This window comes from Mus caroli, unplaced genomic scaffold, assembly GCF_978045245.1.
Source record: "Mus caroli unplaced genomic scaffold, Mus_caroli_1 scaffold_11, whole genome shotgun sequence".
Taxonomy (NCBI): Eukaryota; Metazoa; Chordata; class Mammalia; order Rodentia; family Muridae; genus Mus; species Mus caroli.
Genome location: NW_028227266.1, coordinates 58,219,044 through 59,366,718, shown reverse-complemented (window position 1 = coordinate 59,366,718; position 1,147,675 = coordinate 58,219,044). Strand labels below are relative to the sequence as shown.

The following is a 1,147,675-nucleotide window of genomic DNA, read 5'->3' as shown; positions in this document are numbered from 1 at the left end:
GTCTCCTGGAGCATCAGAGTTATTGTAGCCTGGGTGACTGGTTTCTTTTGTTTGTTCTTGGATAAAGCGAAGGAAACAGTCACAGCCACAAGTATAGTTTGCATCAGGTTCCAAAAATGTTGGGCAAGTTATTTTTATGAACTGTCTGCATGATGTCCCCATGGTGTCTATGTCCAGTGGCCTTTTGGGATTTTTCCAGTCTAGAAACTTGATAGCTGATGTCTGCTCGTTCCCATTTGTGAACAACCAAGTAAAGAGCACAACTTTGAATATGAAGCACAGTTTCCTGGGTTGGTCTAGAATCATCCTGTGTGAAGTTGAGCCACTATTATCAGCATTTAACCAGACAGGCTTGGTATGGTTTGATTCATTACTCTGGCTTTTAAAAAATTTATTTTAGCCAGGCAATGGTGGAACACACCTTTAATCCCAGCACTCAGAGGCAGAGGCAGGAGGATCTCTGTGAGTTCAAGGCCAACCTGGTCTACAGAGTTTGTTTCAGGACAGCCAGAACTAAAATAGAGAAACCCTGTCTTGAAACACACAGACACACACACACACACATCTTCGAAGAGAACTTTTAAAAATTATTTATTATACTAAATCTGCAGAAGCCAGTTTTAATTAAGGTTTGCCTTTTAGCAATATATGTAAATAGAAAGGACAATGCACTTAAAAATATTTTTTTTTTTTTAGTTCTGCGTAGGTGAATATGCCTGTGTGCACAGATGCCCAAAGAGGCCAGAAGAAGGCATCATCAGATCTCCTGGAGGTGCAGGTATAGGCCATTGTGAACTGCTCAACGTGGATGCTGGGAACTGAACTTGAAGAGCAACAAGTCCTCTTAACCACAAAGCTATCTCTCTAGCCCCCTAGTGATGCACTGTGAAAAGTGTTTTAGTAGCCAAGTGATGGTGGCTCGTGCCTTTAATCCCAGTACTCAGGAGGTAGAGGCAAGCAGATCTCTGAGCCCAAAGCCAGCCTGGTCTACAGAGTGAATTCTAGGAATTCTAGCTACACATAAAAAGTGTGTCTTGAAAAGCAACAAAGGTGTTTTACTATGCTACAATACTCACACAGGTGGATGGTGAGAGAGTGTGTAGGGGTGTGTGGGTGTGTGTGTGTACACATAAACAACAAGCTAACAAAGATGTCTCTGCACTACAATGGGCTCACACTGCCTTAGTGTCCTGTTTCTTTGACCTCCTATCAAGAAATGTGTGAATGAGACAAGGGCACAGAGCCATGCTACATAGCTCCATTGGGTGTCTACTTCTTAAACAGGATAGCAGGGTTGTAGATGTGACCCACGGTCAGAGAGGGAAACAATTAGAAGATAAACCTACAGAAATAGAAGAGCCCAAGGTTGGTTACCCATCTTTTGAATGGGCAAGAGTGAGAAACAGAATCAAGTAGGCCAGGATACACAGGGGACCTACTGAAGCAGGGAAGAGACCGTAGATGAAAGAGACCATGATGACAAAGATGGCTTTTCAGGAGGAGGAGCCTAAACAATAAACATAGTGACACTATCCATCAAACCCCAAATGATCCCTCTCCAAACAGGACCATTGCCTCCCAAGCAAGCCTCAAGGCTAACACGCCTGGTGGCTTTTCAGTGATCCTGTGTAATGGAGGCAGTCAGTCAACAGTCCCTTGGAGAGGCCGGGACATCAACCTTCCTCTCCTAGTTCTGATGCCAAGTTAGAGTTGGCAAACCCTCCAGCCACCCGGTCATGAAGAAGGAAATCTCAATCAGGAACTCAGCCCCAGAATGAGAGCCCCAAGGCAGTTCTCACACCCTCCTCCCTTGCCACGCTAAAAACTAAAATGCATTGCATAAGCGAGCTTTAAAAAATAAACAGCTCATCTTTGGTCCTAATTGTAAAACCATCCGAGTCCGGTGACTCCGTCCTGCAAAACTGGAATGGGTGATGAGGAGCTGGCATCTGCTCCATATATCTAACCTTCCACCCTTGAGTGAGTTTGCACTAAAACTTCTAGGCCTATCAATTCTCTCAATTTCTTACAGAAACAACTTTTTAAAAAATATCCACACATGAACAAGTTCATGAGTGAGCAGGTGTAATATACATAGGCATGTGTACACATGGAGGCCAGATGGCAACAGTCAGCCCCTGTCTTCAGACAGCCTGTGAGCAGCCTAAAGCTCACCAAGTAGGCTGACCAGCAAGTCCCAGAGATCCACCTGTCTCAGCCTCCGGAATGCTGGGATTAGAGAAGTGTACAGCCTGCCTGGCTTTTTTTTTTTTTTTTTAATTAAACATAGTTTCTAGGAATTGTACTCAGGTCCTTGTGACTATAAGGCAAATACTTAACCCACTGAGCCATCTCTCTAGCCACAGAGACAGAGAGACAGCTTCTCCCCTCTGCCCTGTAGAGGTTCCTTCCTGTTTAGCTTAACAATGGCTCCTGCTTACCAGTTATCTCTCAGAAAGGGCTGCTTTCTGTCTGTCTTCCTTGATGTTTACAGGCTGCTGTTGATCTGTGTGTGACACACAGCATGCCATTAGTTTCATTATGGAAAGACTGAGCTAAGAAGCAGGAGGGGTGGGGTGGGGTGTCACAGTCTAGATGGAAGCCAGATCCTTCCCACCCCTAGTGCTGTCCTTCTACCTGAAAGCAGCAGGACACTGAAGGTTGTCGGCTCCTTGGATTCAGTAAGAAAATCCAACTGATTGGTTCCCCTTGTGAAAGCTAACCTTTGTTGTGGATCTTGTGTATACAGAGCTCCAGGAATCTGGTGGCCTTCCCTTTAATGAGATGATTGATGGGCCCCTGAGGCCAGGCTCAAAGCTGAAGCTCCCAATCACCCTCAAAGCAAGCTGATCTAGCCCAGAGTAAAGATAACTGCCAGGAATTCAGCGCAGGGATCAGAACTCAGCTGAATCTAAGGGAAGATTTCTGGACCTTGGAGTTTTCTTATCTTAGCTGGGATTCCAGGATAAGCCCAGTGGGGTGCTCTGTGAGATAATAGGAAAGGTTTTGGAATTTAAGTTGAAAAGATAGCAAAGTCTACCTCTAAAGATCTTAAGCAGTAAATTTACTCAGTCTGATATCTATCTATCTATCTATCTATCTATCTATCTATCTATCTATCTTTCTTTCCTCTTTCAGATCTCCAAGGGATCTCTCAAAGTTCTGGTAGATAGTCTTGATTGGATGATGAAACTACCAGTGTATAATGTAGCCAATTCCATACCACATCATTGTCCCAATGAAGAACACTCTAGGAAGTGCTCTGTGTCCCAACAAAGAACACTCTAGGAGGAATCAGTCAAGCTATGATTGGCGGATGACTCAGTCAGTGAAAAGGCTACAGACAACCCTGGCAGCCTGTGCCTGATCCCTATAGGTGTGGAAGGAGAGAGTACATTATTTATTGCAAGTTGTCCCCTGACCTCCACAAGAATACTGTGGGAGAAACATACCCATACACATGCATATACATGCACGACACACACACACAAATAAATAGATAGATAGATAGATAGATAGATAGATAGATAGATAGATAGATAGATGTAAAGACAAGGAATATACCAAACTAAAGATGGGTGTAGTGGTCTACGTCTGCAACCACGGCACACGGGAGGGTGAGGCAAGAGTATCACAAGTTCAAGGCTAGCCTGGGCTACGTAGCAAAGGTATGATTAAAAACAACAACAAGCCAGGCATGGTGGCACACCTCTTTAATCCTAGAACTTGGGAGGCAGAGGCAAGCAGATTTCTGAGTTCGAGGCCAGCCTGGTCTACAAAGTGAGTTCCAGGACAGCCAGGGCTATACAGAGAAACCCTGTCTTGAAAAAAACAAAAAACAAAAACAAAAACACAAAAATTAAGCTCCATCTCATTTTCTAATGCACTTAAAAGCAACCAATTAAGCTTCCGGGTGGTCAACAGTGACCTTACCATTTTCTAGTCACTTAGATTGGAAAATACTATTGAAAGGAACTGCATAAATAAAGTCAGATGTTAACATTTGTCATAGATTGTATTGTTTTTTATTCATGAAAGAATACTTTAGATGAGATGGTAGGAAACACTTCAAACATTTTAATGGGCTACTTTGAATTCTTTCATCAAATATGCTAACAAATGAATACAATTTTATGTAAATCTCCACTTTAAGTCTAGATAAAGTATATCTGTTATAAGATTAATGTTGGGGGTGGGAAGCTGGTGGAGTTGCTAACAGGCTTACTGGGCGAGCATGGGGATGTAAGATCCACCCCAGGGTGTGAAAAGCTGACACAGTGGATCACCCTTGGAATCCCAGCACTGGGGATGCAGGGACAGGGGGATCACTGAGTCTGGCTGGCCAGCCAGTGTGGCTGAGTTCTAGGTCCAAGAAATAAGATGAGAGTGATTGGAGAAAACACCAGCCCACACAGAGATTAAGCTTAAAAATTATTTTTTTGCATGATGCATAATTCACCAGGGAATTTATTTTTTAGTTTGATTATGAAGACTAAGACTTTTATCCCCTGGAAGAGAACAGTTAGTATATTTCTTTTCCTGTGTACCTCTTTCTAGAAAACTGTCTACAGTAATACATAATATTTCATTGAAAATTTTATATCCAGTTGCTAAGTAATATTTGATTGCCATGTCTCAGAGGGAAGTAATTTTAAATCAAGGTACAAGTCTTGCATCTAGGACACCAGAACTGCATTTTCAAGTACTCTTAATTCTGAGAGGTTTGTCTGCTGGAGTGCTTTCATGGCTTCATGAAGATAAATTCTTTTCATCACCTTTGTTTATGTAGTATAAATATCAACAAATAGTCAAACATAATGAACTTGTTTACCCTTTTTCCTATTGCTGCTTTTAATAAATGTTGTTGCCACAAGTGAATATATACAATAATAACCAATAAACTGAACACCAACACACTCTGGACTTCAAACAAGTTATATTTTAATTTCATCACTCTGGGAAGAAGTATGTATCTATTACGCTCCATAAACTTCAAAACCACCCTAGGACTAAACAGCAATTAAGAATCGTCCCTTTGAACTTCAGAAGGGTGGAGCCATGCATTTACCCAAGATCAAGGCATAGCCTTCTAAAGCTAACTAAAAGCTGTATGTTCTCCCACTTCTGAGACAGAGTACTCAGCAATCAAGAGATGCCTGGAACCTGTCAGCTCTTTGGCTCATGATTCTTCAGTGACATGTGTCAAGTCAAAAATGCAAATGAATCTAAGCCACTCATACTCGGGTGGCCGGGCTCTTCTTAGTAGCAAATCAAACCCTAACTAGTGTCATCTTGGGAAATTCCCAAATATGGACTTCACCTGGCAACAGTGACAGCTGCTCACACTGCCACATAACCCTTCCAACCAGAGAGCTCCCATCCAGCTCCATGCTGGTGCAAGTCAGCATCTCCACCAAGCAGCTGACTACTACCTATTTTCAATGGTTTTATTTAAATCCCATTTGGGTTTTACCATTGTTGACTAATATATGAATACAGCATGTACTCAAGGGAGCTGTGGTATGTTTCTATCTACTGGTGCAGTGTTCGTCTCTCTCCTCAAACACCTACCACTGATTTATGTAAAATTTTTAAATTATGTCTTCTGTTCCCCTCCAAAACAAAGAAACAAACAAACAAAAAAACCCAAACCAAATGCAAATCAAAACAACCCTGAGATTTCACCTCACACCAGTCAGAATGGCTAAGATCAAAAATTCAGGTGACAGCAGATGCTGGCGGGGATGTGGAGAAAGAGGAACACTCCTCCATTGTTGGTGGGATTGCAAGCTTGTACAACCACTCTGGAAATCAGTCTGGCGGTTCCTCAGAAAATTGGACATAGTACTACCGGAGGATCCAGCAATACCTCTTCTGGGCATATATCCAGAAGATGTCCCAACCGGTAAGAAGGACACATGCTCCACTATGTTCATAGCAGCCCTATTTATAATAGCCAGAAGCTGGAAAGAACCCAGATGTCCCTCAACAGAGGAATGGATACAGAAATTATGGTACATTTACACAATGGAGTACTACTCAGCTATTAAAAAGAATGAATTTATGAAATTCCTAGCCAAATGGATGGACCTGGAGGGCATCATCTTGAGTGAGATAACACAATCACAAAGGAACTCACACAATATGTATTCACTGATAAGTGGATATTAGCCCAAAACTTAGGATACCCAAGATATAAGATACAATTTGCTAAAAGCATGAAACTCAAGAAGAATGAAGACCAAAATGTGGACACTGTGCCCCTTCTTAGAGTTGGGAACAAAACACCCAGGGAAGGAGTTACAGAGACAAAGTTCGTAACTGTGATGAAAGGATGGACCATCTAGAGACTGCCGTATCCAGGGATCCATCCCATAATCAGCTTCTAAACGCTGACACCATTGCATACACTAGCAAGATTTTGCTGAAAGGACCCAAAGATAGCTGTCTCTTGTGAGACTATGCAGGGGCCTAGCAAACACAGGAGTGGATGCTCACAGTCAGCTATTGGATGTATCACAGGGCTCCCAATGGAGAAGCTAGAGAAAGTACCCAAGGAGCTAAAGGGATCTGCAACCCTATAGTCGGAACAACATGATGAACTAACCAGTACCCCGGAGCTCTTGTCTCTAGCTGCATATGTATCGAAAGATGGCCTAGTCGGCCATCACTGGAAAGAGAGGCCCATTGGACTTGCAAACTTTATATGCCCCAATATAGGGGAATGCCAGGGCCAAAAGAATGGGAATGGGAGGGTAGGGAAGTGGGGGGCGGTATGGGGGACTTTTGGGATAGCATTGGAAATGTAATTGAGGAAAATATGTAATAAAAAAAAAAACAGAAAAAAAAAAACCCAAACCAAAACAACAACAACAACAACAAAAAACAAGAACAAAAAATAAACAAAAACCCACCACATGGCACATCATTATCTACAATCAGCCTAATAAGCAACAGAATACCAGAAGTTATTTCTTCTATGTACTTATAACTTAGGAACACCAGTCTACCCTTCTGCCTCCCCTTCTCCCCTAAATCAGGTAAGACTGGCAACACATTTCATTTCCATAGTGCTGATATTTTTTTTAAAAAAGGAGAAAATGAAGCATGGGAAGAGAGAGCACATTCCACGTTAGACAGCCCGGGATTGTGGCTCTTGAGTTTGAAAGGTGATTTCAGATTCCTAATGAACAAAACCGTGTGGGGCAGCTGTTGCATCACAACTAAAAGACAGCAGGTCCTCAGCAATTGTCCGTGTAGCATTCTGAAATAAATGCCACGCAGAAATGGCTCTTCACACAGGGCAGGGAGCACCATAAGAGGCAATCTCAGCCATAAGAAATGTCTGTGTCGGGCATCCATCCTTTCCTACAGCAATGACAGGTTGGTCGCAGCTGATAGAGACTCAACAGGTAGAGTTAAGCAAATAGGTAGATAGTGACCCTGAGCGGGTGGGAACGATGATGGTTTGAAGGGAAGCTTGAACAGTCTCTTCAGCCATGTTAGTCTGGGCTGACCACTGAGCAGCAGAGGGAGGCTATAAAAAGGGAGTTCAAGTATAAGTCTGAAACTCATTGGTAAGGTGGTGTCGGAGACACAGATTTAGGATTCACAGACAGAACAGATGCGTGGACCTTAAAAGCATGGAAGCAGGAGACGTATTTTACAAAAGAAGAGGGCCTAGGACTATGATGCAGATACTCAATGTCCAGAAATCAAGAAGAGACAGGTAGCAGAAGAGCCTGGCAGGGAATGGCAGCAGACCAGTAAGGAGACAGCAGCCAAGAGGGGGTGGGCTTTCAAAGACCAAAGCTGCCAGATGTCTCTGAAAGGTCGGGAGTACAGGAAAGACTAGTAGCCAACAGGTTTCATACTGCAGGTGCTACCAATGGCCTTGGTAAAACAGTTCCCAAGAGTTGAGGGGAGGGAAGGCTAGTTAGAGTAGGTTTTAGGGAGAATGGAAGATGGTAGGGTAGAGACTGTGGTATGGAGGGAGCAGGGAAATGTGAGACTGTCTAGAGAGTGGTGACCCATCTGTGAGAAGCCCTCCCTTTGGAGGTAGGAGCTATTACTTTTATGCAGCTGGGAGAATGGGCCCGCAGGGGGCCCAACTGGTAAAACATCAGCTCTCATATATGAGTCAAGTCCTTAAGAAGGCAAGGAGGGATGTGAGCCGGTGGATAGAAGCTTGGGCATGGAATAGAGACATTCAGGGGAAATCTACAGGTACCAATGTGAGTGGGCTGGCACACAGAAGGAAGATGAGCCACTCTCATCATTGGGAACAGTGCTTAGGGAAGTTTGAAAAGAAATGGCTAGGTCTGATGTAGAGGCTAGGACATTTCAGACTTACAACCCCTGAATATCAGCAAGGTATGCATGGTCTCAGAAATAGCTTCTATTCTCCCTAAAGTGGAGATAATTCCCCGGCTGGTGTATTTCCAAGGGCAGTATATACCTGGCTCCCAACAGTTGAGCCACCAGGAGCACAGGTTATTTATGTTCAAAAGCTAGATGGAGACTGACCGAAACACTTGTGGACAACACAGTATGTTCCACCCTTCTGTGCCCCTTCACTACAAGCACTATAAGTAGCATTTATTAACATAACACTGTCAAGCACTGGGCTCAATTCTTTACAAGCATCACTTGAATACTCCCAGCAACTAACTAAGTGGGTAATGTATTCTATAATAATATCCCAGTTTTATTAAATGATGGACCTGAAGCTTACACTGCTAAATTATATCAACATTAGAGTTGTCCAGGAGAAGGATGGAGAGTTAGTAATTAAGAATCAAGCCATGCTCTTATGCACCAAGAGTGTAAATGGACATCAAGCCTCAACTGGACACTGTATTCGTGTCTGTAAATACTTTGTACATATATAAAACTGGAAAAACCAAGGTGTAAATGAAACAATTTATACATATGCATGATATGCCATAGAAAGCTATATCCAAACAGAAAGCCTGTGTTGAGAAAAAAAAAAAAAAAAGGAGACGCTGATGTCATCAGTCCTGTTGAAAGAAAGACTCAATGAGGAGGTGTACTTGTGAGTTGTTTAACAACAGGCTTTTTGTAACTGGGTGGGAAGGGACCTGACTCAGCTCAGCAGCTGCCAATTTCCAGGGTGTAAATACTTCCACCCTGGAGTTCAAACTATCACGTGACCTCAACCATTTCCCCCAACTTCTTGGAAACTTCTCTGTGAGGTAGCTCCAGCTCAGCACTAAAAGAGCCTGGGATGAGACCTGAGACCACAGGGATGTTTTCTGGGGTATCTAGTGAGAAGATGATGTGTTTGGGATTATAGAACCACTTTCCCCCATCACACACCATGAACCAAGTTAATGAAACAGAAAAGGGGACCCCAAGTATACATTATAGAGATTTGAATGTATCGCTGAGAAAAGGATTAGGCTTGATATGAAGTAGTATTCCAGTCCTGGTCTTTACTTTGCACAAAGCACTGAAAGGACTCAGTGAGTGAGACAACCGAGCAAGGTTCAGCATAGAGATTTTCAGAACAATTGCTTCCTGTGTGGAACATGTGTATGAAAAACATACGTGCATGCATGTGTGCGTTCGCATGTAAAGGTTTGGTATAGAGATTTTCAGAGTGATTGCTCCCTGTGTGAAACATGTATGTGCATGCATGTGTGTGTGCATGCACATGAATGTGCAAAGGTTCAGTATAGAGATTTTCAGGGTAATTGTCTTTTGTGTGAAACATGTCTGTGTGCATGTGTGTGAGTGCATGTGGTGTGTGTGTGTGTGTGTGTGTGTGTGTGAGACTTCAGGCCCATGTTCTTGAACAATAGCTGACACAGTTTCCCAGAGTAGGAGCCTGTCAATTTATCCAACCATGTAAGCCACTGAGGTTTCTGTATAAAAACAATTCACTCAAAGAGACTTAGCTTAATTCCATTTAAACAAAGGATTCATTGACCTTCTAGCTCCCGGTTTAGGAGCAGTAATGCTTACCAGAGAGGAGCACTCACAGAGGCACGGGTGACTGGGAGGTGAACCTTCAGAATGTGTCCTCCCTGTTTCCTTCATGATCATGTCGGAACAGGTAAGACTTAGATTCCGGGCTTAAGACAAGCCTTTTAGGTAGAGCTGGGTTTCCTTTTTAGATCTGTCCTCTAGAACTACTTCTTAATGTCAGCGACCCAGGCGTCACATGGATATTACAACTTGTTTGTTTGTTTGTTTATTTAGTGGGGGAGGGGTGGAGGGAGGGCTGTACCACGCTACAGTATACATGTAGAGGTCAGAGTACAGCCAAAGAGGTGCTGGCTCTTTCCTTCCGCCGTGTAGACCTCAGGGATTGAATGTGGGTCTCCAGGCTTTCAGCATGCTCCCTTACCCGATGAACTCTCTCATCAACCAAACCTACAATCCTTTGTCACTCAAACTAAAAACCTAGTCAATGGCGCCTCCAAATCAAGATTCTGGGTAAATATAAAAATTTTAAAAAGTGACATTACAAATAACATTCTTCAAAATAGAGAGAATTAGGCCATGTGAGAATTTATGACCAACAAAAAATGTATTCATGAGCTCATTAACTATTCACTGAATGCTTACACTGAGCCAAACGCTGTTTGGAATACTTGAAATCCGCCACTGTGTCCAAAGGAAAAGAGACTTTCCCAGGACCTTCTCATGCTCTTCACAATATCCCCCTCTTTATTGAGTCCCACCCTGGCCTGTTCTGTGTTCCCCATCCGGGCCACATCAGAGGCACCAAAGTAACATCTGTAGTACTGACATGCCTTCTTCCGACATGACACCTAAACACAATCAGTAGAACATAAACAATAGGCCATGCTAGTGCAACTGGGGCAGAATGAGCACTGAGGAGGCAGCCTGAGAGGTGCCAGGTGGGCAAGTGTGCAAAGCGGGCAGAGCCTGCCTGATAGGATACAGTATGGGCTTGGGACTTAACTTGGCAGGAGTCAGGGCTTTGTAAGGGGCCATGGTGACTAGATTAATGTGCTGGATAGTTTTCTGTCAACTTGACACAAGCTATAATCATTGTGGAAGAGGAAACCTCAATTGAGAAAATTCTCTCCCAGACTGACTTGGGGGCATTTTCTTGATTAACGATTGATGAGAGAGGGCCCAGCCTACTTAGCACAGTGACATCTCTAGATATATGGTCCTGAGTTGGATTAAGGGGCAGGGGGAGGGGGGAAGTAGTGGGCTGAGGGCTGGAGAGATATGACTCAGACGTTAAGAGCACCGACTGTTCTTCCAGAGGACCTGAGTTCAATTCCCGGCACCCACATGGTGGCTCACAACTGTCTGTAACTCCAGTTCCAAAGGATTCTGGATACACAAACCAGTCAAAGTTCCTACTGGCTGATGGGATACACAAGAGGCAATTATAAATCTAATAAAATTAATTATAAATCTTATGAGCCTAAGTGGATGGGGAAGATTCTGGGTGGAGCAGGTGGTAGAGAGGACCCGGGATGACTGGACATTCACATTTCCCATGTTTAGCAGCAGCCTGTTTAGCAGCAGGTTGGTGGCATGTCCATGTGACAGGCTAGATTTACTCATCCAGAGGCCAGATGAGGTCTGAGATGGAGTGGCACATTTGGACGCCATCAGCTTGTGGTTGATGCAAGACGTCATGATGTTACCAATAAAAACAATGTAAATCACCAAGGAAAAGACAAGAAACCTACAAAGGAGATAGAGAAATGAAAGGGGAGCACCAAGAGGGTGGGGTCCTGGAAACCAGGAGGAGCTGGACTCCTCCAACCTGGAAAGAGCTGTGGTCCATGTGGCTATCTGTGTGCTGGTTGAAGACTGACAACCAGGATAGCTTTGAGTGGATGGAGGTCATTGTCCACCTGGACCTCAAGCATGGTGGATACAAAAGGCCAGCTACACTTAACTTTCAGAGGAAATTCTGTAAGGATGGGAACTATATCAATAGGTGAGTTCTTTAAGAGATTCTACAGGAAAGGGGGCTGCAGAAGTGTGAGCAACGTTGCCGGTGAAGTTTTTCCAAGACAGAAGGTATTAGCAGAATGCCCGCAAGAGGATATTGTGTACATAGCTCTTTGTAAACACCCCCTTCGCAACTCTAGTATATTCTTTACATATCTCTACCTAGGAGGAGGCTCAGAGGTTTAGAGCACTTACAGGGAGTTCAGACTTGGTTCCCAGGGCTCATACCTGACAACTCACAACTGCTGCTGCATATTCCAGCAAGATTTTGCTGAAAGGACCCTGATATAGCTGTCTCTTGTGAGGCTATGCCAGGACCTGGCAAACACAGAAGTGGATGCTCACAGTCAGCTATTGGATGGAACACAGGGCCCCCAATGGAGGAGCTAGAGAAAGTATCCAAGGAGCTAAAGGGGTCTGCAACCCTATAGGTGGAACAACAATATGAACTAACCAGTACCCCAGGAGCTCGTGTCTCTAGCTGCATATGTATCAGAAGATGACCTAGTCGGCCATCATTGGAAAGAGAGGCCCCTTGGTCTTGAAAACTTTATATGCCTCAGTACAGGGGAATGCCAGGGCCAAGAAGTGGGAGTGGGTGGGTAGGGGGTCGGGGGAGAGGGTCTGGGAGACTTTTGGGGTAGCATTTGAAATGTAAATGAAGAAAATACCTAATTTTTAAAAAAATTAAAAAAAAAAACAAATCAAAAAAAATTTTAGCTCTAGGGCATCTGACGTGCTCTTCTGGCCTCAGACACCTGTATGTGGTACACAGATGTAAACTCAGGCTCACAGCATGCACAAACACACACACACACTGAATAAACAAACATCTCCACCTGAATAAGCCCTGATAATATATAAATTCTTCAAGACAGAGATTTGGTTTTATTGAGTGTGATAGGCCAATCCGAAGCCTAATTCATTTTCTACCACAGAAAAATTCATTTTTCTACCACAGCTGAATAAATTACCAAAAATGTAATGATCCCAAATAACTCAACTCTATAAATCAGAAGTCTCACATAGGTTCACCCAGCCGAATTCAAGGCGTGACAAAGTGTTCAGCTTTCCCCAGTGTCTGAGAGTAGGCTCACATTCCTTAGCTTATGGTCCCTCCATCCTTGAAAACCAGCTCACGTCATGTCCCCCTCTGGTTCTGAACTCAATCATAAAGGTTCTTTGTTTCAAGGAAATATGATCAGATCCGGCCCACCTGGATTCTCTCTCCACATCCAACTCTTAAATTTAGTCACATTTTAAAAGGCTTTTTTTGTCACGCTCGGTCACTTCTTTCTAGGTGGGTCACCAATCTGCCTATCACATGCAATGACTGATACATAAATATGTTTGAAACACCAACCCTATATGGTTTTCATTATGACATTGACAAGTGTTTCCCTTTCTTTTATGGTTTTCACAGGAGGGAAGGGCATAAAGGCAGCACGCAGTAAACATCAGCTGAGCAGCTGAAGGCAAGCCTAGTCTTCCATGTGAGCTGCTGTAGCAGAAATCTCTGTCAGCTCAGCAGACAACGCCTGAACCAAATGGGGCTCCGTCTCCAGGAACACAGTCTATCTTCCATGTCTCTATCTTTAACATGTCTCCTCCCTCCAGCACCGTGAGTTCACACCATAAGCTATATGAAACTGTCTGTGACATCCCCAACAGAACAATGAATGTTTAATTTTTTAAATAATTTGAGGGTCAATGATTTGTCTCCAGGGGCAAAGGCGCTTGCCACTAATCTTGACTACCTGAGTTCAATCCCCAAGGCCTACACGATGGAAGAATAAAACTGGTGATCACAAGTTCTCCTCCTTCCCACACAAGCCTTGCACCAATCAGTAAATAAATGTAAAGACTTTAAAGATAACATAATCCAATAGGCCATACATGTATTTAATTTGGATATACAATTCATACATTGAAAAGCAAGTTGGCCTTTCTTTGGCTTTTGTATTGGGTGAGAAGGAACCATAATCTAACAGGGATGCTGTGTGTGCATTTTTATTTTTTTATTTAAATTAAAACAATGGAATTGTTCTTCTAAAAGCTTTTCTGTGCCTTTCTTTCTACTTAGAAATATCAGCATTTCAGTAGCTGCTTGGTGTGCCATTAATGGAGCCGCAGCAATGAACCAAACCTTCATTAAAAGGGCCTTGGATGGAGACGTTAGTGAGGTAGAGTTTTAAGCAGAGCGCACAGGGCTGGGCCTGGGTGTGGGCAAACAAATGGAGATGGCGGCCCAGAAATGTGTCACCAAAATGACTACTGGGAATCACCTGGGAGGAATTGGGGAAAAGCTCAGGTGCCAAAAGAGGGAATCCAAGCCCAGGAGAGCAGAAGGAACGGGCACCTGGAGAGCTGCCCCACCGCCTGTCCTACCCGGAGGCATTTGGCTCTCCTCGGATCACCTCCACTGGGGCAGGTGCTTCCTCTGTGGGCTCCGAGCCTCTGCAGCACATTCCAAGGCCTTTGCTCACATCCTCCAGCTCCCTCCCTTGTGTCTGAGCCTTTGCCTTTCTGAACTCTCTCTCCTCCCCACGCTCATGGGTCGCCTTGACTCTTGGGTGATCCTGACGCCCCCCCTCAACTTTCTTCACTCATTTTCTAGATCTCTCCTACAATGGCTAGCTACAGCTACCATAATGATAGTCTACAATTATGATGCTTAAGCAATAACTGTCTCCCAGACCAAAGGTCTGAACTTCAAGAGGTAACAAAACTGTGCTCCCTCTGCAAGTTTCAGAAGAGACTCCTCCAAGGTCTCTCGGAGCCAGTGCTGTTCCTCCGCCATTGTGTGCAGACACAGGCATCACTTGTCTCCAGCCTCTGCCAGGTCCCTCCTTGCCTGTCTTCTTCGGGAGGTTTCCAGTCTCTTTTCTAAACACACCCGCATGTCTCCTCACTAAGACACCAGTCAGAGTGAGCTGTGAACTCGCCATACACAAGTATGACCTCGCCCTAATTAGTTACATCCACAATGACCCTGTTTCCACACAAGGGCACATTCACAGGTTCCAAGGCTTAGATTCAAACATATTTCTCTTTGTGTGTTCGCGGGTGCATGGTGTGTGTGTGTGTGTGTGTGTGTGTGTGTGTGTGTGTGTGTGTTCATGTCTATGTATGTGTGTATGAGTGGGTGTATGAGCCTGGTTGTGAAGGCCAGATGACAACCTGTGTGTGGTTCCTGCAAAGCCTTCCTCTTTGTTTCTTGAGAGCTAAGATGGCCGATAAAGAACCCTAAGAATTATTCCACTCTGCCTCCCCTGTTCTGGGATTACAAGCACACCACTAATGATACCTGGCTCTTGTTTTTAAAACATGGGCTCTGGGGAACAAACTCTGTTCCTCGTGCTTGCAATGGAAGTACTTTATCAACTGAGCATCTTTTCAGGGGGCAGTTTATAGAAGGGACTAGTGGTTTACAAAGTAAAACAAGGCTCCCCTCAGAGTCTCCAAGACAATTCTTTGTGACAAGGGAAGAAAATATGGAATTGTCTGTTTCTACTTAATTAAATAATTAAGACGAGAAATGAATTCAGTTTTATTACTGTTTAGTGTGTGGATTGATACTGATGACCACCTCAATGTAGGCTGTTTGTTAGAGCCCTAGGGCACAAACCATGAAAAAAATGAGGTCTGGGAAGACACCAGGCTCTTCTACAAACACCAGAACTAGAATGTGAGTTTGCACTTTGTACTACAAAAAAATGTTAGTTTTTTTTTTTTTTTTTTTATGTTGACAAACAGCAAGTCCTTGACCAAACCAATTAAAAGGCTGTAATCATGTTGGTTAAAAGTTATCTCACAGGATCTCAAGTGGAGGTGGGCTTCAAAGACTCTGAGGTATAAATATCAGCAGCAGAGGGGATGGCAAACCATAGGAGTGTGCACAGGCAGGCCCAGGAAGTGTGCAGAGGCACAGGAGCCTAGGACAGAGGCTTGAGAACAGCAGCGAGAGGAAGAGGGAAAAGCAACAACTCCGAGGTCAGGGAGGCCAAACAGCACTTAGTACTAAGCACAAGTGATCTGAACAGACGTCAACAGCAACATTCCACCTGTTAGACCTAGCTCTGTTCCTCCACATGGATGACAGCATGTCCCAGCCCATCCTCTGCTCGCTCTTCTTCTGTGAGAGAGCAAAGAAGCCCGAGGCACTTTTCACGGTATGGTTGCCGGTTTGCAGATTTGATTACAATTATTTGGGATATTTATTTATCCTATACCACTTTATTTGTTTGTTTATTTATTATTTATTTATTTATTGTATATGTACACTTGAAAGACACATACACACATGAGGAAGAGAGAGAGAGAGATTTGTGTGGAAGAGCACCCACACTCCTATAGGTAACCCCCCACCTATGCTCTGTAAGGAAGCCTGCTAAACTCATGAAGAAGTTAGAAGACAGCTACAGGACTCAGTTTTCTCTTTCTTCTACTAGGTGGGTTCCCAGGGATTGAACTCAGATCATGAGACTTGGCTGTGAGCTCCTTTTAACCTTGGAGCCATCTCACCAGTTCCTTTGCCTCTCTTACCTTGGTACTTAGATGTTTGAACTAGACAACAGACAGAGAAGAAATTGAATGTTATAACAACAAATTCTCTATCTGTCAAGTATTCAACTCACTGATGGGAGAGCCCAAGGATTAGCAAAAGGATATAGGTGTGCATAATGATGTTCAACAGAGAAGCCTAGAAGGACCCTGTGACCCTTAAAGGTTTTGCACACTGATTTACCTGACAGATGTTCTTCCTGCCCATCTGGGGCCAAGGGACCAGGACCAGTTCACCTGTCTCCCATGCTGCATGTTATCAGTTCCCTGCCCACTCCTGTGACTCAGGCCACAACCACTCCTCAATGGCATCATGGAGCTTTCCTTGGTCATTTTGACTTGTAGTGCTCTTTCTTCCCAGAAGTTTTTGTCACATGGAGTCTGCCACTTTCCTGACTCTTGGTACAGGATGGTGAGAACGGACCCCACAGTGGAACTGCTTGGGGAAGAACAGTCTCTCTCTCTCTCTCTCTCTCTCTCTCTCTCTCTCTCTCTCTCTCTCTCTCTCTCTCTCTCCCTCCCTCCCTCTCTCCCTCCCTCCCTCCCTCCCTCCCTCTCTGCCTGTTGCCTTCAGATTGGGATGAAAAGCTCTCAGCTATTGCCCTAGCACTACGTTTGACTGCTTCCCACCATAACTATGGACTAACCAAAAACTGAAAAGCAAGCTCCAAATTAGATTTTCTTTATGAGTTGCCTTGGTCATGGTGTCTCATCATAGCCATAGAATAATAAATAAGATGTGGTAATATACACACTGATAATTAATCACTTTATCTCATTTCTCAACTTCTATGGTTTGTCTCACCAAAGCTGTAGGTGCTGGAAGCTTGGTCCCCATTGTGGTGATACCAAGGGAAGCTTAGTCCCTAGTGTGGTACTGGGGTGAAAGAACCTTTGAAAGGTTAGGACTTGTCTGTGACTGAGTCTTTAAGGCTAATCCTGGCTTTCTTCCTGGATCTTGAGTGTGGGTTGTAATAAGAGAACCAACACCTCCCCCAGCATCTCTCTTGCTTCCTTCTTTGTATACTTGCCCTTTCTGTGAATAGTCATTTTCTTTTCTGTTTCTTTACCATGTTGTGACAACCAAGAAGGCCCTCACCATGCTGGTGCCATGCTGCTGAGACCCTGTGGTTACAAGGACTTTGCTCATTGCCCAGTATCAGATGTTCTGTTGTAACAACACACAGCAGAAAGAGAAGGTGTTCTTAAGAGAGCTGCTGTTGTGGGAAGTGTGTTGAAATCCTTGACATCTTTGGTTCATACCTTTGGAAACAATAATTTCCGGCTTTGACATAGATTTTCTTATGTAACAAATTTTTACTCATATAATAAGATATAAGACATTGGCATGTAAAGATGGTTAAGGCATGTTTAAAGTGTCCTAATGAATTTAATTCTGAGGTAATTTTTAAAAAGATCTTTTTTATTTTATATTATGTGTATATGAATCTTTTGCCTACATATAAATATGTGCCACATGCGTGCAGGGTCCTCAGAAACCAGAGGGGACTGGAGGACTAGAGGCCAGAAGACGACTCCCCTGGATCTGGAGTTCCAGATGTTTGGGAGCCATCATGTGGGTGCTTGGAACTGAATCTGGGTTCTCTGCAAGAGCAGTAGATAAATTCAATTAAAAATTTTAATAAGAGGATTTCATTGTATATATGTCTCCCTTCCTCTATCCAGTGATTTTCAGAGCACCTTCCAGGGTCTGGAAAGAGTGGTCAAGTCTTAGTGATATTTCAGGCTCACGATCTGGAAATCACAACCTTTCCTCTGGAAGCTTTCCAGTTCATCAAGTGGTGTTTAATTAGGGGTTCATTGCTGTGAAGAGACACCGTGACCAAAGCAACTCTTAGAAAGTATACCATTTGATTGGGACTGGCTTACAGTTTTAGAGATTCAGTCTATTATCATCATGGCAGGCAGCATGGCAGTGTACAGGCAAACATGGTGCTGGAGAAGGAGTGGAGAGTTTTGCATCTTGACCTGAAGGCAGCCAGAAAGAGACTCTCTTCCCTCAGGCAGCCAGGAGGGTGGATGCTCTCTTCTCCAATGGGAGGAGCTTGAGCATAAGACTTCAAAGCCCACCCTAACAGTGACACACTTCCTCCAACAAGGCCACACCTCCTAATAGTGTTACTTTACATGGGCCAAGAGTATTCAAACCACCACAGGTGGCATGGTTAAAGTTCTTTTCACTACCTGTTGTGAGAGACTATTCTTCAAGCCAAGCAAAGAATTGAGGAGTTCATCTTATCTTGGGGAGTTCAACTATATCCCTTCCAAAAGGATCATCCCAACCGGCCTTGATGATTCTTTATATCTCCTCACAGAGGGTGAGATGATCAGGAGACCCTCACCTGAGTGTACAGACACCCTACCACTCGGCACAGGTAATTCTGTCTTAATAGCTTGTAGCCTCAAGGAGGAAGAGTCTGGAGTATGTGGGCTGGAAAGACTCGGGACTTGTAGGGCTTCATTTATGCAGCTACAGGGAAACCTTCATCCCTACTGGGTAAAGGCTTTCCAGGTGTGGACAGCTGGGAAGAAGAGTACCCAACTCCTGTAAATACCCCTCACCTGTGCTTCATAACAAAGCCTAATATACTAATAGGTTCTCCAGAGTCAACCTGGAAAAATAGTGTTTTGATTTGCTGTTGAGATCTTAAAGAGAAGGGATAGATGTCACTTATGTATCCCCTACTAGGAAGGAATTTTAGTGACACTGCCCATAGCAGTTAGTGCCCATTTAACTCATTTGAAATTAATCTCATTTTCTCTCTTCCACTATACAGGTTATCCATTAGATTTGTTAAACCCTATAAATGTGCTTTGTGGTTTTGTTTGTTTATTTAGACACAGCCAGGTATCTATAACTAGACCATAAGATGTGGAGGGTAGTCATTCCACTAGCTCTTATCTCCCTGGGATCTAGTGCTGCATACTGCTCCTAGCTAGCGCTTGCTGCCCAGGCATGGTCCTTAATTGATCAGTCCACTGGCACAGAAGCAGGTTGGAAGTGGTGACTCATGCATACCATCCCAGTACTCAGGAGGCCAAGGCTTGGCTATACTATAAAACGTGTATCAAAAATACTCCCCCCAAAATAGAAACGTGTGTCAGTGTATATCCTTGTTCTCAGGAAAGGTTCAGTGCGACTGAATGAAAAGGTCTCACTTGAAGCCCTAAGTTTCAACTCAAGCAACATCATGGAACCTGTGCTTCATTGTAAATAAATGTCCAAGGCCTCTGGCTCCTAATCTTTGGACCCTGGGTGTCTTGTAACCTATGTCAGGTGTCATTTTACACACACACACACACACACACACACACACACACACACACGCATGCATGCACACAGACAAATTGGAGCCCAGGTAGGTGAAGACTTTGGTTGATTGACTTCTTTTGAGAGCATCCAGAAAATTAGTAAAGACAAGAGCGGCAGTTCACCCTGGTAACGCATACCTGAGAGGCAGGAACTGAAGCCTTCCATACCAGATGATTACAGTTGCCTAAGCACTGTAGGCAGCCATGTGACAGCCGCACCCTTGACACTTTGCAAGGGTATGGTCACCCGGCACATGCACACAAAGACTCCTGTCTGAAGGGATTGAACCTTCCATTTAAATTCAGCCCTTTTTATTTATCACCACACAAGAATGGAGAAGCGGAGACAAACTCCCTATGAGTCACTTCTTAGACAAGTTGCTTCATCTCTGGAGGCTTTGCTGTGAACTTAGGTCCAGGATCCTGAAGGTTCTCTGCTCCTACAGGGTTTTGCTCTGCTCACATATCTCAGATGGTGACATGGTTAAGGAGACCCATGCCATCTCAAGGGCTTGCTGGTACAACTGCCACAGACCTGCATCCTCAGAGAAGTGGACAGAAGTCAGCTGCTCAGGAAAAGGAGCAGAGGAAGGAATGACTTCCCCACTAAATCTGGGGGAAAGCCCCAACGGGCTGTCATTCCCATAACCCATCCAAGAGGCTCTGCCTCATACCCCACCCCCTCCTCCTTTCTGACTTTTCCCTTTAGACCACAATTCTCCAGTCAACCCAATTTATTTTCTATCTTTGAACTTGGGTTCACTCACATCAAGAATGCTGCCTGCCCACTCCTTAAACCCCCAGGAGGAGGGCAAGTAAAATGTCTCAAGCTTTTTTGGGAAAATATTCTTATATAAAAGGTCATAGTGATTAAAAATATCCATTGCTTTTTACAAGATAATCAGTCCTATATCTAGTCATCAATCCCCAGCCTCAGACATCAATCTTAAGTAAATCTAAAAGCTGTCTAAAAGGATAAGAATGAACACCACCAAGTTACATAATTTGGGGGTGGGGAATGCAGGCATTCTAATCTAACTGTCCACGACCAAGGAATGATCAAGTTACAGTACATTGGAATGATGGAATATTGTGTTGAGAAATGGAAGAAATGGTTTGGAAATAAAATGTGGTGACTGATTTAGTCCCAAAAATAAGTGAGGAGAGACGGGGGAGAAAGAATTAATTGTCATGATGTCAACCAACTAGACATGAAATAAATAGAAAAAAAAACTGAAAAGAAACCTAGCAAAATGCTCACTGTTACTTCTGAGTTTTAAGATACCTCTTGTTCATTTTCATCTAATATTTTTTGGGGGGTAAAAACCGATAAAGTTTTTATTTGTAAGCTTTTATTGCTGTCAAAATTAAAAAGAGTATTCAAATACAAATATACAAAGGCCTGGATAAAAACATTGGTAGTGAAGCCTTCTAGTAAGGGGGGTAAGGATGTTATTGATTGTCATATAGATATAGACAGACATGTACAGTTTCCCAATTGTGTATTATTTATAGAATCAATCAAAATAAAAAAAAAAAAACACAGGAAGATCATTGTCACTGACTCCCACTCAAGCTTCCTCTCTCAAGGTGGCCCTGATGAGGGTGCACATGCTTGCTCATAAGCAGCAGGATGGTCTGCCAAAGTGGTTGGGGAAGGCGTGCTTGTCACTAAGTTTAGACTACAGGTGGCAGGAAGGACACTGGGGGGAAGGATTAAAGCTCCAAGAGGGTGGCCTCTCAGGAAGTCTCAAGAACCTAAATCCGGGCTGTGCCGTTGAGGGGAAACGTCACTTCCAAACACCTCGGCCAGCTGTGGCTTTGCTGTTGGTCTTGGGCCTGGAAGGCGAGGCTTCTCATCTCCATGACTGCTCTGCCTGTGAAGCCTCCACAGGACTCAGCTGAGAGTAGGAGCCAAGTATGCAAGTGACTCCACTCAAGACACTGGGGCGTCCTCTGTTTGCTCCCAAGGCTGGAAGACCCCAGCTGCTGGAAAGTCAGAGCCTAGACAACATTTGCAGGCAACAGGAACAAAACCCAGGAAACACCTGGGTAATCGTTGATCTTCTCAAACATCTGGCATCCAGTTGAAGAGCAAAAGCCCCGAAGCATGGGTCACATGGGCTGTGCAGTCTTCTACTTCCTAGTAGGAGATGCTGGACAAACTACTTGGTCTGTGCCTCTGTTTCTCCACTTATCACATTGAACTCAGCACCTGACTGATGTATGATAAATAAGGTTGTATGATTGACAGGGCCTGAGGGAAGGCTCACAGGAGCACCTCCTAGGAAGAGACAGGGTGGCATTCCCTGCCCCACACCATATCCCTCTCATGTTAAAGGAAACCCAATCTTGCCCTTATAGACACTTTTCTGACTTTCTTCTGGTAGGCAGGTTCCAGTCCTTGATCCAGTCCGCGGCTTAGCCTTACTCAGTCTGGAAGGGTGTCTGGTGTTCGGGCTAGGGTGAGCAGTTCGGGGGTGGGAGCAGAGTCCCCACCAGCCATCAGTTGGTGGGATGGTGGGATCTGTCTTCTTCCCTCTGTCTCATAGTCACGCTTCCTCTGAAGTATTTCTATCTCAACCTCAACCATGTTATTATATTATCTTTTAAAATGTGGAAAAGGCCCCTCTCCCTGATTCCCACCAGCCTTACCCGACTGCCCTGCCTCTGGTCACAAGCAGAGGAGACTATACTTGGACTCTAACCAACTACAAGAGTCAAGGGGACCCCAGGAGACTTCAACATAAAAGAAAAAATAACAGCACAAGCGAGGCATTTTCCAGGGGGCGGCCAACAGAACGTGGAAGCCCACACAAACGGCTGAGGATGGAAGAGTAGGAGGGTTTCCTGCTCCGGGGTGTCCTGAGAGGAAAGATAAACAGAAGAGAAACCCAACTTTCAAACAGAGGGGGCACGTGAGTGGAATCTACCTCCCACTGCCCAGGAGAGGTAGTTACCAACATACAGTGTTAATCCACCGCCGTGGGTCACACTGCATCTCTGCGGCCTCCAAGTACACACGAATATTTGGTGCTTTTACCTAGTAGAGACAAAGCACACTGGGAACCGAGCCCAGAGATCTGTCCACAGTGGGAATTCAAGAAAGGGACAGAGGATGTAATCAGCTGCTGCCCAGCTCCCCAGGGTAGGTGATGGGGCAGAGTTCACCTCCCAGCTGGTCAAGCTCATCAGCAGCCACCGCTCCATTTGCTGGGCGCCCAGCGAGTTTCTTCCCAGGCTGGTCTCAGTCATCTGTCTGCCGAAACTAAGTGAAAATGGAGTTTTTGTAGGATTCTTCTGTGGGTGCTGTGCTTAAAGAATTCCTTTGAAATGATGTCCGAGATGAAGCTTCCTTCTCCGGCTGTGCCCACAGGGCTGCTTTCTCCTCCAGACCACTGGTGCCCTGCAGAGGACTGTCATTGCAGAGTTCTTCAGCTTGGCTGAGTTCTAATGGGCACAGCCAGTCCCCTTCTTTTTCAAAGTATGTGTTTTGTAAAATTGCTTCTTTTCAGTGACAGTATGGATTGACCATTTAGAATGAAGATGATTAAAAAGTTAGACATAAAAAGTTGCTTTTTATTTTAAAAAGTGCTATTACTCATGCAAGAAAATATATATAAGTAAAAGGAGAAATGTTCAAATACCCACAACCTCACTTACTTTAAACAGTCATGACCAATACCATGTTAGATTATCAGAATACTCTATCATCTATCTATCTATCTATCTATCTATCTATCTATCTATCTATCTATCTATCTAACAAAATACACACAAATGTACCTTTTCCAAGCAAAACCAGGCCAACTTTCCAGTTACCAATCACTTGAAATACTATATATTGGTATAACAAGTCCCATCTTCGGTAGGCAGGGTGTGGCAATTTTTTCTCTGAATGTTCTATTGGTAGCCGGGGAGATGACTCAGTCAGCAGAGTACCTCGCAAGCATGAGGACCTGAGTTCCATCCCCAGAAGCACACACAAAGTAAGACATGGTTGTGTGTGTTTGTAATCCCATCATTGTCGAAGTGGAGACAGACAGACACAGTGCCTGGTGTCCACTGGCCAGCTAGCCTCAACTGATCAATCCAGGCTCAGAACGGCTGAAGCTCTTTCATCTCCTTTTAGGAAATCTCAATCCAAAGACCAGCTTAAGGAAGGACAGAAGCATTGAAAGGTGGAGGCCGAGGAGGTGAGAGATGACCCGGAGAGTGGACTCCACACAAGTACAGTGGTGTCTGCACCATCCATGGTAAGAAAGGAGCCTCTGGACCTCCCGGTGACAGCCAGAAACACCACCAAGGAGGGAGGTGGGGCAGGGAGCCAAGGTGATGACTCAGCTTTTTGGAAGTGTGGAGCTTCCGATTGAAAGCTCTTGAAGGGAATCACTCATCTGCTGGATGAGACACTCTTGGATCTGAGACACTCTCGGAATGTGTGCTGAACCTTCCGCTGGCCAGTGCTCACTTTACATGCATCCAGACCTTCTTGTACCTCCTGGCTTCAGGTGCACTGGGGTCTAAACGGTCCTAAGTTCATGGGACTTTCCAGATCCACTGTTTCACAGGATCACCTTTCTCCTAACGTCCCTGTTTTCAGGGTATTTGGGTGGAGAGTCGGGGTTTCCAACACAGCCTTAGAAGGAAGCACAAGTTATCATACTTATTAGAAAGCAATTGGGCATTCCTCTAACACCACCTTAGTAGCTCAATTTAAGTTGAGACATCTGGGGTGTGGAGAGGTGGCCCAGCAGTTAAGAGCACCCACTGCTCTTGCAGAGGACCAGAGTTTAATTGCCTGTTTTATGGATCATGAAAGCTTATAACATCTGCCCCAGGGGATCTGACACCATCTTCTGGCCTTGTGGGCCCTTGTACACACATGTGCACACACAGAGACATATATAATACATGTAATTAAAAATAAAATTAATCTGTAAAAAAAATCAAATTGAGACACCTAGTCTCTAAATCTACAAGCTAATAACCTTTCTCAAGAAGAGAGTTCCCAGATTGGCCAAAGAGTTGCTGGCGCAGGAAGCAGGTTGGTGGGGAAATGCGTTGTCGTATAAAAGAAACAAGAAGGAATATAATGTAACTGAAAAACGCTGGCCTCGGTGTGAGGACACAGGCTTGCAGTTCTTCCAGCATAAGCTGTGAGGTTTTGAGAAAGTAGCTTTCCCTCTCTGGTCCTAGCTTTTAAATCTTAAAGAAGAGCCACCATCATCTTTCTCTGGCTTCTCTGTTGCTCCCTCTCTCATTCTATATGATTCTCCTGGTGTGGTTCTGAGAAGTTGTTTGTGATTTGTCACAGTGTTTAGCATTGCAGAATCTTATAAGCAGATTCCCAGCAACTGACCCGATGTTATTTCTCTAAAGAGACGTCCAGTCAAGCTTTGTCTTCACCGCTGTTAAAATGGGAAACATAAAGACACACACTAACGTACTGTGGGGCGGAGACCGAAGGGTCACTGGGACAATGGGACACTGGGACGTGACAGGATACCATTTTTAAAAGTAATGGAGAAAGAGACTGAGGAAGATACTTGGTGCTGACCTCTGCCCTTTGCACGTTTGCTGGCACACGCATGCACACATGCACACATACATGCACACACACAAATATATATACTCACACAAATAAATACTCATATAAAATAAACAAACAAGCTAACAGACCTGTTGCCTCCCACTACCAGCACAAAGGCAAGATGGCCTGGACTTCCACAGACAGCAGTCTTTCCTGGTTTAATGGCTCACTCCATCCAAACCGACCCTTGATGGTGCTTTGGACTTCTCTGCTATATCACATTTTCTCTGAGTGATACTGACCCTCTCTCTTCCAGCTCAGAGAACCTGGCTGGATCATGCACAGGATAGAAGCTGACCCTGCAAAGAGCCTGTGGAGAATGGGCTGAGAATCTTCTCCTTGAGGTGTTTGGTGTCTCCTCATGCATGTGGATACTCAGGAAAGCAAGGTTAAAGGTGGCTGTCAGTGGAACTACAAGGTGGGAAGAAGAAAACTCAGGGAGAGCTTGGAGGCAGCCCTTCTAGCCCTGGGTAGCATGCATTCCTCCTATTCGTGGTGAGCCACGCCCTGGAATCAGAAAGCCAGAGCTCTACTTCCAACCTTGTCACTCACTGAGGAAGTAAGTCCCCACTCCGAGCCTCAGCTTCCTTGTCTGTTGCATCCTGTCCAGCTACAAAAGGCTAGCAGGGTGATCTGATAAGGACATGAGTAGACTTCACAAGAAGGCCCAAGAGCAGCATTAGCAGGGGTCGTCAGCATTAGTAGGAGTCATGGCTGTGCATCTCTGTCATCACTCTAGAGAGGCTTTGGGTGGTAAGTATTTGACCTCTGAACTTTCACTCCGGATTGAAGCAGCTGTGGGTGGCAGGAATGTGGGGAGGGAGGAAATATCAGAGTCAGCAGGCATGGGCCTCCATTTCAGGCTTGGCCAGGCTTCCAGAAGAAGGGAAAAAAACTCAAGTAGCTCTTTGTGGAGCCTACACTTCTCTGATTGTTTTGAGTGTCTTAGAGTCTGAGGAAAAACCTGGAAGGACTTAACACCATGAAGCAACCTGAGTGAGGGCCAGGATAAACGATCTAACTCCATAGCCTTTGTCTAGCAAACACATAGACAAGGACACAGACACACTAGGATCATTTTACAGGGTTTCTATGTGTTTGGGGAGTCTTTCTCCTGCCTTCCCAGCACATCAGAGCCTTTTCAGTCTCCAGAGGTCTTCCCAATGAATTGGTTTTCTTGTGCTCACCACCAAGCTGATCCTGGCTCATACTAAATACTCAGGGAGTTTCTGATATGATAAATAACATCCTGAGTGGGATATACTGTTACACCATGGCTTCCAATGAGCCATGCCTTCCTCAGTGCCTGTTCTTGTGCTATCCTTTATATATAAATGCTGGACTTTGCCACATGATTTGCTTTGGCCAATGAGACCTTTGTAAACATGGGGAGGGTGAGCAGGAGATAGAAAAATATTTATCCACTGGGATATTCCATGTGACAAAGTCTAAGGAACTTATAGACACCAGATAGTCAACAGACAGCTCTAAAGACCAGTCATGTGAGAGACCATTTGACATCCTCTAGTCGCCATAAAGATGTCTGATGCTTGAGGCCAGGTAACATCTGCAAAAGAATCTCCTAGCCCAGCAATAGGCTGCCCTTAGAATTACAAACAAACTAGCAGGCCTGGAACACTTAGTGGTGGCAAAGGTGGGAAGACTGAGTTGAAGGCTAGCCTGGACTACTGTCTTAGTTAGGGTTTTACTGCTGTGAACAGATACCATGACCAAGGCAAGTCTTACAAAGGACAACATTTAATTGGGGCTGGCTTACAGGTTCAGAGGTTCAGTCTCTCATTATCATAGTGGGAGCATGGCAGTATCTAGACAGACATGGTGCAGGAGGAGCTGAGAATTCTACATCTTCAACTGAAGGCTGCTAGCAGAATACTGGCTTCCAGGCAGCTAGGATAAGGGTTGGAAAGCCGATGCCCACAGTGACACACCTACTCCAACAAGGCCACTCCTTCTAATAGAGCCACTCCCTCGTCCAAGCATATACAAACCATTACTGCTACGGAAATAAATTTTGACCGAAAAGCAAACAAACAAACATGAACAACCCCAATTATAGTTTTAAGCCACAGACACTTGGTATGTTATATAATAATAGATCATTGAGACACCACTCCTGTAAAAAACATGAGATCATATGTATGTGCGTGTGTGCTTGCATGTGTGCATGCGTGCATGTGTACACATACTCAGTACTTATAGAAACCAGAAGATGTCATTGGATCTCCAGGAGCTGGAGTTACAGGTGGTTGTGAGCATGGGAGCCGGTATCTAAACTTGGGTTTTCTGGTAAAAGCAGTAAATGTTATTAACCACTGAGCAACCTCTCCAGCCCCTTGGAGGGCTTTCTTGAGAAGAGCTAATAGGCCAAGTAATGGAAAAGAAAGCTATGATTCATTAAAGGATGACCTGAAGTAGTGGCAGTGTGCATGCCAAATCTTTCTCATCTTTGTTCCATGTTATCAACTAGACAGAAGCCAATTAATAAGGAAAGCAAAATTGTTAAATGGAAGAGGACTAGTTGGTAATTAGCGTTCCCAGTGAGTGAGGCCACACTTCCTAGGAGCAATGAAGGTGAAGGCAGATCTCTATGAGAAGATTCAACCAGACATTGTTTATGTCACTGGGGAACACAGCTATGTATTGAAGAGACTCCTCCCCCAATTTATTATTCTGCTTAGTTCTTCAGGATGCCTAAAGACTACATGAGTTGTTATCTATGGTGAAAGATCTGGTCCTCAACCTTCTAGATCAGGAGAATCATCATGTTTGTATACCTTGAACTATTAGGAGCAAACTCCCAGGAAGCACACTTCTCAAAACAAACAAACAAACAAAAAACTAACGGCAAAATCAAAGAGAGGGCTATCCTGAAGCAGTTCTTATCTGTTCCTCAGAGTAAATGACTCATCAAAAATGGCAGATCTCTCAAAGAGAGTGGAATGAGAAGGAAACAGAGTTCAAGGGAATGTTCCATCTGCTCAGAAAATCCACGTGGAACATCTCTGTTCCTCTGCAGTGTCCTTTTCAGCAGTTGGGAGTCTCTGGCTACATTGTGGAACTTCTCTCCTCTGAGCATAACTCAGCCATTCTGACCATATGAGGACCTTGTCTCTTCTGCTGTCTCTGTAGCCTCCACACCTTCTGGGAGACAGGCTGTCTTAGTTGGGGTTACTGCTGCTGTGATGGAACATCATGACCCATGAAAGTTGGGGAGTGCAGTGGTTTGAATATACTTGGCCCAGGGAGTGGCACTATTAAGAGGTGTGGCCTTCTTGGAGTAGGTGTGGCATTGCTGGAGGAAGTGTCATTGTGTCATTGTGGGAGTGGGCAATCAGACCCTCCTCCTAACCACATGAGTAACTTTTGGACAAACTTTTGGGAGATAGTCTTCTAGCTTTTTTGGATGAAGACTTAGAACTCTCAGCAACTCCTGCACCATGTCTACCTGGATGCTGCCATGCTCCTGCCTTGATGACAATGGACTGAACCTCTGAGCCTATAAGCCTACCCTAATTAAATGTTCTCCTTCTAAGAGTTGCCTCAGTCATGGTGTCTGTTCACAGCAGTAAAACCCTAACTAAGATAGGGAGGAAAGGATTTATTTGGCTTGCTATTCCACATCACACAGTTTATCATCAAAGGAAGCCAGGACAGGAACTCAAGCATGGCAGTAACCTGGAGGCAGGAGCTGATGCAGAGGCCATGAAGGAATGCTGCTTACTGGCTTGCTCAGCTTGACCACCGGTCCAAGGATGACACATCCATAATGGTTTGAGCTCTCCCATATCACCCAGTAATTAAGAAATGCCCGAGAGCTGAACCTTATAGAGGAATTCTCTCAATTGGGGTTCCTTCCTTTCAGATAACTCTAACTTCTGTCAAGTTGACCTAAAACTAGCCACACAGGTGCTTTGCCAGACATGTGGCCATTTTTCTGTTCAGAAACACTGTGGGGATCCCCCATAATCAGAGTTTCATTATCCCAAGTCCCTGATTACCCATCCATCTCCTTCCTGATTCCTAAGGTGTTCTACCCTTTGGGGATTGATACAATGTGTTTGATTTGAATCACCAGATGCAGGTCATTTGCAAGATTAATTTACAAAAGCATGGGCTCTCACCTGCTTTGGGCTACGGACAAACGTTCCTTGATAAATGAAGCAACAGCTCACCTCACCCTAGCAACCCTTAGTAACTTTCTAGCACCCCCTTTCTGTAATCAGACACATCCTGAAACTAGGGAAGTGCACCTATCCAAACTTGGGCTGGTTTGGGGCACATGTACAGTAAAGTAACCTGTGTCCTTTCTTTGTTAAAAATTAAAGGAAAACCCCTACAAACCACCTTATACCTTATACCTACAAATGAGTAAAATAAGACACATTATGGGAAATGACATGCACAATGAGCAAAGACTTACATAACTCAATTGTATCAATCAAAACAGAAAACCAACCATATCTTATCCCTAGGAACCAACTCTTTATCCTCCTGGATCCATAAAATGGAGCCAGAGATGTAAATAGAGGCTCTTGAACACCCTTGCTGGAAGCACTCTGCCTCCTTGGGTTGTATATAGTACATGCTTTCACCTTGCCCTTGAACAAAACCCCTTGCTTCTATGCTATTTGTGTGAACCTTAGTCATCTCATGTTTCTGTAATAAAATTCCCTGACAAAAGCAAGTAAAGGGGGAAAAAGGGGATTATTTGGCTCATAATTCTAGGTTGCAGTTCATCATTGGTGGAGAAGCAGGGTGACAGAAACTTAAAACAGCTAGTCATATTTGCTCCTCAGTCAAGAGCAGAGAGAAAGGAATTAATGCATGGATACTAGTGCTCAGCTAAATGCCACTCTCACACAGTTCAGAATCCTCTGCCTAGGGAATGCTGCCACCCACAGTGGGCAGATCTTTTTACCTCAATTAACATAATCAACATAACACCCCCCAGAGATGTGCCCTCAAGCTAAGTGGGTTCTCAACCTCTAGGGTGGTGACCCCTTTGGAGGTCAAACAACCCTGTCACAGGGGTCAGATATCAGATATCCTGTATGTCAGATATTTACCTTGCAATTCGTAACAGTAGCAAAATTAAATTATGATCATGAAGTATCAGTTAAAGTAAGTATGGTTGGGGGTCACCACACTGTGATGTTGCAGTGTTAGGAAGGTTGAGAACAACTGGCCTAGACAATCCTTCATTGAGATTCTTTTCCAGGATAATTCTAGATTCTGTTAAGCTGACAATGAACAGTGACCATCCCAGAGATTTTCTTCAGTTCTCAGAATAAGATGCTAAGAACCTGGAAACACCCTGTTCAGTGACCACTGGTAATACATCCATCCATCCATCCATCCATCCATCCATCCATCCATCCATCCAAAAGTTACTCATCCTGTGTCATGTACTTAGTCAGTCAGTCTGATTTGCACTCAGTCGATGCTTTCAGAGAGTCTCAGAGGTGATAAAGGATTCAGGAATCCAGGTGAGAGATCAAGCTGGACGAGTTGAGGGCAGATATATGGATTGGCAGAGCAGAGGAGAGAGGGGAGGAGAGATAGTTTGGTGCATTCAGAGATTCTCAGAGATGATAATGGATTCAGGAATTCAGGTGAGAGAGCAGAACCTGGACTCTTTGAGGGAAGAAATGAGGACCGGTGGGACAGAGGTGAGAGGGAAGGAGAGGCTGGTTACAGAGAAGAAGGAATGTTGAAGATAGAAAATAGATTTGGTGGCTACCTTGTCGGTGGACAATAGAGGAGGAAGAGAGCACAATAGTGTTCACAATTATTAGCAACTGAGTATTTATTAGTGTTGGAGTCGTGACTATCAAAACCCCGCATTTATCATCCACTTTCAGAATGCCAGGCATCATTCTAGGTACCTTATGGACAGAACCTCATTATTCCTCACAACCTAGTGAGGTGGATGCCACTGTGACTGCATTTCAGATGAAGAAATGGAGTCAAAGAGAGTTAAGTAGGTTGTTCTAGGTGAGGCAGCTAGTAAGGGGCAAGCGTGGGGTGACTCTTGGGTGTCCAGTTCAGTGCCAAGTGGGTGCCTCCTTTTTCAGACACAGGAAGTGAAGGGAGAAGATACACAAAACAGATGTGCAACACGAGACGCCTGGCCTCATGCTGGGGAGAGCTCGGGAAGGCAGTGTGTGCCTAGGCAGGAGGCCAAGGAGAGCAACTGCACTGGAAATATCGGTTTGGACACCAGCAGCTTGGCTATGTAGGGGGCAGAAAACATGGGCTGGGGACAGAATGTCAAGGACAGAGTCAAGGACAGGATCTGGGAAAAATCCCAAGAGCAAAAGGGCTGTGGATGAAATAGAGCCAGATACAGCTCGTGGGAAGGAGGAGCGGCTGCAAGACTAAGACAGGTACCAGGGAGCAAGCACGTGAAAGCACAGTCTGGGAGAAGGGAAAGGCTCTCTACAAGGGAACGATGCTGCCTGTGTCAGAAACACGCCAAGGGATGGATACACTGGCAAGAGCTGCACAGCAGCCGCTGAAAGTGTACACTTGGGGCCTGGAGGCCTCCTGCTCCTGGAGCCCCTGGGTCAGGGACCACACTGGGGCAATCGAAGCTCAGTGCTTCATGAACATGCAGATTCCTGGAGCCTATTCCTGAGACTTGAATTTATAAGGAGTGGAGCTCCGGCCCAGGAATCTGAATCTTTAACAAGGTAAGGCCCCGAAGATGGTATTTCTTTCCCCCCACCTGCTCCAGATTCTGGCTTCTTGTTAAATGATCCGTGCTCTCTGCTTTGGGAGATCAGCATGTGAGCAGCCAACCTTTTCAGTTCATGCCTTCCCCCAGGGCCTTGGACAACCATATCCAAAGACAACAATGAGCAAAATCTCTGTCTCTGTCTGTCTGTCTCTTTCTTACAGATACACACACACACACACACACACAGAGAGAGAGAGAGAGAGAGAGAGAGAGAGAGAGAGAGAGAGAATCAAAGAGAAAGCCACTTGCTTCCAAAATAAGCACACATCTACATAGCACCCTAAATGTACCCATTCTCTTCTGATCCCTGAAGCAAAGCCAAACTGGTCCTGGTTAGGTCTGGGATGGGAGAAATGGACCCAAGTAAGTGCCTATAAACACAGCCAACCCAACCAAAGAGTAGGAAAACAGAACAGTAAGATGGCTCTAAGCCACTAGAGTCAATATAAATATATTTATTCTTAGTGTGTAGGGGACACAGAGGTGACGGCTGAGAACCATATGGAAAGAACAAGAGCTGGAGACGTGGGCAGAAGCTGATGGACCATCCTAGACCAGTGGTGGTGTTACACTGGGCCAGCCATGGAACATCTTCCACATACACTAAGGAATTTGGACTCAGTCTTGAAGAAATGGAGAGCCCCTGTGGCTTTGAAGTAGGAACTCTGTATTGTATTTTAGCTCAGGAGATCAGCTGTGGGAAGCTGGAGACCTCTCTGTCTCCTGTGGCGTCCAGCAGAGGGACCTCCATCAGAGAGAGCACCCTGGCGTGTACCTGGCACTGGCAGACGCAGGTCTTGGAGTTTGTCTCTTCTAAGCTGTGGAAGCTGAAGACTGTAGTGTGGGAATAAACCATGGGGAATGAGGAGGGGCAGGGGAGGAGGGGAAGACACACTCAATGCAATTCCTCAAATGGGGGGAGGAAGTGGGGAGCATTCCTTTCCTTATCTAAATATGTATTTAAAATAATCACAGAAAATAAAGTTGAGCTTTTGCAAGCTGGGTTAAGGGAGGCGAGCTAGAAATGCACAAAACCCAGCAAAGTAGGAAAAATAAGCAGAGGAGAAAAGAATATAAAAACAGGAAGTCTGCAGGCAGCAATTCCCCATGAGGTCATCGGCAAAGGCCCCAGAGGTTGATTCTCTGCAGGCCACAGAATGTGGAAAGAAAAGCAGGAGCAGGAGCCGTCTCTCAGAGCCCTGGGCACTAGGACAGGGCAGAACACGGTCATCGCTGGAGGCAGCTGGAAAATGTGAAAGCCATTTGTCCATGGGATGGGTGTGGGGTAGTCTCCAGGCTGCCCATCCCGAGTGGGAGGAGTGGAGTGGGAAACAGGGAACTGATAGCTAAAGCTGTGACCCGGGTCTGGGTCTAACTGAGGCGACTGAGTATGGCTAGGGAGGCCTCAAAGAAAGTGTGGTCTGGGGACATATTAATGACACCCAGCTATGATGTCAGTAGGACCTGAGACCAGGTAAAAAGTGGGTTTTATTTGCTTGTTGTTTTGTTGTTGTTTCTAATTTATAGCAAACTGTTGTCCTGAGAGCCAAGATCAGAGCCTGCGGGACTGTGACCACTGGGAGAGGTTCTTTTGCCCCCTCATATGTGGGGCATCAGTGGTGGCTCTGAAGTGAAGGGTCACAGAGGCACAGGGGACTAAAAGTGAGGGGAAAAGCTGGGGGTTCTGGCGAAGATAAGGAGCTAGGATTTCCTGTGTGAGAGTGTGCCAAAGGACGAGCTTGGTGAAGTTCCCATGTGCCACTCACCACTTTCTTTGGAGATAGGGTCTCTCATTGGCCCAAAGCTCAAAGCTCAGCGAGTATGATAGCTGGTGAGCTCCACCCCCGCCCCACTCCTAACCCATCTGTTTATCCATCCCCAGTGATGAGATTATAAGGCCTGGCTTTTCCCATTCTTTGTATCATTCCTCTCTCTCTCTCTCTCTCTCTCTCTCTCTCTGTGTGTGTATGGTATATGCATAAGTGTAAGTGCAGGCATGTGCTCTTGTGCAGATCTTAAAGGAAGGCACTAGGTGTCTTATCTCCCACTTTCTGCATCACTGCTCCAAAGAGTCTGTCACTGAGCCAGAGGCTCACGATTTCATTACACTCCATCCATCTCCCACAGTGGCGGGGCTACAGTTCCGTGCAGCACGCCCAGCTGTCTCCTGAGTGCGCTGATTCAAACTCAGGACCTCGTGCTCACTTGGCTCTCTCTGTCTCTTATCTCCTGTGAGGCAGAGAGCCTCCTTCACACACCCATGCTGCCATGAGGTTCTGCCCAGGGTCATGAAGCCAAGATTAATCGACAAACCCCCCCAACCCTGACATCTATGTCTCCTCCAAGTCTGTTTCCCTGTCATCCACTTGGTGGGAAGGTATGGAGAACTATATGGAAATGTAAATATTCTTGGCAGGGACTTGTTTGCATAGCAACCAAGTAAGTAAGAGAGCAAGATAGTAACCACCTACTATCTTTACAGACAAAATATTTTAGTCCTCAGGCCAAGTCTAACTTCCCAGGAGTCAGTGAGCACACAGAGGTCAAGCAAGAGGCTTTGCTGCTCTCAAGTTTTCCCAATTACTTTGAATGTTTATGATCCATCTACCTTATAAAATAAAGGGCCAAAATGAAACCAAGAAAAAAAAATGACACCTTTGCTCCCTCTTCCATCTCCAGGTTCAAGTACTCTTTCACCTTCCCTTTTGAAAAGTCCAGGCCTGAGCAGTGCTCTAGAGTGACCTTCGATGTGTCGCCACCTGGTGGTCTCAGTGGTAACTGCACGTTCGTGCCTCAGCATCCCGTGTTTGTGGAGTGTCCACTGTGTATCAGGCACTACACGGTGGTAACTGTACTTACTCACTTCGTATTAAATATAAGGCTCTGCCTGTGTGGTTAGACGCTCGCCATGGATTAGTATCAAATGCACTACAGATATCCTGTAGCTGCTGTTATAGGAACCCATAAGCATCGTGACCAAACGTTACTTGAGGAGGACAGGGTTTATTTGACTTAGACTTTCACATCACAGTCCATCGCTGAGGAGAGTCAGGGAAGCAGAAACATGGAGTGAACAGAAACCATGGTGGAATGCTGCTTACTTACTGACTTGCTCCCTCTGGCTTGTGCTCAGCTTGTTTTCTTATACAACCCAAGACCAGCTACCTAGGGAATGGTACCACCCAGAGTGGGCTGGGTGTTCGCAAACAAATATCAACCAACAGTTCCCACAGGCCAATCTGATGGAGGTAATGTCTCAATTGAGACACCCCTCTTCCCAGGTGTGTCAACGTGACAAGCAAGATGAGCTGTCACCACAGCCTGAGTCAGACACCATCCTGTTTGCTGCCACTATAACTGGACAAATTTCCCTGCACACAGGCAAACAAAACCAGATATCTGCACCTTCACCACATGGAGACAGAAACTTAGAAATAGCAGGCCCCATCTTCTGAGAACTTCAATAGTTTTCATGTTTCCAGAGAGTTTCTGAGCAGTGCTATTATTAAGGAAGACAGGGCTGGGGAAATAGCTCAATGGGTGAGGACCCACATTCAAGCCCCAACACCCACATACAAAGCCAGGCATGGTGGTGCATGCCTGTAACCCCATTGCTAGGAGGCAAGAGTTAGTGGCAGCAGACTCTAGGTGCTTGCTGGTCAGCCAGTTTAGCTGAACCAGGGAGCTTCAATTTCTCTGAGACACCCTGTCTCAGAAAATAAAGTGGAGAAGCAGTTGAGGGAAACACCTGAAACTGACCATTGACCTTTTGCTGTGTGTGTGTGTGTTCACATATGCAGATAACTGTTCACATTTAGCATGTATATGTATGCATATAGAAGTCTGGGGACAACCTCAGCTATCATTTCTCAGTAGTCATATATGGTATGTATGTATGTATGTATGTATGTATGTATGTATGTATAGGATCTCTATTTTTTAATTAGGCTAGACTATCTGGCCAGCAAGCCCAAAGGTTTTGTCTGTTTCTACTTCCCCAGTAACACCACACCATGCCTGTGAGGGGAAGGGGGATGGATGGGTGGATGGATGGATGGATGGAGGGATGGAGGGGTGGATGGATGGATGGATGGATGGAGGGATGGAGCGATGGAGGGGTGGAGGAAGGGAGGGGGAGGGGAGGGATGTACCCATGGAGGCCAGCAGAGGATGTCAGATGCCCTGCTTTATTACTCTTCACCTTACCCCCTTAAAACAGGGCGCTCACTATTTTGGGCTAGGCTGGTTGGCCAGCAAGCTCCTGGTTTAGACCTGTCTCGGCCTCATAGCACCAGAGTGACATGTACATGTGGCCACACCCAGGTCTTTTACATGGCTACTGGGAATTTGAACTCAGGTCTAGCAAATGATCTCAGCCACTGAACCAGCCCCTCAGCCCCCACCCTGGACATGGTTTCTGAGGATCCAGCCCAGGGAAACACCTTAAGGACAGACACACGGTTAGTGGGTGACACGGTCCAATCATAGCGTTCTAAAGAGAATGTGTATTAAGGAGACTGTCCTTTTGTGATTGGGTTACCTCACTCAGAATGATATTTTCTAGTTCCATCCATTTGCCTAAGAATTTCATAAATTCATTGTTTGCAATCGCTGAGAAGTACTCCATTGTGTAAATGTACCACATTTTCTGTATCCATTCCTCTGTTGAGAGACACCTGGGTTCTTTCCAGCTCCTGGCTACTATAAATAAGGCTGTGATGAGTATAGTGTAGCATGTGTCCTTATTACATGTTGAAACATCTTCTGGGTATATGCCCAGGAGTGGTATTGCTGGATCTTCCGGTAGTAAATATGTCCAGTTTTCGGAGGAACCACTGAACTGATTTCCAGAGTGGTTGTACCAGCTTGCAATCCCACCAGCAATGGAGGAGTGTTCCTCTTTCTCCACAACCTCGCCAGCATCTGCTGTCACAAAAGAACACACATGGTATGCACTCACTGATAAGTAGATATTAGCCCAGAAGCTTGGAATACCCAAGATACAATTCACAAACCACATGAAATGCAAGAAGGAAGATCAAAGTGTGGATACTTCAATCATACTTAGAAGGGGGAACAAAACACCCATGCTTCCATGACTTACAGAGACAAAGTGTGGAACAGAGATGGACAGAATGACCATCCAGACACTGCCCCACCTGGGGATCCATCCCATATACAATCACCAAATCCAGACACTTTGTGGATGCCAACAAGTGCTTGCTGACAGGAGCCTGATATAGCTGTCTCCGGGGAGGCTCCACCATTGCCTGACAAATACAGAGGTGGATGGTCACAGCCTACCATTGGACTGAGCGCAGGGTCCCCAATGAAGGACCTAGAGAAAGGACCCAAGGAGCTGAAGGGGTTAGCAGCCCCATAGGAGGAACAATAATATGAACTAACTAGACCCCTCAGAGCTCCCAGGGACTAAATCACCAACCAAAGAGTACACATGGTGGGACTCATGACTCCAGCTGGATATGTAGCAAAGGATGGCCTAGTCGGTCATCAATGGGAGGAGAGGCCCTTGGTCCTGTGAAGACTCAATGCCCCAGTGTAGGGGAATGCCAGAGCCAGGAAATGGGAGTGGGTGGGTAGGTGAGCAGGGGGAGTGGGGAGAGGATAGGGCGTTTTAGGAGGGGAAATCAGGAATGGGGACAACATTTGAATGTAAATAAAGTAAATATCTATTTTTTTTTAAAAGGAGACTGTCTAAGTGGAAAACAGGCAGAAGGTCAAGGGCACATCGTGTGTGCCCTGTCACTCACACCACTGCCTGCAGTTTTTTTTTGTGAGCACCAGAAGCTTGGCCTCAGCTGCTCAGGCAAACCCTCTCCATGTGCACTGGAGCATCCTTTAGCAGCTCGTGAAGTTAAACACTCTCTCTTGAGCAAGCATGTGAAGAGAACGGCCCCATGGCTGCCTTCCCTGCACATACACAGGAAAGGCATGGACTGCTGGGGGTGACTCACTTAGTTGTGGTCCACACAGAACCCAAAGCTTCTGGAAGAAAACAGAACATAGAGGAAGACAAGCCCGGGAAACCAGGAAGGGGTGGGATGGGGTGGGAGACAACCCTCCCTCCAAATGCAGAGGGACATGGCCCCTTAAAAGAAAGGAAAAGCTGGCATTTAAGCGTCACAATAAACTGCCCTACCACTGTAAGAGAGAAGGCCAGTCTGGGGCATGGCTTCTGCTTGGTTGAGTTTGGGTAGCAGTGCCACATTCAAACAGAGACATGAGGTCCTATTTATAAAACCTCTTATAACCAAGGGATAATATTTAATACAGATGGGAAGCCTGTGGTGATGGCTTAGCAGTTAAGAGTACTTGCTGCTTGCTCTCCTGGAGGGCTCAAATTCAGTTCCCAGCACTCACATTGGCAGCTCACAACCACCTGTCACTCCAACTCCAAAAGATCTGATGCCCTCTTCTAGCCTCTGAAGGCACTACACTCATGTGCACACATCCACACATCCACATAGTTAAAAGTGAAATCTTAATGAATGGTCCCCAAGGCCTGTGCAGGCAGGCAAGAGTTCTACCACTGATCTACACCCCAGCCCAGAAGGCAGACAGCTAAGAACAAGGTTCCAACACACAGAAGAGTAAGTCAGTATGACATAATATCCTGGTTTTTCACTTACACCTGAGGAAACTAAGACCCAGAGACTGGGGATGATCACCGATGGGACCGCTGAGGTCACCGTGGCTGGAACCTGCTTCTCTTGACCCCCGACTCAGAGCCTATTTGTATTTTCAGTTTTCCCAGGTGTCTCCCTGACCCTGGGAACGTGAACATTGGCTCTAGTGAACACATGGAAGACAACTCGTGGGAAACTCGGAGGAACGCACCAGCCTTTTATGGGGTTTTCTCGAGCCAGTCAAAGATAAGTTTTATTATCTCCCTGTCTCTCTCTCTCTCCCTCTCTTTTTGTAGAAGAGCAATTACCAGTGTCAGTGCAAACAGGGGGTTGGGTCTCTGAGTTAGAATTCCCTGCTTTGTTTGTGCCTATCCTGACTACAGGACTGTGTGGGCTGGGTGTATCGAATGATTTCCCTTGAAAGAAGACCTTGAAACGGAGTGCCTGCCTTGGCTCTGGGCCTCAGGCTGATGACTCCAGGGGGTCAAGCCCTAGACCCTTCACTGACAAGACGTTGGTTGTCCATAGTCCAGGTGACCAGGGCACCTCTGAAGAGGAGAAACAGAGCAGGAAAGAGGTGTGGAATTTTCCCAGAAATCTGACTCAAGAAAGGGGCAGTGCAGATATCTGTGCTCTCGAGCTGGAAGATCTTTTACCAGCAAGAAGGATGTCTGTGTGGCCATTTATTCACCTCCCCCTGGCGATTTTGTGTGGCTGTGATTATGTGAACGCATGTATACATGTATGTGTTCCTATGTGCAGCACACATGTATTTGTGAGAAGGCCATAGGTCAACCTCTAGTGTCCTTCCTCAGGTGACATCCATATATTTTGAGACTGTCTCTCAGTAGCTTGAAGATCTCCAAGTATGGTGAGAAGGCTGGCCAGGAGTCCCAGGCTCAGCTGTTTTGTTTTGTTTTGTTTTGTTTTATTTTGTTTTGTTTTGTTTTGTTTTGTTTTGTTTTTGAGACAGGGTTTCTCTGTATAGCCCTGGCTGTCCTGGAACTCACTCTGTAGACCAGGCTGGCCTTGAACTCAGAAATCCGCCTGCCTCTGCCTCCCAAGCGCTGAGATTAAAGGCGTGAGCCACCACTGCCCGGCTTCAGGCTCAGCTTTTAAAAAGGTTTTCTTTCTTTTTTAAAATTTTCTATTTATGTGTATGAGTGTTTTGCACGTCTGTGCACCATGTGTGTGCCATACAGTGGCTGGAAGAGCAAGTTGGATTCCCTGGAACTGGAGCTACAAATGGCTGTGAGCCTCTATATGGGTGCTGGGAATCCAACCCAGGTCCTGTGCCATGTTGTCTGGTACTCTTAACCACAGAGCCATCTTTCCAGTCACTTGGCTTTTTTCTTTTCTGTTCCCCTGCTAACCTGTAGGCCCAGCAAAATACCTCATTGACTGTCCAGTCTTCCCCACTGTAGCAGCCACCGCCCAGCCACCACCCAGCCACCGCCCAGCCACCTGCTCAAAGCCACAAGGCATCCAACAGTCTGACCACGCTCACTCTGCAGTGTTTTCTGAGGTACTGCCCTGTCAGGAAGGCTCCATGCCTCCCTTTAAGCCTCATTTGTTCCCCGGCTATGGGAAGGCATAGGGACTGGCCCCGGAGAAGTGTTCAAACTTGCCCTGTGCCTGTGTTTATAGCAACAGGGGCCCGCTGGGAACTGGCAGCAGGCTGGCACTGGAGTTCCTGTGGTCTGGATCACCTCACCCTGTACCCAAGACCCTCTGAAAAGCCTGGAGACACCACGTTTGTTTATCCCAAGACAGAAGGTCAAGTACACGCATTTCTGAGAACTTCTGTCTATGCGACTCTGAAATTAGCCAAACAAGGAAATTCTAACCACTAGGCAAAACCATCCTGGCAAAGCAAGGCAGTTTCCCTCCGTCCCTCCCAGGCCTCTATCCAGCCTCAATTTTCCTATTAACTGGACTTCTTTTTGGAGCACAATTGTGGTGTTTTTCTGCTTAACCATATTTTTTTTAAATGAAGAAATATTTCTCTCTTCTTCACATGGTAGCCAGAAAGTTCTTTGGGGACCAGGTTCTTTGTCCAGTGTTTGCAGGATCCCCCATGGGCTGGATCTGTGCACCTCTCAACTCTTACTGGGTGACCTCTCTTCCCCAAGCTCTTCAAACTCTATTCAGACCGGTATTTGACTTATTCACCAGGTTCTTTCGGGACATGTAGAGATGGGTAAGATTGCACACACACCCAGAATCTTGCACATTCACCACCATCACCACCACCACCACCACCACCACCACCATCAACATCAGCTTTGATGCTCCGCTGCTGTAGCATCCCTCCACTCCCAGGTACTTGACACCACCAGCCCACAAAACTATTCTACTGCCCTCAGCTCCTGTTATGACCCGTTCTTGTTCTTCCTCTGGCATCAGATCTATTCTCTGCTTCTATAACTTTGCTCTTTCCAGAGAGCTGTATAAGGGCAATCATGCAACTGATGAAAATATCTATGTGTGTGATATGTATACATGAGAAAGTGGGGGAGGGTCACACCTAGAGCAGCACGTGTGGAGGTCAGAGGAGAATCTTGGGTGTTGGGCTTGACAGCGTACCACCTATTTTAAGGGTTATTTTTCTAGACACACAGCTTCCTGATCCTCTAGCTTCAGGGGAGTCTCCTGTCTCTAGCCCCAATTTTCCTTTGGTGACATTGAGGTTATAGACATGATTCTGTATCTAGCATTTGTAGCTCCAGGGACTCAAAATTAGGTCCTTGTGCGTTTACAGGAAGGGGTTTGCCTACTAGGCCACTTCTGCAGGCCCAGGCGCCCTTTCATTAACCATGAGGTAACAGAGATGCCACTACATTAGCATGTCTAGCAGCAGTGCATTTCTTTCTTCAGCCAAGTGTCAGTCCACTGTACCGATGTTCCACAGCACATTAACCCTTTACTAGTTATAGAATGTTTGAAGGACTTTCAATTTGGGTTGGCCATGATTGATGCTTCAATGAACATGTGGGCTCGGGCATTCGTGTGACTGTGAACTGTTGCTCTCTAACAGACACACATTTTACATATGGGTCAGATGATAAGAATGTATTTAACTTTATAAACAAAACAAAGAAGTTACACAGTTAGGAGCTGCTGCCTTGTACCTAGTGCTCTTATGGGCCATGCATAATGGCTAGTCCATCTTAACAAAAGGCAAGAGAAATCCAGACAGCTATGGAGTATTCTTAAGAAAAATCAGACCTGAGAACGAGCAAACTTCTAGCCAAGGCCAAGACATGGTGATGAAAAAAACAAAACAAACAAGCAAACAAAACCCCCCAAAACAAAAACCCAACCCAAAACAAAACAAAACAAAAGCCCCCAAAAAACCTACCACCGTAGATAACATTTATCTTAACAGGTACTGTTCTTATATTAAATTATGTGCATGTGTATGTCTCTGTGTATGTACATATGAGTGCAGTGCCTGCAGAGGCCAGAAGAGGGCACTGACTCCCTGGGAGCTGGAGAACACAGACAGCTCTTCTCACGATTCACCTGCCCTATGGTGGTGTCTTCCTCCTTTCTTCTTCCTGCTCTCCTTCTGCTGTCTGCCTCAGACCCCCAGCTCAGGAACCAAAGCCCCACCTACCTGTCTTCTGCCCAGCTACAGGTTGTAGACATCTTTATTCAACCAACAGTTTTAAATTAAGGAGCAAGGTTTGTACAACAAAAGCTGGTGTAAGTGTGAATTCACTCATCTTAAGACCTTGGCATACAGAATTTAGCACTACAATACATAACAAGGACCAGAAGTCAGCACCACCTGTGATGGTTTGAATAGGAATGGCTCCCATAGGCTCTCTCTCTTTTTTTTTTTTTTTTAATGCTTTTCCCACAGGGAGTGTGGCCTTGTTGGAGTAGGTATGGCCTTATAGTCACTATGGGGGCAGACCTTTGAGGTCTCCTATGCTCAAACTATACCCAGTGTAACACACAGATTCCATCTGCTGCCTGTAGATCAAAATGCAGAACTCTCAGCTTCTTCTCCAGCACCATGCCTGCCTGCATGCCACCATGTTTCCCACCATGACAGTAACAGACCAGACCTCTGAAACTGTAATCCAGTCCCAATTAAATGCTTTCCTTTATAGAAGTTGTGATGGTGGTCATGGTGTCTCTTCACAGCAATGAAACCCTAACTAAGATGCCACCTTATAGAAAACTGAGGGACAGAAGAATGAGTTCCGTGTGAGAGGAACTAAGGGACCCCAGCTTCCTCAATAAGGAAATCACAAGGTAAGAAACCAGAGCCAACACACCTGGGACACTGGGCCGATAGTCATACAGCTGTGCCCCTTTTACGATGCTTTTCAACAGTGAAATAAAATCATAAAAGTTCCAGCAAAGATAAAAGCAAACACACTTATAATCAGCTACTTAGACCAGGTGATGATTAAGCAAGAAGCTATTGGAAATTCTACTTTCAATGTCACTTTACAATGCTCAGCAACTGTTTTATGATATATATTACTATAATTATGTTATGTAGCTATAAATATAGTCACTGTTGGGTTCTAAGACATGGCCAACATAATTGTAAGTAGAGATATAAGAAATTCACCTAAACAAAATTTCAAAATTTTCTCTATTCTCACTATTAGTGATAAACACTGAGGTATGTAGGGGTGAAAAGTGTTCAATTGTTGAGTCTGTTTTAAAGCATTTTTAACAAAGACTGAAGAAGGGCCCGAGAGATGGCTCAGCAGGTAAAGGCACTTGTCACCACACTTGACAACCTGAGTTCAACTGTTCTGTATGCCTCACATATACACACTTATACACACACGAAATGAAGAAATGTTCTTAAAGTGAAGAAGAAGGAAAGAGAAGTGGAGAAAGGGGACGAAGAGGAGGGAAAAAAGAGAAGGACAGTGTGCCACATAACTATGGGGGAAAGTGGTCATTGTCCGTCTGGGGACAGTATTAGAGTTCATTCTATTCTTTCCTATGAGCTTAAAATGTTTTCATAAGGATTTTAATAACTCTCTGCCCTACCTACTGTGGTCCTCTGTACCATGACCCGGTGAGGTTTATCTATTCCTCTGAATGCAAGCACAGTCAAAATCGGATGTGTCCAGTCTTGTCTGCTTCCCTCTCCCAGGCTTTGAATCTACTCCAGTGTGGCTCAAGCATTCAATGAGAGGTCCACGCCTTGCATGTAGCCTGACCTCGCAGACAGGGCATATTAAAGTTGACAGATACTTTATTTCTGACATTATTCTTAAAATAAGATTTCAGGGAAGTCCCCTTTTTGTCTCAGAGGAATCCCAGCTTTTTCCTTGGTGACCCGGCTCCCCCTACCCTGTGCCTGCATGGATGCATGCAGAAACCAAACCCAGCATGGGTTCCCTTCAATCTGTTGTGACCCCAGTCTGGGGACTTGTCCATCTGCAATGGTGGTAAAGCCCAGCACTTCAGCTTCACCTGCTGTTAGGCTGAGCACGAAGCTCTTAACTTTGAAGAGCTTTGTGGTTTCATAGACTTTGCGATCTTAATTGTTTCACTGCACCCCAAACAAAGGACAGATTGTGCCATCCACCAGCCTAGAGCTACAAGCCGCTGCTCTTCAGTTGTCAAAGTTGGCTTCCCCGTTTTATGACACAGAATAAAATAAGTTCCTGTCCTAGTGCTTAGCTCCTCCTAAGTCCTAAAAGATAGTTTTGTGTGTGTGCACTAAAAAGTGAAACTTTACTTCTCTGTCCATTTATATTCTTTTCATGATTGTGAATTTATGGCTAAGTGATATTAGAAGAATCATTTAGGTAGACCAGCAAAATGCCTCTGTGGATAAAGGCACCTGCTGCCATGTCTAAAAACCTGAGTTAGCCCCAAGACCAAAACAGTGGAAAGACAGAACCAGCTTTCACAAGTTAGCCTTTAACCCCCACATCTATTCTCATGCATGCATACACACACACACACACACACACACACACACACTACAAAAATAAATAAATCTAATAAAAACTTTAGAAAAGAGAATAATCATTTTTGGATGAAGAAACTATTGATATTTACAACAGTCTCTACCTGTCCTTTTCTCCAGCTGACCCCATGACAGTCTTGGGATGGCATGTTAGGGATGTAAGAACATGGAGTTCATATGTGCTTTTGTTAGCTGAGTCATTCATGCACTGTATATTCCAGGTTCTTCATGCTGGGAGCACCACCCTGTTTCATTCAGAAGAGAGAAGGGGTAAGGAGGCGTGGGGTCCTGACCTTGAAGAACATGCTTGGTCTAGGGTTTCTACCACTACTAACCAAGCTCCTCACCCATCTATTCCAGGGCTCCCTCTCCTTTTCAAATTGCTGAGGGACCTAGAACTCAAGAGTCCCCCTCCCAGGCTTTGCTGTGAGATCCATAGACCTTTAAAGGTGTATTTGAGAGCCAGAGCAAATCAGGGCAGGGGCAAGGAGCTAAGTATGCTAAATTATAGACCCTCACAGCAAGAAAGTCGACTTGTACATTTGGAAACATAAAGTTTATATGGTATTGTGAGCTGTGTGTGTGTGTGTGTGTGTGTGTATGTGTAGCGGTGGGAGAAGTGTGTGCATATATGCATGCTCAGGAAGGCCAGAGGTTGAGACCAGTGTTTTCTGCAGTGGGCTTCCACCTTACATATGGATGCACCATTTCGTTCTTAAACTCAGAGCATCCCAGTTTGGCTAGCCAGCTAACCAACTTGCTCCTGGGGTCACCTGCCTCTCTCGGACTCCCACACTGGATTAGACATAGGCTGCTCTATCTGCCCATTTTATACAGGGGTCTGGGATTCTAAACTTAGTTCTCATGTTTGTAGAGCAAACATTTTTCCTATTCTTCCCAACCCACAAGGTATTGTTAATGTTAGGGAAAATGGGTTTTTATTCAATGTCTTCTCAACAAATATTTCCTGAGCTCCCGTCACAGGCCAGATCGCATGTGATGGGACCCGGCATCCTTTCCTTGTGTCTCACATTCCAGCAAGGAAGTGGAGCATAAACAGTTGACATTTGTACGAGGTGACAGGTGCTCTAGATAAAGTCTCCCCATCCTGATAGCTTATGGCTGAGAGTCTTCCTTGTGGTCTATTTTGGGAGAGCAGGTTGTTGTTGTTTTAATGTTAGTAAAACGTAGTAATTGCCAAGTTAACTCCTTTAATCCTTACAAGAACATAGATGGTGTGGGATGCCACTTCACAGCCGAGGGCACCAAGGTTTAAAAATAAGAAGCCGGGCTCACAGTTTGGCAAGAAGTATGGATGGAATTTAAAGAAGGATCTTTAAAAATTCCCCAGCAAAGGGCACACAAGCTTGGTACTCAGTGCGGGGCTGAAATCCATTTAGCACGGCTATACTCCAGTGTGGGCACTAGAGGGCGATGAGAGCAAACCAACGGGGTTTTCCCTCTGCCAGCTACAATCTCCCTGCTTTGAAGGTGGGTTGATAATGACTGTAGTGTCTACTATATTTCGCAGTGACAGATGAGGACAAGGGTCACAGGATTCATCTTCCACCAAAACACCTAACACACTGTATTGCAATATTATGCTCTATGTTAAACCCTCCTGCTTAAGAAGCCCTGGTCTAGAACTCTTGCTTCCTCCCAGTCTAATTCAATATCTGCACACAGCTGAGTGCGCAGGGTTGCACAACAGGATGCAGTTCTCAACAATTAGTCAGGGGCAAAGGATTTCTGAATGTGCAACAACCAAAAATTAGTTCCAAATGAAATGTGTCATAAATCAGAAGTGTTTCTGGCAGTGCGCAACGGCCTGGCATTTCTTAACCTCAGTGCAGCCGCTGTTCAAAACACGCATGCGCACTCTGCCAGCTTCTACCACTAACCCCCCTCCCCCGCAGCCCCCGGCCTCCCCAAATCTAACCGGAGACTGCCGTGTGCTGTGGGTTGCAATACTTTCCAGTACACCGAGATTTCTGCTCTCATGGGAACAGATTGGGCTAATTGTCAAACACAAAGACTTCAAGTATGGTTTCTTCATCATCCTTCATTACCTACCGGCGCTTGTGTCTTTGGATCATGTGGCATTTGAATACTTAATTTAAAAAAAAATATTGTCTTGATTTGATTTTCACCTAGAAATCATGAACCGTATTGGCTTGGGATTAGGGCAGGGTTCCAACATTTGCGGAAACAGCCCTAAACTTAGTTCTGGTATTTTGAACTATGCTTTCAGAGTAAGAAGTGTTCTTGGCACTGACAATAATAAAACCAAGCTGCAATATAAATGGTAATTTGTATGTACACCAAACATTTGTTTTAAAATACAGTTGTTTGTGATTTATTATCAGCAAGTATCTGGCTGTAAATCTATTTTAGAGATCTATATAAAATTATAATATGAATTTCCTAGGTGACAGGGGACCACGAGAGGAAAGGTGTAGGAAGCCCTGACCAAGAACTCTTGCCACCTCATGGTGTATGTGCTGGCACCCCTCCCGCCACTGCATGCTTCATAGTATTCGTGAAAGTCGCGTCTTTGGGAAGAGGAACCTCAACGGAGAAAATGGCTCCAATCCGCTGTCCTGTACCCGGCATTTTCCTGATTAGTGATTGATGTGGGAGGGCCCAGCCCACTGAGCTGGCTGTCCTGCTCATGTAAGAAAGCAGGCTGAAGAAGCCATGAGAAGCGAGCCAGGAAACGGCACTCCTTCGTGCTTCTGCTCCAGCTCCTGCCCCCAGGTTCCCTTCCTGATGACCTATAATTGGGACACCGCCAAGAAAACCCAAACAAACACTTCCCTCCTCCAGCTGCTCTTGGTTGTGGTGATTCATGACAGCAACAGAGAGTAAACAGAGTAAGCTACAAGGAGACACGTGATACGTATCCTGCTTCTCCTTGTCTTCGAGCTGGCTCCAGCTCAGGGGTGGTGTGCAAACAGCTAATTAATGGAAGAGTGGTCTAAGAGATGGTAGCTAGCTCCCACGGGGCTTTTGCATACACACTCTGGATGCCCCGACCATAACATTCATTCCGGGTCTAAGAGCACTGAGTGTCTGTCATAACTGCCACTGACTCCTGCCTCGCCGGGTCACATAGGGCTGTTGGGGGTGCACAGCATGAGGACGAATGAGGAAGGCTGAAGTCTTCAGGTTATTTTACCTGAGAGGAGCATGCAGGATTGATGTCTTTGTTGAGAATAAGCCAACCTTTCCCGAGGCCCCCATACTTCCTGCCCCAGAGGTTTGCTGTTCATTTTTGGTAGTGGTTTTACAAGGAATGGGGCTCAAAATTGCCGGGAAAATCTACTTTATGATTTATGGGAAAGAGATAAAAATAATGGATGAGCAATTCATCGCCTAAGAGGACTTGCTGGCACAGTTTAGCCCCTTGCGGCAGAAGGCAAGCAGAGCTGTTTTGGAGACAGCCACACCCTGGGGTGCTGCCACAGCAAATGAGAGACAGACAGGGGCAGGATTTGGAATCCGAAGGCTGTGCGCCAGCTCAGGACGTCACCCTGGGGTGACAGAATGTGTATCCACCAAGTAATGCTCAGAGTCTTCTCCACAAGACAGCAGCATGGTGGGGCGTTGGTGGTGGTGGTGGCTAGGCAGTTTGGCCTTTTAAAAATGTACAGAAAAATACAGGCAGCATTTCAGCTTTGTGTGTGTGTGTGTGTGTGTGTGTGTGTGTCTGTGTGTGTGTGTGTGAAAAACAGAGAAATAACAGATTTGTAGTTTTGTAAGGCAAAGTTGGTGATAGGATGGAAGAGAGGCAAAGAGTCCTGGAGGCACAGAGCTGGGAAGATGGCCTAGTCAGCCAAGTGCTTACCTGGCCGTCATGAGGACTCAAGCTCAAGCTCCAGAAGTAATATAAAAATAAAATAAAATAAAATAAAATAAAAATTCAGGCATTGTGGGACATGCTTATGATAACCACACTGGGGATGGAGAGGCAGGTGGATCCCTGGGATTCATTGTCCAGCCAGCCTCACCTACTTAGTAAGTGCCAGGCTATAAAACAAGGTTCTTGGTCCCAGAGAAGCAACACGTGAAGTAGCCTCTAGACCACACACACACACACACACACACACACACACACACAGACGTGTACACATATACATAAATATAAAATAAAATAAAAAGAGATCTGGGGATATGCAGACCTTAGAAATCTGCAAAGAGAGAATACGCACAAAGCGGGGGGGGGGGGGGGGGGGAGGGGGGATGAGGAAGCGCCCGTGGAGCTCTGCGCATGCGCACGACAGAGAGGGCCGCCACACTGAGGGAAGCCTCCATACTTTTAGTGCTGACCCTGATGTGTTGTGACTCGATTCAAACACATCACCGGAGGCGGTCACCACTGTTCTCTGCTGGAGAGAACTGGGGTACAAGAAAGCAAACTTGTTTGGATTCTTACCCAGAAGTAACTTTCTGCGCCTTGACTGCATGGCCTCATTTCCATCTCAGTGACTGGAAAAAGGATGACGTCACTTGCTGGAGTAGGTGGTCAGGAGCAGGTAGGCATGTGAAGGTAGGATGGCAGATCAAGCGATTCTTTGGACACGTGTGGAGTGTTGATGTTCTGCCAGCACCTTAAGGAGACATATCCAACGGACTTGGCGTTCCAGCATGGAGAGGGGGCTGGTTTTCATTAAAAAGAGTGAAACATCTGTAAAAATATGATTGGCTGAGTTTCCTGGTCAAGCTGTTCAAGAAACGCCAGCTGTGGTAACAAACAGGAAGGCCATGACCCAGCTGTAGTGCTGGCCGCAGAGAAAGACAAAGTAGGTCCGTCCAAGTGCCCAGGCGTCTGGTACACTGAGACAGCGGAGGCATCTGCAGATGAGACTGGGACTAGGTCCTGAAGGAGGGGAAGAAATGCATGTCCCTAAAGCCCCCTGTCTCAGCATGATGGGAAAGCATCTCAATGCTGCGCGCCCACTACAAGGCTCTGCAAGTGGTGTCAACCACGAAGCAAGATCCAAACAAACCCTTGGGGGAATGGGTAGGCTGTGTTTAGAGATGATGGGAAGGCGAGACATGTAATAATGCCTACAAAGCACTTGCAGGGACTTAGGTCATCTCAGGAACACCTATCTGATTGTTCTCCACCGACTGCATGGGGAAACATGAACTGAATACAGAAATCACTTCTTTTTTTTTTTTTTTTTTTTTTGGTTTTTCGAGACAGGGTTTCTCTGTGTAGCCCTGGCTGTCCTGGAACTCACTTTGTAGACCAGGCTGGCCTCGAACTCAGAAATCCACCTGCCTCTGCCTCCCGAGTGCTGGGATTAAAGGCGTGCGCCACCATGCCCGGCCAGAAATCACTTCTTCAAGGTTCTTTCCTGGAAGAGTCCAAGACTAGAACTCAGAGCTACTGAGCTCACCTTCAGGACCCCAGCATAGCACCCCACAGGGCGGTTCTGTAGAGGGCTGGTCCAGTCTGCCTGGATTTATGTATAAAGGTGAAGGTCTTTAAAGTAGCTGGGGTACACTGGAATTCATCTACAAATACAGCCCAGTGTCTGTGTGGGAACAGAAGAGAGTGGAACAACATGTGAGAGATCCTGAAGGGAAGAGCTGGAGATGGCCGGACAGTCTGACGGCCAGACAGCCTGACAGCCTGGAAGCTGTGACCACGGGAAAGGATCAGGCAGCAATGACAGGAGTTGTGTTGGGGAAGGGGACACAGGGAGTGGCTGGAAGGGAGCTGTGGATGCACAGGGTCAGAAGGTCTCACAGTCTGCTGTCTAGACATGCTCCTGCATCAGGTAGCTGGGAAAGTGGAGAGCCTACTTCCTGCCGGTATTGTCTGTACTAATTCTAGGCCTTAAAGGGAATAAATACCACCTTCCTGACCAGATAATCATCTGCTAATTTGGATATACCTGTATAATTTAAAAGATACACTTGAGGTTGGTAGAGGGCTTGCCTAGAATACACAAAGGTCAGGGTTTGATTCCTAGGCATTGCGTAAGACTACATATGGTAGTGGTGTGTGCCTGTCATCCCAGCACATTGGAGATGAGGGTAAAACAATCAGAAGTTCAAGGTCATACATCCCCAGCTACATCGAGATTTTGAGGCCAGCCTATTTCAAAACGAAAACACTCCAGACTTGTTCTTTTCCACTTCCAAAATTTTTCTAGGTGAGCATTATTCTCTTGACTCTGCAGCTTCCAGTGTAAATTAACCAGTGTGACAGTGGAGATGCTGAGGACAAGGGAAATAATTCGTCTAATCGAAAAGCCCAGCATGTTGGGAGCTGCTGAATCCACAGTAACACGTGTGCCTGCGTCTCATGGATATGAATGGCAGGCAAAGCCATGTAGTGGGGCCAGTAAGATGCCTCCAAGAGTCAGGTGCTTGCTGTGCAAGCCTTGATGAGCTGGGTTTGATCCCTGGAACTCACCAGTGGGAGAGACAGCTAACTGACTCCTGTAGCTCACAGCTATAACTCTTCTCCGTAAATATGCTCTATGGCTTGACTTGACTATACAAACATATCTCTCTCTCTCTCTCTCACACACACACACATGCAAAATAATAATAATAAATAATAATAATAAACATTTCATGCTAGCTTGGAGTAATAGTGCATATGAGACCTCCATAGACTAAGGTTTGAATATTGGGAGTTTGAGGTCAGCCAATGCTATAGGGCAAGGCTGTCTCAGAAAATAGTACCACCACCATCACCACCACCACCACCACCATCATCACCACTGCCACCATCATCACCATCACCACCACCACCACCACCATCATCACCACCACCACCATCATCACCACCACCACCATCACCACCAGCAGCAGCAATCACAACACAAACCCCAGAACCATCAACCTAGTTATTAAACCCTGGATAGATTAGTAATCTGCATGGGGCCTTTTTAAAAATCTGGTATAAAGTAACTCTAATACCTGAATCTTTTTTTTTTCACACGGTGATGGGATGATTTGAATGAGAAAGCATGGAAAGTTTTTTTTTTTTTTTTTTGAGACAGGGTTTCTCTGTATAGCCCTGGCTGTCCTGGAGCTCACTTTGTAGACCAGGCTGGCCTCGAACTCAGAAATCCACCTGCCTCCGCCTCCCGAGTGCTGGGATTAAAGGCGTGCGCCACCACGCCCGGCACATGGAAAGTTTTAATCAGCATTCCTGGCAAACAATCACCATTCAATTCTTCACGAGCTCTAAATCCCCCAAATGGCCCATGGGTAAGCCAACACTGGGATGTAGGCCAGGGATCTTTGATGTTACACCAACATGGCTTTTGTTGGTGACAGAAATTGAGCCCAGTGAGAAGGAAATGGAGCCCACTTTGAGGGAGGGCTGACTACAACCCACACACTAGCATGCAGCAAAGCATGCTCCAAGGGTACCAGAAGGCTTTGGAAGCTTGTTACCCACCCCCGAGAATCAGAATGAGGAGTGTGGGGTCAGACTGACTGACACGGGGTCCTGCAGCCTTGGCCGCCTCAGGGGTTCTCACACTAACACGGATCATCTGCAGGGCTTTTCAAACTCTAGATATTGGAGTTGGGAAGATGACTCAGGAGTTCAGAGCACTTGTTGCTCTTCTAGAGGACCCGAGTTCGGTTCCCAGCATCCATGCTGAGAAGCTCACACAGCTGTAACTCTAACTTCATTTGGATCTGATGCCCATTCGGGCTTCCCCAGGCACACGCGTGGCACACACTCACACAAGCACATACATGTAAATAAGAAGAAGAATAAATCTTTAGAAACACACCTAGAATCCCTTCCCTGGGGCCTAGAAGCTTTTATTCCTTGCAAGTTCTCAGGTGATGTCAAACACTGTTAGTCTGGAACACTGTGGAGACAGCAGGAACTGTCTAAGCTGCCGGTTCAGTGAGCCTCCTAGAGATGACAGACCTCCCAGGCTGCCAGAAGCCTCCAGGAGAGTCTGGGACTGCCTTGCAGGGACACCGTGAGCTAGAGAGAGGGAACATGTCCCCGTTGGGTTCCGTCTTGAAAAGGCATCTCTGTGACCTCAGATAAAGAAAATCCAGTAGGTGTTTTATTATTTATTCACTTGACAGGAAACAGACACACTCAGTCCTATGAGACACCATGCTATTGACTGTAGGGTTTACCATAAAGCACATCTCCTTTGAGGTCTTAAGAGGAGCCCTTGCACTGCCTGCCAAAGACAGCTCAGTCACTGTAAGAAAAAACCGATCCGACACTACTAGATCTTTCCAGAGAGCCTCTGTCCCACAGCCCTTCAGAGCCACCACACTAACACATGCCAAGCATTGACAGAACAGTGGCCATGCTGAGAGCAACAGCCCCCAGCCAGAAGACGATCCTAAACCCATGGCCCACCAGACAGTTTGTATACCTTACAAATATATAAATTAAGAGGTCTACATGGATACAAAAGCTTTCTAAGGGGACCGAACTCCATTCTCTGTCATGCTAGCTATTAGTGAGGATCTCGAAAACAAAGATGGTTTCCGATGGAGCTGGTATTAAAAAATAGAAGGCATTATACACAGGCTCTGCCTCTCTCATGTCCACCGTGGAAGCCCCTGGTGTTGTCGGGGCCTCTGGGCAGCCTCAGCACCCCCACAGGTAACCCATCTGCGGTCTGCATCCTCCGAGACAGCAGGGGACTCGCCCCTGGACTTTTCTCCTGAGTCCCCATCTCAGCTTGGCGTCGTCTGCGAACCCAGGGGCTGCCCGAGGGAGTGATGCTGCTGTCGGAAGAATAATCCATGCACTTTCGGAAGATCTCCGGGCTGGTGCTGAAGTTCAGTCTACCTTCTTCAGCCAGAGGGGATTTTCTGGAGACACCCTTGCGCTGCGCCAAGGGGCTGCTCCATGGGCTTGAGCACGGGGAGGCATTGGGGCTCAGGAAAATATTCTGGTGGCCCGAAGGGCTGAGCTTGTTGCTGGCCGCGTGCCGCCGGCCGGCCATGGGAGAGGTGGGATTGCTCTCAGGGTCAGAGGAGCTGTTGGCGGAAGACTCATCCCCCATGTACTGAAGCTCCTCCACTCTCTTGTTCAGGGATCTGCTTAGGTGGGTACCTGCTGTGGCCTCATCGTCATGGTTCTTATCTTTGAGGGGTTTCTTTTTGGGCGGCTTCATCCCAATCAGAACAGCCTTCATGTTCTCTTTGCCCTGAGATTCAGTGACCATGAATTCATGGGCTTTAATGGCCGCGTCCACCTCCTCGAACTCCACAATGGCGCACTCTTGGGTCCCCACCTGGCTGTAGCGGCTGCTGATCCTCCGGATGTCAGGGGGCAGCTCTCTCCCAGGTTTTAGGATCCGCACCGATGAGATGACGCCAAAAGTCCCAAAGAGCTTGAGCAGATGCTCCATCACCTTCTCCTGAACCCTTCCGTTCTTCTGGGGTGTGGCCAGGGCCCAGAGCTTAGGGGACAGGTGTAGGTCATAGACCAACAGCATCTTGCTGGGGAGGTTCTCATTGGGGAACAGTGGCACAGGGGTGGTTCTCCTGACCTTCCGGTGGTCCTCGTTCAACTCCAGGGTGACTGAATACTTCAAGGCATGTGCTGTGGTCCTCCAGTCCCGGGTGAGGTGTTTCACCTGAGGAACACAAAGCAGGTCTGAACGGTACCTCCTCTCCTTGTCCACACTTGAGCATGCAGTATCCTCCCTCCCTCCCTCCCTTCCTCACCTCTTCAGCACTGATGACTAAGCTCACCCCTGATGTGGAAGACACTCAAATACCAGACAGAGAATGAAATGAAAACATTTTCCAGCCGCGTCTTCAATGCTTTCTTTCCTTAAAGTTCTTTAACATAAACTTTATTATGAAGATTGCAAGAAGAATTACAAACTGAAACTAGTCAGACCCCAAGTCTATGTATCTCAGTGAAGAGCTAGAATAGACATTCTGAAGCTGTGGCGTTTCACACTGAATCTTCCAGCTTCAATATCAATGGTATTTTATGCAGTTACCCATCACCCAAAACGAAAACAATCCACAACAGAGTTAGTACTGGGAAGATTTTAGATTCTCTCTCTAATGCATGCCCGCCACCTGCACCCCAGTCTCTCCTCCTCCTAACATTCAGTTCTTCTTGCTCTGTTTTCTACACACTATCCTGCACTCACACGTGCGTTTGTTTACATATATGCATATGCTATTGGCTAGGTTCTGCAAATGAGAGAGAAAGTGTTTTGCTTTCTGAGATCGTGTGACTTCACTGAACATTATGCATTCTGAGTCCATCCATTTTCCTGCAGATTTTGTGATTACATTTCTCTGTAGAGCTGAGTAGTAGTCATATACACATATGGTATATATAGGATATATTATATATTTCATAAATTTCATGCATATATGATCTTTCATTATCCATTCATCTGTTGATGGACAACCTGGGTTGACTCCAAGTCTTTGTTAGAGAGACTAAGACAATAGGAACAATAGCTCTGGTTTCTCTTCAGATGGTAAACATCTTTTGCCTCTTTTTTTGTTTTGTTTTGTTTGTACATTTTGACAGCACTGGAGATTAACCTAGGGCATTGTGCACAGAAGGTAAGCACTCTACCAATGAGCTATAGCCTCAAACTCTGCCCAAGTTCAGGGGTCAGATTCTGTAGTCCTAAAACAGCGGTTCTCAGCCTTCCTAATGTGAGACCCTAAGTACATACAGTTCCTCGTGTTGTGGTAAGTCCCCAGCTATAAAATTATTTCATGGCTACTTCATAACTGTAATTTTGCTACTGCTGTGACTCATAATGTAAGTATCTGATATGTAGGATATCTGATATGTGATCCCCAAAGGGGCCATGACCCAGAGGTTGAGAACTTCTGCTCTAAAAGTAGGCTGTTAAGTACATAGACCCAAGTGTCACCTCCATCCCCCAGGAAGACTTGGATAATTATTTAGTCTCTCAGTACCCAGCCTTGTCTGGGTGCTAGAACTATTAAACATGTCTACTTCATAGCACTGCAACAAGATGTAGCGAGGGGTTGGGGAGGTGGCTCAGTCAGAAAAGTGCTTGTCACATGCACGAGGACCCCCATTCAACCCCCAGAACCCATGTGAAAAAGCCAGGCAGGATAGCTTGCACCTGTAATCACAGCAATGGGGAAGCAGAGACAGGCATTCTGGCCAGCCAGCCTTGCCTACTTGGCTAGTTCTAGGCTAGGGAGGGACTCTGTCTCAAAAAAACCAAGATGGTGGGCTTCTGAGAAATGCTTAAGCTTGATCTCTAGCTACTACATAAGTGCAGTGTGTGTGTGTGTGTGTGTGTGTGTGTGTGTGCGTGTGGTGTATGTGCAAAAAAATATAGAATACTCAATAACATTGTGCTATCACTGTTGCAAATGTATATGTCACAGTGAGTTTGGGGCAGTCCCGAGGACAGAATGTAGAATACCAGGCAAGCAGTCTTCCATGAGCTACAACCCCAGTCCAGATGTTTGTTTGTTTGTTTGTTGTTTTTGGTTTTGTTCATTTTGTTTTGAGATAGGCTTTTGCTCTATATTCCAGGCTGGACTCAAACTCATGATCTCTTCAGTCTAGGCCTCCAAATGCAGAGACTGTAGAATGTCACCACTGAATGTGCTACTACTAAGGAAGGAGTTAGAGGATCTCACATTCTCCACTGCTGTGATTCACAGCAAAGAGGAGCCTTCCAAAGACCCTCCGTTTCTCTGTAATCTCTCCCAAGAGTAACTGGCACAGACACTACATGAAGGGGGGTTGGAGAGATGGCTCAGCTGTTAAGAGCACTGGCTGCTTTTCCAGAGATCCCGAGTTCAACTCCCAGCAACCACATGGTGGCTCACAACCATCTGTAATGGGATCTGATGCCCTCTTCTGGTGTGTCTGAAGACAGCAACAGTGTACACATATACATTAAATAAATAAATAATTAAAAACTCCTCCCATGATGGAAACTGCAAACCGACACTGCAGTATATGAAAAGCTATATTTATTTTATAAAACGGCAATTTTGCGGAGGCCCACTTCCAGTGAAGGATGTGCCAGGGACATGAGTCATCTCAAGAACTACTAGATGTGGGTGGGGTGGGTAACCTGAGCCTGCAAGGGAAAATCACCCAGAGTCCTCTGAGGCTGGGCCCATGAGACTGATCTGCAGAGGAGCCAGGAACCCCCAGTGTGCCCAGGCCTCAAATAGAAAAGGCACAGAAAGCAAGATGGGAAAGCCTGCTACCCAGGCAGGTCAGGGAAACATTCAAAGAACCCAGAGTCCTGACACACTGCTGGGAGTGTGTGCTCTGTCCATTCTAGTCTTGGCCTCTCATTCTTAGCATGAAGAAGCCCCAGGGCACCTACCCAGAGTGATAAGACTAATCACTATGATACAGAGAAGCAGGCCTGGGTAGATGGTTGGATTTCTAGTGAACAGTCAGCTAGCCAGGAATACAGAAGGGGTTGAGATGAATTTTGGTCACTGTAAACCACACGGTTTGTTGGAAAACCATGGCCTGGTATGACAGAGCCACACCTTTCCTGCACGGCTCAGAAAGGAGCATGCAGGAGGTGGCTGGAGTCGGAGCAGGAAGCCTCTGGTGCCTTACTGGGAAGGGTAAGGACCAGGGGAGGGCTATAGAGGACTGGAGAACACACAAAGGTAAGAGCCAGATCCCCTAAGAACCACTGGTCACTCCCTGGGCACCCCAGGTCTGTGTTTGCGATCTTTATGATGGTTTTCAGGTATCAGCCCAGAAAAGGAACCAGGGGACTAGAGAGATGGCTCAGTGGTTACTAGCACTAGCTGCTCTTGTAGGGGACTTGAATTTAATTCCCAGCACCCACATGATGGCTCCCAATAGTCTATAACTCCAGTTGCCGGGGATCTGACGCCCTCTTCTGGACTTTGAGGGAACTGCATGCCCATGGTACATATACATACACTAACACACACATAAACTAAAATACATTTTAAAAAATATACAAGGGGGTTTGGCTTTGTGCAACCTCCAGAACTTTATAAGGTCGTCAGGAACTCTATGGGGTGACTAACCATAATTGTCAACCTGAATGGATTGAGACTCTCTACAGAAACACATATTTGGATGTGTTTGCAAGGATGTTCCTGTGAAAGTTTAACTGTCAAGGGAAGAAAATCTCTAACTGTAAGCAGTGTCATCTCATGGCTGGGGTCCCTGACAGGACAGAAAAGGGAAAGCAAGGCATGCCACAGCACACATCCTTCTCTGTGTCCTGACTGTGGGCACCATGTGACCAGCTGCTTCGCGCTCCTGCTGCCCTGCTTTCCTCGCTGTGATGGGGTGCACCCCCAACTGTGACCCAAGAATTTGTCACACTGATGAGAAAAGGAACTACAGCTTTGTAATCTCCCTGTGTTGGCTCCTTCTGCTTATAGGCTCTCCTTGTGATGGTCAGGAAACCTTCAGGAAGGAAAGGAGTCTCTGCTCTGAATTTGTGGGTGTGGACTTGGGCTTGCAGCTGGTTTTGAAGAGAACGCTCCCGCATGTATCTGTGAGATACACCCAGCTAAGAAAGAGAAAACCAGAGTGTCCCTTGAAGCCCTTGGGGAGCACAGGAGGGGGGCTGTGCAGAGGATCCCACTGGCTTTTTATTTAAGGATTCCCCAACCCTGGAAATACTTTTCATATTAGAGCTTGTTCTTTGGACATGAAATATTCCTTCCCTTTTATACCTTGTAGACTCCTATTCATCTTCTAAGACCATATCCCAATGCTACCACTCCAAGAAGGCATCTCAGTTCTCTAGAAAGATCCATTGCTCTGATCAGCTCATCCCCAGATATCTTTATGTCTCCATCAATTCATTTGTGGTAATCCTGGAACATTTCGAGGCTCTCTTATCTTTCACTGGGATGCAAATGTTTCAAGGAAAGATAGAAAGCCATATTCCTTTTGTGTCTCATGTATGTAACACAACACTTGTCAAATACAAAGAATAATATGTCTGGCAAATGAATAAATGAAAAAGAGTCCAAGATGATGGCAGAGTATACCAAGGAGCCAGGCAGAGCTCCAAGGTGCAGAACTTTTCTCCAATGCTTTCTGATAAAGTGCACAGACATCCTGGCCAGGACCCACTCCCTGCAGGGGCCCGCACCTTACATAAGCTGTTATACAACAAGCTGTGTGGCGGTTTTCCATTTTAGTAACCGCGCCTTGCCCAGGAGATAGGGTTATTATTCCAAGTGGTTAGTCAGTCCTTTGAGGGCACGGAGTTTAGGGTCCAAGTTCTACATCTGTCTACAGCAGGGACAGGCAGTCTCCTGCTTGGCTGCCATGACCCCTTAGCATCTATCACTCTGGTACACAGAGTTCTCCTTGGTATTACCCAGAGCAGAGCTTGCTGGAGTCGAAGAGAAAGCTCCCCTCACAGGGTTCTGTGTGTTCTCCCCCATCCCATACTGACTCGGCTTGGCAAGTGGAAATCTTGAGTGAGTGTCATAGGATTCTAGACCAACAGGCATCTCTCGAGGCCTCCAGGACTCCCCCTGTCTTGGTGTAGCACGCTCGGGGCACCCACGTGCCTGGCAAGAGGACCCAAACTTTACTGAGAACAAGTCATAGCAGTTCTTAATAGCCACCAGCTGATATTGGTCCTAGCACTCACAACCCTTTACAGAGCAAACTAGTATATTCTCAAGAATGCTTTCATATCCTGCCCACATATGTGTGCATACACGATTGTGTGTGTGTGTGTGTTATAATATGCATGCATATATGAGGACCAGATGTTAACCTTGGGTGCCATTCCTCACAGGATCCATCTACCTTGCTATTAATTTGTCTATATTTAAGACAGGGCTTCTCACTGGCATAGAGCTCACTCAGTAGACTAATCTGGAATGACACACATGGGACAAAGCTTGCTTTTTCTTGTGAGTTCTGGAGATCAAATGTTGGTCCTCATGTTTCCATGGTAACACTTCAGTGACTGAGCTAGCTCTCTAGCTCCACTAAACCCCCAGTCTTGATACTTTCTCTCTTTCTCTCTCTCTCTCTCTCTCTCTCTCTCTCTCTCTCTCTCTCTCTCTCTCTCTCTCTCTCTCTTTCTCTGTGTGTGTTTCAGACCTCATATTTAATTGAAAATTTGCTAGGCAGGCAGCCTATGGTAGTGGGTGGGGGTACAAATCAAAAGGCCACACCCCCGAGATGCCCCCCCCCCGGCGGCCTCTGAGAAGCCAGCCTCACCTTCTTGAAGGAGGTAAGCAGCTTGACGCTCACGTAGCCCAGCTTGTTCCTCCGCACGTGCTTCAGCAGGAAGGCATCCTTCTCCAGGTTCTCGTCCGAAAAGTAGAACTCAATCTGATCCACCAGCTTCCTGATGAGCTCCTCATCCGGGGGCCTCCACTCAGGCTCCAGGTCCTCGCGATCGTTCTCGCCCCCACTTGTCGTGGCACTACTGCGGCCAGAGGGGGACAGCGAGTTAGCTGTGGGCTGAACTGTCACCCTGCAAATCCATCTAGTGAAGCCTTGGGCCCTCAGAGCCCAGAACACGGCCTTATCTGGAGTCACTCATGATGGATGTCAATGTAAAGATGTCAATGTAAGGACCGTAGGGTAGGATGACCCCACCCCACCCCACCCCTGATCCCATGCAGATGAGGTCCTCACAAAAGCAAGAACTTGGACACACAGAGACACACACAGGGAAATGGCTACTCAGGGTGTAGGTACAGAAACCAAGGGGACAGGCCTGGCAGATCCTTCCCCAGGGACATGCTAGGAAGCAGGCCCCTGCCCTATCTCTTCTTTTTTCCCCATTTCTGAATGTATATATTCTCCAAGCATCTATCTTTGAATGTACACGGGATCTTATCCAGACTGAACCCCTCATTTCAGACTTAACAAGACAATGCATCTCTGTTGTTATACACCATCTACTGGGCACTTGGTTGCCATAGCAACCCTTGGAAACTAAACTGGTCGTTTCTGAATTGGATTTCTCAAAGGTGGTTGGCCATATGACCAATGGCTCAATTGGTAGAGTGTCTGCCACACAAATATGGGAACCTGAGTTCAGATCCTTAGCACGTGGGTAAAAAGCCAACAGATGGCAGTGCCCGTCTCTAATCCTAACGTTGGGGAAGCAGAGACAGAAAGATGCCTGGGGTTGTTGGCCAGCAAGGCTTGCCAAATTGGTGAGCCTCGGGTTCAAAGAGAAGCTCTACCTCAAGAAATAAGGTGGAGAACAACTGAGGAGGATGCCAGTGTTGACCGCTGGCCTCCACATACATGAACCTGCATATGTGTACATACAAACATGCCTGCACAAAAATGACTTTACAAAAAAGGAGTTGGAAAAATAGTTACACTATCTGCTGAGATTCTGTGTCACTCAGATGCTAGCAAGACACACTAACTCCGAAATGACATACGCAGTTCCCATCTTCCCACCCCATCTTCCCATCTCCAGATGTGATTTTTTAGAAGACAGTGAAGCAGAGTGTCTGACTCTCAGGGCCTGTTCTGGCACCCTGATCTTTCCAAGGCCAGCTGTGCCAGAGATACTCCACACTTGTTCAAAAGAAAAAATTGATCTGTTATCTGATTGGGGAAAAGTCTCTCCCTTCATGATCATGTAGTCACAGACACTGAGGGTCCCAGTTGAAATGAGACCCAACGTACTCAAGGATAGATGCTTGAAGGATGTGAACATTTAGAAATAGGAGGGGAAAGAAGAGACAGAACCAGCAGATAGGTGGGGATGAATCCAGAGACAGAAAGTCACCTGTGCACACGGGGCAGAGGCTATGGAGAAGGTGGGTGATGCTGTTCAATTTTGTAGTGAGGTACAAGAGCACTAAATGGAACACAGGAACCCAGGTAAACACGCTCTGGCTGGGTGTCCCATCCCTGGAGGGGCATTGCACAGGGAACCTTGATGGACCCCATCTTCTGAGGCCCACGGGAAGTGGGAGATGGGAGATGTAGTGAGATGCAGAGAAGCAGCAGACACAGCTGGCCTTGGGAAAGCCCAGGGCTTCAGGCTAGGTCCTGTGAAACAGAGGCTCGCTCACTGCCTTCTTTCCACTTCACTTTGTTTAAATGAGTTTATCTTCGACTGGGAATCAGCCACTCCAGTGTGGGAGAACTTCCTGGTCTGCCCTGTCTCTGTGTGAGCCATTTGTAGTAAGTTCTATCATTTGCCAATGTACTAGAGTCCATCTAAAACTCTCCACTGGCCCCATCACACACGGCATCCTAGCCCCTGCTAACTGGCATCAGACTCCTTGGGTGTTTGTCATCATCTTCTGGTGTAGTGTCTGGGCATCCCATTATAAAATGAGGACTTCGGGTCACTTACATCCCATGGCCTCTCCTTCCAATGTTAACACTCTTATTTTACTGTTGGTCTCTACTAGCCCTCGGTCTGTCTGTTGGGCCATTTGCAGACAGAGTCTCATGCAGTTCAGGCTAGCCTTGAGCTCACTATGTAGCCGAGGCTTACCTGGAGCTCCTGAGCCTCTTGCTTCCACCTCCCCTGGAATGGGAGTACAGATGTGCACCACCACGCCCAGTTTACACCTTGCTGAGGACCAAGCCCAGGGCTTCACGTGTGCTAGGTAAGTACTCCAGGAGGAGAGCCACATCCTGCATCTGCTTGCTTTTGAGAGTATATTTAAGATGCCTCTTTCTTTTGTTGGAATCATTTCCATCACTGCTCATTATATAGACATGTGCTGTATCACCCCATCATGCTGTCTCTCTTCTGATGCCCAATCCTCCATCTATGATTGGAAGAACTTCCACTCCATTTTGCCAAAGTTCATCACCACACTCTATGCTGGGAAATATCCCAAGTACTGTCTAGAGATAGATATGAACTTTGAAAGTCAACCTGTTTTATTAGTGTGGCTATGTAGACACATTCCATGCAGGTCAACGTTATTTGCTAAGATAGTATTTGTTTAAGTACTGGATAGGTGTCAAAGCTAGGGTCTTGGGCATACTAGACAAGCACTCTGCCACAGGGCTACACACCCATCCCTTTTGAGACAGTTTTGTTTGTTTGTTTGTTTGTTTGTTTTTAAGCAAGTCATACAGTAGAGCAGAGACTAGCCTTGATATCACGGTGTAGTTCAGGCTGGCCTTAGACTCTCCAGAGCTTAGTGTACCCACCTTACATGTGGTGGGATTACAGATATGCTTGCACCACCATGTTCGGCTAAGACTACTTATTTTATGAATGTGTTCTGATAGTTAAGTGACCATTGAAACTGATCTTCTGTGTGTATTCTTTCTTGTATGCCCTCTGTCTTTGTCTTTTATTTCCATGCTAGAGGGTGTCACTAAGACCATTAAACAGTTACTGGCTATTCACTTAGTACCTAAAGAAAAAAAAAATCAGTTTTGATCCTCCAAGCTGTATAGAGCTTTCTTTGCATGTGACTGTGCATGCGGTGTATGTTCATATGCATATGGGTACACATGTATGTGCTGGGTTCATAGATGGGCCGCCATGACTATGGGTGTTGGGGGGATCTTTATGCTTGTACAGCAAATGCATTACCCACTGAGCTATCTCCCCAGCCCCAAGATGTTCCCTTTTGAGAGCACCCTGTTTTCATTTGGTGGATGTAGTAGTGCTCAGTGTACCGACTGGAGCTCTGACTTTTAAGACACCACCACCACCACCACCTCTGTGCTCTATGTTGCCTGTTTCCTGCTATTGCTTTGCTTCAAGTGACCAATAAATGGTTTTCCTTTTTTTTCTTTTTTGTTTAAAATTTCAATAAGCTTATTTTAGAATCACTTTAGAGTTATGGAAAAGTTATTGAAATAGCACAGTGAGTTCCATATGCCTCAGTCCAAGCTTATTCATTATTAATGTCTCCCATTATTACAGTACACTTCTTAAGGAGATGACAATTATGCAGCACCATTAGCTGAAGTACATAGCTTGTTTAGACTCCTTTGATTTCCCCCTAAAGGATCTCACCCAGGATTCCACACTACCTGCACTATATCTCCCAAGGCTCCTCTTGGTGGTGACTTTCTCCAGGTGTCCTTATCTTTGATGACCTTGACAGTGTTGAAATGTATGCTGTGGAATGTCTTGCCTTTGAGGTTTCTCTGATTGCCTCCACCATGGTTATTCTAAGGCATGGGATCTGGGGAGGAGGACCCCAGAGGTAAACTTCCATCCTCCCTACATCATACCAGGATACAGTTAGCAACTGTTGCTGTGTGCCCATCAGGTCTCTCCACTGTGAAATCACTCCTTCCCCTCGGAAGACTGCAGAATCCCTCGCCCACTCTTCAGGAGGGAGTTTAAGCTCCATACTATTCATCTGGGAGCGGGGGGAGCGGGGGGGGAGCTGATCATTGGCTTAGTGGGCTACATGGACTCCCCTGCAGCTCTCTACCCATATTGGTTTTCTTCCTAGTTGGCTCTGGACACTTAATGGGGGCCAGGTTTCAACTCAGGGCAAACAGAGACCCATCTGGCTGAGCCTTCCACCCAAAGTAGAGAGGCTTTCCCCTGAAGCTCCCAGTTCCCCCTTAGCCTCCCCAGAATCCTGTGGTACATTCAACTCCTTCAGAAGACACTCGCTTCTTTGCTCCTGCTTGGCAGTGCCTGTCGTGTTGCCAGAGTCTCTTTGCTGGTAGGCAGAGGCTGGAAAATAGGTCTAAAGGGAAAATGTAAATTCAATTACCTTTCGGATATCACATCTCTTTTTTATTCCTGTATTTTCATGTCTTTCCCACCCAGAGCCTTGCTATGGTTGTATCTTCTCACCTCCTACCTCCTCCTGTACTGTATTTCGGGCTCCAGCCTCCTCCACACAATTGCCACATTGCATATTGTGAAAAAGGCATTGTAATATGCAGCTGTTGTACTTTAACATTATTACTACTAATTGCAGCAGGGTTTCCACTGCAAGCCTACAGTGCTTAGCTCCGTATTCGGATGCACTTAGAACCTGGCTGTCTCCATCTTGCAAACTGGTTTCTGGTGACTTCCCTTGCTCCAAGCGAATAGAAAGACCCCCATGGCGCAAACTTTCTTACCTCAAACCTTTGCTCCTGCTATTCCTGATTCCTTGAACAGTGTGTCCCGCTCTTGGCCATGTATCTCAAAAGCAACTCTCCAGGAAGGAGCTCGCCCCTCCTCACTAAGGCTTGTCTATACTGTATCATAGCTCCTCATGTACGCATCTCGCTAGCACCCTGAATCCTAAGTCAAAGGTAGGATTCATACTGATTTCTCGTATTCTGGTACCATTTAAAAGGTTTGCACATAGTAGAGTTTTTACACATTGTGTATAATGTAAATAAAATAGGTGTTGTGATGGTATTTTTTAAAAAAAGATTTATTTATTATTATATCTAAGTACACTGTAGCTGTCTTCAGATGCACCAGAAGGCGTCAGAGGGCGTCAGATCTCATAACAGATGGTTGTGAGCCACCATGTGGTTGCTGGGATTTGAACTCAGGAGTCAAGATTCTCAGTGTAAAAAAAATAAAGGGAGTAAATACCAAAAATCTGCAATGTTCAAACTGAATGCTTATACAGATTTATCTTAAAAAGCAGACCTGTGCCTGGATAGGCCTGGGAAGTGATGGTGCCCGGGAAGAAACAAGCACTTTTTATTTTCAGCCTTGGTTTCTAAATGCTTTCTTACTAGTGTTTCAAAAAACCATGGATTCCTGTGGAAATGGCTAAATTCCATGACTGGAGTAGGAAAAGTACAAATTATGAAGTTTCCAAAAGTGAGGTTGTGCTCAAAACCAAGTAGACATGTTCCCAGAGGGTGTGCTGACGGCAGCATGGAGGGGCGTTCCCAGCTACATGACAGACTCTCAAGCATCCACAATAACTATAACTAATTATAACAAAATTAGGTAAAAATCCACAAGGAAAAGTTCACGTTTGAGGAAAGGCCCACATTTCAAAGGTGAGATAATTAAATATTTCTTCTTTCCTCACTGGGAGGAACATTTGGTCAATCCAGATGAGAAGGCAAAGCTCTTTTCCAAAGGAGAGCGGTTAGAGAGGTGGCTCAGTGGTTAGAATCAACAAGCTCATACCTTTTAACTCCAGGTCTGTGTATCTGGTGCCCTCTTCTGGCCCTAATAGGTACTGTCTGTACGTGGGGCACAGGCAAGCAAAACATGTACGATGTGAAACAAAATTTCAAATTAAACACAAATATCTCCCATTAAAAGAAAAAAAGCCTGTGATTTGATGTCCCTGGTGCTGAAGTTCACCCATGTTTAGGGAAGACTGAGAACCAATGCTTCTTAAACTCACCCCAGAAAGTTGGATAGAATGAAATATTTGCAATTCATTTCACAAGTGTTACTCTGTTATTAAAGCCAGACAGGGGCATTACAGAGAAGGAAGTTACAGTTCAATACCCCTGAGGAGCACAGATGCAAACAGATTTCAACAATACACTAAACGGATGATTATCCAGCCAGCCATCCGAGAGTCGACCTGCAGTCCCAGCTACTTGGGAGGCTCAGGTGAGGAAACAGAACACACACACACCTAAGAGTTCATTAGCCCGAGTGACATGCTGAGACTCTGTCCCCTACAACTACAGCAATAAACAAAAACAAAGGGACTGGGCCTGGAGAGACAGCCCAGCGGTCCTCAGCACGAACTTCTCTCGCACCAGACCAGCGTTCAGTTCCCAGCACCCACATCAGGCAGCTCACAGCCACATGTAACTCCAGCTCCAGGGGCATCCGATGCCTTCCGCTGGCATCCAAGGAAACGTGCGTGCCCAGAGGTACATAATTAATATACATTTAAAATTTTTATTTAGAGCAAACAAAAGTTCATCTACCACAATCAAACAGGATTTATCCCTGGAGGGCAAGGCTGGCACAACATATGCAAATCAAACAAACTGTGATATATCACATTGATAAATGAGGGACAGGAAGACCACAAAGACAGATCTGTATGATGGAGAAACACCTTTAACCAATTATGTCACTTGAGGTGAGGTAATGGAGTGTCACGGAACAGCCTATGGAATACTCTTGCCAAAATGTTTAGTCCAAATTCAATTAACCCCTTAACCTCTAACTGCGGCATCAACAGGAAGTCTACGGCACACAGGGATAAGTTAATGGAACTATGGAAACTGATCTAAACATGAAACATCTGAAAAATGTCTCGCCTTACATTCTTAAAATATTAAAAACATTAGAAAGGAAGATGTTAAGAATGCTCCAGATCAGGGCTTTTTAAACTTTCCCCCTAGCGACACCTTTTGATATGAATTTTTATATGGCCTCAGAGAGAGAGGCATATAAACTAAATATTTATTGATGACAAATAATAAATTTTACTTTAAAATAGCTCCTTGGTAATACTTTTTAAATTTTATTTTATGCCCATGGGTCTTTTGCTTGGGTGTATGTACGCTGTGCACCATCTGCATGCAGAACCAGAGGCTGCCCTGGAACTGGAGTGACAGACAGTTGTGAGCTCTATGTGGGTGCTGGGAATCAAATCCAAGTCCTCTGGAAAAGCGGCAGCTGCTGCTCTTAACCACTGAGCCATTTCTCCAACCCCCTAACTCTATCATTTATTAAAGACAAAACAAATTGGCCCAGCACTAGATGCCACAATTGCTGTGATGTAAGGAGCGAAGCCTAGGCTGGTATTTGGTACTGCAGCATGGAGGACATCTCCCACATTTTCCAAGGGTGACTAATATTTAGATGAATAGTTTTTCATTGCCATTGCTAGCAATAGGGCCTTGCCATGAATATATAATGCAAAGTGTCAGGAAAATGTCTAGAGCCAACTGGAAGTTCTGTGTCAATGCCAAGCCAAACTCATTTAACAATATTTTTGTGAAGCTAAAGTCAGGAACCAAGTGAGTGATTTTTAAAATCAATCAATCAATCAATCAATCAATCGAGTCTTTGCTGCTCTTCTAGAGGACCTGAGCTACATTCTCAGCACCCATTTTGGGCCGCTTACAACCACTGGCAAGCCCAGTACCAGGGGACTGGACACCCATCTCTGGTCTCAGAGGGCACTGGTACTCATCTACAATTCGCATACATAAATAAAAATAAAATGTTAAAATTAAACAATTAAAAAAATAAATTAATTTTATATACACCAAGGAATAGCTAACTAGGAAAATGTAGAGAGTCCATGTTTTCCATAATTAAACCATTATGCTTCTATGAGTGCAGAAAACTTTGCACACAGCAGAAACACAGCGATCTGCATCATTGTAACTCAAATCTGAGGTGAAGGGTTTGAGGCAGCATTTGCTGGCACTGGGTGGGGTGGCAGTATGCGCCTGGCAAAATGTGCACACTATGCTCAGACCCAAGGCTGCCGAGCAGTCACGGCCTGGGTGAGCATTGCCAGAAACACCTCACGTTCTCTGGACACTTAACTTAAGTTCTGCTCATTGTTTGTTCAGAAGCCTTTTATTGTTGTTAAAGTGTTCAGCACACTGCTGCATCTGGGGAGTGATGCCCTCTTCTGGTCTCCATGGGCACCTGCATGTTCACCCTGCCCCCACGAGGGTCTGGCTCAGCTGCTGACTTTACAAGGTCATCATTTTTAAGATGCTGAACTCTCTATTAAACTCTCTGAAACAGCACAATAGGCAAACTCTGCCTGACCCGACTGCCTGCTGGTCTGAGGATAAGAAACAGCTGTAGAAGATGACTGTGGGGTTTTTGAACATGGAACCTGACTGTTGAGGCAATCTGGGACGTTCTATTAGGGAATCAGTGCTCATCTTCTGGGTTGGCAAAGGTAGTGTTAACAGCTTCCCAGGGAACATCCTTTTTAAGAGTTACAAGATGAAGCACTTCAGGCGTGACTCTGGGTACAACATACCTTCACATGGTTTGGGCAAAACCGTACACATCATATCCATCTAATAAATACAACAGAACAACAACAGTAACTGTTCATTTATTTCTTGTTCCCAGGGTATAAGCCAGGTATTGGACTGGGTACTATGGGTGTGAAATGGGCTAAGACAAAGCTCCTGCCTTCCAGAGTCTCACTGTCTCACAGGTGGGGGCGGGGCACACCGCTTTTCACACTACAAAGTGAGCGTACTCATCCCACACACATCTACAAGATGCCCATCCATTCTGGTGCTGCCCAGGAGCTGCAGACACAGGGACCTCGGAGGGAGGTGTGACTGCAGACTTAGGACTGTGAAAGTGCTAGCCCTAAGATGCAGAGTACCAAAACAACACAGAGGTGGGGACCAACCTAGTTCATTCAGGGAGGGGCATAGGCAATGTGGGGAAGATGAAGTTTGCAAGGCTGACTGGAAACCCAATAGAGAATGGAAACGGGGGGGGGGGTGCAGAAGGACGAAGACACACACCCCTCCCCCGCTGCCGTGCTCCGCAGGACAGTGCCCCGGGAGCATGAAATGAAACAGAAGGCAGCCATGGGCTGAGGGCATGAGGTAGGTGGGTGTTACATCTTAGACAGATTTAGGAACTGGAGCTCCTTCTTCAGGCACTGGGAGCTGAGAACACGCAGACAGGGTAGCTGCTGCCTCACCAGGCTGGGCCCAAAGAGGGGGCAGCATTATCCAGTCCGCGGTTGGATCCCTTAGGCCCTAGGGGTCTGCCCACAAGGCTCTGGCAGCACCTCTAATCTGCAGCATCACTGGGATTTCCAGCAGCCCACTCTGTGCTCGACGGTAACCCAAACTGTCTCATGATCCTTGAGTTGCTGGAGCTGAGAGTGACAAAGGGTGGCCCTGGAGTGACCTGTGGGGGATGAGGCAGAAGGCTCTGAGGATCAGCGTCTCATAGGACTCCGTAGAGAATCTTTCTTGGACCAAGAAATAAGTGGGGCCTTCACCTTGGCTATTTAGGAGGCAGCAGCTTCTGGCTGTTGTCTCACAGGTAAACGAAGCCATAAGGCAAGCAACCCGCAGGTATTTTGCGTGACCTCTGGAGTTAATCTGGCTCTGCAGCTGTCTTTATCTGCTCATCATTTTTGTGCTTGGCATAGAGAGAGCTTTTCGTGCATAGGGTGCCAGGACGTTGGCTGTGTCACCATGCCTGTCCTGAACTCTGAGACTGGCCTTTTGTCCTACAACAGCTGCCTCTGCTGATCTGGCCTGAAATGGCGGGTTCCAGACCCTTTTAACCAAGGTCCGGTCTCCTTTAACTAGGGATGGGGCAGCCCCTTGGCTGTGGCCCAGTATGCTCACTTCCAGCAATAGAGAGGCACTTCTATCATTCCTGTTCACAGCCTCTCAGAGAAGCACTCTTACCAAAGGACTCTTAGCAGCCCCTAGAATCTGTTAGTGCCATTGCTGTGTCTCTTTTTTCTCATCAGTTCCATATGGGATTGCTTTTTAACAGCAATAAGAAATCCGTGGTTGTGAAGGGCCTAGACGTTAGTGATGCGTGTCTGGCTGAGAAGAAAGCTCATTGCCCAGGGGCAAGGTCAGACTGGTGCTATACCCACTATAAGTCACTCATCAGCGAGCAGTGAAGGAGCCAGCCCCAGGTACAGAAGGCAGGCAAGCAGGAAGGCAGAAACAGGAACCCCCAGGCAGAGGGAGGGGAAAGCAGCAAGGCCCTAGGCCATCTCAACTGAGGACAGGAGAGCTCTCTCCACTAGGAAAGGATCCTTTCCTGGATGCCCCCATCTGCATGTGTTAACTGTGCCTGGCCTGTGACACCTAGAAGACAAGTGAAGCCACTGGAATGATGAGCAGAGCAGGTGATGATGGTGATGAAGGCTCCTTAGGATCCCTGGCATCTGGAGCAGGAGGCCCAGCCTCATGGGGGAACTCCAGGCTAGGTCAAGTGTCTGGTGGGGTGCATCCACCGAGGGGGGCGTCTCCTTCAGAAGTAGGGATGGCATGGAGGCTCATGCTAATCTTCCTTTTTGGATCCCAGAGCAACCCTCTGCCCCAAATCCAGGTCCCTCAGATCCCCGCCCCCATCCTTGGAAGCCTTGTCAATCAAGAATCAAAACCTGCTGAGGGCTGGGGCACACAGATTGTTCCCCAAAGCGGGTTCTGACTCAGTCTGCAGCTTCGGTGGCGGGGTTGAGTCAAACCCTGTGCCCTGGTGAGTTGTCGCGCACAGGAGCCCCCGGTACCCCTCGCCAGGCCCGAGCCACCGAGCCTACCTGTGCCCGCGGCTCGGCTCCTCCTCGCTGGCGCTGCCCCAGCCGGGACTGAGGTACCGGGCTGGGTCCCCCGCGGCCCGCGCCGTTGTTCCCTCGTCGTCCTCCTCCAGATCCTCCAGATCCTCAGCCTCCTGGATGGCTACACGGATCTGCACCGTGGTCTCGGGCCCAGGCAGAGTCTGTTCGAGCTGGGCCATGGTTGGCGGGGTCTCCGTGTCGCGAGGCCAGGCCAGCCGGCAGCCCTCGATAGCGACGATCGCGCGTGGGCGGCGCGCGCGCGGCAGAGACTCGGCCCCGGGGAGGGACGGGGGTCGCGATCCGCCCCACGCCGCACGGCGGGCACCGCCCTGAGCACTCGCTCAGGGACTACTCCCCCGCGCTCCACAGGCCTGTCCCGGGGTAAAACCCAGACCAGGTCCCTCCCTGCGTCCCTGTCTGGTGGCGCCCCAGCCCCACAGCTCCCTCCTCCCCACCCCGCGCAGAGACGCAGCTAGGCTGGCTTCTGGCTTTGGGCTGGACTAGCGGAGACAGGCACAAGTCAACAGCTCCCAGGCTTGTCTCCCTGACAAACCCGCCAAGGTGAGAGAAAACACAAGCTCTACCGTTAGCTCCTCTGGCATAGAAGCTTATGGTTAGGGTGAGTCTTAGCAGATCAAGAGCTTGGCTCCTCCGTGTCCTGTCTCCTAAACAACACCAAATATACCTGGCACCTGTTCTAACAGCAAATTGTCAGGCCCTGCACAAACCGCCTGAATCAGGAGCTGCATCTTAAAGGAGCCCTCAATGATGTTAGAGCATTCTAAGTTTCAAACTGAATTGAGGTAGTGTTGAGACAGCACTTAAGTATTTATTGGGTGAATGAAGTGACTATTTAAATGCCAGGATGCTCTAAAGCCCAGCTACACTTCCACACTTAGCTTTAAGATGAGTTCCAGCTCTGCTGCCTTAATGTCCAGAAACAGGGACATGATAAGACTTGAATTTGCATCCACAAAGCTCTTCATCGAAGGTCTTCGACGTAATATTTCACATTAGCCACATCAGAGGACCAAAGAACAGATCACCTGTGTTTGCTTTGCTGTAGGTAGGAGACACTCAGGAAACCTGGTCTTTGGGGAAATAGCGTCTGGGTAAAAGGACACCACTCACAGTGTCCCAGTATCTGGGCTGGGGCAGGAGAGACTCAATAACCCAGAAAGGAAGCCCCTCCCCCTTCAAGACCAGTAAAGGAGCCCAGAGTCTCAGGCACACTCAGCAATTGCTTTATCTTTTTGGGCTATGTCCTCAATCCCTTGGCCCCTCTTTTGCAGGTTTGAGTAGATTTTATCTATTTTTATCATTTTGTATTATATTATATTATATTAGACATAATAAATTAATATGTCTAATAATTAGACATAATGTGTGTGTGTGTGTGTAATTTATTTATTAAGATAGAGTTTCACTGTAGCCGGGCATGGTGGCGCATGCCTTTAATCCCAGCACTCGGGAGGCAGAGGCAGGCAGATTTCTGAGTTCGAGGTCAGCGTGGTCTACAAAGTGAGTTCCAGGACAGCAAGGGCTATACAGAGAAACCCTGTCTTGACCCCCTCCCCCCCCCAAAAAAAAAGAGAGTCTCACTGTGTAGACCTGGTTGGCCTGGAACTTGCTATGTAATCCAGACCAAATTCACAGAGATCTGCCTGACTCATCTATCAGGAGCAGAGATTAAAGATCTGTGCCCCTCCCCCCACTTCTACTCCCTCCCCAAGATTACCCTCATTTTAGATTTCTTTGGATAGAAGCACTGCCTGCTTTTCCAGAGGACCTGGGTTCACTTCCCAGCACCCACATGGTGGCTCACAACCATCTATAACTACAGTTCCAGGGGATCTAGCACTCTCTCCTGGCCCCTATGGGCACCAGACACATTTACAGTGTACAGACATACACACAGACAAAACACCGTACACATAAAACAACACTTAGAAGTATTTTTCCAAAGCCAGTTGTACCTTCTTCCAGAACAGCAGAGACTGGAGAACCCACACACATCTGGAGTGAAGTCAGGAGGAAGAGCCCTTTGCACCCCCCCCCCACACACACACACAGAACTGCCTTTCCTGAGTGTCACAAGGCAAGACCCATGATCCCCAAGACATCCTGTGTGGCAAGACATGAGGGCTGGTCATCTGTACACACATCAATGGTGCACATTCCTACCAGGTCCTACATTCATGAGAAATGTATAATTATTTTATGTGCAGGTTTGCAAATGCTGTAAGTATGCCCCGGAGCTAAGGATGACCCCAGAGGAAGAGGGTGCTAGGTTCAGTTCCTGGTTCCTGAAGGAGAACTAAAACCAAACACCTCTGGAGACTTTAATAAAAGTATGGCTACCTTACATAGAGTAGGCATCCTAGGTAGCAGGTGAATATGGTCCACAAAACTATTTATTTAGTTAAAATTTTTTAGGTGAAATCGAATTTAGGGGCTGGGAAGATGGCTCAGGGGTTAAGGGCTCTTGCTGCTCTTGTAAAGGGTCTGAATTCAGTTACTAGCGCCCACTTCTGGTGCCTCACAACTATCTGTAAGTCCAACTCCAGGGCATCTGACCTCCTCTTCTGGTCCCCATAGCACTCCATTCACATGCATATACCCACAAGTAGATACACACACGTGCACACAAATCAAAATAAAAGCATAATTTAAATGTCCTGCAAATAGGTCTTCCTATGTTCTTCCTGGTATTATTTATTTATAACTCTCCATAAAGAGTGTTGGATCTGGAAATCTTATCAGACATCATTCCACCCTGAGCTCCTGTATTAGTTCCTTTTCTTGTTGCTATGACAATATACAAATGCAACCCAAGACAGAAAAGGTTTATTTTGGCCCTCAGTTTCAGGGTGCAGTAGGGCCATCATGGTGGAGAAGACATGGCAACAGGAGGTTGGAGAAGCTAGTCACATGGCACCCACAGCCAGGAAGCAGAGAGAGGTGAATGCTTCTTGCTTTTTGTTCAGTCAGGCACCTTAGTAGATGAGATGGTGCTGTTCGTGTTTGGGGAGGGTCCTCCATCCTCAGTGCACTCTCTGGAAATGCTCCTGTGGACAGACAAAGAGGGGCTCTCAATCCTATCACATTGCTAACGATTATTCACACTACAGCTCCTCTCGGCAGGGAGCAGGTGTGCTACTGAGAATAAACCTCTGTGACCGAGGACATAACCAGGAGAGCTTGATCTGCAAGCGTGATGATTTGAGCTTGACTTCCATTACCTAAGTAAAGGAAGTTTGCTTGTTTTTGTTTTTGTTTTTGTTTACACAGAAATAGTATGGGAAAATGTTTTCATCTTGATCCCAGGCGTGGGATATGGGGCTGCTTCAGATTGTCCACAGCAGCTATGATTTGCCTCGTGCTCTAGCCGGGTGCTATGGTTTTGTGAGCTGTAGATAGTTTCTGCAATTGTGAGACATTTGGAATTCTGGGGACTTTTCAGAGGTTATATAAACGCTAAAGCCCCAAGAGGCAGGGTGGGTTGTTGGTTGGTATGTTGGTTTTGGTTGTTGTTGGTCATGGTTTGTTAAGTAGTTGTGCTCAAAATAGAAACAAGAAGAAATTATATATCGTGATGGCAAAGACCAAACTTGCCCCAAGGAACTCAATGCCCCTAATCAGCAGGAAGTCCTCTCTTTCCAAACCCTGTCTTTATTAGGGGTCTTTTACCTTTCCCCTCTATCTGTTTTCTCTCTTATCAAAAGTTAGGTGGTTGAAAGGGTGGAAGAAAGAACCCACAAAGTAGCAAAGACTAGATACAGCCCACCTGTAACCTTAGAGCAGAGGTTCTCAACCTGTGGGTCATGACCCCGTTGAGAGGGTCAAATTACATTTTAACAATGCTCAAATATCAGATATCCTTCATATCAGATATTTATGATTCACAACTGTAGCAAAGTTACAGTTATAAAGTAGCAACAAAACACTTTTATGGTTGGGGGTCAGCACAACATAAGGAACTGTATTAAAGGGTGACAGCATTAGAAAGGCTGAGAACCTCTGACTTAGAGTAGAGTGGAAAGAGAAGGGAGAGTTGGAGCTTGCTGACTGCCACCATAGCTCCAGGTTAGTGAGAGACTCTGCCCCAAGGGACTAAGGCAGAAAGTTCTACAGCAGGACACCCATGCTCACATTAGTGGATACACACACACACACACACACACACACACATGATAACCTTTCAAGGTATGTTAACTATAGGGCATCTTCCTGAGTTATCAACTTTGCTTGACTATTTGTAAGAAGAGTCAGACAGGAACACGAAAACACCCTGAAATGTCTTTGGAATTTTACCCAAACCTTGAGGCAACTTCACACAATGTTCTCATATTTAGTATCTGGCTCGTCATGACGTCTGAGGATGGGGAGACAAGAACCCTCACCTTCATGAGAGAAGTCAGCTCAGTCACTTGCCAAATGAGAAAAAGTGAGCCCCAGTGAGACTTTCAGAGAACACCCTCGGCATCCGGTGTGTGCTCCAGGGAAGCCTTGCTTCTGGAACACTGAGGCTTCAATTTAGTTGTTCAGGGCCAAACAGCCCCACCAGTGGTAAATGAGCCAGGAGCTCCAAACCTCTTCGTGTTTCCAGCTCCTTCCTCCCCAGAATGGGGGAAGTGGTCAGTCACCACTCCCAAGCTTGTCTTCAGCACCTCTGCCAATTTGGCACACCATTGAGATATGAGCAAAGTCTCTTAAAACAAAGCCAGGACTTCAACCTGCAACTGCTATCTTTCCCTTTCCTGGAATCTTAGGCACTTGGGTTTAAGTCTTGTTTTGTTTTTACTTTTTTATGTTCGTATTCTTCTCTCATACACCTCATGCTTTGCTCATACACCCTGACTGCAGTTCTCCCTCCCTCCACTCTTCCCACTCCTTCTCCCACCTCCCTTCTCCCCCAGTTCCACTCCTCCTCCATTTCCCTTCCAGAGAGAGAGAGAGAGAGAGAGAGAGAGAGAGAGAGAGAGAGAGAGAGAGAGCAGGTCTTCCAAAAATATCAACCAAACTTGGTATAAAAAGTTACATTAAGATTAGGCACAAGCCCTCATACCAAGGCTGGATGAGGCAACCCAGTAGGAGGGAAAGGGTCCCAAGTGCAGGCAAAAGAGTCAGAGACAGCTCCTGCCCCCACTGTTAGGAGTTCCACAAGAGGCTGGGCGGTAGTGGCACACACCTTTAATCCCAGCACTTGGGAGGCAGAGGCAGGTGGATTTCTGAGTTCGAGGCCAGCCTGGTCTACAGAGTGAGTTCCAGGACAGCCAGGGCTATACAGAGAAACCCTGTTTCGAAAAACAAAACAAAACAAAACAAAACAGAAGTTCCACAAGAACACCAAGCTACACGACTATAACATATATGCAAAGGATCTAGCTCAGACCCATACAGGGTCTGAGTTTGTCACTCCAGTCTCAGTGAGCCCCTATGATTCCTGCTTAGTTGATTCTGTGGGCTGTGTTCTTGTGGTAGCCTTGATCCTTTTGTGTCCTACTATCCTCCCTTCCCCTCTTCTTCAGGGTTCCCCTGGCTCCACCTAGTGTTTGCATCTGCTCCCATCAGTTGCTGGATGACAGTTCTCTACTGATAACTGGGCTAGGCACTAATCTGTGAGTACAGCAGGATATTATTAGGAATAATTTTATTGACTTTTCCTCATTGTGTTTGGTTTTATCCTGGGTCTCCGGGCTGCCCTGACTCTGGTTCCTGGACAACCAGGTCGTGTCAGGCATGAGCATCCTCTTGTGGTGTGGGCCTCAAGTTGGACCAGATATTGGATGGCCACTCTCCCAGGTTCCAAGCCATCATCATCCCAGCACATCTTGCAGGCAGGACAGGTTGTAGATGGAAGGTTTTGTGGTGGAGTTAATGCTCCAGTCTCACTGCTGGAGCTTTACCTGAGTATAGAAGATGGCCAGTTCAGGCTCCAGATCCCGTATTACTGGGAGACCTCACTAGGGTCACACTCTAAGATTCCAGGGAGTTTCCACTGTACTAGGTTTCTATATTAACCCCCCTCCCCCACAATTCCTCCAAGTACTCTCTCCCTTCATCCCTCCCAACCCCCATGCCAGATCCTGGCTCTTCCCATTCCCACAGCCTCCAGTCCACCTGCAAAGTCTGTTCTATATCCTCTTCCCAGGGAGGTTCACGTGTTTCCCCTTGAGCCCTCTTTGTTACTTAGCCTCTCTGGGTCTGTGGGCAGTAGCACGATTGTCCTTGACAACTAATGCCCATGTACAAGTGAGTACATGCCATGTTTGTCTTTCTGGGTCTCGGTCACTTCACTCAGGATGATCCTTCACTGATCAGGATGATCAGTTCCATCCATTTGCCTGCAAATTTCATGATGTCATTGTTACAGCCGAGTAATACTTTATTGTATAGATGTACCACATTTTCTTTACCCATTCTTTGGTTGAGGGTCATCTAGGTTATTTCCAGTTTCTGGCTATTATGACTAAAACTGCTATGGACATAGTGCAGCAAGTGTCTATGGTAGGTTGGAGTGGCCTTTGGGTATATGCCCAAGAGTAGTATAGCTAGCTGGGTCTGCAAAGACCTTCCCTGTACACAAAAACCCATTGTTTTTAGAAGTATTTTAATGGTACTTGACAAGAGGAACAAGATGCAAATGCAGCAAGATTAGCACGGCTAGGTATTAAAGAGAACTCACCCAGAGGTCTGAGGGTGTTCTTATGAGTTGATTTATCATTTGCTTAGGCGCGTGTCAGATATAAGAGCCTGGACCAACTCAATTTTACAAAATGACCTAGGCATAATGAATGAGTGCCAGGTGACAGAGATGGCCTGGAAAGGCAGACTGTAGTAATAAGAATGCGTGGACTACAGTACAGGGTTTATTGTTATTTGTGTACAAATGTCCCTGTTCACATGGACACCGGTGCGTGTGTGTGTGTGTGTGTGTGTGTGTGTGTGTGTGCGCGTGCGCGTGTGTGCGTGCGCGTGTGTGCGTGTGTGTGTGTGTGTGTGTGTGTGTGCGTGTGTGTAGTCTTTAGATTACTTTGGGTGTTGTTCCCCAGGAGCTGCCCATCTTGGTTTATGTTTGTTTGCTATTGGTTCGTTTGTTCTGAGGCAGGATCTCTCATTGGCCTAGGGCTTACCCATAGAACTAGGCTGGCTGGCTAGGAGCTAGGATTACAAGCATGGACACAGAAGCTGAGCTTTATCACAGGCACATGGGCGAGTTGAACAAAGGGTCTCAGGCCTGGGCAGCAGGCACTGGATCAGCCGAGCTACTTGTCAGTCCCCGAAGCTTACTTTGAGAGCTCACTCACGAGCAGCAGTGTATTAAGACACGGTATCAAACAGGCCTGGACACAGGATTCTTAACTTCATCACCTCTCTGACAAACAGTTTTCTTGCCTATAAAGTGGCCTGCATGATCCTTATCGAATGGAGTTGACCACACAGATTAAAATGAGATCATTTGTGGAAGATGTCTAGCCTACAGCCCAACCCAGGTGGATGCTTAGTATGCGGTAGTAGGTGTGGCTTTCTAAAGATAGCTGGATCAAGAAGATCTCTGGAATGGGGGGGCACACACATTCCCATTGCTACATCTGTGTCTCCCTCCTCGGTAAATTAAGCCATTACCTCTCTGCTTTGTTCTGTTTTGGGTTAAACCTCAAACTCTTATAAGCTGAGTCAACCTTTCAGAGCCAACCAAATCCCAAATTACTGGCAAAGTGAAGGATTTCTCTGGGCCACCACCCAGCATCTTCCTGTAGTTTACTCCCAGCTCCAATAAGAACTAAGATACTTATAAATAGGTGTGGGGTTCCTTTTACTTGCATTAGAATATATTTCATTTATTCAATTTCATATACATATACAATCTATCTTGATCATACCCGAATCTCCTGTCCTACTCCTCCCAGACACCTCCAACATGCACCCTCCCCTCCTTTGTGTTCTCCCTTCCTCCCTCTCCTTCCCTCCCTCTCTTCCTCCCTCTCCCTCCTTCTGCCCCCGCCCCCATCTCTCTCTCTCTCTCTCTCTCTCACACACACACTAGCTCTCTCTGTCTCTGTCTGTCTCTCTCTTGTCTCTGTCTCTCCCTGTCTCTCTGTCCTCTCTCTCTCTCTCTCTCTCTCTCTCTCACACACACACACACACACACACACACACACACACACACACAGTGAGTCCAGTTAGTGCTATGCTGCCTGCTGGAATGTTGACTGACTCTATTGGCTTGACCTTTGTGTGGGTGTTGTGAAGGTAGCCATAGCTGCCAGGGGTTCATGACTGTATAGCATGCCCAAAAGATCCTCTTCCCCAGCAATCCATAGTCCTCTTCCCCAGTCTCTGGCTTTTGTATCTTTTTCACTGTCTCCTCCAAGATGTTCCCTGAGCCCTGAGGGGGTTGGTGTAGATATCCATTAGGGCTGGGCCCTCAAAGCCATTAGTCTCGGCAGTTCTAATGCAAACTGTCAATCACTATCCAGTCTCCTTTATTTGATTATACCTGATCCAGTTTTAGATGGCTACATGACCAACTAATTAACAATTATATTCCTTCGACTGCTTTGTATCTTGGCATAACTACCTGACTAAGTTCTGGTCAATAAAATGTATTGTTTGCCACCCCTCCCTAGCAATGTGGATGTGTTTCCCAAAACATTTCCCCTGACCTATTGGCTAGAGTAGCCATGTCAGGCCCAGAGATGGAAGCCCCTGGAATTAAAGGGAAGCTCTGGACATGTTCATGTGTTATAATCAGGACAATGGTGGAATTCATACCCTACTTAATCTGCTGTATTTTGGTATATCTTTCTTACAATAGCTTAAATTATATCTTAACCAACACCTAGTATTAATTCTAATACTAAGATATTCTATTATTACAGAAGTTGAGTGAGATAGCAGGGGAGTGCCTCACTAGGGCCCCAGGATATAATAGCTGCTCAACCAATTAGATATTGGCTTTCTAATCTCTAGAATCAGAATTTAAGAAATTCAACAATATAACTACTTATCATATATCCAAAGTATGAAAAGTATGTGATAAGAATAATGTAGGATTCCAAAAGGTATAATTTGGTTCTTCTGCTAGGACAGGCAATTGTGTGCTCATGGGGGAGTTTTTTTTTTTAATTTCCCCATCTAACTCCTTTATAATAATTGCATTATCAATGTAATCAATAGACATCCAGTCCCTGTCGCAAATGGCAGAGATGGCTAAGGCTTCTGGAAGGCATTTGATCACTGTCACCCATTCTCTTAAGTCTAAGGAATTCTCCCAAGAAAGTAACATTGTCCCAATTGGAAAGGAAGAAGTCAAAATATCACTATTTGCAGATGATATGATAGTATATATAAGTGACCCTAAAAATTCCACCAGAGAACTCCCAAACCTGATAAACAGCTTCAGTGCAGTAGCTGGATATAAAATTAACTCAAACAAATCAATGACCTTTCTCTACACAAAGGATAAACAGGATGAGAAAGAAATTAGGGAAACAACACCCTTCACAATAGTCACAAATAATATAAAATACCTTGATGTGACTCTAACTAAGGAAGTGAAAGATCTGTATGACAAGAACTTCAAGTCTCTGAAGAAAGAAATTGAAGAAGATCTCAGAAGATGGAAAGATCTCCCATACTCATGGATTGGCAGAATTAACATAGTAAAAATGGCTATCCTGCCAAAAGAAATCTACAGATTCAATGCATTCCCCATCAAAATTCCAACTCAATTCTTCACTGAGTTAGAAAGGGCAATTTGCAAATTCATCTGGAATAACAAAAAACCTAGGATAGCAGAAACTATTCTCAACAATAAAAGAACCTCTGGGGGAATCACCATGCCTGACCTCAAGCTGTACTACAGAGCAATTGTGATAAAAACTGGATGGTACTGGTACAACAACAGACAGGTAGATCAATGGAATAGAATTGAAGACCCAGAAATAAAGGTGACCCTATGGTCACCTGATCTTTGACAAGGGAGCTAAAACCATACAGTGGAAAAAAGACAGTATTTTCAACAAATGGTGCTGGCACAACTGGCGGTTATCATGTAGAAGAATGTGAATTGATCCATTCTTATCTCCTTGTACAAAGCTCAAGTCTAAGTGGATCAAAGACCTCCACATAAAACCAGAGACACTGAAATTTATAGAGGAAAAAGTGGGGAAAACCCTCGAAGATATGGGCACAGGGGAAAAAATTCCTAAACAGAACAGCAATGGCCTGTGTTGTAAGATCAAGAATTGACAAACGGGACCTCATAAAATTGCAAAGCTTCTGTAGGGCAAAGGATACTGTCAATAAGACAAAAAGGCCACCAACAGATTGGGAAAGGATCCTTACCAATCCTAAATCTGATAGGGGACTAATATCCAATATATACAAAGAGCTCAAGAAGCTGAACTCCAAAAATTCAAATAACCCCATCAAAAATGGGGTACAGAGCTAAACAAAGAATTCTCAACTGAGGAATACCGAAGGGCTGAGAAGCACTTGAAAAAATGTTCAACATCCTTAATCATCAGGGAAATGCAAATCAAAACAACCCTGAGATTCCACCTCACACCAGTCAGACTGGCTAGGATAAAAAATTCAGGTGACAGCAGATGCTGGCGAGAATGTGGAGAAAGAGGAATACTCCTCCATTGCTGGTGGGATTGCAAGCTTGTACAACCACTCTGGAAATCAGTCTGGCGGTTCCTCAGAAAACTGGACATAGTACTACTGGTAGATCCAGCAATACCTCTCCTGGGCATATACCCAGAAGATGTTCCAACTGGTAATAAGGACACATGCTCCACTATGTTCATAGCAGCCCTATTGATAACAGCCAGAAGCTGGAAAGAACCCAGATGTCCCTCAACAGAGGAATGGATACAGAAAATGTGGTACATTTACACAATGGAGTACTACTCAGCTATTAAAAACAATGAAATTCTTGGGCAAATGGATATATCTGGAGGATATTATCCTGAGTGAGGTAACCCAATCACAAAAGAAGTCACTTGATATGCACTCACTGTAAGTGGATATTAGCCCAGAAACCTAGAATATCCAAGATACAACTTCCAAAACACAAGAAAATCAAGAAGGAAGACCAACTCGTGGATACTTGATTCCTCCTTAGAATAGGGAATAAAATATCCATGGTAGGAGTTGCAGAGACAAAGTTTAGAGCTAAGACGAAAGGATGGACCATCCAGAGACTGCCCCACCCAGGGGTCCATCCCATAATCAGCCACCAAACTCAGACACTATTGCATAAGCCAGCAAGATTTTGCTGAAAGGACCCTGATATAGCTGTCTCCTGTGAGGCTTTGCCAGTGCCTGGCAAATACAGAAGTGAATGTTCACAGTCATATATAGGGTGGAACACAGGGCCCCCAATGTAAGAGCTAGAGAAAGTACCCAAGAGCTGAAGGGGTCTGCAACCCTATACTAATCAGTACCCCCAGAACTCGTGTTTCTAGCTACATATGTAGCAGAAGATGGCCTAATTGGCCATCATTGGGAAGAGAGGACACTTGATCTAGCAAACTTTATATGTCCCAGTACAGGGAAAAGCCAGGGCCAAGAAGTGGGAGTGAGTAGGTAGGGGAGCAGGGTGGGGGGGAGGGTATAGGGGACTTTTGGGATAGCATTTGAAATGTAAATGAAGAAAATATTCAATAAAAAAAGAAAAATAAAAGAAAAAAAAAAAAGAAAGTAACATTATCCCAAGTTTGGGTCCTATCATTTTAAAAAATAACACAATAGGTCCAGTGAAATGGCTTGGTGGGTAAAGGTGTTTGCTGCCAAACCTGATGACAACCTGGGTTGGATTCCCCAGAACCAACAAGTTGGAAGGAGAGAACTGACCCTGCAAATTGACCTCTGACCTGCATATGTGCAATGTCACAAGTATAACCTCAGCTGAATGTACTAATAATAATATCATAGTGCTACTAGAGCATGAGTTTTCTTTGTGTATGTGTTATATTTTGCACATAAAATGTTCAAACACTTTATTCCTGGCTGTTTGCACTGTTTGGGGGAGGTTGTGGATATTTTTGAGGTGGAGCCTAACTTGAGGGAGTGGGTTTCTGGAAGTGAGGGGCATCAAGGGTCATAGAAAGCCCCAGTGTCTCTTGACTACGTTGTCGGTGGCTGTCCTGGCATTGACTCATGCATGCCACCTTGCCTTGTCAGCAAGATAGACTATATCCCTTCCAACCATGAACCAAAATAAGTTCTTTCTCATTGAGTGATGTTGCTGGGTATTTTGTCTAAGCACCTAGAAAAGCAACATGTGCCTCGTATAGCCACTCTGTTTCAGTACACACGTCAGAGCACATATTAAAACTTTGCCTGCGGTTTTTGCTTTACCAAGGACTGGCTGATCAAGCCAATGGGGAGTGTGACGTATTAGAAGTAAATTGATTCTGTAGGGTGTGGTATGAACACCGAGGCAAAGGCATTCACTTTTTCACCAAGGAAAGCCTGAAGAGGGTGTGTAAACCTGGACCACAGACATCAAGAGGAACACCTGCCTATTGCAGTCAGAAAGGAGATCCCGACAATAGCCAATGTGCTGCCTTGGTCAGGATGGGCGTGGTTAGGTCAAGGATCTTGGCTTTGACTGGACGTTAGACTCACCTGGGAGGTTAAAATACTTTGCATACTCTCAGTTAAACTCTTGTGATGAGCTGCAGATATCAAGCCTCTGGCTGATTCTACAGGAAAGTAGGATTGTCTATGCCAGGGTTTTTCTGCTCAATTTTTCTCCACACCAGGGTTTAGGTATTGGTCCTCCAGACTTCAAGATGCAACTAAGCAGAATTAAGTCAAGCCCAGGGTCTTCTTAGCGTTTACTGAGACCCTGGGAAATTCCAAGCCCTGGGATCCCTGTGGTAGATAAAGAGGACAGACTCCATGAGTTATCCTCTGACTTCTACAGACCTGTGGCATGGCTGTACACACACACAAATACATAGAGAGAATCTTTAAAATGTCATTAAATAAATAAACAAATAAAAACTTCTTCAAGTATTCTGGTGCAGTAGAAATAACCCCAAATTGTAAGTCCCAGGAGGAGTCCAAACTGTGACCTCACTAAGGTCTACGTGAATCTGGCATCTCCAGGAACTGGTAAGCAGATTCTGCAAACCTCACCGGAGACACTGACTATTCATCCACGCGCTGTGGGAGCCAGGCACCACAAGCCTGAGCCACTAACAAAGGCTCCACTGTCAGAAAGGATGAATGATTGGGGCTCGCTCAGATCAGTGTCTGACACGTGCTTATTTGCCTGAGGGCGCAGACCTAGCCCTTGTTGTTTACAGCCAGCGGTTATAGATCTGCATCCCACTGCAATCTGAGGAGACAACATCAAAATGGAGAGTGTTGTTTCTCTGTAACCTTTACAGACTTACTCAACAGAAAGCGTATGACTTTGGAACTCCAGTGATTGAGCTTCTACACAGAGGAGCACGCTCAGCGCATGCGCAGCACAATCTCTCTCTCTCTCTCTCTCTCTCTCTCTCTCTCTCTCTCTCTCTCTCTCTCTCTCTCTCACACACACACACACACACACACACACACACACACACACACACACACACACAGCGTTGGCATCTCCTGGGCTCCTCCTTAGCTGTGGTACCCGTGGACACAATTGTGCCCAATGCAGTATCAGAGATGCTCAGCGGACAGGCTGTTGTCCAGCGGAGAGGGAGGGCCCAGTAGAGGAAGCAACCAAGAGGTGATAAGTTAAAAGCTCTTGGAAATGGGAGGATGGCCGCAGATCCCTGGGCAGTGCTTAGGAGCTTGGATGGTTTTCTAGTTTCATTCCTGATGCTGTGACAAATACCCTGACCAAAAGCAATCCAGGAGATGAAAGGGTTTATCTCAGTTAACAATTCCAGGTTGCAGCCTATCACTGAGGACAGTCAAGGCAGGAACTCAAGGCAAAAAATTGAAAGAAAGCATGCTTGTTATTCCACAGAGCATTGCCTCTGACTAAGGAACTCACTTCACAGCCAAAGAAGTTCATCAGGACTGATGGAGGATATTGCTGGCTGGCTGGCAGGCAGGCTCCTATTCAAGTAGCTTTCATATACATCCCAGGACTTAGGGAATGGTGCTTCTCACAATGGGCATAAGGAATGGTGCTTCCCACACTGGCCTGGAATGTTCCTATAGTAAGTTAATGAACAAGAACCCCACCCCTGACCCCCTGCGCGCGCGCGCGCGCGCGCGCGCGCGCGCGCACACACACACACACACACACACACACAGAGAGAGAGAGAGAGAGAGAGAGAGGTCTACAAGCCAATCTGACCTAGGCAATTCTCCAATGGAAATTCTCTTTGCAGCTATTTCTAGGTAAGTTGATAGTCAAAGAACAGATTATGATATTACCAAGTGAGAAAGGTCTGTGGAAAGGCCAGAAAATCTGAGAATGAATGTCAGACTCAAAGAGTAACTACCTCCTCACTTCCTCAGACTCAAAGAGTAACTACCTCCTCACTTCCTCAGGCTCATTCAATGGCTGGTCTCTGAGAGAATGAGAAGTTTGGGTTGAGAAGGAGAGGGGAGTAGGTCTGAGCAGGTCAACTCAAGGTCAAGTTGTACCTGCAGAAAACCTGGGCTGCCCGATTTGGCCACAGACTTAAGGAAGTGTTAGTTACTTTGTTGTAAAGAAGTCAGCTGGTGAGGATCTAGGCTGGCATTTTGAAGAACCAAGAGCCCGGCTACTCTACCTCAGAGTCTGCTCTCTGCTTTCTTTCTCCTGTCTCCAGGGAAGAGCTGGCTGGGATATGGACCCAGTCACATAGGTCTGACTTTGTGAAGGGAATCCTTATTTCTACTCTTTATGAGCAAGTCTGTGAGGAACATCAGCACGCCCTCACTTTGGAGGAATGTTCCAAAGCATGCTGGGATTTATTTGATCTTTCTGCATATCAGTGCAATGGTTTTGTGCCCCACCCCCACCAGTAGGAGACTGAGATACTGAAAGGACGCTGAAGCATTGCAAGGGAGAAGACCGGAATGACCATTAAAGGTGGCCTCCTTAGTCCCTGCAGCTGTTCCAGTGAGATCCTGTCAGGAAATGGAAGCTCAGGGAATCAGAATGCCACCTGGTGTTAGTTTTTGTCTGTGACAAAGCATTTAAACAACACAACAGTAAGAGAGGAAACATTTATTTGGGTTGTGGTTTTTAAGGATCCAGTCTATCTTGGCAGGAGGGTGAGGCAGAGCTAGGCAGCCTGCCTCAGCAGCCAGGGATCCGAGTAGGAATGAGCACTCAAGACAATGAAAGAATGAGAATGTTTACACTATTGGGTTTCCTCCTCCCTCCTCCTCCCCCTCCCCCTCCTCCTTCACCCTCCCCCTTCTCCTTTTTCCCTCTCCCTCCTCCCCTTCCTCCTCCTCTTTCCCCTTTCCTTTCTCTCCCCTTCCTCCTCCTTCTCCCCTCTTCCTCCTCCCCTTTCCCTCCCTCCCTCCCCTCCTTCTTCTTCTCCTCCTCTCCCTCCTCCCCCTCTCTCCCCCTCCTCCTCCTTCTCCCTTTCTCCCTTCTCCCCTTCCACCTCCCTCCTCCTCTTCTTCCTCCTCCTCTCCTTCCTTCCCCCTCCTCCCCCTTCCCCTCTCCCCTCCTCCATTGTATTTGGCCACCCTCTTTCAGTCATTCAGGACACATCTTCCCTGTTTTAATTCTCCCTGGAAATGTCCTCACAGACACACCTTGATGTGTGCTTTATTAACCTAGGCCAGTGGTTCTTAACCTTCCTAACACTATGACCCTTTAATACATTTCCTCATGCTGTAGTGACCCCCCACCATAAAGTTATTTCCGTTGCTACTCCATAACTGTAATGCTGCTACTGTTACAAATTGTAATGTAAATAACTGATATGCAGGATACCTGGTGTGCATTTGATCCCTGTGAATGGTTCATTCAACCCCAGAGGGGTCAGGCCCCACGGGTTGAGAACCACTGATATAGGCTCTTCTTAATCCAATCAGCATGATCCACCCCTCTTGCAAAGCTTATGTGGCTGGAATTGGCACAGCATAGATTTATAATCGTGTTAGTCAGCATTCAGCCATCACCTGTCCAATGACACTGTGGGCCATTCTTCTGAAGAAGCCATGACACAAAGGTGTGTGAGATCTCTGAAGTGGGGACATTATTAAGCCAGGCGTGGTGGTGTACGCCTTTAATCCCAGCACTCGGGAGGCAGAGGCAGGTGGATTTCTGAGTTTGAGGCCAGCCTGGTTTACAGAGCGAGTTCCAGGACAGCCAGGGTTATACAGAGAAGCCCTGTCTCAAAAAACCAAAAATAACAAAACAAAACAAAACAAACAAACAAACAAACAAAAAACATGTGAAAGAGACAGTCAAGTCTGCTATGCTCTTTGAAAAGAGCTGGAAATAATTTTCCTCCCTGACTTCCTTCACTGCTGCTACCATCTGCATTATTTTGAGACCAGCAGTGGGCATGCCTGCCTTCTGGAGTCATTCTGAATGCAGTGGTCTGAAGTAGAAGAGGCAGCAAGTGCTCTCGTGCTTCACACTGTCATCTCTGTTTTACACAGCCCAGATGTTGCAGCCGAAGGTCTCAGCTGTGGACCGAGAGCACTGTGTTCTTCCTTGTCTTTGGCTTGATTGTCCTTTGCCCTCGGCGGGAAGGAGGGGTGGAAGCAGCCTGAAGAGTGGTCAGACGACTCCATTTTGTAAGCCTTAGCCACACTGCTAAAGAAAACTTACCGTGTGTTTTTATCCAGTAAGGAAAACATGCTGTGTTCTGCGTTCTTGCATAACCATGAAACATCTGGTCTAACTTAGCTTAAAATTCCCTTCCAGTGTCACATTTGGGCTAAATGATGCAGAGACATTTTCACCCTGACCTTAAGAGGCAACAGTGTCACGAGTCATTATCACATGGGTTTGGTCACATACTGGCTAGGGACTCACCCAGGGCAGCAAGCTGTCCCCCTCTATGTCACAACACCTCACCCCTTATAAACGGTCAGGGGCCATGAAACAGAATTTAGGTATTTTAAGGCATGTGGCTAACACTTCTGAGGGCTTGACAAGGTTCATCTCTAACTTGAACACGATCCAGGAGGCTTCTTAAAACTGAAATCCTGTCCTTGGAAAGATGACTCAGTCAGCAAAGTGCTTGTCCTGCAAGTATAAGGACCTGAGTTTGATCCCCAGCACTGAAATTAAGTCTAGCAAATGCCTATAATAGCAGTACTGGGGGAGACCACGCCAAGGCAAGGTCCCTGCTCAGTCAGCCTAACTGAATTTGCAGGCTCCAGGCAAAACTGAGAAGCTGTCTCACAAAACAGAAAAGATACCTGAGGTTAACTTCCGCGCGCGCGCACACACACACACACCACACACCACAAACCAGACACTCACATTCAGACCATAGCTCTCATCCTTTCTGTTTCTGTTTCAGGTGGCCGGAGAACAGCGTGATGAACCTGCTTTTCTAACAAGAGCCAAGGTGATGCTGATGTTACTGGTCTAGGGACCATGCTTGCGGAATCACTTTAAACCTTGTTCAATTAAATTGAAGAATCAGACTGGTAAAACTTTCCCTCTTCATAATATGTGGTCTATGCTTTGCTTTGTTAAGTGGGTATTCCCTTTGGAAATTTGTAATTCCAAATGGGAATTACAGTGTCTCCACTTAATCATTACAGATGGACGTGCATTGGCACCAACTTTGTAGGAAAAAGAAGTCAGTCAGTAAGTATCGGCACCATCTAATAAATTTCACGTTTAGATCTCTCCAAGGAAATAATCAGAAAGGAAAGATACAGCAGGGTCATAAGTCATGATGATATGTCAATTTGTAAATCTAGAAGGGAGTCATCTAGGCTAAAAACTCAGACCTGCTAAAGCAGTAGCTCTCAACCTACGGGTTGTGACCCCTTTGGGGATGGAATGACAGGGTTGCCTAAGACTGTTGAAACACATGGATATTTGCATTATGAGTTATACCAGTAGCAACATTACAGTTGTGAAGTAGCAACAAAAATAATTTTATGGTTGGGGGTCACCACATGAGGAACTGTATTAGAGGGTCACAGCAGGTTGAGACCCAGTATTCTAAAGGAAAGTCCATTGCCTTTATATTGCTGTAGTGAGAATTTTGGTTTCTTTAAAATACCCAGTTGTGTGATATGAACATGTTTCTGTTTTAATACCAGGTGTGGGATATGGGGCTACTTCAGATTGTTCATAGGCCATAAATATGATTGTCTCATGCTCTAGAGGGGCATGATTTTTGCCAGCTGCAGATATTTTAATTCTGGGGATTTTGGAAAGAGTATAAATGCCATAGCTTCAAGAGAGAAGAGAAGAAGAAGAAGAAGAAGAAGAAGAAGAAGAAGAAGAAGAAGAAGAAGAAGAAGAAGAAGGAGGAGGAGGAGGAGGAGGAGGAGGAGGAGGAGGAAGAGGATGAGGACGAGGAGGGAAGAAGAAGAAGAAGAAGGAGAAGGAGAAGGAGAAGGAGAAGGAGAAGGAGAAGGAGAAGGAGAAGAAGAAGAAGAAGAAGAAGAAGAAGAAGAAGAAGAAGAAGAAGAAGAAGAAGAAGAAGAAGAAGAAAAGGAAGAGGAAAAGGGAAGAAGAAGAGGAGGAGGAAGAGGAAGCAGCTACTGTTCTTGGTTGTTGTTGTCGTTGTTGTGGTTTGACAAGAAGTTGAAGACTGGACTGACCCCCAAGGAACTCTATGCCCCTTATCATCAGGAAGTAGCCTGAAGAGGTCTAAGTCCCCTTTCCCCTCTTTGTCTCCTACCTAGTCCTGTGGGTGGTTGGAAGGGATTAGGATGGAGTAAAGATTGGAAAGGTGAGAGGTATAAGAACCCCCAAAACTAGGTCAAAAGATACGCCAACACATTGCATCACACTATCCCTTAAAGCACGAAGGTGGCTATGTATAAAATGCTAGACATATGGAAATTGTGTGCACACACAACAGTTCATTAATTACAATAATCCCCTATAGTGGAATATTATGTCACTGTCAAAGTACCTAGGAAGAGATTTTAATGACAAGATAAAAAAGCCTGTGGTGTTTTACTCAGTGAAGAGCCCAGGTCAGGCTGGGGAGATGGCAGGGACACACTTGCCTTTCAAACTGAAGGATTTGAGGCCAATCCCCAGAACCCGTGAAAACAAGCCAGGTATGGGAGTGGAGAGATGACTCTGCTGTTAATGGCTCCAATTGCTGTCCCAGGGCTCTGTGTATGTTTCCCAGCAGGGAAATGGATGTGGTCCTGTAACTCCAACCCTCAAGGGTCTGGCACCCTCTTCTGGTCTCTCTAGGCACTGCAGGCATGTGCACAACTCACTCCCAGCACACATGTACATAATTAGAAACAAAAGCAAGTCTTAAAATACAAGGTATGATGATGTGTGCTTGTAATGCCAGTGCTGTAGAGGCAGGGACACGTGGGCCCACAGGTCTCACCTCCTGCCAGTCTAGTCTGCTTGGCAAGTTCCATGCCAATGAAAGACCGACCTCAAACAGAAGAAGGTGGATGGCGCCGGAGAAACACCGGGAGGTTATTTTCTAGCCTTTATAGGCATGTGCACCTGTGCACAGCCATGCACACGCGTGCACACGCAGAGTTACCTGTATAGCATGTCAACTATACCATTATGGCCCTTGCCATTGCTACCATACAACATATCAGCTGAAGAACAGCCTGAGATGAGCTTGATCGTTTCTGGATGGAGGCATATTTGTACTCTAAATGGTAACCATCTCTTTCACACCTCATCTCCTGAAATACTGTCTTCCACCCATGAGGCCCATCCTTCCATATTGTCCTCCCCAAAGAGGCTGCATCTCAAGGGATCTCATCCTTCTAGTGGGTAGGTGATTGTATAGACACCTGACCCAAGTTGAACCCATCTGTGGGCTCTTGTCAATTTGGAGTGATAAACCCACAACTTTAATTAGGCAGCTACTGGGAATGTATACATGTAGCTCTAGGGCTGTGAACATCTAAGGGCAGCACCAGTAGAGGAGGCTACTGCAGACTGCAGCTTTACCCATGACTATAATCAGTACAATACAGGCTTGGTAACAATGTAGCAAACACATGGCTTGCCGCACCCCAAAGGCGCTCTCAAATCTTTCCTACAAAGCAAGACAGGGGAGAGCCACAGGTATGAATCACTGTAGCTCTGCTTCGGTTATGCTTCTGGTCTTGAGCTAATTAGAGTGGGTTTCTTTTCCTTGTAATTGTGTCCCAGAGTACCAGGTGACTATTTATATAACTTTGGTCTTATTTCCCTATGTGTTTTACTTCTGCTGTTAACAAGAACGTATGACTAAAATTGCAGAAATGATCTGTAGCAAATAAATAAATAAATAAATAAATAAAAATTAAAAAATCGAAATAAACATATTGACCGGAGAATCTCCCTCTGGATTCCCTGCCCCTCCTCAGTCTTTTCTATTTCTCACACCCAGCTTCAGAAACCAGGAGGTTTGGTTTGGTTACCTCTTTCAGTTGGGTACAAAATCTAGGAGACAGATTCTTTCAAATTTGGAAAATGTCAAAGTAAAGTTCTTTTCCCGTGCCAGGCTAGGATGATCCCGAAGCAGAATGAAAGACACGGAGCATGGCTCTGCCTGTTGATTTCTGGACCTGGAGTCTGGAATGGATGAGTCATGGGCAAATGGGATTGGGAGGGGCTGCAGAGCTGCCCACACTGTCATCAGAGCTTGACTGCAAGTCCACACAGTCCAACTGAAGTTCATCATTTGCAGAAATCCACACGATGCTGTACAGCTACTTACCAGTTCTTTGTGACCCTCTTGGGTCACATGAAGCTTTGTTGGTCCCAGGCTGTGTTGTGGCTCATGACAGGACTGCTAGGAATAAACCCGACGGGTCCCGTTTAACCTTCTCAGGGTCACCATGCCGGGATTGCAATATTTTTCTTTTCTACTCGCAACCAAATTTTAATTAGAAAACGGTGGAAATTCATTTTTATACTTTCAGTATGCTGGAAGATCTTTGAGGGTAAGGAGTGATTTTTTTTAACCAGGTTTCTGTTTTATTCTCAGTTTACTGAATGAATGAAAGAAAGGTGTTCGTGATGGGTTCGAGGTCATGGGGCTAAGAGATGAATATTTGGAAATAACTTCCTAAGACATCTGTTTGGGGACTCTGAAATCATGATCTGAAAGCCTGGAATGGTGTTGGAGATAAAGTAGTGATGTAATTTAGGGTTTCTGAAAGTTTACATGTCCTAAAAGGAAGTTTGTCAAGAAGGAGAAAATTACTGGCATTTTTTAATAAAAGAGGAAATTTAAAGCAGAGAGGCTAATCAAGCAGATCTAAGACAGCTGCTGCCCACCAGGGACAGTGACTAAAATTGTAGAACAAGAAGAGGATTTGGGACATTTTTTTTTTCTTGAAGAGATTCCAAAACTCATGAGAGAAAACATTCAAGCTAAAAAATTCTTATCAAGTTGGATTTAAATTAGCATCTGCAATCAACTTAATTAAAATATTCTTATTTATTTTATTTGGGTGTATGGAAATATGCCTGCTTTCTGTATGTACAAGATGCTGGTAGGGGGCCAGAAGTGAGAGTTTCAGGCATTTGTTAGCTGTTAGACTTTTGTCCAAGGAACTGAACCTGAGGACTCTGCAAGAGCAGTAAGAGCTTTCACCTGCTGAGTCATCTCTCCAGGCTCCTGCTTAATTTTATTCCACAATTATAGTCTACTGTCGCATCATTGAAGTAAAACTCCATATACACTCAAAATTATTAACCAAACGTTTCATGGTAGAAGAGTAGGAAGATGAGGGGAGAAGAAAATAGTAATTGAATATGCTTAATCTAGGAAGTAGCACTGTTAGGAGGTGTGGCCTTGTTGGAGTATGTGTGGCCTTGTTAGAGGAAGTGTGTCATTGTGGGGGTGGGCTTGGAGACTATCTTAGTTAGGGTTTCCATTGCTGTGCAGAGACACCACGACCAAAAGCAACTCTTAAAAAGGACAACATTTAATCGGGGCTGGCTAGCAGGTTCAGAGGTTCAGTTCATTATCATCAAGGTGGGAGCATGGCAGCATCCAGGCAGACATGGGGCTGGAGGAGCTGAAAGTTCTACATCTTGATCCAAGGTAGACAGAAGACTCTCTTCCAGAGGGCTGGCAGGAAGGTCTCCAAGCCCACCCCTACAGTGACACACTTTTTCCAACAAGGCCACACCTACTCCAACAAGGCAACACCTCCTAATAGTGCCACTTCCTGGGCCAAGTGTATTCAAATCACTACATTAAGCTTGAGAACATAATCTGGAGGAAACAAAGGGCAGGTAGAAGATACCTGATAGTCACCTGAAATAGTTAAACATTTTTTTTTTTTTTTTTGGTTTTTCGAGACAGGGTTTCTTTGTGTAGCCCTGGCTGTCCTGGCACTCACTTAAACATTTTTTTTTTAAAATTAAGTTATTACTTTTTTGTATGTACACACACACACATGCCATAGTGTGAATGTGGAGGTCAGAGGACAACTTGAGGGAGTTGGTTCTCTCCATCTTCCTTGTGGGTCCTGGAGAGTGAACTCAGGTCACCAGACTTGGTGGCAAGTGCCTTTAATGGCTGAGCCATCTAACTGTACATAAATATTTTTTAAATTGGTGAGCTAGGGGAGATTCTTGTGTTGTCTGTCACTAAGTAGCTGTGTAAGTGTCAGAAACCACTTTACTGCATTTTCTCATTGACAGAATGAAGCATTCAGACGGGGTGGTTTCCCAAGTACCTTCCAGCTCTAACCCTTCCAGGGGAGCTGGAAAATGAAAAGAATGCACATATACACAAAAGAAATGAGTCTGTGACTGACAAGATTTCCTTCAGAAAGCATCAGGAAGACCCAAAATGTCTAGAGCTGACACCGAACACCCTCTCATTATCAGGTATTGGCTGAGCATCTGCTAAAATCCATCAAGGAGACACAGTAGTCAGTGACTAGTTGCTTCTTCCCATAGGGAGCAGACAGGGTCATTAGGGTTTGATTCAATTACTCCAGAGAAACTCACTAAGCAGGACTTAGGAGTTTTACCTTCATTACTGAGCTGTTTATGAAGAAGAGTGGCTTTGGGTTTGCCAGCAACAGGAAGGCCAGTGTATCAGTCAGAGTTCTATATGGAACAGACTGATACTCAATATGTACTAAAAGGTGATTTATTAGATCGGCTTATAGGATGTGGTCTGGGTAATTCAACAGTGATCATCTCACACCAGAGAGGCTGAGAATCTGCTAGTGGCTCAGTCTGGATGTCTCTGTAGTTCCAATCTGGCACTTAAGATCAAGAGTATTTTTGGATAGCTGCTGGTCTTCAGAACATGTAGGAAGCCCCAAAGAAACTTACTCTGTTGTTGGATAAGAAATGCAGTAAGACAGATGCACTCGCCGGGAAAAAAAAAAAAAAAAGGCAAGCAGGCAGAAAGCAATGTTTCCACTTTCAATCTCCGTTCACCTGGGCTGCCATCAGAAGGTGCCACTCACATTGAGGGTGGGCTCTTACTGCTTCAAATGATCTGATGGAGGACATTTCTCAAAGGAGTTCCTGATGGCGACCATTTAAGTTGATTATAGATCTAGTCAAACGGACAGACAGATCAGCTGTCACAGCTGGCCTGCTGAGAGCACTGTATCAAAGATTGTATCAGATAGATAATTGCCCCGAGCTTCAGCTGCAACAAGCATGAACTAACGCCCACATTCTCATGCAGCTCTACACTGCTGACTTGGCTGCCCAGTTCTTCCCCCAAGCTTCAGCTCAGCACGTCTGTGTCCCTGCAAGCTTCCCAGTTTTTAGCATTCAAGACATTGCCTGAAAATGAGTTAGTGAAGAGAGGGCAGGCTGAACACAGGCTTCAGAAGCAAAATACATGGGCCAAGGGTTGACTGTGATGACAACCAATGCTTAATTAACATGGTAAGTATTGTGCCTCAGACATTACTCCAGTAACTAACACTCCACAGCTCTGGAAAGGCTTTGGCAGAGATGCGATAACATCTTTCTATTACAGATGAGGAACCTGGGCATAGGAAGCATGCTTAATTATTGGCAGAACCATAACTGAAACCCAGGAGTTGGCCACCAAGTCCATTCTTGTAGCCACGATGATTTCATACCTTAGCTAACACCCCCCCACACACAAACATAAAGATAAATATTTTTAAAAACATAATGTGTAAGTCAGGGATCAGGAGAAACTATATTTGAGTTTATTGCTTTAAAAAAGGGACAGGACTTTATTGATGGTGTCAGAAAATGGGAAAAGGAATAACTCTGGTTACTGCCGGGAACAGGTGAGCAGTCTCAAAAGAGAGGAATACTGAGGAACCAAAAGGTCAGCATTATGTGTATGAACTCTTCAGGACAGTGGTATTAATAGGATGGTAGGGAAAGGAGAAAAATCATGCAAGGATGTGTAAGTTGTGTTCATGATTTTGATCCAAAAATTATATGTTTGCATTCCAAACGATGAAAGAATATGACTAAAGGAAGGGTCTTAGGCATCCACCCAGATGTGGGAAGCAGCTCAGTATTACAGAAAGAATATTGTTCTGGTAACTGGAGGTGTAATAAGAATTCCAGGCCCTTGAAGAAGTTAATTTTTGGATGTGTCTCCTCACATAAAATGGATAGGTTTGGACTAGTTGAGAAATAAGGTTGCCTTCAGCCCTGTCATTCTATACAAGTCTCACAATTCAAAGCCAAAATATCAGTCACAGACCACTTGACTTCTTGGCAACCTTTTCTCAGATTTAGAACTAAACATTCCTTTTGCACTGTCATGGAGCCACTATTTAATCCACATAATGGTCATAGGGCGGAAGCTGGGTTGTCCCAAAGAGGGCTTGGAAGTTTTTAAGAGAGCAAGTAGTGATAATTCGATGCAAGGTAAATGTAATCAGTATTTGGGGGTGGGGTGGGGCAGAAAGGTATGCAGTGAGATGACGGATGACGGGAAGTTTAGCTCACCAGGAACATGAACTTGAAGGCAGCCAGTATCAGTCAAAAGAAGCTTAGGGAAGGGAAGGGGTTATTAGCAAGACTTGTCTTCAGTAGTAGCTTCACAGCTTTAGTCATTTTTTTTTTTTTTTTTTTTTTTGGACAGGTCGATTGTCAGGCGCACTCGATTCCTCTGCCGGCAGGGGCCTCAGGAAAGCTGGCTTCCCTTCACTATCTCCAGGTCGGGCTGTATCCTTCTTTGCCTCGGCTTAGTGGAAGGGCCAAATTAAATGGGAAGGTTATGAGCATCTTCCTCCAGCTCTTCCCTGCGATCTTGCCAGGAAAACAGGCAGCAGCAGGCAGAAGGAATCAAACTTCCCGCGGGCAGTGTTGAGGCGGGTCCTAAAGAGGAAAGGACCGGAAGTCATGGTTGCCATAGCCACCGATGTGTCCTCCCTCTTCCTCGTCTTATCCTCCTCCTGATCCTCCCGCTGTTTTCAAGCGGCCTGGAAAAAAAATCCAGAACGAGGAAGTGCTGACGCACCGGGCCCCACAGATACTCCCCGAGGCTAGCCGCCCGGACGGCCCACAGATCTAGGGCGAGGACCAGACCGGAAATGGTGGTTTCTATGGTAACCCCTGAGCGGGTTGCCTGGGAGATGACCCCTTTTGGTCTCTTTGAATCTTAGCTGTAGGATTACCTCGAAGGAGGATTGAACATCCTGGACTGTCTCCTGCCATGATTCCCGGAAAATATCGCTCCGTTTCTGGCCGAGCTGCAAATAACGTGAGTAGGGCCTTCCTGATTTTTCTTCCTTTCCAGTAGTAATCTTGTCCTCTCTGACTGACGTCTTTGTCCTAGGTGATGGGCTGCATTACTGGGAACGGGGCGACTCAAGCTATTGTCTCATTGAGGCTAGGGTTTCCTCGGCTAGTCCAAAGCACTCTGAGAGTTTTTGAATATTGTATGATGGGTGTTTAAAATCTTGCCCAGGGCCCGAGCTCCCCAGAAGGTGGAGCTGGTTTGCTAGGCAAACACTGGGATTCCTTTAGTTATCCCCCACCCACTTCTTTCTTTTTTTCTATTGAGAAAGGAACCTGTTCTTAGACACTCCCACCTCCTTTATTCAAGCACTGACATCCTGACTGGCAACAGAAATGTCGGGGCTCCAAAGCCTGAGGTACAAGGTGGGTGAAATCCGTGCCTCCGACATTTTGAAAAATAAATCAATGAAAGCATTTGACTTGATTTGACTTGATTCCTAGACTTCAGAAAATGCTCATTTACCAGAAAAAGCAAAGAAAGATGGAATATTTGACTGTGTTCCATTTCTTATAATGTCTTTATACTATGGTGTGTGTGCATTAAGAATACATTTTATAATTTAACTTTTACATTTCAGGTGAACTGTGGACTTCATCTGGTTATTCAAACGTCGTCACTTTCTGACAAAAACAAAGTAAGATTTAAACAGATTTGTATTTAAGTTGAAAAATAAATGGTCAGAAAGTGTACACAAATAGTTGCATGTTTTATATATAGATTCTGACCTGGGGGCTGAGGGTCTCTATTTTGGTCTTCAATGTAAAGCTGACTTTATTTTCTGTCTACTTTCATAAAGCCAAATCATCCCTCTTGTATCAATTTAGGTCATTCCATTGCAAGAGCCCCTCCCCTTACATTTAAACATTTCTGGTGAAGGTATTTCTTAAAGTGGTTGTATGGCATAATTTAATTGAGAAATGCTTTTCTTCCTTAGACATAGGTAAAATGATGGTATCATTCTAATGGTGGCATCTCTGGAAGGATAAAATGGGACATTTTAGGAGGATTTCACTTTGTGATTCATTTTAAATCAGAAGAAAAACTAGCTTAGCAGAGGAAATGTTACAGTGTTTTAATAACGTATTGAGTGTTAGATTCTTATTTTGTGTGTGTCTGTGTGTCTGTGCATCCATCTCTGTGTCTCTATGGAGGCCAGAGGAAGGTGTCAGATGCCCTGGAGGTGGTGTTATAGGCAGTTGTGACACCTGTCATGGGTACTAGGAACCCAACTCAGGTCCCACGGAAGAGCAGCAGTGGTCCTAACCACTGAACCCTCTTTCTACACCCAGACCATTTACTTGTAATATCTTGGTAATTTCCAAAGTCTCTGGCTTTTCATTTGGTTTTTGAGATACATTTTTTTTTCTTTCTTTCCTGCCTCACTCACCTCAGCACTCACGCATGCCCACTCCCCTGTGCTATCCGTACACAATACACTTCACCCTTTAAATAATGTGTATGTTCTCAACCATCACAGTTCAGTTGTTCCCTAAAACACTGTGAAGTGGACATCACTGGAAGGTCTCTGTAGTATAAAGGCCAGAGTTTACAGATAGCAGCAGGAAGAGACTAAACGGAGGCCATAGGAGATTTGAATGGGAGGGGCCACTGATTAATAGACTGCAGCTGACTAGTTACATTTGAATGTGAAAATAGCCAACACTTCCTTGTGTGACTCCCCTGACCTCATCGTTTGATCATCTCTAATAACAGCTGAATTAATGAAAAAATGTATTTATTAGAATCAGGCATAATGGACTGTATGTAAAACTTTCCTACCGGCCTTGGCCAGGTGGGTCTTTTTCTACTGTTATGTGCTTGTAGGAGTGCTGTGTTTTCAACATCCTTTTTATACCATCCTCTCTTGTAAAGAGTTAAAATTCTTAAATATGCAATTTTATTGCGTTACAATTTGACATGTGAAGGATTTTTAAAAAGTCAAGAGCTCCCTTAGCTTTTATTGTTTGCATTTCTTTTTTTATTGAGCAAATAATTCTTTCAGTCATTGCATCTGTGGCAATTATATTTGTGGAAAGTTTGGAAGTATTTTAATCTGATCTTGTGTAACTGCCTTTAATTGTAAGTTTGGAAAAATTATACCTCCCATGCAAATTTCAATATAACCCGTTTTAAAGTTTACACCTCAGGGGCATTAAGTCCATTCACAGTGTTGCGAGAGCATCTCCTCTGTTTAGATGTAGGACATTTCATCAGTCCACGTACACTCTCATCTTCATTAAGCAGTTGCTCCCAGTTCCTCACTTATCTTAAACCCTTGGAAACTGCAAATATGCTTTCTGTCTATGCATTTTTCAACCATGGGTAGTTCATATGAATGGAATCATATAATGTGTGGCCCTTCTAGGGCCATCCTCTTTTAAAAAGCACATTTTATCTGTTATTTTATAATAAACTTTATCTCTGACTGTCAATTTCTTCCTATCAATATATATTCTTAAATACTGTTTTTCAGGTTGAATTCAGGCTTAACAGAGAAACACCACCATTTCCTGGTAGACTGTTACAGCATGACCTGGAGAGGAACTACTCAAGCAGGCAAGGTACTGTCACTAACAGAGAGCGGAGTCATGCCCTTTGAACAGTATCATTTAATATTGTTGAATGACTAGAATCCAGGAAACCTGAATTACAAAATGAAATAGTTCAATTGGTTACAAACTTGGTTTGATATTGTTTAAATCGGAATTGGCAATATAGATCTATGCACATAGACAGACCGACAGATAGACAGACAGACAGACAGACACACCATAGTGGATTGCTTCCAATGCATAAACAAACAAAACAACTCCCCCTATTTTAGTTTGAAAGTAGGTGGAGAGGAATGTTCTGATCATATATTAGAGATAAAAACAATGGCTAATTAGTAAGCTAGAGGCTATAGGAAGACACATATTTTGAAAATAAGAAATCAGTGGAAAGTTGGGAGTAGAAAGAAACTGTCATCTTCCCACACTGTGCCATGGTCACAGAGACACAGGCATTGCATCATCAGAAGCCTTAATCTTGATGCGACTCACCTGGGAGTTTGTTTAAAGCTCCAGTTCTTAGTGCGTCGTCCTTCTCTTCCCCATTGTGATTTTGTAGACTTGGATGGTACTTGTGGCTGTGCGCTCACAGTGCCACAGTTGATTCCGACAGGTGCGGTGGGGATGTAGAGTGTGGACTGCCCTTGGGCAGATGCTAGGTAATATGATTTGGTTGTACTTCTGAAAGATGTTTTTAAAATCAGAGTGAAGCCTCCTTCAGAACATTTGACTCCTATTGAACTCATTACTTGTGTATGCCAGCGCAGATGAGTTCCAGGTCCTTGGCTATAACATCGCCTCCTCCTCCTCCTCCTCCTCCTGGGAGCACCTGCTTCCCTCCTCCCCCACCCCCCATGTGCTTTCTGGCCCTCTAGATTTGCTTGCTGTGTCTAGATGTCTCTACAAGAAGACTGGTCAACAGAGGCCCTTCAATTGTCCATTTCACTACTGTTTGAGCCAAGGCAGTATTGAATAGTCTGACTATTGATTAGTATGTAGGTTTGGTTTGGTTTGGTTTGGTTTTGGAGTTTCTGGGCCTTCCTCTTGGACCCATATAATCGTCCCCGTCTTTTCTCTTCTCTACATCCTCCACCCAAGACTGTCAATTCCTGGAATGACATCTGCATAATTCTAGTTCTGTGGTGCAGGAAATATCTGTCTCCCTCGTTCTTTTGGTTCTGAGTGCATTTCTAGAGTGTGCGCTGCGCCGTCCCCATTGTTCTCATCAGGGAGCTGGGACTCCAGCTTTAAGCTTCCCAGCTAGAGGTTAGTCTGTCTGCATTGTGAATTACGTTTACACTTCTACATAACAGAATCTTAATTTTCCCCTCAGCTATGAAGGAAACTTACTTTCTCACAGTGTTTCTAGGGTTAGAGTAAGGGATTGGTGTTAATTTATATTTGTATGATAAGCTAAACAGCATTAGTAGATATTTGCTGATAAGGAAAAGTGTGGATGTATTGATTTAGTGAACCCTCAATGCCGAGTTTTATATATAAAAGCCATGTATATATAAAATACAACATACAAAATAAATTTCAGCAGAAAAAAATTGAATTGGCTTTTATTTAAAAGATTCCATTCAAATTTACTCTGTGTGACAAGACACTCCTTTGATACGTCTCAAATGTGGCTTTGATCATCCCCAACACTCCCATGTTCTAGGCAGTTTATGCAAAGAAATCCAGACACATTGAAGCTATTATCTTGACTTCTGTACTCAATTTTCTACAACCCAGAGCATGCACACTCAGGAAAAATTTTAGGTCTACAAAGTTTTAAAAATTTTAAATCTTGTCAGGCAAAGTTTGGCCTCTGTGTGATCAACTATGCCCGCATAACTAGTCCTCCTGAGCCCATTTCAGACCACACATGCAATCTACCAACACAACATGACCAGTGGCACTCTCGGTCAAAATAAAGGAACTTGATGTTTCAAAACTTGTTGGTCTAAGCCCCGATGGGTGTGCTTCCCTTCAGGCCTGCTGGGGTCTCCGAGCATCAGTGTGTCCACAGGCTACTCCAGGGATGCTCCCGAAGTCTCAGCAAGTCCTTTACATAATCTTGTAAAATCTGTGCATGGTGGGAGGAGCCACAGTGTGCTGTGCTATCTCTGCAGCCACCGGTCTGTCTACCACCCTCTCACACAACCATCCACAGTCTCTCTAGTCTACAACACACTGAGTGCTTACTGGCTGTAGAGCATTTTGCCGCTGGGCACTTTGAGGCACTACTTATACTAAAATGCAGGAATTTCTGATTTTCTTTTCTTACTAGAAATAAAACACAAAATAGATTTTGAATTAAGCTCCCACAAACTGGAAAAGCAGTTCATCTACTGGTTGCCTCCTGCATCTAAATTCTGCTGGGATATAAAATAAGACCTAGCTCTCAGAAGCTTACAGTCTGAGGATGTTAGGGAAGACTGGCACCAACACTTCTGTGACAGTCCCGCCCTCCGGGCAGCCTCCTTGTGAGTGCCCACACTCGCATAGACACATGGCCATGGCTATTCAAAGATTCCCATGTCCCCACCACACGTTTTTATGGGTAGATTTTAAGGTCTTTTTTACCTAATCATTTTTGTCCTTTGCTATTTATGGTCTAATGTATATTGTATCAATGGTAAACTTATCAGCTGAAAATAATAAATTTGTATGTCTGAGAAACTGAAGCGTGTAAGGTAGAATTCTTTTATTCACAAAGTGCAAATGAATCTATTTGCTGTCTGCCTCTGCGTTCCACGTCATGGACGGTGTTGATCTGCTGGGAAACCTTCGTGAAGTTTTAATCGTAATTCAGAGAACCTAATGAAATGTTCATCAGACAGAACGAGAGTCTTTATCCCCCTGAGTTTTGTTTCGTCATCTTCCACTGACCTTGGCAGCTAATCTTTATGCTGGAGCTAATCTGTGGGCTGTTTTCGGCTTTGGACTCCAAATCGTTGTGCTGGTTCCTGTGGCTTGGGGATGGACCCTGCCTGCAAGCGTTCCTATCTGTTGATGTTCATTGGTGAACACAGTGTTGGTTCTAGAAGCTTACCTCTTGGGACAGCTTGAGTAGCTGTTGGCTGTTTCACATTACCTCGGAAAGTGAGATGTGAGCACTGATTGTTTTCTGGACAGAACGGGATACCCTGTCCCTGTGAACCTGAAAAGGCCAGCGGTACTGACACCACTGCTTTACAGTTACGAGCTGTGTGTGACTTGATTTTAGGCTATTACCATTCTCTAGCGACCTCCTGAAGGTGGGTCAGCTTCTAGGCTTGTTTTTCCTCTTGTTGGGCAGTTGAAGCAGCAGAATGCTATGGCCTCCTCAGGTTCTAGCATCTCACCTTTCGCTCCCATCACGGACTTCTTTCTCACTTGCTACTTTCAGTGGACTTGTGGGTGTTCACATTTTTGGAACTTTTCATCATTGCTTTCAGACCATTGTGTACTCTTGTAGTTCTTTAGAATGTGTTTTAGTATCTACCTTTTCTTAAACTCATCTGTGCTGTTCTTTATTAGCCAGTAACTAGACACACTGAAGCACGAGTGTGCTGTTCTTTATTAGCCAGTAACTAGACACAATGAAGCACGAGTGTGCTGTTCTTTATTAGCCAGTAACTAGACACACTGAAGCACGAGTGTGCTGTTCTTTTTAAAAGAGTAGTTATAAGTATTTTTAAAATGTGTGTGTGAATGTTTGCCTGTGTGTGTGTCTGTACCACAATCGTGCAGTGCCTGTAGAGGCCAGAAGAGGGTGTAGGATCCTCCAGAGCTGGAGTTACATGGGCGTAAGCTGCCGTATGTGATTAAACCTGGGTCCTCTGTTAGGAGCAGCCAGTGCTCTTAACCCCTGAGCTGTCCCTGCAGCACTGACTGTCCCTTTACATTCTGTGTTTTGCACATTGTTCCAGCCTGCTCATTTCATAGGAGTTTTTTTTTTTTTTTTTTTTTTTTTGAGATGAAAAACTTCTTACTATCAGAAGCCAACAACAGCCCATAGACTTCATGGGGCATCAACATTCTCTCTGGATCCAAACTACAGTGTCCTAGATTTATTGACACCCACTTTGGAGTCTTTGCAGCATCCTCTAGTAATGGTAGCTGCCTCCATAGAAGGAAGAAAACAATGATGTGAGGTTTACATCTGCTATCCCAAACTGCTTTCTGTGTATATCCCATAGCAAAGTCATGTATTATGTAGCTTTGTGATAAACTCTTTGATATTTTGAAGGAGATGGAAGAGTAATAAGTCCTTCGCCTCGTAATAAGACATCATGCATCTCATCCACAAGTAACGTGACAGACCTCTGTGGGCTGGACATGAGAGCTGCCACAACCTCCTTGTCAGCATTTGGAGACTCTTCCATTCAGACACCTTCAAAGCCCAGAATCCGGCAGGGCTGTCATAGTGCTGGCCCCAATGTATCTGGTAATGAGGGGCTATCATAGAGTGTACCATGTAGTTGGCATGTAGTGTCAGGAGTCAGAATTGTAAAGGGATAAGGACGGCGCTAGAGCACATCTGGATCTTCCTGCTGACCTGTAAGGCAAGGGAAAGTGATTTGGCACCCACAGAGCACAGAACTTAGTGTTGAGAAGACAACAACCCCACAGTAGTGATCAGCTTCCAGTACAGAGGCTGTGGAAATATCTAGAAAAGATATCTGTAGGCTCCAAAGAGCTCTAAATCACAGTGGCTCTAGTTTGACTGCTGCTAAGGTTTACCTTAATCAAGTCATCTGTGTATCCTTCTCACTAGGCGATCACATTAGTCTGGTGAGCTCATCCATGCCGGCGTTTCCTATTCTCCAGCGCTCTTCTGAAGAGAAAACTCTTTACTCAGACAGGCTGACCCTAGAAAGGTGAGGACCGTTTCTTTTCTCCTTTTCACAATGTCCGCCTCTCCTGTGTGCTTCCCTCAGGTGGCATCGCCCCAAGGGTGACTCTCCCCAGACACAGTTCCTGTCACCCTCACACGCCCCTCTCTCCCCAGACACAGTTCCTGTCACCCTCCCACGCCCCTCTCTCCCCAGACACAGTTCCTGTCACCCTCACACGCCCCTCTCTCCCCAGACACAGTTCCTGTCACCCTCCCATGCTCCCTTCTCTGCTTTATTTCCCACCTTAACATCCTTTAACATGTTAAATATTGGCTTATGTTTATTGTCTGTGACTTCCTAGAATATGTCTCATAAAGGATAATTTTTGTTCAAATATGTGTCTCAGGCACCTAGAACAGAGCCTAGAATAAAGTGGGCTCTTGATAAAATGACATATAAAGGGGTGAATATCTAAGGTTTGGTGACCTTCCTTCTAACCAGGAAGAGATCTATAATGGTTCACGGGGTAGAGGATCAGACAGAACATCTCTGCTGTGCACAGCTGACCCCTGACATGTGGGATTGACCCTCCTGCATGTATCAGGGAAAGGCTCTGTTCTGCAGGCGGAGCTCTAGTTGAGAACAGTGTCTCTCACGACAGCTTCAGAAAGTAGGTGCGTTTCCAGATCCCCATTATGTTTTAGTGTTTGAAGGATTATGTAGGGACTTCCCCTTCAGTCTTTAAAAACACAGGCAAGAAGAGTAACCCAGTCTCGTGTTGTTTGACATTAGAAACCATAAGCTGTCACCTGTATAGTCTAGAAAGGTGGGCGAGCAACGAAGAACCACCATGGGAAACCTTGCTTGACAGCCAGGAGGTAACAGTAGTGATTTCTGCATTAGTGAATGGATTTCTGGTCAGGGACTGAGTGTTCAAAAGAAGATTTTAGCCCTAAGAATAAATACTTGGCCCTTACTGATATGAAAGTAGACCTGGAATACAGAAAGGAAGCAGAAGTCAATAAATCATGGTCCTGTACAGGTACCAGTAACGGGCAGGCTCATAACCCAAGGCACTCATAGGTGTGGGAGGGCCATCTTGGAGGCCATTATGCCATTGCTTACTTTATTTCAAGGCATAGCAGTTTGTGAAAGGAGGACAGGAAGTGCTTTTCCAGTGTGTGTGACAACTGACTCCAAGGTTGAGTTTCAACTTTCACTGCAAGAGACAGAAGGCCTAGCAGGGAAGGCACGATTCAAGCTTTGTTAAGAGCAAAGATACACATTTCCACTAGCATGTTTGTAACCGTTTAAGTTACAGTTTACACAACAAATGTTCTCTGTGAGAGGATAAAGCATGAGATGATTTCTGAATATGAGCCACACAAAACTGCTATTATTGCACAATGGTTTTTACTTTTCTCTTAACCAATTTCTCCAAGGCCTTTCTCTCTGCCTACCCCATCTCTCTTTGCAATAGGAGTTCATTCTGTGTCTATTGTTGGCTTAGAACTCAGTATGTAGATTACAGTTGCCTCAAACTCAGATATGCACCTGCCTCTGCTGGGATTAAAAGTATGCACTGCTATACACAGCTTTAAGGGTCTGTTTATAAAACATCATATCCATATGCCCATTAATATTCCCTTATCTGTTCCTGCTAACCATTTTTTTTATTGCAAAAAGAATTCTGATCACTTCCAAATTCTGCCTATGTTCATAACATTCTGATTTATTTACTTCAAAACTCCCACCCATGAGATTTTCAGTGAAGTGATGTTTGATGAGTCATGCTAATATTGTTGATGCATAGACTGAGCTATATTTTTCTTGAGGAGCCTTTGGATCTCTATGCAGAATCCTGTGGGACCATCTTATGGTCTGGATAGAGCCTCCTTGGCCACGTTATAATGGGTAGAGTTCTCCATGGGCCGTGTACTTGTTTGCTTCACAGCAGAAGCAGGCCAGCTGTCTACATAGAAGAGGCTTGCTGTTAAATGCAGTCAGACACAGGCAGAATTATGTCTCCATCCCATGCGTAGAAGAATGACTCTGCAGAGTTAAAGCTAGTGTTGGACAGTCCAACCCAGCATCTAGCTTTCTGCAGAGAGGGTTAATAGGGTTGCCTTGCAATGAAGGTGCTTCATGTGGAATACTCCATGAGTGTCCCCCATTGTACGTGACAGGATCTCTGTTTGCTCGCACAAACGTTCTGTGAGTCAGTGATTCTAAAAGAAACCCATCTGTATGGGTCTTGCTCCCATGACATCAGTGACTGAAAACAAGGCTTTTATTTATTTATTTATTTTTTGGACAGGTTTGACCACCTAACACTTTCCCATAGGAGACAATTACATTAGAAACCTGTTGATGGTAATGCCATGTGAACTCATTAGCACTGGAGACTTGTTTTAAAGTGCTCTGAGAGTTTAGAGTGAACATTAGTAATCTACCTTGTTAGTGCCTGTTGGCCTTTTTTTGTGTACGCAATTCACCATTAAATTTAGGTCCCATCCCTGGGGGGGGGGGCAGGAAGTGGTCCAGATTACCTTTTTATTCTTAATTTATTGATTTTATGTGTACGCATGTGTGCCTAAGTGTACGTCTGTACCACAGTGCGGTCCTGAGCCTGTGAAGGCCAGCAAAGGATGCTGAGATGCCCTGAGTTGCAGTCACAGGCAGCTGCGAGCTGAGTTGTGAGGTATAGGGAACTGAACCTGGGTCCTCTGTAAGAGCAGTAAGTGCTCTTAACTCCTGAGCCATCTCTGCACCCCAGCTCCCTTTCCCTTCTCCAAGCCTGGATGCACTTACTACAGTAGCTGATGGGGGAAGCAGGATGCGGACTCACAATCTTACCCACCTTGCGTTTTTTCCAGACAAAAGTTGACTGTGTGCCCTATCATCGACGGGGAAGAGCACCTTCGTTTGTTGAACTTTCAGCACAATTTTATAACTCGGATCCAAAATATTTCTAATCTACAGAGGCTAATATTCTTGGACTTATATGATAACCAGATTGAAGAAATTAGTGGACTTTCTACTCTGAAATCCCTTCGTGTCCTCCTGTTAGGGAAAAACAGGTATTTGTAAAACAGTTTCTCTGCATATGTGGGTATATACCTGTGTTGTGTGTGTTGGGGGTTATGTGTATGTAGGGTGTGTGTATATGTGCACTGTACATGTATATGCATGTGTTCATGTATATGTGCTTGTGTGTGTGTGAATATATGCATATATGTGCACACGTCTATGCTGGTGTTAACAGTGCATATAGAGGCTGGAGGAACCTTTGGTGTCTTGCTCTGTCACTCTGCAATTTTCTCTTGAAGCAAGTCTCTCACTGATTTATAGCTTGCATTTTGGGTATGGGGGGGGGGCACTAGACTGGCCAGCGTGTGAGCGCCCAGGACATTCCCTTTTCTACTTCTGCTGTGCTGGGATTTTGGTGGACACTGTTTCACCCTGCTTTTGATGTGGGTGTTGGTGATGGAGATCCAGTTCCCTGTGCCTGTGTAGGCAGCACTGCTAGCTGCTAAGCTATGGAGCAGTTCTTGCCTGTAGCCTAATAGAATCCATCTAGTGTTCAGATGGTAAGGCACAGCACAGTGACACCGTAGGCATTAGTAGAGGAAAGCTTGGTGGAAGTCAGTGGTAGCACTGGCCTAGCATGCATGAGAGCCTGGGTTTGAGTTCTAGCACTGACATCTCTTCATGATCTGTTCTGTGGGGCTCAGTCTGGCAGGTCTGCTGGCACTGCTCTAGTGCCATGTCTTAACTAAAAGGGAGTAGGGGTTGCCAGCTTTCACTGATGACTTCCACATATTTTAAGCATGTGTGCTCACTTGAGGCTTGTATGATTCCCTGCCTGAGGGAGGCGGTCATTCCTTTGTGGTTGTCAGATCAACCCTTGACTCTTTGTCAGAGTCTGTCACTCTCTGTGACACTGTATGCTTTTATTTAATGACTTGTTTATGTTTCTGATTATATGGGCATGTGTGTATGTTTTCTTAAGTGTATGTCTCTGTATGCCCTGGTGCCTGGTGCCTGTGGAGGCCAGAAGAAGGCATTAGACCCCCCGGAGCTGGAATCGCAGGCCGTTGAGAGTTGCCTGATGTGGTATTGGGAACCAAACTCAGGTCCCCTGCAAAAGCAGCAAGCGCTCTTAGAGTGGAGCCACCCTTCCAACACTCAGAGCGTTTTAGTGTCCCATCTTGTCTGTGCACTGCCCTGGATCCTCGTCTAGAGCTTTACCAGACAGGAGCTATGCAAGTCCTGACTCATGGCCTTAAGAGTACTCAAGACTTTCCATTCCCTTTTTCCAAATAGCTTTTCAGTACCTCAGAAGAAGGATCAGCAGAGGCTAATAGTTAGTGAGAGCCTTGTCTTTTGCCCTTTGCAAGGTTTGTGACTGACACCCCGATGAGCAGAGCAGTTCATAAGAGAAGATCCTAACACATTTGTTTAAGTTTATGTGACTTGGTGCTCTTCAGATAAGAGGGCCCAAAGAAGCAGGTTAAAGTTCATTGGTTGTCTTAGGTTTGATGGGTAGCAGGCAACTGTCGAAGGATGTGATTGGACAGAGGACTTCGGTCCATGTGGGGACCTGGACAACTCCGCAAGGCTCGTTTGTACATGCTCATCCTGTATCTGTTTGTTCCTGGTGTTCTCTGTTTATAGGCAGGACTCATCTGAACGGAGGGTCACTTCCAGAGGACTTAGTCAGAGAGTCTCTTTATCTATCACCTTAGGGTAAAATAGTAGGAAGAGGTCAGTGTGACCTTCCTGCCCCTACAGTTTGCTGACTTTACTTTAATTTTTAGTCCAAATTATAGAATATTTGAAGTGCTGTGTTCGGAGATGTTGTGTTCTTAGCTCTGTATCCCCAAGGTCATGTCCCAGAATTTTAGGACTGCATTTTTCCTGAAGTTTCTACCAGTGTAGTTTATTAGTTCAAATGTTGTGTTAATAATTCCACTAAAAAAATAACTTACAGAGTTTGAGGGGCTGGAGAACAGCTCAGAGATTAAGAGCTTAAACTGTCCTGGCAGAAGAGCCAAGTTCATGTCCCAGTGTCCACATCAGGCCTGCTCTCAACCAGCTCCAGCCCTAAGGGATCTGATGCCCTCTTCTGGCCTCTGTGAGCACTGTACACACTTGCCCTTCACACACATAATTAAACATACAGAGAAAAGAAGTCACAAAGTTGGAGAGAATTTGGGAAATTAATAAACCATGGACTATCAACATTTGAAGTGACATTAGAAATAAGTCCCTTCATTTTAGAGATGTGGAAATAGAACAGACAAATGGCTCTGCCATGGTCAGCTGTGTGTAAATGCAGTCACACAGCAGGAGTTTGTTTCCAGGCGCTCCATGCTGGCTCTCTCAAACAGGACTCCTTTCTGGTTCTGAGTTATTAGTGTCCAGCTCATACTTATTCTTCAGTATCACTGCCTGAAGGTCTCCCTTTTCATCCTTAGACCAAGAAATTTTCTAGAGACATCTGTGATCCCACCTCTTATTTTAAACACTATCTGGGTGCTGGGTCTGGTCACACTCAGTGAGAATCCTCTCACTATTCTTTCCACCCGTTGCCGCTTCTCAGTTTCTCAGAAACAATTTGTTCATCTTGACCCAGAAGACAGCATTGTTTTGGCCTTATTGAAGTTCTTGGGGTTCCCTAGGCTGAGAAACCTAGTGCCCTCTGCCGTATTCTTACTTTGCTGCAATAGGAACAATCTACTAGAGACTCCTCTTTCTTCTTTTCCTCCTCCTCGGTCTTTTTGCTTGCTTGATCTGGAAAGCTATACTTTGATTTTCACAGAAGGAGGCACTGTTAAACAGTTGTTGAACTGCTAGGACATGGGATTTAAAGCGAAATGTTGTCACAAGAAAACTAGCTACACTGTCCAAGATCAGGTGTTCCTCAAGTATCCACAGTAGATACCTCTGATTCCAAAAACAGCTGCCAGTGCTTCTGGCTGGAACATCTGACAGCAGTCCTAAGGAGTGCTCTGGTGCGCTCTGGTGAGCTCTGGAGAGCAGAAGGGACCTGACTGAGCATCTCCAGCTGTGTGTTGTGGATGGCTTTCTGTCCCTCGTTAGTCAGAACAGATTTCTCCAGATTCTTTTGAAAATCCCCCATGTAGTGGAACCAGCGCTGATAAGCTTCTAGGTTCAGATGGCCAGGGGAGCTTCTTCAGTGCTGCTGCCTTTGTGTCCTTTCGCCCTCAGTCTCAGGTTTGATGTCATTTACATGATTTCCCAAGAACACAGCCCCACTTTGCTCTGTTTAAGAGCACATGGGTCCCATTGAGACCCTAGATCAGAGAGCTCTGATAACTGGGCATCTATATCAGAGTGTTCTGGGTGAAGACAAATTTTCTTATCCCTGGAGATAAGTTTCAAAATGTTAAATGCATAATACTGGGGTTGGAGAGATGCCTCAGATGCTCGCCAACAAGCACGAGGACATGAGGTCTCCACTTAAAAATGCCCGGCATGGTTATATACGCTTGTAACCCCAGTGATAGGGAGTGGAGACGGGCAGATTATTGAGGCTTGCTGGCCAGGTGGTAGACTCAAAATGGTGACCTTCAGGTTTGGAGAAACATCCTGTCTCAAAAAGAAAAACAAAACCAAACAACAACAACAACAACCAAGAGAGAAGTGAATAGAGCCAGATATCCTCACATCAACTTCAGACACAATACATACCTCCATACACACACACCACATACACATACATATGCACATACATATATGCACACACATACATCACAATGCTCACACATATGCACATACATATGCCCCCTCAACAACAACACCCCCCCCCAGTGCACGCACCCCCCCCCCATTTCTGGATAGGTAGCTTAACCAGTGTTTGCATAACTCAGTATGAGAACCAGCTGGAGGACAAAACTAGTTCAAAGGAGCGGAGGAGGAGCTGATCACTGATGTTTTAGCAAGCTCTCCAGCTAAGTCTGATTCACATAGGAGTTTGACCCACTGTTTTAGGGCAGATGACAGAATGGGATCAGTGAATTCTATAGCAACCATGAGGTCAGATTGCTGTTGGAAAGCAAGACTCTGCCTAAGCCATATGGCTGGGCTCCTGTAACTTCCTCCAAGTGGTCTAGGTATATCTGGAGCAAAACAAACAAACAAACAAACAAACAAACAAACCCCAAATCAAAATAAAGTGAAAAGAGAAATCATCTATTAATCAGACATTTAGATGTTAGCTAGGATGGTTTGAAGTACCTGGCCTTAGGAAAAGGCTTTTGAGTTCACAAGGACACACATGGTTTGATGAATAGTATGGCATACCCTGCTCTCAGTGAAGCTCAAGAGTCCACAAGGATGCACATGGTTTGAGTGAAGTGAACGAGGAGTACTGGTAGATTAAATTGATTTCCAGGAAAAGAATAGGCTCTGAGGTTTTAGGAGAGACAAATAAGGGAGTTGTGGGGAGTGTGTTATGTCTGAGGGGGAAAAGAGCCGTGCTGCAGGGGTGCTGGGTGGGAGAGAGAGACTATTCTTATCAGTAAGGTAGATTGAGTTGGGTGGCGATGGAGTTCTTGTTCTGGCAATGATGTCAGCTGAGGTCTGAAAGTGTTAGACATTCATGAGGTTTAAGTGTGCACTGTGGCTTGCCTTCTGGAAGCACTGCGAAGGTAGACATTGTTCTTTGAGACAATAAATAATGACAAGAGGAATAGGTAATGATAGACAGACACTTGGTGGTAAAGGTGAGGTTTTATGTCATTCCTCTCTCCCTACTGAGTAGTTATGGTGTGAATCTGTAGCATCCATAGGAACCATGAAAATAAGAAGTACTTTTCATGCTAAGAGTGTGCTTGTGGGCAGCAAGGCAGGCAGAGTAGCCGTAGAAGGCAGCAATGAGAAGAGCATGGGTAGACCTAACCACTAGGGCAGTTTCAATTTTAGCAATGAAGTTTAAATTCTTTTATTTTTTATTTTAAAGCATCATCTTGCTCTGTTGCCTCAAGCTCTCTCTGAATTCCCAAACGTCTGGACACAAGTGATCAATCATCTCGCTTTAGCCTTTCAAGTAGTTGGGACTATAGTCATGTGCCACTGTGCCTGGCACTGCCCCCTACTCCCCAACACACACTTTGACCTAAGGTTGGAAGTAGAACTGCTTTTCTCTAAAGTAAGACATTTATGCGCCTGTCACTACTCTGTGTGTGCAGTGGGAGAGCAAGGATTTAAATATTAAGATGAGTATACCTTGCTGCCTCAGCCCGCTTTGACTTACTCATAGATGTGAAGTGTCTGCATTTCTTTTCAGTTCTTCTTATTCTGATTTTCAGAATCAAGAAAATCTCAAATCTGGAGAATCTAAAAAATTTAGATGTCTTGGACCTTCATGGAAATCAGGTACTGTACAGCTCCTTTTCCTCCCTCCCTTTTCCTTTCCTCCCTCTTTCTACCCTCCTCCATCCCTCCATCCTTCTCTCCCTCCCTTCTCCTTTGAAAGTCTCCACCACATTCAGTGTTATAAATATTTTGAGAATCATGCTAACATTGAATTGTAAGAGTTACTTTACAGATTCATTGACTGTCTAAGGTCTTTAACCTTTTGGTACAGGAGTTCCTAGTGTTTTAGAAGTAAATCACAGATGAGACCTTGGGATCTGTCTAGTTGTGACAATTTGTACTTAGGCAAAACTCAAGAGCCATTCTAATCTTATTGACCCCTTTCTGCTTCACAGTTTCTCCTTCTTCCTGCCCTTGATTCTTCATCAGGGGTCACCTGTATCCTAGACTTCATGACCATCATGCCCTTGTTGGTTTTTAAAGTAGGTGTCTTAGTTAGGGTTTTACTGCTGTGAACAGACACCATGACCAAGGCAAGTCTTATAAAAAAAAACCCAACATTTAATTGGGGCTAGCTTGCAGGTTCAGAGGTTCAGTCCATCAAGGTGGGAGCATGGCAGTATCCAGGCAGGCATGGTGCAGGAGTTGCTGAGAGTTCTATGTCTTTAAGCAAAACACTAAATAAGTCAATGTCTAATCTTGGTCTCTTCTAGCTTATTCTACTTCATTAGAACTTAGAGTTAGTGAACATAATGTTAAGCATAGTTTCCCTATGGACATGAAAGTGTCTGGAGGAGTGATGGCTCTGGTCAGGAAACGGATTGGAGAGTGGAAAGAGAAGAGGAGGTGATGTCTTAGTGTGCTTTCTATGGCTGTGGTAAATACCATGACCAAAATCATCTTTGGGAGGGAAGGGCTTATTTCAGCTTAAAGTCTGTAGCCCATCGTCAATGGAAGTCAGACCAGAGCTTGGAGGCAGAAACTGAAGCAGAGGCTATGGAGGAGTGCTGCTTACTGGCTTGCTCTCCAGTACATGGCCAGCCTGCTTTCCTGTAGCAATCAGGACTGACTGCCCAGGGGTGGCACCACACACAGTGGGCTGGGTGTTCCCACATAAGTCAATCAAGAAAATGTCCCACAGACTTACTTACAGGCTGACATGATGGAGACATTGCCTCAGTTGATATTTCCTTCTTCTGAATAACTCTGGTTTGTATCAGGGTAATAGACGAGGAGACTGTTCTCTGGAGACCTTACAGTTGACACACTAGTTTGAATAATCTCATGATGGGAACATGTTAGTGCTAGGTGTGTTAGCTGACAGACTGAATAAATATTTCAGAAGTGGAAACACCAGGGCCTAGCCTCCTGTATGAGAGGAGTGGCGACCACGCAGGAATCTGGCAGATTGGCTTTAGCTTCTAGTCCAGATTTTGAGCTGGCTTACCAGATTTTGTTTTTCTAGAGATGCTTCAAAAAGATACAAATGTGCTTCTAGAAGATTCTGCTCTTTCAGTAATAGCTCTCTCAGGGGGACACACCATCCCTGTGGCTGACAGACACTGCCCTGTCCTTATCCATGGGTGGGAAGTTGTCTTTATCCAGACACCAGAGCCTATAGCTCTCCTGTGTTCAGAAGCCTGGGCTCTAGTCAGCGTGGCTCACAGTTAGGCTTTTGTTCTCAACATGCCCACCATCATTGTCTGTCTGTGGAGTAGATAGTTCTATTTCTGCCTATTCTCTGTATTTTGATTTTTTCAAGCTTGTGTTTTCATTACTGATTTCCCTTTATATAGTCTCTATGTTGCAATTTTATTGTCTATGTATTGAAATTATATCATATATTTAGTGTCAAACTACTTGTTTATACATGTCTACTTGTACAGTTCTGTCATTTACAAGTCTTTGTAACCTTGTTATTTCTTTTTAAAATTTTATATAACTATATTTCACTTTAAATCAATTAGATGAATAATTTTAGAACAAATTTTAAACATGACCAAAGGTTACCTTCATGTATTATCCATTTATAATACACCCATACATATGTCTCTCCTTGAGTCTAGAAAGATTCTAAATGAGATTGCAGAGCCTAGATTACAGCATGTAAACTATATTATGAATCTAAAAGGAGGTTCTTTCAGCAAACATGCTTTAAAGTATTAGATTAAAAAAAAGCAAATTGTTAGAGCAATATAAAGGAGCAGATTAATATCCACTGATGGTGGATTCTACTCTTTTAAGAAAAGATGTGTGTGCCTATGTGCATGCGTGTTTGTATGTGTATGTGCGCATGCATGTGTACATGCATCAGAAGAGAGTATTGGATCCCTTGGAGCTGGAGTTACGGGCAGTTACAAGCCTTCATGTAGGTGCTGGGAACTGAATTCTGGTCCTATGCAGCATCAGCAAACTCTCACCCCTTAGGGTCTCTCTAGTCCCTGAAATATGTCCCCTTAATGAAGAGTGCTGCACGAGTGCTTCACTGTTTATGGGTGGCCTATGAAGGTTGATGAGTTCCCTCCCCACCCTATGTTGGAGACATCCATCCTGCTGTGCTGTGTTGGCTGAGAAATAACTTTTGTGCTTGTGTGGCTTCCACAAGCTAAGTTCTTTTGTCCTACAGGCCAGTGCCCACCATTGCACCCTGACTGAGCGCCGTCTCCTGTCCTAAGTACTCCCGTTACAGAGTCCGTCTTTCCTCCCACAGGGCCCCAGTTCCTTTGATTTTTCCCATTCAGACTCTTCCCTGCTCTCAAGTCCTGGCAATCCACGTCAGTCCTGTTCTTTGCTTGTGCTCAGAGAAGCTTGATTTGCCTTGGCAAAGCATTGTGAGCCTGTGGCTTGGGGTGAGAGTTGTTTCTAGGACAGGTAGTGTGTAGGCCTGGGACCCTACAGCCTTAGAGCAGCTCCAAAGGGAAATTTACTTGATATGTTTCTCATAATTAAATTATCAGCTAGGAGCCTTAGCTAATGTTAACAAGTTAAATGACTTCATAAGACTTGCAGCATAAGACACTTAAATGGACTTTTAAGTATCTCCATATAAATTTGCTCTAAATCTGGTGACTTGAATATTTTACTTTTGGAGTTTTGTAACATGTATATGCTAACCATGTTCCCCTTTTTTTTTTAACAGATTACCAAAATTGAAAATGTTAATCATTTGTGTGATTTGAGAGTTTTAAACCTTGCCAGGAACCTCTTGAGTCATGTTGACAATCTCAACGGTCTGGATTCACTAACGGAACTTAACCTTCGGCACAACCAGATCACCTTTGTGGTGAGTACACAGTGGGCTCCAGATGAGCTCTGCTTCTCTGCAGAGGAAGTGATGTAGATGTGCAGTGTCTTATGTGGTGCGAGTGTTACCCCTCAGTGAAGCAGCTGGAGCACACAGTCACTGAGTCCTCAAATGCTATGTGTCTTATGTGGTGTGAGTGTTACCCCTCAGTAAAGCAGCTGCTGCACGCAGTCACTGAGTTCTCATCCCTTTGTCCTGGGTACTGAATTAGAAAGGATGACAAAGGCTGTTGGTGAGTGACAGCTGAGGGATTGTTGTTCCCATGAGAGAGTGCAGATGGAGAGGTCCACATGAGCATCTTTTGGCAGTTCTAAGGATGCCTCTTGATATAAACAGAAGAGTGCCCAAGCCTGCAGAGGCCGGTTCTGGTCTCGGCTGCTTCACCTTTAATCAGTTGGGTGAAACACTGGCACTCTCTGGATCTCAGTTCAGATTTGTCTAGAATGAAGTACCTGGGCTTGTCATTTGTGTCTTTTTGTGCTTGCTGACTTTAAAGAAGTATGTAGCAACACCTTAGTGTGTGAACAGAGTGAGAAAAGATATATTGCCATGACTTAAGCAGTATGGTTCTCAACCTGTGGGTCTTGACCCCTTTGAAGGGCAAATGACCCTTCCCCAGGGGTCACCTATGACATCAGGAATTGCAAATATTTGCATTACCATTCATAATAGTAGTAAAATTGTTCTTATGAAGTAACAACATAATTTTATGGTTGGGGATTACTACAACATGAGGAACTGTACTGAAGGATCTCAGCATTAGGAAGGCTGAGAACCACTGGACTTGTTTGACTGTTGTGCTGTGTTATAACAGTGAGTTATAACTGTTATAACTGTGTTATAACTGAGTTATAACAGTGAGGCTTAAATCATGTGATGCTTTCCTCCTTATTCCATGATGGGAGCGTAGGCTCCTCTGCTGTGGCAGCAGGAACTGGGTTCAGTTCCCAGCATTCACCTCTTCCTTCCCCTTCTTGTACCCTGTAGAAGGACTTGATGCTTTTGCTGGAAACCGGCAACGAAATAGTATTCTAATACAGAGGCCTTAATATATGGATACATAGGTGGCAGGTACTAAAACCACATCTCCAGCTTTAGGCTATGATCCAGCTAAGTGCGCTTGGCTTCATCATCTTTGAAAAGTTTCCTTTGTTTCAACACTGCGGAACACTGATGTCATTCACGCACTTCTAAAGGCAATCCTAACAGAAGCCCTTCATGAGTATGCGTTGAGTGTGCTCTCTGGAATGCAGATGTGAGGAACAGATGAAGTCTTGTTCCCAGGCTCTCTCAGACAGGTCGGTCTCACTCTCTCTTTCCCCAGAAGGTCTGAGGCAGATAGCACCTTTGTCTTCTGGGAGGGAAGAAAGAGACTTTCAGAACCTTTCCCAAGACACGGATGCATCACACAGTTTTTGAGTTATACAAGGTCCTCTCCATATTGGATGAAATATTGAAGTTGTCAAGTCCTCCCCATGTTGGAGAGAGTGGTATCATGGGGCTATTGGTTTTCAAAGCTTTCAGACTGGATTACGTTGTTGTGTTGCTGAGTCTTTGCAAGCTGCTCAGTCAGGACTTAGTGTGTCCTCAGGATCCTGGCGCTGGGAAGTGTCCAAAGAGCTTGCTCGGTTGGGGGCAGAAATCTGCTGACCTGACATGCTCCTCTTGGATTTTGGCTTCCCTTTGAAAGCACATGCTGCTCATGCCGGGAGTCACCAAACTGCCGGGTGAATGTCATTTCTGCTTGTCACTGTAGAGCTGAGGCAGCAGCAGTGTCTTCTAGAAGGGAAATTGTATCCATTTATGAAACCTAAAAAGACAACAGTAGCATACATATACCCTCCATAGTGATAAATGCAGTGCATGTAACACAGGAAGTTGAATATACATTTAGGAGTGAGTAAGGGTGTAGTTCAGCTCCAAGTTTAAGTCAATTCTAAAGGATCCTCTACCGTTTCAGGTAGGTAACAGGGTTCTTTAACCTTATTTGTTTATTGCCAGCTGGTCTTCCTGTATGGCTCAGGCTGGCCTGGGGATCACATGGCTCTACCTGCCTGTGCCTGCTGAGTGCTAGGATCCCAGGGGTGAGCTTCCATGTCCTGGCATGCAACCTTTGCTTTAAAAATCCAAAAGACTTTAAAAACTGAGGATACATATTTTTTCTTCATCTTTTCTTTTCCTTAGGGTCACACTTCTTTCTTTGGGAGGGTGGGAGGTTTGGGATAAGTCAGGGTCTCATGGAGCCCATGATGGCCTTAAATTCTCTCTGTAGCCAAGGACTGACCCCCTAGTGCTCCAGCTTCCACATCCCAAGGACTGAGGTTACAGCTGTGCACCACCACACCTTTATTTTAACTCTTTATTGGCTAGTGAGCTTAAGGACTTTTTAAAAATTAATTTTAAGTGTGGGTACACATGCCTAAGGAGGCCAGAGGCATCGCATCTCTGGAGTAGGACTCAAGGTGGTTGTGAGCTGTCTGATACGGGTGTTTAGAACTGAACCATGTCCTCTGAAAGTACAGTACATGTTGTTAGCCACTCGACCACCTCTCCAGCCCTGTCTGGTAACCTTTAGGCAAATACTCTGCCTCTGATCAACCCGAGCCCTTCAGCTGCTGACTTTCTGAGAATTTACTCACATTGAAACAGTATTTTTATTCAGCTCTGGGAAGGAAATACTTTACCTATGAACAGGGACCTCTCATGCGCTCAGTGTCAGGACTCATGTTCGTTTGCCAGTCTTTTCTTGGAAACTGGGTCAGTGTCAAGCTAAATATCTTTATTGTTTCCATGATGCTGTTCCTTTTGAAAGCTTGGGTGTGATGCTCAGGCCTGTACTCCCAACTGTCAGGAGGCTGAAGAAGCAGGCGGTCTACCATGAGTTTAAGTCCAGCCTAGGCTACATGGGTTCCAGCTCAGCATGAGCTAGAGTGAGGCTCTGCTTCAAGGAAAACAATCAAAACCACCCCTCATAACTGGAAATACCATCAGCGTTGGGAGCTCTCAGACAGCTTAATAAAGGAAACCCTTTGGAGCACAGCCCAGACCTTAGGTTCCCTTCTGTGCCTCTGCCTTCACAGAAGTAGCCTTGGTTCTGAGTCGGGTGTTGCCTACTCTCCACACTTCTCTTTCTGACTCCCTTTCTCTTCAGTGCTAGGGATCAGCCCCAGGGCTTTACACACCCTAGTCACAGCTGCACCACCAAGCCCCCTCCTGGCTCCGCTTAGGACATTTTTTTAAAATTCTAAAGAACACATAGGAATAGGTTTTTATGCTTTTGAGTGCTTTGTGCATGGCACTGACTCAGGGTGTGTGTCTTCTGAAGTCTGCTTTTATTGACACCATGCCTTGAAAGTCATCCACTTTAATACCTCTAACTCTAGTTTGCTAATTTTAGCAGCTATATAGTATTCCATCTTATGGTTATGATTCCATCCTGGACAATCATATTATTTATAATTTTTCATTATTTCACATGGCACAAATAGTCCATACCGTGCATGTGTGTAGAGGCTTCTCTTAAGACAGCCCTTTAAAGGCTTTGTGACTTTCTATAATAATAAATCCCCACTGAAGTGGGCTGTTCCACGCATGTCCACGTGGTCCCGTTACAGAGAATGAAACCACTTCAAGAAAGCACGCCTGCCTCTTCCAAGAATACCACATTCTCTCCTCATCTGCTCTTTTCTATCTCATTAAAAACATTGCTCTGAATTTATTCTGGTATCCTCCACCATTAAACTTGTTTCTTGACCAATGAGAAATTGGTTCTTTGCTTCCTGCTGCCTTCTTTAAAAAATATATAATTAGATTATTTTCCGTGGAAGAGGAGCAGGAAGATTATATGAAACAGGATCAGAGAGTTTGCTGTGAGACTGTGTCTTCTAGTAATATCAGAAGTTACACCCATAAAGTCTCGCCAATACGACTGCTCAAACATGAGCTGAACAATAGGCATAACAGAGTAGACATGGAAAACTCTGAGTCCTCAACCCTAGCCAAAGAACTAGAGGCAACCAGGGAATGCTGGACTAGACTGAGAATTAGTCTCCTCCAGAGATGTGCACACCAGGTAGCTATCTGTGGAAGGCAGCACAGAAACCATTAGATGTAAAACTACTATGTCAGCTGTCTTGAAACTCCACAGATAGCTAACATGCTTTTTGTTTGGAAATTTTATTAAGAAATTGATTTGATACTGTTGGTAACATGTGGAATCATCTTTGATGTTGGTTCATTGATGTTATCTATAATAATCTTGCTCTGATCACTTATTCTATTAGTATGTCTGTAAATTATCTAAATGGGCGTTCTATTTAAATGGGTTTTTTTGGTGGTTATAGTAAAAAAATATTAATAAATCCGAGCACAGGGTTTCTGTCCACTTTTGACCATTTATGTTCCCGGATGAAACACACACACAGTCTTTATATTTTAATATGCCTTAAGCAGCATTTTAGCTGGGCCACTGCCTAACCTCCATGCTGTTAGAATCCACTTTCCTACCAATAACTCCAAGTGACTACTTACTAATTTCTGTGTTCCATCTTGCCTGCTCTTCACCCCATCGGGCAGCCCTCTTGGCCATGTTCTCTTGACTCAGCGGCCATGGCAGCTCTCCTTCTCCCTCCTACGTGTTGTTCTTCTTCCATGATGGTCTCTTCTCTTCTCTCTCCCCCTCTCTCCTGCACCTCTTCTCTATCCCATGGCTGCTTCTCCTCTTCCTTCCTCATAGTCTCTAGCCCAGGAAACCTAAACCCCTCCTATATCTCTTCTCCCCAACTATTGGCTTCTGGCATCTTTATTCACCAATCAGAATTAACTGGGTTAATTAACTGAGGATCCCTCAGGCTTTGTGCAGACTCCAGATCTTGGAGGCCAGCACTTTGCATTACAATATACAGTAAAAGACAAAACTTCAACTGGTGGTTGTTGTTTTTTTCCTAAACAAATAATAGCAGTTTCCTACTAAACATTATATATTTACTGTATGTTGGCATGCTTGTCTCCCACCAAAATTTATATTGAGACCTTGTTACCAGTGTGAAAGGTTTGAGAGGCAGGGAAGGAAAGCCTGCTGCCCCTCTGTCACGTGAAGATATGTAGAAGGAGCCATCAAGTGAAGGCCCCTCACTAGACTTTGAGTTTGATGGCTCTGTTTTCCACTGGGCTAGAAAAACCTTTAGAAGGAAGAGGCTGAAGCAAAAGAGCAGGTGGATTCTTGGATTATTCTCTATTTTAAAGAAAATGTATTGCATCTAGCTATTGTTATTGGAGGCTGGCCTTGTATGGAGCTCTGTGCAGGAAGAATTCCGCATCAAACGTAGGGTTGTTTTGAAGTGTGTATTGATCTTCATGTTTGTTGGAAAAACTAATTCCAAGGATGCACACATTCAGGCTACATTCATTAGCTGGCTTTGTGCACAGTCCTGAAGACTTTTGCTGAGGTTGTTGGTAATAGCTATGTCTACACTATATGACATGACCCATAAGTCCTTTTCCTCTTACATTTCTGGTGTTGATGTTGTGATGCTCTGCCCACTGCAGACAGATTGCAGAGGGCCCACACTCATATCCTTTGATTTCCCAGTGTGCTTCTATACTTAGAAATCTCCAGATGGGAGGTAAAGATAATGTCTTCCTCAGCCATTTAGTGGAAGTTAATTGGAAAATTGGCTGGGTGCGTTTGACTTTGACTGGGTGGAGTCTTGGCTGTTTTGATAATTTTCTTATACTATGAGGAGGACACGTGTCTTAGTTGTTTTCATTTTGATCACTCTATCTGTATTTCTGCCCCCATTGCCACTACTTATAATCTTTCCTTAGGATTTTTTTCTTAATGAATATTGTTTATTTTAATAATACTTTCAAATAATCTGCTTTTGGGTTTTACAGAACCTCTGTGTAGCCTTTAAAAACATAATTTTGTTGATTTTTCCATCACCTCTCTTGTTCTTTGTTATTTTCTTGTTCTAGACACTTGATATTTTAGTTTTTAGTATTTATTTTTATAATTTTAGCATTTATAGATATAGCTTCTTTCCAAAAGTCGCCTTTGTTTTCTGACTACCGATCTTGAATTTTGTAGTCTTGGTCACCATCATTGCTAGCAGGAGGAGCAGGGTTCTCAGACAGGGTTTTCCTGTCTTGCCCAGATAGGCCTAAAACCTGCAGTCCTCATGTCTGTAGGCCAGAGCCAAGGCCTTCATATCTGTTGTTGGAGGCTGACCTTGTATGGAGCGCCATGCAGGAAGAATCCTACATCAAGCAATATGATTGTTTTGAAGTGATAATTTTCATGTTTTCTGGAGTAAAACTAAATTCCAAAGATGCTTGCACGCATGCATACACAGGTACACATGCATGCATGAACATACATGTTTACACTATAAATATTTTTTAATTAAAAAATGAAATAGATGAAATCATCTTTCCCCCCAGTGCTGGGGATGAACCCATGAAGCTCAACACGCTAGGCAAGCACTCTACCTCCAGCCCCGGGGCTCTTTCTTAGCATTGTCATTTAAATCAAAGGATTTTCTAAGCTCTAGGTTTTGAACTGCATGTGGTTTGAGGGAAACACACACACACACACACACACATATTGGAGGAGTATGGAGATGGGGTGAGCATGCAAAGGCCAGGGGAGGATATTGTGTGTCTTTCCCTGTCACTTTCCATCCTGGGTTTTGAGATAGGATCTCTCACTGAACTTGAAGCTCACTGCTTCAGCTAGATAGACTTGACAGAGAACTTCCAGGATCTTCCTGTTTCTACCCCGCAGTGCTGGGTTACAGGTGTGCATAGAATATCTGATTCCTACATGGATGCTAGAGATTGCTTTTATAGCAAGTGATTACCACTAGACCTCTTCCTAAGCCTCTGGAGTGTATTTTTAGTTTTTGAAACATGTGATTTCATTATTCATTTTATCATAGCTGTCTTTTCTAATTTAAGTTCTTTATGTTTAATGACTATGGATCAGTTTTATGAAGTTTGTTATATTGTTATATTGCCTAGCATGTCAGCATACATGTCTAACACATGGTCAATATTTTGAAGTTATGTTCTAGACATTATAAAGTTGCAATTGATATTTCTTCCTGACAGATTGTCCCTTTCATTATTATGTGTCAGTGCTCTTGATGACTTCCAACTTTATTAGGCAATATTGTAGGAGCATGTGCTATTCATGGGTCTAGACCCAAATATACACAGTAAGCAGGAGCAGCATCATGACCTACATTCTCCAACTTAATACAAAGTCTCAGTCTGTATTTGGTTTTAAGGAGCTGTGCATTCTTCATGACTCCTTCCTTCAGTGCTGAGAGCTCAGCTTTCCTTCTGTGACGGCCCTCCCGAGAGCACATGAGCTTACTCTAATGACCAGGACACGTTAGGCAAGCCCACACTGAGCAACAGTATCCAAAGTAACAGGCTAGTGGTCTGCATAAATGGAACACTACCCTGTCTTCAGAAGGGACAGGACTAGATCAGTGAGAACCTAAGCGAGTGGGATTGATGGGTTCCCAGGAGATGATTGCACTTCCATCTACTCTAATAGTTAAGCAATGACTGTAGCAGAAGGAGCACAGCTATGTATTCATGGCGCTGTGTGCTATGCTACCACTGAGCTAGGCTCAGAGAGGCTGCCTGGGCCCTGCCAAACAGTGCAGAGGGAAGGAGGAGACACTGAGCAACCCCTGAATGGATAAAAGAAGTTTCAAAGTAAGAAGCCGTGTCAATAGTTCATATTTTGCTTTATTTACTTATTCATTTATTTATTGATTGATTCTTATTTTGTGAGGCCAGGAGGGGGAAGTCATGTCTCCGCATGGCTGTGGAGGTCAGAGAATAATTTGGCAAGAGTCAGATCTCTTCTGACATCACACTGTAATCCAGCATTGTGGGAAAGAGACAAGCAGATTTTGGAAGTTCTCTGTCAAGTCTGTCCAGCCCCAGCAGTGAGCTTTAAGTTCAGTGAGACCAACTCAGGTCATCAGGCTTGGTGGAGCATCCCATGAACTCAGGTCATCAGGCTTGGTGGAGCACCCCTACCCAGCTCTGCTTCATTTGCTGCATAGTATAGAGACACAGAATGAGTGGTCACTGCTTGGGGAATGTTGCTGTAGACAGGAAGGAACTTCTACAGCATACTGTATCTTCCATGTTCCCACATTGCTGAGGACTTTCCTCTAGACTTGGTTGAGTTATAATCTAAGTGCAATAAAAATATATCATCTTAGCTGTACAATTCAATGTGTTTTATTTTGTTGTTAATTACCAGCCAGATCAAGATGTCTGAAATGTTCCTATTATTCCAGAAACTTCTCCTGTACCTCTTTTTCTAGTCAGTCCTGCCTGTACCCCAGGGGTATTCTGATATCTGTCTCTAGATAATTTTGTCTACATTGATACTTTATATAAAGTGTGTACAACCACATACCATGTCATAGCAGGTCATGCATGTCATGCCTGCTTAGAAATATAGTTTTAGGTGGTTTTGTCATGGGATTGACATCATTACCTGCATGTAAGCCTGGGTGGTGTGGCCTGCACACACTGAGATCATACTCTGTGTAGTCATTTGCCGTGAGCCGTTGTATAGCACATGAATAGATGAGCAGATTCTTCCTCGAACTTTTTGACAGTCATCAATGTGTGTTATTATAGGTTTTTTAAATTTCTGGGTTGGATTCCACTGGAAAAGCCATCGTAGCATTTGCTTGCTTGTTTTCCAATCTTCTTTCTGGTTTGTTTTTGTTTTTGTTTCTTTGTTTTGGCTTATACAAAGTTGCTATGGATAGTGTTCATATTTTTATTTATCTATTTATTTTAGTAGACCTAAAGCTCTATTTCTCTTAGGTAGAAACAAAGGAATGTGAATGTCTGAATTTATCAGAAACTGTTGAATTTATTGGAAATGCTAAATTTATCAGAAACAATTGGCACTGAGCGTCTGTGTAATTTATTTCTGTAATTCTTATTGTTTTAGATTTGCATTTATTTGATGAGTTAAAGGCATCGAGTGTCTGTCAAGCATCTTGTCCATTGTCTAGAATATTGATGTTATAAGTTATCTGACAGTCTAGATTCCTCTCTCTCTTTCTCTCTCTCTCTCTCTCTCTCTCTCCTGCTGTTTCTCCTCTTTCTCCTCTCCTCTCTTTTCTCTCCCCTCCCTCTGTGTCTGTGTCTTCTATGGCTATGTCTGTCATCTCTCTGTCTCTGTCTCACTCTACTTGTCTATTTGTCTCTTGCTCTATCTCAGTGTCTGTCTGGATGTCTGCAGAGAGTGCATTTTTCATGGCTTGTTCTTTTCACTATTTAGAAACAGCTTTCAGTGTGTGGACGCTTTCAGGTTTGATGGCATCATCTGTAACTTGCCCCTCTGTCTTCTGTGTCCTGTCTGAGGACTCTTCCCATTGCAGAGCATGACTGTATTATCCAGTGTTCCTCCTAGAAGGTTTACAGCTTTATTGCTCCTTTCAGGACTCTGAGCTATCTTTGACTTTTGTGTGCTATAAGATAATAGGTGATCAAAAAAAAAAAAAGGAAAAGAAAGAAAAATAAATAAATAAATAAATAAAAGAGCCGGGCGTGGTGGTGCATGCCTTTAATCCCAGCACTTGGGAGAAGCAGAGGCAGGTGGATTTCTGAGTTCGAGGCTGGTCTACAAAGTGAGTTCCAGGACAGCCAGGGCTATACAGAGAAACCCTGTCTCGAAAAACAAAAAAACAAAACAAACAAACAAAAAAAAATAGGTGAGAGTTCATTTTATCCACATATGGCTGTCTGTTTTCTTGGCTATATTTTATTGAAAAGACCTATTTCCCTATGAAAATGAACTGTCATGTTTATAAAAATAAGTGCTAATTAAAATGAGCTTCTCTGGAATTGCTCTCTCTTCCACTTGCTGGTCTACCCCTGCACTCAAAGCATTTCCCCATAGACTCATCATGCTTTATGATATTGTGACATTTGCAGCATATTTTCTTTGAATAACTTTCCTTTTTTTTTCTGAATTTTTTATTAGATATTTTCTTCATTTACATTTCAAATGCTATCCAGGAAGTTCCCTATACCTTCCCCACAACTTGCTCCCCTACCCACCTACTCCCACTTCTTGGCCCTGCTGTTCCCCAGTACTGGGACATATAAATTTTGCAAGACCAATGATGGCCGCCTAGGCCATCTTCTATAACTTTCCTTTTAGGCCATAAGAATGTTGTGTAAAGAAGATGGTAACTAATCCACAAGTCCTCCTTCAGTCGCCACTCAAACTTCTCTGTGGTCAGCCACCCCATCACAGGTCCACCATCTTTCTTTTTTCCAGGTGCTATGCAGATTTGAAGGTAATCGTAATTTTTATTAACACACCTATGAGAACATTTTGCATCTGCATTTTCATAAAGAAATTTTCTTTTACTAAAGCCTTCAGAATATAGTGCAGCCCATCTCATCACATTGCTTACATCTTAATCTTTCTTTATAACTTCTGTCATTGTAGTTCTCCCAGGTGCATCTCTGCACTCTTATTGCTTCTCTGGTTATACCTTGAAATTAACTCTTTAAAACGCAAACTTGTATTTAATTTGATTTTCAGTCTTAGCTATCGAGTTCTCAGTAATTGCCTTTTACTTTCCACAAACTTCCCAGCTCCTTCACTCCTGGTGCCATGTTTTCCTCATGTCTCCTGTAAGCTCTAAGTGTAGACGTCTGTCCGCAGCCGGAATTGAGTTAATTCTCTCTGCCCCGCCTTAGCACCTTGGTGTTTCTGCCCTGTCTTCCTATGGTAATTGTTTTCTGTAGGAGTTGGTGGTTTGCGATAATCAGACACAGGGAAACTTGAGTGACTCTGGGTCTTTCTGACAGCTTAGCTAGGAGGCTTAGAGGTCTGCACATCAGGCAACACTTCTGCCAGTTTTTGTTTGTTTGTTTGTTTGTTTGTTTTTTAGACCTGTCTTGTGATGTAAGTTTCAGGTACACATTCAAATACAGGAAGGCCATTGATTGTGAGATGGAGGTACTGAGTCGTTTTCCTCATAGCAGTTAAAGCAGGGCTTCTAGAGGGTTAAGGGGGAGCTCCCTAGTTGGCATCAGCACCCACTTTCTAGTCCTCCTTCCTGGGTGAGATTACAGAAAAGCAGGGTACAGCTAGATTGATTGATGTCAATTGCCATAGAAAGGGTAGGGGACAGGAAATGCAGCTAAGACTATTAATGCCTTTGAGAAGCATGAGCTGATGCTGCCTGGGCTTTCTGGCATTTTGATAAATGTATGGTTAAAATGGTGTAGGATGGCTTAGGAGTCACAGCCCTTGGGTAACACATGTGTGTCTGTTGAAAACTGAAGGCTATAGCAGGTAACTTGGAATTAATTTAGTCTTTTAATGAAAAGGAATACTGTTTTCTTTTCTCTTTTTTCTGTTCTCAAACATGCTCAATACATCCATTTATAACTTTTCAAACTGAAATAATTTCTGCTAAGTATATTGTATCCTGACTTTTAAAAAAATAATAGAAACAAGAATAAAGATGGTTTTCTTTCAGTCTTCTTGGTCCTGTTTGCTGCATTGCCACACCCTGTGTCTTCACCTTGCTTCCTCCTTATTTCTCTGTAAGAAGAGTCACTAAGAATAGCCTGAGTAATAGACATTCCATTCAGGCAGATTGATGAGTCATGAGTAATAGATGCTCTATACAGGAAGATTGCTGAGTCATGAGTAATAGACATTCCATACAGGCAGATTGCTGAGTCATGAGTAATGGACGTTCTATACAGGCAGATTGCTGAGTCATGAGTAATAGACATTCCATACAGGAAGATTGCTAAGTCATTCAATTCACTTACAAAGTTAGGGAATATGGAGAACACTGTTGAGCAGATGAGATGAGTTCTTCATCTGCAAAGTCATTATTTTTTAGAAAAATAAGGATTTCTAATCCTTTCATCAGTCTCAAAGTTCATAATTTCATTCAGCTCTATTTTTGATACATATTCTTATTTTTTATTAGATACTTTCTTTTTTTCTTTTTCTTTCTTTCTTTCCTTCTTTCTTTCTTTCTTTTTTTTTCTTTTCTTTTCTTTTTTTTTTTTTTTTTTTTTGGTTATTTTAGAGACAGGGTTTCCCTGGATAGCCCTGGCTGTCCTGGAACTCACTTTGTAGACCAGGCTGGCCTCAAACTCAGAAATCTGCCTGTCTCTGCCTCCCAAGTGCTGGGATTAAAGGCGTGTGCCACCACTGCCTGGCTAGATATTTTCTTTATTTACATTTTAAATGTTATCCTCTTTCCTAGTTTCCCCTCTGAAAATTCCCTATCCCCTCCTCCCTCCCCCTGCACCCCAACCTACCCACTCCCATTCCTGGCCCTGGTATTCCCCTATACTGGGGCATAGAATCTTCACAGGACCTAGGGCCACTCCTCCTATTGATGACCAACTAGGCCATCCTCTGCTACATATGCAACTAGAGCCTCAAGTCCCACCAAGTGTTTTCTTTGATTGGTGGTTTAGTCCCAAGGAGCTCTGGGGGTACTGGTTAGTCCATCTTGTTGTTCTTCCTATGGGGCTGCAAACCCCTTCAGCTTCTTGGGTCCTTTCTCTCACTCCTTCATTGTGGACTTTGTGCTCAGTCCAATGGATGGCTGTGAGCATCCACTTCTGTATTTGTCAGGCACTGGCAGAGCCTCTCAGGAGACAGCTATTTCAGGCTCCTGTCAGCAAGCTCTTGTTGGCATCTGCCATAGTATCTGGGTTTGGTGAAAACTATATTGAATGCCTTAAATCATACTTCAGAAGTCTGTTGAATATGATTTCCAGCATGTTTTAAGTACAATAAATATAAGGTGGTGAGCAGATTAATAATATGACCTGTAAATATTTCTGTAGGTATCAATATTTTCTTTTCATGCTTATGTATATTAATATTCTAGCTGTGATATAATAGTGCTCTGCCTGTGAAATAGTTACATCCAGAAAAGATGTGCTACGACTGTTGAGTCCTTGACAATACAATTAACATGTTGTCTTTTCCTTAAAGGGAAAAGGCTTGAGCATCCTTATAGAATTTCAACCCCTATTTCTCCTTCCTCTTTCATTCTAAAATGCTTAAATCATAGCTTGGTTCCAAGCAGTTGGATGGATGGGTCCTACCACCAGAAGAACTTATTGATAAAACACAGCTTAAAGCCTCAGCGTAGTCTTGGTCTGGGTTCCGAAGGTGAAGGCAGGATATTTACTGACAGCCACCCGAGGGAATCCAATACCGAATGTCAGCCCTGAAATCATAGACATACAAGTAACGTTATAGCAGCTGAACCAGTTGTATTTATATATTTAAGAATATATGTATGTAACAGTAGTTAAAGAAAAAGAAGCTATGAATTTGAGAAGGATCCATGATAATGCTTGGGGTGAGGAAAAGGAAGGGGGAAATGATGCAGTGACATTTAAGTTTCAATACTTAACAACTTACAAGATCTGAAAAAGAAGATTAAAATGTTTTTAAAAAGATTTATTTTAAAAAAGAGGGGCTGGCGAGATGGCTCAGCAGTTAAGAGCACTGATTATTCTTCTGAAGGTCCTGAGTTCAAATTCCAGCAAGCACATGGTGGCTCACAACAGTCGGTAATGAGATCCAACACCCTCTTCTGGTGTGTCTGAAGACAGCTACAGTGTACTTATATGTAATAATAATAAAAAAAGAGAAACACAGGTTTTAAGAGGCTGGAGAGAGTGCTTTGGTTAGGAGCACTGGCTGCTTTGCTAGAGGACTCAGTTTTCAGCACCCAGCTGGATACTCATTACTGGCTGTAACTCTAGTTCTGGGGATGCATTGCTTTTTTTCTGGCCTTCAGAGGCAAGAGGCATGCCCCTGCTCTGTGGACGTACAGGAAGGCAAAACACTCAAACACAAGAGTGAGACTGCAGTAACTCTCAGGAGCTGCATGGCGCCTCCAGCCCCAGTGGGTACCAGAGTGCTTGTGCCCAGGTAGATCCAGGAAGAGTCTGGGCTCAGAGAGTGGAGAGAGGGCGTTCAGGTCAGCTCTGACTTTTGTTTCTGGAGAGGTAAGAAAGCAGCAGCCATTTCCGGTGGGAAAGAAGATCCTATGAAGCCTGCACTCCTCCTTAATTGTGGGAAAGTCAGAGAGAGGTGGCGGAAGAGATAATGGTAGAAGTTTGCCAACTTACACAGCCCGTTACTCATGGCGGTGGGGGAGAGATTGGTCTGCTGTCCTGTTTTCTACACTTTTACTTCTACCATGGAAAGATGTAGAAACTACTGCTTCACCTTTATGGATCAGTGTTTCCAGAGAGGCCTGGGGAATGACAGTTACTACAGAAGGAAGACACTGTACTGGAAATGAAATGGTTTTATATGGGAAGTGGCAGAGTGCTTGAAGTCTGGCATGTCCTGTCCCAGCCTCTGGGGCTATATAGCCATCCTGCCAGCCCACCCTCCACCCTGACGGCCCACCCTCTACCCTGATGGTCCACCCTTCACCCTGACAGCCCACCCTTCTTCTGACAGCCCACCATCTGCCCTGTTAACCCATCCTCCACCTGACAGCTCACCCTCCACCCTGACAGCCCACCCTCCACCCAGACAGCCCACCCTCTACCCTGTTAACCCACCCTCCACCTTGACAGCCCACCCTCTATCTGATAGCCCCCTCCACTTGATAGTCCACCCTCCACCTGACAGCCTACCCTCTACTCTGTTAACCCACCCTCCACCTGACAGCCCACCCTCCAATATGCCAGCCCACCCTTGTGCTGCACCTGCGGCAGCCTCAAGTGCTGTCTTTTCTACATTAAGTCAGATTACTCTACTTCCTTAGCAGAGGCTAGTCCTCTACTATGTCAGTTCTTTTGGAAGGCTTTTTTATTGTTTTTGTTTTGGGGGTTTGTTGTTGTTGTTATGCCTAATGAAATTGAGTGTGTTTATTATGTTTTTTTCCCCAGTCATCCGAGCCTAAATCTTTCAGTATTGGCTAAGAGCAACATTTAAAAATACTGCAGGAACATTTTTTAGCATATGTTAAAGTATACAGTGTAAACTTTTAGTCCGTGCCTAGATTAGTAGCTGACCTTATAGTGCTTTTAGTTTGGCAGTGGTTGTCCCTGTATTGTGTCCTTGTAACTGAGTGATCTATTTCCAACAGTTTGAGAATAATGAGGTAAATGGCCTTGAAATTTGCCCCATTGTTTGAAAAGCTTTTGAGTGTGTCCTTTTGAAAAGTGACTTTGAGCAAGCCTGGATCACACTGCCTGTGCTGTGTAAATGCTGAAGTAGCATCCTGGCATCCTTCCCGAGAGAGAGCACGAAGGAAGCTAGCCGCAGTGATCCCTGCTTCCTCCACCGCTTTGTACCTTGCTAGTGCTGGTGCAGCTTGCTCTGCGGATGTGCTGACACCCTCCCACTCGCCTGCTCTGCAGCAGCAAAGAATGGCTCTCCGAGTCCAGAGGAGATGAAGGGTGTAGCGGGAGGGGGAGAGACATGAATATCTTCCAGCAGCTGAACAAGAAGGCATTTTAATACAATATTTTTTTCTTTCAACTGATAAATTTTTGCTTTCTGTTATTTTCTAGAGAGATGTGGATAATTTGCCCTGCCTCCAACGCCTCTTCCTCAGCTTCAACAATATAACTAGGTAGGTGGCAACTCCCAGCTCATTAATAGATAACTTGTCTGTGTGGGCTCTAATGCTCTGAGATTGTCAATGCAGGGGAGAGGTTTACTGTCCTGAAAGATTTTACATTTGAAAATGGGGGACCGCCCATGACAAAGTTCTTTGTTGGGAAAAGGAAGCTCTTGTGTTTTCTGCCTCTGTTGCTAAAGATGATGCAGTTAGCAGAGTAGGCCTTTCTTTAGTTCTGCTGGTGGGCTGCATGGAGCTGTCAGTGTGGATTTGCTGTCCTTTGTTTGACAGCCACTGCCTTAGTTAGTTGAATTAGTTTCTTTCATAAATTATCGTCTGCGATTTGTACCGCCACTGAGCAGTTTTGATAAAGCAGGCTATATTTGTCACTGAGCTGCATGGGAATTAGGCCGTGCCTGCCTTCTAAGTGAGTTTCTGCTTAGAACGCGTGCTGCTGAGAAGGTCATGAGAATACACAAATGCACACATTTAGCTTGCCGTCCTTATAGCATGATGTGTTGCCCAGTGTTAGTGTGGGAGGCTAGCGAATGAAGTGGAGGCAGAGGCCAGCCCTCAGTGCCAGTAGTCCTTCCCTACTGGCTTTCTATCTCCTTCCCTCTGCCTCTGTCTGAACTTGGCTTCCCCTCTGTTCTTTGGTTTCTCTTCAAGGCTGATCTCTGGACTTGCATGTGTGTAGGATACCTATTAAGTTTAAAAGCACATCTCTTCCTGGACCTGGTCCTGAGGACCAGAAACTATGGGGTTCTGTGCATCTTTCTGGTCACATCCTTTCTCTTCCTGGCTCATACCTAAGTTTAACCCCACTTTCCTATCCTCTATCTCTAAAAGAAAACAGTTACCTCAATGGTGAACATTTTAGAGAGACTGGATTTCAGAGGAAATGCCCTTCAATCCTCCCTTTTCTCCTCCATAGAGAGGCATGGAAGTTTTCTGTAGGACTTTCGGTGTTCTCCCAGCCTGCACCATGCTTCTCTAACTGCCCTGCTGTCACGTGTGTGCTTGTATGTGTGTACGGGTGCGTGTGCCTGTGCATGTGTGTGCGTGTGTGTGTGTGTGTGTGTGTGTGTAAGGGGGATGTGGCCCTTTTTGTTAACATTGGTTTTCTTTAGGAGATTTCTACCTAATGACTGACAAAGCTCTAGAGAGAATACTCACTGTTTAAGCTGCTGCAAACCCTTTGATTTCCCTAGTCCAAGGTGAACTTGTTCATGTGAGCAATTGAAGAGACATATATTTGCTTATATATAGATTATGTTGCTCCCTGGCCCCAGGACACAAGCTCTCTGAACTCCTAAACTTTGAGCTTATAAGGAGTTTGGTTTGGTTGCTTATATACTAGAGAGCTTTCTTTCAAAGTCTGGAAGGGAGGGTCACCCAGCCTGCAAAATATGATTGGTGGGATTTCTTTTCCTTGAAAACAAACAAACAAACAAACAAACAAACAAACAAAGGAAGCATGATTTCCTAAGAAACTGAGGAATAAGTGAGACAACACTTCAAGGTCTATCTATCCACTCCCCACCCCCACCCTTAACTGCTTTCCATCTGTGTATTTCTCCACAGGCTGCTGAGCTTTAGAGTTTCTTTAGTGTTTCCACCTGATATGTGACCCAGAGGTTTTGTATCATGAACGCATTAGGTTTGGGGAAGGAAAAAATAGCCTTAAAACATTTGTGTGAACTTTACTTAAGACAGGAGTATGTCCGTTAGCTGTGCTGCTGGCCACTAGACACTACTTCAGTGACAACTCTGCATCTTCTAGACTCATGTTCTGGTTAATAGAGCTGCCAGGTTTTCCAGTCCTGTGTTCCTGGATAGCTGAGGTCACAGAGAGAAACAACAAAGGGAAGGCCATTTTATAGGAGCTTCTGGTCCTCTCTGTGGAGATGTAAACTGCATCTGGCAAATGAAGAGAGCCAGTCTATGGCCATTTAGAGGGGAAAACCTATTGACCCTTTCTCTCTCTTGTAAGACCTTTTAGGTTTTCGCCAAGTTGTTGGAATATTTTTTAAAAAAATTTCAATTTATCTGTATTTGAAAACATATTTTGAGTAAATAGACTTACATCAAATTCTTCTTTCCCTTTTGTACCCTAACTCCTCTTGGAGAGCCCCCCTTTCAAAACCTGTATGTAATACCTTTTTTAAAATCATATTCTTAAAATGTATAAAATACTGTAACAATGAAAACGAGTATTATAAAAGTTGTTTGATATAAAACAACAATCAACTGAACAGTCTTATGTAGACGTTTGTCTACAGCAATGCAGAAAATACATGTTTTTCTCAATATAAATTTTAAATAACTCCAAATATATTAACTGTATGATATTTTAAAATAATATATCACTATTAGGTTTTTTAATGAACAAAAATAGATAAAGTCTTTTTGTTTGTTTGTTTTGTTTTTAGTAGAGCTTAAACTCTTGGCTTACTGTGGTACAAACACAAAATAAGAACAGTTTTTGGACGTTGGAGTTCATTGTAATAAGGCTGTACTTGAATGTCCCTCACATCACCAAAGGATTTTAACTCTATAGTAGCTAAGTTAAGAGTTGACAGTTCTGCTGCACCAAAGAATGAATTGTAGGCAGGATTTTTGGATACAGATTTCCTGCTATGGTCAAAGCTATTTGACTTGAGTGATTATTGTCATTTCCAGCCCGCAGGGAACAGGTTACATTCATTTAAGAAATGGTGTGTGTATTATCCATGAAGTCATTCATCAACTGTTTCAATGAAGAATGGTTTTGCTTGGAGGGTGGCACAGACATTAGGTAAGGGTAAGATTCTAGTTCATTGACTATGATGATTTTGAAAAGCATTCATCTCAAAATAAGAGTAACTTTAAAAAAAAGAATAGGGGTAAGTTATAAAGTCCTCTTCTTCAAAAATGATACAATAATTACAAATATCAAGCAAAACCTTCAGTCTTACTCTTTGCTGTTCTCTTACAAGCCACCTCCCAAATTAATTGTCTACATTTCTTTTGGCTGTATAAATAATTTTGAACTATGTAAGCTGTTCTGAAAACCATACATAGTATAGTGTAAAAACATCAAATCAACAATCCTACTAATAGAGAGGCTGAGATAGGAGAAGCACAATTCCAAGGCCATTATGTGGCACACAGCAAGACCCTGTCATGTAAAAACAAGCAGAAAGTATAAATGGATTGTACAATATTGGACCTATTTCTCCCATTACCAGATTAGAGAGACCACGGAATGACAGCCGACAAATTTCTAATTCCTCATATTTTTGAATTTCAATCGATTAGGATATGATGGTAGTATTAATTTTCATATTAAGAGATATTAAGGAAAATGATTGTTACTTCCTGTTAATTTTCTTGTTAGAGGTGGAATTATGTTTGTGTGGGTTTGTTGAAAGATTACTTTCTTGCTTCTTCTAGGGTGTAGTTTCACTCCTTGTGTTGGTGTTTTCCATCTATTATCCTTTGTAAGGCTGGATTTGTGGAAAGATATTGTATAGTTTGGTTTTGTCATGGAATATCTTTTTTTCTCTGTCTATGGTGATTGAGAGTTTTGCTGGGTATAGTAGCCTGGGCTGGCATTTGTGTTCTCTTAGGGTCTGTATGACATCTGCCCAGGATCTTCTAGCTCTCATAGTCTCTGGTGAGAAGTCTGGTATAATTCTGATAGGTCTGCCTTTATATGTTACTTGACCTTTTTCCCTTACTGCTTTTAAAATTCTTTGTTTAGTGCATTAGGTGTTTTGATTATTATATAACAGGATGAATTTCTTTTCTTGTCCAGTCTATTTGGAGCTCTGTAGGCTTCTTGTATATTCATGGGCATCTCACTCTTTAGGTTAGGGAAGTTTTCTTCTATAATTTTGTTGAAGATATTTACTGACACAACCAGGGAATCCTTTAAGTTGGGAGTCTTCACTCTCTTCTATATCTATTATCCTTAGGTTTGGTTTTCTCATTGTGTCCTGGATTTCCTGGATGTTTTGGGCTAGGAGCTTCTTGCTTTTTCTTTTTGTTGTTGTTGTTTTCTTTGACTCTTGTGTCAGTGTTTTCTATGGTATCTTCTGCACCTGAGATTCTCTCTTCTATCTCTTGTATTCTGTTGGTGATCCTTGCATCTATGACTCCTGATCTCTTTCCTAGGTTTTCTAACTCTAGGGCTATCTCCCTTTGTGATTTCATTATTGTGTCTAGTTCCATTATTAGATCCTGGATGGTTTTGTTCCTTTCCTTCGCCTGTTTGATTGTGTTTGCCTGTAACTCTTTAAGGGGATTTTTGTGTTTCCTCTATAAGGGCTTCTAGCTGTTTACCTGTGTTCTCCTGTATTTCTTTAAGGGAGTTATTTATGTCCTTCTTAATGTCCTCTATCATTATCATGAGAAGTGATTTTAGATCTTAATCTTGCTTTTCCGGTGTGTTGGGGTATACAGGACTAGCTATGATGGGAGAACTGGGTTCTCATGATGCCAAATAAACTTGGTTTCTCTGTTGCTTATGTTCTTTTTTTTTTTTTTTTTTTAAAGATTTATTTATTTATTATATGTAAGTACACTGTAGCTGTCTTCAGACACTCCAGAAGAGGGCGCCAGATCTTGTTACAGATGGTTGTGAGCCACCATGTGGTTGCTGGGATTTGAACTCTGGACCTTTGGAAGAGCAGTTGGGTGCTCTTACACACTGAGCCATCTCACCAGCCCGCTTATGTTCTTACGCTTGCCTCTCGACAACTGGTTATCTCTAGTGCTACCTGCCCTGGCTATGTCCGACTGGAGCTTACATTTCCTGTGATCCTGGTTGTGTCAGAACTCCTCCAAGTCAAGCTGTCTCTGTGATCCTGTGATTCTGGGACCCTTCCATCCTGAGATCCTGGGTGTGTCCGAGCTCATGGGAGTCAAGCTGCCTTTGGGACCTTGAGATCTGGTGTGACCAAGCTCCTGGGATCCTCTGATCCTGGGTATGTTAGAGCACCTGGGAGTGGAGCTGCCTCTGGGTGTTGTGGGGCTGGCCAGTTGTTGGAATCTTAATGGTCCATCAGCATCAACTCTTATATGCCCTGTGGAAATGCAGAAACTTCCAAAATGAGATTTCATTATGGAATTCAAAGAGCTCCAACATGGGAGAAGTAGTTCCTTATGTTTAATGGTGGGTTCCTTGTGAGCATCGAATAGACCTGTATTGTGTGCTTGCCTGAAGATAGCAGAACAGCCCTGATTTCTGTCAGTAAGCATTAAAGTTACTGTTAGAGAGTGACCCACATATCCCATGTCACTTCTGTCAGTAGACTGTATCCCTCAGAGCATCCATGGCTTCATATGGGAAGGCACAGGTGAAGTTAGTACATTTCAGTGCAGTGTTAGGCTTAGTTATGTGGGACAACAACAGGGGAGCACAGAGGTAAATGCATACCCGCTGCTGAGCAGGAAGAGCCACTTGGCTGAGCTGTTGGTGATGGATAGGCCTTAGGAAAGAGAAGGGCATACTTGACTCAGAGGGCTCAAGCTTCCGGGTCCACACTGTAGGAACCCCTCCCTTTCTCATCTTGCACTAACTCTATGCCCTCACCTAGCCCATAAAGTGTTAGGGGCATCTGCCAAAGTTCATTGCTCATGATCATCCTGAGAGAAACAGCCTGTGATAAATCAGGAGGATTGCTGTATGTATGTACTCTCTAGCTGGGGTCATTCAGTCTTCCAGCCCTTCTAAGCTGCTGTTGCTTTTCAGTGTTGTTCTCTGAGCCTCGTTTTCTTTGTTACTTGTCTAGGGCTGTGACACAATGCCATGACCAATTGTATTGGCTAGTTTTGTGTCAGCTTGACACAGCTGGAGTTATCACAGAGAAAGGAAATGCCTCCATGAGATCCAACTGTAAGGCATTTTCTCAATTAGTGATCAAGGGGGAAAGGCCCCTTGTGGGTGGGACCATATCTGGGCTGGTAGTCTCAGTTCTATAAGAGAGTAGGCTGAGCAGGCCAGGGGAAGCAAGCCAGTAAAGAACATCCCTCCATGGCCTCTGCATCAGCTCCTGCTTCCTGACCTGCTTGAGTTCCAGTCCTGACTTCCTTTGGTGATGAACAGCAGTATGGAAGTGTAAGCTGAATAAACCCTTTCCTCCCCAACTTGCTTCTTGGTCATGATGTTTGTGCAGGAATCGAAACCCTGACTAAGACACCAATGTCACTTAAAAAGAAAATGTTTAAATGGCTTTACAGTGTCAGAACGCTGGAGTCCATGGCAGAGGGAAGAAACAGCTAAGAGCTCACATCTTGGTCCATGACAAACTAGACAGAGTGTGAGCACTACTTTGAATCACGTGAATCTTATGAAACCTCACTGCCTGCTCCCAGTGCCATACCTTCTCAGAAATACAGTACCTCCTGATCCTTCTCAAATAGTTCTGCCTACTGGGGACCACGTATTCAAACATACTAGCCTTGGGGCTAGAGAGATGGCTTAGTAGTTAAGAGCTGGTTGCTCTTTCAGAGGTCCTGAGTTCAATTCCCAGCAACCACGTGGTGGATCACAACCATCTGTAATGGGATCCGAAGTTCTCTTCTGTCATTCAGGCACACATGCAAATTGATCACTCATACGCATACACATAAATAAATTAAAATATCTTTTAAAATTATAAATTAAACATAATTCACCAACTATACAAGCCTCTGGAGGCCTTCTTCATTCAAACCACCAAATGCAATGTGTGTGTCTTTACTAGTAAGCTTTCCTTCTCTTTGGTTTCTTTCCTTTCAAGACACAGTCTGTAGCCCAGGCTAGGAAATGAAGGGCTCTAAGATAGACTTATGTGGTGATTTGAATGAGAATGGCTCCTATAGGCCCATGTATTTGAATACTTAGGGAGTGCCATTAGGAGGTATGGCTTTGTTGGGGTGTATGTGGCCTTGTTGGAGGAAGTGTGTTATTTGGGGTGGGCCTTGGGATTTCAGAAGCTCAAGCCAGGCCCAGTGCCTCTCTCGCTCTTCCTCCTGCCTACCAATCTGCCATTGTAGAAGTCTCAGCTACTACTCCAGCACTATCTCTGTCTGCTTGGTGCCATGCTTCCTGCCATGATGATAATGAACTAAACCTCTGAGTGTAAGCAACCTATGTTAAATTAAATTAAATGCTTCCTTTTATTTATAAAAGTTGCCTTGGTCATGGTGTCTCTTCACAGCAAGAGAAAAATGACTAAGACAACTTATTTGCTCAACACGGGCTTATTTAGAAATTTCTGTGGGTGCAGATGGTAAGTTCAGGAGGGAGGGAGCATATCTATAGTTGGTCTTCGTTTAGGATATACACATACAGTAATGAAACTTGCCTCCTGGGAGTGGAGGAGCCCTGTTGACTTTGGCCATCAGAGCATACCTGAAACCCTGTTCTTCTCTCTTTCCATGTTCAGCTTGAGCTCAGTTCCCAACACTTGCTGTCACTGTTCTCAGCAATCTTCCATGGCTAAGATGATGACTCCTGCAATGGAATGCTGTTTTAATATCAGTAGTGTGAGTGTAGTGGTTTGAAAAGGTACTGACCCCATAGCCTCTTGTGAATGCTCGACCCATAAGTATGACACTACTAGGAGGCATGGCCTTGTTGGAGTAGGTGTGAACTTGTTGGAGGAAGTGTGTCACTGTAGGGGGAGGCTTTGAAATTTCTATGCTCAAGCTATGCCTAGTGTACACATTCTAGAACATTCACTTCTGCTGCCTGCTGATCTGGATGTAGAACTCTCAGTTCCTGCTCTAGCACCATGTCTGTCTGCATGCTGCCATGTTTCCTGCCATGACAATAATAGGCTAATCTTCTGAACTGTATGCCAGCTCCAATTAAATATTTTCCATTATAAGAGGTGCTGTCTGTGGTCATAGTGTTTCCTCACAGGAAAAAATCAAAAAACAAAAAAAACAAAAACCCTAAGGCAGAAGTTGGTATGAAGAGTCAGGTATTGCTGTGATAGGCTTGACCAAGTTTTTTTGTTTTGTTTTGTTTTGTTTTTTTGTTTTTTGTTTTAAATTGGAGGAATGTAGACTTTGGGACTTTGTATTAGGAAAGTAGTTGTACACTTTAAGTGGGGCTTAATGGGCCATCCTAGTAGGATAGAAAGTGGTCCTGAGGGTGATTAGGACTGTGGGAGCTAAACTCTAAAACCGGCACGAGAGGCTTCAGAGGAGAGGAATATTAATATGTAACCTAGAGATCATTCTTGTGATATTTTGGTGAAGAATGTGGTTGCTTTCTTCCCTTATTGGAAGAAAATTCTGCCTGAGGTTCAAGTAATGAGTAAATCTCAAAACAGCCTAGTATTGACTCTGCTGTGTGGTTATTAGTGGTCACTCTTATGCAGATCTCCCATGAAAAGGGGTGAACTGAGCGAGGAAAAATACAAAATGCACAGCTGGAGGAGAAAAGGAGTACCCGGAAGTGGAATGGAGCTGAGTCCTTTGTTCATGGAGATAAATAGATAAAAGAAAATCCTGATGCTATGTAATAAATGCAGCGTTGATCTCAGGGCAAGGTCCTGCCCAGCCAAGATTCCAATTTGTGAAAAGGAATTAAAGAAAAGCTTAGTGGTGGCACATGCCTTAAAACCCAGAATTTGGTAGGCAGAGGCAGCCGATCTCTAAGTTCTAGGCCAGCCTGGTCTACAGAGCAAGCTCCAGGACAACCAAGCTTAGATAATGAAGGAAACCAAAGAGCTGGTGAAGAAGTAATTGAACAAGGCAGGCATGTTCCAGCCCCAGCAAGAAGTAGAACTTGGCAGGTCCAGCCCCATGATTCTGGCTTTAAAGTCAAGGATAGAAGAAAGCAGTTATGGAACTCCCCTCCACAACTAAGGAAAGCCATTGAGGCCAGACACATGGCAAGGGTGTCCCTAAATGGAGGCTTAGAGCAGCCATTGAGTGAAGCTGTAAAGGTGAAGCCTGGATTGCCTTAGAAACCCCAAGATGTTGGAGATGCCAGAGCTGTGGAATACCTGCCAAGAAAAGAAGCTCACGGGAAGTGGAACCAGCCTAAGAGATAGAAGTGTGTTGCTGTCAACAAAGATGACAGGAGTTGAGAGATCTGCTCAACAAAGATGATAAGGAGTTGGAGATCTGCTGAATGTTTTGACATCAGACATAGAGATGCAGAGTTTGGAGTTTGTGCAACTCGATTTCAGTCTTGCTTTGGTCCAGTATTGCCTTATTGTGCTCCTTTCCTACCTTTTGGAACTGTAGTGTATGTCCTATACCGTCATATGTTGGAAGTATGTGATCTGCTTTTTCATTTAGATTTTACAGGGGATTACAGTTAAGAAATTGCATGAATCTCACAGGGGACTTTGAATTTTGAACTTTTAAACACTGTTGAGACCATTACAGCCTATGGGGACTTTTGAAGTTAGACTAAATATATTTTACATTATGTTATGGCTACAAGCTTATGTGGACCAGAGAGTGGAATGTGGTTGTTTAAGAGGAATGGTCCCCATAGACTCTTGTGTTTGAATGCATGGCCCACAGGGAGTGACATTGTTAGGAGGTGTAGCATTGCTGGAGTAGATGTGTCCTTGTTGGAGGAACTGTGTCACCATAAGGCTGGGCTTTGAGGTCTCATGCCAAGCTTGGCCTAGTGTGGCATTCCCATTTGCTGCCTGATGATCTGGATGCAGAGCTCTCAGCTCCTTCTCCAGCACCATGTCTGCTTGTACACTGTCATGTTTCCTGCCATGACAATAATGGATTAAACCTCCAAACTGTAAGCCAGCTCCAATTAAATGTTTTCCTTTATAAGAGTTGCTGTGGCTATGGTCTCTCCTCACAGCAATGGATACCCTAAGCCAGCGAGGTATATTCATGGTGCTTTGTAGCCAGTCTCAAGGGCTCTTTTATCTTGCAGATCTGGAGTGCAATACTCACTAAACAGTCTCCACAGGCCCATCCTCTGACACTAGCAACCTCTGTTCTATTCTGTCTCTGAAGTTGATTGCTGAGGGAGGTTCCTCACATGAATGAAATCCTACACTGTTTGTACTTTTATGTGTAGCCTGTATGATCTACTCAGGGTCATTCATGTTGCTACATGTCAGAATTTCCTTTCTACATTGAATACTTATGTTCTCTTGGCATAGTGTAGAATACGCCAGAAGAGGTAGCTTTCAGAACAGGCCAGGCCTACCTTCCCATTCTAGTTTTTTTCCCACAGCACCCAACATCCTGGCCTACCTAGCCTCCTTAAAGACACCCTATACCTCTGCTTGGTCTTTTTGTCTACCTTTACCTTGGCAATCAACTTTGCATTTCCTATTGCTGTTAGGATAACTCAAGATCAACTTGTACCTCTCAGATTAAATGACACTAAGAATTCACATGCTAAATGCAGCATTTGAAGTTACTTTTTGTGGATTCCAATTTCACAGCTCCCACAGCCCCAGTTCTGTAGTTTTAAATTCAGTTCAAGAATTCATAGGTAAAGCTGGAATTATACCTGACTTGAAAATATCACTGATCTGTGTTTTGTAACCTCAGTCCAGAACATAACCAGGGATGCTACAACCAGCTTGGTTCTTCAGGACTAGGAAAAGAAGACAAAAGAGAAAAATACCAGATTCTACCTTATACTGTAAGGGAAATGCTGTTTCAGACAACTTTCTGCTTTTTTACCCTTGGGACTAGAAGAGGGTATTAGATCCCTCTGGAAGTAAAGTTACAAGGAGTTGTGAGCCACCTAATATGGGTACTGGGAACTAATCTTGAATTTTTTTCCAAGAACATTTAGAGCTCTTATCCACTGAGCTGTCTCTTTAGCCCCACTTTAAAAACAATCCTGCTATTCTCAACACTGTCTTTTTTTTAATCATTTATTTATTTATTATCTATCTATTTACTTATTATTGGTCAGGGACAAGTGCTATAGCAGCCGTGTAGAAGTCAGAGGACAACTTGCTGGGTTGGTTTCCTCCTCCCCCCATGTTGTCTTGGGTATTGAATTTAGGTTATCAGGCTTGGTGGCAGGTGCCTGCTGAGCCATCTCCCAGACTCTGACATTGAAATTTTTTTAATTATATATTTTCTTTATTTACATTCCAAATGTTATCCCCTTTCCTGGTTTCCCTTCTGAAAACCCCCTGTCCCCTCCACCTCCCCCCCCCCACTCAACAACCCACCCACTCCTGCTTCCTGGCCCTGGGATTCTCCTACACTGAGGCATAGAGCCTTTACAGGAACAAGGGCCTCTCCTCCCATTGATGATCGACAAGGCCATCCTCTGCTACAAATGCAGCTGGAGCCATGAGTTTCTCCATGTGTACTCTTTGGCTGGTGAAATTTTAAATCTAGGCTTCTATTTTGTTTTTGTAGGAAGTAGAGCTGTTAGAAAGAGTCTAATGTGGCAGGGGAGACAGCTAAGTGGTGAAGAACACTAGCTGCTTTTTCAGAAGACTCTAGTTTGACTCCCAGAACCCACATGACAGTTCACAACCATCTGTAATTTTAATTCCAGGGGATCCAACACCCTTTTCTAATGTCTGTAGGCCAGGCATACGTGTAGTGTACACACATGTGCAGACAAAGTACCCATAAACACAAAATAAAAATACATTTTTAAAAGGAAATATTCTAATGGTGTCTGCTAGAAATTATAACCACTAATGATTTCTCTTGTTTCCCTATTTCTCCTTATGGTGTGTGTGTGTGTGTGTGTGTGTGTTGCTGGAGATGAATGAAGCTCAGGAACTGTACATGCCAGGCAAGTACAAGATTTCCCTCTGTTATGGAAACATCACTGTCATTCCTCTAGAACAGAATGATGTAACATTATCTGGAAAAGTTTCTGTAGATAAATAGGCACTAGAAGTCAACTTCTTTGTGCGTCTTCTGCATCTTTTTGTATATTGTACAGTAATAACTTGGGTGAGGTTCTCTTTGAACTCTTGACAGAATGTACTCACATCGTGTCTTCTAATTTACTAAGTTGGGTATGGAGTTGACTGCCAGTGAAAGCATCTACACGATGTAAGTAGAAAATAGAGGTTCAATCTGCGAGTTATCAGGGCGCCCTGAACACCAGCTGGTCCCAGCAGTAGCAGTGTTGTTTGCATAGGCTGTTGAGATGCTGACAGTGTGGTTTTCCTTACAGCAGCTTCCTCCTGCACTGGGAGTCTCCTCTTTATAGTCTCAGACATGGTTTTTTCTGAGGACAGTGTTTATAAGCCTTGCAGTTTATTGAAGGGTCAGAGTTCACAAAGCAGTTGTAGAAAAAAAAAAGAAAGAAAAAGCAAGGAAGGAAGGAAGAAATGAAAAGGACAGGTGAATGGGTAAGTCAGTGGAGAGTCTGGGGATCTCTCTCAGGCTTATTTATTCCCTTGCATGGATGCTAAAGGAACAAGGCACCGCTAATGGACAGCATTGCTTTGTTTGTTTGTTTGTTTCAGTTATTATATGCCTTATTTTATTACCCGCTACTTCTGTCCTGTCTTATCTATAGTTATTTAAAATGTTAATTCTGCTAGTACAAAAGTACATAAAAATGCTGCCCTGGCTGTAGTAAGGCATTCTGAAGCAGGGTGTGGCACAGAGCGTACTGTCCAGCTCCTCAGAGAAAACTGTTGAGGTTAGTCTTTGCACAGCTGTGGTCTCTGCAGCCATCACCTCATTTCAGCAGGTATCATTAGTAATTGGAGATTTTCTGGGAATTCTCAGCCAGCTTATAAATAAGCACAGATGATTTTGAAGTCACAGTGAATTTTCTAACTCATTTTATTGTTGTTATAAAGGTTCATTTTCACAAGTTCAAATAAATTGAGGTGTTTTACCCCGAAGAAGTCTTCTTAAACTAAAATTAAATGAAGGTCCTGATTGCTGGCTGTTTCCACACCTTGCATCAGGCTGAATTCACACTTGACCCGAGAGACTGATAGCTATTTATGGCAATGAATTAGCATAAATGTATGTATATTGTTTATTTAGAAAGAAAGTCTTACTGTGTAGCATAGGATAATCTTTAACTTGCTGTATAACTGAACTGTTAAAGTTTGGAATTACAGGTGTGTACTATTATGCTGGTGTGCATTAACAATTTTAGTATAATATTTTATTAATTATTTGAGAATTTTATTGATGCAAATAAAGCATTATCACAATTACCACTAACTTCTCCCAGACCTACTCCCAAACCCATACCAACTTTCTAACCCCGTCACAATTTCCTGTCTTTTTTTTTTTTTAATAGCCCACTGAGCCTAGTCTGTGCTGCCCATGTACTGATAGATTTGGGGCCATGCACTGGAGCAGGTCAACAGGACAGGGTTCTAGATACCAACCATTGGCCAATTCTTAAAGAAAACTGACTCTCCCTCTCTTTGGAAGCCATCATCTATCCATAGTTTCTTAGTAAGGGAAAGGTTAGTGGTTCTCAACCTCCCTGATGCTGCAACCCTTAAATTCAGTTCCTCATGTTGTGGTGACCCCTCCAACCACAGAATTATTTTTGTTGCCATTTCATAACTATAATTTTCCTACTGTAATATAAACGTCTGTTTTCTGATGCTCTTCAGTGACCCCCACCATGAATGGGTTGTTAAACCCCCAACGGGGTGCTGTCCACAGGTTGAGAAATGTTGGGATAAGGGATTATAAGCCCAGTCCCTCCAACGTAGAATACTGACTAGCTTGATTCTGTGCAGGCAGCCATAACTGCCGTGATGATGAAGTAGACATTGTTTGCTTCCAGTCTTCCCTGACCTCTGGTTCTGACAGTCTTTCTACCTCTCCTTCCATGATGATCCTAGAGCTTGTGTGTGTGTGTGTGTGTGTGTGTGTGTGTGTGTGTGTGTCTGTCTGTCTGTCTGTCTGTCACAGACACTCATTCTCTGCACTTTGGCCAATTATGAGTTTGGTGTTAACCTCTTTCTGCTGAACAAAGAGTTTCTCTGCTGAGGTCTGGGAGCTGCACTGTCTCTGGGTAGAGATCTGAATTTAGAGGACACATTTAACAACATTATCAGTAGTGGGTTCACCCTTAAGGCCCATGAGCTTTCCAACCATCAGTTCTTGCCAGAGTTAGAGTACCATAGGCATACTCTCCCCACCCCGTAGAATGGACCTTAAATCCAACAGGAATGTGGTTGGTTACCCTCATAACCCTGGGCCACTTGCAGCCATAGGCATGTCTTGCCACCGTTGTCATTGTAGTGCACAGGGCTCACATCTAGGTAAGACTGTAGATGACTTTGTCCCCCACAGCCTACACAGCACATTCCCACTGTGAAAGCCAGCCATTAGGGAGGAAGCTTCTTGGCCAATTTAATTTTTTTTTTTGATGTCCTGTGATCAAAGTGTGTGATGTGATCAGCTGCTAGGTCTTATCTAGTTCTGGTGGCAACCAAGAGAAGTTGCAATAGCATGTATTGTTTTGTGGGGGTCTCAGGCACCCTTGACCAATAGCTTGAAGGAAGGTATCTCATACCTGGCACTGTATTCTTTTTTTCTACTGCCAATGCATGTTCATCCATGTTCATAGCTGCCCTGTTCACAGTAGCTAGGGCATGGAAATAACCTAGGTGTCTATCAGCGGATGAGTGCCTAATAAAAATGTGGTACCTATATACAATCCAGTTCTACTCAGCTATAAAGAAACATGAAATCATAAAATTGGCAGGTAAATGGATGGAACTGGAGAGAATTATACTGAGTGAGGTAACTCAGACCTAGAAGACAAATGCTGCATGCGTGGGTCCCCAGCACTGAGTCTTTAGATTTGCTTGTTTAACTTGGAGGACTCGGAGAATCTGATAAACTACAGAGAGACCATTGATGGGCGTGGGAGGAGAAAAATGATGAGGGAAGGCATTAGTAGAACACAGTTGATGTGAAGGTGAGGAGGAATGGAGGGGAAGAATAGCTAACACCAAGACATTTGAAAAAGGTGCATGGAAACTCTGTGTGTGTGTGTGTGTGTGTGTGTGTGTGAGAGAGAGAGAGAGAGAGAGAGAGAGAGAGAGAGAGAGAGAGAGAGAGAGCGCTTAATTGTCATACCCTGCCCAGGGGATAGTGTTCTTCCCAGAAGCTGTGGGTTGAATTGACATTTAAAAAGCAATTATGAATCAAAGACCCTCTGAGGTTTCTTTAATGCAAGGGTTCTTGAATTTGCATAAAGGTTTTGGTTGAGTATTCTTAAAAGGAAGGCCCTTAAACTTTAAAATTATTTGTGATTAAGTATTGGGTAGTTTTTTTCATGGTTCAGAAACAAACAGGTATGACTAATTGAGACCAATATATACTTATGATTTCCTTTTAAAGTTTTCTAACTACAGCAATAAATTAAGAGTATATTCAGAAACAAATTTAAGGTGTAAACTGATTAAATTCAGTTTATAACACAAACATTCCAAGTGGCTCACCTTCTCTAATGGTGTTTGTGTAGATGCCTTGTAGAAACACTGCCAAAGGCAAGATGAAGTCCTCAGTGTTCAAATGAAACCCTAAGTGTAGAGAGGTGGCTACTTGATACAAAGGCGAACAGACAAGGGCAAAGCATTGAAGAGACTGGACATGTTCGTCAGCTAATTTGAGCAGACACTCCTGTCTACAATCAATTATGCCCAAACCAAATGTGTCCTTCCAATTACAGAACTTTTATGTTTGATCTACTTGAGGGAATGTGGGCTTTTTGTTTTGTTTTGTTTTGTTTTGGGTTTTTTTGCAATTAAAACTCAAACCTAAATGGAAAGAATTATTTTCATTCTTTAGGGATACAACTCCAAATGAAGAAATGGTTTCCTCTCTTCCTTCCTCTACATCCAGTTTCATAGTGTACAGGGCCCCCAGTCAGTTCATGATACTCTGGTGTGTCATGCCTGGCACCAAATGGCCATAGTTATTACTCACTTTAATGACTGAATAAATAAAGCCAAGTTTAATCTGATGTTTCTCAATATTCATAAATAACTTTTTAAAAACTGTGTTTTGCCTACATTTGCTAAGTGTTTTACATGTGTTTCTGGTGCCCACAGAGGCCAGAAGAGGCTATTGGGTCTGCTGGATCTCTCCTGCTTCTTTCTCATAGATCTTTTAAAGGCCTCATTGAGCAAGTTCTGCCATGTAGCAGTCTCAGAAGTCAGTCCTTCAATGCTTTTTGTGGCCACAGCCCAGGATGTAAATCTGTTCAGAAGGAAATAGGACGGAGAAGCTAGGCTAGGGTTGTGTTAGAGTCAGCTTACTTTGTTGTTCACAGCTGTCTCAAGATCGTCCAGTCCAAGAATCTCCTCAGTGGGCTAAACCATCAAATGCATAATTTCGAACATTTGAAAAGATTTAAATTTCTTTCTTGGAGAAAACAGACCCCTTCCTTGTGATAGCTCCTAAGTCGTCTGTTGCAAAGTAAAGCGAACACCTGTTAGTGTGAAGATCTGACCTGATCTGACCGGACAGAGGTCAAAGTGAAGCGAACACCTGTTAGTGTGAAGATCTGACCTGATCTGACGGGACAGAGGTCACTGTGAAGCGAACACCTGTTAGTGTGAAGATCTGACCTGATCTGACGGGACAGAGGTCACTGTGAAGCGAACACCTGTTAGTGTGAAGATCTGACCTGATCTGACGGGACAGAGGTCAAAGTGAAGCGAACACCTGTTAGTGTGAAGATCTGACCTGATCTGACCGGACAGAGGTCACTGTGAAGCGAACACCTGTTAGTGTGAAGATCTGACCTGATCTGACGGGACAGAGGTCAAAGTGAAGCGAACACCTGTTAGTGTGAAGATCTGACCTGATCTGACCGGACAGAGGTCACTGTGAAGCGAACACCTGTTAGTGTGAAGATCTGACCTGATCTGACGGGACAGAGGTCACTGTGCACAATGTGATGAGACCTAGTCCACTGCCACCAGCATCCGGGTTCTCCTTGGGACTGTTTTGTCCTTCTCAATATGTGCTTCTTTTTATATCTTTTATTGCTGATTTTTTGGTCTGGCAATTCTTAAGAACTATTTTTTGGGCATCCCACAGTGCATACATTGGTGAGCGTGTGGCTTATGCTGCCTGACTTGGAAGCCTGGAGCTCCTGTTTGATAACCTTCTGGAGAGTCAGCTTTGATTTAGCCGAGACTAAAATTCTGAATGTTTAGGGTTGTTTTTTAATTGAAGAGGGCAGATCTAGAGTAATACTTATTCTAGAACTAGACGATGCATTTTAAAATATCTATTTATGCTATTTTTATATTAAACATAGGTTTTTTTGGACTTATGGGAGAAGCAATCATTTACCTGCAGTGTTTCCCATGTTCTGTTTTGCCCCAGGAGGCCATTATGACTAAGGCATACACCACCTATATGTATGGGGAGGGATTTCAATACAGAGCAGGACCCCAAATTATTAGCCCTAGAATTTATATAGGAGCTGTTCATATATCTGTACCTTATCTACAGAGAAGAAAAAGAAACAGTGGAGAGGGTAGACGAGAGAAGGGAGAGAGACCAACCAGCTTCATCTTCCTAATATAAACACATCCTGAGATGAACAGGCAATCGTCTCCTAGCCTGTTAGTCTTTGGAATGTAAGCGAATGACTCCAGATTTTATTTCTGTTTGGAATGTAAACACATAGCTCTGGGAAATAAATTTCTAGATTATTCTCAAGGTCTCTGTTTAATCGCCCTTTAAAGCCTCCATCCTAGAGAAACATGAAATGGTCACCATCTCTGATCACCTTGTACTTGAGGCCTGGCTTTGAGGACTGGAGTGCTCTAGTGCACAATCTGGTTGTTCAGTGAACTGTCTTCACTCTGTCTAGAGTGCTACTATCTCCCAGTTCCCGGTGGCCTGGAGATGCTCTTGATCCCACGGCCCCTCAACAGTCACATTCTGCTAGGGCTCATGGCACCAGCTCTGCGTGTATGTCCTGGTGCTCAGGCAGATACTCAGAGACCCTCTACAGGCTTCTGGGTCTCCTCGGTATGCCGACCCATCTTCACTACCCACCACCCACATCCTGGGACTCACAGCAGACCCAGAATATGCTGTGTTTCATCCCGCTAGTGAGACCTCTGTTGTCTCTTTGGATCCTCTGCCAAGGGCATCCTGTCGTCTGGAAAGTGTCTCCAGGCAGAAGCCAAGGTGACTGTGACTTTCCTGTGATTTCTCTCTCTCAAAGGGGCACAGCCTCTATACCATGCCTTATTTAACACTTGGATTCTATATTTTCTCTCGATTTACAGCAGATTTTATTGTAATAAAAAGTCTGATATCATTGTGGCTAAAACTGCAATTCTGTCTCTCAGGTTTTCAGACTTCTGATTGGAATCATCTTTCCCATTTGCTTGTCTGTCCCCTCAGGCCAACTGAAAGGCTGGCCTTCTGTCTAAGCCTTTCCTAATAATTGAGATGTGCAATTTAGAAAAGGACTAAAACTACATATACTCTTTAGATTTTTAAACTCTCCCAAGTGTCATATAGCATTCAGAAGGCCCCATACATGTGTCTTCATTACTTTATCTCCCTGTAGAAACGACATCCTACACTGTAGTTAGCTTATCCCACTCTATGTAGAGATCAGCAGGGCTGAGTGAGCTGTCTCTGACAATGCAGGATGGTGCTGTTTGGAAAGAGCGTGTGTTTGTTTATATTGTTCGTGATGGAAACACAAATACTGTGCTGTGTCAATTATGCAGGAACAAACTTCCTGAGAGTCTTTATAGAAGCTGCTAACTTGGGGTTTGATAATCTTAGCCTTTAACTTCTGCTGTAAGTTCTGGATCAATTGAAGAGATACAGGAGTCAGACAAGTGGAGTTCAAACTAGCAGAATGTAATTTTGATATGCATAATCAGGACCCATTTATCTAATTAGTTGGTTAGTTAGTTAGTTGGGTTTTGTTTTGTTTTGTTTTGTTTTGAGATAGAGTCTCTCTACTGAGCCCTGACATATCTTGGCTATGTTGATCAGGCTGGCCTCGAACTCATAGAGGTCTGTCTGCCTCTGCCCCATCCTCAGGAGTGCTGGAATTTAAAGTATGCACCTCTACACCTGGCTTTAAAATCTTTATTTAATGTATTTATGTGTGTGTATGTTTGTGTGTTTGTCTCTGTGTGATCTATGTGAATGCATGTATGTGTGTGTGTGTGTGATCTATTCGAGTGCATGTACATGTGTGTATGTGGAGAGGGTGCACACAAAGGCCATATCAGGGTATCAGATCCTTAAGGGCGAGAGTTACAGGCATTTGTGGGAAATCTGGCTTCTTTGCTGGATGCTGGGATCAGACTTCAGTCCCCATAATTATACAGCAAACACTCCAACCTATCATAGCATCTCTCCAATTCCCCAGCCTCAGGCAATATATCTTCTCAAATGTTTACACCATTGCTGGCAGAGGAGTTGAAAGGTGAGAGCCATTTTTCTGGGGGGAGGGGGGGGCAGAGCTAGAGCTCTGGTACCAGTGGTTCAGAAAAGCAAAGAGAGGAGGGTTTGTGTGCAGTGAGCCCTCCTGTCCCCCAGTCTGCCTCTTTGGGGAGGTCTTCTTGAAAGAACGTGTGCTGGTCATCTTCCCATTGCTGTGATAGAACAGTGGAGACATCTAAGGAGGGCAGGTTTGGTTGACTCATGAGCTCTGGAGTTCCAGAGTCTTTTGCCCAGTTGCTGTTAGGTTGCAATAGCTCAGTTTATCATGCCAGAAGTGCCTTGTGGAAGGAGTCTCACAAGTTCCTGGCAGCTTGGAAGGAGAGGGGAAGGTAGAGATTTGAGCTGGGCACAAAATATACCCTTGGAGGGCACATTCCCAAGGACTGCTTCCTCCAAGTAGACCCTTCCTTCTAAGCACTCCTCCAGTGCCCAATTGAGCTGTGAATTCAGGCCTGAGATCAGAACCCTTGTGACCCAGTCACCTCCCAAAGGCCTCTGAATACCATTGCCTCAGGGACCAGATCTTAACATACCAGCTTCTTCCATAGCATCAAAGAGTCAAACTAAAAAAAAAAAGGCTGTGCATGCAGGGAAGGGATTGTTAGACAGGCTGGTTCTTCACCCTTTTAAAGTGTTTGATTTAGTATTAAGGCTCTACTGTGGTGCTGAAACCTGACCAGTCCAGGAAGGAAAATACTTACCCAGTCTTGCAGAGCACTTGATGTGGTTAAAGAGGGAGGAGCACCATTTTCTTCTTTAAAGACCCTTCCATGCTGGTCTGTCGTAGAGGCACTCGCCTTTAATCCCAGCATTGGAGAAGCAGAGGAAGGCAGATCTCTATGAGTTTAGGCTAGCTTGGTCTACATAGTGAATTCCAGGCTAGTAAAGGCTGTATAGAGAGACTGTCTCAAAACACAAAACAAACAAACACACACACACACACACACACACACACACACACACACATACAAATAAAAGGATCCTTTGCGTGCAAATAAAGAAGGTGAGGGAACTTCTGGATTCTTGCACTGAAGAGAAATCTTAACAGCTTTGTTTATCCTGAGTATGCGATAAGCTATCCCAGTGACCTAATTATAAACTCCAAATATCTGAAAGGATAGTTCAAAGCTTTCAGCTAGTCTCTGGGCACACTGTTTTGGTGTTTAAAAGATATTTTTTATTTTATAAAATTATGTGTATTAGTGGTGTTCAGCTTGAAATTTACATATATGCTGTCATAATTAGCTTCAGTTGTCAGTCACACACACCTGGGAAAAGGGACTCTACACTGAGGCATTACCTCCGTTGGGTTGGCCTGTGTGCTTGTCTATGGGGCATTTTCTTAATTCCTAATTGATGTAAGAAGGGTGAACCCACTGTGCACTGTGCAACCCCTGACCAGGTGGTCCTGAGCTGTATAAGAAAGCAAGCTGAGTAAGCCACTCGGGCTGTGTGCCTCTGCTTCAGCTCCTTCCTTCAGGTTCCCGCCTTGAGTCCTGCTCTGACTTCCCTGGAGTGTGAGCCAAACAAACCCTTTCCTCCACGCATTGCTTTTGGTGGTGACGTTTATCTTAGCAATGGGAAGCAAAGTGGGACATTTGTATATCTTGTGGGAGACCAGACCAATTTACACTTTTCAAGCATATGATGCATTGTTATTAAACATAATCTCCTAAACTCATTCCTTCTAATAGAACTGTAGCATCTGTTGGACCAGAGCTCTGCACTCAGCATTATTCCACTGGCTGATCCTGCTCTAACGTTAGCCTTGTAACCCCTGTTCTGTTCAGTGCTTCTGTAAGGTCAGCTATGTTAGAGTCCACATGTAAGTGAGATCAAATAGATTTATCCCTCTGTCTCTGACGTGTTTTTCTCAGTTCAGTGTCATCTGTTTTATCCCTGTTACAAAGGACAAGATTTCCTTCTGAGGTGGACTGCAATTGTGCTGTGTATTCATACCTCACATCTTCTTTCCTGTGCACGTGCGTGCACGTGCTTATGCACAGTCATGTAAAAATGCACATGTGTACATATGCATGTGTACAGCACAGAGCACCCTCAGATGTTGCTCTTCAGACAGTGTCAACTATACCATATCTCTTTATTCATTCAACTGTCAATGGATGCTAAAGTTGGCCCCATATTGAAACTGTTGTGAATAGTGTACCCATGAGTGTAAGACACAGCATGTCTCTTCATATGTCACTTCATTTCCTTTGGATAGAGAATGGGGTTTCTGGGTCATATCGTAGCTCTGTTAATTTTTTAAGGTGCTCCATACTGTTTTCCATATTGGCCACCCTGACTTACGGTAGCCAAAGGTCCCCTTCCTCCACGTACTCCTTTTCACCATGGTGACCACAATACCTGACAAGAACGGGCCTTCTGAGGGTTTGGGGCCCTGTGGTGAAGAAGGCATGCTCTGAGGTGCTGGTGTGTGTGTGGAGTTGGGTTTGGGGGTGGTGGCCTCTTCACATCTTAGTAGGACCAGGAAGCAAAGAGGAAGGCAAGGACCAGGGGCAGTGTCACCTTGGAAAATATGCCCTAGTGACCTCTGTGTCAGCTGGGCCTAGCCTTCAGAAGCCTCCTAAAATAGCAGCACTGGGTGGGGAACAGGTATTCAGAACACTGGGCACACTTGGGATCAAATCATGACTCCAGTGTCCTCGCCAGCACCTACCGCTAGTGTTTTGAAAGTAGCCATTCCCCAGCCCCACCCCAACCTGTTCTTTCCACGGTGCAGGGCTGGACTGGCCTCCGCACCACCACAGGTCTGCGGTTAGAACAGAGCTAGGGTGGAGAATGAAGTCTGAACAATCCAGTTGACCTGTTTGTTCTTTGTCCATAAAGTCAGTGTTAAAATTAAAAAAAAAAAATTAAGAAGAGAAATGAGTGTCTCCCTATGGATTTATGTCTGGGTTAAGGGAAATGTATGTGACAATAGATAGGGTATTTGTAGAAATGAATAATAAGTATTGTGAAGTTATAGTTAGTATTATTTTTGTATCCTTTGTAAATATAAAGTTGACGGTAATCACAAAATCAGGAAAAAAAAGAAAAAAAAAAAAAAGAAAGTAGCCATTCTAACAAACACGATGAGGTCGTGTTTCTGGCTTCAGTTGGAATTTCTTTGTCTTTTTTTTTTTTCTTTTATGTGCCTGTTGACTGGTTGCATACATGCTTTTGAGACATGTCTATTCAGGTCCTTTTTTTTTTTCATAAAACTTCTCATGTAACGGCTTAAAAATAAATTGGCAGTGTTTGTTGTAGACCTCCAAATCAGAGGCTCATTTTTAACTTTGAGTAACATCTCGTGGGAAGTGCTGGATGAATGTGTTAGCAGGGCAGGGTTTCTGTGCTGTGACCTGGAGCTTACTGGGCAGCTTGCTGTTTTACACATTAGGGGGTTGGCTTCTTTCTCCTAAGTGAGCTCAGGGGGCTTGAGTGTGCTCCCAGTTTTTCATAGAGGGCGAGTCAGGTAAATCTTAAGGATACAGAGGGACGTTCAACTGTGCCCAGTGCTGTGGCCGGGTGTGTCCTCTGCTGAGTCCTTTCCCAGCTCAGTACAATCTCTTCCTTGCCTCTTTTGTTAAAGAACCCATTTTTATCCCAGCCAGTTGATAAGACATTCTTCCTGTAAAACACCAAAGATGGCATTATTGAGCGTGGCAGAGGCTGAATGTATGGCTTTGTTTCCAAACCACAAGTGACAGGCAGGGTGAAGGAAAGCCAGCACCGTGGTGTGTACCAATAGGCCCCTTCACAGCCCTGTCGGGGAGTTTCTGAGGAGTGGAATGTTGGAAGTCTCTGAACCATCAGCAGTCCCCTGACTGGGAAGCTTGTTAGAAGTTCAGGTTGCCAAGCCACATAATAGACCTCCTGGATCACAGTTGCTGTTTCCAGAGATGTGGTGACTCCAGTGCGCAGTTGAGAGGTGCTCTGCAGAGGGTTTCCAGTAAGGGTGTCCTTAATTAGGTTAGGTACCAGTTGGAAGTAATCACCCTGGCCAAGGGCACAGCACACTCAGTCCTGGAACTGAGCGGGTGGTATCAGTTTGTGGAAGGGTTTACTGCAGGGAAGAAGTCTGTTAACAGGGAAAGGGAGCTGGGTGGAAAAGTAACAGTAGCTACACGTGTGAGTGCATAGCTTCATTTTGTGTTCACATTAATGACAGATGGCAGAACCTTCTATTCTCTAGTACTCTGAACTCAACTCCAGCTCCCTCCCTCCCTTCCTCCTTCCGTGGTGTGTGTGTCTGTGTGTGTGTGTGTGTGTGTGATGAGACCCACATCTCCTCCTGTGCTCTACTTCCACCCTCTTTCACCTCCCCAAGCCATCTGTCTGCCTGACCTAAATAGGAAAGGCTCCTGCTTCCTCCTCAGGGCAGAGACTCCTATTCTCCAGTGATGATTAGCATGCTAAGAATGGACACCCATATGTCCCTGCTCAGGTATCACTTCCATTCACTGTGTTCTTGGGAGAGTTGGAGGAGCCTGCTTGCCTCACCCACTGCATTCCATCCTGTTGCTAAGGCACTAATGTGAATTTCTCCCTTTTACAGCTCTGAACTAGCTGTTCAAATACATGTATGTTGGCTCAAGTGAGCCAGACTTTTAACCCTCAGGAGTTAGAGCTCTCTTTACAGATATATATTTGCAGATACAGATTATATAATGCATATATATCAAAGGTTGTAATTCTTTAATAATAATTGTTATAGATTGATAGCCAAGTAACAATTCTCTCCTCCCTCCCCTCCCTTCCCTTTCTATATCTCCCTCCCATTCTTCCCCTCCTTTTCCTCCCCTCCATCCTCTCCCCTCCCTTCCCTCTACCTTCCCTCCCCTCCTCTTCCTTTCCTTCTCCTACTCTCCTCTTCCTTTCTTCTTTCCTGATTTTTTTTTGAGCAGTTGAGATTTTTCAAATACATTTTATTCACCTCTTAAGTTCGTCAATACAAATTCCTGTAATGCTTTTTCCTTTATGTTTTTCATCCTACCAGTTTTACATATTTTGTGGAACTTTCTAGTGATTTCATGTTTGTTGTATGAATGACTGTGTGCCTCTGAGTGTGAGTATGTGTGAGAATATGTGTGTGAGTGTGAATGTGTGAGAGAGGGTGTATGTGAGTATGTGAGTGTGAATGTGTGAGAGAGGGTGTGTGTGAGTGTGTGAGTGTGAATGTGTGAGAGAGGGAGTGTGTGAGTGTGTATGTGAGTGTTGAGGGTATGGAGCTGCTGGAGCTGGCACTGAGGGACAGTATCTGGCTCTCCCCCTCCTAGAGTCTCTGATGTTTGAGTTGCAGATGTAGATCAGCCAGCTCCCCAGGTCTACTTATACTTCAAGCCATCATTAGATTTAAATTTGTCAACCTCCATTTTCTCCTATTTTAATGCCTTCCTGTAATTATCCTGACATGTCGCAAATGTTTTGGCATACACTCAGATCCTGAAATCATCTTACAGGTCACTAAAGATCGACCCTGAGGTGAACTAACATCAGGATGATTTGATTTGAACCGTTTGACTATGGCAATAAGGAGGAGGGAAGCTTACCGTCCCTGTCACGTGGTGGTTTTCCATAGCACACTTTTCTGTGTCCTGTCGTCATAGAGCTGTGGTTTGAACATAAATCCTGAACAAGCAGTCTTCAGCATGAGGGTCTGCAGTGGTTGAGTCTTGCTGACCTCTGGTGTAAATGAATTCCTCAGAGTTTTTTTTAGGAGTTGTATTATGATTATTCCCATCTTCAAAAAAATAAATCAAAATACCAGTGTGTAGTTTTCTAGATATCAAAAGATGATTTCTACCTCCCCTATATAAGGGCCAGTACCTAGAGTCTAGCATAATACTGAGGGCAGGGCTTGAGGATCCACACCAGCCTGTTAAGGACTGCTTTGTACAGTTGAGCAGGGGTGACTGGGAACCTGTGGTTCCATTAACCACACAGTTTATGTGGGGAGGGAGTCCTGTGCCCTCATTCACAGTGTTTGATGCGGGAGAAAGGGATGGATGCTCCTGGCAGATGGGGCACAGTGACCACACAGGGGGTTTCCATGTCACTTAGAACCTAATAACTATAATCTAGGTGCTGGTGACAGCATTAGGAAGCCTTTGTAGATAGAAAGTCCAATTAAGCCGAGGCATATTTTTCCATGACATGTTCTTGTGAAGGGAGATTTGACCAGGACAGGCAAGATCCATGATGGTCCACAGGGTCCCTGCACACTCACAAGTGGAATTGATGCTGGGAGTGAGACATGGGAGAATAGCTTACAGGCGACAGAGGCAGCCCTACTATAGGCTGGGTCTTCAGTGTCTGTGGGAGTGTGGACTCACACATATTTGGAGTCTAGTAGTTGAAGACAGTTACTTATGTATGACCTAATTAGGTACATTAGTGTCACATTTCCATGGAAAGAAAGACTACATATTCCTGTCAGGGACACATGTCATTCACAGAGTGAACTATGATGTGTTTAAAATCACTACAAAGCTGCATTACAGAGACTTACCCTGAAGTCACAGTATTTGAGGCAGTGGGGCAGTGGTAAAAGTGTACACACATTTATCAGTGGAACCAAGAACATGTCAGAATACACACACAGATACAATCAGATGGACTTCAACCAAGAAAGCAGGCAGGTCATCAGTGTGCGGAGATGTGAATTTGGACCTTCCATTAAATTAACTCAAAATGCGTTGCGAGCCTAAATGTAAAATTCTCAAAACTGTAAATTGTAGAAGAAAACCCAGACAGCCTTCACAGGTGTATTTAACTAACTGTAGAGAGACATTGGAAAGAAGGGAGTACATGGGGACTCTGTATAGCTTCTCAATTTTTCTGTAGGTCTAAATTATTCCTTAAAGGGTCTGTTGAACATGTTATATGTAGTGGCACATGCCTGTAGTCCTAGCATGAGTGGCTGAGGATCACTGTCTACCTAGTAAGTAAGTTCCATGACAATTAGGGTTACATAGGGTTACACTGTCTCAAAACACCAAACCAAAATCTTATTTTAAAAACCGGAAATATTACTTGAAAGGTCTCAGAATAATGTGGTGGCATCTTTTCTGCAGCTTTGAAAGTGTTTCCTGCCTTGCCGAGTCAACTTCCCTCTCGGACATCACCTTTGATGGCAACCCAATAGCTCAAGAGTCATGGTACAAACACACAGTCCTTCAGAATATGATGCAGCTGCGCCAGCTAGACATGAAGAGAATCACGGTGAGTGCTCTTCTGTGCATCTGCCTGCTCCCCTAAGTGAGTGTGCCTCCCAAGGACCCTCCCTGCTCCCCTGGCCTTCTGTGTACCTTGCTGCTTCCTTGCATGTGGCTTAGGAAATTGGGGTTCCAGTTGCATGAGTGCTTGTTCATTTTAACTAATTAGGAAACTATGGGTTATTGTGATTATAAACTTCATAATTTTAAGTGCAGGATTGTTTTTTAATCTATTACCCACATCCAGTTTCATCAAATAAAGCTTTAAAATTTTTAGGCTTATATTTAAGTCAAACTCCATATTTTTAAAATTCTTGTTCAATATTTAGCTAGTAATTTATTTTGAAAGGAGAAAACAGAGCTTCCAAGTGAGAGCTTTGTTTAGTGTTGTGGTTGCTGTCATTGCTGCTTATGAAGATATTGTGATCTCCTAATGCAGCCTTTTCTATTCATTCTGTCTCTGGTTGTATCTTCTATAGTGAGACATTTTGATGTGGCCACTGCTGTAAGAAAACCTGCATATGATTCTCCAGTGTTCAGGGTGTATCAACATGGCACTGGCTCTAAGAAATTCTGTAGTAATGAGACCTGCTGCCTCTCTTTCATGACATTTCACATTTATTGGAGTATTTGCTTTCTCAGGAAATATGCAGGGGATAATCTCAGTGTGGTCATCTCTGTCCTTAAAAATACTATTAAACCTCTACTTGCGTCCCCTCTCATAAACCATGATTTAGTGTGGGTTCTCCAAGCAGGTTTACTCGATTGCCCCATGAATGACTCTTTGGATGTCAGCTTCCCAAAAAATGGAAGTGTGTGTCATTTCCATTGATATGTAGTGACACTGTGGGCATCCCGAGTAGTAGCTAACAGCTAAACATGTAGATGACTTCATGAGTACCATGGGTCCTGGTTTCCTCATGCTCTGCTCACAGGATGGGACAGTGCTTTGTCCTCTCTGCTTGCTCAGACATTTGCGTTAGCAGTGATTTGTATTTTAGGGATGTCTCTTTCCCTTATCTCCATGTCTTTTAAAATTGAGCATCCTTGATAGTTCTGATTACCCTTCTTGCTGAAAATGATGCAGAAAAGATGTACGGCTCGTCCACTAAGTAGTTGAGTGTGTGCTAGCACTGTTGGACACCAGACCTCTGTCTTAGCAATATACAGTGGCTAGAGAAAGCAGTCACCCCTTCCCTTTCTGATGCAAACAGGCACTCTACAGATGCCCCTCCCCCCTCCTGTGCAGCAGGGTGGAGTTGGATTTACTAAGCTCCAGTAACGACTTTTATTAATTCTGGGAATTTTTTCTAAATTTCATATGTAATAAAGGACAATGCATGCCTTGTCACAAAAGGGAAGAATATAAAATCCTCAGCTGTGGCAGCTTGAGGTTTACTGAGGAACTAGAGCCTGGGTTTTCAGGCTCACTGGGAGGCAGCATCAATTCACCGAGCATCATTCCTTTCAGGCAAAATGAATTCTCTGAACCATTTCCTGTTGACATGATACCTGTCCATGTTTGTGGGACGTAGTTCCAGTGTGTGCATATAACACAGCAGTCAAAGCAGGCTGGTTGTTAGCATTATTAGATTATTATAAAGTAGTAGACACTAATAGTATTATTAATATCTATCCCTCTCGGAGATAGGTATTGACCATAACTTTGTATTTGAGCAAAGCATTTGGATAGGTTTGTTGCTGTCATTTTGAGCTAAGCTGGGTGCCTGGGTGCTCGATTCACATCCACCACAGGACACAGAGGAGCTGATTGATGTCAGCCTCGAGAAGTCTCCACTGATAAAGCACGGGACTTCCCCACACCCCGTTGGATTGACCATTAATGTCTAGATAAGAGAATATTGATTTTACCCTGATGAAGGTTATAGGGATAGCAACTGGAGAGGTTAGAGTGGTGATCTGTAGGGTGATTAGTCAGGATCCAGAAGCTCAACAGCATAAGACAGGGTTTGGAAACAGCGCCCGGAGCAAATCCACCCCAGGCCGTGCTCATTGGCTGCCAAGCAAAGCAGAGTGTTTAACAGTTTTAAAGTGTTACTTAGAATAAAAGAAAGCGAAGAAAGATTTGAGAACAAAATCATATGTGGCTCACAAAGCCTAAATATGGAATGTGTGTGTGCGTGTGTATGTGTGCCTTCCCTGTTTGATCCATATGTGGGGTGTTAGGGAAATCTAATACAGTAGAGGCTTTTTTAAAAAAAAAATAATTATTTTATTTATTTACATTTCAAATGTCCCCCTTCCTGGTCTCCCCTTCATGAACCCCCAACCTCCTCCCCTCTCCCCTTTGCCTTCACTCACCCACTCCAGCCTCACCCCTCTAGCATCCCCCTTCTCTGGGGCATCAAGCCTCCATAGGACCAAGTGTATCCCCTCCCACTGATGCCAGATAAGGCAGTCCTCTACTACATATGTTTCAGGAGCCACAAACCGGTGCTGATCTAACTGGTGGTCTGCATGTAGAAGAATGCAAATTATCCATTTTTATCTCCTTTTTATATTTTTATTTTTAACGTTTTGTGTGTTTAGAGATGTATTATGTGGATTGCACAATGCATGCATGTGTTGTTTTATTTTACATTTATTTGTTTGTGTGTACAAGTGTTTTGCCTGTATGTATCTATTTGCACCACATGCGTGCTTAGTCTTCACAGAGCCCAGAAGAAAGGGTTGGATCCCCTGGGAATTACAGACAGTTATGTGGATGCTGGAGTTAAACCCAGGACCCCTGGAAGACTAGCTTATACTCTTAATCACCAGACTGTCTCTCTAGTCCCTGTAGTTTTATTTATTTTATTTGTCATTGTTGTTTTGAGACAGGGTCTTTCTATGTATCCCTGGATAGCCTAGAAATCTCTATGAAGACCAGGCTGGCCTCCAATTCACAAAGATCTGCCTGCCGTGTGCTGGGTGAGATGTGCACGCCAATGTTGGCCCAGTTCTGTGTCTTTTACAGAAAAGTTTTGATGACCTTTTTTTCTAGCAAAATGAGAAGAATCTAAGAAGGTAAAACAGTAGATCATTTGAAAAAATATTTGACTTTCCAGCAGCAGCAGCAGCTGCAGCAGACCGAAGAATCCCTATACACATTAACAATGTCTCCTCATGGGCTGGAGAGCTGACTCAGCGGCTGAGAGCACTGACTGCTCTTCCAGAAGTCCTGAGTTCAATTCCCAGCAACCACATGGTAGCTCACAACCATCTGTAATGGGATCCAATGCCCTCTTCTGGTGTGTCTGAAGACAGCTACAGTGTAGTCACATATAATACAATAAATAAATCTTTTTTAAAAATATATATGCTTAAAAAAAAAGAATATAACAGCAAGCAGACTGAAAGATCCCTGGGAGTGGGGAATGGAGATGAGTATGAGCCATGTGTGTGGAAAACATTGCACAAAATTGAGTGAGTTATGAAATGATAGCCAATATGGCTTCAAACTATAGTCATTTGTAGAAACAAAGAATCAGGAAATAGAAATAATCTCCCAATTTTTTTCTTCAATGGTCTGATTACTCAACTGTTGTTTTTAGGGTATTGATATATGTGATTTGTGTGTGTGTGTGTGTGTGTGTGTGTGTGCATGCATGCATGTGCAGGCACACTAACTAAAGTCAGAAAAAATGTCTAAATCTCTTAGTTCAGATTAGTCCCTTCTTTGCTACATAAAGGATGGATGTGGCTTTCATCCAGATCTGAGCTGGGCTCTTGGAGACGCCAGAAGTAGTCCTGGCTTTCCCTTTCCTTCTTGCCAACCGATTCACGGCCCATCTTCACAATTAGAGATTGGGGGGGGGGTTATTTGTAAAGTTAGCTGTTTAGTAATTGTATGTGCTAAAATATAATCACAAAATGCAAATATATATACATACATACGTACAGTACATACATACATATCCTTAAAACCTTCAATGCTTAAATGGATTTGGTATAAATCCAGTTTTCCAGGGTTTAGAATTCCTTTTAAAGTCCCACTGCCTTTAGTAGACGCCCATTCTCTCTGACAGTCAGATGAGGTCATCTCTGAGGCATGTGCCCTACGTGATCCACGCACGTCCGTAGCCCTTGCAGTAACTGATGTTTCTAGTTTGTGTCTTCTAGATGAGGCCACTGGGGTGTCGTGTCTTTCTGCTGCCTCAGAATCTGCCCAGAAGAGTTCGTTCATGGCCATGATCTCAGCAGTGGCCCCAGTGCAGGCTGGGTGGGTTTTAAGGTTAACTGGAAAGGCAGGTGGGTGAACAGCCACCTCAGCAGAGAGGTGTAAACATCCATTGTGTTCCATGGCTCTAAAATGCACACAATCCGTGAAATCACAGGCATAATATTGTTTTCCTTTTCTAGAAAGATAGGGAATATTTTTCATTTAGATGACCTCTAACAGTGAATAGTGGTCAGCACTCAGCAGTGTTAGTAAATGAACTAAAATGGCTAATATCTGGCCTAGTTACTAAACCAGCTATTTTGTGAGGCTAGGAAGCAAAGCTCTGAAATTTTAATTTCTCCTTTTTTACTTATACTGTAAAAAAAAATTACTTTAAAATTACCAAAAATCACATTGAATTTCCACTCCCTTTAAAACAACTTGGTCGTATGACAAAAACTGCTAGGTTCTGAGCTTTTTTTTTTTTTTGTCTCTCTAAAATTAGAAAAGCAAACTAAAATAAGCCTCTATTTAAACAGCAGCAACATTACAGGGTACCCTTCCAGCGAGCCTGTCTCTGGCCGGCTTTTGTCACTGATTGTGTGCTTCACTGTGAGCCAGTGCCGTTCAGAGCTTTCCTTCTTTATTTCTTCAGATTTCTTTTTTCTCTCCCTTCCCTCCCTCTCTTCCTTTCATCCTCTTCTTCCTTTTTCCACGGGAAGTTCATTTGTGTCATTACTATGCTGTGTTTATTCTCTGGCTCTGTACTATGACTTAAAGTTAGGTGTGGCAATGCCTCCTGCACTGTTGCTTTTGGGTTTTGTTTTGTGTTTGTTGTTGTTGTTGTTGTTTGTTTTTGTACATACTGAACTTTAAGATTATTGTTTTTTTATTTCTGTGAATAATGTCCCTAGAATTTTGGCTGGGATTGCATTAAGTCTGTAGATTACGTTTGGTAGGGTGGCCATTCTGAGGATATTCTTTCTGATCCATGAGCATGGGCGTGGGGAGGTTGCCCCACCTCCCAGTCCTTTCCCCTGTTTCTTTTGAGGGTAGTATAAATGGGATTGTTTCCCTGGGGTTTTTTTTTTCATTATTTTTGGCAATGGCATATAGACAGGCCACTCACTTTGTATATTAATTTTTTTATCCGGCACTTTGGTAAAGGTATTTATTAGTTCCCCTCTGGAGTCTTTACAATCTTGGAAGTATAGGACCATACTAGAGATGCTCTGACTTCTCCCTTTCCTGTCTGTATCTGTATGATTTGCCTCTTGTCTAACTGCTCTAGCTTAGACTTCTAGCACTCTAGAGTAAGACTAGTGGACACCCACTTCCTGTTCCTGATTTCAGTGGGAAAGCTTGTAGGCAGTTCTCTACATATTATAGTATTGTCTGCAGGCTAGTTGTGTATAGTCTTTATCTTGTTGAGATGTGGTCTTTCTATTCTAACTTTCTTTACCTATCAAATTGAATGGTCCATCTTTCTGTCTTTCAGTTCATTTTTGTAATATGTAGTATTTATTGATTTTTATGTATTGAGCCATCTCTGCATCTCTGAAATAAAGCTATCTTGACTGTGGTGAAAAATCTTTCTGATATGTCCTGGATTCTTTCCACAAGCCCTCCCCCCCCATCTTTATTGAGGTATAATTGACAAATATCTGGATCCCCCTTTCTTTTTCTTATTGTTTTCTTTCTTGTATTAATTAGCTGATTTAGTTCATCTACAGAATAGGTGTGGACTTAGAAATACACAATTCTTTTTAGAATTAAGAATTGAGAAGAAAGTATAAAGAAAATACCAACCTTCCTTCCAGGGCCTCTTTTCTGTTAATACAACACCTCATTGCAACATGGCTAACTCCTCAGGATAATTTCTCTAAAAAACTTTTGTTTCTAGGAAGAAGAAAGACGTGTGGCATCTGTTGTGGCCAAAAAAGAGGAGGAGAAGAAGAGGGAGAGTCACAAGCAGTCCTTGCTGAAGGTACATCCTTCAGTGAGGCCTCCACTTGCTCAGGAGGACACCTCGACGCTGGCCAGCACACAGAAACATGGCTTTCAAAACTAAGTCTGTGTTTTGTAAGCAAGCACTCCTGGAAACTCTCATGGGTTACTACGGTGACTAGACCTACACAGAGGTGCTCTGAAATACAAGATGTGCAAGATGGGCATTGTAGAAGAAAGGGTTTGGCAGCAATAGAAAGGGAAGTAGAGCGTTTTCCACGCCAGCATGGCTTTTCGTGATTGCCTGGCATTAGCATACCACTTTGGATAGCTTTTGACAGCCATCTTTACTGATATGCTTTTATGAGCATTGCTGTGAGGTTTTAATGACAACTATTAAAACCTAAAGTGTTTCTTAATTAGCTCCTTTGATACAGAAATGGGGAGAATCTTGAAGAATTCAGAAATGAAAATTTATTTATTTTAAAGTATTTCTAGATGATCAAGCATACCTGATATCAACTTCCATGAGTAGTGATTTCTCTTAAAATACTTGATGTTACCACCACAGAGTTTGATAAAGCCAGGTTAGAATGGTTAGCTTTAGCAGTGTCACACAGGGTAGTGGGACTGTTGTCCTGATCAGTACTCCTTGTCTTATGTAGCTGCTTTTCTCTTTAAAGTGACATGAAAAACTCAGTGGCCAGGAAGGGCACAGTTATGTGTATGGACTTTACTTAGTTCCCCACGGTGGCTGTGTTCTGTGGGAGGGATCCAGGCTCCACAAGGACATGCTGTAGACTGTTCTAGGCTATGGAAATGATTCCTAAATTAACATCAAAACCTGTCCCCACCACCTTGCATTTCAAGACAACAGATTTGAAAGTAAAAAATAACTTGAGTTAATGCCAACTGCACATGATTCTCTTCCTTTCTGTTCCCGCTGACCCCAAATACTCCCTAGCTCTTTGTGGTTCTCCCTGATTCCATTGTCCATGTGCCTAAACCCTCTCTTGACACAGATGCCTCTTCACTCATTGCCTAAGAGGATTTTAATTTTCTTATGTTGGACTACTCCTAAGAGTTTATCAAAAGTACATTTTTAATACTTTGCTTATAAAAATATAGCTGTAGTAGTAGTTTTGAACATTTATAAGAGTAGGATTTGCCCTTGCCAGGCCACACTGTGGGCAAGCCTTCCCAAATTGCTCATGGCGGGGACACGGCCTTCTGCGTCACACTGTTGCTGCTGTCCAGCTCCTGTGTGAGTGACTTAGTGATGATCTGAGACACGTGTGTACATTCATAGAGTAAAGATGAGGCCTGCTGAACCCTCCTGTGCGATTGACCCAGAGCATGGCAAGGAAGAATGAGCGCCGTAGTCTTGTTGATGATTTAGCTAGGCATCTGCCAACCTGCCCATGTGAACAGAACATACATGGGGGCCAGGCACAGGGTCAACTTGACTTTCTGTGCAACTGAAACTTTATCTCAGTATTACCACCCCCATCCTCTAATTCAGCTGCTTCTTACCATTATATACGCCATGGGTTTTAGTGAACATTTAAAGGAGTGTTTGGAAAGTTCAGTGACAACTTTAGAGAATAGCAGTTTGTTTGAAGTCTTGGAGCTCCAATTGATTATGAACTTTAGGTTTTTGTTTTGATAAGAGAAGTGTTGGCATCAGCAGGCCCAGATTTAGCCATTGCTGAGAGCTGAAGCCACATCAGAACAGAGCTTCAGCATGTCTCAGGCTGCATCCCTGCAGACGCAATTACTGATCCTGGAGATGCTGGAAGCTGCGTGGGAGGGAGCCATGACACACAAAGCCTGTGTCTGCAGCCGCATCCTCATGTCTTCCCGGCTCACCTGCCACCTTTGAGATGATCACTGTGACATAGACGGATGAGGTCCTGCCTGGACAGTGACGAGTAGACTCAACTGGAAGAACATGAACTTCACCCCCAGATAGTTTCCACTTCTACATACACTTGGCAATTGGCAGCCACCTAAGCAATGATAGGCATGAATACAGCTGACCTGTCAAAGCATCCATGATCTCCGAGAACAGAGCACACTTGGGTACCCTTTAGTCTTGCAGAGACATAATCCAGATCCTTTCTTCTTGCTCCACAGGCATCTTGAGCCCCCAGATGGCTCTGCCCAACCAGGGATGCCCACCTGACTGCAGGATAGACTCCTGACTTTCTGTACCCTTTTCCTTCTCCAGACCCCAACAAAATTACCTGCTCACTTAGTCAGCCTAGTGCCAGACTGCTTTCAATAACCTATGGAAAGGAAGCCCCGCTTGGTGTGGGCATGAGAACGTGTTTTTATGTTCAGAGACCACCTTGTTATACATTTGTAAACATATGCAATGGTGGAAACATGTTCTATGACTTTTTCTAAACACTGCTATCTCTCTCATTGTGATCTTTTTCCTGCCAGCTAGGAAGCCAAATATGTGCAGCCTGTGGTCTTACCACTAGGTAGAAATAACTGCATTGTTTAGATTGGGAGTTGGGTTGGCATAGCCATCAGCAAATAACTGAAATAGAATTTCATATGGTAAGGTTTTTTTTTTTTAATTCTAGATTTTGGTAATAGTGTTGTATTGTAGTATAGCAGGATTTCAATTGCTCTGTGCAAGAACATTATGTACAAAATGCCAGTCATTTCAGAAACACATGCACAGTATTTACAGTGCTCTTAAATGCATAGACACTTGAAATAACAAACTGCAGAACAAAGAACTCAGGCCCCAAACATTTCTAAACTTAGAAATTGAATTTCGAAAAGGTTAGTTCCATTAAACAAGCCATCACTTGTGGTTTCCATCCAGTGTCACACACATTTGCCAAACTCTTCGGTAAACAAATGTAGAAGTACAGTGGGAAACACTTGCTTTCCTTTATACAGGTGCAGAAGGATGGGAGGAAAGTCCCCTATCCCCTTCCCCTTTCCTTTTCCAGAGCAGACTCCTGGAGAGCTGTTAGTGGCTCACTTTGTAGATGTCTTTTAAGGGCAGATTTTGAATGAAAGAGAAAAAAGGATCTATTTTCAGCATTCTGATCTAACTAAGATGACATTTTTAAATATTAGCTTTTGAGACCAGTAAGACTGCTAAGTAAATTCAGGCTTTTGCTACCAATCCTGACAACCTGAGTTCAGGCCCAAGAACTCACATGCTAGAAAGTAAGAACTGGCCTTGTGCAAGTTGTTCTCTGACCTCCACACATGTGACTTATGATTCACCGCATATACACACATACACACGTACATGCACACGTACACACACTCATATATATATATATATATATATATATATATATATACACACACACACACACACACACACACACACACACACACCACATACGCACACGCACACACATATGCACACACACCACATATATACACACTACAAAAATGTAAGGAAAATAAGGGCTTCAGAGATGGCTCATCAGTTAATACTAGCTACTCCTACAAAGGACACTGGTTCAGTTCCCAGCATCCACATGGCAGTTCACAACTGCCTGTAACACTACTTCCTGGGGATCTGACATCCTCTTCTGGACTCCATGGACACTGCATCCATGCAGTGCAGACATACATGCAGGCAAGACATTCATACACATAAAATAGATAAATCTTTTAAAAATAAAATAAAACTAAAGTATTACCCTTTACTAATGGTGATAGTACAGAATAGGCCTCCTTCACCCTGTCACTATAGCTGATGGATATAGACTAGAGACATGTTAACGGAGCATAGCTTCTTCTGCTTCAGTCTCCTTTTCTCAGCAGGGTTTCTATGAAACAGTTGAGTTTCAAGACCACAGGTCAGTGGGTCTCAGTGTATGAGCCATGCTGGAGCCCGTTAGAGGGGCAGACTCCCGAGCCCTCCAAGTACTGGCTCCAAGTACCGGGTTCAGCGTCTGTAAAACCCTCCAGGCTAGCTGAGGCACCCTAGCTTGTGAACCACCACCTAAAACATCCATTGCTTTAATTAACTCTTCCTTCTTGTTCTTCTAGAATGATAATAGTTGCCAAGAAAATTATTTTACTCCACAACTTCTTCTAGTAGCCTAGATAATATTGTTTGCACCTGAAATGTCATGATTTATACCATGAGGGCTGGAGAGATGGCTCAGCAGCTAGAGGCACTTGCTGCTCCTACAGGGGACCTGAGTGTAGTCCCTAGCAACCAAGTTTCATGGTTCAGTCACTTGTAACTCCAGTCCTGGAATCTGATGCTCTCTTCTGGCCTCCCTGGGCACCTACACACATACATTCATGTAAATAGAAATACTTTTAAATTTTTCAAGTATTTCAAATATTTGTATAAATATTTTCAAAACCTAGTTATACCATGAACTATGAAACACTGCTCAGTCCCTACCCTTTCTCCCCCAGTTATTGAGTAAAAAAATGAAAGTATTTTCTTCTTGCTTTGTTTAAAGGCATATGACTCTGCCAAGTCAGAGTTTCAGTTAGTGAAATAAATATATAGCTCACTGTTGAGAACAAGAAGTGTTCGTCGTGTAGATAACTTTTCATCAGGCTGGCATTGTTGTTAGGAAATGTGATCACGAGGTGAGCACAGGCTCGTGGGTTTGCTTCAGAAGCTGTGTTGGTTGTTTGCCTGACAGGAATTCCCTCTCAGAAAGTAAGAGAAGCTTTTCTCTGCTAAGTATGCACCATATAACCATCGTTCATTAACTTCCCGTAGGAGAAGAAAAGGTTAACCATTAACAATGTCGCTCGAAAGTGGGACTTGCAGCAGCGAGTAGCCAACATTGCCAGCACTCAGGACAGAAAGGACTCGGACTCGCCCGCTCAGGAATCCTGTCAGCTCGACGGAGGCAACACCTCTGCGTTTCCAGAGGAAGCAGGGTACGAGACGGTACACTCTCACCACTAGCATTTCCAGAATTGAATTTAACATGGAGATGGGAGACCGTTTCACACATAATTGATTTTGAGGAATAATTTTTTTAAAGAAAGTCAAAGTTGAAATTAAGAAGAGAAAATTTGAAAATATCTCTCTGGCTGTAACATTTCCCTAATGAAAAAGCCCTCCCGTGGTTTGTTATTGTTTTGTAAGGGGGAAGTTTAGATGTCTAAATGCAGCCTGTGAGCCTCTGTTGACACACATGGGTTCTAGATGTCCTGGCCCAAGTGAGAGTCCCCATCCTTCGTGCACCTCCCTCCTCAGCCTTTTCCATCTTAGGCTTTTGGGTGAGCTTGTTGCTTGATGCATCTGCTATCCTGTGCCCTGAGTAGCAGCTTCTACATGCACCTGACAGCCAGACCTGGTGCCAAAGTCCCAACTGTTTGGGAAGCTGGTGCCAGAGGATGGCAAGTTCAAGACCATCCTGAGCTACAGAGTAATGTCATGGCTATTCCCACAACTTAATGAGTCTTCATCTCAGAATTAAAGACAAAGAAAGTGACAAGAGGCTGGGGTGCAGGTCTCTGGGAAAGTACCTACCTGGCATATACAAGGCAGCTACAGTAGAGTACTGAAAATGCTTTGAAAATGCTAGCTAATAGCTGCCTTAGCCCCAAGGATGCTTCAAGGCAAGCTTAACAAGGGCAGGCCTTGGAAGGGTCAGATTCAGACACGGGAACACACTGCCACAGTGTTGGGGACTGTGTCCCTGTGTGCCAGCTTTAGGAGCAGCAGCAAGCCAGGGCTGGCAGAATATGAACAGGGGAGTGAGGATGCCAGCCCGTCCCACTGAAGTTCAGCAGACCATCCGTTGTTCTCCATGGTTACGGTCCTCTTTAGACGTCACACTTGGAGAATAAGGATATGACTGATCTTCCCAGGGTGCACGTTGAGAAGACTGGAGTCCACAGTCCAGCTCCGCTTCCCCCTCTTCCTCCCTCTGCAGGGCTCTAGTTAGAGTCTGGGACCTATGCTGCTGCACTGAAAGATCAGTGACGTTTACGTCTGTCCTGTAGGCATAAAGCTTGACAGCAGATAGCATCTAAACCTTGAAAACTGTTCAGTGAAGCTCACGTGTCTGGGGGACATAGGTCTTTTGACTTCAGTGTTAAGCTATGTACTGTGACAGCCTTCTGCTCTCCGTGCCACTCAGGTGTTTTTCCACTTCCTGAAGTCTGCTGTCTCCGTGACTAATCCAGCCATGCCATGTCATTGGCACTTTACTGTCCCATCGAGTCCTTAGTAGACTGACCTTTCCCTGGTACTTTGTTCTGTACTTGGATCTCTTCTTTCCTCACACTTCCTTTCTGTCCCTGCAGCCTCTCAGGTGGAAGGATGCCCTCAGCTCTAGCACTGGGGTTTTCTCCTTCTCCTTCTCTTCCACCGTCCAACCCAGGAAACTTGTGGAAGTTGGTGACTTTAAATGCCATTTATAGACAAGGTCACCAAAATGTATATCTTTTCCTTTATGGCTTGCCCATTTAGATGTTGCATAAGAAAGATATTATAAAAAATTAACTCTCACTATAAAGGTTTAAAGTTTGGCCTTCATCAGTGTTTGTTACATCAGTTTGTTACAAACATGGTTTGTATGTTTGGGATAAGGGCTAGTGTTTTTATTCCCTTCTATGGGACCAACCACTTACTCTATCGTTAAATTTAAAATACTCTTTCCTTTTCCCATTGGGATCTATCTGGATGTTTTGTTTGCTTTTTAACCATGGGAGGAGGTGAGAATTTCTTTCTTCCAAACTCAGTACTGTGGATTGGCCCAAGGCATCACTACTCTCACTGAGAGCTCTTCCACAGAGCTCAGTCCCAAGTCTGGTCCTTAGCACTTGAGTCACTCTCCTGCATCATCTCACTTCTGTCTCCATCCTGTTCATCCCTCGGAGGGCTCTCTCAGCAGGGGGGTTGCCATCTTTACCTTATTCCCACTGTAGTCAAGGCTGCCATCTGCTCCTCCTTCAGCACTGGACAGTCTTCACTTTCCAGCTTCCTAAAGCTGCTGGGCTCCCTGCTGCCAACCATCCTTCCATCTTGAGCTTGTGTGGTGTTATACCCTTTCAGTCACTTTATGTTCCCGAATGGCACCTTGGAGGGAAGAGATTTGAACACGTGTGCTCATTCCAATTTGGTATTTTGCCTGAGAATACAGGGTAAATCATTTAAATGTTAGAGGTTGTATCCCTACATTCTTTATAAATCTTTAAAATAAACTAACACTTGCCTATGGCGAGTGATGTAAGCCATTTTTCCTAAAGGTGGAAAGCTAATATAGAGAGCCACGGTCTTTTCTTCAGTGTTTCAATGTGTGTTTAAATATTACAAGTGGTTTCCCACTTAAACCGTCATTGAGAGTCCTTAGGATTTCATAGTGCTAAAAGGAAGGAAGGTCATTCTTGTGTTCCAGTGTCTATGACCTTTGACCTGTGGGCATATAACTAAATGCCTAGGAACAAGTGCGCATGAAAACATTATGGGTATATAAAGGAAAGAATTTCTTTAGCAATTTGCTATGTCCCATTAATAATTTTACCACTCTCTGAACTTGTGACAGCTCAATAGTAAACAACACACTGCACAGGTCTTTTGCCGAGCAGAAATGGCAAAATACTAGGTGTAATGTTTCCTCTGCTTACATTGGATGCATGTGGGAAGCTGGTTTACTTTTGGTCATTTCCTGTCTATGAACACTAGCATTTTAGCCAATGCTACTATAATAAAATCTAAGGCATAAAGCGAATTTCCACATTCATGAATGTTGTCATAGAAAATTCATAAACTGAATTATTATAGGGATCAGCACCACTTACTCTGTGGGAGAAGAATCTTCGGAGAAACTTGAAGTGTTCCTGTTCTTGCCTGATATAAGAAGGCTAGAGACAAAAAAAATGAATGCAGGCCTCTGGAATAGCGCCTTTCTGGTCATGGTGTTCACTGGGGTGTGGTCTGCAGATGCCTGGCTCTTAAGAATTTGAAACTTTACTGCATCAAGTTAACTCTCCATCTTTTCGTAGGTTCCTCCAGTAATTGGAGAGACACAGGAGGTTTCCTGGTTGTCATCAAGCGAGCTGTTTGAGGATAGTTGGACTTGGAGTTAACCACCAATGAGCCTGAGGATAATCTCCACTGGCTGTCTATTGCCTGCCATCCCTGACCTTTGAGTTGGAAACATAGTAGTGAGGTGCTTGGCTTGATGCAGAATCAAGTTTGATTCCACAGAAGCAGCCCTGCCTTTCTCAGGGCGTAGCTCAGGCTGAGTGGGGATAGGAGTCTGGCTGGGCCCAGTACCCAGTCACCTACTAGAAGCTGAACTCATACGTAATTCTTCCTTCCCTGACATTTTATGGTCAATTAACCAATAAGTCTTCCTTTTACCATCTCTTAAATACCTGGTAATATGTTGTCATTCATTGATAATGATCTCTAAATGCACTGAGATAAACACAGGCACAGTTTTATGCCTTTGTTATTTCTAATCTTCACAAACCTCTGAAAACAGTTTAATGGGATCACCATTTATAGACAAGGAAATTCAAACTCAGAAATCCTGAAGCTTCTTGGGAGAGTGGCAGGTCTGGAGGCTTAGTCAAGGGTTATTTTTTAATGATGCTACCTCTACTGTATGTTATCATGTCTGTCTTTCATGGCCTCCTGGGAGCTGCTTGATATTGCACTGGTCTTCTTATTAATATCCCCACATCCAGCCTCTTTCTCCCAAATTCTTCACAAAGTACATGTGCTAGTAGTTCTCATTCCGGTCCTTGAAGACAGAGGGTGCATGCGCGCTCTCTCCCCCTCCCCCTCCCCCTCCTGTCTCTCTCTCTCTCTTTTTTCCTGGGGGTTGAACCCAGGGCCACAGACATGACAATATGACAGTGTTCTACTTCTGAGCTAAATCCCAAGTTTACAACTGATTCTGTTCATCATCCCTATGGGATGACACCGGACTTTTCAGCTTTGCCCCCACATGGCTATTATGTCTGTCTGTGTTACTGTGTCTCACAGTCTGGACATACTGAAATGAACTTTCCCCACAGTGACACATGCTCAGGCTTCTGTCCTTCCCTTCTTCCTCTTGTCCCTTGTCTGCTCCTGGTAAAAAAACAAAACAAACAAACAAACAAAAAAACAAACAAAAAACTGGGCCTGCTACTCAAGGGTCAGTTCAAAGGCTGCTGTTTTCTGAGGCCCAGCTTCTGCCTCTAAAGGAATTTGCCATTCTTCTGTTTCCATGGCGTAAGCTTGGAATACTCATTCTGTGACAACAAGCACATTATACTTAATGTATATGTTTATCTTCCTTTCTTTCCTCTATCCAGATTGCAAAATCTTTGAGAGCAGGTGTATTTTTAAATTTACTATCTCCAATGTCTAGTATAAGACCTCTGACATAATGCACTCTGTGCAAAATCCTACTGACTACTTCCGTGCCATAGTGAGGTCGTTTGTGTTTGGAAATTACATCCCTGCACTTCTCAGGTTGCCTGCCCAATGGGATTACTGCAGCTATATTTGGAGGACGATAGCTCTACAATTTGGCTTTACAAGCAATAGTCTTGTTATATCATATATATAAATGTCTTGATATACATATATATGTATATATTATACATATGTCTTGATATACATATGTATATCAACTATGTGTATGTGCATGCACATGGGCAAGCTCTTCTGTCTGTCTTTATCGATACAAATGATTTAGTCACCTGTGCCAGAAGACTTAGCACAGACCTTTGTACATAACAGCTTTCAGGCATGGGTCTTTAAAAACCAGAAGCCTTTGAATTGTAAATAAAATAAATTAATATGTGTATACCTATAACTAAAAAAACATGAACCTATTAATAATTCATGTAAGGAAAAGTGGAATGATACTCTCCAACATAAACGTTGTTTGACAAGCTTGTCATTTTTGTGGAAATCAAGCATGCTTTGTTAGAGAAGCAAATTAGTAGGCAGTGGCCTGAATTTGAGGCTAACCTCAGCAGCCTTATCCTGAGCTGGCTTGGCCTTGTGTGACCTGGGTAACAGCTGTTCTGTTTCTTCTTGGCAAGAGTAAGCTGTCTGCAGCCTAGCACCCATGTGTCTCATCTCTGTGAGGTCTAGGGCCGTGGAGGCTCCCTTTGGCCCTGCTTCCCAATGGTGTCTCAGCATCTGCCTGTAGGCTCACTTACATTTTCACTCCTACCCAATGGTGTGCTTTCCAAAAGTGTGCACAAAATAATCACCTTGTAATACCCGACTTTTTTCTATTGAGTTTATGTTTCTAGTCTGTTAATCACATAGGTGAAGAAAACAAACCTCTCTTAGATATGTGATGTGGGGCAAGACCCCTTCCCAGTGGGCTTGCTTAGCCGGCTAATTCTCCACTCTAATGACATTAAAATTAACCTTTGTCTGGTGCTGTGGCCATGAATCTCACCCATAGTAAATGCCACTTTTCCCTTCACCTTCCTTCACCACCTGCTTCTGTCACCTGGCCAGCCTTGTTGGCTCTTATTGTGTGTCCACATCACTCTGTTTGTCCTGTGGCCTGTTTGCCCATATTATACCTATGGTTGGAGCATCCTTTAAGGACTTAATAGATACCCTTGAAAGTTTTCTCAGTTTATTAGTTCAAGATATATGTGTTGAGTTGAGCATTGCTAGATGTTGACTCTGCCGTGGTACAGGCAGCAGGATTGACACTCGAAAAGACCCGTGTTCAGTGAGTACTGTTGCAGTGTGCCGCTGTCAGTGCTGTTACTGTGAGTGTGTACCAACACTTTCCCTCCTTCCTGTACAGCAAATGCTGATGCAGGCTGTCCAGCACAGCAGGAACCATGCTGCCCGCTCCCCCACTTCACTGTCTTGTTCAAAGCACAGTAGATGGAGCTAGTTCTTTTCTTAGTCTATGCTGTTATGAGCTTTTACCTTTTAAGCCTAAGGCTGGTCCACACCTCTACTCATGGGCGTTTTGATTATTACCCATCTTAATCCTTTGATACTGATTATAAGGATGACATATAAAATAATTGTGTGTATTTTCTTAACTGCACATTCACTTTGAATACACAAATGCCATTAGCTAACTTGTTAATGGATAGCCAGATGTGTCACAATTCACTGATACCTATGAAATAAATCTAATAAACCAGTGGGATAATAGTTTGTCAGACTTACTGTCCAACATCATCATTTAAAACTGTTGAGGACGCTTGTAATCAATTAATAGGTTGTGAAAAGCCCATTAGTGAACCCAAGGGTCTTCAGATGTAAAGACATTTGGCCATTAACTTCATGAACTCACTATGTAGAGGATGAAACAAAATTGCCAGCATATAATTGTAATTAGTCTGAGACGGGAAGCACTGGACAGGTGTACCAGTCCCAGCTAACTGTACACAGAGCAGTCAAGGGCAGAGAACAACCCCCCAGTGGCGACACACAGGGCAAGTTGAGCGTGGGCCAGGTTTTGAGCTCTGTGTTTACTTCTATTTGTAGAGCAGAGGTTTTGAGTTGGATCAAGGAGCTTTACTAATTCTCGGCCGTTCAGGTTGGCTCTTACAGGCAGCATGGCCTGCTTCGGAAAGAACAGAAGTGGCCTATCAGTAGAGTATCCAGTCTGGTACTGTGTGTAGCATAATTAGTTTTTATCACTTCTTGTTTCAATTTAGGGGGAAGACATGCTTGATTCTTATTGATTACAACTGAACAATATGCTTAGAGTTTTTGAGGCATCAGACTATTCAGAAAGAGAGTCAGCATTTCTCACTTAACTCTGTAACCAAGAGAGAAACTAGGTTAAAGTTACCTATTTTATAAACATTCTATATTGTATTTTATAAATAATATTTCATCATTCTTATGGAAACATATTAAAATGTATTTTTTTAGCTATATAGCTTTATAAATCAGGAAACTATGTTGTTATAAAAATATCTTAATAGCATATTTAAGATATATAAAATTATTATCTTATTAATATGATGACTAATTTGGACTTGGAGATAAGTTTCTATGAATAGTTTTTTCTATTTCAGCTGTAACCATGATTGGATGTTAATGTTAATCTTTCAGATAATCCAGTAAATTAGTGTAAGGATACATGTGACATGAAGGCAGCAGGGAGTCTGTGAGGAGGAGGGGGAGCAGCAAGCAGCAGGGAGGGATGAGGGGAGGAGAGCAGGAAGAGGCTCAACATCAGGGAAGAGGAACACACCACAACAAGCCTGTTACTTTGAAATTTGATTTTTTTTTAAAGTGTAATTAATGTAGGATGCTCTGGGTTTAACTGGAAACAGAGGGTAATGAGTATAAACTGTAAAGCACTTTCCAAAATGCTGTTCTAGCCTGTTACTTCCTTTGTGTGCCTGAGACGTTACTTAAAAAAAGACTTTTGCAGGTCTCTAGATGCAGGGCTCAGCAGTGCGTTACAAGGCTTGTCTGTCACAGAAACACACTTGGTGGAGATAGACGGAGAAACCCTCTCACTGTACGGCTCAGGGGCGCTGGAATGCCTGGATCGTAACTGGAGTGTTCAAACAGCCGGCATGGTCACCACGGTCTCATTCACATTCATCGAGTTTGATGAAATTGTCCAAGTACTTCCCAAACTGAAGATGAAATTTCCAAATTCTCTGGTAAACACTTTCCTTTGGAAGCATATTTGAATTGTTCTTCATTACAACTTATGTGTTCAGGCCAAAGCCTGCTTCAACTTCATTTTCTGTAGTTTCTTTTGTGTTGATTTTCTGGCACTGGAATTTAAATTAGTTCCATAAATGGCCTTGTGGGTATGTATGAATATTAGAAATTATATCTCTAAAGACAGTCCTTCTTTCAGTAGAAAAGACCAATGGAATTTTATGCATATTATCTACCTCAATTTTATAAAGAAAGCCACACACAGCCCTCGAGCATGTTTTTGGGCATTGAAACCGGTGTGGATGGCATGTGTATATTCATTGTGTGATCTGACGCAGTCCTCTGACAGCACTGACTGTTTACTTCAGTCTGCTGACTCGCCGGCATCCTCCCTGACTGTGGGTATTGCACTAGTTAGTGATAGACATTGGGAAACAGTGCTTTTACAGCAAGTTTCCTCTTGAGCTTTCCCTACAGTGTGTTTCTTTACTTCCCCTTTTAGAGTAGATGATGTTTCTTCTTTGTCATCCTAAAGAAGATAAGTTGTAGTAGAGGCAGGTGTTTAGAAAGAATATTCAAATTTGCGAGTAGACGGCTTGCTTTAGGAGTTCTGTTTTAGTGTTTTGATTCTCTTTGGCCAACTTAAGTAACCAGCACGGTTTTCAGAAGGATGCGGTGTTGACAATACTGGTTCTCAGCATCAGGGTGAGTCCTGTGCTTAGAAGTTTCTGGAATCTTCCTTTATACATTAATGCTAATGTAAAATGTGTAGAATCTGTGATGCTTGAAGGAGTCTGAATTATTAGGTAACATTAAAGAATCCCAGTTGCTGATAGATGAGGATGTCCTTCTCAGAAGGAATCACCTAAGACTTGAGTCTTGGGTAGATGCTGTCAGTGACTGATGGATTGGGTACATTGAAGTTCAATGAGCCTAGAGCAGTCCATTGATTTAATGTGACTGAAGACATATTTCCTAAGCCTAAGGCTTCCAGGGTTCCACAGGAAATGGTCTGTGATGTGTTAAGGTTAGTATTGAAGGTGGTTCAACTTAGAACAAGACCTTGTATGTGGTTTACTATTGCAGCACCTTAAATTCAAGGAGACCAACCTTGTGATGCTGCAGCAGTTCAATGCCCTGGCACAGCTGCGTCGGGTTGACCAGTTGACAATCGATCCTCAGGGAAACCCAGTGGTCAACTTTACACTCTGGAAATACTATGTGCTGTTCAGGCTCAGCCACTTCAGCATGCAGAAAATAAATGGAACAGAGGTAAGAAAAAGCAAAGCGGACTGCAGACTGAGCTCCCACCTGACGGAGCCTCTGACAGCGCCTCTGACAGCACACTTGGTGGGAATACAGATGTGATAGAACTGTTCAGAAACACCATTTCTTACAAAATAAAATCCCAGCATTCACAATATTAAAAAGGAAGAACACACATGGGCAACACATGTGCACTCCCACACATGCTCATACCCCCCAACATGAACATGAACACACACCCATCCTCCTCCAAACACACACGCACACACACACACTTGCACACACATGTCCACATGTATACGATCTGAAGCAGTGAACAGTTCTTTTCCTGGTGAATTGTAGCTACTTTTCCTGCTGTTTGTAAGCATCCAGAGAAGAGAACCCTTGAAAGAAAAATGACACTGTAAAGAGAAAAAAGAAAAATCTCCAACTTCTGCAGGCGAGGCAGCCTTTCATGTTTCACAGAGCTCTTGGGACTGTGGCACAAAAGAGAGGATGGGGAAGCTAAACTAAGTGTCCACTCATAAAGATGGGGTGATAGAAAGTGGAGAGAGAAAGTCCGAGAACACATCTGGACCACTCCACTAACTGTTGACCATGGTGCAGTGGCATGACGTAGAATCACTCAGGACCCGCTGAATAACTGGAAAATTATTTATGGAAAGCGAGTTTTAGATGTTTTTTTTTTTTTCTGAGTTTGTCACAAGCCTAATCCTCCAGCTACTCAAAGACTGTGTTCTCTTTAAATAATGACTTAGGGAAAAAGGGAAACTGTGCTTCTATCACTGTTGAAGCTAAATAATCTTTCAACGGTTGTTACTCTCACTATGGCGCCTCTTGAGGGTCAGAAGACTTCCCTATGATAAGATGGCTGGTAGTCAGCTTTGCTGGTGTAGTATTGTTCACAACTAGGACACCACAGCCATCTCCAGCCTCGACCTACAAAAATCCAGCATGTTCTTGGTAGCACGGAGATCTGTGGGTCCGTGTCAAAAGCAACCATGCTATGCCTCAACCAAAGTAGGCCCAGAACCATAGTATCAGCCTTCTATCAAATTGCCAGGAAAGTCTGGAACCTTGAGATGACCAAAAGTTGCCTCCACAGCTCCCCAGCTAGTTCCCAGGAGTCTGCATTCAGTCTCGTGTGCCCCTCAGTTCTATATCAGACAGAGCTGGTAGCTCCGGTAGGGCCTGGTAATTAGTGGGAGGGTTTTCACACTTGATCTGGACTGGAAAAAAAAAGGTTTGGGGGCTGCAAGTGAAGGAGTCTTCCTCATTAATGGCTTGACTGGTTGTGCTGGTTGGCTATAAATAGTAGATTGCCCAGATGTGGGATTGCATTACTGCATTACAGAACTGCTGCAAAAGACAGAGTATTGTAATTGTACAGGGAATTAATCAGAAGCAATGCAACATTCTAGTTTAACTTTTAGAAAATGTCAGCACCAGGGATATTTGAAATTTTATTAAAATACCTGAAAGATATGCCTTCTCACATAGTCTTGTCATTTTATACCATATATACTACAGTTATATTGCTCTTTCTGTAGTAGAGCAGTATTGCTAGAGGGAGAATTGAATGATGAGCATCAAGAAGATGGAGCAGTGGCCTGCATTGGCCACTAGGTGACTGTGTTGGACCAGACAACTTAGCACTCAGCTAAAGGAAGGCTTGGAGGAGCAGCAGCCTTCACCACGAAGGTCCAAGATAAGGAAGTGGTCTACACTGATGGATGTATACACTTGATGTGACTGAATGATATGTGAACTATGGGTTTTTCCCCTCAGAAACTGCTTCTGTAATGTGTTAGCACAAATACACACACTTGCTTTTTCAACACTGGTGAGGCTGAGACAGGAAGTTGGCTATGAGACCCTGTCTCTTGGTGACAAGAGCAATGGGGCAGTGCAGAGAGGGCTCAGTCTGAAACGTGCCTACTGTGCAAGTATGAGAACCTAGGTAGATCCCCCAAAGCCAGGTAAAAGCTAGGCCAGCAGCACACATCTGGAGCCCTACAGTTGGGTGGGTCAGTGAAAGGTAGGTCCCAGGGGCTCACTGGCCAGCCTGTCTTCCTGCACCTATAAGATCCAGGCTGAATGAGAACCTGCTCCATAGCCAACAGAGGAGATACTCTCGTATTTCTTTTTAAAAATAACCTTTAAAGGACTGGGAAGATGGCTCAGCTGTTTAAATGCTGGCTATGTAAGAAAGAAGATTGGAGTTTGGCTTCCCAGAATGCACATAAATATCCACCTGTGATCTCTTAGAAGGAAGAGATGGGCTCCCTGGAATAAGATGGCCAGTGAGAATGTATGTACTGGTGAACTCTGGGTTTGACCCAGACCCTGCTTCAGAATGTAATGTGGAAGGATTATTGATGAAGTATACAGACATCAGCCTTGGGCCTCCACAGACGTGCACACACACAAACACACACACACACCCATACACAACCATACCACCACACATACCTGTAAACCACTTACACACATGCATGTATACTATACACATACACACATACACATTCATGCATGCTCACACACACACTTGTACCTGCAACACACTTATGCACATGCACAGATACCATACACATACAATACACACACACTTGCCAACATAAATACATGCATGCAGGCAGGCATGTACCGCACACACATATACATATAACCACATACAAACACACACCTACAAGCACACATGCATGCACGTATACCATAACACACACACACACACGAAACCATATGCACACGCACACACACCTGTAAACACTCTTACACACATGCTTGCATATCACAGACATACACACCTGCAAACACACATGTGCATGTACACGTGCACACAAATACAAACACAAAGAAAAACCATCCTTTAAGAACTTAAGGTGCCTCAAGTACAGTCCTCAGGACACCTGAATTCCCAATCAAAGCTATCTCATCGGCCCTAGTCAGCTTCCAGGAGTCACATTTGAGCATCTCCTCTGTAATTAGACTCAAAGGAAAATGAAGTTGCTGTGGAGACTTCCACAGCCTACAGAAATGTACTTTTTTGCACTAAAAGAAAATGCCTAATTGAGACATTTCTTTGAAATTGTATTTGCTATATCTAGCTTAGAAGCAATGCCATCTTGATCCTTCTCTGCTCTTTCTTCTCAGGTGACTCAAAATGACATGATAATGGCTGAAAGGCTCTTTGGAATCTTAGCACATGTAGCATCCTCCGAGCTGCCTCAGTACCGCATGATTTCAATTCTGGGTGATGCCAGGTAACTCTGAATTTTTTATAGATTACCTTCGCACTAGAATTAGCTCTTAACTGTGCCACTTCTGTAACCAGCAGAAAACGTACCCCAGGCTAATCTTGTGGCTGGCCCTGTTCAGACTTAGAAGGAATAAGTGTGACTAAGACAAAGTCAGTGTTCTCCTGTGGTTGTAGTCTAACAGCTAGAGATGCGCATAAACCACTAAATCCAGCCTGTCAGGGGCAGCAGGAAGGGTAGAGGGAGACACTAGTTGCATTTGAGAACACTGGAAAAGGCTTTCTGTTTATTTATTTGGGAATGAGTAGAGGGTTTTTAGGTTTAGAATATGAGAAAAGAGCCATCTTGCCAGCCCTAGCCATGCCTTTTGACTTAGCTGTTTCACTGAGCAGAATTTCTTCCTAGAAATGATTTCACATGAACATAAATATGTGTTGAGGATTTCTCTCACGGCCTGGATTTATAACAAGTAGTGAGACTAGTGGAACAAGACCAGCTACTTGTAGCTGTAAAATTGAATAGCAGTTCCTATGTGAAACAGTGGGTCTGTCCTTTTGTTTATTGTTGATTTGATTCAACAGAGTCACTTAGGAAGATCAACCCTCAGTTGAAGAGTGGCCTGTATCAGATGAGCCTGTGGCCATGTCTGTGAGAGATTATCTTGATTGATGGTTGATGTGGGAGGGCCCCACCCACTCGTAAGTGGCGCCATGTTTAGGTCGGTGGGCCTGGGCTATGTAAGAAAGCTAGCTGAGCTAGAGAATAAGCCAGCTAGCAGTGTTCTTCCATGTTCCTGGTTCTAGGTTCCTATCTTGAATTTGTAAGCAAATTTCCACAGCTTGTGACCTAAATGGGTAAGCCAGTTAAACCCTTTCCTCCCTGAAGTGGCTTCCAGCCAGTTTCTGTCACAGCAAAGAAATGTCACTAGGGCATGTTATGATGTTCCAGAGAGAAAGTACCAGAACAGTTGTGTGGCAGGCCCCAGTTTGTGAGGGTAGGGTATACAGTTCAAAAATATCCTGGAGTTTTAAATATTTGTTTTGGGTTTTGGTTTGTTTTGGGGGTGGTTACCTAAAAATGTCAAATAAGAAAAAGGGCCAATACTGGGCGGAAGTATACAGATCTTTTAAATTGCATATGTGTGTGCTGCCTGGTTTCTCTTCAGTTCTTGTCCTGTGAGTATTGTTCTTTTTTTTTTTTAATTTTTCTCAGTTTTGAGAAGTACATTGAAAGTACTTTCTTCCTGAGTTCTAGGTTAGAAGCACTGCAGGCTGCAGCATCTTCATGCTGCGTGTTCTGCTTTAAACGTGTTTCAGCACTGTTGAACTGAGGAAGGAACTCAAGCCGAGATACAGTGGGAGTGCACTTCACAGCAAGAGCTCTGTATGCCAGACCCACTGGGGTCTGACCAAAAGCACTGAGTGGAAACACCGTGTGTGTCTTTTCTGTATCTAATAAAAGATGAGGAAGAAAGTCATGAAAGAGGTGTCCCCGAGAGAACCTAGAAAAATCCCCGAGTTAAAGCAAAAGCAAGTGGAAGGACTCAGAAAAGCAGCTGAAAATTAAAAAACAAAGAAACAAATAAAACCAGGAAGAGGTTGATGAGAAAGCCATACTGACTCCCCAGGGCAGGCCTGCTCAACTTCAGCATGCTGGAAGTAGTCAGAGTGTACCAATACGAACGGAGGTACTGCATCAGGCCAACTAGGTCAGTATTAGAGGCTAGACCAGAGTGCCCGTCTTCATGGTGTCCAGCCCCTCCTAAAAAAAGGTATTATTGTCTCTGGCGCCTGGCCATCTCATAAGTATTAGAAGACTCTTCATACCTGGAGTTCCAAAGGGGTGTGCGTGTGTGTGTGTGTGTGTGTGTGTGTGTGTGTGTGTCTGTGTCTGTGTCTGTGTCTGTGTCTGCGAGTATGTGTTTTCTTCAATATTATTATTGTTTTTTAAAAGGTATGTTTTTATTATATGTGTATGACTGTTTCTGCCTGCATGTATGTCTGTGCACCACAGTGCTAGGCAATGGGATTCTAAGCAGGCAGCTCTGTTATACTCCAGGACCCCCTGGTGTTGCCCTTTGGATTGCAAGATGCCTGTAGCCTCCTCTTAGCCCTGCCAGCACCCATGGGAACTCTCACTGCTCTCAGTTCGCTCTTACTAAAGTTAACTCCACACTTGATTTGATGTTCTAGCTAGGAACATAACACAGGGAAATAAAAGAACTAAGAGAGATCTGTGTATATGGTTACTCCAGCAAACTAACGCGCTTTATATAAAGCTATACAGACTGTGTAGAGGTGGCCAACACCTCTTTGATTGCTTACGCTTTGATTCAGTTTTTGAATTAATTCACATTAAGGTAGAGTTCGTTTAGCTTTGTTAGAAATGTTTGAGATGTGTTAGTGTTGATGATTGACAGTCACACATCAAGAGAATGTAGGCGGGGCTAACACTGTCACAAGCCTTCAGTTCTAGTTGCCAGGAGGCAGAGACCAGAGGATTGAGAGTTTGAGGCCAGCCTGGGCTACAGTAGTGAGACTGTGCATCAGACACCTTAAGTAGTGGAAACACTGGGGCACTAAGCTGAGCTCAAACAGCGACTATTCAAACTCAGAAACCTGGACTTCAACAAAGGCTTCACTGCCTCTGAAGTCAGCAAAAGTTGCACGTGACCTTTATATTCTGATAAATAACTCTGAGTCCCTTTACTATATTCTGCAGGAAAAAGCAATTCCGATATCTACTGGAAAGCAAAGGTAAAAAGCCTGGCATCATCTGTGAGGAGACCAGTGACAGCAAGAGGTTCTTGGGGGAAAACACGAACCGCGCTACCCTGAATTACACCACCCGAGAATTCTACCACGAGAAGCTGGAAGTACGTGAATCTGTGGGTCTGTTGCTTCCTGTAGTACACACACACACACACATACACACACACACACACACACACACACACACACACACACACACACACACGGGTCTGGAGGTCTTGTATTTCGTCCTCCTTACACACAACCCCGAGAACACCAGCAGGGAACAGGAGGCCATCAAGCTTAAGAGGAAGGCTCTGGATTCAGTGTTTCCATCTCAGCACAAAAGCATCTTCAAAGGAAAGCTGTGCCAAAAATCTGGCCCAAAATAGGCCGCACAGGCCTGATCTGTCTAAATTAAGAAAAAGGGAGAGATGCGTCCATGGGTGTTTGTGCAGCTGGTCCCCGAGCAGCAGAGAGCTCAGCAGAGTCTCCACTCCAGAGCTCTTGGCTCGGCCTGTGGTGTGCTAGCCTATGCATTTCATTCTTCACCATGAACTTCCTAATGTCACTGTATGGCTGCTTCGATCCCAGCAGAGCTTCATAGGCAGGGGACCAAGCGTGGGCTTCTTCTGTGAGGTTCACTGAGGGGATACAGCATTGCTGTGCCCAGAGCCACAGGGCAGAAAGTGCGCAGTGCCTGCCCTTCTGGCACTCACCAGATAGCTGAAGAAGTGCTGTGCACCAGAAGAGCAAGAGAGTGCCGCGCTGCAGCAGATCCGTGCAGTGACAGAAGACAAAAGGGCAAGAAAGAGCAGGGACAGTTATTGTGGCATCTGACAACATGTCCAGTGCCTGTATATGAGAGCTACGTAAATCACTGTAGCTCTTCAGACAAGTTAGATATAATTGTAAACAGAGGGAGGGAAGAAGGGAGGGAGAGAGAGAGGGGCGGAAGGACTGAAGAGGAGAGAGATGGAGATAGAGATTGTTTCACAGATGTATATATATATAAATTAGAAGTAAAACCACAGGCAGGTGGCATTCATGTGTTTTATCTGGCAGCTCCAAGCTCTGTATTGAGAAGTGGCTGTAAGGCTGTTGTGCCTAATAGCAGCTGTGGTGGTGCCCTAGGAAATGCAGTGGGGAGTGCTCTGCACTTCCTCTAATCAGAACGTAGTTGGATTTTCTGGGTTTTCCCTTCCCCTTCACCCTGCTCTCAATCTGAAGCATCTTTGGAGGCCATAGAAGCCTGTGGGTTACAGCTTGAAAACTGTTTACGACCCATCTCTCAACGTTTCTGCAGCATCCTAAAGGGTGCTTAGCTTCTGCTTTATGTTAGTGTGGGAGGTCTGGGGTGCTCAGTGGAGCACTTGACGAGTGCACAGGGCTGAGGGTTCATTCCAGGCATCACTCAGGCACATGTGCAGTCAGTGTTTCTATAGTTGAACAGAGTCAAATGTAAAACCATTCAGAGCTTAGAGGAAGCTGTCAGATAAGATGAGGAGACCAAGCCACCTGTGAGGCCAAGAGTGCAGTGCCACTAATAAGGGATTCCCAGTTGTGCCAGAAGAGGAAAGTGAGAGCTGAAAGGATTATGGGCCCTTGTCCTGAGGAGAGTTGGTCCTGTGAGTCAAATAATAATAATAATAATAATATATGTAATATATGTGTGTATATGTGCATGTGTGTATGTATGTATATGTTTATATGTGTATATATGTATATATATATGTACACACATACATACACATACTTAAGAAGTCTAATATAGAAATTCTCATGGAAGAATTTTAGAAAATATAAAATTGCTGCATTCAAACAGGGACAATTTCATGGGGGAAGATACCAAGTCAGTGTCCTCGAGAACTAGGTCCTTATGAGTGTTAACTTCGATTTTGTAAGGAATGTTTAAAAAGTAAACTCTTGTTTTAAGGTAGACAACACAGCATTGACTCTAAAATCTACCAAATTGCTAGAAAAAGAAGAAGCAGACCAGATACTTAGACATAGTGACACCAAAGTCCTTTAAAACACCAGGCTGGAGCCAGAGAGGCCGCTCAGGAGTGAAGAGCACGTGCTGCCCTTGCAGGGGACTGGAGTTCATTCCGAGCTACACACTTTTAGGTCCAGCTTCATAAGATCTGGTGCCCTCCTCTGGTGTCTGTGGGCAATGCATTCACATACACACACACACACACACACACACACACACTTAAAAATAAAAGTGAAATAAAATATCAGGCAGAATACAGAAGAACATTAAATGAGTTACACTCCTTACAGCCAGTGTAAAAATAAATTTAAAATAGGATATCATTTACTGTAATGATAAAAAAATAAACTGATAAATGTGAGAACAGATAAGAAAATATTTCTAGGCTGGAACTGGGAGACACCTCAGGCAGCAAAGTGCTCACCTCACAAGCAGGAGGCTTGAGCTTGGATTCCCAAACCAATGTGCAAAGCCTGGTGTGGCGGTGTGTGGCGGCGATGTGCACTGTGATCCCAGCACCGAGGAGACAGGAACAGGGAGTTTCCCGGAGCTTATTGGCCAGCTAGTCTCACTGAATCAGTGAGCTCCAAATTCAGTAAGAGACCTTGCCTCACACAATAAGGTGGAGCACTTTCCACAGAGGAAACCACGTGGCACTGACCTTTTGGTTCAACATGCATGCAAACACTCAAATGAGTGCCCTTAAACGGGAAACTGAATGTTTGTTGCAGGTCACTGAAGAAGAACTGGAAAAAAGTTTATATTCATAGCAAAAGCATTCTCTGCTATTTTTTAAAGCTTTATTTATTTAATGTATATCTGCATGTACATCCGCATACCAGAAGGAGTCATCAGATTTCATTATGTGATGGTTCTGAGCCATCATGTGCTTGCTGGGAATTGAACTCAGGATCTCTAGAAGGGCAGCCAGTGCTCTTAACCTCTGAGCCATCTCTCCAGCCCACATTCTCTGCTATTAAATGTTAAATCTTCATAAGGCAGTTCTAGTTGAAGTTTGTGCTGTTATTTAATCCTAAGCGTTATTGGATAGCACTAGAACCGTAAGTACACAAGAGTAAAAGGTGCTTTGCCAGATACCAAGTAACTGTGATAAGGGCATGTGTGCTCCCTCCTTAGGTGTCTGTTGCTGTGCTAAAACACTGGGCCAAAAGCAACATGGAGAGGAGGGGGTTTATGTCATCTTACAGATGTAGTTCCTCATCCAGGGACATTAGGGCAGGAACTCAAGGGAGGAAACTGGAGTCAGGAAATGAACAGAAGCCATGGAGGTGTGCTCCCTATTGGCTTGCTCCCAATGGCTTGCTCAGCCTACTTTCTTATGCCACTCAGGACACCCAGCCCAGGGGTGGCACAGCCCACAATGAACTGGGCCCTCCCACTGCAACCATTAGTCAGGAAAATGACCTACAGACTTGCCTCCAGACCAGGCTAATGGACCCGTCTTCTCAGTTGAGTTTCTTATTCCCAGATATCTCTGGCTGTGTTAGGTTGACAAGAACCTCTTAAGCAGAGTAATATTGCAGGTAAAGCAAGGCAGGAATAGACAGACTCCGGACAACAGAACCAGAGCCACACTGTGCATGCTTGGGAGACTTAGGCAGACAGCAGCCGTTACCAACTGGTGGGGGCAGTCTATCTCATAGATACTGTGGAGAGAAACATACTAAACCCACCCCCATGGTACAACAAAAATTAACTCCAGATCAAGCATAAAGTTAAAACTCTGAAGTTCTTTTGTTGCTGTTGTTTTGAAGGAGACCTCACTGCCTTGGTAAGGTAGAGGTAACTTCTGAACTTCTAAGTGCCCAGCTATACAGGAAGATTGCTTTATAAGTTTGACAGTCAAGGTAATTTGTAATAAAAATAGCCTCAGCGAAATCAAACAAACAGTCTGGATTAAAGTGGCTTAATCGATAAAAACACAATGAAGAAGTAACTTGAGGAGATGTGGGCTTCTATTCTGAGACAGCTCAAAGGCAAAGGAAGAAATCTGAAGCCACATGACGCTTTGGGACAAGCACCAAGCTAGTTGTCAGGAGACTTGGCCCTGAGCCCTGATCACCACTTATTACCTGGGAGACCTTGCCCAAGTCCCTTAATCACTGTCTCCTGACTCACAGCCCAGCATTCCTGCTCCTACACCCAGCGCCCACATCTTGAAAATCACTTAGAGCAGTGCAGCCAGAGGACTCAGCCTCTCTCCTGTGCACGAGAGGCTGGGGAAAGTAATGGAGGTGAGCTGCTCACAAATCTGGCTAAACAGTCCCTTTCATTACATGTCGTGTTGTTCGAGGCTCTCCCATCCATCCATTCTCGTGCCTCATCTAAAAGAGATTCAAGGCACTTTAAATAATCCAGAAGAAAACTGGAAGCTCGGGAATTGTCCAGGGCCATAGAGTGAGTTTCTGACAGCCCCCCGGAGCACTGCAACCTCCTGGGTGCCCTGCCCAGCTTCTCCCGCTGTTTCTTGTGCTTCCTGAAGATTACCATCTTCAGGCCTACAACAGGGACTGTCCTCTCTAGACATTGGTTGATTACTGACTAACCATGTCATTCAACAATGATATCAGTGCCATTAATTAGATTCATCATAGAAATGTGTTTTGACTTTGAGGGTTTGGTTTTTTATGGTTTTTTGTTTGTTTGTTTTTTGTTTGTTTGTTTGTTTGTTTGTTTGTTTTTGGTTTTTCAAGACAGGGTTTCTCTGTGTAGCCCTGGCTGTCCTAGAACTCACGCTGTAGACTAGGCTGGCCTCGAACTCAGAAATCCACCTGCCTCTGCCTCCTGAGTGCTGGGATTAAAGGCATGTGTCACCACTGCCCGGCTGAGTTTGAGGTTTAAATAGATCTTTTTCTCAAGTTTCTTATCAGTACCTAGCCTTCCTACCCTGATCAACACAAGTTACCTAGGATATGGCTCTCATTATCACATGTATTGCACCAAAGTTTCCCTCTAATAACATGAGTAGACAAGAGAGAGAGAGAGAGAGTATTGAGAGAGTTGGGAATCAGACCCAGGGTCTTAAAGCATACTAAACTAAAAACCTCTACCACTGAGCTAAACCCCCAACCCCAAAAGAATAGCTTTATTAGAACCCTTGATGAAACTGGAGCTGAATACCCAAATGTCTTCTGGCTCTGAACTCGCCATGCTGTGTTTAGAAAACAAACAGCTTTCCCACCTTCAGACTGCCCGATCCAGAAGCTAAGTAAGAACGCTGTTCTTTCTGTCGCGACGGCCTGCTGTGGGTCCAAGGCTTGCGACATTTCTTCTTCCTCTTTGCCACTTTTCTCAAACTTTGCCCAAATAGTCTCCACTATAGTGTGATGTTTTGTAGTTCTCTCTACAAGGAGTAAACTCGAGGTATGAGTGAGTATAAAGGATTGTGCAGATGGTAGCTAACCCCAGACTAATTAGAATGTTCATCATCAACAAACACCCCAACATGTTCACCTCTGCAAAGCCCTGGGCTCAGTGGAAGCAGAAGGCTGGAAAGCAGTGAGGCCGTACTTGCTGCCCGCTGAGGCAGAGCCCTCTCTCAAGAGATTCTGGGAAAGAATTCCCACCCTGAAGGACCGGGACCAGGATCTGCAGAATGAATCTTTTAAGCCCCTCCAGTTCTGTTAATTGTTGTTTTGGCTGTTGAATTAGTTTTGGTTTAATGTAAATATTTCTTTTCTTGATAGGAAATAAAGGACAAGAAGAAGTTCTGCAGGTTGTATGTAGAAGACCTGGTGAAGGAAGCCACAGCCATCAACATGAAAAACGAGGCTCTGCAGAAGCTGTGGCCACAGATGTTCATCGAGCTTGTGAGAGACGCTGTCATAGAGATCCGCAGCAAGGATTCCTACATGAAACTCTGCCTGCAGCAGATCACTGACCAGAAATAGGGATGGCTCCTACTTCAGACTTGGGCAATTGGAGCTTTTTCGAAGTTTGGTAAGATGCAGGTTAGACATGATGAGACACCACCACTACCGCACAGTCTAGAAAGAGTGGCATCAAAGCCTCGCCCCCCTACACTGTGGAGAAAGGAGGGAGGCAGGAGAGAGGGGGACTCTTTCCTGTGCATGCTGACCACACAACCTTGGGAAACCAAGCAGCGATTAGAGGAGGCCTGGCTGCTAGGTCAGAAGTGCTTCTTCGGCTCCCGCTCTGACTGGTGCGCCTGCCCCAGTCCCAAGCTCGCTGTGTGCTGATGGGCTAGCATGAGATGCCTCCACCAACCTCCAGCTGAGACTTTCCTCTTTTTTTGCCTTTTTATTTTATGTCATGATTTTAAAGCCAAGCATACGTCTTTTTTTATGAGTGAAGAATAAATACATTAGTTAAAAAACAGTCCAGTTTGTTGTAGGGTTGTGTTCTTTTCCTGTTGGTGCGGTTCCTGTTGTTCTCCTATGTCCCTGTTGGTGCGATCCCTGTTGTCCTCCTATGTCCCTGATAGAGGCTTTGCAGGTACCTCAGTGCACCACAGGGAGTCAGTGCGGGCTGAAACTGTGAAGGCAGTGAGCACAGGAAGGAGTGCTTGGTCTTAAGGACTCTGGAGAGAATGTCAGATGCAGGCATGTATATAATGTGCGTCTTTGAAAGGTGTTTCCCCCTGTCATTGACTATTGTGGGTCTTCATTAATAGGCACACATGTGCACTCATCCTTCAGAAATATTAAGGATAGAAAACTCTAGTTTTTTTAAGTTCAATTTGAAAATCAAACAGGGAAATAAGACAATGAGAGGTTTTGGCTGATCCATTCAGATCAGAGTGGATGATACAACCTCGGGAAGCCAATCTTACAGGTAAATCAGTGAACTCTGTCTAATGTGCTCAGACTCTGCCTACAAGCTACTGTTGTCAGTAAGAACACCGGATGTGGGCGAACAAGAAGAGGAGATGTAAGACCATAAAGCCAGGCAGAGAGGCCCAGGAGGAAGCTGAGCGCTGCTATGGCATTACTAAGAAAGATCCACCTCCCTGTCAGCCTCTCAGACCCAGGTTCCAGCTTCATAGGTTACTATGGTGTTTCTGAACATAGAGGTTTACATCTCGATGCTGGGTTAGCGTTTCAGCACCTGGGTTTCTGCCTGGCTCTCTTGGGACCCACCTGAACCTTATTTTCTTCATTGTGTTACAGACCCATTAAGGGAAAGTCATTTCCCTCTGGTCAGGAGAATGGGATCTACTCCTGACCCGGATGGAGACGTGAGACTCCAGCCGAGCTGGTCAGTAACCTAGCTAAGTGACCACCAGACAGGAAGATGGAGTCACCTTAAGACATGCTAAACAGATAGGAGGAATAATTATTCCTTTGATGAGAATTCCTCAAAAAGGTGATACATTCCCTCGTCTTCCATCTCTTCTAAACATAGTCTCTTAGACCTCGGGCTTTCTCTCTCATATCCTTCGGACTCTACCCTCCAAGCTCATCTTGATTACTGGAGTTCTGAGGTGAGAAGAATTACCTCAGGATGAAAAGACCTCCAAGTGACTAGAGCACTCTGTCAGGAGTGAGTGGAGATCCAGGGAACAAACTTCTCTTTCTACTTGGAATTTCCCAGGACCATCAGGCGAGGAGAATAAATGCCAACACTCCCAACCCCCACCCCAGCCCCAGTATAGGTTCCTGTGTGCCAAAGGATCACTTCTTTCATTGTGCAATCTCAAGCAGAAGTTGAGCCCATGGTCGCCCCAAAGTAAGAACACCCAGTGTCCACTCAGTAGGGAGATACTGCATTGTTTTAGCTAGGGTTTCATTGCTGTGTAGAGACACTGTGACCATGGCAACTCTTATAAAGAAAAACATTTAATCGGGTCTGGCTTACAGTTTCAGAAGTTTCGTCCATTATTGTCATGGTGGGAAACATGGCATGCAGGCAGATATGGTGCTGGAGAAGGAGCTGAGAGTTCTACATCTTGATCTGAAGGTAGCAGGAGACTATGTGCCACACTGGGTGAAGCTTGAACATAGGAGATCTCAAAGCCCACCCCTGGAGTGTCACTTCCTCTAACAAGGCCATACCTCCTAGCAGTGCCCTTCCCTTTGGGCCAAGCATTCACACACAGGAGTCTGTGGAGATCATTCCTATTCAGACCACCACATGCGCCCATCCGTGTTCAGCTCCAGCAGTCAGACCCACACACTTGGAGTGTGATCTAAAGTTACTCAACTACCACTGAGCCAAGGATAGAGCTGCTATCAGCTCTGCACTCATGGCACTTCACTCCACTGAATGCCTGGTATGTGGACCAACACAAGCCTGCCAAGTTTTTGATCAAGCCAGCCACTACTCTGAGATGCATATTCTCCTTGGTGAATGATAATGACCATGACAACCAAGATTCTTTGAGCAGTGTCTTAGATTGCTCAGGGCTCATTACAGGTGCCCTCGTATTTAAACTAACAATCTAATATATGTATTCTAGTCACACCTATCTGAGTATTGAACAACTGGGCAGAAAAGATCAGCTAATCACATTTCAACCAAAAACTAGAAGGCAGGTCCTCTGTTCACTGTCAAGAAAATGTGCATATGTGTGTGTGTGTGTGTGTGTGTGTGTGTGTGTGTGTGTGTGTGTATGTGTGTGTGTGCACTAAAGTGTGCGTTTGGATGTCAGATGACAACTGGTGTTAGTCTGTTATCTCCTTCTGTCATTTAGGACCCAGGAGTTGAACTCAGGTCATCAGGGTTGGTGGTCAAGCTATCTCACCAACCTCAAAAATAATTGTTTCCAGCAGCCTTTTTATCTGCTTTTGTGTTTTGTTATTATGTTGAGAACTTAAAACAGCATTTCTCCAATATGTTTAAGACACTCCCCAGCACTTGGGAGGCAGAGGCAGGCAGATTTCTGAGTTTGAGGCCAGCCTGGTCTACAGAGTGAGTTCCAGGACAGCCAGGGCTACACAGAGAAACCCTGTCTCAAAAAAAAAAAAAAAAAAAAAAAAGACACTGGAGGACACAAAGTATAAAGTCTAACATGAAATACATATGAGCTCATGCACACTGTTACACAGTGAGGATGTATGAAAAGTGTAAGAATACCAGCCGTGTTGTTACCAAAAATGTGTGGATAGTCAACATGACGTGTCAAGTACAAGAAAGAAACTAAGCAGGTCATGTTGAGTGGGTACTCTACCCATCTAGGCAGAGATCGTGGTGGGATCCAGATGGCAGGGGGGGCAGTTATCAGGAGTGGTTGCACTCTGGTTTTATTTTATTGGCAGAGGTACTAAGTGTACTGACTGGTGGGGTGTGGGGTAGGGAATACAGGGGTGAGTGGCAATATTGGGGGATTGGCTTAGGCGAATGGGAATACTTGCTAGCCAACCACAGAGGCCAGTGGCACATGGGGAGGAGCAGATAATGGCTAGACAGTCAAGCACAGACCCTTAGTGGGTGTGGTTATAGGCGGTGAGAGGTGAAGGAGAAGCTTGGATTGAACTAAATTATAAAATTTTGAGCCAATAGAATTTAGCAGCAGGTGTCATACTACTTTATATTTCAGAAAATTAGTTTACCGTTTCTTCTTCTTATTATTATTTTTTTTATTTTTTGAGACAGGGTTTCTCTGTGTTCCCCTGGCTACCCTGGAACTCACTCTGTAGACCAGGCTGGCCTCAAACTCAGAAGTCCACCTGCCCCTGCCTCCCAAGTGCTGGGATTAAAGGCGTGCACCACCACTGCCTGGCTTCTTATATTTTTTTTAATGTAGTCACATCTTATTAGTGTTTTATGATTTCTTTGATTATAATTAAGCTGATTTAGAGTTGATAATAATTCATATCCTCTTATATTTTATGTGAAGGGGATTGTGTCCATGTGTATCCGTGTGTCCGTGTGTGTGTGTGTGTGTGTGTGTGTGTGTGTGTGTGTGTGTGTTAGTGCACATGAGTGTGGAGGTCAGAGGTTGACATCACTCCCTCCCTTATCTTTTGAGACTTGGTCTCTCACTGGATTTGGTTGGTCTGGCTGGCCAGTGAGCCTCAGGGGTCCTCCCATCTCCACCTCCCCAGTGATGGCATTACAGATGCAATTACAGATTTCAGGCACAGTTCCTTCACCCCTGGCTGCTTCACCTGGATGCTAAAGATGGAGTTCAGGCCCTCATGCTCACATGGGAAGCACGTCAGACTAAGCCATCTTCCCATGCCTCCCCTTTCCTTACTGTTACCCCACACTTACCTGTCAGCTCTTCTGTGAGTAAACTCCGGCTTTAATTCTCCCATCTCTCAGACTGTTAAGTAAGATACTCTGGGGTTGGAGTCCGGGAAGAAGAGGAAACATCAGGATGAAAAGGAGGAGAGAGAGGCGCCTGGCTAGTCAGCAAAACAAATATAAGATGAAGCAGAGGGAAGGCTGCTCAGGAAAATATTAATTTTAAACCTTAAAGAACAAAGGTTAGTTTTCCTAGCCTGCTTTTCTGGGTCAGCTCGAGATGGAGGGGTGGGTACTGTTGCCAAGAAATTCTGAGCCAAGTTGGAAACTTGATCACAACCACTGTGGTCAAGCGTATTGATGGAATATTTGTTATCTTTGATCCTGACCTTCTGCTTATATTTATGTCTTCCTGGTTCTTGGTATGTGCCCTTTCTTGCAAACTACCTCGAATCCTTTCCAAAGTGCATTGAAAGCTCTAGAGAGTAAATGAGTCCCGGAGAGTAAGTCCACTCCTTAGGGAGCAGATTCGTTTCTTTACGAGACAATGAAACGGAATTCCTTATTAGGGTTCCTCTAAACTTCAGCAATAAGAGAACTGACTCCTTCTTGGTGTTTATCTTGAAATATTTCACCATGCAGAAATGCGTACTGAATAGTATCTCAAATAAATACCCGGCTCACCACCAAGCATAACAGATCTTAATATTTTCCACATTTGCTTCAGGTTCTTAAAATAACACATTACAAATAGAGAAGGAGCCCCCAGCCCCTCCTTCCGTCCCTAAAGGTAACCACTATATTGGATTTCATGCTGATTATCCATTCCTGTTTCCCTACTATTCCTGTTATGCATAAATGCATAGGGAGTTTATTTAATTGGATTTCATATTTTCCAAATTTGTATAAATCACATGCAGTTTTCTCCCTGTATTTTCTTTTCAATTTTTCTGAGGATCATCCTTGTTTTTTGATGATAGTAGTTGTTTCCTGTTTGATATTGTTTGTGACTCCTCTATAGGCTGGGTACTGTGAGTGGACATTAAGAGTTTCCTGTCGCTGGGCAGTGGTGGCACACACCTTTAATCCCAGCACTTGGGAGACAGAAGCAGGCGGATTTCTGAGTTCGAGGCCAGCCTGGTCTACAGAGTGAGTTCCAGGATAGCCAAGGTTACACAGAGAAACCCTGTCTCGAGAAAAAAAAAAAAAAGAGTTTCCTGTCAAACATACCTGACATCTACACATGAACATACATACACACAATCAGACATCCACACATGAGCACACATATATACAACCTGGCATACACAAACAAACACACAAACACCCTGGCATACACACATAAACATATATACACACAACTTGGCATACACACGTGAACACACATAATATATTGTATTTTAAGAATATGTTTAAGAACATGCTACACAGCATGCACAGGACCTGCTGGCCTGCAGCACATGCAGCCGTATTCACTATTGTCACATTGCTTTAGAAAGAGATGTCTACTGGAGCTTTCCACAAGCAGACAATCTCTAGTTGTCCCACACCATCACTAACAAGCATGTTGTGTGTTCGGATGTGTATGCCATGTTGTGTGCATGATGTGTTCATGTGTGTGTGCCAGATTGTTTGTTTGTGTGTGTATGTGCCAGGTTGTGTGTGTGCCAGGTTGTGTGTGTGTATGTGTATGTATGCCAGGTTTTGTGTATGTGTTTGTGTGTGTATACCAGGTTAGGTGTGTGTACTCGTGTGTGTGTCAGGTTATGTGTGTTCATGTATGTATGCCAGAGTGTGTGTTGGTTTGTGTATTCCAGGTTGTATGTATGTATGTATGTATGTTCATGTGTGTGTGCCAGGTTGTGTGTCAGTTTTGTGTGTGGCAGTTGTCTGTGTATATTGTATACTCAGTTGGTATCTTCCGTACAGAGGAAAGATTACTCAAGGAACTTGTATTAAGATGATGTTTACATACAAGTGGGCTGGTTAGATTTTTGTTAATGTGAAGTGAGCTCGAGTCTCCTGGGCAAGAGGGAATGTCAGTTGAGAAATTGATTCCTTGAGTTAGCCTGTGGGCATGTCTGTAAAGCATTTTCTTGATTGATGATTGATGTGTGAGGGCCTGGCCCCCTGTAGTTGTTGCCACCCTGGCCAGGTAGTCCTGGGTGATACAAAAAGGCTGGCTGAGCAAGCCATGAGAAGCAAGCCAGTACACAACGTTCTGCAATGGCTCTTGCTTGAGTTTACTCCTGCCCCAACTTTTCTTAGTGATTGGCTGATCAGAATGTGTAAGCCAAACCCCACCACACACACACACACACCCCAAGTTACCTTTGGTCATAGTGTTTTATCACAGTGTTAGAAAGCCAACTAATGCACAGCAGAGTGTAACAAGTACACAACCTGATGCAGTTTGGAAACATAGTTAACATCCTGCGCTCCTGTGTAAGCCCCTACAACTGTAAAACCATGAGAGCAGAACCACACAGGAATACAGGTTTCTCCCCCAACACAGTGCTTTGAGAGCCAACTGGATTGTGCTGTGTATTACTAGCCCTTTGATTTGTTTTACTGCAAACATATCACACTTTGATTATCCGTTCTACTGGGCTGTTTCCAGACTGGTTCCGGGCAGGTAGACATTTTTGCAGGGATCCTTTTCTGCAGCGCAACCTCTCCTCACAAAATAGTTGCAAGTTTAACTTTAGTAGGAATGGCTGTGCATTTTTTCATTGTGGACAGACAATTCTACCCAGCCTCTAGCAAAAGCAATGGGTAAGGGCTCCAAGAGCTATCTGCTTTTGCCCTCATTTGCTGTGAGCTTTAAACGATGTGGGCTGTGCTTGTGTGACTGTTCCAAGCAGTTCATTGCTGCTTTAACTATATTTTTGCTGTGTGTGGATGTGATGTGGAGTTCTGTTGGACACATTTTTGTGTGCTTCGTGATCATCTTTAAATCTTTTGTAAAATGTTCAGGACTGTGACCCTCTTTTTTCTATAAATCCTTGAACGGTCTTTGGTATTGATTTACGTGAGTCCTCTGTGGATTCTAGGTAGATCAAGAGTGTATGCATTTCTATGCTGTGTGATTTTTATGATCTCTCTGAAAATGCTCTTCCCACCCCACATTTGCAGAGCGTGTCGCTCTTTCAGTGGTTCTCAACCTGTGGGTCACAACCCCCTTGGCAGCCCTCCATTTCCAAATATGCATTTCGATTCATAACAGTAGCAAAAGTACAGTTGTGAAGTAGCAATGAAATAGTCTTATGGTTGAGGGTCACCACAACATAAGGAACTGTATTAAGGGTCACAGAGTTAGGAAGGTTGGCTCTCCTTCCTGTACATTTGTGCTGGATAGTTGTGCTGGTTACTCTTGGGACGATGGCCCTTCTTGCATTGATTCATTGATTGGATTTTTTGTTGTTTTGAGATAAAGTAATCCAGGCTGAATTCAAAACTCAAAGCTGTTGTTCAAGCTGGCCTCAAACTGCCTCAGCCTCCCAAGTGCTGGGGTTACAAGTATGCACCTACCATGCTCATCTTGTCAGTGGTGTGAGGCCCATGTCAAGTTTTATTTTGCCTCCCATGTGGAAGCCCACTCGTTCCAAAACAGACTGTTCCAAAGGGTTTCCTTCCCCACATTCAACTGTCTTACCTTTTGAAAAGAAAAGGCAAAGCAAGCCACTTACCTAGATATGCTCATATAGATTTCTTTTTCATTACTAGTGTGTCCTTGTTTCACTTTTTACACAAATCCTACATTATTTTGATTACTGCATCTCTAAATAAGTCTTGAAAACAAGTATCATAATACTTTGAACTTCATTTTTAATCTTTAAAAAGTTGCTTTAGCTAATCTGTCTCTTGTATTTTAATATAATTTTAGAAATGTCTTGCCAATAATTTTTTTTAAAGACTTGGGACTCTATCCAGTCTACAGTGAACTGGAGAGGCTCTCAAACCATGACTATTATCTTGCTATGTGATATATTTTTTCTGCATTTAAAAACTTTCCAGCCCTAAGTTTTAAGACGGCTTTTTATTCTGAGGCAAATTTATTTCTTAGCATTGCTGTGGTTAGAATCTTTCATTGGCTCCCAACGGCCTCTGTGCTAAAGGCTTGGTTGATCTGTTTATGATTGTGTAGGGGTGGATCATTTAACAGATGGGGAAATTGAAATTAAGTGTAGGAGTGAAACTGAAGGTGTTGGAGTGTTTGTCCTGGAAGGAGTCGGTGGGACCTAATCTTCCTTCTTTGTTTGCTTCATGGATACCACGATGTAAGAAACTTACATGAAGTATCATAGCTTCAAAAGCCACCTTCAGAAGCAAAGCAACAAAACCAACAGACCATGGGCAAATGTGTCTAAAAGCATGAGCTACAGAAACTCTCTCTAAGAGTTAACTATCTATGCTGGTGAGATGGCTCAACTGGTAAAGTGTTTGCTATGCAAGCACAAAGATCCCAGTTTGACCCTCAGCACACATGTAAAAAAAAAACCAGGCATGGCTCCAGGTGCCATGGTCCCAAGCCTGGGGGGAAGCAGAAACAGGAAGGTCCCTGAGACTTGCTGGCTGCACAGTCTAGAAGAATTGATTATTTCTAGGTTCAATGAGAAATTCTATCTAAAACATATTATGTGGAGAGCAATTGAGATTCCTTACATTGACCTTTGGCCCCTACACAAATATATACACCAATACATGCACATCCACATGTATTTGCACATGAACTACACACAGACACACACACACATACACAAGTTGATTAACTTAACTGAATAACAGTATTTTTATTTATTAAAGTTTTATTATATTCTCATAGCCAAAGACATGGTTGTTTTATATATAGTTGATTCTTAGAATTCTCAACGTCTATATTTGGAAGTTTGTCTCCTAGATAAAATTTATTCATAATCTTCAAGTCAATACTCACAGTTTTCCCAAATATTAGTGGAAATGCACAAAGTGGTTTAAGAGCAAGAGCAACCCGATATCCATGCTCCCAGAAGAAGTCTACATGGCAAACTGCCTTCTTGTTTGAGTTTTCAAGATATAACAAGTGCATTTTCATTTGTTATTTGGTGCTATAGTTACTGCATTTTATGCATTTTTTAAAATGATTCTGCTATTTAAAATGCCCCCACAGGGCTGGAGAGATGGCTTAGTGGTTAAGAGCACTGACTGCTCTTCCAGAGTTCCTGACTTCAATTCCCAGCAACCACAACCATCTGTAATGGTATCTGATGCCCTCTTCTGGTGTGTCTGAAGACAGCAATGCTGTACTCACAAACATTAAATAAATAAATACCCCTTCAGAGTTACCATTCCTAAATCTCCAGTGTCCCTAAATTCAAAAAAGTTATGTTGTGCATCTTAGAAAAGATGCATTTATTAGATAAACTTTGCTTGGGTCTGAAATCACTGTGCTATTTGCATGAGCTCAGTGTTAATGAATTAGCAGCATCCACTTGAAAAGATGTCTTTAAGCAGAAACGCACTTTAAAACAAAGGAATGCTTTGCTTGATTGACAAAAAACCAACAAACAAAAAAACAAAACAAAAAATACACAAGACTCTAACTTTATTTTTCCTATAGGGACAAATACTTGGTATTGACTAGTTTCATGTTTCATGTTCACAACAACTTTATAGAAAACAACTATCTTAAAATCTTAAATGATATAAGTTTGCTTTTTTGAATTTGTATCCCAGAGCCATCCCATATTATTTCTTAGGACTTTTCAAACCCCAAAAAATTTATTTTTGTACAAATAGTGACATTGTTACATATATCTTCCTTTTCTATATAATTCTCATTATTTTTCCTTCTTGTCTTATTGCATAGGCTAGAATTGCCAACTCAATGTCTAAGGAAGCTATTGATTAATGTCAGTTGTAGGTGCTGCAGTAGACAGAGAAGCTCATCAAGATGCTAAGCCTTCATTTTGCAAAGGAGCAGAGGGGTGCAGCCTTCTTGGAAAAGACTAACACCCAGCTAGCTCACTCTAGTTTCTTTATTCAAGCATCAAGCAAGGTTCATTGGAGCTGGGAAAGTTCCAGCTACCAAAGTTATCTTGCCCTTTCTGCCTGTAAGAGCAGATCACCCACACAAATCTCAGTCTCCTTTGGCCATGTCTAGCCATAATCAAACATGAGAACTCCAGGTTTGCCAGGAGTGTCTTAGGACCAAGGTTGGTACAGCTACAAGTTCTCATGCAGGTAGCTTCTGGGAAGCTGCCCCCAGTTAACTCTGATTGGTACATAAAGACGCCAGCAGCTAATAGCTGGGGAGTAGAGACAGGCGGGGGTTAGGATTTCTGGGCTTGGGGCCTGGAGGAAGGAGGAAGGAATAGAGACGCCAGAGCTGCCATGTAAAGAGGCTGAGAGAACAGAGCCCAGAGGGCTGCTCAATTGGAAGCAGCCAAGATGGAATATAGGTATTAGTAAGTAGTAACTTGAATTATCGGTGGGAGGTAGATTCTAGCAACATGGAGGCTAGACAGTTGCCCAGCTATTATGCTGTATAAGACATAATAAATATAAAGGCTATGTGTGTGCCTTTCATTCGGGAACATAAACCATTTGGGCAGGAAGCAACCCCACAGTGGAATTTATTAAATATTAATACTACATACTTCTACTGAAATGATTGCACAGTTCCTCTTTAGTTCTCTGGTGAGGATTGCACTCACTGACTTTTCAAATTTCAAACCAACATTGCCTTCCTAGAATATTTATATGTTATTCTTTCAAACATATCTTGATTTTACTGGCTGATACTTATTTGTGTCTGTCTCTCTGTGTATTAAAAGTATTGGTCTATAAAACTTTTTTTTGTCTCCATATTCCATCCTATTCCAATTTTTAAGGAAACTTGGCAGAGCCACATGCTTTAAAATATGTCCTTCACTTTCTAGTGATTTCTTCTTTGACCCAGAGGCTATTTAGGCATTCTGTTCAATTTCCAAGGTTTTGATCCCACTAGGTGGATCCTACACCTTCTGTTCTCTTGATACGTGTATGTGGTGTCATTGACACCTAACCTGAAATTTGGCCGGGGAGATCCATCCATTTCTGAAGGAGGACCATAACATCTGTCACTGTCAACTAGGCCAAAATTCTTAAACACCTGTTCCAATCATCTCAATCCTTTCACTTGTCTACATGGCCGATCAATTATTTAATACCTTGAAGCTAGAGTTGTGTTTCCACTAGAGTTGTGCAGTTATGTTTTCTTTGAGACGAGGCCTCACTCTGTAGTCTGGCTTCCCCAAAGCTTATGTTGCTCCTCCTGCCTCTGCCCCCTGACTGATGGAATTACAGACATATATTGCCACAACCAGCCTCCATGTTTCCTTTTTTTTGTTTTGTTTTGTTTTGATATTGGGTTTTTTTGAGGTGGGGGGAGTTGAGTGGATAGGGAGGTAAGGAGGATATAGGATAAAAAGGAGGGGAAAACTTAGCTAATCTGTTCTTTGTGGACCTGGAGGAAGCACAGTCCTAAGTGATCCTAACACAATTAATCTGGAAGAATGAGACTTTATGTCAGAGTGCCTCCGGTATGAAAAATAGATCACCTGGGCTCCAGACACTGAAATTCAGAGGCTGCAATGGCAGATCAGTTAGAGCCAGTTGTGGCTCAGGCAACTGGGGGAGGCTGTCTGTCCTGTCAGGATGAAGGAGACATGGTATTGAGGATGCTCCTCTCTAGATCCTTTGTTTGGCACCAATACCCCCAGGTAGCCAACACTGAATAATGCAAGGACAGGAAATGAGGACTCTTATCACAGATGGGAAGGAGTTCCCCCATGTCCACCCTTACTCAATAATCTAGCTTGACAAGGAAGGAAGTGAACACTGTGGCTTCCTATACAGTGGATGGACTCCAGGACTCCAACTTGTCTTGAGTTCAAAATACGTAGAATAAAACTTGGTCACTAGAATTGGTAAATACAAAGGGGGTCTGAAAGTTTCCAGGGTGACATGCCAAACCTTCGACACATGAATGGTTGTGGGGACATGCTGAGCCCAAAGCAATGCTCCATACCCAAAGGAGATGAGGTGGATGGAGAGATACTGTCCCAAGGTTTTTAAAGGGCATGTTTATTCCAGGGGAATAAATGGTGTCCAGCTACTGACAGTGAACTGTGTAGCTAAAGAATATTCTCAGGGCCGGAGGTAGATCACCTGCTAGTCTGTGTGAGATCTTGTGTTTGACTGGCAACATCACAACAAACAAACAAAAACAATTTGGTCATCATAAACTAAGCAGTTGAAAGAGGAACATACAACATGCAATAGGTAGAACAAGTAAAAGCATCCATTAGGTGCTAATTTAACCTAAGTGAACTTTGCAATTAGTAGATCTAGGTGAACTAAATTCACCTTTTTAAAAGGTTAGTTATTAAATTTGATATACACATATGTATAAATGATAAACCTTAAAAAAACAATCAAAATTAAAACAAACAAAACAACAGTAAGACAAAAGTCCCCAAACAAAAAACAGCAACTCCCTCAACCCTCACTGCCCACCAAAAACAACATGGAGTTTGTTTTGTGTTCCCCAACTACTCCTGGGCATGGGCCTGCCTTGGAGTGGGCTGATAAACCTAGTGACACTCCACTGGAGAAACTGAACTGCAAATAGCCTGGAGTCATTCACCACCTCTGGCTCTTACAATCTATCTGCTGACTTTACCACATAGAACCCAGAGCCTTGGTGTGTGTGTGTGTGTGTGTGTGTGTGTGTGTGTGTGTGTGTGAGTATGTCTGTGTTTGTGTGCATCTGTGTGTGGTGTTGGTGGGTGACGAGATAAAGGCATCCCACTTAGGACATTTTTTATGATCAGTCAAAGCCATAGAAAATCTCCTGTCTCCAGATAAAACAAACCTTACCATCCCCACATCTCCCAAAGTGTGGTTCATTTCTTCACCTAGCGTGGTAAAAAGTCAGACACGTAGTAACTCCCTTTTGGTCAATTGTTTTATCATATGATCAACACAGAGAAAATAGAAGCCAGGGAGCTAGGTAGATGGCTCATCTGATAAAGTGCTTGCTGCACAAGCTTGAAGACCTGAGTTCAAATCCCTAGCCCAGCACCTATGGAAAGGTTGGAGGTGGTAGTGACAGATGCCTGTAATCCCAGTTCTGGGAAGGACACGGGAGGCTTCCTAGGACTTCCATCCAATCTATTCTAATCAGTGAGTTACAGGCTCAGTGAGAGACTGTGTCTCAGAAAGTAGGATGGGGAGCAATTGAGGAAGACACTGCTGACCTCTGGTTTCACTATGCACATGCATTTGTACACACACACACACACACACAAAACCAAAGAAAATACAAACCAGAGGGGGTTTTTCTGTAAAATAGAGTGGGAATAGAACCCATTACACACACACACACACACACACACACACATAAACACACACCTAAACAAACAAACAAAAAGTACAAAGCAGTGGCATTTCCCCCACCCCCCTGTAAAATAGAGTGGGAATAGAACCCATTTATTAACATCAGCTTGCTTGCTTGGAAATATAGCTGACATTCCGCCAATCACAAGGACCTAAACGACCTCATTTTCAGTTTACGTCACAAACTTGGCATCAACTAGAGAAACAGAGAATGTTCTTCAGCCCAAAGTTTCTCTGGCGAAGATGGTCACTGAATCTGTTCCCCTCCTACATGCCACACCGATTGCCAAGTTCTGATCTGAACTCCACATAGCCTGTCCTCCATACAACTACAAACATCTGCCCATAGGTACACGTGAGAGTATCTGGGCTCCACTTCAAGTGCCAGGGATGTTTTGCAACCCCGAATGACAACGACTGATAGAGAAATTCCAACTTTCCATCCAGCAAAACATTCATCATCCTGTTTATGGCTAGCTTATACCTTGTAGATAGTGATATGGCTTGGACTTGATATGGCTATTTTCTTCTGTGGAATGAAATATCAGCCACTCCAGTCTCTGCCTTGAGAAGTAGAGTTTCATATGGTAGAGTGGTGTGATTTGTTTGTTCTGGAAAAAGTAAACTTATTTACCAAAGTTAGCCTTTGTCTAAAAATAATGTAGTATTTAGGGTAGTTCCATAGTACATAAGTGAAGAGCTAGAGGTGAAAAAGCCACCAATTAAATAAAAATCAATTTAAAAAGATTTATCTTTTAACATGCGCGGGAATTTTGCCTGCACGTTTGTCTGTGCATCATCTGCATGCCTGGAGCCTGTGGAGGTCGGAGGATGACAACAGATCCCCTGGAACTGGAGTTGTGGATGGTCATGAGCTGCCGTGTGGGTGCTGAGAACCAATGCTGGGTCCTCTGGAAGGGCAGCTCCTATGCGTAACTGCTGAGCCCTTGCTCCTGCCCCTCCCTGAAGCCCAACCTTTACCTAGAATTGCTAACCTACAATTGTGCTTTCCGGTCACACGATGGTCCTTGTGCATGGGTAAAACCATTGGTTCACAGACTCTCCCTGGAGTGTTCTCTCCATCCCGTGTGTGCACTGGACTCAGCTCACTATTTCAGTTCATTTGCCTTGTAATGTTGATTCAGTCATCATTACTCCTCCAACAAGCTCCCTTTTACAGGTATATATTTTATTTGTATTTATGAGTGTCTGCATGTGTGTATACAACCTGAATGCAGTGTCCACAGAGGCCAGAAGAGGTCTCCTAGAGCTGGAGACATGGCTTCTGGGAACCACTCTTGGGTCCTCCGCAAGAGCAGCAAGCACTCTTCACCGCTGAGCCATCCTCTAGCCAGTTCTGTGAGATAGGGATAATCACAACAGAGATAAAGGCTTTGAAAAAAGTCTACTCAGCAGAAATCTACTGAGCCTTTAACACATGGCAGACATGACGCTGTGGCTGTGTGATTCCCATGAGCAGTGACCACTGCCAACGTAGAATACACATGGTCAAGTGGGAAGTTCTACTTTCTTTGGAGACTCAATTGTGTCATGTGATGTTTTTCTAGGTACCTGTTCTTGTGGCCCAAGTTTCCTTGGGAGTGTCTCTCTCCTTTGTTGTTCTGTCTCTGGCAGTTAGTAAAATATCAGTTGACTGCTAAAGATTTCCCACGGTCTTTGTAGATAAACCCGTTTCACAGACAGTCCCCATTCTTAGCATCTGTCGTATTTGGTTTCTGTTGCTGTAGTAAAACATCATGACAACTTGGGGAGGAAAAGGCTTGTTTCCCTTTACAGTTTTAGCACAGCCCTTCATCTGAGGAAGTCAGGACAGGACCCTGAAGCAGAGGCATGGACAAACACTGCTAACTGGCTTACTCCTCATAGCTTGATCAGGCTGCTTTCTTATACACCCGAGGACTCCTTGCCCAGGGATACCACCACCCACAGTGAGCTGCTCCCCCACCCAACACACATACAGTGGGATGTCTCTACTACATTGATCATTAACCAGGAAATGCACTCATAGACTTGCACTTGGGCCAATCCGATGGGAACATCTTTCTTAACGAGATTCCCCCTTCTCAGATGAATCTAGCTTGTATCAAGTTGACAAAACCAGGGCAGCAGCTCTGCATCCTGCTCTTCCAATCTCTCTGTGCTGCCGGCCTGTGCAACTCCCAGATGCCACATTCAGACCTTTAGAAGCAAGCATCAAAGAGCATTCGGAGCAATCCCATGGTGGCTCTTCCTAACAGACAACCGTTACATCTTATCAAAGTCACCATGTGTGCACAACAAAGAGAGTAGAAGAGGAAAATATGTACTCTTGATACTAGATAAGAAGACCTCACGGGTATTGCAGTGGCCAAAGATGGAAATCATTAGGCATGATGAAAGTGCTGTAAGGCAGAAGAGAATAAAAATGCAAAGCATGTGTACCAAATGCTGGAAATGCCTCTCCAAAGGCAGACTCTCTCTCTCTCTCTCTCTCTCTCTCTCTCTCTCTCTCTCTCTCTCTCTCTCTCTCTCTGTGTGTGTGTGTGTGTGTGTGTGGAAACGTGTCCCTCATCATGCATAAAATCTCCTTGTCATTGTTGTTGGGTGTTGTGTGAGGCGGTGCATATGTGTGGTGTATGAGTGTACATGTATGTGCAAATGCATGTGTCTGTGTGTGTTTATACCGGTGTGTGTGTGACCACAGGATTACACTGGTAGTCTTTCTCTATAACTCTCTGCCTTTATTCCATGAGTTTACCATTTCAGCTAGGATGGTTAGCTAGCAAGCACCTTGAGTCTGCCTGTGTCTGCTCCCCAGTGATGTGGTTATAGTCATACATGAATGGTCCTGACTTTTATGTAAGTACTGGGGATTTGAACTCAGTTCCTTATCTATGCATAGACAGTGCTTTTACCCATATCTCCATATGAGCCACGTCTCCAGCCTGAACTTTTGATTTCTTAACAGGCTTACAAGGACACCTTGGCAGCTCATCGCGAGACTCCATCAGCTCTGCCCATCTCATTCAACAGTGGCTGGGTACCTGAGAACTTACGTTGGTGATGGTGACCGTTTCAAGGGAGCTATGCAAGACACAAGCAGCACTTGGTTCAGAATTGGCAAGACGCTTTCCTAAAGGCTGGCCAAGATTGATTTGTTATCCTGGGAAACATTTCTTGAAGACTGGCCTGGGAATGCCTTCCTCAGAGCATTGCTCTTAGATGAGCTATTCGAAGTCTTTAATTTGAGCTGTCTGTCTCCATACCAACCTATGAACAGGCTCCTGGAGGAGTCTTCTGCCTAGCATATTTTGAGACCATTGTTTTGACCAATGGTGTCATTTGAGTCAAGTGCCTCCGAGCCAGTCCCTGAAGTCAGGCAACATGACCCACCTACACAACCGATGTTACTTGATCAGATGCCAAATGATATAGGCCTGTATTAATATGAGGAAATGGTTTTGCTACAAGAAGAAACATTCAAAGAAAGCTTGTCTAAAAAGCTTTAAAGTAGTCACTTCACCCATCTTCAGATGTCAAGGGTTTATACCTGTCTTCCCACACTAATATGAGGCAGCAGACTTGGGCAGCCACTATTCTAATGGACTTCTTCACCTGTTTGTTGACCTGGCTGTTGATGTATGGTACAAAATGTTTGTGCCAGGAGACATCACCCACTGTATGAAAAGTGGGGTTTTGTGGTCTTTCAGCATCTTTCTGATTTTATTTGGATACAGCCTGGTGTGAGGCTCAAACTCACTATGTAGCTAGCATTGAACTTCCACTCTTCCTGCCGCCACATCTTAAGTGCTGGGATTACAGATGCTCACTGTCATACCTGTCTTTGTGCAGTGCTGGGGACCCAGGGCTTCCTGCATGCTAGGCAAGCACTCTGCCAACTCAGCCACATCCTCAGCCCCATATAGCATCAAACACAGTGGAAACCATGATTTATCTGAGAAGTCATTTTCCAAAGCAGATGGCTCTGCAGCCTTGGCAGGATTCCCCTGGGTCTCCTTTCATCTACGTCCTCCCAGGCCCACTGTTTGAAGTAAAAGAAACCAGGACCCCTCAGAGACAGATGGGCCTGTGTTCAGAGAGTCAGAATGAATCTGGAATAGCCTCTTGTTACCAGAAAGTCAGGATTTTATTTAAAAACTTGTTAGAGGCAGTAGCTGAGGACCAAAGGACCTGACTTAAGGGTCTTTGTGGGTGATGTTTCAACTGTTCAAGCACACAGTATTCATGTTTTTTGAGGGAAGTTGAAATAAGATAGGGCTTTGAAGGATCAATGGTTTCATAATTATATGCCAAAAGAAAAATTAAAGTTAGTATAAAATATATTTTATATTTAAAATATATTTTATATTTATATAAAATTAAAACTTAGTAGTAATTGTTTTAAGATTTACTTTTGTTTTCGTTTCTGTGGTATGTGTATGTGGTATGTGTGAGTGTGTGCACATGCGTGCATTTGTGTGTGAGAGATACACACACACAAGTGTGCTTGTGCTAATAGGAACTGTCTTTGAAAAGCAGTGAATGCTCTTAACTGCTGAGACATCTCTACAGCCCTGGTGGTAATTTTTTTTACAAAGGTATTCAGTTCTGGATATATTTCTTGATATTAATTTTTAAATTGCCATCAAATTTTATACATTTTTATACAGGCATTTTGTTACTCCCACTAAATTACTATTCATAAAAACATAAATATGTGTACACATTTGTTTCTGAGGGGAAAGTAGAATGAAGGAACAAACAAGTCAATAGTCCTGGAGAGTAATGAGCTTTATCAGAGGAAGAGAGGAATGCTTTGCCTAGGCCTGGGATTAATGTATAATAAGTCAGGCAAGCAAACATTCCAATATTTAATCCAGATCCATGATTGCACAAAATCATTGAGCAGAAGACTCAGTAGACTGAAATACCAAAGTGCCATAAAGCAGGTGGCTTAGAAACAACCCCTTATCTCTCATGTTCTGAGGTCTGGAAGGCCAAGATCAAGACACCAACAGACTGGCTGTCAGGTGAGGGCTTGTTATTCATAGAAGGCAACTTCTTGCTATGCCTTCATGGGTGGAAGAGACAGACACACTCCTAGAGGTCTCTTCTACTCAAGCATTGACACCACTCTTGGGGTAGTCATGGCCAATCTCCCCACCTTCTGACGCTCTGGCTTTGGAGATTAGAATTTTAACATGTGGCTCAGGGGACACACAGTTAGCTCATAGTGAAGGTCTCTAAAGGAGATGAGCTGGCTAATACACAGAGAGGAAGAATGCAGGACCCTTTCCCAGTGCTTCATCTCACAGGAAATGAAAGCACCAATCAATCCTATTCATTTCAATAATAAACTACCAATGCAGAATGCACAATTCTTTAGAAAGGTAGCAGACCCAGTCAGTATAGCATGCTGATAAGACAGCAGGTTTTGTAACTTTGGCAAAGTAAGATTTTAAAGGCTCATCATTTCTTAAAAAGACCTCAGGTTGGAAAGAACAGCAACAACAGTAATAATGTTGGCAAAGCCAGGGTGAAGGTGTCAACTTAAAAGTGGTGCTATGGTCATTCCTAGTGTTGGAAACTGCACCCCCACCCTGATGCTGCCCTCGCCCTGATGCTAAGTCCTGGGTCCAGACTGAAAGTGGACCAGCACAGCTGGTGGAACCGAGCTCAGTACTTGTTCTTTAGGGTCTGGTAACATGACTCCACCCCTGGGAAGATATACAAATATGCCACTGAAACCTTAGGAAGATTAAAATACAGACACCAGTATCCCCTAGGAAGGTGTGAAACGAGCAGATGAATTGTCAAAGAAATGAATAAGCCTATTATTGTTTGTGGCTTAGGTTGGGCTTGCAGTAAGAGTAATGAGAGTTGTGCATTTGTGCAGGTTTGAAGAAAGAAAAAAAAGGAAGCCATAGTGAATTTATAATTGTATTTTTAATGATTCAAGAGACTTTAATCAAATCAACATCATCTTAAACTATCAAGAGAACTTGTTCAAAGTTTTTGTTGCCTATTACATATTTACAAAATATAATTTGTTGGGGGGGAATTCAGAGAAAATCTCAGATACCATAGGTTCCAAGATTAATAAATATCTGAATGATAATGATTTTAAAAGCATATAATAACTACCATGCAGTGTATCATAGCATAACATGAAAATGCCATTTGATGTCATTACATACTCATATTTTCCTGAGTCTTAAAAAACAAAAGCAAGCCAGGAGTGGTGGCACATGCCTTTAATCCCAACACTCAGGAAGCAGGAGATGACAGATCTCTGAGTTCAAGGCCAGCTTAGTCTACAGTTCAAGTTCCAGGATAGACAAGGCTACACGAGAAACCCAGTCTTGGAAAGACACACACATACATACACACATACACACACATACACACACACACGCACGAGAAAAAAATAAATCTTAAAAAAATAAGCTTCCAGGACAGTCAGGACTATACAGAGAAACCCTGTCTCGAAAAACCAAAAAAACAAAACAAAAACAAAAACAAAAACAAAAAACAAAAACAAAAAACCAAAACAAAACAACAACAACAAAAAAAGCAAAAACAAAAGAAAAAACCATGTTCTTTGACAACATTTCAGAAATGAATTCCCAAAACATAACCACTAGCGACAGCTGTGCAGGAGTTTCAGCATCTCCCAGACTCTTCAGAGCAGATGAACGTGTTGGCTTTTGCTCTGCGCTATCTTTGCAAGGATTCTATAGAAATAGCCTAGGAAAAGAAGCTCCTCATCCTTCAACTGTGACACAAAGCCACCTGCAGACTCCTCTAGCGCCACACATCCATTACTGCCATGGGGCTTAGGGAGGAACCAGAACAACCCATGAGAAACCTAGGTGATGAGGTCCTTTGCCTTTGAGCCAGAGGCAGAAGCTATCTGAACCTATGGCGAGTCCACTGCTCTCCACGGTTCTTATTTCTTTTTTTATCACATGTATTGATTTGGGGGAGGTACATGCTTGCCATGGCATGCATGTGGAGGTCGGAGGACAACCTGTGTAGTGGGCTTTCTCCACCGATCATGCAGATGCAAGTGGATTGTACTTGTGTCATCAGGCTTGCCAGCAAACGCCTTTCCCCCACTGAGCCATCTCACCAGCCCTCTTTACAGTTCTTGAAAATACACCCCACGGGTCTGAGTGCCATAGTACACAACTAGATGGGTTTTAAGTTGAAAAGGGTCTCATGAAACTTATTAAAATGAATAAGCCAGAAGCACCTTAAGCCCAACTTAACGGGTGCAGATAAACCTGTCCTTAGAGGGGAAAATTCAGACACCTTTACCAGGAATTGAGGAATTTTGAAATATATCAAGACAAATGTTTAACTCAAAATGAAGAGAAATAATTTAAGAGGAAATAGTAGCAAGCAAAGAAATGGTAATGTAGCTTTGGGATAATAACAAAAATCAATATTGAAAATAGTCAAACCTAAAAAGTGTTTATTACTTTGCATGTATGTATGTTTACACATATGTACATGTTCATGTGTGTGCAGGTCAAAGTTCGACCTTGGATATAGTTCCTGAGGTGCAAACCACCTTGATATTTGTGTTTGGTGTTTGTGTGTGCAGGACCCTGCCCCCACGTGCCTGTGTTCACATGGGGAGGTCAGAGGTAAGTGTTTTCTTCTATCACTCTGTATCTTATTTTGAGGGGACAGGGTCTTCCTGAACCTGGGGCTTGCTCTTTTAGCCAGGCCAGCTGGCCAGTCATCCCCAGGGATTGTCCTGCCTCTCTCTGCCCAGCCAATGCTGCAATTACAGGCATGTGCTGTCTTGCCCAGCTTTTACGCCAGTTTGGGGGATTGAACTCAGGCCCTCAGACTTGCACAGCAAACATTCTCCTTACTGAGCCATCTCCCGAGGCTGCAGTCTCATAATTTGCATGGTTGATTCTCAGCTGATATCACCACATTGAAGAATTCTGAAAACTTTGCGGAGTGGTCCCCGACAGGGGGCATGTCCAGGGTGGGTTATCTCTGCATACTTCCTGCCTTGTTCTCAGCTTCCTAGCTTGCCATGGTGTGTAGGAAGGCTCCAGCACACCCTCTGGCCCCTAGGAACCGAGCTGGTCTGTCAGCTCTTCTCATTGTGACGGACTGAAACTGGGAGCCAAGATCAGTCTATCTTTAAGTTGTCTCTGTCGGGGATCTGGGCCTCAGAGACACAGAAGTACTGAATACAGACATCTTAAGTCTCAATGCTTCTGCACCAAGTTACAGCAGCTCAAACTCTACAGAGTCAAAGCTGATAGACCTGAAAAGACAAATAAACACATGTTAGCATCTCTCTGTAATTGTGAACACATGTAGAAAACCAGTAAAAGCATAGACGCTTGACCAAAACAATAAACACTATACATCAAGACATTTATAGATCTGTACTTGTAGATTCCACCCAATACATGACACACATTCTCTTCAAGTGAATGTGGATGTCACAGACATAGCTCTAGGGTAGGAAATGAGTCACTAGGAATTAGAAATAAGTCAGTTCTTTCAAAGGACATTCTCTAACTACAATGGAATTAAGTTTTGGGGTTTGTTTTGTTTTGTTTTTTGTTTTTTTAAGATTAAGATACTTGGAAAACAACCAAGTATTTGGAAACTAACACACAAGAAAGCAAAAGAGTATTTGAACCACATGAGTATAAAAACATACCATTTCAAATATAAAAATATGATGATAAGATAATATTTGGGCCATGGAGATGACTGAACAAGTAAGAGCCCTCGCCATCACACTTGATGCCTTTGCTCACATCCTGGAATCCACATGTGAGAGGAGAAACACAGGTTATCCTCTGACCCCCACAGGTACACAGACACCTTCTCCACACACAGATTTACAAACTAAAGTACATATAAAAATTTAATATTTGAAGGAAATATGCAGAAAGGTCTCAACTCAGTATTATTGGTCTCCCCCTTCAGAAAGGAATAGCTGGAGTATGCATAGCCTTCTAATCCCAGCACTAGGGAGACACAGCAGGAGGATCCTGGGTTGGGTTCACCCTGGGCTCCAGAGTGAGAGTGAGCCCTGTCTCAAAGCAACAATAGCCACACCCAAGGAAGGAAAGCAGAGACGGAGGGAAGAAGGAAGGGGTGCAAAATAAACTTCAAATGTAATGAAAAGCCATGGCTGGAGAGATGGCGCAGTGGTTAAGGGCACTTGCTGCTCTTCCAGAGGACCCGGGTTCAGTACACAGCACCTACATGGTGGCTCACAACCATCCTTTGTGTCACTTCCAAGGGATCTGAGACCCTCTTCTGATTTCCTCAGGTACATATGCGCTGCACACACACACACACACACACACACACACACACACACACATAAACAAAACATACACAATTTTTTAATTAATGAAAATTATAATACTTACTTTTAAAGAAATCAACAAGCTTCATAATCCCCAGTCTTATGGAAATGAACTAATTAAGAATTTTTTTAAAAATCTGAATTAAGATTTTTAAAAAGAAGAAGGGAGCTGCCTCACTGGTTAAAGTGCTTACCAGAGAGTTTGGATCCCTAGCACCCGCAGAAATGCCTCATGGGTGTGGCGGTCCATCTCTAACTCCAGCCTGGGGAAGGCAGATACAGGGAATCCCCAGAGTAAGTGGCTAGTGAGACCCACCATGTCAGCCAGCTCTGGGTTAACTGAGGGATCCTGGCTCAGTGAAGAAGGTAAAAAGCCATGGGTGGTGATTGCCAGTGTCAACCTCCAGCTCTGAACTTCACATACATGTGCATGCTGCCCACCTACCCACACATGTGCCCACACACATGCAAACATACACATACACACATACACTTAAACTACACGCACACACATGAAAATGGAAAAATAAGAAATCAGAAAGTACAACAATGTCAAGAAATAGGAACAGACACAGATAGCAGTTTCTACAGACATAGGCAGGATCCAAAAGGAATGAGTGAGCAAGTCTACACACATAGACCTAAGAGCTTAGATGAAACGAGCTAATTAGTTGAAACACACAGTCAAAGTTCAAGATGCAGAATGACGTAACAATCTGTTTAGTAAAAGAAGCAACCTTTTACTTAAAACCCTCCCCACCAAGAAAACCTCCAGGTTCAGTTGGTGTCCCTAGTAAGTTGTATCAAACACTTAAGGAATAAAGAATACTAACTCCATACATATTTTTCCAGAAAATTTAAGCAGACTGACAAACTTCCCAACTCTCTTTTTTTTTAACATGACCCTGATATAAAACTTAAGGCCATTGTGAAAAAGAAAGTTCTGTAGGGCTAGAGAGACAGCTTGGTGGTTCAGACCACGTGCTGCTCTTGAAGACGATCTGAGTTCGAATCCCAGCACCCACATGGCAGCTCACAAATGCTTGTAATCCCATCTCTAGAGAATGTGACACCCTTTTCTGGCTTCTGTGGCCACCCTACACACATGTCGCACACACATACACAAAAATAAAACCTTTTTTAAAGAAGAAGATTCCATTTCCAGCCCCTCATGAACACAGACACAAAAATTCTTAATAGTATTTTAGTGAATGGAACCTGATAACACAAAAAAGATAAGGCAGCATGGCTTTCACATATGTAACGTTAACATAACATTAAAAAACTCAAACTAGTGCCATTCACCGTATTATGGACAAATGAAGAAGCCAGACTATCCTCTGGTTAGACACAGCGACATATTCTCTGCTCCCACACAAAACATCGGCAAGTCTGGAAGAGCCGATTCGTACAGTCTCGGGAGGAACAGTGAGCAAGAATCTTCCCCTCACTGATACTTCACTGCTTCCGGACTTGTACATCCAGGCTGGCTCCTGTGGGTGGGTATAGGGAGTAGGTATCTTACCTACTAGGTATGATAGCGCCATCTGCCACCAGTTTCCCACCCTAGGAGATTGGTTTCACTAGAGCCAAGATAGTGGGATATCTGATGTCACATGGACACCTACATTATCAAGCCCTTCATCCCTCATTGCCCCTACTACCTGCTCCTCACCTCCACATCCCTCAGTGATGGCTGAAAGCCTTTTTATGTAGAGCTATCCTCTGCCAGGTAAATTGTTACTACCTCAAGGCAACCCTCACTGTCTGTACCTGGCCTCCTGAGTAGATTACAACAGCAAGTCTTGGGTTTGTTTGCTAGCCAGTCTGTCTGACTTGTGCCAACAGCTCCCGCTCTTACTATCAGATCGCCCATCTATTTTCACAGAATAATCTCCGTACTTTGGTATCCCTCCAGGCTTCCCTACCGAAAGCTCATTGTTAACATGGTTTCGTCACCATGGAGAGGGAGCCTACTGGCAAGATGTGGAAGCGATATTACAAACTTTGGAAACAGGGCTGGCGAGAACAGGGAAGAGCGGATTCCCACAGGTTGTCCTCTGAACCACACATCCATGCCACACACATACACACAGGGCACGCAGGCACACACAAATTTTACAGATCACAACCTTAGAAACGCTGAGTTTTTACATTGTTGCTGTTAAGATTTTCAAAGAGGAGTGTGTACAGGTGCATCTGTGTGTGGGTTTGTGCACATGGGCAGTTTCTGCAGAGGCCAGAGGGAGTAGCAGACCTCTTGAAGCGGGAGCAGCTCTGAGCTTCCAGCGTGGATGCAGAGATGCAAATTCCGGTCCGATGCAAAAGAAGTCTGACCTCTTAACTGTCAGTCATTACTGCAGTCATCTCTCCAACCCCTGACGTTTTAAACAGTGTGCATGTTGTTTGGGGGATAACATAAATTTTAAATCAAAAAAGGAAACAAAAGGCACGGCTCACTCACTACTTCCACAATCTCAGGCCCAAGCCGCCCTCCTGACCCTTCCTAACATTCGTTCTGGTCTCTCAGCCCCTCAGGACTGCCAACCTCAGCTATCATGTGGAACCGGTTTTCCATACCAGATCTTATCCATGGGCTCTGAAAACGGGTTTTGATTTTTGTTTTTCTAGTCTTTCCCAGATTCCAACCAGCAATGCACCAATTCAGAGCACCTTGCCTGCGCTACACAACTCTGGCCACCAGGGCCCACTGTCAAGGCTCCGCCTCCAGCCTTCTAGCCCCGCCCCCATGAAGGGAGACTGCAGACCATCCTGCAGGAGTTGAGGTATTTAAAGAGAAGCCCACAGACTCGAGGAACCGTGGATGCCTACTGGAGCGGTCAATGGGCAGTGGCTCAGATCAGTCCGCACTTTTCTTCCTTTGAGGAAAGGCTATGAGTAGAAGTCTCCAATTACATCCCAAATCCGGGGAAGGATATGAGGCCGGAAGTTAAGATGGTAGCACTGTAACGTCCTCGCCTGCCCATCAGGAAGTAAGCTGCCGCTTTTTATGAGGCTGTCTGGGAAGCAGAGCCATCAGTCATGTCAACACAAATAGAACCCATAAAATCCAAAATGAAAGTCACTCTGACAGTTTCCATTAAAAAAAAAAAAAAAGGAGGTAAAATCTCCCAGGGCTTGTCGCTCTCTCATGTCTTGTGACTTTATGACTTCAGCCAACAATGTAAAACAAGAGCAGCGCACAGAGCACTTCCTCTGAAATCTAGCACAGGGTGCTGGAGCAGGGGCAGGCGCCTGCAAAGGAGTAGATTTGAAAGGTAAGACGCCCAGGTGCATTCCGACGCACAGAGCAGCGCATGCTTGTAAAACGCCTCAGTGCCTGTGTGCTTTCCAGCTGGCTGCGGGTGTATCCAGACAGGAGGGTAGCTGACTGATAAGAATCTCTCTCATTAACTTAACCACAGTTTGTCATGTTTGCAGAAGGCTTCGAGAAAAGGGAGCCAGGAGCCCGGAGAAGTTTCCCACACCTGCTCTCCACAGCTAGGCTCTGTGAGTTTACATGAGCTGCTGTACTGTACTGCGAGGCAAGTAATTTTAACTTTATATGTGTGTCAGAGGGTCTATCATCTATGTAGATGTGTGTGTGTGTGTGTGTGTACACGCGCGCACACACACACACACACACACGTGCTGGGGGGTGGGGGTGGGGGCTCAAGTAAGCCAGAGATCCATCACAGAATTCACTACACATGGTTTTTTGAGACAGTCTCTCACTTGCCAAGAGCTCACCAAGTAGGTAGACTGGCTGGCTAGCAATTCCCCGAGGCCAACCTCTCCACCTCTCTGCACTGGGATTATAACACAGGCCACACCCAACTGTTTACAAGTGTTCTGGGGGTCTAACTCAGATCCCCATGCATGCACAGCAAACACTTTTTGGACTGAACTATCACTACAACCTCAACTAATTTTAACTTTGCTTCTCTGTTTTCTGTTGCTGTGAAATACCATGTTTCCATGGCAACAGGGGATGCATTTTCCTCTTGCTACCAGAGAAGGAGGCTCTAAGAGTAGCCCTGCAGATCCTCTAGCCACACAGAAAAGCTGCTTGTTCCTGGGAGGCAAGCATACCCAAGTCCAGATAGACAAGCTACATCATGGAGAAACAACAGCTGTAGAAAAATCGGCTGGAAAAGCCACAGGCAAGAAATGTGGTTTTGGAAAAGCTTGTCTTAAGTTTGGCACACAATTTGGAACCGTTGCTCTGGGAATCAGAAAAACTGGGACAGGAAGAGCCAAGAAGACAGCTCTGAGAAAAAGAGCACAAGGCGGGTTACAGGAGAGGACCAAGAGCCAGGAGGTGGCCCATTCCCCAAGGCACACTTCTTCTGGCTTGTCTTCTTCTCTACATGAAGTTTCCCCTGGGCTGACAGAGGTGACATTTGCTGTTTGCTACTGAGCCATCCACGTTTTACCTACTTAGCTGCCCATTCATTCAGAGAATATTATTTCGTGTCACCTTGGCACTCGGCTCACCCAGATGACTCCTCATTACAGGGTCCACAGTCAAGACTGGAGATCAGGCTGATGACTAAATAGGCAGATTCTGTACTGTGGGAGAGGGGCATTGAGAATCTTTTTGAGATTTGACAGGGCTATTTGACAGTGAAGAGGGTATGGGGAGAGAGGCAAGGGACCCTCTATGTTTAGAGGCAGCTAATGTAATGACCCAGAGACCCAGACGAAGCCTGTGGTGCTTGCAGGTCTCCAATGGGTTTGGTAGCTCAGCTGGTGACTTGCTTCACGGCCAGCCTTACTCCAGTGTTTACTGAGCAGTCCCTGTGACAGCATCACTTGCACAGGTGACCACTTGAGATGTTTGTTTGTTTGTTTGGAGTGACTATCTCTGACTCATCTAGTTTCACCGAGATGGTTGCATCAGGGGGTTGAAGCACTTGCTATCAAGTCTAATGACCTGAGTTTGGTCCCAAAGACCCACATAGCAGAAGTAGAGGAACAGCTTTTTAGCTTGTCATCATACCTCTACTCTTTTGCTGTGGAATGCACATGTTCTGCTTCCCAGCTAAATACATGTAATACATTTTAAAAAGAACATATTCTGTAGCAATAAAATTGCAGGCAAGAGACAAGAAGCCACGACTTTATAAGACTTGCATTCTCGTGGGAGGTGTGTGATGAAGGAGTAAGTAAGCGCTCTCTGTAGTCAGCAGGATGGTGCTAAGAGCTGGGAGAGACACAGAGGACCTCAGGGCAGAAGGCATGTCCAGGCCATCGGTTTTGGGCGGTGTGAACAGGAACGGGGCACCTGTGTAAAGGCGTGAAGGAAGTGGAAGAGTCCTGGGGGCATCTGAGGGACAAGTGTTTCTGGCAGAGGGAAAAGTAGGGCAAGGGGTAGGTGACACAGAGTAGGTCTGGAGAGGGTGAGACCTGGCATAGAGTATGTGGGATTTCAGTGCAGTGACACAGTGGCTTTCTAGAAAGACAGAAGTGTCAACAAAGGACCAGAACACAAGGAGCCTTGAAGGCCATCACAAGGAGTTTGGCTTCCTGCTCTGTTCTACCTTTATCTCTATTGATGAGGTCAAACACTCTGACCAAAGCAACATAGAGAAGACTGGCTTTATTTAGCTTACAAGTCCAGGTCACAGTCTGCCAATGAGGAAAGTCAGGGTAGGAACTCAAGCAGAAACTGAAATGGAAAGAGAGTGGTGGCGGTAAGGGTGGGGAGGAGCTCTGCTTGCCGACTGGCACAGGCTCTTGCTCAGCTAGCTTCTTTATACAGCCCATGATCACCTGCCCCCGAAATGGCCAGTCACAGTAGACTGGGCCCTCCCACATCAAGTAACAGCAAGACCATCAGCCCTTAGATTTGCCTACCAGGCCCTGCTGACACCTTCTCAGGTGTCTTTAGGCTGTGCCAAATTGATGACCACTAACCAAGGTACCATGCAGAACACGAAGTCTGAGCAGAGAATGACATCATCCTGCCTTCATCTTAACACCGTCAAAAGTACCGTACTCTCGTCCATAGGGACAAGGCAAAACAAGTAGGAGCATCGGGAACAGATTCAGTGACCCAGGTGACAGATCCTGGGAAACAGGGCATGGGAGCAAGAGAGGCACGGAGTATAGAGAATTAGCCCGATGTCAGCATAATCAGAAAGTTCAGCCAGCAGGACTCACCATAAAGTAAATGTGGGGTGTTGGAAGAGTCATTCAGGGAAACTGGGTTGGAGCCTAGGGTCTTGGAGAGGAGATGAGTAGGTTGGAGAGGAGAACCAAGCTGATTTATTAGCTTGAGGTCGGGATAGAGGAGTGAGGGAAGACAGGGACATTCCACAGAGGCCAGAGATGGTTCCACAAGGTTAGGGGAGATGTGCATACCAAGGGTCTAGGAATTCAAGATGGTCAGGAGCTCATAGACATAGTCACACAATGTGCCAACCACACTTAGTGACCTGTGATATCTCTCTCTCTCTCTCTCTCTCTCTCTTTCTGTCTCTGTGTCTGTTTGTCTGTGTCTGTGTGTGTGTGTGTGTGTGTGTGTGTGTCTGTGTCTGTGTGTTTGAGAAGGGCTTCACCATGTAGCCCAAACTAGCCTTGAAATCACAACCATTCTATTTCAAACTCTCAATTTCTGGGATCACAGATGTGTGTCATCCTTCTCACTATGTAAAGCTTTCTTCTGACCAGTTTCTTCATTGTGTTCCCTTTTTCAACTCTTTACAGACCCATGATGACCTGTGTCCATCTCCTGTACTGGGCTTCATAGCCTGTTATGAATGTAACCGTTACTCCATGAGTCTCTTGGCAACTGGTGGAAGGTACCTTGTCTTCTGTATGGGATGTATGTGTTCATTTTTATAGGACTTTTTTTTCCCCTCTTGCTAAAAGTATCCCATTATCTCATGCCTTTCTGCAGGGTGGGGTGGAATGGAAAATTATTTCAACATCTAGCTTAAAAATCCACTCAGTGAAGCCAGAGCACTTACCTACTGTAGGTTTGATCACCAGCTCCATGTGCCCACTGCTGGATGCCCTTGCCAGAGTGGTCAACCCAGACACTTCCTGTTTAATAAAGCAAAGCCAGAAAGAGGGCCCTTCCACCCACTCTTCTTAGAAGTTCCCTCTGTACGGCCCAGCCACTCTCAACCCCAGTAGATGGCACGAGATTGAGTTCACAGGCACAGAGAGTCTGAACATCTGTTTCTGTGGGTCTTCATGATGTCATCTGTTCTGAAACACCCTGGTCCCACACAGAGACAGATTCTAAATTGGGAGAGAGAGAAAAAGATCCCAGAAGGGGAATTCCCACCAGGATGGTGTTCTGGATTTAAAAGGAACACCCAAATATGACTTTTATGAATGGACCAATTGATTAAAGGAGACACAATCTCCCCTCACTGGTTCCCTGAGCTCTGTCCTTTGAAGAGAATGGGGGGTGGGGAGAAAGGATGAAAGTCAAGTAAAACCAGACAAAGTCATTATCAGATGAAACAATGCTGTGAATTAGAACTTCCATAGAGCCAATATGTATGAATCACACACACACACACACACACACACACATTCAAGGTTGACTTTAAGGTATTTCCATTCATACATCTGTATAATCAAACAACTGTTCAAAGAAAAATTGACTTGGATCCAGGAACTTGGACCCCTGCCTCTTCTACCGCTGTGCACCATATGGGCTCTAATGTCACTCTCCTGTCACACTGCTGTGACAGAATAGCTATCAGAAGCCTCTTAAGGGAGGAAGGATTTACTTAGGGCCGCAGGTTGAGGGTCCGGTGCATCGCAGAGGAGAAGCTATGATGGAGGTTATGGTGCGTAGGTCATGTAGCAGCGTCTCCTCTGACAGAGCAGGAAGCACAGAAAGGACCAAAAGCAGGGTCGAGCTATAACCACACTCAAGGCTCAACCGCAGGAGTCAAACCTTCCATAAGCTTCCAGAACAGCAGCATGAGTATTCAAACTGCCCACGGCGAGCATATCCAACTCTATCACAATTCAATTTGAATTTCCAAACCTCACTCACACGACACCCCTTTCTCACCTGTGCTCAGACCAGAACTGACCAGAACACCCTGGAAAGGACCTCACCCCTTCCCCTGGAGGACCATGTAGGTGACTCTCCTTGAAGTAGCACTCAGTGTAGAAAGACAGCCCCTCCCTCTCTGAGTCACTGAAGGGCACACTCCACTGATTCTTCTGTCCCCTTATTTCAGTGTCCAACTTGGTCCACACTGGCGTGACTGGATGTGACTGACTGGCTTTGATCTTTTAGAAGCAAACCAAACCCTAGATCAGGCTGGATCCAAGTCAATTTTTCTTCAAATATCCAGTGATATATGGGTGGAACCAAAGCTCTAACTTAGAGCTGTAGCATCTATTTTTTTTTTTTCGAGACAGGGTTTCTCTGTGTAGCCCTGGCTGTCCTGGCACTCACTTTGTAGACCACGCTGGCCTCGAACTCAGAAATCCGCCTGCCTCTGCCTCCTGAGTGCTGAGATTAAAGGCGTGCGCCACCACGCCCGGCTGCATCTATTTTTTAAAGTAATATTTTGTTAATCCTTTGAGAATTTCATATATGCATACAATGTGTTTTTTCCCATTTTTTTAATTTATTCACTTTATATCTCTGCTGCAGCCTCTCCTCCCTTTTCTCCACCCAGTTCCATCCTCACAAATCTTTCACCCCATTACTCCTCCTTCTCCTCAGAGAAGAGGGAGCCCCCTTTGAGTAACAACCCACTCTGGGATATCAAGTTGCAGCAGGAATGAGGACATCCTCTCCTACCGAGTCCAGAACAGACAGTCCAGTTAGGGGAAGGGGATCCAATGGCAGGCAACAGAGTCAGAGACAGCCCCCTGCTCCAATTGTTAGGAGACCCACATGAAGACCAAGCTGTACATCTGCTACAAATGTGTCGGGGTTCTAGGTCCAGCCCCTGGATGCTCTTTGGTTGGTGGTTCAGTCTCTGTGAGCCCCCATGGGCTAAGTTAGTTGACTCTGTAGGTCTTCTTGTGGTGTCCTTGACCCCTCTGGCTGGCTCAATTCTATTCCCCTACTCTTCCACAAGACTCCCCAGGCTCCACCCGATGTTTGGCTGTGGATCTCTGCATCTGCCTACATCCACTGCTGGATGAAGCCTCTCAGGAGATAGTTATGTTGGGCTCCTGTCTGCAAGCAGAGCAGACATCACTATCATCATGAATGACGCTATCAATAATGTCACAAGTTAACTCTCTCCCACGGGTCTCAGGTTGAGCCAGTTAGTGATCTACTGTTCCCTTAAACTTTGTTCCATCTCCCCCCCACACACACACACATCTTGTAGACAGGACAAACTAGGTTGCAGATTTTGTGGGTGGGTTGATGTACCCCTCCCACCACTGGAAGTTCCATTGGGCTACAGGAGGTGTCCATTTCAGTCTCCATAGCCCCAGCTTCTAGAAATCTCAGCTAGGGTCACCCCCATAGACTCCCTCCCAGGAGTCTCCACCATCCCAGGTCTCAGGTCTCAGAAATGCCCCCTCCCACACACACCAACTTTTGTTCTCTCTCCCTGCCCTCTACTGCCCCTCATCCCCATTCCCTTCCTCACTAGTTCTACCCCCAATTCTCTCCCTCCACCCACATCTGATGTCTATTTTATTTCCCCTTCTGAGTGAGATTCAAGCGTTCTCCCTTGAGCCCTCCTTGTCACTTAGCTTTTTTGGGTCTGGATTGTAGCATGGTTATCCTGTGCTTTATGGCTGTGTCCAACTATAAGTGAGTACATGCCATGCATGTCCTTCCGGGTCTGGGTCACCTCACTCGGGATAACTATTTTCTAGTTCCATGCATCTGCTTGCAAATTTCATGATGTCTTTGGTTTTAATACCTGAGTAGTATTCCACTGTGTAGATGTACTACATTTTCTTTATCTTTGCTTGAGAGAATCTAGGTTATTTCCAGTTTCTGACTCTTATGAATAAAGCTTCTATGTACATAGTTGAGCAAATGCCCTTGTGGTATGGAGGAACATCTATGCCCAGAAGGAGGATAAGTTGGGTTTTGAGGGAGACTAGTCCGAATTTTCCGAGAAACTGCCAAATTAATTTCCAGAGTGTTGTATAAGTTTGCACTCTCACCAGCAATAGAAGAGTGTTTCCCTTGCTCCATGTTCCCACCAACATGTGAAGTCACTTGTCACTTTAGTTTTGATCATAGCCATTCTGGCAGGTGTAAGGGGGAATCTTAGAGTCGTTTTAATTTGCATTGCCCTGAGGACGTTAACATTTCTTTTGTGCCATTAGAGATTCCTCTGTTGAGAATTCTCAGTACACACAGTGTGCTTTGATTATATTCACCCCCCTCTCATAACTTTAATGTTTTCAAAGCCTATTTTTAATGATGATTCTTAAATGCTTTAACTTCCCTGTAGCCCACCAACCACCAGAGGTAGTGGGAAAGAAAGCATATGGGGGAAGTGGACACATCCCTCTGCCAATCAACCTGAGTCCCCCCCTAGAAGTGGCAGGAAGGCGAAGCACGCCACCAGAAGTTTTTTTTGGTTCATTGATCTCGATGGAGTCATAATAAATGGAGCTCAACTACGCAATGTAAGGCAGACCAATACATGCACACCTTTAGCGTAGAAGAATCCTTCACCTCACGTTTATTTTTTTCACCTGCTTGCTTTAGCAAAACATCCTTTCACTTGTGTCTGCTTCAGGAAAAACACTCACTCCTTCAACATGTTTGCCCCAGCAAAGAACCCTTAAGTTTCCCCTTCACACTTCTCTCCATAACTCCTCCCAGATCCACCTCATGATCATGGCTCCCTTGGAAATTCATGGTTTTTTCTTTCTTAAAAGATAACTCACAGAGTCTAATTTGTGCTGCCCATATACTCCTGGCTGTGGGGTCATCCACTGGAGCAGGGTCAGCCTACCAGGGGGTACACCCTTAAAGAAAACTGACTCTCCTCTCCCAGAAGCCATCAACTCCCCGTAGTCCCTCATCTGGGTCCGGGTGGAGGTTCATGAGCCCCTCCCCCTCCAAAGCCCTACTGTCTCAATGGGATCTTCTTTGTGAAAAAAATCTACATCTGTATCAATATTTGGGGGTAGTATTTTATCTTAAAACTTCAGAAAGATAGAGAAGGGTTTGTTCATATTTGCACTGTGGCTTGTGAATGAGAACGGTCTAGTGTCATTATACTCCTTGTGTCCTTTTAATTATATACATCTGAGGAGAAGGAGTTCCCATACTGCCTGAGGCTACTGTTCTTAGGAGGGTTCCTTGCCCGGCATGTGGGAACTTGACCCTTAAACTAGATATAAACCTTTCCTTCAATAATAAAGACTTCTTCCAGCACCTACAGGGTTTTGATGTACCCAGTGGTTCATTCTGAACCCCTCCTTTCCTTCTGAGAGTCTATGATCAGTGTCTGCTAGGCAGAACATGCCTATGTGAGCAGCCCCTAGTTGAAAGCTGGCACTAAATCTTCACTGAACTTCCAATAGACACTATTGCACATTTGTAGGTGGGTCTTGCAGAGGTACTCTGGATGTCCATCCTGATTCCAAAGGACTTTTAGGAGCTTGCCTATAGCTGACACTGGCTTCTCTGTGTGTACCCTTGCCTTTTGATGAGTTTGCGCTCCATCTTTTGACTGTTCGTGTGTGTGTGTGTGTGTGTGTGTGTGTTCATGTTTGTTTGGATACATACGTATTTAGGTACTAATACACATGAGTTCATTTTCATGTAGTAGTCAGAAGTAAAATCTTGAATTTTGTTCCTCAGGAACTGTTCACCTTGGGGCACACATACACACACATGCCCACACACATACATACACACACAACATGAGCACGCGTGCGCGCACACACATGCACACACACTATGGAAAGGTTTATTACTGGACTGAAGCTTGCCAATTACCTAAACTATCTGGCTAGTGAGCCCCAGGATCTGCCTGTCTCACATAATTTTTAAATGCAAAACAAATCACGTCAATCCTGCTCAAAACTTAGAGAGGAACCCTAATGTCTAAGGTGAGCTTACTTTTTCTCCCCCTCATTGACACCTTCCCGGTCCTTCATTCTCTTACTCTACTGACCCCCTACTGTTTTTCAGCCTGCTAACTTTCTCTCACTTCATGGCTTTTCATGTTTCCTGGATCTGCTGTCTACAGAGCTAAGACCGTCTCCACGAGATACAGATCTCTGCTCTCACACTTGCTACCCCCAAGTATAATGGCAGTTACTGCATTTAGGCTTTCACTATCTCTAAAGTAATTGAATCAAAATGTTCCATCAAGGATGGAGTCTAGGAAGCCAGCAGATAAAGGCACTTGTTACCAAGCCTGATGTCCCGAGTCCAATCCCCGGGACTCACACAGGAGAAAGAGAGAATCAACTCCTATCCATTTTCTCCTGACTTTCACACGTGTGATGCTGTGGCAGGTTCATGCCACACACTTGCAGACATGGTAAGCAAATACATGTAATAAAAATTTCTAAAAGTCGAGTCTATCTTTGAATTGGTTACTACTTGTCTTGCTGCTGAGACAGAATAGCTGACTGAAGGAAGGGTTGACATTGATTCACAGTTCCTCCCTGGTGGGGAAGACGTGGAGGCAGGGGCATGAAGAGGCTGGATGCATGGCATGCTCAACCCAGAAGCAGATGGCCATGCATGCATGTGCTCAGTTCCCTCTTTCCTTCTCATTCAGCCCAGGACCCCAGGCCATGCAATGGTGCCTCTGACAGCTGAAGCATCCCTTACAGACATGCCCAGGGATGTGTTTCCATGGTGACTCTAAATGCCATCAAGTTGACTATCATAATCTTGTTCATCAAATGCATCTCTGGCCCCTGAAGTAGGGTTCAACATGTAGAGACTTACTAGTTGCTTGTTAACTAAGAAACAAAGACCCACTGGGTATTTATTACCTACCAGATACTGGAGAACGAGCGCTGTCTTTCTGAATTCCCACTGAATGTTGTAGTGTTTGGCTGCTGCTTAATCTCATTTTATGGACGAGGAAACTTCAACATAAGCAAATGAAGACACTTTCACCATGTGTCAAAGTATATATACAGCCACCAAGAGACTGAATTGGACCTTGATTCCAGATTGGTCTCACTCCCAAACTCCTTTCCTGGTCACTGAATTATTTGACCCCAGTAGCATCAGCCTGCCAGGTGGGGTCTACCAGACTAAGTTTATGATACCTTGTTTAGGAATTTCTCCTGTGAGGGACCTGGAGAGAGCTCAGTGGTTAAGAATACTTACTGCTGGTTGGGCAGTGATGGCACACACCTTTAATCCCAGCATTCAGGAGGCAGAGGCAGACAGATTTCTGAGTTCGAAGCCAGCCTGGTCTACAGAATGAGTTCCAGGACAGCCAGGGCTATACAGAGAAACCCTGTCTCGAAAAAACCAAGATAAATAAATAAATAAAATAAAAATAAACTTTTTATTTTAAAAAATTGCATATAACTGCAATAAAAGCTGCTTACACTGTCCCTAAGTGTCGAGAAGGCCATGGCTGCCCCGAGAGGAGCTGTGAGCACTCTCTCTTCTCCCATGTTCCTGGATGCACCTGGGATGCTTAGACTGAAGGAGGAGGCAGGAGAAAGCAGGCCTGAGATGGAAAAGGGGATGACATGCTCACCTCTGGAAGTCTAGGTGTGTATGTGTGTGTGTGTGTGCCTGTGTGGGTGTTTGTGCATGTCTGTATGTGTGTGCCTGTGTTTGTGTGTGTGCATGTGTGTATGTGTGCATGACTCTGTGTATATGTATGTGTGTGTGTGTGTGCGCGCGCGCACGCACGTGCAACTATTGAGGCCAATGACACGTGTTTTCCACAACGTATCTCCACTTTTCCTCATTATTTTATGTATAAGACTGTTTTGCCTGCAGGTATGTCTGCATACTGTGTGCATGCAGTGCCCAAGAAGACCAGATGAGGGCATGACACCCCATGGAATTGCAGATGGTTGTGAGCTGAATCATATGGGTACTGGGAATTGAACCCATGTCTTCTGGAAGAACAGCTTAAGCACAGAGCCATCTCTACACACACACACACACACACACACGGGGGGGGGGGGAGGCTTTCTTATTTGTTTATTTATTGGAGATTACTGATTTGAAATCCTGATTAAAATAAAAATAGTGAAAAACAAAGCTTTACAAACATTGTAAGATTACTATGTTATTGATAAACGTCTATACTGATTGGATATAGAAATAAAACATAACATTAGATTGAAGGCAGTAACAGCGTGTGCAAAACAAGCATAGCCCTGCACACAGTCCTTAGTAAGAAGCTGCTCTGGCGAGGTGATGCTTGCCCGTACCGCACACGGGTGCCATTGCTGGGAAGGATGCACTCAATTAAAAAAAAAAGAAAAGAAAAGAATGTTTCTCGGAATACCGAATGGCAGAGAAGCACCGGAATACCGAATGGCAGAGAAGCACCTGAAAAAATGTTCAACATCCTTAATCATCAGGGAAATGCAAATCAAAACAACCCTGAGATTCCACCTCACACCAGTCAGAATGGCTAAGATCAAAAATTCAGGTGACAGCAGATGCTGGCGAGGATGTGGAGAAAGAGGAACACTCCTCCATTGTTGGTGGGATTGCAAGCTTGTACAACCACTCTGGAAATCAGTCTGGCGGTTCCTCAGAAAATTGGACATAGTACTACCGGAGGATCCAGCAATACCTCTCCTGGGCATATATCCAGAAGATGTCCCAACCGGTAAAAAGGACACATGCTCCACTATGTTCATAGCAGCCCTATTTATAATAGCCAGAAGCTGGAAAGAACCCAGATGTCCCTCAACAGAGGAATGGATACAGAAATTATGGTACATTTACACAATGGAGTACTACTCAGCTATTAAAAAGAATGAATTTATGAAATTCATAGCCAAATGGATGGACCTGGAGGGCATCATCTTGAGTGAAGTAACACAATCACAAAAGAACTCACACAATATGTATTCACTGATAAGTGGATATTAGCCCAAAACTTAGGATACCCAAGATATAAGATACAATTTACTAAACGCATGAAACTCAAGAAGAATGAAGACCAAAGTGTGGACACTGTGCCCCTTCTTAGAATTGGGAACAAAACACCCAGGGAAGGAGTTACAGAGACAAAGTTCGTAGCTGTGATGAAAGGATGGACCATTTAGAGACTGCCGTATCCAGGGATCCTTCCCATAAGCAGCTTCTAAACGCTGACACCATTGCATACACTAGCAAGATTTTGCTGAAAGGACCCAAATATAGCTGTCTCTTGTGAGACGATGCCGGGGCCTAGCAAACACAGGAGTGGATGTTCACAGTCAGCTATTGGATGTATCACAGGGCTCCCTATGCAGAAGCTAGAGAAAGTACCCAAGGAGCTAAAGGGATCTGCAACCCTATTGTCGGAACAACATGATGTACTAACCAGAACCCTGGAGCTCTTGTCTCTAGCTGCATATGTATCGAAAGATGGCCTAGTCGGCCATCATTGGAAAGAGAGGCCCATTGGACTTGCAAACTTTATATGCCCCAATATAGGGGAATGCCAGGGCCAAAAGAATGGGAATGGGTGGGTAGGGAAGTGGGGGGCGCTATGGGGGACTTTTGGGATAGCATTGGAAATGTAACTAAGGAAAATATGTAATAAAAATATTAAAAATTAAAAAAAAAAGAATGTTTCTCACTGGCTAACAATGGCCAGAAGGAGCTTTCTGTCATCTTCAGTTGTCACTTGCACCCATCATGCTTGGGGCTTCTGATGAATCTGATGACCACCGGGTTTTATCTGAACAAGGCAATGAAGGGGTTTGGGACAGACAAGCAGGCTATTGTGGGTGTTGTTGTGTCCAGTTGTTTTGATGATCAGAGGCAGCAGTTTTTATGACCATGTATGGCAAGGTCTCTGTGTGACCGCAGTTCTGGCCAGGGTGGAGTTGTCTGTGCTGGCACCTTCTGTGGAATAGAAGAATCACTCAGCAGAGAAGGTAGGGCAGCTGAGAGCGCACTGCATGCATGCATGCATACATACATACATACATACATACATACATACATACTACACACATAGTGGTCTTTAAATCACTTCCAACAAATCCAGAAAACTCACGGCTCACACTGCTTAATATCTCTCAATTGGCTGCTGTGCACTAAGCCTCCACAGTAGCTTTTAGCTGAGTGCTGGGTATCCCTGAGCCATTGGTAGTATCCACTCAGGTTCTCACCATGGTTTACCAGGTACACGGGTGTGGACAGACACTCAAAATGCACTAAGGTATCTGACCTGCTGTCCCTCTTAAAGTCTCATCTGAATTCTGATGGATAACATCTGACAGATTCTCAACTTTCCTGATTTGTTCCTATGCACACACTCCCTATTATTCCAGGTCCCCAAGTTTCTGCTCTCTGCATCGCTGCCCATAAACTCCAAGCATGGGCAGGGTGAGGGCTACTCCTTCCATATTTCCACTTGATTGACTCTGGATCTTTCATGAAATCCTTGCCAAACATGGTCATAAAAACTGCTGCCTCTGACCATTGAAACAATTGGACACACCATCCATAATTGCCTGCTTGTCTGTCCCAACCTGCTCTGCTGCTTTGTGGAGAATTTCTGCATCTTTCACAGAATTGGAGTTGGTGGCCTGCCACATTGTCCCCTGGGTGACCTGGGTCATCACAGTGAACTGCTGAGGGTAAGTAGGATAAGTAGTCCCCCAGGATTACTGAGAAGGTATCTGTCCTTCAGGAAAGCCACCTGTCCTGGGGCCTGGCCTGCTCCATCACCATAAGACATAGGCATAAAAGCCTGCTCCACCACCAGATGGGGCACCAAATCCTTGTGCTGCAGGATAGGCGGCAGCTCCCCCTGGCTGCATGGTTAGCCTGGAGCTGGATAACCTCCAAGTGCAGCCCAGTTTCTAGCTCCTGGGTAATTGCCACTGAGATTGCTGGTGGGATATGGCTACTGACTGGGATGGAAAAAATGACTTCTTACCTGTAGGGGGCTATCCTGGGAAAGGTGAGCAGCCTGCTGGGGAGATCATCGCCTGGGCATGGCATTCCGAACCTGAAAGGAGCATCATCTCTACCTTAATTTTCGACACAGGGTCTTTCCCTGGACCTGGACCTTGCCTGGCTTATTTTTTACATGGGTGCTGAGGATAAACTCAGGGTTTCAAGCCCAGCAAGCACTTTATCTACCTACGGATAAAGTAGATAAAACCGTGCTCCAGCCCGGAAGCTGGTTCATCTAATGGTTCCCATCTAGGCTGTGATGTTGGGCCAACTCCACATGCTTTTCCTACTGTCTTTATTCCTAAGCTTTACTTTTCTCTTGCGGCCTGGAAGGGAGAGCATCCCTTAGTCTGCTCCAGAAGTCACCTGAAGACACTTCCACAAGCTAAAGCACCAGCGAGTGAACGCTCTAAGAAGGCTTTCTCCTGGTGAGAGGCTGGAGGTAGTGGATAGCCCCTCCCTCAACAGCCAAAGCTGAGGTACGTCTCACAGCGTGCTAGAGGGTCCTCAGGTGCCCACCACACTAACTACCCCTCAACATACCCTTTGTCAACCGTCCTTCTACAGATCAGCACTCTCCCCCAGAGTCAAACTGCTACCCTCTTCAAGAGTTCTGCTGTGCCCGCTGGCGAAAGGTCACAGCGGACACAGCTGGACCTGTTGTCTGTTCACCTTCCCGTGGGAAGGCAGGCAGGGGATCATGGAGCCCTTACCTGAGTATTCAGCCACCCTCAGCAACCAGGTACCCGAAAATCTGCCCTATTGCTTATGGCTTCACGGTAGAAGTGGGAGGGGCTAGATCAGTGGTCCTCAACCTTTCTTATGTTGCATCTCCTCGTGTTGTGGTGACACCGCCCCCCCCCCCCGCCATAAAGTTATTTTTATTGCTACTTCATAACTGTGATTTTACTGTTGTGAATCATAATGTAAATATCTGATATGCAGGATTGACCCCTGTGAAAGAGCCATTTGGCCTTCAAAGGGATCAAGACCCACAAATTGAGAACTACTGGACTAGAGAATACAGGTGGGGAAGGACAAGGGGACAGGGCTCCATCTATGTAGTCACGGGGAACCTGTCATCACAGCTGGGTGCCACAGACCTTCCAGTGCAGACCTGCCCATAACCCTCTCTTGGGTTAATACTCTTGGGTTTCCCTGGGGAACTTTGGTGAGCTGTATCTTGGTTTGTTGTCAGGACCTCAGGAGGAGGGGCAGATGTTGTTTATGTCTCTCCCAGGGAAGGAATTTTACTAATTATTTCACCTCCTCAGTCTCTCAGGCTCTCATGAACTGAGTTCTCCAAGGTTGATTGGTGAGAATTCCCGACTGAGGAGAGCCCGCACATAGTAGATCTATATCCAAAGGATCTTAGCTATTGTTAGACTCCTTAAATCCACGTGTGACCCACCTCTGTGTTTTCCTAACACCCTTTTGCCTTAGGTAAATCTTTTTCTGGGGCTCTAGGAGGAGATGTACAAGCAGACCTCTATCTCCCACCAACCCAAAGGCTAGGATTCATCCAAGAGCATCCGAGACCCATTACAGACACTCCCCTGCTTTTCTGTAACCCATCTACTAGATGTTCCCACAAATGTAGTTTTCCATGACATTTTTCATGACTTTTTTTTCATGACATTCTTTGTCCTGTTCCTGTAAATACTTAATTATTTTGTCACCACATCGGACCATGGCACTGGAATAATCTGATTTAGTTTCTCAGTCACTATCACTCACATTTGGCTTCAGAATTTACCCCACCTTGTTTCCTTTGAGGTGAGAGCTGTGTTCTATACAGACACCCATGTAAACTTTATCTACTCAAGGTCTTATCTCAGGATTTGACCCAGACAGACACCCTCCTTATCTGCCCTACCAGCTGACCTGGATATACCCAGTAGTCATAAGGGAAGAGGAAGCCAGCTTCCCTCTAGACATAGGCTAGATTATATCTCAGAATACTACAAGGTACAGCCTTTCCAGCGCCTTATCGAGTGCCCCTAGTCTCTCTGCTGTCAATGTGTGCAGTGTGTGTGTGGGGGGGGGAGAGGGGTGGATGTGAAAATGAGGCTCATCTGAGCATGAGAAGCACCTGGCCACCTGACCATAAGGATTCCATGGGAGTCTCTGTTAGCCAGGAAGGTCTATGTAAGGACTAGGTCAGTTCTTCGTCATCAAACACCTGGCAGAGCCTCCCTCTGAATGGAAGTTCAACCAGAATTAAGACTCTTTTGCCACTGTTAACATCTATCAAATTTTAAATGATCTAAGATAATTTTTAAGCTCATATTTCATACTCAGATAGATGCAGTTTGAACAGTGCTAGGCACATGATTCAGCAGTTTCCCAGGGATCTTTGCTTCTCTTCTCGCAGGGATGGATTAGAAATAACCACCAGTAGTGACTCCAGTACTGCAGTAGCTGTCTGCAGAGGCTGGAATATCTTGACTACAGCTGCTGACCTGTTGCTGTACACTGCAGGTCCCCCGTGATGTCAGCCCCAGGTGGTCTTGCTTCTTCTCCAGCTCCTGAGGAAGGTAAGAACCCTCTGAACTCCCAGGCAAGTTCCTAGGGGCAAAATAGCCTCAGACAGGAGCTCCAGAGTCACCAGAAATACAGGTTTACTCCCCAATCCCAGAACACACCCCTTTACCCTTGCAGAACACTGTTTACCCACATCCCGGAAGCAGGGAATCATGTGAGTTACCTGATAAGGCTTCTGAGGGCAGAGGAGCACGCGGTCGTCCCTCCATGCCCTCTTTCCTCTCAACTCCTTCCTTTGCAATCCTTTAATGGTTGATCCACATAGCAAGACCCATGGCAAATGGTGGTGCCTATGTGCCCCTTCTGAACCCCACTGTGTTGCCTTAAAGAAACACATGCCTGCCTGGAAATGGAGTTTCTTGGACAGTTCCTGGATGCTTTCCAGAGGAACCCTGGCAACGTGTACAAATGCCTTTTTATTTTCCAACACAGTAACAAATATTTTCTGCCTTTCTTTAGCACCGGGACCAGGTTTGATGAGCATTCAGGTGACAGTTTTCTGGGTTTGGGAGTGGGTAAACAGAAACGATCGTCACATGTCATTTCTGTGGGTACTATGAATGTAGGGAAGAGATCCTAGCATTTTCTTCCAAATGAAGGAGTTTTAAGCTGGGGTGGGGGGTGGGGGGTGGGGGGTGGGGGGTGATGGTGGTGGGGACTCTCCATGGAAGAGAACAAAGGAAGAAAGAGATAGATGAAGGCATTGGGGCCTTAAAAGTGAAGATCATTTAATTTGTTCCCAAACTGCAGCACATTCAAGTGTGACAGGGAGTCATAGTTGGTAAGGAGCCTGGGAGATCATCTGAAGAGCATGATTGCATTGAACAAACAGGGCATGTGGTTATGCTAACATCAGAATTAGTCTACTGAGCAGGCTGCTGGTCGTTTCTGCTATTTGTGAAGCCCTGACACAAAATTTATGACAGAAGGAGCTAGGGGTCAGGCAGTCACCTGGACACAGCCCAGGGTGTGAAGCCCTGCACTGGGAGCCCATTGTGAATGGAACTTTCTGAAACTTGTCTTTTGTGACTAGCCATGGTCCACCTCATTCTGTTCGCCTTCATCCTTCCATGGGGTTGAGGGAGGGATGAAGACGGCAAAACAGAGATGTGCACATGCTAACCAAGTGTCCACGAAGACTTGAACATTTAATACAGTCATCAAAATAATCATTGTTTCAGTTGTTGAACTAGAGTTAGAGTTCTGTGGTAAACATGCTGTCTTCTTCTTCATGTGATATTAAACTAACCAGGAGCCATATAATCTCCCCTTGTAATTTTACTTAAAAACTAAAACAAATGGGGATCCATATAGCTCGAGCTAGCCTCAGACTCTCTATATAACCAAGGGTGACCTCAAACTTCTGATCCTCTGGCCTCTGTGCTAGGATCCCAGGTGTGCACCACTATGGCCCATTTATGTGGTGCTAGCCACAGAACCCAAGGCTTTGCACGTGGTAAGCAAGCACTCTGCCAACTGAGCTACATGCCTAGCTCCTTAGCTTCCTACCCAGGCCCTTTATTCTATGTCTTTCTATGTCTTCTGGGATCTTCATCCATATGTACAATAAAACACATAAAAATGTTATCTTAGTCCCAAATGGCCATTTCAACAGGTAACCAGAAGAATGAACCTAAATGGAGTGCCTTCGAGGTCACCCTCCCTTTTGACTCTCTAACCCTGTGTAACCTGGGCTTCTCCCAACCCCACCCCTTCCTGGTTTAAACCAAACTGATTTAATCTGAGTCAGGGAGGTTTATTCAGGTTCAGATGAACAAGGCCCTGCTGCTTGCCAGAGATCTCTAAGAACCAAGTGGAAGTTGGTTTAAAACCAGTTTAAATTGATTCCAAGCAAGTCAAACCCAACCTCCCAAGATCCAGTTTGAGAAAGCTAGCCTAAACAGAAAAAATGGTTCCAGAAGGAGACAGATCTGATTCAGTTTAGACTGACTGATTGAGACCAGATAAATCTGCATCCGTCCTACTCAGTGGATTAAACCCGGAGAGGGCAGCCGGCAATTCTGAAAGGAAGTTGGGCGTGGCTCCCATGGCCGCCTAACTTGAGGTAAAGGGTGTGAAGTGACTCTCAACAGAGCAAACAGACTCTAAATGAAACTAGTTTAAGATCACATATATCATAGCAGATGGCTTTAAACTGCCTCAGATCGGCTCTGATTTCAAAAGCTCTACCTCAGCTGATTAGAACCAGCTTTGACCAGTTGAAACCAGCTTGATCTAGCAGCATTGCCAGATGGCTTCACAAATACTACAATTATATATTTACTATGGAGGAAAGATATGACTATAGTGCTATTGTTATTCTGTGTTATACCTTTTCTGGCACTAAGGACAGAACTTGGAACTTCAAAAAATGTTAACCACACACTCTGAGGCTTCCCTGCAACTTATCATCTATATTTTCCTCTCATTGATTATTGAAATACAAAGTTACCTGTAGAGTTGTATTTACAGGTGTCCATCTCTGAGCAGCCTAAGGAGACCAAACCCCAGGGATGTTAACTTCCTTGTATAAAACGGTATGATATTTGCACATTTGCATGTACTTCCTTATGTAACCTCTAAGTTAGCACTAGATTCTTAATGATACCTAATTAATATCAATTATGCAGAGAGCTGTTGTGACCTGTTGCTTAGGAAGGGCAGACATCCTGTACATTATCAACATAGATACAATGTTTAAGGGAAGATGTGACTTATTTTTAATTGTGCGTGTTTGTGTGGGATTTGTGGGAATCTGTGTGTGTGTGTGTGTGTGTGTGTGTGTGTATGCAGGTGCCCTCAGAGGCCAGGATGAGCATCAGGGGATCCCTTAGGGTTAGTGTTGCAGGTCGTTGTGAGCCCTGATGTGGGTGCTGGGAGCTGAACAACGGTCCTCAGGAGCACTATGGGCTTGTAAGGCTTGGACCATTTTCCAGCCCAGATACAACTTTCACCCTGTTGTTGATTAAATCCATAGAGTGGAAGTTGTGGCTATAGAATTGTTTCTCACTGTTCCTCTCTCTGACTGCCCTCGCTATATTTAATCCAAAGAAGAATGTTAGGGCTGAGGCTGATGAGATGATTCAGCAGGTAGAATCACTTGCTGCCAAGTTGGACACCTGAGTTCAATACTTGAGAAACACATGAGGAAAGATGAGAAGTGACTCTTGAAATTGTCCTCTCTCTGACTTCCACAAGTGCTCTATGACAGCCCCTCCAACAATCAATCATCAATCAATGAATGTAACTGATTTTTTCCCCACAAGTAGGTGTGGTGAAACATATCAATAATTTCAGCATCAAGAAGTTGAGGGAGGAGGCGCGCACATAAAGGTCAGTGTGGGCTACATACTGACACCCTGTTTGTTTCTTACTTAAAGACTCCTTAGTGATTTACACATAAGTTGTTTTGTCCATGGACTTAGACGTTCCTTTTGACGTTAAAGCACTTATCCCTTAAATTATTTCTTATACTTTTTACTACCCCAAGTTTTAATCACATTGGGAGTGGTCTGTTTGCCTAAAACTACTTTCCCCCCTTAATTATCTAGAGACGAACTTCCTCCAAGTGGAAGGAAACTCTGTGTCCATGGGCCGGCTTTTGCATGGAGATATTTTTGGGAAAGGTTTTCTTTTCATGGGAACACAGTTGAGTGACTTCATCCAAAGTAATTCATGAGATGCCAAACCCTCAGGAGGGTACATTTTCAGAGAAGAAATCCCTGAGGACCCAAGAGGACACTGTGTCCCTGGGCAGAGTCACTCTGTAAATAAATTGGCCACTGCTCAGCAACCCTTCTGTAATCTCAAGGGGAATGAAGCTCTGACAAAACCCTTTCACGTTTCTTTATTAGAAGAGTTTCTCATCTAAATCACCCATTGCAGGGACCACCGTTGTTTATACGGAGTCACAGACTCGTTGGCTGATGGATAAGGGTCAAAATGAATTCAGAGTCATGCTGACCACCTAGGAGCCACAATTAGTAATGATACTTATATATCCAAGACACTAGAGACTGGTCAGGTTAAAGTATAACCCAATTCAGATTAACAACTAAAATGGAAAGATAATTCATATGAACCACATTTTGAACATATATCTTTCCCAGACAGAAAGAAAATATTGGACTTGGTGTTTCAGAACCTGATACCCACTAGCCCTCATACCAGGTCTAATCTGATCAAACTTGTTTAAACAATTCTCTGCAAATACAATTTTTCCTTAGTTGTTTTAACTGGTTGCAATTGAGTTAAAATGAAAACTGACCTTTAATGGTCCCACAGTGACCTTCAGGGAGGTCAGGTCTTGGCCAGACTGAATAAGATGTCTGCCTCCTACTGAGTCCCCACTACCCACAGGGGCCCATTTCTCTGGGGGCAGAGTTGCTTCTGACCTAGCTGGGAAAGAATCCATTTGTACATATGAAGATGTGCCACATCCCCTTGGAAGGAATGTGTATTCTGCTCTTAGACAGGGAGGGCAATAAATGTTAGGTAAGATGTCAGGTATTCTGTATTTTTTTTCTGATTTCCTGTCTATTTTCGCTGTTGTTGAAAATCCATACCACTTGTTATGGATTTGTTATTTATTCATTCAGTTCTATTGATTGCTATGACAGTTTTTATTGTCAACTTAATTCCATCTAGAGTCACTTGGGAAGAGGGAACCTTCAGATGAGAGTGACCTGTGGCCATATCTATGAGAGATTGCCTTGATGATTGTTATGGGAAGGCCAGTCCACTGTGGGAGGCACCATCCCTAGGTCATGTCTGTGAGAGGTCGTCTTGATAAATGATTGTTATGGGAAGGCCAGTCCACTGTGGGAGGCACCATCCCTAGGTCATGTCTGTGAGAGGTCGTCTTGATAAATGATTGTTATGGGGAGGCCAGTCCACTGTGGGAGGCACCATCCCTAGGTCATGTCTGTGAGAGGTCGTCTTGATAAATGATTGTTATGGGAAGGCCAGCCCACTGTGGGAGGCACTATTCCTAGGAAACATCCCTAGCAATGAAGACAGAAGAGTTTTCTAGGTGGAGGGAACCTTCAGGTCACCACATCTTGCCTAAAAGAAATGCTAAAAGAACATTTTCATTGTAAAGGGAAATGTGATATCAACATGTAACAATAATAATAAGGAAGGAGGAGGAACAGTTGATGTGGTAAACATTTAGGAAAATGCAAGTCCTTTAAAATGTAGGTGACAGGGGAAAGGAAGATGGAAGTTATGTCTTAGGCCATGTGATCAAGGAAGTGGTGTCCAGCGTTGGCCATTTTGTACTGGTTAGAAGCAATTAATAGCGACTACCTGTGTTTAAGAAGGATTATGCAGGGGCATGCATTCACTATGGGTGGGGGCTGTTTTAGGATCTGACCATCAGATCTGATAGTCAGAAGACAGATGTTTAAAAGTAAGATGCAACTGCCTATAAAGCTCATCTTACTTAAACCTCGACGAGAGAATGATGTAGCCCAAGGTGGTTCATGATTATCCTGCCTTTGCACAGTGCTAGGATTATAAGCATACTCTACCCTGGCTAAGAGATTTACTTTAAATACCATTGTGCCTGTGCCTGTGCCTGTGCCTGTGCGTGCGTGCGTGTGTGTATGAGTATGTATGTGTGCATGTGCGTGTGTACGTGTGCACATGCATGCCATGGTGGTTTGTGTATGTGTGGGTTAGAGGACATTTTCAGAGAGAGTTCTCATCTTCCACAGTGTTGAGGCAGGGATTTTCTGCCCTGCGTGCTCCTGGCCTGGGAGCTCCTGACAGATTTTTCTACGTCTGCCTTCCCTTTCACTTCGTGCTGGAGTTACAGATGCTTGCCTCAACGTCCACCTTTTTACAGGGCTCCAGGGCTCTGACTCATCTTCAGGCTTGTGTGGACGTGCTTTGACCAGCTCCAGCAACCTCCCCGGGCTTGGATATGTAATTGTTGATGGATAATAGTTTTCTTCCAGCACTGGACACAGAATTCTGAATTGACAGATCTTTCTTTCAACACGGTAAAAGTGTTATTCTAGTTCCTTTCTGCGCCCATGCTTTGCTGGAAAAAAAAAAAAGTACTTCAGTTTGAGACCTGATGTGTGGATTCTTCTGACTATGTTCAGTTTTGGATAAGCTGGGCATCTTCAACTGTTTTTTGTTTGTTTTTTTCTTTTTAAAATGAACTGTGGGAAGTTGCTCTACCATGGTGGCTTATATTGTTTTCCATATTCAACACAGCTCCTCCCTCTTTGTCTCCAGCAGTATAATAACATAAATATTAGATCCCTTGGTTTTTCCCACAGGTATCCCAGGCTCTTTTATTATTTTCCTCTAATTGTTCAGATTAGGTTAGTTTTATATTTTCTATTGCTATAGCTTTAATTGATATAACTTTGACTTCATTTCTACTCAATGAATTGTGTATGTTTGTGTGTGTGTTCATGTGTGTGTGTGTATTCATGTGGGTGTGTTTGTGTGTTCATATGTGTGTTTATGTGTATGTTTGTGTGTGTTCATATGTGTATCAGTGTGTGAGTACATGTATGTGTTGTGTTCATGTGTGTATGTTTGTGTGTTCATGTGTGTGTTTGTGCATTCATGTGTGTTCATGTGTTTGTGCATTCATATGTGTTCATGTGTTTGTGTGTCAATGTGTGTGTGCATGTATATGTTGTGTTCATGTGTTGGTGTGTATATGTTCATGTGTGTGTGTCCATGTGGCGGCCAGAGGTCAATGTCAGGCATCTTTCTCCATCACTTCTCACTTTGTTATTTGAGACTGGGTCTCTTACTAAACCTTGAGTTCACCAATTCTGCTACACTGGCTGGACCTTAAGCCCAAGGACTTGGTGCTGGGATTATAGGCTGCACGCAGCTGTTTGTTTACTTATCATTTAAAATGTTTTTCATTCAATATATTTTGACCATATTTTTTTCCTGTCCCCCAACCCCTCTCAGAGCCTCCACCCTCCCTCCCTAGCCATGCTTTCTCTCTCTCTTTCTCTCTCTCCTGTTCTGAAATAAAACAACCCCCTAAAGTAAAAACTCAAAACAACAACAACAAAAAACCCCAATAAGGCCCAAAATACCAAAACAAAGCAAAACAACACAAAACTCACACAGAAACCACGGAGTCCATTTTGTGTTAACCAAGACCCCTGAGCTTGCGCCTGCCCCGGAGTGTGCTTGATTGACTCAAGGACTCGACATCTGTCATTTCATTGGAAGAAGCTGATTGCCCTCTCCCAGCAGGTGTCAATTGCAAATGGCTTCTTGGTTAGGAGTGGGACTTTATGCTACTGTTTTTCCGTGCTGGGACATTGTCCAGTTTGACCCTAAGCAGGTCTTGTGCTGACCCAGCCTCTTCTGATGAGCTGGGATCACGGTTGAGTCCTCAGGCCTGAAGAGTAAGGGTTTCAGTAACTGAAGTGCCTTCACCCCCTCAGGGAATTAGTATGACTTTTTAATTATAAATTTTCCATTTGGTTTGTCGTTGAATCTTCCATTCTGTTGTTGCCTTTTATTAAAATGTTGTTTCTCGAATATTCCACTTTACTTCATGCAACATGGCTCTTCTCACTACTTTCAAAGGTTTTGACTGATAATTCTAACGTCTATATGTGGTGTTAGGGGGTCCAGGACTTTAATGGTTCTTTAAATGTTGAATAACTTTGGATTATAGTGTGACAGTTTATTTAACTGTCACAAATGTTTTTTTTCATTTCTCCCTTGGTATGTAATGTATGTGTGTGTGTTTCTGTGGGCGTGGGTGTGTACATGTGTGTTGATCTTCACTTATGGCAAACAAGAAGAAGTGAGAGGCAGACAGGAAGGGGCTGGGATGAGATGTCCCAGGCACAGACATGCTTTCAGGGACTTATTTCCTCTAACAAAGTCCTATCTCCTAATACCCCATTCAGTATGAACTCATCAATGGATTAACCTGTCAGGGACGTTAGAACCCTCATGATCTAGTTACTGCTCAATAATTAGGTAAACTGGTTGTGGGCTAAGCCTTTGAGAATGCTTCACACACAAGCAAAAGTGCTGGAGGGGAAGACCAGTACTGGTCCAGTGGAACTTTGAGTTCTTGTCCAGTCAACCTGCCCAATCTGTTTTGTTATCATGAAGGGCCACTCTATTCATTCTTTCAGATTTTCTAATTGCATTGATTATCCTTCCTTACTCCATCTTTTCTGGATTGGAATCCCCTTTTGCTCTTGCTTTCTGTTTTGTCTTTCAGCCAGTGTTTCACTGTGTTGCCCAGGCTGATCTCCAAGTCCTAGACTTGCCTCGGCTTCCTAAGTAGGCAGGACCACAGGCAAATACTACTGCACCTGTCTTCTGTATGCTATTTATTTGTTTACTTATTTATTTAATAGATTTAATTCACTTTATTTTCTTCTATAAAATCCCTTATGTGGTGGTCACAGCTGGAACCAGGGTCCTCTGAACAGAGACTCTGGTGTGGGTTTTACAGACGATGTCAATGAATTCCTGATAAGGAGACTTGGTGAACACAGTCTCTTTCCAGGGGTTGGAGGTCAGGTAGCTGTAGGTATTGGAGATGGCATCAAAAGTGGGCTTGGTAAAGTTGCCCAGAGTGGCAGTGCAGCCCCTGGCTGATGTGTAGCTGTCACCCACACCAGCCATCATCTGTAGCTTCTTGGCTACAGGAGCAGAGTCAGTGTCTTCAAAACAGAGCCATAGTAGCCTGTCATCTTGCACAGACTTATGGGGCTTGCCAGTCTTGTCCCCCCAATAGCCTCTCTGCACAAGGACAATGGAGAGCTTGGCCAAGATGCTGGCCACTGGAATGGCAGTGCCTACCTCCTGCAGCACTTACCACCAACACCAATGTGAGCAGTATTGATGAAGCCTTAAACCTGGACTTCTGGCTAGCCAGAGCTATTTCTACTCTGGCAGGATCTTGAGAACCTCATCCTTTAGGGATTTGCCCAGGAAAAAGCCAATAATCTCAGATTCCTTAGTGGGCAGGGAGAACAGGAACATCTCCAGGGACTTGATCTTCATGACAAGGCCATCTTTTGCTACATATGTAGCTGGAGCCATGGGTGCCTCCATATGTACTCCTCGGTTGGTAGTTTGGTCCTTGGGAGCTCTGGGGGGAGGGGGGGTCTGGTTGGTTGATATTATTGTTCTTCCTATGAGGTTGCAATCCCCTTCAGCTCCTTCAGTCCTTTCTCTAACTCCTCCATTGGGGACCAGGTGCTCAGTCCCGTGGTTGGCTGCAAGCATCTGCCTCTGTATTTGTTAGGCTCTGGCAGAGTCTCTCAGGAGACAGCTATATCAGGGTTCTGTCAGCATGCACTTCTTGGCATCCACAATAGGGTCTGGGTTTGGTGACTGTGTATGAAATGGACCCCCAGGTGGGGCAGTCTCTGGATGGCCTCTCCTTCAGTTTCTGCTCCACACTTTGTCCCCATATTTGCTCCCATGAGTATTTTGTTCCCCTTTCTAAGAAGGACCAAAACACCCACAGTTTGGTCTTACTTATCTCCTTGTACAAAGCTCAAGTCCAAGTGGATCAAGGACCTCCACATAAAACCAGATACACTGAAACTAATAGAGGAGAAAGTGGGGAAGAGCCTCAAACACATGGCACAGGGGAAATTTTCCTGAACATAGCACCAATGGTTAGCTCTAAGATCAAGAATCAACAAATGGGACCTCATAAAATTGCAAAGCTTCTGTAAGGCAAAGGACACTGTCAATAGGACAAAAGGGCAACCCACAAATTGGGAAAAGACCTTTACCAATCCTACATCCAATAGAGGGCTAATATCCAATATATACAAAGAACTCAAGAAGTTAGACTCCAGAGAATCAAATAACCCTATTAAAAATGGGGCACAGGGGCTGGAGAGATGGCTCAGTGGTTAAGAGCACCGACTACTCTTCCAGAGGTCCTGAGTTCAAATTCCAGCAACCACATGATGGCTCACAACCATCTGTAATGAGATCTGATGCCCACTTCTGGTGTGTCTGGAGACAGCTACAGTGTACTCATATATATAAAATAAATTAATATTTTAAAAATTGGGGGGGGGGCTGGCGAGATGGCTCAGTGGGTAAGAGCACCCGACTGCTCTTCCGAAGGTCCAGAGTTCAAATCCCAGCAACCACATGGTGGCTCACAACCATCCGTAACGAGATCTGGCGCCCTCTTCTGGAGTGTCTGAAGACAGCTACAGTGTACTTACATATAATAAAATAAATCTTTAAAAAAAAAAAATTGGGGTACAGAGCTAAACAAAGAATTTTCAACTGAGGAATATTGAATGGCTGAGAAGCACCTAAAGAAATGTTCAACATCCTTAGACATCAGGGAGATGCCAATCAAAACAACCATGAGATTCCTCCTCACACCAGTCAGAATGGCTAAGGTCAAAAACTCAGGTGACAGCTGATGCTGTTGAGGATGTGGAGGAAGAGAAACACTCATCCATTGTTGATGGGATTGCAAGTTGGTACAACCACTCTGGAAGTCAGTCTGTCGGTTCCTCAGAAAATTGAACATAGTATTACCTGGGGATCCATCTATACCACTCCTGGGCATATACCCAGTTCCAACCTATAACAAGGACACATGCTCCACTATGTTCCTAGCAGCCTTATTTATAATAGCCAGAAGCTAGAAAGAACCCAGATATCCTTCAACAGAGAAATGAATACAGAAAATGTGGTATATTTACACAGTGGAGTACTACTCAGCTATTAAAAACAATGAATTCGTGAAATTCTTAGGCAAATGGATGGAACTGAAAAATATCATCCTGAGTGAGGTAACCCAATCATGAAAGAACACACACAGTATGCACTCACTGATGAGTTGATATTAGCCCAAAGGCTCGGAATGCCCAAGATACAATTCACAGACCACATGAAGCTCCTATGGGTTTAAGTCCTGATGAATCAGCTCACAGCTCAGTGAGTGCAGGTATTTGTTGCCAAGCCTGATGACCTGAGTTCTAGCCCCAAGACCCACATGATAGAAGGAGTGAATTGACTCTGGAAAATTGTTCTCTGTCCACATCAGACATATCTATGCACATTCTTGCAAATATGAAACAAATACTAAAGTAAATAAATATGATATATACATTAAAGAAATAATCAGTATGTGGAAAATGATCTTAGTTTATCTAAAAGATATTTATTATCCTCTAGAGTTTCACTTAAAAATTTTTTAGTGACACCAATAAATAGCTCTTTCTCATAGGCCGAAATGATCGGGCATTCCGTTTGGAACAGAAAAAAAATATCACAGACTGATTTTCCATTCACAATGTTACTAGATTTAGGTCCTGGCTGTTCATCACTCAAAAGGCAACAGCTGGAAGCAGAGAACCAGTGAGAAGATCAGCCTCTCTGACAGCCAGCATCCTGAGATGGCGAAGTCCATCTCTCAGAACTTAGTTACGTAATTGTATGTGCTCATGTATGTGCATGGGAGGTATATGTGGGCATATGTGTGCAGGTGTGCATGCCCATGTGTGTATCCAGAGGCCAAGCATCAGCCTACCACCCTCTGCCTTGTCTCTTTTATGCATGGTTTCTAACTGAACCTGGATGGAGCCTGGGAAGCTGCAGTGGTCCTCCTGTCTGTCTTTACAGTGCTGGTATTAGAGCTGTACACATGGCCACATATAGTTTAGTACATGGATGCTGGGGCTTTGAACTCAGGTCCTCTTACAGGCATGGCTCTTACCCACTAAGCCACCTCCCCAACTCCTAACAGGGCTTCTATAATGAGGGAAACAAGATGAGGTAAGACTTCCTGTTGAATATTCATTTTTATTGCCCAGGGCATGCGTCTCCTTTTCATTCCTCTTGTGGAAACATCGTAAGCCAGCATCTTCTTGGGGCTAGTTCCTGTATCTTTAGCAGCCATGGTCCTTTCCTTCAAGTTAAACCCCACAGCAGTGTATATGCTTTGTGTTAGTTAATTCGCGGGATTAACAAATAGGGAAGAGAATTACCCGTGCTGATAGTACAAGGACACCAGGTGTTCTGGAGCCTGGGAATTAAAAGAGCAATTACTCAGCAGCTTGGCTCTTCACGATGCCATTACAGCTGCTCTTCAGCACTGAGAACGCTGAGCAAGGGGGAAAGGAACAGACCTTGCAGGAGTGACTCTCACAAAGGAGCTGACACCGTCACAAGGATGCTTCTACCAGAAAATATGTGGGCTCTGGGGATAAGCAGCTCTCCAGCTCTGCCTACAGCAGCCCAGCATGCTACAGCATATTCAGTTTTGGTACTACCTGGAGTCAGCATCAGACCCCAACGATAGGGCTTGATTTCACAAGACCGTCTCCAGTTCAGATGCCAATCACAAGTCTGAGTAGCTGTAGACCAGGCTTTCCATAAATGTCCTCCTCCAGTTCAGCAGTTTTCAAGGGTGGCTTACAGAACCCAGGGAAAGACTGTGTTTAAGCTTCCCCTCTCATTGGACAGGGTATATATAAGAGCCAGAGAGGGTCCAACGAGAAACAGAGGCTTCTGTCCCATGCAAAAGGGATGTGCTAATCTTCCTGGTGTGTGGATTCATTTACCACACTCAAGCTCATCAAATCTCATTGTTCAATGTCCTTTCTGCCCTTACTCTCTCCCCGCATCTTTCCACCCATTCCTGGAAGTTTGCAGGAAGGCTAAAAGTTCCAGCCTTCAGACCACTTGGCTTTGTTAGTAATCAGTCCCAGCCCTAGGCTATCTAGGGCCCCTCTCTGAAATTCTGTTAGTCTAAACCATAGCTACTAACAAATAGAAACCATCCCACCAGAATGACCAACAACTACCCACCGTGCTGCCTAGGGCCCTAGCATTTATGAACCCTCTCTAAAGTTCCCAGAATTCTGAACACCACACAATCACAGAAACAAATCGCAGCTGGCAAAACCATGCATTTGTATGAGGCAAATCATAGCCAGCTGCTGTGGACAGTCCGAAGCCGCCCTTCATCCCTGCACCTGGGGTTAAAATGAAAGCACATTCTTATAACATTTCTGCATAATTCTCAAAATGTCACGACAGAGAGCGTTTGGAGAAGTCAACCAACATCAACCTCTAGGGCACACACATGAACACACATACACAAATCAAAGTGGAGTTGTCTATCTACTGATATTCCATACAGGCAAGGTGAAACCAAACTGTTCACCTGCTTTCTCAGGAACTTGGTTTCCCAAATTGACTGGCTTTGTATCTTAAGATGGCAGGAAGAAAGAGTAGCATGCAGTAACCTTATGTTCGACAGTGAGCTATGTGTGCTGTTTATTGTTCTATGCCCCTGATGCCATGATCTGAGGATGGTGACTTTGAAACGAGCAAGTTGTTGCTCTCCTCCTGCCCTTGTCTGGCTGTAGCCAGCTGAGCTGTTCCACTCACTAGAACATGCATCTAGTTGGTGGAATAGAGTGTGCCCTGATCTTAGTGCTGAAGAAAACCAACAAATAAAGACTCAACTGCGATTCACCAAGTTACAGTTTTGTATTCTGACTTTGATCTAGGCCCTGAAACTATGAACTTGTGATGAGTGGCTTCAGACTCCAATGGAGAACATGGGGACAGGACAGTGGCATAGCAGATATGGATGTGGTCACGTGCAGAGCATGGCTCCCCTGCAAGTCAGTGGAGGCCCTAGGTCTGTGTTTAGTACTGATTCCTCCTATGTATTCCTGTGTTGTTTCCCAGAAGCCTCCTCAGAGTCGGGTGGTTCCCTAAGCTCCCTCCTTGGGTCACAGTCTGTGGTGCATTCAAAGGCAGCAGTGGTATTTAGGAATCAGCGGAGGTTGCTTTTGGAGCAATCAGGTTGCCAGGTTTGATTTACAAAGACTACCGTATTTTACTGTAGCAACTGTGTTAACAGTCATAGCGTTCAGCAATAAATTCCAATTTCCGTGGCTTAATACAATAAAAGATCCAGTAAGGACTTAGGGTTCTGGGCTAGTCCCAGGCCTCTGAGACTCAGGCTAGACAAGGCACCCACCATCCTGACCCCTTTGTGAATGAAGACTGTGTTCTATATGTTTATCTCACTGAATGTTGATCAATGTTCTTTTATTTAAAACAAACCAAAGAATGTGGTTACATTTCCTTTTTCAAAGCACATCACATGACCACCGATAAGTTCAAGGGGACAGGGAGGTGGAATCATCCCATGTCACCAAGAGGGAGTGGGACCCGCCCCCCGAGTCAGGTGACCTTACCCAAACTGCAAGAGTGAGTTGAGTGTGGGGAAAACCAAAACCAAATAAGAACAACAGCAAAAAATCCTCAGACTCTATAAAGTCACTTTTCCAAAAGGCGACAAAGCGAGGAGAGCAGGGATCACAGGCACGTGCACGTTCTCTTAGCGCGTGCACATGCATGCGTCTTCCAAGACTTGGGGACCCCTTCGTCATAAGCCCTCCTGCAGAGAATAGTTTTTATTAGCTTCAAGGGAACTTCAGATGCTGACAAGGAAAAAGTTTGAGCTCCCAGTTAAAGTTTATCTTGTGAGAATGGGTTTCTCTCCTCCTCTCGCAACAACCTGCAGGAAGGAAGGAAGACCGGAGGGAGGCAGGGAGGGAAACGGGCCGGGTCAGCACCCTTTGACCCACTCACAATATCAGATTACAGACTATTGGGTGATGTGGTTTTCCCTCCACTCTGTGGTATTTTCCATCCACAAGGCAAGGTCAGAAAACATTTGTATCTTAATCCCCATACTTAATTCTTGCTCGCTCCGAGTTTGTTCCCTGCTTGGTTTCATACCCTTTCTTCACCCTTAAGAGACATCTTGTGTCAACCCATGAATGGCAGCCTAGCTAAACACACCAAGGATGATGCCTCAAACCTCCTCAGCAGGAAGGTCGAAAGCATGAGAGTCTGTTCCCACATCACCGCTGGAGTCAAGTTAGCAGTGAGTTGGACTTAAGCCTCTCTTCAGAAGAGAGTTCTGGGACTCAGCGAGGTTAAGTGTCTGCTCAACATCACATGGCTAGAGCCCAGAATAACCCCAGCTAGTATTACTCTCCCCACCCCCAATAGCTATATTTTTTTTTTTATCTTCTCCACTTGGCAGCCTTGCATCTATCCTTCCACCCCTAGAACTGCCTTGATACCTGCCAGACAACGCAGGGTTCTCCACCTTGTCTAATGGCATCCACAATCCAGGAAATGTTTTCTTACTTGCGGCGAGTAAGAGCAGTGAGGTTATTTGCTCTTAACGTGGGAATTTGTTGGCGAGCTTGTGCATACAGAAGGGTACTTGTCGGGGCAAGTGATTTCCTGAGCATGCTCAGTGTGAGGATGGATGTATAAATATGCTCACCACTGTTCAAAGAGGGAGGCTGTTGGATATATCCTTCAGGTTGTAAGAGCATGCGTCCAGAAAGAAGAGGTGGTACACATGCATGCTCCTGGGCGGAGAATGTAGTGTAAGAAGCAACATTGACACTAGGTAGCCTGAAGGAATGAGCCACAGTGGTCTGGTGATCTTGGCTGGTTCCCATGCAGGTGTGTTGACAGTCTCTTAAAGGGAAAGCAGCTTTCTCCCATGGAAGTCTGACAGTTTGCCAGGAAAGAAGGCCATGCTGCTTGGTAGCTAGCAGCTTGCTGACCAACACAGATGGGACAGGTCTCACTCATTGTGTAGGAGACACAGGGTGAGGTGGTAGCCATGTAGCTCAGCTGCTGGGCTTCAGGTTTAAGGGATATTGTTTCTTGGACCTCAGAACTTGTCATGAACACCTAGAGGCCTGGGAAACAAAGCTAAGTTCTGGAAAGACACGTAAGGAGGGGCAGAAACTGCAGGTGCAAACTACCCAGCTGGGTCTCAGGACAAACCTGTGTGTGTGTGTGTGTGTGTGTGTGTGTGTGTGTGTAGTCTAGTGGTGCTTTTATTTTACTCTCAAAGAAGAAAAGCAAATTGATTAGGTGAAGTACCCGCTTTACATGGGCCCTGAAAATACCCAGGTTTAGCTGGGCAGTGGTACACTCTTAATTCCAGTACTCCGTGGCAGAGGTGGGCAGATCTCTGAGTTTGAGTCCAACTTGATCTACAGAAAGATTTCCAGGAGAGCTAGGGCTGCACAGAGTAAACCTGTCTGGTAAACACACACACACACACACACACACACACACACACAAAGAAAGAAAGAAAGAAAGGGAGGTTTAATGTGTATGGTATTTGAAATGTGAGAATTAGAAAGCTACATAGGAAACCATGAATTTGAGGCTAGCCTGGACTACATGCAGAATAAGAGGGAAAAAAAAATCCTCTCTTAACACTAGGATTCCATGAGTTTAAATAGGAAAAGATGGGCATAGCAGGAAGCTGGCTCTGGACACAATCCTGTGGCTTTGGACGGGCACCTAATTCAGGGGGAGCTGTTCAGGATCAGTCTCCAACAGGAGCCCTGTGACTCTCCCCAAATCAGTAGGCATGGGAGCTTGGTTCACGACCAAGACATAAGCTGTGGAGGCTTTGTCCTGTGGCCCTGATGTGCCATTGTGGCTATATGGCAGTCATCCACGTTGTGGTGAATGAAAGAAGTGATTTCAAATGCAGCTTGAAATGTTTTTTTTTTAATTTTTTGAAAAAAAAAAAAGCCACATGCTTCTCTGTGTATGTCATGTTTCCCCAGATGGATCCACAATGAGCCATGTAATTTCCCTTGTGTATTTTCTGAGCCAGTGGTAGATCCAAGAGCTAGAAGAGGCTTCAGAAGATGCCTCAGAAGATGCGTGAGTGGCGTCTCTTTCTTCCAACAGGGGTAGTTCTGCTTCCCCCATTGGACAACCGCAGATGTAGAGTGCGTTTTTTTCAATAATGGATGGCCAAGACTAATTCTGACATAGGTTTTGAGACTCGGCTGTCTAATAACACACTGCTCCTTATAAACAATGTCTTCCCTATATCATGGTCAGAACCATAGGCTGGAAATATTAAAGGGTAAAAAGGAGCAGAGGAGCCCCAGGGAAATATTTTGTCAATGGCCTGCATGAAGACCATTGCAACACCCATGCAAAAAGCCAGTTGTGGTGACCCATGCTTCAAACCTCAGTGCTGGGGAGGCAGAGACAGGTAGGTCCCCGGAGGCTGCTGGCCAGCCATTCTAGCCTGATTGGTGAACCCCAAGTCTCAGTGAAACACTCTGTCTCAAAAACCAAGATGAAGCGATGGCTCAGCAGTTAAGAGCCCTGGTTGCCCTTCTAGAGGACTTGAGTTTGATCCCCGGCATTTACAAAGTGCCTCGCATCTGTGTAAAACTCCAACCAGAGGACCTAACACTCTCTTCTAGCCTCTGAGGGTGCCGGGCACACATGTGGCACACAGACATGTGCAGGCAAAAGACACATAAACAAAATAAAAATTTCAAAACCAAGGTGGATAGCGTCTGAGGACTAGCCTCAAGATTAACTGCAGGCTCTGCATGTATGAACACACATGCAAATACATGTATGTAAACATAAACATAAACATACCTGCACACACAAAATTTATACTGAGGCAGTCAAGTCTGGTGAGGAGTCACCACTGGCCCCCAGTAGGCAGGCAGGCAGGCTTTGGCACAGTGGCGGGATGAAGGTGTGTGTGTGAGGCAGGTGAAGCCATCAGCGCTGGCTCCACTGGCTTTCCTGGGCTGTGGTGCCTTGGTTTTCTACATAGGCTCTGTAGGAAACTCCTGCACGCTGGCTTTGCTCTGTCACACAGGCTTTACTCAATGTCACCTTCAACCAGAGAGCTAGTTTGCTAAGAGGGAAACTTGCCCAGGATGCCAAAGCGATAGTTATTTCCAGCGATCTAAGTTGATTCGCAACTGCTTCCTGGAGGAGCTGTCAGCCACTGACTGTCTCTGGGGTTTGCAGTACTGACCACAGCAGGTACAAGAGGCATTGTGTGCAATGTGTGAAGGACAAGCCCTTATTAGGAGAGTCTCCCAGGAAGCGGGGAGGGCAAACAACATTCCTTTAGAGTGATGGATTTCTTTTATTTTTCTTTGAATATTTTCATTAAAAGAGAATTGTGGGATCGCTTTTTGCATTACTTTGAATATATATTTTGTAAAAAAAAAAAAAAAATTAACAAAGGGGCCACCCCCACTGGGATTCCTTTTATTTGTGAGGAAAGGATACAACTCCCAGAAGTGCTCATGAACATCCCTGACACGGAATGGGCTAGCACAGAACAACTTTCTCCATCATTTAAAACCATATACATTTCTATCTGCTGACTGACAACTACCACTTCAAGCTGTTCCCACTTCTTCCCTGGGCCTCTCCCTAATTCATCATCCAGGACAGCAAGGTCTCCCCTGCCCTAGACTTTAGCTTCTATTGCTTTTGCTACAACAAGGCCTTTGTGGTTATCTAGTGTTTATCCACCTGGCAAGTGCTTCTCGGTCATCCCAGCTAATCCCCTGCCTCACATCACTCATTTTTTCTCTCTTGGCACTCTGAGCCCTGGACACACCAAGCTGCCTCTGACTCCCTCTGGCCCTTCACAGGTGGCTTCCTTTCTAGAATAGACCTTTCCCTTCTCTCCTCTCTTGCTTGGGTCACTTTGCTCACCCCGTTCCATCCTGATTCCTTTCAGGGTTGCCTCTCTTAGTGAGGGGCAACTTCAGATGGAAGGCTGCCTCCTGGCTGAAAGGGGGAAAAAGAGAAATAATCCGAATACTTGGAATTCCAAAAGTTGTGCTGTGCCAGGTAAGGCCACTTCGCTATCTCTGCTGACAGGATGTGAGCAGGAGAGAGGAAGAGAGAGAGAGAGAGATGGAAATAGAACGGGCAGAGCAAGATAACTTGAGGTGTGTCTGAAGCCTCTGGGACACTTCATGGGAATCTTCAACAGTCCCTGGACAGTCCATCTAAATACGTTGACCCTGTGATCTCAGAGACTGTGGCTGCAGACAAATTAGTCTCTGGACTGTCGTGTAGTCTTGTTACAGGTCAAGTTGCAGCCAGCCATAGGAAAGGACACAGGCTCAGTGTGCAGGTTACGAGTCCAGACCCCTGGAAGAGGAAGGAGAAGAAGCGAGTTAAGGAGACAAGCGGGAATGTTCACCCTGAAATACTTAGGTCCACTTTACAGATGGCTTATTTTTAATCGCACCTTTTTATTTATAATAGGGGAACACATATGATGGAGTGTGCTGAAGTCAGTTCTCACCTTCCACCATGTGGGTCCTGGGGATCAAACTCAGGTCATCAGGCTTGGTGGCAAGCATCTTCACCTGATGACCCATCTTGCTGGCCCCCAAGAAACGGTTTAAAACAATACTGTTTCCTAGCACTCGAAGGGACTTTATTGTTGATTTTATGGTTCTTGGCAGTCATCCAGGTTGGGTTTCCCTCCCTTAATTAAACCCCTCTCTCACACACAATGGTGTGTCTCCTAGGTGATTCTAAATTCTGTCAAGTTGGCAGGATCGACCTTTGCGCCATCTCTCCATCTCACTCATTTGCTGAGCACAAGCCTGCTTTGACTTTACAGTGTATCCAAATTTCCAAGCAAGAAGAGGAAGAGAACTTTATAAGAATGGTGATGGATTCTCATGACTCAACAGGAGGCTGAAATGAGGGGTTTGGATCCATGTCTGTTTTCTTTCCGCCTTCAAATGCTAGCAGCTAACCTACTGGCTTTCCTCCCTGCTGGGACACAGCCCCTGAAGTACCATCCTGTGTTCAGAGCTTGGGCATCTGGCTTCAAGAAACTGTCTCCTGGTTAAAGGACCTATAGCCAAATGACTCTGGGCTATGCTGTCACTGTCTCCCCTTTGGCAGTCTCAGGGCTCCTTGATGAGGGGAGGAACCAGAACCCCATGCTGTTTTCCTTCGGGGACACACTGAACTCTGCCTCCTGCTCCATCCAGGAATTCTGAGATCCCAGCACAGCACTCTTGACCTTTTCAGAAGCCCTCCCTCAGCCCTTGTGATCACTGTCCTGTGAGCCTGGGGGTGCATGAGCAAGCACAGTGCTGTGTAGCTCTCTGAAGAGGGCAGGTTCAGGAGATGGCAACCCCCACAGGGTGACTACATTGTTTCCATTGCATCCTGAGCAACATGGTTGCATAATTATTTTGGCAAATTATTTTGGGAAAACAGGTATATCCAGAGGCTCTCCTCCACGTACAGAGCTGACACACTACAGATGGATTATGGTTGGTTTTTGTTTGTTTGTTTTTGCTATTTACTATTTTAGGGGCCACCTCTAGGGCCAACGGGCCAATTGGTTGTAGCCACATAGTAGAGGCTTTAATGGAACATGGAAAGGGGCCTTCAATCAGAGAGTTTCAACCAAGAGCATGGGCTGTTTTCAGAAGTAGTAAGAATCCTACGTCCTAGGCGCTGGAGAGATGGCTCAGCCGTTAAGAGCACTGACTGCTCTTCCAGAGGCCCTCAGTTCAATTCCTAGCAACCACATGACAGTTCACAGCCATCTGTAACAGGATCTGATATCCCCTTCTGGTACCTCTGAATGCAGGGACAGTGTACATAGATACATAGATACAGAATATATATATATATATATATATATATATATACCCTATGTCCTTAGCTATGTGAAAGTGGTATATTATATATAGATACATAGATACAGAATATATATATATATATATATACACCCTATGTCCTTAGCTATGTGAAAGTGGTATATTATATATAGATACATAGATACAGAATATATATATACATATATATATATACCCTATGTCCTTAGCTATGTGAAAGTGGTATATTATATATAGATACATAGATACAGAATATATATATATATATATACATATATATACACCCTATGTCCTTAGCTATGTGAAAGTGGTATATTATATATAGATACATAGATACAGAATATATATATATATATATATACATATATATACACCCTATGTCCTTAGCTATGTGAAAGTGGTATATTATATATAGATACATAGATACAGAATATATATATATATATATACCCTATGTCCTTAGCTATGTGAAAGTGGTATATTATATATAGATACATAGATACAGAATATATATATATATATATACCCTATGTCCTTAGCTATGTGAAAGTGGTATATTATATATAGATGACACTGGCACTTCAGGCAGACACTAGCATTAAGTGACTGCAGCTGGCCTGTGACTGTCATCAGAAACACCTGCCCTCTTTACCCAGTTGTTGGGTTAGAGTTAGTAGCTTATTTCATACATGGGACAAAATCCTCCCCATCTGACTCATATGTACATAAACATATACACAAACATACATATATAAACATATATATATATACACAAACATATATACATACATATATAGACACACAAACATTCATACATATATAAACATACACACAAAATGCATATAAACATAGGTACATATATAAACAAACATATAAACACACATATGTGCATACAGCCATGAGTTAATAACAAGATGTGTAACAGGACTGCCAGTAAATAGTGGGAAATGGGAAACCTCCCCTTCTAGCATAAAAAAGTGCTCTTATATAAACAATTTGTCTTATAATGACTGGAGTTTGTTTTAAAGATTTATTTTTATTTGTATTTTTTATGTATGCCTGTGTGAGTGACTGCTGTGTGTGTGTGTGTGCACACACGCATGCATGTGTGCAGAGCTCACAGAGGCCAGAAGAGGGTGTCAAGTACCCTGGAGCTGGAGTTCCAGGTAACATGGGTGCTGGAAAATGAGCTCTGGCCTCTGGAAGAGCAGCAAGGGCTTGTAACTGCTGCGCCATCTCCCCAACATTAGCTTTAAGTCCAGCATCTTCAAAAGTAAAACAATAAAGAAAACCATGCCCTGTCCCTGCCTCATTCTGTTACTAAGTACACTTTGTCCTTTAAGAATTCTTGATTTCTGGTGGTGCTAGGGATAGAGCCAGGACCTCATTCATGCCAGGCAGGCACTCTGCCCTACACTACACCCCAAGCCCTGTTTATGCTCTTTGTTTGGAGATAGGATCTCCCTAAATTACCCACATTGGATTTGAACTTTCAATGCCCCTTCCTTAGCCTCCTAGTACCTGGGATTATAGGCCTGTACTCCCAGGCTCAACTATGTTGTCTGAAACAGTTTCCTGTAGCTCAGGCCAGCTGCAAACTGGATATGAAGCTAAGGATGACCTAGACCCCTGATCCTCCTGCCTCCTCTAAGGAAGTGTTGGGATTACAGGTGTGAAGCCATCTCCTGGCTATTGGTTTCAAATGGATGAAATGAGTTAGTGTGCAAGATCTCTTTGATTCACTGGATATGGATGCGAGACACCCAGGAGTTGTCTAACCACACACGCCCAGGTGCCTCTCATCAAAAGTTGTTTGTTTGAACCAGATGGACTCAGTCAGCCCCAGCTGGATCCAGGTGCCAGGCTCTCAAAATCCGCTCTCCCTCCTTGGCCTCATCCCTGTGTTTCCCAGCTCCCTTTGTTATTGTGTTAATGGTGGGGTATCTTTCCTGTCTCTCTTTTTTTTCTGCTCCCACAAAGCACACCACACCCACCCCTGAAGTGGCCTGGCCCTGAAGTCGGACTGCGTTCTGCCACCACCCACATTAGCACAAGGGTACACCTGCCCTTTCCCAACAGCCCCTACAGGCAGGCTTTTGAGGCAGCCATAAACAAACAGGCTCATTCACTTCAAGGGAGAGAGACTCCTGTCTGTGCCTAGAGGCCTCTTCAATTGTTTAAGGTCAACCTGCCCTCCCTTGAGAAAAGGGGGAGGGGGAGATGTTCCTTCTCTTGCTTGCTTCTCTCAGCTCTAGTACACATGGGCTGAATTGAAACATTTTAGCATCCTTTGGACTCAAGAACCTGGGAGTGCGACCAGCTCTATGGCTTGATGGCTCTGCAGGCAAATGCACTTGCTTGCAGCCAAGCCCGAGAACCTTAGATCAGGCAGGTGTGCTAAGTTGTCCTCGTTCTTAGGGAGTTTTTGTCTTAGGGATGCCCAGGAAGCTAGAAAGGAAAGCTTCACTGTAAACTAGCCTCAACCCTGTGGTTGCAACCGGAATGGCTGTTTCTCAATACTCAAGGATGTCCTTGTCTCTCTGGGGCAGCAGTCCTCCAAAGGCTCCCACCAACTGCTGGCTAAGATGAAGGCAGCCTCTGACCTTCAGACTCTGGTCTCCACTGCCTTCTTCTTTGACCTCCTGTTGACGGCCGTGGGCAGCCCGGGCCCCCTCTAAGTTCTATGATCACCACTCTCCTGCCCTCTAGCCTCTGTCGGGACAGTCTTTCCTTCTGCTGCCTCTCCTGGTGGATGTCTCTTCACCAGGTTCCCAGGGGTCCCTCTTCCCCTGGGGTGGTTGGGTGGGCCGGGGCCGGCTCTCCCCTAGGCGGCCGCCAGGGGGCGGCAGGGGCGGCTGGAGGTGACAGCGGGAGGCCGCGCGGGAGGGCAGGGCGCGCGGACCGCGCTCTCGGCCCGCAGACACCGCGCCTGAGTCGTGCGCTGGGGACTCGCTGGCCGCCCGCGCACCGGACACACCGGGGCGCAGCGGGAGCCCGGCGGCCGGCCGTCCATGCGGCGGCGCTCGGGAAGCACGCGGGGCTGAGGAGTCGGCCGCTCAGGACTAGCCCAGGTGAGCAGATCGCGCAGTCCGGCCGGCCGCAGTCCAGAGCCCGGGGCAGCCCCGCAGACTGGCGCGCGTGGGTACGTCGGGGCCGGCGGCAGCTCGGGACGTCGTACCTGCTTCTTTCTTCCTTTTCTCTTCTGCTTCCTCTTTCTTTCACACTTCCCCTTCCTTTTCTCTTTCCCATCCTCTTCTATTTTCCCTTTCCTTTCTCTTCCTTTCTTTTTCCCCTTTCCTCTTCCTCTTCTTTTTCCTTTCCCCTACCTTTCTCTTTCTTTTCTCTTTCCTGGAGGCCTGCTCTGCCTTTATTCTCCATCCTTGACCCTCAACTCTAGGGCCTGGCCCCCTGGGCTTGGGGGAAGCAGCCACTGGCCCTCCTGAGGTATGCGCAGCAGCTCAGAGCTGAACTGGTGAGTTGCACCTATAGCACTCGTAGTCCCCACCCCAGCCTTGCTCCCTTTCTTAGCCTGGGATTGCTGATGGAGTGTCAGCACCTCTGGAGCCCCAGCCCCTGGCCTCCATCATTCTGGCTTCTTGGAAAGCCTCTGATCCCCAGGTCAGGTTAATCATTGCAATCCAGTGTCAGTGCTCCCCTAACTGGACCTGTTGCTGCTTCTGTACTCATATACCCGTGTAGCTCATATACTCGTGGCCCTGAATGCGACTGAACAGTTAGCGTTTGATCACTTTGCTCACCTTGAAGTGGGAGAGATCTGGAAGTGAAGTTTCAGTTTTCTTAGAAATAGCTTTAGCTGTGTCTTGGGAAGAGGATTTCGAGGTACCCACTTAGCTCGTGGAATTATGGGTCTAGTGAGATCTTAAGCAGTCCCGAAGCTTTCTGTGCTGTTAAAAGCGTGCATCCCTTGCCAGATAGTGGCTCACCCTTTGCAGGCAGTAGGTGAATTAAATAAAGCCTTGGATCTGTGGCGCTGAAGCCCGTTAGACTTTGGAGTAAGTAAAATAGCCAGAACTCAAGGAATTTTCACGGCCAACTTTCTTTGCATCTGAGACATCTGGGTATCAGCTAAGATCTCCCACCTTTTAGAGCCACTGTGTTATCTTGGACATCACTGATGTCTCTGACCTGGTAGAGACTGAAGGGATGCAGTTGCTGGCCCGGAGAGAATCTTGCTTGGGTCTCTGTGTACAAAGGTGCAAACAGTTTGCAAATGTGATTTAGATGTAGCCCTACTCAATGCCTATAGATTTTTGTTGGCACCATAGCTGAATTCCTTTGAAAAGCACAGTTCTGCCCTGGATATTAATGTGAGGAAGCAGATGAGAGTCCCGGGACTTTCCTATAAACCTCCGCAGGGCCGAACAGGGAATCCCCAAAGGTCCAGCCTGCAAAATGATTTTGGGTGGTGAGAATGCGTGGAGCCCCTACTGACACACGTGAGTGAGTGCATTGGCCTCAGGGAGGGGGAAGATGCGCTCACACGATCTCCATGCCTAGCTCAGGGCGGGGTACCAGACTGTCTTACCCTCACTCTTCGGAGCTAGGAAGTCTCTCTAGCCAGGTGTGAAGTAAGGAAAACCAGAGAGTTTTGGAGAAGATCAGGGCTTGAAGTTTCTGTTTTGCCTAGTGATCTTGTCTGTTGAGTACGGGTTTTTTTTTCCTCTCCCCAGGACTTCACTTTTATCCCCATTGGCTGTTGGTGTCCATGTTCAAGCCCCTCACCCCCAGCACCCGTATCCCATTCCCCACACGCAGAGCTCATTTATCACAATGCCCCTTCCGCATTCTTTCATGATATCTCCAATTATTTTCCTGCCCCTACCTTAAACCATGTCCAATTTACAGTAACAATCTCCCTCCTGACTCGCAGCCATGGGTGGCTCTCTTCATTTTAAATCCATCTTCTTTCATGCTGACAGATTAATATTCCTGAAATCCTGACTTCACCACATCATTCCCTGCAAGGAATCACAATGGCTCTCCAGTATTCACTTCCATTTAATTTGTCTTCAGCAAATATTTCTGAGCATCTGTTGTGTGCCAGCGACTATTACTGCGTGCTGGGGGCTTATATGGAGCAAGACTGGCTGGATCACTGGCCTCCAGGGGCTGCGAGGAGAGTAGCTAACAAATGACCACCCAGGGAGAAAGAAGGGAAGTAAAGGAGACAAACAATGAGGGGGGATGGGGGGGGAGAGAGAGAGAGAGAGAGGGAGAGAGAGAGAGAGAAAGAATATCCATGTGCAGACACAGATGAGGGAGAAATTGATTTGTGTGCACATAATAGCTTTGAAGACCTCAGCTACAGGCTGCCTTTTGAACTAGGAATGATACTTTTATGACAGATGCAGGGTCTACTGCAAATACCACATCCTCCCTCCTCCCCCTCAGTTTCTGTACACAAGTGTGCATGTGCCACATGGGTACAGAGGCCATAGGATGCCTATCTGAGTCTCAGGGGTATGCCTGTGTTTGCCTGCCCAAGCACATGACTGGCTTTGTTTGTTTGTTTGTTTGTTTTAGCAGAGGCCTTCATTTGGACCTTAGGGAGCAAGTAGTGGGGAATTGGAATTGTGATCTTAGAAGAGCCTCCCCTTTTTTTTTCTTAAAGGGGCCTTTGAACGAAGTTTTTGAAAGCAAAATACTTCCTTCTCGCCCTACCTGAAAGCCTCTGAGCCCAGCCTTCTGCCCATGCTCTCAACAAGTATTAAGAAGATCGGAATACCGGGGTTTGAAAATTCCTAAGCTGCTGGGGGTGTGACAGGAGCTGGAAGATTATGAGTAGGCTTGGCCAGGCTAGTCACAGCTACTCTCCTTCCCTAGACTGGTGGCTGACAGCTTCTCATTTAATAGCTGTCATATTTGCCCATCTTTACAAGTAACGATGGCTGAAGGCTGGTGGGAGGTTGAGGCCCCATAGGCAAAGCCTTGGCACATAGTAGGTGCTCAATATCACTTCCTATCTCTCCCGTCTACCCTGACTGATCAGTGTTTGCCAGAAGTGGGTACTCACTAAACACTCCAGAAGAAACCTGCATATAATCTCAGCCCTGTCAGGTGCAGGGTTTTGTCTGAAGGACTCAGCCCTCCACTCTAGCCCAGCCCCTAAACACACAGCTGTCCTATGTAACCATCCAGCCAGCATCCCCTGTTCTTTCGGTTCCTGTCCAGTGTCCCCAGGTCCTCTAAAGTGCACAAGCACTGGCTAGGCAGTGAGTTTGCCCCCCCCCCCCCCGTGTTTAGTCGTCTTGGGAGAGTAGCTACTTTTAATCTATTTCTCTCTTTCCCTAATCTTTCAGAGATGGGAAGCTTTAAGGATACCTTAGGTGGAAGCCAGGCAGTTGGGTGTGGTCCATGGAGTCCCTAGCCAGGCTTGAGCCTCTGTGTCTTGTCCCCGGAAGGGTGGCACTGGACAGCTCACAAGCACCCTCCCAGGACCCTTGGCAGGCTGCCCGAGGCCTGGCCAGCAGGGAAGACAGAGGTAATGAGTGATTAATGGGCCCCTCATCTAATCTCCTGCCAGGGGAAATGAAGGACCAGTCATGGGCTGGGAGCTGGTCTTGACCTGCTCCAGGTGGGCTTGGAATGTGCCCAGCTCAGGATGGGGATTAAGGCTTGAAAGACAAGAGGAAATGAGATGTTAACCCTTTAGGCCAAGGCTCTCTGAGTCCCAGCAGGGAAATGGCAGGGGAATTATCTGCAGGCATCTGACGAAAGCTGGGCATCGCTTTTGATTTATCACAGGGATGCAGCCACGTGTCTGACTACTGTAGGAATGGTCGCGGGCCTGGGCTTTGTGATCATTTTCTTTGAGGTGAAATCATGAGAGAGATGATTAATTTCTGCTGCTCGGGGCCGCATGGGTTGCTGGGAAGCTACCTGCTAGCTGATGGTATCCGCAAGTGGCAAATTTACAGTTATTGGACAAGCTTCTCCTGAAACAGTTCTGCCAACAGCCTGTCCTTTCCAGGAAGATAAACAAAGAAGGCATTTGCCCCTGGGCTACAGACCGGCTCTCCACAACAGAGTCCTGTCCACTCCTACACCAGCAGCCTGTATATGGAGAACAGAAGGTGACAGCTCTCCAGAGGCAGCTGCCTGAGTCCCAGCCTACGACCCAGCATGCTATAGGCTTCAAACAAGGTGCTATAATTTTCCTACCTGTAAAATGATGCCTTAATAGCACGGCATACCCCCACAGGGGAGATCCACAACTTTGTAAAATGTTTCACGCAGCTCCAAGCATACACCAGGGCTGCTTCAACCATAGCTATCTTTTTATCCTCTCCTATCCCTGTGAATCTCAGCCCATCCGGACAGAAGCCTCCCCTCCTCCGGGGCTCCGAGGCTCACTTCTGTGAAGTGACTTAACTCTATGATTGATATGGCTTGTTTGACCCCTGACCCTGCATGCTTTAAATTCTGGTTCCACCCTCTGCTGCTGGCCCCATGGCCCCCTGCTGCCCTTTTGATTAGACCTCCAGCCCCTTGCCCCCTGACTCTGTGCTAGCTGGACAGAATGCTGGTGGGCCGGGCGGTGATGTCAGCCGGAATCTCTGGTGGCATAGGTCAGTTCTGCTCCTCCCTGCTCACTGTTAGATTTGCTGTGACACAGCATCCCCAGGCCAAGTGACTGAGAGTAGGAAAGACTGTAAAATCAGGAGTTGTGGAGACCATCTGGCCAGGATGCAAACCCAAGCTCCTCCCCTATCCTGGCTTCCCTGAACTCCTGTCACCTCATGCTGGATGTGGGCTGATAAGTTGCAGTTACCTAATGTTTGATACGAGGATCAATCCCCCCAGTGGATGGGAGGACCCCTGGGAGCTACGAAGAGCTTGTTGCTAGTTATCGGCTGAGTGCCAGGTAGCTCCATGATGCACATATTTTGTTCTTACTCTTTTGCTTCCTTCTTTTTTGGTGGTACTAGGGATTGAACCTAGGGCCTGACCAGGCATGCCAGGCAAGTATTCTATTACTGAGCTACCTCCCCAGCCCTGTAGGGCAAGGTCTGAAGTCTCATCTCTGGTGTGTACCAACAATGCAGCCTTCGCTGCCATGGAAAGTCTGGAATAGACTCCTATCTACCCCTGCTTCACTTACAATGTTTTAGTCAGGGCCAGGCCCTTTCTCCTGCTTCAAGTGCAGAGGCTTTCTAGCTACCTGAGGGAGAGGGCCCTACTGTGCATGGAGCTCCACATCAGGTGCTGGCTTTACCTGTGTGAATTCAGGTCTTCTACGGTCAGCCAGACATTACCCTGTTCCATAGCTTAGACAGCAGAGGCTCACATAGCAAGTGTACAGCAGGGTGACCTTTGGGCTCTACCTGGCTCTAAAACAGATACTCTGGGACCAGACAGACCAGTTAGTGAATAATAGGCAACCAGAGAGTAAAACTCCATCCCTCATCTACACACAGTATGCCAGCTGTGCCTCATCTGCACATAGTATGCCAGCTGCATCTAGTGGTCTGTTTGCTCCTTCCTATATGCTTATATATATTTTTTGTTTGTTTGTATGTATGTATGTATGTATATATGGTATATGTGTGTGTATGTGTTCATGTATGTGCATGTATGTGTATGTGTGTGTAGGCCAGAGTATCATGGTAGATGTCTTCTCCAAGTAGCCTTCTACTTTATTTTTTGAGGCACAGTACCCTTACTTGTTTCCTGTTGCTTTGTTAAACACCATGACCCAGAGCACCTTGAGGAGGGAAGGTTTGATTTGGCTCCAAAAAAAAAAAAAAAAAAAAAAGACAAATGTGCATCAGCTCGGTTATCAGATGAGCTGATGCTCAGTTATCAGATGAGCTGATGCTCAGTTATCAGATGAGCTGATGCTCGGTTATCAGATGAGCTGATGCTCGGTTATCAGATGAGCTGATGCACATTTGTCTTTTTTTTTTTTTTTTTGCTAACATGGGTGTGTGCAAATATTTCTCATTTTAAACAATTATAATGAAGAGTTACTTCATTTTTATTTCTGCATGTGCTTGTGTGTGAGAGTGTGCATGTGTGTGTATGGGTGCCAATAGAGGCCAGAGACAGCATCAGATCCCCTGGAGCTGGAGTGCTACCTGATGTGGGTATTGGGAACTGAACTCAGGTCCTCTGGAAGAGCAGCCAGTGCTTTTTGATGCTTAGCCACCTCTCCAGGCTCATTTTTTCCCCTTTTCTTTTCTTTCTTTTCTTTTCTTTTCTTTTTTTTTTGTTTTTTGTTTTTTTTTTTTGTTGTTGTTGTTTTTTTGAGACAGGGTTTCTCTGTGTAGCCCTGGCTGTCCTGGAACTCACTTTGTAGACCAGTCTGACCTTGAACTCAGAAATCCGCCTGCCTCCGCCTCCCAAGTGCTGGGATTAAAGGCGTGCGCCATTGTGATGATATCCATAGCTCTTCCATATACTGTGTTAGGTAGGAGCTGGAATGTTTTTGTTTCTTCCCCAATCTCAAAAAGTCAGCACAATAGTAAAGGCATCCAATTTGCTGCTGCTCTTTATCTATTTCTGACCTCATATTCTGCTCTGGAGTCAGATCCAGGCCACATGGTCACCCGGTCATACTGACCCGTGGTATTCAAGAACCCACAGAGAGCAAACTGGAGACCCACGTGAGTACCAGAAGCAGAGGAGGACTCAGCGGTGACCCACTCCTCTCTTTCTTATTTATTCTGTTCCTGCCTCAGGCCCAGATCAGGGGAACTCAACACTCTTTGCTTCTCGGGCCAGGAAGACCCATGGTAGGGTGGGGACTTTCTGAATTCCACAGAAGGAAATTATGTCAGTGTTCACAGAGGCTCCTTAAAGGAAGATGTTGGCAACTTCTTAGATTGTGCTCACACATGTTACTGATTCCATATGGGCCTTGCTGTGTAACCATTCATTCATGCTTCTAACCCTCTCCCAGTCCCTACTATGCACCAGGGACCAACACCATGCATTGTAAAAACATGTGGATCTAGATCCAGCTGCTGCTTGTGTGGCTTTGGACAGCATCAGTTGAGCATCAGTTTCCTCTCCTGTACAGTGGGCCGGTAATCTTTATACATAAGAAAACGTAGTAGAGTTAGCCTAGTGTGTGCTCAGACACTGCATTTGTTAGCTTCCTGTTACTGTAACAAAACACCTGAGGCAATCAACATAAGGAGTAAGGGCTTGTTTGGGCATATGGCTCCAGAGGTCTTATGGTTTTATTTGTGGCACCAAAGTACATCATGGCAGGAACATACAGTAGAGGAAGATGTCTACCTTGTGCCCAAAATGCAAAGAGAGAGATGAGAGAGCTGGATGTCAGTATGCTTCGAAGTTTACGCCCCCATATGACCTCTCTTCTTCCATTAGGCCCTACCTCCTAAATGGGCTGCTACCCTCTAATAGCGTTACCAACTGGGGACTAAGACTTTTTTTTTTTGGTTTTTCGAGACAGGGTTTCTCTGTTTAGCCCTGGCTGTCCTAGAACTCACTTTGTAGACCAGGCTGGCTTCGAACTCAGAAATCCTCCTGCCTCTGCCTCCCGAGTGCTGGGATTAAAGGCGTGTGCCACCACGCCCGGCTGGGACTAAGACTTTTACCATGCAGGCTGGAGAAGCGCCGCCTCAGTGGTTAAGAACGTGCTATTTCTTCAGTGGATCCAAGTTTGTTCTCAGCACCCACATGGTGACTCCCAACTGCCTGTAAACTCCAGGTCTTCTTGGGGAATCCTATAACTTTGGCATCCTTAGGCACCGGTGTTCATGTACATGTATGCCACACATACATAAAAATGATAAAAACAAATATTTTAAAAGAAAAAAATTTATGTGCCCCTTTGAGGGGCACATTCAAATTAAAGTAGACATGAAGGGGCTACTATGTTCCTTAATAAGCATGAAAATGAAAACTCTGATCTATACACACACACACACACACACACACACACGTATGTGTGTGTGTCTTATAGTCTTATAGGAAGATGTTATTTCTGCCTAAAAGCATGGTGGTTCTTACAGCTATAGGCAGAGGCAGGTAATAGGAAAATCATTATAACTGTAGTGGACAGCCCATCAGACCCAGATAAAAGGCACTGGACTCAGTGGTGGGACTTTAGAAAGACATGGGGTGGGAGGCAAGACCCAGTAGGAAACAGTGGGGGTAGAGGGAAGAGAGAGGGTTAAAGGAAGCTGAAGCCATTTGTCCTTTATGAGAATGCTATATCCTTGGTTAGCTTGCAGGATCCAGCTACTTCCCATGCCTCAGATGAATGCAGTGTACGCCTGTGCCTGGCACAGCCTCCACACACCGTGCAGTTGCTTCTATGTACACAACACAGCCTCCACACACCGTGCAGTTGCTTCTAGCCCACAGTATCTCTTAGCATCCCCTCCTCTCAGCGTGCCACGATGGTTCCTTTGCTCTGTCAGAAGCCGTGAGGTTCTGTCGTCCTCCTTATCTTGCTGTGTTCTCAGCCTGGTGCGTATGAATGACAGCCTGACAGATGGTGTCAGGCGGGGTTCAGCAGCCTGTTCCTTACAAGGGGTCAGAGGGTTGATATCCGAGTTTTGCAGGACATGGTTTTCCGGTGCACCTAATTAGTGCTGCCTTCTGAGCATGAGAGAAGCCACGGGCAGTCCATAAAGGCAAGGTCATAGGTGCAATCCAATAAAACTTTATTTAGGAGCTGGAGAGGTGGTTCAGTGCTGTGAGCCCTTGCGGCTCTTGTGGCGGATTGGTGTTTGGTTCCCAGCATCTGCATTGGGTGGTTCACAACTGCCTGGGACTACACTTGCAGGGGATCTGGCATCATCTTCTGACCTCTTTCGGGGTCCTGTGTGCATAAACATGCACATATTCTTAAAGAAAAATAAAATCTCACTAAAATCCTGTATGGATACTCTGATGATCCCGGCATCCATTTCACATCATAGCACATTCTCTGTCTGTCTGTCTGTCTGTCTTATTCTGTCTCTGTCTGTCTTTCTCTTATCCTGTCTCTGTCTTTGTCTGTCTTTCTGTCTCTCACTGTCTCTCTCTGTCTCTGTCTCTCTGTCTCTGTCTCTCTTTGTTGTTCAACCATTTGAAAATGTGACCCTCTCTTCCCCCTAAATGGCAGTCAGTCAGTCAGGCTTGACCCATGCCTTCCAGTCTAGTTCCACACACTATTGAAAGCCTTTTCAGTGCCAGGAAGAGTGACTGTGAACATCGGGTGAGGAATTTGTATTGCTGTTGTGACAAAATCCTTGATAAGCAGTTTCAGAGAAGAATGGGTTACCCAGCTTAGAGTTCAAGAGGGTGATTCCAGGGTGACCAGGAAGACACTGCAGTAACGAAGGAGTGACAGCAGGGGAAGGAAGCTGGATGGTCTTTTTGCACCCACAGCTAGGAAGCAGAGCCACCCTGTAAGACCCCAGGGCCCACCCACAGTAGCCTCTGCTTCCTCTTAAAGTTTCCACCACATCCTCAAACAGCACTACCAACTGGGAACCAAGCTCAGACACACAACTGTATAGATGTATTACAATTAAAATACAGCAGTGCCCCAGGTAGTCTACAAAAATCATAGGTGTTCCAGTGTCCCTGAGAATCTAGTTCAAGTCATAAGTTTTAGAAAAAAAAAGTTATTTGTGAGCTTGGGTTATACCAACTTAATGCAATCGCCATAATACAACTTGCTATACTTTGAGTAGTCATTGTAGTGAATTTTATATATATATATATATATATATATATATATATATATATATATACTTTCAAAATTCTTAGCATCAATGACTGTAGTGATATACCTTTCCAAGATTCTGCCAACTGCAGATTGAGTGTGTGTGTGTGTGTGTGTGTGTGTGTGTGTGTATTGAAAAAGATATATGTTTGCTTGTTCTTCAGGATGGTTTCTTTGTGTAGTTCTAGCTGTTCTGGAAGTCACTCTATAGTTCAGGCTGGCTTCACACTCAGACATCATCCTGCTTCTGCCTCCCATGTGCTGGGATTGAAGGCGCGTGCCACCACTGCCTGGCTCAGATTGAAAATAGTTTTAAAACTTTATATCAGTATTGAGTATGGTCAGACCTTGATTTTTGTCTTTATCTACTAGAGATAGATGGTACACTATCCATTTACCTAACATGTACAGTACATGAGGCAGTATAAGTAATCCAGGGATGGTTTAAAATGCCCAGGCAAGAGGATGAGTATAGCTCATGCCATACCATGCCATTTATATAAGGTAGTCTCTTGCATAGCATCTGCAGTGTGTGAGATAGTATCAGTGCCCCCAGGAGTAATTTAAGGCATATGGGAGGATACATACACACACACACACACACACATACACATATATATACACACACACATATATATGTTATATACAAATACCATGACATTTTATATGAGGGACTTGAGCATTCATGAATACTGTTGTTGTTGGGGATGCTGACGAGGCTAAGAATATTGATGGGTAAATACATTGTATCCTGTTCTAGTTCCCGATTAAAAGGGTGTTTTTCACATTGCTCTCTTTGATCCTGGGAGTCCAGTAGTTCTGAATCCTCCCCATCCTGATGGTCTGTGGTATGGAATTAGACTCGATTCTGCCTGAATCCACCAGGGAAGGGCACAGAAGGCACTCCCAGGCTTGCATTTGGCACATGGTGAATGCAGGATAAACTTGTTCCCTCTTCTCCCAACTCGACTCAAAAGTCCTGTGTTTTTTGGTCAGCTCCAAAACCACGCTGAGCCTCTTTGAGCTTGCTTCCCTGGTTCTTTCCACATGCAGTAAAGTCACTAACCTTTTTAAATGGAAACAAAAACAGAGGCTGTTGGAAAGCTGAGTTCCCCGCCTGGGTCACCAGCTCTCCCTCATTGGACAAAACACAGCTCTGTGCAGACTGCTGGTTGGGGCCAGAGGAGAGGCCCCAGCTCCAGGGACCAAGGCTCCAGCTGGGTGCAGACCCGGCTCTCCAGACAGGAGGGGCTGCCTGGCCTGCTGACTGCTTCCATCTCCACAGCTCCTGGGTGGATCTTGGTTTCAGAGATTCCTATGGGCAGAAAAGTGGGATTCTCTCCAGATGGGAGACCACCAGCCCTGAAGGTGACTGCGAGGCTGTGGTTCTTGGCTCCCAAACCTGCTTTCACTGTATGTGTTGGATAGGACCCCGACTTGAGCAAGCGTGCGTTTGTGTTGTTTAGGGGGCGATGGCGCATGGCCATGTGTGCTTTCTGACCTGGGGGTGGGGGGACCTGGTAGGATGGGAAGGGAGGCAGCTGTTGTCCTTTGGCCAGGGAGGGTTTTTCTCATTGTTTTGTTGGGCAGGGGGCTGGTGTCCTTGGGCAGAGAGCTCTTTGGTGTATAGACAAGTGGTCTTGGCGTTGTGGGCCTGAATTTTGAGTTTTCCTTTGGCATTGGCTTGCCGTTTGATTGCCAGAGTCATTGCCCATTGTTGTATCACTAATTCTTCACTCCCGAATGAACAGGTGGATATTTGACCTTCACCCTTACCCAGCAGTGATACGATGTTTCTTCTCTTCCTGGAGAGTGGTTGGTCATAAGGACCCAAGGGACCACCACTCACAGAAGCAAAGTCACGCATCCCCTCTTTTCTGCTCCTGCTTGTGGCCTCGATGGGGACCACATGAGGACCTGTGCACCTGCTTTATTTCATCCTTCCCCTCCCAGCAGAGAAACGCTCCTGGGGATCTGATGGAGATGGGGAACTACCACATCCTGGCCAGAAGTACTGGTGACTTCCCCCTTCCTCAGCAGAGACCAAATGGGGACTTAGGGTTTTGTCTCTCGCTGAGCGTGCTGTGGGAAAAGCCCCTCCAGGACTTTAGCATGTCAAAAGAAGACAGTTAAATGGAGGCTTTAAATAAGAGCTTTGTTCATAGCACAATGCCTATGATGTGCAGGGTTAGCACAGAATCAGTCACGAGAACCAAGCAGGTCTTCTGCTGAATTTGAAAAAGGACAATAGGTGGAGGCCAACACTAAGCTGACAGAGATGTTAGAGATACCCAGTGAAGGTTCCATCATGAAAGTGCCTCAATAAATAATTATCTATATGCTTGAAATAAATAAAAAACATATTAGTAAAGAAAAAGAAGAAAGACTATTATCCATCAATTATCTGTCAATCTATCTGCCTATCAAACATCGGTCTACCATCTATTATCTATCTATCTATCTATCTATCTTATTCATTCACACATAAATCAATCAATCATCTATGTGTCCACCAATCATTTTCTTTCTATCTATCATATGCTATGTACCTTTCTAGTTGTCAATTATGTATATCTCGGACTTCTCTCTATCTGTGTAATGCTGGGATTGAATCTAGGGTCTTACACATGATAACTAATGTTCTGCCACTAAGCCCTGGAAATTCTATTTCTAAATATTAAGCTTATTACAAGTTAACAAGCTGTAATAATGCCTGATTCTTGGGTACCAAGGGGAGTGTTTAAATCGAGCTAATTCTTCTTCATCTCGGATGCTTGTCGTTTTCCGCAGAGGGGACATCTGAGATGGCCTCAGTGAGTGTGAACTGTCTACTCTGCTGCCGTTAACTGCTCACTAAACTATGCCATAGATTAAACAGGGACACTCTGTGTACCCTTCCATCTTCTCTCCCTTTTGTCTCCACTCTGCTACCTTTAACCACCATCTGCACTCTCCTTCCATGAGTTGAATGGCTTTAGAATCCACATGTAAGTGAGAACATGGGTGTGCCTTCTTGTGTCTGACTTATTTTACTCAGCATAATATTCTCAAGTTCTATCCACATTGTCGCAAATGACAAGGTTCCCTTCCTTTTTAAAGGCTGAGTAGTGTTCCACTTAGCATTTCCTTATCCATCCATTGGTTGAGGGCATTTGCATTCATTTCTACATCATGGTTATTGGGGAGAAGTCAGCAAAGAGCCTGAGAGCTCATACGTCATACATCACTAGACAGATTAAGTACTTAAGAATAAATACAAAAAGAGGAATTGCTGTACCAAACTTTCTTTGCAGCTTTTTGGGAAACTTCCATACAGCAGCATTTGATGCTTGTTGCTCTAAATCCCGCTCTAATTGGTATCATTTGAAAGTTCCACCCCTGTGACTCTCAGCCACAACTGCCATCTTGAGTCTGTTTGATAGTCGCTATCCTGACATGGGTAAGATGGAAACTCATCCCTGCTTTAAAGTTCTGTTTCCCAGTCATTATAGTTGTTCAGCGTCTCTTCGTGTTCTCTTGAGTGCCGCCTGTCAAGGCCCTTCGCCTGCTTCTCACCCTTTGTTGTTGTTGCTATTGGGTCGAGTCCTGTTCGTATTTTGGATATAATCCCATCCGAGATTCACGGTTTGTAAACATCTTCTCTTAGTTCACAGGCTATCTTTTCACACCGCTCCTTTTCCCTTTGCTTGCAAATACTTTTGTGTTTGCTGTAATCTTATTCATGTTTTTGTTTTGTTGCCTGTGCTTTGGGGATCGGATTTTAAAGAGTCATTACTCATAGCAATGCTATGCAGTATCTCTGAGATTTATAAAAATAGTTTCTAGTCTCATGTTTAAGTTTTTCATTCTGCGTGGAATTTTTAGAAGGGGAACACATAATAACTGAAGTCAAGTCTCACCGGATGCACTGCCTAGGAGAGTAGAGGCAGGAGGATTGAAGATGTAACAAGTTATCCAACTTGAACCACAGAGAGAAGCAGACCTGGGCTAAAAGTCAGGTGTCTGCAGGACTATAACAAAAGATCCGAAGTCTGTGCTTGTGCGGTCCCAGGAGAGAAGAGAGTAGACAGGGCCAGAGGCTTCCGGGATGCAACCATTCCCAAAAAAGTTTTCAGTTGTAGCATAAGACACAACCTCAACTCATAGAAGTCTAGCACCAAGACCCATAACAGTCAACTTTCGATTTTGGGGACAGTCTCTTGCTGGGTAGCCCAGGCTAGCCTCCGGCTTGCTGTTGTCTTACTGCAGCTTCCTAAGTGCTGAGATTACAAGGTCACGGTCAAACTTCTGAAAACTGATTTTGAAGAGGAATAAAGGAGGAGGAGCTGGAGGGGTAGGGAGGAAGTGTTGTGATTGAGAGAGATACTTCGATCACAGCGACGCGTATCCCTGTTCATCTGTGATTGCACGCGCGCCTGTGTGAGTGTGAGTGTGTGTGTGTGTGTGTATGTGTGTGTGTGTAGGTCAGTGGTTAGTGCTAAATGCTTTCCTCTCTTGTTCCACTTTCCTTGCTCAGCCGGGTTTCTTGGTGTACCTGGGACACACAGATTCTGCTAGTCTAGATAGTCAGCTTTCTCGGGGGATTGACTCCCTGTCTCCACCTCCCAAATGCTGGGATTACAGGTGTGTGCCTGGTCTCTGTTTATGGGGGCTCCTAGGGGTCATATTTTCATCTGCATACTTGTGTAGCAACCGTTTTACCCATGAGTCGTCACTTGAGCTCCCCACTTGGTCTCTGAGAAAGGTGTGTGGGGGAAGTTGGAGAAACGCGGACTGCAGTTGAATGACTGGCAGGTTGGATGAGGCCAGGTGGAAACTGCACAGGAGAGGTTATGGGAGAAAGAATGCAGAGGAAAAGAGTTGGCAAAAGATTGAGCCCAACACACAGGGTGTGAGGTTCACGGAAGGCTGGGTGAACACTGAGCTCCAGTCTCTGGAGACACGGTGACGCCCCTCCTAGCATCCAGGGCTGAATGTACAGCTGGTGCACATTGCACGGAAATAGCCATCGACAGGAGGAAACTAGAAGCTGATGGGTGGATAGGTTGTGAGATGTGGGGCTCCTGGGAGCTTAATGTGACCCCCAGTCGCAGAGGTCAGGATGAGAGAACACCAGTCAGAATTTGTGGTGCTTGTGCTATTGCTAGCAATTTTTCCAGTGTCTGCTAGAGTGAGCCAGTAAAGGGAGACAGATGTGAATGGAGCCACCGCAGTGCTGATGGGGTTCAAGTGACAGATCTGTTAACAGCTTTCTTCTTCTGAAGCTCAATTTCCCTTCATAGTTTTGCTTGAGCTCACTTTCCTTAGAAGCCGCCTTAGTTTATGTGCTGGGCATCTCTTTGGTATTGACTTAATCTCTTAATCACCACACCTGATGCCAGCTTGACCTAATGCTGGCCTGTCATGGATCCTGTCAGGAACATAAGTCTAAGGTGCTCGATTTCTGCTTCTCTCTGAAGGGCCAGTCAGAGCTTCCAGCACACAGGCTGCAGCTGTGGTTGCTACAAATCATTGACCAGATTTCTGTTGCTTTAAGAAAGAAAGAAAGAAAGAAAGAAAGAAAGAAAGAAAGAAAGAAAGAAAGAAAGAAAGAAAAAAGAAAGAAAGAAAAGAAAGAACGATGTAACACAAACCTGGCGGTGTAGGCCTCAGGGCAGAGCAGGAAAAGGCAAATTCGTCCCCCTGACACTCGGAAGTACCAAGGGCAGAAAGTGGACCCAGCTAATTTATGGCTCATGCTCACGAGCAGGCGTGCAGGGAACTGGGGAAAGATCCTAGACTCAGGACCAGAGCTGGCAGGCAGTGAGCTGGGCAGAGCACAGCTTACACCTCCCCTGACTGGAGCCCAACTGCAGCCTGGGTGCTGTGCAGTGGAGAATATTGGCCATCAGGCCTTTGGGGAATGTACAGTTGATGCTGTGTGCCGGAGCCCAGCTGCAGCCTGGGTGCTGTGCAGTGGAGAAAGTTGGCCATCAGGCCTTTGGGGAATGTACAGTTGATGCTGCGTGCCAGGGGGAGGCTTCAGAGCCGTTTGACATTAGATTATGAGGCAGTAAATAATTAGCACTCTTCTATTTACGTTTTTTCTATAGGTTTTTGGCTTTTCTTAATGTGCATTTTTTAAAATGGGGGGTAGGGATTGGTATCCAGGAACATGTGTAATTTTGTATACATAGGGTTTTTTTTTTCCTAATAGAAAAACCATGTTATCCATAACTCAGCTCTGAAGTTTCACCAGGTCCACTTGTGAGTGAGCATGTCATGTCACTTGCTCTCTAGGAATTTGTTCTTGTATTGTTAACACATACATGAACCCTCCTTCCCTGGTGTGTGTGTGTCATTCTGCAGACGCTCTGCAGAATGACAAAGGCATTATAGGTGATGGGACATAGATTCTAATGAAGAAAAGGCAGGCTAAGACCCTAAGTCAGAAGAAGGGAAAGATGGTCTGAGCTGACACTCTCCTTGTCCCAGGGTTACCTTGCTTTTGGCCAGATTGTCCTAACGTAGGTGTTAGGAATGGTATAGCTCACTGTTGAAGCTCAGGACAGCCCATTGGAAAAGTCGCAGGTCCCACGCAGAACTGGGCAGAAGTAGTGTGCTCTTTTTTCTTTGATAGCCCCAAGCCAGGCTGTATAGTCTGTTCATGGAAGAGGATTCTTGGAGAAGTTGTGACTGGGGGAACAGCTGGATTCGTCGGCCTCTAGGTGTCTGAATCCTAGGGAGGGTTACCTGTGACCCAACTATTTCCTGGGTGTTCAGGGCTTTAGAAGTACTCATCTCCGAAGCACTTAGAAACATGTAGTGTTTGCTACTATAGACCACCACTGCTGTTCAGATCCCTCGCTGAGCAGCCTACCTTGAAGAGAAGACCCTCCTGGTGAGGTAGAGTGCTAGCCTTGGATGTCACCCAAATGGGTACCTGCTGTGCATGAGCGCTGTGCCAAGCACCAACTCAGAAAAGAGGAGGAAGTCTTAATGGTAATGATACACTGTGACAGCAACTGAACTGGAGTTCCTTTTATGAGATTTAGACTGAAACAATGTCACAAAGCTGATGGACTTCTGTGGTCAGGCAGATGCTGAAGCCAGAGGAGAAAGTCCCTCGCCTTTGATCTGATACGTCTTCTGACGCTGAACAAGGCAATGCTCCAGAGGCCAGCACACGTGGCTCATGCATTTGAAACATCCTGCCTGCCTGCCTGCCTGATTATTTCGACACTTGAATATTTTCCCTAGTTACCTGAACAAACATAAATCCACAGCAGTGTTAATGACCGTGAAGATGATGCTGTCTATGCGGTCACCGACTTTCTCCAGGTGAGGAAGGAGCTGCCAGGGTGCTCTCCCTTGATGGAGAACAAAGCCGGTGGCGAGGTTTGCTTGCTAGGAGCCAGGATGTTTGAATGGATTGCCACATTTTTTTCCTGACTCACATTCTGTGTGTTTCCTCGTTGCTCAGGGTGAGCTAGTCGTTCTGCAGTATGGGGGTTCCATGGGAAGAAATGAGTTTTGTGGCTGAGTGACAAGAGGAAAAAAAGGGCTGGGCCCTATGACGTGACACGGTGGGAGGAAAGACCATCAGCCAAGGACAAATTGGTCGGGGAACATTCCTCTGGCTGTCCTCCATCCAGGGGAGAAGAAGCTGGGGATGTGACAAGGTTGGGGGAGGCCCCAAGGTCAGTTTCAGTGGACACCCCTCGGCCTGGGGCTGGATTCCCTGAAAGGGCTGTGTGGGTTCCTGACTGCCTGGAGATTTGAGAGGTCAGAGCCTCCACAGAGGCAGCAGCATATGTCTGTATCTGCAGTGGTTAGTCTGTCTGCCTATTCCCAGGCCTCTCTGTGAACATCTGCTGAACATGCGTGGCAGCATCTCCAGAAAAAGGAGAGAGTCCTGCCCTCTGCTGTGTAAAGCTCTGGCTGGGGAGCTGGCAAGAAAGAAGATGCGAGTTCAGTTCCCCGGCACTCACAGAAAAAGACAGATGAGGGATCTGTAATCCCAGCACTGCAGAGGTGGAGACAGGTGGATTCCCAGAGCTTGCTGGCCAGCCAATGTCGCCAAATAGGTCAGCTGCAAAGCTCAGTGGCAGGTCTTATCTCAAAAAATGAGGTGAAGGACTGGACAGATAGATGGCTTGCTTGGCTGTTAAATACTAGACATACAGGCCAGAAGATGGGAACTTGGGTCCATAGAAACCCATGTGAAACGACAAGGGGGTGTGGTATCTGCTTGTAATTCCAGCCTTTGGAGGCAGAGCTGGGTTCTCCAGAGCAAGCTGGCTAGCAAGACTAGTCATATTGGAAAGCGCTGCGTTTGATAGAGAGTTCCTGCCCCAGTGAAAAAGGAAACTGATCAAACATGATTCCACTTATTAACCTTTGGCCATCAATGCCTGTGCATAGAGATGTGATGAAGGAGGAGGAGGAGGAAGAGGAACAGGAAGAGAAGGAGGAGGAGGAGGAGGAGGAGGAGGAGGAGGAAGAAGAACAACAATAATAACAACAACACACACGAAACATGAAAAAGGATAAAAATAAGATGGCTAGCAATTAAGGAAGACATTTGACACATACCTCTGGTTTCTACATGTGTGCAAATCCCAGTAAGAGAAGAACATCATGTTTATCATTCAGCCACTCATCCATTCATCCAGCCAGCCAGCCAGCTTTTTCTTGCCCCCTGCCATCTCCCAGGCAGTGTGTCTGGATGCTGGTGTTTATAATGGTAATTACAGTCTCTTGCCTTTAGAGACCTTCCTAACTATCAAGGAGCAAGTGTAGGCAGATGGTGTCTGATACCTGTTCAAAAACAAGAGTTCCTTCTCTTAAGGTTCGAGGCTGTGCCCCTCCCTCTCAGCTGGCATGTTTGCACATTATCTTATTAGTTAACAGTTAATGCTAACTGTTGCTGGCCTGCCCAGCCTTTTGACATTGCAGTAGGACATTGTTGTCTACAAAGTTCACTGTTGAGAACGATGCAGTTCTAGTTCCAATCAATCAATCAATCAATCAATCAATAAAAGAATCCTTATAATGTTTTAAAGAAATGTATAGTTGAGTGTTAGGCTGCATTTGTAACTGTGCTTGGCTGCATGTAGCCGGCAGGCTGCCGGTTGGACAGCCTAGAATGCTATGCCTTCCTCTGCCTGTGCAGGGTAGCCTGTTCTGTTTAAGCAGGGCTCCCTTGAAGAAACAAAGCCTCGTTTTCTGCCTCTTGCTTTTGGGCATTATTTCTAGCAGCTTTTCCTCTTCTCCGGCCAAAGCTTCCTCCTACCCATAGTGGTTTCTCTGTTAGGGTATGGGGACACCCATGTCTCCTCAAGGGACATTATCATCTCTTCCCAGTAGACCTTGGTCTTTACTCTGTGGCTTGCCACAGGCGCAGCCGGACCCTCAGTCCTCAGCTCTCTGCCATTCTCCCATCCTCTCTACAGGGCAAGGTTCATCCATTCCAAACATATTAAGCTCCGTGACAACTCTGGAAGCCTTCATCATTTTCAGCCCTTTCCCCCAGGCCTCGTCCCTTATCCAGATGTTGCTTTCCCAGTTTGTTTGTGGGTTGGGTAGCACACTGCACCCCAGATCAGGTGCTTAGTGAGAGATGGTTTTCAGTCTTCGTCAGCTACCCTAGATTTGGAGACACGGGTTGCTGGGACATGGCCAGGCTCCTTCAAAAATCCTTGACCCTGGTTCTTTGCTTATGAGTCACTTCCTGTCCCAGGGGACTAGTGCCCTTTGTTTGCTTGGGTGTTTGCCTTACGTTGTGTGTGTTCCAGGCATTTGTGTGGGAGGAGGGCCGAGAGGTGGAGAACAGGGACCTGGAGTTGGGCCCTTCTGGTGTTGACTTGAGGGGCTGAGCGGACCCCCTTTCAGAACCAGATGAGTCGAGTAGGAGCTTTGTTCATAGCATGAGGAAAAAGGGCAGGAAAAATACTCAGAGGAAGGGGCCATGTGGGTATATCATAGCTCGGGGCACATTGGCATCTTCAGGGGTCAAAGGAACTATAGTCTGGATCTTCCAACATGCCCTTGTCCTCTCCGACTCAAGCCCTGTGGCCTCCCAGGGTGTGGGGGCTGTGACTGAACCACATCAGGTGACTTGCTCCGCCTTCCTGGCATCTTACTGGATCTGAGAGAAGGTGAGCTCTCCAATCTCTCGGGAACATCCACTCTGACAGAAACTGCATTGTTAGACCTTATGTTCAATGTCAAAGCTATAAATCATGAGCAAACCCCAGAAGGAGCCTCAGCCCCAAGGAGCCCTTGTTTACTCAGTGGCTCACACACTGTTGCCAGAAGTATCTTCGGGGAACCTCCTTTTACCAGGCTCCCCTCCTCCAGAGCTCACAATAGCTCTTTCTTGTCCAACTCCTCAGAATCAGCCCCACGCTGCCTTACAGGGTCTTAGATAACAGGCTTAACTGGGCTCCTCATGTTTTATTCCACTCAGCCACAGTTCTAACCCTTTATTGTATCTGCCCTTTCCAAGAAGGAACTTTGAACTTACACGTCTGTAAGCCACAGTGAGGCATACCCTCCCTATATGTGATAGATGCTGGCATTTCTCCTCTAATTAACTTATTTTCCTGTTAATAAATGCTGGTCATGACTCAAAAAATTAATCTCATGATGTAAATGGGAGGTGGGGACACACAGTTAGATAAACAGAGTTGGTTGAGTAGAAGATACCTCATGGAAGCCAAGGAAGTGACAGAGCTTGCAATTCTCCCACAGGAAGCTCCCAAACTGGAGGTAGGGACGACTAATGAAATCTGATGAGGAGCTGGGTGTAGCAGATTCCAGAACTTTGAAGTCTGAGGCAGGAGGACCAGAAGTTCAAGGTCAACCTGCATCATCACTTAGTAAGACTGTCTCAAAAATCCAAATCCAAACCCAAAACTAAGAAATTAATCAGAAGAAGTAGTGTCTTTTTTTTTTTTTTAAGTTTGAAGTTAATTTGTTTTTTTTAAACATTAGTCAAAATGTAATTGAGCATCCAGCTCCAGTATGTTTGGCTACTTATTTATTTTTACCTATCAATGTGTTATGCAGCCACATAAAAATATACTCCAAATATAAGTTTTAAAGGGGTGAAGCAAAGATGAAAGAAGCTATGTTTTAAATGGCATGCAAATGGATACCTTCCTTCTGATGGGTTAAAGCACAGTACTCATGGAGGGAGATTGGAATGGCGCCATCAACAGTGACTGGTCATGGAGCTGTTTCAGCCTGTGCAGAGTGTTTGCCTTGCATGCTTGGGACTCTATGTTCAATCCCAGCACTGTGCAAACTGGGCATGGTGTGGAAGATGATAAGTTCACGGCCCTAGGCCACTAGAGTCCTCATTCTGGGTCCTTTACATAGCACCTGGCCCTCTCTTTCATGCTCTGTCCCTTATATTTGTCACATATTATAGATTGATGGAAGGTTTCCAGTGCTTGTCCTTGGGAGTTAATCTTGATACCTCCCCATCTCTTGCACTGTGGAGGGGACCCAAACACATCTCTTCGTGAGTAAATATTTATTAGCCAGTAGTTTTTAGGAGCTTGGCAAAGCTTGCTCTGCCTACCAAGTTCAGTGCCTTGTCTTGGTGCGTACCTGTCCTGTACCCACCCGCAGAGGCCGTGCTGGGATTTGGAGAGGTTTTTAACTGATCTGGTTTGCTGACGTCTTCCTGGTAGATCATGGTGGAACTTCTGGCTGACGGTCAAGACTGAAAGGGCCTTCAATACCTTGAGTAATTGCACGAGCTGCTGATGGGTAATTAGGAGTGATTACAGTCAAGAGGCTTTCTTTCCTGAACCTCAGGAAGGATGGGTGCTAACTTAAAATCTGGGTTCTTTCTCCCTGTACATAGGCATGTTCAATTCTCATGACTGTCTGGGAAGAATGTGGAGAGCAAGTCTTTGAAAACTCCGCCATCTTTCTAAGAAATCTCCAGTACTCATGGCTCCCAGGACTGTGTGATTCTGGCTCCTCTTCCTCACCTATAGGTTCCATCTTGACTCCTCCTCTCCATCCCCCTCCTCTGTCTCTCTGTCTCTCTGTCTCTCTGTCTCTCTGTCTCTCTGTACTTGTCTCTAAAACTCTCAGCCCACCTTCCTTTTCCACTGCTCAATCACAGGCTCTAGCCTTATCTTGTGCCTGCCCTCACCTGCCTGTAGACAGCAATCCACACTCACCTAAGCTGCTCTAGGCAGTTTTTGTTTGTTCATTTCTGTGCTGGGAGTTGAACACTAGCTCTGGGCTATAGCCTCAGCCCTAGGCGGTATTTTTAAGCAGTTTTATTGACATATAATGTATTTCATCAGCAATTTAATGGTTTTTAGTCTTCTCACAGAGTTGGGTAATTACTATATTACTTTTAGTAGACCCCAGGAGCGAATGATGTACTTTCCTACAAGCTCTTCCCTCCTGTCCTCCCCCAGCTCCTGGCAGCTCCTCATCTACTCTCTGTCTCCATGTGGTTTTCTCTTCTGAATACAACTTATAAATGGAGTCATGTAATTTGTGTTCTTAGCCAGGCGTGGTGGCACACACCTTTAATCCCAGCACTCGGGAGGCAGAGGCAGGCGGATTTCTGAGTTCGAGGCCAGCCTGGTCTACAGAGTGAGTTCCAGGACAGCCAGGGCTACACAGAGAAACCCCGTCTCGAAAAACCAAAGTAAATAAATAAATAAATAAATAAATAAATAAATAAATTGTGTTCTTTTGTGTCGGGGTTCTCTCGTTTAGAGTGCTCTTCTCCAGGCTCATCTGTACCATAGCCCACGTGAGTAACTCCATGCTTTGAACTGTTAGGCGGTACTTTTACCATGCTATAAGGGTGGGAAGCCGACATTCAGACAGGCCAGATGACTTTGTCTCGTCAGGTAGCCAGACAGGAGCCACTGGATTTCCAGTGCAGTTGTGACCATGTCTAGAAGCAACTAAGGGAAGAGAGGTCTATTGTCATGGTTTGAAAGGATGAGGTTTATTGTGATAGGGAGGGCATGATCGTGAGAGCAAGGTGGTCTTGGTCACAGGGTGTCTTAGCTGGGGTTTCTGTTGCTGTAAAGAGACACCATGATCACACCAACTCTTATAAAGGATAACCTTTCACTGGGACTCGTTAACAGTTTCTGAGGTTTAGTCCATTATCATCGTAGGGAGAATGGCAGCATCCAGGCGGACATGGTGCTGGAGAAGGAGCTGAGAGTTTTGTATCTTGATCTGTGGGCAGCAGAAGCGAAAAAGATGCTAGGTCTAGGTTGAGCATATGAGACCTCAAAGCTCACCCCCAGAGTGACACACTTCCTCCAACAAGGCCCCACCTCCTCAATAGCACTACTCCCTATGGGCCAAGCATCCAAACACATAAGTCTCTGCGGCCATTCCTATTCACACCACCACACATGGTGCTCACAACCAGGACCCAGATAAAGATGAGTGCTGATGGCCATCTGGCTCTCTCTGTCTCCTTTTGCCCTCAGTCTGGGATCCTAGTTCCTGCGTGGTGCCTCCCACTTTCCGGACGGCTCTTCCTTCCTCAGTTAAACCTCTCTGGAAATGACTCCACAGACACAGTCAGAGGAGTGTATTCAAGGAGATTCTAAATATACTCAACTTGCCAATGAAGATTAGCTGTCATAGTCACACATTGTACTGAGAGTCCCAGAAGGCTGTCCCCTCCTGTTTATTCAGTGTCATCTTCAGCTGAGAAATCCTGGTCACCATAACTGGAAAGTGGCTTTTTTTTTTCCTTTTAATAGCTTGTGTGTGTGTGTGTGTGTGTGTGTATGTGTGTGGAGCATGTGTGTATGTGTTTGCCAAGGTGACATCAGAAGACAACTTGTGGGAGTTAGTTATCTCATCCCACCATGAGGGACCTGGGGATCAAAGTTAGCCTGTCATGTTTGGTGGCCCGTGTCTTTACCTGCTGAACCGTGCTTCGACCCTCTCTTATTTAATTCCAGATCTTTCATCTGATTGGGCTCTAGAATTTTTCTAAGCCAGTGATACTAAAATTTAACTTCATTCATTTCTATAGAGTTGAGCACAACTTGAGCCTGTAGAAAACTGGGGACACCTCTGAGGAACCCGTGCCTTACTCTGGACCTGCAGCATCATGGTTTCCTATCTCACAAGCTGTCTCAGGTGAGCAGAAAACCCCTTAAAAACAAACAGTCGTCGGGTGCAGCTCTGTGGTGTGCACTTGCCTAGCATGGTCAGACTCTGGGTTCAGTCTATACCGTAGCAAACAAGCATGTCCCCTTGGCTCAACATGGTGTTTGATATTTGTGTTTTACTATATGGTTCCTTGAAGTAATTGGCCTCTTGGCTGTGTGTATCATTAGTATTCGTTACAGTAGACCAGGTGTGCAGTTGTCTGCAGTTCAGAATGTCCTTCCTATTTATATATTGTATGTATATGACATGTCTTATGTAATAGAATTACCTAAGGAACTTGAGAGTTTCAAGGTTCTCTATGACCACAGGTAGCCTTGGCTATGACCCCATAGAGTTTGACGTAACTTATCTGGTATCATTAATATCCTGGTTTCTTCTGCTCAAAACTTCCATGGCCTTCTACTTTAATTTAAAAACCTGATTCTTATGTTAAGTGCGTACAGATGGAGAGCAGGGTAAGTATTGCATTTTCACTTTGTACTTGAGAGAATCAGCTCTCAGAGATAATAAACTATGGACATGGTCTTGCAGTCTCTGTGGACTCGGAAAAAGGGCTGCTCCAGCCATTGGAAACGTACTGCATGTCATTTTCAAACTTAAGATAAGAAGATGGTAGGGACCTGGGGCTGTAGGTTACCTGTTCAGTTAGTAGTGTGCTGGACTCAGCACCGAATCATCTGGGCTGTACTGTACGTACGTGGTGATAATCTCAGCACACAGGAAATAGTGGCATGAGAGTCAGAAACCGACTGTATGACTAATTCAGGGCCAGCCTGGTCTAGTCAACTAATGGTATTTTAAAAATTATTTAATCAGGGTCAGTGAGATGGCTCAGTAGGTAAAAGCATTTGCCTTGTAAACCTGATATAAGATTGGTCAGAGAACTGACACCTGAAAGTTGTGCTCCGAACTTTACATCACACACACACACACACACACCACCCCCACACAAATAATAATTTAAAATTTATTTCATCAAAATCCTAGTGAGGTCTCAATATATAAAATAGACAACAGGATTTTATTGATAAAAATGAACTCTCTAGGAACAGATTTGTAACATTTACACGTTGTCAGATCAATGAATCTGTTGTTTAAAATACCAACGTTTGAAGTCAGGATTTCTAGGTGATTCTCACACATCTTCCTCACAGTGAGTTTATTCAATGTTTGTGTAGCTGCATTGCCTTTTGGGCTTCCTGAACATCCCAAGTAAGTTGATAGTTGATAGTTCTGTGTCGAGGTCACTCTGAGGTCTTGGGATGCTCTTTACATTTAATTGATTGCCAGTCTGGATAGAGGGGAGGAAGGAAGAGCGTGCTGTCTGAAGAGCCGCCACACCCTCAGGGTGTCTTAGCCTTGTTTCCTCTCTAACCATGCATTAGCTTCAGATTCAGATTCCGGTGACTCGTGCTGCACATGCAAGCGGTCTGTAATGTGTTATGATGTCAGCACATGCGATCGCCCATCGAGGCTGCAGCATTTGCCAGGCAGATGCTTCAGGGCCCGTGCCCAGTATATAATGGAGTGCAGTGTATGTGTGTGCTTTACTATGTTGTTGCTTGTAAAATTTTACACGAGCAAGTCATGTGTGGGCTAGAATTCCAAAATCCCACAGGAACTACAAAACTTATCATTGATGACAGGGTCACAGGTTTGTCACATGCCAGCAAGAGAGGGCAGGAAAGTTTCAGTCTCAACTTACGGAATATCCAGATATCAACAGAGCAGCCTAAATTAACACTTGGTGGCCTTAAAGCTTACCACTTAAACATGAAATTTGTCTTGAAACAGGATCTTGTATATCCTAGGTTGGCCTTAAACTCTTTGTGAAACCAAGGGTGGCCTTTAAACTCCTGGTTTTCCTAACTCCACCCCTCCCCCCAAAGCTGGAATTGTATGTGTGTACCACCATGAAGGTCGGGTGCTGGGGGTTGAACCCATGACTTGATGTATACTAGACAAACATTCTATCAGCTGAGCTGTCACCCCCAAATCATATGCTATCTCTGCCAGACTATTGGGAGGTCCCAAAGTACTGCTGCAGAACTGCACATAAGTGAGAAATGAAGGCAAGTTAGTGGGGTCATGAGGCATCTTCTGCAGCTCGTCACGTGGCACTAGGGTAGAAAGAAGTTATGTCCAGACCTTGAAAGGATGGAGAAAGCCAGTGGAGGATTAGAGGGGGAGTCCCTACCCAGCTAATAGCTGTAAGTGTACTGTCATCAAAAAGGCTCCCTCAAGCACATGACCACCCAGGCCACACAGACAGAGCATTTCAAGGGGAAAGTCCTGTTTGCTATGTTTTCCTTCATGTCCTGGAATCTGAATGGATGTCCCTTCTATTTGATGGGCTAGGGTGGTAGTTGGCCCCATGTGAGGGAGGCCTCACAGCAGGCTTGCCTCCTACCTCTGCACTGGGCATGGATTCTAAGAAATTGCATACACCTCTAAACTTAGCCTGGTGGAGCAACTGGAAACTGCATGTGGTCTTGCTACGTGGCTGGTGGGGCTGTGGAATCTTGGCAGGCCCTGTGTTGGGTCCTGTGGCAAAGATTACCTTGACAGGTCTTCTTGGTAGGCACTCTATCAAGGGCTCTGCTGCCAGGATGGCAGAAAGAAAATGTCAGTTATGTGGGTGGGCAGGCAATTCTGCAGGAGTTTAAAACTGGAGGTTTCCATCAAACCCCTGTATCATAAGTCAGACATGAACTACCCGCTGAATATCTTTAAAAGTGTGTGTGTGTATGTGTGTGTGTGTGAGAGAGAGAGAGAGAGAGAGACAGAGACAGAGACAGAGACAGAGAGACAGAGGATAGAGGGAGGGAGATGTGGAGGTCAGAGGATAACGTCTGAACATCAGCTCTTTGCTTCCACCGTGTGACCTTGGATGCCACCCTGCTGGACATTACATATCTACCCACCAAGCCATCTCATTGGCCCAACCATTATGTGCATGCTTTTCTCCAGGACCATGTAAATGCATTTTTTAATTTTTCAGATGAAGCAAATAACACCAATGCTACCATGCTTTTTGTTGCAATGCTCTTCCAAATGTTGGGGTTGGGGTTGGGGGTTGGGTTCCGATGAAGAGTGAGGTGCCTCTGACAGAGCTGGTAGGAGAGGAACAGGTACGTTTCCATATTTATCAAAGTGACCTAATGCATGAAGACGGCTGGGAAGAGTCGGAGGATTTTTCTACCTAGAGAGAAAGCACAGAAAGTCAACTTCATCCACATTGAAAGAGACAGTGAAGCCCCGGAGTTAACATAGACCCCTGCTCTGCTCAGAGCCTATAGTGATGTAGAGAACCATAGGCAAAGCCAGCACTGGGAGATATGTGAAGATTTTAACCCTGGATGAGCTGGTTAGCTGGTCAGATGCACATGGAAGTTTCAGGATGAGTAAAATTCCTCAGATCAAAGGACTGGAGGAAACCAGCTTACGTGAAATTTGTCTACATCCATTTCAAGACAGAAAGTGTGCTATATGACATAGAAGTGTCTGCATTTCTAAAGGCTTCAAGTCACACACCCTGTGTGTATATATGCATTTGAGTGTGCTGTGTGGTATATGTGAGCATGCTTGTATGCACCTATGCATTCAAGTGTGCATGTGTGTGTGGTGAATGCAAACAAGAACCAGAGGTCCAAGCCAGGCCTCTTCTAGTCTCCTGGTCCTCCATGTGAGACATAGTATCTCTCTGAACCTGGACTAATTCCCTAGACTGACTGACTAGGCAAGCCTGAGAGATCCTCCCATCTCCACCTCCCCAGTCCTAGGATTACAGCTGTCAGCCGCCATGTCCCCAACCCTCAGGATCTGAACTCAGGCCCTCATGTTTGCCTGGCAGGTGCTTTACCCACCGAGCCATCTTGCTAGCCCTACCTTTCTTGTAGGCACCGCCATACCGGAGCGGCAGGTGCTCTTTGCCCACTTCTCAGAGTGCCTTAGCAGAGCTGACAAACTTCACATTTCCAATAAAAACAAAGGAGGAAACAAAAGTACAGAATGCCAAGGAGGTGGTTACGTTGGCAGGAAATAGAACTGATTTGGCCGTTTTTATTTTGAACGGTAGTTTTTGAAGAAATGCAGATGTAATTAGGGCCATTACGGCTAGATGGTGGATTTTATAGGTCTTGTGGAGGAGAGGTCTGGATCATTTTAAGGATTTTACAGTCCATGGCCTTAGGTCAAGTGTCTGGTTTTAGTCTTTGAAAACATTAGTTTCTCTTTTCCTTGATATACACTCCAGTAAAGTATTATTACTTTAATGCCTGTCAGCCATTCCACTTAGAAATACGACCGAACGGGATTGAGGAAACGAGAGCGGGAAGAGTGGCTGCTCTCAGGACTGCGGGAAAGGACCCCGGGGACGGATGTGAGGGGAGGTGGGCTCAGAGAACTGTTTGCCTGTGTGTGAGAGTGTCCAAGATAGGGCTGGCGATCTGGGGTGCAGTCAGTCAGGGAGTGCTGCGGTCTCCCCCAGGATGAAGAACTATGTGGCAATTGGAAGGGGCAGAGGTCAATCAGTGTTCCTTTTGCTATAGATCAGGAAGTGAGAAGGAAGAGGAGGGAAGTGTAGAACGAAGGAGAAAGAGGAAGTGGAGGAAAAGGAAGAGCAGGCACTGAGTCAAGTATTTAAACTTCCTAGTGTTCCTAAGGCAGGCCAGACAGGCACAGAAGCCCCGGCCTATGGTTCTAGCCCTTGGGGGCTGAACAGTTGAAGGAGGGTGGACAGTTGAAGCTATGTAATAAGACCCTGTCTTAAGACAACCTCAAACAAGCAAGACAAACCGCGAGTCAGACCAGGATTTGCATTAGCTGCCCCCCATACCACTACTCAGGGGACAGTCCATACAATGGCCGGCCCGCAGTGCGAAGGATAACCCACTGCAAGTGACCCGTCGAGCTCGGGAAGTACCGATTACCTTTTATATGAAAGAAATTAGGCCAGAGTTTTATATTCCTGACCAGGATGGTCAGTGACTTAATTAGGTTACAGCAGGGAAACCGTAGGAACGAGCACACCTTCAACAGTTTACTTTAAACTTAAAACACATGCTTATCCGAGCACAGCGCACAGACCGTTTTGATGTGGGGCCAAGAGCATTTCTTTGCACATGAGGCCCTGGTCGTCTTTCTTGCACAAACCACACCCGTAAACATCATCTGAGGTTCCCACTTTAAAGCGGTGCGCGAGTTTAAAGACATCGCAAATCGCTCTGAGGACAGAGTTAGTCTAGGTTTTACAGGTTTTCTTTTCTGCCCCTAGTCATCCACGGTTGTCCCATCCACACCTAATTTGCCAGCCGCTCCCTCCCCCTTGGCTGCTTGCCTTTAGTGAGTCTTTCCACAGCATTGAGCTCACTCTTGTAGAGACAACCATCAAATACTCCTGCTGCCGCTCTGATCCGTGGCTCCACAAGCCGTTTGGGTATTCTGTGCATTCGCCGAGCTGTGCTACCCATGTAAACAGGCTTGGGAACACAGGGCATGCGAGTGCTCCTACCCTGATAGGGAGAGTGTGGAGGTCTGTCCAGGAAGAACCTACTGGAATCTCATCTGTGGGTTTCTGGTGGGAGCCATCTGAACAGCAGACATCGAGGCCAGAGGAAATAAAATGAATTTCTGGAAGAGAGCCCTGGCAAGGCCTACCTATAAAATGACGGCAAGCGTCCAGACAGGGTTGCTTTTGCCTTATGCCTGGCACAGCCCCGTACCTGGACCCCGTCCTCATCACTCAGTGCTTGATTGTAGGATTTGCTAGAACATTCTGTACTGAGATGGAGTTGAATGGTGTCAAGGTGCATTTGCTGGGCTGCCAGCTAGCCTTTCCTTGCCTCCCCAGGTAAAGGCTTGACCTCCCTCCTCAAGACTTCGAGCCAGTTGCCCTAATTTGTAGGGCCCGTCTTTTCCCTTGCCTTCCTTTTACCAGCTTTGCTGTTTCTCCCACAGCGAATCCTGGGATGCCTTAAAAAAGAGCTGATGAGGAATGTTGCATCTCACAGCCTTACTTTGATTTGTTGCTTCTTCTTCTTTCTTTCCTCCTCCTCCTCCTCTTCTTCATCTTCCCCCCTTTCCTCTTCCTTCTGTTCCTCCCCTCCATCTCCCTGCTCTTCCTCCTCTTGATTTCTTCTTTGAACACGGTGTCACGTCACGTAGCGCAGGCTGACCTCACGTGTGCTGTGCAGCGGCGGAGGACCCTGTGCTTTTGATCCTCCTGCCTACACCATCTGTGTGCAGGTAACACAGAACCAAACCACTGGGCTGTACCTGTGGTGCTGGGGATGGACCCAGGGCTTCAAGCATGATGGTCCATATGCTACCACTGAGCCACACCCCAGCCCCTCGTTTAGCATTTCACTATTATTTCCTCCTTCCCTGTTTTTTTTCCCCTCTGCCTCTTCATTCTGCCCCCTGTTTTTGTCTTCCCTCAATTGCTTTGAACTGATCTTTCTGCTGGCTTCAGGGAGACACCATAAGTTGGAGAGACAGAGAAGAACTCACCCAAGGGTTCTGAGTCTCCAAAAGCTGTGGCGTGATAGAGCACCTTGCATTTCCAGAGAACTTGAATGGCTGCAAGCCCTGGAAACCTGTAAATACTCAATAAAACCCACATGCAGTTAGAGAGGTGTCTAAGTCCATGCCATAAAATGTGCTTCTCACAGACCACGCTGGCCTTTCCCCACAGTCTGTTGGATTTGGTCTGGCTTGATTGCATTTCCCTGTTCTTCTCTCCCCTCAATTGTTTGGAACTGAGTTTCCCAGTTTGCCCTGCACTCAGATGGTGGAGGCAGGAGAATCATAAATACAGGGTCATCCTCAGATTTCTCAGGCAGGGGCACCTGACGGGAGACAAATTAAGAGGACGCAATTGTACAGTGAATGTCTCAACTGAGAGAAGGAAGGAGGCAGTGACAAGTCTGAGCCTCTGTCTCTCACCAGAAGCCTGGAGACTTTGTGTGTATGAATGGCACTCACATGATGATGTTGGATAATGAAGATAAGTCCCTTAAGGGCAGATCACTCTGCATAAGAGAATAGGAAAAATACATAGATTAGTTTAAAACACTGGAATTCACATGATTGCCTACCACCGCTGCCATCATTTCCTCTTCTTCCTCCTCTTCTTCCCCCTCCTCCTTATCTTCTTCCTCTTCCTCTTCCTCTTCTCCATCTTCTTGTCTTTTTCCTGAAAGGGTCTCATGTAGCCCAAGATGGCCTAGAACTTTTTATGTAGGTAAGGATAGCCTTGGCAAGGAAAATGGATGTATTAAAATAGCACATGGTTAGTTTATAGAGATAAAACTGTTGTTCCTAGGCAGATCCAGTGTCTGACAGTGTTGGGGCCAAGGGTGTGGCCACCCTAGGTGGGGATTGCATGTCATTGCTGAGATTTTTGGCACAGGTTGATTCAATTCTAGGTCATTCCCAATGCATCTCTTGGTTTGGATTAACAGAAGGAGAAAAGAAATGAAGGGGTATTTCCCACCTGTTTCCCTGGTTTGGGTATTTGAGATGCTCAAATGGTGTTGAGCCCATTGAGGGGATGCAGCCTAGGCAGTGTGGAGACACAGCCCATGCTGTAGTTGGATGGTTGGGTGTGGGGTGAGGGCATCAGAGTTGGCCAAGGCAAATACAGAAGCCTAGAGCCCTGGTTCCGAGATGTAAATCATGTGCCATTTCACTGAGCATTACTTTTTCAGAGTGTTTGAAACCTATGCCAGCAGTGGACAGATGGCCTCCCCTCCTTCTCTGTCTGTCTGTCTGTCTGTCTGTCTCTCTGAAATGCTGGGTAGTTTTGACTGCAAGGTGCATCAGAAAGTCTTAGGAAGTATGTGGCTCCTCACTTTCATATTGAGGGGAGCTCCTGACTTATTTGCCAAAGGTCCTGGTAGCTTTCAATTTGTCAGAACGTTGCAAGCAGAAAGCCCTTTGCCAAAGCAAACTATCCAAGTGAAATAACCCAGGAGCCTCACGCAGACACATACACGATCCCCCATTCCCCAGCAGTCATCTGGAACGGGGTCAGGAGGAGCAGGGGCTTGTGCTGGGTTGTCCTGTGTTTGGAAGAAGTGTGGGCACAGAGACAGACTATCAATTAGTGAGGTATGTGTGAGCAGGGTTGGGTAGCCCAAGACAGCCTCTGCTGAGCAGGGGTGGGAGCCTTCAGCCTTTGGCAGAGCTTCCTCTGGCCCCTAGGGTTATATATTGCTCCGACTGCTGTTATTGCAGCCCAAAGAATAATTTCCCCTCTGGGGGAATTTATTTTATTCCATTCAGAGCAGAGCCCATTTAATAGCTAAGATTTTTATCCCACAATGATTTTGTTGGGGATTCCTATGTGTTTGGGCTTCACCAGGGCTCAGCTAGTGAAGGGAAGAGACAGTGGAGCATCTAAGTATAGTTCATGTTGTGTCTTTGAAATGTGACACATCAGCAGACATGTCTCTTGGAAATCTGGTGAGAATTTGGGTGGGTTTCGTATAGAAAAAAGTTTTAAAGCCCTTCTTTTAAAAAAAGAACTTTTATAAAAGGACATTTAGACATTATTTTGGATATTATAAAATCTGTTCATTCCCATGAGTTTCATCTGTCTAAAAGTTCAGGGGTATTCTGGATGGGAGGCACCATTCATTAATTCAAGGCACCATTCATTAATTCAATGCACCATTCATTAATTCAGCACGTTATTCATTGATTCAATGTATCAAGCACTTCCTGTATCATCACCCTGCTAGATACTGGGGATAAGACAGAGACAAAATCAATGTCCCCCTCCAATTTCATGCTACAATCTGTGCATGTGTTTGTGTGTGTTTGTGTGCATGGTGTATGCATGTGTGTAGAGGTATATGCATGTGTGTCAATGTGTATTATGTGTGTGTATGTGAGTAGAGGTGCATGTCTGTGTATGTGGTGCGTGTGCGTGTGTGTGTGTGTGTGTGTGTGTGTGTGTTTCTCACTGGCTTGGAGCTCTTCCCCAGCACTGTGTCATTCCAAGGGAGAGCGAGCTTACCCAGCCGGTTCACTCAGGCTGTAGGGCCTGAACTCAGGTCCTGTGCTTGAGTGATAAGCACTCTGTTCTCCGTGATATTTCCCCAGCCCTGTGAGACTTTCTAATGTGAAGAGAGTGATGGGGAAATGTTAACAAGAGTCATTTAGGGAAAAAGTGCTAGTCTTGGCTGGAAGATGGAGTGGTTCTGTGCAGTAACCACAAAGACTCACAGGAGGCAAAAACAAACAAACAAACAAACAAACAAACAAACAAACAAACAAACAAACAACTCTAAGCAGAGCCCCGAGCAGCTGACGGGGAGAGGTGGAATGGACAGGCAACTTCGAGTAAGTTCTGAGACAGGAAGACACACTCTCCGGCTTGTGTTTGTCCTCGTGAATGCTCCAGTGTAGTCTGGAATCAGTGGTCACATAGAGCTGCTCCTGTTGGCACTACACATACATGGCTACTGTGTGAGGCAAGGGCTCCGGGGACTGAGGTATGGCCACATTTATGGAACTGATGCTTGCTTAGTAATGAAGCCACCCCAATCTGGTTTTCTTTGAAAAGAGTAAACAGTGCCTGGCTGGGTTAGAAATTATGCTGATTTGCAGGCACAGGTTCAAAGTGTATGTTCCTAAACATTAGCTCCCTTGAGGTGCCCTGGGCAGGCTTCATGATTCCCATTTTACAGACTTGGGCAACTGAGGCGTGGGAAAGAATGTGATTAACCAAGGTCATGCAACCTGGGGGCCTATGTTCTCAAGCTGAGGTGTGTGTGTGTGTGTGTGTGTGTGTGTGTGTGTGTGTTTAGTTCTTAGATAAACAAAATCTAGTGGGGATACAAGTAGACAGTACCACCTTCTCCCAACTGTCTGGGGAGCCAATCTCCAGATGTTTCTCTGTGCACTGGAGCACATGTTGGGTGGCTTTTCTGGTCCATTGCTCTGTGTGTGTGTGTGTATGTGTGTGTGTGTGTGTGTATGTGTGTGTGTGTGTGTATGTGTATACATACATACATACGTGTATATAAGTGTGTTTATATAAATGTGTGTGCATATAAGGATGTCATTGCTTAGGAACTGTTTGAGATAGGGATTTGCACTGAGCTGAAGATGGACGTTTTGGCTAGGTTGGCTGCCTAGAAAGTCCTCGGGCCCTCCCTCCTCTCCCTTCCTAGTGCTGGAATTCAAATCCATCCCATTCAGACTACAGAATGGAAACATTCGTTCGTTTGTATTCGTTCTCTCTCTCTCTCTCCCTCTCTCCCTCTCTCCCTCCCTCCCTCTCCCTCTCTCCCTCTCTCCCTCTCTCCCTCTCTCTCTCTCTCTTCCTTATTTATTTTACCATTTGTACATCCAATAGAGGGCTAATATCTAAAACTATATAAAGAACTCAAGAAACTAGATATCAAGAAAACAAATAACTCAATTAAAAATAGGGTATAAATCTAAACAGAGAATTCTCACAAGAAGTAATACAAATGGCTGAGAAACACTTAAAGACATTTTAGACATCCTTAGCCATCAGGGAAATGCAAATAAAAACTACTTTGAGATTCCATCTTACACCTGTCAGAATGGATAAGTTCAACAAGAAAAGAAAAGAAAAGAAAAGAAAAGAAACGAGAAGAAAAGAGAAGAAAAGAAAAGACCAAAAACCAAACAAAACCAAGCCCCTGACAGCTCATGCTGGCAAGGATGTGTGCAGTAAGAGGAACACTTAGATATTGCTGGTGGACGTGTAAACTAGTATAGCTACCTTGGAAATAAGTATGGCAGTTCCTTTGGAAGCTGGGAATCAATCTACTTCAAGATACAGCTACATAACTCTTGGGCATATACCCAAAGGACACTTCATCTACCACAGAGACACCTGCTCAACCATGTCCATTGTTCCTCTATTCATACTAGCAAGAAACAGGAAAAAACTTAAATGGCCCTCAATAGGAGATTGGATAAAGAAAATGTGGTACATTTACACAATGGAGCACTACTCAGCCATTAAAAAAAAAAATGACATCATGAAATTTGTAGACAAATGTATAGAACTAGAAAAACGCCACCCTGAGTGAGATGTCCCAGACCAGAAAGACAAATTTCATATGTATTCACTCACTTGTAGAAATTAGCTGTTTAGTTAATGATAACCAAGCTGCAATTCATAGAAGCATAGAGAGTAGGTATAGTGTAAGGGACTAGAGGGAACACGTAGATCTTCTTAGGAAAGAGAGATAGAATAGGTAATTATGGATGGATGGGGAGGCTGGGATGAAAGATTAGGTACAGCGTGGGAAGAGGGGGTTGAGGGAGAAACAGTTAAAATTAAGGGACATTTGAAAGGTAGCATGGAAACCTAATATAGTAGAAACTTCACACACACACACACACGTGCATATACATACATATGCACATGCATACATATGAGGGTGATCTAAATGAAATCACTGAATAATGGGGACAACTAAGTCCCAACTGGCTATCTTTTCTCACAAATAAAGTTTCCAGTGCTGGAATTGGGTTAAATCTAATTGAACTATTGGTGAAAAGGGATTGTCTCTTGAGAACCCCCAAACAACCCAGGCTGTGGCCAAGACTACAGGTTGCTCTCTACAAACTGACAGCAGGGCCCTATTGCTGTAGACAAGGCCTAACAACTCACTGGACTGGGGAAGTCAAGTCGGTCCCTACACAGAGCCTTCATCCCTACACTCTAGCATCTTTGCTACAGGAAGGTACTCATCACGTTTTGGCACATGATAAGGGGAATGTAAACACCAACCTACCCGGAAACCTCTGATCTACAACAGTGTCATGCCAGCCAAGTGTGCTAGGGCAATGGTGGTTCAAAGCTTATGAGAGTAACCAACCCATATCTGATTTAACCAAAGGCCCATTTCACAAGATGGAACCCATATCTGGCACTGCTTGGGTGACCAAGAACCTAAGACTAGGTAGTTCAAGGACCTAGGGTAAAACCAAATGCTACTAGTTTTAAAAAGAAAAGGCCCCATAGTAATGAAATGATTCCCAGTGACATCTGCTATAGTCACAAACCAGTGTCTTGTTCAGCATCATCAGAGAGGCTTCCTCCTGATGCAGAGGGGGAACAAATCTAGATATAGATACCCTCAGCCAGACATTATGCAGAGAAACACACAGAGACACATGGGAGGGGAGGTGGGGAGGACCTGGGAAGAGTAGAGGGAGGGGAAGCTACAGTCAGGTGATCAGGATATATTCTGTGAGAAAGGATAGTTTAAACACAAGGACAAAAACAGAAGACAAACCCAAGCCTGTGCCACCATGCCTCTTTTTCACTGAGGTTTTGGAGACCCAAGTGCTGTCTTCCCACTTATACCTCAAGTGCTTTCCCAGCCGGGCTGTCTCCCAACACCAGGTGCTGAAATCATCTCTTCTCTGACTTTACTGCCTGTATTGGATGTTTTTGCATCTGCTTCATGCTTCATGTTCCTCACAGAAGATGAGAATATTTGTGGCTTAGAAGATTTGAGCATGCCCAGTATCACCCAGATGGGACTAAGCTAAGGTAGAAGGATTTCTGAGAGTTCAAAGCTAACCTGGACTACACAGCGAGTGCCTGCCCAGCCTGGGGTATCTAGAATAAGGCACTGTCCTAAAAGACATTTCTTAAAAACTGAAACAAATGAAACTAAACGTTGCAATGAAGGTGTGTTTGGGGTGTTTTCGATAGATGAATTTTTGTTTGTTTGTTTTAGTAAATAATTCTTAGAGTAAATTGAAGACTCTGTGACATCACCATCTATTATTTATTCTAAGCCATGTGGCCGCCAAACAGTGTAGATCACTGGCTCTCAACCTTCCTAATGCTGTGACCTTTTAATACAGTTCCTCGTGTTGTGCTGACCCCCAACCAAAAAAAAATTATTTTTGTTGCTACTTCATAACTGTAATTTTGCTACAGTTATGAATTGTAATGTAAATACTAGGGTTTTCTGATCATCTTAGTTGAGCTCTGAGTCAAAGGTTGCGGCCCACAGGTTGAGAACCACTGATGTAACTGTTCATCTGAGAGCGCAGATAGAGCATGTGGCCACAAGGGGGAATCCTACTGGGTTGCAGTGGTCTAGCTAGAGGCTCAGCTCTTTCATACCTGTGCCCTGAACTTAATATTACATGCTCATACAATACAGTTGGCCTGGTGGCACACCGGCTGCTTGAAGGAAGAGTGGAACCTGCCTCTAACTTGGTAGCCTTGGCTGCCACTCTCTGTTCTCCTCATTCCTAGTCCCACACAGTGGCTTTTTTGGATGGGGCAGTGTTTTGCACCCCTCAGTGGTGGAGGGCTCAAAATGGTTGGGAATTGCTGTAAACTTAGTTTAAATGCCTTTAGGGTTAAGCACTAAAAATATTCAAAAGATGCAGTGATCCAAGAGTGCTTAAAATAATGGCATTGTTGATTAGAAGCCCAGACTCTGTGTGTATATGTGTGTGTGTATGTGTTTGTGTATGTGTGTGTATGTGTTTGTGTATGTATGTGTATGTATATGTGTGTGTATGTGTGTGTATGTATGTGTGTATATGTGTGTATATATGTGTGTGTATGTGTTTGTGTATGTGTGTGTGTATGTGTGTGTGTATGTGTGTGTATGTGTTTGTGTATGTGTGTATGTTTGTGGCTGGTGTGTGTGTGTATGTACATTTATGCACAGGTGAAGGCCAGGGTACAATTTTAAATGCTATTTCTCAGGCACTGTACCCCCTGTGTTTCAGACTAGGTTGCTTACTGACTGTGAGACTCACTGAGTAGCCACATTAGGTTGGCTGGCCAGAGAGCCCCAGGATGGCTCCTGTGTCTGCCTCTCCAACATTGGGATTACAAATTCTCACCACCACACCTGACTTTTGATATGTGGGTTCTGGGGTGATTATCTTTAGCTCCTTGTGCTTGGTGCTAAGCACCGTAAAGCCATCTGACTGAGCCATCTCTCCAGCTCAGGCCCCACCCATATCTCCTTTAGCTTCCTCCCCGCGCATTCTCACTTTCCAGGATCTTCCCAGAAGATGAGAAGATTTAATGTTTAGAGATGCTAGCTTGCCCAGGATCACCCAGGTGGGAGGGGCTGGCAGCATCAGGATCCATGCCTAGATATATCATACTGTTTTTTATTATCTCTGGGCCAGACTCTTTTTTAAAAAGGGTATTTTTCCTTTGCTTGATGACAAGTTCTAATCAGGGGCAGCGACAGTAATCCCACTTAAGCTTGTCAATCCCACCACGAAGAGCATGTTGCGATATCAAAGGGCGCTACAGATGCTGGAGCAGGCCTGGGCCAGCACTAGAGACCCTTTCTTCATGCTGACCTCATTGCCCTGCTAACCTACACACACTGGTTGTTCTATGGTCTGTGTGAGGGATGGTGACCATCTTTTTCAGCCCTCTTCATACCCCTGAGCCAACTTCTGTTGCTATTCCCATCTCTCAAAGCGGGGTGACCAAGGCTGCTAGAACTTATCTCAGACCTACAGCACTGTTGGGAGGTATAGGTCAGGGACTTGACCCCCACACCTGCCCCCATGCCATGGCCTTCCTTGGGGTGGGGCTATTTCCTTTTCTCCGAGTTTATCTCAGGACTCAGGGTGGACTGACCTCTCCCTTCCAGCAATGAGCTGGTGATGCCAGCTTCCTCCAGGTACTGCCAGGACCATGCTCACCTCTCTGTCTGTTGCTCTTTTTCTTCCATAGTGCCCTGGGCACCCTCCTGCTGCTTGGTTCTCAGCTTGTCTGCCCGCAGCCCTCCACTGAACACAGAAAGGTAAGTAAGTCCTGCCCACTCAGAGCCATTGTGCTTCTCTGCCAGAGGGGGCAGGGTCACTGTGGCCACTTCCCTTATCTTCCTTCTGCCTGGAGGTGAGGCCCAGCTGATTCTGAGTAGAAGCACTGTTTCTAGAATGTTCTGCCATCTTTGCATCTTTTCCAGGTTTCTGGATAGGAAGTCAGTGCTCTGATCTGAGAGCAGAGCTGACTTTACAGTCTGTGTCCCTAGAGTTGAGTGGGAAGGCATTGCAAAAGCTTGCAAGCTGGGGCCCCGCTCAGGAGTGGAGAACGCTTGCCAGAGTTTGTGCCTGTGCGAACACACCTTCAAGGTCACAGGCAGGGGAAGATTGGAGAAGCTGAAGTGGCTTGAGAGAAACCTCCCTTTCCATATGGAGCTGTGATCTCTGATGGGAGTCTCTATCTCCAGGAGGATTCTAGGAAAGAAGGGAAGGAAGGACCTGGCCTTTTGTTATTCCCACCCCATCTTCTGTGGATGCTTCCCCATGGATTAGTCTAGACCAGTGGTTCTCAACCCATGGGTTCACAAAGCAGATATCTTACATATAAGATACCTTACATATCAGATATTTACAATTCATAAAAGTAGCAAAATTATAGTCATGAAGTAGCAATGGGAATAATTTTATGTTTGGAGCGTGCCACACATTAGCTTTATTAAAGGGTCACAGCGTTAGGAAGGTTTCGAATCACTGCAGTAGGCAGTTGACCACAGTCCTTGAATCTAGTCCCCAGAGACCGGCTTTCTGGGCCCATAGGACATGAAGAACTCACTTCTCCCCAAGCTCCGTCTGCCTCATGTACATGTTCCAGCTGGGTGCTGCCTGGCCATGGAGCAGGGAGCTCTGTCAGTGCTTCTGAGAAGCAGGACACATGACATGCGAACAAAATACCTCAGGGCTCCGTCAGCTCCCTGGGTCCTGGGAGGAGAAAAGCTGTTCATGTTGAAGTGGCTTTGAGCTGGTAGGACCCTTTCCTAGGATAGGGCTTTCCCAGGGGAAGTTCAGAATCAAAAACGAACTGAGAAGGAAGGCATGCTGAAGCTCGAACCTCACCTCAGCAGCTGGTGGTGATCGCATCTGAGTTATCTAATTTCTTTTAGATCTGGGAGCTTGCATTCTGCTTTTCTGGACCAGGTAGAAGCCTCTGTGGTACCTTGTTCCCCACTGGCAAGTCAGAGCCATGCAAGCGCTTCTCACACACTACTTTGACTCTAGAGTAATGCCTGGCACAGTTAGGTGCTCAGCCCAGTACTTGTTGAATGACTAATTAATGGAGCGATTAGGACCTGGCCAAGGTCCAAACAGCATTTTGTGAGATTGATTTGGGAATTTGCAGCCTCTTATTATCATCTCACCCCCAGCCATAGTTTCAATAGGTAGAAGGTTTTTAAAAGTTATTATTGTGTTTTCAATCATTAATGCTTAGTATTAATAACTGACTTGCCCTAACAGCGTTCTTTTTTGTTGTTTTTCAATCCTCAGATATGTAATCATAGCTACAAATAGTTTATAAATAATTCAATTATTTTGTCATCTCTTTTTGGTTTTTAAGATACCTAAATGATAGATATATCAAATCTCTGGGTTCCCAAATAAGTGTTACTGTATGTGTGTGTGTGTGTATGTGTGTGTGTGTGTGTGTGTGTGTGTGTGTGCATATGTGTATGTATGTGTCATACATGCCAAGGCACACTATGGAGATCAGAGGACAACATAAGTCCGTTCATCCACTGTGCTGGTCCTGGAGATTGAACTCAGATCATCAGCCTTGGCAGAAAGCATCATGATCTGCTGAGCCATCTTGCCCCACCCCCCTCGTCTTTCTCCTGTCTTTTCTTCTTCATGATAACAGAAAAAGAAAGGATTATTAGTTGCGTTAGAACATTGAATTTAAAACACTAAGCAAAACCGTATCGTAACTTGGTACATAGTACCTCCTCGTCAAAGTATTATTAAGAACTTTGCAATTGAAGGCTAGTTCCCTCCACCCCTTGACATTTATAGATTTCTTCACTCAGGGGAAAGACATTTCAGAGCAGTTGCTGCACATAATAAACACATGTGTCTTGGCTGCCAGGGTTCTTGCTGTTCGTCCAAGAAAAGAAGGCCACGTGGGTTTCCTTGGGTGCTAGGTTGCTTTTCAGTGTTTTCTTAGAGCTTTTTGTGACTGTGGCTGTCATCCTGGGGATCCCCCAAAACCTGGCAGTGAAAGCAGGGCTGGCAGTAGCAGCATCCACTTAGGCAGGCAAGGAGATGACTAAGGAAATGCTCATTAACTGGCCTTGCAACAGTGTGTCCACGGAGAGACCAGAATGAGGAAACGCTTATTAATCAGGCTGCAACACTGTTATAAAGAGCTGCCCAGAATACTTTAAGTCTTTCTGGGCCATACTTTCTGTCACATTCATTTAACTCCGCCTGACGAGGGGGAGGCAGCCAGAGGTACCCTGTAAATGAATAGTCATGGCTTCGGTCCAGTAAAGCTTTGTTTACAAAAATAGGTGGTGAGCTGGATTTGGCTGGTGGGCCCAAGTTTGCTAACCTCTGCTCTAAAGTCAGGATGGAAAGGAATTAACTGTGGGCGCAGGGTATGGTTTATCCAGTGGGATGCCTGAGTTGGATACCAATACTTAAAACTTTGAACCCATACTTAAAAATCCAGGAGTGTAGGCATGCCCTTGTAATCCCACCATGGGCAGACAAGGATGGGGGGTGGCTGGGGCTCCTGACCAGCTATCATAGCCCACTTGGTGAACTTCAGATTAGTGAGAGACTGTGTCTCAAAAAAATGGTGGATGGCGACTGAGGGTTTTCCCTTACCTGCACATACCACACACAGGGCACCCATGTCTACACAGGAGCACACACACACACATGCATGTGCATATATGTATATGTGTATATGTACACTGTACACACACACACACATACACATGTATTTTGGAATTTGAAGGTAGATTTCCTTTTGAGACGTGAAGAGCACCAGGGAATTGGAAGAAAAAAATCATAGAGTTTCACATTAAAATGAAATTTACAATTGCTATTTTGTTGTTTTCATTACATAGATACATTCATAATTCTCCCTGACCTATTATGTGGGGTAAAATTTGCTACTCTTGATTGTTAGCAGAGAAGAGCAGAAAGAATTATAAGCCCATCAAAGGTCAATTCTTTAGAGACAGAGTTATTAATTTGCACGTATTATAGTCAATTGTATATATGAAAGCCAGCTCCTCAAAGGCTCTCCTTTCTTCCTCGTTACTGTGGTGTGTTCAGCTTTAGCATATGGAAGCATTTCCACAGCGTAAGTTATTCCGACCAAGAGACATAATTTGTAAATGCTGTCAAGTAAACTATGCCGTCTCAGTGCTGTCCGGGTGACTGGCTGCATCTCCTTAGGAACTGTCCTATGTAATAATGCAGGGGGAGGGGACCTGGTGCCGAGTGTAAGTAGCTCTTTCCAGATGTTTCTATGCAGAAGGCCTCCTCTTCTGGCAGAATTAACAACCCCACAAAAGACTGCTCACCCATTAATTGCTAATACTTGGCAGATGACTGTAGTTTTAGAGGGTGTGTGTGTGTGTGTGTGTGTCTTTATTTGTGAAAAAAGAGGAGACCAGGAACAGGAGAAAAAAAAGGAAGTATGGCCAAGACAAACTCTACACAGAAAAAAATTATGGAATAGTGTCATTTTACTTTAAATTTATGTATTTTGTGTATGTATGGAGGGCAAGTGTATGTCTGTATGAATTGTGTTTGGAGGGCAGAAGTTAATCTTGTATGTTATTCTTTACTTTTTTTTTTTTTTTTTTTTTGAGATAGAGGCTCTCACTGTCTGTTGTTGATTGGGCTAAGCTGTCTGGCCAATGAGGCCCCAGGATCCTCCTGTCTCTAACTCCCCCGCAGCAGGTTTACAGACATGTGCCACCGTGTCCAGCTTTACTCGGGTGCTGGCTGCATCCTCACGCGGTACGGCAGGCACTTCGTCAGCTGAGCCGTCTTCTCAGCCCCAGTACAGTGTCTTTCAGCTTCTAGATGTGGAAAAGTAATTCATTTTAATTGCTCAGTGATTAAGTTCACGTTTTAATTGAAATCTCTCAGTTACTGTAGAACACGGAGAAAGTGAAGAAAGCTACAGGAAGGAAATACAACCTCCCCACCGGGGCTGCTGGCCAAAGGGAGCTGCTCTGCAGCCCGGTGTTTATAGAAACTTTCAAACAAACAGAGCAGGGACACTACAGAGCGGAGTGAGGGAAGTAAAATATTTGCTTTGCTAACTGATAAGCAGGTCATGATGCAAGTAGGGGACCTCAGGATAGGTCCTAGGCAGCGCGGAATCCAGGGGAAGTGCAGCCAAGAACACTGAATACCCTCTCAACCCTGTCCCCGGGTGGGATGCTGAGAAAGCTTATGGAAGAACAGAAAGCTTTCCGTTACAGAAGCCTTCTCATACTATTGGTGCTTTAGAAAACGGGCGTTTCATGTGAGTTCTTTTGTGATTGGGTTACCTCACTCAGGATGATACCCTCCAGATCCATCCATTTGCCTAGGAATTTCATAAATTCGTTGTTTTTAATAGTTGAGTAGTAATCCATTGTGTAAATGTACCACATTTTCTGTATCCATTCCTCTGTTGAGGGACACCTGGGTTCTTTCCAGTTCCTGGCTATTATAAATAAGGCTGCTATGAACATAGTGGAGCATGTGTTCTTATTACCAGTTGGAACTTCTTCTGGGTATATATATGCCCAGGAGAGGTATTGCAGGATCTTCTGGTAGTACTATGTACAATTTTCTGAGGAACCGCCAGACTGATTTCCAGAGTGGTTGTACAAGCTTGCAATCCCACCAGCAATGGAGGAGTGTTCCTCTTTCTCCACATCCTCCCAGCATCTGCTGTCACCTGAATTTTTGATCTTAGCCATTCTGACTGGTGTGAGGTGGAATCTCAGGGTTGTTTTGATTTGCATTTCCCTGATGATTAAGGATGTTGAACATTTTTTCAGGTGCTTCTCAGCCCTTCGGTATTCCTCAGGTGAGAATTCTTTGTTTAGTTCTGAGCCCCATTTTTTAATGAGGTTATTTGTTTTCTGGAGTCCACCTTCTTGAGCTCTTTATATATATTGGATATTAGTCCCCTATCTGATTTAGGATTGATAAAGATCCTTTCCCAATCTGTTGGTGGCCTTTTCGTCTTATTGACAGTGTCTTTTGCCTTACAGAAGCTTTGCAATTTTATGAGGTCCCATTTGTCAATTTGCAATCTTTACAGCACAAGCCATTGCTGTCCTATTCAGGAATTTTTCCCCTCACTGATAAGTGGATTTTAGCCCAGAAACTTAGAATACCCAAGATACAACTTGTAAAACACATGAAACTCAAGAAGAAGGAGGAGCAAAGTGTGGACAATTCACCTCTTCTTAGAATTGGGAACAAAACACCCATGGAAGAAGTTACAGAGACAAAGTTTGGAGCTGAGATGAAAGGATGGACCATCCAGACACTTCCCCACCCAGGGGTCCATCCCATAATCAGCCACCAAATGCAGACACTATTGCATATGCCAGCAAGATTTTGCTGAAGGGACCCTGATATAGCTGTCTCTTGTGAGGCTATGCCAGTGCCTGGCAAACACAGAAGTGGATGCCCACAGTCAGCTATTGGATGAAACCCGGGGACCCCAATGGAGGAGCTAGAGAAAGTACCCAAGGAGCTGAAGGGATCTGCAACCCTATAGGTGGAACAACAATATGAACTAATCAGTACCCCCAGAGCTCGTGTCTCTAGCTGCATTTTTAGCAGAAGATGGCCTAATTGGCCATCATTGGGAAGAGAGGCCCCTTGGTCTTGCAAACTTATTTGCCCCAGTACAGGGGAAACACCAGGGCCAAGAAGTGGGAGTGGGTGGGTAGTGGAGTGGGGGACCAGCAAAAGGATGGTCAGGAGATCGCAGTGGGGATCTCACAGTGGGGAGGGGAATAAATGTCTGGATCTTCCAGTTGGGGTGGGGGTGGGGAAGCTCTGACTCTGACTCCCAAGGGGGTATCCTCTGACCTCCACTTGTGTGTTATTGTTGTTGTGTATATATGCATACACACTAAAATAGTTTTTTAAAATGAGTAATGTATTGAACAGACAGCCCATATGAGAGAACACCCAAATGGTCCCTAAGCGTGTGCAAAAGCCTTTTTGGTGAGAATCATTTGTCCCTGGGTGAATATGTATTAAGATACTGAGATGCCACTGCCACGGCTGCTACAGTGAACACGCTGACAGGACAAGGGTTCTGAGGACAGGGGCTGTCAGAACTGCAGAACCTGGAAATGGGAGCCACTTTGAAACCCTCACCATGTTTTTCCTTCTGTGACCTGCCCATTCTCTTCTAGGTCCTTACCCTGGAGAAGCAAAGACATGTGGACTAAAACACACAAGTAACAGTGATCATAGCCATTTGGTTTATGATAACTGCAGGCTGGCCACACTCTAAAAGCCTACCAGCAAAAGGATGGTCAGGAGATCGCAGTACATTAGTGTAGAAGACAAACAACCATGACAAGAGAAGTGAGCTTGTTTCCTATCAAGGAGAGCAGCTGGGAGTAGATTTACCCTCAGCAGACACAACCCTAAATACCTAAAAACATGACCAGTGTTGGTGGAGTTCTTGGATTTTAGGCAATGAAAGACAGGGATCCCTAAGAGATTGGAAATTGACTAATTTGCCCCCAAGTTCCTAAGACTTCCCAGCTTACTGCCTTGGGAGAGTTTCCTGCCCTGGGTGGACTCTAGGCAGAAGCTGTTAGACTGCTTGAGTAGAGAAGATCAGAATGGTGTGAGTCTGAGATGGATGGTCAGAGAGGATGGGGTTTCTCAGAAGGAGGGAGGGCCTTAGAGCTCGTGGGCAGGGCGCTGGTCAGCACATGCCTGTGAGGAAAACTTCTGAGGCTGAGGAAACAACGGCTGGGAATCATGAAAGAAAAGAATGCTTAGTGTTCACGTAGAAATAGGGATGTGGTCCGCTCTGGTGGCTAGACTTTGAAAACTCAATCTAAAACGTACTATAGAAGACTGAGACAAGTCTTGCTTCAGTGTTGAGTCATCCCAAACAGTGCCCCCAAAGGATCCAATTGCTTCTTAAAACTCAACCATATCCTAGAGTAAAGCTCAAAAGTAGAAGACTCTGTTGAGCCACAGGCTAGCCCATTGGCAGGTGGCTGGCCTGGTGTGTCTACAGCACTGGTTTACTCCTAGGAACTGAAATAAAAGAGTTTAGGACTCTAAGGATGCCCAACACTAATTGTGGCCAAGCCCGGGCTGGCCAGCAGTGAGTTGAGCCACTACCGGGCATATACAGAAGCAGAAATTATGTCATCCTCCATATGAGGAGTATAATCAATCATCTTTATCTAACTTGGGGAGATGGGCATGTGCTTTAGAGTTTGACAGTAAGCCCACCAAAGTGGCTTTCCATATGCTCAGAACGCTCACAGAGGCCCGGGAGACACGTAATAGAATATTCCTAAGTCAAACATTTTGACATGAAAACAACAATCAGAAAAATACAGTGGGCAGGGTTACTCACAGGCTCAACATTTACAGAAGGAAAGTCAAGTGGATTTGAATATATGATGACAAATTTCTAAAAGATGAAATATGGTAAAAAGAGTTTCTGACAGATGGACAGAGCATCAGTAATTTCAGACAGGACCAATGTGCAATCAGGGTACAGAAAGGAGAGAAGGTATGGGAGACAGAAAAAGTGCTTGAATGAAATAGGAAATTTTCCAAATGTATAACAAAAAATGATGGACCAACAATAGCATTGAATTTCAAGCACTGGAAATATGAGAAAATGGTAGCAATTGTAATTAATGTGCCTAAGGAGAGTGGCAAAGAGTACAATTCGAAGTCTCTAGAAAAGTAGGAAGGCCATGTTATATACACAGGAGCAGCATTGAGAATCGGTTCCTGTGTCTTCTCATTACACCAGCGCAGTAACATCTCTAAAGTATTGGAAGAATAAAGCTGTCAATCTAGGATTGCATACTGAGCAAAATGAAGAGAAAACAAATACATTTTAAAACATACACATGGCGTGTGGTGATCCCCTGTCAGAATTATTGGAGGAGGTTGGATATGGTGTACAGGTCTGTAACTCCAGCACTTGGGAGCCTGAGTGGGAGGATCCAAGTTCAGCTTGGGTTATGTAGTAAGACTCTGTCTCAACAATAATGTTAGTAAGGAAATCCTTTTAAAACTCTTTGGGGTGTGTGTGTGTGTGTGTGTGTGTGTGTGTCTATGGATACACTTGGCACAGTGTACATGTGGGAGTCAGAGAACAACTTTGTAATTTCCTCTTTTACCTTTACATGGTTTGGACTCAGATCACCAAGTTTGCATGGCAAACTTTACCCTGAGCCATCTTGCCATCCCTAAAGGAAGTTCTGTAGAGAGAATGAAGATATAAGATAAAAACATGGGTCCACATAGAGGAATGAGTACTGTTGTGCCCCATGTGTGAAGGAGAATGTGTTCTGAGGAATGTGTTAGGTTATTACACCATTATGCTAACACCATAGATTGTACTTACAAAAGCTGAGTTGGCTAAGATATCACTGGGCAAGAGGGTCTCATGGGATCACTATCATATATGTCTGTCTTTGACTAAAATACCACTAAGTATACTAGATTATGTGTGAGGAGTTTTAAAAGTGTCTTTCAAAGATTGAGTCTAAATAAGAACAATCCTTTGTTATAGTGTTTCTAACATATGCATAAATAAAATATAAGGCAACAGAATAAATCCCAGGAAAGGATACATTTAATACCATGAGGTCCTTTCTGTTCTGTGTGCCAAATGGTATCATATTCCTTGAATGTTAAATTGGGTAAGTTAAATTTGACAAATTAGTCATAGTATTAGTACAATACAGAACAGCTTATAACCCAAAAGGAAATAAAACAGAACCCTAAAAATACTTAAATCAACAGAGAAGTATGCAATGCTCATGGCTGGAGAAACTTCATATTGAGATAGGCATTCTTCCCAGGTCGATCTGTAGCTTTGACATCATCCTAATGCAATTTTCAGCAGATGTTTTTTGCTGCAGTTGACAAAATGATTTCAAAATCCCCATGGAAATACACAGGACTTCAGATAAGCAAAACTAGTGGTGTTTTTTTAGTTGTAAGATTTATACCATGTAATATTTATCTTATCAGGTAGGGTGATCATTATAAAGATAGGATGTTATTGTCATAGAGAGAGGCAAACAGATAATGGGACAGAATGGAATATAAAAATCCATTCACATATATATGAAAAACTGAGTTTTGATCTATAGCTTTATATAGCCAATTTAATATGATGTTGGAATCATTGGATATCAGCATGCCAAAATGTGGACTTTAATCTGTTTTTTTGTATAATGGTATATGAATTAACTCAAGCGGAACAAATGGGGAGTCGAAGGAATTTCCTTTACAATAATAAAGGCCATATATTAAAAAGATGACACCGCTCAATGGAGAAAGAGAGAATGGTTCTCATCTAAGAGCTAGAACAAGCAGAGTCCCCCGTATTTTGCCACTTCTGTTCAACACAGAACTGGGAGCGCTAAGAAGAAACCTCAGGCAAGGAAAAGAAAGAGGAGGCACTCAAGTTGGGGGAGAGAGGGAAAGTAATTTCTGAATTCACAAGTATGCCCAGCAAAATAACAAGATACCAAGTCAACAACACGAAGATAAGCTGGGCATCTGCACAGTAAAAACAACCAGTCAAAACAGGACATTGAGCAAGGAGGTGAAGCCTTGAGCTGAGTGATGCTGCAGAGTGACTGGAACTGAAGTGGACGTAGATAACGGAAAGACTCACTATGTTCATGGGCTGGAAGGCTGACTGTGCCCATGATGTCAGGACTACCCAAGCCATCTATGAATCTACTATGAATAGTGTAGCTATAAAAAATGTAATGTTTTTATAGAAATAAAGATGTCACCCTAAAATTTATATGGCATTTCAAGACAATAAACATAACCAAAGCAATCTTGAAAAAGGAACAAAGCAAGTGGTCATGCTCTTTTTCATTTTAGACTTATTATGAAGCTACATTGATCAACCAGGACAGTACTAGCATGAGCACAGACACAGCAATGGTGGGACAGAACAGAAAGTCCAGAAACAAAGCTTGAGTCTCTTGACCCATGTGACTTTCCCAGGGGTGCCAAGATCACTCAATGGGAAATGGACCATCTGTTTAGCCAGTGATTCTGGGAACACTGGATATCCACTTATAGAAGAGTGGAGTTGAGGCCACATTCATACCGCATACAGCAACAACTCAACACGGAACAAGCACCCAAGTTTAAGGCTTGAAGTTACAAAAGTCTTAGAGTGACAGTTCTCAACCTGTGGGTCACGACCCTTTGGGGGTCAAAGAACCCTTTCATAGGGGTTGCATATCAGATATTTGCATAATTATTCATAACAGTGTCAAAAGGACAGTTATGAAGTAGCAACAAAATAATTTTATGGTAGGGGTCACCACAACATGAGGAACTGTGTTAAAGGGTCTTAGCATTAGGAAGGCTGAGAGCCGCTGTCTTAGAAGAAAGCATAGGAGAAACTCTTCAAATCTCAAGACAGTGGATTTGGAGTGATTTCCTAGGTGTAGTCTCACAGGTACAATGACAAAATTTACATTTAGACAAATTGGTTGTAATGAAATTAGCGAATGTTGCGACTGTGGGGATGGTTCTGCTGTTGAAAGTGCTGGCTGCTTCTGTAGAGCACCCAGGCTCATCAGCACAGCCACTGGCTCACAACTTTCTATAACTTCAGTTCCAGGTATCTGATGCCCTCCTCTGGCCTCCTTGGGCAGAGTACACATGTGAATCCACTTGCATGTAGGCAAAATCAATACTTTTAAAAAGATAAAATATTATGCATCAAAGCCAGCAGAACCTAAAAACAATCATAGATTGGGAAAAATATTTGCAAGCCATGTTTTTCTGGTAAAAGATCGATATTAAGAAGACATAGAGAACTCTTACAGCCTAACAACTAGGCAACCAAATTCATAAATGGACCAATGACTTGAGTAGTTGCCTTTTAGAAAATAATATAAAAATGGGCACTATCCTAAGGAAAGGATAGTTCATGTTTGTGAGGGTTAGATTTAAGGGAGGGAGAGAGAATTTTTAGAATGATAGATACTTGCATTTCGTGATTGTAATGGGGGTATCATGAACAAATATGACTGAAACAACATCAAATTGTACATTTTATGGACAGTTTATTATAGGTCAATTATACCTCAGTGGAACTCTTAATAAACTACTTACAACACAAGTGGCAAATGAAAGAAATTATTTTAAAGGACTTTTAAAGGGTTCTCTGTGTGTGTGTATGTGTGTATGTGTATGTGTGTAGGAGGTAGTTATGTGCATATATGTGCAGGCATCCAAAGAGGCCAAAAGAAGTCATGAGATGCCCTGAAACTGGACTTAGAGCTTGTGAACCACCTGATGTGAGTGCTAGGAAGTGAACTCCAGTGTGCTCTTAACCACTGAGCTATCTCTCCAGTTTTAACAAGTAAAAGAATTTTCTAGTCTTTATATTGACTATAAGAACCTACATCCAAAGGGTCCTGCAGTGTGATTCCATTTATATTTAGTTTAAAAATAAAAAGGTAACCGTAAATGATCATGTGGTAATATAACATGAGCCTTTAACATGAGAACCTTAGGTATCAGTGGGGTGTGGGAGTGGCTAGTGACTGGTAAGGGCATAAGGGAACATTCTAGGGTATTAGAAACATTCTAACCCTTTGACACAGCTAGAGGCTATATGGGTTTTGGAAGGCTAAAGCTCTGTATATTTACAATGAACAGACCTTATAGCTTTATGCATATTAACCCTCAATTAAAAAGGTCAGTGAAGGGGCCAGGGACATGTCAGTGCCAGTAAAACCTTTGTCTTGCAAGCATGAGAACTTGAGTTTGGCTCCTCAGAATTCATTAAGAAGCTGGACACCTGTGGCATGAGCCTGTAATTCTATCAATGATGGGATGGATGGGCAGAGCCCTAGAAGTTTGGCGGTCCATTAGGCTAACCTAGCTGATGAGAGACTGTGGTGGTTAGCCTAATAATCAACGTGATATAACTAGAATCACATAGGGAGAGCCCTTTCAGGGACTGTCTTCATCAGGTGAGCTTGTGGGCATATCTGGATGGGACTGTCCTGATTGCCTTAATAGATGTGGGGCACCAGCTGAACAGTTAACAGATTCTGGGCCTCCCCGTTGTGAGCCAGCGCTGTTGGGCTACCCCAAGAATCCTATAAGCCAATCTAACAAATTCTCTTTCAGCGGGGACTCCTCTTATTGACTGCGTTCCTTTAGAGACCTGATTAATATAGACCTGGTCTTAAAATTAGATGGAGCCTCAGGACTAGAACTTAAGGTTGTCCTTTGCCTTCTGTGCACACACATACATGTGCATGCCACACAGTCACACCCCCACACATACACACACACACTCTCTACTCAGTAGAGAAAAAGCAGAAAGCCTGTGTGTCGAATCGAATGCCAGTGCAGATATGACGAAGTCCCTGGAGAGGTGTTGGATTGTCCTTTGGGAGTGACCAAGAGACAGATACTCTTCAAAGCACGAGGTGTGCTCTTAACAGGCAAGTAAGTATCCAGCTGCAGGGCCATGCAGAGTTAGAAGTGGATTCTGAAGCAGCCACTAGGTCCTCTCCAGCTGTTCTTTGTCAAGCATTCTGTGTCTAATGTGAAAATGGCCAGCCACTTCGGAAAAGTTAAGGGAAGTCATAGTCTCCAAGGCCTTATTAAGAGAGGGGTCCAGGACTCACTAATTTTTGCTATGCTGAACTCTTGGGTTCAAATCCAGTTGCAGGAAAAACAAATCACTTTTGCCTCTACTAAGAGAACAGCACCGAGTGTAGGACTTGGTGTGGTGATGCTTTGTGGCGGGCAAAGGAGGCCATCTTCAGGCCTTTAGTTGGGGAATCACAGGGCAGGCCTGGCACTGAGTTGCTTCCTCACTGGAAGCCAATGGGCCCCTCGGATCTCTGTGATTATTATCTGGGAGCTTGCTCATTATTCATAGGGAGGCTGTAGAAGGTGGAGCAGAGTGGACCCAGCATCGCCAGTGTTTCTTGACTTCATGACTACAACAGGGTCAATAATTAGACACTTCTCTCATTACCCTAAGGACAGAAGTCACTAACAGACAGTGACTTCAGCCCATCATGGCAAGGGAGGCATGGCAGGGTGGATGACACCAGACAGGAACCAAGAGCTGATGTCTTTAAAGACTCACCCCTGGTGACCTATACCCACCACTCTGGCCAGCTCCTAAAGAGTCCACAGCCTTCACAATAATGCCCCACGCTAGAGATTCAATTAAGAACTGGGCCTGTTAGGGGACATATATACTGAAATCCTACCAGCCTACCTGTCCTACCATTGAGCCCTGTGCACTTTTCAGGTTTATCCAAATTCATGTGAGTTAGTTTTCTATCCCTCCAGTCTGTGTACTCCACCAGGGTCTGCCTGTGTTCCGGGTGTTTGTCCTGGCCATGCTAGTGTTACCTGAGAAGATTGGAGGGGAGTCAAGCTTGCCCTGAGACTCACGATGACAAGATTTGCCCCTATCTCTGCACCATACAGGAGTTGTCCTTTATGGGAAAGTTCCAGTTCAGGAGAGCAGACATAGTGGTGCCTACTTGGTAAACTGAGGCATGAGGACTGTTTGAGTTCAGGAGTTGGAAGCCAGCTCCAGCAATATAGCTAGATCCTGTTTTGAACCAAACCTCCAAAGGATGTGGGGGTTGCTTTAGTCATTTTACCATTTGACCTTGTAAGCACGTGTTGGACTATCAGGAACCAAGTTAAAATGCAGAGTGTGTTAGTGTGTGCTTGTAGTTCTAGATGTGGGGAGGCAGCGAGGGGAGGGCCTTGCTGGTCAGCTGGTCTAACCTAATCAGTAAACTCCGGGCCAGTAAGGGATGCTGTCTCTAAGGAGATGAATGGTCCTGTTGAGGTCACCTGAGGCTGCCCACTGGCCTCACAGACACACAGACACGCATGCAGTCATGCCTCCGTGCACACAGATGTGCGCATGCAGAGAAAAAAAAACCCATATGCATCATGAGAAAGCTGGAGTGGCTGTAATAATGTTAAACAAAAGTGAACTCCAAGTCAAACTGTAGGAACAGAAATAAAGAAATGGAAGGACATTTATTTATTTATTTATTTGCTGGAAAAATGTGTGACCCCTGCCTGCCCCCAAAAGCTCAGGTCACTGATTCTGTTTGTAGAAGTGCTAAAGGCCACCAGGAAGGGGCATCAAAAAGTAAGCTATGGCTATCAGGAGCCTCCCTCTGTATATGGTAAAAGTGGTGTTCATTCCCGTAACACTCTCTGTTGGTGGTTTGTTGTGACTAAGTTCAAAGGCAAACACAAAACTAAACAAAGCAATGCTGGTTTGTTCTATTAGTAGTACACATTTTGCCTGTTTCACAAAAACACAATCCAAGAGTATAAATTCCTTCCTTTGGAAGTCTGTGGTTCCATTTCTAACAGTATTTAAAAATAAACACAGTATAGATGTGTTATTATTGTCTCAACAATCTCTAATGCCCGTATCACAAACGTGATCTTGCCACAAGCAAGCCAAACAAATGTCTTACAGAGGAGATATTTTTGTGTGTTTTGATACTAACAAAGTGGTTTGGGGACCATAAATGGTTCTAAGAAAATGAGCATTTTATGGGCTTTAATTTTTTTCCTCAAAATTTCCATTCCCTCCCACACTTATGCACACAAAACCCAAACCATAAAAAGGTGTTTTTTAAATAGCTTCTTAGTGCTCCTCTATGTTATATTTCCAGGCCGGATTACAGTAAAAACAAAGTTTTGACTGACAGAATAACTTCTAACCTGGGTCACAAATCTTAGTCTTTAGACAAAAAAAAAAAAAGTCAGTAGAGGCTGGGGAGCACCGTCCCGAATGGTGTCAGTAGAGGCTGGGGAGCACCGTCCCGAATGGTGTCAGTAGAGGCTGGGGAGCACCGTCCCGAATGGTTTTGGTGCTCTGTCTTTTCTGAGTGCTGACGTTGGATCTTGGCGAAGGTGTACTTTGGCTAGTGGAATCTCCACATGCCAGCTATCGTCCTTGTCTACCAAGGCTGCTGCTTCCCTCATCTGAAGACATAGTGAAGAGAAGCCCTGCATTGTGCCTGATTTTACCCTCTTTTGTCTTTATCTTTATACTATATTTAACCTCTACTTGTGTCTACCCCTCCCATTAATTCTTTATTTGTATCAAGTTGTTCTGAGAACTTGGACTTCAGCACATTGCTTGGTTGGTATTCCAATTGTGCTTAGTAATTGTGGACCTTGAGCAAGGTGCTGTGCCTCAGTTTCTTCATCTGTATAATGGGGATGGGAAGAGCATCTCTCAGGTCTTTTTGAGAATTATGTGAGTCACACGAAAGGAGGGCTTTAGAATACCATTAGGCTTATAGTAAATACTGTTTACATGTTAGTATCGGTTGCTCTTTTGACAAGGGCCAGCTTGATTTAGAAGCTGGATGCCGAATGTTTTAGTTACATTTACTCATTGTGATCACATGCGCACACGTGTGCAGGTACCAGGCCATCTAGAGTGCTTTGCCTAGGTTGAGACGTGGTCTTTTGTTCACTGCTGCATCCACCAGGCTAGCTGGCCTGAAAGCCACCAGGGATTCTGCTGTCTCTGCCTCCCATCTGGCCACAGGAGTGCTGTGATCACACGTGTGCTATAGCACCTGGCTTTATGCAGGTCCCAGGACCCAAACTGAATCTACGAACTAGCCCAGCAGGTGCTTTGGCCCCTGGACCCTCTGTCTCCCCAGCAAGGCACTTCCCTTCTAATGTCAGCATGGCTCCATCTGCGCATGCCTCCCAGACCTGCACTAGAGCACCTCAGCTTTGGATTGTCAGGATCTCATGCCAGACACTTGTCATACTCTGTACTGGTAGTGACCTCCCTGTTCTCTGCTTGCTAGATGCTGGTAAGATGCTCCTCCATTTGTGACAAGTGTCTATAAGCATCTTCAGATGTCCCCTTCAGGGAGGGATACATGCATATATAAATTAGAATCACCAGTTTGAAGCATGGTCAATTCTGTAGACACAGTGTTAGGGACCCTGCCTCCTGGGGAGGCTGCCTATGGCACGTTGTCATCTCCCTGGGTATGCATGGGCTTGAAGAATCATGTCACATGTGCCTTTTAAAGCACATGTTTGGAAAAATGGTAATTTATGGTATTGTGGTGAGGTCTCCTTCATAGAAAGGTGTCTTTCAAGTGTCCTCTCAGAGCCAAAAAGATGGCTCAGGTGTGCTTGTCACTAAACCTGGTAACTTGAATTCTATTCCTGTGACCTCCATGGTGGAAGGACAGAGATGACGCCCAGCAGTTTGACTTCCATATACCCATGTTGGATAACATTTACATACACATACATACACATACACACACATGTAGACACACATGCACATACATTTACATACACACATGCACATACACATATGCATACATGCACACACACATGCACACACATCCACACTCAAAGACACAGCAGAGTTGGTGGGGGGGTAAATAATTAATTAAATTAAAAGGGGTATCCTCCTTCTTGTAAAGTTTTCAGCTTCTCTGGAAAAAAAAGAGAGAAAAAGAGGTCTTCCTAAGACATCGATCAGAGCTACTCTTGAAAACAGACCCCAGCATGTACACCTTGAAGAATTTACTGCTGATCTTCACTGGGGAAAGAAGCTGGGATCCAGGGCCATGTATGTGGGGATGTGCGCTGTGTGAGATGAGATAACCATGAACCTTTTCCAGCCCTCTGCCCTTTGCTGAGAGTGGGACCATCAGGCCCAGACTGGGAGTGTGGTGGCTGTTGGATGTTGGTGTCTTTTCTTCACTTTCTAAGACAGATGTTTTTCTTTGTTATTGTCAAAGAAACCTCAGCCTGAAGACACGAAGTCTCCTGCTATCAGGCAGCAGGAACCTGGAGTCGAAACTCTTTGCTGTTGTAGCTGGTGTGGAATTGCATAAGGCCATTTTCACGCAGTGGGCAGGGTACTTTGGGCATACCTTTCCAGACCTCAGCACACTCCCCTGAGTGTGCTTCTTCTCTTGGTCCCCTTTGACCTGCAGACAGTTTGGCTTCTGTTTTCACATCATCAGTACAAATACACTTTTGTATATCAATAAGGTCTAAGGCCTACAAATTAGAGGAAACATGTATATTTGTCTTTCTTGAACTCAGTTCATCTAATGTTGTATGCATGTTCCTGCAAATGACATTACTTTGTTCTTCTTTATGGCTGAAAAAAATCCCATTGCATGTGTGTGTGTGAATGTGTGTGCATGTGTGTGCACACATGCCACAGTTTCCTCATCCTGATGGACACATAGGTTGGTTTCTTTCCTTTGTTGCTATGCAGTGTGTAGTCAACATGGATGAGTAATGTCTCTGTGATATGCAGACTTTGGGGGAACACTGGGAAGTGGAGTAGGTGGGTCATATGTAGGTAGGACATTCTTACCTTTGGAATCAAACTTCTTCACCTAGAGATGAGTGTCCTCCTGTCAGCTCACCTATCGCCCATCCCTCTGTTGCTGGAAAATGACGGTTCCCCTATGGGATGTCCCACTGGTACTCTAGTTGGATTTAGGTGCCACACTCCACCGTAGCCATACACTACTGTCAGTCTTTAGCCTTACACTGACCTGCAATGTGATGAGGAGGGTCTTCTCTTACCTTGTTTTCATGACAGCAATGTCTCAGCTAAGACCTACCTGTGTTCACGCCTATTTCTGCCCCCATCCCCAACCAGTAACTACCAACTCCTCCTTTCCCTGGTTGGGCTGACTTTGAACTTCTGCTGGCTGACCAAGTTCTGTGAATTTTAAAGTAGGGTTGCACTAAGCCTATGGACCACAACCAGGATTTCCTTGTTAAGTTACTTAAAATCCAAATTTGCCAAAGACTGATTCCTTTTAATCTAGTACATTTCTGGGGTAATGGCACATGTCTATAATCCCAGCACTCAGGAGGCTGGAGATAGAAGGCGGGAGGCAATAGCATATCTAATATGAAGCCAGCTTGGACTGCAAAGTTTTACACACACACACACACACACACACACACACACACACACACACACAAGAGAGAGAGAGAGAGAGAGAGAGAGAGAGAGAGAGAGAGATGGTTAGGAGGAGAGATGGGTATGGTTTCCTGATTGAAAAAACAAACAAACAAAAAAACCCGAAAATAGCAACAACCACCAAAAAAAAAAAAAAATCCTCAAACTAAAACCTATTAATTCTATAAATAATAATATACCTTCAGTTCTATCCTAGACCACCACACAAAGCTTAAGGCAGGGCTGGAGAGATGGCTCAGTTGAAGATGCTGGCAGCTGTAGGGACCTGAGTTCAGCCATGTAAACATCAGCAGTAAGATGCAAGGCTGAGCAGGTGGCTCCTGGAGCTTGCTGGCCAGCCCCGGGAGGGAGCATACTTAGTGAAGTTAGTATAATGAGGGACTGTTTCCAAGGAAAAGAAGAAAGGGTCTGAGGGACACCACCAGAGGTGCTCTCTAACGTCTCCATGCACAGCTGCATACACACACACACACACACACACACACACACACACACATACACTAGCCCACCGCTATGCAAAGGTTTACACACATATTAATAACTTAGGGCAGAAAAGGGGTAGCATCTAATTTAAAGTCCTTTATTGGAATTGATTGTACTGACTGTTTTTCAGCATGCACCAGCTTTTGGGGGGTCTTGTGTCTTTTTCTCCTTGACATATCGTAGTTTATGTTACAAGGTTATGTTTGAACCATAATCTCATGGATCACATGATTCTTCCTTGACCTATCCTCCTTTTTTTTAAATGAACCTTCATGGGTCCACTTTAATTTTCTACTCTATATTGTAACCATTAGCTTTGGTAACATTTGATAGCATGTAGTATATGTTTTTTTTTAATATTTACATTGTTTTATTTATATGTTTAGGTTGTGTAAGTGTCTATTATGCATGAATAGGTGCCCTTTGGAAGTCGGCTGAAGTTTCAGGAAGTGGTAAGCTGCCTAGCGTGAGTGTTGAGACCCAAACTCCAGTCCTCTGGAAGAGCAGCAAGTGCTGTGAACCACTGAGCCATCTCAGCCAGCTCTGTATTGTCATTATGGTTTAAAAAACCAAAACCATCAGCAACACGACTAAAACCCAGCATCTGTGGAAAGCACTCAGAAAGAATGGACATCATAAAACATCAGAGGACAAATGAGTTGCACAGTCTCTGAGCCTACTTCTGAGTAGTGTGGAGAACACCCTGCCCTTCCTTCCATGTGCCTCCTGTGCTGCTCACATGGAAGACACATCACATAGACACAGGGGCCCTCCTCTGGAGCAGGGCTGAGAACCCCTGCTGGATGTGTCGATCACTGTGAACAATGCAAGAGGCTTAGTGAACATGCTCCGAGTGCAAGGCCTAGTGAGGGCGGCAGAAACAAGGCCTGGCAGCCAATGGTGGCCCTCTGGCCAGAGACTGGGATCACAACAGAGCGTGCTCATGGGCATGGGTCTGGGATCATAGCAAAGGGTGCTTGTGGGCATGGCTCTCCCTGCCCACCACCTAAGCTTTTGTCCTCAGGGGCTGCTGCTATTCTCTGTACCAGGGGAGGAGGTCCAGGCTCAAAGAAGCTTTGAAGAAGAATCTGAAAAGTCAGATAGGAATGATTCAAGGGGACAGGTCTGAAAAATACAAGGTCCAATGAAAGGGAGCTGGCAAGATGGCTCTGACAGTCTGGGTTCTGTCCTCCTGGACCCACAGAATCAGCTCCTGAAAATTGTTCCCTCGCCCTTTGAGTATGTGCTGTGGCACCCCTGTAAATGAATAAAATAATGAATGAGTGGGTAAATGAATGAATGAATGCAATAAAGGATTATCTAGAGGAAGAAAGAAATGATTCAGGCATGAGGGACCAGCAAGCACAAAGACTTGAAACCAGTAGATGGGCTTTGTGTGCCCAGGGGACAGCAGGAGCCAAGACCCTTGAGCCTCCTTTGCAGGATCTGGAAATTATGTGACCTATTCTTTTGGAAAAGTCACTTTGGCTGCCCACCTCTCCTTTGTCCTCAGGTGGTGGGGCCACTTGATAATGGGGTGCTGTCCATGACTAGGGGTGGGGATCACTCTGTGGGTGTGATTCTTAGCTTAGGGGAAATGAGAGCTGGGCTTCTCTGGGGAAGCTGGGGCTGTCAGGGCTGCTGATCTTCCCCGTGTCCAGAGCTGCATCTCACATGATGCTGGGCAAGTCACTTTTGCTCCATGCTGTCTGCTCTGTATCTTGTTCACCCTAGAAGCAAGAATGTAGCTGTCCTCAGAAGCAGAGTCTACCAGAGAACCCCCTGAAGTGGGGCACCGCTGACTGCAAGGCATTGAAGGTGGTACATTGAATTTCAAGGGGAAAGCAGAGGCAGGTCCAACCCATGGCCCACAGATAATTTAGGTTGTAACCCAAAGTACAAATCCTAAGCCAACTTAAAACATGTTGTAGTTTCTAGGTAATTTCTGTGATTTATTTCTGTAACTCTGTTGCACAGTTGACAACATCTTAAAGTTAGATACACTTGCATAGTCAAGATCCCGAAGCTGTTACCATTGACCTCTGCCTTTGCCTTCCACGTCATTGGGTGGTGATGGTACCGGGAATTTCATCTTGGCCTCCGTGTAACATCTTGGCCTTCGCAGCACATGGTACAGACAAGACCAAACCAGGGGTGGGATGCTTTTTTACAAGTGGGGCAGAGCTGCTTCTCTGCAAGAAAAGCAAGTAGAATGAGAACAAGCATCCAAGCCTGGATCCCTGATTGAGCCCCGTGTCCCATGCAAGGGATCTTTGCAAAGGTTCATCCCACGCATCAAACAGGGAAGGTCGAGGGCTGTATTGAAATATTTGCTAATAGGCAAGGCACTCCTTTCTTCCACTGAAGCCTTTCCAGAGAAGAGGGCAAAAGCTGAGAGAATTAAGTGGCCTTCCCTGTGCAGCCCCAATTACCCCTTGTGTCTCTGTACACTGTGGACCTGCCTGTTAGATGCCCCCTACCAGGGTGATCAGACCTGATTGACCTGCCCTTTGTCCTTCCCCTGGAGCTAAAGACAGTGCTGGCAAAGCAGCATGTTGGGATGGAAGGGGCCCTGGCGATCAGATGCTATAGCTTGCCAAGCGCTGGACCAGTTTAGTCTCTCCCAGATGTGTACGTCCAACGACAGTGACTGTGGCCGTGGAATTAGAGACAGATGCTTAGCTGGCCATGGGTAGATACTAAATTGTTTTAAGCTATGCAAACTGGGTTTCTCATGCAAGGCTTGCTTCAACCTTACATCAGCCTTCACATTTGCATCTCTATAGAGAATGAAATAAAAGCAGCCTGTAGCTTGCTCATTTCTATTCGTAACCGCGAGCCATGAGCTGTGGTTATTCTGGCCGTCCTTTACCCTGCACACTGCAGGCCAGATGATCCTTCCTAAACTTTCGAGGGGTTTTAGAAGCTTTTTTTTTTTTTTTTGCCTGCTCCTTTGTCAACTCATGTTTATAAGGTCCAAGGGCTAAAAGGGTTCGATATCATTAGAGAGTTAGGCTCATTGGAATGCATCTAGACATTTGGGGCAGTTGTAGTTTATGCCTGTGGGCCTGATGTGATCATTAATAACACCCCTGTTCCTCTTAAAAGGGTCCTAGTTTAATGGTGAATTACAGTTACCCTGTTTATGCATGTCAAGTGCTTCTGTGTTAGAAGGGGTGGGCAGACAGTTTGTCATGGGTAATTTAAAGTGAGTTAAGACCCGAGGCTGAGAGTATAGGTGTTTAGACAGAGAAGGACCTTTTCGGGCCTGGGATAGACTGGGGAAGGCCAGGCAGACCTAGGGTGATTCAGAAGCTGGAGATGGCTCAAACTGAAGGGTGAGGGTGGGAGCTTGGGGGAAGGGTGGGAGCAGAGGGAGAGTCTTGAGCACCTCAGAAAGTTCCTTCAGGGAGCCGAGAGTCTGCTGGAGAGGTGGGAAAGGCAGACCTGGGGGATGGGAGGGCACTGGGGGACACATCCTTGACTTAAAGGCCAAAAAGACCAGTAGGGCTCCTGGCCTGGAAAAGCAAAGGTTGAAAGGAAGATTGTGGGAGTGTGGAGATGACTCAGGGGTTGAAAGGCCTCCTCGTGAAGACTGGAGTGCAGATCTTTGAGCCCAAGTGAAATCCAGGTAGGGCAGTGCTCACCCCCAGTCTCAGCTCTCTGGAGGCAATGGAGGCTGGCTAGCTAGAACAAGTAGAATCAGTGAGCTTCAGGGTCAGTGAGATACTGTGCCTAAGTATATACGGTGGGAAGACATTCATGAAGGCAGCCTCTGCCTTCTTCAGGCATACATGAGCATGTAAACCCCTCTCCTGATCACACACACACACACACACCCCACAGCAAAGAAAAGAATAAAGAAAAGGAAGATCACTATCCTTGCCTTGATGGTCACTCAGCCATCTGCCGATGGCAGGCAGATTTTAGCGCATGGAGACTGCCTCTGCCTATTCTCCACTATGTACCCACTGCCTGCCCCTCTCCCATGTCCCATGCCATTAAGCAGGGCAATTAAAGATTTTTACACACGGCTGCACGTGACAAATGGATGTTCCGGCCTCTTGATTTCTGCCGAGCAGAAGCTTCCAGCCAAGAGTCGACACGAGCCTGCTGCTTCAGCGTGGGTCGGGACGATTATTTCAACAAGATTTTTGACAAGGAAATAAAACTCAAAAGTCATTTCCAGGAGCCTGTGGTGAAGTCGGAACATGTGCAGTTCTCCGGGGGCTGTCAGGGAAAGACTCTGCGGGGTGTTTATCTGTGCTCTGGGCGGGTGACCATCTTATATTTGGGTGGGCGATATCTGCTGAGCTGTCTGGGTCAGAGCAAGAGCTCCATGTCCCTGCTTCCTGTCTCCTCCCTCCTTGCTTCCTCCCTTCCCTTTCCCTCTCTATTCTCTCTCTTCCTGTCCATCCTCTCTCTTCCTCCTCCTTCCTTCTATCTCTTTCCTGTTCTCCTCTCCTCCCCTTCCCTTTCTTTCAGTTCTTTCCTCCTCCTCTCTTCTCCTCCCTCCCTCCTTTCTCTCTTTCTGTAGCTCTCTCTCTCTCTCTCTCTCTCTCTCTCTCCTCTGTTTCCCTTATCTCTCCCTCTCCTTCTTTTCCTATGATCTTTCTCCTTTCCCTTTTTGCATTGAATTTAGCTTCTGAGACAGGGTCCCACGATGCGTTCCAAGCCAGCCTGGAACTCACTGTGCTGTTGCTTCTGACTGCTCAGTGCTTAGGTTACAAGTGTGCACCAACCTGCCCAGTGCTTTATTGCTTTCTAGTAAGGTCTGTCCATGCCAACTCTAGGGTCCCACTGTAAGCAGGATGATGTCATTTTCTGCCTTCACAGCAGTACAGTCCTTAGGGTCAGAGCTCCCTTCTTTTACAGCGGAAGAACTAAGCTTCAGAGCGAGCGGTTAGGAACTAGTTGTATGTTTTGTTGAGCCCATTTCTGAGGTGGTTGTCATCAAGCAGAGGTCCCTAGGGATGCTGCTGGCAGAGCAATGTGAGCTCCTTGCTCCCCAGCCTGCTGGGTGGATCCCATCTATCAGCTGGGTGATCGCTGCTAAGCAGTGCAGGCGCTTGGACTCTGTGCTCAAAGTTCCTGTTTGGGTGAGCTCTGGTGGAGCCTGGCATCTCCAAGATTCTTGATTTTTGTCTTAAGGCTCCGAGAGTAATCATTCTTAAAAGCATCACGGGTTGAAGCTCTCCCTGGAGACGAGAGCTCCCGGAACCCCCAAAATGGATCTGAAAGTCTCATTTCGTGGAGTGTGGTGCTGATGGCTGCTGTGACTATTCCAAGCTGCTTCCCTGGGGGATGCTGGAGCTTATCCAAGCCAGCAGCTGCTGGACGGTGGGCTCCTGGGCTTCCAGTGCTCAGCAGGCTTCAGGCTGCTTAGTGGAGGCTATGATAGGATTAGAGATGCTAGCTGGAGTAGCATAATCAGACCCCAGCCATCCCTCCCTCCCTCTCTCCCTCCCTCCCAATGCGGGGTAGATATGGCTCATCAGTTGATCCTGGTACTTATTTAGCTGTGCCCTGGCTCGGGGGCCCTTCCCTTTCCCTGTAACACAGCCCTCATCAATACCACCCACTAGTGTTTGGGTTTTGTGTTTGCCAAATTTAGACAGACTAGGATCCTATCTCAAACCAAAGCTCTGAAATATCTGTGAAACTCATACTACAACCTCACTGGGAAGTTCTTGGTCTTGGTTGTGGGTTAGAATCATTTAGGGGGATAAAGCAACAACAACAACAACAATGACAACTTACCTACCTGTGGGGTCATTTGTAGGTACATTGGATGCCAGTGTCTGGAAGTAGAGTTGTGGCTAGGCAGCCTGAAGTATATCGTGCATGATTCTAAGGTACAAACAGGACTGGGAACATGGGTCAGAGGCATCTACCTAGGGCACGTGCTGCTCAACTGCCAGCTCCTTATACTCCCCGCTGAAGATCCTGTTGCTCAGCAACCTCTCCCTGCATCTTTTCCAATCAGGCAGGGCAGAAGGGAACCCAAAAGCCATGTGCTTACCTACTTTTGCCTCAAAGGCCTCCGAGAGGAGGAGGCCGGAATAGGTGGCAGCCGCCAGTTTCAGAACTGTCAGAAGGAAGCCACCAGCTTGGAGCAGAGCCTAAAGCACTGAATGCTAGCAATAGCAGCTGCCATTTATCTACAGCTAACCTCCTGCAGTTTCCCAAGTCTGGGAGATGAGCCTGCATCCCACCCTGCTGATTTGCAGATCCACTCTCTTTCAGGGCTACTTCTCATGCTTCATGAGAACGATCCTTTTTGGAAATCACTGGTTCCCTCTTCAGCAGCACTTAGCTTTGGACATCGAGCTCAGTTCTGCATCTCTGAAATGACCTGCTCTCTTTATATTTCTTCTGTTTCCCTTCCTTATGTTGTTGTTGCCTCCTGCCTGAGCATGCATGCTCTCCTCAGTATCCTCAGCACGCCATCTTCCTCAGGATGGCTCCCTTCCCCGGATCTGTGGTGCTGGCCTGATTTGCTTCGTGAGTTTCAATCCCTTAATAGCAGCTAAGGACAGAACTTTGTTTTGTGTTTACCAAATTGACCCTATCTCTTTACTATTGTGTTAGTGTGTGTGAGGATGTGTATAGAATGTATGTGTGTGAGTGTGTGTGTGAGTATGTGAGTGTGTGTGAGTGTATGTGAGTGTATGTGTATGTGAGTGTGTGAGTGCATGTTTATGAATGTCTGTTTGAGTGTGTGTGTCACTGGGGATTGGACTCTAGGGCCTCACACATGCTAGGCGAGGGTTCTGTCACTGAGTTACAGTCCCGGCCCACCTTCCTTATTTTTATTTCAGCATGAATCTCTCTTTTAATCTCCCAGGTATGGGATCCCAGCTGTGTTGAGCCCCGTTTTCTTGCCAATGGAAATGTCTGCTCCATGTCTCCTCCCACTTTCCTCTTACTCCTGACATCTTTGTTGCCTTCTTGTTGGGTCACCGTGACAACCTTCTAGCAGCCCGTAACTCCCAGACTCATATCCCTTGTCTATATTTCTTTCAAGAATCCTGCTTATAGTATGGGTTTCCTCTCCCTGGCTACAGATGTCTATTGAGCACCTCTTATGTTCCAGGTACAATGCTAAGTACTGTATGTTTATGAAGGTATCCTCACACCATCCTTATGTATGAATCAATAGAACTCTTTATCCTCTTCCTCTTCTTCCTCCTCCTCATCTCTATTTTGCCTCTGAGGAGACACATTGGAGGTACATTATAAATGGTGGTACAGTCATTCCAGTTGACTCTGAGTTCCAAGTCCTTAATTATATGCACTGTCCTCAACTGCTTGTCCAAGCCCCGTGGCTCTAGTATACATGAAGACCAAGGGCATGGACTCTTCCAGGCCTGCCCTTGCCCAGCTATACAATCTCATTTCCTTACATCCCCCTATGGAGGAGTCAATGTATAGGCTCATTTTGTTGTTGGTTTTTTGTGTGTTTTGTTTTTTTGGTTTTTTGGAGACAGAGTTTCTCTGTGTAGCTCTGGCTATCCTGGAACTCACTCTGTAGACCAGGCTGGCCTCGAACTCAGAAATCCACCTGCCTCTGCCTCCCAAGTGCTGGGATTAAAGGCATGCGCCACCACTGCCTGGCTAGGCTCATTCTTTATCTCCTCTAACTTTTGTCTAAATCCTTGGTGACATTCAGCACCTAGGGGCAACACAGCTCCCCACACTTAGCCTTCTTGACCCTTATATGTGCTCTGAATTTCATAAGTCCTTGAAGCACAATGGCATGTGTTCTGATTCCCTTTGGTGCACTTTAATATGAATCCATTGTCCCTTTCCTTTTTCAAGTATTTCAGTGTTTGTCCCTAGCTGGGCCATAAACCCTCCAGGACAGCAAGTGTGTCACCGACTTAGTTGTGTCCCACCGCTCCTAGTGTACTTCAGGTCAGAGTCAAGCATTTTGATTTCATCTCCTCAGTGGCGGCTGTCTGTATGCAGGATGACGTATGTGGGGATGTGAGACCCCGCCCCATCCCCTGGGGGCTGTTCTGCTAAGGTGCCCAATCCCCCAGCAGCTCTCGCACAGCTGTAATCGCTTGCTAGATTAGTTTTCCATCCTTCCTGGGAATCGTTTGTTTCTTCATCCATTTCTGGTTTTAAAGTTTGAGGAAAAAAATGGAGACTTGGCGGTACACCAGGGAGGTTTAGGAGAGAAATGAGCAGTGAGACCTCCGCAGCCAAACCTGGCTGCAAACCTAGCACTGACTGCACAGGAATATAAATGACTTTCCAGTGGGATGGGTGGGACCCTGGGGATGCTCAGCAGTTGCCACATTCGCTCAGAAGCCTGGGCCAGCCCTAGGAGTCTGAGTCTAGTGCAGCCAGCCCTCAAATGGTCCCCTGGCCTGGGCCTCAGTCAAGCTGCTTGCTGTGCTTGATAATAAGAGTAGAAGTGAGCAATAAGCCTTACACTGAACTCTGCGCATGGTAACAGACACTCACTGAATTAAGATGACACTTAGGATGTCTACATGCCTCCACTGCTTGATCCTGGCCTCTAGGTCAATGCTATAGAATCTTGTTACTTGAGAGAAGAGTGAGTTGCTGGGCTTACTGAAGCGTAGTCTGTGTGGGTTCTGGTTGTTTGTTTGCCTCTCTTCAGTAGACAATTAAAAAATATCTTGCTCCCATCTCTAGTCTGCAAACCCTAGACAGCGTATCTCGCCACATTTGGCATAGTCTAGTGGGCTACCAGAATTAATAACTATCTGGCTACCCAAGTCATCAGTGCTAAGGTCACTGCAGAGAGCTCTAGAAAGAGCCAGTTACCTGCACATTTTGGCTCAGGGTGAATCCTTCCATCAGGAGAACCTAAACCTAAGGAAGTATGAGGCTCCCATATCTCTAGTCTCCTATTCTGTGCTGTGTTGGCTTGCTGGATCTGATTCCTCTTTGTCTCTCCTTCTCATGGAATCTAAGATGTGGCCCAGCATGTGGCCATGCCTGGAGAGACCCTCAGAAACCCCCTAGTCCTCTTCATGGGCCTGGCTTATGGTACTGATTAAGTACCTCACCCAGGCCAGGGGACTATTTGAGGGCTGGCTGCACTGAGACTCAGACTCCTGGTGCTGTCCCAGGCTCCCGAGAAAATGCATATACTTAAAGCAAGAACCGTATACCTCTCTGGCTTCCAGACCATTTTTGCAGTGTCTCTCAGGGGCTTCTGCATACAATGTTCGATTTTCAGGATCCAATCCAGTGGCTTCTCTGGAAGCTGTGGGTGATTATCATCCCGTGGAATGCTCTACTCAGAGTCGGAGCTGAAAGAACTGCCTAAGAATCAGGAGCAAAGACTGAGGGAATAGCCAGCCTATAACTGGCTCAACTTGAGACCCATCCCATGGGCAAGCATCAAGCCCTGAAACTATTAATGATACTCTGTTATGCTTGCAGACAGGAGTCTAGCCATGCTGGCTCCTCTGAAAGGACCCATCCAGCAGCTGACTCAGACAGATGCAGACACCCACAGCCAACAATGAATGGAGCTTGGGTACTTTTATGGAAGAGTAGGGGAAAGGATTGTGGCCCCTGAAGTTGATAGGAACTCCACAAGAAGACCAATAGAGTCAACTAACCTGGACCCTTGGGGCTCTCAGAGGCTGAACCACCAACAAAAGAGCAGTCACAGGCTGGACCTAGGCCTCCCCATACATATGTATCAGATGTGCAACTCAGTCTTCATGTGGGTCCCGAACAACTGAACAGGGGCTATTCCAAAAGCTGTTGCCTATCCATGGAATATGTTCTTCTAGCTGGGCTGTCTTGTCTGGCCTCAGTGGAAGAAGATGCACCTAGCCTCACAGAGATTTGATATTTCAGGGTGAGGTGATATCCAGGAGGGGCCCCACCATCTCAGAGGAGAAGGGAAAGGGGTAGGGTTGTGGGAGGGGGTGACAGGGAGTAGGGGCAGTGAGGAATGTAAAATAGATAGATAGATAGATAGATAGATAGATAGATAGATAGATGGACAGACAGACAGGCAGGCAGACAGACAGATAGAATGACATGGCCTGGAGATGAGATCCCAGGGTGGACATTTCTGTCATGTTCTATAATATAAGCTGAGCCTTCCACACATTCCCTAGGAGTTCTCCCTTTAAGTATATTTTTGTAGAGGGTAGAAGGGTAACGCTGCTTGTGGATGGACCTAACAGTATTTCAGTCTAGGGAAGTGCTAAGAAACAGTGGTATCTATAGGGTGCCCATGTAGATACAGCTTTCTTTCACCACAGGTAAGAAGACAACAAAGCAAGCAGTACTGAATTTACTCCGGAGCAGCCTTAGGGGTGTGAAAGTGTCCAATAGGGGGAGGCAGGCAGGAAGGACGTTTGTCTTGTTGATTGATTAAACCAGTGCTGTGGTTTGGACAGGTGTTCTTCAGAGGTTCGTGTGTTAGGTCTGGGAAAATGTCTCAGTCAGTAAAAGGGCTTGCTGTGTCAGCATGAGAGTCTGAAGTCAATCTCCCAGCACCACATTGAAGGTGGGGGGAGCTGTGTAAGGATCCCGGGGCCTTGCTGGTCAGCCAGTCTACCCAAATCTGAGTCAGAGAGTCTGTCTCAAGAAATAAGGTGGAAAGTGACTGAGGGACATATTCAACACAGTCTTTGGTACAAAAGGTCTACACTTTAAAGACTTGGTTCTGAGAGTGACTCAGCATTTTGGAAAGTGAAGGAACCCTTAGGAGCTGTGAACCCTGCAGCCCAAAGTGCTAGGCCTACCAGATCTCACACAGACACTTCTAGAACTCTGAGATGAATTGAACATTTCATATCATAGTCAGTTACCTTGGCCATTTCATTACAGTGATGGAGATCTGAATTACCCCAGGGAACCACTGGGATGATGGGAGTAAATGAGGCTTTCTAACACTGCTACTTGGACCCATCCATGTAGGATATACAGAAGGAATTTGTGCTTGTGGGTTGTAGGTAGTCGGTGGCAAGGAGGTGGGGTTAGGCTCTAGCCAATCCTTTAAAAAGTCCTAAAAAGAAAACCCCCAAAGCTTGCTTATTGTTCTTTGTTTGCTTGTTTGGTTTGGTTTGGTTTGGTTAAGATCAAGTGTAAAAAGGCAGGTTAGGTCTGGACTGGGGAGACCATAGATAGCAGGCTAGGCACGCCAGACTCTTACCTGTCTGGGTATAGAATAGCACTGGAACTCTGTGTGTTGAGGTGAAGGCGCTAAGGGTGGAGTGTGGGGGCTTGCAGAGGGTGACTGGGTGGAGACTGTGAGGGGTGGAAGGAGTACTTCTGATGACAGTAACAACACTGCTTTCGTCTGGATGGGAAATCACCCTGACAGTCTTGAGTGGAGGCCCAGCAGCCAATGCAGGTCAGAAGCAGAGCTTCTGGGAGGAATCATATTGCAAAAGCTCTGTCTTGATCCATTGATAGAATCGTACTCGAATGACATTATTTAGAGGTAGTGGACACTGGGAAGTAGGGCTCAGCAGGGGGGTGGAGGCCACTGGAGGCATGTCCTTCAAGGGTGAACCTTGTTGGTGACTCCTTGCCTTCACTTCACATTCTGGCTACCTTGCCTTTACAGCCTTAGTCCACCATTCACTTCCGCTCAGGCCTCTCATGGCAGAGACATGGCGTCAAGTGGCCATTCCTGGAGTCTCTGAAGCTATGGACCTGAAGTTGTCTTCCTTTCAGTTAATTTTCTACACATTTTGTCCCAGCAATGAAAAATGGGTGAATACAAATACTAATAATAGTCATCAATTATTGAGTACTGTGAGCTGAATGTTATGCATGTGTGGTATCTTTCATATTTAATAACTTCACAAGATAAGCATGCATAACCAGTAACACAAGCAAGGCTTATTCTGCCAAACAGCCTTCATGGAGTCAGAGTCATAAGAGGCAGGAGCAGTGTTTGGTCCCAGGCTGCAGTAGGAGGGACTTTTCGCTATGAATTCTGAGACCCAAGCTAAGAGAGTTATAATCAAACTGAAGCCAAGAAGACTTGATGAGCAGGTTGTCTGGTTTAAAGGGGAAGGAAGCCGGCAGGGATAAGCCAAGCCTCTGTGTGAGCTCTGGGTATCAGGAGAGCCACGGTGCTACCACTGGATACCAGCATTCACAAGGAGGGGCTCCTGGGGGGTCAGGAGTGAAGACATGGAGATGAGTCTCAGAAGTGAGACAAGAAGGTGTCAAAAATGCTAAGTAGTTGATACCTGCCAGCCTCTTGTTTATATTCTGAACAAGCTGTGGGCATGCGGCAGCAGGACTATGGGAAACAGAAAGCAGAAAGCATGTTAAAGCAGGGATGTCTGAAGGAAGTCATGAGAGGGATGGAGGAGCAACAAGAGGAGCAGTAAGGTGGCAGACAAGAAGAGCTGCTTTGTTAGGTGATCAGAGTCGAGCTTAGTGTCCTGTATGAACTTGGGTGGGTTCATTCACTCACCATGCAGCTGTGCATGAAGGTGCTCCCAGGTGTTCTGCTCTGGAAAGCCTCAGAAAGACATATTAAAACATGCCAAGGCTGGTGTGTGTGTGCGAGAGAGAGAGAGAGAGAGAGAGAGAGAGAGAGAGAGAGAGAGAGAGAGAGAGAGAGAGAGAGAGAGATCAACCCACCTGCCTTGTATTTCATTTTAGAGGCAGGGACTCTCCTTGGCCTGGGACTTGCCAATTAGGCAAAACTGGATGGCAAGTGAGCCCCAGAGATCTGCCTGGCGCCAACTCCCCAGTGCTAGGATGAGAAATGTGGGCTCCTTTTTATACCCTGCTGTTTACGTGAGGGCTGAGAACTGAACTGTGCTTGTGGGGCAAGTGGATGACTGGCCCTGGGATATGTTTTGCTGCTGATGGCCAGAAGATTCTCCTCTGAGCCTGCTTCCTCCTCGGCAGAATGAATATGGTAACAACTCTATGCTGGGCCATTCTGGAATCAGAGCTAAAGCGTGTACAATATGCCCAGATGTTCTAGAAGAGTTCCCTTTATCTTCATTCCCCAGATTTAGAAACTAGACTATGCTACTACTGTCAGGGCTGTGCACTCTTTCTCCATACCATGGGAAAGCACACAGGTGACACACAGGTGACAGATGAAAGGGTCCTTAGCCTGCTCTGAAGGTTAGAGGAGAGTGGCACTGCCAGCTGAGCTCCATATCAGTGGTCTCTGTGCCCTGGGCCTCGTGATGGAGGCCCACAGGGAGAAGGCTGCTTGCTGCCTTTGTGGGCTGCAGGGTTCTATGCATCTGGAGAGTCTTAATAAGAACCTATCACTTGCCTGCTCACTGCCTGGGCTCCCTGGTGCTTTGGAGGTAGGACTATGCTTATGGGGTTTGTTGACCCTATATGTTCTTGGCACCCTTGAGAGACCAGGATAAGAGCTGGAGCTGGTGTCACAAGATGAGCACCTGGAGAAATACATGTGACAATAGAGGTTGGAAACCAGTGGGTCTCATAGTGAGGCCATGCCAGGAAGGCCATCTTTATAAAATGCCATCTTCTTCGCATGGTTCTTCCCTGCTGGCCGTTCTGTTCCTTCCTTTGGGATCAATTCATGATTAGCCTCTACAGAGGAGACATTGGAAATTGTGTCATGTCAGCTGGGGGAGCCTCAGCAATCACCCACATGGCTTCCTTTCCCCTCCAGTTTGCACAGATGTTTGGGGACTATAAATAATAGTTCTCTCAGTGTCATTTCTGATGTGGCTTTGGATGAAGAAAATAGGATGGCTCAGAAGGTTATCCTGACCGTGTGTATGTGTGTGTGTGTGTGTGTGTGTGTGTGTGTGTGTAAGAGGAGCTTGCTAGTCTGGTACATTCCACATTACACCTCTTTCTAGCTGTCCAGGTAGCCCTGGCACCCAAAGCCCAGATGAGGTTTGTTGGTTCTAGGTATAGTTCACTGAGCTTGCATCTAGTGATCCACTGCCACTTCTTGGTAAGATGACTTGTCCCTTTAGGCTCAGACATTACAGGACTCTGTTCAATATTTCATAAATCAGAGCAAAGCTCTTTTGTTAAAACTTCATTTGAGTATCCTTACAATGCAACTTACATAGTATCAAGTTTGATCACCTATATAAAGATTCCCTTTATAGAGTCACTGGGAAACCTTGTCATATGATTGTATTAGTCACTTTGTTAAAAAAAAAAAAAACCACTCACAGCAACCAGCATTTACCAGTGATGGATCAAGAAGCAAGTGGTCTACCCCAGTCCTATGTGCTGGTGCCAAGATACATTAGTGGCAGATCCAGGATGTAAGCAGGCCTCCTTACATGTGAACTCCCACACAGCCATGCTCTTACAGCCTTTTCTCTTTGGATCTTTACTGCCTGGTCTTTTATGGTTTACCCTTTCCTCCTCAAGATGGTGTATTCAGTAGAGGGAGCTGCACCCGTGGAATCTCAACAATGTCTGAGCAACCAGTTGACATGCCAATATGGAGAGGGGAGAGGGGAGTTTAGTGACTGCTGAGAGAGAGAACTGGTCTTCTCCAGGGATGAGCCCACCTCCCAATGAGCTGAAAACATACATATAATAAATAAACATTCCAAGTTGTACTTATATATTTATTCACATATATACAGGTATAAAACAATAAAAATATATAGCAATAATAATTAAGGGAAAAGAAGTCATGAGTCTGAGAGGGAGCTGGAGGTTGGAAGGGGTTGGAGGGAGAAGGGTGGGAATGTTATAAACATAGTACACATATATGATATCTTATAAATATTTTTTAAAAGGAAAAGAATTTACACTTGTATTACAGTTTTTTTTTCTCTAAGAATTTTAGTCAAATATTTCTAATAGACACAAAGTAGATTTTGGTAAAACATATTGGCATTGTTATAAAAATCCATCGTTTTATTTAAAAGTACAAAGTTGGAGCCACTGGGGGTGGGAGAAGGAAACGGAAACATTGCTACTTTGCCCACCAGGACCACCACCAAAGGCCACTGTAGCTGCGATGCCCTGTGGGTGGCGAGCTCCAGTGTAGCTGTGTGCAGCCCTGGAAGCAGCTGCTGCATCCGGGCCCCACAGTGGCTTCCCACTGGAATCTCTTTATGACCAGAACCATGTGATGGTGGCTGCTTGTTTTTAATCATCCTTATTATATCCAAGTTACAGTAGAAAGGAAGTCTCATCTGGGGAATCAAATTTCAGCAAATACTTTATGTGATATCCTGTTAAAGTTCAAGAGTGCCATATAGCTTGGACTTCAGGCCTCAACAGGGCCTTCTTTAAGCTCAAAGTTGTGACCAACATGGGGCTGGAGAGAAAGAAGAGAAAAGAAGAAGAGGGGGGTAAGAATGGGAGGAGGAACTAGAGAATGCGTTCTGTGAGGTAGAAGGCAGCCACAGTGAGTAGAGACTTACATGATGCTTACAACCTCTACTCAGTTGGTCCTCTCAGCATCTGTGACTCCAGCTAGCCAGTGCAGCAGCTTCTAAACAAGGGTGCTGTTGAATTTGCAGGCTCAGGGTGGGAAGAATACTTGCTGCTGCTGCTGCTGCTGCTGCTTCTGTTGCTTCTGTTGCTTCTGTTGCTGCTTCTTCTTCTTCTTCTTCTTCTTCTTCTTCTTCTTCTTCTTCTTCTTCTTCTTCTTCTTCTTCTTCTTCTATTACTTAAACTGTTTGAGAATTCCTTCCAAGAGTACTGAATTTTTACACACACACACACACACACACACACACACACACACACACACACACACACATCTACCGAGTCTATCTAGTGTGGTTCAGAAGCACACATGTTTAGAGCTAACCATTTGGGATTGGATAACCCATCAGGGAGCCCACCCCTTAGAGAAAACTGATTCTCCCCACCTCAGTAGCCATTCATTGTCTACAGTTTTCCATCTTGGGATGGGGCCTTTTCCACTATCCATGTTGGCATGTCAACTGGTATTATCATCATGTAGATATTGCTTAGGCAACTATATTGTAGAGATTTCATGGGCCCATCTTCCCATCATGTTTAGAAGATACCACCTACCAGCAGGTATCCTAGTCCTATGGATCTTACATTCTCTATGACTTCTCTTCTGTGACTTTCCATGAGCCCTCGGTGGAAGGTGCCATTGTAGATGTGTCAATTGAGGTCTAGGCTCCTCATAGTCAATTTTCTCTGCATTTTACCAGTTGTAGATCTCTGTGATCATCTCCATATGGTTTTTTTTTTAAAGCTTCTTTGATAAAAAGTGAGAGCTACATTTATCTGTGGGTATACAGATACTATATATAGAATAAGGTTAGAAATTATATTGCCTTAGGAAAATAGCAGTAGTAGAGTCTCCTTTAGGGTCTTTGGCTTCTATAGCAGTGTAGGAGACATTTTGTTAAACACACTGAACCTCAAACTCCAAGCAGCTAGAAATCCCAAGCTGCCTCCTGTTTCCCCAGACTGGAGGTATGTGGCACACAACAGAATCAGTTTCCCTGCTTACTGCCTCCCAGGGCACCTTTGGTCTCCCACGTCCTTGACTATGTACTTTGGAAATAGCTGTGGTTTCTAACACAGTGATGTTTCCTCCTCGGGGACCCCAGCCCCTAGTCTTGTTTCAACAATGCCTAGCTCCATCCCAAGATGTGGTTCTTGTTTCTCCCTGTCTAATGGATGGAGTGTTTGCATTTGTACAGGGTTTTTTAATGGGCTGTAAGAGGTTGGCTCCGAGCAAGATTCTTGGTTCATAGCCAGGGCAACTTGAAATGTTTGGGGAAGCCTGTGTGTTCTGTGAAGAGTCCAGGGCTCGTTTCTGCTACACACATGACTCATGCCAACCAGGCAGATAGGAAAGAGGTGCTGTCAGCCTGGCTAGAGGGTGGGTTGTGCTTCAAAAAGTAATAGGGCAGGGCTCCCTTTCCCATAGATATCTGGACCCAGTAGTCTCCAATCAGTCAGAGACTGTTAAAGCACTCCCTTTGCTCATTCCAGAAGCAATGACGGGAACTCCTAATTTGCCTGCACAGAATGTTTGAGGTGGAAATAATTTCCAGAGATTTTCTTTTAGGCAAGACCATACCTAAGCTGTCCCAGAAAGACAACTCTGCCCTGCGTTGCACTACTCTGAGGAGATGCTAGCCTTCCAGCCAATCCTTTATTTTCTTTGTGTGTGTGGTATTGGAGATCAAACTGAGGGGCACTTGTATGCTAGGCAGGCAAACTACCACTGAGTTAAATACTCCCAAAATGTGTTACCCTTACAAAAAGGCTCTTCCCTTTCTGCCTGCAGTGCCCCCTATATGACCTTGAGAGCCTGTCTAGGGAGGTCATCTGTTTGGCTACATCTCTGTTTGCTTACGCATTTCAATATTAGCACTTTGGGGTCCTGCCCAGGACTTTGAAGGGCTTTTCAAATGCTTCCATCTGAATGCCCACAGCATGGGCACATGTTTGCAAATGTGCACACACATGGCCTGTGTGTTCTATTTAGACAGTCATCAGAAATGTGACATTCAATATATAACATTTAAATTATCAAAAAAAATCATTACTTAGATTAACATAAAAAGTAATTAACTGGGGGAATGTCAGCCCTTTTGTAAATGTTTAGGGGAAAAAAATGAGAGTTTAGGAAGGGACATCTAGGCCCTTTGGCTCACCGATAGCACCTGAGATTGAGCATTCCAGGCCAAGGGCAGCTCTTGGCTGCTGGAGCTGGTAAATTGGAGTCTGAAGTCTACCTGTGCTGTTTCTAGCAGCCTGACTTTGGAGGTTTTCAGCAGCTTCTCCTCTGTAACAAAGGAACATCTTACCTGACAGGGTACAGTCATTGCACAACAACCAACTTTGTGCCAAGCTTTGATATATAGGAGCTGGGGCCATGGTATAAAAAGTTCCTATGTATAATAGGTAGGTGGATCAGATAATAAACAGGCAAGCAAATAATAACATTTCAGGCTCTGAAACACCAAGAGAAGAAAGTAACATGGTAGTGTGATTGTGTGTTTGTGTCTGTGTGTCTGTGTGTGTGAAGTGGGGGGGCTGTGTGTAGGACTCTATAGTGTGATTCTGTATGTGTGACTCTGTGGTTATACAAGTGTGATTATGTGTTTCCCCTTATGTATGTATGTATGACTCATGTATGTGTGTGATTTTCTCTGATTGGGTATTTGTGATTCTATATAATTGTGTGTTTGTGACTCTTGTCTGTGTATCTGTATGTGTGTGAGGGCATTATAGTAATGTGTGTATATGAGTGCATGTGTATATGAGCATGTGTTTGTGACAATGTGAGACTGTTTTACACGTGTGACTGTATGTGTATGAGTTCATGTGCAGTGTGTATGTTAGTATGTGTGTGTGGTGGGCATGTGCATGTGATTCTGTGAATGTGTATGGTCCCTCACATGTACTCACACTATTTTGGCTAGTTTGGCCCTCACTACTCCAGAGCCCCCTATGAGGGATGATAGATTAATATCCCAGTGATAGGAAGGGCAGCGCTGAGGTTAGTATTACTGAAGTTAAGTATTGGGCACATTGTCAACACTTTCTTCAAGAATCAATGAGTGTGGTCAGCTAGATGGCTCTGTGGGTAACAAACCTCGCCAACAAACCTCACCTAAGTTTGAGCCCCCAGACCTGTGTGGCAGGAGAACAAGCGTCCACAGGTTGTCTTCTGATTTCCACACACACACAAACACACACACACCCTGGGATGTGTGCTCATACCTCCCTACACAAAATGAATAAATAAATATAATAAAAATGTAAAAAAAAGGTAAAAGAATCACAGAAGTGTTATTTGAGCACTTGAAAGGAGACGTTTATGGTTTGCCTGATGTGATCAGAGTGGTCTCACAGCAACTCAACTGAATTTTGCAAATAATACAATCAGAAAAGTCTTTGACACCCCAAATTATCATATTTCTTTTGGGAATGACTGCTGGATGGTTCTATTTAATCAGCCGGGGCTTTTGCTAAATTCCTTTTTTTTTTTTTTAAGTGTATGGTTTTTAGTTCAGTGATAACTTGAAGATGCAATCCTTTGAGTAACCTGAGTGAGGATTTGGTATATCCTGAATATCTCGCTGTGTGTGAGAAAGCATTGAAGGCGTGTTGATCCTCACAGCTGGGTACCAGGCCCTGAAGACCTTGCCCTTAGAGGTCATGGCCGTTCCCTTGCAGCTGTTGTGCTCAGGTCACATCTTCTGCTGGCTCACAATCACCCACTAGCAATGTGGGGGGAGTGGTATTGATAGTCCTCCACTGAGCAGCGTGTAGTCATTGATTACCTTGTAGATTTGTCCTCTACAGTAATGGGCCAGGGCTTCAAAATGTGTTCATTTTCTAAAATAATAATAATAACAATAATAATAATAATAACAATTAAATGCTGGTCCATCATGCTTAAACTCAGAATAATCTAAGAGCACCTGTGGTCGTATCCAATTGTATCTTTGTAGTTCTATTATCCATCTGCTGCCTTAATAGACTGGAGCTGGGGAGATGGCTTAGTTGGTAAATACCTTCATAGCTTGCAAGCATAAAGGCCTGAGTTTGGATCCTCAGAACCTATGTAAAAAGGCAAGTGTGATGGTCCAAACCTGTGATTCCACGGATGAAAAGATAAGAGGAAGAGAGAGGTGGACCTCAAGAATCTTGTGGGCCCCCTACCTAGCCTGTGTGTCAAAGTTCTAGGCCAATGAGACTCTGTCTCACAGAAGATCGAAGGTACAGAACTGACAACCAAAGTTAACCTCTGACCTCTACAAGCATATCATGACTTTGCATCCCACATACCAATTATTATTCAGTTGAATTTTTATTTGTTTTAAGATCCGTATTTATTCCATCTGAAACTTGTTTACAGTTGAGTCAGAGTAATAAGCCTAAGAAGTTGACAGCTGTTTTTGGCTAACAACCTGTGGTGTGATACATAAAAATGGAAATTATATTAGAATACAGTGATATATGTTCAAAATACTGTAGGCGCCTAAAGGAGAGAGCCACTGTCCTCACATGGGGAGCTAGGGTGTTCTGTAAGGGGTGTATGAAACTCCAAATTTGGCAGATCTTGAAGATGAGCAGACATTTGTCAGGTGAGGTAAGATTTGGGGAGGAAAGGCTTTTAAGGCAGGAGACATGGTTGTTTAAAGCTTGGTGTGGTTGAGTGACATATTAGGAATAGGATGTACTGGTGGGAAAGGCTGCAAGGCTAACTGGAGGTCCAGGAGTGAGGACTTTGGTTAATTGGATTCAGTTCCAGATGCCAGGAGTGCTCAGAGAGGCCAGTCCACATGGTGTTTGGATGCTGGGATTTGCAGAAGTAATTCTTAAAGTCGAGACAGAGTTCAGGATAGCTGGGGGCAAGTCCAAGCAAATGGAAGTAGAACCTGACTAAGCTGTAGGCTAAGAGGATGAGGAGATGCAGCATCTAGCAATATTTCTGAATAGAACTGGCCGGGGTTTGTGTCCAAGTGGAGGAAGAGGGGAGTTTGAGACCACTCATTTACCTGCAAGACATCACCACAAAGTCTATTGCTAATACCCCAGCTTTTCTCCTGCTTTGGACAAGGTGAGTAGATTACCAAGAATGTCTCCCCAATTCTTGACATGGGAGAGAATGGAGAGACACCAGAAAAAGGGTGACCAGAAGTTTAGGAGAAGAACCAGGACAGTGTGGTTTCCCAATGTCAAGAGGAGAGAAAGTTTCACGCAGAGAGCATAGCTAAGGGTCAGATTCTGAGTGACTTGCTTTGGAGAACAGAACTATCATTTGGATAGCCAGTTTCCACTCTTCAGGCAAATGGAACAAGGGGAGTCGTAGAGGCATCATGGATTCCCAGCCAAGTGACTGAGCAGAGAGAGGAGGTATTTGACATTTCACAGATAGGCACACTTGGTAAAGTTGTCAACCATCCATCCATCCTTCTATATACCCATCCACTTGTCCATTTATCCTAACCGTCCATCTGTACACACACACTTATCTGTCTACTCACCCAGATATCCTCTCATCCCTCTGGCCCATCCGCCTGCCCATCCATTCACTCACTCAGTATTTCCTTAGGGCCCACCAGATGACAGATTGTGGCTGAGATGAGAATGTGTGGAATACAAAGATAAAATAAATCATGATTTGCCCCGAGGAGCTTGTGGTGTTGCTGAGAAGATAATTGCACCAAAGATAATTAGTGCCAGGCGTTAAGCGCTTTGGAAAAGGATGTGCATAACAGCTCTGGAAAATGGGAAAGGACCATTTGGCATGGATGGAAAACGTCTGTTCACAGACAGAGGGGAGGAGAGAATGCCTTTGAGCTGAGAGGACAGTAAAGGCCAGAGAAAGAAGGAGTGTGTCCTCCTGCCTGCCTGTTGGTTGGAGGGAGTGATAAGGGTTGAGCTGGAAAGGAAGGCTGAGGCCAGATGGTTGTTGTTTGAGACAGTTCTCGGTATAGCCCTGGCTGTCCTGGAACCCACTCTGTCAACCAGGCTGGCCTTGAACTCAGAGATCCATTTGCCTCTGCTTCCCGAGTGCTGAGATTAAAGGTGTGCACCACAACCACCTGACAAGGCAAGACTTTAAAAGAACTAGACTAGGAGTTAATTTGGCTTTCATCCTTTAGAACATGGGAACCCAGGGTTCACTGCTAAGCAAAAGAGCAACACAATTGGGCTGCATTTCAAGAGTAAACTTTGGTGGCATGGCAGTTCTGAGTGTGCTGTGGGATGGTCTGAGGCAAGGAACCCAATTATGGTCCCATTTCAGTCCACTTGCCTGTCTCACTGAGCAAGCACTCACCGAACGTTTACTGTGTGCACAGCTCTAAATTAGATGTTGACAAAGTCCAGGGAAATGCTTTCAATGACTCTGTGTGTGTGTGTGTGTGTGTGTATGTGTGTGTGTGTGAGTGTGTGTGTGTGTGTGTGTGTGTGTGTGTGTGTGTGTGCGCACGCGCGCGCGCCCACATCTGTGTGCATGTGCATAGGGGTAGGGGTGGTCAGAGGTCAACACGGAGTCTTTCAGTGCGCAGGAGCCAACTGATACAGCTAGGTAGCTTCTCCACCTTTCTGGTGCTAGGATTTAGGCACTCACTCCTGCACCTGGTGCGCTCTGGGATTCTGAACACTGATCCTCATGCTTGCCTGGGAAGCACTTTACTGCAGCTGTCTACCCAGCTGCATAACGTGCCTTTCTTAGGAGGATCTTTCTGATCCTCAGAGCCTTGTAATGCTGAGTATCAACCCAGCTGTGGGTAACTGAATCACCCAACAGACTCTCCAGCTGAAGGTTGCCACTCCCAAACTGGCCTCTCGCCACCCTTTATTCTGTGTGTTACTCGTTATTTTCACCGTCTTGGTTGGCTTAAGTTGCAAATAGGAAACTGCCATTGAGAGTATCAGGCCAAATAGGCTAACCACAGCACCAAAGAATACCTCCAGGCCCTTTGCAGTAACATCTGCTTCTGTTTCCCAGTAAGTGCTCGGCAACATAGGGCGGACTCGGTACCCAGGCACATGCTCTGAGTTATGATTTAGTTATAAGGGAGGACAATTTCCATGTGACTGGTGATGAAAGAGACAGGTCAATTTCAGAAGCGGAGAGTGTTTCCTGTTACAGAGATCACATCCAAATATTTACCTCATTGCATCGTTTGGATGGGCCCTGCCTTTGAATTCAGCACAAATACATTCAGGCTTCCCTTGCATTTTGAAATGAAAGATATCTTCTTTACTGGCAGGGGAGCCCTAGGCATATGCTGAGATCACCTCTCTTGCTCTCATGATACTTGAGGCAGATTAATAAATCCAAAGCCTGGTGGTGGCAGAAGGCATGTCTGTCCCAGTCAAATCCAGTCAGGTCATTTGCTCTACAGGGCTGTCAGAGCCACAGACATGTGGCTAGTCGCATGTCACAAAGTGAACCGAACAGCCTTGGGTCTACACAATGGTATCTCTACCCATAGTTCCCTCTCTCTGTCTCTCCATCTTTCACTTTTCTATGGTACATTGGCTGCTCAACTTCCTTACCAAGAGTATATTTTCTAAAATATCCTCCCGGTTTATGTTCCATGTTAGGTAGGTACGGTCACACAAATGTGTTCCTGTCCTATGTCATAGACTTGGAACTGGCTTCATGTAGAGTGGCAGAAGCAGGGGTAGGAGGCTTGGAGGTGATATTGTGATGTGGAGGGAATATTTGAAGCTGAAGGAAGGAGCCACAAAGGATAGAGATTCAAAGCCTAGAAGGTGAGATCTGTTTAAAAAATGTCCCCTTTTGAGTCTCATCTGAGTGTATCATAGCCAGTGACCTGTGATTCCTTCAAACCAGGAGAGCTTGTTGAAGAAGCCTATCACTGGGTTCCTCCCCTAGGGGATCCCATTTGATAAATTTGGTGTGAGAGCCAGGCACCTGCATTTCTCAGTGCTTTGTGAGGTGGGCTGTACTGTAAGTCATTCTGAGGACTCACCCTTGAGAGACACAGCACAGGACTAGAAGTCAAAGAACAGGGTGCGTCTGTATTACCCTTCAGTACTTGGTTCAGACGGTTATGCTCAATAGCATGGATGTGGACGAGTGTGGTGGAGCCGAAGTCCCTGAGGTTTTGACTGTAATGATTCTCCACTGGAGGCCTCAGGGCTTCAGAGAGGACCAAGAGCAGAGCAGACTGAGCAGCAGTCTGCAGCACACCTAAGCTGACACCTATTGGATGGCTTATGGCTGATTGCATGTGGTTGGAGTTCTCTTCTGTAAGGCTCATACTGTAGCTAGAGCTACCTCTTTGTGCCTTCCTGTTCTTTCTCCTCATTTGCTTGGGTTTTATGTAAATGCATTGTTTCACCTGCTCTTGAAATGCCTTTGTAGTGGGCATTCACTTTGAGTAGTTAGCCACTGGAGAGGTTTTTACCCCATCAAAGCTAAGGGGTTTTACTGTATTCTTCCATCTTTCAATTGTTCTTCCTCCCCTCCCCTCCTCCTGTCTCCCCCACTTCTTCCTCTCCCTCTTCCTCAATCTTTCCCTCTCCTTTCCTCTCCCCCGCCTCTCCCCCTCTTCTTCTCCCTCTCTCTCCCCCTCCCCTCTCCCTTTCCTTCCCCTTTCCCCCTTTTCCCCCATCCCCCTCTCTCCCTCCCCCTGCCTCTGTCTTTATGCATATGTGTATATGTGTTGAAAATGCATGCAGAAACGGAAGTTGATGTTGGACGCCTTCCTTAATCGTTTGCCACCCTATGTTTTGAGACAAGGCTCTTAATGAACTTGATGTTCAGGAATGTAGTTAGGCTGCCTGACCAGCAAACTCCAGAGATCCTCCTGTCTCTGCCTTCCCAGCACTGAGATTACAGATGTGACATGTAGTATCATGCCTGGCTTTTATGTGGGTTCTGGGGATCAAACTCAGGTCCCCATGCTTGTGTGACAAGGGACTGACCTAGCTTCCCAACCGTCCTTTTAACTTTTATATTCATTTTGTATTAATATTAATTGCATCAATATTAATGCTGACAAATATGATTTGTATCCTTTTGTGTCAGCATAGGCAATTATGATTTGAGATCAAATCATTTACTTAAAAACAGATACCAGACAGACAGACACACACACACACACACACACACACACAAACTATAAGTGATGTCCTTGGGTGAAGTGATCTGTCTGGAGATTCTCTACTCTCTGAGCTGCCTGTCCAGCCAGGGTCCCTGGTAAAATGGCTTTGGTGAGCTGCTCGCTGGTAGGCCTTCAGTCTTCTGCTCTCAGCTTTCTGAAAAACTTGCCTCTGCTTTTCAACTCCAAGGTGTCTTTTTCTAGTGTTTTCTTTAGGGCATTGGCTTGGTTATGTGGCTAAAACCAAACCTACTCTTTCTTGTCTCTTCTGGAACAAGACTTTAGAATATAAAAGACTTTTCCCCCTATGACTCCTTTTCCATGAAAAACAGATGGCAGGCTTAATTTTTAGCAAGAGAATTAGAAGCCAGCGAGATGGGACATGATTTCAAATCAGTGTCAAACTCAAATACATTGACGACATTTAGTGGTGCTGAGTTAGGGGCTTCCTGGTGGCGAGGGGAAATTTCCGGGCTCTTCCGTGAAACAGGATGACCATCTATCTTGGTTTAGTCTGTGCCTCTTACTTCCCACCCCACAATGTGCTCTGAATCGTTCCCCCTTTAATCTATTTATTTTTATTTATTGAGCAAGCAATATTGTAACCATGGCTGAAAATTTTGAAATTACAAGGAAACTCCCAGACTCAGCTTTGGTGACAGGTCAGATGTTTTCATTTTTCCACGTCCCCCTCCAGACTTTGCTTGTAGGCAAACAGAACATTTACATTAGCATAATCATGGTATAATTTCAAGTTTGTATTTGGCATTTTAAACTTTATATTATATTACATGTCTGCTTATTGCATTGTATTGTTCATGATTATGGTGTTTTTGTTGAATCATGAAGCCCTAATTCTATTTGACCATCTTTCTATTTGGCTTTATGAATTCATGCCTTATACAATGTGGGTGTGGTAGTGTATGGTTATAATCCCAGTACCCAGTGCTCTGGAGGATCATGAGTTCATGCCCAGATGTGTAGTGTTTATATAGTTTAAGGCTATATAGTGGGATTGCCTCAAAAAAGAAAAAAACAAAAAAAATTGGGAGGAGGTGGTTAAGGTGCAGTAAAGCCTGGCTGTGATGGGGCTGGTATGTGCTGTCTCCTGTTCCAGAGCTGACCTAGCATCTGTTCCTGCAGTCTCTGATCCATGCAGCCTCAGTGCATCTCATGTCTTGGTCCTCCGATTACTCTGGTTTAACTATTGTCTGTACCTGGGCTTCTTCCATGCTTATGCTTCTGACAAATAAAGACCAACCACTCTTCTAAAATTTATTTATTTATTTATTTATTTAATCTGTATATGTAATCTTTGTAAGTATGCATATATGTATGTATATATGTGTGTGTGTGCATATATGTGTGTACATATATGTGTATGTGCATGTATATGTGTGTATGTGTCTATGTTTGTATATGTATGTGTGTATATGTATGTCTGTGTGTGTGTGTGTGTAGAGGACATCAGGAATTGCTTATCTGCTTCCATTATATGGGTTCTAAGGACTAACCTTGGGTTGTTAGGCTTGGTGGCAAGCACCTTTACCTGAGCCTTCTTTCTGGCTGTCCCAGTTTACTTCTCTGATGCTGTGTTAGAATGCTAATGACTTGGGGAGAAAAGTATTTATTTTATCATGCTTCCAGATTATAGTTCATCTCTGAGGGAAGACAAGGTAACAGCTCAAGGCATGGACCAAGAAGCAGGAGCTGAGTGCAGCAGATCAGAGAGAAAGGCTGTTTATTGGATTGCTAGCCCATGGCTTGCTCAGCCTGCTTTGTTGTTGTTAATATATATACCAGCCAGGATTACTTGACCAGGTGTGGCGGCATCCATAGCAGGCTAGGCTCTCTGACATCAATCATCAACCAAGAGAATACCCCAAGTCATGCCCACAGGGCCATCTGATGGAGGCAGTTCCTCATTTGAGAGTCCTTCTTCCCAGATATGTCCAGGTTTGTGTCAAGTTCACAGAGACAACCCAGCACAGTGGCCCAGATCAGTCACATCTCTCTTGGCAATCCTCCAGAGCTGCTTTCTCTCCTTCATGTCCTGTGCCAAAGGCAGACCTGGTTCATTTCCTATCACTTTGGTTGCCACATTTTATGTGTATAAATCTGCCATCATTTAGATATCATCTAGAGTTCTTTACTGCAAGCCACAGAAAGAGCAAATGCAGGGGACACCAGGCTGGGATGGGTCCGGTATAGGTAGGGTGTGGGTATCAGCTAGAACAGCACCAGCACCAGATGGTCTCAGAGCACAGACAGATCAAGAGAGCTAATACTAGAGTAGAGGACCCAAACCCACTCTGTCGTAGATAGCAAATCCAGTTGATCTACCTTCAGCTAGCTGTCTCCTGAGTGCATTCCCAGGGCCTTTTATGCAGCATGGAGACAGATTTCCTAAAGGGCCAGAAGGAAAGGGCTGTCAGGTTACACTGTGCACACATCTTCCCAAGTGTATAGATTTATACTCATCTCTGACTGGCATTAAGCAGCCTTCTAGATGTCTGAGCCCAAGCGATGTTAGTCACATCATCCAGAATGGATGAGGAACTTCAGTCTCCCTTGGCATTATCACAACTCCACTGTTGTACATCCCAAGTCCTGTTAAACTGGGATGTGACTACCTGCTTTTCTCATGTCTCTGAGTGCTGTCCCTTCCTTCCATCCCTTGGCTCTTGTTCCTTAGTGACTGTTCACTAAGTCAGAGGTCCCAGAGTGCAGGGGAGATGGCTCAGTCACTGAAGTGTTTGCCTTGTACATACAGGGACCTGAGTTCTGGCCCCGGAATGTACAGACAAAAGCCAGGCATGATGGAGTGCATTTGGAGTTCCAGTGCTGGTGTGGCAGAAATGGATTGATCCCTCGACTTGCTAGCTAGCCATCCTAGCCAAATTATGGGATTCTAGGCCAGTGAGAGATCCTGTCTCAAAAACCATGGAAATAAGGTGGATGGTGTCTGAGGAACAACACTGAGGTTGACCTCTGTCTGACCTTTACATGGGCATGCACACACATGCATATACACACACATACACACTCAGACAGACAGACAGAGACAGAGGCAGACAGAGACAGGAGACACCTCCTATAATATGACCTCATTTTTTTTTAAAAGAAGAGGACCTCTGAGGGCTTGTAGGATTTTATTTAATAGATCTCTCCCTAGACTCTAGCCCTCACCCCTCAAGAGACTCATCATATTCTCCAGAGAAGGGTCTCAATGTGGTATGTGCACTTTCAAGATGTCCATTCTTTAACTCTGTTATCCTACCCATAAACCTCCCTGTTCACACCCTTGAAAACTCCCAATGGAGTGGAGAGAGTGCCCGTTGATTCTATGGTGGGATCTGCTGCTTAAGCATTGTAAGACTTTGGACTTGTGCCATCCATCCTCCCAAGAAAGGGACACTGAAGCATGCCCCCTGCCCCAGCTAGGTGGCATTGTTAGATGTCCTACTTAGTCACCCAACAACCCTGATGGAGTGGCATTAAGTCTCCACATTTTTAAAGCTTCACGTGCTAGACTATGGGACTGATCTGTGAAGTGGGGATGGGAGCCAGGGAATGCTCCTGTGAGAATCAGGCTCTGGTCCGTGCTGAGTGGTTTCAGCACATGAGGATGTTTGCCCCTCTGCTTTGTTCTTCCTGTTGTGACCCTCTGGCTCTCCCCTGTCCTTCCAGAGGAGTCTTATACCTTTTCCAGAGATGCTGACACCATTTCTGTGGGTGTCAATACCCACTCCTGCCTTTGTCCCCCGTATGCTGCTGTTTTCTACGATGGGAGATGGCGTCTGCTGTTTGTGTATTCCTGTTTCCTTTTCTGATCATTTATGTAATTGATTATGGAAAGTTTCCATAGGAGACACCAGTCTCTGAGGATGGAGTCATTTAAGTCATCACTCCAGTTTTAGTGAGCTTCTGTTCAAATGTGCGCTCCATCCCTCACATGACTCCAGACTTGGCTGGGGATTGCCACAAAAGCATCCTGACTATCTGTGAGCTGATAGCAATCTTGCAAACACTCTAACTTGTTTGATTTCTCCAGGGTGCTCAATTAGATAATACAACTAAAGCAATTAGCTCTTTGGTTGGCCCAGGTTCCACACTGAATAACTGGCAGTTGTCATTCCCATTGTTAAGCATATTCTCATAGGTCTGGCTTTCCAGCTGCTTGTGATGTTGATGATCCCCTGGGGCAGCCAGCTGGTGACACAAAGCTGGTAGAGGTGAGCAGGTGGGTGATGGAGCCACAGTGGCTTCTGCTCTTTTCATTCCCGCCACTCTGCTTGGCACAGAAAGATTTTCCAGTTGGGCCCTTCTGGTTGGCAGATTCAGAGAACACTTAACCCATGTTAAGTCAAAAAGCTGATATGAAATTACAGCATTGTAGGGCTGATCTGGTCAAAGAACAACTTTATATGCTTGAAGAGATATAGCTGGAAACAGATGTCTTATCCCTCTTTTCGTTTTGTTTTTCAACAATTAACACGTTATAGAAACTATTTTAATGAATGTAGATTGACTTCATTCTAAAAGGATGATTATATTCCATTATATAGAGAAGGTAACTTTCATTAACCCAGGCTCTTATTTAGGATGTGTCTAGACTTGCCATAGTTAGTTCGTTTGTTCTTTTCATATAATGATTTGATATCAACGTTTGTATATGTGTATGTATAATCTGTATGTAATATTATTTGATAGTTTGAGTATAGCTAGCATAAACTATGGAAGGTAGACTATACTATTAAAACCCAGTTCAGGAGTGTGTGTCTGGACTTTCATTGTGGAAACTCATGGAATTTCAGGTCACTCCCTGTAGTAATCACACTATAAATTTGAGAATTCGTGTCTGCAGAATAGGATGGAATGTGGTTTTATGTTCCCTCCCCACCAGGATCGTGCCCAATTTGGCAACCGGATGCTAAATTAGGGTGGGATTAGTTGAGGGAAGTGGTCCCCTGTGTGGCTGCAAGTCTAGTGGAATGTTACAGAAAGCATATTGGTTATCTATTACTTAGAGACTGGGAAGGGGCAGATAGCGTATATCCCCAAAGATACCAGAAACATCTTCCTGTCTTTCTGTGTTCCTTCATCCCTAACCATACTTACACTAGAGGAACCATATACATGAAATTACCCCACCTATTACTCTTGTTTCCCACCAATAGTACCGGCAGGGTGGCAGTGGCATGCAGGAGGAAAGTCCCCACAAGATTAGGGGAACAGAGAACTGGATTTTAGATTGATATATGCCTCTCACTAGCCTGAGACCACAGCACAGTTTCCTGGAACCTTCGTTTCTTCCCTCTGCACTAAACAGAGTAACACCAACCCAGGAGATTGGTGGGGAACCGGGGGAGGGGTTGTTCTGAAACTACGACCTGGGTGGTGAGTGGCTGTCTCTGTCCTGCCGTGGATCTGACTAATAGGCACGTCTGTCCAGCAGGGAGAACTCATGATCAGGGCCACTGGCATCCTCCTCTTCCTTGTCTCGGAAGTCCAGTGTTCTCTCACTACAGACTCGATGGCATCAAACCAGAGAGATGAAGTCCCTCACAGTTCTGCAGACCAGATGTCACCAGATATGTGTGCTTTCCCGAGGTTCTGGGTGGAGCATCCTCAGCATCTGGTGGCTCCGGGCCCCCTGTGGCTTTGACTCTATCCGGGTACTCTTTGCTTAGGTGGTACGGTGCCCTCTGTGCCATGACTTCCCTGCTTCTCAGACCCCTGTCCTTGTTTCTTTGCCTTGGTCTGTTCATAAACAGGAGCAAAGCTGCTCTCTGTGTGCCCAGTGCAGTGGGCTGAGGGTGCTCATGTACTCTGGCTGAGGTTGGAACCTGGGTCCTCTCCTCAGCTGCTGTCAGTCATCACCCAGACCTGCCTCCTCTCCTGTCTGTCTTATTCTTGCTTTGACCCTGTCTGCTCACCCTACATCACTGGAATGCTTGGTTTGGCTCTCTCAGTGTCACTTCCCTAAGTCGTTTGGTTGGTACCAGCTGAGCTCTGCTAGTGAGTTTAGTGTGGCAAACCCCTTACCCATTTCTTGGCTGCTTCCCTTATCCTATCCTACCCTGGTTACTTCCAGAACCTTCAGGAGCCAACTTGAGCCATAGAGATCATCTCAGGCCACTCCACACTGTACGTTTGTTAAAGGAACCTCAATTATACAAGTCAGTAGGTTCATGGTGACTGATGGCCTGAGGCAAGAACTTTGCTTAAGAGCTAAGCCCTGACTTTTGGTGACCAGGAGACAGCTGGAGTGCTTGCTCATGCTTATTAGGCAGGACCCTGGTCAGTTCTCACAGCCGCCTCCTGAGGCAGGCTTAGTGCCATCACTCATGGGTGACTTCATGCGTGACACCAGAGTCAGCTCTGTCAGGTCTGTTCCAGATTATTCTTGGACTGCCTCACTACTCAGGCTCTGAGGAAGCAGAAGAAGAGCACAACCCAGTGAGAACTTGGAGCTGCCAAAGCCAAGGTCAGTAGGAACACAAATGGGCCAAGAGCCAGGATAATCTGTAGGCATCTTGGCATTGCATAGATAAACCCTTAACTTATTGAAACCAGTAGATTGCCTACAGAAAGCCATAGGTTTGTTCAGTCCTTGAAAGACAGGAAGGATGTGCTAGGATGGTAGTTCTCACCTGGTGGGCCCCAACTCCTTTGGGGATCACAGGGGTCATCCAAGGCCATCAGAAAACATAGGCATTTACAGTACGATTCATGATAGTAGCAAAATTACAGTTATGAAGTAACAACAAAAATAATTTTATGCTTGGGGCTCACTACTATATAAGGAACTGTTTTAAAGGGGTCCAGTATTAGGAAGGTTGAGAACCTTCTAGGAAGATGTACTAGGAAGATGCTTTGGAAAGGCAAAAACATCTGTCTGACTGCTGGGAAGAGAGCATCAAGTACCAGAACAGGTAAATTTTGAGAAACTGGTTATTTCTGAATCCATACAGTGACAGGGGACTAGCCATATAATGTCTCTGAGCCTCAATTTCCCTTTCATAATGTGAGTGAGATTGGTAGGCAGGCATAAGACTCAGACTGCGTATGTAGTTATGTACTCAGTAGGTGCTTAGCAGTCACAGAACCAACTGGAACTCCCTGATTTCCTCTGGAGGCCTCTTCAAGCTTCCCGCCTCAGCCAGCCAGCCAGCCAGCCAATGCAGCCAATCCCTAAGATCCTCATCATCATCACTGACCTGCTGCTGATGGGCTTAGGCTAATTTGTGTGTCCTCAGTGCCTGGTATGGTTAGCTCGCTAGAGTGTCACAGTTTAGAATCATCTGAGAAGAAAGTCTCAGTGAGACATTGTCAGGATCAAGTTGGCCTGTGGGCGTGCATGTCCAAGGATGGTTTTCTTGGTTACATTCACTGATATGGGATGAGCCAGCTCACTGCCGATGACACCATTGCAAAGTTTGGGCCCCAGTCTGTATAAGATTGGGAAAAGTGAGCTCACTGGCAGATGTGTGAATTCATTCATTTTCCTCCACTCTGGGGCATGGCTGTCATGCTATTGGGGCTTCACCGTCCTGCTGTTTTGACTGCCTTGTAATAACGGGCCTGGAATTTTATCTAAAACAAACCTTTCCTCCCCTAAGTTGCTTCTCGTCAGGGTATTTTATCACAGAAACGGAAGTGAAGTTGGAGGCTGCCTGACTCTGAGCCAGGTATACAGCTGGTGCTCAGATCGTGTCTGTGGCGGCAAAAACATAGCTGTCTCCTCAATGGGAAGGAGAGAGAGTTCATTCTGAAGCAAATGTAAGTGATCATGGTCCAGGAAAACAGATTCAGGTTATCCCATGTTCAAACACTCGTGGTGCTTTTATAGTAACTGAGAAAGACATTGGTGGGAACATCAGTAGACGGGTCACAATCAAGACTCTGCTATAAGCCTAAGATGTTATCTAACGACATTCTTAGCCTTCAGGTTAGTAGAAGCTAGGAGGTCTATAGCCTCAAGGATGTTAGGTCAAATCCAGAGGTGAGCAAGGAATGGCTACTAAGGGGACTAAAGAGAACCCGGGGTAATTTGGAGTCTGGCACTGTAATATTCTGACTCTCCAAAACCATAGAAGGTCTGCTTGGTCACTCAGCCTTGCGGAATCTTTAACATGTGTGCAATCTTTTTTTCTTGGAACTTCAGTTCCACATCTGCATAACAAAGGACTCACTGGAGCTGCTTTTAGCATAGCACCTAGCATGGCAAGGTCTCTGAAAGGCCCAGCTCCACAAAGTGGAGTCACCTTCTGCCTAGAGCTTGCATGCTGTGGTGCTTCCCACTCCTTCTGGTGTGTGTGGAAGCAGGAAAATGATCATGATTGTCTTCTAACAAGTTCCTAATGCCAAACTTCGCTGTGCACAGACAAGCTCACTTATTTCCCTATGACCTAGAAGGCACCTGGACTGTTCCCTTGTTAAATGGACTAGCTTTGGAGGCTTAGAAGCTTCTTAGTCACTGGTAGGGATGCAGACACCTACTCCCCCCCACCCCCCACCCCACCCCCACACACAGTGTGTTTCCCAGGCACAGCCTACAAACTGTTCCAGCCATTGCTGGTACTACAGGGAGACACACAGTGCCAATTTCTGGGCAGCTAAAGGGAATCCAGGCCTTCTGGCCTAGGGGTGGGCATCAAGCTGGAAGCTGAAGGACTCTTGAGGACACCATGCCTCTGAGATTGCAACTGCTTCCCTCCTTGCTGGGACAAATATCTGACAAAAGCAACTTAGTATAGGTTTCTTTGACTCTTGGTTTTGAAAATGCAATCTATCATAATGGAAAGGGTGTGGAACTGGCTACATCATATATATGTGTGTGTGTGTGTGTGTGTGTGTGTGCGTGCGCGCGCGCACGCTCTCGAGAAAGAGACAGAGACAGAGAGACACTCAGAAAACAGAGAGGGATCAATGCTTCTACTTAGCTGGCTTTCTGTGGTTTTGTCTGTGACCCAAGGCTATGGCATAGTCTTGCCCTCACTTAGAGTGGCTCTTTCTATTTTATCTTAATCTAGAAAAACTCTCACAGTTAAGCTGAGAGTTATTAGTTAGGGTTCTCTAGTGTCACAGAATTTACTGTATGAATCCATCTGTCTATCTGTCTGTCTGTCTGTCTATCTTCCTATCTTCCTATCTTCCTATCTATCTATCTATCTATCTATCTATCTATCTATCTATGACTTACGGCCTGCAGTTCAGCTAATCCAAGAATGGCTAGCTATGAACAGAAAGTCTAAGAATCTAGTAGTTGCTCAGTCCCACAAGGCTGGATGTCTCGGCTGGTCTTCTGCACAAGCTGGAATCCTGAAGAAGTAGTCTCTGATGCCAGGAAAGGAGTGGATGTACTAGCAAGGAGAGGGCAAGCAGGCAAGGAGCCAAAGCTTCCTTCTTCTATGTCCTTATATAGACTTCCAGCAGAAGGTACAGCCCATAAGGCACAGCTCATATTAGAGGTATGTCTTCTTGCCTCAAGATCAAGGCTGTATCTTCCAGCCTTATGTTCTGGATCAAAGGCTTAGTATGTCTTCCTGCCTCAGGATTCAGATCAAAGGTGTGAGTCTTCCACCTCCAAGGTCCGGACTAGAAGTAGATCCACCCACTTCAAACCAAGCAGAAAATCTCTCACAGGTGTGCCCTCCATTTCTGGATTGTAGTTCATTCCAGATATAGTCAAGTTGACAACCCAGAATAGCCATCACGGTGCTCAAAGCCAGGGCTGTACTGTGACTCTCCTGGTCACTTAAATTTGTCTCTCATGACTGAGTCCATATAGACTGAGACCCAGGCTAAATTCTATGCATTCTGTTTTGCTTCTTAATTGTACCCTGTGCCCACATGGTACAGTAGAGAAATGAGTTCTTTCCTAAGCCTCTAAGGTTCAGGACTCTAACCAGCCTTTGTTTCTATAGGTCCCACAACGGATGGCAGTGACCGAGGGAACCCCAGAGGACAGTGGCGGTGGCGCCCCAGGTGTGTGGGGCTCCTGGGGCCCCTGGTCTGCCTGTTCGCGCAGCTGCAGTGGTGGTGTGATGGAACAAACACGGCCCTGCTTGCCCAGCTCCTACCGCGCTCGAGGAGGCTCCCGGCCCAATGGTCCTGCACTGTCCATCACTGGCCACGTTGTGTCAGCCGTACGGACCTCAGTACCGCTGCATCGAAGCCAGGAGGACCAAAGAGCCCTGGCTGGCTCCAATGTTAGCCGCCAAGGCCCCGCAGTGGTGCGAGGCAGCCGACACCCACAGGCCCGGGGCCGTGAACCCTCAGAGAGAAGGTATGTGCACATCTTGGTCCCTGTGTCTGTCCCTGCCTGGACAACAGCAGAGCCACTGCCTTGATTCTGCAGAATGGGAGGAATTCTTGCCACCACCCCCTCTGTGCTTGTGTGCATATTCATATGTGCCTGTGGAGGCCAATGGAGACCATAGGACAGCATCTGGGTCTATTCTTCAAGCCAAAACCTACTCTTGTTTTATTAAAAAAAAAAAAAAAAAAAAAAAAAAAAAAAAAAAAAAAAAAAACAACAACAACAACAACAAAAAAAAACCTAGTCCCTTACTGATTGATTTGGCTAGGCTGACCAAGCAGTACTCTCCAGGATTCTGCTCATCTCCTCCTTCCTAACCACGCCTGGCTTTGCTGCCCCATCCCTTACATGTGTTCTTAGAGATGGAGCTCAGGGCTGCCTGCTTGCCCACAATTACTTTACTGACGAAGCCACTTTCCCAGCCTCACATGGCCTTTCAGTCACTTTGTAGCCTTTACAGAACCAAGGCTACTCCTGCCCTGCTTTTTGATTATAAAATGATTTTCAAAGTGAAGAGAAGTCTGAGATGCCATTATACCTCACACTTTAGGGAGCCCCTCAAAGGAGTGGAAGGAGGGAAGAGCTGGGCTAGGAAAACCAGTGTGTTGGCTAGAGACAAGCTAAGTTAGCTGAAGGGAGGGAACCTCAATTGAGAAAATGTTGCCTTACAATCTGGCTGTAGGGCATTTCTTAATGACTGATTAATTGGGAAAGGCCCAGCCCATTGTAGGTGGCGCCATCCCTGCACTGATGGTCTTTGCTTCTGTAAGAAAGCAGGCTGAGCAAGCCATGAGGAGCAAGCCAGTCAGCAGCACTCTTCCATGGCTTCTGCATCAGCTCCTGCCTCCAGGTTTCTGCCCTGCATGAGTTCCTGCCCTCACTGCTTTTGATGATGAACTGTTATATGAAGTAAAATATATGGAGTTAAACTGTGAGTGAAATAAGCCCTCTCCTTCCCAAGGTGCTTCTAATCACAGTAGTTTTGTTTTTTGTTTTGTTTTGTTTTGTTTTGTTTTTTTCGAGACAGGGTTTCTCTGTGTAGCCCTGGCTGTCCTGGAACTCACTCTGTAGACCAGGCTGGCCTCGAACTCAGAAATCTGCCTGCCTCTGCCTCCCAAGTGCTGGGATTAAAGGCGTGCGCCACCACGCCCAGCTTAATTACAGTGTTTTAACACATCAATAGCAACTCTAATTAAGACATCTGGGTTCCAAGATGCCACCATTAGGCTGGGGGAGGGGGGGACTAATGTGGTCTCCTAAACAGACCTGGATAATCACAATAGCAAGTGGCATACCAATAAGGAGGGGAAATGAGGGGCTACTGGCAATTAATGGCTGCTGAGAGGGGGAGAGTCTTTTCCAGGAGTGAGCCCCTGAGAGATTGTCCAATCCCTGGAGCTCAGCCCCAAATACATATGAACTATACTAAATGGACATAACAGAACACGTAGTCACATACATACATATACACACACATACATACAAATATATAAAGAATTGTACGACAAATGTCACATAGAGTAAGTGGACACGGGACACAGGAGGAATTAAAATGGAGATAGGAATAGATATGATGAAAATACAGTTCTCATGTATGAAATTCTCAGTAAAAAGGGCAGGGAGGGATATAAAGAGCTGATCTATGTTGCGAGTCTTTGGGCAGTTTTTATGCTTAGAGTCTTAGGTGCACCCCCAGCTGTGGTTGTATGGACCTTCAATAGCAAATTCTTTTCTAGAGAGTTTCTAGGATGTATTTTCAATAGACCCTGAGACTGGATGCCAGTTTTCTGAAGCTCATCTCATCTCCCCATCCTACAGTGTGTTCTAGAACACAGAACAAACTGTCCATGTTTTAGAGAGATCATTCAGGATGTATTTCATATATGGTTAGTGTTCCCTGCATGGTGTGGTATAGCCTCCATGGCTAAACATGGGATTTCTTATGGCTAAACATGGGATTACTTATGCAATAAACAGTGAATCCTTCTACCAAATAGGATAATAATAAAACTATAAATAGCCCAGACTAGTGAAGATCAGGTTTCCCGCCTAGTGAGCATCGTCACTAAAACATAAAAAGACAAAAACTTATTTTTCAAAACTCTTGATTTCAAAACCACAGCGAGGTCGTCCCGAGGGTGTCTTGCATGCTCACTGCGTACCAGGTGCCGTTCTTGCTGCTTTCCGCTGACAGCAGCGAGTCAGGTGCTGATTCCACCCTCCTCTCAGAGGCTCGAGACATGCAGTGCTTTTCCCAAGGCTACAGAAGCAATGGGCAGAGTCAGGATTCACATGAAGGCAGTGGTGGTTCTAAGGAATTTATGTAGCAGATACAGGCAGTGTCTGGGGACTGAGGAGTTCGAGTGATAACCCGGAGTTGTAGAACTTGGCCTGTAAGGCGACATCTGAAGGCGTGTGTCAGACTTCCAGTACAGCACTCAGGTCTCTGTGGGGCTAGAAAACTGGGGCTGATGATGACTCTGACGAAAGGACTCTCTGTGGTTGAGCTTCTAGGACATCTGTGTGGGGGTGCAGGCTCTTGTGAGCCCCAAGCCTACACTGTAGGCCCTCGGTTGAGCATTTTGATAGCAGGATACCTTTTCCCTCCTAACTTATTGACGGAGGGCCAGTAACTGCTTACTGTAAGGTTCCTCCATGTTTTTATCATGCTCTTGTAATTTGGCATTTTCAGAAGAAACAATCCAGATATAAGCTGGGGGGCTGTGCTGCTGATGGATGCTGAGCTGTTCCTGGTGGATGCAAACCGAATTTGCTTATATTTATCAGTCACTAGGCGCTTGCATAGTCTATCTAACCCCAAGGAAAAATGTCAGCATGTTCCACGGAGAGCTGGCTCCCCTGTTCTCTATTGTGGGTTTGAGATTTGAGGCAGAGGCTGGTGCTATTTAGCGGCTTATAAAAACCGTTAGGTTGCTGTGCCAAGCAGCTGAGGACTTAATTGGAGCCATATAATAAATAGGACTATTCAACCAAATATTTATGGAGTATCCAGTGGATCCGAAGGCCCTGGGACAGACACGAACGTGAGTACAGTCTGCTCTATGGGACGGTAAGGCTGTTATTAGCAGGCTGCAGCCGTTTTTTACAAAAACCTACTGGGGTATGCGTGTGTGTGTGTGTGTGTGTGTGTGTGTGTGTGTGTGTGTGTGGTGCCCACATTCATGCACATGTGTAGAGGCTAGAAGGTCAATGTCAGATGTTCTTCCTCAGTTGCTTTCTACCCTGCTTTACTGAGAAAGTTTCTCTCACTGCCCTTAGGACTTACTGGTTTGGCAAGACACTGGCTACCGAGCCCCAGAGATCTCTTGTCTCTGTCCATCTCCCCAACCCCCAGCACTGGAGTTACAGGTGCATGCTGCCTGTCAGGCTCTTTTAAATCTGGGGTTTTCTTGAGGGGGAGGGGGGTCAAATGCAGGTCCCTGGGCTTGTGCAGCATCCACTTTACTCCCTGAGCCATCTCCCCAGCCCAAGTGACTGATTTTTAAACATGAGAACCCTTTCTGCAAAATCACTGTGAAATTCATCTCAGTTTGTAACCTGGATAGAAGCTCAACAGCTCTGGAGGGAGCCCCGAGGCCAGTGCTGTAGAAAACTGCATTCTAGACCCAAGCAGTACAGTGATGTTCACCTCTGCCTGGAGACGAGAGCCCCTTCTCTCCCCAACCCTCTGCAAATCCTGACATCAACACCATATTTCAAACCTACCTCAGAATCTCTGGGGCTTATCCTTAGACAGAGAGCATTCCAGTCCAGACCGGTTTGTGAACTACTGGTCTTTGAAGCATTGTATTTGTTTGGAAAGGAATCTGGAAATTAAACTCATCTTGTAGAACTTTCTAGGTTTGGTGAGGACATATCACAATCTCAAGCAGTATGTATATGTATGTATGTATGATCTATCTATATCTATATATAGAGGGGGATAGCTTGTTTAAAAAGAGCTACAAGTCCTCACCCCCTCCTTATCTACTGGAGATGCTGGTTTGCAGGTCAGTGGTATATGGATAGAGCCCAGAAATTGAAAGCCACTGCTCTCAAGGGCTAGAGAGGATCATGCATGCAAATGTCATTTAGCGTAGGGCACTGTGATGATACAGTGTCGGTCACAGCACTGGGTACTATGTCAACTCTGGCTCATGTACAGTGCATGTTACACACCTACAGGACTCTACAAGGCACGAGCTGTTCCTCACATTTTACACTCAGGCACATAGACGCTCTGAAGGGGAGCCTACTCAAAAGTACTCGCATCAGAAGCAGCAGCTGGGTCTGGCACACACACGTCTGACAGAGTCTGGTGTGTGACTGATTTTCACTGCTGGGTATTTTTAAAGGGAGGCTGCTGGTACCTAGCAGGTGTGGTCAGGACAGCTGCTTAGAGTGCAGGCAGTCTGCACCACGATTTGAAAAGTGGATGGACTCAGCAATACCACTCATGGGCATATACCCAGAAGATGCTCCAGAATGTAATAAGCACACATGTCCCACTATGTTTATATATTTATAATTTTACTATATTTATAATAGCCAGATGTCCCTCAATAGAGGGATGAATACAGAAAATGTGATACATTTACACAATGGAGTACTATTTGGCTATTAAAAACAATAAATTTATGAAATTCTTAGGCAAATGGATGGAACTAGAAAGGTGGTGAGGTAACCCAATCACAAAAGAACACACATGTTATGCACTCACTGATAAGTGAATATTAGCCCAGAAGCTCGGACAGAATACCTAAGATATAATTCACAGACTACATGAAGCTCAAGAAGAAGGAAGACCAAAGTATGGATACCTTGGTCCTTCTTAGAAAGGGGAACAAAATACCCATGGGAGGAAATAAAGAGACAAAGTGTAGAGCAGAAACTAAAGGAAAGGCCATCCAGAGACTGCCCCACCTGGGGATCCATTCCATATACAGTCACCAAACCCAAACACTATTATGGATGCCAACAAGTGCTTGCTGTCTCCTGAGAGGCTCTGCCAGTCCTGATAAATACAGAGGTGGATGCTTACAGCCATCCATTGGACTGAGCACAGGGTCCCCAATGAAGGAGCTAGAGAAAGAACTGAAAAAGCTGAAGGGTTTTGCAGCCCCATAGGAGGAACAACAATATGAACCAGCCAGTACTCCCAGAGCTCCCAGGGATTAAACCACCAACCAAAGAGTACACATGGAAGGACCCATGGCTTCAGCCACATATATAGCAGAGAATGGCCTTGTCAGTCATCAGTGGAAGGAGAGGCCCTTGGTCCTGTGAAGGCTCGATGCCCCAGTGTAGGGGAATACCAGGACCAGGAAATGGCAGTGGGTATGTTGGTAAGCAGGGGGAGAGGATGGGGGTTTTCAGAGGGGAAACTAGGAAAGGAGATAACATTTGAAATATAAATAAAGCCGGGCGTGGTGGCGCACACCTTTAATCCCAGCACTTGGGAGGTAGAGGCAGGCAGATTTCTATGTTCGAGGCCAGTCTGGTCTACAGAGTGAGTTCCAAGACAGCCAGGGCTACACAGAGAAACCCTATCTCAAAAGAAAAAAGAAAGAAAGAAATATAAATAAAGAAAATATATAATAATAATAATTTTTTTTAAAGGGGGAATGGAATTCCACAGTCAAGACTTCCTCTAAGTCTCTCCCCTGGAGTGTTCAACTCCTTTCTTCAGAAAATCCCTTTGGGCCTCTAGTCCGAGGTACTAAAAGGCATGGTCCATTTTCTGAGGGTTCTTACACTGTGGTGTGGGAGATGGGAAAGCCCTCTAGACCTGGCTGTGCTGGATGACTGTAGAGGCTGGGGCTGAGGGCAGGAGCAGTCAGGAAGACTGCCCTCAGCAGCTAGGATTTGGACCTACTCCTACAATAGAAGACATTTAATAGACCTCTCTGGTCACTTCTTTGCTCTTCTTGCTTCCATAGCAGGCCTTTTCAAACAATGTCATTCAAACACACGTGTACATTAGATGTTCCACTCTGAAGCCTCAAAGTGGCTCTTCTACAGACCTCGGAGTTTGAAAAGTTTAAAGTCTCTGACCTTCAGTTGTCTCAACATCTCTTATGACAGTGGTGATTGTGATGTTTAATATTGATGATTGACTCGATAGGGTCTAGAATCACACAGGGCTGGAGATGTAGCTTAGTGATGAAGCACTTGACTTCATCACACAGAATGTGTGTGTGTGTGTGTGTGTGTGTGTGTGTGTGTGTGTGTGTGAGAGAGAGAGAGAGAGAGAGAGAGAGAGAGAGAGAGAGAGAGATTCAGAATAAGTCTTGATTATGAAATTTCTTCCACATTAATAATACAGGGCACAGATTTCTTGCTCTCTAACCAGCTGTTCTGACCACACCTCCTGGGTACCAACAGCCTCCCTTTCAAAATACCCAGAGGTGAAAATAAGTCTCACCCTGATCTCTGTCAGACCTGTGAGTGTCCTTGTCTGTAAGGGGATATCTAGTCAATGTTGAGTGTAATGGGAAAGCCCACTTCAGGCAGCACTATTCCCTGGACTGAATAAAAACCAAGGAGCTGAGCAGCAGCATCCTCCCACTCCCTGCTTCCTGACTGAGCATGCCACATGGCCAGCCAACTCCGGCTCCAGCTGCCACAATGGTCTGCCTGAAGATCTGAGCTCAGATCCCCAGTGCTCACATAACAACTAGACATCACACACACACCCACACCCACACCCACACACACACACACACACACACACACACACACACACGTAACTCCAACTCTAGGAGGCAGAGACAGGAGGAACCTAGGCGCTCACTGGTCAGACAGTCCAGTCCAAACTGTGAACGTGTGAGCTTCAGGTTCCGTGAAAGATCCTGTCTCGGAAAGAGAGTGACTGAAGACTGACATTCTGACGTCACCCTCTTGCCTCCACAGTGGTGAGCATACCAGCTCACATACACATGCATACCTCATGCACACATGTGCACTCACGTACATGCACAAACACATTTGTGTGTGATGTTAGTCAATACTTCATCACTAAGCTACATCTCCAACCCTGTGGTATATATTTAAATGCAATTTTTTAATTGGAGGGGGGAAAGGGATGGTGGAGGTTACATAATAACAAGGTTCCTTCCAGGACCCTCCCCTCGCCAGTCCATAGGTACTTATTTTCCAAAATAGTGAGGGAAGTCTGTTCTTGTGAAAGCATCTTCAGTTTGGTGGGTATGAGTCGCTGTACTCCTGCTTGTTCTGGCAGGGCTCAGTCTCCTTCTCACCTCTGCCACCCACTCCTTCCCCTCTGGCCACTGCCTTAGGAAGTGAGAAAGAACCTGGCTGAGTCCTTTATGGAATCCACTGGCTGAGGCCTGAAGGTCAAATTTCCCCAGTCCAATGCCTCCCAAGACCTTCACTGCCCTGACTCAACAGCTCAGGAAGGTTCTCTTGGTGGAAGGCTTTTCTGAGCAAGTTATAGGGAGAAGGAGCATAAGGTGGAGAGCCCCAGCCATGGGGTCTTGGCTGGACTCAGTCTATGCTACCCAGATTCCCTCTTGGACTAGATCTCATTTCCTGTGAGCCCTCAGGTTTCCACCTGACCCAGTGACCATCTCCCTATCACCTCATCTTAGTCATCTTTAAGTATATAGCTCAGTGACATTGTGTGTTCTTGTTGGTGCATGGCCAATCACTACCATTATCTCTGTAACATGCTTCACCATCCCAGACAGACCCAACCCATTTCATGGGAATTCCTGCTTTCTCCTTACACCAGCTGGGGTCCATGCAGGATTCATTTTGGCCTCACCACTTTTGACTCTCTTACATAAATGGAGTCAAGACAGTATTTGTCATCTGTGATTGAATTCTTTCATTCAGCCTAACATCTGTAATGTTTATTCGTGCTGTCAGCATGGGTAGAGTAATACTCCGTTGCATGCATGTGCCATGTTTTGTTGATTCATTCATCCATCAGTGGGCACCTGGGTTGCTTCCAGGTCTCAATTGTCATGAATGATGCTGCCATGAACTCGGGTCACACGAAGGTCTCTTCAGGGCTTCGCTTTCAGTTCTTTGGGTGGATGCCCAGAAGCAAATTGGAATTAGACTGTATGTCTATTTTTCATTTTGAGTTATATTTGTGTATTATTGCTGTGTGTCTGGATGCACAGTATCTGCCATGGCGCTTATATGGAGGCCAAAGAACAACTCTTAGAAGTCAGTGCCCCCCTTCCTTCCACCGTGTGGGTCCCTGGGATTGAACCTGGGTCTTCAGGCTTGATGGCAGGTGCTTTAACACACTGAGCCCTCTCAACAACCCTCCAGCTTCAGGTTTCTGAAGAATTGCCGCACTGTCCTCCCCAGTGGCTATACCAGTTTCTTTTTCGCCAAAGCATTGTGTCAGGGTTCAAGTTTCTCTGTGCCCTGTTAGTCTGTGCATTCCTGTGGAAGCCATTCTAACAGTTGTAGAGAGCGAGGGTGTGTCTCATTGTGATTGGATTTACATTTTCTTCTTGCCCTTGCTGACTGTGTATGTATCTTCTTTAGAGAATGTCTCCTCCTGTCCTTGAATTTTCCTTTTATAACAGCAAGACAACCATGATTGATCCCCATTCTTAAAATCTTTACTGCAGGTGACATCCAGAGTCAAGAACACAGCCTTACAAATGCATTAAAAAAAAAGCTTTTATTAGTTCTTTGTGGATTTCCCATTACCTAATTTGACTCATCAGCCTCTCCCCTTGTATCTGCCCTTCACCCTTGCAACCTCCCCAACAACAGAGAAAAAAATTCCACTGTGGAAGCTGTAGTGTGCCACAGTGTATCCCGCAAGTGTACCCTTTTATCCACACTTCTTTGCTTGTAAATATTAATTGCAATGACTTGCTAGTCTGGTTATGAGGCTTCTGCTAGTCTGTCAATACTGGGACCTCACTGGGACTCCTCTCAGATGTCCCACCGTTGTCCCGTGTCATGGAGATCCTGCAGTTTTGGCTGATTCTGTAGGACCAGCCTCTTCATGAACTCCAGCAGTTTGGGTAGATGCTGGCATGACCAATTCTAAGCACTGAGGCTGGGCTTGAGAGGAGTCTGAGCTAGTCAGCTGGTCAGCTCTCCAACTCTCATACTCTTGGGGCCAGCTCCCCAGCAACCTCCCCAAAGCAGGGCCAGCTCTACCCTGCTGCCCAGGTAAGGTGTAGGGCACACACTTCCGAGTATTGCAGCTGGTGAGGGGCATGGCCAGTTCTCCCACTCTCCTGATCTCAGGTCCAGCTCTCCTGCCTGACATGGGTGGCAAGGGATGAAGGAGGGGGAGAGGACATCTTTCCCTTGTCAGTGCCACTGCACTACAGACAGGGAGCAGGACCAGCTGTCCCATGCTCATGCCCTCAGGCCTGGCTCTCCCGTGCCCACACCACCAGGGAGCTCTACTGGACTGCCCAGGCAAGGTGCAGCGCCTGCTGTCCTGAGTGCTGCAGCGGGTGAGGGGCAGGGCCAGCTCTTCAGCTTTCATGGCCCAAGCCCAATTGTCTGTCCTGCCATGTGTGGCGAGGGAGTAAGAGGGGATCTCTCTCTTCCATGTCACTGCACATGCGAGAAACAAGTGTCAGGGCCAGCTCTCCCACACTCTTACCCTCTGGGCAGCTCACCTGAAACTCCCACAATGCACAGGGCCTGCTTTTCTGAGTACTGCAGTTGGTTAGGGGCAGGGGCAGCTTTCCTGCTCTCGTGCCCCCAAGGGCCAGTTCTCCCACAATGCCCAGGTAAGGGGTGGATCCAGTTTTGCACAGCCCTCAGACATCAACACGTACTCCAGGTAGTAGCCTAGACCAGGAATGTGTGTCTGGCCTCTGATGGTAACAGGTTGCTGCAGGGCCATGGACCCAGATGTGGCCTCCAGTGGAAGCACAGGCCAGGACCCCACCTTGGTCGCCATCACCTGCCTCACCGGCTACTCACATCAGGCTGTTCCTCACTATCCACAAGTCTCCAGTTATGGCTCTCTTCATGGTGCCCTTCAAGTCTGCATGGTGCCAAACTAGTAGTCATCTCAGCTCAGCTCCCTGTCCAGGCTGTCATCTTGGATGGTCATCTCGGGCTCACACCCACTGGGACCCATGGTCCCAGGTAAGGCTCTTCTAGTCTCCAGCTCACTCCCTACTCTGGGAGTCTTTCTGGGCCTACATGGTGCTGGCTGGTGGCTGTTTCGGGCTCTCTTTTTTTTTCCAGGGCAGGTCGGGCCACATTCAGATGTTCATAGGTCAGAACTTTAACCATAGCCTCTCTCCTCTCTGCCACCTACTGATGTACATGTGACAGCAGCCACACCTGCAGTGCCTCTCAGGGCGGGCAGATGCATGTTTTTATGTTTATTAGTCCATTGATTTCCGTTTCCACAAAGACTGTGTGCTGAGCAGCTGCAGCCACTTCCCTTAGGACTTCCCTTAGGACTTTCAAGTACTCTGGTTGCCCACGGGCCTGCTTTCCAGCCTGGCCTACCAGTGAGCTGCATCCCTTACACTTGCCTCCATTGGCCTGTAGGTGTCCTTACACCTGTTAGCCCTCAGGGATCTGAGCAATGAGGTGCTCGGTAGCTTTTCCTCTTTCCAGCAGCCACTGCCAGGTCTCAGCTTTTACCTCCTGGAGATGTGGAGATAGGTGCTCAGACATGTAATTCCATCTGTAAATATTAGTCAGTCTCTCCCCCACCCCCGCTGCGTGTGTGTGTGTGTGTGTGTGTGTGTGTGTGTGTGTGTGTGTGTAGGATGGGTTTCCCAGAATTCCCCTGAGAAATGGAGCTCATTTCCTTTTGGAGATGCCCGCCCAGGTCAGGATGCCCTGCTCCAGGCACTGCAACCCGACCTGAATTGCAGGGATGATTTGTGGGCAGATATCAATTACTGGTACTTTATTGTTAACTTATTATTTCATACTTCCTTTTGTGTCCCACTGCATTTAATTAGGATTGCAGGAATGAACAGGAATAGGGGTTATTTACTTGAGCAAGGGCAACCTAGCTGTGGCTACACCACTGAGGAATGTGATCCCTGCCCCTCCAACCCCACCCCCATCCCCACACTCCCAGAACCCACCCACCCCACCCCACCCACCCCGTCCCCTGTGACGATTAACTGTCTCAATCTTTGGGGGAAGTGGAACCTTATGAGACCTTCCCATCCACGATGACATGTTGACAGACCCAGTCTTCTGCATGTAGCCTCTACTGCTCTGAGTTCATGAGTGTAGTATCCATGCCAAGCAGTTATGGGCAGTTTAAAATAAAGTTGTGTTGCAGTCGACTACAGAGACCACAGCTGGCTTGAATGGACAGGGCTGGAGTCTCTGCCTAACTCGTGCATACACTGTTCTGTGTCCTGCCCACATTGCCCAGGTTTTTCCTGGAGAGGATAAAAATCCGGCTTGTCGTTTGGTGCTGTGATCGAGTTGAAAATCTTGTGGTTAGTATAGTTGTGGGTACCTAACTCTGTTAGGTTTAGGGTTCAGGCAGCATTGAAAAAGACACTGATACAGATTACTGGGGAACAATGAGTTTGTTAAAAAGTTATTGATGCTAGGGACAGACAGAAAACAACAACATGGCGGGTGTCCCTGCAGAGAGAGATATCCATGGGTATGTTGTGCAGATGGGAGTGGCTCCTAGTAAGATCCAGAAGCTGGGCTCTGTGACTCCCACATAGGAAGCAGGGAAGGGGGTGGGGAGCAGGATGTGTCTGGCAGCAATGCCTGCTTCAGTGTTAGCTCACTTCCCAGGTGAGAGGCCAGCAGGCGCCCGGTTGGTCAGCATCTGTGAAAGGGAGGAGCCTGAAGCAGGAGCGGCAGCTGTTTTCTGATTTTATGCTCTGACTGTAAGCACTTCTTAAAGGTGGCCGGCCATATGCCCTTCATGGCAGCCACATCGGCAGTGGTTTTACACACCACACTGTCACTTGTCTCCATCACAGCTGTATGGTAGGTCTGTGCTGTTGCCACTGATAGATGATGAACTCAGATGTCAGAGTCGATGTGAACTTCAAGATCATGGCGGAGAGGGGTCAGGTTGAAACTCAGGTCTGCACTTGATTCTCATTCCACATGTGCCCTTCTAGAAAGCCCTTGCTCAAGGTTAAAGGTAGCACTCATTACCTAGACCAATGAAGCAATAGTTTCATGTCTGAGGTGAAAAGGACAGTAATTTTCTAATATCTACCCTGGGCTTTGCTCTAAAGACACAGACACTGCCTTTACCAGACACTCCAAAGCCTCCGAGGGGAGCCCAGAGAAAACCCTGGCTAACCAGCAAGAGAAAGTTGGCTAGCCAGCATGAGAAAGTAGCTATGCCAAGCCTTTGCATGTTTTAATTTCACTTCTATTGCTGTGATAAAACATCCTATCAAAGGCAACAAAGGGGAGATGGGGAGTATTTGGCTTGTGATCCCAATGAAATACTCCATTATTTCAGGGTAGTCAAGGCAAGAACTCAAGGCAGATGGTCGCATCATATCTACAAGTAGAGAAAGAAGACAGGCATATTATGTTTCTGTTCAGCTAGCTACCTTTCTCTTACACACCCTAGGACACAGAGATAGTTACAGAGATGTTTAGACAGTCCTCTACAGACATACCCACATGCTAACCTGATCTAAACAGCCCTCACTGAGACACTTCCTAAGAGGTGAGTGTAGCTAACAGTTAAGACTAACCATCATGACATGTGGAGTTTTTTGCTTTCAGGTCTCTCTCTGCCTCTCAAGGCTCAACAGAGATGACAGGGCCATTGCTGTTCCATGTATTTTCCTTACCTTTTATTGCATTCTTTTTCTTTGTGTATTTGCTGAGCACCAGACACCATGCTAGACCCAACAGCAATAGACAGTGAAAGACACATGACTCCCAAGGACCTCCATGTCTTAAGAGGGAATGCCACATGTTTGGTGATGTGTATGAGCAGAGGGCTGTTGGGGGCACACAGTGGGTCTAGTTCTTGGACAATCAAAAGTGACCATGAGAGAGAGAGTACTACGGAAGGAAGAGTTTGCATTCTTATTCGGTAAGAAGAAATGGGAATGAGCCAAAGAAGACTTGACATATGTGAAGGATGCCAGTGGCTTGGTGATACAAGAGGGACACTTAACTCTTCTGGTCTTCAAGAGGCTCATGATGGTGGAGAGAAGAGGAAGCAAAAGGATGGCAGAGGACCCAGGGAGGTGCTAGAGGGCTGCTCAGAATGTGGGATGAGAGGCAGGAAGTCAGAGACCTGAGGAACCAGGAAAGTCTTCTAAGAGGAAGTCACTAAGAGCTGCACTTTGAAGAAGAGATTTAGCACACCTTGGACAAAGAGGGCACTTCCTGAAGAGTAAACCAGAAAGGTGGAGGCCCTGGGGCATGAGCGAGCATGCCACACTCTAAGGTGGTAGAGGGCATGTAGGGACTAAGCTCCGGCTGTAAGTGAAATCCTGGCTAGCCTGGGGAAGTCCTCAGCTTCCTGTTCAGAGGGGGAACTTTCTATCCTGTGGGGACTGAGTTAGAAATCCTCTGAGAAAGGCAAGCCCCTCAAATCCAGAAGGCCAACCGTCTCTCACTTTAAAACAAACAGTGGATCCATGTTTGCATTTCATTTAAATTCCTCCTTAGCACCCTTGGAATCACATGGGTTAGTTCTTCCTCCTACCTTCTCATACCCAGCTGCTCTCAGGAAAGCTGTCGTTCCTGACCGAAAGCCCAGGCTTGGTCCCTTAGTTCTGTAACACATTCATTTATTTCTGATGATGGTATGCCACTCACCACAAACTTAATTTGTTGAAAATAATGAAAATGGCAAATATGTAAAATGAAAAAGAACTGTTCAAGCCAGAAGTTCAAGATTGAGGAGCTGGCAAGACCCTGTTCCTTCTACAGCTTCAGGGAGAATTTTTCCTTCCCCGTCTACCTTCCAGGGCCATAGTCAGTCCTCCTGAGGCTGCTGTCGCCCTCAGTTCAGTCCTCTGTTCATAGGCCTCCAACCTTTCATTACCCATCAGCTGGCTAGGGACCTTCTGCTCCACCCCGATAAAAAGCATAGCTAGGTAAGGAGAGGCTTGTCCGGTGCTGATCTGTGGGAGGCTGTGTTTCCTATGGAGCTAGGCAGCAGTGAGCTATGGCAGTGGGTGGAGGAAGCAGTATCAGGTATGTAATATACAGTATATTCAAAAAATCATCATGTTCTGTTTGAGCTCACTGAGAAGCTGGCTGTGGGGTCACCAGCCCATCAACTTCAGACCCCTTCACTGGAGATGAGCTGCCCCTCCCCCGAAGCATGTGACAGGGAGGAGAGAACAACAAAAGACAAGACATGTGCTCTTGGGAAGAAAAGTGTAAGAACCACAGGACCAGGTATCTGCTGTAGACTGTACCCTACAAATGACACGGAAGCTTCACCCATGATACCTCAACAATGCGGCTGCTTAAGCAAGATCTGAACAAGGCCAACACTAACTGACATCCTAAGACGAAAGGGGAAATCGTATGGGGCTCTAACCCTAGACAGGTGCAGGAGAATTAGTTTTCTCCGGGGACAAGCCCCCTAATTGGTTATCAAATACTAATTGATCAGTCTCGAAATCATATACATATAGCAACACTAAATGAACTCAGGAGGTTGTGTTTATCTATTTATACATGTATATACCTCGTGTGTGTGTGTGTGTGTGTGTGTGTGTATGTGTGTGCATGTGTGTACACACACAGAGAAAAGCCATGGATTTGAGATGGGTGAGGTTGGAGGCTCGTCGTGGAAGGCATTAAAAGGAAGAAATGATGTACTTATATTTTAACTTAAAGAATTCGATTAAAAAAAGAAAACAGACTTTGTACTGATATATGTATGAACTCACGGAGCCTGTGACAACATACTTAGGGCCTGCCCAGGTCTAAGCCAAATGGGTCCCAGCACGGGGAGGGGAAGCAGATACAAGTCCTCACTCATCAACTACCCGGGAGTTATCTGCATTTGTTCTCCAGGGGAGGCTCACCGGGTGTGCAAACCACACTTAAGCACACTTACAGGCAGACTGTCCAACAGTCGATGGACATCACAAAAATGAACTCAATGGCATTTTGGGAGATTTTTTTTTTTTAAATCTCATAATGCTTTGTCTGGGCTTTTAATTTTTTTTTTTAAAAAAACTTTTCAGGTGTCTTGCTTACATATATATTATGGTTTCTGGATTTGCATTTTTATGGTCTGTCTGTGTGCGTTGTGTATGTCTCTATATCTGCATGAATTTCTTGTACTTTTTCTTTGCCTCAATTTTCCCCCTATTTGTTTTGTCCTATTCTGGCCTGATTATTTTACCTTTTTTATTTTTTAAAATTATTTTCAGGTACCTGTTTGTTTTCTCATGAAAGAGAAAAAAAAGTATGTGGGTTTGGATGGGTGGAGAGATGGAGAGGATCTGGGAGGAGTTTGGCAAACCATAATCAGAATATATTACATGAAATCATACATTTCCAATAATTTTTTTAAAAGAAATGAACAAAACTGTTTTACCCTTGAAAACACACCACCTCCAACACAAGTCCTTGTCATTTACCCTGTGATAGAAAGATAAGGACAGTGGGAGAGACAAGCAGTCATGGGAATCTCATATAAATGCTGCCGTTTGTGTGTGAGCCAATCACAATCTTTCCTCTTCAGTCCCAGCCACAACAGGCCCACTGTTAGGCAACCAAGGAAATGCCCTCCTCTCCAAGGAGAAATGAATATTGGGTCACTAGAGTTCAGCAAGGCTCATAATAGCAAAACATCCAGTATAAAGAGTCCACTTCTAAGTGGAAGTAGCTGGGGCTGGGAGCTGTGCAGTCAGCCACCTTCCTTTGCAGTCTCTGGCTATGTCCATGGAGCGGTCAAGAAGGCTGGTGCTTGCATACGAGTAATTTAGTTGGCTTTCTGACTAATGATCCTTTTGTCCAAGGTAGCCAAAGCAGCATGAAAAAGTACACCAGCTTCCAATCAGGGAGTCAAGTTGCCCCTCCCCCATTGTCTTTGCCTATTTACAGAGGAAAATGACCATGAGAGGGAGTGGTCACAGTAAGAGCTTACTAGGGCTAACCTTAATAATGCTTTAAATAGATTTTAACAGTGCTGAAGATCCACATGCTTAGTATCCCCGGGAGAGGTGGCTTCCCTGTCTGTCTCCACATCATTACAGTCTCACAGTCTATCCTGTTATTTCCTGGTTCTCGTTAACTGTCTACCCCCTTCTTAGAAGGACTGGTGTCACTTCACTGAGCTGCCCTGACCACCCAGAACAATTCTGTCACAAGTTCCTTGGCTTAATCTCTATTGTTTCTATTGCCTTTAAAAGATTTCTTTTACTTTTAAATTATGTATATATTTGTGTGTCTATGTGCGGGAATGTGTACGTGTGTGCAGGTGCCTGATGAAGCCAGAAGAGGCTATCGGATTCCTCCAGAGCTGGAGTTGAAGGTGGTTGTGAGCAACCTGACATGTGCACAGGCTGGTATTTGGATCTGGGTCTTCAGGAGAGGCAGGGAATGCTCCTAACAGCCAAGCCATCTAACTGCAAAGTCCCTTTGCTACATAAGGTAACATTGATAGCCTGGTGGACCCCTTTGAGACGGATATCAGCCAGCCTCCTGACATACTCTAATACCCCAAGGTGATTAGGATTTTCAAGCACTAGAATAATGTCTGTGCAAGCTGGACTTTCTTCCAAACCTCCCTGGGGGGTATTTGTGGAATTAGGTGAAGTTTCTCAGAAAAACAAAGAGGGAAACCACACATTCCCCACCCTCCCCTTAAGTGTTTTTATTTCAACTTGTGGTATTAATTAGGGATGGTTATAATAATGAAGTTAAGACAATCCATGCCCAAGGCAGCTGGTGTGGCATACACAGTTCTGCATCCCAAAGTCATAGCTCACATCCTAGTTCTCACACGTGCTTTGATTCTGGGTAAGTCCCCTCTCTCTGGGCCTCAGTTTCCACATTGGTAAAGTACAGTGGTTTTGTCATTACGGGCTTTTATGTGTTACTGTGGTAAGCTGTTGTATTTGTTTATGACAGGGTCTCATGTATCCCAGGCTGACCTCTAGCCCACTATGTAGCTGAAGATGTTCTTACTCTCTGATCCTCCTGTCTTAATTTCCCACAGGCTGGGGATCAAATCTGAGTTCATGCATGCTAGGCTGGTACTTCACCTCCAGCTGAGTCATAGACCTAACACCAGTTAGTTTTAAATGACTTTACGTTGCTTTCCCCGTCCAGTACAATAGGAAGTGAAGGGGTCTACTCAGCTCACCAGCGTGCTTTCAAGCATCCTTCTGGAACATTTGTCAGTTTCTCTTTCTCCTCTCTATGTACCGATGTTACAGTTACTTAAAGCCATATGTTTCGACTTCTATCTCATCTCCTGGACTTCCCTTAAGTGTTGCTCACTTCCACTGGACTCCCCTGGGGCTTGAGCCTTTTTGCATTAGAAGGACTACTATTTCTTACCTAGTTGAAGTTGCTGGAGCTGGGAGTCATTAGGCCCCACTTCCTGTCCCAGATTCATCATTGCCTAATGGCAAGACTAAGGGGAATTGCTTAATGTAATCTATAAAACATGGATAATTGCATGTCCTCCGTCTAACACGGGCACGTTCTGGGGGCGTCAAATGAGGCCCCAGCTGTAAAAGTTCCTCACAAAGTATAAGGCCTCTCGAAACAACAGGATGTAGCGATTTTAATATCAGGAAGCAGATAGTACTTGGAAGTCCTTCTGGAACTTCTTGTATGTATGTGTTCAAGCATGCTTTACATACGTAAGTCTGTGTGTGCATGCATGTGCTTGTGTAATAATGTATGTGCATTTTTAAAAGATCTATTATTGATATGTATGAAAGTATGTCTGTGTATAAGTGCCACATGTGTGTGAGGGCTTGCCAAGGCCAGAAGAGAATAGGGAGCCCTAGAGTTGGAGTCACAGTCACTGGACTTAGTGCTAGGGACTGAACTTGGGTCCTCTAGAAGAGCAACAAGTGTTCTTAACTAGTGAACCCTCCCCCCTCTCTTTGTGCGTGTGCATGTGTGTATGTGTGTGTGTGCACTCTCATGTGCATGCATGTGTGTTGTATATTTGCCTTCAGAAAGGACAGCCAGGGCCATGCCTCCCTCACAGATTTTCTTCATTCATTTCCCCCTCTTCCCCTCCCTAGTCCTGGCTTCAGGGAGCAATTATTTGCTTTTCAGGCCCTCCTTTCCACCTCCTCCGTTGTAAGCCATTCACGTTTTCTCATTGTTAGCTCTGGGCTAACATGTTATTCCTGTCCTGGGGGGCTTCTGCAGGTCAGGGAATCCTTCATGTTAGAGAGGAAGATGTTCTGTTAGCTCAACTTCACAGCGCGGCACTCCGTAGATACCTAGGGAGTTTTGTTACATGGTACAGGGAGGTGGGGTGAGGCTGGGGGAGTATTTCCAGAAACCATATGGTAAGGAAAAGAGAAATCTAATGCCTTGTTTGTGTTTCTTTCTGGAAAAAAAAATCTTTGGCCATGCCAGGTAGGTAAGGAGGAAACAGGTACAGGTGTTTGCCATGCCAGCTTCGAGTTTTGGTTTTGTTGTCGTTGTTTTTCTTTCTCTTTCCAGTAAAGAATTGCTTCTTTCCCTTCTGAGGCAGGAATATCACATGGTCCTCGAGGTGTCAGACGAGAAGTTACCTGTGGATGCTAAGCAGATAAGCTGTTTAATATGCTTTAGTTCTGGATGGGAAAACCTTAGGCCTCGCCCACCGTCTGTCACAGCGTAGGGCTGGGCTCGGCTGCATGTACATTTCTGCCTGTAGGTTAGGGAAGATTGGAGCCAGATTTTGAAGCTTGAGTTACTCTGATCTCAGCCAAACCTCTAAAGAGCGCCTTGTTCACTCCTCTCAGCATTTGGTTAAGTGTCAGAAGTATTCCATTACTTATCAGAGCAGAGATCACATTCGCTATGAAGAATGCTGTGTTGAACCCTCTCCAAGGCATTCAAGACGAGAGATACAGCGGGCCGTGGAAAAAGCCTGCCTGCGATATGTATGATCCAGAGGGTGGGGAGCCTGGCTTGGATGCTTTAGGAGCTTCAGGGCACTCCTAAATGGTGGCCTCAACTGCCTTCATTAAGGATGGAGGTGAATTTCCTATGTGAGAAGCGAGTGTTTCCTTCCCTGGTACTAACCTTCGGGAGCCAGTGCACGCTGTTCCATCATCACACCGATGAAGCTCTGGTGTTCATCTGTGTTCATCGTCTCAGCCATCCCAGAGACACTGAGCTGAGTTAAAGATGTCCGCACTGTCTTGCTCTTGTGCAGGGCAGGGTGGGACTTGAATGCAGAAGTTGTGACCTCTGGGAAACTGCTCTTCCCACAGCAGACCTCACAGTTGTGACTGCGGGTGCCCTCACCATGGGAGAGCCATGGAGGATGGCTGCTGGAGTTCCTGTATTGCTCAGCTGCCTTTTGGTTCTTGGAATGAAGTATTCATAGCCTCCCTGGTAGCCCCAGGCTTCTCAGGTCCTCGCTTTCTTTTGACCCTGACAGACTGTCCTCTGCACACTTATTTCCATGAACAACAAAAAGCAGAACAATTGCCGCAGAGGGACAGTTTACTCTGCATGGGAGCCAGGATAACCCTTTTCTCCCACTGCCAATGATATCAGCCCTAGCCTCTGGAGTCTCTACATGCTTACCTATCTATCTTATCTGGAAAAGGGTCTTCACAGATGTGATTAAGTTAAACATCTTAATGGGGATGGGAAGATGATCCTGGATTAGCCAGGTAGTCTTCTTATTTTCAATTTTAAAATTAATTTTAAGTCAGCCTAAAAAGCAATGGGTTTCATTATGACATTTTCATACATATCTGTCAATTGCTTCTGACCATAGCAGAGTGGGATCTATTATGATGCAGATGTCACATTTAAGTGGAATAAGGGAACAGCAAGAGGGAGGTAAGAAAGAAAGGGAAGGACAGTGCGGGGAGGGACTTAAATGCAGTCGTGAGTGTCCTTATAATGGGCAGATAGGGATATCATAAGCAGACGGAGGACAAGGCCATGTGGAGACAGAATAGAAGTTGAGGAGGATGCTCCTGACTGCTGAAGGGATGTGGTCACAAGCTAAGAGGGCTGCTGGCATCACCAGGAAATGGAAGAGATTTTTAAAAATATTAAAAGGATAGTTATGGGTTACAGAGTGGTAGGAATGTATTATAGAAAATGTGTTTTTAGTATTTTGTTGTTGTGTGGACATTGTAGAGTCTATTATACAAACCAAGATGGCTCTGTCAGTCGGTGATCGAATCCTATATAACCACTGTTGTGTGTCCTATCTGAAGACACCATGTGACACAGGATTGTAGGCCAAAGGGATCAAGGTCTCGTGAACACTTGGCTTTCAGTGAGCAGTGCTGACTTTAAACATCATGTCCGGGGCTATGAGGGTATTCACTGATTTTATGGGAGTTTGACAGAGTGACTAAGGAAGCTACCTCCCCATCCGAGGCTCTGGCTTAACTTCCCAGTGTTCATGTGTAGAGCACCTACATTGCTCTCCCTTCTCTATAGTATGAGAAGCATTTCATGCTTAGATAGACAAATGATAGTTCCTAAGTCCTGGAGTGTGAATGTGTGCGTGTGTGCTTATGTTCAGGTGCATTAGTTAGTGTGTGTGTAGTGGAGACAGTGCCTGCAAAGGCCTGAAGACAACCTTAGTTGTGGTTCCTCGGGTGCAATCTACTATATTTCATTGTGACAAAATCTCATTAAGCTGGAACTTGCCAAGTATGGCTAGTCTGTCTGGCCAGCAAGCCCTTTATCTCCACTTTCCCAACATTAGAATTACAAACACTATGCCTTTTGGAGGCAGTGGGGGGGGGGGGTTATTTGTTTGTTGGTTTGTTTTTAATATGGTTCTTGGGCTCAGATCTAGGTCCTTGAGCTTGTAAGATGAGCATATTACTATCTGAGCTATATCACCAATCCAGAGAGCCCCTGTTCTTAACTACTGAGATTCTCTCCCGGTCCCCTGACTAGCTGCCTGGTCCAGGGCAGGCCAAGTCCTCTGGGACCTGCTGCTTCCTCCTATGGCTGCCTTCCAACACAGAATATTTTCTTCAGCCTCTCATGAGCCTGTCTTTGTAGAAGCGTCTGGTCTTCATGGGCTGTGTGGATGCTGCAGTAATGGACAGACAATGTCCCTTTTCGTCGATGAACATAGCACGTAGTCCATCATCTTCCAGTGTGAAGTTGGCATTTAAAACTTGTACCAATTGCAGTTGCTTTTGCTCCTTAAGAGCTTATCAATTACCCATTCAGTGGCATTCATTAATATCATAAATGATGTCTGTGCACACAGAGTAACCAGCATAGCAGACTGTTTAATGTCACATAGCATCAGTTTTCTCATTTAAAAAAAATGAGACAAGCTATTTCTCTATTTGTATGATGGTTAAGTGGTGGTAACATGAGACACTAGCAGGTGTTTGACCTGACAGCTATTTTCATATATTATTTACATATGTTTAGAGATCAAAAAAAAAAAAAAAACTCTAGGAAGAACTTCTGCATCTTTTGCTTATATCTCTTATAGTAAGAGATATAGCCTTAAGTTTAAGAAATTCCTTTAACACAAAGAAGCTGCATTATTATGTATGATTTTTTTCCATATTTCTAAAGAAGAAAAAGATGAAGTGATCTATGGTAATTTGACACATAGGAAGTGGTGTAAGGAGCTCAGAGATGGCTCAGTTGGTGAAGTGCTTGCCTTGCAAGCATGAGGTTTTGGGCCCATCCTCAGGATCCTTGGGAAAATACTAGGTGTGGTGGGTAGCACTGGTCATGAATGATTGGGGAGCAGGGCCAGGAGGATCTCTGGGGATTGTGGTGAGCCAGCTTAGCCCGGCAGTCCTGAGGCAGAAAGAGAGCCTGACTGAGAGGAACAAAGCAGGAAGAGGGGGAGGAAGAGCAGAAGGAGGAGCAGGAGGAGGAGGAGCAAGGGGAGGAGGGGGAAAAGGAAGAAGAGGAGGGGAGGAGGAAGAACAAGAGGAGGAGGGGTAGGAGAAAGAAAAGGAGCAAGAGGAAGAGGGGAAGGAGTCAGAGGAAGGGGGAAGGAGCCAGAGGAAGGGGGAGGAGGAAGCAAGAGGAGGAGCAAGAGGAGCAGAAGCAAGAGAAGGAAGAGGAGGAAGAGGAGGAAGAGGGGACATAGGAGCATGAGGAGGAGGAGGAGGAGCCAGAAGATCGATACTTAGGTGATGTTTGTCCTCTGACCTCCACATACATAAACACACATGTGTACCTGTACACACACACACACACACACACACACACACACACACACACACAGAGAGAGAGAGAGAGAGAGAGAGAGAGAGAGAGAGAGAGAGAGAGAAATACAAATTCAGAGACATCCAGAATCCAAGCATACTTATGCTATGAGCCCATCTCATAAAAGATGCTCAGAAACCATAATTCATGTTAGAATCATTATCATTGTTGTGTTAATGAATTCAGCAGAACTTGCAGAAAATCAATCTTAAGTTTTTTTGTTTTTTGTTTTTTGTTTTCCCAGCCTATAGAGGATCAGCCACTGGGGGAAGGGGCACTGTGAGAGGCCCCAGGGGAGAGGGGTTAGGAGCCAGTATTCACTCAGCATCTGCTCTGGCCAGGCCCTTTGCCCTACAGGTAATCCCATTCAGTTCCCCTTAAACCCCTGTAGTCCCAAGAGCCACCGGGGCTCAGATTACAGCCCACATTGGCAGCAGCTTGGACTCCCAAGAGGGCTTCTCTTACTCATACTGGAGGAATGAATGCATTCACTGTTCTTTTATGCAAAGCCATTCCTCAGCCCTCAGTGCCATGTTTGGCAGTGAGCCTCTGCTGTGGTCCCCACATGGAGGAGGTCACAGGCTCTGTCTTTAACCTTCAGTGCAGTGAAGTCTTCATGGGGACCACTACTAGGGAGTAGCCACTGCAGCCACACCTTGAGCTCAGCACTTTCTGGGAGTGATTTCAGTGAGTCTATACAATAGCCAGATGTAGTAGGCATGCTGGATAGAAGAGCTGTCCAGGGACTTGTCCATGGTTACACAGGTCACAGAGGAGCCGGCAGGCAAAGATGCTGATAGAAGATCTGGGCTCTTTCTACATCCCATGTAACACCTATCTGCCAGTCAAACCCTTACCCCCCTATACCACCCCCAGAGATGCCTTGCTTAGCAGAACATAGAGCATGGAAACCAGCTTTGCTTGAATGTCTCTTAGACATCTACTGGTTTATTTCTTGCTTTTGAAAATCATGAAGGATATCTCTTCCTCTGATCTAAGTCATTTCCCCATTAGGAGGGCACACCCCAAGCACTCTCAGGTACCCTTGTGTAGTGAGTAACATGCTTGGCCCTAAGTGCCATCTTTACTGTTTGACCATTGATTGTTCTGCTGTATGGGGACTGGTTTCCTCTAATGTCTGTTTGCTTGTCCTTGTTCCTTCTTTTTGTGTCCTTTGAATAACAGGCCTGCATCACTCAGGTATACAGCCCCTGTGAGCAGCATGTGACTTGCTCTTAGGGACACGGCTGATTTTGCATATGATTCTGAAGACAATGCCTGGGGTCAGCGTCTCCTCTGGAGCTTATTCCCAAAAGGACTGGGTCTGTTCTGAAGGCTGCTGCTTCAGCCTATTTCAAAGGGTGGTAGTGTGGGGGCACCTCCCTATGAACTTCATCCATGTAGCAGGAGTGGATGAGCCAAGGATGAGGTCTTCTTAAAGCTGGGCTTCCTTATGCTGGGGCTACAGAGATGCTCAGCAATAAGGAGTGCTTGTTGCTCTTCCCGGGGGACCTTACTTGAGCTCTCAGCATCCCTATTCAGTAGCTCATAACTGTCTGTATCTCCAGCTCCAGGGTATCCAGTGCCCTTTTCTACCCTTTACAGGCAGCAGCACACTTGTGCCATGCAGACGTATACGAAGGCAAGCATACATACACATAAATATAAATAAAATCTTACAACAGAAAAATAAGCTTGGAGTCACTCCAAAGCCGCCTGTCATCCATCCACCTGGATCTCTTGGCTCCTGACTTGTGGGAACATCCCCCGGTGTACCTATCTCCCAGTGTACCTATCCCCCCAGTGTACCTATCCCCCAGTATACCTATCCCCCAGTGTACCTATCCCCCAGTGTACCTATCCCCCAGTGTACCTATCCCCCAGTGTACCTATCCCCCTGGTGTACCTATAACAGCTTTCTTTTACCTTTAGTGAGACGCCCCCATCACCTGCAGAGAGCACTGGGAGGAGGGAGTCCCTTTGATCAGGCAGCCTCAGAGTACCCCTTTCAGTGGCCTCTCACTCTGTCATTTACCCCTCACCTCAGCCATGGGGAACAGAGGCAGGTCTGATCAGACCCTCAGCGTGGTTTTGCTACACAGTAGTCAGCCAGGAAAGCTGTGGTTTTCATCATCTGAATGTTTACTTCACCGAGTAGCTGGAAGTTTTGCTTCTTATCTTTTGTAGACACCAAATAATTTATTGCCAAGACCCACCCTGGCAGGCGCTACAGTCTTCTGAACTTCTAAAAGGTCATCTGCACTCAACCCAAACCACTTGCTCAAAGCCTCTTTGAACTCTGGCTGCACATGATATTTTCCCTCCTTTGGCAGGGGGTGGGAAAGAAACTGGGAGCTTCAGGGAAAATAAGGCCCTTCCAGCCCTCAGCCACAAACGTCTTCCTTCCCAGCTTGCTTCAGATTACAGCCTGGAATACATGTGTTTCTGTTCCTTAGTTCTATTCCCTCTTAACTTCCTCCCTTTAATTTGGAGCTCTGAGAATTTTCTAGATAGTCACTGGCTACCAGTCTAATTTGGCTAGCTCTCTTGGCTTCCCACCTGGGTGCCTCAGGCTGGTTTATTGGAACTCAGAGCCTTTTGGTCTCTACGAATTAGTCTAGAGCTGTGGGCTTTACTGGCCCATTGGTTAGAAATGCAAACACTTAAGCTCTCTGCCTCTCACGTGTGTTATTTCAGCAAATATTTAGAGTGCTTCTGTAGCAGATGCGGGACTAGCTCGGGATTATATACACATGGATCAGCAGTGGATAAGCCTGGCCCTGCAGAAGCTAAAGGTGTACAAGAAAGCTGGATCTTGACTTACCACTGTCAGCCAGAGTGTTAATGCCACCACCAAGAAGGATGTGCAGGCTGCCTAGCAAGGGCTTTCATAATGGGGCAAGCAGACCAGGAGGAGCCCATGCTCATGTTGGACCTAAAAGCCTGCACCCATACACAGGTGTACCAGGGAGGCAGTGTCCCTCATGGAGTCAGGTTGCTGGGCACCTGATGGATGAGACATTGCTGTTGGGGTACAGGATACAAGAGTAATTAAAGACTAGAGAGTAGACCAAGAAGATTTAGGACTCATGGTGGAGGATATCAGATAACTACAAATCTAAACTCTTCTGGAATTGGACTTCGTTCTCTAGCTAGAGATGAGCCACAGAACGGGCTTGTTTATTTATTTATCTTCTGTGTGAGTATGTGCAACACAATGTGTGTGTGCATTGTATGCAAGTCTACCTCAGGTGAAATGTCCACTTTTTTTTTTTAATTTTTGAGACAGACTCGTCAGAGTTTGGAACTCAGTGATTCAACTCTAGTGTCTGGCCAGCGTGCTGGATTTCTGCATGGGTGCTGAGGACCACACTCAGGTTATGACATTTGGAAGGCAAATGTTTTATTGACTGAACCATACCCTCAGCTCCCATAAAAGTGTCGTACATAGAGGGTAATGACTTTGACCAGGTCAATGTGGGAAAAATCAAAAGGCTCTGGACTGGGTACCTGGTAGAAAGGTTGGTTCTAGCCCTACAGGGACTAAGGCTGGGCATGCTTGACCTCTCTGAAAAGAGAGGAGTGGACATTTTACAATCCCAACAATTCTTTCCACAGAGAGGTTGGGTTCTAAGAAGCCTTACGTAGGTATGAGATTTGATGATTCTTTTTTTTTAAGATTTATTTATTTATTATATGTAAGTATACTGTAGCTGTCTTCAGACACTCCAGAAGAGGGCGTCAGATCTTGTTACAGATGGTTGTGAGCCACCATGTGGTTGCTGGGATTTGAACTCCGGACCTTTGGAAGAGCAGTCAGTGTTCTTACCCGCTGATCCATCTCACCAGCCCCAGATTTGATGATTCTTGATGACATAGAATCTCCCTGGAGTACTCACCTTCTCTGATGTGGACAGACATTTCAGAACATTTTAAATCCTGATCAAACCCACTCCCGCTTTTGGGGCCTCCAGTGTGTACATAAGTGGGTATTTTGTGTCCCTAATTGAGGCATTGCATATATAAGAACTAAGATTCCTCACTGAGTTCTCTCTCTGACACTGCATCAGGACTGCTCTGCTAGGAGACATCTGTGTCTGCTCCCTAGGGCGCATTGATAGGAATGGTTGGGTTTTGTAGACTCAGTGCAAAACAATTCAGAATTTTGCATATTGCGTTCATATATTGAAAGCCCTTGTGTGTATGTGTGTGTGTGTGTGTGTGTGTGTTGTGAGGTAGGCAATGGCAGTACAAAAGAGAAGGAACTCAAGTGTGTCTGCCTCTACTCCATCCTCTTAGGCTTGGTGCCCAAAAGAAATCAATATTCTATATAAGTCTTTTTTAATTATTATTTTATATGTATATTTTGCCTGCATGAATGTACCATGTGCATGCAGTGCCCATGGAAGCCAGAGGACAGCATCCAATCCCCTGAAACTGGAGTTCACGTGCTTGTTAGCTGCCATGTGGCTGCTGGGAATCAAACTCCAGTCCTCAGGAAGAACAGCCTCGGGAAGATGACAGCTCAGTCATCTCTGTAGTCTCCCAAGTTCTGTTTTGGACATGCATACATTTGCTGTGTGTGTTGGTTCATTTGTTCATTTATTCATTCATTCATTCTCTTTCTTTCATATGACTAGGAGCTCTTTAATGTCCTGTGTTTAGTGTCCTCTGTACCCTGTTTCCTTTCACCTTTCCATGTTTTGGAGAGCTTGTTACATTGTTCCATCTATGTATGTGCAGCTGGCTTGTCCTTTAACCGTCTTCCTCCAGTGTCTGAATGGGCCATACCTTAGCTGGCTCTGAGTTCCCATGCTGAAGGGCATATACACTATGCTTCAAGTTTCTGATCCACGGTCACAATTTGGGTAGCAACATGGCTTACTGCCATGACCTAACCAGCTGCCATGTTGGTAACAGACTTTCCACAAAGCTTGTGTTCTCTCCGATGTACTCAGAGCTGCAGCATCTGACTGATCTCTGTGTGTTGCCTCTCAGCTCCTCTCTTGTCTGACTGCTACACAGACTCACACTGGAAGAAAGGATGATTCTAGGTTCTAACTCCTCTCCATTGTCTGGAGTATGAGCTGCACTTCTGCCCTCTGCAGCCTGGAGGTTGGTTCTTCACCAACACAGCCCCACCTAAAGATTCCTTTCCCCTGGTGATAATTTTACTTTGTTTCAAGACAGGATCATACACGGTAGCCCAGGTTGTCCTGGAACTCACTATTATAGCAAGGCTGGCCTTGAACTTCCAGTCATCCTCTGTCACAGCCTCCTGAGTGCTGAGTTTATAGACCACCGTGCCCAATTTGTGATGATATCTGGCTCCTCTCTGGGATTGCCGTCCTCAGTGTCATTCTGGAAATGTGCTTTAGGAAAGAGATGGGCTTACGATCTCCTCAGACCTCCCCCCCCAACCCCCGCTAGAGTACCAGCAGTGCTGCAGGCTCAGCAGATTGCTGTGGGATTCTAAACCCTCATTTCTTGCACATCTGCCAGCACTGAGAACAGCTGTGAGAGGTAGTTCCTACTGTCCTCTGTGTGTGTGCTCACAAATCTTTTTACTTATTTTTTGTTTGAGATATCTCTGTAGCCCAGGCTGGCCTCCGATTCACTGTGTAGCTGGAGATGGCTTTGAACTCCTGGTCCTCCTTCCTCCACCTCCCAAGTGCTGTGACTACAGGTGTGTGCTAACGCACATAGTTTCTGCAGTACTTGGGAAAGAACCCAGGGCTTTGTGTGTGGCTAAGCAAGCCGTCTGCCAACTGAGCTATAGTCCTAATCCCTAAAAACCCTCAGAATGGTTTTTGTTTTTAAATTGTATTTATCTGTTCTTTGAGGATTTCATGCATGTATACAGTATGTTTTGATTCTCTCTACCCTCCAAGTCCTCCGGGTCCTCCAGATACCCCAGAAGTCCCCCACCCAACTTCATAGCCTGTTTCTTTTTCCTTTATAATCATTGGGTCTAATTGGAGCTATCTATGTGTGCATGGGTGTAGGCCATTCACTGGCATAGCACCTACCTGAGGCCACAGTCCCAAAGGCTCTCTCGCAGCCAGTAGCCATACACTGCCACTAACTTGCAGCTAGGCCTGGGGTCTCATGAACCCCTTCTCTACTCACACTGGAGTGTTGACTGGCTTGATGTTGCACAGGTTTTGTGTAGAAAGCCCACATCTGCTGTGGGTTCATGAGTGCATCTGTGCCCAGAAGGCACTGTTTTACCACAGCACTGAAAGCCTTTTTAAGAGGTAATATTTGATCTTACTGATGAATTAGGAATGGCGGTCTTCATTGCAAACCCTAGTTTCCTCCTGCTTCTCCTAGCTTCGAGGACCAGGAGGAAGGAGAAGGGAGCAGGAAGATGCCTATGTATGTATATCTTGAGCCAGGAGTAGAGGGCAACCTTCAGATGTAGCATCTCTGTACTTGGGGATGTTCAACACATAGCATCACACTTCCTCCGTTGGGAATTTGGTGCCAAGACTAGCCTGCAAACCACTGGCTTGGTGAGTGTTTTTGCTTGATAGAGAACAGAGCAAAGTTAGAATGTGAGAGGAAAGAGCCCTTCTACCCCTGTGGGCATTATCCATTAGATACAGCATGGGCCATGTGTTCATCAGAATCTGACACAGGGACTTCATCCAACCTCATGGCAGTCTGTTCTTAATGGGGATATGGTCCTTCTGCCCCCAAGCATCCTTGCCGTATTCTCTGGGGAATTTTTTCTAGCAACTCAGCTGATATATCTATGTGCAAGGAATGTTAGTTCTCTGATTGTGGAAAACTCTAGCAAGGAGACTTTGGCATATGCTGAGCACTGGGGCTCTTAGGTGGCCCCTCTGCAGAGACCATACTCCCCTCAGCTCTCAGGCTTCCTTTCAGAGGCTGGCAGTCACAGGGGCTGTCGCTCCCTGGGATGTTGGGTCCTTGAATGTGGTTAATGTTAGCACAGCTGAGGGGCTGGGCCTCTGGCAGGGACCTGGCTGAGCTTTAGGGGGAAAGAGAATGGAAATAAACAGGGAACATATAAGAAACATAAACAGTCCCCCACTGCCTGTCCCTCACTAGGCTGACAACTAAGCAGTGGCAAGCCTTCTATCTATTGCTTACAAGTGACTGCCAGCCTCGCCTGGGTGGCTTTTAAGTTTAGATGGGCATGCACAGATTGGCTTGCTAAATTCTTCACTCATTTAAAAAAAATGTATGTGTGTACATTTGCATGTTCATGTGTGTGCAGATGTGCATGGGTGTGACCTGGGTATTATTTCTTAATTGGCACACATTTTTTTTTTCTTTTTAAGATAGAGTTTCTTACTAGCCTGGAACTCACAAGTAGACCAGGCCAGCTGGTCAGTAAACCGTAGGGATCTGTCTATCTCTGCATCCCCAGTGCTGGGATTTCAAACCCATTTCACCACACCAAGCTGTTTAACTGTGGGCTCTGAGGATTAAAGTAGGGTCCTAGTGCTTACAAGGCAAACACTTCCCTGGCCCAGCTATCTCTCCAGCCTATTTCAGCCTATTGTCCAGATATTCTTGTTTTGAGAACAGAGGATATGATCGGCTCCTGTCGGACCTTCCTTCCTACTCTACCTGCTTCTTCTCTAGGTGTCTGATGCCTGGAAGTTTCTTACCCAACAAAGAACATTTGATTCTTACTTAGAGGGAGGTGGTCTTGTCAATCAATTAATTGATCACTACTCTTTAGATAAATATAACATTTAATCTGATCTTAGCCTATTTATCACTCCGCCTTCTGACTCTTTCATATCAAAGAAATGAGAGAAATGCAACAGTTAAGGAAAGGGACACGCTTCCCCTGGGTGTCAACGACCAGAGTCACTCATTTGTGCTTTACAATTTCCAGTGGTTAATTATTACTTTTTAATGAAATTAATTTTATGTGTATGGGTGTTTTGCCTGCATCTATGTCTCTACACAAAGTGTGTGCAGTGTCCAGAGGCCAGATAACCTAGGACTGGAATTATAGAAGGTTGTAAGCCACTAAGTGGATGATGGGAATTGAACCCACATCCTCTGCAAGTTGCAGACAGTGTACTTCATCTCTGAGCCATCTCCCTAGCCCATCAGTGGTTAGCTAGTGAAAGTGCACACCTGTTATGTACTAGTCATTGCGGTAGGCTATGGAGATACTGAGAAATTAGACCTAGCCCCCCAGAGAGCCTGTTTCTAGTGACTTGGGCAGGAATCTAAGCACACATAAGAAAAGTTGGCTGTACCCAGACAGCTCATGGGGTCCAATGGGAAGCCAGAAAAGTGCATATTTCCTGTGGAAGAGTGCTTTGGATCAAGCTGAACGTTGAAGAGAATCTCAGTCGAAGCTAGGTGTGCATTTCTGGTTCTGTGCTGGAAAGGCAGCAAGAGAGGAGAAAAACGATACAGACCGAGGCTGGGAAGCCTGTGGAAAAGCTACAGACACAGCGGCAGGGCTGGTCCATCCAGGGCCTAGGGGACAGAAGGTGCAGTAGCCAAGCCAGAGAATGCAGAGAAGAGAGCAAGTGCAAGAGCCAGTTCATGTCTGGGCTGGGGTGCTATAGACTGATCAAGCAGTCCTCACGGAGTGGTTCCCAGGCAAAGAGGGACAGCACCAACCAACCTGGCATTGTTGGAAATACAGATTCTCAGGCCCAGGTTAGACTTATCAGGTAGAGCTTCATGGTCTGTTGTAACAGGTGCTCCAAGTTGCTAATTGTGTCGTGTGGAGTTCCTAAAGCCCCACAGCTTGGTTCTGAGAGACAAAGCTCAAGAATGAGCCAACTTATTCCCCAGGGTAGCTACTGCATGCTCTCCTGGAAGGGTTAAACAGCCACGTGGGGCCCTGTGGACACATCTGTGCTTATTGTGACAACTCTGTGTAAATGTATCCCATTCTGTGGAGGCCCCCTGCAAGTGGCCAGATGGTCTCTGTCTTGGTGAGGAAGAGGCCACCATGAACCACCAGGATTGTTTGCCCTGCTGGGTCACAAGGAAAACAACTGCTGTCTCAGCCAAGTGGGGATGACTGTGTTGCTCACCCACCGTCGGGAGTCCAGGACTCAGAAATCCAATTGCTTACAGTCACATCTGGCTGGCTTGCTCATTCTCTGTAGTCTGTTTATCAGGATTAAATGAGCATTTAATGCTTTCACATCATTATCTTTTCAAAGATGTGGTTGTTTCAAGAGATTTCGAGTAGTTTTAGGGTATTGGGAAGAGCTACCCTCCCCCCTACTCCCACCGCACACCAAAAAGCAGTGAATATAAAACTAGACATTTGTTAATGTGTATTCTCCTTTAGGGGAAGGGTCTGTTGGGGGCAAGGTGCTTTCCCCATCACCCAACATAGCAGCTTCCTTCTCTGCTGCCCACAAGTGTTATCAAGCAGGTGTGTGGCTTCATCAGTGTGTACTGAGCTAGTGACCGCAGGGCAGCCTGTCCACAGGCAAGCAGACCTTTTTATACAGTCCACAGGGCACAGAGGGATAAGTTGGTTTGTTTTCTTCACTAAACCCAGTCATTTCTGATCTTGAATTTTGACCCCTTTGTTGCAATTCTGTTCTGTGACTGTGTTCTTCAAACCTGTGGGTCCGTGGACCAGCAGCACTGGAATCTCCGGAGAGATTGAGGCTCTATCTCAGAGCTCTGAGCAAAGCGCACTCCCCCCACCCACCCATATATTTAAAGATAAAGATATAGATATGTTTGTGTGTACTTGATGTGTGTATGTGTGTGTGTATGTGTGTGTGTGTGTGGTGTTAGGAGGTGGTTTTATGAGTCCAGTCATCTCAGGAATGTGTTCATCCATACCTTGCTGGCCAGAATCAAAACTGAGTTCATGTCCCCAGTGCCTGGAACCCAACTCCAGTCCAGCTTCCTTAGATGTTTCATGTTTGTCTGCTAACCCATAAAGAATGTAAAGAGGGAAGATGCTGTTACCCCATTATCTACAGGAAGGCACACAAGTCACAAATGTGTTCCTAGTTAATTGACTATGTGCAGCTTGCCCACTCCTTTATTTCCTTATCATTCCAAAATTCCAGGCTAGAGTCCAGGAGAGGACCTGACTGCAAAAGCTGGCTCAAGGTCTCTGAAACCAGGTGGCCTGGATAAGGCCCAGTCACCAATGTTGACATCCTGGCTTAACCCCTTGTGTCAAAATATGATTGGTCATGCAACAGCCCACCCCATCCCCCTTACTTTGTGTTCCCACTTTATAAAAACGTTGTACACTCTCCCTTCAGGGATGAGGTTCGGACCCCTAACTGGCCGCCCCCCTGAGTGCTCAGAGAATAAAGCTTTCATTTTAAGGCTTCTGGGGAGTTCTCTTGGCTCCCACCCTGAACCCACCAGAAGAGGCTAGAGGTCAACCTTAGAGTCTTTCTTAATGATTCACTGGCTTATTTTTTCAAGATAAAATCTCAACTGGAGCTCTCTGGGTTAGCTAGACTGGCTGGCCAGCAGGTCAGCATCTTTCATGTGCGTGCTGGAAGGATCAACTGAGCTCCTCATGCTGGCACAGCAAGTACTTGGCCAACTAAGCCACCTCTGCAACCCAGAACCTGCATCCCAACAAGGTCTTAGGCACCAGCAACCGTGAGACGCCCTATTCCAGTTGTCTGGGTTTCTCCATTAGCTTCAACTAAAGTCTCCACTGAGCACTTACTTTGGGGCTAGGTTTCATTTTTGGTCAGCCTTCAGAACTTAAAAACATACTCCAAAATTCCTTCTTTTGCCTTCCTATGATGTCATTCATTTTACCTGGCCTGCCACAAGAAAGGAAAAGGCAAATTGGGTCCAACTCATATATGTATTCTAAGACTAACTTCTTAATGGCGTCTGTTAAAGCCTCCACCGTTAACTGAGTCCCAAGTGTTGCCAAGATTAATTGAGAAATGCCTGAAGGGAAAGTAAATACTGCAGCTTAGTTTAATTCAGAACCGTATCAGCCAAGAATGGAGGTGCAATTAGTGATAAAGATGTTAATAATTAGCTGTGCTCTGTTAAGTTTTATATTCATGGTTATATAGAGTGGAGAAAGAATTTCCCCAGGAGGGAAGAAATCAATGTTTCACCTTGATTGCTATTTTAATGTGCTTATTTTAATGGGGCCATCCTGTAGGAACCCTTGGGCACATTTCCAGTTTTACATAAATGTAGAATTAATTATTATGAAAGCATATAATTTTAGAGTTGGAGCAACCTTGGCGGTCATTTTAATTCAGCTTCGTCATTTCACAAATAAGTAACAATCGGAGGGCTTGAGTGCTTCTACAGAGCACTGGGAGCTGGGCTTCCATGCGCTCAGACCAGTGACCTGGGCTCCTTCTCAGACCCCTTGCACTGTGCCTCAGAATTCCCCAGACACAAGTAGGTGGGTTATTTCTAAAGTTCTTTCTCTGGCCTGCATTCTGCCATGGCTGCTTTAGGCCGTGAGGTTGGGATCCTGGAACTTATTCCTGGTTCACTTTTGTTTTTAATGGACCATTCTTAGCTCTGTGCTTTGTCAACAGCAGTTGCATAATAAATAGAGGTGCCTGGGACTGCAGGGTGTGCGCTCTTCTTGCAGAGGACCTGAGGAGAGTTCCTGGTGCCCATGTCTGGCAGCTTACAGCCTCCTGTAACTACAGCTCCAAGGGATCTCATGCCCTCTTCTGCACTCTCCCACACAAATAAAAACAAACGATAATCATATAAGTAAATGCTAATAATATAAATTGACAGGCAGTGGAGTTCTGGGCTTGTTTTTTGCTGCATTGGTACTGAGGTGGAAACCAAGCCTTGTTTGTGTGTGTAGAGGATGTACCAGTGAGCTACATCCCCAGCTCTGCTGCTTTTTAACCTGCTCTTTAGAAATGACTGTATCTTCCCACTGGAGGCATGAAGCTGACCAAGGTGGGAGTATTTATAAAATGCTTCTGATCAGGGCATTTGGCTTTGAGAAATGCAGTGGTTACACATTTATGAGCATAGCCACTTCATATGTGATTTTTACAGAGTCTCAGAAGATGGTGGATCTTAAAAAACAAAAATCTAAAGATTCAACCAGCATGAGGATGACTTATTACTTAGCATGAGTTCCTTGAGAACGATGGACCGGTAGACAATTGCTTAATCCACTCCAGTCTTCTAAGGACAGTGCAAGTTAGGTCTCAGGGCTGTAGTGGAATGTCATGGGTCAGGATAAGCTCTGCTTACCCAAGAGTGCTCTTTGACTCTTGCATGGTCTTGGAGATCATGTGGAATATCAGACACAGCTGAGTAAGCAAAAAAAAAAAACCAAAAAAAGGGCTGGAGAGATGGCTCAGTGGGTAAGAGCACCCGACTGCTCTTCCGAAGGTCCAGAGTTCAAATCCCAGCAACCACATGGTGGCTCACAACCATCCGCAACGAGATCTGGCGCCCTCTTCTGGAGTGTCTGAAGACAGCTACAGTGTACTTACATATAATAAATAAATAAATCTTTAAAAAAAAAAAAAAAAACCAAAAAAAACCCCACATTATCAGGGGAAAAAAATGAACGGGAAAGTAATTGTTTCTGAAATTGTAACTGTGTCTTTATGGGTCTCAGAAACCCTTACAAGCTCCCTATGACCTGCAGAAAAGGCTAGGCTCTCTGGTGCAATGAGCTTGCACTGACAGCTTGTGATTCCAACCTTGCTTCTAACCATTCACATCACCTGCAGGTCATCCAGCCATTGATTTCCACCACCATTCTCCTCTTGTCTCTAGGGAGCCTCTGCCTAGGCTTCCGTGATGTCTCTTCTGAGCCATGGGTCCAGAGCCTTCCAGTTGGTATGCAGTTCACGTGACTCTGTTGGTCTTTGTTCTGTGCTTCTCTTTAGGAGCAGGACCCGAGGTCCTATTGGCCCTGGCAAGTATGGCTATGGGAAGGCTCCCTACATCTTACCACTGCAGACGGATACCACCCATACTCCACAGAGGCTTCGGAGACAGAGGCCTTCATCCAGGCACTCCAGGTCCCAGGAGGCATCTGCTTCTAAGCAGGGCTATCGGCCACCAACCCACCAGTTCTCCCACAGCCGACCTCTCTACCAGAGCGACAGTGGCCCTCGCTCTGGACTGCCACCTTCTGAGGCTTCTATCTACCAGCTGCCCTTGACTCACGACCAAAACTATCCTGCAGCATCAAGTCTCTTCCACAGCCCGGAACTGAGCAGCCACCATGGTGCTAGGCCCCACGGGGCAGCTCAAGCCTTTCCCCAGCATCTACGATCAACAGCAATCTCCTGCATCGGGGCCTATCGGCAGTACAAACTGTGCAACACCAATGTGAGTACGCAGCACCTCAGTCTGGGCTTGGAGGCAGCTGATTTTCTTTTTTTTTTTTTTTGATTTTTAATATTTTTATTACATATTTTCCTCAATTACATTTCCAATGCTATCCCAAAAGTCCCCCATAGCGCCCCCCACTTCCCTACCCACCCATTCCCATTCTTTTGGCCCTGGCATTCCCCTATATTGGGGCATATAAAGTTTGCAAGTCCAATGGGCCTCTCTTTCCATTGATGGCCGACTAGGACATCTTTCGATACATATGCAGCTAGAGACAAGAGCTCCGGGGTTCTGGTTAGTACATCATGTTGTTCCAACAATAGGGTTGCAGATCCCTTTAGCTCCTTGGGTACTTTCTCTAGCTTCTCCATTGGGAGCCCTGTGATACATCCAATAGCTGACTGTGAACATCCACTCCTGTGTTTGCTAGGCCCCGGCATCGTCTCACAAGAGACAGCTATATTTGGGTCCTTTCAGCAAAATCTTGCTAGTGTATGCAATGGTGTCAGCGTTTAGAAGCTGATTATGGGACGGATCCCTGGATACAGCAGTCTCTAAATGGTCCATCCTTTCATCACAGCTACGAACTTTGTCTCTGTAACTCCTTCCCTGGGTGTTTTGTTCCCAATTCTAAGAAGGTGCACAGTGTTCACACTTTGGTCTTCATTCTTCTTGAGTTTCATGCGTTTATCAAATTGTATCTTATATCTTGGGTATCCTAAGTTTTGGGCTAATATCCACTTATCAGTGAATACATGTTGTGTGAGTTCTTTTGTGATTGTGTTATTTCACTCAAGATGATGCCCTCCAGGTCCATCCATTTGGCTAGGAATTTCATAAATTCATTCTTTTTAATAGCTGAGTAGTACTCCATTGTGTAAATGTACCATAATTTCTGTATCCATTCCTCTGTTGAGGGACATCTGGGTTCTTTCCAGCTTCTGGCTATTATAAATAGGGCTGCTATGAACATAGTGGAGCATGTGTCCTTTTTACCGGTTGGGACATCTTCTGGATATATGCCCAGGAGAGGTATTGCTGGATCCTCCGGTAGTACTATGTCCAATTTTCTGAGGAACCGCCAGACTGATTTCCAGAGTGGTTGTACAAGCTTGCAATCCCACCAACAATGGAGGAGTGTTCCTCTTTCTCCACATCCTCGCCAGCATCTGCTGTCACCTGAATGCTGATTTTCTTAATTCCTGGTCAGTTGATACCCACTACCTAGAAGACTGAGGGGGATCATGTCAGCAGACCTTTTATCTCTTTTCCCTCTCTTCTTCCATGTATTCACCCATATGTGCACATGTGTGTGTGTATGTGTAAAGCTAATGCTTTAAAAAGAAAGAATTCGTGCCGGGCGTGGTGGCTCACGCCTTTAATCCCAGCACTCGGGAGGCAGAGGCAGGCAGATTTCTGAGTTTGAGGCCAGCCTGGTCTACAAAGTGAGTTCCAGGACAGCCAGAGCTATACAGTGAAACCCTGTCTCAAAAAAAAAAAAAAAAAAGAAAAGAAAAAAAGAAAAGAAAAAAGAAAGAACGAAAGAAAAGAAAGCATAACTGATGGAGTCACATCAACAATTGTGTGGCAGTGATTTCAGAATAACAACTTCTAAAGTCTCAGTGGCAAAAGTAATTGCATTGTTTCTGTATGTGTGTACCTATTTGTGTGTGCACACACAGGCATGTATAGGGCCCTGCCCAATGTCAGATGTCTTCCTCACTCACTCTCTACCTTATGTGTAATTTATTTTTCTTGTTTGGTTAAATATTTATTTATTTTTATTTCTGCATATGTGTGTGGGCCTCTGTGAGTGTATATATATCATGCAGGATTCAGGAGCATATGGAGGCCAGAAATGGATATTGGATCCCTTGGACCTGGAGTTTCAGGCGGTTGTGAGTTGTCTGAGGTGGGTGCTGGGAGTTGAACCAGAGTCTTCTGAAAGAGCAGTGCGTACTCTTAACTGCTGATCCCCGTCTCCAGCCCCTCCTTATTTTTTGAGGCAAGGTCTCATTGAGCTCACGGACTTAGTTATTCTAGCTGTCCAGCAAGCTCCAAGGATCCTCCTGTTTCTGTCTCCCCCGTGCTGGGATCACAGCACCACACCCATGTGGCAAGCACTTTACCAAATGAACCGTCTCCTCGCCCCACCAATATTCATTCTTTGTTCATGAGTCAAGTGCAGTTTGGCTGCCAAGGAAGTAGGTGTTTGGGGAGGAGCCACCTAGCAATCTTCCTGGAAGCTCCTTGCTACTCCATAGAGCCAACACCTCAGGTGATGCACTACAGAGGAGAAAATGGAGAGGTCACGAAGACTCCCATCTTAGGAGAGGACCAGGGCAGCTGGGATGGGAGATGTGTGTGGAGGGCTCTGGACAGCAACCACTTTCTCACTTGGGTGGGGGTATTTCAGAGTTTTAAGAATTTGAATAGCAGTCATCGTGTAGATTGTCTGAATACCCACTTTGGAGATTAGTTCAAAAAGTAGTTATTGGTCCTTCCCTCTGCCGGCTTCTCAGCAATCTCTGCTTTCATCACTAACTCGCCTCCAGCCAGGCCTTGCACACGCTACTTTTCCTGCCTCCTCTGATCTTCCGCTTAACTCAATGAATTTGTTCCCTTCTTCGTTTCACACTTGCAAAGCAAGGTTCAACAACTTAGGCAGACACCACAGCTCCCCGGATAGTAAAACCAGTGGTTGTTATGAACAGTATAGGACCAGGTGCTCTGCTTCTAACAGCAATGGAGGGCTGGGGAGAGTGGAAAGGAGGAGGGACTGGGAAGAGGTTAAGTTTCTAAGCTGCTACAGTTTTCATTAATAATTTAATCTGCCTTAATACTCGTTGGTGGGTAACAGGACAGCTGGTACATATTAGCTTCAATTTCCTCATTAAAAATCTATTTCCTGCTATGGAGTCCATAGAAGTGACTTAATTTGTGATCTTAATAATTCCTCCAAACGCCTGCCCTGCCTTTTAGCCTGTTCCTCCACGGTGAGATTGTAGGGATTATTCGTTTCTATAAAGCACTCATTTTTCTAGAGCCAGAGCTAGCCAGCCAGCCAAATTGCAATGAGTTCCGTACCGTGAGAGATGAAAGTCTCGTTGTCTACTGGGCTGAGGATGAAGCTCTGTGGTAGAGCATTTGGCTAGCATGCACGAGGCTCTACATTTGGTCCTCTGAAATGAAAAAAGAAAAAAGTCAAATCTACCTTATAGTGTTGTTATGAGGATCAAATGAGGTGTTGCCTAAAAATGTTTTGTGAATTGAAAAAGTTAGGAGTTATTCGCCTACAGGATCAGATGTGCCTCTTGTTTTGAATAGCCATTGCTGTTCTATTAAAGTGGAATCAATTCTTTGGTAAAGTCACACACATTCTGCCACTGACAAGTACGGCTTGAAATTCTGAGATCAAAGTAAGTCATAAAGAAAAAGGAAAAGACAGAGGATACTGGGAATAAATGTGGAACCATTATGTACTTAATCTTCTTTCATCTGATTTGCATTCGTGTGTGTGTGTGTGAGAGAGAGAGAGAGAGAGCTCTGTGTGTGTTTGTGTGTGTGTGTGTGTGTACTGCAGCTGAAATTACAGGCATTTGTGAACCATCTGAAGTAGGTACTAGAATTTGAACTTGGATCCTCTGGAAGAACAGCAAGCGGTCTTGACATGTGAGCATCTTTCCAGCCCCACGCACATCGATTTATTATCTAATTACTGTCTGTAAAATAGGGATCTAGGTCTGGGTGTGGTAATCTATGTCTTTAATCTCAGTACTGGGAAGGCAGAGGCAGGCTGAGCTCCATGGGCTGGAGACCTGCCTGGTTTACATAGTGAGGACAACACAGAAAGGCCATGTCTCCAAAAACCAAACCAAAACAGACAAAAACGAAACAAACAAAATGAGCTAGGAATTGTACAGAAGGTCATATCTTGGTGCCTTGGCCTCTTGACTTGCATCTTTAAAGCACACACTCTGTGCTGCCAACAGCAGGTAGAAGCCATAGCTTCCCTGGGAGCCAGAGAAGGCATTAAGGAGACACATCAAGGAGACAGAAGTGCAGAGAAAAAGTTGTCTCAGGTTTTTTTGTTTTGTTTTTGATGTATGTTGTATAGGACAACCATGAGCTCACTATGTAGCAGAGGATGCCCTTGAACTCTTCTGAGATTGCAGGCACACACCAACATACCCAGTGCTCTCAACATTAAAAGTGGGAAATAGTTAAATCTCTGTCATAGTCTGGGTTTCATTGCTGTGAAGAGACACCATGACCAAGGCAACTCTTACAGTGTCAGAGGACATTATGATCACGGCAGCAAGCGTCGTGGTGGGAAGCATGGTGGCTCACAGGAAGGCATGGTGCTGGAGAAGCCAAGAGTTTTACATCTTGATCTGAAGGCAACTAGAGAAAGACTCTTCTAGGCATCTAGGAGGAGGGTCTCAAAGCACACCCTCACAGTGACACACTTCCTCCAACAAGGCCACACCTCCTAATAGTGCCACTCCCTAAGCTGAGCATAGTCAGACCACCACAGTCTCCAAAACAGGACAGAATCAAATGTCCTGTGCTGTAGAGGTTTCATTCCATGTTTTCTGTTGCCATCTTTTATACAATACATGTCACTGTCCATCTCCCATGGGTTCTGCTGTTTTTATGCCTATCTTCTTTTTATAAGCTATGGACTTCTTGAGACTTGCATCATACTCCATTAGAACTTAAAAGCTTCCGTTTTTATTAGGTATCCTCCAAGGCTGGTCTTGGGTATAATGATCTCTTGGGAGGTTTCCCAAGATTTAGTATATACTCATACTCTTAGCTTATTATGCTGTGAAATATACAAGGAAAACCTGGAGAAGAGAAAGGCACAGGGGACCAAGTCCAAAGACAGCCAAGCACTGGGTCCCAAGAGTCCTCTCCGTTGGAATCTCATCATAGGTCCTCTCTTTGTGAATTATTGAGAGACACATGAATTTTCTGCTAGAGATTCATTTCTCTATGCCAAGGCTTTTTCATGTGCCCATTCTCTGTCTCATTACAAAATTCCAGACTCCAAAGGAAAGCAGATGCCCTGTGTAAACTAGGTGGTTTATAGAAACACTCAAGTCCTGGTGGTCATGGTTACCATTAGAGGGCGAAGAGAACTACCCTGAAGCCTAAGTTCCTAGACTTCAGCCATGGACTGACTCTGCAAAAAGCCTTTTCTAAGGAGAGCAGTTTCCATATCCTAGCCAATGATGTCATCTAGACGGCTCCATGCCCTCCCTGATCCCCAACATGAAGAGATGAAATGCAGCCCTAAATTATGCAGATCTTCCTAGTCTAAGGAAAATGCCACAGGACAGTATTATGGAAAATATTACCCAAACTAACAAGAGAATGTAGGTCAGCGCTTAGATCCTCTCCAAAGATTAAAAAAATAGGCTTGCACTTTTTCTCTTCTGGCTGTTATCTGGGAGAAGGGGGCATAATCTGGCACAGTCTGCAAACACCAGTTTGTTAACTCCATCCTTAAACTTACGTTCGGCATGTCTTTAGCTTTGATGGATCCCCGGGTGGTTCTAAGATTCCTTCAACGTGTCTCAGTTCTGAGATGTATGGTGATGACTCTGAGGAGGCTGGGTTAGAGACAAATGTTTTGCAGGCTTATATAAATCAGAACCCTGTCTCATTTCTGGTCATGGCTCCTCCCTCTACAGCATCATGTTCTAAAACAGTGGCTCTCAGCCTTTCTAATGCTGTGACCCTTTAATACAGTTCCTCATGTTGCCATGACCCCTAACCATAAAGTTATTTATTTTGCTACTTTATAACTGTAAATTTGCTACAGTTATGAATTGTGATGCAAATATTTTTGGAGATAGAGATTTGCCAAGAAGGTCTTGACTCACAGGTTGAGAAACACTGGCTCTAATGAGATGCAGGGAGAGGCCTGCTTGCAGGTTCTTGTCTGCCATTACATATGGTGCTAGAATAGGTGTCAAAGCAGGGGGAATCCTGGGAGTGTAGAGTGGGGGCCCTGGGTTGGGGAAGACTCTACTGAGTAGGTGTGGCTAAGCTTGCCTATAAAAATGGCCAGCAAAGACAAAAAGGAGCTTGGGAGGCCAAAGAAAGGGCTAGGGACAGGGACAGGGACGGGGACAGGGAAAAGCAGGCAGGATTATGCTGGGGACTCAGGACCCTGCCAGGTGGTTGGAGTCTATCTCCCCATCCCCACTCGTACTATGAATAATTAGAAACCTTTAATCAGAATGTATCTGTTAACAGATCAAAATATAGCAACACAGTGTGGGCCTAGCTTGACCTTAATGCCTGCGAATGAAACATTTTATGCAGAGTGAAAGTCAGAAAGCAGCTTCAGCTACTCTGTATGCCTGTAATCCCAGTACCTGGGAGAGTGAGGTAGGATTGTGAGTCCAAGACCAGTTCAGGTTGCTCACTAAAGATCCACAGAGACCCTGCTGTTGTTTGCTTTACTTTAAAGCAAGTAAGCTGTCTGGTTTAACTAAAGATAAGACTTGGAAGACAGCATGGGATAGTTAGTACCCACAAAGGTGGCTTTGCAAGGGGTGCTTAACTAGGGTGTAGGGATAAGTGTCCTTGGCTTGGAGAGCCACTTAATTCTCTATCGGCTCCCATGAATCAGAGAGCAATATAATCTCTGCCTCTCAGCCTTAATTCCAGGTATGGAAAGGTCAAAGCCAGCTGCAGGTATTGGACCACTGAACCACACCCCAGCCCCTCCCTATGTGGACAGGTGAAGAAGGTGGTCATCACTGGGCTTGGATGGAGTCAGTAAGGCTATGGATTTTCCAGGTGCAGTGGGTTAAAGCAGCAGTGAGACCTAGAACTTCTCCCGGCATGCTGAGAAGGAGCAGGCAGTGTGGGAACCTCTGGGGAGAATAGGAAATCTTCCCAGAGAGCCAAGTCTCCCCCAGCAAGGAGCAAGTTCACCTTCACAGGTGAAGACTACACAACCCTGACATAGAGGGTTGTGATTCATCAGTTGCCCTGTGTCTTGCTGGCTAATGGCTAAGACCAGGAAGTTCAGTCAACAGCTGTGTCTTTTACAGGGGAGCTCAGGCAGGCCCAAGAGCAGTGGTTTTGAACTTTCCTAATGCTGCGACCCTTTAATACAGTTCCTCACATTGTGGTGACCCCCAGCCATAAAATTATTTCCTTGCTCCTTCATAACTATAATTTTGCTACTGTTTTTAACCATTATGTAAATGCCTGATATGCAGGCTATCTGACACATGACCCCTGTGAAACAGACGTTTGACCCCCAAAGGGGTCATGATCCACACTGCCCTAGACTTAAATGCTAGGTTTTTTGATTGGGGGAATACTATCAGAGATGGGGAACCCAAGCTTCTGGCGCCTTAGAAGATGAAGTTAAACGATCTGTTCTACCATCTGCTTCTAGGTCTAGATTAGTATTTGCTGTATATAGTAAGCCATCAAGACACCCGTGACTAAGGTGTCTGTCTTTCCCTGGCATCTTCTCTTAGGCCCACTGAAATTATTGCATCTCCTTAGGGACCAGACTGATGCTGTCTCCTCTGGAGGAGGTGGGCTGTAGAGTGACAGGGACCAGCTTAAGAGTGGCAAGTGGCTTGGTTATCCAAGAGGCCATCTTGGACTTAGCCTTTGTACCTTGCATGCAGTTAATTTGTTGAGGGGATAGATGCCAGGGGCTAGAAGTTTCTTTCAGAAAGCACAGATAGCATGCATTCTGTTGCTGCAGACCTCCTCAGGGTAGGGGTGGGTTTTCTGGTGTGGTGGTGGTGGTTTCTGCCTGAAGGTAACTGACAGTGAAGGGAACAGCTCTTCAGGGCAGCTGAGCCCCGGCTCTGCACGCAGAAGTCACTCTGCCCTGTGTCTGACTGACAATGAATGAGTGGAACTGAAAGGGAACCACCTGAGTGCTGTTTGATGGAGGGGTTTAAAAACGATCCAGGTTAGAATTCAGGGCACTTCTGAAGGTTTGACAGGCTGCAGGGAACCATGGAGCCAGTGCCTAGATGGTTTAGCCACCGGGCTGGGGGCCTCAGCATGTATGATCTCACTGCTGTTGCTCTTGGTGAGAAATTCGTGCTACTGTCTGTAGGTGCTTTCAGCAACTCTGCTTTCTACTCTGGAGTCTCAGAATCTCTATGGTAACTTTTCTTTTATGTACTTGCAATATATATATATATATATATATATATACACACACACATATATATATACACATATATATATACACACATATATATACACATACATACATATATATACATACATACACACATATATACGTTTTTATATGTATATAATGTATATATGTGTATTTGTACATACACATGCACATAAGTTATATATGAGTTGTGTGTACCTATGTGCTGTTCATTACCAACACTGTCCATCTTATAAGAATATTGTACCGAGCCTATGAAATTGTTAAGCAGGTGAAGGTACTTACCACCAAGCCTGACGCTCTGAGTCCAAGCCCCAGGGTCCATGTGGTCAAAAAAGAGAACTGACTCCCTCAGGTTGTCCTCTGACCCCCACATGCCTATCCTGGCCCATGCATGTATGCACATGTGCACACATACACACTGTGGTGGGAGTGGGGGGAGATGTTTGTGTGCACAAGAACACACACACAGAATAAACAAAGTGTAGTGTTATTTTTAAAGTGGTTCAATAAACAATGACTAGTAACTACCGATTTAAAATTAAGTTGTACAAATACCAACATCGCGATGTTAGAAGTGAGTGTATCTGTCTCCCAAGACAAAGTGATTGGTCATTTAAAATCTCTGGTTCCTAGGCTGGGGAATGTCTCAATCTGTCAGGACCTGAGTGTGGTCTCCGGACAGAACACAAATAAAAGCTTGTCTTTTGCATGTAACCCCAGCCCTGGGAGGTAGATTCTTGGGGTTGGGTGGCCAACCAAGCTAACCCAATTAGTCCGCCACAGTGGTGTGAGATTCTCCCCCAAAAAACTGCTGGAAACAGCATCTGAGAAATAAGTCCTGAGGTATTGTCTGGCTCTCACATGAGTGAACCTGTACATGAACACGTACCCTCAGACACACACATGCACATGCACACACAGACACACATGCACATGTACACACACAGACAAAGCATGTTGATTTCATTTTTAAAAAAAAAATCTATCATCATTAAGGATCAGTTGACTCTTCATTTTGCTAGATTACATACTGAGTGTCTGGCTGAACACCCCACCCCCTCCCCTAGATGTTGTGCCCCCCCCCCAGGAGTCTTTATGTGTCTTTCTTGAGTTGGCCTGTGAAAAACTGGTGTGAGTCTTCTCAGTGTCCTCTGTAGCCGTGATACACAGAGCAATGACTTGCTTTGCAGTGGGACTTTTTATCCTTCTAGGCAGCAGCAGAGGGTCCTTGTTAATGGTGTTCCTGATGTAGCCACTAAGAGGTTTGTGTTCCTTACCTCTTAGTTTGCATTGTGCATGTTTGAATGAATGTGTGCATCGTCAACTAGTTAGCAAAAAGCGTTCTTTTAAAAATGTCCATACAGCTATAGACATTGATAGATAATTTCAAGAATTGGAAGTACATAAATACATAAATAAATGACCCGAGACAGGGCCTAGGGTGTGTGTGTGTGTGTGTGTGTGTGTGTGAGAGAGAGAGAGAGAGAGAGAGAGAGAGAGAGAGAGAGGCAGACAGACAGACAGAAACAGAGAGAGAGAGAGAGAGGCAGACAGACAGAAACAGAGAGAGAGAGAGAGAGAGAGAGACAGGGACAGAGAGAGAGACAGAGACACACTTAGAGGATTCTGGCTGGGAATGTGGCATATGTGACATAGTTGGGAGAGTGCTTGCCTGTCGTAGCTGAGGCTGTGAGTTTGATACTCAGGACCTCATAAAGCAGATTTGACACAGCCCTCATTCCAGCGCTAGGGAAGTAAATGCAAGAAGGTCAAAAGTCTAAGGTCACCCTTGGCCAAACAATGAGTTCAAAGTCAGCCTGGGATACATGAGACCTTGTCATTTAAAAAAATAAAATACTCTTCTGGGTGAGCGGATGGATTTAGTTACACTGACATGCTTTGGGGCTTTGACCTGTGCCCTGGAACGAGAAGAAAACTTTCCTTCTGGGACAACATTATGAGCTTCTTCTCTTGGATGAAAAACGATGCACTTGGGAATTAAGAAAAAATCAGATTGGAAATGAAGTGCAAGGCCTTGACTTCAGACAAACCTTTCCAGTGACCAGAGAAGTACAGGAGTGGTGGGAGGGACCTTTGGAAAGGTGGTCCTGTTTGGCTGGAGAAAGGAGATGGTACGCACACTGGTAACCGAGAAAGCATTCTGATCCCTGGGTTCTTGCTCTTCCGATGGAGGATGAATCCCATTTCCGAGCTCTGAAAGTGCTAGAAGGAGTATGTTTGCCAAGAGTGCCAGCCTTCCTTCCAGTCGTTCCCTCAGAGGTTCTGTTGTGTTCATCTCTGGTGTGTTCAGCTAAGCAGCCATTCACTGAACAGTGCTGTAAGCTGGCAACTTTGTTGCATGCTGGGTTAAACCTCACCCAACTGGGGCAAATGCAAAGTTTGCTATTCCCTGTGATAATTTACACTTTAGGCCATGAGAAACTAACTAGATGGTGTGTGTGTGTGTGTGTGTGTGCGCGCGCGCAGACATGTGCTGATGGGAACACTTATGACGTGTGTGGAGGTCAACTTGGGATGTATTTCCTCAATCTTCTCCTTCACCACCCCTCCTTTTTGAGACGGACTCTCTCGATGACTGCTGAGCCAGTGATCATGACTGTTTCTGTCTCTGTCCCTTTAGTGCAGGAGTCACAGGAATGTACATTACCCTGGCTTGTCACATGGGTTCTAGAGGTTCCCAGGGGATCTGAACTCAGGTCCTCATGCTTCCATGGCTAGCATTTTTATGACTAAACCATCTCTCCAAGCCCCTAAGTAAGTCACATAGTAGTCACTGACTTGGGAGGTCACAGTCTATCCCAAGAAGGCCTGCCTACCTGTCCTCATGAAGCTAACTAAGAGTCAAAATAGAGGTAGAAAATAGAAAGGGTTTTGCATTAAATGTGACCACATTGGAAAGGAGCGCAGAGATCCAGCAGAACCCTCAAGTCCCTCTTCCTCTTGGGGTCCTCAAGTGAGAGTGAAGTTTAAATAGAGGGCTAAGGATATTCAGCTCTAAGCAGTCCAACCAAGGTGTGGTCCTGCTCCACTCTGACCTGCCACTATCCAGGCTGCTATTCTACCCTGCAGGGTGCTCTGACAAACTGTGTGTGTCTTTTCTGGAGACTCATTCTCTGATGAGTGCCCTGTCCTTCTCCTACCATCAGACTCATGGAGAAAAGTCTCATTTGTTTGAGATCCTCTGTCAGATCGAGGGATGCAGTGTCTCTTTAGGATGTCTTCTGCCAGCCACCTCCTCATTAAAGCTTGAGAACATTTCTAGATTCCTCTTTTAGATCCCTTCAAGGGAGAAGTTAAATATACCCTCTGTTGTCATAGTAGCTAGTCTTTTGATTGAATCCAGAGTAACTTCAAGGATTTAAAAAAGAAAAAACAAAAAGGACATATCTGACCCGGGCAGAGTCAAGGTCAAGTGTCTTGGCACCATCTTCACTGCGTATGCTGCTTCTCAGCTGGGCATGGTGCCCCTCATCTCCTCAGGAAAGGAAAATAGTTTAATTAACAAAAGGTGAGTGTTGATCACTGCTGGTGGCCTGTTGAGCAGTGGAATTAGGCACTCCACCTTGTCAACTCTGATTAACCAGGGTCACTAGAAATGTAGCCTGAATTTCCATAATTCTCTGTGTGACTCATCGCATCCCCCGGGCACTTGTGAGACAGGATTTTGGAAAGGGCACATGGTGCTTTATAAGGATTCAGCTCACGCTGAAGTACATCTTCATTTCTCCGAGGGAAACATCTCTCCCTCTTTTGGGTGGACAGGGCCATTTGAGGGGAGCCCGTCTCCCAGGGGGCAGGCATTCCTTGGCTGGATCGCTGCAGCCTTTGTGGGTTCCATACTGAATAACACCGTTCTCTTTCTACACAAGTTCCTACCCCTTCCCTCTACTGCCAGTTTTCTAGCCTGCAGACTGTGAGAATCTGTGCCCCGCCCCCCAGGCAAGGCTCACCGCCTAACAGAGAGATGATTCCTGACCAGGTGAGGGTGACTCAGCCTGTGACATCAGGAAACAACCAATCTAAAGATCTAACAAATGTACAGCCATCTGAACCTGGAAGTATTAGCTTCACAGAGTCTGCTAAAAATGAGGAGATTATATGCTGATAATAGGAGACAAGTGCAAACAGATGTGATCTACAAGAGAGACATAAAACAGGAGTTCCCTATCATGGTGGTGTCCTCTCCTCACTCCTTGAGGCTACAGCCGCCTTGTCAGGCCTGTGAGGCTACAGCCGCCTTGTCAGGCCTGTGAGGCTACAGCCGCCTTGTCAGGCCTGTGAGGCTGAACGTGACCTAGGCTTCCAGACCTGTCTCATAGGTGGTCAGCACTGCTGTTAGGTCCTGTGCCAGTACTTGAGAGTCAGTCTCTCTCTCTCCCTCTCTCTCTCTCTCTCTCCCTCTCCCTCTCCCTCTCCCTCTCCCTCTCCCTCTCTCTCTCTCTCCCCCCCCATCATCCCTCCCTCCTTCCTCTCCTCTCCCCACCCCCCAGATATTGGGAATTGAACAGCTTTCTTTTCTTTTCCTTGAAAAATACTGTTTGATTTTTATTCATTGAGAGCTTCATGCACTGTACTTTGGCCCATGTTCCCCTGGTGGGATCCTCTTCCATCTGTTTACCCACCCACCTCCCCATGCTCAAACACTGAGTCTGCTTTGTGGTAGCTGACTTCTCCCAAGCTCGGGGTCAGCCGTGGAGCGTGGTTGATAGACCAGGCATCATTCCACCAAAGCTGTGGAGCATGGTGGATAGACCAGGCATCACTCCACCAAAGCTGTGGAGCATGGTGGATAGACCAGGCATCACTCCACCAAAGCTGTGGAGCGTGGTTGATAGACCAGGCATCACTCCACCAAAGCTGTGGAGCATGGTGGATAGACCAGGCATCACTCCACCAAAGCTGTGGAGCGTGGTTGATAGACCAGGCATCACTCCACCAAAGCTGTGGAGCATGGTGGATAGACCAGGCATCACTCCACCAAAGAAACTGACCTTCCCTCTTGCCGCATCCTTGGCTAGGGGCAGAGCTCTATGTGCACTTCCCCTCCTCCATGCTGCGGGCTTGAACTATACATGTCCCAGTCACTGTGAATTATTACGTGTATCTGCCCTTTATGTCTAGGAAACACTATCTTTCCTGAAGTCATTCACCATCGCTGGCTCTTAAAATCTCCTCCACTCTCTTCCTCACAGATCCTTGAGGCTTGAGGGGAGGAATGTGATGGAGACTTCCTACTCAGGGCTGTGAATTTCATCTTCAGGCTTATACGGCAAGCACATCTCCCACTGAGCTATCACCCCAGCCCTAAGAAGCAGTATTCTTAAAAATATTTAGTGGCTTTTCCCTCTCCAAGGCAACACTGAAAACTGCTACGAGGACAGTTCTTCTTTCTTTCTTTTCCCTTTTATTGAAAATAATTTTACATAATATATTCTAGTTATGGGTTCCCTCCCCTCTTCTCCTCTCAGTTCCTCTCCATCTCCCTTCTCATCTGGATCCAGTCTGTTTCTGTCTCTCATTAGAAAACCATAGGCTTCTAAGGGATGATAATTAATTACAATATAGCAAAATATAATATAAAACCCAAGCTATACATCCAAATTGGATAAACTAACCAACAGAAGGAAAAGAGCCCAAGAGAAGGCACAGGAATCAGAAGCCCACTCATGTGCACTCTAAGGAGTCCTATAAAACCACTAAACTGGAAACCATAATATAGCTGCAGAGGACCCGGGGCAGACCCATACAGGCCCTGTGTGTGCTCTCAGACTCTGAGTTCCTGTGAGCTTTGTTCATGCTGATTTAGAGAGCCTTGTTTTGTTAGTCCCTCTGGCTCTTACACTCTTTCAGCCTTCTCTAGTGCAGGGTTCCCTGAGCTCAGAAGCAGGGAATTTGATGAAGACATACATTTAGGGCTGAGTGTCCCAAGGTCTCTACCTAATGTCTGGCTGGGGGTCTCTGTATTTGTTCCCCTCTGCTTCAGGAGGAAGCTTCTCTGATGGTGGCTGAACAAGGCAGTACAGCAGAATATCATTTTATTGCTACTTTTTTTTTTTTTAAAGAACCATACCATTTGGCTTTACCCGAAGTCCCTCAGCTATCTAGTCTCAGGCTCTTGGTCACCCAAGCAGTGGCAGGTATGAGTTCTGTCTTGGTGTGGGCCTTAAGTCGTTGGTTGGATGCTCCCACAAGCTATGTGCCACCATAGCCGGAGCCTATGTTTCAGGCAAGACAGCAATGTAGGTCAAGGGTCTGTGCTGGCTTGGGGTTTACACTTCTCTTTCGCAGTATCCAGAGTCCTTTCCTGTATGAAAGTCACTAGAGTGTAGTGGCTCTCTGTAGGCATCAGTTCAACTTCTCCATAGTCATTGAGTTATATGGGTGTCATCTTCAGCAGCGGAGCCTTGCTGACAGTTTGTGGAGCAGCTATAGTCTTAGCAACAGCCTGGGTTGTTTGGGGATTGATTCCCTTTGGCAAACAACTCAATTAGATATAACCCAATGTGTGTAAGGGAAGCATTCTTAGGTGACAGGATATGGCCAGTCAGGGCTCTGTCTCACTCATTATTTGGTGAATTCTGTTAGGTCTCAAAGAAACCCTGGACAAACAGCTAACTGGAGGTATCAAAGCAGGCGCTGGCAGCCTGGCTCTCAGCATAGCAAATACCTGTTACAGAGTCATTCTGGCTGACACATCCCACCACCTACCCTAAACATCTCTACCCCTGCACCTTCTCTGATTCCTTATAAGATCTAGTCATTTTGACTCTGAGCTTCTCTTGGTCTCTAGGTTCCCATGTTCTCTCTTTGTTCCTTCTGTTTTCTCTTCCTCCCTTGCTCTACTCCATCCCTTCTCCTCTCATGGCCCAAGTCTGCTAGCCAGGTTCAGCCCTCTGGCCTGGACCCTTCTAGATGCCTCTGGCTGTTTTCTCCCTCATATCTACAAACCATACCAATCATGTCCTCACTTTTTACTTAATTGCATTTAGATCACCTTCATTCATATATATATATATATATATATATATATATATATATATATATATATGGAAGTGTTGACTATTAGGTTTCCATACTACCCCTCAAATGGCCTGTAATTATAGCTGTATTCTCTCCTTGTCCCACTCTTCCCTCCCCTTCCCTACTGGGATTCTCCCAGTCCACCCCCACCCCCACCACTTTCATCCATAACTATGTATTTCATTTCTTTTATCTGTCACCCCTGGTCCTTCCTTCAGGATGATTTTCTAGTTCCATCCATTTACCTGCAAACCTTATTTCCTTTTTAAACGACTGAGTGATACTCCATTGTATAGATGTACCACATTTCCTTTATCCACTTCTTCATTGAGGGACATCAAGGTTGTTTCCGATTTCTGGCTATTATGAACAGAGCAGCAGTGAACATGGCTGAGCAAGCGTCTCTGTCATGGGATGAAGCATTCTTTGGGTAGATGCCTAAGAGTGGTATAGCTGGATATTGAAGTAGATCTGTCCCCTATTCCCGAGGAGCTGCCACACTGATTTCAGTAGCCGCTGTACACTTTTGTACCTCCCTCCACGGCACACGTCCTCAACAAGGCCATGCTTCCTAATCCTTTCCAAACAATGCTGCCTCCTGGGAACCAAGCACTTAATACATGAGCCACTCTTACCCAGGCCACATTGTGTTCTTAGACAAGGATGAAACACACAGTCTCTGTGGTCTGTGATCTTCAGTTTGGACATGTGCTACCAGGTTAATGAGTGGTGGCTTCTACCTACTTGTGGAACAGCGCGGCTTCATGCGGATGTGGTTATTGAAGGGGCAGAACATTTAGCTCTCTGGTCTGGTCTGTTTCTGGGAACAACAATTGCAGTGCAGTGACTGGTCTGCTGTGGTCAGTCTCAGGGCCCTGCCTCTGTGTCCTAAGGGATCTTAGGCAAGGTATACCACTTCTCCGGCCTCAAAGTTCACATCTGTAGGTTAAAGGGTTTTAGGTTCTCTCTCTTCAGCTCCAGGCTTCTGGGGTAACTGATCTGGAGAGAAATAGACAAGGGTGGGTCTGGGACCGGTACACCAGCATTGCCAGGGAGGCACTGTGACTTTTATACTGAACCCTCTTCCCACCAGCAACTGGGGCAGGATGTGTGTGTGTCGGGGAGAGGGGTGTGCGTGTGCGTGCTCCTTAACAAGTCCTAGTCGGCTGTTTTTTTTTTTTTTTTCCTCCCGGGTAAATTCGGGGACTTTATCTATATGAGACTTTGTCTCAAGAGTGAGAGAACCTTCTCCTGCTGCAGCTGCGATTGTTGGGAGTCCGTGTGTGTCAGTAGTCAGGGTGGCCAGCAGGTAGGCTTCCAGAGCTCCAGGAGATGGGCTGACCTAGGCAATCAGTTCCTCATGGACTGCCAGATTTCAGCCCAGCCTTCCTGTCCACCCGGTCCCTCTCCTCACAGATTCCTTCACATTCTGCTTCAAATGGAATCTTGTTCCATATGGTTTGCATCAGGCTAAGCCGGCTCCGGCCACCCTGAGGTGGGGACCAGCGGCCTCCCTCCTCTCTCCCCTCCCAAGCAGGGGATCGCTTCCTCCTGCTGAGCCTCACTCCTCCCTCTCTTCTTTCATCTTCCAGAAGATCTAGTGTTTCTGATGACATACAGCAGAATTCTTTATAAACCCTTGAGGGTTTTGAACTATTAGCAGATTATTCCAGAAACTTCTATGCATAGTACTTTGTAATGTTTAAGAGGCCAGGGGGCTCCTTTCCCTTCTCTTCTTTTAACATTGATAGACAGGCAGACAGACAGACACATACATAGACACACACACACAGACAGAGGGAGAGATACATGTACACACACATAAGTACATATATACACACATGTATACACACAGCAACATATATACCACAATGCATACACATTCACACATATATACATATATATGTATATATATATATATATATACATATACATATATACACATACATACAAACATATACACACATTCACAGACATACACATACCCTTTAAACAGGGTATAACTGGGTTTTGAAATGACAGATCATACTTTTAGCAACAATGTTATCTAATGGTTAGGATCTTTTATATTTATTTTACATCAAACACTGCTGTGTTTGCCACTTTACAAACTAGATAGAAATAAGCCACATGGAATTGCCCATTTTCATTGGGTACCAGACTCTTCCTGGATACAGTTGCTAGGCTGCAGGTTGATAGATCTCATTCTAGATTTAAGGAACAGGAATCACCAGGGCAGGGCTGGGTGGTTTTCCTGCATGGTGGCGGTTGGGAGCCCTTGATTTGTAGAGAAGACAGAATTCAGACAAGGAAAGACTGGGAGAACAAAGGAGTACAGAGTTTTTGATGGGTACCACCCTCCGTGGATTGAAAGCTAGCCCTCCCCCAAGCTCCATGTCCCCTCTGTACCTCAGTTGTCCCGTCTGTGAAAAAATATCTATGGAACTGTGATATTTGCCCTGTTGGTGGCCGTGAGGAATGACATGTGGAATACATTTGAAGAGCACCTGGCTCATGCCAAGGGCGCTGGATGCGTTAGCTGTGGGCATTGTTCCAGGCCAGGTGAGGCACATCCATGCAGGAGGAGTGACTTTAAGAGGGAGGGAAGCACACTTAGCCACTTAGTAGTCTGAAGCTGAAGGCTTGGCAAATAGTCTCAGTAAACTAACCTGGGAGGTTTTTTGTTTTGTTTTGTTTTTAAGAAAAGAAACAAGCATTCTCACAGTGGTTCTAAGCTGCAGTGAAGCCTGGAGATCTGCATTAGATTATTGTTAACTTTTTCTCATGCATGTGCATATGTGCAGGCGTGTGTGCAGGTATGTACAGGGGTAGGTGGAGGCCAGAGCCAGAGTTCAATGTCTGATGTAACATCTCTTCTTTCCATTTCCTCCCTCCAAACCCCTCCTTATTCTCCTCAAATTGATGACCTCTTTTGTCATTGTTATATGCACATATGAAGGCATATATGCATTTGTATTTACTAAATATAACCCATAAACCCATAATGTTGCTGATGTGTGTGGTTTCAGGGCTGACCATATGGCAATAGCTAACCAGTTGGTGTGCTCTCCCACGGGAAGCCCCCTCTTCCACGCCTAGCTCTCCTCAGTTGCCTGTCGTCCTTGGTGTAGGGTTAAGAGCTGAGAGGCTTCTCTCTGTCCAGGTTAGCTTCTTCTCTGGTGGCATCCTGGTTCAGCTCACATTTGGGTGGCTATGTTGGTGAGACTTCACAGTTGTAGCTTCTAATATTGCTAGAGAGCACAATCTCACTTAAGCCCCCTACCCTCTCCCAGTCTCCCTGATCCCTCTTCCACAGTATTCTCTGAGCTTTATTCTTGTCACTTTAGACATGGCCTTGCACTGAACCTGGACCTTGCCATTTTGGCTGGCCTAACTGATCTATGAATCCCGGGAGCCTCCATTGTCAGCCTCCCCAATGCTGGGGTTTTGAGTATTATGCCCCTGGTTTCTTCTTCTTAAACATAGATTCCAAGGAATCCAAATTTAGATCCTCATGTTTCAACACTGAACCATCTCCCCAGCCATTAGATTTATTTATCATTTTTATTTACTTTAGTGTTTATTTTTGCAGTACTAGTGTACCTGGGACCTCCCACAGACTAAACTAGCAACTGCCTCACCGAACTACACCTCAGCACTAAACATTTTCATAAAGATGACCAGAGAAATTTCAGAAAGCCTGGTTTCAGTGGAGGAAGCCTAGTATTAAGATTGAAAGGTATTCTGGGATTACGAAAGCATGAACACTAACTGCATTTTATATCTGCTTTATTAGGCGTGTCCAGAAAGTGGTAGAAGTATCCGGGAGGTACAGTGTGCATCCTACAACAACAAGCCATTCATGGGCCGGTTTTATGAATGGGAACCATTTGCAGAAGGTAAGGCAGCTGGGTCCCCCTGACTCAGCTGTGTCAGTAGGAATTATTATATTTCTTCTTTATTATTATTATTATTATTATTATTATTATTGTGATTCTCCTGTTGCTACCTCACAAGTACTAGGATTACAGGCGTGTGCCCCGATGCATGATTTAATGGCTGATGCATTTTTATAAGTAGCCCACATAGATCATAGGCAACTACTTAGATTTGTATTACAGAGCACTGTTCATTGCTGAATACACCAGTTATCATTGTGGGAGAAACCCAAACTAAATCTATTTCATCAAAAAAGACATTTTGTTCATTGTATTACTGAGAAATTAAAGTGTTGGACTGGGTTCAGATTGGCTGCGTTCCTGAAAACCCAGATGTTTGCCCTGTTCAGTTTCTCTTCACCCCTTGCCTCTTGCCCAGGCAGGTGAGCAGACTTGCGTGGCTTTGCACTCAGAGTTCAGCCTTTCTCACCTGGTGCTGTGGGTCAGCATGTACATGCCTCCCACCCTGGCTCCCGCAAAGACATGTTAAAACTCTAGTTCAGAGGTTCTCAGCCTTCCTAATGCTGTGGCCCTTTAATACAGCTTCTCATGTTGTGGTGAATGCCCCCAACCATAAAATTACTTTTTCTTGCTACTTCATAACTGTAATTTTGCTACTGTTATGAATCAAATGTAAATATTTGGGGAGTAGAGGTTTACCAAGAAATACTTGGGGAGATAAAGATGTGGGGCCCATGGGTTGAGAAGAGCCGCTCTAGTTTCTAATACCAGTAGATATGACTGTGTTATCTCGTTTTACGTTGACTTCACACAAGCTACAGCTATTTTAAATGAAGGAACCTCAATTGAGAAAACACCCCTACAAGACTAGCCTGTGGGCAAGCTTGTAGTGCATCTTCTTGATTGATGATTGACGTGGGAGGGCCAGCCCACTGTGGATGGTACCACCTCTGGGCAGGGGGTCTTGGTGTATGTGCGAGAGCAGGTTGAGCAAGCCAGTAAGTAGCACTCCCCAAGGCTTCTGCACCAGTGTCTGCCTCCAGGTTCCTGCCCTGCTTGAGTTCCTGTCCTGACTTCAATAGACCATAAGAAAAGATGTCCTTTTCATCCTACTTGCTTTTTTGGTCATAGTGGATTTTTTAAATTTGTGTTTGTTTGTTGTTCTTTTAAGAGAGGATTTCTCTGTGTAGCCTTGAGTATCCTGGAATTCATTTGGTAGATCAGACTAGCCCCAACCTCCGATATCCACCTGCCTCTGCCTCCTGAGTGCTGGTATAAAAGATGTGTGCCACCACCATATCCAGCTGGGTCATGGTATTTTGCCACAGCAATAGGCACCGCAAGTAAGATAGTGACCTTGTCAGGAATCTTTCTAGTTGTAACCAACATGTCAGTTAAGGTGAGCTCAGACTAAAGAGGGTGGGGTAGGTGGAAGGTTGGATAGACCCCTGTGTGCTGTGACTGCCCTCCTCAGAAGGGATATAGCCATGTACAGACACTGAGAAACCAGTGCAAAGTCACAGACAGCCATGACAGAGACAGGCAGGAAGTAAGGTAGCATGGCCGTATGCCAGGATCACCAAAGGTTTCCAGGAAGAAACATGGGAAGACTCTTACACTACCGTCCCTCTATGACACACTGAAGAGAGCATGACCCTGTTCACACCTTGACTGTGATTTCTGGCCACTAGATCTGTGAGTCAATGCTGTTGCCCGTAATTTATGTGGTGTGTTACATCAGTGCTAGGAACCTCTGTCAGAAAAACTGCATAGTGATCTTTTCTGATCATATTTCTGTCCCTAAACTCTGTTTTAAGGCACGGCTTCCCTGGGCTAATTCAGGCCATGTGTCAGGGACCCACATCCCATGAAACAGAGGAAATCAAGTGTGGGGTCAGCCTGACATTCAAACATTCCTCCACACAAATCAATATGAGGTTTGGGGAGATGGCTCAGCCACTAAAGTGCTTACTACGTAAGCCAAGGGACCTTAGTTCAATTCTCAGTACCCATGGAAAAAGCCAGGTATGATGCATAACTCAAATACCAGTGTCGGGAGATAAAGACAGACTCTAGGGCTCACTGGTCACCCAGCCTAGTAAGAGATCCTGTCTCAAAGAATAAGGTGAGTGGTGGTCCCTGAAGTTGACTCTGGTCTTCATATGTACAGCCACATGTGTCTCATATCATTGAACATACACATGCAAACGGGACAAGGGGAGAGACAGAGAGAGAGAGACAGAGAGAGACAGAGAGAGAGAGAGAGACAGAGAGACACCGAGAGAGAGAGACACAGAGAGAGACACAGAGAGAAAGAGACACAGAGAGACACTGAGAGAGACACACAGAGAGAGACAAAGAGACAGAGACAGAGAGACAGAGAGAGAGAATAATATGTTTGTTTTCACTATAAGCCACATCCAAAATAATCCAGGATTTACCAACTATATCTTACAGTGTGTTGCTAAAAAAATTCAGCTGTGTTTTCTAATATTTACTGACAATGGTGTTTCTCACATAGCTGTAAGGAGACAAATGGTTATGGAAGTGGCATTTATTTTGGCTTTGTCTAAATAATTTTTCTTCTCCCCCTCCCACTAACATTCTTTTCTTGATGTTATTCTTCCTCCTTTCAAATGACTCCCAGGCTGAGCAGTGGGAGGGAGCGGCTGCTAGCGTTTCTGTGTGGTGTTCAGCCTTGACGGCTGGATTTTGCATTGGGCTCTGGGCTGTGTTTGTATGTCTTCTGCTATTCGCTTGTGCCTACTTAGGGAAACAGCTGCGCTCATTCAGCACAATGCCACATAGAATAGTAAAAGCAGAGAGCAGGCTCTGATAAACACATCAATTTCACCCAATGGTTCTTCCAGGGCCTTTAATCACATTTCCTGGATATGATGACCTCACCTCGGATCTTGCCTCTAGGAATTTTTCTCACAGTCCTGGACCTTAAGCTTGTAACAGGGTGGAGGGAGAACTGGGGTGCCCTGGGTCTTGTCTGGGGGCTGTCATTCCAGCTCTCCTTCACTCTCATATTTGGTTTGGATAATGCATTATGTGGTCACCATACCTAGAATGGAACAGTTTAATATGATGACGTGGACCCTGGGACAAATTATATAGTACTCCATCTAGTGTTATGCATGATAGATACACCCCAGGTCCCCCCTAGGTGCTGAAACACTGGATAGTTCCACGTCCTGTACACCTTGTTATCTTAGTTACTTCCCCGTTGCTGTAGTAAAATAACCATATAAAAGCATCCTCATGGAGAAAGGGTTTATTCTGGCTTATGGTTTCCGAGGATTACAATCCACCATGGTGAAGAAGACTAGGAAGCAGACAGGGAAAGTGTGACAGCAGAAGCAGGAAGTTGGCTGGTCACATTGCGTTCAGATGCAGAAAGCAGAGTGACCAGGAAGTGGTGCTGAGCTATGAAATGTCACCGTCTACCTCCCATCCCCCACCCCATGACCCACTTCCTCCAGCAAGGCTCCACCTCCTAAAGGCTTCACACCCTTCCAAAATAGTACTTGGTCCACCTACTGGGGACCAAGTGTTCAAGCAAGTGGGCCTAGGGTGGTACATTTCAATTTCTAATCACAAGTTTTGTTTTGTTTTTCTGTTTGTATATACCTGTGGTACACAACACAGTCTAGTGAAAGTTGTGTGAATGTGACTTCTCTTTCAAGATATCTCATTGGTCCTGTCAATCTTAGCAACCATGACATATGAGTCAGAGACTCCCACCCCACCCCCATGCGTGTGTGTGTGTGTGTGTGTGTGTGTGTGTGTGTAAGGATGTGGGGGATGGATGCATGCACCCATGCATATGTATGCAGAAGCCAGAGAAAAGGACTGTAGGTGTTATCTCAGCTGCTCTCTGCCTTCATCCCATGAAACAGCCTCACATTAAACTGGAAAATCACCAGTAAGCACTCAGAATCTTCCTATATCTATGACACGGCTCTGGAATTACAGACACAGATTAATTCAGTCAAGATGAATGAAAGGAAGCACATGTCAACAGCAGTGTTTGTTCAAAATATGTTCTTAGTCCCTTTTTTCCATAATAGATCGACTGGAAACAAACCAAGTATCCAGCAAAGGATTCTGAAACTAGTTGTACATTCACCTGCTGGAGTATTATTTGGCAATAAAAAGAAGAATGTGCTACTGATACGTATAGAAATCGGGTTGAAGCCCAGAAACTTTACTGTGAGCAAAGTCAGCCAGACACAAGAGAACACACTGTCCAGTTCCATTCCTGTGATGCTATAGAAGTGGATGGGGGCGGGTTATGGTAAGAGAATGCCAGTGTTTGACCTATGCAGGTGGTGGGCTTAGCTAGAAGGAAAACACCATAGAGCCTTCTGGATTGATGGTGATGTTCTCTCACATAACTGGCATGGCTATTACACAGGTTTATGCATTTTTCCATCTGACAGTTCTTGTGTAACCCAAGCATTTTATTAGGTAGAGTTATACTTTAACAAAATTATTCTTTGGGCTGGGGAGATAGCTCAACAATTAAGATCATTGGATACTCTCCTATTGGACTGAAAGAGTGAGATGTGCATAGAGGAATTTGTGTAAGAACTTTCTAAAAGTCTATCTACAAACGTCTACTGTCCTGGAAGCAAGGATGCTGAGGAGGCACTGGGTTCTTCCTGCAGAAGTGTGTTCTTATGTCTTTGTGATTCCCTGCACTGATGTGGCAGCTCCTCACCATCTGTAACTCCAATGGGGGAGCCATTGCTCTTCTGGCTTCCACAGGCACAAGGCACACATGTGGTGCACATATATACATGCAAGCAAAACATCATAGTCATAAAAAAAAAAATGAAAGAACTTTAAGAGTGTATGCTCAGGCTAGTGGGATGGCTTTGTGAGTAACAGTGCTTGCTGCCCAGCTTCATGGTGTGCATTTGATCCTTAGGACCAACAGGGTGGAAGGAGAGAAAATGACTCCTACAGAATTTCCTTTTGACCTTTTGACCTGCACATATGCATCTCAACACACACCCACACACACACTGTAATTTAAAAGTTACTCTTTTTCCTCTTCTCCCTTTGTCCTTTCAGTTCTGGAAGGTGACACTTAAATATCCAATATAAGTGTAATTGTAATAACTATTCTAAAATTCCCTAGTTCCCACCCTTACTTGAAGTTATCTTTTTTTTTTTTTTTATTGGCCACAGAGGAACCTGACCCAAAACTGCAGAGTGATAGTTACAAAACAACTGGAAGCATAACAAATCTGCCTTTGACTTCTGACGGGGACTTGTGGTTTGAATAAGATGACCCCATAAGCACATATCTTTGAATGCTAGCCACCAGAGAGCGGAACTCTCTGATAGGATTAGAAGGATTAGGAGGCGTGGCCTTGGAAGAAGTATGCCACTGAGGTTTCAGAAGCCTGTCATACCTACCCCTGAGATCCTGCCTAAGGATCCGGATATTGCTCTCAGCTACTGCTCTAGCACCCACCATGCTTCCTGTCATCATGATAATGGACTAAACATGTGGAACTGCAAACAAGCCCCCACTTAAATGCTTCTCTTCTAAGAGCTGCCTTAGTCATGGTGTCTCTTCACAGCCATAGAACTAAGACAGAGCTCAAAGATTACAGGCCTTTACGATTGTAGCAAATTAAAATGTTTTCTCTACTAAGCAGCGAAGGAAGAGGCAACCCACAGTTGGGGGAAGTTATTTGCAAATTTTGCTTGAAGTCAGAGCTCATGTCAGCTTATATGAGGAACTCAAATGAACCAAGAACATGAAAGCTATTCCTATGTAAAATAGACAGAAGGCCAACACAGGCATTTCTCTAGGACATACAAAAGGCCAACAGATGTATCATAAAACACCCAACATCACTGAATACCGGGAATGCAAATTAGAATTTCAAGGTGGCTTGCCTCACATCTGTCAGATGGCTATTAGCTCAGAGTCTGGCTACCGGCCTGACATTTACAGAGGATGCTAAGGTTCTGAACTCCAAATACCAAACTCGAGTGGTGAGCGCTACACCCACTGAGCCTCTGAGAAGGCTTTTCAAAACCACTGGAAGATGATTGGAATTGTGCTCTAGATTGGAGCTGGTAATCTTCCATCCCTCTTGCTTTGTGCATTCCTAATGACTGTACGAATGGTCTCCTTATATGTGGGTAGCATGATGCTGTGTGGCTCCCTTGTATCTACAGTCATTATGCGTCTGTGACACTGGTTGCACAGTGTCCATTTACACATGGGCCTAGGGTGCTATTTTCTGTGTAAGAGGGTGACCTCTGGGCTGAGTGGTATCAAAGGGAGTTCACAATGATTCTCTTTCCTCTTTTCTGAGAGCCTTACTCCTACTCAATAGATCAGCTCTCCACCTCCCTCCCCCACTTAGAATTATAAATGTGGAATATTCTAGAACATGTCTGCTGCTTGCCTCTCTACTGTTCTGGCTAGCTGGAAAGGAAGGTGAGTGCAGGATGGGGCCTGTTTCGCCCCACTGGGAAGTTTAGAATAGGAAAAAGGGAAGGTCGTTGAAGAGGGGAAATTGTCCTTGCTCTGTGGTATTCTGGAAGGTGCAGCTGATTCTTGTACAAGCTCTTTTTTTTTTTTCCTGGCACCTGAACCAGTGTCATTCTGGGTAATTAGTGAAAAGCAGCCTGAGGGAGTGTTTCAACATCTAATAAGCAGATTAGTTTCAATATGAATAATCCTGAGGATCTGAAATCAAGCATAGAACTTAAGCCCATTGCAAAATATTAAACAACAAGTCCCAAGCCTGCTGTTTCCCTCTCAGTGTTCTGCAAGGACTGCTCCACACAGGGCTGATGTCATACTCCACAGTAGGTCCATTCTGCAGCCATGGGGAGCTCTTGAGGGTTGCATGGTCTAGCCAGGTTGTAGAGAAAAAATGGATTCAACAAAAGGTTATGGGCATAGGGGACATGGCTCAATCCATAAAGTGATTGCCTTGCAATCACGAGGACCTGAGTTCAAATTCCCAGAACCAGCATAAATCCAAGAGCTGTGGTACATGCCTCTAATCTCATCACTGCTAGATGGGAGGTAGAAACAGGAGCATCCCTGAAAGCTTACAGGCTAACCTGACTGCTTGGCAGTCTTACACTGTTGAGAGATACTGTCTCAACCAAAAGGTAGAAGGTGTCTGAGGACTGACACCGGAGTTTGCTCTCTAACCTCTTGAAGTGCCATACCCACAGTTCTGCGTGCACGTGCACACGCACACATAGAGATAAACATTGCGTAAGCACAGCCTCCCAGCCTGAGAGGAGTCTTGTGCCTCAGGGGCCACCAAGGGATCTCTCCCCTCCTTCAACGAAGCTGTGACTGAGTCATTTTCTTTAAAAAACAAACAAATGTGTTTGTACATGAAGAGCTGTCAAGACTTCTCCAGGAAATCCTGGGGCTCTTTTTAAATCTCTTGTAGCACTGTCTTTTCACCCTCCAGAGGCCCTAAGCTTGTAGGTTGGAAGAGGGCTCTCAGAAGGAGTGGCCGGACCTTTTCTCGAACCTTGTGTGGATGCCGAGAAATGCCTGACTGGCCAGTAATAAGGGGATTTTGGAATGAGGGGGTTTACAACTAGAATTTGACCAACAGATAGGCAGTGTGGGTTTAAATGGTAAAATCAGCTCTCCTTTACATACTTATCAAAAACATTCTCTCCCACTGACATAATCCATCCCTCAACCCTGTTAAATAGCGCCCATCCCCATCTCCGTTTCTCAGAAATTGCAGAGAATGTTTCCTGATTCAGTAGGACTTGCCTCTAAAGTATTAGCGGGGGAAATCCCACATATCTCTATAGTCCAAGGCAGAAGAGTGGGAGTGCTCCTGCCCCCACCTGCGTGAAGTTGGCCTCTGTGCATGCCTAGCTTGGCCTGACAGTTTGCCCTGGAGTGATTATTTATGGCCTGGCTACCCTTTGCAGCCCAGCTGAGCTAAGGCCCACGTTTCCCCACTCAGATCTTTTAAAGCAGCCAACTTTTCATCCTGGATTCTCCTTTTGTAAGGCTGTAAATATTTCTCCTCCCTTCAACGGATTGCTGGAGTATGGTATGTGCTGTGTGTTTAGCATGTGGGCTGTTCTCTTTAGCATATAGGGCACTCCTTATAGGTGCCAGCTTCGATTGAGCATGGCTGATAAGTTAGGCTCAAGGAGTGTCAGGGATTGATTACAGATGTCTTGTTGAACATGGAAGGCTCGAATAATAGCACACCTGCTGCATCTTCAGTTCTGTGGCTTTTCAAGTCATGCCTGCAAAGCTAAGTATGTTGACCTCACTAAGGCTTGAAAATTTGGGATTAACCTATATGCCTTATTTGTTCCTTATTATATCCCAGAGATGGGATTCTTTTTATTTTTGTATTTTGGGGAGACAAAGTCTTCTTGTATCCCAAGCTGTCCTTGCACCCTTTATGTAGTTGAGGGTCACCTTGAACTTCTGACTTTCCGGCTTCTGTCTGCAGTAGTGCAGGAATTGTAGGTGTGCAGCAGCATGCCCAGTTTGTGCAGTGCTAGGGATGGAAGCTAGAGTTTAATGTATGCTAAGCAAGCAAGCTACATCCTCAGCTACAGGGATGCGATTTTTAAGATGTTCATAATATTAACCAGGTAATGCCTTAGGTATCATTGCAAATGTCTATAATAAACTTCTGATTTTTTAAAAATCAGTGATGGTGGAAGGATAGTGCAAATGAATAAGAACATACCCCATTTATACATTGCCTAACATGGGCTCATAATTTAAATGAAAATAAAAATCCAACAATATGGATCGGACAGCAAGAAGACTTATGAAGACTGATGGTCAGAGACAGAGCTCCTTTCTCAGTACGCTTGTGTGCTTGCTTGTGAGTGTGTGTGTGTGTGTGTGTGTGTGTGTGTGTGTGTGTAAAAGCATGCTCATTTGTAGGAGTATGAAATGCCTGTACGTGTATATGTATGTGGAGGTCTGGGTCAAACTTGCATATTGTTCCTCAGTCACTGTCCACCTTGTTTTCTGAGCTAGGCTCTCTCATTGTCCTGGAGCTCACAAAAAATGGTCTAGGCTAGCTCTAAGCTTGGGTCTGTAATCTCCCTGGCTCCATGCCCGCAGCACTGCGATTACAAGCATTCACTACCATACCTGATTCTAGGGCTCAACGAGAGCTCTTTACCCTTATACGACTAAACCATCTCCCTTCTCCCGCTGAGCACAATATTTTAACTTCTGAAATTTACGATGGGGACAGTGGATCTAAAGGAACAAAATCAAGGTACTTGAAAACACCATGCCAGCTCCAGCAAACATGCTTTCTTCTGCCTCTGGTTATACTTCCTGTCTGCATCTGCGGCTCTATCCACCGTAGCAAAACAAAACTATCAAGCAGCCATGATTTGTATGTGGGCTGCTCTGCTTCCAAAACCAGCTGTCATCAGCCACAGCCTGGAGAGCACTGCCTTCAGATTCTGAAGTCACACAAATCATCATCATCTCTTAGCTGCGAAGCCTAGGCTTTGCCCCCAAGCAACTATTAGAGGTCCTATAAACCCAAGCACTTTGTAGCAGAAACTAGGCAGAGATATGTGTTTCTCTGATGTTGGTAATTGTGACACGTTACCAAGAGCTACAATTCACAGCCATTTTTGTTAAATCTGAGAGGCATTCTAAGATCTTCACTTTCTCCCCATTCTGTGACTGCCACTACCTCAGCTGGGTCACTCTTGGCCACTGGCAGTGTCCTTTGATCTCCAGCAGCCTCTCTGAAGTCAGAGTGTTTTTCTGGTCTTTGGGGACAAAGATGAGACTGAGGCTATAGTTCCCCTCCACACTAAGCAGTTGCTCCACTTTATCCCATTGCCTGCATCCCATTGCCTGCATCCCATTGCCTGCATCCCAGTGCTCCCATCAGTGGGTAGGGTCTGGTTTTCAATGTGTATCCTTTCATTTCCTCCTAGCATGGTATACAAATACCACCACCGCCACCACCACTGTTGCTCACCATCTACCATTACTTTTGTGACCAGACATGCTTAACCATGTTTAAATACTTCAGAAATAAAGTCAAGAAGGGCTGGGGATGTAGCTCAGATGTTGAGGCCTTGCCCACCATGCATAAAACCTTGGGCTTTGATTCCCCAGCACTGTGTAAACTGAACATGGCAGCACATGCCTTTAGCCCCAAGACTCAAGGAGACAGAGGCAGAAGCACCTGGAAGGATCTCCTTGCTCAATAAGGAGCATAGGTCCATCCCAAATTTTCAAGTTATTAGTGGGCTTAGTTGCTCATTATTACATAACCAGAATTTAAATTTCAAGATCAAGTTGCAGGCCAGCATGGAGTACAGAAGACCCTATCTCAAAAAAGCAAAACAAAAAACAAACAACTCAAAACAACATCAAGAACAACAGCATAAAACCCAAATGAGTTCAAATAAAATGCATATCATTTTGTATTAAAGAAAACCAGCAAAATCCATACTCTCAATTCTAAATTTTGAAGTCAAAACTTAACAGTTGCTAATGTTTCAGCATTGACTAACAACCGGAAGTCCAGAACTTGTAACTGCTCTAAGACATCAAGGAGAGTTTGGAGACTAGAAGCCCCACTTTGCCTGTGGTTGGTCTGTGTCTCTGACATCCTGCTGGTTTGCTCTTTCTTTGTGGGGCCAGGCTGAGGAGAGTGTATTGTCTGGGGTGGGAGCTGACCTTGGAAAACATCAGGTACCTCTTAAGGGGTTGAGGAGACCCAGGGTATGCTTGGGTAGGCAGCTCCAAGAAGGTACCCACAACTAAGTCCTCATCACAATAGAACAGCAGGAAACTAGCAGAGCTGCCATGGAGTTCACAGGTAATCTATGAAGTTGGTTCCTGTACTTCCCTCAGGCAGCTCACAAGTACCTGAACTAGGCTCCTCTTCGGGCAGGATCTTATTCTGGCTTCCCCAGGCACCTACACTCATCTGCACACACCTACACGTAGACACACACATATCCACATAAAAGTAAGATAACCCTTTAAAAATAGGTCAGAGTTACACAGGACAGTGGAGCTTGGGGCTTGGGGCAAGCTGTTGGTACTTTAGTAACCACTGGGAGTTGTGTTTGCTCTGTTCACAGACCTGCCCATCATTTAAAAAGGGAGAAGATGGAGGAGTGAGTGCTTACATTCCAGTCATCCAAATACCCTCTCAAGGCCAAACAAGTTAGAAAGGGGAAGCAGATGAGATGTATACAGCCCAAATTCCATCCGTTAAGTTTATGTAACAGCGCATCACGTAATAGCTTTGGCCATAGTCCAGGGCATGTGTAGGTACTGGGGTTTGCGTGCCTAATAGACCTCCATCAGTCAATCATGGCGCCACGTCTAGCACCCAGCTGCTGTTTGTTTAAGCCAGCTTTGGTGATTGTATAAATAGCTTTAGCAACCTACCGTCCCACCCTGGGTGATAAATGGCACCTTTTAAACATCCTCCAGCGTCACGTGATCCGAGGCTGCTGATGGGGTATGTTCTCATGGCATGTCCGAGGCAGGGACCATCAGGCATCTCACCTGCCCCGGCTCCTGGAGCCTATGCCCTTCTCAATCAGCTAGTGTCCTGCCTAGTGGAACCTGGCAAGGGCCATGTAGGGGGCTGCCAAGTGAAACTGTGGCTCAGGGCTGGACAAGTGACTCGGAGTTCACACAGAAGGCAAAAGTGCACTGCTCCCGGCCCCCCCAAACCCCCCCAAACCCCCCAACCCCCAAGGAGACAAAATACTGCTTGGCTGTTTCTTAAAGCCATTCTTTGTTCTGAGCAAAGGCCGGGACCTCTTGTGTCTCTACCTCCAGAACTCATAAGCATGCATTACCTCTGAGGTATGCACTACCATACCTGATTTATCCAGAGTGTGGGGTGGGGTGGAGGTGGGACTGTGCTTTCATGGATACTAGGCAAGTGTCCTGCCAAATCTTGGGGCAGAAGCAGGAAAAGCAACTGGTAGAAGACCCCATCCATCCCTGGACACATGCCCCAGCCTCCTGGGGCCACGGTTTCTTATATGGAAAATTAAGAAATGGCTTCCAGTGAGATAGCTCTGCATAAAGATGTGTAAATGTTATCCTTTCACGGTACCGGGATGCCTGTTGCACACGTGACCTCCCAGCCTCTAAGAGGGAGGCAGGCTGGGCATATGCAGACAGAGGAGAAAGGACATTCTTGACAGAGGGAAAAAAATAGAAGTAATGCGTCCAGGCAGAGAATGCTGAATACAAAGTGGGTGCGTGGTGGCATTCCTGCCTGCCTGGAAAGCTCGGAGTTCAAGGCCAGCCTGGGCTACCTGAGAACCCATCTTAAAAACAAGGAGGAGAGGGAGGGGGAAGAGAAAGAGGAGGAGAAGGAGGGAGGGTGAGGAGGAAAGAAGGAAAGAAAAGAAAGAAAAGGAAAATGTAAAATAAAATACCCAGACCCGTTAGGGACATCAGTAAGTATCTTTGGCTGGAGCAAGGGTGTGTGAATGAGAGAAATGCCAGGTAGGATTGGCCCAGATCACTGGGGCCAGGTTACAGAGGGTCTCAAACAGGAGGAAAGCCGAGGAAATTGGACTTATTTTATAGGCAGTGAGGGGCAGGAGTAAGAGGCTCACAGCTGGGCTTCAGGAAAATGAATCTGGCAGCTAAATGCTGCAAAACCTTTGGGACAGAAAGGGGCAGAGATAAGTGAAGCAATCCAGCACGTTGGCTGGAGGGTTTTCAAGTGTTCCAAAATGCATACGCTAGGTATTCCAAAGGATCCCGAGATTCTGTTTCTCATCAGCCCCAAGATTCATCTCTTTCTTTCCTGTGTTCCCTTCCTCTTCGTTGCCCCGCCCCCACTCCCTCCCTTCCCCTCCTTTCTTTTTCTTCTTTCTTTCTTTCTTTCTTTCTTTCTTTCTTTCTTTCTTTCTTTCTTTCTTTCTTTCTTTCTTTCTTTCTGTTTTTGCTTTTTCTGATATTTTAAGACAGAGTCTCCTGTAATCTAGGCTGGTCTCAAACTCAAGATGTAACCAAGAGCAGCCTTGAGCCAATCCTGCCTCCACTTCCCAAGTGCTAAGATGTCAGACCAGGGGCAGCATGTGAGCTCGGTTCCTAGCTCCTCATCCTGACCTCTTGTCCTCAATGCTTATACACTCACTCCTGTGTGCCTTTTTGGGGTTCTTGGTGGATTCTTTTATCTTTTGTCCTCCTTCCCCTTCCCCTTCCTCCCTTCCTTCCTCCCTCCCTCCCTCTTCCTTCCTTCCTTCTTTTCTTCCTTCCTTCCTTTCTTTTGGTTGGGGACAAGTAACCTAACTCAGCACGGGATGAATGCCCAGAAGATGCTTCATGAAGGTCCAACAACTTGGGGTGTGCCCGGCACATTGGCTGTAACTAGCTCTGTTGCTGAAGACAGTGCAAACCTCCATATTTAGCTTTTAGTCAACCCAGACATACAAAGTACAGACTTGTAGTCCCAGGGGCCAGCACGTCTGTAATCAAACTCAATCAACTCAGTTGACTTCAAAACTCCCCCTTATTTTTTTTCTATGTGTACATACCTGTGTGTGTGTGTGTGTGTGTGTGTGTGTGTGTGTGTGTGTGTAGACCAGGGGTGGTTGTTGTTGGATGGCGTCTTCATCACTTCACTTTAGTTTTGAAGCAGGGTCTCTTGAACCCGAAACTCACAAATTCAGCGAGACTGGCTGGCCTGCAGAGCTCAGGGATCCCCCTGTTTCCAGGGATTGTAGGCACCTACCACCTTGCCTGGCTTTGAACAGGGGTCTGGGTGACCTCACTCAGAGGATCCTGGTGATGCTGTGTCAAACACTTTACTGATGGACCAGTCTCCCAAGCCCAACTTCTTTAATTCTGTCTGGAATAAGAACAATGGAACTATTGGATGAGCCTCATGTATATATTGCCTATGGGTTTCACAGATATGCCCCCACTCAAGAAAATGCCAGTGTTTAGATCCTTTGTGTGTGCCCTTCACTGCAGGCTTGTGGCTGCATATGTGTTCCCTTAGAAGTCTATAGCTGTGGTTTAAGGAGATAATGATTCAGTCTCCTTCACAAAGTAGCCCTAGGGAGAGGGTCACTCAGGTTTCTTGTTCTCCATGCAAATGTTCATTAACAGTGCTTGGCTAACTAAAAATCATTCTGTGTTGTGAAAAATGGCAGTTAAATGAGAGGCCTTTTAAAGTCGGCTTAGTTGGCGAAATTCTTAAGTATGGTTAACTTGTCACGTATGGTACAAGGCCACGGACAGGAAACCCCTACGACTCTCCATGGAAATGTGATTCAGGAGAAAGCTGGGAGCCTCTATAAACATTTTTTGTATTTGTGAATCTGGGAATTTGAGAAGGTTCCGGATGTATGCCTGAGGAATGTCAAGAGTCTGACTATAAATCCAAGTTTCCAGAACAGATAAATTATTGAATGACTATACAGATTGCAACAGTGAGCTTTCATTTATTAAATATTTACTGGGTATTCACCCTAGCAAAGTCCTTGAATAAATATGGTTCAATTTGATTTATAGGAAGACAATGTCTACAGTGGTTTGGGATACAATTTGTTGAGGGGAGTTACCTTTCCAGAGCATTAGAAAAATTTCAGATTATCTGCATGCCATTTCAAAAGTATTCGCATATATAAGTGAGGCTCATTCAGTAGTTAAAGATTGGTTTATTACCTCCAGGAATTTGATTTTGAGTGATGATTCTAAAGTTGTTTGATAGCAAAGGTTCAAGTTTATCATGATCCATTGTGACCATGTATGCTGTCCTTTTGCATGGTGCCACGTGAAATAATCATGAAAGTTTCCACTGTTCAGTCTGTTGGCTTCAGGATGGAGGCCTTAGCATTCCTATCGGTAAAATGGGGTAAGTGAGATTTCCCTCTGTTGGAAGAACTTTTTCCCTGAACTGTTCATAATTTTATGTAGCTATTTGTGTTTTCTATAACTTTAATCAGGAACTTATTCCTGTCATCTTTCAACTGTCCAGATGTTAATGTGTGACTTCCTTAAACTCCTTGAATTCTTTGATTAGGTTTAAAATGGTTCTTTTAAATTCTGTGCCTAGGGTTCTTCTCCGTAATTATCACTGGAGAATATTTCTATAGGACAGTGGTCTTTGGGAGAACATAGTGTCTTGGTCTTCCATATATTTGTGTTGTTGTGATGGGAGCTGGCATGTGGATTTTGTTGATTGGTGGGGTGTCTGATATGAGGTTCTAGCCTGTCTATGTTGAGTGGAAGTATGGTTTTCTTTTCCTGGTTCTCCAAACTTGGTTAATTTCAAGATCACAGAAGAGATTTTAGGTGAGTCCCTTGGAGACTCAGTGTTGATTTTTGATCAGTGAGACCAATTTGATTTAAATTTAGTGGGGGTTGACAATGGGCACACATTTAGTTTCTGGAAAAGTCTGGGATGAGAATGATGACTCTGGACAAGGAACTGAGCAGACTCATCAAGAAAGCATTTGAATGTGGCTGCTGGCTGGGCCAGGGCATGGAAGGGCAGCCCAGGGTAAGGGACATGGCGCACACTCACCTAGAGATTGCATGGCTGTGACTCCTTGCAGGGCCTGAGGGTAGAGAGCAAACCCTTCCTCTTTAAGCAGCTTCTTAGCAGGCCTTTTGTCACAACAAGAAAAATAATGCAACAGCTAAGTGCCACTTCTCCACGTGGATCCACATAGGCACGCAGTGAGCATTCGCTTACTTTCCACTCTCCCAAGTGGATCCACATAGGCCCGCAGTGAGCATTCGCTTGCTCTCCCACTCTTGGTGTGGATCACACAGGCCCACAGTGGACACTCGCTTGCTTTCACTGCCAGACTTTATAGGTTTCTTACTTCAAGCAATTGCATCACCCAGAACTGGCTCAAGTATTGACTGCGCAAGAGTCGCCCAGTCCTTTTAGTCTATCTAAATCACTTCCGGTTTCCAGAGCCCGTTGCAAAGCTGAGCAGATCTATGAAGGATTCTTCCTCTTCCTCCTGCTCATTGATTTCTTCCTTTCTCAACTTGTATGCTGTATGCATGAATGTGTGTGTGTGTGTGTGTGTGTGTGTGTGTGTGTGTGTTTAAGTAATTTTCCAGGCTAAAACCCAGGTTGTGATCTACTGGCCAGACACAACGTGTGTGTGTGTGTGTGTGTGTGTGTGTGTGTGTGTGTGTGTGTGTGTGTTGTATGTATACAGAGGCCAGAGGAAGACACCAAGCGTCCTTCTCTATCATGTTCCCTTGAAGCAGCGCCTCTCACTGAACTTAGAGCTTGCTACTTTGGCTTGACTGGCAGTCAACAAGCTCTGATGGTTCTCCAGTTTCTGCTGCACACAGCACTGAAATCACAGGCATGTACCTAGCCATATCCAGCTTCTTACATGGATGTTTGGGGTTGGAGTCATGTCCCTTATATTCTACGGCAAGTGCTCTCACCCGCAGAGCCATTTTCTTACTCCCAATACTTCTGTTTGAAAATGTATTTGAGTTAAAGACAAATTTATAAATATCCACTGCCTTCAAAATACAACAGGGGAAAACAAAGTATTTTATAATAGAAAGTGGACTGGGGATGCGGCTTAGTTACTGGGGTGCCTGCCTAGCATGCACGGAGCCCTGAGTTTGATCCTCGGGATCTTGTAAAACCAGATGTGTGGTGGCTGATGCTCAAAACCCCAGCACTTGGAGAGATGACCTAGGAGGATCAGGAGTTCAAGGTCACCCCTGGCTGCACAGAGAGTTTGAGGCTAACCTATGCTACATGAGACTCTATCTTGAAAAAAAAAAAAAAAGCACAAAGAGAAAAAAAAGGAAAAGAGCGGGGGTGGGTTAAGAAGAGAAGAAGAAAGAAAAAGAAAAAGCAAAGTGCACATATGGCCTATGGTGGCTGAAAATAGATTTACAGAAGTCAACAGAAGAAAGTTCATTATTTTACAGAGCCATGGGTTAGTGTTTTTAATATTTAGAAAGCAGTACTAGCATCCAAGAAAATTTGAGTATAATCTGTTTATTATCCCACAGTGTTTTTATAAAAACCTACAGATCTAGACTGTCCCCCATAGCTCTATCTGTAATAGGCATTATGGGATAATATGAATGTTCTTACATTCTTCTCTGATATGCATGAGGACATTTTTAAATTTAGATGTTTTATATCCAAAGCAGTTCCAGACATTATCTAAAAAACAATCTGATTTCCTGTGGTAAAATAAAAAGTATATTCTTAGAAAAAGCCCTCAGGTAGAGAACTTAACATGAGATTAAAAATGTTCAAAGTAGCCTTTTATGAAACAAACATGACTTTCTGGAATATGGTCTTGTACATTTGTGAAACAAAAATGAACCCTTGCCACCCAGGAGCTGATGACCAAAGCCCTGGGGCGGATGTCAGGAGGTTGAGCACACATGTGTCAAACGCTACTGCTGGAGTTGGAGCAGCTCTTCTATCCCAAGTGATAGAAGGTGCCAGACGCTAAGTCTGGCAGGAATATGGATGCCTCCCATGTCTTAAAAAAATGATTTCTATGGTAGAGGCTGAACACACTACCTAAAATCTTGGGAAAACAACTTTCTGGAGAAATAGACTTCCTTGTTTTCATATTTAGGTAAATATGTACAATATATATATATATATATATATATATATATATATATATATATATATATATATAACATGCTCTGTAGCTCCAGGTATGCGCAGCCTATGGGTGGCAATGCCATGGGGCCAAAAACAACTATGAATGTGACCCAAGGCAAAATCATAGGCTTACTTAAAACATGGGATTTAATTTAAAAAAAAAAACAAAGCAGAAAATAACTACTTTCTTTGGAACTTAGTTGTTGCAAGTTTCTTAAGAGTGAACTTGGTGGGTGATAGCATCAGATCTCAAAGTCATAAGTTTGAACACAGCTGATAAGTGACAGCCATAAACAGTGTCGAGAGATAAGACAATGGGGACATTCTTGTGCTGCTACTTTAACCCCACTGAAAAGGAAGTATCCTGATGCCCAGTCTGCTTCATTTGGTAAGTATGAATCCCTCTTGTCCTGGGGATCTATGAAGAAGTAGCAACTGAAAACCCTTGCAGATAGGATCTTTACTGTACACAGTGGGAAACCAAGATGCTTGGAAGTATCTGATGGCCTGCTGAGGTCAGAGGGCTAAGTGAAGGTACGGGTGGGGAGTCTAAATCGTGGTCCTGAGTTCCTCACTATCCCACTGCCTGCCAGGCACAAAGCAGCTGGAAGCCAGGGGGCCAGGGCTTTCTCAGACACAGAGCAGGGTCAGTAAGTGCAGAGAGTGGATCTGGGAGTGTACCCAGAGAATGATGAACGCAATGAGTGTGCAGAGAAGGTCCCCTAAAAGTTCAGGGAGGCCTGTTGTTCAGTGAGTTTCACCCTCTTTGGAATCACAACAGCATCTACACCCATGTAGAAGAATGCTTGTTTAAAGAAATCTGCTGGTAACTCTGCTGTTTCTGGATCCAGGCTTCCCCTGTCATAATGCCAGGATCTTCCAGTGCACACAAATTGCATGAAGAAGCCACTGTAGCATGCATGCACGTGTGTGTGTGTGTTCATATGGGACATGTGCATGCATGTATGTACATGTATGTGTGTATTATCATCCCACCGATGCTTATTTACCTTGTTTTTTGAGACAGGGTCTCACTGGCCTAAACTTACAGATAAGGCTAGACTAGTTGGTTCGTTGCTCCCCTCCCCTCCCCCCCCAAGCTGTCTCCACCTCCTCAGTGCTGGGATTCTAAGCCACCCCGGTGTTCCTGGCTTTCAATATGGGTCTAGAGAATGATCTCGGGTCCTCGTGTTTGCACTTGAGCTCTTCACTGCCTGCGCCTTTTCCCCAGCTCCCATTGCTGCCTTTTGAAAACAAAAGCAACCTTTCCTCTTAGGAAAATATCTGGAAGTTTCCAGAAGTTTGGATTAGAGATTTAACTTGGAATTAGACCCTGAGACATTTCCCAGGTGCTACTTTGTAGCTTCCTTGCTGCCCCCAAGACAACAGTTGTAGCTCAGTCACTATTGCATGTGTCTTCTGTGGACAAAAGCCTGTCTGAAGTCACAGAGTCTATGGAATGTGGTCTCCCTGAGGCTTCCATGTTGACTCTGAGGGAAGAGACTCCAAGCATCCCCTGGGCTCTCACATATGTGCAACCCGGTAGAGATGGGTAGAGGCTGCATCTTTTGATTATGGAAATAAGGAGTAATTCAGTAATTTTTCCCTTCCTCCCTCTGGGTGGATTGTCCCAAGACACAGCAGTTCCTACAACTTCTAGAAATAATGAACACAGAACAGGGTTTTCTCAAAGCCAAGCTCGTGAGCTGGGGATGACATCAACAGCATAGAAATTCACCCCTTCTCATGTTCTCTCCCTCTTTCCCCACCTCACTACCCAAGTCCCAGCACAGTAGCTCTGTTTCATGGAACTCATGTCAAAATAGATACCAGGGGCCATGCCTTTGTGGGTTCTCCTTTGAGCTCCAAGAATCAAAAGGACCCATTGGACAATTGTCAATTGAGCATAGACCAATCAGAATATATCCCTTTTAAGAACCTGGACCCTTATTTGACAGAGAAAGCAGGCAGTGATAATGTGCCTAAGGATGTGAAGTACTGAAGCATGTTGTCCTCTATTGGGTCCCTCTACCCTTACTGGATGGCTTCTCTTCTCCACTGTTAACACATCCACTTCTTTATTCCAGAACATTTTCCTGTCTTCTCCCTGGCAAAGGAGAATGATTTGATTCCTTTTCTAGTTTTCACACTAGACGACCCATCTCTAATGAAGAATCTAGAACAAGAAAGAAGACAGGAGGATGCCTCCTCACCCAGCTTTCCTTGAAACAGATTTGCACCCAACCCTAGAAGACATAGCAGTTCTTTATTTCCCATGGTCAATGGCATATGGAAGAGAGTACTAGAAAGTCTGCATGGTACTGTTGTGCCTTAGTACCCTGTGGAGTATTGGTGATTCAGTACTCTGTGGAGTACTGGTGATTTAGTGCCCTGTGGAGTAGAGTACTAGTGATTTAGTACCCTGTGGAGTACTGGTGATAGCTGGTGACAGTTCCAGGTCTACACTCCTACCCTGTTTCTAAGGTGGTGTGTTTTCCCTTTCTAGCTGAGTTGCTCCTTATGAATGGCCTCATACCTTTTAAATATATTTACCTCTTAAATAGAGTGAGTTCTGTGTTTGTGGCCAAGCAATAAAATATCTTTTGAGTCCCCAAGAGCTGCTGTCATTGGAAACATCCCAAGCTTTCATGTGCATGCCATTGGAATCCTGCCCCTCATTTGTTCTCCTGAGATCTCTCTGCAACCTCCACAATTCTCCGTGGATATCTTGCCTTTTTAAAAAACTGGCTAATGTGCGAAGGGAATATCTCAGTCTGTAAGCATGAGGACCTAAGTCCCATCTCCAACAGCCACGTAAAGTGATGGAGAGCACTGTGATGATGGAGAGGCAGTAATGGAGGTGGGGCTGTGATGGTGAGCACGCACCCCAACACTAGAGAGGCAGAGAGAAGGCGATGCTTGGGGCTTTGGTGGCCAGGCGGCCTAGTCAATTTGATGAGTTCCAAGCTAGTAGTAGACCCTGCTTCAAAAGAGATGAAAAAGACCCAAGGTTGCCTTCTGGTCTCCAAAACTGCACACACATATGTGCACGCATATATTAAATATAGTCTTGTTTATAGTGATATGCAGCCCTTTGCTGCCAAGAGGAAGCAAACCTCATGAGGTTTATTTCCAACTTCAGTTCTTGGAAAGGGCACAGATACACCATTCACTGCTGCTTCCTCTCAAACATTACGTAAGCGACTAGCTTGGTGATGCCATATAAATTTATAACCTTTATATTTTGCGTGTAACTCACAAACACTTAACACCATACAGAGTCATTGGTTACAGATAAATGACCTTGCACAAGGTGATCGGTCCAATTGTTGCCGCTCTTCCGTTCTACCTTTACCTGTCTTAATATGTATTAGTGTACCATTAGTGTCTCAAGAGCCTGCCTTCCTTTCCTAAATTTTACTTACAGACACACGCATGATATGAAAACCAATCATATAAAACAGCTCCCAAGGACAATGGCATTCCTCCTCAATTCTGTATTGTCCCCCAGAACCACTGGGCTTTTTCTTCCTGTCATTTGTCTCAGTGTTTCTAGACAATGTGACTTCCCCATTTGCTTTCTTCAAGTGTAACTGTGGCACCCCCAAATCCCAGCCCCCCTACCCTTTCCTTATCTTAGCTGAACTTTAGGGTTTTGTTTTGTTTTTTCATTTTATCTGTATGGGTGGTTTTTTTCTGCATGTGTGTGTGTGTGTGTGTGTGTGTGTGTGCAGTGTGTATGTAGTTCCTGCAGCGACCAGAGGATGGCACTGGATTCCCTCAGACCCGAGCTACAGGTGGTTGTGAGTCTCCCTATGGCTGCTGAGAATGAAACTCTAGCCCTCTGGAAGAGCAGCCAGTGCTCTTAGCCTCTGAGCCATTGCTCCAGCTCCAATATAGCTAAACTTTTAAAGAAGCGTTGTTTACATTATTATGATTATGAAAATCCCACTTTCTACGGCTCTTTTGTATGTCCTTACATGGCTTTTTAAAATAATTTTTTAAAAATGTTTTGGTCAGCCAGGTGGAGGTGGCGCACGCCTTTCATCCCAGCACTTGAGAGGCAGAGGCAGATGGATTTCTGAATTTGAGGCCAGCCTGGTCTACAGATTGAGTTCTAGGACAACCAGGGCTACACAGAGAAACCCTGTCTCAAAAAATAACAACAACAAAAAAAAATGTTTTGGTCAGGTTCTCCAGAGAAAGAGGACCAATGACGTAATGTATATGGGTAAAGAGACTTATTAGCAGGGGTAGGCTTATGTGATTCTGGAGACTAATGGGGTCTCTGGATCTGAACAGGAAAGCTGGAGACCAGGTGAGCTAATGGTGTCTTTCCAGTACATGTCGGGGAGAACCAGCAGTGTTGGTCTAAAAGCCTATAAGCTGGAGAGTCCGAAGAGCTGATGGGTGAGCTGGAATCTGGAGGCAGGAAGAGACCAAGATACCAACTCAGCTGTCAGCAGGAGGCCTTTGTTCTGTTCCAGCCTTTAGCTGATTGGATGAGGCCTGCCAACTCTGGGTTAGGGCAGTGCAATGGGCTCTCTTCAGCATACCCATTCTCATCTTAATGTCTTCCAGAAACAGCCTCAAAGACAAGCCTAGAATGATCGAACAAATTTTTGAGTACCCTGTGACCCTTCACATTGACATAGAAAATTTAAACATGGTTACACATTTTTCCAAGTGCACTCAAATACGTAAAATAGTCTATCATTCGCACACTGTGTTTCTTCTTTCTGTGTATGTGTTCATGTGTGTCTCTCTCTGTGTGTCTCTGTGTGTATGGTTAAGCATGGGGTCCAGAGGATAACCTTATGTTTCTCAGGCATTGTTCTCTTTTGAGACAGGGTATCTGGCCTGGAACTCACTGAGTAGGCTAGGCTGGTTGGCTCAGGAGCTCTAGGGATTGGCCTTCCTCCATCTCCCAGGGTTGGAATTGCAGGCTTGCTCCATTGTGACATGCTTTTCCAGTGAGGACTGGGGACTCCAAATGCAGGGCCCATGCTTAAGCAGCCAACAGTTTACCTATTGAGCTTTCTTTTAGCCCTCGATTTGATTTGATTTTGGTTAGGTTTGATTCCATATTTCATGTCACAGACTCTCCCCAAATGCCTGTCATCCCTTGGTGATTATCTACATTGGACAGCAGGGCAGTAGAAGCCAAATGGAAAGTTCTGCGTGCATGGGTGGAGTCCTTGGCTATTTTGAACTGTGCTGATTTGTTGGGGACACACACACACACACACACACACACACACACACACACACACACACATATGTCAGATTAGGTAGATTCCTTTCTCCTGAGGCTGTTCACTTTCTCCAGAAGAGCAATCTCCTGCCTGGAAGGGTGAACATTGGGCTGGCTTCCCAAGTGCCCCTCACCCACCCCTGTGCCTGCTTCCAGCTCTGCAGGCCCCTCTTCTCTTTCTCCAGACCATAAACTTATTGCGTATTTAGAGAGGGGCCTGGGGACACACCGTGGTCTGACTGTATAAAGTGGGCCCTCTAGCTCTGTTTTTCCATTGTGAGCCTAATCCCTATCCCTCCTGGTACCTCCTATTCTTCCAGGGGCTGAGGGGCTGGGGATCTGGGAGGCCAGATGCTTTTGTGTGGTGTGGGCACTGAGTTTATAACTTAGACTTTATTACAGCTCTTTCACTCACTTGTCATCAAGATTGATGATGGCGAAACCTTTTTCTTCATAGATACCTTCTGTTTTTCTTTCTCTCTCCCCCCCCCCCCCCACCGCTTCTGTGAGCTGAAGCATCTTACATTTCTTTAGTTGACCATTTCTTAGGGCTTTGGGGAAAGAAAGGAAGCATATTTAACCAAAAGAGGAAAAAAAATCTAAGCTTGCATTGCAGGCCTGGAGAGTTGCTGCCTGGGGGGTCCCGGGGCCACCAGGAATCTAGGGCTGGGGTACTTGGAACACATGTGCTGCTTGCTGTCTTTGCTGTTCTGGCCTCCCATGTTTGTTTGCCCACCTTTGTATTCCTTGGTGGGCAAGGATCTCTGTGTTTTCCCAGCCACAGTAGTTTCACGACCTGCCTTCTCCCTGTAGGTATCCCTCTTGTCTTTATCGCCTCTCTCTCTTAAGCCTAGCTTTCCTTCCCGAAGCCTAAGTCTGCTCAGGTTTGAGTCGAGCTTCTGTTTCTTCTGTCTTCTTTTCAGTTCCAAGTGACCTTTTACGGGGACCACCTAATGGTTATCACCCTTGAGCTCAGTAACTGTGAATAACATACACAGAGTCCCTTCAGAAGTCAGATTGCTCTTGTATCTAACAGAGTAAGCAAGATAAGGCATGCTGGGTTGGATGGTCCCTTTTCACCCATGCCTTCTGACATCAGACAGCTGAGAATCCACTCAGTTTCAGTTCAATGGCCATAGCCACATCTTCATCTAAATGAGCACCAACCCGGCACAGGCTGCTACACTGACTATAGAAGCCACTTTGACTATTCCTATAGCATGTGCTTCTTGCCCCACCGTGTCTATATTCACATGGGGTTTTTGTGATTAGTTCCTAATGTAAATGCCTGGCCTAAAATGTATAGCCTGAGTTTATCCAAGGCCCAAACAATTATCAAACATTCCTCTTAGATAGAAGACAGATTTCTTTCCCTTGGCAATGATTTCTAGCTAAGCTATATTATAGGATGTTTTACATTCTCTTGGTCTTGTAATAACACCACACCCAATCCAGGATTTGATGCATTGGTGGCTACTTGGAAGGTTGTTATTTTTAAACATATATTCTTAGTCTGAGGCTTCTATATTTGCAACAAGTACAATCCTGTTCCCACCTTTCCCGAGTTTTATGGCACCTTGGAACTTACATCAGGTGGAGGTGGGGACCCATTGGCGTGGGCAAACAAGCTGTGTGTGAGTCAGGGAAAACTGAGGGCCTCATAGGCAGGAAGGGACATATGCTTTTGGGATAACAGATAAACAGATAGAACTGGGTGGTTGAGGTTTTACATTAGTCAGTGAGGAGATCTTCTGGAATCATCTCTTGCCTGGTTATTTAATGTCTTCCTTCCTGGTTCTGCTGTGACCCCAGGAGCCTGGTGTTATTGCTGCCTTTATAGACCAGTCAACAAGATGAGACTATGACCAGTCCAGGGCCACCATGGACTGTCAGGGCCACATGCCTCCTTGAGAATCCAAGGTCCCTAGTTCCTTCATCACCCTACAGCAGCTTCCTCAGCCCTTTCTTCGATCACTCAAGCAAAAATAGACAACTTCCTGCTATTTCCAGGAAAAGGGGGATGAATAGGGATTCATCCCTTGGGACTGGTGGCCGATCCTCTTTGATTTCTGAGGGCCACCTACTCCCCAGAACTATGTTTTCCATGGATTTAGATCCATGGCCTTCTGGCTCTGTAAATACACTCTCTGACCCCAAGTGAATCACTTCTTCTCTGGGCTGCGGTTCCCTTCATATCAGATATGCACCCTGGAATTTATTCATTCTCAAATCTGCTGGTACAGGCAATAGTTACTGTCCTCGTGGCTGAGACCCCTGCTACCAGACAAAAGCAACTTAACAAAGGAAGGATTTGTTCTGACTCAGTTCAGAGAGTCCCAAGCCATCCCAGTGGGGAGGTCACAGTGGCAGGAACTTGCGGGGAGCTGGTCACACTAGCAGTCTTCCTTTCTCTCTTTTCTTCAGACCAGAACCTAATGCTATGGAAGGTATTGCCTATATTTAGGATGGACCTCCCGACTTAATGAATCCCATCTAGGAACTCCCTGATAGACATGTCCTGTCTGTTTCCTAGGTATCTTCTAGATTTTAGCAAGTTGGAGGGACTTAAAAAAACATACTGACAACTCTGAGGTATAATTTAGACCTCATAAAAGTATACATTTCAAGTATACAATTCAGGGATTTTTTTAAAGTCAGGTTTGGAGCAGCCTTCACCATAGATGAGATGAGTTTTAGAACGTAATGACTATGTTAGTCAAGTTCCTTGTGTACTCTTGAGTATCTCCTGCTCCTGGCTCCAAGGTGACAAGTAAAACATACACTCTCTTTCTATAGAGTTACATCCTCTGGACATTTTATATAAGTACAGTCCCTCAATACACAATCTTTCACATTTGGCTTCTTTAGTATAATACGGTTCATGGAGCGTGTCTACAGTTCATTCTGATTTTCCATTGTAGAAATATACACATTTGTCTATTCATTCATAACTTGGGTGTTGATCCACGTGATGCACTTTGCAAACAATGAATAAACCTGCTAAGAATATCCACGCGCATGTCTTTGTGAGGACACGTGTTTTCATTTCTCCTGAGTAGACACCCAAAAGTAGAATGGCTGGGTCATCTGGTAACTCTGTGTTTAATTTTTTGAGGAAAATTCCCAACATGTCTGTACCATTTTACATTCCCACAAACAATACATAAGGGCTTATCTCCTCAGGGAACCTTTAAAAATTCTCATTACTGGGCCCTACTCCCCCAGGGTCTGAAGTGGGACCCAGGAATCTGCATTAAACAAGCCTCCAGGTGATTCAGATCCATCTGGTAGTAGACCTGTCTGAACTCACTTGGTTTGGGTCACCTCTGAAGCCAATTGTCCCTGTGAGTTTGGACCCCTAGGGCAAGACTCAGGCTTTTGCCAGGTCTGCCTCGGTGTTTGCCTTGGAACCAGAAGAGCAGTTATGGCCCAAGGCTGCTCCAGGCAGCCTGTGTAAATCTGTGTAGCGCCTGCCCGCCCTGCATTATCCACAGACCAGGCCAGGGCTCAGCGTCCCTGGCTTCGTCCACATAAAACTTTATCACAGGTTTTTATGTGTTATCACGTTGTAAAAGTGCTGTAAAACCAAGGGGCTAGTTTTCAGTGCATCGGAAAATATCGTGTTCCTGTAAGCAATGATCTTAAGTCGTTGTTACTTTGGAGCAAGCTTGTCCCACCTCTGTCATTTATTAGCTGTGAGTAGGTTCTTAATAGCTCTGAGACTCTTGTCCCCCACCCCCACCCCAGCAGTATAGTTGATAATAGTGACATCAGGGGTCTGGTGAGGATTCAGTGAGGTGACCTATAAAATGTGACTGCAATAGGACCTGGTCTTTCTTCTCACTTAGCCATCTACCATATCCTCTTCTGCTGTCATGCATCTTTGTCACTGGACATGTGTCATTGGGGCATGTATCTCTGGATACATGTCGCTGGGCACGTGTATAGCTTCTTCCCTACTTTGTGCCCCCCTCTTTTCTTCCTCTCTCCTTCCTACTCTTCTTTTTTCAGTGGGGTCTTGCTATAGGGATCAGGCTGATCTTCCACTGCTAATTCTCCTGCTAATAATCTAGAAGTTTGGGGATTATAAGCATGGGCTTCTTAAAAGAATATATTGTAGGGGGAGGGAGGGGAGGCTGAAGTCAGAATGTCATATATGAGCAAAGGATTAAAAAACATATGGCTACCCTAGTGGGTATGTAGGGAAATGTCGCTATCATTTGGATTGGCATTGCTTGAAAGTATGTGTTTTCATGTGTTTGTTGGCCATTGGTTTATCTTATTGCAGAAATGTCTGTTCAAATCATTGGCCCATTTGGACTTCTGGGTTGCTTACTAATAGGGATACTCTGAGGATTTTGCCAATGTGTGAACCTTACAAAAGCTATCACTAGGCTTTTTTTGTGGGGGGGGGGGGGCAGGGTTTCTCTGTGTAGCCCTGGCTCACCTAGAACTCACTCCGTAGATCAGCTGCCCTCTAACTCACAGAGATCCGTCTGCCTCTTTCTCCCAAGTACTGGATTAAAGGCTGTTGTTCTACTACCATCTACCTGACAATATCACCATTAGGGACCACTATGATAGTTAATACTGTCATTTTGACAGGATCTGGATTTACCTGAGAGACAACCTTCCAAATATGTATGTGCAAGGGGCTTTCTAGATTGAGTTCATAGAGGAGAGAAGACCCACTTCCCACTTCAAATGTGGTTGGTGCCAGTGTGGGCTGGGGTTCCAAACTGAATAAAAGAAAGAAGTGGGTTGAGCCCTAGCGTTTATCTCTCTCTGCTTCCTAACTGCAAGACACAATGCAGGCAGCTGTTTGATGCTCCTGCCCTCGTGCCTTCCATGGCAGGATGTACTGTATCCTCAGACTGTGAGCCAGAACAGACCCTTTCTGTAAGGCCCTCTGTCAGGAACTTTTTTACAGCGACGGGAAAAGGAGTTAGGACATTGCCATCATGAATGTGGTCATCATTAATCTGGAATGATATTCTGATTATTTGACCCTTATAGGACTTTCAAACATCCCCTCTACGGTCTTTTCACTTTGTTGATAATGTCCTTTGGCAGTATTGATTATCATGATATCCAGTTCATTTCTCTTTAGTTGCCTATGCTTTTGAAGTCCTGGTCTCACATCCCACTGCCAAGTCCTAGGCTGTAAAGATTTACCCTATGTTTTCTTCCAAGAATTTTACAGTTTCAATGCTTAAATTTATGTCTTTGATTATGTTGAGTTCGCTTTCATATGTGGCATGAGGTAAGGACCCAAACGCATGTAGCTGCTCAATTGTCTCAGCATCATATGTTAAGAGAATATTCTTTCCCTTTGAATATTCTTGGCACCTTTGTCCCAAAGCACTTGACCACAGACTCCATTCTACTCCTACTGATCTATGCCTAACCTTTCCATGTTCCTACTCTGCTTCATAATTATCAACTTTTAGCCAGTTTTAACTGTGAACCTTCAGTGCTCTTTGTTCTTCTCTGTTGATTAGCAACTCTGTTCTTCTGCAATATTCAATAGCATAAGGATTATTACTTGACCAGGGAATCAGCTGTGTATGCTATAAAAGCCACACATGTGTGTATATTCTCTCTCTCTCTCTCTCTCTCTCTCTTACTAGCTCTCCCTCTCTCCCTCTTTCCCTTCCTCTCTCTGTTTAATATGATGAGACTTCATTTCTTCTATCAAAGGCTCCCCTGAATATTTTCCTCCTTTTCTGGAGCTTTATGGCTGCTCAGAACCCTCAGCCTAGGGTCCCTCTTCAGGAAGATACCCAGCTCTGCCTTTCTTGTCTTCATTACCAACCCTGATTGTTGGTGTACTTCCTTAGGACAAGGTCTCTGAATGAGACTCCAGGAGGCTCTGCAGGTGGATTGCAGTTGAGATTATTTTTTTGACTGAGGTTTCTCAGGGACCCTCTATGTCATCAACAGGTAAATTGCTCAGCCCATCAGCCACGCCCTAGGTGGAGTTCCTGTGTTGAGAAAGTGTAGAGATTCAGCCCAATCCTTACATCCAGGCAAGTGAGGACATCCCTCCTCCATAGTTTCTATCTGACTCTCTGGAAGAGCACAAGTCAAAAACTCAAAAAACCCAGAGTCGTCTCCGGCTCAGGCTTTACCTTAGACGCGTATTTAAGTGCTGTGAACCTCGGATTCTTCCTGTGATGGTGCCTGGATCCTAACTCTGCAGGACTAGTACTCAGATCAGATTAAAGGAGAGGCAGGAAGGCTATGGGGCCCCACATCTGGTGGAGGGACTTAGATACTCTGAAAACCCTCCCACCTCCTTTATAGATGCTGCTGCTCATTGCGCAGAAGTTTTAGATTCCCAAGAATCGATGTGTTCTTTCTCCATTGCACTTGTCTTCCTGGATCCTCAAACTAAAACAAAACCTGAAATACACCAATTAGAGAGACAACTTTACAAGCTCTCCAGAAGCAAATGAAGACAGACGGGCCTCGTGTACTAGAAAGAAGTCGGGTGGCCTGTGCCATCACATTGAATCGTGTTCTCTAATTGTCTCTTGACCTTCAGTTTGGAAGCTATTGCTTCTGTTTCCCTGATGGACTGGCCTAGTGCTTTTTGCTTTTGCTCTGGACTTTCATGAGTCTGAGTGAGACAGCAGGGATGAGAGGCACAGAGGAGACTAGTCTGAAGAGGAGCAATTAGAGGCATGGGTGGCTGTTTATGAGTCTGTTCTAAACATTTTGCCATATTTTGAAGCTTTAAGCCATAGGTCATAGTCTCGTGTTTACTTTCAAACTGCTTGGTTGGGAGACACGAGCAAGCGGAAGATCTGGATGCTTTGTATTCCTGGCATATTTGTTCTGCCCTCTTCAGAGGGTGGCTGGGGAGAAAGGAAGACCTCTGGGGCCACCGCCTCCTTTGTTGTTCTGGGCAGTTCACTTCTGCTTGGGGAAACTTATAGGTCATGTGAAGTGCAATTTTAAAAGTGTGCATGAAGGGAATGCTACTTAGAATGTCCGTGGTCATCTACAAGTCCTGCCGGTTATAGGTCCCACTGTAAGAACCCCTCCAGGATCTCAATCATTTGCCAGGCCTGCCTTGAGAGTTCTGGAAACTAGAGTTTTCCCTGTCCCTCAGCTATCCTTACTGTTGGGACTTTCAGAGCTGTCCTGAGATAGCAGGGATCTTAGGATCATTGAGTACCTGTTGTTTGGAGTGGTCAGGCTGTATTTGCTCAAGTCTTTTTCCACTCGCCCACCATACTAAACCCCTCAGCCCACAGGTAAGTGGAGTTCAGCTGTTAAATACCTACCACTCATTTTTCTCCTGTCCCAAAAGTCTCTAAGCACACACTAGGGCAAGATTAAAGAGTTCCAAAAACATTATGTGTTCTTTTTCTTGTTTTAAACTCTTCGTGTAACGTCTGGCAGGGAACTGGTACACAAAAAAACTCGATTAAGTACCAAATTAAGAACTTACAAGCACGATAATAAACTAAATGGATTGTGCTGGCGAGTTCTAAGTGGAGATCAAAGCATCTTTGATAAACATCTTCCCCAGGAACCAACTCCCAAGCTCCTGAAATCATGGCCCGGGGGGTCTGTTTGCTCCACCGCCATCCTCCAAAGAATGTCCATTTATTTCCCTTTTAGGACACAAGAATTTGCTGGCTGAGGTGATTCAATCCAAACAGAACATGTTTCATGTAAAATAATCCGGGTCTTTGATTACAGGATAGAAAGCCCCTTCTGCCCCCAGATCACTTCCACCAAGGACCTTATACAATTCTTCCTTTAAAGGTTGCAATTGTTTTATTTATGTGTATCTGTTGTTTGTCCTTAAACAGAGACAGAATGCAATACAGGGGGGAAAATCTACTCTATTTGCATCAGTCAGAAATAACTAAGCGTTCTTCCTTCCTTGCTATTGGAAGTTACTGGCTGACTTCTTCTTAGCGCTTCTCTGTGTGTTTTCCGGCCACTTGTGTCCTTTTAATGAATTGTTCCTTGTTTTTTTTTTTTTTTTTTGATAATTAAAGGGCTGCTCTTTCCATATGCCTTTCATTTGCCCTCATCTTTTGTGGCAGAAGGGAACTTTGTTCTCTCCCATTCTTTACACCCATTCTGAATTACTAGAGTTTTCTAACTGTGATGACACATCGGAATCCATTCCCTGGCATCTTTCAAAATGATTGAAGTTCATCTCCTAATTCTACATTAATTATGTTGGTCTAGGGCAAAGCCGTTGCTCTAGTCAAAAACAGTCACCATTCATGTGCACGTGCGTGCGTGTGTGTGTGTGTGTGTGTGTGTGTGTGTGTGTGTGTGTGTGTGTCTGTTTATGCTTTGTTTTGAGACAGAGTCTTGCTTTGTAGCCCTGCCTGGCCTGAAACTCACATAGATTAGACTGGCTTCTAATTCCTGGTTATTTACTCCTGTATCTGCCTCATAAGTGTTGGGATTATAGATTAAAGGCATATGTAGAGTTCTCTGTCTTTATTTGGTGATAGGCAGAGCTGTTCTCTCCATGGTGGAATAAATAGCAGTGGTGGTGGAGGGTGGAGATGGGCAGAATAGAGCAGGCATATAGACAGAGAAGTGAAGACCCTAAGAGCTAAAGAGGAAAGCTAGGTATCCAACAGAATAGAGGTACCACAGGCACTGGAACAGAAGCTGTGGCTGGAGGGCCAGTGTAGGCGTCAGAGGGACAGCTGAGCAACACTTGCATTGGACAGTGAGGTTCCCACAGCTATGCAGAGGAGGCCAGTCTGCTTGATGCCCTGAGATCAGATCAGAACCATTTCTACTCAGTCAAGAGGCAAGCAGGCTGGTTTGTGAAGTTCTAGGGAAACAGGCACTGGGGATTAGAAGCCGCGGTCTCCACACATACTCCTTCCCAGTCTTGTGCATCCTTCCCGCTCAGCAGGAAGTGTGTGTAACTTGAGGGGAAATGGCGTGTGATGACCTGCTAGTCACGTCTAGATTGCTGAAGCTCATGAGTTACAGAGCTGAGTGGTACTTCCTTCTAACACTGCAGCTCGGATGCTGTGTGCTGAATCCTCATGCAGACCTCCTTCCCTTGACCATTCTTCTCTGTGCAAAGGGCTCAGGAGGGCCTCCCAGCCTAGCCTCACACTTGCCTGAGTCCCTGGTTTGGCTCCAGAAATAGCAAGTTCTGTCTAAGAGGAGAATGCTGCCTATAGTACCTTGAATGGAACACTTGACCATTTTGATCCCAAGCTCTCGGCCGGGAGGGGACGCTAGGGGAAACCCTGGAGATCTATGAGCTGGGTGTGATGACCTGTAATCCCAGCACCCAAGAGGTACAAGCAGGCAGGTCCCTGTGGGGTTGAGGCCAGTCTGGAGTTCCCAGCCAGCTAGGGATACAGAGGGAGACCCTGCCTCAAAAAAGCAATGTGTAATAAAACAGAGCTTTCTCAGTTTGTGGCAGGATGGTTCAGACACTCAGGAGTCGCTGGGTCCGAGCACTGTGCATCTGCCATCCGACAGGACAGTGGCTGGAGGTTGAGGTAGAGTTGCCACAGACTCTAATTAGGGTGTCGAGGGAAGAAATGGGTAGTCAGCACGGGCTACGTTTCACAAATATTTGGCCCGCAGTGTTGTCTGCTTTGGCTAAGGAGAGAATGGGAGGGAAATGATATCATGGTCTCTAACGTTGCAAAGGGTGATGTGTGAGGTGCTAGCTTGTAAATGTAAAACACAGACGCCGGGTTGTAGGTGGATCCTACCGTCGAGACTTTTGCTTCTTGGGTTTTGGTTTGGAATTTGGGGAACTATGGGCTTTGTACAAGTTGGTGTTTGGGGATGTGTTGCCTGTTCTAGACTTGTATTTCTGGCTTTCCCCTCCAGCCATTCACTACAGAAGTTTTCCATTTAATATCATTCATCCTAAGTACTGCCTCCTCTTTACTGATGTCCTAGGTCCTTGGTGTCCTTATTTTCCTGGTGTTCAACGTATGTCATAACCTGGCACCGTAAGTCTGGCATGGTTGCTATGAGCAATATCACCTGACCACTAAAGGCCACATATGTCCTTTAACAAGGTCTTGTGCTTCAGATGCTACGGTGCGATGCCCAAGGAGGCTATCGCTAAGCAGTCAAATCTGATTGCTTTTGCCTTGCTCCACACTTGGGCAGAGAACAGCTCATTGAGAGGGGCATGTCTCCAAGGAGGCGCATCGGGTGCAGACTGTCCATCCTTGGCACTTCCTTGGGTAGGGTGCCTTCCACACTAACGTCTAAACACAGGAGCTGCCCCAGAGGTGAACTTGCCTGAGACCAGCCGAAAGACTTGTGCCTCATAAAGACTAGAGCCTCTCTCCTCATGAATGGGAAGGAAATTTTGTTCTTTCTGGATAAGACCTGTTGGAATGAGAGGAAGAGGTAGCCTGCCTGCTTTACAGAGGATGAGCATTACCATGGTAACAATGTTGCAGACCCAAAACTGTCCTGGATAGAGGTCAAGATGTGTGTGTCATCAATTCTGAATTTTGCCATAGAGAGAATGATAGCCCTGTTCCAGTAGATACTGCTTCCAGAGAAGCTAAAATATTTGACATTGCTTTGCGTATTTAAAAATGTTTGGCAGCACAATGGTCAGTATTATCACTAAAATTCCAGCCCCAAATCTCTCTTTTCTCATTTCTTGCCAAGCCTGAGAATCCTTTCAGCATTTTCCCTGGGGTTTGAAAACATACATGTATTTCCTAAAACCCTTGAAATTAGTTTTGGGGATCCAGGTGCTACTGGTTTTGGGGGTGCCTCAAGGGAGGCTCTAGCCTTATCTATGGCAGAGTGGATTCCATGTCAGGGACCCTGCTCAAAAGTAACCAACAGGCCGCATCCCGGTAATTAATCTCACTAGCCGACTTAGGGATTTATGCAAAGTGAGTGGCAGAGAATAAAAGCTCATTAATCATTCTGGCATCATGAGCTCATGTTGTTATGAAATAAATATGCTTTCTAAGTGAATCCAGATGCTATCAGATACGTGTTTCCAATAAAGACGCTTCTCGCCTTGGCCACGGCAGTAAACACACAGGCGTGTGTGTAGCACCTCTTCAGGGCATTGTGCACGTGCCCTATCCTCTTCCCTTTAACCTCTTTCCCAGCCCTCTCAATACCATGAGAAGCAGAGGAGTGTTTTCTGATGGGAATTCTAGGGCAAACTCTTAAAAAGGTGGAAGATGTTTCTCCACGTCTCAAGAGTTAAGGGTCCCGTGATGGATAAAATGGCTATCACATCGTCAGTCTCGTGCCAGCCTGGAACAGAACGTTCTGCTCTATTCATCTTTTTGCCTAACGCATCAAAGTATGAATTGCAAACCAGGCCATTACCAGTCACCAGAGGACACGTTTGAGTCTTAGAGACCCCCTGCCATCTGTTATGTGCGGATGGACAGATGGAGCTATGTCCAATTACAGCCAAAGTCCAGGTTCTTGATGTGGGGCGACTCTTCTCAAGACTACCTCCAGGGTGGACCACGGGGCTACAAGGCAAGGGAGGAGGGCATTCGGCGCTGTTCAGGGCTCTGGTTATCACTGATGGGAGACGGGACACATGAGGACACACTCCTGACTGCTACTTTCTAACTGGCACTGCCAAAGGTCTTCTGCCCCTCTGAGCTCACTTTCTCTGTTACTCTGAGTTTGGGGGAAGATCAGTGAGGTTGTCATAATAAACATTCAGTACCTGAGATGAGCCTGAGGTATGGTAAAGTCATTCTTTGTCATTGAAGTCATTCTCAACGGGGAGTGGATGTTCTTGTTTGTTTTCTTTTGCTTTTAGAAGCACTACAGCCAAAGCAACTTGGGCAAATGGGGGCTTATTTTATCTTACACTTTCAAGTCATAGCCCATGATCGAGAGAAGTCAGGGCAGGGATTCAGGGTGGGAACCTAAAAGCAGGAACTGAAGCAGTGACTGTGGAGAAATTCTGATATCCAACTTGCTTTATATAACTGGCTCTCTCCCCATGGCCAGCTCTTATTTTCTGACCACCTGCACAGGAATGGTTCTCACAATGGGCTGGGACTTCCTACATTAGTCATCAATCAAGAAAATGCTCCACAGATCTGATTAAGGCAATTTTTTCACCATTTAATTCTTCTTCTTCTTCTTCTTCTTCTTCTTCTTCTTCTTCTTCTTCTTCTTCTTCTTCTTCTTCTTCTTCTTCTTCTTCTTCTTCTCCTTCTTCTCCTTCTTCTCCTTCTTCTCCTTCTTCTCCTTCTTCTCCTTCTTCTCCTCCTCCTCCTTCTTCTTCTCCTTCTTCTTCTTCTCCTTCTCCTTCTTCTCCTCCTTCTCCTCCTCCTCCCCCCTCCTCCTCCCCCCTCCTCCCCCCTCCTCCTCCCCGCTCCTCCTCACCTTCATTATTGTTATTATTATTTTATCTTTTTATTGATTCTTTATGAATTTCATACCAGGTACTCCAATCTCACTCATCTGTCCCTCCTCTTGTACCTGCCTTCCACCTTACAACCTCTCCTCACAACAGAGAAAAGAAATCTCATTGTAGAAGCTGTGGTGTGTCACAGTGTGTCCCACAGTACACCCTTCTGTCCACACTTCTTTGCCTGCAAATGTTCGTTGTAATGACTCGTTGGTCTGGTACAAGGTCTCTGGCTTCTGCTTCTCTGTCAATACTGGAACCTCACTGGGACTCCTCTCAGATATCTTGTACTACCCCGTGTCATGGAGATCCTGTAGTTTTGGATCTGCAGGACTGGCCATCATGCGCTCCAGAAGTTCATCATTGATGGAGTAGATTGTGGGGCCGGCCAATTCAAAACCCTGGATCTGGACCCGAGAGGTATCAGACTCGGCCAGCCCATCAGCTCTTGAGGCCGGTTCACCAGCAACTGCCCCTCCTGCAACCAGGTCCAACTCTATCCTGCTGCCCAGGTGAGGTGCAGGGCCTGCTCTCCCGAGTGCTGCAGCTGGTGAGGGACATGGCTTCCACTCTCATGACCCTGAGCCCAGCTCGTCTGCCTGCCATAGGTGGTGAGAGATAAGGAAGGGAAGGAGGGCATCTCTCACAGCACAGCAGACAAGAGGCAGGGCTGCTCTCCTGCACTTTCCCTTTCTTGGGCAGCTCATCTAAAACCCCCATATCCAGGGCCAACTCTACTGTTCTGCCTAGGTGAGGTGCAGGGCTTATTGTCATGACTCCAGGGCCAGCTCTCTGGCCTGCCAAAGGACAAGGGTGGGAGAGGGCATCTCTTTCTTGCCCACTCTGCCACATGGAAGAGAAGTTTCAGGGTCAGCTCTCCTGTGCTCAGACACTTAGGGCTGGCTCATCTGCACTCCTGCCATCAGAGTCAGCTCTACTGTGTTCCCAGGTAAGGTGCAGAACTGGCTTTCCTAAGCGTGGCAGCAGGCATGAGGCAGGCCCAGCTATCCTGCTCTTATGGCCTCATTGGGGGCCAACTCTCCCACCTGCCACTGGTGATGAGGACAAATGGGAAGAGACAAGAGGCAGGGCCAGCTCTCACATGCCCCTGCCAACAAGGACCAGCTCTACTGTGCTGCCCAGGTGAGGTGCTGCTCTCCCAAGTACACAGCTAGTAAGGCATAGGGCGGTCTCTTTAGCTCTCACAACCCTGGGGGTCAGCTATCGTAAAGAAGTGGAGAGATGGCTGACTCTGTCAAGTACCTGCCGTGGTACCATGTCCATCTAAGTGCAGATCCCTAGAAGTCATGTAAAAGCTGGCTGCTGTGGTTTGTATCTGTAACCCTGGTAAGGAGTGGCAAACAAGCAGATCCCTGGAGCTCATGGGCAAGCCAGACTAGCTGAATTAGCGAGCTCCAGGTTCAGTGAGAGACCTTGCTTGAAAATAATATGGAGAGAGATAGAAGACAGCACCCAACATTGACCTCTGGCTGCCACACTTAGGCACACATATGTACATATGCACACACACACACACACACACACACACACAGCACTATCCAAGAGTGTCCCCTATTGCCCTCCCTTCAAGTGTTGCTCTGTTGTCAAAAGACCACATTGTCTCCTTTGTTCTTGGGGACTCTGTGGGCAAGGTCACTCTTTGTAATTAAGAGTCCATTTCCTCTGCCTCATGGGCTGGCTGCTCAGCTTATCCTCAATGACCTGTGAGGGTGGCTTTCCATATCATGCCTTGGTCACAGCAGGGGCAGTGTAGCTTTAGTGTGAAGTCCCATCTTTCTCAACTGTGGTCCATTGCTGTGTTGGGCTCCATCCATGCCTTCGGGTGTTAGGGCTGATGGATGCACCACCGCACTGACCCATTGGGGTTCGATGTGTCAGGAGTCTCAGATTTGATGATTTCACTCAAAAGAAACACAGGACGTGGGAACCCTTTAGACCAGTGGTTCCCAACCTTCCTTCCCAGTGCTTCGACCCTTTAATCCAGTTCCTCATGTTGTGATGACCTCACCTATAAAATTATTTCACTGCTTATTCATGGCTGTAATTTTGCTATGCTATGAAGTATAATTTAAATATCTGATATGCAGGATATCTGATATACAACCCCTGTGGCGTCTCAGCCCACAGATGGAGAAGCAGGCTTTATACAGGTAGTTATAGTCTATATATTGCAAAGAGAGGTAAAATTGGGCAGGGGGTAGAAGTGCATAGGGGTAAAGTCAAGCGAAACCAGACACAAGATTCCACATATGCAGTGGAGTTACACCGATTGCCCCACCAGTGACAGGTGACCACAGACGTGATGCATGCTTAGCCAGAGAAGCATCTTTGCCTTGGTGTCCAGGGTTTGTATTGAGGTCAGTTACCTGGAAGTGCAGTAGCTTATATGATTGAGGTCAGATACTTAGGCTCCATTTCCCCTCAACCCCTCAGCCCAACCCCAAAGCCAAAGCAGTCCTTCACTATCATCTTCTTGGTAGGATCAGCTTATCTGGCCACACTGGTGCCGCTGATTTATATATTAGGCATGAAGTAAGTATTCACCTTGAGATAGCGTGGCCCAAGCCCTTGAAGCACACACAAGCCTGCTCTTAGAGGGTCTGGCTTAGGGTTTGGTACTTAGCCCCGGAACCTCCCGAGAGTCAGTCCCGAAACCCCGCCTTAGCGCATGCAGGGTTTGAGTATCGAAGGCCTGCTCTGCTGTCTCTTCCTTGGCCCTTTCTGATTTTCCTTTTAAAGGATTTATTATTTTTATTTTATGTAAAGGTAAGTTTTGTTCTCTCAGAATAATGCAGCCAGTTCTCCTGCCTGTAGCCAGAGAGGTTTCCCCCTTCAGTGACCTCCACTCAGATAAAGCCATATTCTTGATTCAACCCAAGCAAAGGACTTACAAATGAGGCACCATGAGCGAGTCTGTGATGTAGAAGCAGATGTGTGTAAGCACTGGTAGACAGGTAGGAAGATGGCAGTCTGTACCCCAGTGTGACTGTGGACCTCTCAAGGGAACAAATCATGCTTAGACATTTCTTATACTGACTAGCCGTGTGTCTCTAAGTTTGTGAGTTACATTGCTCAAAGGAATTAACTTAGAAAACATTGGAAGACTAAGTAAAGTTTAAATTTGGATATAATACAGATATCTAGATAAGACCTGCACAATGACAATATCAGTTGGCATCCCAGCATGAATGGATATAATCCTATGGGGATCCATCCCTCAGTAAACAGCCGCAGGCAGTTAGTGCCCGCTAAGAGAGGAGGAAACAATATTCTCTAGGGATGAGAGCACCCTGATGGGTTATATAACTCCAAGCAGTTATCTTTAAACACACACACACATTGCCAACACTAAATGGGCTCTGAGGGGTGTATTTATACAGTGTTGCTGTGTGTGTATATGTTCGTGTATGAAAAATATGAATACACATATTTTTAAAGAAGAGGTCATGAATCCAGAAGAAATGGCACAGAAGACTTGGAGGGGAATTAGTGTAGGGTGAAAATAAAGTAAAAACAATACTCAGGTGTGAAGTTCTCAAGCATGGTAACAAAATAAATGCTTTTTAATTAAACAAAAATATGTACAGTCCCAGCACTTAGGAGGTACAGGCCAGCAGATCTCTGTGAGTTGAGTTCAAGGGCAACCTGGTCTACATAGTGAGTTCCAGGACAACCAGAGTTACACACTGAAACCTTGTCTCAAACACACACATACACACACACACTCATAGAGAGATCTCAAAATACCAAAGTGAATGGTGAGGCCTTGAGGAATGATGCCTGCGATTGTCCTCCTGTCTCTGCACATATGCGTACATACATGCACACAAGTGCACTTGAGCACACACACACACAAACATATACACATATAAGAGAAGAGTGATATGGCTGTTACTCTGAGATCATAAACGGCCTGGCTGTAAGTAAGCAAGCTCTTGAAGATAGCTCATGGAAAGAATATTGTCCTGTTAGGTAAGAGCCTCTTGGCCAGTTGTATTGAAGTCTGACTTGCCTTCAACATGAGCTGTAAACCAGAGCCTAGGGTGAGCCACTTTTCTTTCTTCCCACAATGCTGTAGCTTTCCCTGCTTTTTTTTTTTTTTTTTCCATCTTGCCTCAAGATAACATTCCACCCCTTGGGGTTTTTTTTGTTTTTTGTTTTACCATTTTACAGTATGTTATTTGGTGGTTTTCAGTGTAGTCACTGTGTTGTGTAATCATTGCCTCGAGTTAATTCTATAACTTTACAATCGTGCCCAACAGAACCTTGTTTCCCGGCCACTGCTCCTCTTGTATCCTGAAGCCATTGGCTGCTTCCTTTCTCTTTAAATCTTCCTGTGGTAGGAATTTCATATGAGTAGCATTGTTCAGTACAGGGTCGTTTGTGACTGGCTTCCTTTATTTAGCTTGTTGTCATATACCAAGAGTCTTCCATGCCGCGGCGTGGATAAGTTCTGCATTTATTTTAATCACTACATAATATTCTATAATATACTCTATCCATCTGTTTATGGGCAGTTGGATTCCTTCTACTTTTTAATACACACAGTGCTGCTATGAACATTGGTGTGTGAGTTTACTGAGAATGCGTATTTCACTTGTCTTGGGCATATTCCTGGGAGGGAACTGCTGGATCATATGGTAACCACGCATCTTTTTTCCTCTGAGGAGCTGCCAAGTTACTTCCCATGGCGGACACCATTTCACAGGTCCCAGCATCCTGGGAAGACTCCAACTTCACCTCCCTGTTGACATTTTTTAATCCCCTTTCTTTTTTGATTGGTAGGGAATAAAGGCATAGCTTGTTGGGATTTTGTTTTGTCTTTCACTCATGTCTCCTGATGTACAAAGTTTGTATGTCTGCTGACTATTTGCACATCTCTTTAGGGAAAACACTCATTTGAATCTTTTTTTGTCCATTTTAAAGTTGGGCTGTTTTTCTCTTGTTATGGTTAAATTGTAACTATTCTTTGTCTACTCTAGATATTTATCAGATCCACTTTCTAATCTTTTCTGTCAGGTTTATCTGTTCACTCTCTTGATTGTGTCCTTTGAAGTGCAAAAGTGTTCCATTTTGATTGGTGGTTGGTTATTTTCTTTTCTTCTGTTGCCTGCGTGCTTGGTTTTACATTTATGAACCCACTGTCTTCTTCAAGGTTACGATTCATACATCTCTTTTTTTCTGATTTTTTTATTAGGTAATTTCTTCATTTACATTTCCAATGCTATCCCAAAGGTCCCCTATACCCTCCCCCACTGCTCCCCTACCTACCCACTCCCACTTCTTGGCCCTGGCGTTCCCCTGTACTGGGGCATATAAAGTTTGCAAGACCAAGGGACCTCTCTTCCCAATGATGGCCGACTAGGCCATCTTCTGCTGCATATGCAGCTAAAGACACGAACTCTGTGAGTACTGGTTAGTTCATATTGTTGTTCCACCTATAGGGTTGCAGACCCCTTCAGCTCCTTGGGTACTTTCTCTAGCTCCTCCATTGGGGGCCCTGTGTTCCATCCAATAGCTGACTGTGAGCATCCACCCGGGGATCCATCCCATAATCAGCCATCAAATGCAGACACTATTGCATACACCAGCAAGATTTTGCTGAAAGGACCCTGATATAGCTGTCTCTTGTAAGGCTATGCCAGTGCCTGGCAAACATACATCTTCTTCTAGTATTTTTATAGCTAAAGCTTCTTTATCTTTTTGGTCTCAGATCCATCTGTATGTGCTGTGAAGTAAGGGCCCAGCTTCATTCATTTGCATGTGACATCCAGTTGGCCTAATACCATTTGTCTATGAGTCTCCCCCCACAAGTGGTCTTGAAATCATTTTTGACATTCATATTCTCTCTCTCTCTCTCTCTCTCTCTCTCTCTCTCTCTCTCTCTCTCTCTCTCTCTCTCTCTGTATCTTTTGTTTCTTAACAGTTATGTGTGTGTTCAGGTCCAGGTCCTGCTGTAGTGAGAACAGGGTCTAGCATGAAGGCCCCAGTGCTCCTGCCTTGCTTTGCTCTCTATTCTCCCACTAATATTCTGAAGTGATGCTGCTGCCCACTTGGGCAGCTCATCTTCATGCTGCAACGTTATTCATACAAGCCCTAAAAGTCTGAGTAATAACTTTAGCTCCCAGCCAGACCAGCCAGATAATGGCTACCCCTCTGCCCTGTAGGCGGTGCTTTCTACACAGTGCTCTTTGAACCCCTGCCTCCTCTAATCCTGCCACTTTGGCCTCCTACAGTTCTGCCTAGTTCTTTATCTACTTAGCATGATTCCATTTTATGAAACCAATACAATCTTTATGACGCTCAGACCATGGGGTTGGGAGAGATCTGTTAGAAACCAGCTATCACTAAGTTAAAACAAATGCCCGGAACATTGTGCAAGTGCCCTCACCACAATGCACCAATTATCCTTTGCCTATTACATCAGCTAGGACTGAGTTCACTGTGAAAGCAGTGGATACTCTCCCACCACAAAGAAAGTGGATTAAAGGAGATAAACAGATTTCTCCATGACGGGAACACTTAGTGGGTGATAATCCGGTACTAGGATGGCAGCTGCTTTAGATCTGGGCCTTTCCAGGGCACAAGGTGAGAGTGATTGACATCCTGGGGTTTGAACCCAGGCCCTCCATCATGCCCAGCTAATGTCACTAGCATTCTGTCACTGAGCTACATCCCCAGGTGTCACTCATCTACCCTGGGATTTGCTCCTGGTTCATAGACTCCAGATGCAGTCAGTGGCCCAGCCTTTGTGTTGGATTTTTCAGGAAGTGAGGACAGCGTTCAGACCTGCTGCTTCACAGTGGAAAGTTCCTGGGAGTCACCACAGGACACTTCTACCCACACTCCACTGGCCACACGGGCCTCCTCTGGCCACACCTAACTTCAAGGAAGTCATAGAAGGGGAACGCCACTGGCTCAGCCCAGAGTTCTATTTTTATGAAAGATACTGTGATTGGGAAGCCTTCCAGCATTCTCTGGCATGCATGTATTACCGAACAACTCCTAGAACCTGACCTATCCCCAGAAAAAATGTAACCTCATTAGAGAGGTGCTGTGCCTCAGACTCACTGCAGTCTTGGACTCCTAAAACTCTGAGATTCACGGGGGCATTGGCTGATTTTCTTTCCAACGTGGCTGTCCGTCTGACTGCCAAGTCATTCTCTTACATTTATAAATGATGACTCTAGTGTCCTATGCTGATGTCACACTTCTGTTGTGTGCATATGCACGCTACCGTCAGTCTAGCAAAAGGCCTACCCACCATCCTCCCAGCCTCTCCAAGCCAAATGCCAAGGAGCTGCCTTTGCTTCTTTCTCATCTCCTTGCTTCCATCCATCAGCAACCCTGACCCCTTGTCCTGAACGTGGCCTGTTTCTGTCCTCTTTTCTCCCCATCTAGGATACCATCCACTCCGTGTTCTCCATGCAGCTCAGTGGGCACTTGGCATTTGCTTCAGCCCCGTTCCTTCTTTCCTGATATATGGCCGAGACAACCCACAATTATTTGCTCCCATGACCTCTGTTCAGAACTAAATTGTAATAAACCCCTCCAGTTTATATATTGGAGCCCAAATTTCCAGTTTCTCAGAATATAAATGTAAATGCAAGAGAGAGATTTAAATCGAGTTTATTAAAGTGGGAACTAATTCAGCCTGGCTGGTGATCTTATGAAGAGACTGGTGCATGCAGCGAGGAGACAAGCTCCAGGGAAACGACAGAGGAAAGATGAGCCTGAGGTGAGGTGGTCAAGGAAACAGCCTTGCCGGTGCCACACCCATGCACAGCTCCCTCCTGGAACTATAAGAAAATGTGTTTGCGTATTCTGTTCTGGAGGCCTTTGCAAACTAACAATCTTCCACGGAATGGGTTGCTTCTGCCCTCTCCCTCTCTATCCCTCTCTCTCCCTCTCTCCCTCTCTCCTTCTCTCCCTCTCTCTTCCTCCCTCCCTCCCTTCCTCCCTCCCTCTTCCTCACCCTTTCCCTCCCTCCTACTCCATCCCTCTCCCACCCCCTCACAAGGCCTTCCTATGCTTGCTGTTCCTGCTTCTTGCAATAATCTGATGCCAGCTCCCTCCTCACCATTCAGATTCCCCACAAATGCTCTCAGTGCCTTATTTTATTTCTGACCCCTACAGAAATCAGCTTAGAAAAGAAAGAGTTTATTCTAACTCACAATTTCAGGTGTATAGTCCATCACCATGGAGAAGTCATAGTGAGGAACTTGAGACAGATGGTCATGTCATATCCACAGTCAAGAGCAAAGAAAAAGGATACATACTTAGTACTCAGCCAGCTCCCTCTACTCTCACACAGTCCAGGGCCCTAAACCCAGGAGTGGTGCCACACATTTTCAAGCTGGGTCTTTCCAGATCTGTTGAGACACTCAAGACAAAATGCCCCACTGAGACTTTGATCCCAAGTGATAGTATGTTCTGTCCAGTTGGTAGTTAAAAGGAACGGCCATAATAGCCTTACACTCCATCACACTTCCTGCTTTGATACCTGGAATTGTAGTTCCACTAAGGCAGCCAGTTTTTATCTCATCCCATTCCTTGCTATGTCTCCAAAGTGTTAGGACAGCATCTAGCACCTGCTGGGACCTCGTGGGAAGCCCTTGGAATGAAACAGTCAGGGTATGAGAATGTCAGTTGCGATATGTGGATTCCTGCTGCTTTGTGAGGAAGGCCACGGCTGCCCTTAGGAACAGTTTCTTAGGGAAATTGTGGCATCCTTGACTTCCCAACTTTCCAGGCTTAGCGACTCCCCAGTGCAGCTAAACACCGTCTCTGTGTCTCCTGTAACAGTCTCTCTCCACTTTAGCAGATTGGCACTGGTTGAGTGGCTCTTATCTGCTTGTTACCAGGATCCCAAACTTTTTACATTTGCATATTCATAATGAATTATCTTGGGAATGGGACTCAAGTCTAAACATGAAAGTTGTTTGTGTTCCATTTACTCCTTCTGGCCTGCGGGTATTTTTTTTTATTACATATTTTCCTCAATTACATTTCCAATACTATCCCAAAAGTCCCCCATAGCGCCCCCCACTTCCCTACCCACCCATTCCCATTCTTTTGGCCCTGGCATTCCCCTATATTGGGGCATATAAAGTTTGCAAGTCCAATGGGCCTCTCTTTCTATTGATGGCCGACTAGGCCATCTTTCGATACATATGCAGCTAGAGACAAGAGCTCCAGGGTTCTGGTTAGTACATTATGTTGTTCCAACAATAGGGTTGCAGATCCCTTTAGCTCCTTGGGTACTTTCTCTAGCTTCTCCATTGGGAGCCCTGTGATACATCCAATAGCTGACTGTGAACATCCACTCCTGTGTTTGCTAGGCCCCGGCATCGTCTCACAAGAGACAACTATATTTGGGTCCTTTCAGCAAAATCTTGCTAGTGTATGCAATGGTGTCAGCGTTTAGAAGCTGATTATGGGACGGATCCCTGGATACAGCAGTCTCTAGATGGTCCATCCTTTCATCACAGCTACGAACTTTGTCTCTGTAACTCCTTCCCTGGGTGTTTTGTTCCCAATTCTAAGAAGGGGCACAGTGTCCACACTTTGGTCTTCATTCTTCTTGAGTTTCATGCGTTTATCAAATTGTATCTTATATCTTGGGTATCCTAAGTTTTGGGCTAATATCCACTTATCAATGAATACATATTGTGTGAGTTCTTTTGTGATTGTGTTACTTCACTCAAGATGATGCCCTCCAGGTCCATCCATTTGGCTAGGAATTTCATAAATTCATTCTTTTTAATAGCTGAGTAGTACTCCATTGTGTAAATGTACCATAATTTCTGTATCCATTCCTCTGTTGAGGGACATCTGGGTTCTTTCCAGCTTCTGGCTATTATAAATAGGGCTGCTATGAACATAGTGGAGCATGTGTCCTTTTTACCAGTTGGGACATCTTCTGGATATATGCCCAGGAGAGGTATTGCTGGATCCTCCGGTAGTACTATGTCCAATTTTCTGAGGAACCCTGCGGGTATTTTTAAACCATATTTTTATTACTCTTGTGTTTTGACAACAGTCTGTCCCAGAGGCCAGGTATAGAATTTTCCACTTGGATTTCAGAGTTTTGAGCTAGGGGTGTCCAGGCTTTACTGACACCAACTCTGTTGGCTGTCACACTGCCACTGCGGTGTCATTGTTGGAATCCATGGTTTCTGTCAGGTAGGCAGAAAACAGCACAGATTGGCTGCCACCAATCAAAGTAAATAAAAGCCATCATTTAAATCTGTCCCATTTTCTCAGCACACATGGCAAAGTGTGTGGAAGCTTTCACTAGAGTGTGTGTGAGTGTGTGTGTGTGCGTGTGCATGTGTGTGCGTTATTCTGTACAAAGGCGCTTTGAACACAGATGTTCTAGAAGCCCTTAGACGTCTTTCTTGGTGCCTAAGAAGTGGTTGCTGAGCCACCACAGGGTTTCTTAGCACGCTGAGTATGGCTGACTGAGAAGTCAGACTGTGCTTGCTTCTTTTTCTCTTTTTGTTTTAGGCTGGACTCACATGTCTAGGTTTAGGCTTGATAACTCTGATTTTGATCAGTTATTATAAGAAAAAAATTCTATTTTTAGTATTTTGCAAGAACCAAGTAGCTATGTTTCCAGCCTCAGATAAACCATTCCTATATCATAATCTTGTCTATGTTACAAGAGTGACCACCAGGTAGTTACAGTGTACCAAAGTATGTTATTTATTCTGAATGATAAATATACCTCCTATGAGAGTGTTAAAATTGACACAGTAGACTCTAAGCCTATTTCAAAAAACAGATGCAATGTTTGAAGTCTTACTTTAAAAGATGTTAGAACATAAAGGTATTTTATACTATACATTGAATGGGGGGGGTGAGTGTGCATGCTTTGGCACATGGGTGGCTGTCACAGAACAACCGTGAAATCAGTTCTCTCCTTCTACCATTGAATTTAGGTTGTTGGGCTTGGCAATAAATGCTTTTACCCAATGATCCATCCCCAACGCTGATCACCTAGAATGGTGCAACCTCTGTGGGAGCTCATTCTTGGAGACAACTGATCTTCCTCTGTCAGCCTCCATTGATCAGGCTCTTCAGACCTGTAGAATTTCCACTATCTATGCTGTCACAGGTATTGCTTTTTGCCAGTCTTGTTCAGGTATCCATAGTGTTGAGTATTTGTAGGTACATTTTCCAGTCATTCCTAGGGGCTCTCTAACAGCAGGCATCCTGGGGCCTGTCTCTTAATCTCGCCACTCCCTCTTCTGGGATCATTCCTGAGCCATAGGTGGTACACTGCACTGAAAATGTATCAATTAGGGTTGGGCACCTCATGGAGAGTTAGTCTCTGCATTCTGACTGGACATGTATCTCTGTGGTAGTCTCCACCAGGCTGGGCTGGTGCACAGGCTATGGGACAGAAGCCAGACCTGGAAGTTAGGGATGGCACCCAACGGTCTGGATTTCATTTTTTTATGGTATCAGGGTAAAGAGCAGATAGATTCAGGAGCCAGCCAAGCCTCTATTTGATGCCTTGACTAGCAGAAACTTCTGTCATCGCTGGACTGCCTTCTTCTGATCTAGCAAGAGTGGTTCTGTAAAACTGGCCAAGGAGACATGAGAGAAGCCTAGTTCTATTTCTGCCAAATAGTTTCTGCCACTCCTTCTGTTTTGCTGTGTCAAGCTCCTGTGGGTCTATGGGTGTGACTTAGAATTGTTTTGTGTGGTTTCTCAAACTTTGCTGAGCTCAATTATCACCTCATGGACTTGTCAGTCATGTTCTCTCCTAGACCGGCTACTGAGTGCGCTGTTCACTCTTTCTCACGAGTTGTCTGAGTTAGGCATTAAGTATTTAGAGCTCAAACAGAGAAATGATAGCCATGCCAAAGGATGAGGCAAGGAATGGGGACCAGGATTACGAGTGTATACCCCCTTGCCCAGTTTACAGATTACTTCTCACAGGTGGCATTAATCAGGTCTACTCAAGTGCCTCTCTTCCTGTTTTGACCAACTTTCTGCATTTAGGATGACTTCAGCTTATTACCGATGTTACTGTTTGTCTTGAGTGTCCAAATGCATGCTCAGAAGGGACTTTACTTATGACAACAAAAATCTGCAAGCACAGTGTACACTCCTGATCACTAAATCGTCTCTCCACTTTGTATTAAATGCCCTTCCCTCATTTACACTTTTAGCCCTTGCTTTCTTCTACATTTAAAATTTCATTTACATGAAATTTGTTTTTATATTACTATTCATTGTGCATGTAATTGTTATGTTTCTCTTTTCTTTTTAAGGCAGGGTCTCACTGTGTCTCTTTGACTGGTCTAGAATTCACTATGTAGACCAGGTCCACCTGCCTGTGCCTCCCCATTTAAGCCTGAGCTTAAATGATATATTTTTCTTGTGGCACTACTCTTCACTGAGTGGTTTATCTCCCTCCCACCCACTTCCACTGATTTGTCATGTTGCCTTTGGCATGTAGAGATCTGTTTTCAAAGAACACACCACACCGAACATTAAGCTGTTCCCTGATGACTACCATCTGTGTGGCGAATCCAGCCAAGTTTGAGACCCTCCAGTTGGCCCAAATTTGGAGGTTTCTGAAAGAAACAGTTATAGGAGCTTAGCAGCCTTACCAGAGAAACAAGACCAAGTCTTTGACACTTATGCCTTGAGTGCTTAGTGTGGTAGGCTCATTACTGTAAGAGACAACCCTCACGTCTAAGTGAATGGAGTGAATCCTGCCACCACGTGGGTTTGCTGTCCCTTAGAGCCTTTAGGACCTGCAGTGCTTCCTGTGCTCTGGGACTGTGTGTACAGGAAGACATAGCCTATGGGGTTTGCTTGGAGGTGTCGATGGCCAAGTCTGCAGGTAGCATATCTTGCTGTGGCCCATGTGCCATTGACTGCAGCCCAGCCAAATCATATGACTATATCAATGAGAGACTCTGAGCAATGTGGTCTAGCTGGGAGTTTGAGAAGAAATGGAATAGATAAGCACCAGGTGAACGGAGCCCTTCCTTCAAACCCAGAAACCATCCTCAAATCAGAACATGCTGGCTGCATCCCACTGGCTTCACTGGCTTCTCAGCATCTAGCACAGTTACCTCTGCTAGGATGGGGACAGCAAGGCAGGAAAGGGGGAGGGAAGAAGAAGGGAAAGAAAATGGGAATAAGAATGGAGGGTAGGGAAGAGACAAAGAGAGGGAGGAGAGAGAAGGGAGGGAGTGAAGAAACAGGAAGACCCAAGGAGAGCATGTCAGATGTGTAGATCAAGCACGGACCAGCCTTTGTGGAGTGGAGTGGTAGAGTTACCTACAGAGGCATGGGTGCTTTTGTGTCTCTGTAGATACAGTGCTTCCTTCCCAACATTGGCCCGTGTTGGTAGGGAAGGGCCCATGCCAACCTTTTCAATTTGGTTTCTGGAAGTCCTGATGGATTCTAAAGAATTGAACATGGGGAAGGGTTTCCTCAGTTCTAGTGTCGAGATAAGGCTCCTTGGAGCTGGAGACTGCCGCCACCAGTCCACAGGTGGATTTGGCCATAGAGTTACATGCAGTCATCTCAGTGGAGTTCACTCAGAAGACAGTGCAATGGATTGTTGGGGATGAAATCTAGAAATTCTCTGTTAAGACCTTCATTTTATTTTATTTTATTTTATTTTTTGTTATTGTTTTTGCCTGCTGTAGAAGAAATCCATATTGGGAACAGACCCAAATTATCATGCTAGTCCATGTTGCAATATCAGTGTGGCCTCATAAACCATTCCCAATCCTGACATTTATATTTTTGTGCAACACAAAAGGAGTCCTGGGAATTGCCTTTCAAAGTCCTTTAGAATGTGTTGGCAGAACCCAAGGATTTAAAACACTGGGGCAGAATGAAAATGTTTGGACAGATTAGATTGCCTGCATGTTTGCTTATATAAGAGTGGTCTGAATACAGCTGGGGATAACTTCTAGGATTGGATATTGGATTCTAAGATGGTTGAAAAGAAAGCTACCATGCCTCCACTTTCTTTTTCTCTGGAATAGACTTATGATGGAGAGAATTCAGAGTGAAGGCCCCTTAAATATTAAAGGAATATTGCTTTCTGTAAATCCATTTTCATGACCACTAGATAGAATAATTTTGAAGATGGTGAGTGTCCATAGGAAAATTTGTCTCTTTTTACAATTCTAAGTCGTCATTTCAACCTTCAAAGAGTTCAAGTGTGTGTCAGGTATGTGTGTGTGTATACATATGTAAATGCATGTATGTATAAATGTATGTGTGTGTTTGTGTGTGTGTGTACATATGTAAATGCATGTATGTATATATGTATGTGTGTGTTTGTGTGTGTGTGTCTCACTTCTTAGGTGCTGCCCATCTTGGTTTTTGAGACAAGGATTCTCACTGGCCTGGATTGTGTTAAGTGGGCTAAGCTGGCTGGCCAGTGAGCCCAGTGATCTGCCTGTCTCCGCCCTGTCTCGACGTCTCTCGCTCTGAGATTACAAGCATATGCCATCATGCCAAGCTTTTTTATATGACTCTGGGGTTCAAACTCAGGTTCTCATACTTGAGAGGCAAGCTCTTTTCAGGCCGAGCCATCCCCCTACTCTCTGCCTTCGCAGATGGTTGTGGTATTAAGTGAAGTTAGTTACCTAAAATGCTTGACTAGGAAATTCTGGGCAGTTAATCAGTGCAGGGTAAATGTTAGTGGTTCTTGTGAGCCTCACTACTGTTACTGTCGACAGAGGAAATAGTGGAATATAGAATTGATATGGAGCTAGGGTATTCTTTACTCAATCTGTCTGTCACTAAGAAGTGATGCTGCGGGGAGAAAGGACTCAAAGGTGTGGGGTCATGTCCTTAATCTTCTAGGCCACAGTAGTTCATGGAGAGACTGCTCTGGTTAGTTTTGGTCAACTTGATGCAATCTGGGAAGAGGGGTACCTCTACTAAGAAATATCTCCATCCGATCAGCCTGCAGGCAGGTCTGTGGGGCAGTTTTCAAAGGATGGATGTGGGTGGGCCTCAGTCATTGTGGGTGGTACCACCCCTAGGTGCTGGGCTATGAAAGAAAGGAAGCTGGGGGCAGCAGGCCAGTAGGCAGCATTCATTCCTCTGTGCCCTGTCCCTTCCCGGTTCCTGCCCTCACTTCCCTCAGCGATGCCCTGTGATCAGTGAGTATAAGCCGAGGAACCCCTGACCTCTTAGAGGTCCTTTTGGTCATGGTGCTTATCTCAGCGCTAGAGACCCAGCTAAGACAGTGATGATGGCAGGTAGTGGAGAAGTGAGGAGCGCTGAAGTGCCAGCATGCAACGAGAATTCCGAATGAAGTGGACATTTCCGGTCTCTTTGGAAACTCAGTTGGGTCACGTAATGTGTTTCTAGAAGCTGTCTTGAGAGAGGATGTTTTGCTGAAACAGACACGTGGGAGGATGGGTGATGTTTGGAAGGAGTTTAAGTAGAACCCCACAGACAGTGAAAGGATGCTCTTGTATTGCCGCGCCTAGCAACACTTCACTGGCCTTCCCTGGTCGACAGATGCACCAAAGAACGTCTTGGGGTATTCCAGCTGATTCTCACCACTTATGCTGACGTGTGCCCATGGTGGTTTCTGCTGGATTGAGCCACTGCTACTGATTCATGTTTGGTGTTTGCTATTGGACTGGACTGCTGGTATCCTGACAATAAAGAGTAAAATCACCTCCGAAGAACTACTTCTAAACAGGCCCACAACCCCCTCTTCCTATAATCCTTCTTCTTCTCCTACCTCTGGTCAGTGAGCTAGTAGGGAGGTTGAAACATTCTAAAACCCTAAATGAAGTAGGTTTAGAAAAATCTTAAGTCTATATCCAAAACTCTTAAGATGTCCCCTGATCCAACTCCAGCAAATCCACTTTTAATTTCCAAGGTTTTCTGAAGCATTCAAGAAAAATAGAGCATGGTTTCTAGTCCATTTTCTCTGTGTCATGTTAAAGGCTGCGGGGATCCCCTTGGTGGGACCAGCATGAACATGAACTTTTTTTCGGCAAGATGTGAAAGCATATCTGGTCGCATGTTAGAAATGAGTATGCCAAGGCAGATACGTTCTTCGTTACGGGATTCTCAGAGCTGTGACTGTACTAGCATGAGTGAATAAATAGATCTTCAGAAGGAAGGCAGAGTAACCCTCACTACTAGAACAGGTCCAGAGCTTTTTCAGGCTGGTGGAGGTTGCTGCTTTACCAGTGTGCTCCCAGGCCCCTTCTTGAGAGTGAGCTGGGGATTCACAGACTCCAGTTCACACTGTTGAGCTCTCAGTCTATGGGCCTTCTAGGCTAACTCTCACTCCCACTCCCACTCCCACTCCCGTAGGGTAGCCTTTGAATGAGGATGCTGCCTGGGCACATCCCAGTGCTGTCACCCAGAGCCACACCACAGTCCGGTGGAGTGAGTCAGGTTCGGCTTCGTGGAGCACTTCTGTACAAAACGGAGTGGCTGTTAACAGACAACCCAGATGTAAGCTCTTCAGAGTTATTGACCGTGTTCAGAGTGGTTTCTGTTTTGTAGCATGCCATGCCTGCACCCCAAACTAGTCTCCCTTTCCCATTTCACTGGAGACCTGGCAAGGAGGCTTTGTGTAGCCAATTATCTCCTCCTCTAAGAGGGCCCAGTTTTTCCACAAGACTTTAAATAGTTCGGCTCCTGCATTTGGCTTTTTGTTTATCTTTAATTTCTTCTCACATTTTTATTTATGTTGTATGGTGCGTATAAATGTGCATGTGTATTCCATGGTGTGTGTATAGGACAAGCTTTAGAGGGTCAGTTCTCTCCTACCATGTGTGTCCTGGGCATCAAACACAGGTCTTCACACTTGACAGCAAGCATTTTTATCTACTGGCCTGGTGTTTGGCTTTTTGACACATACAGCACACCTTAGATTAATTGCAAGCATGTGAAAGAGGCACTGGTTCATCCGGAAGCCTCTTCTGAGGGCCTTGTCTTCACAGCGCTGGGTGTACATGAGACCTAGACACCTCAGGAGGACACAGTGTCTATATGGAGATGCCCTTTTCATTTTTCTTTCAGCCATCAAACCAAATACTTTTAAACAGAGAGGAAAATGTTACACCAAGTAGGTTTTTATTCTCCACTGAGCTTGCCTTCAGCAGCACCCAAGGGAGTTTGATAGCATGGGTTTCCTTCTGTATTTCACTGTGAGTTCTTCTTGGTGGAAAGTGATGCAGTTTTTCCTTGGACCACAGTTAGATAAATTTGCTTTGACAGTGACCTTTACAACACGGACCCCAAGGCCAATGCCACAGTCCTAGCAGCTGCCCAGCCACTGTCCGAAATGCAGCCAAGTTGTGGCCTCGGTGGACCTATCTTTCAGATAAGTAGCCTGATGCTTGAAGAGGCCAAAAGACTTGTCCCTCCTAGAGTGACAGCCATAGTGAGAGGTGAGATCTTTAGAGCAGAGGTTTCTGGTGCTGTGACACTTTAATACAGTTCCTCACATAGTGGTGAGCTGTGACTATAAGATCATGTTTGTTGCTACTTCATAACTGTAATTTCACTGGTGTTATGAATCGTGTGTAAATAACTGTGCTTTCAGATGGTCTTAGGAGACCTCTGTGAAAGGGTCACCCCCCGCCCCCATCTCCCCCTCCCCCTCCCCCACACGGGGTCTCCACCCACAGTCTGCGTGCCACTGCTCTAGGGTCTTCCTGAACATTCTTCCTCTTTCAAACTTTAGTGTTGGCCTATCCATTAAATGAGAGTTGTATAGTTTCTTTAAAGTTGTTTTTTCCTCCCTGCAATAATTCAAAGCCATACCCTGAGAACAGATTTGAACTATTTAAGTAATTAAAATATTAAAAGCAACTGTGAGTGCCAGGGCCCTGAGCTGAACAGGCACAATTGCATTCTTGAAATTCTCTAACAGAAGACAACAGTTTTTAATGAGGTAGGCGATTTGACCAAAACAACTTACAACCTGTGTAAACAACAAATGGGTGAATGTGAGCAATGCTTGAAAGAACTGAAAGTTATTACAGCCAGTGTAATATGGGCAGACTTCCCTCTTCGAATTTTTAAAACTCCCAAAAGCAGCTTAGAACAACTAAAAGCCCCAGTCAACAATTGCAAACATTAATGGCAAAGACCATTAAAAACTAAAAGGGAAATTTAGAATGGAGAAAGATGATGATGCAGGTTTCTCTTTTGTTCTTTTAATAAGGATCAGACTGAGCTGAAAATAAGCTTGGGGTAGGGTCTTATGTTCTCATACTAAGTGCTTCACTGTCAGAGCCATCTCCCCGTGTCTGACTTTCATTTTAAGATATTGAGTAGTAGACCTCTAAAATCATCCATGGATTAGATTAGTTAAGTGTTATTACACAATAAATTGTCCTAAGACTTACTGCCTTGAAACAATAAATATTTATCTCAAAACATTTTTCCTGTGGGTTCGGACTTCAGACGTGGGTGGCGGTTCTGGGTCTGTGTCTCTCTAGGGTGACCTGACCCTAAAGGATCTACTTCCACAGTGGCTGAGGTCACCCATGCTGGTCCTCTGGAAGAACAGCCAGTGTTATTCATCTCTGAGTCAACTAACCACAGATCAAAATATCCCAAATAAGAACTGCATCTGAACTGACATGCAGAAGGAACCTTTCCATCTGTTGTCATTTCCTACACAAGTCAACGTGACATTTTACATGCAAATTGTATATACATTGTGTAAGCAGTAGCAAAGACTCTTGAGATGTTTGAAAGAACACAGAGGATGTGGGTGGGCATATGCAAATATGAGGAGGTTATCTAAGGGACTTTAACATCTGAGAATTTGGGTATCTATGGAGTCCCAGAACTACTTCCTCATGGCTTCAGAGGGACCACTGTCTTGATGGTGTCCATCATGGGGAGCCACGTTGCCACCAACTATCACAAAAAAGACCCAAAGACTATGAACACAGTAGAGAAAGCTCAGCCTTACGGGAGGAGGAGATTGACAAATGGTGGCAGCTTAGAGAAGACAAGGTTGCTAAGTCCCAGGGAAGTTACTTCTCATTGAAAGGTATGAGTGTGAAGCCAGCCAGTGAGGAAACGGGAGACATGGGACAGTGAGCAGGCCCATCCTGTCCTCTCAGCTCCCTCCCCGGCTGTCTGCAGAGCTTCAAGCTCATGTGGGGCCTAGGGAGGTCACCTTGAGCACAAAGCTATCAGCACCACAGAAAATCCTGACATTAAAGTGCACGAGTCCCAAGGCTACAAAACCAAAGTCAATAGCTAGGGAGAGATAAAGAATAAAGCAAGAACCGGAGCTGCACAAGGAAAACAGAAATCTGACTTTGAGCATGCTCACTGAACCATTTGTCTCCCATGAAATGTGTTTAGAGGGGCTGGAAAGATGGCTCAGAAGTTACAAGCACTGGCTATTCTTCCTGGGGACCTTGGGTTTGATTCCTAGCATCATATGGCAGCTCACACCCCTCTGTAACTCCAAAGGATCCAATTCCCTCTTCTGGCCTCTGCAAGTACTAGGCAAATAGGTGGTACACACACATGCATGAAGACAAACACCCAGACACATGTTTTAAAAGATTATGTTTAGGATCTGGTATATAACGCAACCTTCACAAAGCCCTGGGTTCTCTCCCCAACACTGTGTAACTTCAGGCATGGTGGTGTCTGACTAATACCAGCCTCCATAGGTAAGGCAGGAAAGTCAAAGATTCAAGATCCTTACACTGCCCATTCCCAGCCAGCATGGGATATATGAGGCCCTGTCCGGAATGTTTATTATACACGCTTTGAAAACTACAGATAAGCAAGAAGAGCATAAAAATAATTTGTAGCCCTAAGTCTAGACTCAAAAACTGTTATTTAAAATGAGTCTGTGTTCTTTTAATGATAAGAATACATTAATATCTGTCTCTGTCTCTCTTTCTCTGTCTCTCCCTTTCTCTCTGTGTGTCTGTATGCTAGTGATAGGAATAAATTAATATCTCTCTCTGTCTGTCTCTTACTTTCGCTGTCTGTCTCTGTCTTTCTATGTCTCTGTCTCTTCCTCTCTGTCTCTCTCTCTCTCTGTCTGTCTGTCTCTGTCTCTCTCTGTGTGTCTCTGTCTCTCTGTCTCTCTCTCTCTCTCTCTCCTTCCCTTGTGTGTGTTTTGGTTGTTTTTCTGTATGTGTAAAGTGGTGTCATTCCCTGCTTTTCACTTTCTCTCTATCTGTCTCTGTGCGTGTCTTTCTTTCTCTCTATCTCCTCCCATGTCTTTGTGTGTGTGTGTGTGTGTGTGTTGGTTGGTTTTCTGGGTGTGTAAAAGTGATGTCATTCCCTGCTTTTCACATGAATCCTGGTGTCTAAGGTGTCCCCTGTTGGGAGCACCATTCTGTTGGGAACACCATTCTGACACCACCATGGAATGATAATGATGCCTCTATACCATGCATCTGTTTTTATGTTTAGCTCTTTGGAGGGATGCAGCCTCCAGTGAATGCACATTTGCCCTCCTTGACAGCACATGAACTGTAGCTATCTGTTAAAATAGCTTTAAGATGTCTCCTAAAGTGAGTAGGTGGTAACTTGTATATTCAAGCCCTTGTACTGAAAATGGGGGTTACAGACCTCTCATTACCTCTGCTCATGCTCCCTCCTATTCCCTCATCCAGAAGAATGGCATTCTGGTCTCCAGCCTCCACTGGTTCACTCCTTCAGATCTGAGACCCTGGCTTTTCTTTTCATGGCTCATTTCAGACCCCCCCACCCCACATACTTGGCACCAGCTTATTCCAAGGCTAAGACATTAATTTGTTTGAAAAGAGGCAGTTGTAGAGATGAGAAGGATGCAGGGAATGTAGATACCCAAGGAGTACCATAGAATATTCTTCTTAGCTACACAGACTTCCCCAACCTATGGCCTATTGGTTGACTGCCTGAAGAATAGCTACGGAGGTAGCTCAACATCCTTGTAAACCTTCTTAAAACACTCTGAGATTGTTTTTCGTGTTTTTTTTTTCTGTCACTTGATTGCACAGTATACTAATGTAAATTTTGCAGATGCGTGCTGTTTAAAGAGTAGACTCAACCAAAAGGGGTTCCAAGCGAGACACAGAGCCAGTCCTTGAAACTCAGGTCCCACAGCTATCCATACAGAAGCACGGTGATATTGACTAGTTTGTTTTAATTTTATTTTTAGCTTTAGGTTTGTGTAAATGTGGGATGAGGCATAGGAACATGTGTGCAGGTGCCCACAGATTGCAGAAGAGGATGTCAGATTCCCTGGAGCTGGAGTTACAAGCAGTTGTTAGCTTTTCAATATGGGTGCTGAGAACTGAACTCAGGTCCTCTGCAAGTGCAATACACAGTCTTAACCACTGAGGTTTCTCTCCATCCCAAATCCTGATGAGCGCTTCAAACCTCCAATGCCTGGGGCTCAGTTGGTAAAACTCCAAACTCGGATTGTGGTCACAGGAAATGTTAAATGGAAATGCACTGGACTTATGAATATGAAGAAAATAAAAACCCTCTGGGAATTCTAAATAGTGTCCCACGTCCAGGAGACACTGTAGGTTTATGATAACATCAAAGTCAGAAATCAAGATGTTACTGGGAGTATTTTTCTCTCTTTCTCCTTGAGCAGTGCCAGTGATATGCATGGGAAATATTTTATAGCAAATCCTCTAACGATTTCTGCCTTAGCAATAAATGTCGCCTTCTATTAGAGCAAGAACATCTGCTTAATGATTCCATGTGACTGCTCTGCAGAGCCGCCCAGGGTGGGATTTAGTCAGATAGGCAGAGCAAGCAATGGGTGGTGTGAGGGAAAGGCGGGGCTTGACTCCAGACTCAGCCAGTAATGGCAGCTGAGTGGAGTGATTGACTTCTCCGAGCCTCAGTTTCTTCATGCACAGAGGGAAGATAGTAATCACTATGGTGGTTGTGGGGACTCAGTAAGTGATGCATGATAGCATCTCCATCATTATATGGTCCAGAGTTAGATGAGGATGGCAGTCATGCTGTTGATAATAGTGATAGGAATTGTGATGACTGCACCAGAGGTGGCAGTCGTGATCGGGATGCTAATGGTACCCATTGTGGTGATAGAGGAGATGGTGATGGTGATGATAATCATACCCATACCTAAGGTGGTAGAGCTGACGATGGTGGTGATGGTGATAATAGTACCCATGGTGGCGGAGCTGATGATGGTGATAATGGTGTCCCTCTGGTGGTAGTGTTGATGATGGTGGTAAATTACATTCATGGTAGTAGTGACTCTCAGGATGATATTGATGATGGTAATGGTGGTGGGGAAATAGTGATAATTATACTGATGGTAGTGGTGGAGGTAGTGACTCCTGGTAGTGCTGCTGGTGATGACTCTCATGATGATACTGATGATGCTGATAATGGTACCCATGGCGGCGGTGCTGACTTTGTAGATGACAAAAGTGATTGACACTCCTAGTGACGGTGATAACAGTGATTGTGATGACACAGTAGGGAGAACTGTGATGATGATGATGATGATGATGATGATTAGGAGGAGGATGCCTGGAGTGATTGTGAAGATGGTGACAGTGACAGTGGCAAGGACGGGGAAGAAGTTGCAGTGTGAGGAAGAAAGGATTTTCTGGTTGCATTGCACTTGGAGCCAAGGCATGATGGTTGGGAAGGATTATTTAAATTTATCTGTGAGGAGCACAAACTCCACCTGGCATGGAGGCACAGTAAAAGAACCGGAGCTGTGTGGGCCGATAGCTGCTGTGTGCAGCATTTTGTCGCCCACACTTATTGTGATTTTGGGTCTTGGTGAGTGTGGAGTGAAGTAGATTTTCGTGGGAAAGCAGGTGCAGGTTGGTTGGCCTGCTAAGGGCTGGTTTTGCTTGTGAGCAAGGTATTTAGCAAACCATTGAACTTCCCACCAGTCCACCCTGTGTTCCGTTTCCTTCTTTTAATTGCTCATGGCAGCCTGTCCCCCTTATGAAAAGTCATCATGATCATGAAGGGGCCCACTCTCCTGTCCTTGCCATTGCTGAACTCCAACATCTGTTCTCTGCACACCCTCCCCAGATTCTTTACAACATGAACATATAAGGAATATTCAATAAATACAACTATATTTATTTTTTCTCAATAAATTCTTCCTTCTCTCTCTTTTTCTACCCTACTTCCCATATCATGTGCTGTCAAATATACAGAGATAATAAGCTGTCCTGCTTATATATTTAGTGACCTCGTTACAAAAATAAATGTGTTTCAGGATGAGGCCTGAGGTGCCTCAGCTTCCATCTGAGCCTTGGGACACATTGATGAACTCAGTCCTGTCTGTGAGTGAACGATGACTTCTCAGTTTAAATAAATGTCCCCCAGCAAGCACGGCCTCTTTACCCACAAGTTACTCTAATAAGACACTGTCCCTGCAGCCGTGCTGACTGAATGGATGTTGTTCCCTGCCAAGCTCTGCATTGATGTAACATAATAAAACTCAGAGCCCCAAGACCCTGGGACCCTGGTGGCTTCTCTGTCGTCAGCTCTGCCACTCAGCTCATCCACTCCTTCCCAGCCATTCTTCTTTTTACTTCCATTTTCTTTTTCATGTGTTCTTCAGTCACGTGATCGGGTCCTTGGTGTAAATGGCTGAAGCCGGTGGGGTTTCCACCTGCCTTTACCATCTGACTATACAAGCCTTTTCATAACCCCTGAAGGACAGTGTGGCAGGGCATCTCAGTGGATAGGAGCTGAGAGAGAAAGCTGAGACCTCCTTATTAGGTCTTTGTTTTCTCCTTCCTTCCAGCGCCCATGTCAGGCCTGGCAAGTCTGCTTATCAAATATACCCATTTGTCTACTCCTTCGGTCAGCTTGCCAGTTAACAAAATACCTGTCAAGGATCCCTGTGTGCCAGATGCTATTCCAGGCCTTGGGCATCAAACTGATAGTGCCCTGTTCTCTGGGGGAGAAACACTCACCACCCTGTCTTGCTGGAACTTTTTTAAGACTTTAGACCTTGGACCAAGTCCGCTTTCCATGGCTTATTAAACATGCGGAATGGCTGGGTCGTCACTGCATACCAGAGATCAGGGTTCGGCAGATGAAAGCTCTATGACTCTGTAGCATGTGCATTTTATGACTTATAAAATTGTGTTATGGCCCTCCACAGGTGTCCCATGTGATGAACTCACCATGTTCCCTAGGGGCAATGTGGTGTCATAGGCCACCAAAGCAAGACCCAAGCATTGTGGTTCAACTTATTCAAACTTGCCTGAACTCTGTTTCCCTAGCTTGATGGCTCTGATACTCAAGGTTGAGACCCTGGGACTAGGGAGATGTCTCATACTTACTGGGTAAGTCTGGGCATACATACTTGCCATGAAAATGTTAGACCCCCAACTTTGGGTCTTCAACACTCACAGAAAAAGCTGGACATGGCAGGCATCCCTGCAGTCCAAGTGCTGAAGAGGTGGAGACAGAAGATTCCCTGAGCTTGCCCGCCAGGCAATCAAGATGAATAAGTGAGCTAGGTCCAGGCTTAGTGAGAGACCCTGCCTTACAAAATAAGGCAGAGAGCAACAAAGGAAGATACCTGCTGCACATGTACATATGCCACACACATACAGGCATACACAAAAGAAACAGATTGTTTTCCTGAAGAGCCTTTGGCTTTGTGTAGCCAAAAGCTGAGCCAGGGCATCTGAGAAAATCTGAGCTCCTATTGCCACATTGCAAATGTGTCTCCATGAGAACCTTGGCCGCCAACCGGGGCATGTCTGCGGGTGCTATGCTGAGGTCTAAAGTTAAATTTAGATAAAAATCAGTTAGGAGCTAAAAATATTCCCAGCTTTCCTTGGCAGGTTGTATCCATCATCAGGAGAGGACAAACAAGGGTCTGGCTGCCTGGCGACAGGGAGTGGGCTGCGGAGGGTGAGGTCAGGCTGCGGCTAGAATCTCACTAGCTAGAAAGCACTGAGATTTCCTGGGAAGGCTGAGGCAGACTGTGGGAGGCTACAGCAAAGTGCAAGGTAGAGAGAAAGGTAGCCAGCACTGAGTGATGCACACAGCCTATAACTTCTAGAAGGTTCTTTTAGGGGAAAGTTCAAAATAAAACCCTAAAATCTTCTTGGCTACTTTCTTAACAAAGCACCTTAAAAAGACACACGTCATTCAGGAGCATGGGTAGATGGGGTATTATTTCTATATGTTGTCATGTGTTCGTGTGCCCCTGTATGCAGCGAACTTACCTATATGTGATTGCCTGTCATCGAGACCTGAAGTCAGTATCTAGGGTTTTCATCAGTCATTCAGCTTTTTTGGTGTTGTTTTTGTTGTTGAAGAGTCTCTCAATGAACCAGGTAGACTGGTCAGTGAGTTCCAGTCATCCACCTGTCTCTGCCTCCCCAGAGCTTGGGTTTTCAGGCAGCCATTGGCATGTCTAGCTTTTTACTGGGATGCTGGGGATCTGAGCTCCGTCCTTCATACATATGCTACAAGCATTTGACTGAATGGGCTAGTTCCCAGCCCTGAAAATATACACTTTAATGGAGTGGAAATGTCAAATTTGAGAGGGTGGAGCCTCCTGTAAGATACCATGGGAGACAAAATGGTGACCCTGGGTTAGAATCCAGCTCTGCTCAGATGACTGGTGTTGTCCTGCCCTTCTGAGCCCAGCATAGTTCCCTGTGACACAGAGGCAAAGTTGCTTACCTGACAGGGCTATAGTACCACGTGTCTTTCTGCACAAGATAAATGTTGAATAATTAACATGACTCCTGAGGTATTGTTAGCTCACACCCACCCTGACCACACTACTACCCTACTCCACCCACTACTGTCTCTCCAAACAAGGAATGCTTGCAGCTGCCCCTGAGCATGCCCTGTGGTCACAGAGACCGGTTCATGGTGTGATTTCAGTCAAGCTGTCCCCATTAACCCAATGACCTTTGTGAAGTTCATCTCTTCTGAATCCCTCTGCTCAGAAACACGTAAAGCTTAAACTGTCAAAAGTTATTCTAAGAATTATGTGAAGGGGCTGAAGACATGGCTCAGCAGTTAACAACTTCTGCTGGAGAGGGGACCTGGGTCCCAATCCCAGCAGCTGCACGGCAGCTTACAGTCACTACCTCTAGCCTTAGCTTTGGGAGAACTCACCCCTTCTTCTGGCCTCTGCAGGATCCTAGACTCACGTGGTACACATAAACTCATGCAGGCATACACATATACATTAAAAAAATCAGTAAGTATAATTTTAACTACATGAGCACTGGCAGATAGCTCAGTGGATAAAACAGAGCCAGAGATCAGAAGAATCAGCCCCTTTCAAACCAGGGTTATGGTCAGTTGTGAGCCATCACGTGGGTCCTGGGAATCGAACCCAAGTCCTCTGCAAGAACAAGTGAACTTAACCACTGAGTCAGCTCTTCAGCTACATAAAATTTTTTAAAAATAATGATTACATGAGGTAACATAATCAAAATACCTGACAGCTAGTTAGTAAACCTGGGAAGCCCTCCAGTGGCCTGAACAGTAGAGAGAATACCTTTGAAGTTTCCACAGCAGGGAAGGTAAGCTAACCATATGCCCTCAAACAAAGGATGAATGAAATTATATCTTTTGCAAGAAAATAGAAATGTCATATTAAGTGAATCAGGCCAATTGCAGACAGACAAATATATGTTCTCGCTCATTTGTAGTTCCTAAATTTTGTAGTTACATAAAATCATGTGTGTGTATGTACACACATATATTGTGCATCTATAAAGTGAGATAAGCTATTTCTTCCTTTGAGATATGGTCTTATGTATGCCAGGCTGGCCTCAATCTCACTATGTAGCCAAAGATGGCTTTGAACTTCTGATCATCCTGCCTTCACCTCCTGAGTGTTGGAGTGACAGGCATGTAACTCCACCCTTGGTTTATGGGGTTCTGGGAATGGAACCCGGAATCTCAGTCATGCTAGACAATCAATGTACTCATTGGGCTATATCCACAGATTCTTCCATGGCATAAATGCTAATGTTGCACAGTCAAAATCCAGTCCGGATCTATAGTTCATGGAGAGGTGTTAGGAAACATATTCCATGACTCTGAACTCCAGTTTCTTCTGCGAAATGAGAATAATGTCACTTTTCTAGTTTCTTAGAGTCCTACATTACATAGTTCATACAAATCAATTAGCACCTAGTGCCTGGCATATAGAAGAGGCCTCCATCACTAAGCCATTTCCTTCCTGCTGTCTCGGGGTTTCTGGTACTATCTTGAACTGCATTTCTATGCTGCCCTAAGTTACTGTTTTATAAAATGCTTTCTTGTATGTATGTCCTATCTCTGCTGCTGCCATCACTGGCTGTTTGTTACCAAGAGTGAGAAAGAAGCTACATTGCGCATAACTTAGACATTAATGGACAGTAGACAGTGAATGACACAGACCCAAGCCAGTTTCTCAGGCATCACTGGCCATGAGGAAGCCTTGGCGGCTTATTCTCCCAAAGGGGTAGGCAGATTGAACGCTTTTCCCTGTGCCTCTCTAAGTGGCCTTTGTCCAGCAAAGCTATTTGTTTCCCCTTCCAGTTTTCTGCTAAGACATTTAAACACTGCTGATTGGTTTTCCTGAAGTGACTGTGGCTCTCTCCCCAGCCACAGGGTGCAGTATGGCTGTCTCCCCAGCCACAGGGGTACAGAAATCAGAGTGTATGGCCCGTGGTGGTGACGGAGGTCTGGCTGCGTTGTCCTGGGCTTCTCCGGGCATTGGGGAAACAGCTCTGAGATAGCCAGCTGGGATGCCAAAGAGAATTTTGATGTGGTCACATGAATACTTGGTTTCCATCTGAAGCCACTTGGGTCTCCTGCAGCCACAGTCACTGGGGAGAAATGTAGCTTTACCTTTGACTTTGCAGTTGACAAGACCAATCATGTCTCCTCTGACTTCAAGCTGATAGATTCTTTTTTTTTTTTTTTTTTTTTTTTTTTTTTTTGTCAAATTATCGTCTTGAAACACACTGATTAAATGGCATGACATGCTGAGAGAGGCTCTACTGGCACTGGATGTGAGAAAGGGTGCAGAGGCTCCCCATCTCTGGGATGGCACCAGGGTCTGTCTCCTTCCTAAGGGAGAAGCAGGAAGAACCCATTAGATACTGAAGGAATTTGCTCTGTTCTCTGCTCAGGCTTCCTCAGTCGTGGCAGCCAGGGACATGGAAAGGTAGTCCAACTCTCAGGAAACACCTCAGGGTCCCAGTCCAGGGCTGCATGTGGAAGGGATGCAGGCTCCCTCACATTGCGATTCATAGAGGGCTGGCTCTGAGCTGTGAACCTTCCCCACCTCAATGTCACTGAGGTGGCCTTTGTCTCATGGGTTTTTGCTGTGTGAAGATACAAATACTGCTTTCTTGTCAGCATCTTCCGAGAACCCGACACCAATATGGAGTTAAACATGCCAAGGTTTTATTAGAGGAAACAGGTGGTTAGGAGACCAGTCAGACAGTAACAGAAGCTCGTCCTCCATCAAAGAGGGAGGGGTCGGAGGTTGGTGGGAAGTATTCTCAGTCACCATGGAGGGTCACCAAGGCCATGTAGGAGTCTTTTAGTCAAGTAAGCTTCTAGAGGAGTCCTAGGTCTCCTGGGAAGTCTTGCCTCTGTACCCCACTGGGATCAGCCGTCACCCCTGGGAACAGGCCGTGGGAAGCTCAGCTTGGTGCCAGCACCACTGTTGTAATGGATTTGGGGCATAGCAGCCGGAGCTCTTGCCAGTTTCATGACCTGTAATCTGAGGTCGGTAGAGTGTTCTCATTCTCATGGGTGCCACACTTAGCCACACCGCAGAGTGTCTGGGAGGGTGAGAGAGATGGCACGTCATACTTTGAGGATGACGCTTTCTATGTGTGATTACGTGATTATGTTTATGTATGGACATTTGAGGCTATGAGTCGGAGAAGAATTAATATTAGGATGGAGTTCGGAAGACCTGGAGAAGGAAAGGGCCCTGCTGAAATCTTTTGAGTTTTTTCCTTAATTTAATTCTCCCCAGAACCCAGAAAAGCTGGCTGCCTGAGATCAACACTTTAGAATGCAGTGTGCCTGAATAGGAACCCTGGTTAAAGAAAGTCCTGTGACCTTATGATCCACGCGCTGTCACACAGGTAGGCGTAGTTAGTGATGAGGGAAGTTTCTGTCTACTGTGCTATGCTGAATCTTTAGTGCTTATGAAGGGGCCTGTATACAGAAGGTGCTCATGAGTTGTGCCTATATCCAGAAGGTACTCATGAGGTATTAGCATGGCCCTTTGAGCTTGGCATCCAGTCTAGCTCCTTGAGATTCCATTTGAGACTCTCCTTGATGAGGCCTCTGTAGCAGCACTGGCTCTGTGGGGAGAGTGGAATCTTGACTGAGAAGCACCCTCCACTGTTTTCTGCCCACAAGACCCTGGCAGAAGTAGCCACTTGGGCACGGATGCCTTCTGGACAAAGATGCAGGATGTGTTGACACAGCAGCCCAGCCTGAATATATGAGCTTCCTTTCTCTGTAGCTATGAGGCCTGGCTTCCAGATCAGGCATGTGTTCTGTGGGTGGGTCCAATTAGCCCAAAGTCCCCTTGTTAACTGTTCTTGCAACTGTTACTGTGGCATGGAAGTGGAGAATGGCTTGGTGATTCCAAACAGCTGCTTCCAAGCTTCCCACTTGTGATGTGCGGCCTCTTGGACATTAGCTTTCTCACCCTCAATGTGCACTAATTAGGCTGAGCCTTTGTGTTTCCTTGGCCAGGAGCCTTGCCATTCTGGGCATTTGCAATTTTGGACAGGAAAAATGCGGATTGAAGTGGTTGGCAGCTGGCACAATGCAGGAGGGCAAAGATGTCAGTGAGCATTCCCATGGCGCCGACACGGGCATTCCTGCTTTCCCAAGCGTCGGCGAGATGGAGCTGTGAGTGGTTCTGGCTGTCGTTGAGAACACAGGAAGTTTATGGCTTACTCTTTATGTGCGCTGCTTCCCACTCAGCCAAGCCAACATTTGTATCAAGTAGCCAAATTGTGCCTCCGTGTGTGTTTGTGTGTGTGTGTGTACTTATAATGTGTATGTGTAGTATGTGCACATATGTGTTTAAAGTCCAGAGTTCAAAGCTGGGTGTCTTCTACTGTTCTTCCCCTCCCCTCCCCTCCTCTCCCCTCCCCTTTTTCCTTTCTCTTTTTTTGGGGGGTGGGCAGAACTCAGAGTTCTTGGTTTAGCTATAACAGGTGTATTTGCCTGCATTTAGAGAATGGGCCCCAGTTAGCCCAATATCTACTTAGTGATGGCCCTGAAACCATTCACATTCCACCTAGCTCTGGGGATGGAACTCGTGTCTCATGCTTGTTCAGCGAACACTTTTCTGACTAAGCCTTCTCTCTCAGCTCCTCAGACACCCAGTTTTTCAGATAGCATCAAACAGGCAGGGAATGTTTCTTAGCCAGTGCTTGCTAGAGAAACATTCGCTCTGGTTCGCTCTGGTGGACAAGGCAGTTAATTCCAAAGAAGCTTGCGGCTCTGCTTCCCGCTCCTTTTCCTTTTTATCCACAAGTAGCATGGATCCACTGGGTCTCCTATGCCAAATATGTGAATTCAGAGATGAGTAAGATGTGACCTCTGCCCTCAAGAAATGCACTGCCTCCAGGCCTCACAGCTTTAGTCACGGGTTGATCCTTAACGGGGCAGTTGGGATAAATTAGAAAAGTGACAGGGAAGACTGACTTGTGATAAGATACAATGTAGCAAACAGAAAACAAGAGCAGTGTATCCACAGCCCTGATCATTGTAAACTGGGGCTCAGTTAAATCATGGGGGAGTAAAGAGCCCACTCATGAGGGATAAAGACAACCAACACACAATCCCAAACAGGGGCGCCTTTCCTGATCACAAGAGAAACAGACTTTAAGACTTCCTCATAGTTCCAGCCTGAAAAGCAGCCCTTGGCCACTCCAGAACTCTTTCTCTAGGAAGTAACCATCTCTTTCCAAAACCGAGGTCAGAGGAGAGGTCAGGGGTGAAGGGTGAGACTGCCTGTGAATCCAATGCGGCTCATTGCCAGCTACTTACTAAATATCCCTAGAAAATCAGTAACTTTCACTTTTATTATGGATTTTATCATCACACTTGTCATTTTTTCCCCATGCTCCAGTTCTCAGGGCAGCTGCTGTAAGGCTGCACCTGGGATCCACAGGAACTATCCCCCAGGGACGAATGACACCACACTTGGTATTGCCCAGGGCTGCAGCCCAGGGCTGGCCCAACAGGGCAGGTGGCTCAGCATGCCAGTGTCTGACGCAAGCACAGGCCAAACAGCAGCTCCCGCACTGGCTCACAGTGTTAAAGCCTTGGCATCCTCTGAGTTTGTTAGAAGACAGATTTGCAACCTTCTCTGTTCTCAGACCTGTCAGCAGAAATGGAGGAGAAAAGGAGCAGCCTTCGTGGAAGCCACACTGTCCATCTGGGACAAATTGCAAAGATGTTACGAGCTGCTTTTTGAAGCTGGGCATTCAGAAATAGAACGTGGCGGAGTGACAGGCTGGAACAGATGGGCCAGGGCTGGGCCGGATTTCAGGAAGGCCCTGCTTCCCAGGCAGAATTGCTGGAGGTCAGGTCCTGGGCGGGTGAGCGCACTCTTGGCACGAAGCAGGCCTGTGTGACTTGGGCTGCATTCATCTGTGAAACACGTTGGATCTGAGAAATGAGTCTTGGATCCTCGGCTGTGTTAGCATCAGAATCATCTTTTATTAATTATACGAGACAGTACAGTGACATGATCAGAACAATGCCTGCCATACAGCTCACACTCCAGAGGCATGAACAGGCCAGCAGCCGCATCTTCTTTTGGGTGGTGTCTCTTTGCTTAAAGCAGAGCTGTCAGCTTAGGAAACATTGTTTCAGGCAAGCAGGCCTGCCTACTTTGTCAAGGTCTTGAACTACATTTGTACTCCTAGGAGAAATTCGGATTTTAGTTTTGGTTTTGGGGTGTTGTTGTTGTTGTTGTGTGTGTGTGTGTGTGTGTGTGTGAGAGAGAGAGAGAGAGAGAGACAAAGACAGAGAGAGAAATCTTTACTTCTTAGAATCCTCACTAAAATTAGGCTTTTCTGAAAGGAGAAAGTTGTACTTTCTAGGCAGAGGATATAATTCATTTGGTAAAATGTATGCCTGACATGCACATAGCCCTGGCTTAAATCACTATACAGAAGAGGGAAAAAAAATGAATGGCTATAACCCCGGTACATAGGCAGAGGATTAGAAACTAAGGGTTATCCTTGGGTGCATATCAATATTGATTAGAAAATTTTGAGGCTAGCTTTGGATACATGAGGCTCTGTCTCATAAAGAGGGAAGGTGTCGTGGGTGTCTTTCAAGAATGGAGGTGGAAAAGTAGCTCAGTTGGTAAAGTATGTGTACTGAGCATGTGCAATGTCTTGGGTCCCATCTCCAGTACCACATAAAGTAGGAGTGATGGATGGTACATGCCTTTTGCCAGCCCCCAAGTGGCTCAGAAGTTCAAGGTTATCCTTAACTACATAGTAAGATAGAAGATTTAAAAAAAAAATTATAGGCATGGTGGCACACACCTTTAATCCCAGCACTCGCTACTGTAGGCAGAGGCAGGCAGATCTCTTAGTTCAAGGCCAGCCTGATCTACAAAGCAAGTTCTCTCTCTCTCTCTCTCTCTCTCTCTCTCTCTCTCTCTCTCTCTCTCTCTCTCTCTCTCTCTCTCACACACACACACACACACACACACACACATCTAAAAGAAATCTGAAGGTAACAAGCAGATTTAATATGTTTTGAGAGGAGATCTGATTTGAGGCTTAGAGGAAATCATGCAGCTACCTACCGATCTGATTGGTAATGTTTGTAAGGAGTGTGGGAGGAAGGCATGCGTGGGGCATATTACTCTATTTCTACCATCTCTACCCTTACCAGGGACCTTCTAGGCCCAGCAGGCTTGATGAATGGAATAGACCTCTCTTCTGGAGCCTGCCATTCTAGTGAGCAGCGGATATCTGAGCAGCTGTGTTGTCATGCTGCTGTGTTTCCGGTTCCTGGCTGGGTATCTTTTACCAAGAGGTCAGTGGTGAAGGTTTCCCCACATCTGCAGGGAGCCTCCCATGGAATGCAGATGTGTAAAATAACACCCCCCACCCCCCACCCAAATCAAAGTCTGAGCAGTTGCTGGACAGGGTTTCTCACTTGTAGCCATCTCATAGTAAAGGGGTGAGGGCCAGTTGTTGAGCTAGAATGTGTGACATCGCATTTGAGGAGCTGGGACCCCAAAAGGCATGGCATGCAACAAATCTCCATCCTGAAAGGCCACTTTGGTGGGCAGTTTGGGCATTGTCATCCATCGAGGGGAAACAGGGATGGAGCTGTGGCCTCTGTACTCTGCTCTTCCTCCTCCAGCATGTGTGAAGCCTGTGCCTGCTCTCTCTCCTCTTCCAGAGACACAAGCCTTAATGAGTTTAGTTATTTAGGACAATTGTTTTTCAACTTTCAGGGAATTATTGTATGTGTGTGGGTAGGGATTTGTGTTCACATGTATTTGGGTGCACGTGCATGTATCTATGTGTGGAGGCCCGTGGTCAACCTCATGTGCTTCTCAGAAGCCATCCTCCCTGATTTTTGATGCACGGTTGGTCTCCCCTTGGTATTGAGGGATGGTTGATGAGGCTGGATCAGCCGGCCAGCAAGCCTCCCCAGAACTGGGATTATAAGAGTGTCCCACCATGCTCAGCCTTCTGTATCGTTAGGATTCAAACACGTGGACATGCTTACACAACAAGTGTGCACAGACTGAGCCGTTGCCTCAACCCCAGCTTTAAAAGCAAAGGTCAGTTTTTATGACTTTATTCTGAGTGACAAAGGTCTCATAGAAGTAGCATGGAAATACGTGTTAGATTACAAATGCCTTCTATTGAACATTTATAGTATCTTGTTAGATCCAAAGACTCATTTCTATTTAAACCTAAAGAAACAGCTGGGTGTTGTGGTGGACACCATTAGTTCTAGCACTTAGGAGACAGAGACAGGTGCATCTCTGTGAGTTCAGGGCCAGCCCCGTCTACATAATGAGTTCCAGGCTAGCCAGGGAATATACAATGAGACCCTGTTTCAAAACACAAAGCAAGAACAAAAATTTAAATCCAAGTTATTAGAAGGCTAAACATTCTCACTAGTAATATGTAGCACATAGAATTATCTGCTTTACCATCTTGAGCTTTACGGAAAGTAAGCGATCATTTGGGTAGAACTGTTTATTGTGAAACTGAAGGCAAGTGGTTTAAGCAGTTGGTGTTGGTGCTGGTCATGAACTTTATTCCATGCTTAACACATCTGAGTCTTCTTTCAAGTACCACTGAAAGGACAAGTCATTACACATTCTTTTAATTTTAGAGTGTGTTAGTGTGTGTGTGTGTGTGTGTGTGTGTGTGTGTGTGTGTGTATGGAAGTGTGTACAGGTACTTTGCTTTGGTGACTTGAAATAATGGGAGTTAGAGAGAGAGGCCCATGGTGGTCACTGAGGGCCTGGGCTAGGCAGAGGGAAGATGTGCAAATAGATGTGGGTGGGTGGGTGTGGTCCTCAGCCACTTCCCTAGTTCCATGCCTAAAACCTACTAGCAAAGTGAAGTGTCAATTTCCCAACCCAAGAGAGAGTCCTGGGAGGTGGTAGGAGCTGCAGGTACCATGCAAGAGGTAAACTCTGCAGGTGCCTGCCCCAGACTGGTGGCCCAGAGAACAGGTGACAACATTACAACCCAGGTGGACTCAGAGCAGAGCTTTGGGGAAAAGCCGCAGAGAGCAGTAAGCAGGGGACTCTAATGCAGATGGAAGACCCTGTCTGGGGTTTGGCAGCAGTGCGCCTTCCCTGGAGAAAGTGCTTGTCCAGGGAGCCAATCCTGTTTCACTGGAATCAACTGGTTATAGCTATGAAATGCTATTCTAAGCTGAAACTGACTAAACTGGTCTGGCCTGATGGATAGCCAAGAGGTTTCCAGGCAGGGCTGGGGTGAAAGAGCTCCCACACTGGCAAGCTGTCCAGCTTGGGCAGTGTCCACTGCTTGTGCCTCTAGTGAGCTCTGTGAGGCTTCCAGAAGCTAGGCTCTAAGGAAAGGCTCTCAGCCAGGCTGGCAGATGAGCCTCTGTGGGCCCACACAGGGAAGGAAAGCTCTTGGCTACCCTGGAGGGTCCTGATAGAGGGTTGAGGTCCCAGGGTACTTTCTGGGCTGGAAGATTAGGAAACATTTTAGGATAGTGTGGGACAAGAGCAGAATGGCCGATTTGAAAGTCAAATGGACTCTATCTACTCTGGACTCTCATTCCCTAATAGGTAGCTAGAAACTGTAGACATGTTTCTGGATGTTTCCCTGCCTCAGTCTCTTCGTTGTATGAACTGGTACTGGTAACTTCTTTAAAGGATTATGAGAATTAATCACAAAACAAAACAAAACAAAACACCACTCTCTTTAAATACCCCAGAGCAGGCAGCAGAGGGACTTCTCAATGGCACCTCCCTTCTCTGTTCTGTTTTTAAGCTCTCCTCTACTCAGAAACTCCCTTTTCCTATTTCTCTAACAACTAGCTACAATGTGATGCTTCAGTATACACATAGTGTATAGTTATCAAACCAGGATAATTAGCATATGTATCATCACAAGCATTTTCCCTGTGGTGAGAACATTTAGTATCCTGTCTACAAGCTAAGTTAGAACACCCAATGCCTGATTGTAACTGTAGTCATCCCATAGCACTACTGTGCAGACCTTGAGCTTTCTGTCTTGGAGTTTCCCCAACTAGCTTTGTGGCTTAGAACCAGACCCATAGTCTTGGCTGTCCTTGAAGTGAAAGACCCGCCGTGTAATGGCTCAGTCACACCTATACTGCCCTTTCTGCTGGACTCTCCTCAAGAGCACAGGAGAACTGGAAAGCAGAGTATGTATGCTTCTGTGTTCCATAAGAAATGCTCTCTGGCCCTGGAATAAGCCACCTTCAGGTACACACTTGCGTGGAACCTAGGCACTGGCCATGAGGTAATGCCCAGAGCATGTGGACTGTTGTAAATTAATATATGGGTCTGCTCTGTAGCAAGGTCCTTTCTGTTCTGATTTCTCCTTTTATGGTGTCTTTAGAGAAAGTCAGGGAGACTTGGAGGCAGTGACTGGGAATGTACAAACACAAGGATCCAGCACTTTAGAGTTTGGCTCTTGTTTTTGAGCTAGTTCTGTTGTCTCTGCTTGGCCTAACTGTGAACCAAGCCGAGGGGACTGGGCGGAAAAGGCTCCCAGGAGTAAGCATCCCCTTATAGTGACAAAGACCCGGTGTGAGGTGAGAAAGGTGAAGGGGGACAAAGTGGAAAGGACTGTCCAACTCAAACCACCAGAGAGCAGAACTGAAGGCCAGAGGCGAAGAGGAACCAGCCTCAAAGTGCTGGGGCTGTGAGTGAAGCTTGCCTGTCCAGTGGCATTGGGTTTATTTGGCTTCTGCTCCCAGGCCATCATCCATCACTGAGGGAAGTCAGGGCGGGAAGTCAATCAGGAATTGAGGTGGGAAACATGGAGGAATAAGTGCTAAGTTGCTCCTGTATTCACTTGTCTTCTCTCAGGCTCATGCTTAGCTCAGGCCTGCCTGCTTAGGGATAGGGCTGCCCATAGGCTGGACCCTCCAGCCATTCTCACTCAAGATAGTCTCTTACAGATGTGGCCACAGGACAGTCTGACCTGTGTCAAGTGGACAACAAAAAAATTAAACAGCACAACCAACCAGGAAACAAAAAAGAAGAGGGCCTGGGAGTCCCAAAGCCCTCTTAAGAACAGGTCTCTCCATGGCCAAGGACCTTACAAAGGACATACCACGTAAAGGGCCCCCCGCCCCCATTTGCACTGCCTCCATGGGCCTCTGAGGTAATTTCAGATCCAAACTGTAGCAGTGTTGGTCCATGAAATGGGAATCATAGGCTACCTCCCTCCCAGAGGTAAGCATGGCAAACTTTACATGGCGAGCATGCGTGAGGCTTACAAGTGCTCTGGCTTAAGTAGGATTGAGTTGGATCTGATTTTCTAGGCTTCGTCTCAGCTTTTAGAGCCCAGCACTTTATCAGTACATTTGCTGACATGCTGTGTATCGTGAGTCTCTCTGACTAGACTCCACACTTAGCTATAGAGCTTCTGCCCTGTGCTGTGTGGGGTTGGACTCACTCCTACTGTGATGGGCCTCTTGTCTCTGCATAATAGGTCAAGCTGCTAAGGCTCAGAGAGTGTAAATGACTTAAGAGCATGCTAAAGGCCACATGGGCAGAAGTCTGGGACGTCTGCATGGGAACTTGAACCAGAGAGGCTAGTATGCTATCCTCCCTGTAGCTGGGAGCTTCCAGCCTGTCAGATTAAGATCTAAGGGGTGGCCATATACTTGCCCTTAGAGTGTCCTAGCCATGGTGGCCTCCCACTGCCCAGGCTAGCTTTAATGAGCTTCTAGAAAGCTAACATAGCTGCACCTAGGCATTCTCTTGTGGTTGGGGGTAGGGGGTAGGGGAGGGGGTCCTTTACTGGTCTCCAGAGTGCATAAGGGTGGGTGTGCAGGGATGGCCTCACTGGTGAGTGTGCATAGGTGGGTGTGTAGGGATGGCCTCACTGGTGTATGTGCATAGGTGGGTGTGCAGAGATGGCCTCACTAGTGTGTATGCATAGGTGGGTGTGCAGGGATGGCCTCACTGGTGAGTGTGCATAGGTGGGTGTGCAGGGATGACCTCACTGGTGAGTGTGCATAGGTGGGTGTGCAGGGATGGATTCACTGGCATGTGGCATTCACTCATGTTTTGTTTCCTTCTTCCCTCCTTTTTTTCCCTCCTTTCTTTCCTCCTCCCTCTGACTATGTCCTTCTCTCCTCTCTCTCACCCTCCCTTCTGTCACCTGCCTTTCTTTCCCCATCCTCTCTTCTTTCCCTCTCTCCTCCTTTATCTCTTCTCCCCTCTGTCCTCCTTACTTCTTTCTTTTCTGTCTTTTTTTCCTTTTTGTTCATTTTCACATAGAAGGATTTTACTATATTTCTTCTAGAATATTCTAATGTACATTCAGTATCCAGAATGCAGTCGTGTAGTTAAAAGCCAAGAAACAAGTAAGAGATCACTCCAGGGTATTACACTGACAATGCATGCAATGGTAATAAGGAAGCATGATTGCAGACATCTCTCGGTAGATGGTAGGGTGGGAGGGAAAGCATACGGGCAGAGAGGGAGGGAGGGAGAGGGGGGAGGGGGAGGGGAGGGAGAGGGAGAGGGAAAGAATGAATAAAGGTGGAAAATGGTATATTGTCTGACTTGACCAAAATGGTTTTCAAATATATATTTAAAGGCATGCATGATCTCAGTGGGTGAAGTGTTTCCCACAAAGGCCTAAGGACCTGAATTCAGATAAATCGGGATGTGGTATCACATGTCTGTAATCCCAGCATTCCTATAGCAAGGTGAGAAGCAGAGGCAGGAGACACCCAGAGATGTGCTGTCCAACTAAGTTGGCCTATACAGCCTCTAACAATTAGCCATCTCAAACAGGGTGGAAGGAGAGGTACATGCATGCATATACACATGAGCTTATACACACTATATTTACTAGAGTCTACTAAATCCTATTTTTCCTTCTGGAGTTTAAAAATTGCATAACTGATTAGGCTTCAGCTCATCCTTTGGGTAGCAGGCAACGCTGTTATAGGAGCCTGGCACACATGATGAGGACTTGGGCTCAGCTCTGTCCTGTGGTTCTCCCAGATACCTGGCTACCCTAGACTGAGGAATCTGAAATGCAAGAAGCAGCAACAGAAGTCAGTTTTGCTGCACGTGAACCCTTCTCTAACCTCCCATTGGCAATGTCTCCCCTCTGGATTCTCCCCCAGGAGCCCTGTGTGCCTCCTCCCCCAAGATAGATTGCTCTGGTGGGGCCAGACTCTCCAGGGGCTGCAGAAAGGGTTCCATCTCTCATATATTCATTCCTGTTAGAAGTGCTGAGAAGTCTGGCAGCCCCAAGCAGTTCCTGAAGGTACCTCTTCATTGGATAATGGTGAGCTGGCCCAGAAAAAAGCAGCTATTTGCCTCAGATACCCCATTGTTCCTGGTGAACTTTGACCTACTGTTTCTGTGTGTCTCCGTACCTCAAATATCTTCTGCTATTATTAGTATTGAACTTCAGCAGATATTTAAGGCCTCCATTTTGTCTGCCCTCTGCCTTCTCTGTGTGGTTCTGTATACATAAGAAGAACCTAGAGAGAAGTGACCTTTACCAAACCAGAGTCCTTTGTACCTGCTGGCCTCATGGTGCCCTAACTGGGAGACAAAAACCAGCTCCCAAATGACTGCCTCATCTGCTAGTTGCCCTAGTTTACCCCCACCTCAGTGGCTTAAAGCAACAGGACTGCTTTCTTCAATATTCCACAGAGCAGAAAGTACTGATCGGGAGCTTCAGAAGGTATCAGGAGGGCTGGTAACTTCTTGAAGTTTTCAGGGAAGTTTCTTTTCTTGCCTCCTAATATCTGGAAGCCCCGGATATCCTCAGCTATCTTCAGCTTCTAGATGCACCATTGCACCCTGTGCCTCCATCTTCTATGACCCCTAAGATTTTCTTTGTGTGTCTTTGTGATTCAAATCCCACTCCACCCTACCCCCACCTTTCTCTTTTATGGATGCATAGGGCTATCTTAAGTCCAGCATGACATCATTTAGATCCTTAACCTCATTATGCTCTCATTATGCTATGCCAGTAGGCATCATTTCATAGGCCCTACGCTTAGGACAGGGGCATATTTGAGGGTTAAGAACACCACTCAACACACCACATTGACAACCTCTTGGAAATGTTTGTGCCACCTCACCAGGCCTGCAGGCAGGATGCTGGCTGGATTCCTGCTCCTAAGCCCTTACTTAAATTTATTTTGTGTCCTCTTTGACACCTAGTTCCTGTTATAAGTCTTTCTTTAATTGTATCTTGCAATACAGGCTAATTGAGTGTTTTGTTTCTGTTTTGTGTGTGTGTGTGTGTGTGTGTGTGTGTGTGTGTGTGTGTGTGTGTGTGTTGTGAGACAGGGCTTCTCTGTATAGCCCTGGCTGTCCTGGAACTCACTTCGTAGACCAGGCTGACCTCAAACCCAGAAATCTGCCTGTCTCCACCTCCCAAGTGCTGGGATTAAAGGTGTGTGCCACCACTGCCTGGCGGCAAGTGGGTTTCTTTTGTGCTCAATAGGTAATTAATGGTCATTGTCATCATTTGCATTAAGATAGCACTCAACCTGTATTTCACCATAGAGATCCGGTTCAGCCCAGCTCCAATGTCTTTTCTGATATGCCTTCATCCTTACATCTTTGTCTAAGTACTTCCTTTTTTGCTGGAGTAATCAGATGTTGCGAGTTTACATTGTATTTTACCTGCCTAGAACCAGACATTTTTCCAAAGAGACTGCCTTAGTTTGGCTTTTATTGCTTTGAAAAGATGCCATGACCAAGGCAACTTTTTTAAAGGAAAACCATTTAATTGGGGCTGGCTTACAGCTTCATAAGTTTGTCCGTTATCATCATGGCAGGAAGTATGCAGCAAATAGGCCAGCATGGTGCTGAAGACTGAACCAAGAGTTCTATATCTTGATCTGAAGGCAGCCAGGAAACTGGATGTGTTTTACACTTGGCATAGCTTGAACATTTAAGACCTTAAAGACCCTCCTCCACTGTGACACATTTCCTTTAATAAGGCCATATCTCCTCCAATAAGGTCATGGGGGCAAAACCTATTCAAACCACTACAGAAACCTTACCAGTTTTAGTGAAGAATGGTACTTTGAAGCCAAGTTCTGAGCAGTAGATGTGCCTATAGCTATTGGAGTATTGCTGCCCCCAGGATTTGTATAATAGTGCCAATCAACATCTCTCTCTCTCTCTCTCTCTCTCTCTCTCTCTCTCTCTCTCTCTCTCTCTCTCGTGTGTGTGTGTGTGTGTGTGTGTATGTGTTTATATGTATGTGTACATAATTATATCCTATCTTATATATAATCTATATATATTTAAAATCACGAATTCTAATAGTGTAGAGCTCTTTCTAATTTTAGCTCTTTTTTCAATCCTTGGAGTAGTTATATGCATGTGTGCACACATGTATGTGCATGCTTCTGTGAGCACAAATGAAGGCCAGATCTTGATGTCAGAATGACTTCCTCATTTGTTTCTCACCTTATGTTTTGAGTGAGACAGTGTCTCTTTGCACTGGATGGGTTGGCCACTGGGTCCTTGGCATTTGTTTGTCTCTGTCCTCAGCACCATGGTTATAGGCATGTGTCAGCACGTCTGGCTGTTTACATGAGTATAGGCTCTGGACTCAGGGCCTCATGTTGCTGAGGCAGGCACTTTACCTTCTGAGCCATCTCCCTTGGCCCTCCTTTTATCTTTGATAAGTTTGCTTATTTGCTCAGTTGCCCTGAATATTCCCTGCACCCTTCCCTGGATAGGAATGTTCTCTTATTGCCAGGTCTGCCTTCCATGTGAACGCCGTCTTATTCCCACTGGGGATCTGGCAAACTCCTTGTTTGGCTCTCTAAATATATCTAAAGGCAAAGGGCTTAACTTTCCTGAGATCTCCATTTGCAACATGTATGAATCTATCTATTCAAGGCTTCCTGGGTTATTTGGCTGGCATTTTTAGTATCTCATCATTATCCTTCCTTTAATGGGGACTGTCCTGGTTCTCCTGGGCCTGGGACAGGTGCAGGGGCTGCCATGGTGTTTTTATATATCCATGTTGCCTATAGTATAGTAGACAATCAGTAGCCATGAGCAGCTTTTAAGTTGAAGATAATTAAAATTAAACATGGACTTGGTATTTAGCTCAGTTGGTAGAGCCCTTGCCTAGCATTCACAAAGCTCTGAGTTCAGTCTTTAGTGGTTTGCAGTTGTAATCCCAGCACTTGGGAACAGGAGGCAGGAAAAATCAAGGGCATCTTTGGTCACACCACGAGCTAGAGGCCAGCATGAGCTATGTGAAAGCTGATCTTAGAAAGCAAAAATAAAAATAAATAAAATTGAGAGGTAGAAGTATAATTCAGTAGTAGACTGTTTGCTTCATTTGTGCAAGGTCCTGGCTTCAAGCCCTGATTCTGCAAATATTAATGAATTAGTTAACTTAGAGTTTATTTTGTCAGTTGTGCTAGGAGGGCCCCAGTTCTAGTCCGAATGTACACACATACACACACACACACACACACACACATGCACACCGTGTTATCATGGCTTGCACACTTACAGTCCCAGTGCTGGAGAAGTGGAGACAGGTGAGTGGTGAATTGATAATGCCTCATGGCCAACTAGCCTAGACTAATTGATGAGCCCCAGGCAAGTGTCTCCAAAAAACCCAAGGGGGCAGATGCCTGAGGAATGATGCCAGGAATTGACCTCTGGTACCCTTAGATGTGAGTCTACCCCTCCCCCACATACACAAAAGGAAGGATGCTGGAGGAAGGAAAGAAAGGATGAGAGCCGGCAGCCCTGCTGCGCTGAGCTTTTGCAAAAGCTCATTATTCAGGTTGTCCTTGGCGTCTTGGTTTCCTTCCTTCCTGTTGCTGGGATTAAAAAGCAACACAAGGGAGAAAGAGTGTGCTTGGCTCACAGTTCCAGGTTACAGTCATCACCAAAGGAGGTCAGGGAGTCCGGATTGAAGCAGTGAGTCCTATTATACCCACAGTCAACAACACAGAGCACTGGGCTCCTGTGGTTGCTGCTCCTCAGGGGGCGCCCTTCTATCAGCTCAGGGCCCAGCCCATGAAAAGGTGCTGCCCACAATCAAGGTGAGTCTTCCCACTTCAAGTCACCCACCTAAGAAAGTCCCTCCCAGACACGCCCACAGTCCAGCCTGATGCAGAAAACCCCTCGCTGAGACTCTTTTCCCACATGGAAGTTGACCATAAAAGTGGGTAGCACTGTGCTTGTGAGCCTCAATTCCAGGCTGTCTTTTCAGTTCCTTGGCCCCAGCCCTGGGCTTAAGACTTCCTCCTTGACATCTCTGTGGCCAGGTTGGACTGAAAACAACATAGAGGCCTCCTGGTGCACGAAGCCTTTTTCAAACTTCCTTCCATGGGAACATCATCAAGATACATATTCTTGGGCAGCAATGCAAGAGGGCATTGTTCATTTCTGACGCTGGCTAACCTCTAACCTCCAATTTTTTTGGCTTAGCCAGACAAAAATTAGGTGTTTTCCTTATCCAACCATTGGACACATTGATGGATAAAAGTTCTTGTAGCAGAGGAAATTCTCCACAGCACCCTGGTCAGCAAAGGTGTGGTCAAGAGGACAGTATGTACCCATTAAAAGTCACAGATAATCCAATCAGCCTGGAAAACTAGCATGGAATGTCAGCTGTCCCGTATTTCAGACTCCTCTCCTCTGTATTTCAGCAGGTAAGAGTACTTGCAGCTAAGCCTGGTGACTGGGGTTTGATCTCTGGGTCTCACATGATGGAAGGAGAGAACTGACTTCTTCAAGTTTCCTTTGACCGCCCCCCCCCCCCAATGAAAATGCTTTGATGTAGATGCACACACACACACATATGCACGCACACAGGAAGGTGAGCATGAACTATCCAGTGTGTCTGGGTAGTTCTGAGACTCAGCGTTTTGATGAGCTGCTGTTTCTCTGCAGCAGGTCCTGGATACCTGACGGTGGGATCCATGTGGGTTTGGGCTAGGATAGGCAGTCTTACTCTTAGAGGCCACAGGGGCTTTGTAACTGTGGTGGAGAGTCAAGTATTGGCCAATGTGCAGCTGATCCTGGGAAGAGGAGGTGGAGAGCAGCAGGGCCTAGGGTATGGTCCGCTTCTCCTTCTCTGGGAGTGCAAGGTTCCGGTCCATTAATTTTAACGTAATGCAAATCGGTTTATGGAAGTGCTGACATGCTGCTCTTTTCTCTTTTTTCTTTCTTTTTTTTTTTTTTTAAAGAAAAACCATGGTAGCATGGTAATTAAATCTCCATCTACATTTTATTCTAGCACATTTACAGTGACTACTTGCCCAGTGGTATGATAGAACTCCAGCCCTATAATTATAGAAACTGCAAAGTTTAAAAGGGGGTGGGTAGTGATGCCAAAAACACAAGGCGGGGTATGGTAACTTAAGCTTCATTATTTTAAGCAAAATCCAGTTTTAGCCTTGACTTTAACAAGAATGTAGTCACTAGAAACACCCTGGAGTCCTGCTGTCCAGTGTATGAAGTGGGGGGGGGGGGGTCGGTGTCTGCCTGTTTCTTTTTGATGCCTTTGCTTTGAAGTGCAGGTTGTTGGTGAAGAGCCAGCCACCCTAGAAACCTAGAAAGTCATTCCTGTATGGACTAGGGATAAGATGGTACTCCAAAGCCCTGAGTTTTGGACCTGGGGCTGCCAGGAACTGTCTGACTGTCTTCCCTTATAGGTCTCTGGCATATTGAGAGTTATCCAGTGTTAGAATTTCTAAAATGAATATAAGCTTGTGTGTTTGCTTCTGAGACAGGCTTATATGCGTATTGGGCTAGCCTGAAGCTCACGGTGTAACTGAGAATGACCTAGAACTTCTGATCCTCTTGCCTCTACCTCCCTAGTGCTGTGACTTTTTGGGTGTGTGCCACCACTCCCAGTTCTAGAGACGAAACGCAAAGCCACATGCCTGCCAGGTAAGCACTCGGTCCACCGTGCCATATCCTTGCCCTAAAGCGACACCATCAAGTTGTTCTTTTCTGCCCTTCTGTTCTTCAAGACAACCACTTCCAGCCCAATATAGTCCTTTGAAAGAAAACTTGGAAGGTGGATTTCCTAAACTTCTGAGACACTTAGCTAGAGAGAGCAGCCAACAAGCCTTGGAAGTTTAGAGGCAAGGCACAGAAGAAGAGTAAGGAGGTAGGAGAGATGGGAAATCCAGAGTTAATGATGAAGGTGTACCACTCCCAAATATCAGGTGAGGGCCTTCATTGTTGTAGGCAAGGTGCTTGGCCAAGTTCCTATACTTATACATTAAGCCTGTTGCTAGTTCTTCTAAGAAACTCCATAGAGGGTAGTTTTATTGCCTTTAAGATGATGTGATGTGTGAGGCCACTTGGGTCTCTGCATTCAAAGAGCACCATCAGGCAAGCCTGTCGACACATTGTGTTGGAACAGCTTTGCTCTGAGTGCTAGCGGGGGTACCAATGACCTCTGTTTGGAAAATGCTTTCCCAGACCAGCTGCACTCCCAGAGGATCAGTGGGTTATTGTGGAAATGCCCTGGGGAGCAGAAGCAGTCCATTCATACTGTCAGCAGACAGCCTTGCACCCCTGCTCAGCACTGCATGGTAAAGCCATCACAGGATGAGAGTACTGCAGGGTTCTAGGGAGCATCTGGCCCAGCCTGACTGGTGTGGAGTAAAAGAAAGGGCTCGAACTCTTATTGACAGGCAGGGTTCTGTTGCCAGTGCTGAGTTGAGCTGTCTGCATTCCCCACCACATGCACACTGTTTTGTGGCTTTATTACAAACAAAGCAGAAAGAGAAGAAGGCCAGAGGAAGGAGGAGGCAGAGAAAGAACTGGAAGAGAAGAGGGAAGAGGGAGAAGGAGTTGATAGCAGCAAAGTCCTTCTGTGGGAAAAGCATCTATAAATGAAGGACACATGTGTAACTGGGCTGCTTCTGTGGACCAGCTTTGTCCTCTCGGTACCAAGCTTGCTGTCTGTTTATGGGTTTCATACAGCTTTCAGTATTTCCTGGTTCTGTCAGCCACCTGCTATAATTTCCTCTCTGGACACAAAACTAAGGAAGCCTTTTTCCTTTTTCTTTCCATTTCTCTGTCTCTGTCTCTGTCTCTGTCTCTCTCTCTCTCTTCTCTCTCTCTGTCTCTCTCTCTCTCTCTCTGTGTTTGCATGCACATGCATACATCTGTAGTTCACACATGTGTGGAAGCCAAGTTAGCGATAGGTATCATCCGCTGGGGAGGGGTCCCTGCAGGCATGACCACTGTGGGAGAGCAAACCAAAGAGAACAGAATGAAAACTGGGTGTAGCCAGACTTGGTCAGACTGGATCAAAACTTCTGAAGTCTGCTTTGATTTTCTTATACATTTAAAACATAGAACTTTCGTTTTAAATAAAAAGTCTCCTTGTGATAATTCTCCTCAGGGCTAGCTACATCAGAATCCCCCTACAAGTTAGTAAAGCCTGTGTGACCTTTACAATAAGAATGGCTTCTGTTGACTGATAAACAGAGCTCAGGGCTAGGGCCTAGAGAGGAAGAATACGTAATAATGTAATAAACATAAGGACGGAGTCTGTTGGTCAAGGATGCAAGGCACGCGTTCTGTTCACTGAGAGATAACGCCCAGGATTACCTAAGGATTCAGATGGAGAATGGCTGCTGATAAATAGATCACGAGGTTGTCTGACCACGGCACTCTAGCATTCCGGGTAGTCAGTCCCATGCTTACTCTAAGCTGTGCTCCCTACATTTCTGCACTGTCCTTCCACCTTCTTCAAGCAAAGCAGGGTCTGTCAGTCAAATCCAGAGCCTGCCAATACGGCTAGCGTTGCTAGGCAGCTTGTCTGGAGGATGCCAGGTCTCTGCCTTTTGGGGCTGGAATTACAGGCAGGTATCCATGCCCAGTCATCATTTACAAGGTTTCCGGGGACCCAAACACTGCTCCTGACACTTGTAGAACAAGACATCCCTGCGCAACCGAGGAAGCCTTTTCTAACCCTTGAAAGCTGTTGAAATATCCCTCAGCCTCATGCCTTTGGGTTACCTCCCATGTGGACCTGTAGAATGTGGGCCACAGCTACTCCCAGGTTCCTAGGGAGACCTGCCTCAGAGACTGGAGATGGGGGGAAAACCTCCCAGTGCATCTCTTTGCTTTTGTCTCCCCCTACCCCCACCTCAGGGCCATCAGAATCCAGAAGTCAATCACCAAATGCTGCTAACTTGTTTATTCTGATCTCCATTAAGGAAGTTCATGTCTTTCTGGCATCTGACTTTCCACCCACAGCCCGAATGCCCTGGTTCTTTGGTTACACTTCTCACACATTCACCCCTTTGAAGAATCATGACAACTCTATTTTCCACACTTCATTCTTCTGCCTTTCCCCCAAGGGGTCTAGCAGTAAAGCAAGAAGAGAGGTTTCCACATGCTTTTTCGCTTGGCAGAGTTGAGGTTTGAGCAGAGTGGATGCTTTCCTGTCTTCTTCATCTGTTTAGCATCCTTTCCCAACCAGAAGCAAGCTGAATGTCCATTTGGAAAGAATGAAGCCTCCCGGCCTGCCTGCCGTCCCTCCTTCTGTTACATGCACTTCTCAGCCAGGTTGAGGTTTGATGGTTGGTCTGCAAGGTAAAGTTCTGGCTGCCAACACACGGCCTGAGCTTATCCCAGATCCTACTGGTTGCCAGCCATTCCCTCCAACAAAGGAGACCTGTTTCTTTTCCTTAGCAACGTGTTCGTATGGAGGCGAATTACAGAATGTTTCTCACACTTACAGCCTCAAAGCTGAGTAGCAACATTACTCTGTATACTGGATCCCTTATGGTTGAAGGATTTGGGTCTTCAGAAGCCAGGAAAAGTGGAACACGGGCAGGGGGAACTTGCTAAGCCTTCCAGGCATACTGGGATTTGCTGGTATAGTTGAGTTCGTTTCTAGGGGTGTTTATTGATAGTCTATGTGGTCTGTTAGGGATCCATGGGTCCTCTCTTAAAAGCTCAGAGATGCCAGGGAGCAGAAATGAACAATCATAACCCAATGTCCTCTGTACCATGACTGATGCTTATCCACTCTGCTCATGAAAGCTTAGCCTTCAAGCTGGGCCTTTAAACAGCTAGCTTTTATTTTATATGTATGAGTCTATGTACCACATGTATGCCTGGTGCCCAAGAGGCCAGAAGAGGGCATCAGGTCCCCTGGAACTAGAGTTACAAGCAGTTGTAGGCTTGGGTGCTAAGAATCTAACTCAGGTCCTCTGCTAGAACAGACAGTGCTTTTAAACTCTGTGCCACCTCTCCAGCCCTTAAGCTGGCTCATAATGGAATTTTCCATTTGGACACATGTGTGGGAAGACATTTTACAAGAAAGGAACGGTGTGAGTAAGGAAAGAGGCTGCTTCTGCAAGGCTTCTCTGGGGGTTGGATAGGTAAGAGGGAGGTCCAGGAGGTGAGGTAAAGCTAAGGCAGGGTCTAAACAGCTTTCCGAGGACCTTGCAAGCAATACTGCCCATTTACTAGCTCCTCACAGCCCTGGGCTTCATTTAGTAATTACTGTGTCCAGTGAACCTCTGTGTGTGTGTGTGTGTGTGTGTGTGTGTGTGTGTGTGTGTGTGTGTGTGTGAGTGTGTGTGATCAGAGGACAGCTTCCAGTTGTTTCTTAGCTTCCACCTTGTTGAGGCTGAATCTTTCTTGGTTAATTCCGCCAATGCACTGTGTACTCTGGGTTAGCTGACCCAGGAGCTTCTGGCTGATTTTTCTGTGTCTGTCACTGGTCCCAACACAGGGTTACTTAGATAGCAGCTGTAAACCACCACATTTGGCCTTTTATGTGGGTTGCAGGGACAGAATTTAAGCCTCCAGTCTTTAGTGGCAAGTAGTCTTACCTGCTGTGCCTACTCAGCCTCTTCTCACAGCCATCCATGCGCAGCAGTAAGGCAGGGCAGTGTTGCTGAGCTGGAGGGTTCACAGTTTCCTTCCTGGGATGTCTCACTGGGCGAGGGTGGGAGAAGAGGAAATCAGATCCTCACGTTGCTACAGTGTCTGTAGTCGGCTTAAGCTAGGGTGAAACTGATAGTAAATGAGCCAGGGTGATAAAAGTTGGATGAATTTACTTCATTTTCTTTCTATTTCTTTTTGAGACAAGTTCTTCTGTAGTCCTTAATATCTATTTATGGTTTAATAAGTTAGGTTCCCATCATATTCCAGGCCTGCTAGAACAGAATATATCCCCACTGAGTTCCTGATTCTCCTTGCCTTACCTCTCAAGTGCTGGGATTATAGACCCATGCCACCATGCCCAGCTTATTTTGTGCTGGGGATAAGACACAGGTCCTTGGGCCAGGCAGTGGTGGCACACGCCTTTAATCCCAGCACTCGGGAGGCAGAGGCAGGTGGATTTCTGAGTTTGAGGCCAGCCTGGTCTACAGAGTGAGTTCCAGGACAGCCAGGGCTACACAGAGAAACCCTGTCTGGAAAAAACAAAAAGCAAAAACAAAATAAAACAAAACAAAACAAAACAAACAAAAAGACACAGGCCCTCAGGCAGACACAGGCCCTCAGGCACGCTCAACACAGCACTCTACTGACTGACTTAGCCCTTTTGTTTCTCAGTGCAATAGATTGCACCTAGCACCTTGTGCATGGTTGGCCAAGTACTTGATCACTTAGCCAAATTCCCAGCTCTTCATTAAAATGTTTAAGCTGCTCATAAAACAGCCCATAATATAGTGTTTCTATCTTGCTTACTGGAGTCGGTCAGAGCAGATGAGAAAGAACACCCACACATCAGTTTTCTTTCAAGTAGTTCAGAGGTTTTACAGGCTGGTGATCCTAAAACTGAGGCCCCTGACACAAAGTCGCTGACAAGCTTCCTGGGGACCGGAGATTGTAGGAGGAAGGCCCGGTGCTCTCATAGCAGCTTAGAGGGTGTATTAGTCTCTAGAGTAACAGGAACCTCTGGCTCGGTGCCAGGCTCATAAACTCTCACCTTCTCTGCATAGAAGAAATGGGCTTGAGGAGCAAATGAAGTTGAATTCGGATGCTGCCTCTGCCATTTGCTGCTTGTGTGGCCTTTGACCTATAGTTCCACACTTGGAAACGTAAGATGGGAACAGGTAAGGGGCCGGGGTCCGTCATCTGTAATTAAAGAGAGGGGCTGAAATCCCCGGGTGCGGAGGAGAAAAGAAACTGAGACTAGAAATATCCAAGGAAATGTCTGAAAGGGGATCAGGGAAACTGAGGAGAAGCCAGGGAGCCCTGTCAGCTTGGGTTTGGCATGCAGACCCTAGGGAGTAGCTCTCCAAATGGTGACTCAGGAAGCCTGAGATGAGCTAAGCACTCCACACAAATGTCCTGGCTACTCGGAGTGTGCTGGGCAAAGCTGTAGATGCCATGAAGCTTGTCTCATGGGTCTAACCCCTTGCTACTTAGGCCCTACTATCTCTTCTACCCCTTCCTCTCCTGTGGGCACTTGCTCACAGTCACAGAATGAATCAACTAAACAACGTATGGGCCCGAGGTGTGACCTTGACCCTCTGCATGACTGGAAGACTAGAGTCCACATCACTCTCCAGGCAAGATGGAGCTGTGGGTGCTGGTTGCTGAGTCTATTTACATCTTCGACTGATTGGTCCTCCAGAGCCTTAAGCGATGTCTCCCCTTAAGCTTCACGGTTCTCTTGTTGGTTCTTGATTTGTTGTTGTTTGAGCCTGCCTTGATCCTGTTGCCTCAGCCCCTCTGGGTGCTGGGGTTCTGGGCTTGAGACATCAAGCCAGCCTTGCAGTCCTCCCGTTCTAGATGTTTCCTGTGATCCTTTTTGGAGAGGAGGTGAATTGCCTAGAAACAATGGCGCTCCCCTCTTCCCCTGGAGAACCCTGTTGCTTTAACACGGAAACATGTACAAAATGTTCTAAAATCAAACAAGCAAACAAAAAAATAAATGTACCATTTGCTGAATGAACCAGACCCTGGGTTAGATTCTTTTAGATCCATGACCTTTTAAAGGTCAGAGCCTTCTTTCTGAAGGCTTCCATGAATTACAGATTAAAACATGTTATAAGGAAGGGTCTATGTGGTACCGACTGCCTGTGATAAAAGACTGATATAGCTGGCTTGCTGTTGTGATTATAAGAAGATAAAGGAATATTAAGATATGTTCTATGGAGGTGTGGTGAGGTGTGGGGGGAGGGGATGTCTTGGCTGACCCATGCCAAGGCATCCCTTCCCCCTGAGGGACCAGCCACAGGACAGTAGAGTATAGAATAGAGTTAATTCAGGGCATGGGGAGGGGAGTTAAGAGAGTAGAGGCAGAGAAAGGTGGGTGGGGTGGGGTGTGTGAAATAGAGAACTAGAGGCCGGCCATGACCACGTGGAGAGAGGAGGAAAGGGAATGAGGAGCGAGGGGGAGCAAGAGAGCAAGAAGCAAGAGAGAGGAGGGGGCAAGCAGCCCCTTTTATAGTGGGCCAGGCCTACCTGGCTGTTGCCAGGTAACTGTGGGGGTAGAGTCCAGACAGAATACCAACACTTACTGCAGGAAGTGAGTGTTAATCCCAGCCTCCTGAACCCTCCTAGGCTTGACTTTGGCTCCCAAACCTGAAAATTTCATGAGAAAGTCACCCATGTGTTGTAGTCTCAGACTCGGGCACCTCTTTCCCACACCGAGATGTCCTCAGCGTGGTCTGTGCAGAAGCGTGGGTTTCTTTACACCACCGCTGGCCAGCCGACCTGGTGCGAGCAGAAAGGCTCGCTCCTCGGTGCACAGTTCGGCATATTGACAGGTGGAACTCCCGGAGGACCAGCTTCTCCGGAGGGCGTGGGTTGCAGCAGCCAAGAGCACTGGGGGCGGCTGCCAGGTTTAGGGAAAGTATTCAAGGCCTGGGGAGCCTGAGCAGAGCCCCCACACCCTTGCCCCTGCTCCCTCTTGCTTTCCAGCCTGTAGTTTCAATAAGGGTGGGGGCTGGATTAAGTGTCTTGGCAGACGCCAGCAACCTTTCTGGCGGAGAGAGGGGACTGCACATCAGGATCACATTCCAGATGTGGGGATACAGATTTGGGAAGGATAAAGGAAAGAGAGTGAGAAAATTAAATGTGGCGAGAGATGGATTTTCCCTCTCTGCTGGCTGAAAATAATTGAGTTGGGTTATTTTGCAAAATAATCTGTTTTGAGGCCTGTCCCTCAACACACTACTAACTGTCTTATTGATTTGAAAAGTAAAATAATAATAATAATAATAATAATAATTCCTGTTGGCCCTGGGCTGCAATTGCTATCAAACACTTCCATCTCAGGTGAGGTTCTGAGAGGTGGCTTTGCTGTCTGAAGATGGTGGATTTGGCTGACTGCAGATGTAGAAACTAGAGGCCAGGGCTCTTTGGGAAAGGGCAGCTGGGTGTCCTTTCTCAGGTTTGCCCTGCCTGGAAAACTCTTTCCTACAAACAATGCACATTACACTGTCTTCCCAGCCTCCCCTGTTCTGGGCTTTGAAAGGCTTAGTCAAATTCCTTGAGGCCCTTGCAGGTGCTGGCCTTCCTTGCCTTGTGCTGTGGTAGCCTCCCTTCCTGCCCTTCACAGCTCCCACCCTTCCGGTCCTTCCCAACTGGGCCTTCATTTCCCCTTGGCCTCTGTTCTTGGAGGTTTAGCAGAGTCCCTGTGTCAGGTTGGCCCTTACACCTTTATTAATCATCCAGGGAATGTTCTTTGTTGTTGTTGTTGTTTTTTTTTTTGTTGTTGTTGTTTTGCTTTTTTGTATTTTTTTATCTATTTTTTATTAGATATTTTCTTTATATACATTTTGAATGCTATCCCGAAAGTTCCCTATACCCTCCCTCTGCCCCTCCCCACCCACTCCTGCTTCTTGGCCCTGGCATTTCCCTGTACTAGGGCATATAAAGTTTGTAATACCAAGGGGCCTCTCTTCCCAATGATGGCCGACTAGGCCATCTTCTGCTACATATGCAGCTAGAGATACGAGGTCTGGGGGTACTGGTTAGTTCATATTATTGTTCCACCTATAGGGTTGCAGACCCCTTCAGCTCCTTGGATGCTTTCTCTAGCTTCTCCATTGTGGGCTCTGTGTTCCATCTTATAGATGACTGTGAGCATCCACTTCTGTATTTGCCAGTCACTGGCATAGCCTCATACGAGACAACTATAACAGGGTCCCTTCAGCAAGATCTTTCTGGCATATGCAATAGTGTCTGGGTTTGGTGGCTGATTATGGGATGGATCTCCAGGTGGGGTAGTCTCTGGAAGATCCAGCAATACCTCTCCTGGGCATATATCCAGAAGAAGTTCCAAATGGTAATAAGAACACATGCTCGACTATGTTCATAGCAGCCTTATTTATAATAGCCAGAAGTTGAAAAGAACCCAGATGTCCCTCAACAGAAGAATGGATACAGAAAATGTGGTACATTTACACAATGGAGTACTACTCAGCTATTAAAAACAACCGGCCGGGCGTTGGTGGCACACGCCTTTAATCCCAGCACTCAGAAGGCAGAGGCAGGCAGATTTCTGAGTTCAAGGCCAGCCAGGGCTACACAGAGAAACCCTGTCTCAAAACAAACAAACAAACAAACAAACAAAACAAAACAACCAGATTTATAAAATTCTTGGACAAATGGATGTATCTGGAGGATATCATCCTTAGTGAGATAACCCAATCACAAAAGAAGTCATTAGATATGCACTCACTGATAAGTGGATATTAGCCCAGAAACATAGAACACCCAAGATACAATTTGCAAAACACAAGAAAATCAAGAAGAGGGAAGACCAGTGGGTGGATATTTCATTCCTCCTTAGAATAGGGAACAAAATACCCATAAAAGGAGTTACAGAGACAAAGTTTGGAGCTAAAATGAAAGGATGGACTATCCAGGGAATGTCCAATAATTGTAACTCACCATACTGTAAGTGGGGAGTATGCTAAGACACGCCTTGGCACCTCCTGGCCAACAGAAATCCCATTAGAGAGGGTCAGGGAACTGGCTGCGTTGTTCAAGTGCTTGCTGTGTTATTGTGAGGACCTGAGTATGCTCTCCAGCACCTGTGTGGAAAGGCACTGTGCTTGGGAGACAGAGATGGGCGGATCCCTGGGCTCCCTGACCAGCAAGTCTGTACTAATAGGTGAGCTCCAAGACAGAATCATACTTCAGAACAATCATTAAAACAAACAAGGGAGGTCTCTGGGCCGGAGAGATCCTCCAAAGTTAAGAGCACATGCCGCTCTTCAGAGGACCGGAATGAAGTTCTCAGTACCCACTAGGGTGATTCATAACCACCAATAACTCCAGCTTCAGGAGCTCCGGCTTTCCCTTCCGGTCTCCCTAGGCACCTGTACTCATGCCACTATTCAAATATGCATATGTTTTTAGAAACAGTGAATGACACCTGAGGAGAGATCCCCAGGGTTGACCTCTGGCCTCTGCATACCTGTGTGTCCCCAGAAGTCCATCCCTCTCAGTGGTATGGCCATCAGCCAAAGCCAAAGGTCTCAGTGCTGGGATTTAGGCAATGTTATGCAACCTTGATGTGAGCAGGTGGTGTGATTATGAAAAGATAAATAGTATAGAAATATGTTCTATGGGGGTATGGTGAGGTGTAGGGGAAGGGGTGCCTCAGCAGGCCCAAACAGAGGCATCCCTTCTGCCTGAGAGATCAGCTACACAATGATATAGTATAGAATAGAGTTTATTCAGGGCATGGAGGGGGTGGGGGAAGGAATGGGGGGAGACAGGGAGCAAGGGGAAAAGAGAAAAGGGAGAGAGGCAAGAGAGAGAGAAAAGAGGGGGCAAGCAGCCCCTTTTATAGTGGGCCAGGCCTACTTGGCTGTTGCCAGGTAACTGTGGGGAGGAGCATACCTGGCTGTTGCCAGGTAACTGTGGGGAGCAGCATACCTGGCTGTTGCCAGGTAACTGTGGGGAGCAGCATACCTGGCTGTTGCCAGGTAACTGTGGGGGTGGAGTCCAGACAGAATACCAACAGCAGGGGCTGCAGAGCCTCTGGAAAGCAATGGAGCTGATGGAAGTTACCTGCCAGAGCAGATCTTCAATTTGACCAAACCCTCCCTGTTCTGGTAACAGCTCCCCAAAGGACATTTCTCCATACGGAGGCCCAGAAGTGAGAGGGAGAGCTACAGAGTTGTCCCTAGATAAGCGACCAGAGTACACACATTGGAGAGTAGGTTTCCTCTTTGGCCCCCTTTGAACCACTTTTTTAAAAGAAAATTAAATGAGACAAATCAAAGCAAAAAATTACAATCAACAAACTGAAGACAGGGTGTCAGATCTGAGCGTAAAGTTCCTTGCATCCATCTACCTTATTAAACCCAGAGTTTCCTGGTCTTTACCTAATGTGTTATCTTATCCTCCTTCCTATTTCTCCCCTTTCTGTCTCTTCCTAAAAGAAGGCTAAGGTTCATAGTGTACAAGTTTGGAAATGTGTGTGTGTGTGTGAATGAGTATGTGTGTGAGTGTGAATCTGTGGTCCCTGGGGAAAGGGACCTGTAAAGGGAAGGTGATGTCACCGTTCTGTGAATAGAGTATAGAGTAGAGTAGAGTAGAGTAGGGACAGAATACAATAGATGGGAAAGAAAGAAAATCAGGGAAAGGAAGGAATGACTGGAGTAGTCCCGGCTGATTGGCAGCAGAAATAAAACGAATGTGTCTGAGATTTTATTTAACTAATGAGGGTATCAGAGCTGGTTCAGAGAGCAGAAGCAGTAAGTGCCCTGAAAAATGGCAAGGAATTTGCTACCTCAATAAGCTGGCTCCCTGGGGAGCAGAGAGGCCCTGAGTTGCCTCTCTACTGACAGGATTCATTTGCATTACGACCAGTGTCTACAGTTTATAGAGCTGTAAAAGTAGCTTAGCCAAAAACAGTGAGAGGCACAGACCTATAAACGCTGATGATCCAGAAAGGGCTTTTTAAACAATACCTTATTATTCCCTGGGAACTATGCTCGTTCTCTCCCACCCGCTTTTAGGCTGTCTACAGATAAACCTTTCAGACATAGTAGGCAATACTTCCATTTTCTTCTGCATTACAGAGGATGTGAAATGTAGGCACAAGTTTATCAGACATATTTGATGAAAATGATGGCCAGCTTTGGCAGGTTCTGTGCACGTGGAGACCAAAGGTTAATGTTAACCATCTTCCTCATTGCTTGCCATCTAATGTTTTGAGGCAGGCTCTCACTGTGTAGCCTTAACTGGATCTCACGATATAGCCTTGGATGGCCTGGAGATTGCTATATACCTGCCTTCCTCTGAGTGCTGGGATTAAAAGCTTATACTACCACATACAGCCTTTAGTTTCCTTTATGTTGCTGTGGCATAATACTGACCAAAAGCACTTCGTGAGGGAAAAGGATTTATTGGGCGTACACTCCCAGATCGTAGTCCACCACTGAGGGTAGTGAGAACAGGAGCTCCAGAAGGAACTATGGAGGGAGGCTGCTTGCTCACAGATTCACGCTTATGTAGCTTTCTTATACAGTCCAGGACCCCTTGCCTAGGGAATGATGCCACCCATAGTGGGTTGGACCCTCCTGTATCAATTAACACCAAGGCAATCAACCACAGACAGATCTGATGGTAGAATACACATTTAATCCCAGCACTCAGGAGGCAGAGGCGGCAGATCTCTGTGAAATCTTTGTGAGTCTTTTAGTTCAGGAGCAATGTTGCTTCCTGGCTTATATCTCCTAGCTTGCTTAGCTCCCTGTTTTATACCATCTGCCCAGGGTCACTGCCCCCAGGGGGCTGGGCCTTCCTCTATCAACTGGCAATGAAGAAAATGCCCAACAGACCTGCGTTCAGACAGCCAGATGGAGACCTTTTCTCAATTGAGCTTCCTCTTCTGAGATGACTTGAGCTTGTGTCCACTTGACAAAAAAAGTAACCAGGATACTGCTAAACTTTGTGTGCATATTGTTATTCAATAAATGCTGTCATTGTGTGAGGCGTGAACATGTTCATCAAAATTTTAGGCACATTGTACTTACAACATGTTAAGTTCTGTGACCCATCCTAAGAACCATTGAGCTGCTTTCCTCTGTTGGCTCTTGCTCTAGCCATGCCCAAGATACCTTCTTCTCTCCTTCCACTAGATAATCTTAAGAATTAGACCTAGCACTCACTGTCGCATTAACTGTAGGGAAACCTAACTAAGCCCCCTAGTGGTTTTCCCAGGGTCCCTTTCCACATCCTTCAGGGAAAAGGACCCACCTCTTTGCTTTAGCAGAGAAATGCCAGCAAATATCCCACCAAGAAAATTCCTTTTCAAGCTCCTCCTCGCTCATGGCTCTCCAACACCCCCTTCCCCACAGTGAGCTGGGGACTTAGAGAGTTCAGGGCTGAGTTGTGGCGCATCACCTTTACGATTCCTACCTCTTCAGAATGCAGCTCCTCCTGCTGCAATGTTTTAACTGAACAAGAACGGCCTCGTTTTAGCATCTTGCTTCTTAGGCATGGTCTCCATGCCGTTGCCACAGTGGCTGAGCAGTAATTCTGTGCCAAGCTCTCTTTTATCTTTGTGGCAGCCTCTTTTTAGGGACAAGAAAAATTAAGAGATTAAAGGATTGACCTGAGAACCCCCTCTAAGTAGTGCCTAGTTTCAGTCTTGATGGCCTCTTTAATCAAAATGTTATTTTTGCCTGTAACTTACAAACCAGTGAATTAAAGCACATTCTTTATTTTTAATACCCCATGCCTAAGTTCCTGCCCTTCTGTTTTATGATAAATGCTGCGGAAGCGAGTCCTAACTTTCATGACATGGTAAGCTCTGTGTTAATACAAGGGCAGGCTTAGGAACTGGGCATTCTAAAAGAATGGGTTTGCTTTCTTCTTTGTTGGGTGTGAAGTTCTGAGGCTTTCTCTGAACTTGGCCTTTCATGGTTTCTCATTCCGAGGGATCACAAATGGTGTTTTAGAGCCACTTATGACCCCAAATAGCAAAATATCATCATAGCCTATTGACATGCCGAAACTCTGCTTCTAAAATGTGTCTGCTGGGAGCTGGAGAGATGGACTAGCAGTTAGGAGAGCACTTGTTCTCTTGAAAAGGACCCAGGTTCGATTCCCAGCACCCACATGGCACCTAATAACCATCTCTACCTCCAGTTCTATAGGATCTAAAAGCTTACTTCTGACTTCCACAGGTACCATGCACATACACGCACATACATATTATACATATATACATGAAGATAAAACATTCATCAATCCAGTAAAATAAATTTTTAAATTTTTAATACATTAATAAAATATTTATTCTGTGTGTGTGTGTGTGTGTGTGTGTGCGTATGTTGAGCGTGTGTATGTGTGTGTGTGTGTACACATGGAGGCCTCAAGAGACCCATCAGGTGTCATTTTCTGTCACCCTCTACCAATTCCTATGAAAATAAGCTCTCTCCATGAACCTGGGGTTCCCGTTTTCTCAATTGCACTGGAAGTCATCAAGCCCCAACAGTCTCTTGTCTCTGCCCCCTCACTGCTGGGGTTACAGGCATGGGCAAGATGCCTAGCTTGCCCTATAGGATCTCTATTATGGGTGCTAGGGTCAAAATCTCAGTCCTCACGACTGTACAACAAGTGCTTTTAACTACAAACCATTTCTCTATCCCCTCAACTTTATTTTTAAAAAGTGTGAGTGTGTGTGTGTGTGTGTGTGTATGTATGCTGTGGAGGGGAGTGGGCAGAAGTCAACCTCAAGTGAGTTGTTCATCTTGTTTTCTAACACACAATCTCTAACTAGACCCTAGGGCTCACTAATTAGGTTAGGCTGGCTGGCTAGTGAACCCCAGGGATCTGTCTGCCTGCCTCCTCAGAGCTGGGATTGTAAATGTACAAATCACCCTTAGCTTTCCAGAGGGCACTAGGGACCCCACACAGCCCCTCCTGCTAGCACAGCAAACACTTCCCACGGAGCTCTCCCCCAACCTTCTAACTACATGGTACTACTGCACCCCCTCTGAAGGGCAGGAGCTCTTCCTCCTGCTTCTGAAACAGTTTTGGATGGTGAATCAGGATCCTTGAGTTCTTAGCCCAGTGCTGCGTAGGACTCCTGGGAAATTGCCCTTCTGTGAATATGGAATCTAGGCAGATGTTCTTGAAGTCCATTCTCTTCACAAAAATCTGTGACTGTGTGGGGGGTCTCTGACTTTTTTTTTTCCTGAGGGTCATAAGCAGTTCATGGAAGAGGGCTTTGCCACTGAGAGGGAGGGTTGGGGGGGGGGATAAAGCATTATGCACACACAAATGTTGCACCCTTGGTCCCTGGGAATTAAAGTCATGATTTTACAAAATGCCGACTGCTGGTCGGCAATCAGTTGTGAAGTCACTGGAGTAACCGTTCCTTGGGATGTTTTATGAACACTGGAAGGAATTCAGTTCCAAGCTAGGTCAGAGGGTCGATTGGAATATGCAGAATGCTGCCTTGTGTTTTGTCCTGTAGAACAGCTGTGTGGGGAGCGGAGTGATGCACGGCCATCCCCAGGGGGATGCAGACACATGTTTCTGTGCTTGGCGCCTCTCCCCTGATGCCCTGGCCTGTGAAGTGATTGAGCTCTCAAATGGGGGATACAGTGGGAAGCATAATTCTTGTAGAACACTAACTTTCCATGGTTTTTGTCTTCATAGTTAGGCAATCCTATCTTAGAGGGAGGCCAGATGAATAAGAGGGAAGGGGGAGGGGAACACTGGTGGGTACTTGTTACTTATTAATCCTCCAAACGTGAGACAGGAGCTAACCACATTCTGTGTGCCAAGGAATGGAATGGGCACAGTAACAGAGGGCCACAGATACTCAGCTCAGTTTCCAATGAAGAAAGTGTTCTCTAGGCTAGGGAGATAGCTCAGTCTGAGGAACCTGAGTTCAATCCCTCGGCATGGGGGGTACACATTTGTAGCCCTAGGACTGAGGAGGCAGAGATAGATAAACCACTGAGGTTCATTGGCGAGCCAGCCTAGCCCAGCTCAGTGAGGTCCAGATCTGTTGGAGACTGGGACTCAAACAACAGCAAAACAAGCAAACAAAAAAACCCAACAAACAAAACCCCCAACAACAAAATGATAGATATCACCTAAGAAACAGCAACCAAGCTGAAAGAAAAAAAAAAGGGGGGGGGCTGGTGAGATGGCTCAGTGGGTAAGAGCACCCGACTGCTCTTCCGAAGATCCAGAGTTCAAATCCCAGCAACCACATGGTGGCTCACAACCATCCGCAACGAGATCTGGCGCCCTCTTCTGGAGTGTCTGAAGACAGCTACAGTGTACTTACATATAATAAATAAATCTTTAAAAAAAAAAAAGAAAGAAAAGAAAGAAATGCAGGCGATGAGGGTGAACGCCCAATCTCTGTTTATAACCGTGCAAAACAATTCTCAGAGACAAGTCATTAGTCAAGCAAGAGACCACTCACAGATGGTGGCTTGGGCTGCAAGTGGACGTGAAGAGTGGGATGGTGGATCGTTAGTCATCATCTGCAGATAGGCTGCTGGAATCCTATCCTGCCCAAGGGCTGATGTCAGGTGTGCTATAGGGGCTTAATGTTGTATGTCTTGCAGTACCTAGGGAAAGTCACAGGAAGTGTCAAAAGTGACAAAGAGGATCTTACCCAAACCCATATCTCTTCACACTTCCCTTCTTTCCAGCCCTGGTCCCTAAAGCCCAAACAACTGTGGACTGTTGCAATTGTGTACCCTCCATCAGGGATTAAACATTACCTACTGGGGCCAGCAAGATGGCTGGGTGGGTTAAGCTCCTTTGCCATACAAACCAAGCCACCTGAGTCTGGTCCCTGGAATCCACATAAAGGTATGATAAGAGAGCTGACTTCACAGACTTATCTCTGACCACCACATGCCCACCATGCCTGCATCGTGCACATGCACACAAAGATAAGAAACTTAAAACTGCCTGCCAGGACCCAAGCATCCCCAAGGAGTGTCTGTGAAGAGAGATTACAGGTAATCTTTTCATCTAGGTAGGTTAGTCAGTTTTCAGATGGGGAGGTGAGATAGAGTAGCGCAAGCAGGCACGAACACACACAAAAGGCAAACAGCACAAGGCAGGAAGTACATTCCTCCACATCTCCCTGCTTCAGGTCGCAGCCAATGTGTCATCCTCTGGGCAGCCTTCTCTGACGTCCCCAGACTTTTTTTCTTTTTTCTTTTCAAGACAGGGTTTCTCTGATTAGCCCTGGCTGTCCTGGAACTCACTCTGTAGACCAGGCTGGCCTCGAATTCAGAAATCCACCTGCCTCTGCCTCCCGAGTGCTGGGATTAAAGGTGTGTGCCACCAAGCATGGCTGACCTCCCCAGATTTGATTAGCTGTTTCTGACTCTGCTCCCTGTCAGCCTGTGCTTACCACACTGCCTGTGTCTGATGGTCCCAGGGTTTGCGTTTCTCTTACCCTCAGCCTCATACAGTGTTCACATGTCTAGCTTGGCTCTTTACCAGCCCTGCAGTGGAGAGGACAGTGTTCTTCCCACCAGATTTGTTGTATAGAAGAAGGAGCCCATAGGAGATCATTTCTCACTGCCACAGCCATCCCAGCAGACCGCAGGAGAGGGGAGACTGAAGGAAGGAGCTATGGACGACCCTCAGGAAATGTCTGCATTGGGGGAAAAGAAGAGGAATGGAGGTGGTGGTCAGAAAGCAGGAGGCCAAGATTGCTGAGAGGGACGGGACGGGAGAAGGAGAGGGGACCTGATGAGGTTATGGCATGTGTGCATGGACAACATCGGAGGGCTGTGGCTTCAGGATAGGTGTGTATTGCCAACACTAACTGTGTATCTTCAGGAAGAGCCTTCACTGAGAAGTTGGCAGGTCCTCTGGGCATGAGAGCAATGCAGGATCCCACATTCCTGCAGCAAGTGTGTGTGGAAATTGCTCGAGGCAGGACTCAGACGTGTCCAATCACTATCCTAGTTCATTATTTGTTTTCCTGTTAATGGGATCATCCTAAACATTAGCTGTTATAAAAGCATACTTTTACAAATGGATCTCCTATTGTGACTCACTACTTAATAACCCAAATTCTTTCTTCTGGGGCTAAGAAGGTAACATGTTTGGAGTTGGCTGTTGAGATCAAAAGCTTTGGAAGGCTTCTCTGCCCCTGGCTCAGGAGCTGAGGTCTGGGGAAGGGGGTGGGGTGCTCACTTAGTCTCTCTCCTTGATTTCCTTCCATTTTGGCTGATGTTTCTGGAAGGTGAGGGAAGGTAGTCTTGGTCCCCCAGAGAAGTGGGGGAGGATCCCAGCTCTCTCGTGTTTTCTGTCGATGGCTCTCAGTGTCAGGCGTTCTCATGTGTAGCTTGGCTCTTACCAGCCCTGCAGTGACGAGGACAGCATTCTTCCCACCAGATCTGTTGTACAGGAGAAGGCTCTGTTGTAGTGGCTTTATTTCGCATGCATGCCTTTCCCCAGACCTTCATGAATAGAAGGAGACCATCCCAACCTCCCCTATATACATTAAAAGAGAGAGGCCCAGGAAGCCATTCAAGTTTATACTGTGACTTTAACATAGGGAAGTAATGATTTACCAATGGGACTATGTATCATTTTGCTTTTAAGAAGTGAATGGGGCCTGCGACATAACTCATCACGTAAAGGCGCCTGCCGCCAAAGCTGAGGACCTGGGTGAAATCCCTGGGACCTATATGGTAGCAGGAGAGAACTGACTCTCGAGAGTTGTCCACCTACATGGCTTTGCATGCGGTTACACACTCAAGTACTAAAGAGGAGACTGTCATGTGGAGTGTGGTGCAATAGGAATGGTTTAGAAGTTAAGAGAATGCATTTCTCTTGCTGAGGACCTGAGTTGTCGTCTTAGCACCCATGTTGGATAGCTCACAACTGTCTGTAATTCCAGCTTTAGAAGATCTAGTGCCCACTTTGGTCACCCACACTCACATGTGTATATAAATTTAGATGTGTATGCATGCATTTAAAATAAAAAAAGACTTTTAAAAAGCAACAAAAATAAAGAGAACATCAGAATGGAGTGAGATGCTGAGGAAAGAGGAAGATGATGCTTAGAGAGCTGCCAACGGAAGAGAAAGAGGAGGAGCCTGGTGCTCTCTGAGGGAAGAGGGGTCCTCTGTCCTGTGGGCACTGGGCCTTCCAGAGCTGTGCATTACTCGGCTTTCTGCCACTACATTAAAAGGTTGACTTTTAGAGCCGGGCGTGGTGGCGCACGCCTTTAATCCCAGCACTCGGGAGGCAGAGGCAGGCGGATTTCTGAGTTCGAGGCCAGCCTGGTCTACAAAGTGAGTGCCAGGACAGCCAGGGCTACACAGAGAAACCCTGTCTCGAAAAACCAAAAAAAAAAAAAAAAAAAAAAAAGGTTGACTTTTGTCTCACAGATGTCAGTGTTCCAGAGCATGAAATGATTGCCCCATTGCTTTGAGCCAGGATTATATTATGGTAGGATTGATTATTAAAGAACAAATCCACTCACCTTATGACCAAGAAGCTGGGGGTGGGGGGAGGAGGAGGAAGAGGAGGAGGAGGAGAAGGAGAAATGGGGGGGGAAGAAGAGGAGAAGAAGGAGAAATGAGGAGTCCTGTAATCCCTTTCAGAGGGGCCCTCAATAACCTGAAGACCTCCCACTGGCACCACCTTGGGAACCAAGCCATTAACATGGCTCAGGAAGACTTTATGATCTAAAGTGTGACAGGCTGTTTTTGAGGCACTCCATCGAGGTTGAAGAACTCCAGCATTCATATAAAGAACGCCAGCATTCTGGAGTAGAACTCTCACATCAAATATACCAGAATGGCAAACCCAGCCTTGCCCTCCTCACCCACATGTGTGTAAATCTGTGTACTTTTGGAATCAAAGATGAAATAGTTGTTATTGAACAGTTAGCCCTGACAAATAAAGGCACTCAGGTGTAAAAAGCTAAGACTATAGTTCAACGGAATGCCAGCTCCCTGAAGTGCAGAAACCTCTGACCTTCAGGCAGACAAGCTCCTGACTCTGGAGGGTTTTGTAGAGGTTTTTAGGACTGACCTAAGGATGTCCTGTTGTCAGGGAAGACAGATGGGAAGGACATGTCTAACCCTGGGCTGGGGCTGGGGCTGTCCCGTAAATATCACAGAGATAAACATTGCCACCAGGGACCTTAGGAAAAGGAAGAGAAACAGCTGCTTTCAGTCAGATAGTGACAGGTACTTGAGAGAAACTAGAAATGGATCTATTTACAGGAAAACCAAAACTTAACTTTGTGCCTTTAATGCAGACGTCGGAGTTTCCAGCAGATGGAGATGTTCCCACATGAAAGAGACCGTTTACAGGTACCACAGCCCCAGACTTCCTGCTCCTTAGGACTGGATCACTCCTTCCTTGGGAGAGGCAGAGAGGACTTTGTAAAATGTCGGCTTCCTAGCTTTAAATCAGTTAGGTTTTCTATGGAGAACTTCAGGGAGACCAGAGCTTCTCAGAGAGTTGGCGTTTGAAAGTATAAAAGCCTTTATTTAGCTCACTCTTTCCTTGTTTGAGGTGGATTTGGCCCCTTGTCTTTTGTTTCTTAAGCCCTGTATGTGGAAGCTGCAGACAGCAAAGCCTTCTGGCCGCCTTTCCATCTGCATGTATTTGCATCATAGTACTGGATGCTTTAGGAGTCAAGATTGCAAGCTTTAAGGTTTTGTTGTCTTTTTTTTTCTTCTTAGTTCTCTACTCTTCTGTCTGCAGGCCTAGGGTCAAGTTGTTTCCAGAGCCTGCCTGTATTCTGTTTGGGGGCCTTTGAAGACTTGGGCAGGGCGCTTTTGCCTCAGGTTGGAAGAGCTGAAAGGCTGAGCTGGGAGAGAGCAGCAAGGCTCACCTCATTAACATTTAAAACAACAACAACAAGGCCCGCCCTACTGCAGAAGACCCGGGGGGGGGGGGGGGAGGGGGGAGGAGATCATGGGACTTTGTTGTCTGGGCGACTACAAGGTTAGGGAAACATTCTCAAATCCGCTGTAGGCTCCCTGGTTTGATGCTTTTTCTCGCTACAAATCATATGGCCCAACAGAGGGCTTCCATGAGGTGACAGCGTGGCTGCAAGCTTAAAAGGGATCGTTTTTATAACTTGTTTTTTCTTCCTTGGTCATTTTCCTAATGATTCAATACAAAAGATCTCAGATTGTATTTTGCTTCCTTTTTCGGATGATGGAGGGAAACGCTCTCAGATTTTAGGGTAAAGATAAATTCCAGGAAGAGGGTGAGTGGGTCACTGGGGGTGCACTACGCCACCTAGTGTCTGCTTCACTTTTCCCGAAGCATTGCATCAGTTATACAAAGCTACCACTTTCATACTGAGCTCAATATGTTCATATAATTTTTAAAAATAAATAAGGATTGGGGAGATGGTGTTGTGCTTTATAAAACCATGGTATAATGCGGTGGGGTGGGGGAGTCTGGGTGGGCCTGTGCCTAGGTGTCTACCTAAACAATCAGCCAGATATTAAAGGAAGTTTATTGGGAGAAGGGAAGGAGACATGGAAAAGGGAGAGAGAGAGAGAGAGAGAGAGAGAGAGAGAGAGAGAGAGAGAGAGAGAATGAATATGAATGAGAATGTGGTAACTAGTGGTCTTATGATGCCTGGATCCTGGCTCATGAAGCGACCTGTTGCTAGGTTGCTGTTGGGTGGAGCCAGAAAAATTGCCAACAGATAGCACAGTCACAAAGTATTCAACTTGAAAATAATGAAGATCTGAGTTTGATTCCTGGAACCGCATTTTAATAAAAGGGAGGAGGAGGAGCAGCAGCAGCAGCAACAGCAGCTGCTAGGTTTGGTGGCTGTGTTCTTAGAATCCCAATGCTAGGGGTGTGAAGACAGATGTATCTTTGGGCTCACTGAATAGCTGGCCAGCCTACTCATCAACCTCAGGTCAGTGAGAGACCTTGCCTGAAAAACAAAAGTGGACAAGACCTGTCTTAGGGCTTCTGTTGCTGTGATGCAACACCATGAGCAGAACGCAAGCTGAGGAGGAAAGGGTTCATTTGGTTTACACTTCTACAGCACTGTTCATCAGGGAAGGAAGTCAGGACAGGAACTCATACAGGACAGGATCCCGGAGGCAAGCATTGATCCAGAGACCGTGGAGTATACTGCTTCCTGGCTTGCTCCCTTAGGCTTGCTCAGCCTGCTTTCTTATAGAACTCTGGACACCAACCCAGGGATAGCACCACCCACAATGGGCTGGGTCCTCCCCCTGTCAATCATTAATTAGGAAAATGCTTTACAGCTGGATCTCGTGGAGGCATTTTCTCAATTGAGGCTCCTTCCTCTCTGAGGACTCTAACTTGTGCCAAGTTGACACACAAAACCATCTAGTATAACGCCTGAGGAATGCTACTTAGGATGCGCTCTGCCCTCCATGGACATTCACCCCCACATACACAGGTGAAGGAATCCGTCTGCTACTATAGAAGATTGCCAGCCAAGACAGAGTTCCCTGGGTAGTTCAAGGTCGCCTTCTCTGTCTCCTACGTACAAATGAGAGGTGTCTTCAACAATAGGGTACTACTACCTGGTTTTGATCTGTAACCAAGAACAACGGCAGTAGCTTATGTTGTTATCTGCACAAGACCTGCGAAGGATCAAGCCAGAGTAAAATTCCAGCATGCAGGGTGGGATAGATCTACAAAGCTTCATGCTTGGCCGAGGAGTTACTGATGTTTGATTGATCCTAAGAGAGGGAGCAAGTCGTCATTCTATGGTGATGTGGCCATGGGAAACGTCTCTCAGTAGATGGTCTCACACCCATGGATGATGGGTACTACCAATTAGACTAAAAAAGGGGTGGAGAATAAAATTGGGATGAGGGCACTGGGTGGATGGAGTTGAAGGGAGGTAATGGTAGAGGGATGTGCTCAAATACACTTATAAATGTATTCAATTTTCAAAGAATAAATAAACTGTTTAAAAACAAATGTACTGTGTTAATTTTTAGTGTATACAACAAAGGCTTAGGGGTGATGGTGAGAGTTATGGACTCTCAAGCATGTAGCTCAGTTCCCGGTGAGCAGATTGTTAGAAGCATCTCCCTTGCCAGCCACGACCCCTCTTCCACCTTCCTCCTGGTTCAAGCAGAGGTCACCTCTCCTCAAGCCAGGAACCCTCTAGCTACAGTCCAGCCAGGAATAGCTGGACTTTCCTTTGATCTGGTTTTTTTCCCTCCACTATTTAATCTCTCCAGGGAGAGGCAGACACATTTGTTTCTTGGCCATCAACAGTTAAGGGCTTTTTCAGTTTCCATGCGTGCACAGAATACAAATCAAAACAGCATTCTGGAGGTGCCACATCCTCTGTGGAACCTGAGACTGTGTGCACTCTACCTTGCTGTACACAGAACATTCCTTGGATTTGTCTGGCAAGAGGCGATCAATTTGAGTTTTGAATACTCTAAGGGCTTCTTAGATTCCTTCAGGCAAGCTGCTGGATTCTCTCCTCTTACCTTCCCATGATTCATTGGTTTGGCCAGCAAAGCTACAGAGACCCGCCATGTACCAGTATAGTGTAAGAGAGAGTACACTCAGGAATGGCACACACGGCCCGTTTCACACTCGCCTCATTGATTTTGGGTCAGTAACGTCACCTTGGTTTCCAAAAGCTGGCTGGTATTTCCATCTACCAGAACACATTCCTTTCTGGAAGTTTTTTGGTTTTTCAGATTCTTATTCTATTTGCCCAGCTTCAGATGGAGAGGGGAGAGCCCTGTAGGGTGGAATAGGCTGCACCTTCAATTCTTACATCTGGCCAGTGGTGTTATGTACTCCAGTGCTCATTAGATATGTATGGAGAAGGATTGTACAGCTTTTAGAGCAGTGGTTCCCAACCTGTGGGGCACGACTCCTTTGAGGGTCAAATGATCCTTTTACAGGGGTCACATACCAGATATCCTGCATATCAGATGTTTACATCATGTTTCCTAACAGTAGCAAAATTACAGTTATGAAGTAGCAGCAAAATAATTTTATGGTTGGGGGTCACCACCTGTTGCGGGAAGTATTAAACATTAGCACCAGTACATTCCCAAGCTTGTGCCTCTGCCCTGGCAGCCTGGCTAGCCATGCACTGGCAGGCAATGGCCAACCAGTTTTTATCTCACAGAGACTCTACTCTAACTCAGAACTCCACAATCTCTCCACCCAGCTCTCTAGGTTCCCACTGGCGGGTCATTACCATGCCAAACTCATGCTTCAAAACCCTCATGACCTTTGTGGTGCACATCAGGCAAACTCACACTTTGCTGCCATACCTTTCTGTCTTGATCCCAGAAAAACACAACACAAGCTTAGCTCTGAAACAATGGTAACTCAATCTCTGGGCACAACAATTAAAACCTAATCTTGTCAGCTTTATTAAAATCTGATTCCTCTGGTGGAGAATCCTTGAGGATCCACCATGATGTCAGGAAACTCTAGCAGCTACCCTTATGCTGTCCTTATCCCAAAAGTCCTAACTCTCTCCTGCTTCCTCTCTTCCTCTGTCCAACCAGGAAGTCCCGCCTACTCGCCCAGTGATTGGCTCATTTATTCATCAGGGGATTGGTTCACAAGAACAGCACCAGGCCCACCCACAATACTTTTTTTTTTTTCCAGAAACAAATGTCCTGGTTTTAAGTGCCAGTTCTCTTTTAATATTCCCCACAACAACCACAACATTGGGAACTGTATTAGAGGGTCACAGCATTAAGAAAGCTGAGACCCACTGTTTAAGAGGTTTGTGTAAACTCTAGCATATTGGTTACTTTTTAAATGTAATATACTCAAATTTAACCATCTTTGCTATTTCTAAGTGTGTAGGTCAGTGGTATAACACATGTTCATGCTGTGCAAACAATCCCCAGGACTGTTTATCTGTCAGAACTGAAGCTTCTCCCATTAAGAAGCAATTTCATGGGACAGCATAGATGCCTCCATGAGTTAGAGTACTTGCCGTGCAAGATTGAAGACCTGAGTTCAGATCCAGCAGACACTTAAAGAATGCCAGGCACATGTCTTTGATACCAGCACTAGAGGGAGGAAGACAGGGGTGGGTGGAGGAATGGGAGTCACTGGAGCTGGCTGGCAACCAGCTTAGCTCCAAGTTCAATAAGAGACCTTGCCTAAAGAAAAAGTAAGGTAGAGAGTGATCAAACAGGACTTCCTGCTTCTTGCTCTAGCCTCTGAATGTAAACATGCAGGTATATTTACTTATCTCCCCTTTCCCCCTCTTTCCCTTCTACCCTCCAGCTCTATAAATCTGACTACTCCAAGTACCTCATATAAATCATATAGGTTTGACGTTATTTCACTCAAAATAATATCCTCAGGTTTCATCCATATTGCAGCATGTATTCAAATTCCCCTTTTAAAAACTGAATAATATTCCACTGCATATTAGACATTCATTTTGGTTACTCATTTGCTTTTTGAATCCTTCAGCTGTTTCCACGAACACACACACACACACACACACACACACACACACACATATTTCTTCAAGACTCTGCTTTCAACCTTTGGGGGACAATACCAGAAGTAGAATTGCTAGGTCATGTGTTCTTTTCAAAGTATTTTTGAGAAACCATTTTTATCATTTTCCATAGCATTTTACATTCTTACTAGCAGCATGTAGGGCTCTGGTTTCTCTACATTCCTGCTGCCTTAGTTACTTTTCTAAAGCTATGACAAAACACCATGGCCAAGGCAACTTATAAAAGAAAACATTTAATTTGGGGCTGTTGGTTCCAGAGGGTTAGAGTCCATGACCATCCCCTTAAGGCAGAACAGATTTTTGTTGTTGTTGTTGTTGCTGTTGTTCACAACTCAGTGATACAATTTTTCATAATAAAGAAATCAAATCAGGATGGTCTTGAAAATAGCTGGTTATATCATACCCACAATGAGGAAGCAGAGAGAGATGAATGCTTGTGTTCAGCTATCTTTCTCCTTAACTTATTATTCATTTGTTAATTGTATGTGTGCCTGAGTATTTGTGTGTGCAGCATGCATATGAATACTCACTAAGGCTAGATGGGGGCATTGGATCACCTAGAACTAGAGTTAGCAGGGGATTGTGAGCTACCCAGTGTAGATGCTAAGAACTGAACTCAGGAGCCAGGCGTGGTGGCGCATGCCTTTGATCCCACTTGGGAGGCAGAGGCAGGTGGATTTCTGAGTTTGAGGCCAGCCTGGTCTACAGAGTGAGTTCTAGGACAGCCAGGGCTACATAGAGAAACCCTGTCTCGAAAAAAACCAAAAAGAAAAAACCAAAAAGAAAAAACCAAAAAAAAAAAAAAAGAAAAAAGAATTGAACTCAGATCCTCTGGAAGAACATCAGGTGTTCTTAACTTCTAAGCCATCTCTCCTGTCCTACTTTCTCCATTTTATACAGTCTAGGACCCAAGCCCAGGGATTGGTGTCACCCACTTTTAGTGTGAGCCTTCCTACCCCAATTAACATAATAGACATAATTCCTCACAGGCCTGGCCAGAGGCTAGATAGTCCCTCATAGGTGTGTCTGGAGGTTTATCTCCTGTGTGTTTCCTTTTCCTGTGTTTCCTTTTGGCCGTTAACACTAAGCATTGCAATGGGCCTTTTCTTTTGATGAACTGGCTCCATGGGTCTAACTGAAAGAGCAAACCCAGACTAGATTAGAGAGAATATGAAGCTTTGGGCTGTTGCAAGGTATGTGGGCTGTATAGATAAGCTACCAATGTTTGGCTTTCATGACTCTATAGAGTTCGAGTCTGGTTTTCGTTGGTCCTCACTGTCCTACAGCCTCCCTTTCAGCTCCAGGCTTCTCAGACTGTGAAAGGTCTAGACCTTAGCGCTTGCCCATTTGTCAGAACCTTGTCAGAGGAGCAGTTTGTTATGTTAAGTTACCCGGTGATTTTTCTTGGATCCTGGTCCATGTGGTACACAGGGAGGGAGAATGGTTAGCAATTGGGATTGCTCCATCAGAAATACCACATCCTCTCATCATAAATATGTTGGATACCCAGACAGGGCTCTCTTTCCTTTTGGGGGCCCTCTGAGTTTTAGATAATTATGCTTGGCTACATCTGTCCAAAACCGAAGCAGAACACCAGTCTGTGGCTACAGATCAAGGTAGCATGTACCTGAACTCCAGAAGAGCATCATTATAAAGGTTTCCTGGCGGTGGCTGCACATGGTATGCATGCACTTGTACATGTTCCTCTGTGTGTGTGTGTGTGTATGTGGTATATGTATGTGTGTCTCTGTGTATGTATCTGTGTGTGTGTATGTGTGTGTGCATTTCCAGTCTCACAGTTTATTTACATTTTTCATTAACACTGAAAATATCTGTTGGTGGGAACATTTGCTGAAGTAAAAGATTAGTAACCATTAGATAGATCCCTTGTATCTGTTACTTTTCTGTGACTGTAATAAAATACTATGACCAAGGCAACCTACAGAAGAAAGAGCTTATTCCGGCTTATGTTTTCAGAGGAAATGTCTGTAATGCTGGACAAGACAAGGCAGCAGGCGACCAGAGTAGAAGCTGAGAGATTGTGTGCATCTTTAACCACACAAAGCAGAGAGTGGGGGTGGGGAGTAAGGGTGACTGGAAGCGAGGCAAGGCTATAAACTCCCAAAGCTGACCCTTGTGACATACTTCCTTCATCAAGGCCACACTTCTTAGCCTCTCCCTGTTCCGCCCCCAAATACTGACCAGGTAGGGATCATGCCTAAGCCATTGGGAGATATTTCTCTTTTGAACCACCACATCCTTCATTAAGATTGTATTTGTCAACTCGTCATGGTGGAACACACCTGTAGTCCTTTCATTCAGGATTGGAAAGATAGTGAGTTTGGGTCAGATGGGGCTACACAGGGAGAGCCTGTCTCATAGAACAAATATAGGGGTGGCAGGATGGCTCCATGGGTAAGGATGCTTGTTGCCAAGTGTGATGACCAGAGTTCAATCCCCAGAAGCCACAGGGTACAAAGAAAGAACCGACTCCTGGAAGTGCTGTTCTGATATCTGCACAGATGTAGCTCAGGCACCCAGACAAACAAATATAAATAAATACATAAATGTAACTTTAAAACAAAATAAACAGGTTGTATCTGTTAGTAGGTAACGGTTGAACTGCAAGAGACCCTTCAGACCATAGCAGACTCTCATAAGCAGAGAGATTGAAACAATGTCTCTGTTCAGGTCCATTGACAAAATAAAAATTGCAGGTGGCTGTTTGCAAGACCATGAAGACAAAGGAAGTTGAATCATGAGCCACTAAGCAGGGTTCCCAAGGTTTGGCTACCAAGCAGTTGGAGCCCTGGAGCATAGCCAGAACTTTACTTCAGAAGTACGCCACAGCACTGACCTGTCTACTCTTCTTCCAGGCACATTTCAACTCAGCTGTGCTTCCATGATAATTATCAAAGAAAAGAAAAAGCAGACAACTTAGAACTGGCAACAACCTAACAATCTACTACCTTCTGGCCAGGGAAAGCTCCATAGAGTTAAAAATCAGCTACTGGCTGCCGCTTTGTGATCAAGACCCATAGTTCTGTCATATGCGTTTGTTTTAGAACTCAGGCAGGTGGGCAGGTGGGCGGGCAGGCAAGTGGGCAGGCAGGTGGGCAGGCAGGTAGGTGGGCAGGCAAGTGGGCAGGTGGGTGGGTGGGCAGGCAGAGTTTCCATCACATTCAGGAGCATTTGGTTTCAAGACAAAAGAAAGAAGTTTGCTTGTGTCCAGAGCCTGTGTTTTTACAAGCACAGTTAATCCGTCTCATAGACAAGTCTTTGAGATAATCAGTACTCATTCTGACAGATGAGAAAGGTGCTGTTCACAGCCAGAACTTGTCTAGTGGCACAAGCTCAATTAGTGGCAGAACTCAGATTCAGACCCGAGTAAGAGCCAGGCAGAAATCATTGTACTACGTAAATATCCCACCACGGCTGGCATGTATAGATTTGAGTTGAAAGCCAGAGGTTGCTGTTAGATGTGGCCTTCATCTGCTCTCCATCTGACATTCTTACGTGGGTACCTGGCTTTTACATGGATGCTGAAGACCACCCAGAGGACCTTGTGTTCATTTAACCGTCTTACTAACTGAGCCCATTCCACGGTCCCCTCCTTCCTTTCTACCTCGTTTCTGCAGGTCTCTGGCTGGTTGTTCTTCCCGGGCTAACCAGCACCTTCCAGTACCTTCCATGTTATACATCTTTGAAGACATTGACAGTTTGAAGAGCCTCTTGGGCCCCAAAGGCCTTGGCTGTGGAATCAGAGCGCTGGCAGCAGTTCACTTTGCAAAGGGGCGGCAGGTCTCAGTTAGCCTGGGAGGGAGGCTACACCTCAGTTAACTCTGTGGCCACCATCCAAATTGTCCCACGGTCAAGAAGTGGGCTGCTTCTCATGCCTCTTCCGCACCCTGCTTTTGTTTCCCCTCTTTGTCTGTGCCTGTCTTTTCTTCTCCACAGCTGCAAAATACTGTTTCAGCCTGAGGTTTCAATTAGGTTCGGGCATGATGTGTCCATGCCACGCTTTGTGTGGCCCGAAGAGAACATCCTTCCCGGGGCTTCCTCAGAGGGAGCCGCGCTGCCTGCAGAATTTCCTTTTCAAGCTGCCACAGGGCACCTCCTTTCTCATTTATCCAAAGCCTTGTTTGTCTTTGGGGAAAGAGATGCTGGCCTGTGATTGTGACTGGGGGGCTGGGAGGGGCGATGATTGACATCTTTTAAAGCCAAGCTCAGTGGGGAGATTATGTCTCCCCCAGCATTCATCCCTGTGAATGTGGAGCTTGAATGTCAGGGGTGACATTTGTTTGGTAGGTAGTGGTGAAGGGAGCTGCCCCCAGCCTTTTTTTTTAAAGCCTGCTTTTGGCTGTGCAGATTTGGATGGAACGTGTTCTGCCTATAGAGAAGGCCTCAAAACCAAACCAAACCAAAACCCCCAAAACAAATAACTGGGGCCTGAAGTGGTCAGTGTTTCCAACCCTACTATAGAAAAGACTGTCTTTCACATTTGCCCTGTACAAGCAAAGGGCCAAGGCCGCAGACGCAAGCCTCATTCCCAGGCTCCTGTAGACGTCTGTGGAAGACCTGCGGTTGGCAGTGGAAAGGCTGCTTTCAGGCGTCCTTTGTGTCTGCCCGGTGTGTGCATGAGCTGTCTGGCTTGCTCCAGTTGTTTTGAAAGCTCCTGGTCTATTCAGCTCCCTCGGTATAGAGACATGTAAATGAGTTTGTTAATTCAACTGAGCAACTGATTAAGCTGTTTGTTTGCTTGTTTTGTTTTTAACTTGTTGCTTACTTAGGCACAACAGGGGGGCATCAAAGAGTCCACAGAGGTCTCAGTCTGTGCCTGTGAAAGCCCTACACACCTTGCTGAGCCTTTCCTGGCATACAGGACAAAGGTCAGAGCGGCTGAGATTTTAGTATCTGTGCTGCCAGAGCAAGCACTAGGGTGGCTGAGATTTGTTTGCTTGTTTTAGACAAGGTCTCTCCTTGTACACCAGGCTGGCTTTGAACTCACAGAATCTGCCTGCCTCTGACTCCTGGGATTAAAGCTGGGTGTCGCCATCCCAACCTGAGTATTTTCTTTAATTATGTACATGTATGTGGCTGTGTGTGACTCTATGTATCTGAGTGCGTGTTTCCTTGGAAACCAAAGTGTCAGATCCCTCTGGAGCTGGAGTTCCAGGTAGCTGTCGACTGCTTGCCATGGCTGCTGGGGACTAAATGGTGGTCTTCTGCAAGGGCAGCTTGCGCTCTTAATTGTTGTGCCATCTTCTAGCCTTCCGGCTGAGTGCTTAAGGACTCTTCATGCTCCGAGTCAGCGATGGTGATCAGTGAGATGGAAAGATACCAAGCAAGCTAAACGGTAGGACATTTATAATTAAGAAGACATGTCAGGCTGGGCAGGTACCTCAGTCATTAAAGCAATTGCTCTGCAAGCCTGGGTTTGGAGTCCCCAGAACCATGCAGATGCCAAGTAGGTGTGGCAGCCTGCCCGTAGTTCTAGCCTCTGGAGGCAAAGACAGGGCAACACCAGAACAAACTAGCTAGAAAAACTAGCCATAGTAAGAAGCTCTTGACAGCTATGGTTTGTTCATATTACTGTAAATGGCTTTGGCTTAATACCAACACACCCCAGAAGAGACAGATCTATGCACACACATGAACGTATATATGTATATATAAGCACAAAATACACATATATGGACACAACTCATAAACCCATTCATCTACACTGTATATACATACAATATGTAACATGCATACACACACATATGTACATGTATACATATGGATTTTACTAAGTTGATCAATATCTGGAAGTGGCGGATTCTCACGGGCCTCACTTAAAGTGCTACCATTTCCTCTGCCCGAGGGTCTCTGGCTTCTGAGGCTTTTTCACAGAACATTTTGTACCAGAGTTCACTTCCTTCTTTCAGCCTCTGACAGCCTTAGTCAGGCCTCCTAACGAGAACCCTCTGCCACACGGCCTTTCAGGAGGGTGTGCGCCTGCCATAGTTCTCATATATTATCCACTCAGATGGACATATGTTTCCCCCAGCCATAAGAAACTCGTTAGGAGCCCCTGCTTCTGCTGGAGCTGTCAGGCTGTCTCCCTGACAGTGGGCCAAGCTGGCTTTCTCCTGACAGGCTCCTTCAGACTTCCAGCTCTTGTTAAGTAGAACACTTAAAGATGTAAAACCCCCCACGTCACCCAGCTTGAAGAGTTTGAACGGCATGTTTTCTTTCTCCCGTAATGACATTTGTTTTCAGTCATTTTTTCCAGCATTGGATTTGCTGTGACATGAGAGGAAAAGGACACATTTCAGAAGGCTGGCTGACTCGATCAACGTTGGCTTAACCGACTCCCATGAGACTGTGTGTCCAGGAACTTGCTACAAACAGGAAGCCACTGCCGTTTCCAGGGCTCTCTAGAACAGTGTGCGGAAGGCAAGCCTTGGTAGCCCCAAGACTCAAGAGAACCTTCTCCACTCTCTCTATACACACACCGATCATGTGTGGCCTGGGCTGCTGGCCTCCTTCTGCAGCTTGTTGGCTGTCAACCAGGCTCACTGGCCTTCTTCAGACATGGAGAAGGTTTCTCCACCACTTCAGTGGGTCAGGTCCCTAGCCTCTGGGCATATCTCTGTAGTGTACGTTATTGGAAAGAGCACATGCTAAGGGCTTGGTCTGCTTGTGGAAGTATTGAAATGTGCTGTGAACTTTAGGAAGTGGGGCCTAGTGGGAGGTCCTTTGATGGAGGGAGTGGGTCCTCAAGGGAACCGTAGAGTCCCCCCTTATGTCCTCTCTCATTTTCTCTCTCCTTCTCTTCCTTTCTCTCTCCTCTTTTCTATCTCTAACCCTCTCCCTCATTCCTCTCCCTTTTTCTTTTTTTTCCCATTCTCCCCTCCCCTTCTCTCCCTGCCCCCTTTCTCTCCACCCCCTTTTCCCCTTACCTCCTGTCCTGGTTGTTTTAGTTTATTTCCAACTTGACATGAGCTAGAGTCATCTGAGAAGGAATTATAATTGAGAAGCCCCCTCCATGAGATTGGCTTGTGGGAAAGGCTGTAGTATATTTGCTTGATTAATGAATCATATGGGAGGACTCAGCCCACCCTGATCAGAGCCGCCCTTGGGCTAGTGATTGTGGGTGCTGCAAGAAAGCAGGCTGAGCAGCCCATGAACAACAAGCTAGTAAAGCCACATTCTTCCCTGGCTTCTGATTGACCCCATGCTTCCACGTTCCTGCCTTGAGTTCCTGCCCTGATTTTCCTCAGTGATGGACTGTTAGCCAGCGGCTAAGCTAAAATCAACCCTTTCCTCCCCAAGTTGCTTTTGGTCGTGGCTTTTCATCACAGCAGAAGAAACCTAACTAAGACGATCCCTCTTCCCCTCCCTCTTCTCTCCCTTCTTGGATTTAGATGCAACCTTTTTGTTTTTGTTCTGTACTATCCTCCCTGCTATCCATTGCCCTCCCTAGAACTGAGCCAGTATAAGTCCCTTACCTTTGAACTTTTAAAACTATAGTCTAAATAAACCTTTTCTCCCTTGATTCCTGGGTTGATGTCTGCAAGCTCCATGGGATTATAGTTGCTCAGGGACCTGGTGTCCTTTGCTTCAGTCCTCTGTAATAACTGCAAGAGAATCTCTCAAACTGAGAGAACTCACAAGTGCATGGGTATTGATTGCCCCACAAGGGCAGAGATTCTGAGACATACTCCAGTGTGGTGCCTGTCACACAAAAGTAACCAGTTATTCACAGGTGACCAATAACCACTGCTTAGCATGATGCCATGCCCAGCTTTATGTGGTCTCTCAGGACTCAAGTCCTCATGATGGATGGCATGTGTTTTGTAGAGAATTCACCTCTCAGCCTCAGGCTCCTCATCTATAAAATAGGATGAGTTGTCAGGGTGACATGGAGTGGTCCCACACTCACTGCCTCCCAAGCATGAAGCATGATACATGCTCCTTCACCTTGGGCAACATTTTGAGTGACTCAGCAAATCTCTGTGCATTCAAGTGTAGAGAGGTCATCTGGCTACAGTGGCTCTAGGTGACACCTCGCCTTTTGTCTTCCTGAGCTTCAGTCTCCTACTGTGCAGAATGAGAGGGTTAGGGCATGGCTGGATTCTTTCCAAGTGTGACTAGACTTGGACATGCAGGAAGGAGACAGCAGCATCTGAGGAGTGACTGTGGCAGAGCAAGTTTCCAGGAAGTAGTGGCTGAGCCACATCTGGAAGGTCAGATAGAACTTGTTTTAGGCAGAAGGTAGGATGCCGGATGCCAGCCAGATAAAAGAAAACTGTGCAGAGCCCCCAAAGCAGAGAAGGCGCATGTTGCATTTAAGCCAGGATGGTATTGGGGATGTGGCTCCCTAGGCGTGAAGGGGAAACATCTGTGGTCGAGCTGGTTGCTTGAGAAGAAAGACTTAGGGATCACACTGCTTGAACCTGATGGGTGGAGAGAAGGCAGGAGCTTGGAGTGAGGGACACTGGCTGGGAGCTCGTGTGTCTTCCGACAGAGCTGAAAGAGGGCCGGGCTTGGATTTGTAGGAGGAATGAATAGTGAGCGGTCAAGGGAGAACCTAGCACATCTGAATGGCACACCTGATGTTAGAGCCAAGACAAGAGGTAAAAGTGGTTTCCCATCACCACTCATAGAACCGCTTTCCATCCTTGAGAAGATCAGACTGTTCCCTAGAAATGGGCATCTGTGATTGGCAGCCCAGCAGAGGATTTCTTAGCCTCCAGCTGAATGCAAGATTGAGTACAGGCAGCCAGGGGCCAGGACGGAAGGATCAAAGGAAGAGTGACAGCCAGCTCCAGTGCTTGGCATGGAGGTTACCCATCCACCTCTGCAGGTGTCCTGAAATGGGTGGGGGAATGCTGGGAAAATTGTGGAAAGAACAAACATGCAGCTTTTGAAAACCAGAGCAGAACCAGGCTACTCCACAACCTTAAAATCAAGGCAGAAATCAAGAAACAGGTTTTCTTTACCAGAGGCCCCGGCAGGCACAGAAAATGCCCAGTTATCCAGGATACCCAGTGGATATGGGAGTGGGAATGTAACCTAGTGTCTGGTAGATCTGGGTCTTCCAGCATGGGATAGTTCAGTTCCATCACTTTCTTACTGTGTGTTGTGAGGAAGCCATTGAACTTGTTTAGACTTCAGTGTTTCCATTCTCCATAGCTGGGACAACTTACACAGAGAGTCTGGCATGTACTAGATGAAGTGTAGGTCTTAAAAGCTGCAGGGCCGGGGTGGGGGGCAGCTCATCTCGTAGAACGCATGTCTGGCATATGAGTCCCAGATTTGATCTCAGTACCACATAAAACCAGACATGGTGACACATACCAATCCCAGTACTCAGAGCTGGAATCAGGAGGATCAGCAAGCAGTTCAAGGTCATGCTTACCTATATCTTAGTCAGGTTTCTGCTCCTTTGATAAAACACCATGACCAGAAGCAAACTGGGGAGGAAAGGATTTATTCAGCTTATCACTCTCTGGTCCTAGGCCATGGTCTAAGGAAGTCAGAGCAGGAACTCAAGGCAGGAACCTGGAAGCAAAACTTGAAGCTCAGAGCACAAGGACCAATGCTGACCAGCTTGTTTCTCGTTACGTGCTCAGCCTGCTTTTTCACAACACCCAGGACCATCAGCCCAGAGGTGGGACTGACCAAGGTGGTGACAGCCTTCCCACCTCAGTCATGAACCAAGAAAATAATCCACTGACTTGCCTACAGGCCAATCTGAGGGACATATGTTCTCAGTTAAGATTTCCTCTTCCCAAGTATTTTTAGGTTTGTGTCAATCTGGGGAAAACCACACACACACCAGCAAAAGTGAGTTCTAGGCCAGCCTGGGCTACATTAAATCCCATCTCAAAATGAGCAAAACTGTAAAGGTGGGCTTAGGTCAGTCAGGGGAATACACATGCTAGGATACTCAGAATTTCCTTTTATCTGGTTTCTGTAAGGTATCAGCCATCCTGAAAGCTCAACCAGGGACGTCCTCCTTCCGAGGCCTCTAGATGACTACAGGAGTGACTGGCTTGTGAGCCCTTGTCTAGATAACTCTGGCTATGCATTCCCAGAGTGTCAGCCAGTGGCCCGGGGGCCTGGTAGGGCTCCTTTTTTCCACCCAGATTCACTGGCACCAGTCTGAGGGCTGTCAGTGAAATGGTAGTTTTGACATTCCCCAAGTCTTATTGGAAATGTTGATTCTTGGGCCCTGGGAGAGACCTACTGAGTCAGAGTCTGGGATCCAGCAGTCTGTTCACAAGATCTCCAGGCGATTCTGAGGGGTGTGACAGTCTGAGATGCCCTAAACCAGCACCACCACCAGGAGGTAAATGTTTGAGGATGAGTGGTACAAAGTGGGACCTGATGGGAGTGGAGCACTGGGCCAGTGACTCGTTAGGGTTTTCAAAAAAAGACATTTTGCCATTGAAAAGAACTCTGAAAAAATTGTACTAAGCGTGGTGAATTATAGCTCTCCACAACTGATGCCTTCTGCTGGTTGTCAGGTGGGAAAGGACTCAGCTTTCTTTAGGGGGGTAGACTACTGGGAGCTTGACCATGCTCCAGTGAGTATATGTGTAGGCAACACAAAATAGACTTCCTCCTCCTCCTCTTCCTTCTCCTCTTCCTCCTCCTTCTTTTTCCTCTTTGCCCTCCTCTTCTTCCTCTTCTTCCTCCTCATCCTCTTTTTCTCTTCCCCCTTCCTCCTCTTCCTCCCCCTCCTCCTTCTTTTGGGAGGGAAGGTTGCAAGGGTGGGGGGACAGACTTGGGAGAACTGGGAAGTGAGTGTGATCAGGGTGCATAATGTGAAATCCCCAAATAACCAATAAAATATTATACAATAAAAGAAAAAAAATATTTTTTCAGAGGCCGAGGAAATGCTCAGGCAATAAAGTGAGGGCTTGAGTTCCATCCCCAGAAGCAAGCTGGCCCATGCTGTTCTCCCTGTGCTGGGGCAGCAAAGACAGGCAGATCTCTAGATCTCACTGGCCTCAACCTGGCAGAATTAGTGAGCCTCAGTTTCTATAAAAGATCTGTCTCAAAATAAATAAATAAATAATAAGTTGGAGAAGCTGAACCCACATGAGAAGATAATTGATTCTCTCAACTCACCCTTTGACCCACACCCCATAACACACAGTGTATACACACACACATGCACACACACACACAAATAAATAAATAAATATAATAAAAAATAAAGTGGAGAGAAATTGAGGAAGACCCTAATATTAATCCATACGTACTTACACACACATACCTGTGCACCCTCAAGCACATGTGCACATACCCACATGCATGAACACGCACACGCACACAAAGAATTTTGTTGTCTGTCTCTAATCCTAAGCCTATTAAGACTGTCAGTGGAACCAGACTGCTTGGGGCTCCACACGCAGATGCCTGGTGCCCAGGGCTCGTGAGTGGTATGGAAGGTGGGACACTAGACAGAGGAGAAGCGGGATGTTTCTGCATTTAAGCTTTCATAGTGCAATGTCCTCCGAACGGTTTCCCTCTTCTGAACAGGAAAAGCTCAGAATCAGATGGTCTCGCCGCTCGGTTCTTCTGCCTTTTTCAGAATAGTTTTACAATTCCAGAGCAGAGTCCGGGCCTTAGAAGCATTCAGCTCGTCTGATTTTCCATAGCTTTGTCCTGGAAAATGCAGTCTTGGCGGCAGGGCAAGCCGCTTAAAGAGTCATCATCTGAGGCAGAACTCAGCGTCCAAGGGCAAGCAGATCCTCTGTCACAAACAGGAGTGGCACGTGGGTCTGTAGCCACTGCTGCTTCTGGACCAACTCCAGAAACCCGTATCCATGGCTCTGCTTCAGGCACCACGTTGTTATTTTATTTAAATCCCACACTCATTCATGACCCATATCCACATGCGCCTAACTCATTTACATTTCTCTCCTTAGCATGGTTAGGTCAGCGTCCTGCCATGTCCAGATTTTACAGGCTGCATTTATAAGGCTGCTCATCTTGAACAGGGCTGCCATATATTCCTCTCCATGACTGAATGGATCCTACACCAAGCCCAGATGTTACCCAAGGTCCAAGAATAGACCTGCGTCTTTCTGTGCAGGAGTTTTCCTCCACTCTCACCTGCAATTCTCTCTCTGTGAGGAGCCATGTTTGGTTTCAGGAACAGCTTGACCCTGCCTCCTGATAGCAGCCTTCCTATCATCCACCCAAAGGCTCCTTTCTTACTGTAAAGCTCCCAGGAATCTAGAGCACTCCCCCCACCCCACCCCCATGACAGGCACATCAGGCTCTCCTAAAAATGATGGTTTTATTTCCCATTTATACAAAATTCCTAGAAAGACAGCAAGAGTCGTGTATTTTGTGTTCCTTTGAACAGAGAGGGGAGGGGCCTGCCATCGGTGGCCCCAACAGAGGGATTCCTATTACTGAGGTGGGGACCTATTAAGGTTATCTTTTATGTCCTTTTAAAGTTCTTTTTTTTTAAACCTGTGTATATCTTGGAGTAAGCTAGCTCTGATACTTACTCCTCCTCCAATACCTAACTTACTTACTTATTTTTGAAACAATTGTCTTACTATGAAGGCTGGTCTCAAACTCATGATTCTCCTGCCTCAGCCTCCTGAGTGATGGGATTACAGATGTGTTGCCCGTGCACACCTGTCTGGGTAGAACTACTTTTATCCCAGTCTGTAGCATTCTCTGCTTTCTTTTGGCTTGGATCTTCTGTCTCCTGGGTACCACTTCTCCCATCTTCTTCCTTTATTGTAAGAAAATGCGTCCTCCAGTAAGAGTCCATGAGAGGCAAACCACATTTGTAAATGCTTTGTACTCCTTAGGGATAAGCAAATTTGACTTAATATAGAACTCTAATTGCGATGTTATTTTCTTCAAAATTGTAATGCATGTTTAGCTATCATCAAGCTGCTGTTGGGAACTCCGATGTCCCTTTCTTAGCGTGCCTCTTCCATCTTGGAGGCTGTGATTGTCTTTGTCCCAAGTGTCATGAGATTCTGCAGTGATGTGGCCCTGGTATGAGTTTATATCTGTTCACCAGAGACACTTCTCTCTGGGTCTCAGGTACCCTTGTCTTGTGAAGAAGAAGTCTTGTGAAGTGGATTAAGAATGCAGGGCCCTGAGCACCCTAAAGCAAGATCATTTCTCAAAGTTGTGTTTGCACTGAGCCATTCTGAGGTAGGGGATAGGGCTCCTTCAAAACGAAGAGCAGAGTATCCATTGCTCCCTGTAACTGCAGTGGATCCCTCGGGCCTGCAGTTCTCTAGCTGCATTGCAAATCACTGCATGACAAATTTCCCATGAGCCTCTGTGGGACTTGAGAGCAAGGAAGACTGAGTAAACCTGCTAAATGCCATCATCCCCTGTACCCTTTGTCTCTGAGGTGAGACTCTTCTAAATTCTATCTGTACTCATCACAGCTAACTCCCTCATTGTAGTAAAGTAAAAATGAAGTTATACAGCTGACACCATTTCTCTGTGAACCTAGGAAGATCATTGTTTCTGCAGCTCCTGCATTTTTAAAATTCTCATCTTGTGAAAGTCACCAGAGATGGTTCAGTGGTTAAAGAGCACCGACTGCTCTTCGGAAGGTCCTGAGTTCAATTCCCAGCCACCACTTGGTGGCTCACAACCATCCGTAATGAGATCTAACATCCTCTTCTGGTGTGTCTGAAGACAGCTACAGTGTACTTAGATATAATAATGAATAAATCTAAAAAAAAAATCACCAATTCAGCGAGTTTTGGTGTGTTTGGATTATTTATTTAGTATCTCAATGATAGAAACTTCAGAAGATTCCCACCATCCGAAGAAAATGTCCATATCTGTCAGCAGCACCCACATGACCCCCCTCTCTGTAGGCCTGAGAAAACACTAATTTTCCTCTGCAGAACATTTCATATAAATGGGATTATACAATATGTGGTTTTACACAATTCACTTCATTGATGCAGCATAAGGTCTTCAAAGACTTACCCATATCACCCAGTATTTGAGTACCTCATTCTTTTTACTGGTAAGTGATGCTCCATGGTATGGAAATATCATTTTTTCTCTTTGTCATTTATTAGGTGGAGTATATTTGGGTTATTTCAGTATTTATCTCTGATGAATGATGCTTCTGCTGTAATCTGAATGTCCACCCCAAAATTCATTTGTTAGAATCTTATCTCTACCATGATAGTAATGAGGAAATGAAGCCTTTCAAAGAGACGTCGTCTTGATGTGACTTGTCACAAATAAAGCTCACACTGGGGTGTGTCAGTGCAGTGGTGTGGGTAGGGAGGGCTCACACTGGGGTGTGTCAGTGTAATGGTGTTGGGAGGGAGTGCCTTTAAAGATGAATGCTTAATCCTTAAGAGACAGGATTAGCTCTTGCAGGAATAGAGTTCTTCTCTCAAGAGTGGTTTATTCTAGTTTTGTTTCTGTTGCTATGATAAAGAACACACACTAAAGCAACAAAGGGGAGGAAAGGGTTGATTTGACTTCTAACTCCAGGTTACAGCCCATCACTGGGGGGAAGTTAAGTGGGGATTTAAGCCGTGAGTCACAGCCTACCTGAGGTCAAGAGCTTAGAGAGGCGAGAATAAATACATCTTCACTTGCTGTTGGCCTCAGCTAGCTTCCTCTGTATTGTATAGTTCAGAGCTGGGCCCAGGACATAGTACTGTTCATATTTAGGGTGAGTCTTTCTACCTGAAATGTAACCAAGACAAACCACATACACATGCCTGTAGACCAACCTAGTCTAGGTAATTCTTTTTTTTTTTTCAGTGTTTTTTTTTTTAAATAAGATATTTTATTTACATTTCAAATGTTATCCCTTTCCTAGTTTCCCCTCCAAAAAACCCTATCCCCTCCCCCCTTCCCCTGCTCCCCAACCCACCCACTCCCATTCCCATTCCCAGTCCTGGCCTTCCCCTATACTGGGGCATAGAACCCTCTTGATGACCCACTAGGCCATCCTCAGCTACATATACAACTAGATCCACATGTCCCACCATGTGTTTTCTTTGATTGGTGGTTTAGTTCTAAGGAGCTCTGGGGGTTAGTTCATATTGATATTCCTCCTATGGGGCTTCAGACCCCTTCAGCTCCTTGGGTACTTTTTCTAGCTCCTTCATTGGGGATCTTGTGCTCTGTCCAATGGATGATTGTGAGCATCCACTTCTGTATTTGCCAGGCACTGGCATAGGCCCTCAGGAGACAGCTATATCAGGCTCCTGTCAGCAGGCTCTTGTTGGCATCTGCCATAGTATCTGGGTTTGGTGGTTGTTTATGGGATGGATCCCCAAGTGGGGCAGTCTCTGTATGGTTCTTCTTTCAGACTCTGCTCTGAATTTTGTCTCTGTCACTCCTAACTTGGGTATTTTGTTCCCCCTTCTAAGAAGGATTCGGAGCTTCTGGGCTAATATCCACTTATCAGTGAGTACATATCATGTGTGTTCTTTTGTGATTGGGTTACCTCACTCAAGATGATATCCTCCAGATACATCCATTTGAGCATCTCTTCCCAGATGGTTCCAGGTTATGTCAAGTGGATGGTTGGAACTAACCTGCTTGGGGGTGATCAAAGGCCTTGTGAAGTGGTACATCCTGCTTTTCCGTTTGGTTCTATCCCCTTTTCCTTCAAGTATTTTGGGGTATTGTCTTTCTGATGAATTAACCCTTTGTACCTATAAAAATGTTTTAATTTGACAAGTAACAGTTTTCAAATCTATTTCATCTGGAATTAAGATAGCCATTAAGATAGCTACTCCAAAGCTGGGTGTGGTGGTAAACACCTTCAATCCTAACACTTGCAGAGACAAGTGGGTTTAAGGATAGCCCAGTCTACAAAGGGAGTACTAGGACAGCCAGGACTCACAGAGAAACCCTGTCTCAACAATTCCCACCCTATTAAGAAAGAGATAGCCACTCCAGATGGCTTTGCCACCATCCACATTGTGTTATGTGCAGGTTGGTTTTCAGAGTGCTGCAGAGCCATTCTGGAAAGTGTAGGCTCCACTCCTTCGCTCCAGGGCAGAGTGTTTGTTTGCAGGCCTCACTGTCCCCTCCTTCTGAAGCTCCCTTTGCAGGTCCTGAACGGCCAAGCTGCAATTCCCACTTAGGACTGGTGTTCTTGGTACTTCTGTTCCTAGATTCCAAAACTGTAACTGTTAACTCTTTTTTGCATATAACATATATTATGTTTGATCTGGTGTGTGTGTGTGTGTGTGTGTGTGTGTGTGTCTGTGTATGCGTAATATATGTATGTATAGAGGCCAGAGGTTGATACTGTATGTCTTGCCCCATCACTTTTTTTGAGACATGATCTTTCACTGAACACAGTGTAATGTTTGGTTTGACTGGCTGTCAGGGGAGCTCTGGGGAACTAGCAATTTCCTTTCTAGTACTAGAGTTATAGACACCCAGGGTTTTTTGTTTTGTTTATTTGTCTTGGCTTTTTTATTAATTTATTTATTCACTTTATCACACAACCATAGAGCCGTCCCTTCAGTCCCTGGATTTCTTAAGCCAATAAAATAATTTGATCTGAGGAAATCCCCAAAGATGCTTCCATCTTGGTATTAAGTATTCTGTCAAGATAGTTTTCCACACTTACCCTTTCAATTCTTGTGTAGTCAAGCAGGAAAGTGTCCCTGGGCTTGTATGCTACAGCCCAGAGCTCACAAAGGATTTGACCTTCCCTGAATCCTGTGGTCCTAGAGCCTCTCTGTATCCTCATGTTAGTGGGATCCAGTGGCTCTGGAACAAAATAAAGAACTTTATTGCCATGACAGGCACGCAGCCCCTCTAGGGAAAACATGATGTATTGTGTTGTGTAGGGAAAAGCCAGTATTATGAGATCCAATAATCTGATTTTTAGACAGAGGCATGACCCCGATTGTGCTGTCTGTGACTAAGCACAGAATTTATATTGTCTTCAAAAGCACGTTTTAAAATCAGTGTGTACTTGGCTTGTCTGTTTTAGATATGAAATATATTTTGCCTAATCATCTTTTTTCTTTTGCAAACAACTAGATTGTTTTTATTACAACAGTTAGCACACATTGATCACCTACTATATACCAGACTCTGTGTAAAGTGACAAAAATCTAAAGAGTCAGAGGTGGGGACATACAATTTGCAGGTGGATGGGTAAAGAGAAGACAATGTGTGTCACTTCCTTGTTGCTGGCACAAAAATATGTGACAAAAGCCACTTAGGAAGGGAAGATTTTCTTCTAGCCCGTTGCTCGCAGGTGAGGCTGATCATGTGGGGAAAGCGTGTTCAGCAGCTGGTGACATGGCGCCCCAGTCAGGAAGCAGAGAGAGAGAGGGGCATGCTGGTACATGACTCACTTTGTCCTTTCCTGTCCTCAGCCCAGAAGATGACACCATCTAGGCTAGGTCTTCCAGCCTCCATCATGTCTAGAAAAGCATGTGCATGTGCGGGCACTAAAGCACATTAAATAAGTAAACAAATAAGTGAATAAACATGCAAACAAATACAATTTGAGAGGGTAAAGATGATGCGACCATGCAGGTCTTTTTGTTTGTTCGTCTGTTTAAGACAGAACTTCACATGGCCCATGAAGCTCACTGTGTGTCCTGGTTTGCTTCCTATTGCCATAGTAAAGATGATTATGCAAAGCAACTTGGGGAGGAAGGAGTCTGTTGCCATCTTTCAGCTTATACCCCCTTTTTTAGGCAAGTTAGGGCAGGAACTTGAGGCAGGAACCTGGAGGCAGGAACTGAAGGGGAGACCACAGAGAAACGCTGCTCACTGGCCTGCTCTCCAGGCTCAGTCAACCTTCTCAGGACTGCCTGTGGGGTGGCACTGCCCACGTGGTGCTGTGTCCTCCATCATCAATCAATCATCAGTCAGTGAGAGGCAAAGCCCCACTTTGACCTGCCTGCAGCACAGTCTGATGAAGGCATTTTCTCAATTGAGGTTCCCACCTCCCAGATGATTCCAACCAGCACACTATGCCACCATAGAGGTGACCTTGGCATGGACCACTATGTCCTGTTTATGCCATGCTAGGGATCGAACCCAGGGCCCCACGCTTGCTAGGCAAAAATTCTATCAAATGATCACAGTCCCAGCCCACGTCCCTAGTTCCCCGTGTAGCTCTATAAATTCTGAGAAAAGAGCATAGCAAAGCCTAAAGATTACACAGAATTCTGCAACAATCAAAAGCATAGTGTGTGTTACAGTAGAATCTTATTTGCAATGGTGAGATCCTTTGAAACTCCTTTACAGTGTTCTGTTAGAGTGAGATCTCTATCGTACACCAGTAGATGAAGATACAAAGCCTTCTCTAGACTGTCCTTGTGGGAAGTCTGATGGTTTTCTTACAACTATAAGAAGTACATGAGAACAGATCTACAGACAGAAAGTAAGCTGGTGGCTGCCAGACTCTAGAGGACAAACTGAAGAGGCAGCTCACAGGCATAAGGCTCCTTTCAGGTGTGATGAAAAGGTTTTAAAATTTGATTATGGCAATTGATAGTATAGCTTTATGTTACATATACTAACCCCACTTTGATCAAAACAATATGAAGTTTATCTCCATTAATAATATAGGTGGAAGGGTGAGGGTGGATTCTACAGAGGTGAGGTCACTCAAGCCTCATCTTTGTTTTCTCTCCCCCCACCCCCTCCTCTCTCTCTGTAGTAAAGGGCAATCGCAAGTGTGAGCTGAACTGCCAGGCAACCGGCTACCGCTTCTACGTCCGGCAAGCTGAGAAGGTCATCGATGGCACACCCTGTGATCAGAATGGCACGGCCATCTGTGTGTCGGGGCAGTGCAAGGTAAGTGCACTGGACTTGGGGGTCTGCAGGGTATTTAACCCGCAATCTATGGTTTTCCAGGGAAGGAAGGGGTGGCCTGGAGCTAGGAGCTCTGGGGCAGTGGGCTGAGATGGACCAACTTGTCAGCTCCCTGCCTTTGATCTTTGAGTCGCCCTGTGTCATGCTAGCTTTCCTATTGTCTAATGATTTGTGCTCACACTGTGTGCTTCACATGGGCCTTGACCCTTGACAGTCTTTTCTGGTGAGGTGTCTCGTGTTCCTTCCCAATCTGCAGAATGGGGGTTGTAGAACCGGCACAGCAGTCTCAGTTGGAAACAGATGGCACCAATGTACAGGTGGCATTTTAAGAGAATGGTGTGTTTTATCCTGCCTCCTCTGTGAGGCAGGCCTCCAAAGGAAAGTTGTTGAGTGCCTTTTGTAGCAGATGGTGGACTTTAAACACAAAGTTTCACATCTCCTCAGGCTTCTGAAATCTACTCTTCTAGAACTAAGTGGCGAGTCCCAAACAAACCACACCATGCAACAGGTCTCACTGGAGGTTTATTGGGAGGGGAAACAGAGGCAGCCTCTGGGAGAGGGAGGCAAGAAAAGAGGGGGAGAATAAGGTGTTTATTGGGCCTGTGGTGCATGCACAAAGTGACATGCGACAGGGGCCATAGCGCATGTGCAAAGGGACAGACACAGGAGCAACGCTGCCACCTCTTGGTTTACCAGAGATGATGTGTGTTGTCACTGAGTCCCTTGAGAGTGAGCTGTGAAGATGCCTGATTGTTATAAAGTCACTTCTAGCTGTCCATGGATGTGCCTGATTGCCAACACACTCCACAAACTTCCCACCTGCATTCAGTGGGGGATGTTCCATGGTAACAAAAAGTACCATTAGTCAGCATTCATCTTAAATATGAGAATGCGGGCCTCATAGCCATATGTGTCTCTACCTGGCCCCCTACCCTCCTTCTGTCTATAAATGGTTCTCTGGTGCTATGGTCTAATTGTAGCCACACAAGACAGGTTGCAATGCTGTCTCAGCTAATGGGTCATACCGAGCAATGGTGACTTTCATCTGAGAACCAGCCCTTTGGCTATGTTTTCAAATGTAAATTTCTGTATGTTTAATATCAGAGCTAAGAAAGTATGATTTATATATCTCTATGTACAACCTCTTCCATCATCACCTTCAGAACAAAAACAAAACCCCTTTGTATGTGTTTATGTGTGTGGATACAGATGCATGCCTCTGCCATAGCACGTGTGTGGAGGTCAGAGGTCAACCTCTGCTGGGAGTCCTTGCCTTCTATCTTGTTTTGAGACAGGTTATTGTTCCTGCTGGGGTTCCAGCCCTGCTGGTCCAAGATTCTTGAATTTCTCCCGTCTTACCATCGGATGCTGGAGTTACAAGCATGTTCCTCCATGTGTGGCTTTACATGGATGCTGAGGGTCCAGATTCAGGCCTTCCTGCGGGCACAGCAGATGTTGCATCCACTGAGCCATCTCTTCAGTGCCCCACCCCCAAAGGCACTGAGCCCCTTGCGGGTAGGACCATACCTTAAGAAAATGAGATGAAACTTGGCCTCAAAGGTCAAGCTGGCATTCAAAGGAACCTGGTCACATTGTATAAAGGATTAGCAACAAGTCAGTGACCCGCTATTCAGAAAGCACAGGCTTCCAGGCCTGAGGTTCAGAAGGCCCACAAGGCCCACCACCTTCTCTGTCAGGAATCACTGTCAACATCATCATTGTCGTTTATAAGATCTTTGGTCATAAAAGAACAGCCCAGGAGTAGACTCTGCAAAGACCAGGTTAGTTCAACATTCCAACAGGGCAAGGTCTGGCAAAGCTCCCTATGAGGGTTGCTGTGTGCTGGGCCCTATGCTATATGCTCTGGAGTTTTTATTTTGGAGTGTGTGTGTGTGTACACACATGCATGTAGAGTCTGAAGTTGACTCTGTTATCTTCTTCAGTTGTTCTCTGTCTTAGTTTCTGAGACAAGGTCTCTTCCTTAAGCTGGAGCACATTGGCTGATAAGGTTAAACTGACTGGCTAGGAGGCTCCAGCCATCCACCTAGCTCTGCCTTCCCAGTCCTGGGACTATTAGTGCACATCTATGTCTCTGCCCATTTACTCCAAATTGCCTCCTCTCTTTTGCTTACCAGCTTTAGTTTGTGAATTCTGCTTACACACACACACACACACACAAACACAAAAACACACTTTTAGTATGTATATTAGCATTCAGTTTGAGGTCAGAGGACAACTTGGAAGAGTCAGTTCCCTCCTTCTCTCATGTGGGTTCTGGAGAACTCGGGTCAAGGCAGCAAGCACCCCTTCTCCCTCAGCCGCCCCACCAGCCGCATGGGGAATCTGCTTAGAATTAGACTGTCACTTGACTAACTGAGTTGGGTCATTTGCTAGAGACAGTTGCATGACTCAGTCTTGAGCTAGGATGTAAGACTTCTCATTTATTTGAATTCCAGGCTTATGAGCCCCACTGGGGACTCCCTCTGATTGCTACTCCAAGAAAGTCATTCTTATGGTACCCGTGGTGACCGTTAAAAGCTCATCATGCTATGTTAACAGTGCCTGAGTGCCTAAACCAGGAGACTGTTTTATATGTTGTGTGTGCGTGTGTGTGTGTGTGTGTGTGTGCGTGTGTGTGTGTGTGTGTGTGTGTGTATGTGTGTGTGAGAGAGAGAGAGAGACATGATCATACATATTTTATCTTCAGTGCTTAATACAATTTCTAAATTATTCAGAAAATGCTCTTAAATATCTGAATGAATAGACAAACTGAGAAGTTAGTGGTGAGTCTCCTCTCTCGAATAGAATCAAGAACAAGATTACAGAGGGTTATAATTTTACAGCCCTTGCACTGTTTTGAGGACCTTTAAAAAATCTGAAAGATGTGCATGGGCCTGGCCACAGCATCACATCCGTCATCAGTGTTGACTCTGCCCATCCAGTGGCTCAGCAGGTGCCTCCTCCCCTCACTGCACCGTGGCGTGCACCCCTCCTAAAGCGTCATACACGGTCCAAGAAGAGGAAGAACTTTCCTTGCTCAAGAACACAAGAGTAGCTTGCAGGACCCGTGTGTGAAGCAGTGTAGGGGAGCTGAGCTCTCAGGACTCCGGCAAAAGAAATGTTGCCTATGGCAAGCTGCCTTAAACATGGTTACAGCTGAAACTGATCAGAAACCTGATGTAGTTCCCTAGTTATCTATCTCTTTTCTATTAGGTATTCTTTCTTTCATTTTAACCACTTGGACAACTACCTAACATATTAAAATCTGTCTTGATTTCTTGATTAATATATGCTTGATTTTACTTATACATACATAGAAAGAGAGACATTACTGGGGTCTCCTTGAAGGAAAGAATTCAGTCGAGAGACATAGGCAGTCCAAGCGGAAGTTAGTTCATTTAGCAAAGCACACACTCTAAAGAGAATCTGGGAAACAACCCAGTAGATTCTGTGTCGTGAATGCTAAAGAATTTTTAATGAATATTTATGTGGCAGGTTGCATATTCATGGTATAAGGTAACCCTTTGCCCTCTTAAGTCATGGCGGTTAGGCTTTAGGGAACTTCTCCTCATGATCATGTAGAAAAACCGCTAAAGGTAAAGGAGGTGCTAGGATCATGGTGCACATGATATTAAGTTGAAGTCCAGCTCTTTTGAGGATACAGAGCCTTCCTCAGTACATGTGTATGGGAAAATGCCCTGATGGCTTAGCCATTGGTACTACAGGGGCAATGAGCCTTGGACTTAAATGCTTTTTAGCCTTTTGACCAAGAGGCCCGGGTAGTGAGTGAGACACAACTGCGGTCTTTCTTCCTCAGTCACCTCCTATGTAAGTCTTGACTACCCGGTATCACATATTCTTGGTTATCCTCAATACTGCACATAATTATCCATTCAACAGCTAACAGATTCCTGCCACACGCTGGGGCTGGACACTGGCCCTAAAGCAATGGAAAAGATCAACAGGGCTGCTACCATGCTGAGCTTGAAACCTAGCAGAAAAAGTAGTAAAAAGCCAGTTGAGTGGCAGAAGGATTACAAAGTTGGATACTTTCTTGGCAGTTACCAGGGTCCTGAAAGCACGAACGATTGTGGAAAGCCACATTAAGTGGTGTGTCACAGGGAGGTGTCTAAGGAGGATGGGTCCAGGTAACGAGTGGAGGCAGTGCTGTTGACCTCTGCTGTGGGATGGGGAGACCTGGCTCCCATGTGGTGCTCAGGGGCTGGCAGATGTAGAGGTGCCTGGTTTGTGCTTGCCCTGCTCTCTGCCCACAGTTAATCTGGTCTCTTGATGGGGCCATCCTTAGCTAAAGAAGCCTCTCTGTCTTCCTGGACATGTGCTGGCTTTAGCAATGGAAACCTCCACTAAGCCATTGTCTAGACCCCGGCAGACTCCCCTGGAAACAGGATGACAAAATGAGTCCAGAATAGAATTTGAGGTCATCCAGGATATCCAATAGCAAAACAGGTCTGTGGGTAAGACTGGGGACAGGATGTCCAGAGCTTCCAGTGTGATCCTGTTGTCTCCTCCTAGGCTAGAGTACGAGAGAGAGAAGGGGAGGGGAGGGGAGGGGAAGGGAGGGGAGGGGAGGGGAGGGGAAGGGAGGGGAGGGGAGGGGAGGGGAGGGAAGGGGAGGGGAAGGGAGGGGAGGGGAGGGGAGGGGAGAGATTGATTCCTTTCCATAGGGTTCTGAAGAGATGAGGGTCTTGCAGTGCTCTTTCTGAATTGGCCTGATAAAGTCTCAGAAGCAACATAAGAGTGTGTGCATATATGGGACTGGAGGGATGGCTCAGCAGTTAAGAACTCATGCCGGCCGGCCGGCCGGCCGGCCTGCCTGCCTTCCTTCCTTCCTTCCTTCCTTCCTTCCTTCTGTACCCAGTGTACATGTTATATGAACCATCACTGCCTATAGCTCCATCTCTAGGATCTAAGCCCTCCTTCTAGTCTCTGTACACACTCACACTCATGACACATGTGTGTACATACCACACACACAATTTTTTTTAAAAAGGATATGTACATGTGCATTTGCAATTTCAATGGCTGGCACATTGCTCCTGAGAGTGATTGACAAGGATTCTACTCCCACCATCAACGAATGAGGCCATTTTTCAAATCTCATTAGATTTTTGCCAGTCTGATGAATGAGCAATGGTGCCTCAGGTCAACCTTGTTTCTATCTCACCTTGCCTGGGATAGTGACTCTTCGCACCTTCAGGACCACTCAGAGCCTGAACTCACATGGAGTGTGAGGCATAAGGAGCAGTTGCTGATTAGCAGGTCTCCTTAAATGTGTGCCCCAGACTCCTGACCTGCCTTGGTCCAGCCGTCATGGACCCTCCTGATGAGGCACAACCATTTACATTCCTCTACATGATCTGTCTTCTTGTAGCCTCTGCACATTCACCTATCAGCTGTTGGTCATTTTCTTCAGCAGTAGAATGTTTCATATGCCGGACATTTTAAAAATGTGATTTGCAAGAATGTTTTTAGAGGGCGGGGCCAGGTAGCCTTTTGAGCTGGGCCTTCACTGGTGGGGGTTTCTTTTGGTGCAGAAGTTTAAAATGTTGTGAGTGGTGAATTGATCAGGGTTTTTTTTTATGATTAAGGATTTTATATCATAGGGCTTTTACACTGTGATGTCACACAGAATTCTCAAGCTGGGCATGGTAATGTGACCTTCTAATTCTAGCACTTAGGAAGCTGAGGCAGGAGGATCAGGGGGCTGAAGCCAACAGGGATATGTAGTGAATACCTCCCTCCTGTGTTTCTAATAGTAACACATGGTTCTATGTATTTATGCCCTTATATTTTATATTAATCCACTTGGAATTTGTCCTACGTGTCTTGTGAGGTGTAGATTTTAGTTACTGTTTTGCCTGTGGTGCCTCAGTTACATTTTTCCTGTTGTTGATGGTCTTCGGGACTTTGTTACTGTAGGTGCATAGTAGGAACTTCTGTGCTACTCTGTAGAGTATTTCCTTATTCACACACCCATCTATATGTTTGGAAAGACAAGTAAAACACACAGGCATTTTAGGGTCAGGAAAGACAGCCTGCTCTTCCCTGTTAGTAAGTATGCTCTCACAGACTTCTAGTGCAATGTCTCTGTCTCTCTGTCTCTTCTCTCTGTGTCTCTGTCTCTGTCTTTACATCTTTGTCTTTCTGTCTCTCTGTGTGTTTGCCTGGATCTGTTTCTCCCTCCCCTCTCTCCTTCCCTCCTTCTCTCTCTCTAACCCAGGCTGGTGCCAAATTTGAACTATTCTTGCCTCAGCCTCCCGACTGCCTAGAATACAGGTAGGTATACCAGCCTGGCTATAAGCTTTTTAATTTAATTTAATTTATTTTATTTTAATTTAATTTAAATTATGTTGTATTTTTACTTGATTTTGAAAAATGAATTTCCCAAGGCTTTTAAGAACCAGAAGGGAGCCTTGGATCCCTGGGACTCCTTGTGAGGTGCTCTGTGGCTGCTGGGAACCAAACCTGGGCCCTCTGGAAGAATGATAGAAACTCGTAATTGCTGAGTCCCCTCTGCAGCTCCAGGATCATAGCAGTTTGTCTGCAGTGTCTATCTGTCTTCTGAAGAATCAGAAATCGCTTTCTCCCCGCTACCTTCCTCCTACTTCCTGGGGAGATGTGTGTCAGACTAGCTGGCCAGCGAGTCACATGGATCCAACCAATGTTTCCACCTTACTAGAACTGGAATCACATGCACGTGCCATCATACCTGGCTTTTTTGGAAAAGCCTGGTTTCTGAAGGCCAGACTTGGGTCACGATGCTTGCAAAGCGAGGACTTTACCAGCTGAGCTCAGTCCCCAGCCTAAAGCATGCCCACCCTCTAGAGCTTCCGGTCAGTTTCTAGAAAGTTCACGTGTGTATGATGTGAACTTTCAAATGTAATATAAAATATCACACAGTGTCTGCTGGGTTAGTGGTACTTGTTTGTGAGGAAATGCTTTACAAAAATAGACATTTAGTCCCCACCCCCGCCCCAGACTGCACCTGGGATCCTGTAATGTTTCAGCATTGACCTGAGTCTTAATGTGCGTTTCAGTCTTTGTAGATAGATCATATCACACATCAGCTGAGACTTTGGGAGCTTAAAGGCAGGACATGTTTTACAGGGTTCACGCATGATGCTTTCTAGAATTGGTTGGTCGCGACATCTAGTGGTCAGAGGCAAAAGTGCACATCCTTTAGAGCTGCCCAGAAGGAAACTTTCATAAAGTACTGTTTTCATTGAGAGATGGCAATAGACTAAATAGAGCCAATGAAATAAATGGAACTAGATTTCTGTGGCTAAGAACTGTGGCTAAGAACTTCTAACTAGAAGAGTGAATTCTCCTTATGACAACACCACCTATGCTGGGCCGGGGGGGGGGTGGTGGTGGTGGTGGTGATGATGGCTGCAGTTGTAGTGACAGAAGGCAAGTGATGGGGTGAGAATGTGTCTAGGTTCATCTGTGGGGTTAGAAATAACTGGTGGCTAGGCATGGATGTTGTCCTGGGTACCATGACTAGATTCTGGGATCAGAGAGCCTCAGGAACCACCTTATGATATACAGAGAAATACAGGATGTGTGAGTCTCGGACAAAGGGAGCCAGTTGCTGCTACGGTCTTAGAGTAGGGAAGGCTGCTGGCTGCAGAGGAGGAGAGGCAGAGCAGGGGGTGGGGGAGTTGGCCTTGAGCAGCCTAGGGGAGAGTGGACCACTTGTCCTGAACAGACACAATTGGCATTCAGTAGGGATAATTCACACTGCCCTGCCCAAGTTTAACTGCTCCGAGCCTCATTTCTCACTCATGTAAAGTGGGGTTGGTAACGTAGCAGCCCTGCAAGGTTGTGAAGATTAAACCAGAAGCTGCACATAGATCCTTCTCATCTGGCCCTTGTTACTCTCTGGAGGGCAGAGTTAAGAAGAAGATGAAGAACGGGACCCAGGGAGCAGCTCCCTCTAACTGTTATCTTCCACACAGGCAGAAACTTTCAGGGAGCTTTGCAGGGAGGCTGGCTGGCATGGCTACTCTGCGTCTCTGGCTCCAGCCCCATCAGTCTCCCATGATCCCTTCAGATCTTTCACACACCTGAGCACCCTGAGAAGCCGTGATCAGGTTGAAGGCAGAACAGTGATCTTAAGAACGTAAGAACTGTTGTTAGAATTGATCATTCTGTGGAGATTGTTAATACGCAGAGATCATTAATACACAGAGAATACAGGAGTGGAGGCGGAGAAGCCGATGTTTACCCAGCACGGGCCAACTGTTCCTACACACGTTCTTTAGGTTTGAAGTCTTTCAAAGTACAAAGTTGGACGGGGGAAAGTGGGAGGTTTTCCATTTTCCTTCCTGCCTAAAATGTGTCTTTAGTGGAGGGAGGTTGGACTGGAGCCTGAAGCCTGTCCTGTGTTCTTCCCCTGTCTTGTCTGACTTCTCTGGGTTTCATAAGTACTGTTCAGAACCAGAACATGATGAGCTGTCCCTTCTGTCCAACTCTCTTGATCCAGCTTGCCCTCCAGTTCCCAAGCAGGAAAACAGAACAAAACAACAGTGCGGTAAAGCAAAACACCTAGCTCATGCCCCAGTATGGTCACTGTTGGGGCACCCTGCTGGCAGTTTTCAGAACTGTGCCGGCCTGATTTTTGTTTGTTGTTTGTTTGTTTTCATTTTAAAGGGTCATTAATAAGCTGTGCTCTTCTTTGGGAAAGCATTTTTGAAATGTATGTTCAAAGCCACCTTCTGCCCCATTCCCTCTAAGGAAGCACGCGCCACTTAACCAGCAGGCTGTGTTGGGTTCAAGCAAAATGGGGTTTCACATGTTTCAAAGGTGTGCAACAGATGTTCTCTGAGGGCTTGCTTATTTGTTTATTTGGAAGAAAGAAGGTCTGAGGCAAAAGCTGGAAGGAAAGATAGGAACACCCTGTCAACTTAAAACCTGACAATCCCATAATCACCTAAGCTCAAAGCTTTTATCTCCAGCCAATACAGAAAGAAAGAAAAGAAAAAACACTAAGAGGTCTAGGGATGCAGCTCACTTATTAATGCTTGCCTGGAATCAGGAGTCATTCCCAGAACTACATGGTACTGGGCATAGCAGCAGACACCTGTAAACTCAGCACTATGAGGTGGAGCCAGTCAGATCTGGAATTCAAAGATGTCCTCACCTACATGAGTTCAAGGCCAACCTGGGCTACATGAATAAGACCCTGTCTCAGAAAAGCGGTCCTAAGAAATACAGGGAATGCCTTCTCCAGTGTGGGATGTCTTCCCTTTCCAAAGCAGCGTTAGTACACTGTAAGTGCATGGTGAATAGCCAGGCAGGGCAGAGTGGTGGGCTCCAATGGGTCAGGGCTGTGGGTGGCTGACTGACAAGCTAGATAGGCTGGTGCACAGGTGGGGATGTTTAAATTAAACACAAGCTTGGACAGGATCACCCCTATGTTGTGGATTTGTCCTAATGCTGCTTGTGTTGTGTAAGTTGGTTCCCAAAATTGCCTGGGAATCTTAAAGACCCACCTCTGTCTTCACGTAGAAATTAGGCCCAGCCATTGAGCTATTTAAGGCATATTAAAATATAAAGGCTGCTTGTGTGCATGGGTGTCTTTCATTCAGGAACCCAGAACGTTGGGGTGGGTATCTAGGGGTGCCACCACCACCACCACAGGGGTCGATTTGAGTAGGGTTAATTGGGATCTGCAACACCCCAATATCCCTCTGCTTCTAAGACCCTGTAAGTACGAAGTTCTGAAAAACTCAAAGGAAAACTTGAAAATCCAGAACAGGACCATAGCAAGAGAATCCATGTGTCCTCTGCAATGGGACTTCTCACCTGGGCTCCAAACTCTACAATACACTTCTGCACACTGGCTCGGAGCGCCTCCTTGGCCTCTGCCATCAAAGCCTAGTTCCTTATATGTACTTCCCACCTTGAACCTGCTCTCCAGTTTCTGATCTTGACAAGAGGCCTCCTTTCCCCTTCCTATTTCTTCTTGAGACAAGCTCTTACTAGGTAGCCCAGGCCGGCCTTGAACTCCTGATCCTCTTGCTTCTACTTCTGGAGTGTCAGGTAATAGGTGTGCACCACCATGCCTCCTTATACCTGCCATTCTCTATTGCTCTTTTAAATTCACATGTCTGCTTCCCCATGGATACCCAGATACACGTTAGCCCTAGAAGCAAGCTTGTCCTATTCATCTTTGATCCTCCGCTGTCCCCACAGTGAGTCAGCACACAGTCTTTACACAGAAGACAGGTTTGACTGACACAAGGCTGTCTTGGGAAGCAGCAGGACTTACCTGGATAGCCTCATACAACCTATTCATTTCTTACCAGGTGTACACAAATATCCCTACAAACATCCAGCACAGGTGTGTCACCTCTATGTGTGTCCAGAGACCACATGTTGATGCCATCAACTCCATTGGCAGGTGGTTTTTGGTGGTTTTAGATGATCCTCCTGGTCAGTCCCAAATAGCAGGTGCAAGTGAACAACCAGGTACCCAAGTCTGTAGGCCAAAGCATGGGTCAAGGACATTGTCTTGGCTGAAGGCGCTTGCAGGATAACATAGGAGCCAAAGCTTACCTATGAGGGGCCTGGACTCCCAGTATTTTCTATGTACATCAAAGCATTAACGACGGGATATATTTTCCCTTGCTTCATAACATGCCCACACCTTACCCTCATAGCAACAGCATGCAGAATAGCTCCACCCAGCTGTCCAATGGGAACCTGAAGCCTTGGGGTAGTCAACACTGAACTTACTCCTTTCATTATCCACACACTCCCCAGAAGACAATAAGCCATCAGCAATGCTTCTCTCCCTTCCCCTCCCCCCTTCCTACCCCCTCCCCTCCCCCTCTCTGTCTATCTGTCTTCATGAACACCACCAGTCAGCTAGACCTGATATATGAACATCAGCCTAGATTCTTCTTTCCATCATCCCCTGGAACACAGTGATGAGGCCCCAAGGAAACATATTCCTTAGCAACTTTGTGCCCCGTCTTTAAGTCTTCATGACCACTGTGTAGAGAATCAGGTGACTTGCCTGGACCTTCCTGTCTCCTAGGTTTCTCTTTCTCATACACACTTGCCAGTGCTGTCTTCTGAAATACAAGTCTAAACATGTCTCTAGAAGTTTCTCCATGGTCTTCAGGTGTCCCCCTGTTGCACTGACTGGGTCATTCTGTCCCAGTGAGCTGTCATTGCATTCACGGCATAGGGCTCCTAGCTTTTAAGACAGGTCACCTTCCTCTGCATCTCTCTGTTCTTCCATGTCGGTTCCTGCTTCCATCTAGATCAGCTGTTCTCAACCTGTGGATTGCAACCCATTTGGGGGGTCAAGGGATCCTTTCATAGGTCACCTAAGACCATCAGAAAAGAGATGTTTATCTGGGGAGTCATAACAGTAGCAAAATTAGTTACAAAGTAGCAATGAAAATATCTTTATAGTTGGAGGTCATGAGGAACTGTGTTAAGGGTCACAGTGTTCGGAGGGCTGAGAACCACTGTGCTGGAGGGCCTTGATAGGTCTGGCTGCAGGTAGAGAAAATCCCACCCAAGGGCTTGAACACCAAGATTTGTGAACCTTCACCAGTCCTGGCATCTGCTGGTTCCAGAGTAGATAAAAGCAAGTTACAGTATCAGTTACAGAAGGATTAAACTTGCCTTCACCTTTCCATTCCACTGCTGTTGGTGTAGATTCTCAAACTCACTTCCAGCCAGTTTCCAGGATGTCTGATGTGGGTCTGGAGCATTTTGGGAAAACATGTGGTCTATCTAAAGGAAGAGCCCCTTCTACCTGGAGCATCTTCCAATCAAGTGGAGAAAGCGTCTTTGGAACCTGTCTGTCACAGAACATTCATCTTGTACATGTCTGTAAACCAACCACCCGCAAGGGCATCTAGGGTAGCCAGGACTTGGGAGATAAGGAGCCTGGAATGGAAACCTAGGAACGTATCAGCAAAGGAAAAGAAGATCCTCGTGGAGCTGAGAACAGTGGTGTCTCCTGAAGCCTTCCCTCTTGCTTGAAAAGCAAATTCCCAAATGCTCACTGTGATGGTTTGTATATGCTTGGGCCAGGGGAGTGGCACTACTAGGAGGTGTGGCCTTGTTTTAGAGTAAGTGTGTCACTTCTGGGTGTGTGCTTTAATACTCTGGTCCTAGCTGCCTGGAAGTCAGTCTTCTCTTAGAGGCCTGCAGATGAAGATGTAGACCTCTCAGTTCCTCTTGCACCATGCCTGCTTGGATGCTGCCATGCTCCCACCTTGATGATAATGGACTGAACCTCTGAACCTGTAAGCCAGCCCCAACTAAATGTTGTCTGTATAAGAGTTGCCTTGGTCATGGTGTCTGTTGACAGCAGTAAAACCCTAACCAAGACACTCAGTAAGGAGCCCCCTTGAAAAGACTTCTCTGACCACCCCATCCTTCCCAAGAGTCATTGTTACCTGGAGCTGGCCCCCATCAGGCCACCAAGGCTGTGAGATGGAGTTACCTTGAACAGCACTGTTCCTTGGACACTACCACAATCCCATACTGCAATACGGGTTGAACAAAAAGCCACAGATGTCAAACTGTGAATTGAACTGTTAGAAAAGACTCCCTCCAGGCACAGAAAAGCACTGGAGTATTTTTACCAATGGGGAATAACATTTTGCATATGAAAGTCAGCGCTAGAGGAATAGCCCTGTGCTGACAGATGCCCTTGGAACTCATCCTGGGCTCAGGGTATTTCAAGGGTCTCACTCTGCATTTGCAGTGTGTGACCACATGGTCTCATGAGCACTCACTGACTATTCTATTCCACTGAGCTCAGGACCAGACAGGAGGAAGGGTTTTAAGCAGTGGTTCTCAACCTGTGGGATTGACCCTTTTACAGGGTCACCTAAGACTATCTGAAAACACAGATATTTGCATTACAATTCATAACAGTAGCAAAATTACAGTTAGGAGGTAGCAAAGAAAATAATCTTATGATGGGGTCACCACAACATGAGGAGCTGTAGTCACAGCATCAGGAAGGTTGAGAACCACTGGTATAACTGCTGTCTGTGGACAGTGTCTTTCCAAGGATCAACAGCAGCTGTCTTGATCCCTCCACCCCCCAGACCTGCAGTTGTACCCTATTAGCCACACATGGGCTTGTTTGTTTGGAACCCACAAGGCGTTGTCATGGTTCTGTTAGGGACTAAGAGTAGTTGGCTGTTGTTAATACACTTAGGTAGTGTCACTTCCAAAGAGTCTTTAAAAAATGATTTATTATTTTTATTTATGTGCATGAATATTTACTAGCAAATATGTCTATGTACCCCATACATGACTGGTGCCACGGTGACAGAAGAGTTTCAGATTCCCTGAAACTTGAATTATGAAACATATTTATATATCATTATATATAACCCTGAAAACATTACTATATATGGTTATAGCCCCCCCCCCCCCATGTGGGTGCTGGGAGTTGAATTCAGGTCTTCTGGAAAAACAGCTATCTCTCTAGCCCTGCTCCAAAGAGTCTTAAGATGGTTTAACTTTATTTCTTACACTTGCTTGAACTCAAATAATAGCCATTCATAAAGATGTCAAAGTCAAGGATTACACATGGTCCTTATAAGAATGGCTATGTCACATGACCCGCTATTTTACTTTCTTGTCTCTTGCTTTGACAAACACCATGCCAAAAGCAAATTAAGGGAGGAAAGGATTTATTGGGCTTTCACTTCCAGGTCACAGTCCATCATTGAGGGAAATCAGGGCAAGAACTTGAAGCAAAACCATTTAAAAGAAAAAAAAGTTCACTCATAGGCTAGCTCTCTTATTTAGAACTACTGGCCTAGGGAATGGTGCCACCCACAGTGGGATAGCCCCCACCCCAACCCCATGTCAATCAAGACAGCCTTCCTTGGTTCAGATAAATCCAGAGGTCAATCTGATATAGGAAATCTCTCAATTGAGACTCCCTTCTTAGATGACTCTAGGCTGTGTCAAGTTGACAGCTTAAGCTAACTAGAATATATACCACTCTAAGAATGTAGACAACAAATCTGGAAAGACTGGGGTCCATAGATTTGCCTTTCACCCAAGACAAAATCAGATATTTTAGTGACACAAACCATTTAGGAAACAACCTATCCTTAACTTTCAGTAGAACTTTTGCATCATTTGAGGGAAGGAATGATTTTAGTGCACATAAATATTTTTTGACATAATAACAACTGGATTTATTAACTTATTTTTCCAACCTTACACGACAGACTCTTCAAAAATAGAAAACCACAGTTACCTTGCATGCTAGATAAAGTCAGACCATGGAGGTGTCAGTAATGGTCCTTCTTGCTTTCTCTGGGTGGATAGTTCTAGAAACAGGAAGGAAAGACTTTGCCCATGGAAGAGCCTTGCAGACACCCTCACTCACACCTAGATGGCGCCCACACACCGAGTGGAGCTCATACAGGGATGGATAACCTTTTAACTGCCTAAGAAATCGCAAATTCTCCAATAAAGGTGGTGAAAAGTTCAGTATGAGTGGCTCTCAAGTGTGGCTGGGTGAACGGATTTGGTCAAAGGAGAGGTGGTGAAACCTGAGGACTGTCTGTAAACACATCTAGTGTCTGTGTAGACTCCATCCTCTGCCTCCCTGCAGCCATGCAGGCAAAGCAGGACACAGACTGGCCAATTCTCCCTGGAGGCCTCAGCACTAGCAAGGCACACAGAGAACTCTCTTCCATTTGTCACATAGTCTGACATGGTCACCACAGAAGAGAACTGCCATATTAGGACTTCCCTGTCTAGATGGTGAGAGTATATGTACTGTTTGAAGTTAAGGGGTTGGTTGGCTTTTAAATTTCCCTGTCAACGTAAATACACATCATTACCCAATACTATGGATACAGTTTAATGTCTGGGGTTTATTTTACACGGTTTCAGTAAAGAATGGAGCAAGATGAATCTAGGTACCAGTCTAGATCTTGTCCATACAACTTTGCAGTCTTATACAGGGTGGTTAGCATCTCTGTGTTTAGAAAAATAATATGATCTACCTTATAGAGTCACAATGAAGACTGAGATAGTCTTAATCGCCTGCCACACTGAAACTAGTAAAGATCAATAGACAGTATTTTCACCATGTTCTGACATGAAAGACTCAGCAGCCAGTACTGTCAGTTATTCCTTTAGGATCACTATAACTAGATTACAAAAATGCATTGGGACCACAGCAAGACATGAAATTTGACCAGAGGACCTAGGCTCAAGCTGAGACAGCACATTTGAAATAAAGTTTCATTGGGAAGATTTGGTTTGCACCCCAAACACAAAACCACTAGAGAGTGAGAAACAGCTCATTGGAACACAGTCGTGCCTATGTAAGATCCATGGGGGTAGCTAGTGATGTAGCTCGGTTGGTAGAATGGTCACCTAGCATGCACAAAGCCCTGGATTCTTAGGTGTCCCGTGAACAGGATGTGGTGGTAATGGTTCAGCACTTGGCTATGAAGAGGATCTGGAGTTCGCAGTCATCCTCAACTATGTAAGGAGTTCAGGGCCTTCCTGGGATACCCGAGAACCTGTCTCTCAAAAAAAAAAAAAAAAGAGGAGGAGGAGGAGGAGGAGAACAAGAAGAAGAAGAAGAAGAAGAGGAGGAGGAGGAGGAGGAGGAGGAAGAAAGAAAGAAAGAAAGAAAGAAAGAGAAAAAAGAAAAGAAAAGAAAAGAAAAGAAAAGAAAAGAAAAGAAAAGAAAAGAAAAAGAAAAAAAAGAAATATCAGTAGCCAGTCTTTACCTTATTCTGTGGTCAGCTTGCAACACATTTCATCAAAGCCTTTGTAGACAGGAAAAAAAAATCACTTAAGGTTAAAAGTAGAAAGAAGCTATACATAGCATCAAAGTGGTACCACAGTGGGAAGAATGGATGGGGCCCTGACAGTGGACAGTTCTCCATCATGGCAGCGAGCAGCCTAAGGGAGATACGGATATTAAACTCAGATGATATTAAAGGCAGAAACGGGGAAGGAGAGTTTGGACTTGAGACAAATACATCCAGCAGCGTGTCTGAAAACTCAGGGGAATAGTGTGCCTGTCACCACTGCAGGGCCTCAAGTGCCACCAAACAGCTGGAGTAGAAGACAAGCACGGGGGTGGGGTGGGGAGCTTACCCTGCCAGGGCTCTGCAGGAGGCAGCGAGACACTCATTCTTGTACTCATTTCCACCCGGCAGAGCTGTGCCTGCACAGTGAAAACCGAGGCTAGCAGAACAGGCGACCATCAGGAAGCACACTGAGCCCAGGCCCAGAACATTCCAGTTCACATCCAACTTTGCTCCCGTGTAGACAAGCAGTTTCTGGTCCCAGAACATCTGAGATGGAACCAGTCATTCCTGCACCGAATGTAGTGTAAGAAGTAGGACTTAGCCACATGTTGGAGTCCGTGAGCTAGCACGTGTTCATAAGTGAGCTAAGTCGCTCATAGCCCCTTTCTCTACCTGACAGATGTAATGTAGACATGGGCACGAGGCAGGGATGCCACTTCTTCTTTAAGTCAGTTGTCAGTTTCTGACTTCCAGATCTCTTCTATGCTGACTCGTGCTCTTGGATACCCCGCGCTCTCAGGGGTCTTCCTTCCTGCTCAAAAGTCCCTTCCTTTCCACTCTCTGACTGTTTCCTTGGGTGGAATCAGAGTGTGGGCCAGTGTGTCCTGGGAAACCTTAAGGTACTAGGATCCCAGAGGAAGGGCGTCAGTCCTGACTCTTTTCTGCAGGCTCTTGCTGGCCATAGTGTTATGGAATATGCCCATGGCTTTAGGCAACACTTCTGCCCTTACCTCGTTTCTCTCAGCCATGGTCTCTGTAACTAGGTATGTTCACAGTGGATGGCTGGCAGTCTCCAGTCTTCCCTCCTGCCTCTTCCTACTAGTCAGTCTCTCCTTCTGCTTTTGTAAATCTCGGAATCCCTGTGCCTCCCCTTCCGCCACTCTCAAAAAGATGCATTTCATACATCAAAGATGCCCTCCAATTGGATGGTATTTTGATAGGAAGCCCTGAGCAAGCTATTTAGGTTAAATGTTCTTTTAAGAAAAGATCCTGGAGGGGCTGCAAAGATGGTTTTGAGGTTAAGAGTACTGCCTGCTCTTCTAGTGGACCTAGAATCAACTACTGGCACCCACATGGCAGCCAGGACTAGGGGCATCTGATACCCTCTTCTGGCTTCTTTGAGTACCAGGCATGTATGTGGTACATACGCATACATGCAGGTAAAACATCCACATATAAAATAATAAGATAAAATTTAAAAAGAAAGAAAGAAAAGACACCAGAGTTTTCTCTGCTTTCTGCCTCCCCACTCACACCCACGGAACATCCTTGCTACTGGGTGACTGTTTTCTACAGTTTGAACTGAGGGACAGCTATGAGTTTGGGGACCATAAAAACAGCGAAGCCATGATGGTCTGTATGTGGATGACTGTTTTCCTGATCCAGAGAGAGGGAAGTGCATGCAACTGAGGCAGTCGCTCCCATCAGACTCTAAATGGATACACACATTTTAATAATTAACACCAGGGTTAGGACAGGGGCTGAGCAAGTCAGAACAGTTGCTGTACTGTGCAAGTACAAAGACCTGAGTTCAGACCTGTAGCACTCATGGGGAAAAGCCAGGCGTGGCCAAGAATATACCAGGAACCGCAGCACTGTTGGGAGTGGAGATGGGAAGATTGCTGGGTTTCTTGGCCCACTAACCTAGCTCAAGGTTCCATGTGAAACCCTGACTCAAGAGACTAAGGAAAAACCTAGCAGACCATGGCATCCAGTGTTCTCTGTCCTCCCACATATGTATGGGCATGTGCCCCTGAACACATGTGAACATACCACACACACACACACACACACACACACACACACACACACACCATCCAGTGGAAAATAGCTCAGCAGAAGTGTGTGTTTAAAACTCTCCTTTCTGCTCCTCTAGGACAGGAGTTTGAAGAAAAAAAGAAAGAGGAATATGGTTTAACGCTCAATTCAAACAAGGCAGTGAGTATGTTGATGTAACTGGATAGCTTTGAAAGGGAGGGTGGGATCACCCCTGGCCCGGGTCTGGGAGCCTGGCTGCCAAACAGAGGGGCAGCCTGGCCTCCCTCCCAGCCATGAGGCTCCAGGGCCTGAGGAGCCCAGGCCCCACGAGTGACACCTCGCTCTTCAGACACTCTAATTTATAGTTAACGCCTTTTAAGCAAACAAGAGGGAGGGAAAAAAATCTGGTTCATATTACAGCAACGGCAGTAAAGGGAAGTCTGGGAGTTCAAAGGAAAAGTGTCCCAGGAAAAGCTCGGCTGTTAAAATTCGTTTGGAGTGGCCCGGAAGGTGATTGGAAATTAAAATGAAGGCTTTCTCCACATGTCTCTGTCTCTGTCTCTCTCTCTGATCAGCAATCCTTGGAACTCGGTTCATGCCAGAGAACAACCAAATAAATTCAAATCCATTGCTAAGACTTAGTCCGTTGGAATAACTAAGTTCCCCAAAACTCACTTAAAGGGACAGAGAAGAGAGGAGTGTGTTCTCTTTCAAGCCAGACCCCTTTGGACCCTCCGTGGTAAGGTGTCTTCTCTTTACCCACACAAAGCTTTTCCACTTCTGTTCTCTGGGTGAGCTTGCTGGGGAGGCTGTGTACTTGGAGAGGAGAAAGATCTAACTGAAGCCTTGGCTGCTGGAGCGAGGAAAGTGTTCATCAGCAACTCCACGGAAGCAAAGGTGCAAGCTGTATGTACCTCTGTGGAGTTAGCATTTCTAATGCTGCGACTAAACACCATGTATGGAAGGAAGTCAGGACAGGAACTCAAACAAGACAGGAACCTGCAGGCAGGAACTGAAGCAGTGGCCATGGAGGAAAGCTGCTTACTGGCTTGCTCCCCATGGTTTTCTTGGCTTGCTTTCTTATAGAACCTAAGACCAGCAGTCCACTGATGACACCTTGACAATGGACTGGGCTGAGCCCCCTACCTCACCAATCACTAATTAAGAAAATGCCTTACAGCTACATCTTCTGGAGGCATTCTCTCCACTGAGATTCCTTCCTTTCAGATAACTCTAGCTTGTATTGAGTTGACATAAAACTAGCCATCCCGGCATCACATTAAGGGGCTTATCATTTAGACCTAGGGACAGTGTCTTGTGTTTCAGTGTTGTGCTGCTTTGGAGGAGAGCATGGGGAAGTAGCACCCAGCTTTCTTGTAGGTCACTTGCTTCCTAGATGGGAGGAGCCTGTGTCTTTTTTTTTTTTTTTTTTTCGAGACAGGGTTTCTCTGTATGGCCCTGGCTGTCCTAGAACTCACTTTGTAGACCAGGCTGGCCTTGAACTCAGAAATCCACCTGCCTCTGCCTCCCAAGTGCTGGGATTAAAGGTGTGTGCCACAGCTCATCTCTTCAGCTAGGTCCATTTTATTAGTATCTATTCCTTTTGTTGTGACAAAATACTGGGCAAAGCAACTTAAGGAAGGATGGATGTATTTCTGCTCATAGTTACAGTGGCAGAAAAAGCATGGCATGGAGAACTTTAGACAAGTAGTCTCATGGTGTCCCTTTATGTTCTAGCCTAGGGGATGGTGCTGCCCACATTTAGTGTGAATCTTCCCACCTCAGTTGACCCAGTCTAGAAACTCCATCACAGACATGCCTAGAGATTGCTTTTTGTGTTGATTCTAAGTCACTTCACATCCAATTAGTCGCAAGCCTCATCCCTAGCCCTAGGAGTTTTCCTTCAATTTCAGAAATCGGGGCCATAATATGTTGCTGTTGTCCTTGGCTGCCTGCTCCCTTCCCTGGTATAAACATGAATTGGGGTGTAACTAATATGGACTGTAATTTGGACGAGAGGCAAAGAGCAGAAATTTGGCTGGAGTAGGCCTTGAAAGAGAAGCAGGAAGTGTCAAAGGCACTGTAGGTGTCTTCACACTTGTGGCTCTGGACTGAGGCAAGCAGGCGGGCTCTCCAGGCCTTGTGCTTTTCCTGAAGCTTGTTTCTTTTGAGCAATGGAGGCTGTTGTTGACTCCTCCCACCCTCAGTGAGCTTGGTTTCTTTTCTTTGTGAGTCTGCCAGAGTCACATGTCCACTTCAGCCCAGTTGGACAGACCCACTGGCCTTTTAGCCTGGTCTACCTTTTGCAAAGTAAGGCCCTGGCTGACTTCCTTACTCAGGATCCCTGGGAGGGTGGCAATGCTATTTTGTAGTTTCCTGTGGCTAGGAGGAAGGCCTGCTTTTACCCTCTCTGACCTCCTGTGGCTTACTTTTGGGTTACTTAAATAAATAGATTGGAAACATTCCCTATTAGCCACCCCAAGCGCCCAAGGCAGGAAGGCAGCAGCAGCCGGACTTGCTCATCTAATTTTCCAGCCTGTGTATTCCCCTCCTCCACACTGTGGCTGTCCTAGGCCTGTGAAATTTATTCTATTTCCAGAGAGAATTTTTGCCCACAGCAAAAGGCTCCACCTGAATATATTGGTGAAATAACCAGGCATAGTGACATATACTTTTAATCGAAGCACATGCTTTGGGGGACAGAGGCAGAGGGATCTCTGTGAGGTGGATGCTAGCTAGGGCTTCAGGTCACCAGCCTTAGTAAGACAGTAAAGATGCTAAAAGGGCAATGCTCCCTGCAGGAAAACAAAACAAAGCAAACAAATAAACCCTTTCCTCATCACAGGCTGTGACAGCAGTTTCATGCTGTGAGCACATTACTGGGCCAGCTCACCCAACCCCAGAACACACTTATAAGGAACTCAGTGTCATAATCCTAATTTATTTCATAGTGGGGAATCCCCAGTGCACAGCAATTTATCTAAGGTCTTGCACCTAGTAGAAATGGCTGGCAGAGAGGCTTCCAAGTCTGGGAGCAACACCCCAAGACTGTGCAACTTTGGAACAAGAATTTTGTGACATTAATTCACAAGGAGATAGTTTGTTCGTCTTGTTACATATCTTTGTTCAAATCCCTGGGATTTGGAGCTCAAAGGGGTTATTTAGTTTTAGTCTTTATTTTTGTATATTTATAGTAATCCTATTATAGGCAACATACTTCCCTTTCTAAGCATCAGTGCTCTTATGCATTTGGAAAAGGTCTGTCTGCAGCATTGAATCTGAAATGCCCCACACAGACCAGCATGCCCTGCTAGGCACTTAATAAGCGTTCACTGACTTCTGAATGCGCACTTCCTCACCTGTAAAAGCACGAAATCCACCTCTGGGAGCTGTTATTAAACTCAAAGAAAGCAAGATGCCAAAAGAAGTCTGTGAGCAGCAGGAGAGCAGCACCATGTAATTGGCCTCTGAAAACAGTAGATACCCTGAAACTCTCTATGAGAGAAATAAAGTTAGAAATTTTGTTCACCTTTAGATGCTATGAGAAAAAAAAACTATGGCATTTATGGTACCGGGAGGGAGTCATTCTTTGTCACCCTTGGTCATTATGACTTTGTGTTTTAAGCTTTCATATGGAATTGTCTTAAACTTTTTATTACATTTATCTATTTGGGGTGTGCGCACATACATTTGTGCATGTGTGTGGGCATGCACTTAGCATAGCATGTACATGTGCACACTTGTAGAAGAAACAACTTGCAGGAATTGTTTTTCTCCTTCTACCATGCAGGCCCCAAAGGGCTGAGCTCAGGCTTCCAGGCCTTGTGGCAAGCATAATTTACCCATCGGCACATCTTGTCAGCCCAGACAGTTTTCTTTTAAATAAAGCTTATTCCTTAAGAACATTGTTTCTGTTATTCCCTTGCAAAGGCACTCTGTATAAATAAGCAGTCATGACTTCTTTCTGAAAACATTTGAGGAAAGAGGTCACACTTTACAGCAGCTTCCTGGTAAATTCCTGGCCTTGGATTTGTTAGTTTTCTTTAATCTTTCTTGGACATGGGCTGTTCACTTGTCCCCTGACTGTCCACCTCCTGAGCTGGTGACTAGAGGAGTCCAATGCTGTCTCAGGCATGACTTTTGTCCATCTTTTTGCTTCAAGGGAGACTGAAACATTTGTATGGTAAACTTGCTTCAGAATGGCTCATCTCATGCATAAAAATAGAACACTGGAAGCAAGGCTTACTCTTGTTCTTTAACCTTTTCTTAAGACTTTATTATTTTTTTTTAAGTGTATGTGTTATAGGGTGGGGGAGGTGTAGTGCTCATGGAGGCCAGAGGAGGGCGTCAGGCTCTCTGGAGGTTGCAGGTGGTCTTGAGCTGCTTGACATGGGTGCTGAGACTAGAACTCAGGTCCTCCGCAAAAGCAGCCTGTGCTCTAACCACAGAGCAACCCCACCAGCCTGCTCTTTAACCTTTTAAAAATATTTTTTAATTGGAAAATTTCTTTTTAAAAAGGAGCGTATATATATATAGATAGATAGATATATACCCATGAAAATTTACTCAGAATCCTCATAGTTAAATTATTTATAAACTTTGAAGTGATTGCATATACACAGACATACATATCTATATACGTGACAGAGTTAAGCCTAATAATATGGTTATTCCAGAGTGATGCTTCTATCTTTAAAAGCGCTGGACTTTGTACCTGTACAGTTTTGAGCTAGAGTCAAGGATGGGTGATATATTCTATAGAAGCATTACTAGGGAAATAAGCTTGTGCTTAAAGCATGTTAAAGTCTACACATTGTCTCCCAGTCAACAGTCCCATTTGTGCCCCTGGAGTGGCCAGCACTCCTTATTTAGAGGCAGGTGTCTGATTTTTCACATGAGGCCACATCTGTGTCTCTTCTACAGGAAGACCACGACCTTTTCTTGTTGAGAGCTGTCTCCTCTTCACTCTTGAACTCTGTGGCCCATAATACTGGTGGTCAATTCCTTTTCCAAGCACATTCCCAAAGGGATCCCTCGGGGAACAGCTAAGAGGTTGGAATGTTAGGCCAGTGGTTTGAGCCTCTTCTACTAAGAGAAGAGATAATTCACCAACACTTTCCAAAATACATAAGAGAAGCATGGAGGGGAGAAATGGGTGTTACCTGACATTTTAAACAGTATTCTATTGGCCCTACACAGCCCAGGGGTAGATTAAGTGGGTATGACACGAGGTACCTAAGTGTCACACCTGTCCTATAAAGTCAATGGGTGGTATACATTCCACATCTACAGAAGTGAGTGGCATATGGACACATTTGCACATTCTAGAAACACTCTGGTTTATGACAACTCAAGTCCTGACCTCATGCCAGAAGCTGGCCATCAAGCACGTGGCTCTGCAGGGGCTGACTTAACCAGGACCCAAGTCCACAGAAACTGCACTGTCTGGATTTTAAGCTTTTTCTGGAGAGGCTGGTAGCTGTCCCTTTATCTGTCTGGTGAAAACAGTAATGTAACCTGTTGGAGGCTAGCTCAGCATGTCTGAGGTCTAGTGCCAAGGCCAGAAGTGATCTCGCTCTGTCTGATTGTTGTCACCCATCAAGGTAGGACTGGACACTGGAGATGCTTGCCCAATCAGTTGGTTGTACAAAGAAATTTCTTTTTCATTTATTTTGGGTGCTGGAGATTGAAGCCCAGACTTTGCAAATACTCAATACATGGTGTACCCTGCCACTGCCTCTAGCCTCATCCCTTGCTAATGATAACTCTGCATTAATGTCCCAATACATTTTCTTTTGCATAATGAACTGCTTCAAAACCTAGCAACCTAGAAGCTAGAGAGATGGCTCAGTGGGTAAAAGCACTCACTGGGCAAGCATGAGGACCTGAGTTCAGAGCCCAGAAAACACCTAAAAGGCTGAGTGTTGTCTTACATGTACCTGTAACTTGAGTGGTATGGGCAAGAGGGTGGAGATAAGGAGATGCCTGGGGCTTGGTGGCCTTCAGTTTAGCACAAGAGTCAGTGAGAGTAAAGAGGGTGATAGACCAGGTCACTTAGTGCCCTCTTCTGGTCTCAAATGTGTGTGTGTGTGTGTGTGTGTGTAGTAGTAGTAGTAGGGTGGGGGGAATGATGTGTCACAAACCAAAGTTATTTCCACACATAGCTTGGGATGCAAAAGAGATGGGGAATAGAAGAGGCTGGGATCCCGCTAACCTTTTTACTCCATGTCCCTAGTGACTAGAGGACTGCCTGGTAAGCCTCACCTCCTAAAGGCTCTATCACTTTCCATTAGCACCAGACTGAGGACCAAGCCTTCAGCACATGGACGTTTGAGGACACTGGTTCATCTACCTGTATTACACTGGTTGTGAATGTTGCTGGTTGAGGGCTCATAGAGGCCACTCTAGAGATGCTACCCATGGCCCTTCAGGGCTTTGAGGCCTTTAGTGGGATGTTTTCATATCTTGCTGTAATCCATGGGAGCCCTTGAGTGTTCGATATGATTATCCAACAGTGTTATTCTGTTAAAGACGCTTTCTCCCCAAACTTCTAACTTGATGTTTGTTGAGAGACACACAGAAAAGTCAAGGCTTGGGTGCTTTTAATCATAACTTCTAAGCACGGTTTTCATTCGCTCTGATGGAAGTGCAAGCTTGCTGTCAGCTTTCTCCCTTCCACTGGTGTCTGTGTTGAGGAAAGTTAAACAAACAAATCAGAACTCAGCCTCATTCAGAACTCAGGTTACCACTCGCATCCTGGCATGGGAGCCAGGTTCCTTTGTTAGCAGCTGCTCTGAAGTCCATGGCCAAGATTGCCTGGCACAGAGCTCTCCAGTGAGCCAGGAGTTTATTTGGAACTGAAGGAGCAAAATGACAGAGCATTGTAAGATCACTTCTCTTTGTGTGTGCACACATTCGTGTGTGTGTGTGTGTGTGTGACACATACATGCACGCACACTAATGCAAGTGTGTGGGGAGGAGGGACTGCACACATGTGCAGGACAGAGGATGACTCGGGGGTTGTTTTTCAGGTGCCAGCCACATTGCTTGTCGAGACAAGATCTCTCACTGGCCTGGAACTCACCACATGGACTCTGTTGGTTGGCAAGCAAACCCCGGGGCTCCACCTTACAGTAGGATTGCAAGTTCGCAGTGCCACCCTGGCTTGTTAAATATAGGTGCTAGGGATCACACTAAGGTCCTCAAACACTTTGCTGTGTTATCTATCTCCCAAGCCATGAAAATCATATCTTTTGTAGAGACCTTCCAGGCTGGCTTCCAGTGTATGTGGTCCCAAACTCTAAAGGCATGACCATGGCTGGCCCCTTTCTGTTTTAGTACTTTCAATAAGAAGACACATTACTATCACTTCTTTATATTTTTCTTTCTTTTATAAGGGGGCAATGGATATTTTGAGACAGCATTTTGCTATGTAGTACAGACTGGCTTCCAGCTCAGTACATAGCCCAGGCTGGACTTGAACTTGTAACCTTTCTACTCATCTCCCTTCTCAACCAGCGGCTGGGTTTATCAACATGTGTTACCAAACCTAGCTACAAACAATTTTCCCTGTTTACTGGAGCCAACCTTTAGCTTTGTGTATCTTCTGACCATTGATCCTTGAGATTTTCTCCCCTGGAACAAAACCAGATTTGATATTCCTTCAAATATTTGAAACCTCCTCTCATGGGGGTCTCCTTGGTTTGCTCCAGGCTGTACATTCCATGTTTGTTCAGGCTTCTCTTCCTAGGACACTCTCCAAATCCCTTTCACATTGAGATCCATCTGAAAGTGTGTTATCCATTCATTTGCGAGGCAAGTATTTGCTGAATGCTGTCTATTGGCAAGGGGCCGTGCCAGGCCAGATGTCTGAAAAGAACCGAGTGGAGCAAGCGAAACTGTCCTTCAAAACCCATTTATTTCTGTTATTACATTTCTATTGTTAAACCCAAAGATTCCATTGGCTTCCTTTTACAGCCATATCAAACTGCTGGATTATCTTTGGCTGTGATGAACTAATATCTGTTTGTAGAAGGGGACTGTTGGCAGATCAGGACTTCCCGAGTCGAGATGCATGTAATTGCTTTCTTTGAACCTAAATTAAAGACTTTACATTCATCCCTATCCAAACCTTTCTTTGGTCCAGCTCCTTGTTCCAGCCTGTTGAGCTCATCTGAGATTTGCTAGCTCTTCAATCCTGATTTCATCGTGTGAGTTATCTCTCCCGGCTTCGTGTCCTCTGTGCTCTTGATCAGCATTGGCTTTTCAGTGTTTGCTCTCTGTGATGAGGAGGAGGCTAACGCAGGGACGGCACCTTCTGGCAGGGCCCCAGGCTGCCTTGCTCTCCTCTTCCTTCAGCACTCTTGGAGAACAGGTTTTCCGCCAACTCCGAGTCGCCCAAATTATACTGTCATCTGGTCTGCATTTCTCCATCTTGTCCACAAGAATTTCCTGAGAGGCTTTGCCAAATGCCTTGATTAATCGATACATTCTGGGTCTCTGACATTCACAGTTGTCAGTTGTCATGACCTGCTTCTTGCTCCGGAGGAAGAGAAGGGCTAGGGCAAGCTGGGAATTGTCTTCTCTGTTAGAGTCCTCTAACCCCGAAATGAGGAGAATTCTAGGCTCATAAAGGTAGATCTGGTGGATGACTCGTCCTCAGACTCTAGGACTTATCTCACTGTTTGTAGGCCTCTTAAGTCGGGTGTGCTGCCCAGGCTGTTAAACTCCCCGTCAGTTATTCCTCTGGCTACCCTGCCTCACCTTTTAACTTCTTCCTCGCTACCATGGTTCCAACCTCAGGGTCATGGACTTTTCTCAGAAATCTTCACCTAACAGTTTATCACAAATGCAAGGTCCTGTGCGAGGTATGTCCAGTCTATACCAGTGCTTTTGAGCACACCCTGCCTGGCTCCCCACACTGTCCAAATGTGAGTCTGGGATGAGCCATCTTGGAGCTTGGCTCCATCTTCAATGAAAACCCTTTCAGCTTGGGCTCCTCCCACAATCCTAGCTATCTGGCCACGTGTATCAGTACCCCTCTCTGACTGTGCCCTCCGTTTTGGTTTCAACTTGATTGCACAACTCCACCTAGGTTCTCTCTCCTCTAGCTCAGACCTTGTTTTTCATCGTGCATGACTTCCAGTGAGTCAATCATTGTGGGTAAAGAGAGGGATTATGGTCCACCCTGTCATCTTTATCTGTCAGAAAGATCCAAAGAGGCGGTGGTGGACTAGGAGACAGACTTGTGGTTAGCAATGCATTAGTACTGCATTAACCCTTCAGTCTACAAGGAGCATCCCTCATCCGCCTGCCCAGTTTCTTCACAGGGGATACAGGGTTGGGAGGTTCCCTCTGGGACACCCACTGTCTTCAAATGATACTGTCACCATTTCCCACATGACGTTTTCCTTCTGAAGCGTAAGCTTTAATCCTCCAGATCAGAAACCACAGTGCTACCATTGCCCCCCTTTTGAGAGCCACACACTGCTTCTGTCCAAGTGTTGACAAGCCTTCTTAAGAAGTGCCCTCTGGGTAGTGAGCTTAAGAAGGGTACCCACTTCCCTGTTCTGCCAGATCTTTGGAAACTTTGACTTCAGTTAGCATAAGAGATGAAAACACCCCTTCCTTTAAACTCTCGGTCCCTACTGAGAAAAATGAGTAATTTCGTTTGCTTGTCTCTTTGAGACAGCATTTCACTCTAGAGCCTAGGAGGGACTTGAACTCTTAATCTTCTTACCTTTGGCTTCCAAGTGCTGCTGGGATTATAGGTGTGCTCCCTCCATACCTACCTCTGCATTTCTAGTATGCGTTCATATGCCCGCCCTAATAATAAAACAAGTATACATATGTAAAACAGTAAAATTTCCATTTGTGTGCGACACTTAACTAAGTAGTTTCTCCCCCACCCCCCCATAGGTAAATGACTGGAGATAGAAATCAGATCCCTCATCCTTGCTAGGATTTAACTGAGGACATCTTAGCTGTTAGCCACTGAAATTTCTAAACCAGCCTGTCTCTGCCCATTTTCTAACATAACCAATCTCTTCTTGCATTCTGTTTTGAAGCAAGCAAGGCCTGTATTAACTGCAGGGAGACCTCCCACAGGAGCATGCTGGGATTGACCCCTCCGTGCATAATAGTGATAAACAAAGATGCCCCTTTGAGCTCTGCTGCACAGACTTCTACTGCATCATGGCCTGGACTCTTGTGCTACAGTTAATTAGGGTGCCTGTGAGGCAGGCTGGGACAGACAAAAGGCAGGGCTGAAAGGCGCTTCCTCATACCTTTTGGGGAATTCAAGTCCTTTCTGCATTAGAGAGCTAGCTGGGAGATTTACGTCTTATTTTCTCCCTAGCTGCCCCTGTTGGCTTCATAGTTAATGAGTCCAGATGAAAGAGGACTCATTATTTCAAATCTGGGTGACACGCATTTCAATTCAAGACCTGTGTTTGCCCAGACTGTGAGCCGAGTCACCCCCACAGAAGTGAAACCTCCACAGTGGTTTGGTCTGCTGTCTGCCCATGAGGAAGGCTCAGCCCCACCCGGGTTGTTTGCCTGAGCTTGGTTCATATTTCCAAACCTCCCCAGCATCAGTTAGAGAGGAGAGAGACCTGAACTGGCCTAGGTCAATTCATGGGAGTTTTAAAGATATCTTCTTTTTATGTGTATTTGTGTTTTGCCTGCATGTATATCTGTATACTATGCGTGTTTCTGGTGTCAGCTCTCCTGGAACTGGGTCCTAGGAACTGAAGTTCAGTACTCTGCAAGAGCAGCCAGTACTCTTAACCCCTGAGTCATCTCTCCAATTCCCTTACATGGGTTTTAAAATAAGAGCAAAGAGTGGGACAGGAAGATACCTCAATGGGTAAAGATACTTGCTGTGCAAGCATGAAGACCCAAATGTTTTAAAAAAAACTCAAGCTGTAATGGCATGCTTGTGGAGACAGGTGAATGCCTGGGGCTGCCTCGCCAGCCCGGCCACTGATCCCTGAGATACAGGTAAATATGAAAGGCCCTATCACAACAAAATAAGATTCAGGGGGCTGGGGAGATGGCTTGGCCTGTAAAGTGCCTGCTGCATGCGTTCTGAGTTCTGTTCTTTAGCACTCCTGTAAACAGCCAGGCCTGGTGGCACTTGCCTCTCGTTTCAGTGCTGGGAGGCAGAGGCAAGAAGCGCCCTAGAGCTTGTTGGCAAGCTCGCTTTATCCAACTGGTGAGCCCCAGGCTCCGTGAGAGACTCTGTCTCAGAAACTAAAGTGGACAGCAGTAGACTGTGCTGACATTGACCCATGGCCTCCACATGAATGTGCTCATATATGGGCACCCCATGTACACTCACATGAGCACATACACATGCATACATATAAAAATAAAGTCTTGCCAAAGAAAAGAGTGTCTGTTCACAGCATTTGTCAGCCTCCCATTTAGGATAGTGTGATGGTCAGGGTTCCTTCGGCTGAACCAGGTATATGGGATGCAGGGAGGAGCTCTGCATCTCTCCCTTGAGATGCTGAAGCACAGGGCTTTTTCCTTGTCTCCCTTTCCACCTAATGAGATGTGACAAAGAAACGGAGGATGGAGGCTTAAGAGGCAGACACTGGCCTAGGGATGGAAGCTGGAGAGACAGACACTGACCCAGGGAACGGATGGACCTGAATACACCTACCCTGTCCCTGGAAGGATGTGTGCACCACAAAGCCTGGCCCTCGGGGGCATTCTCCCACCTTTCCTTTTTGCTCCTCAGGAGACTCCTTCTTCTAGATCCTTCTCTAAAGCCCTCTGCTTCCTGCCCATGGAGTAAAAGTCACAGTTACATCCTGCTTGACTGACGCAGACACTGCTGTCAGCTGGCCTCTGGCCTGTGCTCATTTCCCACAGGCCCTAAGGTAAAATCCCTGCCTCTTGACAAGGTGTGAAACCACGCAGGACCAGGCCTCTGCTTACCTCCCAGCCTAGCTGGGAAAGGGGCTCCTTTCCAGCCACCTAAACAAAACTAAGGAGTTAGTACCTCCAGGAGCCTCTGCTCAGAGGCTGCACCCACCAAAGAGCCTTCTGCGGCCAGACTTTTAGTTCCATGTCCTCCCCGAGGTACTGCCCTCATCTCTAACCCAGATCCCCAAAAGGGGGATATCCTCTCACTTCCAAGGATCTCAGATAGAAAATTCTAGAAGCCCCCAAATATCCTGAGGCTCCCCAGGGACTTCTAGGAGCTTGCTTTGTCTGGCTTTGTCTGACTTTGCCGATCTGCAGTCCTCGGTGTTACCCTGGTCTCTGTACATAAAGCCCCTTAGAATCACTTCACACAAAAAATCTACCTGGCACTAACTCAATGTTTTGAAGTTTGGAGTAATCATGAAGCATGAAAGGTGGTGAAATATCTTTCTCCTTAGCCACTCTAATTCTAAGATTATGGCTGAAGTCAGTGTAACAGAACACAGATTAACAGGGGATCTACACATTAATTTACTACAAATGCTACAGTGTGCCTCAGTCTCCCTTGCACATGCTATCTTTAGGGTCCCTTCAGCTTAAAGTGCTCAGTATGCCAAGGTGATATATTTTGAAGTGACATATCCAGAATGCCACCAGAGGTGACTTTAATAAGTATCCTTTACTGGCACATCCCTCCTTCTTTCTAGTCCCCTTTTTTTTTTTTTAAGTGATATTGGACACTCAACAGAGTCTCACGTTGAACAAATCTAGGAATGAGAAGTCCAGGGTAGTGGTAGTATCTGCAGTACCCAGCCCTTGGCTGTCTTCTTGTGTGCATGGCTTCTGTTATCAAGACCACACCATCCAAAGGGGTTGTGGCAGCTCCTACTTCCACACATATTCCTGTCAGCAAAATGGGTATACACTCTCATGACTCTATGGCTAAGTGCACTTGATGGTCTTGCAGAGAACAGAGGTTTGATTCCCAGCGTTCAGCTGGACAACCCTCCACCTCCTGCAACTCCAGCTCCAGGGTCCATGGGGCACCTGCACTCATGTAAACATACATATACAATTGAAAGGTTTCAAATGTTAAAAGTCCAAGGGACTGAAGGTGTGACTCAGGAATGGAGTTGCTCGCCTGGCATGCACAAAGCCCCGGGGTCTACCCTCATCTCTGTCAAAACCCCAAAAGATCCCTCCAGTTTGACACATTGCTTTGCCTCTTTCCTATTTGCCAAGAACTTAGTAACATGGCAACATCTAATGACATGACACGACAGTCTGGGAAATGTACTCTTTATTCTATCCAGGCATGTGCCTCACAAAAACCCCTTAGTCATATGATTCTGGAGGTATGGAGAATCAATATGGGGGTGCGGTGCAGCCTGCTGACTTTATCACACCTGTAGCAATAAACACCCATCCCTCTTTTTGGCCTGCTTCATTTCACATGTGATTACACTTCTTTCAGGCCACGTGTCTAAGGACAGTACGTGAATGTTTCTCCCGTATACCTACAGTCCACTGCACTGCCAAAGAGGAATCAGCGAGTCAGTCTTGGGAGCCACAGTAATCCCCCATGACCTGTGCTGCCCAGGCCATCAAGATGTTGGAGGTCTGAGCAGTGGGCATCCTTGGGTGCCTCATACCACCAACACCACTTGGGGTTTTGTTGTTTATTCCTCGTTGTTTTTAGACAGGGTCTCTTGCGTCTCAGGCTGTCCTCAAGCTCTTTGTTGGAGGGTGACCTTCAGCTTCTGAGCCTCTACCTGTCAAGTGCTAGGTTTATGAATTTGTTCTACCAAGCTGGGCTTAGGTGGGACTGGGAATTGTACCTAGGGCTCTGCATGGGCTAAGCAAGCACTCTACCAACCGAGTCACATCCCTAGCCCCACACATATCTCATGCATATACAGTTGCTCATTAGGTCAGATAGCCCAGTTCTCAGTTGGAATTGCAAGTCACAAATGCATGAACCAGCAAGCACAGTGAAAGAGTCTTGTGGATGCTCCATCCTCAGTCCCCCGAATGCACGAGTGCCTGGGGCTGGCAGCGATGTGGCTAGCCAGTGACTTCTGATGTCCCCTTCCGGTGAGATGAGGTACAGCTGGGATCTATCTACTGAGTAGCTTCCACATGAAGACATTGAGCCAGATGTGTGTTTACCTTCTGCCTAGCACATCTGCATCTAATATACCTTTGGAAGACTGCCTTTGTAAGGGGAAGAACGCAGGAAACCCAGTCTCTTTATCTCCCTCTGTTTAAACTAAATGGTGCCTGACTTGCTCTCCGTTGTGTCGTTCTTTAAGGGACAGAGTGGGACCTGACACATGGTAGACTTCCCATCAGTATTTGTTTAATAAAGACATGAATCAACATTGTGTGACAAACACAGACTATACAAAAATAATTGAAAGTCTAAATGGAGAACCACACGTATGTTAGAGCAAAGAGAAAATGTATACCATTTTCCATATGTATGTTACATGTATGCATGTGTGTATATAATGTATGTGGCTGACAGATCTAGAAACTTGCCCAAGGTCACAACCCCAATAAGAACCTGAGGCAGGACTTTGAACTCAACTGTAGAGCTCTAAAGCTTTAGCTTGCAAGTGAAGTTAGCAGACTGTCTTTTTTTCTTTTTATCTCTTTAAAACTTCATTTAATTATTTGTGCGTGTTTTGTGTGTGTGCTTGTCTGTCTGTCTGACTGTGTCTGTGTGTGTACCTGTGTATCCTACTAGGGTAATACCTTCTAGAGTGTTGGTGGCCCTACAGGGGTCCAGGCTCCCTCCAGGGTGGGAAATATGCTTGATGTTGTCCACTTCCTCCTGAAAGCTGAGCTCAGTGGTGCTCTCCCTCCCATTCCTGGTCCCTCCTGTGTATAGAGAGGGAAACTGAAGAATAGACAGCCCCAAGGTATTCTTGGGATTCTCAGAGGGTCATTTTGTCCACCCTCAGACCCCCCCCCATTACTCCTCCTGCCAACACTCCCTGCTTCCCCTTTGTGCCTGCCTTCCCTCCAGGTCCTTTGGCTAATGGTTTCCCTTGTGTAAGGAAGGTAACAGGAGATCAGTTCCGTAGTGAGGATTAAGTACTGCCCTGCTCAGCCATGCTTCACATCATAGCTCAGCCACCTGCCTTAGAAAACTCTTCCAGGCTGTCTGTCCCTCAGTTTCCCTCTCTCTATGTCAGGATAATAAAGCCTTCTGACAGAGCCGTGGGTGAGGATTCATGTAGCCATGTCCACAGGCCCCCGTCCGTGTAAGCAAGCACTGGGAGTTGTCTAAGTACACATAGAGGGTTCTATCCCTACCTGGCTACATCTAAGTGACCTTGTCAGTTGTCCCCTGTGGAATGTTCATGATAACAACACCTGCATTATTAAGTATATGCTGGAGACTTAGTTTAGCCAAGTGCCCAGGATGCTGCAAGGTGCACTCCACACTTTCAAAAGTCATCAATATTAGCTGCTTTTAGGGCTTTTGTTCACTTTTAGAGATGGGGCTTTCTCTTTGCAACCCAGATCAATCAGAAACTCAAATTGCAGTAGACTCCTACTGCAGCCTCTCTGGCATGAAGCTTAAATAGCTTGAGCCAACACACCCAGCTAATGTCACCATTATTTTGAGTCATTAGCCTCATCTCTACCACTATGAGGAGTTGATCCCCTCTGGAGAAAGCTTGCTGAGTGTCTGTAAAAGGCTCGTGAGGACATGAGCAGGGACCCTTCCCAGAAAGGCTCAGACATCCCTGGGAACCTTCTGTTCTGTCCACGTGAGGGCCTGCTGTGGTTCCTGGTGAGAACTCCCCCAGTTGGAGGGAAAGGATTCTGCAATTTGCAGTGAACAGAGCCTCTGTAAAGGGCAGAGCTCCACAGCAGACAATCCAGGATTGGGCTCCCTAAGGACTCTCCCCTCCATTCCTAGATGAATGTTCCAAAAAGAAACCCCTCTCTGCTCACTGACCTACGTGGAACTGGAATTCAGGTTTTAAGAGTGGTTAGCCGTTGCAGGTGTTTCGTGGCGTGTTATTCTCATAAAGCTCACCTTAATTGAAGCTGTGACTGGTGACCTGTATCTAAATTTAGAAAACCTCTCCTGAAGAGGAAATGAAACCTTTGCAGCAATGGGGGGGGGGGGCAGCGAGTCGTGGGAGCTGACTCACGTGACACAGGCAGGTACCTGGGTTATGCAACTGTCCACCGTGCAGATGCTGCAATGGGGAAGTTCTGTTTGAACAATGAATGTTCAGGATTTTTGTTGCTGCTATTGTTAGAAAAATGAGCCCGAGGGAACCCAGCTGCCCTGTCCATGCTCTGGACAGATAGGTTTCTGGTTTTCCTTTTCCTGTAGGATACATCCTTGAGGACCTAGTAGCATCTTCCCAGTGGAAAACAGGGACCACATGACTTACAAGTCCTCTAGGCTGACTCTTCCTCAGTTTCCCTTTCTAGATGGCAGGATGATAAAGCCTTCCTGACAGAATGGCGGTTGAGGATTCTTGTAGACTCATCCACAGGGCTCCATCCATGCAAGTACTGAGAACAGTAGTGATACCCTCCCACACCACTGAAAATCTAAACCAGTCTGCAAATCTAAACATGTCTCCATGGTCAGTGTGGTTGTTATGCAAATGTCAGTGTATACTAATAGAAACCTAGACAGTCTTCATCAGTGACTCAGTATGACTTATGCTAAAACATCTTTATTACTTTTTATAGTGTGTGTGTGTGTGTCTCAGGATTGCACATGGAACACCTGTACATGGCGGTCACAGGACAAACTTCCAGAGTCTTTGTACCATGAGTGTCCTGGGGACTTGACTCGGTCATCAGACTTCATGGCACCTTTACTCACTGGCCCACCTCCATTCTTCCCAGTGTGACTTCTTAGTCAAGGGACACAGTAACACCTCAGAGGCAGGAGATGACTGCCTGTGCAGTACCAACCAGCACATTCACTGACTGGAGCACTTTCTCCTAAGAGTAGGAGTGCATTGTAAAACTACGCCATGGTCAGTGAACCAAGGGTTAGCATCAAGCATCAAGTTGTGCTCAGATCTGTGTGTGCTGTACCCTCTCACAAATTGTTGCAAAACACAAAGGTGTGCTTGAACCAGCAGCACAAGCACTGAGAACTGCAGTGATATCCTCCCGCATCACTGAAAACCTAAACCAGTCTGTCAAGCTAAACAGGAGTGTTTTGACATCACTAGATGACAGGGATTTTTCAGCTCTATTATAGTCTTATGGGGACCATTCTCCCATATTTTATTCATTGTTCAAAACATCATATGCTGTGTGCAAACTCAGCTTCCTGGGGGGACTTGACCATGCCCATTATTACATGCATGTGCGCGCACGTGCGCGCACACACACACATGCACGTACTTGTGGAAATACATAATGCAGTTTAAGTCCTCCAGGTAGCACAGTTCTCCAAAGGTAAACATACAAACAGTCTGTACTAAAGATTCACACTCACAGACATCTCAAATCACAGAGCTCTACATGAAGTTGCAGAAAGGAAGCCAGTACTTTACCTGTGCCCCCTCCCACCATGAAGAGTTCTGTAAAGGTGGTATACAACCGGCCCCGTCAGACACCAGCTTCTTCTTCTGTTTAGCATCCCCTTGAAGGAGAACATAAATGGACGGCAAGTGCAGCTGTGCACATGTGTGGAAAGCGGAAAATGCCACTGAGACCATTTGGAAGCTGTGCAGAGGTAGAGGAAGTGATGTGTCGTGCCACAGACACGGGTATTGAATTCATTTCCCCAAGCGGAAGGCAGCTTAGGTGCCAAGAGATGAAAGGATGGGTGGACAGGAGTGGTATGGGGATATGGAGGCCACATTGGAGAATGCTGCTCAGGATGGGAAAAAGAAATTAAAGCCACTGCTTCCTGTGCCTCGTGAGTGCCTTGCTATCCCTGAGCCCCTGGTTCCTCCTGCATTCACCCCTTTCCAGCCTCATTGTGTCACTTTCTCCTGGAGGTGGAGTCTCTGGCTTCCTTACCTTGTAGCCTAGGTCTCCTCCCAGCCTCCTCCTTGCACCTTTGGCTGAAAGTGTCACACCAGCATCCCTGAATCTGCTCTCTTTCCTCCCCTGACTCCATCCTTCTTCTCTGGCTACTTTTCCAACCTTCAAGAAAATCTTCACTTGAGAGCTGGACTTTGCACCTTAAGAAAGTGCTACTCAGGGCTTTAACTTTAATTTTTTAAACCTTGTTTTTAATGATGGTTCTTAAACACTTTAACTTTCCTTGTAGCCCACCACCCTCCAGAGGCAGTGGGGAAGAAAGGATACAGAGGAAGTGGACCTGTTTAGAAATGGTTCTTTGGAGCAACTCCTGTCTGTGTTGTCTAGAAATTGGCAGTTCAGTTCACAGATCAGCTGCGGCTGCTCAGTCCACTCGCAAACACTTCATGGATACGCCAGCAGTCCAGTTCGGTAGAGTCAGGAGAGCAAACATGAATCAGCAGCGGTGGCACTACCTAGCAGAGACCATCAGGCCTCAGCCTTGGCACGAGTCAGCAGGAGCAACTCGGAGGAATGCCAGGAGAAATTCTCAATGAGAGACCCACAAGCATTGCACAGCTAGCTCTATAAGCAAGCCTAGCTCAGCCTCCATCACTGTCCGTAGAGACCTATTTATACCCCCCCAAACATCATGTTTCCTCCATGGGTTTTGCCTCAGCATGTGTGTCTGTCTCAGCTGACATCACCCTGCCAATCAACCTGAGTCTGTGGAAGCAGCAAGAAACTGCAGCACACCACCAGAAGTTTTGGGGTGCATTTCTCTCTATGGAGTCCTGACAAATGGAGCTCAACTATGCAATGTAAGGCTGACTGATACATATGTGCTGTTAGCAAAGAATCCTTTGTCCTTTCATGTGCTTGCTTTAGCAGAATGTCCTCTCTCCTGTGTCTGCTTCAGTGAAATCTTCCTTCATGAGTCTGCCTTAGTCTTTCACCTGTGTCCACTTCAGCTAAACATTCCTTCATGTGTTTGCCCTGGCAAAACACTATCCAACAGACTTTCCAAAGAGCCCTTATGTTTCACTTCAAAGGGCTGACAGGATAGCTCAGTCAGTCACATGCTTGGGACTTGTGTTCCATCTTCAGAATCTCTGTGAAATAAAGCCAGGAATAGTGGCACATGCTTGTAATCCCAGGACTAGGATGATAGAGATAGGCAGATGTTTGGGGCTCCCTGGCTAGCCAGCCCAGCATACTTAGTAATTTTTAGACCACTGAGAGACCTTGTCTCAAAATCACTTGAAGGCACACATGCAACTGCACTGCATACATATACATGCACACGCACACGCACACAAACACTTTATTGCACGCGCCAGAATCTGGCTCTGCCTTAGGCAGTGAATAGCAGAGCTGGCTGCTCTCAGATGGCTCTAGGGACTTTACAGTGAGGACTGCTGTAAGTAGCATTTACCGTGTTTGCTTGCTCACTTGCTTGGTGTCTTTGCACTTTTTTTTTTCTTGAAGATGCTGCTCACCACTTTCCACAGCAGCCTATGACAGGATAAACTTTCTATAGGAGTTGCTGAGTGGGAATATCAGTCACTGTCCTGAGCAAGCAGCTGCTTTTGATGACACTCAGACTATAAAGCCTAGAGCCTACAGCACAACGCAATCTTACATCTTAGTTCCTTTTCCTGTTGCTGTGATAAAATAACCTGGCAAAAGCAATTTAAGAGAGAAGGGGATAATTTTAGCTCACAGATTAAGGTATAATTCACTGTGGTGGGGTAATCAAGGCAGCAGGGGCTTGGAGCAGCTGGTCACATTATGTCTTCACTCAGAAAACAGCAACGAAGGCACGCATCTTGCTCAATTTGCTTTCTCCTTTTGAGAGTCTGGGATCCCTTCCCCAGAAAATAGTGCTGCCCACAGTCGAGCTGTGTCTTCCCAGATCATGAATGTTACCAAGTAGTCTCCCTCAGACATGCCGGACACACATCTCCCAGGTGATTCCAGGTCCTGTCCAGTTGACCGTCCACACCAACCAGCCATGTTAGTGGCAGTTTGCTAGCTCCCAAATTAATTGAAACTGGACTATTATATTTATTTAACAAGCTTTAAGGGCACAATAACTAAGCAGTATTATGCTATTTTAATCCTTTGAGATAATCTGGCTACCCCATCCCCATCCCCAATGATACTTGCATTTTAGTACTGATATGGCTCTCTGGGCTTCAGGAGTGTGTGTGTGTGTGTGTGTGTGTGTGTGTGTGTGTGTGTGTGTGTGTGTGTTTGTTTTTTTGTTTTTTTTTATGGTATATCCTGAACTCTCTCCCCATGGCAAATTTCCACTTCCTCTCTCTTCTTCCTCCCCTCCCCTGGCTTGGAGGAAGAAGTCCAGTCCTATTCTCTCTCCTGCTCAGTCATTGGCTGGTCAGCTTCTTTATTGACAAATCAAGGAATGTTTGGGGAGCAATATACACAACATTGAGCAGGAGGTTCTTAGAATAAGAATTGCAACCAGATATGGGGGGGGGCATAAAAGTCAACATTTGAATCATATATGGGTAATCTTTTCACAGGCACAGTAGCATTGTCCCTACAGTCCCACTTCATGCTCACTCTACACTTGGGTTTGTACTCTCATCTACTTCCTCAAATATACATTATCTAGTATCTTGCCATATATATATATATATATATGTGAGTCTCCTTTAAAGTGGGGTACTATACAGACAGAATTCTATCCCCCATATTCATTTTATAAGTGGATATACATATACAGTATCTGTAGTGACATATCTGCTGAATAGAAACTTGCCATTTTTCTAGACACCACAATTTGATGGAGTCTACCCAAAGGAGGAGTCCAAGTCCCAGCACTTTGGCAACAGTATCACAAGCAGTGCCCCATTGTAACAGTATCACAAGCAGTGCCCCATCGTAACAGTATCACAAGCAGTGCCCCATCATAACAGTATCACAAGCAGTGCCCCATCGTAACAGTATCACAAGCAGTGCCCCATCGTAACAGTATCACAAGCAGTGCCCCATCGTAACAGTATCACAAGCAGTGCCCCATCGTAACAGTATCACAAGCAGTGCCCCATTATAAGGGGATTTAGACCTGGGGTTGCCACAGGAGAGGATTTCAGATTTAGGCATGGCAGAGAGAACTTCAGTTGTAGGTAGGTAGCAATCAAACATCAAGTCATCATAGCTTAAACGTGCCTACCTATAACCAAAATAAGGACTGCGTTTCTTTTAATGGGAGGTCCTTAGCAACCCACTGAGTGGCTGTGAGAGACAAGAGCCATACAAGCCTGTGTAGGCGCTGGGCAAGGTGTTCTGAGAGTCTGTCCCTCCTGGTCTTCCCCAGTGGGCCATTAGAAGAGAGGACTGTTTACCAGTTAACTGGGATGAAAGTTCCTGCCGTTGTTCTACAAGCGAACAAGGTTTTAATATTTCCTGAAATCACAGGTCTGCTTCTTGTCCGGTGACTGAAACAGCTTCTACTCCTCAGTGCCAGTGTGCAGTGGACCCCAGCAGTGACCAGCAGTCCTGGGGGAACAGAAACATGTGTGAGGAAATTAGGCCATGTATGTCTGTAAGCTCTGGTCTGGCTCTGTAAATGCCAGCTGGCTCTAGGTTCTCCCCCCCCCCCTTCCTCCTTCTCTCTTATAATTGAAGTGTTTTCATTCTCCCTGTACCATAGAGAGATGCTAGGTGTACTATACAGACTCCCAGGAGAGGTAGACACTGTCTACCATCTATGCATCTGTATTACTTACCATAGCCACAGCTTGTTTTTGATGACAAACTTCGTTCCTTCTTAATTGGCTTTTCTCTGTCCCTGACACTTATGAAATTGCTTTTATTGGAGGCTGTGGTCTCCTAATCATGGCTTCTGGATTCGGGGTTTTATGGGTAGATCAAGGGCAAGTCATTGAGGGCTAGTCATGGGAAAGAGGAGAGTTTGGCCTTTGGAAATACGGACATGTATTTCCAGAGGCTGAAGCAGGCAGTGAGGTTTCGTTAGTTGATGCAATAAACAGATTTGTAGAAGAAACAGGCCAAGCTCTTTTCTTGCATGCTGAAGGGGCTCCAGTTTAACTTTTGAAGCAATCTTCAATCCTTAGTTGCCAGATTAAAAACAAAACCAAACAGACCTAGAACTTTTTAGAAAGTTTGCAAAAGGCTTTCTCTTCTTGGTCATGACAACAACACCTTCTCAACTTACAGTCACAATTATCTGTAAAAGTTTTAAGTGTTTTTTTATATAAATAAAATCATTTATTTTCATCATAAGTAAAATTAGTATGTTTATTTTAATAGAAATAAGGAAGTAAAAATATTTATATTCTTTCTGCTCAGAAAAAATGCTGTTAGCATGTTAAATGTTGCATCTGTATTTTGTGTTGAAGTACTCACTCTTTTTTCTTAAGATTCATTTTATTTATGTATATGTGCATGAATGCATGTGTCAGCAGGCACCCACAGAGGACAGAGGAGGACACTTGATTCCCCAGAGTTGGAATTATAGTGATTGTAAGCCTGATGTGGGTACTAGGAACCAAACAACAGCCCTTTGTAACTGTAGTTTGGAACTGTCAGTTTGGTTCCCAGTACCCATCCTGAACCTTGCTTGAGCTATCTCCCCAGCCCTGATTTATATAATTATAGTCGTGTTTATTCCCTGGTTTTTCTTAATATGTCTCATTTTCTGTATCTATATAAGTCACTAATATTAATGACACTAGCTATTTAATATATCATTGTCTTACTTTTCCATTGCCATGACAAAACACTGTGATCAAGGAAACTTATAAAAGAAAGCATTTAATGGCAGCTTGTGGTTTCAAAGGGTGAGACCATGATCATCATGGCAGGGAGCATGGCAGCACGAAGGCCAGCAGGCACGCAGGCATGGTGCTGGAGCAGTAGCTTCAGAGCTTGTTTACATTGGATCCGTAAGCAGATGGGAGAGAGAGGAGAAGGAGAGGGAGGGAGGGAGGGAGAGAGAGAAGCCTGAAAATGGAATAGGCTTTGAAATCTCTAAGTCCACCCATAGTGATACACGCCTCCTCTGAGGTCACGCCTTCTAATCCTTCCCAAACAGTTCTACCAACTGGGGACCAAACATTCAAATATACGAGTCTCGCGGGGGGCAGGGGTGTCATTCAAACTACCACAAATCATATATATCACAATTTATTAAATTATCTAATTTTTAGATTTAGGTTGTGTGTCAGTCATAATATAGTGTGTGCCCATGCCGGAATCTCTTTTGCATGCAGAACATAGATGTTCTTGCTCCTGAGTTTTCATGATGGTTCAGATGACATTGATTGACAGTGAAGCAGATGGGAGACTGTTTGTGTCTTGTGCCTTCTGGAGTTGTCTCCTAGTCCTAGTGACACCAACTAGTGCTGTATGTTCTCATGGTAGCAATGGAAGTATGGGAGTGAGTGCATGTCCTCCACTGGTGTTGTCCACACCTTAGAAGGCATCCTTGGGCATGACTGCTTCATTGGTCAAAGCAAGATACATGATCAAATTTGATTCCTAGCTTCAGGTCAGGGAGAAGAAAGTACCCTGGGTCCATGAAAAGAGACTGATAGACAATAAACATCTCCAAACACTATTCTAGCACACATTGTTTCCAATACCACTCCCCTGTGAGGCAGGGGATTCTTGGTGCATTTCCAACCATTGATTGGAAACTCTTAGCTACTTAAGTTATTAATTGGTTGAAAGTGGACTGTTGGAGGAAGCAATATGGGGCCTCAGTCTCTCTTGCTAAGCAAGCATTCTGTCACAATTCTCTCTCACACACATACTTGTGCATGCACATGCACACAATCGTGTGTACTGCCAGACCCTGCCCAGCAGAGCTCATTTTAGACATGCATACCTACATACACACACATGCACACACACACACACACATGTGCAAAGCACATATACAAACATGCACACACACATACACATACACACACACTAAGGTATCTAATATGATATAACCAAGCCAGAAAACTGAATCCTCCTTTTGTGTGTCTGAACACCCGGGTTTTTTTTTTTTTTCTATTACAGACAACACTCGGGTATTTTGTATTCCTTATTGTTCTTGACTCACAGGTGATATAAGATCAACTATCTTCTCAGCACTTATTCATTTTATGGGCTAGTAAGGTGGTAGCTCATTATGGAGAAGGAAACTCCACAAAATTGTCTTACAATCTCCTCACATGTATCATGGCGTGCACATACCCACATGCATATACCTTTATATGTATGTATGTATATATATATATATATATATATATATATATATATGTGTGTGTGTGTGTGTGTGTGTGTGTGTGTATACAATAATAGATAAAAATTTAAGATAAATGCTCATTTCTCAACCTTTGTCATTACTAGTGATGGGAATGGCTAATGAGATGTAAAAATGAGCTCTGCTGGGCAGGGGCTGACAGTGAGTGTTCAGACACACAAAAGCCTTTCTGGTTTGGTTATATTATATCAGATACCTTAGTGTGTGTGTGTGTGTGTGTGTGTGTGTGTGTGTGTGTGTACCACCTTGGTATCCACCTTGGTTTTTGAGACAAGGTCTTTCACTGGCTGAGACTTGCTGAGGAAGGTAGGCTAGCCAGGCGTCTGCCATCTGTACCTCCCCAGCCCTGGATTACAGTGTCCATCACTGTGTGTGTTGGTGTGTGTTAGTGTTTGCTTGTTTATTTATTTGTTTTACGTGGCTTCTGAGGTTGGAGCTTGGGGTTCTGATGTTACCAACTGAGCTATCTCCTGTACCTGCGTACATTCTTGAGAACTAATGGGTTTGGATGTTGACTGCCTCCTGGAGGCCCCAAGGCTTAAAGGCTTGGCACTTGGAGTGATGTCACTGGGAGATGCTTTGCTGGAGGAGGAGCCCAGTGGGAGGTGTTAGGCCTTCAGTCCTTTCTTTCTCTTTGCTCCCTGGCTGACGGGTGAGCCACTTTCCCTCCCCAACTCTCTTCACCATTACTGTTCCCACCTGAAGCCAATCAATGAACCCACCCAGTCTTGGACCAGAACCTTCAAATCAGTTAGCCCCAGTAACCAGTTTCCATGATAAGTTATTTATCTCAGGGACTTTGTTATAGTAACATGAATCTGACAAACACAAGTTAACATCTTCTAAAACTGCTCCCAGTCTCCAAGTAGGTCAGTATATGTGAAGCTAGTACCTCATTTCAACTTCAGTGTACATATGTTGGCTTCATAACAGGTTAACAGGTGAGGGACTGTTAATGGCTCCTGTCTGAGGCACGTTTGGGCTTTGATTGGACAGACATTATTTCTGAGAGAGTGATAGCCTAGACCTTGGCCGAGTGGCTCTCGTGGTTCTCGAGAAGTGCTATAAGAACAATGTTTAGCCAGTTGGCACTTTACTTAGGAAAACAACTTGGTGTTGATATGCTCAAAGCCTGGCCTTTAAACACAATCTGTCTTACCCGGAAGTAGAGCTATTTTGTATTAGTACATATATTTCATATACTAAACACTTTCATATATTGCATAAAGTTTTTTAATCATCCTACTTTCTGTCACTCTCCCTATGTCTCTCCTACTCCTTCTCTTCTCATCTAGTGGTGCTAAAGTTTCTCTCTCTCTCTCTCTCTCTCTCTCTCTCTCTCTCTCTCTCACACACACACACACACACACACACACACACACACACACACCAAATGAGGTAAGTTAAATTCTGGCTGTTTACAGGAGCACAGATACCTAATCAGTTTTCACCACTGAAGGAAATGTCTCTCTCTCCCCAGGATGTATCCACTAACTATACATACCCTCAAGGATGAGATGGCCGTATGAGCTCTTCCTTGCTTGTGATAGCATCTTGACAGCCCAACCATGTGAAGAGCTTGCTTGGTGAATCACAGCTGTCATATGTTCAGGAATGCAGTGGCCATGACATTTTTCAAAGCCAGCATTCCATAGTAACCTCTACCCCTTCAGCTCTTACATGCCTTCTGCTATTTCTTCTTCCTGAGCCTTGGAGAGGGATATAAATGCCCTACTGCTGGCTTAGCATTCAAATGTCACTTAGTCTAATCACATTGACCGGTGATGAGCCTCTGCACTTACCTCTGCCCATTGCAAAAAGCAGCTTCTCGGATTAAGGCCGACAGCAGCACTAACCTATGGGCGTACATATGTTTATTTAGAAGGCAGTTTGATGAGCATGTCCTGTCCACTTAATAAAATAGAAGCAGTAGCTTCTCCATTAGAGACAGTGACAGTCCCCAGCGGTATGCTTGTGACCAGGGTTACAGTACCACGTGAGGATTCTTTTCTCCGGAGAGGGCCTCACATCAAGTCAGAACATGGTTGGTTGCCCCTGTAACAGACCTGCACTATTGGGCAGATCCTTCTAAGGCATCATTCTTAACCTCACCTTGAGCCAGGGGTCAAAGGTAACGTTAACGCAAAACCCTACCTCCTCTTCTTCCTTCTCCTTTAAGAACATCTTATGTAACCTCTCCTTCACTCTGTGAGGGTGATGGCACTGAGTTTGTAGCCTCACTTTGCATATGAGAAAACTGAGTTTCAGAGACATGGCAGTTTCAATGCCTGTCAATTTGCAATGGAGTAGAACCTCATTGTGAGGTGAGACCTGGAGCTAAGATTCCTTCTCACTCTTAGGAATGCATTAGGGTTTCTAAATGCCCTAAATTTATGACCTGATGAAAGATTCAGGTTAGTCCACTGAAGCTTTGCCATGTTCTCTGGAGCTACCCTCTGCTCCAGCCTGCTGCTATGCATAGCACAGTTAGGTGACATTTCAGCAGTGTGTGCAGCAGTCCGTCTTCAAGCAAGACAATTCTCTACTATTTCCCTTCAACTGTTCTCCCCAGCCAGAGCTTTCAGATGTGGAAGCTAAGGGGCCGGCCAAGGGAAGGTGTGGCATGAATTAGCATCACTGTCCCCTCTGCTGTGCCCGTCAGTGCTGGTGGCCTCTTCTAGATCTTGTTGGCTCAACATCTCTGTGTATATTTTTTAGTCTGTCTTTATTCAGTGGCCTGATTCTCATTTGCACTGTGTGAAGCCCTAGGTAAAGAACCAGAAGAAACTGGTTCCAGGCCAAGGTTAGCCCTAGTAGTAACCTTCCTCTCCATCCTTGGGCCTCCCATCACCATTCTTTAGCTGAGACAGTTGATCAAGAAACCCTCTAGGGAATTTCCCCAGATTTTTTTTTTCTTTTCTTTTTTCTTTTTGTAACAGAGTTACGATTCACCATTATTGACTAATTTTGGCTCAAAATGATTGTGGTTGAGTGGTAGGAGAGGAGGTTAATGTAAATTCATTTTTAAAATGCTTTAAGATATTTAATGCTGAGAAAACTGAGCTTAGCCATGGCCTCAGCACTGTTGGGCATTGCCAGTCTTGCTGGAGAGAAGACCTAAGCAGAGTGGACTTTGGAAGCAAAGTCGTAGTTTGGAGACTTACCTCCTACTTTACCTATAGAAGAGGAGACCACACCCAAACAGCTTCCAAGATTCTGAGCTCTTTACAAGGAGCAGAATGAGGGCAGTGGTGATAGTTCAGTTGGTAACTGCAAGCAGGAGGATCTGGTTTAACCCCCACCCCAGGACCTATAAAAAACAGCTGGTTGTAGTTGTATACTTTTGCCATCCCAGCACTGGCATGGCAGAACCCAGGAGCTCGCTGACCAGTGAGCCTGGCATAGGTGGCAAGTTCTAGGCCAGTGAGAGATCCTGTCTAAAAAACTTGAGTAGATTGAATCCCAAGGTTGATCTCTGACCACCACACAATGATCCCATGCATCATCTGCACCCATGCATGTGCATGGGTGCAGACACAGACACACACACAGACACACACACACACACACACAGACACACACACACACAGACACACAGACACACACAGACACACACACACACATACACACACACAGACACACACAGACACACACACACACATACACACACACACACACACACACACGGTTTCCTACATTGTTTTTCATAGAGTTGCACATTGGTATTAATAGGGATTTTATGCCATTCCTCAGTAGGTGTCTGTAGGTATCAGGAGCATAGACCATTCTCTGCTCACACTCTGTAGCCCACTGGTGGGTTCCTTTTTCAGACTATGGGAATAATTACATTGTCAAATACCATTTCATGATTAAAAATGTTCTACTCAGGCATAGCTCCCTTTTCACAGTAATTACTTGTGGCAAATATATATTTTTTTAAAGAAAATAAATGCTGAACAAATTGAAGTCAGATCATTTTTCCTCTTCTCTTGCAAAAATGGTTGTGCTAGAGAAGATTGGGTTTGGGTACATGAGACATTTTATACGTATTATATATTTAGTCTCAAGTAACCTTCATACCTCTTCCTGAATGTTCTCTGCTATTTTTCTGTTACCATGATAGAATGCTCTGACCAAAACAAATGAGGGGAGGAAGGATTTATTTTATCTTATAATTTGAGGTTACAGTTCATTACTTCAAAGCAATGAAGAGAGGAAGCTTCAAGAACCTCGCCATATCACATCCACAGTCAAGAGCAGAAGGAGAGAAAGCACTCATGCTACTGCTTGCTCAGGAAGCCCCCTTTACTCTTATTCAGTCCAAGATGCCCACCTGCCCTCCCACCTGCCTAGGGAATGGTGCTACCCACAGTGGACTAGGTCAGTTCTGAAGACAGTCTGCTACAGGCCAATCTGATGTGCACAGTCCCTCAACTGAACCTCCTTTCTCAGATAATTCTAGATTTTTCCAGTTGACAGAACTAACCAGCACACCACATCCTAAAATCTTTTGTAGTCAGAACTGAACTAGTGTCTATCTTCCTTTCCAATCAGCATTTCTTTCATTCTGTTCTACCTCCTGGGAAGATTTTTGAAGCCCTTAATTCTTTCATTAGCAGCCATGCCTCCTCCCCCTTGGCTGGCTTGGAAGTTCTGGTTTTCCTGATGTGACTCTGGGAAAGTTAATTTGTCTAAAGTCCAGTTAAAAATAATGGGAAGAATGCTTTTACCCCATAGGGTCCTCATTGTGTGGCTGAAATGAGAAAGCCACTTTCTAGAACGAGGCCTGTCCTATAATTATCGTTTGGAAGCAAGTGTCCGTTCTCCCTTGTGGTACTGCCTTGACCATAGCTTGCAGGCTTGCTCACATCATGACAGAACCTTTATGGGAACTTGCTGCCCATATGCCTCAGTCTGTTTTTCCTCAAGTGTTGATTTTTTTTCATCTCCCTGCCCCCATGTCCCCGTGTGTGTGTGTGTGTGTGTGTGTGTGTGTGTGTGTGTGTGTGTATTACATTTCTTTATTAGGTGGGCAGGCATACTGTGGTGCATGTGTGAAGTCAGAACTTGTGAGAATCACTTGTCTCTTCCCACTATGTGGGTTCCAAGAATTAAACTCAGGTCTTTACGTTTGGCATCAATCACTTTTATCCAGTAATCCATCTTATAGACCGTGTATACACACACACACACACACACACACACACACACACACACACACACATTCATTTCTGATGTAATTTTAAGTGCCTCTTTTAGATTGACCCTTCCCTGCAATCTTTACCTGTGAATGCCTCTGTTTGTTGAGATAACTGCTGTTTGATGGCAGCAGCAAGATTCTAGAGTGTGAGCCAATTCCTTAGGGATCCTTGTATTAGAGACACCCCCTTGTATGAGTTAGATAGGTTATCAATGGGGTGTATGTGAGGCTGCCATAGAACAGCATTGATGTTAAAGTCTACATTTCTGAAAACACTATTATCTTCCCACCAGTTCGTAAAGCTTCCAGGTCTATCTGAGAACTCTCCTCGTATCTAGTTCTCTCTGGGTGTGGAAGTGACTGGCTACAGTCACACTCATGAACTGCATGGCAGCTGCTTTAAAACCACAGCCAGGGTCTGGGATGTAGGCAGCTCAGTGTCAAAGCATTAGTCTACCACATTTGACCCCTTTGGTGCAACTCCCAGTTCTTTGGTAAATGAATAATTAAATAAAATCTGACTTTGTATTTCTTCTATTTATTTCGTAATACCTTCAAGTTTCTCTTTCTTATTCTGAATTTTCATATGGTGCGCACATGTGTGTGTGTGTGTGTGTATGTCTGTGTCCAGGTATGTCTATATGTGTATGTATTTATGTGTGTGTCAGAACAAACCTATACATGTGCCTAGAAGAGGAAGATGGGCCGTTTGTGTCAGTTCACATCTCACTATGGAACAGGAAAGTCTGTTATTTTCCCTTTGTCTCTGCACTCAGTGGCTTTGGCTAACAACTGCAGACCAGTATTTAGCCCCCCAGCTCAGTGGAAACTGCACTACAGAAGATAAGTGCTAACCTGTTCTTGCTAACTACATCCACAGCTTCTGGGTCTCATATGTGACTAGATCTGGTGAGTGCCTTGAGAACAACAACATTCAAGAAACTGTCAACAGAATATCAGTGTGGTTTAGAGCAACTCATAGTTGACTTGTGTCTGCAGTGGCCATAATAGCTATATAGCTAGATTTATTATTGTTACTACATTGTAAGGTAGCATAAGTAGCATTGTTATTTTCAAATGTTCCTATGAAGAATAGGTAGTGAAATTGATGTGGGGGTGGTGTGCCTCTGTTACCCTGGTACTTGGGAATTAGAAGTAAGAGTTGAGGCCAGCCTGGTCTAGATGAATTCCAGGACAGTCGAGGCTACATAGTGAGATCCTGACTCAATTCCTCACTCTGAAAAGAGAGAGGAAAGAGACAGAGACAGAGACAGAGACAGAGAGAGAGAGAGAGAGACAGAGACAGAGAGAGAGACAGAGGGGGGGAAGGAGAAGAGAGAACAAAACAAAAATGAAAGTTAGGGCAAATTAATGTATCTTTTATAATTAAATGGTCTTTATTACTGTCATAAGCACCACCTGATTATGATAGTTCTGTCAGTGTCCTGGAGTGTTTGTTAATATTTACCTCATGGTTTTTGCACCAATATGCACACTAAGTGGTTGTTAATTCTTCTTTGAAGGGGTTCATTCATATTTTTTAGCATTGACTTTGGAATATGTGGGTGATGTGTCTCACATCTAGGTTCTAGAGTCGCTTTGAGAACGTTGGCCTTTCCTGCTCTGTGAAGCTGGGTAGAAGCCCTCTGTGGAACCAGCTAGGTCTGGCATATTTTTTAGCAGAAGAGGCTCCTTACCAATGATCTGCTTTTTAGTCCTTTATAGAAATCAGTCTGTTTACGTTTGCTCTTCTGGACTCGAGTTAGGAATATTCGACTTAGTTTGAAAATTGCCCCATCCATCTAGGTTTTCACAAGTGTTGGTCTTGATTGTAGTAAAGTAGTCTTTTATGGACCCTGCTTAGATCTTGTAGTTATTTCGTCAGAACATGTCTTACTGGCAGTGTTTATTCCTGCCCCCTTCCCTGATTAAGCTAGTTAGCAGATGGCTATCTCCACTCTAAAAGCTTTTAGTTCTGTTATTCTACTATTAGTGGGTTATTCCACCCCTCTAATACCTGCTGTTATTTATATTAATTCCTTCCTGCCGCTCCTCAGTTTGTTTTTCCTAGTGTAACTTCCAAAGCCCACATTTTCTGCGGTCTTGCTTTTACCGTGTATCCAGAGTGTCCCAGTTTCTACCCTGTTACTTCCCAGTTGGCCAGGGTTTATCTTCTAGGACTTCTTCCAGAAGGTTCGTGGGAGCAGTCTTCTCTGAGTTCCTGAATGTTAAGGCATATTGTCCTAAAATGTGAATCAGGCTGTGTATACAAAAAAACAAAATAGGGAAGTTGTAACGTGGTGGTGAGGCATTCTGGGAGTGGGGCTTGATGGAGACAGAGCCCCTATGGGCATTATCTTTATGGTTTTATAAAAGTCTCTTCTTTATGCATACCCACATATACCTCTGCAGAAATTGTGTTGCCTATGTGTATCTCCTTTTAAAAATCTTGGTGTTTGTTAGGGGTTGGAGAGATGGTTCAGTGGTTAAGAGCACATACTGCTCTTCCAGAGGTCCCAAGTTCTGTTCTTGGCACCCATATTGGGCCACAGTCACCTGTAACTCCAGTTTCTGAGGAGTTGATGCCCTCCTCTGGCCTCAGTATGCATGCACGCACACGCGCACACACACACAATTTTTTAAAATATTTTTAAATTTTGCTGTTTGTCTCCAGATTCTGACAGAAATGGAAAATGGTGGGATTTTCCTCTTTGTTTTCAAGTTTGGATTATTTCCACATGAACCTGGGGAATGACTGATTTATGCAATACTATTCACAACAGAAGTCCACTTGTGTCATTTCAAACTTTGTTTTTTTCAATTTAAAAAATTAAACACACACACACATTATAGGGAATTTAGAGCCTGAGAAATATAAAAAGAAAATTAAAACCATAGTTGCTGTTAAAATCTTGTCCGTTTCTTCTAATCCTTTTTCCATGCTTACATAGTTTCTGGCCCTTAGGGAATTAGGATTACTTTAAGCCTATGGCCTGTGTCCAGATTTTTTCCCCCACATGAGCGCATCCCCATACCCCTACGAAAAGATTGTATGGACCACATGAAGTATTTTGTCATTTCCAGACTGGTGGAAATGTAGATGGCTCCATTTTTAAATTATAATTTGTAATGTTCAGGTTGGCAAATTATAGTTTATAGACCAAACCTATTCACTGGTACCTGTTTTTATCCATGGGGTTTTTAGTGGGACACAGTCATGCCTATTTATTTCTGTATTGTCAATGGCGGGCTCACTGATACAATGGCAGAGTTGAATACTTATATAGAAACTTGTCAAGCAAAAAAAAAAAAAAAAGAAAAAAAGAAAAGAAATACAGAAAAAAGAAAGAAAAGAAACATGCCAAGTCTAAAATATAAACTACTTTGTCTTTCAAATAGAAGTTCCCATACTACAGAACAGGCTTATTTCTGTGAATATATGTATATTTTCTTGGTATTATCCCAAAGAAATAGAAGTATTTCTGTCAAAAGGGTGTGACTAGCAGTGGCCAAATTGTCCACCAGCAAAGTTAATGCACTACTATGACATGAGAGTGACAATCTGTCCCCTGTACTCGTAGTCTTTATGACAATGAGCACAGTCTTGTGGGTAGGAATTAAGGACAGTGTGCATGTGTGTGTGTGCATGTGCAGGTGTACTGTGTGTACATATGTATGTGCATGTATGTGGAGACAGGAGAACAACCCTGGCAGTCCTTCCTGGAATGCTATCAATCTGATTATTTTTTTCCGACACAGTCTCCTACTGTCCTTGAATGCTAAGCTGGCTGACACGTGAGCCTCAAGGACCCACCTGTTCTGCCTCCCAGCATTGGGACTGAGAGAGTGTGTCAACACCCCTACATGTGGGGTTGCTTTGAAGGAACCCCCTGAAGTGTGGCCAGGAGGGAGACCAATGGCCCTGTCACCCTCAATGGAAACTTATTTTCATCCTCGGGCTCCAACTTCCCTTTTGTCTTTTAGCCTGAGAAAAGGAGGCTTGCAGGAAAATAGCTGCCGCTAAGAGGAAGCAACTTTTTTTTTCTGTGCTTCTTTTTTGTTTAGACTTAAGAATTAACACAACATTTCTCCAAGACAGAAAAGCACCCCCACTTTCCTGAAGAAACCCCTGAATCAATTCCATGTGCAAAGAGCCCAGTAACCGGGGTCATTTTGCTTATGGCATGCATTATCCTGAATATTCCGTATTTACATTTACGCATTTTTGTGTGTGTGTGTTTTCAGACACCATGTAACACGCTGGTAGGGTTAATCTCTGTAATGAGTAAAGTTGCCCCCTGAAAACACTGCTTCAAGCCTCAGACTTTCCAAATAAAAAGCATGACTTGAGTTAGGTGTCTTAGCTGCAAAGAGTCCATAGAAAGGCACTTTTGAGACACGTGGGTGCTCCTTATGTGTTGAAAGAAGTAAGCTGCCTGTGTTGCTAGGCAACACTAGTTTGGGACGCTATCAGTGGGGTTTTCAGACAAGCATGAGCACTAGACCAGCTTGCCCTTCTTCAGACTCCCTATCCTCTGGGGCAGTGTGATAGTAGCAGAATTTTTGTGTCAGAGTCAGTGGTTTTTGACATTGAACTGTGCCACCATCACAGCCTTTGCTCTGAGTTTTGTACATGTCTATACATGTGTGAGTGTTTGTATTTATGTTTGTGTGTAGGAGGGGGGAGGGGTACATGTGTGTGGTGGGTGCCAGCATATGTGTGCAGGAGTGTTTAGGTCAGAGGACAGTCTCAATTGTTCCCCAAGTGCCATACACCGTGTTTTTGAGAGAGGAGCCCTCACTACCTGGAACTCATCAAATGGGGGTCTGACTTGCTAGGGAGCCCAAGGTACCTGCCTGTCTCCACCTCCCCATTGCTAGAATAGCAAGCGTACAACACCGTGCCCTGGCTTTTTTTATAAATGGGTTCTGGAAATCAAACTGAGGTCTTCATGCTTTCAAGGCAAGCACATTGCTACTAAATTCTCATCCAGCCTACAACTTTGACACATTTGTATCCTTTCCTTTGAGTTTGGACTGGAACCATCTCAGGTTTAATAATAACCTATGTTTGTACAATGCCCACCATACTTCTTGCATGGAATCATTATCATGTGTGAGGAAACATGACCATTGTCTCCATTTTATGGTGGAATAAATAGAGGCCCCAGAACCTTCTGAGGAAATTATATGTACTGATAGGAGGTTTTCAAATTGACGCCCAAAGTTTTGCAAATGTCAAATTTCCAGGTGAGCTCCTCTTGCTTGTGTTTGGAAACTGAGCTTGCTCAAGACTGGTGTTATATAAACGTCAATAACATGGAAGGTGGTGGCCTGTGATCACTTCTGTCCTCAGCTTCTTCTCTCTGATTCCACCTCTTGTGCACGCCCTGGCTCGCCTGCAACAGATCCTTCTGCAAACGTTTATTGGGAGAGCTTGATTGCAGAGGCAAAGAGACCCCAAGCCCAGAACTGGTGCTGCTTATATAGGCCTAGGAGAGGCGTGTCTCACACCTGGGTTGGTTGTGCTTGGGTTATGCTTACCACCTCATTTGCATGCCTACATCTGATTGGTTAACTTGTCTCTCATCTGATTGGTTAACTTGTCTCTCATCTGATTGGTTAACTTGTCTCTCATCTGATTGGTTAATTTTGGTTAATTCTCAAAACCTCATCTTGGCAAAAAAAAAACCCTTTACTGCCTATGTATGCGTGGTGGCCAGCGGAAGCCAGCACCACCCTGCAACAGCACATGTGGCTTCCCACATCCACCAACTGGGAACCTGTGCCCTGGATGTGCCAAAAGTCACAAGTTGCCATCACATTCCACAGATTCGAAGGAGAAACATAACAGCCCCCAGAATGGTTCTCAACCCTTTGGGGGTCACATATCAAATATCCCGAATACCAGATATTTATATTACAATTTATAATAGTAGTAAAATTACAGTTATGAAGTGGCAATGAAATAATTTTATGGTTGGGGTCACCACAACATGAAGAACTGTACTAAAGAATCTCAGGACTTCTGTTATGGAGACAGAGTCTCATGTGGCTAGGCTGGCCTCAAATTTGGTATGTAACCTAAGATGGTCTTGGACTTTGGATCCTCTTCTTGCTCGGGTGCCAGGTATTCACCATGGTGCCCAGCTCATCCATTGCTGGGGATGGGATCCAGGGTTTCATGCATGTGGGGCAAGCACGTGACCACCATCCCCAGCCCAGGCCACTGGCTTTCAATTAAATGTTTCTGAAAGCTTTCAAAAAACCTAAGTCTGTATCATATAGTGTTTCCTTCTCATGATTCTCTATCCCAGCTCTCTCCTTCCACCACCTCATGATAGGCCCCGAAAGAAATACCCTCTGGCCAGGCGCCATCGAGAGCATTGACTATTTCTCTGAAGCTCTGTCTCTGTCCAGGAAGAAGCATGGCCTCCCTAAGCCGTTAGCAAATCAAAGCCTGACGGAGACAGAGGGCTCATACATTGGGAGGAGTTATTTTTGGCCCTTGACTTTGCAGCAGTGCTAGTGAAATTTCACAGCTGGTTATTAGAAAGACCCGGCATCCAGGTTACACGCCGCTTATACCACATGAAGCTGGAGGAAAGGAATAAAGATAGGAAAACATTTTATAAATCGGCAGCTTTGGGGGTGTATTTTTCTCTTCCAGGGCCTAGGAAGTGATTTATGGGACCTGATGAGGTGCAGGGAGACAGGACCCCTCTGGCTCCCCTACTTAATGGGCCAAGCACCTTCCCAAGTATTGATACAGCTGACCCAGCTATGGCTCTTGGCAGGGTGAAGGGAGGGAGCCTAAGGAAACATGAATGATTTATGGGTTCTCAGAAAGTAGGGAGACATGGAGGGAGAGACTCAAGTTGGTTTCCTCGAAAGGTAGAAATGGCTAATTCCTCATGGGGGCAGCGCGCGGTAGCAACCTGTAACTTCACTTTTCTTGCTGTAAATTTGAGGCATCTGAGTGATTTTTAAAAATGCCAAAATGAATGCCCTCCTCCTATGGCTTGTAATGGTGCCAGTCCTACCCTCAAGTACAGGGCCCTCGATCCAGATACCCAAGTTCCTTTTTCAAGGACAACCAGGAGCCCAGAGCCAAGGCCTGCCTGGACAGCAGTGGACTCTGAGCATGGTCTATCCCTAATATCCTTCTCCACTCCTATCTGTAACACTGGAAGCAGAAATAGGATCCTAACCATGTCATTTCTCTCTGTTGGACAATGGCAGGAGAGGGAAAAGAGCATTAATGTCTATACTCAAGGCTTCTGATACCCACAAACCAAATGGGTATGGATTATGTTGGGTGAAGATGAAGGCCAGTGCCATTGTCCTTGCGGTGGATAGATGTCTGGGAGTGTGGGCTGTGAGGTTCCTCATCTGGTAAAGCACTAGTTAGTCAAGCAAGCATGAGCACCTAAATTTAACCCCACGACTAACTTAGTAAAGAACCACAGAGGCAGAGATGGCCAGATCCCTGGGGCTCACTGGCCGGTCACTCCATCAAAAAGAACAAAATAAATCTAGTGAGAGACCCTGTCTCAAAAAACCAAGATGGGTGGCTCTGCAGGAATGGCACTTGAGGTTGGTCCTCTGGCTTCCATGTGCACATGCCTGCTCGTGTGTACACATCTGGAATGTGAATCCTCTTGTGTGCCGTAGAGGAATGAGCCGAATGATTCAGCCCGAGAACTATTTCACGCACACGCTTCCTCGCTCCCAGGTCTCATCGGACACCGTACTTTCAGCTTCAGGTTGTTTTCTGGAGCGTCCCTCAGGAGACAGATGCACACCTTACAAGCTATGGCATTCCTTGGAGGGGCCGATTCAAAGTCCAGGCTCTGGAGGCATTTTTTACTCTGCAGGGACAGCCAGGACTCCCATGCCTCTCTCCCCCGTGCAGCAAAACACCCAACTCTCCCTGTGTCTGCCTAGCAGCGACAGCTGCACATGAGCGGAAAGAGGTGGATTATAGCTAAATACCCCACTTCTGCTGCTTGAGTTACAGATGCCCTGGTTCTGTGTGCGTCTGAGATATCCTTGGGTTACACCGAGGGAAGCCAATTTAGGTGCGCGCGACCATACCTGTCACTAACCTGAGCCGCAGCTTTTGATCCTGATGCCACTTCATGGCACAACCAAATAAGTTCTGTGTATTAAAGTTCATTTAGAGTACAACACAGCACTATTGGAACCAAATACACTGGAGACTCAAAGGTAACCATCAGTCCCAAAGTAGTTTTACTTGAAGGAATCTGAACATGGGCAGCCGCCATGTTGGATTCCCCAGTCTTTCTTCTAACCCCCACTCCCAACCCCCAGCATGCCCCTCTCAGCCATCTTGTTTAAAGTTCCATGGTGGCTGCCAGAGTTCCTGTCAACAGAACTGCAATCCAGTCACCAGACTAATGGAAGAGGAGAAGAGCAGAGAGTATATTCCTCTGTGTTCTTGATTAAGGCCTTTCCCTGGGGAAGGGGACAGACACTGCACTCATCCATGCAGGCGTCTTGAGTATAAAATATAACCGGCATCTGCCCTCAGGAAGAGGGGAGGATGGGAACGGGAGAGTGACTTGGAGCATCTGCCATAGCAGTATTAACAAAAGGAGCCTGGTGTGCCCTCTGCCTCTCAGCTTGGGTGTGGCAGTGGCTGACCGAGAAGCCACCCTGGGATCATTTTCTTAAATCTTTCAGTCCTGAATGGAGTAGTGAAATGAATGACAAGAAGAGAAGACAAGAGCCTGGAACGGACCTCAGACCTCCCCAGCCGAGGGCTTCTAACTCCAGACAGGGGTTGGCAGGAAGGAAGGCAGCATGCGCTTAGGCTCTGAAGCTGTCACCCCCAGAGTGGACTCTTCCACAAGAAGACAGTTTGAAAGGTTTCACAAAATGTCTCCTTAGTGAGGAGGAGAGAGAGGGTGTTTGCTTGCGTCTCTGAATGTGTGTATGTCCTTGGAAGACTGTACACAGATAGAACATAAAAACGGAGTGTGGCAGCCACGCCTGTAGTACCTGCAAGACAGGAACCCCCAAGGCAATCCTCACCGTCATACCAGTTCAGGGGCCAGCCGTGCATATATGAGACCCCAAACAAGAAGACTGTATGCATATTCAGATAGGCTTGTATTCTAGGGCTTAAGCGGTCCGCTTCTTATACCAGAAAGCTCATATACAAATATCAGGTTAAATCTTGTAACACTGCCAGGATGGCTTCGTGGGGTACATGGGTCTTCGGCTCATGAAGCCTCTGATAAGGCTTTTTTAAAATTACTATTTTGTTACCTATTACTTGAAAAGTTTCTTTTTAATTGGTGTATGCTCATTGTACAAAGAAATGAGCTTTGTGACATTTTTATTCGATTATATCATATACTTGGATTATATTCCTGCTCCCTGGCTCCCTCCGATCCTCTTCCTTCTACTAGCCCCCTTTCTTCCTGTTCAGCCATGTGTGTGTGTGTGTGCATAGTATGTGCATGTTCCCAGTAGACAAATTATGGGATCAGCCCAAATGTCTATAAGTAAAAGACTACACAAAGAGAATGAGAGATATCTATACAATGGGGCTTTTCAACTGTAAAGATAAAACATAGATCATTTGGGAGCTAGAGAGATGAGGTGGCTCAACAGTTAAGACATGTTGTTTTTCTGGAGGACTTTGGATTCAGTTCCCAGCACCCACTGGGTGACACAAAACCATCTATGACTAGAGCCTTGGGGATCTGGCGCCCTCTTCTGGCCTCCTCTGACACTGCATGCATGCATGCACATAATGCACAAACATATACAGACAGGCACTGCACCCATACACTTAAAATTCAATCAATCAATCAATCTCTAAAAATACATACCATCTGCAGAAAAGTGGTCAGAACTAGAGCTCATCCTATTGAGTGGAATAGCAAGACTCAAAAGGATAAATACCACAAGCTGTCCTCTTGTGTGGAGCCTGGGGCGGTTTTCTTTCCACTTATTGGCATAAGGTTTTCAGCCTCTGCGTGTAACCATGGGGGCGACAGATTTCTCATTGTGAGTTTTTAATGCCACATTTAGCAAGATAAATGCTCCTGATGCTCTGTGAATCAGGGCATCTCTCTGGGACCATCTACTTAATGGATTATAGCTGGGATTAAATGTCTGGGCCATGCTACCGGGTTTCTCAGACTGAGGAATTCCACATTGTTTTTTCTTGGGGGGTTAAAATCATATTCAAAGGAATCTGAATTCTTTGTGAAGGGAGGCCAGGTGCCAGTGAGCCGGCTGATTAGGGTGTTTACCAGCCGCCAGGGCAGCAGGAAGGTAACTGCTGGGGACCTAATACTCAGAGCATTTGAACCATTAAGTACTGCTTAACAAATAGAAACCCTACTGCCGGATTAGACTACCCTGGATGGTGTTAAGCTTTGCAACACTTTACAAATAGAAAGAATCTAGCCCAAAACTTAGGATACCCAAGATTTAAGATACAATTTGCTAAACGCATGAAACTCAAGAAGAATGAAGACCAAAGTGTGGACACTGTGCACCTTCTCAGAATTGGGAACAAAACACCCAGGGAAGGAGTTACAGAGACAAAGTTCGTAGTGGTGATGAAAGGATGGACCATTTAGAGACTGCCGTACCCAGGGATCCATCCCATAATCAACTTCTAAACGCTGACACCATTGCATACACTAGCAAGATTTTGCTGAAAGGACCCAAATATAGCTGTCTCTTGTGAGACGATGCTGGGGCCTAGCAAACACAGGAGTGGATGTTCACAGTCAGCTATTGGATGTATCACAGGGCTCCCAATGAAGAAGCTAGAGTAAGTACCCAAGGAGCTAAAGGGATCTGCAACCCTATTGTTGGAACAACATGATGTACTAACTAGAACCCCGGATCTCTTGTCTCTAGCTGCATATGTATCGAAAGATGGCCTAGTCAGCCATCAATGGAAAGAGAGGCCCATTGGACTTGCAAACTTTATATGCCCCAATATAGGGGAATGCCAGGGCCAAAAGAATGGGAATGGGTGGATAGGGAAGTGGGGGGGCGCTATGGGGGACTTTTGGGATAGCATTGGAAACGTAATTGAGGAAAATATGTAATAAAAATATTAAAAAAAAAACAAATAGAAAGAATCTAGGGACGTGATCATTTATCATGCTTTCTAGGGAATGACTTGTTCTTGAGAAAGCTGACTACTTCTTCCCTAATTAAACATGCTAATACTTTAGAGTTTGCTGCAAGCTGAGCCCCACAGGACCTTCCTGCTGTGTGTTCAATGCCAGCAATGGATGCTGTCATATTTCTTCTTCTTCTTTTTTTCTTTCTTTCTACCATTTTTCTGCTCTAGGTTTACTTGCAAGTTAATGCAATCTGGCTAATAGTCACTGGGAAACAGTCATTGTTTGTTCTAGTTTTGTAATGTCTTGATTTCCCCCTCTGTGGGGGTCTTTCCTGATGCTCTCTGTACCATCTGCCACTCTCCCTCCCCTGACTTCTCATGCTCTAAGCACACACTCCCCCAGTGGCTCCCAGACATGGCAAGAACCACTGGTCATGCTCTCTGCCTCTCAGTTCTGCTTTTCCCATAAAATCTCAGCATTATCACCATGTTAGTCTTCATATGACAAGGCCATGATCCCTGGATTGGCAAACTCCAGAGTATTGGTGTTGAACTGATGGTGGACTGGTTCTTAGTGCTTCGTGCACTGCTGGGGTCCAGCCTATCCCACTCCATCTCCTGAAACCTCTAAGCACAGACTTTCGATGTCTAATCCCTGCAGTCTGTACAATACACTCCTCGTCTCCAGCACCACCCGCCTCGTACTCCACTTTCTGAGTTCTTCCACCTCTTAGGCCCTGAGAAAAAGCCTTTCTCCATTTGCTGTGACCACCCAAGCAATAGCAGACTTTGTGTTTGAATGCCATGCTGTCCCCAGCACGTTCTCACTATGTCACATAGGAAACCACGTGCTATATTGTCTGTATACTAACTTGTATCCCATTGTGTCTGTATCCTGGTGTACACGGAGGTACATGTGGGTGCACATATGTGTTCATGTGTTTCGAGGCTAGAGGTGGTGTTCTCAAGGTGTCCATCTTTTATTTTGTTTTTGTAGACAGGTTCTCTTTCTGACTTGGAGATAACCAATTTTAGTCTAGTTTAGCTGGCCAGCAAGGTCCAGGGACCTGCCTTTCTCTACCTTGCCAGTACTGCCACCATAAGAACATACCACCCTAGTTGGCTTTTCCCCATGGTTCTAGGGCTCAGCCTTGGGTCCTCGTGTCCACAGGGGAAGGGCTTTACTGGATGAGCATCTCCTTAGCCCTTCCAGACAACTCAGTTGCTCTGGCGACTGGCACATTGTTTTGTATTGCTGAGGACCAAATCCAGGACCTCTCATGCCAGCTACGTACTGTAGCACTGAGTTACACCAGCCCTTACTTTTCCTTTTGATTGTGGTAACACACACACAGATATATACACACACATGTGCACAGACACTTATACACATATACACACATGCAAATATATACACATGCACTCATGCACAGGCACACACACAAACACACCACACCTACACACAAACACACATAGAGTTATACACACACATGTGCACAGACACATACACACATATACATACATGCAAATACATACACATGCACTCATACACAGGCACACACACACACAAGCTTTGCTCTACCTGGAGATGAGACATGCTTGTTGGAGCTGGTTCTTTCTTTCTACCATGTGGTGTGGGTATGACTCCAAGGGATCAAACTCAGATTGTCAGGCTTCGAAGCAAGCACCTTTACCCACTGAGCCATCCCTCTAGCCCCAATAGTGAGTCTTATAATCCATAACTATGGAGCATTTTTATTTAGTATAGATTTTTATATATAATAATGAGACACTTTTTGATGATAGGATAGTGTTTAGAAAGCCGCTAAGCCCACGCCCCACCCCATTTTCTTCTAGAGAAGATGGAAGGCAGCAGCTAATAGATATATACCACAATCACCATCGCACACAGTTATTCTCACTGTAAAACTCTGCAATGTGTGGTTGTGTTCCTTACAAAGGAAAGGGCCGAGACACATTTAATAACTTGTATTTACAAGAGCCACATGGCTGCTGTGTGGTGGCAGCATGGGATCGGCTAGCACAGGTCTGTCTGCATGGGATCCGCTGGCAAAAGGTCTGTCTGGCTTTCCAGCGTAGCTCCTGATCCTTCTCATTTCCAATCTCCCCTTTCCTGCTCCCACTTCCCCTTTTCCACGCTGTTGTTTTCCAGGTCAGTCACTGTGAACTATTGACTGTCCTCATAACAGTGCTAGATAATGCCAAGGCCACCGGGAGAAAGCCTGACAACATGGTGAGGCTGAGTGGCTGGAACAGCCCGGTGGCCTGGCTCAAGCCACTACACTCAACTACTGCCTTGGGATCAGCTGACATCCGTGGGTAAATCTACATTTAAAGCTAGAAATAACCCCGCTCATGCCACCTTCTGGTGACCCTTCAGGGCCATCTCTGGGCTCCTCTTTCTTATCTCTGCATCCTTGATCTAGTGCACGTTACAGAATTTCTACCACCAAAGAAGGAATGTGTCATGCAGAGAAACACACTGACCACTCTCTGTTTCAGATCTGCCCAGGAATGCAGACCTCGGGTAAATGTGAGGCTGTGAATGAGGTCTTTGACAGTGATGGATGTCAAGAATAAAGTAGATCTAATCCACAATACTGGTCCCATAGAGACGAATTTCATAAAATCACAGACCATTTGTGGGAACTGGGCCTTTGTTGTACAGGGATCTATGGTAAGGTCGCTGGAGTTGATATAGTTACTGAAAGGAATGGGTAGAGCGGGGCCAGGTCCTCTTAGAGATGCCTGAATGCTGTCAGAGCAGTGCTTCGGAATGCCCTTCTGAACTTTCATTGTGTCTCAGAAATTATTAGGAATAGTAACAGTACTTATGGTACTAGGGTCAAGAAATGAATGAAAATGATGCATACTCTCCCAGGTGAAATTTTTGGTAGGAAACAGTGTGAAGGGCTGCGGGAGCCAGCTCAGTAAGAGCCAGCTTTGCCTGGGTTCAAATCAGGTAGAGCCGTGTGCACCTGTGTCTCCAGTGCTGCGTGAGGTAGAGGCGGGGAGATGGGGCTTCCTGGCTCCTTCTAGGGTCAGCGAGAGACCAACCTGAAGGGAATACAGCAGAGGGTAACAGCAGGACACCCAGTGACCTCAAGCACAAACATGTGCACCCACACACCTGAGAGAGAGAGAGAGAGAGAGAGAGAGAGCAATTTTCAAGTCTTTATATGCCATAGTAAAAAAGAACCTATCTGCCATCAGAAACCAGAAAGAAGGGGCTGGTGAGATGGCTCTGTAGGTAAAAGTGTTTGTTATCAAACTTGGCCACCTGAGTTCGATATCTAGGTCACACATGGTAGGAGGAAAAAACAGACTCCTGTATGTTGTCCCCTGACCTTTATACACGTGCACCATGTCACACACTGCCCAAATAAGTAAATGTAATTGTAAGCTTTTAAAAAAAAAGTAAGAGGGATTTTTGTTTTGTTTTATTATTATATTTATTTATTCACTTTATGATATCAGCCCTTCCTCTCCTCCCAGTACCTCTCACACAAGTCCTCTCCCCATTCCCTTTAGAAGGGGAAGCTCCCTCTGGGTATCATGTCCCCCTTACTTACACATCAAGCCGATGTAGGACTAGGCACTGTACACTAAAGCATCAGAAGAATCAGAAAAGCTGACATGACATTCTGAAGCATCAAATATGCTATGCCACGGATTTAATGCTATAATTATACATCTGTATGAGTGCATGCATGCATACATACATACATAGAAGCAAGCTGCTCTACAGAAGATAAGTCCAGGTACCATCTTTATATGGATAAAGGTATGGAATATTTTAAGTGAGATTTGGAGAGAGAGAAAATGAATTATTTTATAAATGAAGCCTTTGACAAATGGCAAAAATACTAGAGTCCTTGGTCCTAAAACTGGATTGCTAGTGTCTTGATCCCTGTGTGCATCAGGGTCCTCTGTCTACTTAAGTCACAGTGAGTCAAATGAACTCCTATACGGTATGTGAGCTTATATAGAATACAATATAATACATAGTCTGTTTTATATTTGTGTGTATACACATATGTGTGTATGTGCTTATGTGTATGTGAAGTTCATGAGCTGAGTTAAACGTGCACAATTCAGAACTGATTTCCAAATGAATTAGAGTGCCATAAACCAAGACAGTTTGGGAGCCACTGAAGTAGTCCAAGGGAAGGATTACTTTAGATAAATGGATCCCTCTCTTTGCAGACAGTTGAGGTGAGATTGAACATGAAGCCTACTGTTTTCTCCTCAGCTCAAGTGTATAGCATACTTTCTCACCATCCCCGGACCCCATCTCTGAGTCCTCATGACCTGGATTTTGTAGGGAGCCATTCTACATTGGGATTCTCAGACCACCCTTTGAGAGCCCATCTGGTCCACAGGTGAAAAAAAACCCAAGACACCCTCCATGTCTGCAATGTGCAGGAAGCTAGCAGGACTCCATGAGCCTTCTTAGGACCCTGTTCAAGGACTTCTGTGTGTTGTATGCTGGGGGCTTCCCCAGGGCATCTTTAGTAAGGAAAAGGACTCAGTTTCACCTCTCTTTTCACGCTGGAGATTGAACCCAGGCCTTGCTAGGCAAGTACTCGGCTCCTGAACACTAAGTTACACCCCAGACAAGGGTACCATCGCCTTAAAGACAGCTAGAGATGTTGGCCTCAATGTCTGCGTTTGATTTGACATTAACTGAGGCAAACTCACTGCTCACAGAGTCAAGGGAGGAAAGCCATATGCCAAGCACACGGATAGGGTTCTGTGCTATGTTATCTATGAAGAGTGGATCAGACCAGTGCTCAGGCCAGTGTCCAGCAAGCCGTACTTCCCGGTTCAGCAGGGGCCCTGAGGTAAGCCATTGGCATGTTATAAGCAAGCTCTACAAAGCTCTACATCCTTTATCATGATGATGGCATGATTTGCACTCCAAGAAGCAGATCAGATCAAGGGTGTAGCTCAGGACCTATCCTGTGGGGGATCCCAAGTCTGTTCATGGCACATGAATACATGAGGAAATGCATACACTCGTGTGTGCAGGTTAAAGACTGTGAGACCATTAGTGGTGAAGATAGTCACTATTGTTGATCTTAAGAAGCACCATGGATTTTTTTTGCATGTGTGTATATGTGTGTTCATGCACATGTGTGTGTTCATGCATGGATACACACGTGTTCATGCAAGTGTACATGCATGTTCATACATGACACAATGTATGCACGTATGTGTGTTCATACATATGCACATACATGGGGGCCAGAGAACAACTTTGGTTCACATGCTTAGGGAGCCAACCATCTCCTTTGAGGCAAGGTCTCTCATTAGCCTGACGTTCATTTGAAGTTCATTGGCCAGCAAGCCCAGGATTCCCCCATCCCTGCCTCTGCAGTGCTAGGTGACAAGCACAGGCCACCCACCATTCCTGGCATTCTCACATGTACCCTGGGGACTGACCTCAGCCCCTCATGTTGACAAAGAAAGCACTTTGGCCATCCCCTTAGACCAACTATGAAAGTTAAGAGTCTGGACTAAGACAGGAGATCTTGAAGGGAATTACAGATGAATGAAAACTAGACCCACACATTCATCTCACCAACAGCTTATGTGAATGCTCACAGGAGGAAGAGAAGAGGAGCGGTAGCAGAACCTGTGGCTAATGCCATACATTCAAGCAGTTGCAGGTCTCCTTATAATGCTCAGATCACCTTTTCTGGATAGGTATTTTATTTGGGGATAGCTCAGCTGGTGCTGGCGCCAACACGTTAAATTCCTTAAGCTATCACGGTACGTCTGTCAAGACCAAAGCCATCTTTGGTACTTTACTGTCAACTGTATTCCAGACTTCCTCTGGATTTCTCAGCCTCTCGGGTTTGTTCCTGTCCCAGGATCAGCTTTCCTGAATCATTGTGTCTCCATAGTCTGCTCGGGTCTGTAGCAGTTTTCAGACTTTTCTTTTATGGTCACTATGTTTTTGAAGAATGTGGGCAGGTGTGTTGTAGACTGTTTGAACAGATGGGTAGTCAGGCGTTTTTCCAGAAGTCATACTGGGACGATGGCTTTAGGGGAAGAGGACCACAGAGGTAAAATATCTTCATCTTGGTTTTAGAGGATGCATGGTACACACATACCATGCTGGGGATGCTGACATTGATTTGTGTCGGCTACAGTCTTGTCTACCCAGCACCTGTCTTCGAGGGTTTCAGAGGCATTAAAGGATGCTCAGGGATGTCTTTCCGGATCTCACTGAGACTCTATGTCTGTAAGGATTATGTTTGGCTTTCTTACCAAGAAAGTAAGAAAGGTTTTAGAAGGAGGTTCTCAGGGCTTGGGGATATGAAAGAAAATGAGCTGAAATGCTAAATTAGATAGAGAAAAGGAACAAGATGGTGGCCAAAAGCAAACAGGGCCAAATCAAACAGGGCCGCCAAAGTTAGCGACTGAAATGGCAAATGTCAAAATGGAAAAGCCATGGTCAGGAGCTGAAGTTTAAAAATAAAAGAGAGGGAGAGAGCTTCCAACTTCAAAATTTTGCAAAAGTAGAGGAAATTTAAGTGGTTCAAGTTTGCATAGGAATAGAAACAGAGATGGAAACTACATTTCTAATAGGTAAAGTGATTTTTAATGAAATGCCAAATAATACAGTTATCTGATCTTGCTGAAGGAAAGTGCTATAATTTAGAAAGCACAAACAGCCTTTTGGCAGCCGTAGGTGATTAATAGCTATTAGCTTGGGCTGGAGGAGGAGGCTGAAGGACCAGCCAGAGAACCAGCACTTAGGCCTGTTTTCTTTGTATAATCAGGAGGTCCAGATGTTTGTCTGGTTTTGAGAAACAAACAGCAAAAGTATTTTTTAAAAAAGCTTAAGAAATCTTTTACAAATACTAGGTCAGCAAAATGGCATTTTGCTTGTTTATTCTGAGGGAGAAAGTGCAAGGGAAGTGTTTGCTGACCGTGGCCTGTGCCCACAGTGTCATAACTCATGTTTTCTTTCCTCTAGGAGAAGGTGCTGTGACCTTGTCTGCTCAGGCATGGTGTCAAGGGTTGGTTCCTGCCCACAAGAAGTCATGGTGCAATTGCTTTACATCCATCTCTTACCTAACTCCCATTTGCAGCTCTGTGGATTTATGTCTTGGGAACCAAATCCCTGAAATCAAATGTAACTGTTGTTGCTTGCTTGCTTTCTGAGACAGGGCCTCATGTACCTCTGGCAGACCTGGAGCCCCTGATATAGCTGGGGGTGGTCTTGAACGTCTGATCCCCCTGCTTGCATCTTCCAGGTGCTGAGGTTATAGCTATGAGCTGTGTGGCTGTGAAAGGCAGCCTATTTTGCAGCACCACCTGCTCTGCGTGGTGCTGAGACTTGAACTCAGGGCTTTGTGAATGCTAGGCAAGCACTAACTCTTCTGAACTACACCCTCAGCCCTGCAGACAAGTTCCTATTTACAGTTCTCATTTTCCCCTCTGCAGTCCAGGCGGAGACCATGTATTCTAAAATAGCATCTCAGTTGCAGTGAAACATGATTTGCTTGCTCTTTCAGAAGCCTTCAGGGGTGTCCAAAAGAGGCACCTCCCATCACGCTTCTGCTATGACAGGGCCTCCTGCCAGCTCCCTCTAGACAGGGAAGCCTGTGGTGTTCCATCTCATATTATGATGCTGGTTAACAAACAATGGGAAAATTGTGTCTATATGTCTATATATCTACATATCGTCTATCTATATCTGTATCTATTAGGAATTATTTCCTAAACTCTGAGAGATAGAGTAGTGAGCATTGGATTATTCTCTTCAATAGAAATACATGTGTACACACACATGTGAGCACACACACACAGTGGGCAGAGAGGGAGAGAGAATCTCAGAAGGGGCTAAGTACACAGGAACGTTTTAAGCAAATTCAAGGGGAAAAGAAGCCTTGGGTTCCCTCTAACTTGCTGGGCTTCCCATGTGGACTTTTTCATGGCTGCCTCAGCAGACCAGAATTCCATATCCTCAGCTTTCCTGGCAGCCAGAGGCCAGTAGACATCCTTCTGTGTGTGTGTGTGTGTGTGTGTGTATGCGTATGTTTTAACAACCCCTGAGGCAGACTTCAGACTTCTGCCCTTTCTACATAGGGTAAAAGCCATTGTCCTTGGTTTTCCTTTCCAGAGCATTGTCTCAGACCACTGCTTTTAGAATACAGGCCTTTCAGGGGAATGTGTGGAAAGACCTGCACATGACCGTGTAGTTCCCTGCCAGCCACAAAGCAGACAGTCTGGGCCAGGGACATTGTCTTCTCCATCTTCCCTAACTGAAAAGGAAAAGCAGCAAGCAGTTGTAACTCACTGTTAACTACTTAGTTTCTTTTCCCCTTGAGCTCCCTCTGCCTCTCTCTGCACCTCAAGCTCCACAAAGGCAAAGACTAAATCTCAGACCCCATGCCCCTCACAGCTGGCTCCAAGTTAGCTTCGATCCGTGAGTCTGGACTGTGCAGATGTAGTTCCCATGGAAGCAAGACCAGAATCACACTTTTAGGGGACTAACTCCGTGAAGCTCCAGAGTATTGACTGTAACTTAGCTGAATCATTAACTAGTTCCCTAGTTGGATGTAATGATGAACAGTGCCACTATCCCTCTGACACCTCTGTAAGCAAGGAGAGGCCAGGGCATTGCTACCAAAATCTTAATTTGTTGTTTCACAATGACTCAGAAGAGTGACCGGGAATGATAGAAGTGGAGGAAGAAGAGAGAGACCAGGGTTTGATGGAAAGTGTTTTCTGTGAGTTTGAGCCCTGCTCATGAGGAAGAAAGAGGGCTTCATGATCAGGGAGTGGGGAACCGATACATAAGTCAGATAGCAGAGGCCGCAGCTAGCCTCTCAGGGTCTCCACCAGAACCCACCTCCAGTCCTGCCTACCAGGGTCTCCAAGCTGGTTTTGCGCTGGATGAAACCATACCTGTCAGCTGCCACCTGTTAACAATGAAGGCTTACCATCAGATAGATGTTTAGGCCTGAGGGAATGCATCTCTCCATTCACATTCAGGGCAGCAGGGAGCTTCAGCCTGCTGCCAGCAGTCATAGGCCAAGAATTTGTCCCTAGGTGCAGACATTTCCTTCCCAGCCCTGCCTGACTGCCTCTCCCAAATCCCTAGAGGACAGGGACAAGCGACATCTCTAGGGGTGGAGGTTGGGCTCACAGAGCACTAACTCTGTGAATGGGGCTGCTGGGAACCTAAAGCGGGTCATTTAAAAGTCTGCCGGCTGCACCTTGCTGCTGAAGCAGACAGGCTAACCCAGAGCTTTGCTCTTCTGAGTAGAAGAATGGATGACAAATCATCAGTGCCAAATCTGTAAAACACACGTGTGCGCACACACACACACACACACACACACCATGCATGTAACAAGTTTGTAAATATTGTAAATACAATTCAAGATCCTGCAATTTATATTTGTGTGAATGAATCAGTCTATGAACAAAAGCCAAAACTGTCTGGTTCGGTTACTTTTCTGTTGCTGCAACAAAACACTGCGGCAAAAAGCAGCTTAGAGGAGAAGGGTCTATTTTGGCTGACAGCCCCAGAGTGGACACAGTCCATGGGGGATGGGGGGCGGACAGGAAGGCTATAAAGCTTCAAAGCCCATCCCCCAATGACCTACTTCCTCTAACAAGTTCTACCTCCTAAAAGATTTATAACTTCCCCAAACAGTACCAACTGAGGACCTATACATGGGCCTATAAGGGGACATTTCTCAGTCAAACTGGAAAAAAAAATGTCACTTTGAAAAAACTTTTGAGTGAGTATGTGTGTGTGTGTAACATGGCCTACATATACAGATTTTGCATGTATGTGGGCATGTTGCATGTATTAGTATGTGTTCTGGAGATCTTCCATCTCTGCCTTCTGAACACTGGTATTACAGGCAGGTTGCCATGTTCACTCAGTAGTTATGCCCATTCGAGGAATCGAAACCATTCCTCATTTCTGCTCTGGCAAGCACTGCACCACTGAGCCATCTCCTCAACCCCAGTACAATTTTTAAATTAAAAAAAATGTATATTATTTTATTTGTTTTTCCTACATGCACGTCTGTTTACCACATGCATGTCTGGTGCCCATAGAGGGCAGAAATGGGTGTCAGATCTGGAGTTACAGATGGTTTTGAGCCACCATGCGAGTGCTGGGAATCAAACCCAAGTCTCCTGGAAGAGCAACCACTTCTCTTAACTAGCAAGCCATCTCTTGCCCTCCATATATAATTTTAAAGCTTTATTTTAGTTTTTTAAATTACATGTATGTAGGAGGTGGTATGTGCACATGTGAGTTCCAGGGCCTACTGAGCCTAGAAGAGGATGTCAGAGTCCCTGGAGCTGGAGTTCCAGGCATTTGTGAACTGCTCAGCATGGGTCATTTTCAAAAGCAGTTCACAGTCTTGAATGCTGAGCCATCTCGCCAACACACGCCACCACCCTATCTGTATCAGGTTTAATGACTTCCTAAAACTTTAAACAGTTTTGAAAATAGCCTTCTAGAAGAAACATTTAGTAATCTTTTGAGGAGTGATACTGAAAGCAACGAGAGAGTTCTTTCATGGAGGACAGCCTTCACAAAAATGAGAGATAGCGTCTTTAGAACGTGATGTCATCACATTGTTTCTGTGTGGGGAGATAGTTCCCCATGGGTGACTCATGCTGATGGCTGCTTCTTACCTGAACTACTCTCCAAGATTGTGCTTGGAGCGAGGCATCTTCTAGGGTGAAGAACAGGCTGGCTTATGTTTTGAGAGTCACTATTTATTTGTGTACATGACTGTGAGTATATGGACAAGTGCTTGAGAGCACAGACTCTAGGAAAGTAGTGTTGCATCCCCAACTCTATCAGTCTCTGCCTAGTCCTTTGAAGCAGGGTCTCTCTCTGAACCCAAGGCTCACATTTTCTCAGCTAGGCTGGAAGCGAGTGAGCCTGGGTAACCCTCCCATCTTTGCTTCCACCTCCGAGCTGGGGTTGTAGGTGTGCACAGGGCTCCTGGTTTATCATAGATTGCTGAGATCTGAGCTCCAGTCCTCGTGACAACCTGGCAGGAATTCCTAACTCCTGCTTGACTTTCGTGTCTCAAGTCTTGTTTACTGAGTGCTGTAAAAGCCTCACATCTCCAAGGTCTGTATTCTACTGCTGCTGGATCAACATGCTGCACGGGCAGCCTGTGCTAGGGTGTCCAGCACGAAACCTGTGGGCCACATGTGTCCCAGGATAGCTATGAATGCTACTCAACACAAATCATAAACTTACAGCACTATGAAGAAAACCTGTAAGTTGATTGTGTGTTTCCCACATGTGAACTTTGTAGGTGACAACGCAGTATAGTGGTATCCAAAGACTGGAAAGATAGCTCCGTCTGTAATGTGCTTGCTATATAAACATGAGACTCTGAGTCTGATCCCCAGGACCAACTTTAAAAAGCTGGGTGTGGTAGCAGGTTCCTACCATCCCAGCACTGGGGAAGGAAAGACACTAGGATCCCTTGGCCTTGCTGGCCAGCAGTCTAGCAGACCCCACTGATCTCCAGGTTCAGTGACAAACTCTGCCTCAAATATTAAAGGTGGAAGGTGATTGAGGAGCACAACCAGTGATGACCTCTGACGTCATACACACACACACACACAAACACATTACAAGAGGCACTTGGAACAAACACGATAAGAGCAAATGTGGATGCCCATGCTGCCTGCTGAGCCACATGGAGAGAAGTTCTTTGTCTCCTTGTCCAGCCATCTCAGATCTGTCAGTATCTGTGAAACCTCACCAAGTTGGCCCAGCTGGTATGAGGGATAAATTCAACCCCTGGACCGAATAATGAGTGCATGCTCGTTATACAGGGACATCTGGGTTATGCAATGCATACCAGGGCTACAACCAAACCTGGACCTTTAGGACCCCAACACCTACAAGTTTTATCAGTTGCTTTTCCATGTAAACACATTGTGCGAAATGAACTCAGCCCCTGAGATGGGTTCTTCAATAAGGAAAGCCACTGACCTTAGCGAGGTGTCAAGGCTGAGGCTGCTTCCCCTGGGGAACATTTACCATCTGTGACTTATTTGGAGGACTCATCCAGCAAGCCACACAACTGGCTCATTCAGATTCAGTGAAAACATCTAAATCTGGTTATTGTGGTGTTTTATTGGCTTTAAAAAGAATTTCTTTCTCCAGTAATATTCTTAAAAATGAAACAAATACAGTAGGAATCACTCTAATACACATTGGCAGAAAGTATAAGCTCTCCAGACTGGGGTGAGGAAGGGGTAATGAACAGCCCTAGGGACATGTGACGCTGTTGTACTAGGGTAAGAGGCTTTGTATTGATTTAAAACAGAGCATTTCCCATTGATATAAAGTCACTTTGGTGGAACACCCAGAGAGCTGCTTGCTAAAGCTGACTCTGCATAGTGTCTTAATATCTAAAAAGCACTCGGCAGCTGGTAGTAATAATTAGGACTTGGGATTAGCAACCATTTCTCCCAGTGAATGAGAGTTGCCTGTGGATCCTCTCATCTGTCCCAAAGGCCTCACTGAGCATCTGTTAAAAGGATATTCACCGTACTAGGCACAGCAGTGGGTGAGGCTGAAGACGCTGCCCTTACAAAGGGTAACAGAGTAGGCAAGTATCTGACATCTAATACTAGAGACAAGCTCAGCAGGACGTCTAAGGAGCTGGATAGAAGGCTCAGTGAGTAAAAGCTAGGAAAGCCGACTGCCCGAGTTCAAACCCTGGAACTCATTTAAAGAAAAGGTAGATACCATGGTGTGTGTAATTTCGGCACTCTGACAGGGAGGTGGGAGGTGGACACAGGAGAATTTTCTGGAAGCTAGCAGGGTCCATACGCAGCACAGCAGCAGAAAACCAGACAGACCTGCCTCAGAATAAGAAAGAGAGAACTGAAAAGTTGTCGTCCAAATGCACACGTGCCATGACGCATCTGTGCCCCTCCCACAATTGATTTTTTAAAAATGTATAAAGAGCATCTAGTTAGGGTCTGGGAGGATTGCTTAGTGGGTAAGAGCAGATGTGAAAACACGAGGAGCTGGGTTCAGATCCACAGCTTCCAAGTAAAATGGCAGGTGTGGCCACATAGGAACCGGTAACACCGGTGCTGGGGCAGGAATTGGGGGAGTGGAGGCAGGGGAATTATGGCTTGCTGACTGGCAGACTAGCCCCAGGTTCTGTGAAAAACTGTGTCATTAAGGGTATAAGGTGAAAGTGATAGAGAAGGTCTTCCTTTGCCCTCCAAATGTGTGCATGTGTGTAAGCATACATGTATATGTACTTGTATGTATACCACACTTATACAACACACGTGCATGCACACATGCATGCACACACAGATACGCACAAGTGCATGCACAGTAAAAAGAAACTGAAGGAGCTGTTTTAGATTGCATGATCAGGGTGGCCCTTGCACTGGCATGGTATGTGCTGAGAATGTGACTAAAGGGGGGGTGTTGAGCAGGGGGAGCAATGGAGACAGGGAGACACACTCCCCAGATATAGAACAGCATGAAACTGAACTGAAAAGGAGCTGGGTTTGTTTACAGCCCACCCCTTTTCCCTCTTTTGGACCCAGGTCTCCCTTAAACCTCAGTCCCCACTATCCAGGGCCCAGAGCCAGAGGCAGAAGAGACTCCACATAAGGATGGCTGCTCAGAGTTCCTGTCACCTCAGGTGCTGCCACAGGGCAGAAAGTATGTTCTTGTTTGAATTTAACAAGTCTTGCCACATTCTAGGCCCTTGGACAGTGGATGATGGCAGGTGTGTGCTTAAGTGATCTGGGGGAGAGTTTTGACCAAGGATAAAGATGATACATTCTGAAGCCTGACTTGGGAGGAGTCAAATGGAATGAGAAACAGGGGTCACTGGGGGCAGGGAAGGGCTGTACTGTCTGTGGCCTGGTCACACAATTGACCATAGTGTGGTTGGTTTTCATGTACATTTGGAATAGAGTGAAGGTCGGGGCGGGGGACATCTCCTCTGGGCTATTTTTTTTATACACTTTTTTTCCCCACATCAAGGTGAGAGTTGGCAATGAAGGTAACAGGATGAGGAGTTTTTAAACCTGGGTATTCTCACCATAAAAGATGCCCCCTTCCCCCCCACCCCGGGAAAACAATTTAAACATACTTTCATAGGCTAAGGGTGTTGTTGCTCACTTAGTAGATTGCATTCCTGTCGTGCCTGAAGCCCTGGGTTCTATCCCCCAATACCACATAAATCCAGAATGGTGACCCATGCCAGTAATCCCAGCACTTGGGAGGGAGAAAGAAGCAGGTGGATCAGAAGTTCAAGTTCACCCTGAGCTTCCCAGCAAATTCAAGGCCAGCCTGGTCTTCAAGGAATCCTGTCTTAGCAAAAGGTTCATGACCTATGTTTGAGCGTTTGTTTGGTTCAAATTCATCAATGATCTATGTGGGGGAAACCAGATCCCCCAAACCTTACCCAGTTTGCCCGAAATTTGATTTTTGTCTTTCTGCTTTGTCTTCAACATTGATTCTTTGAGCCTTTCAACCATAAATAATTTAAGCTACTTTGATTAAATCACTGCTCAGCCTCCAGAGTGCTCCGTCTCGTGACTGTTTCTTGTCAGGTTCTGTGTGATTACAACGAAGTTCAACAAACGTGTCCAGATGGCAGAGCACCTGGGCTGTCTGCCTGTCGGGACTTAAAGCCAGTCCCCTTATCACTGGGCTGTTGATGAAGAAGCCTGGGGTTTAATGCACACATCCTCAGAGCTGGCACTGGGGGGGTTGTATTCATTTAGTGTTTGTTAAGGATCTTTATTGAAGGCCCTGGACAGGGTGACATAGGAGAATATTTCAATGTACAATTTGCTGATTGGCACTTTCCCAGGGGTTCTAGAATGACATCTTGTTTGACTCCAGATTCCCCACAGAAAACCTCTAACCCCTCTAAAGACTAGATTTTTAAAATATTCTTTTTTAGTTTGGCGGTTTTAGAATTGTTTTATCTATCTATCTATCTATCTATCTATCTATCTATCTATCTATCTATCTATGCATGCATGCATCCATCTATGCATCTATCAATCTATCTATCTATCTATCTATCTATCTATCTATCTATCTGTTTTCTGAGTGTGTGCTTGTGGGTACACCTATGTTACTGTGTTCATGTAAAAGTCAGACGACAACTTAAATGGAAATCATTTCTTTCCTACTATGTAGAAGGGACCCATCCCTGGGTTGACTCAGCTCATCAGGCCTGGCAGTAAGCAACTTGACCCATTGCATTATCTGGCCAGCCCAAACTTGTTATAAGAATGAAGGTCAAGTTTTGTCATTGGCACCAGGGATGAATAAAGGGCCGGTTCTCTGCCTTGCTTCATGCGTTCCTTTCTAGCGTGAAGGTTCCAGTTCAGCATATTTCTTACACTGTCAGCAGAGGCCTAGCAGCCACCAGCTACTGTTCCTCATTTTGTGGGTTCTTGTAGAGCTGTGAAGTGGCGCCAGACCTCCAGTTCAGCTCACACGGTTTTCTTGATCACGCCAGCGAATTACTTTACTTTCTCTTTTGTATTCTCTGTGTGTGCATGTGTGTGTGCTTGTGCACACTACTGTGGTGCATGTGTGAAGATCAGAGGACAACCTCAAGAGAGGGTCCTTGTCTTCCATCTTGCCTGCAACCAGGTCTTGGTGCTGTGTCTGTGCCTGTCAGGTTGCCTGCCCAGTAAGTTTATGGATGGTGTCTTGACTCTGCCCCCTGTCTCACCATAGGACCACAGGCGGGTGCTACTGTGCCTGGCTCTCTCCCAGTGCTAGGAATTAAACTCAGTCCCTCACATTTGCAGGATGAGTATTGAGTCACTGAGCCTTCCAGCCTTCCCCTCAGCCCACAAATCATTTTTTTTTTAACCATGCTTCTCCTTCAGCACATCAGCTGTGCCCACAGCGCCTCTGAGGTTTACGTGTCACAGAGGTTGAACCACTTTAGGGGCGCAGTATTTCTCCGAGACCCCTGTATTTACAGAAACAATCACAGGCGACAGTAAAACATCTAGAATGGCCATAGTTCAAACTGTTCCCACTGCTGCTGAAGTGATTGCTTCTCCACCGCTGCAACATGAGCTGAAGAGAAGGTGGCAACCAGAGCCTGGGTTTTAAGTTTAAGCTAATATTTAATGTGGGATAAGGGCTGCTGGTAAATATTGATCTCTTCCCTCCTGTTCTCCTGGGGGTTCAGTCTTTCCACTCAGAACATTAAGCAGTTGTTTATTATTCCACCAGCATTGTAAAAACAAAACCAGGATTCTTTGCCGCCTTCTTCCCTGTGTTTCTTTTAAAGAAATGAAAGAAAGCATTCAGTACCCCCACAGGACAGGGCAACTGCGTATGTGTCAAGTGACACCCATGTGGAGAAGGCCCCGTTGGGCCTCTGTGCTTTACAGGGTCCTGCTTCTTCGTGTGGTGCGAATGTATACCTTTAACGATCACATGCTAGAGAAAGCCCGGGGTAGATGGCAAAAGGTCATCACGAGAGCCATCTAGAGCAGCCCTGTTGGATCAGAACCTTCTGCCAGGCTGGCAGTCTTTGGTGTGTGCCAGATCATGGTTACTGAGTGTTAGAATAGGAGCTGGGATCTGAATCATTTTCATATTTAAGAACTTAAATGTAAATAGCTGTGCGTGGGTATGTGAATGCATGGATGCTGCTGCTTGCCCCCTTCTGTTTCAGGGGCATCTCCCAGGTCATGATGCAGCCCATCATGTAGGGCTCTCCCTACATGGATTGACAACCAGCACAATTGTCCACAGACGTGCTCCAGGCTAACATGAACCGCACAGTTCTCAAGTGAGTTGAGGTTGTGGCAAGTTGACAATTTAAAACTAGCTATCCCAGGGTAGCAACTTCCATATTAGACCATGCTGGTAGTTTCTTAAGAGTTGGCTTAAACATCTATAGAAGGCCCACAAAAACTAATGATGGGTCATGTGTTAGCCCCTCCTTACCTTGGAGTGGCAGCTCCTACCTGGACTTCCCTTGGTGGCTTAACTTAGCCTTTGCATTTACCATAGCCCACTGTTGCTGACTCTTTGGCTCTGGCTCTGGCTCTGGCTCTAGCTCTGGCTCTGGCTCTAGTGTTGTCTGTCTGTGTGTGTGTGTGTGTGTGTGTGTGTAAGGTTACAGCACCCTATACTCATTTGGAATCACGTCTCCTTCCCACCAAGCCCCAGCACTAGCTTATCACTGTGTTGGTTCGTTTTTAAATGTCAACTTGATGCAACCCAAAAGATTCACTCAGGAAGAGAACCTTAATTGAGGAATTGTCTAGATCAGGTTGGCCTATAAGTATGCCCACAGGACACTATATTGACTATTAATTGATTCGAGGGAGTCCCAGACCATTGTGGGTGGCATAGTTCTGTAGTCAGGAGAACCTAAACTGTGTGAGAGGGGAAAGCAAATAGGAAGGCTTGTATGCATTTCTTTTGTCTCTGCTCTTAAGTGGATAGAATATGACTAGCTGCTTTGGCCTTCACTGTGACTTCTCTGCTCAATGGACTGTGATCTGAACTTATAAGTTGAATAAGCCCCTTCCTTTACTGATTTGGTTTTTGTCAGGATATTTTATCACAGGAAAAATAAAAATGAAGAAAGAGAAAGAAAACAATCGCTAACCTTTGCATGTCTCTAGATTGGCCTAGTCTATTCCACAGGAATGGAATCACACAGCAGTGTATGGTCTTTGTGATTTGGCTTCTTACACTTAGCACAGTATTCTCCAAGCTCATCTATGCTATAGCATGTGCCAGTATTTCATCCCGTTATGTGACAAAATACAACTCCACATGTTGTAGTTGTCTGTCTACTCACCAATGTCATTTGTGTTGACTTAACTCTTGGCTGTTGTATTAGTCCATTGGAGTACAGTGACCCAATTACATTAGGCTACATCATTGATAAACAGCAGATACTCATGGCTCACAGTTCTGGAGGCCAGGAGTTTAAGATCAAGCACCAACAGACTCAGTGTCTGGTGTCAGCTCTGGCTCTACTGTGCAGGTGACATCTTCTGGCTGCATCCTGCCTGGTTATGGGGACAAACAGACCCCACTGACCTCTTTAATTATGAGCTCTAATCCATTCACAAAGGCTCATGTGGTAGGTGTATTCCTGCCATTCTATGACTGTTTTCCATAGCTTATGCACTGTAGTTTAAAAATTGCCTTTTATACAGCTAGCTTGAAGGTAATTCATGCAGTATTTTTAGTAGTTTATACCTAAGGCACTAGTTTTTGAGACAAGATCTCCTATGCCCCAGGCTGGCCTGGAATTCACTATGCATATGTAGCTGTGGATGGCGTTGTACTTCTGATCCTCCTGCCTCCACTCCCTGAGTGCTAGGATTACAGGCATTACCACACACTAGTGCTGAGGATCCCGTGTGCTGGGCAGGCACTTTACTCCTGGAACTCCATTCCTAGTCCCTGTATATTGCTATAGAATTTTCCACTTGTAGCATCATGATGACAGCACTTACAAGGTTTGGGGTTTTGCGTTTTTGAATGTAGGACTCAGCCCATAGGAGATAGTTCTAGGAAATCCCTGAAAAGCACATCACAGAAGTCCTAGGGGATTTTTAAGATTTCATTTCACAAAAGGAGTCTTTCCTGATGTCCTTTCTCAAACAGGCATAAAATATCTAGGTTTACTTTCAGGTTGTAGTAAATGAACGTGAATATGCAAAGTAAGAATCAAAATGGTAGCACAGGTAAGATCAGAGAGAGGAAAGTTGGGGTGCTATAGAATGCCATGTGTTCTGCTTGCAGGGCAATACCACTCTAGCATCTCACATTTAGGGGTTCATGCACCCGTTTCTCTATCGACTGTTGAGTAACAAGGCTGTGTTGAGCACAACTTGGGAATCACAGCAGTGAACAAGACAGACCTACCTAGGCTTTGTTTCATACAGCCTATCTGATGTTAGTCAAACCATCAAGATGCCCAGTGCTATACTACAGGGCAGTCTGGGGTTGAGACTACCCATGCTATGCGTCTGTCTGTTTTCTCTGCTCATGTACTCACTTTAAATGTAATATCTACCCTAGACATGGTTATGTGAACTAAGGTTTTCCTAAGAGTTTGAAGAAGCATGTTATATTGGAAATGTTTCCTTCCACCCTTAGCTTTCTGATGTATTACTACTTACTTCTGGCACTGTTTAAATACTGCATTTCCAGGAGAGGGTGATGGCTCAGAGGCGAAAGCACCTACTTCACAAGCAAGAGACCAAGCTTGGATCCCTAAGTTGCTTTTGGTCAGAGTACAAAGCAACAGGAGCTCATGGAGAAGTCACGTGGGGCAGAAGAAAGAATCACAATGGTTGCATAGTAGATCGTCCACCTGTGCAGTGCTGCTAGGGGCCTCCCAAGATGGAAAGATATCCCATCTTGTGGGATTCAGTTATTTGTGGGTGCGAGGGGGACCACAAACCTGGAAGGAAATGGGAGGAAGAGAAGGAGAAGCAGGAGACCAAGAAGATGGTACTATCAAGGTCTCGTTTATTAGGCTGAGGTGCCTTGATTTTAAAGCATACATGGCGGGGAATAGGGAAGGAGTCGAGGGGGGAATTTTACAAAGAACAAAGAAGTGGGCATCTGCTGACATAAGGGCCGAAGTCAGGCACCAGGCGGCGGGCACTCTGCATCTTATCTCCGGAACATAGATTCTCCTTAACAGCCTTGGGTGTCAGGCTGGGCTCAGGCGTAACTCATGTCCTTGGATGGCATGGGAGTTCGGGAAGAGATAGGGAAGAGGGGACTATAATTCAGCTTTTACAGCCTCAGGTGGTAGGAAGGAATAGGGAGGAGGGAGTGATAACCAGCTCCTAGCACGAGGCCATTTGGCCTGCTAGGGAGATTGTGAAGGGCTCGCTTTCTCACGGGATGGTCTCTGACAGAAAGAGATGTTGGCATCCATTGTCTTGTACGTAGGGGTTATGTCATTCTTCCATTGTTCCCAGCCCCAGTGTTGCTGTGCTTATAAAGAGCAGGATAAAGTTTCATAAATGTCATAGCATCATCTCAGGTGTCCTGACTTCAAGGTTGATGAGAAAATATCCCTAGAACCATTTTAAATGATGAAAGACTTGTATGCAGAATATATAAAGAACTCAAAATCTGAATTGTAAGACTAACAATTTAATTTTTTAAGGGCAAAAGACTCAAACCAGTGTGCAGCATGAAAAGAGATATGAATGGCCAATTATTGTATGAAGAGGTTCAACAGCCTAAGCCATCTGGAATGCTGGTAATGCCATAAGATGGCATCCCTGGAGATATCAAGTGTTGAAAGGGATGGGAGACCAAAGAGCCTTACATGCATTGCTAGCAGGCACGTGAAATTGCACAACTCATTGGAGAAGTGCCCTGGCAATTTCCGTTCTTTGTATTTACTGAAAAGAAATCAAGCCAAGCCTGTGCATACTCATTGATAGAAAGAGGAGAAGAGAGGGAATGTGGACATGGCTATTAATACCAGATGCATTCTTAACTCAAAAATGGAAAGAACCCAGACATCATTCAGTAGGTGGATGAGTAAATGGGTTGTGGCTGATTAGTGAGAGAGATACTCTCAGCAGATGCAACAGTGTGGATAACGGATCTCAAAACCCATTGTGCTGATTAAAAGCATCAGGCCAGGCAGACGGCTCAGCAGTCGAGGGCCTGCTGCTCTTCCAGAGGACCTGGGTTTTGTTTCCAGTACTCATGTCATGTCAGGTACTCACAGACATCTGTTCCTCAAGTTCCAAGTTCTATGTCCTCTTCTGGCTTCCTAGGGCACCCACACACATAGTACACACACATATACATACATATACACACAAAAAAAAACCATACTTACAGATAGAAGGAGGAGGAGGGGAGGAGAAGAAAATGAAGGAGGAGGGAGAGGAGGAAGAAGAAAAGAAGAGGAGAAGGAGGGGGAAGAAGAAGCTTCTATCAAAATGATAAAGTTCATCTGTAGGATTCAACTTGCCTGCACCTCTAAGACACATTGGTTTAGGAAACAGACTTGAAACAGATAGGAGTGGTTTTCTGGGATGATAGCAATATCCTATATTTTGATTATGGTTGTAGAATCACATGTATAAACATATCACATTTGTAAATGTTTGTCAAAACTCAGCAAGCTATGCACTTGGGGGTTTGTGTCCTGTGGTGTATAAATTATCCATTTTCAAAATAAATAGGTTCAAAAAGGTCTCAAGTCCAGCAGGAAATGAACAAAGGAGCCAGTGCTTGAACATGGGCCATCTAACATCAGAGTCAGGGACTCATGCTGTGGTGTAGGAAGTAGGTGAGCGATACCAGGCTTAGCAGCTAGGGAGGGGAAGGGAGACAGGTATCAGGGAAAGGAATGCCAGTAACCCCCAAGGCCATATTCTTGTCCTGGGCATGGCACTTGATATGAGAAATGCCAGTTCTATCATGGCCACCTTAGGAATCAAGAGGGTTTGACAGATGTCAGAGCAGAGATCAGCATTGTCCTCTGAGCAGGTGTTAGCCAGAGAGTAGGCATTAATGTCACTCTTCTGTAGGAAGCCACTTAGATAATCAATAATAAAACCATGGGGATCATTGCCAGTTGATAAGTAGAGGTCATGACCTGCACACTGTCTCCCTGTAAGAGAACAACTCTCTATATTCACAACCCACTTCTTTTTTTTAATTAGATATTTTCTTTATTTACATTTCAAATGTTATCCCCTTTCCTCATTTCCCCTCTGAAAACCCTCTTATGCCATCTCCCCTCCCCCTGCTCACTAACCCACCCACTCCCATTTCCCTGTCCTGGCATTCCCCTACACTGGGGCATAGAGCCTTCACAGGACCAAGGGTCTCTCCTCTCATTGATGTCCCACAAGGCCACCTCTGCTACATATATAGCTGGAGGCTTGAGTCCCTCTAAGTGTACTCTTTGATTGGTGGTTTAGTCCCTGGGAGCTCTGGGGGTACTGTTTGGTTCATATTGTTCTTCCTATGAGACTGCAAACCCCTTCAGATCCTTGGGTCCTTCCTCTAGCTCCTCCATTGGAGACCCTGTGCTCAGTCCAGTGGATGGCTATGAGCATCTACTTCTGTATTTGTCAGGCACTGACAGAGCCTCTCAGGAGAGAGCTATATCAGGCTTTTGTCAGCAAGCACTTGTTGGCATCCACAATAGTGTCTGGGTTTGGTAACTCACAGCCTACTTCTTAAGACCTTTGTAAACATCTTCACTATGGGCTGGAGGCATAGTTCAATAGGGAGAGTGCTTGCCTAGTTTGCTGAAGCCCTGGGTTTGATTCCCAGCTCTGCATAAACTGGGTATGGTAGCGCATCTCTCCAAGTTGGATATTGTCTCAGCAGGAAAGAGTGCTTGCTGTGTAAACATGAGGCCCCAAGACTGAATCCTTAGCACCCACGTAAAAAGCCATGCAGAGCTGTGCACATCTATATAATCCCAGTGCTACTGAGGGCAGAGATAGGAAGCTAGCTGGAGCTTGTGGGTCACCAGCCCAGCTTCAGTTTCAGTGAGAGACCCTGTCTTGAGGGAATACAGCAGAAAGTGGTAGAACAAGACACCCGATAACCTCCCCCAGTTTCTGTGTGCACAGCACCCTGTGTAGTGCATATACAACATGCACCTACACACACACACACACACACACACACACACATACATGTACAACACTCACACATGCACCACATTTGCATATAGACATAGAAAAGCTCCATGATGCAATCAATGTATTCTATTGCAAAAAAGGGAAATATAAACCAAAAGATACTATCTGTTATAGAACTCTTAGGCAGTACCTCAGTGCTTGTGTTAAGTACTCTACAGAAACATCATCTCTTAAGGCTAGAAATCTACTTTGATACTGTCCAGCTCCAACTCCCAGGTGATGCCTTTCATATTCTGCCACTTTGAGATGAAAAATAGTTCTTTAAAAATATTGATTTGAACACATGGAGGGGTTGACTGCTGTAGAAAACTTGGAGGAGCTAAAACCAGAGTGGTTCTGTGGTCCTGGTACTTTGGTTTGGGGGCTGGCTGCAACAGTGTATTGCTGTAGGATCGTGGGCTAATGTCTGACCTAGCCCTCTGGGCCCCCTGGACTCCTATCCCTAGGGTGAGGGACTGAGGAGGGCACAGACTTTATACGCATTTCAGTTATGGCATCCTGTAAGTCGCCTGCTGTTTTCTCAAAGGCTGGGCCTGTTAACTGAGTGTCAGGCCTTTGAAATACAGCTGGGTGGGAAAGGAAAAATCCCAGCAGCCAGCTTGCCGCTGGACCACAATTCTGTTCTTTGTGAAGTAATAAATCGTGTGTTGGCTCCCAGATTGTGCCAGGTTGCCTCCGGTTCTGCAGTGGCTTTTTCAGGAACAGTTCCCGTTGCCGGAAAGTGGGTGTTAATTTGTGCCTTGGCTATCTTTCAAGGCACACTCTGGTAAAACCCTGGCATGTTTTTCAAAGGATCAGCCGATGTAATGGCTTGTGAGATGCCCTCCATGCTGGAGGACACACTCTTGACATTCACAATGCAAAGGCCAGGCTTTTACAGGGTTCTCACCCTGGGCCTATGTAGGGGCATAGAAAACATAGAGCTAAAAGCTTACAGGGGTTGTATTCCTTACAAAAGCATCCGTGGGCCACTAAAACAGTCTGTACAGCATCCTGAGATGTTAGCAAGTGGAGAAAGGAGGGAATCAGGCAGGATGACATTTGAACTTGGCACCCCGTGGTCTGCATGCTCTGTGGGCTCTGTGGGCTCTGTGGGCATGCCTTGGCAGCTCCACCCCATGATGTCCTGACCATATTGGTGGTGAGTGGACTGATGAGCTATCCAGTAACCTCGGAGCTCAGTTTACCCATCTCCACTTTCTCAGGAGGTCACCCAGTCACTGCCCCCTTCCCTGGTCACTCTCTCTAAAGTGACCAAGACTTAAAATGTCACTCTTCTTACTCTCTGGGCTCAAGAGTCTTTTTAGAGCTTCAGTGGTTGCAAGTGTGTGTGCTCGCACTCGCGTGTGCATGAGTGTGTACGTGTGTGTGTGTGTGTGTGTGTGTGTGCGCGCGCGCGCGTGTGTGTCATGTATGCAGATTCTCCCAGTTAGCCTCAGGTGTCATTCCTCAGGAGCTACCTGCCTTGCTTTTGCAGTGTCCCGACTAAGCTGGCTGACTGTGGAGCCCCAGGGACCAACGGTCCTTTCTCCACTTCTCCAATGCTGAGCTCCTGGATGCACTCCATCATGCCTTGCTCTCTACATGTGTGCTGGAGATGGAACTCAGGTCCTCATGCTCAAGCAACAAGCACTTTACCAACTGTGCCACCTCTCCAGCCCCCCGACTTGAATCACTTACATATATATAAAAAAACAATTCCTGCCAGAGCTGTGAAGCTGTTGAGGGTCCCTAGAGAAAGACAAACATTGTGTAGGCAGATGATTCTTCTGGTGGCTGTGAATGTTGGCAAATGGGATGGACCAGACCTTCTCTTTACTTAATTATCCAGAGACCCCAGGCAGGGAAGAACAGGAGAGGCTGCTCTGGGAAGCCTCAGAGACGCAGGAGGCTCTGGGAACAGGCATGCATTTTTTTGATTGCACAAAATAAGTCATTCCCTGGGAGCATGAAGCTGAAAGGTTTCTGTATTCTTTCCCCCTATTCTTAAAACATTCAATTAGGCTATGGAAAATTTTAGTTCCTCTAGCTAATTTATACAAGACATTAGGATACCTGGGGATCCTGCATCTGTCAACCTTAAGCCCTAAACTACGGGCTTGGTTTTCATCAGGAAGGGCTGCATGATGAGCTGATACCTTTCTTGGACAAAGGAAGGCAGTTTTCCAGAAGTGAAGTCTGTGCCTGGGTGGGATGATACAGACATCCTATGGCTAGTTAACCGTATTTAAGGTTTTCGTCTTCCCGTGGATCATGGCTACTGTAATAGCTGTTCCTTGAAGCTGTGTGGTAGATGTGGTGGACACACCCTCATGCATCCTCACTGTAGCCTAGTGATGTGATGTGACTCTCCTTCCTCCTTGTTTTAGTTAGAATTTGAGCCCCAGAGAATTAAGTTGTCAAAAACCACACAGCAAATGGATCCAAAGCCAACTGTGTCAAATGTCAGAGCTCTGTGGTATTTGAATTGCACCGTCCTGTCCTTTTGCATCCAGCAGTATTCACTGAGGATCACTGCGGGCCAAGCACTGGTCTGGGCTCAGGAGGCTCCATAATGAGTAATGAAGATACAATCCAAACTGGGGATCAGTTGGTAAAGTGCTTGCCCTGCAAGCAAAGAGTGGACTTTGAGGCACAGAACTCTGTCTCTGTCTGTCTGTCTGTCTGTCTTACACACACACACACACACACACACACACACACACACTTTTAAGGCACATTTTTGTAATCCTAATACTAGAAGGAAGAGTTAAGTATATTTCCTAGGTTTGTTAGCCAGGCAAAGTCCAGGCCAGTAAGAGACTGGCGTGAAAATTATAGATAGGGCAGGAGAGGTGGCTCAGAGGTTAAGAGGATCTGGGTTCTAGTCTCAGCACCTACATGGTGGCAGAGAGCCATCAGTAACTCCAGTTCTGGGGTATCTAATATCCTTCTCTGACCTCTGAACACCAAGCATGTGCAAGGCACACTTACACACATGCAACAAAACACTCGTACACGTAAAATAATTAAATAGATATTTTAAGAGGTAGACAGGGCCCGAGGAATGACACTTGGGTTGTCCTTTGACCTCTACCTGCACTTACACACATACTCAAGTGCATACATAACATACATGTACACACAAATAAAGAGATAAATAAATTACAAAATAAAATCACATACAAGAGTTGCACCAGACGTATGTGAAAGGGGTGCAGTAAAGAAACTGACGACATGATCATTCGAGGGTATGGTTAAGGGGAAGGTTTTGTTGTAGATAAGAGAGAAGCATCCAAAGGCATCTGGAAGAGTTCAGAGCAGAGAGGGAAAAGAAGTAGATTGAACATAGCAAGCAGACTGGACATTGCCATGGCTATCAGCACATATGGTGGTTTGAATAAGAACGGCCCTCATAGGCACAGTTTTGAATGCTTAGGGAGTGGCATTAGGGGGTGTGGCCTTGTTGGAGAAAGTGTGTCACTGGGGGCAGGGGTATAGGGAGACTTTAAGGTTTCAAATGCCCAGGCCAGGCCCAGTGGCTCACTCTCTGCTTGCTACCTCCTGATGGATCCACATGTAGATCTCTCAGCAACATCTCCAGCACCATGCTCCAACCATGCTCCAACCATGATTAGGATGGACTAAACCTCTGAAATGTAGGCCATCCAAAAGTAAATGCTTTTCTTTATAAGAGTTACCACAGTCGTGGTGCAGCTTCACAGCAATAGAAACCCTAACTGAGACAGCAAGAGATGAGAGAACAGGGTAGAGAGAACAGTGGGGTTATAAGGAGGGTGAGTCACTGCGGGGAGAGAAGGATCAGGAGACTGTTGTGGGGGCCTTGAGCACTTGTGAGAGGGTCAGGGGGAGCCTGGAAGTTAGCATGGACCTTGATACGCCTGATGGGTACCACAGCTATATGTTAATTGAAATGAGTCCTTTTAGTAGATGGGAACCAGCTTTGCCAGTTCCTATGGGATGCTGGCTTTTATCTAACCACTAGAAATCCTCCTATAGTTCAGTTCAAGCCCGTTTCTGGATATTTGGACTGCTTTTTAGAGTTGGGGAATTGGAATTTCCTTTGGACCTAACAGATTGTTTCAAAAGATACAACCTTTGATTTTATGGAACTCATATCATGGAAATGACAGGCAGAGAGAATCAGGAAGTTTAAAACAAATATTCTATATTAGATGTTGGTAGAGCCCTAAAAGCACTATATTGAGATCATCGAGGATGCAGGGCCCTTTGTGCTGGGATGCCTGGGGGAATCTCCTAAAGGAGATGACTTCTTAATCAGACCCGAGGGGCATGACGGATCTGTAGTCACAGGCAACGAAAACCATGATTGCAAAGGCTCTGGGTGTAGAGCAGTCATTCCTGTCATTTAGGAACAGCAGCAAGGTTAACTTTGCCATGTAGCAAGTGGGGGCAAGTTATGCAATGTAGATAGGATTTGGAGTTTGTTCCCAGTATCACTGGATGCCACAGAAGGATCTTGTCTCAGTCAAATGGTCTGTTGCTGTGAGGAGACACCATGACCGCAACAACTCTTATAAAGGGAAACCTTTAGTTGGGGCTGGCTTATAGTTTCAGAGATTTAGCCCATTATCTTCATAATGGGAAACATGGCAGCGTGCAGGCAGACATGGTGCTAAAGTAGCTTTGAAAGTTCTTCATCTGAACCTACAGGCAGCACAGAGAGAGAGAAAGAGAGAGACAGACAGACAGAGCCTGGCTTGGGCATTTGAAACCCCAAAGCCCACCTCCAGGGACATACTTCCTCCAACAAGGCTACATCCACTCCTGCCATACCTCTTTGGTGCCCGTGCCTGGTGACCAAGAATTCAAGTCTATGAGCCCATAGGGAGACATTTTATTCAAGCCACCACAGCTCCTAAAGCAAAAAATTAATTCTGAGTTGACAATTGGAACAGTCATACTGGCTTCTGTGTGGGGTGCAGAGCATATATGAGCAAGACAGTGGAAGAAAAGTCTGTAAGAACACGAACTTGAAAGAGACTCAAAGGCTTTGGAGGTTAATTCTTTCGAGCCAGGGAGGGAGGTTTTAAAAGTCTGTTTATTTCTCCCTCTAAGTCTGAAATCTGAGCAGGGCCTCTAAGAAGCTGGTCAGGCACTGTAAGTGGGTGAAAGAGAGGGGTGTGGTGAGAGGAGTAGATGGCATAGAGGGCTCACTGCCATGGTGCCTGCATCAAACCCGAGTAACAGGGGCCGTTCTCTCCTGAGCCGATGTGTCTGCAGCATAAACCTTTCCTGCAAAGGCTTAGATCTCACAGTCACACTGTTTGTTGTGGTTTAGATAAGAAGCTGTCCTCCCAACCGTTTCCTGTGCTGAAGGCTTGGTCCCCAGGCAGTAGTCCTATTGAAAAATGATTGGATGAGAAGAACACTAACTTTATCTATTGATGAAATTGATGAGCCATTACAGGGTGGCATCTGATTAGAAGTGTCATTGAAGTGGTGTCTTTAAAGGCTTTATCTTGCCCTGGCTCCTTCCTGACTGTGTGTTTAACTGTCTGTTTCTGTCTGTCTGTCTGTCTGTCTGTCTGTCTGTCTGTCTGTCTGTCTGTCTATTTCTCTCCCTCCCTCTTCCTTCCCACTTTCCTTCCCTCCCTCCCTCCCTCCTCTGGCACAGACTCCTGCTGCCATTGTATTCTGCCTTACCACCAGCCTATGGTCCTAGAGTCGGCCAGCCATGGCCTGAAACTATGAACCAAGACAAGTCTTCCTCCTTTCAGTAGTTTCTCTCAGGCACTTGGCCACAGCCATGAAAAGCTGACCTGCACAGCGCTAATAAGCCCACTTACCGTGGGGAAATGAGGCACGAAGTTAAACCAGCTAAGCTAAGCAGTAGGCCGGAACAACCGAGAGTCAGAGTAGGAAGGAGGTTCATCAGACAGTGATACAGAGCCATCTCACTAAGGAGGGTAGGGTGCTGTGGAGATTAGAGAGACAGCAGTGAAGTGGGGTTCAGTGGATGTAAGAAAGCTTGCTCCATGGTCCCAATTACTGTGATTGACAGAGGGGCAAGTTTAAACTTGAAGTTTGTCACCCACCAGCTGCTGTGTCCCGCAGTTCCCACAGGGTGGCGCCAGGACCTGCATCAAAGAATGGTCTTAGGTGGCTGATGGGGCAATGATTTCCTCTCAACAAGGCAATATCTTCTTGCTCCTTCCTATCCTACTATCCCTGGCTTGCAAGACAACACAGGTTTGCACAGACTTGAGTTGTTCTGCTACCATACTCCAGAACAGAAACAGTTGTAATGGCTAAGCCTTCCAAGTACCAGATGCAGTGCTGGGCACTGGGCATGCGCCATCTCACCAGTAAACAGGATCCTCTTAGAACAAAGCTGCTACCCTTTGCTTTTCTCATGGATCCCCTAAGCTCTACACACGGTCCATAATTTGTCCACAGTGCTGACATAATTGTCCTGACAGGAGGGAAGACGTCCTAAAGAGAAGCCTGCCCCTCCTCACTGCCTTCGACCACCACCAGACTAGCAAAACAATGGTCCTGTGGAGCTGGGGATTTCCCCAGGAATCTCACTCTGGGAGGAAGGAACAGGCTGTTACAACACCAGGGGAGAAGCTTGGAGAAGAGCAGTCAATATCTCTTTCTGTGGCCATACAGATTTTGAAACATTGATAGGTGAAGCATCAGTGCCAGGAAAGACCCAAAGGTGCTGGCCTTGAGGGAAGACAAAGGTGATGTAAATACCACAAATTCATAGGCTTCCCTGCTTTCCACGCTTAGTCTAAAGGTCACAGTATCCATGGATGTCCTCTAAATGCTGCCCGGTAAGTACCCAGAACTCTGTCCACGTCTCCATTCTTTCCCTCAAACAAAATAGGCAGGGAAATTACAGACAGTTTCTGTCCTAGCTTCCCACAATTTTAAAGGAAACAAACATGTAGTTTCTCTTCTGTTGCTAAGATAAAATATGCTGATCCAAGGTGACTTAGGGAAGAAAGGTTTTCTTTGGCTCACAGGTCAGCATGGGGAGAATCCATCCTGGTGGGGGAGACATGGCAGCAGGGACAGGAAGCTGGATGCTCACATGTCTTCTAGCTTGGGAAATGGAGAGAGGACAGCCAACAGGACCAGGCTGTAAAAACCTCCATTGCTGTCCCTGGTAGCAGAGCTCCTCCAGCAAGGCTCCATCTTCTTAAGGTTCAGCGACCTTCCCAAACAGCACCAACCAGCTGAGGACCAAGTACGCAAACACATGAGCCTGTGGAGGGCACTTCACATTCAACCCCAAATACAAGGTAGCTCTAAAAGAAATTGTTTAAATAAATAAAATAAGATTCGGTAGGCAGTATATTTAATTGAATCTATTTCATTTCCTTTTTTTTTAAAAAAAAATACATTTTCTTTGGCATTGTATCTATTCCTATCTAAAAGTATGGGTGAATGGTTAGACCTGTGGTCTCTGTGATCATGGCCATGTATCTGTTCCTCTGACTTAACAGTCCCTAACCACATGGGCAACTAGATGGCTGAGAGGCCATGTCTTTTATACCAGGTGGCCCTGAGAGACAAGGTGATCCCTGGGCTGCTGTCTGTCCCTTGTCCTGTCCTGAACTCACTTGCTATGGTGCCAGTCCATTTTCTTTGGCCTCAGTGGTGGATGACATTTTGCACTAACCAGCTGTTTCCTTGAGTTTCTTGGTAGAAATTCTTACAAATAGGGGACATTTGTTCAGCATTCACAAACGTGTATAGGGTGCCTACTTGTCCCAGACTTAACACGGTGTCTCAGCTGAGATTTTTCTCGGGGGCTGTTGCCTGAAGGAGTGATTACAAAGGTCAGCAGCAGATGCCTACCAGTACAGTCACCCAGTCTGTGGCCCTTTTCCTTTTGTGGGGTCACACCACCACAATCCCAGTTTGTTTATTTGCTTTGAGTTTACTTTGTTTTCTGAGACAGGGTCTTGCCAAATAGCTCAAGCTAACCCTGAAGATTCAATCCTCCAGCCCCAGCTTCTCAAATGCTTTGTTTGCAGTCGCATATCACCATGCCTGGATCCGCTGGGTCTACTTGAACATTTCTCATAATTTTCCCATAGCTGTACCCACTCCAGGTCATGGCTTTATAGATCCTGAAGCCCTCCTGCCTTTTACGGAATGATGGAACCTAGAGAGGGACCCATCTAGAATGGCGCGTCAGACCTCAGCTTTGCTCCCTGGTACTCTGTTAGGACCCTTTCCTCTATCTAAACTAAACTCCTGTGTGAATGTTGTGCACTTTATGTGTGTCTCCAAACCCTTCCAATTTGTTTATTATCATTGCCTGGATTTATTTAGCCAGTCTCTCTCACAACAATGTGTTCATTGAAATAAATTCAAAACTGTCCTCTAAGGCTGAAGGGATAGTTCAGTGATGTAAAGAACTCACTGTGCAAACCTAAGGGCCTAAGTTTGAATCCCCCAAATCCATGTAAAATCCAGACATGGTAGCATACATCTGGTAGCACATAATCCTGGTGTATGTCTACACACACATGCAAACATGACACAAATCTGTCCTCTGGTTGCTTCTCAGTCTCTGTATGTGTGGAAGCTGGAACTTGAGTTTGGATACTCAGTATCCAAGGAAAAAGCCAGATATGGTTGCAGATGTCTGTAGTCCCTGCACTAAAGGGGCATCCACAGGGGACTCACTGTCCAGCCAGTCGGTACAAGTCAGTGCACTCTAGATTCAGCAAGAGTTCCTGTCTCAAAACGAAGGTGGAGAGTGATTTAGGAAGATACCCATTGTCAACCTCTGGTCTCCACACTCATGTACAAAAACATAAACACACCCAGATGTGACATTTGCCATTGGGGTTAGGGCCTAGCCCTATAATCCAAAATGATCTCATTACTTTCATCACAAAGACCCTTCTTACCAAATAAGGTCCCTTTCCCAGGCTCCAAGGGTTAGGGAATGGACGCATCTTAATGACTCTGAGGTGTTAGAAAGTTGGTTCAGTGGGGATGTAGGATGGCAAGGGTGATGAGGGAAGGCAGGTGGAAACCTCAGGCTCATGGGATGCTCCAAGCAATGGAGAGCAATCTCAAGTGGAAGCCATGGGAATACAAAGGATACAGAACAAGGAGAAACTTTATGGACAACTGTTCAGTGACTGACTGGTGTGGTTCATATAAGAAAGAAAACATTTTAATTAAACATGTTACTGGAAGCTGTGTGCTCTGGAGCACTGGGTCTTGAGATGTGATAGGCACACGTGTAGGCACTGGGTGAGAAGAGAGGCCAGTGGGTCTCCCGTTACTGAGCAGGCCTGTGACCTTTTGGATTTCTGGCCTGTGATATTTATTGTTCTGGCTTAGGAAGGTTTCTGGGGACAGACTTTATTCCTGTTGATGTTGATCACAGACCTGTTTTGTCAGTTTATCTGGAAAAAACAAATGATTCTCACACCTCTGGAAAATACTGCTGTGTGGCTCCCTGCCATCCCTCTGAGGAAAGATGACGTGAGGCTCCAGAAAGATGGAGAGGAGAAAAATTGAACCAGGTGACCAGTTGAAGGCCAGGTTTCCTTCTTTAGCTCTCTGCCAACCTTGAGGAGAGCCACAGGGACATACACCAGCAGATGGCAGTTGCCAGAAGCCATTTGCAGACTGGCACAGAGACTCCATTCAGTTTCTTCAGAGACTATACAGCTATTGTATGGTTTAGTTTTTGTCTTTCTAGAACCTTCTCCATGGCAGAAGCTGCTACTTTGGAGTAGGTGTGGCAATCTGTGTGTGATCCCCATCCCTTTGGTGGCTGACTTTCAGGCCACCGTAGAGGAAGCTAGGCTTCTGAGATGCAGGGAGGCTGGGTGGGAGACAGTGCCCGCAGGTGACTAGCAGTGTCTGCCATGAGTACAGGAGAAAAACAAGGAGCTAAGACCTCACCTTGTTCACACCCCTGTAGTGACAATCTTGTAGTTTTGATTTATTTGTTGAAAAACACAGACATAAGAATGTGTTTTTTGTTTTAATCCCAGGTATGGGATATGGGGCTGGTTCGGGCTACCCACAGCTGCTGACTATGATTTGCCTCGTGCTCTAGCAGAGGTGTAAGCTTTTGCCAGCTGTAGATAGTTTCTGCCATTGTGTGACATTTGTAATTCTGGGACCTTTGCAGAGGGTATATAAATGCTAAGGCCCCTAGAGGCAGGGTGGGTTATTGGTTGTTGGTGGTTGATTGTTGGTTATTGTTGGTTGATGATGGTCATGGCTTGTTAAGTAGTTGTGGGCAAAGAAGAAAATCGATATCCTGATGATGATCAAACTTGCTCAAAGAAACTCAGTGCCCCTAATCATCCCTAAGTAGTCTATCAATAACGTTACCCCTTTCCAATCCCTGGCTTTCTTTAGGAATCTCTTTCCTTTCCTCTCTATCCTTTTATCTATCTTATTTAGTGTTACAGGGTTGAACAGGTGGAAGAAAGAAGAACCCACAAAGTAGCAAAAGAGAGCTACACACCCCACTCCCTTTCTTTACATATTTCAAAGGGGTCAACTGAGACCAGCACTAGTCACATTAAACTTAGACTCCCTAATTTCCAGCATGCTTTCCTCATTTTGAAGGGAAATCATTGTTACTCAGAATGGAAACATATTCATCAGCTGTGTAACAAAGAGTAAGAAGCGCCAATAGCCAGTTTGATGATGCAAGACTGGAGTCTCAACAACTCAAGAGTCTGAGCTGGGAAGATTGCAAGTTCAGGGCTTGCCTGGGCTACAGAATGAACTCAAGGTTGACCCATGCAACTGAGTGAGACTACATTAAAAATTCAGAAGAGGTTTGGGATATAGCTGAAGATAGAGCACTTGCCTAGTGTGAGCAAGACCCCAGGCTCAGTCCCCCACTGCTGTCCCCCAACAGCATAGAGTTATTAGTAACTTATTTTGCATTTTGCCTTTCCTTCTTTTGTTTTTGTTTTTGTTCTTTTTGAGACAGGATTTCTGTCCTGGCTGTCCTAGAACTCACTCAAGAGACAAGGCTGGCTTTGAACTCAGAGAGATCCAGCCTGCCTCTCATTTAATTTATAACATTATTTAAGTCTTATAACATCACTAAGGGATATGTGCTGCTGTCCATCTGTTGTATAGATGAGGAATGTAGGCACAGAGATTAAGTAAGTTTATCAAGGACACACAGCAAAGGAATGATATTACCTATATTTGACTCAAGGCAATTGAATGCCACAACTAACGGTTCTAAGCAGGCGTTTTGTGTAGCAGTGGGGTGCTTTTCCTAGTGACAAGTTTCAAAGAATTGATTGCTGCTCTCCTACTCCATGGACAGAAAGAACAGTCTTGCTGTTCTATTTCACAGGACCCGGGCTCAGAGGTCAGCAGGAGAAATCCCACTAAGTGTCAGGACCTAGTGAAGCTTTTGAGAAGTAGAGAGATTTCCCTTGACTTGTGTGCAGGAGAAAAACATGGTGCTGAACTCAGGAGAGAGCTCAGCGGGTAAAGTGTTTGTCTAGCAAACAGGAGGACCTGATTTGACTTCTCAGCCCCTGTGCAGAAAGCCGGGCAGGATAGTACATCTCTCGGAGGCAGAGACAGAGAGGAGGTGGTGCACTGTGCTCACTTGCGCACTGACTAGACAGCCTAACTTACTAAGTTCCTGTCTCAGGAAAGAAAGGGGGAGGCCGAAGAGTGGCTCAGCCGTTAAGAGCAGACACTGCACTTGCAAAGGTAGCTCACAGCTGCCTGGACTCCAGTCCATCTAACTCCTTCTTCTGGCTTCCTTGGGTACTGCACTCATGTGTGTAAAACCATGCACACACACATACATACACACGATGTTTCTTAGTCTTTTAAAGAAGAAAGGTAGATGGCACCCAAGGAATGACACCCCAGGCTGTCAGATGCGCATAAAGAAAGCCATGGTGTTCGGTAAATACTGAAAGGCTCTGACCTCTGCAGCTTCCTGTAGCATCCCTAACTGTTGAAACACTGTCCAAGTCCTCATAGCCTTTGCATTCTAGAGGGCAGGGGCAGTGTGGCTCACCCAGGGGCTTCTAGCCCCTGGCACCCTGCAGACTCCTCTTGGAGCTGCAGAAGAGGAGCCCAGCCCATTCAGCTGAATCTGCTCTTGGATACCTTATCCGGGGTTAAAGCTTTTTGATGACCTGCCACTATTTCACTGTAAAAGTCTAGCTTTTCTCCCTGTAGCCGTGACAGCAGCACAATATATTGCTATCTACTTGAACAGAGTTTCAATTGTTCTGATTCATTGCCTGCTTCACAGTGCTTCTAAAATCTCAGTGTATGGGCTCGACTTCCTGGTGGCTCCCAGAGAGAAAGGAGCCTGGATTCGGGGGATGTGAGTGTCTTCAAACTCACAGGCAGCTTCCAGGATCCCTGCAAAGGTCTCCTAAGCCCCTAAGTATTTCCTCTCTTAAATCACACAACACAGGCACAGGCAGGGCATTCTTGAGTTCCCCCTCCTCGTTTGGAGACAGACATTAGCTCCCCCGGCTCGCCAGGCAGTCATTCTTGGCAGTCAGTCATGTTGTGCTTTTCTTCAGTTTATTTGAGGACGTTTTTAAGGTTGTGTTTGAGGGCTGGGGGTTGTTCCTGGAAGAAATGATTTCTTCAGTGTGCGTTGGATACATGAGTTTGAATCTCTTTTGGCGTGTTTATGGGCTGGATGACAGACCAGACATGTGAAAGGAAACTTCATTCGTCACTTGTGCCAATGCCAGGGATCTTATTTGACATAGTTCCAGTTAGGTGATGCAGATCCTTAAAACCAGCCCTGTGATGGATCACCACGTAGCAGACAATAGCTATTCTGCCAAGCTTTGGTCTCTGTGTAAAGTGTATTTTTATTTCAACCTAGGATAGGCCTCTTCGTGTCTGAGTGGGTTCTGGGCATGGCACCCAGTGAGGCACAATGTACCATGCCATGATACTCCGTCAAGTTGCCACATGTACGAAATGGCCACTGCTAGGAACCAATGACCCTCAAATTATGTTAAACTTCATCCCCAATGCTTTAGTGTGAAGAGGTGTAGGAGGTTTCCAAGGCAACGGAGCCACAAGGTCTTTCCTCTTCTGCCTTCTACCTCATGGAAACCCAGCAACAAGACCCCAGTTCCCTAGGAGACACAGGCCCCTACCAACACCAAGCCTGACAGCGCCTTAATCTTGGCTTCAGGAACTGTAAGAAATGGTCTTTGAAGTTTGGTCATTTAGTCAGTTTCAATGTTTTTATAGAAGTGTACATGGACAAAATTGTTTACTGAAATATGCAAACACTTCCTCCCATGACTAAAAGAAAGAACATTGTGGGCAGGACAGTAAAACAATACTTTTCAAACGGCAGGGACCACAGGATGGAGAATGTGGCAAATTCTTGCACCTTCATGAAATTGATTTTTATAATCAGTGTTATACTTAGGCCCCATATATACAACTTTTAAGTATTTGAAAGCGCCTTGTAGACACACATTACAAGATTGCAAACCACTGACCCATTCACAGTATTATCAATAGACTCTAACAAAATCAATCAACCTATCAACTTCTCTCTCTCTCTTTCTTCCTCCCCATTTCTCTCCCTCCCTCTCCTTTTCATTTTCCCTGTTTTTCTGTTTTTCTATCTTTCCCTTCCTAGAGTCCCCCTCCAGTAACTTACATGTTTTGGACTTTCTTCAAATTTTGTAGGCTTTTTTTCATTTTTGAGACAAGCTAGCTTCAAACTCACTATAGCCAAGGACAGTTTTGAACGTCCACACCTCCTGACTCTACCTGCAAAGTACTGGTCACAGACACACACCATTCCACTCAGTTTATGAAATGCTAGGTTGGGATCAACCTAGGGCTTTGTACATGCTAGGCAAGCAGCCTACCAACTGAGCTACAGTCCTAGCCCCAAGTGACTTTTTTCACTAATATAACCATGGTTTTTGTTGATTTGTTATAATATATATAGCCTAGGGGGCCTGGGGGAAAGCAGGGCATCAGATTCTCCTGGTGGCCTAGCTACTTGTCAAATGCTGTAATAGACACTGTGATCAAGGCAATGTACAGAAGAAAGTGTACTGACTTTTGAAACCTCAAAGTTTTCCCACCTCTGCCAGTGATGTGCCTCCTCCAATAAGGCCACACCTCCTCCAATAAGGCCACACCTCCTCCAATAAGGCCACACCTCCTAATCCTTCCCAAACAATTTCACCAACTGAGGACCAAGTATTCAAACATATGAGCCTGTGGGCCCAATTTTATTCAAACGACCACACCTGATCTTGGAAAGACCCTCTAAGTTTCAAAATGTTCTTTACTGGAAATCACAAAAGTTGAGTATGAGAGACAGATGACTTGGGTGTCCACGGCCATCTTTCCATCTCTGCCATTGTCAGAAGTCATGGGAGGGCCAGAGGCAGGTGCTCTTGTCTGTGCATTGTGGGATTTTTATGATGGATGAAGCTCTGTGACTCTTCAGAGTTGTTATAAGAATATCAGGAGCTGCCTCTGGAAGGCTTTGTCAGTGACTTCTCATTCTAGGCCCTACCACAGGGACTCAATGGTTAGCAGTGTGTCATGGAAAGCACAAAGACCTGCCTAGGTCCACTTTTATGATGCTGGCAGAGTCCTCCCATCCAGAGAGCTCACCCTTCTCATCTGGAAAATGGGCATAAAATCTCTTCTCTTAATGCTATTAAATACAGTGATGTCCCCTGATATCTGTAGAGTAAGCCTTCAATGAGTGTTCTCTTCCTTGCTCCGGATAATGTAAGCTCAGACTCCCTCAATGGGTTACCACTTCTATTTCTGGGTGAGAAATAGCCACACAGTTGCTGTTGGTATGGTGAAACATACTTCTTAAAGGAACTCATCCCATTTTTTTTGGCTGAATGTGGCTGAATCAGGAGCAGAGGAAAATCTTAGTACTAGATGTATCTGCTATTTATTCCTCATAGAAGGTAAGGAAGATTCTGGACTGTGTGACACAAACATACTTAATCTTTAAAAAAATATATATATAATACAGGGGTTGAGATGTCTGCTTCAGGACATCCTGACTACTGTGGTGTGGAGACCAGAGTCTTTGCCAGGCCTGTGCCTGTGTCTCTTTCCTGTTGGCTCTCCAGCTCTCTTGCATCTGTGAAAGGTGAACCTGTTTTGAGGATCCCCTGCCATCTCTCCTCCCTGTTTGCCAGGTGGATAGGAAGTCTAGGATGCTGTCAGAAATTACATGCTCAAATTCCAGTGCATCAGGAGACCGGGGTCCCTCAGAGGCACTGAGGAATGATGCACTCCTGCTCCAACTTCTAGGCTTGAACTAAATAGGACACGAGCTCTGCCATACTGCTGAGATTCAAAGGAGTCCCTGTAAACGTGCTAGCTTTCTCTTAACTAATGAATCTGCTGAGACAAAGAATACTTTTGAAAAAAAGCAGCCCTCTCTTAGGATAATACTTGACACTCTTCTGAACAGGATAACATATTATATGGTTGGTTACCACTGAAGAAAAAAATTCACAGTTGCCTAAAAATTAACTCTACCATTTATTTAAAATACTCTTTGCCTATTGATCATAAGACATATGGAATGTGGTTCTCTGTCAGCTAGAGGTCTGTTTTTGGTGTTTTTTTCTTTTACCCAACAGTTTTCAGCTGGAAGCTGGAGTTAGTGATTAACTCTAAGAATTGTGCTTTAAATTAGATTAAACACTCCTGCTGCCAGGTGCTGGCCTGAGCTGGGCTCCTTAGTAAGAACAGGAGAAACAACTGTATTATTTTTCCCAGTTTCAAACTCAGAAATTAGAAAATTACCCAAGTTTGCGCTAAATACTCATTTCAATTGATCTCTTAGTTTATATTGACCTAAATGAAACACACTGAAAGAAATTTTATCTTCCTGGACTTGAGCTTCTGCAAGTCTAGAAAATGAAGGCTATAATGCTGTAGGATTGAGAGCAGTTGGGGGCTAAAGAGATGGTTCAGCCATTAAAGGCTAGGTTCATGACCAAAAATATAAGAGAATCGACTTGGGGGGGGGTCACATCTCCTTCCCGGTCTAATGCATGACGCGATGCTTATAAATAACACACACAGTACATATGAAGGCCTTTGACCTTTCCTTAGCGGTTTTGTTCATTGAAATTTGCTTTGGAATTATGAAGTTGGATTATCATCTTTGGCTGCTACCCTGAACACACACTAAGCAATGCTGGCGACTCCATCATCACACTGACTGTTGCCTTTTGGTTGGTGTCTTCTGGTCACTCTGGGCTCTTCACCATGACCTTTGTCTTCTTCAAACACCTTCTTCTAGGGGGGAAGAATAGGAAATACCCGTGGAAGCTATTCTTGTTAAAAGTTGGAACAGCTTTTAAAACAGTGTGCATCGCTTTATTTAGAACCAAGCCTGGCTGGTTCCACACAAGTGGAGGTTAGCAGAACTCAGAGCTGTGTCCTCACGCCGATCTTGCTGGGTATACATGGTTAGGAGAAATGGAGAGAGGACGTAGGTAAGGAGGAAAAGATGTCCAGGGTTTGAAATAACTTTGAAGCTAAAAATGATGTGACCAGGCATTAAAACAACAATAGAAACACCATCTGGTTACCCAGCAGAATTGTGCCAATATACTGATGCTTTCTAGGTAGAGTCAGTTGACATTTCAGCGACTCAATCTCTTCATTCAGTGTGCCTTGACAAGGGAAGTCTCACCTAATCACTTTGGATCTGGGTAATGTTTATCTTCTTTCACTAGGGTGTTTGACGTCCGGTATGTGCCATGCCCCTCATCTCCAAAGAAATCCCACATGGGGCTCTGTCATCAAAACCTCATAGTCTAGTAGCTAGTAATCTTAAATAAGTGAGGAATCTGTGCTGTAGATGGAGAAAGGGGCTCAGAGGGAAAAGTACAGGCAAGGACAATAATAATCATGCTGGTGTCAGTAGGATGGGGAGAGCAGATTTGAGGTGAGCAGGCCTCATGGAGAATAAGACCTGAGAGGACATTGACCTTGCCAAAGGGAAAAAGGGGAGGAGATAGGGTGGAGTTTTCAGCCTTAGGCAAACTGAGCAGGGAGGATCTACAGCTGGAGGGATGGCAATGGGAGTTGAGTGGGGCGTGAAGGGTTGGGTTCCACTGCACTTTCTGTTCTACTAAGGACTTCTCTTAAAATATTTTTATTAGTTCTGTGTGAATTTCATACAACGTATTTTGATCATATTCACTCTTATCTCCTCTCAGATCCTCCATGACTTTCCTATCACTCCAACTTTATGTCTTTTTTAAGTAAAGATTTTAATTAATTCTTGGAGAATTTCATATAATATATTCTGATCAGACCTACCCTCAACTCCTCCCCATCACCCTGTCTAGATCCATCCATGCTTCATGTTCAGACTTCATGCTTTTCAAACTTCAATAGCCCATCTATTTCCACGGATGCTGCCCATGCCATTCATGGGGTCAAACAGTCACAGGGTATGGAGCCAGTCATTGGAGTGTGATCAACCTACCAGAGACACTCAAAGAACACTGATCTTCCCTCCCCCAGAAGCCATCACCTCTCCATAGCACCTCAGGGGTGGGGGTTTTCCAATCCCTTTCCCATGCCACGCTAGAAAGTTGACTGCTCTTGTGCAGGTCTTGTGTAGGCAGCCACAGCTACTGTAAGTGCATGAGTTCAGCTTCCTGTCATGTCTAGAGCCATGGTTTTACTCTGGTTCTCCTTGACCTCTGGATCTCAGTCTTTCTGCCCCCTCTTCCACTATGGACCCTGAGACTTAGGGGAGGGGGCACATAGATTGTGACTGAGCACTCCACTGATACTCCTTGCATTTGATCAGTTATGAATTTATACATTAACCACCATCCACTGCACAAAGAACATCTGATGAGGTATGAGAATGGTGCTATGCTCTGTTAGAGAAAGAGGAATTTAGAGAGCAGTATGATACTACATTGATCGAGCAAAATTATAGTAGGTCTACCCTCCAGCTGAGTGCTTCCCATCACTGGTTCTTGGCCAGATTTACAGCACTAGGCATGTGGTTACTCCCACAGTGCTATGGGCCTCTTAATTCAGGTCTAAAGGCTTCTCATTTATTTCAAAGTCAATGGGAAACCCTAAGGTAATAAGGGGACAACCGGTTTCCACTCCCGGTTTACAGTGTTAATCAGGGTAGAATCTCAAAGACCAGTTAGGAGTCCATTGAAAGTATCTGGGGGCTTGGATAGCTTGGCCAGTGAAGGCAGTGGAGTTGTTTAGAGGTGGATGAATTTAATCTCTGTTGAGGGTGATTAAGGGCTCAGTCTGGAGGCAGAGGCCTTGGGTTTGAATTTCCCCTTTACCCATCAATGGTCAGCCTGTTGACTACCAGTTCAACTTCTCTGAGCCTTGGTCCCTTCATCTGCAAAAAGAACCGATAGATTAATTTGATGTGTGATGTAATTGGTACAACACCATCATGCTCCCTTAACAGTGTTTAGTGGCTTAAGTCTTCAGTAAATATTGTTTTTCTGTTGTTGAAAGGCAGGGAACAATAACCTCTCAATGACGCTATTACTTACAACTTGCTCTGAATTACTATCTCAGATCTGTTAGCATTCTGTGGCTGTGATAAAATACCTGAGGTAAGCAAGTTATAAGGAGGTGATACTAAGTTTAGAGGTGGTTCGTTCAATAAAGTCTTTCCTCTGCAAGCATTAAGACCTGGGTTCCTTCCCAAGAACTCACATAAAAACTCTGGATCTGGTGACATACTCTTGTAATCCCAGTGCTGGGAGGGCAGAACCCAGTGGATCCCTGGAGCTCCCTTGGCCAGCCAACATGAATTGGAAAGTTCTAGGTAAAACAGACAGACTCTGTCCTAAAAACAAAAAGAAAACAAAACAAAACAAAAGCAAAAACAAACAAAAAACCCACAGTGGAGGATGACCAAAGAAGACACCTTAACATGACCTCACAATAAGCTCCCTCTGGCCTTTGTATCCATGTACTTTCACAGAGCCCTTATTGCATAGGCTTTGGGAGCAGCAGACCACCACATGTATTTTTTCAGTTGCCTAATAAAACTTGCAAAAACTGGGAAACAGGCCCCTAAATTATGATGAATATTGTTGGTAAAGCAAGCCCGGGCCTTCATCAAAATCCTTCATGGACTTGGTACACATCCATATACCCCATTTCCTGTCCACTTTTCTAGCTTACTATTAGGAACAGCCTGAAACTCAGATTACAAGGGTATTTCTACAGTGTATACTACATTTTTACACGCCGTCAGAAAGTTCTGTGTGCTTTGTAGTCTGAAATAAGGACCCACACAATGTTAAGAAGTGAGCACACTTGTGCCATAGAGGTTTTCATCCATGACTGGAAATGTAACAAAGCTTTGGGGAACCTTTGGCACTTATCTCGTAGCCTTTGCCTAAAAGAGGTGAGGCAGGAAGACAGACAGATATGACGGACAGCCCCAAGACTAAACTCCTGGCATTGACCAAAGCTCTTGTACTGGTTAGTTTTCCCACATCACAACCTAGAATCAGATGGGAAGAAAATCTCAGTTGAAGATCTATCTAAATAAAGTTGGCCCATGGCCATGTCTGGTGGATTGTCTTGATTGTTCATTGATCGAGCCCACTGTGGGCAGTACCGTTCCCTAGGCTGGGCACTGAACTGCCTCAGGCTGACTTGTGTCTCCGCATAAGCAGCAGAGAGCAAACCGACAACCTGAGTGCGTTCATTTCTCTCTGCTTTTGACTGAGGATGTGATATAACTAGCTGTTTACATTTCTGCTTTGGCTTCCCCTCAACAGTAGGCCATAAAGTGGAATTGTTTTTGCTCAAGGTATGTTGTTGTCCTAACATCAATGAAATTAGAACAACTTTGAAGGTAGCAAGGTCGTGCTGTCGTATGGAACGTTATCTTACAGGTTTAAGCCATTCTACCAACATAGGTGGGGGCATTACTTTGCTGCTATAGGAGTTTGACAGGCCTGTTACTACAAAGCCAGAGAAAAAGAATCACCTCTGTTCTCTTCAAATGAGAAGTTTACCCATATTTAACTAAGTCAAATTAACATTAGAAGCAGGTGATCATTGTGATCTTTGGAAGAAGAGAAAGCAATCAATTAGCACACTGTTGGGAATCCACTGGAAATATTGTCTTAGCCCAGCTGATAAGAGGTTTAAAGGCCCCATTTACACAGAGAACTAACACCACTGGTATAAAAACCCTTACTACTTCTGAGATACCCACCTTTGTATCATCTGTAAAGTGAGATGTTTGGACTGAGTCATGTGTTGTAGATTGCCCCTGGGTTTCTGGGACCAGGTGTCTGCAGTTTGAATGAATGAACTCTAGAGGGCTCTATTGCATGTTTTGCTGATCTGGGCTACATGGATCTAAGCTGAATCCAAATAAAATTCACTACTTAAGATTATTAAAATTTCATGAGTTTGTGGTGGGAACATTAAAAGGTGTAGATTCACCAGTAGGAAAAAAAATCAAAATTACGGCTCAGAGGTAACTAGCCATATCACACTGGAGAGTCACCTTCTTAAGACCTTTTTCTGTATGTTCATGATGAAATGGTTCCACCCTTGACATTGTGCATTGCTACTTTTCTTCACTTGACAGCCAATACAGTAAACCCCAGTCTCAATAAATATCACAACATTTTATCTGTTTGTTTGTTTGTTTATTATTCCTTTCTCATACATTACATTCCAACCGCAGTTTCCCCCTCCTTCCACTCTTCCCAGTCCCCACCCCCACACTTCCCCTCTGCCCCAGATCCACTCCCTTCCATTTCCATCAGAAAAGAACAGGCCTCCCAAGGATGTCAAGCAAACACAGCATGGCAAGTTACAATAAGGCACAACCCCTCATATCAAGGCAGGATAAGGCAACCCAGGAGGAGGAAAAGGGTCCTAAGAGCGGGTGAAAGAGTTAGAAGACAGCCCCTGCTCCCACCGCTCATGAGTCCCATGAGAACACCAGGCTATACAACATAACATAGATGCAAAGGGCCTAGCTCAAACCATACAGGCCTTGCGGTTGTCGCTTCAGTCTCTCCAAGCTTCTATGAGCTCAGCTTAGTTGATTCTGTGGGCCAGCAACATATTATTTATATAAGTAAGTCGCAGTCAAAATTAAACAGAAAGGTGACTCAGAATCTGTGGTTAAATATTTACATTCCTAAGGTTTTTCCCTCTTGCAAACAATATTGAAAGCTGTCCCTTGATAATTTGGACTCCTGTCATTCATAGATAGAGAATTGCTATCATTTCAAAACGTATGAACTAGTAAGTCTTCTGGTATTGCCTGCTAAAGGCTTTAGGACTCAAAGTGTGGACACTGCCTCTCCAAGCAAAGACTACCAGCTTCACTGGGGCTATCACCCACCTCAGTCTTTGATGCAAAGATTTCAGGGACCTGTGTACACAGAGCGTTTGAGAAGCCCACACTGAAAGCACCTGTACTGCCTATGATTGCACCAAGTGCCTCACACCACCTGCTTCCCCGTGTAAATAATTTTCTGTGCAGGTGAATGAGGTGAGCGTGGCAGCTCATTGTTTCCAGTCTCCTCAAATACCTCTAATATCTTCTGTATTCCACTTCTTTTGCATGATTCAGTGTCTATTTACTGATTGTCCGCTCATAGCCTTCCCTACTTTTATTTCATATTTTTTCAAATAAATAAGTTTGTCTGTTGATTGAACTGACTTGTTTATTTTGGCCTGGTATGAAAGAAAAGTAGAAAATAACTAAGATTTGAAAAACAAGAATGGGGTTAATATTTTTGGTTGCTTACCAAAAAGAGAATTTTAAGGACATTGTGTTTTGGCTGCTACAAAAATCAGTTTAGTTGAGATCTACTTCATGTATCATGCAGTTTTCTAACTAAAGTGTACACACACACACATAGTATATAATATATATGTGTACATATTCATACATACTGTAACAGCCCTCCAAATCATCCTGTATTCATTAGCAGTTCATTCTCCTATCTTCCCTTTAGCACTTCAGCCTAGAAAAGTGCTAATCTAATTTTTGTCTTTATAAATTTGCGTATTCCAAACTTTTCACATAAATGGTATCAGCCGACAAATGCTCTCTTGGAACTGGCCTCCTTCACTTAGTTTTATATTTTCAAGGGTACTTCATTGCGTAGCTTCACCTCTTATATCCAAATACCACAGTACTTGCCATGCAAGCTGGTGACCTGAGTTTGAACCCCCAAGCCCATGTGAAGATGGCAGGAGAGAACTGACTCCTGAAGGTTTTCCTCTAAGCTTCTCATGTATACTGTGGCATATATGAGCAGTACATGCATATACATACATAATATATAATAATAATAATAATATGATAATAGTGGTAATAATAAAATAAAAAAAGGTGTTCACAGGACTGGATACGTAGGAGACTCAAGGGGAGAGTCCCACCTTCTTGTCTCCTGCAGCTTCTATAGACTGCACGTGCTTCTCAGCTCAGGGCTCTTTTTCAACTGCAAAGCCAACAATGATTGGCTAAGTTCCTCTCAAGTCAGATATCTCTACCCACTTCTGTCATGCTTGTGGGATCCTTGTCATTAACTGAGTCCACCTAGATAATCCAAGCTAACCTACCTAGTATAAATTCACCAGATTAACCATGGTACTTCTCTCAGCTCCTTTAGTTTCCCATGGCCATGTCTTAGTTATGTTTCTATTGCTGAGATAAAACACTGGCCAAAGGGGCTTGGGAGTTGACTCGGTGGTTAAGAATACCTGTTGATCTTGCAGAGGACCTGGGTATATTCCCAGCATCCATGTAGCAGCTCAGAACCCCCTATAACACTAGTCCCAGGGACCCAATGACCTCTTCTGGTCTCCATGGGCACCAGGCATGCTCATGGTACACATACATACATGTAGGCAAAACTGTCACATAGAATAAATCAATCTAAAACCATGTTTTTAAGAATAGAAAAACATGGACCAAAAGCAACTTAGGGAAAAAGGGTTTGTTTCAGTTTATAGCTTTCAGTTGAGAAAAGTCAGAGAAAGAACGTGGAGGCGGGAACTGAAGCAGAGACTAGGAGGGAACACTGCTTTCTGGCTTCCCAGTTTGCTTCCTTGTACACCCAGGACCACCTGCCCAGGGATAGCAGTGACCCCAAATGGGCTAGGCCCTTCCATACCAAGCATAAACCGAGAAAATGTCCCACAGGCTTGCCTACAGACCAACCTCATGGGGACATTTTCTCAATTGAGGTTCCCTAGTCTCTGATGGCTCCAGCTGTGTCAAGTTGACAAAATGCTGGCCAGCACACATAGCATGTTCCCAGACCCCAGGGATGAGGATGGAGACATGATGGCAGCTTTACTCAGTCTGGGATTTTTCTCTTATTTTTAATTGACAGGTAAAAATCACATATATGTATGCTCTGATATATGTATACATCATGGAGTGACTAAGTCAAACTGTTGACATACTTAGTGTCTCATATTCCGGTTTTATGGTTTGCACTGGAAATTTGCTGAGAGTATCTTTTAAGTATGTAATCTAATATAGTATGCTACTGTACACTATACAATATTATATATGGGCACGACATACACTGTATTACTATATAACAGAGGCTCTTATATACAATGAACACATGGATGGACACTTTAAATTCTTCTTGTGTGCAGTAGAAGCTAGAGGACCCATTTTCCTTCTTTTGAACATCACTATCCCTCTATCCTGACTCTACTGATTGAGAGATTTCTTCACTGTGTGAGCTCATTTTGCCTTAAAGCATAGCAGAAGAATGTGCCAGTATCAATAATTAAATGATGTGCTTACTCTAAATAATTGGGTAGGATTTTACTTTTGGGGCATACCATGCTTTATTCAAGCACTCTCCTGCGTCTGAGTGTCAAATCTGACGTTTCACTGTTGAAATTGCCTCTAAGTGATCATACACTTTTAAGAGATATATTACTGGCATGGCCCCTTTCCTGTGATATATATTCTTAATTTTGCATGGAAATCATTCACCCCTTTCAACCATCCTGGTTTTAGCTCTTCTTCCTTTTAATCCAGATCGTGGCTGTAATCTTCTGAGTCCTCTCCTGGCTTCCTTTCTTCATGTCTTCTGATCCCTCTCTGTACAACAGAGTAGTCTTTGCAAAATGCAAATTTGGTCCTAGGAACTGCTGCCCCTGCCCTTTCATCAGATGCTTGCTGGATGGAGGACAAAACTCTTTCATGGTGTGCCTCTTTGTCTCCGGCCCAAGCTGATGCTGGCCTCTTTCTTGCTCACTTTCTATTCAGCCACACCTGCTCCTTCTCTGGTTGTCATAAAAGCCATTATTGCTCCCAAGGCAAGGCAATCCCCCTAATGAGGGAGGACAAGCCCCTTCGACCACCACATAGCCTTCCTTTGCAACCCCCGAAGCGTTGTGCTATTAGGCATATTTCTTGGATTTCATTAGCATTGTCTCCTGAGACAATCAGCTCCACAAAGACTGGAACTGTGTGTGTCTAGTTTGCTGATCATTGTATTCTCAGGTCCCATAAAAAGATCTGACATCTTAAGAAAATGAACAAGTGAAGTATGCATCTAACCCTGTATTAGGCTTTTAATTCTGTTTATGGTGTGTTTGATGGGTGAGATTTTTTTAAAAGGTGCATAAAATACGTAATTTTTAAAACTAATTTCTGACCTTATTAGAGCCGTGCATATGTCTTTTCCATCTCAAGGATATAGAAATACTCACCCATCTCCTTAAGCGGTTTTCAGACTTGTTTGTCTGAGCTCTTTAATCCACCAGAAAATGATTTTGACATATGGTGGAAATTAGATAAGTACGTTCATTGGCCACAATGGTTAGCGATGTCCCCAACCTTTTCCGTCCTTCCTTTCCTGGTTTGAACTGGCTTGATGATCACTGACCAATGCTCAGACATGTCTAGTTGGGGCTTGTCTCTTCCTTCACTGGGTGAATTTTATTTATTGTATACTGGCAATATGCTATAATATCTGGCGGGCTCATCTTAAAAGGAAAAGGTTTTATAAAATAATTCCATGTGCTGAAATTTGAAATAAGGTTGACTAGACAAAACTATCACTTAGTAGTGATGTATAATAATACATATGAGCAGAGAATACCTGCTGAGGATGCCTGGATGAGCATCTGCTTGTGCTATAACCAGCTGATGGGACCTGTTCTTTGAATTCCTGGTTCAGTAAATAAAAGGTAGGAAGCAGGTATTTGTATCTCTGCAAAGTTCCCTGAAGACTCTAATCCAGAAAACACATTTTTTAGTTTTTCGTTTTTTTGAGTTTTTTTTTTTTTAGATCTTATTTATCTTATGTATATGAGTGCTCTATCTGCATATACACCTGTGTGCCAGAAGAGAGCATCAGATCCCATTATAAATGGCTATGAGCCACCATGTGGTTGCTGGGGATTGAACTCAAGGCATCTGGAAGAGCAGACAGTGCTCTTAACCATTGAATTGTCTCCCCAGCCTCATAGAATACATTTTGAGAGTGTACTTTCAAGCAAATTCTCGAGATAACAAATGTGGCCAGCTTATGAATGGCCTCGCTGCCTTCTCTAAGGTAATTCTACGTGGTCTCTAGAGTTAGGATGAACCACAGCACATGGACATTGTCCTGTTGAGGTCTCTACTCTCTGCTCTGTCTCATTCCTGAACCCAGCTGAACTGAGCCACACAGCCACCCTGCCTTCTGTAAGCCCACAGAGCTGCCCTGCTGACTGAAGGTGCTCATACAGCCAGGCTTCGGGGCAAAACCCGAGAGACAAAGGCAGGGTGGCTCCCTTTGTTATAGGTGCTCATTATTTCCCTTGCCTTTAATGGAGAGAAATTGCTAGAAATGTAACAGAACTGTGCTTTCTACATCACAACTCTGTGGCCAGTTAATGGCTCTTCAGTTCACACAAAGCAGGAGTTAATTACTAACACCTGCTTCTCCTGCACTCAAGTGCATGGGGCCGGCTTCCCTGACTGACGGCCCCACCCTTGCCACTGGTGTATTCTATACAGTATATATGCAGTGTGTGCCTCGGTGAAGAAGGCTGCACCTTCCATCTTCCTTCAAGTGACATTCTTTGCAAGAAATAAAATAAGGTCTTTAGAGGGGAAAATACACTGTGAATTTATTCTTAGTAAGACAGAAGTGCATAAAATATAAACGATATGGTTGTAGATCTCTGTGCTCTCTCTCTCTCTCACTCACACACACACACACACACACACACACACTTCTTGTCACGTAGGTGTTCCCTGACAGTGTTCTGGATGCTCCCCTGTCCCCTTTACCTTCCCTGCTTTCAAAGATGAACTCTTAGCCCTGTGCACTCATCCTACTGAAACAGGGGCATCCTGTGAGACCTTCCTATGCCCCCATTCCCTTCCTCAGCCCACCCTGAGCAGGGCAGCCCCTGCGGAGTCTGAGCATGGGCACGACACATCAGCTGTCACAGAGGGCCCACTCTGTGTTCCGTTAACAGTTAGCACAAAGGATGGTAAATGCCACACTGAGAGTGAGCAGAAGGTGTCACAGGAGCCAGGAGCCAGGGTCCCCAGCCTCAACTGGGCAGGCATCTGATGCAGTGTAACTCCTGGGAAAGGTGCCGCTTAGGCTTGTGTCAGTGAGTGGGACCTGCATGTTGTAACCCATTGACTGTTTACTATTGCCATTACCATCACACCATTTTTATTTAACTGTGACTAGCCATGTGTTTGTGCCTGAACATTCAGTGCAAAGGGAATATGGAAATGCTTGCCAATAGAAATTTGAGGTGGTTTAAAATTCCACTAATGGCCACACTGAAAAAAACAATGAAATGAAGTTACTTAATATCATGCCAATGTTAACATTTACAACACACTGTAAGTTGGACTCTGCACTTCAAGTGCTCAAGGCTCCACAGGTAACTAAGTATCTATCACATAAGAAAGCATAGACACACAGCACTACAGCTGTTCCTCTCTCTTCTCTGAAGCTCTTCAGTCCCCCTCCCTCCCGTTAGTCACTGACAGCTCTGCCTGTGTGTAACCGCAGGTGGTTAGTGCACGTATGAGCACTTAGAAGCATGTCCATAAGAGTCGGTGGGCGCTCTGTGGCACAACTTTTCTTCATCCCTTTATAGTCAATCTTAATGTTTCTTATCGTTACATAGGAAACAACATGGCGGATTTGTTATTGTTGTTGTTGTTGCTTTCATTGCTGCAGAGCAGACTGTGATGTCGAACTCTCAGGAACCTGAAGGCTAAGGCAGAAAGATTGAAAACTCAAGAACAGACTGGTTTTGCAGAACAAAACCCTGTCTCAAAAACCACAAATAACCAAAAAGCATTGCTGCAAGCGTCTCATTTTGTGGATGTCACCAGTTGTCCCATTTGTCCCTCCCAGTGGGCATTTAAATGGCTGTGAAAACTCAGTGCATCCAAACTCTCTGACCTGAGTTGTCAGAGGCACTGAGCAGAGGGAGCTCAGAAAGTGAGGGTTGGAAAATGGCGTCCTAGAAGACTCTGACATGGCAGAAAGCTTGGAACCCAGGGACACGTGGTGGTGGTGGTGGTGGTGGTGGCGGTGGTGGTTTCTTGTGCGTAATGATGGCTGGAGAGTGGAGTGGCTATGGACAGAAGACTGGAAGGAGCTGGAAGACCAGAAGAGACTGGATCAGAGTTATCACTTAAGGAGTTTGGGTACCAGCCCTAAGGGAGAGCCATTAAAGAAGCAGGGGAGTGTAAATGATATAATTAATGAGCAAATGGGAGAAGACAGGCAACCTTCCATACTGGTGAATTGTCTATGTAGGAAGTATGAGGGAAACAGAGAAATCATCCCAGAATGCCACAATAGCAATTTGCTGCAGACAGGATCTACAGATAGATGTTAAAATCGGTAAAACTCTAAGAAATGGAATACTTGCCTGCCTCAAAACATCTCCTCTACATATTTATTAATTACAGTGATGCTTTTTAACACATATCCAAATATACTTTGAGACTTCCTTTCTAGGAAATGGAACTTAATTCCACTAGACTTAGAGACTCATTTGTAATGAGTAGGATTTGGAAAAGGAAAATAATAGTAACTTTTACCCGTGAGATACCTGGCTGTTACCATTAGCCAAGTCCCAAGGTAAACGCTGTCAGCAATGTATCCTGTCGGTAGTTATGCCCCTGGTGGGTGTAGTCAGGTGGGCATGTCACTTCCATGATATTGTTTCCTCAAACCTGTGATTCTGATTCTGGTTGGGTTCTAAAACTGGAAATGGAGATTTTTTTTAACAGAAAAAATCAGAAGCACGTCCACAGCTAACTTAGTATTAGCACAGTGTTAACATCTTAGTTTTCATAACTGCATTCTAGCTATTTAAGGTCCTAACATTGGAGAGAACTGATATTGTCTCCCTGCATGACTATTCTGTCCAGATTGAATTATGTCAGAAATTTTTTCAGGCCTAAAGAGGTTTTAAAAATTCAGATCAGCATGACAAGACTAGACAACTGTGGGTCTGAAGGTCAGGGGAAAAGTCCTGGCTGTAATTAGTCAGGGGCAGCCGTGGATGCGCAAAGGATGCTTGAGGACCTCCCTTGTGGAATCGTGAGCTGGCCCACGGAGAGCAGACATAGAAGGGAAATGGCTAGAACACAGGTGTCTACAGTTCAGCCCAGGAGGTGTCGTGGAGACTAGAGGATTTTCAGAAAAATGGTGGCTGTTGCCATTCTATCATTCAGAAATGAGCTCTGGAGTGTGAGGTGGATGTCAGGACCAGAACACCAGCCCTACCATCTACCCATTCCCGTTGTATGGCACGAGACAAGTTAGCACAGGAAGGCTGTTTGTCAGCACTAGATGAGTCACAGCCTGAATGTTGCTGTGATTACAGGTGCTCGGAGATTGTTGGATGATGAAAAAATAAACAAGCAGGGCTCTCAAGGGAGCCATGGAAGAAAGGGACTCAAAGAGGACATGCAGGTGATGGCTGGTATCAGAAGGTGGGAAATGACAAGCACTGGCCAGGGGTGAAGACTACCTGAACCTTTGCACATTGCACATAGAAAAGTCAATGGTATAGAAGTCCAATGGTATAGCCACCTTGGAAAACAGTGTGCTTGGTCCTCGACCAGCTAAACATTGTGTGATGGCATCTGTGTTAGCATGTGCTGGCAGGATCCATTGAAGAGGCAGCATCAGGACCATGAGTCACCATCGGATCCAGCAACTCTGCTCTCAGATTTAGGTCTAGACAAACTGAAAAGCAGGGATTCCTGCACATGCTCATAAGCCCGTGTTCTCTGGAGTGTTACCATTGTCAAGAGGGCATACAATGTAGTGAATCTATACAGCTGATTATTATCCTGCCTTTTAAAAAAATGAATTGATGTATACCACAGCATAAGGAAGTTCTGAAAGCAGTGCACTATGTGAGCTAAGTCAGACAGAAGGGGCAACGAGTGTCATTCCATTTCTGGGGATAGGCAGAGCCATAGAGATGGAAAGTAGATTGGGGGTTACCAAGGACGATGGGAATAGGGAGTTGTGCAGGAGCACACATAATTCCTGTGGAGGATGGTGAGAAAGTGCTGGAAACAAATAGTTACTGGGGCTGTGCAGTATTGGGAGTGTTTACAATGCTGCTCAATTGCATAATGAAGGGTGGTCAAATCTTGAGTTGGGTATCTCTCACCATGCATTCCCTTAAAAGGGCATCATGGTTAGCACTGCTGAGAAGTCACAGAATGGCTAGAACATGACCTCTTGTACTTTGAGATAGTGGGGTCACTGGTGACATTTCCAGGCCTTCTATGATAGGGGTGGGGGGAAGTTGCCAGAAATCATCTTGCAGAATTGGAGAAACAACCTCAGCTGGGAAAACCACTTGCCTTGAAAGCCTGAGGACCTGACTTGGGATTCCCAGAACGCACATCTACAGCCAAGCATGGTGATATAAGCTTATAGTCTCAGCAGCAGCGGGATGGGAGGCAGAGGTGGGCAGATATGTGGAAGCTTGAGGACCAACCAGCCTGGCCTGCTGGGCAAAGTTCCAGGCCAACAAGAGACTATTTGTACAAGTAAAGTTTTACTGTGACACGGCCACATCTATCATGTGCATATCGCCTGAGACTTCTTACGTTCATTATGATTAGTTAAGTAGCTGCCCCAGACACAACCATATGGGCTGCAAAACTGAAAATATTTACTACCAGAGCCTCTGAAGGGAATTTTCCAACCCCTGGCTAGGAAACATCCCTGGTCATTTAAGGAGTTGGGCTTTCTAAAATAATGCCTGTACTTCTGGCAGGCTACTGAGTCAGTAACACTGCCTCTTAGAAAAGGGGAGCAGAAAGGACCTAGTGCGGACACATGACAATGAATAGGAAGGAAGAGGATGCAGAGGCAAAAGATAAAATAAAGTAAACCCTATTCATTTCTTTCTTTCTCCTTGCCACATTCCTTGGTCACTGTGGGCAAGCCTATAGCCTGAAGAATAGTTGTTGAGGATGCTAGGGTAGGACCATGGGAACCCCAAGTGTTCTTGTAATGGATGGAAAACAGAATGGTTTGTAAGACCTGACTCTCGGGCTCAGAGTGGCCATGGAAGTACAGTTTGTGGATATGGGGATCACTGCATCCTCCTTTCTCTTGATTCTCTGGAAAGGAATTCTAAGTGCTTTCCACGCAGGCCCTCTCAGAAGTCTTACTGGTAATACGTCGCCACATGGCCAGTGCCAGTGGTAATCAGAGGCTGCAAACTGTAGTTAGGCTCACCGGTTCCTCTTTTGTGCAGAATAATGCCTGTAACCCAGGGCTTTCAAGTGTTTGTTAATTTTCTTTCTGGGATTGAGTTCTGAACTTACATCAGACCAAAGACAAAGCCTGGCACTTCTAGAACTTCTGTGGCACAAACTGTGCCAAGTCGTGTGCCTATGTGACCTCTGAAGTATCTTTCTGACCAGTGGGTGACATTTCTCCATTTCACAGGAGGGACCATCAGGGCTCAAGGGTGTTAATTATAGAAGTGGGTTTTGAACCAACACATGTCTGATTCCAGGACTGGAGCTATTTCTACTGGGTCAGATGCCACCCTGTTCTCCCTGGCCACCAGTACCCTCAGAATGCTTTTGTGTACCTTCAGAGGCAGAATCCAATACTTGGTGCATTGCAACCCACTTTGGACTTTGATTCATACTATTACAGAACAAAGCTGATGTTTGGAGTTCTGCAGGCTTCTGCGGGTCTGTGCAAACCTCTCTCCTCCATGTGTCCCCCAATTCCACTCTGATGGTCACGCTGAGTCTGCTAAGAGTCGCCTTACGTCTTCTTGACGACACTACCACCCAGAGTTCTCTTGTCCCCACTTTACAACTTATTTTTACACCCGCTACAATAATTCCTTAATATAGTGGTTTAAGTACCACAACCCAGGAATGCAGCAAAAGGGGGACACAGTGGCTCCCCATTCACATCCATTCCTGGTCATATGACAAGCAAGTGGCATGATGGTGACTACTTCCCATGCTGCCTTTTGATGGTGGTGTCTAGATTTCTACAATTATCAAATGGATGGAAAGGGGAATGCAGAAGCCATCCACCCACCTCTTGACTTGGGGCCAGTGGGAAAAATAAACTATATCCCAGGGCTGGCCACTTGTGCATGCCCTGGGTCTCCTGGCTTCTCCAGTCTGCCTGCCTGCAGCTCCTCCTGCTGCAGCCCACTGCCTCCTGCCTGCCTCAGTGGAGGAGGCAGAGCCATCCCCCTGCGTTCATTCTGAGTGCTTACCTTAGACCCCTTTTCATGAATGAGGCCAGATGCACACTCCACATTGATCATTTCTGTCCCTCCCCTTTTCTGCTTTCTGTTAAAGGCAGCCCCCCAGCTCCCAGCTGGCTCCTGTCCCCTCCCCCAGCCAGGAGAAGTTATTACATGAAGAGATCAGCTTACCAGTTTTCTTCAGAGCAGAGGCTGAGCTCAGAGCACGGGGTAGTACAGTGGGGGAAAAGAGCCAGGGAACCAGCGCGGTGCCTACGGAACTCCAGGCTGGAATCCCTGAGACACAAGTGCATCTGCTAGCGTTAGCACTTGGCAGACGGAGTCTCCTCCAGGGTAGCTTTGACTCTGGGTAATAATGTTTGTCAGCTACCTGTTATTAACATTGTTCCACACTGAGACAGCAATGTTAGCAAGACCTGGGGGAGAGGTAAGCCAAATAAAATATCTTGTCAGAAGTTATATTTTTGTCAGCATTAAATTTCCCCTTCTGTCTACGAAGAGGGATTGGGGAATAGGTTTTTGTGGTGTGTAAAGAATAATGCTTTCTATGACTTTGTTTTAGGTTTTTCTTGCAGGGAAACTTCTATTCCTCTTGAAGGAGACTATGCTTTCTAAAAATCTCATGCTGAGCCTGTCCATGCAGTTGCCTCCCCGGGGACCTGCCATGGCCTGGGTGACAGATGTCTAAGGCATGCATTCTTCTTCTGCTGTTTTCAGGGGTCTGGGGGAATGTGTGTGAGATTCCAGTAGGGTCTGGTGCTGATGCAGGACGACGGACACTGCCTTTGAGGCATTTCTCCTCTTGTGTTCAGAGAGAATCTGCATGGGTGAGAGATTACCTTTCTCCCCCTGCCCTCATCCTGTAATTTCTCCTCCTTCTCTTTGATGTGCATGGGTAAACCTGCAGTTTGCTTTCTGCCGTGGGTGTGGAGGGGAAAGAGTGGTATGCCCAGATCTGACAGGGGAAAAACAGAAGGGCATGTCTTAGTGTCTGTGAGGACAACTTCTTATCGATCTGGCTCCTGCGTTTGCTGGGTATGTTTCTGGATACCACTGATACCTCCAAGAGACGGTCTTGATGCGAGCAGAGTCTGGAAGTGTTCATCACTGAGTAGGGAGGAGGGAACACTTAATGTCACCCACCCTGCCCTGCAAATGAGCGGGCACCAACTTTGAATCCTCCTCTACTCCTTCACTACTAACTCCGATGGAAATTCTCAGAGACAAGAGTAATCCAAATGCAGCCTTTCCCCTGAACCCATCCTCCTCCTTGAAAAGCCTAGTGACTTTTACGTCTCTATATCTTTTAAAAGGGCCACGAGGCCACTTCCCGGCTTTGCCTTTTGTTTGCCTTGTCAGGGGCCAGGAGAACCCTGAAAGCTAATGTAATTGCTTCTTTCCCTAAGCGTGCTTCCGTGCTCCCGAGCGTGCTCCCCAACCCACGCCCATGCTGCAAGGCTGGGGTGGTCATTTGTCCCAGGCTGCCTGCCTGTTAGTTACCCAAGCCCTCTGCGCTGTGCTGTGCGTAGTCTCTGGGGGAACAGAGCTCTTGAGAGAGAAGCGGAGATGCCTAGTAGATTAGAAATGCTGACCGCCGAAAGCAGACCACTGGTCTCTGCTTGAAGTCGAAGTTTGCGGCTTCCCTGTTGATTTTTTTACTGTGTGGAGTAAATGACAAATGGGCCCACCTCATTCAGCCCGGAGCACTTAAGCAGGCGAGAGGCAGGCTCATGTGGAAAATATTTCTATCACCGCTGCCGACACATCTGGTCAGGGGAGACCTCCATACTGGGCAAATCACAGCACTGTAGCAGGCCCTCCATGGTGTGCCAATTACTCTTATTAACAGCAAAGCAGAAGGCAGCTTCGGTTACCTGCCCACAACTGGCTCCCAGGGAGGGCCACTCTGGAATGCATGTCCTGGAGCCACTCACACAGGAGGGACATGGGAAGCAGAGCACACAGGCAAGCCCTTACCTTGATGGTATAGAGATAGCACCGGGTGCTCACTCAGGACAGTGGGACCAGACTGGCTTTGGAGTTCAAGTATGTATGCTTAACCAGCCAGAAAACCCAAATAGAGTTAGTAAGATGTCTGCCCTGCCACCCTCCCGCCCCCCGCACTACACTGCCGTACCATATAAAGATCTCCCCATGCCGCCTTCTTCTTCTTCTTTTTTTTTTCTCTCTCTCTCCAGCATGTGTGCATGGGTGTGCCTGTGTGCATACATGTAAGCATGTGGACGTTTCTGTGCACTTGGCTCTGTAAATGCCTGCACTACGAGGAGATGCTATCAGTAGGATTCCTTTCACTTGTTGGAAGCGAAATGATGAGGAAGGAGCATGACTGAGCCCCCCACTCCTTAAAAGAGAATGTTGTTTATAAAGAGCTTTGAAGAATGTGGCATTTTATAGGGGCCTCTCTTTTATTGCCATGTTACTCACAAAAGCATTCCCATAAACATTTGGTGGCGTCCCTAAGTCACCACAATTTTCTTTCCTCCTGCCCGCCAATGGGTTTTCCTGCAGGTTCTAATTATCTTCTCTTTGGATGTTCTTTAAAACACACAGGAGGAAAGGAGGAAAGGGGAGCAGGCGTTGTCCATCCAGGCTGCTGAGCTGGCTATGTTCTCAGCCTGGGATTGGGAGCCAAGCAGCAGAGCTGGGACCAGTTGTTGTCTTGGGTGTGAAGTCTTTGCAGATAATTGGGGGCTTGAGTCGGGGAGCTACTTGTTGGTCCAGGACAGAGCAAGCTGGTATTAGGTCAGTGTATTACTGCTGTGTGTGGGGGGGAGGAGGGGGAGGGGAAAGCTGTTGTTGTCTTTGTTTCCTGGTTGCCATGGCATTGAACTTAGAACCTTGGGCTCACTAGAATGCCTTTAACTTTGACAATATCAGAATAGAAACCATGTATACCTACAGACATCAGTGCATCCTCTGAAGGACTGTAAAGTACTTGAAGTCATGATGGATTTTCAGTGCATTTTTAAAAAGTGTTTGTTTTTATTTGTAATTCTGTGGGGTGGGATAGACATCTGCACATAAGTGTGGTGCCCACAGGAGCCAGAAGAGGGTGCTCCTGAAGGAGGAGTTACAAATGGTTGTGAGTCACCTGACATAGTACGAGGACCTAAACTCAGATCTTCTGAAAAGCAGAACAGCCTTTCAACTGCTGGGCCATCTCTCCAGCCCTGATGCAATTTTTAAAACATGCTTTGTTGCATCTAGTCCCCGATTTCCAATATTGCAGAAACTCACCGCACGCACCCCATTCCCAGCTCTCTCGGTACCTTTGCGAGTGTGGAAAGCATGCCAGGATGCGGTCAGAGTCTATGTGGAGATAGAGATAGGCAGTGAGGGACTGCATTTCCTGTCCTTATCCAAGGAGACCAGTGAGGTCCTGTTATATGGAGGGAGGAGAAGGAAGTAGGGGTAACCTGAAAGCCCTGAACTTCTGTGTACTGAGGTGAGACTGTGTCAAAGGATGCTGTGGTGGGACAGTGTTAAAGGATGCTATTTTAACTTTGTAAGGCAATACAGCAAAACCTATCAAACTTAAAAAGAAATGCCCGCTAACGCTTGCAGACTTTCCTTTTGGTGATGAAAATGTTTAGGAGTTAGGTGGTAGCAGGGTGATTGCACCGTTCTGTGACTACACTAAAAGCCACTTATGATAGATAGCTCTCCTTCCTTTTTATGTGCTGGAGAATAAACCTAGAACATCATATATGTTAGTTATGTAATCTACACTTCCACCCCCAAATTACATGCTTTAAAGTGTGTGTGTGTGTGTGTGTGTAGGTCAAAAGTCAATGCCATACATTTTCTCTCTCTCCTTTTGTTAATTTTTAATTTCGAGATTATATTTAATTATATTTCTCCCTTCCCTTTCCTCCCTCCAAACTCTCCCATATAACCCTCCCTGCTCTCCTGCAAATTCATGACCTCTTTTTTTTCACTAATTGTTATCAAATACATATATGTATATGTGTATATATAATATATATTATATGTGTGTATTCATCTATATTACTAAGTATAGGGTATAATGCCCACATAACGTTACTTGCATGTATTTCTCAAGGCCAATTGACTTATCTCTGGCCTACCAATCAATGTGTTCTTCCCTGGGGAAGACCTTCTCTTCCACTCCCAGCTTTCCACAGTTGCCTGTAGTTTTTATGTAGGATTTGGCCATGTCCCGTTTGGCCTAATCTTTGGTGACATCCTTGTTCAGTTCATTAACATTCTTTATTCTTTGAGAGCTTCACACAGTACACAGTACATATTAACTGAATCCATCCACCCACCCACCCCCAGTGCCCTACATTCCGTCTTCTTCCAACTTGATGCCTTTTTATTTTTTGTTTTGTTACTAATAACCCTGAGTCCAGTTAATGCTTCCTGTATCCACATGGGCATGTAGCCAGCCACTGGAGCAAGGACCACCTACGAGCAGCCATAGCCCCAAAGGAGAGTGACTCTCCCTCCCTCAGCAAGCATCAATTGCCAGGAACCCAATAGGGATAGGGCAGGATCTCTCAGTGAACCTGGAACCCAAAGGCATTTGAGTCTGAGCAATGGAAACCAACAGTCTCACCTCCTTCCAGATTTAACTCATTCCAGTGATGAAGTATTTCTAGAAGTAGTTCACCACTGAGTGTGTGGCCTGCCGGATATGTATGGTAGATACTATTAGCCAGTTATAAGTTCCTATCCACATTTTTATAAGGAAAGGTTGTTGAGCTTTATCAAATTTTGTTCACCTTCATTAAAATGCTCACTTGCCCTTTTCCTCTGCTGCATTTACATAGTGATTCTATGTGATCAGTGGATGTCTGTGTCTTTACAATTGCCTGCCTACTGATGCACTTGCTAGATTTCATGTAGTCGTTGCCTTTGCTACCTGATATGACTTATGAGTATTGCATTGCTCTCTTTTGTAAGTCAGTGCCATTGGGTCCTGGCAATCTAATGATGCTAGCCCAAAGTTTTCTAAATCAGTCCCTCATCTTCTCATGTGCTTTGAAACAGTTTAAACACCAGAGAAATTATCACTTGGCCTAAAGGATTTTAAAAGTGAATCATAAAACCACCAAGCTGTTTTGAGTATTTAAGTGTTTAAAACATGACTCTTGTTTCCATAGAAGGTGTAATACTTAATACGTATAGGAGAAAACATGCCCTGTGGAAGCAGACTGTCAAGCAGGTAATTAACAGACAGCTGTGGACATTGCCCCGCTAAGAACACCAGGCATCCCTAGCCTTGTGTGCCACTTCCAGGGGCTCCAGCCACCCTGCTTTCTCTCCCTTAGAGAAAACATTGCCCAGAATTTTATGTTATCCCATCATTGCCTTTAAAAACAATAATGACAGCTAGTAGTGGGTGGGTGGCATATACCTGTAATCCTAGCACTTGGGAGGCAGAAGCACGCAGATCTCTTTAAATTCAAGGCCAGTCTGATCTACATAGCAAGTTCCAGGACAGCCAGTATTACATAATGAGACACCATCTTAAAATAATGTAATTTTTAGTAATAGTAGTGGTAATAGTAGTAGTGGTAACTACATATGTATATATCTATAAAGGTCATATTATTTAATATTGTTTTGTTTTAAATTGTATTAGCATGGTCTTTACATTGTTTTCAGCTTGATTTCTCGTTTAACATGAATGGTACACTGAGCTGTGGTTCCTTCATTTTAGCACAACACAGCATGAGTATGTAGAACTTAATATATGTAAATATAGCATCATTCTTAAGATAAATACTTGTCTTTTTTTTAAAAAAAAAAGTTTTCTTTCCCCGTGTACAAGTACTTAGTCCACATGTATGTATGTGCACTGTATGTGTGCCTGGTGCCCTCAGAGGACAGGAGAGGGCATCAGATCCCCTGGAACTGGAATTACAGACAATTATGAGCCACCATGTAGGTTCTGGGAATCAAATCCAGGTCCGGTGTAAGAGAAGCAAGGGCTTTTAACTACTGAGCCAACCCTCCAGCCCCAAATACTTGGGTTTTCTTGTTTGTTTTCCTGCTATAAACATTCTGCTATGAATGTTCTGGAACATGTGTCCCCATAAGCATCAGTAAGGATCCCTGCAGGGTATGCATACGCATTGCCTTGCTAGGTCACTGAGCATGCGTCTGGGAGGCATAAGATATGCCGAGTTGACTTGCTCGGCTGTTATGTCCACCCTCATGCCCACTAGACGTGCAGGCAAGTTCTCAAGGGTGCATCGTCTTTCCAATATTTGGTATTGGGGAATGGATTAATTTTACTGCTATATTAGGCACGAAATAGTATCAGTGTATAATTGACATTTCTCTGGCCATCATCAATCACTGTGTAACTTGTCCATATATCTTCTGTGAAATGTCTGTATCTCCTGGTTTTAAATTTGATTTTTGCTATTTCAACACCAAGTCAGAGACTCACTACATAGTTTGAATATGAATGTCTTGCTCGTTAGCTCCTGTAATATTTTTTCCAGTAGCTCATATTAAATTTTATAGTGTTTTTGGCTCAAGAGAGGCCCTTAGTTTTAATAAATTTAAATGCATGTTTTATGTCATTATAGTGAGTCTTTCTACTTCTTAGGAAATTATTCCCAAGGATATAAAGCTAATCTCTTACATTTCTTTCTAAAATTATCAAAGTCTTGCAACTCATGATTAAAAGCATTGTAATTTTATTTATTTTCAAGCTTGTGTATGTTGAGCTTATTCTCCATCCATGCTTCTGCACCCTCCTTCTCCTCTCCTCTTTCTTGATGGTCTCTTCTGTCACCCAGAAACAAACACACATACACACACACATACATACATACATAAATACATACACATACATACACACATACACACACACATATATACATACACACACATACATACACATACATATATACACACATACACAAACATATACACACATACATATATATATATATATATACACACACACACCTCCTAAAATCTACAAAGAAGAGAAAACATATACTATTTAATAGGTTAATTCACTTAACATGGAGATCCCCAGAGCTGATTTTCCTCTGTATTGTGAGTAGGACCTGTTTTCATTTTGTCCCTCAATGATAGGACTGTTTATGCAATAGTCTCCTCCTTTCACCAGACTCTGTCTGATATTGAGTTCCCACACATAGTTCCTTCTGTATCTGTCCTCAGTTGACCATCTCTCCACCTTTACATCTGTAATTAAGGGTCTTAATTACTAACGCTTATAGCAAAGCTCAATCCATAGAGCCTGTCTCTCCTTCTTGTTATGGCTTTATATAAAAACTTGCACTTTCTAATGAACTTTAAAGTTGTAATTTTCAATTTTCCTTGACAACCCTTTCGAGGTTTTGTCAAACCTATTTTTGAGTCTGTAGCTCTACTCAGGAACACTGACATTGCTTTTATGACATTCTGTGAACATGGTATTACCTTCACATTTGCTTCTGTCTTTGAAGATTTTCAAGAAAATGTAACTTTTGTTCTTTCTAAGTCCATAATTTTATTTGTAGTAATGATCATTTTGCCTATTTCAGTTCTTAGGTTGCTACTGAAAACAGCTTACCATAAATTTTTGCTTGTACACTTTACTAGTTTAAAAATGTATCTTTGATTCTTACTCTGTCAAGATAATGAACTTCTCTTATGAATAGCCATTGCTATTCATACTAGGTCCCAATATGTAGCCTTGGCAGGACCACAAGCATGCTCTACATAAACCAGGCTGACCTTGAACTCATAGATAGCTGCCTGCCCTTGCCTCCCAAGTGCTGGGACTAAAGGCATACTATACCACTCTTGGCTTTAGGTCATGGATTTTACTTGATATTTTCTGTCTACTGGGATAATTTGGTCTTCTTCTGCTAATCTATCGGCATGGGAAGTTGCTATTTAGGTTACATCTTGTAAGATCTGATATCCAGTGCTGATTTTTCAATCTCATGTGTTTTAAAAATTGATGTGACCAGTGTGTTATGTAATTGAAAGAATAAGTATGGAGAGCTGGCTCCTTTTTCCTAATCCCAATTTAACCTCTAACTTGATTATACTGTGGTCAGAAAATGTGGCGTCTGGGATGCTGGGGTTCGAGAGTTGCTGTTTTCTGCCTTATTTTACGGACAGGCCTCCTGTAAACATTGTGAGAGTTACTTGAGGCGCATGTTCATTTTGATGCATACCTTTATAATTGAGTACTGGAACCTTAAGAGTGCACGGTTACAGTTTTAGATGGGGGTGAGTGGGTAGGAGCTCTGCACTCGTTTGCAGCGAGGTATTTAGATGCTTGTGAATGTGAGTGCACCTGTGCCTGCGTATGGAGAGCAGAGGCCAGCATTGGCTATCCTTCCTCAGGAGCCATCCACCTTGTTGTCGGAGACAGAATCTTTCACTGGGGTCTGAGGCTTCCCAGTTTAGGGGTGCCCTGGCTTTGCCTCCCTAGCAATGAGGGTCTCTAAATTGTCAAGCTGCAGGTCCCAACGAAAGTACACCACTAAGCTCGGCGTTTTACATGGGGACCGAACGCAAGCTTTCCAGCGTATGCAACAAGCATTTTATCAGTTGAGTTGCCTCTCTGCTAGTCTGTTAAATTGTTCATTGATTCAATAAACGCACATATTTATGGAATATCACAATACATACAATTTAAAATGATCAGATCAAGATACTCGGTATATGTATCACCTCAAATATCATTCCTTTATTTGTATTAGGAGTTTTCAAAACCCCTTTATTAGCTATTTGGAACTACACAATTAATCTCAACCATAGCTATCCACCTGTGTTGCAGACCCTTTAAACTGTTCCCCCTATCCAATTGCATTCCTGTCTCCGCCAACCAGCCATCCTCCACCCCTCCTTCCACCCTTGATAGTAGACCTTATCTGTCTACTTTCATGAGAGCCATTTTCAAGCTTCCACAGGTAAGTGAGGGCAAGCAGTCCTTGTCTCTTTGTCCCTAGCTTGTTTCCATCAACACAGTGTTCTCCAGGCCCATCCAAAGTGCTGTGAACAACAGCTTCACCCCTGTGAGCTGAATAACACTTCACTGTGTGTATATATGTATGCCGTATTTTCTTTATCCATTCTTCCACGTATGGATGCCTAGGTTGATCCCTTTTGTGAATAATAAATAGGGATGCCTTGGTATATCTATTAAACTAGAGTTATAGATAAAATGGCTGGTGACCTCCATATCTTTACTTGTGTTTGTATATCTTTTGATATTTGATGGATGGTTATTGAGATCTCCCACCAGCAGCTTTACAGGCCTGGGAGAGGTGGGCCATGACTGCTGTCACTCATCCTGGGAGGGGTGGGCCATGGCTGCTGTCACTCATCCTGGGAGGGGTGGGCCATGGCTGCTGTCACTCATCCTGGAAGGGGTGGGCCATGGCTGCTGTCACTCATTAAGCTACCTTGTCCTTTGTGCTCATGGCCTCTTGTGTTCAGCAGCTTCCCGCCTCTCATTGTTCTAGCCACTTCTGACTTTAGGATGTCTTCATCTCCACAGTGCTCCATCTGGGTAGCCCTTCCACTTTGAAGCTTCTCGCCATCATAAACTCTCACATCCAGAAATCCCTCAGAACTTTTATCTGCTGACTACATCCTCTCTGGTTTTATAGATGTTGTTGCATGTGTATCTTTTCTGCCGTTACCAGGTAATTGGGGGAAGGGAAGAGGAAGACAAACACCTTTGCTAAGTCAGCCATCTAACCCTGTAAGATGTATTTGGGCCCTTTCCCTCCCTATTGGATAGGCAATTTTTCTAGATGTCCATTGTCTCATATAAGATGATGACAGTAATACTGACCTCAGTAGTGTATGCAGCACCAATACGACAGTGCTGATAGAGCCTGGTAAGGTCCGTGAAATGCAAAGGGTGGTCTTCAGCATCTTCCTTTAACTTTTCCTTTTGTGTAGTTGCACCAGAGGAAAGTGGCCAGTAGTGGTTGAGATATCATGAGAGGCTCAGATAAAATTTAGGATGCACTTTTTGAGAGTATCACTTGCCAACAAACTACTGGTTACATTAGTAGAAAGTCCTATGCTTTGAGGCTAACTGGATGGCTCAGCCTATAAAGTGCTTGCCTTGTAACTGTGAAGACCCAAGGTCAGTCCCCCAAGCCCACATAAAAATGCCAGGTACGATGGCATACGCTGTAGTCCCTGCACTGGGAAGGTGGAGCCTGACAGGAGACTCTCCGGAGACTGCTAGCCAACTTGACCAGACTTATTGGTAAGCTCCAGGCCAATGAGACCCTACCTCAAGGTGGGTGACATTCTTGAAAATGATACCTAAGGTTGCCCCTCTGTACTCCACGTGAGCATATGCACTTTGTGTTGCTATGATGAAACACCTGGAGGAGGAGAGGGTCTGTCTGGCTTACAGAAATACCAAGGGGAACCAAGGCGAGAACTCAGGGCATAAACCTACAGGCAAGAACTGAAGTAGAAACCATAGAGGATCATGGAGGCTTGCCTAGCCTACTTTCTTATACAACCCAGGACTACCTGCTAGGTATGGCACTGAATACAGTGATCTGAGTCCTCCCATATCAACCATTAGACAAGGAGACGCCCCCACAGATGTGCCTACAGGCCTGTCTGATGGAGACATGTTCTCCATTGACGGTCTCTCTTCCCAGATGACCTGGCTTGTATCAAGTTGACAAAAAACAAAAAACAAAAAACAAAAAAACAAAACAAAACAAACCTAACCAGTATATCCCTGCATATACATGTACATGAACATAATACACACACACACACACACACACACACACACACACACACCATTGTACACACATGCTTCTTAAAAAGTTGTATGTTTTACAAATAAAAGTACTGTTTGTCCAAAAACAAATCCTATTATGGGTGACTTTTCTTCTTTTCTGTTTCTTTACATTAACTATTGACACTCATACTCAATTAGCCATTTCTCCTTTTAAAAGATGTTTTGACTTAATCCTATTTGCTGATTCAGCCTATTATATAAACTTATTTACTTTAGCTTAGAAAGTTAATGCAAATAATAGAAAGAATGCTGCAATTTCAACACAGGCATATTTAAAGGACAAAATGAGTATTTAATGTAAAACAGTGGTTTCTATTAGAATATATTGAAATCAGTGTATACACATACACTCACTCACACACACACACACACACACACACACATACACACTATCCCTGCAGTGCAAGCACACCTGAATTATACTCAGTGACTATGGGACTATGTCTAGTGTACGGTTGTACATGGAAGGTTTCATGTTGTGTGTTAGAGATTCCTAAGACTGGACCCCAGTTCACTCCAAAGGTTGGCACTACCATGTATGGTAGTGAGGGCAGACATGTGAGTTCGTCTGAATGTAAGGGTCAGGACCAGCCCTGAGAAGAAGACAGTGTCTGAGGTAGGATTGAGGAATTCATAGGAGTTCCATAGACACTAAGCCCCAGGAACAATATGGACAAAGAAAGTATTGAGTCGGGGAAAGCAGGGCATATTTAGACAATGGCAATTCTGTCCCTCTTGGCTAGAACATTAAGTCCCCACAGGAGAAGATAATGCATGTAGGCTGGAGGACATGTTGTTCACAATACAACCCCAGCATTTTAAATAAAAAGGATTGAGGGGAGGTTTTCCTGGCCAAATATATACCAATTTTTGAGAGTGTTCCATGGCAGCTTGTAAAGAGAGACTTTACATTTGTAGTATAAATATAGACATGTGTAATGTGTGGGCATCCATCCATATAATTATGCCATTCCCTTATTCTGTTTAGATGTGTTCTTAAATCTTCTAGGTTCTCCAAGAACTCGCTAAGATTAAATGATTTCCTAAATGCATTTCAACTTTAAAATTGTCTGAGCTACAAATGTAGGCTGTAAACCCTGGCTAGCATTAGTGCCTAGTACAGAGGGCACTTAGAGCCCACTGGTTTGAAGGTGCCCGACCTCAACTTGAATCACTGGTCCTCTGTGTCTCTTGCTTAGCTGGGTTGGGTAACTCCTCTAAGCATCACTTAGCAGTGTTCATGATCGCATCAGCATCAGAGTCAGGGAGACTGAGGAGAGTGCTGCCACAGAGCGCTTATGTAGAGCAGATGCACAATAGATGGCAGCTCTCAACGTTGGGAAAAGCAATGCCTATGTCTGTTATGATCTGAATATGAAAGGCCCCCATAGACACATTCAATTCCTCCAGCCAATAGTACTGTCTTGGAATGTTCTGGAAACTTTAACACATGAAGCTAACCTGAGGGAACTTGGTCACTAGGGCAGGTCTTGGGGAGAAGGGGGCATATTTTGTCCCAGGCTCCTCCCAGTCTCCTCCATGCCTACAGAAAGATGAGGAACTCCTCTAATATGCTCCTACCAACATAGTGGACAGAACCTCTGAAACGAATCATGAGATTAGGTCCTTAATCTTTTAACATGTTTTTCACACATCTTGGTCATAACTACAGGAAAATAACTAGTCTCAAAAGCCTAGCATAAGGTAGTAGGGGTGTTAGGACATTCTGTGAGGGGGCGGGGTATGTCAAGATAAAGCACGGTGTAGGGTTGAGAAGATGATGCAGTTGGTGAACTATATACTACCCAAGCCTGAGGACCTGAGTTTGAGCCCCGGGGCCCACGGGTTTAAAAAGCCAGGCATGGTGGTGCATGTGTGTAATCCCAGCACTGAGAAGATGAATGCTGTTAAGGGAGAAAGAATGAGAGTGGGCTTCCTTAGGCTCCAGGTTGGTCCTATCATCCCAGATGACAAGCACAAAGCTAGCATGCCTACATGGTCTTCACAGCAAAGCCTCAGCTGTAACTTTGATTCAAACCCTCTCTTCACTAGAACCAAAAAAGAGATGTTAAATACAATTCCGCTCGAGTGGAGGAAGGGAAGGATTCAGCCATCATCCAATCCAGCGCTCTCATTTTACATAGGAGGCACAGAAATCATTGAGAAGGTTTTATGGTGTGCCCAAGACCACTGCATGGCTTAGCCAAAGTTGAACGGGTGAGTGGTTCAAGAGCAACTGGATCTTCAGGAGACAATTGTGCCATCAAAGACCACTGAATGTGCAAAAGCTTAGGGGTTGCTTGAGAATGTGGTTTTAAATAAATGTGTTTAAACTGGAGGTGTTGAATGTATTGACCGTTATTTGTATGGGGACCTCAGTTGTATTTTAGTTTGTTCCCCCGAGCATGCTTACCTCACAGTCATGGTTAGAGCTGAATACCAGCAGCCTAAGACTGTGGGAAGGTAGAGGAGGAGGGGAAGGGTGGGACCACACCTAGGCCCTCGTTTACTCAACACATTATTCATAAAAGCTGGGGAGCATTCCGCATGGCTGGAGGCTTATGCCAGTGAGTTAGAGAAGATCCTGACTTCAGTTTAGCATGCTTGCCCTGAAAGTATAACAGAAGTAGAGGCCTGAGAACTGTCTTGTCCTGGATGCAATTTGGGGTTTACCTCTAGCACTCTGCCCATGCAAAGTCCCACCCAGGCCGGGACACCTGAGCACCCATCCCTGGTTTTCACTTGCCTTGCCATACCTTCTTTGGCATATTCTGTGACAAATCCTTGGGTCTGGTTTGACCTGAGTTGCTGCCTTGGCAGGCCCTCCTTTGACCTTCCAGTCTCCCATTGAGCCAGGAAGCACGTAGAGCTGGGAAACCATCCTTCCCCGCCCTCTCCCTCATTTTGGCCACTTGACTACATGCGTGTAGCACACAATTGGTTAGTCTTTACATCAATCATCCTGGGGTAGAAGCTGTCTGGTGTGACACTGGCTGGGGATACCTGTCAAGACAAGGCACAGCAGAGTTTTGCTGGCAGTCCACCCCTCCAGCACAGTCTCCCCAGGAACCTTTGGTGTAAGCTCTAGTGTGAGGCAGCTCATGTGCAACCGTATTTTCTCAGTGCTCCAGAAACCCCATTCAAAGGCAATCAAAGTGCCAAATGCCATTGAAAACATATGCACTCTGTATAAGCACTTCAGGGCTGCCAGGTGCAGGGAGTCCTCTGGTTGTGAAGCATTTTCATGATCAGGAGGATTCTAAATCAACACCTAAAACCAGGTACACCTCACAATGGTTAAGGCAAATAACAGTCATTTTGGTACTGACTTACTCCTAAAAAGGAAAGCACACGAAGTAGGAAGTAAAGTCCACACATGTTAGTCAGTTCCAAATAATGGAGTCGTGAGTACACTCATAGCCTCTGATTCCCTGGGTTTGGAGTATGTTTGTCAGTATCCTAAACAGATAAGGCCTTGTCTCAAAGGGGCTACTCTGCAGCTGGGGCTCCCTTCTTCCTGGTCACCGCTCTCATTGCCAATAAATTACCCAGTGGATAGGAATTTCATTCCATTTGGCAAATGCACACTGAGTCCTCGGCATGCACAGGCCCCCAGAGAGATCTTGTGACTGACAGGTTTGAGGCAGCCTTAGCTCGCTGGGATTAGGAGGTATCTGTCCATCACTGGAATCAGATGGTGTGCCTGTTAGCCAATTCTCTACTGCATTTCATTTCTCATTATTTTTCTATATTGATGAAAATACAGTTGTTTGCATTTTTACAAAATAGGCTGACACTTATGCTTTCCAACGTAAAGAAGTAGATGTGTGTGCTTTTAGTGGCTCTGTGACATTTCCCCCATTTCCCTCTGTGAGACTCAACATAGGTAAGATACTCTTCTGCTACCATGCCCACACTGCCCATGGACCCTCCCCCAAGACAAGTCCCTGCTCCTAGCATACAGGGAAGGTGATGTGGCTCACAAAGATGATTGAGTACAGTGTAGAGACCACTGGAATGTGTATGGATCAATATTTGGTTTTCTGGGGTTTGGGGACTTTTTTTTTTCTCTCTTAATGATACTGAGACTTGAACCCAGGGCTTCGTGCATGCTTGGCAAAAGCTCTACCCCAGGCTATGCCATTGGCCCCTTATGTTGGCACTTGCAGAAGCAAAGCAGTAGTGTGGCTGATTCTGCCGAGTAGGTCAGGGTGTGTGCTTCCCTACAGAGAAGAGATTTCACTTGGAGCATGTGAAATAAGCAGGACTTTTTAAGTTGAGAAGGATGGGTGTGGGGTAGGTGAACTTTCCAGACGGGAAATAGTATGTAGAAATGCAAAATGTCTGCTCAAGTTCATATTTCTTATCCAAAACACAGATGTTTCAGAATATGTCAGTATGGTAGAAGACTTAGCCTGGGTTTTCCTCAAACCCTTGACTGTGTCTGAACAGTCACAGAGGTGTGGTTCATCAAGACGCGTATTAATGCCCTGCCGTCAGCGAAGCCGTGTTTCACAACCAAATGAGTAGAAAACCAAACTTACCATAAATAAATAACCGAACATCAGTCACTGAAAATCCACCTTGAATGGTTAAGCCTTTCGGATTTAGAGATGTTGAATAAAAGAACGAGTCTGAAGTCCCAACAGATTCCTGACTGTCACAGAGCTGACTTAGGCTATACACTCAGCCCAGAGGCCATGAGGGAAAATGCACTCGTTGAGGAGTTTAAGTCCTGGCACAGACCTGAAAATCGGTAGTAGGGTCAGCCTGCTTGGATCACAAAGTGACTTGGGGGTTGTATTTCCAGAAAAAGTGGCGGTTAGTAAGCAAAAAATAAATGTCACTGGGTCTGGAGAGATGGCGAGAGATTTAGCGGAGGGGCGGCTCTCACAGGGGACTTGAATCTTCTTCCCAGCACCTCACAGGGCAGCTGTGGGCAGCTCACAGCCATCTATAACTCCAGCCCCAGGGACTCTGACATTGTCCTGAACTTTGAGGACACCTTTTCTCACATGCATACACACAGGCATGCACGAATATACGTGTAATTAAAAATAATACAAAGAAATCTCTTTAAAAGTTACAGATATCTGCTACATGGGATCAACATTGCCATGCAATCTTAGGTGCAGAAGTTGTTCTGGATGCCAACTCTCCAATTCTAGAGCCCACCGTAAACCAGGCTGCTTGAATACAGCAGGGAATAGTCTACTTCTCAGTTATGTGATACTGACAATCAGAACATTGCGACATCCATAACAAGGTGCTAATTGCACAGCTCAGAGATCAGATGGCTTAGAAACACAAGAGAACTGCTGCAGACTGAGTTCTACAGAGCCAGGGCAGAACCTGGGAAGACTTGCTGAGAGTGACAGTGGAGACCAGCTACCTCTGGTTTCTGCTTACAGGACTCAGCTGTAAGTTTAATTACAAACAAACATTGCAATGAATCTTCAAGGAATAGCCAAGTTTCCTGGGCCTTGAATGAACCCCCGAGACTGCGGGACATAAATTACAGGAGAATAGTGACACAGGGGAAAATATTCTCTAATTTATTGACAAGTAAAGAAAAGCAAAGGACCCATTAGGGGTACACGGGCTAAGCGGCTTCAAAGATGCTCAGAACACAAGTGTGACAGTGGCAGACAGAAGTGGCTCTTTCTGACCACACAAAGGACTTCTTTCACTGCTTTTCTCAGGGGGGTCCCAGAACTGAAAGAGACCAAACGACCCAAAAGAATAGCACTTTCCATGCATCTGGCCCATCTGGAGTTCAAGGAAGAGAATCCTTCAGTATAATAACAGCTAACTCTTACAGAAAAGTAGCAGGCCAACCGTTTCATTTGGTTTTATTTTAGAGTTAGTTCTTTCTCTGTGTCTTTTCTTCTTCTTCTTTTCCTCCTGAAACTCAAATCATGAATTCAAGTGCCCTAAGGCATGCTTATTCTGTAAGAGGGCATAATCTGGATGTGTTTTCTCTTTATGGGGATTTAATCAAATAAAAATGCAAAGTAGGTCTGAAATAGCTATGAGTAGAAATGCTTACTTTGAGGGTATTGGCACATCTGCGGCCCAAGAGGGTGCCCTTGTATTTCCCAAGCTCAGGATCAGCTAACAAACTGCAATCCTGATGTTGACAGGACATCCACACTGTGGTCAGGGGCTAGACAGTCTCATGTACCTCTCCCCCGTAGTCCTACATGATGGAGATTAATAGCACACTTTGGGGTTAGAGAAGTCTAGAGTACTGGATATAGCTTGCCAAAGGGCAGGGTTGGGGTTCTCCCTTGTCCCTCAGACACTCTGCATGACAGCATCCGGCTCCCAGAGCTCCTGGACTTAGCTGCTGCTCTCGGGCTAGTCTGCCCCATCCTGCTATCCACTCACTGTAAGCACATGGTGCTACTTGTACTTCTCCACGCCTCCAAAGGCCTTGGTATTTTCTGCCCATTTACAAATCACCCTCATACTCCTGGGACCACGGTGACGGCTCTGTCCCTCCCAAAACCACTTCATTTAGGTATCACATTGAAAGAGGTGACAGCCACTTGAGACACTGGTTTTTCCTCTCTTCTGGGGCCACTGCGTAGCTTTCCACCCTGAAGACTTGAGCAGAATGGACTGGGATTCCAAAAAGCACACCAGGAAAAGGTGATTTTTCTTTCCCCGCCTCAAACCCTGGAACTCATGTAGAAGCAGCGTGTTGTGTGTTAAGGGATTTCAGAGCCAGAGGGACCGATGATCAGTTGGTTGTCGCTTGTTAGAGAGGGGAGTAAAATGGGCTGGGATGTAGCTTAGTTGGTGGTATTTACCTAGCACCCACAGGGCTCAATCCCTGGCATCATATACAGCCAGGTGTGGTGGCACACACCTATAATCAGCACCTGAGGGAGGTAGAGACAGGAAGATGAAGAGTTCAAAGCCAACCTCAACTATAACATTTAAGGCTAGTCTGGGATATAGACCCTGGAGGGAGGGGCAGGTACAGAGAAAGAGAGGTGCACAGACAGCTGGGAGGGGTATGTGGAGCAGAGATATAGACAGATTAGACAACTGCAGGCTAAATAAAGCTAGCCATTCAGCTTCACACAGCGATGCTACAAGTGCACTCTATGAAATGGTCCCTCACCAGAGTGATGTTGGATATAGCCTTGGCATTGTTCATGCAGATGTGCCCTTGGATGGTCAAGAGGACCTCTATAGGAGGTAGTGTGTATTAACCATCACTGTGTGCTGAGCCATGTTGAAACCACCATTGACTAGAACCCAGAGTCTGTTTGGTTCTGGTCCTCCCAGGACACATTATGGAGAGAAAGGACCAACCCAGGCGTGTCATCACTCAGTGGCCACATTGGGAACCCAGGCTATTTTCTTCTGGGGACTTCTGGGAGTTACTGCAGCTCAGAGCTGTGAATTATCCCATGGAGAAGCAAGAGGGATGGTATACTTATCCATCCACACCTTTTCCAGCCAAGACACCTCAGGCACCTTCCCAGTCCAGCACCTCCAACTCACTCCAAGACAGAGCCACAGGCAATCCCGGAAAACTCTTCTCAGAAGCTTAACAGAACACAGGGGATTGGCAGAACAGCAATGCCCTTCACAAGGGTCCACAAGAGGAGGGACCATCAACAGTCAAAGCAAGGAAAACAAGAATGTGGGGGTGGGGGGGTGAGAGAGAGGGTGTATGTGTGAGAGATAGAGTGCGTGTGATGTGTGTGTATATATTGTGTGATTGTGTTGTGGCCTGTGTATGCTCACACACAAATGTGCAAAGAAGGCTTTTGGCTTATCTACAAACACTGATTTGAAGACTCATTGTCTGCATCTTCATTTTTGGCATTTAGAAGCTGGAGACCAATCTGTAGCCCACTGTGGTTACTAGTTCTCCAGGAAAGGAATCTTCGTACCCCTCTCACCTTTACTTCTCGTCCTGGCTTTCCTTGTGCCCCGTTTTTCTTGCATATTTATCCTTATCCTATTTTTCTATGCCTTTGAAAACCCTGCAGATCCTTTTATTAGTATCAGATGGGTACAAATAATTGCAAAACCCGGTTACTCAGCAAAAACAGAGGGAAGCCTGGGGCTAGCCTCAGCATCCATCTCACTCCTGGCTCTCCTCTTGTTTTATATAAATTTATGTTTTAAATCAGAGTCCCTGCTCTCTACAGTCAAGATCCTGACTGCATAAAAAACAACAGCAACAGCAGCAGCAGCAACAGCAGCAGCAGCAACAACAACAACACAAACCCCACCAGGTTCTTGCTCAGGCAGCCAGTGTGAACTGACTCACAAGGGAACTGCAAATTAAGTTACATGCACATGTACCTCAGAGTGACTACGGACACAGATTGCCTCTCTTGCGTGTGATGTTATAAAATAGGAGACTACATCACATGATTGATGCTATGCCAGGGACCCCCAGGGCCAAAAGCTAAACAAACAAACACACAAAAACAAGGACCTGCAGAAGCAGCCTTCGGAGCTTTCCATAGCTATAATCTCGCATGCCCTCCCAAGCTAATGTTCAAAATATTTCCTTCCGTTTATGATTTTTATCAATTATTTTTTCCTGCTTATCTTACAGTATGTGGTCCTTTTTTCTAATGAAAATGCATTGTTTCCCGTGGGGAGGAAACAGGAACGATTTCTCCCCATCTGAGTACTTTTTATCATGGTTCCTCCCATCCTTGACCTCTCTCCTAAATGGTTTCCTTTCTAAAACTAGCTGTGTGGCTAGAAGCATGCAAGATAAAATGCGACCTGACACTGAAAAATTCAACTTTTTGGTTGTTCTCTTCACTGGTCCAAAGCTCTGAAGTGATGTAGATTCTGCCCTCTGAGGCTCACAGATGTGCGGCAGACCCGCATTCGGTTTTCTTTGCCACTTGGTTTTGTATTTCAGGGAAAATATCACACCTGTAAGAGTTAAAAGGAGGAAAGAATTAGGCAGGGATTATTAAAGGATAAATTCTACTCTTGTGTGACTGTTTTTACATGTGTTTACTTTACGTGTTTGTGACTACACATGTGTGTGCCATGGCACGTGTGTGCAGGTCAGAGGACAGATTACAGGGGTCAGTTCTCTTCTTCTTCTATCATGTGGGATTCAGGGATCAAACTCAGGTCATCACACTTTGAAGTGTCTTTAACCTGCTGAACCATCATCTTGCTGGCCCTTGTTTGCCTCCCTTCTCTGTAATTGACAGTGTTGGCCGATCATCTCTTGAAAGTTATTTGTTTGAGACTTCATTCCAAAAACGATTTGAGGCAACCCTATTTAACTACGTGATATGGTATGTAAGGCAGAATAAAGAAGGGGAAAAATGGAATAAAGGAGAAACTTGGGTAGAACAAAAGAAAGACACAAATAATGCTCTTGTGAAAAGCCCAGTGTTTGGGTGACTGCAGGAGATATGTGGGAGACTTTGCTCTGAGTTTCCCAGCAGTTGAAACAGAGGAACCAGTCTATTCGATTATACCACTTGTAGGGCAGAAAAATAAAGCCGTTTGTCTGGGGAGAGCTACTGAGCCAAGAGGCTGCAGGAGTGGAACAGAGGGCTTGAGGCAAGGTTAACTCCCAAATGGTTGGTCTGCTCCCCAGATAACTTAATGCCAGCCCAGAACTTGTCATGTGTCAACCACAACCCTAACCAACGCAGTCACAGCACAAACGCACCATATGTCCACTGCTTATGTATTGAAAGCAGAAATGATGTTGGCAACATACCAGGAAGCAGAGAGTCCAGGACTGGAGCCAGGGGCTGGATATAATAACCTTGAAATTTGCACCCCAGTGACCTCCTCTGCCCACTCAGCCTGGCCTCTGAAGGGTTATATATACTACCAAATAGCACTGCCAACTAGGGAACAGGCACTCAATATACAAACCTGTGGGGAATGATTCAAATTCAGCTCATAACATGTGAGGCAAGTAAGATCACATGACTTATCCATCCACAGTGACCTGGACTATGAATCCAGAACTTTCCAATAGCCTTTTTCACCACTTCATTATTTAAGGGATATAGTTATGACTTTTCTTGTAGATGTGACAAAGTAGCTGAGGAAGGCAGTTGTGGGCAGAAGGGGTTGCTTGGCTTATAGTTTGAGGGGATACAGTCTGTCATAGCTGGGCAGTCATGGTGGCTGGAACAAGAGACACCCACAGTCAGGAAGCAGAGTAAGACAAATGCTACAACTCATCTTTCCTTTTTATTCAGCCTAGAACCCAGCCCATGCCCAACCACAACCAACATGGGTCTTCCTGCCTCAATTAACCCAGTCTAGTAAATCCCTCACAGAGATGCCCAGAGGTTCATCTCCTAGAGATCTCATCAAGATGGCACTCAGTAGTAACCATGACAGGGAGCCAGCCCCTGGTGATAGAAATCAGAACATTTGGCTTTGGGAGTCTGGGCCTAGGCCTGCCATTAAGGGACTGTGTAGGGCTGGACAAGGCCCTTCTCTTCTCAGAGCTGCACCCTCTTCAGCTGGAGAGTGAGAGAGCTGATGACTTATCTGGAAGATTCATTCCAGCTGCAACAGCCTAGAGTCTCTGTGGCTCCGGGCGGTTTCCCAGACTGCACTCCAGGGTGTTCCGAGTTATTTTCACATTAGCAGTTGTTCTGCGGGAGGACTCAGTGTTTCTGCATCACTTACCCTTCTCCATTGCCTCAGCCTGCTTGGGGCCAGGGAGGCCGAGTCTTACAGGCTGAGAAAAGCCAGAACTCCCTGTGAGTCCACATGCTACAAAGGGTATTTCCAAGCTGCCCACAGGACCAGGCTGCCCACAGGGTGTGTTTTGTTGCCACTTGATGGATGTTTTGAAATCTCCCGTGGATTATCTGAGCAAGAGGCAAAGTGGAGAGAGCTCCAGACGCTGGGCTCAGACCTGTTACAGAACTCATCAAAAAAAAAAAAAAAAAAAAAAACAAAACCTCCAAGTCCAGGGACCCATGCACACTTGCATTCTTCTTGGTGCCTCCGTGGAAGGGCTTCCCTCGGGGAGCAGGGGTGCAGAACGCTGTGTGCTGGTTTCCTGTGCCCAAATAAACAAACCCCATCCTAGGCTTAGGGTTCCAGGTTTGTTTTTTGGCACCCCTCGCGCCTAAAAGTTTCTGTATTGAATAAAACAGAAATGTTTAGCAAATCCCAAGAAATTCCTTATTTAATGGAAAAAAGAGATCCCCAGGCTTATATTTCAAAATGTGATTTCCATGTTACCATTACAGTGAGGCAAGGTCACATCACTGAATCCTCAGCTGTCTGGCGTGGCTTGGTTTTTGTTTTCCTTTTAAGCCCGTATTTATCCCCTGGAACACACCTTGAGTACTTATGGTGGACATGACTCTCCCATAGCCCTGCAGGAGAGATGGAGATGAATATTCTTATAAAGGTTGCTGAAGAAACTGTAGATGTTTCTGCCATGGTCCACAGGCACTCCCATCTCCCATTTGTGCCAGCCTTTCTATTCTACATACTCTTGCACTTGTGTGCTTATGTGTGTGCCCTTATATACTACACACTATTGCACTCTGTGTGTGTGTGTGCACGTGCACACACATGTTCATTTGTCTGCTTGTGAGTGCACATGTGGGGTGAACACACATGGATAATGGGCAAGGGTCAGTATTATATCTTCCTTTAATACTCTCTACTGTATTCTTGAGACTTCCTCTTTCACTGAACCTGGAACTCTCTGGTTCAGCTGGAGTGGCTGATCAGGAGGCCCCGGATGCTCCTGGTTCTGCCCCCGCTCTGGGATCACAGATGTGTGCTGCTGAGCCTGGCTTTTTATTATGATGTGGGTGCTAGGGATCTGAACTTAGGTCCTTGTACTTGTTCAGCAAGCACTTTACCAACAGAGTCATCTCCTTAGTCCCTCAATATTGCACTTGTACGTGGCTGTCTGTCCAACTCGGTGGCAGGACAGCCAGCTGCTGGGTGACAACAGACGGCTTATCTATCAGCTAGCATGACATCCAGGAACAACCTGGGTGGCATCCCACTCAGTATCTTCCTCCAGAAAAGTAGCAGAGTAGTTTATGTTATTTGTTTTGTTTTTGTTTTGTTTTCCATCCTCATATCTCTGCCAGTCTAACCTGCTCTGGGTATTTGTCTTTTATTATAGCTGTTAACTTATAGTGATTGTGGAGAAAAGAGGGACAAAAACAGCCACTGTGGGGAGGAATTTAGACTAGTACACTGAGATCAAATAAAGCCCCACTACAATAAGCTTATGGGTATCGGTGGTTTTATTTCCACTTTAGTCTATGTGTATGGCTATTTTGTCTGTACCTGGTACCCATGGAGGCCAGAAGGGGTATTGGTCACTGGGACTGGAATTATAAAAGGTTGTGCTGGGAATTGGACCAAGGTCCTCTGAAAGAGCAGTCAGTACTCACAACTGTTGGGTTAGTTCTCCAGCTCCTGCTATTAGCATTTTAGACTTGTAGAAATACGTTGTCAGGACCAGAAAGATGGTCAAGCCAATGGAAGCACTTGCCATGCCTGATGACCTGAGTTTGTTCCTTGGAACTCACATGGTGAGAGGAAAGAGTGAAGTCCTGTCAGTGTCCTTTGACACTCACACACAACTCTCTGGCACATACTTCATCCCCCATCCAAACAAACAAAACATGAATGAATGAAAAAAAATGTTTGTTCAAGCCAGCATGGCTGTATGTGCACCTGTAATCCTTCCTCTGGGAGCCTTAGAGAGAGACAGAATATCATTGGGGCATATTGGCCTCTAGCCTATTTCCAGGTTCAATGAGAGACCTTGTCTTGGGGGAGCAAGGGAAGTCCTGGTAGTGCAGGAGACCCAGCATATTCTACTGTCTACTGGCCTCCTTGCATACAGAAGCACAACCCCTTCCACACACACACATAAACAATACACAAAAAAATAATAATAGCCTGAAATGTATGCTTATGCACATTTATCCTCAGTCCTTGCCAAGTATGCAGATTTGCATTTAGAAGGTAAAAGCTGTTTGATACTGAAAACAATGATCCCACATCACCGAACTGTCAAGAGCTGTGCACCAGGCAGATGTACGAGGAAGGCCATTATTCTAACCACTTTCTGTGCCCTCAGCTTCACATAGCTTTCACCTTTTCACTTCAGACTCACCTTCAAGTCAGCCACCATCACGTGTTGGCCACACAGAGACTATTCGGTGCACGCTAGGCACTAGGCTGCCTCTAGGGATAAGGAAATTAAGATGCTGGCTTACCTTTGGGAAGAGGAGTAGGGGACCCTGGTACTAAATGTGTACTATGCCTGCTAACGTAATTCTGAAATCAGGAGGCAACTTCAGTGTCACAGAGTAACCTGAGGGGTACTGTTTGGAGATGGTATCCGGGTGGGGGAAGATGGGGTCCCCAAGAAAAACTGACTTTTAGTTTCATTCGTGTGTGTGTGTGTGTGTGTGTGTGTGTGTGTGTGTGTGTGTGCAGTACATGTGCATGAAGGGTGCATGTGTATGTAAGTATACACACATGTATATGAGTATGTGGAGACCATAGGGCAATCTCAGTTACTGTTCTTCATATGTTGTTGTTTGTAAGACGGGGTCTTTTGCCTGCCTGGAACTCTCTTAAGTAGCTAGGTTAGCTGGCTATTGTTACTATCTCCCATGCTCTTGGACTGCAAGTACATCCAGCTTTTATCATGTGGGTTTTGGGAAATCAAGCCAAGGTCTCATGCTTGCAAGATACACACTTCACCAACTGAGTCCTCTCCCAGCCCCCAACCCCCTTTAGCTGTGTAAAGATAAAATGAGGTGGGTGGAGAAGAGAACAGTTGCTGAAGGAAAGTCTGACACAGAAAAGGGGAGCCTGGCAGAGTTGTGCCAGGGCTGTGATGTATCTTCAGATACATCACAACCCCAGTTGTATCTTCAGAGACACCAGCTTAGGGTGTCTCTGAGACACAACTGGGGTTACACTGGGAATTCTGCCACAGATAGATGCTAAGAGGCCTTTGATGCCACATGGGGGAAGGGGACTTCATCTCAAGGACATGGTGCAGTTGTAACAATTTGCATACAGAGGCCTGAACCAGAGGCAGAATTTAAGTTCATGGTGGCATCTGTGCAGATCACTGGGCATCAGAATTGAGAGACTCAAGAGTTCCTGGGAATGATTGGTAGATGGAGACTCTGAGTCTTGCAGACAGAATTGTGACTTCTGTTGCCTACTAACCCACAGCCTTGCCCAGTGTTTGATACACACTGGATGCTCACTATTTGCTATACCTGAAAAAGGGGCTGTTATGGGAATCCAGGCTGTAAATGCCAGAGACATTGACAATGAGAACAGAAGACAGATCCCATGAACAAAAGGAAGGGACAGGATGCGATTAATTGATTTTTAAAGCTAAGCACCAGCGCGCACACACACACACACACACACACACCCTTTTTTTTTTTTTGAAGTCAAGAACAAAACCCAGAGTGTGACTTTTGAGAAGGCATTCAGCCGTAGGAGCAGACTGGCCAATGGAATGTTTCTAGACCCTTCTAGACTTTAATCTCTGCTTTGTGAATTGCATAGTTTGGTTCTAGTCAATGGCTCCCTTCTTCCCTAAATGCCACCTGTGAAATAGGTTAAACACCGTACTGTTTTAATGTAAAAATATTTCCTGAAACCCACTGTATACATTAATGACTCTCTAGGGAATTGGATAATCTAATTTCCCCTCTACAATGCGTTCATTCACGTGCGCACCACCGCCGTGGGGGTTGGTTATGAATCAACTGTTTCTGAAGGATTATGGCCCATAATAAATGTCAGTATGAGGCCTGATTGATCTCTTGCGGCCTCACGGGTTGTGACTTCATTTAGAAATTTAATACTAATTGTGCAGCTTTGATTACCTTTGATTTTCACTGTATCCCACCTCCTACTAGAGGCCTGGAACAAGCAAGGTGCCTACTAAGTGCCCTCTCCATGACGGATTTTCCGTGCTTTAAAAAATGTTCCTCCAAGGAATCTTAGGAGCCAGAGGGAATCCCTGTGGTTCAGGAAAGCACAGACTTAACTGTAAACTTGCGAAGGTTACCTCAGCTCCCTGTGTGCTCCAGGACCATGGTCACCATGGTCACGGTAGACCTTCAGTGTGCACCCCTCTGAGGAGTGGCCCCATTCTCATCCTGGCTAGCAGTGAAGTGCAGCTCTTAGTTCAAGCCTGTGCCAGGGCAGTGGTCCATCCTTTACCAGCTGAGCCCCTTCCCACCCCACTGCTGTGTTCCTCTCAGGATATGTGCTAGGAAGCTTCAAGGTCTAGTCCATATTAGCAAGTCAGAAGACTTGGAATGCATGCCTTCATACTTATCTTAGCCTCTTGTTGACTTGAGTGGTTCTCATGCTTGCTTACTTTAAATCTTCTTTTATCATACTGTATATTTTTATAAATTGCCCTAAATTCATTTTTAAATATTCTTCTTAATTCTTGGAGAATTTGGTTTTGCTTATATTGACAAATCTCTCAATTCCACACTCACTGACGACCCACCCAAATTTATGCTTCTCTCCTTTCTTTCTCTTTTCTCTGTCTCCCCATCTCTCCTCTCTCCCCTCTCTTTCTCCTGTCTCTCCTGTCTCTCCCTCCCCCTCTATCTATCTACCTGTCTGTCTGTCTATCTATCTATCTATCTATCTATCTATCTATCTATCTATCTATCTGCCTATTCAGTTCAGTTTATGTTTTCCAAAAACTCTCAGGTGTGGGCTTGTCCTTGAAGCTTGGTCAATCTACCTCGGGCCACACCCTTAAAGAAAACTGACTCTACTGTCCTTGAAGCTATCGAATCTCAAGAGCTGCTTGGGTGAGGTCCCAGACTTGGTACCCCCTCCCCTCTCCCTCCTGAGATTTTGTCTGGCTTGAGCTTGCCCTGGTCTTTTGCTTGCTGGCATAATTGCTGTGAGTTCCTATGTGTAACTGCTCTGTTGTCTCCCTTGGAGACAGCAGCACCTCTGGCTCTTTCCGTCTTTTGTCTCCATCTTTCACAAGAGTCCCAAGCCTTGGAAGCAGGAGTGTGATACAGATGTCCCACTCAAGACTGAACACTCTGCAGTCTCTTATTTTCTGGATCTTTGTGTTAACCATTTTAGGAAAATAATAATCATGGAATAAATGGACAAGGGAAATGAAAGCCTTCATATATCTAGAGCTATACTGAAAACCAGGCCAGGTTGTTTTGTTTGTTTAATAGGCTATATTGGAAGCTCTGTAATGAGTCAAAATACATACCATGTTCTAGAAAGGCTGGAGCTGTATTTGTGGCCACTATGTGATGCTGTTTTGTTTTCATGTTTAAAATGGATCTGATTACATGGGCTCTTCCCAGAGGACTGAAGCATTTTACCTGTGTGTATGTTTGTATACCACCTGTGTGCCTGGTGCTCTCAGAGGCCAGAGGAGGGTGCTAGGTCCCTGGGACTGGAGTTACTGAAGGTTGTGAGCTACTCTGTGGGTGTTGGGAACCAAACCCTGTTTCTCCAAACAGCAGCAAGCGTTCTTAACCATTGGGCCGTGTCTCTAGCCCCCTGTGGAAAATTGATGCGTCACCCCTATCTAACTTTTACATGAGGTTGTATCTACAAGCATTTAGCAAGGCCATGAGGAAAATCAGGAAGGAGTCACTGTATGGGACTAGCCTTGGCTACAAGGCATTAGAGTAGAAATCAGAGGTTCCTGAGCCCCTCGGGACACTGGGCCCTGGCCCTGAGCAAGTGCCCTAATGAAATCGATTTTGCAGTCTTTCAGGAAGTTAAGTTTGTTCATTTGTCTATACAGTTGCTTCTTACCCTGGGTTTATGTCCTTTCTATTATATTTGTGATGTTTTGTATGAGATGATAGTAAAAATTAGATGGTAATTATTTCTCTTTTAAAAAATTTCTCAGTGCAGGACATGGTGGCACAGGAGGCAGAGACAGTAGGATCTCTGTGAGTTCAAGACAGCCTGGTCTACATATCATGTTCCGGGCAGAGCAAGGCTATAGAGAGAGATCCTGTCTGTTTTTTAAAAAATCCATCTTAACAACAAAGGATGAGCAAGTTCAGAAACATCTGCCTATCTTATTCTGAGCTTCTCCAATGCTGAGCATGATGGCTCTGCTTTCCACCATTGGTAGAAGGTGCTGAGTGACCATTTCCCCTTCATGGGAGTGGAATTAAATGTGTTGTGGGAAGTTTTCAAAATGGAAAAAAGGGTTTGTAAACTATGACACATGAGTCAGTACCCCTCTTTGGTGCTATGCCATTGACTAAACTCTCTCCCTCTCTCCCATCTTTCTTCTCTTCTCTTCTCTTCTCTTCTCTTCTCTTCTCTTCTCTTCTCTTCTCTTCTCTTCTCTTCTTTCTCACTCTCTTTCTCTCTTTCTCCCCTTCTCTCCCCTCTTTCTTCCTTTTTCCTTTTCTCTCTCTCTCTCCTTCTACCTCCTCCCCCCTCCTCCCTGGGACCCTATACAAATTATATTGATTAGCCTGAGGCTCTAAATGCTTTAGGCTTTCTTCACTCTTTATCATTCTTGGGTTTTAAGTTTTTGTTTCTCTCAATGATCATTATAAATGACCAGTTTTCAAGCTCCCTGCTTTATCTGCACTGTTGTCTGTTGTTGAAGTCCCTATTTGTTCTCGGTTCAATAACTGAATTGTTGAGCTCTGGCCTCTACTCTTTGTTGAGTGTATCACTGTTCACATAGTACTTTCCTGATGTCATCTAGTTGTCAATCTACACTCTTTCATTCAGTTGATTGTTTTAAGCTGTCAGGGAATTCACTAGTTGGATGTGTCTCAGTTAGACTTACCTTTGCTGTGAGAAACACCATGACCAAAAAGCAACTTGGGGAAGAAAAGCTTTATTTCATCCTAGATCTTATAATCCATAATCTAGGAAAATCAGGACAGGAACTCAAGGCAGTAACCTGGAGGCAGGAGGTGATGCTGAGATCTTGGAGGAGTGCTACTTATGGCTCTGCTCCCTACAGCTTGCTCATCCTGCTTTCCTATAACACCCAGGACCACCTGCCCAGGAGTGCTGCTACCAACAATGAGCTGGGGCCACCAACATCCATTACTAAGGAAATGCACCTAGGCTTACCTGTGGTTCAGTCTGGTGGTGAGCATCTTGGTTGAGGTTCTGTCTTCCCAAATGACTCTAGCTTCTGTCAAGTAGACGTAAAAGTGCCAGGACAGTTGCTGGCACCTCATTGGTTCCTTTTGATGTCATGGAAAGAGTTGAAGTTCAGTCCATAGGAAGCCTATGCTGTTTCTAGTCCACAGCTGGGACTCTGGGACCATGGATGCACACCATGTATTTATTTCTATGGAGGAAGTGTGGGTCATGGGCCACAACTTCTGTGATCTTGCTACCACCCCCTTCAACAGAAATGTATTCTACCCTTCCTTTTCAGGCCCTAAATGGTTAGGTTTCTTGTTCAGGGTCTCACTGGACTAAAATGAAGGCATCCACCAGGGAGCCATCGTCATCTGGAGTTTTGGGTCTCCTCGAAAGCTCCCTGGTCCCTGGAAAGGTTAGTTTCCATGAAGCTAGTTTTTTTTGTGTGTTCTGTATGTGTCACGGGTACATGTATATCAAAGGATGACTTGCAGGAGTCGGCTCTCTCTCCTCCCACCATGTGTGTCAAAAAAAAGGAAAGTGTGTTTTAAAACTTTTGCATGGCACCACATTTTCTTTTCATGAATGAGAAAGCTGGAGCTGAGTGGTTAAGATAAACAGAGAACAAACACAAATGGCTGGGGTGTGGAACTGTCACCTCAAAAGTGAAACCTCATGGCTCGAGGTGGGAACTTTATAGCGGGTCTCCACTATCAAGAATCTTATCATTTGGGAGCTTACGTTGTGATGCACACACCTTTGATCCCAGCACTCCGGAGGAAAGCAGATTTCTGCAAGTTCAAGGCCAGCCTGGTGTACAGCCAAGGCTGTACAGAGAAACTCTGTCTCTTAACACCCACTCTTCCCTCCAAAATAATCATACACACTGGAGCTGGAGAGGTGACTCAGTGGTTAAGAGCGCTTGCTGCTCTTGCAGAGGAATAATTAAGTTCCTAGCACCCACCTCGTTCATAACCATTCGTTCCCCCAGGTCCTGAGGATCTGGTACCCTCCTCTGACCTCTGTGGGCACTGCATTCATGTGGTCATATGCATACATGCATGCAAACACTCATATATACATATACATATATGAATTGTATGATTAATATATATGAATTATATATAAATATATAATTTTTATATATTGGTAACAACCAAAACCATATATATAAATTCATTATAAATATATATGTGAGTTACATATAATTCATGATACATAATATTATATATTTCATTATAGATATAATGATATACTAAGTAAAACTTTAGGAGTCATAGTAAAGTTTTAAAAAGACTCTTGTCACTGGAAGAAGCAGGACAGCATTGGCAGAAGGAAACAGGATTGGGTGCCTTTATCTGGGGCTGAGGCTGCAGGGCAGTATGGGCTGTGGAGGGATGGCTGCACACTGGGAAATGCTATCAAGTATCCAGAAAGGGAGAGAAAAGAACACGAGGTAGGGAACACTGAGCAATGGGAAGAACAAACAAAGGCTGGTGTGGGGCAGGAGGGTGACCAGCAAGGTAGCTAGAGGAGTGTTAACATTGTGTTCAGGGATGCAGCTGGGTCATGTGGAGCCTGGTGGGAGAGTCCAGGACTTTGCTGGAAGACTGTGTGCATCAGAGATGTGGGTGGTGTGGTTGTGTTTGTTTCTTACAGCGTGATTTCAACTATCATTCTGTTATAGACAGGCCGAGCCCTACCTAGCATAGGCTTCTATCCATTCTGCAGGTCTTGGTAGATACCCTAGGCTTGTTATTGTCTTACAAAAGTCCAGTGGTTTTTTGTATTTTGTTTTTTTGTTTTTACTGCCATTTAAAATATAGACTAAAATGGGATCGGGTGAATGGAAGGACACAGGATACAGTAAGACCAATATCTTATTTCTTAAAACAGCTCCAGGTTGTGCATGTGTGCATACATATTTTGTTTTCTGTGGAGTAGACTATGGGGGTTTGGGAAATACGCACTGTCCAGAGGAAGTTAGCTTATTTGAATACAGAGACAAGTTCAGTAATGTGGTGAGCAGTGCTGTTGATAATCACTGGTAACTAGAAACACACTTTTCAGTGCCTGTCCTCAGGAGAATAGATAAATAAGTTGTAAGTTATGCGTGTAATGAAGTTCAGAGTCGCAGTGGAAAACACAGACAAAACTAGAGCCATATGTAGCAGCGTGGAGGGAAAAATACCCCAAAGATTCATTTTAAAAATTGTTTCTGACTTATACATGTACTATTATATGATTTGGTAGATACTTTTAGAAGTTGAAACACTACTAACTGATTTATAAATCTGTAGGGACATAGCTATGCTTGAAAATGATACTGTCACATCGAGGACAGTGGTCCTGATGAGGAGAGGAGAGGGTCATGGCTATTTCAGTCATGGCTATTGGGTCATCCCAGATCTGAGGTTGAGAACACAGATGTCTGTGTTGTCACTCCGCCCCTTTGCCTACAGACTGGACATAGTGCGTAAGAGTTGTGTAGAGCAGTGCTGTAGGGCTGTTTATGAGCCAGTGTGGTGTGGTGTGGAGACATGCAGTAGTACGGCTTTGAGGGGGATGGCAGAGGCCATTTCCATCCCCAAGCATGTGTGAAATCAGGAAGGACGATGATGCTGGGCAGTATGGGAGGATTTTTCAAGATAGAAAAATCATGGCAACACAGGTCTTCTCACCTTATTGTTGCAAAATGCAGAGCTGTTTGCTTAGGATTACATCCAGAAAACCAGTCGTCACATCACACATCTGGCACATACAGCTATGGACCAGCACACCTTTAGTCTCAGTGCTAGGGAGGTGAAGCTAGGCAGGCTCCTGGGCCTTCCTGGCTAGCTATCCTATCTGACCTGAGTTCCAGGCCAGGGAGAGGCTGTTTAAAGACAAACAACTAAAACCGTGTGGACAGCAGCTATGGAATGCTACCCGAAGTCCTTTATCACTGCACACACCTGGTGGGGGTGGGCTCAGGGGGACAGAGTTTCAGGGGATGTCTGGTGGCTGCTGTTTGGGAGCATGAAACCCAGCACAACCTAATAAGAGAACGTTTGCAACTGGTCCACAAGTAAGATCTTACTCTGGGGTCAGAAGTTTCCCTGAGCGGGGAGAAATGAAGTGAACCCAGATATCTTCTGGAGCTAACCAGTGACAAAGTAGGTGTTTGACAGGGAGTCAAGTGAGTGATGTCCCAAAGTGGTTTGCCATATTAAAAAAACTAAAGGAAAACAGTGGGCCTAATGTCTGGCGGGAACAGTAAGTTATAAAGGACACTGTCTCAGGCTGGAATTTTGGTTCACCATGCCACCAGGCAGGCGTTGATGAAGGAAAAGAGCTAAGGCATTGCTTGTCACCTTGTCACCATAGTCCCCACTGTTGCTGTGTGTAGTGACCAGAATTTGAACTGGGGTCTTGCTCCCCAACTCCCAGTGTTTTCTCTGTATCACCTATGCAGTGTGCTTGACAAAGGGAAGAAGCTGGCATGCGGCTGTCACAAGGAGAAGCAGGATCTCGGGGGACCTCAGATTCCAGAAAATGACTTTCGGGTCTTTCAAAAACAAACCACTTAAGGTTCTTGAGCAGATGACTGTTGGGAGAAATGCCCTGCTCTTGAAGTTCCCACACAATGGTGAGGTACCAGACAGACAGACAGAAAGACAGACAGACAAAGGACTAAGTGACTCAGGAAAGAATGACAGAAAGCCTTCCAATTGCTTCCTGACACTCTTGGCACTGTCCAGGCATGGCTTTGGATCACATAGGCTGCTAGCCCAATCCTCAGTGGTCACCTCCCCGTGGAGGGGGTGAGGTGAGTGCCTGACAGCACAGGTTATAATTCATAACAGTTGTTTTCATGGAAACCATATCCTCCTTGTTTGAGTTTTCATCTGCAGAACAATGACAGAGTCCACTATGGGCCAGAGTGGCTTTCCTGGGCAGCTCTGAGTATCCAAACACAGGGATGGATCTGTAGTTCAGCTTCCAGCTAAACACCTAGCCTGGGACCTAATGTGTCTGCAACGCTAGACTATCAGGCACTGAGGTATTAGAAGTCCTCACTGATTGAGAAGAAAAAGTTGATGTTTAGACAGTAGCCACACAAGCCAGGAGTCAGTCTGAGTGATGAGTAAGTCTTCCCTGAATTCTAGCATAGCTCTAGGAGGTCATTGGGAACAGCCTTATTTTAGTATTATGGGTTGTCAGCTTCCTGTGATATGTTACAGCCTAAAGCAAAGCAGTATACTGTGTTAGTCTGACAGAGTTCATACTTAAAAGAGAGAGAATGGTGGACACAGAGTTTGTTTCGTGCACTAAATATCTACAAAGAGCTGGGAATAGAAGTAGGTGAGTAGCCTGGTCTCCCTTAGGATGGAGATAACTAGAGATGCCTTTTTAGAAGGTGACCTCTCAGTTGGGTGTGGAAGGAAGAGAAGGATTTACAGCTGTGTTAGGGGTCAGACAATCCTAGTGGTAGCAACTGAGTATAGTGTGACCCAAAGGAGTTCAGTTTAGAAGAAAAAGATAAACCAAGTTTGAAAATTAGGTGGTATTTTTACTAAACTAAGTGTATGAGCTTCCGTCTTTAACCAGGTTGGGATTAGATTACATAAAGGTAGAGGAAATTATGGGAAAGACATTTTGGGAAAGACATTTTGGGCAGAAAGGCCCAGAGAGCAGTCTTTGAATTATAATGATATTTAAACAAGCAAGAGAGCTAGACCTTTGGCAACTCTAACACACACACACACACACACATTTGCACATGTAGGCACGTACTTCTGGAGGAAGAAGCCTCACCTTTGCTGGTTTTGCATTTCATCATTGACTGCAAGCGTCTTTCAATGCAGAGGAGTCTTTGTTGAATTATTAGAGGTCTCCATTGTTCTAGATTTTTCAAGTTCAATGCTCTCTGGCTAAAGATGGTTATATCCTTTTATACCATTGTGTAGATGAGGAAGCGAGGGGCAAAAGATTCTAGAAAGCTTGGCTAAAGTCAGCATAAGTTACCAAGAAGAATCTGAGTCCATTTTCACACAAGACACATGGGTATGGCTAAGAGAGACACCACAGCTTTCCCCCAGACCTGTCAAGCGTCTCCAACCTCCTCACCTGAGTTTCCATTCCACCAAAGGCTCTGCTTGTCTTGTGATTTTTGAAATCACATTTAGAATGTCCTCGAAGTCTCTCTCCTTTCCCAAGCTTGTGTTTCTTATGACTATTCGTCCCCTCCCCTTTATTAAAGCCACATCTGTGGCACATCACTGTGTCTGTGGTGATGGGTGGAATGGGTGCTACTTCTGTTTTGCTGACTAGTTTGAGGGGAGAGTGGCCTTCCACAAACAACAGGCTGTGCCATCCTGCTGGGGGTGGGTATGTACTCGACACTGTGACATCATTGAGGTTTTTCTCTCTGTGTTCTCTGAGGATGAACATAAGATCATTATCCAAAAGCTCATTTCATACGAACAACTTACCCCAGCATTCCAGAAGTGGCCATCTGTTTCTCCGACACAGTAAATCCAAGTGTCTATCTTCTAGACAGTATGGTGAGAACATTGGCTAAGAGTTCTGTAGTGAATAAAGGGTGAGTAGTTGAGATTGTCTGTCGTGTCAAACTAGGGCTGGCTCCATGGAGACCGCTGAGATATTTAGCTATGTCTGGTTCCTCCAGATTGCTCCACGTTGGGCAATTCTTTGAATGCTAAGGCCCCTTGGTGTTAAGTTCTAGACTAATAGTTGTTTGGAGGAAGTGCTTCAGACTCAATTTGGCCAAGCTGTCAGCGATCAAACTTTTGTTTCCCCTTCTGCTTGGTGGAATTGGAATTATGTAGGTTTCCTATGGGAGGGGTGCATTGCTGTGTTGAGGGGCAAGCATACCCCCCCCAATAGTAGAAAGAGTTACTGGTGCACTGTTAGATCCCAGAGTGACCCTGGCCCTCCAGCTTTGGAATGCTATTATTTAGAAGCTACAGCCAGGGGTTGGAGGTGGGGACTAAGGAAAGAAGCCAAGGAATATTGAAGCCACAAGCTTTAGGGAACAGGGCTGGGTGAGGCAAAGAACTCTTGCTAAACCAAAATATTTAACTAGATTTCACTTTCTGCTTTCAGCTTGAATTCTTTGTTGAAAGTTGAGCTTTGAAGTTGTTTCTTTTCTTATTGTTCCAACAATATTGTGCTTTTAATCTTGTGTCTCTGGGTAGACCCAAAGACTATTTAGATTATTTTGAAATTGTAGCATCAAATTTCTGAGATTCCTGAGTGTGCTTCCTGTCAGAGGCTGTCCTTGATGCCACCCGGACTCTTCTTTCTCTGGTAGACAGGAATGTGTAAAAACAGCCTGGCTAAAACTGATGGTGTTTGCAAGTTTCTCAAGTTGCTAAATAGAATATACATGTTAACACGGGCACATGAATATTGCACATGTGAGCGTGTGTGTGTGTGTGTGTGTATGTCACACAGCTCTTCTTGACTGTTTAATACAGAATATTTATATTGTGTCTTTTCATGAGCAGTACATGCTGCAGAGAGCTGGAGAGATGGCTCAACATTTAAGAACACTGATTGCTCTTCCAGAGGACCTGGTTTGATTCCCAGCACCCACATGGCAGCTCACAAATATCTATAACTCCAGTTCTGGGAATCTGATGTTCTTTTCTGGTCTCTGTGGGCATTTTAGTGCACAGACATACATGCAGACGAAACACTCATATACATTCAAAAAATGTTCTTGACAGGAGCCAGTAGGACTTGTGGGTGTGTTTGACAAAATCCCACCATGCCCTGTGAGGACTCTCGCTCTATGCCTCGTCAGCCCTGCTCATCTCTGCTTGTTGGGTTTCTGGCATTCTTAAAGATGGCAGATTCTTCAAGCCAATGCCAAGATCAGTATTCTCATAATCACTCTCTCAAGCGGGAAGTCCAGCTGCTCTGTGGATTGTTAGTGTAGTATGCCCTGGGCAGCAGATCGGGTCTGTCAGACGCTGTGTTTTCATTCTCTGTCTCTTCCAGCTATGTAAATGCAGGATCCAGGAAAGTCATATTATTTTGAAAGTGCCTCAGAAAGAACCATATTGTTTTATAATTCCTGGGGTGAGACTAGCCCTTGGGAGAGTTGGATTATATTGGGTAAGGTTCAAGAACAGCTTTGGGGGCAAATCCTGTCTTACCTTTTGATTAAACCAACCCAACTCACAAACTACCGCCCCACTAGCTTTCTAAGTGAATATGATAGAGCCCAGTTTCCTCTTAACTTTTGTAGAGGGGCCAGATTGGTAGTTAGTATAGTGTTTGCTTTTCAGGCATGACTTGAATTCAGTCCCCAGAACTCATGTTAAAAAGCCAGTGCCCTGGGGAAGTAGAGTTAGGCAGATCCCTGGGGCTCACTAGCGAACTACTTGGTGACCTTTAGGACAGAGAGAGACATTGTCTCGAAAGCAAGATGGGTGGTCTCCAGGGAAAAACACCCTAGGTTGTCCTATGGCCTCACACATACACAGACAAATATACTCGTGCATAAAATAGAATTTGTTTAGATATTGATAAAGTTACCTGCCACCTACCTTAGGAATGATGTGGCTTTAAGTTCCAAGCTCATCACTACACCTTTCAGCTACTCAGAATTGTTCCATTTCTTTCCTTTCTGAATTTCTCTTACGCTGATCCAGAGTCACAATCAGGTCTACCTAAACACCTCAGTAAACCCTAATGATCCTGGGTAAGAGTATGTCATGTGACTTCATTTTGCCTTCTTAACCATAAGTCTTTGTGACTAGTAACAGCATTTTAGATGTCTTAAGAATCTACCAGGATACAAAGCTGACTGCACAGTTTATCCAGTCCAAGGGTTAGTTGGTTGATTTGTTGTTGATGATGTTCAAGTAGAAATGCAGATGCTTGTCCCTTGCTGAGATTACCAGTCCTCTGAGCAGAGGGCCAGCTTCTTGCCACTGTATTGATCTGCACTGCCACATACTGACAAGACACAGGTTGGGTCCCCACTGAGCTCTTAGCATACGCTTTCTACGAGCGCTTAAAGCCAACTCTGAATCCTGCAGATGCCTCACTGTCCTGACTTGGCCTGTACCACCTGCAAGGTCACAGAAATGCACTACAGTGTCTCCGAGAGTGGAGAGGCCCCACCAGAACCCAGATCCTTGCCTAGCTCATAATATAGTACACTCCATCAGGGCATCGGTATGTGCTCCCTTGGGGCACCTCTATTCTGATGCCCAGTTCCCAGGTGGATTCTGGCTGCCAGCCCAGAGGGAATTCATGTGTGTACATCCAAGGACAAATGTTGCTTCCATAGTGTGGAGAAGCCAGCTTTGTGCCTAAAGACCCAAGTGTAGCATGAAGCTCCCTGTGTCTCCCCACAATGGGACAGTCATTTTTATCACCAAGCCCTAGATCTGCACACCGGGAGGTACTGTGGACCTCTGTTTGCCTGTAAACTGTGTCTGTTTCTGAAACCTCCAGGCTGAGAGTCATTTTTCTGTTGTGGCTCCATCCGATGAAAACCTATTAATTTCTCTCCCAAAGTGACTGATTCAAGCAACAAAAGCATTTTCTTAAAGACTGACATAGCAATTAAGATGTTATAGCAGTGTGGCCTTAGGAAAATACCACTAATTAGTTCCAGTCCATAGTGTGGGCTAGAGAGGATTCCATGTAAGGTTGTCACTCCCAGAGAGCTCTGTCCCTATGTTGGATGTTTGCCGTCTTTCTGGAGTGCCACTACTCCCACAAGGTCAAATCATATTGCTCCAGAAGTTTGAGAACTACCTCCTCTAGAAAGCCTTCTCCAATAGTCATTCCTCAATGCAGTTGTCTTCTCAATTTCTATAGGGTTTTGCTTGCTCTTCCCTTGGGATGTACAGACAGTTTACGGGCAAACAGAGGGCCACAGTGCCTCTTTCCACTCTCTCCTCTGTTTTGTTTGGGGGATGCATGGTTGGTGTGTGCAGGTACCTATGCATGAGCAAACACAGAGGCTGGAAGTCCACCTCAGCAGTTATTCCTTGGGAGCTATCCACTTTGTTTTTGAGACAGGGTCTCTCACCTTGGTTTTAGATAGATCATCAGCCCTGGAGTCCATGAGACTGTCAAACATTGATATGGTAGAAGTAAGATTTGAAGCCAGACCCTTGACAACAAAGCAAGAGCCATGAACCAGTCTGTTACATCAAAGGCTGCCTGTAAATTGTCTCTTTATTCACTCAAGGGGCAGATATAATGGGGGAAGTTATACATTTATAACCTCAGGTCATGAAGAAAACATCTGGATCCTGGGAAGAACACTGCAGACTGCCTGCTCTTACAGCCTGGGATTCTCTAGGGAGGGGTGTGTGTGTGTGTGTGTGTGTGTGTGTGTGTGTATGTGTGCATGTATTTATGTGAGTATGTATGTGAGTGCATGTTTATATATGTAAGTGTGTGTATGTGTTTATATGTGTATGTATGTGTGTGCTTCTCTTACACCCTAGGATCCTCTAGGGATCTTTATGCTTCCAAAACTAGGGAATGACAAACCAAGGAACACTTGCAGGCTGCTGGCCTGGACCATGCATGGCCATGGGCCTCCTTTCATACTGGGTACTTTATAAGTGACTGTAATTGCACCAGGCTTTGGTCTATGACTTTGAGCCTAATAAAAATGTCAAACTCATTTTTAAAAGTTTCCAAGACCAAATAAATTCCGAAATGGTTATAATCTTTGATGGCTCTGAACCTGTGAATCATAGGAATGTGAGAAAATCTAGCTCCCGTGTAGGGAGCCACAGAGATGCCACTGGCTGTAGCTTTTGCGTTGTCTTGTCATGGAAGTTTGGTTACAAGATCAGAAACCTCTCCAGAAAATTCTGTGGCATTCTTTTTCTTTATTGTAACAAAGCAGCTATGTATGTGTGTGTGTATGTGTATATATGTGTATGTGTATATATGTGTATGTGTATATATGAGTGCATGTTTGTATATGTAAGTATGTGTGTATGCATGTGTGTATTTATATCCGTACATGTGTATATGTACTTATACATGTATGTATGTATGTATGTATATATGTATACATGCATATATATGTGAGTGCATGTGTATGTGCATGTATGTGTATATGTATGTGTTCTCATGTATATATGTGCTTATGTATATATGTGTGAGTGTGCATGCGTCTATATATGCATGTAACTGTTGTGTGTGAATGTATATGTATACATATGTATGTACATATTTGCTTATATTAGTATGTGTACATGTATGTGAGTATGTATGTGTACATGTGTATATTGTGTGTTTGTGTATTTGTGTGCATATTCTGTATATGAATGTAGTCTTGTATATGTACCAAACAAAGTCTATAATAAACACTAGTTAAATTATCCCAGAGTTGTAGCCAGAATCTCCTTATAGGAAATATTTAAAGTTAAGCTCAAAGGACATTTCCTTCCTCTCTAGGGAGCTTAAGAAAACCATTGCAAGGTGGTTACACTGGAGAAGAATCCTATGAAGGAGATGGGTCTCAGCCAGGGCACAAGAGGCATCGATCCGCAGAGCAGAGAGGAGCAGAGGGGTAAAACCAAAGAGGTGGGGTAGGGTGAAGAGCAGGAGACATCTGGCATGAAGGGTATCATCTGGGGGTCCTCTTAGATACCAAATCTGTAACTACACGCATTGGAAAATGGCCACCCTCCCTGAAGCCATCCTGGATGTAAGTTATATTCAATTCTGGAAAGTAAGAAAGCAGAGTGATTCCCAGGGCATGAGAGGAAGAGGGATGGGCTCAGCTGCTTCTGGGCTGGGTGATCTGGAACAGGGTAGGGACGGTAGTTATGTGGCTCTGTGAACACACTGCTGAATTGCACACTTTCAAAGGGTAATGTGACCAGTTGTGTGAATTGTAGCAAAGAGTAATCAGCGGGAAACTGTGACTCAAAGACAAGCTCTCATAAGCAGGAAGCTGGCGGCGGCGGGTAAGTAGGCAGGCTGGGATTCAAACCCAGGGTCTCCTGGCTTTTTCCCTACACTGTGTATTGCTTGTATCTCTTGCAAGTTAGCAGGTCGCTTTGACATCTTTCGGTTACTCGCTGCTTTTATGAACCCATGTTGTTCGACTTACTGTAGCATTCCTTTGGCCATTTGAGACTCTCAGATCTAATGTACTTCATGCTAAGGATGACCTCGAGTGAACGGCACAGGGAACTCACAGGAGAAGTCAGGAAGGCCCTGGAGTATTTGGATACCAGATACAGCAGTTCTACCGGCACCAGGCAAACTGAACATTGTCTGTTAAAATCAACAAATGAGCCACCAGGGTGTGACTAGAGCAGGACCAAAGGACATAAAGATGGGAGCCTAGAATTGATCACACAAGGTTCTAAGGGCATTATAGGACGGAACCCTTGTTGGCCCTGAGTGGTTCAAATTTTCGCTTGCTGTCTAGATATTATTTCATTCTCAGAAGGATGTCAGAGTTTGATTATGGGATTTAGAATCACCTATAGGATACACAATCTAAAAGACTAGGGGCTTTATGCATACCAGGATGGGAGCCCCTTGGCATTTCCACCAGATCATTCTGACAGACACAGGGGAACTAGCTACCGGCTAGATGTCTATTGAGCAAATCCAAGGGAGATGGGAAAGGTGATTGAGCCACATTGGTGGCATGATGATGCTCTCAGCCTCAACAATGGAAAGGCTCTCAGCTAGCCAGCAACGTGGTGGAGACTAGCAGGGAGAGATTCAGAAGGAAAAGTAGGGAATTAGACTTTGACAGTGAGGTTTGCAGGCTCTTTTAAAAGCACCCCCTCAGCAGAGATGCTGAAGAGCCAGTGAATACAAAAACACAAGGTTCAGGGTGAGGTTAGGCCTGGAGATAGGAATGTGATATTTAATGTTGAAACACTGGATAAGATTGCCAGGTGTGGACAGAGGAGAGGAGGCCAAAGGACTGAACCCTGGGGTTTTCCAGTATTTAAAGTCCAGGAAATAGAGGAAGGAAGAAAGAAGAAAGAAAGGGAGGGAGGGAGGGGAGGAAAGGAATGCAGGCAGGCAGGCAGGCAGGAGGGCATCTATTCTGGAAGCCAGCTGATGAGAGCATCTCAAGGAGGCAGGGGTAACCTGCTGTGTCCTGTGTCCAATAGGTAAGATGGGGATTCAGTGTGGGCAGTCAGATTCAGTAGCCTGGTGTCATTGGTAACCTTGACGATGGAAATGACCACACAGCAAGGGCAGATGTTGAGCTGCAGCAAGTTCAAGAGAAAAGGGTTTCTGAGTCCTCCTCTTCTAACCTCACTCTCTTCCATCCTTGTGGCAAGACAGAGGCAAAGGAAGCCACCTTTCTTAACTGACTTGTTTTGTGCCTCAATGGAGAGACCCCAGAAGCTGTCTTGTTCTCTGCTGTCAGGGTCTGGCTTTTTGGGGAGAGGGCCACTGTGCAACAGTGAGATTATGTGCTTTAAATCCCCTGCCACTTAAGCTTGTGGGGTGCAGAGGTGGGGTGCAGCTTGGAAGCTTCAAAGTCTAGCAAGGAAACAAGATACAGTGTTCAAAGGGACAGGACCTCCCAGAAGTGATGTATTTCAAATGACACTTGTAATGTGGCAATCCTGAGCTTGGGAGATGGTCTGAAAAAATTTCAAAGAGCAAAGAGCAGGTGGGGCAGGTGACAGCTGGCTGCTCCGGACACAGAGGAAAAGAAAACATGCACCGAGCACTTAGAGAAGCCAAAGCCTCTGCAGCACCTGCAGGAATGCACTAACCAGGGACCACATGGTAAGGCTGTGAAAGCTCTTGAAGGGAAGTCATGAGAGATGCTCCACTGGAGACCAGAGGGGCGCATGTGCGTACATGTGGTTGCACTCCCCAGACTGGGACATGCTGAAGGAGGTCCTGTTTCATAGCAGAGTGAGATTTTAGGAGCTACCACAAAGATCAGGGAAAGGAAAATTCCCCATCTTGGGAATATGGGATAATGAGGGACTATCCCAGGTGGTGCCTCAGCTTGCAAGAACACTCAAAGGCAAGGAAGGGCAGAGGGTATTTGTGAATGCCAGAAACAGGAGAGCTGGGAGCTATAAGTCACTGGCTAGGAGAGAAGCCTTGTGTGCCTATGCTTGTATGACTTAGCTACCTGTCCTGCCCTACACTGAGAACTCACAGGTGAAAAGGTGCTGTCTGTACACATGCTGTAGTTTGCTGTCATTTTGGAGAAACTACAGTGTGAAGTCATCACCCATACTACATTGGTAGTGAGAAGGGAGCTCACGAGAGTCCAGGAGGCAGAGCCTGTCTTGTCTTGGTACAGACATGATGTATCCACCCCTACACACACACACAGAGAGAGAGAGAGAGAGAGAGAGAGAGAGAGACTGAGAGAGAGACAGACAGACACGGACAGACCTAGGACAGGTATGATAGAATTGTCCTGTAGTTTTTAAGCATGGGCACACACCAGAGTGTAGAAGAGCTTGGAAGGTCCAGGGGAGCAGAGGAATCAGGAACTATGGAAGTTTCTGTAACATGAAAGAGAGTAGGAAATGGGCAAGAAGGAAGTACAGGGGCCAGATATTTGTAATGTAACAGGGAGAGGTGCTGAGAGAGGAGCCAAGGGTTGGTACATGGAAGGTTTTGTTTTTGCTTCAGTTGATTTGTGATCTTCATGTTTTTAAAACTTGTGACCAAAAAAATACAAGGAAGGGAATGCTCCTCTCTTGGTAGCATCCCGCTATGTATCTTTCTGTACTGCTCAAATCTCCACCACCTTTCTGTTACTTAACTTTACAAAGTATGCTTCCCCATATTCTAATTCTTATTCTTATTATTGGTTTTTCGAGACAGGGTTTCTCTGTGTAGCCCTGGCTGTCCTGGAACTCACTCAGTAGACCAGGCTGGCCTTGAACTCACAAATTTACCTGCTTCTGCACCCCAAGTTCTGGGATTAAAGGTGTGCACCACCAGCCCAGCTCCCCATATTATTTTTAATGCTTTGTTGGGCCTGGAAATCTATCTCCTCAGGTAAAAGGCCTTCCTATTCACACATGAGGACCAGAATTCCTAACTCACACAGTTGACCAGGCATGGTCCCACACATGCCTGTAACCCCAGCATTGAGGGGACAGAGACAGAAGGATCACTGTGACTTGCTGGCCACCAATGTAGCCAAAAACACAAGCTCCAGATGAATGGAGAGACCCTGCCTCAAAGGAATAAAGCAGAGAGCGAGACCCAAAAGTCCTTAGAGTCTGTTACAATTGACGGTATAGCATCAAATGGCTCTCCCACAATGAGTGTTACGGCTTAAAATCCAACAGCACTTAATCCCCCTGTATATCTGCATGCAATGAGTAGTTTCCATAGCGAGTCATAGCCCCAGTTTACAGATAGAGAAAGTGAGGCCAGTCCATGTTTCCACCTATCCCCAGCTGCATACTTGCTCTGTACAGAGACAACACAGCCTGGTTTGACTGACTCAGCAGACAAGCCTCTGTCTGGTCAGAGAAGTCCAGAACCCCTGACATGCACACCTTAGAGCTGGCTTATCTGACATGGGTGGAGACTTCACTGTCAGCTGACGCCCAGGAAGTGTCACATCATTCTTCAGAGCCTTCCTGAGCTGCTGGCTGGCTCTGTGGCGAGAAGGGAGTGACAAAGAACAGAAAAGCATGGTGTGAGTTACTACTAATAATAAGTGTTGTTTCACGCATCTGCACACACCTGTCAACAAATCCAACTTGCCGCAGCCCTTTCTAAACAGCAGAGTGGCTCCCAACTGCAGACTGGGTCGTTCATAGGGATGCCGTTGTGCTCTGTCTCATTCAGCCGTGTCTCCTAGTCCTCCCACATCTCTGAGTGTTGGACCTGCAGGTCAGAGGTGATGCTTTGCCAGGGCCCAGGGGTCCCCGAGGTTTAGCTACAGGCCGATTCGTTGCATGGACTCATTTTGCTCTCTTCAGAGACCGCGAGGTCAGTCACTTCACATGGTCACACCACAGGAGTGCGTGTAAGAATAATGACAACCAGAGCGACTGTTATTGAGTGCTTACTATATGTCAGGCAATTAGGGAGAGTAATTCCCTCTGGCATGTTTGGGGCCCAGTAAGCAAAGCAAATTAAATACAGGCTCCCTGGCAAAATGTCCAAGACCATCATCTACAATCAAGAGGTGAAAACTGCTTGCTAACAGATTGGGATAATCCATTCCAAACACGCCCAGCCGTGTACATTTCTTTCCTGAGTTACAGCACACACGAGTATTAAAGAGGAAAGAGCATTGGGCTCACAGTGATGCCAGCTCCTTTCTGGTCTCAGTGGATATTCATGGCACAGGGTAACAGAGATCCCAGTGCGGGAAGTATCCCTGTTTACACAGGGCATCTTCTGATCCAAAAGATACATGGAGCTACTTATGTAAAATGAGTCACAATTTCTTTGTCCAAATCTCCCTGCCACCTACACTCCCCACACCTGCCCAAACAAAACCAATCTGACCACATTTTTATGTTTTCCCCTTCAGCCTGCCTTGTGGACCCAGGCCCTTCCACACGTGAGTTCTAATGGGCTGCTTCTGCCTATACCCAGGAGCATATCTCTCCTAAACCAGCAAATCCACGCGTTACTCAGTAAAGTAGTCTTGATTGGCAGGAAGTGTATCATTCGGGCCAAACTCCCAGATGACCCATGCGCCTTCTAAACAGAATTCTGAGCGGAGTTTTCAGACCACAGACTAGATCATGACCACATGAACAAATAGTCCATATCTCTTCTCTCAATCCAGGGGTTATCAATTCAACTTTTAACTTTAGACACCACCACCAGACACCAGTGTTCTGTGGTTGGCGTAGGACATCTGTTACTCTCTAGAGTGTCCTATTTCATCCTTTCCCAAATCAAGCAGCTTAACTACTTTTATCTAAGTACTTCTCTCTCCTCTCCAAATAAGATCTTCTCAAAAGTGTTTGAGAAGAATGACACAGCTGCCTCCTTCACTGCCACTTAATTATTCTTGTTTGCCATCCAAAGTTCCCAAGGATGCTGCACATGTCCAGTGGCCACTGTTTCCTATCCCAGAGTTCCCAAGGATGCTGCATATGCCCAGGGCCAGTTACCCCTCTTCACAGTTTGGCCCTTTCCACCCCTTCATGACCTTCTTGAGAAGAAAACAAGAGAAGAACATGAATTAGAAAATCATGGAAGGTCATAGCCCAGTTTGTGGGGAGATGGGTATAGTGCATGCATATTTTCATACTCTAAGGACAGAGAATCAATGGGACCATTTCTTCCTCCTTTTAAGGAAAGCAGAGATGAGCTAGGCTCAGGGGCAAAGGGAGAGGAACTCACAAGAATGCAGCCAAGCCCCCAGTATATCATTCCAGGTACAAGCCTAAAGCTGGGTGCTGTCCTGGGCATTTCCCCTCTCCAAGCGACTACAGCCAGCAGAGAAGGCCTAAGCCTGAAGTGGCCTGGTGACAGGAAGATGTCTCTCCACCAAAGGAGGGCCTGAGAACATTCATAAATAGCATCTGAGGGAGGGCCAGCACTCAGGGTATTTCTCAGATCATAAGACCATACGACTGCCACCTTCTATGTAAATTCCACGCATAGATTTGCCTTCGTAACACATGATTGACCAGAGCTCCATAGCCTTCTATGTCTGCCTTCTGGGCTTGTTCACTTTTTCTTTTAAATGCAAATGTTAAAGATGGCAATGAGATTTCTGCGTTGCGCAGTCTCCATGGTTTGGTTTGGTTTGCTGTTTTTTAATATAAACAGGGTCAAGCGGTTAGAAACCCCAGATGGACACGGTTGTGCCGGAATGAAGGAATAAACACTAAATGTCGGTGGGTGGGAACATGAATTAAGACAAAAAGCTGACCAAGCAAAGCCCCTCAATTCAGGTCACTTTTCTGTGATGGAGAACACTACTGAGACCAGGGAAAGGAAGAAACCATGAGGCTACTAACTTGGGTTCCCAAAGGTGATTCTGATGCGTGGAAGGGGCCTGGGAGCCATGGAAAAGCACAGCACATGGAACTTGGGAAAACAGAGCTGGGGAGGCCCTGACAGAGTCCATTAGGACTCGTGTGAAAAAGGGTTCTAGATAGTTTATGTCTTGTGTATATGTGCATGTGCCTGTTGGTATGTGTCTGTGCCTGCATGCCTGTTGGGGTGTGTGTGTGTGTGTGAGAGAGAGAGAGACAGAGACAGAGACAGAGACAGAGACAGAGTATATGTGTGTGCCTTTGGGTATATCTGTGTGTATATATCTGTATGCTTGTTGGTGTGTGTCTCTGTGTGTATTTGTCTGTCTGTCTCTGTGTGTATGTCTGTATGCCTATTGGTATGTGTGTGTGTGTGTGTGAGTGCATGCACATGCACCTATGTGTCTGCCAGTCTGTCTGTCTTTGTCTGTCTTTGTCTGTGTCTGTGTGTATATCTTTGTGTCCATGTATGTGTGTGCCTATGTGTATATGCCTATCTGTCTGTGTCTGTGTGTGTGTGCCTATGGATATGTCTGTGTACCTGCTGGTGTGTGTCTGTGTGCACATGGAGGACAGAGGTTGAAATTGTGTTTCCCGTGGGCTCTGGGATTTGGCTAGGCCTACTGGACACCGACCTCCAGAGCTCTACCTGAATCTGTATTACACAATGTAGTGCTGTACCTGGCTTTTCAATGGGTGTTGGGGATACAAACCTGAGCTCTCCTGCTTATGAAGCAAATACTTGGCTACCTGGGTCACCCCTCAGCTTTGATGCCTTGTTGGCCCACAGATAATCAGGGAAGCAGGACAGAGGGTCAGGGTAAAAGGCATGTTTGTAGTGTGGGAAATCCTGGGCTTAAGGTCAAAGTGCTTGTAACAGGATGAACATTGGGACTTCATAGAGCCAGTGAGCTGCTCTGAGAATTAAATGGATTAAAGAGGATTAATTCTTACCCTGAATAGATGTACAGTGTAAATATAGTAGCTCCTTGAGGGACTGGAAGAAGAGAGCTAGACAGACGTCAACAACTTCAAAACAAAAGATGGTTCCAAGTTGAGAGCTCCAGAGACCTCAGCTTCACCGTACTTTCTTTTTAGGTCTAGAACAATGAAGCTCATCTCACACTGGCCTGGAGATCTGAGCTTCAGAGAGAGGCCAGTAGCACCAGGGAAATGTTTAAAGGGAAAGCCAGCTTTGTATTACATTCACAGAAACGGGAGTCCTGATCAGTCATTCTCCCTTGTTTGTCTGGTCCATCCATACTGTATTCTGTCTTGGAAACTTATTTTAAGGTGGACTGTGCTAAACTTGAACAAAATCACAGGAGGACCATTGGTTTAGGGTTCCTATCAGATGAGCACTGTTGAAGTGACTCCCCCAAGAAACCCACACCCACACTTAAATGGGTCTTTTCTTCCTTCCTTCCTTCCTTCCTTCCTTTCCTCCTCCTCCTCTTCTTCTTCCTTCTCTCTTTCTTTCTTTCTTTCTTTCTCTCTCTCTTTCTTTTCTCTTTCTCTGAGTGGCTTTCATTTTATTAATCTTATGCTTATATCTATGTTAAGAATCCTTTTTAAATAAACTCCAACTCCACTTTTGGAAAAATAGCGTTCAGAAGGAAAAAGACCGCTTACCTTGCAGCAGGTTGGGGGAGATTGGCAGAAGCAGGCAGCATTGCATCCGTGATGCTTTAGAAAACAAGTGTCTACCTGCTTTGTATGACTATCGGGGAGAGAACTTGTCTAATGGGTTGAAGTAATGGAAGGCATTCAGTCCACCTGAAGGAGATTTTTTTTTTTTTAGAAAATAGAATTGCCTCCAGATGCAAAGAGCTTGCCTTGCAGCGAATGTTCTAGAAGTAGCTGCAAATCCTCATTAGGAAGGACAGAGGGGATTCCTGCAGTAGGCGAGGAGTATGGACGGGTGGTCCTGTGTGCCAAGCACCCATGACTGACTCACCTTATTCTCTACAGGGAATCTCTCCAAACTAGATCCTCTGGCAGCCTTTAGAGCCTTGTCTACTTTATTTTACCCGGCCTACTGTTCACAGTAACCCAGGCTATATCAAGGGCTTGGAAAACTAGAAAGGAATTACCCATTAATTAAGTAACTGCCCATCACCTGGTACTAGCCAGTCTGTAATTGCTCCTGATTATTAGACACTGATTTGTTACTTAGTCACACCAAGTCGTGGGTTATTGTGGCACACGGCAGTAGCTAGCAATTTCTGTTGCCAGATCTGCCATCATGAGCTAATTCCACAGCCTTCTCTCCTCCGGTTGGGGTTTTTTTTTTTTTTTTTTTTTTGAACATTTAATTGCAATCTTCTATCTTCTAAGTGAAATCAGATGCCATCCGAAGTAAATTGAGGCAAGCCCATGGAACGGAAATGTACTCATTTTTCTGAGCTCACTTGTTTTGAAGTGTCTCCACCATCACTTAGCTGCAACTTCTGTTTTGGGCACAATTTCTTACTGCCTGCTCCTTTTCGTTTTCTTTTTTCCCTCCCTTTCATTTCCTTTCATCTCCTTTCTCTCTAAGAATTCCACATTTAAAACCTTCCCAGAACTCAATTAGCATCACTTAAAATGGGGTGGGGAGCAGCAGAGCGTTCAAGCTTCTGTCTTCAGTGCCCAGTGGTGCCCCGGAAACCAGATGTGCAGCCAAAGGGGGGGATTGACACACAGGTGTGGTACAAAGCTGGTCTTTAAAAATACAGATGTTATCACCTCGGGGCCCTAGGGACCTGGAACAGAATGCAGAGAGCCACCCTCGAGGTGAGACAATGGTCATAAAATAGTTTGTTCGTGAGTTTCGCTGAGCTGTCTCTGCAACATTTGGTGACTATTTAATAACACCAACAGCTCATGGGGCTAAATTACTAACATTTGGGGAACAAGGTTATGTAAAACAAAATTGAATTATGGCAACGGTTTCCCGGTTAGCACTGGAATTTCTTTATTTCTGTTTGTCTTTTTCCTCAAAGGAGCCATTTACCAATTCCTACCCAGCTGGCACCAGTCAATGTCCAGAGACCCCACATAATCAGCACACACCTCTGAACAACAAGGGTCTGTATTGTCCATCCAGAGGTCTAGCCCAAAGCCTGGAAGCAGGCTCAGTCATGAAAGGATCTAAAAGCCACACACATCCAGTGCAGCCTTCTGAAGAAAACTATGGTGCTTAGCTATCCCAGCCATCCTACCCTGGGTAGGCTGAAAAGGGAATTATTTAGATGTAGAAACTGTATGAGCTGATAGGCAAAGCTTAAAGACAGAGAGCATAAAACGAAAGCCTGCACACACTAGTAACAAGCAATCTTGCTTTTAGCTATACCTTTCAGGACACCCATCTGTGATCACAACAGGAATACACACACTTCACATCACTGCAGTTAGGAAGAGAGCAGATGCACATGTGTGGGCATGGATAGATCTCAAAGCAACGCAAGGGGAAGAAAGCTATGAGAGATGCAGCGAATCCTCGCTCTCTATGCAATTATGTCGTCTCCATCATGTAAACTTTCAGTAAAATACAAAACATACATTCGAGAGCACAGATATTTACCTCAGCTTCCCGAGCTACCTCTGGGGAGCAGGAAGCCCTGGAGAAGGATACAAAGGTTCAGCATTACTGCTGCAGTGTTTCCTTAAAAAGGAAAATGCCTTGGGGATGGTGAGCTGGCCCAGCGGGTCACAGGGCTTGCTGCAAAGCTGGCTGACCTGAGGTCAAGCCTCAAGACCCACATCATAAGAAGGAGAAAACCAGTTCCCAAAAGTTGTCCTCTGACCTCCATGTGAACACAGTGGCATACATATGTGCACGCACACACATACACATACATACATACGTGTAAAAAGTAGATCATTTAGGCTAAGCAAATGTAAGCATTAACTAATTTAGTGGACACTTCAATATAACTTTTTAATACTTTTCTATGTCGTTACATATTTTCCAAATTCAGCCAGACTAGTGTTCACATCCAGAAAGCTTGAAAGCAGGATTCGGCACCCAGAGCTGGGCTAGGTGGTATCCAGGGAGACAAGCCGAGTCCCCAGCCTCAGAGAAGACAGAGGGGACAGAAGAATTGTGTCTGAAGCAACTCATGATTCTCCTGCGGCAGCCTGCTCTAAAGCAACATGTGCTTCCTGTTGAATGACTGAAGTTCTGGTCACACTCGACCACTGCAAATTTTTGGTCCTGCTTGATAATTAAAATAACTTAACATTTCCACAGCCTCTAGCTCAGTACTTTAGGACTTTACATGTGTGGTCCCAGACAGGGTGCACAAACTAACAACACAGACACTCTCCCACTCCAGGGAGAACTTTCATAAGTAGTTGTTAATCCAGACAGAAATGGCCAAACCCAAATGTTCGAAACCCTTAATGCTCTAAACTGTGAACATTTGAAGCATCAATAGAACATCATAAGTAAAAAATACTGTAGAAATCACTGTCAGGATGTATTTTTTTTTCTCAGACCAGAAGAGCTATGACATGCAAATTTTATTTTAGGTACTTAGCTGTTTGTTTGTTTGTTTGCAAAGCATGTGGAGGTCCAAAACCAGAAAATTCCAATAGCCCAGTAATTTTATACACATGCACTGTCAGTGTGCTGTTAACTGACATTCTGGCTAGTTCAGTGCTATTTAAGCTGTGATACAGGGATTGTCTTTAAATAGATACACTTATATACTACGACTGTTAAAAAATTGTCGTACATCTGTTGATGGCTTGGAAGGTCCTTTAGGATGGAGGAGACAACTCCATAGATAAAGTGCTTGATATACAAGCATGAGGACAAGAATTCAAATCCCCAGAGGCTGGGCAAAGCTAGATGTGGTATAATCACCCAGCATACCTACGGTGAGGTAGGAGGCAGAGGTAGGAGCGTCCCCCAAAGCTCACAGGCCAGCTAGCCTGGTATATGCAGCTGTAAACAAAAGACCTTGTCTCCAACGAGGTGGGAAGCAAAGACCAACATCCAAGGTTCTCCGCTAAGTAGCAGCCAGGAGCCAGGCAGTGTGCAAACCTGTATTTTCATGCACACACGCAACAAATACACACAAAAAGATCCTTTAGATTCTGATGGAAGCTCAAGAGGCATTTACCGTGAACAAAGTACCACATAGCAAGCAAATATGTCCTTGTACTCTTTGTGGCTCGCACTCCCGTGTTAGCTCCTGCCTCGCTGTGACTGCTGATGCTTTCTCTGTGTGGTTGAGCATTCAGGCAGGACAAGAAGTTGTGCCACCTCCCAGCACCAGACTGCTTGATTTCTCAAGCGTCCATAATGACCTTGATATGTTATGGTCAGATTCTCCCTTGGCTATTAGCATGGCTGGAAATTAAACTGACCATCTCAAGAGTAAGGTTCGGAAGTGTGATGTGGTTAATCTCAGAGAGGCTGCTTCGAAATCCTTCCCACTTCCAAAATCTGGGATAGGTTATCTGGAAAGCTGGGTTTGATTTCTGGGTCTTCCTAATTGATGGTAGAAATTGCACTTTATCACATGTCCCACAGATTTTAGTCTGAAGGAATTCATCAGAAGGCTATTTCTATAAACACTTTTATTGATTCATCATTTCTGAAACCATGCAGTTTATGAGTCATTTCCTATTTTGAGCAAAAGCAGTTACTTATAAAAGCTGCGAGATAGTTTCTGTCAGGCTTAATTAAACCTTTTTCTACTGGAGACTGTTTCAAGAGTTTGTGAACCATTGACTGCTGATCCTGGCTCACACGTTACTCACAAACTGGAGTCTCTACCAGTAAAAATAACTCAGAGGCATCGATGCCTTGAATCTGGAAGCCAGTTGACTCCTTTAGACAGATTCCATGTCTCCTTACCTCACCCCAGGGCGGCACTGGTCTTATGCGTTATTCATGGGTGAAAGCTTTTTCTTCCTAACGAATTTTAAATCTCTCTCACTCCCTCTCTCTCTCTCTCTCCATTCTATTTTACTTTCATAATTTTATCAATCTTAATGGCATAAAATATTTAAGGACAACGGAGGCCCCAGAACAGCAACATTTGCAGGAAAATCTAATGAAGAGCTCCAAGTGAGCCTTTTTAGCATCCGTTTTCAGATTGCTTTATTTTGTTTTATGTGTATGAGTGATTTTCCCGAATGCATAGATATGTACTACATGCATGCCTGGTGCCCAAGAAAGTCAGAAATGGGCACTGGATCTCCTGGCATTGGAGTTACAGATGGTTGTGAATGCCATGTGGGTGCTGGGGACCAAACCCAGGTCCTCTGCAGTGGCAACAACTCTTCTTAACCACTGGGCCATCTCTTCAGCCCCAACTTTTTTTGGAAACTCACTTATGACCAGAAGAAAGGTTAGACCTTTAGGGACACCTTTGGTTACACAATGGAAGTGAGGGCTCAGAGAAGGGTCAGATATGGAATTAAACTGAGAGGCAGTGAGGTTGATGGGGTCTGCAGTGAACTGAGAAGATATGGAATGATTAAAAAAAAAAAACCCTAAGACAGAGCCTGCCAGACTGTATGAGAACAGAGGAACATGCATGAGAGTATGGTTAGACAGTACCTTGGGCCGTGTGAGAACAGTGTGAGACAGTGTGAGAACATAGATGTGGCCTCGTGGGTGTGGTTGGACAGTGCCTTGGGCCACCCAGACTGTATAGAGGAGCAGATGTACAAGTGTGGTCGGATAGTGCTGTGGTGCTTGTTTGCCACTGTCTGGGTCATCAGAAGTCTCTGAATGATCTTGAGTGGAAGAATGACAAAATGACACCTTGTCTTAAGAGAATCTGGGAACACTGAAAGGAATTATTACAAGAAAAACAAAATGGAAGAAAAATGATGGAAGAGAACTGAGAAACGTAAACAAATAAAATAATTAATTAAAAAAAATGAAACATAGGATACCCAAGATATAAGATACAATTTGCTAAACGCATGAAACTCAAGAAGAATGAAGACCAAAGTGTGGACACTATGCCCCTTCTTAGAATTGGGAACAAAACACCCATGGAAGGAGTTACAGAGACAAAGTTTGGAGCTGTGATGAAAGGATGGACCATCTAGAGACTGCCATATCTAGGGATCCATCCCATAATCAGCTTCCAAACGCTGACACCATTGCATACACTAGCAAGATTTTGCTGAAAGGACCCAGATATAGCTGTCTCTTGTGAGACTATGCCAGGGCCTAGCAAACACATAAGTGGATGCCCACAGTCAGCTATTGGATGGATCACAGGGCTCCCAATGGAGAAGCTAGAGAAAGTACCCAAGGAGTTAAAGGGATCTGCAACCCTATAGGGGGAACAACATGATGATGATGAACTAACCAGTACCCCGGAGCTCTTGTCTCTAGCTGCATATGTATCGAAAGATGGCCTAGTTGGCCATCACTGGAAAGAGAGGCCCATTGGACTTGCAAACTTTATATGCCCCAATACAGGGGAATGCCAGGGCCAAAAGAATGGGAATGGGTGGGTAGGGAAGTGGGGGGGGGGGGTGGGTATGGGGGACTTTTGGGATAGCATTGGAAATGTAATTGAGGAAAATACATAATAAAAAATATTAAAAATTTTAAAAAATGAAACAAGGCATGCGCGTGCGCGTACACACACACACACACACACACACACACACAGAATCAGATGTACATAGTGGAGCATGGAAAAAAGAAAAGTAAGGCTACCACCAGATGAACACCAGGGGGCGATGTTGCCAGCAGCTCATTGGCTGCCTATGCGGCTATGCTGTGCCCTGTGTACTTTACATGGATTTTGAGGAGAGAAAAACTATTTTATCCTAAATCAGTAGTTTCTTCACATTTAAAGCCACATTTGACTTGTCCATAACCAACTCTGCAGACTCCTCCAGGAAATCCTTCCTGACTCTGCAATGGAAAGTTCTATGTAATTTTAAATGTTTTATTTGAGTCTCATTTCCCAGGGATTTCATTTACATGTTTCCCCCTAAGTAAGGTCTTGACCTGAGCCATATGATATGATTGACAGGGGACTTCTGGAATACTTCAGAAGGCAGAAATAAGAAGAGGTTATGAAATTTTAAAGACAACTGTGTTCTACCCCAGGTCTTTAAGAAATAAGCAGGAAATCAAGTTCTATAATGGTGAAACATTTGAAGACCAGACAGGTGTCATGAATTGGGTCCCACAGGAAACAGGCTTTGAGGCTGCATGTGTTTGGGCATCTTTCGAGAGAAAGAATGCCAGGGACAATCCACTGGGCATGGGGAAGGCACAACAGAGACCTCAGCTGATACTCCTGGAATCTAGGAGTAAGTTGGCCTTTCAGAGGGGCCCAGTGATGCCAAGTGCCAGGCAGCTTCACCAAGCTGCCATTAGACTCCCCTGAGAATGGGGCAGGAATTTTAGGAGACCAGCTTCCTGCCACTGATGCCAGGCTCTGAGCAAGAACTTAGCTGTAACTCTCTGTCTTCAGTCCTCCAGGAGATCGAAGCACCATACCACAGTATGCCACATCAGCACAGTGTGTGTGTGTGTGTGTGTATGCTATATGTGTGTGTACATACATAGACATATACATACACACACGTGCTCACAGATGGTTGTAAATTGTCATGTGGGTGATGGGAACCAAACCCAGATCCTCTGCAGTAGCAACAACTGCTCTTAACCACTGGGCCATCTCTTCAGCTCCATCTTTCTTTGAAAACTCAGCTACAACCAGAAGAAAAGCTAGACTCTGTGTGTGTGTGTGTGTGTGTGTGTGTGTGTGTGTGTTTACATGAGTGCACACATATATGCACCCAAACAAGACCTGAGCAAGAACAATACCGATAGACATAATAACATGAGAGAGGGACATCTCATAGGACCCTGCCCCTAGATGAGAAACTACAGGCAACTAAGGATGCTGCGAATAGAAGTGGCTTTCCCCAGGGATGAGCCCCCATTGGTAACTGGGTAGCAAGTATCATAGCCATACCAGCAACATTAAACAGACTCAGGGGGCTGTATTTGTATATGTGTATGTAATAATTAAGGAAAAGAAGCCAGAAACTTGAGAGGGAGTATGGGGTAGGGGAGGTCATGGGATCATGGGAGGAACTGGTGGAAGGAAAGATGTATGTGATCATGTTTTAATTTTAAAAGAAGAAAATATGTTTTTAATTAGCTCTTCTCAGTGTGCAAACACCTACATTTGTATTTGGGAACAAAACATTTCAAAGTGCTACTTTGGTGAACATGAGACATCCAGTAAAATGGTCAGTGTTGAGTTGCTGCAGAGGGGCAGCCTTGGCTCTTCATGAAGGTAGTCAATATGGAAGGCATTTAGTGCATGCTCAACTGTATTATGTGCTTGGGGTACATTTGATATCAATGTGGGAATCCTTGGTATTTTACACCTATCTTCTTTTTTGTGGTGCCTTGTTTGAACAGAAGTCTGGTCTGACTTTCCTGCTTCAGTCTAAACAAAGGCCATGGATTGCTATCACTGGCCAAGAACTCAAATATGGCATTGTGAAGTTACTCTTTAAGTCCTTTGCAGAGATGTTGCCAGCCTTGTATGCAGAGGCAGGCATGTGCCAAAATTACTAGAGAGTAGCAGGAAGCCTCTGAAGGAAGCAGAGTCCCAGTGGCTGTGATGGGATCCGGGCAGAGTGGCTTTTTATAGTGTCTCTGGATTGCCAGAATGAAAATCCTTTTCTAATAGCCAGCAAACACCTTTGATGAGTCTGTCTATTGATGAGTCTGTCTATAGATGAGTTGAGAGTTCAATAGGCTGAAGCTCAGAAGGAAAGATCATCTTGGGGAAAGTAGGAAGTATCATGTAGGGGTGAAAGAGCGGGAAATAGAAAGTATCATGTAGAGATGAAAGATGGCGTCTGTTTAAAATGTCACAACCAAATGAGGGGAGAAACTTGCAGGACAGCATTGGGGACCAGAGACCAGGGGTTCTATGAGAAATCCCTAATCCTCAGATCTTTGTCTTGCTTATTTTTATTACCATATTCAGTGCTCTTGGATGAAAATAGCCTTGTGCTTACTTGGTGGGTATCCTGTAAGCAGGAACATGGACCTATGAACCCGTCTTTTATTCACGCATGCAGTGAGCATTAGTTAACTGTGTTCCCAAGCAAGAAGCTTGACGTACAAGGTGAGGAAGAATCACTGCATGCCAGCAAGGAGCTCACAGTCAGGACAGGGAAAGAGAATGACGGAGGACAGAGTTAGGGGAAAGAAGGGCATGGACTTAGGGTGGCACAGACATGGTCCCTAGGCACCTAGAGTGGGGGGGGGCTTCCTGAAGGAGGTCTGGAGGACTCCTTACTGGACAAATCCAGTAATCCGCCCACCTTTAATTGTGGCAAATCTCTTTACTTGGATCTTTATGTCCTATGAGAGGACTTTTGTGCTGTGTCCCATGAAGATATTTACTGTACATGAGCTAGCATCCTAAACACATCATAGTTTCTGTTGTTTTTTAGAGGGACATTTTATTGTATATCCTATTGCTGTTAATTAGAGAGAATGTTTGAAGTACCTCTGCTGAGACCAAGTATCTTGGGGTTTGTTGATTCAGCCAGGCTGACTGGCCAGTGAAGCCCCAGGAACCTCCTTCTCCACCTCCCAAGCACTGGGATTAGATAACATCACACCCAGCTTCCTGATTGTTTAGTGGTTGCTGGGGGTTGAACTCAGAACCCATAGTAACCCTCAGCTCTTGTAGTTGCATGGCAACTCTACAAACTGAGCTATCTCCCCTGCCCACTTTCCTGTGTCTATAATTGGGAACAAACTTTTTTGATTGTTGGATCTGGTGTTTGAGAAGGGAGAGGTGTCACCTTAGGTGACTAATTATCTTGTCACTGAGGTGGCCAGTCATACTGATCTGTCCAACGTTTCTGTGTGCTCTCCCTAGCTCTCATTTTACTTGGGTGATCACTGAAAAAAAGGAAAATACCCACCTGGGGGTTACAGGATGAAAACTAATGTCCCTACTGCTGCTGCTGCAGGAGAGCCACCGTCACTGGGCTGGCAGAATCTGTGTTCCTTTGAGGGAACCCTAGGTACTCCTTCTCATCAGTGAATCGCTTGTCCAAAAGACAGGTTCTTGAGAGGCAAGTGTTTAGCTTCTGTGAGTTTGTGTAGTATAAACTCCCTGTCATATTTACCTGGGACCGAGACAGTGACTCTCAGCTCTGCCCCTGGCTTTCTTGGTCCCCGGGCAGCCAAGGGTCAGTGCTTCTGAAATGACTTCTTTGGAGAAAATCCAAGTTAAGCTAAGCTTAGGCTATATTTCTCTACTCTCGGCTGCAAGTAGCAGAGCTTTCACTAAACAAGAAGTAAGATTATCTCTTAGAGGGACAGAGATATCATATAGCTCATAACAGCCTCTCAGAGAGCTTGCTGAAAGCTATAAATCTCTTATGAGGACCACCTGCTGAAGCCAGGCTGGGAATGGTCCTGAGGGTATGGTAAATGTCTTCTGAACGTTAAAAAGAAACTCCCCTGAGTGAGACTTTTCTGTGTTTTCAGTGTAGTGCACCGTCCCTGCAGGGAGCAGCAGGAAGTGGCTTTGGGTTTAGTATGAACGTTTCCCTAGTTGAGCTGTGTGTCTTCTTTCCTCCACTCAGGGCAGAGAGGATGTGTTTCAAAAAGTTTCACCTCCTGGTTCAAGACAAAATTTTGGTTTGAAAATACAGTGGAAGGCAAGTGGGAACCACAGGCATACTGCATGCCCAGAAAGACAGTATTTTAGAGGAGACCACACCAAGATAACCAGACAAATATTCAGTAGGCCTTTGAATATTCCAGATTCTCCCCCCAGGGAACTTTTGTAACTGTGACCCCCTTTAATACTGTGTAATAGCCCTGTGTGTTTTTCATCCCTGTAATAAATATGAGAATGCTTGCAATGAAAACAACTAATTTATCCAAGGCTGCACAGGAGCCAAGAAGCACAAAGCAGGTTTTAAGCTGAGGTGTACTAGGCCTAGCCCCACTTCAGTGGAGATCAGGGTGTGTACATGAGCCTCCAGCAGTCCTGTTTATCTTAGTTAGAGTTTTACTGCTGTGAACAAATACCATGACCAAGGCAACTCTCATAAGGACAACATTTAATTGGGGCTGGTTTACAGGTCAGAGGTTCCGTCCATTGTCATCATGGTAGGCATGGTGCAGGAGTAGCTGAGAGTTCGACATCTTCATATGAAGGCTGCTAGCAGAATACTGACTTCCAGAAGCTAGGTTGAGAGTCTTAAAGCCTACACTCACTGTTGCAGGGAAATATTAAAAAACAAACCAGCACGTTCCCTCACTTGTACCTCTGCCCCAACAGCCTGGCCTGCCATGCACTAGAGGACAATGGCTGACCTGTTTTTAATTGTGGAGTTTCTAACTCAGAACTCCTCAGTCTCTCCACCCGGCTCACTAGGTTCCCATTGGTGGGTCACTACCACGCCAGCCCCCCAGCCCTGTGCTTCAACTCCCCCACGGCCTCCGTGGTGCACCTCAGGCAAACCCACATTTTGCCGCCGCTGTACCTTTCTCTCTTAAACCCAGATGAGCGACTGCAAGAAGAAAAACTGCAACACAAACTTAGTTCAAAAATAACGGTAACTCAGTCTCTGGGCACAACAACTCTAAAACCTAATCTTGTAGCCTTATTAAAATCTGATTCCTCGGTGTCGAATCCTTGTGGATCCGCCATAATACCAGGAAACTCTAGCAGCTACATCAGTTTGTTTGTTTGTTTTGTTTTTCGAGACAGAGTTTCTCTGTCTAGCCTTGGCTGTCCTAGAACTTACTCTGTAGACCAGGCTGGCCTCGAACTCAGAAATCCGCCTGCCTCTGCCTCCCAAGTGCTGGGATTAAAGACGTGCACCACCACTGCCCAGCATAGCAGCTACATCTTACCCTCATGCTGTCCCTGTCCAAAAATTACCTAACTCTCCCCTGCTTCCTCTCTTCGGCTGTCCAACCTGGAAGTCCTGCCTACTCACCCAGTGATTGGCTCCTTTATTCAATACGGGATTGGTTCACAAGAAGCCACCTCACTACATGACTCATTCCTCATTTCAGACAGCCTCTCCGGGGAGAACAAGCAGCCCAGAGCGATCCACAACCACCCACAGTGACACACCTACTCCAACAAAGCCACACTTCCTCCTAATAGTGTCACTCCCTGGGTCAAGCACATACAAACCATCACACTTTTCAAACACAGCTTCTTTCTGAGCACATCCTCAGAGGGACCTGGTGCTTTACATCTGTCACTGGCAACCAGGCAACTCATTACTATTTTGTTTTTCCTTTTTCCAATTTGTTCACTGTGGGGTGTACACATTTCTGTGTATAGATGGGCACACATCTGTGGGAGTGTGTGCGTATTTGTGTTTGCATGCATGTGGGGGCCAGAGGTTGAAGCTGGTGATCATCTCCATCATTCTTGTACCTCATCCTTTGAGGCAGAGTTCCTCAATGACATCCAGAGGTCACCAATATGGCTAGAGTCACCCAGGCCAGCTCTGGAGACCCTTTCTCAGTACCTCCCAAAGCTGGATTTACAGGTGGACCACTATGTCCAGCTGGACTTTAAGTGGCTTCTAGGGTCTAAACTCTGGTTTTCACACTTCCATGGCAAGAGTTTTAGCTGCTGGGTTATCTCCCCAGCCGTTTTTGAGGCAGGATCTCACGTAGGCCTGCCTGTCCTCAAACTGAGTATGTCTTTAAAGATGACCCCAGGTCTTCCTGCCTCCACTTCTGGGTGCTAGGGTCATGTGGGGTGGTTCTTAGGTCCATTAATTATCCATTGGTCAGTGCTGGAGACATGACACATAGCATGATTTGTAGCTTCCCTCCCCCACCCCCAATGATTCCTTTGTGACATTGATTGACATGCTTTCTTCCCCTCCAGATCCACCCTCATTCTGTCTCTCAAACCTACAGTTTTCAGCTTCCCTGTAAGCTTCTCTTTGTCTCTGTTGTGCCCTGTCCCCATCTAGATCAAAGCCATCATACCCACAGCAGCCAATGTATCCCTTCAGGATTGCTGACCACACAGCCTCTGTACTTTCTGGCTCATTTCATCTGTGCTTTGCCCACACAACAGGGTAGGAACATCTGGGCTCTTGGATTCTTGGAGGCACCTTTGCACCCAAGGCCCATGTGGCCAGGTGTCCTGCATGTTCCCAGAGGGGCCTCCGTCCACCCTTGGCCAGGTTTCTATCTCCTGCCTCAAGTTTGAATGTCTGGATATTTTCTACTTTCTGAGTCTCAGATGTATGTGTCTTTGAAAACTGGCTCTGTTTCTATCACAGTCTTCTGTTTATTTAAATATGTGCTATCTAACTATACTCTAAAGCATCCCCCACCATAAACAGACCAAAAATAAATAAATAGATAAATCACCCTTTAATCAATGCTCACTGTCTTAATGGGGGCTTCAGACAAACTCTTCTTAGGGGAAGGGATGAGCACAGAGCTGTTTGCAGGGAGGGGAAGCAGGCATGTGAAGTTGGCTTGGAGCACCACTCTGTCTTGTCACGGCACTGCCTTTGATCTTTAATTTGAGCCATTCTGGGCAGGGCTCCGTGCACTCTGAAAACACGCTGTGTGATTAAAAAATGTGCACTGCATCAGCCAAAACATTTGTTTATATTTTACCCGCAATTTCAGGGTTCTTGTTTCTTGTCATGCTTTCCCTGAGAACTTTCTTTATGTAATTAAAGAGGTGTGAGTGCTCTGAACATGACTGTGCAGGAGAATGTGAAGCTGGGGTCCTTGGTCTGAAGACAGAGAGAGGCCCTCTCAAGCATGGAGTCCACAAGACATGACTAATCGACCTCCAAGTGTGAAGGGCACGGGGCATGACTAATCGACCTCCACTGCATTGTTTGAAGATGGTCACAGAAGGCTGGGAATGTAGCTCAGTGGTATGTGCCTTACTTTGCATGCAAGTACTTTGCATGCCCTTTTACAAGGCCCTGAAAAAAAAAAAAGAAAGGAAGGAAGGAAAGGAAGGAAGGGAGGGAGGAAGGGAGAGAGAGAGAGAGAGATAGGGAGCGAGGGAGCGAGGGAGGGAGGGAGTATGGTAACATCAACCTACAATACCCAGAGAAGAAAGAGCCTCACAAAGACTGAGGTCCTCTAAGCAGAGCCCTAGTGTCCCTTGGGAAATTAAACTCATGAATGCGTGTCTCCATTTCCAACAGTAATTTCTCCATAGTAACATCCCCCTTTGCCACAGAGATGCCCTGTGCATTGCAAAACTTTCATCAGCATCCACAGCCTCTGTCCACCAGATGCCAATAGCACATCTCTCTTGCTGCCAGTTGTAGAATCAAACTTATCTCCAGACATTTCCAAATGTTGTCTTGGGTGCTTCAAGTTCCTCCAGTAAAGAAGGCTTGGGCCACTTTAGTTTCATTAACTAGGGAGCAGGCAAGGCAAGGCAAGGCAAGGCAAACAGCCTTACCAAATACCTGTGTCTCTTTTCCTGGACTTGCCTAGTGGCTGGTAGAGCTCATGAGATAAAGAAGGCCTATGCCTTTTTTTCCTTCCAGGATGTCAGGAAAGAAAGAGAGGAGGAGACTGGATGACAGCTCATATCCCAGTATCATCCTTAGCTTCAGCTGTCAGCTTGACACAAACCTAGAGCCACCTGGGAAAGGGGAATTTCAGCTGAGAAATCGCTTTCATCAGACTGGCCTGTAGACATGTCTGGGAGGCATTTCTCTTTGTTGTTAATTGGTGTAGAAGGGCCCAGCTCTCTGGGCGGTTCCATCCCTAGGCAGGTGGACCTGAACTTACTGGTAAGCAGGACTCCTTCATAGTGGCTGTTTCAGCTTCTACCTGCAGGCTCCTGTCTAGAGCTGTTGTGACTTCATGATGGAGGAGAACCTGTAAAATGGGATAAACCATTTTCTCCCCAGGTTGTTGTTAGTCTTGGTGTTTATCACAGCAGCAGAAAGCTAAGAGCAGCCAGTCTGTAAGAGGAGGGTCCCTAAAGGGAAAGAAAGGGTCTTAGGCACTGAAACCTAAAACACTCGCAGAGATAGGGCTCTTTGGTCTAGCAGTCAGCCTTTCTCAATGCCCGCAGTTCTAGTTAACTGGAAATTAGGAAATGTTTCAGAGTGTCAGTTGAGGGCAGCAGCTCTGTTGGTAAAGTGCTTGCTTGCCGTGTAAGGAGGAGAACCTGAGCCCAATCCATAGCACTCATGTGAAAAATCTAGGTACAGTGATATGAGCGATGTGAGCTTGTAATCCCAGCTCAGGAGAGGTGGGGACATGTGGATCCCCAGTGCTTACTGGGCATCCAGTCTAGTGTAATCAGCAAGTCCCAGGCCATGGAGAGATCCTGTCTCAAACAACAGGGTCTGAGAGATGACATTCAAGGTTGACTTCTTGCCTTCACTTCTGTGCCTGACACATGTACATTCATTCTCTCTCTCTCTCTCTCTCTCTCTCTCTCTCTCTCTCACACACACACACACACATACACACACACACACACACACACACACACACACACACACACAGTGGACATCTTGCCACAGCCCACTGTTTTCCTCTGTAATGTATAAGATTCATCCTTAAGAGAGAAGCCAAGCAATAGGACACTTGGGTTTCTAGGTTTCTGGTCACACCACCCAGGACCCTGAGCTACAGATGTGTGACCACTTCACACTGTTATTTCTACTATCACAGGGAAATGGCATGTTTAACTTCTGGGCTCATGTCTTATTAACAGAAATAGCTTGGGAAAATGAACGACTTGACCGCACTAGGCCTCAGTTTCCCCATCTGCCAAATGAGTAATCATCAGACCTGCCTCCAAGAATAAGCAAGCACTGGGGGGCACTCCAGGGACATCAGCTTCTATTGCTGGCTATTCTTGGGCACCAACACAAGGGCTCAAGAAGTCCTGCTCTGTATTCCATGGAAATGTTTTCTGAATGGCTGCCTCCCCCTTCCTGCCTCTGTTGGCATTGCCAGAGCTCTGGGCCACCTTCCTGTAATGTCTACACTCAACTGATCTTTGTCTAGGTGTGTCTAGAGTCATTGTCTACTCATGACCATTGCCTGAGGTTTTCTGCAACCAACAGGCTAAAATCCAAATGCTATACGGTCAGAATAGAATCCTTAGGCAACGCTGTGGTCCCCCAGCATGCTGGAATCGTTAGCTGTGGTTCCCATGACCAAAGAGTGCTGACTGGCTTTCCATGCCTGGGTTCTGAATGCCTGTCTGTTTTCAAGCCACTCTCAGTGTTGGTCAAATGAAGTTCCCTGTCCACAGTTTATGTGTTTTAGACCAAAATGATGCACTTTTTCCCTCTGTTATGTTTTAAACACAACGTTTAGGTTTTCCCAGTGAGCTCTAGGCGTGGTTTGGATGCATTGCCTGGTCATGATTAATTTCTCTCCGGCATCTCATGATGGACCTTGTTTATTTACACTAACAAGACAACTTCACAAGCAGCTTCCTCGTGAGGTGGTTTTTTGTTTTTTGATTTTTTTTTTCTTTCCTGGCAACACATACAATGAAGGCTAGCTTGTGAGTGAGGGGAAGTAGAAATCAAGGTACTTCCTGCTCTTGCCTGAGCCTGTCCCTACCACAAGCCCACAAATAACAACTAGCTGTGTGCGAGGCCATTGTCCTCTACAGTTGCTTTATTCAGGTCTCCACAGTTTGACATCAGTCTTGAAGCTTGCCTTATATCTGAAAGTGACGTTGGGATAGGAAAGGAAAAGAAGCATACAAGAAGAGAGGTAAAGGACAGACGGTCTCAAGGACACCGCTCAGGTGGGAAAGCGCTGACTGTGCAAGCCTGAGGACCTGGGTTCAAATCCAACTTAAAAGCTGAGCAAGGTAGACCTACTACACTGGAGGGTTGGGTTAGTGTGGAAGGGACAAGGACAAGCAAATGCTTGGAACCCACTGGCCACTCAGCCTGGTCAAGTCACCATGTATAGGGTGAGCTGCGGGTACCATGGGAGACCCTGTCCAAGATGAGGAGCAACCCAAGATGACACCTGATAGTGACTTCCAGCACAAACCCATGTGCCCACACCCTCAGGAGCACATGCACACACAGACATGTGCACATTAGCACATGCATGCACACATACACAGACAAATGGCTTCAGAATCAAACTCTTAAGGACTTCTGGGTCTTGGTTAACCTTCAGCAGGCAAATGCTCCCAGAAATATTTTCCTGGTGACTCTGAAAGTTAGGCCCTTTAAATCTTGACCTTTGTCACAGTTGTCTCTTGGGCACCAATGACCACCCTTACCTTGGAGAGAGACCCCCATTGAAGGCAGAGTCAGATCTGAATAGAGCACACAGAGCCTCACCGCAGACAGCTGTGGTGGTTTGAATGATATGCTGAAAGAAGGGTGTCCCTGGGAGTGGATTTTGAGGTTCAAGACTCAGGCCATTTTAAATGTGTTCCCTCTGCCTCCTGCTTGCAGTTCAAGATGTGAGCTCTTAGCTCCTGCTGCCCTCATGTCTTTGGTCCTCCATCATGGACTCTAATCCTCTAGAATCCTAAGCCTAATTAAACACTTTGTTTTATAAGCTGCCTTGGTCATGGTCTTTTATCACAGTGGTAGAAAATTAACTAATACAACAGACTTTTATAAAAGCTATTTTAAATGCACTTTATTTTAATTAATATGTAGCAGTTGTCACCATGTATAGGGTGTAATGTGTCATCAAAATACATGCCTTTAAGATGAAGACTCTTGTCTTATCTGTCACCTCTGGCAGGCATCATTTCTGCATAGTTGGACCATTCGAAACCCCTTCCCTTCCCTTCCCTTCCCTTCCCTCCCCTCCCCTCCCCTCCCCTCCCCTCCCCTCCCCTCCCCTCCCCTCCCCTCCCCCCGTCTCGTCTCGTCTCGTCTCGTCTCGTCTCTTCTCTTCTCTTCTCTTCTCTTCTCTTCTCTTCTCTTCTCTTCTCTTCTTCTCTTCTTCCCTCCCTCCCTTTCTCCCTCCCTCCACCCCCTCTCTCTCCTAGCTGCATTATGTGAATGGTAGTTAGCCTACCATGCTGCAGAACAAGTTGTCCTTCTCAGAACTAGAGAGATGGTTCAGTGGTTAAGAGCACTCACTACTCTTGCTTAAGACTCAAGTTAATTCCTGAATACCCACACTGGAAACCTCATAACTGCCTGTAATTCCAGCTCCAGGGATGCCCTCTTCTAACCTACAGGGATTTCATTCACATGTACAAACCTACATATAGACACATATGTACATAATTAAAAATAAAGTATTTTTGAAAAAGAAATTGACCCTCCCATCCAATTACATCTGTGGATATATTTTCTATTCTTTCTTCCTCTGAGATTAGTTTTAGTTTCTACGTTTAAGTGAGAGCATGTAGCACTTGTCAGCAGTGTTTCTTTTGAGAGCACAAGTTCTGATTCCTTAGCCATATAGCTTATGGATTATTGTATAGCCATCTTCTCCTCATTGTCTTTTCTCCATGGGTTCTAATAAGCAATGCTTGGAAACTGGTGCTGAAATGGATGTGATGTGTCTGCTAGGCTTTGTGTGTGTGTGTGTGTGTGTGTGTGTGTGTGTGTGTGTGTCTGGTGTAAAATGTTCATGCAATTTACATGTCTTCCCCAATTACTTTCTAACATCTTTTTGAGACAGGGTCAGTCTGTCACTGCATCAGGAACATACTGACTGGCTGAAGTGAATGGCCAGCAAGCTTTAGGGACTTAGCCATCTCTGCCTCTTCTGTGCAAGGACTACAGAGACGTGTGGCCAAGCCTGGCTTTTTTATGTGGGTTCTGGAGATCTGAACTCAGGTTTTCATGCTAGCTTGGCAGGCACTTGACCCAATAAGCCATCTCCTTAGTCTTTGGACAAGTGATATTCTTAAATCTCCATGTGATTTGAAAAGGATTCTACTCAAAATCTCAGACCAGAGACCAAGATTAGAGGGAAGAACTTAGGAACAAACATCCTTACTGATGGGACAGGCAGGAACAAATGGGGAAAGGGCATATCGAAACTATGCACTAAAACTCACTTCAGAGCTCACAGGCGGAGAGTCTTTGAGAAGAAGGCTAACTAACTACCATGCCCAGGGAAGCAACAGGGTTGGAGCAAGCGCCATCCCATGTAAGCTGGGCTGTCCCCGGATGGGGTCTCTCATGGACACCCTGTCCACTGTACTTGAGTCACTTTTTTTTCCTTTTCTGACTAGCTGCTCTTTAAGGGCCTCTCCACACCACCACAAATGAAAGCCATCCTAAGGGCTCTGTGCTGGGCAGGGCTTGGCTCGCCATTGTTTGTGCACAAAAGCCTGATCCCATTAAGATGGTCAGGTACTTCCTGCTGTCTCATGGCCTTGTGTTCACAAGCGTTCAATGCTATTTAAAGCCCCCTTTTTACAAAAATATGCCTTGGTCACATTTGTGTACAGCCCATTAATTAAGGCCAGATTTGAAGCTCTCTGAACTGTCACTTCTATGAGCAGACTGCGAGAAATAGAGAATTTCATTTTTCCAAGAGATAATTTGGATGTGGGAGAAAAGCCAAGAGGTCCTTGAATCCCCACAGCACTTACCTTGACTTCCAGGCATATTATGAAAAAGCTTCTTAGATAGAAGGGGACAAAAAGACTCTTTCATGGATGCTATCAACATTTTCTGCCAAACAGGAGATTTATTGGGTGAGAGTAAGGACAGATGGACACACACACACAGAGAGAGAGAGAGAGAGAGAGAGAGAGAGAGAGAGAGAGAGAGAGAGAGAGAGAGAGAGAGAATGAATGACTTTGTCTGGGGCACCTTGGAAAGTGAAAATCAATCTTGAAGATAACAGCTTAGTTTTCTGTGAGATTAAAAAATGGATCAGTTTACAAACATACTCAACTAGAAAGCATAAGAATTGAGTGTATTTTCTTTTGTCTTTCTTCATGGTTGCTTGATTGGAAAACAGATTAGTTATCAAATGATCAGTTAATAGCAAGTTAATGGGATACTTGCATCATATCCCTTATCCTATGGCTCAGAGATCACCAAGAAGGGAGAGGAAGAGAGGTTGAAAGAGCCAACCATAGGGGATGACTGTAGTGAAACAATTTCCTGGTTTCACTATTACAGAGTAGTCACACATATGAATTGACAGGGGCTGTGACTGCATGCACAAGACTTGTGCAGGATGGAACCAGAAAACATCCAAACATAGGAGGGAGGGTGGCAGGAAGCCTCACTCCTAGCTAAAGAACTATTGCAGATTCTCGACTGCTGAGAGATGCTGCTGGAAATCAGTCCTTCAGGGCTGCGGCCCTGCGAGGCTCCCCATGCACCTGCAGACGGTCCTACACCCATGCGTACTGGCAACGTGACATGGACTCTGTGGATTTAAAACAAATCAAAATTTTAAAAGAGCTAGCATATGAAATCAGGGGACAGAAAAGATTGAGGAGCTAGGGAAGGAATTAGAGGGGAGGGAATGGGGGCTGGACATGATCAAAACGCATTACATACATGGGTGAAGCTCTCAATCAATAAAAAGATCATCCAAACTCATGCTATGCAAAGATTGCATAGAATTACTATATGTGTTCTTCCCCAGATTGCTATGACTCAAGGGTATCATATGGGAAATACTGATAATGGTCAATAATCACAACCTTAAGACTAAGGGCTTATTGGAGTTTATACTTTCACATTTTAAATGTCAGCACTTTATGGATTTTCACATTTGATTCTTGAAAGCCTATGAAGTAGGTACTAATATATGCTCATTTTAAAGATTTTGAAGTTTTTTTTTAATTCCTTATATGGGTGGGGGAGGGGTGGGATCTATGTAAACAAGTGCAGGTGCTTCTGAGGCCAGAAGAGGGCACTGGATCCCCCGAAGCTGGAGTTGCATACACTTGTGAGCTGTCATGGATGCTGTGAACCACTTAGGTGCTCTGCAAGAGCAATATGTACTCTTGACCACTGAACCATCTCGTTAGCCCTTATGTACCCATTTTGAGAAAATGGAGGCTTAGCCTGTTTGACCACTTTCCCAAGGTCACAGATCTGACAGCTGGGGTCAGTTCTCCTGTTTCAGGAGGTCTGTGTCATGTGAGGTTCCTGGTACTCGGTGGCGACTCATCCTGGCAGAGCAGGAAGCTTGCAGGCTATGGAGACAGGCCAGCACTTCATCATGATTATGTTGTGTCATGTGACTTCCACCAAACCACTTTACTTGTTTTCAACTTTGGTTCTTTAACTGAAATAGGAAAAAGAACAGTTGCCTTGTAGGTTCTTGTAAAGATTGGATGAACTGTCAGTAGAAAGTAATCAAATTTACCCACTGTGTCCCACTCCACTGTTCATTTGTACTTTGATTAACAATGTCTTTCATTATTATTATTCCCATTTGCAATACAAGGATCTAAGCTCACATCTCTTCACTCATTTTTTAATAGATATTTTCTTTATTTATATTTCAAATGTTATCCCCTTTCCTGGTTTTCCCTCCAAAAACTCCTATCCCCTTCCCCCCACCACTCCTACTTCCTGGCCCTGGCATTCCCCTACACTGGAGCATCGAGCCTTCACAGGACCAAGGGCCTTTCCTCCCACTGATAACTAACAAGGCCATCCTCTGCTACATATGCAGCTGGAGCCATGAGTCTCTCCATGTGTTCTCTTTGGTTGGTTGTTTAGTCCCTGGGAGCTCTGGGGGTACAGGTTGGTTAGTATTGTTGTTCCTCTTAGGGGGCTGCAAACCTCTTCAGCTCCTTGGGTCCTTTCACTAGCTCCTCCATTGGGGACTCTGTGCTCAGTCTAATGGATGGCTATGAGCATCCACCTCTGTATTTGTCAGGCACTGGCAGAGCCTCTCAGAAGACAGCTTTATCAGGATTCTGTCAGCAAGCACTTGTTGGCATCTACAATAGTGTCTGGGTTTGGTGACTATATGAGATGGATCCCCAGTTGGGGCAGTCTCTGAATGGCCTTTCCTTCAGTCTCTGCTCCAAACTTTGTATTTGTAACTCCTTCCATTGGGTATTTGGTTCCTCCTTCTAAGAAGGATCGAAGTATCTACACTTTGGTCTTCCTTCTTCTTGAGTTTCATGTGGTTTGAGAATTGTATCTTGGGTATTCCTAGCTTCTAGGATAATATCCACTTATCAGTGAGTACAAGTCATGTGTGTTCTTATGTGACTAGGTTACCTCACTCAAGATGATATTTTCTGGTTCCATTAATTTGTCTAAGAATTTCATAAATGTATTGTTTTTAATAGCTGAGTAGTACTCCATTGGGTAAATGTACTACATTTTCTGTATCCATTCCTCTGTTGAGGGACACCTAGGTTCTTTCCAGCTCCTGGCTATTATAAATAAGGCTTCTATGAACATAGTGGATCATGTGTCCTTATTACAAGTTGGAACATCTTCTGGGTATATGCCGAGGAGTGGTATTGCTGAGTCCTCAGGTAGTACTATGTCCAGTTCTGAGGAACCCCCAAACTGGTTTCCGGAGTGGTTGTACCAGCTTGCAATCCCACCAGTGATGGAGGAGTGTTCCTCTTTCTCCACATCCTCTCCAGTGTCTTCTGTCACCTGAGGTTTTTATTTTAGCCATTCTAACTGACATCTCTTCATTCTTGAAATGAGACATTCTATGGATCAGGTGCAAGTTAAGTTTTAGCCAGAAGAATTGTACTTAATTCAAGAATTATTACTACCTAATGTGTGCTCGTTCTGAAAGGAAGGCAGAGTCAAATCCCATGTGTCCTTTTCTGAAGAGAAGTTACAATGGGCAGTGGATCATGCCAGGCTTTAAGAATATTAAACAACTTATTGTTGAATGAAGTTGTAAAACAACAAAAATATAGTCTCAGGCTAAAGAGGTGGCTATCAGTGAAGTGTTTGTCACTCAAGCTTGAGGACCTAAATTCAAATCCCCAGCACCCATGTAAAAGCTGGACATGGTACATATGAGGGGCCAGGGATGAAAACAAATGGACCCCTCCCTGACCAGCCGGTTCCAGGTTAATTAAGACCTTGTCTCAGAAAATAAGGTGGAGAGTGATAAAGTCATCTGATGACGACCTCTGGCTCGTACTCACATGCACATATGCACACACACACACACACACACACACATATCATGTGTGCTGCAGGATGTCACGTGTCTGTGCCTTATTGACTTCCGACAGCATCTGACACTGACCTGGAAGCTCGCTGTTCTGGCATGGCTGGGCCAGCCCTAGAGTACTCAGGATCTGCCCGTGTCAGCCCACAGTGCTGGGGAGTCAGGGGTGGCATTGACTGTGAACAAAATACATCATAGGAAATTCTCAAAGACATAATAAGAAATACCATTTTAAAAGAAAACAGAGTGAATTACCTGATGAAATAGAATGCATCCCAAGGACTGTGAAGACCCAGTCTGTTGGATTCACACTAGCTGGGAGTGGGGTCTACATCAGACTCTTTTGTTGCAACAGAAGCGTTTAGAAAGCTTTTCATGCAGGGCTCCAGGTAGTGTGTGTGTAGCTGAGAAGATACAGCTCAAAGCCTGGTGTTTCCTGGTGATGGTGAGGTGGTGACCCCTGCACTTTAATCCAAGTCCTTCTAGCTCCTCCCACCCCGGGGGCTGCCTAGGCTGCAGGCATCCTGCCACCAGGCTGCCTCCTGCCTGTTCCCCACAGTCTTCCCTATTCTGATCCCTTCACTGGTCTTGCCTCTTCAAGTTCCACGTTCTCTCTCTGCAGCTGCCATTTGGGATTCAGATCAGGGCTTGTGGTTGTGACCTTAGCTGCCTTCCCTACTAAGTCTGTAATAGTAGTTTCACCCATCTTCATGGTAGTAAATACGCATCCTCCTTTCTGTTATTTTGCTGTGTGCCCATGAGCACCCCTAGTGACCCCTCTGCATAGTGAGGGCACCCTTGCCAGCAGCTCAAAGTGACCAGAGACATCACTTTTGGAAAGTGAGTCTTTGTCTCTTCTCTGGCTGTGGTTGACTCTGTGGTGTTTGTTTATGTTGGTTCTCCCAGAGAAAAAGCTTCTCCCTTTGTCCTTCTGCATTGCCTGCCCACGGGTCTTTAAAGTACTTACTCCAAGCCCATGCTCTAGCTGACTGGCGGTCCAAGGCAGTCATTGTTTAAGCTGGGAATGGATAAAAGTTGTTTGTATCTCTTTGAATTTGCTATGCTCGCTTTCACTTGACTTTAAATAAAGAATAATAACATTGAGTTCCTCCCATCTGCTTTCTATAAGCAAAGGGACCCATTACTGTCAGAAAACTAACTCAGAAAATTTAGAATATACATTTATTAATTACTGCCACTAGTTAGTATGTCTTAGCACCTTAGCAAAGCCTTTGCTGTCAAACACTGAAGACAATGGATCATTCTCAAAAGGTCTGCAATTGCAGAGTTATACACACCTGGGGTGAAATGGTCCTGAAACTGCTGAAGCCTCGGGCATTAGCTTCTCCCCATCTGGAATCGGGAACCTAAGTGTATACGTAATGGCTACGAGGAAATGATCAGCTTGTTTAAGTGACAGGTGACATCAGGAAGTCTTCTGAGCCCATGGAATGACATGCTGACAGCAGCACCTTGGAAAGATAAATCTCACATGCACATGCAGAATAGATTACCTCAAACCGTGAGGCTTTGACTTGCTGCTGTGTCCACATCTGGGGGCATGATTTAAACGCTCATAAATATAGTTAGGATTTTAAGGAAGGGACTGGAGAAAATTAAGAATGTCAAGGTTCCATCAAGGAAGGTGAAGGATCAGTATTTATCCAACTGGTTAACATGTCCCAGATATTGGTTGTTATAAGTCCGTATCCTTGGTGTGGTCACTGGGAAGCACACGCAGGCAGGTGTCGTGTCTGCCATTACCCTACCTTTTGGATTAGAGTTACCAAAGAAAGGAAGTACTCTGCCAGCACGAGCCTTATTCATCTGGCTGCCACCTGCATTGTTGTTATGGAACACATTGACTTTGACAGATAGCCCTGTTCTTAACCATCCTTCGAAAGATGTATAAAGGAGCCTTCATGTTTAAATATTTTAGCCAAATGCCTTCCTTCTGAGAATGTGTAAAGTGCAATGTCTTTATTACCTAGTGAAATAAATGTTCATATTGGATGTGTATATGGTTAAAAGAGAGAATAAGAAGGAGTTATCTCTAATTCCATGGTGACTATCAGAGCCTGAAAGAGTAGGTGCTCAGAGTGGGCCATATCATCTCCCAAGAAGCCTGGTGTTTTTCCTTAAGTCATAAATACTAACTGGAAGTTTCCATCCCCAGAAAGCCATGATTTCAGTGAGAACTCTGGGACCTATGAAATTCAGCATAGGAGGAAGGGTTTGTGTGACACTCATCCCACTGCAAGAGTGATGGGTACGACAGAGGTTTTCACAGGAGCTATAAAATGGAGAAGCTGTAGAAGAGGCTGCTGTGTTATAGTCAGTCCTTGTGTGAGGAGTGGCCTTGGGCTGGGAGCTGAGCCTGTGTGGAAGGGTCTTAGGAAAAACTGGAAAATAGCCCAAGAGATATAAACAAGTATGTGTGCCCCTTGTGCAACTGGCAACCAGGGGAAGAGGAATTTCCACTGCCCTAAGGACTGTCCAACCAGCAGTGAAGGAACCCAGGCTCCTGAGTCATAAAGCCCATCCTTGCACCTCACAACCACCTCCCCTGTGTGACCTCTGACACAAAACCTCTCTGGACTTTACCACATGTAAGAGCAATGATTTCTACCTCTCAACATTCTTGAGAATTCTAAAGGATGGTATGTGAGATTTTGAGACCATGTGGGTGCCCCAGTCTAGAACTGTCCCATATATTCCTGCAGCTTTCTGCCATTTGGTTTTCCAAGGGACGCTTGAGTCTGTGTTTGCATCTACAGTTCATCTAAAGGCTGTGATCCAGCATGCCTGAGTTCCAGACTCCCTTGGACTGCCTCCCTTGCTGTTCCTAAGTCAGCATGATCTCTGTTTTCTAACAGAGACTTTCTCATAGCTGGCCTCCAAGAAAAATTGCAAATTTCACACTTAAAGGCACATTTTAAAAGACAGAAATAAATGCCAGGGAGATGTCTTCATTGGCCAAGTGCCTGGTATGAGTCCAGACCCTTAGCACCAACAATAAAAACTAGGCATGGTGGTGTATGGTGGTAACTCCGCATAGGAGAGGCAGAAACAGGAGGATCCCTTAGAGCTTGCTGCCATCCACTCTAGCCAACTGCTAAGCTCCAGGTATACAGAGAGAACCTGTCTGGGCAGACATGGCAAAGGGGCTAGAGTAGGGTTCAGTAGTTGCCCTTCTAGAAGATCTGGGTTCGATTCCCAGCACCCACATGGTGGCTCATAACCATCTGTACCTCCCAATCCAGGATACTGATACTCTCTTCCAGCATCTGTTAGCTACTCACACATGGTGCACAGACAGACAGACAGACATGCAGGCAAAACACCCATCTACAAAAAATAAAAATTAATTTTAAAAAAAGCAAGACAGAGAAAGATAAGGAAGACATTCAACATATGGGCTCCACTTGCATACCCTCACATGCGCACATGAACCAGCATGCACAGACACGCACACACACATATATATAAAGCAAAGTTATAGGAAATCGTTCTGAAGGGAAAGATTGCATAATTAAAGTATAATCTAAAAAAATAGCAGAAGTAATTTTTAAAAAAATCTGCAGAAGTCTTGTTCACCATTATCCCAGAACATTATCAAACTGTAAATCGACCCCTGTGATTACAGCTGTGCTGTCACTCTAGCCGAACACCCCACCTGAGAACCATGTGTGAACAGAAGTGGGATTTCAGGGGACTGTATAAGCATACAAGCCCTCCTTCTGATGCAGAGGTGTGTTTGCCTTATGTGGGGTAAAGCAGTCGGGTTCCCGATGAACGGAGTCCTGAAAGAACCGCGGGGGGGCTCGCAAGCATAGGGCAGACCCATATGCCCTCTCCTTAGCCCCTTTCCCATGCCAGTTCTGAACAAGCTACCTTCACCTGCCTGGTATGCTAAGCCTCACAGGAGGTCTGTGAATTCTCCTTCAATGCTGTCATTTTACAGGTGGCAATGTCACCCATGGCTGTGTGATATGTTAAGAATGTTCTTAGGCATGCAGCCAAGGATCTAGAGAAAGACTCTCCAAAGTACAGACCCGTAAAGGAGATTTCTTCAGATTATGGAATTAGAGAGGGGCTAGGACCTAAAGCCCAAACTCTTAAGACAGGTAAATAGGTATGAAGAAGGAGGCCACCATGGTATCAGGAGAAGGAAGCCGTAGGCAGGAAGCCCTCACCCAGCCAACTTAGAGAAGTCCCTTCACTTCCTGGGACTTGGTTTCTTTGTCTGTAGAGAAGGGGGCTGACTCCAGATCCGTCAGTGCTTTTGAGGACCTGGCTTCTCAGGAGGATGAGAGTTCAAACATGTCCTCTCTCCACCTTTGCCACACTTATAAATATCACAGCCAGAAGGAAGTTTTCCAAAGGCATTTTGTTTTCCACTTGAAGCCAAAGAGTGATCATGTTGTGTTGTCTACGTTTTGACTGGATAGAGACTTGGTTGTCATTTAGAGGGCCAGGATGCAACTTGAGTAAAGAAGGAAGAGTGTACAGTAAACAGAAAATGACCTAACAGGTCAAATGATCCCAGACGGCAGCAGGAGAAACCTGTGAGAAATCACAAATCTCCTTACATCCTGCTTATTGACCTGAAAATGCATAGAGCAAGTTGGTCTAAGCCGATGGCACATGCGACCGGCGGCAAGTGCCAGCTCTGTTCACTAGCGCATGGGCAACCTGACCAAGTTCCAAAATCTCCTGAGAGCTGGGCCTCACTAGAGTTGGTTGCTGTAGGAATTCAACATCATGAGGGAAACACTCCCCGAAGCACTTCAGGAACATAGACGCTGTCAGTAGGGAGCAACCCAGCTTGGATTTGTGGGACACTTTATGCTTAACAAGCTCCTATTGTCATTGTCGTTTGGTTTCTCTTCATTCTCTCAGAACCTCCACATAGAAAGCAAAATGGTATGAAGAACAAGAGAACAAGAGAACATGCCCTTGGAGCCAGTGAGCAACTTGCCCAAGACTTTTCACTGACCGTGGGGCACAGCTGAAAAGTCCACTTTTTTGGTCCGGAAAGTTCTGGGTTATTTCATTTGCCCTTTGGCTATTCCCCAGTGACAAGAAACAACCACATGGAAAGTCACGAAGGTGGCCGCAGTTATAAAATGTGGCTTCCAGCATCCAAATGGGATGGAGCCACTTTGGTGATTCAGCCGTCAGTGCGTCGGGGAACAATCTGATCTGGGACTTAGAACACTGCCTGCGGCCTGACTCTAGTAAATCTGGCCCGTGAACCGAATCTAGTCTAGAAGTCATATTTAGCTGTCATCTTCTGTTCTTGTGAATAAAGTTTTATTGGGACAGCTTCCAGACTACAATAGCTCATCTGAGCCATGATAACAGAGACCATGCGGTCTAGCTCTGTACAAAAGATTTGCTGCCTGTTGAGAAGTAGAGCAACACCTTGCAGACTTCTGTGTACTCAGACTCAGGAACCACCTGTGGGTAATGTTAAGTTAGAGGTTCTGTCCATGCCTAGGGAGGGGCCCAAGATTTCTCCTGAACATAAAAGCCACCGGTGAAACCTAGTCTGTGGTGCTATGGCTGCACATTGATTAACCAGGATCTGAAACAGATGTGATAAGTTATTGTGTATGTATTTTTTGAGACAAGTTCTCTTGTAGCCCAGGCTCTAGCCTAATGCCAGCCATGTAGTTGATAACAACCTTGAACTTCTGATCTTCCTATCTCCGTCATCTCCCTCAGTAGAAGCCTGTACCACCATGCCCAATTTCTACAGACCTGGAATGGAGCCCAGGGCCTGATGCACAAGAGGCAAGCACTCTCTCAACTCAGCTGTATCCCAGTTCTTAAAGTAAACTTCTTAGTCTTGATTTCTTTTAAGAAGATTTTCATTCCAAAGTTAAAATACCAGCATTTTCAGTTGCAGACGCAGTTTACAGGGAACAAGGCAGAGCAAGAAGATGAACATGAGTGACTTCAGTAATGGATAAATAGTAAAAAATTATCTCGGGTCCACACTGGACCTTGGCTGTAAGGTGACTCCATCACATGACTGCCTCATCCCTACTGCCCAGGACTTGGATCTAAAGAGCACCGACATCCTGGCAGGTCTCTGGCTGTGTGCTTCAGGCTTTCTCATGCCCTTATCTGCTGGTGGCCATTCTCAGTCCAATCGTGTTTCCTTCAGCATACCACCCCTGTGCCCTCAGCCTCTGTTCTAAATCTTTTCCCAGCATCCAGGCTCCCAGCCATTTCTGTCCGTCCTAATGCAGGCTACTGTGTGCTTCTCAGCCTCTATTTTCTGAGCACAGCCTGTGTCTGCCAGGCATCATTTGTAAAACTTCTCAGTCCACCACTCCCAGCCTACCCCAGCCAGTCCACCATTCTATCTAGTCAGCCTGAGGTGAGTCCTCCTTTCCTCTTATGTTTCCCAGAGATCATTCCTCTAAATATTTGGCTACTACTCCTTATTCCTAAACTAGTCATTTAGGTGAGTGCCATCTATAAGGCTTGTAAGTTCCATCTTGTGGAGAACAGTGCACATTTGTGTACATATACACATGGGCACACACACACACACACATTTGCAGATAGAATGTGCATCATAGAGGTGGCAGGGGTGCAAATCCGAGCCTCCATCCTTGCCTTCTGGTCTCAGGGTCTACATAGACTAATAGGTGCCTCTGGTTATGTTTAGATCTGTGGACCCAAGCTGCCTGTGCCCCAGAGGGCTTAGAGGTCCGGCCAGTGTCCAAGTCGCCTCCACTTGATGCAGGACTTTCAGCCCAACAAACTCATTCCCTCTTAGTTGAAAGTCTCCTTCCAGAACTCAATGCTATAGAATACAGGTGGTTTCTTTTGCTTCTTTATTGTAGAAATTCCCCATTCTGACACCTTGACTACCAGGTCCACAGCCTCTGATGGACACATCCCATCCAATGCAGGACTTTCCTAATGCCAGCCCTGTTCCGATACCCTGAGAAATTACAACACAATTTTGCTAGATTTGTCTAATATCTTTAAACTGAATTCACTTGTAGGCTTAAACACTGTAAGTCCAGAGGTTTCTATTCTTCTACTCAATGAATGTATGGACACCTTAGTTTTGTATATTATGCTTGTCATTAATCATTCCATGTCTCCTTCCCCCATCCCATCTCAGTCCCTGGGAAGTTAAAACATGAAAGCTGAGTGCTTGGCATGTAGCGTGGGATGTCTTGCTTGCCTGACAGGTCAGTAAACACTGCTGTACTTGGTTCCTACCCAACTGTACCCCACAGGAGTGCCAACGTCCTCTTCTGCTTGAGTCCACTAGTGAGGCTTTACTCTCTGATGGAACAGGATGGGCCTTGCAAATGTGACAGCCATAGGCTTGATTAAAAGCAGTTTCCAAATTCAGGCTCTCATGCCTCTGTGCCAAGAACTTTAATTAGCTGAGCCCATCTTCCCAGACCCTTAGATAATAACGTTTTGCATTCTGTATAACAATTACATCAGATTAGAACAGAGCAGAGAGAACAGGAATGATTCAGGATGGGGCAATCGGGGTCAATTGAGAGCAACTCCCCGAGCCTCAATCTTGCCTCATGTGACCCTGTGCCCACCACCCCTAGAACATTCTCCAGCCACGTTGAAGTGCATTTTTTGAGTCTTTACACTTGGACCAATGACTGGCAGCTTTATTTAAGAGCCAGAATACAAATATGTTAGTCTTTATGGAGTAAACTGTCTGTGTTACTACACTGCCCTACTGTTATAACCCCTAAGCAGCCATAAACAATAAGTAAACAAACGGGATGTTTGTGTCTGGGTTGGTCTCTATTTACAAAGACAAAGCTTGGGCCTGATTTGGCCTGGAAGCTGTGATTTGCTAACTCTGGTTAGACTCTGTGTCTCGTTCCTCTTCATGGCTGCTCTGCCCTCACAGCACATTGGCCTCTATTGTGATTAGCTCAGAAAACTTACTGAATGATCTTGAGGGTCAAGGGTACAAGCACCCTTTCAAGAACATTTTAATAATAATAACACAGAGAGAAAGAGCGAGCCCACATTTCCCAGGGAGCCTATGTGCTGCTTAACCACCTCCTTATGTTGATCACTAAGGATGGTCCTGATGTGTTTATTATTGATAATAACACTGTGCTGGGCTCTGTCATCCTGAAACTGTTGGCCTCTTTTCTTATCATTAACTTTGCATACATTCCTAGAAGAATGCAGCGCTTGAAGCAACATAGATTGCTAAATTGCTTTCTCAAGGAGGCAGTGTTCATCTGCATTCCTCACAGTGACACGGGGCTTTATCATATGCAGAAGACTTCTTTCAACAGAACGTCAACCATAAAAGTGTTGGATTCCATATGTATTTCCACAGATTAGTTCACCATAAATACAAGAAAATTCCTGTTAGCTCCAAATCATTTTAATATTCTCTCACACTGTTGTGATGGCATGCATCTAAAGGCTCCATCTGTCATCTCTCGAGGTCACCTAGCCTGCCTGCCTGCCGGTTGAGGTTACTCTGCTTTGTGTGTTCTGATACACATAGAGAACACCTGCTTCCCATTAGGGAATTGGAAACCACGCCCACTATCTGAAGGCCTGGCCCCACCCTCCCTGCCATGATGGACAGAGCCTCCTCCCTGTAAAATTCACCACCAAATATGTCATCCAGATTGCTCATTTCCCTCAGGAAATCTCATTTAGGTTAATTTTGGCACATAAATTGAGGGTAATTCTTGAGCAATTTCTCTTTTTGATGGCTTGCAACGTGTAAAATTTTCCTACAATGTGTTGCAAAAGAAACCACTGGGAAACTACTGAGAACATCTGATACTTGTCCCGTCACCTTTGTAACATTGACATGTGCCTCTTTTGAAAGGCACTACCTGGCGAACGGAGAACACAAACCAGTGGTGGAGGGGTGGGAAGCAGATGTTGGCTCTGGTTGTCATCAGTAGATGCTGTTTGAACAGCGAGAATGAAGAAGCCATGTAAGGAGTTGTCTTGGGGTTCCCATGCCCTCCTTTTGGCTTTTTAGCCATTTTTTTTAATTTGTTTGAATGAAGAAGAAAGTGTTTCTAGTAAAAGAGTGTTATAGAAGATGGGATGGGTCCTCTGGTTACATGGTGATGAGATTTACTTAACGTTAGATGCTTTTCAGGCATAATCAAATCTATAGAAATGGTGATAACAAGCCCCAGCATTCTCCGAAAAGCTTAGACGGTACATCAAGGGTTCTAGCTCCGGTTTCCTCGTCTCCTCATTCCAAAAGCCTGAGGAGGTCAATACTACCGCATCTCTAGTCACAGCTCCAAAAGCACCCAGAAGCCAATTCACCTGGCTTGTACAAAGGGCCAGGATTCATAAGTACAGAGCAAGGACAGGACCCAGGGCTCACAGTCGCCCATGCTCATCTTAAGCACATGATGACATTTTGCTGGAGCCTCCAAAAGAGTCTGGGAATAAGCCACAGGTTCTGAGTCATCTCCATTAGACATGAGTTGGTCAGCATCCTGATTCACATGCCAGAGTTCAAGCCACGGCTCCCTGATATCGCAGGATAGGATTGTTTCCAGCACCTTGTAGAGAAGTGGCTTGGCTGTCCTCTCACATTAAGTTAAAGACAAAGCCAGGTCTATGCCCCTGGCTTTCTTATTCCCAGTTCAGTATTCTTTCCCTCATTCCAAACTGCTTTTCCTGCTAGATGGTGGTGTCAATTATACTTAACAATTGCATGGCAGTGTTAATCAGGGAAGGTTTCCTAGTTTGATCTTTCTTGCTGTGATTAAACACTCTGACTACAGTTAGGAGGGGAGTATTTTTATTTTATATTACACTTCCAGGTCTCAGTCCATTGTTGAAGGAAGTCAGGGCCAGAACTCAAGGCAAGATTCTGATGAAGAAACCACAGAAGACTGCTGTTGCCTGCTGGTGCACTCAACAGTTTTGAGCATTGGCTCAATATTAACATTTTTTGTAGAGCCCCGGAGAACCTGCTCTAGGAACAGTAATACTCACAGTGGGCTGTGCCCTCCTACACCTGCTAATGATCAAGAGAATCTCTCATGGACATGCCCATAGACCATCTGATCTAAGAAAGTCCACAACTGAGGTTCCTTCTCTTGGATGACTCTAGTCTAGGTCAAGTTGATAAGAAGGCTAACCAGGATAGGGAGAATCAGCAGTTCTGAAAAGGAAACATTACACATAGGATAGTATTTCACAGAACCATACCCTCCAAGAAATGTATATAAATAATGGCAAAACTCAAATATAGTCTATTTAGTTAGTGGTATAATGCCCATGCCAGTAGGTAGACATGATTTTGACAGTGCATAGTGTGATGTCATGATTAGAGGAATCTGGGTAGAAGGTCAACAAAACTCTGTGTACTGTTTTTACAACTTCTTGTGAGTCAGAGTATTTCAAAGTAAATAAAAAGTGCTTACAATAAGAATTTAATGTAATAGGAAGACAAGGTAAAATATTTATTCATTTGCTACATGTAGAGTATTATGTTCAAATAGCCAGTGTGGGAGAGATGTGTCATGTGATTGGTCTTTCACAAGAATAGAAAAAAGGCACCTCAGTGTCACCTCTGGACTGAGCTCTGTCCAGGATTCCTTGGTGGCATCGCCTTGAACTTGTTCTCTGAACTTGGTCACTGCCACTATCCTCTCCTTCAGCGAAACTGTCATCTTCTGTGTGACCGCTGGTCTTTTGACCTCTAAACCTTTCTTAAATAGTTTTAAAATGTGATTCTTGATTTTGAACCTTAAAACTAACAGCACAGCCTTACTGAGATATTTGGCCTCTCTGAAGTTTATAGCAATTGCGTGGACTGTGTTTAAAATAAAATGAGGAAAAAGGATTGATGTCAAGAGGAGCCATAATATAGCAAATGCTCAGAGTGTTAGACGCTATGAAGTTGAAAACAAATGTGGGGGGGGATTAAAGCTTCCTTCCCCTCCTCCTGTCAGCCAGTCATAAGGTCCTGTTCATTTTGCATCTAAAAAGCACTCAGACCCCATACCCTACTTCAAGCTGGGATATTGAAGTACCCTCTAGTCTTTAAGTAGCCAATTTTCAGTTTCTAAAGGAAATTTGATCCTGTCCTAGGAAAACATAAAATTTTCTGATAACTTCTTTGTGTGCCAAGTTAGCCCTGAAAATTAACCCCTTCCCAGAAGATAAAACCTCAGTCTAATTCAGCTGGGTACTGTCCAATGACTTCCCTGATGTAGTCACCCAATGACATCATCAATAAAAGATACATTTTCATGGTTAGATCTTGTTGCAACCAATACTTCTTATCCTTTGAGTCTTTTTTTTTTACTTCTCTTTTGAGGAGTGAACTGCAGGCATTGAGAGTTCAAGGTGAGATCTGACCAAAAGAAGAAGGGTGAAGAGGGGTACCACTGTTAGCTCTTGGCATCAAGTGTGTAGCTTCAGCCTTCACCAAAGCTTTGAGGCTACCACTTCCAGTCCATGCTCACTACTTCCTGGTTGGTACTAAGAACGAGCAATAGTCATACACTTCCCAGTCATGAACTCCACCGTGCCTCCTCCATCAAGGTGAACTGTACTGTTTCAAACCATGAGCCTTCCACCCTTAAGTTGCCTCTGCCAGTCGATATACCTCACCATTCTATGCACATGCATTGTTCATTCCTTCTTCTGTGCCTTTGTGTATATATACGTTCTCTCTACTTAAGATGAGTCCAGGGTTAGCCAGAATGGACCAAAGGTCATAGAGAGGGAGAAGATCGTGAGCTATAGCGAGGGCTGATCAATTTTTCTGTCTTAGTTATATGTTGATCTGGTAAGATACCATGAGCAAGGCAACTTACAGAGTGAGCATTATGGGTTACCATTCTGGGAGTGTAAGAGCTCATGATAGCAGAGCCAAAGCTTGGCATCAGGCACAGATGAGAGCTCCCATAGCAAGCTTTCAGTAGGATACAGAGAATCTATTGTTAATGGCACAAGCTTACCCATAGTGACATTCCTCCTTCAACAAGACTATGCCTCCTCATCCCCAAATAGCCAACTGGGTTCCAACTATTCAAATGCCTGAGACTGATGGGGGACATCTCATTCAGATCACCACATTGTCCATAATCATCAACTAAGACTCTAGTAGCTTTGGTAGAGTCAAATCTATTTTCTTTTTAGGTTTGTTTATTTTTATTTTATGTTTGCCTATATGTCTGTATGTGAACCACATGCTTGTGGTGTCCATGGAGACCAGAAGAGGACATCAGATTCCCTGGAACTGAAGTTACAGATGGTTGTGAGTCTCCATATAGGTGATGGGAATCAAGCCCAGGGTGTAACCACATGCTTTGTTACCCAGCCAATTTGTTTCCTGAAATAATGACTCTGAGTCTGAATTATTATGGATAAATGCCTGGGCTAATAGCTTTGGTTTGTTCCCCAACTAGCTCATAACTCAATTATCCTGTATATTCTAGTCTGTGAGTGCCACATGGCTGGTCACCTCTTCTTGGTTCCATGTGTCTGTCTCTATCAGTGGTCCAAGACGAATCCCTCCACACCCCCACCCCTGTTCCTGTCTCTAACCCAGAATCCTCTCTCTGCCCCACAATTTCCACCTCCCTATTTCCTGCCTAAACTAATAGACCAACATTATTATTAACAGGGGATGCTTTCATACATTGAACAAGAGTTTCTCTCTACATCTCTTCAAGAGCAGCCAGTGCTCTTAACCAATGGGCCGTCTTTCCATCCCCAGGGTTTCTATCATCTAGAACCCCTGATCTGGTGGTGGTAGCATTTCTTGTCTCAAGGGAGAATGTAAGACAGAGAGGGTGTGGCTATCGTTTTTATGGCTTTCCTGCTAAAATGTTTGGGGTTGGGGGACCACTTCCCTTTAAAGGGAAAGAAAGACATAGCAAACATGGCATTTTGAAAGGCTAATGGCATATGGGTGAGCATGTTGAGGTGATGGCCTATTATTGTCAGAAATAATGTTTTACAGAGAAGCTATTTGTGGAGAGACCAGTGATTACTGATGGACTAATGTGGGCTCAGGAATATGGAAGCAATAAGGGGGAGTACACGGTGCCTGCAGAAATGTCAGTCAAAGCCGAGGAGCAAAAGTAAACACCCTCTGATCTGACCCCAGCTACGGGATTCAACCCGTAGGACCCACGTGGATAGACCCACGGTTATTTAGGGCAATCAAAAGTGAGTTTTGAATGGTCTGCTGGCCACTCCACTCCCACGATGCAGTCTCATGGTTGCTATTAGAATCAAAATCCAAACCAAGCTTGTGAGTCAGCGAACATATGTCTCAAGTTTTAGAATACCATTCTGATTTCATCTTCTGTAACCCCAGACCCCAGTGAATAATCCTGTAATCCCAACATTTCGTCATCCAAACTACATTCTGCTTGCTTGCATCTGTCCATGGAAATGTGACAGAATTCTCTACTCAGACATCAAGTTCCAGTTTTGAATTCAGGAAGTGGGATCATGAGCCCTGTGGAGCCAGCTTGGGCAGTGGGAGAAAGATTTCAATCAAGATCATTCTGTTTTGTTCCAAAGCTTTATTTTTAATGCAAAATAAAATTTGTCTAATAGAAACATAGACAGTTGATGGGAAATAAAGAAGAAAAAATTGAATAATGAAATTAGAGGGATGAGATTCAAGTTAGACAAGAGTTTCCACAATTGAGGTTGACCATATGATGACGCCTGTTATTGGAAGCCTGCCTGCCTTGCAGCCTGGTGGTGCTTTAGGCATTGTGCTTGAGGAAGGGCCTCCGAGAAACACGAGAAACACGCAAATGTGCCTGTGCTTGGGTCTCCAGAACAACAGTCACCAGTGGAGACTCGGGACCTGAGCTATTATTTCCCATGAAACTGGGCCAGGAAACGGCACTTTGGTGGTAGTGGTGGGGTGACTTTGTCACATGGTGGTAGGATCTGCAATGTAGAACAGACTTGGAGGCAAACCTCAGTTTTAAGTGAGGTATTTACTGTGGTTCCAAAGAGATTTGGGAAATTCCCAGCATGGGGCATCCCGTCCCTCTATAGTCCAGGGTAGGAGCCGGGGATATAAAAACAACTCCACTGTCCCAATTATATAAATATCAAACCCTGCTTCCTTCCTATTCATTTTCTCCTGATCAATTACCTCGACCAAATGAACTATTGAGTTGATCTGCCTTGTTTACTGTGTGGCCCCCAACCTCCCCTGGGAGGATATATTTTATGAGTAGCTGAGATGCAAAGCTCTTGCCGGGAGTAGGTGCTGTGTGCATAACTTCAATGAAGGCATGCATGAACTTTTAAGAATGTATATGTATGCGCATATGGGTACATGGGCGTACTACTTGCATGTGCATGTGGTGATCAGCGGGTAACATGGGCTATTTTCTTCCCTTCCTCTCCATGTTACTCTTTGAGTCTCTTACAGAACTGTTTCTCACTGGTTGCCTAGAGACTAGGAGACCTCAGGAGCCTTCCCGTGCTGGGACTCTAAGCATTTACTGCCATGCTTGGATTTTTTTTACATGGGCTCTAGGCTCCAAACTCAAAACCCCATGCTTGTACACCAAGCGTCTCTTTGCCATCCTGAGCCATTTTCTCAGTCTTGGGAGCAAGGGAGGACGGTTACTTTGAGGCAGTAGATCTGCCGACCCTTCTCACTCCTTCCTTCCGGATGCTCCTGATCCATGCCACTAAACCTTTTCTATCTTTTTGCAGAGCATTGGCTGTGACGACTTCCTGGGATCTGACAAAGTCTTGGACAAATGCGGGGTGTGTGGAGGTGATAACACGGGCTGCCAGGTGGTGTCGGGAGTGTTCAAGCATGCCCTCACCAGCCTGGGCTACCACCGAGTTGTAGAGATTCCCCAAGGAGCTACGAAAATTAACATTACAGAGATGCACAAGAGCAACAACTACTTAGGTGAGTTCACTGATCTTCTCCACACAGGCACAAGAGACTGTCGTCAGTGCAGTTGATGAATCTGTTGCAAGATGCTGAGGTGAACAGTGTGGCCAGGCATTCCAGGACATTCAGGAAGTGCCATTAGGTTCTTCCTGCCCTGCCCTCTGGAATGAAGGGGAAGTGTGGAGTGGGGGGGAATCCTTGGAAGAACTAAAGGGTTAAGATCTATATATTTAAATCAGGCTCTACTCCTCTCAAGAAGGATGTGGTTATGAAATGGGCAACAGACTCTTCTGAGCTGGGAGGGGCTCTTTATCAAGCAGGGAGGTCTGCTAGTCTTGGGGGTTGGGGACAGGGGCAGCTGATGGTTCCTCCCGGATGGAGGCCCAGAGCAAAAGCAATCCTCACCTTCTCTCTGCTCCATCTGCCTGGAGCAGCAGGCCCTTGTGTGTCTTCTGAACTGCAGCAGAGGCCTCAGCTGTCACCTCAGCACTACCCACATCCCTGCAGGCCAGAGCCTTCCGGGCCTTTCCTCTGGACAGCTAGGTCATTTGGATCCCTTCCACTGTGCAGCAGTCACGAAAGTGAGCGTTTACCAGTTTCTCCCTCAGATCAGCATGTGCCAACCAGTTAAGCAGGAGTTATAGGGGGGGCCATTTCTATTTTTTTGAGAAAGGCCTTGATCTGTATTCTAGGCTAACCTGAAAATCATAATATAATCCAGTCTGGTTTTCCTCCTACACGCTGGAATCCTAGTCGTAAGCCACCAAGTCTGGCTGAAGGTATCATTTCTTCAAGACATTCAATGAGCAGAAATAGCAGAAATAGACATTTTGTTTTTCATTATTTGTTAAACAGGAACTTGTTTAGGACAAATAATGTGCCAGGCAATATATTTACGGCTTTTCCTGTATAAAATCCTGAAGCACTCTAAACAGCCTATAACTTACAAGCTATTCCCAGGCTCATTTTATAAATAAAACAGACATACAGAGATCATAGAACTTGCCAAAGTCACACAGCAAGGAAGCAGCAGAACTGGGAATCAAACCAAGGGAGTGCATAGCTCTAGGCATGGAAGTCTCATGTGAGATAATACCCATAGGTTTCTTCCACTAGACCCCTGGTCATGTGGCAGTCCGTGTCCACCAGAGTGTCTTGGTTTTCTGAAATACCATTCATTTTGTGGTGTGGTGTGTGTGTCTGTCTGTCTGTCTGTCTGTCTGTCTGTGGTGTGTCTGTTTGTTTGTCTGTGTCTGTCTGTCTGTCTGTGGTGTGTCTGTGTGTCTGTCTGTTTGTCTCTGTGTGTGTGTGTGTCTGTAGAGTCATGGTTATACATACCTATGAAGCCAGAGGCCAGCCTCAGGTATTATTCCTTAGGTGGTAGCCACCTTGCTCTTGAGCTCAGAGTGTAATCGATACTGACTGATTTGTTAGTAAGCCTCAGGGACCTGCCTGTCTCTGTGTCCTCGGCACTAGGGCTACAAGCATGAGCCTTTGCACCTGCTTTTGATTGGGGGGGGGGGGTTCCTAAGACTCAAATTCAGGTCCTCATGTTTGCAAAGCAGGCACTTTCCTGACTGAGCCATCTCCCAGCACTTCGTAACCATCCCTTCCCTACCCATTCAAACGCAGCCGGAACCAACTTCACTTGGCTTGATTGTCTAGAGGAGGAAGGGTGGCAGATGTGTCTCTGAGACAGACCCAATTAAAGCAGAAAACTGTTACATTTTCTCCGGCACATCTAGGAGCCACCAAAGTGGCAGAAAGCCTAGTTTCCCTGCGAGCAGTTTGTGTTATTTTAAATCTCAAATAATGATCTCTGTGTTTCCGCCTTTCTCTGATGCTTTTACAAGATCACATCTCCACACACATCCTGCCGCTTACAATGGAAAATGTTCCTGGGGGGGGAGGGGGTTATTTGAAGTGTGATTGTGTTTAAGCAAGCTGGCAAACAATGCCAGTTTTTATTAGCTTTATGTTGTTTTTAGTAAATGTTCCCTGGCTATCAGTGGCCCTATTTTGTAATCAGTTTCAGGCTCCTTGAACATACAATGGATATTCTTAGTGAACATTCGCATGGTATCTGACTAGAAACAGCCCAGAGCCTGGCTCATTCCATCTAGAGTATGGAACTTTGTCATAAGACTCAACAGATATCCTCAGGAAGGACTCCGGCACTTAATTTATTGGTGATTCACAAGTTTCTTCTCTATTCCTTTTGTCTCAGAGTTAGTCAGGATATAAAGCTTGAAATGGAATCCAGCTGGGGAGATGGCTTGGTGGATAAAGCAAGTATGGAGCCTTGGAGATCATGCCAAGTAGGCATGTTGTCCCAGCTCCGTAATCCAACCCTGAATCCCAGCACTCATTCAAGAGGCTGAGACTTGGCCCTGGGGCAAGCTGACTAGACTAGCCACTCAGTGAGCTCCAAGTTCCAAGTTCAACAAGAGACCCTGCCTCAGTAAATAAGATGTGAAGACCGACAGAGAGAGATGGCCAATGTCTAACTCTATTGTCTATCTGCACACAACCCATACATGTGAACATGCATACAGATATTTACATATATGTACTCACACATGTATGCATATATATATATATATGCCAAAATTACAGAATAAAAATCTCCACTTCCCATAAGAGGGATAAAAAGAGAGCAGAGGGGGACTAGGAGTCAATGGAAGAACGACTCAGAAAGTCACTGTGCCCAGAAACCAATGTGTTCATGAGAAAGACATCATTCATAACATCGTTATGTGATGCCCTCCACAAGGAGAGAGAAGCAGAAGCAGGCTTTGAAGGCAGAGACTCCAGGAGCGAGGAGCGCAAGCTTCCAGTCACAGCATTTATGTCACCTGGAATGTTCTCGATTTCCCTTCTCCTTTTAAAACTCGGGACACAGGTCACATACAGTTTGCAGTGCAGTGGGTAGGGTGGTCTTTTTTTTTATACCAGGCTTTCTTTATCTAACTCATCTCAATTGGTCAATTCCTGCTCTATGGAGCCTCTGTTGAAAGCTGTTTGCATAAGATTGCCTGAGTTCTACAAACAACCTTTAGTACCCAGGCTCAGCTGCGGTTTCTAAACTCCACTGCCAGTATTTCCATTAACAACCAGTGCCTTAACCACTGAGTCATCTCTCTAGACCATAGTTAACTTTTTAAAAATTCCATTTTAAAAAAAAATCATTTAGAGTTACTAACTAGAGGTGCAATTTCAAAATTAGGGTATGAGAATTGAATGGCAAAATTTTTGAGATAAATATCATTATAGAACCCACATTGACCTCAGACTTGAAAGCCTTCTGCTTCAGCCTCCAGTAGAGCCTCCTAGCACCCACATGGTGGCTCACAAAGGTCTGTAAATCCAATCCCAAGAAATTAAATGCCTAAATAGAAGAAGGAGGCATGTTTACTAACAAGCCTTAGCGGGTACATTAGTCATATCACTGCATTAAATCTAACTCTGAGCTTTGCCACCAAGGCCTGGCCTGCTGGCTCCTGGCCTGCTGGCCCCTGCCTTTCCATAGCTCGTAGGAGGACTGGTCCCATGGAGCTGTGGGAGCAGGCCACCTCCAGCGAGCAACCATGAGGAAACTGGAATACTTATGGTGCACACATAGCGTGAGAAATGACACACGTTCTTCTCATTTCCAGTTATAAAACTGAGAACACACCAAGAGTGGCACCATGTTTATTAAAATTGTATAGTAGCAATTGTTAGTGTCCTTCAAAGCTTAGCCTATTCGTCAGAGCTAGGTTTTAATTGGAAAGACATTAGAACCGCTGTCTGTTGTGAAGCTCTGAATTCTCCTTTTGTGTGTGACTTATTCTCAGGCTTGCTATTTGAAGAAGAAACAACAGATCTAATGTTATTAAAACGGCTGGCCATTTGTATCACTCGCTTCTCCCTTAATAAGATGTTGTAAAATTATTTTAGCTGAAATATCAAAGCTTGGCGCAGTTGAGTCAGTTCAGTTTACTAATGTCATTATGCCACAGTTCAGATATCAGACATAAAAGCGCAGCAGGCAGAGACTGATTGTTCAGGACGTGGTCAACCTGCCAACAAGTACAGCCTCCATGGACTGTAGACTTGGAATGAGTTCTTGAAGATCTATATGATCTTAAAAACAAATACAGTTCCCCTGAAACATGTTCTCATGAAAGTTTAAAATAATAATACCTGGGGCTGGAGAGATGCCCCCGTGGTTAAAAACTGCTGCTCTTGCAGAGGACCTGGGTCCAGTTCCCAGCACCCACATAGTAGTAGCACCCACAAGGTAGGGCAAGCTGTCCCTGACTCCAAGTCTAGGAGATATAGCGCCCTCTACTGGCCACTGTGGGTCTAGATGTGCTCAGGGCACTTTTATTCGTGTAGGCAAAGACTCATACATATAAGATAAAGATGAATATGTTTTCTAAATAATAATGGCCAGCACTAGCATCTTAAGAACCATCATGGAACATCTGTAATTTGCAGATTTCATTAGATGAGCAACTTTCCATATGGGAAGGCTTAGGATATTTAAAGCCATGTGACATCTTGGACAGCAGAGATGGTTCAGCAATTAAGAGCACATCCTGTTCTTATAGAGAACCCAAGTTCAGTTCCCAGCTTCCATGGCTCACGGCTGCCTGTAAATCCAGCTCCAGGAAACCTTATCTACACACATGTATGTACCCCTCCCACACACACACATTCATAATTTAAAATAGTTTGAAAGTCAATCTTTACAAAAAGGAAAAAACATGATGTCATATGCATAAATGACAATTAATCCCAAGGATTTTCCTTTTTGTGGATGTTAGAAAAACTGTGGCATCATACAGGACATAGAACACAAGAAGGACGGGACCCCCTCATTGTCGGTCTTACGTTGAACCAATAGCCTTGAAGTATATGGACACCGTGTTTGTAACTTAACAGTTCCAATACTGGGTACCTTTATTTGTATTTTCTAACCACCAGATTCTTTAAAAATTATTTTTCATATTCTTATAAATTTGCCAATTTTTTTAAATTGCTGGATTTTAATTTTGACAGTTTTAAAATTGAGGCTCTCATGATGCTTTTTTGTTTTGTTTTTCACGGTTATTAGTAATAGGTATTTTCTGTCTGTCTTTATTGAAAATCTCAGTCCTTATCTTGTGTTTCTGCTCCGTGGTTTGTGTTTAGTCCTATGGAGTGCGCAGATCTTTAGCTTTAGTCAGGTCTGCTGATCACCTTCCTGAACGCTCGACAGTGTGTGTGTCACTCAGGAAGGCCTGCCCACCACCAGCGTGATAAAAGTTACTCTTAGTAATAAGCCACAACTTCTCTAGCTCCAGTTTTATATTTAAATATTTATTGCCTATGGAACTGATCTTTGGGTGTGGTGTGAAGTGGGATTTAACTTTCTTTTACCAGATAAGACAGCTTGCACCAAACCATTTATCAAATTTCCCTCACTAAATTGAAATATCTATTATCGCGTATTACATGCAAACCTGCACAGACACCCTTGTGGACCTTAGCACGAATCCATTGATTAGGTTAGTCTTCTTTACTTTAGAGCCATAGTCTTCCCCTCCCCTAACTCCTCACCTGGTCTTTGGTTCTGCCCTAAATATTCTTGGGTGTTTTTATGCATCTGTTCTTCTAAAAGTACTTTAAAGTCAGATTTTCAAAATCTATTTAAAAACCCATTGGGATCGTAACTGATTGCAGGAACCGTATAGTAAGTTAATTCAAGGTAGAGAGGGGGCATTTTCACAACGTTGAGTCTTTTGAATCAGGAGCATCAAAGTGTGCCCTGGGTCTTGAGCTTTAATAAGGTTTCTTTGTGTTAACTCTGTCGGCTTTATCGGGTGTATCTTTAAGTATGTTATAGTTTTGGTTGATCTGTGACACCTTTCTTTCCTCTGGGTCACTGCCTAGATATGCAAGTGCGTGTGGAACCTGTTTGCTTCCTACATCTGTTTCAGCTATACATTTTGCTGGGTTCTTTTTACAGCTTTTTGAGATTTTGTTTATCTTTATGTTTACTCCCACCTGGAGTCTGGCAGTGCCCCTCCCTTTGACTTAGGAGAACCCGTATGTCCCTACATCTGCTTGCTTTTTTTCTTTCACAGTCCCTCGGCTTGACAAGCTTCTGGATCTGCTGGAACAAAATGAACCTTGGCCCCCATCCTTAGGCGTTCACACCTCTACCCTTGGAAACGTTGGCTTGTTGGTCCTATGAGAAAGAGTTCAATAATGACTTGGGTTTTGCCTTTAATTGTATTGTCTGTCTCAGAAATATGCTAAATGTCAACTCCTGCTTTTTGATTCCTACTGGGGGCATTCTCTGTGGATTAAGAAAGCAACCCCTGAACTAGAACTTGGGTTTCTGTTCGCTTGGGTGGTTTGGGTTTTGGTTTTTGAGACAGGGTCTCTCTGTGTAGCCCTGACTTGCCTAGAACTCGTTATGTAGACACAGATGGTCTTGAATTCACAGAGATCTACCCACCTCTGCCTCCTAAGTGTTGGGGTTAAAGGCATGTACCACTACAACCAGCCTGGTCTTGGGTTTGTTATAGAAGTGATTTGACACCTTCATTCTTGTAGGAAGAACATCTCCCCAGCCCCCACCTCTGCCCCACCCACATTCCTTTAGATAGCATCTTTCAGGGCTGCCAATCACACTCTAGGATACTCCTACCTGGACACAGAATAGATCAGGATCCCTATCCCTGAGTCAGTACAGGGCAGATAACATCAAGTCTAAAATCCATCCAAAGCTGACTTATAAATACACTTCAGCATTCTCTCTGAACCACACCCTGCCCTTCTGTGGATGTAAATCACGGAGATAGCTGACATGTAACAGCATGCATTAAACATGGCTGACTTCATGAAAAAGAAGTGACACCTGAGGAAGATGACTCTGACATTGTCCTATTCCAGCTGCAGACAGCTGGCTACCTGTCCAAGACCACTGCTCTCAGCTGGCCCTCCCTCGCCTTCTCTGAGAGTCAGAACTTCAAAAACAGGAGATCTGCCCTTAGATCCCACCCCTCTTTCTCCAGGTCTTGCCTTTCCACCAGAGGTCAGGGTACTTTACCCTTCCTCCTTCACCAGAGCACTCGTGGATTCTGCTCTTCTAGATCTTTAGTCAACTTGGATGATTATTTTCTTTCTTCTTAAAAAGATTTTATTCTGATTTTTAATTATGTGTATGTGAGGAGGCATGCCTGTGAGTGCAGTACCTGAAGAGGCCTGAAGAGGGCATCAGATCCCCTAGAGCTAGAGTTCCAAGTGGTTGTCAGCTCCGTAAAATGGGTGCTGGGAACCAAGCCCTGGTCCTCTGCAAGGACAATACACACTGTTAACCCCTGAGCATCCCTCTGGCCTCACCACTTCTCTTTCTAACTGAAGCCTGCCTGTATTATCTTTTTCCCACTATTTTAACATCTGCAGCTCTCATGCTGACATCCTAGCCCTACCCCATCAACTCCTCTCATGACCTGAGTCGCTCCAACATTTGTTAAGCATGGGGAACAAAAATGTGCCTCCATGTCCAGACTTTATGTTCCCTTCTTATCATCTAGTGCTCAGGCCATCTGAATCAGAAACTGCTCTCGTTTAAGTAAAAGCCTGCTGCTTATCTGATTTGATACCTGTGCAAAACAAACATTGACCTGAAGAAAGCGTTCCAACAGATACATATAAGCACTTGCCAAGTACAGCATATTACAGCGAGGACAGCAATACAAGGCCCCTGCCTTGCAATGCATTTACAGTCTGCTTGGGACTCCTGTAAGGACTAAGAAGTCATTTCTCCACCTTTGTACTCAACGAGGCTCTCTGAGGTGGCACCATGAGTCTCTGAACGAGGCTTTGAGAGAGGGTTGGCATCCTCACTTAGGTTTTTGGTTTGGTTTGGTTTGGTTTGGTTTGATTTGGTTTGGTTTTAGAATTCCAGAGTAGATGTCTGAATCTTTTCAGGACCGCAAGTCTCTACCATAACCACCCTACCACATCGTGAGGAAGCAGATATGGGAGAATAGTCCACATCCATACCTCCCTGAGCTTCTCTGATTTTGGCAGTTAAGCAGGGCCGAGCCCGGTTAGTACTTGGATGGGAGACAAGATGCGAATAGATGAGCATTGGTGAGCACTGGGGAACTCCATCTATGAAAAAGCCACTGCTGCATTTTGTGGCCATGCTGTAGTTCCCAGCCCACCTTACAGAACAAGAGGGCTTTGGTAGAAGTAGGGGAAAGAGCATTTCTGCCTCAAGTGCAGCGTGGGCTGCAGCACAGAGGAGACATATGAATGAGCGTGTGATAGGAGTGGTTCTCGCCAGATGGGCATAACAATAACCTCTGAGGCTACAATCATAGGAAACAACCAGGCTCCAGACTGCAGAAGACCTTCATCCCACATTACATTGTGTGGGTCAAGTCTTTGCTCAGTGTCAAGTCACTGGTGATGGTGACTAGAGCTGGGTATGACGGGATCATGCCCAACCTCTGAGGGCAATGTTAGCCATGTCAGAAGGAAAGGATAACAGACAGTTATTACTGCAGGAAAACCAGGTCCATAACAAGAGTCTGGGGAAGGAGACATCTGACTAGCAAACAAAGATACAGATGCATGCATGGACTTAATGAATCCAAGTAATAAATTTGCCCTTCAATAAGTACTGTTTGTGGCCTTAAAATTGTAATATGTGGATGTAGGTTAAGTATCTTACTGAAGAAGAAAGTAACACAGCATGACACAAAGTAACTCCTGCAGGGTAGTGACAGGCTGAGCTGCACTTGACATCTTGAGAAGGAGCAAAAGCTAAGGAGACATAGATAGGGCATTTCGGGATCTGGGTGGATAATACACCAGGGAGGTCTGAGTTGTGTTTGGGAGTGGCTGAGTTCCTTGCTTGTCTCTGAAGCAGCACACTGGAACCTCGTCCCATCGCTCATTGCTTGGTGGTGTGCTCTGAGCCAATGTCAGTGAGCATTGAGGGAGATTCTCACCCTGGGAAAGGCATGATCCTAGCAGCAGGCAGCATGGCCCCACCCTAGCCTAAATCTGTGCTTTAAATTGGATTCCTCTATTTTTAACAAGCCTGAAAAGAATCCCATGCTGGCTATTTCTAGAATTGGTCCAAGAGTTCCAGACCAATGCTAACTATGAAGATAAAGTTTTATTATTAAGATGGAATGATCTAATCATCTGGCTTTCACAGGCTCTAGAGTCAGAATTCCAGTCTTCATAATTATGCAGCCAACACTTTAACCATCAGTCCACCTTCCCAGCCAATGGTGGTTGGTGTTGGTGTGCGTCCTGTCTGTGTCATGTTTGTATGTGTGGGGGGATGGGCCACCATAGGCCTGTAGTAGGTGTTTTCTTTATTTTCTAAATACTTGATCAGGTTTGAGATAGTGTCACTCACTGAACCTGGGTCTCCTCGTTCATATACACTAACTGTCCCTCAGGTCACCATTACAGACGTTTGCAGCTCTGCCTCTTTCTCTTGTGGGTGCTCAGGACCAAACTCAGGTCCTCAGGTTTACACAGCAAGCACGTGACTGACCGAGCTTTCTCCTCAGCTTTTCTAGAACACTTTATTAACATATTACCTTAGGGGGATTGGAGAGATGGCTCAGCAGCTGCTCTTCCAGAGGACTCAGGTTCAATTCCCAGCATCCACATGGCAGTTCACAACTGTCTGTAACTCCAGTCCAGGGCATCAGATATCCCATCTGTCCTCTTAGAAGCATATAGTGAGCACTCCTACATTTTTTAAAAAACAATAAATTACTTGGAGAACTTCTAGAACTTCTCTGTAGCTCTTAGTCTCTCACATTTTCTCCTCCATCTCCTATGCATTTGGTAACTTGGTTTTTGAGATAGAGTCTCGCTGTATGAGTGTGGAAAGGTTATGGAGCCTTTAGGAGATGCAGCCTTGCTGGGGGAAAAATGCATTGCTGGATGTGGGCTCTCAGGATTTATAGCCTCACCCAACTTCCTGTTCTCTCTCTCAGTGGTTAAGAGCACTTTCTCTTGCAGGGGACCTGGTTTGGCTCCCAGCATATACATGGGAGTTCACAACCACACTATAACTCTAATTCCAGAGGATTCAACACCCTCACCTAGCCTCCACAGGCACTGTGCACACATGGTGCATATATATACATTCAGGAAAAATACTCAAAAACATAAAACAAAAGTAGAATATGAACTACCACTTAAAAGGCTAAGCTCAGGGGCTAGAAGGGTGGCTCGGTGAGTGATGTGCTTCTGTGCCAGCACGAGGCCTCAGTACACATCGCTAGCACACACATGGAAAAAACCATTCTGGGAGGCAGAGAGGAGGATTCCAGAAGCTTGCTCGTCAGCAGGCTGCAGGTTCCATGAGAGACCCTGTATCAAAAATAGACAAAGACACCTGACATCAACTTCTGGCTTACACACATACATGCATATGTACATGCACACGCACACACATGTACATTCACACACCACACACACATGCATTCACATATACATTCACTGTGCGCACACGCACATACACACACAATAAATAAATGACTAATTTCACAAATGAAGCTTAAAAGCTAGCATCCCAGAAATTCATCTGTAGTGCCCAAATGTATTTTAACACAAATATTTGTAAGCCACAAATGATGATTGTACTGTGTGCACCGTCTACCTATTCTCTCATCGATTCTCTTATCCTTTCATCCGGAATATTTACTGAATCTGCTATGAGCCCAGTCTGTTCCAAGCCACAGCTAAAGGCTTCTGTTTTAGTTACACTTGTTCTGTTCACACAGGTTCGTACATATTCTACATTGTAACTGCTTCTATGTTGCCTTTTAAACAGCTCCTATGAGCACAGATTTGATTTTCCCCCACAGGTCCCAACTGGATGTTCTGTATACAGTAGAGAGTTAGTGTGTGGTTCTAATTTACTGGCTGGTAGGAGACCTTTATAATTCAGTCTTCTGTCTGAAACCCTATCCAGAATGCTTCCCTTAGCTCCCTGCCAGTTCTCACGAGTTCCTTTCTGCCTTTAAGCCTTTGTGTAGTCACCACAGGGACCCAGACTTTACCCTAAGGATGGGTGTATCTGCATGCTCAAATGAAGTCATCCTGAGGTAATGTTCTGAACTGCATCCTAAGTTTTAAAGAGACTCCACCCTTACATTTGATTCATAAAACTGAAAGGTAAAATGTTAACATGTAAAACTGTCATTCCAGACAATAAAACCATTTCCCCAGACCCTTATAACCGGTCCCAGCCCAGATGACAAGCTTATTAGCAGAAATAACGAAGTGAGGAGAAAAGGGAAATTAAAACCTTCGTAATTAAAAATAGCACTCTTCTGTTAAATTACCTGTTTAATATTTTTTTTTCTTTTTTGTGCCTGCCTATAATTTTTTTTAAAGGCTACTTTGAGGAATGGAATGTTAGCATCTTGGAGTGATTGCCCTGCCAGGTTTTCTCCACTCTTCCTGTTTTATTTCATCTTGTGTCGTTCATGCTGACATTTCATTCCCAATTCTGACAGTTGTCCCAGAAGCGTATGCCAGTCCCTCTAGACAGCAAAGGCATCTTCCTGCCCCTCGTCTTCTGCTCATCTTCACCTGGTAGGCGAGCATCAGGAGCGCCATACCTTGAAACTCCACCTACACCCACCCACCAAACTCCTCAGTGTTCCTCCTCCTGACTGAGTGTTAAATAGACAAGTTTTCTTTATCTGGATTTCAGATCTGGTGTTGCCACCCTGGTAGGGAAGCTACTAGCTAGCTCCTTAAGGCACTGGGCAGCTCTGAGCTTCCAGAGGGAAGCTCATTCATTGAAGATACAGGGACCTGGGGGTAGGCTTTGAACTCTGTAACTTCTGCTTAGTACCTGCAGCTCTTAGGCATTGTTCTTTGAACGCTACCAGGCTCATCTCCTTCACATGCCCAGTGGGATTATGGATGGTTTAAGGTCTGTGAGATGGTGCTATTGAGGTAGTGTGTGCAGTTGATTCTCAGCACATAGCTGCTTTTACTGATGATGAGGTGAGATGCCCCTCTTCTCTGCTTCTCAGAGAAGAGTTTGTTTTTAATGGAAGATTGACAGTTTCTTCCCAACCTAACCCTAGAAAGACTCGCTCTGACGATCCCTAATGACATGGTTGTTAGTAGGCTCAGGTAAGCGCCTGGTGACTAGACACAGTGAACACATGAAGCTTTTGCATAATCTATCCCCAGGGGAGAAAAAACAACACAGAAGTCAGGAGCCTCTAATCACAGAACAACATTGTAACAGGGTGGGCTGCAGTGGGGCAAATTTCCAGCTAGGATGTTTCCGAGAGTAACACACATGTTCTCAATGTAAGTGGCCAGGGCCTCCCCCGGACCTCTCCCACATGATTACTTTCAGAGTAACAGAAGAGCAGGACATTAATGGGTGCAGATGAGTGTTCCAGATACCCAGGCACAAACTGATAGATGAACCACACTGGATGTGCACATAAAAATGATCATGAGTCTAATTTTAGTATGCCCATTATTCTCAGCAGAATTGATAGCTGTGCATCGCTAAGACTGCAGAGATGACACATTCCAAGCCATTCTTCAAAATGCTTTATCCCAGTCTACACTTCTGCTGTTGAAAGCCAAGGTGATTTCCTAGAGAAAGGCTGGGTTTTATGGCAGGGCAAAGTTTCCTGTGAATCTCTTTTTATTCACTAGAGTTCAAAATTCTGCTCTTCAGTATACAGGGAGCTGAAGGTCAAGACTCAGTCATGATGAACTCCATTCAGCCATCAAAATCTAATGCTCCAACTGGTCAACCTTCCATCTCCTCTCTGTGCTGTGGGAGGAGAGGAGGTAACCAGGAGATATCTGAGTGTAAGGATAGCTCTGATATCTCAAGACATTTTCAGGGAAGCAGCAACAGCAAGCTGGAAGATGTGGGTGACACTGATGTAGATGTTGGCTGGCTGCATTGCTGTCTCTAGTCTTGGCAGGAAAAAAAACCCTGCTCTGTACGTGTTCTCATGTCACAGTAAAAGCAGTCAGACATGCACTGCCTAGAATTACCTTCTATATAGCTAAACTCTGTTTATAAGTTACCATCCTGGAGTTGTCATTCCATAGAACTTGCAATTGTGGAAGGAATGATCACTTAAGGAGTCATTTCTAAACCAATAATGCACATGAGGTCCTGGTTTCTTCTGGAATGAGAAGTGAACATCTCAGATTTCTTGCTGTGATTCTGGAATAAATTTGGAGACTAGATAAGCTCTGATACTAACTCACTATTAATTTCAGGATGTAGAAGAAGAGAGAGAAATCTGGTGGATGTGGTAAGAAAATCAGGAATGCTTCCTAGTAGGTGCCAGTGCTCTGTGCTACTGATGTGGGGAGAATTCTCTCAGCAGAAAACACTCCTGGGTGGTACAAGGAGGGCCACATCTCAGAAAATATTTCCATAGATCCCCTGGCAGCAAAGCTCCACAGTAGAGGGCTAGAGAGATGTCTCAGTGGTGACCAGTGCCTACTGTACACTCGTGAGGATCGGAGTTCAGATCCCAGACCTGCATAACAAGCCAGGTGGCATCACTCAAATGCCTGTAACTCAAGTGTTAATGGATATGATACTTTCTTCTGGCCTTCATGTGCACACAGGTGCTCACACATACATACCCACATGAACACAAACACACTTTTAAAGAGCTAACTCTGTTTCTTTAATCCTGAGCAGCTGGGGAGATGATTCAGTGACCAAGAATACTTGCTGCCCTGTAAAGGACTAGGGTTTTTGTCCTAGGCCGCTCACAGTGAATCACAACCATCTTTAGCTCCAGTTCCAGAAGACCTGATGCCCCCTTCTGACCTCTCAGGGCACTGAAAAATACATAGTATACGTACATACATGCAGGGAAAACACTCATACATATGAAACCCTGAACTGGAAGAAAAAATAATGTGAGAAGCCAGTGTCTGAGTGGGTCTCCACATAAGTGTGATCAGAGAGATCCCCCTCCAGATGAGGCTCAACCCTGGCGTGTGAACCACATGAGAGGCACTCATGGCGAGATGCTCTGCTGGGAAAGCCACCAACAGCTGAGTGTCCTTGTGATGTCGTGGCCAGTTCTCATCCTGGATGTTTGGGCTCCTACCCTTTCAGCCTTTTCCTTTCTGATCTGTTTTACCCTAAACTATAGATTTGGATCTGCTTAGCTTTTCATCAGTTGTCTCCAAGACCTACAGCCTCTGCCAACTCTTAATGAAGACCTGGCGTGTTCCCTCATGGTTCGGGGTCATGATATTTTCTCCTAGCAGTGATTCATTAAGCTTTCCAAGAATTAAACATTTGCTTCCATTTGTTCATAATGTTGCCTGGCAACTTCTTTCTCTCCTCCTCTCTACAGTTTAATTGAAAATTTTATTGAAATAATCATGTATTCAAATGCAGTTATGAGAAATAATACTATGAGTAATTATTTCAGTTTCTAACAGTGAAAAACATGTACTCCCAATTTAAAAAAAAAAAGAAACATTAAAAGAGAAATATCTGGCAATTATCATATCCCAAATGCAAGCATCAAGGACACTGTTGTAACTGCACATAGCTTTGTCAGGAGCTGAGACAGTTCTGTGGCAGTCCACGGCCTCATAGCACTGGACACCACCAGTATAGACCCTACAGGACCACGAATGGCAAAGTATATGGGCCATCTCACAGCTCCTGTGTGCTAAGAGCCACTTCCTCCCATTTCCTTATACTTTGTTTATTCCTGCTCATCTTTAACTAGGTCTTTTTAATTCCTCCCAACCTGCAGGTCTTTGTCACACCATCTTTGTTTCTGTGTAACACTGGTGTTGGTTGACTTGGGGTCTTTGATAGCAGTGCTCCCTATGGTGCATCCATCTTCCTAGGTTCGTGGTGCTCTCCTGCAGGTCCTCTGAAATCTAGTCCCTGTGAATGGGGAATGAGATTAGAGGCTCTTTCAATTCAGGCTTGGTCCCGTGGGTGAGACACAGATCCCATGGGAGTTGGCCAAGCTCCACAAAGGTCTTGGCAAACTGTAGCTCCTCCTTACTCAACCTCAGAGTTCACCCTCAGTTCCTAGAGAGAGGCCTGCCTGCCTGACCATGAAATGCTCCTTGTCCCCAAGAAGCCAAACAGCCACAGTAGGAGTTCCTGGCATCCTCTGCCCTGACCACCACACAGGGAGAAGGAAGGCTCAAGATTGGCCTAGATGCTAACATCCCTCCTGTTGCCCTGGATGCTAGGTGAAGGAGAGGTGGTGAAGATAGCAGAGGCAGGTAAGAAGGGGCCCTGTCTTCTACAGTGCTTAGCATCACAAGCTCCTGCATCCACCCAAGCAGATGCTACTTCCCCTCCTTGCACCAGGGAGCCTAATCTGGAGCCAGAGTCAAGCTCTGTGGCCTTAGACAAGTTACTTCGCCTCTCTGAACCCTTCCTCATCTGTACAGTGCAGTGCACAATGCTGATCCAGAGGCTGAAATGTGAGACTGTGCACATGCTGGGGAAATCGCTCCCCTGTAAGACGTGAATGCCAGAGGTATCTTCCTGAGAAAATAGTCATGATCATCAATGAGGAAATACAGTTGAAGCACCCACAGCTTACCTGGGACATTGTAAATCCTTAGGAATTGTCAGCTAGTTTTCTGAGTGTCCTGTAAAGTTCTCAGCACATTTCAAAGCTCTGTTCATGTGAAATTACTTTCATCTAAAAGAAGAAAAGGAAAGACTTATAAGTGACTGAGAGTAAGGATGGCAACTGGGTACCAGTCTCCCAATTTCCCTCCATGTTCATCAAGAAGAGTCAGTAAAACATGGGCTGTGTAAGCGTGAGGGCCTGAGCTCAGAATTCCAGCCTTCACCTGAAGCCTAGGACAGCAGTGCTCTCTGTAACCCCACCCCCAGGGCAGTGCACCTCTGTTACCCCACCCCTAGGGAAGTGCTCCCCTGTAACCCCACCTCCCTCCACTCCTCTTCCCCCACAATCCCCCTGCAGTGCCCCTCTGTAACCCCAACCCTGGGGCAGCAGTACATCTCTGTAACCTCACCCCTGGGAATGAGGCAGACACCCCCAGGGACCCCAAATACTCATTGGCCCACCAGTCTAGATGAATTGATGAGCTCTGTGTTGAGTGTAAAATTCTGGCTCAAAAATAAAGTGAAAAGCAATCATTATTGAGATCAACCTTTGGCCTCCACATGCAACAGACACTTGCAGGGGCATGCACACATACTCAGTCACCCAAACACGTATGTACACCTAACACATGCACATAGAAGGAGAAATGAAATGATACCAAAGTCATCTCATCAACCGACCTTGAGGACAGAGAGTGTCAACACAACGGAACAAAGAACACCATGTCCCAGGGAAAGAGAACTCGAGCTTCTGCCAGCCCTGCCATAGGACTTTGTAGTAAGCAGAGACCATCTGTCCTTAGGGAAGAGAGAAGGGAGCCAGTGTGATCTAAAGTCTGAAACTGCTTCCAGATGCCTAGGCCTGAAAAAGCCAGTTACATTATGTAGCATGGGAGCACTTGGCCATGGGAGAGGCACAGGCAAAGCTTTAAAGGGAGCCGGTAAACTGCACAGCTCTGGGAGAGAAAAAAGGGAAAGAAGGGAGGCTTCCCATCCATGTCCTGAAGGCAGCGTGGGAGAACAAAAGAGGGCCAATCAGATAGATACTGTCAAGGTCACGTGATGCGAGTCACTAACTGGGACTGGGAAACATGTTGGATGATGTACCAGAGAAGATACCCTAAAGAAAAATTACACTAGAGAGCTAAGAAAAAGAAACAAGTCAGGAAGTGACGAATGATGCAGGGGAGCTGTGCTATGAACACGAGGTGACAGAGTGGGAAGGGGGGGTGGGGACAGCAGCATGAACACTGAGGGACATGCATGGAATGCAAAGCTAGGAAGGAGCCGGTTGAAAGCAGAACATACTAGAACACAGCAATGCTAGCTACCATAATGTGACATTCACCACCAACCTTCTGCCAGGGCTCCAAGAATTGGCCTCTGAACTGGATTGTGAAGGGTCAACAAAGTCCCAAAGGTGACACAGAGAGAGTGAGGGAAACCAACCATGCAATCCGTCCAGTGTAAATGGGCACAGAGCATTCTGTAAGTGTTAGTCGCTGTCAAACTAATGGAGCTCAGATTAACCATGAAGGACAGTGCTAAAGCTGTGCCAAGAGTATTATGGACCCCAGGCTCACTGAGGAAGGGAGAATTGTCTCTGCCAGTTACAAACGGACCTGAACATCTGTGTCTCCCAATGAGAAAGACACATTCAAAGTTACCTAGCACTATCAGCCCTTAGGGAAGTGCAATCAAAAATACAGTGAGCCACTACCTCATACCTGTTAGAAGGTGCACGATCAAAAAATTAAAAGTAAGTGTGAATATCATCTGGAGAAAAAGGGGCCTCTAGGTACCCTACACATAAACTTAAATTGTTGGAGCCATTATGGAACACAGTATGGGGGTTCTTTAAAAATTAAGAACAAAAATACTATATGACCCATATATAATATTATCTATTAATATAATATGTCACTATTAAAGATTAATATTAATAGTTAATTAAATATAGCTATATCAAAACATCAAGTGGATGTCTATATTCCTATATTTTCACAACATTATTTGTAATAGCTGAAATGTAGAAGCAACCTAAAAGTCCATGGATAGGTAAAGAGATTGTGGTATGCCCATACAATTGAATGTTATTCACCCTTAGAAAAAAAAGAAATCCTGACATTTATGGCAACTTAAATGAGCCTAGAATATGTGATGTCCTATGTGAAAGACAGACATAGAACAGCAGATGCTACAGGGCACCTCTTAGCCAGACATAGAAGAGCAGACTCTACAGGGCACAACTTAGATGACTGGCTAAAATAGTTAACTGAAACCAGAAAGCACAGTGATAGTTACTAGGGCATGGGGGGCAGAGAATAAACAGAAATAATCAAAGGGTTCAAAGATTCAACTATTAAAGGTAGGTCAGCATAGGTATCGTATTAGTCAGGGTTTCTATCATCATGTCCAAGAAGCAAGTTGGGAAGTGTAAGCTGCCTGTAGCCACCTGCGGCCACACTAGCTGGGTTCCTGAGTGGGAGGCCAGAGCTGTATGGAAGGAGACAGTGAGAGAAATAATGGAGGCCAAGACATGTTTCTGTTCAAGGCCCCTGAAGTTTACTGAGAGTTTGTGCTTATAAAGAGGGTAGGCCCATCCCCCGGCAGCCCATTCTTGGTGCCTGGAGCCAGCTCATAGGTGATTACAGGGTGTGTCTCCAGAATGTCTCAAGGACCTTTCTGCAGGAAACATAGTCTTGGAAAAGATCAAATAGAGCCATCAAGGTCAGAAGGCTCTACCCTAGGTAATCTCCTTCTTAGTGGCAGCAAGGTCAAAGTCTGGATCAGCCTGCTTCAATGCTGATGGAGGCTACAGGGGAGGAAAGGGTTTATTCAGTTTACACTTCCACGTTGCTGTTGATCACCAAAGGAAGTCAGGACTGGAACTCAAGCAGGTCAGGAAGCAGGAGCTGATGCAGAGGCCATGGAGGGATGTTTCTTACTGGCTTGCTTCCCCTGGCTTGCTCAGCTTGCTTTCTTAGAGAATCCAAGACTACCAGCCCAGAGATGGTCCCACCCACAGGGGATCCTCCTCCTTTGATCACTAATTGAGAAAATGCCTTACAGCCAGATCTCATGGAGGCATTTCCTCAACTGAAGCTCCTTTCTCTGTGATAACTCAGGCCTGTGTCATGTTGACACAAAACCAGCCAGTACAGGTATTATAGTTAACAATATTGTATTATATATTTGAAATTGAGGTTAAACTTTACATTAAAGTCTAGAAGAGCAAGTGTTTACCAGACATTTTTGAATAAAGACAGAAGCAAAATGTCATGTAAGATATCAAATGGTATAAGCTCAGAGAATAGTATGAGTCACAGAAAACTCAATGAAATGAACGAGTCTGAATGCAGAGCCCTGTGTGCATAGTTCATGGCCAAGTGTGAATTGATAATTGAGAACACAGATTAGATCACTCAATAACCAACATTAGTTATCAACATAGAAAAAAAACTAAGTTTGATCCCCATTCATAATATAATCCAGGATGAAAACTATAAATATACCACAAGAAAATAAAGACAAGTTCTATAGAAATACCCAAGGGGAAAAAAATAATATCCAAGGAAATCACTTTCAAATCACATGACAAGAACTTCTTAGCAAGATCCTAAATCATTTCAGGATCTATGAGCATTTTAAAGGTTTATAAATCTGGTTTAATTTTTAAAATTGGGGCCGGTGAGCTGACTCAGAAGATAAAAGTGCTTCCCACCAAGCCTCGTAACCTGAGATCAATCCCCAGCACCCACATAGTGGGAAGGAAGAACTGATTCCCAAAGGTCATCCATCCTCTGACCTCCTCCACCTGCGTGCTGACACACATGCATGTATGCAAATAAATGAGTGTCATGAAATAGTTTTAGATTTATTTATCTTGTGTATATGAATGTTTCCTGCATGTACATATGTGCACCACATGTGTGCCTGGCACCAAGACAGTCAGAAGAATACAACAGATTCTCTGGAACTGGAGTTACAGATGGTTGTGAGCTACCATGTGGGTGCTGGGAATGGAACCTGGCTCCTCTGAAAGAGTGGCCAATGCTCTTAACTACTGAACCATCTCTCCAGCCCCAATGAAAATATTTTGTTAACTGGAGGCTTCTCTGTGTCAAAAGGCTCTGTTAAATATAAATAATAGACTGGGAACTACTTAAGAATGCAGAGTAAACAAGAGGATAACTAATGGCTAATATCTCTCATACTTAAAACTAGTCCTTGCAATACCCCAAGGGAAAAGGAAAGAACAGATTGTAAATGAGGCAAATGATAGGAACACCTCATCCCACTGGGAAAATGTCAGCCATGTAAACATATGAGAAAGTATGTAGCCTCACTCATGACCAGGATGGTGCAAATTGTTACAGTTTGCTATAGATTTTGCCTAGCACGATGTAAATATTTTAAATGTTGTAAAATACAGTTTAGGGGAAAAGTAGGGTAACATTGATCGTCCTCATGAAGTGTGTCAGTAGCATACTCTGCCTGAGCATGCAAACTCTGACTGGAGAAGGGGCCAGTTGAGGGCTGAGGAGCTACCTCAGTCAGTAAAGCGCTTATTACAAAGCATGAGGGCCTGGGTGTGATCCTCAGCTCTGACATAAAAGCCAGGTGTGTGGGTATGCTAATATACACGCCGCCATACACAGGCATACGCAGGAAGATTCCTGGGACTCACTCACCAGCCTGCTCAGCCTGCCCAGCAAGCTCCAGATCCCAGTGAAAGACTCTGCCTCAGAAAGCAATATTTGGAGGTAGGGGGTTGGAGAGATAATTCTGCAGTTAACAACACTTACTGCTCTTGCAGAGGGCCTAGGTTCAGTTCACAACTACATGGTGGATCCCTGATGCTCTCTGCTGACCTCCAGCTCCTGTATACATATACTCATATATTTAGGCATATACACAGAATAAAATAGCATAATAAGTGAAGAGGTAAGAAGGTGGATGGGTCCTGAGGAATGATACCAAAGGTTAACCTCTAGCCTCCAGACACAAGTTCATGCATATGTGTACACACACATACACACACACACACACACAGAAAAAGAGACAGACAGAGAGACAGAGAGGCATGCATTGCATATACCTACATGCACAGACATATATACACACACATTCTCAAAATAAGAAAAGGGAAAAATAATCATATGAGCACACAAGAATGTTCATTGCAACTGGTGTTACAAACTGAAAAGAAATGAAATGCAGTCTAACTAAACAATAAGATGTTTAGCTAGATGTGTGTGCTAACTATGCTATTGTGACGTGTTCCTTAGCTCTGAAAATAATGGAGCACCTCTGTATCTAATGAAGAACTTTGAAGTGATGTTGGAATGAAACAAATTGTATAGCGTCCCATCCGTGTATTTTTAAAATGTACTGTCTAGGGGCTGGACCCATGGCTTATTGGTTAAGAGCACTGGCTGATCTTTCAGAAGACCCAAGTTCAGTTCCCAGCATCCACACGGCCAATCACAACCGTCTGTAACTCACGCTCCAGCGGGTCAGACACCCTCTTCTGGCTTATGTAGGTGCTGTATGCATGTGGTTCACAGACATACATACCTGCAAAGTACCCATACATGTAAAACAGAAACAAGTACTTTTTAAATGCAATTATGTATCGTTGTATTTATATACATAACAAAGTCTGGGTTAGGGAGATCTTCATTGGCTGGAGGTGACTGTGTTAGTGACATGAAGTGACTTTCAGACTAAGGAAATAGAGACATGAAAGCTTCCATTTCATTTTGGACACTTAATTTAAAAAAAAAATGATCCTGATTTATTTCTGTTATTTTAAAAAATTGAAATTGTTCTTATAAAAACATATGGAGCATGAAAATACCAGGGGTGAGAGGGCTCCACAGTCTATAAATCAAATCTGGACGGTGTCTTAGACAGACACACCCTGCCAGCCTCTTTCTCATCCAAGGCTCCTGAGCTGTCTAAGAAAGGCTGTGTGACTCTGCAGGTGTCAGGTGCCCTTGCTCTCTCCTGGCTGCCTAGGAGCTGACTCAGCCTCCCAAACAGCACTGCCCTCAGGCTGGAACCTCAAGCAGCACTGTGACAGAAGGCAGGAAGTTCTGATGCCTGAGAACTCACCGTCTTATTTAAATTCTTAATTGAGTTCATCATTTTCAATTTATTGTTTTAATTAAATTGGATCTTTGTAAAGACCGTTTCACTTAAAGGGACCTTGGAGATCTTTCTTAGTTCAATGCTAGCATGTTATACAGGAGGAATAAGAGGTCCAGGGAAGGACCGTTAATAAATAGTATCCAATTTAAGACCATGATTAAGACCATGGCTCAGACTCATTAAGTTTCTCGGGTTTTATCAGAGCCAACTGGTGGTCCTGCTAACACAGAATGTTCTTGCCAAGTCTCTGCCTGCCCAGCTGCAGAAGGGTGAATACAGCCATTTATATTCATGAGAACCAAAGTTACCCAGTTCCTTTTTTAAACTAAGTTCTTCTGACCTGGGGACTTCCACAAAGGATGTCCCTCCCTTTCATATGGACTTCTCTGCACTTCCCCAAAAGCAGCTCTTTCTCCACACTCAGGCAAGTCCCAAATCTCTTCTGTAAATTAGATGCCCTCCCCCATCCTTCTCTCTTTCAGCCTTCCATTTGACCGGGAACCTTCGGAACCTACCATTTGATAGGGAACGTGTCCTCCATTTGTTTGTTTTGAGTCAGGGTTTGACTATGTAATCCTAGATGGCTTGGAACTGGTATGTAGACCAGGCTGGCCTCTGCCTCCTGAGTACTGGTATTAAAGGTGTGTACCAGCACACCTGGCAGTGCCATTGTCTTATAGTTATCACCTATTGTGAGAAACAGTGGGACTGGATGAAAAGGGCACACAAGTTAACACTAAGTATACAGTTGTAAGTTAGGTGTTGGTTTTGTTATATAAACATTTCATTTATCCAGAATACTAGGAACCAGGCCCTTGGCCCTGGACAGGCCAAGGCCAGTTAGACAGAGCCTGTACTACAGTGTATTTGATGAATGGAGGAGCATGGTACCATGACAACAGCCCTGGCTCACACACACATGAGCAGTGACAAGGACAGTGACAAGGACAGAGTGGACTCTGATCAAAGTGCTTGGCCTGGGAAGGATGTACAAAGTGACTTCATGTTTCTAATCGAGAAGAAAGGAGCGCTCTAAAGAGCAGAGGGGAGGTGGAGGAAGCCGATTATAAGTCTCAAGCCTTGAAGAATGGGTAGAATTTAGAAGAGAAAAACAGAAGCCAAAGATGACAGTAGTAGCCACCAGAAAGCTATGGCTGGTGGGGAGGGTCTGGCTGGGAAGTTGGGGAGCCAAAACTAAAGGGAACCCTGTGCCCACCATAGCCAGGCACTCCTAAAACTGAGTCTTCCAGTACTTGTTACAGCCTCATTTCTCAAAGTCATTTCCCGTATGAGGGGAAGGGATGCCAATGCTGACCACACAGCAAAGCCAAAGCCCCAAAGATAGGCAACCCTGCATTCTCCAGAGGCATCAGCTCAACCTCTATTGTAAGCATTGCTCAGCAGTAGAAGCTGGTCTCCATCTGCTGGAGGCAACTTAGATGGGTGTTACTCTTACCACTCCTGGATAGTCCTTTGTCTCTTTTGTCTCATTTGTAGATACTACTTACTTGTCCTGGAGAAGTTTTTCAATGCCTTGTGTGTTAACATCTCCAGCAGCTGTCCATCCACCCAACTGGCCTACCCTTTGGCCTCGCTCTCAGAATGACAGAGCCATCCTGACCCTATGTCAGGATGGTGGCCAGAGGGAAGTTAGAAACTTGTAAGCTTTTCATCTAGAAGGAGGGTTTTCAGGATACTCATTCAATAACTGCCATGCCATGAGTGCCTACTGTATACACAGAGGATCAAAGCAAGAAAACAAAGAACAGCATGTGGGTCCAACACTCCAAGACTTGCGTTCAGTCTACCTGATAAAGGAGGGAAGTAATTAAGACATTTGCCCTAAAGAGCTGCATAAATGTTGCAGGAATCCAGAGGGAAGGCAGGCGGGGTCAAAGAACACTGAAGTAGGGGTGGGGGTGGGAGGTACTGCTTCAGTGAATACTGAGGGACCAGTAGGTTAGGGAAGAGCTGTCAAGATGACGGATAGCATCCAGAGACTCCAGAAGTTCCTCCATGTCTATCTAAACTCATGGTTCCCAGCCTTCCTAATGCTGGGACCCTTTAATACAGTTCTTCATGTTGTGCTGACCCCCCAACCCTAAAGTCATTTCATTGTAACTTCATACTTCATAAGTGTGGTTTTGCTCCTGTTCTGAATCATAATGTAAATATGTGATGTGTAGGGTGTCTGATAGTGACCTGGAGGGGTCTCAACCCACAGGTTGAGAACCACCTTGTTATGTAATAAGGAAAAGGTAGCAAGCTGGAGAGTGACCATGGTCTGTGCCAGATAAGCCAGTGAAGACTGGTTCCAAACCAGCTGTTACCTAAATGAGGCCTTATCGCTAGGCAAGACTCACGTGGGTCATAGTGTGTGGGCTCAGCCTCGGCATGCAGCAATTATGGGCCACATTTGGCAGAGTGAGGAAGATGGGAGTGGGGGAAATTAGAATCAATTAGATGTGAAGCATGAATGAAGAACCAGGGAAACCATCACTGCCTGGGGAGACACTAGATCAGTGACCAAGATAAAGTGAGTATGGGAGAGAAAACGATGTATACAGTTTGGGACAGGGTTTATGAAATGGGCAGGGAGATTCTAGCAGGTGATAGGAAACACAGTGCCACCACTCCGGGTCATCTCTCCAGTGTGGATAGTTGATACTGCCCAAGTCATAGCTAAGCGCAGGGGGGGGGGGGGGGACGACTAGAGGATCCAGAACTCACTGTGTGTGCACTGTGTGGGGAGCACCGGCCTTCCTACAATCCCATAGCAACTGCAGGAGAGAGGGACCAAGGGTTAGGTCAGAGAAGGGACCAAGGTCAGAGATAAAAGAGATTCAAGAAAGGGCAGTTTAAGTCTTAGCACTAGTGGTTAAGATCAGATATGGTGCCTGGGGAAAGAGGCAGATGGATCCAGCCAGAGAGCAGGGGCAAGGCAAGGTGCAGGGGAATGTTATCCAGGATGCATGACAACAGAGAGGAGGGGAAAGATTTAAGAGTACCAGGCCCAAGGCAAGAGACAGTTCCCTTTCCCTTTTTAAGTGGGGGTGGGGAGCTGGCTGTGAGAAGGTTGGAGGTGGGAGAGAATGGGATGCATGACAGAAGATAGCCCTGTGGAGGCAGGAGAGATCAAAGCTGAGGTCATGACCTGTTGACAGTTGGAATTTACATTTTTGTGGAAAATCCTACAGAGGGATCCACCCAAAACCCCCAAGAATCAGGTCATGCAGCAGCTGACAAGCAGGCTGTTGATTTGGAGCAGCCAAACCAGCTGGTGATCTTGGGGGTCGGGGGGAGGCTAAAGGAAGATGGACTAGGGGTAAGGTTTGCTCGGAAGGACAGAGTCCATAATCAAACTTAAGCACACTAAGCCACGCATCAAATGCATGATTTCTCTCCTGATGCTGAACTTCAGCTTCCAAATATTTTAATTAAACCAACATGTAAACATTGTAGATATCAAAAGAGCAGGGGCGTTATTAATTGAGGAGCCAAGACAACTGGCCCTTTATCCCCACAGATCACTCCCTCTGAAGTTCCAGGCCCTGTGACAGGCATTCTGACATCACTCCATGATCAGAGCCCTGGGTTTAAACCCAGTTTGGTTTGTATCCTGTCACAGGCTTCTTTCTTATCTCCTGGGCCCTTTTGAAACGAGCAGTTATCAGATCAACATTTAGCTTAGTGGCCTCGGGCTGAATAGGTAATTTCCACCCTGACTCATCGGCTTCTGAGAATTCAAGCCAAGATTCCAGGCTGGCTTTTAGCAATAAATACTGTGATTAGCGTCTAACCAGGCAAGCTAACATTTTGCTTGGAGAAAGCATCATTTTCCCAAACAAATGTCTTTCAAATAAGAACGATTTCGTGGTGTCAGTTCCCAACATGATTCTTTTCAGTGCTTAGGAATAACCAGTGGGTTGTATAAGAAACATTCTTGGTGCCTTTAAAATCCAGTTTTCTCTGGGGTTTTATTTCTGCTGTAGAAGCTCCGGTCTTACAGGAACATATGGCTTCTCGTTGAAGTTTTGTGGCAGTCCTCCTGAGCCTCCTTCCAGTTACTATTCATGAATTTATTTATTGGTGTGTGTGTGTGTGTGTCTGTGCATGTATATCTCTGTATGTGTGTCTGTGTCTGTCTTTCCCTGTATATCTTTGTGTGTATCTGTGTCTTCTGTCAGTGTGTGTGTGTCTATGTGTGTATATCTGTTTGTCTGTGTGTGTCAGTGTCTGCTTGTGTGTCTGTGATTATATCTGTGTATAACTTTGTGTGTGTGTACGCGCATGTATGTCTTGTGTGTCTCTGCATGTGTGTCTGTGTGTGCTTGTGTATGTGTCTGTGGTTGTATCTATGAGTGTGTTCATGTGTGCATGTGTGTCTTGTGTGCCTCTCCATGTGTGTCTGTGTATATGCCTATGTGTGTGTGCATGTATGTGGAGGCTGGGGGAAGACATTGGGTGTCCTGCTCTGTCACTCTCTGCCTTATTCCCTTGAGGCAAGATGTCTCACTAAACCTGGAGCCATGTAGGTGACCAGCAAGCAACAGCCACCCTCCTGTCCCTGCTTCCCCTTAGTGCTAAGATTACCAGCATGTGCAACGATGGCGAGTTTTTCACATAGATGCTGTCACTCAGACTCGGGGCCTCAAGTTTACACAGCAAGGGCTCTCACCCATGGAGCTCTCTCCCCAGATCCCTTCGTGTCAGTTTTGTCTGGCCCAATACTGTTGGCACAAGACAGAAGCAGAGCCCAGGGCTATAGCACCTAAGGGCGCTGTCTGTGAGAGAATGTCTCCAGAGATATACCCAAAGAGCTCAAATCCAATGTAGGTAAAAGTTGTAACAGTGATAAAACATGGCTTCTATATTGCGAGTTACTGGGATTTGCGCTAGTGTGGGTTGTTGTTGAGGTTTTTGCTTTTTTTTTTTTTTTTTTTTTTTTTTTCTGATTTGAAGTCCAGAAGCAGAGGTGGGCATTGTATGGTGGTGCATGCCTTTAATCCCAGGAGCCTTTCTGTGAGTTCCAGGCCAGCTTGATCTACATAGCAGGTCCCAGGTTGGCCAGGGCTAATGAGACTCTGCTGAAAGAGAAGGGGAGGGAGACAAGGGACCTACAGATTGCACCCCTCCTCACTGGCTGTACCTGGGATGGGCCAGGCTCAGGGTCTTGCAAGTGAGTGTCACACCTTTGGCCCAGTGCTAAATAAGAGAAATTAAGGCTTGTGATGAGAGCATGGAGGGAGGGAGCCCCAGAGACATTCCTAATATGCAGCAAGAAACAATGTCCACCTCAGAGCTGAACCAGAAACTGAAAGTTCCTGTGAAGAGTGCTTGCTAATGATTTTTCAAGTCTGAGGGAAAAATCAAGAGAGGAGCTAGGAGAAGATGGCACAGACAGGAAGGCCTCCAGTGTGGGATACGTTTTGATTTTTGCCAAGCAGGTTGCTATAAATTTTGTGTGTGTGTGTGTGTGTGTGTGTGTGTGTGTGTGTGTTGCATGCATATGCGTGTGACCACATGGCAATCTTTCTCCACAGATGTTTTTAAGTAACCACATAATTCTGTCAGCATCTAGACAGGGGCCTTCCCTGCTGCCCTGAACCCTGGCCTGTTCCCTCAGCACTGTGGTATTGCCTCCTGCCCTGTGGTTGTCCAGCTACACACAACTGTGCCTGGGTGGCCCTGGAGGGCTGCCACGTCAAACACCGGCACTAGCTAGAGGTTTCAAGTTCTGTGAGGTCCCGTCACCAGCCTACTTCGGACAACACAGTTCATGGGTGGCTCTGAGGCCTTGTATGAGGACCGCTAAAAGGAGTTTTGGGTCACATCCCCAGCTTCTGTGGCTTAGGGTGTATGGCTGTATTTTAAATTCAGTTCCTTCACCTGAAAATGAGAATTGAAAGGTGGAGGGCTGAGGGGAAATATGTGTGTGGATTTAGTTTGTAAACCATTAAATGCCACACAGTGGAAAAGGAGGAGTCTGCAGGCTCTACTAATTTGATTTTCTGGTTATTGCTAGGCTTCAGTCAGAAACTGTTGGAATTCAAAACTGGGGGATAGGGAGTTGTAGAGGTACCTGTGTGAAAACAAGGCTTATCACACATGGGCCAGGGAAGCTGAAGCAGTAGAAGTAGTACACAGAATAAGTTTCATCTTGGTGTGTTGGGAAGCAGGGAAGCAAGCCAGTCTCCAGAAAGAGGCCAGCCCAGGCACTAGGGAGCAGAGGACACTTCTGGGGAGAAGCAGGGTAATTACTGGGAGGGGAAGACTGTGAAACGCTCTGCTGACCTAGCAGAAAGCTGGGTGGGGAGAGGTTGGGATGGGCACTCTAAACGTATGGATCTCAGCTCTAGCTCTCCTGAAGCAACGGGATTGAACTTTACTCCAAACTGGAACCACCTTGGAAACTTTGATACCTCCAGTGGTCCAGTCTACACCTCCAAATTAATTAAACCAGAATCTCTGTAGATAGGATCCAAGCTTTAGTATATATATTTTGATAACTCACCAGGTACTTGCCACGGGCAGGCAAGATTGAGAAGCAATGACCTACTTCAGGTCCGGTTGCACATAGCCTAGCAAAGGGTTAAGATGCTGAAGACAGAACAAGTCATTTAGAGCCAGAGTGGATGACACCTAGTGATGGTGAACTTGAGCCTTATACCCATTGTCATACCAAGGTCAACAGTCCTCAAGGTCTTTCCCTTGAGGTAGGGTTACTGAAGCAATTCCCTGATGTGGAAGCTGTCAAGTTTCTTCGGCTCCAAGGAACAAAGAAGGAAATGTCACCCCCACCCTCACCCCCACTCCATTCTCTTCTCCGTGATGACCTGTAAGGACATTGCTTGGAAATCTTGAAACTTGCTGAAAATCTCACAAACTTAACTAAAGAAAAAAAAAAAATCTCTGAGGAACTCAGCTTTGAAAACCACTAAGAAAGAAAATGGAGTCTCCACAGAGATGAATCCTATACTCAGCCACTTCCTGTTGGAATCTTGATTATTTGGGTGAATTGAAGCAGCCAACCCCAAGAGGAGGAGAGCCAAGCTAAATGACTGCAGACTGGAGCTGCTTGTTAGCTGGGAACAGTAGTGGTATCAGCTGGACTGTGGCTGACCCATTGCCCTAGAAACTAGACCCAGGTCAATCTCTGCTATTGGTGCCACATATAGATATAGGAGCTGCCCTTTCTGGCTCACTGTGTGCCGCAGAGAGAACACTGCAAGGCCCTTTGCTTGATAATCTCCCTGATTTCAATCCATTGGCTGAATGTTCCCCCGGATTGAGCTATGCAATGTGCAGATGTCCCCGTCCCAAGCGTTCTCCTCGGTGGTAGATCTTACACCATTATGTCTTACAAGCTTCTGTGTCACAAGGACTCTATACCAAAGCCATAGCTTAGACGTGAGGAACGAAGCAGAGCCTAGTGTGGAAGGAGAAAATCCGAAGCAGAGGCATCAAAGGTTGGCTCTTGGCGCTACTCTTGGCCTGTTGTGTAAACAAGACATGCAGTGTGTCACTCTCCAAAGTGAGATTCTTGTCAGGCTTCTTACTGCATTTCTGTAAACACAGCACCCAGAAGGCCAAGGCACGAGGGCTGTGAATTCAAAGACTTCCTGAGCTTTATTGGGAGCATCATGTGATGTCTCAACACTCTATGGAACTAATGGAACTCTCTATGCTGTCTTCCCCAATGTATAGGATCATTGTGAGAGCCAAAGCCATAGATTCTTAAGTTCCATAAAACACTTGTGATTATCAAAAGCAAAAAGTATAACATTGGAAGAATTTAAATGTACATATATATTCACACACAAACATACACACACACACACATATATGTACATTATATATATATGTGTGTGTGTATATATATATACATATATATATATATGAATGGCAAAAATAAAGTAAGATAAAAGACCTCAGTGGTTTAAATTGCTGCTTTGGTTTCAGATTTTTTTAATAGACTCTATCACAGTTTTAGGTTCACAGCAAAAAGAGTAGAACAGACAGAGAGAGATTCCCCATATACACCCATTCATCATAGGCATAGATTGTCTTCTTCTGGTGTGTGTGTGTGTTCACATGAATATGTATGTGAAAGAGTGTGTGACTGTCATGAATGTATATGTATATGTAGAGAACAACCTTAACTGTTATTCCTCAAGTGCTGTTTGCCTTGGTTTCTAAAACAGAGCCTCTTTTGACCTGGAAATCATTAAGAAGGCTGGGCTGACTGGCCGGTGAACTCCAGGCATCCACATATCTCTGCCTCCCTGGTACTGGGGTCACAAGGGCACATCACCAGGCCTGACTGTCTTTTCCTTTTGACATGGGTTCTGAGGGGTCATAATCCGGTCACATTCACCTCACACCCTCACCACCGTTGTCTTTTTTTTTTTTTCCCACTAGGATAGTATTTTTTTCATTGGCAAAAAAGTTCAAATGCTACATTTTTAAAAATCTCAAGGCAATTGAAAGCATCACAGGAGACATCTGGCAATGGCACAAAACATCCTACAAGAGTTTTGTTTTTTTAAATACACAAGTTAGTTTAAAAAGACAGAAATTCTGTGAGAACTAAGACATCTATAGCTTGTAGTTTAAGAATAGAAAAAAAAATTAAGACAAAAGATTAACAGCATCCAGCATTTTGCTTAATTTCCTGTTCATAGCTCCTATTTCTCTAGATTATAGTATGATTATGCTAAAACCTATGGCATATGTGGTATACTGCAGTGGGCCTGCCGCTTCCCTCCACAGCAGTCTCTGCCATTGTAAGAATATTCTTTTGACACAAAGAGAACATGGAAGAACTGGGGAGCAACTGAGAAACTGGGTGCAGGGCTATAACTCCATTTCTCAGGACTGGGTACTACCCGGGCAGCACGGCATGTCTCAAAGTACTAGAATGGAGAGAACTTCCTTTCCACGTGATGTGTGAAAGACAACAATGGGCTTGACAGTCAGTTGCTTACAAGTGTCTTTAAGAACTGTTTGGTTTATGGTAGGAAACATAAAATCCAAATAAACTACGGGCACAAACTAGGTTTGAGTGTTATAATCTCCAGATAGTAGTACAAAACTTTGCAACCAAAACTCCAGGAGTTAAATTATATAGGATATTTTTTTTAATTCAAATCCCAAAGGAAGGAAGGAAAAGAAAGAACAGGAAAACACATAGCAGAGGAGGTAAGAACATTAATAAAACAGCAGCTGACCAATCATCAATATCTATATCTATTGTCTAGCTCCCCAGGTAAAGAGCCCTGTCATGAGAACAGACTGAAGAGGGAAGCCCCATAATAGGCTACCTACAAGAAACCCACTGTTGCTATAATGAAACAGATGGATTAAAAGTTACAGAGCAGCTAGGCATGGTGGTACTCAACTTTAATCCCAGCACCTAGGAGGCAGAGTCAGGCAGATCTCTGAGAGTTCAAGTCCATCCAGCCTGGTTTGCATAGTGAGTCCCAAACTAGAGCTAGATGGTTAAGACAATGTCTTAAAGAGAAAAAAAAAAAGGAAAGCAGACTGTACTGATGGAGAAACAGAAGTATCCACAAGCATGCTTTGGTATCCCCTCAAAGCAACTGATAAAATAACTGGCTAAGTCACCCTGGTCTGACCTCTACCCAGCAGGAAAATACATGTCCTCTCGGAGTGCCCATGAAGCAGCCAACATGATAAGCCTAGGCTATGTAACAGACTTTAACAAATTTACTATAATTACAACCATATAAATAGGATTTTTCCCCAAACAATAGTATTTAAATGAAAATCAGTAAAGGAAACTGGAAGCTTCCCAAGTATGTAGAGTTGAATAATACATGGAAATGAAGCAACAAACTGTTAAATAGTCAACCAATTAAAAATGAAGCCCAGGGGAAAGTGAGAAAACTCAGTGGTGAAGGTACTGGCCTCCAAGCCTGATGATCTGAGTTCACTCCCCAGGTCCAACATGGTGGAAGGGAACAACCAACTCCCACAGATTGTTCTCTGACCGACACCCACCCCATTGAAAAATTTAAATAATGAAGTACTGATGTAAACACAATGTATAGAACCCTTGAAAACATATAAGAAGCCAATGACTAAAGCCACACACATCTTTACAAGAAGTGCCCATAGGATGATTAGTGTTACCTAAGAGTGGAGGAGCCAAAATAGAGAGAGTATCAACGATGACTGTGAGATTTTGGAGAATAATGCATTGAGGTTAAACATGCAGCTCTATGAATAAAAACCAATGGATTGTACACTTTGTTTATTTTATGTGTTTGTATTATAGTGTGTGAATTTTGTCGCAATAAACAACATGGTGTTAGGAGAGATATCTCAGCTGTTAGCAGCATTTGATGCTCTCCTAGGGACCTGAGTTGGTTCCCGGCACTCATATAGGCTCACAACCACCTATAACTGCATGGGATCTAACATCCTCTTTTGGCCTCTGATAAGTTAAGAGATGAGAGTAACCACACACATGTGGCATATAGTCCCACGAACACACACATCCAGCTTGTATCCTTTACTTACTTCTCTTCTGCTCTGATTAAACACTGTGATCAAATGCAGCTTGAGGACAAGAGCGTTTATTCTGGCGCTTGGTCCCAGTCGGTCTCTCTCTTTCTAGAGGTGTAGGGGACGAAGCCTTGCTGGAAGAAGTACCTCACTGGAGTGGACTTTCTCAAGGCCTTGCCTTCCTTTGGCTTGTTCTCTGCTTCGTGGTCTAAGATGTGATGTGTCTCGGCTGCCTGTCTCTGCCACCATGATTCCCTGCCATGGTAGGCAGGCTCTCCTCCCTATGGAACTGGAAGCCAAAATAAACACTCTCCTCCTTGAGTTGTTTGGTCACGATATTTAATCAGAGCAACAGAGAGGTAACTAATACAAGCCGAATGTGTGTGTGTGTGTGTGTGTGTGTGTGTGTGTGTTTCAATCCACAACACATAAAATAAAATAAATATTTACAAGGAAAATAAAGCAATACAAAATTGGTAAGTCACAAAATACTATGATCAGGGATTGAAAAGAGAATATCACCACGGGTTCTGCAGATTTGGGGGAGAATTTGGGGGTTAGATCATGTAAACTACTTTATGTCCACTAAGTCAGAACCTTCAATGAAATGAATCCCTAGAGTGAGACAGGCTACCAAACACATCCAAAGAGATAGGTGATATGAATAGTACTTTTTTATATGCTTTACGTTTTTAACTCTGAAATTTTAAATCTTCCAGCATAGACCCAGGCCATGTGGTTGCATTAAGTAACCCTACTCTATCTATGGGAGAAAAGATGACGATACCAGTTCTCTGCCATCTCTTCCAGAAAAGCAAAGATGAATGAAAACTTTCCAATTCACTTTATGGTTCCTCATTACCCTGACTCCACGTCTAGATGTGACCCAGTAAGAAAAGAGAAAAAAGGACAGAGCTAATCCTTGCTCAACACAGGTGTAAAACCTAGAGAGAAAAGTATCTTTAAAATATTAAGGCCGGGCGTGGTGGCGCACGCCTTTAATCCCAGCACTCGGGAGGCAGAGGCAGGAGGATTTCTGAGTTCGAGGCCAGCCTGGTCTACAAAGTGAGTTCCAGGACAGCCAGGGCTATACAGAAAAACCCTGTCTCAAAAAACCAAAAAAAAAAAAAAATAAATAAAATAAAATAAAATATTAAGAATAGGATATATCAAATATAAAGGGCCAATATATCGCAATCCCAGAAAATTTACTCCTAGAATGTAAGACTAGTTCAACACTGAAGTTTATTTCCCAGATGAATGGTAAATAGTTGGTCTTTGGGTACCAAGGTACAGCTAGCTATGGGGAAGGAAAGGTTTCTGAGAGTCTAGTACATAATAGCTGACTGCAGACAATAATGTAACATGTCCCAGCACAAAGAATTAAAAAGTATTTAAATGGATACTTTGCCATGACTTAATAATTATATAATGTATATATGTATTGAAACATATGATATCCCATAAATATATACAGTGTTTATGTGTCACCTTCAAATTTTACTTTATTAGAATAAAGATGACTCAGAGGGGGCATATCAACAAGAATGAGTATCTGAGTTCAAGTCCCCAGAACCCACATGGAGGAAGGAGAGGTCTAACTCTCAGAAGTTGTCCTCTAACCTTCACATATGCATTATAGTATATGCGTGTGTGTTCCTGCACACACACACACACTAAAGTTTTAATTTTAATATAGTCACTAGTATATTGCTTGCTTAACATGCACAATCTCTGGCCCACAAAAACATTAATAATAAGAGTTCAGTTACAGTAATTCACCATCTTAACAGACTGATGCAGAAAAGAAAATATTATCTCAATAGAAAATAAAAAATTTCAAATATTCAACATCTGGGCTGAGGGGATGGTTCTATAGGTAAGTGTGCTTGCTGTGTAAGCTTAAAAGATTGAGTTCAAATTTTTAGCACGTATACAAATGGGTGGGACTAGCCACGCACACAATTGTAACTCCAACACTATGGAAGATGGAGACAGGAGGATTGCTGGCACTTGCTGGCTTCCAGTCTATCTCCATGTTCATTGGGAGACTCTGGCTTAAGGGAATAAAGAGTAATAGATCAGGACACCTCATGTCTTCCCTTGGCCTCTTCTTGTTTTGTTTTGTTAAAAAAAAAAAAAAGAACAAAAGCAAACTATAAAAGGAAAGGAATTCCTACAGCTGTTTTTAAAAAGATCTCCAGGACAAGCTTGGCGAGACCATCTAGTGCTGAGGGTAATATCCCTGGTCCCTCAGGAGGGAGCAAGGCAAACACCCCTCTGCTTCAACTCTGTGCTGGGAGTTCTGGCAGAAAGAAAAAGAAATCAAAGGTAAATGGGCTGTAAAGGAACCATAGAGCACTATTGTTTGTCTGGCAAATAGAGAATGTATAGAGAGCAAATTGGCAGTGGCCCTCATGGAGGGCTGGAAAGGCTTTTACTACCTAATGGTCACTCAAGAGAACTGAGACGATACAACTGTAAAGCATCGAATCCCTGTCTCTGAAAATCAATGTAATTATTGAATCAACATAATGTACTGCTCACCCTTGATGCTACAGTCAGTAAGGAGGCAACTCTGGCTGCTCCAGCCAAGGCAACTGGCAGGCTTGGCTTAATGAGATTAGGGAACCAGAGTGAACAATAGCTGGACGAGTCTTAATCCAAGAATCCATCAGTGTAATCTCTCTGGAGACGAGTCTACTCTGCCCCCCTGTGCTGGGGAAGACAGCCCATGTGATCTCCTTGCCAAACGTTAACTTCTTCCTTGTTCTGGGGCCGTGCATGGCCTGCGCTCTGACTCTTGGGCTCTACCCTCCTGGATTTCTTGGTTCTTCTTACTGCTCTTTGCTTGTGCTCTTCATGTGTCCCATAGTCCCTTGTGGGTGATTGCCAGATTGAGGACATGAGGCCCTCTATCTCTCCTGTACGGCCATTGTTCCTTTGAGCATCTGCCACCTCCTGGGGTTCTGCAAAAGAGAGAGAGAGAGAGAGAGAGAGAGAGAGAGAGAGAGAGAGAGAGAGAGAGAGAGAGAGAGAGAGTCAGGTTACAGACTCTCCAAGCAATCTTCTATGTCATAGTAGCATGCTCAATTGAGTCTCAATTGAGTATTGTAGATGTATTTATCTGCTAGGATCATGTAAGACTCTGGTGTTGCCATATTTTGTAGTCTGTTCCCATTTATGCACTAGCCAGAGTGTTATCAGGGAAGAATCAATCCACTACGGTAACCGTTGGAACCAATTAGGAGATCAAAGTAGAACATGGATATTCAGTCTCCTGCCTTGCCCCAACTCAGATAAATTTATTCCAGTTTCTGCCAAGTTGGAAAGAGGTCATTTCAGCCATCTTCCTGGATAATTAGGAAATGACTGAATATCTTATATCAAAGGAGTGTGCTGGTATTTCAGTGGGTCTGACCACTTCAGGGCTTTGTAGATGAATTACATAGGAATCCTAGGTAGAACTGTATTTGACAATATCTCAGAGTCTCTGTAAAACTGATCTGTCTACTTACCTCCACATCCCTTTCTTACCTACATATCCCTCATCCTATTTCCTTATTTCAGTGTTAAACAGAGAGTGGCCTGGAAGTGAGGTAGGGCTGCAGAGATGGCTCAGTGGGTAAAGCATATGCCACACAAGCGTGAGGACCTGATTCTGATCTCCAAACCTCCATTTAAAAGCCAGACATAGGGCTGAAGGAGATCACTGAGCCGTTAAGAGCACATACTGCTCTTGCAGAGGACCCGAGTTCAGATCTCAGCCCCTGTGTTGAATGGCTCACCATCACTAACTCCAGCTCCAGAGGGACCTGACATCTCTGTCCTTCTTGGATGCTGGTACTATGCACACACAGACACAATGTTTTTTGTTTGTTTGTTTGCTTTTTAATTAATAAGGAATAATTTTTTTAAGTTGGATGTGGTAATGAGTACATCTGTAATCCCAGCATTCCTACGGGGGTGAGGTGGGGGAGCACAGACATTAGACTCCCAGGAAGCTCAAGGGCAGCCACAGGCTCAGCATGCACGGTGGGGAACACAAGAAACCCTGTTTCAGGCAAGATAGGAGGCAAGGACCAGCAGCTAATGCACACACACAAACACACATACACATGCACAAACACATACACATACACACAAATACAAACACACACACAATTATTTTTTAAAAACAAAACCCTCATGCTGAGCCCTTTGGAGTCTTTTGAGACAGAAATACTTCTCTCCCTGGTCCCTATTCTGGTTCCTACAAGGACAGGCTGTCATAAAGCAACTGCATACCTCTGCCTGAGTCTCTCCCACACTTCCTCCTAGTGTTTCTCCATTATGCTTGTGATGTAGCCAAGAGGCCCTTGGCAGACAGCAACGCCATGCTGTGTAGCCTTTCCAGCCACCATGTCGTGAGCTGGGAAAGCTTCTCTCCTTTATACATTACCCAGTGCTATGGACTGATCGCAGCAATACAAAATGGACTATGGCGGGAGACTGCAGGTAGAGGCTGAGCATCCCCACCTCTGCCAAGTCCCCAGGCAGCACTGATGCTGCTGGTACAGCAGTCAGGCCTTGGGAGCCCTGGTCCCTGCAGCTGGGCCACCCTTCACCTGCTGCTCAAGTGCAAGAACAGCCCCAGCTGGGGTTAAGTCCAATCTGGAAGTGAAAATGAGGCACAGATATAAAAACAAACAAACAATGTCTATATTCTTGGCCTCAAAGAGGAAAAATGGTTATTTGTCAGTATTTTATATCTTAAATTAATACTTAGGTATTTTCTTTCTAATATGATTTTTCATTCTAATTCATATTCATTTAGTTCTAAAAACAAAATTCTGTTACTGTGAAAGGATCCCTCCAATGCATGCATATCAGGGAGTAAAAGGTCTGGGAAGCAACTAGAGAGATCCCAGGAAACAAGAAGAGGTGCATGCTGGGGATTCTTAGGCTTGGCAATGGAAACGTGAAGATTGACCATACTGCTTTTCTTATTTTAATATGGTTAAAATTCCACCACAATACTTTAAACTACAGCAGTGTTATAAGCTAGATAAGAGGTTAGTTGTATTATTAGTGAGGGGGATGCACATGCCCATGTGTGGATGTCAGAGGACAACTTTGTGGAGTTGGTTCTTTCCTTCCAGCTTTACATGGATCCCAAAAATAGAACCCAAGTTACCAGGCTTGCCCATCATGTGTCTTTTACCCACTAAGCCATCTGGTCAACCCCTGAAGGTTTATTCTGAGTTCCCAAGTAGATTAGAGGTAAACTCACTGCACTAGCACTGCGCAGACTTCTCCAGTAAGCACCCCACCCCCACCCCCAGGAGCCCTGAAAAGTTAACATTTACCTGAGTAAGACATCAGCTCAGTGGTGTTCTACCAGACCGGACATGCGCGGAAACCTTAAGTAGCATCTTTCTGGTATAATTCTGGTTAGTTCTGGTGTGGTTATTCTCAAAACCATGCTCCCCGCCTGTGCTTTGAATAAGAATGGGCCCCATAGGCTCAGATATTTGAATGCTTGGGGGGTGGTACTATTTGAAGTGATTGGGAGGTATGGCCTTGTTGGAGTTGGAATGGCCTTGTTGGATGAAGTGGGCCACTGGGGTGAGATTTGAGGTTTCCTAGTATCTCTCTCTTCCTGCTCCCAGTGGATCCAAATGTAGAACTCTCAAGTACCATGTCTGTCTGCACATCACCATGCTCCTGCCACAAGGATAATGGGCTAAACCTCTGAAACTGTACACCAGCCCCAATTAAATGCTTTCCTTTATAAGAGTTGTAGTGGCGATGCCGGGGCCTAGCAAACACAGGAGTGGATGCTCACAGTCAGCTATTGGATGTATCACAGGGCTCCCAATGGAGAAGCTAGAGAAAGTACCCAAGGAGCTAAAGGGATCTGCAACCCTATTGTTGGAACAACATGATGTACTAACCAGAACCCCGGAGCTCTTGTCTCTAGCTGCATATGTATCGAAAGATGGCCTAGTCGGCCATCACTGGAAAGAGAGGCCCATTGGACTTGCAAACTTTATATGCCCCAATATAGGGGAATGCCAGGGCCAAAAGAATGGGAATGGGTGGGTAGGGAAGTGGGGGGCGCTATGGAGGACTTTTGGGATAGCATTGGAAATGTAATTGAGGAAAATATGTAATAAAAATATTAAAAATTAAAAAAAAAGAGTTGTTGTGGCTATGGTGTCTTTTCATACCAATAGAACACTAAGACACTACTTCTTGGCTCAGGAATGGATGGGCCATTAGATTCAAACATAAACTTCAACTTACTATGTTTAGTGATCAATTTTTCTAATTTAAAAAAAGTACCTGAATTCCCAGCATTGAGTGGCCTTTGGAAAAATTGCTTAGAATAAATAAGAAATTAGTATAGTCACATGTTCCATGTTTGTATGTATACTCTAATTAACACATGTACTTGGGATAGGAGCTCCATGTGTGTGTGTGTGTGTGTGTGTGTGTGTGTGTGTGTGTGTGTTGCTGTCTAGTGTGCTGTGTTTCTGACAAGCTTGGGAGCTAGTGTCAGGCCATCTGACAGGTGGTTGACAGTGTTGTTAAATGGTCAGCACTTGACCTTGACCCCAGGGAGATGCTGACATCATTCATCAGGATCTGTTGGTTGAAATACTAAACAGAACAGCACTTCTGCCCTGAGGAGAAACTGATAATAAGGGGGGTTGTGTGAGTGGTTAACAGGACAGATCACACAAGGCCTGGACCACGAACCAGAGGCCGGTGGGTGGGCTTTATAATTTAAGCATGGAAACCTGGCAGCAGAAGACAGACAAAAGGAAGTAATGGCACTGGGTGAAGAGTGACCTTGGGCAATATGCAGAGAGACCCATAGTCAGACTTCTCCTGTGGTCTGGATGTAAGGCCAAGGGACCCTGAATGTCTGAGGTAACTGGACAAGAGGGGGAGGAGAGACAGACTAACATGACAGCAGGTTACAGGGGACAATGGTAAAGAGCCTAGCCAGGGAGGAAGAAAGACAAGACACAAAGAAGACTGTCAGAATTTGAACCTGCATAATGGGATATTTTCTTAAAGATGGGCATTAGCAAGTGGCTCGTCAGAGAAAGATACTAGGTTTATCACTAAAGCTGAGTTTCTCTAAGACCTGTCACTGGAATAACCTTCCCAGAATCCCTTCTGTTTGGTGGGCATGTGTAGCATATGGATAGCTCAGCCTGAAGAGCAGAGCTGGTCTTGAGCTGAGTCTGAGAATAGAGGAGACACTCTAGATGCCCAGGATGTGTTTCTAATAAGAAAAGACTTTTGAACTTTCTATGTGTCTGTCTTCCTACAGTGTAGCCAGGGTTGGCTCCCCAGCCTGCATCTTCTCCTCGTGGAGCCTCTCATGGCTCCCAGGGCCCAGAGTCTTCAGTCTCCCTGGAGTCTTCTCGTCCAATCTTATCTATAGAGAGTCTCACGCTACACCCTAGATTCCTGATCCAGCCATAACAGGCCACCATTCCTCTGTGCTGGAGAGTTTTACTTCAAACTGACATGGCCAGTGTCATTTCCAAAGAGGAAACTACCGTTGAGATTGCCCCTACCATATTAGCCTGTGGACAAGTCTGTGGTGCATGTTCTAGATTGGTGATTGATGTGGGAGGGCCCAAGCTACTGTAGAAAGTACCATTCCTAAGCTGGTTCTTGGTGCAGTAAGAAAGCAGCCTGAGCAGGTCATAAGGAGCAAACCAGTGAGCAGCACTCCTCCATGGCCTCCGTATCAGCTCCTGCCTTAAGGTTGCTACCCTCTTTTAAGTTCCTGCCCTGGCTTTCCGCAGTGATGGTAGGATGTGATGTAGAACTGTAGGCTGAAATAAACCTTTTCCTTCCCACGTTGCCTTTGGTCATGCTATCTTATCACGGCAATAGAAATCCAAACTAGGGCACCCTCCAGTATACTTGCAGCGGTCCTGTCCCAAATGCCCTTCCTCCTGCTCTGTCTGAAGAACCAGTCAGCTCTCTTGCTACAGAGCCACGCTCAAATGCCACCCCTTCCCAAGATTCTCTGTATTCCGTGGACATGAGACTAGCTGTTCTCTTCATGTTGCATTGGTGCCAGGAGGCCTGGGGCCTCCCAAAGTCCCAGGATTTGCCCTTTCTTTACTACTGCCCCCACCACTTTGTTTGGCTTCTTTTCTGACTTAAACCACAGCCTGGTTCCATCTCATGCACTATTGGAAGCTGAACAACACACAGACTCTCCTAAGTCATTAAGGATTCAAAGGAAATTTGGAGTCAGAATAAATCAAATGTTCTGACATTTTAAAGAATGATAATTAGCCATACTTAGCTACAATTTTACAATGAGATAAGAAAGCCGTGGTATTTCCCTTTATTTGAGCCCTTGCAACCTGTGATCATAGAGCTCCCAAAGAACCCCAACCTCCTTGCTCAGAGACCCTCTGATTTCCAGCTCGAGGGTGACGTGGCTCATTGCAGGACACACACATGTTTGAATCTGTCCAAAGGTAGAGCACCAAAGTAAAGCTGAAGAGAGGGGTTGGCAGGTCTGTGTGTCTGCTTAACAAGCACCATCCTTTGGGTGTTCTATCACCCTGGATCTGCTCTGCTCAGATGCATCTGATTCTTGTTTGATTAACAGAATTTTTACTCGGCTTTGCACACGTCAGATGATTTATTCCTGACGAAAGGAGGGTGGTTTTAACATTAGGATTCTTTTGTGTGTGTGTGTGTGTGTGTGTGTGTGTGTAATTGTGTATGTGTGGTTTGCTCACATATGTGTTCATGTATTAGTGTGTGTGTGTGTGTGTGTGTGTGTGTGTGTGTGTAGGCCAGAGACTGACAGTGGCTTTGGTCCTTAGCACTCCTATAAAAAGCCAGGCATAGTGTCTCATGTTGTAATCCCATTGTTAGGGAGGCAGAGACAGGGAAGATCCTTGACCATCTAGTTATACCTAGTCTAACTGGCAAGCTCTAGAGCAGACTCCACCTCAAAAAACCAAGGTAGACACACATGTGGGAGCAAATCCAGGGTGGTAGTTCAGGCCTGTAAACCCCGGCCTTGGAACTGAGGCAGGAGGCTCACAATTTCCAACCTAGCCTGAGGCACATAGTGAGACTCTGTCTCTAAAAGGGGGAGGCTGCAGAGTCAGGAGATAGAGTGAAGGGCGTGTGTATCAGATCCTGTGTGCATAAGCTATCTCTATAGGGGTCACAGAGATGGCCATAGCTAGTACACAGACTTTAGGCTTGAAGCACTCCCATTACCAGCCTCTAACCCTGAATAAACCCAGCATGGAGCCAAGTGAGGACTCATTCACAGTAACAGGCCCCAGACTGCCTTCAAGCTCCGCCTTCACTGAGCCCAGCCTCCTGCCACGACCCGAGCCACCTGTACCTTTTCTCAGAGCAGGCTTGGGCTATTTACAGGCACACAATGTGTGGCTGCAGCTGCTCTCTGTCTGCACAACCAGGTCGGGCTCTGTCTGGAGCTATGCCAGAAGCCGGCCGGGCCACTTAGAACCTTGACCATATTGCTAAAGTCTGATAGGTTCTTTTTAATTTGTTGCTACTGCATGATAGAAGGACCAGAGGGTATGTGATGAGAACAGTCATCAGTGGTTAAAAAAAAGACTCCAGATCCCTGGGGTCTTATGTCCCAGGGCAGCCACCGTAGCTTCCTCCTATGAAATATTTCCAGTGTTTCATGAATGGACTTCTGGGATTCCAAAGAATTACCTCTTCCTCCATATTGCCATTCCCAACAATAAAGCCTTAGCCAGAAACCTTGACTCAGAGCTTTGGATGCTATAAATGGACTTTTAGAGAGAAGCTGAGAAATGGAGGGTGCACTAAATACTGCAGGAGGGTTTCTGCTTGTACTATGTCCTTTGTATTTAAATTGTTAAACCTTCACACTTTAATGAACATACATGTATATGTCAAAATGAATTTTAAGTGATAATGAAAGGATAGCACAGTGGTACCTTCGGCATGGGGTGACAGGAGGATCTCTGTGAGTTCAAGGCAAGCCTAGTCTACATAGCAAGCAGCAGGCCCACCAGGGCTACATAGAGAGATCCTGTCTCAAAAGTGAAGTGGGCCAAATGGGAACCAAGTATCTTCCTTTTCCCTCAGTAACCTATGTCTAGTTCCTGTCCCACGTGCTGACAGATGTGTAGCCACTGTTCTAGTTTTGTATGCATTTATATACGTGCATATGTATATATACACAAAGATCTATAAAGTGTCATTGAAAGCAACCCTCAATCAAAGAGCTTCACACAGGGCTTCCTTTCCGTTTTCATTATTTTTTTAATATTATTTAAAAATCACAGGACTGGAGCACAGCTCAGTGAGCAAAACACTCACCACACAAGCACAATCCCCAGAGCCTCAGAAAAGCCCTGTGTGGCAACATATATCTGTATCCCAGTGTTTCTACAGCAAGATGGGAGTTAGAGACAGGAAAAGCCGAGGAGCCCATGGGCCGGGAGCCTGGTGTACATAGCGGTGGTGAGAGCCTATTGAAACACAGTAGAAGGTGGGACTGACAGCCCTCACACCCTCCACAAGTACACACACACAAGCATGTGCATGCACACACATGCATCAAAACATCATACATACATACATACATACATACATACATACACACACACATATTTAAAATGTATCATGGAGCTCTTTGCTATACCCAGACTCCTCTCCTCCTTCACTTATGGAGCTTCCGTTGTGTGCATATCAGCACTGTAATTTGCTCTCACAATCTTTTACTGATAGACCTTAGGATCATTTGTATACTTGGAGAACATCATCATTATAAACACTTTTGTAGACTTGCAGGAATATATTGCTCAAATACTTTTCCAGAAGTAGACCTCTTGGGCCAAAGTACACATGGGGTTTTTACAGTGAGATCAAATTGCCCTCCGGTGTGGCAGAGCCAAGTTACATTCTCATCGACTGCATTATGGGGACTTGCTTATTTTGTATCTGACAATATTGGTGATATTGAACTTTTTTAGTGTTGGCCCGATACAGCACTTCATTTGTTTATGGAATATGTGGACTTGGCTCTCTGTGAATGGCCTGTTTGTTATTCTTGCCCTGACTATCTTTTCCTTTATTTTTTTCTTCTCCAGTACTCTTAGGTTTAGTAAATATCTATATGGTCAGCAGTGTGCTGTGCCCTCGAGCTGTTCTGGCCTCTTTGGAGCTTAGTGAGAGACAAATGGATGATAGCCGTGCAGGGAGGCTCAGTGTGTCTTAGAGCACAGGAGGTTAGAAATGGGCTGGGCTGGGCAGAAGACACTCCAGAGGAAACCAGCATCTAAGGCATGAGTATGATTTAGAGGTTGCTGGGCAGTGGTGGTGCTCGCCTTTAACCTCAGCATTCCAGAGGCAGAGCAGGCAGATCTGTGTTCAAGGTTAGGCTGGTCTACAGATCAAGTTCAAGGACAGCCAAGGCTATACAAGGAAATCCTCTCTCTGTGTCTCTGTCTCTGCCTCTCCCCTCTCTCTCTCTGCTTCTCTCTGTCTCTCTGTCTCTGTCTGTCTCTGTCTGTCTCTCTCTTTCACACACACACACACACACACACACACACACACACTGGGGGACATTTTAGATGAGAAAAAATCGTGGAGGTCTGCTGTGAATAAGATGAGCTGATACCCAGGAGCAGACTTAGCAACATGGAAGTGTTAGTGGCAATCACTGTCATTTCTTTCAATGAACTGTTGAACAGAAGCCAAAGGAAACCTTGTCTGGACCTTCAGAAAAATGAGCTGTGTGCATGTGTGTTGCTTTTGTGTTTGTTTGTTTGTTTATCTTAAGAATATTCTTTTTAATGTGTTTTCACACGAGCATCATGTGGGAGTTACCATAGAAATAAGAAGAGGGAGAGAGAGTTACAGGTGGTTAAGAGTCCCCCAGAATGAGTGCTGGGAACAGAACCTAGGTCCTCTGGAAAGAGTAGCAAGCAAGTCCTGTTAACTGCCAAGCCGTCTCTCCCAAATGTGACAAATGTGCCTCTTTTCTAAAGATTTACTCATTTTTGTTTTGTGTGAACGGGTGTCTTGCTTGCATGAATGTCCATGCACCATGTACAAGAATGGTACCTGCAGAGGCCAGAAGAAGGCATTGGGTCCCCTGGAACTGGAGAGTAGAAGGTTGTGAGCCACCATGTGGTTGCTGGGATTTGAACTCAGGACCTTCAGAAGATCAGTCAGTGTTCTTAACTGCTGAGCCATCTCTCCAGCCCAGCCTAATTTTTTTTTTTTTTTGAGATAGGGTCTTTTTTTGTTTTGTTTTGTTTTTTGTTTTTTGTTTTTGTTTTTCGAGACAGGGTTTCTCTGTATAGCCCGGGCTATCCTGGAACTCACTTTGTAGACCAGGCTGGCCTCGAACTCAGAAATCCGCCTGCCTCTGCCTCCCGAGTGCTGGGATTAAAGGCGTGCGCCACCACGCCCGGCTGAGATAGGGTCTTAAATAGTCCACACTGGCCTCAAATTCACCAGATGACCAAGGATGACTTTGAAATTCGGATCCTCTTCTGTCTGCTCCCAAGTGCAGGGATTACAGGCATGAGCCACCCACACCATTTTATGTAGTGTTGGGGTTAGAACTTGGGTCTTCTTGCATGCCTTGTAAGCTCTCTAGATCCACCAACAAGCTGTCCATCTCCTCTACCTCTGAGAATAACATTTTAAGATGCTGAACCTACTCTTCCTTAATTTCTGCCTACTCCAGTCAGACTTCAGTGTGCAGGGGGCAATGCCTAAGTATGGAGTCTCTTCTGTCCCTTCGGGAACCTTCTAGCTATGACGGCCTAGTCTCTGAGAAAGCCAGCTATAGATATGTAAGATAGTCCATGAATGTCACCCTTATTGGACCTGGGTGATGGATAATTGGAGTGGGTGTTACACTGTCCTGTCTAATTTTGTTTATAGCTAAATTTTCCATTATGGAGTTTTTATTTGTTTGTTTGTTTGTTTGTTTGGCTTTTCGAGACAGGGTTTCTCTGTATAGCCCTGGCTGTCCTGGAACTCACTTTTTTGTAGACCACAGGCTGGCTTCGAACTCAGAAATCGCCTGCCTCTGCCTCCCAAGTGCTGGGATTAAAGGTGTGCACCACCACTGCCTGGCTCGTAATGGAGTTTTAAAAGGTTAAACTGATTTATTCTGTAAAGTAAAGGCACAAAGATATGAAGTTCCACTATGTTTGTGACATTTAAAATGTGGACTTGTCTCTTTTTTTAAACATCTGTTTTATTTGTTTTTAGAATACCTCTTTACTTGTTCTTTGACAGTTCCACACATGAGTCCTGAATCTTGACGATACCCAGCCCCCCACCACTAACTGGGGACAGTCTTTAATATATCTCCTCCTACCTTCTTGTCCTCAAGGCCCACAGTGACCTACTTCCTCCAGTAAGGCTCCACCTACTAAAGGTTCTAAAACCTTCCCAAACAGTACCATCTGGAGTCCAAATGTTCAGTACATAAGTCTGTGATGAACACCACATTCAAACCACAACTTAGAGTGCCTGAAAATTGAGGCTAGGAACAGCTGCCTAGCAACATGGCGAGGATTACACCTGACAGCACCCACAGAAGTCTCCAACACAGCCCACAGGCTCCAAAGCCCACAGAGGCTGGGGAGGTGGCCCATTGATTAAGACACTTTCCATACAGGCATGAGGACCAGAGTTTAGATCTTCAGGACTCAGAGAAATTCTGGGTGGAAATAGAAGCCCACCTATAGTAAAAAACAGTCTGTGGAGATGGGAGCCGAAGAACAAGCCAGCCACACTAGTCATATCCAAAGACAGGAGACCCTGCCTCAGTAAGCAGACAACAAGATTGAAAATGATTGAGGGGGAGTTCTGGCATCAGCCTCCAAGCTTACACACATACACACACACACACAGAGCTATCCAAAGGAATTAATGCTATCCTGTAAGGAGAAAGCAAACCGTAAGACTGTTGTAAAGATCTAGATTCATCAGTGAGACTCACCTCACTGTTGAGGAATGGGCGATGGGTGGGAACAGGAACTGATCAGAGCTTACAAGTCTCCTATAAGAAAGAGGTGCCCCCCTTGGGGGCTCCCAAAGTCTGAACCACCAACAAAGAACATACACAGGCTGGACCTAGGCTCTCTGCACATATGTAGCAGATGCACAGCTCAGTCTTCATGCAAGTCCCCCAACAACTGGCAGGGACTGTCCCTAAATCTGTTGCCTGCCTGTGAATCCCATTTCCCCAACTGTGCTCCCTTGCCTGGCCTCAGTTGGAGAGGATGTGCCTAGTCCTGCAGAGACCTGATGTGCCAGTTGGGCGTGGAGGGCCCAATGGAGCCTCCCCGTTCTCAGAGGAGAAGGAGAAGACTTGTAAGGGAGGAACCAGGAAGAAAGGTGTGCCAGTGATTGGGATGTAAAGTTAATTCATTGATTGATTAGTGGAAAAAAGAAAAAAAGGCATTCCTTTGAGCTACTGTTGTCTGAGGCCCTGAGATAATGTTGCGCCAATGCTAACATGCCTTCCTATTTTATAAGAAAAGCCAAGACTCAAAATTTTATGCAATGTCTCCCAGTTCTCAAATTTATGCTTCATTATATTAAAAAACAAAACAAAAACGCAAACAAAAACACTACAAGAGCTGAACTTGGCCAAAACTAGCATGTGGGCTGGGGTGTAGAAGCCCCTCACCTCAGTAATGACGCACAGCATAAATTAGTTTTCCCATGCCTTATTCTTCCCCTGCTGGCTTCCTCCTCTGTTTTGCATCCTTTCCTCCTTCAGCCACTCCCACCCATCCTTCATTTTTCTTCCAAGTTCACAGGGAAGGGAATGGTTGAGGTGAGGGAATAGTCAAGCCAGAGGTGGTATGCTTCCAAACCATGAGTGCCCCGGGGCCATTAGCTGGGTGACTTGGGTTACCTTCCTTATGCACACCTGAGCTTACCAGAGAAACTGGTTCACTTGTCTCCACAGCCTTGCGAAGTCGCTCTGGCCGCTCCATCATCAATGGGAACTGGGCAATCGATCGCCCCGGGAAGTACGAGGGCGGAGGGACAATGTTCACCTACAAACGACCGAACGAGATCTCCAGCACTGCTGGGGAGTCCTTTCTGGCTGAAGGTCCCACTAATGAGATCCTGGATGTCTATGTGAGTTTGGGGGTACTGGGGGTGCCCTCTGAGTTTGGGCTTCTGTTGCTTCCAAGGAATATACTTTGAATAAGCAAAACATCTTTGCCCAGGCTCGATAAAATCATTTGAGTGAAGCCTGTTTGAGGGACTCCTTCCAGTGCTTGGCATTGGTCTTTGACATTTACCCCTGAATGTATGAGGCTCACAGAAACCATAAACTCTACCAGGTGCTTTATTACCCTCGGAGTTTATGGACCCAGTAAAACCAATTTTACTCGTTGAACCCAATCAGAGGCAAACAAATCCCCTGTTTCATGAGGCCTGGAGCCCCTCCAGGCTCTTTCCTCCCAATGCTAATTTGGCATGTTTTCTTTTATGGCAAGAGAAAGAAAATGCCAAGTGCAAGGCAGCCCATGGGCTCAACCCTCTCAGCCCCGTCAAGGCAAATGGAGAAGGAACACTCCAGATGACCCCAGATGGGACGGTGACGCTTTAGCTACAGTCCAAGTTCCCTGAGTCACACACACAAGGCTACAGTTACTTTACTTGAAGCCAGAATATTCAGTTGGCCAAGAGTTGTTTTTAATGGTCTTTTAAAAAAGAAACTACTAGAGGGGCCTGAGGCACTCAGTCTATAAAGTCTTGCAAGCATGAGAACCTGTGTTCCAGCCTCAACACCACGTGAAAGGTGGTTGTGGTGACACATATCTATAATCCCAGAACTATGGGAACAGAGACAGGAGGATCCATGGGACTCGATGGCCGGCCAGCCTAGCCTAATAAGAGAGCCCCAGGTCCCAGTGAGAGACCTTATCTCAAACAGCATGGTTGGTCCGACACCCACGGTTGACCTCTGACCACAACAAGCACACATGCACGTGTGCACCCACACTAAGCCACTAGAATCCAGTCTTCTAAAAAGATGCAGAACTAAAGAATATCAAGAAACAAAGGTTTAAAATAAATACACAGATATTTATTATTAATAAATATTAATGTATTATTCCAACTGTCCCCAGAGCCACAGTGGTCTCTAATATTTGCTGTGTCAGAGCTTTAGAAATAGTGTCTACAGCTCTAGAGTTCTGGTCTGTTCCTCTTGAGGGATAGTAGGCTGGAAGTTACAAAAGAAGCCTTGTTTTAGTTCATTCGGGGTGTTTTTTGTGAGTCATCCATTGGTTGGTTGACTCTGGGTAACTTTGAATGGCATCAGAGGTGAAGGCTTTGCCTGTGAACTGCCTCCTCTGGGTGGTCTAGGAGAGGCGGCCAACAATAACCCCATAAACAGCATAAGGCGTTCAGTGGCAGAATCTAGTACACTTCCTCACAGAAAAGAGGTACAGGGAAGGGCAGAAGGGGAAACAGAGTTTGTACAGAAGGGACTGAGAGGGCTGGGGTGGACAGCAAGGGTCTGTAGTCACACAGCAGTGTCCCTTGGGGGTCCCATGCTCAGCACCCAGTTCATGCAGCACCAGTGAGTTGATCTTGGCTTGTGGTGTGAGGAGTCTCTGTGCCTCTCACATCTGCCTGCCTCTGGGTGAGTGATAGGGAAGAAACACATCATGAATGGGAAGAGGGCAAGAGGTGGGGTGGCATAAGTGGGAGATCCAGGTGTGACTCATGGGTGAGTGCAGGGCTATGAGCCCTCAAAAGCCAGTCAGGATTCTCCTCAGTCCTCCTCATGAGGAAAGTCAAACAAGAGGTCTAGAGACTGACTCTGGGTTGCCTACCTGGTCGGCAAGAACCACTTTACAGAGTGGAAATACCAACAAGACTGTGTCCCCTTGCTTGGCTCCCAATTAAATTGTAGATTTGGGGGTGCTGTTGCTCCAATCTGCCATCACTGTGCCTTCTCCTATAATAGCTGTGAGCACAGGACGAGCTGGTAGACTGGGATATCTCTGTTGGCCTTGCTCAGTCTTCTTGTGCCTCCGTCCCAGTTCTCTGCAGCCCAACTAGCTTCCGGCTTGCCATCCTGCCTACTTGGAATTTTGATTGTTTGCTTACTTGTTTGCTTGTGTTTATCATTGTTTCCTCAAAGAATATAACCCAGGTAGCCTTACACTTTTATAAGTGTTATTGTTGTTGTTTTGTTTTGTTTTGGATTTTGTTGTTGCTCATTTGTTTTTTTGTGTGTTATTTTAGAGTTTTGTCTTGGTTTGTTTTTTGTTTTATTTTTGTTTTGGAGGGGTTATTTTGTTTCGATTGTGTGTGTGTGTGTGTGTGTGTGTGTGTATGTTTTGTTTGTTTGGGGTTTATGTTGTTGGTTTGGTTTGGTTTGTTGGCCTGGGTTTTGTTTTTCTACTCTATTTCATTATAGTTCAGGGGCTTCCTGTGGGTGAAAATGAATGAGACCATGCAGCCGACAGGGAGAGGATTGAGGACTGGGGCCGACTTGAGCCAGCGAGCCTTAGTGGCCTAGTCGAGGACGTTAAAGGACAACATTAAAGGACCCTTACTGTTCTAGGCTAGCCCTGCTCAGGAGAGCTGGTCCTTGTTTGCTTGATTTTGCCACCACCTAGTACTCAAACAGGTTCCTCTGCAGTGTGAAGGTCTCGGAACATTTTCAAGGCCACTGACCCAAGCTCTGGCTGAGTATGGATCGCCTGCTGTAGATACTGTCCAATTTGGACTTTATAAAACCTTAACTTTTATCTTCATAAAATCTTGACAATTTGCCCGCTTTTCTTCTGATCTGTATGCACATGAAGTCTTTAATTCTTCGAGAGCAACTTACAAGAAGCCACTGGAAGTAACCTCTAAGGATGCCATTGGTTTATTGCTACAACTAGATGCGAACTTGGACATTTAATTACAGTACTACTTACGTTATTGAGACCAAAGCCATCCAGAAAGGAATGTGTGCATGCAGGCTGTGGTAACATAGACTTTGTGTCCTCAGATGATACACCAGCAGCCCAACCCAGGAGTCCACTATGAGTATGTGATCATGAGGAACAACGCCATCAGCCCACAGGTGCCACCACACAGGAGACCAGGTAAAGCCCCTTGGTTTGCCACCAAACGTGCTGGGTCACTTTTTCTTAAAGCTCTCTTTCTCTCTCTCTCTCTTCTTGTGCCCCTGCCCTCTGTGTCCTGAACAATGCAGAGAAAACCTGTGGGCACATATTTCAAGTCAGCGGACTTGGTATCAGAACATGTTTCTCCATTTAAGCCTCACTGATGGGCTATTTTCATTCACTTGATGCTAAGCCACAGATAGACATGCTGATCCCACATTTGAGATGATTACGTTGTCTTCCCGTTGCTGCTGTAGCAAATGACCTTCCAACCAGTAGCTTAGAACAAGATGAAGGTAGCGGTCTTAGAGTTCTAAAGGTCAGCGGTCTCAAGAGGGTTTCATGAGGTCAAGACCAAGGTGCTCCAAGCAGCATCCATTTCTCTCTGGTCTCAGCTGCTAGAAGCCTCAGCCTCCATGGCTTCTGACCCCTTCCTCCACCCCCAAAGCCAACCTGATGAGTCTTTCCTGCCCATCTAAAACTGCTCCAAAAATAGCATCAGGACTGTGTACCCAGTGAGGAAAGGACCAGAGTTCAGAGCTCAGAATCAACTTATGCCAGATGGGCACAGCAGCCCACCTGCAGTTCCAGTGCTCAGACAGCCAGGGCAGAGGATCCCAGGGCGGGCAGGCAGGCTGGCTACAGTGGCTGCAGCAGTGCATTCTGGGTTCAGCTGAGAGATCCTGCCTTAAAGTCGATAGAGAGCAATCTAGGAAGACTCTTGATACCAACCTAACCTCCACATACATGTGTACGTGCACTCTAACTCGTGTGCATTCACATACATGTAAACAGGTTTGTACATATGGACACATATACACATGCAGAGAAAAAAAAGTAAAATAACACAAATTAAAACAAAACACAACAAAACAAAAAAAGTATCAGCTTTTAATTCCCTTTTCCTCCCAGACAGAATGTCCCTTACCAGTGCGATGACTCTGCCTCAACCCCTTTCTATTAAAAAAAATAATAATAAGCATTTCTGCTGATACTTTGAGCATTTGTCTACATATCAAATATCACTGCTTGCAGTTAGTTCAAAACCAACCTGAACATTACGCACTTCTGAAGCTGGCAGAACATTCCGTCTCCGTCAACCCAGAGGCTGCAGACACCTGATGGGTGGGTGTCCGAGTGCATGCATGCTCCCAGCAAGCTTAGGGAAAGGCCCTGGGATCTGCAAGGAGCTAAAGCGATGTGTGGGTCCTGTCTCTCTGCACTGACTCTGCTGACATGCCCACAGGAGCAGCCTCATGGAACCTTCCAGCTTCTGCTGAGGGCAAAAATAGAGGGTGAGACTGAGTTGACCCCCCAATCTCACCCCAGACGTGGTAAGGTTCCTAGGACATTGTGTGGTCCATGCTGGGGCCCTTAGTGCTCAGAAAATGCAAAGCCTCAGGCCATTGGAAGTCGATGTCTAAGTAGGCCTTCTCTGTTGTGCCCTTGCCCTGCCCACGACTGATGTTTGTGGGAACTCTGCTTTATCCTTCCTGAGGGTCCCCCCTCAAACCAGACAGCTTTCATCATCTGTTAAAATGAAAGCAAGCAAGAAAATCCAGGAGCATAGCTATCTTTCAGACTTGAAGAGAAACAAAAACAGAGAGACCCCATAGCTCAAAAGTGGCCTGCCGCATCTCTCTGCACACGTGTGTGTCCGTGTGTGCACAAAGCCAAGTCTATGCATTGTTGTTCAGCAAACAACACACCAGTCATGCTGCTGAGTTAGAGCATCTATATGCTGCATCCTTTTTTGTTCCACTTCATAGTTGTGCTATGATGTCATTTAATTTTTACTGTCACTACACATTGAAGCCTGTTGTCTTGCTATGGCATAGGATATTTTAGTAACCACATTTTTATGTGCAGCTTTAAGTAAAAGAATGAGACCGTGTATAGGATAACTATTCTTGAAACAGCATAAGTAGGTCAAAGAGGGTGTGCATTTAAAATTTAGAGTGCTGGTGCCAGTCTGCTCGCCAAAAGCTGGCGTCTGTGTATAAGATCACACATACTGAAAGAAGTGGATGTCAGCTTCACCAGAGGACTCAGAGACATGAGCTTCCAAACTCTCTAACTCTTATCATAAGGTAAAAAAGAGTTGAGAGTCTCCTGGTCTGTGTCTGCATTGGTGATATGTTCATTATGAGTGAAGCTGGGAGTGTATGCTTTTGGCTTGTTTGTATGTTTGTTGGGGGTGGCATCTTCCTGTGGCCTTTGACAGTTCCTTGCTGATTTTTTTAGATTTTTTTTTATATGTATGAGTATCTCATTGTGTGTCACATGTGTCACCCCAGGAAGCCAGAAGCGGGTGTTGCATTTCCTGGGACTGGAGTTATAGATGTTTGGGAGCCACCGTATGGGTCTGGGAATTACATCCGGGTGTTCTACAAAAGTGGTCAGCGCTCTCAACCAATGAGCCATATCTCCAGCCCCTTATTACTGATTTTTAATAATGTTTTAAATATGAGAGAGATGACTATTTCCTTTTTTAAAATATCACTGCTATTCAAATGAGCGTCTACTGCATCCTGTCCAGTGGCAGGACCCGTTTGCACACTTTTTCAACTCAGTATGCAAAGACATCTCACTTCTGTACGTGTGCTGCCTCTCCTAGGAGAACCTTTCAATGGGCAGCTGGAAGAGGAAGACAGAGGCCAGGAGGACAGAGAAGAGAGGGAGAAGAACCAGGAAAAGGAAGACTCACAAGTCGAGGCCCCTGAGGTATTCACGTCAGAATCCACGCAGACCTTCCCAGTCAGGCATCCGGAGAGATTCCCTTCCCACCGACCAGACAACTTGGTACCCCCAGCACCACAGCCCCCAAGGCGAAGCCGGGACCACAACTGGAAGCAGCTGGGGACAACAGAGTGCTCCACCACCTGTGGGAAAGGTAAGCCTGCGTAGGAATTCCAAGCCAGGCAGATAAAGGAGGGCCCAGCAAATGAGGCAGCCCCTCACCAACTTGAACCACCTGTGAGATGGTTTGTTCATGTAACAGACTGGCTGACAGGTTCCCAAGATAACCCACAGGCTCATCCAGTAGTGGGATTCAGAAAATCTGTGCCCCCACCCCCTTTATCACAGTGATAGGATACAGATTTGAATGAGCAAGTAGACACATGGACCAAGTCCAGGAAACCCAGCTTCCAGGGCTCCCTTCCAGCAATGATATGTTCACACCAAAGACTGCCAGCCAGACGTGCTCATCCAAGCTTTGATGCACAGGTGTTTACAAAAGCATTCCCAGGCCTCACGCTAGCACCTCAGAGGTCACACTGACATAGTAAACCAGGGCATCAAGCACACAGAAACAGACGACATTCACTGTCACACTAGGTCTTCGTGACTGAAGATCTCAAGCATAGGACACACTCAAGCAGAGTGTTACTGTGCCCCAAGGTTGTGTCTCAGAAGCTACTCAACAAAGACGGGCAATTAAAAAAAAAATACAGAGCCAGGCGTTGGGGGTGCATGGATCTCTGAGTTTGAGGCCAGCCTGGTCTACAGAGTGAGTTCCAGGACAGCTAAGAGAAACCTTGTCTCAAAAAAACCAAAGCAAAACAACAACAAAACAGCTAGCATAGATCTTCTGAGTTGAGCTTTCCCTGTGGCTATACTGTAGTCAATAATCAGGGAATGTGTATGCAGGCTCCAGAGTCTAAAAAATTGAGAAATCAGGTTTATAGATGGCTGGTGTGAATGCCATGACCTAAAGGTTTCAGGGGAACAATACACCTGGGGTCTTAGCGTTTCACTGCAAGCTTTCATCTTCCTCCCCTCCCTTTCCTACTCTCTTGATAAAAATGTTAACCGAGGTTCATCCAGTGTTCTAGCTCAGTCAGCCAGGACCACCAGAGAAAAGCCCCTGCCCTAACAATGTCACATCTATTAACTGTTGCAAGAAGAGAGCCATTGTGCCCATGTGTATGCACATACAACCTCTCTCCAAGGAAAAGGCAGACGGTATAGGACTGAGGAGAAGGGTGGCATTTTGGTGAATTTAGATAAAATGGCATTTTGATAGGCTCAAAGCAAAGCATGACTGCAGGTTTATTATCAAGGGTGGCATTCGTGAAGAGGTCCACATCAGGTCTAGACTGTAACACAGACCCAGCGCCCTTCCCTTGGCAACTCCAGAGTCAGGAAAGATAGGGAAATCAGTTTCTGGAAACCCTGTGTGACTGCTCTGCCCCATGGTCTGCAAGTTGACTCTGCCTCTGTTCCAAGGTGACTTATGGTCCTCTTTACAAGGAAGCACCCATGAACTACAGTCATAAGATTTATTTATTTTATGTATATGAGACACTGTAGCTGTCTTCAGCCACACCAGAAGAGGGCACCAGATCTCATTACAGATGGTTGTGAGCCACTATGTGGTTGCTGGGAATTGAACTCAGGACCTCTGGAAGAATAGGCAATGCTCTTAACCGCTGAGACATAGTTATAATCTTCTCCCTATATAGGCTGAGGGCATCAGATTCTGTTGTTGCCCTGAGACAGTTGTTCTCTGAGGAGATGTTACTATAGAAACAAAAGCTGTGCCCCACTCCAAGCTTCCCAAAACCTGGAAATCCACATGAGAGAGGCATTGATTTGATGATTAGTTGAGTTTTGTGTTTGGTTGGTTTGTTTTGTTGGTAGTCTTTTTTCTCTTCAAGAGACTTGAATCTGGGTTGGGGAGGTGGCTCAGTGTGCAAGAACACTTGCTGTGCAAGCATGAGGACCCGAGTTCAAATCCCAAAACCCACATAATAAAAGTTGAATGTGGAGCATAAGCCTCTATAATCCTCAGCTCCCTTCAGATAGATGGGAGGCAGAGATGTGAAAACTCCCAAATTGCCTACCCTGGCCTACACAGCAGGAAACTACAAGGAAAATCTGTCTGAAAAAAAGTAGAAAACAAACACCAGCACACTAGGTTTTCCTCTGACGTTCATACATGTGAACAGAGAGAGAGAGAGAGACAGAGACAGAGACAGACAGAGACAGATACAGAAAGACAGAGACAGAGAGAGATCAGATCTAAGAAAGTCTTGGATCTGAGGATATCTTTTTCAAAAGAGCACTGGTCTAACGGCTTTTAGGGCTAGAATTTAAGTCTTTGATTCGTTTTTATTTGAGGGTAGAAGGATAGGACTGGGTGGCTGGAATTCTTTATGCTCAAAGCCTTGATGATTCCGAAATGATTGATTCCGCCTGGTAATTGGAGAATTGACGTATGAGCTCTTATTGCATCCATTTTGCTGTGCTCAGACTACACGAGCCAAGATGTGGCCCGAAGAGCAGCTGAACTGGCTTCTATTGTAAATCTGTAAGGGGGAATTAGATGCCTGTAGATTGTGTCTTGACAGAGCCAGACAGCTAGCGATAACTCTGCCAAAAGGCCACAATCATTTTAATAAGATTTTATCCGAGGCATTACAGAGATAAGCAGAGTATCTCAGCATTGACAAAGGAACCTGAGATCCAAATAGAGTCCTTTCCAGCTTTTCTGCCACTTATGAATTGGTGCGGCGCCCGGATAGCTCAGAGGAAACTGCCACTGTGTGGTTTGCAATCCAAAATTATGTGTGTAGAAGATTCTTCCCACCCTGTGTAGAGACCACACAATATTGATTTGTGGATATAGTGAGGTATGGCCTGAAGAACTGATCATCCAGGTGGTCATTCAGCAAGCCCCTCTCTGTTCTGTAAGAGAGGTGATGGAGAAACATCGCAGAGTCAGAGTGCCCTCAGCCTGCCCCTAGCTGCCACGACGATGGTGGGAGCTGAACCAAGATCTTATGGAAGTACTCTCAACTGCTGAGCCATCTCTCCAGTCCAAAGAATGTAAATTTGTATGTCCAAATTAAATCATGTTTTTCTAAGGCAGTCTTTACTTTTTATACTGTACACACGCACACACGCACACACACACACACACACACAAACACACGCACATACACACCAGAATGTGAAGTATGAAATGTAATATCCACATGATCCATTTCAAATATGTACCCTGTACATATGCACACCCATGTGTGCCTGTGCATGCCACACTTGGCATTTGCTGCTCTAGGCATCTGAGACACTGTCCCATTTTCTTCTTTACCCTGCAAACGGCACTGGCTCTGAAGCCAGAGAGCTTCTGAAGGGTGCCTTGAAAATAAAGCATAACTGGATACAGTTCCCCTTCCTCTCCCTGTGACAAACAGCGGGAGATGGTGGGACACCTCCTGGGCTCCCTCCAGCAAGCATTTCCAATCTTTGACGCTGTGCCCCAATATTGTCCTCTCTACAAAGTTCCTGCTCATGAGCCTCACAATCAAGTTCAATTTTTTTTTTGGGGGGGGGGGCGTTAAATAAGTTTACAACTTTTGTCTTGAGAGGCATTCATAGCTACCTTTGACCACATGCCACCCTTGGGCTACAGGGGGGACACCCCTGGAACCCTGTGTCCCCTTAAGAGCGGTGGCAGCAGACATACAGGGCATGGGCAATGCAATGCAGGTGCACAAGGCACGTGGGTAAACTGAGCCCTCAGCACAAGTGACAAGTGTGCCGCCACTGTGTACTCCTCGGCTACACAACCCAGATCCCTGTCCTGGATTGATCAGCACCTATCCCTCACAAATGCCCAGACCTCTGCCAACCTCCTGATGGGGCTCTCTTGCTTCCTGTATTTCTAAGTCTGCGGTTACTCATTTTTTTCTTTTCTTTCTTTTTTGTTAAAGATTATTCTTTTTAAATTTATTCATTTTATGTATGTGAGTACACTGTCACTGTCTTCAGATACACCAGAAGAGGTCATCGGATCCCTTTACAGATAGTTGTGAGCCACAATGAGGTTGCTGGAATTAAACTCAGGACCTCTGGAAGAGCAGTCAGTGCTCTTAACCGCTGAGCCATCTCTCCAGCAGTTCCCCTTTCTTTTTTCAATTTTTTTCTTGACACTTCTTTTATCTAACTCTTTATAGTGTCTCACAGCTTCCGTTTCCAATGTGTTCTGCTTCTGCTTCTGTGTTGACCAGTTTGCCTTGATGTGAGCCTGGACAACTGATCTTCAAGTTCATCCTGCTGCCTGAGCCCAGCCAGCATCTGCCCCTACACCCTGGCCTTGCTTGTTGGCAACCAGAGGAGTCACTGGAGGAGACATGCTAAGTGACACTACCACCTTCTGCAGCTACTAAAGCTAACCCAAAGAAAGAAACCCATTGCAGTCACCAGAGGCAAAAGTTATCAAGCTGACATTTTCTCAGACTCAGACAAAGAGCCTCTCATTTCGTCTGCTTGGTACCTTTCCATGGAGCTGGACCATGGACAATGCGCAGTGCATGTAAGAGCAGTCAGATGGGAGGAGAGGCAGGCAGTGGCCATCTGCCAGACAACCCCAAGCAAGAGCCATCTTTCCAGGCACAGAGCATTCCTACAGTATCCTGTATCCTCTGTGCTGTGTGTATTAGGTTTCCCCTTCTGTGGGTGCCAAGCAGTCGGGGTACCTTACTTTAGCTTCTCAGTCTGCAAAGCTGTAAGTGGGAAAGTTAGACTCACACGGTCTAGAGGGAAAGGAACAGGCTACCTAAGAACTTCCCCTAATCCTCTAATAGCTGAGTTTCAAATGTTCACTGCAGGCTGTGGACTGGGTCTTAGTCATCGCTGTAACTTAGCACGGTGTGCTTAATGTTGGTTGAATTTAATTTAAAAATATCTCCTGGAGCTGGAGAGATGGTTCGGCAGTTAAAAGCATTATCTGCTTAACTTCCTGGGGATCCCAGGTTCAATTTCCAGCACCCACATGGCTGCTGACAAGAGTCTGTCATTCCAATTCCAGGGGACTGACCCTCTCTTCCAGCCGCTGTGGCCACTGCACAAAAAGACATGCATGCAGCCAAAATACCCATACACATAAAAAATAAATCAATCTTAAAAATATTAAGCAAAAATATATCCTCTGTAAGGGAGATAGGCGTGCTGCTTAACAAAATTTAATACCAAAACAGGATTTATTTTTTTGCTATTAAATTCATAGTCACAACTGTTTTAACTCAGTTAACAGCTGGACTTAATTGGAACATATTAAATAATGCTCTTAGGTTATAGCTACAGGTACATATTTACTGACACAGTAGTTTCAACAAATGATTATTTCAGATGCAAAACTCTCTCACAGACTGTCACATTTATGGCTCAGGGAGTCGCAGGAGGCCAACCTGAAGGATCCCTGCCCTGTATCCACGATGGATGACATGAGGCACTTGTGTTAAAAGTTGTAGCTGAGTGCTGGACTGTCCCATACTCTCAGTCTCTTGCCAGCTGTATGTCTGAGCATCCGCTGCCATCCAGGGCGAAAGGACACTTCTCTGACTAACACAGAGAGTCGCAGATGGGTGTGAACGCAAGTGTTTACAAGGCAGCTAGACGAGATTTCCATCACTACAACAGTCGTGGGTTCCCCTAGAGCCAACAGCTCCTCAGCCGTGGGTTTTTAACCAGATTTATAGTACCAGGTGTGGGTTCCCTGTAGGAAGCAGGTGATAGCAGGGGTAGGAAATGTAAGAAATCTGAACGCATTGTGTATGTATATAAAACTGTCTAAGAACAAAGTTAATTTTTTAAAAAAAGGTTGTTTTCTTAAAGAAACTTTAAAAGAAAAAAGTTAGCCTGGTACAATTAAAACTGTGGTGAGTTACAGCTCTTGGGGGAGGGGGGAGTTTAACCAGTTAGAAGCACAGATATGCATAGTTTTAAATGAATGAAAATGCTCATCCTAGGAAGAGTTGTGTGTTGGCCTAGTTTCATAATGGCCTCTAGTAACTCTCAAGTTCTGCCAGCAGATGGCAGCAGAGAGAAAGGCAAAATTGAATTAAGACCTAGAAATTACCCTTACTGGCTTTTTATAGAAAATAGTTTGTCCTTATTAAGGCAATGAAACTAGTCTGTGTATTCAAAACAAAAACATGAAACAGTTACTAGCTTTCTGGAAAAGTACAACAAGCTTAGACCTCTGATTAAACCAGAACTGACCTGTCCAGGGAAGCTCTGCCTCATGGGAAACAAGTGGATGCTAAAAAAGACCACACCCCTGGGCTGGCAAGGTGACTCAGCAGGTAAGAGCACTGACTGCTCTTCCGAAGGTCCTGAGTTCAAATCCCATCAACCACATGGTGACTCAAAACTACCCATAATGAGATCTGACACCCTCTTCTGGCGTGTCTAAAGATAGCTACGGTGTACTTATATAATAATAAATAAATCTTAGGGCCAAAGTGAGCAGAATTGATTGACCGGAGCAAGCAGAGGTCCTAAAAATTCAATTCCCAACAACCATATGAAGGCTCACAACCATCTGTTCAGTTACAGTGTACTCATATACATAAAATAAATAAATCTTAAAAAAAAAAAAAAAAAAAAAGACTGAGCCCCTGAATCGGGACCCTGTTGAGTCGTGGGAAATGTGTTACAAAGGCAGCTGCTCTGCTGTAAGTCTTGAATCTCTTCTGCTTCAACCCCTTGTATGCACCTGCCTAGCAGGCCCGTTTATTCTGTGCTAGGTTGGTGGATAGCCCCCTTCCCTGACACATGTGGCTATTTCTCTATCTCCAGCCAGACCCTGTAGGGGGAAAGTTTCTGTTTGTGCCCACTCTCTGCACACCCCATTAACTAGTGAGTTCTTTTACTGTCTCTGTGCATTTGTGTGTGCGCATACATGTATGTGCATGTGTGTATACGTATATCCATGGGTTCACCGGCTGCTCATCTTTACCACAGCCCAGCATCCCAGGGTGTGGGCCGGCCTTCAGCCATCTTCCTTGTCATTACAGGATCGCAGTACCCTATCTTCCGCTGCGTGCACAGAAACACACACGAGGAGGTTCCCGAGAGCTACTGTGACTCCAGCATGAAGCCGACCCCAGAGGAGGAGCCCTGCAACCTCTTCCCCTGCCCAGCCTTGTAAGAGGCCTCCCCGGTCACCTCTCACCAGGTCCCTTCTGGCTGACAGTCATAAGAGCTTAGTAACGCATGTATTTGGATTTTTAACCCCATCCAAATGTGATGTGCAGACACTGACTGGGTCTGTGTGCAAGATACAGGCCCCTCAGCAAGCCTGCCTGCCTTTCTAGAGGAACTGGTGGTCTGAAACAAGCAACAGGCGTAGCCAGGAAGCCCATCCAGGAAAGCAGGAGGTCATAGGAGTGAGAACCCAGTAAAGAAGCTTATATGTGAGCTGAGTATACAGATGGTGCCTACTTGGTATGGAGGAGTCAGGAAGCATATCTGAGAGGGGCTGGCCATGGGCTGTTGGATGATAAATGAGACAGCCTTAGGTGGATTAGGACATGTCCTAAAAGGTCAAAGATTTATCCTTAGAATTTAAAAAAAAATGTAATTTTTATCCAAATACATGCTGTACGTCTAATCATGTTTCGTTCACTAATTGCTGAGATCGGCCATGAGATGACAGGCAGTAGAAGACACCGTGGCTGTAGATCTCTCAGCTCCCAAGTGGGTTAGCATTATAAGGAAATTAAGCTAATATGGAGGTGTCGTTGAGAGATTCTGCTTTGACCACTAAATAGAAATCAACTGTGCCGTCTCACTCTTTCCATAACTGTGTGCAGCAAGAATCTGGGCAGTCTAGTCACGGTAAACAGCATGCCCAACCGGCTCTCTTACAATCACAGGGCCTTTAGACGCTGCTCCGGGAAAAGGGCTCCTCCCCCACCCAGTGATTGTGTTAACCGATGTCCCCTCTCTGTCCACTCCCAACCCATTCCGTGAGCCAGCTGGGACATCGGGGAGTGGTCGGAGTGCAGCAAGACCTGTGGTCTGGGCATGCAGCACCGCCAGGTCCTGTGCCGCCAGGTGTATGCCAACCGTAGCCTGACGGTGCAACCCTACCGCTGCCAGCACCTGGAGAAGCCAGAGACCACCAGCACCTGCCAGCTCAAGATCTGCAGCGAGTGGCAGATTCGGACCGACTGGACCTCGGTACAGGACCTGCCCCTCCCTCCGATATCCATCCTTCCCTACTACAACAGTGATCCATAACCCTTGGGTAGGGTGGGGAATGTTTGCTGGGTAGCCTGTTAGCACCCACGGCTCCTGCCAACGCTCAGTGGAGTTCAGGCTAGTATGCATGGCCTATATCCAGTCTCGTGGGTGAACCTATGTGAGTCCTGTGTCTGCAGACTTCACCTGCCCTATGTCTCCCACATGTTAAGAAAAGGTTAGCGGAGCTGGTGAGATGGCTCAGTGGGTAAAAGCACCCAACTGCTCTTCCGAAGGTCCAGAGTTCAAATCCCAGCAACCACATGGTGGCTCACAACCATCCATAACAAGATCTGACTCCCATCTTCTGGAGTGTCTGAAGACAGCTACAGTGTACTTACATATAATAAGAAAAGGTTAGCAACTACTGTCAGAGCCAGTGCCTTCTAGCTGTGCATCTGCCCTGGAGCTGGAAAGGCTGAGGCCCAGAGCTGGCTGGTATGCCATTCAAGAAGGTTCTTAGAGGAACAGGCCAGGGAGTTTTCCCATGATCACTTTCTCCCCTGGGAATTGCAGTGGACCCAACAACACACGGGTCCTCCTCACATTATCTGTGGGGGGTCAGGTGACCAAGAATGAGAACAAGACACCAAAGCCTGCTGTGTTTTAGTGCTCAGTGCCCTGTGGCGTGGGGCAGCGGACCCGAGATGTGAAGTGTGTGAGCAACATTGGGGATGTGGTACATGACGAGGAGTGCAACATGAAGCTCCGGCCAAATGACATCGAGAACTGTGACATGGGGCCCTGTGCGAAGAGCTGGTTCCTCACAGAGTGGAGTGAAAGGGTGAGTGTGCCCCTGGCTGTGTCACAGGATTCCCCTGAGCCACTCGAGGACACACTGTAACTCAGAATCTCAAAGTCCATTCCCTCCCCAGTGAGACATCAACAGTGTCTCCTTCGTCCTCATAAGATTCCAACGGCAAACCAAAGTCCACCCTGGGAATCCAAAGTGTTTGTTGGGCTCCCTTGCAAGCATGGGCAAGGGATTGTTGCAGGAGTGTAGGCGATGCCAACACAGCAACACCGGGTGAATGCATGGTAACTTCCCCATAGCTGCATCCAGGGCTGTGTGCATCTATGGATGGATCCTCTCTGGCTACTGCCTTTGTCGGTGTCCCATTGCTATGAAGAGACACCATGACCATAGCAACTTTTATAAAAGACAGCATTTAGTTGGGGGCTTGCTTAGAGTTTCAGAGGTTTAATCTAATGTTATCATGGTGGGGGAGCAAGGCAGCACACTGGCAGACAGTCCTGGAGAGGCTGAAAGTTCTAGATCCAGATCCAGAGCCGCAGGAAGAAGAGACACTAGGCCAGACTGAAACATTTGAAACCTCAAATCCCATCCCCAGTGACACACTTCCTCCAAGAAGGCCACACCTCCTAATCCCTCTCAGCTAATTATACTCCCCATGATCCGACAGTCAAATATATATGTGGGGGCCATTCCTAATTATACCACCACAATTACCACCCTCCCTGCTCACCCCTGTCTATATTCTCAGGGCCTTCTAGGCCGTGTGTAAGCTAGAGAAGAAGTGCACACCAGTAGCTAAACCCAAAGTCCATGCACCCTCCCTAAGTCCTCCATCTCTGAGAAATGTCACCATCCCACAGCCCCAGCTGTGACTGGCCCTTACAAGCAGGCTCAGCTGATCTGTTAAAGATGGCAGCTGGTTTGCTCTGAGGACCACCAGCTGCCACAATATCTTTGACAAAAGGCTAGAGACAGACTCAGGTTTATAGACTCCTATGAGGACCAAGGGTCTCTGCAGTTAAGGTGGGGGTGTGAAAAAAAACAATAGCTTGCCTTTCCTCAGCATTCCAAGGTTAGGAGATGACTTGATAGATTTTTGTGCCTGAAATATAGTAGACACTCACTCCTCAGGGCTGAGCTATGAAAGGAAACTCACAGGCAGATGCGGCTGGTCATCACTCTGCTCATTACTGTATGCAAGAGAAGCCAGCACTCAATTGACTTCATCTGCCAGAAATGGAAATAGAGTTTCTAATGAAAGACAGATTCTGGGAATGGATAGAAAAGATGCATGCAAGCAAGGAAGAGGAAACTCAGGAGTGGTTGAAATGGTGGATCTTGCATCTAGTCACTGTGATTGGGAAAAAAATGTAGGGACTTAGGAGATGGCTTAGTGGGTGATTGCTGCTCAAGTATGAGGACCCAAGTTCAGATCCCAGCACCCATATAAAAGCCAGGCATGATGGTAACATCTGTACTATTAGTTCAGGGGAGGTAGAGGTCACTAGTCAGCCAGCCTATCTGAACCCTGGGAGCTCCCGGTTCAGTGGGAGACCTTGACACACAAAAAAAAAGTTGAAAGTCAGACACTGTGGTGCACACCTTTAATCCCACCACTCAGGAGGGAGAGCTGGTGGATCTCTGTGGAATTCCAGGATACCCTGATCTATACAGTGAGTTTCCAGCTAGCCAGGGTTATATAATAAGACTCTTCTCACAAAATGAAAATGCATAAATAATAAAAACAAGACAGAAAGCAACTGAGGAAGGTACCCAATGTTGAATAGTTATAAGAGCCTTATGCAAGGTGACGCTCACCAGGAGAGGCTCGGGAATCCCTTGTGTGCCTGTTTCTGCAGCCCCCAAGTGTGACTGGGATGCTGTCTTTTTTCTGCCTACCTCAGCAGACATGACCAGTCTTTCCAGAGCACATCTAGGGAGTGGAGAGCAGATATGTGTGGCTCAGTCCCTGCTGTGTAGCGGGGGGGAGGGGGGGGAGAGCACTCCATTTCCCCCCATTTCTCAGGATTCCAAGCCCCAAGAAGCTCCTTTCGAATCTAAATCGTCCATGCTTCCCCCAGCCAATGGCGTAATAGAGAAGCTTTCAAATCCCATCATCCTGGTCCCCTCTCTGGACCTGGCTCCATCATTGACCATGGGGATTTGGAGACCAGCTTGCCCCAGATGCACATACCTCAGTGTGGAAGGCAGAAGATTAAATAAGTCCTTTCAGCAGGGGGAACTTATGTAGGGAGAAATATCTGTAGAACTTGAGACAGCAAAAACGACATTTGGCTTACTTTTTGAACATTTGCTTTTTAAATTATTATCTGTGTGTGTGTGTGTATGCCATGTGTATGTGTAAGGATGTCATATGTATGTGTATATGTATGTGTAAGGATGCTGTGTGTGTAAAAATGCCATGTGCATATGTGTAGATGCCATGTGTATGTATATATGTAAAGATGCTATGTGTACATGTAAGAATGCATGTGTGCATGTGTATGAGTATGGGTGCCATGTTTATGGGTGGCCACAGATGACAGTAGACCGTTTCATATTCCATGACTCTAGAGTTACATATATGCAGTTGTGATCTGTTCAGTGTGGGTGCTGGAACCAAACTTGGTTCCTCTGCAGAAGCAGCTGGCCCTTAGGGTTTTATTGCTTTTTGGGTTTTGTTTGTCTTGTTTTGATACAGGGTCTCTTTATGTAGCCTAGGCTGAGGTAGAACTCACTGGATAGACCAAGCTGGCCTCAAATTCACAGAGATCTGCCTGCCTCTGCCTACCTGGTGCTAGGATTAAAGGTGAGCACCACCATGCCCCGCTAGCAAACACTAGTACCGCTGAGCCACCTCTCTAATGGTCATGACTTTACTTTTTATTCTTCACAAGAGATTTTAAATGCCTTGTCTTTTGTTTGTTTGGTTGGTTGGTTTTGGTTTTTCGAGACAGGGTTTCTCTGTGTAGCCCTGGCTGTCCTGGAACTCACTCTGTAGACCAGGCTGGCCTCAAACTCAGAAATTCGCCTGCCTCTGCCTCCCAAATGCTGGGGTTAAAGGCATGTGCCACCACGCCCAGATTAAATACCTTGTCTTGAGTTACACACTTGTGAACGTCAGACCACACGAGTGGTCTCCAGCCTGGATTAGTCTGCCTACTGTAACAAATGGCTTTTTAACCCAAGGAGTTGACTCGGTGTCTCAGAATCCTCACAACAGTACAAACAGAGCTAAAGTTTTATGACAGTGTGTGACCTGGGGAGAGAGAGGATCAGGACTACTTCTACCTGTATAGTCTCCGTCTTCAGCCTGTACTTGAACTAACAAACGATTAACTAGAGAACCGCATGTAGATTGTATTTGATGTTGATATTTTATGTGATTTGTGAAGACCACAGAAGGGGAGCTTGTCTGGAGGGCTCGTGCCCTCCTTCAGTGAGGAGGAAGATACATAGTGGAGAAAGGATCAGAGGATGGAGAGTGGTCATCGAGGGAGGTGAGTGTGGGAGTGACAGAGATGTGAGGAGAGAAAGGTTAGTTAAAGGATCATCTCACCACCAACTCCCCATCTCTAATGATAAGAATTCACTTACCCCATCTGACATTGGATGGATGGATCCCTGAGGCTCCTTGGTCAGCCACTGTGACTAAATTAGTGAGCGTCCAGTTCAGTGAGAGCCCCTGACTTAAAAAAATAAGGTGGAGAGCAGTTGAGGAGGGCACAGCAACATAAACTTCAGGCCCCCAGATGCACACGCACGTGCGGGCGTACACACACACAAGCATATATACATACTTACACACTGTATTTACAAACAAAAATTTTAAACAATTCGGAAAGCAAAGGGAGGGAGTGGGTAGAGAACCACATGACTTCAGAGGCTACAAAGAGTTTGTTAAAGGGGCAGGCAAGGGTGCTTTAGAGGAAGGACACTGGAACCCAGCCCTCAAGCTTCTGGTGTTTCCTGGTGAAGGGGAAAACATCCAGGAAGAGGGAGCCATGTGCTCTCAGAGCCCCTCATGTGGTCATGGGACTACAGCAACACTGACTATCCAGAATGGGATACAGGGTGGAATACTGGAACTGGAATTCTTGAAGAATGGGATAGTCAGGACCACTTAAAATGGATGAATTGTTTGTTTCTAGAGTTTCCCACATAACACGTACAAACGTGTGTCTGTGAGTAACTAAAACCCTAGAAGACAAAAGTAATAGATGAGGAGACTCCCATCCTGGAGAGTGTCCTGTGTGAGAAAAGGTTGTCAGCTATGTATAGAAGAAAGCGCCAGAGGTCAGTGAGCCCTTGGCATCATTTGGAAGTATCCCCAGAACCTGCATGGGCCCCCGCTAATGTGCCTTCCTTCTGTCTCACAGTGCTCAGCGGAGTGTGGGGCAGGAGTGAGGACACGTTCAGTGGTGTGCATGACCAACCACGTCAGCAGCCTGCCGTTGGAAGGCTGTGGGAACAACAGGCCAGCGGAGGCTACGCCGTGTGACAATGGGCCCTGCACAGGCAAGGTGGAGTGGTTCACTGGCAGCTGGAGTCAGGTGCGTAGCCAGAGCTGGGTACATCTGTCTTCCTGGAAGAGGCAATATAGCAGAGGGGTTAAAAGACAGCTTTGAATCTGGCTATGCTACTAGCTGCCTGCCGTGATCAGGAAAAGCTGCTATGTTCTTGGTATATCATTCAGGCACCCTTTCTGCGTGCTCACCTTGTTCAGCCAAGAAGGTTGAGTGTGCACCTACTGTGTGCTCGCTTAAGCACCTTGCTCAGCCAACAAGATTCAATGTGTACCTACTATGTGCTCACTTAAGCATGTGAGCTACATCCGTGAGCAAAACAAATCTCCGTGCCTCAGGGAATGAGCGCATAGCCTAGCATACAGTAAATACAGCAGGTGGCTGCTGCTGCTGCTGTATCAATGCCATTAGCTGGTTTGTTAGTACTCAACAATGTCAGAAACTGCCGTTTAAAAATCTGGAGACGGGGCCAGGCATGGTAGCTCACAACTTGAATCCCCTCCCTCAGGAGGCAGAGGCAGGTGGAACTATCTGAGTTCAAGAAAAGTCTGGTCTACAGATCGAGTTCCAGGACAGCCAAGGCTACACAGAGAAACCCTGTCTTGAAAAACAAATAAATAAAAATAAAAATCTGGGGGTGGTGGCCTGAGAGATTGGTCAATGGATAAAGCATTTGTCCCACAAGCTCAAGGGCCTGCGTTCATATTCCCCAGAAGCCATGTGAAAGCCAGACACAGCAGCACACATCTGTAATCCCGGCACGTCTCAACTGAGATGGGAGAGTGAGAAGAGTCCATGGAGGTTTGCGAAAGCAAACAGCAAGAGGCCCTGCCTCAAAGTAGAACGTGAAAGTCAATATGCAAGCTTGCTGTGACCTCCAGACATGCAGCATGGTCCATGTTTGCCTACACTCACACACATGCACGCACATGCACACATATGCACACATACATCATACACACAGATATGTATTTGTTTGCTTGTACAGGAGTGCTTAGTTTGTGTGTACACATGCATGCCAGAAGAGGGCATCAGATACCTTTATAAATGGTCTTAAGCCACTATGTGGTTGCTGGGAATTGAACTCAGGACCTCTGGAAGAGCAGCCAGTGTTCTTAACCACTGAGCCATCTCTCCAGCTCACCACAATTTTTTTAAGGTGGAAGTGTATGTTATAAAGAGAAGATAATAAAGAAACCAAAGTAACTTACAAATTGACGGGCTGATTTTTCCTCCTTGTTCCAGCATTGAATATGAACCCCTGAGGAAAATCTAGAGAGCCTTCCCAGTGACTGCACCGCCACATCCCCTACCCCACCCACCCCCACTGCCTGCCTGGATTTGAGTTCTTGGCTCCCAGGGCTGGCTGATTCTCCAAGGCCTTTGGCTGAAGGTCATGATTTGCACAGTATTCAGACACTTGCTCCGTAGGAATTTTTTAAAGTAGCTTAAAAGACAGACCTTGATGAAAATGGCCTGCTTTCCTCTGTAACTGATACAGACCCTTTGAAAAGCAAGTTGACAGCAAAGGGCAGGAGGCAAAGCATACCAGTTGTCCTTCCTCAGTCACCCCACATCTTTTTAATACATTTTTATTAGCTATTTTCTTCATTTACATTTCAAATGTTATCCCCAAAGTCCCCTATACCCTTCCCCCACCCTGCTCCCCAACCCACCCACTCCAACTTCCTGGCCCTGGCATTCCCCTGTACTGGGGCATATGATCTTCGCAAAACCAAGGGCCTCTCCTCCCATTGATGGCTGATTAGGCCATCCTCTGCTACAGATGCAACTAGAGGCACAGCTCTGGGGGGTACTGGTTAGTTCATATTGTTGTTCCTCCTATAGGGTTGCAGACCCCTTTAGCTCCTTGGGTGCTTTCTCTAGCTCCTTCATTAGGGGCCCTGTGTTCCATCCAATAGATGACTGTGAGCATCCACTTCTGTATCTGCCAGGCACTGGCATAGCCTCACAAGAGACAGCTATATCAGGGTCATGCCAGTAATATCTTGCTGGCATATGCAACAGTGTCTGGGTTTGGTGGTTGTATATGGGATGGATCCCCAGGTGGGGCAGTCTCTGGATAGTCCTTCCTTCTGTCTCAGCTCCGAACTTTGTCTCTGTAACTCCTTCCATGGTCACCCCACATTTTATAATTTCAACCATTTCAATGAATTGTTCTTATGTAGACAGTATGGGGAAATGTTTTTTTTTCCTTAGACTTCTACTGTTTTGATTGATAAAATCTGCAAAATTCCAAAGAGTCAAAGGACTGGGTTAGAGTATTTCCAGGGCTGCTCTCATGGCCATCCTGGTGGTCACTGATATAACTGAACCCAGTTCCAATCTCAGGGGATTCCTGACTCGGTGAGGACATTTCATCTCCCTGAGTCTGTTTCCTTGTCTCAATCACAGAGGCCTAATGCCAGTCTCCCTGGACTGCTAGGAGGTATCTTTGCTCTCCTGCTGCTGTGTGAAAACACTTGGACCAAAACCAAACTGGGGAGGAGGGTTCATTTCATCCGACGCTTTTCAAGGTCACTGTCCATCATGGAAGGACAAGGATGTCAGGGCAGGAGCTCAAGCAGGGAACTTCAGAAGGACCCTGCTTCCTGGCTCCCTCAGGCTGAGTCAGCCTCCTTTCTTATATGGCCCAGACCCACCTGCCTAGAGATAGTACCTCCCACGGTGGGCTCTGTCCCCCTACATCAATTAACACTCAAGAAAATGTCCACAGGCCAATCTGATGGCAGCCCTTCCTTAACTGAAGCGCCATCTCCCCAGGTGTGTCAAGTTGACAGCCAAGGTTAGCCACCACAGAAGGCGTTGTAGGAGACAGGTCTCACAGGGTGTCACCCATGGCTGGCAGTGGGAGGCACTTGGTCAAAATCAGAACTCCTCTCTCAGTGTTTACTAATCTTTTTACCTGCCATGCCTTTGCCCCCTGGCCATGTGCCAAGAAGCTGCACTGTGGCCCACATTCCCACAGCAGACATGGAACCGTGAACGGGATGGGAGCCATTGTGCCAGCTGTGGGGCTGACAGCTCAACAGTGACAACACTGCCCCTCTGGGGAAAAATACAGTAGTGAAGTGGAAAAGATAGAGCGTACCCCAAGTGGTGTGGCTGCTGTCACCCTTGAAAACATCACCACCTCTCCCCCAGATTGCTGTCACCCACAGATAAAAATGGATCTCTCTTTGGAGTGTACCGTGTCCTTGAGAACCCACTGAGACTCAGGCCCTGGCCAATCTTCTCTGAGCCTTGGTGCTGATGCAGTCACACAGACATGGCTGCAGCAGGGCTCAGGTGTTGGTTACATTGTCTCAGCCCTCACACAGGTTGTTGTCAGTGTCTCCTCCTTCATCTGCATCCACCTTGTTTTCTTTTATTTTTCATATTTTTTATTAGATATTTTCTTTATTCACATTTCAAATGTTATCGCCTTTCCTAATTTTCCCTCCAAAAACCCCCTATCTCTTCCCCCCTCCCCCTGTTCACCAACCCACCCACTCTCACTTCCTGGCCCTGGCATTCCCCTATACTGGGGCATAGAGCCTTCACAGGATCAAAGGCCTCTCCTCCCATTGATGATCGACTAGGCCATCCTCTGCTACATGTGCAGCTGGAGCCAAGTTTTCTTAGACCAGTTCTCTCTCTAACCCCAGAGCTCACTAATTGACTAGAAGGGCTGACCAACAAGCCTCCAGGAGCCTCCTGTCTCTGCCTCTCAACACCAAAAGCCACACTCACTTTTCACCTGGTTGCTGAGGATTTGAACTCGGGTCTTCTCAGTTGTGCAGCGAACATTTTATCCACAGAGCCATCTCTTCGGCCCCTATATTCCTTATCAACACCAACTTCTATTAATTTGTATGTGCCTTGGTGTTTTGCCTGCATGTGTGACTGAAGGTATCAGAACCGCTCAAACTGGAGTTACACATAGTCGTGAGCTGCCATGTGGGTGCTGGAAATTGAACCCTATGGAAGAATAGCTGGTGCTCTTAACCACTGAGCCATCTTTCCATCCCCAATTTCTATTCTTATAGCCTCTGTCTTGCTCTGTTTCCTATGCCTCGGTGGAGGACTTAAGGATGTCGTCCCCCTTTGTATCCTGTGACACCCATCTGTCTCTGCTTCTTCTCCAGTGTTCCATCGAGTGTGGCAGTGGGGCACAGCAGAGGGAAGTGATCTGTGTCAGGAAGAATGCAGACACCTTTGAAGTGCTAGACCCTTATGAGTGTTCATTCCTGGAGAAGCCCCCAAGCCAGCAGGCCTGCCACCTCAAGCCTTGTGGAGCTAAATGGTTTAGCACAGAATGGAGCATGGTAAGTCACGGTGGTCCATAGATGACTCTGGGGAGGGTCCTGGGCCCAGCCCATGAAAAGATGCTATATTCCCTGTGGCATCTACTCTCAGTAAACACAATGAGGGAGACCCTGCTCTGTTGGGGAACCCTGAAACTTACAGATTTGGGTTTCTACTGGGTGTTCATAATCCAGTGATTCACAAGTTTTGGGGTGTATTTGTGGGTCTTGCTTGAGAAGACTAATTCTGGGCCCCTCCTGGCCAAGCAGTACACAGGTATTCTTGGGCTACATCTTGACAGACATTGCTGCAGAGAATAATGGAGTTTGAAAGGCCTCAAAGATACTGCTTAAAGTCCTGCATTATGAGCCGGGTACCACTGCCTGAGCCTGCAACCCCAGCACTGGGGAGGTGGAGACAGGAGGAGCCTTGGGATGACAGGCTAGCTGCAATGATGAGATTCAGGTTCAGTGAGAGATGCTAGCTTAAAAAACAAAGTGGAGAGCTAGGCATGCTGGAGCATGCTTTTGATCACAGCACTGAGGAGGCAGAGGCAAGCCATCTCCATGAGTTCAAGGACAGCCTCATCTATATAGCAAGTGCCAGGACAGCCAGAACTACATAGAAAGACTACCTCAAAAATATATTACATACATACATACATACATACATAGGAGAGAAAATTGGAAAAGATATCTACCATCAACTTCTGGCCTACACATATGTGTCCATACATGTGCACACAGACCCACACATGCCCCCACATTTACACACACATATATGAACACATACACTAAAGTGCTACATTGTACAGTGAACTCTGTGAGAGTTCTGTGAGATCAGGGCCACTCTGATTTACAAAGTGAGTTCCAGGACAGCCAAGGCTATTTATTACACAGAGAAGCCCCATCTCGATAAACCAAACTAGTAGTAATAACAGTGATGGTAAATTTAAAAAGGAATTGTCTTTTAATTTTTTTTCCCAGTTCCACCCACTGAAAGAGCCAAGAAACCAGATAGCAAAGGGACTTTCTCCCAGCCAGAATGCAGCTTTGATTGACACTAGTAGGGGCCAGAATCTTTAATATTGAATCCTCTTCAGGATGAACACCAGATGAACTAAATAGTTTGAGACATTGCATGTCACTGGCTGCCGACATCCTCAACAGACAGACAACCATGGGACTCTGTGGTTCAGGCTTTGCGGAGGCCTCCTATAGATCCAGCTAACAGTTTCCAGGAAATGGAGAACAGGGGGGATGTGTTAAAATATGCTATGGGGATAGGGTCAGCAGTCAAGACAAGGAAAGCTCCACAGAGCAGATTACTCTAGGTTCTTTCTCCAAAAGAACCGTAATGCCTGGGGACGCAGCTCAGCTGGCAGAGTGCTTGCCTAGCGTGCACAAAGCCCTGGGGCCCGTCTTCAGCACCACATAAACTGGGCAAGGCAGCACAGGCCTGTAATCCCATCACTTGGGAGGTGGAGGCAGGAGACGTTTGAGGCTATCCACAGAAGACCTCTACAAGATAGGTCTCAGCAACACTCCCTCACAGAAGGAGAAGGGATTCATGAGGCCTCACCCCTCTCTGAGAAACTGCCCTCAGTTAAGGGTTGCTGGGGGAGGGGCAATCACTTTCTTCAGCAATCTAGTCACTGATAGATTGCCCCCACCATGTTCATGCAAACAACCCTAATTAAAGTGGGTCACAAACACACACAAACAAGACATGAAAAGAGGAGGGGACTTGTCGAGAGGAAGGGGGGTCAGCAGGAGTGGGAAGGGCAGAGTAAAGGCAGTAAGGGAAGAAAATAGCTAAGATACAAATGCATGTGTCCACTGTCAAAGAATAACACCTTTCAAAACAGTAAGGGACATTCAAGATTATCCTTGGCTACATTGAGGCTAACCTGGGCTACATGAGACCCTGTCTCCAGAAAAATCCATCATTTTTTTTGTTTTAAATATTTTAATTTAAATTTTTAAAATAATAAAAATTAAGTGGCAGTGAGATGGCCCAGCACATAAAGGCACTTAACTGCCAAGCCGAAGACCCGAGTTCCATCTCTGGGACCCACATGGTAGAAAGAGAGAACCAACTCCCTCAGGTTGTTCTCTGACCTCCACACACAGGCCATGGAACCCGCAAACACACATAATAACTGTACTTCAAGAGAAATTGTCATTACAGATGTGCTGACCCACATACACCTTTAACCCCTGCACGCAGGAGGCAGGCTGATCTCCAGGAGTTCCAAGCCACCTTGGTCTACAGAGTGAATTCCAGGCCAAATCAGGGCTACACAGTGACACCCTTTCTCAAAGAAAATTTGTTTTAATTTTTAAACATTAAAAGTAAACAAGCATAAGGTAATAGAAGATAGACCCGCAGGTTTAGATTAAGAATTATAACTACAATGTAGAACTGAGATAAGACCCTAGTTTTTCTTATTGTTGTTGTTGTTGTTGTTATTTCATGTTTATTTTTATCTTATGTGTATGGGTGTTTGCCTTACATATATGGAAGTGTACTACCTGCGTGCAGTGCCCTTGGAGCACAAAGGAGAGGGTATCAGCTCTCCTGGGACTGGAGTTCCAGACTATTGTGAGCCACCATGTGGGGACTTACGAGTAGAACCCAGGTCCTTTTGAAGAATAGTCAGTGCTCTTAACCTCTGAGCCATCTCTCCAGCCCCTGGTTTTTTTTTTTGTTTTTTGTTTTTTGTTTTTTGGTTTTTTGGTTTTTTGGTTTTTCAAGACAGGGTTTCTCTGTATAGCTCTGGCTGTCCTGGAACTCACTTTGTAGACCAGGCTGGCCTCGAACTCAGAAATCTGCCTGCCTCTGCCTCCGAGTGCTGGGATTAAAGGTGTGCGCCACAACGCCCGGCTCCAGCCCATGTTTTGTTTAGGTTTTTTTTTTTTAAATAATACTTTGTATTTATCATTTAGAAATGCCCTATACTTATGCAATACGTTCCATGTCTACCCATGTCTACTTTCCTCCATCCTGACCCTGATTTAAAAAAATACATATGTTTTTTTAAATATGAAAGATTCACCAAATTTTTTAAAATGAGACTAGAAACAGTAAATTTATAGGTTTTAACATAATAAGGCACACCAATGGTACATTTTTATGGCTCCTTCTTTTTGGAGCCATAAAATATTATGGAAGGTGTGGTGGGAGACTAGAATTCACTCAGAACCGTGCATGGAGGGGCGTGGGAGTGGGGCACACAGGACCAGGTGGCCCACCTGCTGGTGCCATGTGGCGGTATGTTCTGGTGCTCATTTTCCCTTATGGGAGCTCTGTGAGTTTCCCTCATCTTCCTCCCTGGTGCGGGGATCTAACAGGCTGCTGAGAAATCTGACATTGTCTCTCTTTTTGCTCCACAAGTGCTCTAAGAGCTGTCAGGGCGGATTCCGGGTGCGGGAAGTTCGGTGTCTCTCAGATGACATGACCCCGGGTAGCCTCTGCGACCCCCAGTTGAAACCAGAAGAGAGAGAATCTTGTAACACTCAGGACTGTGTCCCTGAAGTTGGTGAGTTTGGGGTCCCCACCTGAAGAAAAGAGAAATGAGCCCCCCCTCACTCTGTCAAGTTATCCAGGGTGAAAATGGCCAGGCCGTTTCTCTGTGACCTTGTGCACAGTCACAGCAGGGGGGGGGGTCAGGAGGAGGTGGGTAGAGGCTTTGATGTTATCATTTCATAGTTTAAGACTACCACACTCTAAGATGTCCTCTGAATCTCATAATGTGTGCTACTGGTTTGGGCATTTTTAACTTTAGCTTTGAGAGTCATTTAAAGACATAGACAGTTATCAAGGTTTATTTATATATTCTATTTTGTTCACCTTATAATTTCCTTTTCTTCCCCTTTATTGGATTTTATGTTGGAAATGACATTTTCCTCCCTTGAAAAGACACCATAGCTAAGTCTGGAAGACCAAACCAGAGTGATTTTTAAAGAAAACTCATAGACCGGGGCTGAGTGTCAGAAAGCTTGCCTACCATTCACAAAGCCCCGGGTTTGATCCTAGCATCACATAAACAGGCGTAGTGGTGAGTGCCTGATCCCAGCACTCCAGGCCTGAGGCAGGGGAATCAGAAGATCAAGATCAGCACCTCCCAATCCCAAACTCAAGGCCAGCCAGGGATACATAAAACCTCTTTCAGAACAAAGCCCTCTCACATCTTATTAGTGAGAAGCCTTTGACAAGCGTGTGCTGGCTGAGAGATGAGCCTCCAGAATGCACAGACTGGATATGGCAGCCACGCCTTGCTCCAAAATCTATGCAATCAATTCCAAGGATCTGGCGATTTTAGCCCTCTTTAATTCCCCAGATCTGTGTGCCAGAGACAACTTTCTTTTTCAATGTTGTGTTTTAATGCAACCTTTTCAAAAACAACGCAAGGAACAATTGATAATCCAAATTTAAGTCACTTCAACTGTGTGGTGTTGCCAAGACCAATAAGTAAATAGCTTGTGTGCGTGACTCAGACTTAGGAATTCTATCAATATTTATTTTGAAGCCTCCTGCCTATCGAGTCCTTTATACTGATTGTAGCATATTTTCCTAAGATGTGTTTCAAGTATTTTCTTACATCTCTTCTTCCGTACCCTCTCCCTTCTTTATTTATGTAAGCTAGTGTCTGTCACTGGCCTGTGGCTTGGCTTATGTAGCCTGGCTAGTGGCAAACTTCAGAGATCTTCCCAGCCCTGGGATGACAAACGTATGCTACATGCACAGTTCTTCCGTGTGGGTCCTGAGACTCAAACTCAGGTCTTCACACATCGGAGCCTTCCTTCTTCCCATCGCTCTCGTGATGTCAGTCACAATCCATACAGGGTCTTTTAAATTGGATATATCAAATATGAATCGAATATATCAAATAACAGCAAAGAATATCCAGGACAATTTTGAATATAACAACATTGGAGGACTTATTCTGCCACAAACCAAGGCATGCCCGGCACAAGGAGAGGTGAACAGGTGAAAGCATACAATAGGAAGTCCTCAAATAAACCAAAGATGCTTGTCTGCGGTAGAGTTAGCGTAGGAGTCTGGGGAACGGATGAGCTGTTAGATGATAATGAAACAGTTCACATACACTTACATATATGGAAAAACAGCAACATTGAATCCCTGTCTCTCAATACACACGTGCTCATGAGCATGCACACAAACACACATTCATACACACTCATACACAAACACAATCACCACCACCCTCACCAGTTCCTGGAGAATTAAGGAAATAAATGTAATCAGAAAATCTTAAACTTTAAGAAAAGACTTTGAGGGGAAAACTGTTTTATCTTAGAGTAGGGAAGAATTTTTTAAATGAAAACCCTGGAGTGGTTACAAGGGAAAATACGACAATACCAATAACATTAAAATGTCAAGTGTCTGCTTATCACATGACATCATAAAAGAAGTGCCCAGAGGTGCTTCAAGCTTAGAGGAGATGCTAGCAACACGGCAGCCAGTAAAGACAGGGATCTATTGCATAAGGAGATCTTGGTGAGTTCACAGGCAGAAGGAGAGCTACCCCCTGCAAAGGGAGCCTGATCTGCAAACACTAATACAATGTGTTCACCTCACCCAGGGAGAGTTCAGCATTCACTAGACAGACACAAATACAATTCTACTGATCTGCGGATGCACTTCAGCTACAGAGTGCTTGCCTAGCACGCACAGTGCCCTGGGATTGATCTCCAGCCAACATAAACCATGTATAGTAGGTAGCACACACCTAGAATCATCCCCAGCACTGGAGATGACAGCAGGAGGATTAGGACTTCTCATCCCCCAGGATCAAGGCTAGCTGAGGCTACGTGAGACCCTGCTTCTTCTCACTGCCATGCCACCCCACCCCACCTCACCCCCCCCAAAATGGAATTCCACTGTTTTGCCAAGAGAAATACAAGTCGTTTCACATAGTTTGGAGGACAGCCATCACATCTAATAAGGCTGTATGTGTTTTAAAACTCAAAAAGAACACTTAAAATTTTGTTTAAAAGATCACTATTTATAACAGAAAAAAATTGGAAACACGTCTACCAGTGGAAAATGGATACATTATATATTTACCTGGCTATCCTCCCGGGTGATATAAACAAATGTATAAGTTCAATTTCAAAAAGGTGGCCAAGAGCTTGTAAATGTCCGCAGTTTCTTACGTTTAGGTGTCATACAGTGTTAAAGAGAGATGGGAGATAGAGAGATGGCTCAGCAGTTAAGAGCACTGGCTGTTCTTCCAGAGGACCTGAGTTCAATTCCCAGAAATCACATGGTGGCTCACAGCCATCTGTAATAGGATCTGATGAGCACTCGTACATAAAATAAATAAATCTTTTTAAAAAATAAACAAAACACCATCGCATACAGGAGCCAGGGGAGATGGCTCAGTGGGTACAGTGCTTTCTAGACAAGCCTGAAGGTCTGAATTTGGATCCATAGGACCCACGTTAAAGCTGGGTGACCTTTCTGTTCTGCCCACACGCATGTGCTTGTATGTATGTGCATGTATGTGTGTGCATGTATGTGGAGGCCAGAGTCATCCACTATCTTCCTCAACTGCTCTTCAAATTATTTCTCAAATAAGAGAAATAATTTTTTCTTTATTATTCTTTTTGTTGTTGTTGTTGTTGTTGTTTTTTGTTTTTTTGTTTTCTGAGACAGGGTTTCTCTGTTTAGCCCTGGCTGTCCTGGAATTCACTCTGTAGACCAGGCTGGCCTCGAACTCAGAAATTCGCCTGCCTCTGCCTCCCAAGTGCTGGGATTAAAGGCGTGCGCCACCACCACCAGGCACTCCTTTATTATTCTTTATCATTCTCATATACATATTTAATATTTGGAATTGTTTTTACATCCCCCCCATTACTCTCTCTCAACCCCTTCCTACTTCTACTGAGCCCTAACAAGGCCCCTCCCTGACATCTCTGACATCCTACGCTGGTCTCTGCATGTGTTCACACAGACTCATACAGACACACTTAGTCCCATACATACATACATACATACATACAAACAAATAAATACACATACCCCCACATGTATCCATATACACACACAAGCAGGACCCACGTGAAGTGCTGTGTCCCATCCCCTCTCTCTTCCCACTGTCCCTGGCTGCCTCTTGGGCTGAGGAGTCTCTTCTGTTCTCTTCCACTGTAGATGAAAACTGCAAGGACAAGTACTACAACTGCAACGTGGTGGTCCAGGCACGCCTCTGTGTCTACAACTACTACAAGACTGCCTGCTGTGCCTCTTGCACCCGAGTGGCTAACAGACACATGGGCTTTCTGGGAAGCCGATAACACGCCTGCACTCCTGGGGTTACAAGCAGTGCATCCGGCTGGCTGCTGCTCTGCCAGGGACCCCACTCTCACCTTCATAAAGCCACATGGTACCCAGGATGTTGGAAAGCCATGGCTGGCCCTTTGAGCACTGCCCTGTCCTGATGACGAACTTCCTTGGGACCTGGCACCTACTGATGGTGCCTTCCGAAAATCCAGCATAGAGCTCTCATCCCAACTCCAGGCCTGCCGTCATCCAGGGCAGCAGCTGGACCCCTGACCAAGCACAGCCTCCTTCCTGGTGCTACTGGCCTATCCAAAATTAGAACCCCTTTGGGAAGTCAAGAGAGGGAAACACCCCATCCTGCAGCATCGACAAACCTGTGCACCCCTGATACCTCAGCCCAGCTGCATTCGTTGCCATTCTTAAAGACAAGAGACAGTTCCCTGCCTCCGGACAGAGGTATCTCACAACAGAGTGCTTTTTTGTTTAGCAGGTACACACGTTCTCTGACATTAGCTCCCTGGAGGCTGTAGCATCGCAGAATGGGAGGCAGGGGGTGAATATGTGCTCCCACTTTACTAGCAAGGAGACTGAGGTCTACTCACGTAACTGAGTTGCTGTTTGGGAACAAGGCTAAGTGCCTACCCCAGATGGTTGAACACAACCTTCTCCCCGCAGCTCTCCAGCCTGGGCCCTTTCCAGGGCCTATAGTCTGAAGGATGAATGGGGCTTCCTGTCTGACCAGGAGGCTGAGAAGTTTCTCATTCTATGAACAGCCCAGGCTTCTGAGACCCATCCTCTGTCCCCAAGTGCTGCCTCAAATGAGTTCTTTCAAGATATCTGCACCCCTGTCCCCCTTCCCTCAGCCACAACTTCTGCTGACAGGAATCTGGTGTTTGCTAAGTTCCATTCTCAACAGAACTGTCCCTCGAGACAAGATAGCCATGGGGAGAGCTGGCCAGTTGCCAGGGGTTCTCTGGGCCATTCTGGAACTGGAACAAACTCCCACAGGCTCTTGTTCTACCATCTCTCCTGGGTTCTTCATGGTACCACCTCATGTACAGCCACACCAGTTAAACCAGCAAGATGTCCATATTGCAATAGAAAGGGTCTTATTTGAGCCTTGTGGACTGTCTGAAGTTTCTATCTAGTGGTCTTGCATCCCTCCCCTCCACTGTGACTCATGACTCTTTCTTCCCACAAGCCTTGACCATCAAGACTAACTTTAATGCTGCAGGTCTGAAAGAAGGAGCTAGGAAGCCCTCCGTACCTCTGCTGACTCACTCTGCCCAACTGTAATTCCAAAGGCCCAGGCCTGAAGGGACTCAGTGTTTATTGAAAGGTAAACCATCCTGGGGTGCCAGGGACTGGGGAGAGACAATTAGGAGAAATCTTTTTTCTTTCTTAACAATTGTAAACTTACAGAAAGGATCTTATTTCGGGTTCTGGGCATGTTTCCCTTAAAGAAAGCTCATACTTTTAGCATACGATCTCTCCATGAAGCAGCCTGCACTATGACCGACCGCTCACGGCTGTGGGGATGGTATAACCTGTACGGTCTGATGCACTTTGTCAGGATTCCAATGGCCTCCACCTTTTGCAAGTGTCCCCTCAGCCTTTGTCTCTGCCTGAGAAGCAAAGCACTGCTTCTATCCGTAAGCAGCCCACCTCTCCTGTGGGGCAGGAGATACACAACCCAGCAGAGACCGCACTCGCCATGCACAGAGAGAAGCCACCACATGAGCAGCTTCTGTCCAGTTCCCTGCCTGTCGCTCTCACTGTGCCTCTGCTTGTCCTGGGCAGGTTTCCCTCTATGCAGCCATTCTCAGATCTTGCTGGACAAGCCAGACATTTGAAGGATTCCTTGGAAGGTGTTTGTGTGCATGCCGGATCTGTGGGTAAAATGCAGGCTGGCATTAGCTCCAGGAAAGGAAGGTGTTCTAGCAACCAAAGCCACCCAACAATGGATGGTCACAGGGCCTAAAGGACTTCTCTGTGGAGAGTGAGTGCTCTGATCCTTCAAATTCCCAAATTCTCGGGGCTGGGCTAGGTTAGTGATGGCTTTGTCTATCCTATGTCTCAGATGTCACCACACAGTTCTTAGGAAGGACAGTGATCCTCCTGTGAGTGTAGGTCAGAGAAAATGGGGCAGGCTCTGGTCTTTAGGCAAACACCAAACAAAACACCACCAACAAAACTAGAAAACACCTCATCTGAGTTCAGTGGATTTTCCCAGGAAAATCAGCTGTTCCTGGGAGTTCAGTCCCATTGAGAAGGTTGCAGATTTTTAGAATGGGGCAATTTACCACTTTGTTTAGAAGGCCAGTCTTGCAAAGGTCCTGGTTCCTCCTTCTGTCCCCTACATAGCCTCCTCCATACACAGTGTGGGCAGTGGGGCCTTGGGATCCCCAGTGATGACCAGGGATGGATGCCTGTCCCTGCAGATGGTGCTCTATATGCCACCTTCTTCTTGGGCCTCTTCACATTCCCTTCGTTGGCTGTGGTTTGGAACTGAAATTTATATTTCAATATTGATTTTCCTCTGGTGTGCCAGATGGCCACATCATGCCTCTAAATAAAAAATTAGGTAAATTAACGCTACTGTGTAGCCTTTCTCAACAAAAGTCAACAAATCCCCAAATGAAAAGCTGGTGCTGTCTCCCTTTCACTGGAAAAAAAACAAAACAAAACAACCTTCCTTTTGAGCTACTATTGACTCTCTATTTCCCTTTACCTCTCAGGCTGGGAATATGCTATCTGGCCGCTAGAGGGAGTTCCCTGCTCATAGCCATGCTCACTGGCTATGCTCAGCCAGAGGAGCTTGTCAGCCCAGGATTTCTGTTCTGCCTTCCCTCCTTGCTTTTAGCACACATCATCTATTTGCTCTCTACTCATTTACACCCAAACTTCTCTTTTTAAAAGGTGGCTTTCTAAAGGACTGAGAAACGGGAGATGCTAGATTAATTCGTAGCGTGGTCTGGAGAAATCTAGATATTGCTAGCACCTGCCCAAGATAGCCCCCTCGTTTCATTAATAGCTGTCTTAGTGTTGACACTATAGAGCTTTCCTATAAGGAACAAAATGAAACAAAACGACGTCACAACAGGGTGAATGATCTGTCAGCCCTGCAGGTGGAGGCCAGATCCTTGCCAGAGAAAACATTTTGCACATAGCTTAGATGTCTTTGAAGAAAACTGGCTGATGTCCTGATCTTGGAGAGCCAATGGCTAGGGTAAGAGGGATCTGAAAAGATGTTATAAAACCCCTGACGAGAAGGCCTGTATATATCTCAACAGTTCCCTGGGAGGTGGTGAAAGTCCTACCTTTGGAATAAAAGAATAACTGTACAGTTGAAAGGTGCTAGAGAAGAATTTCAGCTAAGTTCAAAGTGAGTCAAAGAGTGGGAGGAAGCATTAGAATATAAAGGACCCCTGGACTCGCAAGTTAGCTCAGTCAGCAAAGCACTGAAGAACTGAGTTGAGTCTCCGAACCCACATGCAAAAAGCTGGGTGTGGTGGTACTCAGTTGTAATCCCAGCACTAGGGAGGCAGAGACTCACCAGCTGGCCAGCCCCACCTACTTGGCAAGTTCCAGGCCAGTGAGAGATGGTGTCTCAAACCATGGTGGATAGCACCTGAAGAACAACAGGTGTCCTCTGACCTCCACATGAACACACACGTGTGTGTAAGCCACTCCACAAGCCACCAAGGCCACAGAGACAGCACGGGCGAGAGTCAAGCTGGTGTCTGTAGGAAGACTACTGCTCACAGGTAACATTCAGATGGGGTTTTCCGATCCCGATAAAAGAGGACAGCCTGTCGGAGACAGTGTGAGGAGCTTGTGAGGCGGGATATCTGCGGAAGAGACATCCTGAGAGCCCTCTCAGGAGTCAGAGGGAGGAAGCTGAGTGAAACAGGTTGCTCCTATAGAATGGCAAGCTTTCTGCAAGCACCTTCTACGGGGCAGGGATGCTGGAGATGATAAGCAGCTGAGGCAGAATGGCACTGTGTCAGGATGTGGGGAGAGGCTCCCCAAAGTGGAACAGCTCTGAGTGACTCATTCATATCCTTCCTAACTGCTACTACCTTGCCGCCATTTGAAACCCATCAGTGCCTCTTCCTGTAAGTTGTGTGTGCTGTCATATGGCAACCACTGGCAACCCAGACAGAGCCATCCCCCTGTGCCTGCTTCACAGAGGGACAAACAGACATGGGGCAGCTAACTGCCTGCCTGAGGTCACAACGCTCCACGGAGGCAGCCTGGACTAGCCTGGGCTATTTGTCTCCAATCCCTTTTGTAAGAACAGGCTGCCTTCCTGAGGGACTGTTTGCCGACAAAGAGCAACGGCTTTCTACCCCACACCGTCCTTTATCCTCTGAATCGTTGTTCTGTTGGGATCTGTGCTGTGCTGTGGAAAGTGGCCCCAAGAATATGGAAACTCCCAGCCTCGTCAGATGATCAGCCCCTGCCTCAATGGACAAAAGTCCATTCTGTTACATCCACTAACTCCCACCTTCCTGAGCCCCCCAGCTCCCCAACATAAGGATATACTTTGCTATAACTTATTATTTTGTTCTCTGTAAATACAAGATGTTTATAGGAAATATGTATTCTGAACTATATCTGCAGAGTGGACTGCAACGCCAGAATAGTTCTGTTATTTAGAATATGTGCATTGTAAAGGAACCTAATAGGTATTTATTTACATATGGCATCCACATTTGCATAAAATTTACATATGCCATCCACATTTACATAAAATTGTTTGATTGGCCAAGCCAGCTTCCTGGCACATTGCTGCACCACAGTGTCTTATTCTATGTCAATCCTTACAGTTGTTTATATGGTGATTGGCCAAACTTTTGGGGGTTTAAAACAAAATATAACTAACTCCGCTTTTGACGTATTCAGGGGCTCTCCCCCTGGTATTGTGCCTGACTAAGCCTGCCACCTTTCTGTCTTAAATATATTTTCTCATATGATCTGCCCTCTCCTCACACCCAAACACTTGGAGAAGGAAAGGTGACTAGCCCTTCTCGGTGTGGCTGGCCATTAGCTTCACCCGCCTCATTGCTCAGGTCAGAGCTGTGGATGCCTTGGGCTGAGGGGCTGGGAGAAGCTTGGGGGCACACAGCAACCCCAGGGTCCCTGCTGGGGACTGTGGGGGCCAGGGCCTTGAGCATGACCAGTGAAATGCAGAATTAGAACTGAGAAACCGGAGGACACCGCCAGTTCCATGTCTCCTCTGCAGGCTTAAGTTATTATGGGAGGGGGGAGGCAAGTAGACGGTGAATTATATGAGCAAATATGAGCTGGTTTCCAGCACTATTTTGTGTACAACTAATTTATTTTCATTGTAAAAATATAATAAAGTGGTTAAAAGATCTGCTTAGTTAACTGTCTGTGTTCTTGCTTGTCTTGGTCACTGTTCCGTCGCTGGGAAGTGATCAAGGTAACTCTTATATAAGGAAAGCATTTAGCTGAGGACTAACTCAGTTTCAGAGGCTTCGTCCATTATCACCATGGTGGGGAGCATGACAGCTACATCCTGATCTGCAGGCAGAGAGAAAGGAGACAGACAGACAGACAGACAGACTGGGCCTATCATGCTCTTTTTAAACCTTAAAGCCCACCCCCAGTGACACACTTCCTTCAACAAGGCAAACCTACTTCAACAAGGTCACACCTCCTAAACCTTCTCAAATAGGGCCACTCCCTGGTGACGAACCATTCAAATGTACGAGTCTATAGGGGCCACTCTTACTCAAACCACCACATTGCTCTATTCAGCTGTGTGAAATTTTCCCAGAGAGGCGAACAAGTAGCCTCTGACCTCAGAGCACTAAGAAACTAAAAGAACAATTCCATTCAAGTCTAACTTAGTGAGCCAATGAAATCAATAAATTAACCACTGAAGAAAATGGCTCTGACCCCAGCGATGGCTGCATATCCAAGAGAAGGGGAACTCGGCACCTCCCCCTCCACAGCAGACATTACTGGGCACCATCTTGCACAGACAGATCTCTTATGGATAATCAAAGCTACTGAGTTCAAGAGGGTGGGTATCTAACATCCACAAACCCAAAGGGCAGGCATTCAACAAGGCATTCAACTTCTAGCTCCATTCTGCCGCAGTAACAAATGACCCAGAGTAACCTGGGGATGGTATCTGGTTTTCGCTTCCAGGTCCCAGGCTATCACGGAGGGGAAGTGAGGGCAGTGCTGCTAGATGGTTGGCTCACTGTCTCATGCTCAGCTAGCTTTCTTACACGGCCCAGGGACACAGTGGGCTGCCCACAGTGAGCTTGCCTTCCCGATCAATCATCAATCAAAAGCAGCCACAAGCCAATCTGATCTGGACAGCCTGCCGCGGCTCCCTCACGTGACTCTAGGCTGTGTCGAGCTGACAGCTGAAGCTAAGAGAATGGCCTGTCTACATGACTTCCAAAACGCCTCCCAAGAGGAGAATTGAGCCCTGTGGGGGGCGGGCGGGGTGGGGTGGGGGAGTTGGAATACTAGATACCTTTCCTGCTCACCTGATGCACCTGACCGCCAAAGAATCACATAAGTCTCTTGTGGATGTGACCTGAAGCCAGAACTTGCTCCCTGCACGTGTGCTGTTGATCATGGCAAATGCTGCTGGTAGTTGTAGACTGCCCACTCTGGAAGGCTAAGATCCCAGGTCAGTGAGTGACAGCTACTACGGTATGCCCTTCCCCCTCTCTTCCTCTTCTCTCTCTCTCTCTCTCTCTCTCTCTCTCTCTCTCTCTCTCTCTCTCTCTCTCTCTCTCTCTCTCTCTCTCTCTGCTTCAGTACGCCACTTCTACTCCCATGCCCCATCTCATATGTGGAGGTAGGACAGTTAGGACAGTTTGAGGTTCAGGGTCATCCTATATAGGCAGTTGAAGGCCTCAACCTGTCCAGTCTCAAATAAATAAATAAATAAACAAATAAATATTATATCTAAGGTCAATTCTGTGTAGAAGCTATCTAAGGGATGGGGGTGGGGTGCAGTGGGGCACAAGGAACTGAATTCCTTTGAACTGAATGCCAGCATCCTCATCCTCTCAGCCTGACCACAGGACTCCTGGCTGCCTCCTGCATCTGAGCCCAGATGCTCTTATCTTTGCCTCACCCCCTACCCCCCACCCCCCACCCTCCGGTGCTCAGCACCTGCCCTTGCCCAAGACCCAACAGCATCATTCTCACCAGCACCAAAGCAGGAACCAATGTATGTGCACAGTGCTGATTTGCTATTAGGTGCCAGCCCCAGAACAGCATGTTTCAGAAGGGTCGTTTCCGACCTCCAGGTTGTAAGGAGCCGTAGAGTCTCTGCAAACCAGAGTTGTTCATGGTGCTAGCTAGCTCAGTTCTGTTTTGAGCTGTGGGGCTTGTGTTTGTTTGTTCATTTGCTGTTTTGGCTAGCCATTTCCTTTTCAGTCCTTATATGAATACTTAGTCTCGCATTTTATCATGGCAAGCAAACATTATATTAATTCAGCCAAGGGTGCAGCTGAAACAGTTGTCAGCTTCTAACAGCTGAGAGTCCCTGGAATAAGAGGCAGCTGGAGGCATTTGTGATTCAAATAGCCCAACCTCCATCATTCATCCAGAAAGGGCTTGGTAGTGGCAAACGCCTGGGGCACAAGCAAGCCAGCCAGCCATCTGCCCAGACCTTTCCAGGACCATGCCAGACTCTTTACCTCCATGGGTTGCCTCCACGGGTTGCTACAGCCTGGACATAGAAACCTGTGAGATCTCTCCACTGTTTTTTTTGTTTTGTTTTGTTTTGTTTTTTAAGGTGGGCAATTAGCAATACGCACTTGCTTCTTAAAGTTGCTCCATGTGTCCTACAGATTTGTGTATGTTGTATTTTCATTATCATTCAATTCTAAAGTTTTTAATGCCAGGATACTTAGGCTGGGGCTACGCCATGGGAAAGCAGCTGGCAATTCTGTGTCCTGAAGGTTCCCTTGCCCTCAGGCCCAGCCCCTCCCTTCTTGCAGGTCACGTGTTCTGAGTCCGCAGCCTCCCCTCGGCACCTGCTGCAGTGCCACTGGGCTTTCTGACTGGGTAGAAGTCAGCCCATCACCTCATCAGCCTTCTCCCTCCTTCCTGTGGTGTCCCGAACTTCAGTCAGCCTAGTCAGAAGCATTTCGGAACAGGCTTCGTTTCCTATCCTGTTGGCTTTTATTCTTTTTTAACAGAAGTCTCCTCACCAAGCCTTGCTGCAGGCATCTGTGTGCCAACAGAGCCTCACTAATGGTGAATCGTCCGCGTTTAAATCTGAGTCTGGATTCAGCAACTGTCCTTCCTGCTCTTTGCTCCCTAAGACCTCGTAAATGATCCTTCAGGTAGTGACACCTGGAATGCATAAAAACTGAGATTTCGCTAAAAATCTACCTCCGGCCATTTTGACAGGAACACAAAAATCCTTTTTAGAAGATACTATAATAAGAAAGGATGTGCCTGATCCTGTAAAAACTTGATGCCCCAGGGAAAGGGGATGATTGGGGCGGGGGTGGGGGTGGGAGGTAAGGTAGAGGGGGGAGTTGGGGGAAGCACTGTCTCAGAAGCAAAGGGAACGAGGGATGGGATGAAGAACTCGGGGAGGGGAGACCATGAAGGAGGGCAACATTTGGAATGTAAATAAATAACATTGTTTAATTTTAAAAATACTATAATATTTTATGCCACTCACCGTGCCAGTCTTTGATTTGGCACAATAAATCCAAATCCCCTCATCATCCGTGCAGCACCCATCTTCCGGCAGCGAATGGCACACCACATGAGTCAACGTGTCAGAACGGATGCTAAGGTAAGGTGATGTCACCTCTAAGGGAATCTTTGCGCTTTGGTGGAGAAAACCAAACTGGAGACATGTCTGGCAGCAGGCTCTGGGAGGGCGAATGTGGGGAACTGCCATAGGCTCTCCACATGTTCCCGAGTGGGGGAGGGGAAATCTGGCTGTGGGAAGCCACAGAACCGGGGAGTCCGGGGAGGTAGAGAGGGAGCAGTCCAGGCTCTCTGGGCCTCACGGAGGCCAGAGACAACAGGTTCTCAGTCTCAGACATCTCAGACACTGCTGTATGTCACAGAAGAGCTGAGAACAAAGAGAGGGCCAAGAGCCCTTGGTCCAGTCTGGTGGCTGGTAACACTGGGAGGCCTTCCCAGGGGAGATTAGGCGTGGCTCTTTAGGGGAAGGCCTATTCCATTGTTCTAACATGGCGGGTCTTGATGAGCAGAGATGGTCCATGGTTTTAGAGCTTTACTGTAGAAAGGCAGAGACAGAGAGAGACAGAGACAGAGACAGAAGGTGAAGGAGAAGTTGGCCATGGCTACGTGGAGAGAAGTGGGAATGGAGGGGGAGAAAGAGAGTGAAAGGTGAGAGTAGGAGAACAAGAGCTTAGGAGAGTGAGGAGAGGCCAAGCAGTCCCTTTTATAGTGGGCTGAGCTCCCTACCTGTTGCAGGGTAGCTGTGGGGCGGAGCATACCTGGCTATCGACAGGTAACTGTGAGGGTAGAGTCCAGCCAGAATGCCAGGAGCTTGGGACATTGTCGGTGGTGACTGACAGTCACAGGATTATGGAGTTGGGGCCTCTGTGGTGTCAGGGGCCTGTGTCTGGGAACGTGGCTCACTGTTCTGTCCCTTGTAGAGTTTTCTACTGGGTCTCCAGAGTAAGCTTCGCTCTACCAGAACACAGGCTGCCTTTCACAGTCCCACAAAGACACTGGAAACTTTGCCAGGATTCATCACTAAGAGGTGATGAGGAAGGTTTCTACAATTTTACATTTCAGTAAATATGCTAGAATTCAGAAAGTCTGTGGAGGCAACGCTATCGGGATAATGTTGCCATCTTGTGTTTTTTGTGGGTATTGCAGGTCAGCCTGTTAAACACTTTTGACCCAGGATGAGTAGGGAAAGTCTCTGATTTGCACCAGAGACGAGGGGCGGAGACCTCAGCCCTTGATCCTCAGCTGTACTTTCCCCTCCTGACAGGAGAGGGCGCGAGTGCTCAAACTCAAGGATTCCAGCTAAAGGGATGCTAACTTCTTCCTGTAAGCCGAAACCACACGTGGCCAGAACCCATCAGTGAGGACACATTTAAAAGGGGAGTGAGGGAAGCAGAGGGGAAAAGCATAAAGTCGAATACGAATGATCAAAATAAATCACCAACCACATTAACCGAGTGGTTCACTCCTGTGTGTAGACACATTTATAGTGACTTTTTATGATATAAAATTTCAGTCACAAGAAAAATTATAGATAAGAGACGGTGAGACCCATAAAGTTTAAATATTGCCGGCTCAGCCACCCTTTCTTTTATCCTGTTTGGGCACGCTCAGGATTGAGGCTGCAATCTGTGCCCACTGTGCAGTGACTTCCACCTCAGGATATACCCAGTCCTCATTAATTTAGTTATTTTTTAAAAACAACTTTAAAAAAAAAAATCCAGGCTGGAGAGGTGGCTCTGTGGTTAAGAGTACTGGCTTCTTGCTCTTCCGATGGTCCTGAGTTCAAATCCCAGCAACCACATGGTGACTCATAATCATCTGTAATGGAATCCAGTGCCCTCTTCTGGTGCATCTGAAGACAGCTACAAATATAATTAGATATATTAGAAATAATAATAAATATATTTTTAAAAAAGAAAGGAAAATAATCTTCTGGCTCTGAGGTGGCTCGGCAGGTGAAGGTGCTTGCCACCAAGCCTGACTAGAGTTCGATCCCCAGGGTAGAAGAGAACTAGTTTTTGAAAGTCATCTTCCAACACATAAACCCTCAGACAGTAATAACAATAATTAATACTTTTCCATTGCTTTGTTGGAAGTTTCAGAAGCAAATCTAAACACTGCATGCATGATAGGTTTCTAACAGACTCGGCTGATTTATTCAACATAATCACAATGCCACTGTCACAGCAAACTACACTAACACTTCCTTAGTGGTGTGATTGTTGCTGTTGTTTTGAGACAGGGTTTCTCTGTGTAACCCTGGCTGCCCTGGAACTCAAAGATCAGGCTGGCCTCAAACTCACAGAGATCTATCTGCCTCTGCCTCTGCCTCCTCAGAGCTAGGATTAAAGCCAGCCCTCCACAATCTGATCTGTGGCCCAGCAGTGAACTGGTTTACAATCCAGTTCAGCAGGTGTGGGGTGAGGTGGGAGCTCATGGCTGGATTGCTGCAGGCTACAGCTGTTCTCAGAAGAGACCAGCCCTGCTGTCGGTGTGCCTGCCTTATAGTTTAATGAAGGAATTAGAGCAGAGTCAGCATGCCCACCCTACACTTATATAATTTGCTCATAAGTATTTCTCATTAGTATTACTCCAATGATTGTTTCTGTTTCAAATGGGTTTTTGTTGTTGTTTTATTTTCACAATAAGCACAGCCTTCTGCTGTAACCTCTGAACTACTGATACTCGAGAGACTTCAGTGCTGTGTACAGTTTGCCTCTGCGTTCCCTACCCCCTGCCAGACGTTCCAATCCTCCCTCCAGCCCACGGCAAGCATGATACACAGACAACTGGTTTCTGTGCTGTGTCCTCCTGCAGCAAGCCCAGGGCTCTCTGCCCCTTCCCTGGCCGCTCCCCTAGTGTTAAAATGGCACTACCCATAAAACTCCCCCTTAATGAGGCCATTCTGAGGAGACAGCACAAGACATCCTCCATGCCTTTGTGTCTCCAAAAAAACCAACAGTCCTCCTGATAAGCAGAACTCCCCAGGTGCCTGTCCTTGAGATCTTAGAGAAATAACAAGCTCAAGGGAGACTAGGGCCTCACGTTTAAATCATGGAGAAAAGGTAATCAGAGGTCGGGTCACAGACAGTTAGGAGTGGCCATGAAATTAGTCCCTGAACAGACACACATTAACCCGTCCCCCTCAGTCCCATTCCACCAAGTGATTACAGCCCTCTACTCCCCTTTTCTGTGAACATTCACAGGATTCCTAACTATACTGATATAAACCCAGTGTTTTCTGGACTCAGGGTTGCTTGCCAGCATTTACGCAGTGAGTGCAAGGCAGGTGATCTGAGTTCAAATCTGAAACAATAAAAGACTCTTTTGCGAGTTACAGCAGACTTCACAATTCTTGGGTTCATCTGAGTTTCCCGTAGACTCAAGACACAACATTTCCAAAAGCGTTGCTCTGGCATCTTATGTAGGAGCCTCGCCTTAGAATCAAATAGTCGACCTCAGCCTAATGTAGCAGCTCCCTTTCAAAACAGACTGTCAGAAATGTATTTCATCTACTGAGGAAATAGAAAAGATCAGTTAAATAACAAGATTAATGCTAAGCACTACATTAAACAGACTGATGTGTCTAAGTAGATTTCATATCCATCCGCATACCTCTGGCTTAGTGTGATTTTTGGTTTTGTGATATTTTGTAACTTGCTATTTCCTTCTTCCCACACAGAATCCTTTTCAGGACCACAGAAACCTGACGTGGTTGCACTGTGGATATAACTCAGGGCAGAGGGCTTGTCCAGCATGCCCAGGGTCCTAGTTCAATCCTTAGTACCACAAACGAAATCAGCATCAGGGAAGGGAAACGTGTGCGGCAACAGAGCAGTGGAACAAACTAGGTTTCTTCGTGTGGGGGTTTAGTGACAGGAGACCACATCTTGAGAGACTGGGACCCTGTCCCTGTCTGTGTAAGAAATTTTGACAGAAGACATGAGCAGAGGACTCCAGAGGAGCTGGGGATGTGGCTCGGTGGTTAAAGGGTAGGCTATGCAAGCACAAGCACCTGAGCCTGGATCCCTAAAAGCCCCGAGGAATGCCAGGTAGGTGTGGCAGCCTGCCTCTAACTCCAGCCTCAGAAAGTGAGGATGGGATCCCTAGATAGATAGATAACCATATTGATGAGCTCTGGTTTTGATTGAGAGACCCTGTCTCACAGAATACAGGGAAAGAGCAGAGGAGGATAATTCCTGACCTCAGTGTTGGGCTTCCCCATGCACACACACACACACACACACACACAGAGAGAGAGAGAGAGAGAGAGAGAGAGAGAGACCGAGACCATGTACAGAAACACGTGTTCTGTGTAGGGAGAAGTTTGAGTCAGATCTGGGCAGTGCAGGGTGAAAGGATAGGAAAAAAACCCAGGACCCTCCTGGGCCATCTTTCTTGTGTAGAGACTTGCTTTGAGCTTGTGTGTTTTCTAAAACACTTTTCTAAGGAACAGCTCTTCCATCTCCCTGCAGGAGAGCCTCCGTTTAGCAGTTCTGACAAATGAGAAAATATAGATAGCTAAGAAAGAGTATCGGGAAGGAGAACAGTATCAAAAGTCACATAGGAAATGTCACTGTGTGTCACGTTAGAGCTTGTCTTCTGCACAGCTCCTCTGGAGACTTTCTGTAATCCTTGCAGCTGTCGTTGTCACAGTTTCCAGGACCTCAAGAATAAGTAGATTCGGGCAGTGATGTTCTGTGCCAACTCATCACATGTCACATGTGGCCTGTCCTCACCGACATATGTGCATTCCTGCATGTCCATACATACACAGCTTTGGTAATTCTCCAACATACCCTTGAAGTCCCAGAAACATTCTCTGAAAAGCCAGCATGGAAGGCAAAGAGGTTCCTGTAGAGAAATCCCTTCACTTTGCCCATGCTTTGGCTGGCTGGACCTGTTGATACATGTTAACAGGGCATGGTGGGCAACAGTGTTAATTCCAGCACTTGGAGGCCAAGGCTCAGGCTGGACTCTATGTGGAGACCCTGTCTCAAAACAACAACAAAAAGTAAATACAATTAAAAAACCAACTTTTATATGGGTTTTCAAATTCTTCTGTACTCTCCCCTAACCCCTGCTGAGATGCCTCCACCCCAAGATCTGATCTGTGGCCCAGCAGTGAACTGGTTTACAATCCAGTTCAGCAGGTGTGGGGTGGGGTGGGAGCTCATGGCTGGATTGCTGCAGGCTACAGCTGTTCTCAGAAGAGACCAGCCCTGCTGTCGGTGTGCCTGCCTTATAGTTTAATGAAGGAATTAGAGCAGACTCAGCATGCCCACTCTATGCTTAATCTGTTCCTACGTGTTTCTTATCAGCATTACTCCGGGTAATATGATTTCCCACCCACTCCCTCAGTTTTAAAAAACTGAAAGCACTTTCTTTGATTCTGATTTCAGCTGTAATGCATATTCAGCAGGAAATATTTTTAAAAATAGCTTTTTGTTTTACTTCTAATGAGAACTTCTGCCATGATGAAAGACTGGGGAGGAAGCTCCGTGAGTAAAGTGCTTACTGTGTGAACGCAGGGACCTGAGTTCAAATCCATGGTGATCACATAAAAGCAGTGCATAGCGGTGTGTGCCTGGAATCCCAGTGTTGGGGGAGAAGTGGGCAGATCCAGGGGACTCATCATTGAGCCAACCTGGCTGTACTGGGGTGCTTCTGGGAGAAACTATCTCAAGGGAATAAGGCGAAGCAAGATACCTCTGTCCTCTTCCAGCATATGCACATGTACACAGACACATATATACATACACAGACACACACATACACATATATACAACACAGACACACACAGACATATATACATACACAGACACATACATACATAGACACACACAGACACATATATACATACACAGACACACAGATTCATATAACACATATATACATACATAGATACATACTTACATATGCATATATACATACACAGGCACATATATACATACACAGATACATATATACATATATTCACACCCATATGTATGTATGCAACACACACACACACACTCACACACTGTTCTGCCCTTCAGAGGGCCTGGCAGGAGGGAGGAACTGACCCAGATATGATCACCCAAGCATCTCAAGTGAAAGAAGAAAGAGCCTTCCCTGCAGTGGGAGCCTGTGATAGGGTTCTCTAGGTCTGTTCAGGTCTTTAAAATGCTTAAGGGCAAAGACTTCTCCTTTGATGGACTGGGCAGCTGGGCAGGAGAGATCTGATTACTTCTAAATGTTATCTAGAGAGCAGAATAAAGAGCCTTTGTTGAGAAACTGCTGGTGTCTGCCCAAGAGTGTCTGCCTTTCTGAGTTCTGACCTGTCTACCACCCATCCTAGAAAAAGAAGCCATTGATCCAGGTAGGCCAGGCCAAGAGGCCTGGTATCCTGTGACCTTTAGTCTCCCGAGACCTATGAACTCAAGCTAGAAGCACAGCTTTGGATGGTTTGAAGCGGAGAGGCCAGCAGATATTCTCACCGTCTGCGGTGGCTGTATAAAGTCCTGTGGCACACAATCAGCATCCACAAGTGGAGGTTTTACTACAATTGTAGCAGGATTCAATGTTCTGGAAATGTCTGCTGGTTAGGTTTGGGGAGTAAAGTTGCTGCACCTCTAGCTCTGAGGAACTCACAGACCACTGTATCTCTTCAAAGAGTGAGGATGCCTCGGAGTGTGGCTCCGTTGGCAGAAAGCTTGACTAGAGCGCACTAGATTTCATTCCCTGAACCACACAGACCAGGTGGCTTGCCTTTGAAATCCCAGCACGAAGGAGGCAGAGGAGAGAGGATCAGAAGTTCAAGGCTGACCTCAGAGCAGCTGTGGCTGCCTACACAAGGACTCAGCCTATCAGCAACCAACACTGAATCCGGGAGGAGCTTAAGGGATCCTCCTCTCCCACGACCAAAAGATTCTGAGGGAGAGACAGCCATTGGGGCTGTCTCGGTATACCACCAAGGAACCCTCCAGCCCCATGGTTCAAAGCCATGGTTACACAGACATTTCCAGTTAAACTCACTGGATCTCAAAGCAAAGCAAAACCCCCATAAAGTCAAAATATGTTTGTTTAAAGGAAGGAAGAGGAGGGGTGTGATGCAGGTGGGAGGGGTTTAGGAGGTATATACTGATCAGAGAGAGCCTTATGCATGTATGACATTGTCAAAGGACAAACTAAACGTTTAAAGAAAAGGGACAAAGGTCAAGGTCACCCTCCGCTGCATACATAGTGAGTTGGAATCTAGCCTCGAGTACGTGATACCCTGCCAAGTAATTGACCCTGGGAGGAGATCTGTTCCAGGGACCTCATGCTGTCCACAGGACTAGATCTTGCAGTGCAGCTTCTGGAACGCAAGCCAGTCACCAACTTTGCAGGCATCGTCCCAGGATGCAGAAGCTACCTCCTCTGTCAGACAGAATCCTGGTAGGTCAGGCCTCAGGCCTGGGCCCTAGACAGACCCTGCCAAGCCCAGGCCCTAAGGAGGTCAGCAGTGCTGCATGCACTGTTCAAACCCCACCCCCACCCCACCCCACCCCTCTGGGGAGTCAGAGGAAGCTGCTGACCTGTCCCCTAGAGGAATAATTGCATTAGTAAGGTGGCCTCTGGTGGCTTTGTCAGCAGTTCCAAGGCTTTGAGTTGAGTAATCCTTTGGCGTCTGCCCCAGCAGCTGGCAGTCACAGGCTGGGGGAGCCTCCCCCCCCAACGCCCCCCCGCCCCCTCCCCGCCCCCTGCCAGGCTCAGCTAACCCCTGCACAGCATATCTCCCGTCATCTAACCATTGAGGAGTCGTCGTCGTCGTCGTAGTCGTCATCGTCGTCGTCGTCGTTCTTGCCCTTATCACCAGCACAGGGCTCAGTGCTGGGAGAACCCAGCATGCCAAGACTGTCAGGAGAACACAGATTCAGGAGCAGACCTTCTGTCTTCTGATCAGATGCTAAGCTAACCTCTAACCCCATTTCTGGGGTCTTCCACCTGGACAGATGAGAGAGAACACACCTGGAGCAAGCTTCAACATTAAGGACACAGCTTGGACCAGATTTAGCAGTAAGGAGTGGGCATATTGAGAGGACACCCACTCTACTTGTTTGCTCTGCCTTCAGGGCATTCTTCAGGGCTTGACCAGAGGAAACGCCCCATGGGGAAGGGACTGCGTCTCTCCTGTGGTCAGTTTCTCTCAGCACCTGCCTAGAACACACACCTGGTGGGGTCAAGTCTCTGGGCTCCCTGAGGCCCAAGCTGGGGGCTACCCTAGGACTTTGTCCCTTCCTCAGTCCTTCCTCTATACCGTCAGCCCCAAATGAGGCCCAAGTCCACCTGGGAAAGAAGCAAACGACTCCCTTCGGCACTGGCCTCACCCTGCCTCCTCCCTCTACCCTACTAACCCTTTACAGTACATCTCCCATCCCCCCCCCCATGCCCCAAAACACATCCACCTGCTTTAGAGATGAAGAATCGTAAGTGCACAGAGCTCAGCAAATAAAGTGCCAGGCTATGTGCTGGCCAGCAACTGTCCTTCAGGCCCTAGGTCCTGTCTTCATCTGGCCCCTCCTCTTGGTCACCCAGGTGTTTCGAGATGCTGGGATTTACATCCAGCTCCATCCCTGCTTGCCTCTTTACTGCTCCATAGCTGTACAGCTTGAGGCAGCTTACCTCCCCACTCTGAGCCTCTCCGACTCAGTCTCTTAGCTGTGAGGCCCATAGTGGCAGCTTCTGTGTCGGGCCACTGTGAGGTGTATGAATGACAGTGGTGGTTTGTGTGAGAAGTCTCCAAACTCTTCCCCAGAGCACTTCACCACTGAGACTCTACCTTTGACTCCTCCTACTACCATATCCATACCCATAGGTCCTACATTGCCCTCTGCACTGGTTCAGCTCAACCCTCGGCTCAGCCTGGCCTAGTCTGCCCCTTGTACATGACTGCACACCCCCAAGTCCTTGGACCCCACTCACATGTCTATGCAGGTCAGTTGGGGATGAATGGGATGTCGGGGCATAGATCTTAGGTGAGGACAGAGACTGGTGAGAAGCTGTCACGAAGCTGTCACAGAAGCCATGAATGTCTTCGAGACTGCCCGCAGAGAGGATGGAAGGCTTGCTAAGGTGACTTGGACGTGTGGGAAGCAGATGACATGTCTAGAGTACAAACCTTACCCTGAAGCCCTGATTTGGCTGCTAAGTGGAGCTTCAGACCTTGTCCATGAAGGGTCCTAAGGGGCTGGGGACAGACAGGACATATGAGAGGCTCCTGTCCTCAGCGGATCACCCTGCAAAGCCCCTGAGCTGACTTTCCAAATCCCCAATAGTGCTTCCCTGTCATAGTGAGGGTTAAGCCCACTTAGGAGGGCATGCCCCACCCTTCTGTCCTCTTAACTCCATGATCCCTCTAGATGCTCCCAGGTTCTAACTCGGGACAAACTCGTCCTATCCCACTGTGAGGCAAGGGCATCTGGGGTGGGCATCTCTTCCTGCACATCAACACGCTATTTCCCATCCATTCGGGCCTAGGGAGAGGATGGCAAGGGGCAGAATAGCAGGGACAGGAAAGGGTGTTCCCTGGTGTTGCTTCAGTCTTCTTTGCTAGTATCAGGCACCAAAATACATTCTGGGAATCATCTAACGTCATGTTCCCAACTACAACCTAAGACAGGCATTGTATCACACCAAGAGGAGGAAACTGAGGTTCGGAGAGACTAAGTCACTTGCTCAGGGAAGCACGGCCCACAACAGAGCAGAAGCATGCATGGAGGTGAATCTGTCCTTACCCTAGCCTCTCTTCCTCTGGGAGTCAGGTACCAGGAGACACAGATGCCTCCTTCACGAGCTGTGTCCTACCTCATTGCCCCATGGGAAAATGTCCACCAGCATCTCCTCTGCCCCCAGCCTGCCCAATACCCTCTGCTGGACCTGATCACAGAGACATATAGAGATGTGAGTCTTCTGTGGGGCAAGTCCCCAAACCACAAGCCCCAAGCAGTCCTTCATTAAGAGACTAGGTCGAGAGCCACCAGGTTAGAGGGTAGGCATCCCAACGTGAACAAGCAACAGAGATAGAAACCTACACAGACACGGTGATACATATATGGTCACACATGCCTCGAATACATGGCGAATGCCACAAAAACATTTGAAGTCCCTGGGTAGGTGGGATGTGTAACCCCCCCCCATTACGATTTGTCATTGAATAACAGACAGCTGAGAGTATGTGGTCTCAGCCAAGCTCCTTGCTCCCATACAGTGTCTGTAAGGACAGCAAAGGATGGACCGACCCCCGGGCAGGTTAGGCAGCCTAGGAATCAGGGCTGACTGGCTCCCAGGGGCACCTGGGTAATGCTGCAGGTGTGGCCAGTTGATCCCCTGTGGAGACAGTAAAGATTAAGAGGATCATACACTGTGTCCAGCGCTGTGCTGGCAGAAGTCTGGACCCAGAGTCAGGGTGGTGAGAACGCTTCAGAAGGAGGAAACGCTCTTAACTTACAAGGGAAGGGAAGTAGAGGAGAGACAGGCACAGACAGACAGACAGACAGGGGTTAAAGATGGATGCATCGGTTGGGCCCAGCAACTTCTAGCAGGCAGGCTACCCTTAGGATCATCCATATCCGATGAGCTCTACAGTGGCTGCCTCCACTATGCCCGTGTCTGTGGCGGCCTCCAAGAAGGAGTCTCCAGGTAGATGGGGCCTTGGAGAGGATCCAACAGGTATGATTTTTCTGGAGGTGTGGTCTGGACCTTTGAGGAAGAGAGTGTAAGCAGTAGGTTCAGAGAGCCACGAGCGAGCTTGAGCCACATAGCCCCAGCCCCAGGGCTGTGAGCAAGCATGAGAGTCTGCTGGCAACCCCAGAGTCCTAGAAACTCAGAGGCCAGCAGAGCAAGACCCAACAACTGGCTGCTGAGGCAGGAAATGGGTGCTCTTGAGACACAGAGAGATCTGTGAGAGGCTGCAGCCGCCCACAGGGGAGGAATGGGGCCAGGAAGGTGGAGGCCATGGAGGGAGAAGAGAAGGGAAAGGGTGGGAGCAGAGGTTAGGATGTCACAGTGAGGAACCTGCTGTTTCCAGTGGGAGTCACATGGGCGGATCTAGTTTGAGGAACGTGGGAACCTATGGACCGGAGGGAAAAGGGGTGACTAGGGGAGGGAGTGGGGAGCTATCTCAGTTCAGCCCTGCCTTCTTGCTCAGGTGTGGGCCCCTCGCTCCAGTGCCGAGTGTGTGGGGACAGCAGCAGTGGGAAACATTATGGCATCTATGCCTGCAATGGCTGCAGTGGCTTCTTCAAGAGGAGTGTGAGACGGAGGCTCATCTACAGGTGCCACAGCTCTGCCGGCCTGCCCTGGTGTGCCTAGCATGGGTGGAGGGCGTTCAGGGAAAGCAGAAGACGAGACCAGGGCAAACATATCCCAAGTCAAGGCCTAGAGTCAGGGCATGACACTGCCCCCCCCAGGAGCTCGTGTCCTCTGCAGGTGCCAAGTCGGGGCAGGAATGTGCCCAGTGGATAAGGCCCATCGAAATCAGTGCCAGGCCTGCCGGCTGAAGAAGTGCTTACAAGCAGGCATGAACCAAGATGGTGAGTGGTGGGCACGGTGAGGTGGGAAAGGCAGGAGAGAAAATGGCATCACTGCCAAGGGGCGGGTGCGTGTGTGTCCTGAGTCTCCCTGCTTTCCAAGCTGTGCAGAATGAGCGCCAACCTCGGAGCATGGCTCAGGTCCACCTGGATGCCATGGAAACAGGCAGTGACCCCCGATCAGAACCAGTGGTAGCCTCTCCTGCTCTGGCAGGGCCCAGTCCCCGGGGCCCCACGTCTGTGTCTGCAACCAGAGCCATGGGCCACCACTTTATGGCCAGCCTTATCACCGCCGAAACTTGTGCTAAACTGGAGCCAGAGGACGGTAAGTGGGAAGGCAGTGGGCGTGGATCCTCACGCCTGGCTCCCACAGAGCAGCCACTGAGCTCCAAACCTCCTCCTCTGTAGCTGAAGAGAATATTGATGTCACCAGCAATGACCCCGAGTTCCCCACATCCCCCTGCAGTCTGGATGGCATCCATGAGACATCTGCTCGCCTGCTCTTTATGGCTGTCAAATGGGCCAAAAACTTGCCTGTGTTTTCCAACCTGCCTTTCCGGGACCAGGTATACAGCACAGCCTGCCTGCTGGAGCTGGGCCAGGAACAGTGAGCTTGGGGAAACATGGACCCCTGGGCTGGCGAGGGATGGAGACTTACACAGTTTACCTCAGGGTACTTGTGTCTCTGAGCTGGGGGGTGGTTAGGGCAGTGACAGTGGAAGTATGTTAACTCCCCGAGGAAAGGATGCTAGCCAGAGATGTGTGGAGCCCGGAATGGGATGCGGAGTAGGACCTGTGACTCTCTGGATCCCATTGCCTTTTCTTCTGTGCAAACTGTCTGACCTGTAGCCATTCTGTGTGAGACAGGAATCAGCATACCCTGAACAAGGAAGTGGTTGACTGTGAGTTCTTCAGAGTAGAGGCTCCCTGTGATTTCAGGCATGAGTGTCCCCCAGCCTTTCTACATCTGAAAAAGAACTCTGAGCTTTTAATAGGCTGGCAGAGATCTCACAGTGGTCCAAGAGAGAGAGGTCCAGAGGTGCTGAGCCCTCAGCCCAGCTATGTGTTTGGAGGGAATGGCTTGGAAGAGTCAGCCAGTCTCTTGAATTCTCTCAGTGTGACACTCTGGGCTCATCTTGAGGCTGCCCAGCATCCCTAGACTTACCCTGAATGGCCCAGTCACAAGGCTATCCTGGATAGAATCCATGGAACATCTGAAAACCTGGGTAGCTGAGCCAGAGCCTTTGTAGGAGAAGGCTCTAGGCACCTCGAGGGGCTCTTCTGCTCCTGGCCAAGGTGGCAGGCTGGGAGTGCCGGGAGCTACGTACCTGTGCTGACACTTGAGCCCTCTCTGATCACAGGTGATCTTGCTGGAAGAGGCATGGAATGAGCTTTTCCTTCTTGGAGCCATTCAGTGGTCTCTGCCCCTGGACAGCTGCCCACTGCTGGCACCACCCGAGGTGTCTGGCAGCTCTCAGGGCAGGCTGGCCTTGGCCAGTGCAGAGACGCGCTTCCTGCAGGAAACCATCTCCCGGTTCCGAGCTCTGGCAGTGGATCCCACAGAGTTTGCCTGCCTGAAGGCCCTGGTCCTCTTCAAACCTGGTACTGAGCCTTGATCCAATCCTTCCAAAGACATGGTTGGGAATAAAATGGGGGCTGGGGGAGGCAGGTTTCTGGTCACTTCTGTCTGCTGGGAACCAACATCAACTCACCTGGGTGTAGAGGGACAGTCGTCCTTCTGGGGGAGGGGAAGCAGAGAAAAGGGGTATGGCCGGACAAAGTACTTCTGGGATGTGGGATTGAGGCTGGCTTCTGGAAGGGAGCTCACTGGTGCTCCTTCTGGAAGGGAGCTCACTGGTGCTCCTTCTCCCCAGAAACACGAGGCCTGAAGGATCCTGAGCACGTGGAGGCTTTGCAGGACCAGTCCCAGGTGATGCTAAGCCAGCATAGCAAGGCTCACCACCCCAGCCAGCCTGTGAGGTGACAGCAATGACCCACCTGCCCACCTGCCCTCCCCACTTGCCTCTTTCTTCCTACTTGCCTCTCCCATACCATCTCTGGGCTTCCCTGCTTAGACAGGATAAACGGCTCAGTCAGCCACAGTTATCCAACATCTCCTGTGGACCAGGCGCAGTGCCAAGCCCAGGAGGGCACCAAGAGACAAAGCCTACGGGGATGTTCATCATGGTAGCCACATCAAAGGCAAGAACCATCCTCGTCAGGTGTAGAGTGGCTTGTGTCTGAAGGAGTAGCAAATGGGCAGGGAGGTGGTGGCGCATGCCTTTCATCCTAGCACTCGGGAGGTAGAAGCAGGCAGATAACTGAGTCTGAGGCTAGCCAGAGCAAGTTCAAGGACAGCCTGGCTACACAAAGAAACCTTCTCTCCAAAAACAAATAAACAAAAACTTACTTTTAAAAGATAGGATGTCAGTATATAGTCTTAACTGGTCTCAAAGTCAGTACTGGGCTTACAGGTGTTTCCTACCAGCCTTTCACAGGGACCATGTGTGTCCATGACAGGATAGGATCTAAACAGAAGAGAAAAGTCTTATCTATGAAGGTAGAGCGAGCCCAGCAAAAATGTGTTCTTAGACAGGAGTCAGGTATGGGAGGTTCAAAAGAGTCTTGGTGGTAGGAAGGTGGGAGATGAGCCAGAGAGATACCTTGAAACCAGTCGGACTCGGACTAGAGCTCAGAATGCCTAGTCAGATGAGAGAGGTGAGGAGAACCCCTGAGGTTCTGTGAGAGGTGGCTTTCATGCACGGGACTGAACCCCATGCAGACTGGTGGGCAGTATGCACAAAGGGCAGAGCAGTGACTTCCCTGTCCGGGAGATTCTGTGCCTTGGGGAGTGGCTGTAGGGACCAGGGAAACAGACTGCAGTATACAACTCTGAGAACTGGAAAGGGACAGATTTGGCATTCGGCTAAAGGAAACACACACACACACACACACACACAAACACACAAACACACACACACAGGCAAAGAGATGTATCTGGAAGCAGACAGAGTACAAAACTTAAAAGGAAAGTTGAGTTTAGAAGGAACTTGCCAAGCTTAAGTGTGGAAGTCTCACTGTGGAGATGTATGGAAAAGCCAGGCATGAAGGAACAGGGCTATGGCCAGCCAGTGCAGGCTGCACGGAGGATCCCAACGTAGTCTAGCACCAGGTCTTACACTGAAGCACCAGGTAGTTTATACCACGAATCCAGGCCTCTGGACTATTCTAGACCACACTGTCTGCCATCTTCCTGAAGAACTGTGGTGCCATAATCACCTTTAGTTACCTTGCAGCTAGGCAAGCTCTGCACCACATGGTACAGGGCCAGAGGGAGAACAGTGAAGCTTTGGCATAGCTCCACATGTGTGGTCATCATTGACATTCAGAAACCAAGGCTCTTCCTGGGTCAAGTTTGCTCTGGGACCAGCCCTCAGAGGCACCCTGGCCTGTCAACTGTGTATTATTGCAAAGGTACTGGGGAAGACTTCTTATGGAGAGGCAGGAGAAAGTTGAGCCACCCAGAATCTGCCAAACAAGCATGAAGACCTGACTTTGGCTCCCCAGCACCCACATAAGAGCCAGGCATGGTGGCAGGGATCTGTCATGCCAGCACTGATCCGGGTGGAGACAGGTGGATGCAGCTTAGCTGAACTGACGAGTTCCAGGTTCAGTTGAGACAACTCGTCTCAATAAACAGGAAGGAAGGGCCAGGACTAAGAGTATTTGCTCACATGAGGATAGGGGTTCAAATCCCCAGCACCCATGAGAGAGAGCTGAAAATGATGGGGATAGCAGGTTAAATAAATAAAAAACAGTGCTGGGCAGCAGAGCCAGGCAGATCCTGGGAGCACTCTGTCCTGCTAACCTAGCCGAAATCACAAGGCTCAGGTTCAGAGAGAAACCTTGTCTCAAGGGAAGAAAGCAGAGATTTATGGGATGTCTAGTGTCTTCCTCTGGCCTCATATATACACCAGCACACATGTGTGTCCATATATGTGGGTGCACACACACACACACACACACACACACACTAAAAATAAAGTGGACCTTGTATGGTGACAGTGATTGAAGACTAGAATGCGACCTCTGGCTCTCCACACAGACGCTCCAGGTCACTTCTGCAGCTTAATATGTATGTCAGGCAGGACTGGGTGTCATGGCAATGTACTTTAGCCCAGCCTACAGAGAGAGAGATGCTAAAGCCCAGTCCCACTAATTCTACCCAGCCTTGTATGGTCTGTATGGTTTGCTCCAATACATTGTTTTGAGACTAAGTTCAATGTACTCCAAGCTCAGTCCTGAATTCACTACGCCAGTGGGGATAAGCTGAGCTTCCAGCCTCCACTTCCAGAGCAAAAGAGGCATATGCAGCCATATGGGGTCCATGTGCTGCTGGGGACAGAGCCTAGGATCTGGTGCCAGCTGAGCAAGAAGGGAAGGTGGAGCAGGGCAGGGATGGGGCGGGAGTGACTGCTTGCATGCTGCTCATAAGAGAAAGGGAGGTTTTAGCTGGGCAAAGCCACTCACTAGGTCAGAGAGTGAATGGCTGGCTTCTCATAGTTCTCTAGGTGCAGTCAAGCCAGCAGCTGCCTCGTGGAGCTCAGCCTTCTTGGTGTGTGTGTATGTGTGTGGGTGTGTGTGGGTGTGTGGGTGGGTTAGTGGGGAAAGCCTTAGGCCTTCTTCTCAAGGTCATCTGGTTCTGATTTTTTTTCCTCTTTTGTACTGGGGACACCTGATTTAGCAAATGGTTCTTATTTGAAACTAGAACGGGTTCTTTTTCTCTGGATATATCTCACTTAACTAACATCTCCCTTGACTTCGAATATTTGCAGTAGTAGTTCCTGTCATCAAAGGTGTTTCATGGACAGGAACTCATCTATGTCCATGTAGAACTAATGTGACTTAGTTATAGCACTCAGGATCAATGAGCCTCCAGACAGGATTGCTTCCAACGCCTCGCAGGCTGGGAGAGAGCTGTACAAGTATGGAGACTGGAGCTCAGATCCCTGGGATGGGCACAAAAGCTGGCAGGCATGGCAGGCCTGCCATTGCAGCACCTGGGAGACTGACACAGGATCCCAGGGGCAAGTTAACCAGAATTGGTGAGCTTCCAGGTCAGCTAGGGATCCAGCGTCAGTAAATAGAGAATGATCTAGAAAGACACTTGACCTCAACTTCCACCCAAACACATGAGCACCTGTACACACTTAGGGCACACAGACAGACAGACAGACAGACAGACACACGTACACACACACATCACATGCATATGCAAAGAAACCTCTCAGTTCTTAAATCTTGATGCATAGTGAACATTATTGAGTCCCTGTTTTCATCGTGTTAATAACCAATGGGAAGGTGGAAGTGAGTCCTCTAATGCAGGGGCTTTCCCTGTATTGAAATGCCCCTGGCTGGCCCTGGACAACTCCCTCCCCTCCCCTCCCCTCCCCCCACTGCCTTGCTCGGAGGCTGGCCTGACAGTGTCCTTTCTCCTGTTCAGGTTTGGGAAATTGCTCCTCCTGCTCCCATCTTTGAGGTTCCTCACGGCTGAGCGCATCGAGCTTCTCTTCTTCAGAAAGACCATAGGGAACACTCCGATGGAGAAGCTCCTGTGTGACATGTTCAAAAACTAGTGGGAGTGCCAAGTGTTCACAGGCACCCGGGCGGGCAGCACATCTTAAAAGCTAAATAGTTCCCTGCCTTTCTCACCCAGTAATTCCACATTCAGGTATTCCTACCTAGCAGAAATTTCTCCCAAAATATATTATTGGCATATTCATTGCCGTCCTAATCTTAATACTCTAACTCTGCTTGGACAGTAGAATGCATGGATGTATTGTTATATTCATAAGAGAAACAGCTGTGGCAAAAAAATGAAATAAAAAAATAAAAATGAACAGTAGGTCCATGAGACATGGAGACATTTCATAGGCTGGAAGTTGAACAAAAGCCAGGCACGTTTATCCTGTGTTCAAGACCAGAGGCAGGGAGGGGAAGGGAGGGAGGCGGGAATGAAAAGAAAAGGAAATGAGCAAAGAAAACCAGGATAGACTGAGAGAGAGAAAGCCAGAAGTCACCTCTGGGTGGGTAGGGGGTTGGAAGAGGGGAAATAGCCTCCCGCACTAGGAATGCCCTTTATTTGGGTCCAGATGATAAGTTGATAGTCATTAAAGCTCATTGAACACTTAAATCCATGCACTTTGCTGTATTTTATTTGACCTTAGTTAAAATAAAACCAGAAAACTGGGTCCCGGGCTCTCTGTTGAGACATGAACATAAGGTCTTTTGAGTTTTATCTGGGTTCATTCCAAGTCAGAGTCCAGGTGCCTCAAATCTGGGCAGTTTCCCACGGGATCTTCCTTCCCTCTGTAACGCACCCTCTTGGAGCAAGACAGTCACAGCTGTGTGTGTGTGTGTGTGTGTGTGTGTGTAAAGAATTCTTCTTTATCATCCTTAATCTCCCATAGAAGCACAGTCACAGGTGTGTGTGTGTGTGTGTGTGTGTGTGTGTGTGTGTGTGTGTGTGAGAGAGAGAGAGAGAGAGAGAGAGAGAGAGAGAGAGAAGAATTCTTCATTATCATCCTTAATCTCCCATGGAAACACCTGGCCCAACAAACCCTCTTTTACAAAGAGAAACCCAGGCAAGTCTGTGAGACCTGGAAAATCATTATAAAGGTTAACATACCGGCTGGCTGTGGTCCATCAATGAACACTTGCTTTTGACAAGTACTAAGCCCTGGTTTAGGTTCCCAGCAGCACCCAGACACACAGGGTTTACATCTGTCAGGCAGTGTGTACAGCAGCAGTGAGCTGGGCTGTGTTGTCTAATCCCCACATAACTCCCTGGAGGGTCAGTTGTCACACTTTCTGACTGCACTGCCGCAGTGTTGAATGGATACTGCTAAACTACGATGCTGCTTCCTCTCACCGCCCCTCCACTCCGAGATCAGCTAGAACATTCTGTCGCATTTCCTGTCTTCAGAGCAGAAACATCTGGTTCTGGAAGAAGAACACTTCCAGAAAGCCACAAAAGTCTAATTTCATTCAAATACCCATAGCTGCAAAGACAGACTCTCTACACAAGAAATGTTGAAAGGTAGGCTAGGCTAAGAAATTAAAAAGTTTGACAAATACTGCTCGGTGAAAGACCTTCACACCAGAGCAGGTCAAATATTTGAGATTCCGTTTTCTAAAAGCATCAGCCTGTGGCCAGCAGGATGGCTCAGTGGGAAAAATGATAGTAGTCACCAAGGCTGGTCTCAGTTTGCGCTTTGGGACCCATGTGGTGGTAGGAGAAAACCGACTTCTACCAGTTGTCCTCTAACCTAATACTGTGACATGTGTGTACCCATCCACATAAATAAATAAATAAATAAATAAATAAAATGAAATTAAATGAAAAGAAAAGCATTAGCCTGGCTTGTTCTTAAGTTGTCTCATGACCACACTGCTGTTATACACCCTAATTTCACATCAGGAGTTTATGCCCGTCCTTAAGGCCTGAACGAGGATGCCCGATGAGAAACATGGTTGAAACAGGCCACATGTGCCCAGCTCATTTAGCTTTCAGTCTGGCTTTTGATAACAGTAAGAGTATAAAGGTAGCTGGCTGACGTTCTCTGGCAAAGAGCTCTGGGGTTTTCCAGGAGGAAGTCTTGAAGAACTAAAGGAGATATTTAAGCGGAGTCATCTCCCTCTGCCTGGTTTCAAAGCCAGATGCCCCTCGGAGGGCTTTCCCTTGTTGCAGAAACAACAAGAAAAAAGATGTGTTTTGGTCTGGATCTTAAATGTCACACGAAGGTGTGAGGAGCGTGGGCACCACCCAGTGCACTGGGCAAGGGGGTGGTGGTGGAGCGGGTGCAACCTTTAAGAGGCGGTCCTATTTGGAAGGGAGGTGGGTGGCATGTGGGGCTCTGGCTCCTCCTCTAGCACTTTGTCCTCAGAACACCTGACCAGCTGCCTCTTCCTCTGCCAAGTGAAAGCAATGGAGACAGTCAACCCTGGATGAAACTGTGAGCTAAAACCTTTCTTTTTCTTCCTTCCTTCCTTTCTTCCTTCCTTTCTTTCTTTCTTTCTTTCTTTCTTTCTTTCTTTCTTTCTTTCAAAGAGTTATTTTAAAGTGTGTGTGTGTCACTCGTTGGTGTAGGTGTCTATAGAGTTCAGAGGTTTTAGATCCTCTAGAGCTGGAATTACAGGCAGTTGTGAGCCGCCCAAAATGGGTGCTAGGAACTGAACTCAGTATTTTATCCGCTAATACACGGTTGCCGAGCATGTGCTGATGGTAATGGCTTTCGTTGGGTCCTTTCTAAGAGACTTGTTTGGTTTGGCTTGTTTTGGTTTCTGTCCTCAGTGCCAGAAGCGTGCTCAGTTGTGAAGCACCACAAAAGTGCCTCTGGCTTACCCAGGCCTTTTTTTTTTCTTGGGAAATTTCATTTTCAGGAAGGGCTGGGAAAGACTTCAAGATGACCAGAAAGATCAAAATTAGTAACTAAAGCCAGAGAGTGAAAGCCAGGCCCGCCACAGCTGCCCTGCCTCGGTGGGTGTCCTTGGACTTTGTCACAAGACTGGGAGCTCAGTATGGGCTGGGGACCTTTGTTGTGCCTGCTCTGCTCTTAGTAGTGGCAGGAGCATGAGGGTGTTGGATGTGGGTGGTCCGAGGTGGCTTAAGTAGTAGCCACCTGGAGCCTGAAGCCACACACTCTCTGTCACAGATGTCCCTGGCTCAAAGAGTCGTACTGCCAGCCAACCTAGGGAAAGAATAATTAAAAGAAAAACAAGCCCCATGTGATCTGCCTATAAGGTCATTTCACACCTTTCTGTTCTCAGGGCTTTGGAATCAGAAAGGGCTTTTGTGGATTCTGTCATCTCTGGGCAAGTCTCAAAACTATCATTTCTCGGTTTTATTTGGCCAACTACAGACGATGTAAGAAAGAACACTCCCTCTTCTTATTCTTGAAGCAGTAAAAGGCTGTCTCAGAATCTTAAAGATCAAAGGTAAATTCACTTTTTTTAAAAATTTCACCTTAGACCTGGCTTGCTCCCAGTCAGGCTTCTTATTCAGGATGTAAGGACTTCGCCAAAGGACCCAGGACAGGAAATTCTTCTCCTGGGAAGCTGCTGCCTATTGACTCTTAACCCTGGCAGCTAGTGAGAGCTGGAGACAGCAGACCCAGTTGAAGTGGGCAGAGGGCAAGTCCTAGGACAGAGCCACTGTCCTTAACTCAGAGAATGGAATCAGTATGAGTTAGCAGAGGACACCTGGGGAAGATAATAAATGTCCTGATAGGACAACTGACACTCAGGAAGGGCAAATGACTTTCCCTGATGTCACACAGTAGGGCAGCAGAAACTGACAACGCAGGGCTGAATTCTTCCCATTGCTATGTGTTACTCTGCCATTCGGGGGAAAATAAAATTCATCTCGCTGAAGTGTGGTCTCCTGCCTCATGAGATGGCTGTTTAATGAGGGAAGCTCTAACTTTGCATTAAACACGCACAGCGTAGTTAGCATTGGTACCTGTCAATTTGACACACCCTTAACCACTTGGGAAAACGGAATCACCACTGAGGAATTGCCTCCGTTAGATTCAGCTGTGAGTAGGTCTGTGCGGGCATTTTCTTGATTGCTAATTGTAGATGGGCCAGTGCATTGTGGGTAGTACAGTCCCTGGGCAGGTGAGCCTGGGCTGAATAAGGAACTGAGCAAGCTAGATGTCCTCCTCTGTGGTGTCTGCTTCAAAGTCCTGCCTCAGCTTTTCTTGGGGCTAGTCTGCAAACTGTGAGTGGAAACAAGCCCTTCCTTCCTGGTGTTGCTTTGGTTACAGCAAGGGAACTGGAACAATTGTCTCCACTGCACCTCCTCTGTCTACCCTTGCCTTCTTCCTGCCTTTTTGTGGTCCACAGTAATTGTCCATGTACTTCCAGGGTGACCTGTACTTCACAACTGCCTGGAACTCCAGCTCCAGGGAATCCCACACCCTCTCTGACTTAAACGATATTGAGCATTTTTCATGTATTTATTTGCCATTTGCATTCGCTTTGAGAGGTGTCTGTTTAGATCGTTTGCTGATTTTAAAACTGGGTTAGATGGCCTTTAAAACAGACATTTTTCAAAATATTTTCTAGCTTTTAATCCTCTGCCAGACTGAGGCAGATATTGGCTGGCAGATATTATCTTCCATTCCATATGGTTTTTTTGGTGCTGTTGAGGGTTTCTGTTTTGTTGGCATTTTCAGATATTGGCCACCGACATGGAAGTCTTGTAGCTGTACCACCAGCACAGAGCTGCATCCGCAGCCTGGAGGCGGCCACCGCTCTGTTCATTGTCAGGTGGAGCCTTTGAAGTTTATTGCAGTCAGTCAGGTTTAGCCTTAATTTCCTGTGCTTTGGAGTCCTATCCAGGAACACGGTTGCCTGCGCCAATGTGTTGCAATACTTCCTCCATGTTTTCTCCCAGTAGTTTTAAATTTTCAGATTTCAAATTTGGGCTTTAGATACATTTTGATTTTCTTCTGAATCTAAGGTCTAAGCTGAAGAACCTGGGTCGAGTTTCTGTCTTTGGCTTGAAGATGTCCAGTGTCCCCAGCACAATTTTTTTTTTTTTAACCAGTCGACTGATCTTGTGTGTCCAGGCCTGTCTGGGACGGGATTCTGTCCTGCTGGTCCAAGTGTTTGTAAACGTTGACTCTGTAGGTCACTTTGTATACTATGTAATTTAATAATGTTAATTATGCAAATCCCTCATTCTAAGGGAGTCTTTTTAAATGTTTTCTTCCATTTCTTCCATCAGCTTTGCAGTTCTCATTATAGAAATCTTTACTTCCTTAGCTTTGTTCATATGGCTACTGTGAATAAGAGTGATTTCATTGTCAGCAACTTTATTATTGACATATGGAAAAACATTGATTTGATATATTGGGTTTTTAAAATATATATCCTGATAGTTTACTATATATCTTCATTTCTAATCATCTTTTGGGGGACTTTGTAGTTTTCAATGTATAAAAACATTCATCTGCCAGTGGACATTTTACGTCTTTCCCATCTGCATACCTTTTTTCTTTCTTTTTCTTGCCTAATAGCTATGGCCAAAATGTCTAGTACTGTGTTGAATAAGATCTGTGAAAGAGGACAGACGGCCTTGTCTTGTTTCTTAGAGACAGCACTCCATTTCTCCCAATTCAGTATGCTCTTGGCTGTGAATTTATTCTACAAAGATTGTCATGTTGAGGGCGGATCCTCTGTACCTTATTTGTCTAGTGCCTTCCCCAAGCCCCCAAGTCAGGGGTTCTCTGTGTAGCTCTGGCTGTCCTAGAACTTACTTACTTTGTAGATCAGTCTGGCCTTGAACTCAGAGATCCTGCTTCTGCATCCTGAGTGCTGGGATTAAAGGCATGTACCACCACTGACCAGTAAGATCTTTTTGTTGTTGTTGTTGCTGTTTTTTAAAATCATAAAGAAATTTAAAATTTTGTCAAATACTTTTTCTGCATCAACTTGACTCTTAACTCTGTACTCTGTTTGTATGCCTTATTCATTTGAATATATGGAATCCTTTTTGCATCCCTGGAATGAAATTAACTTGATAATGTTAACTTGATCTTTGTTTGAGATGGGGCTTCATTGTGGATTGGTTTGGACCTCACTATGTAGCCAAGGCCTATCTCAAACCTTGTTCTTCCTGCTTCAGTCTACAGTGCTGGGTTCTCAGGGTGTACCACCCTGCTTGCCTTTTTGTTGTAGGACTGTTTTGTTGCCATGTTGAATATCATTCTCTCTCCTTTTGTTGAGAGTTTTTGCATCTGTGTCCACCAGGAACCTGCTGATCTGATGGAGCCAGTTTGAAAGGATTCCCTCTCTTCCAAAGCTGTGGAATAACAGCCTGAGAGAACTCTAAAAGCTTGATGAAATTTGGCAGTGAAGCCATTCGATTCTGTAATTTTATTTCTTGGGAAAAGGTTTTAATGTTGATTCAAGCTTATCAGCTACGGGTCTGTTCTGATTCAGAACTTCTTGGATCAGTTTTGATAGGTCCTATGTTCTTTTCTTATAGATCTTCCAGTTCTACAGCATATCAACTCTTCAAAGCAACCCCCGACAATCCTTTGTAGGTCTGTGATATTACTTGAAATGTCTCTCTCATCTTTAGTCTTTTTCTCTCTTGATTAGTTAAGCTAAAAGTTTGACAGTTCTGTTTATCTTTTCAACACAATTACTCCTTAACTTATTCATCTTTGATACTGTCTTTTTACTCTCTATTTTATTTCCACTTGAATTTTTTTTTTTCTTCTGAGATAGGTTTTCTCTGTGTAGCCCTGGCTGTCCTGGAACTCGATTTGTAGATCCAGTTGGCCTTGAACTCACAGAGATCTGCCTGCCTCTGCCTCCTGTGCTGGAATTAAAGGCATGTGCTACTATGCTCAGCTCTACTCTGATCTTTATCATTTTTGTCCTATTAATTTTGGGTTTGTCTTGCTTCTGTAAGTCTTTGCAAAGATTGTTCAAAAACCTTCCCCCTGTTCTTTTTAAAGGTGTGAAGTCACCATTAGACACTTCCCACTTCTATATCTGAGTGTGCAGCCACACCACAGGCTCTGGCATGTTGAATTTACATTTCCATCCATGTGTTTCCAGAAATTTAATTTTTTTCTAACTTCTTCGGTGACATATTGTTGTTTAGTCTCCATGGACTTGCAGATTTTCTGAAGTATCTTTCATTGAATGGTAGTGCCATTCTACTGAGATCAAAAACACAAACATCACAAAAAAAATGTTTGTGATTTATTAGAACTTGTTCTATGGCCTCTAACATTTGGAATATCCAAAAGATTTAACTGAGAATGTATTTTCTGCAGCCTCTATATGGAATATTCTACACATGTCTGTGAGGTCCATCTCATGTAAAGAATAATTGACTCGGATGTTGCTTGGTTTTTCTTGTCTAGATGACCTGTTTGTTGATTAAAGTGGAGTACTGAACTTCCTTTCTACCTCTCCAGTGTTTATTTTCTAAACTTAGGGGCTCCAGCATTATGTGCATGTATTTACAATCATATACTTTCAAATTTTTATTTTATATTACATTTTTATTTGTGTGTGTGTGCCACAGTGAGTGTGTGGAGGTCAGAGGATAGCCTGCAGGAGTTTAGTCTCTCCTTCACCACGTAGATCCTGCCTAGATCCTGGGGATTGAACTCAGGGCATCAGGCTTGGCAACAAATGACTACCTGCCAACCCCTCTGATGACCCTGTGTCTCTCTGTGTGTGATATATGTGTGTACATTGTATGTGTTTGTGCTGATGGTGTGTACTTGTACACATTTGATGAACAGAGGAGGGTGTCAGATGCCTTCTGCATTGTTCTTTAAATCTCTTGAACCTACAGCTTGTGGGTTTTTTTGGCTAGGCTGTGTTTTTTAGCAAGTCCCAGCCATTTTTCTTTCTCTACTTTGATGAACTGATCCTTTAATCAATATTTAGCAACCTTGTCTCTTTTGACATCTTTTTTCTTTAGTCTAGTTTCTCAGATAAAAGTAGAAGTACTGCTTACTTTAGGATCCCATTTGCTTGAAATATTTTCCAGCCTTTCATTTCCAGTGACTTTACTGATGAAATAAGTTTCTTATACACAGCATATTTTTTAGTCTTATTTTGTTTTTGAAACAGGACCTTGCAAGGTCTGGTATCCACTATGTAACCCTGGCTACCCTTAAAGTCATGGTGATCCAGATGAGTGCTGGGATTAAAGGTGTGTGCCATAACATCTGCTTTAAAAAAAATCCATTTGATCAGACTATAGCTTTCGATTGAATAATTTATTCCATTTATAGTCAAGGTTATTATTGAAATGTAGGAACTTATGCCTGTCTTGATTTTTCTAGTTATTCAGAGCATTACTTTTCATCATCTTAGACATCTTTGCAGTTTGCTTGCTGTATTTGATAGTCTGATTCCGTTTTTGTGTGTTTATTCTTCCAGTGGAACTCACACTTTCGCATGCTGTTGTGAGGCAGTTCCCTTCCTTTCATTTCTAGGAGCAGTACCTCCTTAAGTCATGCAGTCATGAATTTCCCCAGCTTCTCCTCATCTCAGAAGATCTTCTGAAGAATAGTCTTGTTGGGTATAATAATCTTGATTGGCAGTAATTTTCTTTCAGAACATGGAGAGTGACATTCCATTTCCTGGTATTCTACAGGGTTCTTTTGGAAATTTTACTCTAAGTGTAGTGAGGTTTTACTTAGATGTCTTGTGCATTTTTTTCTTGTAGACTTTAAAATTCTTATATTTTGAACTTTCTATTATGGTAAAGGTCCTTTCTGGTCATATCTGTAAGCCCCTTGCATATGGATGCCCATGTCTTATCCATGATTAGGAAAGCTGTCCACTACTATTTCCCTTGAGAGTTTTTCCATACTGCAAATGTCTGCTTCTTTGCCTTTAGGTAATTCATGGATGTTTGGTGATTTAATAGTATGCCACAGATTTGTGTGTTCTCTTCCTCCCTGCCCCCCCCCCACCATGAGTTATTTAAGAAGACTTATCAACAAGCATAAACATTTTTTCTTCCACCTAATCTAGTCTATTGTTGAAGCTCTCAACCAAAATTTTTAGTTGATATATCATGGACCCCTTACTCCTAAGATTTTTTTTTTTAATTTTTTTCTTTGTCAAGTATCTTATTCATATCCTACCTTGTCATATGTGATTATTTAAATGTTTATGTTCTTTTCAATTTTACTGAGCTTTCAAACAATAATTCCATCTGTTCCTGTTTCTTTGGGGTGTATTACTAGAGCTATGATCCTCATTTATTGACTTGCATGTTTGCATATATGTATAGGTGCACATGTCAGTGTGCTTGTGGAGATCAGAGGGCAACTTGTGGGAGTCAGTTTTCTTTCCACCATATGGGTCCTAAAAGAGTTCGTTCATTAGCCTTGGCTGTAAGTGACTTTACCCACCAAGCATCTAGGCAGCCCTTCCCTTGGTAAACCAGGCAGTCTGCGTGTTTTGAACACTGAGGAAAAGTCACTATGGTTGGTAGGACAACTGCAACCACACCACTACAGAATTTATCACTCTTGAGTCAGGAGGCCTGGCTCTAGGCAACAAGCACCAACTGTAGAAGATGCCACTCTAGGGAAAACAAGCCTTGGCGAGTTTTAGATTAGCCAGCTTACCTTGCAGCAGCTATTCTCACTCAGGAACAGAGGAGGTGGCTGGAGTTTCAGAGTCACCAGGAGCTGAGGGCTCTGATTCTCTCAGAAAGCTCAGAGCTGAGATGGGAAGACATGACTCAGCAAAACATGATTAGTGCAGCAAAGCTTATGATTGGTAGAACCAGAATCACATGCATAGCTGTGACTGCTAAAATTATAATCTGTGCATAAGCATACCACAATTATCTTCTTGCTGTATAAAGCAGGCTATTTTCCACTCCCTAGGCTAACCTGGGAAGCTCCTTCTACCTTGTGCACTATTCGGTATTGCATCATTAGGCCCTATAAAAGTATCTTGTGAATGGTCTTTTGCCTACATGTGGCATGAAAAATAAACAAATACCTCGGTGGCACAGCGAAAAGGCAGGTGACGAGTTCCAGAGTTCTGAAGGCTCTAATACCCTCAGAAAACCCAGAACTATGATATCAAGGGTTGGCTAAGAATTCCAGAGAGCAAGAAGCAAACTATAAAGTATGGTGGAGGTACTGCAGGTAGAGAAGCTGTGATTATGGATGAGGAAGCTTAATATGGGAGCCGAGTCTACAAGGATTGCACATGACACTCCCTAGCAGACTCTGGAGAGAGCTGAGAAGGGCTCAAGAGCCAAGGGTTCCAACACCACTTGAGAGTTAGAATTCCAGCCACTAGATGTTACTTCTCATAAGTAAAGGGCAGTAAGCTTCTGCCTTGAGCAGCCAAAGCTTTGAAGGTTGAGAACCATAAGCTCCTAGTTGTCCTCAAGACTTAAGAGAGCTAAGCGACTGGATTTAGAAACCTAGCTTATGAACCTCTAGAACTCAGGCCTATCACCACTAAAGGATCTGCCTGCCTAGCCATCTTCAGATAGAGCGATATGCCCCCACCCCTATCCTGGAAAGCGGTCACTCGTGACACTATAGGCAGCACCCTCTACTACCATCCCCTTTGTACCATGTACTCAGCAGTGCATTTGACTCAGAGGTACTTCTCCGGCAACGTTGGGATTACAAGGCAGCCAGCTGATGAGCTAACATAATACATCTATGGGTTCTCAGAGCCAGGAATGTGTAAGGTTTTCTGACCCCTGGAGCCATCCTGATTAAAACAGAAGTCCTCTTCTTAGCTAGCTCCTAGTTACAGCACTGAGGGCTCACAGGAAGATGATATAAGAATTTTTTTCAAAGCAAGGCTACTGTACAGTCTTTAGGTTAGCTATCTATCTAAGCAGGTGTGGGTTGTGAACCCAGACTGGTTGTGTGAGCTGAGACTTTTCCCCCTGCATCTCTATAAAGCTGCACCAGCTTTCCTTCCCTGTTGTGAGGCAGGGTCTCCAGGTGTCAGAATATTTGTTTTTCACTGTAACTTTGTCCCAGGCCTCTGAATCTCACAAGATTCTGAAGTCCTTCTTTCAACTATCCCTCACTAGAAAATTCAACTATACGTTGTTGTTTGGGTTTTTTTCTTCACAGGAAGTGACTGCTAGGTCACTCTAGTTCTCTTCTTGACCTTGGCTTGCTCTTCTTCAGTTGAGTTCTAACAGCTGTCATTTCTGCACTCATCAGTTGGGAATTGGATCCTTTCCTTTAATTTTATTAGTATAAGAAATAAGTGGTGTTCCTTTGGGTTATGAGTCTGATTGGAAGCCAGAAAACAAACCACACATATTGCACTTCTGGAAGCTTTGTTCTTTAATGAGCCATGGAGTGATTTGTTCAGCAGGCTGCTTTTGTGTAGCTATACAGTGCATACTCTGAGTGACACAAACTGCACTTTATACAAATGTCTTGCCCCCTTCCAAAAAAAAAAGGAAATTACAAAGTGCTGCTGATTTCATCAGGAATGTAATCAGTTCTGTGAATAAGTCATTCTTATAGAATTCTTAAACAGTAAAGTGGCATATTTCACAGGTTGTGTCCTTTATAATACACAGTATTTTAAAACTTTACACTCACCATACTTATAAATTACTTTGAATCCATTAAAATAATATAATACTAATCTGTAGTCCACACCTTTCCCATAGTAAATACAAATACTTGGTTCAAGAGGTGCAACTCTTATATGACCTAACAGGGCTGATAAATAGGCATTAAGAGTGGACAGGTGACAAGGTGACAGACCCATTGCTAGGGCTTTTTTGAAGTTTAAACCAGGAGATCAGTAAGATCTAATACACTGGAGATTACCCACTTAACACCAAAAGTGTGAGAATGTTCCAGAGAAATGTGGTCTCCTAGGGATGCAGAAAGTCAGGTCTTCTACAAATACCTAAAAATTTTTACTACTAAGGCCAGCATGGTGTTGGGGCACAGTGCTAGGAAGTTATCACAAGTGTGTGGGTGCATATAACACACCATTCAACACAGAAGAATGCAGGGCCCACATCTATTTCCCCACCAAGAATTTTTAAAGTGAGAAAGCCAGACAATTTCTTTCTCCAGTTACAACTCTCAGCGTCACACACCTGAGAATCCTTCCTTTGCTCTAGCTTATTAGTTACAGTTCAAAACACAGCTCACAGGCACAAAGGTGGAACAATACAGCCTTAATATATCACCCCATATGAGCACATTTCCGTGACACTGTCTTTGATTGAGACACAGAATAGTCTTCATACGCTATGCAAGGTGAGAGTGATAGGTTTCCAAAGCCTGAGAGCTGGCCCTAGTCACCTGTGCCCTGAACTCACATCCTTTTGTCTCTCCTAGCAATACTTATATCTCCGTTTGTGTGTATGACCCAGAATGGTCATATAATCAAAATGGCAGGAAGTACAAATATGTGCAAACTAAGTGTGTCACCTCCCTGAATCCTGCCTGCATTTGCTGTAATTTGCTTCAATCTGTGATGCAAAATGTATTGTTTGCTTCTGCTACATTTCCTATGACACACAGCTACAGACACATATTACTGAGTAGGGAAAAGATGTAGGAGTTATTGTGGACTAGAAGTATGTGACATAACTAGGATGCTCTGCAGTTTGGAACACAGGTTCCACATGTGAGACATTCTGCTGCTGCCAGAGAGTTTCTTTTGGTGCATTTTAAGACTGAAGAAAAGCAGCTAGACAGACGTACCAGTGAACCCTGTGTGGATCTGTATCATGGGTGAGGATTCAGAGGCTCTGTTAAGAACTGATGGAGCCAGACATCTGACACTACTGAGTTATGGCTTCGTCTCTATCAGACCAATAGTACCTGCTAACCCAAGAACAACAGCACCCTCTTCCTTACAGGGACCTACGCTTTGCGGAGACATTCTTACAGTTGTGTGGATTTCCCCCACCCATCCTGGCGGCTTGTTAAATGATTAAAAAATCCACAAATCTAGCAACTGAAAAAAAAAGTTTTTATTTAACTTTATTCAAATTCAGGTTTTAGGTCCCTGAGAAAAATTATAAAGTCTTTAATATTGATTACCTAGTTCCTACAAAGTGAACTATGTAGGTAGTTTTTTTCTCAGCCCCAAATTTACTTTATAGAAATAATAAAAACAAAAAACTGAGCTGTAAAACTTTAGGTGAGAGAATGTGTGTCAAGTGCTGAGTTCCAGGACATTCCTCTGAAACAAAGGAAATTGTTCTGTTAGCAACAGTTACCACCCAATAGCAGCTACTTTCCCCAAATACTATAACAGACTGTATAGCCAGAAAGGCCCAATACAGCACCCCACCATATCACAGCCATGCTGGCTTCCTGTAGAACAGTTTCCAAAACTCTTATTGTTAATGCCGGAGGGATATAAAAGTTAACATTTACTGAATGGCCATCATCATCGGGGAGATTTTCAAAACTTCCTTCATGTGTCTCAACGCTGAACCCATACCATGGAGAGGGAAGACTCCAGCCACCATGAGCTGCTGTGCAAAATAATGCTACAAGTCTCATCTCTAGAGCCGGCCAATGACCACTATTGCAGTGGCATGAGGTTCAGTGTTGTGTAGGAGGAGAGACCTTGCCTTAACAAAAGACTTCTATTCCTGTAACTTCAAACCAAAAAAGGAGGAGGAGGAGGAGGAGAGGGTAAAGAGGAGGAGGAGGAGGAGAACACCAAAATTCAGGTTATGGATGTTAAAGGCTCTTCTTGTAACAGTGCATGTGGTAGTTAGACAAAATGTATTTAGTGACTTTAAAAATAAACATTTCATATACTTAAGAAATGGTATCATGTTTCACTTCACATAACATAAATAGCAAAAACAGAGTTCTACTCCCACAACTGCTAGTTCATGATGCTTCTGACATTATAACTTATGCAAACTACCAGTGATGAAAAAGATGCCTTACTTATTCCTCACCCAGGGGTGAATGGCTCTCACCACCTGTCTAATGGCCTCTTATCTGTAGGGAGAAACTCCATGGGAATAAGGGGAAAGCACAAGGTTAAAAAGAACTAGGCATATTATACATGTGTATTTACAGTAAACTTCAGGAACAAGAATATTAACAAAAATAGCTTCAAGTAGTCCTTGATTTTTTTCATCTAATACTGATGGTCTGATAAAAAGAAGACAAAAATTAAATAGGTCATATTTAAACTTTCTAAACTTCTTTTGGCGGCTTTTTCTATAACACTCATGCACAGTTGTATGTGAGTACTTCTAGATAAGTGATGAAATGGTTACATCTTTGGTGGTACTCCACCAGCAGATGAGTAGGCTCGGATACAGTCTTCAGTTTACGTCTATACAAAAAGAAAAGCTTGGATCAATCAGGATGATGCGTTCACATTTAGAAATTACCTAAATGTGCCTGTGACATATTACAAACAAAAACCTAGAAGAGTCTGATCTATAATCAGGGCATACCAATACAGTATGGCTACCAGAACTTTATCCCATGAAATATATTTGGCAGGAATTAACCAAGCATTAAACCAGCACTGACTATAATACCAAATATCAACAAGAGACAAAGCATGGTCTCTTCACATTCCTGTAGCTGAGACACTCTGGGCTTAATGGAAATCAGTTTATGTTTCCAAAAGATAACATTAAATATTTTGTAATTAAATTTAAAATAGAGGGCCTACGTGTTTTGCTTATAAATCCTTGGGGAAATTTTTATATTCTATCACAGTTCCTAACTATTCCAATACAAACTCAAAATCTTTTGCTTCCATGGTTAACAGAGGTTTGTATGTTTTCTTTAAATGCTAGAAATGAGAGCATTCCTCAGGATCACAATAGCTCCCTAGTTCAGCAACTATCTGTGGGAAGGGAAAAAAGTAGGTGGGCAACTACTATTGGCAAAAATCCCCCAGGTCCCAGGTGGCTTTGTTTAGTGGAATCTCAAATCAAATACAGCAGCCAAGGCACAGCTGGCCCATCCCTAGCAAACTTCAAAGCGGCCACTTCTGCCAGAAGCCCAGTGATCCAGCATACAATCTGTCTGCTGAAACGAGGCAGGACCATTAGGACTGACTGTTACAAACAAGGTGACCAGAAGAGGCCCCAAAGATGAGATCTGGGGACACATCTGTCCATTTAGACCATAAACTCATTATTTCCAAACAGTGGTAGTTGCTGTGTGGAGCTGCAGTCTGAGTCCACAGTTTTCTTTCGGCCAGATGTGACTGTCCCCTCTGGGGTCTCTTTGGTTTTCTGAGGTGAGTTTTTCACATTCTTTAGTTTTTGTTTGCCCTTTTCAGGGTTGAAGGTTCCTCTGCTGATGAACTGAGGCCTGTCTTCTAGGGATTTGGCTTGGCCTAGCGGTCCTTCGGTTCCCTGGGCCTCACAAGCTGAAGCAGCTCGGTAAAATGGAGACTTGGAATAAATCTGAAATCGCTTTCTAGTGCCATGAGATGATGTAGTGTTTGATAGACATGAAGAAACGGAGGAGCTGACGGAGTCTAGAGAGTCTGGCTGCTTTCTTAGCTGCTTCCGCAACTTGCTTGAAGGCTCAGACTTGCCAGCTGCTTTCAGGGAGCTAAGGGCTAAACTTCTCTCTAAAAACAGAAAATAAAGTTGTACATGATAGTGTCCACCTATGCAACATCATGTAATGAAGCTACTATTCACATGTGAAACTGAATGGGTAAAAAGTTCTGAGAATTTAGTCAATCTCTTTTGTGCAGAATCATTATTTTAAAAGCTGTCTTGGAGCTGGCCTCAAACTTAGAGCCATCTGTCTCCTGAATCTGGGATTAAAAGTATGCACCACCAGACTGAACCTGAGAAAGGTTATTTTTTTTTAACATTAAAAAAAATTATATATTTTTACATGTGTGGATGCTTCACCTGCATGTATGTATATACAACAAAAGAGCACCTGGTACCCTCAGAGAGGCCAGAAAAGGGCATCAGATTTCCTGGGACTGGCGTTACAGATAATTATGAACTGCCATGTAGGTACTGGGAATTGAACCTAGCTCCTCTGAAAGAGCACCGAGTGAGTGTTCCTAAGTACTGAGCCACCCCCTCCAGCCTTAAGTTGGGAATTCTTATTCCTTCTTTATAAAACAAACTATCTCTAGTGTAATATATTAATTTACTGAATATCTCAAAAATGGTACCTTCAGAATCCATATTCAAATTTTCCGAACTATCAGCAGTCCCAATAGAAGCCTCAGACTCAAGGGTTTCATCATCAGAGGCACGAGGTTCCAATACAAGCATCTCAAATGTTAGTTCTTCCCTATGAGACACAATCAACAAATCCATTAACATGGTAGGAAAAAGATGACAGGAAGACCTTCCATCAAAGCAAAGAAGCTAAATAGCAAAGGCATCTCTTACTGTCCACCATGGTGATGATGAAAAGCAGGAAAGCAGTATGGATGAAAGTACAAGGTGATAACAAATCTATGAGTAGTCATGGGTCTGGGGGTGGGTAGGTTGAGGCAAGTTGCTATAAGTGCTGAGATATTCTGAGATGAACTTTGGACTGAGTTCAAGATTCCAAATTCATTAATTTCTGGATTTCAGCTTCCTCATCTAGAAAACAAACTAGATTGTCTCCAAATTTCTTTTTGGCTCTTAAGAGTTTATCTTCTATCTTGACCATATCAAGGCTTTTGGATAAGTAAAACACTGACCTGTGAAGCTTGCATTATCTCTGGCTACAGTACATTCTAATTTATCAGGATCACCCACTTGTTTCAGTAATGTCCCTTCATATTATACAGTTACTAAGATTTGGCTTCTAATGTTATTTTCTTAATTAGGGTACTGGCCACAGTTTGATCAAAATTCAGTTAGTACCTTAAAAAAAAAAAAAAAAAAAAAAAAAAACAAACTCACTTCAAAATCCTAGTACCAAAGTATCTTTATGTCTCCAATGTTTTCCCTCTACACAATTAACTTCCTTCAATGAACGGATCATACAGCTTGTCAATTCCTAGAAATAAGTCAGCTCTGATTCTAATTATTTTTCCTCTTTAAATAGCCTGAAATCCACAGACCATCTTTTCAAGGACAGCCTTCCCAGTAGCTCACTATTTCCAAAAGCAGTCACATCTTTGAAACTTATGCTTATACTTCTGTACTTTCTCTTTCCTAACAATTTCCTTTTTATCCCTCTCTATCTTCAATATCATGTTAATCAGACCTGAGGTGGGTCATCTTTTCAGCCCCTGGTTAGTAACTACTGCCTCACTTTTTCCACAGCTGAGTCTTAGCTGCTTTTCAGTTGCCCTAAATTCTAGAACCAATCCTGATACTAAAGTTTCTTGTTCTTCGTGAATCAAGTTCTCAGACTGATGAGATGAGCTCCAGGGACTCAAGACCTTTAGGAATTCTCAGAGAGTAATCAATGTCAATGAGAACTAGTATTTAGTACCTTCAGGGAGAACCATGGATATTCATATTACTAAGGGGTAGTGTCAACTCTCTCCTGCCAGAGTGATGATGGAGATAACAGAGTTTCTTAACTTTCTCTTTTAAATCATAACAGATTTCTCTACCCAGTATCCCAAAACCCAGTACTACAGGTGCTGCCTTGTTCTATCTAGTTGTTGGGCCCACGGTCATATTGATTTTTAAACAGTGACATTCATTTATGAAGGTGCAACTAACACCTATGGTTGAAATTAACTTTGTCTTACTTAGTCAAGGGACTCCTACACGTCTTTTTGCAAAACCCATCTTCTTACGGAAGCTGGTCCCTGACCTGTTAGGACTATAATACCTCATCTTTGCTCTCCATTGTCCATTGCCTTATGAATCTGAACTAAGCTGGTATACCCTGCATATGTGTACCCTCCTTATTCTAGTACTGTTCAGCAGCAAGATTCCTAGTCCATGGAATTTCCTTCCCGGAGGTGAAAACTTCCACACTTACCCTTAGTAGAGGCAACAAGTCTCTGTCAATTCGACATCCCCTGGGGCATCTGACATAGTGCTTGACACAAGAGATATTTAGTGAATAAGGAGGGGAAAAAAGGTAGAAGGAAGGAAACACGACAACTGGTATCCTCTCTGGGCACTTACTTTTCTTTCTGTAGGTTCTCAATCTGCTCAGTCAGTACTTTTTCCTCCTGCTGCATTGCTGCTTGCTGCTGGTCTGTGATGTCAGTTTCCATGGCTGTCTCACTAGTCAAGGTCTCTTCTGGGACATCAGACATGGAAGGCAATCGGACTATAACAGGGGAGGATGGACTTGGATAGTTTCCTCGGTGTATACGCCCCTTTCCCTGCAGAGAGCATTCATTTTAGAAAGTAAACTAAGTCTGCCAGTTTTATGCTGATGACTTTGGATAACAAGTGTCCTTCCATCACATCATGAGAATGATAGGATTCAACAGGCATAGGATATTTAGCAAGATATCAAAAGTCCAACAAATTAGGTTAAAAGAATTATATCAAGATCATTGAAAAAATGGACACACATTCTAGCTCTGGATAATAAGAACCATTGTGCTGAGATGAAAATCTTCTTTTAATCTAGCTGTTATACTAAACAGCTTCAAGCCAATTAACGAATTCTGTGACCATGGGAGCCAGACTTCAGGTGCTCAAGAGCCACAGGCAGATAGTGGCCACCACACTAACACTGAAGGCACTCATTATTTTCAACATAAGAAGTTCTGACAATGCTTAACAGCTTCAACCTCGTCAGGACAATCTCTCTAGGAAGATGAGAGAAACATGCCCCAACACTTAAGTTTTGGAGGAAAAAAAGTCATATATGAGATTGCTATTGTAATATGCTTTCTTAAGAACTTTCTATTCTTGAAATAAGGAAGGGGGAAAAAAAACTATTGTTTTAACTTGGTTACCTTACTTTTAACTTTAGTTTCTGGTAACAGCCAACTAAATTCAACAGATTAAATCTCCTGCCAGGAACAACTAGATCAATATTAAAAATGAACACACACTTGTAGATACTGGATAGTGAAGGGGCAGGAAAGGCTGGCCCAGCTGTTACTGCTGATTTGCAACTTCAGAAGCGGTGGCAGAGTCTGAGCAGAGCTTTGAACACACTATAGTTGACAATTATAATATCAGTTTGGAGCTACATCTAGCCTGTATATATGTCTATGTCTTTACTAGAATAAACTCATTAGTAAATTATCTATGGCTGTTTTGTTCAACAGTGGCAGGGGTGACTGTGGAACAGGTTTTATGGCTTACAATATCTAAAATACTTACTCTATGACCCTTCAGAGAAAAAAACTTGTCAACCCCTGAAGTATAGAATATAAAGGTATGAGTTGCTGCCCCACAGAACCTTCATGCCTAACACTGGGATCTCAAACAGTTGGATTCTAGACAGAAAGGTAAACTAAAATTGCCACAGTTCTCACAGATGGAGTGGTCTAGCTTCAGGTCATCTAAAGGAAGGGTGTGTGTGTGTGTGCTTGGTATACAAATGTTAAACTTCTAAGACTGGATTAAAATGATACAACTGCTAGTGCGTAAGGATCTGTCAGAAAAATAAAGTTATTTTTTGTAGGTAAGCAATGTCATCCCAGGCCTCAAAATACTTTCTACAAATCATTTTCAAATTAAAAGTAATCAGGAATAAAACACGATAAAATAATGCAAATGAAAGCAGGGAAAAAATTAATTTCATTAAACAGAATGGAAGCTAGATCTGAAGAAAATCCAGAACCAAACCAGGAGAAACAAATGCAAAAAGAAAACTTCATAAATGATGGGAAAGAGGGAAAAAAAAACAGTAAGAAATGATCCATCCTATGTTTAAATACTATGTGAATGAATATGAGGCAAAAAGACAGTAGACATTGATATGAGAATATGGTATTCTCAACGGCAAGTATGAAACACCCAAGAAGAACAGTTAGAGATGCAGGAATGAAAACACACAACAACAATGTATATTATAATACCAGATGTTTGTTTTTTAAAATTTACAAATAGCTAAAAAAAAAAAATCTAATAGCAATGAAGTCAGACAATGACTAGCATATTAAAGTCCTTGCACTTTATCTAGGAAAAAAGATAAAAAGTATTGATTAATGGGGATTGAAAGGGTTAATGATGTGACCTTCAGACTAAAAGAATCTAAGACCTCTAACAGAATAAAAAATGAGATACTATCAAGGGGGAGGCAAGAAAAAAAATTAAAAAAAAAAAAAAAAAGAATAAAGGTAGTCAGAAAAGAAAAGGGAACGCATGGCAGGCCAAACAAAACCTGTACAATAAAACAGATTTAAAATATAAACACAGAGGCTGAGTATGGTTCAGTGGTTAAGAACACTGGCTGCTCTGGGCAAAGGACCTGGGTTCAGTTCCAGAATCTACTTGGTGGCTTACAATCATTGTAGCTCCAGTTTCAGGGCATCAGACACTACCTTCTGGTCTCCTCAGATACCAGGCATGTCTTGTGGTACACAGATGTACATGCTGGCAAAATACTTATACACATTATTTTTTTAAATCTTAAAAAATCCAAATATAAGCCGGGTGTGGTGGCACATGCCTTTAATCCCAGCACTCGGGAGGCAGAGGCAGGCAGATTTCTGAGTTTGAGGCCAGCCTGGTCTACAAAGTGAGTTCCAGGACAGCCATGTCAGAAACATGACATTTAAGGGGTATGTATAAAATATTATTCAAAATGGATGAAAGCAGCTAGATGTGGTGGCTCCTCTGTCATCCTAGTACTTGTGAGGCTGTGAGGTTGAAGCCATCCTAAACTATGTAATGAGTTCCAGGCCAGGTTTACAGATTGATATTATGTCTCAAAAAAATGTTAAAAAAAAAAAAAAAAAAAGAGAAAAAAGCTGTAGGGCAGTACTTCTTTTTTTTTTTTTTTTTTGGTTTTTCGAGACAGGGTTTCTCTGTGTAGCCCTGGCTGTCCTGGAACTCACTTTGTAGACCAGGCTGGCCTCGAACTCAGAAATCCGCCTGCCTCTGCCTCCCGAGTGCTGGGATTAAAGGCGTGCGCCACCACGCCCGGCTCAGGGCAGTACTTCTTAATCTCAGCACTCCAACCCTTAGAAGGCAGAGGAAAGAATCTCTGTGATTTTGACACCAGCCCGGTCTGGTCTATAGAGTGAGTTCCATGACAGCCAGGACTACACAGATGTTTTTTTTGTTTGTTTGTTTTTGTTTTTTTTTTTTTTCGAGACAGGGTTTCTCTGTATAGCTCTGGCTGTCCTGGAACTCACTTTGTAGACCAAGCTGGCCTTGAACTCAGAAATCTGCCTGCCTCTGCCTCCCAAGTGCTGGGATTAAAGGTGTGTGCCACCACCTTCCAGCTACACAGAGAGATCTTATCTCAAAAAACTAAACATTAAAAAGAGTATAAAGTGAGAGGTGTCATTTATAATAAAAGTATATTTAACAGTGACTAATGCTAAAATTATGAAGATTATAGCATTTCTAATATATATCTATAATCATTTCTTAATGACTTCAAAAGATCTGAAGTAAATTAGCAGCAGAAGTAAAGACATAGACCAAGCTGTAGTCAGCACCAAGGGATTAAGTATGTATGTACAGTGAAGTGTAAGAGATAAAACAGATACATTCTTCTACAGAAATAAAAAGGACTACATCCCAATTTATTTCTTGGCTTGTTTGTTGGTTTGTTTGGAAGGTTCTGACTATGTAGCCCTGATTAGCCTGGAACTCATTATATAGACAAGGCTGGCTCAAACTTACAGAGACCTACCTGCCTCTGCCTCCCCAGTTCTGAAGTATTAAAGGCATGTGCCACCTTGCCTGGTGTAAGTTGTTTTTACACAAATTAGTAAAACATTAACAAGGTCATTTAATGGAAGGGCATTATAGGACAATTTTACACATAAACACAGCAAAATATCTTGATGCATTACAAACTGAACTGGGAAATGAGTATTTAACATCAATAAAATTTACAGTGCCTAACTCAGCATGGAAACTTAAGCCTGTAACACCAGTGCTCCTGAAGCTGGGGTGGTAGATCACTGCAACATTGTGAGACACCTCAAAATGGCATAAGATACTTAAATGTGGATATATTAAAAACATAAATGTTAGCATTATACCATAATAACAACTCAGAAAACTAGGAATCAAACATGCTTAATATCATAAAGAATAAAAATTCTATAGCAAACATCATGCTAAGTGGTGGTGGGACATGCTAAGAGTGATCACTACCACAGTTTCTTTTTCTTTTTTATTTATACTTTTTATTAGGTATTTTCCTCATTTACATTTCCAATGCTATCCCAAAAGTCCCCCATACCCTCCCACCCACTCCCACTTTTTGGCCCTGGCGTTCCCCTGTACTGGGGCATATAAAGTTTGCAAGTCCAATGGGCCTCTCTTTCCAGTGATGGCCGACTAGGCCATCTTTTGATTCATATGCAGCTAGAGTCAAGAGCTCCGGGGTACTGGTTAGTTCATAATGTTGTTCTACCTATGGGGTTGCAGATCCCTTTAGCTCCTTGGGTACTTTCTCTAGCTCCTCCATTGGGGGCCCTGTGATCCACCCAATAGCTGACTGTGAGCATCCACTTCTGTGTTTGCTAGGCCCCGGCATAGTCTCACAAGAGACAGCTATATCTGGGTCCTACTACCACAGTTTCAATCAACACTGTACTGAAGGTTCTAGTTTCTTTAGAAAAACAAAGAGGAGGTTCAAGGACCTTAAAAGGACAAATAAAACTGTATTTTAAAAATCTACAGCTAGGAAACCCAAAGGTATACTCAGAACAATTATTAGAAAAGGTGACTTCAGCAAAGTCACTACTTGTTAGATAATTACACCAAAGTAAACTGGGTATTTTATGCAACAAGCAACAAAAACTAAAACTTTAAAATAAAACTGATATTTTAAAATGTTACATGATAATAACTAAAGTTAAAAATAAGATCTCAACATATAGAATAAAACACTTAAAATAACTAATGATATATATGGAGAGATTATGTTCATGGGTGGGAAAATCAATACTGCTGAAACATCAAATTTCTACAAAGCAATTTACACAGTGCAATCTCCAAAAACAAACACACAAACAAAAAACCCAGGGTTTTTTGTGAAGGTGACTTCATACTTTGTATGACAATATGAGTCACAAGCAGTAATAGAAACTAAAGAAGAGAGGGTGACTCTTTAAACCAGTTGATTAAAAAATTGAAGTAAATGGGTCAGTGAGGTGGCTCAGCATTTGCTATACAAGTTCACAACTTGAGTTTGACCCCAAAACTCACATTAAAACGCCAGATGTAGTAGCTTGCATCTAGAATTCCAGCATACTTCTAGTGAGGTAAGAGGCAGAGACAGAATTGTTGGGAAGCTAGTCTGGAGTAAGCAACATGACAGAAACAGGAAAGACCCTGTCTCAAAACAAAGTTCCAGGAGAGAAGAGACTCCCCAAAGTCCTCTGACTTCCATATACATGCTATAGCATATCAATGCCTCTTATATACGACACACACAATACAACAACTTTTAAAAGCTAGATAAAGTAGAGTAATTAGCACTGTCAGTATGTTAGTCAAAATGAGGCACCTTAAAACAGACCAGACATAGAGACAAAATAATGAAGCTTTGAGAAGATAAAAATGATTACAACCTTAGTAAGAAAAATTCCTAAAACTACATCAAGTAGCAATAAAACTACATTACTAAATTACTAATGTACTAATTACTAATATTAACCTTTGTCCATCAAGACAGTTTCATTTACTTACTTTACCTTTTTTTTTTTTTTGAGGTAGAAACTTGTAATCAAAGTTTTTGAAAGCCAGGCTTCATCTGGTGATCATTTAGCCTCAGCCTCTACTTAGTGCTAGAACTGCTTGCATATGCTACCATGCCTGGCTTGAAAGACACTTTTGAGAGAGTAGAAAAATCAACTACAGAATGCAAGATGCTTGCAACAGAAATAACTGATCAAAAGATTATATGCAGGGTTCAGAAAGAATTAGGAAAAAAAATTAAACCACCCAAGCAAGTATAGAAAAACAGAAAAGTGCGTTTAGCATGTTCAGAAAACAAAGTATCTGAAGGCTAAACCTATTTGTGCACATTAGAGAAAATGAACAGAAGTCCAAATTTAAGAAGTGTCATGCATTTTATAATGACTAACAGTATATATATGATATATGGCAATGTAAGCATTGGGGAGGTGGCTAACCATTCAGAAATTCCTGTACACTGATAATTGTAGTTCAGCCATTTTGGAAATTGTTAAAGATATATCCCATGACTCAGAAATTCTACCCTTAGGTATGTATATACCCTAACAAAAATGCACACATATTGCCTATTCCCCCAAACAAAAGCCTACTGCCCATAAACAGTACACTGAGTAAACTGTGGCATGTACATTCTGGAGCAGGAGACAGCAACAAGAGTAAGCTGAGAAGCCACAACTAGGCATGCTATGGATAAGTCTTACACACATAAAGTTAACATCAGATACAAAATAATCCATATTAGACAACTTCATTCATATGTGACTCAAAAACAAAACAGCACTGAGCTCAAGGATACCAATTTTGGTGGCAAACAACAAAGAAAGCAAGAGTATTTGCTGAAATAGTCATTAGCTGCCTGGGCTGTTTTCTAGTACACCGTTTTGATTTTGACCATCTTATATTGATAGTACCTACTGTACTCGGGAGACTCAGGAAAGAGGACTCGAGTCAAAGCTGCCTAAACTATGCAGTGGGAAAAAAAAATTTCAGAAACAGAGAGCTCTGACAAACAGATCTGGGTTAGAATGCTACAAGGCTATCCCATAGTTGGTTTCTAAAACTAACAAAAACACCGTGGGTCAAATACTTTAATGCTAAGGATCCTAAGTAAAAATACCTTTTGAAAGTTTACCTAACAGTTCAATTTTTCCTTAAGATTTAAGTAGGTAACAATGAAGATGAATACAAAGCATACTACAGTGTTAAAATGGTTATGGCCTGTGAAGAGTCTCCTAAAGTTCATAATGACAAAGGACACAGGAAGGAATAGTGAGACAGATCACATGATATAAACTCAATATTGTCAATCAATATAAGCCTATATAGTTGAAGAATGATGATGAAATATGGATTTTGAGTATGTAGGAAGACGCTTCCCACATGAGGAGTTATGATACTTTCTGATGATCAAAGAAAGTACACGTAGTGGGCAGTTTTTCTGTGGGTTGAATTTATCAAAAGGAAGAACTGTGTAAGTAACATACAGATAGAACTATACATAACTAGCTGGAAGCACAAATCTTAGAATCTTAACAGAAAATTTACCCCAAACAAGGAAGGTAAAAGAAGATAACAGATCACTATTGCCATTCATTGAGCCACAAAAACAGGAAAGAACTGAATTCTTAGACTATAAGGGATCTTCTTTTGTAGAAAGTAAGGTTTTTCTATCAGCCTTGCATGGTAGTCTTCCATAAAGTCCATGCTTTGTATGATATTGAGGAATGAGCTACCTACTGTAGTAGGTTTTGAGGCTGATTCAAAAGTTTTATCCCAACACCTATAACTATAATGCAAGTTAATAAAGACTTTAAATATAGCCACTGTATGCTTGCATATATCTTCAGACTTTCTGTGTAGTAGAGGAAACCAGCCATGGTACTCTTCCCACCTACAGCTGAGACTTGAAACTTGGGCCTCAAGCATGATCAAGGCAAGTAGTCTACCACCAAGCTATATTTCTAGCTTTGGAATACTGGTTCTAAACACAGTTCCCAGGTTTCCAGTAGAGGTATGGAAGCATTCCCAAAGGATCTACAATGTAGACACTGCTTTTATAATAGTGCTAAGATGCCATTCCACTTATTAACATTTACATTAATTAGTTAAAAGCAATAGTGGGTGAAAACAAATTGTCGACACCTCTACATGATCAAGGTGACGGTACAAAACTGTACTACTAGTATGACTATCCTTCATAGTCTTTAATACCATGTATTCACAGGTAAAAATTAGTTTCGCTCATCAGTTGAATCATATCATGATTAACCCTTAAGGGCTAGGTTGTTTTACTTGTGTATGATGAAAGTGAGAAGTGCACCATGCTAGGGTTGTCCTAGTAAACAGTGTTTGTACAATGACCTGAGTAACAGATGAACAACTCAGTTGCTTTTATCTTCAAACACTGGGATATTTGACCAAGTATAACTATTCATATTTAAGTATGTTGCATAGATTTTGTTTGACCCCATTTAAAAAGAACCCATTATTTCAAGTGAGGTTTGTTGTTTTTTGTTTTTGTCAGCAATAACACTTTAAGCTTTCTAAGAAACAGAGTTTTGGGAAACGTGTAACTGTCCTGACAGGTTCCCATACCACATCAATGTAATCAGTCAAAATTTAGACAGAAGATGCTGAATCTCAACCCCTTTAACAAGCCTCAATATCCAAAAATATTACATTATGATTCTTAATAGCAAAATTACAGTTATGAAGCAGCAACAAAATAGTTTTATGGTTAGGGTCACCACAACATGAACTGTATTAAAGAGTTACAGCATTAGGAAGGTTGAGGAGTACTGCCTGAAATGGTACTAACAATGTAAGGGAGATGACAGGTCTGGTCTGACTGTCAGGAGAGTGAATTTGGGGCTACCACTCATCTTCAGTTAGACTACCAACAGAACAGTAGTGTCAAACAGTCAAACTGAACTTCCAACCCAACACTGGAACGGCATGTAGAATTCTGTTTATCCTACAATTCTAGATAAAAGTCTAGTCTACCCTGAAAGGAAGTTTACCCTACAACTCTCCAGTTAAAGATATAGTCTCTAAGGAAGTAGAAGAATACAGAATATCAAGGTTATGACTGAAATTTGAATATATAAAGTGTACTTCATCTTAAAGGAGACAGAAGCATTGGGAAGAAATGTAATCCTAACATGTTGCTAGGTTGATATTCCATGGGAAAGGGCAACTTTATGATAGAATTGGTATCTGTATTTATAGATCAACAAGTACACACAGACAGGTATTCTAAAATTAGTTTCCACATAGCTTGGTGTTTTAGCTTTCTACCTTTAATTTTCTCCTTTGTATAAACACTGTTTATAAAGAGGCAATAAAAAACAGAATCCTGTCTTTTAAACACGTATTTAAGAGCCTTATGTCTACATCTTAGAAGATACCTCCAGAGTCAGTTATAAGCAGATATATAAGCATTATTCATGATAGATACTGAAAATCATAACAGGTATTTCAAATAATAAAGTAGATTTGCTAGGAATGCAGCTCATAGAGCAGAATGAACTTGATACCTCAGTATCTTTGACCCCACCCTCTTTAAAGATTCAACCAAAACAGAAACTCTAAAGAAGGATTATCTGGGAAGGAAAAACAGTGTATTTCAAATGAACACTGTTCACCTGTATAACACAAGAAAGGAAAGTGAAGGACCTAAAGAAAGAGATTAAGAAAAAGGTAAGTGAAGGCTGACCAAAAAGTGGGCCCTGAACAAAGTTTGAACATGTAAGGCAGACAGGCACAGATGACTGACAGAGCAGAACAATTCCTGGATGAATGAGACACAATGGTGTGAAGTGACTGTGACATATTGCAATATTAATACATACCGAGACTGAACTGCGGGTAATGCTCATAAATCTAACTGCAATTAGTACAGGTTTCTGGATTAGGAAGGACATGAAAAGGAAAGCAGAAGGTTAGCACGTACATGTCATTGCTCCATTAAAGAGAAGGCTAAATCGTTCAGTGGAATGAATGCATCCATTTCTGCAGTACTGAGGAGGAGGGGATCCACAGCTTTCCCACTTGCTTTGGAATAAAGTTCTGCAGTAAAGAAGCTCTTCTCCCTCCTAGGAGTGTACTAAAAAATTAAACCTCTGACTGAGCTCAAATTCTTCCCAGAGAAAATGTGTTTCTATTTGTTCAGTCTCAGGGATCAACCTTGTCTTAAAGACAAGCACTCTACCAACTTATGCAACACCTTATGCCCAAGTTTCACTTTTAAGTGGTATTTTCATTTTTAAAGTCTTGGAAAGAGAGTTAGATAGTATCCTATGATGACTGTGTGGCTAGTTTTATGTCAGCCTGACACAAGCCAGAGTAATTCAAAGACAAAATCTCTACTGAGAAAAATGCCCTTTCATCAGCTTGGTCTGTGGGCGAGCCTGTGGTACATTTCTTGGGATTGATGACTGTGTGAAAGGGCCCAGTTCTTGTGGCTATTATTACCCCTGTGTAGGTAGTCCTGGGCTGTATAACAAAGCAGGCTGAGCAAGCCATAAGGGGCAAGCCTGTAAGTAGCACTTATCCCATAGTCTCTTTTTTAGTTTTTGCCTTTAGGTTTCTCCCCTGACTTCGTAGGATAATGGACTAGAAAAATCTAAGCTGGAATATACCCTTCCCCCATCAATTTGGTCATGTTTCTGTGTGTGTGTGTGTTTTGTTTTTTGTTTTTAAATCATAGAAATGGGAATCCTAACTAAGACAATGAACTTTATTTAACGCCTGGGAAAGGTTATGCTTATGTTTGTTTCTAGAGATCATCCACTAACCCTATCAATACACCTCTGTGGAACATCTGTTTTGTGCAAGGAAGCTTAAATAGAAAAGGATGAAGCAGAGTCATTTCAGCATCAGTCTAAATACAGATTATAATGGCATGGAAGAAGTACTTCTGGGCTCTAGAAAATATGAGTAAGAAAACTGGGAAGCTGGTGTTTTGAGAGATTTGCTGGGAATCTGAAATATGTGGCTGTTGTGATAATGTTATCTTACTGAAAGGAGGAGTAACAAGTAGGTAAAGGTTAAACTTTAATCCATCAGTTATTTACCAGAACCACAGATCCTGATTCTTAGTTAATGGTAACTAGAGTTATCTACATAATTACTGGTCACTAGTTTCAACAGAAGACACTAAATACAAAAGTCAGTAAGTGAAAAAAGAAATTATCACTTGGTAGGCTCATCTCAAAAACCAACAACAAATCCTAAATAAAATCTTTATTTGATCATAGAAGACTCTTAAATGGAATTCTGCTTCTGTATGAATCAAATGCTTTAGTTTATATTAAACTCCAAATGATTAAGTTCTCTACTATCAGGAATCTTGGAAGAACCACCAAAATGATATGGCTCAGAGTAGGAAAAGATAATGGAAGGATGTAGAGAAAAAGTTAAGATAAAGTTAAGTTTTCATGTCATGAATGGGTAAGGTAAGCAGGGAAGATTATAAGCCACCAATGTTTTTTCAAAATATTTTAAAATTCTGCACATTAAATGTCCTCTATACACATAGCTAAAATAATTTAAAGATCATCAGATATTCATAGCACCTGTATTCCTTCTGAGAAGCTCCTCTGTGCATTACCCATATGTCATAAACATTACTTAAAAAGAAGTCACAAGAAGCCCCTCTCCCACCTTTTCACTGTGCTCCATATTCTGCATCTTACCATTGATCTACGAATCAGTGACAGTCTGGTCTTTGCTTTATTTTCAGCAAATTCCAGGCTACTGATGTCTTTGAGACGAGCCTTATATTTATTCATTTGTTCTACCACTATCAGCTCCACACATCTGGAAGATAGAAAAAAAAAAAAACTGTTACAAGCAGAAGTAAATCAAATGAAGTGTTGTATCTCTAGACTACTTTGTAACTAGGTGTCCTAGACAGTTTTGGGATGAAGGAAGCATCCTTTATTTTATGAGCTCCGAAAAAATTCAGAATGGTGGTTGACAACTGTGTCTGTATTTTAGAAACCAACTGAAAATAATTACAAATCCTAACACTCAGGCTATAATCCCAGATCAATTAATAAATTAATTAATGAATCTAGGGGATGGACTCAAGCCCTTATGTTTTCCAAAAGTTCCTGCTGCAGATTGAGAAAAAAACAGATATTAAAGAAAAAAGTTGAGGGTGAAATACGGGAATACTGAACTATTACAACCAAAGAGACTGAGCAGAGACTGACTGATGAGATCACGATTAGACTGTGGGGCGTGGGGGTGGGGTGTGGGGTGGGGGTGGGGGGTGGAGGGAAGAACTTGACAAAAGAGAAATCCATTTAAAAACTGTAAGTAGTCCTAAATTGAAACAAGTCTTAGAATAACCAATAATCTGCTTAAATGCACTGGAACTTATGAAGTCATTTATTGTGTTTGATATTTGGATAAAATAGACTACATCAACTAAGATCCTATAGAGATGAATGGGGCTGGCCTTACGTGGTAGTCTTACTGATATCTTGTACACTTTGTAGTGGGTCAGTAGTGTCAGGGCAACGGAGAATGCAAGGTGCAAACACAATGGCCAAAGCATTAGCAGACATTCGATTAGTGTCTTCCTGTAGAGCAATCCTAAGGAATAAAGCAAAACCAACACAAGTGAAAAGAGGATAAAATAACATAATAGTAGGAAGAGAGGACAATATGCCATCAACCCCATAGTACTGCATAGATAACCACCTAAGCTTAAGGAAGACACTGTAGACTTCCCTAGAGCCCAACATCATAACATGTCTGCAAATGCAGAGTTGTGTGGTTGTACTGGCTAGTTCTGTGTCAACTTGACACAGCTGGAGTTATCACAGAGAAAGGAGCTTCAGTTGAGAAGCTACAGTTGGATCTCCATGAGATCCAAGCCAGGAGTAGCAAGCCAGGAAAGAACATCCCTCTATGACTTCTGCATCAGTTCCTGCTTCCTGACCTGCTTGAGTTCCAGTCCTGACTTCCTTTGGTGATGAACAGCAGTATGGAAGTGTAAGCCGAATAAACCCTTTTCTCCCCAACTTGCTTCTTGGTCATGATGTTTGTGCAGGAATAGAAACCCTGACTAAGACAAAAAACGATTTATTTTATGTGCATTGGTGTTTTGCCTGCATGTATGTCTGTGTGACATTGTCAGATCCCCGGAACTGGAGTTACTGATAGCTGTGACCTACTGTGTGGGGACCTGTAATTGAATCCATGTTCTCTGGAAAAGCAGTCAATGCTATTCACCTCTGAACCATCTCTCTAACCCCTAGAGTAGATATTTTAAGGCATTTGCAAACATACCCCACATCTGACCAGAAAGAAGGCTGTAGTCCCAACCACTTCAAATATTTACACAGGGAAAGATATCTATTCCTGAAGCCTCTAGTCAGTCAATTCCTGAGTATAATCTGAACCCAGTTCTCACGAAGTAGGTTATGTTCGGAGACAAAAACTCTTCTAGTTCAAATGTCAAAATGGCTGTTACTTCCTGCCACCATGAGGTCTGAACTGCTTTATGCATTACTCTAACAGTACTCAATTGAGCAGATTTCTGCTTGAAGGAATCTTAACACCCCCACCCCCATTTACGGCAGAAAGGGGTTTCATTGGAGGTGAGAGGTGTTGTTTTGTAAGCATAGTAAAGACCAAAGCAAGGGCTTTGTGCATGTTAGGTAAGTATTCCACTGCTAAACTACATTCCTAGGCAAGACACAGTCTTTACATATTCAAGTTCTTCATTTAAATGGAATCCTGACCATAACCCCCAAAAGACATATTGGAACAGGTATATTGGTACATGCCTTTAATCCCAGCACTTGAGAAGTAGAGGCAGAAAGATAGCTATGAGTTTAAGTTCAGACTGATCTAGATAGTGAGTTCCAAGACAGCCAGAGATACATAGTGAGAACCTGTCTTGTTACCTAACTAGATGAAAGATAAGGCGTTCCAGTGTGTTGAGATGAGTTCGGGAGAGCTGATCAATTACAGAGTACACACCACGGATTGTCTCCTTTCTTTCCTGAAGGCCTAAGAAAAATGGTAAAAATAGCAAATTACACTGAATATCCCTGTTACATGCTGTATCTCCTTCCTGATGGAAACTCTGCAGCAGAGAACGATGGCTCCAGCTTGGGGAGGCAGAACCATGGTTCTAAGCTATTGGCTCCCTGTATTTGAATTCCCAAAGTTGAGTTTGTTCTCCAGCAGCCCTTGACGATAGCAAGGACACAGGTGTTCTAGTATTTTAGTTGTTATGTGACAGACTAGTGTCTCATTAAAAATTAACCAACTGTTCTATATAATAATAAATCCTCAGGTCCTAAATACCTCTACACAAACTTTTACCAATATACTACACAGCTAAAGCACAGAGCACATCTGGTAGAAAACAAACAAGAGAGCTTCCAACACAGTTCTTGCTTAGATTTGCAACTGAATGAATTTTCTGACCTACCCTAAAATCTCCTACTTGATATTTTACTGTTTTGATACCTACATCTTTCAGTTACTTACAAGAAGCAACAAAGTGGCTTATTCAGAAACTTTTAGAAGAGTCTACAGAAAAGTCAACATTTGAATAGGTAATAATACACTGCAGTTTTGTATTAACTGTCACAGCGTAATTTAGGACCCATAAAGGCTAATCTACTATAGGAGGCCTTAATAGTGAACACAACACATGGCATGGCTTTATCAAGTATAGGCCTTTCCTTTAAATCCAAGAAGCTTGTGCTTACCCATAGCTCGAAGGAATTCTTCATAGAGTTCAAAAGTCATGAGTGGATTGGGCAAATCACGAAGCCATTGTTTGAATACACTTGCAATGACATGTATGTTATAGTCATCTAGGTTTACACTTTCAGCATCTATTTAGAGACAAAAGTTAGGTAACAAAGCAAACATGCAAAAGATTTAAGCAATATGCTTCACAAAATAAACCTACTAAACGAAGCCTTCATATTTCTTAATTAAACAATGTATACTTTCTACAATTTCATTCCATGCTTGGAATTGCCACTTCTAACCATGAAGGAATAATTTTGGTGTCTGTGTTTGTGAACACAAATGTAAAGATCAAGTTTCATGAAGGATCAAACTGCTTGCAGAATTGTCTATTTGCTTGCTTTTGATTTTTGTCCCTGTCTTGTAGATTGGACTACGTACCACACTCTTGAGTACCAATGCATCAGAAGTCTAAGGGGACTAAATGCAAGGCTGACGTTAAGTCATTCTTACAGATGAGAAGGCAGGAAAATGTGATGAAAACATCTACATCCTGTTTTGATGTTGCACAGTTCAAGAGTGAGCCAAACCTGAAAAATGCCCCAAACTATCGTATACAAAGTTCTCTCAGTCAGAATTTATCAAGTTTTATCAGGCCACTGGAGTTCTTAGTCACACAAAGACAACTTGTGTATGGAAGTTTGGTTTTAAAAGAACTATTTTCTTTTAACAATGATAAAGAATATATTTGGTTAATGAAACCAAAGGCAAGCCCTTGTATATACCCTGGGACTAAGCTGTACACTCGTAAACAAGTCCTCAATGTACATGGGCAGTAGGACTATTTATTACAAAGAATCCTGTCTGTGGTCAGGACACTGAAGACTTAACAGTAAGCACTTTAAAGTATGGATTCAGAGAACACAGGATTAAATTGTTCTCACTGGTTGGTGATAAGCAGTTAGATGAATTCCTTTGTCAGTTTGATTCCTTAACTTTAAATGCAGATAAATGATGTCTCTGAGTTCTCAAAACTGTTTCTAAGAATCTTTGTTACCTTGCATCAACATTCTATTAATTTCCTTGAACCTACATTTTCTTCCCCATAAATTAAGGATATCAGGATCTAATTAGTCTGTTAAATAGATTAAGATCTTTTTCAAGTACCTAACAAACTTTCTATAATTGATACTGTTGGTACATGTTTGCTGAATTTACTAAATACAGCCAAAGACTCAAAAATGGCAAAGAAATACCCCAAAATGTTCTGGCCCTACATTTAGAGAAGCAGTGGATAAAACTGAAATAACTTTTAAAATAAGTGTTACATCTTGATTCAGGGCATACTATCTTACCTGTATCTAGACCTTGTCGAAGCTCCTTGATTTTATTAGTTGAACCAGACTTTCGGTAAATACCTTCAGTATAAAGTCCATGCATTTCAATATAGTTTATGAGCTTCTCTACCACTAAGGGAACAGCTCGGTCTTCACTAGTCAAACGGGACAGCTCAACCCCAAATTGCCGAGATGACAGCTCTGGATCATACTAAATGAAAGACAAATTTTGTTTCTAAATGCATTCATATACTATAGAACTGCTTGTCTAACAGTATCAAGACTAGTCTCCCATATGAATTTTCTCCCCCTTCAACACATCCTTTACATGACATCTCCCTTACTATTCTCAGACATTTTCAGTGGCTAGCTAGTATAGACACAAGTGAAGTATGTGCATTGTTGGTGATACTTAAGGCCTTGAATTGATTTTGATTTCTTATCTAAATCGATACATTTGTCATTATGATCTAGGTACCAGGGAAACAAAAGTAAGTGAGAGCATTTCCCCTAAAAATAATGGTAAGATACAACATTAGCATGTGGAAATAAGTAGAATGACAGATTTACTAGGCAATTATAAAAACACAGATTATAAAACAGGAAAGTCTGGGCTGGGCAGTAGCTTGGTTGGCAGAGTACTGGCTTAGCTTGCTTGCAGCCTTGTGTTTGATCCCCAGCACTTGAGAGAAGCAAGCAGGAGAATCAGAAGTTCCGCTTCATCCTAGGCTATACAGAGTTCCAGGCCAGTCTGAGATAAATGATACCCTATCTCATAAAAACCAAACCCAAATTAAAACCAACCACCCAAAACCACCACCACCACCAAAATAGCAACTAAGGACCTCAAAAAAGATCTGATGTTAGGAAGCAGATGTTATCTAAGAAAGCAAGAGAGGCTGAGGAAACACAGAGCCCTGGGAATCTGTGATACTAAGTCATAAACTAAGAATGAATGAAAAGCTAGGTAAAGGCTATCAAGTGCACTTGGATTTTATTCTGACAGCTAAGAGACACTACTGGAGAATTTTAAACTGCCACGATAAGAGTCAGTTTTCTGTTATCTATACATTTTGTACGTTAGCAGTTAATTCTCAGAGAATTAACTCCAAATTTAATTTGAAGGATGTTGAAACTAGTATCAAATAACATCTCTAATACAACTACTAGGCAGAATATTTAGAACATTTAAAGGATGCATATTAAACGTTAGTACTTTTACTACATCAACTTGGCTAAACTTTTGCAATAAACTATTATATTCTACTTTGTTTCTAAGAATATATGGCATGGTAAAACCTGGTATGGAGCAAATAATAATTTATTAAAGAAAAAATATAATAATGTTACTGAAATGATTTAAGCAAAAATACACATCAACCAAAGTTTCCCTATTAATACGATACATGCATCATACATACTTAGACTTAACATATTAAAAGATGATCTTCCTACAGCATCAAAAAGTTAATAGCTGAAAACTGTGAAAGAAAAACTAGAAAACAGTTGAGGCTACTAAACAACAACTTGAAGTGCAGTCAGGTTTGAACCCAAGTGACCCGAAACAAACATGCACCAAAACTCTACATATTCTTAGGGCTTGCAAGAGAGCACAGGGGAAAGATACTTGCTAAATTGAACCTGAGTTGAACTAGGACTGGCGCATGCAAATTGTTCTCTGACTTCCTCATGTGTGTAACAGCATGTGAAATAGGCTATACCCACCCACACAATAAGTAAGTAATGTTAAAAAAAACAAAACAAAACAAAACAAAAAAAACACCATAATCTAATTAAGGACCACCTCAAAACTAACTGGTAAGTTTGTTAAGCTCAGTCTATCAATGACTCACTCCCATTCATAGGGTGTATCTCTAGACATAGCTCTCAGTGAGAGTCTGTCATTACTAATCTTAAAATTTTAAATTCTCTTTTCTCTTCTCAGCATGGAGACTCTGGAAAATCCTATTCTAATTAGCTTCTTAGCCATCTATGTTAAATAGCTTGGAAGTTAAAATAAAAAAGTCCTGAAATGAAATATTTCTAAATTTAGGCTTATTCCTCTAATGAACAAACAAACCACAGTGGTTCAAATCTTGACAGTAGGGAAGTCTTTCCCACCATCTATAGTTCTAAGAGATTGCTGAAACTTCAATCATCATCTCTGACTTTGGTATGTAAGATTTGTACACAGAATACTGTTTGGTGGTGGTTTTCTTTTTTAGGTTTCTATTGCTGTGATAAAACACCATGACCAAAGAAACTAGTGGGGAAGGGTTTATTTTGTCTAAACTTCTACATCACAGTCCACCATCAAAGGAAGTTATGGCAAGAACTCCAGGCAGGATCTGAGGCAGAAGTAATGGAGGAACACTGCTTACTGGCTTGTTTTTCTCATGGCTTCCTCAGCCTGCTTTCTTACAAAACTCAGGAGACTACCTGCCCAGGGTTAGCCACGCCCAAGGAGAGCTGGGCCTTCCCATTATCAGTCACTAACAACTTTTTAAAAAATAGTCTGGCGTGGTGGCTCATGCTTTTAATCCTGGCATGCCAGAGGCAGAGGCAGGAGGATCCTGTGAGTTCAAAGCAGGTCTGGTCTACATTGTGAGTTCTAAGACAGCCAGTGATACATAATAGAAAGACCCTGTCTCAAAAAAACCAAAATCAAAACCATCAAAAAGGTTGTTTCCTTGAAGTAATATATTTAGTACTTTTTAGGCTTACATACACAAATACAACTAGGTATTTGAAAATACCAGCTCTTTTAGTATACGCTGTTGTTCATGGTTAAATGTTAATAGTGAACATCAAAGAAAATTCCTCAGAAGAATTTATGAATGCTTAACTCATCAACTTAGGAGCTTAAATAAAAGTCAAGATTAAAGGTTTCAAGAAAATTAATTCAGTTATATCCATACATCTCCATACATGTATATTGGATTGTGACATAAAACATACTTCTCAATGTTGTTTGAGGTCATGAAGTTTGAAAAACACTGTATTATAAAGCTACTAAAGAAGCCCCAATTACTTTCCGTATGAAAAAAAAATTTGCAGACATACTGTGTACTACTAAGGTACTAAGAGGCAGTAAGTAATGCCTTACCTTCTTAGAACACTTGGCTGTGGTTTTTAGGCAGCACTTCTTATGGCAAGCATACTTACACACTGGAAAACAGGTTAAGCATACAGCAATTTTAGTGTGCAAATCAATGGCAAGGACTTACCAAGTTCACAACTTAGATTTTTGAGGCTGACCCTGTTTTAAGGTAATTAAACACATTTTGTAAATGCTAAACTCTGTTAAGGGAAATGTTGAAAACTTGCCTATCACTTTCAGTCAGTGTCAATGAACAAGCTTTCTCTTCTTTCTAGGGTGCCTGTCTTGCTACTGCACTCATGTCTCCTACCCCCACACTCAATTCCAACAGGTTATTTATCTATCTTTATAGTTTGATTCACAAAGTAGTATGTATGTCCTCCCAGGTGCTCTAAAACCTGTTAAAGTCCCAGAAATCCCAATTAAGAATTATAACTATAGGCAAAGAAGGGATTATTGTCAAGAAATGCTTACAGAAATAAACTAAAATTGGCAGTATATTGAAAAAAATAGAAGAGGGTTATTTATTATCCCTGAAGGACCAGAATAGAATTCTTAGATAAAATAATATAAGCAGAGTATTAGTTATAGTAGGGAACATAAGTTTAAAAAAAAGTTCAGAGCAAAAATAATTTTTAGGCTTGGGAGGAAAAGGTAGGCAGATCTCTGAGAGATTGAGGCCAGCCAGGACTACATAAAGACAAAACAACAACAAACAAACAAAACAAAGAGTGCCCAGTAACAAGGTACCCAGACAGATGGTGAGAACAAGACATTTACACAGAGGGGTGCTGAGAACAAGGTCACTTCTGTCAATCTGCTCTATCAGTTCTTGAAAACTAACAAAAAATATTCTTTCTTAAACTCCTAATCTTTTATGTTTTCAAAGCTAGATCAAGTAATAGAGGCCATGCTATTATAATGGTGAGGTCATACAGTCATAAAAAACAATTCTTTAAGAATCAATCTAAATCCACATTGGCCATAAAAAAGCAAGGTTGAGACCTGTGGGTCTCAACCCTTTGGGGTTCGCATATCAGATACTTACAGTACGATTCCTAACAGTACTGAAATTACAGTTATGAAGTAGCACCAAAAGTCATTTTGTGGTTGGGGGTCACCATAACATGAAGAACTGTATTAAAGGGTCACAGCATTAGGAAAGTTGAGAACCACTGCCTAGCCTAAAACCAGTGTTTGAATTAGGTACATTTCAGACTATTTCCCATTATCAATAGTATAACTTTTAAGACCACTGATAAGAAAAATAAAGGAAGTTCTTGCTTCATTCAAATTTGAATCTGAAATCTCCACAGGATTACTATTTAAATGTTTATTCACCATCTAGTGGCACCATCTTGGGAAGCCCGTTGAATCCTTACACAGTGGAAACTCACTGGTTGAAGTAGGTCACTAGAGGTGTGGGCATTTGAAGGGTACATCTTGCCCCTCATGTGGGTCAGAATCTTTGCTTTTTGGTTTGCCTCTACCACAGCCCACTGTGTATGAAGGACTAAAATCTCTGAAGACATGAGCCAACACAAATGTTCCTTTCCGTAAGTCATTTCTATCAGACACCAACACAAAATTAATACAGAAAACGGGTACCAGAGAAGTGGGGTTGTTGTCTTGAGTAAACTTGACAAAGTCATTTTAAGCCTTTGAGACTGATTTGGGAGAGGGCTATGGGAAAGTCTGGAGCTTCAGGGTAGAAAAGCCAAGTCCCAGAGGCTGCAAACAGACCTTGATGGGATGTTGTGGAAGGAGGCTGGAAAGCCAGACTGCTAATAAGGATGGAGACAGTGGAGAGCCAGGCTCATATGTTCTACGTGTAAACAATGACCCTATAGAGAGTTGGACTAGAGGTCATTTATATTTTTGGCAAAAAAACTATCTACATTGAACTAGGTTCTGAAAATCTGAGTGAGGCTGAATTAAAGGGCTAAGTAATATGGTAGAAGAAATTTCAAGAGAATACAGCATTCATGTAGTGTGGTTATTGCTGGCTACATTTAGCAAATTTTATAAATATAACTTGAAAACGAATTAAATACATATTCAGTTTGGTCAGGCAAGGGACAAATAGGTATGGACAAAAAGACCTTGGTTGCTATAGAGTTTTAGCACCATTAAAAAGAAGATAGTAAATTTGCACTGGAACCATAGGGAGGAATCATTGAAGACATTTCAGGCAGTCATGACAGCCTGCCCAGAGCAACTTCCAGGGTGGCATAAACCTTCATTCATTTGAAAGACTGCATTAAAACAAGGGTATAAATCATTGTGTTAAATTCATAAAGGGTTAGCTAGCAAAGTGTTTTCCAAAATTCAGCTGCTCAAGCACCAAGAAGTACTGCAATTATAGCTCAAGAGACCTTAACTATTATTCTAAGTGGGTACAGAACTTAACATGTTCATGGTACTAGTTTTGCAGACAAGTGAACACAAGAGAGGACAATGAAAGCTTTCCCTCAAAGATGTCTAATACTTACATTTGCAAACAGAGGCTCTGTCCATTATCCATATCAAGGAAGAACAGTATTCACAGTATGTAGGGATGCTATACTGGGTGGCCTTAAAGATGTGGCCATTGTGCTCTTCCACCTGAATGAAGAAATTTTACTATTTATACTATAGCCAATGAAGTAAGTGCTTCCCTAATATGGTTGGTAAATGGGAAGTGCTCGAACCTCTTGCTAAGACTTCACTGGGTATCTATTCCAGGTAGAGAATTATGATCCTCCAAGAAATAATGAAAACAAAATATAGTCTGTCCTAAATTTAGCTAACAATGTAGATATTATCAGTATCAAAAACAACGCAATTCAATAAGTGTAAGATGGCTGTCTATGACTCACTTGCAAGGTAAATTGAAAGCAGCAGTTCTAAAATGTTGTTTTTCACTTCCAGGAATGTTTTACATTATTGAAAAATCAACCATGACCTGAAAAGACTTCTGTTTTTATGAGTTATACCTACTGCTATTTAGAAATTAAAGTTGAAAAAATAAGCACATTATGTATTAACATAAATAATTTTTATGTTTTTTCTTTCTCCTAATCAACTTTTTTGCTTACCATTAAAAAGAAAATGGTTGTGACATTATCAATACATAGATATCTTTGTTTATTTGTCTGAGACAGAGCCTTACTATGTAGCCCTGGTTGACTTGGAAACCCCTGTGTAGACCAGGCTGACCTTGAACTCTGAGACCTACTTTTCTGTGTCACCCAAGTGCTAGGATTAAAGGCCATCCCCCATGCCTGGTGTATCCTTGTTTTTGTTTGCACGCTTACTGTTCTTGCTGCTTTCCTTCCACTGAACTAGTTCCCATTATTGCTTTCACGACACACACATAACCTTCTCTTGTTACTCCCAATTTTGAACTTCATTCTCACAATTCAGTTTCTACTTTCATGTTGTACATATATATTTACACATATAAAAATTTACATCTATAGGCTACATGAGATAAAACCTGTGGTATTGGTTTCAGACCCACTTATTTCACTTAGTATGGCAGTTTCATCCATCTGACTGCAAGTGTCACAATCCCATTCTTTTCAATCATATAAAATTTCATGATGTATATGTAGCATTTTCTTTACCATTAGTATCTGTTTGCTGAACAAGTAACTGACTTCATATCTCAAAATTGTGAATCATTATAATCATGGCTGGACAAGTATCTCTGTGGTATGCCAGATTAAATCTTTTGATTATACACCCAAAACAGGCACAGCCAGATTATATGCTGTAGTGATTTGAAAACATACAGCCCCCACAGACTCATGTGTTTGAATGCTTGACCCATAACAAATGGCACTTATTAGGAGGTGTGGCCCTGTTGGAGGAAGTATGTCACTCTGGAGGCAGGCTTTGAGATTTCCTTTGTTCAAGCTATGCCCAGTGTGGCACAGTCTCTTTCTGCTGCCTGTGGATTAAGACATAGAACTCTTAGCTTCTTTTCCAACACCAGGTCTGCCTGCAGACCACTGTTCCCTGGCATGAAGATAATAGACTAAACCTCTGAAACTGTAAGCCAGCTCCAATTAAATGTTCTTCTTTATAAGACTTGCCATGGTCATGGTGTCTCTTTATAGCAATTAAACCCAAACGAAGACATGGCTAGTTCCTTTTGAGGAACTACCATACTGATTTCCATCATGGCTGTACCAGTTTACATTTCCACAAGAAGTATACAAGGGGTCCTCCTCTTTGCACATATCCTCACTTAATGACAGTCATTCGAAATGGGTTGAAGTAGAATCTCAAAGTAGTTTTAATCTGTATTTCCCTGATGACTAAGGTTGTTGAATATTTTTCGTGTGCTAACCTTTTAAAATCTTTCCTCTTTTTTTTTCCTTTTTTTGGTTGACAAATTTCAGTTGACTATTAATTTGCAAGTATCTTGTTTTGGTTTTTAATTTTTGAAGTAATTTACTGAGTAATATATCAGATGTATAGTTGGCAGGTCCCCCTTTGTCTTCATTTATGATGATTTTTGTGTGTGTGTTGGATAGTGTTTGAGTTTTGTGCAACTCCATTTTTAAAATCTTTTTTTAAAATGCCAATGTAATCAATTTTAATAAACTAAATAAAATTGTTTCAATGTGTTTAAATCTTTGTTTTTATAATATTGACAATGAAATGCATTAAATTGATAATAATTATTTCTATAACCTTATATATAGTATCATGAACTCAAAAATTATTCAGGATAAAGTTTTGGTTAAATAGTTTCATCACATTTTTTAATATTTATTCTTTTTTTCTTTTTAAAAAACCTTATTGATATTTTATTTATTTACATTTCAAATGTTATCCCCTTTCCTGGTTTCCCCTCTAGAAACTCCCTATCCCATCCTCCCTTCCATGTTAGTTTTGTTACTGTAGCTCCGTAGCTCAGTTTGAGCCCAAGTATTGCAATAACTCCAGCACTGTTCTTTCTTCTTAGAATTGCTCTGACTTTTGAGGTATTTTGTGTGTTCAATCAAATTTTAGTCTTTCTTTTTTTTCTAGTTCTAAAAATAAGTAAGTTGTTAGAATTCTGAAGTAAACTGCATTGAATGTGGAGATGAGTTTTGGTAATACAGTCTTTTTCAAAATGTTAACTCTATCAATCCATAAGCATGGGAGATCTTTTTCTATGTTCAAGTATCTTCCTCCTTGGTAAGTTCTATTTTGTGTTCTTGTTTTGTTTTTTAGGTTTTTTTTTTTTTTTAAGCTAGTAATAGTAGGATTTTTTTCTTAGCAAGTTCATTACTGGTACTAAAAACTATTTTATGTTAATACCACATATAGCAGGAACTTTTGGTAGAGGTTTTTAAGGTTTTCTGAGTATAGAATCATGTTGGGATATTCTTCTGACTTTTGTTTTTTGTATTCCTTTTATTTTTATCCCCTTGTCTTACTGCTCTAAGATTCTGAATACTGCATGGAATAAGAGTAGAAAATAGGCATGATTGTTTTGTTCCTGGATTTAGAGGAAATGCTTTCAGGGTTTTCCCTATTTAATATAATGTTGGTGCTCAGTTGATCATAGTTTCCAATTATCATGTTGAGGTATCTTTTGTTTCCAGTTTCTTTAAGGCTTTTATCATGAAGGGGTGTTGAACTTTACCAAAAACCTTTTCTGTATCTACTGATACAATCTAATCTGGGTCCTTAAATATATTTAGGAATTTTATTGCATTTATTGATTTGCATATGCCAAACTATCCTTGTATCTGTTCATTGTGCATGGTCTTACTAAGTCCTCAAATTCTTTTTGCAAGTGTTTTATTGAGAATTTTTGTGTCTGTGTTCATCAAGAATAGTGACTGATCTACACTTTCACTCTTGCTGTGTCCTTATGTGGTTTTAGTGTCAGAGTGATACTAGTTCCAAAGGTTTTATCAAAAATTGAACAGTGTGTCCATCTGCTCTTCAATTTTACTTTATTGAAAGATTGTTTCTTAAATTAGCTACAAAGCAGTAGCTTACAAATGTGCGTGTGTGTGTGTGTGTGTGTGTGTGTGTGTGTGTGTATTTCCTGATTGATATTCTGACAGGGGTAATATGGAGTATCTGAGTAGTTACAGTATACATTCTCCTGATGGCTAAGGATGTTGATGCTTTCAACAATATCTATTGCTCATTTGAATTTCTTCTGAGAACTCTATGTCCAGAACACTTTTTGTCTGGGATATTTGTTTTCTTGCAACACAGAAACTTTTCAATTTCACAAGATTCTGTCAATTGTTGATCTTTTTTTTTCTCCTGTGCAAAGTCCTTACACATGCCCACATCTTGAAATGTTGTCTCAACTTTATTCTCAATAAGTATCAGGCATAATGCTAAGGTCTTTGATTCATCTGGAGTTGACCTTTATGTAGACAGAGATAAGAATATAGTTTCATTCTTCACATGTAGCACACCAGCTTTCTCAGCACCATTCTAATATATTAAGGTTATAACTAAATCAGGAAAAACAACTTAAAAATAAGTAAGTGCTGAATATCCCATAGATGAAGTATAAATAACTATTAGACACATGAAAAAAGGTTAAACATCATTAGACATGAGGGAAATAGAAATTAAAATCACAGTAGGGTTATACAACCAAAAGAATGTCTGCAACAAAAAGATACACAGTAACGTAGGATGGTAAAAATGTTGAGATTAGAACTCTATCAGCATTGTAGGTAGCATTTCTTATTTGGAAAACATGTTAGTAGACTCTGAAATTTTAGCTAAACTTAAAATCATATGATCCAAAATTATACCTCGAAGATGATTATACAAAAGACAAATCATAGCATATATCCATAAACCAATCCCAAATCCCATCAAACAGTAAATTAATTGTGAAGGAAAAGGTTAGGGCTACAACTCAGTGACAGAATAATGACCTAGCATGGGTCCTCAGCATAATCTACCACAAAGTGATATGTAATTCTACTGAATACTCAATGTAGCTGACTACTGATACAACATTATGGATGAATCTCAAGAACATCATGGTAAGAAACCATAAGCAAAACCAAGGAATTATACAATTCCATTTTCATGAGATGTTCATAAAGAGCTAAACTATAGAAATAGTAAACATGTTAGAAACAGTTATTTACACTATTTTGAGAAATTCCATTTTAGAAAACTACTTTGAAAGTATGTGTTCATGATATTTCAGGTCCACTGTCATTCTAACTTTGTTAAAGGCATGTGAGTATGCCCTGGGATCTGGTAAACTTACTACTAAATCTATCCATGGGAACAAAAGATCTGCTTCAACCTACTGAGCTAGAAAGTATTATACCAATGGTGTAACTTACCAAATCGGTTTCCTTTTTCCTCCTTTTCTTTCTTTCTGTTTTAAGCACCTGGAAGGAGGTAAGGAGAAACATAATTTAAGATTACAAAGACTAACATATTCTCTTCTTTGAAAATGTTTGAACAGCTTCAACAGATAATAAAAAGTTCTTTATTCTTCAAGAGGAACTGTGCAGAGCTGAAGTAAATCTGAGAAAATATTTTAAGTTTGGTAAAATGAAGTGCTAATAAAGTCAGAAGAATGGATGAACTTTTTAGAGACTGATTACCTTTTAAATGTCAGTTCTAAATGAAACACTATAATTAGACATTTTAAGCATTATTCAAATTATGGTCACCTATAAAGGCTTGCTATATACTACAGACATAAAGGGGGGCCACTTGGAACATGGAAACATTCCGTAGACAGATGGCATCTCCTGATGACACAGAACAGAACAGCTCAAACCTACCTTTAACAACCATCAATTTATAAGCAGCAGTATAAATCTAGTAAGAATCATCTGCATAAAACATAAGCCTGATACCTACAACATAACTTGTTTACTTGAAAATGATTTGAAATGGTTTAAAATTTTAATTCATCAGCTAGAATAAGTAAAAATAAAAGCATAATCAATATTAAGACATTCTTGAACAAATAATAAGGTAGTAATGAAAACTCTAGTAATGAAAACAAATATACTGATATCCTTGTTTAGACAGCTGTCTCAGATGTCTCTTTCTTTAAAACACATACGCATTTTTGTTTAGTTTTTTTTTTTTTTAAGTTAGAATTTCTCTATATAAAACAGGCTGTCTTTAACCACTCTATCCTCCTGTCTTTATTCTCCAGATTGATGCGATTAAAAGTATGTGCCTCCACACTCAAGTTAAAAGTATATGTTGTTTTCCAGACTGGCCTCAAACTCACTGTGTTGCCAAGGATGAGCCTGAACTGATCATTCTGCCTCTCCTTCCAGAGTGCTGGGATGATGATGATGTGGATCACCACATTTTATATGATACTCAGAGCTGGGCTTTATAAATATTTGTCAAGCACTTCAGTAAGTGAACTGTGTTCCTAACTCCTACCCAACTACAAAATGTTTGATAGCTTTAAAGCAAAATTAAATTAAATATCAAGCAGTAAAATTCCCAGCTCTTAACCAAAAAGTGAAGGTTAAGATTGCTGATGTTTATATTTCCCCGAAAACACATTTTTCCCAAAAACTAATTCAAGAGAGATCTAATTTGTAGGTTCTTAGGTAAAAGCTAAGTGATATATAATTCATTTGACCTTTAACCATTATTTTTCAGAAGTCAATTTATGTATTAATGGTGAAGGACATGTCCAATGAAGCAAGTTCAGAAAAAATACATGGAAAAATTATTAGAACAGAGTTTAGAGGATCTAAATTAATGACAAACTGGTATGGTCTCTGTGATATTTTCCTGAAATACACTGTTTTAACTCTCAGTCACAGTCTAGGCTGGTGTTGAACTATGACCCTCCTACCACATCCTCTACAGTATTTTGACTACTGGAATGTGTCACCATGAACAGCATAATCAAAAATACATTGTACACTAGCAAGATTTTGCTGAAAGGACCCAGATATAGCCGTCTCTTGTGAGACTATGCCGGGGCCTAGCAAATACAGAAGTGGATGATCACAGTCAGCTATTGGATGGACCACACGGCCCCCAATGGAGGAGCTAGAGAAATTACCCAAGGAGCTAAAGGGAACTGCAACCCTATAGGTGGAACAACAATATGAACTAACCAGTACCCCGGAGCTCTTGTCTCTAGCTGCATATGTATCAAAAGATGGCCTAGTCGGCCATCACTGGAAAGAGAGGCCCATTGGACTTGCAAACTTTATATGCCCCAGTACAGGGGAACCCCAGGGCCAAAAAGGGGGAGTGGGTGGGTAGGGGATGGGGGGGTGGGTATGGGGGACTTTTGGGATAGCATTGAAAATGTAAACGAGGAAAATACCTAATAGAAAAATAAATTTAAAAAAATACATTGTAAAGATGTAGAAATATCATAATGAAACCTACTTTGCACAAGTAAAATACACTAATACTAATTTTAAAAAAATGTTTCCTAAACAGAATCCTTACAAAGAATTCATAATTTATTTAGTACTTCTATAATTCTCACTCAAATTACCTTTTGGGCTGTGCTATCCAAAGTCTTGAATTCATTCATGTATTCATCTAAAAACACCTTAAAAGTGTTAACCCAAACTCTCACTGGAGATTCATTCCAATCACGTTGCTCCAATCTCATGGTTTTTTCCAGAATCTGTTCAAATAGCGCATACAGGTCTTTATAGCGGATGCTTTTCCCATCATCCATCTAAGGAGAAGAAAAAAACTGTTAAGTTTTATGGAAATATTCTTTAAAGACTAATTCAACTTGTACTGGGGAATATAGATTACAATCTTAATATAGCTTATAATGAGCCAACTCAAGGCATTATCTAGCATTTGCAAAAGCCCATCATAGTATAAAGTATAGGCAGGATAAACCTATTAAGTATCAGTAAAAGACCTAACAGTTGAAGTAATACAATAATTAAGTCCTAAAAAATGTTCCCTTGAGTCTGGCTTTATAGATTATTAAAACTACAAACCATGTTATACTCTTATCTCCTAACATGGCCTAAGCTTACCGCCAATGCAGATGAATAAGAGCTGAAAATATTCTGCCGAAATTCTTTCAGGGCTTTTTTAAATACAACATCCACTAATGTATCCTTCTTGCTGTCTTCATTATCTAGGTCATTCATCTAGGGACCAACCACAGAAAAGGTTGTTATACACAATTACTCATCAAAAAGATACAAATGCAATGGCTGAAATGTCTCTTAAGCAATGAGTATTCTAAAAGTACAAGCCACTGGACATTACAGGACCTAAGAAAAAGGCAGTGCACTTTATCACATCTAACTTCTGTTCTAACATTTTGACACTACAGTTGACAGAACAGCTACAGCCTCACCTTCATACTGGATACTTAGGAAATCATAGAGGTGGCTAAAATCCTGTCTCACTTTGAGTGTCCTACTATATGAGCTTTTGATAACAAACCCATTGCTTGAATTACTGAAGAAGTTTTAGCCTATCTTACTGTAACAGCATATCCTATAATAAATATTCTTTAATCAAATCTCAGCAAGCAAACTGTACCTTTTTCAGAAGAAACTCATCCATACTTTTTAAATCACTGGCACTTGCTATGATTTGGACAGAGTCATTTTGCCAGTGCATAGAGTCCAAGGCCACACTGCTGATTTTTACACCTCTCTTGCGCTTTGCCTTTGGAGAAGGTTCCTTATTCTCTTTGAACTCTTTTCGACAACTCCCAGGCAGTTCTGGACTCAAAGGAGGTGTTGGGTGGTACTGAGTTAACTCTACAATTCAAAATAGGGTAAGTAATAAGTAAAAAGATATACTTATTAAAAAAAAAATTGAAGATCTCCAACCTTATTGTAAAAACGTCAGTCCCAAAAATGAACAAGAAGAATAAGCAACAACTAGCAATATTATACTGCTCATTTAGTTGCAACTCTGTTACACTTGTTTGAAAGAATGTCCAGTTATATGTAAGTCTAACCAACCAAAAAGGAGAATTTGATAAGTACAATTTTTACTGTAGTGTACAACCATGAACATATCAGCGATATTGTCTGTTGATAGTTAACAAACTTGTTAGGGAGTCAAGTAGCACACCTGGATTGCTTTTGCTCTAGTATTTTATTTAGTGTTTTCTTACACATATTCCTTATAACTGTCTTAATTCTCATAGAATTTGGGGAGTAAACAGGTAGTATATATTACAGAGAAAAGTACAATGTTTTATATTTGTTTACATAGAATTTTATTCTATGTAAACCATTAAAATTTAGAACAGAACTAGATTAGACTTGCAAAGCCCTATCTGAAGCCTGAGGAGAATACTGATATAAACCGACTTCATTTTAACTTACTAAGTAGTTACTTCCTTTTACAAAGTCATTATCCTTCTTAGAATTTTATTCAATAAGCTGTAATCTCAGTTTAGCATTAAAAACAAAGGCTACATTACTAGATTTTTATTCAAACAAAAATAAAAAAGCCGTAATCCTAATTTTTATGAAGGTCCTTATATCTGCTTATATCTGCTTAAAATGTATATTTTCAAGTAATGAACCTTATCACTCTTTTTTGGAAATTATATTAGACTATAATTACTGAAAATGATAAATTTAGAATGATCATTGTCAATTTGAGAAGATATTAAGAAAATGAACATTTGAGTAATACAATGGGGAACATTAAGTTTTTCCAATCTCATAGTTAGATTAGGATTAGATAACCACAGAATTTTTTTTTTTATCATAGCAGTTGGTTAGTTGACCAGAACAAAGCCACAATATACAAATTGAGGGGTTAATTTCATCTCTACCATTTTTTTCAAGTGCTAATTGCTTCTCTTGAGTGATACATTTTAAAAGTTAAAAGAATGGCTACCTTATGAAATACAAGACATTAATGTGCAGTAGATGTGACAGTTGATATTGTGAACTTGACAGGATTTAAAATAACTTTGGAGACAATCTCTGAGCATGACTGGGAGGGATTGTTGAGATTAGGTTGAGTAGGAGGACCACTATTAAATAAATAAATATAGGTAGTTACCATTCCATAAGCTAGGGACCCAGACTGCATTAAAAGGGAACTGGCCAGGTAATGTATATTACAGAGAAAAGCACCACTTTTTTTTTTTTAATTTCTTCACACTAGTATATAACATTCTATGCAGACCATTATAGTTCAGAAACAGATTAGACTTGCAAAGCCCTGAAACTATAAACCAAAATAAACTCTTCCATTTTAAAATTGCATGAAGTATTTTGCCATAGCAACGAGGAAGGTAACTAACAAAGTAAATAGTTGATGTGTATTACAGTGGCTCAGATGGAGACTCTGCACCAAGCATGGTAGCTCATGCACACAATCTCAGCACTCATGAAGCCATGGCAGGATTGTCTCAAATTCAAGGCCAGTTTGGGATACAGTCTGACTTTGTTTTAAGAAAGGAAGGGAGGGATGGAGGAAGGAAAAGAAAGAAACAAGTCAGGAGAGCTAGCCCTGTAGTACTCAGGAGAACAGGCCCTGCACCTTGCCTGTGAAACAGTGGAGCTGGCCCTAGTGGTGAAGGCTCATTCAGGTGAGCCAGCCCTGAGGGTGTGAGGCAGGAGAGTTGTCCCAGCCCCTCATAAACTGCAGCGCCTGTGAGAGTGGACCCCACACCTTCACTGGGTGGCACACTGGAGCTGGAGCTGCAGCTGGAGCTGTGGGTGTGGCTGAGCAGGCCCTGAGAATATAAGAACAGGAGCACTGACTCTGCCTCCTGATGATCACAGCACTGGGTGGCCTAGCAAGAGCAGTGCTGGAGAGCTGATCCTGGCAGTGTGGATAAGGGGGAGCCAACACCCCGACCAGCTCAGCTACCACTTAGGCCCAGATACTAGGCTCTTGAGTTGGCCCACCCTAAAATCTATACCATCTACACATGGATGGGATGTGTAAAAGGGCCAGTGCTGGTGATCTAAAGCTGCAGATCTCCATGACACACAGCAACAACAAGGTAACCAGGAGGAGTCCCAGTGATGATCCAATATATATTGATGGTGTCACAGAAGCCAGAGACCATGAAGCAAAGAAATGATTCACTGCAACGAACACTTGAAGTGAAGATGTGTGGACTGAGGGATATAATGTAGGACACACTGTGACACACTACAGCATCCATGATGAGATACTGTCTATGATTTTGTTTTGTTCGTTTGTTTACATGTTTTTTTTTTTTTTTAATTTGGGGTTGGGGGAAGGTTGCAAGGGCAAATGGCAGATATGAGGGGATGGAGAGATGAGCGAGACTGGGATGCATGATATGAAACTCACAAAGAGTCAATAAAAATTAAAAAAGAAAGAAAGTTCCAAGACAGCCAAAGCTACAGAGAGAGCTTACCTTAAAACAAACAAAGGAAAAAACCCAAAAAACAAAACAAAACAGACAATAATAAAAACCAATGTCAAGTCTGGAGTTTAAATGCTTGAACTCAAATCCAAATCTTAGGTCTTCTTATTTCAGTATGTGAAAATAGATAACTTCTTATACTTTGGTATTCTCACCATTATAGCATGAATAATAATTGTACTAATAACAGAAAAATTGTTCTTAAAAATCAATAGATTTAATATATATAACATGTTTATTATGGTTTTACATAGCACTCAATAATGAGCTAATGTCATGAATTATTATGAATATTATATATTTATTAAATAAACGAATCAAGGCCAAACCTTTACAATTTAGAAAAAGACTTTATAGAATGAATTGGGTAGAGTACTTTCTGTTTCTATTTTGTGGAATAGTTTGAGGAGAATTGGAATTAGTTCTTCTTTGAAGGTCTGATAGAACTCTGCACTAAACCCATCTGGTCCTGGGCTTTTTTTGGTTGGGAGACTATTAATGACTGCTTCTCTTTCTTTAGGAGGTTATGGATCTGTTTAGATGGTTTATCTGATCCTGTTTTAACTTTGGCACCTGGTATCTGTCTAGAAAATTGTCCATTGCACCCAGATTTTCCAATCTTGTTGAGTATAAGATTTTGTAGTAGGACCTGATGATTTTTTAAAATTTCCATGGTTTCTGTTATGTCTCTCTTTTCATTTCTGATTTTGTAAATTAAGATACTGTCCCTGTGCCCTCTAGTTAGTCTGGCTAAGGGTTTATCTATCTTGTTGATTTTCTCAAAGAACCAGCTACTGGTTTGGTTGATTCTTTGTATAGTTCTTTTTGTTTCCATTTGGTTGATTTCAGCCCTGAATTTGATTATTTCCTGCAGTGTACTCCTCTTGGGTGAATTTGCTTCCTTTTGTTCTAGAGCTTTTAGGTATGCTGTCAAGCTGCTAATGTATGCTCTCTCTAGTTTCTTTTTGGAGGCACTCAAAGCTATGAGTTTTCCTCTTAGGAATGCTTTCATTAAAGCAATAAATTTATGAAATTCTTCGGCAAATGGATGGATCTAGAGGATATCATCCTTAGTGAGGTAACCCAATCACAAAAGAACTCACATGATATGCACTCACTGATAAGCAGACACTAGCCTAGAAACTTAGAATACCCAAGATACAATTTGCAAAACACATGAAACTCAAGAAGAAGGAAGACCAAAGTGTGGATACTTCGTTCCTCCTTAGAATGGGGAAAAAAATGCCCATGGAGGGAGTTACAGAGACAAAGTTTGGAGCTGAGACGGGAAGGAAGGACCATCCAGAGATTACCCCGCCCAGGGATCCATCCCATAATCAGCCACCAAACGCAGACACTATTGCATATGCCAGCAAGATTTTGCTGAAAGGGCCCTGATATAGCGGTCTCCTGTGAGGCTTTGCCAGTGCCTGGCAAATACAGAAGTGGATGCTCATAGTCATCTATTGGATGGAACACAGGGCTCCCAATGGAAGAGCTAGAGAAAGTACCCAAGGAGCTAAAGGGGTTTGCAACCCTATAGGAGGAACAACAATATGAACTAACCAGTAGCCCCAGAGCTTGTGTCTTTAGCTGCATATGTAGCAGAAGACGGCCTAGTCAGCCATCACTGGGAGGAGAAGCCCTTGGTCTTGTGAAGATTATATGCCCCAGTACAGGGGAATGCCAGGGACAGGAAGTGGGAGTGGGTGGGTTGGGGAGCAGGGCAAGGAGAGGTTATAGGGGACTTTCAGGATAGCATTTGAAATGTAAATGAGGAAAATATCTAATTTTAAAAAAAGGCTAGCCCAAGATTCATCATCTCTGAAGTGATCACTGTTCTATGCTTCATTGTTCTTTGTTACATGTTCTTGGAGCATCTCATACCAATCCTAGTCCTATCTTATGAAAATATCATTCCAATTGTAATGTCATTCAGAAGAAGAGAGGCACAGTACACTTTCAGAATGAGTAACAGAAATTAAGAAGCTCCACCCTTTGTCCATTTTTACCATCAGAAAATGGATGAGCAGGTGTCACATCTGAGCCAGGAAAGAATGATGAGACCTCCGACTGGGAAGCAGGTTTTACTCTAGTTGTCTTCTTCTCTCCTTGTTTCCCTTTGGCCCAGAATCTCATCTTCGCTCTCTGGGGTCTGTTTTTAAAACAAAATAAAGATAAGATGGAAATCAGATGTCACTGTAATACTTGTGTATCCTCCTTTAAGCTTTTACATACTTTTTATGTAGTTTCCTATTTTAACTTTGGTGTGTTTGGGGGCAGGACACATGCTGGACATGTGTTAGGCAATACTCTACTTCGGAGCCACACTCCCAACTCATGTTGAATATAAAATTAAAAACCCTGAAATTTAAAATCCTTTGATAAAGCAGCCTCAAAGCAATGTAACAAAGATTCTAGCTTAAGCTTACTGACAGCAAACTGCCATCATTTCATTTTTATATCTCACATGTAACTTACAATAAAGAAAACTTTGTTTATAGTTTTACACCACTTCCTCCTATCCATTCTCTGCTTTCTGCTTGCAGTTAAAGATATGAGTAAGAACTTTTCTGATCAAGCTGCCATGTCTCTTTTCCCTTCCATAAACTGCCTTGATCATGGTGTCTTACCACAGCAACAGGAAGTAACTAATGCAACACTGAGCTCCACCTCTGTCCTTCTTTTGTTCTTTTATTTTGAGACAGCATCCATTGCTGACCTTAAACTCTATAGGTTCAGGCATGCCTTGAGCTTGTGTTCATCTACTTCATCTTCAAACATCTGGGATTAATGGTCTGTGCCATTAGGCTGGGAAGTAAGTGTGCTACACTATGTTGGGTTTAAAGAGTTGCTTAGAAGCTCCAGTGGGCACTAGCAGAGCTCGTAAACTACAGTCTTCCTTATAGGGTTACCCGGCTGGGGAATTTTGCAAGGAAATCTCTTCTAATCTTTCCTCAATAGATGAACAAATTCCCAAAGATTCTTTGAACTATCTACTCAAAGGGTATTAAAAAAACTGTATTAACTGAGCAAAGGAAAAGAGCGAAGAAGCATAAGCATTTAAAGTGTAATATTCATTTAAAAAATAAGTAAATACCAGGGATAGGTAAATAGTAAAGTGCTACACAAAATGAAAGCATGAGTTTAGTCCCCAGAGCCTATGGTTATGGTAGGGCAGGCTTATATTTCTAGTACTAGAAAGGTTGGAAACAGGTAGATTTCTGGAGCTAGCTGCTGGCTAGTCAGCCTAGCCAAACCAAACCACAAAGCCAAAGAACTCAGTAAGAGCCCTGTCTCACAAAACAAAACGGTGGCCAGCAACTGAATGAGGTCGACCTTTGACCTCTACATACATGTACCTGCACTCAAGCACACATATACCAGTACACTCATGCATTTACATTATACATGCATATTAAAAAAAGAAAAGGCCCAATAAAACTGGAGTGGGGACTATCACAAAAGCTATTGCCTATATGTGGGATACATTCTTCTAGTTGGGCTTCCTTGTCTGGCCTCAGTGGGAGAGAAAGCATCTAGCTTCACAGAAACTTTAAGTGCCAGGGTGGGAGGAATAATGAAGGAGGGGCCCCACCTGCTCAGAGGAGAAGGAAAGGAGGGATGGGGGAAGGATTGTGAGAGAGGGTGACCAGGACAGGGTGGGGGTGGGGGAGAGGATGCAAAGTGAATAGGTAAAAAATTAATTTAAAAATGTGGTCCACACCTTAAAAATATTGGTAAAGTTGCCAGGCGGTGGTAGTACATGCCTTTAACCTCAGTGCTTGGAAAGCAAAAGGAGGTGGATCTCTGTGAATTTGAAGTTAGGCTGGTTTAAAGAGCAAGTTCCAAGACAGCCAGGGCTACACAGAAATCCTGTCTTGTGTATGTGTGTGTGTGTGTGTGTGTGTGTGTATGTGGGGGTGAGGGGGATATATTGGATATAAAGTTAAGTCTAGAGATCTTCATTTTTATCTTTCCCTGAAAATAAGTTTATTTTTTAAATTTTTTTATTAGATATTTTCTTCATTTATATTTCAAATGATATCCCAAAAGTCCCCTATGCCCTCCCCCCGCCCTGCTCCCCTACCCACTCAATCCCACTTCTTGGCCCTGGCGCTCCCTTGTACTGGGGCATATAAAGTTTGCTAGACCAAGGGGCTTCTCTTCTCAATGACGGCCGACTAGGCCATCTTCTGCTACATATGCAGCTAGAGACATGAGCTCTGGGGGTACTGATTAATTCATATTGTTGTTCCACCTATAGGGTTGCAGACCCCTTCAGCTCTTGGGTACTTTCTCTAGCTCCTACACTGGGGGCCCTGTGATCCATCCTATAGATGACTGTGACCATCCACTTCTGTATTTGTATCAGCAAAATCTTACTGGCATATGCAATAGTGTCTGTGTTTAGTGGCTGATTATGGGATGGATCCCCGGGTGGGGCAGTCTCTGGAAGGTCCATCCTTTCATCTTAGCTCCAAACTTTGTCTCTGCAACTCCTTCCATGGATATTTTATTCCCTATTCTAGGGAGGAATGAAGTATCCACATGTTGGTCTTCCTTCTTGATTTTTTTGTGTTTTAGAAGTTGTATCTTGGGTATTCTAAGTTTCTTGGCTAATATCAACTTATCAGTGAGTGCATATCAAGTGACTTCTTTTGTGATTGGGTTACCTCACTGAGGATGATATCCTCCAGATACATCCACTTGCCCAAGAATTTCATAATTTCATTGTTTTTAATAGCTGAGTAGTATTCCATTGTGTAAATGTACCACAATTTCTGTATCCATTACTCTGTTGAGGGGCATCTGGGTTCTTTCCAGCTTTCTGGCTATTATAAATAAGGCTGCTATGAACATAGTGGAGCATTTGTCCTTAGTTTATTATTTTCTGCTAAGAATAGAGAGGGCCAGTTGGCTTCATGTGTCTTTCTCAGTTTTACCTACTGGTTAGTTTTCAGACTTCTCTCATCTATTAAGACATTTACATTTTGATTTTGTCTGTTTTGTTTCATCACTTATGGGGTTAGTCATTTGGGCAAATAAAGTAGAAATTAAATTTATATAACTATCTCCAATTATATGTCCTTTAGTCTATTATATTATTATGTACATATCTTCTTTTTCAATTCTGACTTGTAGTATAATCTTTTCTAGATTTAAGTCCCTTGTAAATCCCTTTAAGTTTATAAAAAGTAGTCTACAATTAAAAAAAATTTTTTTAATATACCTTAATATCTTCATTAAGGGTCCAAATGCTTATATAATTTTTAAAAGATATTTGTTCAAAAATAAAAATTACATGAACTCTCTGTGTGCTTGGGTGTATACACACACCTATGCATACTGATAAACATCCCTATGTGTACTAGAGGCCAAAGGAGGATTTTACCTGCTCTACCACTCTCTAGCTCCTTGACTACTGACTAGCCAGCTCTAGTGATGCTTCGATGTCTGTTCTCTTCACAGTGTTAGGGATGTTTTAAAAGCCTGTCATGTATGTACATGCACCACCAGAATGCTTGGTGTCCTTGGAGGCCAGAATAGGGCATTTGAGTCTCAAATTAAAGTAATAAACAATTGTGAGCCATCTTAGGGGTGCTGAGAACTGAACAGGTCCTCTGAAAAAGCAGTAAGTACCTGTAACTGCTAAGGCATCTCTTCAACCCTAAACGTTTTTAGCCCCTCACTCTTCAGCAAACACTCTGCTGCAGCTTCACCCCAGCTCCCCCACAAGCAACTTAAAGAAAACAAAATTATTTTCTGAAAGTATTTTTTCTTTCTTGCTTTTCTTGGGTTAATGGATGGGTGGAGGTTTTGAGCCAACTGTGGCTGGCTGTCCTGTACTCAAAAGTATTTTCCTAAAGCAATTTAGTGCAGAGTATATTACATATATTACAAGCTTAAAACTGAAAAATATCAATTTCATCCTACCTAATCCCTCACCTTTCACAATAATAGATCACATAATGATTAAGAAACCTCCCCCAAATCATAGTTATCCACCTAAGAAAACAAAGCTCAGTGTGTGTGTGTGTGTGTGTGTGTGTGTGTGTGTGTGTGTGTGAGCATAATAATGTACTTAGCTATACTATTACTTCTTAAAAATTAAAGCAAAAGCCTTTCGGCCATAGCAGCCAGCCATCTTCCAGTAACTTGCCAAAATGATAAAACACAAAGGGAAAAAGGAGTGGCACCTATTACCTGTTCTCTATGCCTTTAAGGAAACATGAAGGTATTCCTTTGGCCACATACATGCAAATCTATAAGGATGATGTTGCAGACATCAGGGGAGTGAGCACTGTTAAGAAAAGAATGCCTCACAAGTGGAATTCCTTTACAAAACAAGAACTGTACACATCACCCAGCATGCCATGGGCACCATTATAAACAAGCAGGATAAGGGAAGATTCTTGTAAAGAGAGATGATCTAAGAACTGAGCCTATTAATCACTCTAGGAGACAGCCCCCTTAAACAGGTGATGGGAAATGATCAGGAAAACAAAACAAAACAAAACCCACAAAATGTCTGAAGCACCACTGCTCTACTAAGAGAAATACACTGTATAAGAACAAACAGAAAGGTTAGGTGCTAGAGCCCATGGCCTATAAATTAAAGATTTAAGTGTACAAAGAGAAATAAAAGAACATAGACTGTAAAATGTTTTTCTTAAAAGCAAATTGCTTAAAATTTAGTATATAAATTATTAAATAAAATCATTGAAAGTATTATATTACTTAGGGCTGGAGAAATGGCTCAGCTGCTAACAGCATTGGCTGCTCTTCCAGAGAAGCCAGGTTTGTTGCCTAGCACCCACATGACAGCTCACAGCTATCTATATCACCAGTTCCAGGAGAATCTGACACCCTCACAGAAACACACATTCAGGCAAAACACTGTTGCCTATAAAATTAAATAATCTCTTAAAAACTGAAACAAAGAAACTTCTATTTCTTTATATACCTCATACATACCTCATGTCCAAATCTGAAGACTTCTGTCTTACTGCTAATTTTGTAATCTCTCCTTGAGACATAGCCTTATGGAGCTTTGCTTGCTCATCAACTGAAGAAAATCGTTGTGATGTCTGTAGGAATTACACATGGCAAGGGCTTAAAATCAGGTAAATATATGATAGCATGACTGACTTACAACTCAGTAGTCATCAGTTCACAATTCCTGGCAATTCAGCAAGTATCTCATCAGAAAGTCAGGGAAACAGTCAAGACCATTCACAAACTCAAAAGAATCCAAATCTGAGAACTAACACAACACTGATTATTATGTTCTGTATCTCTCTCTTTTTTTTTTTTTGGTACCTTGAGGTTATTCTTTTTATGGGTAATAGATTATTTTTATATCCATTCAAAGTTTAAAAGAACTAGGCTACACAAAAGAAAACCAAAACATCACTTATGTTCTAAATTATAAACAATTTTTATCAAACTATCACTTCAATTTCTTTTGGCAATTAATTCTTTTGGCAACTGTTCCCAAAACAGTTGTATTCCAGATCTGGAATATTACCAGAAAACCATAGTATACAGAAAATTAATTAGGAAGAAAAAAAACTTCTTCAACTAACCAGAAAAATTTCACAATGTAAACTATATAATTTTAAAAAGAAAAATAAAAGATAAGAATATACTATATTTAACAAAAAGAAAAAAAATCAAGCCATTTATATTGACTGAATTATTCATCTAGAAGGATAGTAAAATAGTAATTATAATTGAACTTTACATAGATGAAAAAGGGAAATAGAAAACAAAAATTTATGTAAAAAGACTCAAACTTCCAGAGATACCACCTCAATATACATTTTAAAAAATAATTCTTCCAAGCCGGGCGGTGGTGGCACACGCCTTTAATCCCTGCACTTGGGAGGCAGAGGCAGGCGGATTTCTGAGTTCGAGGCTAGCCTGGTCTACAGAGTGAGTTCCAGGACAGCCTGGGCTACAAAGAGAAACCCTGTCTCGAAAAACCAAAACCAAAAAAAAAAAAAAAAAAAAAAATTCTTCCTTCTACATATTGTCTAATTACATTTCTATGAAGTTCTAGAAGAGAGTGAAGGAGGAATTTGAGTAGAAACATGAGGAAATTGTTGATGTTACAGAAATATTGACACTTGAAACATAGGTTTCATAGTTGTATACATATTTCTCAAAGAGCAAACTGTCAAATGAAGATCTGTACATGTCAATGTATGTACTAGACCTCATTTATAAACAGCTAATAAATCAATTATCAAGTCAATAACAATACAATAATACATTCAATTTTAGAAGGATAAAAGATGTAGCACTTAATGTGATTCAAAAGGATATATTCATTATCTATAAACTATATTCCTCAAAACAACATTAAAGTCAGATATTAATCTAACTAGATTTACATGGGCATTTATCTCTCACGTTTGTGTGTACACATACTTTTTCCCCCAGGGGAAAAAAAAGTGGAGGCATTATTTTTGGTTCAAATTCATTGAGACTGCAAATCAGCAGGCTTATTGTTTATCCTTGTTTAGAACACAGAATATACATGTTGGCATAGCTACTGAAAAAAAAAACTGAAGATGACTGATTATGGGATACAGATACTGAAGGTGAATCAAGATACTGAAAGCAAATCAATATTTCAGGAAGAAAATAAAAAAGTATAAACCTTACAGATCCCCAGTCCATAAAGTGTTAGACAAGCATGAGAGCATGAAGGCCTGAGCTCTAGCCCCAGAACACAAATATTTCATGATGGTGGTGGTGGGTGGCGGTGATGATGGAGGACCAGGTAAGGTGGTGCATACTTAAAATTCTAGCACTGGGAAGGCAGAGAACGGCTGATCCTTGGTGTTTGCTGGGCCTGACCAAATTGTTGAATTTCTACCCCAATAAAAGTCTCTTTCACACAAAAACTAATGTAGACTATAACTGAAGAGCAACACCAAAAATTAATGGCTAAGCTCTATGCGAGTGCACAGACATGCACTCATGTATGAATACACAAATTCACACACACAAAACAGTAGGGTACTGAAAAGATTGAGCCCTTGCTGTTCCTAAAGACACCTGTATGATGATTCGGTAAGGGTGTGGTGACTGTGCTCCATGGCTCTAGGAGGATCTTGGGAATCATGGATTTTGTGCTAGGAAATCACACCAGAGCAGAACTATACTTTGGATTGAGAAAGCAATTCTTCTGATATATAAACTATATATAAGCCTGGCTAAGTATCTTTCTTTCTCCGCAGAAGAAAAAAGAAGAGGAAGTGTCCCAGAATGTTGCCATAAATTTAAAAAATTTAAATAAAATAACTGCCTAGAGACTTCATCAAGGTGGACTCCAACTGGGCCAGTGGCTGCTAATGCAGCAAATCCTTTTGAGAGGGTGGGGCTCTACCACAAAGGCCTTTTATATGGAAACCAAATCCACCAAGCCACTGTTGGTGATGGCCCTAGAAGATGACTGCATACTCATACTCTTAATCTTTTTTTTTTCATTTTTATTTTTTAATTGCATGTGTGTGAGCATAGGTTTGTACAGGGAGTGGCAATGTGTCGCATGTTCCTGGAACTGTAGGTAGAATCAGTGGAGAGTGGCCTGGCATAGGTATTAGGGACTGAACATGGGTCCTCTGCAAGATCAGTACAAGAACTACTTCCTAGCTTCATTGTTTTAAGTCAGGGTCTCACTATGCAGTCCTTGCTGGCATGGAACACTCTACATAGGGCAGGCTGGCCTGGAACTCACAAAGATCCAGCTGCCTCTGCTTCCCAACTGCTAGGGTTAGAGATGTGCACTACTCCTGCTCCCCTCTTATATTTCTGATATCTGGTAAATGCTATTTTAAATGATGGCACAAGGTTGCAATTAGTAAATTCTAGCAATGTAGAGGAAACTCAACAAGAAAAAATAACCCTATATTCCCAAACAAGTAAATTGCTTGGAGGGGGGGAAAAAAGGGGATACTTAAGATATTCAAACTATAAACTCCCCAAATAGCTTAAGTACATAGTGACATTCTCAAAAACTATCAAACAAGAAAATAACAAAACCTAGTAGACAACTGCAAATAAGAGTTCACGCAAACTTCAAATTACTTGCAGACACATAGTGAAACATAATCCCAGCATAAACTTTTGCCAAGAATAAAGTGTAGAAGAACAAAGGGTAAAACTGGAAGTGGCCTTATGATTGACTGAAAGGTAAATGGCAGAAAGAAAAGGCCTACCTGAAGCATGAAACACAAAAGAGAAGCTGAACATAGTAGCTCATACCTAAAATCCCAGTTTTTGAAAGGTTAACACTGAAAAACTGCTGTGAATTTGAACCAGACTTCATTAAAGAGTGAAACTTCTGCCTCAGAAAATAAAAGACTTGAAATTGCTAAAGCCATTGCTTCTAGAGGAAGGTAAATTTGTAAAAGGATAAGGAAAAATTCTTTTTGTAGACTATATTATAAATGTGAAGAGCTCAAAAATCCAGAATCAAAATGTTAAAAGAGAAAGGGGAATGAAACATTGCCTGATCACCAAAAGAGAACAGGCTTTCCATAAAGGAACTGTATTTTGTTACACTGATAGAGAAGACATTCATAATTTTTTAATCTTATAAACCAACCCAAATATACAAAATGAATAAATTAAAACATACAACTCCTATACAAAGGTACAAAAATTAAGAAATAGAGTATCAAGTTAGAACCAAAATAAGAATCAAACAATTTAGTCATTACAACCTAGAACAGGTGTGTCAGTATTACACCAATGGGCACATTCTTTCTGCCACCGGTATTTAAGTTCTTAGGGTTCCCAGCTGGGTAAGACTATTGATGCTGTATCTACCCCTGCAGCATGCACAGCACCTTCTAACATTATAAAAGCTAGTTAGCAGGGGGACAGCTTGCTGCTCCATGGGAGAAAGTATATATCTGATACTGTAAATCTGGTCAAGAACCCATGGCTGGGAGGCAGAGGCAAGAGGATCTCTGTGAGTTTAAGGCCAACCTGGTCTAGAAAGCTATAATACAGCACTATCTATATAATAAAAAACCTGTCTCAAAAAAAAAAAGAAAAGAAAAGAAAAGAAAAGAAAAAGAAAGAAAGAAAGAAAGAAAGAAAGAAAGAAAGAAAGAAAGAAAGAAAGAAAGAAAGAAATGGCTGAGGTCACAGGTAAGTGAAGACCTCACTATTGTCTTTCAAGTAAACTGGCAAGGCACTCAACTATATTCTCAGTATTTATGTTTATTTCCATAGACAAATGCTATTCTCATCCTTAATCAGAGAAGCTTCTCTTTGCAATGAACAGCAGTGATTAAAGAGTCTCCTGGCCACTCAAGAGGCATAGAATAAATGATAGTGGACAGCTCAACCCTGAACAGGTCATTTTTACCATCCCATCTAAGGTTCATGGAGCATCTAAAAAGGGAGGAGCATAGCATAAGGAGGGGAGGGCTATAAAGCACTCTCTTCAAAGCATGCCACAACTGCAAACATGATCTTCAGGTAGCAGGAGTTGCCTGCACTGAGCCTGTCAACCACCAATCTTAGATGGGAGGGGCTCATGGGGCTCACTCCCTCCATGATGAACATTGGCAACTGATAGGTTCTAAGAAAGGAACAGTCATTGTCTTTAGTAGTGTACAAAATAGTTCCAAACTTGGGGCTACATGGTTTGTTAAGATCAGTGGACACAGCCGGGCGTGGTGGCGAACGCCTTTAATCCCAGCACTCGGGAGGCAGAGGCAGGTGGATTTCTGAGTTCGAGGCCAGCCTGGTCTACAAAGTGAGTTTCAGGACAGCAAGGACCATACAGAGAAACCCTGTCTCGAAAAACCAAAAAAAAAAAAAAAAAAAAAAAAAAAAAGATCAGTGGACACAAAACAAAACCCAGTGAATGTAGGAAAGGAGTCTGTAAGGAAGAAGGTGGGAAGGGAAGTGCAAGAGGGAGGAGGAGGAGATAAGTAAAGGTAGACATGTATCAACTATCAAACAACAAATGCAAGCAACAACGTAAAATTAACTTGAAAATAATGTATAAGGTGCCAAAGAGGGAAAGAAAAACAAAATTTTAATTGGGAAATATTAAAGGATATAAAAGCAAAAATTGTCAGAAACAAGACAAAGACAAACAAAAGTCACTACAAACAAGAAACAAAATAACAGTAAATATAAAGATAACTTCTCCAAAGACAAAACTAAGACAAGAATTTACATACAGATTCTAGTAGGTATAATGGATCACTAATCTAAAATGATCAACTTGAAATCATATCCTACACCTGAAACAAAAGTCTGATCATTCCAAACCAAAAGAGCAAATAAATCACACATAAAAGAGAATTAGAATGGCAAAGACAATACTACATAAAGATATCTATAAAACAGCATTTTCAAATAGGCATAGCAATTGTGAACCACTGACTTAAAATATAAATCATAGATACATTAAGTATTTTTATTACTTTATGTATATGAAAGTTTTGATTGTATGCACGACAATGCATAACTGTAGGACTGCCTGGATGGTTGCAAACTGCTACGTAGGTACAAGAGCAATCAGTGGCTCTTAACCACTGAGCCATTTCTATAGCGCCTAAATCATGGATTTAATGTAGTCAAGATGGTTCCTAAAATATCAAGGCTACAGAAAAAAAGTTAGGTAAGTTAGCAGTGTTCTAGATATCAATAACTGAGATATGCCTTAAAATAACAGCATTTTAAGTCCTTCCTGAGTAACTACTGACTGCTAGAAGAGCTTCATCTAAGCAAATAAATTTGTAGATCAAAGGTAAACACAAAGGGGAGGGTGTTTGTCAGAGAGGAAACCAGGAATGGGGATAACAGTTGAAATGTAAATAAAGAAAATATCCAATGAACTTTAAGCTTTCAAAAAAGTATAAAAAGTCACAGCAGTGGGAAACTGTAACTCTTGCCTACACTTTCCTACAACATCAATGATTATTAATTAACGATCTTCAGATGTAGTGATTATTTCAAATTCCCTTTAGGTGATTAATTTGCAATTGGTTTTAATCCTGTAAGATCGGTGAATTTAAAACTAAAATAACAGATGGCCATTTCTGCTAAGAACTCATACCATGCTCCCTAGTCAGCAAATATTGGTGATAGCACCATTCTGCCCAGGGAAAAAAATCCATTTTTTAGAAATTCATGCACCCAATAAACTCAAATCCACTTTTGATAATCAGCATTTTAAGAATGCAATTCATTTGCCTTATAAACTAAACAGTAAGATTCACCATCACAGTATCATAGTTAGAATATGAGACATTTTCAGAAGCATCAGAGAAACACATTTTAAAACCATTTCTTCCCTTCCCTCTACACCCCCACTCCAGTAAATATATACTAGCTTATTCTACAAAGCAAAGCTTCCTCATGCAAGCATCCACCAGTAACCAGCACCACCACCTGCTCCTAAATAAGCTAATCAGGAGAGTAAGAGAGCTAGAGGTGACCGACACACTGTGCAGGAAGGTGCTCTACAACTACGGGCATGCAGTGACTGTCAAGCAGGTGAACAGAGGCTACAACACCAAAAGGAGCTAAAAGCTCCAAGCAGAAAGCCTAACTTCCTGGTTGATCCCAGCGAGAGTTCCCAGTGTGAATAGTATTCTACCACTGAAAAGACTAAGGATTGTTACACAAGAAACTCTCAGGAACAGAGCAGCAGTTATAAAGTGCTAAGTTCTTCCATAAACAATAAACCTATACAGACTAGAGAACATAATTTTTCAGTAAGATTTATTACATATAAAATTTTAACTTATATATATATATATTGTTCACTGTATATACATATTCATTATTATAACTCAAATATAGGGCACTTTCATAACAGTTACTTAATCCTACTGTCAAGAGATCTGAGCTCTGTTTATATACATTAGGAGTACAGATCATTTCCAACTTCTACAATTTTCAGGTCTATAACTTATTTTGTTTTATCAGGGAGCATGTCCTGCATTTTTTTGGTTTTGTCCTCCACAGAATACCAACATTATTACTTAAAAACTGAGTCTAGCCTTTCATAAGAGATGAATACAATCAGAACATTTGAGAAATCTAGAAAAATTCTAACTGGGTCTAAATATAATTGAAACATAACAGTTTAACCCTCAAATATGTAATGACTCAAAGATCATTGTAAGACTCTTCTACAGTAAACAGACATTAAAGATTAGAGGGCCAATTTATATAGGGAAATAACTATTTCATCAATCACAGTTGTTTTAGTTCCTAATAGACTTAATTAGGGTTTCTATACTGTCATTCCTAGAACAATCACAGAATAAAGTGTGTGTGCGTGTGTCTGTGTGTCTTCTTCTATCACTCTCTTTCTCACTATGTAACCTGGATAGTCTGGCCTGACAATATGTAGACCAAAGTGGCCTCTGCCACTAAAATGCCAAGCGCTAGGATTAAAGGCTCATGTCACAATGCCCGGCTATCTCGGTTTTTTTTTTTGAGAGTCTCTCACGGAATCTGGAGCTTGACCATTTGGTAAAGCTGACTAACCACAGGTCCCCTGTAATTCTTCTATTTCTATCTAGCTCTGAGATTAAGGGCTCATACCAGCATAGCTGGTTTTTACGTTGGGTACTAGGAGTCTAAACTCAGGACCTTGAACAGCAAGCACTTTACCTAAGCAACAATTTTGGCCCCAAGAATTAAACTCTTCACCCTAAGATAACTGCAAGTACATGTTATATGGTGCCCTAATTTTGGTTCAGATAATAATAAAGTTATATTCTTAGCCAAAATAAGTACAGGTTTTTAAAAACTCAACTGAAATGTTTTAATTTCTGTTTAAAACAAATTCATACTATACATAACCTATATGGCTGGCTTGGTCCAGGATGACATATTTTGCTCATTAAATTATATAGTCTGTACTGTGTTAGAGATCAGGTTTGCATGTATATGCTTGATTATGTTAGTGTTTTTGAGATAGGGCTTTGCTTTCTAATCTAGCTTGGCCTTCAACTATGTAGCGTATGTTGGTACCAAAATTTGGCAATCGTCCTTCCCCAGCCTTCTGAACGTGTGATCATATCCATCTTAGTCTTTGAGAGACGTGGTCTCACTGTATGGTTCAAGCTGGCCTTATACTTGAGAGAACTGTGTTCCACCATGCCCACTTTCATTATACAAAATCCATGTTTCTTTTCTATTTCTTACCAGAAAGGAGAAGATAGGAACTTTAAAGCTTCCCCTACCCCTAATTTATAAGTGAATAGTCTTTCAGTTAAAGTATGAGTTTATTTAACAGGTATCTTACTCTATATACTGGTCAGAAAACTCTGACCAGTAAGTCAAATAAAGCCCACTGCCTAGTTCTGCATATTTATTAAAATGCCACGCCCATTTTCATCTTATTATCTATGACTGCTTTCACATGGTAGTGGTCAAGATTAAGTAGCTTCAAGCAACTAAAACCATGATCTACAAAGTCTAAAATATTTATTATCTGGTCCTTTATAAAAATTAAAATTAAAAACTTACGATTCCTACTCTAGACCTTTTAAGGTAAGAGAGTCAACATTTCTACATCAGTGCTAATTTAGATAATCTCAATTTTGCCTAATTTATCATTTGATATATACAACTAAAGTGCCCCTTATTTGAGTTCTATTAAAATTAGACTTAGCTTTTGTTGCTGTGTCCTGAGGCTTCTCATGTACAAGCCATTATATGGAAAAAAGCTGTGAAGGTTAGCTTTAGATTAGCAAAGACTACTCCGAGCAGATGTGCTTGCTGTTTTTTCTTATTGCTGTAAAAATTACCATTTCGGAGTCACTGTGAGAGGCCTGACCCAGGCTGGATACAGGCCCTAGCTCAGAGTGAGAAGCTTGGTCAAGGGAGAGAAGGGGCTCAATAATGTCATCGTAATCATCTTCCTCTGTATCCCCCTCCCCTTCGGCAAAAGTACCTCTAGTCAAGAAATCGGAGCGCGTCCGCGCCATTCGAGCTTTCTTTTTATGGGCCGGTCTGGCAACCTGCTTGACCAAATGATAAAACAAATAACACAACAATGTTTTGTTTTTGTAATTTGGGAGAAGATGCCAATGAAAGAGGGCTCATGAGTGTCTGGAAACTTCCCTCCATCCCACCTTGCCCTATGCCCTGTCTATTAGCAGAAGTAACAGGGAGGACCAAAAAGAACCCATACTCATTACTGTGAACAACAGATAAGGGTCCAAGTTAAGTCTATACCATTCTTCTCCATAGTGAGCTAGGTCACCCTTCAGTACCACAGGTCACACCAAAATCACCTCAACAAACTGTCCTTTTTTGCCTTAGCAACTACTGTCTTATAATTTGTACTTTTAAGGTACCATTCTTGACTAGTACACACCTTCCTAATTATAAAAGGCTTATTAGGCTACAGCTTCCTTTTGAATGAATGAATGAATGAATGAAGGAATAAATAAATAAATAAATAAATGGGTAGATAAGGTGTTCTACCTATAAAAATAGTAAATTCCAAAATAATGTGCAATTATTCTAATTAAAAGATAAATAAAATCCAATACTTACCTCTTGTTGCCCTGGCCCTGCTAACTTAGGTTTCCAAGCTGGTTCATCTTGTTTGTGGACTTGAGGATTTCCACTGTGTATACTTTAAATAAAATAAACAGGATTGTGTTTCAATTCCTAGTAGATATTCCTAAAGTATAGCATGAATTATAATTTTGTTTGTCTTTGTTTTTTGAGACAGTGTCTCTCTATGTAGCCCTGGTTATCTAGCCTTGGGCTCACATCTGCCTGCCTCTGCCTACGGAGTGTTGTGCCACCACACCCTACTATGAATTATAAATTAAAAGTACAGGACAAGTCAAAGAAGTCTATCAAATTCTATAAATAATTCCAAATCTTAGTCAATCCAGAATCTCATTTATTATATTTATTCTCATGCCTGTGCATGCAGGCATACACACATGCAAATAAGTAGGTAGTTGCACATGTCTGCATTATCCTGTGAAAGCCAGAGGACAACACTGGATGTTCTGCTGTGTTATTATCTGTCTGTCTCCATTAGATAGGATCTCTAACTGAACTTGGAGTGTACTTTTGGATTTTTTTGGGTTTTTTGGGTTTTTTTTTTTTTTTTTTGGTTTTTCAAGACAGGGTTTCTCTGTGTAGCCCTGGCTGACCTGGAACTCACTTTGTAGACCAGGTTGGCCTCGAACTCAGAAATCCACCTGCCTCTGCCTCCCGAGTGCTGGGATTAAAGGTGTGCACCACCTTCTTTATTCTTTTTTTTTTTTTTTTTTTTTTTTGGCTAAGATGACTGGCCAGAAATCTCCAGCAATGTTCCTGTCTCCACTGGCCACAGAACTAGGGTTACATATGTGTGCAGCCACACTCTACTTTAATGTGGATGCTGGAGATCCAAACTCCGGTCTTTATGCTTGTATAACAAGTGTTCTTAGCCACTGACCTACCTCCCAAGTCCCCAGATTTATTTTTCTTTTCCAATCAATAGTATAATCAAGAATCTACATGCAAGATGAATTCATAGAGGCTCCTGTGCTAATCACTGGATATATTCCACTATGGTGGCATACATTTAAGAAAGGCAGCAGCAAAATTAGATAAGAACAAAAGTCAAGGGGCTGGAGGAATGGCTCAGTGGTTAAGAGCACTGTCTGGGGCTGGAGAGATGGCTCATCAGTTAAGAGCACTGACTGCTCTTCCAAAGGTCCTGAGTTTAAATCCCAGCAACCACATGCTGGCTTACAACCACCCATAATGAGATCTGATACCCTCTTCTGGAGTGTCTGAAGACAGCTACAGTGTAGTCACATATAATAAATAAATAAATCTTTAAAAAAGAACTAAAGCTTAAAAAAAAAAAAGAGCATTGTCTGCTCTTCCCGAAGACTCAGGTTCAAATCCCAGCACCCACATGGCAGCTCACAACTATCAGTAACTTTACAATCTGACACCCTCACATACACCTACATGTAGACAAGACACCAATGCAAAGAAAATGAAAATAAATAATTTTTTAAAAAAGAACCAAAGTCAATTCAATAATAAGAAAATAAAAATTCTAAATCCCTTCCATCTTTAGGATTCTTGTCTTAAACAGGCTTTTCACATAATTATAAAATATGATAGTAATGAAGATCTTGTTTTACTTTGGGATGTTCCTATTGGTTAGGAAAAAATCACTTTCTGAACTCTTCGAAGTTTCTAACCACTATCTTACCTTTAAAATTTGAGGCTAATACTAACAATGGCAGAATAAGAATTGTTAATAAGCAAAATGAAGTATGCGCCAAACAATACAAATACTATAATACTGGGTTGTGAAAGTTTAATTTTGTCTAAAAAAAAAAACAGTGGCAAGACTATTTTACCATTAAATTTCTATATAGAAATAGACTGTCAGAATCTGGTGAAAATTTGAGCAGTACTTAGATTTTCATGGCACTAATTAATTTAGTATTATCAGTTTTAAAATTCATCCTTAGACTTCAAACTCCTTAGGAGTTATGACTTAACTACTAGCATCAGACTAGTTTAAAATAGACAATAACATACAACACTAGCTGTTAAGTTAATTTTTTCATTAGAAATCGTTTCCTTAACTCTCATAAATGAAGTTTGGGGAGATGACTCAGTGAGTGCCAGCTGTGTAAGCCTGGTGCTTGCTTGATAAACATGCATGATGTCCCAGGTTTGATCCCAAACATCAGAATTTAAAACAAACAAACAACCTAAACCAGAAAACAGCTTCTCATGACCTCTATGAGTTAAAATGCTTCCGTGGCTAATAATAAAAAATAAAAAGAATTCCCACTTATAATAGATGCATAAAGCACTTTGACTCTTGGAAATTAAGTCATATTTGGGCATGGTGGCACATGCCTTTAGTTGACAGAGACAGGCAGATCCCTATGAGTTCAAGATCAGCCTGTTCCACATAGCAAATTCCAGGCCAGCAAGGGATACATGGCAAGACCCTGTCTCAAAAATACAAAAACAAAAAAAGTCATAAAGTAGAAGATAGTTGTCAGCAACTGAAGAGAGGAAAAAGAAGAGTGAGTCAATTTCAGCACTATAAGATGAAAAAGACATGTTGTATAACAACTTACATAACAATTAATACTATACCATACACTTAAAATTTATGATACTAAGCTTTATATGTAATTATCATACAAAAAACAAAGACATTAATGAAGACTATAAATAGGCCAACAGCTGTGAGAAAACATGCTAAGTTCTGAAAAGCCTCACAATAATCAGTTTGGATCACTACACTTCATAGTCCTTCAGCAACCACAACATGTTGAATGTCTGGTACACTTATAAGCACAACATTGCCTTTTACAAATGATTTTTCAATTAATAAGGAAGAATACCAAAAAAAAAATGTGTTATCTACATCCAAGGATTCCTAGGATATAATTATCTATACTTTACACAGAGGCGGAAAAAACTCAGATTAGAGCAGCATTTATGTACACAGAGCAGAACACAAAGCTCTTCAACAAACTTATGTGAGAAATTCCCCCACTTAACATATAAAAATACCAATTTCACTTACAGGGGAGTAATATTGTCTTTTGGTGTGAAGAAAATGGCTCTTGAACTTCCCTCTCTGGAAGGGTCATCAGATCTGTGGCTGTAAGAGTGTGTTGACTTAAAGTGGTCTCTTTCTGTACTGCGATTATTAGAGAGTTTATAGGCAGCATCATGTTGGGTGCTCGTTCTTTCTGTCTTCGGTAATTCCTTGACAGTTCTAGATTGGCATGGGCTTCCTTTTTTTTCAAAGAACAGGGTGACAGGTCGGTCTTTTGAGGGTAAATGAATGGAGGGACTATCTTTTGTGGTAAGAGCTGCATCTCTTTTAGTGACTGCTGATGGGGAACCTAGTACACCAGCTTCTCCTTTACTCGGAGTATTTTGGATATACAGAGAACATGGCCTCTCTACTTTTTGTCTTGGCTGATAAAAGGATGGTGCCAAGACAGAGGCCTCAGTTCGTGATTGTTCAATTGTCTTGAAGGCCTTACGTTCCTTCTCTAAAATATCTGTCTGCTGACGAATCTGTTCCATCATTTCTTTTTCATTCTGCTGTTGTAACTTCTTTTGCCTTTTCTCTTTTTCAATATTCAGCTTTTCTAACTTCTTAAGCACAGTACATGAAGAATCCGTATTCAAAGGAGTCATCTGATCTCCTGAAAAGTGACACTTCCTGGCTTCTCTGTTAATATCCTGAGTAACAGTCGTCTTCAAAATGGCTTCTCTTTCTGGTAGTTTGTTTCTTTGGATACTTGTGTCTAGTTGGGAACTTGTTTTCAGAGCTTCTTGATGAGGAATATAAAAAAATGTAGGCAGACTGCTTGAAACAAAAGAGTCTCTCAGCTGGGGTTTACAGGTGATAGGTTCAGAACTACAGACAAGCTTTTCCTTTGCAGTCCCATTCTTCAAATGCTCTGAGTCAGAGGATGCTCCTTTTCCAGCTAATGTAGAGCTTGTCTCACTTGAGGCACTGAGGGCATTATCTTGTGATTTTGGATTGGTAAATGTATTGGGTGATGCAATTTTCAATTCTCCCTCATCTAAAATGAGAGACTCTGGTTTGCTCTTTTGGTTCTCATCACAGGTCAAAAGTTCTAAGCTCCCTTGAGAGCTCTCACTATCAGGTGTACCCTGTGGAGATTGAAGGCCTTCAGGCATCAATTCTGTAGACCATCTACGTTCCTCTGAAGGAGACATGCCACCAAGAGAACGGACTTTCAGTAATTCTAAGCTAAATATAGCTTGTTCTAATTCTCTCATTCTCCGACTTTCTCTTTTGGCCCGACCTACTTTTTTCTGATGTAGATCCTCCAAGGACTTGGGCCTCTGTCTTACAATCACATCTCCCTGTAAGTCTGTACCACTTTGGCGTCTGCCTCTCTCCTGTTGCTTGTCTGGAGACTCCTTTGAGAAGTCCATTGAACTCTCACGGCTAATTCGATTACTCTCTATCACAGATTTACATTCTTCTATGGCTTTCACTCTGTTGTCAAAGGAACGATCCTCCCACTCAGAAGGGTCTGAACCCTGGATCTCTAGAGATCCACATGCCTTGACATGCACCAGCCCATGCTCTAGTTTTGCTTCTCTCAGCTTTTCCTCTTTTAAAGCGTTACATCTATACAAAAATAGACAAAGTGGGTTATAGACAGCTCTTGGTTACCAATAAAGACAATTACATTTACTATATATTTTTCAATAGAAATACTTTTTGGAGGTAGAGCCTTGCTATCAAAGCTGGCATTAAACTTCACGCTCAAGTAATCTTCCTGCCTAGATCCCTTATTTAGGTAGGACTAGTATGCACCTCTGTACTCATGAATATGTTTCTAAAACTAATTTGATTGTACTTGTTCAAATTAGTCTCTTCTTTATATGAATAATTCCTAACTGAATAGCCTAGACAAAATGTTAACTGTATTAATAATCCATTAATATCATTAATTTAATACAGTACAATAGAGATCAATGTTAAGGTAAAAAAAAAAAGTTGACTATTTCCAAATTTATATGATTAAACCAAATGTACAAGTTTATTCTTAGCAGTTATGACCACAGGTTTTCAATCTGATTTAATTCAATGAACATTTATTTAATTTTGCACAGACAATACAGGTTAGAACTAGTAGAGTTTTATCACAGTCTAGTGATAAAAACATAATAACAAAAGTATTAAAGCAGAGGTTTAAACAAAGAACTATGAAATCAGAAGGAACTTCATTAAAATAAGATTACCTTTGCCGTGCTCGGAATCCTCTATATATTGACTGTAACAGGATAATTTTATTCCTTTGTTCTTTGTACTTCTTCCTTTGCCTGTAGCCCCTCCATCTTGACTGTATACAGGTAGCAGCCCTGTGCCTACACCTATAGAGTTCCCTCCATCTCTGCTGGATAATGACAGCTGCAGCTCGTAATTCCAAGTACCGCTGCCTCTCTAAGTGAGCACGCCAGGATGCCTGAAGAAGGGAAGCTGCACTAGCCATTATGAAAGCATCTTTCTCCACAGTCACATTTCTGACTTGCTTCTGATTTAGGTAATTCCTCCAAAATCGCTAAGGGAAAAGAAAAGAGAAAATGGCTGTCACATTACCACTCGTTTCATAGAAAAAGTAAAATAGGATAAATTTCTACATCTACACTTTAAGTATATGTAGCTAACTTGTTGGTGGTTAAAAATAACAACAGCTCTTTCTATGCTGCCACTGAGTTGTGTTGATGCTTTGGTTGGTCCAGGTTTGGTCCCACCTATAACCTGCTGCTGTGCACAAACAAAGCACTGCTGCTGTAGGTGTACTGGAACTTAATACTACTTTACAGGAGGTGCAAAAGATCACCTCTTCTAAGACCGAAATGCCGTAACAGATGGGATCCACAGAATTGCCAAAGCCTTAAGCAAGTGCCATGCCCATCTTTGCAGCCAACTGATGAGCCTACCTGCCATGTTAATGGAGACCCTTTATGGTACGCACTAAATCAACCTTACTAAAGCTGATGACAACAAGAAACTAAGAGAATGGAAAGGCCTCTGCAAAAATTCATCAAGGGAAAAATTCCATAAAGTAGCCGTTAAGGATTATGGCAAAACAAAAGCAAAATGAGACCCACAGGTCAGACTACTTATCCAAGGACAACTCAAATGTAAGATAATAAGTAAAAACTTGGCTCTTTAGAAAACAAAAGCCTAGGGGAGTCCCATAAAGGATGGGGCGTAAGGATTGGAGGTGCCAGAGGGATCAAGACCACCACAAAAACACAGCCTACTGAATACAACTGACTAGGACTCAAGTGGGCTCACAGTATGGGTCTGACCTAAGTGCTCTGTATGTATGTTATGGTTGTGTAGCTCAGTGCTCTTGTGAGATTCCTAACAGGGGAAGCAGAGACAGTCTCCTACTGGATGCCTCATCCAGCTGTGATGTGAGAATATATACCTAGCCCTATTTATAGCTTGTAATGCCATATTTGGTTGATGTCCCTACATGGCCACTCTTATCTGAGGGGAGGTTAAGAGTGGGGGCCTGTGAATCCGGGAGAAAAAGGTAGTAGGGAGGGGAAGGGAAACTGCAGTTGGGATGTAATATATAAGAGAAGAATAAATAAAAAGGAAAAAAAAAAGAAATAAGCATGATTCATTCTCATCACTAAGGTTTCATTATTAATGTTTCACAGTAAAATGGTTCTGGTTAATAAATGAAGGTGAAACAAAGTCACTTTCACATAGAGAATCCCTTTTTCATCCTACCTGAATAATAATAGATGCCTGTCTCAAATGAAGGAACTGCTGCCTAGAGAGCAAGACCCTAAACCACCGCTGCAACAGCACGATCCTACGAAGTACTTCCTGATGAAGCAGATCTTGTAAGTGCTGCCGTTCAGGCTCCTTTAGGAAAACCTATGAGAAGGAAGATGGACAAGGAATAAAGCTTAAGAAAAACTGAAAATTATTCATGCATTATTATTTCTGTGGTAAGCTTTCAGAGAACACATGTAATGGCAGAAATGCAAACAAAGCGCCATTCATCTATCATCTGGACTGAAGTAACCATTCTCAAACTGAAAAAAAAAGATACTTGCTCATGAGAGAAGAACTGGGAAAGTGAGAAAAGCAACAAGTTTCCACTGTCAAATCACTATGCTACATTACTACCTCTCATATGGAAAAAAAATATTACTATAAAAGATCAGGATACCACCAGATAGTGTGACACAATTTTTGAAAATGTTGGATTAAGGGGAAAACTAAAAGCCACAGATCTTAAAAAGTGATTATAACCTGAAGGAACCAACGATAACCATATACTTGAAGTCTAGTGTACATTAAAGTCTTCGTACTCCCCAGAGCCAGAAGCAGGTATATACAAAGTATAAATTAGAAAAATCTCTTTGAAATAGAACTACAGTTCATCTTTAGGAGCAGTCAGATATTATATAACAAGAGTTAAAGAGTAAACTACTAAGAACTGGAGATAGACAATCCTATCTGAGCAATTAGAAAAGTTAAAAAAAACTAAAACCACTCGATGTTAACCTTCACAAAGTACTGTGAGCTATTATGAAGCTACAGTATGGAAGTGGGGGTTATATGTCTTATATTTTGTGACAAATGCTCATATAGCCCAAGCTGGCCTTAAATTTCTATGCAGCCAAGAATGGTAGTGAATAAGTGGTTTTCCTGATACTGCAATCTAGTGTTTAGATTGTAGGTATGTAGTACTGTTGCCTCAACAACAAGGAGGATCAGACAGTGCAAGTGAGGAAGATAGATAAATGTAATCCATTGGGATTATAATTGAACATGAGGTCAATATATAGAAAGCACCAGGGAGGGTATATGGGACTTTTGGGGAAGCATTTGAAATGTAAATGAAGAAAATATCTAATAAAAAATTATTTTTAAAAAATTGGAAAACTCAAAAAAGCACCATTTTTAAGTAATTTTAATAAATGGGTAGAATAAATTTTTTAAAATGACTAAAATAGAGCAAAAACAGCAGTTTAATATTGTCAAAGAAATACAGAGGAAAGGAGCTAAGGAGAAAAATAAAAGGGGGGGAATCAGGATAGAGAAACAGGCTGAAATATGAGATTCATTCCTAAGGGGGGAGGGAATCAAAAAAGTTTTTACAAAAGGATTAAATCACAGGGTAAGCCCAAGATGATTATGGTTTTTCTCCTTGAAAATTGGAAGAGGAGAAGGAAGAGGAGGAAAAAATATAAATAAAAGGTAATAGTTGAAAATGGCAGTTGGTCATTACTACATAATATCTTAGAAATAGTCTGAAATATAGATGAAGCTGTAGTCAGAAAATTGGCCAGAAATTCTAATGATTAATACTAATTACATTTTATTTTAGGTTGTATGTAGGTCAGTTACCAACTATAGATGTCAGTTCTATTCTACCTATTATATGAGATCTGGGAGTAAACTCAGGTTATCAGGCTTGACAGCAAGCACCTTTATTGCTAAGCCATTAAAAGTAAAAAATAAATAAAAAGAATAAAGGTCCTGGGGTCAGTTATGAACCTAAAATAAAGGGAGAACCAACTCCTGAAAATTGTCTTCCATGGGTGTGCTAGCATTCACACATTATCCATACACAAACAGAACAACAACAACAAATCAAATTTATGGGCAACCAAGATAGCAGAGTGGGTAAAGGCACTTGCCACCAAGACCAAAAACTTGAGTCTCATCCCTAGGACTCACATGGTAAAGAGAACTGATTCCACATGTTTTCCTCTAACTTACACACACACACACAGAGAGAGAGAGAGAGAGAGAGAGAGAGAGAGAGAGAGAGAGAGAGAGAGAGAGACAGGCAGACAATTATAGAAAGGAAGGTATATAGGTAGGTAGATAGATAAATAGATGAAGAAAGGTAGGTAGATAGATTAGATAGATAGACAGATATAAAAAGGAAGGAAGGTAGATCGATAGATATGTAAACAAAAAACCAACTAGCTTAATCAATTTCCTTGTAATAACCTGAAGCAAACTATCTTTTCATAAAAATCATAGACAAAGAAAGGTATTATTAAAATATAAAAAACTCTCAATTTTGACTAAGGCCATACACACTTACCATGGTTTTTCCAACTTGATAGTTATCAGAATTAATATTTATTTTTCTGAAGAAATCTTGAATATTAAATTTAGATGGAATAATATGTTGGGGAAGAAGTACATGAAAGTGGCTAACAAAATCCTAAAAAAGTAAAACGAAAATGGTATCAGATTACAAAGTACTAGATGAGTAATACGCCCTAAACAGACTATCCTCTTATTGATGGGTTTCTCAGCCTTTTAATAAAAATAAAACTTTATTTAAAGTGAGGCAACGGGGGGAAATATCAGAATACTCTGTAAGAGAGCAGTGAGCCACACAAGTGAAGGTATTCTAGGGCCTGTTTAATCATTCTTTTAAAAGTAAAAGGTAAACTGGGAGGGGTAGAAAACTGATAAGAGAGAGTAGATATGGGAATAACCAGAAATAATTATATATATATACATGCATATATATATATGTGTGTGTATATATAATATGTATATATATTTCATATATATGTATATATATATGAAATTGTCAAAGAACAAGACTTATTAATAAAAAAGTAAGGTGAAAAAGACACAGTATTACTTTAAAATATTATAAATAGGAGGGGCAGGAAAGATGAATCAGTGATTAAGGGCACTGGACACTCTCCCAAGATCTGGGTTATAGTCCAGGTATCTACACACCTGCTAACAACAATCTGTAACTTGTTGGGGAGAATGTGACACCTGCTTCTGCCCTTCAAAGGAACTATACTCACATGGTGCATGTGAGGCACATGCAGGCAAAACACCCATAAACATAAAATAAAACTAAAAACATCTTCTGAAAACATAATTTTAAAACCAACAGAAGGAAAGATACTGAGTTTGAAACATTATGCTACCAAATGGAAATTGAATTTAAAAAGAAAGGCAGAAGTTCATTATTCTTTTTGAGAAAAAAAAAGTTATTTAGCAAGAAACTGAAATCTTAGTAAAGGGGTGATAGGAAATACATCAGCTATTGGAACATACAATTGAGAATCAAGTTTTCTCTTTCCACACAGCAAAAACTGCTTAGTTCCTGAAAGGTTCCAATATAATTCTTACACACAGAACAGATTGCTGAATAACATTCTATAGCTTCATAGATAGGACATCTTACTAAGAACACTTCAGGGAAAACCAACTGAAACATTTTATTTGACTAGTTAATTCTCATTGAATTATTTCAATTATGGGGAAAAAAATCAGTGTGAAAACTGCTAAATTATGGTTAAACTAAACATTGGCAAACATTCAGAGCAAATGAGGATAGCCAAGTACTATATTCTATCATGACATATGTCCAACATACTTCTGTCCTTCCAAAAGACTGGGTAGTCTCTTAATGCTTTTACAACTTGTATAAAAATAGTAAAAGAGGCAAATGAGTCCCGAAGATATCTATATCTATAGATATATAAATCCAGATATGTAGAAACAATTTATGTGATGTGAATATATGTGTTTGTGTGTGTGTGTGTATATTTAAATATATGAAAGAAACATATAACCTGGAAAGAATATTTGGAGCTATATCCAGATTGGCGAATTCTAACTGTTTCCAGCATCCCAGTGTACCGAAGCTGTCTTAGTACCAAGGCATCACTGAATCTTAAGGGCAGCTAAAACAAACAAAGAAAAACGTTAGTATTCTCCAAATTCTGATTTGTCTTAAAAGTACAGCTGAACTTTAAGTATCCAGGGACTGACTAAGGGATTAAGATGCAGTTGAAGTGGTAACTTATGAGAAGATGACTGCTTGCCTTAGAGTAATGAAGGAGAAATCTAAGCTCCTCTAGTCATAAAGGCAAAGGACCTGCAATACTCAGTAGAAATGTAAATGTCCAAAGCCCTCACACACAGCTCAGTGACTACAAACTAATGGCACTGATACATTTAACCAAGGGTTGTTTAGAATTTTGTGTCTCATCAAGATGTTTATCTAGTACTGTCACCAAAAAATAACTTACCTACTTCATTTGTCACCTTGGCTTAGAACTGACAAAATTCTCCTACTAAAAGGCAAAAACTGTTTATTTCTATAATACTTTTGCTTACGACATAGGCATCAAACAGAAAAAGAGGAGAAAGAATCCTGTAGTCCTGGGAATGTGAAACTCCTTTACTACACAGGCACTCACAGGAAAGAGGCCCACCACACCTAGGTATCTCAGAAACTACTTTTCTAAGCATTCTAAAGAGATGTATTTGTAGCTTCTTATATTACTTCCAGGTTAGTCTCATAATATTATTTTTAATAATCCTCTAAGTCAATCCCAAATGGAACATACAAGCTATCAAGGAAAAAAATCAAATGAATAATTTATGTTAAATGATAATGAAAGCTAACATATGCTGCAGGATATTTAATCACACTGTGAAACTCAAAATTGTATTTTTTCTTTTTTACTGGAAAAACCTGTTTCTAGTTGTTAGAAATTAATTAATCCAAGAGCTTTCTGTTTATTGTTATCAGGATTAAATAAAGTCAACCTTAGGACAAGAGGTGAAGCAAACAGCCAGTTGACAGGAGTGAACATAGAAAAAACATAATGAGTAAGAGGAAGTCAAGAGGATGGATAGAGAGATGCACAGGAAGTAGAAGGGAAGGACATTCAGTTTGTGGGGGTTCTGAGACGTTGTGGAGAAGAACAACTTCCCTCTCCTTCTGGGATATGGGCTGAAAAGGACACTCCGCCTTCTGGGCTGGGTGTTTTCTCTGCCTCTCTGAGCTAGCAGGCTTTCACCCCAGCATCTGCATTCTGAGTCGTCATTGGTAAAATTGAATGATTGAGATTTTGTTAAAAACAGCAAATATTATGTGTTATATGTATAAATATATGTTACATATATTCAGAACTTATCCTGAGACCTGATACATTTTATTAACTCAACTTTTGAACAGTGAGGTCTCAATAATTGAAACTTAAACTTCTATTCAATACAAGCAGGAACTAAGCACTTCATAGCTGTAAGCTATTAAAGGACTATGAATTTAATATTATAATTACAGTAGACCATTACACAGATGAAATATGTAAGCCATGGACTAATGAAGCAACTCAACTACAGTGTGTGTGTGTCTGTGAGTGTGTGTATGTGCACCGGGTATATGTATACCATAACACACATGGGGAAGTCAGAGGACAACTTATGAGAATCAGTCTCCTTCTCATGTGGGTTCTGAGAACACAAAGGTGATAAAGTTCGACTCAAGAGCCTTTACTCACTGAGCCATCTAGCCAGCCCCAACACAAAGCTTTTAAACAGCAGAAGTGCAGACTGATTATTAAAATAAAGTAAAATATAGCTGATAATTCCTACAAGTTGTCCTTTGACCGCCACATGTGTACTGTGGCAATGTGCAGATATGCATGCAAATAAATAATCAAGAAAGATGAACTTAATATCTACTATATTTAAGCTTTTTAGATACAAGCTATTTTTCCTTTAATGAACATAAAAATGACAAACATATTTACACATTATATTTTGTCAAGTACTAATTAAAGGTACTGCAATAGAAAAGGTATAGGTAAAAATTTCTTTTTTTTTTTTTTTTTTTTTTTGAGAAAGGGTTTCTCTGTATAGCCCTGGCTGTCCTGGAACTCACTTTGTAGACCAGGCTGGCCTCGAACTCAGAAATCCGCCTGCCTCTGCCTACCGAGTGCTGGGATTAAAGGCGTGCACCACCACCACCCGGCAGGTAAAAATTTCTAAGCAAGAGACATAGACTATATACAACAGAGGAGACTAATTAGTTTTTAAGAGTATATAAAATTTTCACAGGAAATAAATTTTTTCTCATGGAATTTCAAGGGGTAGTAATACTTTCCTCTCAAATTCTAGTACATACTGAGTCAAATCCACAAATAACTTATAGATGCATAAGTGTGGAAATATAAAGGCTAGCTATAAATAATAATTTATGGAGTATTATTTTCTGTACAAAAAGTATGCACAGTTCTTCTCTATCTTGAAGGGAATTCAGACTTCATTTTGAAGTAAGCTGAGTGATATGCTGGCATGTATACAGTACTTTTACCTTTTCAGCATTTGAGCGAATACATTTTACAAAATATGGTTCTGCTTGACCAAGTGTCTCCATCAGCTTGCTTAAGGAGGCCTGCAATAAAAGTTGTGTCATTAGAATGCTCTTTTAATTAAGAGTTGACAACAAGTGACTTATAAACAACTGTGGCAAAATATGAAAAAAAAAAAAAACCAAAACAACCTTCTATACATACATAGAAAAATTTGTTTCTGAAAAGGAAATTGTGTGTAATCCCATTCGGGTTAAATCAAGAATTGCTGAGGATAACTAATACAGTTTAATCTTAATCTTAAAAATAGATACTCTGGCAATAGCTATTATTGCAGATGCATTTCAGAACAATCTAAAGAGAGAATAATTATTCACTGCTTTTCACATTCAATAAGTAACTTTATTCAAATGCACATTTTGGGTAATTTTATCTCTGTTTTTAGGTAGGACCTTTATATTTGTTCAAGCTTGACCTACCTGTAACAAGCTATGTAGCTCAGGCTGACCTTAACTTTTGATGTTCCTATGTCAGCCTTCAGAGTGCTCGTATTACAGCTTATTTGACCATGCTCTATCCTGATATTCTTCCATTCTGACCACCTTTTAAAGTCATCCAGAAAAGAAGCATGACCTTAATTTAATATCTGTAGAGGATGCAGTGATGCTCTCTCTTCTATAGCTGGTTTTGTATATATATTCCAGTTATTCTGGCTAGTGGCATACCAGTTTTTGCTAAAGAACCAAAGCTTTTTGTTTACTTACTCCAACCGTCTTTAGGTTTTGTTTTCCTTGTAAAATTTTTTACAAGATTGATTTTATTTATATGTGTGTGTGTTGTATGTCTGTATATGTGTCTCTGTGTGTCTGTATGTATCTATGTACTATATAGCACCGCTGCCCATAAAGGCCCAAAGAACCTGATCCCCAGGAGGTGGACTGAGGTTGTGAGTCACCTTATGTGGGTGCTAAGAACCCAACTTGAATCCTCTGCAAGCATATTTGCACTCTGACTGCTAAGCCATCTCTCCAGCCCCTCTTCCTCTCATAGCTTCACAGAATTCTATTTATGTTTTTTTCTTCTGTCTACTTGCTTTGGGTTAAACCTTTCTAACTCCACTTTCTATTTTATTAAAGAAAAACCTTTGATTCTTGGAAATACAATCTAACTCCCTTTCTCATAAAAGCACTCAATACTATGGCTTCTTACACATATGAAACATATCACATCAATGATCTTGTAATTCACTTTGATTCTTCAACAATCTAGAAAAACAGAAACAGATTTCATTTGGCATCAGTAGAATAGGTAATAACCTGAAACTGAGCGCTGATACTGGGAGGTTTCTTCTTCTTGTGCAAATGAAGAAGAGATTTGGTAATTCGATCCTGAAGGGTCAATCTTGTCAGATGCTTCAAAGAATTTACCTCCAGCAAATGCTAAAGACAAGGAGAAAACATTATATAAGTGTATGTGTAATACATAAAAAATATCATCAGACAGCTTTAATTATTTCCAATTGTGAAAAATGTTTTTTTTTCATCAAAGTGCTTACACTGATAAGGGCTCTACCCCTTTTCCTCTGTGTTGATTAATCATGTGTGAAGCTCACCACTCATCAATGGGATGAGACACCCTCTACATGAATTATAAAAGGCAAAGCCATTTAATTTTAGCAAAGGTGTTTACTTGCGAGATCTGGGTTCTGGCATACCCTTCAACATTCACCTTGTTTGAAACAGTTCCTTATTCTGCTACTACATATGCCAGACAGACCATGAGCTTCTGGGAATTCTTCTGTCTCTAATTCCCATCTTGCTATACAAACATTAGAAATATATAGAGATGCATGCTACTTATTATAAACAATCATAGGTGACTTCTTGGGATTTAAACTCAGGGCTTTAGGGTTATGCAACAAGTACTTTTACTCAATAACTCACCTTTCAAGTCTGTCATTGTTTTAAATTGGTATTTAACACAATTTTGATTACTACAGCTTTTTAGTTCATTTGATTACTAAGGCTCTTTAAGTAGCAACAGACAGCATGACACCTCAAGCTTCATTCTTTTTATTCAGCCTTGCTTTGACTATTGAGGAACTTTGTGTATTTATGTTAAAACTATTTTTTCCCACTTCTGTGTAAAGTGACATGAAAATTATAGGAACTACATCCCATATAAAAATCTGTCAGTCCCAATAGGTGCTAGAGATTATCTTTGTATTTTTTTCTAAGCCATAAATTATAAAGCTCACTTTCCATTCTTTGTGTTGTATTTAATTCGTCTCATCAATATTTCACAATTTTCTAGAGACAGATCTTTCACTTCCATGATTAATTTTACTATTAAGTATTCTATTTTATGGTGCTATTATAAACAGAATTGCTTTTATAATTTCTTCAGATAGTAGAGTAGTCTATTAAAGCATGACTTTTTTACATTATATCTGTTCTCAAACTTTACTGAATTCAGAAATTATTTTATAAGAGGACTTTTAGAGATTGCTTTAATAACATGTCACAAGTTAACAGAGACTATTTCACTACTTCCATTACAAGTTGAGTGACTTTTGTTTCTTTTTATAAAGAAGAAACTGGTTTTTTTAATTGCCTAATTTCTCTGGCACAGACTTTTGATATTAACTTACTAGAAGTGGCAAAAATAGGCATCTGTATTATGATGGTTTGTATATGCTTGCCCTAGGGAGTAGCACTATTAGGAGGTGTGGCCTTGTTGGAGTGGGTGTGTCACTGTGGGTGTGGGCTTAAGACCCTCATCCTAGCTGCCTTCAAATGAAGATGTAAAACTCTCAGCTCCTCTAGCACCATGTCTGCCTGGATGCTGCTATGCTTCCACTTTGATGATACTGGACTGAACCTGTAAGCTAGCCCCAATTAAATGTTGTCCTTTTATAAGTTGCATTGGTCATGGTGTCTGTTCACAGTAGTAACACCCTAAGACATGTATCATAACCCTATCTTTTCCCCATTTAATAAGAAGTGCCTAGCTACAAAATACATAGCCTTCAGTGTGTTATCACCTAGGTACCAAATGGTTTTTGGTCCCTACCATTCAGTTTTATACTTTTATGTTTTCACATTACTAATTAGCACCATTTGTATGCAGCTTGAAGAACTGCTTATAGTATTTCTAACAAAGGACATGTATCATGTTCTAAACACTCTCAGCTTTTGTCTGAAACAATTTGCTTCCATTTTGAAAGGCAGGATTGTTAAGTAAGGGGGTTATGGGACATATATACAACAAGATACAGCGTTTAAATTTTTATCTTACTATTTTGATTATACTATGTCTTGTATAGGTCTCTCTAGATTTATATTATTTACTGCCTTGGCTCTGGATTGTTACTTACTTCCCTAGACTTGGGAACTTTCCTGCCATTATTTCTTTGAAATAATATTCTGTCCCTTTCTTTCTGTCTTCAGATACATTAATAATATGCAGATTCTTCCATTTGATGGTGTCCCTTAAGTCCCTCAGACCATTTTCAGTCTTTGTCATTTCGTCTCCTTGATCTTATCTACTCATGAATCTCTCTACTGAATTGCTAGACTTCTGCTTATACTATATCTCTTATCTTGGAAAGGAAATGCAATAAAAAATGGATCCCTTAAATACCTGCTTAAAGCCTCTCCCCATGGTCTAGAGCAATGCCTCTCAACCTTCCTAATCCTATGACCCTTTAATTCAGTTCCTCATGTTCTAGTGACCTCACCCATAAAATTATTTTTGTTACTACTTCATAACTGTAATTTTCAGTGTTCATAAAAAAAGTTTTATCAGCATATGCACATACTTGTTCAGTTTCGTATTATCTAGAGTTGTGTTTATACTACAACAGCAGACCTAAGTATTTACAACAGACTATTTAACTCTTTATAGTAATACTGTGTAATATCTGTAATACATGAGAGTTATATAATGACTAACTAGAAATGTTCTCAGAATTCAGATTTTCACTTTAAGCTGGCTCAAAAAAAATTAAAGTATCAATTATAAAACAGAACGAATATTCAGAGCTTTTATAGAAACTAAAGGATGGTATTTGTCACAAGTAATTATCTACCTGAACTATTAGGCTTGTCCATTTCCTAAAAGACTTTGTTACTTTTAAAATGGGATCAACTGGTTGGAGAGATGGCTTAGCAGTTAAGAGTACTGACTGCTCTCCTGAAGGTCCTGAGTTCAAATCCCAGCAACCACATGGTGGCTCACAACCATCCTTAATGAGATCTCTTCTGGATGTCTGAACACAGCTACAGTGTACTTAGATATAATAATAAAGAAATCTTTAAAAACTAAATGAATAAAATGGAGTCAACAAAGTACACATAGTCTCTATTTTGGAAGTAAATAAGGTTTTTCTTATCCTTGATTTATAAACATTGGTGACACAAATAATAAAAAATAGTTACTTAACAAGGAAATAAAAAAAGTTTTTCCATAATACTCACCTTTGGAAGAACAGGTTTTGACCGGAAATTTTTGTTTCTCCTATAAAGACAAACATTCATTAGAAGAAGAAAAATAAAAAATCTACATTATAAATGAGTGATAAAAGAGCCTTCTCAAGACACCTAAACCCCTCCTTTGGAGAATGTGGGCCCTCTACACAAAACCTTAACTGACTCAATCAAGCAGATATTACTGAGAAAAAAGTAAGAGAGGACAAGACATGGAGGGAGTACCAGCATTGCACCTTGGGAATAAGCAGAGTTGTACCTGAAGATTAGTGATGTGGGACTGTACTTTTGAACCCGAAATTTCGATTTCTTATATGTAGTTAGGGTTCTACTTTCCAACACCTACCAAGATTTATTTCTACCATTTTAAGATTTTTAAGATGTGCCTAAATTTCATTAATAGTTAAAAATACACATTTCAACAAAACATCTTTCATTTTAGAAATTAAATTTTTTCTATTCATTTTTCCTTCGCATAAACGAAAATGAACTTTTTTATTAAGGGTTTGGAAAAAGAGCAAATGCAGCTCAATGCTTAGAATGCTGGCTGAGAAGTTATAAAGGCCTGTCATGAATAGGTTCCCCTACCAAAGTAGTACTCCTCTAACCCTTGGTTTTACTATGATAGACTATAAAGTGAGGAAAGTGAGATAACACGTTTCTTAGCATTGTTGAAAGAATTAAGTGAGTTAAGACACATTTCCAGAGTAGAGCAAGACTTATGTAAATTACTATTAAGCAATTACTTCCATAGAGATTCAGGACACCAATTCAGTTATAAATCTAGTTTATGACACATTAAAATAAATGCTTAGAAAATGCCTAAAATACGTTAATTCTATCAACTAAAATCTATTGGAGTTTAATGGAACATCATGCCTAGTTATTTCCATGTCCAAACTAGTTCTTCCATCAGGTAGTGAAAGGTAAGCATGAGATGACACTACACATGCTACCACTCGCCATGTGCATCGGATTTTCCTGTCCAAGGGCTAGATTTGAAGAATAGTAATTGTAAAAAGGACAAGAAATCCTAAAAAAGCTAAGTTTTTTGTTTCTCTAACAGGAATAATAATAATCATTCTCTGAAATTAACACATTTAACCAATTCTGAGTTTTACTAGTGAATAGGGAAACTGAAAAAGAAAACAAAGTAATGAATGATATAATGCATTACTCATAGTTTTAAGAACAAAGTACATTTTTTACTCTTTTTCCATCAAAATTATACCCATGAAAATAATACTTCATCTCTCATTATTTGTTCAGTAAGAAAATTTAGTAAAATGGTCCTTTTAAAAGTCTCTTAACAACCAATACTGACGTGAGAATTCCATGAGCTCTTTCCAGGAGTTTGCTGCTTGCTGAATTAGCAAATATCCCATCTTTATCAAGCAAGGAAGTATTGCTAGTTGGTAGTCTGCTTTGGCGAATACCAGTTCTGACATTCCAGGCAATATCAAATGTGTCACTAAAAAAATTAGTATAATTTGCTTAAGTTAGTATATTATTGAAATGGAACATTAAAAGATGCTAAGCAGCATAAAATACTTTTATTACAATGACTACCCATCAAGTGGAACTTCCCTGTCCCTCAGAAAAAAGTTTTAGTGAATTCAGACACATTCACATACAAATGTACAGGTAAATGAATACATCATATAGATGATATCGTTAACATACTGTCATATGTAAGCTGTGTGCTTTATTTTAGTATATAATAGACTCTATGATGACTTTCTTTTTTTTCCAGAACTTTCAAAAACTCCCATTGGGATTTATAATACTAATAGGATACATGAATCTACGGAATATCTATTTTTTTGAAACATTCATAGACACACATGCTCCTGATACATCAACCAAACATATTAAGCTGTTACTACAGACTCAGTGCTATTATCAACAACTAGAGGCAGAAGAATGAATACATTACCAGTAATTATAGCATAATATTTAATGAAAGGCTTTCCAGGTAAAGATAGTACATTTAAATCTCCACATTAAAAAATACAACTAGGGCTGGTGAGATGGCTCAGTGGGTAAGAGCACCCGACTGCTCTTCCGAAGGTCCAGAGTTCAAATCCCAGCAACCACATGGTGGCTCACAACCATCCGTAACGAGATCTGGCGCCCTCTTCTGGAGTGTCTGAAGACAGCTACAGTGTACTTACATATAATAAAAAATAAAAAAAAATACAACTAATATTTCCATCTTCTGAGTTCTTCTTTGATTTCTTTCTTCAGAGACTTGAAGTTCTTATCATACAGATCTTTCACTTCCGTAGTTAAGAGTCACACCCAAGGTATTTTATATTATTTGTTACTATTGTGAAGAGTGTTGTTTCCCTAATTCCTTTCTCAGCCTGTTTATCCTTTGTGTAAAGTAAGGCTACGGATTTGTGTGAGTTAATTTTATATCCAGTTACTTCACTGAAGCTGTTTATCAGGTTTACGGGTTCTCTGGTGGGATTTTTAGGATCACTTATATATACTCTCATATCATCTGCAAATAGTGATATTTTGACTTCCTTTCCAATTTGTCTCTCCTTGACCTCCTTTGGTTGTCTAATTGCTCTGGCTAGGACTTCGAGTACTGTATTGAAGAGGTAGGGAGAAAGTGGGCAGCCTTGTCTAGCCCCTGATTTTAGTGGGATTGCTTCCAGCTTTTCTCCACTTAGTTTGATGTTGGCTACTGGTATGCTGTATATTGCTTTTATTACGTTTAAATGTGGGCCTTTAATACCTGATCTTTCCAAGACTTTTATCAAGAATGGGTGTCAAATGCTTTCTCAGCATCTAATGAGATGATCACGTGGTTTTTGTCTGAATTTGTTTAAATAGTGGATTACATTGATAGATTTCCGTATAATAAACCATCCCTGCATTGCTGGAATGAAGCCTACTTGATCATGATGGATGATTCTTTTGATATGTTCTTGGATTCGGTTAGCGAGAATTTTATTGAGTATTTTTGCATCGATATTCATAAGGGGAATTGGTAATAAGTTCTCTGTCTTTGTTGGGTCTTTATGTGGTTTAGGTATCAAAGTAATTGTGGCTTCACAGAATGAGTTGGGTAGAGTATCTTCTGTTTCTATTTTGTGGAATAGATTGAGGAGAATTGGAATTAGGTTTTCTTTGAAGGTCTGATAGAACTCTGCACTAAACCCATCTGGCCCTGGGCTTTTTTTTGGTTGGAAGACTATTAATGACTGCTTCTATTTCTTTAGGGGATATGGAAGAGTTTGGGTCATTAATCGGATGCTGATTTAACTTTGGTACCTGTTATCTGTCTAGAAATTTGTCCATTTCATCCAGGTTTTCCAGTTTTCTTGAGAATAGCCTTTTGTTTTAGGATCTGAGGATGTTTTGGATTTCCTCAGGTTCTGTTGTTATGTCTCCCTTTTCATTTCTGATTTTGTTAATTAGGATACTGTCCGTGTGCCCTCTAGTTAGTCTGGATAAGGGTTTATCTATCTTGTTGATTTTCTCAAAGAACCAGCTATTGGTTTGGTTGATTCTTTGACTAGTTCTTTTTGTTTCTACTTGGTTGATTTCAACCCTGAGTTTGATCATTTCCTGCCATCTACTCCTTTTGGGTGAATTTGCTTCCTTTTGTTCTAGAGCTTTTAGGTGTGCTGTCAGGTTGCTAGTGTATGCTCTGTCTAGTTTCTTTTTAGAGGCACTCATGGATTGGCAGGATCAATATAGTAAAAATGGCTATCTTGCAGAAAGCAATCTACAGATTCAATGCAATCCCCATCAAAATTCCAACTCAATTCCTCACCGAATTTGAAAGGGCAATTTGCAAATTCATCTGGAATAACAAAAAACCTAGGATAGCAAAAATTCTTCTCAAGGATAAAAGAACCTCTGGTGGAATCACCATGCCTGACCTAAAGCTGTACTACAGAGCAATTGTGATAAAAACTGCATGGTACTGGTACAGCGACAGACAGGTAGATCAATGGAATAGAATTGAAGACCCAGAAATGAACCCACACACCTATGGTCACTTGATCTTTGACAAGGGAGCTAAAACCATCCAGTGGAAAAAAGACAGCATTTTCAATAAATGGTGCTGGCAAAAACTGGCTGTTATCATGTAGAAGAATGCAAATTGATCCATTCTTATCTCCTTGTACAAAGCTCAAGTCTAAGTGGATCAAAGAACTCCACATTAAAACCAGAGACACTGAAATTTATAGTGGAGAAAGTGGGGGAAAGCCTCGAAGATATGGGCACAGGAGAAAAATTCCTGAACAGAACAGCAATGGCTTGTGCTGTAAGATCAAGAATCGACAAATGGAACCTCATAAAATTGCAAAGCTTCTGTAAGGCAAAAAGATACCATCAATAAGACAAAAAGGCCACTAACAGATTGGGGAAGGATCTTTACCAATCCTAAATCAGATAGGGGACTAATATCAAATATATAAAAAGAACTCAAGAAGATGGACTCCAGAAAACCAAATAACCCTATTTTAAAAATGGGGTACAGACCTAAACAAAGAATTCTCAACTGAGGAATACTGAATGGCTGAGAAGCACCTGAAAAAAAATGTTCAGCATCCTTAATCATCAGGGAAATGCAAATCAAAACAACCCTGAGATTCCACCTCACACCTGTCAGAATGGCTAAGATCAAAAATTCAGGTGACAGCAGATGCTGGAGAGGATGTGGAGAAAGAGGAACACTCCTCTATTGCTGGTGGGATTGCAAGCTGGTACAACCACTCTGGAAATCAGTCTGGCAGTTCCTCAGAAAATTAGACATAGTACTACCAGAAGATCCATCAATTCCTCTCCTGGGCATATACCCAGAAGATGTTCCAACTTGTAATAAGGACACATGCTCCACTATGTTCATAGCAGCCTTATTTACAATAGCCAGAAGCTGTAAAGAACCCAGATTTCACTCAACTGAGGAATGAATACAGAAAATGTGGTACATTTACACAATGGAGTACTACTCAGCAATTTAAAACAATGAATTCATGAAATTCTTAGGCAAATGGATGGATATGGAGGATATCACCGTGATTTAGGTAACCCAATCACAAAAGAACACACATGATATGCACTCACTGATAAGCGGCTATTAGCCTGGAAACTTAGAATATCCAAGATACAATTTGCAAAACACATGAAACTCAAGAAGGAAAACCAAAGTGTGGATAAGGACCATGACATAGCTCTCAAGGCTATGCCAGTGCTTGGGAAATACAGAAGTGGATGCTCACAGTCATCTATTGGATGGAACACAGGGCCCCTAATGTAGAAGCTAGAGAAAATACCCAAGGAGCTAAAGGGGTCTGCAACTCTATACAAGGAACAACAATATGAACTAACCAGTACCCCCCAGAGGTCTGTCTCTAGTAGCATATGTAGCAGAAGATAGCCTTGTTGGCTATCAATGGGAGAACAGGCCCTTGGTATTGGGAATGTCATATGCCCCAGTACAGGAAGCGGGAGTGGGTGGGTTGGGGGGCAAGGTGGAAGAGGGTATAGGGAGCTTTGAGGATTGCATTTGAAATGTAAATGAAGAAAATATCTTGTAAAAAAACAAGCCTTAAAAATACAACTAATATTTCAAGGGAATTAATACTTAAGAACAAAGAAGATTAACTGAGAACAATTTTTGCAATATCGGTGGCATATTAATGTCCCAGGAATTTGTTTTTTCTTTATGTTGAAAATGGATGGAAGTGAAAGTCTGTAATCTGAACAGTAGTATGTACAGGTGAGGAGGACAGCAATATTATACACACCCAGGGACAATTTTGAAAGAGAATTACTCAGTCTTTTATCCAACTTTTCCAAGAATGAGAACCTGAGGTTATATAATCCAAGTAGTCAGTTGGCATACACTGTGGAGAAGAATTTAGTCAAGGGAGAGGGAAGCACACTGAGGTTTCAGTAGATGACCTCCAATACCCAATCTGATACTACTCATCAATCTTTATATATATTTTATATGTATACACATACATATACATATACACATACACACACATAAATACATATATTTATTTTAAAATATACAACTCATTATTAACATTTTTAAGTCATCAAAGTAATTTATTGTAGTTAAATGCCTCTTAAATATACATGATCTCTTCTGAAGCTAAAAGTAATATGTACTCAACCAGTTTTTAAAGTCTATTTAAAACATTAAACATGATAGAAGTAGAAAAAAATCTCTTATGAAGTCCTCTATGAAAGGAAATTGTGACAAGCTCCTGACTAGACAAAAACCATTCCATCTCCAAGGGAAAATACGCACGGTAATTGTGGCTTCATAGAATGAATTGGGTAGTGTTCCTTCTGTTTCTTTTTTGTAGAACAGTTTAAAGAGTACTGGTATTAGGTCTTCTTTGAAGGTCTGATAGAATTCTCCACTAAATCCATCTGGTCCTGGGCTTATTTTGGTTGGGAGACTATTGATGACTGCTTCTATTTCTTTACGAGGTTATGGGACTGTTTAGATGGTTTATCTGATCCTGTTTTAATTTTGGCACCTGGTATCTGTCTAGAAAATTGTCCATTGCATCCAGATTTTCCAATTTTGTTGAGTAGAAGATTTTGTAGTAGGATCTGATGATTTTTTTTTAAATTTCTATGTTTTCCATTGTTATGTCTCCCTTTTCATTTCTGATTTTCTTAATTTGGAGACTGTCTCTGTGCCCTCTGGTTAGTCTGGCTAAGGGTTTATCTATCTTGTTGATTTTCTCAAAGAACCAGCTCCGGGTTTGGTTGATTCTTTGTATAGTTCTTTTTGTTTCTATTTGGTTGATAATAGCCCTCAGTTTATTTCCTGCTATCTACTCATCTTGGGTGTATTAGCTTCTTTTTGTTCTAGATCTTTCAGATGTGCTATCAAGCTGCTAGTGTAAGCTATCTCCGTTTTCTTTTTGAAGGCACTCAGAGCTATGAGTTTTCCTCTTAGCACTGCTTTAATTGTGTCCCATAAGTATTGGTATGATGTGCCTTCATGTTCATTAAATTCTAAATATTCTTTAATTTCTGTATTTCTTACTTGACCAAGTTGTCATTGTTCAGATTCCATATATATGTGTGTGCTTTTCCTTGGTTTTGTTGGTATTGAAGACCAGTCTTAGTCCATGGTGATCTGATAGGATGAATAGGATCATTTCAATCTTCCTGTATCTGTTGAGGTCTGTTTTGTGACCAATTATATTGCTAATTATGGAGAAGGTACAATGAGGTGCTGAGAAGGTATATTCTTTTGCTTTAGGATGAAATATTCTATAAATATCTGTTAGTACCATTTGGCTCATAACTTCTGTTAGTTTCACTGTGTCTCTGTTTAGTTTCTGTTTCCATGATCTGTCCATTGCTGAGAGTGGAAAGCTGAAGTCTCCTACTATTGTTATGTAGAGTTCAATGTGTATTTTGAGCTTTAGTAAAGTTTTTTTTTTTTTAATGAATTTGGGTGCCCTTGCATTTGGAGCATAGATGTTCAGAATTCAGAGTTCACCTTAGTAGATTTTTCCTTTGATGAATGAGTGTGAAGTGTTCTTCCTTATCTTTTTTGAAAACTTTTGGTTAAAAGTTGATATTATTTGATATTAGAATAGCTTCTCCAGCTTGTTTCTTGGGACCAATTGCTTGGAAAAATGTTTTCCAACCTTTTACTCTGAGGTATTGTCTGTCTTTGTCACTGAAGTGTGTTCTCTGTATGCAGCAAAATGCCGGGTCCTGTTTACATATCCAGTCTAGGTCTTTTTGCGGGGAGAATTGAGTCCATTGATATTAAGAGATATTAAGAAAAAAGTGATTGTTACTTCTTGTTATTTTTGTTGTTAGAGGTGGAATTATGTTTGTGTGGCTATCATCTTGCTAAAAAGCAAGATTACTTTCTTGCTTTTTCTAGGGTATAATTTCTCTCCTTGTGTTGGTATTTTCCATCTATTATTGTTTGAAGGGCTGGATTTATGGAAAGATATTGTGTAAATTTGGTTTTGTCATGGAATATCTTGTTTTCTCCATCTATGGTAATTGAGAGTTTTGCTGGGTATATAGCCTGGGCTGGCATTTGTGTTCTCTTAGGGTCTATATGACATCTTCCCAGGATCTTCTAGCTCTCATAGTCGCTGGTGAGAAGTCTGGTGTAATTCTGATAGGTCTGTCCTTATATGTTACTTGACCTTTTCCCCTTACTGCTTTTAATATTCTTTCTTTGTTTAGTGCATTCGGTGTTTTGATTCGGTGATAGGAGGAATTTCTTTTCTGGTCCGGTCTATTTGGAGCTCTGTAGGCTTCTTGTATATTCATGGGCATCTCTTCTTTAGGTTAGGGAAGATTTCTTCTATAATTTTGTTGAAGATATTTACTGGCCCTTTAGTTGGGAATCTTCACTCTCTTCTATACCTATTATCCTATTCTATACCTATTATCCTTCTCATTGTGTCCTGGATTTCCTGGATGTTTTGGGATAGGAGCTTATTGTTTTTTGCATTTTCTTGTATTCTGTTGGTGATGCTTGCATCTATGACTCCTGATCTTTTTCCTAAATTTTCTAACTCCAAGGTTACAATCTTTTTGTGATTTTTTAATTGTTTCTATTTCCATTTCTAGATTTTGCATTCAAGATTGTTCATTTCCTTTACCTCTTTGTTTTCCTGTAATTCTTTAAGGGGTTTTTGTGTTTCCTCTTTAAGGGCTTGTACCTTTTTACCTGTGTTCTCCTGTATTTCTTTAAGGGAGTTATTTATGTCCTTCTTAAAGTCCTCTATCATCATCATGAGAAGTGATTTTAGATCCAGATCTTGCTTTTCCAGTGTGATAGTGTATCCAGGACTTCCTATGGTGGGAGAATTGGGTTCTGACGATGCCAAGTAACCTTGGTTTCTGTTACTTATGTTCTTACGCTTACTTCCCACTATCTGGTTATCTCTAATGCTATGTAACCTTGGTATATCTGACTGAAGCCTGTCCTTCCTGTGATCCTGGTTATGTCTGAACTTCATCAGAATCCAGCTGTCTCTGTGGTTCTGTGATTCTGGGATCCTGTGATCCTGAGATGCTGAGTATGTCAGAGCTCCTGGGAATCAAGCTGCCTCTGGGACCCTGAGATCCTGGTTTGGTCAAGCTCCTGTGATCCTGTGAGACTGGGTGTGTTAGAGCCCCTGAGAATGGAGCTTCCTCTGGATATTGTGGGACTGGCTGCAGAGTTCCCACGAAAGGTCTGCTCAGGGCAACAGCCCAGACCAGAAGGAACCTGTGCCTCTGGTCAGGCAAAATTCCTGTGTGCCTGGGTCCTACTGGACCCAGTTACTCCCAGTGTTGGGGACTACAAGTCAATCCTAAACATGAATAGTTGACCAGTTCAAAACAAAAAACTTGAAGGAGGCCAGGCATTGTGGTTCCAGCCCTCTGGAGCAATGGACAGAGGGATCTCTGGGAATTAGGGTCCAGGCTATTCTACATAGTGAGTTCCAGCACACAGAAATCTACAAAGACCCTGTGTCAAAAAAAAAAAAGAATTAAAACGAAAACAAACAGCAAAAAACCTAGGAAGAAAACTATCTAGGTAAGAGGGGAGGAGAGAGGGGTATAAGTAATATTCTTAAGAGAAAGGAAAGAGTCCTATAAATACTGAGAAGGAAAACTTGAAACTCTTGGGAATAAAGTACACTAATAAATAACATTTGAACATGTAGAATATATTCATTCATTAGCTTAAAATACATGTCAATTATTCTTCTATCACTGTACATACAACATTAAAAAGCCAAACTAAAATTCTTACCATCATGAGATTTATAATAAGTATAAAGAGACTAATAAGCATATAGGAAACCATGCTCTGGGTCAAGTAACCAGATGAAGGAGAAAAACTAAACAAAAGGAAATACAATAAGGTTTTAAAATACAGGAGTTGGGGAAGGTCTCATAGAAAAGGTTCACCTTAAATAAGGAGGTCAAGTGTAGCAATACAGGCCTGTAATCCCAAAACTGAGAAAGTGAGGCAGGAGGTTCATGAATTACAAGCATGGTTACATTGAGGAGCTCAAAGACAGCCTTAGTATTAGTATTAAAAGACAGCCACAAAAATATTAATTAAATGGAAATTAGAAAGAATAAAGAAAATTAAGCAGTTATCTGGTTAAGAGAGAACAAACACAAAATTCCTAAGATGGACATGCTGCTGTTGAGTCTGAGAAACACTGAAAAAGAGGCAATGATATATTGTGCCTTTTTAGGTAGCCTAAGGATTTTGGCTTTTACTGGAATGGATGAGAGAAAAACATAGGGATTTTAAGTAAAACATTAACATGATTCATCTTATAAAACAGTCATCTGACTACTGTAGAAAATATAGCTTTGGAGGCTGAGGACAAAACCTGGTTAAGTTAGAATAATCCATGCAAAATGGGATGACAGCTTCAACTGAAGTGATGATGGAAGAAGTGAGTGGTGATAACAATTCCCAACTCTCATTTGAGGTTAAAGCTGGCATGGCTTGATGCTCCAGCAAATGTATATTGTATGAGAGACAATTAGAGACAATTACAGATCACTCCAAGATCTTTTTAATCCAGTGCCAGCAGCCTTAGAGGTGAAGAAATGAGAGAGATAAAGAAAACCAAAAAGAGACAGAAAATCAGATAAAAGAAGACATCAAAGGAGCCCAAATGCTTTCGTAAAGACTGTCCAGCACATGGAAAAGTGGAATTACCACAGAAAAGGCTCGGGAACCAGAAAAGTACACCTTAAAAAGAAACAAACGATAAAGTACATGGCCAAAATCATGTGGAACAATATATTTCTAGTAATTTTTAAAGGAAACATGTAAAAATTTAACCATAAAGCTTTTAATCAAAAGCCAGATATAATTGTACACTTCTATAAATCCTAGCATTTGGAAGCTTAGGTGAAACTTATTGCCTGAATTCAAGGTTAGTCTGGACTACACAGCAAGATCTGTCTCAAACAAAATAAAAGAAAATGGCAAGAAAGAAAAAATGAAAATTTGATCAACAGCATAAAGTGAAGAAGTCTTAATGAAGCAACAATTTAAGAAGTTAAAAGCAAATGCAAGACTACCAGCTCGGGCGGGTGAGATGGCTCAGTGGGTAAGAGCACCCGACTGCTCTTCCAAAGGTTCAGAGTTCAAATTCCAGCAACCACATGGTGGCTCACAACCATCCGTAACAAGATCTGACATCCTCTTCTGGTGTGTCTTAAGACAGCTACAGTGTACTCACATATAATAAATAAATAAATCTTTAAAAAAAAAAAAGAAGACTACCAGCTCATTAATTATCACAGTGATAACCAGGCATGGTGGCGCACACCTTTAATCCCAGCACTTGGGAAGCAAAGGCAGGCAGATTTCTGAGTTTGAGGCCAGCCTGGTCTACAAAGTGAGTGAGTTCCAGGACAGCCAGGGCTATACAGAGAAACCCTATCTCAAAAAACCAAAAAAAAAAAAAAAAAAAAGTATCACAGTGATGCCAAGACCTTACAACAAAGGCCTATATTTTGCTTACTTAAGAAGCTAAGGCAGGAGGATCACAAGTTTAAGGTCTACCTGGGCTATGATGTGAGTGAGTTGAAGATCAGCTGGGGCAATTTAGTGTGATCTTACCAAAAACAAACACAGCAAAAAGAGGGCTGGGACTGGGAATATTGCTCAGTGTAGAGTGCTGGCCTGGCATGAACAAGGTTCTAAATTCAACCCTTGTGCTGGGTTGGGGAAAAAAAAGTTATGGAGTGGGATAATATTTCCATCTCATGACAGGCAAGAAGCACCAGATATGTCTCCTCACTTGAGACAACTTCACTGGTTGAACATAGTCTAATAAAACTATAAGAGGACTCTCCCACTCTCCCTTTTTTCACAAGGAATATATCTTCCAAGTCCACCACAATCTGGACTCACTTCTTATATATAAATACTGTAGTTGTTTAAATAAGAATGGCCCCCATAGATGCAAATATTTGAATGCCTGATCACTGGGGAGTGACAATACTTGACAGGGATTAGGAGGAAGTTTGTCACTGGGAGTAGGCTTAGAGGTTTCAAAGCCCAAACCCGGCCCAGAAGCTTCCTCTCTTCCTTGTGCCTACAGATCCAGATGTAGAACTCAATGCTACGTCTCCAGCACCATGTCAACTGCTTACCACCATGGCTCCGAAAAACAAACAAACAAACAAACAAAAAAAACCCTGAAAAAATATTCAAAAAAATAGAACAATGGTAAGAGTCAACATTCAGAAGATGAAGAATTACACATAATTTTAAATTGGGGAATTTTTTTATTTTTAGAATTCCCTATGTAGAATTTCTGAGGCTACAGTCAACCATAATAGCTTATAACTTCCAGAGAAAGGTTTCTCTGCTAAACCAAAACTAAGTCTGCACATTTAGCAGCTATTTAACCTCTACATCACAAGAGGTAGGAGAGAGTTATGTGCATTTTCTTGGAATAGTTTTCAAACACCTCATAGCCAGCATGGGCCAAAAGAACTTTCTCCTCCATATATCAGAGATTTATGTGGCAATAAATGCTTTAATCATGCAAGAAGAAAACAAACGCATAGTGAACACTGTTGTATGTTCCACAATGCTGCAAGCTTGAATGCCTTCAGTGGACTTAAAAGGTAATCACCATTTCTACCACCAGTCTTCAACATTCTCCTTTTCTATTTTGAAGATCAGATATTAACAATAACTCATATATGTATATAAAATTAGAAAATAACTGTATGTGTCTAAGGAAAAGAAACATAAAAGAGCTGAGAAGTTCTTGATGGTATTCCTTTAGCTGATCTTGGGCACAGAAAAGAGTCTACAGTTGAAAAAACAAGCTCTTCCAGTCTCTTTGGCCTCACCAGTAGAAGCAAGATGACAAAAGGAACGTCATCCTTTGGTGAGCGTCGCACACACTGTGCTGTCGCTGTGGCTCCAGGGCCTACCACCTTCAGAAGTCAACCTGAGGCAAATATGGCTCCCCTGCCAAGCACAAGAGAAACTATAACTGGAGTGCTAAGGCTAAGAGATGAAACACTACCGGGACTGGTCAGATGAGGCACCTAAAGATTGTCTACCGCAGATTCAGACATGGATTCCATGAGCACACAAGACCAAAACCCAAGAGAGCAGCTGTTGCAGCATCCAGTTCATCTTGAGGATTTCAATCAGTCATAAAATAAATGTTATGGTTTACAAAAAAAAAAAAAAAAAAAAAAAAAAGAAAGAAAAGAAAAAGAAAAAGAAAAAGAAAAGAAAAAAGAAAAAACAAGCAAACAACAGAAGAAGAAAAGGACAAACCAAATGGAAGAGCAGATGGCACGTGCATGTGCAAAGGAAGACTGATCTGATATCTCGTTACTACATTATTATGTTCAAATGCTCACTGCATACCAATACAAACATTACAAATTAGAAATCATATTCACACACATACAACATACTCAGAAAGCATGGCCTATTCAGAAGGAAAAAACAAGTCAAAAGAAACTATCTCTAAAAAGATGTCTTGGCAAATACACAAGTCAAAGCCTAGTGTTGGGTAATTCAGGTCTACATTCCCAACACTCCAGAGTTGGAGGATCAGAAATTCAAGATCATCTCTGCTTACATAGCAAGCTCTAAGACAGACTATACAATATGATACACTGTCTCAAACAAACCAAGAAGCAAACAGAATAGAAATCCCAGGGTGGGAATAGCAAGACAGCCCAAAGAATAAGGTACTTGCTGTCAAGATTGATAATATTAGTTTGATATCTGGGTTCTCAATGGATGAAGGAGAGAAATTGTTCCTCCACATTTTCCTCGAATTTTCAAACACATCCTATGCACATTCCCCAATCCCAACAAAGACAAAGTAAATAAATAAAATTTTAAAGCAAAATCTGTGAACAGGAGAGGCAACTCAGTGCTTTCTGTACTTGGTGCATAAGTCCAAGAATCTGAGAAAGAACCGCACAACTAATGTAAAAGTTAGATGCCACATCTATAAACCCAGTGCCCCTGTGCTAAGACACAAGGCAAAGACAGAACAATCTCCAGAAACTGTGAGCCAAATAGCCTGATGTATACAGTAGTGAACAATAAAGAGACCCAGTCACCACAAAAAAGGTAAAACACAGAACTGGCATCCAAGGCTGTCTTCTGAGCATCACACATATACATTCACCCTCACCCATACAAACATGCACACAACACATTCTCACAAATATACAAAAACATAAATCTGAATGGGTTGCATACATCTATAATCCTAGCACTCAGCTTGAGGCAGAAAAATCACAGGCTACCAGGCTATATAGTAATATCTAAAAATATGAGATAGTTATTTTATTTCATCTTGCCTTGTACACATATACCAAACTTACTGTTGATTTTTTTCATTTAGAGTGTTCATGCCTTGAAGATCAGAAAGGGGTGTTCTTGGGTTTTTTCGGGTTATACCTAACAAAAAAAAAAAAAAAAAAAAAAAACAGATAATGGAAACAAATTAGTACACTTTCAAAATACTAAAGAAAAAAATTCTACAGAATTAATAAACTAAGTTTTAAAGATTTGATAAATGTCAGATACTAAGAAAAGTTCTGTAACTATCACCAGCACTTGATTAAATGAAGCCAAAAAGGAAATTCAACAGAAAATTCTTATTTACTTCATATAAGCATTACCACTAGGAAATATAAAAGTAAGCAGGCCAAAAACTAAATATATATAAAATTCATCTATTTTGACACCAAAACATAATGAACATGACCCCATTGTATCACCTTTTGGCAACAAATACACTGCTGAGATGTAGCACATACTTTAGAGATCTATTTATCTTACACATAAAGACTGAAAACCAAAGAATGTTTTTTCCTTACGGATATTTGAAATATTAAAAAATATATATTTTAAAACTGATTTTTCTTACAGACTCAGTAAATATAAGGTCATCAATTTCATAATGTATATATGCATATAAACATTTAAGATCCATTGGGAAAAATAAATCAAGCATCTTTACAGAAGACTTTATGAAAAATGGCCCAATCACACAGAGACAGTCTTAAAGAGAATCTACAAAAACCTTTTATAGCTAATACACTCAGCAAAAATAAAAGAAATTAAATTGATATGGAGTAATCAACTCTATTTCTATACAAATGATCAAAGACTAGTAATTCCATTCATAAAATCAAAATAATATAAACTTAATGGAATAGGTAAAAATGTCTACATTGAGAATTATAAAACATCACTATAAGAAAACAGGGTCAAAAAAGTGAAATGATACCCAGCTCATGACTATAAAATATATTTTCAAGAAACTAATGTTCCTTGGTTCCTGGTCCCCTTTCCTGGAATTCTTTATCCCATTCCCCCTCCCATTTGCCTCTGAGAGGGCACCCTCCTCTTCCCACCCCCTCCTCAGGCATCCTCTTCCCTAGGGCTACAAGTCTCTACAGGATTAGGCACATCCTTTCCAACTGAGACCTGACAAGGCAGTTCGCTGCTACATACATACCAAGAATCTCAGACCAGCCCATGCCAGCCTATGTATGCTCTTTGGTTGTTTTTGTTTGTTTTGTTTTCTAAGTGTTTTTTTTTTCCTTTTAATTGGATATTTTCTCTATTTACATTTCAAATGATATCCCCTTTCCTGCCCCCCCCCGAAGTCCCCTCCCTCAGCCCCTCCCCCTGCTCACCAACTGACCCACTCCAACTTCCTGGCCCTGGCATTCCCCTACACTGGGGCATAGAGCCTTCACAGGACCAAGGGCCTCTCCTCCCACTGATGTTCGACTAGGCCATCCTCTACTACATATGCATCTGGAGCCATGAGTCCCACCATGTGTACTCTTTAGTTGATGGTTTAGTCCCTGAGAGCTTGGGGGGGGGGGGGGTGAGGGATGGTTAGTTCGTATTATTGTTCCTCCTATGAGGCTGCCAACCCCTTCAACTCCTTTGGGTCCTTTCTTTGGCTCCTTCATTGAGGAACCTGTGCTCAGTTCCATGGCTATGAGCATCCACTTCTGTATTTGTCAGGTACTGGCAGAGCATCTCAGTCCAGGCTCCTGTCAGCAAGCACTTGTTAGCATCCACAATAGTGTCTGGGTTTGGTGACTGTATATGGGATGGATCTCCAGGTGGGGTAGTCTCTAGATGGTCATTCCTTTAGTCTCTGTCTCGGAGCTCCCAGGGGTCTAGGTTAGTAGACACTGTTGGTCTTCCTATGGGGTTGTCATCCCCTTCACTTTAGCTCCTTCAATTCTTCCCCCAACACTTCCATAGGGGTTATTATCCTGAGTGAGGTAACCCAGACCCAAAAGAACTTGGTATATACTCACTAATAAGTGGATATTAACCAAAAGTATAGAATACCCATGATACAACCCACAAACTCTAAGAAGTTTAACAAGAAGGAAGGCCCAAGTGAGGATGCTTCAATCACACTTAGGGGAACAAAATAACTTCAGAAGGCAAAAGGAGGGAGGGAACTGGGGGAAGTGGGGGAAGGGTGCAGGATCTGGTATGGGGAGGAAACAGGAGAGAAGCCCAGAGGGGTAGGAGAATGAATGGAAATATGCAGCCTCTAAAAGTCAGGGGAGAACCTCTAGAAAGTCTCAGAGACCTGGGATGTGAGAGGCTCCCAAGACACAATGGGGGTGACCTTAACTGAAATTTCCAGCAGTGGGAAGAGGGAATCTGAAGAGACCAACAGACAGGGCACCCAGTGGAGGCATGGGATCACCAACCCACCTTCAAATTTTCTGACCTAGAATTGTTCCTATTTAAAAGAAATGCAGGGACAAAAATGGAGCAGAGACTGAAGGAAAGGCCATCCAGTGACCAGTCCAACTTGGGATCCATTCCACAGGCAGTCATCAAACCCGAACACTATTACTGATGCTGTGTTGTGTTTGCAGACAGAGGTTAGGATGGCTGTCCTCTGACAGTCTCTACCAGCAGGTAACTGAGACAGATGCAGATACTTACAGCCAACCATTATTCTCTTAATATTATTTGAAAAGCATTATGTTTTCAACTTAGGGAACTCTAACATCACTTTCCTCTACTTTTAGTTGATGATTATATATCCTAAAAAAATCTTTGCCTGTTCTTTTTTTTTCCTTAAATTTTCTTACAAATTTAATGGCTTTAATCCTTAAATCAGCATGACTCATTTCAAGGTAACTTTTTATGGCAAGAGAGTTCTCCTTTAACAGATAAATACCAAGGTGTTCAATGCCATTAGTTTGTTGAGCTAATCCTTTATTCCACTAAACTATCTCAACACCATACTATGTTTACATGCTATACAAGAGCCCTACCACTGGGCCACTCTCCACAGGAAGATGAGATTTTAAGTCTACTACCAGGCTCATAGATGCCACTAACCAAAAGACAGAGAATTAGGAGGTGCTTATCAGGTCATTCTAAGTCAGGGTCTCTAATTACATTGTACTCAAGCTGCCAAACAAGACTGCAATCCTCCTGGGACTAGAATGAAGGAAGATTGACTCTCAGGTCATCCAGTCAAGTTGCTAAGGAAACCCATTTCCTTATTACCTATTGGCTGAAGACTGTTGAAACACTAAATGGAGCTACTCACAACATAAACAGTGGCTTCTCTGACAGAGATGTAAAAGCTACCAAATAAAGGCATTCCAAAGATGGGAATGGTAATCTTTTCTAATATTAGAATGAAACACCTGCCAAGTTCTTTTGTCACATAGACCCATTCTTGTAAAATATGGAAGAGGACTGGCTGCCTCAAAGGCATTTATAAACTTCATTTTCCAAGTATTTAGGGTTAAAAATAAATTCTGTGTATGTATTAGGTACCCTACATGATTACTGAGTTCACGTTTTAATTCTAAAGCATTTTTTTTTTTAGATTTTTACCATTTTAATAGATTAACTAATTCCTCACTTTCAGTTCCTTTTCTATCTCTGTCGTCGTATCAAGGTGGGTATATGGAATATCTTTACCTTGATTCTAAGTATTTGAAGAAACTCTTAAGATTTTTCATACAAAACTTTAGAAACTGGGGGCATTTAGTTGCCAAGTCTTAAAAGAAACAGGTGCAGAATTATGGCAATCTTTTTCTTTTATATAAAGTTAACAAAGTGAGTTAACTTGATTGTTAACATGTTTTGAATCTCCACTGTCCCCCTAAGTTAGAAGTTTGACTCTGTTTGTCATGGTGGTAGAATTTTTAAAAAATAGTTGGGCTGGTCATATGAATTTGGACTATTAATAGTGAATACACAAAGGTGGTTCTGGAACTCCAGCCTCTTCTTGTTTCCTAACTTTGAAGTGCGTGTTGTTAATGCTTCATGTTTATCTTATAGTATGGTGCCTTATTTAAAGCAAAGGTATAAACAAACATATTACAGATTGTTATTTGCATTCTATATCACTGGTATTTAGCTCTCAAATCATGTGCTTCCTTTTCCTTTTTAAGGGTCTAATAAGCTGAAGGCGTTTACCAGCCAGAGAAGTCCTCTGGTAGAATTTTTGAAGTTACTTATGTATACTATCATATCATCTGCAAATAGTGATACCTTTATTTCTTCTTTATCAATTTGTATCTCCTTGATCTCTTTTTGTTGTCTTATTATTCTACCTAACACTTCATGTACTATATTGAATAGATATAAAGAGAGTGGGCATCCTTGTCTTGTCCCCAATTTCAGTGGGATTGCTTCAAGTATGTCTTCATTTAATTTGATATTGGCTGTTGGTTTGCAGTAAATAGATTTTATTATGTTTAGGTATGGCCCTTGAATTCCTGATCTCTCCAATACTTTTGCATGAAGGGGTGTTGTATTTAGTCAAATGCTTTTTCTGCATCTAAGGAGATGATCATGTGATTTTTTTTTAGTTTGTTTTTATAGTAGATTATGTTAATGGATTTTCATATATTAAACTAACCTTGCATCCTTGGGATGAAACCACTTGATTATGGTGAATGGTGGTTTTGATGTGTTCTTAGATTCAGTTTGCAAGAATTTTATTGAGTATTTTTACATTGATATTCATAAGCAAGACTGGTCTGAAGTTATCTTTTTTTGGTTGGGTCCTTGTGTGGTTTAGGTATCAGAGTAATTGTGGCTTCATAGAACCAGTTAGGTAGTGTTCCTTCTGTTTCTATTTTATGGAATAGTTTGAGGAAAATTAGTATCCAATCTTCTTTGATGGTTTGGTAGAATTCTGCACTAAATCCATCTGGCCCTGTGCTCTTTTTGGGTGGGAGGTTTTTAATGACTTCTTCTATTTCCTTGTGTGATATGGGCCTGTTTAGTTTACCTGCTCTTAATTCAACTTTAGTTTGTGGTATCTGTCTAGAAAACCATCCATTTCATCTAGAGTTTTCCCATTTTGTTGAGTATAGGCTTTTATAGTAGAATCTGATGCTTTTTTTTTAATTTCCTCCATTTCTGTTGTTCTGTCTCCCTTTTCATTTCTGATTTTATTAATTTGGATATTGCCTATTGACCTTTTAGTTAGTTTGGGTAGGGGCTTATCTATCTTGTTGATTCTCTCAAAAAACCAGCTTTTGGGTTTGCAGATTCTTTGTATTGTTTTCTTTGATTCTATTTGGTTGATTTCAGCACTGAGTTTGACTATTTCCTGCCTTCTACTCCTCTTGGGTGAGTTTGCTTCTTTTTGTTCTAGAGCTCTCAGGTGTACTGTTAAGTTGTTAGTGTAAGATCTCTCCAGTTTCTTTACCAGGGCACTTGGTGCTATGAACTTTCCTCTAAGCACTGCTTTCATTGTGTCCCTTAAGTTTGGGTATGATGCATCAGCCTTTTCATTAAATTCCAGAAAGTCGTTTAAATTCTTTCTTTATTTCTTCCCTGACCAATGTATCACTGAGTAAAGAGTTGGTCAGTTTCCAAGTATATGTGGGCTTTCTGTAGTTTTTGCTGTTATTGAAGACCAGCCTTGGGCCATGGTGATCTGATAGGATGCATGGTATTATTTCCATCTTTTTGTATCTGTTGAGAGTTATTTTGTGATCAATTGTATGGTTGATTTTGGAGAAGGTACCATGAGGTGTTGACAAGAAGGTGCATTCATTTGTTTTAGGGTGAAATGTTCTGTAGAAATCTGCTGAATCCATTTGGTTCATAACTTCTCTTAGTTTCACTGTGTCTCTGTTTAGTTTCTGTTTTCATGGCTGTCGATTGGTGAGAGTGGGGTGTTTACATATCCCATTATTATTCTGTGGGGTTCAATGTGTGTTTTGAGCTTTAGTAAAGTTTCTTTTATAAATTTGGGTGCTCATGCATTTGGGGCATAGATGTTCAGAACTGAGACTTTCTCTTGGTGTATTTTCTCCTTGATGAATATGAAGTGTCCTTCTTCATCATGCTTGATAACTTGTGGTTGAAAGTCTATTTTATTGGATATTAGGATGGTAACCCCTGCTTGTTTCCTGGGATCATTTGCTTGGAAGGAAGACCTTTTTCCATCCTTTTACTCTGAGGTAGTATCTGTCTTTGATATTGAGTCTTATATACAGCAAAATGCTGATAAACAACTTCAGCAAAGTAGACAGATATAAAATTAACTCAACTGCCGGACAGTGATGATGCATGCCTTTAATCCCAGCACTTGGGAGGCAGAGGCAGGTGGATTTCTGAGTTCAAGGCCAGCCTGGTCTACAAAGTAAGTTCCAAGACAGCCAGTACTACACAAAGAAACCCTGTCTCAATAAACAAACAAACAAATAAGTAAATAAAACAAAATTAATCAAATAAATCAGTAACTTTCCTTTATACAAATAATAAGCAGGCTGAGTGAAAAATTAGGGAAACAACTTCCTTCACAATAGCCACAAATAATATAAAATATCTTGGGTAACTCTAACCAAACAAGTGAAAAGACCTGTATGACAATAACTTCAATTCTCTCTCACCCCACTCTCACCAATCGACAGCCATGAAAACAGAAACTAAACAGAGACACAGTGAAACTAAGAGAAGTTATGAACCAAATGGATTCAGCAGATATCTACAGAAAGAAAGAAATCGAGAAAATGGAGAGATCTCCCATGCTCATGGATTGGCAGAATTAACAAAGGAAAAACCGCCATCCTACTAAAGGCAATCTATAAATTCAATGCAATCCCCATCAAAATCCTAACATAATTCTTCAAGGACATGGAAAGAGAAATTCTCAAATTGATCTGGAAAGGCAAAAATCCCAGAATAACAAAAAAAACTCTTAACAATAAAAACAGCTAGAGGAATCACATCCTTGACCTCAAGCTTTATTACAGAGCAACAGTGATAAAAACTGCATGGTATTGGTACAGAGACAGACACGTTGATCAATTGAATAGAATTGAAGACCCAGAAATAAAACCACACACTTACGGTCACTTGATCTTTGACAAAGATGCCAAAAATATACGATGGAAAAAAGAAAGCATCTTCAATAAATATTGCTGGTCTAACTGGCTGTCTGTATGTAGAAGAATGAAAATAGACCCATATTTGTCACCTTGTACAAAGCTCAAGTCATAGTGGATCAAGGACCTCAATATGAAACCAGATACACTAAATCTAATAGAAGAGACAGTGGGAAAGAACCTTGAACTCCTTGGCACAGGGGGAAATTTCATGAATAGAACTCCAATGGCTCATGCTCTAAGATCAAGAATTGATAAATGGGACTTCATCAAACTGGAAAGCTTCTGTAAGGCAAAGGACAAAGTGGATAAGACAAATCAGCAACCTACAGATTGGGAAAAAAATCTTCACTAACCCCACATCCGATAGAAGCTAATATCCAAAATATATAAAGAACTCAAGAAGTTAATCACCAAAAAAAAAAAAAAAAATCAAACAACCCAATCAAAAAATGGGGTATAGAACTTAACCGAGAATTCACAACTGAGGAATATCGAATGGTGGAGAAGCACCTAAAGAAATATTCAAAGTCCTTAGTGATCAGAGAAATGCAAATCAAAACGACTCTGAGATTCCACCTTACACCAATCCAAATGTCTACGATCAAAACCTCAGGTGACAACACATGTTGGAGAGGATGTGGAGAAAGAGGAACACTCCTCCATTGCTGGTGGGATTGCAAACTGGTACAACCACTCTGGAAGTCAATCTGGAGGTTCCTCAGAGAATTGGAAGTAGATCTACCTGAAGACCCAGCTACACCACTCTTGGGAATATACCCAAAAGATGTCCCACCACGCCACAGGGGCAAGTCTTCCACTATGTTCATAGCGGCCTTATTCGTGACAGCCAGAAGCTGGAAACAACCTAGATGTCCCACGACAGAAGAATGGATGCAGAAAATGTGGTTCGTTTACACAATGGAATACTACTCAGCTATTAAGAATGAGGACATCCCGAGTTTTGCAGGCAAATGGACAGAACTAGAAAATAACATCCTGAGTGAGGTAACTCAAACCCAAAGGGACATGCATGGTATGTACTCACTTATAAGTGGATTTTAGCTAAATAAAAAATAAAAATACAGACTACACAAGATACATTCCACAGAACTCAAAAAGCTCAACAAGCTGAAGTGTCCAAGTGAAGACAATTCAGTCCCAACTTGGGAGAGAAAAGAAAGCAATCACAAGTGGGAGGAGAGGAAGGGAGGGAGGGAGGGATCAGGGAGGGAAAGTGGATGGGGTAGGGGGTAAATGGGAGAGAGGGAAACCTGATCTGGTATTGGGTGAGGAGAAAAAAGGACTGAAGCCCTGAGGGCCAGCAGAAAGAATGTAAACAGGCAAACTCAGGAAGGAGTTTGGGGGACCCTCCAGAATGCATCAGAGACCTGGGAGGTGAGAAACTCCCAGGACTCAAAATGACTTAGATGAAATGCCAAACAATAGGGAAAGGGAACTTATAAGGCCCACCTCTAGCAGGAAGACAGGACATCAAGTGAAGGATGGGGTTGCCATCCCACAGTCTCAACTCTGATCCCTAATTGTTCCTGTCTGAAAGAATTACAGGGATGGAAATGGAGAGTCTGAGGAAAAGAAGGTCCAGTAACAGGCCCAAAGTGGGATCCAGCTCAAAGGGAGGTCCCAAGGCCTAACACTACTACTGAGGCTATGGAGAACTCCCAAAAATGGATCTATCATGACTGCACTCCAGAAGACCCAACAAGCAGCTGAAAGAGTCAAATGCAGTTATTTGCACCCAACCAATTGACAGAAGCAGCTGACCCCTGTGGTTGAATTAGGGAAGGCTGAAAGAAGCTGAGGAGAAGAGGGTGATTCTTGAGGAGGACCAGCAGTCTTAATCTGGAACTCCGATATCTTTCAAACACTGGACCACCAAACAGACAGCATACACCAGCTGATATGAGGCCCCCAACACACATACAATAGAGAACTTCTGGGTCTGTGTTCATTCAGAAATGATGCATCTAACCCTCAAGAGTCTAGAGGCCCTAGAGAGTTTAGAGGTTAGGGGTGGGGAGGGACATTCACATGGCCCTAGAGAGTTTAGAGCGGTGGGGAGGGACATTCACATGGAAACAGAGTGGTGGGATGGAGGTGTGGGATGTGGAGCAGTCGGTGGATGGGGGGGTAAGGGATGGAATATGGAGTGTAAAAATAAATTAAAAATAAAATAAGAAAACAAACAAACAAAACAAAAAGCAGCACCTGAATATATCTGCAGTGGAAAATGGAATACATATATAAAATAGATGAAGGCAACAATATACAGGGAATTGCCAGTTTAACTTCCTCATGCAGCGTATGCTGTAACCAGACCCATAAACTACAATATGGTCCAGTCTGCAGTTACCAGGCTCAATCATGAAGAAACAAATAAAGCAACTGAACTAAATATAACTACTTTAGATTTAAGCTCTTTTAAGCTGTTCTCAAATGATTTGTAGACTGTTTTGAAAGATTGAGAATATCAAAATGAACAATCAGAATGAGGACTGTGTATCTTTAGAAATAATTTTAATAACTAAGAATAAATTCTAAAGACAGCTTTTAAAAATGACTTACCTTTATTCTTCCTACAAGGAAATATACATACATTACACATTTTCTAATACCATTAGAGCGAAAAGGAACACACTGCATTTATTTTTAAGCAAATTCCACTTAAATTGTTGTTTTATTAAGTCAAATATTATGGAGTTTCAGTCAAATATTATGGAGAAAACTCTAATAAAAGTAGTAACCTAAATGTATTGCAATTTATTAAATGTACAATGCAGATCTTGAGTAAATTTGACCCACTATAAACAAATGGCTTAATTTTCTAAAAAATTCATTTTTTATCACAATAGGAGTACACCCAATTATTGTAACCACACAGCAGACCAAAGGACCTATTTCATGCAGACTAACATAAAACCAAGGAAGAAATGGAGACCAAGTGCATCTTTTATATCAATTTTAAACAATAAACAGATATGTATTCTGAATGTTATTTTTTATGCTGAAATTCTGGTATTTCTCTTAGACATAGAAAGTCTGAGTCAAGGTTTATATTCAATGTAAATGAATCCTCTAGAGATTCAAAATTATAACATTGCTGATGTAGGAATCAAACATAAGCAAGTACAAAATTTAGCCAAATATGAGGAAGCTCTGGGAAGTGTTGAATATCATAATCACTGTGTTAATTTCATGAGTTTCTATATATATAAGACTTACCAAATTGGTCTCTTATTTTACTTTAATTACATTTCACTAAAAGTTTCCAAAAGGAAGACTAAAATTACTGCTTATTTATATGCAATTAATCAGATACTTCCAAGAAGAAATTGGAAACCAATTCAGTGATGGTGGCCTAAATAATTAACAATGTGGTGCATAGCAAATGGGACAGTCAAAATCACCCACATTAAAGAACAGGTATATCAGCAATTTCAAGAGAAAGCAATACAGTCTGCATAAAGAATTGTGAAAGGCATGTTCCTATGCAATCTCCATGCATCCCTCATGAATACTCTTGATTTCCATTTCCAAATAGATGTGACAACACAGGGTTAAGAGGACTTAAAGCCTTACTGTACTTCTCTTCCTTGCACCTCTGCAGAATCTCTAAGCTCCTCTGGTGGACTGGGTGTTGGAGAAAGCTAAAACTATCCATACTTTTCAAAATCGCACATGGTGTTGTATCATCATGTCCTTAAGAAGCAAAACAAAATAAAAATGGAAAAAAGAAAGACATTATGTAAGCCCAAACCAACAAGAGAATCAAAGACAATGATGCCAACTATCTTGATATATTTTAAAATATTAAACAATGTGAATGACTCTCCCCAACTAACAAATAATAAAAAAAAATTATTTTCAAATATGCCAAATGTCTATTTTATTAATCAAAGTATTCTGCGTTAATGCCATATTAAAATTTCTAGATTAAAGTATAAGGAATATTTCAAACAATTAGTATCATATGGTTGTTCTTGGAAAATTATTTCTTTCTGAAATATTTTTAGCATATAGTTGGCAACATTGATAGAATCTGAGAGAAATTATACCCAAAAAATTACGAAAAAAGGTACCCTGTCTTTTACAAATCTGACAATCAGGCACATGTGTTTTGTCAATGTCTGCCGAGTGTGTGCTAAGAATAAGTAGTAGCACACCACAGAGAGGGAGCCTGAGCAGCACTCTGCATTTATAAATCTGAAAAATAGCTGGAGAACCCATACCTCACTACTGGAAAAGGAGATAAAGTAAATTACAAGCAGGAAAGAGACGAGACAAGAATAAAGACCAAAGCACTCAGGTGAATGCTAACCAAGTGAGTCATTTGAGCAGTAAGGCATGGGGGAGGGGCAATTTCAATAACATAAATATCAGCAAGAAATTGATTTAAGATAGAAGACAGAGTTTCCATATTTCAGAAAAGATGAATTCTTGAGTTCAAGAGATTACCTTAAGAGTTACAGAGGAAAAATAGTGTGTGTGTGTGTGTGTGTGTGTGTGTGTGTGTGTGTGTGTGTGTCTGGGGGGCGGGTTGAAAATGTCTTTATAATACACAGTATGATATAAACAATTAAAATTTTATTAAAGAAAATAAAAAAAGACTTATGGAGAAATGGTTACATTTAATAAGAATGACAACTGTATAATCTAGGAACAAATGAAGTGATGCATAGTAACTGATCTCCATAAGGACAGTTTACTGTACACTTAGGAATGAGTCTCAATGTCAAACATTATAAATAGTTCTCAAGATAGTCATTTTAAAGCTCAAAGAAATACTAATTCCAAAACTCCTGCAGTGGCGGGGCTTTGCAGTTTCAAATGCTCAAGGTAGGCCCACCCAGTGTTTCTCTGTCCCTGCCCATCTGGATGTAGAACTCTCAGCTACCTTCCCAGCACTATGTCTGCCTGCTTACAACCACGATTCCAGCCATAACAACAATGAACTAACCCTCTAAAGCCAACCCCAATTAAAGGGTTTATTTTATAAGAGTTGTTGTGGTCATGGTGTCTCTTCACAGCACTAGAACACTAACTAAGACAGTGGGAAAGTCTACTAATAATCAAGTAAACTTAGGATTCCTAAGACTATTTTTTGATTTTGTCGTTGGGTTGTTTTGTTTTGTCTTTAAGACAGAGTCCGTCTAAATACCCTTGGCTGTCCTGGAACTCACTATATAGACTAAACTGGCCTGGAAGTTGAAGAGTGACTGACAACATCCCAGGTGAAAATCAGAACTGAAATTTAAAAGCTGACTTTGAAAGTTTGTTTACTCCTACGACATACAAGTTAGTTTGGAAACACAGAAGAACAAGGAAGCACTCGTATAATCCTACTGAAAGGCATGCCTCAACTACATATAAGTTAGAAGATTTTAACTATATACATTCCAAATGGCCACATGTGCCTATGAACTTGACTTCATGTACAATATAAAATGGAGTGTCTCAGGCTTAAAGAAAAAGGAAGGACCCAGAAAAAAAAATCATTTATAAAATTCAAACTAAAAACTCAATAAACCAAGTTAACAGGTTAAGAAAAACAAAACAAAAACCTTACTAAACAATTAATTCTTTACTAGGAAAGAAAAAATGTTCCTACTTACAAAACTGGTCAATAGAGAAGGTGACTGGAGCAGGAAAGTCTACCATATTATACTGCCTGACCCTGTTTGTTTCCTAATTTGCTTTTTTATATTAAATCATGATTGAATTTGTAGAAAAAACATAAGAGATGGAAAAATGGAGAAAACGTTAAAATCAAATTCTGAATCATCATATGATTATCAGCTTGCATTTTTGTTCATAACTATTACATGCCTTACATTCACTGTGATGATTTTAATGAGAGTAGCCCCTGTATGCTCATATATTTGAATACTTGGTCTATAGTAGGTGAGATTGTTTGAGAAGAATTAGTCGGTATGACTTCTTGGAAGAGGTGTCACTGGGGCTGGGCTTTTGAGGTTTGAAAAACTCTTTCCAGGCCCAGTTTCACTGTCTGCCTGCACCTTTCAGATCAGATGTGAGCACTTAAATATTGCTCTAAGCACCATGCTTGCCTACGCCATAATGGCCATGGACTAATGCTCTAAAACTGTAAACATGACCCCAATTAAATGCTCCCCTTTATAACCAGCCTTCGTCATGGTGTTTCTTCACACAACAGTAACCCTAAGACACTCATTATTCCTATCAATATCTATTAATAAAAATATAGCAACATAGGCCTACATACATACAGAGTCATACATTTAATCACTTAAAGGTATGTGATTTATCAGCTATGAAACATGATTACAGAGTATGCTAAGTAAACAGGAAAAAAAAAAGTATTATCATGGAAGAATACTAGCAAGAATGGCTTACCACTTTTTCTCTGAATGTGTCTTTTCCCAGCTTCCCGGAAAGCAACCACAGCTCTGAAAAATGCTCGAAGAACTGCCCATCGGAAAACAGCTACAGGATCAATGCCAGTCATTCCAGAAACAAAAGCATTCCTGCTACTTCTCAGAAGAGCCACAATGTCTGGACGCATATGATCTGTATTTTTTTCCCGAAAATCCTATGAAAAAAGTACCAATGTTATTTCTGAAAAGGACTATTAAAAAATCAAGAAGATGGTAAGTTTGAGTGGTGGGGGTGAGTAGAGATTATAGAACTGAAGTCTATTCTGAGCTACCTGGGCCAAGTACCTTCTAAAAAGTGCCAGCTAATTCTGAACTACTGAATTATGTAAGAAACCGTGAATACTCTAATTTTATTATAGATTATTAGACAGTTCATTTGAAGAAGTATTCGATAAAATGGTAAGATAGCTAGAAAACTTGAAAGATCTAGCTTTGAAAAAAACAGGCAAAAGAGCATCTCACTTGTTCTTGATGGTGAGCAGTGGACAGGTTAGACAAAAAGCAGTAAGGCCAGGGACAGAACATGTTGGAAAAAGCTGCAAGTGATAGGAAAATAGGCAAATAACATACTTAAGGCCTATAAGGTTGAGCTTGATTTTATTTTGTCTCAATCAATGATAAAAAGAATTAGAAAAGTAAAAGAACTGAATACTAGATAGTTGGTATATTATAAATATCTGACCCTGCACAAAGACAATGGTACAGAAGAATAAAGTACCTTTATTATTTTTTAGAGGAAATAGTTTTTATTAAAATATATTTTTATACAATTTATTAGTATTACAGCTTCCCCTCCCCCAACACCTCCCCATCCTCCCCACTTCCTCACCCACCCAAATCCACACCCATTCATTCATTCTTACATTAGAAAAAAAAACAGTCATCTAAAATGAAGAGAAGGAGGAGGAGAAGAAATATAGGCAAAGCTGATAGGAGCCTAATACAGCTGTCTCCCAAGAGGTCCAGCCAGAGCCCAACAAACACAGAAGGGGATGGAGGAGTCAGAAAAAGGACCAAGGAGCCAAAGGGGCCTGCAACCCCACAGGAAGAACAACAGTATCAACCAACCAGACCCCGGAGAGCTACCAGGAACCAAAACACCAACCAAAGAGTACACACAGAGAAACCCATAGCTCCAGCCACACATGCAGCAGAGGATGGCCCCATCTGTCATCAATGGGAGGAGAGCCCCCACCCCCCAATCCTACAAAAGCCTGACACCCCAGTGCAGGGGAACACCAGGGCAGTGAAGCAGGAGTGGGTGGGTGGGTAGGAGAACACCCCACAGAAGGAGGGGGAAGGGGACCATTATTATTTTTGATACCTATAATTTATATTTTTCTATTATCAGCTACTTTCTAATATACTTCGTTTATATTGTTATGTATTAAAATAGAACATTAGACTTTGATGATTTTGTTTCAATTTTGGCAGGATTTCTTTTGTTTTGAGACAGAGTATCACTATGTAGTCATGGCTAGTCCTAGAACTCATTATGTAGATTAGGTTGGCCTGAAATGTACACAGATCCCACTACCTTTGCCTTGGAAGTACTGGGACTAAAGGAATGTGCCACCACTCCCAGAAGCTTTTTGGTTTCTTTATCATTCTTTTTATTGTGTTGACTTATGATTTTTATCATGACCTTCTCATTCTATTGGTTCAATGTGCACTTTTACAAGTTTCTTGAAATGGAAACTGATATATTTTTCATCCTAATATCTTGTCTTAAATGATTTAACTGTATTCTACAAACTTTAAAATACTACAGCCCTAACTATTCAGTTAAAATATGTCTTATTAGAATGAAAAAAGTAGTTTTAGTTGTGATTTTTCTGGATTGATTCATCAACTCATTGGAAGAGTTTTGCTTAACATTTAAATACATAGTAACTGCCTAAGTTACCCTATGGCACATAATTGGGATAATTGTTTTAAAAGTGCTGCCCAATTTTTCTGTTTTATGGTTTGTGTGTGTGTCCTGTAACACAACAGTAGATTTGTCTACAGCTACTTTTGTTTTGGTTTTGTTTTTCGAGACAGGGTTTCTCTGTGTAGCCCTGGCTGTCCTGGAACTCACTCTGTAGACCAGGCTGACCTCAAACTCAGAAATCCGCCTGCCTCTGCCTCCTACGTGCTAGAATTAAAGGCATCACCACCACTGCCCAGCTGTCTACAGCTACTTTTACTTAGTTACAGCTTTTGCAGCTAGGAATTAAACTTAGAGCATCACACATACTAGATAAGCACTCTGCCACTGCTACAATCTCAACACTACAATTACTTTTGGTCTATCTCTACTTGTTATGGTCTGAATCAAAATTACTGGGTATAAATAACTTCTTTCGTTTTTGTTTTTCGACACAGGGTTTCTCTGTATGGTCCTTGCTGTCCTGGAACTCACTCTGTAGACCAGGCTGGCCTCAAACTCAGAAATCCGCCTGCCTCTGCCTCCTGAGTGCTGGGATTAAAGGCGTGCGCCCCCACGCCCAGCTATAAATAACTTTTGATTAACATTGTATCAACTAGACACTTTTCTTATTGTGAAATATCCCTTTTTATCTCCAGTAATAGCTCTAGCTTCTATAGTGAGTATATAATTTTACCTTTTAATCACCTTTTAGTTTCAATCTACTCAATAACATACTTAAACATCAGAGAAACAGGTGTGTGTATACTATATGATAAATGTCCCTGCAAATCTTGGGCATATTTGGCTCCCACTTGGTGATGCTGTCCGGGTAGGTTCGCAAGTTATGGTCTTGCTGAAGCAAGCCAGCAGTAGTCAGGTTGTGAGTTTAAAAACTCACACCATTTCTTGTTCCAACTCTCTGCTTTGTGCTTGCAGTTAAAAAATGAGCAACTCAAGCTTCACCTTCAGCTACCATGCCTGCTGCTTCCCTACCATGATGGACTCTCTTAACCTTCTGGAATGGTAAGCTAAATAAAATTTTTCTTCTACAAAGTGCCTTGATCATGGTGTTTTACTACCACACTGGAAAAGTAACTACAACATCATCTAACAACAGGATCAAGATTTCTGCTTTGTTTTACTTTATAAATTATATCTAAAATCTGCTTCTCACCTGTGTATTCCATCTCAGATATGACATCTCAAAGAGAATCAATTACTTCCCACCATAAAATATTCATTTACGCCGGGCAGTGGTGGGAGGCAGAGGCAGTTGGATTTCTGAGTTTGAGGCCAGCCTGGTCTACAGAGTGAGTTCCAGACAGCCAGGGCTACACAGAGAAATCCTGTCTCAAAAACAAAAACAAAAACAAAGAAAGAAAGAGAGAATGAAAGAGAAAGAAAGAAAGAAAGAAAGAAAGAAAGAAAGAAAGAAAGAAAGAAAGAAAGAAAGAAAGGAAGGAAGATTCATTTACAACTTCTATAAAGTATATGGAGATCTCAACACTACTCCTTATATAAGGTTTTCCCCATTTCTACTGCTACTCTTATGGTTCAATTTAATAGGGAAAGGAGGTAAAGAGGGAGAATTAATAAATTCTAAGAATCCAGTCTTAGCCTCTCTGCTGTCCTTGAAAACACAAATCTGCTTTAATAGTTTCACAGTTCCTATAATAATTTCAACAAAAAAAAACTATACTCTAGCAGTGAGATTGTTAATAAGACTGACACAGGACTGTTACTCACTAACAGTATGCATTGTACAGGGACTCCTGAATTTCATTAAAAACAAAACACCTAAGCTCCTTTAATGTGGCCTAGAAGCCCTTCAAGATTTAACCTAATGTCTGCTCTTGGAATTCACTAAAATATCTCACTTGTCTCATCTCAGTGACGTTTTATACACTATTTCAACATATGTAGCTCCTTTCTTATTTTATAGCCTATAACTCACTATCTCAACTCAGCAGTATAACCTTTACTTTAGTTCAACTCTTTAGAGTTTTAGAGAAATCCTTGTAAATTTACAAACAAAAAGTTAATTACTTCATTACTTTAACTCACAGAAAAATTTATACAACATAGCTAGAAATAAATATGATATATGCTATGTATATGATACATATACTTACAAATCTGTCTGTCTATCTTATCACTATATAATAGCAAATACTGGACAGGAAACTGACATACGCTGGTTAATAAATAATTCTTTAAAAGATGAATCAGAAAAGGCTTAAATAATTAATTAGGATGTCTACCACAGCTGGACACAGTGATACATCTCAATAATCCTAGCCTCTTAGGATAAGAGGCAAAATTAGGAGTTCAAGGACATCCTCTGCTACACAGAAAATTTGAGCCTAAGTACATGAAACTGTCTCAAAAACAGAAAAAAAAAAACAAAACTCAATGAGTCATTGATTTATATCATTTCATTATAAATATCCTAAGTGGCAAGTTTAAGCTTCCCAAGATGTAAGAGTTAGCCATCTCATCAGTTACATGAAATCCATGCGAGAGTTACTATACCTAGTAAGAATGAAAGCTCACAACTACCTAATGGTGCTCAGAACAGAAGCTTCTAAAAGAGCGTTAGGAATATCATTAAAGAAAAACAATGAATTATGAGGATGAACAATGAGTTTGAGACACACAGACACTATCTGTTCTAGATTTTAAAAGTTCACTAAAGGCCGGGCGTGGTGGCGCACACCTTTAATCCCAGCACTCGGGAGGCAGAGGCAGGCGGATTTCTGAGTTCGAGGCCAGCCTGGTCTACAAAGTGAGTTCCAGGACAGCCAGGGCTACACAGAGAAACCCTGTCTCCAAAAACCAAAAAAAAAAAAAAGTTCACTAAAACAACCTACTAGGTTTATCTACAGAAGGAAACCAGCAGAAACATTATCTAAATGGTAATATACTGAAAAGTAGATCTCGATTCTAGTTCTATCCTTACAAAATGTCTTCAAAGGCTACTAATCCAGAGCCTCCAAAAACGACAAGAAAGGGTAGCATGCCAGAAATAGTAATGATACACCTGTGATACACCTGGGGGAGAGTTGGGAGTGTAGTTATGATCAGAAAACAATGTTTACATGCATAGAACTGTCAAAGAATAAAACATGTTCTATAGTTTACAATACACACCTCTGCTCTAAAACCATATTCAATAAGAAACTTACTGACCTTTACTCCATATTTTACTTTTCCAGCATAATGTTTTATGATAAAAGCAGGCTCCATCACAGCAGGAAATTCAATGTAAGAATTCTCTTCGTGTTGATGTTTAAACTTGTCAAGTAATGTTTGGTTTGTAGCCTGTGGAAAGCTGAATTGAACAAATTATGTGAAAGATACAGTCTTTTATAAGGCATAATATTAAAGCACATTATGCGGTCTAATATACTATACAATTAATGAAAAGTTTTTACCTACAGCATCTATTTTTACCTACAGTATCTCTTCTATTTTTTGTTCATCCCCAGAAATTTTCTATAAAGTTGAGCTTAAAGACCACAGACTAACTTATCTGGGAGGACATTACAAAACATGAATTCAGGTTGCTGATGGATACTGTTGCCTATTTTTTTCTCATACTCACAGTGAGGATAAGCACCAAAAAAAAAAAAAAAAAATCAGAACAGACAGATTTGATAAACTTATAATTCGGGCAAAAAAGATCACATTTCAAGTTAAAGCAAAGAACTATTTGGCACCAAGTGGATTCCATGGTGATAAGAAGCATTGCAGGAACTGGCTAACTTCCAGGACACTGAAGGCTCACACATATAAAAGAGATTATTCAAGCAGAGCCTTCTACAAAACTGTTTCCCCAAGAATTGATTACCCATGACTGCTGTCCAGGTACTACAGCCAAGAATAAGCAGGCCCAAACAGGAAATTTTGCACCAAATGAAGTTTTTAGTGTCACCCACATAATGAAGGTTTTGCAAAGATATAAAATATGAGTTGTGGGATTATGAGAAATTCTACCAGATTTCTCTTAGAAAGTTTAATGTTAAAAAAAAAAAAGTGTATCTGAAATTTTTATTCATTTTATTTTTTTTCATTTTTTGAAATTTTTATTTTATTTTTTTACACTCCATATCATTCCCCATCCCCCCCATACACCCTCTGACTGCTCCACATCCCATACCTCCTCCCCACCCCATATTTTTCCTGTATAAAAGTTAATTCAAAGACTAACAAATAAGATAGTTTAATGGGTAAGGCATCTGCTTCCAAGCCTGAAAACTTCAATTTGATATGGAGGATCCATGTGATGAGAGAAACTCTTCCTGCATATTGGCCTTTGACCTCCATATAAACAGAATAGCACACACACATACTTAACCCTCAAATAAAATAAATAAAATTTATTTATTTATTTATTTATTTATTTATTTATTTATTCAATTTAAAGACTGTGTGAATTATTACATCCCTGTGATGTCAGCACTCAGGAGGCAGGGAAGGAAGATCTCAACTTCAAGAGCAGACCAGATTACGTAACAAGACCCTGTCTACAGGACAGAAAAGAGGGAGAAATGGGGGGGGGGGAATCTTTTTTTAAAAATGTGCATCAGGATGTGACCAGTGTTAAGTTTCCAATTATCCAGTGGATGGCTCTACATCCATGCATATTTGAGCAAAATTACATAGACTTAATGGATAATCAAAACAAAACAACAGCTAAGTGTACACTCTTTAATTCCAGTATCTGGGAGGCAGAGGCAGTGGATCTTCCATGCCAACAAAAAAAGTGGGGAAAGAGGACAGGACATGAAATTTGGAATGTTAGAGGTAATATGGAAGGAGTTGGAGGGGGGAAAAAGGGTAGATGTAATCATATTTCATTGCATAGATTATGAAGTTCTCAAGAATAAAGAAATGAGCATCAAAAGATTTAACATCAAATTTTCTAAGAAAAATCTGGAAAAAAATTGTTCAAGAGTAAAGTACAACCTATTACACAAAAATGTATTTTTTTCCAGACACATACAGAAAAACCACAAGTCTTTATTTGAAACATTATCAGAACACTTTCGCTTACTTAGATATAAGCTGGTTGGTGGTACATGCTTATACAACTAACACTGGGGAGCCTAAGACAAAGGGCTGCTATGAGTCTGAGGATACTCTGGGACTGCAGCAGCCCTAATTCCAACCTGACCAGAGTTACACAGTGAAGCTCTGTCACAAATAAAGGTGAAGCACTCAAAAAGCATAATGGTCAAATATGAAAATGAAAAGCACTATACTCACTTGCTTTCTTCATCCAAAAGATGGAGCAGTCCTGTTGGTTTTTTGCTAATAAGATTTATACAACAAGTATTATCAATATAATCTATGTTATGCCAACTGATACCTTCAGTTCTATATTCCTCCTAGAAAAAACAAAATATCAACTTATCATATAGAAAATAATAACATATGACAAAGTTTTAAGTAAGGTGCGGCTACATGTGGTTTTATCTAAACCATCTAACCTATGATTCTGATCGGCATGTCTGTTTCTGTACATGATTTTTGTTATTATGACTCTACTATAACTTGAAATCAGGTATAGTGGTATCTCCTTCATTATTCTTTATGTTGAGGACCATTATGGCTACTTGGAGTCTTTTACACTGCTGTATGAATTTTAAATCGCTTATTTCTGTGAAGAGTGAATGTTGGTGACTACAATGAATTTATATCCCACTTCTAACAATATGGTTATCTTTACAACAGTAATCCTTCTAATTCATGATCATGAAAAATCATTCCATTTGTGGGTGCTTCCAGTTCCTTTGTACAGTATTCTCAAGACCTCGCTGTACAGGTCTTTCACTTCCTTGGTTAGGTTTATTTTAAGGTATTTTTCTTTCATCTGAGATAATTAAGAATGGAATTATTTTCCAGACTTATTTTGCTGACCATTTTCCAAGGTTTTAGGAGCAATCACATATTCTTAACATGAAAATTTTCTAATAGGTTTAAAATTAACTATTAACGTCAGCTACACCCCCACAGCATGTTGGTTAACTGTGGCTAGTTTCTAGTCATTCACCATTTTTTTTTTCTTCGAGACAGGGATTCTCTGTGTAGCCCTGGCTGTCCTGGAACTCACTCTGTAGACCAGGCTGGCCTCGAACTCAGAAATCCGCCTGCCTCTGCCTCCCAAGTGCTGGGATTAAAGGCATGTGCCACCACACCCGGCCTCATTCACCTTTTAGACTATTAGGCATATTTACTTATTAGTTTTGGTTTTCTGGAGGGAATTGTTTGGCAGCAGTGTATGCTGAACTTTGGGAATCTCACACATGTTAACATGGGGATGTATAATATGTCCCCAGCCTTAAAGGGAAATGTTTTTTTCTTTTTTCTTTTGGTTTGTTTTTGTTCCTGATTTTGAATACAGGGTTTCTCTGTTTAACATTGGCTGTGCTGGAGCTTGTTCTGTAAACCAGGCTGGCCTCAAACTCAAGAAATCCACTGGCTTCTGCTTCCCAAGTGCCAGGATTAAAGGACTGTGTCACCACCACCTGGCTTGTAATTTTATTATAGTATTAAAATATGTGTTAATATTTGGGAAGCTGACCTTTGCTTTATGGTCCAAACTAACACAAGCATTACTTTTGTAAATATGTATTCTTCAGATAGGGTTCGATATTCTACATATCATTTAGTGGGTCTCAATAACCAGTTAAGTCCAAGGTAACTGTCCACATTGATATGCAAGGCAGAGAGCAATGGATACCCATAAAATGTTAGTTAAGTTGTTCAAGATAATAAGTTAAAATACCCCATTTATAAGCTATATTCCTCATTATACTTTTATTAAATTTTGCTTCATGCATTTTGAAGCTATTTTATCTGGTACCTGTAAATTTGGGACTGTGCATTTACTTTAAAAAACTGTTCTTAGCATTATGAGCTATTTCCTTTTATACTTAGTAATAAAGCTACAAATAGTTTCTGCTAATGTTCAATAAACCTTATATGCCTTTTTACTTTTAGCTTTGGGTATAATGTTTGGACTGCCTCTGATAAACTGTTTGCTATTCATCAATCTAATGATTGTTAGATACTAAAGCAATCAACTCATAAAAACTGAATGTGCTCACTGGTACCTTACTATTTCTTCTTCCACTCAATTATCCTCTTTCCTCAGCATTCCTTCTCATTTTGTTGCCCAGGTCTTCCCCTAACGCTGAATTACACATTAGTGCCATATGCTTCAGTCTTGGGCAGTTCTTCTATACTTCCTTGTTATTGTTTGGATTGCTTTGGTTATTTTTGCTTTACTTAGAATCTACATTATTTTGGCAAATATTTCATATTTACTTACTATTTTGTGGATATTCTAGAAATTATAACATGCAGCTTTAACATCAAATAATACAAATAAAATTTTCTATAACTTACAGTTAATACAGAGATGTCACAACTTTATGCATATGCGATTGTGTGTATTTAAAGTCTATTTAAACATTATAAAATTCCATTTCTGACAAATTTAGTAGAATAGCAATTTCACTATTTTTCCTTCAATTTTTAAGTTGTTCTATAATAAGAATTATGATAGGAATATAACTAATACACAGGCCTAAATAATGAGCTTTACTTTTAAGGAAAATATCCTACTGTCTTCTGTCTCCCATGTTTACTCTGAAGAACTTACTACTGCTACACACACACACATACAGAGAGAGAGAGAGAGAGAGAGAGAGAGAGAGAGAGAGAGAATGAATGAACAAACGAACGACCAAATGAACAGGGGTTTTGGGGGAAGAGGTGACATGTTCCATAGTGAGGATTGTTGGTTAGACTCCAGACATGAAGTCCCTTGAAAGAGAACTGAGGTTTTTTTGTTGTTTGTTTTTGGAAGTATCCATTCCTTCAAGCAAGCCTTATAAGATAATATCTAATACTTTTGGAGTAACTGAAGGAATTCACCTAGTACCCAAGAGAACAAATCCTACAGAAATATAAAGGATATGGCAGGTATCTATGGTGAATTAACCCCTGAACAGGCTTAAAAGTATCTGAACCCAGTCAGTGGTAAGCCAGGGACATTCCTGAGCCCTCAGTTACGACACTGCACCCTTGGCACTCCCAAACAAGCACAAGGATTGCATTTTACTGGGGAAAGGTGGAGACTGAATCTGACCTGAAAGCTGCATCAAGCTCCTTGCCCTGAACAGAGCAGGTTAGATGAGGCAGCTCAAGAGATATAGACCATGACAAGCTGAGTCCACACTGTTGTAAAAATATTTAATCTCAATCCAGGATTTTTACCCTCCCTTTGACCACTTGGTTTGTGAGTAAAAGATACATTTGACCTTTGTATTTATAATGAGCCTCAATCAGCACAGAACTGGGTAGATATTTATCCTCTATGCTATTATGTCTATTTCCTATCAAATAATTTTTATTATATAATTTACCATGTTTTGTCTGGGCTGCTCTTAGCTCCAACTAGCTGACTCATATGGCCATTATTTTAAGATTCTCAGCCCAATGGGAGGCTTCTCTTCGCTCCACCTTTCTCATGGTTTTCTCCAACACTAAACTCCACATTGTGTCTCTTCTGACCAGCTACTGGCTGCTGCCATCTTTATTTACCAATCAGGAAACTTCAGGGGCAATGTCACATAGCATCACCTGGGTCTATGTGTGGTCTCTGGGAGCAACCAATATTTAACATAGCAAAAGACCAAACCTGAACAATTTTTTTATCTAATTGAAAAGGCTCTTTTTCTTATAATAATAAACATACAATACGAACAATTATGAAAATGATTAGGTATAAGTTACATTTAAATGTCCAGTCTGTTTGTATTTGGCAACTTAGATAAGGTATTTTACCATCTATTCTATCTTAATGAGTTTAAAGTTTTATCTATATCATTTATTATTTTAACCTGTATTACCATTTTAAAAACATCTTTTTACACCTAGAACATCTTTTTAAATCCTAAACAGCATAAGTTTAATTGTAAGACTGTAACTCTCTAGTCTTTAATCCCATCCGAGAATTGAGAAGGTATAAATATTATTTGAGTATGCAGGAAGCATAGGAACGCAGTTTCTAGGATGCTGTAGCTCTTTCTCGCTTATTTTATTCCTAATGGATACCATGCCCTCTGAGTGCACTAAGCTGGAAGTTAACAGTGACCATGGGTTTCTACTTTGCTCTTTGAACCCTTATCACTGGCTCAGAAACCTTTAACCAAAATAGGGAAATGTTTTTAGAAAGAAAGCAACCTTCAACTTCTGGGCTCCTTACACAGGTTTGTTCCTTACAGACTTAGGTTTTCACTTATCTGAAAGTAAACCAGAACAAATGATGCCTGAGACAATATGTATCTATCCATGTTGACAAAAGAGGAGTTAAAGATAACAATGAAACATTGACATATATATACATATACATATACATATACATATACATATACATATACATATACATATACATAAGAAAGTAAACCAATGCCTTAAAGTTCACTCTTTTTAGTTTTTTTGTTTGGGATTTGTTTTTTGTTTTTTAGGTTTTTTATTAGGATGTGGAGTAGAGTGGAGTGAGGAAGACTATCCTCAAAGACAATGGTAGTCTGACACCACCAATCTGCCATAAAACCAAAAATTGTTAGGTACAAACTCCTCAGTAAGATTCCAAAGCTCCAAACTTTTTGTTTTCAGAGCTTACCACAAAGCCTGACATATGTAATTCAATTGTCATTCAATTTACTAATAAATCAGTGATGGTAAGGGTAATGTAAAGGAAAGAAATGGGCAACATTAAAGTCTAACATGAGCATTTTCAAATATCAGACACCTTTCAGTTTGTCTTTTATTCAACATGATTCTGAATCAATCACCAAGACTACTTCAATTGACCTAAGTTCGACCTAGAGAATCTCCACATTATTCTCTGACTTCCATACACTCATATCACTATGCACACAATTACAAACAATCACACACATAATTAATTATGTCTAAAACTTCAATTATATTGAATACTTTAAGCATTCATCAAAGTAGCCAGCCCTAAAACATTTTACACAACTACCCTTTACAAAAAAACCAAAAAACAACAAAACCAGCCAGAAAGGTGGTTCAGTAAAAGGATCTTGCCACACTCTTAATGATCTGAGGTCAATCCTTACAACACACATATGTAGAGGAGGAGAACTGAATCCATGAATCCAGGAGGTTTTCCTCTGACCTCCCTTCACCAGTGTGCCACAGCACATGTCTATACATACATACACACCCATACAAGTGTATGCACACATACACACACAAATAATAATAAATTTTAATTTTTAAGTCAGCATATAGAGCAATAAACTTTACTATAGAATTTATATACATACCATTATACTTTGTAGATGCTAGCTGGTAGAAATTTCTTTTAAATTATTCAGTAGACCTACTAATTATTTTGGGTTTTGGATTCACTTTCCATTAGTTAGCATTTAAGTTGACTGTAATAAATCTTGGTATAGTTGCCTATGTCATTACTAAATAAACTGAAGTTCTGGGTTATAAGCTGGGTCTAAAACTGATTTCAAACTAAATTTGGAGGAAAACCTCACATCTTTTGGGTCCTCTTCTCATAATAATTGTAATAAAAACTAATTGTCATCAATCTTAAGATTCTCATAAGAAATGCCTTTGTGGTTTTCTTGGTTTATTTATTTTTACTTTTTAGATTTATTTTAGGTGTATGAATGTTTTGCCAGCAAGTATATATGTATGAGAAGTTAGAAGAGGGTGTTAGACCCCTTGGAACTGAAGTTACAGATGGATGCTAGGAACTAAACCCTGGTCATCAGCAAGAAAAACAAAAGCTCTAAATTGCTGAACCATTATCTCCAACCCCAGAATACACCTTTGCATCCACACTCTGCTCCTTAAGAGTCTTTGATCTCATTTAAGAAGTGGAGACCAAAGCAGTTAAATAAATACTAAAGATAGTAAGTGACCACACTCAATAGCAACAGATATACAACACCCTTAAAAAGGATGCATTAAAAAAGATGCAAGATTCATCCAAAGATACATGTAAACAAACACAAATTAACAGACACATCTGACAACTATTAAAAAAAAAATCTGTATAATATAGCTGAAAAGCTCTGCTCTGATTTGTCATTTCCTTATAGTGATATGACCATGCACTGTCTGAATCAAAATGCAGGCTAGAAAACAGTTATGAAATTGATTCAAAAGTTTAAGCAGGAGGGTAACTATATATTTAGATACTCACTTGCTCCAACTTAAAGATATGCTGATTAAAGTAGTGCTGTAAACGTTCATTAGCAAAATTAATACAGAACTGTTCAAAACTATTGTTTTCATAATCTTCAAACCCAAAAATATCAAGAACACCAATGGACAAAGTCTGTAAAACAAGAGAAATTTAATTTAAAAACAAGTCTCAACTTTACTTATATTACAAGTAGTAAAATACTCCTTTCTGTAACAGTTCTGGTTCTATCCAGTATTCAAATAATCACTGATGTAAATCACCAGAAAAAGCCACTGTAATAAGAAAATATATTTCATTCTAATTTTGGAAGCATATTTAGGGGCTAGAGAGATGGCTCAGTGATTAAGAAAACATACTGCTTTTGCAAAGGACCCACATTCTTTTCCCTGAACCACATCAGGTAACAGAAAAATCATAGTGACTACAGCTTCAGGAAATCTGATACCTCTGGTATTTGTGGTATTGAATACACACATGCATACACACACACACACACACAAACACATGCATGTATAACTAAAAAATAATTCTTAAATTTAGAAATATTAACTGCAATATACCTATATAATTTATTAGAAATATATTTTTGGTTTTTTGTTTCTTTTTTTGTTTTTTTTCCAATTTTTTATTAGGTATTTACTTCATTTACATTAAATATAAGGATATTTATTAATCACTGGACTTAAAACTGAATGGATTTTTAGGAAAACTGACTTGTGACAGATGGTTAAACATGTAAAATGGCAATCAGAGCAAATTTTATTTTCCTGTTACAGTGGTTATCATATGATAATTTGCATCAGTGTTTAACAGCTCTTCTCAAATTTTAAAATAACAATTAGTTATCAAGAACTGATTAAAGAGATTAGATTTTTAGGAGTAAGGGGGATGAGGGAGACATCACCTTAACTCATCAATAGCAGTGAAGTTGTATATTCTTAATTATCTAAGAACTCATAATTTAGTGTCTTAAGGTTAATAGGCAAATTAACTTGAAGTAAGCTTTGTTTCCATTGTAAGGATTTCTTTAATAAGACAAATTTGAATATATGTAATTTCTGCACTACAGTATCAAAATAAACAAAGGACAGGGTGAATGAGCTATTATCTTAATTTGAGAGAGTCAAGAAATCCCAAATAAACTGAAACATTCTTAAGTCCTATGATAAAACAAAAAAAAAAACAGGTTATGAGAAAATCAAAAGGTTATATAAGTCAAAGATCAGCAAGATAAAATATTTCTGGTTATGATAAGAAAACTATGCAATTCTTAATTTGGTATCAATAATGATTAATTTTGCAATCAGCATTAAATTAGTAGGTATCCGATACAGCTCAGCAGGTAAAGACACTTGACTCCAAACCTGACAACCTAAATTCTAGCTGCAGAATCCACCTCATGGAAAGAGAGAACCGACTCCCAGTTGTCCTCTGACCTCCAGACAGATACAAACAATCAAATAATCAATCAACGTAAAGAAAGGAAAAACAAAACACTCTAGAGTCAGAGGCAAGAGGAATGTGAGTCAAAGCCAGCACGAGCATCATATCGATGCTGGATCAAAAAATGAGTAACGTTGAAAACCACCATTAGCTCTGAAAGGGAATTAGCTCCCCACACCCCGCTGGTACTAACAGACACAGTAAGCAAACTATTATGAAGAACATGCAGGACATTTTGAAAATGTATCAAGAGAGATTTACTTAATTGGGGCTACTGAAAAATCTAGATACATAGAAGGAAATAATGTCCTTCACAAATAAGTTCACTGAATATTAAGACTGAGATATAATTTTATAACTATGGAACTACTTGAACTATAAAAAAATTAAAAGAGTCGGGGCTGAAAAAATAACTTAGAGGTTAAGAGCACTAACTGCTCTTCTAGAGGCCTTAAGTTCAATTCCTAGCAACCACATGGTGGCTCACAACCATTTATAATAGTTTCCAGTGTCCTCTTCTGATTTGTCTGAAGACAGTGACCTTGTATTCATAGACATAAGATAAATAAATAAATCTTTTCAAAAATATAAAAAAATTTTACCTTGAGTCAGTAGGAGTAAACAATAAAAATAACATTTTAAGCAGATTAAGCAAACTGGACACTAATGGCTATTAAAAATTAAAACGGACCTGAAATTATTAAAACTATATGTATATAACCCATCACATTAAAATAAAATCCAGAGACGGTGTGGTAGCATATACCTATAATTCCATCACTCACGAGGAAGAAGCAGGAGAATGGTCAAGTCATGCCTAAGCTGCAATATCTTGCCTTAAAAATGCAAACAAACAAAAGGCAGGGCATAGGACACATGCCTTTACTCCCAGCACACAAGAGGCAAAAACAGGTAGATCTGTTAGTCTCAGACCAGTCAGGCCTACATAGTGAGCTCCAGGACATCCAAGACTATGTAGACAGACCCTATTTCAAAAAGTAACAAAAACAAAACAAAAGTTCCAGTTTAAAAAAATTCTAAAAGCATAATACTAAATATTTTATAAACTTGGGCTGGAAGAAACCTTCTTACATAAGTAAATGTGTAAGTGAAAGATGATAAAAGAATGACAGAATAGATGAACAGAAACTTACAGCATGAGTATTTAAAAAGTACTTAAGAGAGAAAAGAGTATGCATCAAACTAAATCTCCAAAATGTTCACAATAGCTCCTAAGAAAGAAGTAGAAAGATAAAATGCAACCGAGATATAAATAAATAATACAGAGGAGAAACAAGATTAAGAAAAACATGACAAGTGTTTGGCTTTCATTCCCAAAAAGCAGGGCAACAAATGGGACAGAAGGAAAGTTTCTCTCATTAGCTCATCTAAGGTAAAAATCACACTGTTACAATTACACATACACACACACACACACACACACACACACACACACACACACACACTCCAGACAGGATTTCTCTGTGTAACACTCACTGTCCTGGAACTCTCTCTGTCAGTCGACCTGCTGGCTGGCCTCAAACCCAGACATCCACCTGCCTCTGTTTCCTAAGTACTGGGATTAAAGGTGTGAACCATCATGCCCAGCTAGTATTATACAATTATTAAAATATATCATGATATAGTCCAACAAATCTTATATTGAAATGTATTTTTACAGAAATCTATTTGAAGAGATTTTATATAGAAAGCAAACACTGAAACAATACAAAATCTGATTTTGTTTCTATTTCTACTTTTAATATACAACTCTGTATATAATGTTCATAGCATGTAAATATATAGAGAACTGGTGTGCAAAGACACACAAAATGGTTAACCTGAATAGAAAAATAAATAACTAAGTTGATACAACTCTACATAATTCTATCCCTTAAAAGTTCAAGTACTCACCAGTTTATTAAATAGTCTTCAGGTAAAATATAATACAACAGATCTTTACCTTAGTATCTTGTTCCAAATCTTTACTATTCAGAAGTGCATGATTAATACGAAACACTATCCAGTCAAACAGAGCACTATATAAAGACTTAGCCATGGAGTTTCTCACTGTCACAGCCTACAAAACACAAAGAGAATCATAAGTGCAAAGTGGAATGGTAATAATTTCACTAAGATACAGTAACAGAGGCTAAAGAGATGGCTCAGAGGTTAAGAGCACTGGCTGGCTCTTCCAGAGGTCCTGAGTTCAATTCCCAGTGATCACACGGTAGCTCACAAGCATGTATACTGGGATCTGATGCCTTCTTCTGTCATGTAGTCATGACAGTAGACAAAAGAGTACTCATATATATAAACAAATAAATCTTAAAATTAAAAAAAAATCCACACACACCAAATTACCAAATTAGTCTGTACTTATAGCCCTGTAACTTCTACCTTATGCTATACTCTCTAGTCATTCCATATGCAATGCAGTCTGGCCTACCATATCCATTTCTACCATGTCTCCCATTATTTAAGTCATTACTCAGTCTTACTGGTCATATCAAATAACATTTGTTTTTCCTTTAATTAGCATATCACCACTCTACACAAAAATCATCTTCTATCATAGCTTCTGGTCTTATCTTCAGTGACTAGCATGGCTCTCAAATATGCTATTCCCTACAGACATGCTGTGCATATTTTCCTCCCTGTGACAGTTAATATTGACTACTAGCCTGACTAGACTTAAGATGAGTGAGATGTTAGAAATTTACACCTCTGTATGTGTCCACAGGGGCATTTTCAGAGATAATATTATAGGAACACTAATGGAATCAATAATTAATTCCACTGATGGATTTATGAGAAGTAGGAGAAGTATAAAAGGTGCCTAGATGGGGGAAGTGGGTCACTGGAGTGTGTCTTGGGGATTATATCTTGCCCTAATCCTTTCTTGCGATATGCACTGATTCTTAGCTGCCACAAATAGCTTTGTTCCCACCATGGGTTTTGGTGGGTTTTTTTGTTTGTTTGTTTGTTTGTTTTTTGTATTTTTAGGAAAAGAAAAAGAAAAACAAAGAATTTAGTAAGAAACAAAAAGGATGTTAAATAAACTTTAAAAGCCTGGCCAGCAGTTAAAAAAAAAAAAAAAAAAAAAAAAAAGGAAATAAGACAAAGTATGCTGAGCAGCAAATGACTAAGGAAAACTAATAAGGAAAAAATAACCGCTGGGGTGAGATATTGCTCTCAATTATAATTCTATCTATCATCTGTTTGCCCTACAATATTAAAATGAAATAGAATAATTAAGAGGGGCTGGGGATTTAGTTCTGTGGTAGAATACTTATCTAATATATACCAGATCCACAGTTCAATAGAATGGAAAGATAAACAAAAATTAAAATCCTCGAAGAGGGACTGGAAAGACTGCTCAGCGGTTAAGAGCACTGACTCCTCTTCTAGTGGACCTGGACTCAGTTCCCAGCACCTACAAGGCAGCTCACACATGTCTGTATTCCATAGGCACTGCACACATACGTTACTAAGACATAAATGCAGACGAAACACCGAAACACATAAATTAATAAGTATATTTTATCAAAGAACCTTGAGGGAAAAAAATGAAAGCTTACTATTTAAAACCATACCAAGTCTCTGCTACAGAGAGGTACTCTGCAAATTACCAAAGGAGAACTGTAAACACCAAGCTAGCCACAAACCCTTGGATCTACACTTGTATCCTGCCTGCAAGATATGGTAGGGCATTGGTGGCACAAAGCTTGTGGGTTAACCAATTTTTGATTTGACCTACTCCACAACATGGAACCCATACCTACCCCTGCATGAATGACCAAGAACTAGAAAGCCCAGGAACCTAGGGTAAACCAAATATACTGGTCTTAAAAAACAACAACAACAAAATCAGCCATCATCAGTACTTCCTTCTGCAGCAGATGGAAATAAATACAGAGACCTACAGCCAGACACAAAGTGAGAGACCTTGGAACACTCAGCCCTAAATGAGATGTCTTCATCAAATCCCTCCCCGTGGAAGAGGAGGCAAAATACTGTAAGAGCCAATGGGAACGAAGAAAAGAAGGTACTCTAAATCAGTATGAGCAAAGCACACATGAAACTCAGAGACTGAAGCAGCATACACAGGGCCTGTACCAGGTCTTCTATGGTCTTCAGGTTTGTGTTTTTATTGGATTCTTAAGTATGCAAATGGGTGGGTTTCTGATTTTTTTAAGCCTTCTCTTGGGCTCTTTTCTTGCTGCTGGCTTGTCACTTCAATGTGACAATTTTTGTTTTGTCTTATTACATCTTAATATGTAAGTAAATATAAAGTCACGCAAAATTTTAAGCTTCCAAATGTATGGAAAGCTCATAGTTTTCCTAGAAAATATTTTAATTAATACATTTTACCTAATGTCATCTTCACTTTTAAAAAGGGGAAAGGAAAAACCCCCTACAAACTCTATATTCTAGAATATTCAAAATACTTTGCATACAAGAAAATCATACCTCTGCCAGTTTATATGGTAAAATAAGCTTTTCTCCCACTGTCACCGTCTTCCTTGTAACTAATGCTTCAAATAGCATCTCTTCTTTAACCTAGAAAGCAGAATAATATATTCAATATGTAAGATTTATGAGAGAAAATGACTTATATTGAAAAGCTAAGTAAAAAAAATACTTTAATGAAAGTCAGAAATATGCAATCAATATAAAGAAATGCAAAGAAAATATATAGGCAATCCTAATAATGACTAAAGTAGAATTTAAGCATATCACTAATCCATAATTCCTCCACCTAAAATGGATGAAAGGGTAACAAATGGTTTCTTTTCAATGCATGCTTCCAAGTGAGTATTTAACTCTAGAGAGCTTGTCTAGCCTGTAAAAGGTCATGAGTTCTCACCAGCTATCACATACACGTATGTATGTATGTATCTACACACATGCTTTTCTAGACTTCACAATCTAAAGATAAGACAGACTAAAGGATAGTAGCACTCCTTATATTTGAGGAATACTGAGTGAGTATATATGTTCCAGTATATTTTTAAATATGAATATTATACTTTGAGATAGAGATGATTCTTTGTTCTTACTCTTACCACAGAAGTCAATACTATCCTGTTTATTTATGACAGGGGCTCACTTTGTAGCCTAGACTGGTTTGGACTTCTGAGTGCTGAGGTTCCAAGAATGTACCATCAACACCTGACTGAATTATTTAAAAAATGAATAAAAAGCGGGGACTGGTGATCAGTGGTTAAAAACTTGCCCTTGCAGAGGATAAGGTTTCAGTTCTGATTACCCATGTAGTGGCTCACAACCATCATAATTCCAGTTCCAAAAATTTTGACATCTTCTTGTAAACTTCTTGGTCAATCAGGCACACATGTGGTACACATACATACATACATACAAGCAAAGTACTTATACACATAAAATAATTTTCAGTACAAAATATTTGCTGTGATGTGTGCAGGTGTGTGAGTGGATGTGTATATGTATACAGGTGCTATAGAAGACAGGAATCAATACTAGGTATTTGTTTATTTCTGGACATCAGATTTTATTTTGTTTTGCTTTTTTGTTTTCTGAGACAGGATATCTCTATGTAGCCTTGGCTGACCTGGAACTATGTAGACCAGGTAAAACTCACAAAAGATCCATCTGCCTCGTCTTCCTGAGTACTGTGATTTAAGACATGGCCACTATACCACATTCTACCTTATTTTTTAAGGCAAGGTCTCTTATGGAACCAGAGCTCACTGACTGGCTGGCTACCCTGATTGTCCAGTAAGCTCAGGATATTTGGCTTTCCTGCCATCCTCCCCCACATTTACCTCCCCAGTGCTAGCTTTACCCTAGATTCATGACAAAACCAGCTTTTCCTTGAGTATGTGTATCCAAACTCAGGTAATCATGCTTGTATAACAAGCACTTTAGCAGCTGGATCAAGGACCTCAACATAAAACCAGATACACTGAATCTAATAGAAGAGACAGTGGGAAAGAGCCTTGAACTCCTTGGCACAGGGGGAAATTTCATAAATAGAACTCCAATGGCTCATGCTCTAAGATCAAGAATTGATAAATGGGACTTCATGAAACTGGAAAGCTTCTGTAAGGCAAAGGACATAGAAGACAAATCAGCAACCTACAGATTGGGAAAAAATCTTCACTAACCCCACACATTCACTTCATCTGTCAGGTGAGACAGCCCTAAAAGAAAAATACTAATCTGATAGGGGTAAATCTGGAAAGATGAAGAGTTAGCTGGAAATTACAACACACCATAACTCTGAGAAGAACAGTGGAAAAGAGCCTGATGTACAAAGAAGCAAGGGACCTGACCTTTAAGTCCTCCTCAAGCCATTCAAGAAAAAAAATTGGTAGTTTTACCTATTCTCTCTACTCACCAAGATACCCATCTTCAAATCAAATCATCTAACCACAATTTGAAAAATCTCAAATTGAAAGACCAACACTGGCATGTGCCCAGGACATTATACAATCAAGAGTGGAATACTCATTCTAATCAAATAACTGAGGGATTATATGTATTGGGAGCAAGTGAAGGCAAGGAAGAAAACACAGTCCTCAGGATCCTGGCACACTGACAAGTAAGGCAAGGATCCAGAGAGATTCCAACTTCTGGAAACATTATTTTAAAATAGTATCAAATAAATTAAATTTTAAGTAAATAAACCCACTTACAAGTTGAAGGATATATAAAATAAAAGTAAGACATTACCCAGTATCTAAAATAAGAATTGAAATCAAATGACTCACTTCTAATAATTCTGAGACAATGGGTAGTACTTCAGGATTACAGATATCAATAGAGTCATCCCGATAGGTCTTCTTTTTATATGAGATATTACCCAAATGTAGTATTGCTGAGAGCAGAGAGAAAATCCTATGAAAATAAAAGCACAGATTAAAGTTTGCAGTGTGCATTCTCAAAGTTCATTCCACTCCAAAATCCAAAACAAATTCACCCATACAAAGTATGAAGTATTTAATCCTCACAAAAGATTAGTAATTTTAAACTTTATTATTTAAACTGTATGTTAAATCTTAAACAAATTACATGTAACATGAATCTCACACACACTTCAAAAACTGTTCTAAAATCGGCTAGATATAAAAGTGTCTAAGGATCTAAACTCCATCTCTCACGTTTCCATAGCAAGCACTTCAATCCAAGAAGCCATCTCTCCAGTCCTATCAACAGTTTTTACATTTTCATTCTGTTTATATTACCATGTATAAAAACTTTGGTTTTTTTTCTGTTTTGTTTTATTGCTTGATTTTTGAGGGTGCTGCTGCCAGGGATTGAGTCTAGGGTCTTGTGTATGAGAGGAAAGCACTTTTATCATGGGGCTACATTTACATATCAAGAAATTTTAAAATAAGAGAAAACATGAAAATATGCATGTAATATTACATATTACATATAGACATCTATAACTTAACACTAAAGATCAGATATAGAAAGTAAAACGCTGTAATATAGTAATATAGTAAAAGTAGTAGTTTTTAAGTTATGTCTATGTACAGCATCAAGAAGCTTCATGAAGTCCTCAATTTATATGCAAATGTTTATGAACATACATATTTTTTTTAATTAGGTATTTTCCTCATTTACATTTCCAATGCTATCCCAAAAGTCCCCCATACCCTCCCCCCCACTCCCCTACCCACCCACTCCCACTTTTTGGCCCTGGCGTTCCCCTGTACTGGGGCATATAAAGTTTGCAAGTCCAATGGGCCTCTCTTTCCAGTGATGGCCGACTAGGCCATCTTTTGATACATATGCAGCTAGAGAATAAAGTATTTTAGCTTTCATCAGTTTCTCAAAGATTATATAGTGAAAAGGGAGCAGGAGGACACTCAAACCTTTTTTTTTAAAGATTTTTTTAATTTATTTTTATTATATGTAAGTACACTGTAGCTGTCTTCAGACACCCCAGAAGAGGGAGTCAGATCTCATTACGGATGGTTGTGAGCCACCATGTGGTTGCTGGGATTTGAACTTCAGACCTTCGGAAGAGCAGTCGGGTACTCTTACCCACTGAGCCATCTCACCAGGCCGACACTCAAACCTTAATATGACTAAGGCAATAGTGATGCCATTTATAAAACTGTTCAAAAGAACCAAAGAATATAGAATGACTGCTGTGAAGATAGCCAACTATTTTTTTTTTTTTTTTGATGGAGCTGAGGCCTGCTCCACAGGGGAGAAAAATACATGACTAATACTGTAGCCATAGCCAAGGGCCCAGGAAATAAGCAGTCATAGCCCCAGTAGAGGGACCCACTACCATTATTTGATAAAGACTTTCTGTCAAACTGCCTTCTAAATATATGTTATACCCATAGATTAGCGCTGCTGTCAACCATAGTCAAAGAAGATTCTTTTGGCAGTGTGCAGTCAATGCAGAGACTCATAACTGGTCAAAGTGTTAAGAATAAGTAACTATTGAGGACTGCCCTAAAGAGACTTGTATATAAATCCCACAGTGCTCAGAATATACCATAGAAGACAGGGTCAAGAGCCAAAGAATGGAGAGGAGTGCTGCAAGATGCTGTCTTCTGAACATTACATGGTCACTGAACTTACCAACTCAGAGAATCCATGGTAACCTGCAAAAGACCTGAGCAAAATCAAGCTAGTGAATAATCTCAGCATGGGTAAGGGAAGTATTCACAAGGCTCCATTCCTAGCAGAGGAGTTATTGGAATTTGGTGGCTACCGAGGGAGAGGAAGTCATCTTTCTTCAGATGTGACTGCAGGTAGGCTCCATGCCTATGCAAGCAATACTAATTCTATTCGTTGGGTTATAGAAGGAGGAAAAGGAAGCTAAAGATGAAATAATAAAGATGTATACATGTATAAAACCGTCAAAGAATACAAAATGTTTTTAAAAGAACTAAGATGGAGATCTCTTACAGACACATCATGTTTTGTTTACTACTGTAAATAATAAAACTACAGTAAATGAAAAAATTTAAAACTCACTGTCTTCGTGTCTTGGGAAGAAATCCTACCATTTCCATGGCCAATTGTAAGCGTTCAAAATCATGCCTCAAATCTTCTCCCTCCACTGTGAAGCAATCCTGCTTAAGACAAGAGGTGGAAGAAAATATATATCATGTTTACTTGTTAAAAACAATGTAAGCCACTCATTAATTTAAGTAGGACCCTGTGTAAATGCAAAGTAAAACTAACAGAATATTTAAATATAATCAGACCCATTAAACCTCTCTTCTGAGTAAAGATAAAGTAAACATACCTACCAAATATTAATAGTACTTTTTATCTTCCCTTAACAATAACCAGCTTAGGATGTCAAAAGAGACAAGTTAGAAAGCTAACAGTATTTATAAAATATGTATGTGGATAGCAAGTTTGATTTTAATAGCACTCAAAAGTAAGGTCTTGAATTAAACACACACACACACACACACACAAAAATAGGATAGTATATGGTTGAGAAGTGAAGCCTAGATTTATATAATATAAACCAGTTGATGTTATAGTAGGTATATAAAGAAAATATAAGAATAGTAAAAATAAACACACACACACACCATAATGATCATAAGGGCGCGGAAAAGCATTATGTCAAAATAGAAGACCCCTAGAAAGCATTATGTCAAAATAGAAGACCCATAGAAAAACATGTCACATGAATCAGTAAAAAGTTATTCAGGGGCTGCAAAGACCACTTAAGAAACCTTGCTGTTTTTCCAGAAGAAGCAACTTAGTTCCCTGTGCTGACATCAGGTGTCTAACAATCACCTGGAACTCCAGCTTCAAGGTATCCAATGCTCCTTTCTGGCCTTCATGGGCACACATTCACATATACAAGCACACACACATACACATAAATAAAATAAAAATAAGTATTTTTTAGTTGTTATGGGATGGCAAGATAATTCAACAGAAAAAAGCACTTATCATTCAAGCCTGACAAACCTGAACTCAAACCACATAAAAGTAAAAACTGATAACTTTTTTTAAAAACCCACATACATGCCTGACACCTGTGTATCCACATTCACACATCAAACACGCATGAAATAATAATAATAAAAAATATTTTTTTAAAAAAATAGCTTTAGCTGGCATAATGACTCTGAAGGTTAAGGGCCCCTAGTGACCAGCCTGATGTCCCAAGTTTGATCACTAGAATACACAAAGGGAAATGGAAGAACTAACTCCACAAGCTATTCTTTGACCTCCACTCCTACACAGTGGAATGTGCACTGTGGCACACACAAACATGCACCTCCACACATATGTACAGACAATACATAATATATAATATATAATATATAATATATAATATATAATATATAATATATAATATATAATATATAATATATAAAAGTTTTAAATTATATTTTAAAAAGTAGATATGAACGCCATAATCCTAGACCTAGGTAGGTAGGAGGAGGAGAATGAGGAGTTTGAGGATGGCCTCAACTACACAGAGAGTTTAAGGCCAGGTGGAAGAAAGAATATGGTTGTTGAGAACTATATTTACATTAAACATTTTATGAGCCGGGGAGATGATGCTGACATTAGGAGTGCTTGCTACTCCTAGAGAAGACTGGAGTGCAGCTCCCAGAACTCACACTGAATGTTTACATATATATGACTCCAGCTCAAGGGGATCTGATGTCTTCTGATTTTTGCAGGTACTCACATGTACAAAGAGATAACCACATATACACATGTACACAAAACAAATCTCATGAAAAATTTAAAATGTGTGTGTCTGTGTGCATATATGGATATAGTAGCATATGCCTATAATCCCAACACTCCATATACAAAGGCAGGGGAATCACAAACTCTATGCCAGCCTGAACTGTAGAGCATGATCCCATCTCAAAAAAACATGAAAGGTAACAACTAACCAAAGAATGCTTTTTAGTATAACTTTTGCATTTCAGCTCAAAAAACAGTCAACAGTAATATTACATACACAATCCCTTTACATGTTCACATACCACTTTATAAAGAGGCTATCTAAAACATCTCAAACTTCAATTTATTTTTCTTTATTATTAATCATTTTATTTGTTTACATTTCAAATGATATCCCCCTTTCTGGTTACCCCTCCACCAACTCCCCATTCCATCCCTCTAGCCCCCCTTCCCTTGGTCTTCAATTTCCTTTTTAATGCCTATCTTCCTACCAAATGATACATTAATTATTCAACAGACAAAAGAACTCATTTGTTTTATTGCAAGCATCAAGTCAGTGCTGAGATCAAATTGCTGAAATAAATGCAGGGGGAAAGGGGGTTGAAAATAAAAACAGAAACTGCCAAACAATCAGACCCTGACTCAGCGGGACTTGATTTCAGTAACCTCAGCAAACATTTAGAGTCTAACTCCTAATGATCTACGCAAATAGCCAATTGGAAGACGACAGATATGTGAAGTTTACTGTTTAACAAGATAGTGAAATATGTCTATCTACTAACATATGGAACCCACATTCTCAGAGGACAATACTCCTATTGAGACTGTCTCTTATGACAATGTCATTTTCTTGAATAAATTTTCTGTATCTCTTCTGGTCTATAAATACTTTCACTCCCATAACTTCATGTACAATCACTGAATCACATACTGAACTACATGACCTTGAGAAATAAAGTGCTTCTTCATTTTGTAAACATATTTACAGAGTATCTACAACATGTTCAAAAAAACTACTAGGTATTATGATTTGACAATTATATCTTGAAACAAAGTCTAAAATTAATAATTTGAGTTTAGAACACTAATGTATTTTAATTTTCCATGTGGAAAGGTACACATGCACACTCCAAAAGTTTAAATAATTTTCTTTGGCCTGCAATAAAGTCTTGTTTATTTGTGCTTTGTTATTTTTAAACAAACAATGCATACTTTCTTATATGTGGATACTACTTTTAAGATTTAGACACATACGTTTCATTTAGAATAACCTCAGAGTTTGGGTACCTAGTAATGAACCAGGAGGAAAGGAGAATCTTCCAAGTAAGGGCAAACAGAATATAATGTTGTAAGGAGTTAGTTAACAAGGAAACTAGAACAGAAGGGTTAAAATGGGAGGTAAACAAGAGGCCAGGGTAAAGAAGAGAATATGGGAATTAAAAACTAACACTGAAAGCCCTTTGGAATGCCATATGGAACCCTACAACTGTAGAAACTTCTTAAAATATATACATAAAGAAAGGAATTTAAATGAAGAAACCACATAATATAGGAAACAATACACCAACTAGACATTTTAAGCCACCAAGTAAAGCCCTTAGTGCCAGGAATGGGTTACATCTTATTGTGCTAGCAAAAGGGGTCCTACAGAATCTCCTCCCAAATATCACTGGCTATTGTCAAGGCTATTGATTATACTCCACAACCTAAAAATAGCAAGGCCCTATTGCTGAAGACACCACTTACTTACACCAGCAAAAATGGGAAAATCTTCGGGCGTGGTAGCTCAAGCCTTTAATCCCATCACTTGAGAGGCAGAGGCAGGCGGATTTCTGAGTTCAAGGCCAGCCTGGTCTACAGAGTGAGTTCCAGGACAGCCAGGGCTACACAGAGAAACCCTGTCTCGAAAAACCAAAAAGGAAAAAAAAAAGGGGGGGGGGGGGGGATCAAGCTGGTGCCCACTATAAACTTCAGTCCTACTGACTAGAGTTCATAGGGCTAAAAGGTGCTACTTTTTGCATGCTACAAGAGAAGAAAGTCATCAATATTACCCAGCTACAAACCCTGCAACATACAATAGTGTGACCTGGCTGCAAGATACACTGATGCAATAGTGGCACAAACGTTATGGGAGCAACCAACCACTTCTTGAATGGGTTTAAGGCCTGTTTCATGAGCTGGAAACCATACCTGACACTGTTGCAGTGGCTAAGAAACTGAGACTAGACTGTTCTGGGCAGGATGGAAAACACTACTACTATTACTACTACTATTCTGTTACAACAGCAGTTCTGTGGGTTGAGACCCCTTTGGGTGCTTGAGCGACCCTTTCACAGGGGTCACCTAAAACCATGCTAAATATCAGGTATTTATACTACAATTCATAACAGTAGCAAAATTACACTTATGAAGTAGCAACAAAAAATAATTGTATGGGTTTTTGTTTTGTTTTGTTTTTGTTTGTTTGTTTTTTAACCCAAGACCTCTACAACAAGAGGAACTGCATTACAGGGTTACAGCATTGGGAAGATTGTGAACCATTGTGCTAAAGGAATATAACAATAGAATGACTCTTGATGACATATTGCTATATTGCACAAAGATCAGCCCTTATCAGATAAGCTTCTTCTTGCAGTAGATGGGAAATTCAGAGGAGACCTACAATATGCAAAAAAGTAAGAGGCTTTAGAGAATGCAACCCTAAATGGGATGTCTTCATCAAAGCCCTCCTTTCAAGGATCAAGGATCTACATGAAACATGCAGAAATATTATAAGAAGCAGAGGTGGTGGATGTCTCGAAAGAAACAGCATTTACAGACAAAACAGGAATAAACTCACAGAAACTGATGACATAAAATCTGAAAACATTCAAACCAGACAAAATCCCAGCATGAAGAAGTGACCACAAAGTTACACCAGATACCAAAAAGCTACTTGGAAATGATAACTGCTGGGAAAGGGAGTATCAGTTTTCTCCAATGGGGTGACACTGGGTATATCAACAATACTCCAAAACAGGCCCAATGCCCAGGAGTAGCCAGACAACACAAATAAGATTCCAGATTTTCTGGGTACTTTTCAGTTTAGTTTGCTTTTGATTTATTTCTATTATTTTGTCTTTTTGTGTTTATTTATTTTGTTTTTCCTTTGAGAAAGAGTTGTGTGTGAATCAAGCTAGGTGAGTAGGAAGGTAGAAAAGATCCAGGAGGAATTAAGGAGAGGAAAAAGAATGTGATCAAGTATATCATACAAAAATATCTTAAATAAAAATAAACACAATTTCACGCTGTAATTAGGGCAGGCCTCAACCCCCAGCAAACTTCTTGCTTCAACCTAAAAGTACTAGGATTACAGATATGTACTATCACACTTAGTAAACATATTTAAACATTAAAACATATTTAAAGTTTCTTCATTAATATATTTATTTTTTACATTCTATATTTTATACCCCCACGCCCTGTCTACCCTCCAACTGTTCCACATCCCACACCTCCTGCCCACACCCCTGTCTCCACATGGATGCCCCCCACCACCACCTGACATCTAAACTCCCTGGGGCCTCCAGTCTCTCAAGGGTTAGGTGCATCATCTCTGAATGAACACAGACTCGGTAGTCCTCTACTGTATGTGTGTTGGGAATTTTTTTTTTTATTTAACCCAAGAACTCCATTATTCATTTTAAAGAATATCACATTTTTAATAATATGACAGAGAGTGTAAACATGTTTATATAAATGCAACACACACAGCAGTGAGTCTTACAATTGATGTGGTTCTTATTTGATGCAAAGTGAATGAAACAGGAACCTAACATACTGGGAAAGTGAAGTAAAAAACATGCTGAAAGAGAAACCTTTCAGATTTGCAGTCATCCTCAATCAAATATTTATTCACTCACAAGCATCATGTGGTCTCAGGAAATACCAAATTCACAAATTACTTTTTGAAACTACCTTGATTTCCTTAACTGTTTCTGTAATGACAGTTGCAGAGAAAAAGCAAGGATAGACTTAATTTCCTAGACGAAAACTATCCTTATCTTACATGAGTCTTTTCTAGAAGCCAGTCTTTAAACACACTGATTCAAAAATAACTCGGGGAAGAAAAAACCTAAAATGTGGAAAAGGTAGGCTAAACATAGACCCTAACAAAAGTAGCCACCACAGTGAGTGCTCTGTTTCATTTCTGTTGCTGTGATAAAACATCCTGATAAAAAGCAATTTGGAGGGAAAAAAGTATTTATTGAGCTTACAGTTCCAGGATAAAACCCATCATTTCAAGGAAGTCAAGGCAGGATCTTAAAGCATCACATCAGTCAAGAGCAGAGAGAAAATTAATGTATGATCCTCCGTGTTCGGTTGTTTATTAGTAGTGCTCACCTAGTACTCTCTCTGTTTATACAGGAAAGGGCCGGAAATTATGTAATGGCACCACCCACAATGGACTAGATCTTTCTGTATCAATTAACAATCAAGACAATTCCTCAAAAACAATGCCCAGAAGACAATTAATTTTGATAATTCCTCAATTGAGACTCTTTTGTCAGTTGAGTCTAGGCTGTAACAAACTAAAAACAACCATCCCAGTATATAACTAGAGCTTGATCTCAAACTTATCTCTGGGAAACAATATGAAACTAGAACTGAGAGAGTTGTAAGCGCTGGTAAGTGTAAACATAAGCATATATTAAATATAAATGTATATGTATCCCTAGTTTTTTATACTTTTTTTTTTTTTTTTTTTTTGCTAAATCATGAATGAACTGGATGCTTGGGAAAATAAACAAACATAAAAGACTTTAAGCAGTTACAAGGCTGATCTTTAGATTGAAATTGCACAGAGCAGGATTAAGTCACAATGATAACATATTAACATATTATCAAGCTGGGCATGGTGGCCTATTATCTAAGCATGAGGTCAGCTAAAGCTCTGAGATTACCTCAGACTTGGAGATCATTCTGGGCAGCAGAGAGTTCAAGGTGGGACAAAAATAACAAACACAAAAAACACCACATAGTCTATTTTATTTATCATCCATATTTTATAATTGACAAAACAAAGGTCAAGAGAACCTAATGATAATGAAAAGCCTTACATTTGAATATACTATTAGCCATTGAAGATGGAAAATATGCATTTACTAAATATCTACCCACCAGTCATATCATCTCTTAGTCAGATATAGTCTCTATAGTCTCAAAAGATGAAGAAATAATCTTATATAATAAAACTTATTACAAGTTCAATAACTGGACAATACTAGTCGTGTAAGTTCAAATAACCTACATGGGAAAATGAGGTTTAATTTATTCCCCAAACATACAATGAAGGAAACCTAATAGGAAAGAATAAACTACAAGATACACAGAATGATTACTTGATTTTTAGAATTCACTTGGAAGAAAAAGAATCAGGAGCTGGGTGTAGTGACAAATGCCTTTAATCCCAAAGGCAGAGACAGGAGGATCTCTGTGAGTTTGGGGCTAGCAGGGTAGTATAAACATAAACATATATAAGTATAGATGTATGCTTATCCCTAGGTTTTTTTTAATAAAGTTTTATTTTATGTATATGAGTACACGGTCACTATCTTCAGACTCACCAGAAGAGGGTGTCAGCTCCCATTACAGATGGTTGAGAGCTACCATGTGGATGCTGGGAATTGAACTCAGGCCCTCTGGAAAAGCAATCAGTGCTCTTAACCCCTGAGCCCTCTCTCCATTCCCCATCCTAATTTTTTATAGATTTTTTTTTTCTAAATCATAAACTGGAGTCTTGGAAAAACAAAACAGAAAAAACTTTTAAAAATTAATTACCTACCAAGTTCTAAGACAGCCAGGACTAAATAGAGAGGCAATCAAAGTCGAGCTCTAGTTATTTGAAAAGTATAATAAACAGGACTAACTGTGCTGAAAGGAGTATTAAGAACAGGAAATTATAGGCTGGGGCAGTATTCCAGTAGGTAAAATACTTGCTCTTCAAGCTTAAGTTTAATCTCTAGGGGCCACATTTTTCAAAGCTGGACATGGTGGCCAGTGTCACTATGAAGGTGGCGATAGGTGGGTCTTGCTGGCTAGCCACTCTATCCTACTTCCAAGTTGCAGGCCAGTGAAAGGCATGGTCTTAAAATAAACAGACAAATAAATGTGGAAAACATCTGAGAACAACAAAATTGTTCTCTAGCTTCTACATACAAATAGAAAAAAAACAGGCACACATGAGGGCGCACGTGCACACACGTGTAAACTATAGCTACAAAATTCCTTTAAATAAAAAAGATGTGCTCTGATTCAAAGATGGCAGCAACTATAGAAGTGACATTTTTCCCTAGCACTTCAGTGTTCAGTTCTCTAGCAAATTCTTCATACCTATTGTCAAATTTAATACAAATTCTGAAGACCAGTTTTGAAGATTTTTTTTTCTTTGCTTGATTTTTGTTTTGTTTTTTTTTGTTGTTGTTGTTGGTGGTGGTGGTGGTGGTGGTTTTTGGTTTTTTTTTTTTTTTTTTTTTTTTAGAAAATTTCTTATTTAGTTCAAGCTGGCCTCATATTTGTCAAGTAGCATAGGCTGGTCTAAACTTGACATTCCTGCCTCAGCCTTCCTGAGTGCTAGATTACAGGTCTGTGACTTTGGGTCTTTCTGAGACAAAGTCTTGCTATATAATATAACCCAAAGTGCAAAGACCACATACATGCTGAGATGATCAAAGACCACTGTTCTCTGAAATACAAGGCAAGAATAAAAGGATTAACTAAAAAAAAAATTCAAAGAAAAAAATTAAGTGACCTTCTGAGGGTCTCAATATCAGTAAGTGGATGAGCTAGTATTCTCACATCATATTTTTAAGCAGTACTTTATTTTCAGACAAATGCAGACCAATCTTCAGTTCCATAGCAAAGTATGTACAAGTAATCAATCATATTTGCAGAGAGTTTGCAGTGGCCTACCTGCTTTCCAAAGAGGCATGATTCACTTGGTGTGATAAATGAAATATAGACCAGAAGAGCTTATTGGGAGTAAAATAAATTATACTTTTTATATTATAATTCATCAATAATATATAAACTGAAATATCTATTTCCAGTACTGTTAAGTCCAAAACCAATACATTGTTGATTATGAAAAGTGATGAAAGTATACTTTGTCTGGAGGAAAAACCTAGCCCTACACATGCTGATGGTTCACAAGTGGCATAGGCAAACTTTGCAATTAGTATTGTTTACAATGACATGCAATGAGAAAGCAAAGATTAAGACATGCTATGTTTATGGGAAGAGTAATTTTAAAACCTAATTCATTAGTTAATAAGTATAGCTAGATGTTATCTATGCTTTTAGCCTTTATAAGTGACTTAACTTAAAAAGAAAGAAAGAAAGGAAGACAGAAAGGAAGAAAGACAGACAGACAGACAGACAGGCAGGCACGCATTTTTGTCATCACTTTATGGTTTCACATTTGTACTTATATAAAATATAACACAGTTACACATAGTCATTTTCTACCACAAATGCCTTTCTATAACTCAGTTTAAAACCTATGATAATCATTTAAGATTTTTATTTCTGGGGCTGGAAAGATATCTCAGTGGTTAAAAGCACTGACTGTTTTTCCAGAGGTTCTGAGTTCAAATCCCAGCAACCACACGGTGGCTCACAACCATATGTAATGAGATTTGATGCCCTCTTCTGGTGTGTCTGAAGACAGCTACAATGTACTTATAAATAATAAATAAATAAATAAATTTTTTTTAAATTTTATTTCTGTGTAATGTCCATGTGTCTATCTATGTGTAAGTATATACACATGAATTTAGGTGCCTTCAGAGACTAAGAGAGGCCACAGGATCCCTGAAACTTGAGTAACAGGTGTCAAACATGGGTGCTAGGAACTAAGTCATGGTCCTCTGCAGTAGCAAAAAGTGCTACCTCTGAGCCATCTTTCTTTTTTTTGGTTTTTCGAGACAGGGTTTCTCTGTATAGCTCTGGCTGTCCTGGAACTCACTGTGTAGACCAGGCTGGCCTGGAACTCAGAAATCTGCCTGCCTCTGCCTCTCAAGTGCTGGGATTAAAGGCGTGCACCACCACTGCCCGGCCTGAGCCATCTTTCTAGTTCCACAAAATAATCTTTTTTTAAAATGTGCATTGGTGTTTTGCCTGTATGCATGTCTGCGTGAAGGTGTCAGATCTTGAAGTTACAGACAGCTGTGAGCTGCCATGTGGGTGCTGGAAATTGAACCTGAGTTCTCTGAAAAAGCAGTCAATGCATCTATGCTCTTAACTGCTGAGCCATCTGACCAGTCTCATAAAATAATCTTGCTTATAAGAATATCAATAAGGTGATTAAGGCAAAGGTTTTTGTGTTTGTATGTATGTATATTTGTTTGCCTATCAGTTTAAAATAAGGTTTCTCTGTGTGATTCTGGGTATCCTGGAACTCCCTCTGTAGACCATTCTGGTCTCAAGCTCAGAGATGCACCTGCCTCTGCCTCCCAAGTGCTGAGATTAAAGACACTTTTTCCCTGCCAGACAAAAGTTTTTATAGGAGCTTCTATTACATATAAAAAACAGAGAAAAAGAACATTCATTATAAACGTTAGTTTATATGAAAAGATTAATACCCAATACATGTGGAAGGCAGAAATTTACAACAGGTGTCATCCTCTATCATTCTCCGCCTTATTTATTTGCTACAGGGTCTCTCATTGAACTTGACTTACTATTTCAGTTAGGGTTAGGTTAATTAGCCAAAGAGCTCATGGGTTCTGCCTTTTTATACCCTCAGCTGTGGAGTTCAGACCTGCACCACGCCCAGCTTTTATATAGGTACTAAGAGTCTGAACTCTAGTGTTCATGTTTGTACAAGAAGCATTTCCTCCAATGAGCTATCTCCCTAGTTCCTAAAAAGTGATGTCACTTTATTTTCTAAAGACTTATTTTTATTTGATTCATATGTGTGTGTGTGTACATGTGGATGCAGGTGTGTGTTCTCAGAGGCCAAGGGGCATTAAATCACCTGGAGCTGGAGTTACAGACAGCTGTAACAAGCCACTTTACACTGGGTGCTTGGCATTAGATCACCTGGAGCTGGAGTTACAGGTAGCTATAACAAGCCATCTGATACTGGGTCCTTGGAACTAAATTCTCATCCTCTAGAAAAGAGGCAAACACTCTTAACCACTAAGCTATCGATTTAATCCACTAAAAGTAATTCTAAAAAGTAAGTATCAAACTAAGGATGAAGCTTAATGGTAAAGAGTGTAGCTAGCAGTCACACTGCACTAAAATAAAAACAATAAAAACCTTGAGGGGAAAGGGGAATTACTGGAGTTGAAACGGACACTACAGTGCTGGCCATCAAGGATGCAGTCAATGTACTGTCTGTGAAAGTAAATGTTTAATGAAGATTAAACATTAAGCTAAATATATAAAAATAGTAAATTGGTCTAGCAACAAACTATTACACACAAATCAACCATTCAAAGTAATAAAAACTAGTGATCCTCTTTCCTTCATTGTTGATGTATCAGCTCATCTTCATGCTGACTGATAAAGATGAATGAGAATGAGCAATGTGAAGTCCCTTTAACAGGAACAAAAAATATTTAGGTACTTGTACTGACCGGCTCAGAATCATAGCAATAATCATCCCAGCTCTGTCTGAGAGGTTTCTTTGTTATCTGAAAGTAAGGTACATTAGTTAGGTAGAAGTTATTAGGGTGGAATTATACTTCTGTAATGATCTCTGAGATGCATTTTGTATAGCAACATACTCTAATAAAAACTAGATAAATATTTAAATTCTGGGAGATTGTATATTATTCTATTCAACTTATATATGTCATTGCCCAGTGGCTCTGATATTTGTATTAATCACTAAGTTCCTTATCCTATCAGTACTGATATTATGCATGTATGCCGTTACTACTCCTTACTCAAAAAATGTCAGAAAGACTATAAAATACTGAATCAGTAAAAATTATCATCTCATTTCTAAGTGCTTACAACTTTGTTTAAAAAAAAAATTACTCAGGCTGAATTAGTAATTTTTAAGATACACTTAATTATGTATAGTTAAAATACCCTAGCAGTCAAACAGAAAGTGATGTAATTTCTAAGTTCTAGATCTATTAACATGAAGTTAAGGTAGTTTATATTAATATGAAGTTGTAAAGTTAAAAAATACCAGGTAGAGCATACTGTACATTTGAAGAAAAGTCCATGGTGTTACGTTGATAATATTTAATCGAAAAATTTTTACTCACTCAAGTGTAAATTAAATAAAAAAATCCTAAGAGTACTTTTCATTGTCACAAAGACATTTTCCTATAAATATAATATTTTCCCTCAAACAAAAAATGAGGGATTATTTTATTCTTTAAGTAATATACTATAGTAACAATTCCACTAATAATTGGATTTGAAATTTTAATATGAGGAATAGAAAAATAGAGAAATCTATATCTGGAAAATGTGTGAAGATACTCCTCAATATGAAAGCTTAAAGCTGAATTCTGAATTTTAAAGAAAAAAACACATTCTCTACATCATTTGCCTTTGAGAAATTTCATACTGATGCTTTGTTCTATTTTGTTTTGTTTTTAACCACAAGAAATCACAACGTAGCACAAGCTGCCCTGGAATTCGTTATAGAGACCAAGCATGGTAATCCTCCTGCATCAGCTTCCCAATGATTTAGGATTACAGGAATGAGCCATTATGCCCGGGTTCTATACAATGCTTAAGAGGACAGTTCATTAAATTATACAGTAATACTCTATGCCAGTATCATAGCATGCAGACATATGTGAATTAGAGTACAAAACATGCAAATCAAGTTCAAAGCAATCTCTCTGCAATTCGCAAGCATTAATCAACAGTTACACTTAACATCCTGGGGTATGTAAAAGGTCATTCATGACAAAAAGAATGTAACATTTTTCTGATAAGAAAGTATGATAAAACAGTTTAATATTATTAAAAGAATCTCACAAAATGCACATAAAACATACATAATTTTATCCCTTATATGAAGCAGATAATCCTTTTTAAATTTGGAGGGTATGCCGCATAATTTTTTTAGACTGTCTACATAAAGGCAAAACATATCTATATATAAAAGAACTACAAAAATTCCTCAGTAACTAAAATGTAATCATGCTCTACATTTCAAAATGTTTTTCATGAGTTCTTACCTGGTTGAGAAAATGGTACTCTTCAGGCTGTTTAAGATGGAATGCTAACCTCTCTTCTTCACTTGCTCCTGCGAGAAGGTAATAGAATACATGATAGTTCCTGTTGGGAACAAAAAATAATGAACATGACTAATTCTAGAAACATTTTTTATTTTGTTTGGTCATAAAAAAGACAGTTGTCTTTCACCTGCTCAAACAAGGAGCAAAAATTTATCCTTAACTTATCTGTACACTTTGCACAATTCATACAAATACCTTTACAGTACGAATAATTTTGTTGTAAGATTCATATATTTCAGAATGACCAAGATGCAGCTCTGTCAAGATTCATCCTCAGGGATGCTGAAAAGCCCTGCTGTTCTAGCTCCCTGCCTAATCCTGCCTCACTTGATGCTGTTCCCAGAGACTTGCTCCTAGAACAGCTTCAGAAATAGCTGCTGATCCCGATGACCTCGGTTCATCCAGACTTTCAGACAGATCCAGTCAGAATATCAGTCAAGCCCTGTACTTTTTAAGCATACACAGACTGGATAACAAATGCTAAAGCTAGCTTTCTTAAGTCTAACCTATTTTTCCAATATTTCTACCCTCCCCCGCCCCTTAAAAAAATAATATCCATTGCCCCAATTCAACAGAAAGAAGCTATAGAGGATCATCATCCCAATTCCTTGGGTTTGGGTGTCTGGTTATGGTTATTTTGTAAATTATAAATAGACTGGTATTTTAAGAGATAATTTGGAAATGGTCATAATTTTGGACAGGAAGAAAACAAAATAAAGAGCTTAGACTTGGGGATTTCTGTCTTTCCTTCTTCTCTATCTTTTCTTTCTTAGGTAAAGGGAAGGGGGGTGAAAAGAAAAAGGGGGATAGCATAATATTATATAAAAAAATAGATATATGGGTTGGATTGCTAAACTTACTCTTATACAAAAAATTTTATAGTCATAATCTTACACTGGTAGAAATCTCTAATTTCTGATACAGAATTGAAGTTACATTATTCTTATATTGGTACAGAATTGATACGATACAGGTTTAAAGTTTTCATTGGTATAAATCTTTGTATATTGACAAAAATTTTAAATTAATTTTATTACTCTTAGATACACACTGTGCCTATGAAACTCATTCAAGAATACAAGGTTTAGCGGGGGGGGGGGGGGGGGGGCATGCCTTTAATCCCAGCACTTGGGAGACAGAGACAGGTGGATTTCTGAGTTCAAGGCCAGCCTGGTCTACAGAGTGAGTTCCAGGACAGCCAGGGCTACACAGAGAAACCCTGTCTTGAGGAAAAAAAAATAAAAAAATAAAAAAAGCAAACCGGGGAAGCAAGCCTAGTGTAAGAAACATCCCCCCATAGCCTCTACATCAGTTCCTGCTTCCTGACTTGCTTAAGTTCCAGTCCTGACGTCCTTTGGTGATGAAGTGTAAGCTGAATAAACCCTTTCCTCCCCAACTCGCTTCTTGGTCATGATGCTTGTGCAGGAATAGAGACCCTGACTAAGACAATATCCAATAAAAATCTTCCAACTGAATTTAAAAATATAGCATTCCACCCAAGAAAGAAATAGTAGTTAATATAAATGTAAAATCTGTGAACAATATACAGTGGAATAAGGACCACAGAATACAAATAAAAACATATACCGTTCATTATGCTCTTGGTAAACAAGTCTAGATTTTTCCAGAAGATATTTTTCAACATAGGCCCTGAAAAAAATAAATTGGTTGATATAATAAAAATTAGTTTATATAAATAATAAAGTTTAATATAAGGTAGATTTTATTTATTTAGACAGTTCAAAACCGTAAGGATCATTTATCAGATGACAGCTACACATCCACCATTCTAACTGTTAGAGATGATATTAGCATTATCCATGTTAAATTCTCAAAATCCTAAGTCATCAAATGGCTAGTGCATGAGATAAGTGAACATATCAAGAGTAAATACACAATGAAACCCTGTTTTAAAAATAAAAACAAAAACAAATCAAAATCATCTACTAGCAATCAGCAACACAGGCATCATATGAATATGAGCCCGTGTCTGATTTCACTACAAAGCCTGACTTTCAGTTTTACTACTTCCTAGACATCTCTTTTCCTTCCATCCTAATCCATGAGTTCTACTAGAACACAAGCTATCAGTTCAGAGAATGAGATGGTCATATTATGCCTCTACATTTATCTGCCCAGCACAGTGCTGAGCAGATCACATATGCCTGAGACTTTATTTAAAGCCAGCTTAGGAAAAGAAAAGACAAATGAATTAAATATGTTTACAACTTAATCATTGTTGAAGAAAAAGAAGAGACAAATGGATTAAATATGTTAAGACGTAATCATTATTGAATCTACCTAGGATGTCCTTGCTCTATTTTTTCTATTTTGTGTATATTTGACTTTTTAAATAAAATTATCTAAAATTTACCTCACGATGTCAAGATAATTAGTTTTATATTCAATTTGACCATCTAAGTTCTATGACAATGCTATACACATTTTTTTCTTGCCTCTTCAAATATAAGCTCTTGTTATGATGACAGTCATTTACTAAAGACAATTTCTCACTTCATAAAAATTATTTTCTTGTCCTTTCACTTGGCAAATTTTAACATAAATACCAATGTTTTTCATAAGGCCTCCAGAAACATACTTCAATCGACTTATCATTTACTATAATCAACCTATATTCGTATCTATTTCCCCAAAAAGACAATGAAAAAGACAAAGGCAAAAAACATGTTTACATAGGTTTTCTTAATCTCCAATATTTAAAACAATGCCTGATACTCAAAATGCACCCCACATATCTATGCTTAATAAGTAAAAAATGAGTTAATAATGCTCAATCCAAATATATTGTTTACTCGGTTTGTGTTCACCATAGAAAAAAATGTTTAAACTTTTTTATGAAATCAACCCTAAGAGCCTGCATTTCCTTCAATAAAGGAAACTAGACATCTATTTTCTAATTCACAAAACTATCTTAAGCAATGAAGATTATTATTACATTTGGGGTTAAAAGCAATACACATGGCTTTACCTATTGCCATTCTCTTCTGAAACACAACTATAAGCCGAACTCCTTGACTATATCCCACTTTAAGAGAAAAGTACCAACTGAGCCTTTGTAAACTTTGTAAGTCTCAAGAATCAAGAAAAGAAATGACCTATGAAACTGCTATTGAACATCTCCCATGGACTTTTGTGGTTGTTGATAACATTGGTTTTAGGTTCTTCAAAGATGGGCAAAAACATTATATGCACAGTAGTTTTGGCCATGTTTTTCTTTTAAACACAGAAATACATAAGATTGAGGTATAATTCAAATAGCATAAAAAACAAGCTATCATCTACCTATTATATGGGTATAAAAATCATAATAGTAACTATAAAATAGAAGAATAACAATTTACATGTATGGTATATATTCATGTGTGAGTTTGTACTGAGAAATTTTCCTGAAATGCAAAATAGTTCAATATTAGAGAGAGAAAAAAAGTACAATGCATTTCAGAAGGAAGACATGTTTATCTACATAGATCCCAAACACAACTTTGATGAGATTTAATATGCAACATTAACATAATAGCATTTCAGCTACTGAAAGGCTACAATATGATTCCAACTCTACATTTTGGAAAAAGTAGTGTGGAGACAGGATAAGACCAGTAGTTACAAAGACCTAGAAGGTAAAAAGGCTGAATAAGCCAAACACAAAAGATTTTTAGCACAGTAAAACTATATTGTCTGTACTAAAATGGAAACTGTAAATAGCATCTCTGTAGTTCTCAAGCCAAAAGAATGTAAAACACAGTGAGCAAACATTAATACAAGTTATAAATTTCACAATTAATAAAAATGTAGCAACAACACTGCTCATCAACTTTAACAAACAGAGCACACCAACACAAAATTTCTAACAAGGAAAGCTATGCTGGAAGAGATGGAAATGATATATGGGAACTCTGTAATTTCCATTTCCTTCTGTTACAAATCTAAAACTGGTCTAAAGAATACTGTTAATCTTTAACCTATAAAATACATTGCTAGGACAATCAGATGACTCATCACAGAAAATATACGGCTTTTTATTGTATCAAAATCAAATACCTTGATTGGGAGAATACTAATTTGAATATATAGAAAAATGTGATTATCTTCAGAAATAAAGGATCAGTTCCTAACTTGAAAATAAACTTTAGAAAATAAATACATGCAACTGTCAACAGGTAACAAGTATAAGCATGTGAAGAATTATAATTAGTCTTACAACTTTCTCATTATAATTAGTCCTACAATTTTTTCAGTTTGAACCCACTAAAAACATGGGAAAAAACTATGCAGATATAAATATCATAATTCATAGCTTATGAAACTAGTAATAACTAAATACAAATATGCTCCAGGAGCTAGAGAAATAACTCAGCAATTAAGAGCAATGGCTGCTCTTTCAAAGGATTTGGGTACAATTCCTAACTCTCACATGGCAGCTGACAACCATCTGTAACTCCAGTTCCAGGGGATCTGATGCCCTCTCTTCTGTCCTCCAAGAGCACTGAATTTACATGGCATACACATACACTGGAAATAAATTGGTATACACATACACTGAAAATAAATTAGATTTTAATGTGTGTATGTGTATATGTACCAAGCATATGTGCATATATAATATATATACATGTGTGTGTATGTGTGGGTGCTTCTAAAGTGGCAGTACTTACCCAAGTACAGTGCCTGTTTCTTGGTAATTTACTTGAATAAACTTGCCAAAACGACTTGAATTATTATTATGAGCTGTCTTTGCATTTCCGAAGGCCTGTAAAAATAAATGGTTTTTATTTAAAAATAATTTTTAAACATTCGTTAGTCTTTAGACTAAGAAAAACCAGTAAGGTATATTTGAGATAGAATAAAAGAAAATAAGAAAAGGCTGAAAAAAAATTAAGATTTTTCACCTTATTCTAATTCAGTAAAAATGAATCTCCATTTTTAAAACTTAATATACAGGGCTGAAAAAAAAAATCACTCAGTTGTTAAGAGCACTTGCTATGCAAGTATGATGTGAATTCATATTATAACACTCCTGTAAAAAGCCCATTATGGGGATGCACAACACCTGTAACTCCAACACAATAGGCAGATGGAGAGGAGGAAGGTTGAGACTTGCTGGCCATTCAATTGGTTCCAGATTTAGTGAAAGACCTCAAAGGAATGAAGATAGACAGTGACAGTGTAGAACAATATGCTTGTCTTGTTTCTACTTCTATGTCTAGAGGTACTTCCAGGTACATACATGTGTACATATAACACATATATTCATATACACATACACAAAAGTAGTAAAATGAAAATATGTTTCTTTTCCAGGCCCATGCCTTTAATCCCAGCACTTGGGAGGCAGAGGCAGGTAGATCTCTGTGAATTTGAGGTCAGCCTGATCTAAAGATCATTCCAGGACAGTCAAGACTACACAGACAAACCCTATCTAGAAAAACAACAACAAACAAACAAACAAAAACAAAAACAAGGGTTTTTGTTCCCAACAACTTCAGAGTCATGGAAGCCATAGCAATAGCCACATTTGTAAACACCAGAAGTACCCAGGAGGCCCGGGAAATGCTGATGGCTTAAATCACCACAGGACCAAATACAACGAATATGATTCTAAATGGCATTACCAGTTAAAGAGGAACCAAAGCTTCTGCCTGTCAACTGTGGAAAACTTTGGACGTTGGTGAGTGAGCAGACATGGGTAAATGATGCCAAAAACAGGAACAGGGCTGCCCCATCACTACGTGATGCTGCATAAGCATCCTGTCATTGTGAAGACAAAATGCTTATGCAGAAAAGCTAAGGAGGAAATTCAGGATGTGGAGTAGGGTTTTTTTGTTTTGTTTTGTTTTGTTTTTGTTTTTATTTTTTTCCGGAGGAGGAAGGGTTTGGAGTATGCTGGTGGCTTGAAGCCACACAAAGAGGCTCATTAAATACAGCAAATTCTTTTAAAATAAAATAATCTCATTAATGTCAAGATTTCTTCATATTCCAAGGGCAGCAAATTTCTTAAGTTTATACTAAAGCATTTTGCAAAGCAGAAAAGGCTAAGAAAATAATTACATAAAAACTGATCATTCTAGAAGTACACAAATGAAATTCCAGTAAAGTACTATAATTATCTATTTAAAACAAAGCTATTGTACAGATGATAAGACAACTATATGTCCTCTGTATCATCACCCAAAGTGTATACCAGGCAAGGGGATAATGACAAATGGTGTTGACACCACTAGAACAAGGCTGAGGTTCTTCCACAGCACTGGTCACCACGATTTAACCTGTCTAGCATTTCCAGAAAAAAAGTCTCCAAGTGTTGTCTTCATCTAAACTGACTTGCTGATCACTCACTGAAAACAGCCTCTCCACACCCATTACACCATCATGTTTGTTTCTCCAAAACAATCAGAGGCAACTGTTTAAGCACTAAAAATACCTAAGGTGGTAATAATAATGTGGAGGGTAATAATAAAGTGGACCTCATAATTACATGTATAAAACAGGCTTAAAAAGGTATGAAAGGGCTGTAGAGATGGCTCAGCAGTTAAGAGCACTGACTGCTCTTCTGAAGGTCCTAAGTTCAATTCCCAGCAACCAAATGGTGGCTCACAACATCTGTAATGAGATCTGATGCCCTCTTCTGGTGTGTCTGAAGACAGCTACAGTGTACTTAGATATAATAATAAATAAATCTTTAGGCAGGAGCGAGCAGGGCTGACCAGAGTAAGCAACCTCCATTCTTAGCATCCACATGATGACTCAAAACCATCAGTACAGCTACAGTGTACCCATATACATAAAATAAATAAATAACTCTTAAAAAAAAAAAGGTATGAAAGACAGGGCTAAGATAGGTGACTTGACAGTTAAAGGCACTGGCTGCTCTCTGAAAGAATCAGGATTTAATTCTGATGGGGCTAATACCCACTGAAAACTTTAGCTCCAGGATATCCAATACCCTCTTCTGGTCTCTGCCAGCACTGCAAACATGCAAACATGCATGCAGCAAAAACATTCATATACATAAAATAATAATACAAAATTTCTTTTATAAAGCATTAAAGATTGCTATACATGTATAATACAAAATTTCTTTTATAAAGCATTAAAGATTGCTATACATGTAGAAAGCTATGTGCATGTAAGACACTTGCAAATGTCAAGGAATATATATGTATATTCAGGAAAGTGCTCAGACTTGTATTTGAATTTGAGGCTTAATGAAACAGAAAATAAAAGAGAAAATGAAGTTGATTCTTAGCAGCCTTAATAAGGGTAAAAAGAATGCTTCAACAAGAATACAAACCCTCAAAGAAAAACCTGAGAGCATTAATATGTGTGGGCATCTTTAAATGTTCCCATTCATTCATAACCACAAAAAACAACAGAGAATTATATGTAAAAAAGAATACAGTATTTAAAATATTAGTTCAAAGTCACAAAACAACCAAAAACAAGTAGCAAAACTAATAATCACACCCTGGAGAAACTTTATTTCCAGAAGTATCACATTATATTGAATTCCAGTTTTCATGTTTTTTGTCGAGCCAAATACAAACAGAATTTTGTCCTGCTTCTTTGTAAAGAGATAGGCTACTATTCCAGTGATTCAAAAGAAACTCTTTTTGGTTTTTTTCTTTTGATAGTACTAGTGTTAGAATGCATGGCTTACACATATCAAGTAGTGTTCTTATCACTGAGTGACAAGCAATCCTAACTCCTATAAGAATCACTTCCAAAAATAAATGAGTATCATATCTGCCTTGTTTCTTTGCCACTTAGAGCTTCCCTTGGCCACTAAAAATGATGTCATCTTCTCACATTTACCAATCTTTCCTTGAAGATTTAAGAAAATTATTTCTAGCGAAACTATGCCGGGGCCTAGCAAACACAGAAGTGGATGCTCACTGTCAGCTATTGGATGGATCACAGGGCTCCCAATGGAGAAGCTAGAGAAAGTACCCAAGGAGCTAAAGGGATCTGCAACCCTATAGGGGGAACAACATGATGAACTAACCAGTACCCCGGAGCTCTTGTCTCTAGCTGCATATGTATCGAAAGATGGCCTAGTCGGCCATCACTGGAAAGAGAGGCCCATTGGACTTGCAAACTTTGTATGCCCCAATACAGGGGAATGCCAGGGCCAAAAGAATGGGAATGGGTGGGTAGGGAAGGGGGGGGGGGCGGGGTATAGGGGACTTTTGGGATAGCATTGGAAATGTAGTTGAGGAAAATACATAATAAAAAAAAAGAACTCTTTCACTTTATACTTTTTCTGCTATTAATAAAAATAATAAAAACTACAAAAAAAAAGAAAGAAAATTATTTCTAGCTGAGTGTGGTGGCACATGCCTTTAATCCTAGCACTAAGGAGACAGATATGTGGATCTCTGTAAATTCAAGGCCAGCCTGGTCTACATAGTGAGTTGCTGGACACAGGAAAGCTAGAGCTATGTAGAGAGAGTTTATCTTTTTTTAAAAAGGGGAGCAGGGGGAGAGAAAACTATTTCTATATACCTTACCTCAAGTACTGGTCCAGCTCCAAGAATAATCTGTTCTACTCCACTGGCAAATCCTTTCTGACTGAGAGCAGTAAGGTGGTGAATAAGAAAGTTTGTGCTTTGAGTCTTCCCAGAACCACTCTCTCCTGAAATCACAATACACTGATTCTTTTTGCGCTGAAGCATCGCATGATAAGCTACATCTGCCACAGCATATATGTGGGGCTCAAGTTTTCCCAACTGGTGGTTATCATACATTTTGACATATTTGGGGTTATAAATAGGAAGAAATTTGAATGGATTAATAGCTATTAGAATACTGCCAACATAAGTATAAATTTTTTCATGCTTAAAGCGATTCCGGAGGTTTTCTAAGAGAGTTTTCTCATTCAAATCAGGCAAGCTACATAAATCATCAAAGTCTTTCTGTTGAGGCTGTGGAAGAAAACCCCGCTCCATCATCCTGCGGCGTTCTTCGGTTACCCGTAGCCATGACTGAAGGCTACCATAATGAATTGATCCATCAAGGTTTTTTTCTCTCAGAAGAAAGCGGTAGTCCTCTCCACTCAAGCGATTTTCCAAAGCCATTCGGGGCCACAACATCATTCGCTGAACTGGACAGTCGGTTGGATTGAGTATCCATTCTTCTCCACCAAATTCCTTTACCTCTGCTAAAACATAGCATTTTGTCTTGTCTAGGTGAAGTCTGTTTATAAGGGAGTCAATCACCTCAGCAGCTGTGGAATTTTTTCTGGCAGGAATTGGACAGTAAATTGTTCCTTCTGAAATTGTCCCAGGATATATTCGCAATGTGTGTTCATTATCCTCAAAGCGTCGTCTTCCTCCATCACTTACATTCATATTGGATCTTGTCCCATCAGAAAGGACAGTATGTGGTCAAGACTGGGCAAACCATTTTCTTGGCAAAAGAACTGGAACACAAAAGATAGAAACACTGAATATTGTTTTCAAAAATGAAAGCTTTAACAACCATATTGACTACAGCTTTCTGGACATAAACTCACTGTATAAGAACAAGTATTACATTTACACAATGGAGTACTACTCAGCCATTAAAAACAATGAATTTATGAAATTCTTAGACAAATAGATGGATCTGGAGGCTATCATCTTGAGTGAGGTAACCCAATCACAAAAGAACACGCGTGATATGCACTCACTGATAAGTGGATATTAGCCCAGAAGCTCAGAATCCTTATTAGAAGGGGAAACAAAATACCCATGGAAGGAGTTACAGAGACAAAGTTTGGAGCAAAGACTGAAGGAACAACCATTCAGAGACTGCCCCACTTGGGGATCCATCCCATAAACCAAACCCAGACACTACGGCAGATGCCAACAAGAGCCTGCTGACAGGACCCTGATATAGCTGTCTCCTGAGGGCTTCTGCCAGTGCCTGACAAATACAAAAGTGGATGCTCACAATTATCCATTGGACAGAGCACAAGGTCTCCAATAAAGGAGCTAGAGAAAGTACCCAGGGAGCTGAAGGGGTCTGAAGCCTCATAGGAGGAACAACAATATAAACTAACCAGTACCCCCAGAGCTCCCTGAGACTAAACCACCAACCAAAGAAAACACATGGTGGGACTCATGGCTCTAGCTGCCTATGTAGCAGAGGATGGCCTAGTCGGTCATCAGTGGGAGGAAAGGCCCTTGGTCCACTGAAGGTTCTATGCCCCAGTATAGGGGAATGCCAGGGCCAGGAAGCAGGTGTATGTATGGTGGAGGGGTAGGGGGTGAGCAGGGTGAGGAGGAATGGGATGGGAGTTTTCAGAAGGGAAACGGGGAAAGGGGATAATATTTGAAATGTAAATAAAGAAAATAATTAAAAAAAAAAAAGAAAGAAATGTACTACTTGGTTTGAAGTGGGTGATTTATGTCTAGTCTGGCCCTTTGAGGTGGAAAGACAACACACCTTTTGATCTGGACCTTGAGGCAGGGGGATACACCTTTAATATGGGCCATGGACCTTATGCTATATAAAAACATGGAAGAAGGCAGATATTTTTTAAAAAGTTATTTAAACAATAGTTCTGGAAGCAAGAATGAAAGAGTTCAAATTTTCTGCCTCCATATCAAACATTAATTTTGTCAGAACTGAGTCTAATATATGAAAAGAGGTCTGGTAAACTGGCTATTTGGATAAAGGTGCTTCTCCCAGGCCTGATGACCTGAGTTTGATGCCTGGCAAACTATATGATGGAATGAAAAGAACCAACTCATTCAAGTTGTCCACTGAACTCTACATAGGTGCTGTGGTACACTGCATATGCATGCACACACACAACCAAAATACATTTAAACAGGCTAGTTCATTTTATTTTGCATCTCTCTGATTATTAGTAAGTCTAGGTTACTCTAATCCTTTCATTTGCCATGTCAGCTGGTCATTTATTTTTCCCTTTTCATGAATTCTCTTTTCCTTATCAATTTGAATGAGCATTATAGGTATGCTTCTTAAGCATTTTTTTTCATACAGCCTTACTGCAAACCTGTTATGCACGTTTGAAACTTGATTTTTTTTTCCTTACATGAGCATCTTTTGACTATTAAAGAGAATTTGAAGTACTGAAAACAAAGTAGTAAGATAGCAGAGCAGCTACAGATGAGAGTGTTGCAAGTAAGTTGCTGGCTGTCAAGCTAGATGAAAAATAAGCTCCAGGTTCAGGGAATCCTTCCTCAAAGGAAAAAGGTGCACAATAATAAGAGGACATTCAAAGCCTCCATACAAACACACTGTGCAAACACCCATACACACTCATGCACACACCATAGAAAGACAAAGAGGGAGGGGATCAAAAAAAAAAGACACTAAAGATGATGCAGCCAGAAAATTCTCAGTTCCGATAAACACTTTCAGCAGTAGCAAAATAAAATAAATTAATAATCAACGTATAGGAAACAAGCCATTTTCATACAGCATTAATAAGCAAGCTGGGGGGGGGGAATCAAATCAGCAAACAACCCCATTCACAGCAGCCTAAAAAGAGGTGAATAGCTACAATGAAAAGGTTTTACTGAAGACATCAGAATATAAAAAGATATCCCATGCTCGTGGATCAAAACTAGTACCATGGGAAAAGAAGTGGCTCAACAAGTTCATCCCTGTGACACAAGCATCTCAAGAGCTGAGAGCTCCAGAAGCCACATTCAAAGATAGATAAGCAAGGCAACCCAGCATGTGAGCAGCAAAGACAGGGTCTCTCCAATACAAACTGACAATCAAGAAACTAAAACAACAAACCCCAAGTTAAGTAAGAGAAGTTACCGTAATAAATAGGATAGAGAATATTATTAAGAGACACTAAAGAGCCCACACACACATGAACTTTCATACATACATGCATGCAGAACTTCCAAACATACAGAAAAAACTAATATTGTAAAATTGGCTTTGTTAGGATTTGAGAGATGGCTCAGATCAAGATCACTTGCTATCCTTCTGGCAAACATAAAAAAAATTTGGATGTAACTAAAGTGAGCTATATATTTAACACAATCACCACCAAAATGGAGGAGAGGAGGGACAGAGGCTTCAAAATACTTACTCCTTCTAATAAAAGTATTAAAACACTTTCAAAGACATTACTATTTTTAATGATGTATTAGTAGTGAGCAATTGTTGTTATTAATTGTGTAATTAATAATTATTAATAATGAACGGTATTGTGTGTACTTTAATGATGTCTATGTAAGTATGTAAGCATGTGTAGATATGTACTTCCTGACACTTTAGGACTCCTTACTCTTTCTCTGAAGCTTCTACTCCACCTCTGTGCATGTGGCTGCTTACCAATCCTCCCTGCCTAACTCAGAAAGTCATGGTTTTCTCTCTTCCTTTTCTCCATCTCCTTCCTCCAGGCAACTTTCTTGCCTTTGGATTTTTCTTTCAGGCTGTAACAAAAATTTGTCCTCAAGCTTTTAAAAAAGGGGTTGGGATTAATACAATAAATGTCAAACTATTACAACTGTCAACATAGGCAACAGATCAGATGGACTGAGTAGAACTTAGCATTTGAAGTAAGACAGGGTTAGAAGAAAAATCAGGAAATGGCAATTATAGGTAGGAAAATAATATATATTACTCACATGCAGGAGCAAATTTAGAAGTAAAGCAAAATAAGAGTTACTCTCTTCACATTTTATTTTTATCCTAAAATTTATTTCAGATTAACCTGCACTTAAGTATTTCTTTTGATGTGTCTTGGGAATCAGAACTACAGTGAATATATCCATAGCTACCTATGTCTTCCATAAAGTTTGCACATTTGGAGATCTTGTTAAAGACAGATATACTTAATTGAGGCAAGACAGTAAAAGAGGAAAAATTACTGGGATGCAGAAATGTAAAGAACCCATACACCTTGGGATCTAGTTTGTGATTCCAGTTGTCTAAGACTCAAAAAACTTCTCAACTAATGATATTATGTTCATTTTCCTAAAGACCTCCTAAATAAGGATGTCTGAAACAATAAACTGTGTTTGCTTGAAAACAAAATACTTGAAACCTTGAGTTTAACTGTAAGAGCACTCCTCTTATTCTTAAACCCAAATTCTTTAAGTAACTCATATTTAAGAAAAGTAGCCTCATATAGTTCTTACTTAATTTAAACTTTATTTTTTTTTAACTTTGCTTACTTTTTAAATCTTGTAAATTATATCCTTAGAAACTTATAAAGGCATAATTACACATAGACACAGCTACTATAAAGACACTGAAAGTATCTTCTCTCCAGAAGCTTATACCCATGGCTCAGGAAATGTAATATATACTTCATTCATGTCCCTTTCCCTAAATGCCTGTGCATTTTCAAATCTAAGGCACAGAGCCGGGCGTGGTGGCGCTCACCTTTAATCCCAGTACTTGGGAGGCAGAGGCAGGCGGATTTCTGAGTTCAAGGCCAGCCTGGTCTACCAAGTGAGTTCCAGGACAGCCAGGGCTACACAGAGAAACCCTGTCTCGAAGAAAAAAAAAAAAAAAGGTAGTTGATACTTCTTCCAAAATAGACAGAAGTGGTTTGTTAAACAATCAGCTCATGTGACTGAACAACTCTCATAATTATATATATTGAAGGTGCAAATGTGAAGTGCTGGGATTAAAGGCATGTGCCACTACTGCCCGGCTTCAACTACCATTTTTATCACTTGCTTTTTCTGACCTTTCAACTGCAATTTTATATATATATATATATATATATATATATATATATATATAGGCTCAGTTCTTTCACACAATCAACATTCCAAGACTCAACAAGAAAGCATGAGGGTGGAGTAATGGGCAAAACTAGGAAAGAAATTAACAAAATAATTTCAGAAAGTACTTTTCTGTAAAGGGAAGGATTAATAGTAAATATTTTACGCTTTGAAGAACAAAGAGTCTTTCACATTAATGTTTTTCGCTTGTTTGCTCTTTTTGTAGCCTTAAAAATTAAAAAAAAAAAAAAACAAAAAACTATTTTTAGCTCTCAGGACAAAAATCAAGCCACCATCAGGATTTGGCCTGTAGGCAACAGTTTGCCTATCATTATTATACTAAAGAGTTCCAGCATGCTAATTTATTTATCAGAGACATTCAGAAGTTTCTCCAAGGCAGTAAAGCCTAGAGGGCATGTTGAAGCCAATTATACTAATTTGGAAAGATGCTTCAAGCTACAAAGAGTGAAGAAGGCAAAATGTCTCAATCAAGAACAAATTTGGAACTTTTGAGAAATGAAAAGGAATCACTGTAGTTCAAGCCAAGGAAGAAAGTAGTAAAAAGATGAGGTCAGACATTCAAAAAGATCATATTACACAGTGCTTTGTAGTCTGGGGTTCCATTCTAAATGCAAAAGAAGATACTAAGAAGATGGCTCAAGATGAGACCCAGATGGAAGAAGGATTCAAGCTGTCCTCTGAACTCTACTGTGCCCCACCACACACAGGCAGGGGGAGTGCGCACATGCCCCCCCACACACACACACACATTTAAAGAAATAAGTGTAAAATAATAGTCCCTGTTTCTGTTTTTGTTGTCTTTTGTGTTTATTTTTTAAGGCAGTCTCATAAATCCCAGACTATCCTTAAATGCTATTGACTATCCTGAATTTCTGATCCTCTTGCCTTCATTTCACAAGTGCTGGGATTATAGACATGCACAACCACACACATAGAGCTCTAACAGGGCCTAGAGAGATAGCCTTGAATTAAGGATACATACTGTTCTTCCAAGGGGACCAGGGTTCAAAAATCCCATCACTGTAATTCCAGCTCTAAGGAATCTTGATCGACAATTCTACCTTCTGCAGGCTACCCAAGAATGTATATGGTACACAGACATACATGTAGGCAAAATACCCGTAAGTGTAAGATTTTCATAATTTTAAAAAATGATAATATTGATAGCCAGTTTTTAAAAAATATTCCAGTTGGGAACTGAGGAGACGACTTGATCTAAGTGTTTTGCCATACAAACTAAAAATCTGAATTGGGATTCCTAGACAAATATTTAAAAAACAAGGGACTGTCTATAGTTCCCCAGAATTAGATAGGTAGAGAAAAGGGGATCCCTGAAGCTTGTTGGCCAACCAGCCTATCTAAGATCAGGAAAAAAAAAAAAAAAAAAACTGTCTCAAATATAAGATGGAGGGGCTGGAAAGATGTCTCAGCAGTTAAGAGGACTGGATGCCCTTCGAGAGGTTCAACTCCAGCATCCACAACGTGGCTAGAACTCCAGTTCCAGGGGTTTAACTAACACCCTCCTCTAATCTTCATGGGCACTGAACACACACATGATATGAAGACATTCATGCAAGCAAATCATTCTCACACACATACAAAATATAAATAGCTGAATCTTTTATTTGTTTTGTTTTGTTTTGAGACAGGGTTTCTGTTTTCTGGCTGTCCTGGAACTCACTATGTACACTAGACTGACCTTGAACTCAGAAATCCACTTGCCTCTGCCTCTGAGTGCTGAGATTAAAGGTGTGCACCACCACTGCCAGGCTATAAGAAATATTTTATGCATGAATGTTTTACCTAAATAAATCTCTTAACAAAAAAAAAAAAAAAAAAAAAAAGGTGGAGAACAACTGAGGAAGACATTCCAACATCAATTTCTGCCCTCCACATAAAAGTACAAATGTATATCAAAGACACTCCATGAAATTTTTTGGAAAGACAGGTAAAAAGCAGTAACTGAAATATGGAGCACTAATTTAACTTGAAATGCTATTCACCGGTATTTATTCAAAGTCTAGTTCCAAAGTTATTAAGAGTGTGTGCATGTGCGTGTGTGTGTGTGTGTGTGTGTGTGTGTGTAAAGTTCATACAGTAAATATGTTATGTTTTTGCAGGTCATGTAGTCTCTATTCTAACTACTCAGTCTGCCTTTACAGTATGAAAGTAGTTATAAACAAACTTACTTTCATACAAGTTTCTAGTTGCAGTAATGCTCTGAAAATTATGAAATCAATTACAATAAAGCTCAGATACAACACATACATTTCCAAAAACAAAAGAAAAACTTTCCTTCACATTACTTGCCTTTTTAAAAGCTGATTATCTCGTGGGGAAAAAAATAAGTATGGGAAGGGAGGTTTGACAAAGCATTATTACTATATTTAAATAACAATAAAGAAGCTGGGCAGTGGTGGTTGCATGCGTTAATCCCAGCACTTGGGAGGCAGAGGCAGGTGGATTTCTGAGTTTAATGCCAGCCTGATCTACAGAGTGAGCTCCAGGACTGCCAGGACTATACAGAGAAACCCTATCTCAAAAACCAAAAAATAAAAATAAATAAATTTAAAAATAAATAAATAAAATTAACCATAAACTCCTGTAGTTTCTACTATCTTCAGTGAAAATCAGAAACAAAACAAAAAAATGAAATACTTAAGTCACCCCATTGTTTCAGCAAATCTATTAGTTTTTAAGAGCATGACAACAGCTTTTGAATCTATAAAAATTAAGAAACTAATAAAATGAAATGCTGAGAATTTTCATTCTAGTCTGAATATAGGTCATAACAAAATCCCTTACTTATAGAAAAAGAAAGTGCTGGATACACTATAAAATCAAAATTGTAAAACTCATCTGACAGCTGAGAATACCAAAAACAAAAACAAAAACCCAAAACCTAAACAAGTTCAATTCCAGACTTTACTTTCTAAGTAAACAGTAAAAAGTATAATTCAACTCTTAAACTCAAGATTGTTGCACAGGGGCAAACAATCAATCCTTAGACTGGCATGACAGATTTAAATTCAGGAGTTTTAGAAGCAAAGCTACCATACACAAGCTAAAGTCTTTGCAATGGAGCAATTAGTCTATGGCCACAACACACTGAATTAATTCCATCTTGCCTGACCCTGGAAAATAACCATGGTCAGGCCTGGCTACTTCTTGGATGGGAACATAAATCACTGTGTACTAATCAAAGAGTAGAAGAGGAAGACAGCTGGGCAGTGGTGGCTCACACCTTTAATCCCAACACTCGGGAGGCAGAGGCAGAGGCTGGTGGATTTCTGAGTTCAAGATCAGCCTGGTCTACAAAGTGAGTTCCAGGACAGCTAGGGCTAGACAGAGAAACCCTGTCTGGAAAAAACAAACAAAAAAAAAAAAAACCAGAGGTATAACATAAAGCAAATATATAGAAAGAGAAACTAACTTAAATAGCATATTTTGTTACAAAGTGGAAACTGAATAAACACAACATAAAATAAAACCTAAACTAACTATGGTTGTAGCATACCGGTACATAAGTAAATTCCAGGTCGGAAAAAAAAATACATTAGTTTAAAACCCTTTTAGTTAACATGCCTTTTTCCAAGAATCAGCAGTTAGAAATGTACTGTTCTTAGTACCTATAATATTTATATACCTAAGAAACCATGAAACTGTGATGCAGAAACAAGAAAAAGAAAAAAGCTACTTATTACTCAAATAGAATGGCTTTTAAAACAAATCTTATAAAAATATATTTTATATACCAATAGGGAAGGGAAATGATTTGAGATATTTTGGCAGAGAAGTATAAGTTTAAAGTAAAAAGACCCGAAGAGTAAGACTCAGCAAAAAATATATATTTAAGGTGAGCCTGTTCTACTACTTAGCAAGTTCTAGAACTATATAATGAGACTGTCTCAAAAAAAAAAACAAAACAAAAAAACACAACAACAACAACAAAAACAACATTTAAGATGAAAAAGTTACTGAAAAAAGTTACTGAATAGGCTTAACAACACACACATATATATACATGCATAAATTATAAATTCAGATTAAAAAAGATCAATGCACGGCATCTAAAATAAAACAGAGAGAGAGAAGGAGAAACAAAAAGGGATAAGGATCAGAGTCAGACAAGTGAAACAATTCCAAACCATCCTAAAGGAAAAATAAAGGGAGTGCACAGCACAGAAGTCTCAAGTTTGCAGAACTTTTCCAATATTCATACATAAAGCCACAGGTCCCAAACTCAGCTAAACAAAACAAAACAAATTAGCAAACTGGGCTTTCTATGGCAAATCAAAGGTTAAAAAAGAAAAGACAAGAAAAGCAAGGCTGAGAGATGGCTCAGCAGAGTAAAGAGTCCTAGAAAGTCTTCTGCAGGAGCTGAGTTTGATCCCCAGCACCCACATGGAGGCTCAGATGTGTCTGTACTTCCAGTTCTAGAGATCAAACATCCTCTTCTGGTCTCTGCAAGCACCAAGAATGAATGTGGTATACATAAATACATGTAAGCAAAACACCCATACATATAAAACAATATTTTTTTAAAAATAATAATTTAATGTACCCCAAGAAAAACAACACATTACTTTGAGAGTAACAATATTGACAGCTGCTTTTCATAAGAAATAACAGAAGCTAAAAAATATGAGATAACACATTTCTAAAAGAAACAATCTGCCAACATAGAAATCTAGACTCTAAAAAAATATCCTTTTCTTTGGTTTGGTTTTTGTTGTTGTTTTGTTTTTACTTTTCCAGACAGGGTCCCTCTGTGTAGTCTTGGCTATCCTCAAACTCAGAGATCCACCCACCTCTACCTCCTGCTTGATGGGATTAAAATGTCCTTTAAAGGGCTGGCGTGATGGCTCAGCAGGTAAGAGCAATGACTGCTTTTCTGAAGGTTCTGAGTTCAAAATCCCAGCAACCACATGGTGGCTCACAACCACCTGTAATGAGATCTGATGCCCTCTTCTGGTGCATTTGAAGTCAGCTACAGTGTACTTATGTATAATAATAAATATTTTTTTTAAAAAAAAAGAAAGCAATAAAAATGTCCTTGATACATTTAGATTAAAATGTTTATTTTCAGAAAGACAAAAGACAAGAGAATCAATACCAATACACATCAAATTCATAAAATGTAAAAAGAATTTTAGTTCATTAATAGCAGAAAGAAAATTATGTCAAACAGAATTCTAAATCTACAGGAAGGAATATACTAGAAACACTAAAAACCTGATAGCTATATCTACTCTCATCATTTCTATTCACTATTGTAATAGAGGTGACAGACAGTGACAAGATGCAAGAAAAAGAATTGAAGTCATAAGGAGGGAAAAATTAAAATCACCTCTAGTCTCAGGAATACACAAAGGAATACACAAACATGTAAAATTGGCGAATGAATCCAGAGTTCAAAGGACACATGTCTATACACAAAAAGCAAATATATTTCTCAATGATGAAAAGGGAAATTTGAAAAGCAGTATCTACAAAAGATTTTTTAAAAAGAGTATCAGCCAGGCGGTGGTGGCGCACGCCTTTAATCCCAGCACTCGGGAGGCAGAGCAGGCGGATTTCTGAGTTCGAGACCAGTTTGGTCTACAAAGTGAGTTCCAGGACAGCCAAGGCTATAAAGAGAAACCCTGTCTCGAAAAACCAAAAAAAAAAATTAAAAAAATAAAGAGTATTTAGCAATAAAACTAACAAAAAAATACAGAAAACCTCCAAACTGAAAACTATAAAACTTTCTTGAAAGAAATAAATGCCAACAAATGTAGATATAAACAGAAAGATAAATATCCTTACAATGCAAATTTTACACAAATTGTAAACTCAATGCAATCCCAATTAATACCTCAGCAAGACAGGGCCTTGCTACTAACAAGAAACTAACTGTAATTCCAGTTACTTGAGACCCTGTGGTGGGAAGTTTAATGTTCATATGGACTACATAGCAAGTCTAAAGGAACCCAACCAATGTAACAAGATCATCTCAAACAGCAAAATAAAAATAAAAAAAATAAAGGTCTGGTAGTCTAACTCAATGACAGTGTTGACCTAGCATTGTTCAAGGGCTCTTAGGCTCAATCCCTAGTTAAAGGAAAAAAGACGAAGAAAAATTCAGCAAAGCTACTTTCTGGATATGGGCAAACTTATTAAAAAGTTAATATAGAAAGTAACCAGGAGGCGTGTGTGCGCCTTCTCTCAGCTGGTCTGCCCGAGACCCCCTGAGCATGAACCTTAGTTCCCCGCGCGGCACCATTTCCACTCTGACAAGATGAAAGAAACGATCACGAACCTGAAGAAACTCGCCAAACTGCAGGCACAAGTGCGCATTGGTGGGAAAGGAACTGCTCGTAGAAAGAAGAAGGTGGTTCACAGAACAGCCACAGCAGAGGATAAAAAACTGCAGTTCTCCTTAAAGAAGTTAGGGGTAAACAATATCTCTGGTATTGAAGAGGTGAACATGTTTACAAACCAAGGAACTGGGATCCATGTTAACAACCCTAAAGTAAAGGCGTCTCTGGCAGTGAACACCTTCACCATTACAGGCCACGCTGAGACAAAGCGGCTGACAGAAATGCTTCTCAGCATCCTCAACCAGCTCGGTGCAGACAGTCTGACTAGTTTAAGGAGACTGGCTGAAGAATTTTGATGAGGCTTCTAAGTATGAGGCAAACTGAATTGAAGCAACTTCTGAAGAAGGTGATCCTTGCAGAAATTACAGGAGCAGCTATTTTATATCATGACTGCTTTTTAAAAATTTTTTGTTTATTATGGATCTGATAAAATCTATATCTCTAATATTTTTAAGCCCAAACCCCCCGATCACTGCAGCTCTTTTCAGTTTTCGCTTATACCTAATTCATTATTCTTTGCGGCAAATAAAGCTGAAGAAGCCTGGGAATAAAGTTTGGAAAGGGTTAATAAAATTCTTTGCCTACTTGAAAGAAAGAAAGAAAGAAAGAAAGAAAGAAAGAAAGAAAGAAAGAAAGAAAGAAACCAGGTATGATGGTATATGTTCAAAAAGTCGAGTACTTGTAAACTAGAAACAGAAGGAGTTAAAGGCCAGTCTCTGCTATATAGCAAGTTCAAGACCAGTCTTGACTACATGAAACCCTGCCAATAAATAAATAACCAAATAAGTAAATAAATGGCTAGCAATAGCTAATATCATAGTGAAGAAGCAAACAAAATTAGATACTACAGTACAAAAGCCACAATAATAAACGTAATAGAATAATACTTCAAAATAAGTCGTCAATGGCACAGAAAAAAAATAGACCCACACAAATATCATTCAACCAAATTTTGACAGACAAAAGAAAAAGTGTTCAATAAAACAAAAACGTAAGCTCCTACAGTATAACAGCAGAGGGGAATCTAGGTGAGCGTAAATATAGTTTAGATTATAATTCTTAAGAATACACCAAAAGCATAACAGAAAACTCCAATTCAGTTCCCAGCACCCAGGTCAGGCGCCTCACAACTGCCTGTAACTACAGCTTCAGAGGATCCAATACACTCTTCTGGCTTTCCTGGTCACCTGCATACTCAGGCACATACCCATCCTGGCCATCCTAGAACCTACTATGTAGACCATGCTGGCTTCCAACTCTCAGAGATCCACCTGCCTCTGCCTCCTTAATGCTGCGATTAGAGGCCTGTACCACCACACTCGTCCCAACAGAAATAAAACTGTATGAAACCCAAAGAACCCAAGATAACCTATAATTCTGTAATTTTAAAAAATATAAAGGATATTGCTTTTATATAATTAGAAAATAATATTTTAAATATATAGCTATCTCTAACTGGATCCAAATATGTGATTTAGAGGACTAGAGAGATGTCTCCCTGGATAAAGTTGAGCAAGCATTGACTACATACATGAGTTCAGATCTCCAGAACCAAAATAAAAGCTTGCCAGGACAATATGCATCTGAAACAACAGACAGATAAGGACTCTAGTGGTAGAGACAGAAGATCTTATGACAAGTTCACCCTCAACAACACAGCAAGTCTGAGGCCAGCCTGTGCTATTTGGGAGGAGGGGCAGAAACAAATAACTTGCTACAGATATAACTATATAGATATAGAAGAACTAATATCTAAAACACATATAGAATTCCTAGCAATAAGTGTAATAAAGACAGAACCCTTAATGGAAAAAAATAAGTAAACAACTTGAACGTAATTTACAAAAAGAAATTCAAACAATGAGGTATAGAATTGTTTGAATTGTCTCAGCACGCAAGAAGCTGAGGCAGGAGGATCTGGAGTTCTAAACCAATCTAGGCTTCAAAGCCAGTTTTAGATTAGCCTGAACTACAGAAGACTAACCTAAAAAAATAAAAAACAGAAAGAAACAAAGAAAGACAGACAGACAAGAAGAAAGAAAAATAAAAGGTAGAAAAGATGTAGTTTCAGTTATTTAAATCATGAGATACTATCAGTTGGCAAAAAAATTTAAATCTACAGTATCTAATTTTGAGGAGGATCCAGTCCAAGGAAAATTCTCATATACTGTGTTGGTAAAAGTAAAAACTAAAACCCCTCTGTCATCATCTAAGTTTTAATTTGCTCATCCTTTATGACCTATCTTCTCTTGTGACCAAGCAATTCTGTTCACACAAACTTTCAAAAATATCTGCAAATGTGTTATTATTAGATATAAGCATGCACACCATTCTATCATTGTCTTATAAGAGCAAGAAATTAAAATCAATTCAAATGATTATCAAAACCAGAATGGCTAACTGGCATATAATCTAATGGATAGATTTACCACAATGAGATCTAATAAATTATGACTACAATAATCTGTAATTAATTTTTCAATTACTATGATGAACTCAATTTCTATCACATAAAATATACAGAGTTATTCAGCTCATACGTTTAAAAATAAGGAGAACTACAGTATTTAGGAATATACTACTGGCATTTAAAATCATGAAGGATTGGGTCAAGGATTTTGCTCAGCAGTAGCAAAGTATATGACCAGAAAGCAAGCACAGGGTTTTAAGTTCATTCCTTCTCACCAAGAAAAAGGAAAAGGAAGGAGTAAAGCAAGGTTATGTTTGTGAATTAGGACAAAAGCTTCTACAAAGGGACATATATTGACAAAGTAAAGATAGAAATGGGTTATTTTGATTTGCTGGGCTAGACAATGACACAAATACATCAAAAATATTTAAACTGTGTATGTTCTTCATACAGTCTCAAACATTCACATAAATGTATGTAAATGGAAAAAAGTAATTGCATGTGACTACTAAGATTTGTGAGGGTGTGTGTGCAGGTGCAGGTTTGTAGAGTGCATGCAGGTGGACATCAAAGGTCAAACAAGAAAAAAACAAAATTTGGGGAGAGTTAGTCCTACCCAGTTTTTTGAGACAGCGTCCTGAAACTCACTCTACAGACCAGGCTGGCCTTCAACTCAAGAGATTCCCCCAGCCTCTACCTCCTGAGTTCTGGGATTAAAGGCATGAACCATCACTACCTAGCTCCTACCCATCTTTTTAAAAATAAAGATAAACAGATACACATATGAATTCACAAGGCTGACCTGTGTGACAGAAGACCTGAATTGGTTTAAGTCAGATGGGGGTCCCAGTACTGAAAGGAAAAAATGGCTCCCACCCCTAATAAAGAAGCTCTCAGGAATTGATACCTAGTGGCAAGGGGAAAATCAATTTTCTCCAATGGAATGTCACTGGGTATATCAACCAACACTCCAGGGCAGGCCCTATGCCCAGGAGTAGTTAGCCAACATAAAATGAACTCAAACATGTTTCTGTGGAGTTTTTGTTTCATTTTGCTTTGTTTTGATTTTTTTTTTTTTTTTTTTTTTTGGTTGGGGGTTGTTTTGGAGTTTTGTATTCTTGGTTTAACCTGTTTCTTTTGATTTCCATTTCTGGGATATGTTTCTTGTTCTGGGTTTTTGTTTGCCTATTTGTTTTGAGAGAAAGAACATGAAACTGGGTGCTAGAGAGTTGGGAAGGATGTGAGGGTGTTTTGGAAAGGAAAAAAACATACGTAAAATTTTACAGCTGAGCTATTCTCATACATTTTTGATCTTAGCACTCAGAAGGCAAAGGCAGGTGGATCTCTATGAATTTGTGGCCAGATTGATCTCCAGGACAGCCAGAGCTATAGTGAGAGCCTGTCTCAAAAAATAAAATAAAATAATAAATAAAATATATGGGGCTGGAGAGATGGCTCAGCTGTTAAGAGCACTAACTACTCTTCCGAAGGTCCTGAGTTCAAATCCCAGCAACATGGTGGCTCACAACCATCCGTAATGAGATCTGATGCCCTCTTCTGGAGTGTCTGAAGACAGCTACTGTGTACTCACATATAATAAATAAATAAATAAATCTTTAAAAAAATTTTTTTTTAAAAAAACCTTTAAAAATAGATTTCTTACTGGTCTTAGGCTTGCCAATTAGGCCAGTAAGGTATTCTGCATGGCCAGACCACCACAAGAGTTTGCATGGCTGCAACTCTCCAGTGTTGGAATTATAAGTGCACATCATCATTTTATTTATTTAAGTTTTTGGGGGTTTTTTGTTGTTGTTGTTGGTGGTGGTGGTGGTGGTGGTGGTGGTTTTGGTTTTGACCCAGGGTTTCTCTGTATAGCCTTGACTGTTCTAGAACTCACTCTGTACAACAGGCTGTCCTCGAACTTAGAGATCAGTGAGGGGGCTGGGATTAAAGCTGTGCACCATTTCCAACCAACTTAGTACATATTTTTTTTAAACTAACACGATTTATAATTTTTCACATCCTCCACAAATGCCCACTGCTAGAGTAAAAGACAAATAGAGTCTGAAGGGTTCAGTTCCCTAATATCCAACACCTAGTCTATAACATTAGGGTTTGAATTCCTTGCAGTCTAAGTTTCCCTTCCCTCTCCCTTTACAGTATGTTTCTGATCTCTCACTCCTTATATAGTGTGCATCTGAGAAGTCTTACTGTTCCCTAAGTAGGCAAGTACTGACTGCTTCAACTCTATAATCTGAAAGATTTAGGACAGAAGGGGGGGGGCATTAAAATTAAAGAAAAAAGAAGAAAAGAATTCATGTACTTTACATGTAGAGGCAGAGATTGGTGGATCTCTCTGAGTTCAAGACCAACCTAATCTACAGAATGAGCACCAGAACAGCAAGGGCTATGTAGAAATACCCTGTGTGAAGAAAAGAAAAGTGAAGAAAAGAAGGAAAAAGATAATCTTTATGTGCCAATAAGAAATGGTCTCCAGAAATCACACTGAATAAAACTTTTTTAAAATCTCGTATAAAGCAACACATGCCAGGCATGGTGGCGCACGCCTTTAATCCCAGCACTTGGGAGGCAGAGTCAGGCGGATTTCTGAGTTCGAGGCCAGCCTGGTCTACAGAGTGAGTTCCAGGACAGCCAGGGCTACACAGAGAAACCCTGCGAGGCTGGGGGGGGGGGGGGGGGAGCAACACATACAGTATGCTAATTTGGGTGTATAAATGGAGGATTTGAAAGAAAAAAATACTACACACATAAATGAGATCCCCAAATTTATCTTGGCATATGATTTCTCCTTTTATACTTTGCAACTATTTTGCATATCTAAACAATAGAATTAAATCAATAAAGAGAAATTATTCCTAAAATAAAAACTAGACACTAATACATATCAAACTGGCACCAATCGCACCAAGAAAATAAATAGTACTATGTATTCCAAACAATAAATATATCCTTACTAAAATACACTGACAAAAGAAAAAAGAAATTTGAACTTTAATATTAGAGTTCTTTATTTTGAACCTACAAAGAATAGACATTATTAAAGCACTAAAGAACAATGTCAAAGCTGAATTCCCATAAGTTAGCATACTTAATTATAGGAGTAAAAAAAGGTACTTTTAAAATACAAAGTCATAACAAATACCACCTTACACCCTGTCAAACTTGGATCTCTAATAGGGGGACACCTAACATCATGTACCTCCATTCCGGCTTGTCCAACCTCTTAACTGCAATGTCATGCTGTCAACTACAAAGTTCATGCTTAAAAACATTTCAGTCAAGTCACCAAAAGAAAAAGAGTTTCAAAATGTATTAAGTTTACAATTTTCGGTTGGACAGAAGTTATTGCTATCCTCATACATGTGGTCTGCAGCCTAGATGATATACGCATATCATAATGACATATTCCATTACCCATAAAAGACTTTGCCAAAAAAATTAACACATTAAACAAGCCTTAAAAAGATAGCCTTAAATTCAAAAATAGAGACCAGAAAAGAACAAATTATACAACCACACCAAGAAACAATTAGGTAACTCTAGAAAACAAGACATTCTTCAAAATAATCTGTTCTTTCAAGCAATTTCAGTATCTTATAGAAAAGGGCATTTCAGTATCTTATGAGAAAGAACTATTCTAAAGTATAAGAGATAAGTGAGGGGCTGGTGAGATGGCTCAGTGGGTAAGAGCTGTTCTTCCGAAGGTCCAGAGTTCAAATCCCAGCAACCACATGGTGGCTCACAACCACCTGAAATGAGATCTGACTCCCTCTTCTGGTGTGTCTGAAGACAGCTACAGTGTACTTACATATAATAAATAAATAAATCTTAAAAAAAAAAAAGAATAATAAAAAAAAGAATTTAAAAAAAGAGATAAGTGAAATGCAAAAGAAAAATATGAATAGAATTTGAGATCTTATTTTAAGGAATAACTGGAAATTTAATTTTGAACTATAGACTGAAAATTAATTTTTTTTTTTTTTTTTTTTTTTGGTTTTTTGAGACAGGGTTTCTCTGTATAGCCCTGGCTGTACTGAACTCACTCTGTAGACCAGGCTGACCTCGAACTCAGAAATCCGCCTGCCTCTGCCTCCCGAGTGCTGGGATTAAAGGCGTGCGCCACCACGCCCGGCCTGAAAATTAATTTTTTTACTGGAAAGTTCAGCAAGATGGCTCAGTGGGAAAAGTCACTTCCAAATGCACACCATGGAGCACAAACACAGTAAATTAACTTCTAGAGAAGGACTGGCAATGGTAAAACTATTATTAATGTAAAGAATATCTATTTTTTAACAAATATTTTCTGGGCCAGTAAAATGGCTCAGTAGATTAAGATGCCTAGAACCAAGGAAGGCTTCATGAGTTCCATCCCCAGGACACACATGATAGAAGAAAATCAACTCCCACAAGCTTCCTCTGACATCCACACGTACACATATACACGTACAAAAATATTTTCAAAAGTATTTTGAAACATATTTGTCATTTACTTTCTAGAAGCTAGATGGTGCTGGTACACACCTCTAATCCCAGCTTTCCGGAGGCAGAGGCAAGTGGATCTAGTTGCTGACTACAAGGCCAGCCTGTGAGTTCCAGGATGGCTATGGTTACATAGAGAAAACTTGTCTCCAGAAAAATAGAAAGAAAGAAAGAAAGAAAGAAAGAAAGAAAGAAAGAAAGAAAGAAAGCTGGTGAGATGGCTCAGTGGGTAAGAGCACCCGACTGCTCTTCCGAAGGTTCAGAGTTCAAATCCCAGCAACCACATGGTGGCTCACAACCATCTGTAATGAGATCTGACGCCCTCTTCTGGTGTGTCTGAAGACAGCTACAGTGTACTTACATATAATAAATCTTTAAAAAAAAAAAAAGAAAGAAAGAAAGGAAGAAAGAAAGGAAGGAAGGAAGGAACCCTGTCAGCCGGAGGGGGAGGAGAGAAGAGGAACAACAACAATAACAAGTAGTAGTAGTTGTTCACAAAAATATGCACACACATAAAGAACAATCCAGTAAATCATAGCACCACAACACTATGGAAGCAAACAGTGCTAACTCTGAATATAAACTGCAAATATGTTCAACCTTTTTTTTTCTTTTTTTTTTTTTCTTTTTTTTTGGTTTTTCAAAACAGGGTTTCTCTGTGTAGCCCTGGCTGTCCTGGAACTCACTTTGTAGACCAGGCTGGCCTCGAACTCAGAAATCCACCTGCCTCTGCCTCTCAAGTGCTGGGATTAAAGGCGTCCACCACCACTGCCCGGCATGTTCAACCTTTTAATTCTCTCTTTTAGCCTTTCAATATTAAGTAGCTTTTATAATTTAAAACAAAGGGGGAGGGGTTGAACTAAAAGAAAATAAAGTTGCAAACATTATTCAGAAAAAATATGATTGAAAAATCACTTATGAAGATGTCTACAGTCTCTTGGTAAAGTTCCTTATATTAAAGAGAGAAAGAGAGAGAGAGAGAGATTATTCAGCCCACTATCAGATGATCGATAAAAGTGAGCAGATTTCAAACAAATACTTAACACACTACAAACAGCAATAGTACTAAAATCTGTCAATGATTTAAGGAATGTCTGTCATTGCCAAACTGAACACATCCGGTAATGATAACCTCACCCAAAATACATTCTAATATCCATTAACCCTACGTACTGAGATAGCAGAAAAGGCCCTAGTTTTACTAGGAATCTCACTTCATAGTAGCTCTGGCTATCCTGAAACAAACTGTGTAGACCAGGCTGATTTCAAACTTCTGCCAAGTGCTAGGATTAGAGTTATGTATAGCACCATACCCAGCAACACATTTCTTCAAATATTTTAAACTACAAAACATGGCAGTTGAAAGACATCTAATAAATCACCCTAGTATTTACTTCTGTTGACAAAAATAACAAAAAAAAAAAAAGCCACTGTAATTAGCCACTTATCCTAACATAATTCTTAAACATAACAAAGGATACTGAAGAAAGCTTTTACATACTCAACTTTAGCCAGGCTCTGTGACATTCACCTGTAATCAAAACTGCAAAGTCCCAGGAAGTTTGTAAACAGCCTTGGAAAAAACTTATCAAGACCCCACCTCCAGCCTGATAGTGGCGGCCCACACCTTTAATTCCAGCACTCATAGGACACAGCAGATAGATCTCTTCCAGTTCAAGGCCAGCATAGTCTACAGAATGTGTTCGAGGAAAGCCAGGACTACGTAGAGAAATCCTGTCTCAGAAAAAACAAAACAAACAAACAAACAAACAAACAAAAAGATCCACCTCCAAAAACAGAAAAGCCTTAAAAACCTTGTGAGGAAAAAATACTATCACCCTACAGGAGATAAATATACAATCCTGAAGTTCCCATGTGTTCAGTAAGTATGACTGAATTTGAATCCAAATCTGTTGAAAATCCAGGTTTAAAAGTCCATACACTTAGCTAGGTGTGGGGTGGCAAGCCTTTAAATCCAGTATATCTCTGAGATGCCATTCTAGGACAGCCAGGTGGCTACCCAAAGAAACCCTGTCTCAAAAACAAAAAAACAAAACAAACAAAAAACCCATATTCTATTTAATTAGACAAAATGGATTTAAAATTAACAGAGAGAAAAACCTAACTGAAGAGAAAGTATGTTTAAAAGAATACCTTAGAAATGCAAAGAACTATATATATATCTTATGGTTTAAAAAAAATTAACAACTATTGCTAGTAGTGAAAAAGAATCAATTTTTTTCCAAATTTAGCTATGACACTGGACTCGTCCTTTCCTCATTCTGAGGAAAATTACACTCCAGTTGCCTCCTGGATGACCCCTCTACTCCTGGATGACAATATACACCAACGTAATTCATATTTAAAACCCAAATGCCAAACACAATTCTGAAAGTACTTTGTATGTTTACTGTACCTATTCTAAGTATGTTCACCATCACAATTATAAAGCTACTTTCACCAAATATGCTTCAACTTATCTAATCTTTCCAACAAATCCTTCCAAATACAAGCCCTCCATACAATAATTTTAGTATAATGTGATTTTTCTCTTGTCTACTACATAAAAATAAAGCAACTGTGTTTTTTTAACATAAGTTATATATGGTTTCTGTACAAAATCAAACTCCTACCTACCGTGCCTATTCAAAGATACACTTAAAAGCTAGGTGTGGTAGAATACACCTGTAATCCCAGTACTCAGAAGCCAGAAGCAAGTGGACCTTTTCTCAAAAACAAATAAACAAACAAAGAAAAATTTAATTCCAGCGTTTTGGAGGCAAAGTCAGGCAGATCTCTGAGTTCCACACCAGCCTGGTCTACAAACCAAGTTTCAGGAAAGCCAGAGCTACAAAGAAACCCAGTCTTGGAAAAACAAACAAACAAACAAATAAAAAAAACTAAAACAGAGAGAAAACCTATATGTTAAAGTGTTATTACATTTAAAATTAAATTCTCTATGAAATGGATTAGGATTCGAAGGCATAAGGTAGCTTGGGGAATTCTAGCAATATTCTGTTCTGAGGTACCAAGTACTGTTACATAAATAGTTACACTTGAAAACTCACTGAGCTGTATATTTATTATCTATGAACTTTTTGTACATGGATTGATGGTAGTCAACTTATAACAGCTGAACTCTCTCATGGTACAAAAGCAGTACTGTGTCACTAACCTATGGTATTACCAGGTTTAGCTGTGCTAAAATATTTTTAACGTGCAATGCTTTATTAGAATGTTATAGTTTCATGGGAAATTTAAAGTATGCAAGTAAATGCAGCCTTATAATTCTAGTACTAGAGAGACTCAAACAAGGATTGCTATGATTTTGAGGATAGCTTGCACTGCTTATTAACCCTGCCTCAAAATGAATATATACATACATACATACATACATACATACATACATACATACAAGAAAATAGGTTAGTAAGATGGGCTCATTTGCTGCCAAGCCTGATGACCTGAGTTCCAACCCCAGAAACCTACATAGTGGAAGAAAAGAACTGACTCCTTTAGGTTGTCCCCTGACCTCCACAAGGCCCATGTGTGCCCACAGGCCTACATATACACAATAAATAAATAAATAGAACCTACAACCTAAACACCTGTGTTATTATCTAGCATTTATACTATCCCCTTTACCAAAAACAGTAAAACCTAGAAAGGAAAATAGACAAGTAATTCCACAGAGGGCTGTCACAGACAAAAACACATACACTTTAATCCAGGAGTTAAAAGAAAGCTTCCTGGGAAAAGATATACCTGTACTCAGTCCTGGAGGTCAGACAGGAACTAGTCAAGCAAGGAAAAAGTTGAAAGGAAACAGAGCATGAAGACAAGGAAACTAAAGTCAGTAAAAATGCATTAAAGAATTCAAGGGAGACAGCAAAGGAAGAAAAGCTCAGAAGGCTGAGGTAAGACGGGTCCATATTCAAGGATAGCCTAGGGTACATCTCAAAAGCAAAGAATCCCAGCACACAGGAGGCAAAGGTAGACAGATCTCTTGTAACTTCAAGGCCACCCTGGTATACAAAGAAAATTATAGGACAGCCAGGACTTCACAGAAATACCCTGCCTCAAACAAACAAAGGTAGAGAGAATGTGAGTTATGAAACCCCACACAACAAATCAAACTCTATCCTGAGTAACAAGAAAGCACCTCAGAGGGAGCCGGGCGTGGTGGCGCACACCTTTAATCCCAGCACTCGGGAGGCAGAGGCAGGAGGATTTCTCAGTCCGAGGCCAGCCTGGTCTACAGAGTGAGTTCCAAGACAGCCAGGGCTACACAGAGAAGCCCTGTCTCAAAAAACAAAAAAACAAACAAACAAACAAACAAAAACAAAAAGGAAAGCACTGCAGACCTTTCAACTGGAAGGACAATTAAATGCGCATTGGTTTATCCAAGTCAATGATGTTGCCTTCAATGATTACAATTCCATTTTATAGGAACTAACCTACATACTACTCTATACTATGAACCATGATTCTACCCTATGCACGCATGTACAAATATTACATAACCAATACTGAATGGCCAGGAATAGTCATTCCATCTTGTTAGCAGACTTTGGGAAGCGTAGGAGAGGAATTAAATGAAAAATTCTTAGACTGCAAAAGACTTTGCTCAAGATCTGAATAAAAGATAGCAAGTCAGAAAGCAAGGTGTTGGTATGGTAATGACATGGTAGTTACAAAAGGCAGAAATGAGGAATAAATGGAAGCTATAAAACAGAAGATGAAAAGATTATGCAAAAACTAATAGTAATGCAACAACTAAACTAAAATAAAATCGAGGCCATAAGTGTGGCTCAGTAAGGAGTGATTAGCATGCACAAACTCTAGGTCCTATTCACAGCACTGCCATAAATTAAAGTGAAAAGTCTTCTCCGGCTTCCAAATTAATAGGTCCTTTTCTTATGTAAACTTGCTTCATTTTTCCTGGGTTCCCTCTTTCATTTGCATGTTTGTTTTCCAGAAGCACTCCTTAACTACTTAAGATAACCTGAGCCTCCACCTTGCAACTGAAAGAGCCTAAGAATATTTCAGAACACTTATTTTGGCAGTAGTGAAAAGAATATACAAGAAAGTATGGTGAAACCAACAGCAGAAGGCAGAAAACAAGACCACTTAGAAAGCATCACTGAAGCCTAAAAGGCATTTGAGTTCATTTAAAATAAAAAGAAAACGGGAGAAATGGAACAAGAAAGATGTAAAATATTTATTATGATGAAGTACAAGACATAATGACAAACTGATTATTGGTAGCATGGCAGAGTAGAGTAAAAGATGATTTTCATGGGTTCCTGAAAACTTCATGAGAACAGAAGGGTGCCATTGCCCTTCATCAAGATAAGAAATTAAAATGAACTGAGTTGCAGTTTCTGTCTGCTCTGTTCCTAGTTTTGTGGGGAAGAGAGACAGAGAAGGTTCTGTATTTTTGGATTGGAGTACTTACGAAATATGACACCATGTGGTCTATTACCACGTGGTTTACAGAGGTGTCAAGCAAAGACAGGAGTTCTCAACAGCCTCTGTAGACACAAAAGTCAATATATAAAATTAATGTACTTTTGTTGGTCAGGGGATGTGTTTTGTTATTGTTTTGAGATTTGTTTGTTCTTTTTTTTGAGACAGTCTTTCTAAATAGCCAGTTTGGCCTAGGTATTTATATGCTCTAAATATTGAGTTTCTGCATGAAATCTCTTCCTTGTAACTATACATCTTTGCCTCCAAAATTTACTACTGCCACAGAACCTGATGTTATGAATTTCTGACACAAATTCACTACGTAACAGCCATTTACTTATTTTTTTAAAGATTAATTTTATTTATATGAGTACACTGTATATACAGAAGAGAGCACTGGATGTTATTACAGATGGTTGTGAGCCACCATGTGGTTGCTGGGAACCGAACTCAGGACCTTTGGAAGAGCAGTCAGTGCTCTTACCCACTGAACCACCTCTCCAGCCTGTAACAGCCATGTATTTAACATGTCACAACTAAAAATTAAAATCTTCATCATATGGATCCTCACATAAGGGAAAAGATTGGAATGATATCTCCAATTTTGTCCTCTCTGTATGCTTTTCCATCAAATCACCAAGACTTGTCAACTACCAATATCCAAATTCAGAACTATGGTATCACCCTTCTAATATATTTCTGGCTTTAACTTTATTCTGATTTTAATCTGCTCTAAAGTGACTTTTAAAAATGCACATCTGAACATTTTGGTCCCTCACTTCAAATCCTTTAATAATTGACCTGATAAGTATAATTACCATCAAAAGTAGTCTTGAGTTGCAGCTCAAGAGAGTCAGTGAGAAGTTTACTTCAGATGCACTTCTTTGTATAGGTTCAATACAAAAATAATCAGAACTTTTTCAAACCATGAAAATCATTTATACATATAATACCTGATACATTTAGAATAAAAGCTTGCAGTAATTTTTAGAGAAAGGACTAAAAATAAATCCAAGTCCATCAAAATGGAATACTACCCAACCAGTAAATGAGGCTCTTCCGTGAACACTATTGCTGAATGATCTCTAGGACTCAGCAGTAGTATGTGAAAATGGAATAATTTGTGTATAGTTTGTGTGTCTTTAAAATACAGATATAAGCTTATAAATGCTGGAAATATCATATCATACCAATTACAGAAGCTGAAAAATAGAAAATGAACAATTGGAGACTAGAGAAAGAGAAACTTTTTACTACACTATTCTGATGGTTTTGACTTCTAAACTGTGTCTCATTAATACCCATAATGTAAATTGGTTTTTCTCCCTGTATTACACACAGACACAAAAAAAAATGAAAGAAAAAAAAAAACATAAGTACTAACTACAAAAATATCCCCCACCCTTACATAAACATTAAAATTATACACTTAACACTTAACATTACGCTTCCCTCTTGACATCTCAGGAGTATAATTTCAACAAACATTTTATTCAATATTTTACTACTACTAAGAAAGCTGTTAATAATAACTTCAATTCTGAATGACATTTATACTTGGTCCTTGGAGAAGACTGGGTGGTAAAAAATACTAAAAACATTAGTCTTCAGGGATTAAGAACAGCAATAAACCCTGTTTTTCTAACAAGTTCAAAAACAGTAAATCCAAAAGTCCTCTAGTTAAAAACCTATGTATCTGTACAAATCTACAGTGCTGAGACAAATATATGAAGTTACTTATCTTCATTGGTGTAAGGCAACTTAATCCTTACAGAAGCCCAGAAGTGTCAAGATATAGACTGGTTCTTTCCTTCTACTGAAGAGACAAGATGAGGAGCAAGCAGCTTGCCCTTATAACAGCACACATACCCTCCCTGCCTGGGCTCCCACACTCTTTACTCTCTTTCCCTTTCAGCAACCAGCCCCTGAGGCTCCAAACATGGGCCTCAGTCTGACTCCTTAAAATCCAATGGAGTGAATATTACACTGGACTATGTAAAGAACCCCTTCGAGTTTTCCTGGAAACTTCTTTTCAACCAAAAATCCCGATTGGGTAGAAAACAGGTAGCAAGGTTTGCTTAAGAGGTCTTCTAGAGAAACTACACCAGGGCAAGGGGGTGGAGGGGCGATCCAGCACTCTGATGGTGATTTGAAGGGCTAACCTACTAGGTAAGAGCATCATGACACTGGGGCTATCTGAAAGCTCGTATGGGTAAGGGGAAAACCTAGCAAACCTGACTGGAAGTAAGCTGCGTGAGGGTCCCTATGAAAGCTCGGGTAGCGATGACTCGTAGGATACCCAAAGATCTGGGACGTAGCAATGGATTAGGAAGCAGTAATGGCCTTGGTTCCCAGACTAGGATCCGCTCCGACATAACGGTGTCTAGAGGTTCCAGTCAAGAGTCCTAAAGAGGGTCTAAAGAGGTTCTAGCAGGAGGTGGAAGGGGGCCAGTGACAGAAGCGCCGCGGCTGCTGGTGGACAGAATGGTGTCTGGTCAATGAAAGGTACCCGAGAGTCGAGTCTGGGGGTGGAATCCCGGCGGTACTCCGGCGATCGCTAGGCTTTAGGGGCAGAGCTGCTGGCGGGGCGTCTCCGCCGGAGCGGGGCGGGGCAGCCCTCCGGGAGCCAAAGAGCCGAGCGGGAGACGTGGGCCGGGCCAGGCCAGGCGGCAGGGCCGCTGGGTGCTGGGGCGGGTCTTACCTCTGGCTGCGCCGCGGTGGCCACCACAGCCCCTTCCTCTTAGGCGGTAGCCGCTTCCCCAGCTCGGTTTCCAGGGTCAGAAGGAGAAAGCAGAGGCCGAGGCCGCCCGGGGTAGGAGGGTTCCGCGAGGGTGGGCCCAGCCGCCTCAGGGTCCGAGAGAGCGGCGGCCGCGCATCCCCCGCCCTGTCAGAGAGACTCCGCCCGGCCTGGGCAGGCACATCCCCCGCCGCACCCCGCCCAGAGAGCACGCGTTGGAAGCTAAACCGCGGTCTCTGCTTTTGCCCGGGGGACCGGTATCTCCGCCGCAGTCCCTTCCCGTCCTGCCAGGACTTTTCGACAGCCACCGCCAACTGCCTCCGCGTCCCCAGTCCTCTCAGGCCTGCGCGCCCCCGACCCCGCTCACGCGGCCCCGCCCCGCGCGGCTCTCCAGCAGCAGCCGAGCAGGCGCGCGCGCACTTACCTCCCACGCCCCCTGCTGCCAAGCCCCGGACAGCCCCGCCCGGCCCCGCCTCCGCACGTGACGCCGCTGGAGCGGGCAGCCTGCGCTTGCGCGGACACGCCCATTTTCCTCCACCCTCCGAATGGCCCCGCCTCCCCACTCCTTTTTCACTTTACGGCAGGGCTGAGAACTCCGTGTTAGATTCTGGATTACTAGATAAAAACGTCGTAAGGTTGGAAAGGCAAACTCTGGGATTACGACCTTAGGTCTCACTTTCCGGCCAGTACAGAGCTCCCTGAAGGCTGGTTGGGTTGGTGAGGCCTGAGGAATAGGTAAGACGCCTCCTCCCTACTTGGGTTTGTCTCAATTTTTGGAAGCAGTGGATCGCTTTGCGCTCCACGCAGACTCTAGTGTGTCCGAGCCCCTTCCTCATTCTGCGGCTGGATTCTCAGTGCCGCCCCTTTTCCACACACGCACGCCCCTCCCCCCACTTGTTCCCGCCCCCCGTGGCCAAGTATTTCTTTCCATTCATTCCACAGACTTTTCACTGAGTTGTTTCTATGCTGTAAAACCCAGAATATTAGAAGAAAATGAAAAAATATCCGCTTTTTCGAAGTGCTGTGATGTAGGAAACAAAGAATCCGCAATGGAAACACAGTAAAATAACACGGGATGAGCTGAACACAAACGGGGGGGGGGGGGGTGTCCTTGATTGCAGAAGAGGACTTTTCCCAAATGATTTTCAGGCCTGTGGAGAACTCGTGTTAAAACCTTGGTGGACCGAAACTGGCCAGAAGAAAATGGGAGAAGTAGAGAAAGGCTAGTACAAACGCATGTGACAACGACCTATGAGTAAAAAGCAAGAGGATTGGCATATACCTAGTAAAAACCGCGCAGGTAGACTTCCGTTTGAAACAACCAGACTATGTGGCGAGTGAATTTAAGGCCAATCTTGATCACAAGGCGGGGAAAACTTAACTATAACAAGTGAAAGAAATAATCAGATGCAGGTGCAAAGGCTGTTTTTGAAGATGGCCGATTGCCTGGGATGGCTGGCCTGTTAGCTCCTGAAAGAATAAGGCAGCTAGATCTCCAAGTGGGAAGCCAGTCTGAGCCAATTTTAAAAAAAAGCAGATATGGTAGTACACGCCTTTAATTTCTTCATTTGGGAGCAGAGGCAAGCCAGCCTGGTCTGCATAGAGAGTTTCAGGCTAGCAGGGAAACCTTGCCTCAAAGAATAAAGCGAAGTTTAGCTCAGTGAGTAGAACAAGCACTAGATTCTGGGGGCTGTGTCAGTCCTGACTTAGGGAGGCATGAGGGGTGAGTGAAGGGTAAGCTATGGAACCTGAAAGTGAATGATTGAAGGGTGAGGAGGGGTAGAGAAGAGAAGAACAGCAGGAGAACACGAGCCTGTCTGTCCACTAGAATCACCTAGGATGCTTTTCTTTTTTTAAGTAAAACTAACACTGACCCCTCCAACAAACTATAGCTCACTAGATGACTAATGTTAAGGGTAGAGTCCAGCAAGCTACACAGGAGTGATGAGTGGTGTGAACAGACAAGAAGCTGAGGGAGTTGATTTCAAAACCTTAAAAGCAGGAACCCTTTGACAAGAAAGAATTGAAGATGAGATGAGAAGCTCTAGCAGAAGACTGAAAGAATTAAATGACTGCTCTGGGAACTGAGAGAAGGGAAGCCACTCCTGCCTTTCCAGTCAGGACAGTTCCCTGTGCGTGGGAGGGGAGGGAGGGCATGTAGGCGGGAAGTTTGCAGCTAGTGCTAGGCCATGCTCCTCCGCTGAGCTCTATCCCCAGCTTCTTTCAGTTTTTGCCCGTGCTTTGGGTTTTTGCAATAGGGTCTCACTGAATTGCCTGGTAGCCAAGGCAGGCCGTAAGCTTTCGGATCCTCTTTGCATCAGCTGCCACTTCTGCTTCCCATCTCCAATCCTAATCAGATCACCTCAGTTATGGACCCTTCCTCTTCTTGGTAACCTGGTTGTATAAGCTATATGTCCAGGCTCAAAGCTAAAAAACCATCTACATTTTTAGCCCCTCCCCAAAAACAGAGATGAGCCAATTATGGGATTCTAGGCCCAACATCCACTCACCCTAGACATTCCTGTACACTCAGCCTTGACAATTCAAAGTGTCTTTCTCATTTATTAATTTAAGAGCAAGATGTTTAAAATGCAGCCTTCTTACAGTCCCACAATATTGAGGGATACAGGCTTTTAAACAAAGAAAAAATTCACTTGACAGAAAAAGTTGTATGAGGAAAAGCCCAAGAAAGCATAGCTGCTGTGTGTTAACTAGGGTTAATCAAAAGAAACCTGTCTGTCTGCCTCCAGATAAGAGTGTTTCTGATAAGGCCAGAGCATTGTATGAAGGAAGAGTAGGGTGGGAGAAAGATGAAGATGATAAAATGTGAATATATTATGAAGAACCTTGAAATCCATGTTACAGGACTTAAAGTATCTAAGCAATTTATAAATATAAATGACAAAAAAAAGCTCTTAACCTCTATTTCTTTCTTCCTTCCTTTCTTTCTTTCTTTCTTTCTTTCTTCTCCCCCCCCCCCCCCACCCACGACAGGGTTTCTCTGTGTAGTCCTGGCTATCCTGGAACTCACTTTGTAGACCAGGCTGGCCTTGAACTCAGAAATCCACCTGCCTCTGCCTCCCGAGTGCTGGGATTAAAGGCGTGCATCACCACGCCCGGGAGCCCTTAACCTTTTACAGTCTAGATGCCTTTGGAAGTTTGGTCTGTCAACCTGATCTCAGAAAATTCACTTAAATGTATACAGTAAAATACATAGAAGTAGCTGGGCGTGGTGGCGCACACCTTTAATCCCAGCACTCGGGAGGCAGAGGCAGGCGGATTTCTGAGTTCGAGGCCAGCCTGGTCTACAAAGTGAGTTCCAGGACAGCCAGGGCTACACAGAGAAACCCTGTCTTGAAAAAACCAAAAAAAAAAAATACATAGAAGTAAGAAACCAACGTTAAGTATGTAAACACCTTAAAATATATAGTGTAGTTACAGATGTACTTCGTTGCACATTAAGTAGCATGTAGCAACAGGCCTAATTATATAATGTCAAAAGAGTAATGAGTGTAAATTGCATTGAGATAACCTGCAACAACTGTAATATGATGTGAAAAGATCAGATTTTTAGTGACAAAAAACTGTTAATACTACAGTGATTGCCTACAATTATTGAAGAAAATGATAAATTTGAGCCAGGATCAACTGTTAATAAAGGACATTTTTTCCCCAACTCCAAGCTCTTAGAACCCTTGAATTTTAATCATGTCCATCTGTATGGATCCCCAGTTTCCAAATTCTCCAGTGTAATAGTCGTAAGCACAAATATGGCATAGTAGATCTGAATTTGGAAAAGATGATTGGTTGGAGTAAGGATAGAGAAGTGGTTACTTTTCTGTCCCCTAATAGCCAAAGACCTTCATTGGGGGGCGGGGGGTGTGTGTAATTGCAATTCTAGAAAATAATTCAGGGAGGTAAATTGAAGCTATTGTTAGAAAATATGTATGGCAAGCTGTAACTTCTGCTTCATCTGGAAGATAATGAGTTGTTAAAGTCTTTTGGAAGAAAATTATTCCAGTTCTATTTGAAAAAGTTAATGCAGAATAATGCCTAAGTTAGTTGTCAAAAAGAGAAGATAGAGTTGGTGTGATGGCAAAGGCTTTTAATCCTAGTACTTAAGAAGCAAAGGGAGACATATCTCTGCATTCAAGGCCAGTCTGACCTACCAAGCAAGTTCAGGACAACCAGAGATACATATCAAGACCCTGTCTGGCGTGGTGAGGTAGAAATCAAATGACTAGCTAATAAACTGATTTTGAAAAAGTAAATTGGCCCTTGAGGCTCAATAGGGTATTGAATATATATATACCCTAGCACTTTAGAGGGTAAAGCAGGAGGATCCCAGAGAGCTTGAGCTATCTCAAAAAAACAAAAAACCAACAACAACAACAAAAAAGCACATCCATCCCCAGTATGCATCAACTGGAATCTTATGTGACCAAGAGGTAAGCCCAGCCTTTAGAATTACTAGGTCTTTAGTATTTTTCGTTCTTGTGTAAAGCAAAAAAACCTAACCACATGCTTAAAGCTATTAATAACAGTTTCTTGATCAGATTGCATCTATATGTGTGTGTATAAATGTTGGACTTGAAATCAGGATACCTGTTTCTCATCTATAGCCTACCACCCTACACAAACCAGATCTCATCTGATTTCAGAAGCAAAGCAGGGTCAAACCTGGTTGTTACTAAGATGGGAGAACATTGTTGCCAATCCTTTCAACCCCTAAAATGAGTAAAACCCATTAACAAAAAGATCCTCAAGGCCCAGATAACCATCTCCTTAGACATCAATGAGTGTACACCAATGAGTTACTGCTCAAATCCGAGTTGGTACCCAAATTATGTGCTTATCAAGTATAGTTAAAACATGAATGGAGTTTCAGAACGACTAATCAGAGTACAGTTCCTTAACTTGCAGAGCCAGGTTCTCTGAGAAGCCATCTTCTTCAGCATTACTTGCTTGTACTGACTTTCTGTTCACCACAGACTAAAAACTCAAGCTCTGTAAAGTGTGAGGTTCCGCTATTCGTCCCCTTTGTGAGGTGGGGGATGGGAACAAGATTATCTGACATTGGAAATAACACTAAAAGCTAGTGAAGCTTTTAAGAATTTCATTGCTTATAGAAAAATCTCTGTAAGGTCCTTTCTCTAACTTCCAATTAAATGGCTACCTCTTCCATAATTATCTGTTTTAAAGGTACTATATCATACTTTGTACACTGAGAAACCCTCAGTTGTCTCAATTATAGCTATTATCTTGAGAATCTGTATTATAGGTTCAAAGATCTTAGTCCTACCTTCTCTGGTGGCCAATGAGTAAAACTCTCACAGAGTGGTCTGATAAACTTGGTTCCTACAAAACAGAGGCTTGGGAATTTCTACCCTTAGCTTCTTTTCTCCCAAGTGTTTTTGTAACAACTTTTAAGTTTACATTAACAACTAAACTAAATAACTCAAAATAGCTAGCCCTACTAAATATTTGATTCAGCCCTGGTCCAATTTTGTGTAAGTTGGTGGGGGTGGTCTGGTTTGTTGCTGTTGTTGTTACCAAAGCTCGTGCTTAGAATTAAATTTGGTGTCCTGTGCATGCTTTGCAAGTGCTTGACCACTGCCCTGTGTCCCAGCCTTTTGTTTTGTTTTGTCTTGAAACAGTTTGCTAAATTGCCTACCTATACTGACCTCAGATTTGGGATTACAGGCATGGGCACTGTGCACAGCTACAAATATTCTCTTATTTCCATTGATGTACCTTTCTCTAGGAGAAATTTTTCAGTGTAGAATTGCTGGTCTTAAGGATGTATACACTTTGAAAATTTAATAGCTACTGCCTAAAGTTCTTTTCCAAAAGAATTCTAGTTCCTACAGCAGTACAGTTTCCTTACACATTTTTCTTATGTTAGAGATTATTATTAGTATGTATGTTTCTCCCTCTAGGGTAAACTGTCACCCCAACTCGAAAAAAATTACATGTATCTTTTTGTTTTATGTATATAGGCGTACCGTGTGCATACAGTGCCTTCAGAGGCAAGCAGAGAGTGTCAGGTCCCCTGGAACTGGAGTTCCAGATGTTTATAAGCTGCCTTGTCTGTACTGGGTATCAAACTTAGGACCTCTAGAAGAGCAGTCAGTCCTCTTAACTGCTGAGTCATCCCTCCTAGCCCTGTGTTTTAACCCCTTTCTCTTTAGTAATGAAAATGGAAAGCCTACTAGCATTTTCTTCATTTATTTTTTTTTCTATTGTATCTTTATAATTTAGATCTGTTTTGTTAATTTTTGTCTTTTCATTTTTCCTTTTAAGAACTATTTTCTTATAAACATTGCGGATACATAGTTTATATAGTAAATAGTATCAGTCTTTATTACTTGATATTAAAAATTTGTTTATGCTATGTTTTTATGTCTGTCTTACATTTTTGCAGGTATTTCTGTCATTCTGCTTTATAGTCTTGGGTTTATGTATTTGTCTTACTTACATGGAAGGCCTCTTCTGCAAGAATAAAAATTATTTAGTGTGGTGTTGGTTTGAATGAGGATGGTACCCAGAGACTCGATATTTGAATACTTGGTCCCCTGTTGGAGAAACTGTTTGAGAAGGGTTGGGAAATGTGGCCTTGTTGGAGGAAGTGTGTCACTGGGGATGGACTTTGAGGTATAAAGAGCCCATGTCATTCCCAGTTAGCTCTCTCTCCTTGTGGTTGTACCTCAAATATCCCACAGCGACTGCTCTGCACCATGCTTCCCTCCCTGTTGCCATGCTCCCTGCCATGACAGTCATAGAGCATGATGGCATGACATGGAGGTCATGGTTAACCCTCTTAAACTATACACTAAATAAATTCTTCCATAAGTTCATTAGTCATGCCATCTCATCACAGCAGTAAGAAGGTGACTAAAATAAGTAACACTTTTAGAACTTAATATTTTAACTTTAGGTTTTTGCCAGTTGAACCTTTACTTAAGTTTTTGGGGGGCTAATGAAGTAAGTCATCATGAACCTAGACTAGAGTTGAACTCATGGTCCTCCTGCCTGTGCATCCTCACTGCTAGAATTATAGGCATGTGCTACCACACCCAGCAGCTGCAGGACTAATCTTTAGTCATCTGAAGTCTAGTTTTATCTTCTTTGTCACCCTTCCAGACCCATTTACATTCTCAAGCTGATTAAGAATGGCATCTTGGGCTGGAGAAATGGTTCAGTAAAGCACCTGCCACAGAAACACAAATTCATGAGTTCAAATCCTTAACACCAACGTACAACAGCAGGCATGATGGCTCACATTATAATCTACCTCTTGGTAAAAAGTTAAGAGGATCTCTAGTTCTTGCTAGCCAGCCAATCTAGCCAAGTGAGGGAAATCTAGGTTCAGTGAGAGATCCACTCTCAAAAATAGGTGGTAAGCCATTGAGGAAAACACCCAACGTTGACCTCTGCCCTCTACCTACACACACACACAAATGTGCACACACATATAAGGACATGAACAATACACATACAAACACTCATATATACCACACCCACACAAAAAGGCGAATTACTGCATAATCTTACTGTCTTAAATGAAAAATTGTTCTTACATTAATTTTTCATATTCCAAAAAACCTATAACTATATAAAATTAAAATTGCTAAACTATCTAAGCTTGCCTTGAACTTTGCAATCAAAGCAGGCCTTTAATTTACCTCTTGCCCCAGCCTCCAAGCACCAGGGGTTATAGGTCTGTACCATACCACCAGGCCTGAGTGGCCCATGCTACTTTGGCCATTGATTGCTATTTCTAGTTATGATAGAAATAGCAAATAGAAAGTGTTAGTGTTAGAATAAATTTCAAAGGATCATCTGGTCTATATCCGTGGTCCAGAGCATAACAAGGGGCAAGCAAGGTGGCTCAGTAGATAAAAGCACTTGCCTGCAATCCTCACTGGGTTTAATCCTCAAGAGTCTCACTTGGTAGAAAGAAGAAACCAATTCCCAAAAGTTCCTCTGACTTCGATCTGCACGCCATGACATGCATGACCTCAGACATACACTAAATAATAATAATTTTAAATGTTTCTAAATAAGAGTGAAGGCCCAGCATGGTGGGCCTTTAATCCCATGCCTTTAATTCCAGCACTTGAGAGACAGAGGCAGGCAGATCTCTGATATTGAGGCCAGCAGGGGTACACAGAGAAACCCTGTTCCAAAACAAAACAAAAAAATTTCCTTTGTGATAGTTTTGTGTTTCTAAGAAGTTTTCAGAATAGACTTCTCAATTTTACTCTGGTAGAATACCCACTTACTAAATCTCTCCAGTTTGTGAGGCATTAAAACTATATGACTTAATAAAATCTAATCTCTGTACTTGAGAGAGTTATATAAACTCGATGGTAATTTTTACATAACACCTTATATAAAGTTTTTGAATATCTCTTGAGAAAAAGAAAAAACTATCAAACGCATGAAGTGATTGCCCATGCTGATAATCAACTCTTGAGGGGCTGAGACAGGATCACTGTGAGTTAGAAGCCAGCGTGGGCTACGTAGCAAGTTCCAGGCCATCCTGGGTTACAGTGTTAGACCCTGTCTCAAAACACAAATAACAATAGACTCCAATGCTTTAGGGTTCCGTTAAGAGGAAATATCTAACTGGGGGAAATGGAAACAAAAGATTGAGCTTTCTTTTTTTTCTTTTTGATTTTTTGAGACAGGGTTTCTCTGTGTAGCCCTGGCTGTCCTGGAACTCACTCTGTAGACCAGGCTGGCCTCGAACTCAAAGACTCTCCTGACTCTGCCTCCTAACTGTTGGAATTAAAGGCCTGCAACCCGGCTAGGCCTGCTCTTCTAATACTTGTAAACATCAAATTATTTTCAAATGATATTTTTGAACTATCTCCCTATCCTCTGGATGCAAAACTTTTGGTGACATAATAGATATCTATTATAATCTTATGCCTTAATCTTTATCTTACTGATATTTCTTCATTTTACACTGACATATACCCTCTGATAAAAGTTGTACATTAGCCAGGCAGTGGTGGTGCACGCCTTTAAAGAAAAAAGTTGTACATTAATAGTCTCTCTTTACAGAAGAGGAAATTGTGACTTAATGAAAGTAATTTATTTGTTTTACACAGCTGATACAAAACAGAACCAAATCTGTAAATGTTCAGGTTGAAAGCTTAGTGTTCTTTTCTTGGCCATGGTGGTTTGGCCTAAGCCTAGTTTACTTCTCTTTTCATTAGAATTCAGAGTGTTGAATTATCATGGTCAAACTCTATGAAGTCAAATCAATCCTTAGTCTATATACTTTTTTTTAAATTTGTGTCTATGTAAGTCTGTGTGTGTCTGTGTGTATGTGGCAAACTGTCCATTCAGGTACTTGTCTTCCAGGCTTATTTATATCTGTGACTGGCTACTAAGCTAGGGGTCATAAAGACCTAACAGACAGACAGCTCAGATATTTCCACAGGTTGTATATCCAGACATTCACCCCTAGACTGTAGTTATTGATTGTATAAAACAGTGGTTCTCAACCTTCCTAATGCTGCGACCCTTTAATACAATTCCTCATGTTGTAGTGACCCCGAACCATAAGATGATTTCTTTGCTATTTCATAACTATAATTTTGCTACTCTTATGAATTGTAATGTAAATATCTGATATGCAGGATATCTGATATTCAACTCCCAAAGGGGTTGCAGATTGAGAACCTCTGGTATAAAGGAACGCTATATCCAGGAAGCCTGGCTTGAGACATGTGACTAGCCATTCCCTTTAGAGTAAGACAATCTTATATCAAGTGCAAGTACTTAGTCCCCACCAGTTTGCACTGACAAACTGACTACACCGTCATTTGTCGTCAGCCCTAATATTAATAGGATCATTTTTCTAAACAATCATTTCAACTTTTATATCTGTCATAAAGAACAAACAAATTATGGTTTCACATATTTTCTTTTATGAATATCTCTTGAGAAAAAGAAAAAAAACTATCAAAAGCATGAAGTGATAGCCCATGCTGATAATCAACTCTTGAGGGGCTGAGAAGGTTAGAAGCCAGCGTGGGCTACATAGCAAGTTCCAGGCCATCCTGGGTTACCGTGTTAGACCCTGTCTCAAAACACAAATAACAAAACTATTAGATGTTAATACAAAGGACGCTGTTACGTCTCCTGAGTAAGCATTTTATTTTTACCTTATAGACATTGTGAATGTTTAACTTAGCTCTCTGATTAGCTGCCAAAAAGCCAAGTTTGTGGCTCACCCATAACCAGTGTGTTCTATGCCTCGCTGACTTCCCTCCTGACTCCGGTTTGTCTGAACTCTAGTTATTCTTTCCTCTTCATCCCCCCACCCCACCCCAGTTCTCTTGCTTTCACACTGAGTGTAGAACCCAGGGCCTGCACATGACAGAAAATGGACTACCCTGAGCTGCTCTCCCTGCACTGCTGTTCTTCTTTAATAAAAACTTAATTTGTACTTGGCAGGTCAGTGAAGGAGGATTGCCCAAAATTTCAGGCCAGCCTGATCTACATAACAAGTTTAAAACCAGCCAGGGTTTCTTACCAAGAGAGACTTTGTCTCAAAATATTTGTTAAAAGATTTATTTATTTTATGTGTGTGAATACACTGTAACTGTCTTCAGACACACCAGAAGAAGGCATCAGATCCCATTATAGTTAGTTGTGAGCCATGTGCCTGCTCTGCTGGGAATTGAACAAGGGTCTCTGTAAGAGCAGTCAGTGCTCTTAACTGCTGAGCCATCTCTCCAGCCTTCAAAACATTTTTAATCTCTTAATTTATGGTATTCTATGTATTAAAAAATAGATGTAGTTTCTCATAAGCAGTCTTATATTGTTTTTGAAGTTTTTCAGATTATCACATGCTACGTGTATATAAGACTGTCATTATCACCTCATTTTACTTTATAAGATCCTGATATCATTAATCACCTCATTTTACTTTAGCATTTTTTTTTGAAAGGTATTTTTTAATACATCTTTTTGTGGTTTTGGTTTGGTTTATCAAGACAAGGTTTCTCTGTACAGCCCTGGCTTTCCTGGAACTAGTTCTCTAGACCATGCTAGCGTCAAACTCACAGAGACCCACCTGCCTTACCAATCAAGTGCTGTGAACTAGAGGTATGCACCATCACTGTCCAGCTTTGTTTATGGTTTTATATGATTTTGATTACATGAAATTGGTTATATCAAACTTGTATGGCTTTTTGAAGTATAACCAAATGGTAAAAATAATTGATCTAATAGTTAGGATTGGTTAGATTGGTGTCATAATCCTGTGTCCTTATATTATGCTTTTGGTTTTTTTCTTTCAATCTGCCTGTGGTTTTAGAAATACTGCTGAGTGGCCAGCTCAGTGCATAGCAGTTAACCACTACCTCAGTTGAGTCTGTAGGCTCAAGTAAGCCATCTTCTACACCTGCAGATTTGCCTTTGTTAGCACAGCCTGGGCTGTTCACATGCATATTAATCCCAGAGACACCTTGCCTGTGTTTCCTCTAAATTAGCCAACCTGTTATTTAAACAAGTGAATATGAATGAGTGTTTTGTTTCCCGCCCCCATTTTGTGTCATCTAGTTGATATCATGAAAAAAATTCATATACATACATACATACATACACACACACACACACACACACACACACACACAAACAACTTTTTTAACTCTTTAAGTTCTGGGCTTATTTGATGCATGCCTTTAATACTAGCACTCAGGAGACAGAGGCAGAAGAATTTGTTTGAGTTCTAAGCAGGTCTACATAGTGAGTTCCAAGCCAGCCAAATCTATATGGGAAGAACCTAGCTGAAATAAATAAACTCTTTAATTATCTTCAAGGGAACTTATTTGGCCTTCTTTGCAGCTCTGAGTTATGTTATGTTCTTTTTTAAGATGCTCTTTTTACTGGTGACCAAAACCAAGGCAATGGGTCAACAATATAGGTTATCAAGAGAAAGCACTTGCTATGCAATCCTGGTCATGTGAGTACAATATCCTGAACCCAAAAGATGGAAGGAGAAAATTAACTCCTGCAGGTTGTCCCCTGACCACCACATGTGCATCATGACATGCATCCAAATATACACATATACACACAAACAATAAATACATGTGAATTTTTTCAAATAACAAAACTATTTAATTCATTGCTCAAAATGATACTAGCAAATCAGTGTTAAAACTAAGCCAGGAACCCTGATTCCTATGCACATATGTATCACAATGTCAAAAGAACTTCTGACAGACGTTATAAACATTAATTACATAGTCTTCATCCCACTCATTGAAGTTTAAATATGGGAAATAAGCAAAAACGTCACCTCTGCATAAAGCTGGGCAGAATTAGAAATGAGTTACATTTGCATTACTTTATCTGCATGGTTTTCTGTTCTTGAGGTCCCCACACTTGTCACTGAAGCTCTCACCACTGTCACGTCCTATTATAAAAGGAAGAAGTACTTAACTTAGCTGTTTAAAATTAATGCTGTAATGGAAACTATTTCATTCACCTTTAGTATAAAAATAATTTGTTGGGGGTATCATGCATTTTCATATTGAGACAAGATCTCGTGTTCATGATTATCATTTTGAGACAGTCTCATGTAGCTCAGGCAGACCTCTGACTTACTATGTAGCTAGGATTGACCATGAAATCCTGATTCTCCTGCCCCTCCCTCCCAAATATAGGGATTACAGGCATGCACTACCACGCCTGACTGTGCATATTCATTAGAGTTAGAATGTGTTTACTGCTAGGATTTGGGCAAAACATCAGTTATAATTCTAACCAGTCTCTACATTTAAATATAAAGTTAAAATTCTATATTGTCTCTGAAATTTTTCAACTTCATTCTAATTATTCATGTCCTGTACATAAACTAAACTTGCCGGGCGTGGTGGCCCACGCCTTTAATCCCAGCACTCGGGAGGCAGAGGCAGGCGGATTTCTGAGTTCGAGGCCAGCCTGGTCTACAAAGTGAGTTCCAGGACAGCCAAGGCTACACAGAGAAACCCTGCCTCGAAAAAAAAAAAAAAAACATAAGCTAAACTTTCTTTAGTGTGTTTGTTTGTTTTGTTTTGTTTTGTTTTCTTTTTTTATTTTTGATTTTTTAAAACAGGGTTTCTCTATGTAGCCCTAACTATCCTGGAACACACTCTGTAGACCAGGCTGGCCTCTAACTCAGAGACCTACCTGCTTTTGCCTCCAAATGCTGGGATTAAAGGCATGCACCAGCACTGCCAGGCTTTAGTGTTTTATGATGATAGCACTGGTGGAAATTATTGATTAAAAACTGTAGAACTATATGTCATATTTACCCCAGTCCTGTAAGAGTAGCTACTATTTATAACCCAATATCACATTCAGCAGTAAATATTGTCTTCTGACTCTCCTTCAGCTTCTGGAATTTCTGAGAATCCCTGCTCAATACAAGATGGACCCTGTGGTCTTGAGTTATATGGACAGTCTATTGCGGCAATCAGATGTCTCACTATTGGACCCTCCAAGCTGGCTCAACGACCACATTATTGGGTTTGCCTTTGAATACTTTGCCAATAGTCAGTTTCATGACTGCTCAGACCATGTCTGCTTCATCAGCCCTGAAGTCACCCAGTTCATTAAGTGCACCAGCAGCCCTGCAGAAATTGCCATGTTCCTTGAACCCCTGGATCTTCCCCACAAAAGAGTGGTATTTTTAGCCATCAATGATAATTCTAACCAGGCAGCCGGAGGTACCCACTGGAGTTTGTTGGTTTATCTCCAAGATAAAAATAGCTTCTTTCATTATGATTCCCATAGCAGGAGCAACTCAATCCATGCAAAGCAGGTAGCAGAGAAACTGAAGGCTTTCTTAGGGAGCAAAGGAGACAAACTGGTCTTTGTGGAAGAGAAAGCCCCAGCTCAACAGAACAGCTATGACTGTGGGATGTACGTGATATGTAACACCGAGGCCTTGTGTAAGAATCTCTTTAGACGACAGCCAGAATCCCCACTGCAGCTACTCACCCCAACATACATCACAAAGAAGAGAGGAGAATGGAAAGATCTAATTGCCAGACTTGCTAAAAAAACGAAGTAGCTACTGAAAAATGCTTGTGATGTTTGAAGTCTGGTCTTTCTGCCTTTCTCTATGGTGACAGCCTCAGTGCCTGAGGGAAAACCACTAGTAGATGAAAGTTTACAATTCCTGCTTCTTTATTGTTCTGAAAGAATGTCATCCTCTGTGTTCTCTGAATGGGAAGTTTCACTGTAACCCTGAGGAAAGCGGTACATTCTGTGGAAATGTCTTGAACTTACGTACCAAAACCTTAGTAACAAACCACTCACTACCCAGTTTCAAGTAAGAGCCTTCTTTTCTTGTTGGTATAAAACTATTATCCCTTTTGGTCTCCCTTCCTTGTTGGCTTATTCCAAAGAAGTGATGTTCCAAAGCAAACCAATAACATGAAGTCTAAAGACATGCACGAAGAAAACAGCAGAAGAACCAACATCTTTGTTTCACAGCCATAGTGAGAGAGGCATCCGACTGGAGGTGGATCATTACCTAACTCTACTTATAGCCTTTGGTTTATAAAAATAAGGCATTCTCTGGTGCAAAGGCTTTCCCGTCTGCAAATACTTAATAAAGATGACTTTAGCTCATCTTTATCTATTTCCTGGAATGCTTTAAGAACATGGAACTTCATTAAAATAAATGGCTGTGGATTGGGAACATAACTTTGAGGAAGAGCACCTGCTGTGGTGTGCAGGAAGCCTTGAACTCAATTCCAAATTGCAGTAAATAAAAACAAAACAAAACCACCTGCTGGTGTGTGGTGCATCTCTGGTTTCCCTGAGTGAGTGGGTGACTCAGCTCTAAGTGATGATGACTTTGTCTTTACATGGATGTAGTCCCTCCCTTTAACTAACATGCTTTAGTTCTCAAGCTCACAGGATCACCAACCAAGACTAGCTGTTATTTCAGACATGTTCTACTTTTGGTAGATAGAGCTTTTACACTAATCTAGCAGAGTTGTTTTCAGGTATGTTGTGGTAATCTCCATACTATTAATGATCTAAAACATAGGAGCAGTTTAGTTTTTAAATATAAAGGGAAAAAATGTCACCTTCCTCAAACTTAATCCAAAAAGTAAATGGTATAACTTTAAAATATGGAAACAAGAGTAAAATGAAATATTACTCCCCACAAAGCTATTGATAAATTTTTCTAGTTGTTTCAAGTAATTAACACAAGAAGTTGGGCACACATAATAATTAGACCCCGATAACAATTTGCAATGTATATGGGATGTAAAACACGAAAGATGTGATTCACTCACTGAAACTGACTTCAGCTACTTCTCCACTCTAACCCTGACCCCAGCCTTCATAACCCAAAATAACCTCTCCAGTCAGCAACTACAGAGGTAGTTACTCAGTTCCCTGGAGCCAGGAAGGGGAAGATGGTAAAAGTGTAAAAGCACAGGCTGCATAGCAGGCTTCAGTGTATGGGATCTGAAACAAGTTTAAAAAAGGAGAAAAAAAAATGGGAGAGAGGGGGTTCCATTTCAAGTTAGCCCATTTCAAACCAAAAGACTTAATGAAAGATAGGCAGGAAAATGTTAGAAATTGGCAGTGAGCCATAAATGAAAGAGACAAGACAGGGAGAGCAAGCTTAGGGACACAGGTTCTGATAGGCCACCAGTGGAGATAAAGGCAGCAAGCAGTGTCATTTCAGTGACTGTTTACTTAGGCAGCTGATCTAGACCATCGGAGAGTCTGCCCTCTGAGGGGAAGGTTATCTTTCGGGTAATACACAGTATGCTTGTTTGCTTAAACATCAGCCTGTCTCCCCTTTAAAAGCTAATACATGCGAGAGCAGTCTTGTCTAATTCCCTAAGGTTTGTCCCAGAATTATTTTTTAACTAAACTATTGTCTTTATTTAAAACCATAAAAATAGACAATCTTTTACCAAATACATAACATGTTTGAAATCAAACTTCAAGTTAGTCTTTTGTTGTGAGACAGCTCAGAGGATTAACACACTTCCCACCAAGCCTAATTTGACCCCCCCCCCAGGTCCTACTTAGTAAGATGAGAGAATTGGATTGGCTCCTTGTAAGTTGTCCTGTCTCCCAATGTACACCTTGGCATACTTGTAACTACTCACAATATATATAAATAAGTGTAAGAGAATCTTGAGTAGATCATTTGAAAATATTGATTTTGTATATAACAGATTTTGAGCTTACACGTAGTATTTCACTAGATACTAGGATAGTCCATAAGGTATATACCTGCTTAACCATACACCATTAATGTAATACTCATAATACTATACTAATAATATAAATACATTGATAATACTATTAATATATTTTTATTTCAAATATCCTATTGTGCTGCCCCATAAGTATATTTGAATATGTCTAACCTGGGTCTCAATATGGAATTGAGAAGTTACATATATAAACCCAACATTAGCTGGGAGTAATATATATGTATTCTCTACCTGAGGCTACACCTTCAGCCCTATATTTTATTTTTTGACTTCGTGGGTTTGGTTTGGGTTATTTTGTTGTTGGTGGTGGTGGTTTTTTGTTTTGTTTTTTTTTGTTGTTTTGTTGAAAAAGGGTTTCTCTGTGTAGCCCTGGAACTCAGGTCGTGGACCATTCTTTGTTGTGCAGTTAAATACTTTAGATACCCTTAAAAATATATGTCCATGTGTTGCTATAATTTAAAGTACTAGATAACATTATAAAGGTTTTATACATTTATAGCCATTTTTTTATTGTTGGTTTTTTTTTCAAGGGTAGAGGAATTGAGACAGTCTCTCATGGCCCAGGCTGGCCTACAACTTGATATGTAGTCACTTCTGATCCTCAGACCTCCAGCTTGGAGGAATGAGATTCCAGGTATATGCTACCACTCCTGGCTAATTTCATTTATTCTCATATTTTTTCCAAGTGGTCCTATTCCTATTTTATAATAAATAAATGCAATGTCAATTGTGTGGCCTCTGTCTCCTCATATCCTTTGCATCTCTTCCTTTCTTGATCCCAGAAAGCAATGCTGAATAGTCCTTGCTTGGACATTTTCTAGTGTAGTCTTGCTTTCCTTTCTGAATTGAACATGTTCTGTTGGCTCACTGCAGAAAGCAGCAATAACTGCCATGTAACTGTTAACAGCAGAACCTGAAGAGTCACTGGCTTTGTTTTATACATTAGGTCATCTTTGGACCAACTCCTGATGTCAATGTACTGATCTAATGTTCTGGAAAAAGCCCTACAGTGCACTTCCTATTTTAAATGGCCTTTCATATTCTTACATATGAAAGATGGAGAATAAAACAAGAGCAGACATCTGGATAAGCTATTAAAAATGGGAAGGGGGACTTTAGGAATATGTCAAAAAAAATCAGTACTAAGCAAAGATAAAGCAATTCTCCACAACATAAGGAAAGCTAGCCCCAAGTTCCAACATGAGACTGAGTTTCCTCTAAGGAAAATGAAGTGTTAAATGTACTTAAATAGAGTGTTCTTGCGGCTAGAGAGATGGCTCAGTGGTTGAAAGCGCTTACTCTTCTTGCAGAGACCCAGGTTTGATACCCAGCATCCTCATACGTGGTGGCTCACAACCATTGGTAACTCCAGTTCCAAGGACTTGACACTCTGAATTCTGCTGGCACCAGGCATACATGAGGTACACATAAATATATAAAGACAAAATATATTTGTATAAATCAAATAAAAACATTCTTGAGCAAGAGGTAACACGTGTCTGTGTGTCAAAGGACATGGCAGCTGTCTTCAGTGCCCAAAATAGGGGTACATTTTTATGCTGGAAAACAAAATTACTCTTAAGTCCTGCAGTTTGCATTAAAAGACAAGAGAAGGGCAGCTCTCTTCTCCTCACATACTAGTACCTGGTAGTCCCTGTGTACGGCGGGCCCTTTCCCCGCTGGGCAAGCTCAGACAAGATTTCTGAAGCAGTTCTGACCCAGGCTCTGCTCTCCCTGCCAGCTCACACTGCTCAGCACAGCCCTTCGCTCACACCCTCAAGCCCCGTGCTCCTCGAGTCTGCCTTCTCCCTGTGTCCCACCGGCCCAGAGCCTCCACTCCTATGGCTACCCTCTCCATCTGTGGACAGGGACCTTGTACAAACAATTCCTTCATGCATACATCATTGGCCTTCAGTGGTTTCTAGCCAACAACTTTAAATGTGTGAACTCTTATCTTTCGGAATCCACGAAGGCAGGTCTCCCTCCAAATACCAGCTTGTAACTTTCTCTTCCTCAGGGCCTGCCCCTGGGCTTTGTAACTCCTTCCCTCCCTCCCGATCCTCAACCCACTTTACTCTGGATTCTGTCCCGATTCCTCCACAAATGGCCCTCACTAGTACTTCTTATTTTATTAGCAGAGTACATAGCATTAAATCCTCCTTTTGAAACCATTCTTCTTTAACTGATGCAAGACCCAGTTTCCTCTCTCATCACTTTCTTACTTGCCAGTTTTCTTCTCCACACCCTGTGTTCTCAGGGTTTAGTACTACAGCCATTTTCTCACTGGACACTACTAAAACCAATGACAGATTTTGGCACATCAGACCTATACTCCTCTTCCAAGCTTCAACCTGTACATCCATGTGCCTGCTGCAAATCTTCACATGGGGATTCCCTAGCATCCTCACGTGCACCAAATCCCAAAGCTCAACTCATCTTGCCCCATCCATCCAACCTGTTCCTCCCCGTTGTCAGCAGTCATCCTTGACTTTTTCTCTCACACTCCGCATCCACTGCTTTTTAGTCCTGTTGATTCTACATGTAAATATCCTCTAATTCATGTTCTTCTGTCTCTCTGTATGTCTCTCCGTGTCTCTGCCCCCTTCCCATTTCAAACAACCATTCTCACACCAGGTATGGCGATGAACCCCTGTCATCCCAGCCCTTGGAAAGCAGAGGTAGGAGGAATATTGAAAGTTTGAGCCTGGTCTACACAGTGAATCCCAGGCCTGTAGTTCAGAGTGATTATAGAATGACACCTCATCTCAAAAAGACAGAAACAAAACTGACAACACAACCACTCTCTGTATAAGCTAGTGAATATCTTCTTTTTTTGGTTTTTCGAGACAGGGTTTCTCTGTGTAGTCCTGGCTGTCCTGGAACTCACTCTGTAGACCAGGCTGGCCTCGAACTCAGAAATCCGCCTGCCTCTGCCTCCCAAGTGCTGGGATTAAAGGCGTGCGCCACCACGCCCGGCGCTAGTGAATATCTTCTAAAGTATCTTCCAGGGCTCTCATGCTCCCCAGACTCTACTCCTCTCTGGCTTCTGCTGCTGTCTTCAATAGAGAGCTGGAAAATGTGGCCCCTGCTCACCTTCACTTTGTTCACCTCGCCTCTTCACCAGCCCCTCGTTCCTTTTTTTGTTTGTTTTTTGGTTTGGGGGGGGTTGTTTGTTTGTTTGTTTTTTGAGGCAGGGTTTCTCTGTGTAGCCCTGGTTGTCCTGGAACTCACTCTGTAGACCAGGTTGGCCTTGAACTCAGAATTCCGCCTGCTTCTGCCTCCCAAGTGCTGGGATTAAAGGAGTGAGCCACCACTGCCCGGCAGCCCCTCATTCTTACCTTAGATTCCTCTGTCCTTATTTCCTCCAACACTCTCTCTCTCTCTCTCTCTCTCTCTCTCTCTCTCTCTCTCTCTCTCTCTCTCTCTCTCTCTTTCCCCTAAACCTCTCACACATGACTTGATTTGTCTCAGTGGTAGAATGCTCGCCTACCTAACACACATAAGGCCCTAGGATGAGAAGAGGGAGGACAGGAGGGGAATGAGCACCAGCCTCTGCTGATCCTCCTCAGGTGAATCCTCTCTGATGCCCCAGACCAGTTTGCTTCCCTTGTTTATTCCCAGAATCAGAAGTCCTCTCAGTGGGTCCAGATCACATATCAGTTTTGGTATTGTGTCTCTCCTACTAAGTTGTAAGAGAGACACCACAAAAATAATCCTTGTGGTTGGCTAAATGGATAAATGAGAATATAGAAGCTATTTATCAAAGGAAAAAAAAAAAAAACCCTCATCTTCCTTCTGTGCCATAGCCACGGAAATCAAACGCTACACTTATCTGTGTGACTTTGCGTGCTTGCTGAAGACCGCGTGTATGGGGGAAGAGTCGATGAACGTTAGTAACCTGACAGAAAATGAGGAACAAACCAAACTGGCCAATCTAGCTACAGACATCTTTTCAACTGGCCTGCTGCTTTCTCGGGGGTTTCACATTTTACCTAAATCCGACCCAAGTGCAAGCACTATTTTAAATGTAACAGGGAGTTAGTTATATCAGGCTAATAGAGTGTCATTTTCTTTCTTTCTTCCTTTCTTTTTTTTTTTTTTTTTTTTTTTTTTCTTTCGAGTCAGGGTTTCTCTGTATAGCCCTGGCTGTCCTGGAACTCACTTTGTAGATCAGGCTGGCCTTGAACTCAGAAATCCACATGCCTCTGCCTCCCAAAGAGTGTATGTAATTTTCTAAGCCATGTTTGTCCCCAGTGTTGGGATTTTGGTCAGTTCTGACTTCAGGCTCTTAGGAATTCCAGTGATACAATGATACTTCAGTAACTTTTTTTTTCAATTTTTCTCCTTAAAGGACCAGAGAGATGGTTCAGTGGGTAAAGGCATTTACTATCAAGTCCGGCACCTGAGTTCAAACCTTGGAGATTCACACAGTGGAAGAAAACCAACTTCTACAAGTTGTTCTCCAATCCCTATAGGTGCACATAAAAATAGCGTGTGCTAAAAAAAAAAAAAAAAAAAAAAAAAGTGTACTTAAAAATACATTAGGTAAAATATTTAAGAATCAAAATGTCTCCTTGAGGAATTTAAAAAGTATGGTTTAGGCATCCAATAAGCATTCCAGAAGTAGGAATAATTACTATGTGTCAATTTAAAAACATACCAGTGCCAGGCATGGTCAAATATTGACTATAATTCAGGTCTTGGAAAATGGAAGCTGGAGGATCAGGAGTTCAAGACCCAGGCTCAGCCTCATGAGATCTTGTCTCAATGCCCCTGCCCAAATCCTTCAAAAAAGTCATCAAAGTATATGTACAATTTACATTCTTTCATAGAGTCAGCCAAAATCGTCTAGAAAAATCAATATGGATTATTGTATTGTATAATATAAAACTATCTCTAGCTCCATATAGCTCTGCCAGTATCGAGTTTTATATTTGCTTATTTATTGATTTTTTGGGGGCATGCTATGTAACCCTGCCAACCTGTGACTTGCTATATAGACCAGGATGATCTTCGAGTCTAAGGCAATCTTCCTGCCTCCTGGGTGGGAATCCCAGGTGCGCACCATCATGCACAGCTTACGTCGCTTTCTTGAAATTTAGCAGATAATAACTAGCATTTGTTTAGTCCTTTCTACATCCCAGGAACTTCTGAAGAGGTAGCATGAATTTTCTTGTATGATAATCACTGTTAACCTAAAAGGAAAGCTGGGCTTAGATAGCTCTTACAGGGTTTTCTATGTCTCACCTCATACTGTGCCCAGAAAGTCAGATTTGGGAGCTTGTTGGATTTTTGGATTATGGAGGCTCAATATGCACAATGTTTTGCTATCTTTAATTATTTCCAGGTATAGGTGTGTGCACATGGCAGCCAGTGTCCACAGATGCCAGAAGCATCAGGCCCTCTGGGGCTGAGGTTACAGACAGCTGTGAGCTGCCTGGTGTGAGTGCTGGGAACTGAACTAGAGTCCTCTGGAAGTGGACTTAACCACTGAGCCGTCTCTCCAGACTCAACCTGCACAATTTCCTCCTTCTTTTGGAAAAGAGGACACTGAGACTTGGAGTTGCCCAAGCCATGTACATACATTTTTTTTTTTTTTTTTTTGGTTTTTCAAGACAGGGTTTCTCTGTGTAGCCCTGGCTGTCCTGGAACTCACTTTGGTAGACCAGGCTGGCCTCGAACTCAGAGGTCTGCCTGCCTCTGCCTCCTGAGTGCTGGGATTAAAGGTGTGCGCCACCACCCGGCAAGTACGTACAAATTTAAATGCAGGTATACTGATTCTAAATCATGTATTCCTCTTCTGGTGGCAGTGGTGATGGTGGGTGCATGGGTGAGAGAGAGAGAGAGAGAGAGAGAGAGAGAGAGAGAGAGAGAGGTGGACAGGAGTTAATTTGTCTGGTGGAGCCCAGCCAGGCTGGCTTGAAGCTCACACTGTAACTGAGGATGCCCTTGAACTCCTGACCCTCCTGCCTTTCCCTCAGTGCTGGGGTTTACAGATGTGTGGTCCCAAGCCCAAGCAGAATTTATGTTCTTAACCAACATACGCTATGTCTTGATTGTTAGTAGTACTGGTGCTTTTCCGTTTTGTTCAGTAGAGAGGGGAAAGTACTATTAGAAACAAAAACTGGATGTAGCCTCCCTAGTTTCCAAGGGTGGGGATGCACCGCTTTAATCCCCGCCTGGGCCACAGAAGGGTGTTCCAGGACAGCCAGGGCTACCCAGAGAAACCCTGTCTTGAAAAAATCAAATTTAATTAACTAATTAATTTTAAAAAGAGGGGCTAGAAAGATGACTCAGTGGTTAGAGCACAGCTGCTCTTACAGAAGACTTGGGTTTGGTCCCCAGCACCCACATGGCCGCTCACAGCTGTCTGTAACTCTAGTTCCAAAGGGTCCGGTGCTTCTTCTCACCACACATGTAAATGGTGGACATGTATGCATGCAAGCAAAATACACAGAGAACAAAGAAGTCTTTTAAACAGATAAAGGTAAAGCAAAACATATATTTTAAATGGGATTAGTCATATGTGGATCAGAAGTATACAAGACCGAGCAACTATTACAAATAATGAAAGAAAAGAAATTTGGGGTTTTCAAAGGCTATCTCAAAGAAATTGAATAAGGCCTAGAGCAGAAAAGCCATCGTGGAGGTCATCGAGATGGAAGCATGTTAGAAGCAGGGCAGAAGACAGGGCAGGGGCTGTGCAGACACAGCCACTGAGGAATGTCTTACTATTGTAGAGAATGGCTATCCAGTCTCTCCATTCGGACATCTACACGCTGAATTCGGAGCTTTCTCTTGTGTGTTGTAGCATTCTGCTAAGTCTACCAGGCATGTCCAACCTTCTGACATTGCAATGTGATGAAATCATTTACAGAGTTCACAGTGGGGAACTGTGCAGTTGAGTTACCAAAGCAAAAAAAAAAAAAAAAAAAAATTAAGTTGAAGAAAAGAGAGGGAGAAATTAAATGGTTCAGCAAATAAAACTGCCTGCTCTGCAGCCTGAAGACGGAGTGAGAAGACTCCTGACCACCATGTGCCTGCCACCAACTCCTAACTGCTACACAGGTGCCGCCACACACACACACACACACACACACACCACACAGCCATGACAAATACATCTCCAATTGCCAAAACCAAGCCTCACAATTCACAATGTCTTAAGTACATTTACAAGTTTTGTATTGAGCTGCACTTGGCTTTTCTTGGTCGCATGTGACCCAAGCACCCTGAGTTGAACACTCCTCACCCCTGCCTGCACTTTGACTCCATGGACTCTTCAGAGAAACCATGAAAGCAGAAAGGCTACAGAAAGCCAAGGACCAGGAGACAGCGGACAGGCATAGTCTGACCCAGGAAATCAGAAGCAGTCTTGGAAAGCCTTGGAAGGTTGAGAGGTCAGGGCTTGCAGCCACGACAGGAATGGGTCTCAGGAGTCACGCGTAAGCTGGATGTGGTGGTGCATGTCTGTGATCCCATCATGTAGGATACTGAGTGAGACAGGAGAACTGAAAGCCCAAGACAGCCTGACCATGTAGCAAGACTTTGTCTCAGAAAATCAAAGAAAAGGAAGAGGGACAGAGGGAAAGGATGGGGAGGGGTGAGAAAGGAAGAGGGAGGGAGGGCAGGGGTGGGGAGGGATGAGAAAGGAAGAGGGAGGGAGGGAGGGCAGGGGTGGGGAGGGGTGAGAAAGGAAGAACTGACTGTGAGTAGTAAAATATTGGAGGTCCCAGACTGGAAACTTCTTGGTCAGGTCCAAATTTTAAAAAAAAAATAAAACCCACGAGTGAACCCTGGTATTGTACACATGCCTGTAATCACAACTTAAGGGACAGCCTGGGCTACACAGTGAGTGAGTTCCAGGACAGCCTGGGCTACAAAATAAAAGCCAATTTAATTATTTTTTATTTTAGTTTTTTGAGACAAGGTTTCTCTGTGTAGATCTGGCCAACCTGGAACTCACTCTGTAGATGAGGCTGGCCTTGAACTCAGAGATCTGCCTACCCCTGCCTCCCAAGTGCAGGGATTAAAGATCACCATCACCATCTAGCCATAAGAACCCATTCAACAATAAAAAAAAGCATTTGTTGAAAGAGAGCAGTAAAATTTGTTTTACTAGATTTGTTAGCATTAGACCTAGTCTTTGTGCCAGTGTTTGGCAATTAACTGTCAGGACAGCAAGCCCTTCTGGCTCTTTCCTGCCTCCCCAGGTGCTGCCCAGTTTCCTTGGCCACTTCCTCCAGCTCTGTGTGATCTCTCAGTGACTCCTGCATCAGTCCCTGCTCTGTTAACATGTCCATTCCCTTGACATATTCCTATGGCTGGCCAGGGTATGGTGGCTCACAACGGTAATACCAGCACTTAGGAGGCTGAGGCAGAGGGATTGCCATGACTCAAGATAATCTAGGCAACTCAATAGTGAGTTTCAGGATAGCTGGTTACAGAGTGAAACCTTGTCTCAAAAACAAAAACAAAAACAAAATACCTGAGAGGCAGAAGAAGACAGACCTCTGTGAGTTCCAGGTCAGTCAGTGGTACATAGTGAGACTCTTGTCTCCTAAATAAAAATCCACAAAAGAAGGCCGGGCGTGGTGGCGCACGCCTTTAATCCCAGCACTTGGGAGGCAGAGGCAGGAGGATTTCTGAGTTCGAGGCCAGCCTGGTCTACAAAGTGAGTTCCAGGACAGCCAGGGCTACACAGAGAAACCCTGTCTCGAAAAACCAAAAAAAAAAAAATCCACAAAAGATATCTCTAGGCTTCTTCCCTACACTCAGGCTTCCTAACTCATCACTCATTTAATATCCCCACTTGGCTAAAACGTGTCTCAGATTTAGCATGTTCAATACTGTAACGTTTTCTAATATGCATGTATTTATTTAATCAGTAGGGGTGCAGTCAGATGACAACTCAAGGCGTGGGTGCTCTCCTTCCATGCATGGGTCCCTGTGGTTTTAACTCAGCTCATCAGGCTTGGCAATCTTTGCCCACTGAGCCATCTCACCTGCCTCAAACACTACATTTCCAATCTGTCTCTATATTCTTTCGAGCCAGAGCCATAAATCTTGAAGTCATTAAGTTCTGCTCTGGTTTGACCAGCGCTCTTGCTTTCACATTCAGAACACATGCAAGATCAGCCTATTCTGCCTCTCTCCACTTTTAGTCAGATTGGCCATTCCTTAGTCAAATGGCCCTTGCGTAAGACGGGCTTTCGGGTAGATCGGGTAGGAAGTGAATCCTGCTTTCAGCTACTCTCTTATCTCCGGGACATTATCTATCACATCTGTCTGTTCAGAAATGTTCTGATGTTCAGAACAACCTACTTCTGAAACCTCTTAGGCCCGGAAATTCCTTAGCATCCAAGATTTCCTGTGGCAAGGAGATGATGTTACTTTATCAGCTATTCCAAAAGTCAATAGACTTGATCAGAGTGCTGAGAAAATACCTGCTGAGCTGGGTGTTATAGCTCAGGGGCTGGGTGTATATTCAGCAGTATAGCACAAGACCCTGGGTTCACTCTCCGGCACCACACACACGCGCGCGCGCGCGCACACACACACACACACACAGCAGCAGCAGCAACAATAAATTTAAAAACCTGTCAATTTAATTCCCTCCCATCCAGATTAGTGATTTTTAGTTGGAGACAGTTTTGTCCTCTCTACAAGAGACACTTGGAAATGTCAGGGGGTAGTTTGGGTTGTCACAATCAGGGCTAAGGGGTACATCAGCATCCAGTGGGCAGAAGCCAGGGATATGTCTAAGCATCTTAACTAGGACAACCCCCTCTATCCAACCCCAAACCCAAGTGCTACTGACACCGGGAACATGATCTAGACTCTTCACATGACCATAGATAAAAGGCCAAGAAGCGACTGATCTAGACTATTCTGAGACCTGTAAAACCATCAGCTTATTCATCATTCCGAAACTGCAGTCATTCCCGTAGCTTGGAGAGACTGGAGGAAGTCTCGGTCTTCACTGCAGCATTGGATCCTCGGAGCTTTTGCAGGAGCCCTGCCTTCCTTCCCAACTCCATCCTTTTCTGCCCTTGCCCCACAAGCACATGACTCTCCTCTCATCCAAATCTCACTCAGGCTTTGAAGCCCACACATGCTGCACACTTATCCACTGACTCAGTCTTACCCGTAAGCCCCAAAGGTAGCCGATGCCTCTAGCTTGCCCCTCACTAAACTCCCTGAAGGGGATCCGTGTCATATCTCAGACTTAATCAGCCTTAGTACTGACAGTCAAGTGTGAAAGCTGTGTGGCTGTCTTAAGAGTCAAATGAAGTGCTGAGCATAAAAGCACATTGTATAGGCCTGGTGTGCTGTTCAAAACTTGATGGTCAGTACCCTAGTATCTCTAGAAGCATACACTCAGGAGCTAAATAAACGGCTCACGTGTAGTTAACGTGTTGGAGAGAGCAAGGCATTCCGATTAGTCTGCTATTGGAACTAGCAGGAAAGAAAAAGTTCCATCAGAAATCCTACACCAATTAATACGCCTTCACGCTCCACTGAATCCAGGAGCAGTGGGTGTCACATTTTCCCAAAGCGGTGCCCAAGCCAACCTTTCTGCTTTTAGCAAGTTAATGAACAGCTTGTGAGTAACTCTTGGCCCACTCCAGCCCAATTTAGAAGGCTGCCAAGGGGATAAGATACCAATATGACACAGCCTCTGCTCTGCTGGGACCCAGCTCTGTAATGTTCCCTTCTTCCCCCACCCAAGTGCTTCTGTGTTCAGTCACAGGAGAGTCTGAGGCCCTTACACCAGTGGGACGAGGCTTCACCCAGGCCTGGCCTTTCCCCCAGGCAGAAGAGAGAGCCTTGTCCGAGATCCTTCGAGAAAAGCGAGTGGGGGCATCACATTCCAAGCAGCTCCAGGTTTGGCTGGGAGCCAGGTGCTGAGAGCCAAACAAGAAGGAACACATTCCAGGGAGTCAGGGATCCCTGCTCACATGAGGGGCCCAGTAAGCAGGGCCCCCGCTGGGCACCAGGTGCTGCTCATCTGGAGCTCAGTCATGCAAGGGGAAGGACTCCAGTTTCTCTGGTTATGGATTCAGAGGCTTAAATGCCTCCCGCTCTCACACACCAGACAAAGCATATGTAACAGTCACATGTCAAACCACCCTAAGTAAAGAAGAAGAAGGAGGGTGCTGTTGACATCTTGGTTCACACCCAACTGGAGCCAAATTTCTTTCATTCAGTACCCAAAGAGAGGATGCTATTAACAACAAGAGTGGATGGAAGCAGGGAGCCTGAGTTCTATGTCCTTAGGAACTCAGCTCCCCACCCTTGGAGCTCCACCCATGCTGTTCAGACAACACCTGTTCTTCACATCAACCAGCCAGCCTTCTCGGCAGCCAAACCTTTAGAAGATCTAGAGGACCCGTGAAAGTGCTTGCCGGCCTTTCCCCATGCCGGGAGCAGGCAGGCAGGAGGCGATGAGCGGGCAGAGGGTTGAGCTATTTCTACTGGGGGGAAGATGGCCCCATCGCCTGCCTGAAGAGTCTGTTCTTCCATTACAAACCAGAAGCCTGGGCCAGATTTCACCCAGCAAGGAGATAAACTGGGAGGGATTTTCACTGAGAATGACGTCCTCTTGCTGCACTTTGCTGCCACCTAGTGGGATATTAGTGTTCTCTCTCCCTCTTGCCGGAGCCTTGAGGTAGTCTTCAGGCAAACGTCCTGGAAGAAATTTCTCTTAATCATATCTTACTTCCGTGGCAGAACAGCTGTGGGAAGCTCATCTACTTGGCCACATGGCAAGTGTCCTAGAGACACAGACACAGTAATCATTTGTGAGGGTTGTACTGGCTGCGTGGGCACCTGAGATGAGATTCTATTTGTTTGTTTGTTTGTTTTGGTTTTTCGAGACAGGATTTCTGTGTGTAGCCCTGGCTGTCCTGGAACTTATTTTGTAGACCAGCCTGACCTCAAACTCAGAAATCCACCTGCCTCTGCCTCCTAAGTGATGGATTAAGGGCGTGCGCCACCACTGCTTGGCTGAGAGGTGAGATTCTTAGTCTCATGATATCTTGGCTAGACTGAGATGCACCCCTCACTCTTGAGACCTCTTTCCACTAGAATCCCTCTCCCTCTGGGATCCATGTCCCCTCTACTCAAGCACTGCCACAGATATTCATCTTGTGATTTGTGCCAGTAAGATTAGTGCACTTGAACAAAAACTGAGAAAGCTGGGATTGTGTGCCCTGTCTGTGATGCTGCTGTGTCCAGGGATGCGAGGTGGGAGTGTGGTCTGCAGAGGTTTCTTGGACTTCTCCTGGGCTCTTCAGAAGTCTGCAACGGATCAGCCATATTTTCCAGTTATAGCCAAATGTTTATTTCTTCTAGTCCCAGAAAGGGCTTTGCTTCAGCAACTACTGAACAACTTACATTCAACTCTTTTGTGGTGATTTGAGAAGGAATGGCCCCATAGATTCATGTGTTTGAATGCTTGACCATTGGCACTATTAGGGAGCGGGGCCTTACTGGAGGAAATGTGTCACTATAGGGGGGGACAGGCTTGGAGGTCTTAAATGCTCAAACCATGCCCGGTGGGGCACACAGTTCCCTTCTGCTGCCAGAGGATCAAGCTGTAGCATGCTCAGCTCTCTAACACCATGTCTGCCTGCGTGCTTCTTACTGTGATGATAACGGGCTACACTTCTGAAGCTCTAAGTTTTCCTTTATGAGGGTTGAGGTGGTCATGGTGTCTCTTTGTAGCAATAAAACCTACTAAGACAGTATCCCAAAATGAAATCGCTCTGTTATCTATTTTTAATTTTTCAGTTTAGGTAAAAAATCATTCATATTGTCACAGCAGCAGTGGCCTGCCTCCCTTCCTCCCTCCGTCCCTCCTTCCCTCCCTCCCTCCCTTCCTTCCCTTGGTGCTGGGAAGGAGTGCAGGGCCTTGCAAGCCACGCCTCAGCAACACCCATGGTCTTCTGTTTGGCAGCACCTCCTACATTGTGACAGCCTCTCCATGGGGTTTAACAGGGGTAGAAACGCTGACCACTTTCTATTGGTTATTGACTATTTTCTAAAAATCCTTTGCTTATTTTACCATTGGGTTATTTGTTGTTTGTTTGGTGGTGGTGGTGGTGGTGGTTTTATTGTTGTTTTTGTTGTGATGGTGGTGTGAAGTGGAAATTTTTGGTTTCTTTTCTTTTTTTTAATATTTATTTATTTATTTATTTATTTATTTAATGCACTGTAGCTGTCTTCAGACACCCCAGAAGAGGGCATCAGATCTCATTACAGATGGTTGTGAGCCACCATGTGGTTGCTGGGATTTGAACTCAGGACCTTTGGAAGAGCAGTTGGCGCTCCTAACCGCTGAGCTATCTCACCAGCCCCCAATTTTTGGTTTCTTTACAGACTCAGTTGTGTTTTGTGATTTTTTTTTCTGGAAACTGTTATATGAGAGGATGTTCTGCTGAGGCAGACACATGAGAGGACATGTGATGTTCGGAAGGAGTATAAGTCGAACCCGACAGTGGAGGATGCCCGTTGGTTCACCTCACAACACTTTGCTGGTCTTTGCTGATCGTCACTTGCCATGACTTTGTAGAGAGAAAAGTGCCAAGGAACTTCTTGTGTCATTCCAGCTGCTTCTTGTGGCTTCCACGGATTCTGCCGATTCAGCAGAACCTCCAAGTTTTTCTGGATCAAGCCACGGCTACTGATTTGTGTTTGGTGTTTGCCGATAAGACTGGATTGCCACTACTGATTTGTGTTTGGAATCACCCCAAAGAACTGCTTCTAAACAGGTCCACATCCCCTGTTTTCATATTAATCTTTCTTCTCTCCTACTTTCGGTCAGTGGGCTGGAAGGGAGGTTGAAGCATTTAAGAACCCTTATTGAATAGGTTTTGAAAAACCTAAGCCTACAGTGATGGGTTTTTTGGGAAGCAGGGGGTTGGTTTGTTGTTTATGTTGTTTGTTTGTCTTAGATAGGGTTTCTCTGTGTAGTCCTGGCTGTCCTAGAACTCACTCTGTACACTAGGCTGTCCTAGAATTTACAGAGATCCCTCTGCCTCTGCCTTCTGAGAAGTGGGATTAAAGGTGTGTGCCACCACTATGGTCATTTGGGGTTTTTTTTTGCTGTTCACTTCTCTAGCTAGCCTCTTTAGATTTAGTTTTATTTATGATTGTATTATTATTGTTGTATATGGTGTGTGGGACAGAGCCCCAACAGCCATGATTATTTTTTTCTCTCAGCCTTTTTATACCTTCTTAGACAAAAGTTCTTTATAAAATTACCTCACAGATAAAACATTACACAAAAGGGTGTTACAGAGGATGCTGGCACTAAGTTCAGAGCAGTGTTTCATTCCATAAGCTCATTATAAGTTCAAAGCAACAGTTTCACATGGCCTGCTTTATCGTGGTGCACACCTGTGGCCAAGTTTACCTTTTTAAAATTAAAACTTTGTTTATTTATTTATTTTTGCAAATTCATGTGTATGAATGTGGATGAGCATGGCCATGAGGTATTATGGAGAGCAGAGGACAGCTTCGGGAGCAGATCTTGCATCCCATCTTGTCTGAGACAGGGTTGCTTTGGTGGGGGGGCACCCTGGCATGCATGTGAGGATGAAGGACAAAGCTCAATATCAGATGTCTTCCTTGACTCTCTATCTTTAAAAGAATTGTGATGTGTGTGTGCGCGCGCGCGTGTGCATGCGCACGTGCGCACGAGCACACTCCTGTGTGGGTGTGCATGTGTGTGGGCCTGTGCCTGTGTGTGTGTGGGGGGGGTTGTTTAAGCCAGAGCCCAAGCATATGTGTGCCTGGTGCTCTTGGAGGCCAAAAGAGGGCATCAGATACCCTGGAATTAGAGTTACAGATCGTTGTGAGCTGTGTGTTGTGGAGTCTGGGAACCCAACCTGGGTCCTCTGCAAAAGGAGTAAGTGGTCTTAAACCCTGAGCCATCTCTTCAGTCTTCCACCTTATTTTTTCAGACATGGTCTCTGTAAATCTAGAGTTCATTGACTTGGCTAGGCTGGCTGTTCTGTGAGGTCCAGAGACATCTATCTGTTTTCCTCCATGCTGGGTTACCAGATGAATGCCCAGCCTTGACAAGTTTCCTGGGAATCTGAACTCAGGTTCTATGTTTACATGGTAAGTGCTTTACTGACTCACCTCCTACCAAAATTTTTTTTAAAAAGTGATTTTATATGCATTGGTGTTTGGCCTACATATGTGGTTGTTCTCCTTGAAGAGTTGGGTTCAATTCCCTAATTACTGTCTCACAAGTGTCTAGTTCCAGAGGACCCAATGCCCTCTTCTGGCCTCTATGGGCACTATATAGACGTGGTTCATGGAATGACATTCAGGCAAACATAAACAATAAGTAAAATCTCAAAAAATATTAAGATAAAAATGGAGACTGGACAGATGGCTCAATGAAGTGTTTGCCACACAAGCATGGTGGCCAGAGTTCAATCCTACCACATAAAAGAGACAGGCATGGTGGGGCGCTCATAACTGTAGCCCCAGGATGGTGGGAACAGGATCTACTGGGGCTGACTAGGCCAGTCTAGCCTACTCTCATCTCACTACAGCCCACTGAGAAAACCAAGCAGGCTCACTCAACCTCTGCTCCATCTATGAACTACTAGAGCACGTGAAGGGGTCAGTCATGCAGGATCTGAGCAACAACCGTGAGGACCCAGTACTGATGCTGTAGCAGAAGCAGAGGCCTCAAACCAGACCAGTGACTCACTGCAACGAACATTTGCAGGTAAAGTTGCATGGACAAAAGGGTGTATTGTGGGACATACTGCAGTTTCCATGGAGAGATTGTTTTAATTCATTATTTTTTCTTTTTTCTTTGGCAGACGGAGGTTGCAATCGTAGAGGGTGGATATGGAGGAATTGGGGAGATGAGTGGGATTGGGGTGCATGATGTGAAATTCACAAAGAACCAATGAGAGAGAGAGAGAGAGAGAGAGAGACTGTCTCAAGGTGGATGATGCCTGAAGAACAATAGTCAAAGTTGTCCTCAAACACACACACACACAAACACACACAAACAAACACACACACACATACAAAGTAAACTTCTATACCACAGGACACTAGAAAAATCAAGGTTTTTATTTAAAAAAAAAAACGAAACAAAACATTTTTTTAATACCTGGGAATTAACCCATTTTTTAAAAAATTCAAAGGCTAATGTCATGGTGGAACAAACCACTCTTGTTGAACCAAACAAACCCTCAGAGAACTGGAGGAGTGTTAGCCCATGCAATTGGGAATGTATAAATACTCACAGATTATGAATGATCACAACTGACACACAGCTCCTCTAGAGGAGCAGGATGGGGGAACAAGGCGAGGAGCAGAGAGAGGACCCTCCAGAGGCATGGACACACCCATATCACTCAAAGCTCTGGCTTCAAGTCTATCTCCAAAATCAGCTGCCCTGCAGCCTGCCTCTTGCCCTTGCTAAGCCTTGTTTGGAGAATGGGCTTCCTACAGCATGTTGGCACAGCCACTTGTGACTTGGCATGAACCCTGGCTCAACCTAGCAAGGCTCAGAGAATAGACCTGTACTCTCACCTCTCAGCAGGGACCAGGGAGGGAAAGCACTGGGGCAAGGAGTATTGTTTCCATGATGATAAGATGGGAAAGAGTGATGGAGGATGGTTAAGACAAAAGGATGGAAGTGCATTAAAGGATGGGCACTGGAGGATGGGCATTGGAGGATGGGCATTTGATGGTGCAGCCCTGGAAGGAGGACCAAATGGACACCAGGTTTTACCTGAGATATAAAGATTTGGTACAAACAACATATAAGGCTGGTTTCCATGTTCAATCCTAGGAACTAGGAGATGATGGAGAAACCTCCAGTCTAAACCCTGGAAGTTTTCACCCACTGTCCCTCTCTCCAGTCCTGCTTGGATTTGTCCTGAATGAGACAAACAGCCCTGCAATCATTTCCACCAGGGTTTCCTTCCCCGGTTAACCTCCTAGCACAAGAGAGAGGGGAACAGAGGCTATTTCCAGCACCACGCCACACCACCTGTGCCTTTCCTTGATACCTCTGGCTTCCTCCCTAAGACCCTTCTAGAACCTTCAAAGGCACTGTCTTAGCAGATGAGAGTCCTGAGGAGATAGAAGATAAGTAGATGGGGAAGATTCTTTATGACAAAACCATCAGTGTGCACTGATCTCACCACCTCCCCATCTCCCCCCCAAGGGAGTCAGAGATCTCTTTTCCTGGTCTCTGCATGGAGCCTATCCCATCCGGGACACTTCTACCTTACTTATGATTACTGGAATCCTACAGAGTGTCCTATAGCATATGGACTGCAGGTTCATGGAATGAGTGAGCTCTGCCAAGAAGGACCCAACACTGCTGGATCCTGCAGCTGGATGCCACTGCCCAGTCAAGCCACCCTGACCAGTGCAGTCGACCATGGAGGAAGTATACCAACCACTAGAGCTTAAATCAAATGTCCTACCTTCCTATTGCTAATGTCTAGGACCTTGGGAATGTCTGCAACCAATGGGAATTGACTTACTACTGAATACCACAGTACCTGTTCCCCTTGTCCTACCAAAGAGGGGCCTGCTCCAAAATGGGAGTTCTGGGACCTCCAATCTCAGCCCCATGTCCTTCCTCACCTGCAGGGGGGCATCTTCCCAAATTCAGCTAGACAGCTCTTGCAGGGGCAGCCCAGAGTCATCCAGCTCAGCTCAGAAAACTAAGATTGGTCTCTTGATAATCCCTGTCAAGAGCTCTCTTCTCCACATCCCAGCCTTCTCAAAGGTCCTAGTGCCTGGCTCCCTGAAGAAAAGTCCTGTGAGCTCGAGAACAAAGATTCTGAGAGGCCCAAGTGTGATCCCAGAATGTTGGGAGGCAGCAGAGCCCACAGAGGTGGGAACACCCTATCTCAACTCCCCTACATGTTCTAGGGTGTGTCATGTGATAGCAAGCAGTAGTCCAGGTATCAAAGCATGCCCTTTGTCCCCAGAGGTGGCCCCCCAGGGCTCTGTCAGTGTGCCAGAACCATTGCTTACAATAAAACAAGTTAATGTGCTTTCTGCCACTTCAGTGGTCGCTGAAGCTTAGTGTACAGAACTCCTCAACTGATAAAAACACAAAAACAGTCTAACATTCTGTTTGAGTCCAAAAGTTGTAGGAGCCAGTTAATCTGTAAACAGGTACTTCAGATCACTCACAGAGGGAAATGCTAGGGAGGAGTCTGGAGGAAGAATCTAGAACATGTTCTTCATACTCAGTCTCAGCACAGCCGCAGTATAAACCCCAGGAATCCTTGGTAGAGACAGCACCCAGAGCATCCTTGGATAAGGTGTGGGGATGAAGACCAAGTTACCTGCACATAAGATGCTTAGATCAGAGGAAAGGCTAGAGACTGCTCCTCTCAAGGGTGGGCCAGAGTGAGATCTGTGTAGCCTGCACACATACCCAACCCTGCTTAAGGTCAAATTCAATCAGTGGCAGCCTGGCCTTTCCCTTCTATCCCAAAGGTATTAGGAAGAGAAAGGGCCTTACCTGTCCCTTGGGAGTGGACTGCCCCAGCTCAGGGAACATAATTGCTGTTCCAGCCTGGAGATTCGGAATGCCAGATAGGACGAGGACAGGACTAGAAAGCAGATCCTAGAGAAACAGTGACAATGAGGGCTTGCCTTTTGTCTTGTTCTTGATTTTCTGGTTTTGTTTTGATTTAAAGATTTATTTGTATTCATGTGTGTTCAGGTGCTCACAGAGGCCAGAAGAGGGCATCAGGTCACCTATACCTGGAGTTACAGGTGGTTGTGAACTGTCCGATACAGCTGCTATGAGACATAACTCCTGTGCAGGCTTACCTGCTGGGCCCTCTCTCCAACCCCGGTTTTGTTTTGTTGAGACAAGGTTACACACAGTACAGGCTGACCTCAGACAGGATATGTAGTCAAGGATGGCCTTGAAATACCGAGCCTTCTGCTTCTACCTCCCAATTGCTGGGATTATAGCCACGTGCAGTCTTGTCTCATTTATACAGTGCAGGAGATCAAACCCAGGGCTTTATGCAGGCTAGTCCAGTACAGTTATAACTCCACTATTGTTTTAGTTGTTTGGTTTAGCTTAGTTTTGTTTTTGAGAAGTCTGAATATACAGCCCAGGCTGGCCTGGAACTTACAAAGTGGTCCAGACTGGCCTCAAATCAATGATCCTCCTGCTTTAGCCTCATGGTTTCAGCCATGTGTATCATGGACCTTTCTCTAGAAGAAAAGGCATTGGTCTCCAGAGGCTTACTAGAAACAGTACCAGAACTATCCTACTCCCCAAACTGTAGTTTAAAGAGCCCTTTGCCCCTGTCCATTGAACAGGCAGACCCTGGCACCATTCTTCTTAGAGCCCAAGGGGTAGCTTGTCTTCTCAGAAATGTCCTCACAGCGAGCAGGAATTCAAGGCCCTTCTGCAGAGCCATGGAGGAAGACATAGCCAGACAACTATTGTCCTCCTTGCCCTCTCACTAGCCACCCTGGTTCTTCCTACCCTCCTTCCAGGCCATTAAGGCGACATCAATCTCTAAGGCAGCAGGCCCATTCCCCCAGAGGGGCTGAGGTTGTAAATCAAACCTAACCTGGCAGAGACAGAGGATGTGGACAACGAAGGGTTAACTACCTAAAATCCTTGGGTGGACTGAGAAGGTCTGAATGGGAAAGTTGACTTAGTACCTGTGTAAACTTCTGAGCACCACATACTAAATCCACTGGTATCTGCTGCTTCCAGACTGCAGGGGAACTGACCTGCAGGACTCTTCCATCCCCAAAGTCCCCCTTTTCTGCCTTATTAAACCCTGAAACTCCCATGCCACATAGTCTCACTTCCACCGAGACTGCTCTGAGTAAAGAGGAACTCGGCTGGAGATGCTCATCTTCTGCCCTCTTCTCCCATGTCACCTCCATCAATTCCATCTCATGGTTGATGCCAAAGCATTATATATTAAAAAATAAAGCAGGAGAGGGATGCAGACAAGCCAGGGGTCCTGAAAATTGTCCTGATGGTAGGTAGCGGGAGAATGTGTGTTTCCCTGGCTAGTATCTCTCAGTGATCTGATGGGCTCCTCAATTCTGTTAGCCCCTTCTCTCTCCCCAAGCCAGGGAAGCAACAGTTCCTATTCTCAACAGCTGACACTGCCCTTGTCATAGCACTGCCTGCCTTCAGAAGCCACCCAAGAGCTTGAAGTTGACTTGGAGCATTCCCTTGGGTCTAGGTAATAACCTCTCCACCTTCTCCACCTGGGTTTCAACACCTAATCCCCATCCGGTATAAACACCTACATCACAAAGATGACCTTGAGGAGCCGAGAATCCCACAGCCTCAATTCCTGGTCCGTGCTGGGCTCTTCCTCCAATGCATCTTTCTCACAGACGGCCTCTGCAATGGGAGAGTGGCTAGGCAGCTTCCTGGGGCACGAGGGGCTCCAGCCAGAATGGGGCAGCTCCCCCTCCCTTCATGTGACGAAGCTGCTTGGGCTCTTGGATTTTTCCATATGGATTTGGACAAAAAAGAAATATCTCTCAGAAGTCTGTCTGCCCACGCTGGGCCCTTTGCATAGAAGAGAAAGGGTTAAGCCTCTGAAAGCAGTTGCCACAGACAGGATCCTGAACTCACCAGACCCTGGAGGCTTCATGGAGGGGAAGCAGCTATCTGTGGAGTCTGTCGGTATCTGAGAGATACAAGAGATGCTGTCTGGGAGTGACAGGGATGCGGGGGCTGAGCATGCTTTTCTCCACTTCATCTCGGGGATAAGGACTTCCTGCAGAGAAGACAGACCATGAGTATCCTGTGTCCTAAGGAAGCCACTCCGGGTTATCGGCATTCTCCCCAGCCATTCCCGATCCAGATGCCTACTTGTGAGTAGAATATAGCAACAGCATGTCTCTCCTAGCTACTATCTGGCTGTAGCATCCCTCTGCCAAAAAGAAAGTCTTTTATGTATTAATAAGTGTAATTATATTGTTCATTATTATTACTAAAATGACATTGGGTTGAATTTTACATCACTTAAAATAATTTCAAACATATATATAATGCATTGTATGGAACACATTATGAACACATTATGGAACACATATGGAACATTATGGAACACATATGGAACACATTACCTTCTCTTAAGACTTTCCCTCCACCCCAGCCAATCCTTTTTGTCTTCCCAACTAGTCCTCCTCCGACGTTCATGTCTGTTACATTTTAATTGTTGTTATTTATTTATTTATTTATTTATTTATTTATTATATGTAAGTACACTGTAGCTGTCTTTCAGACACCCCAGAAGACGACATCAGGTCTCATTACGAATGGTTGTGAGCTACCATGTGATTGCTGGGATTTGAACTCAGGACCTTTGAAAGAGCTCTTAACCGCTGAGCCATCTCTCCAGCCCTCATTGTTTGTTTTTTTTTTTTTTTTTTTTTTTTTTGGTTTTTCGAGACAGGGTTTCTCTTTATAGCTCTGGCTGTCCTAGAGCTCACTTTGTAGACCAGGCTGGCCTCGAACTCAGAAATCCGCCTGCCTCTGCCTCCCGAGTGCTGGGATTAAAGGCGTGCGCCACCACGCCCGGCTTTCATTGTTGTTTTTGATCTACTGAGTTTAGAGTTCCTCCTACAAGCATAGGCAACTTACCAGTAGTTAAACCACCAAAGAAAATAAGATCCCTTCCCCCAAAACAGTATCTTTGAAGTCCACAGTGCCTATGTTAGGTCAGACAATCTGGTGCATGCTCAGATCTGAGTTCAAGACAGCCTTGGATGGTATAAATTATGGCCTTTTCTAATCCAGGCTCTTAATTGTGAACCAGACACTGACCTTGGCAGAGGTGACTTAACAGTTCCTATCAATACAACAGGGAACATCGCCTGCTACCCCTCGCATGGTGTTCTGTATACTCCATGCTTGGCTAAATGCTTAATAGTCACTGGAGAGGTGCCAAACACCTTGAGGCCTCAGTCACTCCATCTCTGCACTCAAACTCAGCTTTCGCTACCCCACGGCCTCAGCTCCTGGCAGGTCAGAAGACTGGGTTGTCATTGACAGCCCTGAGGTTCCTTTTGAAATGGTTTTGTGTGCGGGGGAGAGGGGGAGGGGAAGTTGTCTGCTTGTATGTCTACGTAACCATATGTATTCAGCTATCTTAGGAGAGGCAGGAAGAGGTGTTGTTGGATCCCCTGGGTCTGGAATTACAGATGGTTGTGAACCACCATGTAGATGCTGGGAATTGAACTCAGGTCCGTTACAAAAACAGCAACTACTCTTAAGCACTGAGCCACCTCTGTAGCCCTGGCCTTGGAGGTCCTCTCTAAGGATCTATCTGTGGCTCTGAAGGTCCTCCTTCCTCCACGAAAGGAAAGAATGGATGATTGGACCCTGTCTCGAAAAAAACAAAACAAAACAAACAAACAAGAATGGATGATTGGCTCTGCATCCATTTGGTAAGGGATTCAACCTGGCCAGTGTTTGAAGGATAGAATTCTGTTCAGAGAGAGCTAGTCTGCTAAGGACCTATGTGGTCTGCATGGCATGTAGTCCAGGACAGCCTCTGGCCCAATGCGGCCACTGGCTCTAGAATCTGGTGCCCTCATTCTATATGGTGGTCCCAAGGTTTTGAAGCCCCGCTCACTCTTAGGCCCTTGCTTCCAGCCTCGGCTCTCACCGGGGACTCGCACTCGGCTTCCTCAGGAAATTTCCTTATACTCAGACTCTTCTTGCTGGAAGGCTGGGGAGGAAAGGGAACAGGCAAGATTAACCACAGGGAGGCCCCCATGAATAAGCTACTTGGCATCAGGCAGAGCCCAGGTCACAGCGTTTTGTGCACCGTGGGTGGTTAGGGGGTATCCCAGACAACTAACTCATTTTCTATGCCCCTGCCTCCTCCCCACTTCTCCTTCTTCACCTTGGCCAGAGGACATACATACTGAGAAGCAGCCATACGCTCCTGTCTATCTGTATACTAAGGAGGCACAGGTGAGGGCAAACCTACATATGAGCACACACAAGGACAAACCAAAAGATGTGCAGTGATGCATAGTCCAAATAAGCCTCTTGTGCTCTGATCCCTGGCATTCAGTCCCCAAACCCCTCTGCTCCCATTCCCTGGTGCTAGAGAGACAGGCTAATCTCCCCTAACTGCCTTCTCCCAAGAGCTGGGTGCAGTCTCCCAGCTCAACTCTTGCCTCTGGGTTCCATACCTGTAGGTGAGTGCAGACCCTCCTCAGCATGTCATATACACTGTCCCGGGAAAGCAGAGACACAAAGACATACTGGGACATGAAAAGAAAACAGAAAGCACTAGGGTGAGGTGGGACTTCTTAGCCATGGATTGGGGGGTAAACCTCGGGGTTTATGGGGCCATGAGAACAAATGAGACCTCCCACCTGGGAAAGTTTCTCCTAGCTCATTAGCCTGAAATATCTGCTGGAAAGCTACCTGGCAGGGACAATTAAGGGTCTGAGAGTTGGCTAGTATCAGTATTAGGCCCTGAAGTTCTGGAGCCATGATGGGGAAAGGGGCAGGAGATGTTGGCCCAGTGACTCACAGACCTTCTGGCTGGTGTTTGTGGTGATGGCCAGTCCATTGGGAAGGAGTCGTGCCATCTTGTGTTTTTTGATCAATTGCACAGATACCACTGGAATGACCACCTGAGAGAGGGAGGGAGGGAGGGAAGGAGGGAGAGAGGGATGGGGGCACATACAGACTCTTAGCTCTCTGCACTGGTTTTCTATAGCTAGTACTCAGTCAATAATGCTCACCCTGGTGAAGCCATGTTTTTGTGTGGTAGCAGGGGCCATCTAAACCTTCCACTTTCTCATTCAGGGCGCCCTTCCAACTAACCCTCCTTGATAACTCACTGCTTCCGATTCTGAGTCCCCTGAGCTGGCTCTTAGTGACTCCCCCTAAAAATGACACTGCCCTCTGACTCTGAAAGCATTTCTGAGATACCTGAAGCTAGCATAATCTAGCTGTCAACTGTCCAGGCCAGATGTATGGTCAGGACCAGGCCTGTTTCAGAAGAACTGCTTTCTTGAACATGGGATATCTTTATACTGCTCATCCAACCAGTGAGAGGCCTCACCATGTGCTGAGCACACAGAGGGACAGGAATGACTTGAGGCATGCCCACGGGACAGAAGACTGTCCCTTTCCTAGTCCAGGGCAGGGGCCTTCCTGGGTAGCAGCAACCCTTACTATCCATCACTACCTTGATATCCTTGCCAAAGAGGCTGGCATGGAAGCAAAGCCAGTTGGGCGAGATATAGAGCCGACCATGGAGAAGGAGGTCTCTTTGGAGGGCACAGGAACACACTGAGAAGTCACAGGAGAAAAGACAGCCATGAGTAAGGTTACCCCCAGGAAACCCACCTTTTCACCCGTCCTCAACCTCTCCTGTCCCCATCCCAAACAATCTGTCCAAAAACACTCAGAGGACCCTTCCGCCGAGTGTCCCACCCCACCCCACCGGACTGCTAGATGTTTTCTCTTTCTCCACTACCCACCCACGAGGTCTGAACAACTTCTAGCTCAGGTCTCCAGCACTGGACTTTTTTTTACCTCAGGATGAGGCTTTACCCTGCCCCGAGAAGAGGATCTAGATTGTGCAAATGTCCCTCCATGCTCAGTGAGAGGCCTGGGCTGGGGACAACACTCACTGGTGAGAGGGGAACAGAAAGATGACAGTCTTACCTTTCATCAAGGAAACCTGCATAACTCAACTCCATATCCCAAATCACCCCGACTCCTCATGCTTTGGAAGAAAAAAGGACCAAGTGCATCTAAATTGTTCCCACGTGTAAATTAAGCATAAAGGTACCCGAGTAGGCGAGCTGGGTGCTCGCCAGCCATGTGCTGGAAACAGCTCACCTTTGAGGACCACCTCCTCCAAAGGGATATCTTTAAACAGCTTGTGGTATTGTTGGTTGTATTTGCTCCGTAGTGTCTGCAAATGTAAGACCCAGCTCTGTGAGGTTAGAGGCTAGAAATCAGACCACACAGGGCCTTGTCCCAGCCACCAGGAGATAATGCCACAGGGACACCCTGGTAACTTTGCCTGAAGCCTCTGGTAAACAGGTATGAAGTTCTAAGCCTAGATCATCTCCTGTTAATGTTGAGTTCTGACAAGGAGCCAGTGACTAGAGGGGACACATTATCCCCACCAAGGCAAGGACACTCACTCAGGTCTCCTGGGTTCCTGCTAGAACAGGCTTGTGGCCAAGGGGCCAAGAGTGAGTTTGGGCATCCCAGGGCACTTCCCTCAGTGAGCAGTACAAAGGCAGCCCCACACACTTACCCCTTCCCGGCCATACTTCTTTATGTCTTCACCCTTTGAGCCTTCTGACCAGTGCAGACTGCAAAGGAGACATTCCATTCCAGGCACAAGAAACCCTTGAGTCCTGCCCAAGTATCCCCAGTGCCAATTCTGCCCTGGCTCTGAGCCAGATGATTGGAGCAGAGATTGGAGACTAAGGCCCTTCTCTAAGAAACACAGTAAAACGATAAGAACTGCGAGCACACCACCACTCCTCTCTGGGGAAGGGCACTCACAAGGCCCCCTTCTCAAGCAGGTCTGAGCGTCACAACCACAAAGGTACACTTGGCCCAAGCATCAGTCTCCCAAGATACTAAGGAGCAAAGACACTCCAACTTCTCTAGCCAAGGAGTAGGCAGGGGCACAAGCAATGTGGGTTCAGCAGTCACAGTTTGGGGGTGTACATGATGGCAGCACTAGACTCACAGCTCCAGGGCCATGGTCTGGACAAATCTGCCCTCCTTGGGCAGCCTGCAGTTCCTCACTGAGACAATGCGCACACTCAACTGACTCACTGAGGCTACAGATCAGGAAAGAACTCACTGAAATACAAAGCTTTGCCCTGGCCAGGGTGGCCCAAGGACAGGTGGGCAGGGAGGAGATTACTAACCTGAGAAGCCTGGCCCCTGCTAGGTCCTAGTGCGCAGGGACAGGCTGGAGGGTGGGAGGAAGAGGCCTCAGCAGTCTGTGTCCAACCTACAAGGCATGCTAAGGGATCCTGTCTGTCTGTCTGTCTGTCTGCCTGTCTGTCTGTCTATCTGTCTCCCTCATTTGTGTGTGTGCACGTGTGTATGTGTGTGTGCAGGTGTGTATGCTTGTGTGTGTATGCATGTGTGTATGCTTGTGTGTGTGTGTATATACACGTGTGTGTGTGTGTGTGTATGTGCCAGAGGGCAACTTTGAATGTCATCCTTAAGAAAGCTATCCTCTGCCAGGCGATGGTGGCGCATGCCTTTAATCCCAGCACTTGGGAGGCAGAGACAGGCAGATTTCTGAGTTCGAGGCCAGCCTGGTCTACAGAGTGAGTTCCAGGACAGCCAGGGCTATATACAGAGAAACACTGCCACAAAAAAGAAAGCTATCCTCTTTTGAGGCAGTGTCTCTCACCACTCCAATCAGGCTAGACTGGCTGTCCCGTAAGCCTTGCAGATCCTCCTGTTTCTACCTCCACAGCACCAAAATTGCAAACACACACCAACGTACCCGGCCTTTTTCTTTTCACATGGGTGTTGGGGTTGAATTCAGCTCCTCATGCCTGGACAGACGAGTACTCTGCTGACTGGGGCTCCTTCCCAGCCCCTTAAGGTCCCCTTGGTAGCCAGATTACATCCCAACAATCCCCACCCATTCCAGTCTGCACTTATCTCTGATTGGGAAGGGGCCTCACCTGCCATCATCTGGAGGCTCCTGGACCTTTCCTGGTTTCTCCGTGCAGGGCACATGGCTCTTCAGAGGTGCCATCTTCCCATGCATTTGTTGGTTGCTAGAGGGAAATGTGTCCATGTTAGAAAGAGAAATTTGGGGGCATTTTTCCCTATTAGCCGCACTGTGTCCAGGGCAGCTGCTCTGTTCCCTACCCTTTGATGTACAGGGTAGAGTTTAAGATGTCATCATTTGGAGCCACCTTTCAAATGCTGTGCCCATTAACCCAGAGACCAGCATTCTGAGAGGGAACTCATTTCCCCACATCCAAACACTACTCTGGGTATAGTAGGCTTTTCTCACCTCTGCCAATCTGATAGGCAGAAATACATCATCTTCATTTGCATATCATCACTGATAGGTGCCTCCCACACCACACTGCCTAGAAACCTAAAGCTCGGTTAATGCCAGGCCCAGGGGGGGGAAATATCAGCCTGTCAATCTTCTAGTCAACTAGCAACTGCTAGTCCGGGCAGAGTGGAGCCTCCTGCCCCACCCAGGAGGAAGGACACAGACTTGCTCATGCTGAAAGCAGAAGTTTTTAAGGTGCCCAGGCAGCTAGTGTAAACTCTCAGGTTCTGGGAAAGGCCACCGGATCCTTTATCAAATGTTAGAGGTGAAGGTGGATTCCAGTCTGCCTACACGTGAGTGAGTGTACCTGGGATGGGTGGGGCTGCGCCAGACGAAGAAGTGGTGGCCTCAGTCACCTTCAGACAGTTGGAGTACCTCAGCCACAACAGCCAAACTATTTAAAAAATGTCTCAACTCAGGAGGAAGGAAATGTTCTTCCCCTGGGCAGGTGGGGCCTCCCAGGAGCCTCTGAGGTCGCACCTCCACCCAGCAGTTCCGCAGAGTAGGACTCCCTCCTCCTGCTTTTCCATCAGTAAAGCCTGAGATTTCAGCATAGCCCCTAACTGAGTGAGCTCAGAGAGTGAGCTCAGAAGTTCTTAAGGGAGAGGGGTGGCCAAGAAGCAAGGTCAAGGCAGGGCAGTTCAAAGTCTAGAGTGTGTAACAAGGTCCTGTGTGCTGGTCCTGCTGTATGCAAATAGCTGGGCTAAACAGCTGTTAGCTGACGTCTGAGAATCCCAAAGACTCAGTTCCTCTCAGCTCTGTGACCAGACTAAGGCAAGGTGCTCTTTTTTCAGGTTGGGGAGAAAGCTCAATCTGTAAAGTATTACCATGCAAACAGAAAGATACGAAATCCAATCAGAGAGCCCACATGAAAACAGCAGAGGTGGGGCACACACTGTAACCCCAGGACTGGGGAAGCAGAGGCAGTCAGTGGGCTCTCTGGGCAGCCAACCAAACCTATTAGGAAAGCTCCAGGCCAATGAAAGACTTTGTCTCAAAAGAGCAAGGACAGCTCCCGAGGAACACCACCTAAGGCTGATCTTCGGCTTCCACATGTGTGTGTACCTATGCACATGCACACTGCAACATGTGTGTGTGCCCTCACATGCAAACAAACACACACCTTGGTTCTTTAAAATTACAAACTTAATTACAGAGTTAGCCCAAGGTCTCCCAGGACCCTTGGAGTTCTCCCACTCTGACATCCTCCAACCACAAGACCGTACATGTCGCAAAACTTAACCCCAAACAAGGGTCAGAGCCTGTCCAGGGTGAAATGTCAAGGTCCAAGCAACCTCACTCATAAAATTGGCATAGTCACATGTAACCTGGTGACCTCTGTCCTCAACCTCACAGAGGGTTTGACACATGCATCAACATACACAGGTATACACTGCATGCCATTTCAGTCAATGATGGCCAACTCATATCTAGGTCCCAAAGATCACTCCACCCAGTGATGTCATAGACATACTCCACCACGTTTGCACAACAGCCAAATCTACTCTCAATACATTTCCCAAAGTATTTCTCTGTGGTGAAATGAGTCATGATTGTATTTACTGAATCAAGTGACAAGCTATGTTAGTGATTCGATTCTCGGGTCCTAAGGTTAGTTTCTGAATGTGTCTGGTTTTATCATTTTCTACTTTCACAGAGGTCTTTTTTTCTTAACTTTTTATTTTGATGTAGAGAATATGCTAATTACAAAGCATTTATAAATGATTGAAACCATCCATTACAAAATTCCCTAATTGCTGGAGAGTGGTAGCACTCACCTTTGATCCTAGCACTTGGGAGGTGAGGCAGGTGGATCTTTGTGAGTTCTATGGAGTAGTTCCAGGACAGCCAGGGCTACACAAAGAAACCCTGTCCTGAAACAAACAGAGAATCCCCTCAGAGGAGCTGAGGGTATGTGTCAGTTGGTCGAGGCCTGCACGAGGTCTTGAGTTTGAGTCAGCCTGGACTCCATAAGGTGAACTCTTTCAAAGAAGAGAAAGAAAAGGGGAAGAGGAGTTACATTTAAGTCCTTTCTTTACCATTTTCTTAATCTTAAGCATGATGTGTGTTTTATATAAATTGATTTCATAACACATAACATTTGCTTGGCTTCTGTTGTTTCACGTGATTTCATAAGAAATTCTCAGCCATTTCCTCCTGAGACAGACAGTCATGTCTGGTTATTTTTAATCTATCTTTCTTTCTTTCTTTCTTTCTTTCTTTCTTTCTTTCTTTCTTTCTTTCTTTCTTTCTTTCTTTCCTTCCTTCCTTCCTTCCTTCCTTCCTTCCTTCCTTCCTTCCTTCTTTCCTTCTTTCCTTCTTTCTCTCTTTCCTTGAACCAGAATCTTGGGTTTCATTGTGTAGCCCTTGGCTGTCCTAGAACTCACTATGTGGACCAGGCTGGCCTCTAACTCAGAATTCTACCTGCCTCAACCTCCCAAGTGCTGGGATTCAAGGTATATACCACCACACCCAGTCTGAGAGAGATTCTAAAAAGAATAAGTAGTGGCCTGAGAATCAATTTCTCTCAAGCTTTTTAGAGCCACCTTCAAACTGTTTTCCACATACTTTGCCAAGTACCACAGTGATCAGCACCAGCAAAGAGGTCCATTCTCTACACCAAGCCTTCCAGAGATCCGCTTGTCTTCACCTTTGCTAACACTTTGATATCAACAACATGTCTTTTAATATGAGGGTAGGGTGTTTTGTGCTTTTGGTTTTTGTTCTGCTGATATCATGAACAGCTTTTTTCTTTACTCTTTTGGGGTGGGGCACATACCACGGAACCTGTGTGGACTTTAGAGGACAACTTTCAGGAGTCAGTTTTGTATCATGTGGGTTCCATGGACAGAACTCAGGTCGTTGGGTTCAGTAAAGTGGGATACCAAGAGAAGTTTGGGGTGGCTTCACGGGCGGAGCACCCACAGCCTCTTCCAAGAGGAAACTTGATTATCAGTTGGAGGCACTAATCCCAGCACTCGGGAGGCAGAGGCAGGTGGATTTCTGAGTTCAAGGTCAGCCTGGTCTACAGAGTGAGTTCCAGGATAGCCAGGGCTACACAGAGAAACCCTGTCTCAGAAAAAAAAAATCCAATTATAAGTAAAAGTAGCTTTTATATGTGCTTGATAAGATGGTGACAAGCCAGTCGGCGATGCTGTAATAATGCTGTTGGCCTGGGGACCCTGCCTAGGTGAGTAAACTCACACAACATTAAAATCTTCAGCTTAGACTTAGGAGGACGGGTCAGTGGGTAAAGGTTCCTGCTGGCAAAACGGAAAACCTAAGTTCGATCACTGGGATCCACACACGGGAAGGAGTAACAGACTCTTATTCATGTACTTTATGTATATGAGTGCTGTCGGCATGCACACCAGAGGGAATCAGATCCCATTACAGATGGTTGTGAGCCACCACGTGGGTGCTCGGAATTGGATTCAGGACCTCTGGAAGAGTGGTCAAGTGCCCTTAACCTCTTAACATCTCTCCAACCCCCATAAAACCATATTTTGTTTGTTTGTTTTTAATTGGTATTGGGTTTTTTTTTTTGTTGTTTTTTTCAAAACAGGGTTGTATTGTATATCCTGTCCTAGAACTCACTCTGTAGACCAGGATAGCCTTGAACTCACAGAGATCTGCCTGCCTCTGCCTCCCAAGTGCTGGAACTAAAGGTGTGCACCACCACCATAACCATGCTGAGAATAGAGTCTTGGAAGTTGTCCTCTGACCTCGACATACATGCATATGCCTACATACATGCAGATACACATGTAAATAGAGAAATAAAAATAAGAAAAAATTAAAGTAGAAGGAAGGAAGGAAGGAAGGAAGGAAGGAAGGAAGGAAGGGAGGGAGGGAGGGAGGAAGGAAGGAAGGAAGGAAGGAAGGAAGGAAGGAAGGAAGGAAGGAAGGGAGGGAGGAAGGAGATAGGTCTGGGCAGTGTCGCACAGTCCTGTGAGCCAGAGGCAGAGGGAGGCAGAGGCAAGGAACCCCAGCCTGCTTGAAGCTACCATGCTCTTCCACAGCAAGTTTCAAGCCAGTTAGAACTACATATCAAGACTCTCAAAAGACAGAAAAGAGCTGGTGAGATGGCACAGTAGGTTAAGGAGCCTCTAAGCCAGAGGACCTGAGTCTAATCCCTGGGAGCCACGTGGTAGGAGGAGAGAGTTGATTCCCATGAGTTTCCCTCTGACATCCACACTCATGCAGCAGTACATGCATATTCCCTCATCATATACACATACACATGCATATGTGCACATATACACATGCATATCCCCTCATCACACACACACACACACACACACACACACACGCCTGTGTACCCAAATACACAAATAAATGAATGTAATAAAAATTAAATGCCATATGAAGTCCGGTTAAGCCTGTCAGGCCATGGGGCGCCTGATAATTACTTGGACTCTGACCCAGAGGATCAGAAGGACACATTAGGAGCACGGTGCTCAGCCCTCTGCCTGACTCTGCTGGCAGCTGATGCCCACACCTCTGCCACGGAGTTTTCCTGAAAACCGTTTCTCATAGCCCGAGGGGAGGGTGGTAAGTTACCTCTACTACCTTCAGTCCCAGTCCATCCCAGTGTTCCAACTGTGGAGTTAATATTAGGGTCTGCTGGGTCGTGAAATCTGTCATTTTTTCACATTCAAAACCTCATTTTCATCTTACGTGTTGAGATGTATGCCTGAGTATGGTCTGTGCTCAAGTACAGTGAGTGCTCACCGCAGCCAGAGACATTGGATCCCCTGGATCTACCGCTACATGTGACTGGGCGTGCTGGGTAACAAACCCAGGTCCTCTGCAAGAGCAGGGTATGCTCTTAACCACCGAGCCATCTCTCCAGCCCCAAATCTATATTTCTTCACTCAGAACCCCAATGAAAGGGATGGAACAGGGAAATGGCAACATCTTCCAACAGTCAAGGGAGGACCAAGGACTGGAAAACTCAAACAAGGTCCTCTCCTGAGCTAAGCCATGTCTAAGGCAGGCAAGGAAGCCTAGGGAGGGCACAGCAGGGGTCTGCAGCAGGGGTCTGGAGCCCAGTTGGCAGGTACAGAACTTCTGCCTCCTCCCTCCCTCCCTCCCTCCCTCCCTCCCTCCCTCCCTCCCTCCCTCCCTCCTTCCCTCCCTAGAAACTGCCTGAGGTTATCACTGCTCCTGGTCTGGGTCCACCATAGGGCAACAGGGTGGGTTGGGCAGCAGCAAAGGAAGAGGCCAAAAAATGGTGGTGTGAGAGGTAAGAAAGGCAAGGGAGTCGGGAGCAGGGATGCAGGTTTAGCTGCCTCCCACAGGCACCACAGATAGGACGCACAGGTCAATATCCTTCCCGGACGGACAGACAGACACACACTCCCAGATCTACATCTCTAACCTGGACAACTCATTCCCTTCCAAGCTTCAGCTCTGCCTTCTGGGTCTGGAGGAGTCTATCAGTGTTGGCTCAGAACCACCCCCTCCCCATCCCCAAGCTGCTTCTTTCTAAGCAACCAATGTCCACAAAAGGGTGGCACACACCTTAAATCCCAGATGACCTTGAACTCAGAGGTTTCCCTGTCTTAATCTTCTGGAATTCATAGCCACTATGCCTCAAGATCTCCATGCCGAGATCCAGGTCAGAAACTTGTATCTCCCAGCCTCCAGATTAGGATCACTGGTGAGCCTTCCAATTCTGAATTGTAGTTCATTCCAGATAGATAGAGTCAAGTTGACAACCAGGAATAGCCACTACACCTATATATATAATCCAGACATTTTGCTCCACTCTCTCTCTCTCTCTCCCTCCCTCCCTCCCTCTCCCTCCCTCCCTCCCTCCCTCCCTCCCTCCCTCCCTCCCTCTCCCTCTCCCTCTCTCTCTCTCTCTCTCTCTCTCTCTCTCTCTCTCTCTCTCTCCTTTGCCTTCTCTCTCTTCTCTCTCTGTACACATGCCCTTTCTCTCTTTCTCTTCCCCTCCCCCCATTTCTCTCTCCTCATGGTAACTCCTCTGGCCTCTTGGGGCCTTGGGGCCAGTGAACTCACCAGAGAGCAGCATTAATTCCCAATAAACCTGCATTTAATATCATCTAACCTGGCTTGACTTGGCTCATTTCACCCGTGGAGAAATAACCTATCAAGAAGGAGGAGGAAGAGAAGGAAGAGGAGAGAAGACAGCAGGAGAAGAGGACCAACACAAAACCATATGAAATACCTATTTTGTTGAAACCGCAGGCAAACCCTTCAGTCTCTGGTGTCCTGGGCTGCACTCCTCCAGGCCTGTCTGCCCACACACCCACCCCCAGGCAATGCTCCCCCAAATTTACTAGCCCCTTCCCTTAGCTGTTAGCAACCTCAGAGCAGAGCTCTCTCCCTCCCGGTCTCATCTGAGCCCCTGGAAGTAGCAGTGCCTATGGCTGATGCTGAAATCTCAACCAGGCCCTGACCTCCTGAACCAGCAGGGCCTTACAGCTCCCAGGGGAGTGGTCCCCTGGGTGACTTCCCCCCTAGGAAGGTACCCACACTCTTCCAGGTTGACTTCTTGTGGACTTCTGAGATACCGGAGCTCCTTGTGGGTCCTGCCAACTCTTTTCAAAGCCAGGCCCAGTGCCAATGCCACCTTGGTCACCAGCAAAGACACTAAGCCTCTGTGGTCTCCAAGGAGAGAACTGCCAACAACACTGCTCTTCTCAGACAAAGGCCGCATCACCATGCAGGCCCCCGACAGGACAAACTCAAAATATGTGGAGGTAGCCACAGAGGACGGGAAGCTGGATGGACTTCTGGCCTGGGGAGAACTTCAAAAACCAAGGCTCAGCAAGCTGAGCTTGGGTTGAGATTCTGCCAGGATGTAGTTCCAAATCCTCCAGGCCTCTCCTCCCCACCCCCATGTCTCAGCTCACCTCCCACCTAACAGCGGAAGGAGGCCTCCTGTTAGCCTTAACATGGATTCTTCTGACTCACTTTAGAATTACCAGCAGGACTTTAGAGCGATAAGACAGACAGACAAACAAAAGCAACGCTGTAGTTGGACAGGTCCATACTCTCTGCCCTCAAGAGGCTAAGGCAGAGGGCTCGAGATCAAAGCTATCCTACAATGTATAGTATGTTTAAGGAGAGTCTGAGCTATATTTGAAAATTAAAAGTGCCTGGGAAGATAGCCCAGTGAGTAAAGCATTTGCCACGAAAGCACGGGGATCTGAGTTCAAATCCTCAGGACCCAAGCGGAGCCCACTGTGACTCAAGCTCTGAGAAGCTGAGACAGGAGAATCCTCCAAAGCCTGAGGTCCAGCTAGCCTGGCCACAACAGCAGTGGGGCAGAAAAAAGAAAAGAAGGAGAAAAGGAAGACAAAGCCTGCCTCAAACAAGATGGAAAGACAGATTAAGCTGTCTTCTGACCTCCACATATCTGTACACACGTACACAAACATGTATAAAAGCAAAAAAGTAAAGAAGAGGAGAATGCCTGAGCCCTGTTTAAGAGTAGTTACATCAGAGTCTTAAGCGTCGTACTGTCCAATACTTAACTTTCCCTCCCTCCCTCCCTCCCTCCCTCCCTCCCTCCCTCCCTCCCTCCCTCCCTCCCTCCTTCCCTCCTCCCAGCCCCCTCAGATAGGGTCTTTCTATATAGCTCTGGCTGTTCCAGAACCCAGTAAATAAATCAGGGCTGGCCCTGAACTCACAGAAATACAGCTGCCTCTGCCTCCAGAGTGCTAAGATTAAAGGTGTGCATCACCATTTGTAAATCAACACATTTAAAAATCACACCTGGACACCAGCCCCCAGAGCCCCTTCTTGCACCTTCTGGCTTTCCCCCTACCATCCCCAAAAGAAGCATCATCCTGACATCTCACAGTTGGTTGTTTCCTGTCCGGCAGAGTGGGACTGCATCGTCCGTCTCAGTGCATTTGAGAGACTGGAAGGGCATCCACAGTGCTGGATGCATATCTGTTTGGATCTGGACATTTTTGAGACAGTTTCCTATAGCCCATGTTGGCTTGGAATTTTCTATACAGCTGAGGATGACCTTGAACTTCTAATCTTCCTGCCTCCATCTCCCACATGCTAGGCCTATGCCACCGTGGTCCGTTCATGCACGTTAGACCTTGTGCTAATGTGTTAGGCCGGCACTCTTCCAAATGAGTTCCATCTCTAGCACATGCTGTGTTGTATATGTAAACTGCATTTCACTATCAATTCTATTGTTTGGATATAATTGATGGCTTTCCTTTTACTAGTGACAGGTTGGGCAGTTTTCAGGTTTGTCTTGTTATGAGAGCAACGAAAACTCTGGTGCCCGCCTTGTGAACACAAGTATCCACTCCTGTGGGCAAGCACTTAGCAGCAGCATTGCTGGGTCACAAGGCAGGTAACAAGCCTCTGGCATCCAAATGCTCCAAGGTGAATTGAAATCAGCAGCCAGAGTCAAGATGACACTAGAAGAACCCTGCCCCACTGTGTCCTCTCTTTGGGGCTCACAAGGAAGAACATGTCTCCTTCTTCTCAAGGCTACTTGTCTGCCTGGACCAAGAATCTGGAGTCCTGACCATACCAAGTTTCAGGTACATTGTAACCAGCCAGGGTGGGTGACTCCTGGTTACTAGGGATCCCCCTTGTAAGGGGGATATGGCCTTCTGCTAAAAGGCCATAAAGCCCATTTCCTATGTTCTGCCAAGAAAGTGTTACAGGTTGGCTTTTCCCATGTGGCAAAAACTAGTTTGGTATTATTGGAAGAATAACACAGTATTCTTTCTGGAAATCTTGTGTTTTCTCAAGGCCACAGCCCTTCCACACAACACAGAAACTGGCTGGCAAGAGCCCCCTGAGGACAAATAGCAAATGGGACATGTATGGAGTCGATAATGTGCTAAAATGTGAGGATTAAAAGGGTTTCTTTCTTGTGCAAAAATAGTTCTGTAGTTGCTATCTTATTGTTTTGTTTTGCTTTGTCTTTTCAAGACAGGGTTTCTCTGTGTAGCCCTGGCTGTCCTGGAACTCACTTTGTAGACCAGGCTGGCCTCGAACTCAGAAATCCGCCTGCCTCTGCCTCCTCTGGGATTAAAGGCTTGCGCCACCACTGCTCTGTGCTTTTTTTTTTTTTTTTTTTTTTTCCCTGAGACAGGGTTTCTCTGGATAGCCCTGGCTGTCCTGGAACTCACTTTGTAGACCAGGCTGGCCTCGAACTCAGAAATCTGCCTGCCTCTGCCTCCCAAGTACTAGGATTAAAGGCGTGCGCCACCACGCCCGGCTTTTTTTTTTAAAGATTTATTTATTGTATGTATGTGAGTACACTGTCACTCTCTTCAGACACACCAGAAGAGGTCATCAGATCCCATTACAGATGGTTATAAGGCACCATGTGGTTGCTGGGAATTGAACTTAGGACCTTTGGGAGAACAGCCAGTGCTCTTAACTGCGGAGCCATTTCTCCAGCAACCCTGTAGTTGGTATCTTGAGGCCACACCTAGACAACTTGTTGTACTGATAAATGGCTAAGCCCTCCTGAGTAGAAATGGGGAGGGGCACAGAGACAGGAGAATCCCACAGCTGAATTTCATACTGGTGCAGTGGGGCAGGAGTAGTAAATTATAGGTCCCCTGCCAGGTCCCAATCCCATTGCCCCACTCAGCAGCCCTGGAAAATGGTTCTCAGAGGAGCTGCACTTGTCAAGTCACAGGTCCCGCCCAGAGAAGGGTCTGAGCCATCTAGACTACAAATGGACTGTTTCCTTTTATTGCTTAGGGATGCTTTGAGATGAAACAGGACTGTGGTGGGCAGAGGCTCTTCATCAAGATATTACAGAAAGATCAGACCACAGTAGCCAGACGCATGTATATACTCCAGACCCAAGCAAGGCCATCCACACTTGGCCAGGAGCTTCCTGAGAAGAAGAGGTAGAGCCTCAGATTCCCTTTCTAGTGAGTCCAGACTGGGAAACAGGAGAAGATGGGGGACAGTATGTGGTTGGAGTGAACAGCAGGGGTGAGCTGTGCAGATGTTCTGTAGGAAGGCCTAGAGCTAAGCAAGAGACCACAGAGGACAGACCCAGGAGATCACAGGCCAGATCTCCAGTCTAGGAGAGAGCAGAGGGGATCTGCTCTCCTCAGCTGTCTGTTAACTTCCAGTTCTGCTTGCAGTGCCCAATGCTTGCAGCCAGACAGGAAACCTCCAGGTCAGGTTTGCCCCAAACCATGTACCTGGTCAGAAGCACAAAGATTTGATGTCATTTAGGCCATACAGGAGGCAAATGCAGTTGTGGTGCCTACATTCCCTGGCTGGAGAGTGGGAAGCAGCTGGACTCTGTGACCTTACAGGGCTGGACCACCATGGCGGTGTCTAACAACTACTCCTAGGCCACAGCCACACCGGCATGAGTCTTGAGGCCCAGGAAGAGGAACTGACTGAAGGGCACATTCAAACCATGTCAGGCTTCCTTAGCCCAAAGAACTAACTTCCATTCTGGCGTGGTCTATGACAAACAGTAAACAGGTCCAGCTCAGGTTGCCTATCATCTGATCCTAGGTCCAGCTCTAGTCCAGTGAGAATGAGGGCAGCTTCCGAGGCCCAGCGCTAGGGCTAAAGCCCCTCCCTCATACCTGGAGAACATCGGATGATTCATACTCCAATCTGGACAATGGTCCTTCTTTCTTGCTATCATGTATCCAAGTAGCCTCTACTCACTATGTAGAGCCAAGGACAACCTTGAATCTGTACTTCTGTCCTACCTCTTCCTATCTCTACCTCTCCAATGGCTAGGATTATAGTCATTTGCCACCAAGCCCAGTATCTGTGGTGCTGGAGATAGAACCTGGAGCTTCATGGATGCTAGGCAAGCACTCTACCAACTGAGCCACATCCCTGCCAATGTGACCTTTCCAGTACAACACACAGCCTGGGCACTCCAGAGACTCTGCCCCCTTCCTGCTCCTGTAGCTTTCCCAGGATTTAGGGGTAAGGCCACAACTCCTCAAAAAAGACCCTAGGAGAGAGGATTGCAAAGAAACCAGAGAGGTATTCCGGAGCTGAGAGGACAACCCATTGGTCCTCTGGGGAATGGAGTTTCCTAGACAGACATTCCCCAGTCTTTCTCTTCTTTACTCAACGATTAACAAGCTAAGAGAGCCAGTAGCTCAGGCACAGGCTATGCCACCTGAGAGGTGGACATAGGCTGAACAAGAATGAGTTCTAACCCTAACAGGAGTTTCTTCTTCCTGCAGGGAACTCAGAAACCTCTGTTTTCCTACCCAGTAGATTGTGAGAGTTGAGAGCAAAGCTGGCTCCATCTTCTTCTGTGGCAGCCAAGATATTTATATTTGCATATGCCTCTTACTTCAGCCCAGTTCTGCCCTGCCCACCAAGTTCTTCATTGCTTGGGTGACTGGACAACCCCTAGTGGTCCAAACCCTTTTCTCCTGTTTCTTGACCTCCAAACTCAAGTCCAGGTTCTCAGCCTGCCAAAGGGATATCGTTCCTTGTGAAATAGATATCACAGCAAGGTGTTCAGCTGGCCTCACTCTGGAGAGGGGGGGGGTACTAATAAGCTGCTCCTCCCCGCTGTGGCTGGGCTATGCTCTGCCAGCCTGCTCCTGCCCAGGACAGACAGAATCCCCTTGTCCTTGTTCTTTAGCTCCTCTCCTCCCTGAAGATGTACCTGCGTCCAGGGATGGAAGTGACCTCCATCTTGCCCTGAAACGTCCTGGGCTGCGTGGCATGCTTACATAACCATCTCTAGGCTGAGCCTTACCACTCCATCTCTCACATTCCAGGGACTTGCCCAGTTTCATGCATGCAGTAAGTGCTCAATAATAATCCAAGGGCTAAACAAACACTCCCTGCTGAAGGGCTACTCTGTGTGTGTAGTTTGTTCAGAAATGGAGGGCTCTTAAGATGCAGACACAAGTCTGAAGTGACAGTAGTCTCTGGTTGGTCCTTGAACCTCTGGAGATCCTGCTTCAGAGCCTCTACAAAATAAAAGTACCTAAAATCCTCTTGCTTGTGTGCAAAATCTGAAAGGGGTCAGAGGACAGTCCAAAGGTGGTGGTGGGGACCCCTACAATCCTGCGCTTTGAGCTTCTAATTCCTTTTTTTTTTTTTTTTTTTTTTTGGTTTTTTGAGACAGGGTTTCTCTGTATAGCCCTGGCTGTCCTGGAACTCACTTTGTAGACCAGGCTGGCCTCGAACTCAGAAATCCGCCTGCCTCTGCCTCCCGAGTGCTGGGATTAAAGGCGTGCGCCACCACGCCCGGCCGGAGCTTCTAATTCCTTACCAGCACAATGAGAGCTGTAGCCCCACCACACTCCTTGAAGGATACATAGAGGTATATTTCCCTCTCCACAGAATTAACAACATGGGCATACAACTGGGAGTCATGTGCACCCACAAAGCTCCATGCATGCCTTGAGTGCCCACATCTTTTCTTTGGTCTATGACACAAGGGAGCAAGAGCCTGCAGACAGACAAAGGCATTCCGGTTCCTAGGCTGCATCAGCAATGGGCTCCCACCTGCTGGCCAGGAGAGACACAACTCCCTTAGACCTAGCCACGCTCAGAGGCCATCCTCACTGCTCCTCCATCATCCACAGAAAGCTTTTTGGACAGCCATGGCTGTTTCTGTCCCGCACAGAGCACAAACGCCTACAAAATGAAAACAGTCAGTAGGGAGACAGTCAGGGACAAACAGCTGAAACCCAGGAGCCCCCCTTATGGGACACCCAGGCTTTCCTACAGAGCCTGGGCCACATTGGGGCAGGCAGGAGGTTCTGCAAACTTCATGGCTGGCAAGCTAGCCCCGCCAGCAGTGCCCACAGCTGGGGCAGCATCTGTTAAGCTGGTCCCCCTGGACCTGATGACAGACAACTTTTTTTGGCAGGCTCCTTGGGACCTGGCCATCTTCACACAAGAAGCTGGTCATTCAGGTCTAAAAACAGACTTGCATTCAGTCAGAAACAGAACACCCCTGTACTCCCAGTGGCTACTCTTCAGAAGGGAGGTGAATAGACAACCTTGGCCACACAGATTCCCCCAACTCAGACTGCCAGGGGTGTGGCTAGTCTCCAATGACAAGTCAGCTCTGTTTACCCATGGATACTGTCCAGCAGAACCCACTCTGGCATCTGAGGATGCCCATCTCAGAATCCCGGTGGCCCTGTGGACACACCAGATTCTGCTCAGAACCACAGGCAACTGTGAGGCCTTAGGGCCCTGGGAGAGACAGGGTGGGGCGGAGGCAGGGAGGCAGGCCAGGAACCACAACTCCTGCTGGGGGTTTTGAGGAAGCCATGGTTGCTTTCTGGGACAAGAAACTCTCCACTTAGGAGATAAAAAGGAGAGGCAAAGAAGGTAAGTGACCTACCCTGCCCTCTGTTAGAAGGATTCCTGTCCCAGAAGGGGCTGGCAGCATGCTCGGAGACTGCCAGCTCCCCTCCCTTCTGCCTTCTTTCTACAGCTACCAATTGAAAAGTGAATGCTTGCTGTTCCACTCTGAGCAAGCACTGTGTGTTCCAGGAAAGGAAGGCAAGGTACTACCAGCAACATGCCTGCCCAGGGAGGCAGACGTGAGACAAATATTTACATAGACCAGGACATAATTATAAGTCTATAATGTATGCCCCGAGGAAAATCACGGGAGTCAGGAGAAATTCTACCAGGGGGCGGGGCCCACCTGTGGACAGACAAGGGTGACTCTCCTAAAGCAACGAAGGCCCTGCAGCTGACCTCTGTTGGATGTTCACCAGATGGTGGCTGCGGAGGTGACCTCATTAGAGAGGTCAAAGGGCAGGAGGCCAGAGGTGTGGGACTGTATGAGGCACGTAACAGGGGCCCTGTGAGCAGTACTGGTGAACAGTAAGGAGGTGGGTAGGGAGGACAGAGCTGGATAGTAAAAAGACCCTGGGAGCCTCAGGGGGAGTCACCTCCGACAAGCAATGGGGTACCCAGAGAAGGGATTTAAAAGAAAGGAAGAATACTATCTACTTTGTTTTTTTTTTTAACATAAGTATTTTTATTAAATTCTTTATGTGTATAGATGTGGGTGCAGGTAACTTCAGACAGTTGGATCTTTCTTTCCACCATGTGGTTCCCAGGGATTGAATCAGACTTGTTAAACCATCATGCTGGATCTTAACACTAAACTGGATCTTTAAAATGGTTAAGATGCTAAGTTGTATGTTATGTGGATTCCGTAAATCACACTTCATTCATTCATTCATTCATTTTAAGGCAGGATCTCACTAGGTCTCCCAGAAATCGGCTTGCCTCTGCCTCCCAAGTGCTGGAATTAAATGAATATGCTACCCAGCCAACAGTTTAAAAAGGAACCCTTACAACTCAATAAAAGGACGAATAGCCCTATTAAAGAGAGGCACATATTTGAAGCAGTATTTCTCAGAAGATGATGATACTAAACGTCCAGGAAGCGTGTAAAAAGGCCATCAACATCATTGGTCACCAGGGAAAGAGACTCAAAGCCACAAAGCATGCCACCCCATGCCCCCTGGAAGACTGTCTTCAGTGAAAGTGTGGGTGAGTCTGTGGAGACACTGGGACTCTTTTCTCCCCTTGGTGGGAATGTAAAACGGGGCAAGTACATTGGAAAGAAACCTGGTGGTTCTTCAAACCACTGAAGTTATCATACAACCTAACAGACATCCCAAGGAACATACAAAAGAGAGTTTAAAATGCGTGTTCAGAGACTGGAGAGATGGCTCAGTGGTTCAAAGCATGTCTGCTCTTCTGGAGGACCAAAGTTCGATTTCCATTACCCACATCGCAGTTTACAAGCATCTGTAACTCCAGCTCCTGGGGAATCTGACACCTCTAGGCCTCTGTGGGCACTTCACATGCACATGCACACCCACACACAGACATCTCTCCAGCCCCCAATTAAACAATTAAAAATAATAAAACAAATCAACAAAAATGCACATCCACACAGAGCACTATGTGTGAATTCTCACAGCATTTTCAGAATAGTCAAAAGATGAAAACGGCCCAAACGCCAAACGCTTATCCATAGATAAACAAAATATTTCCTTTGCTATCCAAAAAAGGCCCAAGAAACAAAAACATTGACACATGCTAATCTCAAATGAATCTCTTTTTAAAACTCACGGCAGTGGTGTGAAAAGGGATGGCTGATCTCAGTGAGTGCTGGAAGAGGATGCTGGAAGAGGATGTCAAATCCCCCAGAGCTGGAGTTACAGGTAGTTACTGAGCCATCTCTCCAGCCTCTATAAAAGGATCTTTACAATACTGTTAATGAAAGAAGCCAGTCACAAAAGACCACTTGCTCTATGGTTACACGTGTAAGGAAAATACAAAACTGGCAGGTCTGTACACAGACACAAAGCAGACTGGTACTTCCTGGGGGGCGGGGGGCAGGGAATGGGCAAACTGGTCGGTAGTGATGAGTCTAATGATACATTTAGCTTCTTGGCAGGGCAAATATTCTGGAATTAAACGGTGGCCTTGGTCACACAACTGTGTGAACAGTATACACATCACTGAATTGCACAGGCAGCAGATGGCTGTGCAGCACATGGTCTTGGCATGTATAGGGCCTAACTGCATCCCTAGCACTGAATAAAAAAGCAAACAGACATGAATTTTATAGAGTATGAATTCTATCTCAATGTAAATGAGGAGGAAGGGAGGGAAGAAGAAAGAAGAGATCCAGGGCTTAAAGACTGTGTAGAAGAAAAAGAGAGAGGTAGTTTCCCCCCCCCCCAAATTAGGTTATAAGTAGGGGCCTAAGAAATAGAAGGAAAAAAAGATACGGGAAATATTGGCACTCGCCTTTAATCCCAGCATTCGCCTTTTCTTTCACCTTAATCCCGGCACTCAGGAGGTAAGGACAGGGAGAATCTCTGAGTTCAAGGCCAGCCTGGTCTACCGAGTGAGTTCCAGGACAGCCAGGGCTACACAAAGGACCCCTCTCTGGAAAAACATGACAAAACAAATATGAAGATATAAACTTCCAGGCGTGTAGGTTGACATGAAAACACAGAAGCATTTCCGAAGAACTGGGCAAGCATCGGGACAAAACAGTGCTGAGGTTTGCTGAGGGTAACAGCAGAAGTGAAGGACGGACCTTGAATTTGGACATGTGGACGGGTAACCTCAGCAAGGACACTTTGGTACTGTGATGGGCCTGACTCCTCCTTCCTTCCTCCCAGACTGGTGACTGGGAGGGACAGTGAGGTTCTGACCACATGTGAGGAAACCGGGCCACCAGCCAGCTCAGAACCACATCAGCCTGGGATGCTTGCCTCTCCTCCCTTCCAGTAAGAGATGGCACAGTTGCCAGGGTTGGGCAGGGCTACACACTTCTAAAAGTCCTAAAAGGTTGTTGAGAGCGTTCATTGGAGACCCGGTGCTGCTTCACTGTCTGGTCACATCCCCCGCCCCCCTCCAGCCACTCTCACCTGCAGCTCCTCCACCCCAAGGACGCACCAACCACAGTTTCTTTGCTAAACCTGCCCTGGAAAGGATCGGGAAGACCAAGGTCCCTCGGTCCCTGGTGGCAGCCACACCCAGAATTCCAGTACCCACTTAGTGGTTCCCAAGGCGGCGCCTGCAGCGACACTGAACGGCGCAGCTCGGCCCTCTGCCAGCTGGTGAGTCGAGCTGGTAGCACAGAGTAGATCGGGAGACCTGACGTGAGAGAAGGAGCAGCGCCCCCACCAACCAGCTTCCCGGGATGCTGAGCCCGCGCTGGGCTCCTGGAGTGGTGCCCAGTACCAGATCTGGCAGCTGGCCGTGACTGTGCACACCCCTGGCAGGGCTGGAGTCCACACCCTGCATGCAGCAGGCTCTCGACAACGTGGCTCCCCAGGCAGATTCCTGACCAATGATCTAGTCTTGAGCAGCTTGCTGGGTCCTGGGGCCTCTTCCCCAGGGAGCACCCCAGACTATGTAATTGATAAAAAGTTCTAGGGAGTGCCAGCTCTCATCACTGTTAATTCAACCTTTGGAGGTTGTAGCTATTGTACAAAGGTGAGAAGTATAAAGATTTATGTATTAAAAAAAAATTGTTGATTGACGGTATAAGAAAAACCTAGGGTGTTGGTGAGATGGCCTAATCGGTAAGAACGCTTTCACATAAGAATGAGGGCTTCAGTCAGGCGGATTTCTGAGTTTGAAGCTAGCCTGGTCTACAGAGTGAGTTTCAGAACAGCCAGAGTTATACAGAAAACAACAACAACAACAAAAAAAAACCTGTCTCAAAAAAAACAAAAAAAGAAAGAAAGGAAGGAAGGAAGGAAGGAAGGAAGGAAGGAAGGAAGGAAGGAAGGAAGGAAGGAGAATGAGGGCTTCAATTTGATCTGGAGAGAGGAGATGGAGAGCAATTGAGGCCAACACTTGACCTCTGAATCAAGTGAACAAGAGCAAGCAGACACACACGCATGCACAAGAAGAGACAGAGAAACTGTAATATCTTGACCATACATAAAAAACACAGTAAGAGATGCCCCCAGCCCACTGGGGGATGCCTCACACACACTAGGCAAGGATTCTACCAGCCCACCCAACTACATCCTTAACCCTAAGAGTTCATTACTATTCTAATTGTTACAAGAGCAACACAGAAATCTATAGCTGGGCGTGGTGGCCCATGCCTGGAACCACAGCATTCATGAGGCTGAGGCAGGAGGATCATGCGGCTGAGTTAGAGGTGTAACCTAGGTGGACCTAGATTACATAATGGGAGGGTTGGGGGAGAGGTAAATTCTTGTACCTACATCTTATATGATCTGGAAGACTATATGCTTGAGAACAGTCAAAAAATTTTTGAAAAGAAAATGTGGAGGCCTCACCTAGCCAAATGTCAGAGCAAATTACAAAGGTAGTGTTGCCTTACAAAAGAGTAATCAATCAATGGGACACAGAGAGACCAGCAAAACATCTGTGAATATAAGAAATTTGAGTGTACAATGAAAATATTTTGAGAGAGCCGGGCGTGGTGGCGCACGCCTTTAATCCCAGCACTCGGGAGGCAGAGGCAGGCGGATTTCTGAGTTCGAGGCCAGCCTGGTCTACAGAGTGAGCTCCAGGACAGCCAGAGCTATAAAGAGAAACCCTGTCTCAAAAAACCAAAAAAAAAAAAAAAAAAAAAAAGAAAATATTTTGAGAAAGAGAAAATGTTGCATAATAAATGTGATAGGACGGTAGGCTATCTCACATCACTCACCAAAATATATTCCATGCACAGTAAACATCTGTATATCTCTAACTTTTGAGTTAAATTGAAGCAGGGTCTTGAACTCAAGCCAATCCTCCTGCTTCAGTCTTCTGAGTGCTGGGATTGTAGGCATACGTCATCACACCCAGCTAAATACCTATAAGTCTAAATCTATAAAGAATTAGAATAAAATAGAAACATTTTTAATATCAGAAGGGTTTCCCAAGTAAGATACAAAACCTAGAAAATAAAGATTTAACTGTATAAGGGACTGCAGAGATGGCACAGTGGTCCCACACACTGGCTGCCCCTCCAGAGGATCCAGATTCTATTCCCAAACCCATATGGTGGCTTACAACTGTCTGTGACACCAGCCCCAAGGAGCACACACCTCTGCCCTTCTTCGGTACTTGGACTCACAGATACATATGCAGGCATGCATACACCTATACATAGTTTTAAGTTCCCCCCACCTTTTTTGGTTTTTCGAGACAGGGTTTCTTTGTGTAGTAGCTCTGGCTATCCTAGAACTTTCTCTGTAGACCAGGCTGGCCTCAAACTCACAGAGATCCATCTGCCTCTGCCCACCCCATCCTCCAAGTGCCTGGCTACAATAATAAAGGTTTTTTTGTTTTGTTTTGGTTTGGTTTGGTTTTTGGTTTTTCGAGACAGGGTTTCTCTGTGTAGCCCTGGCTGTCCTGGAACTCACTTTGTAGACCAGGCTGACCTCAAACTCAGAAATCCACCTGCCTCTGCCTCCCAAGTGCTGGGATTAAAGGTGTGTGCCACCACCGCCCAGCTAATAATAAAGTTTTTAATTGAATAAGAAATGTTGGGCTGGTGAGATGGCTCAGTGGTAAGAGTACCTGACTGCTCTTCCAAAGGTCCGGAGTTCAAATCCCAGCAACCACATGGTGGCTCACAACCATCCGTAATGAGATCTGACGCCCTCTTCTGGAGTGTCTGAAGACAGCTACAGTGTACTTACATATAATAAATAAATCTTTAAAAAAAAAAAAAAGAAAGAAATGTTAAACTCTTCTACATCAAAATGTAAAATTTGACGAACAAATCAAAGCTGGGCGGGGCCGTGCACGTGCCTATCACTCAATGCCCTGAGGCTAAAGCAGACAACCTGGGCAACAACACAGTGGGAAGTGTTTTTTAAAAACATTTGTACAGGCGATTGAGTTTTAAATCTATACAATGGATATATCCAAGTCATTAAGTAACCTAGTAGAAAAATGAACAAAGCCACAGTAGAGGGACACTCCTGTAATCCCAGAAGTAGAGAGGCTGAGCTAAAATTGTGGAACATTCCAGGCTAGCTTGGGATACAGTTTCAGGCCAATCCTGTCTCAAAAAACAAAAACAAACAAACAAACCATACAAGCCTGATGACCTGAGTTCCATCCTTGGAACATATCATGGCAAGACGAGACATGACTCCTGAAAGTTGTCCTCTGATCCTACCTGCATGCTGTGGCACACACATGCACACGTAATGTATAACATTATAAAAATATAAAATACACGGGAGGCAGAGGCAGGTGGATTTCTGATACATACGTACATACACACATATATATAATAAGTAGAATTGAATTTGAATCTACAATTTTGTCAAAATAAAAAGTTTACTTTTAAAAATTAACTTTAGGGGCTGGCGAGATGGCTCAGCCGATAAAAGCACTGACTGCTCTTCCAAAGGTCCTGAGTTCAAATCCCAGCCACCACATGGTGGCTCACAACCATCTGTAATGAGATCTGACGCCCTCTTCTGGTGTGTCTGAAGACAGCTACAGTGTACTTATTTATAACAATAAATAAATCTTTTTAAAAAAATTAACTTTGGGCTGAAGAGATGGCCTGTAGAGCTAGATCCCCATGCTAGTTTGACCACTCACACCTATGACACCAGCTCAAGGGAGATCGAAAATCTCCAGCCTTTGGAAGCACGTACATATAAGTGCACATTCCCCCACATGGACACATACACACACTTTTAAAGAAATGAACTTTGAGCCGGGCGTTGGTGGCTCATGCCTTTAATCCCAGCACTCGGGAGGCAGAGGCAGGCGGATTTCTGAGTTCGAGGCCAGCCTGGTCTACAGAGTGAGTTCCAGGACAGCCAGGGCTACACAGAGAAACCCTGTCTCGAAAAACCAAAAAAAAAAAAAAAAAAAAAAAAAGAAAGAAATGATCTTTGGCTGAGGTTGGTGGCGCACACCTTTTATCCCAGCACTTGGGAGGCAGGGGCAGGTGGAGCTCTGTGTGTTCAAAGTCAGCTTGGCATACAGAGTGAGTTCCAGGACAGCCAGGGGTGTAGAGAGAGACACTGTTTCAAAATAAATAATGAATAAATAAACTTTGATCTGGTGTCCTAGTTCTCGTTGTTTTGTATTTGTTTGTTTGTCTGTTTTACTTTATACAAGTTCGAGAGCTAGAGTTACCTGAGAGAGAGTCACACTGAAAAATGCCTCTGTAAGACTGGCCAATGGAGGGGCTGGTGAGATGGCTCAGCGGTTAAGAGCACCCGACCGCTCTTCCAAAGGTCAGGAGTTCAATTCCCAGCAACCACATGGTGGCTCACAACCATCCGTAATGAGATCTGACTCCCTCTTCTGGCCTGTCTGAGGACAGCTACAGTGTACTTACATATAATAAAATAAATAAATTAATTAATTAATTAAAAAAAAAAAAAGACTGGCCAATAGAGAAGCCTGGGAAGGATTTTCTTTTCTTTTCTTTTTTTTAAGATTTTTTTTAAAAGATTATTTATTTTTTGTACATGAGTACACTGTAGCTGTCTTCAGACACACCAGAAGAGGGCATCGGATCCCATTGTGAGCCACCATGTGGTTGCTGGGAATCGAACTCAGGACCTCTGGAAGAGCAGTCAGTGCTTTTAACCACTGAGCCATCTCTCCAGCCCAGGATTTTCTTAATTAGTGACTGAGGCAGGAGGGCCCAGGTCCTTTTAGGTGCGTCCACCACTAAGCAGATGGTCCTGGGTTCTGTAAGAAAGCCGGCTGAGTGGGCTGTGAGGAGCGAGCCAGTTAGCAGCGTTCCTCCACAGTTCCTACCTTGAGTTTCTGCCCAGACTCCCTCAGTGATGGAGTGGGGCCTGAGAGCTGGGAGCTCACAAATCCTTTCCTCTCTAAGTTGCTTTCGGTCATTATATTTCACCACAGCAATGGAAACGCTAACTAAGACCTGGGGCTGTAGCTTAGCAGTAGAGCTTATGCAATGCCTTAGTACTGCGAGGCTTAAAGTAGAGCGAGTTTCACACCTTAGGAAGGAAGGCAGAGGAAGCTCTTAGAGCTGGTGCTGAGTCATCAGCGATCCTCAGAACCAGAGGCACTTCGGAGGAGATGCCTTTGGGTGAGCACGTACTCTCTATCAGTTCCACAGCCGGCACAGCCTGGGGATCTCTGACAAAGCCACAGTTAATGTCTAACAGACAGTGAATGGAGAGCTCAGAGGTGAATCATGGAGAGTAGGACCTCAGACCTAGATTTCTCTGAGAAGTTGGACTACTTGTACGACGCTACATTGACTACCTAGAAATGTCATAAAAGACCAAAATTAAAAAAAAAAAAAAAAAGGAAAGAAAAGAAAAGAAAAAAAAAAAAAAGCAACACAAAATCCTTTCCCTCTCCCTCCCCCTCCCTCTCCTTTTGTTTGAGACAGGGTTTGTCTGTGTAGTCCTGGCTGTCCTGGAACTCACTCTATAGACCACTCTAGTCTCAAACTCAGAGATCTGCCTGCCTCTGCCTCCTGAATGCTGGAATTGTGCATGTGCGCTCACGTGACACACACACACACCGCTCAGGGGTATGGATACGGAGGACTGGTAAGAGTAAGTAGTTATGGTGTGCTCTGAGACTTCAGGTTCAATCTGCAGAACCGACACAAAAAGCAAAAGAAGTACGTGACTAGAAAGACAGAGTTGAATTTAAAACAAAATATGGGCCCACTCGGTAGTTTCCTTAGGCATGTGGCTGCAGCCATGATTCTCAAGCCCAAATGGACCATCCTCTAGTTAGTGACCCTTCCCCCACAGCAATTTGTCATTCTGCTGCTTCTTTGATGAAACCACTCCTAGTCTGATGGGTACAGTCAAGGCCATGCCACACCCCCACTGCCACCCCCTCCAAGTAGCCTTCTCACTTTCTGCTCCTCCAAAGTCTCTTCCCACATTACAGACCCCAGGTGACAGGCTAACACAGTGGTTCTCAGCCTTCCTAATGCTGCCACCTTTTAAGGCAGTTCTACTTCTTGTGGCGATCCTCGATCTTAAAATTATAGTCTTTGCTGCTTCCTAACTGTAATTTTGCTACTGTTATGAATAGAAAGGTAAATATCTTGATATGCAGGATATCCGATATGTCACCCCTGTGGAAGAGCTGTTGACCACCAGAGGGGTCTCGACCCACAGGCTGAGGACCGCGCTAGTCTAATGTAAACCATGTCCCTCAGGGATAGACACAGGTAGCAGTGCAGGCATGTGAATTCCTGGGGGTTGTGGCAGAAGTATCCTTAGATCTCATCATCAATACAACAGATTCAAGATGCAGGCTCCCCAAAATGATTCTGATAAACAAACAAACAAATAAATAAGAAATAATAAGCACTCGGGTTCCACTGTGGCCTCTAAGTGCCCTTCCCAGGCAAGGGGACAGCGTGTCTTAGAGACGTAGCTGATTCTGAAACCAAAGAAGGAAATGCACAAATAAGCCTAAAACATCTAATCCTACCCGAAATGAGGGAGAAAGGCAAGCATCAAAACTATAGTCATGGCACAAAGACTAATCCACAATCTTGAAGGATGGTACAGTATGAGTAGCAATCAGAATTCTATTTACAGTAGACTACAATCTACCCACGCTGCTGAAGTCTATGAGGCCATAATAACACAAATCACTGGTGGACACTAGAGACCCATCTCATAATTTTGAAAATCAGTAAATAATTCTTCGAGATTTTATTTATTTATTTTAATGATTTGTGGTTTCTGTTATGCGGGTTGGTGTTTTGCCTGTTTGTATGTCTGTGTGAGAGTGTCTGAGCCCCTGGAACTGGAGGTACAGATGGTTGTGAGCTGTCATGTGGGTGCTGGGAATTGAACCTGGGTCCTCTGGAAGGAGCAGCCAGTGCTTTTACCACTGAGCCATCTCTCCAGCCCCTGAAAATGAGTGAATAAAAAGAGAGAGCCAAGTATTTATTCCCAGTACTAGCTGTCCTCAGAGTAGCCATGTAATCAAAGAGGGAACCCTTAAGAGTCCACCTGACAAATGAAGAAAGACTTGCAGAATTAGATCCACGCTCCTTTTGCTCTTTAATGAGATGAGTCTAGGTGACATAATCATCAGGGGTTACTCACATGACCCAAAGGGACAGAACCAAACAGTGGGTTTTCCTGAAATGTCAAATACCCTCCCTACTTGCCCAGGGATCTAGATCCACCTTCCAGGTGAGAAGTTTTGCTTGTATGTAAGTTTGTCTGTCTATGCGCTCCTTGCAAGCCTGGTGTCTGTAGAAGCGAGAAGATGGCATCAGATCTTCTGCAACTGGAGTTGCAGATGCTTGTGAGCCACCGCTTGGGTGCCGGTAGCAAGCCTGAGTCCTCTGGAAGAAGAGCTAGTGCTCTGAACCGCTGAGCTAACTCATCAGCCTGACCAATATTCTGACCACCATCACCAAAGTGGGAGTCAGACATTGCAACTCACAACTGTAATCTCAGTGTCGGGTGGCTGAGATAAGAGGAACCCCAGGAAATCCATTTCAAGGCAATCTGGGCTATAGTGACTCTCTCTCTCCTTCTCTCCCCATCTCTCTTATATACGCACACTCTTAAATGAAAATTTAAAAAAAAAAATTAAACACAGAACAAAAAATTTCAATTTCTTTGGTAGCAAAGGAAGCGTTGTGATTCCGAATGTCACTGACTTACCATAAAATTAAGTTTCTGAGTAGCCCTTCAAGTTTCAGAAGTTATTTTTGGAGCTTGGGACATAGTTTAGTGGTAAAATGAATGCTGAGTGTGTATGAGTCCCTGATTTAGATTCTCCAGCACCACCAAAGAAAAACAAAAAGGCTCCAATAATGACAATAATGTAAATAATGTTCTGTGTGGCCTGAGTGATCGCTAGCAAGCTCTGAGTCGTTTTGGTTCATTCCAACACAGTTGAAAATATAGAAAGGAACAGCCTTACAGCTAGAGACAGCCATTTGCCCAGGCAAACCAAGGTTGCCACCGACCTTCAGTTAGAGAAAAAGGGGATCTGATGAGATGAAATATCAGGGGGACTGGAGAGATGGCTCAGCGGTTAAGAGCATTGACTGCTCTTCCAGAGGTCCTGAGTTCAAATCCTGTAACTACATGGTGGCTCACAACCATCTGTGATGGGATCCGGTGCCCTCTTCTGGTGTGCATGAAGACAGCTACAGTGTATTCATATACATACACTAAATAAACAATTCTTTAAAAGAAAGAGGGAAAGAAAGAAAGAAAGAAAGAAAGAAAGAAAGAAAGAAAGAAAGAAAGAAAGGAAGGAAGGAAGGAAGGAAGGAAGGAAGGAAGGAAGGAAGGAAGGAAGGAAGGAAGGAAGGAAGGAAATACCAGAAGGGTTTGGACAACTGTTTGCTAAGCCTTTGATAGGCTATGTCAGCACATGAAGAAGGAAAGTGCTTCACTGGACACTTAAACAAAAATTTTAAGTGCTTTTTATTTCCACTTAAAAAAAAAATTCCAAGCTGGTCTTAGTGATGTGAGCATGGAATCTCAGCTCCTCGGGAGGACTGAGAGTTTAAGGACAGCATAGGCAATTTATGAAAACCATTTTAAAAATGTAAAGAGCTGGGAAGTCAGATGTGAGGAACCAAGGGTCAGGGTCAGGCTGGGGAGATAGCTGGGACGATCCCCGGCAGAGAGCCTGCCTTGCCAGCCCGATGACTTCAGTCCAGTTCCTAGAAGTTATGGTGCAAAGGAGAAAACTCCCCAAAAGTGTTCCTTTGGCAGGTATGAGGTGCATGCCTTTAATCTAAGCACTCAGGAAGTAGATACTCTCCTTTGACCTGTGCCTGTGCCATGGCACACAAGAGCTGAGACTGCACACATGCTAATAGAGAATAGAAAAATAAAGAGAGCTCAGCATTGGGGGCTGGAGAGATGGCTCAGCGGTTAAGAGCACTTGACTGCTCTCCCAGAGGTCCTGAGTTCAATTCCCAGCAACCACATGGTGGCTCACAACCATCTGTAATGGGATCTGATGCCCTCTTCTGGTGTGTCCGAAAACAGCTACAGTGTACTCACATAAAATAAATAAATAATTCTTAAAAAAAAAAAAAAGAGCTCAAGTTTGTTTTTGGTTTTGTTTGTTTGTTTGTTTGTTTTAGCACCATATGAAGCATAAGACGAGCCCTGGTGACATGAGGTCCTATCTGAAAAATCAATAATAAATAATAAAAAATATATTTTTAAATAACCCTGAAAGAGTTGGGGGTGTGGCTTAATGGTAGTGTGCTTGCCTAACCCTGGAGCCGATCTTTAGAGCTTCATAGTAGGCAAATAGGTAGGTAGTAGCCTAATGTAATTTTAAACATCATCGAGGAAATACCAATTTAGATCAAAGATTTAAAGGTCGATTCAGTTACTACAAGTATTAAACCAAGCCTAAATTCTAACCAAGTCTCTCTCTCTCTCTTGGTTTTTTGTTTTGTTTTGTTTTGGTTTGGTTTTGGTTTTGGTTTTTTGGTTTTTTGAGACAGGTTTTTTTTTTTTTTTTTTTTTTTTTTTTTTTTGGTTTTTTGAGACAGGGTTTTTCTGTGTAGCCCTGGCTGTCCTGGAACTCACTGTGTAGACCAGGCTGGCCTCAAACTCAGAGATCTGCCTTCCTCTGCCTCCCAAGTGCTGGGATTAAAGGCGTGCACCATCAGTGCCTGGCAAGTGATTTCTCAACTAACAAAAATGTGCAGATGTGGGAGAAAGAAGAGAGGGGAGGCAGTTTGTCCCTTTGAAGCTTATATGCTTAAGAATAACGCACACTGCCACCATAGGCAGGTACACTGTTCTCAGTCATGGAGGAAGCTCATTCCTCGTGTGTGTGTGTGTGTGTGTGTGTGTGTGTGTGTGTGTGTAGTAGGTGAGTATCTGTGCACATTCAAGGAGGCTAGAGGAGAATGTCTGGTGTCCTGCTCCACCACTCTCTTCAATCCCTTGAGATGGGGTCTTTCAGAACCTGGAGCGAGGCTCAGTGATGTCTCTTTCTCTCCCTTCTATAGTGCTGAGGTTGCACGTCTACTGGCTACACCCAGCTGGAACTCAGGCCCTCATGTTTAAGCCACAATGTTGCTATCTACTGTGCCATCTCCCCGGCCTCAGGAAACTCATTCTTGGGACTATCTGTCCTAATCCCCATCCATTCCTACATTAATAAACAGGTAGGAGGATTAATCGTAGTTTACAGGTTAGAGACTAGGGGCTGAGAGAGTGATGCCCTACAGTCTATGTGAAGAGGTACGGAGGCCAGGCCTGACCGCTATCAGGCTCATCACTGTATCCAAGATCGTTGTGGAATTAAGGGAAACTGCTCTTCTCCTCTCAGAGAAGGATGAACACATCATTTTCCAGGATCCAGACTCAAGTACTAGACACTGAAGTGGAAGTGGAACGCTACACCCTTCATGATTTGATGGGCTTCCAAGACAAGTCACAGCAAAGGGAAAAATATGAAAAGAACAGAGACATCTCCAGAAGTGAAGGTGGAAACTCATTGGGTAGAACCACTCACTGTGTGGAGGGGTGGTCTCTAGGGAGCCGAAGTCACATCTCTTCTTACTTTGTGATAAAGCAGGCTCTGAGACAGACGTGATTTGCTCCAAGTCGCAGCAAAGTGGGAAGAGCATCTGAATTCATCTCTGACTCTCAGAGTGAAGCTCTTCCTGTCAGTCTTATAAATAGGGAACATGTCTCTCAGCAGCCAAAGCAACAGCTTAGCCAGCTTAAGGGCTGGGTTGAGTCACCTTGACAGGCACTAGCAGATCATGGGAAAGCTAGCTCCCTGGAGACTAGCAAGCATAAACCACCCTGAATACTGTGTCCTCACTCCTAGTGGGGTCACCAGAACATCCCCAGTAAATGAATTAACATATAGGCACTTCTAGTCCCAGATAAAGTTTTGAGGACCAACCTGAGTTCTGAAATTTTAAAACAAGCATCAACAGTAAGGCCTGGATGAGGCTCAGCCTGACCTTTCCAGACTATTTAGAAACTTCTTGCCCTCTGGGAAGCTGAGAAAACCTTTTCTATTTGGCCCCAGCAGACACCTGAATGCTGAGGAGAAACCAGTCAGCTTTGCCCACTGGGTCTGCTCACTTGCCCCAAGGTCCCCACTAAGAACACCCTTAATGACTGTCAAACTCTAACCTTTACTCTAAGAACGCCTTTCTATGCTGCAGTCTAACTGGCCTTATGAGGAGACTGAGGAGCGGTCCACAGGGCGAGGGATAGCCTCTACCCATCTCTTCTGGCAAGACTCTTGTCTTTCTGCTTTAGGAGTAGAAGGACACCTTTGCACAACCAGACACGTACGTTGAAGGAGGCAAACACAGAGACAAAGGCTGATCACAGCTAGTCCACCCCCTCAAGCCCTTAGAGGATTGAGTGCTAACTCATCACCCTACATACCAAGGTTGATGTGGGAACAAGGTCACATTTGCCCCACCTCAATCCATCCTGGCTGGCCAGGGATGTCCAATCCTGCAGGTTTGGGACTGGGTGGGAGCAAGAATTTACAGTTTCATCAACAGGCCGCATCTTCCCCCAGATAATCTCATCTGCACCACTTCAAAAGTTAAATTCCCTAACTCCCCAGGGCTGGACCTGAAATCATTATGTAGTCCAAGATGACCCTGAATCTCAGCTCATGTAAGCTTCCCAGGAGCCAGCAAGCATGAACCATCTTGCATACGGTGCTGGAATTGTAGATGTGCATCACCAATGTGTTTTATGCAGTGCTGAGGATCAAATCCAAGGCCTTATATATGCTAGGTAAACACTACCTACCCTTCCAGCTCACAGTTACCATTCTTGATGTCATCTGCCATGCTGCCTCCTGTCTTCTCTCCCCCCACTTATTCTCCACTACCTGCAAGAACTTTCCTTTCCTCCCAAGTCGACTTTGAACCAGCTCTCTGGGCTTGGAGACCAGCCCCAGCCCGCCCGGGCCTGGCGCACGGGGTGCGGCCGAGTCGTGCTGGGACAGCTCCACGTTGCCTCCGAGGCAGCCGAGTGTGCTCCTAAGAGTAGATCCCGCTGGGAGAGGAGAGGAGAGGAGCTGATTTTGCAGGGGCCCACAGGGGAGCGCCAGGTTGTGTGTGGAGACAACCGGGACTGGGGGGGTCGTTATGGCGAGAAATGAATGAAACACAAATGAATGGACCGCGAGGGTGGCCGACAAGAGGTGATTCCAAGAAGGGAGCGTGCCTTCCGCTCGCCAGATGACACCAAGACACATCGGACACATCGCACCAGACTCGCACACCTCACAGCCGGGCGGAGGCGCAGGGTCCCCTCGGAGCGGCTTGACCCGAGCCTAAATTTCTGCGGTTGGAAGTGCCCAGCCGGCAGGCAGAAGGCGCCTAGGCGCGGCACTCCCAGAGCCGCCCTGCGCCTCGCCGCAGCCTCCTGGACCTGGTGCCCCGGGACGCCTCCCTTACCTGCCCGCCTCGACAGGCTCGCTACGGCTCAGGGCGGTCATCGCAGCGCCTTCTCCGGGAGCCCGAGGCCGTGAGCCAGACCCAGTGCCCTCCGGGGACCGCCCACCCCGGGAAAGGCCCGCCCCCACACGCCTATTGGCCGCTCGCGCAGAACGAGCTTGGTTCAATTGGTGGAGCCTTCCCGGCTCCCAGACCGCCCCCTCATGGGTCCCAGCTGCAGGTAGGTCTTCAAAATTGAGGTCGAGGAAACCAGGGCCTGGGTCCTCAATTATGGGACTTCATATCACGTGTTCCCTCAGGGCTCTTCATTCTACTCCGCCTTCCAACCTCCTTACCTACCTAACCTGAGCTCTTGGTGCTGCAACTTCTCAATTTCAGAGGCCTTGGCCTCTGACTAGGTCACTTTGCTGTTGGGTGTTGCCAGGGACAAGAAGGGTCCCACCTTGTTTCTATGTACCTTATTCCTGAGAGGGCAACAGGAAAACAAGAGACCCTTTGTGTATATCTGTTAAGGAGGCTGAGGGTTTTATGAAGTATCAAGCAGGGACTCATCTTACAGCGCCCTCAAGAAGCCTCTACCGCAGGATCAGCCCACCATTCCGCCATTCTAGGTGCTAGCTGAACCTGTCCCAGACTTTTCTAGTCTTTGCCCTGAAATAGAACGGATCAGCTTTCTGATACACAGCCGCACTTGGTATACTCCCAAAGTATTCAGCTCCAGGTCTCCAGTGGGCCTGTGCCTGAAGGTGATCTGGTGGATCCATAGCACCCAAAGCCAGGCCTCCTGGCTGTTGTCATTCTCAACTGCTCAGAGGGCAGGGCTCGACCACCACCCCCAACCCCCAGAAAAAAAACCAAACAAAACAGAACACAGGTGCTTCAGCTGCTGTTTATTGACATTCAGGTGGGCACTATAGCAACAGGCCTGGAGACTCTGCAGAATACAAGGTGGAGAGTGGAGTGTCTGCAGTGACAGAAGTGGAGTGCACAAGGAGTGGGGAGGCCAAAGCTGTTGGGAAAGCAGGTCAGGGCCAGGGCAAACGTCATCTACACTGGGCCCCACACCCTCAGCCCCTACTCTTTTGCTGTCTCCTGACTCCAGGCTAGAGCTGGGAATTCTCTGACAGCTTTCTACAGAAGCAAAGTACAGAGATGCTGCTGCCCTTCTGTGATAAAGTCAGAGGGTTTCCAATCCTGCATTCCTCCTCCACCCCTGGCTCAGGTAGGGCCATGAATAATAGCTGGTCTCTATTGCATGTTTTAGAGGCATTAATTTTCCCTGGTGTCCCAGCCCACCAGCGCCACACTATGGCCCAGAGTGAGCACTACAAGCGTTGCTGGCCTAATGGAAAGATAGGGGAGGGGAAGGGACAGGGGCTAGAAGAGGGGCTCCAGAGGGCCATCAAGGTACAGGCACTACACGCATGGTGTTGGTGAATCCAGAGCCAGGGCGCCACCCGGTCAGCACAATGACCACATCTCCCTTCTTGAAGAAGCCTCGGGCCTTGCCTGGGGGGAAAAGGAGGTTGGTGAGTAGAGGTATACACTTGAGGAAAACTGCAACGCCCCACCCAGTCCTAATTACTTTCTCCTACCACAAGGTGGCACTTTTCCCAACCCAGACACAAATCCAACAAGGCAGGTGCAAATAAATGCCCTAGTAATCCTAATCTGGGTAGGGGAGCAGGTTGCCAGTTACTTCTTCTTACCACAAGATGGTGCACGCCTCCTAGCCTAAACAAGGGCTGAGACTGAACTCAGAATGCAGAGACCTTTGGACACCATTCAGTTTATACTCTAGAGAGTGGAGATCCTTGCCCAAGGTCAGGGTCAGCTGCCCCCTTGTCTCTATATAGGAATAAGGCCACAAAAGCTTGTGTTCCCCACCCTCTAACCCCACCCTTCTCAGGACAGTAGCTCCAGCTAATCTTACAACTGGGTGGACTTCAGGAAGTGGTAGTTCTAGGGTCCCCGTCTATCAGCACTTCATCATTCCCTTGTTTCCAGCTACATACCAACATCCATGGCCAAGTTTACACGAAGGTCCACATCCTCAGCCCAGGCATTCAGTACGGCATCCTTACACAGCACAGGGAAAATGCCACGGTACAGATGGGCCTGGCGAGCAGTCTGGGGATTGCGAGTCACGGCAATGATAGGAGCCCGAGGGCGGTACCTGGCCACTTGGTGAGCACTCCTGAGATGGAAACAGGTTGGAAAGACTGACCGTTAAGCATGTCATAAGACCCTTTCAGTAAGCCAAAAGTAGTCCCCTCTAATTCAACTCTGGACCACAGGCTTTGCCCACTGACAACTGTTTCAAGGCCTGGCCTGCCCCTCAAGACCTGTCCTGTCTTTTCTAAGATGATTATCCTGCTCTCAGTACGGGCAGTCCTATAGGACCATGGCTGGTAGAATTCTTCCCACACCATGAACCCTTCCATCTGGCAGTGAGGCAGCTTTGGCCCAATCTCAGCAGAACCCACTCCTGTAGCTGCCAGCAACTTTTACAATCCAAGTACCATGTGTCTAGCTCCTGACTTCTGGTATCTGCAAAGAACAGCAGCAGAGTTACCAGGCCCTGGAAGCCAACAATGTTCACCATAACACTATACTGTTCCTTTGAGAGTCCTAGCAGCTGATGTTAAAAGAAACCTCAGAATTTCTATGGTTTTAGAAATCTGGGTGGTGGGGCTGGAGAGGTGGCTCAGTGGTTGGAAGCACTGACTGCTCTTCCGAAGATCCTGAGTTCAGGTCCCAGCAACCACATGGTGGCTCACAACCATCCATAATGAGATCTGACACCCTCTTCTGGTGCATCTGAAGACAGCTACAGTGTACTTAGATATAATAAATAAATCTTAAAGAAAAAGAAATCTGGGTGGTGATCAGGTATGGTAAGAGGAATGTCTGGCCATTCAAGATCCTTTGGGAATGTAGGGAACCCCTATTCTCAACCTGTAACAGATGATAGTGTCTATCTCTATCCGATCTGTTTCAGGCTTACTCAGTTAGCTAGGCACTGGGGACTGAGGGATTCCACAGCAGAATGAATACCCTGCTTCATGCTGGCCTGTATACACAGGCTCTGAAGGAAGGAGGTAGCTGCTGGAACCAGGAACTCTTCAGAGAAACCCCAGAATTAGCATAGACCTTGTATTTTAGAGCTTTCAAAACTCCAGGACTATAAATGATAGTGTCCCCGTTTCTCAGCACCCCATCATCCCTGGCTTCCAGTTACATACCAACATTCATGGCCAAGCTTACACAGAGGCCGCCATCCTCAGCCCTGGCCTAAGTAGCTTTCTGTTACTTAGTTCATGAACAGTGCCTTAGGGAGACAGACAGTGCCTAGCCCTCCACACTGATTTTACATGTGTTTGGCTTTCTGTAGCGAGGCTGTGATACAACTTGCTCTTTCTTCCTCTGCACCATGAGCACTGGGATTATAGGCACACAACACCACACTTGGGTATTTTTATCTATTGTGCTATAGATAGACACTGGGCACCTCCCTCTCTCCCTCCACAGCACATTCACTTCAGCTGCCTGGGTATTCTGACAACATGCATTAGCACATCACATATACATAGTGTCTGAAGGTTAGACCAGGGCATTAGATTTCCCCAGGACTGGAGTCAGTTGTGAGCTGCCATATAGGCAGGTGTTGGGCCTCTGAAAGAACTGACAGTGCTCCTAAAAAACCTTTAAGGTGCCAGATTCAAATTCAGATTGTCACGATTGTGTAAATCCTTTATCCACTGAGACCCCTCCAAGTGTGTACTCTTGGGCATACCTGGGGGCCAGCCTTCATGGTTTCTGGAGACCAAATATGGGTCAAGCTTGTGTAGTAATTTTACCAGCTGAGCTATTTTGTGAGGTAGGGCTCTGTCCTGGAACTCACTTTGTAGACTGGACAGGCTACAAATCCAGACATTCGCCTACCTCTTTGGCCCAAGTGCTGAGATTAGAGGCATGCTCCACCATGCCCAGCTGCCACGCAGTGTTCTGTCAAAAGGCCCCACAGTACTAATCACGGTGAAACTGGGTATTTGTTCCAGCTCTCTGTGAGGCAGGCTTTGAACGTGCACTGGAGCCAGCCAGTTGGTTTGCTCTACCTGTGAGTGCTGCCTGGAGTCCTCTAGTGGCAGCCAGGGGCCTTAAACTGGCCCAGAGCCACTCACTCTTGGCATCCCCAAGGAGAGGCGCCAACTGAGCGTGGGCATCCCCAGGGAGCCACTGCCGCCTCCTACCTGCCAGACTTGGTGAGCACGATAATGGCCCCACTGCAGCACTTGAAGGAGGCCTCCACGGCACCCACGGCGGCAGCTTCTGTGGGGTCGCTGGTAATGGGCGCCAGGCGGCGGAGTTCCTCGAATAGCTGCAAGTGGTAGATGGCAGCCTCTGCCTCTCGGGCAATCTAGGGGAGCAACATCCGTCCAGAGGGACGAGGACGGGGGGACAGGGCTTTGTCAGAGCTTTGTCACAAATGGAGAGGGAGGAAAGGAGTCACAGACAACTGGGAAGGAACATGTCCCTGGGCACAAAAATGGCCAGGAGGTGAGCCACTCCATGTTCTGAACTGAGCAAGATTAGAAACTCCACAGGAACCATCCTGACCAGGTGCTGTGACTTCCAGTGTGCCCAAGGGAATCCTTTGGTCCTGCCCTATGGTGACCTTGGCTGTCTTCCTGAAGGAGAGAGGCTGTGCCTAGGCTCAGGCATATAGCAGGCCTAGTTGCGCGAGAAGCTGGTTATCCTATAATGATACCTGCCCTTAGGGCCCTACCTGCCAGACTCCGTGAGAACTATCAAAGCTGCCGCTAAACACTTATAAGAGGCCTCCACGCTGCCCATGGCCATGGCCTCCATGAGGTCTGTGGAGTGACTGGAGGCTCGCACAAGCTCTTCAAACAGCAGACGGTGGAACATGGCTGCCTCAGCCTCCCGAGCTATCTGTAAGGTTTAGGGTAGGAGGGATAAGGAAGAGGGATAAAGGCAAAAACAAGAGAGACAACACATGGAAAGACAGGGATCTACATCAGAGAGGAAGGAAGGCACCCTTAGGTTAAATCTTTTCTTCATGCAGAGGCAGATGCAGAGGCAGGGTGGTCAAAGCCCATATGCTCCTGGAATGGTTGTGTGAGATTTTGGGCTGCTCTCCTTTTTCCCTTACTGTTCAAACACAAGGAAAGTTCCTTCCGTTCTGGAAAGATATTACCCTTTTGGGACTTTCCCCTTTGTTTCTTTAAAAACAAAAACAACAACAACAACAACAAAATCTCACCCCCATGTGTTTATGAGATGGGATCTTACCATAGCCCCTATTAGCCTTGAACTTGCCAGTTATCCTCAAAAATCACTATTTTCTTTGCCTCAGCCTCTCAAGTGCTAGGATAACAGGCAGGCACCATCAATTTCTTTTGTTTTTGATTGAAGCTAAGAAGGGGACATATTGTTAGGCCCTAGGACCTTGGCATGGAAAGATGCCAAGGTGGAGCCACTTCCACTTGACCACACTGCCTCATGACACAGCTTACAGGAAGAACTAGGCCTCCCCTCCACACACGGCTGTGTGGTTACAAGACATCTAGCTTAGCCTACATACAAGAGTGAGTCCTTGCACGTGGTTTACAATGGAAACATCTGGGCAGCTCTGAAAGCTGGGATCAAAAGTCAAAAGAGCCAAAGTTACATGGTGCACCAGTTCTAAACAGAACAGTGGCCAACTCTGGCTCACTTGGACACAGTACACTGAACAGCCGTGTGAAGAGGCAGATGCCTGAGAAAGCATGCATGCCTTAAGACACCAATTATAACTTAGCAATTAAAACCGTTACAGACAGCAAATGTGTTATATATAGACTATCTGTTCAAGTAAAACCAGGCATTAGAAAGAAAATCTAAGTTTTAGAGAGTGCAATCCCAAGTATCTTAGTATAGAGAGGATGTAAAACTAGAAACTCACATTTATTGGTAGTATTAGCAGATTTGCAAGTGGAAAGAATTCTTTTGGTTACAAATAAATGGAATGCATGCAGCCCAAAGGACAGGAAACGACCATAGCTGGGATGCCTAGCTCTTAATTACAGGTCATGAACTATATCAGTTAGACACAGGAGGAGGCAGTGAACAGATGAAGGGGAGAAGCTGTCCTGAGTGTTAACTGATGAGAGAGAAGCTTGCACCCCCTGAAGGGGCAGCCACAGTCTAACCCGGACTCTGTGACTCATCTTCTGAGCAGGGCCATGCAATTCCAGCCTCGAGGTTCTAAGGAAAGGGCAGGGCATGAGAGAGGGCAGGACATGAGAACTAACTCCTACTCTGCCCACACCTGCTACAGCACGGTGCAAACAGACAGCTGGCTGGCCCTATGAGACAGCAAATCTGTGCTCAAACACACTTTTCACATGTGATTCCCTTTAAAAAAATAATGAGAATACAAAGATTACATCAATGAGCCCAGAGGGTTATCTAACATTTCATTATGACAGCAAATTGTTTAATTTATGACTAATTAATTATAATTAATCTCATCAAATGCCACCTTGGGCAAGGTCTTGCGGTCATATAAAGTCACCCCGAGCTACACAAAACTAAATCCATGTATGTGGCTGCACGCTTTAGAATACCTCGTCTTGTTCCTGACCACTCTGACAAGACAACTAAGAAGGTGACTAGAAAAGGGTGTTTGGTGTCGATCAGAAAGGCACACAGACTGCTGGAGAATGTCTGCATGCTAGCTACTGAGAAGCTGTGGAGCTCCCAATACCAATCAGATCAGGAGGTGACCAGCTGAGTCCAAGCCATAACACACTTCTACAAAACGGCTGGTCTGTTTCAATATAGGCACACATCTGGCTACAGCTACAATTCAGATAAACCATGGGAAGTTCATGGAATCTACTCAACAGCTGTACACAAATGAAGCAAGGTAAGATGCCTAATCCTGAGGGGGCTTTTCTTTCAGTTTGGGGGCTTGTTGGAAACTGGAGACACAAAAAGGACAGTGGTTCTTTGCTGACTGAAAAGGGAATAGAAAAGCTCCAAGAAAGTTAGCTAACAATACTTTCATCAGGCAAAGGACCTAACTGATGCCCTAGTTAACTGCTCTGTTCAGGAAGTTCTGGGTCCTCACCCATCAACAGTCAGCAGGAGTCAGGTCAGCTGGAAGTCTGTTGTTTCTATAAGATAATGTCTTATTCTAGTCCAGCCTAGCCTCCAGCTATCTTCCTGCCCCAGGCTCTGAATGCTGGACCTCCAGACCCTATCTTACTGAAACCAGAAGACTTAGTCAAAAAGAGCATATATTTGCCCAGAGAAAGTCTTATAATCCCCAGTCCAGAACCTGCTAAATTCAACATCCATTCCCCACGCCCAGAGCTATTTATAGCCCTATTTTGGGTCTGGCATAGCAAGAGATGTCCCATGTGACAGGCACCATGCAAGGCCAGCTCAAAGCAGCTTAGTATGGCTACAGCCTGCAGTGCAGAGAAGCATCTGCTCATGGGACCATCAAGAGATCAAATTAGAAGCCAAACCAGGCGGAACAGCTGAGAATACAAACCCTTGGCTCCTTTAGAATAGAGGCCACCCTGCCGTCTGGGTGTTCAGGAGGGAGGAAGGTATCCCTTGACTAAGTCCTAGGACTTCAATATTTTAGCCAGATGTGGCCTACGTAATGGAAAAGGTCACCAGAGCAGGACAATGTGGTGGGGCGCAGGCAGTGAGAGCACAACATGAAAATCAAGAAGCAGAGCATGCTCCACACACCTCACTCTTCTGGCCGTGGTCGGAGGGAGGTAAAAGACTGGGTGAGCAGAGGCCTTGGTGGTAGGCTCGGAGGACTTACCAGGTGCTGCATGCGGACAGCCTCCAGAGGGTAGTCCCCCTTGGCTGTTTCTCCAGACAGCATGATGCAATCTGCTCCATCCAGGACTGCATTGGCCACATCACTGCCTTCAGCACGGGTGGGGCGTGGCTTCTTGATCATGCTCTCCAGCATCTAGGAGGGGACAGACAAGGGCTCTCGGTAAAAGACCATCACCAAATGGTAGAAGATCCTATGCCATCTTCAGTAATAATTGCCAAGATAATTCCCTTAAGATTGTGCAGGTGCACAGATCTCAGCTGTGTGTGCCCAAAGGACAGGACAAGGCCAGGTCCCCTAGGTGGAGAATGCAGAAGGAAGGAAATAGCACATGCCTGTGTGGCACAGATGACAGGCTTCCCAGCTCGGTTGCATCTCCCGATCATCATCTTCTGAGCCAGGAAGACCTTCTCTGCAGGAATCTCAATGCCCAGGTCACCACGAGCCACCATGATCCCATCACTGGCCTCCAAGATCTCATCAAACCTGGTAAAGTAGAGAAAGATAATAGAGAACAGGAAGCACAACCAAAGTGTGGACCAAACTCTCCTGGGATCCCGACGGAGATGCTTTCAAAGGCCACACCCAGAGGCACACAGGCGAGGGGGCATCCACAGCACAATATGACGATACCCACAGCACAACCATTTTACTGGCTGGATGTCTTAAACACCACAATAAATAATTCAGGGAGGTTTTGGTCTGCATCTCACTCCCCCCCACCCCGTTTTGTACTTCCCTAATCGACACTTCAAAGACAGAATGAGGCCAGTGGGTCTTCTACAAAGTGGATCATCATTTAGCTAAGGGCACTGACTGCTGCCCTTTGAGCTGACCCACTCCCCAGCTCCTCAAGGTCATCAGCACCTATGGCTTATCAAGATAGAGACTCCCAGTTGCCCAGTACAAAGGACACAGAGCCAAGGACAGTGAGTGTATGTTAACAATTGCCACCCCAACTCTAAGCCCACTGTAACCCACAGAAGCAGTTCTAGGGGAAGCAGTAGGGAGAAAGCCAAGTATGAACATGTGTCAATAAACCACTCACCCTTATGAATGCCACCTTAACTAAAGCATCATGCTTCTCTATGGGAAGCTGAATGGGCCCCTCCTCAGCAGCACCATCATCAGATCAGAAGATTTCTAAGGCTACAAGCTTTAGCATGGACACCTGAGGCCCTGAGTATCCAGCTGGGTCCCAAAATGATGACTAAAAATACTTGGCCTCCCTGATGCTGATTCAGCTGTCCTCCTGGACCAGTCCCAGCAGGCTGTATTTTGCTGAGCAGGTATCCGGGACACACCATGGCCACACCTCTCAAGGGCTGGGCAATGGAAGGGTCTCGGGACTCACCTTCGGACACCTTCATGGTTCTCGATTTTGCTGATGATCTTGATGTTCTTGCCCTTCTCTCCCAGCACCTTCCTGACTTCATGCACGTCGGCTGCCTTGCGGATGAAAGATGCAAACACCATGTCCACATCCTGCTCCACCCCAAACTTCAGGTCCTGGATGTCCTTTTCTGACACAGCAGGGAGATCCACAGCAGCTCCAGGCAGGTTCACGCCCTTCTTGCTGCCCAAGGAGCCACCATTCTCCACCTCTGTCACCAGGAAGTCAGCACCTGTGTGAAAGGGATCACAGAAGATCACCCCAATTTGCAAGAAGCCAGCAGGAGGATGACTCTAGAGCCATAATTAAGACTCCAAAACACACAAAAACCAAACAAATAAACAAACAAAAAAACCCAAAATAGGCTCCAACACTTCAGGAAAGCCAAGTCAGTTTTCTCGCCTATAAATAATACCTACTCACAGACTGCTAAGAAAATTTGAGTTTTAAGTATGGTAGCACAAGAGGCAAATGCAAATAGACCTTTGAGTTCAAGACCAGCCTGGTCTACATATACAGTTTAATTCCAAGTCAGGCAGGGTTACAAAGGGAAACCTTGCCTCAAATTAATGAATAAACAAATAGCCACACGTGGTGGTGTATATTCTTTGTTTTTTTGAGACAGGGTTTCTCTGTGTAGCCCTGGCTGTCCTGGAACTCACTTTGTAGACTAGGCTGGCCTTGAACTCAGAAATCTGCCTGCCTCTGCCTCTGTACTGGGACTAAAGGCGTGCGCCACCACACTAGCATTTGGGAGGTGGAAACAGAAGAATCAAGAGTTCAAGGCTAGCTATAGGAAACCCTCTCAAACTGTCACAAAGTGTTTAGAATAAGTAACTTTAACTCTCATTCTAAGGCATAACCAGTAGTCTAACATATGCTACACTGAGACATCTCCACCTTCCTGATTCCCGAATGCTAGGACGGAGGACTAAAGGTACCTGGACCTTTGTAGGTTATTGGCCCTTTTCTTTTTAAAATAAATTATTTATTTATTTAATGTATTTTATCTGTACACTGTAGCTGTAGAGATGGTTTGTGAGCCATCATGTGACTACTGGGAATTGAACTTAGGACCCTCCGCTTGCTCCGGCCCAAAGATTTTTTTATATATGCTGTAGCTGTCTTTAGACACCAGAAGAGGGCATCACAACCATTATAGATGGTTGTGAGCCACCATGTGGTTACTGGGATATTTGAACTCAGGACCTTCGGAAGTCAGTACTGAGCCATCTCTCCAGCCCCATCTGCCTTTTTTCTGAGACAGTATTTCAGACAGGTCAGGGATGCAGACCAACAATAACCTTAGACTTTTGATCCTCTGGAGATTAAACCCAGATCTTCATACATATCGAGGTCTGTGCTTACCAGAGCTCTGGGGATTGGAGTTGGCATTAGGCCACAGACTATGTACCAGACATACCTTTCTCCTTCACCTGCAGTGAGATGAGCCCATCGTCCACGTAGATCTTGCTGCCAACCTCCACCACCTTGCAGATGTTCTTGTAGTCCAGCCACAGGATGTTCTCGTCACACTTCTCCATGTAAGCGTTGTCCAGGGTGATCTTCAGAGTGGCTCCCTTCTTCAGCTCCACCTCAGCAGTACCGCTCTATGGATTAAAGCAGCACATGGGAGTGTGAACTGAAGAAGCCAATGCCCCTGATGGGGGCGCTCAAATGGCTCAAAGTCCAAAGAAACCTCTCACCTTTCTATAAATTCTGAATTTGTATATTGAGGAAGAAATAAAACAAACAAAATACCCGTTCCCCAGAGTGAGACTAAATAGGTTATTTACATAGCAAAAGTGTGACCCCCTAACAGTTCCTACCAGGCAGATGAAAATAAGCTATCCTAGATACTCACGCCCTTGATGAGTCCAGTCCGGATCTCAGGTCCCTTTGTATCCAGAGCCACCGCAACAGGACGGTAGAGAATGGGATCAGATGCAAAGCTTTCTGTGGCTTCACGGACATTCTTGATGGTCTCTGCATGGTACTGGAGAAAGAAGGGCAGATTAGCAGGTGTCCTCCAAACCCCTGTCCAGTTTCCAATCCCCACCCTGGAGCCAAAGATGATCAATTAGCAAAAAAAAAAAAAAAAAAAAAAAGTATGTCTGACTCCTGACCTTCACCCATCTCCTAACCTTAGCAATATCCATGCCTCCCTCTACACAACAGCATCACACCGTTCCAGAATCCTGCCATCAAAATTAACTAAAGGGAAGACTATAAACCCATCCTGTGGGTCCCCCTTCTGTTGTTCCAGTGTCCCTAGGACTCACCAAAGGATGCTAACCAGGACAAGCAAAGACCCAGGATTTGTGTTTGAAGACTTCTGCTCTGGCGGCCTCTATCTGTTTTCACTATCGATCCCAACTGCAATTCAAACTCAAAGCTGTTGACTTAGTGAGCAATGGCTGAGCTAAACAGCTCATTGCTCTAGTCACGCAGACCCTGCTTTCACAACCACTTCCTCCGACCAGGAGCCTGCCCCAGTGCAGCTGCCTTTGCTTTCTTCACTTGTAATTAAGTTTCCCCAAAACCTTTTCCCTTTCCTATCTGGGACTCAGAGCCAAGATAGCAAAATAGTTTGTTGCCAGTGCATATCCCATGTGACACTGGTGACAATGGACCATTCAATTCAGCACTTTATGAGCCTGGTCCTTGAACCACTGAGCACAGCAAAACACCTGCAAGCCTGTTTGTTAGAGCAGAGCTGGAACCACCATTCATCCACAAGGACCAAAGCTGCCCGAAGGCTGACCACCACCCAGTAACCCAGCTCCAGATATCCCAAAATAGTGACTACCAACTGCCTTCGTTTGCTTTAGAGATCCTCTAGAAGTTTGGATTTTCCCCTTAATTTCCACTGAAGAATCATGGCTGTACACACTGAGTTACACACCCCAGCACATTCACGAGCTTCGTGTGTATAAAGCTGCATTGTGATTGGAGTGTCTGGTGGTGGAATTAACCTTCCCTGCATGGTAACACTGCTGGGAGCTGGGTCGTGCTATCCATTATCACAGCTGTGGTTTTTCTGGCATGTAACCAAATGGTGAAGACTGGCAACCATCAGTGCCGTTCTTGTAGAGGCTCTAAATTTAGGCTGTTTAAAAGCCAGTGTGGGAGTACAGTACTGCCTGTTCAGCAAGAATGACACATCTTGACTATGTGAAAAGCAAGAGATGGGAATTAAGAGACACCGCCAAAGCTGTCAAGATCAGGTGCAGCTAGCAGGCTGACGTTCCTGTCAGAGGGAAGGAGCTTGGTTTCCATGGTCTCCAGGGAAATCACCAAGACCAGCACCACCCAGCGCCTCACTGAAGGTGCACAAGGAGTAAGAGCCCTGACTCGTGGTGAAGCTTTAGATTGTGATATAAAAAGTACAGCCAATCTCTAATGCCCTAAAGTCTGAAACCAAGGGCAGAGCCGGCCTGCCCAGCGGTCTGGGCATTCTCACTGTCCCCTGCCCTCTCAGACCTGCTGCATGGTGTTATTTTACTGGACTAAAGAGCCCTAAAGGTCAGCACCTCCAAATCTATTTTTGCCTGACTGAACAGACTACTCGCAAGGACCATGGCAAGTGGCCCTAGTTCTGACTCTGAACCAGGCTCACCTTCTTCCTGGGAGCTCCTGTGGAAAGCCACAGAGTTTAGAAAACAACGACCTCTCCTGGTTTGCAATAGGATCTTACTATGTTACTGAGGCTAGTCCCCAATCTGGCCTCAAAACCACAATCCTGTACCACCACACCCAGCAAGAATGTGTCAAATATTGCTTAGGTGCCTGAGGACCTATCTCAGGTCCCATGACATTTGGGCACTAGCCTCCAAGCTATTTATGGAATATGGGTTAGGGAATCTATGAAGATTCTCATGTTCTGGGAAGAAGGGGTTCGCTTCTTGGACCATTCTTCTCCATCCATTTTTAGTCCAAACAACTTCGAAAGGTCAGAGGGCAAACAGCACAGGGCTAATACTTTTACTCTAAATAGGACACAGAAACCAAGAGGCAGCGAGGAGTCTCCTTCCCTCCTTCACCAATACCAGGAGGAAATCCACAGTCAAGTTAGAAAGCATTTAAAAAGCCGGGCAGTGGTGGCACATGCCTTTAATCCCAGCACTCAGGAGGCAGAGGCAGGCGGATTTCTGAGTTCGAGGCCAGCCTGGTCTACAAAGTGAGTTCCAGGACAGCCAGGGCTACACAGAGAAACCCTGTCGAGAGGGAGAGAGACGAAGAGGGAGGGAGGGAGGGAGGGAGGGAGAGAGAGAGAGAGAGAGAGAAGTATTTAAAAGGTAGATCTTAAAATGACCCCACCTATCCATCTGCTCAGAACCTTTTGGTTCCCGACACAGGAACCACTGTAAACTCTGAAGCATGGGGGCCAAGACATCTGATGGCCTAGGGTTTCCAGCTAAACCTTTACGTGCCTTCTTTCATAAAAGTTGACAGTAGGGCTAACCCTGGTCGGTGGGTGACAAAGCAGGCCAGGTTTCTATTCCAGTGAAGTTGGCCAGAGAGAAACGGCGATGTTCTAGAGCAACATTCCGTTCACTGAGACCCCTGGACTCACGCCTGCCTGCAGTACGACTGTTAACGAATCTCTGATTCTCCTAGATCTCGTTGACGCTCACCTCATGGGTTCCATGAGAGAAATTCAGCCGAGCCACATTCATTCCAGACTTAATCATCTCCTTCAGCATCTCCACAGATCGGGAAGCAGGCCCTATCAAGAAACATTTAGATCCACAGGAAGAAAATCATGACTCAGGTAGGAAAAATGTCTGAAATTTGCTCAACATTTAAACAATTCTTCATCCTTTGCTTTTAATTACCTTCACAAATTAAGAGAAAGGTCTTTCCAAAGTACAGAAAAGACTATTGTACTAGTCACTTTCTTAATTATGCGGGAACACTAACATTCTCTACAAATTCTGCAGCGCCTCACAGAGCCAGAAAAGTGGAGGGCAACCGTTTTCTCTGCCTTCAAGATGCCTGTCTCCCGAATGCTGTTGGTGACAGCATATGAAAAAGATGACCACCCCTGAATCTCACCAACTGCAGAAAAAGCACACTAATTCTTCTTGATGGCCAATTCCCAAGACCTCTACTCCCCTAGAAATGTGGACCGTGCCTCACTCAGAACCTAGGTTAGCTCTGCAATGGTTATTATGCCTTTTAAGTCAGGTAGAAGCCCCACATTTAGAGGAGGGCCACACTCACCAATGGTACAAATGATGCCAGTGTTGCGGGCCGTGATGGGGGCAGAATCAATGTCCAGGCGGCACATGTGTTCCAGGAAGGTGTCAGCCATGGCTGCATGGAGCTGCTGGGTCTGAATGAAGGCAGTGCCTGCTTCACTGTGTGGCTTCGGCATGGTTCCTGAAGTCCTGGATCCCGGAGATTTGAAGAGTGCAATTAGATTAGGCACTGCTTAATGAGGCACTTGGCATAGGAAGCTGTCTCCTGCTTACACATTAACCCAGTAAGATTGCTTTGTGCACAAGCAGCATAGAAGCCTGGCACGTGCTGGCTATGTGGGTGCTACTCAAATTGGGCAAAGGGCTCTTGTGACTATTGGCAAACAGCAAAGACCTTGGTGAACAAGAGCAACTCCCTACCCACTGCGCACACCCTGGGAGGCAGTTTAAGCAGGCTTCTCACACGGGCTGTCACCTTGTCTTAAGAGCTTTCTCATCAACCCTAGAAAGAACGTCACTTTACTCACACAAGGAAACCTCCAAAGTTACAGGAAGAAACACCCACCCCCCCACACACAGCGCATGTTCTAACTAGTATGTCAGCACACAAACATCTTGGGAAGCCTATCATGATAATGTCAAGTCTCCAGTATCGGCTTTGGTAGGGCACTCAGCATGGCCTGCCTCTCTATCTCATTCACCCAAACCTAAAGTGGTCCTGCAAACGAGACAAACCCTGTCCCAAAGCCTTTCTTTTACTCCCAAAGTCCTAGGTCTATCTAAATGTATTCTTTAGCTTCTATCAGACACAAGGTCCAAATTACAGGGAACAAAACAGTTCTTCTGGGCAGGAAGCAAAAGTCCATAATTCTTTAGCAAAAAATAAACGAAAACAAAAAAACACAGTACCACCTACAAGACATACAAAGCAAATTTTGCACAAGGGCACTGAAATGGCCCCAAAGTCATTACAGCCTCACCAAGGAGTCTTCCACAACCTAGGAGATGGAATCACACACAGCAGCTACTCTACACTGGCCTGAAATCCACTGTGCAAACCTAGGCTGACCTTGCTAGCTTCCCCAGCCTCAGGTCTGGCTATTTGGAGCCTCTTTCTCCATCTGATAGGTATAGCACCCAGTAGTCTGAACATCTGTTCCAGGCAATTAACCACCCAGGTCACAACCCCAACAGCTGTCCTGACCTTTGCTTTTACTTCATTACAACTAAGTGCTCACTGAGCTGGACAGCCAGCTCATTAGAGGACAGGACTCTCGCTCGCTCGGGAGAGCTCTGGGCTGTAGCTCGCAGACTTGAATGAAGCTGACATTCTTTCTCATCCGAGTTTTCAGGCCACAAGGCTCCTCTCCAACTCCTGAGCATAAAGTCTTCAGCCTGTGCTCCACAGTATCTCCATATCCTTGCTCTTCCCTGTCTCCTCAGTCGAGGACCCCATTCTTCCCGGAACTATGGCTTTTCTGGACGCCTGGAGAGTATGTACCTAAGTCAGTCTCTGCAACCTGAGCCTTCAGCCACCCACTAGTGATCAAATACCAGAAGCCTGTAAGTCTTCAACTGCAGATATGAAAAACTTTAAGACAAGTTCTCATATGTAGCACAGGCTGGTCTTGAACTCATGACAGTCTCATGTTCCAGCTCTTGGGTGCTGGGATTACAGGGGTGCAACCACTACATTCTTTGCAGAATTGAGAACCTTTAAAGGAAGGAAGAAACCAGTGGCCAACATTGTTCATTCCTAACTCTACAAGACACATCAGACCAAGATGTCAAGTCAACTTCTCCCGAGTCTTAGCTTCTTGCCTCCTTGCCTCCCGGCACCTTGTTTGTTAAATGAACTCCAGGTCTCTTACAAGATCAATTCTGCCTGGTTTTCCCTCTCCCCAAATGTGAGAAGTCCTGCGGACAACAGGATGCCCTAACAAACACAACTGGCAAACTCTCACGGCTCCCAGCCAGGCTTAGGTTAAGAGGCCGCTAAGGGACAGTACAGATGGTACACCAAGCCAGTGAGACACAAAGGCCTTGCTGTGACCGAGATGGGACAAGTGAGCAGGACAGACACCAGAACAGTGTCTGAAAACTACTGAAAAAGCCAGCCACCAGGCCGTTCTTCCCATCTGAGACATGAGTGTGCTCTCGCAAATCCCTGCCTGAGTGAGGCCCAGTGATCAGGTCATACCTTTGGTTCTCTGGGTCTGGGCTTCTGATGGCATATTGCTGTTTTGTTGACTCAGTGTGGCTTGGTGGCCTCACTTGGAAAGATCGCTCAGAGTGGAGTATGCTTTGCCCTGAAGAGCTACAAGGATTAAGGTGAAAGCTAAATATGACTAAACTCTTTGTGGTAATGATCTTAATAGCAAGGCAAAAGTTGCTGCTAACTACATTAAAACAGATATACAGTGGAGAAGATATAAATAAAAAACCCAGTGGTAAAAGTGACCCCTTACTGGATCCCTTGAAGTACTTTATTCCCCCAATACCCAAAATTTACTATTTAGTTTTAAGGGTGGGCACCTTGCAGGGATCAGAGGACCACAACTGTGCTCTCCCCTCCCACCACTCAGGTTCTGGGGACAGAAGCACTGGAGTCTAAGCAAGCAAGCTCCTGTGTGTGTCTCTAAGCTATCTCACTGACCCTCTCTGCTCCGTTTTTTGTTACCTTGGATGATAGCATGTATCACAACGTTACTGCCCTACTCTCCTGAGACAGCATCTTACTACATATCCCTGAAATACCCTGGAGGTACAACATAGGCCAGAGTGGTCTCCAACAAAACCCACCTACTTCTGTCTGCCCAGAATATCCTTTATTAATAAAACTGTTGATGTAAAATTAAGTACAGTCTTTGAAAATGACACATTTATCCCCATGCACCCTATAAAGCTCACTGTGAAGTTCCCCACATCAGCCCTGTGTCCTTCAGAATTACCCTGCTAAAATATAGTGATAGATGCGTGTTCTCTATGCCCTCAAAAGTGCTCAGCAGGGCAGCTTCACTGACCCAGGAAGGGCAACTTAATCCACTGACTATAAAAGTCACCTTCCCAAAAGTGTGTGGCTAATCCATGGAAAAATTTCATGACCACAGCCTATCAGTTCCATGCAATTTTCTTTTCCTGTTTTGACTGGTCTCAGGCTTGACAGTACAAACTTTGTTGTGCAACAAGGATGTTCCAACAGACAAGCACTGCTGCCCTCCAGGGCTCAGGATGCAATTAAGCAGGTAAAATTTCACACACACAACCCATTTCTCTACCTAGAATTAAAGCTAAAGTCTGCAGAGTAGGCTTACCTCGCTACCATATACAAAGTGACCAATGGAAATAAATACATGTGTCTCAATGGATGGACACAATTAAATAGACTTCTAACAAACCTTACAAGGGTTTCAAGTCCCCTACCAACCTCATCCTTAGAACCCAGCTATATTTTCATTCCCAAGGCTCTGATCTGGAGCCCCACCCTCCCACAGTTCTTCTGCCCATCCCATGGCCTCCTGAGCCCCACAACTCCAGCCAACTACCTATCTATAGAATAGTATAAATAGAACATCCTTTTAGAAGTCTTTTCTGGCCCAGGACAGCAGCTCCAGCCTTGTTCCTTAAGGTAAGGTGGGCCCCTGGGCAGGACTTGCCTTATTGGCCAAATACCTGTATAGATAGCAGTGACTGCCAGGACATGCGTGCGGCCCCACCCATGCCAGCCAACTCACTACAGCATCCTCCTCCTCAGGAGGCACCCACATGCACAGCCAACCTCCAGCCGGCAGCAGAAACCCGGTGTGTCCTACGACAGCAGCAGATACCATGCCCTGGGGCAGAAGCCTTACTCTTGAACCTGAGCCCCTGAAGCAGGATGTTCTTCAGAGCCATTGCCCCTCTGTGAGAAAGGAGACACCAGCCCAGGCCTCAGTTGGGCTGTAGGTTGGAGCATGCACAGGCCCAGCTTGGCTCTGATCCTGGTTCTGCCCTTTCCTGTCTCAGGCAGTTCTCCTTGGCCCTTCACATTCATCTCCCTCGTGTCAGGAACAAAGGTCATTAAAAAAAAAAATCCCCAAACCAAAAATGCCTGGTGCCACCCTGCTTCTTAGAGCCAACACTCTTGGAAGGTCATGCCTCACTCCACCAATTACATCTTCACGTAGGTCCAAATCATTGCTGCCCCAATAAAGCAGCCTGGCCTAGGAACAGGACTTTGTAGCAACCTTTCTCTGATGTCACCCCAAGCCTACTTTCCCCAGTACCCAAGATCATCTAGCTTCATCCATCAGAAAGGCTGAATGATGGCATGCAACATGCTGGTCACCCTGCTGTCCAGCTATCAGAGACCCTAATGAGAAGCCAACACCAGGGTCAAAGCAGGTGACAGTTCTATCCCCAGAAACTGGTAAGGCCTGGAGCACAGTACCCAGAATACAACAAAATTAAATGTACGTTATCAAGGGTACAGATTACTTGAGCAGATATTTTGGGGGTTGGGTGTCAGATTCCAGACAGGGTTTCTCGGTGTAGCCTTGGCTGTCCTGGAACTCAATAGACCAGGCTGACCTCAAACCGAGAGATCTGCCTGCCTCACGGCCCAGCTTATTTGATTTTTAAGACAAGGTCTTACTATCTAGCCCAAGCTAGCCTCTTGAGTGCTGCCATTAAAGGCATGTGCTACCATGTCCAGAGAGCAAATTCTCTCAGAAAAGATCTGGTGTATTAGGATACCACCTGGTGGAGTCAAGTTAAAATTCCTGAGGTCAAAACAACTAGATAAAAAAAGAAATAAGCAAAAACCAGCTCTTTATTTAATCTTAACCTAACAGTCCTAAGCAAGGGATTTCCTGGCTTCTAGCTCAGCTGTGCAGAGCAGAGAACTAGCCAGAGCAGGAAGGAGGTGACTTGCAGAAGTTTCTGGTCGGTTGGCACATGCGGTCTTCCTTAGCAGTCTAAAGGGCCAGTGTTTCCGGGAATGCTGCCCATGCTCTGGACCCTGGCTCAGAAGCCCAGAGAACCAGGTGTAAGCAGAATGCACAATGGTCTCAGCAACAGGAGGCACTGGCTCAGCCCGGAGCCACAGTTGGGGGTAGGGTGATTAAAGTCAGAAGGAAGGCAGCACCAGCTGTCCAAGAGCCCTGACCTACTTACTACTTCTGCCCGCAGGCTTGCACGACTGCCTATTCCCCAAGAAGTGGGATCTAAAGACTCGATTTCTCCCACCCAGAACTTAGCATCAACACCAACTTTTTAATCTTTATAGTTTCCAAAACTTAATTAAATAGCATTCTGGGCTGGTGAGATGGCTCAGTGGGTAAGAGTACCCGACTGCTCTTCCAAAGGTCCGGAGTTCAAATCCCAGCAACCACGTGGTGGCTCACAACCATCCGTAACAAGATCTGACGCCCTCTTCTGGTGTGTCTGAAGACAGCTACAGTGTACTTACATATAATAAATAAATCTTAAAAAAAATTAAATAGCATTCTGATTTTATTCAGTTCATAGTCCATTTTGGTTTTTCCAACTCACAACTTCTCCAATCCCACTGTCCTTTGCTCAGTGTGATTACAGACACGTGCTACACCGTGTACGTTTTATGTAGTACTAGGGATGGGCCACGGCTTTGTGCATGATAGGAAGAAAATTCCATCAGATCTACATTGCCAGCCCCTTCCCTACTTTATTTTTGTTTTTTTTTTTTGAGACAAGGACTCTACAAATCCTGACGGTCTTGTCTCTCTTTGATTAAAAATACGTTCCACCACGCCCAGCCCTTCTCTACATCGAAATCAAACCTTTGACTCCTCCAAAGTGGGCATGGCAAAGGGTAAAATCTTTTACACTGGAGACACCAGTACTTTAAGGCCAAAATAGGCCTGTAGGTTATTCACACATTTGGAAGGAATACCGCTTCCTTTGGAGGCAGGCCTCAGGAGATGCTCAGAGCTCCCTAGAGGCCACTTACGGTACTGCAGCCCAGACCTCCCTCCTACGTGCAGACAGGCACAAACCACAGTAGGGGTGTGGCCTCACGAGACAGCTGGTGGTGCCCTGAGACCACCTCCAAACCTGAGTAGTTACACTAGGCCTTAAGATCCAGCAGTTTCGCAGGCCACGAAGCACGTGGGGCTCACCTCTCCTGATTGCTACATAGCCAATGTAAGTCTGGCTCTTGGTAAAAATTTCAAGACCCACGAAAGTTCCAGAAGAATGTTCTTCGTCATACAGTCATCTACTCCTATTATAGTCTCTGAGTGCAGTTTACAGAGATGACTCGGTCCTTTACCAGAAGCAGTAAAAAAAAAAAAAAAAAAAAAAAAACTCACCAGTTAACTTGCCTGTGGGTATTTGAGATGACTGAGAAACTGAAAGACAAATGAGTCATTTTCCTCTACCTCAATCTCCAGCTTAGTTCTTGCCCAACTCAAGTTGACTTGCTGCAGAAAAGCTAAAGATGCTGAAAACCCAATGTGAGTTTAAGGCAAGAAACGCTTTTTCTACCTTTCTGTCCATAGCCGCTTCCTTATCCTTTCCACTCAATATTAAGCAATCAACAGCTTTAAGAAATAAAACAGCGTTTCCTGTGACCAGCACGTTCATATAACACAGATGGCATATCCAGCCCCCATAAATCTGTTTGGAGTCAGCTATGAAATGTGCCAAGTCACTCACTGGCTGGACTAAACTCAAAGTCATTTGCCAGTTTGCCTCCAGAACACTGGGAATAAAGGGATCAAGGGCCATTACACCTGGTTGAGATACATTTCCCGCAACGCCCACCCCCAAAACAGGGTTTGTGTAGCTCTGGCTGTCTTGGTACTTTGTAGAGTAGGCTGGCCTCAAACTCAGATCTGCATGCCTCTGCCTCCTGAGTGCTGGCAAACAGTTCTTAACTCGTTGCAGAACAAACTTCCCTACAAATTAGATAATTTAAAATATAATGCTTAAAATGAAGCAAGTGATTAGTATTCCTATAGTTTGGCTTAAGCAACAATTCAGAAATGCATCGAAACTGCCAATCTGGATACTGGTTGTTGTTCTATGAAAAGCTGCTGTGCCAATCATTCAAGAATGAAAATATGCGGACTAGAAGCAGCCACTCCACATTTCCTCTTATGGTCACCTTCATTCAGGTGATACCCACCACCTTTGGAGACAGGGTATCACCCCCTACATGTTCTCAAACTCACAGGCCTTCCTCCCAAGTACTGGGATTAAAGCCGAACCACCACACTCAGTCTGAGTGAGACATGTTTAATTCAGGGAAAATGCACGCTATTTGACTCACTAAAAAAGAGGGAACCTTACAACACTTCGGAAAACAAGTGTGGTCCCCTCACTCACCCAAGGAAGAAAAATTTCTCAAAAGCCGCAAAGTTGAAAGGTTGAGTCATCTTACCCAGACCCGGTGATGGTTTACACTACTTTCCCAAAGAACACCCTCACTGCCTTAACTACAGCATAATCAGGCCATCAGAGGGCAAATTATTTGCTAACAATGCTACCTTGAGTCTTGATCTGAGCCCCCCCACCCCCACCCCCACCCCGCCCCCCCGGTTGGGGCAACAGTACCAAACCTAACTTCCTACAAGCCAGAAGGCATAAAAGGCTTACTTGAAACAAAGAGGACAGGAAGGCTTCTATCTGGGTACCTGTTTCTTTGTTTCTACCCTCACAGCCAAAGACAAAGGCTGCACAGATTTTCTCCCTTTAGATAGCTCTTTCTCAGGAGAGTTGCAATGTAACATTACTTTGTAAACACTTATGGGATTCCAGGGAGAATTTGTTTCCATTGGCATACTGGGTATTCAGAGCCTACCTGCCTCCCCAAGCTTACCCCTAACGTGCATAAAAATAGTAAGGAGACAGACTCAAGTTGGTGGCCTTCAAAGTAACTACTTCATTCATTGACCAAAAGGATATATGCAAGCCCTTCTGGATATTTCACCCGAGGTTAGTCACTACATCGAGGATGCCCCGTACTTACAAGGAGACCAGCAATTTAGCAGCCTGGAGTGACACAGGACCAGAGGCCAAACCTAAGAATATTAATAGATCACACTGGATTCCAAAACCTAGCTGCCTCCACGCACGACTGTATTTTCACTATAAGGTTCACTTTTTCCAAACTACCAATGTCCTGGATTTGGAAAAAGTGGTCGAGCTCTTATCTTACTATGACTGGGTATTTACTGGGTCTTTAGAGCCTTCAGACTAGAAGATGCCTGGCCTTTTCAAAACCAGTTTGCCGGCCACCTTGTGCATGCAGCCCCATCTTCCTCATAGCACTGACTTGACAAAATCTGCTTCCCTAATTAGGCCGAGCTCTGTGGGCTATGTGTGTTCTGGTAGCGTCCGGCTCCAGCTTCTATCGGGAACGGGTATGGGTTGATCGCCCACCCTCCCCCTCGCCAGCACGTGGGAGCAGCACGACCGAGTAATTCAGACGCATCGCAGTACGTGCCGCCCATCCGCCGCAGGATGGAGCGCGAGAGCAATGAGGGCCCGTGCCCACCACCAAAAATCTGCGGGCACACAAAACAGGCAGCAATAGCGGTCAACCTTTCTTGCCAGGCCACCGGGAATACAAAAGTTACGTAACTTGTAGCTGCATTACCAAGGACCGCTAGTGACTGCATCCTACCTCCATGCACCGGACCACGAGGAGTCCGCGGACGTGACTAGAATGCGGGGGGAGGGGAAAAGCTGCGAGGGGGAGGGGCGAGGATATGGAGGTAGAAAGGATGCTGCGGCGCGGACGTGACCGGATCGAAGTGGGGGAGGGGCGACGAGGAGCTGCGAACACTGGCGCGGGAAGAGAACGCTGACCTGAAAGGATGAACGCGGAGGCTGAATGGAGGGGGGCGGGGGTGAGCGGTGGAGTTATTTCAAGTAGAGATTAAGAGGAGGGCACCGAATTATGAGGGCACAGAGCTAAGATGAAGGTCGTAAGTACTAGTGGATGTAGGAGGATGAGCATCGGAGCAGGGCGAGAACAGGGTGGCGAGGATAGTAATAGTAAGATAAGAGGCTGGAACCAGATTGAGATGGAAGAGAGAGCAGAGAGAGACCGTGGGAAAGGAGCTAGCCGGCCACCCTCAATTTGGAGGACTAAGACTTGGGCTCAAGTGTGACTTCTCCCCAACCCGGAGTGGGATGCTCAATGCCTGGCGCCTGAGTCCCGCGTGGGCAGGCAGGCCTGCATTACACACCAGTGGGCATCGGCTCTGGGGACAGATGGCTTAGGTTCTCCCCTCTCACCTCGGGCGTACTTCGGTTCCTGCTGCGATACCTAGAGCAGACGTCAGTCGAGTGAGGACGAGTCGCTGCTGTGCGGGGCTGCGCCGACTGGGCCTCAAGGTTATCACAGCTGCGGGCCGCCGCAATCCCTCCGCAGCCCCGCCCCTCGCCCAATCCGGGCTGCGGCCGGCGGCGCCCCGCCTCTCAACAGGCTCCCGCACCTCCGGAGAGAAGCTCGGGGTAGGCGGGACAAGCAGGTTGCCCTTTTGAGGAGGACTACCTTCCGTGGCGGAAGGACATCGCAGACCAAAATTGCGCAAGGGTTATCCTGTTGACCAATGGGGAAGTGGTGAGGGAGCAAGGCCCGCCCACCGGGTCAGCGCCACCGCCGCCGCCACCGCCGCCGCCACCACCACCACCCCTGGATTCCCGGGCGCCACCGCCACCTGTTGCTTTAGGACTTGATCGGCTACAAAATGTTCCCTTTTTGGCCTTTTGCCCAGGTCTCCCCATCTGCCCTGGCCTACCAGGGCGGTGCCCAGATTTATAGGTCCATGGACATTCCTCCAGCCCCGCCCGGAGACTCTCCACCCTCCCGGCGCCCGCCCCAGTACACCCTCAGAGGCTGAGCGGAACGGGAAGCTGGGGTGATGGGAGCAAGAGGGTGGTGGAAGGTCTGGGCTGCTTCCTAGAGGGTTCCAGACTTGGAGGCTAGGTAGGAAGAATTTAAGTCTCTTTTTGGAACGTGAGAGCGACTTCCTAACAAGGAGGGCCAGATTGGACCCATGTTAATACTTTGAGTCTCGAATCCTGCACTTTTAAAATGCCTGAACCTGGACGCAGCAAACCAATCCAAGGTAATTAGTGCAGAACTGACCTACGTGTAGCCATTATCTATGCAGGAGTCAACACTGGTTTTTGACTCAGTCGTGTATGTATTTAATTTTGTAGTATTGGAGCCATTAACAATTTTTTCCCTACAAAGTATTTTCTAATTTCCCAACTGTTAACACTAGTCTTCATTCCGCAGAGTTTTGAAAGCAGATACAATGTTGCCACATTCTAAATGGGAAGACTGTACCTTAGGTTTTGGGGTTCTTTTGTTTTTCTTGGTAAAAGATGGGTGTGACCATTTCAAGCAGACACTTCTTTGTAGTTGAATCACAAGCCTTCATCCATTTTCGGTCAGTTTTGATTAGAGGGAAGGGTAACATAAATGCAATTTGTAGTGAAATAAAGTTTTTTAATTTCTTCTGTAAGCCCCCTTGGTCCCCTTAGTTTAGGGAAGTAAATGCTTGGTTATTATGGTGGAAAGAATATGAAGTGTGTGTGGGGGGGCGTTATATCTGTGGAGAAAGTCATTCCTTTCTGCAAGAGAAGGGGGTAGAAGAAATGACCTCTTTGTGCCTTGGACACACACACACAAAAGAACCATAGTGTTCAACAGGGTGACAGCTATCTATCTACTCACGTTGAGGTCCACTGTGCATACTGAGCGTCAAGCAGAGTAGCTCACACCTGTAATTCCAACACTCAAGAGGCCAAAGTCAGTCTGAGCTACACAGATCTAGGCCCACGTAGGTTAGGGTTTCAGTCATAGATTCATATTCATTCTTTTTCTCCCTCCCTCTCTCTCCTCTCCTTTCTTTTACACACACACACACACACACACAGAGAGAGAGAGAGAGAGGAATGCACGCACACATGCATGCACGAACTCTACCATCACCACAAATCTAGATACAAAGCTTGGTGATCTTAAGTCTGTGACCTTGACACGTAGGGACTGAGGCAGAACTCCAGGCCAATCTGGATATGGTCCCAGACTGACATGAATATCCATTAAACTGGAGAATTGGTGGTAGCCGAGCATTGCTCTTCATCTGCAGGCTTCAATGATCTGACAGTTACACAAATGGGGTCTATGGGAAGTGGCACACTATGGTATGTCTTGTTCACATTAGATGACAGAATGTGTCACAGTGACTTCCTACTATCTTGCTTCTGCTGAGAAATCGGCATGGTATAGAGGAGTACATAGTTAGGTTGTATCTTATCTTTGTTCTAGTTTAATCACTAGCCCTATGACTATACTATAATTTAACATGTACAGTCCGTTAAAAGTAACATGAGGACAATCCCTATTTCACAGGGTGGAGTTTGATCAGTTAATTATATGTGAATGAGTCCAACAGTGCCCAACTCAATGCTTCCCTCTCTCCTATGACTTCATATTATTCTAAAGGACATATAGCCCCAGGTTTGCTGCTAAGTCAGGGGCAATCAGACACCACAGAAATATTAAAACTATTACCTCAGAAACACCTATGTTTCAAGAAATGAGCTTTATCCATGTGGAAGTACAGAATGATCACTGTGGCTACTGTTCATCATCAGACAAAATAATTATCTTTCCAATAAGGGACTTTCAAAATGATCAATGAAAAATTGTATATTAAACAACTTTAATATTCTGCAGTTGGGTGGTGTGACACACTTCTCTAATCTCAGCATTTGGATGGAGGCAGAGGCAGGTAAATCTCTGAGTTTGAGGCCAGCCTGGTCTGCAGAATGAGTTTTAGGACAGTCAGAGATAGGTGAAGACAGGTAAACAGTGGGTCAAGTGCACTCTGCCACCTTTTCCTTAGATGTGTTCTTCACATTATGTCTGCCCTTACAGGCTGGCTGCCTGATTCACTCATTCCAAGGACAACTAGAACTAAAGAGACTTCGGGTCCTCTTCTGTGCAAAGTTATTTCTGCAGAAAGTTTTAAGAGGGCAGCATCTCTGGCCCAATGGTGGTGACAGCGCGAGGTGTTCTGAAACTCAATTTGTGGAAAGTCCTTTACTCCAGAAGCTAGTAGCTCATCTAAATGAACTGGGGCTGGAGGGCTCCAGTGGAATTGTGTCATCCACAGAATTTCCTCCTCACCACCTATAAGAAGCCAAGATATCCCTAGGTCTATCCAGAATAATTCTGTGATCCCTGAGAGCCAGTAATGACTCAGCAGCAGACACTGCTGCTCCTTCCCAGCTAGAATTAAAGGCAGAAGGAAGCTCCTCCCCACTGATGGCCACATCCTTACCACACACTGAGTCATGGCCACACCCAGCCTGTATGGAAAACTACCAAGGATAGAAAGGAAGGTGAAGTTGAAGGAGTTTTTAAATTTTGAGTCCAATATACTCTCTACACAGCATTGAGGAAAACAGTTCCTTTTCCTGACCCGTGAGGCAAGATTGCTTACACCCAGATAAATGAAAGGTGGGCTGTCACTGTGTGTGCCGTAAAGGTTCTGGCCTCTGTGAAGAATGCTGTCCTGTAGCTCACACCTGTCTTTATGGACCCCAGCCCTTTCACCTTCTAAGTAGCCAGGCCCCCAAGCTTCCTCCATGGTTGTGAGCAGGTATTTTTAGAAAAACCGCAGACCCTACCAAGCGATTTTCTCTGCAGTAAAGGCATTCTTCTGTCAGATAAGGCTTTTTCTTCCTTATACTGCTGAGGAGTACACTCAGACCTTTATGAATTAAGCAGAGGTGCCACAGCCTAGCCACAGCCCCTGCTTTCAGAAGGCATTCTTGATTTTGGCTAGAATTTTTAATCTCATGTTTTGAATTATCAGGCATTATGAACTTCTGAGATTAGCTTTCCAGTGGAGAACTATGAAATATGTATGATTTCATTGATATAAAAATGTTTATAAGTAGGAAATTTTTCTTAATTTCTCAAACTGCCAAAAATGCTATATAACATGTGAGGAGCCACACCTAAGGTCGAGTTAGAGCACCAGCTGATTTATAACAGTAGCAAAATTAGTTATGAAGTAGCAACAAGAATAACTTCATGGTTGGGGGTCACCACAATATGAGGAACTGTATTAAGAGGTTGCCGCATTAAGAAGGTTGAGAACCATTGCTCCAGACACATTTACGGTCTCTGAAGAAAATGTATCTTCTGTCTTTGCTATCAGCAGTAAATGAGGCTATAATCACAGAATCAGAAAAGGAATTCTGGAATCAGGTTACTATGATTAGCTGTGGAACATAAGCAAATTCCTTATCCTCTAAGACTATTTTCTCATCTGTAAAATGGGAATAATAGCACCTATTTCTGAGGCTTTTATGACAATTAGGAGTCAATATATATGTAGCATGCTTGCAACAACATATACTAACACAGTAATATAAGATGTTATCAAAATATTAAGGTACTCTGCACACTACCTGGAAACTAATTTATAGGAACTAAAGTATGCTAGTAATCTCTAATACAGTATCATGGCTTACAGAGTCTTCTCAGGAGGATTTTCAGCTGCATGAGCACACTGATAGTCATTTATTTGGTGAACGATTATATTTCTGTGAGGCCTGAGTCTTAGAAGAGTGTTAGAATATACTAGCTATTTCCTTTTTGAGGTGGGATTCTTGGTTAGTTGTTCAGATTGGTTTTGAAATCCTGGGCTTAACTGGTTCTCCTGCCTCGGCCCCCAGGGGATAAGCTGAGACTGTAGATGAACGCTACCATAGTCATTTATAATGTACTAGTCATAAGGGCTTAGGAAGATAATGAAGAAGGTTCTTCAGGAGGGGTCTTTAAGAGTGGTATTGACTTGTTGAAAATGTCAGGAACCACAACACAAGTAAGATACCTAGGTAATAAGGCGTTGTGACATGCAGTAAAGGTCACAGAAGACAATAACTACTTTATTGAAAGCAATAGCTAGAGTAGAATTTGAAATTGTTATCACTGGAAAGCTGGGCTTTTGCCAGGCATGTTGTTGTGCCCACCTTTAATCCCAGCACTTGGGAGGCAGAGGCAGGCAGACCTCTGTGAGTTCAAAGACAGCCTGGTCTATAAAGTGAATTCCTGGATAGCCAGGGTTGCTGTACAGAGGAACCCTGTCTTGAAAAACTATCCAAAAAGAAAGAAAGAAGAGAGGAGAGGAGAGGGGGAGGGGGAGGGGGAGGGGGAGGGGAGGGGAGGGGGAGGGGGAGGGGGAGGGGGAGGGGGAGGGGGAGGGGAGGGGAGGGGAGGGGAGGGGAGGGGAGGGGAGGGGAGGGGAGGGGAGGGGAGGGGAGGGGAGGGGAGGGGAGGGGAGGGGAGAGAGGAGAGGAGAGGAGAGGAGAGGAGAGGAGAGGAGAGGAGAGGAGAGGAGAGGAGAGGAGAGGAGAGGAGAGGAGAGGAGAGGAGAGGAGAGGAGAGGAGAGGAGAGGAGAGGAGAGGAGAGGAGAGGAGAGGAGAGGAGAGGAGAGGAGAGGAGAGGAGAGGAGAGGAGAGGAGAGGAGAGGAGAGGAGAGGAGAGGAGAGGAGAGGAGAGGAGAGGAGAGGAGAGGAGAGGAGAGGAGAGAAAGAAGGAGAGAAAGAGAGAGAAAAGAAGAGGGGGGAGGGAGAGGGAGGGAGAAAAGGAGGGAGGGAGAGAAAAGGAAAGGGAAAAAAAGGAAAGGGAAGAAAAGAGAAAAGAAAAGGTAGGCAGGCTAGGATTTTAAAGGAACTTTGTGGTATTTTCTGTATTTATATCTGGTTTTCATTAATATTTGGAAATGTTCAACATACCTCAGCTGTGTTTAGAATTAAAGAAGGGAACTGGGCATGGTAGCTATGCCTTTAATTCCAGGACTTGAGAGACCAAGGCAGGTGGCTCTTTGTGAGTTCCAAGCCAGCTTGGTTTATACATAGTGAGTTGTAGGCCAGACGGGACTACATAGCGAGACCTTATCTTAAAAATGAAGTTTTTTTGGGTACATGGAACAAGTATGAAAGGCCAGAAGCTTCCTTAATAAGACAAACCAAACTTTCCATGGTTATCCAGTGTCAAGAAAGGCAGTGGTTTCAGGACACCTGCCTGTTCAGGGAATTCCAACTTCTTCCTGGTGAATTCTCACTCCAAATCCTGATGGCCCCTGGTCCCCTTGGGGCCTCAAGTACACTAAGCAAGCATTTTACAAAGGAACAATACCCACAGGCTATGAGACTTTCTTAAAGGACTTCCGGCTAGAGAACTCAGCTTTCTGCTCCTTCACCTCACTTATCCCAACTAAAGGCCAGACAGGGGGAAAAGTAAGGGCCTAGCATCTGAGATACAGAGCAAGCATGGCTGACAGGGCTGGTTTTGTGTAGAAAGCAGCTGGCCCTGAATAAGGTTAAAAAAAAAAAATCTGTCTTCAAAGGCCCATTTAAATCTTGAGTAACCATCATCAGTTGTATTCTTAACCTGTCTGTTTCATCTACATAACTGATAAACTTCACCCCTTAATCTTTTCATTAAAAATACTAACATCAGGGCTGGAGAGATGGCTCAGCAGTTAAAGAGCACTGGTTGCTCTTCCAGAGGTCCTGAGTTCAATTCCCCGGCATCCCATGATGGCTCACAACCATCTGTAATGGGATCTGATGCATTCTTCTGGTGTGTCTGAAGACAGCTACAGTGTACTCATAAACATAAAATAAATGATTCTTTAAAAAAAATACTAACATATCTGCAGAATACAAAAGAATAACTAAACAAACAATGCATCTTTTTTTTTTTTGAGCTTTTCGAGACAGAGTTTCTCTGTATAGCTCTGACTGTCCTGGAACTCACTCTGTAGACCAGGCTGTCCTCAAACTCAGAAATCCGCCTGCCTCTGCCTCCCAAGTGCTGGGATTAAAGGCATGCACCACCACGCCTGGCTCCAAATAATGCATCTTTTACTTCATGAAACACAAATAGTTCCACTCTCAGAATAAATAGTTCCACTCTCAGAATAAAAACCCTTACCTAGGACCTTGGTTAGGTGTTGGGTCGAGGCTAGTCAGACCACAGTGATCATATCCAGTCCACAGCACCTTCCATTTTATTGTTTTATTTACAAACAGGGTGAAGTCAATTGGGCAAATCAGGGGTGGGAGTCAGTCAGGGCCATCCAAATGTGGAGTAGTTCCTGGATCAATCTCCACCATGAAGGCCACCTCTTCTATACTTTTTTTGCCCCTTGAATTTCTCAGGGCAGCCTCACTTGCTGCTCCTGAGTCCTTTTACAAGGGCAGATGGATCCTGGGGGAACAGGGTGGTACGAGGGCTGGGGCCCCCTCAGTTTGTGTAAACCTGAGTTCCGATCACACGCATGATTTCCTTCTGAATCTTGGGGTCCTGAGTATTAATGTTGGCATCGCCCACCTGCCCATCCTCATATCTGCCAAAGACAGGGCAAGTGTAAGCATAAGAGGAAGCATAATACAAAATAATGTCTACCAGAGGAATTATGCTTCAAAACATGACCATTCTCCTAAAGTCAAAGATCTTGTCACTCTTCTTCAGGATGAAGGGATCAGCTCAGCAGTATTCCTCTACACTGCCCCAAATAAGCTATCCTTATCCCCAAGGAGAAGTCCCAGTGCCTAAATTAGACAGCACGGGCGGGACTCAGACAACAAGAGAGGACATCCTCGGCAGTCCCACACCGTCCACCACCCTCACTCTTCAGGGAATCTCAGGGCTGCTTTTGGACTCACACAAAGAAGAACCTTGTGCAGACATGGTCAGACACAGGGCACACCCAAATGTTCCCATGCTTCTGGAGGTCCTTAGATGTAATCACTGGGAGAAAAGGAGCCAGAAGTCACAGATGTAAAGTTAAGACAGTCTAGGTAGGGAAGAAGGACATGATGTTTCAACATAATTTTTGGCTGACTCATGTGCCAAAGGGGCATCAGAAATAAGGCCTAGGGTTCCAAAAAGACACGAACTGGGTGAGTTGCATACCTTCACAAAGTGCTATACAGTTTAGATTCCGACTCTGCAGGAACCTTGACTGAATGGATCGGGTCTAAAACAGAAAGAAGCAAAGGAAAGAGAGCAAGGTAAAGTGTTAGAGTTAGTCTCAAAATGGCTGGCTGGTTATTGATGATGCGGATGACAGGGATAGGAATTCTTGTCTCCTGAGCTCCCAGCCCCACTCCAACCCTTTGTTTGCTTACATACAGTCACCTAATGGGTCCACAGCTTCCATGTTCATCTTTTCATTTAAAAACCGACCTTTGCTTTCATGCATACAACAGAGATCACATATGAGCATATGTAATGCCTGTAAATGACCCACAATGACCCCAGCTCTACGATTCTCCCATCCATTATTTTTATCAGGATCCAGGGAAAAATTCCTATTCAGGCAGAGCCAACGAGCAATACCTGGGGGATGGTGTTCATCCTGTTGTATCTCTGGACCAGCTCATCCTTGGAAGGCATCCTGTGCTGTCCTTTGCCCATTCCTGTCAGAGAACAACAAACTCAGTTAGTTCACCCATTTCTTAAGTATTTACTGACGTACTTACTATATGCCAAATACCAGCCTAAGATGCTTGGCGACACAGTGGTGAATAAAACAAACTATTTTTCCACATGGAATTTAGTCTGGTGGAGACTGCAGGCAAGGAATAAGTAATTACAACACAGTATGGTAAGGGTTGTGATAACTTATAGAGCATTGTGTGAACCCTATGAAGGGGAACTAGCCTAACTCAGAGTTTGAAAACATCCTGATGTGGTAAGGAAGAATTAGTATAATAGAATATGGAAAGCATAAAGACAGAGAGAACCACAGGACTTAATTTGCACATACTATAATGAATAGGAAAATGGGAAAATATGATGTTACTAATGTGGTGAGCTTTGTGGGGCCTAATTTGACATTGGGCCAGGACAGGGAAGTAAGCTCAGGCAGGAATCAGAACAAAAAAGTAGGCTTCAAGAAAGAATATGACTTTGGGCAAGGGCAGGAAAGTAGGCTCAGATATCTTGGTCATCCCGACAAGCCCTTAGAAATAGTGATCACTTTGTTTATCGCCTTGCTTGTTCCTTGACTACTTGTGTTCATCGTCTTGCTTGTTTCTTAACCTAGAACTGACCCTATTACTTGCATGTAATTAAAATGATATAAAAGATTGGGAAAAATAAACCCACCTCAGCCTCAAAACTGGCTGGAGTCATGCTACAATGTGTCAAATTGTCTCATTCTCTCTCTTTTTTTTTTAATCCTTCCACCTGCCTTGGAGAACCTGTTGACTGACTGAGCTGGCTTGGTCAAACAGATGTTAACTAGGTTCAGATCAAGCAGGGTTTATGTGCTGTAAAAGCAACTAGGGTTTATCTTCTAAAAACTCCAGGGAACCACTAAAGGGTTCTAGTACACCAAATAACATAACTCAAATAACTCAGGAAAGAGGGACCTAGCCGAGTAGGATACCTCAGAATCAAATGACAAGCCAGAGATATGAGTTAAGAGAAAGCAAGTAGAAGAAGTTCAATATGCTGTAGTTTTAAAGTTACACAAAAGGCAGGCCAGTGAGGATCAAAGGAAAAGGCTAAGTCCTTGTGTGTGGATTCTCCACAGATAGTTACAGTGACAACCACCTTGAAGAATCCTACCTTTAAAATAAATACCAACTCCCTTTCATTTCTACATTATTGCAGTGCATACATTCTCTACCATCTTTCTTTGTCCAGACAAAGTTTCTCTGAGTAACAACCCTGGCTATCCAAGAACATACTTTGTAGACCAGGCTGGCCTCAAACTCACAGAGATCCACCTGTCTCTGCCTCCCAAGTGCTGGAATTAAAGGCATGTGCCACCATGCCTGGCTTTTTTATAATAATAAAAAATTTTCTTTACCATTCTTAGCAATTACACAAGAGACCTTGTTTTTTTTTTTTTTTTTTTTTTTTTTGGTTTTTCGAGACAGGGTTTCTCTGTGTAGCCCTGGCTGTCCTGGCACTCACTTTGTAGACCAGGCTGGCCTTGAACTCAGAAATCCGCCTGCCTCTGCCTCCCGAGTGCTGGGATTAAAGGCGTGCGCCACCACCGCCCGGCTGAGACCTTGTTTATAGTGACTGAAATCAAGAATTCTTACTTAGGTATCAAACAGTACCTGTATGCCCCTACTGTTTCCAGGCTTGTCATAAGTACAGCCTATCAGTTAGGGGGTTATGTAACCAAGGAAATGGGATAAACATGAAGTCGATGATGTTAACATTACAAACCATGTACAGGGTTCCAGCCTCACCATTCTACTTCATCACAATTTCACTCTGATTTAATTTTTGGTTTTGCCACTGGCTTTTTATTTCAAATGTTTAAACTTAATTTTATTTATTATTAGGTGTCTATAATGTGAGTGCAGACACACATGGAGGTCAAAAGCCAACTTTTTGGGTTTTGTTGTTTTGTTTTTATTTTGTTTGGGTTTTGGTTTTCCAGTCTTGGCTAACCTAGAATTCACTATGTAGACCAAGCTGGCCTCTAACTCATAGAGATCACCTGCCTCTTCAAGTGCTGGGATTGGTGCTGACCATACCAAGTTCAGAGGACTGCTTTTAAGAAATGGCAGGGACGGGGCTGGAGAGATGGCTCAGCGGTTAAGAGCACAGACTCCTCTTCGAAAGGTCCTGAGTTCAAATCCCAGCAACCACATGGTGGCTCACAACCATCCGTAATGAGATCTGACGCCCTCTTCTGGTGTATCTGAAGACAGCTACAGTGCACTTAGATATAATAATAAATAAATCTTTTAAAAAAAAAAGAACAAAAGGCTTTGCAGAAAATAAAGCTTATAAAATAAAAAAGAAAGAAAGAAAGAAAGAAAGAAAGAAAGAAAGAAAGAAAGAAAGAAAGAAAAGTGATTCCCATTTAAAAGAAAGAAAGAAAGAAATGGCAGGGATGCTGGGCAGTGGTGGCACACACCTTTAATCCCAGCACTTGGGAGGCAGAGGCAGGTGGATTTCTGAGTTTGAGGCCAGCCTGGTCTACAGAGTGAGTTCCAGGACAGCCAGGGCTACACAGAGAAACCCTGTCTCGAAAAACCAAAAAAAAAAAAAAAAAAAAAAAAAAAAAGATGGCAGGGATCAAACTCAGATCATGAGGCTTGGACATCAAGCACTTTTACCAGTTGAACCGTCTCAGCAGCTTATTCTTGGTTTTATCTTGGTTTTATAAGTGGTGTGGAGGTAGGAGGTAGTAACCACTGGACTACAATTCTTCACTGAGCAAACAGACTTTCAAGTCAACACACACTTATTTTCTGTCAATCTCATGAGAAATCCATGGCCTGAAAAAAACTCAGCTGAACTGCCAATCTCTTCCTCTTCTAGAACAGAAACCCTCTCCTCCCACCTGTCCCACCATCCTTAACAGAGCTCAACTCTGCATCCAAGCGTCATGATCCCAGCCCAGATTATTTCATTGGCAAATTTCTAAGAGAAATTCCCATTCAGGTTCTACTCCAGAAAAAGCAGGCAGAAGAGAAAAGAATAATTTGATTTCTTTAAGTCTTAGAGATGGCACTTGAAGTAACTGAAATCTCGTTCTGTCTCAAACCTGTGGTACTGTCCAATTCATACTGACCCAAAGATTATTCTATTCTTCTCCTGGAACTAATAATCTCGGGATACTTTGTGTCCAGAATGATCTCTAAACAGAACTAAACAAAGGAAATTTCCAAACCTACTCACTGCTCCTAATTTCTTCTGGTACTAATGGCCAAGTTATCAGCAGTACCATTGGTCAAATGCATGCCCTCTGTTCATACTGATTCCCACCTAGAAAGCACACCTAATGCTAATTTTATCACACATACCCCTGTTAAGTTTGATTTTGTTTGCCTTTGAGCAATATAAAAAACGCATTACACACAGCCTTCTGGAACTCACCCATTTTGTTAGTATTCACTTATTGTTCATGTGCATCCAAGTGCACACATGCCATACTGCATGTGTGGAGGTCAGAGTACAATTTCAGAAGTTGATTGTTAACAACTCCACCTTGTTGAAGCAGGATCTCTGCTGCCATTTCTCCTGTGGTTAGCACTGAATCTCTCAGGGGATTCTCCTGCTTCTGTCACCCATCTCTCCACAATAATGCTGGGATAACAGATACTTAGCAATGAATCTAACTTTGTTATGTGGGTTCTAGGTACTAAACTTGGGCCATTAGACTTGTTCAGCTAGCTAGCACTTTTACCTACTGAGTACTCCTCAGCCTGACTTGCCTATTTTTAATGGGCATTACTAAGAATGCCTATGCTATTACATGCTACTGATGTCCCTCATTTTCATTGCTCAATAATTATGTGATTATATCAAATAATTTTTCTCTTATTCCAATGATGATGATCTGAGCTATTCCCAAGGTCTGTTGCTGTAAACAGTTTTGTAAGCATTCCTGTATGACTTTGAGTTTGCATACACAGGAACAAAAATGCTGGGTCAAAGAGATAAACTATTTTGCTTTATAAAGTCATCAAATTGTTTTTCTGGTCCAACAGGATGGCTCAGTGGGTAAAAAGACTTACTTACTACCAAGCTTCATGACCTAAGTTGGACCTCTAGAACTCTCAGTAGAAGAAGACTGACTCTAGCAAGTTGTCCTTCTGACCTCCAAAAGCACAAACATGTGTGTACACACAAATATACAAGTGCACACACATACACATACAACACAATACATGAATAAGAAACTTTTTTCCTAAAATGGCTGTGCAGACAATAAAGGAAATCTTTGGAATTTTACAGCCTTTAGTATAGTTGGGTATTACCAGATTCTTACTTTTTGTTAATAAACATGGGTACTAAATAGCAAGTCCCTTTGGTTCTATTTTACTTCCCTCTAGAGGTTACACAGCTGTCACACGAAGAGGGGCATCTCTCTTCATTTATATTCTCACCATGTATATATTATTTCTTACTTTTCCAATAAGCTTTGCAGTAACTAATATTCTTTTTTATATCACTTAAGATTGAACTCAGGACTTGATATATGCTCTACCACTTAGCTGTATACTGGCCCTTCACTTAAAATCTGAGATAAGGTCTTGTTAAGTTGCCCCCACACTATCCTTGAACTTGCTATATATATAGCCCAAAAAGGCCATGTAATTGTGATTATGCTCCCAAGATACAACTGTATGCCACCACACCTGGCTAAGAAATTTTAAGCTACATTTTAAATAATTTATTAATAAATATATACATAAAATATCATGCATATAACTGTGCACTATGTGCAAATCCTCAGAAGCCAGAAGAGGGTATTGGATCTCCTAAAACTGTGTAAGTGCTGGGGATTGAACCTGAGTTCTCTGGAAAGCAGTCAGTGCTCTTAACCACCAAGCAAGCCATCTCTTCGGCACCTTTCAAATACATTTTATGATTAATCTTACGTTTTTCTGCATCTTACAAGCACCTTCTCCCAGTTTGTAGCCTATCTTTATACTCCCTTTAAGATACATTCTGGGGCTGGAGAGATGGTTGGGCTAGAGAGATGGCTCATCGGTTAAGAGCACTGACTGCTCTTCCAAAGGTCCTGAATTCAAATCCCAGCAACCACATGGTGGCTTACAGCCATCCATAATGAAATCTGATGCCCTCTTCTGGAGTGTCTGAAGACAGCTACAGTGTGCTTACATATAATAAATAAATAAAAATCTTTTTTTAAAAAAATACATTTTGATAGCCAGATGGATTTCTATGAGTTTGAGGTCAGACTGATCTAAAGAGTGAGTTTTAAGATAGCCAAGGCTACACAAAGAAACCCTATCTCAAAAACCAGAAACATACATGTGTGTTTGTGTGTGTGTGTGGTGTGTCTTTGTCTGGGTGTATGTGTATGGGAGCACTCTGATGGAGAGCTTAGTGTCAATCAGATTTGCTGAGCTTTGATTAGTTGTTGCAATTTCTCTATTTGCTAGACTTTTACCTAAGATTAAAACAAGTTGCTCCTTGATAATTTAAGACTTGTAAGATTATGGGGAGAGAGGGAATACTTAAGAGGTCCATAGAGTATTTATCTATCCTGTTCCAAGCCGGGAGTTCCATCCCCAAAGAAACAACCAAAACCCCAAAATGCAGTTACAATTTTCTAATTTTGACAAAATGTTTCAAAGACTGATGTAACATTTACAGACTTTACCCCTGAGCTTTAAAAATGTGTTACATCTGAGGTACATTGGCTTCTTTGTTCCCATTTCTGCCAACTCTTCTTAAACTAACCATGGTCTATCAGTTGCTTTTGCTGTTGCCTCACTACACAAGCTAGGCAAGCCCTGCACCAAGAAGCTACATCTTATCTTGGTCCCCATTTTTCAGAATGTTTGATTTTTGAAATAGACCAGTCTCATTCTGTAATCAAGAGTGGCCTGGAACGTACTATATACTCCGATTGCCCTAGAACTCATAGAGGACCCCCCTGTCTGCCTCCTGAGGGCTGGGGTTAAAGCCCAAGTTCCTTAAAAGAATCATCTGGCTTTGTCAGTCCTGCCCTATACCATCTGTATCAGCATTCTCATTTTTCTTTCTACCTATCATTGCCTCTTCCTTTTTGATTGGTTTGTTCTATCATTAAAAAGGGGTTCTAGATTTGTTTGGTTTTTATAGTACTGAAGATTAACCTTAAGGATTCATGTATGCTAAGAAATACTCCACCATGAACTTATATTCCCAGGCATTCTGTAAGCTTATTTTAAGTCAGCTCTCAATAAGTTGCCAAGACTGACCAAACTCATGATCCTCTTGCCTCAGACTCCTGAATATCTGGGATTACTGAGGTATATAACCATAACTAGATTATTAGTTTTGTAGCTATGTGATTCTAGATGTGTTTTCTTATTTCTATAATGACTATAATTACTAAAAATACAAAATAATAATTTAGAAAAAAAATCTAGTGTAGCTGCCTTTTTATACAGCACATGCAACTGCACGGTGGCCATTGATTAGAGAATCCACTGATCAAGAACAAAAGCAGACCAGAGAGGAGCATGAACCTAAAAACACTCAAAGTCCCAATTCCAGTTCTTTTTCTGGGCTAGATAATGCTAGAATCATCACCTTAGTCTCTGGACCTCATTCATTGTTCTAAAATGAAGTACTTTATCTTATACTCAATGTAATTATTATAATAGTCTGTGATTATAGAATATTTAAATTTTAAAAGGGGGTTGAAAGAGAGAATAATGTCTTAAAAATATAAGATCAAAATAATATCTCCAAAAATTCTAAGACTCCAACACTAGAGAATATTCACACATGAATTCATATGTATACACATAATTTACAATTGCTCATATCAAAAAGTAGTTTACATGGGCATAGTGACACATGCCTATAATTCCAGTTCTTAGGAGGATCAGAAGTTCAAAGTCCTCTTTGGGCACATACTGAGTTCTAGGACAGCATGGACAACAGAAGTCCACCTTAAAAAAAAGAACAAATCTGGTCTGTCTATAAAAAGCCTTTTATTTTTCTTTCCAGTTATTCATTAACCCATCCCCGGGGCCAACTTCCTATAGAACAGCATTTTTAACAATAACTACTACTGCCTAACAAATAATCTAAGTTTCTAATAAAGGGAAATCGAGGCAGATTATGTATCTATGGTTATGTATCCATCTAATAAGAGGAAATAGAGACAGATTATGTATCCATGATTTGAGAAGATACTGATAAAGACCATGTACTCATGATGGGAGAAGAGACAGCACAGATCACGTGTTCACAAATGGATGCAATATAAAGAGAGTCAGGGTAGCCAGAGAGTATTGCTTACCTGAGTATCCAAAGGAAATACTGGAGATGGGGCTCAGGTAGATGCCTTTGCCATAGGCTGCTCCATGCAGCTTGCAGGGAAACACCAGGATGAATATATGAGCCTAGGCCCCCCATGGCTGTATATTAGGCATCCAAACCACTTATGTTGCAGTCTTCTTCTGTCTTTCCATTTGCCTACCTTCTCATGCATCCAAATAACTCTAGGTACCTACTCTAGAAAGCTGATTGGCTAAACTGCTTGCTTACAAAGCACTAGAGATTACTGCCTTAGAGAATGGGGAGGAACAGAGCCATGGAGTCACTGCCTCACCATTCATACTTCTGACCTCAGGCCTTCATACATTTTCAGATTCTTAAACAAAGGAACTATGGAAGAGGTAGCAGGAAGAGGAACAAAAACCACTCCCAGTAGTTTCTCAGGACACTGAAATAAGTCTTTGTAACATACCTTGAAGAGCCATAAAATGGAAATTCACTGTCATTATAACAGGTTAATTCACATTCCCCAAATTACCAAAACACAGCTCAACCTAAAATATACAACAGCCACATTCATTCTACATCCACAATGCCAACTTTTTCTGTAAGGAAGCTCCTAAATAGGCTAGGGATGAAAATGCTGAGGCATGAACAGGTTTTCAAGAACTTTATAGCAGACTACCATAAAACTGAGTGAAGTGGAGAGTGGAAAGAAAGACGAAAGGGACATAGCCTCACCTGCAGTTTGGTGTAGGATGCATTGACCAGCCCATTGCGCAGGATTGAATGCCAATTCTCAATGTGGGACCCACTGTAAGGCAGAATACTACATGTCTCCTCACTGTATTTGATTCCTAGTACTTCCCAAACTCCTTAGGCACACATTACATGCCGATGGGCAGACACACCTATGGCTGACATGCTCACAGATATATTCATAAGCAGCAAGCTGTGTGTGTGGCTAAACATTACATCTGTTGTCCAACTAACCACATCTTGTTTGTTTGTTTGTTTGTTTGTTTGTTTGTTTGTTTTTCGAGACAGAGTTTCTCTGTGTAGCCCTGGCTGTCCTGGAACTTACTTTGTGGACCAGGCTGGCCTCGAACTCAGAAATCCACCTGCCTCTGCCTCCCAAGTGCTGGAATTAAAGGCATGCCTCACCACCACCCAGCAGCTAACCACATCTTAAACCCTCAACTACAAGATCAGTATTTTCCATTTCCCTATTTTCTTGGTGTTTTAAATTCAATAAATTCATCTCAAATCCAACAAACTGATCACTGATCTCAAATACTGTTTTCTAGTTCAGAAATCATAACGTTTTTTTTAAAGTACTAACAACTCCCTTTAATTTATCCTTAATACTTTTCTCTTTCTCCATCCCCACCATTAGAAATAAATTGTAGATTTCTTCACAAAACATACAAATCTATCTTTCCAGTCTGTTCTGTGTAGCTTTTTACATGTAAATATTCTTTCCATTCAACTACAACATAAGCAATTTAAAAATAATAATCATGTCATACATAATAGCATTTTAATCCTTTATAGACCCTACCACAGTAGCATTTAATAAATCACAGCTGATTAGCCGACAATCATGAAAAAATGTAACTCCTATATCCCATGGCCCTATTCCCTACCCCACCACCTCTTGCTGACCAGCCTCCACCTTCCTTACTGGAAAGCAAAGGTGCTTCCGTAGAGCTTCTTGGCGGTCCGGAACCGAGCCTCCTTGGCAGGAGGGCTGCTCAGCAGGAGGAATTGGTGTGAGGTGTGCATGAACTTCAGCTGCTGCCCAGGGTGGGGGTGGGATAAAAAAAACAGAGTAGAAATAGAGATCAGGGAGGGAAAGATTGGGAACAGGAAACAAATCATATCTACACTAACCCTGAACAAAGGAAATTGATGGCAGTACCAACCAAGCTAGTTAGAGCAGGAGGAGGTGAATGGGCATAAAGTCCCTCCTTGCCTCTCACTAGGAGTTTGAAGCTTACAGAGGGAGACTAATCACTTACCCTGCTGAGAGGTAGTTTGACAATGTGTGACCTGTTGCTAGAAATTATCCTGGGCAGAAAGAGAAAATGAGAAGGGACAGATTAAGTACATGGTAAAGCAATCTGAAAAAGCAACTTACTTCTAGTCTAGGGTCAGCAAATAAGATTCTAGTGTCTGAATTGTGTGCTTATATCCAGGCCATATTGATATTTAAGTGATAATGCTTATATATAAACTATATACACTATGTATATATGTAGTATATATGTGTGAGTTTATAAATATCATATATATATATATTTTTTTTTTTTAAAAGAGAAGCTACCAACCAACCAATTATCAAGAAATTAAACAATGGATAAAAAGAGTCAAGGGGAAAGCTATTACATCTATGGAGAGAAAAGCATAGAACAAAAAGAATGTTAGCTGTTACCAATTAGAGAGGTGTGTGTGTGTTGGGGGGGGAGCGGTAGGTCTGAATCAAAAACAGCTTAACTTGTGTCTGGGGTTTAAAGTCTCAAAACGGAGACTCAGGAATCATCCAACTTAAGTTCAGAAGAATCCTAAAGGCTCCCAGAGATGGGAAAGTGGAAAGGATACTATATAGGTTGGGGAAAACAAAAACCAGAAGAAACTAGGATGAACTTTCTGAGGAGTCAAGGGCATACTAGGCTGTATATAGGCTAATCACAGAGGCAAGAGAGCAAAAGCACAAAACACTGAGCGTTCAGCAAGAACACTATTGCCTACAGTGGATAAAATGTATTTTCTGTACCTAATCTATGTATTTGTTTTGTGGTTGTTTAGATGTGTGTGTGTGTATGCAGTTGTACATTGGGAGGTGGCACATGTGTGCCTGTGAGGCCAGAAGTCAGCCTCAGGTGTTCTTCCTTAGGAGATGCCCACCTTGTTTGTGTAATCAAGTCTTTCACTGGGACCTGGGGCACACTGAGTAAAGTACTTTGGCTGGCCAATGAGCCCAAAGATCTCCCTATCTCTTCTCCCCAGTGCTGGGATTATAAGTATATACTTGTAATTACATCATGCCTGGCTGGTTTTGTGGCTGCCAGGGATCAAACTCAGTTCCTCATGCTTCTATGTAAGTATTTCACCAACTGAAGAATCTCCTCAGGTTCTCACCATGAACTTTGGAAGTCTATGTCTGGTATTTACTCATGCTATGAGGGAGTAATCTACTCATTGGCTTCGTAGTGTCAGAGGCTGACTTGGAAGGAAGCAAACTAGAAAGAACTGTCAGGAAAACAGAGAAGTCCGCAGGGGGGAGGAAGAGGAATAGGGAATAGTCCAATTCTTTGCTAGCAGTAGAAACAAAAGCTTATCTGGCTCTAGTCCCTCAACATACATAGGAGAAGGAGATAGCAGGTAGAGATGAATTTCTTTGAACACACAAAAAAACTAAGCTAAAATGAACCGGGATGTGGTAAGAAGCTCAAAACCTACTAATGGCAGCTATAGTTAGTAGCATTAAATTTTTGAAAATTGCTAAGTCATCATGGGCAAACAGTGCAGCAACCAAAAACCTCTAATGACCCATTTTATAATGCATGTTGTACATGACAAATAACCATACTGTATATATTTTTAAAATCTTATAACTAAAAGAAGTAAGAAAACAAACATTGAGAGAAATCATGTCAGAATTTGTGAACTCTTTGCAGGATCTCAGTTACTGTTCAAGTCAAGGCTTGCCAGCATAACACCAAGAAAAAGCAGTCATACTTACAACCGTGTAAAGCATGCTGAAGTGCCCCCACAACTCCTTCCTCCCCCACTCCCTATGAAGCCTGAGCCATTCTATCCATACCACTGCAGAAGAGGATGGGCCAAGGGATCCAGCTTGTCCATCTGTTTCTTGATTTCCAAATATGAGCCCTGTAAGACGATGGCCATAGATTATCTCCCAGGAGAGAAAGGACCCCTTCCACTTTCTGTAGATTACTGAAACTCAAAGCAAGATAAGAAATTGGAGGAATAAAGAGGCCCACCCTTAAAGAGGCCCAGGTGGGTTGGGAAGACTCATAAATATGAAAATGACTGAATATGCTTACAAAACAACATGCAGGTGGGTCTCCCTCATTTTATGCAATTCCTACAGCTCTAAAAAAGTTGCTTATAAATCAAAAAATAAAATCAATGTCCCCCCAAAATTAGGCTAAAGAATCTTGTGGTATATCTTCACATAAAACAGTCTTTCTACTAAGTATATCATCCCTTCTAGGTGCACCTTCTGTGTTAGTCTTCACTGTGATATATAGGATTTGCTGAGAAGAGGCCCACCTGTAACTGTGAGTACAAATGAATGTCTATTCATGCAGATACTGCAGACGAGGGGTGGGGAAATCTGGTGAGGGACAGCCTTGAGTCAAAGGATGATCACTGCTCCGTGTGTGGCTGCCCCACCCCTAGAAGGACAGAATATGCAGCCCCTGGATCTATTGCCTCATCTTCAAGCCTCTTCTTCACCCTCCCAACCTTGAGCAGAGGTCTTTCCCTCACTTCTCTAATTCCCTAAGAACTATGGGAAAATGTTAAAATATGAACAACTTGTGAAAGATCAGCAGCAAAGATAAAGTTGGGAGAGACACATTGGGAGTGAGAGAATTGGGGTAAGAAAGCTAGCAAAACAAAAAACAGGAACTTGGAAGGGTACAGAGGGAACATAAAAAAAATGGAAGAATCTGAGTGTCTTCTCTGAACCTTATCCTAGTCCAGAGAATTACAAGCAGGAAAGGGCATGGAGCTTGGCAAAGAGAAGGCAAATACCTGGGTCATCTCCCGGATGGACATCACACTATCCAGAGCTTTCTGAAGCCGCTCATAATTCTTCTTCTATTGATAGTCAATGAGAAAAAAAGAATCAGACGAAGAAATACAAATCAGATACAAAGATACAATGAAAAAGAAGGTAAGTTTAAGTCTAGACCTAAGCGTGCGATGGAAATACGAATTTTATTAGAAAACTCTAGAGTTACATGCTGGTCCTCTTTTACCAGTTGTAATTAATCCTGTTTGCAAATAACAAGAAGTATTTTGCTTGTTTGATTTTTTTTTTCATGTCAGGATTTTAGTGTTGCTAGGGATCGATCCCATGGCATCATACATGCTGATTGAATTATGCATCTACATTGAGTTATACCCTAGCGTCTATTTGTAACTCTGATCATCCTCAGAGATGTCCTCAGAATTAAACAAATGTTTAAATCTAGTTATGTTGTGCCCAATGTACTGACATAACAATAAGGCATTGTGATATACAGTGATGGTTAATTTTAGAAGTCATTTTGAAAGCTGGTGATGCATGCCTTTAATACACATGGAAAGAAGAGGCAGGTGGATCTCTGAATTTGAGGCCAGCCTGGTCTACAGAGTGAGTTCCAGGACAGCCAGGGCTACACAGTGAAACCTTGTCTTGGAAGAACAAAGTCAATGGGGTGCCTACTTATTTGGTTAAACATGACTTCTGGGTTTGTTGTTCTGATTTAACAGCTGAATAAGTACACTAGGCAAAGAAGATCATATTCCCTAATAAGGATCTCATCTAATCAAATAGACACTCAAATGGAATAAAAAAAGCTAACCTTCCTCAACCCTGGCTCTTGAATAAAAGAGTATTCTCCTCCCAGCTTCAGATCTGAATGAATTGCAAAATTGGCCCTATGAGCCTTGAGCCTGTATGGTCCTCAGACTGGAACAACACACTTGGCTCTCAAGCCTGTAGACTGAAACTGGAATGTCATTCACCACAGGCTCTCTGGAGTTTCCAGCTTGCTTACTGTAGATATGGAGAGTTCTTAGCCTCTCTCAAGTAGATGGGGTTATTTCCCATAGTAAACTCTCCCTCTGTAATTCACATGGGTATGAATGGAATATATTTACAGTAATTCACAGCTTTTAGCTTCTCCTCTGGAGAACCCTCAGAGGGTATTATATACATTATCTCTCGTTTTTATAACAATCCACAAAATAACTACTACACCCTTTTATAGGCAGGGCAGTTGAAAATGAGAAAGTTTAAGTGCCTTCCTAGCACCATTCTACTCGAAAGCCAAAGATCTTCTGATGGAACCTGGGTCTGACTGGCTCCCAAAAAGCCTACCTCCTTCACTGTTGTTCTGCTCTACTTTCCTTCCAGTCATGATCTCAGTGGATAGCCTAAGTTAGCCTGAAGTTTACTATGTAACCGAGGCGGGCCTCAAATCATAAGCAATTCTCCTGCCTCAGTCCAAGTGCTGGGACTGCAGGTATGAGCCACCACATCTAGCCCAAACCTATAGAACATGTTCTCCCCATCATGATTATAACAGGTACTAATTTTTCTTCCCTTCTTTTGACAAACCCAGCTATTTCGTCAGATTAACCCTAGAATTAAAGAGTACCCAAGAAACAAGTGTTCCATTTCTTCTGTCCTTTACATGAACTGTATGTATTAAAATGACAACCGAACCTCCCACCATTTACCATTTCTGATCGTTAGCTTTTTCTTCCAAAACAAATATACCTTAGGGTTAAAGGCCAGAGTCTTGGGATCAGTGGGGTCCACCACAGAGGGATAAGGCTCAAAGATGATGCTTTTTCTAGGGGATTCCAAAGCTGCTCTACACATGGCCACCAGCAGATCTACCACCTTAGAAGAAAAGAAAGGGTAAGAGCTAAATGACTCCCAGTTCTGGGAGTCAAGTGGTCTCCAGACTGCAAATACTTTTTCATGCCTTTCTAGTTAAAAAAATACAAAATTATAAAGATACTGGGGCTATAGAAATCACTCAATGGCTAAGAATATTTGATGCTCTTGCAGAGGGCCAGGGTTCAGTTCCCAGCACCCACATGACAGCTTACCATCTGTAGCTCCAATTCTAGAGGATCTGATACCTTCCTTCTGACCTCTGTGGTTATCAGACACCCACAGAGTATACACACATGCATGCAGGAAAAACACTTACACGAATAAAATAAAAATAAATCTTTGAACTTCAAATACTAGCAAAATGATTAAAGAAAGAAATACCATCTCTAATTCCCCAAACGAATTCATTTGCTCCTAAGTAACTATAAAATTTGAGGAGTAGCCTTCCAGATATTCTGATATTTATCTGTTCTTTCCTTCTTGATCAAAGAGGGCTGGGAATGAATGGAGGACCTCATCTCTGCTAAGGAAGCACTTGCAACTCTTTAACTGAAAAAACCCTCAAGCTAAAGGAACATGTCACCACCACAAGCCTGAGTTGGTATTTGATTTTAGACATAACTGTGTATTATAATTTAATGTGTATAAATAACATCTGTTCAGTATTTTTGAAGTAGGGATAGACCATAATTTGAGTGGACCTCCTACAGAGTCTATTATCCATTTTTGTTTTATTATAAGCTTTGTATTGTAGTGAACATCATTAATCATAAAAGTATATTTGGGGGCTGGAGAGATGGCTCAGCAGTTAAGAGCACTGAGTGCTCTTCCAGAGGTCCTGAGTTCAATTCTCAGAAACCACATGGTGGCTCACAATCATCTGTAATGAGATCTGTATGAGGATGCCCTCTTCTGGTGTGTCTGAAGATAGCTACAGTGTACTTATATATAATAAATAAATAATTCGTTTTTTAAAAAAGTATATTTGGAGGCTAAATTCCAAGGAATGAAATTGCTGGATTCCTTTGCTTTTTTGCCTTGTTTTGAAATGGGGTCTTGCTATATAGTTCTGGTTGCACTGGAACTCACTATGGAGACCAAGCTGGCCTCAAATTCAGAGACCCTCCTGCCTCTGCCTTCTAAATCCTGAGATTAAAGGCATGCGCCACCATGCTTGGCCTCTTGTTGATCCCAATTCCCCAGGATCTTTTTCCTACCTCTGCTCCTGTAGCCACTTCTTCTGCAGCTCCAGACATGACTCCCAGTGTGTAGAAGGAGAAGACGCATAACTCACGAGTACAGACAGCTGGCTAAAGGGACACATAAAACAGTGGAGCCATGGGTTGCGTATTGATGAGATGTAGGGAAAGATAGAACTGACTTTATACAATTCTAGAGTAAGGCAAGAGTCTGAGATGGGCAGGGTATGTTGAAGGGGACTGTCAATCAAAATTTACATGTCTTTCTAGTAAGTTTGAGTGACTTTTGTCTATCTATAAAGTTTTCTCTGGTCCTGAAGGTAGTTAGAGATTCTCTCTTCTGAGTTTCCAGAGCACTGCTCCTTAGTCTTAAATATATCCACATAGATTATAACTTATAGCTAAGTGTTTGGCCTACCTACTGAGATTTGGGAATAGCCAAGTACACCCTGGTCAATACCAGATCCCTGCTTATAGTCCAGAGAAAATTATTTTCTAAAAAAAAAAACAATTATTTCTAGAGTTTCCAGGATTGAGGACAGAACTCATCCTTTAATACAGGCCTAGGAAGAAAGGAGAAAGGATTAAGGAAGAGGGTCAGAGCAGGGGCCTATACCTTGAGCATGGACCCATTCTGGAAGACATGCTGCTCATCACAAACCACACAGTACTCATTTAACGTTGGAATCCTCTGCTCTGCATACTTCATAATCTGGAGAGAGAACAGAATCCACATCCTTTGGAATTATAGATGGTTTTCTTGTTGTTTTGGAGATAATGGACATAATTTAAGCTTTTCTAGCTTAGATCTTGAACTTAAACTGATGGCCTCACTAAACTGGTAACTCTATTTTTTTTTTTTTTTTAAATGACTGAACTGTGTTCACACTACAAACATAGTGGGAACAAAGAGAACATAGTACATTTCTTTTTTTTTTTTTTAAGATTTATTTATTGATTATATGTAAGTACACTGTAGCTGTCTTCAGACACTCCAGAAGAGGGAGTCAGATCTCGTTACGGATGGTTGTGAGCCACTATGTGGTTGCTGGGATTTGAACTCTGGACCTTCGGAAGAGCAGTCGGGTGCTCTTACCCACTGAGCCATCTCACCAGCCCGGTAACTCTATTTTTACAGTACAAATAAGAACAGTATAACCTTTGAGACAGAACTCTTAAGTTGACATCTATATCAGCTATTTACTATCAAATATAACTTGGAGAGTCAGAAAAATTTAGCCTTGTTTTCATCATTTATAAAGTGGTACTGTATGCACCTCATAGGTATATTGCAAGGAATGAGATTTATCCATGGGAATATTCAAATTCTGAGAGGGCGTCAAGCCTGTGAACCTGAGTTACTGGAACCCATATGCAGAAGGAAAGAACCAACACCCAGAAGTGTCTTCTGACCTTCACATAAGTGTTACAGTACACAAGTGTGTGCATGCATGCATATACACACACACTCTCCCCCTCTAATTAATTACATTTAAAAAGTCAATTCAGGAAATAAGTAACTCAAGAGCTAGGAGACTTAGGCAGTTGGACGGGTGAGCAACAGGGAAGAGCGCTGGAAAAAAGATCTGGACTTGTTTACCTGGACAAGGAATCCATACTCCAGAGTGGGGATGTTCTTGCAGTGACCACTGACCTAGTAAGAGCACAAGACAGAGTCTGTTAGTCTCCAATTAAGTGGGACTCAAACAGCTCATTCACACCTACAACCCAGGATTCTCCTAAAATTGCTAAGCCTTAGCTCAGATGAGCCTAAGTAATCACAAGGCTGGAAAGATCTTTATAAGTTTTTATTAAAGGTTCTGAAAAAGTTCCCCTGTTTTTAACCATCTTCAAAGCTAGAATAGGCTCATACAGCAACTTACTACCAAGTAGTAAGAATGACCTATATAATACATGAACTCCTTGGCATGCCAATCTCTAGACTCTGCTTTATAAACTACTATCAGACAGACCTGTCAGACATCAGAGTTTAGATACAAGCATTTAATAGTTAAACACTATATTATTCTATACATTCATGATGTATGTCTGGACTTGACTGGAAAGCTCTACCCCACTCCACCCCTTTGAAAAGTTATCATCCTCCCTCATTTCCACCCCCACCCTTCTGATACCCACATCAAGCCATCCCCAGCCCATGTACCAAAGGAGAAGTCCGTGCTGGGGGAGGGAGGCCCACGTGCTGGGGGCACAGGAGACCTGCCTGGGGGCTGGGGGGATAGCCAAACACCTCTACTTTTGGGTTCTTCATGGTGCAAGAAATGGAACGATTCATAAGGCGTCCAACTCGGAGCTCTGGTACACCCAGTTTGCCTTTCAGCATAGAGTCCTGTATGATAGGAAAACTGGGAGACCTTCAGAGAAAGAGTAAAGAAAGAGTAATCAAAGCTGAGCAGTGTAGACAAATGCAGGAAGATCTCTGTCAAATTGAGGCCAGCCTGGTCTACAAAGTGAGTTTCATGCCAGCCAGGGCTACAAAGAGAAACCCTGTCTTGAAACACACACACACACACACACACACACACACACGTAATAAAACTTGGAATTCACTATGAGCTCTAGAAGAGAAGAGAAACGAACATCATAGGCCACAAATGATCACAAATCTAAGGGACAGTCTATTGTTATCTTAAAGTATCAAAATAGAATAATAATTGTCTTTTATATCATTATTTTTATGTTCTTTAGGTTGTAGCATAGAAGAAAGGCAGAGGCAGAACCTAAGCCACCATGTCATTAAGACTAAGTATGAAGCCGGGCAGTGGTGACACACGCCTTTAATCCCAGTACTTGGAAGGCAGAGGCAGGTGGATTTCTGAGTTCGAGGCTAGCCTGGTCTAGAGTAAGTTCCAGGACAGCCAGGGCTACACAGAAAAACCCTGTCTCAAAAAAACCAATACCAAAAAAAAAAAAAAAAGACTAAGTATGGCTAAGTATACTCTTTGAAGATGATATGATCATTTTTTTGTTGTTGTTGTGTGAGAGGAGGACTAAGCATTCAATACTAAGTAATACAACTTAAACCTTGCCTAATGCCTTGTCAACTGTCCCACCATCAATAGTGATCCCTAGGACACTACAAATGTAGCTTTGTATTCACCTTTGGAGAATCACAAGGTACTAAAGTGTAGAACTATAGAACCAGGAACAAAGAATGGAGCAATGTTTACTCCCAGAGCCTAGAAATCAGTACATTCTACATATGAGCAAGAAGTTAATGTCGGGGCCAACCAGAGCGAGTAGGGTTGATCAGAGTGAGCAGAAGTCCTAAATTCAATTCCCAACAACCAGATGAAGGCTCGCAACTATCTATACAGCTACAGTGTACTCATATACATAAATAAATAAATCTTTAAAAAAACACCAACAACAAAACCTTTAAAAAAGAAAAAGAAGTGTCTATCACTCTGTCTCTTTATGGCAAGAAATAAGGAGGAGAGCAGAAGATAAGATAGAAAGATGAAGGGCTGGAAGGATGGCTCTGCTCTCGCAAAGGAGCCAGGTTTGATTCCCAGCACCCACATGGCAGCTTACAGCCATCTGTAACTCCAACTCCAGGGGATTTAACACCCTCCTCTAGCCTCAGAGTGTACCAAGCACACACACAGTACAAGCAAAACACCCATAAACATACAAAAAAAAACCAAAAACCAAAAAAAAAAAAAAACAGGGAAAATGAATACACAGGCCTGCAAAAGCTGGATATTGGCTTTACACAAGGAATGAGTTACAAATATTGAATCAAAGCAGAAGGGTAAGGATACAAAGATGACCAGGACCATGTGTATTATCATTAGCAGCTTCAGGTACAGAATTTAGTGGACTCTGTTTTTAGAGAAAAGACTGAAGAAATTGATCTAGGCTTCTGAGAGGGAAACAAGATGATCAACTCTAGGGAAATACTTACTTGGGGATGGGTGAGAAGATGCTGAGGCCAGCTCGGAACTTCTTGATGGTACCACTTGCCTTGAACCAACTGTGCCTCTTCTCCTGCTGGGTCTTCAAGAAATCATTGCTCAGATGCTTCCATTGTTGGGATGTAAACATACACAGGATTCTGGGAGATCAAGAAGATTCAGCAAGATCAGGCAGAAGAATAGGACTAATGGACAGACTTATAGACTATAAGCTAGTTATGAGAGAATAATGTATGGCTAAACCCTCCTTGATATAACACTGGTACATTGAAATACTGTCCTGAAGCACCTTCTTCATCCTAGGAAGACTCCCATTACCTGGCCCGACGGGTCACAGCATTTCTGAGAAACTATAAAAGTAAACCTCTAGTCTGGAAAAGTTTCATACCACAGATTGCTACACCGAGAACAGAACAGAGGTGTTAGGATAGAAGAGACTACAACCTTCTGCTTTGCAAATAGTACAGTAACTATGTCCATGAGATACTGTGAGTATTAGCTGAATCCCTGAATTTATGGTCTTTACCTTGCAACCCAACTTGAAAATCATTTGTCCTCGACAGGTTCTTTGTAGTATTACTCTATGCTATTGAGATAAAAAACCTCGTCAGCTTCTTCAATCTCATAACTTCACCTACAACCAATCCATCGCTTTTTCTTCTCATTAGAGAAAATCATGAGGTGTCTGATTCCCTAATTTTTCAATCCTAATACAAAATCTATTTCTACTTTAACTCTTATCTCCAGCCCTTCCTTCTCTGGAGACAAGGTGATTCTCCTAGTTAAGACTGACGTCTCTATTTGGGATCTATCGCTGCCTCTTCTTGTCTTTAGGGACCATGATCACACCTCCTTTCCCAAACTCAATAAAATACTTCATTTCCCTGCATTTCAGCTAGGCAAGTGCTCTACCTCTGAACTGTACTTTGAAGGGGTCCAGATTCCTCTGACCTCATTTTTGTGTTTCTTCTTCCCTGCATACCCTCTTGGGGGCTTCTTGGATACTTCAGGTGTTCAGACACCTTCTGCCCTTGATTCTATTTTCTTTTCACCCTCTCATGCTCCTCCAGCAGTCGTATGTCTATGGTTAGTAAGTCCCACCCACACTGATGCTTATCTCTAGCTTTAACTGATGCTCTAAGTTGTCAAGTTGATACATTGCAAACTGAATATTTCCTATATTCCAAAGATGCCCTTTAACAGCAGGTTTAAAATTCTTATCCTACAAACATCTTTGTCTTCTTATGTCCTTATTAGCAGTATAAGGTTACCCAGAGTTACTTGTGCTAGAAACCAGTAGCAATTTTCCAGTATTCTGGATTCTTAGACCATTCAATATATCTAAATCAGCCTAAGCATTACGAAGTTTATACTCTGTAAATATTCAGTCTACATATATGTAGAAAAACATTCACATATAAAATAAAATGAGTAGCTTTAGTTTTTTTGTTGTTCGTTTGAGACATGGTTTCTCTGTGTAGCCCTGACTGTTCTGGAACTCAATCTACAGAGACTTGGCTGGCCTTAGAGGGATCTGACTGCCTCTGCTTCTAGGATAAAAGGCATGAGCTACCACCAGCAACAATAAAAGAACTTTTAAGCCGGGCGTGGTGGCGCACGCCTTTAATCCCAGCACTCGGGAGGCAGAGGCAGGCGGATTTCTGAGTTCGAGGCCAGCCTGGTCTACAAAGTGAGTGCCAGGACAGCCAGGGCTACACAGAGAAACCCTGTCTCGAAAAACCAAAAAAAAAAAAAAAAAAAAAAAAAGAACTTTTAAACAAATGAAAATTATTGTAGCATTTTGCATGCTGACAGAGTGGTTTTCAAAAACAAAACCAGACCATGTCCTTTCTTCGCTAAAAGCCTTTTAGTGGTGGCTGGTGAGATGGCTCTGTGGTTTAGAGTGCTGGCTTGTCTTCTAGAGGAACAGGGTTCAGTTCAGAACCCATACAGGCTCTTACAACCACTCTTTAACTCCAGGCCCGGGTAGCCCAGCAACCTCTTCTGGCCTCCACAGGCACTACCACAATTAAATATGTGTAGGCAAAATATAATACATAAGATAGATCATAAGATCAAGATAAATCTAAAAAGACATAAGATAAATCTAAAAAGAAAAACAACAACAACAACTTTTCATCAGAGGCCAACAAGCTGGCTCAGTAAATAAAAACTTGAGTTTGATTCCAGGTAACTCCATGGTAGAAAGAGACAATCAGGGGAGAAGGGGAGAGACAATCAACTCCCACAAGTTCTCTTCTGATCTACATACACACACTGTGACATATGTACCATGACACAAACATGCCCACATAATAAATATATAATCAAACAAACCAACCAACCATATTTCAGTGTCCCCACCGCCTAAGCCAAAAGCTCAGTATCTTCCTCAATTTAAAGCTTTCATTTCTTGCACTTTATCATCTATATCTCCCTATACATAAGCTGCTTTCTGTGACTATGTCCTTGTGTCAGCCACTCAGTCAGTCTATATGAACAATTCTTAGCCATATTTAAAACCCATTAATCTTCTTCCTTTCTTTCTTTCACTCATAGCCTTTCCCTCCCTGCCACTAGGCCTTCCTCTGTTTCCTTCTAAACGGTTAAATCTGTATTGACCTCCATAGGAAGGGAAGAGAAGGTAGGAAATGTCCCAGGTAGGAAACTGTGCTTCAGTTCTTTTTGTGTACCAAACACTCAAATATGAAACCTTTAGCACAAAAATTTTTCTATATTCAGTACTTTAAACTTGTCTAAGCCTCTGGAACCCTTCTAAGAAAACCCCAAAGGAAACAACAGTGTGGCCCCGATTCCAGGACTGTACTTTTCCTTAAGCACTGGATAATGATGAGTCCCTCCTTGAATTTCCAGAAAGTGTCCATCTATTAGACACCCAAAAATCACAGGCTTTCCATCCAAAACTATAAATCTGGTTCCCCAATTTTATTTTAACTTTTCCTAAGAATATTTGAGAGGAAGATTTTTAGACGAAAACATGACATTCAAGGCTCTGACGTATTTGTGGTTATAGTTTGGACTTTGTCCCCTAAAGGTTAGCATGCATGTCTGTGGCACTGTCAAGAGGCGGGGAAGTATTTGGAAGGTAAGAAGTGCCAGGAGGAAGTTATGCCCTTACAAGGCAGATTCCAGCCCCTGTAAGTTCAACAGACCCTTTCTACCACATGCTTCCACAATGATACATCAGTGTGCTGTCAAAGATCTAAACAGGGTCAAGCACTGTAGGCTGACACCTTTAAATTGTGAGCTAAAATAAACTTTTCTTTCTTCTAGGTTGAATAATTCAGGTGTTTGTCACAGAAATGAAAAGCTGACTAACATACATATAACTTGGTCTTTCTCTCTCATACGTCCTTGACCAAAAGAAAAAAAAAATCTTACTTTTTCAACTGAAGACCTAGCCCAAACCCTTCCTTATTCGATGGCTGGAAAACCTCAATTGATGGCTCTGCAAAGAGAGAAGACAATTCCAATGTGTGCAATCTCTAATTTCCACAAAGTTCAGTAGGGAGGCTTCCTCAGATTCCTGACACAGGAACTGTTAGACACTCTTAGAAATATCCAATTTGTAGCTAAGAATAGCTATGAATGTGGGAGCTGAACACAAAACTGTAATTGACTTAAAATATTATGAGAATTTTATAATGGGGGTGAGTAACTCAAGTGTTCTTGAGTGTGAATTTGGAGAGAACTGGAGTGTCAACAAGTTAGACATGCCTAAATGGTGGAGACAGAAAATTTGAGGCAGCAGTAGACTCTAGAAGCTATTTAATAAATGTCAAATATCTTCATTAGAAAGATGAAAGGTTTTGCAAAGAATAAATATCTCCAAAGGAAACAATTTCACAAATCAAGAAGAATATTATCAGATGAATGGGGATGAAGACTCTATGAGAGAATGGAAATGGATGAGCACAAAAGTGTTATTTCTAACTTTACTTCTGCTTCAGCTAACTTAGGACTTTGGATCAGACCACACTCAGGTTACCCACTTGCCCAAAGTCACTGCCCTTTACCTGGTCCATCAAGGTACTGAGAGAGAGAAAACCGTAGCCTCAACACAATAGGTTCTGTTCGAAGGACCTTCCAAGCTGTAGATACTTCCTCCTAAAAGAACAAGAGAAATCACTTTTGGTTTACAACAGAGAGAAATGGACTAGAAGTTTCCTCTATATGACACACACATGCACATAACAGTAGATACCACTGTTTGTTGACAGTCTAGGAAAGACAGAGATGAAGAATATATGTTCCAAATATAGCACTCCAGAACAAGACACAAAGTCTACATGAGAAAATCCACAGGGCAAGCTACACATATTGTTGGCACTGCTTACATCGAGGAAGCTGATGTTGATGTGGAGGTCAAGGTCCACGTCATCGATAGTTCCATATTCTCTACAGAGACAGACAACCACAGTGAGGCTCATCAGCAGAGAAAGAAAGCAACAGAGTCAACGTGAAGAACTGAACCTGGCAACAGGAGAAAGGGTGCAAGGTGGCTTGATATTTAAGGGCTTAGCTGCATGTCAGGCCATGACCACAGCCCTTCTTACCTCAAAGGTGAAACTAATGACGTAGAAGCATTTAGGAAAAAAGGGAAAAACTAAGAAGTAATCCTAACTCCTAGACGCTCCTATCAGCCATGTTTAAATACTCTGAACAACTTTTTATTACTAAACTCATAAATTAATCAGCCCATCACGCCATCAGAAGAAAACTCTAGCTGTTTAAAGATCCTTGTCACCCTGGAGTCCCACCTGATGGACACGGAGTTCTCACTGTAGATCTCTTTCACTGCTTCAATGTCTGCATCAAGCTGTGGGTGTCTATACAGGTCAGCTGCACAGCTCCCCTGATAAAGCAGTAAAATTATTGATAGTAGCAGGGGTAGACAGAGTTAGACAAAGGGGAAGGGAGGGAGGGAGGGAGGGAGGGAGGGAGGGAGGGAGGGAGGGAGGGAGGGAGGGAGGAACGGAGGGAAGGAGAAGAACATGAAGATACTCCAGGAACAGGAGATATAAAGTGCAGCACACAGGTTCTTGGTGGTAATCCTAACACAACTTTCATGGAACAAGTGTCTCTCTCCACCCCTCTCTAAGAACACTTTAGGTAGGTTTACTTAAAGAGCTTGCATGCTTCAAGCTCTAGCTTTTCCTTTCAAACTTTGTCTTCTATGTAAAGTCAGAAAGAAGACTCTTCTCTGAAGAGCATTCTGAGAGTCGGAGCAGCTTGGCTCAGAACCGTGTTCTGGATAACAAAGAGTCCTTTCCAGGAGCCACTTAAGGTTTGATCAGAAGACGACACGACCCTCTCTGGCTAATGAGAGACGAAAACAATGATTTCTAACTAACGTATGGGTAGCTTTCCTGGAAGGGATATTGTTTACTGTAGGAGCATGACAGTCCTAGGCGTGAATAAGGACAATGAATCAGTTCTGAAAGACTCATATCAGACCACACCAACATTACATCTCGTTTCATTTCTGTTCAGAAGAATTTCTTTCTTTCTTGATGTACTCAGCAGTGAAATCTAAACCATGAAACACTGAATTTTAGGGAATGCAACCTCACCTGAACTCCATACAGAAATTCCTCTGATTCATTATCTCCTTCTGAATCATCATCATTCCAGAACTGGCCTTTGATGTCCTGGAGATAAACAAAAACAAAAACAGAGGCACAATCCTTTGTCAGATCCTTGTTACTGCATGAACTAGAACAAGATAAAAGGACAGGGAAACAGATCCTCACATTCCTTGGGACAGATGACCGGAGCCTCAAGCCTTTCACACTTTACACTTCTCTCTTGCTGAGTCTAATGTTATCTACAGCCTCACTCTGACTCAGTGGGACAGAGAAAAGCATACCTGAGCTCTGCCTCAGCACTCCCTAGGCTCTTGTTTTATGTGTTATCACTGAGGCAGAGTTTCACTATGTAGACCTGGCTGGCCCGGACCTTGCAGCAACTCATCTGCCTCAGCCTCTCGAGTGCTAGGATGACAGCTGCAACCCACCACAGCCAACTAACTCTTACCACTACTCTATCTCCTCGAGTATTTACTTCTCCCCTTCCTTTCAAGTAACCATGTTTCCATACTCTTCTTTCCTTCAACTTTAAATAGCTATTGTCGAAAGGGCAAGGGTGGGGGTGGGGGGGATACCAGGAAAAGGTGGTCAGCTTTTTGTCTTATCTACCCCTTAGATGATCAGTAGTAGAGATGAAGAGTCAGTCCTCACCATTGGGTCAGTGGGTTTCACACACACTCTCAGGTCAGTGCTAAGCAGCACCCCTCCATACCACCAACTGAACCCAGGCCAACGAGATGAGCATTTAGGAGACCACAGAATGAGACGAAGAAGGGGATGATGTCATAGGTGCTGGCAATCTGCTGGGGATGGCAGGTTCTGCTGTGATAGTAATAAGTCACTGTCCTGTGGAAAGTAGATAACAGTTGGGGGTTCACCACTTACTAGTATACACACATATATTTTATCTATCTATAGACACATGTAAAGGGGTATAATGCATGCAAAAATATACACATGTACTCATTTTAGTAGTTCTTTAAGCTGAAAGCACTCTACAAATAGAATACACATCTCTCTGTTCTACTCAATGTTGCAAGTTGGGACTGGAGTTCTGCTCTAGTTTATAAGATTACAGTAACCTTAAAACCAAAAGGAACAGTGGAAGGACCAACTGCTAATGCTTCTTTGTCTAACGAGTTCATTCATGAACAGCTTTTCTAATACTAATACTAATTCCCACCAGCCTTAAGAAGCAGAACCAGATTCTTTTAGACTCTTTGCTCCTATTTTTCCATATTGGGCCATTATCACTTTTTTTTATATGTATACACATAAAGAAGAAATAAAAAGGCCTCCAAAGATGACTTCAATTTTTCTTAATCATTCTTCTGAGACAAGGTTTCTCAACTAAACCTGCAGCTCACCAATACAGGCTAGTCTAGCTAGCCAGCTTACTGACATCCTATCCCCACATTCCAAGAGCTGGAGTCACACACGGCCACCATGCCCACCTGACGCTTATGTAGGTTCCAGGGACCCACACTCTAGTCCTCACACCTGCATGACAGACATTTTAACCAACAAGTCACATCCCTAGTCCCTTATTATTGCTTTTAAAACTTCAGTTTTAGTTGAGCTCCGCGGCACACACCGAGTTCCAGCAGTAAAAGGAGGGGAGGGGAGGGACAGAAGATCACATGTTTGAGATCAGCCTGCACTACTAAGAGGACTCTGTAAAAATAAATAAATTCAAGAGGGCTGGAGGGATGGCTCAGTGATTAATACTGCTAACTGCTCATATAGAGGACCTGAGTTGGATTCCCAGTACACACACCTGGCAACTCATAACTATTATAATGCTGGGGGATCCACCTACACACACATTTTTAAAAATAAAAACAAATTTTTTTTTTTAAAGCAACATTACCACAAGTCATTCTATAACAATCATCTAATTTAGAGTTCTCAGTAACACTAAGGATGGGGCTGGAGCATCAGATGGCTCAGTGGTTAAGAGCACTGGCTGCTCTTCCAGAGGTGGCTCACAACCATCTGTAATGTGACTTGATGCCCTCTTCTGGAGTGTCTGAAAACAGTAACAGTATACTCATATACATAAAATAAATAATTTTTTTAAATAAAAATAAAAATCACACTAAGGATGCTCTGGTAAACAATGTCTGAGTTGTCATAACTAAAGAAATGCTCCAGGGTCATCTTGAAACCTAACTTTCACATAGTTACAGCAATGATCCAACAGGCACTCCTCCCCACTTCTAATCCTAGAAGACCTCCATCCTATACCACTCTAATGTTAGCCCCACTGAAGCCTTCACTTCCATCCCGTCAGGAAAAAACACTCAGCTATGAAATTAATGAAGGTTTGAACTATAGATAACGTCAAAGCTACTGTCAGCAGGCCTTTAAAGCTTTCTGCTGCTCTCTAAGTCCAGTCACAGACATACCTATCTATACACTGAGATCACCCAGGGAACTTTCAGCTAGCACACACCCATACCCCATAACCAATCAGTACATTTTTAACAGGAATTAAGCCTATATGTTAAATCAGTTAAAAGCTCTACTTATTAGGCAAAAATTAGGAATCACTAGTCTAGCCCTTCCTGGCTCTACATATTCCTCAATTTAACCCATTCCAGACTCAGGGTGTTCTTGGTCCTTAATGTGATTCTACCAAGCCTTAGTTTTTTACATCAGTGGTTCTAAGTAGAATAGTGTGCCTACAGCATCAGTGTTACCTGAGAATTTGTTAAAATGCCAATTCTTAACCCTCACCCCCTGAGATTTAGTGAAGTAGAAAAATACCAGAGCTGGAACTCAGTGATATTCTAACAAGCCTTAAAGTTATTATGCTGCAAGATAAAACCTGAGAACTATTCCTCTTAAGTCATTACATCTTCCAAGGGTCTGAAGTCTATTCTCCCATAGGTAGACCTAGTAATTGGTCCAGGATGTGACCATAAGGCACACACAAAAGCAAATTCCGAATAGCAGTTATTAAGCTGGCAGTACTGACTGATCAAAAAAACAACATGCAAAAATCAATTACAACTAACACCCTTAGAGATGAGATAACCTCATATCTGATAATTGCTTTTAAAATATTCGGCGGGCGGGGGCAGGGGGAGGTGTGAGTAAGGTCCAATTATATGTATGAAAAAACTCATTGTAGGTCAACCAGAATTTTATTTTCAATTTAAAAAATTAAATATTACCCCAGTTCCAAATAAAATAAGTGGGAAAAGAGAAGAAATAAATTTGGCAAAATGCTGATAACTGTAAACCAAGCATGGTGGGACATGTCTTTAATTCCAGCACTCCGCAGGGGGATGGTGGTGCACACCTTTAATCCCAGCAGAGGCAGACAGATTCGGTGAATTCAAGGCAAGTTTGGTCCACAGAATGAGCTCCAGGACAGCCAGGACTAGAAAGAGAAATCTTGTCTCCAAAAACAAAAACAAAAAAACAAAAACAAAACCCAGAACTTTTAAAGGCAGAGGCAAAAGGTTCTCTGTGAGTTCTCTACCAATGCAGACTACATACTGAGTTTCAGGAGAGCCAAGAGCTATATTTCACAAAACAAACAACAGCAACAAAAAATGGAAACTGACGAAGCTAATGTACACAGGGTTTCCTATATGTCCTACTTTTGGGTACAGAGTTGAAATTTTCTACAGTTATCAAATCAAATGCTTTCCCTTTGTCTCTGTGCTCTCTGCTGTTCTTCAAACACAGTAAGAATAGTCCCACCACACATCTTGTCTCTACTGTTCTCCCCTTTAGGATTCCTTTTTAGATATCCACACTCTGGCCAAAGGTCACCTTGACTGCCCATATAAAATACCCACACTAGCATTCTCGATCCCCCTCCACATTGTTTTCTTCACCACAGCTCTGACCACTCTTACATTTGTTTGTTTGTTTTTTTTTTAAAGATTAATTTTATTATATATAAGTACAGTGTAGCTGTCTTCAGACACTCCAGAAGAGGGCGCCAGATCTCGTTGTGGATGGCTGTGAGCCACCATGTGGTTGCTGGGATTTGAACTCTGGACCTTCGGAAGAGCAGTCGGGTGCTCTTACCCACTGAGCCATCTCACCAGCCCCCACTCTTACATTTATCTCTCACCAGACTGTAAGCTCTCTCTGTATATGAGTACTTTGTCTTCAGACACACCAGAAGTGGGCATCAGATCCCATTACAGGTGGTTGTGAGCCACCATGTGGTTGCTGGGAACTGAACTCAGGACCTCTGGTAGAGCAGTCCAGTGGTCCTAACTGCTGAGCCATCTCTCTCACTCCTGACGGTAGCTCTATAAGCAAAGATTTTACTGTTTTCACCATTCTCAGCCTCTATAACACATTTACTGAATTAGTGAATGAGCCCTCAGCTATGTACCTGGGCCAAATAGGAGGTAAGTATAAGAACTTAAATGCTGCTACTAAACACTGACAAAAATCACACAAAATGCTTTTTAAAAATCAAGACTTCATTCACCTTCAAGAGCAGCCGAGGTGCCAATTATGAAGTTTGGGACCAGGGTTCTTTTAGATTGAAAACAGTCAAATGCTGCTCTGGACGAAGAGGGAAGCACTACAGTCCAGCCTGGGTTGTCTTGGGGTGAGCAGCAGAATGAGGGCAGCTTAGGCTAGAAGTGCCAACTTTCTCAAGGCCTTTCACTGTAGAAGTCAAGGAAAACTGAGCATCTCCTCAGGGTTTGCTGCTTGGTTTCTGATGCTATTAAAAGGAGGGGTAAAAAAAAAACAAAAACAAAAACAACAAAAAACAGTTTTTCTAAGGAAAAGACAGTTATGAAATGACCAGCTTTTCCAACCAGACTGTTTTAGTAAAAAAAAAAAAAAAAGACTTGAATCCTCAACACTCCATGGCCTTCTCTCAGGGATGGAGAGTAGATTTAAAAGCTGGAGAGTGGGAAAAGGCAGATGGTGGAACACGGAATTCATTAAAAAAAAAAAAAAGAGGGGGCTGAGAGATGACCTAGTTCAAAGTTTTCATGTTACATATTTAATACTCCAACCTAGGGAGGTCACACAACTTGCATAAGTAACTTGAACATTTGATAGGGCCAAATCTATCCATTTTTTCATGTAATAACTAAGGCAGTAGTTCCGGGGTGTGTGTGTGGGGGGGGGGGGCAGATCTGGAACCTTTCAAGAGGAGCTAGATCAAATAGAGACTATAAGTGCCCAGAGAAGTGTGCTGTTAGGCTCAGTGTTTATTCTGGGGGATGGCAGCTCGCGTTAACACGCTTGATCTATTTCTAAGAGATCCTGCCAAAGGCAAATAAGCCTTCGGACGACTCACAAAGGTTTTTTTCTCTACGTCCATAGGCACTTTTCAGAGTGACCATTTAACGTATACCTAGTCAAGAGACGCCTCTGATCTCAACGTCTACATTCTGGGCTTGACTTCCAGCTCAGTGTGCTAGGAGGGGAAAACTCCACTCCAACGGAAGTGTCAAAAGGACTAGGCTACTAAACAAAGGGCGAAGGAGGGTGCGGAGGGGCGAGACCCGCGGGCCAGCGCTAACCCTAGCCCCGGCGGAGGGAGGAGACCAAGACGCCCGCGAGGACACCTGCGCATGCAGGGCAGGGCCTGAGGCCTCTTCTCCAGGTGTCCCCCAAAGCCCTCAGCTCCGGCCTTCCCCGTTAAGGAGCCGTCTGCGGCTCGCCGCCGCCAGCCGCCCAGCCGCCCAGCCGAGCGAAGCCTGTCAGCATCCCTTACCCTCAGGCAGGGCGGACCTTGCCAGCAGCCCGACCGCCCCGCCCCATCCCCGCTCCAGCCTCCCCACACGCCAGCTTAGAGAGTACTCACGGCGACCCCGGGCCGCGCGCGGCCGCCGCGGAGGGGACGAGCGGCCCGGGACGCCCCGCGGGGGCGGAGCGGCAGGCCAAGGGGCGGGGACCGAGGCGGGCGGGTGAGGTCGCGCACCACACGCCTCAGCGTGCGGTCTCGGGCACGCCGGGGCACTCTGCGCATGCGCAGGCGAAGACACCGCGATCAGGTGTCCTCTTCCGACCAACCGCGGTGCGAGCTGTACCTGGGCGTGTCCCCACCCCAGGGTGCTAGCCAGGGCGCGCGTGCGCAGTGATCCAGAGTTGAAGGCGTGAAGCGAAAGAGTGGCGCTTGCGCTTTGGGTCCCGGAGGGAGCTTGAGAAAGAGGTTCTCCGCGCGTGCCGAAATATAATGTTTTTCTTTGTCGCCTCGTGTGGTTAGGAGGGTTGCAGAAGAAGGTAATCT

At 44.0% G+C, this 1,147,675-nt stretch overlaps 9 protein-coding genes, 1 long non-coding RNA gene and 5 pseudogenes across 38 annotated transcripts; 8 read left to right on the top strand and 7 right to left on the bottom strand.

The window, feature by feature from the left end:
* Positions 1–52,848: 52,848 nt before the first annotated feature.
* Larp6 (La ribonucleoprotein 6, translational regulator) lies at positions 52,849–71,368 on the bottom strand. The gene is made up of 3 exons (XM_021173029.3): positions 70,941–71,368; positions 60,019–60,229; positions 52,849–54,421 (listed from the first exon to the last, which is right to left on the bottom strand). Exons 1-3 carry the CDS (start codon positions 71,135–71,137, stop codon positions 53,354–53,356), a joined length of 1,476 nt encoding a protein of 491 aa, XP_021028688.1. The 5' UTR covers positions 71,138–71,368; the 3' UTR covers positions 52,849–53,353.
* A 25,013-nt stretch (positions 71,369–96,381) lies between these two features.
* On the top strand, positions 96,382–190,364 carry Lrrc49 (leucine rich repeat containing 49). 3 transcript variants are annotated; one of them, XM_021171703.3, is made up of 17 exons: positions 96,382–96,742; positions 97,359–97,415; positions 99,255–99,342; positions 103,553–103,750; positions 104,081–104,183; positions 107,018–107,221; positions 112,478–112,544; positions 115,624–115,767; positions 131,380–131,441; positions 157,898–158,045; positions 164,104–164,187; positions 168,880–169,043; positions 176,495–176,732; positions 177,823–178,008; positions 181,156–181,265; positions 183,981–184,134; positions 189,713–190,364. In XM_021171703.3, the coding sequence occupies exons 1-17, from the start codon at positions 96,695–96,697 to the stop codon at positions 189,914–189,916; spliced, it is 2,259 nt and encodes a 752-aa protein (XP_021027362.1). In that variant the 5' UTR covers positions 96,382–96,694; the 3' UTR covers positions 189,917–190,364. The 3 variants fall into 3 exon arrangements, with proteins under 3 accessions (XP_021027362.1, XP_021027363.1, XP_085700814.1); XM_021171704.3 differs by lacking the exon at positions 103,553–103,750 and having other exon boundaries at positions 96,385–96,742; XM_085844688.1 differs by lacking the exons at positions 96,382–96,742; positions 97,359–97,415; positions 99,255–99,342 and adding an exon at positions 103,434–103,452.
* A 50,576-nt stretch (positions 190,365–240,940) lies between these two features.
* LOC147002043 (small ribosomal subunit protein uS5 pseudogene) lies at positions 240,941–241,597 on the bottom strand (annotated as a pseudogene).
* Positions 241,598–255,970: 14,373 nt separating this feature from the next.
* Positions 255,971–808,007, top strand: Thsd4 (thrombospondin type 1 domain containing 4). 2 transcript variants are annotated; one of them, XM_085844687.1, is made up of 18 exons: positions 255,971–256,118; positions 279,786–279,892; positions 294,654–294,723; positions 347,944–348,305; positions 383,507–383,954; positions 402,977–403,079; positions 526,198–526,334; positions 724,020–724,224; positions 771,543–771,718; positions 774,603–774,699; positions 777,338–777,613; positions 784,527–784,656; positions 785,490–785,694; positions 786,365–786,538; positions 790,891–791,064; positions 795,186–795,365; positions 798,742–798,886; positions 802,525–808,007. In XM_085844687.1, the coding sequence occupies exons 2-18, from the start codon at positions 279,864–279,866 to the stop codon at positions 802,665–802,667; spliced, it is 3,054 nt and encodes a 1,017-aa protein (XP_085700813.1). In that variant the 5' UTR covers positions 255,971–256,118; positions 279,786–279,863; the 3' UTR covers positions 802,668–808,007. The 2 variants fall into 2 exon arrangements, with proteins under 2 accessions (XP_085700813.1, XP_021028261.1); XM_021172602.3 differs by lacking the exons at positions 255,971–256,118; positions 279,786–279,892; positions 294,654–294,723; ... (2 more) ...; positions 402,977–403,079; positions 526,198–526,334 and adding an exon at positions 639,521–639,707.
* LOC115032061 (small nucleolar RNA SNORA17) lies at positions 358,550–358,668 on the bottom strand (annotated as a pseudogene).
* A 13,974-nt stretch (positions 808,008–821,981) lies between the features above and the next one.
* Positions 821,982–828,574, top strand: Nr2e3 (nuclear receptor subfamily 2 group E member 3). Its single transcript, XM_021172947.2, has 8 exons — positions 821,982–822,078; positions 822,557–822,683; positions 822,838–822,941; positions 823,042–823,263; positions 823,347–823,504; positions 824,300–824,540; positions 824,813–824,918; positions 828,442–828,574. The coding sequence occupies exons 1-8, from the start codon at positions 821,982–821,984 to the stop codon at positions 828,572–828,574; spliced, it is 1,188 nt and encodes a 395-aa protein (XP_021028606.1).
* A 2,325-nt stretch (positions 828,575–830,899) lies between these two features.
* On the top strand, positions 830,900–943,910 carry LOC115031932 (uncharacterized). The gene is made up of 4 exons (XR_003837574.2): positions 830,900–830,953; positions 939,481–939,572; positions 940,747–940,970; positions 943,606–943,910. It is a non-coding gene; the product is annotated as an uncharacterized LOC115031932 (long non-coding RNA).
* On the bottom strand, positions 839,818–1,035,617 carry Myo9a (myosin IXA). 9 transcript variants are annotated; one of them, XM_085844683.1, is made up of 44 exons: positions 1,035,543–1,035,617; positions 985,848–986,758; positions 981,996–982,090; positions 978,910–978,972; positions 977,263–977,362; positions 975,691–975,747; positions 964,370–964,467; positions 962,137–962,263; positions 959,855–959,944; positions 957,345–957,461; positions 953,936–954,070; positions 947,938–948,059; positions 945,859–946,000; positions 940,717–940,912; positions 937,921–938,040; positions 927,280–927,355; positions 914,228–914,374; positions 912,895–912,934; positions 909,733–909,855; positions 908,419–908,499; positions 905,885–905,995; positions 904,378–904,500; positions 902,037–902,186; positions 900,527–900,846; positions 898,314–899,909; positions 895,292–895,373; positions 894,538–894,753; positions 885,707–885,819; positions 880,741–880,883; positions 875,893–876,116; positions 875,376–875,492; positions 874,871–875,059; positions 872,715–872,762; positions 867,891–868,002; positions 865,405–865,466; positions 862,317–862,509; positions 860,976–861,104; positions 860,160–860,265; positions 858,709–858,840; positions 857,934–858,057; positions 856,089–856,142; positions 846,568–846,770; positions 844,653–844,774; positions 839,818–844,085 (listed from the first exon to the last, which is right to left on the bottom strand). In XM_085844683.1, the coding sequence occupies exons 2-44, from the start codon at positions 986,685–986,687 to the stop codon at positions 843,625–843,627; spliced, it is 7,899 nt and encodes a 2,632-aa protein (XP_085700809.1). In that variant the 5' UTR covers positions 986,688–986,758; positions 1,035,543–1,035,617; the 3' UTR covers positions 839,818–843,624. The 9 variants fall into 9 exon arrangements, with proteins under 9 accessions (XP_085700809.1, XP_085700811.1, XP_029337477.1 ...); XM_085844685.1 differs by lacking the exon at positions 1,035,543–1,035,617 and adding an exon at positions 1,012,970–1,012,988; XM_029481617.2 differs by lacking the exon at positions 1,035,543–1,035,617 and adding an exon at positions 1,012,510–1,012,895.
* LOC110301064 (large ribosomal subunit protein eL37-like) lies at positions 925,784–926,067 on the top strand (annotated as a pseudogene).
* Positions 996,532–997,987, top strand: LOC110302350 (transcription factor BTF3 pseudogene; annotated as a pseudogene).
* Positions 1,013,227–1,028,134, top strand: Senp8 (SUMO peptidase family member, NEDD8 specific). Its single transcript, XM_021172802.3, has 2 exons — positions 1,013,227–1,013,280; positions 1,025,948–1,028,134. The coding sequence occupies exon 2, from the start codon at positions 1,025,984–1,025,986 to the stop codon at positions 1,026,626–1,026,628; it is 645 nt and encodes a 214-aa protein (XP_021028461.1). The 5' UTR covers positions 1,013,227–1,013,280; positions 1,025,948–1,025,983; the 3' UTR covers positions 1,026,629–1,028,134.
* Positions 1,035,618–1,044,902: 9,285 nt separating the features above from the next.
* Gramd2a (GRAM domain containing 2A) lies at positions 1,044,903–1,084,878 on the bottom strand. 6 transcript variants are annotated; one of them, XM_085844679.1, is made up of 12 exons: positions 1,084,797–1,084,878; positions 1,055,529–1,055,624; positions 1,054,124–1,054,181; positions 1,053,697–1,053,772; positions 1,053,038–1,053,141; positions 1,052,379–1,052,477; positions 1,052,028–1,052,099; positions 1,051,460–1,051,555; positions 1,049,452–1,049,596; positions 1,049,118–1,049,214; positions 1,047,343–1,047,447; positions 1,044,903–1,047,163 (listed from the first exon to the last, which is right to left on the bottom strand). In XM_085844679.1, exons 1-12 carry the CDS (start codon positions 1,084,835–1,084,837, stop codon positions 1,047,160–1,047,162), a joined length of 993 nt encoding a protein of 330 aa, XP_085700805.1. In that variant the 5' UTR covers positions 1,084,838–1,084,878; the 3' UTR covers positions 1,044,903–1,047,159. The 6 variants fall into 6 exon arrangements, with proteins under 6 accessions (XP_085700805.1, XP_029337483.1, XP_085700807.1 ...); XM_029481623.2 differs by having other exon boundaries at positions 1,051,493–1,051,555; XM_085844681.1 differs by lacking the exon at positions 1,084,797–1,084,878 and adding an exon at positions 1,062,419–1,062,535.
* Positions 1,084,879–1,085,669: 791 nt separating this feature from the next.
* Positions 1,085,670–1,108,782, bottom strand: Pkm (pyruvate kinase M1/2). 5 transcript variants are annotated; one of them, XM_021171211.3, is made up of 12 exons: positions 1,106,611–1,106,675; positions 1,101,464–1,101,580; positions 1,099,286–1,099,452; positions 1,098,697–1,098,788; positions 1,095,924–1,096,055; positions 1,095,483–1,095,669; positions 1,094,021–1,094,291; positions 1,093,002–1,093,152; positions 1,092,649–1,092,801; positions 1,089,586–1,089,752; positions 1,086,812–1,086,993; positions 1,085,670–1,086,305 (listed from the first exon to the last, which is right to left on the bottom strand). In XM_021171211.3, the coding sequence occupies exons 1-12, from the start codon at positions 1,106,658–1,106,660 to the stop codon at positions 1,086,199–1,086,201; spliced, it is 1,776 nt and encodes a 591-aa protein (XP_021026870.1). In that variant the 5' UTR covers positions 1,106,661–1,106,675; the 3' UTR covers positions 1,085,670–1,086,198. The 5 variants fall into 5 exon arrangements, with proteins under 5 accessions (XP_021026870.1, XP_029337481.2, XP_021026874.1 ...); XM_029481621.2 differs by lacking the exon at positions 1,089,586–1,089,752 and adding an exon at positions 1,089,050–1,089,216; XM_021171215.3 differs by lacking the exons at positions 1,089,586–1,089,752; positions 1,101,464–1,101,580; positions 1,106,611–1,106,675 and adding exons at positions 1,089,050–1,089,216; positions 1,108,528–1,108,782.
* Positions 1,107,239–1,109,157, top strand: LOC147002042 (uncharacterized; annotated as a pseudogene).
* A 6,176-nt stretch (positions 1,109,158–1,115,333) lies between these two features.
* Positions 1,115,334–1,147,381, bottom strand: Parp6 (poly(ADP-ribose) polymerase family member 6). 9 transcript variants are annotated; one of them, XM_029481720.2, is made up of 24 exons: positions 1,147,250–1,147,381; positions 1,145,912–1,146,151; positions 1,142,101–1,142,295; positions 1,141,435–1,141,512; positions 1,140,622–1,140,716; positions 1,140,199–1,140,259; positions 1,139,878–1,139,968; positions 1,139,243–1,139,309; positions 1,135,831–1,135,980; positions 1,134,127–1,134,277; positions 1,133,503–1,133,556; positions 1,132,519–1,132,614; positions 1,131,921–1,132,013; positions 1,130,578–1,130,703; positions 1,128,843–1,128,908; positions 1,127,884–1,127,951; positions 1,126,079–1,126,127; positions 1,125,742–1,125,854; positions 1,124,799–1,124,871; positions 1,124,080–1,124,149; positions 1,116,675–1,116,754; positions 1,116,249–1,116,312; positions 1,115,999–1,116,083; positions 1,115,334–1,115,679 (listed from the first exon to the last, which is right to left on the bottom strand). In XM_029481720.2, the coding sequence occupies exons 3-24, from the start codon at positions 1,142,101–1,142,103 to the stop codon at positions 1,115,577–1,115,579; spliced, it is 1,836 nt and encodes a 611-aa protein (XP_029337580.1). In that variant the 5' UTR covers positions 1,142,104–1,142,295; positions 1,145,912–1,146,151; positions 1,147,250–1,147,381; the 3' UTR covers positions 1,115,334–1,115,576. The 9 variants fall into 9 exon arrangements, 7 of the variants coding, with proteins under 7 accessions (XP_029337580.1, XP_029337577.1, XP_021027743.1 ...); XM_029481717.2 differs by having other exon boundaries at positions 1,134,067–1,134,277; positions 1,147,160–1,147,380; XM_021172084.3 differs by having other exon boundaries at positions 1,134,067–1,134,277; positions 1,147,250–1,147,380.
* Between the last annotated feature and the right edge of the window lie 294 nt (positions 1,147,382–1,147,675).

Excerpts from the sequence above, each read along its gene's own strand:
- Larp6 (XM_021173029.3), bottom strand. The coding sequence starts at position 71,137 with ATGGCCCAGCTCGAACAGACTCTGCCTGGGCCCGAGACCACGGTGCAG. Across the intron at positions 60,230-70,940 it reads GAGCCGAGCCGCGGGCACAG|TAGTGCCACGACAAGTGGGG; the intron begins GTAGGCTCGGTG and ends CTCTGGCCGCAG. Across the intron at positions 54,422-60,018 it reads TGCTTACCTCCTTCAAGAAG|GTGAAACACCTCACCCGGGA; the intron begins GTGAGGCTGGCT and ends TGTGTTCCTCAG.
- Lrrc49 (XM_021171703.3), top strand. The coding sequence starts at position 96,695 with ATGATTCCCGGAAAATATCGCTCCGTTTCTGGCCGAGCTGCAAATAAC. Across the intron at positions 158,046-164,103 it reads TAGACATGAAGAGAATCACG|GAAGAAGAAAGACGTGTGGC; the intron begins GTGAGTGCTCTT and ends TTTTGTTTCTAG. Across the intron at positions 169,044-176,494 it reads GCGTTTCCAGAGGAAGCAGG|GTCTCTAGATGCAGGGCTCA; the intron begins GTACGAGACGGT and ends AGACTTTTGCAG.
- Thsd4 (XM_085844687.1), top strand. The coding sequence starts at position 279,864 with ATGGTTTCCTATCTCACAAGCTGTCTCAG. Across the intron at positions 348,306-383,506 it reads CGTGAACCCTCAGAGAGAAG|GAGCAGGACCCGAGGTCCTA; the intron begins GTATGTGCACAT and ends GCTTCTCTTTAG. Across the intron at positions 795,366-798,741 it reads TTAGCACAGAATGGAGCATG|TGCTCTAAGAGCTGTCAGGG; the intron begins GTAAGTCACGGT and ends TTGCTCCACAAG.
- Nr2e3 (XM_021172947.2), top strand. The coding sequence starts at position 821,982 with ATGAGCTCTACAGTGGCTGCCTCCACTATGCCCGTGTCTGTGGCGGCC. Across the intron at positions 822,079-822,556 it reads CCTTGGAGAGGATCCAACAG|GTGTGGGCCCCTCGCTCCAG; the intron begins GTATGATTTTTC and ends CTTCTTGCTCAG. Across the intron at positions 824,541-824,812 it reads CCTGGTCCTCTTCAAACCTG|AAACACGAGGCCTGAAGGAT; the intron begins GTACTGAGCCTT and ends CCTTCTCCCCAG.
- Myo9a (XM_085844683.1), bottom strand. The coding sequence starts at position 986,687 with ATGAATGTAAGTGATGGAGGAAGACGACGCTTTGAGGATAATGAACAC. Across the intron at positions 948,060-953,935 it reads ATATCTTTAAGTTGGAGCAA|GAGGAATATAGAACTGAAGG; the intron begins GTGAGTATCTAA and ends TGTTTTTTCTAG. Across the intron at positions 868,003-872,714 it reads GGAAAAAGGAAACCGATTTG|GTGGAAGAGCACAATGGCCA; the intron begins GTAAGTTACACC and ends TTCTTCATTCAG.
- Senp8 (XM_021172802.3), top strand. The coding sequence starts at position 1,025,984 with ATGGACCCTGTGGTCTTGAGTTATATGGACAGTCTATTGCGGCAATCA.
- Gramd2a (XM_085844679.1), bottom strand. The coding sequence starts at position 1,084,837 with ATGACCGCCCTGAGCCGTAGCGAGCCTGTCGAGGCGGGCAG. Across the intron at positions 1,051,556-1,052,027 it reads GGGTCTGCACTCACCTACAG|CCTTCCAGCAAGAAGAGTCT; the intron begins GTATGGAACCCA and ends TTTCCTCCCCAG. Across the intron at positions 1,047,448-1,049,117 it reads CTCAAGGTCATCTTTGTGAT|GATCTGCTTTCTAGTCCTGT; the intron begins GTAGGTGTTTAT and ends CTGTTTCTCTAG.
- Pkm (XM_021171211.3), bottom strand. The coding sequence starts at position 1,106,660 with ATGACTCAACCTTTCAACTTTGCGGCTTTTGAGAAATTTTTCTTCCTT. Across the intron at positions 1,098,789-1,099,285 it reads TGGCATCATTTGTACCATTG|GGCCTGCTTCCCGATCTGTG; the intron begins GTGAGTGTGGCC and ends GTTTCTTGATAG. Across the intron at positions 1,096,056-1,098,696 it reads TCTCTCATGGAACCCATGAG|TACCATGCAGAGACCATCAA; the intron begins GTGAGCGTCAAC and ends TTCTTTCTCCAG.
- Parp6 (XM_029481717.2), bottom strand. Across the intron at positions 1,140,717-1,141,434 it reads AATTTCTGTATGGAGTTCAG|GGGAGCTGTGCAGCTGACCT; the intron begins GTGAGGTTGCAT and ends CTGCTTTATCAG. Across the intron at positions 1,116,755-1,124,079 it reads TATTTCCTTTGGATACTCAG|GAATGGGCAAAGGACAGCAC; the intron begins GTAAGCAATACT and ends GTTCTCTGACAG.